Here is a 1,153,433-nt window from a genome sequence, read left to right on the forward strand (position 1 = left end):
TCCCACAGATTTGGCCTGTATACAAGTCTATGGAGCATTTTCTTGATTAATGGTTAATGTATCAGTCCTAGCCCACTGTGGATCCTGTCACTCCTGGACCCTGGATGGTATAAAAAGCAGGTTGAGGAAGCCATGGAGAGTTAGCCCAGTAAGCATCATTCTCTCATACCATCTGCTTTGGATCCTGCCTTACCTTTCCTTAATAGACAGTGACTGAGGAAATGTAAGTCAAATAAACCATCTCCTTGCGAAGTTGTTTGTTGTCATGGTGTTTTATCACGACAATAAAAACCTAAAGAAGATATTACTTGAATGTTACTACCCACAGGGCCTGTGGATAGAGTATCATCAAATACACCGGTTTCGTTTCTCAAACTCTGCCATATGTGGCTGCTAATAACTCCTTTGTTATAACCTGTAGTGCAGATTCTTGTTGATCAAAATACCCAAGGAATGAGGTCAAATGACTATGTTGAATTTTATAACATCTTAGGGATTTGTGCCTGGGATCCATAGCACTGTCACTTATACTCCATACAGATCTTTTTGTGCCAGTCATAAACAATATGACCCCACAAATGAAGTTTTAAGTTTTACCACACATCCCTGTATTAAAAGCATAGCTAAAAGAAAAGTGATAGACTGGGGATCACAGGGAGAATTGGTGGATGGAGACAATTGGATGCTGGAATAATATTTCAATAAAACACAATTTGATTACTGCTATCATGTGGTGATTTGTTCCACTATGAAGTGTGCTATGGAAGGATTAGTATCCACCCCCACAAAGTGTGCTATTGATAGGTTAGTATCCCCCCCTACAGTGTGCTATGGAACGGTTAACACCCCCCCACCTACAGTGTGCTATGGAATGGTTAACACCCCCCCACACACATACACACACACTGTGCTGTGGAAGGGTTAGCACCCACCCACACATATACAATGTGCTATGGAAGTGTTAGCACCCCCACATACACACACACACAGTGTGCTATGGAAGGGTTAGTACCTCCCCACACAAACACAGTGTGCTTTGGAGGGGTTAGTATTCCCCCACACAGTGTGCTATGGAAGGGTTAGCACCCCCCCCCCCCCACACACACACAGTGTGCTATGGAAGGATAAGTATTCCCACAAACATACACTATGTGCTGTGGAACGGTTAGCACTCCCCCCCACACACATACAGTGTGTTATGGAAGGGTTAGCACTCCCCCCCACACACATACAATGTGTTATGGAAGGGTTAGCACTCCCCCTCACACACACATACAATGTGTTATGGAAGGGTTAGCAGTCCCCCCACCCCCACACACACACATACAGTGTGTTATGGAAGGGTTAGCACTCCCCCCCACACACACATACAGTGTGTTATGGAAGGGTTAGCACTCCTCCACACACACATACAGTGTGTTATGGAAGGATTAGCACCCTCCCCCCCCACACACACAGTGTGCTATGGAAAGTTTAGTACTCCCCACACACAGAATACACTATGGATGGGTGAGTACCCCGCCTACACACAGTGTGTTAGGGAAGGTTTAGTACCCTCCAAACACACAGCATGCTATGGATGGGTTAACACACACACACACACACACACACACACACACACACACACACACACAAAATCTTAGGATAGTATTTGAACTTCTGCAAGATGTTCTCTGAAATTTGAAGAGCTTATAGCAGTGTTAAGGGGAGATTATACCTGGAATGTAACTCAAAGTGTTTCCCATTTAAACATAATCACAAATAAGGAAGTTCATGTATCAGCATGTGTCAAGAATTTGAATATTTATATCTCATTTCTTGCTTTAACTATTATTCGCAATAATGCATTAACTGTACTCATTGTATAAAAGACTCTGTGTTTATGATTCTTAAAAGCCAGTAGCTTCCTTGGTTGAGGCCCCTCTTCAAGAGCCTTAGCCAGATACTCCAACGGTAGCCTTTAGGCAAGCAGTGGCGAGGCTCATCAAAAGTTTATTTGATGGCCAATCCTTAGAACTGTCATTGCCAGCTAACAATGTTGTTACAGCAGCCATGGCCTTACACAGAAGAGAAAACAACTTCTTGTATTCAGGAATTTAAAAAGAACTTGATAAGCACAAGTCCATATTGACAAAGAAGATTCTTGGTAAGATCCAACAGTTAAAGGAGTTTATACATCAGTCAGGTGAACAAGTCCAAGACTTGAGACAGTCACAGCATCTGAAATGTCATCTTACTATTACTCAATCTTATAGTAAATGATTCATTATTAACTTTGATACAAAGCAAGAAGTGTGGGGTGTTGCCAACAGCCTTGTCTGAGAAAGAAGCATTCTCCTTTTAAGAGCATTCATTCTGACCCCTGGCATGCTAAGGACAGAAGGAAATAATCTGTGAAGCTGGAATTTCTTAAGACGTAAAAGTGAGGTACGTTCCCAAGTGTAAATCTCCCCATTCTACACTGTCTCTGTTCTCCCTGGTGAATTAGAACCATCTATTACTTTTAAGCAAGGAAAAATATTTTGTGGTATCTTTTAATAAATGCCCAAGGACTGGGCAGTGGTGGCACACGCCTTTAATCCCAGCACTTGGGAGGCAGAGCCAGGCAAATAACTGTGAGTTCAAGGCCAGCCTGGTCTACAGAATGAGATCCAGGGCAGGTACCAAAACTACACAGAGAAACCCTGTCTTGAAAAACCAAAAAATAAACAAACAAACAAATAAATAAATGCTCAAGGCCAGAGAAACTCTGGGTCCTTAGAGCTTCCCAAATGCTCTTTGGGTACCCAGCATCCCCTGACAAATGAAAGAGAGAGAGAGAGACAGAGACAGAGAGAAAACATTTTAGGATGCTTTTAGTGATCAAATGAGGATCAGTCTATCTTAACTCTTCACATATCTTGTATTATTGGAAATCAAACTTATAAAAAACAGTGTAGTATTTGTCCATATGTTATTATTATATTATTATTCTTTAAAACACTTTCTGCTCTAGGGCAGGTTTTTGCAGAAAAATTCTCTTCACTGTGAGAATGGATGTTTCAGTGAGAATTTTGTTTAAAAGTGTATTTCTCAGCTGTGTGGTGGTGACACACGCCTCTAATGCCAGCACTCAGGAGGCAGAGACAGGCAGATCTCTGTGAGTCCGAGGCCAGTCTGGTCTACAGAGCACATTCCACAACAGGCTCCAAAGCTACCAAGAAACCCTTTCTCCAAAAGAAAAAAATATATTTCCTTATCATGTGTAAAACGTGTATTTCTCTATCATTTATATTCCATTCCATATTTCCTACTTTAGACAGTTTATGTTTTATTTAATGAAAGCACCTCTTGTCTGTAGAGCAAAATTTGCTAGTTGAAACAATCAATTTTTGTATCTTTTTCACAATTAGTGTCAAAAGTCATATGTCCCTGTTGAACATACCAAGGCCAGAAACTAACTTTTTTTCTAATACGGTTTGGTGCCTCAGGGCTACATTTTGATTTTTTTTTACTTGTGTCTCAGTTTATTATACTGTCAAATTTGAGCCTAGAAATCAAATGCCCTATTATTCTGTAGTCTTTACATGCAGTTTTTAAACATTGAAGAATAACTTTTTATTCAAGGGGCGAGACACTCTGAGGGTTTGGGGGGTTGTTACCAATGGGATGGGCAACACATTTGCAAATGAGGACTCCCTTATAGACACGTATGCAAAATGTAGCTTTTTGTTTTCTTAACTGAAGATTTAAACAATTAAAATTTACCTATAATTATGATGCCTCAGTCCCAATTCTGCACATTTGGTTTCTGTAATTAGCCTTGTGTGAATGAAAACTGTTTCCAGATGATCAATGTCTTTTTTAAAAGAAAGTAACTCTAGCCGGGCGGTGGTGGCACACGCCTTTAATCCCAGCACTCGGGAGGCAGAGCCAGGCGGATCTCTGTGAGTTCGAGGCCAGCCTGGGCTACCAAGTGAGCTCCAGGAAAGGCGCAAAGCTACACAGAGAAACACTGTCTCAAAAAACCAAAAAAAAAAAAAAAAAAAAAAAAAAAAAAAAAAAAAAAAAAAGAAAAGAAAGTAACTCTAAAATATCTGAAAGCATTTTGAGTAGTTTTGTAAACAAGGTCACCAATTTAAATCACATTTTCTACAGAATCAATATAAACTCTAGCAGTGACCCTGTCTGCAAATAAAGCTTGGTTTTCCAAAAACGTTTTGCAATTAGACCAAAGAAAATTTCTCTCAACATTATTTTCTGAAGTATTAAGGTATTTCTTCCAAATGTGTACGTAATAAAATAACAGTTGAGACTGAGTGCAATGAAAGTGGGAAAGCACCTTCTGCATATGCCTCTCTGAAAGTAAATGCAGTCAAAGCAATGCGTTTAGTTGTTTCTTCTAGAACATCTGATGCTGCAGATTTATGACACACGTTTATAACAGTACCAGAGAACAAGCATTCCCAGATGATGCCAGGACCAAACAGTTTAGTTAACACGGTTCAGTAACAAGTTAAATGGAGATGCACAGTCTCCTTATCATTTGTTTGCTTTTTTTTTTTCAGTACTGTCCATGATATGATCATCCACTAATTAAAAATATTATAATCTTTTCATAAGCAGTAAAAAAAAAGATAAGAAATAGAAAGCCTTTAAACACCAAAGTGCCAAAAAAAACTTTGACATGTACAAATGCGTGAAGAGGAAGGTGAGAGCAAAACTGGCGGCATCCAGGTGTTTGGTGCTTACCTTTGGTCTCATTCACAGGCAGAGGCACGGTGGACCTCTGCAAGTTCCAGGGCAACCAGAGATATACAGTGAGATCCTGTACCAAATTTGTTTAAAAATGAATTAAATCTTCTGAATCTCAAGGTAAATAAAACGTGTATCAACTAATATTATGGCATGTCCCCAGAATTATACATTCAATTACACACAAAATTCTTCATTTCAGGAAAAACTAAGATATACCTTTATATATGTTCTTAAATAATATTTAATATATTACCGCCAGTAATACATGCATAATTCCTGATGTTTAAATTACATTCATTTTCATGGATGCATACAACACAAGAATGTACATATTAATGAGGTTTACTGTAGTGTTTTACACATGTATACAGAGTATATATATATAATAAATGAGCATATTATATATATCCACATTTGTATCTGTATTAGAGAGCATGGTATTGTAGAACTTTTAGACTCAAACACTGAATGTGTAAAATATGTCTCCTACAAATTCAAAAAAAATGAATTACTAACTTTGCATTTATGCATATGTATATATATGATATGTGTATATATATAAACTGCCATCTAAATATTTATTAGATATAGAAAATATACATGAATCATGCATGAACACATAAAACACAAAGGCAATATATAAAATTACATAAATATACATTATTAAACGCATATATATAGTTTCCAGTTCCCTACATAATACTTAATTTTGTCAAATGATTAATTCACAAAGACTAACTTAGACTTCTAATCTTCATGTTGCTATGCCTTAATTCCAAGAGAAAATGAATAATGACCCTCCCAATATGTACAACTTAGCAGAAAACCACAATTTACATCTGCCACCAGAAATCAAGCAGGAAAGTAGCAACCCCTTTGGTTAAGCCTGAGAGGACGTTCTCATAATGTCTGTAATGTCCAGAAGGGCTCAAAGACACTGCAGATCCAAGTGTCCCCACTCTGGTGGCAACTCCCTTAAGTGACTGGAGAAGACATCATTCTGACAGGATAAACATCAAAAGTTAATCTCATGTTAACCTCATCAGTGGTGATAATAATCACAGACTGTGGGGCATGATCACATATTTCTGATATTTGAAAGTCAGGTATTCAGTTTACTGAATATATATTACAAATCAGATATCTCAGAAATATGAGAAAAATTACAAAATAGAAAGATACAGAAGCAATTTAAAAGGCACATCATAGTGAATTTAAAATATTTAAATAAATATAAGTATATATATATGTATATGTATATATATATATAAACATATATGGAGGTATTTCTGTAGCAGCCATAATAACAGATAATCATAACTGAACATTAATTCATTAGTCAATTCTCAAAGAATAAAGACAATCAGTAAGCTAAAGTTTACTTATCTACAAAATAAAATGCTTTAAAACAGATTTCTACGTGTCATGAAAAAAACAAATATTCAATTTCTCAGGCAAAGAAAATTTCACTTCAGAAGAAAACCCCACAAAAATCATCATGAATAACTGGAAATGTTAAAAATCATCAAAAGCTGTCCTGAGCAGCAATGTGTAATTATTCTGATGCAAATCCTCTACCCAAGAGCTATAGTACAGATTCTGACTGATTAGAGTGAAGATACTGATATTCAGTTTAAGTCCAAAATGTTCGTATACAATCTGCAACTGATCATTAGAACTAAAAATTTGGAATTTTTTATTATTTGAGTAAAAAATATTCTATGTATCACCAATTATGTTTGTTGAAATAAATGTCAATACTAAAGATAGCAAGGAGAATTACTACTTTGGTATTATTTTTTAAATCTTATCATTATTTTAATAATATTTAATAATAATTTGCTTTATAAATATGTTTTGCAAAATCCATGGTTATTCCTTTGTTACCACAAGAATAATGCATATGTTCTGATGCAGTATGGTTGTCTTGATACATCTTACTAAATGGATCATTTTAGGAAAGATTTTAGGTCTTTAACATTGGCAATGAAATTAATTTGTAAGATCCATGTATTTCATCTTGAGATTACACAAAGTTTAATTTGAAAAAAGAAACCATTATTAGAAAATTACATTCAAACTTAGAAGTAGATGAATAAGAAGTTTTATAGACAATGTTTTTCTCAGTAATTGCCACAGAAGTGGGATTGCCATGTTCAATTTCCCTCTCTGTTATCTCTTTCGTGAGAAAGATGTAGAAGGAAACATCGTTCCACTCTATTAAAAAGTATAATTGGACTGGATTGATCCTTCAGCTTGATTTGCTAATTGTACCAGATCCTTTCTTATTGTCATGTCATATTTTTTTTTCTGTAAGAACTAGAGGAAAAGAGGGCTGTGTGAAAATTGCCTTTCACAGTCTATTAGATTTCATTGCTGCAATCTGATGACAGGAATTTCTAGGAGTAGAGACATTTTGTAGGTGTGGTGAAGATGGCAAAAACAATGATTTAGCCAGAATCTTTCCAAATACAAAGTGAACATTGAGTCTTTTTATATGCTTTTCTATGAAGTGGAACCTCAACGACTGGGTACATTAAAATATTATGATTGCTTTAACTTTACTACATAATTATCGATGAATTTCTGTATGTGCCAACATTATAGGTATAAGAGTCTTAAAATGAAAATTGCTTTGTTGTGTTGTAATTGATGCCAAAGTTATTAATGGCATATCCTTCTTCAAGCATACACTTTCAAAACTGAATACATTGGACACAGCAATTCTTACTGTATACTAGACATTGATGTAGGCACTTACATGTTTTGGATATCAAATATGTCCACAAAGGCTCCCTCCCACTTAATTAATTAAGTCATTAGAAAGTCACTTAATCATAGAGGTTTTGACCTAATCAGTGGGCTGGTTCCTTGTTAGATTCATGATATGAAGTGACATTATTTTTTCAGAAATGAAGCCTCGTTGAAGCAAGTAGGTCAATGAGAGGCACCATGGAAAGAGATGGCTTGCCTTGACCATTTCTGTTCCTTGCTCCCTGTCCTCTGAGGTGAACAGCTTCTACTTACACATGTTCTCTGAGAGATGATGCTCTGCCTTGTCTGAAGCTGTAAGTAATGTAGCAAGTCAAATATTCCTAGTACTTTCTGAAACCATAAGCCAAAGTACTAATGATTACTTGTTGGAAATTATTTTTCTTAGGTATTTGCTGTAGCAGCATAAAATAAAAACTTAGTCATACAAATTGTAGAATAATCCTTCTGTACACTGTGAATATGTATTCCTCTCAATGGTAAATAAAAAGCTGAAATGCCGATAGCCAGGCAGGAAGTATAGGCAGGATTGCCAGACACAGAGCATTTAGGAAGAAGAAACGATAGAGTCAGAGAAGTTGCCAGAAGCTTCAGAGGCAGTAGGACATCCTGGAGGACAGATAAGGCCATAACATGTGGCAGAATGTAGATTAATAGAAATTGGTTAATTTAAGTTGGAAAAGCTAGTTAGAAATAAGTTTGAGCTATTGACTGAGCACTTATAAGGAATATAATCCTCGGTGTGGTAATTTGGAAGCAGCTGCTGGGATGGGAAAACTGTGCCTACATATAAATAAGTATTATTCATGGTAGTTAAAATTAACAAAACAAAATTGAACTTTATAGAACTCCTACTTTAGAGTTACAGATACTCAATACTCAAATAAAATACTATCTCATCATGTCTAACATGTTGTGCATTCGTGGGCATAATTTATACAGCATTTCCTAATGATGAATATTCTAATAACCCTTGTTGGTGACTAAAACTGCCCATTATAGGGGCCCATATATGCACAAAATTTTTATATATTAATATTGAAAGTTAATTTTTAAATTAGCTACATTAAGAGCCTAAAAATAACTAATAACAAAAATAGCATGATTATACCAATACACTATAATAAATGTTACTTATTTTTACTATACCCAACCATTCTTCCAAGATACAGCAATGACTAAATGGCAAGGCATCTAGAAAGAACTGAAGGACTAGGCAGTGTGATAGAACCACTCCAACACAGCAACAATCAACCTGAGACAGCAACTAAATTACTTCTGAGGTGGCATTACATTTGGGGAATAATGGAGGAGGATGGTGTGGATTCAAGCTTGGAACTCAGAATGTCACAGAACAATTTACAAATTATTTATGGCTAGTATTTTCAACATAATACTGTAAGACTACCACTAAACCCATGGATGGGAGGGCATAAGATATATACATGCAAAGCAGATAACTGTGTATTACTCGTTTCTCCTGCAGGATACTAGGCTGCCTTGTCACAGAGTTTACTTCTAAGGTTCCCCCCAGAGTCCACTTGTGTCAACCATGAGTATCTGCAGTGTGCAAGAAATAATTTTTTTTTCTGATTGAGTCAGTTTCCTAGGCAAAGTATTCAAGAAGACCAGCGAGAGAGAGAGAGAGAGAGAGAGAGAGAGAGAGAGAGAGAGAGAGAGAGAGAGAGAGAGAGAGACTGAGAGAGAGTGTGTATGTACTACAAATTTATAAATGGCCTTATTAGCTTGGATTACATGTCAGAGGTTTTATTGTTCAACAATGACTGAATATTGGAGATGAATAGAACCTGATAACTGCCTAGTCCACGAAGTTGGATGCCTCAGTGTGGTGATATTTTATTTGTATTAATAAAGTTTGCCTGGAGATCAGAGGAAATAGCAAGCCATTTTATGTAAACACAAAAGTCAGGCAGTGATAGCACATGCCCTTAATCCAATCATTTGACAGGCAGGGTCTCTGTGTGTTCACGACCATACTAGGAAACAGAGTCAAGCGTGGTGACACATGCCTTTAATCCTAATGCCAACCATAGAGACCTGGATAAGCAAGTGAGGCAGCTGGACTAAGCGCCAATGAGAGGGCAGAACATCAAGGCAATAAAGGTGCAGGTAGACAGGAAATAGCTCACTTTGGAAGCTGTGGCATGGTGAGGTAAGGTTAGCTGGTGGCTATTCCTATTTCCCTGATCTCTAAGGCTTTCACTCCTATATTTGGCTCCTTGTTTTTTGTTTAATAAGACCACTTAGAAATTTGTCTACATCTCATTTGTAAATTTGACACTGTAATACATAGAAAATTCTTGGAGCATCACTGATGTTTAGTCCACATTGGAAGGAAAGTGCTGGAATCTGATATGAGAGGAAGATGGCAGTAGTGATACCCTAACAGGAATAGAGAGATACCAGGTGTGGGGTAGGCAATAACCCTAGACATCCTTATATTAGAACTATCTGCTGTTGATTAGGAGGGAAGACTTCCCTCCTGGAAACACCCTCAGAAACACAGACACACCCAGAATTATGCCTCCTAGTTCATTCTAGATCCTACTAAGTTGGCAATCAAGATTCACCATAGTAGTAAGCTCAGTAAATTTCTTTTGAAAGGACAGTGGTAAATAGGATTTGCTAAGCTGAGCATGGTTTGGAACACCATTAAACTCTGCGGTTGGGAAGCTGGGACCACAGGAAGATTATTAAAAGATAATGGGATGTAATGCAAGACACTATCCCAAAAAAGAGTGGTAGGGTAGAGACAAAAAATATTTTAACTTAGTCTTCTGGTACTGAGATGAAACAATGACCAAAATCAACATGTGGAAGAAAGGGTATATTTAACTTATGCTTCCAAGACATGATCCATCATTGCAGAAAATCAGGATAGGAAAATAGGTGGGAAATCAAAGAGGACCCATGGAGGAATGGTGTTTATTGGCTGGCTTTTGTTTGTTCTGGTTTATGCTCAACCAGATTACAAACGCAAACTAGGACCACAGGCCCAGGGAGATGAGTAGGCTAGATCCCCCTACAACAGGCAACAATCAAGATAATCCCTGGCAGACCTGAGACTCCTTCTTTTCGAGTGATACTTAGTTGTATGACGTTGACATTAAAAAACTATCCAGGGCATGTAGTTGTCTTTTTTACTAGAAGGGAATAGTAAATTAAAATGCAAGGCACTTTTCTGTAGGAATTGAGATCTTTCATTACCCCTTCCAGTTCAGTACTCATCTGTGGTGATACTGTGTTTGTGCTCTAACAAATAAACCTTGCCTGGAGGTCAGAGTGGGGAGCTAGCCACCAGTTAATCATAGAGGCCAGGTGGCTGGTGGCACACATCTTTAATCCCAGCACTAGAGAGGAGGAAACAGGAAGTGATATGGCTGGATGGAGAGAGGAATAAAAGTCAGGCAGAGACAGGAGCTTTGTCCCTTTTGGGCTAAGGAATTGTTGAGGTAAGAGGTGGCTGTTGCTTGCTTCTTTATCTCTTTGATCTTTAGGCATTTACCCCAATATCTAGCTTCAGTTTTTTATCATAAAGACCAATTAGGATTTGTGTTACACTCATCATCATATGTTTCTAATTTACCACTGACTACGTGGCCATTTCTATCAAACATGGAATGTACTCACTTATATGTGGATATTATCTGTAAAGGAAAGGATAGCCACGCTATAAGCCACAGCCTCAGAGAGACTAGGTAACAACATTCTCATAGTGAATAAACTTAGGGGGAAAACAGGGAAACAAGAAACAAGACCCAGTTAGCAACTCCCATCCACTTATGCTACACTGCAAGAAGTCCTTTCTATCTTAGTTAGCCTGGAGAAGGCAGTCACGAAAGGAATGCAATATCTGACTCCATTTGTTCATTATCACTTGCATATTAAACCTACAAAGAAGTTTCACTATAAAGCTTATAGAATTATACTAATGTTCTTATCTATTTTCTTTATAGTAACATTTACCAAGTTTACAATGGACTTTACAGATGATATTTAAAATTTTATGCTGTGAAGTCTTTGTACTTTCCCTGTCAAAGTAAAGAATAAAAACATCTAGAAAATACAGATAGATTGATTTAATAATTATGAACCATTACTATGCAATCCTGACATAACATATACAGGTTAGAACTAAGCTAAAAGGCTAGCATTTGCCAACTATGAATAAGTAGATGATGGAGCACACTGTGAAATTGAAACCAAATTATAATACTAGGATATTTAAATTCTTGAATATATTACTTACTTAAAAATGTTAATTATAATTTTTAATTTAATTTTAATGTATAATTTTATAATTTTGAAACAAACAAACAAACAAACATTTTGCACTTCAAAATTCTATGTGAAAGAGATATGAGACAGGCCAATGTACTTCTACATAGAAGGAGAAAAGAGTCTGATATATGTGGTATTACAGAGATTGTAATGTATTAGTAAGCAAAGTTGAAAAGGTTATTTAATAGAATGTAGTGTATGGAGTGGTCCATGACTCTGTAATGTGTTGAAGTAATGTCAGAAATCAATAAAGAAGTTAGGGTCTTTAAATGAATAGAGAAGGAAAATGATTATTTGTATGGAATGAATGCAGTGAGATTCAATTCTTTAATCAAAGTTAGACCTGTATGAAATAAGAAGTTATGTCAAAAGTAGTATCTTTGAAATCTGGAATAATACCCAATTGCTCTATTATTTAGGTTGAAATTGTGCAGCATCTCTTAAGACAAGATTTCCTTTCATAAAACCAAAGACTGACAAATGGGATTACAATAAAACTAGCAAACTTCTGTATCTAAAACACTTTATAGACATTGAAAATTCAATTTGCAAACCAGAAAAAGATATTCAAAACACATATAACCAATAAAGTAATATAAAAACCTCCCACAGATCAGCATGAAAATGACAAACTGGCTAATACAAAAGCAAGAAATACACAAGAAAGCACTTTGAAAGAGGCAATTCATAGAATTACGGAAGACGAGAAGAGACAGTCAATCACATTTATTATCAGATACGTGTAAACTGCAAACTGAATGGATTCAATTTTACACATTTTCCAGGCAGAGTGAAGAAGTATGACAACGTCACATGCTTGAAGACTGATTCTTCACCCAGTCTAAAGGGTTGGCAGAAACAGTCATTATTTTTAGCCTCTTAGGTCCCTAAGAATTTTAACCTTCATACACTTACTAACCATGAACTACATTTCTAAGTACACATGCAGAAAAACATAAATACATTCTCTAATAATACTAAAGGAGGTTATTTGTGGCACTCTTCTCACAGGAGTAGTGGAGTGGTGTGGTTGTATACAGCAGCTCTGTAGAGGAGAGCAAAGCTGTGTCTCCCAGCAGCAAAATGGACGAAAGGGTATGAAATAATAAAAGCCATTTGTAAAGGGCTCATCATAGATTAACTATAACTATCCATAATATAAACATATATATTAACATAATATTAAAATCATAAACTGTCTTAATTTTCTAAAAAATGCGAATTTCAAACCACATGGCTTCTAAAAGTATTTGGAAATGAAAACTTCGAAGATAGGTAAGATAAAGATGATCATGTTAGTAGCTGTCTTATGGGATAGAAAAAAGGGACTACATTCAGTTAAGACCATACCAGAGGAACTGAATTATCAACATTAACAACTTTATAACAATTTTTCATTCCTTGTATGTTATCCATTTATATTTATAATCCTAATATGATATTAATAGCTAAATACACACCCATTCGTGTTTTTGCACCATGAACCATTCTGAACAAGGATAACACAACATTAAAGCCATTGCAAATTTATCCTATGCTCTTTATTTGAGGCTTAAAATTTAACAGCTAAAAAGATGCAGACTGGTAAAATGAAACCAGTCATCAAAGATAGCCAAAAACCCACCTATGCACAATCACAGCCATGTCTTTGTGTATCAATTTTGTGTTGCTTTTTGTGATAAAATTGTAAGCTCTGCAGGCACCATACCACTCATATCATTTTCTAGCATGGAGTCTTTCTTCAACGACATGCCTCAGACTCTGTATGTTTTGATTTGTTTTGTTCAAATGTGTGGCTCATTTATTCTCCCATCTTTATAAGCCCCTGTCCACAAATGTCCCTATGTAGCCCAGATGGACCTTGAACTTGAGACCCCTTTGCCTCAACTTTCCAGGCACTGGAATCACAGGCCTATACCACCCCAGGCTTCATTTCAAGTTCTATTTAATAAAGTGTTTCTCTGTTTTGTACCTTGCTCGCAGACAATATCAAGCCCTGTGCTGCCATATATCACTTGGCTGCTTACCTGTAGGAGGTAGTTTTCCTTCCTGAACTGTGAAATTTTTAAAGTGTGGATTGATGTCTCTTTAACTTATATATTTCCAAACTATGTACGGCTCCAAGAATGTAAGCAGACATCCAGAAAATATCAAACTAACTCAAGAATAAGCACCAAAGTGAACCTGCTAATTGAAAACTGCTGGACTATATCCATTCTAACTACTGTTCATTGTAAAGGCTCCTATCTCAAATGAACCCTGAACTGTTCAACAATTTAGTGGACCAGAGCACTGGGAATTTAGTGTGATAGGCATAGCCCCATACCTACTGTAAGAGATTGGAAAAAATGTTTGAGTTTCACATAACACTAGAAAAAGAATCATTCTTACCTGTTTTCTGGATCCCTCTTTCTGGTGACATTGTCTCTGAGCACATGTTTAACATATTTTCTTTTTCTGGCTAGTATGTCCTGTATCCTCTCCTCACTGGCCTTAGAAAACATATCTGCTAATCTTAGTGCCCTTCACACATTCCCTTTTCAACTTATAGGGAACTGTCAGATACTGTACCCATATTTGCCACCGAAAATACTGAACAAAAGGGAGGCAAGTTCACTAGCTGCTGCTGGTAAAAGTGTACAGAACATGCAATCTAATCCATAGGTCAGAAACACCCTGAAGTTTTAGGAAAGGGGTCAGCCTTAATCTTCTTACAGATTACATCTCTGAAAATGTGCTTAGCCAGACTGTGTAGATGTCTGGTCACACTCATGCATCTTCTCTTGTTTCTAAAGCAGTTACTATCCCAGAAAGCATTTCAGAATTTTAGAATCTTATAAGACAAAATCAAATAATTCTTCTGTCAGCATTCATCAGAATGCTTCTCGAATATCCACTGCTAACTGCAGCACTTTCCCCCACCACTTCCTTCCACTTCCAAATGCTAACGCAGATAATGTCAGAGAGTTATTTTCCACCCTTTCGGTTTGACAAGTGTAAGGATGAACAGGAAACTGTTCCTGGTCCATTTCTTCAGCCATGCCCTGCTGCTCTATTCCATTTCTTTTTCTCTTGCTACATTGTGTTTTCTCTTTTGCATCATAGCCATGAAGAAATAAGTCTCTTTTCTGTATGAAATTCAGCCTGAATTTTAGAAAAGGAAAATACTGCACGGGGCTCTTCAACTACCAAGCATTATATGAAAGCACAATATAAGATCTAACAAAGTCGACAGAATGTAGGCTTCAGTAACTGTAGTGTCAGCAAATTGAAAAGCCTGTCCCAGAAATTTTAAGACTTACCCTTATGTTTCTGTTGCCTGAGAACCACTTGTGATACCACAGTCTGTATTACTCAGGGTTCTCAGGATGTGCAGAACTGATAGAATGAACATTATACCTGATAGATTAGATTAGATGCTAGCTAGCTAGCTGGTTAGATGATAAGCTAATAGATATTAGATGATACATAGAATGATACATGGATACATAGGCATAGACATAGATGATATAGAAGATAGATTAGAGATATGAGCTCTGTTAGAGTGTTCACTGTTCACTTCTCTGTGGCAGTGGTAGAATCCTCACATTCATGTTCCCCATGACCAGAAAATGGTCTACAACTGGAGTTTTTCTATTGGCATGTGGGGGTGTGTTACGACTTGTGCCAGTGGAGTCAACAAAGATAACAGGGGGCACCTTTTTAGAGACCTCCTCAAAACATTAATGGATTGTTCCTGGATAGTGCCCACTTCATATGTGGTGCAGGGGGCTGAACACTGACCATGTGGTTTTCTGTCTGAAGTGTTATTGCTAAATCAAACATTCAGGATGAACAAAAGTGGCCTTAATCCTTAAGTAATCTGTGAGGTGCCATTTTGAAGCCATAGAGATAGTTCATTCTCCAGCACTTTTTGACTCCACCTTTTAAACATGAGTTAGTGGCCTCTGTGTATTGAATTAGTGTATTTTGTCATTCTGGATATATTTTTTATTTGTCTTTCTAGTGTAAAGATGTCCCTTTGGAAAGAACTTCTTACCTTTTATTGAAGAAAAATAAAACATTTTTTCTTCAAAAAACCCTTATCTTTTATTAAAGAAGCCTATGCACTAATGTAATTTTTAAACTAAAACTTTAATGTTATATTAATTTTATTATTAATTAAATTTATTCATTTATTATACATCCTGACCACAGTTTCCCCTCCTGCCTCTCTTCCTATTTCCTCCAACCACCCCCCTACCCCAATCCACTCTGCCTCTGTTTCTGTTTCAGAAAAGGGAGTGGGTGTCAACAAAGCTCAGCATATCAAGTAGAGATAGGACAAAGCTCCTCCCCTTGTTTTAAGGCTGGGCAAGGCAACCCAGTATGAAGAATAGGATACAGAAACTCAACTAAAGCATTAGGTACAGTCCCTGCTCACACAACTGAGAGTCCACAAGTAAATCAAATTACACAACTGTCAAACATTTGTAGAGGTCATAGGTCAGTCCCATGCAGGCTCCTTAGCTCTTGGTCTAGAGTCTGTAAGCTTCTATGAGCCTAGGTTAGTTATTTCCGTGACTTCCTGTTGCGTGATTGATATCTCCTCCACTCATATAGTCCTTCCTCCCTCTCTTTAACAGAATTCCCAGAGATTGGCCATGTGCTTGACTGTGCAATTCTGCATTTATTTTAAATGTCCCAGCAGCCAGAGATCTCTGTCATTTCTAGAATTTTGGAAGTTACTTACAATGTGCTTCCTATTTACAAGGAACTATTATGTCCTTCTGGAGTCTTTGGTGGAGTTGAAGACTATATAATTGTAATTATAGTTTTCCTTAGTTATGATAAAAGGTAAAATAGCTACAAAACTTTAGACTCACAAAGATAGCATAGATGATAGAGCATTTTCTTTAATTTTGCCAATTACAAATAGAACAGATATTGTAACTGTAATAGTTGCTTGATAACTATTTTGTTATATGTAATTTTACTATGTTAAAATAAAAACCTTCCTCTTTGATTAGACAGAAAAGGGGAAGTGCTGTGGGATGGTATTTCTGTATGCCGTAAATATGTGTTGCTACCATTGGTTAATAAAGAAGCTCCCTTGGCCTATGGCAAAACAGGTTATAGCTAGGTAGGAAATCCAAGAGAGATAGAGGGAAAAGAAAGGCAGAGGCAGGGCAGATGCTGCAAGCCACCAGAGGAATAAGATGTAATAGAACACAGGGAAAGCCACAAGACATATAGTAATACATAGATTAATAGAAATGGGTTAATTTAAGATGCAATAGCTAGCTAGCAATAAGCCTGAGCCATAGACCAAACAGTTTGTAAATAATAAATAAGCCTCTGTGTATTTATTTGGGCCTGAGTGGCTGTGGGTCACAGGAAATCTTCCAACTTCAATCAGTCACTAGATACTTTCTTACCTATGTTCACAGCACATTTACTCATAATATCTAGAACCTGGAAACAACCTAGATGCCCCTAAACTAAAGAGTGGATAAAGAAAATGTGGTATATTTACACAATGGAGTATTACTGAGCAGTTAAAAACAATGACATCAGGAAATTTGTAGGGATATAATGGAACTAGAAAAATCATCCTGAGTTATGTAACCCAGACCCAGAAAAACAAACTTGGTATATACTCACTCATAAGTGGATATTAGCTGTAAAATAAAGGATAACCATGCTACAATCCATATCCCCAGAGAGGCTAGTTAACAAGAAAGACCCAAATGGGGACGGAGGTATATGGAATTCCCTGGGAATGGAAAATAGAAGAGATCTCCTGTTTAGACTGGGAGCCAGTGGGGATAGGAACATGAGGGATTGGGTTGTGGAGGGGGTGGATGGAAAAAGAGAATAATAAAAGAGACATCTTGATGTGGGGGTTATTTTTGGGTCAAGTGGAAACCTGATACATGGGAAACTCTTGAATCTACAAAGATGACCTGGTCTGAAAGAGAGGAAAGAAAGCCCCTCAGGTGTTAATTGATGGCATGTTAACACTGGGCTTGATTTTGCATCTTGTTTCAATTAAAAATCTTCCAATTTTTAAAATGAGTGGCAGGTTATACTTCGTAGCACATATTCTACATAATTCATATTCTAGGGTTTAACATTTTACTGAGGAGAAATCATAGCGCACTGTCATCTCTACTCAACAGAAAGTCATGTCTCTTTGTGTTATGACAAATGTCAGGTGGATCTGTCTGTGAATTGATGGCCTCATTATACCCTGAGGAACTGGTCTAGCTTACCTTTAGGGCTAAATGATAGGAACAGAGGGATTGGTGTTCTCTTCTCAAGGAAACCTAGTCATCATCTTTCCTTTGGAATTTCATTTTCAACTAGAAATTTTGAGAAGAAATAAAACACATGCTACATACATTATCAAGAAAAAGTCTCAGTACTGACTTGGAACACTCCTTATGCATCTCTTGCTTCTCTCCAGTTGCATTATTTCTCCCAAAATACTTAACATGAGAAATCTTGAACTCCGTAGTCAGTCAGCAGACAAAATCTTGTGCAACCTGTTCTTTCCATGACATTAATGAAAATAATGTTCATCATGTATCTTACCAGATATTTCCTGAATCTATAATAATAGTGAAAAATTGGGACTCAAAGATTTATTTGCCATTATTCACCGATCTTAAAGTAAAATTTTCAGTTCTTATGCAAACATAATGATAAATTATAGAATTCCATTAGCCCCCTTACATCCCAACACACACACACACACACACACACACACACACACACACACACACACACACACACACACTCAGTTTCATTTTATTTTAACATATTTAATTTTGTTATGAAAGGAAATGTAACCAAAGCCACACAGACATAAGCATGTTCTCAACATACAGTTTAACACATTAGTAACAACTTTTTATTTTTATCTAATTACTAAAACACCATAGTCACTACTACTTAACTCCTGGTTCTATTCTAAGAAGTGAAAGAGTCATTCCTCTCTGACCATTTCCATCTCCTTGAAATTATTACCTGCTATTGCCAGGCTTGCATATTTCTAAATATCATTTACTCTAAGAGTAACTTCAATCCTGCAGCACTGTCATCTTAAGGAGTGCGTATATGTGAGTTTTAATTATCATCAAATGTGCAAGATGAGGAAATGATTTCAACTGGATTCTTGTAAAAATGCATCCATAGCCCAATTTCAACTAATACTATGATATGGAAATGATGATAAGGGTGAAGGCCATAGTTAGTAAAAATGATTGATGGAATGGAATAAATTTAGGCCTGAACATTCCATTGTTTTTCATTAGTGATATGCATTTATTTACTGTACATGATTTTATGCAAATATGAGAACTCAAGTCAATAATCAAAGTTAAAATTGCTCCAAATGCTGTGCATCTTCCTAGGTTCTTCCAATAATATTGCACTTGCATTTTTCAAACCATATTTTACCCAGTCAGGCTTAAAATATTGCTGTGCTCTGCCTTTCTTCTTCTGAAGTGACACCTTGAAAGCGATACCTTGTGTGTTAGAGACGACAGACTAAAATAGATTCAATAAACTGTCTGTCTAATTTATGCTGCACACAACATTACACAGGGACAGTGTGCAATAAGGCAAAGAGGAAGGAAATAAATAGTGCTTCTGGCATTTCTGGGAGTTCAAGTTTGAAGCCTAGGGGACTAATTCTTGTTGGCTGTTTATATCTCAATCTCAAGAAACAGCTGGATTTATAAATATCCCTTTTGTCCTACAATTCCTTATGTTTCATACGACTATCTTGAAAATATTTGTTAGCAAATTTTGGCTAGCTTTTTCCCCATGTTGGAGAAGTGGAACAGGTTTTTAGGTTTAATATGGCTTTAGCTATAGCACTGTCCCTATGAAACTTACTTTATTTCAAGAAAACAGTCACTCTTGCTAATTATAAACACAGGCCCCTTTCCAGAGTATAGACTTGATTACAAACCAATAAGGAAATGGTCAGGAAGCATAACGTGCCTAGATTTGTTCATCACACTAACTTACATAGAGCCAACCATGTCTTTAAAATCATGTCCATGGGAAATTCACTGGTGGGAAACTACAGACTCTTTGTTAATTAAATAAAGTGAAAATGTTAATAGGTAATGTATATTTTTTGTTTTGTTTTAATAAATTAATTTATGGTTTATAATTAGTAAATGCTTGATTTGTATCCCAGTGGGTCAGAAAAAATTACTCAGGGAAATATAGATTGCAAGCAGGGAAGCTTAAGAAGCTGACTTTATTCTAACTATTCTTACATGTTCAACCTCTTCAATCTCTTAAGCCAAGAAACCTTAGCGCCTTCTTGCTTCCCTCGGTTTCTCATGGATCTTGCCCCTTTAGTGAAAGTATATGTTTCTTGAAGCTTCTGTTGCCCATTTTCCCAATGCTATTCCACTTTTTTTAATTCAAGAGTACAACATTCCCAATATCATATACCATATTGCCTATGTTAAATAGTTAATAATCTTGTATGTCAACATAAAATTCCATTAAATGTTAAAAAATTATTTAAAGAGATAAAAGAATTAAATGATTTTGTGCTTTAATTAATTATGACCAATGATGAATTACTGCAATGTGCATAGTAAATTAAACCAAATCAGAGCTTTATTTTATTTGAAAGAACCACATCAAGTTATTTGACATTTTGTTTTGTCCCATACTTAGCTGAAAAAGTATTCTACTTTAAAGGACTATATTTCTTGATATTTCTTATTGATTGAGGGCTTACATTGGATCATAAATTTGACCTTCCTTTTTGGTGGGAAATGCTTTATGACTCTCATATTCACCTTCTGACACCTCAGCTGTAGCCATAAAATGAAACAGAAGCATCACACTCAAGTTAATGTCATATTCTCTGACCATGTTTTCAGAGTGTAATAAAGAAGCTACAATGGAACAAACACTACACCAGTGAAGGGCACACTCACTGACAAAGTCAGCTTAAAGAAGAGCCTGGAGTAGTCACCTACTTGAGATAGAAAATGAAGGTAGCAACACCTCTCAGAATCTAGGCATAATAAATGTGAAAATATTCAAAATTCTGGAATGATCTGTAAAGGAGAAGATGATATTACTAAAATATTCTGATATTAACTTGGATTAAAATAGATTTTAACACGACTTATGCTTCATATATACTTATTCCTTTTCCAAAATCAGTACTGTATATTTTAAGTATTAAAAGTTAGGTGCTTGTTATTTTCCACAAATAAAAATATAACTCTAAACTTCTTAAACTTAGAAGGCTAACTGAGGAATATGGGAAGTTTCTTAATTTTATAGTGTTAGTTTTATTTAGTAATGTTCTTCCACCCTGGTAGAGTGTGACACATTTTGTTTATATTTGTGTGTCAATCTAAGAGCTCACACTGTCAGTAGCTGGTTACCTGTGGAAACCAGATTAAATGCCCACAGAGAGCTGTTGGCTCTCACAGTTACTGCACTGGATCTCAGCCAAAAGGGTAAGAGGCCATCCCTCACTGTTACTATCTGGGCATTTTCTGAAGTTGTGCTTCTCATATAAGCACTGGTTGCTGCAAATTCCCTTATCTTCAAAACCTTGCTGAACTCTGGCTTTGGTGAGGTATAACCAAGAACAATATGAGAAGGGAATTTTTAGGAAAGTTAGTTTCAGAATACCCAAAGAGAAATTAAAACTAGCATAATTCCATTAGGTTGTTAATTACTGTGGACAATTATGTTAGTGCTGCCCATCATATAACAAACTTCTAGATACAGATCCTACACATTGACAAAGTCCTTCTCCACGAGACAGGGCAAATTTCTCTGCACAGAAGTTTTTGACTAAATTCTACATTTATCTTTGAATTCTTATGTGTCTGACAGATTGTAATCACAATAAAAAAGTAGCTGAGATGATCCATCTAAATGGAAAAAATGAGTTTGTTTTGTTTATAGTTTTGGAATATCTAGTCCATGACTGTTTAGCTCATGACTCAGGTCTTGTTGCATGGTGAGAACGTAGGTGCTGCAAAGAGTTCTCCCACTTGCTCTAGAAGCAAGAAACAAAGAGAAAAATCTCATGATGCCCTATGATGTCACATCTGCAACTATGTAAAGACCTCAACTACTAAAGGCAGTACTACCTTCCAATAGCAACATATTGAGGACCACATCTTAAGCACATGGGCCTTGGGAAGGCTCACTATTTGACGTATAGTATAGTTGAAGTTCAAAGTTCTGAGTAAATTCTAGTGAGAGCTATTGGGGTAGGCAACTGCCTAGTGAGTCTCTAGCACCTGCATTAATTTTCTGGACATAGTTATAATAGCTTTTATAGTTGCTAATAGTTCCCTAACAGCTTTGATTGTCAAGAGTTCCATGTTGATGGCAATAGAAATACTTTTCACAGTATCAACATCAAAAGTTTCAATCTCCCTGAAATCTGCTCTAGTAGAGAAACTGATGAATATTCCTTCAAATTCATATAAATACTGAGGCCAACTAACCAGCTTTTATGCTGATTTTTGAGATTTACGTATTTTAAAATGTTTAAATTCTAAATGTAAACATTGTTATTTTCGCATAAGTATAATATGCATATTATTTTTTCTATATAGACATATATAGACATATATTTATTGTAGCCTTGAAGAATTCAACCTGTCCTCATTTGGAACCAGTTGACTGGTAAAGAGCAATATTGCCATCAGAATGCAGATTCATAGGTGCATTTTTAGAATTCACTCCTAAAATATGATTGATCTTCTTGTCTTCTATCAACAGAGATGAATTCTTACATGCTTATATGTGTAGTACTAATAATAAATAAATAAAATACTACACGTGTTTCAGTATCTGCCCTCATTTCCTTAGCATGGCATTTTCTTGTCACCCCCTTCAACAGTGACAACTGTTAGCATTCTGTTGAGTAATAATAAACTGTGAAAAATCTGTCATGCCAATATACTATTTATCTACTCTGATGAGCACAGCCTGTTTCCTGACTTTTTGCCAGTCAGATTCTGAACATTTGTATGTATTGTCTCTCTGATAGAAAAGGAGAGCTTCTACAGTGCTTTCCTAAAAAATGGGATGGCTCTTCATAGGGAATACATGTTTGAACTATGGCTCACACTGTAAATCATTTTCAAACTAGATTTGTAATATGTTTGCAATGAGGATATATTTGCCATGAGAAAGTTAGGGAACATTAGTTAATTATGTTCTTCAATGTCCTGTATCCTTATTGATGCATTTTATTTTCTGCTTGCTTCCCTACCTATTAATGGTAATCTCTGGTTGACCCCACTCCCTTCTAAATTTTATCATTTGCTTCTCACTTTACACAGACTATGCTTTGCAAAACAGAATAATTATTTCTTCATAGAGAAAAATTTTTTATCAGAGACTTAACTCATTATCCTTTCTCATTTTCTGTACGTACATGGTCAGAAACTCATAGGTGTTCAAGAGAGCTAAGCTGCCAAGGGTGAGAGTAGGAAAGACAAGAACTCAGAACTAGAATTACACCTGTGATTATATGCACAGGATAAATCAAAGATGAATTAGACAGAACTCCAGCTTTTGCTTTTTCTACACATTAGCTCCATATCTTCCCCAGTGGAATTATCAGGTGCATCAAAATAGATGTGCAATGATTTTCAGTATCCAGGGAGTGCCTAATCATTTAGTGAAGATAGAGATTGAATGCAGAGCAAAGAGGGATCAGTCCAAATGTGGGAATATAGTAAGTACTGAGTCAACATAGAGGACTGTCTTCAAGTGCACCCCTCCTTCCTAAGGACGTATTAATGAGGCAGCTGAGCTGTTCTCAGTTTAAGACCCCTGGTAGCCAGGACATGAAGATGCCAAAGCTAAAGATACAGATATATAGCTGAGAGCATAGCCAACCTATATATGCCCGCATAGTGATTACAATTTAAGAAAGTACAAATTCCAGGGCTGTGTTTGGTATAGGGCTAGCAAGCACCAAAGAGTCTGCATAGTAAAGTCTTTGCCACTGCCTACTCTAGCCCTGAAATAGCATGTGAAGCTTTTTATATGGGATACACTCTTCATAACCCCCAATGATTTAATTAAACTTCACATTATCAGCTTGATTTGTCCTTTGCATCTCTTTACTCTTATTTAGTTTCTAGATTTTTGTGTCATTGTCATTGAAGTTTATGCATTTCTTTTTTTTTTCAACGTGTCATGGTTAGATTAGAAGGGGACATTGGCTCCACTAAGAGGCTTTAATGTAAATGTCATTAGGAGAAGAAGAGGCAGTGAGCTGTGAGCATGGGATGAAGGAGGCTGGAAACCTAATTTAGAGTGAACAGGCATCACTGAGGATAAGTCAGGTCTCTCCATCTCCTCACTCCAAAGCCAATGCTGAGTCCACATGAAGCTTTCACAAAAGAGAACATTTTATCCTGTAACCAGTGACACCTCCTCAGAATCCACAGTTTTTGTCATTCAGCATCCAGGTTAGGAGTCCCAACTTGGTCTGTGGATAGAGCGGCAGATATCCTGGCGAAGTTCCTATTCTGAAACAGAAGGATAACAATGATGGACTTTGTGTCCCTCTGGACAATCATTATCATTTCCACACAGGACCACAGCTTTTAGAAAAATCCCAAATTAGCTGAGTAGTGAGGCTCTTTCATAATGAACATTTCTCTTCTAAACGGCACTTGAACTGGAGGCATTAAAAATGGGAAAATATTGTATGCAGTGACAACCTTTCATCCCTGAATCGAAACCAACTTGGTTATAGTATACAAACTTCTCAATGTACGCCTAGAATTCATTGGCAAGATTCCAGCCTGTCTATGCATTTCTTTCCAAATTTGGTTTTATAGATACAACCTTATCTTCTCTACATATGACTTGTAGCATTAGATTAATATATATATATATATATATTAATTAGATTAATATATATAATTCAATTGCCACTCTATAGTTACTGTTTATTTGTCTTTTGTTTACTCTGTTGTCTGTCTTCGGATTAATCTACAATTGATTGCTATTAAAATTTTATTTTTTTATTAAATTTTAGTTTATACAATGTACTTAATCTTCTTTTGGAAGGGAACCCAGAGATTGCAACATGCATTCCTGAAACATTATTATTAAGTGTGATAAAACTACAATTACTTGAGGAGAATGCATCTCATCCCTTACTACTTTGTTTTTGATATTCACCATTCTTGCAATGATGTGTCCAGACATAGTGTAATTGACTTATTTTGGGGAGAAATTTACTGTTTTATGAAGCTACTTATGCTGCAAACTTTGAAAACAAGAATATTTGTCATTTGTTATTCAAAGTTTGCTTTCTTTATATTGCTTGCTGTCTTCTCCATTGGCTTCCATGTGAAGAGTGTTTGATCTCTTGTATTCATTTTTTTCTCCATCACAGTGTGGTGTTACCTTTCATCACAATGGATATTCACAACTTTGATACACTGGTTACATTTTCTGTTTTAACGTTAATTCCTGTCAAAGAGCATGCCTCCTCTTGCTGAATAGTTTACACAGGAGAACAATGGGAGAGAAGTTTAAATGGGAAAAAAGATGGGAGGGCAGAGCAGGGAGTGGAGGGAGGGACAACTAACACTAAGGATGTCTGAAAATGTCTAAGAAAATGTACTATATCGATCGCCTGGGGGCGGTGGCGCACGCCTTTAATCCCAGCACTCGGGAGGCCAAGCCAGGCAAATAACTGTGAGTTCTAGGCCAGCGTAGTCTACAGAGCGAGATCTAGGACAGGCACCAAAACTACCAAGAGGAACCCTGTCTCAAAAAACCAAAAAAAAAAAAAAAAAAAAAAAGAAAGAAAGAAAGAAAGAAAAAGAAAACGTACTATTTCTTAAAAAGTATTTGTGTGTATACACACACACGCGCATACACACAAATACTTTTTCACATAAATGACTTTAATTGAAGTTATACTAGAAACTACAGGTTGACTAATAAAATGAACAGTTCCAAGTATGGGATACCTACAATCAAGTTGTTGGTTATACATGCCCAAGATACTCTTAAACAATTCAAGATATTGCTGTCTCTTGATTGCCCACCAAAACTTAAAAACTTCTATGTTCAATCTCAAGTGTTTCTGTTCAGTTGGAAGCCCTGCTGCAGTCCCACTCCCCGCCCCCTTTCCAAACCCCGCCCCTCTCAGAAAGCCCACCAAGTGGCAGCTTCTCCCCTGGGAGGTGACTGTGCTACAGGATATTTAAATTGCCTTCTAGAGAGCAGCCTCCTGGTTTTTCCCAGTCTCCTCTCCCTGTCTCATTTCTAGTGGCTGGAAAAGGTCACCCAGGAGTGTTTTGCCCAATAAACCTGGTCTTTTATTTTTAATTCGGCTTGATTCAGCTACTGCATCAAGGAAAGACTTGGTATCTAGGTACGGAAACCTTTCAGTTTCTTGTAGATCAAGGAAGCAAATATCCCCATCATGTCAAAATAAGATTGACTCCATATCCACAGTTATATAGTAATTAGATATATCTTTAACATTCATATTCTCCACTTTATTCAGAATTCCTAGTTTTTGTTGACAACAACATTAGAATGTTATAAATTGATTCATACCCCTGGAAATCAACTCTCTGTTCTATGGCATGTTCTGATGTCAAAATCTGGATGCCAACATGCCTTCATATGTCAGCTGAAATCTGCATTTTCAGAAAAACTTGCTCTACTAATTAAAAAAAAAATAGAAGACTGTGGTGGTTAGCTCCATTTTCTACTTGATACTACCTAGAAACACTTGGGGGAAAAGTTTCGATGGGAGATTGCCTGCATAGAGATGGCTTATAGAGAATTGTCTTGAAGGAATTATTTGATATAGGAAAATGCATCCTAAATGTGGACAAAAACCTTTAGTAGCAGCCCAAATAATAGGATGTAGAGGAAGGAAAGCATTGCTATTTTGTTCACATGGCTTTCACCCTTGCTGTTTAGTTTCGCCCACAGTGCCTGTCTCTGCTGATTTCTTTGCTAATATTAGACTAGCTTCTTTGCACTTCAATAATAGACTGAGGAGCAGCAGTTCTAGATTCTCTAGACCTCTGGCAGCAAATTAAGACTGCTAAGGCACCCAGCATGGCCTCTAGTCTCACTAAGAATCTACTAGGGGTCTCTCAGCCTCTCCAGTGAGACAGCCCTTTTTTTTTTTTTTTTTTTTTTTAGCTAATCTGACTATAACAAGCAACAATTCTGATAAAATCTGTTTTAATATATATTTAGTTTCTGGTATTTCTTTGGAGAAGGCTGACTAATCACTCCATATGTTTCGCATAACAGATAAAGCTAGATTAGAAACCACTTTTTGACTACCATCAAATGGGGTCATCATATTTAGAGTTCCTTTGTACATTTTGCAACATACAATAAGATGCAATTAAAGTAGAATATAATTTTAATATTCATGTTTTTCTCTTATCATATTTTTAAAATTTTTACAATTTTATTATTTGATTATACTTACTTTAGAAAAACATAGAGAAACAATTAAATGAAAATAAAAATTATCCAGTATCTTTTCCACAAATAATTATAGGATTATGTATATTTTTTCTACATTTACATACCATTTAAAACTAAAAACAGTGCCACAAAATGCTTACACCTTCTTATTTCATAGTATGAAGTGACCATTTCTTTATGAAAAATATGATTTCTACTTAATTGTTTAACACCTAAAAAATAAGGGAAACATGGCACATATTTCTAATTTTTTTTAATAATCAGATTGTTTTGAATACTTTGCTATTAGAGGTAATACCCTTAGTAACACATGATTCTTTGAATGAATCTCTCATAACTTCTTAGAGAAAAGTTCCTAGACTAATAAGGTACATTAGGTGTTTTAAAGCTTCTGAAACACTGTACCAAACTTCCCTATAGAAAGACTGTGCCAATTTACAATCACATGGATGGCCTTCTCATTGTGATCTCACGGTCATTTGGTAGCAGCTTGGGGAACTGGATATTCTCTCCAATTTCATTGCTGTGAGTTTAGTAGAAGAGGCAAGCCTGACAGGGTTTTGTGCTTTGCTCCTTTTACAATGCAAGACTTGCCAATTTCTGTAGGCCATTTGCTTGGCTTTGGGTTGCTGAGGGAGTCAGTATTTCCAGTGAGCCTCGAACAGTGCACTGTCTTGTCTTTCTGACCAAATGCTCCCCTTTCTCAGCAAAGGCATGAAGGTTGCAAGTCTTTCTCCTTTTTAAAAAATTTTTCTTTATTCATTTGTTTTACATCCCTAACACAGGCCTCCCTCCTCTCCTCCTAGTACCTCCTCCCCATGTCTCCTCTGCAAGCCCCTCCCCATCCAATACTCTTCCTCCATTTCTATTAAAAAATGGCAGGTCTCCTATAGTTAAAACAAAACATGGCATGTAAACGTGTAGTAAGACAAAGCACCTCGCCTTGTATTGAGGATAGGCAAGGCAATCCAGTACCAGGAATAGGCCCCCAAAGCCAACAGAATAGTCAGAGACAGCCTCTGCTCCTACTGTTACGAGTCCCACAACTATGTGGCCTAAGTTTTGGAGAAGGTTCAATGAGGTGCTAAAAAGAAGATATATTCTTTTGTGTTTGGGTGAAATGCTCTGTAGATAATGTTAGATCCTTTGGAGTGACAACGTCTGTTAGTTCCACCATTTCTTTATTGAGTTTCTGTCTAAATGATTTGTCCATTGATGAGAGTGGGGTTGAAGTCTCCCACTTTAATGTGTGTGAGGTTTGTTGTGTTATTTTCTATATCATAATAAGTTAAATTCAATTCAAATATTTGCTTTTAAAAAGTCAGTCCCTCAACTAGCATTTTGGGGCCAGTGTGGAAACCTACTGCAGTGGAAACTTCCTGGAATCGACTCAGGACTAACGAGGACTTCTAGTAAAGAAGTATGCAGAGTCTAAGCAGGCCATCTTTTGTAGCCAGGCAAGGCTTTCAGTGGCAGGAATGGATTATATTCAGTTGAGTTGTTGGCCAAGGGGGTCCAGTGGAGATCTGTAAGCAACCCAAGCAAATGTAAGGACAGAAGACAACTCTCAGAAAACTGAACATCTGCAGATGTTCTCCTCATGTTGAGGAGAACATCTGCAGAGCTTGTTGAATGTAGAGGTTGAGGTGGTGCCTGCATGAAGCCTTCACCCCTACTTTCTAGCCTCTTTGGAGTGAGAAGACACTCTGCAGGCTATAGAAAAAGAATCCTGGACACCAATCCAGTCACAAAAACCTCTGCATGCAATCTGTCCAGTCTGTGAGATGTGCTGAGGCAACGGTGGCATAGAACTTGCCACCAGTTCTTGTTTAACTTGAGATCCATGCCACAAGAGGGAGCCCATGCCCTGCATTGGCTGGATGGTCAGGAACCAGAGACTGGACATCCCAGAGACCTGGTGTAAAACCAAATATGACTGTTCCCACCAAAAGAAACAATGAAATGATCATAATGATAGTCTCCTGTACTCATATACTCAGAGATTAGTGCCTTGTTCAGTTATCATCAGAGAGGCTTCCTCGGGTAGCACATGGAAACAGGTACAGGGGCCACAGACAGATATTATATAGAGAGAGGCTAAATTGGAGGTTTCCATCTATTGCTTCCTCTTAGATCTCAGGGAACCCTGAAGAAAAGGGGGAGGAAATCTTTAGAAATCAAAGAGGATGGAGGACAGTAGGAGAACATAGCCCACTGAACCAACTAAGCACCGCTCATATGGATTCACAGAGACTGAAATGGCAAGCACAGTGCCAGCATGGGTCTCTACCAGTTCCTCTACATATATGTTATGGCGGCTAGCTTGATGTTTTTGTGAGACTCCTAACAGTGGGATCAGGTGTATGTCTTATTCTTTTGCCTGTTCTTTGGACTCTTTCCCTCCTATTGGGTTGCCTTGTCCAGTCTCAATATGAAAGCTTTTGCCTTGTCTTATCTTGTTTTCTTTTACTTGGTTGATGTTTCTTGGATGTATGCTCCTTTCTGAAGCGAAAGGTGAATGGAGTAGATCTAGGGGGCAGCAATTTGATTGGGGGAGCTGGGAGCAATGGAGGGAGGGGAAAGGGTGATTAGGATGTATTATGTGAGAGAAGAATCTATTTTCATTAAAAATAATCACCAAAAAGGGGTCATCTCACTGCATGTTTTTCAACAAGAAAAATGATGAACGCAGAAGAATTCAACCATGACGTTCATTGTCAAAATGTTGGCAAAAATCTTAGAACAGAAAAAAAATATTTCCTCTGTTAATAATTTTATATTATTATTTTCCTTTATTATTCCTAGGTCAGCATTTGCATATATAATAAAAATATAACAAAGTATGAATTTGGCACATTTCATGACCTACAATTGAAGTATTCCTAATTAGTGAATTCACTGTAATATTAATATATGAGACAACTAAGTATCTACTATTAATCTTCAACTCAAAGTATAACATTTTTGAAAAACATACTATGTATACATGGGCCTACACACAAAGTACCATTTTCTGTCAGCTTTATAAGGTCCTGTTATCTCCTCTGATGTTTTTCTCCAAAACTAAAGTATGGCAGATTAACTATTTGACACAGATGTCAGTAGTTTCCCTTTCTTGAGCAAATGTAATATCCATGTATCTTTCTCTCTCTGTCTCTGTCTCTGTCTCTGTCTCTGTCTCTGTCTCTCTCTCTCTCACTCCTTTTATCCTCCTCTCTCATCTGCTGTTCTTCTCCTATCCCTTTCTACCTCTTCTCCTGTCCTATTCCTGTTCCCTGTCTTTCTTGTTTGATATCGCAAGAGATGCAAGCTATGTATTTTAATAACATACAAACCATACTTCAAGGGGCTGAACAGACAGTTTTCAGGGAACTCCTTACTTTGTAGAGACATGGGTTTGATTACCAGCTCTCATGTGGTAGTTCACAATGATTCCTAATTCCAGTTTCAGGGAACTTCATGTCCTCTGGCCTTTGTGAGAACCAGACATCAACACAATGCACCCATGAAAACCAACAGTCATACACATAAAAAATTAATTCTACAATAACCATTGATTTTATACCACATCATCTAGAAGTCCCAGAAAAACCATCCTCCACGAATACACAAGTTCATCAACTACATAGGGACCTATTTCCTTATTGAGCATTCTAGAAATGAAACAGGAAGTTTCTGAGCACCATATATATAGAACATGAATGTCATAAAAAGTTGGTAGTGAACCTCATGATATTTGTTCACCATCTCCCTTTGTTCTGGTTCATAACTGATCTAAGTGAGAAAAAAATGCCCTAGCTTCTCCATCATGTAGAGAAAGAAGAGTATATTTATGTCCATTTTTCCAGTTTCTTGAGACTAACCTCAAAACATCTTCTGTTTCTCTCTCTCCTGTCCTACGCCCTGGCAGGACCTGAATGCTGCACAAGTCTGAATGAGGTAGCAGGCTGCTGCCCTAGGCCATTACCATGTCACAGGCAGTGAATATTTTAGGGCTTAGCAGATTCCTCGCAGGAAGAAATGCAAGAGTAAGGTGAATATCAAGAATTCTTTTTTTAAATTTTTTTTTTAAATTTTACAATACAGTTAAGTTCTACATATCAGCCACGGATTCCCTTGTTCTCCCCCTCCCGCCCCTCTCCCCGTCCCCCCAGCCCATCCCCCATTCCCATCTCCTCCAGGGGAAAGCCTCCCCTTAGGACTGAGATCAACCTGGTAGACTCAGTTCAGGCAGGTCCAGTCCCCTCCTCCCAGACTGAGCCAAGTGTCCCTGCATAAGACCCAGGTTTCAAACAGCCAACTCATGCAGTGAGCACAGGACCTGGTGCCACTGCCTAGATGCCTCCCAAACAGATCAGGCCAATCAACTGTCTCACACAATCAGAGGGCCTGATCCAGTTGGGGGCCCCACAGCCATTGGTTCATAGTTCATGTGTTTCCATTCGTTTGGCTATTTGTCCCTGTGCTTTATCCAACCTTGGTTTCAACAATTCTCGCTCATATAAACCCTCCTCTTTCTCAATAATTAGACTCCTGGAGCTCTACATGGGGCCTAGCCGTGGATCTCTGCATCCAGATTCCTCAGTCCTTGGATGGGGTTTCTAGACAGATCTCCCAAATCGAAACTTAACAGAGAAATAAAGGACTTAACTGATGTCATGACTCAAATGGACTTAATAGATATCTACAGAAGATTCCATCCTAACAAAAAAGAATATACCTTCTTCTCAGCACCCCATGGAACTTTCTCTAAAATCGACCACATAATCTCAACAGATACAAAACAATTGGAATAACCTCCTGTGTTCTATCAGACCACCATGGTTTAAAGTTAGATTTCAACAACAACAAAAACTACAGAAAACCTACAATCTCATAGAAACTGAATAATGCTCAACTGAATCACCAATGGGTTAAGGAAGAAATAAAGAAAAAAATTAAAGACTTCCTAGAGATCAATGAAAATGAAGACACCACATACCATATGGGACACTATGAAAGCAATGCTAAGAGGGAAATTCATAGCACTAAATGCCCACATAAAGAAGTTGGAGAAATCTCACACTAGTGACTTAACAGCACACCTGAAAGCTCTAGAACAAAAATAAAGCAAAGTCTCCCAGAAAGAACAGACGCCAGGAAATTATCAAAGTGAGAGCTGAAATCAATAAAATAGAAACAAAGAGAACAATACAAAAAAATTAATGAAACAAAGAGCTGGTTCTTTGAGAAAATCAACAAGATAGACAAGCCCTTATCCAAACTAACCAAAAGACACAGAGAGAGAATCCAAACAACAAAATCATAAATAAAAAGGGAGACATAACAATGGGCTATGAGGAAATCCAGAGAATCATCAGGTCATACTTCAAGAATTCTTAATTGTCAGAGGAGTTGATGAAAAACCAGTTTTCATCTCATCTGTTTCAGAGTACAGATAAGACTTAGTAAAAGCTAGATGCCTGAAGGTACTGGAGCATGAATGTGCTAAGAGGTATATAGCATACAGAGAAATGCCAGAGGATCATAAACAGTATCATAAGACAAAATATTACTGAATATCTTAAAAAAGAGAAAAGGAGAAAAATCCTCACAAATGGGAAATTTACATACATTTACCTGGAGAAAGTACATCTACAGAACCATTCTCCAGGATGATGGTGACATCTTCCCCCTGCAAGAAGTCAATGCATAAACACTCAGAGAACACATTATCTTAGAAATGCATGAAGTACAACACATACTAACAAAGGTACATGAAGAAGCAGGGAAATGATCCCAAAGGCACAAAAATCTCAAGAACATGACTAAAAATGGTCAAAATAATAATGGTTAACAGAATCCTTTGAACTCTGAAGAACTGTGTCTAAAAAAGAAGAGAATAGAAACAAAGGGAAAAAAGGAGTAGAAAAAATAATTTTGAAATCAAATAATATTATGTTAACATATAAAAATACCCTGAATAATTCAAATGGACTTGATTAAAGCAGAAGATGGAATTGGTGAAATTGAAGAAACTTCATTTCAAATTATCTACTCAGAGAATTAAAAATAAAAAGATTGAAGGAAGAAGAATTAAGGAAGTGCAAGTCACATACAGTATCACGAAAGCAATGCATTATCCAAGGTTTCAGGTGGAAAAGGAGAAAGAAAAGAGTCAGAAAGATCATTAAGAACTAATGGCTCCAAAGTTCCAAAATCTGAGTACAGTGTCTATCCACATTTAAGAAACACAGTCACTTGCTGGGGTTAATACATAGACAATCAAACTGAGGGACTCTACAATCAAATATTCAAGATCAAAAACAAAATTGATTTCTGAATGCAGCAAGTAAAAGGCAATTCACCATATTGAAAGGTGTATCGAGATTATCAGATTTCTTTACACCAGATGACAGCAGGTTGATATTTTCAATGTGCTAAAACTTAAAAAAGAACTGTGCCAACCCAAAATAATGTAACCAGTCAAATTTTCCTTCAATGGTAAAGCATGTTTTAATAACGACATCCCCAGGTACATAAAACTGTAGAGGTTTATTGCCATTAAGGCTGCTACTAGAAACAAGTTGGGGGAACTGTTCAGTATTAAGATAAAGATTTTGCAGAGCAACATGAAAGCCCATGAACACAAAAATCACACTAGTATAGGTAAACGCCAAGCAGATACAGAATGATGTCATGCTGTGATAGTGATGCAAAAATTACCTTTAGGCATAAATTAGAAATTATAAGAGAAAAAATATAATAAAAATTGTATCTATAGAAATGTTAGGGACATACACATATATAAAAGGAAATATATACTCCAGAGAATAAATATATAATGCACAGTGGAGGGAATTAGAAAGAAAAGAGCTGAGTGTTTAACAAGCTTAAAATAATTCTTTGCACCAGGTAGTGGTGGTGCACGCCTTTAATCCCAGCACTCGGGAGGCAGAGGCAGGCAGATCTTTGTGAGTTCGAGGCCCACCTGGGCTACAGAATGAGTTCCAGGAAAGGCACAAAGCTATGCAGAGAAACCCTGTTTTGAAAAACCAAAAAAATATAAAAATAAATTATTTGCTATTGAAAAAAATCTACCTCTGGAAGGCACACAAAATAAAACAAGAAAGGACACCCCCCCCAAAAAAAAATGCCACTATGAAGAAAGAATAAATCACAATAGGAACAGGTAATAAATGTTATTAGGATGAACAGAACTCTAAAAGAGAGTGTCAGTAGAAAGCTTTCTTTTTTTGTTACTCACTTACATAAAAATGAGTTAAATTCCCCAATCAGAATACATTGAGAACCAAGATTGGTTTTTTAACACTACCCACCCATCTGCCTACAAAATCCTCACTGCATTTGAGAGGCACATTTTTAATTTATAGATGAAAATTGAAAGGTTATTTCATTTAAATATTAAGCCCAAATTATCAGATAACAGGAAGCCACAAGCACTTTTCTGACCACAGTGGAATGAAATTAGCAAACAAGAGCATTGAAAGTATTTGAAAGTTAAGCAGTTAACTCCCAAATACTGAAGGAGTAGAACTAGAAATCAGAAAGAATATTAGAATTTAGAATTTAGCTTTAGAGAAAGAAAAAAAAGAATGCAACATTTTGAAACTTATAGAATGCAACAAAAGTAAAACTAAAAGGGGAAAACTCCTGTGTCAAAACCTATCATTTATATGTAGGCATTGTGTAAAACACAATGTAGAATTAAAGCATGAACTGAGATTACACCAAAATTGAAGAAATATTAAAAGATAATAATAATACAGAGTAATGAAGAACTGATTACCTGACAAGACAAAATCAATTTACAATCTCATAGTTAATAATATTAACAAGTGAAAAACAAAGAAAGAAAAAAAGATTAAAAATAAAATTAATGCTATGGACATAAAACATGCCATAAGGTACTAATTAAATAGTTATACATCAATTAATTGAATATGTTGAAGAAAAATATAAGTTCTTATAAATATATGATCTACTAACACTGAATTTAAATGAAATAAGGTACATGGATTTTTGTAACAAGTCAGGACATCGAAAGAGAATTTTTTAACTTCCCCTAAATAAAAATCCAGAGCCACATTATTTTCAGAATGTGTACTGTCTTATGATGTCACATGAGTGACATATATATGATTATAACTTACAGAGTCTGCAAATTAACCTGACACATGTTTCTGGAGTTCCAAGGGAAAAGTCCTTGCCTGGACTCAAGATCATTGAGCTCTTCCTGCTGCCTCACATGTGGAAATGTGACAGGCATATCACACAGACTTTTCAATTTCTTTAAAATCTTTAATTTCAGATAATAATGGAAAAAATGCCAACAAACTCAGATTAAGATATCTCTTCAGTCCCCTCAAGTACTTCAAGATTTGAAACAAAAAGAAAACTTTATCAATGACCGAATAAAAAGAAAAAGAAATTTCAACTTCAAATAAACTCAAATAGCAAATAGTATCTTAGCAACACTAGTTTTGTGCTTTTCCAAATGTGTCCCAACTATTGATTTTGTTCATAAAACAGACATGGTATTATTATGCACACAGTGTTTAGGTGATTTTATACAAAAATCAAAGCCTGAGGGGGGAGGACAAAGGCTACAATGTACCCAAAGCATATTTTCTAAATTTTACTAATTTGCTACTAAAATTTGTATGTTAGAATTATTTACCATCCATTAGTCTAGCAGCTAGTGATTTGTTTAAAACATTTCTCTTTCAGATGGTTCAAAAATATGTTTTACTATTCATTCACTCAAAGAAGAAAGTTTTAACAAATGCCAAAGTGAAATTATAAACTTTAAGAATTTACACATTCATAATACATTTTTATATTTTAAAGATTAGCATTTAACAAAATGTGTTGTGAATGAAAGTAGTCTGATATTTCAGTTGATGGTTTAGAATGTCTTGAACTGAATTTTTTCTGCATTATGTTTATAGGTGGATGTTATGCTAGTTGATCATAATCCTATTTTCTACCACCTAAAAAGGTGTTCATTTAGGAAAGAAAATTTAAGACTCCTAATAGATGTGTGGGTCAACAGAGGATCTCTGCTAGTCCATCTATACAGGGTCAAAAGGAGCAGCCCCTCCTGGAGAACTTTCCTATATACACAGAAGTTATCAGTTTGCAGAAATGTGAGCACAAAATTCTAAGAATTCTTCAGATTATGTCATGGAACAAGCACACTAGAGTCTCTTTGCTTATTCTACCAGCCAAAGCATATTTTATGATGAGTCCAATGTTAAGGAGTTAGAGAAGTGTTCTCTTCACTAGAAATGGAAGAAATGAGAAGGAAAAAAACACATATTAAAAAAGATAAAGTAGTTACTGTATTCTTTGATGACATTACCCATGTATATAACAATGATCATAACCACCTCCATTTCACCCCACCTAATTTACCTATATCCACCCCTGACCTATTCTCTCAAGTTCATGTCCTTTTTCTTTCAATTGATTTAACATTAAATGCCCTTAGGGCTGTCTATATATGTATGAGTATATCCATCCATCAGCTGGAGCATGGATAACCTACCAGTGCCCCAACTCAAAAGAAGATCCCTCCCCAGCAGCTACTAAGTATCAGTAGCTTCAGAGGTGAGATCCAGTGGGTTCCTCCTCCATCCATGTCAGAATTTGTCCTGGATAGATGTTATACAGGTCTTGTGAAGGTAACTTTTGTGAGCTCATTGTTGCAATAGCCACACATTGTTGGTAAGGCAGTGTTACATCACACTCTTCCCAGAGGTCTGGCTCTTAGCCATGACCAAGTATGCTTCTCCACATTAACTGTTGCCCACTGCAAAATGAGCTCCTCTGACAGTGTTCAGAGCAGCATGTATTTATGGACACGTGTATGAACATTTAGTAGGCAATTTGACAAAATGACTATAGGCCAAAATAGCCATAGTGCTTTCTATCCTATGGCCTAGGATCTCCCAAGCCATGGATTTCTTTTTGACTAGGATTTTATTATGAGACACAATTCTATCCTAGGGAATAGGCATTAAATCCAATGAAAAAGTAGTTGGTTATCTCCATAGAAACCATGCCACAGTTATACCAGTGGGTATGTCTCTCTGCGAGGTTGTTATGTATGCATAACATACATAACATAGTCCAGTTCTAGGTAAGAACATTAGTGTGTTTTCTCCTGAGATAGTCTGCATGACAATTCTAGCATTATGAAAGCCAGACAGCAGGGAGTAAATTTCCCAGTAGGTTTGAGATCAATATCTTCCTGTCTTACAGACAAAGAGTATGGTGGTTTCAGAAAGAGGGTCTTAAGATACAGTTTATATCAAAAAGTTACTTCCCACAGTTATACAAGAATTATTAGAACTATAACACAGAAAGTTAGTGATATCAATTCACATTTCTGGCAACCATGAACATAGATTTTCTTGTTGTTGTTGTTTTTAACAGCAACTGTGGTGGTTTGAATGAAAATGCCCTGTAGACTCATGTTTGGATGTTTGGTCATGGAATTATTTCAGAAGACTTGGAGGAGTGGTCTTGTTGGAGTAATATGGCTTTGTTGGAGGAGTGTGTCACTGGGTGGGCTTTCAGGCTTAAAAAGCACATGCCATGCCATAGTCCGTCCGTCTGTCTGTCTTTCTGTCTGTCTGTCTGTCTGTCTCTCTCTCTCTCTTGAGTGCGCGCGCGCCTATAAATCTCACAGCTACTGTTCCACCACTACACCTATTTCCTACTATGATGATCATGAACTAGCCCTCTAAATCTGTAAGCAAGCTCCTGATTAAATGCTTTATTTTTTAAGAGTTGGCTTGGTGACAGTGGTTCTTTATAGCAATAGACCAAGAACTAAGACAGTAATATTTTTTCCAAATAATTTATTGTTAAATAAAATTTATCCAATCCACAGCAAGTATGTAAACTTTTCAAATAACTTATTGTATTAAATCCGCCTCTTATTTTTTAACAGTTAGATGGATTACATTTAAATTTATTCCAAAGAAAAATAATTTAGGGAAGAGAACTATAAGGACCTGAATACACATCAGAAGAATGTAAGTATATAAAATAGAATATATTTTAGAATTTAAAAGATCACATTACATAGTATTATTATGATTCCCTAAAACAGCTGCAGATATAACCTTTAAGAGATTATTTACCTTTGCTAAATATCTAACAGAAAGTTAAATTTACGTAATTTTGACTTTTATCTTGACACAAAAAATCACGTTCTGTGTATCAAAGGCAGTTTTCAATAGAGTATGCACAATCATGAACAATTCTATTCTATGATTTACAACAGATGAAAGGAAATGTGCCTATGGCCACAGCATTGCTCAGTTTTGACAGCACTGAAAAATACATGGCATTGAACACATACCCACACCCATACACACACACACACACACACACACACACACACACGCACGCACACACATGCACACACATGCACACACACACATATATAATGTGTATATATTCAGTTTTGTCCATTTGTATTAATATTTTTAAACATGAACTATAATGGCTTCGTTATACATATGGGATAAACAATTGAGAATTATCATGAGGTTTCACTTTCAAAAGTATTCAATTGTCATTTAACATTCCCCGTGACATTCTTTGTCTAATTAAGCTAAGTTTTCTTTTCCTAGGACTCATATTTTATATGTGGTTATATCAATTATACATCTAAATAATTTTAGTTTCAGAGTTAAGAGTTTCAACAGGAAAAACATTAAAAATACACTAAAATACACTATAAACTGCTTAGGAGTAGAAATCAAGACTCCAAGCTGCTTCCTCTAATCTTCAATCTCAGTTCTCTATAAATTATCTAAATCTAGGTGTTTTCTCAAACATTATATAAAGATTTCCACTGCTTTATTGAAAAGAAGACACTGGTATTCAACTTTTAAAGCATAGTATACACAGTGCCAAGAAATACAGTGACTTTGAAACTGCTTTAATATTCATTTTAGGATTTAGATTATATTAAGAATTTGCAAACAATAAATTATCTTACTGTACTTAGAATATTTGTTTCTCATCATATGTATGAAACAAATTTTGGTAAGCCTAAATACAAATAATCTAAGTATAATTAATGCAATCAATAACAAAGAAATGTAAGAAGTTAAAAATCACTCAGAAATCTTAAAGATCAATCTAAACCCTCAATTAAAGAGTCATAAGAATATTCATGTCCAGTTTAAGTATTCAATTAAATAGTAATTAGCTCTTGTGAGTAAGAAGAAATCAAAAGTACTTGAATGGGTACACAAATTTTATAAAAATAAAAATGAACAACATATGCCTTCTGTCATCAATATCTTTATTAACTTATTTGTGTGTGCATGTGAGCATATGCTTGTGACTCAGCAACTTATTTTGCAGCTGTTAAGAAATAAGATCTAAAGATCTATGTAAATGAAATCTCTAAAGCATTTCTCAAAAAAATAGTTTAAAAAAAAGTCAGAGTATAGAGATGTTTTATTTACTTCTCTGTTGCTATTGAGAGACACCATGATCAAGACCATTTATAAAGAAAGCGTTTTATTTGGAGCCCACCATTTCACAAAGTTACCATCCATAACTGTCATGACAGTGAGCACAGCAGCAGACAGGCAGGCATGATGCTGGAGCAGTAGCTGAGAGTTTATATCTTGATCCAAAAGCACAAGATAGGGAATGAAAACTAGAAATGGTGTGGGTTTTTGAAGCCTCTACGTATGTCTCTATGGCACACCTCCTCCAACAAAGTCACACCTTGTAATCATTCTGAAGTGGTCCCACCAACTCAAGTACATGAGCTTATGAGGTCCATTTTCACCGGAAGCACCACAAGAAGTTACTCAACTTGCCAACCTAATATTGTAATCCAGATGTGGGCAGATGCAGCATGCATGTAACTTTGTAAGACTTAATCCAAATGGCCCAAATCCAAACCTAGTATTCCTTATTAAAGTCTCCCATGTGTTTAAAAAAGGGAGAGGATCCTGAGATAGCTGTTCTAGTTGTGTCTTTTGCCCTAAGTTTAAGTTGCTTTATGTCTTCTGAATTCCTACTCAGTTCCTAATATAATGCTCATTACCTGTATGACAGATGGTCCCTCTAAGCTCTCCTCTTAATAAATTAATTTCACTTAACAGAGGTATGACTATTAACAGTTAAGTCTTATAGCAAATGCATTTCCATTAATAATTAGAGGTTAATATTACTTACATTAATAAATGATGGTTGCAAAAGTCCAAGGAGAAACATGCCATCAATATCTCAGCTGATTTAGAAAATTGAGAGTGGAACATCAGTAATTTACTGGAACTGCACAATTGATCATTGACAGAGCTAGATTGCTGGTCACTCTATCAATTTTGTGCTTTAATGAATTAAATTTGGAAAACAAGAATGAGTTTAAGAAAGACCATGTACTTTTCAAGGACAATATGTTAAAAGACTCATGCCTACTCATGAATGCACACACATACGCACATGTATGCACATGCACATAAACACAAATACACACATGCACACACCTCATGCACACATACACCTGCACATACACAGTTTTATAATACACGCATGGTGTGTTTAACAAACTTGATATTTTGATACTTATAAAAACTATTGATGATGTTTCATTATGCAAGTTACAGCACATTGAATGATTTCAGGTGTAGAGATTCTGTAGAGATTTCTAAGTATTTCCCTATGAAGCAACCTTAGTTAAGTGTCGTACCAGGGACAGAAATAATGTATTTATATACTTATTTTTATTTAGCATTTTTTTCTGGGATTAACCAGCATTTCTCGAGCATCCAGAGAGTTTTATTACCTCTTAATACCAGCTAATATGCTAAATTTTCAATATTATGTTACCTTTTGGAATAATACTAAATGCAATTATCACCAATGATTAATCCAATATAATAAAATCCATCTCTTCATATTGGAAAGTCAAGAGAGACTAGGAAAATGAATTCTATTTGATAGCATTACTGATTCACAATATCCTGACAAATCCTCATATATTATGGATAAATGCATTTAGTACCTTTGCTCTTAAGCAGTTCTCACACTCTCAAAGGAGTCATTCAGAGGGCAGAGCAAAACCTGCTGTCTTTTGAGGGGATTTGGACCATCCCAACTGAACACTCAGAAACTCCTTATGCTTTCTACTTAACATACCAAGGAAGGTCCAGATATCATCCTAAAGATTAATTCATAAATGATCCTTAAATTACTACATAGTAAAGGGAAAATGACCTAGTGTAAGAGCTGTGAAGCAGGTCCACACTGAGGTGATCCACTTCCAGTATTATCAAATGAAAAGCCACAGAACTGTCTCTCTAAGTACACGTCTGAGGGTCCATTTATTTGTTGCTTAGATAAACAATAAGACTAACTTCATGGGTATTTCATTTTTGAAGCATTTTTTTAATTCTGATGAAATATGAGTATTAAAATCTATCATTGCTAATAGGAAATTTCTAAGAACTTTGGCTAGTGTCAATATAGAACAGGTAAAGTGAATAATGGCTGCTTTAACACACAAGCTACAAATGAAAAGATACAGTACTCATGAATGTATGTCTTTTTAATAAAATTAATTTTACTTTTTACTCTTTTTCAAATTATTTGCAATTATAATATAATAACATCACTTCCCCTTTCCCTTTCCTCCATCCACACTTCCCCATGTATTTCAAATTTTTCCCAAAGCCTCAGCCCTAGACAAGGAACTATAGGCAACTGGGGGATGTTGAGATGAGTTACCTTCTTAATGTTTGAATAACAGACTCCTTTATCATAGTATTTCTCTAGGGCTATACGTCTCATCTGGACTTAAAATCTATTTATTTTACATTTTTCTGTATAGTTATTACCACCAGACTCCTCTAAAACATACTGCTACTCTGTGGTTATCATCATTACTATTTTGTTTACTCTATGCAGCTCTTGTTTTTTATCTGTTTTTCCCTATAAACATAATGGCAACTTATCAATTAAAAAATAGATAATCTGAAACTATTCATCTGTTTGTTCATCCTCAACTCTGACAGATATATCTTGAGTGTACTGTGGTCTTCTAACAGCATTGTCTAAATAGATAAAAGATTTAGGATATGAAGAGCCCTAGTACTAATCATTTCCTCAGTTTCTTTTTCCTTTGCTATTGTATTATAGCAATCTTGCTGAACTAGATTATAAGAACCAAGAGCAGCAGTTATCATTGTTTACCTTTGGTAATTTGTCATATGTCCATTAACCATGCCTAGTTCCCAATTAGGTCCATCAGCATTTGCTGAATAAATGAATGGATAGTGGACAATAAATATTCATTGTAATATTGTTATGTGTTTCTGTAATGCATAAAATATGTTTGTAGTCATAAAATAAAAAGATTGACATTTGAGTAATATATAGATTTACCTACAGGTAATATTGGAATGGTATGTCTTTATTCTAAAATTCTAATATCTGAAAAGCAGCTGAATACACATTCATGGATGGAAACATGATAGAGCTAATCTATAATTTAGTTTAATTTTTATAGTACAGAAAATCTTTGAAAATAATTGTGTTTAAAATAATAATAAGGATTTCTGTGATCATTATTGCTATATAGGCAATTTGAACAAAGGGGTATATAAGTAACGATACATGTCTACATAAAGATCACCTTTATAATATAAACACTAAGTTCATTGAAAATCTCTAAAATAGAAAGGAATCATGCCTCAAACTTTGTAAAAACAAAGCTGAGTCATTATGTAAAGCTATCTACTTCAGGGTGCTTTGGTGGTATATAGAAGAAATTCTAGCAGTGAGGAGTGTGAGGCAAGATCACAAATTTCCAGTCTCGGATCACAGATTTTTAGTCTAGCCTGAGGTACAAGAGTCAAACCTTGTCTAAAAACAATCATTTTGTGTGTGATTGCATCTCTGTTGAAAATGAAAAGATCAAAATGTGGACTTGAGAGTTCACATTGTCTTTTAATTAATGGTAAGCAGTTTGATTGAGTTTGTATTCTCTATTCTTTGACCCATTATAGAATGGGTATTACAATTGTACTATAAATTTTACTAATTAAATGTACCAATTAAATCATTCTTATTTTATGTGATGGTATCAGTTCTTATGCTGTAGTTCTAACCATAAACATTACTGACAGCTTTTATATGAAGAACATGATATTTTTGAAAATCCCTGATCCTGAATATTCCTTATTTAATGTAAATATATAATAAACATAAAATTAAATGCAAATTTTCAAAGGTGTCTCAGATATTCACAGAAAACCTGGGGATATACATTTGCAAGTGATATACAAAGAAATGCTGACAGACCATGCCTTTCAGAAGATCAGGTAGGCTGCTTGCAGACCTGCCCCAATCTCTCTGCTATAGCAAAACAAGTTCTCAGGGTTGCTCCCAGCTCTGTAAGAGAACACAAGCTGAAGCTTCCCCACTCCCATTCATAACTCCTGTGGTTCTCACAGACAAATCACCCCTGCCCTCCCTTCCCCTCCACATCACTGTGTCTCAGCCGACTTGGATGGACACACACTGCTCAACCAGATGCCAGGCCTGTCAGAAGCCTGAGAAGGCTGCCCATAGATATGCGGACCCTTCTCTCTCTGTTAACCCAGGCCCAATTTTCAGGGTCACTCTCAGTGCTCCAGTAGAACACCAGAGACTGCTTCCCTTCCTCCCTGCCCATGCCTCCTGTGGATCCATCAGACCACCCACCTATGGGCTCTCCACTACATGGCCTCCAACATCAGCAACCATTCCTATGGTGAGCATACCATCTGAGAAGGCCAGATACATAGGGAAAACTCAACCAACAAAGTCCCATAAAATCCAGGGGGAAACAGAAACCACGGAATAAAACACACACCCAACAAAGACAAACCCAGGAAGAAGACCCTAGACTTATAATCACTCCATATTCAGATGTCTATAGACACTACGATAAGAATATGATTAATAATAGCTAGGGTAATATGTCTCCACCAGAGCACAGCTATCCTATCATAGCAGGTCTTGAATATACTTTTATTTCTGAAACACTAGGAAAAGACCATAAAAATCAACCATATGAAGATGATCGAGGTCCTTAAAGAGAAAATGCATAAATCCCATAAAGAAATTCAGGAAAACACAAACAATAAATTGAAGAAAATAAATAAATTGTTCAAAGAAATACAGGAATACAAAAACAAACTGTTGAAGGAAACAAATGAAACTGTTCAAGATCTGAAAATAGAATTAGAAACAATAAAAAACAGAAACTGAGGGAATCATGGAAATGGAACATTTCTGGATATAAACAGGAATTACAAAGGCAAGAATATAATAGATAGAATATAATAGATAGAAGAAAGAACCTCAGGCATTGAAGATAACGGTGGAAAAAAACCAGACAAATGTGCCCAAGAAAAAGTTAAATCTAAAAAACTCCTGACATAAAACACCCAAGAAATCATAGACTTAATGAAAAAAAAAAACACAAACTAATGTGTTTGGCATTCTATATGCTTCTTTTACTGTTATAAGCATCTCCTTTATTAGGATTTTTTTTTCTTTTCTTTTTTTTTTTTTTTTTGGTTTTTTGAGACAGGGTTTCTCTGCATAGCTTTACTATTATGACTGTTACTTTAATTACTCTACTGTTACGAAGGGTCCGCATATCCATGGGCAGCCTTCTCAGGCTTCTGACAGGCCTGGCATCTGTTTGAGCAGTGTGTGTCCACCCAAGGAGAACAATCATAGCTCAATTGCTCAGAAAATATTTTCAACAAAATCATAGAAGAAAATTTTGGTGGCTCACGCCTTTAATCCCAGCACTCGGGAGGCAGAGCCAGGTGGATCTCTGTGAGTTCGAGGCCAGCCTGGGCTACCAAGTGAGCTCCAGGAAAGGCACAAAGCAATGCAGAGAAACCCTGTCTCGAAAAACCAAAAAAAAGAAAAAAAAATTTCCTAGTAAAGGAGATGCTTATAACAGTAAAAGAAGCATATAGAATGCCAACTAGATTGAACCAGAAAAGAAAGTCCCTTTGCCACATAATAAGCAAAACACTAAACATATATAGCAAAGGAAGAATATTAAAGACTGCAAAGGAGAAAGACCAAGTAACAGAAAGGCAGATCTATTAGAATTACATCTACCTTTTCAACCAAGACTCCAAAATTCAGAAGGGCTTGCTTGGACAGATATGCTGCAGAATCTAAGAGACCACAGATGTGAGTCCAAAATACTATAGCCAGCCAAATATTCATCACTATAGTGGGAGAAAATACAGTCTAATTTAAGCAATACCTTCTAAAAATTCAACTCTGAAGAACATGCTAGAAGGAAAATACCAGACTAAGGAGGTTAGCTACACACATGAAAACACAGGAAATAATAATCTTACTTCAGAAATAAAACAAAAAAACAAAAAAAGGAACACACACACACACACACACACACACACACACACACACACACACATACACACACACACACCAGCCAGCACCAACAACAATAACAACAACATAACAGGAAAAATATATGGTATTTATTCAATTGAGTTTTACTCATTGAACCAAGAGAAGGCTGAACATCATGATATGGATCCAAATAGAAAAAAAATCCTCCTGAGTGAGGTAACTCAGACCAAAAAAGACAAATATGGTTTGTATTCACTTGGTAGTAGATACTAGTTGTTAAATAAATGATAATGGAGCTATACTCCACAGAGATTTGGTAAGAAGGTAGGCTATGGGGGTAAGGGATTTTGGGATGAACTTGTGGTGGGTGGGGATGGAAACAGGAGGGATTAGGTGGTGGGTGTTGGAGGAAGAGTGCAGGGAAAGACACATGGAATTGGAGGTATTTGTTTAGGGATGTGGTTAACAAGAGCAGTGGAAAATCCTTCAAATCTATGAGGTTGACCCTAATGAAGACTTCTAGTAATGGAGGATCCTGAGTTTGAACTGGCAAACTTTTGTAGCTAGGAAAGGTTTCCAGTGATAGAACTGGGTTACATTCATTTGAGTTGTTGGCAGAGGAGGTCCTGGGGAGATTCTTAAATAACTCAGGGTGATGCTAGAACAGAAAATTGCTCAATGGATATGGACAGCAGGGCCTCATTGCTGAGGACAACATCCCCACAGTTTATTGAATGTAGAGATGTCAAGCTGGTGTAGTCTTGGAGCACTCACTCCTGTCTTCTAGTCTCTTTGGCATGAGAAGGTACTCTGTAGGCTATGGAAAGGGTAACCTGGACATCAACATAGCCATAAAGCCCTCCACCCACAATCTGTCCTGCCTACAAGTTTGGCTGGTGCAATGGTAGGGCAGAACTTGTGGGAGTAACCAATCAAAATGGGATAATTGAGGCCCATACCATAAGAGAGAGCCCAAGCCTCGATAGCCAGGAACCACAGATTAGATTTCCCAGAGACCTAGGATAGAGCACAGCACTGCTGTGGATATCTGTATGCTGTGAACATGTTGCTCTAATTGGTTAATAAATAAAGTGCTGATTGGCCAGTAGCATGGCAGAAAGCATAGGCGGGACAAAGAGAGAGGAGAACACTGGGAAGTGGAAGGCTGAGTCAGGAGATGCTGCCAGCCACCAAAATGAGAAACAAGATGTGAAGGCAGAATTGGAAAGGGTACCAAGCCACACAGCTAAACATAAATAAGAATTATAGGTTAATTTAAGTGCAAGAGCTAGTCAGTAATAAGCTTGAGCAAATGGCCATACAGTTCCTAAATAATATAAGTGTCTGTGTGTTTATTTGGGTCTGAGTGGCTATGGGTCTGGGCAGGACTGGAGAAAACTCCAGCTACACAAAACTACTGGCAAAAATTAAAAAAAATATGAATGAAATGAGTCCTAATGATATTCTGCTATAATCATAGATTTGTGTCTTATCCAGTTGTTATCACAGAGGTGTCCTCCAGCAGCAGTACATGAGTGCAGGTACAGAGATCCACAGCCAGACATTATGCTGAGACACAGAGGGTCTCCATATGGTCCTTCCCCTCATAGCTCAAAGAACACTGAAGCAGAGGGGAAGGAAAGATCATAGAAATCAGAGGGGATGGAGGACTCCAGGAGAGCATGGGTCACTGAATCAATGAAACAGGGCTCTCAGAGACTAAAATCATCACCAAATCAACTAAGCAGAGTCACATGGGCTCAGGAAGCCAGCATAAGTATTTTTGATGCTCTTTGCATATATATTATATATGTTATGACTGTTAGCTTGGTGTTTATGGAGGACTCCTAAAAGTAGCAGTGGTGTATCTCTGACTTGTTTGCCTGCTCTTGAGACTCTTTTCCTCCTATTGGTTGTCTTGGCCAGCCTTGAGATAAGGGCTTTTTCCTTGTCTTATTGCAGTGGTTCTCAACCTGCAGATCACCACCCCTTTGGGTGTCAAAAAACCCTTTCACAGGGGCCACCTAAGACCATCTTGCATATTAGATATTTACAGTGTGATTCATAACAGTTGCAGAATTAGTTTTGGAGTAGCAACAAAAATACTTTAATTGTTGGGAGTTGCCATAACAACAGGAACTATATTAAAGGGTCACCGCAATAGGACCCTTTAATACAGAATGTTGAGTCCCATTGTCTCATTGTATCTTCTTTTCTCCTGTTTGACTGTTGTCTCTTGGACAACTGCTCTTTTCTGGAGAGGAAACAGAAGGAAACTGGATTTGGGGGAAAAAATGGAAATGAGGAGAGTTAGGAAGAGTCAAGGGAGGGGACTGTGGTTGGGATGCATTGTATGAGAAAAGAAATTATTGTCAATTAATAAAAGAAAGTGATCAATACTGATATGTTCTTAAACTTCCAAACTATGGGGAAATTAATATTTTAATAATGAATAGTTTAAGAACTGTCATTTCAGGATTTAACACTTCCATCTTAGAACGTATTTAGCATTTCCTTATGTACTTATTATTTTGCTGATTGTAAATTAAATGATGAAATTCTTCCTCAACAATAATGACACTATAGATTTAAATTTATTGTATGTAAATGTTTTCTAGTTCTGTTCTTAAAGATTTTCTGAAATAAATGTGGTGGTTCATTTTGTTTTGTTTTCTTTTGGTTTGGTTTGGTTTGAGACAGTGTCTTGCTCTATGTCCTTGGCTGTCCTAGGCTTCATTATGCATACTAGGCTACTCTCAAACTATATATAAGTCCTCTTCTTATATTTGGTTTCAATCTTAGACTAACATAATTACAGAAGAGAAATAAGTGGTATGATCCTTTGGTTCTTTTCTGGTACTTCTTTCACATGGAACCTTCAACATTAATCACCATGCTTTGTTGAAAGTTCTTAGTCAAGTTACCCAACAAAAATGCATAAATGAAGATATTTTTCTGTAAATGTAATTATTTATAATAGTAAAGTAAGAATGGAACACCCATAAAAAATATCTGCTGTAAATTTCTAACAGCCTGAGGCAAAATGCCAGTAATATTAAAGCTCTGGGTAGCCATTGGTCAGAAGCAGCTGTTTTAAATTGGTGCATACCCTTTCAAATGAGCCTCCAATAACTATTTATTTCTACCATCACAGGTTGGCAAATTTTTCCGGGGCTAATTATCTTTTGTCATTCAAAATGTACTCTCTATGGCATTTAACAAATTTGAATTGGTATGTATATCTGAAATGTGATGCTTAATTGATGTGAATTCAAAGTATTATAGTGTATTCCTTCATATCCATCCTTAGTGTTCAAAAGTGGCCACAGACATCAAATGTCCTTTGAACACAAATGTGATAATGAGAAGAAGTTCTTACCAAATGTGTGGGATAGAGTAGATTTGTTCCCTGCTCTACATCAAACAAGGAATCTAGGCAAAAGGAAGTATTCAAACTGCCCAACACTGCATCAAGAAATTAGTTTCCTTGCTAAGTAAACAATTTAGAATCCCTGTCTCTTCCTAGGTTTGTTCTTCTGCCATCTTCAGAAACAGTTCAAATGTGATTTTTGTTTGATTGTTTCTCTGACCAGACATCAAAGATGTACATATTATCTAGTATTTTTTTTTGTCAATTGCATGGCTGGTGGACAAATTTGTGGGCATGAAGCATGCTATAGTCTTCAAAATTTGTAAGACAAATGTTTGATCAGCCCTGTACATCTTACATGCTCTTCTCCAGAACAATGTCTCACAGAGTTACAATACTAATCATTTTACCTGATTCTCATGTCAGTTGGAAGTCTGAATAAGCCTTCCTATTATCCTTCAAGTTAGCTAAGCATATCAACTCTCAGGTCAGACACACTGTACATAAAAACAACAACAACAACAAAATTATCTCCATTTCTATGAAAAAAAAACCTGACAAGGGAAAGAAGCTAATTGGATTTTCAATTTTCTTCTTTCTTGCATTTAACTCTCGAGTTTCTACCTGGTATCTTCACTACTCTGATTACCTGAACCACATTTCTGACTTTGTTGGGGATTTCCATTTGCAGCAGCTGCCGTATCCTGAACCAACTAATCAACATTCTTTCTGTCTCTTTCCTTTTGTGGTTTCATCTGTCATATTTAATCAAAATCACTATTCTAAAAATGTAATTAGAATTAGAAAAAATACACACCTGTTCTGAGTATTAGTATTCAACATACGATTAAATGTTTTCAGTATCTCATCCTGCACAAGTAACCCTTTGTGGTTGTGTCTCCACAGCGTTAAAGTCTTCTTAATCCAAGTAAAAATGATTCCTTTGTATATCAAATGTCCACAGTGCTTCTCAGCATTCAATTTTTAACACTTCCCATGCAAACAGTGGCAACTAACAAAAAATAACAAAATTTCTTCTTCTATAAAGTTGTCAAAAAACATAAAGAAGCCAAATAGTGGTGGAGCATGCCTTTAATCTCAGCAATCAGAAGGCAGAGCCAGGCAGATCTCTGTGAGTTCAAGACCAGCCTGGTTTACAGAATGAGATCCAGGACAGGCACCAAAACTACATGGACAAACCCTGTCACAAAAAAAAAAATGAAGAAGGAGCTTGGAAAATTGGCTCTGTGGTTAAGAGCCTGAATTGCTCTTCCAGTGAGCCAGGTTTGACTCCCAGTACTTTACAACTGTCTATAACTCTAGTGTCTGGTGATTCAATACCTTCTTCTTGACTGTCTGGGCACCAAGCATGTTATGTGGTACATAAACATACATGCAGGCAAAACATTCACACACATAATTTAATAGTAGTAGTAGTAAATATATTATAAAAGTTATGACTAAATTTTACTGGAAGTTTTAAGATGTGGAACCCTGAACCTGATCCCAGACTTATTTACGTGGAAGCAACAAGATGCCTAACAGGAAAAAAATGAGTATTTTAGTAGGTTTGAAAAGTTAAATTCACATGGCTAATGTTCCTTTGTCTTTCTGCTATGATGGCTGATTTGTGTACCCAGATTAAACATACATTCTGACATATGTACAGAACTTTGCAGAAGATATTAGCGTTTATGTTAGTGGACTCAACAAAATGTACTCAGCCTTTTCAAATACATCTGGGCATATCCCAGCCCACTGAGCTGGACAAACTGCTGGGGAGGAAGGCATGTTCTCTTCACAACTTAACCTTGACCTTATCTCAACTTTTCATGGCATTGAAATGAGACTTATGACCATGGGATTCCCTCTTTTCAGGCTTTTGGCTTTCTGAATTGTAGATGACACATGGCCCAATCTATCATATGCTTTTGTGGAAAGAACATGTTTATTATTTCTTGTTGGGGGACATTAACAATTACACTTATATCAAAGAAAAATCTTTTCTCAAAGAATAAATTTATAAATTTTAACGTTTTCATATTATAATATAATTTTATCATCCCTCTTTCCTTTCCTCTCTCCAACCCCTCTTATGTACCCTACCTTACTCTCTCTCAAATCAATGATTTCTTTAATTATATATATATATATATATATATATATATATATATATATATATATATATATATATATATACTGATATAGGTAAAAACATATTGATATGGATAAATATTCCTAAATATTAAATGACACCTCCTCAGTCTACACAATGTTGTTTATTTCTATACGATTTGATGGTTTACCATTGGTATTAGGCAACCTGTTGTGGGATGTATTTCCCTTACTCTCTATATTCCCTAGCTGCCTGTGGTTCATTGTCTAGGGTTAAGACCTGGGGAGCTTTTCCTCTTCCCTCTTATCAATTCTAATGGTGTCATCATTGTCCCAGTCTTGTTGAAGCAGCCATACTTATGACACTGCATGGGTGTGACTTCTCTGACATTTATAAGAAACAAAAAAAATCTAACAATCAACTTTGTTTTTCCCTAATACTTCAGTTTTTTTCAACCACCTTTTCTGCAATGATCTGTGAACCCGGGGTTATGGACACTGAGTCAACTGCTGGTGACAAGAAACATCACAAGTAAGAGAGAATAACTTATACCTACTATTTTAATAAGCCAGCATAATCCTTAACTGCATTATAAACAATTAGCCTTCTAACCACAGTTAAGTGTATTCTCACCCTTCAAGAAGGAAATTTCTCCTTGAAACAGATGGAGTACTCTTTTAAGACCCTTGTTCAAATAGCTCTTTGAAAACAGCTGTAAAATGTTTCATAAGAATGTAATGAAATATAAAATGTTTGCAACTACATTTATTTAAGTAAACTCTTTTAGTAATAAAAATCACATAAGTATATTTATATTATTTCCAACTTACTATAGAATACACAATTATTTTTCTTCCAACTATTTCCTGCATAAGATAATGAAACTCTTTTTCCTGAGGAAAAAAAAGCTACTTTCCAGACCATTACAATCTAATGGATATACACAAATTGATATTAAATCAATACAATATAATAATAATTGTAGAAATATCTCACTGTTGTATTTTGCAAAGATAAATCATTTAACAGTGAATTGCTTAATGCACTGAAATCCTTTTTGAACTTTGTGGAACTATAAAAATTTGCTACATTATTGTTTCTAATAAACAATAATCAACTGTGGAAACAAACTATAATACCTAAACTCTTTGGCCTTCCACTTCTCATTGTGATTTTTTGTTGTTAAATTAGAGTGATGACTATGTTCTCCATCTAAATGCCAAATTGAAAATTAAAGAAGATGTGTAGTGGAGTATTTCCCAAGTACGGTCCCCCAAGGTAGCATTTGAGATGATGGAGCTGACAGTCAATGGGAAGTTCAAGGACAACCCAGCATGATATATCTGTGCATTATTTGGGGCTTCACTTCCAATATTTAATACATAGTTGGTATTAAATTGTGATGAAATGAAAAATGTTAAAGAAATATTTTAAGAAGTGTCTCTGCTCCAGAGAGACTACACTAAAAGAAATTTTCATTTCTATCTTATGTATTAATCAATATCTTCAGAGAAAAGGGTACTGGGAATTCTCAATAGTTTGGAGCACTGCAAGACTAATATTAACTATATGAATGAGCAGTGAGAGCAGAAATGTCAGGACCTCCAATGAGATCAGTGAGATGGACAAAGTAATTTTTACCATAGCTTCTATAAAGATGTTGTGACAGACTCTAAATTAGTCATTTATAGTGGCGTTTGAAAAATTTGTGAACAAAATGGAATTAGTTCTGAGGTATTGAAAATCTGAGGAAGAAAGTGAGTAGAGAACAAAAACTAATCACTTATTTTTAGATAACCAAACTTTAGCATTTCAAAAATACTAATGGAAGACATAATTGTGTCAGTTACATATCTATTTCACTACTAAACGTAGCATTATATTTATTCCTGTGTGTGTAGTTCACATTTCTCATCATGGGACAAAAGATAACACCTGATTAAACCTAAAGGAAGATTTATTTCAGCTAATGGTACCAGAAGTCTCAACCCACTGTGGTGGAAAAGCATCATGAAAGCAGTTTCTCTAATTGGTTAACAGGAGTGTGAGAGAGTCCTTCTTTGCTATAAACAAGTAGCTAGATAAAGATAGATCATGTTAAATTCAGAGCGATCGATATAGAGGAAACAACATTAATAAAACCAAGGAGATGTACTTTGGAATATGTAAAATACAGAATGTGAGAAGGGTGTTCAAATTACCTAGAAATGTAAGTAACACTGTGTAGGAATGGTGGCAATGAACTTGATTTTATAAGTCAAGGAAAACTATGGTTTCTTTATAAATAAAAGCCAAATAAATGTTATCAGATTTTTTACCTACTAATCATATATATCATTGGTGAATAAAATATATATTCACTCTGGGACTGAAGTTTCTATGGCTTTAATTCACCCAAATAGGGTATCTGTGGCCAACCAAAGAAACTATTTTGTTAAACTTCCTGGGTCTTATGATACTTAGTGTAGAAGAATTACAATAAGAATAACAGATTTTAATAAATGGCTAAAGTGGCAAAGTACAGCTAGAAATGATGATTTTTATAAGTCACAAAAACCTTTCAGGAAGGTTGCTTTCAGGTGGTAAATGATTTCCGAATATATTGAAGGCTTGATTCTCACGGCAGTAGTGCTGAGGGTGAGGAATAGAGGCAACTGATTCATGAAAGCTCTAACCTTCATTGATAAAAATCACAGTTTGATGGACTATTCAGATGTGGAGGCTTCTTGGAAATCATGTCGCTTGGACGCGGCTAAGAGAGTGTGTCTTATCTCATTGTCTTTTCTGTCGTCTCTTGCTTGCCTCCTGGCTACAGTGAAGTGAACAACCTCCAGTACTGTCATTGTCCCCCTCATGACATCGTGGCTCATCTCAGACCCCAAGCAATGCAGGCAGCTGACAGATCACTAAAACCGCTAAAATCCTAGTAAAATCAATCCTTTCTTTCTTTAAATTGATTTCTCTCAGGTATTTTGTCACAGTGACAGAACGTTCACTGAAGTGAAGTAGTAAATAAGATAATTTTCCATTGTTTTGCTTTCTAACATTTTATTTTCATGTGTATTGTTATATATGAGATGGTTTCCCCTGAATTTATGTGATGATCTCCTAATCCTTAATTTCTCAGAATGCAATACCAAAGAGATGATTAAGCTAAAATTTAAACTTGCATGTGAAGCCCTAAATTAATAAAACTTGTGTAGCAAGAAAAAAATCAATTTTTATATTTTATGCACGATGTTGACACACCATTTCACCAATTGGTTGTTCGGGTCCAAACCCTCAGCCCTGTAAATATATATAAAAGTAACATTATATGGACTGAACAGCTTATATTTAGGAATACATATGTATAATCAAGACATATACCTATATGACTGCAATAACAATTAATGAAAATAGAAATCATGGATTTGAAGTTGGGTAGGAAGAAGTATGGGTGGGTTTGGAGAGAAAAACAAAGAGAAAAATATAATTAAATTGTAATATCAATAATAAACAACAAAAAATGCCAAATTAAGAAAAAAGCATTTGAATTATATTCTTTGTTTCTTTTCATTGAGACATCCATTAATTGCAGCACTGCTCACAAAAATGAAAATGATCAAATCAGCCTCTATACCCATTAACAATTTGATGGATAAATATAGTATATGCATACACAATGCTGTTTTATTCTTTATTCATATAAAGATGGATTAAACCATGCTATTTTAGAAAAATGTGTAGAGCTACAGATTATCATGATATCTAAAACATATCAACCTCCAAGAACAAATATCATAATTTACTTTCATCAGGGAGGAAAGAGAAGACAGATGTGAAATTCAAAGGGACACCTAGGCTGAAGCAGAAGGATAAAAGACACAGGTGTGTAAGAAGAGATACCAGGAGGAAGAAATACATATGATTATCCCAGTGGATTCAAAATTATTTGAAATATTTCAAACTGAATCAATTAAAATTAAAATAACTGACTACATGGTAAATTGAAATGTATTACTCAGTTTCTCCCTAGTACACTTCTAGTGATTTCATTAATATTGGCCACCAGATTCCTAGAAATGGTTAAAACATCTAAGAATTATGATGGAGATCATATCGATTAAAGATCATTTAGATAAGTGATGGATGATGAATAGATAGATAGATGATAGATAGATAGATAGATAGATTAGATAGATAGATAGATAGATAGATAGATAGATAGATAGATAGATAGATAGATGAAGCACAATAGCAACCATTAAGCTATCATTAAAAAGTCAAGTCATTACTGGATAAATGTTCTATGATGACACTTAGGGTAGTCACCAATCAGATTACAGGGGAAGGCCAGTTCAGGCACCCTCTCAAATATTACTAGGGGTCTTAGCTGAGTGTAGCCAGAAGTTTTCTCTGGTCCTATGGAATCTCTCCCACCCTTGTCCCATAGCTGCTTGGTCTCAAATAAACACACACAGGCTTATATTATCTTTAAACTATGGCCATGGCAGGATTTTTGCTAGCTATCTTTATATCTTAAATTAACCCATTTCTATAAATCTATACTTTGCCATGTGGCTTGTGGCTTACCAGTACTTTACATCTTGCTTTTCCTGGGAGTAGCTAGCAGTGTCTCCTCTGTCTTCTTTTCTTCTTCTTCTTCTTCTTCTTCTTCTTCTTCTTCTTCTTCTTCTTCTTCTTCTTCTTCTTCTTCTTCTTCTTTCTCCTCTTTCTCCTTCTCTTTCTCTTTCTCTTTCTCCTTCTCCTTCTCCTTCTCCTTCTCCTTCTCCTCCTTCTCCTTCTCCTTCTCCTTCTCCTTCTCCTTCTCCTTCTTCTTCTTTCTCTCTCTCTCTCTCTCTCTCTCTCTCTCTCTCTCTCTCTCTCTCTCTCTCTCTCTCTCTCTCTCTCTCTCTCTCTCTCGTCGTGCCTAACCTTATTCTGCCTCACCATTGGCCAAACAGCTTTATTTATCAACCAGTCAGAGCAACACATATTCACAGCATACAGAAAGCTATCACCCATCAGCTGGGGTAATCCTTGTGGATTCCTGGGAATTCCCCTAGCGTCATGTTTCTCCTTAGCTCCATAATTGCTCCCTCTATTGAGAAATCTCTTTCATTGCTCTTCCACTCCATCCCTCCACCAACATGACATCTCTTTATCTCCTGTTCTTCCCTTTACCATCCCAAACCCCAATCCTAGTTTACCCAGATCTTATCTCTTTTCACTTCCCAGGGAGATCCATGCATCCCTCAGCTAGTAACTGATGGAAGCAAATGCAGAGACCCACATCCAAGCACCAACAGGAGTCCAGTTGAAGAGAGGGAAGAGGGATTATAGGAGCAAGGGGGGGATCAAGATCATGACGGGGAAACCCACCAATGTGAGGCAGATGACCTGAACTTGTGGGTGCTCATGGACTCTAGATTGGCAGCTGTGGAACCTGCATGGGAATGAATTAGGACTTCTGCATGTGGGTGACAGTTTTGAAGCCGGGTCTGTTTGTGAAACCACTGGCAGTTGGACTAGGATATATTCTTGGTGCATAAGCTGGCTTTTTGGAGACCATTCTTTATGGTGGGATGACTTGCTCAGTCTTGACTTGTCGTGGGAGGTGCTTGATCCTGCCTCAACTGAATTTGCCAGGCTTTTTTGACTCCCCATGGGAGACCTTACTCTTTCTGAGGAGTCCATGGGTGTGGGTTGGGGAAGGTGAGGAGGAGATAGAGGGGGAACTATGATTGGTATATAAAATGAATAAAAAATAAATTAATTAAAAATGTCATTACACATAAAGCAGTTAGAAGGGACCTCAAGCCAACTCATTTAATTGTTACAATAGAATACAAAGAAAATAAATAAATAAGAGCAACTTCTATGTAATGTTTGAACTGAGGAGCTCAACAGGAGCCCTGATATATCTATAAATCAGAGAAAACAAAATCATTCTGGGTTTCCAGTATTGACACATAAAAAATTTAATGCTAATAAAACACTGAGAAAAGTTGAGAATAGATGTTATATCCCACAATTAACTTATTAACATATAGTAAATATTCATCTGAAAATTGCTGTGGGATGATCTTTCTGTATGCTGTGAATATGTATTGCTATCATTGGTTAGTAAAAAAGCTGCTTTGGACTATGGCAAGACAGGTTATAGCCAGGCAGGAAATCCAAGCCAAGATACAGGGAGAAAAATGGCAGTCAGGGCAGATGTCATCCAACCACCCAATGAGCAATATGACAGCAGACTGGTAATGCCACGGACACATGGCAATATATAGATTAATAGAAATGAGTTAATTTAAGAGGTAATAGCTAGCTAGAAATAAGCCTGAGCCATAGACTAAACAGTTTGTAATTAATATTAAGCCTCTGAGTGATTATTTTAAAAGCAGCTGTGGGACTATGGGACTGGGGTGGGGCAGAAAAAGTTTATTTACAGAAAATCAAAGCATTGATTGTATGTAAAATAATAAAAATAGGATTGTAGATATCAGGCGACATATCCATTGAATCTATCATGCAGAGAGAGCTGGAATGATAATTTTTTTCTGATTAGCATCTCATAGAACTGCAGAAAAAAAAGAGTTAATAAAAGTTGAAACTAATTGTGTAATGAATCCTAAGACTTTCTATTTATATAATTAGTGTCTTTCTTGTAGGCTCTAGGGTATAGCTAAATTGGTCATGTGCTTCCTGCATAAGCAGGAGGCCTAAGCACCAACATAAACCTAAGTGTGATAACACATGCTTGTAATCCAAGAGTGAAAGAAGCTGACACAGATGATCCCTGGGGTGTGCTATACAGTCATTCTCTGAATCTGCAAACTCTAGGTTTAGTGAAAGAGCCTTTCACAAAGCATAAGGTGGAAACCAGTTGTGAAGATCCTCAATATCAACATCTGACTCCATCAGAATATGCGTCTGCACACACTTGCATTTGTGCACACTAGTGTTAACTGCCTCCCCTTTACTGTAACTTCTAAACCTGAATACATCAACACACCAAAAGAAGGGCTTTTCTAGGTTGTCTTTATATTCAGCTATTCAAGAAACACATACACATTTTGCCTAAAAGATTGGTTGGCAATACACAAATAAACATAGGTAATTATATATATATATATATATATATATATATATATATATATATATATATATATATATATGTGTGTGTGTGTGTGTGTGTGTGTGTGTGTGTGTGTGTGTGTGTGTGTGTGTATACTGTTTTAAATAATGTACTTGAACTTATCTTTGGAGAAGCCAATAAAATATACCAAACGGGCTAGCAGAGTATCTGATTGTAAGAACATATTTACAGTTGTAGCCATATAAATGATAAGTTATTTTCAAACAAATTAAGTTTTGGTTTGATGTGCTACAACATTCCACATGGAATTTCTTAAATGGTTAAAATTTAATGTCAAGTTTATACTACAGACATCCTGAAAAGGAGTGGTACATGCTATGTCTGTATTTTATTAGTGACACTGTGCTTTCCAGAAGATTAATGGCACAGCTGTCACTGAAGACAATTAATATTCATATTTATGAGTAACAGTGAAAATGAGATTCTTATTACCAGTATTAGTTTAAAAAATGCCTCAAGTTTTTTTTTTAAATAAAACATGGACTTTTTTTTCATAAATCTTAACAGATTGATTCCACTCTTCAGCAATCTTTCATCCAGTCATTTGTGAATGATAAGACTATGTCCCAAGAAAGCTTATACACTGAGAATAGTCATGGAAGCTTTTTAAATTATGTATCAAATTGAGGAGATAACACAAATAGGAATAAAATCATATATTAATACAAACAATGAAATCATGTAGCGTATAATGGACTAAGTCATAGATGCGTATGGCATGGATGACGTTCATTCTCTTTGAGCAGAGGAACTGAACACACCTGATTCACTGGTTTACTCACAGAAAAAGACAATTGTTGGATAAGCACTATCACATGGGAAATGTTTTATACTTTAAAGTACTCTTCTCACGACAGAGGTGCAGACTACATGGGTGGAAACACTTGTCAAAAGTTAGCAGACTGTGTACATAGGATGTGTGAATCTTACTCTCCCCATCTATTACTTAAAATAAATAGCTGTAAATAGAAATTATCCAGGCTTAGGCGATTTTTTCTCACCATTCTTCACAGCAATTAAGTAAAGCAACAGCAAAACCAAGACGTGGGATCAAATCAGAAGCAGAATTTATGAGAGAGCAAGAGAAGAAGATTTAAAAAAAGTTAAACTTGCAGTCTAGTTTGATGAAAGTGAGGTACCATTCAGAAGTTCTGGTATCCTGCTGAAGATCAGTGGTTATGGACAGGGACAACACACTGTGTGTTTCTCGAAGCTGCAGGACTAGGATGGTGTCTCAACTGCATAGCACTTTTCTATCATACACATGGCACCAGTCTGATCTCATATAACTGAAGGAAAAAACTAAAAGGAGGACATTTTTTAATATTTTCATCATAAAGATAGTCAATGCTTGTGAAAATAGAAGTTTACCTTGATTTAAACATTACCCAATACATGTGCTGAAACATCATGTTACCAAAACAGGTATGATTGTATGTGCCATCTTAAAATTAATTAAAATTAACAAATAAATGAGAGACTTAGATAATTGACTATAGAGGACCTTACCAGAAGGAAAGAAGCTAATAGTAAGTGTAAAGGCGGTAAAGTCTGGTAAGAGAAAAACTTGAGAAATAAAAGACAAAGGGTCATCCTAGATTCATTGCAAACATGTGATGCTCTAGAATACAAGGTTGATATTCCAGGAAGTTCTACAACTCATTTACAAGGTCCAGGGTATGTGAGCATGTATGATGAAGTTCCCCACCATGGCACATCCACACATAGCTGCTAGATAACACATAACAGTGAAGACTTAGACTTTCAGCAGTAGTTTCTATGTCTGGCAGCACCAAAGTGCTAGCTACTACGCTTCACTCCCTCTGAAGACATGTGATGTGAATGTGTCCTTTCTATTTGCCACTGGCAGCCTCAGGTGAGGCAGTTAGGTAGGAAGTGGAGTCCTTATGGTATATGCGTGCAATGTCCTCTTTGTTTATCTCTTCACCTGGAATTCTCTGCATGTGCATGCCTATGTGCATATGTCCTATTTTATAGCACAGAATAATGATCTCCCCTCAACCAGTAACACTTCATGCACTACACTGATCAATAACATAACATTCTGAAGTACTGGGGAGTAGAATTTCTGCACATGACTTTGGAAGGACATGATTCACTATGTAACAACTATTTTCATAAGCCGAGTTTTAAAAGAATCACAAAGTTAGCAGTGGGTAGTGAGAATAAAGGAAGGAGAAAGGCTAGTATATGCCATAAACAAGATGGTCAGTGTCAGGAACAATGAGTTACATGAGTCCTGGTAAACAGAGATAAAGCAACTGAAGAGTAGATAAGTGGATAGAAGATTAATTATTTTAGGGAAAAATCACTTTGACATTGTTTACAGACTGTGAATACAGAAATTGAACTATTGTGGAAGATGGCACCATGAGTAGACTCTGCAGTCTAAAGCAGTCAGTGATATGCATGAAGGAGGATATGGGGAAAAGAGATATCTTGACCCCAGATAGGAAGGGGGCACAGCTTCTCTCATGGCTTCATTCATACATATATATGTAAAATGAAATTATGCTTCATAACCTTTGGTCCTTATGAGGAAAAGGCCAAACTCTTTTCCCAAAAGTGTTTTTTCATAAGCTATTTTCTATGCTTGAAACATGATATTTGCATGACTGGGTCATTAATGTCATCTATTTCTTAGCTTAAATGTCACCAGCTTAGAGAATTGTTCATCCCAAAGTAATTAAATTTTAATTGGTAAGTTACTATCTATAAAATATAACCTATATCTTATTTTGGTTCATTTTACTATATCACAGCATATTTTTATTTTTTTTTATTTTGAGCCTATCTTTTAATAGCTGAACCATCTCTCCAGCCCACCATAATATATTCCTAATAGAAAAAGGAGCCGTAATTCTCCAACAAAAATTTTGTCTTACCTAAAACTTGAGTAGTGGCTGAAACAGATAAGGAGTTATTTGTTAGATCAAATGTAATGTGGATTTCATTCATCTTTGCGTTCTTAGTGTGTAGCGAGACTCTTCCATGGAATAGTTATTTAAAAAAAAACTTGACTTCATTACAATTAAATAGCTGAATAAGCAAATATAATAACCTTTTCAATAATTATGAGATATAATACAGATCTGAGACTGGGTAGAATTTTCTAGCTAAAAGCTTTCAAAATGATAAACATTCAACAAAGTTCTGCTTGACACAGGAAGTATAGTAGGTTAATAATGGCCCCAAGAGTTGTTCTGTCCTATTTTTCATAATGTACTATAGAATTATAGGGACTTTGCACATGTTAAATTAGGGCCCTTAAGAATGGAGAGGTTCTTCTTGCTGATGAAGTGTGGCCAGTGTTAGCATGAGAGTTCTTATAAAGAGTGTAAAGAAGGATCAGAGTTCCACAGAAGGAATTCAACCACAGAAGCAGTTATGAACACTTCAGACTGAAACCCAAAGATCTTATACCACTGGTTTTGAAGATGCAGGGAGAGGATATAAGTCAAGAAGTATAGAATCCTGGCAAGCAAAATAAATAGATCCCCCTTGATGTGTCCAGACAAAATACTTTTCTGCCTGTGCACAGCCAGAACTATAGATAATAAATGCCAAGTTCTTCATAATTAGTCTCAGAAGAAAAAGGAGATTAATACTATAGGTTGAGGGGTAAAGATGGAACAACTGTTTTAATAGATTTATTGAATGTTTAGAGAGATTCTAGGATGGTGAATTTTATTTGTCACATATTTATAATATTTATATCATATCACATTATATATTTATATGTGTGTGGATGTACACAATTCATGTAGTTTTGTTCATATTTTTTTCGTGATCTAATATGTTCAAAGCAATAAATGCTTTTATCCCTTGGTCTCATGTATTATCTACACTTTTATTTACTATCTTTTAAATTGTACATGATTATATTCCATAAAATCACTTGCACTATAACTGGAACTCATTACTACTATTCCTCAATGGACTGAATGGGAATCATTAAACAGCAGCTGGGAAACAATTTTTTCACAGCTCTGAGCAAACTTTCATGTTTGCAGTTAAATTTATGAGTCATAAATCAACATCGTGTGCAGGCTTGGTCACTGATTGGAATGTTCAACAAGGCTCCACTTAACCCTGTGAAATCAGAATTTACATTTTAATGATTCTCACACAACCCTGTGCCCATTAAAGTTTGAAAACTATTGGTTTGTTTCAACCACTTTTTTTTTTCGAAAAGAACTTATTTTCAGATAAATTGAAATTCAGTTTCAAGACAAAAATTCATACCTCATAGTTCTTTAAACAAGTGTTCTTTTAGGCAATTTGGTTGATTCATTTTTTGCCTTCTTATTTATTCTGGAACTGTAATAATACTACTTTTAAATAATTTCTTTCTCAGTGAAAGAATGATATTTCCAATCATAGAAATCACAAAATGCAAAGAATCCATGACTTTGGTCATTAAAAGACAGTGACATTATAACAGTAATAATTAATCCTTACATTGAAAGCAGCCACTCTTTGTTCAATGGAATATTTTACCTTTACCTATGATGATTGCACAGGGAAGCTGAGGGTGGAAGTAGAGCTCATGCTGCTCTGTGACAGCATGGCCCATGCTATCTCCCTCATAGAAGATGACTAGCCTTGGGAGCATTTTGCTTGAAATCTTGGTTTATTTGTCCATAAAGTATTTACTGTTTTTACATCAATTAGTTGAAGAATATCTATGATAGAAGAAAAGAGGGTCCACAAGTGTTGGAAAAGTCACAAAGGTCCCGAGTGATGTCATTAGTAAAGTGAGAACTCTTGTTCAAATGAGAAAACGTGTTGGACAATATTGTTTGGTTAGTGACACTGGATTATAAGTTAAGTCATATTTATCTTCCTATTAACTGGGCCAACAGTTAAAAAAAATCTTATGGGGAACTGACATTTTTCTGCTACATAGTAAATAAAATTTCCAAATATGTTTACATTTATTTCTGAAAAGAAAATCAGAAATGAAGTAGAATGGGAGATGTTTAGGAGATTTTTTTCAATTTGATTTAATTAATTAAATTATTTTACATCCTGACCACAGTTTCCCCTCCCTCCTCTCCTCCCACTACCCTCCCTCCCCCTGCACTTCTCCCCCCAAAAAACCTCTTCTCTGTTTCAGAAAGGGGCAGGCCTTCCAGGTGTATCAACAAACCACAACATATTAAGTTGCAGTAAAACTAAGCACCTCTCTATATATTTCACCTGAGGAAGGCAATTAAATGTGTGGAATAGGTTCTGAAGCAGCAGCCAAAGAATTAGCGACAGACCCTGATTCCATAGTTAGAAGTCCTAGTAGACCAAGCTACACATTGTCACATATATGTAGAGGGCTTAGTTCAGTCTCAAGAAGGCTCCCTGTTCATTAAGAGAGCATCCTTCTTGGCCGTGATAATATCACATCAAGTTATGATAGAACAGAACAAAATCAGAAGAGAAACAAAGATAAAAAACAACTTAATAAGAGAAAGGGGAGGGGAGGAGATATGAAGAGATATGCTAATTTGAAAACATTATTAGATAACATAGTAGCATGTGAATGAATAAATGCCCATAGAAAGAAATTAATTGAGAAAGTATCATTTTTATTTTAATAATTTTATATCATTTTATATGTTGTAAAATGTTGAAATGATATGTAGTATATATTCATATATATATATATATATAACATATATATTAACATATTTATATATAAATATATGTAGTATGAATTCAAATTGGTATTAATAATAAACCTCAAGTCATATATCAGGGTAAATGCTGAAAGATCAGAGAAGCAGAGCAGCCAGGCACTAGAAAGATTTCTTACCTCTAGGAATCTGTAGCAGGAAAAAAGTCGAGCTGTCTCTACTCTGCCTTATCACTTCCTCTCTCCACCCAGCCATATAATTTCCTGTTTCCTCCTCCCAAGTGCTAGAATTAAAGGCATAAGATCCCAAACGCTGGGATAAAAGGTGTGTGCCACCACTGCCTGACTTCTATGGGTAACTAGTGGCTAGCTTCATACTCTGATTTCCAGGCAAGCTTAATTTGTTAGAGCACAAAAAAAATGTCAACACACACACACACACACACACACACACACACACACACACACACACACACACACACACACCACCTAAGCCTAAAACTTACTCTTTTTTTAATTAAATTTTCATTTTTTATTTAATTAATATTTTTAAAATTTATTTTACATACCAACCTCAATTTCCCCTACCTCCTCTGCTCCCATTCCCTCTCCTGACTTCCATGTACCCCCTCCCCATCCATTCCTTCTCCATCTCCATTCAGAAAGGGGCAGGCCTCAAATGGACTTGAAAAAAACATTGCACCATCAAGTTGATGTAGGACCTAGCTCCTTCCCCTCATCAAGGCTTGGTGAAGTAATCCAGCATGGGGAACAGGTTCCCAAAAGCCAGCTAAGTCCCAGGAACAGGTCCTGATCTCACTGCTGGGAGTCTTACAAACAGGCCAAGCTACACAACTGTCACACACATGCAGAGAGCCTAGTTTGGTCCGATGCAGGCTGCCTACCTGGTAGTCCAGAGTCCATGAGCTTCCATGAGCTCAGGTCATCTGTCTCTGTGGGTTCCCCCATCATGACTTTGATGCCCCTAGTTCATAAAATCTCTCCTCTATTTTTTTCAGGATGGACTCCCAGAGCTAGTCCCAGTGCTTGGCTGTGGATCTCTACATAAAGGCTCCCTGATCACAATTAGGGTAGTCACCAATCTGATTACAGTAGATGACCAGTTGGGCCATCCTCTCAATTATTGCTAGAAGTCTTAGCTGGGGTCATCTTTGTGGATTCCCAGAAGTTTCTCTGGCTCCAGGTTTCTCTCTAAACTTGAAATGGCCCCTGCAAAAGATGTCTCTTTTATAACTCTCACCCTCTGCACTGCCATGACCTACTTGCTTCACTCAGCTTGCCCAATCTGCTCCTTCAAAGTTCCTACTCCCCCACCCCCAACCCCTACCCCCAGTTTACCAGTAGATCTCTTCTATGTCCCATTCCCATGGAAATCCATGCATCTCTCTTTGGGCTGTCTTTGTTATCTAGCCTGTCTGAGGCTATAGATTGTAGGTTGATTATCCTATACTTGACTCCTAATACCTACTTATGAGTGAGTACATACCGTGTTTGTGTTTGTCTTTCTTCCTCTGTGTTACCTCATTCAGAATGATGTTTTCTATTTCCAAATGTGAAGATATTTTATTTGTGCTGAAATGTGGTGATATTTTATTTGTATGTTAAATAAATTATGACTGGAGACCAAGGGGAAAAAGGCCAGCCATTTTTAAGCAAACATAGAAGTCAGGTAGTGGTAGCACACACCTTTAATCTGATCACTGGGTAGGCAGGGTCTCTCTCTCTCTCTCTCTCTCTCTCTCTCTCTCTCTCTCTCTCTCTCTCTCTCTCTCTCTCTCTGTGTGTGTGTATGTGTTCAATGTCATGCTGGAAACAGAGTGGTGACACACGCCTTTAGGCCTTTAATCTCAGTAACAACCATAGAGACCTGGAGGTCTGTGCAGACAGGCATTAACAAGGAAGTGAGGTAGCTGGGCTAAGTGCCAATGAGAGGATAAAACAGTAAGGCAATCAAGTCATGGGTGGACTGGAAGTAGCTCACATTTTGATAGCTGCAGAGTTGGAGAGGTAAGGTTGGTGGCTATCATTTTTTCCCTGATCTCTAAGGCTTTCACCTCTATTTTTGGTTCTGTGTTTTTTATTTAATAAAACCATTTAGAAATTTGGCTACATGCAAACACTTGCCTGCAAATTTCATGAGTTCATTATTATTATTTTTTTACAGCTGAGTAATACTCCATTGTGTAAGTGTACCATATTTTCCTTATCCGTTCTTCAATTTAGAGGTGGATACAATTACTCTGATACCCAAACAACACAAAATGCAACAAATAAAGAGAATTATAGACCAATCTCCCTCAAGCACTTTTAGAATATAATTAAATAAAATACTGGCAAACTGAGTTCAAAAAAAACATAAAAAATAAAAACAAATCATCCAATGTGATCAAGTAGGCTTCATCCCAGAAATGCAGGGAAGATTCAACATGCAAAAATCTTTAAACATAATCCACCATGTAAACAAACTCAAAGAAAAAAAAGATCATCTCATTAGATGCTGAAAAGACTACGACAAAGTCCAATATCCCTTTATGATAAAAGTCTTGGAGAGTTTAGGGATACAAGGAACATGTCTAAACATAATAAAAGCAATACACAGCAAGCCCAAAGCCAACATCAAATTAAATGGAGAGAAACTCAAAGCAATCCCTCTAAAATCAGAAATATGACAAAGCTGTCCACTCTCTCCACACATATTCAATATGGTACTCAAAATTCCAGCTAGAGCAATAAGATATCAAAAGGAATTCAAAAGGATATAAATAGAAAAAGAAGTCAAACTTTCACTATTTGCAGATGATATGCTTGTATATATATGTGACTACAAAATTCTACCAAAGAATTCCTACAGCTGATAAACACTTTCAGAAACATGACAGGATAAAAGATAAAGTAAAAAAAATCAGTAACTGTCTTATATACAAATAATAAATGGGTCAAGAAAGAAATCAGAGAAATATCACCCTTTCCAATAGCCACAAATAATATAAAATACTTTAGGGTAACTCTAACCAAGCAAGTGAAAGACCTATATTACAAGAACTTTAAGTTTCCTTTGAAGGAAAAATTGAAGAAGATATTAGAAAATGGAAAGATCTCCCATGTTCTTGGATAGGTAGGATTAACATAGTAAAAATGGCAATCTTAGTGAAAGTAATTGACAGATTCAATGCAATCCCCATCAAAATTCTAACACAATTCTTCACAGACCTCAAAAGAACAATACTCAACTTCATATGGAAAAACAAAACTAAATGAAACAAAACTAAGGATAGTTAAAACAATCCTGTACAATAAGGGAACTTATCGAGGTATCACCTTCACTAACTTCAAGCTCTACTATAGAGCCATAGTAATTTTTTTTAAAAAAGCTTGATATTGGCATAAAAACAGACACATGGATCAATGGAATAGAATTGAAGACCCTGACATAAATTTATACACTCGTGAACATCTGATTTTTGACAATGAAGCCCAAATTATTCAAAGTAAAAAGAAAGCATCTTTAACAAATATTACTGACATAACTGGTCAATATATAGAAGAATGCAAAACCACATCTATTGCCATGCCAAAAACTCAAGTCCAAATGTATCAAAGACCTAAAAGTAAATCCAGTTACTCTGAATCTGATAGAAGAGAAAGTGGGAAGTAGCTTTGAATGCATTGGCACAGGAATTACTTCCTGAATATAACACCAGCAGCGCACACTCTGTGACTGACAATTAACAAATGGGACATCCTGAAACTGAAAAGCTTCTGTAAGGCAAAGGATACTGTGTATAAGACAAAATGGCAGCCTACAGAATAGGAAAAGATCTTCACCAACCCCACATCTAACGGAGGGCTGTTCTACAAAATATATAAAGAACTTAAGAAACTGGACATCAAAATATCAAATAATCTAATTTAAAAATGGGTAGAGATCTAAACAGATAATCCTCAGCAGAAGAATCTCAAATGGCCAAAATACGTTTAAAAAATTGTTCGATATCCTCAGCTATCAGAGATATGCAAAAAAAAATGACTCTGAGATGCCATCTTACACTTGTCAGAAAGGTTAAGATCAAAAACATTGATGACAGCTTATGTAGGAAAAGATGTTTAGTGAGGGGAACACTCCTCCACTGCTGGTGGGAGCACAAACTTGTACAGCCACATTAGAAATCAATATGGTGGTTTCTCAGAAAACCAGGAATCAATCTACCTCAAGACCCAGCTATACCAATCATGGGCATATATCCAAAGGATGCTCAATCATATCACAAAGACAGTTGCTCAAGTATGTTCATAACAGCATTATTTGTAACAGCCAGAACCTTAAAAAAATATAAACTTTATTATTTAACACACACACACACAAACACACACAAACACACACACACACACACACACACACACACACACACACACACACACAAACTGAGATGAACCAAACCCAAAGCCTACACATCTGAATAAAATTCTTTATGATTAGAACAGTCATTATGAAGCTATAGAACATCAGATTGCTTTTTCTTTAAAAAATTGAAAATAATTCTTCCACACAATATATTTTGATTATGGATTCTCCTCCCCAAACTGCTCCCAGATCTTCCCCACTTCCTCACCCACATATATCCATGCCTTTCCTTTAGAAAACTAGAGGGATGGTTAGTCTTTAGGCAGAAGAAAGCTTGTTACTATTTTTGAAAGTAAAGCACTTATAAAGAATATGTGTGTGTCTGTGTCTCTGTGTGTATATATATGTGTGATGTATATGTTATATTAACTGTAATGGTGCTTGAGAGATGGATTGGTGGATATATAATGCATAAGCATAAGGACCTCAGTTAGGATTCATAACACATATATAAAAAACCAAAAATATACAACACCACCAACCCCCCCCAAAAAAAACAAACAGGTGATGAAACAGATGAGTAAGACATCACAATATCATTCTTTAGTCTGTACAATCACTTCTGTGGACCTGAAAACACACACACACACACACACACACACACACACACACACACACACACACACATTGGTGATAGATTTTGAAGTTCAGGTACTGGATGCAGTATCAACACAGTAACATAAGAAGCCTTACATCCATGGTTGACTAGCTGTGAGAACACACTGGACCCTAAGATCTCATCTTTCTTATTTGTAAAAGTATAATTGTTTTTGACTTTTGTTTTTGTGGGTTTTTTTTTTGCTTATCATATTTTTTTATTTATTTTACAATAGTATTCAGTTCTACATAATAGCCACAGATTCCCTTGTTCTCTCCCTCCCTGCCCCCTCCCCTTCCCCCCAGCCCACTCCCCATTCCCACCTCCTCCAGATCAAGGTCTCCCCCGAGGACTGGGATGGACCTGATAGACTCAGTCCAGGCAGGTCCAGTCCCCTCCTCCCAGATTGAGCCAAGTGTCCCTGCATAAGTCCCAGGTTTCAAACAGCTAACTCATGCAACGAGCCCAGGACGTGATACCACTGCCTAGATGCCTCCCAAACAGATCAAGCCAATCAACTGTCTCACCTATTCAGAGGGCCTGATCCAGTTGGGTGCCCCTCAGCCTTTGGTTCATAGTTTATGTGTTTCCATTCATTTGGTTATTTGTCCCTGTGCTTTATCCAACCTTGATTTCAACAATTCTCACTCATATACACCCTCCTCTTTCTCACTAATTAGACTTCCAGCGCTCCACCCAGGGCCTAGCTGTGAATGTCTGCATCCAGATTCCTCAGTCCTTGGATGGGGTTTATGGCACAACTATTAGGGTGTTTGGCCATCCCATCACCAGAGTAGGTCAGTCCTGGCTGTCTCTTGACCATTGCCAGCAGTCTTTTGTGGGGGAATCTTTGTGGATTTCTGTGGGCCTCTTTGTTTCTTCCTTTTCTCATGTGGTCTTCATTTACCATGGTCTCCTATTCCTCAGCATTGTTTGTAATAGCCAAAACCTGGAAACAACCTAGATAGATGCCCTTCAACTGAAGAATGGATAAATAAATTGTGGCACATATACACAATGGAATTCTACTCAGCAGAGAAAAACAATGACATTATGAGGTTTGCAGGCAAATGGATGGATCTAGAAAAAATCATCCTGAGTGAGGTAACCCAGACTCAGAAAGACAAATATGGTATGTACTCACTCATAGGAAGATGCTAGATGTGGAACAAGGATGACTGGACTGCTACTCACATCACCAGTGAGGCTACCTGGAAAACGGGACCCCAAGAAAGACATGGAGAAATGGATGAGATCTACATGAACAGCCTGGACATGAGTGGGAGCAATGAAGGGCGAGGGTCGAGGGAAAGAGAGCGGGAGATCCTAGCTGGATCAAGAGAAGAGAGGGAGAACAAGGAATAGGAGACCATGGTAAATTTGTGGGGTTTTTTTGGGGGGGTTGTTTTTTTGTTTGTTTGTTTTGTTTCTTGTCCTCCAGAGAAGGAGAGAGATTAGATGATAGGTAGATTTGATAGAAAGACAGACAGACAGACAGACAGACAGACAGATAGATAGAAGAACAGAGAAACAAACAATAAAGGGGTAATTCCATTAAATTACTTCACAGGAACAAAAGTGAATAAATCTGTAATATTTAAACAATATTGTATGAGAGTATCAAACAAAATTATTCAGAATGTACTTCAGTCATGTCTTTATTTCTCAGATGACAGCAACATGAGTACTAAGTTATCCATTTTGCACACATATAATATATGCACAGGATTATAGACAATTTAAAGGCATTATGTTGGAAGAAATAAATTAATAATTAATATGGCATGCCACTTTTATTTGTTTCATTTATTTTGTGTCTGTACTTGTGTATGTATATATGTATTTATATTGCCTGGGGGAGTGCATGTCACTGTGCATGTGTGGAGATTAATCTTTATCTAACTATGCTTGAAGCATAGCATGTTCGGGTATCTTACATGGGGTGCAAGGTGGAAAGGTTTACCATATGTCAATAACATATGATGTCACAAGGAAGTAGACCTTGCTTTGCCTTGTCTTCATGAGTGAGAATACTATAATCAAATGATCCACATGTCAGGCTGCAGTCTGCTTAGATCATCCCTTATGCGTGCACCCCTATGGATGTTGCAAGCCTCAAATTCATAAATTAGGTGAGGAAGCTGAGAGAGAGAGAGAGACTGGAAAAAGTACTTACCTGTATCTCATATGAAACTGGTACTTTCAGAAGCTTAAAATAAAAGTATGCTGCCTGTACTGTCTTTTCACCTCAATGGCTGCTTTTGTACTTCTGCTCCAGTTCCAGAACCGCAGTCTGCATTATGAATATTTCAAATGTCCTCTTGCCACATTAGCCACTACAGTGTCTCAAGATTAGATCACTCACAAATGTTAACGTAAGAAAGTAAATCAGCTATGAGTTGACATTGCATCATCATCAGTGCTAAAAGCTGAAGAGACTCTCTAAGTATTAAAATAAAGACAATATGAGTGTGATTTTCAAGACAAATTTATCTTTATTTCATGTGTGTGTGTAATAACAAGTGTGTGCCTGATGTTCATGGAAGTCAGAAGATTGTGTCAGGTGCCCCGGAATTGGTGTGACAGATGGTTATGAGGCGTCACGTGGGGGCAGGAAATCAACATTGTTCCTCAGGAAAAGCAGCAAGGGCTCTTAACCACTGAGATATGTCTCCAAATAGGAAGACTTTTAAATGTGAAATCAAAGTAGGTGAGCTTTAGAAATTCTTATATACCAACTTTGTAATAGCTGCCTCTAAATCTTATTTTTCTAGAATCCATCTATTTCTAAAAACAAACAAACAAAAAAAAAACAAACAAACAAACAAAAAAAAGGATCATCAAAGCATCCAAACTGCAATTTGCTTAATAGCTTAATGCTGAATTACTAGTTCTGAGCACAATTTTCTTTACTGTCAAATTTTGGTTGAAGTTTATATGTATTCCTAAATAAAATAAATACTAAATTAATGGGCAACAATAGGGTAGTAGGCTTCGACAATTGATTTAAATAAAAATAGATTACAGAAGTACAATATTGTTTAATCTACCTTTGAAATAAAGCTGTAGTTGTATTTTCTTATCAAACAACCTTGTTTATTATGTTACATAACTTGTTTTATCTGTAGCAAATAGTGAATGACACATTTTAACTAAATGCAATACCAACTTCTTATCATTTTGTCACAACATATTTTATTGTCCAAACATTTCACTCTATCCAATTAATTATGAGAAAATTCAAGACCTTGTTTTCATCACTCTCAATACATAGTCATCAATTTGAGGAAAAATGAAAATACAGTGACATGTTTTATATGAAAGATTACCACTAAAACAACTCAGTGGCCATCTACCTGCATACAGTGGTGTTCGGGTTGGTGCAAGGCTACTTACACCTGGTAGGCAAGAAGAAGGAGCTAGAGAAGAAACCAGGTTTCTAATACTGCCTTCTAAGGAATGCTACAGTGGCATACCTTCTTTCCATTGGAACCCACTTCCTAATGTTTCCACCACTTCCCAATAAAGACACCAGCTGACGAATCAACTTTCCACATGTGAGACGTTGGGAGACACTTGAGAATAAAACTGCAACAGATATTAACTAACTAATTATATAGAGAAGTGAACCCAAGGCTTCCAACCCAATCATTTGCAAACCTTACTATTACTGATTCTTATGAAACTCTTAATATAGAGACACTTAGCCTTTCTTCAGAGAGCCTCTTTGGCAGATTCTAAGAAAAATTGTTAATATTTTGTGATCAAATGAACAAGTATTTTTTTAAAATCCCTGTCTTCACTGCCTTGTGAAGAAGACACAATTGGATTGATTCTAGAACACTATAACAATTTCTCCTAAATATTCAGTGGTAATTGATGAAGTGTACTTGGCCTGTTGCATTCTTTATTTTCCAAAGCTCATCACTTTATACACCTGATTTTACTTTTGATTTTGAACTTTGAAAGCAAAGAAAAATAAATTCCTTCTAAAAAGCATATGTTACTGAGTATGTGGGGATATAGATAGAACTGTCATAATGTGGCAGACAGCTGAAAGTATTATATAAAGGGACTTACTGATAAATTTTCAGTCATCCATATTTTTATTCTCGAACATAAATTATGAGTTCAGAGTTAACATTCAGAATGTAAATCAAAAGATAATTAGAACAGTGTAGTATTTTATTTTTGATTCCATTTATATGTACTTTATATCATTCATCCTTCCTTAAGCTCCCTCAAATTCTTCTCATGCCCCACATTTATCAGATTCATGGTCCAATTTACTTTAATTATTTATTAGGGTACACAATATATCACCACATATATACATAGAAACAAATTAATACACAAATAAAACTTACCAGGTTAATTTAATATTGCTTGTGTGGTTATGTTTTAAGGACTGACCACTCAGTATTAGAAACTCAATTAGGAACACATCCCTAAGGAAGAATGGTTCTTTCTCCAACTCTTATTAATCTAAATTGCTTGTTGTTCGTAATATAAAAGTGGGGCCTTGTGATATTTCTGCTACCAGTGTTGACCTGTCAACTGGTATTGTTATTGTTTAGGGTTTCTTTAGGAATTGTATTGTTGACATTTCATGCATGTGGCTTGCTTGCCTTGTATAGAAGATATTATCTTGCTGGGTACTTCCTAGCCCTCTGGCTCTTAGAATTTTTCCATTGTCTCTTCCAAAATGTTCCTTGAGCCTTTAGTTGTAGGGGTTGCATTGTAGATATATTGTTTGGGATCAGGTACCCCATAATTAGTCATTATCTGCATGTTTATAAGTTGTAGTTTTCTGTAATGGTCTCTGATGTAAAAGTAGGCTTCATTGATTGGGACTCTTCTTTGATGAGGAATCAGAGCTAAACTTCCCTGTAGGTTTAAGAGTAAGTAGTTAGAATGCTGTTAGATGTAATACATGTTTAGAAAAGTGCCAACAATATGTTCTCCTCTAGGTTCTAAAACCTCACCAGCTAAGGGTAGCTGGCAAAGTTTGTGGTTCTAGTGATAAATACCATATTATTGAGCAGATCATAAGTCTAATTATATAGCTGTCTCTTGTCACCAGGATATAAATACCACTATCCACACTTGGGGATATCTTGCTATATTGCTCGTTATTGTAGTTCCTGACATCACAACTTGGCAGGATTATTGATTGCTTCTCCCTGATTTTTATCTCTGAGAATTCTGTAGAACCAGTGTAAGATCACATCTGCATGATAAGTAGGAAGACTTAGACCATTAATGCACATACAGATCTCTGAAACCAAGAGAAAGACTAAGAAATAGAAGAGTAACTCATCAAAATCCTGCCTATCAGAACAAAATAGTGCACACAAATAGGTCCAGTTCTCCCCTAGGTATCTCCTTATAAACAAATAGAAAATAGTCAGTTACTAATCATAGACCTATGAGACCCAAGAGAAAGAAAACACACACAGTGCCCATTGCAATCACCCCTCATTTCTCCCATGAGGAAATGAATGGTTTGAAATCGGGGACCATAAGCCATACCATGACTTACAATCTTATTATAATAAGAAGAAAATATACTGGAGTTTTAAGAAGTCAAAATGGCTAGACATAATGAACAAAGAATAAGAAGACGGAATTATACTTTGTTTAAATTTAAATCATGTATATTTTTATGAAATATCTCAGATCTAAACAACAAAATCTGCCAAAGAAAGAAATTTTGTTGGTTAACACTTTCATGTGCTCTCCCATGCTAGGGTATTATTTTCTCCATGCAGATGCCAAGTAGGAGCCTCTTTCTACAACTGGGCTCTCAGAAGAGGAACCAGCAGCACTACTCTTACGACCTGTACTTGTAAGACCTAGAATAAGCTATTCTAATCTCATATCATCAAAATTTATAGATAAGTCAAAGAAATCAAGTTAATTGGGCAACAATCAAATAAGAGATTCATAACCTGTCAAAATGCAGAGACTAAGGCATTGCTGTGTCATCAGGCCTAAACGGGACAACTTTTATCACTGGTGCTTACATAGCACCATGAAAGGGAGTAGCATGACTGTACAGACAAAGACAGAGAATGGCCTTAAACATTGTGTTCTAGATGAAACATAGTATAGCCATCATGAACATTCGAAGCTATGGCTACCTACACAAGAAAGACACATAAACAATGATGCGATGTGAAAGGATACAGGTGTCAGCTTTGCAAACTAATGAGCTTAGTGGGTTTATTCATAGGAATAACAGTTACAGAAGCATGAAAAACTCAAAGGTAGCTTCATGTTAACCATTTTATGGGTATTTTATCTAATAATATACATTATTATTTATCCCATAGGCACACAGATAAGTTATTGTTCCAAATACAATACAAAATTGGAGGCTGAAGAGATGGCTCAGTAGTTAACAACACTTGATGTTCTTGAAGAAGACACAGGATTTGTTCCCAGCACCTATGTGGCAGCTTAAAACCACATGTATGTACCTACATGATCCATCAAACTCTTCTGGCCTTCACTGGACCAGGAATGCACATACATATATACAAGCACAAAAAATAGAAAACAAATAAGATAAATTTCATTTGTGATGTAATGAAATACATTAGGATCATCTGTGAAACCTAACAAAGCTTTCTAAAATCGAGGCAGACTATGCAGGACTTTAAATTATCGTTCTATTTCTTTAGGACATACATTTCAGAATTTTATCTTGGCTTGACTAAGATAAAGACTTTTTAAAAATTTACAAAATATAAGTATCACTCAAAATCATTTAAAGATTATTTATATTTATATGCACAATCATGTTAAATTAGGCATTACAAGAATTGTAAATTTAGCATGAAAATGTAATGGAAAGTGACCACAGATTTTGTTATTTAGGTATTTAAGGGGATTATGGAGACACACTAATTTGGTCCACATTAAAACAAAGCAAGACAAACAAACAAAAAAACAGTTACATGGAATCAATTACCATGAACACATATAACAGGGTGTACTTGTCAGTGAAAAAATGTTAGATATTCACATCTCTATGACTTTTGAATAGAAGAGTGGTATGCTGAAAGAAAAGACACCACATGTGAATTTGTTTGCTTGTCTTTTCTATTTAAGTGCTAACTGGAGACAGAAAGTCATCTTTCTAAGAGGGAATTTTTTTGAAAAGTATGCGATATCTTTTCAATCTGGGTTTTATCCTAAAGAGGACTAGGATGGCATTTTTCCCTTTGATTTGACTTTGTTTCACTTGGAGAAGGAAGTACCAAGGTCAAAAGAAGGAATGTGAAAGAATGGGGCTTTCAGAAAAGTTAGTTTTCTCAGAATTCTCCTTAGTTACACTAACAGCTCAAACACACACACGCGCGCACACACACACACACACACACACACACACACACACACAAAAACCTATCAATGTCTTATTCATTTCCAGAATCTCCTTTTAAATTCAGAGTTAGTTTCTAGAACTCTTGCTAGTTTTTATGAATTCTCATTTTCATATTTTTCTTTAGTTTTTTATTCCAATTAAAGGAAACTTTCCATTCCTGATCTTTATTTCTAATGTCTAGACTTCTACTTCAGCATACTGAAATAGTCTAATTGAGAATCAAGGTTTCTTCTGTTCGAGGAAAGTATGAAGCTAACTCTTCTGTAGTTTGATTTCCCCATTTTTTAACCTGCTTGAAACTTGAATTCAAGTATGCACTTAATCAACTGAAAACCAGGAGGAAAGCAACACCTGTGGCTGCCTTTTCTACTTACACCACTCTCTAACTTCTTAAAAACAATGTAAAGGAAAGTCCATTGGTCACAGCTTAAATGCTACGTCAACAGGTGTATCAAAGACTCTGATTATCAAAGACACATTTCTGGAAAGTGACTATTATCCAAGTGACAAGCAGAAGCATTCTGAGGTAGTTTGTGAGCAAAATGAGCTGAAAAGGTTTCTATGTAATACTCCAAGAGAATTCTAATGTTGAGATAGTTGATTAGAATTAAACTGAGTCATTACTACTGATCATTTTCATATTTTTGATACTCTAATGTAAGAAGCGTATTTCTCATCTCATGATGTCATTCCTTATACTCTATGTGTGGCTTAATTATTATACAATATTTGATCCACTATTTAAAACATTGCTTAGTTATATTGCTGTATTTTACAAACTAGGAGTGAAAAAATATAAAATATTAGTTATTATTGAGAAATCTAATATTATTTTCCTAATTCAATTAAAATAAGCCAGAAAAGTATGCAAGTTTGCCAGTGTAACAAATTTTTAAATCTCATTTAGACACTTTAAGCATAGAAATTATATAAATCATTACAAGACAAAAATAAAAAATTGAAAACTCACATGTATGACTGTTATACCATACTGTCCAAACTTCTTGGAAAATTCAGTTCTTATTAGATTATTCTAGATTATTTTCATAATTTGACCTCAGCCATTTAATTAATTGGTATGTAATTATAAATCTATTAGATAGTAAAGAAGAAATTGGGTCTTTTGTTGTTAAGTATAGTTAATTCCATTATGCTCATAACATCTTTTTTCCCATTGCAAGCATTAGACCCGTTAGCTTGTATGTCAGCCATTTCACTGTCATATTCGAGAAAAAGAGATGAGGGGAAAGGAGCAGTACACGAAATTCAGAGATTCCGAGATACCTGAGAGTCAAGAGGAGGGTGTACAGAAAGAATTCCTGTTGGTGACCAGTAAGTGGACCATAGAATCCTATGCTTAATCGAAGTGACATTTTATGATAAAGAAAGCTTTCAGGTGGGAAAACACTTACCAAAACAATGAGTCCTTTAGTGTCTCAAACCAATTTGCTGGCATTGACAACAAACAATTATCTGTTTGTTCACCGATTTACCTGCTCACAACAATTTATCTTCACAACCCATTTTTGTTTATTCTTTATGGTACATATGGAGAAATAGCAAGATTCCATGTTACAAAACCAAATTAAGACAAATAACATAAACTTCTAGATTTGGACATTATAATTATACCATTTCTCCTTTCAGTTTCCACCCTCTAAACCCTCCCATATATTCCCATATACTCCATATACTCTTTCAAATCCATGGCCACTTTTAATAATTGTAATTACATGATTTCATATATATATATTCCTAAATATGCCTTTGCTCAGTTAATTTTACTCTTATGTATATTTCAGAGTGGACCTTTGCTCTTGGATAACCACCTGGTATTCTCTTCCCTGAAGACTGTTCCTCACACTCTCAGCATTCCTTGGTTCTTTGTGTATGATTGAGGCCTTGTAGGCTTTTCTGCTTTCACTTTGGAATATATATTAGTATCATCCTTGTTCAGCTCATGCTTAGGCAGTCATGGTGCTGAGATTTTATGGGTGTAGCTTCTGACACTCCTAGGAGACACAATCTCTCAGAAAACTCCCTGTTCTTCTGGCTCTTATAATATTTCCACCTCATCCTTCACAATATCTTTCATGAATAGCAAACATTCTTCTACCACTATAGTCATAAAGAATCAAACATGAGAAGGAAAAAAAAGAAACTCCAGGGGCTAGAGAGATGGCTCAATGGTTAAGAGCACTGGCTGCTCTTCCAGAGGACCTGAGTTAAATACCCAGCACCTACATGGTGGTTCACAATTGTCTGTAACTCGAGTTCCGGGGGATCTGACACCCTCTTCTGACCGCCTCAGGCACCAGGAATGCATGCGGTGCATGGACATACAAGTAGACAAAATACCCATACATTAAAATAAATTAAGTTAAAGAAAAAAAAAACAAGAATGCTTTTTCTTCCAAGGGAATTTACTTTTGCCTTTTCTGAATTCCAGAGAATTTTGTCAACCTAGAAGTTTCCAAGCTTAATGTACTATCTCATGTTAAGCTTTCCTATATTCCTGGACTCCCATGGATTTATTTTTCTATCATATGATTAAAGTATTCACTTTCCTTCAGGAAAAAAAGAATAAAATATGAGGTGATGGAAAGATGGCTAAACCCTTAAGAGTACTTGCTGCTCTTATAGAGGTTCACAGCTTGCTCATGGTGGTTAATAGCCAACTCATTCTAGTCCCAGAGGATTCATTGCCCTCTTCTGACCTCCACAAGCACCAGGTAACCACAGGCAAGTAAAGCCCTGATACACAAAGAAACAAAGAAATCTGAAAAACATAAAAACCATGAACAATTAAGTAACACATTTCCTACAAAAATAATTTAGATTAATCTTACATTATGATTTCTTAAATCATAATAGTGGAAATTCAATCTATAAAATACAAAAACAAGATTATTATAGAAATTATATGTATACCAGTTCTATACTATTAAAAAAAACTCAAAGAGAAATTTAGATTGTTGGGCTTGGTTGCAGCTTTGTTGACAGAATACTTATCTACCACACATGAAGCCTGGGTTGAAAGCAAGCACACTCTGAAACCAGGCCTAGAGGCACACACCTAGCATCCTAGCACATGGGAGGTAAAACAAGAGGATCAGAAGGTATCCTAGGTTACATAGAGAGCTTGCAGTCAAGCTAGGATACATAAGTTGATCTATCTATCTGTCTGTCTATCTATCTATCTATCTATCTATCTATCTATCTATCTATCTATCTATCTATCTATGTATCAATCTACCTACCTAACTATCTACCTATCATCTATCATCTATCTATATCTATCATCTATTTATAATCTATTGATCTATCACTGTCTCTGTCTCACTATCTCTCTCTGTATCACTGTCTCTTTCTCTCTCTCACACACACATCACACACGAATTGTAAGACAAAAATATGATGGAGATGATGCTTTATGCACATTTTGTAGGTAATTTTTAAGATTTCAGAAATCTTTCATATTTCATATTATGAAGCCAAGTGTGCTGTTTTTAACATCACAGTCTTAAGAATGAAGATAAAATAAAAGTGCTTCATTTTAAAAACTTCAGTCTCCACCAAGCTCACTTCCAAGTCTGTGTGTCTTTGAACATATGGGTGGTTTCACTCTTACTTTAGCCAATTTCTCACACAATGTTTTTCTCCTATGAAACACTAGGGAAGATGCCCATTCCCATTACAACACACAGGCTACAGGCTGTGAAGATGGAGTTGCCTCAGTGTGGAAAAGCATTTGCTCGCAACCCTGGCAACTTAAGTTCTAGCCCCAGAATCCAATGAGGTGGCAGTGTAGACCAGTCTATCACCAACTGAGTGCCAGTGATGCCCTCTCTAAGAATGAGGCAAAAAGACCTCAGACAGCTTCCAAATGAGATGTGCTTTATTAACGTTGAATTAATAATCTTAAATAGGGAAAACTGGGCCCTCTGAATGTTGTCTGTCCAGCTTCTGGCCACCGTGGTTCCAGGGGAAAAGGTACTTACCTGTCAGCTTCTAGTGGCTGCAGAGGCATTCTGATTACCTTTTGTACCAGGAGCCAGCCACCACCGCTAAGATCTCTGTCAGGAGACCTCCAATGGCTCTTGTCACAGCAATCTCATCACTAGGGCAACAGTCCAATCCCTGAAGGCTGCAGCCTGTTTCCTTGACTGATCCAATCATGCTCTGGGCTTTTCCTGTCAGTTTAAGTAGAGCAGGGCTTTTTCCTTCTTGTTTGCTGCCACTTTTCTGACAGCTTGGATCAGGATGGTGCCTAATTGCCTTTAGGTCTTGTGCCTATGGGAAATTGTTTGGGAAGACTGAGTTCCTGGCTGCCAAGTAGCTCCGACTTGGGACCCCTCCTGCTCCTACAACCAAGTAAAGGCAGAAAGAGAGTATTGTTTCCACATGTATTTCTTCTCAATCTCCACATAAAACATAGCATACCTCACCCCATACAAAGACACATAATAATAATAATAATAATAATAATAATAATAATAATGAGGATGATAAAATTTAAATAATAAATAATTTATACACTCAATCATGCAAAGGGACCTCTGAATGGGCAAGATTAAAACATAGAATAAGTAATTTTAAAAAGAGTTGTACGGAATAAATGTGGAAGGGAGAATTTTTAAATTAAAAGTAGGAGATAAATTTAAGTTAATAGTTGAAATATGAAGTTTTAGTTTTCATTTTCTTCTTTTTTAAATATTGGCATAAATTAGCATTTTTCTGAGTAAGTGGAGCTGAATTTAAGAAACACCAACAGTCACTATAGCCATCATAGGCAGCTTCAGAGTAAACACTACTTTCAGGGTGGCAGCCAGTGACAGTGCAGGTTACAGAAAGACAACAAACGTGTAAGTAGGGAGAGAACTAGAAGGCTGCTGAAGCAAAGCAAGCATGGAATGACTGGGTCTATACTCAGGTAAAGTCACTGGGATGCAATAAAGATTGGGTCTGAACCACCTAGAGAAAGACGTTGACATGTCACTCTATGGAACATTTTGTTTGTGCCTTAAATGTACACTACAAGACTAGACATTCCACTTGCAAATGTGTGAACTCTGAAAGTAGATGGAGCTAGGTGTGGTGGAGCATATTCCCTGTTTCATCTACTCTAGAGACTGGAGGAGGACTATGGAGCCTTTGAGTTAGCCTGGGTTGTCCCTGAGGGAAGAATTCTGCTGAACAGGCCAAAATTAGGATATTTCAAAAAGTCAAATAAATTACAAACACGCAAATAAACATAAAGCCTTATATTAATTATTTGATTTAAAAAGTTTTCAGGATATTGAAAACAAACTCTTAAATAGTGTATGTTTTGTTGGAATTTTATTATCTTTTGTATTATTTTTTGAATTAAGTGACTTTGTATTTCCATAAGTTGTATCTCTATTATATGACTTTTGAATATACTAAAAAGTCTAATTTCAGTTTTGCATTTTAAGCTTTGAGATTGGGTTTCTTAAACTATTGGTAGTGTGTGTGGTTTCTTTTTTCTTTGTTTTGTTATTTTTGCCTTCTTTTTCTTTATTCTTCATGTCTTTCACATCATGCATCTTCATCCCAACCCCATTCATTTCCCTGTGCCTTAGTATCAACCTTCTGCCCTTGCAGCCTCACCCCCAAAATAAAATAAAATAAAACTTGAGAGAAGAAAGAAAAAAAGAGAGACAAAGAGAAAATCAATTACAAACATGCAAAGAGAAAATCTTGTCATGGAAGCTGTGGTGTGACACAGAGTCACACAGTAAACCCTTCTGCCCCCCCCCTTTTTTTTAATTGAGATTTTCTATTCATTTTACATACCAACCACAGATTCCCCTGTCCTCCATCCTCTCGCCTCCCAGCCTTCCCCCCTCCTTCAACCCACCCTCATTCCCACCTCCTCTAAGGCAAGGTCTCCCATGGGGAGTCAGCAGAGCCTGGTACACTCAGTTGAGGCAGGTCCAAGCCCCTCCTCCCTGCACCAAGGCTGCTGCTGAACCAAGTGTCTCACCATAGGCAATAGGCTCCAAAAAGCTGGCTCATGCACCAGGGATGGATCCCGATACCTGGGGGCCCCCTAAATAGTTCAAGCTAAACAACTGTCTCTCTTAACTCAGAACCAGGGATATTATACATTGGCCCACCCTAACATTCACTCCATGTGTAATCTGCCCGAGCATGTGAAAGGACTGATCCTGCAGACCCAAAGCTGCAGGATTTCCAAATCACAAGGCAAAGGCCGAATAGACAGGAGTTCCAATGAGGGCCCAACATTGATGTTGTTACAGAAACCAGAGACCTCGAACCAGGCCAATGATTCTTTGCAATGAACACTTGCAAGTAAAAATATATGGATCAAAAGGTTTCTGTCTCCGTTACCCAGAGGGCCAATAAACCCTTCTCACTTTCTCATGCTTCCAGTGCCACGGCTTCTCCTCCTGTTCCTGGTATTTCTTGCTATTCCCTATCTCTTGCTCTGGACACTTCCAGATGGCTCTGCATATTTTCTCTCTCCTATTCACAATAGAAACTCTCCCTTGATTTCTTAGCCACTATTCCATTGCTGTAAAGAGACACAATGACCATGGCAACGGCTATAAAAGGAAGAATTTAATTTGTGGCTTGCTTACAGTTTCAGAGGTTTAGTCCATTGTGATCATTGTGGGAAGTATGGCAGTATACAGGAAGGTGCTGGAACAGTAGCTGAGAGTGACATCCTGACTCATTGGCAGAGAGAGAGAGAGAGAGAGAGAGAGAGAGAGAGAGAGAGAGAGAGAGAGAGAGAGAGATTTGGCCTTGTATTAGCTTTTTGCAACCTCAAACCCCCAGTAACAGACTTCCTCCAACAAGGATGCACCCCCTAAACCTTCTATTCCTATCAAAGAGTTCTACTCTTTGGTGTGTAATCATTCAGATATATGAATCTATGGAGGATATTCTTACTCAAACCATATTCTACTTCCTGGCACCCATGGATTTAATACTGTATTGTACTGAAAAAATGAATTTAATACAATTTCAAAAGTCTCCCTAGTCTATCACAGTCTCCACAGTGTTTAAAAGTCCCAAGTCCAAAGTCTCCCCTGAGTAATCCAGGCTATCTCTTAACTACAACACCACACAAAATCTAAAAGCAGATCACATACTTCTAACATATAGTGGCACAGAATATATATTATCATTCCAAAAGGGAGAAAAGGAAGCATCGTGAGGAAATGCTGAACCAGAGCAGGACTGAAAACAAGCAGGGCAAATTCCAAATCCTTCATCTCCATGTCTGATGGTCAAAACACTGTCAGATCTCAAACTGATTTCAGCTTTGTTGACTGCAACACACTTATCTCTCTTGAGCTGTTTCCATACCTGATATGCTGTTTTCTTCAGCAGGTATGCTATAATTCTGGCATCTCCAACAACATCTTTGGGTTTCTAAAAAAATCCAGGCATCACCTCACAGCTACACACAATAGCTATTCTTGGACTAAAGGTAGGGGCATCCTTGACACAAGCCTGGCCATAGTGGCTTTCCTTAGCCACAGAGGGAGATTCCACAATCTCTCTACTTTATCATTGACTCCAAAGTTAAAATTACATGCCCAAACTGCCAAGTTAGGCTGCATGATGGGTCTAGAATTGTCCCCTTCCTTCAGATGCATTTGCACAAGATTTTTGTTGTTACTAGTTTCCTCCATTGCTTAAACTTTTCTTTAATTCCTTTTCACAAGTTGGAAGCTTAGCTGGGTGGAGTCTTGCCCTGAAATCACCACTCCCTTTATTCCATTTAGCATCAGGCTTTTCTTTAAACTTTTCATCTGCTTGAACATTGGATTTCACTCCATTACACTTCCTAGTACTTCTCCTCACATTATTTCTCTTGATCTAATTTGTTCTTTTTCATTATAGATATTCATAAGAGTATTTACTAATAATCACATGACATGGTCAATCCTAGACTGTCTTTAACTTTACTCTGCCAATGTCTTTAATACAAAACTCTTCGATTTAGCCTAGGGCAGATTTTTAAGACAAGGGAAGAAAGAAGCCATATTCTTTAGCAAAAATATGTCAAAAACATTATCTAGACCACTTACTAATTTTCTTCTTGTCTTACTTTATTTAGCTTGGCTCCCCAAATTCAAAATACCCACAATACTATCTTCAATGATCCTACTAGGGTGGTCCAATAAGCCCCATTATCTTATGGAGTTTGAATCTATCATTAAAGGACCATAGACTCAATTCAAATTATTATTAATTTAGTATGTTAATTAATGCCTGCAGAATGACAGCTTGAAAGCCAAATTGAAGACTTGGCACACAGGAGAGTCTAGAGGAAGGGTTTTAAAAGTGGTCACCACAACTGTCTTCTTTCTGTGAAATGTGCCACTGAATGAGAAACTGCTTCATCCCCCTCAGCTAGTAAGTTGCTGTCACTGTCCTGTCACATAGTGATTAGCAGGTTTCTGAATCCAAAGCAAGCAGTAACTATCTCAAAGAAAGTTTGCAATCCTGGGGAGGGGGTCAGGAACTGATCTTTTGGGAATTTAGAATGGCCACCTAACACAAAATGGAGTTTTCCTTAGCCATAACAACTTAAAGCATCCAACAACTCTTCATGCCCAAAGTACCCAAATCTTCCATATTTTTCCAACAAGTAGCATGGTCAGGCCTGTCACAACAATACCCCACTTCTGGTACCAACTTCTGTCTTAATCAGCGTTCTATTGTTGTGAAGAGACACCATGACCAAGGTAACTGTTAGGAAAGGAAGCATTTATTTGATGGCTTGCTTATAGTTTCAGAGGTCTAGTCCATTATCATCATGGAGGGGAGCCTGGTGCCTCTCTCCCTCTCTCTCTCCCTCCCTCCCCCCAATCCTAAAACCTGCACTCCTCTCCTGGGTGCCCATCTGGCTCAGATTCTCTGTCTCTTGTTGGTTTGCTGGAGTCAGCTGGATGCATCTCTAGGATTCAGTGCATCTCTCTGCACTTATCTCTCCCCTCCGCTTGGACCCCTCCCTCTGACAGAGTTCCCATTTATGACCCATTTCACTAAGCTTCTCCCACTGCTTCTTCATTCTGCTTCTGTAGGATGTCTTCTTTCATGCTTGCTCTGCTTCTCAGCCAGAGTCTAAACAGCGCTCTCCAACTTTGTTTTTCTTCTTTTTACTGAAACACAGCAGCCGCTGCTGCCACATTGTCCTTTGCTGCTTAGTTCTGAGTTGAGAAGCTGTCTGAAATAGGAGATTTGGCCCTCCCATTTCAGCTTCATGTATGTGTGTGTGTGTGTGTGTGTGTGTGTGTGTGTGTGTGTGTGTGTATGTATGACCTGCATGTCCTTAATCCTTCTCATGGGTCCGTGACAGAAAAAAAATAACATCTAAAATATTATATACATAAGGCAAAAGTTAAAACTGAGCTTGTAACATTCCTTAGGGAGTCTTGAGATGTTAACTCTTTCATCTCTCCTCTTCTAGTCTTCATTTCTAAAACAGCAGCAATATCTCTAATAACAGGCTCAGCTTCCTTGAGAAAAACTAATGATTATTTTATGATTTTAAAGTTTTGCTGTGCTTTACTTTGATAAAGGTTTTTTTTTTATGAGCTATAACACTAGAATACTAACAGGGAGAACACAGGACACCTCAGACACAGCTGCCTTAGGACTGGCAACAACAGCCCAGGGAGGAGAGTTGGATCAACAAAAGCCTCCACATTGACTCCTCTGAGGCACTGGCTCCAGTGTCTGGCTAGCTCAGAGTGACATTGTTACTTTAATTACAGTACTGGAAATAGAATATACTATAGAGTTGATTGGCTTGTCAAAAATCCCTTCTCTTTCAATAGGTGGATATGTAGTTTGGTTTTTATATGCATCGTTTGCTATCATGTTTCTGAAATAAAATTTTACTCTGGGCTGGAAAAGTGCCTCAGTGATGCACTTCCACATCTAAAGAACCCAGGTTCGGCCTGCCCCCGAAGACTTCCCTTCTGGACCAGAGGTGAGTACCCGGGTCCAACCCAGACCGCATCCCTGGCCACCAGCCACCCCGGGAGGACCTGCCCAGCTTGGCGCCGGGTTCTGGCCACCGGGCAGCTCCCCTTCTAGCCCCACCGGGAGGGATCCCCATTTCCAAGCCCCCGGCAGCCCCTGCAGTCTCCGCGCCCTGCCCCCACGCTCATCTGCCCAAGACCCCACCCACTTCCTGAGACTTAGAGACCGGCCCCCAGCTCCCAGCCTGCCCCCGAAGACTTCCCTTCTGGACCAGAGGTGAGTACCCGGGTCCAACCCAGACCGCATCCCTGGCCACCAGCCACCCCGGGAGGACCTCCCCAGCTTGGCGCCGGGTTCTGGCCACCGGGCAGCTCCCCTTCTAGCCCCACCGGGAGGGATCCCCATTTCCAAGCCCCCGGCAGCCCCTGCAGTCTCCGCGCCCTGCCCCCACGCCCATCTGCCCAAGACCCCACCCACTTCCTGAGACTTAGAGACCGGCTCCCAGCTCCCAGCCTGCCCCCGACAACTTCCCTTCTGGACCAGAGGTGAGTGCCTGGGTCCAGCCCGGACCCCATCCCTGGCCACCAGCCACCCCGGGAGGACCTGCCCAGCTTGGCGCCGGGTTCTGGCCACCGGGCAGCTCCCCTTCTAGCCCCACCGGGAGGGATCCCCATTTCCAAGCCCCCGGCAGCCCCTGCAGTCTCCGCGCCCTGCCCCCACGCCCATCTGCCCAAGACCCCACCCACTTCCTGAGACTTAGAGACCGGCCCCCAGCTCCCAGCCTGTCCCCGACTGCCATTCTGGACCAGAGCTTGCCCCAGACTTCCCTTCTGGACCAAAGAGTTGGACAAGAGAACTCCCTTTTGGACAAGAGAGAGAGTCCTCCTGAGTCTGTCAGATCTTTGTGAAACAAGTCCACTGAAAAGACCAAGAAGGAATCACAAGGAGATGGGCAGACGTCAAAGCAGAAGTACATACAGCAAAATGAAGAGCAATACAGCATCACCAGAACCTAGCTCGCCTCCAACATCTAGACCTGAACACCAAAAATTGGAAGAAGCAGAAGAAAGTAGCCTTATGAGTAACTTCATGAAGAAGGTAGAGGCATGTGTAGAGGAAAAGACAAGAAAATTGGAAGAACGCTGTAAACAACTAGAGGAAAGGGCAAACAAATTAGAAGAAAACAATAAAGCCCTCCAAGAAAACAATAAAGTCCTGGAAGAAAACATTAAAATCCTGGAAGAAAACAATAAAGCACTGAAAGAAAATCATGAAAAAGCAATGAAACAAACAAAGGAAACAGTCCAAGATCTGAAAAGGGAAATTGAAAAAATGAAAAAGACACAAACAGAGGGAATGCTGGAAATAGAAAACCTGAGTAAAAGATCAGGAACTTCGGATGCAAGTATAACCAACAGAATGCAAGAGATGGAAGAGAGGATTTCTGGCATTGAAGATACAGTAGAAGAAATAGTTCCATCAGTCGAAGGAAACACTAAAGCCAACAAAGTCATGAACCAAAATGTCCAAGAAATCTGGGACACCATAAAAAGACCAAACTTACGAATTATAGGGATAGAAGAAGGTGAAGAATACCAACTCAAAGGCACAGAAAATATATTCAACAAAATTATAGAAGAAAACTTTCCCAACTTAAAGAAGGAAATGCCTATGAAGATACAAGAAGCCTATAGAACACCAAACAGACTAGACCCCCAAAAAAAGTCCCCTCGACACATAATAATTAAACAACTAAATGTACAGAATAAAGAAAGAATATTAAGAGCAGCCAAGGAAAAAGGCCAAGTGACCTATAAAGGTAAACCCATCAGAATAACACCCGATTTCTCAATGGAGACTTTGAAAGCCAGAAGGACCTGGACAGATGTAATCCAGACACTAAGAGACCATGGATGTCAGCCCAGACTAATATACCCAGCAAAACTTTCAATCATCATAGACGGAAGGAACAAGACATTCGAAGACAAAACCAGATTTAAACAATACCTATCCACAAACCCAGCCCTACAGAAAGCACTAGAAGGAAAATTCCAACCGAGGGAAGTCAGATACACACTTGAAAACACAGGCAATAGATAAAGCCACAACAGTAAACCCCAAAGAAGAGAAGTACACACACACTACCACCAAAAATAACAGAGATGAAGAATCACTGGTCATTAATATCCCTTAATATCAACGGACTTAATTCACCTATAAAAAGACATAGACTTACAGAATGGATACGAAAGCAGGACCCATCCTTCTGCTGCATACAAGAAACACATCTCAAATTCAAAGATAGACACTACCTAAGAATAAAAGGCTGGGAAAAGACTTTTCAATCAAATGGTCTTAAGAAACAAGCAGGGGTAGCCATCCTGATATCCAACAAAATAGACTTCAAACTAAAATCAATCAAAAGAGATCAAGAAGGACATTACATCCTCGTCACAGGAAAGATCGACCAAGATGAAGTTTCAATTCTGAACATATATGCCCCAAACTTAAGAGCACCCACATATGTAAAAGAAACATTACTAAAGCTTAAACCACATATAAAACCCCACACATTAATAGTGGGAGATCTCAACACCCCACTTTCACCACTGGACAGATCTCCCAAATCGAAACTTAACAGAGAAATAAAGGACTTAACTGATGTCATGACCCAATTGGACCTAATAGATATCTACAGAACATTCCATCCTAACAAGAAAGAATATACTTTCTTCTCAGCACCCCATGGAACTTTCTCTAAAATCGACCACATACTTGGCCACAAAGCAAATCTCAACAGATACAAAACAATCAGAATAACCTCCTGTGTTCTATCAGATCACCATGGTTTAAAGCTAGATTTCAACAACAACAAAAACTACAGAAAACCTACAACCTCATGGAAACTGAATAATGCTCAACTGAATCACCAATGGGTTAAGGAAGAAATAAAGAAAGAAATTAAAGACTTCCTAGAGATCAATGAAAATGAAGACACCACATACCCAAACTTATGGGACACTATGAAAGCAGTGCTAAGAGGGAAATTCATAGCACTAAATGCCCACATAAAGAAGTTGGAGAAATCGCACACTAGTGAATTAACAGCACATCTGAAAGCTCTAGAACAAGAAGAAGCAAAGTCTCCCAGGAAGAATAGACGCCAGGAAATTATCAAAGTGAGAGGTGAAATTAATAAATTAGAAACTAAGAGAATAATACAAAAAATTAATGAAACAAAGAGTTGGTTCTTTGAGAAAATCAACAAGATAGACAAGCCCTTATCCAAACTAACCAAAAGACAGAGAGAGAGAATCCAAATCAACAAAATCAGAAATGAAAAGGGGGACATAACAACAGACATTGAGGAAATCCAGAGAATTATAAGGTCATATTTCAAAAACCTCTACTCCACAAAACTGGAAAACCTAAAAGAAATGGACATTTTTCTGGATAGATACCACATACCTAAGTTTAATCAAGACCAGATAAACTATTTAAATAGTCCAATAACCCCTAAGGAAATAGAAACAGTCATTAAAGGTCTCCCAACCAAAAAAAGCCCAGGACCAGATGGTTTCAGCGCAGAATTCTACCAGATCTTCAAAGAAGAGTTAATACCAATACTCTCTAAATTGTTCCACATAATAGAAACAGAAGGAACATTACCAAACTCCTTCTATGAGGCTACAATTACCCTGATTCCTAAACCAAACAAGGATGCAACAAAGAAAGAGAACTACAGACCGATCTCCCTCATGAACATTGATGCAAAAATACTCAATAAAATACTGGCAAACAGACTCCAAGAACACATCAGAACAATTATCCACCATGATCAAGTAGGCTTCATCCCAGGGATGCAAGGGTGGTTCAACATACGAAAGTCCATTAATGTAATACACCATATAAACAAACTCAAAGAAAAAAACCACATGATCATCTCACTAGATGCAGAAAAGGCATTTGACAAAATCCAACACCCCTTCATGATAAAAGTCTTGGAGCGATCAGGAATACAGGGAACATACCTAAACATAATAAAGGCAATATATAGCAAACCAACAGCCAACATCAAATTAAATGGAGAGAAACTCAAAGCAATTCCACTAAAATCAGGAACGAGACAAGGCTGTCCACTCTCCCCATACTTATTCAATATAGTACTTGAAGTTCTAGCCAGAGCAATAAGACAACATAAGGAGATTAAAGGGATTCAAATTGGAAAGGAAGAAGTCAAGCTTTCCCTATTTGCAGACGACATGATAGTATACTTGAGTGACCCCAAAGATTCCACCCAGGAATTGATAAAGCTTATAAACACCTTCAGCAACATAGCAGGATACAAAATCAACTCAAAAAAATCAGTAGCCCTCCTATATACAATGGACAAAGAAGCTGAGAAGGCAATTAGAGATACATCACCCTTCACAATAGCCAAAAATGACATAAAATACCTTGGGGTAACACTAACCAAGCAATTGAAGGACCTATATGACAAGAACTTTAAGTCCCTGAAAAAAGAAATTGAAGAAGATCTCAGAAAATGGCAAGATCTTCCATGCTCATGGATAGGCAGGGTTAACATAGTAAAAATGGCAATCTTACCAAAAGCAATTTACAGATTCAATGCAATCCCCATCAAAATACCAACACAATTCTTCACAGATCTGGAAAGAACAATACTCAACTTCATATGGAAAAACAAAAAACCCAGGATAGCTAAAAGAAACCTGTACAATAAAACAACTTCTGGAGGCATCACAATCCCCGACTTCAAGCTCTACTATAGAGCTACAGTAATAAAAACAGCCTGGTATTGGCATAAAAACCGACATGTGGACCAATGGAATCGAATTGAAGACCCTGACATTAACCCACACACCTATGGACATATAATTTTTGACAAAGAAGCCAAAAGTGTACAATGGAAAAAAGAAAGCATCTTCAACAAATGGTGCTGGCATAACTGGATATCAGCGTGTAGAAGGCTGCAAATAGATCCATATCTGTCACCGTGCACAAAACTTAAGTCCAAGTGGATCAAAGACCTCAACATAAATCCAGCTACTCTGAACCTGCTAGAAGAAAAAGTAGGAAATAGTCTTGAACGCCTTGGCATAGGAGATCACTTCCTAAATATAACACCAGTAGCGCAGACACTGAGACAAACAATCAATCAATGGGACCTCTTGAAACTGAGAAGCTTTTGTAGAGCAAAGGATACGGTCAACAAGGCAAAGCGACAGCCTACAGAATGGGAAAAGATCTTCACCAACCCCACATCTGACAGAGGACTGATATCCAGAATATATAAGGAACTCAAGAAATTAGACATCAAAAGGACCAACAGTCCAATTGAGAAATGGGCTTTAGAACTAAACAGAGAATTCTCAACAGAGGAATCCCAAATGGCTGAAAGACATTTAAGGAATTGCTCAACTTCCCTAATCATCAGGGAAATGCAAATCAAGACAACTCTGAGATACCACCTTACGCCTGTCAGAGTGGCTAAGATCAAAAACACTGAAGACACTTTATGCTGGAGAGGATGTGGAACTAGGGGAACTCTCCTCCACTGCTGGTGGGAATGCAAGCTTGTACAACCACTTTGGAAATCAATATGGCGCTTTCTTAGAAAATTGGGAATCAATCTCCCCCAAGATCCAGCTATACCACTCCTGGGCATATACCCAAGAAATGCTCAATCATACCACAAGAGCACTTGCTCAGCTATGTTCATATCAGCATTGTTTGTAATAGCCAAAACCTGGAAACAACCTAGATGCCCTTCAACTGAAGAATGGATAAATAAATTGTGGCACATATACACAATGGAATATTACTCAGCAGAGAAAAACAACGACATTACACGGTTTGCAGGCAAATGGATGGATCTAGAAAAAATCATCCTGAGTGAGGTAACCCAGACTCAGAAAGACAAATATGGTATGTACTCACTCATAGGAAGATGCTAGATGTGGAACAAGGATGACTAGACTGCTACTCACATCACCAGTGAGGCTACCTGGAAAACGGGACCCCAAAAAAGACACGGAGAAATGGACAAGATCTACATGAATAGCCTGGTCATGAGTGGGAACAATGAAGGGCGACAGTCGAGGGAAAGAGTGGGAGATCCTAGCTGGATCAAGAAAAGAGAGGGAGAACAAGGAATAGGAGACCATGGTAAATGAAGACCACATGGGAAGGTGAGAAGGGGAGGAAGCAGAGAGCTAGGGAGGCCCACGGAGATCCACAAAGATACCCCCTCAAAAGACTGCTGGCAATGGTCGCGAGACGGCAGGAACTGACCTACTCTGGTGATGGAATGGCCAGACACCCAAATAGTGATGCCATAAACCCCATCCAAGGACTGAGGAATCTGAAGGCAGACATCCACGGCTGGGCCCCTGGTGGAGCACTGGGAGTCTAATTAGTGAGTATGAAGAGGATTTATATGAGCGAGAATTGTTGAAGCCAAGGTTGGATAAAGCACCGGGATAAATAACCAAATGAATGGAAGCACAGGATCTATGAACCAAAGGCTGAGGGGCCCCCAACTGGATCAGGCCACCTGAACGGGTGAGACAGTCAGTTGGCTTGATCTGTTTGGGAGGCAGCTGTGCATTGGTGCCAGGTCCTGGGCTCGTTGCATGAGTTGGCTGTTTGAATCCTGGGACTTATGCAGGGACACTTGGCTCGGTCTGGGAGGGGGGAATGGACCTGCCTGGACTGAGTCTACCAGGTCAACCCCGGTCCTCGGGGGAGACCTTGATCTGGAGGAGGTGGGAATGGGGGGTGGGCTGGGGGGAGGGGTGGGCAAGAGGGGGAGAACAGGGGATTCTGTGGCTATTATGTTGAACTGAATGGTGTTGTAAAATAATAATAATAATAATAATAATAATAATAATAATAATAATAAAAAAAGAACCCAGGTTCAATCACTATGACTCACATGATGACTTACAATCACCTGTACCTCCAGTTTTAGAATATCTGACATCTGTGTGCACCAGTCATGTATATGCTATACAAATGTACATGGAGGCAGGACAGGATACATATAAAATTGTAATTTTTTGAAATAAAAGAAAATATGTCACTTAGAAATAAGGGAGATGGGGAAATGCCAAATTGCCTCCACACAAACATGAGGACCAGAGTTTTGTTCCATAGCACCACACTGAAGCATGGGATGTTGACCCGCATCTGCAAATCCATAGATGAGATGGGAGGAGACAAATGGTTTCCTGGGGCTCACTGACTAACAGTCCAGACAGTGAGGTGCACATTCACTGAAAAGCCTGTTTCAAGAAAAAAATGGAGAACTGTGGAGCAGGACACCTTGCATTGACTGACTTTTCACTTCCATGTATATCACACACACACACACACACACACACACACACACACACACACACACACACACCACCAACAACAACAACAACAGAAAATTGGAATATAAAGATTTGGCAATTCTCTCCAAGATGGTGTTAGGAAAGCCAATAAGAGGTCAAGTCTACCTTTATCCTTCTTGAAAGACTACTGGATTTTTTTTAACATACAGTTGAAATACTCAGAGCCTGCACAGCAGCAGTGCCTAGGACTCTGCTCCACATCACAAGCACTCTCTCTATACACTCATTTTTTTTCCCTTGCAGTATCTCCTCTACCTGCTATTTTATTATGAGTTCATAATCTGGGCTTTGAATTTGCTATTCTTCCTGTCAACTATGTTTCATTTCATGCATGCTGATTCCAGCAATAGAGAGCTTTTGAAACTGGTAAAGCTGTTCTATAAACCGAGGCCCCCGCAAATATTTTATCAGTGTAACACATGGGGACCTGAACTAACAGGACTGTGAAAGATCTTATTCTCAGTATAAATCTGGATGTGGAGAGCATTTTATAGAATAACAGACTCCAAATGATTTGAAACAAGAAAATCTCACAGTTCGTTTTCTATATTTTACAAAAGGGGAGATTTGCCGAATCCAGGAAATAGCACATGACAAGTATAAATCTAGATGATTTCAAACAGAGTTAAATGGTTTTCCTTTAACATTTTTCTCCCATTGTTTCAGTACATTCATTTACCTGAACTGAAAGAAGACTAAAGAGGAGGAGGAGGACAGGGAAAAGGAGGAGGAAAAAAAGCAGAAAAAATCTAGGAGAAGAAAGAAGAGGAAAAGGAAAGCTTATTACCTTCCTTAATTATTCAAAGGGATCCATTCCAGGTTTTAAAAATAATTTTTTACTCATTAAACCTGACATGGAAATAAAATATTTCATAATTGCTGTAAGTTATGGAGTAATTATTAATAACATTAGAGTATAATTCAGCTCTCTTAAAAAGGTTCACAAAGGTGGTTTCTTTTTTAACTTAACTTCAATTAAAGGACTGGAATTGTATAAGTTATGATAAGTGTTATGGACAAGATCACCGACTCTTCAACTTCAGGGCAAGATAGATGTCAACACAAGCTCTGCTACCCCTAGATCCGTTCTGTAACTGTTCTTCACCTCAGTTTTCTCATTAAAAGAAGAGAAATCTGATGCCAATCTTTGCTAAATGATAGTCACTATTGCCTCACTGAATCACAATGTGCTCTCTGATGCAGAAAATCAAATAACCACAAATGGCTGGACTACACATAATGCTTGGCAGGATCTCAAAGTGGATCATAACTGACAAATGCAAAAAAATCACAAACTTCAGAGATAATCCTGAGCTTGATGGAGGACATATCCAACCTTCCTTTCCCTGCTCATGCCTGTCTTAAGAGGATAATGGGCAGAGCAATAGTGACTTCCAGTTTTCAGGTCTCCTGTGTACCTCTCTTATGAAGATTGCAGCAGAAACAGCTAAATCTAAGACAAATATCCCTGAAGAAAGAAGGAAACACTAGAAATGGATTTCAGATTTCTTTTCTATTTTTCTAACTGATACCTTTGCCCCATGGACTTTTGTTCTATTTTGTTTTATTTGTTTGTTTCTCATATACCTGAGGCAACAGTAAAATAAAATAAAGGGATTTTTATTCCAACTGAAAATATGCCTTTCTATATTAGTTTGACTAAATACATAGTTTTTCCCTTAAATATAAAATGAACATAGATAGACATGATGCTAATGGTTTTTTCAGCTTAGTTGTCCATTGAATTTGCTCTCTTTTGAGTTCAATTTTCTATAGGGAAACAAATAGAAAGGTAGTTTTTGTTTTGTTTTGTTTTGTTTTTTAACTATCCATTAAACATACTGGAGACAGTAGTCATTGTTATCATGGTGTTAAGTAAAATTTACAAAATTCCATTTCCATTCTTCCAAAGATGTGGGAACCAATCAACTTCCACGTCCTTTGCAAAACTTGTTATCTAGCTTTTATTTAGTACTTAAAAAACAAGTACAGCATTGACTTTTGATTCTTGTGAACTGAGCACTCCTGTTCATTAGAAAGCCACCAGAACTGACATTGGGACAGTCAACTGTTGCAGAACTAATTCTTCTCACAGGAAAAATGCTCCAGGATGGTTGAATCTGGGGACCCATACGACTCAAAGGACTTAAAGAATCTTACAGGTTTCAGGATCTACTCAAGGTTATAAAATTCACCAAGATCTCTGCCAATGTTACAAGACTCAGTAAACAGCTGTGGAGCAGAGAATCTCTGATTTACCTAATGGCTGCACATTATGTATAGAGCTCCAGAGACTCAGAATTTGTCAGTCATCATTTCTACTGAGATGGGATTTTCAGGGATTCAGCTTCTTGTATCTTCTGTGCTCAATGTAGCCTTTCTTTAAACACAGTTCTGTATTTAACTCCAAAACTGCTTTCTGGTTCATTACATTATACTTGAGTGAAGTCATTTCTCTAGTCTGATATGAGTCCACTAACATAGGCTAAACATGCTATTCATATCTCAGGAAAACCACATAGCAGCAAAACATTTCCTATTAGCAAAACACAGAATAGAAAAAACATAAGCCATTGTTTGTAAATGAGACAGAATTAAGGTCAAAGTTTTAATATTCTGGGAAATAATTAAAACCAATACCAACAACTGTAATAAGGAAAATGTTAAATATCAAAATGATTTCAAATAATTGCAACTTAAGAATTAGAAGAGTTATCCAGAATTGATAGTTTCAATCACGCCACTCACTAGAGCTTTCAATAAATAAGGAGTGTGTCAAGCATAGGGTCCTCATAAGATACAAAGGTCCAGGCACCCATGCTCAGGTTGAACTTACTTGGTTTTGTTTTTTAAGCAGGGTCCCATTATAGCTAAGGCTAACCTAGAACTCTGTAGTCAAAGCTGTCTTTGGAAGTAGTGAACATTTCCTTATCTGGTCTCCCAACTGCTGAACTTATAGATGTGAACCACCAAGAATAGCAGGTTTGAGTTCTAGAAATATAGTATCTCACACATCTCTTCTCCTACAGGAGAGAGAGTAGAACAGGGGAAGATGTGTATTCACTGATTAACAACAATAATGTACCACATTTTATTTATCCATTCTTCAGTTGAGGGGCATCTAGGTTATTTCCAGGTTCTGGCTATTAGGAATAATGCTGCTATGAACATGGTTGAGCATGTGTCCTTGTGGTATGATTGAGCATTCCTTGGGTATATGCCCAAGAGTGGTATAGCTGGGTCTTGAGGGAGATTGATTCACAATTTTCTGAGAAACCACCATACTGATTTCCAAAGTGGTTGTACAAGTTTGCATTCCCACAAACAGTTTAGGAGTGTTCCCTTTGCTCCTCATCCTCTCCAACATAATAAAAGGAAAGTACTAAGTGAAAGTAAATAATAAAATATGGATTATTTCTAGTAATTGTGAATATAAATAAGGGGCTTAACTTTTGAGTCCAATGCCTGGTGACCATAATTAAATTTTTAGATATAATTCCATTAGAAAAATTTGACATGGTAACTCACTTTTACTAAACTAAATACTAAAATCTTTGTAAAGTGTGTATATACTTTTTGTCTCTAAGAGTATACCTACCCTATCTTACAGATGAGTACTCTGATCCACTGAAGATTTCAAACTAATTACATTTCATTTTTATTTCATTCTGCTTATTTATTTTCTATATTATAGCAAGAATATTTCAAATATATCTGTACAGGAGTTTTCATTTTCTGTGTATATAATCTCAAGAAAATAAAATGTACGGTTATTTCCAGTGGTATTGAAAATCATTAGATTAGATTCATGTAGGAAATTTTTCTTTAATTTGTAATGCTTAGCAAGCACTTCTTTCTCAGCCGACCTTAGAAAGATATAGAAAATTGATAGCAATCATCTAATCTTCACTAAAAGAAATCCCAAAACTAAATTCCATGGAGATTTTCCTAATTGTTGAGATGTTGAGACCTGTAAGTACATTAAAAGCTGAACATCAGATTAAATATACTCTCTGTGATAAACTCAAAATAGATTTATAGCCCCAGTAATATAGGAAGTTGTTTATAGTAACTCTGTTATAGTTCTTTTCATGCAAGGACACAGACATTACGATGTACAGAAAATAAGTTAATCAGACTGGAAGGTGGTACCCAGTTATTACAATAAGATCTCCTAAAATGATAATTTAATTATCCTTCAACTCTTTTGTCTTTACATTCATTATGACATCATAACAATATATAATGTAAGAAATGTACAGAACAACAAAAAGTTCTTATTGCTGAGAAGAAAACATTGACATCCTGTTTAGTGGAAGTGATAAAAAATCATATATGAAAAGGGATATAACATCACATACAAAAGATCCCAAGATTTTAAGTTGTATCCCTAAACTTCTTAATGTCATTTGTGTTTATTTTCCAAGTTTTCATGGAAGGTAAGATAAACTATATTAGGTCTAACCTGTCAGTACTTGATGTGGTTTGAGAATCACTTCCATTATGAAAACCAAAATTAGTTTTTATTTTGCAACTCTATAGAGTTCTGAATGTGCTTCGTTCATTTATACATTGTTTATTCTTTTTATAAAACATTTATGAATACTTCTACAGCTGTGTGTGAACTCCATTCCAATCCAGTAGCCCTCAAATTCTTTATATTTCATGGTTCAAATTTCATTTCATCTCTCTCCATTGAAATGATTAGGAAATAAACTGTACCAAAACTGATGCTTCTATCCTTCTAAAATCTTCGTAAATACCTACTCCATCCCCTTCCCCAACCAAGTTGGTATGTGCCTTTCACACATTTTAGTACTTAAAAAAATGAAACAACTTTACTTTTACCTTGTGTTCATGAAAACCAAGCATTCATTCAATGATGTCTACTTCATTTCTAGTCAATGGTCATATGGCATACACTAATATACATCTAGTGAAACCCAGCTATACTCTTGTCCATATGTAAGTTTCTTATCAGTTTCTTTAAATAACTTTGTTTTCTGTTAAGCTGCAATATCCATAATGAGCTACGTCTATAAGCAAATCTTATACCATGTTGTATCTAAAAACTAAAGGATGTAAAATGTATCAAGTTATGTATGCAGTTTTTTCTATCTGTCTCATGATGAAGCACAAATATCAATATTATCTTGTTAAGTTCCTAATCCATTCACTTCACACTAGTCAAGAAGTGTATAATTTAATGCCTCGAATTTCTAGTCTTAGAAACACATGATCATTGTCACTTTAATTTTGTTTAATTTATGAAGACAGAGAAAAAAATCAATGGCAATGTCATCCTTTCAGTTTTATTCCCTGATGGCATTGTGGAGTGATAGAATTCTACAAATTAAAGCCTCTTCTTACATAGTTACCAGCAAGTACTATTCAGGGGCAACAGCTCAACATTGTAATTCAACAGTTTTCAAACAGATATTAATAACTTTACAAAACCAGAGAATAAGTTTTAATTCTGAAATTATCTTCCAAGTGCTGCTATGTGTTTGCAATGCTAAAACTTAAATATCACCTAAAACAACACACTGCTGTGGGATGGTCTTTATGTCAAATTGTTCTGATTGGTCAATAAATAAAACACTGATTGGCCATTGGCCAGGCAGGAAGTAGGTGGACAGGCAGGAAGTAGGTGGGACAAGGAGAGAGGAGAATTCTGGGAAGCAGAAGGCTGAGACAGAGAGACACAGCCAGCCTCCGCCATGACTAGCAGCATGTGAAGACGCCGGTAAGCCACCAGGTATAAATTTATGGAAATGGATTAATTTAAGCTATAAGAACAGTTAGCAAGAAGCCTGCCACGGCCATACAGTTTGTATGCAATATAAGTCTCTGTGTTTACTTGGTTGGGTCTGAGGAGCGGTGGGACTGGCAGGTGACAAAGATTTGCCCTGACTGTGGGCAAGGCAGGAAAACTCTAGCTATAACACACTCTTTAAGAGACCAGCAGAAATATTTCTCTATGACCTTTGATTCATGTATGTGGTGTCCTCAGCATAACGTCTTACTACAGAATTCTAGAGAGGAACCAAAAACAATAGCAATATTCTATACCATTTTAGGTAGTAGGGACCATCGGTGTAGAATGGAGCAAAATGTGTTTCATGAAGGTATGAACTTCTCAAACATTAAGAAAAAAGAAAGAAAAAACAGCAAATGCTTTCATCAAAATATTCCTTTGATGCGGACTTGATAATGCCATCCTATGTTAAATGCTTCCAATAACCATCACAAAAGAAATAAGTGGTTAAGATATTAAAACAGAGCAGCCCATGCCATATGCGCTGCCTTGTCTTCTGTCAAAGTAATTGTGGTCATGTAACTTCGACCTTTGTTTGGGGGAGATATTTATCTTTCTCTGCTCTAATCTGACCTAATTACTTTGTTTTCTACACCACCATCACTCAGGAAGAACCTAATTGCTTTCTCTGAGATGCCAGCCCTACTTGAAATCTCCAATATGCTCTGTCACTGAGGGAGATGCACAGCATCTGTTACAGCATCACTGCCTCTTCCTTTTGCAATCCCAGCTGCAGCTGTTTCTCACAGATTTCCCATTTCAAGTTCCGAGCTGCAGAGAGCTTGATGTCCATTTTTACTATGAAATAATCTACTGGAGGAAGACCAAGTTTTTAAAAGGTTTTAAAATGTGGAAGCTATGTGGCATGCTATGACCTGTCAAGGACTCACCCAGGGAATTCATTTCTGTCTTCCATGAAGTGACTATACCCTTTATTGATAATTTTCCAATTAATTACAGATTTATTTATGCCACACTATGCTACTTCTAGATGAAGCTGTCAGAAGATATGCAGAAGATACTTAATTCTCCAATTTGTTCTTCAATACTTTCATATAAATGGTGTTGTACTTCCTTTTTTATTGAAAATAACTTTTTCGTACAATAATTTATCTCTTTCATAAACAATCAAAAAAGAGAAAAAACAAAATAAACCTAAGAAAAATCACTACACACATTCACACACACCGTACAAATACAAAATTGGAAAGCTTAATATGTAAACAAAGACTGATATAAAAAAAATTCCCAAACAAAGCAATTTGAGACAAAATGTAAAACCTCCAAAAATACCATTGACTCTATTTTGTTGATCAACTAATGTTAGGCATGGAGCCCAAACCCTTTAATGTGGTTTGCATACCCACTGAGACTCTCTTAAAGAAAACAAAATTTTGGAGGTAGTTCCTTGCTTAAGGATAGAAGCTCTTGTTCACTTTCCCCTCAGTGCTGAAAACCAATCTGGTTTGGACTTGTGCAGGCTCTGTGCAGACTGCCAGTCTCTCTGAGTTCATGTGTGTGTCACCCCTGCTGTGTTGCTATGACACAGTTTCTCCATGGCACCCATTGCCTGTGCCTCTTAGAATCTTTCTGCCTCCTTTTCCTCCTAGTTCCCTGGACCTTGAGAGGAGGGGCTTGATGAAGACACCCTATTTAGGACTGAATATTCCCATGTGTCTCTCTGTCTGCATATTTTCTAGTTGTGGGTCTCTGTGTTAGTTTCCATCTACTGAAGAAGCAAGCTTTTCTGATGATAGCTGAGCTAGACACTGATCTATAGGTGTAGCTGAATGTTGTGAGGAGTCATGTTATTGGTACCTTTCTTTAGCAGAGCTACAGTATTTGGTTTTCCTTTATGTCCATGTTCTATACAGACTCAGGTTCTTGGACACCCAAGCAGTTTCAAGCATAGGTTCCATCTCATGGAGTGGATCTTAAAGCCAATCACACAGTGCTTGGTTACTGCCACATCATTAGTCCCTTTATTTTACTAGCACATCATGAAGATAAGAGTATGTAGTTAGTAGAGATCTTTTCTTATTCTATACCCTGACACTTTGGTGTCCTTTGCCATATGGTAGCTTTTCTTTTTTTATTTAAAGTAAGTTTTTTAATTCATTTTATATACCAACCACAGCTAACCATTTCATCCCTCCTCCCAGTCCCCCACAGCCTTCCCTCCCCCCAACCCTCCCTTCCATTCCCTCCTCCAAAAGGGTAAGGGCTCCCATGGAAAGTCAGCTTTTCATTTTTATGGGGTCCCATTTCTTAATTGTTCTTAGTGTCTTTGCTAACAGTGTTCTATTCAAAGTCTTTTCCCGTTCCAATGAGTTCAAGACTGTTCCCTTTCTCTTCTAACAGAGTCAGAGTATGTAAAAGTCTGATAGAATTCTGCACTGAGACAATTTGGCAATGTGTTTTTGCTTGCTTATTTGTTTTGTACTGGGAGACATTTAATGACTACTTCTATTTCACTGAGAGTTATAAATCTGTTTAAATCGCTTACCTGATAGTGATTTAACTTTGGTAAGTGGTACCTATGAAGAAAAATTTTCATTTCTTTATGATTTTCCAGTGTGGTGGGTTACAGATTTTTTTAAAGTATTTACCTATGAGTCTCTGGACTTCTATATTGTCTGTCATAATTGTCCTCATTTTGTTTCTAATTATATAATTTATGTATTTTATTTCTGTCTTTTTGTTAATTTGGCTTAGGGATTATCCATCTTATTGATTTTGTCAAACAATGAAGTCTTTGTTTCATTGATTCTTTGTATCATTTTTGATTTCTGTTTTATATGTTGATTTCTTCCCTCTTAGAACCAGCTTCATTATATTCCATACATTTCAGGATGCTGAGTTTTCATTGTCTTTCAATTATAAAAGTTTTGAATTTCCTTATTAATTTCTATCTTGAACTTTTTTTATTCAGTAGTTTGTTGTTAGTTTCCATAAGTTTGTATACTTTCTGTTGTGTTTTTATATCCAGCTTTAATGTATGGTGGTCAGATAGGATCAATGGTATTATTTCAATTTTCTTCTATCTGTTGAGGCTTGCATTGTGTGTCCAAGTATGTGGTCAGTTTGGGAGAATGTCCCACGATGTGTAGAGAAGAAGGAATATTATTTTTTTTGTTTGGGTAAAATGTTCTCCAAATATAACTAGGTCTATTTAATTTGAGATGGATTTAGTTCCAGCATTTCTCTGTTCAGTTTTTGTCTGGATGACCACTCTATTGGCACGAGTCAGGGACTTAAATTATCCACAATTACTGGCTGAGGGTCAATATGTGATTATAGCTGTAGTGGTGTCACTATCATGAACTTGGATGCCCTGTTGTTTAGTAAATACATTTTCAGAATTGCAATATCCTCTCAGTGGGTTTTTCCTTTGATGAGTATGTAGTGTCCTTTCCTTTCCATGGTGATTAGCTTCATTTTGCAGTCTATTTTGTCAGATATTAAAATGGCTGCACTGGCTTACTTCTTGGAGTATTTGCTTAGAATATATTTTTCCATCACACCCTTCATGGTAAGATATAGTTCTAAGGTACAGAAAAAACAGGGATACTATTTTCTAATTGTATCTGTTAGTCATGTCTTTTCATTGGGGAATTGCAGCTATTAATATTGAGAGTTATCACTTAGCAGTGTTTATTGATTCCTATAATTTATTTGCTAGGGTGTGGGATTTTTCATCATCTCTTGAGTTGATGATATGGAATTTCTTAATCATTGTGTCTTTGTGGGCATAGTTAACATCTTCAGATTTATATCCTCCTTCTAGTGCCTTTGGTATAGCTGTAATTGTAGACAGATACTGTTACATTGGTTTATTATGTATACTTTTCTTTCTCTGTCTATTGGGATTGATTGATTTGTGGGTATAGTAGCCCAGGCTGGCATCTAAAAGTTTATAGAACATTCATCTAAGCCCTTCTGGATTTTAAGATCTCAATTAAGATGTCCAGGTTATTCTAATGGATCTCCCATCATAAGTTACTTGATCATTTCCCCTTAGAGCTTTTAAAATTTTTTGTTTGTTATGTATGTTTAATGTTTTGATTTTTATATGTTATGGGAATTTCTTTCCCTCTACTGTCTGTTGGGTGTTCTGTATGCTTCTTATACCTTGATAGGTACCTCTTTCTTTAGGTTAGGAAAATATTCTATTATAGCTTTGTGGAAAATATTTTATGTCCCTTTTACCTAGGTTTCTTCATCTTTGTCTTTTCCTATTATTTGTTAATTTCTTCTTTTCTTACTGTCCCAGATTACCTGGATGTTTTATACTGGGATTTTTTTTTTTTAAGATGCATAGTTCGATATTTTCTCCTGTGCTTCCCAGGTTTCCTTAGGCCCCAAGGTCCCATGATCACTTATAAAATAATCATTCAGAGGCTTAATATTAATTACGAATTGCATGACTTATAACAGGCTTCTCACTAGCTAGCTCTTATAACTTAAATTAACCCATTTCTGCTAATCTATGTTTTGCCACATGTTCTGTGGCTTACCTGTCTGTCAGCATGTTGTTCCTTGAGCTGTAGGTTGGTGTCTCTCCCTCCTCTCCTTTCTTCTTCCTATCTGCTAGTATTTCCTGCCTGCCTCTAAGCTGTCCTGCCATAGGTCAATAAAGCTTTATTTATCAACCAATCAGAGCAATGCATATTCACAGCATACAAAAAGACATCTCAAAGCAAAGGTGTAACACTGTCTGTGACAGGAATATCCATTTCTTCTGCCATGTCTTCAATATCTTTTATGTCTTCTATAGTGTTGGTGAGGCTTATCTCTGAGGTCTTTGTTTGACTTCCTAAACTTTCTGTTTCCAGTTCTATCTCAACTTGGGTTTTCTTTAGTGACTCAATATCTACTTTCATGTCTTGAACTGTTTTTATTATTTCTTCCCTCTGTTTCACAGACTTCATTATGGAATTTATTCATACATTTGAGGTCCTTGAACACATTCATAATTGCTATTTTGAACTCCATGTCTTGTGCTTCAGCACATTCATATTCCTAAGGGCCTGCTGTTGTAGGGTTACTGGGTTGTGGTGGAGCCATATTGTCTTGGCTGTTAATGGTTGTGTTTTTGCATTGGTGTCTAGGTATCTGGGATTGGAATGATTGAGATAATTCCAGTCATTCCAATTAATACGCGGTCCCATTCTTTGGTTTCTCTTTCCCTCTCTAGCTCTAAAGAAATTATAATGACAGTAAGTTTCCTGATAGAGATTGCTTCTGAGTGCAGATCCTATGTGGCCCCTGAGTATCCCAGATAGAGTGTATTTATAGGTATTAGAGAGTGACACAAGGAAATAGAACTGGACTAGGAGGCAAGGCTGAGGGAGTCCACAGGAAGAAAATAATATGGTTCTTCCAAGAGGTTCCTGGTGGAGTCCCCAGGGATTGGAGTTAGCATGGGAAGACAGGCTACTGCAAGTGGTCTGCTATAAGGCTAGAGATGAGATTTACTTTCTCTTTTTTATCATTAACAAGTTGGAAGATATTGTTTTCCCCTTTTCTATGTGAGCTATGTTCATCATTAGTTTCACACCTGTACAAGGAATTCTGATTACCTTAAAAAAATCAGCAGGGTTTGTGCTCTCAAAATATTTTGAAATGTTTTATAGCATTCCAAATATTTTCTTTCAGATTTCCTCATAAACACAAGAGCTGATATCCAAAACCAGAACAATAAACTGACAAAAGTATTGGTGACACCTTCACAGCAAATAACTTGTCCATTCAAGCAGCATTGGGGATGCATCCAATTGGGGATTTTTCAGGCTTGGTGGTGCTAATTATTGTGATCTGATATTAGGAGCTAAACTTCTTTAACACACTATTGCTGTGTTTGAGAGGTTTTTCCAGAGTTTCATTTTCTTGGGAATCAATATGAGAGGTGAATGAACCTTTAAGATGTGTTCTCTATGACAGAGAAATGGATGAGATCTACATGAGCAACCTGGACAAGGAGGTTGGTAATGGAGGGCAAAGATCAGGGGAATGACAGCTTAGGGGAGCAGGAGGTGCCAGCTGGATCAGGAACAGAGTGGGAGAACAAGGAAAGAGATAACATGATAAATGAAGACCCCATGGGAACAGGAAGAAGCAGAGTACTAGAGAGGTCCCCAGAAATCCACAAAGATACTTCCCCAAATAGACTACTGACAGTGGTTGAGAGAAAGCCCAAGCTGACCTACTCTAGTGATCAGATGGCCGAACACCCTGTCATGATAGAACTCTCATCCAGTGACTGATGGAAGCAGATGCAGAGATCCACAACCAAGCCCCAGGTGGAGCTCCAGGAGTCCAATTGGCAAGAGAGAGGAGGGATTATATGAGTAAGAGATATTGAGACCATAATTGGGAAAAATCACCGGGACAAATAGCCAAACTAGTGAAAAAACATGAACTATGAACCAATAGCTGAGGAGCCCCCATTGAACTGGATCAGGCCCTCTGGATAAGTGAGACAGTTGATTAGCTTGAACTATTTAGGAGGCCCCCAGGCAGTGGGACCAGGACCTGTCCTTAGTGCATGAGCTGGCTTTCTGGAACCTAGGGCCCATTCAGAGACATTTTGCTCAGCCTTGGTGTAGGGAGGAGGGGACTGGACCTGCCTCAACACAATCTACTAGGTGGAGCTGAATCCCCAGGGGAGACCTTGCCTTAGGGGAGGTGATAATGGGGGGAGCATTTGGGGGAAAGGCTGGTAGGTGGGAGGAGGGAGGACAGGGTGATCCATAGCTGATATGTAAAATTAAATTAATTATAAAAGAAAAAAAACATGTGTTCTCTAAAGGAGGTTCTTTATTCATTTGGTCAGCAGGCCTCAAAGGGGATTGAAGCAAATTCCCTGGAAACACTGGATTTCTCCCCAGTAAGCTGTTATAAGAGCAAGCCCTACCAGGCAAGGTGGCATATGTCTTTAGTCCCTGAATTTGGCAGAGACAGGCCTCTAAGTTGGTGGCCAGCCTGGTCTACAGAGCAAGTTCCCGGATAGCCAGGGCTACACAGAGAACGTTGTCTTGAAAAACAAAGTGAAAGGTCATACATACCCCTTTTCTGGATTGTAATCCAAAAACGATTGCCTGGCTTGTGATCTGTTCCTCCAGCACACATTCTCTCCACTAGTCTCGCCCTTCTACAAAGTCAATACTGTTCGGTTTGAAATGCCAGCTCACAGAACTATGAGCCAAATTATCGTCTTTTCTTCATAAATCTACTTGTCTTTGGAGTTCACTGCCTTAATAGAAAGAGAATTGAAACATTTATTTTTTTCATGGTAGCTTACAGATTATTGATTGTAAGTGTCTGAGTTAGATACAAAGACTAAGAACTGTCAGATCTCCTTTGACTGCCTTAGTGTTAACCAAGAACATGACACTTTAATTACAGGAAATAGAGTAATATAATTCTTATGGACAACTGGGACCTGATCATTGACTCCTTCACTTGACCCCTACTCTAAGCAAGTGTTCCATAGTAGGATCAAATGTTGTAAGCCATGTTCTAAACCCCCTCAAGGATAATAATAATTATTAATAATAATATTCATCTATTTAAATTTAATTGCAACTATTAGTGTTTCTAGTATTTTTACAACTACATTCAGGTCTTGGGTCCCTTTTATAAATTACCTGTTTACTAACTCAACTAATAAAACTAGATTCATTTTATATAATTTTATATAATCACTCAGTTATCTGCCACCTAAATATTAACCATTAACTGAATCTCTTTGTGTATATAAACTCTGTCTCCTTAAAGCACTGTTTTCCTAATTTATATATAAAATCCCTTTGAATTTAATGTATACTTTTATGCTTCTGATTTTTTAACTCAATCAGATGAAATCTTACTTCTAATGATTCTGCTTAAGATCAAAGATATCTGAGATATACCTAAGATAATAATAAATATTTAGCAAATATTTCCATGGTATAACTAGGTACATGTTGCTGTTCTAAGAGCTTCACAAACATTCCTTAACATGAGAGCATGGAGAAGAAATAAAGTTTGAGCAAAAATATTTTCCACAAATATTTTTTACTCTATTAATTTACCATTGTTATGTATTATATCTTCCTAAAAGTTCTACCAAGGTTCCTTTGATAAAAATCTCTTTTTCTTAGCTGAGATCATCTTTGTTTTTCCTTTTCTTGGAGCCCATTCAGAGTGTGGTATGTTAATTCTGTTTTCTCCTCTCTTTTTTATCATACCCTGCTGTGGGATGTTCTGTATGGCAAATGTGTTGCTTTCATTGGTCAATAAATAAAACACTGATTGGCCAGTGACTAAGCAGGAAGTATAGGCGGGACTAACAGAGAGGAGAAAAGCAAGAACAGGAAGGCAGAAGGAGTCACTGCCAGCCACCACCAGGACAAGCAGCATGTGAAGACGCTGGTAAGTCACAACCCCTGTGGCAAGGTATAGATTTATGGAAATGATTAATTTAAGCTACAAGAACAGTTAGCAAGAAGCCTGCCACGGCCATACAGATTGTAAGCAATATAAGTCTCTGTGTTTACTTGGTTGGGTCTGAGCGGCTCTGGGACTGGTGGGTGACAAAGATTTGTCCTGACTGTGGGCAAGACAGGAAAACTCTAGCTACAATACCCAAGTATCATGAATGCACCAAGAACTGCAAATATTTAAGCTCTAGTTTTCTCTCCTGTTTCAATTTAATGCTTGTCTTTGCTTAATAAATATTGTCATTTGTCTATATTCCCCAATGTTAACCATTGCAAATGGTAAAATGTCCATCAAAATTCATTAGTTTTTCAAAACAATCAATACTACTATTATGCTCACAAATCCAGACTGAATGCTCTTAAATTGGTCCATATGTATTTTAAATCTACACATTTTTTAGTTAGATGGGTCAGTCTTCAATCTCCCTAGTACCTGAAACAGCTGGTGTACATCGCCATCCACATTTAACTCTATATGTTTAATGTTAACACTTAAACAGAAATTAGAAGCATAGCATATTGGTGTATTTCTCCAAGTCATGATGAAAAAAATCAAATAAAAACTAGGCAACATTATATTGATAAGATTTTTTAATTTGAATACCTTTTTTTCATTTATTTCTTCATTTATTAAACTTTGTATTTTTTTAATTTTATTTTACAATACAATTCAGTTCTACATATCATCCACGGATTTCCTTGTTCTACCCCCTCCCGCCACCCTCCCTTTTCCCCCAGCACATCCCCCATTCCCACCTCCTCCAGGGCAAAGCCTCCCCTGAGAACTGAGATCAACCTGGTAGACTCAGTCCAGGCAGGTCCAGTCTCCTCCTCCTAGGCCAAGCCTAGCGACCCTGCATAAGCCCCAGGTTTCAAACAGCCAACTCATGCAATGAGCACAGGACCCGGTCCCACTGCCTCCCAAACAGATCAAGCCAATCAACTGTCTCACCCATTCAGAGGGCCTGATCCAGTTGGGGGCCTTTCAGCCATTGGTTCATAGTTCATGTGTTTCCATTCATTTGGCTATTTGTCCCTGTGCTTTATCCAACCTTGGTTTCAACAATTCTCGCTCATATAAACCCTCCTCTTTCTCGCTAATTAGACTCCCGGAGCTCGACCGGGGCCTGTCCGTGGATCTCTGCATCCAGATCCCTCAGTCATTGGATCGGGTTTCTAGCACGACTATTAGGGTGTTTGGCCATCCCATCACCAGAGTAGGTCAGTTCCGGCTGTCTCTCTACCATTGCCAGCAGTCTATTGTGGGGGTATCTTTGTGGATTTCTGTGGGCCTCTCTAGCACTTTGTTTCTTCCTTTTCTCATGTGGTCTTCATTTACCATGTTCTCCTATTCCTTGTTCTCCCTCTCTGTTCTTGATCCAGCTGGAATCTCCTGCTCCCACAGGCTCACTTTCCCTCGTCCCTTGCCCTTCATTACTTCCACACCTGTCCAGGTTGTTCATGTAGATCTCAGCCATTTCTCCATCATTGGGCGATCCTCGTGTCTTTCTTGGGGTCCTGTTTTCCAGGTAGTCTCCCTGGTGATGTGAGTAGCAGTCCAGTCATCCTTGTTCCACATCTAGTATCCTCCTATGAGTGAGTACATACCATGTTTGTCTTTTTGAGTCTGGGTTACCTCACTCAGGATGATTTTTTTCTACATTCATCCATTTGCCTGCAAACTTCATGATGAGAGATGGCTCAGCCATTAAAGGCTAGGCTCACAACCAAAAATATAATTTGAATACCTTTTTAAACCACTTCCTGATTACACACTAAACATCTCATACATATAATATACATTTAGAAATATGACTAACTCAAAAATTATGATTGCCTCAGTTTTAAATACTTGAAAGTCCACAATCACAGGAATAAAATGAAAACTAAACCTTAATCCACAAGAAGAAATCTGTATGCATTCTACTAAGGTCATTTTAATTATGCATCCACTCAGTTGAATGTTTAAAACACAAATGATTTTCTTTATGTCATTTTAATAGCAGAATTCTGGAATGAGTATCATAATAATGGTCATTATATTAAAACAATATTATGTTAAATAATTTAGAATTTTGAAAATGCTTTAAGGCAGTCATTTAAAAATCATTGTAAATGTTTTCTAGAAGAGGTATGAATTGAATGTGTATCATTATTATATTTGATTGATTTAAGCACTAGAAATTTTCTGGAAACCAGTTTTCCATGCAAGTGAAATACAATGAGAACATTTCTTATGAAAGTATGTATTTGTTTACAAAATAATGTGCATAGTCAATCACTGAGTCTTTCGTGTATCTATTCAAAAATAATGTGATTTCCTCGAGAATTTTAAAAGATGTGGAGCAAAACTTGATAAAAAGAAGTATGAATAGATTAGACATAGTAAAATTAAGAATACAATATTTCATCAGATTCAAATCTTATTTTTTAAAAAACACAAAGAAACATCTAAGTGTTCCCACACACATTACCTTCATTTATTATTTTCCAGGGGTTAATAGCTGCTGTCTTTAGAAATTATATTCAGGTACATGCAATAATCATTGAATCGGTGAGTTATTGTTGTAATCCAAATACATGTAGGTTAATACTACATACTGCATCCAAAGAGGACACACACATTATAAAGATTAGTGCATGTTCTATGTACATGAATTAATTATTTTAGGACTTATAATATTTCATCTTGTAATTGTTCTGGTGTTTATTTAACACTCTTTTTATTGGTGGTACTTATATCATTTATAATTTCATTTGTACTCCTTTACTGTTTAATGTTATGTAAGTGTCCCACTAAGATCCACATATTGAAGGCTTAATTTCCAGCCTGTAACAATGTTGAGAAGTTGTTGAATCTTTAAGAGGTGAGGCATGCTGAAATGAAGTTAAGTCATAGTAGAATGTTCCTGAAAGGATATTGAGACTCAGCATACTTTGAGCATCCCCCTTCCTCTTTGCTTCCAGATGCAGAAAGGCATCTGTACCTCCCAGTTTCTGCTGTGATGTTCTAACTCATCACAAGCCCAACACCAACAGGTCTAACTAAGTAGGAACCTCTAAAACCAGGATCTAAAACCAAAATTAAACTTTTTAATTATCACATAAATTGTCTTACATATTTGTGGCAATAATATAAAACTTGACTATCATAACAACCATAGGATATGGCAAAGAATTTCTAAATGTGTATCTATCACCTTGTTATATGCTTCTAGTAGATAGCCAGGAAATGTAACATAACAATCTTAGAAAGCTTTTTACTGCTGTGATGAAATATCACCCAAAAGCACCGTAGTGAGGAAAGGGTTTACTTCAACTTACATGTCACAGTGTGTTATTATCTAAGCCACTAGCTGGAGTCACATATAGAACAGGACCCTGGAGACATGAGCCGATGAAGAAACCATGGAGAAGTGCTGCTATAGACTTGCTCTTCATGGCTTCCTCATCTTGCTTTCTTAGAGCACCCACGACCACAGTCCCAGAGGAGGCACTGTCTATAGTGTGCTGGGCCCTCTTGTGCCAATCATCAATCACGAAAATGCACCACAGGCTTGATCAAAGGGTGATCTGATATGGGAACTTTCTCAGTTGAGGTTTCCTCTTCTCAAATGACTCTGGCCTGTGCCAAATTGACATTACAAAGCAGCCAGCACAATACCTTGTCACATATCTCAGGCTTACTTTTTTTCTACTTTGTGTATGAGCAGAGAGTAGTTTCAGATTCAAACGGTACTAACATGTTTAACTCATTCACAAACTTCACCTTTTCTGTCTTGCTACACTTAATATTTTCCATTCTGACTTTCTGAATTCGTGATTAATCTTTTGAAATTCATATAACTACAAGCAATTCCCTGTAAGTAATAGTTGCAGGATATTTTATTTTCTACTAGGTAGAATTCTCAGAAAATAAATTGTAGTATATATTTATTTTCAGATTCATGGGTAAGTTAATTATCTATCCAAATCCTAGTCAATATAAAACATAGCATCTGTATCTTTTTTATATCAGCTGCCTGGATCACAGAGGTATTTTATATTTAAAGGAAATTATCTGACAACTTATTTTAAGTATATTACAAAAATGCAGCTCTACTTTTTTTTTTGCATGATTGTGCTTATTTCTGCAGAGTGGACAATCTTTCTGTCATGATACTTTAGCACTAAATACCTCTGCTTTAGAGGGTACAAGGTGCTACCAGTATCCACAGATGGGCTGTGGCAATTCTCTCTCCATCTGCTTTTTTTCCTGACCAGGTTTGGTTTTTTTTTTAAGATTACACAAAAGAGAACTAAAGAGCTTCAAGGCAATTAAGTTCCAGTCATGTGCCATCCTGGTGCATGATGGAAGCAATACTTATCAGTCACACCAACCACTCTTCTTCCTTGTGTCAATTAAGAAAGAACATAGGGACAGCATTTTTTCTATGTCATTCTTTTTCTTTCCTTCCTTCCTAAGTTTATCTTTATTTTTTCACAGTGCTGCTAAATTCACACGAGAATGCAATGTCCAATCTGTTCGGCCTTCATGTAATTACTCTGAGTACTTAAACTCTCATTCCACTGAAATAAGATAAAATGCCAAGATTCATAGCGACCATTTTCAAAGCAAATAGAGGTAACTGTCTGTCTTAACCTTTGGCAATTCAGTTGATGTTGCTGGCTAATGTGTGTGTCAAGGGCATCTTTCTAATGGCATTCTGGCCTGCTTAGTCATTGTGGTTTGAAGACCATAAATGTTGACATCTTAATACCCTTATTTACAATTAACTTTGAGTTATACTTATTCCCAGTTGAACAGCTCTGAATAGTAAGTAACATTATTCAAAAAATAAAATACATCAAATCATATAGATATATTGAAATAGTCAAATGGTGATTTCAAGACCAATTCGGTACAAGTTATGTGTGCTGCAAAAATTAAACAAAGAGAAAATGAATTTTCAGATTGAAAGGATAAGATTATAGAAAGAATGTATTTATTTTGATTAGCCTACAGATTCAGTCATGCTCTAGGCACACATAAAGTCCCAAACACATACACATTTTTCAATTTTTATTTCCCCATAATAATTATGGAAATGAAAAGTTTAATTATTTCTAAGCGTCTTTATGTAAAATGAAATAATGGAGATGATCAGGCCAGCTTTCTCATAAAATTAAAAGTGACCGCTGACTTGGGTAGTACTGTCTCCATTCTGCAATGTGATTACTAAATCAAGTAATGAATTGGCCCTATATCATGCAGAGATCACTTTTCTTCATCTCACAGAAAAGTCTTCAATAATACACTATCCCATCTGTTGAAAATACTCATCTTTCACTTATACTCACCCAATTAAAATGAAGCTTTTGATGACACATAGAACTATGCATTATATACTTTAGCATGTCCTATTATTTTAAATAGAGAAATTGTCATTCTCTAAAGGTATTCATGCTATGTGATTATGCTTTTGTACACTGGTTTAATAAAACACTGACTGACCAGTAGCCAGGCAGGAAGTATAGGTGGGATAAGCAGACAAGGAGAATTCTAGGAAGAGGAGGGCTGAGTGAGAAGACACCAGCCTGCTGTCCAGGGAGCAGCATGTAATGGCACACAGGTAAAGACACAGAAAACATGGCAACCTATAGATTTAAAAAAATGGGCTGAGTTTAAGTCTAAGAGCTAGTCAGTAGGAAGCCTGAGCTAATGGCTGATCAGTTTTAATTACTATAAGCCTCTGTGTGTTTAATTGGGTCTGAGAGGTTACAGACCAGGCAGGACACAGGAAAATTTCAGCTACAGCAATCATATTTTAAAATTGAAGTTAGGGGATGCTAAAAGAGATATTCTTAGAGTGACATTAGTAAATTTTAGATCCAAAATTTGACTTAGGTTTTCTTTATTCACATACATGTTCCTTGTCCTATCTTTGTAGACTAGGGCACAAATCCTTAGCAGAAATTCTAGCCTATGATCTCTTACAATGAAACAATAATGCCTAAGTGACACAGGTGACTGGTGACTTTATTATTCTTAAGGTAAACAAATATCGGGTTTTCCTCATTTTCTTTTTGCTCACTGCATGATCTAAAGAATAAAGACTCTAACATTTTGATCACAAGCAGAGGTGGATTTCTAATAATATGTCGAGCAGAGCCATCCTTTTGAAGTTTTTTTTCATATTCTTATGCTGACATTTCTTTGAAAAGCAAAAAATAATATTAAAAACTTTAAGAAAAGTAAGTCTGTATACTTGGTGAAATTATATTGCAGAATACTATCGTATCCATTGGCAGTAGCTGTCAGTTGAAGATAGTTTTTGAATTAGAAATAGGGGTCCGTGTCCACTTCCCCACTCATTGCTGGTACCCCACCTGACTTGAACCTCTGTAGGCCCTGTGTGTGTTGCCACAGTCTCTCTGAGTTCCTATTTACATCACACCTGTTGTGTCTGAAAGGCTCCATTTTTCTTGACGCACTCCATCCCCTCTATCTCTTACAATCATTCTGCCTCTCTTCCACATAGTTCTTTGAACTCTGAGGGTAGGGATTTGGTGAAGACTTTCCATTTAGAACTGAGTGTTCCAAGGTCTCTCATTCTCTGTCCACTATCCAGTTGTGAGTCTCTGTGTTAATTACCATCTGCTACAAGGTAAACCTTCTCTGATGATGGCTAAAGAAAGTAGAGATCTGTAACTATAGAAGAATGCCCTTGGGATTCCTTTCATGGCTTTGTTCCTTTAACAGAATAACAGTCTTTGGTTTTCCCTTAGGTTCATGGCCTCTGTAGTCTCCCACTCTTGGCCACCATTAGGTTTCAGCCATTTGTTCCATCCCTTGCAGTGGGCCTTAAGTTTGATCAAGTAGTGGTTGGTTACTTCCATAACTTTTGTGCCTCCATTCTACCAGTGTATTACGTAAACAGGCCACCATTTTGGATCAAAGGGTTTGTAATTGGGTTGGTGTTTACCCTTCCCTTGTAGCATGCGGAGTACCTGATAATACCATGAGCACATTTGAGGGCAGGTTCCATCTCAGCAGTAGATGGCCCAAACAAAATGAACTCAATGATAATTTTGAAGGTTTTTTTTTTTTTCTCATAATGCTTTGTTTGGGCTTTTTTCTAATGTTACTGGGTATTTTTGTTTTGCTCTGTTTGTTTTTGTTCATATATTATGGTTTTATACATAGTTAACATATATTATACTTGTTTATATATTATGGTTATATGTTGTGGATCTCAAGTTTGTATTTATATGGATTTTGTGTATGGATCTGTGTGCCTCTGCATGTGTATGTGTTTCTTATGCTTTTTCTTTGTATTTTTTGTTTGTTTGTTTTGTTTTATTATAGTTTGGTTATTTCTTTATATGGTGGTTTGAAAGAAAACATGGTCTGGCTTTAGACTTAAGAATAGAAGAAATGGGTTATAGAAGTTGCCTCCACACTTGAGGACAGCTGCTGAGATCAAGCATGTGTCAGGGGTGTCCCTGGATGGAGGTCTAGTAGAGAGGCCATTGTGTGATACTATGAAGGTGAAGCCTGGATTGCCTTGGAGAACAAAAAAATATTATAGATACCAGAGTTGTGGGATACCCACCAAGGAGAGCTGCTAACTGGGAAGGGAACCAGTCCAAAAGAAAGAGGTGTGTTGCAGTCAACAAGCTGAATGGAGCTAGAGAAGTGAGGAGCATTTTGACATCAGACATGGAGATGCAGAGTTTGGAACTTGCCCAGATGGTTTTTGGTCTTGCCTGTTCCAGTATTTCCTTGCTATTCTCCCTTCTCTGTGTTTTGGAATGGTAATGTGTATCCTGTGCCATTATATATTGAAAGTATGTGATCTGCCTTTTGATTTTGATTTTTACAGGTGATTTTGTTAAGAGATCACCATGCATCTCAGAAGAGATTTTGTACTTTGGTCATTGAAATAAATTTGAGACTGTTATAGACTATGGGGACTTTTGAAGTTAGAATTAATGCATTTTTGCATTATGATGTGGCTATAAGACCTAGAGGTCAGGGAGTAGAATGTGGCGGTTTGAAAAAAAATGGCCCCCAAAGGGAGATGTGTGGCTGTGGAGGTGGGGATTGAGGTCTCCTTTGCTCAAGTTTCCCTCAGTGTGACAGCCAGTTGACGTCTTATTGCCTCTGAGTCAAGATGTAAGGACTATCAGCTCCAATACCACATCTACCTGCAAGCCATCATGCTCCCTGCCATGATGATAATGCTCTGAAACTGTAAGCAATCAACCTCAATTAAATGTGTCCTTTATAAGAGTTTCCATGGTCATGGTATCTCTTTACAGCTATGAAAACCCTAAGACACTTTATTTGCCTGCTTATTTTCTATAAAGAGAGAAAAAATTGGAGTTGGATGTGTGGGAAGGTTGGTATGATTTGGGAGGAGAGGGAGCATTAGAAACCATGATCAGAATATATGGTATGAAAAAAACATTTTTAATAAAAAATAAACAGACTAGGATAGAACCAATAAGCAAGAGCAAGAAAAGAAAAGCATGTCTATATTTAATTTTCATAATAGTTCTCTTGAGCAATTTTTTAAAATTATTTTTATTTTATAATTAATTTAATTTTACATATCAGCCACTGTTGATGTAACTGTCTTATTGAATAACAAACACAGAGCCAATACAGACATGAAAGCCAAGAGGTCAGAGCAATAGCTAAGAGCTAAAATCCTACCCTTCATTGTAGCTGTACCTCTCCGAAAGATACCTACTTCCTGTGTCTGTCTTTTTTTATAAAGTTTCTGTTCTGCCGTCTCATTGGTTGTAAACCTAACCACATGACCTCCTAGCCACTGCCTGTCTGTACAGACCTTCAGGTCTTCTATGGTTGGTATTGAGATTAAAGGCATGTGTCTCCAATGCTGGCTGTATCCTTGAACACACAGAAATCTACCTAGCTCTGCCTACCAAGTGCTAGGATTAAAGGTATGCACCACCGCCACCCAACTTTTGCTATGGCTTGCTAATAGCTCTTACCCCCAGGCAACTTTATTTATTAACATACAAATCACATTTCAGTACAAATAAAATATCACTATATTTCCCCTTTTCTGTTTTAATAAAAAGAAAAAAGGAAAAAGGTTATAACTAACATAAGAAAAACAATATATATAAAGTACAATAATTATATACAATATATACAAGTAATAAATACCTAAACAATGTCTAGTCCATTTGTATTTGACAAATTCAGAGAAATTAATTCCATTATCTATCCTATTTTGGTAAGTCCAAAATGTACCTAATTCATTTTCTATCCTAATAAATCTTCAACTATAACTAACTAATCTTCAACTCCCTCAGAGACCCAAGAAGGAAATAATATTGCCTAATAAAAAAAATAAAAACAGTAAGTGCATGCAAGCAGCCTCCAAAAAAAAGAAAATGTGAGTTGATAGAAACAGCCAGCTGCCTGGACAGTCATCTGAGGTTTCTCTGCAGTGTTGGGGCATCATCTTCAGCCTATCGGCTTAGTGTATCTGACAGACTCATTTGTGAAGTAGGATGTACACAAGGTCAATAGTTCGACCTCACATTGGGTGAGAGCAGTCCATGTACAAGAAACACCTGAATTCCACTAGTGTCATGTCATGATTCAAGATTTTAAATTCTGGAAATTGTTGATCGTTTTTTATTTCAGCTGTCCATTCTTCTTGGATATGTGTGTATGTGGCTTCATCTCAGCATCCCATTCTTCTCCATATCCCTCTATTAAATGCCAGTCTACTATTGAGAGGTGTGAGCTTAGTTACTCTTCAAGAATAACTGTTTCAGCTGCTGTTCCACTGCACATCAAAAGCCATCGGCCTACTGCCTGTTCAGCTATCTTCCAAGAAAAGGGCACTGTACCTTTTCTGGATTGTGAAGGCCACTTCAGGGATGGTGCCATATTGTCCTAGCCTCAGAAGATGCCTTTTGATAAAGCCATAACCATACTTGTTTTGGCAAGAATTGGTAGTCCTTTGTTTCGTGTCCTGTCTGTCCTGTTTGTCAGCATTTGATTTGAGGATACTTTGATACCCAGTGGCTAACTTTTGCCACAATGAAAGTTAACTCCATATGCAGTTTCTTCAATGCCCATATTTTCTCTGAAGTAGATTGTTACTGCCAGGAGCCAACATGCCTCATAGTCATAACAAAAAAGAAAAATTTTCTAAGTTATTAAAACATTTTAAATGCCATATTCTGTAGATCTTTGAAGGGTTTGAAGATGATCTGTCTACCTAAAATATATGTGCTCAATCTTGAAAATATACTAATATTACTACAAGTTCTATTATAATGTCTAACTACTAACTTTCATTTCTTTATATCCTAATAGTTGGTAATAATAACATTCAAGGATCAGAAAATTACATGACATTGTTAAATGAACGGTATAAGTACAATTAGAAATATACATATAGCATTTTCTAGCAGTATCAATTTCAATATATATAATATAAAACAATCCAATCCAATGTATAATATTTAAAACTAGTAATTGTCTTTTTCTTTTTCTTTTTTTAAATAAGAACCTTAAATCTAATCTCCTTTGCTTAGCCCTTTTCCAAACCCTTGACAACAACTTTTAACCAACCCCACTAAACAATGAAAATAATCCCAGACCCGCAACCCATTAAAAAGAGCAAAAAAACACCCGCCCCACACCACCTCTTTGGGAATGTGGGCATTGTATTCTTAAAATTGCTTCTAGCTGGGTATGGGCGAAGGCATCTTTACCCTGAAAAGAAAAATTTTAGGTTAATTGTCAAATTCTAGGAAAGGAAACTATATCCTTCATTATCCAGTCTGTGTATAATGCCAAAGTTCAGGGTTTATCTAAAGTCCTTATTCAAGTAGTGTTTGAAACTGGATCATCTCAGCTAGCCCTCTCAAAATTGCTCTGAGCACTTTGTAGTTCAAAGCTGATCTGTAGATGACATTTGTCAGCTTAGTGATATTATTATTGTCCATGTGGAATTGTTCTTGTGGGGCCCATCTTCTTCCTGGAGACTTCAGTTGATGTTAGGCCTGGCTGTGATGTCTTGCAGAAAACTGATAAGAGACTTGAACACAAAGACATATATATGCAGCTAATTGAAGCCTTTTTTCTTTCTAGAATTAGTTAGTACTCTATATGACCATTCATATCTTAACAAAGTTTAAAATGTATATATATATATATATATATATATATATATATATATATATATATATAAATCTTGTAAATTTTGATATAAAATTCATGCTTTAAGAAAAGTTTAAAGAATTAGAATAGAATCAAAGAGTTGAGATTAGTAATAGAATAGTCCCTCAATTAATTTGGTTTTTCTCCTGTCATGATACAGGGAGTTTGCATTTTCCTTTTAACAACATGCTTGAGTTTAAAGAAGGAGAGAGCTATTCTCCAACTTCAAAGTCAGCTTTAAATTTTAATTGAACTGGGACTATTAGAAGAGCAATAGTGATAAATTTCTTTAGAGAAGAGCAGAAACAAACATTTAGGAAGACTTATAAAATTTTTTAGATGATATACCCATACGCCATTTCACTCTGTTTCCTGGGACAGATGATTTGTCACTTTTCTTCAGTTGTCTCATTTGTCCATTCTTCTTGGCTGTGTATATGTGGCTTCTTCTCAGCATCCCATTCTTCTCCATATCCCTCTATTAAATGCCAGTCTACTATTGAGAGGTTTGAGATTAGTTACTCTTCAAGAATAACTGTTTCATCTGCTGTTCCACTGCACATCAAAAGTCATCGGCCTACTGCCTGTTCAGCTGCCTTCGAAGGTACTGTATCTTTTTTTTTAAATTATTTTTGGTTTTTTGAGACAGGGTTTCTCTGTGTAGCTTTGCACCTTTCCTGGACCATGCTTTGGAAACCAGGCTGGCCTCAAACTCAGAGATCTGCCTTGCTCTGCCTCCCCAGTGCTAGGATTAAAGGCATGTGCCACCACCACCCAGCTTTTGCTATGGCTTGCTAATAGCTCTGACCCCCGGGCAACTTTATTTATTAACATACAAATCACATTTCAGTACTAATAAAATATCACTATAAGCCACAGATTCCCTTGTCCTTCCTCCTCCCACCTCCCAGCCTTCTCCCCAAACTCACCCCCATTCCCACCTCCTCCAAGGTAAGGTCTCCCCTGGGGAGTCAGCCCAACTTGGTAAATTCAGTTGTACCAGGTCCAGTGTCCTCCTCCCTGCACTAAAGCTGAGCAAAGTGTCTCAGCATAGGCTCTAGGTTCCAAAAAGCCAGCTCATGCACCAAGGACAGGTCCTGGTCCCACTGCCTGGGGGCCCCCTAAACAGGTAAAGCTCATCAACTGTCTTTCTTATCCAGAAAGCCTGGTCCAGTTCCATGGGGCCTCCTCAGCTATTGTTTCACAGTTCACGTGTTTTCACTAGTTTGGCTATTTGTCCCTGTGCTTTTTCCAATCATGGTCTTGATATCTCTTGCTCATATAATCCCTCCTCTCTCTCACTGATTGGACTCCTGGAGCTCCACCTGGGGTTTGGCCATGGATCTCTGCATCTGCTTCCACCAGTCACTGGATGAAAGTTCTATCATGACAGGATGTACAGCCATCAGATCACCAGAGTAGGTCAGCTCAGGCACTCTCTTGACCATTACCAGTAGTCCATAGTGGAGTTATCTTTGTGGAATTCTGGGGACCTCTCTAGCACTCTGCTTCTTCCTATTCCCATGGGGTCTTCATTTATCATGGTCTCTTTTTCCTTGTTCTCCCTCTCTGTTCTTGATCCAGCTGGGATCTGCTACTCCCCCAAGCTCTCTTTCCCTCAACCCTTGCCCTTCATTACCCCCCTTCATTTCCAGTTTGCTTATGTAGATTCCATTCATTTCTCTGTCAATGGCTGATCCCTGTGTCTTTCTTAGGGTCCTCTTTACTAGGTAGCCTCCCTGGAGTTTGAGTTGCAGTCTGGTTATTCTTTGCTTTAAATCTAGTATCTACTTATGAGTGAGTACATACTTTGTTTGTCTTTCTTAGTCTGGGTTACCTCACTCAGGATATTTTCTAGTTCCATCCATTTGCCTGCAAACTTCATGATGTCATTGTTTTTCTCTGCTGAGTAGTACTCCATTGTGTATATGTATCACATTTTCTTTATCCATTCTTCAGTTGAAGGGCATAGAATCATTCTTTTGTGAGCTAAAATTTTAGAAAAAAAGTCTTTTCACTGTAGTCAGCAATTCATTACTGGGTTCTGTTTTTTAGTTTCTGGGTTTTGGTCAGTATCAATATTATTTCATAGTTTACTAGTATGAAATACTTAATAATGATCAATATTTAATGACTCCCTCCAGTAATTCAATTAGATCTTGTGATTTCCTATGACCTATACTAGTGAAGTCAAATGTTTTCTTAGTTTCTCTTTTTGGGAGCTTGGGCAAGACAAACACTGGACTTTCATTCAACAGTTACACAGAAAGACAGTGAAACTAGAATTATCCCTTTGTATATTTGAAATATGTCATTTTCATATGAATAATTTTAAAAATATCATCTGGCATATATTAAACAAAATGAGATTTAGTGGTCTTAAATACTGGATCAAATTCTCTTTGAAACTCATTATTGTATTCTTATATATTTCTAGTTGCCAAAGTCATATATTGAAGCTGACAAACTGATCTCGTTACTGTCCTCTAAATTATATCAGTGCACATCTGGGGGTGCACTTTTTTTCTAAAACTGTTTTTCATTTACAATATATTTTCTTTTCATTCTATACTTTATGAATGTTTTCTCAATTTGAGTACAGAATATTTTGATTATTTCATGTTACTATGTGTTTAAAATTAATTGAAATACCAAATTATGATAGAGTAACATAATGGTGCCTCTTCACTAATGTGTACTTTAAAATATGGTATGGAATTCATGTCCTAATGTAAAACAATATGAAATTTTCACATCACAAGTTAAAACCACAGCATTTTGGGAGGTGCACTTTGTGAGGACATGAACAGCCTTTGTGGGTCTATAACAAAAATTACAAGAATAATCTTTTACAGCATGGAAGCTGTGTTATTATTATTCCCTCTGTGCCTTGTAATGACTGAGATTACAGTTACAGCTTCTGGCATGCCATCAGAACTCTTCTATTGGCCCAGGACTCATGAATTCCAGAGTATAGTAGGCATTAGGCCTCTTTTCCATTAGATCTGCTGGATGAAAAAGAACATCAAGGCTGAGTTATAAATCATCACAAGGAAATTCATGGAGGAATACAAACCAAAGCCATGGGCCTGAATTTAACAAAATAGAGATTTGGTGTGGCCCTGTATCTGAGCATATTATCCAACTTGCAGAATGGAATATGTATATAATTGTTGGGCTTCATAAGAACATGCCATTACATGAGAGAAAACACTTTATCTTCATATTACTACTTTCAAGTATAATACATATGTTAATCCTCACATTCTTAAATTACTCTATTTAATTCTTGAAGCTCAGGAAACTTTCTGTCACAAAGGATATAATGAAATGATGGTGATTTGACAATCTTCCTCTGCCGTGAGTTCTGGCTGATAATAATGAGCTCTGCTCTTATTGGCTTACAAATGCCTGTAATGTCAAGTCTTTTCCCTTCATTCCAGTTTAAGTTACAAAGGTAGCTAAAAAGGCAAGAGTATTCTGTTATCCATTAATATGTCTTTCACATCTTGATTATTATTATTGCTAATTAAGGACAGCATTTTAATAGTTACAATTTTGGCTTACTCACAGAGAAACTTCATAGCTCATTATCAATCTGTGATGATTTTATCTCATCATTTTTCTCCCTTGAGATTACAGGCAGTAGTCAGTCTACATGCATTACATCCTACCATCTGCAAAGGGAAGACAAATTACATCTATGTGTTGTAGTGATTACTCTTGGTTGACATCTGTGATGGCAATTCTTGGTTGACAATTCGACTATCATCTGGAAAGAACTACCATCCAAAAATGGGAGACACCCGTGAGAGTTTTTGCTTGATTTGTAGCATGTGAATCCACTTCTAGTCTGCACATTGGAGGTAAGAAAACACACAACTTTGATGCAGATCTTGTGTCAGGGCGAGACACACTTTTGATTTTGGCCACACCTTCTTCTGGAAGCTTATATAATGTTATGGAAGAAGGAAGCTTTTGCTCTTTGCCTGCTTGCTCTCACCTTCTTAGCAAGTCTGTTACTTCACTGGCAGTAGAGCCTACTTTTCAGGATTACAGAATCTACAGAAGACCAGCTGTGACATCAGCCTCACAGATTGAGCAACTTCTGGGTTCTTGGAATTTCTCTTCATAAACAGCCTTTGTTGGATCAGATGGATCGTGGTATATATATCCCCTACCCAATAAATCCCCATATAACACACACATATATGGGTTTGGGGATTCATAGAGTAATATCACACACACACACACACACACACACACATGCATGCACGCACGCGCACACGCACGCAAGCGCGCACACACACACATGTGGATATGGAGAAGTGGGGCAAAGACTCATTTTGTAAATTCTGCTGTTCTAGAGAAACCTGACCTATTTATTACATTTAATACATCATCTTAATGGTATCTGTGATCTACCAAAAGTTGTACATTTGGGTGAGTATTTCCTGGAAGGATTAACTGAAGGGAGAAGAAGATTAGATAGAAAATAATAAAGGCCCAGATATGAGGGGTTTTATGAGAAAATGAATGTTGCTTTTTTATCATTGCATGTTTTTGTAAATGCACAGAGTTTGTTACTGCTCTTTCACTAATTTCCAGCTTGGACTGAATATCAGCTGCACTTCAGGAATCTCCCAGCCCTTCAGTGCCTGTCTGGAACTGCTGAAACATCTAGCATCATGAACTACTATCTATTGGCTGGAGAAGAAGGCCTGCATTTATAACTATGCTTTCACTTGGTGTTATTAGACCTGCGTTCTAAGGCACAGGCACTATTGTGAAGTGTTGATAGAACAAATCTTTGGGTCATCCTCTACTTTCCACTCCCTTTGAATGAGTACCATAAAGTATAAACATAAAAATCACATTTCTTCCTTTTAATGCAATAAAATAGTGTCTCTTTGTTGAGATTCTGAGAAAAAAAATCAGTCTTAAGCCCGTAACTTTCTGTTCCAACAGTGGATTCTCAAGTAGCCTGGAATGAACTGTTTCTGAGGCAATGTGCTTGCTCTTTGACATGTGTGGACACAATTTCTCATTATTCTCTTGAATACTCTCAACTTCTAAGGGATCCTGCTGATACCAAAAAAATCACTTAATAATGTGAGTAAGGTACTTGATATTTTATTTCTGTTGAAGAACTAAATTATAAAGGTTTTGTAGGCACCAAAACATTAGCATCCATTAAAAACAGAATTCAAAGCATGACTTTATAGATTCAGATTACTATATCTAAAGTCAAATATTTTTTCTATGTCATCATATAGTACATTTTCAGTGACAGAGCCTCTCTTTTATAATTGAAACTATTTGCATTTTAATCTATGGGTATGTTATATCATTCTGCCACCTACTATCAACATCCTGTCTGCAATTATCAAACTGGAAGCATGATGGTCTTGACAAAGATTTTCATTCCACTTAGAAAATACTGCTTCTATCACTGAAAGGGCAGCATATCTTTTGTCCAGAACTTATATGACATTGGAGGGACCTAAAACTTCATTTAAATAAACAAAAGTGGCTTCTTGAGGAATTATATTGCCATGACAAGCCAACAGTTTGAGAAAGGTAACAATGACAGGAGACTCCACAGCATCTGGAGCACATAGAATCCCAGGTGTTGCAAGGGGAAAGCATCGCCCTTAGTTCTGCTTACTTGCGTTGGTGGGAATCACGCATGCATATCAAAGCTGCATGGCCTGGCACAACACAGAGAAAATTTTAATTAAAAAGTTCCGTACAGTGGTCACTCAATTATACCTATGGACTTGCTAAAATCACTATGTGAGCAAAACTATAAATTAGTGTGACTTTCAGAAAATATACCACAATTCTAGGTTTCAAAGAAAGACCATCTATTAAACCACTAAGATTTTCAGGTCCTGGAGGGCTATTTAAAGAGAGATAAAAAGAAGCACAAAAAACATCCTGTGCTGCACATTCTCAAAACAACCATTAACTAAGTGTTTTCTAAATAGTATTACCAAAGATGCTTGGCAAAATATCCCCAAGGAAGCTATTCTAAATTCCATAAATCTGCTGAAAGTAGCCTTTTATTTTCTAATGGCTAGATAAAAAATAAGACAAATTTCACCAAATGTAAACTTGAAACTTTATAGTGCATTGTAGTTTCAGACTATGTGAATGAGATACCCTTTGGCTCCCATTTCAGTCTTTTGTGTTTCTTTCTGAGCAATCCTAAAATTCTCCACTTGTTACTGCTTTCCCTTCCCAGTCATCGTAGTCAGGTGTTTTTAACACTACCCTGTAGCAGAGATTGAACATCACATTATTTCTGAGCTCAGCTCTACAGTAGGGGACAGCTAATTGTTTCTGTGGGCCCTGCCTATTCTTGTCTGTGCAAGAGTGGTACAGAAAGTAAGCCTTAAAGAACTGATAATGATTAACAGATAAGGGGTCGGGAAATCCACATTCTTCATGTTAGTTTTGGCTGCATGGCCCTTGCTTATAGCCCCAAACCATCAACAGATGCAGCAGCCATGGTTTGTCACAAAAAAGACTATTGCTTAACACTCTTACCTTTATTGTTGCTTGCTAAGCCGGAGATAAAGATTTGAAGTTATAGGATGCTCCATTTTAAGTGCTTTCATTTTTATTTTTCATCTTTTATTGTATGATGCTTTTGTTAATATAATATATGTATCATCTTTGATCCTTGAATGTAGAATTTTATATTTTTGTTGACTCCACAAAACTTAGAGCCACGTAGTCCAGAACTGTTCAATGAATTGCCATTAAGTTAAAAAAACAAAATCATATTAAATATTACTATTTATTTATAAATGGAAACACTTATAGAATATATTCAATCTTTTCTTTATTAAATGACAAGTGTTTAGGTGTTCACAAACCTTGGTTTTGATGAAGCAATGCCATTTTGATGAGTTTTCTATGGAGAGTTGTAAGCCTAAACCATTTCAATGACTTCAAGTGATGACTTACTCAGAAGAAATTATTGCATTAAAAGAAAATCCACACTTTTTTCTGCTAGCACCTCCTTAGTACATTAACATGTCAGTATTACAAGCTTTTGATGTTTCTGTGCATAATATTACATTCATAAGAACAGTATACTCTACTATTCCAATGGAGCATTGTCAACTTATCTGACCTAGATTTCATATTCTGTTAATCTGGGTTGTCACTCATGCTCCCTCAAAGCTTTCTTAAATTGTGCATTCACTTTACCAAGTACAGTACCAGGCTGTGACTTCTGTCATCAATTTTTTTGAATGAGAAATAGCTTGGCTATGAAAACACAATAGAGCACATGCTGTTTCACTCATTTTACTTAATTTCTGCTGTTCTGTGTTCATACAGAGCATTTTCCCATAGGGTATCTCTTTGTTATGCAACTGCTATCATTTCTCTTTCTCTTTCCTGTGGATATATTTATATCACTGCAGTTATTGATGTGCATGAATTTAAAATTATTATATATTTATTCAATTTTTTGTTTTAAGTAGTACATTAAGAGAAAATTTGTATCATGGTGTTTTAATAGGACATACATTGTATAATTCTTACAACAGTGCTAATGTTAAGATCTCTGAATGCCTGGTACTGGAGGCTTGGTCACAGGGATAGCTGTCTGTGATACTACTGGGAGACTATTGAGCTATTAGGAGGTGAGAATAACAAGGAGGTTGTTAGATCATTGGTGGTCAACTTTAAGGGGGCTTTTGTGACCTCAAACCTTCCTCTTTTTATTTATTTCCCAGCCACCATCAAGTATCCAGTCTTTTTACCTTAGTCCCATTAATGATGGCCTTTGCTACTGCCAGCCCAAAAAACCATCACCAAGTGACCACAGACTGAAACCATTAGACAAAATGAGCATTTGCCTTCTGCAAGCTGATTTTCTCTGGGGTTTTTTGTTGTTTTTGTTGTTTGATTGATTGAATTTGTTTTATTTGTCATAAAAATGTTGACCACCACAAGATGATTATATCTGTCTCTCTTCACATGCTTATTATTTATGGTGAAAATATTCAAAACACTGTATTTTTACTGAAATCTCGAATATATTATTGTTCATTGCCACTCCTAGTTCCGACCCCTATTCCTATTGCATACTTCCTCCTCAACACTACCCAAGTGACCCATTTTGTGAACCTCTCAAATTCCATGAGGTGGATAATTTCAGATTCTACATGAGGAAGAGCATGTGGCTCTCTTCTTTTTGTGACTGATCGATGTCATTAACATAATCACCTCCAACTTCCATGTTTGGAGATGTTGAGAGTTTTCCCTTATTTTCACATAGCTGAATGCAATGTGTGGTTTATCTATATACACCATATTTTCTTCATCTGTTTGTCATTTGTCTGCATGTGTTGGCTATGGTGAAGGGTTGCAGTAGATGTAATAAAATAGATGTCTAGTCATTGGACTGACTTCACTTCCATTGGACTTCTTTTTAGGAGTAGGACTGGAGAATGTGTAGTAGATTATAGTTTTGATTTTTCAAAGACCTCTATGAAGGTTTCTTAATGGATGTACTAGTTTATACATCTACTTACAGACTGTGAAAAGCCTCTTTCTCCATATCCTCCTTACCAGGCCTACTATAATTAGTCATTTTGATATTAGTCATTCCTTTTTTTAAGATTGATTTATTTATTATGCATACACTATTCTGCTTGCATGTATGCCTGCAAGACAGAAGAGGACACCAGATCTTATTACAGATGACTGTGTGCTAACCATGTGGTTACTGGGTATTGAACTCAGAACCTCTGGAAGACCAACCAGTGCTCTTAACCTCTGAGCCATCTCTCCAGCCCCCAAAACTCAATTTAAACTAACATTATCATTATCAATTAGACATTACAGCTTAGGAAGAAAAAAATCTTCATGATAATCCACAGGTAAAAATGCCCAGTAGAATAGGATATTTCCATGAGATAAACACACTACATTATAAGCAATGGGGAATCTTCATTCTTACTATCCTAAAGTGATACCTAGTATAATTTGGATTTAGAATTTAGTGATTATTAGTATTATTTGGCATTTTTCATATACTCATGTAGTTGTTCATGATTATGTACCTATATAATTCTGTAATTCTTATAGTTAATAAATATTTGCATGCATATCAAATGAATATTGCTACAGCAACTCCAAACTTGCCTTATAGGATATATGGTTAATGCACTTTAAATGCTACTAATGGCAGAAATATAGATTCATTAGTTTGGTTGTTTCAACTAGAACCATATTTAAACACTTCATTAATTCTAGTTATAAGAGTAATCTAATGCCATTCTTTAATTTTTAAAATGTAATGTGTACTTCCTATTCATTACCTTTTCTGTACAAGATTTTCATCTTCCTCATGCCTACATCAAAATAATCTCTTTCCTCACTCAAATTTCCAAATATCTTTGTACTCATACGTTACCTACGGCCTTGACAATGTATGTGGAACCTGCCTTCCCTTGTTTACTGATACCTACTGTGATTGCAGCTGAAACCTGCATGACCCTGACAAAAAGATGTATTTGCCCACTATAATACTGCAACACATTGAACCCCATAACTTCATTTCTTTAAGGTCCTAGAAGACAACAAATTGTGTGTAACACCTTAAAGTATGTAAGTTATCTCTCATAATTCTGTGGTGGGCATTATCGCTATTGTTTCTCTATGACAAGTGTTAATTAAAACAGAGGAATTGTAGCAGAGATTGAGGGCATCCCTTATTCCCTAGAGTTGAAAGCCCTTCCAGGAACTTTGCTTGATTGCTTTGCCCACAAATGTTCCTCATTTTCTAAGAAATTTTAGTACTAGATAATTCATGCATGTAAATCTGGACATACGCACTTAACCATGAAAGCCTTCATCTGAATGCAAGCTAACTCCTACAGACAGATGGGTCCTAACCACACTGCTATTGAACTTATATGCTGTCTGAATCACACTGTGCTATATGAGATAAAACATGAATCTAAAAGTTCTAATTTATGAAAATATGGAATTTCCAATATTTTACAGAAGTCATTCCTAAATGGGAACAGTGTTAGTATTATTCACTCTACCTGTGGTAATGTGCCCTCTAGAAGTTGAAAAATGTATTGGTACCTATCTAAAATGCAAGAAAATCATGCTAAAAAAGGTTTCTGGCTTTAACTTTTGGAAGTAGAAATGTGTATTGCATAGGTTGATAAACAAAACAAACATATTAAAGGTACATTCGAAAATATAATAAAAACTATTATCATATATACCTATTATATGATGATAAATCACTTAAAAATGAAATTCTCTAGGAAATTTTAAAACATTATACAGCCTTTAGATGCCTCTAATGAGAATAAAGTGTTGCTGTGAAGGTGAGCTTGGAGGTCTCATATATACTCAAGCCACACCCAGTGAAACAGTCAACTTCCTATTGCCTGTGCATTAAGATTAAAAACTCTTAGCTCCCTCTCCAGCACCACATCTGTTTGGTTGCCACCACACTCCCAGCCACCATGTTCCCCACCATGGAGATAACGAACTAAACCTTTGAACTGTAAGTGAGTCTCCCCTTTAGAAGAGTTGCCATGGTCATGGTGTCTCTTCACAGCAAGAGACCCTAAATAAGACAACACCTTTGTTATTGCTAATGGTGAAATTTTAATTTGGGTACTGAGAAAAGTTGGCTTCTTCTCCTTTGTTCCTTCTTCTTCCCTCCCCTCTCTCTCACTCCCTCACAAACTCTATCCTTCATTTTTGCATCTCTCACCCATTTTATCTCCCCTTCTTTTTCTGTCTTCTTTATTTCCTTTAAGATAATTCATCCTGTTGAGACATGGGACCACCTGAAGTATAGACCGACTCAGTCTTTCTTTGTACTCATGAGCTATATGAGTAGTTCATAGATAAATACAAAATAAACTATCTTTATAAAAGTGAAAAAGAAAAGAAAAGAAAGTGTTGACAACTTCTCTGTGGAAAAAAAGAAATGCAGATATTGGCAGGAAGAAGGGTTGGTATGTAATAAAAAATGTATTGTCACCATAACTATGATAATGTTTGCTATGGCAGACATTTCCCAATAATTATGAGTAAGTTTCTCATTTCTATTCATGTATAGTAGAAAATATCAACAATTTCTCCACTGGATGCTGATTCCAGTAATTAGTGCATTATTATTTGAACGTTGGTGGGAAATCCCCACAAATATGGATAAAATAGAAATTCTTTTGGCTCATGAAAAAAAGTTTCCAGATTAATTTTAGATGACATCTTTTTTGTATACATTTTTATAGAAATTATAAAAATACACTATATAAGAAATAAAAAAATGTTTTAATATAATTACATTGAACTCCATGTCCCAAAATGCCTTTATCAGTTTTTTCTATTGTCTGATTAGCATCTCGATAGTGAATCAATTACTACCAATCCACGGAAATAGCTTAATGATTATAGGAATTTATTGGGGGGATTCACTCAATACAGGAAACTCACAATACAGGAAATAGGGATTGAGGCATGGTCCAACGCTGTTCTCTAGAGAGCTCTGCCCTGAGCTGCACCAGCATCCAAGACTACGAGGTAGCAAAGAGAGCTGGCACTTACGCATCTCAGATCTTAAGTCGAGGCCACACTCCAGGGGCAAGTCATAGACAGGTGTGGAAATTACCTGCTGCCTCACTAGGAGCAGTGCTTCAGGGTCAAAGCTAGAACAGTTACCCACTACACATCTTTCCTCTGGTATCCCTGTACTTTTCAATAGCGTTGATAGTATTGTGGACAGAAAGAAGGTACAGAGGAAATAAAAGCCAAGTTTAGGAAACAGATCCAAACCCAACATAAGTTTCAGATTATAGCTTCCTTGATAATATAGAGTATATATCAATGGAATTTTCAAAGCAATAGTAGCATACAAGCTCATGAATTATAAGCATACACAGGAATAAAATAATTCTCAGAATAAAATGTGACAATTTTGTTAATGACATCAATGACTAGGACACAATGGGTTAGCATGTTATAGCCTATGAGAGCAGCTACAGACTCCTGGAAACACATTGTTCTGCACTTCACCTTGGTGCAAGTTATGTAGACAATGTCTCCTTTACTATGTGTTTTTAATATTTTTGAATTGCAAATAAAATTTATAAACATGTGTCATATTATAAATCTGATTATCATTGTATGATATATATATATATATATATATATATATATATATATATATATATAACTGTTGCAAAAGCTTTTATTTGTAATTCTAAGCAGGAATATTTTATGAAATGTTGTCAAATTTCTGTAGTTTGAAATATGAAATCTTAGATGTACATAAACACCTAAAATGGATTATTAAATCACATGAATTGATTTTGGAAAAAATAAGTTTATTCATTTTGTAATAGTAAATAGCAATTGTGTATTTTATTAAATGATTGTACTCAAGTACTAATATTTTTACCAATTACGTTAATGGATTTGTCTAAAATTCAATGTGCCATATGCTAAGTTGTGTAAAGAATATAGAAACCCCAGTAATCATGGAAAACTGAAATATCCAATACTTTGAATAATTAACATCATAATTGAGAATAAAATATTAATAAAAGGCAAGGCATCTGCACATTTTATCTCAGTATTATTGTTCTATATCAGTACCACTCAACAGAAATATAATGTAAGCTATAAATGAGACAAGGCTAATTTTAAGTTTTCAGGACAAAAATAAAAAGCATACAAAAAGCTGAATATGATGAATTTACATTTAATAAAATCATTGAAATTGTTATATCCAAATCATCATCTTTTATAGAACAAGTGAGTTCATACATTAAGTAGACATCATTTCCATATTAATTCTTGACAGAACTGATTGTATTTTATTTTGAAAGCACATGTCAATTTGAACTAACTGGATTTATACTACTTTATATCATCTTTTCAGCTGTGAACATACTGGCTGTTAAGTTTGATACATTACATCAGTGAATATGATACCCAATGTTCAGTGTGCAAATGTTTCAATGTGCTTTAACAAATTGTTAAAATTTGTTAAAATTCACTCCAGGTTTCCTCTTTGTAACTGGCATAGTTCTGCAAAAATATTCTGCAATGAGCAAACTTAACACCATCCCAAGACTGTTTTCTTTCCAGATGTCATGTCTCAACTGCAGTGACCAGGTGATGAGGCAATGCATGGAGCCAGACCCATGAGTGTGGAAAAATGGGGTCTTATCATTTACCAGACAAGAGAGGACAAAAACAAGTATGTCTGGTAGAGTCTAGAAAGGCTCAGTACTGAACACAGAAGGTAAAGTAAGCAAGAAGAGAGAAACACAAATCTGGTGGAGGTGAGGATGTAGAGTATACAGATTCATGAAAAGAACTCATTTGGAAGGTTTCTCTAAGGCTACATATTTCTCTGCTCCCACCCCACTCCTGTCTCTGAGCTAGCTGGAAAGGTGGCATAACAGTTCATATGGTCCTGCTTTACTGAAGTCACATTCTGCAACCTCATGTGGAAAATCTTTGACCCAGGAAACTGGCATCTGTGTCTATGGCCTATGTTAGCTTCCTCATTCTTCCCAAGCTTCAGTTCACCGGCCACACAATGTTCTGCTTAGTCTCTTCTACTCTTTCCTCATAAGAGGTGATTGTTAGGAGTGCAAATTGCATCCCCTCCCCTGCTCTCTACTCATTTTCTCCATTATTTTCTTTTTTCCTCACCTCATTTGCTCCCTTCCTTTCTATTGCACTTACTACTTTGCCTGTACCTCTTAGGTCACCTCATTCGTTCAAACAATTTCTTATATCCAAAAAATATTCCTTGCATTGACTTCTCTCTCCACATTATTTCACAGCCTTTATCAGTAACATGTACAACTTTATGCATGATTTCACTTGCTATAATTTCTAATGCAAATCTTGTCTTCAAGTCATATGTCAAATCACCCACTGAATGTCTCTCTGGAATCTCCATATTCAAATAATTTTAAGGTATTTGCTACATAACTCATTTTCTTTTTCTCACCATTATTCCTTTTTTATTCTTGACGTTACTTTCTAGAAAAAAAAACAATTTATTTTTTTTAATTCAAAAAAAGAATAGCTACCTTTGGCTCCTCACTCTCCATTTCAATTCTTGTCCATTACCCTCCACACTTAGTTATTAACTGCACACTATTTTTTGTTTGTGTGTTTCCAAAATACCTATGGTTACTGTCATGGTCATTTTATTTATAATGTCACTTTTTCGGGGTAAGGTTGACAGAATTCAATTAAAAGTGAATGCTATCTGTGACACAGGAGACATCTAGTAGTACATGTAAGTTTAGATTATCTAAAAACAACCCAAGTAGAGATGGCGATGTGGTGTGTTCACTCAAATTTCACTTTTCAGGATTAGGTCAGATAATCATCCCTAACTAAAAGTATCATGGGAAATATGGTGGTGGTAAATGTGAGTACATCAGCCGATCTATATTCTCGGCTTGGAGGGGGGGGGCTGTAGAATGAGTTTTGTATTTGACAGCAGCTGTCTGTAAGAATAGTTTTATTATGACACAGGCAACAAGTGAATATTTATTAGGTATGATTAAAGGGCAACACTATATATGTTTCAACAACAAAACTGGAGAAAATTCAGAAAACACTGGAAGACAAAGTAAAATTGGAAAAGACTATATAGATGATAGATATAAAGAAAAAGATATAGATTATAGATATATGACATGATAGATAATAGATAGATAGACAGACAGACAGACAGACAGACATATAGATAAAAATAGGTTGCTCATGTTTGCTTGTAAAGATTAAATCTTTCTAGTTTGGCCATTATCTTTCTAAATGCAAATTTTGTTTCTTCCTTCTTGTAGATAAATCTCCAGAATACATAATATGGTCTCCTTCCTGGTTTTCCACATTGTTCTTCATTATAAAGTAAATATATAACCATTTCCTAAATTCTGTGTATTCGAATAAATAAAACTGATGATTTGGCATTTGGGAAGTATACATTAATTTTTTTTTTTTGCTATAACAAATTCACACTGACTTGTAGTTCTAGAACTTTTGTAAGAAACAGGAATACAATACATAGCAAGTGTGGTGGGGATAATTCTTCAGGGTTAAAGACTTGCTTAAGTAAAAAATTAGCATGTTCATAATAAAATATTTTAATTAATTCTGCTTTGAAATAGTTATTTATACATAATGACTCTGGAGATCTCAAAAGTATCAAGGAGAAGCTGGGAATGTTTTAGACTCAAGGAGTCAAGGGGATAGCACTTGAAGTCAGATTATAATGAATGTTGAATTCTACTTTGTTTCTCATGCATAGTCAGAAAGGAATTCTGAGCAGCTGGAAAATTAGAAAAAAAAATCAGGTCAGATTAAGGCAGGAAAAGCAAATGTATATCCCAGAATTACAACAAAATTGCTGATCATTTAGTTTACACTTTATGTCTGATTGAATATATTTTCCTTGCATTTTATTTGCTGTTAGCAGTAATTTATGTGAAATTTACAATGCATGCTGAATCTTACGTTTTACACTCAAACTTATGTTATTAGGTTTCATTTTGAACACACTTCATATTTTGCAAATATTCAAGCATCAAATTACATATGTGCATCCATTAAAATTTGCATTGCTATTTTCTTATGTCAAAATAATATTTAAATAATTTAGTAACAAAAAACGTAATTGAGGAAAGTAAATAGGGGAAACAAAAATAGATAAGGATATAGCAGCAAATTATGATTTAAATATGCAGAAAACATCTTAAAGATAATTTAATGAATAATATTCTTTAAAGCCATGTTATTAAATTTTACGGTCTACCAGGGCAACACCTGACAGGGCTAAGTTCTAAGCCTACTTGTCCCTGTTTGTTATGAATTATACACGGAAGTTCCTGGGTTTGCCCTGTTAGAGCAATTATTCTTTCCTTTCATACTCTTATCGCAATAATTTTAATTCTTGTTAATTAACATTATTCTTCTTAACTAAAGAAAATATACTAATTAATGTTTTGCTTGTGGAGTCTCTCGGTGGTCAGCTATTCTCATCAATTCTGTAAATTACAACATAAATTCGGCATGGCATCTAGGCAGTGGTGGGGAATGACTGGCATTGTTGATCTATCCAACTTTTAAGAAATCTACACATAGAAAGACATACTCCTTAAGCAGTGTGAAAGATGACTCTCAAAGGAGAATCTTTGTTGTTTCATTAAAACTATTAAAAGTAGATATTTTGTGAATGTATAATACAAATGCCTACAAATGATTCTGGAGTTACAATCTTTCAGTGTCTCAGCAGAACACTCAGAGCTAAGTAATTACTGGTCACAAAGTGGGAGGGGACAGAAAAGAGGAGAAAAAGTAGTCCACTCAACGATGAAGAGGAAAATGATGTGAATTTGAAATTCTCTCATACTCTCCTGTGGAGGGATGATGGGAGTGAAAGCAGCCACATTTTTAAGACTGTGCCTTCAGGACAAATGTGCTGAGTGTCAAGGAGAGAAGCAGTTTGCCCTGCATAGGCAGAAGAAACAGACTTACAGACTGAAAAGAATAAGAAATGTATTCTATCATCAGTATCAATGCAAAGAGGTAAGCACATTTAAATGTACCTACTATTTCACTTAACATGGAAGCAATAGTCAATCTGTAATATCACTGTAAAAAATGAGAAGAGAGTTTTCCAATTAGTTATAAAACCTGTCAGACTTAGGTTAAAAAACCAGAACCAGTTACACTATTTCTACAAAATACTTTAAATAGTATCATGGAGAAAAGGTTGGTTATAAAGTGTTGCTTATTTCTGCTCTGTTCACACCCTTCTCTCCTCTTTTTGGATAGCATTGACTAGAAGGTTGAAAATTCATGTCACATCCTCTCTCACAGTGAGGCTCTGATGCAACATTGCTGTGAGTGGGGTTCATGCACTCAGGAGAGACATGGCATCTTCCCCCAGCCATGGTTTCCAGAAAGGACATTCAAATGAACTGTATTTTTGTTTTCCCTGAACTCCATTTCCAGATTGGGTCCACCTAATCATGAGTGTGAGGTGGTGGTGGTGGGAGCCATTGACTTTTCCTGGGTTCTAGAAGCTCACTAGCTTCATGCAACCTTAGACTCAGGTGAATGGAGATCCCTTGACTCTCCCTCACCAGCCCTCCAATCACAGTCACAGAATTCCTTCCAAATATCTATAACAAGTATCTGCACTTATATACAGTTAGCACAAATATGATAAGAGACTAGAAAAAATGTAAAGAAAAACAATTACTTCCAGGTGGTGGTGGCGCATGCCTTTAATCCCAGCACTCGGGATGCAGAGCCAGGCAGATCTCTGTGAGTTCAAGGCCAGCCTGGTCTACAGAGTGAGATCCTGGAGAGACACCAAAACTACACAGGGAAACCCTATCTCAAAAAAAGGAAAGACAAATAGCAAAAAGTAAACAAAATAAAAACTAATAATTTATGGTATAATTTTGATATCATTATACAAAATATGTAAGGTAAGAATGCAAGACAGCAATGGCTTCAGGTTTGCAACTTTTGAACCTTACATGAAAAAAAGGAGAACACATTCTTTAAAGTCACTGTTCCAGCAAGAGAGGACGGTAGGATTTAGTGCAATCAACTTAAATTCCTAATATGCATATACATATGCTCTTTAGGGTATGACAATCCTGATAATTCTTTCAAATTTTTCTCATATATGTTTTTTAGCTGGATTTCAACACTTCTATTGAGTAAAAATAAATAAATTTCATCAAATATATTTAGATACAGAACTTGTATGCACACACATACAAATTATAGTATGTACTTTTTTCTTTTTGAAACTATGTGGAACATTGACAAACGATTTAAATATTCAATTTTATTGTACAAACAAATCTTTAAATAGTTGTTACAACTAGCACTTACAAGGCATATTATCTCACCAAAACACATTTCAGTGAAGTTAGCTTTCCACTATATAACAAATATCTGGGATAAACAACAAAGAAGGAAAACGCTGATTGATGTTTTATGGCTTAGGAGGTTTCAGCCCATGCTGCACTGGCATCATTATTTGGAATCTATTTAAGTACATAGCGCTGGAAGCATACAAGAGAAAAAAAATGGCCACCTCATAGTCAGGTAAGAAAGGACCAGAGACCTGCATTCCTGTGGTCTCAAGGAATGCCAGTGATTTCAAACTTCCTACTAAGCCTCAGCTCTTAAATTTTCTCACTCTTTCCATTAGTCTCAAGCTAGGAATCAATTAGTTCACACAAAATTTTGGGGGATATCTAAAATCTAAATTATATACACTTGAGAATATTACACAAAGTACAAAAGCATACTATCTGAAAATCGTAAAGTCAATTTCTAAATAACTAATACCAATAAATCAAAAGGGACATTTCAAATATCATAAATATATGAAAAACTAATAATATATGGGAGTATTTAATCACAATGGGAAGTAAAATGTATTATGTTCATTCTCCTCAACATAAAGGCATCAAATCTGAAAAAAAAATACCTTTCAGCGTTGCACTTACTTGAGGCCATACCCTCCATCTTCTTTGACTGGACAGCTTCTTCCCTCCCTCCCCAACACGCCAAACTCCCTCCCTTTGTATTCTCCGTGGAGAGCAAATGTATTTCTTCTTAGGTTAACAAATCCTGTCCAGTTCAGCTACGAAACCTTGTGCCATCTGTGGTCTACTCACGTCCATTCATTTAATTACTATCTGGCTATTTGCATGCAAAGCTAGCAAGGGGAGCAATCGCAACAGAGATGACATTTGAAAAGCTCACAAAGCCTGAAATATGACCCTCTAGCCCTTTACTTAACACCACTGCCGCCTCGTGCTCCCAGCCAGTTCTGGCAATTCCACTCTGTTCTGCCTCCTGCGCGGTGACAGCAGTGCCTTCAGCAATTGAAGGACATTTGACTTTTAAAGGAAAGAAAATAGCAAGAGAAGACAATTGATACCAGATTCCTCCTTTTCTTTCTTCCTTGATTTTATCTGAACTTTGGAAATACAAGGCAGCAAATACAGGAAAGATAGCAGCAAGGATCTCACCATATCAGACAGTGATGTCCCATGTCAGCAGCAAACAGAGGAAACTATCTGATCTTAGATTTTACTTGTCTATTCCCATTTGTTGTCATGAGATATCTATGGGTTTTTTTAAAAACACTATTAATTTTAATGCATATGTAAAGATAGTATTCAGGGGCTGGAGAGATAGTTCAGTGGTTAAGAAATCATTATACTGATTCCTTTTAATTAATTCAGGTGCCTCTGAATATCTTCTTTGGGAAATAGCCAGGGAGATTCTTACCACTGGAAACTTATTTTTGTCTTAAGTGTGACCTGCATTAGAGGTCACATCTACCCCTCGGGATTTTCCCACTACCATAGTCAACTACTGGTAAGGTTTTAAGGCCTTCTTCCAAAGGCTCATCAGCACCAGTTTGTTTTTTGTGATCTTTATTTTGTTTTGTTCTTGCTTCTCCTTCCTACTTTGTTTCAAACTTCAGATTTCTGTACACTGACCACCAAAAGATCTGACTAGGTTTTATTTTATTTTATTTTTTTTAATTTTTATATTTATTTTTTTGTTTTTTCTTTTTTCTTTTTTTTTTTTTTTTTTTTGAGACAGGGTTTCTCTGTGTCGCTTTGGTGCCTGTCCTGGAACTCACTCTGTAGTCCAGGCTGGCCTTGAACTCACAGAGATCCTCATGGCTCTGTTTCCTGAGTGCTGGAATTAAAGGCATGCCACCACCCAGCCTGACTAGTTTTAGAGATAGGGTCTTTCTGTGACTGGGAGAATGCCACAGTCCTAAAGTCCTGTAGGTTTTGCAACTGACACACTTCATTTCAAAAATCCCAAGAAGCCAGAATTCCAGAATGTTGTCCTCATGCAACCATTCTCTCCCCCGCCCTTTCTCTCTCTCTAATGCTTCATTGCAGGTCTCTGTATTTGTTCCCATCCACTACAGGAGTGAGCCTCCCTGATGATGGCTAAATAAGACACATATCCAAGTATAGCAGAATAGTAGAGTAGCATTAGGAGTCATTTTATTGTTGCATGTTTTTTTAGACCAGTAGTCATTGGTTTACTGTAGTGCTCCATGATACCTGGATTCTGGTTCTTAAGTCATCCAAGCAGTGTCTGTTATGGGTTCTATCTCATAGAGTGGGCCTTAAGTCTAATGAAATATTGGTTGGTTATACCCAAAAGATTTGTGCCACTATTAACTTGGCAATATTTTGTAGTTAAGACAGATTGTAGATCAAAGGTTTTATGGTTGGGTTGATGTTCACTTTTGCCTTTTGATAGCTATAGAGTACCTTTCCATGTCATAGGCACTAGAACATGGTTGTGAAGGTTCTATACAGGCACCAGCTCAACCTCTCCATGTTCAATGAGTTGTGTGTGTATTGTCTTCAGCCAAATGCCTTGGTATCAGTTTGTAAAGAGCAACCTATTAGCTGGGCAACAGCCTGGGCTAATTTGGAATTAAGAAGAGAATAGCATCATTGAAGTATTTCCTGAGAATCATCACACAGAAACTGTGTTCCACACATGGTCAAGGTTGTAACTTGTGCTGGCACCCAAAGTTGGTACTATAAGAGACACTTAGATGAAGCTGGTTTTTAAACTGCAAAGAAGTCACAGAGAGAAGCTGAGGCTTGGTCCTATGTGACAAGGTTGGATTCCCCAAAGTAAGGCCAAGAGAGGATATTGGTAAAACTCAACTAAGTTACAGCAGAAGACCCCAGCATTTTGGAGATTCCAGTACCATGGGTTGACCAACAAGAACAGCAGCAGCAAAGCAATGGAGCCAGTAGGAGCCTAGAAGACAAGCTGTGTGTGTGTTGCAGAGGGCAGTGCCAATGAGCGACTCAAGCCCTTTGAAGGAGCCTAGGAGATCACGAGTGAAACCCAGACATTGGAAATTAGTTATTTACACTGCTGGAGTTTTTTTTTTTTTTTTTTTTTTGAGCTTGTAACTGTGCTCCGGTTCTTCCCTGTTGAAGTGATAAAGTATTTAATATTTTTTATTTTACATGAGCCCACAGTTGAGGACTTTGAATACTGAACATTGGATTTTCAGAAGAGCCTGGCTTTTTAAGTGTTTGAATTTATAAAGACTATGGGATTTTTTAATTTTGGAATGTTTATATTATACTGTTGCTGTTAATGTGTAATTTAGGGGAATAACAAGAAAGAAAAGGCTACAGCTTAATAGTCGTATGTTTGTGTCAAGGTGGAGGTGTTAATTGTGCTGTCTAGTTTTATGTCAACTTGACATAAGCCAGAGTTATCTGAAAGGATCAACTCTCTATTGAGAAAGTACCATTATAAGATCCAGGATAAGATGTAGGATATTTTCTTAATTAGTGGTTGATGGGCAAAGGCCCAGTCCATTGTTGGAAGTGCAATTCCTCTTTTCGGTTCTATAAGAAGGCAGGCTGAGCAAGCTATGATGAACAAGCCAGTAAGCAGCACCCTTCCATGGCCTCTGCATCAGCTCCTGCCTCCAGGTTTCTACCCTGTTTGAGTTCCTGCCCTGACTCTCTTCAATGATAAACTATGATATGGAAGGATAAGCCAAATAAACCTCTCTCCCCCCAGGGGGAATAAAAAGTTTTAGACTTTTGTATAGAAAGGTCACAGTGCATATAATGTATTTGCTACACAAGCCTGAGAACCTGAGTGTGATCCCCTAACCCAAATTAAAAAGTCAGATATGGGGCTGAAGAGAGGGCCCAACACAAGAGCATTTGCTGCTCTTGCAGAGGACCCAAGTTTGATTCACAGCAGACACTGTGGGGGGGGGGGGCTCACAACGGCCTACAACTGCAAATCCAGGGGACACATTGTATGGCTTACCAGCACCTGTAACTCTAGCACCAGGGTGTAAGCTGCCCTCCTTGAGCACCACTTCTAAGTGCACTCATGTCACATACTCATTACTCCCACCCCACATACACACATCATTATAAATATAGGTTGACAGAACCTGAAAAATGATAACTGAAGTTGACATTTTCATTGACACCCATGTGCAAGCACATGTATTCTGTACCCATGCATCCACATACAGACAGATGTGCCCATACATAGAAGGTAAAATATTTAGTGATACCTGAATAAAATGTGGAAACTGGGGCCTGTGGCTTCGTGGTACAGCACTTACCTATAATAAACAAGGATCTAGGATTCATTCACAGTACTGAAAAAAGAAACAGATGCAAACCAGATAGACACACAGACATACACACACCCAAAAATGAAAGAGAGAGAGAGAGAGAGAGGAAGGAAGGAAGGAAGGGAGGGAGGGAGGGAGGGAGGGAGGGAGGGAGGGAGGGAGGGAGGGAGGAAGGAAGGAAGAAGAAAGGGAGAGAGGGGAAGGGAAGATAAAGGAAGGAGGATGAGAGAAAGGAAAAGGAAAATCAGCCTTCTAGCTCTGGCAGTCTGTTAATCAGACAGTCAAGATCTCCCTTCAATGAAAGCTTAGAAATAAGTGGGAGTGGGGGGTGGGCTGGGAGGGGGAGGCTGGGGAGGCAGTAGAAGGGAAGAGGGGGATCTTTGATTGGTGTGTAAAATGAATGAAAAAAGAATTTTTCTTAATTAAAAAAGAAAAAATAAGTTTAATGTCAACTTTTCTTTAAACGATTAATGCGAAGAATTAAAAAATGGCTCAATGGCACAAGCCTGAAGACCTGGAATCTGATCCCCAACCCATATTAATGCCATTTGGCACCACCACTCTCCTATATTTTCCAAAATTCAGAAAGTTTGCACAAGGGACTGTTGAGATCAGTCCTATCAGGAGCTCTGGGTTTGAGAATTGAAAGACCCTGCCTCAGTGAGTAAGGGAGACTAATGGCTTAAGATGATTCTAGACATCATGTGAATCATAAATCCTCAAAAGGCTCTATAAAGTGGTAATTTAGGATAGAATACCCAGACACTTATGAACAATACAGAAAAATGTCAATGAGCCATTTCTGTAATTATTCATATATATACTTGGAGTCATAGGGTTTTCTATCACATAGTGTTTGTAAGTTGGAATTTATACAGTGCAGAATGCATGCTAAGGATTGATTTCATTATGTCCCTCCAAAGGTTCATGTATTGTAAGCTTAGACCTCAAGTAGGCAGGTTGGGTGGGTGCTGTAAACCTTATTTAAAAGGTTAATGTAGCTCTCTTAAAGTCTTTCGGTAGTCACTCAAGGATGCTGCTATAAAAACAAGCCTGTCCCCATCTAGCTCTCTTGTTCTCTTTCTTTGATGCTGACAATTGCTCTTACAGGCTGTTCCACAGTTGCGATCCTCTACCACTTGATGTAGCCAAGACCATTATGACTCTAAACTCAGCAAATTAAACCTTTTTAACCCAATTTTTTTACAGTAACAAATGGCTAAACAATACAGTCTTTAATTTGCAAAAACATAAAATACACTATGTATTTAATGTTGACATTTCTCAAGCTCGTAGAAACAATGCAGAGTTATCTTTGAGAGACAAGTCTTCCACCACTGCTGAACACAATCTTTGCACTAAATCATTCAAAATATTCATTTTGTTCAAGTACCTGAACCTAGAGAAGATATTTATCATAAGACTCACCACTGCAAAATCCATATTTTGTCTTAATGAAAGCCAAGATAGCTAGAGAAGCCCTTATTAACAAACAAATTGCGAAAATTACCAACCAATAACATTTATTTAGTCCCTAGTATTGAGCATTCTTTGGGTAGGTTGTGTATACTTGCTGGATGGAGCATGTCACTAGGGCTGAGCTTTATGTGGGCGTATCCTTATGCTACCTTCTGTTCATCTTTCTGTTTGTATTTGTGACTGAAGATATTGTTTCTCAGCTCCTCTCTTCCTGCTGTCATGCCTACCTGCCAGGATGAATATTTATGCCTCTGGAACACAGAACCAAACTAAATTATGTCTGTATAAAAAAAAATCATCTTCTGATGCTAAAAACACAAGTAAAACATTAACATGCCCGCAAGAATAAATTTACATTTATATGTGAGATCTATAATTAATGCATAATTATATGATGAAGTTATTTAAATACATTTTAAGTATGAACTTTAACTTCTGAAGTTCCCAGAAGCCATTGCTCTACTAATAAGTAAATGAATAAAATTTTCTGTATCGAATAGGAGACTTCTGTAATTTATTACTCAAATGAATTAAAGACAAAATAAAAATGTGTCCTGTAGGAAGTAAAGTCCAAATAGATGAAAGTTCCAAGCTAACCCTTGCCTCCTTTTCTTAATTAATTTTTAAAAGTCATGTTTTTATTCATTCCTTGAGAACTTCATACAATTTATTTTGACCATATATTCACTTTCTTTTCTTTTCAGATCTGCTTTTCTCTCCTTACCCATCAAACTTTAATTTCTAGTTTTAAAAAGCAAGGCAAAACATATCTAGCCCAACTTGAGTTGCCCAAATACTCTTAAAATGAGTAGCCCTCCAGTGGAGCGTGGTAGCTAGGTACCAGGAAAAGAAAAACTGCATCTACATCTTCTGTCAGCTATCAAATACCCATAGCCCCTCAATGAGTGGTAGAACTTCATGCCTACCTCTTCTCCTCCATGTGGTGTTTTGTGTGGCTTTAAATTACATAGGATGTGTACACGCTTTTACAACTGAGTTTATATGCAACTGCCTTGGGGTAAGGGGTGCAATACAGATGTCCTAAGTAGGGCTAAATAGTCTGTACTTTTTCTATGCATGTTCAGTCAGTTGTGGATTTCTGTGCTAATTGCTGTTGACTTCATAAAGAACCTTTTCTGAGGCGAGTTGAAAGATGCACCCCCCTCATTAGGAGTGATATTAATAATTTGTCCATTTAGAGGAATAATGTAGTAGGTTCTCCCCTTTGTCCAATGATATATGTCTAGCCACGGGTCCTTGGATAGTAGCTCATGGAGTTCCGAAATAGATAAAACTGAGGACTGAGGACTATTGTCCTACTCTGGTAGTATTCAAAGCAACTTCTAGCATTATGAAAACAAGTCAAGTCCATAAGGATGAAATTGCCAGGTCACTATTTTGATTTTCCCATGTTTTATAACTCAAGTACGTGTTATCTTCAGCAAAAGATTGTTAATATAAAGTTCTGGCAAATAACTAAGAACAATGGCAATATCGTGTAATGTTTGATAAGTCCATGGGCCCCATAGGCCAAAAAGTGAAAAGAGAAAATCCATTCAAGTTACCAGGATTTTAATTATTCAGGATAAACTGAGTTATTTCAAAATTAAGGCTCTCATGATTTCTTCACTGAAAAGTACAAAAGTTAGTAAAAACCACAAGAATTTTAAAAACAGGTACAATACCAAAACATACTAATTTAAACAAGCAAGTCTGGGGCAGTACAATGATTCTGTGGGTAAAGATGCTGTGTCCTCAGGCCTGAGGACCTGAGTTCAATATCCAAGACCCAACCAGAAAAACAGTTACAGAAAGATATCTGATGGCTTCCGTATGAGCACACTCTCTCTCACACACAAACACAATGAATAAATGTAAAACATTTTTAAAAATAAAACATGCTTTTTTTGTAGTTTGCCCAGGCAAACATTTTGCTTTTTTACTCTGATGCCATAGCTTTGCCTGCTATCAGAAGTGGATTTTTGTAGAAAAGGCTACTATTTGGAAGTAAAGTAAGTAAGGAAATCTTGGGCTTTTTTTTTTTTTCAGGGAAAAGAAGTGTCTGTTTCCTTCATTCCCTTTGACTCTGAATCTTTCTGATGCTTTTGACATGAAACAAGATATACTTCCATGTCTGGCCCCTTCTACTGCATTTGAACTATTGAGGTCTTCTAGAGAAATTCAGCAAATTGCATGAACATCTGCTACATTTTCCTGATTTCTAATCGCTGGTGGCTCATTTGTCCAACATTTACTCACTTCTAATACTTTTTTGTGTTGTGCTCAATGTAAGTCCATATAGTTCATCTAACCCCATTCCCAAGATCTCCATACCACTAATCTTACCAACTGCCTTTGTATTTTGTATTAAATCATACAAGGGAATAACAGAAATATAAAAATAAATGTAATAATTAACCTAACATGTACATTTTCTTTCAATAGAAGTCTTCACAAGGCATAGAATTTCTTTAGGGCCAGTTCATTAAAATGCAATAAATAATGGTAAAAATCTTTGAGATAGTGAATAGTTTGAATAATACTATACTAAAATCTAAGCTGTAAGCTTTCAAAACCATCTTTACTAGAAATATTAAGCAATTGTTAATTCACATATAGATATATAGATTATATCTCATACTTTATTTTGTTCATCTTTTATTTTATTTTTTAATCTTGCCTGGTCTTTAACCAGACATTCTAATTTTGTCAAAATAATTCTACAAATTTACTTTTCTCTACTTTATTACAGATGTTCCTTGCTTTGTATTACTCTCCAGTCACACACACACACACACACACACACACACACACACACACACACACACTCATCCTCCTGTTATCTGATCTCTGTTTACTAAAGATCAGAACAATATCAAAGAATGTATGCTTCCATATGACCATCATAGAGTGTTGTATTGACTCTTTTCTGCTTGTAGTTGGTTTAGGCATTATGAATCTGTGACATCCCTGGGCTTAAAACTAGCAGGATCAATACCCATAACATCCTGTGGTATCAGGTGTATCCATCTGTAAAGCAAGCATTGGAAGGATCAGCAACAACTTGTAGATAATAAAACTGTCCACTCGACAACTTGCTCAGGGATGCTAACCTACAGCTTCTTATTCTCTGTGTAATTTAACCAGGCTCCGTAGGAAAAGGAAGAGGCCATGTAAGGATCATCAAAGAAGTCTGAATGAGTCAGTGGCTGATACAGCTACAGAGGGCAGTTAAACACGACCCAAATGGTGCCTTTTACTAATATTTCTTTCTGTCTAGGAGTTCAGGATAATCTTTCTATCATCTCCTGTGACTTTTCTGCTTAAATACAATCCTCATTTCCAGGATGCATGGTTTTGTACAGAGATGATAGAGATGGTGAAATTAAATCTCTTACTTTCTCTATGGAAGGTGTGTTTATCTTCTGCATAAACTTTTGCAGATCTTCAACTTACTTCAGAAAGATTCAAACAACTGTTTTCTGTGACTCATTGGAAGTCTATATTGTTCAGAAAAGTTAACTCATCATCTAAGCTGAAAGAAGTGAGACATAGACTCTATAGGAATTATATATTACTACATGATATTTTCATTTTATACTTGATGACTTTCTGCACAGTTTCCAAATGCAGAATGCCTATAGTAGAGGCTGCTGTTTCTTACAAGTATCTATACAATAATTATTCAGCATTGTGTTGATTTATTAACAGTTCTGTGAAAAGAAGGCAATACTTACAATTTTTTCATCAAAGCCATTAGAGACAGACACAATTAACATGGTTATTTATTTATATTCATCTATATCACTTCTTTCTTATAGTTATTGGGGTGATATATTGTGTACCTTAATAAAATTAGCCTGAAGACCAGAGAACAGAACAAAATAGGGTAGATAATAGAGTATTTTCTCTGAATTTCTCAAATGTTTATGGACTGGACAATGTTAATGTAATTCTTGACTGTATATATTATATACACTTATTGTGCATAGTTTTTCTTATATTAGCTATAACCTTTCAGTATTTTAGACAAAAAGGGGAAATGTAGTGATATATTGTGTACCCTAATAAAATTTGTCTGTAGATTGGAGAACAGAACAAGCCACTAGATTAACCATAGATGCCAGGCAGTGCCTTTAATCCTAGCACTTGGGAGGCAGAGATCCCTCTGGATATCTGTGAGTTCAAAGCCACCCTGGTCTACATAAGATTGATTCAGTCTAGGAGAGAAACAGAGCCAGGCAGTGGTGGTACACACATTTAATCCCAGTACTTGAGAATCTCATGCCTTTAATGCCAGCACGTGAGATTTCATGCCTTTGCTACCGGTATTTGGGAAGCACATATGCCTTCCCAGCAGTAGCAAAGAAGTAATATGGCTTGGCAAAGAGAGGTATATAAGGAGTAAGGAGGCCAGCCTGGGCTACCAAGTGAGTTCCAGGAAAGGCGCAAAGCTACACAGAGAAACCCTGTCTCAAAAAACAAAAAACAAAAAAGGAGTAAAGAGACAGGAAGTAAAGACCTTTTCAGCTGAAAGCTTTTCAGCTAGAGGGTCTTTCGCTGAAGATTCAAGCTTTTCAGCTGAGGACTCAGGGACATTAAGTCAGAGGATTCTTGGAGTTGGGGAGGTGAGAAGTGGCTGTGGCTTGTTCCCTTGTCTCTCTGATCTTTCAGCATTTACTCCAATATCTGGCTCCGGGTTTTTTATTATAAGACCATTTACCATTTGTGCAGCAGTTTGTTATATGTCATGCTTTAACTTTAATTTGTGTTTTCAATGTATCATGAGTTGTATCATTTATTATGAGAGGAAGTGGTAAAATCACTTTGTGACTAAAAAATTGAAACAATGAAAGAATATAGTCCAGCTTACTTGCATTTCCCCAAATGTCCTCCAATACACACTATAATATTAAGCTTTTCTTTTTACCTCCACACATTAGAACTGACACTGTATTGTGCTTATAAGAAAAGGAAAAACTCATCAGAATATCTGTACCTTGGTTTATAAGAAGTCAATTACAGACTCCACAAAACTCCAGCTAGAGACCAACAAGGTGTTCAAAGTAGAAGTAGGCAATTTTCCAAAGCAGCATGCAGGAACTCATCTCCTAAGAAATTGCAACCAAATCTCTCTTTGAAGAAGAATACAAGAACTTCATTAAAATCAAAGCCTCATCTTTCACTGAGTAAGAAAATAAGGCCTGAGGAACCAAACCCAGAGTGTGAACATCCCACAAGAGTCAACCTGAACTAAACACAGTGGATCAAGAAAATTCCAAGAGACTTAAATGCCGACATCCCTGTTTAAGAGGAAAATATCCAAGTGCCAAGATGAACACAGCGGTGTCTGCATCAGAACCTCAAACAGATTCAGAACAGTTAGATCCAAAGCAGAAACAGGAAGCTCAATCAGAAACTAAGAGTTGGCCAGCTGGAAAGCACATGTGTGTTCTCTCATGCCAAGTACTGGAAGACACGTAAAGAGGACTGTCCCTTTCGAATCCATCAGCAGAAAGTCAACCCCACAGGCCACCTGTCTAGTTTCCACTAAAAATTGTATAGCAAACCATCTGTTCAAACAGGTTTAACTGGAAACACAGATGAGCAGCACACAGAGTTAAGTTTCTAAAAGCCTCAAGACAGAGGATGTTCAGTCTCTTTTGGTAAGAAAGAGAAGGAGAAGTCTGACTTTGACCTAACTGGTTTGTATTTCTCTATAGAAGAGGCTATGTTTATGTTTTACAACATTCAAGGACAAACTGGAAAATTTGTTTCCCTTTATAAATGGCCATAAGAAATGTGGTGGGCAAGTAAAGGAAACTCACTATAAAAGTTAAGCTTCACAGGGCTTACAGAGAGAGGTACAAGGTTCAAGCCTTACAGAGTCCCAGAGATGAGAGGAAGAGGTAGACAGATGTCCCTACCCCTAACGCAGAAGCTATCTCTGACATCTATTTGCAAAAGAAAACATAGTTTCTCCAGTGGAGTCTCACACTGGGTATACAAACTACACTGCAAGCCCCATGGCCTGCAGGAGATGTCCAATACAAAATAAAGTACTATTTTTGTAGATTTTTGTCTTATGTAGCTTTGTTTGAGCACTTATTATCTTACTGATTTTTTGTTTGTATATTAAGATTTCCAGTTACATGCTCTTATGGGGTGTGTGTGTGTGTTCTGTGCATTTTCTTTATTTTTATTTATATTTTTGTTGTTGTTTGCTTGTTTGTTTACTTCCTAAAGAGAGGAAGTATGTGAAGTTGGGTGGAGAAGAGTGGGGGGGGGATTTGAGAGGAGTTGGGAGAGGGAAAATCATGATCAGAATATGTTATAAGTAGAAATTTTTTAAATAAACCTAGGCATTGTGGCACATACTTTTAAACTCAACACTTGGAAGCTCTACAGAGAGAACCTTTCAAGAAAGAAGAAGAAGAAGAAGAAGAAGAAGAAGAAGAAGAAGAAGAAGAAGAAGAAGAAGAAGAAGAAGGATTAAATTGATATGACAACCTAAAATCTGAAACATTCCTAGTGATTTACATGGAAGGTTAATCAGAATTTCAGCAATTTTAGCTTTGTAAGGTGTCTGTGAAATCATATGTGCTTATATTAAAAACTACTTTTAAATGTCCTGAATTTTAATGGGAAAGAGCACTTCACTGAATGAGGCCAGAAAAAAATGGCCAATATTTTTGCTCATTTCCTCTGAAGTACTGGTTATACAATAGAAAAAAAATCAATGATGAATTACTGAAACCATTTACAACAGTGTCAAAAATATAAAAGGAAACTCTTTATGTGTATGTGCTTGTTGATAAATACATCATTTGTATATTAAGGTGGCTGGCATCAACATATATTAAGTAAAAACCTTCCAAAGGATAATATATAAAGCTAATGAAATATCTAATCATAAAAGATATTGATAAAGTGATATATTATACTGTTATTGTGTAAGACTACAGATTTTAAGGTGAACTTCAACTTCTGTCATAATTTTGATATTACTTATACAACTTAAGAAATCATCATTAAAACTTAAAGTGAAATATGAAAACAAATGATCTCATTGATGTTCAAATGCTTTAATCATATTCAAGTTTCAGCTTGAATAAAAATATACAACCACTTTGATTATTGCCTTGTAATCAGTTTTATTAAAATATGTAGTGACCAAGAAGTTTTCAGAAGTCTGACATTTAAAAAGTATAACTAGATGCTCATTTTGAAGAAACGACTGCATATTAAGAATAGATAAAGAAATAAAGGTAATAAAGAGTAAGGTTAATTGTATAATAAACATATGTATGCTATATACAAAATATATGTATACATATAAATGTATAATGGAATACAAATATAGTAGATATGTCAATGATATTATCTTGGTTTCATTTTTTTTCTTTTAGTTTACTTACTAACAGTGTGTGTATGTGTGTGTGTGTGTGTGTGTGTGTGTGTGTGTGTGTGTGTGTGTGTGTGTTGTATGTATATGCCATGGTATAGGGAAAGTCAGAGTACAACTTAGAGGTGCTGAGTCTCTCCTTCTACCCTAGAGGTTCCAAGGATCAAGCTCAGGTTATCAGCCTTGGTGGCAAGAGAAATATCTCTTTAGCCCCTTAAACTAATTTGCTTTTTAAATAAGAAAACAAGAGGTGGGGTGATAACTTGGTTGATGCATTTGTTTGAATACAAATGGCCCTCTTAGAGTCACATACTTGAATATTTGGTTTCCAGTAGGTGAACTGTTTAGGAAGAATTAGGAGGTGTGGCCTTGCTAGAGAAGGTGTGGTCTTGTTAGAGGAGATGTGCTGCAGGGAGTGGGCTTTGAAATTTCAAAAGTCCATGCCATCCCCTGAGATGTGGCAGTGGCTTGCTCCTTTGTATTTATCTTTCAGCATTTACCTCAATATCTGGCTACAGGTTTTTTATTGAAAGTCTGTTTAACAATTCATGTTACATCTGGTACCCAACATGGGGCACGAGTTCACAAAAAAAGCCAAAGTCTGTGACTTTGCAGCAGGCTCAGGCTCCAAACACACCAGAATCAGCCACTTTTGCACATTCCTCCATGCAGACAGCTGGCTCTTTAGTTTCTTCCTTTTGGCTTTCTCTAGACCTGCTCCTCAGGCTGCTGCCACACTGTCATCTGAATCATCATTGTTAGCAGATTTGGTGAGTCAATTGGGATTTCTTAAAGGGAGGAATTAGGTAAAAAAAAAAAAAGTTTTTTTCCCACATGAAAAGTTTGGAAACATTTTTACAATGGAGGGAGTTTCGTTTCTGTTTGATAATACTATTGACAGTCTAAAAAATACAAGAATTAAATGAGAAGATAATTATTGATGGTGGGATTTATGTAGTGTTAATTATAAATATTGTTTGTTTGATTATTTCTGTTTTATCATTTAAAAAGTTGGTTAATATGAGTGCCAAGATAAAAGTTTTAGAAACACCTGTTAAAACAGATCATGGAGATATTCAGACCCAGACAAAAGAATGTAAAGGAGAACTAATCTCTGCATTGCATTATAAGGTTACAGAGAAATAGCCCAAGGCTTTCAAACAGTCAACCTTAGTCTTATCTAGTAACCTTACAGGAAATGCCAGATGATAGATATCTTCAAGGCTGTGTAAAAACTGACTGGACTCCTGTGCAAATGTTAGATTTGGGGAGATTCAAAGAAACAATAGTCTCATATGGTGTCCATTCACCACATGTGAAGTAGTTGTTAAACTCTTTGTCAGCTTGTAATAGAATTATCCCTCAAAGCTAGAGAGATTTGGTTACAGCTGTCTTAGAGGCTTGTCCCTAATTTCAATGGAGGACCTGGTGGAAAGATGAGGCTAAGACCATTGAACAATGAAGTAGGGCTAGAGGTATAGAAATTTCCCAAGATCAACTTCTTGGAGAAGGCAATTATGTTGATATACAAAGACAATCTTTATATGACGAGCACACCCTGGCCTTATGGCACATAGCAGCCTTGAATGCTTGGGATGGAAGTGAAAAAGTAGGAAAGGAAATTAAGTCATTTACAAAAATTCTATAGGCCCCAAAAGAAACCTCCACTGATTTCTCACAAAGATTGACTTCAGCCATAAATAGAATGAGAAAAAAATTCAGAAGCTAGACAGATAATAATTGAATATCTTGCTTTTGAAAATGATAACGCACAATGCAAAGGGCTTTTTAGGCCATTAAAGGCAAGATCAGTATACCCTTGGAGGAATGGTTCTGAGATACAATTAATATTGACTCTTACGATCATGATGATGCTTGGGGAGGAGAGATGATTTCCAGAGGTTTGAAGAAAAATTGAAATGTCATATGTTTTAATTGCCATAAACAAGGTCACCTAAAAAGAGACTGTAAACACTTGTCCCCAGAAACAATGTTTTCTTAATGAATAATACTAATGGAATGCTCCACCCTTCTGGATTATGCAGAAGGTGAGGCAAAGGTAGACATTGGACTAATGAATGTAGATCAACAAGGGACAGACAAGTTAATCCTTTGCTGTTGGGAAACTCCCTTACTGGCCTCTGGCAGGCCCCCATGTCAAATGATATAAAGAAATGTAAATTAGTAATTAGTCATTACAAACAAACTTGTTATCAGGTTAGGTATGTTTTCAAGGTCAAACAGATATATTTTAGATAAACATGCTGTGGGATGATGCTTTTATACACTGGTTTAATAAAACTCTGATTGGCCAGTAGCCAGGCAGGAAGTATAGGTGGGGCAAGCAGATGAGGAGAATTCTAGGAAGAGGTAGGACAGAGTCAGGAGTTGCCAGCAAGACCCAGAGGTAGCAAGATGACAAGACAACTGAGAAAAGTTTCCAAGCATGTGGCTAAACATAGACAAGAATTATGGGTTAATTTAAGTGTAAGAGCTAATCAGTAAAAAGCCTGAGATAATGGCCGAGCAGTGACAAATAATATTAAGCATCTGTGTGATTATTTTATAAAAGGCTGCAGGACTGTGAGTAAAAGATTTGACCCAACTCCAGACCAGGTGGGACACAGGAAATGTTCCAACTACATAAAGAAGTTATCTTCAAATACTTTAGAGATGTAGAGAATATGGCATTAAACAGGTTTTAATAACACAGGTTATTTTTTTTTAATGATTATGAGACATGTTTACTCCTGGCAGCACCAATCTACTTCAGAGAAGATAATGGGCAACAAAGAATCTCCTTATGGAGTCTGCTTTCTTGCCTTGCTTTGACTGTTGATAGTATACTGTCCAAAATGGAAAACCAGGACACAAAAGAAAGAACTGCCACACTTTGCTAAGACAAGGTAGGAAGGCACTTCAGAACTTCCTGATTCCCAGAAAAGTCTGTCAGACATGCTAGGTCTGTAGGCCGAAGATAGATGCCCCAATAATGCAGAGGAACCTTGGGTGACTGTCCAGGTAGCCATATGTCTCTGTCATTCCTCACATTTTTTTGAAAGTCATTTGCTTGTACTTCCTGCTTACTTAGGTAATATTATTTCCTTCTTGGTTCTCTGAAGGAGTTGAAGACTAGATAGTTATAATTATAGTTTTCCCTATTAATAAATTCAGAAAAGAAACTCACTAAAGAGGTATAAATTGTATAAGTTTGAAAGACATCATAAGATAGTATTCAATTGGTAATACAAGTTAGGATATAAAGTGAATTAAGTACATTTTGTGCTCACTAAATAGGGTAGATAATAGAGTATTTTCTCTGAATTTCTCAAATGTTTATGGACTAGACAATGTTAATGTAATTCTTGACTGTATATATTATACATACTTATTGTGTATAGTTTTTCTTATATTAGTTATAACCTTTCATTATTTTAGACAAAAAGGGGAAATGTAGTGATATATTGTGTACCCTAATAAAATTTGCCTGTAGATTGGAGAACAGAACAAGCCACTAGATTAAACATAAAGGCCAGGCAGTGTGGCACACACCTTTAATCCTAGCACTTGGGAGGCAGACATCTATCTGGATCTCTGTGAGTTCAGAGCCACCATGGACTACATGAGATTGACTTAGCCTAGGAGAGAAAACAGAGCCAGGCAGTGGTGGCACATGCCTTTAATCCCAGTACTGGGAAGCACACACGCCTTTAATCTCAGGAAGTGATGGCTGGGCAGTGAAAGATATATAAAGAATAAGGAGACAGGAACTAAAGGCTTTTTTGCAGAAGCATCTCTTTCAGCTAGAGGCTCTTTCAGCTGGAACCTTTCTGATGAGGACGCAGAGGCATTCAAACAGAGGATTCATGGAGTTGGCGATTTGGTACATGGCAGTGGCTTGTTCCTTTGTCTCTCTGCTCTTTCAGCATTTACTCCAATATCTGGCTACAGGTTTTTTATTAAAAGACTATTTATCAATTCATGTTACAATCACTAGTCTCTCTCTCTCCCTCTGCCTGCTGACTAAATATCAAGATGTAGCCTTTCATCTACTGCCCCAGCACCATGCCTGACTACTGGACACCGTTCTTTCTACCAGATGATCAGACATTAACCCTCAGAAAATGTAAGGAGGCCCCCAATGAAATGCTTGCCTTTATAAGCTGCTTTGGCCATGGTGTCTTCAAGAAACAGAGGAATAACTAAGAGAGCTACTAAAGAGCTTGCCAAGTAAGCATGAGAACCTGAATTCTGCCATCAGTACCCATATAAATATCCATGTAAAGCAACACATGTATGTAATTCCAGTGGTTGAAAGACAGAGGCAGGAGAGTCTTAAGGGGTTGCTGAACATCCAGTTTAGCCTAATAAGCAATCTCCAGCTTTAATGAGACAACTTGTCTCAAAACTAAGTAGAAGAATGATTGCAGAAGACACATGATATTAGCCACTGGCCTCTATATACACAACTGTGCACATGCATGTGCGTGGACACACACACACACACACACACACACACACACACACACACTTTGCATTCTAAACCCACAACCACAAACATACAAATATACACAGAATATAAAGTAAGGAAATGTTTTCTATAGGAAAAAAACAATAAGGAATAAATGACTGAATAGAACCTGAAGATTGTAATAGTTGTAGTACCCAGATTTCTAAAATGCTGTATTTTAAATAGAATGATTGATAATAGAAAACAATACCAAAGAGAAGATGCTAGGTAACACGTTTCACAATTTATTACATGAAAACCATGAAACATCTACCTGCATGATGTTTCGAAAATAATTTTTGTGACCCCAGTGTTTCCAAGAAAAAAATTGCTGTTCCTTGTGTCTCATTCATATTAATGATGAGGAAGAACATGCAGAGCTCTGAGTTTTGCCATCATTATAAATTCTACTCCAGGAAGATAATGAAGCATTTCTGGCAATGTGATCTGTGGTCATTTCATTTTGGTGTGTTCTCGCAGTCACTTGGCCTGTAGATTGGAGCTTATTAGACCTTGCTTGAGTGACTGTTACAAGAGTACTAGTCTCTTGGGTCGTGTCTATGGATCTCTATTCTACTCAATTATTCTGTATTATTTGAACCACAGCTGACCTCAAATATCTCATTATTTTAGATGAAAACAGCAAACCCATTAAATTTTAGCGAATATTTTATTTTGAATGCATACTTCACATACCCAGGCACATTGTGTATATGCTTTCTGTTAAAATGGAAGTAAACTTAAATAGTACCTATAAAATTACCTATATAATGACAATTTTAAAATGTATATATTGTGACTAAGCACATGAAAGAAGACCTCCAAATAAATGTTATTAAATCATTATACTAAATTATATTTATCATAGCTAATTTTACTTTGATTACTATTTCAAATTTTAAAACTTGAATAAATTGTATGGTACTTTCTTCCTCCCCCCCCCAAAAAAAAACTATTTGTACAAAACAAAAATAAATGAAGGAAATATTAAGTCTTAATATTTTATGTTTTCTTCCTTAACAAAACACTATGCAAAACAAAGGGAGAAAGTCACACCTTACATTATTACTACTGCTTAATACTTTGAAGTCATTGGAAAGAACAGTAAGATGATTGGTAGGATTATCTTATACAAAAATGGGAGGGGGAATGGGAAGTTAAAGAGAAAATAATGATCATCTCCAAATTATCTAGAACATAAATACAATACATAGGTCATTAAGAAAGGAACATTATCTGACATTAAATTTGTTGTTTTCTGTAAAGACACTGTGTGACTAACAACTGTATCAGCCTATTGAACTTTGAAAATGTCATAGTTCAAGATACATTTTATACTGCTCACATCTCAAACTTTACTGTTATGTAAATGGTACATTATATAATGATTTTTTTAAATTCTTAATCTGATAACTACCTATGAACTGGCACTCACTGGCCATACCCAATATCATGAGAGTATTATAGCATATAAAGACATTTCATAGTTCAGGAAAAGTTCAAAAACTCAATATTATATTTTTGACTACTGAGGACTTTCATTCCATATCAGATTCAGAAAAAGGTAAGGTGAGATATGATAACTAGGGAGTTGTCCATACAAATTAGTTATTGTGGTTTGGCGAGATTATGAGGAAAAGAGGGTGGAATCAGAAGGGAGGGGAAGAAAGAAGCAGGTTTTTATAATATGAAAATTGTAGTAGTACAGTATTTTAAAGAAAAGCTTTGAAAACATACATACAAGTAACATACAGGCTGAGAACGTTGTATCGGCATGTCTATGACTATGTACGTAATGATGAGTAATGAAAAAAGAGATGATGAATTTGAAAGAGTGCAGGGTGGACTTGAAGGATAGAAATAGAAAGTGGAAGTTATATAATTATATTGTAGTCTCAGTTTTTATAATTAAAAATTCAGTGACTTCTGCAAGAAACATTATAGAATTCTGGTGCAATAATATAAAGAAATCCACATCTAAGTTCAGCTCCCCTGGGAGCTTCCTTTACTGTGAACCAGAAGAGAAACTGTTAGCGTTTTTACTGAGCAGAGGCAGAGGCAGCTTATAACAGAACATGTAATTTCTGGGATCCTGTTTTAGGACCTCCTGTACCTAAATACAATGAAACCACATTGTGGGGAGTACAAGTAAAATAATCACAACCAAGAAATAAACAATGGAGAAAGGCTCTTTTTCAGCAGCAGGCAAGGAAAGTATGGGAAGTATTTTCACAATGCCCTCTTTGAACCAAGGCCTGGACACTTACTCAGTAAGTCTACACATTGCATTCAGGGCATATTCAGCGTGCACTGTACATTGTTAGCTGGAAATAAAGGAAAGGATAGTTTGAAGGTTCAATAAAAAAGAAAAAATCTTTCCAGCAGGAACCTATCTAGTGTGGTCACAAATAAAAAAAAATGCTACCCCTAAACTTCATGAATCTTTCCTTCATTGAAGAGAAAGGACAAAAATATAAAGAGAAACTTCTATGTATTAACTGTTCAGCTATGACTCAGATCTTGAACACTGTGACAGATGATTTCTCATATAAATATTTGAAAGAAAACTCCATAGCATCCTATCAATTGGATTGTCTCAAAACACAACATGCACCATAATCCTACTACTTACCAAGCTGATGAATCTCCACTTGTGAATCCGGACATGAACCCCACACAAATGGTCCATAACATAAGATCAACTGATTTTCTCTCAACGTCTGTAAAGCACCCTCCCTTACCCTTAGTTCTGGAGTTCACTCTCTGAGGTAGCCTGCTGTTTGCTCTCTTGCCTTGCCTTTCAGTAAATCCTCTCTTCTTTTCATGCTTCTCATTAATTCTTTCGCAACTTTTGTCTCTAGCTTTCCCTGTGTCACTTCACACTGTGCCCTACTGGAATGCTGCTTGATCCTCAGAATGAGCAGGCAAGAAAATCTGAAGGAAATGGGACCATTTTTGTATGCACCTTGAATGGTTATCACCTGTTATGGGACACACAAACTCTTAAACTTAGTGGGTATGTCCAACTATGTTAAGGAAATTACCAAATAAAAATCATTAAAGGGAAAATGGATGTACTTATGGGTGGATCAGATCTCTGTCTTTATTGTAACACTGTTTCAATTTTATAAAAAGAAGATACACAAGCCTGTGTGTTGGTGTGCGTGTGTGTGTGCGTGTGTGTGTGTGTGTGTGTGTGTGTGTGTGTGTGTGTGTGTGTGTGTTATTCATTTCACTGTGAATGGGTTATCAGAACTGAGTCAGATCTCTTCCTGGGATCTTAATTACCTCTGTGACTACAGAAGGGCATTGTCAGCCTTTCCCTGAACTCTAGCAGATAGGAATCCTATAGATGTTTTAATTCCTTAAGGTCTGTTATTTTAAGACTCTGATAGAGGCACAGGAGGAGTGCCTCTTTAGTTACTCCTCTCCTGCATAAGATCAGGGTTACAGCTATGACTAACTTATTTTTTTTCCTTTTCTTTTATTTTACAATACCATTCAGTTCTACATAACAGCCACAGATTCCCTTGTTCTCCCCCTTCCTGCCCTCCTCCCCTTCCCCCCCAGCCCACACCCCATTCCCATCTCCTCCAGGGCAAAGCCTCACCCAAGGACTGAGATCAACCTGATAGACTCAGTCCAGACAGTCCAGTCCCCTCCTCCCAGACTGAGCCAAGCATCCCTTCATAAGTCCCTGGTTTCAAACAGCTAACTCATGCAATGAGTACAGGACCTGGTACTACTGCTTAGATGCCTCCCAAACAGATCAAGCCAATCAACTGTCTCACCTATTCAGAGGACCTGATCCAGTTGGGGGCCCCTCAGCCTTTGGTTCATAGTTCATGTGTTTCCATTCATTTGGCTATTTGTCCCTGTGCTTTATCCAACCTTGGTTTCAACAATTCTCGGTCATATAAACCCTCCTCTTTCTCACTAATTAGACTCCCAGCGCTCCACCCGGGGTCTAGCCGTGGATGTCTGCATCCAGATCCCTCAGTCCTTGGATGGGGTTTCTGGCACAACTATTAGGGTGTTTGGCCATCCCATCACCAGAGTAGGTCAGTCCCGGCTGACTCTCGACCATTGCCAGCAGTCTATTGTGGGGTATCTTTGTGGATTTGTGGGCCTCTTTAGCACTTTGTTTCTTCCATTTCTCATGTGGTCTTCATTTACCATGGTCTCCTATTCCTTGTTCTCCCTCTCTGTTCTTGATCCAGCTGGGATCTCCCGCTCTTTTCCCCTCCAACCTCGCCCTTCATTGCTCCCACTCATGTCCAGGTTGTTCATGTAGATCTCATCCATTTCTCCGTGTCTTTCTTGGGGTCCCGTTTTCCAGGTAGCCTCCCTGGTGATGTGAGTAGCAGTCCAGTCATCCTTGTTCCAGATCAGTATCCTCCTATGAGTGAGTACATCTCCAATTTCTTTATGTGGGCATTTAGTGCTATGAATTTCCCTCTTAGCACTGCTTTCATAGTGTCCCATAAGTTTGGGTATGTGGTGTCTTCATTTTTGTTCATCTTTAGGAAGTCTTTAATTTCTTTCTTTATTTCTTCCTTAACCCATTGATGATTCAGTTGAGCATTATTCAGTTTCCATGAGATTGTAGGTTTTCTGTAGTTTTTGTTGTTGTTGAAATCTAACTTTAAACCATGGTGGTCTGATAGAACACAGGAGGTTATTCCAAATGTTTTGTATCTGTTGAGGTTTGCTTTGTGGCCAAGTATGTGGTAGATTTTAGAGAAATTTGTTTGCCCTTTCCTCTAGTTGTTTATAGCATTCTTCCCATGTTTTTTTTTGTCTTTTCCTCTACACAAGCCTCTACCTTCTTCATGATGTTATTCATAAGGCTGTTTTCTTCTGCTTCTTCCAATTTTTGATGTTCAAGTCTAGATGTTGGAGGTGGGCTAGGTTCTGGTGATGCTGCATTGCTCTTTATTTTGTTGTAAGTACTTCTGCCTTGATGTCTGCCCATTTCTTTGTGGTTCATTCTTGGTCTTATCAGCGCACTTGGTTCAGACAGAGCTGACAGATTCAGGAAGTCTCTCTCTCTCTTGTCCAGATGGGAGCTCTCTTGTCCAAATGGGAACTCTGAAGTAGGATGGAAGCTCTTATCTGGAGGGGAAGTCCAGGCCAGGATGGGAGCTTTTGTCCAGACAGGAAGTCTGGGGCAGGATGGGCGCTCTTGTCCAGAATGGAAGTCTGTGGCAGGATGGAGGCTCTTGTCCAGAAGGGAAGTCTGGGTCAGGATGGGAGCTCTTGTCCAGAAGGGAAGTCCAGGGCAGGATGGGAGCCCTCTCTGGTCCAGAAGGGAAGTCCAGGGCAGGATGGAAGCTCTCTCTCTCTCTCTCTCTCTGGTCCAGAAGAGAAGTCAGAGGCAGGATGGGAGCTGGGGGCCAGTCTCTAAGTCTCAGGAAGTGGCTGGGGTCTTGGGTAGATGGGCGTGAGGGCAGGGCGTGTAGATTGCAGGAGCTACCAGGGGACTTAGAGAAGGGGATCCTTCCTGGTGGGGCTAGAAGGGAACTTGCCCGGTGGCCAGAACCTGGGGCCAAGTTGGGCAGGTCTTCCCCGGAGTGGCTGGTGCCCAGGGGTGGGGTCCGGGCTGAGCCAGGACACTCACCTCTGGTCCAGAAGGGGAGTCCGGGCTAGGATCTATGACTAACTTCTGAAGGCAGGAATTGCCTAATGTGGCATTCAAATTTTCAGGGGCCATGTTTTAGATTTCCAATGATGCATAGGTTTCCTCTCCAGGAATCCTAGTTTCTTTTTGGGCAATACAATTTTTAGAAAAAATTTAATTGATTTTCATAACAAAGCCTTATTTTGAACAGCAAAGACATCAAAAGAGCTTTCTCTGATTCCAACACTGTTGCCCCATATTTCCTCATAGAATGTAAAGAAACAGTTCACAAAACTCGAAAAGAGTTGATTTTAAAGATAAGGACACAGAAAACTCAGATAATCACAAGATTATGGAGTGGTTCTCAGAATATCAACAGTGACTGCTGAAAGGACATTCAAACCAAGATTCAATTTAAAATGACAAGGATGAAAACAAGTACATTAGAAAAGAAAAAAATCATCCTCCAGCATCTAAATATCAGGGGACTGACTGACCCCCAAAACTAAAAGAAATAGCAGGAGCCTATTTAACTTGGTTCCCCTTGACCCTTACATGATATCCATCTTTTAATGAGACCTTATAGTTTGTCCTGATGAAAGCATGTATTCTAAGCATTCAATAGACACATCAGAAACCGACTCAGAGATGATGGAGGTATTGGAATCATCTGAGAGCATAAAATGACAAAGCTTGCTATAAGAATGTTCTGCCTTGTGTGTAGGTGAGAAGGGAACTGAAGAAAACTCCACCTACACACTGATATTACAGCACAGGAAGAGGCCTGTAAACTGAAGAAACTACTCATATGAAACCACAAAAATAAATAAATAATAAATTAAAAGTAGAAAACACAATATAGATATCTGCAAAATGTTAACATATATCATAAAACATATATCACATAATTAAGGATAGCAACAAAAGGAAAATTGAGATAACAGAGAATCATAAGTCAAAGAAATATAGTAATCTTCTTTAGGATTTCTTTAATTAATGCTATGGAGAAAGCCATAGTACAGGTAAACAGGGAAAATTTTAAAGGATCTTCACACATACACACTATCCTGGTTAAACTGTATAAAAAGATTAAAATTAAGAAACTAACAAAGACAAAAATATACCTTCAATACAGACAAACAAGGCAAATAATGATATTAAACTTCTTTAGGAAAGTCTTTCGTTAAGAAGAGAGTTGAAGAAAATGAAATATTCAGTGTTTAAAGACAGAAAACCAACAAACAGTATTGAAGCCTGTTCACACAAAATTAATAGTCATATGCAGAATTATCCTTATCCTTGAAAATGAATAAACCATAGATTCTGTCAGCCAAAAAAAAAAAAAAAAAAAAAAAAAAAAAATTAAATGCTGGCTTATTTTTTTAATTTTTTTATTTGAAAATTGATTCTTTTCTCATATAATATATCCCAACTTGGTTCCCCTTCCTCCACTCCTCCCAGCTCCCCTGCTGTGGATATCACTCTATATGCTGTGAATGTGTTGCTCTGATTGGTTGATAAATAAAGTACAGATTGGCCAGTAGCCAGGCAGGAAGTATAGGTGGGACAAAGAGAGAGAAGTCAGGAAACAGGAAGGCTGAGTCAGGAGTCACGAGCCAGACACAGAGGAAGCAAGATGTGAAGGCAGAACTGGGAAAAGGTATCAAACCAAGTGGCTAAACATAAATTATGGGTTAATTTAAGTGTAAGATCTAGCTAGCAAGAAGCCTGAGCCATTAGGCCAAACAGTTTTACTTAATATAAGCATCTGTGTGTTTATTTGGGTCTGAGTGGCTGCAGGCCAGGGCAGGACTGGAGAAAATTCCAGCTACACCCCCTCACTTCCTCTCTTACCAAGGTCCACACACCTTCACATCCTCTCTCACCTAGGTCCACACCCCCTCTGTTTCTTCTTTAGAAAAGTGCAGATCCCCAAAAGCCAACGACCAAACAGGACAAAAAATGATATAATAAGACAAGGCAAAAGCCCTCATATCAAGGCTGGACAATAAAACTCCATAGGAAGAAAAGAGTCCCAAGAGAAGGCAAAAGAACTAGAGATATATGCTCTCTCCCTGATAGAATATCTATGAAAATAAAAATGTTGCTCAAAGAGGTAAATATAATTATAAATAATATTTCCATCAAGTTCTTAATCGGTAACTATCCAAAATGATATTAGAAGTATATTTGTTGATTATATCATTTTAACAATAACTTAATATCATTAGTACTAGGAGAGGTGGGAAGGAGAAAGATGGGCATGTGATATTCTTAATAGTATTGAAACTACCTTTGAAGTTTAAGAGCTATTTGTGAATGCAATTCTATCACTTATAATGTACATAGCTAAGTCTTGACTAGTAAAAATATTGATTAAAGATGATTTTCATGCTAAAATACAGTCACATAAAATTTCCATTTTGAGTGGTGATTTGTCCCAGTCTGTCATGACCAACGTTGATCCTAAGCATAGAAAAACAAATAAATAATGAATAAGTAAATATAATGTACAACTGAAAAGGGAAAGTTGAGAGTAAGTCAGAAGAAAACATGTACATATATGTAAGGACTTTTAAAATATTATAACAAAAATATTAAACCAACCATAACAAGAATAAATTAAAATATAAATGATATAAATCTTGGAATTAAAATTCAGAATTTGGAGGCCTATATTAATTGTTCTATATATTTTCTACAACAAACAATATTTGTATATAGAACCATAAGGTTAAAATGAGGGAGTAAGAAAGATACACCATATCAATAATCAAAGGAGAACTAGAGTAGATTTGTTAACTTTAGAGAGACTAGATTTCAGCTTAAGATGATCAAGTAGAAAGTGCTGTGGTACTAAAAGTGATGGTAAATTCTTCAAGACAACTTGACAATCCTGAATGTATGTGTACCTACTATCAAAGTGTCAGCAAAACTGACAGTTACAGGAAGAAATAGACAAAGCCTGTTATTACCACTGAGACTCAATAACTCCTTCCAGTAATTATAGATCAAACCAGCAGGAACTCAGCACACAAAGAGTTGATCTGAATTGCCTCTTGAATCAACTTTATCGAATTAATAGATAGAAAGTATTCCTCAACAACAATTCTTCAGGAGCAAAGTATATGAATATCAATATCCAAGCAACATTCACAAGAAAGGCTACATTGTGGGACATAAAACACTATCTTTCAAAATAGTTGAGAGAATAGTAATCGTGCAGGGTCTAGCTCATTCCACTATGCTATCAAACCAAATTCCAGTGTCACAGCAAGAGCTGGAAGTTCAAGTATTTGGAAAGTAAATCCAGTGTTTAAAGCCGGGCGTTGGTGGCGCACGCCTTTAATCCCAGCACTCGGGAGGCAGAGCCAGGCGGATCTCTGTGAGTTCGAGGCCAGCCTGGGCTACCAAGTGAGCTCCAGGGAAGGCGCAAAGCTACACAGAGAAACCCTGTCTCGAAAAAAACCAAAAAAAAAAAAAAAATCCAGTGTTTAATACAGATGTCAAGTTTCATGAAAAATAAAGTATTTCCAACCAAATAAAATGATAATATGTATAATCAAATTTGAAATACTTGGAAAGGGAATGAATTAGTAAAGCTCTGAATGTATGAGGTATTTAATGATGCTGTCATCCCAGTTCAGTTCTGCTATGACAGTGAAGCTAGCTTGCCCAGAGACCTAATAAAACATGTGAAAACTGCAGGACAGAATAGGATTATTGATGCTTCCTAGCAGATAGGCTTCTGCTGGTGGTAAACTTGTTAACAGATTGAATGGCTAGAAGCTCATGGAATAACCCTCTTTCCAGTGGGCTGGACTTGAAACCTCATCCAGAGTAGAGGAACATCACCTCTATTGCACTGGACCAGTATGGAGGTGGAGATGTTAAAGTTAGACTAGATGGGAGAAAACAATCTCACTCTGTTCTCTTCACACATAACCTGCATTAAGAACTTGCTGCCTAGCTACTGGAGGTGGTGCATGCTTTTAAACCCAGCACTCGGGAGGCAGAAGCAGGAGGATCTCTGTGAGTTCAAGGCCAGCCTGGTCTACAAGGCTGTGGATAAAATTTCAAGCCAAATACATGGTCAATAGCTAAAGAAATCAGAGAATTAGTGAAGAGCCACTGACTACCCTTTAGCTTACCACCAAGCCATAATTTCCCACATGAGAGAGCTTCTTCCTGCCTAACCTGCACTGTTATTGCTTTCCTGTTCTGCCTTCTCATTGGCTCTAAGCCTAGCCACATGAATTCCTTGTCTCTGCCTGTCTATACAGACCTCCAGGTCTCTATGGTTGGTGCTGGGATTAAAGGCTCTAGTCATCACGCTTGGCTGTGTCCTTGACCACACAGAGACTCTGCCTGTCCTGTGATTGGATTAAGGGTGTGGGCTACCACCACCTGACTTCTGTTCCTAGCTGGCTATGACCTCTCATCTCCAGGCAAACTTTATTTATTAACATACAAATAAAATCACATTTCAGAACAATTAAAATATCACCACACAAGGCTAGTTCCAGGACAGCCAGGGCTATACAGAGAAACCCTGTCTCAAAAAACTAAAACAAACCCAAACCAAACCAGAAAAACAAAAGAAGGAAAAAGAACTTGCTGCCTGAGGAGGCAGCAGAATTTAGATTCTCTTGGATAATTCTAGCTTGACCCAGTATCCAGCACTCGTGAGAGGCTAATGTGGCTTCTGACAGCCACGATTTGATCCTTTCTCAGTTGTTATCCTTCTCTGCATTATCTGATAGGACCCTCAGGATCAGAAATGGACCTTGAAGGTTCTTGATACAGATATTGCTGGGATCACTGCCATAAGTTAAATGTCAGATTTGGGTCTAAAGCATTAGAACAATTCAACAAAGTGCTTAAATATCCAAGATTGTAGAGCATTTGAAAGTTTTGTTTCCAGAATAAAAATTCTCGAAAATTTTTATTTGTTTACATAATGAAGAAAAACTAGAAAATTGCATTTATAGGAAAGTAAACAGCAAAAGGCAGCATTTTCTAATTTAAATTGAATGCCCTTCAAATGTGTTGATGGGATAGTATACTATATGTGATTCGTGTGTTCACTATGTAAGGTTTAGTTTAAGGAAACTCATCATTTCAAAAATGTATCACTTAACATGAAAGCATTTAAAAATCATTGCTTCTAGTTTTTTGAAAACACACAGTAAATAATTGGCATCTAACTTCTTTCTACTGTATGAAGGTACATCACAATTTCTTACCATTGTATAATTATGAAACTTAATGTATATTAATTAAATTTCTTTTGTCTTTTTATTTCTGAATTTTACTCTCCTCAGTCTCTGGATATCACCACTCTATTCTTAATTTCCATGAGATCAAATCTTTTAGATTCCACATGGAAGTGAAATCACAGAGCAGGTGTTTTCTCTCTATTGCAGTTCAGAACTGTTCCATGATTATGAATAGAAGACTTCAGAATAGTGGGACTTTATTAAACTTTTTTATCTGATGGTATTTAAAAATAAGTTTCCATCTATCTGACAGGTAAATAAGGAAACATACATGCTTTTTGATGCTAACTTTCTTTTTTACTCTATCTTTAAAAATTGCTTTCTCTGAAAATCTTTCTGTCTCCACATAGATACATTCCACATTGTTATATTCTTCACACAATGTCCACACAGGCACATACTTCTTTTGTACAATTACATCTCTTTTCTATACATGTTCATTTTCCTTGACATTTTTTACAAGTTCCACATCTCTCTTCTATATGCATTTCTTCTTTCTACTCTAATACATTTCTTCACATATTATTAAATCATTTATTCACTCTTTGCTCATTCATTCTCTCAGTCATTCATTCTCTCACATTACTCCTTCACACTCACACATACTTTAATACAAACTCACTCACATTGAACATCTCTTTTCACATCAGCTTTCTCATACTCATACACACACTCTCACATCTTTCTTCTTCTTTCTGCCCAACTTTGTACAAGTATATGTTACATTTTCAGGGACTGGTCTGTTCTCATAACACATAATAAGTCACACAGTTTCTCTTAGCTCACATTGACCAACTAGTGAGTAATGCTTGGCCATGCACGTAGCCCTAAGTTGGTGAGGGTTCCCAGACAGAAACTAAACAGTTGGCTGCACCTTTAGCCTGTAACGTACATCAAGGCTGGGGCTATATGCAAAAGGTCAATTGCTACAGGGAGTGATATCTACCAAAGTTGCTTCAAGTCTGACCTTGAATTAGTGAAAAACAACAGCTGGGAATTCATTCTAGTGTATTCATCTCCAGGGGCAACCAGTTTGCTTTGAATATGTTCTGAAATCTAAAATTAGCTGTTTTGTGACTGAAAAATACTATTACTTTCTTGTGTCAGTTATGAAAAATATTCTAATATTAATAGAATTATACAGAATAAGCAGAAATCATCTTCCTGACCATCCACAGCTATAAGCATGCCCAAAGAGGGAATATTTTTATGAGATAAACACACAAGTAATGGGTGGTGTCATTTTGTATGCTGTTAATATGTGTTGATCTGACTGGTTGATAAATAAAGCTGTTTGGCCAATGGTGAGGCAGAATAAGGTTAGGTAGGACAACCAACTAGAGAGAGAGGAAGGAGAAAGGCAGAGCAGAGGAGACAATACTAGCCACCGCCAGAAGAAGCAAGATGTAAAGGTAGTGGTAAGTCATGAGCCAAGTGGCAAAGTATAGATTTATAGAAATTGGATAATATAAGATGCAAGAGCTAGCCAGCGAGAAGCCTGAGCCATTAGGCCATATAGTTTAAAAATTATATAAGCCTGTGTGTGTTTATTTTGGTCTGAGTGGCTGCAGACCAGGCAAGGCACAGGTAAACTTTCAGCTACACACAAGCAGTGGGAAAAATACCCATAGCCGTTATTATGGAGGAAATGAAATGGCACACGAGGAAAATTACAGAGAGAAACAACCAGTCATTTACAGTCAGTGACTCAATGGCTTTGGCTTTGTCAGATGGAGCTCTCCATCAGGTGGGTCTTGTGGGTCAACCTGTTAAATCCTAATTGTCACCTTCTGTATATTCCCACAGTTTCCTGCATCTTTCTATGGCTTCCTTCTCTCACTTTCCATGATCATGTCCAGTTTTCTTGTAAAAGAAACAAACTATCCTCCTTTGTATAAGTACAATAAGAAAATATGCTAACCATTTATTTCTCAGAACATATTTCCTTTCTGAGAGACAAGTGAGTGTAAAATATAGAACACATTATGCATGATATAGATAAACAAAGAGTCCCCTTAAGCCTGTAACCATGCAATGAATGTACTTACTAACTGAATTATCAAATTTGACAGAGTCAAACATGTATTCAAATCACACTATCAAATACTTAAATATGTAAACTTAAGCATAACAACCTTCATTTCAAGTGTATTTATGTTTGAATGGCAAGTATATTTAAAATAAACAAAGAATACACTTGTAATTTTCAAGTGTGTCCTTAGCATATAAAAGAAAAATAATAAATATGTTTACAAAAGATTTGTTGTCTACAACTAAAAATAGCTCCTGTAGATCTTGCAATGTTTATCTTGAGTATTCAACCAAAGAGTATGATCTATTATATTCAAGGATTTAACTATACTTACTTAATCATTTCAAGTTATTAAGTTAACACACAAATTAGATTGCATAAGCTAAGTAAGAAAACTATGATTTTTTATTATGTTTTATGAGTAAAAAATTTACCTTAACAAAACTATACAATGGAGATTATATAGATTTGTAACATTAACCTTGTTTGCACAGCTACATAATTTTATGTTTTCAACAGCTTGTGTAAACTTCCAATTATGGGAAAATGCTTTCCTAGAGTACAGACAAACAGCTCAGAATTTGTTTATGTCAAATTCTTAAAATGGAGTATTTCTCGTGAAGGAAAGAGAATGTTCTTTACATCAATTATACTTGACATTCAAAAAGATATGCTTTATTTTCCAAATTTCTATAATATCTGTACAGTTATAAAACATTTGTTCTTAATATATATTTATGTTTCAAAGTATTGCACACTTGCATAGTGAGTATGAAGGAAAGTTTGAGTAGAGTGAGTTAAACCACAAGAGAAATTACTCAGAGGAATATTGGTAGCTTATGAGGGCTTCAGACACAGATAGCAGGAATATCATTTTAGAAAACAAAGCAAAACATCTATGTTCAAAATTGGTTCAGATGGTTTTGAAAATGAGGGCAACTTTTTCTAAAGTTCTACAATAAAATACATAATTTCTCAACAACATGTCCATTGTTTAAATATTTTGGGCATAAACATCATTATACACAAGTATAAAATACTAAGAGACTTCCCTAAGGGTGTGATAGATACTAACAAAACTAACCAAGTTATTAATGAAATTATCTACATGTGTATTCAAGTCCTAGTTAACAGTTGTATATCTTAAACTAAAGAACATTTCATAACAAAAATCTGAGACAAAGGGCTGGAGATATAGCTCAGCCACAAAGAACCCTTATTGCTCCTCTTCCAGGTTTTCATATAGAGGATTACAAACACCATTTAGTGGGAGCTGATACATTGCTCTGTCTTCAGAGTATGCTGAATTCATGTGGTTCACATACATACATGCAGGCAGAATACCCATGCACATAATATAAAAATAAATAAAGTCTTTCTTTAAAATACAGAGACACGATTGATTATTATCCAAAAGGGTACTATTAATAAATCATAGAATAATCAGATAATGGAATATCACATATTAGTAGAAACAAATGAGTAGAAGTGATTCAAATTAATATGTATGAATCTTTATAGCAAAACCAATATGCTATTTATTACAAGCCAAATACAAATTTAATTTATAAATAAATTAAAAATCCAGTAAACCACTTGAATCAGAAGCTTGTTCAGTATGTGGTAGGCAAAGATTTCTTAATGGATCAGACTATAAATAAATTATTGTGTGTGTGTGTGTTTAATAGTCTGTATTGCAAGTGTTCTCTTCTAAATGTAGCCACGGGCAATGCTGGAGTAAACCTTAATTTATCACAGCTAGATAGTTAATTCTAAACACTAGGGAAGTTGCTGGAAGCAGTGTCAGGTTCTCAGTATCCAATCCCCTTTGCTCTTGTCATTTTGGGGTTGTCTCTTTCATTATTGCACATTGAGTTGATTGTGGTCATGAACATAAGTTATGGACATAAATGATCTATTCCTGTGTCTGAGCTACAATTTTTAAGGCTTAGGCTAGTTCTATTTCCTAGGTGAATATGGATGAGCAAGTATCTCTGCAATAGAATACAGAGTTTTGAGGTTTATGTCCAGTGATAGAGCTGAGTCATGTGGTAGTTCAATTTTATTGCCTTTGGATAAACATCCATAGCGATTTCAGTAGTGGATATACCAGTGTACATTCTAAACAACAGTGAATATGGATTCCTTTCCCCCAATATACTTATCAACATTCATTTTCATTTGACTTCTCAATGATATACATACTGACTGAGGTGCAATGGAATCTCAAAGTAATTTTAATATGCATCTCTCTGATGGCTAAGGAAGTTAAACACTTTTGCAAATGCTTATTAGCCATAACTTACAATTTTTTCTTTGAGAATTCTGTTCAGAACTATATATAGGTCATTTTTTTAATCAGTTATATTTTCACTTTGTTGGTGTGATAAAACACCCTAAACAAAAGAATTTTAGGGAAGTAACAGCTAATTTCCTTTTAGACTTCTTGGTCACATCCATTATTGTGGGAGTTCAGGACAGTAACTTAAGCAGAAACTTGAAACAGCAGCCATAGAGGCATGCTGCTTGCTACTTGTCTCACTGTATAATGCTTAGCTAGCTTTTTAATACCTCCCAATCATTCCTGCCTAGAGATGGAACACCAGCACTGGGGTGTGTCCTCTGGAATCCATTAAAGTACAAGATAATACCCTATAGATATGCTCAAAGACCAATCTGATGAAGGCAGTCCCTTAACTGAAGCTTTCCTCTCAGATGACTGTAGGCTGTGTCGAGCAGGCAGTTAAAGACATCTAGGACAAGAGGGTTATTTCTTTTCTTGGTGTTTAGTTTCTGTTGATTCCTTGTGTATTTTAAAGAGTAATCCTTTGCCAAAAGTATAGTTGTGGTAGTTTGAATGCAAAGACCCACATATAGGCTTATATATTTCAATACATGGTCCTGAATTGACTAAATTACTTGAGAACGATTCAAAGTTGTGACCATTTTAGAAGGTGTGTCACTGGAGGTGGGTTTTGAGCTTTCAAAAGCCCATGCTTTTTTTTTACTTAGCTCTCTCATTGCCTATGCTTATGGGTCAGGATGTGAGCTCTCAGCTACTACCTGAACACCTGCAGCCATGCTTTCTACCATCATGGTCAAGGACTCTAATCCTTTGGAACTATGAGCCCTAAATTAAATGCTTTCTTTTATAAGTTGCCTTTGTCAGAGTGTCTTATCACAGCAAAAGAAAAGTAACTAAGACAACCACCAAAACAGAGTTAACTCTCATTTTGTAAACTAACTCTTTACTCAGTAAACCATTGCTTTTACTGAACCAAAACATTTTAATTCCAAGAAATCCAATTTGCAAATTGTTGGCCTTTATCCCTGAGTAGCTGTAGTCCTTTTAAAAATTTCATACTTAAGGACACCATCAATTAAAGAGGTAGCCTATGGAATGAGAAAAGATTTTTACTTATGCTGTATCTGCTAGAGGGCTAGTAAAAAAATCAAGAAACTGACCATTAAATAAATAACCCAAAATAAAAATGGGTTACAGATCTAAATACAGAATATTCAATATAGGAATCTCAAAAGGCTAAGAAATGCTTAGAGAACCATCATTAGCCATCAAGGAAATACAAATCAAAACTACTTTGAAATTCCATCTTACACCTCTCAGAAAGGCTAGATCAATAACACAAGTAACAACTCATGTTGGCCAGGATGTGGAGCAAGGGGAACACTCCTCCATGGCTGGTGAGAGTGCAAACTTGTACTGCCACTTGTTGTGGGATAATCTTTTAGTACACTGTGGAGATGTGCCCAATGAGTCTTCTGATTGGTTTAATAAAGATCTGAATACCCAATAGATAGACACGAAAGAATAGACAGGACTTCAAGAGATAGGGAGGAACTCAGGAAGAATCTGAGGTGCATAGGTTTAAGCCAGTCATGAGACATAGAGGGAGTTGGACATATAGTATGGTGGAGAGGTAAGAAGCCTTAAAGTGTAGATTAATACAAATGAGTTAATTTAAGTTCTAAGAGCTAGTTGGGAATAAGCCTAAGCTTAGGTCAACCATTCATAATTAATAAGTCTCCACATCATTATTTGGGAACTAGCAATCAAAAGAGAGTCCTGGTACATTTGGCATCCACCAAGGCAGCATGAAAAACCAAGTTTAGGGTCTACACTAGGTAGTAATGCATATTACGGGTCATCTCAGCAATGTCCCAGAGATGGCGTGAGTAAGCACAGATCCTTGCAAGTTCCTGGGACTTAAGCTTTGTTTCTCATGGACCAGAGGAGGACAGAGCCACTCACCAGTGTCATGTGCTAAGCAGAGCTATTGAAAGGTCCTTCAGATGTACAGACGGCTTTGTAATATTTTTGAAACATTTTTCCAGAGCCACAGCATGCAAGGACTCTGGAGTTCCCATCTCGAGCAAGTATGCTCACTGCATGCAACTTCTCCTTCCTGTTGGGACAATCTGTCTCTCTAAGGCTTAGCTCACACAGTCAAAGTAGGCTGTAGTTATACAGAAAGCCAGGTCCTGATCTGAAAAAAAATTTCTGAACAGCTACAGTATGCTTGAAAATGGGGTAAGTTGCTGAAGAAAGAAAACAAAATGGTATAGACCATTACAGAAAAAAAATACTTTATTAACAATAAAATAAAATCATTAACAAAACTGTAAACTAATATAAAAAGAATAAACCATGCAAGGATGGTAAGTGCACAGGGTGTCTATACCCTGCATAGTACTGTATTAACTTTGAATGCTTTAAGTGCTAATGAAAAAAAAAAAAAACAACAAAAGAAACAAACAAACAAAAAAAACAGCTCCTAAGAGACATTGGATTATGGAAACTGCTGAATTAAACCAACCTATATATTTTAAGGATGTCTTAACTTAAGACTAGAAGTCAATAAGTATGTTGCACTGGGGAAGACGTTATGCCTTTGTTTCACAGGAAATGCCAAGCTGTGAATTCCTTCAAAGTTAGTGAAGATAGGATTTGACTAGGGGAGACCTCTTGAAAATCTTGGCTGTAGATATGAAGGAAGAAACCAAGAAAAACTACAAGACAGGTGTACTGATCACTCTACTATGGGACAATTCTGAGACTGGATGAGATATGATAAATCTTAAAGGCTACATAACCCTCCTGACTTATTATTACATGTCATCCTTTTATATGGCATGAATGGAGATTTATTTTGCAGTCTGGTTATGCAGTCCAAATGGACATGGACATATGTAGTTATCAGATGCCTTTTAACTTTTATAACATAGAACAGAAAATCATCTTGAGCTGTTTTGTGCATATTGCACATTCCTTACATGCTTTAATGCAGACATGTATGTTACCTTTAAAAGTCTGTGTGTTTTCAGAACCAAAAGACCAGACAGCAATGAAGAAGACAATTAGCTCATGTGATCCAGACTCTCAGAATGCCTCTGCTGCAATTCCCTCAAAATTCTGCATCTAGAACAACTTCAAAGCTGCTAGCTGAGATGGTTCAGTCACACAGACTGCTCCAACCAGGACTTCAGATAAGCTCTGCATTTTCCTGTCGTATAGAAACTTGACAACATCTAGCTCTCTAAATATTTGACCATTATCCCAATTTTCTCAGGGTCCCCTAAAGATGCCATTGCCCCCAGACAACAGGAAGAGTTTAGAGAACATGACACTCACATTCCCAAGAATTGGGTGGGCGGGTTTTGGTTGTTTGGTGGGTCATAGAGGTTTTTCATCATTTAGGATGGTTAGTTGCAAGTAATTATAAGTCATGGTTAGGGAGGAAACTCAGCAAAAGGAATTAGACTCAGGGATTGTGTTCTGAAAAGAAAAAAGGGGAATTTAAGTATGATAGGATATAAGGGTAGATTATTGAATCTACTCCTAAATATGAATGATAGGTTAAATGGGTAGATTATTCAATCTACTTTTAAACTAAAAAAACATCTACTAGTCTTAAATATTTTATATTAGCATGAATTTTTGTATATTGATACAAATTTAAGATATTTTATTATATTTTTATACATGTTTTTACTTTTGTTTAAAGTATTTTACCTATGCAGCTCATTTATCATTATAAGATAAAGTTCTACCCCTTGAAATTTATTATTTAGGATAGTTAAGAAATTAGTTAGGATAATTAATAAATACAGGTTTATAGCTAGTCATTTAGCAATCAAATTTGTGGCTATGTTACATGTGTTTCAAAGGTAAAACAGAAATATAATTTAGATAGATTGTCTTCAAACATTTTAGACACCTACAGAATATGACATTTAAGATGTTTTAATAACATAAGATTTTTCATGACAATGAAATTCATCTGCTCCTGGAAGCATCAATTTATTTCAAAAATGGATTGTGGTGGTATTGTGTTACCCAAAATATTGTGCACCTTAATAAATTTATCTGGGGTCAGAGAACAGAACAGCCACTAGATACAGAGGCCAGAAAATGGTGGCACTCATGCCTTTAATCCTAGCATTCCAGAGGCAGAAACCCCTCTGGAGCTCTGTGAGTTCAAGGCCACATTGGAAACAGCCAGGCATGGTGACACACAACTTTAATACCAGGAAGTGAGCCTTTCATCCCAGAAAGTGAGGGCAGAAAGGTATATAAGGCTTGAAAACCAGTAACTAGGCTGTTTAAGCTTTTAGGGTTTGAGTAGCACAGTTCAGCTGAGATCCATTTGGATAAGTATTCAGAGGCTTCCAGTCTGAGGAAGCAGGATCACCTGAGGTATTGGCGAGGTGAGGTGGCTGTGGTTTGTTCTGCTTCTCTGATCTTCCAGCATTACCCCAATACCTGGCCTCAGGTTTGATTTTATGAATAAGAACTGTTAAGATTCATACTAAAATGGATGATAAGCATCAAAGAACTTTTTTTTTTTGGTTTTCCGAGACAGGGTTTCTCTTGTGTAGCTTTGCGCCTTTCCTGGATCTCACTTGGTAGCCCAGGCTGGCCTCGAACTCACAGAGATCCGCCTGCCTCTGCCTCCCGAGTGCTGGGATTAAAGGCGTGCGCCACCACCGCCCGGCTCAAAGAGCTTTTATATAAGTTTGCTTTCATTGCACCAAATTTGCCAGTTAGCGAGAAATTGCCTGTGCCTTGACTGTTGACAATTAGGACACAAAAGAAGGCAACTGCAAAATTTTGCCAAGACTAGGTGAGATAGTACTTCAAAATTCCTGCTTCACAGAAAAGTCTGTCAGAAAATCTAGGCCTGTAGGTTGTCCCAACATTGGAGAGGAACCTTGGGTGACTGTCTAGACAGCCAGGTATCTCTCTTATTACTATAATTTTTGAAGTTGTTTGCTCTGCACTTTCTGTTTAGTCAGGTAATATTTTATTCTTCTTGAGTCTCTGATGGGGGTTGAAGACTAGGTCTTTATAATTTTATCATTTTCTTTGTTACCAAATTTTTAAAAATCAGAAAAGAGATGTAAAGTGTATAAGGGTTTAGAAAAATGAAGTTTAAGCTATTAATCTGAGAAAAAAAAATAAAGTCTAAAAAGATACTTTTAGGTTGGTAATACAAGTTACAGTAGAAAGTGGTTTAGGTACAAAACTTTGGACTCAAAAGGATAGGAGAGATAATAGAATATTTTCTCTGAATCTGCCAAATAAAAATGGACTGGACATTGTGAATGTAATTCCTACCTGATAATTGCTCTTATTATATATAGTTTTATTGTGTGAAAGTTAAAACCTTTCTTTTTTATACACACAAAATGGGGGAAACATTGTGGGATAATCTTTTTGTACACTGTGAAGATGTGTCTCTGCCTAAGGAGCCTTCTGATTGTTTTAATAAAGAACTGAATAGCATGAGAGAATAGGTGGGACTTTTAGGGAGAGAGAGGAACTAGGGAAGAATCTAAGGTGCATGAGATTAAGCCAACAAGACACAGAGGGAATAAGACACACAGTGTGGAGAGGTAATGAACCATGATATAGAATGTAAATTAAAATAAATGAGTTAATTTAAGTTATAAGAGCTAATGGGAACAAGCCTAAGCTAAGGTCAAACATTCATAATTAATAAGAAATCTTCTTGTCATTATTTTGGAATTGGCAGTCCAAACAAAGTCCTGCTACAGCCACTTTGGAAATCATTATAGAAGTTTCTCAGAAAATTGGGAATCGATATACCTCAACATCCAGCTATACCACTTTTGAGCATATAACCAAAAGATGCCCCATCCTGCCACAAGGACATGTGCTCAACTATGTTCATGTCAGCTTTATTCATAAAAGCTGGAAACTAGACACAACCCAGTTGTCCCTCAACTGAAGAACAGATAAAGAAAATGGGATGCATTTACACAATGGGGTATTACACAACTGTTAAAAAATATGGCATCATGAAATTAGCAGGCAAATGGACACAACTAGAAAACAATTATATTTATAAGTGTATATTAGTTGTTAAGTAAATGATAATTAAGAATCAAGCTACTTTCAATAGAGCCAGACAGGTTAAGGAAGCAGAGGGTTTCCAAGGGTAACAGATATTAATAGGAAGAGGAAATAGAATAGACTCTGGGTGGACTGAGAGCAGGTGAGGATGGCAGCAGGAGAGATGGGGAACAATGTGGAGGGAAAAAAGTGCTGGGAGGGACAACTAGAATTGGGGGACACTCCGAAAGAGGCTGAGTGGAAATCTAGTGCAGTAGAAACTTCCTAGAATCTATCAGGGTTGCCCTAATGAGAACTTCTAGTAAGGAAGAATACAGAAGCTGAACTGACCATGTTTTGTAACCAGACAAGTCTTCCAATGTTGACACAGGGTTACATGTTGTTGAATTGTTGGCTGAAGAACTCAAATGGAAATACCTAAAGAACCCAGATTAATGCTAGGGTAGAACGTCACTCTCTGAAAATAGACAGAGGGACCCCATCAACTTCTACATAGCATGTTGAATTCAAAGAGATTCAGCTTGTGTGGCCTTGGAGCCTTCACCCCTATATTATAGCTTCTTTGGTGCAGTGAGGTACTCTGCAGGCTCCCTAAAGAGAAACCTGGATACCAGCCCAGCCACAAAACCCTCAACCTACAATCTTCCCTATCAGCAACAGCAACTTGTGCTGGGGCAGCTATGGCAGCACCCCTACTTCTTAGGCACTTCTGCTATTACAAGTGCCTGTAGCACAACCAGCTATGCATTATGCAGGTGCAGAGGACTGAAATCAGGACCTTGTGCTTGGGAAGCAAGATCTTCACCAACGGAGCAGCTGAGCTGTCTTCCCATGCTTCACAATGAAAGCAAACATTAAAAGGTATCTCTGTTACTATATCTATTTGACTAATCTCTAGATGCTAATTGCTGAACTACATATCAAACACTGCTCTTGTTTGGATGCACTTTTACAAATGTAATTAGAGCTGCCAATTGATGAATTTTAAGTAAAAGGAATTGTATTGTACAATCTAAATATGAGTGATTCAATAACTTGATCTCATGGAAAGTGAGAGCAGAATAGTAGCTAGGAAGAATGATCAAACAGGGAAGAATAGAAGACTGGGATGTTGAATTACATGATTAGAGAAAGCCATGATGCACAATTACATCCTAAGGGCCAACAGTAGCAATAATATACTGTCTGATTAAAAAATTAGAAGAAAGAACACTTGAACACAATTAGACATACTCTGTCTCTTTTTATGATGTATGATATTAATAAAATTTCAATAAACAAGAAAACTTTGACTACAGATTAAAACCAATGAATGGCATTGTCCAATATCAAAGAAGTCTGGATTTCTTTATCTGAAATAATATTTCATGCTGAAACAAAATAAGTTGCAGTCATTGCAATTAGACATATAAATGCCAAATTTAACACATATTTTCAATAGGAAAATTTAACAAAATATATCCAAGGTACAACTCCCTTTAACAAAGCAAAGAATCTGTCCATAAAATTCTGCTTTGCAGAATGATGAATTTGACATTATTAATTACCATTGTGCATAACCAATAGCTGATTATAAAATAATCCCTAGGAATCACAAACTATTTCTTTGTATCAAATGTTGTGCTACTCTGTCTGATCTTCCAAAAGACAAGGGTTCTATTATCAGTATCCACACAGCAGGTATCAACAGTCTGTAACTCCAGTATCAAGGTAACTTGTCCTCTTCTGGCCTCTGCAGGCTCTGAATGTGTGTTGCACAGACACACATGTGGGCAAAACACCCATACACATAAAATGAAAATAAATAAGTACACATTTTTAAAAAGTGTTCTTCTGTCCAGCTTACTTACAGATTTTACCAGCAGCCCAGCAGTCTACAGAAATGCATGCTGGACAAAGAACCATGACTACTTGGGGCTGTGTGTCCCAATGATTTTCATTCTCATTCCTCAATTGTTGCTTTTGGGCACAGTACAGTTTGATGAAGTTTCCCTCCGTCTGTGTGCACATGTCTCACATCTCTTTTCTTCTGGATGAAGTTCTTCAGATGTTGGTGTCACATGGACCAGAAAAGGGTCACTTAGACTTGTTTCCTCCTGTTTCAAATTTACATGATGAAGTTCTGTTTCTTTGTTCATGTTTGTCCCACCTCCATGTGGTTGCACACATTTAATCATCCCTACGTTGTGTTCTCCACAGGTGTTCTCAATGCTTCAATTTCTACATCTAGATGCTTAATAATGACCTCAAAAGACAGAAACAGCTCCATTTAAGTAGCAACAAATGACTTCATGGGCTTTTTCCTCAACTCCATTGGGCTTTAACAAAGGTCTGGCATTGTATGAATCCTTTGTAGATTTCAGTGCATACAAAAGCATGCAATGATTGCCTTTTTCACATAGGCAAGGTACTTTTCTTCTAGTCCAATCTATAAGTTTATACAGGGGTCACAAAATCAATGAATTCTATTTAATTCTACCAGTGTCCAGGAACAAACAGAACCTGTCATGAGCGTAACATAACCGTATATCTTTGAGCTTTTAGAAACTGGGGGAAATGCTTTAAATTGGGATTGACATTGATTTTACTGAGCAAGCTAAACACTTCATAAGTAATTATGGAAGAGTATATTACGACCATAGGACTCTAGGTCACCAATGGATATGGACTCCAAGGAAGCTGATCCATAGTTTACTTTCTCATCTATTTCTTCCAGAAAACCCCAACTCAAATCACAGCAGCTCCTTGAAATACATCTTACTTTGTACAGTTCCCATCAGCAACTCTTCAGGCATATCATCTATCCATGTACCTACATATTATTTCAAACTGAGGAATTGTATTCATGCTTCTTAGGACAATTCTGAATTGCATCTGCTTTTCCTGAAAACCCACAGAAAGATGTTTAGCAGTTCTGGGAATGTCAGGATATCCAATTGCATTCCATAGTATAGAACATTACAGATTCCTTCCTATAGCAAAGTGCCTGCTGCCAGCGTCACTGTAGTTCTAAATTGGAGCCTAGACAATAGTCAAGGCCACCTTTTTGGAAGGAGCTGATAGTTGTCCCACAGGCCACTGCATATTCTGAAACCACACCACAGGAAGAAGTCTTGCTGTTTTTAATAACATTTTTAAGATGCCCTGTGCTTGAATGATTATTAAAATTTTTGGATAAATGTACACATTATTTAATAAGAAAATAGAAATCAACCAGAACATTGAAAATATATTTAAAATCAAACCATGTGACCACATTTGTATTTGCGAAAGTCCACCAGTAATAGAGCCGATATTTAACCTTATCTGCAGATATTTTGTTTTTCTTCTCTCTTTTGAACAATAACAGTCTGTATAAAATCTGAACTATCTCAAATATTATCCATCTACATATCACAAACTACTGTGTATATTTCCTTTATTATATTTGCTTAAATGTGGATAGTTTGCTGTAGTCATCTAGATCGTACTGTATCTTTTTCCATAATCAAATATAAGGAAATTACCCACAGAGCCAAGCACTATAACTCTGTTTGCTGAAAATGATACAATATTTACCCTTTACAAACATAAATACATATCAAACAGATGGAGCAAAGGAAAGATTTTCTCTATGCTGCTGTGTCATTGTGGTTTTGAGGGGCTTCTGTTTGGAAAGATTAATTGCTGAGAAGGAATTCTGAGACTGAAGTATTTCCCAGAGCCAGTTTTCAACTCAGTTTCTTAGCCGAGGCTAAAAAATATGAAAACATTTGTCACAGAATCAAATGCAGTCTATATGCAGGGTGCCCACTTTTGCTGCAAAAATGTCACTCATCCAATCAATGTCCTGCTATGTGTGACTCTTCTTCTGTCTGGACATTTGAATTCCATTCTGTGAAGCACTATAAGAAAAGATGAGGACTCTTTAGTCACAATTAATGCAGTGATGACATGCCAGTTTAATTACTTGATCCTGTGCACCAATGTGATATCTTCTTGTTCCAGGTTTATTTCTGCTGCTGTGAAAGAAATATCCTGCTAAAAACACCTTAAAGGGAAAAAGGGTTTATTTTGGCTCACAAATTCCAAGTTACAGTTCATCATTTCATGGAAGTCAGTGTGTCAGGAATTTGAAGCTGGTAGTCCCATTAAATACATACTTCAAGAACAGAGAGTACTAATCATGGGTGCTTAATATCTAACCAGCTTTCTCTACCCTGTAACTGAAAGTTTCCTGTGCCCACCCAGCTCCCATGTCCTTGCAGTCCCACAGCCGCTCAGACCCAAATGAAAACACAGAGGCTTATATTAATTACAAACTCTATGGCCTATTGGCTCATGTTTCTCACTAGCTAGATCTTACATCTTAAATTAATCATTTCTATAAATCTATATTTTGTCACATGACTCATGGCTTACTGCTCTCTTTACATCTTGCTTTTCATGGAGGCAGCTGGCAGTGTCCTAACTCAGCCTTCCTATTTCCAGAATTTTCCTCTCTGCTCATCCTGCCTATACTTCCTGCATGGCTACTGGCCAATCAGCTTTTTATTTATTAACCAATCAGAGCAACACACACACACACACACACATATATATATATATATATATATATATATATATATATATATATATATAGCATGTAGAAAGACATCCACAGCACTTCTCCTTTTCTGTTTAGTTGAAAAGGAAAATTTTAACTTTAACATAGTAAAATTATATACAACAAACAGTTATTAAACAAGAATTACAGTTACAATATCTAGTCTATTTGTATTTGGCAAATTTAAAGAAAATATTTTATCTATCCTATATTTGTGAGTCTAAGGTTTTATATCTAACTTATCTTTTATCATAACTAAGGAAAATTATAACTATCTAGTCTTCAACTACATCAAAGACCTCAAAAGGATATGATATTACCTGAGAAATGGGAGAAGGATGTAAGCAACTTCCGGAGTCTTACGAGAGTAGACAGAGACAGCTGGCAGCCTGGGCAGTCATCTAAAGTTTTTCTGTAAAGTTGGGGTATCTGTCTTTAGCCCACAGGTCTAGTCTCTCAGTTACTTTTCTGTGTGTTCTGTAGAATGTCTTGCGGTTTCCTCTGTGAAGCAGAAACCTGAAGGACCATTTTGCCAAGCAAATTCATTGGTTACCTTCCTATGGGTGCTGTGGGTCCAGTTGATACATTTTTTTCAAGCAGTTTCTTGCCCGAATGACTATTTTTGCCAAGGAGAAGATAAACTCCTTATGGAGTGTCTTTAATGCCCATCTTTTTCTTTGAAGTAAATCAGTACTGCCAGGAGCAGACATGTCTCACTGTCCAGAAAATCTAAACTTTTAAAACATTTTAAATAACATATTCTGTAGGTCTTTCAATTATTTGAAGATTACCTACCTAATTGAATTATATATATATATATATATATATATATATATATATATATATATATATACCTAGAAAACTTAACATGACTATAAGTTTGACTATCATAGAAGACTAATTTTAAATTATCTATTATAATCTAAATGAGTTACATAAACACTACTCTTATACATTCTTGGTTCTCAAACAAGGCAATGATTTCAATGACATTCAAGGTGGATTTTACTATGTCCATTAATGTAATAGAGACAGTACTCCAGGGATATGTCATAGACCAACCCAGTCTAGAAAATTCATCATTGATACTATTTTTTTAATTAATTCTAGGTAGTGCTGAGTAGGCAGTTGAAAGTAACCATTAAACCTGTTTTATGTGAACTTTCTAGACAACTTAGGAATAATCACTTGTGGATTAATGGCTTTAGGTTCTCATTACTGAGAAAGCTAGCTTGGATGAATGCAAGATTGACACAACCAGAGTTATAACCTGAATTTCTATGAGCAGAGTTACAGTTGTAGTGGAAAGGAAAGAAAGCATGAGTATAAACCAAACAAAGCAAACAAAATAATCAAAAGCTGGGAAGAATTAAAGTTGTATTTATACTCAGTATTTATATGGGCCTTATCACTTGCATTCAATACCTACTTTATCTCAAAATCTGTAAATATTGTTTTAGATCTAAAAATCTAAAATTTACCTAAAATCTGTAACTCTATCTCAGGGTATAAGGTTGTTGTTGTTTTGTTTTGATTTTTGTCTATTTGCAGTTTTTAATATCACTAGGAAGTTAACAGTGCCAAGCCACACAATATAAAAATAAAAAAATTCATTAAAAACATTTCAGATAAAGTTAGTTTATGAGAATGTTAGAAGTTCAGAATATAGACACATAAGTGTATTAATTCATTTTAATGCAAATATTCTTCTGTTTATTCTTCAGACTCTTACATATTCTCTACTAGTTAAATTCATTTCTTTTATCTCTTTCTATCTGTCAGATTTTTCTAATATTCAATTATACACATAATATGTATATTTTGGGGGATTTTAGTTGGGTACTTTGTCTTTTAAGCAATGAGACCCTCAATCAATAAAAAAACATTCTTGTATAACATCCAGCTCCCCCAAACCTTGACTATTTGTAGCCTGTTTTGAACCTAAAACCTTATCACTAGCACATATTTTTCATATTATAAATACAATGTATGCAACAAAAAGCCATAATAACTGAAAGACCCCTTTCATACCCTAGTCACTGGAGCAAGGACTTGTTCACACAGAGGACCCACATCATAGTGTATGTAAACTGAACACTTGCCATACTTGAGTGACAACAAATAATAGTAGTCTTTATAAAAACTGTGTACTAATTACTTTTCTCTTGCATCAAGAAAGTAACAAGACCAAGAATTAACTTAAGAATGAGTTTATTTTGGCTTAAGCTTCCAGAGAATAGATGTCCATATGGTAAGGAAGTCCTTGGGGAAGAAGTAGGAAACTAAGAAATCATATCTCAACTATAAAAGGAAGACATATAGAGTGAACTTGAAGCAGGACCAGCTATAAATTCTCGTAATCCTCCCCAAGTCATGTACTTCCTCCAACACTCTGAAAGTTTCATAAACTTCAAACAGCACCATCAACTGGGGAATCACATGTTAAAGTATATAAACCTGTAGTTGACATTTCTTATGCAAACTGCAATACACTGTATAGAATTCATGCTGTTATATTTAAATGACATTTCTGTACAGTAGTTTTGAGTATGAGTAGTGTCAATCATAATCAGTTCTAATGTATACCAATGCTGATCATTTTAACATTGTATAATAGATATGTTCATTGTGTGTGGCACTAAGTGATAAAATTAGACTAACAACTGAATCTACTTTATACATTCGTTTTCTTTTTTATTTTTCAGTATTTCTGGTTGACCCAGCAGGCTGTGTATATGTATACATATATGTATTCTGAATTTTACACATCACATAAAACTCACAAAACAGATGGTACTCTACTTACTTTTCCTTACTCTATGACTACCTTTAGTGGTTTTTACAAAAATACCTAAGGAGAAAATAAAGCAGATTTGGAAAAGCATTATGAATTCAGTTCTCGGATGCCACTTATATCTAAAATTATGCACATTTTAAAAGTTCACAGTTAATAATGATTTCCACTCAACATATTTTTATTTTTTCTTAACAATTCACAGTTTCTGATACAATATGGATATATTTTAATGTAAAGAATTTTTTTTAACAATCTCTTCTTGACTCCAAATGAGCTGCTATAAAAACATTCACTTGGAATTGAAGGTCTGGAACACAGGACAGTGACATAGGTAACCTACATATGCTCTCATCACAGCCCCTTCCATCCTGGTTAACCCATGGCTGCTTGTCACACTATGAGTGCTTCATGATCCCTTTTTCTCCTTTTGAGATTTCCCACATGCCTGGACATTACCTACCAGGGTCCCTTTTGCCTTCCCATTTGGCATAGATAAGCTACTCATGCCCTGCCTCATAGCCCACCTCTGTTTGGAAAACCCCATAGCTGTTTGACATAGTGTCTTCCTGCCAATATCTTGATGCTAAGATCTTAATGAAAAATATATCAAAAATTTGAGTCATGGAACATGGGGATAATAAGCTGGTACTAACCTAGAAGTTTCATCCTTACTGGTTAACTTCCAGGGTGCTGCCATGCTACCATGGGAGAATATAATCAGCACCCTTACCCAGTTGTGAAATCTGTAATCTGCAATAATGACTGGTTTTGTAAGACATGCCTATAGGTAAAATAATAATAGGTATGAAAGTCATAAGAGTTATCAACCACTTTCTGATTGGATTTAAGATGTGATCCACAAGCTGAAGCCCCTACCTGGCACCATTGACAGACCAAGAACCTGTAGCTAGAGGGTCATTGGTCCTGCTGGAGAGTATATTATTATTACAGTAGAGGAAGAGTAACATAGAGACCTGTAACTACTCAAAGTGCAGAGAATAAGAGACTATGTAGCACTCAACTCCAAATGGGACATCAATAGCAGACTCCTTCCTCACCAATCATCTCAGAATAGGTGGTAGAAAGACTGTACGAGTCAGAGAGAGTGGATGACTACAGAGATATTATTTTCTGGAAATGGTATGGCCGTAGTACATATGAAATCATAGTGATTGTGACATCATGTATAAAATGTAAGCAAGCACAAGCAAGACAAAATCCCAACTTGAATAAGGTGAAGGCGTATATAAAGTTCTACTTCTAGCCGTGAAGCTATTAACAATTGATAACTGCTAGGGGTATAAGGGTCGGGTTTCTATAAGAGTATATTCTCTGGCAATTCTACCTTGCTCCAAGAGAAGGGCAAACATTCGTGAATATATAGGAAGCACAACACAAAATAAGTGGGGTGAAAGGAAAAAAAAGGACACAAATTTGGGTGTATAGAGAAAAGAGACAGATCTGGAAGGAGCTAGAGGAGGTGGAAAAAAGATCAAAACACACAGTAGGAAATTATTAAATAACTAATATTTTGAATTAATTAAAATTATGCACATACAGAAATATGTTTTCTCATCTGCAATATTTAAATTGGTAACAAAATTATGCATATTTTTATTAGAGATTTTTCATATCTTTCAGGAGGAGAAAAAATAAGTTATTGACATCAAAATGAATGTGCTAATATAATTATGTCCAATATGTTATTGAAGTTTTGATTAGCAATATACATTTCATCACAGAGCTCATACCCCAATTGGTTGTCAGTACTTTGAAGTAATTGATTCCAGTCTCTTCCTGGAAACCTTCACCCATTAAGCTTACAGAACAATATTTCTCTTAGCTTTACGGCACTTCATTAGCTGTTTCTTAGAGTTCTTTGCTGGTTATGCAGTTCTCTTTTGTCATTCAGTGTTAATTCATCCATGGCTTGCTCTTTGTTTATATTCCCTAGTAATAGTTTCTGTTATTGATCCATTCAAACTTCATAGAACCCAAAAGAAATATGGTAATATTGCCAAGCTTTATCAGCAGCCTAAGCATTCCCTCTGAGATCTTAATTACATCAGATGGATTACTTGTATGTCAATTTGATGTCTGTCATAGTGTCTTTTGTGATGGCTATGATAAAATATTCAGACAGACCAGCCTGACTTTGCTTCAAAATTTATATCATATGGAGCTTTCTTATGATTTTGGTTTTTATGGACTATTGTCCTTATATTCAAATTCTATCCATTTAAAGTATTTATCTTAAATTGAAGTATTTGGTCTAATTTGATAGTATTTTTGTGTAAAGCAATAAATATGCATCTACTTTCACTCTTCTGTAGGAGGATTTCTAGTTTTTTCAATGAAACTTGTAAAAATTTAGAAGGATTTTTTTCCAGTAAATATTTCCTACACATTTGAAAAAAACTAGGTATCATACATAGCTCTGTGGGTCTAGCTACATAACTTATATTAAATTGCATTGGCCTACATGTCTGTTTCTCTATCAGAACCATGCTCTCTTCATCACTGTAGTTCTGTAGTATAGTTTGAGGGTGGATAGGTCATGCCTCTGGCTCTTTTCTTTTTGCTTAGAATTGCTTTAGCTACCTGTGGTCTTTTATGATTTGTATTAGTTTTGGGTTGTTTTTCCAGCAGTATAAAGAATGTCATTTCATGGAAATGATGGACCTTGCATTGAATGCATACATGGCTTTATGTAGTACATTTTTGATAAAATTTGTACTGCCCATAAAGGAGGTTGGATGTTATTTTAAATGTCCACCATCTTGTTTCTTTCTACTGTATCTTGAAGTTTTTCTTATACATCCCATGCTCACAGATCAGTAGAAATAACATTAAGAAAATGATCATTTTACCAAAAGCCATTTACAGATCAAATGTATCCTACTCAAAATCCAAATCTTGTTCCTCACAGAAACACATAAAAAATATATCCTAAAATTCATGTGGAATTATACTAATTATATTAATGTGGAATTATACTAATTATATTAATCCCAACTCTCAGGAGATAGAACCAGGCAGATCTCTGTGAGTTCAAGGTCAATCTTGTCTACAGAGCAAAATCTAGGACAGGCACCAAAACTACACAGAGAAACCCTGTCTTGAAAAAACACAAAACAAAAGTCCACAGTAGGAGAGAATCATTGCCATATGTACATCAGAAAGAAGTTTAATATTCAGAATACATATAAAAAAAAACAAAAAGAAAAAAATAGTCAAACAAACAAATGAATAAACAGGTTTTGTTTTTGTTTTTGTTTTTTTGTTTTTTTCGAGACAGGGTTTCTCTGTGTAGCTTTGTGCCTTTCCTGGGACTCACTTGGTAGTCCAGGCTGGCTTCGAACTCACAGAGAACCTCCTGACTCTGCCTCCCGAGTCCTGGGATTAAAGGCGAGCACCACCACTGCCCGGCCCATAAATAGTTTTTTTTTTTTTTAAAAAATGGGTCTGTGATCTGGACAGTTTCTTAAAGAAGAAAAATATGGCTAAGAATAAAATATTTGAAAAAAGTATTCCTAGTTACTAGTAAATTTACAGTGAAAACAACTTGAGAATCCATTTAGCCCAGTCACAATGACTTTTTTTTTCATTTTTTATTAAGAATATTTTTTTATTTTACATGACAATCAGAGATCTCCCTCTTCCCTTCCCCAGCCCCTCCCCCGCAGCCTCCCCACCCCAACTGACCCCCAGTTGCCCCCCACGGGAAGGCAAGGCCTCCCAGGGGGAAACATCCAGTAGAGGCAAGTTCAAGCCCATCCCCCATCTGAAGCCTGAAAGAGGTGTCACCATGAAATTTGCAGGCAAATGGATGGAACTAGAAAATATCACCCTGAATGAGTAACCCAGACTCAGAAGGACAAACATGGTATGTACCCACTTACAAGTGGATACTAGAAGTAAAGCAAAGGATAACCAGACAACAACCCACAACTCCAGAGAAGCTAGCTAACAAGGAAGACCCAAAGAGGGACGAACGGATAGCCCTGGGAAGGGGAAAGAGATGAGATATCCATAAGCGAAACAGGAGTGAGGGGTAGGCAATGGAGGGTAGGGCATGGGGGATGAGAATATAGGGGAATTGGATGGCCGAGCATGAGGGGGCTTTTTTGGAGCCCACAATGACAAAATTAACAAAACAACAGACATCAAATGATGACGATGTTGGGGAAAGGAAATCCTCACTCAATCACTGATGGTGGGATGGCAAACTGGTACAGACACCACGGAAATCAGTGTGGAGAAGTCTCAAAAAGCAAAAAATAAATATGCCTTGTGACTCAGTCATCCTATTCCTTGGCATATGCCCCAAGGACTAGGCTTCCTGCTCCATAGACACTTGCTCAACCATATTCATTGCTGTTCTATTCACAATAGCTAGGAAATGGAAACAAATGAAATACTTTTCAACTGGCAAATGGATAATGAAAATGTGGTACCTATAAACTATGGAATACTATTCATCTGAAAAAAAAAAAACTGAATCATGAAATTTGCAAATAAATTGAAGGAACTGGAAAAATTCATATTGAGTGAAATAATAAAAACCTGGATAACAGGACAAAAAAAAAATCACTTGTTCTCTGTCTTCTACGGTTCCTACCTCCAAATCTTCAGATGTGAGTATGTAACTTGGAGTAACTACAGAAACCACAAAAGTCGAAAAGGGCAATTGTTAGGGGTATGTTTGGATGCTGGGCAATAGAAAGGGGAAGAGCAAGAAAATAGTGATCCCAGGAGGAAAATGGAAAAACAGAGGTAGAGGGAGCTGTAGTTAGGGAGGGGAAGGGACATAAATACAGAAAAAGAAAGAGGAGGTCAAAATGAGTGAGAATGTCTGAAAAGGTCATAAGGAACTGAGCTATTAATTATCTACCTGTAATACATATTAATCAATGTATAAATATGCACATCTATTTTAAAATAAAATTTTCCCATCTGAGCTGAAAATAGACTCTCCAAGAGCCATTGATTAGCTAACATAATCCCCAGTTCAAGACATGAGAAGCCCTCTTTTGAGTTGTTTGTTCTCAGTCCACCAATAAATCCCAACATATAATAGGCTATTGTTATTGCCCTTACTTGGCCTGCAAAGGTAGATAGTAACAAAGACCTACAGGCAACTAAGGAGAGCTGAGGCTGAGTTATTCCCCAGGGAAGAACACAATTGGTTATCTAATATCAAAATGCCCCTCCTGAAAGCATATACATAAAATTAGCACTATACTAAACAGACTTAGCAGGTTGTATTTATATATTTAGGAACACACATACAAACACAAAACAACCATTTTTATTTTAAATCCATAACTTTGAGAGGAACTAAAGAGGTGGGTTCATGGAAAGGTTTAGAGGAAAGAAATAGGAGAAAGTTAAAATAATGTAATTATAATATCAAAAAATTAGTATATAATTATATAAATTTATATATATATGTATATATAATTTGCTTGATTAAATTTATTTCTATATATTTTATAAGTATTTTAGGCTTTATTGTGGATAGCATATTTTTCAGCTAATTTGTAATTCATCTATATAAAATCTATTACATTCTGTTTGTTGATTTTTTTTGCTACTTTAGTGAAAGCATTTATCACATCCAAAAATTTAGTTTTGTTTTTTGCTTGTTTTGATTTTTGGTGTAGTCCATGAATTCTTTTATTCATAAATTATGTTTTCTTCAAATTAGAAAGCTTTAACTTTTTCTTGTCCAATATATATATATATATATATATATATATATATATATATATATTGGATACACATACAAATACATATGTGTATATGAATTCCCATCACTATTTTATGTCTGGCATATACACTGTGTATATTTTGTCTTTGCATGTCTTATGTGTTATTTTTAAATATGTTAGTATATTTTATCATCAACTTCTTGAAATGAACTGTGGGCATTTCTTCTGGAATTTACATGTTATAATCTCATAATTTTTTAACTAATCAAAACAAGATCATTAGAAACTTACAACTCTTAAAATTGTTTCTGCTTTCTGTTTTTGCTTGACATGCACTTTCACTGTGTGAATATTTTAAAGTGCGAACAAAGTTGCAATCTTAATTCATAGCTACTATTGATTATCATTCACACAATTAACCACTTTGTTGTTCATTAATTGTGTCTGTACTGTTCATATTTAACTTAATTATTGTCAGGTAAGCATATAACTGAATATTAAACAGATGTTCTCTCATTACATAAATAATCAAGATAAGCTACTGGTTAGAAAAAATAATTGAGATATAGTATGAAGTTAATAAAATATAGAAAAATGACAATTGCACAAAATTCAGAAGTAAATTAAAATGAACACCATAATATTCTTATACTACATACAAATTAATATGATATACCAAAGAGATTATGATGATTAAGGTTGTATATGTCAGACCAAAAGTAAGACAATATAAAAGTTAAAAACGTAAGGAAGATAAAAATTGAATATTATTTAAATGTAAATCAACTTACCCAAAGGATGCTAAGAAATCAGGGAAAATATGAAATACATACAGATGAATGAGAAGCAAAAAACAAGATGGCAGGCTACAATACAAGGATTTTAATCATTTCATTGTTCTTAGTCAGAACTTTCCAGCATATTAGACAACTTTGTTGAGTTAAAATTAACTTAATAGAAAATAAAGTTTAATTTCCCTGTCAAACTGCATGTTTGAAGTGGTTAGTATCCTAGAATTTTTTGAACATGACTGAATGTTTGACTAAAAGGGAGAATATCTTGCAGAGTGGATTAAAAATAAGCAATATTCATTTCTTTTTTTTCTAATAGAAATTCAATTTAAATATCAAGTAACAATGATATAAGAAAATGTAAATATATATACATTTATGAAAATTTGAAACAAAATGTTTGTAGTCCTATCAAAGTAAGTCTCAGTTTCTTAGAAATTTTTAAATAATGTCCAAAGTTAGTAATTTTGTCTACTAACTACATATGGAAATTTTAAATATGTATACATAGATTTAACTATTAACAAAGTTTAAATGAATCAAAACAAGTTAAACCTATATTGAAAAATAGACAAATCTAAAATGACTACATTTTGAGAGTTTAATGCTAATATTTTACTAATTCATAGAGTATGTAAATTAAACATTAATGACAGCAATTAGAATGTTTGGATGATACTACTTTTAAATATAATTTTAATAAAACAGAATTCTGACAAATGATTAATATATATATATATATATATATTAATGATTTTAAGTCCTGTTGCTGCTGACAAACTGAGAAGTCCTTAAGGAAAGAGTTAAATAATAATAAAAAGAAAAATATTTCCCATGATAGAAATGGGATATATCATGATGGAGGGAATTAAGATTCTGTATAGTGGCTTAAAAATGGAAAAAATAATTGAGGAGATAAATGACTTAGCTGGGATTGACATAATGTCAATTATTGACATAATGTCAATTAATACTGATAATGATTATTAGTTTGGTAATTTGTATTTTATCCTTAAAATGTGGTTTGATAACTGAGGCGAATATGGATATTTGACTGATAAGATATAAACCTTATACTTAGTAAGAAAAGTAAGAAAAATTTGACTGATAAGATATCAGCCTTAGAAGGAATTACTATTGATAAGATACAAGATGAGAAAGACTTACTAATGAAAATAAGTGACTGTTAACTTAATGACTGTTAAGATAAACCATGAAAATATCTACTAATGAAAATAAGAAAAATACTCAGATGAAGATAGAGGAATTTAGACAAAATAAAAAACTACTTAACCCCTACATGATCAAATTGAAGAAGGGCAGCTTAAGGTGATTAGAAAACCAAACATAATTTATACAAGAATGACTTGGACATGGTAAGCACTCCCCAAGTCTATGTAGAAGTTAAATGGAATTCTATAGAAATATTTGATTTGAGAAGATTTAAAAAAGTGGTCATTTCATATGGTATGCATTCACCTTATGTGGAGTAGGTGTTAAATTCCTGGGGAAATCAGAATAGAATTATGCCCCAAGACTAGAAAGATTTAGCTACAACAAGTTGGAAGCTGGTCCTCAGTTACAATGGAGAATCTAGTGCGCAGAGGAAGCTAGGGTCACAGAACAATGAAATAGGGCCAGAGGCATCAATATTTCCCAAGATCAGATTCTAGATGAAGGCAAATATGCTGAGTTGCAAAGACAGTTTGAATTTGATGATCACACCTTGACCCAATGTAGTTTAGCAGCCTTAAATGCTTGGGAGAAGGTTGAAGAATCAGGAAAGAGGTCTGAGTCATTTCTTAAAATTATACAAGGCCTAAAAGAAGCTTTCACTGATTTTTTTTTTTTTACAAAGATTCACTTTAGCTATAAATAAAATAGTGTCAGATCCAGAAGTCAGATGAATGTTAATTGAATCTTTACCTTTGGAAAATGATAATTCAGAATGCAAAGGGATGATTAGATCTTTCAAGGTAAGATCAGCATCAATAGATGGATTGATTAGAAATACAACAGATATTTGGTCTCACACTTATGATGCTGCTTTTATATGAGAAGTAAATTCTAGAAATTTTAGGAAGAATCAAAATGTCAGACGTGTTTTCAGTGGTAAACAAGTTCATTTGAAAAGGAATTGTAGGCAAGGTATTCCTAGAAACAATATTTTTGTTGTTGTTGTTGTTGTTGTTGTTGTTGTTTTTCAGAAGGCCTCAACCTTCTGGAATATGCAGAAGTTGCCTCAAAGGCCAGCATTGGACTAATGAAAGCATATCAACAAGGGACAAGCAAAGTAACCCTTTGAAAATTGGTAAATGCCTTAGCAGGCTCCAATGTCAACTCTGGTTCAATCATTCCCTGCCAGCATCAGAGAAATACACATACAGAGCAGTTAAAAGATGTAATGCCTGTTGTTAAAAACCATACTGCTCTAGATGTGACCAAGGATAGAAGAGCCTCAATAAATTAAAAAAAAAAAAAAGGTTAGCAGAGACAGGTAAACAAGTATTTTGAATAACTGCTATAAGTGATCAGAGACCAAAGTTAAAAATATAAACAAATGGCATTGAAACTGAAGTTTTAGTAGACATAGGAGTAGATATATCAACAATTTCACCAAACTCTTGGCATCTAGATACAACTTTTCAATAGGTAAATGTTCATCTTTTAGGGATTGGAACTTTATCCCAGTTTAAACAGAGTTCAAGATGAGTTGAGAGTACAGAGCCAGAAGGGTGACAGATAGAAAAGTTAAAGTCATATGTTTTCTCTCTGGGTCCCGCCAATCCCTGGCATTCCGACAGCCCACTTATCAAATAAACACACAGATGCTTGTATTATTTAAACTGTTTGGCCTAATGGCTCAGGCTTCTTGTTAATTGTTCTAATATCTCAAATTAACCCACTTACCACTTTACCATGTGGCTTGTGGGTTACCAGTACCTTACATCTTCCTTGTCATGGTAGCAGCTGGCAGTGTCTCTCCTCTCTGCCTTCCTGTTCTCTCAATTCTCCTCTCTGTTAGTCCCATCTATACTTCCTGCCTGACTACTGGCCAATCAGTGTTTTATTTATTAACCAATCAGAGCAACACATTTGACAGACAGACTACCCCACAGCAGTCATATGTGGCTAATATAGCTATGAATTGATTATGATGTGTTTTGTTGCAACAATGGAAACAAATATTAACGTTCCTCCAATCTCAGAATCAAACACTAAAATAAAGAAAACTTCTGAAAAAAATATTAAAATGTATTAGCAGGAGGAGTCAGAAACTATTCAGGTTTTATATAAGCAGGGTATAACAGCTGTTGGTCTTTCAAAGGTACCAACAGCCCTACCTTTAAAATGGTTAATTGACAACTCTGTGTGGGTGGCACAATATCCTTTGACATCAGAAAAATTACTAGCACTAGAAAGACTGGTAGATGAACAGCTAAATGCTCAACATACTGAAGAATCAACCAGTCTTTGGAATTCTTCTCTATTTGTTATTAAATAAAAGAAATCTGGAAAATGGAGAATGGCAACAGATCTGAGAGTTATACATGTGCTTACTGAGCCAATGGGTTCTTTAGAGTCTGGAATTCCCTTGCCATCCTTATTGCTGAAAGGATAGTTATTATAGTATTGATTTAAAAGACTGACTTTTCTGTAAATAGGGAAAGCTTGACTTCTTCCTTTCCAATTTGTATCTCCTTAATCTCCTTATATTGTCTTATTGCTCTGGGTAGCACTTCAAGTATTATATTGAATAAGTATGGGGAAAGCAGACAGCCTTGCCTCGTTCCTGATTTAAGTGGAATTGCTTTGAGTTTCTCTCCATTTAATTTGATGTTGGTTGTTGGCTTGCTATATATTGCCTTTATTACGTTTAGGTATGTTGCCCGTATTCCTGATCGCTCCAAGACTTTTATCATGAAGGGGTGTTGGATTTTGTCAAATGCCTTTTCTGCATCTAGTGAGATGATCATGTGGTTTTTTTCTTTCAGTTTGTTTATATGGTGTATTACATTGACGGACTTTCATATGTTGAACCACCCTTGCATTCCGGGGATGAAGCCTACTTGATCATGGTGGATAATTGTTTTGATGTGGTCTTGGAGTCTGTTTGCCAGTATTTTATCGAATATTTTTGCATCAGTGTTCATGAGGGAGATCGGTCTGTAGTTCTCTTTCTTTGTTGTATCCTTGTTTGGTTTATGAATCGGGATAATTATAGCCTCATAGAAGGAGTTTGGTAATGTTCCTTCTGTTTCTATTGTGTGGAACAATTTAGAGAGTATTGGTATTAACTCTTCTTTGAAGATCTGGTAGAATTCTGTGCTGAAACCATCTGGTCCTGGGCTTTTTTTGGTTGGGAGATTTTTAATGACTGTTTCTATTTCCTTAGGGGTTATTGTTCTATTTAATTAGTTTATATGGTCTTGATTTAACTTAGGTATGTGGTACCTATCCAGAAAATTGTCCATTTCTTTTAGGTTTTCCAGTTTTGTGGAATAGAGTTTTTTGAAATATGACCTGATAAGTCTCTGGATTTCCTCAATGTCTGTTGTTATGTCCCCCTTTTCATTTCTGACTTTGTTGATTTTCAACTTACTTTGTTGATGATTACAAATCACTCCTGAAGAACTATAAAGAAGAGATTCTATTAATTATTTACTATATAAGGGAGGTTTACAGAAAATTCAACCACAGAAAATACAAATCAGGAGAGATCAATGACAAACTCTTAATGATTTCCAAAATTTGTTGGGAGATCATAACTAGGTATGTCCCACAAATGAATTAAATATTCAAGAGCTATGTAATTTATTAAGATATGAGGTTACTAGTTAATCTGTAATAATCAAACTGGTAGTCACTGTAGGTATGTGTTGCTGGATCATAATAGCTCCCTCAGGGGAGGGATGAGAAGGTGCTGAGTCAATGATACAGACACCAGGAGTCAGTTGAAGGCAAACAGCAGACACATTTATTCACTAATGGGAAAGGCTTTATATACCCTTCTCCCAGCATTGAAGCTATGTCCCAATCTGGTGGCATTGCTGCAAGGTCATCATTGGCTGTGCACTATCAGGAACTCTGACATTGCCTGTTGCTAGGCCCTCAGGTAGACATCAGGTTGGCTTGAAAGGAAGTCTCTTATATGTATGTTTTGGCAACTGATTTGAGCCAATTTCCTCAACCCTATGGGCTTGTCCTACTACAAGTATGTTTCTACATTCAACAGGTATATTTTACACAGACAGATGGTATTCAAAGACATATAGAATATGGCATTTAAAATATCTTCTTAACCTAAGGCTTTTCATGACAATGAGACACATCTGCTCCTAGTAGCACCAATTTACTTTATAAAAGGATAATGAACATTGAAGAAACTCCATTTGGAGTTTGCTTTCAATGTGGCAAATCTAGCCATCTGTGCAAGAAACTGCTGTGCCATGACTGCTGGTAGTATGCTGGATGAACTAGACATATAGGACCCATAGGAAAGTGATTGCTGAACTTTGCCAAAACAAGACAAGACAATCCTTCAAAATTCTAGCTTCATAGAAGAGTCTGCCAGATACTCTAGGCCTGTAGGCTGAATAAGGATGCTCCAGTGTTGCAGAGGAGTTTTGGGTGAATGTCCAGGCAGTCAAAGGCTCTGTTATTAGATAATATTATATCCTTCTGACAACTACACAGAGATGTATTTTAGATAGATAGATGTTCTTTCTATAGTTTCGTAAGTTGCTTGCTCTGTACTTTGTTTACTTGGGTAATAGTTTATATATTTTCAGGCCTCTGATGGGGTTCAAAGACTAGATATTTACAGTTTTACAGTTTTCTTTGTTACCACATTCAGAAAAGAAACTTACAAAAGAGATGTAAAATGTATAAGGTTGAAAAACATAAAAACTTAAGTTGTTTATTTAAGAAAGTATTTTAAGGTCTAAAAAGATATTTTTAGATTGGTAATAAAAGCTATGATAGAAAGTAGTTTAGGTATAAAACTTTAGTCTCACAAAATAGGATAGTTAATAAAGTATTTTCTTTGAATTTGCCCAATAAAAAAGGGCTGAACACTGTGAATATAATTCTTGCTTGATAATTGTTCTTACTGTATATAGTTTTACTGTGCTAGAGTTAAAACCTTTCCTTTTTATCTAGAAAACAAGAGGGAAATATTGTGAGATATTCACTCATACTGTGAACCTCAAGTTTGCATTTGCATTAATTAAATAAAATCAACCTTATGCTAGAATCAGAGCCAGGAACTAGTTGGTAGAAAGTAATCATAGAGCATCAGAGGTAGTCTAGAAGATTTATAGAAAGACAAACAGGAAGTAACAGGGAGGGCCTTTGAGTGTGGCAGTCATTTTTGGTTTGACAGAGAGGATGCACAATCTCTTTCTGAGATGCTGGTAAAAAACAAAGGTCAGTTAGTTGCTCCTCAACCTCTCTGAGTTAGCAAATTTTCAAGTCAGCCTCTGACTCTTGAGTCTTATATTTCTAAAATATTTGAAAATTTCATAATTAGCTTTCTATTAATTATATAACATTTTTAGAATGAATTTTAATAGTAATAATTATGTCTTAATATATTTGTATGCATTTCATATTGCATGAAAACTTATGATAAATAAATGTTAGTTTATTTACTTTTTATTATTTATTAAAATGAGCTATATTTCTGATTTTACAATGTATTTTAAGAGGTACTGGGAAGATGGCTCAACTGTTATCAGCAATTGGTGCTCCTGCAGCAGTCTCAGGTTCAGCCCCAGCCCCCACAGAGTGGCTCACAACCATCTGTAACTCCAGTTCTAAGGAAATGATGCCCTCCTTTGATTTCTGTGAGCACCAGCCACACATGAGGTACACATATACAAATCCAGGCAAAACACAAGTACACAAAGTAAAATAAACAAATCCACATTGATAATATAAAATTAATATGTGAACTAATTTATATAATTATACATATATAATATACTTACATAATATTAATGACTCCTGATAGTTAATTTTATTAACCTTCAAAAATATCCTCTGATAAGACAAAATTATTTTTATACATTTCATTGGAAAATATACAGCACAATGTAGTTATAGGTGTTAATAACTCCACAGATATTAAGTGAAATAATTGAAGTAGACAACATAATACTTTTATTGACTAAATAATTTATGCTCTGACTTATGCTATTGTTACTTTATATTATGTGTATTATTATTTATTGATAAAACTTGTATAAATTCTAAAGATTAAAAAATGTGAGCAAATGAATAAGGATAAGTTTTTTTCTTTTTTTCTTCTTTTCTTCTTCTCCTCCTCCTCCTTCTTCTTCTTCTTTGTAAAGTGAGAAAGAAAAAGAAAGTTCCTAGAACCCACATGGTTACTCACATATGTTTATAATTCTTTTCCAAAAATTACTATGTTTTGATCTGGTCTCTGAGGGCACTGTACACATGATGCTCATTTATATACGTGTAGTCAAAACTCAAAGACAAATCTAAAGAAAGAACAAAAGAAAAGAAGGAAAATTTTTACAAAGAAGAAACTGCATTCATTGGACTATCGGCCTCATCCAAATATTTCGCCTTGGGTATTAAATACTTCAGTAATGACTATTTAGTTCTCTGATTTCTATGTGAATGTCATCTTTAATACTCAAATTCATTAATAAAACCATAATTTACTGTATAGAAAGAAAAGTAAGCAGGCAATAATCTCTTCACATATGACCTCATCAATGAGTTTATAGCCTTCTTAAAGCAAACCGTGGCTTGTTTTTCCATGTTCAGTGTTTAAAATGTAGTTACCCACCTTCATTTCCTCACTTTGGTGGTAGGTTATACCATTAAAGCCATGTTCACTTAAATCAATGTGGGTAATTTTCTTTCAACAATAGAAGACATTCAAACATCTGGATATATCTGATAAGCCAATTTTGTGTACAGAAAGACTACAGTGCCCTTAGAGAGATCCTTTGAAGCTTGTGACATTTACTGATAACAGATCTACTGACCTTCTCTTTAGAGGAACTTATTGACTCTTTACAGTACCTGTTTTGTTCTGTCACTGAAAGGCTCTGTTTGGTTGAACTTTTCTGGTAATACTTACTGTCTATTTCTCAAAGCTCCTGCCCCTACTCTATGGTGAATATTGATCTGTTTTCTGTTGCTACAACTTATCATTTTAAGAAATTTATATAACCTAATCATATTCTGATTACATACAGTGTAAACATATCTCTTATTATATCAGAATCTAATTTTGTAAGGTGCTGCCTTTGGGGAACCTAGACTGTATAAATGGGTGTCTGGAAATTTTTTATATTATTTAAAGTTAAGCAGAACAAGAAGTGCATTTGTAAGAATCAATATGAAAGGATGCAAGATGACTAACAGAGGTATGTTTTAAGGAATAGAAAAGAATGTCATAAAGAACATTCTTGTGTAAGTGGGCACAAATGAAGTATAATTAAATTAAAACATAATAGACAGAAGGCTTAGTGTTTAAGAAAATTGTTGCTCTTCCAGATGATCAGGTTTGATTCCCAGCATCCATATAGTGGCTCACAACTTCCTGTACCTCTGGTTCAAGGGGATCCAGTGCCCTCTTTTATGTCATCTAAGGGCACAAACCATGCATTGGTTATACAGACATATATTCAGACAAAACACCCACACACATAAAGTTAAATATTATATATATATATATATATATATATATATATATATATATATATACACACACACACACACACACACACACACACACACACACACACACACAAATAGTTATGTTCACACCACTACATGATAAATAAAGAATGTGTTAAAGCATTTTACATTAGAACAGTATCAGCTGCTGTATCACACCCGAGAGGCTGAGAACCTGGCATATGTTTATCATTGATGCTGGATGGTCCAGAGTAGACACACAGTGGTTATCTCACACTGGAGGGTCATACAGTAGCTGTTCAGTCCAAGATGCCGTGTACCTCAACAGTTCCAGTCTGGAACTAAATGTGGAAGATTACTGGGTAGCCACTGGTCCTAGTCGGTGATAGGAGAGCGAAAGCATAACATCAGATATCACTGAAGAAATCCACAGCCACAGCAACAAAGCAATCAACTTGGAAGGAATAGGGAAGACTGGGCTGTCAAGAAGGGAGGTAAAATGAGGAAAAGTGAATAATCCTCTTTCTATGCCTTTTTGTCTGGATTGACAGCAGAATCTGCTGCCCAGACTGGGGGGTGAGTCCCTACCACCACATCAATTAAGATAATCAGGACAATTATTTAGTTGAGATTCCCTATTTGGCTGATTCTAATTTGTGTCAGGCTGACATGAAAACCAATGTTTTAGTGGTTATGACTAGTTTTAGTGATTATAACTAAAAATACCTATGTTAAAGATTTTGTGATTAGATGATTTTTTTTTATCTCTTTTGGGTTAATGTCAATGAAAATGTTGACTGCATTGACAAGCAGCCATATGTTTAGTTATGGCACTAAACTTCCAGAATGTCTTTCAGAGTGCCTCTTTCACATTTTTTTCTACAAACATATACAACAGTGTGGTTTTGAATGAACATTTAAGAGCAAGGTACTTGACCCCTCTATGTGTATGTATATGCAGAAGAAACTGTGAAAGAAACATTCTTCTAGGCTAATACCAAAAAGCATAATGGCAACATCTGAAGTAAATAAAGAGACCTCAATCATCAAATGGACAAATCAACTGTGGTACATTCAGAAAATGGAACATTATTTAACATTTAAAACAAATGAACCAATCTGGAAAATGCTACCAAAAGACTTCATTGCACATGGGAAGTAGTACAATCTGAGCAAGCTGTGCAGTTATATGTATCACATATAACTATGTGATACCCTGGAGAAAAGGATTACATTAAAAGAAAATGTTATTGTTCCCATGGTATAGAGGAAAGAGAAGAATGAGCATGTGGAGTAAGAAATTATTTTAATGTAAGGATGCTAAGATATATGCTACCAAATTGGAGGATGCCAGTCATTACACATTGTCAAAATCCATACAGTGCATGATATGAATGGTGACGCCAGATGAATATCATGTAGTTAGGTGAGTGATGCTGTCAATGTAAATTCATGTTTTATATGAACTATCTCATTCATGCCAAGAACCAGCAATGGAAAAGCTGTGGGTGTGGTAGAGAGTGCATGACAACTCTCTATTGTCATGTGCTATTCTGACAATTCTGCTGTGAACTTAAAGATTTCATGCTCTTAGATGCTTTCATAGTCATGTCATTGCTTGTACAATGCTTTAGCAAATCTGAGTTTTCTTTATTAATAATTAATTGATTAAATAACATTAAAATGTAATAATTAAATTATACATGCTTTAGCAGTTGGATAAAAGAAGCTTAAATAAAGTTTTATTGATGTCTATGTTTTATCTAATTATATAGAAATAAATAGGCTGAAATGACTTTTCTACATGAGGTCAAAAAAACTTGCATTTCTCTAAGGCAGATTGGGAAGAAAAATCCTGAATTTATCTGTAGCAAGTTAATAAGAAAAAAATACTTTTCATAGAAAGAGTACTCTATTTAATATAGCTATATAAGATGTCTTAAAGAGGTTAGACCCTGTCAACCATTGTAGAAGAATAATATTGTTAATTTCCAAATTTTATTTTCTCTACTTCCTTTTAGTAGTCTAAATGCTAGTCAGATCCTTGGCTTCACATGCATTAATGTAGCTCAACTGTTAATCCAGTTAAGTATGGGAAGCCTTCCCATCTATACTAAAAGCTTGTTCTCAATTACATACTGAATTAAATGAGAGATAAGAAGATTCTGAGAGCTTATTTATAGTTTCACTGCTGAGAAAAATTAAAAATCTGTAAAATCCACATTAATCATTTAGTTTCAGCACATAAATGTAAATGGCTTGTGACTGAAATATACTTCAGACTGTAATAATAATTACTCCCAAATGCAGTGTGAGCTTCATTATATCCATGTTTAATACAAGGAAGAAGCACAAGGGACCTGAAGAAATCTTCACAAATAAGAGGATTATAGTACTTAATCAGCACAAAATGGTCACCATAAAGCTTTATCAAGAAGCATTTTTTGAAAATGAAAAACAGTCTGCAGTAATATGGTTCTGAAAATAAAATCTCATTTTCAAGTTGACATTTACCTCCATTATATGGAGCAAATTTCTATGTGACTCCTTTTCATGTTCTTTTTCTATGCATGATAAATTGGCAAAGAAAGACAAATAATGAAGTGACTGAAGATATGAATGTCATTCAATATCTTTGTTTATGACAAAAGCACTTATAAAGGAAAGTGATTTTATTTCAATTTCCAATTTGGTATGATTCATGGTCATATTTCAGCAGCTTTTAAGAGTTGTCTTACGTAAATAGCCATGTTCTCAGAGAAGGGGAACATCATCTTGTTGGCAATGAGGAAAGTATCTTTGGTTCTCTATAGAGTAAATCAGAAAGTGTGCCAGATTTAGTAAAAAGCTAGAAGAAGTAAATTTTGGGATTTGTGAATTGTATGTGCATTATTAGAAAATACAGGTTAACCATCATGCTATGTTTGCCTAATTTATAAGACAACTCAACAATACAAGTAAAAAAGAATACAATGCTTATATCATCATTTTAGATGATTTTTCTAATAATGTTCAATTTTAATTCTTAAACTCTTCTTATATTAGAGTACTTATATTCCTTTTTAATGCATATAATTTAAAAGAATCATAAATTATCAATCACTTATCCTTTGTTTTTTAGACATTTAAACAAAATATATAGTGCATAGACTTAACACACCAATGATTTCTTACATAAAGCACCTAAATGCATACATTTTAATGAATCATTGACATGACTACTCAGACATGAGCTGAACAAGGACAAAAACAATAGACATGCCAAAATGGAAAGCAAAAGGCCAACAAGGCCTCAACCTATACAAAAAACTACAAGCAACCAAGGGATGCTGAGAGTGGGAGAAATAGTCTTTCTTAGGAAAGAACACAATCACTGGATATTCAATGCTGAATGGTCAGTCCTAAAAATATATACATACAAGTAATGTTATACTGAATGAGAAGGTTATATTTATGAATATTTATGTAGGCATATATGTATCTATAACAATTGATGAATATAAGACCACAAATTTATAAGAGAGTAAAGAAAAATATATGGGAAGATTTAAAGAGAAGAAAGAGAAGAGGGAAATACAATCATATTATAATCTCAAAAAATTAATAATAAAAATAATGATAATAACAATAATAATAAAATTTCAGAATCACATATAATATGTAAGTGTCATGTTAAGGAAACTAATAAAGCCTGAGAGACCAGCTCTCAAAACTGTTCCAGGGTTGTAAATAAAATGCCTTCAGAGTAGGTGGACTTAGGAAACTTTTTATCTGAGGGTCTCCAGAAATAAGTTTCTAGCTAGGGAGTGGTGGTGCATGCCTTTAATCCCAGCACTCAGGAGGCAGAGGCAGGCGGATATCTGTGAGGCCAGTCTGGTCTACAAAGTGAGTTCCAGGACAGGCATCAAAAACCATACAGAAAAACCATGTCTCAAAAAACCACAAAAAAGGGGGGGGATAAGTTTCCATCTATTTAAGGGAATAAGACACACATGTTTTGACCAGATCATTGGCTTTATTTTCTTTCCAGTTTCAATTCTCCTCTCCTCCTTGTTCTGCCTCTCCTATATACATCTCATAGAAAGCAATAAGAAGTTGCATCTCAGTAGCGTGAACAACCATGGCAATGCACAGCTGCAAGGTTCCTGGTTTAGCAGCTATAACCTGAGGCTGTCCCAGTGAGACAAGCTGCTGAGGAATGAGGAATTTGTGAATGGAGTAATAGTTGGTCTGTGTATCAGCCAGACTTAGCAAGAGAGTTTGGCATAGTATTTTAGGTTGTTTGTGCTTAGTAACCTTGGTTTAGACACCTGCAACTCTGTCCTTGTGCATTATCTGTAAAGTTTTAACTTATGATCCATTTACAGAGACTTCCAGTTTAGTTTGAATTTGCTCTGAGATTATGAATCAGCTAACTGCACACAAATTATCTTAGACTGGGGAGAAACTGCTGTTTTCATATGTTAGTCTGAGTTAAAGAAAAAAAACATATATAACTATATGTTTATAGTTATAAACTATAGTGTCTTATAGTCCCTGTGGAACAATAGATCTAGTTATGAAGCATATCCTAGTGAAATTTATATTCCTCAAAATTGTATAGCTTAATGAGAAGTCATCTTCCTGTCCATCCACAGATACATGTGCCCATAAGATTGAAATGTAATCGTGAGATTACATATACACATCACATGAGATTTCACATTACAATTCAGGTATTAGGGAGATACAACAGATGTTTTTCAACATGTGAAGTTACAGACATAAGCAACTGTTTTCAGAATCGGTATTCCTGTAATCCTTGCTTGATGGGGTTCCTCCATGAGAGAATTATTTATATGGTGGGTTGGCATCTGAATCATCAATTGCCATCTGCTGTATTTATGTCATGGCCCATGACAACTCATGATAGGAAATGAACCAAAGTACTTCCCCTTGTCATATAATCAAGAGCAAGACCAGTTTTGAATTCTGCACTTCACTCTCTGTGTTTTGTAATGTCCTCTGTTTATCTGTTACATGACTCTGCATCTGTGCTTGCCTGAAGGCTGTCTTGTCCTGTGAATCTGTCTGTCTATGTGTTGGTAATTGTATCTGTGTGTGTTCCCACCAAAAGGGCTTTGCTCTCTCTTTTACTGAACACCAGAGAAACCATGCCCTGGAAAAAGAATGAGGAATATTTTTACAGAAACAGCAGCATTTTAGAAGAAAATAAGTCACTGACTCCAACTGACCCAGACAACGAACAGCACTACAAACATCATTAATTATCAAGCAATATCTCTAAACTGTGTTAAATATTTGTGGTGGATTTTATAAGACTTTTTTCAACCTCTATTTTTGGCTTTCAGCATCTGATTATCACAACAAACATACAAGCATGCATGTATCATTCTTAGGCCATGGATAGGAACATAATTTAAGATTACACCTTTGCAATATCTTAACTTGCAAGCATTGATTACAAGGGAAATCCAAAATAAGTAAGGTTGGTTGTTACATTGTTCTTTTTAAAGCAAGTTAAACAAACAAACAGACTGAGTACATAGTGGAATACCAGTCTTAAGTGACCTCAAGATATATTATTAACTCTGCATGAGAAGTCCAGCAAAAGTTCTAATCTCTTGGTATATAAGAGATATTTTCATCATAATACATCACCACACCATAGAATTCAGTTTTAAAAAATGGTGTTTACTCTGTCTGCAGTCAATTTGGGGTAATGTTCAACTTCTTCTTTACATGTCCCATTAAAATGCATCATCCCTATGGCTGCCCAGTAAATTACAAAATATTAAGCAAAAACATTTAGATAATTCAAAATACATTTGTTATAGAACTATGTGATTTTATAAGACATAAGAGGAGCATATTGGTAATTCACATAGAATACAGATATATATTTTTGAATAAAATAATTAGAATTGAAAATTATTGGATAATTACAAGAATATAAATTTTAGGCAATGTTCCAGCAGAATGCATGCTTAGACACTAAATTTGTCTTTATAGGCAAATAAAGATGCATATGTATCTATATAATAACTAGTGAATAATTTTAGGACTTTTGGATAATAAAAAATAACTGAAATATTATACCAGGGATATTGGGGAAGACCAGCAACATTTATTGTTTTCTTATTATGTCATTTCTTTCCTAACTTACTCCAAGTAACTACAATACCTCCCACAATCATTATGCTATAGCTTTCAAGGTAAGTGTATATGTTTTTCTGTATATATTGCAATAGATATTATGCAAGAATAGAATATTCAAAAGAATTCATAGAGGAAATGAAGATGCAAAATCATCTCTTGGTTGATTCATCATGTTATATGCAGAAAAATCTAAATAGTCCTCAGCTTTCAGAAGTGAAATATAAACCCACTAGAGTTTCTCATTATAAAATTAGCACAAACGTTTAAATTATTTTACCTATTAACAATAGACTATTTTAAAAATAAAGTAGCTCTGTTATCAATAGCACCAAATGCTATTTAAAAGTGTAGCCAAGGAGAGGATATATACCGAAAAATCACAAAATTTGACTATGACTTATAGGAACTAAACTCAGATCTGAAAATTACAAAATATTTGTGAAAGAAATTGAAAATATACAAGTAAAGAGATAAATAAGCAGTGTTCTTTGGCTAGAAGAATGAATATTGTGAAAATCTCTGTATTGCCCAAAGTGATCAATAGACTCTATGCAATCCCTATCAAATTACCAATAACATTCCTCAGGGAAGTAAAAAGACACCTAAAGAATCACATGGATCTAAATCCTAAAAAATGAAGATTCTTCAAACAATTAACAAAAAGAATAAAGCTAAAATCATTTTATTTCCTGATTTTTAAAGGAATAATAGGAAGTTATTGTATTCAAAAGAACATGGTACAGGCATGAAATTTGACTGAAGCTCAAAAGTTAAAGAACACATTCCATGCAATTGATTCTGATGAATGTGCCGAGAATAACACAGAGCTGAAGTAACAGATTTTGTTTTCAATCTGTCCTATTTGGACATCTAAGTAATGTATAAAATTGAAGTTAGACATTTACTTCATACCACATACAAAAAATTCCTCCAAACTGATGAAGTTCTTAAACTCAAGAATTGTTAATACATGGACCTGTTAGAGAAAACAGAATGTTCTTGGCATTGGTCTAGGAAATGCTTTCATGTCTATGACTCTAAAAGGGTAACACAAATAAAAATAGACATGAGTTTGCCTGAACTAGAGATGTTCTTGACAGAAAAACACAAGAAAATAAAGAAACAATGAGTGAATTAGGAAAAGATATCTGCAAACCAAGCATCTGCTAAGGAGTTTGTCAGAACACAGGCTGGCCCTTAAAAGACAGTGTTCAGTTTTAAAGGGGCAAATTCCATAGCCAGAAGAGAGCAGGAAACACCTCTATGTTGATCCTTCAGGGACAAACAGTTAAGAAGCCATCGATGCTATGGCCTAATAGCAGCTCCTGAATTATGTTCCTAACCAGTACCTGGATCCCCCATGGTCTTTGTAAGTGTTGCTATGATAAACTAAATTACATGATGTGAAACTTCTCATCAACCCCAAAATGTTTTCAAAAGTCAGCCTTTCCAATTGTACAGTGGTAGGGAGTTCCTGAGGGAAGTACTCTGAAGGCTTCTCTTTAAAGAATATCCTCTTTAAACCTTTTACCCTGGTGACTAGCTTTTCATTCATTCATTCATTCATTCATTCATTCATTCATTCGTTTGTTCTTTTTTTTTTTTGGTTTTTTGAGACAGGGTTTCTCTGTGTAGCTTTGCGCCTTTCTTGGAGCTCACTTGGTAGCCCAGGCTGGCCTCGAACTCACAGAGATCCACCTGGCTCTGCCTCCTGAGTGGTGGGATTAAAGGCTTGCGCCAACACCGCCTGGCCATTGTTTAAAATATGCAAAATATAATAAGATAAAACAAAAAATACCATATCAAAGTTAGACAAGGCAAACTAACAAAAGGAAAAGAGCCCAAGAGAAGGCACAAGACTCAAAGACCCACTTGTTTGCACACTCAGGAATCCCACTTAAACATTAAACTGGAATCCATAGTATGTGTGCAGAGGATCTTGTTCAGACCTGTACAGGCCCTGTGCATGTGGCTTTAGTCTCTTTGAGTTCATAGGCGCTCTGCTTGAGTTGATTTAGAGGTCCTTGTTTTCTTGGTGTCCTCTAACTTCTCTGTCTCTTACACTCTTTCTGCCTTCTCCTCTGTATGGTGCCCTGAGCTCTGAGGGGAGGTATTAGGTAGAGACATCCCATTTTGTGCTGAGTGTTCCAAGTTCTATTTATTTCTTTTATTTAGACCAGTATTATTCTGTTTTACTCTTGGTCCCTGGGCTATCTAGTCTCAGGTTCTTGGTCATCCAAACAGTGTCAGCTATGAGTTCCATCTCGTGAAGTGGTTCTTAAGTCAAATCAGTTACTGGTTAGTTCCTTGAACAAACTTTGAGCCACCATTGCCCTAGTATACCAGATACTTGGAGACTGAACTTACACTTTTGAATCAATACTAGGTCATGGGAAAAAATCAGGTAAGAAATTTTTAAAATTGTTATAAAAAATAAAAATGATTTTAACACTTACCTGATAATCTTGAATATACCTCAGCAAAAATTTTACAGGTATAGATGTTCACATCAAAAAGCAAGAGAGTAGGGTTGGGTAAATTGTTTCATGGTTAAGAGTACCCACTGTCTTGCAGAAGACCTGAGTTCAGTAACCAGAACCAATATCAAGTCATTCATAACTTTCTGTAATTCCAGTACCAGGGGATATGATACCTACTTCTGGTTTCCTCAATTAAGGGAATGCAAGTAGTACACATGCATATACACAGTCATATGTATACACAAATATTATAAAAAATTAAATCAAAGTGATCTCAAACAAAGAACCTAATATTTTATCTTAAAAATACATTAAAAGCAATAAGAAACAAATCCACATCCAGTAATTACAAAAAATAATAAAGGTTGGGATATATAGAGACTTAAAAAACAATACAGCGAATGAATCAAAGTCAGTTTTTAGAAAAGGTTAACAAACCTTAGGCTAGAGAGATGGCTTAGTGATTAAATGCACAGGCTGCTTTTTCTGTGGTATTAAATTCCCCGCATCCGTATGACAACCACAATTATCTGTAACTGTAGTTCTGATGTCCACTTAGGATCTCCAAGAATACCAGGTACATACACAATACAGAGGCATTCACATAATCAGAATACATATTAAAAATTAAAACTTATAGAAGAATTAATAAACCTCTAGCCAAACTAATATGAGAAAGACAACAAATACCCAAGTTAATGAAATTGAAGAGGTTAAGACATTTTTACCATAAGCCCTATTGAAACACTGAAGGTCTTTAAGGAATACTTTGAAAATATGTATTCCAAAAAGCTGAAAAAGGTAAATAGGATTCACAAGTTTCTATGTATGCCTTACATAAAGTAAAGCCACAGATACAAATAATTTAATTAGAAGCTCAATGAGCAATGAAATGAAATTGGTACTTAAAAGTTTTCCCTAAAAGGAAAGCTCACAACCAAGTAGATTCATCATTAAATTGTATCCCATTTTAAGGATGATCTAGTTTCAACACTTTTCTAACTGTTACCCAAAATATACAGGAAGAAAGACTACCATGAAGTCAATATTATCTTGGTACCAAACTAAACAAAACAATAAGAAGAGAAAACTACAGAGTAATTTCCTTGTGAACATGAACACAAAAATTTTCAACAAAATATAAGCAAACCAAATTCAAAAACACATTAAAAAGATAATTCATAGTGGACAAGAATGTTTTATCCTTAGGAGGCAACGTATGTTTGGCATATGCAAATCAATGTTATTTACTACATAAACAAAATAAAGGACAGAATCATTTGATACACTTAAAAAGGTATTTGAAAAGTTTAAGCATATTTCATGATTAAAAGTCCTAGAGACATTAGGAATAGGCAGAACATACCTCAAAATAATAAAGGCTGTATATTAGAAACCTATATCCAATAGTATGCTAATGGAGAAATACAGAAAACATTTTTTAATTGTGTAAAGAGACAGTGGTGCTCACTATTTAATCTCGTATTTAATATAGTTCTCAAACACTTAGGTAGAGTAATTTAAGAAAAATAAGACATCAAAAGGATATAAATAGAAAAGGGAAATAGAAAAGTTGTCATTATTCACAAATGACATGATCTTTTGAAGGTAAGAGATTCTACAGACTTAATCAATTTTTTTAACTTAATAAACATTTTCAGTAATATTGAAGGGTATAAAATTAACATACAAGTACCTATCGCTTTCATACATAGCAATAACAAATTGGGTGCAAAAGAAGTTAGGAAGAACACTCCATCCACAATAGCTTTCCCCAAAAATAAAGTACCTGGAAATAACCCTTACCAAGAATGTGAAAAACCTTAACAAAGAAAAATTGAAGATACAAAAAGAGGGAAAGAAATCAAATACTGACAATGGAAATATCAAACATTCTCCTAGACTGACAAAATTAATTTTGTGAAAATGTTGTTACCAAACACAGTGCACAGATTCATCACAATTCCAGTCTGAAGTCCAACAATAACACTAACTTCAAATCATTCTACAGAGCCATAGTGACAAATATAGAATTAAATTGGGCTTAAAATAGACACAAATACCAAAGAAATATAATGGAAGACACAGACATAAATTCACAAACTTATGGACATTTAATTTTTGATAAAAATATCAAAAATATATACCGAAAAAGACAGTATACTTAACACATTCTACTTATAAAACTGCAGAAAAAAATAAAAACATTAGAATGGATATAGGTTATAAAACTAGATAGTAGGCCATGGAAGGCAGACAAGAGATGTTAAGAAAGGATTAGAGGGGCCAGGCGGTGATGGCCGCATGCCTTTAATCCCAGCACTCGGGAGGCAGAGGCAGGCAGAACTTTGTGAGTTCGAGGCCAGCCTGGTCTATGGAGGCACAAAGTTACACAGAGAAACCCTGTCTTGAAAAACCAAAAGAAAAAAAAATGGTTAGAGGGATGGCAAAGAGCTCTTGATCCACAGAGGTAGGAAACAAGACCACCCTGGGAGGGGGAGGGGAGTTGGGGCAACACAAAACAATTTTCTTTGAAAAATACTATAATGAAATCTAACTCTTTGCATGCCAATAAAAATAAATAAAAGAACAGAGCGCCGAGTTTCCGCCTCAGAAAACAGCACTTTAACTGTAATAACCTAACAAATGACTCTTTACCATATCAATTTCAATTCTTTTGTATTCATGCCCAGAAGTACAATTGCTACTTCATGTTCTCTGAAGTTCCATCCTAAAGAGCTAGTGTATGGAAGCCAGTTTTTGTTAATCAATTGATGAATAAATAAGAATGTGCTACCTACACACATACATGTCCACACAAACACATAGAGAAAACTATACAACTTTACAATAAAATCTACTGTAGTCACATGGATGGAATATTAGAGAATATTATTCTATTTGAAGTTTTCTAGGCCTGGAATGGCAAGATATGAGTTCACTCATGTTCATAATATAGGAAGTATAATGACTCTTACAGAAAAGTGTTTACCACAAGATACAGAGGACAACAAAGAATTAGAAAGGGGAATAAAGAATCCAATTCATTTGGCCTTGAGGAATCAACATCAGCAAGGCTGTAATGGAGGGCACCAAATGAAATGTAGTGTATGTGCCACAGTTGAGAACTTGAGGTTTTAACACTCTCAGCATACAGTTGACAAATTGGTGAGGTGATATTTTAATTTGTGTAATTGAATATTTTCATAATTTATGCAGTGATCAATATATTATGTTACAGTTTATAGGTAGATGCAATTGCTAATTTAAATAAATAAATAAAGCTTGTTAAATTGATAAACATAGTTGAAGGTCAAAATAAAGTCACACATTCTTAAAGGATCAATTTTTTTAAAAATATTTTATCACTTTGATGGGATGAAGAGCCAGTTAGGAGATGAGTGAAGCGTAATCTGTTTGTGTCTTTGCTGGGGTTTCCAGAGACCATCTGATGAGGAGAATGTGAACCAGTGAATGGCTTTATCTTTCATGGATACATATGATGACATGATTGGTAAATGTTGGGCACTAGGAGATAAGGACCAGATGGAGGAAGTAGCTTACCAAAGGAGTGTCTTTGGGGACTCATCTTATGCTATTCTCCCTTTTCTCTTCCTTGAGAACTTTTCAGATAATCTCTTCTGTGCCCTCCCTACTGTGCTGGATCTAACTCTCTTATACAACAAGGAAAAGAACATCCCTTACTTCAGTGATATCAGATATTTAGGGTACAGTAATGGAAAGCTAACTAACACACTGCTGCAGAAGTAAAGGAAACCCAGGAAGAATAATGATGAAATATCCTTCACATTTCTCTAAAATCACTGCAAGTGGCTGATAGGGACCACTCTGGGCCACAATAGACAGTCTGAAAATTTAGTAATATGTTAAAGGCAGTAATGCAGACACTTGAAAGTATATTAGTGTACATTAGTATGAAGAAAATGTAGTAATTTATGTAAATAAGTAATGATCAAAGAGGAGGAGACAAAGGTCAGCAGCCACAAAGAGAGAGAGAGACCAAACAGTAAAAGAAAGATGTCTCTGGACAGTAGGTCTTTCTGACAGGTGAATGCAAGAAAAGAAAAGAAGCACAGGATTTGTGATGCTAGCCACAAAATTACAGGAAACACTCTTTAAAAATGGGAAGGCATTAATTTGTGTAACAGGAATTGTAAAGGAAGTCAAATAAGTCATTTCTGTGATTCAGATCATGCAAACATTTTAAGCCTGAAGTTGGCTGTGAAGAACTCTCCTTTGTTAGTACTTTCTCTAGATTAAAGATTGACCATCATTTAACAGAGTTAATATGACCAGCGCTCTCATATAAATGATGTTGATCCAATTATATAAGTTCATTGATTTCAATTTCTCCAGAGGCAAAGATGTTGTGTGCTTGTTACTCAAGCTTATTTGGAATAACAGAACTGTCATCTTACATCAGAACTTCCATTATGCACATGAATGATGTAGAAAGACAGATGATGAATTCTGCAGGCTTTAGCTGCAGGTGCACGAAGTTTCTATGCTATTCTAACAAGCCATATCAAAATAAAGGACAATCAGAAAGTCTGAGAAAGACTCCTTGACAAATAATACAATCACATTGCCTTAGGTCAATGGATTTTACTATATTGACTGAAAGACATTTAAGGAATTGCTCAACATCCCTAATCATCACGGAAATGCAAATCAAAACACCTCTGAGATACTACCTTATGCTTGTCAGAATGGCTAAGATCAAAAACACTGAAGACAACTAATGTTGGAGAGGATGTGGAACTAGGGGAACTCTCCTCCACTGCTGGTGGGAATGCAAGCTTGTACAACCACTTTAGAAATCAATATGGTGCTTTCTTAGAAAATTGGGAATCAATCTCCCCCAAGATCCAGCTATACCACTCTTGGGCATATACCTAAGGAATGCTCAATCATACCACAAGAGCACTTGCTCAGCTATGGTTATATCAGCATTGTTTGTAATAGCCAAAACCTGGAAACAACCTAGATGCCCTTCAAGTAAAGAATGGAAAAATCAATTGTGGCACATATACACAATGGAATACTACTCAGCAGAGAAAAACAATGACATCATGAGGTTTGCAGGCAAATGAATCTAGAAAAAATCATCCTGAGTGAAGTAACCCAGACTCAGAAAGACAAATATAATATATACTCACTCATAAGAGGATACTAGATGTGGAACAAGGATGACTGGACTGCTACTCACATCACCAGTGAGGCTACCTGGAAAACAGGACCCCAAGAAAGACATGAGAATCACCCAACGACGGAGGAATGGCTGAGATCTACATGAACAACCTGGACATGAGTGGGAGTAATGAAGGGCAAGTGTCAAGGGAAAGAGAGCCTGTGGGAGCTGGAGATCCCAGCTGGATCAAGAACAGAGAGGGAGAATAAGGAATATGAGACCAAGGTAAATGAAGACCACATGAGAAAAGGAAGAAACAAGGTGCTAGAGAGGCCCACAGAAATCCACAAAGATACCCCCACAATAGACTGCTGGCAATTGTCGAGAGACAGCCAGAACTGACCTACTCTGGTGTTGGGATGGCCAAACACCCTAATAGTCGTGCCAGAAACCCCATCCAACGACTGAAGGATCTGGATGCAGAGATCCACAGCTAGGCCCCAGGTGGAGCGCCGGGAGTCTAATTAGTGAGAAAGAGGAGGGTTTATATGAGCGAGAATTGTTGAAACCAAGGTTGGATAAAGCACAGGCATCTAGGCAGTGGTACTGGGTCCTGTGCTCATTGCATTAGTTAGCTGTTTGAAACCTGGGGCTTATGCAGGGACGCTTGGCTCAGTCTGGGAGGAGGGGACTGTACCTGCCTGGACTGAGTCTACCAGGTTGACCTCAGTCCTCGGGGGAGGCTTTGCCCTGGAGTACGTGGGAATGGCGGGGGGGGGGGGGGAGGGGGCAGGAGGGGGAAGAACAAGGGAATCTGTGGCTGATATGTAGAACTGAATGGTACTGTAAAATAAAATAAAAGGAAAGAAAAAATGTGATGTAAAAAAAAAAGAAAAGAAAATACAGTGTATCAGTTTATCAGACTTATGAATTTCATTATTAGATATTCCTTTGGAAAAATCTTATAATAAATAGTAAAATTAAGAAAGAAAAATTTAAGCCAGAAAAATATTATGACTTTTAAAATATTGTTTTATGTATGTATATAAAAATGTGTTTCTGTGTGGGTATGTACACCTGAGTGCAGGTGCCCCTAAGGCAAAGGGTATTGCATGGTACTAGGAATTGAACTCACATCCTCTGGTAGAGCAGGAAAGGCTTTTAGACACTGAGCCATCCATCTTACCCAGATTATCATGCTTTTATCATACCCAGGTATCATGAAATTTCTATATGAAATTTCTTGAGAAGTTGGTTGCATAATCTTTGGGTTTAAGGCAGTCAATGCTTTTCATCAAAATAAAGATTGAAGTAAGTGATTTAAACATTTTAAAATCTATACACTAGGTACATTTAACCTATATGAAAGAACGTAAGGAGATAGACTCTAAAATTGAGACAAAGTTAGAATATTTTGTTTTGTGCGATTCATTTCATTTTATTCATTTATTTACTTTTCCTGGTAGGTAGGAAATTGAACTCGGGGCTTGTGCCTGCTAAAGAAAGGCTCTATCACAGAGGACAGCTCCATCTTGTTGGGATACAATTTAATCTAAGCTACTAGACTGAGAAGAAAATTCCTTGTGAAGAGGAAGGTGAGAAAATCAGAACTACTAGGAGTAGCTGCCTGCAGTGCTGACCTCCATCACCTTCTCTCCAAATGTGATCAGCCCACCAACAAAGCTCACTTAGAAAAGGCATTCGCTAACCATGTGTACAGTTGCCATTATAATCACTGGCTCTACATGGAGATAAGTAATATCATAGAAGCAGACTTGGAAACTGAAAAAAAAAAAAGCTCATCATTTTGAGAAAGTAACTGCAGGCAGTGATTACATGAAGAAAGTTCAATGATAGGCTACAAGTAAAGAATCCCACTGTGCCCAGTGTGAGTGCACATGGGGAGACTGGAAGAGTGCATCAGCTCCAGTCATTTCAAACAAAATAAATCATATTTCCTATTGTTTTCTTACACTTCTCTAAATATAGATCACTCTATCCTCTTTGATCCTGTGTTTATTATTAGCTATCTGTCACTGTAATCCAGTCAGAGTAAAAGGAAATATACTGTTTGTGATTTTTGCTTATTAAATACAGAGTTGCTCATTAGTTGTTCATTTGCAGAGCTGCATGATTAAGTCGTGCTGGGATCAAGAAAAATGGACCTTGGTGGTTCGTGTTCCTGGAGTTGTATCCATGTCAGTGGATGCCCACACACTCCAGAAGAGAATTTGATATTGCTGCTGCTGTTGTTGCTATTATAGCAGAGGCAGCCACCACTGCTACCATTTCTGGGATTACCATTTCATGATTGCTTACTACAGGTAGCACAGTGGAGACCCTGGCAGCAAAAGTAGCTACCAGTCAGTTAATCTTCATTCTATTGGGCATGATAAATTTAATTCAATAGTTATATACATCTCGATTGGCTTTTAAAATTGTAAATGTATTAACTCAAGTTCCATTTGCTTTTGGGATACCATCTTACAAGGACTCCAATTTGCAGTAAGGCTCGTTAAGGAAGGGAAGGGCTGTTAGCCTACTGGCTATGGGTGGGTTAGGACTTCTGTTGGTCTTTTCTGTGTTGAACACACAGATTGCAAGCCCAGGGCCACTTTGAGATTTTTGGCAGCAGTTAACTCTGCAGCTCACATGATAGAGCCTGTATGATAATGAATATTCAGAGATGGGTAATGCTTGGGAGACACTCACCAACCTAAGACCGAGTGCCTGTGTGGTCTGGGCAGGCGTCTCCATGACAGGTAAGGTGACCTGCTGACGTCCCATGCAACCTAAGTCAGAAGCTCATTTATTAGTAAAGGGGGTACCTGTAGGACCCCCCCCCCGTTTTGGATAACTGTTGCCTTGCTTGCTGACCTTGACCTAAATATCCTCCCTATGCTAATTCCCTCCCAGGTTTCACCCTCCTGAATGCTTAAGGGAAGTTCCTTGTCTATGTATCCTGCATAATGGGCATTAACAGCTTAGATGCAAGATTGTAAAACATCTGCAGTGAACTTCTGCCCTCCAGGGTTTTACCAATGTGCTGTAAGCCTGTATTCAAGGCCTCCTCCCTCCTTCAATAAACAGCATTCGGCATCAAAAAAAAAAAAAGACCTAGAAAAAAAAAAAAAGAATGGGGGAAAATGTTTATGAATACATCTCAGGGAGAGGCCAGTGTTAACAAAGTCCCCTCCACTCCAAGCCCTGCTCGAATTGGTATTTCTGTCCTGTGTCCTTGCTCTACTGGGTTCTCTTTCTATTCGGTATGGAGATCTTATTTCCTCCTGCCCACCTCCCTCCCCCTTCCTTCCCTGCCTCCTCCTTCTTACCCATCTGTCCCTCACTCACGCCTTCTTCCTCTTTTCATCTTTACTGAACTGTGGTAAGATATACTAAGTGCAAGATTTACCACTCTAACCTTGGTGAACTGCATAGTTCAGGGATGGTGAGTGTGTTCCCTGTTGAACACACACCACATTTTCTTCCCCAGGTCTTCTCTTGTTTTCTCAAGGACTTCATGTCTTATACTATCTAAGGATTATACTGTTTTTAATGAGAAACAACAACAAAAAAGTTCCAAAGGTACACATGCCTTAAGAAAGCTCTTGAGTTGATGTGTAACTTCATATTGGTTGTAAATACCAACAGTTTTGTTTTTTCCCAGTACTAGAGCTTTACCCATAGCCTCACACTCTCTTTTTACACTTTGTTTTGAGACTAGATCTTACTAAGTTGCCCAGCCTGGCTTTGAACTCACTCTGTAGCACAGGCAGGCCTTGAACTTTCTATCCTTCTGCCTCAGCCTCTGGAGTAGCTGGTATTACAGGCCTGTACCACGAGACCCAGGTTCCTTTCTAGACTTAATGCCTCTCAACAAACACTGTGTGTGTGTGTGTGTGTGTGTGTGTGTGTTCCTTCTTAATTAGTACAAATAACAAATGTAAATGAAAAATGTATAAAATCTTCATATTGCTCAACAAATTAAATATTGGAAGTCTCAGTTGTTAAGAAAGCTATTCTTAAAAAATAATAAATAAATAAATAAATAAATAAATAAATAAATAAATAAATAATACAGAGTTGCAATGCCTCACCTAGTAAGACCAAGCCACTAATGCAATAGTGGCCCAAACATCGTGGAAGTAAAGAATCACTCTCTGGTTGAAAATAAGGTCCTGTCCCGAAAATAGAACTCCACACTTAGAACTAGTATTGGACAGTAACACAATATGTAGATTGATTATAGGTTCTAGCAGAAAAACTACTATTATTACTTATATATGTCACAAGTATTTTCCTGAACATTTCGGCAGATGCTTTAGTTAATGTTTCAATTGTTGTGATAAAATACCAAGACCATAAAGAACTTGTAGAGGAAAGAGTTTATTTCATCTTATAACTTTCAGATCACACTATTGCTGAAGGAAGCCATGGCAGAAATGTTGAGTAGGAGCTGAGGCAGAGTTCATGAAGAATTTTGCTCATCTCCTTTTCTTATAGCACCCAGAACAAACAGGACTAACAGGGGTGTCAGTGCCCCAAACAAATGGACCCTCCTGCATTCATCATCAATCAAGAAAACGCACTACAGTCCTGCCCACAGGCAAGTCTTGTGGAGGCATTTTCTCAGTTGAGAGCATTATCTTCCCAAATAAATGTAAATCACTAAGACAGCATACAAATGACAAAATGCTTACCTATGAAAAATGCTTATTTTTTCAAAATGACTATTGAAAGAATAAATTTTTTATTTTTTTTTAAATTTTATTTTACAATACTATTCAGTTCTACATAATAGCCACAGATTCCCTTGTTCTCTCCCTTCCTGCCCCCTCCCCTTCCCCCCAGCACACCCCCCATTCCCACCTCCTCCAGATCAAGGTCTCCCCCAGGACTGGGATCGACCTGATAGACTCAGTCCAGGCAGGTCCAGTCCCCTCCTCCCAGATTGAGCCAAGCGTCCCTGCATAAGCTCCAGGTTTCAAACAGCTAACTCATGCAACGAGCCCAGGACCTGGTACCACTGCCTAGATGCCTCCCAAACAGATCAAGCCAATTGACTGTCTCACCTATTCAGAGGGCTTGATTCAGTTGGGGGCCCCTCAGCCTTTGGTTCATAGTTCATGTGTTTCCATTCGTTTGGTTATTTGTCCCTGTGCTTTATACAACCTTGGTTTCAACAATCCTCGCTCATATAAACCCTCCTCTTTCTCGCTAATTAGACTCCCAGTGCTCCACTCAGGGCCTAGCCATGGATGTCTGCATCCAGATTCCTCAGTCCTTGGATGGGGTTTCTGGCACAACTATTAGGGTGTTTGGCCATCCCATGACCAGAATAGGTCAGTCCCGGCTGTCTCTCAACCATTGCCAGCAGTCTTTTGTGGGGGTATCTTGTGGATTTCTGTGGGCCTCTTTAGCAATTTGTTTCTTCCTTTTCTCATATGGTCTTCATTTACCTGGGTCTCTTATTCCTTGTTCTCCCTCTCTGTTCTTGATCCAGCTAGGATCTCCTGCTCTCTTTCCCTCGACCCTTGCCCTTCATTGCTCCCACTCATGTCCAGGATGTTCATGTAGATCTCAACCATTTCTCTGTGTCTTTCTTAGGGTCCTGTTTTCTAGGTAGCCTCACTGGTGATGTGAGTAGCAGTCCAGTCATCCTTGTTCCACATCTACCATCCTCCTATGAGTGAGTACATACCATATTTGTCTTTCTGAGTCTGGGTTTCCTCACTCAGGATGATTTTTTTCTAGATCCATCCATTTGCCTACAAACCTCATGATGTCATTGTTTTTCTCTGCTGAGTAGTATTCCACTGTGTATATGTGCCACAATTTATTTATCCATTCTTCACTTGAAGGGCATCTAGGTTGTTTCCAGGTTTTGGCTATTACAAAACATGCTGATATGAACATAGCTGAGCAAGTGCTCTTGTGGTATGATTGAGTATTTCTTGGGTATATGCCCAAGAATGGTATAGCTGGATCTTGGGGGAGATTGATTCTCAGTTTTCTAAGAAAGGGCCATATTGATTTCCAAAGTGGTTGTACAAGCTTGCATTCCCACCAGCAGTGGAGGAGAGTTCTCATGGCTCAGCCGTTAAAGGCTAGGCTCACAATCAAAAATATAGGAAAGAATAATTTTTATTCAAGAAAATGCGATTCAAAATATTTTTTCAAGTAGATCGTGTGTGTGTGTGTGTGTGTGTGTGTGTGTGTGTGTGTGTGTGTGTTACTGAGGATTGAATCTAGATTTCTGTATAATAAATAGGCAAGCATTCTACAACTAAGCTATACCTTAGCCCAAACAATAAGTCTTCTATTGAAGATGACAAATTTTCTACCAATTATATTATGAAGGAACATTTTCAGTGCTGACTGAAGGCATTTATTTGAAAATATGTGGGATTTTTAGTAACATTTTATAAGACAAGCAATATTTTCTGTTTAATATCTCTTATAATAATCCAATTCTGGTTGGAGTTTAAATTGTAAGCAACAACATGATTTTGTTATTCAAAATTTTCTGTTTTAATCCAGAATAGGCATTTATTTATTCTGTGTTCTTAAATTAATGTTAAAATAATTATATTTTAAATTCCTTTCCATATGTGAGTTCTGAATGCAGAAGCATATAATAGACTTTCACTTCATCAAATAGTTTATTTTTGCTAAAAAAGATAAATGTTCATTCTTATTTGGTTCTAGTAAAAATCTCCACATGTTTTACAGAAACTATTTCTTAGATTCAACATAAAGGAGACACATCTTTAAACACAGGGTGACAGCTAGGGAAAACCTCACAGACCTGGTATTACACCATGCTGTCTGCTAGCAGAATAGGAGCTGGGTGCCATAAATGGATGTTCCTGTTTCAAATATAAACTCTAGAAATCTAAGGAAATCTCTGGATTTACTGAGAAGAAAGTGAACACCTTACCTTGTTTTGATCTTGCTGGTGTCTTCCTCAGTTTCATATGATTCCATATTCTGTTTTGTTTATAAACACTGCTACCAATTTATCAGAGCCTTTTCCTACAGTAAATGACAAATAGTTATTTTCATTCATGGTTTAAAGCACCCAGTTTTCAACACATTCTGCAATATAGAGTATAAATTCAATATTTTCTAATATAATAAATACAGTATTTCAGACTTAAGAATAAGCAACATTGACAGATTATTATGAATGTATTCAATGATGTAGGATCAATCACACAAAAAATGAATGAATATATGCTTTTATCTTCATTTTAAACAGAGAGCATTTTTGTTTATTATATATATATACATATATATATATACATAAAACTTATATTCATATTTAAGTACTGAAAATGTCAATAATATGTAACTAAAAGTTAAGCCAACAACACTTTACCACAGAATTAACCACTATTTTCCAGTGATTATATTAATTTTTAGAAAACTCTTGTTTCTGTAGAACCTATGGACTGTATTTGTACACATGTATGTATGATTAGGAACATATTATAGTTATTTGTGCCTCATTAATTTAAAGATACAAATGAAATATACAAGCGACATTAGCTGTAATTTTATTATTTTCTCTTCTCCTGCCCATGCTATCCCTGTTCCATATCTCCTAAATTACCTTTTCCTTGTTTTAAGCATCCTCATGAATATCTTCCTCATGGTCATCAGTGAGTCCAGAGAATTTGTTTTCATGTACAAATGTTGGTAGTTTGTCTGCCAACTATAATGACATTTGCTCAGCTTGTTACTCTTTACTATTTGAGTTCTCCCAGTTCAAGATCCATGCAAGCATTGACTTTTCCAACCAGTTCCATAACAACACTACACAGCAGTGACCGTGATGCACTGTCTTCTCACATGATATCACAGTGTCAGCTGGCTGCAAAGCATAGCTCTTTTTTTCCCCTCTGAGCTGGGAAGGTCTTCTGAAAATGTCTACTGTCATCATAAGCTGGTCATTAGTGCGAACTATGTGGTATTAATTTTCACTGAGTTTATGTACAGTCTGTCTTCTGCTCTCCAAGAAATCTTCAATATATTACTACCATGAAAATCAGAGCAGGGAATCCAAACCTCTACCAATAGATCATGAAGTGCCTGCATTCCAGTAGTGGGCTTGGCTTGGAATCTCTGGGATATCTACCAGCTTGAACTACGAACTCACTTATAGTCCAAAAGAAGATGACTTTTTCGCAAAAGTCCACTTGAAAGATTGTAATTATCACAATAGTTCAACAACTTAGGATTTGTTTTTAACTTACTGGGGAGTTATTTTAACACTATAAAAAGAAACTCTGGATCTTGCGAGATGGCTCCTCAGTTAAGAGTAGTTGCTGCTCTTGCAGAGGACCCAAGTTCATTTCCCAAGGCTAACTGGTGGCTCACAACCATCCTTATCTCCAGTCCCAGGGGATCTGACACTCTTCTCTGACTTCCACAGATACCAGGCCTGTGCATGACTGATTCACAGGTACTCATGGTGCCCGTGTATATGTGTAGGAAAAGCACATACATAAAATAAATGAAAACAATTTTAAAGTGAACTTAATTGATGCATATTTACAATGATTTTCATTTCATTTTCTAACAGTGCAGTCCTGTGATATTTATGAGATATTTGCCTTGTTGGTTCCACATTTTATAATTATCTATTTTAACACTGAACTGGATATATCGGTGAGGCTGAAATACAGCTTATTCTTTGTCTCCATTTATTATGGTATAGGAGATACTTTTAAAGTTGTTGTGACAAAAACTCGAAACACTGAAGTGATTATATTTTTTTTTCAAACAATGGACCTCAAGCTTCTTGAGCAAAATGTTATGTGAAAAAAATGTATAGAATACTTAATCAAAGTCACATGTGATCATGAGTGTTGCTACTGTTTTCAATATGAAATATTTACAGAATGCTTCCTGTGAGACCCATACTTGGTAGGCCCATTATCTCTGTCTAAAACAGTCAAGTATAAAATTCAGAAGAAGAAAATATGTCATTCAGCTTTCTTACATGAGAATCTGAATATATTATAGCACATTTTTCGAATTCTACTGGTCAGACTGGTATTGGGAAGAAAAACATAAATTCTGTTAGACACAGTAAATGATAGGCCTGCAAGAATGTTAAGAAGTGTCCCAGAGATGTGGCCTGGTGATCTTTTTATAAGGAATAGTGAGTCTGGAATTATATCCTTGCTGCCAGATTCAAAGCAATTCAACAGTGAATGGGAAATAAGGAATAGAGACAGCAAGTGCATAGAAAAAGTCAGAGAAGTTCAAAGAAACTCAGCATATCACAATATTTGAAAGGGTACTTCAATGGAAAAGAGTATCGTGTGTACAGACAGCTGAAGGGAAAACTCAAACAGGGATGTCATGAAAGCAGAATCAGTAGGATTCAGATGGCTAAATTGGGAATCATTCTATTCATTAAAAGCCCTAGGGAAGAGGTTCAAACACATGGACATTTATGAACATTGGACCAAGTTGAGGTCCTTTTCATGAGATGAGTCAAGTCTACCCTAATAATCTAATAATGAGTTTGAGGAACATCAATCAGGTGTTAAGTAGTGGATGAAAGGAAGGAGAGAGTAAATTGCTAAGAGAAATCATGAAGTTGCTGATCAAAACAGAGATGTATGTGGCTAGCAAGCATAAATATCCAGTGGGGCAACCCTGCTGGATGGCACGAACCCTATGCCTGGCCCAGGCATCTTGAATGGCCAAGACAAAGACACTTAGTTTCTAGTGTTGCTGGATATATTGAGCCAGTGAAATTGAATTATTATGGAGTTTAATCTTGATCAAGAGAATATCAATGATTATGTAAGTAGTATAGTAGAAGATAGTCTGATCACCCAAAAGATTCCTAAAGTTATTTTTTTCAAGTATAGCTTTTGACTATAATGATTTAAAAAGGACTTAGAAACTAGAATAATTCAAAACCACAGGAGAAAGACAAAGATAATCTTGTTAAAATTATCTATGCATGAAGGGATTCAGCCAGAAGGCCCCTCAGGAGAAATTGAGTGAGCATCTCTCTGCTCTTTAAGGAGGCCTATGGCTAGTTAATATTGGTGTTATAACTTCATCTTCTATAAAATGCTGTGACCTTTCCTTTGAGGAAAATCTTCAAAGAGAGAGCTGTGAATGTAGTGCTTTAATTAAGCCAATCTTTCCTTTATATCCCTGATCTTATATTTGAATATGTCCTATGGAGAATTGGCTACGGTATAAAAATGTTTATAGTCCTTTTTTATTACGTATCTTTGAAATGTGTATTATATGGAACAATAAATTTATCATCACATCCCAACAAAAAACATGGCTCTAATGTTTATCAAATTGTTATTAACTATATGAAAAAATAACATAACAACTGAAAATTTATACATGATTTTGTGTGTGCTGAGTTATTATAAGAATCCACATAGATAAAAGATGTGGGTGCACTCACCTAGCAAGGGGCAAGTCTTAGTCAGCCAAGTATAAGTCTATAGGTTAAAGATCTTGACTTCCTAAAATTAAACCATGAAGCAATATAATGATAGGTCATTATTGGCATGTGAGTCAAGAAATAATAAGTTCCTTTAAATTTTGCGGCTTTGCAATCATAAGACATACCAAGATTTTTAGGACCCTGGTGCCATGGGGATTAGCATCACTCTGCGTTGTCACATATTTTGTGTATAGTTTCCAGGCAGAGCATCACTTCTGGTTAAGGGCTTCCCAATTACTGTCACTCATTCCCACCACTAGTCAGGATTTGCTTCAATCAGGCTCATTTAAACAATGACACAAATGTGTTTCTAGCAATATGGAAATGTCGGCTTTTTTTCTGGCAGTCTCATTGGGTAGTAATGTTTACTGCAAGTGATATAAAAGGAAAATTTCAGAGAGAAATGAAGATTCTGTAACAAATTTCCACTGACTAATGTCTGCCTAGTGTAAATATAGAACAAGTTGGGAAGCACTGACAAAATTAGGTTTTATATGAGTGAAGAGAACTCATTTTACTATACTTCAGAGGAAAATAACTCCAGACAACATAATGACTTCTGTATGTCAATATCTAATACATACCAGAAAAAGCTGCAAACAGTATTTTTCCCTGATGCCTACGGGGAAAATATCAACTTCCTATATCATAGTAAACAAGAAGATAATTGGAGGTAAAGCAAAAGTGGTGATGATGTCAGCCAGAAAGAGGAGTCACTGGGAAAAGAGAAGTTTGCAGAGCTTGGTGTGATAAAGAAAAGAAAAACAGATGGGATGAAACGCCACAGTAGTCTCCTTGCCTATCTGAAGGAAGAGGAAAAAAACCTGTCAACAGTACAGGAAAATGTCACCAAATGTCAGAAACAGAACTTCTGCAAACTAAAGAACATTTTCCTAGAGATAAAGCTTGCTGCACAAATCCATTGAAACTCTATAAATCAAATGCATTGTACAGGAGCGTTCAATAGGCAAGAATGTCAACATTAATAATCAGAGTCAAATAAAACTTCCAAGTGAGAGAAGGTTAGAATTCTAGATGGGAATGGTTAGGGAACAGAGCACAAGGAAGAAATAAGATGTTGGGGAGTCACTAAAAACTAGAGTTGATGGAAAAGATCCTTTACCTGTGTGGGTAGCACTTCAGTGATCTCCCATGGAACCTGATTACACGCCAGCCACTCTACAAGCCCCTTACAAAGTGATGTCACTTTTTCCTCTCAAAAGCAATTTTACAAACGTGTATCTGTTCTCACATAGAGTGAAGAAGACTAGACAAAATGCTTGTAGAAACTGACCAGAGGATGCTTTAAGGCAGAACGCACTGTTGTGAAATGTATTAGGTATATTAATTCCACTGAATTATAATTCTTCTGCTCTACTTATGAGATAGTAATATTATGATTTTTTATATATATTGAGACTTCAGAGTTAGTTTTAGTGGTGTTTCGATGTACAAAATAATGAGAAAATTTTATAGACAAACTATAATTCTGTAGTAAATGCTGAAATGCAAGTCTGCTTTGCAGTTGTGAAAATCAAATCTGATTAAAGGGCTCTAAACTGTTAATAAACAACAAAAGGTGAGGTCCTACCAACTGGCCAATTTGACCCCAATAGAAACTAATTTCAGGCCCTGGAAAGGTAGTAGTGATTTAGTCATAAATAATTTGACCTCTGTGCAGGACTATGAGCAAAGCCAGTGAAACCTTACAAAATATTTGAAAAAAAAATGAGTTTTTTTTTAATTTCAGCCTCTGCTGAGCTTTATTCTGGCAATAATCAGTCAAAGTGTAACTGCTAAAGGCTACTTCATAATGAAACAATGTCATCTGCACAGAGACAGATAATTATCTTCTAATTTATGGTGGTAGGAGATATTATCTTCAAATTTTTTAAATCAAGGAATTAGTTATTCAACTTATTTTCTACCCTACATTGATCATATTAACAACATGGCCTCCTGAGTGACATCACTCATTACATAATGTAATTCTGAGATGGTAGGGAGGTAGTAAGATATTCATCCCCAAGGTGATGCTGCACAGATCAACTTGTTCATCATAGTCAGTGGCAGAAAAATAAAAGTACAGATATGCAGACCTGAAATTCTCTTCCAACACAGACAGTTAAGAGGGCCCTGATCTTATACATGCTTGCAAAGCTCTGCTTAACTTGAGCCATATACAAATCTATGAAAATGACTATTTCAAGAGGATGGAGCATCTTCTGAGTATAAGATTAGAAGGGGTTTTAACATAAAAATAGCAGTAGCAGCATTCCAAAAAGAACTCTAATGTACTATGTGCATGAAGATTTTTTTTAAAATGAGCTGATCAAAATGCTAAATGATTTTAAGTGTGGTTACACCTTCTGAATTCTGTAACTGCACCAATACACACACTCGTCATTTATTCATGTCTAAATCTGTTTGAAATAACAGAAAACACACAATGTAAATAGTTCCACTAGAGTCTTAGGTTTCAAGATTCCAAAGAAAAGAAGACCCATAAGGATTTCCAAATATAATCAGACAGGGAAAGGGGCAATAATTGCTCAGAAATTTGAAGAGTGGTTCAGAAAAGAATCTCCTGGAAAAACAAAAGCTTCTTTCTGAGAGAGACTGGCTAGGGCTTGAGATCCTTTCTAAGCCAGGGGGTTCTGTCATATGAAAGATGGAGTGGAAATCTGCGATAGCCATTCTCATACAGATTTTCTGTCCAGAAGGAATGCCTGCAAAGTGCCCAGAGAGCTTCCACTTGACACAGAGTAGGGAAACTGCACATCTGAAATGTAAGTCATTCTTGCCTCCTCTTATTCTAAATAAAATATGTTTATTCAGTGTGGTCAGTCAATTTGCCTTATTTTTATGTGGCCTATTTAAGAGGCATTTTGGTTTGATATATGCATAACTTTTACACTACATGTATGCATTTCTCCCAATCTCTGTTGCTTCTATCTACTCTATACAGGGGTCGTTTTCACCTACCTGACTAAGTCACCCGCTAGCTGTCTCAGGACACATCTGTTCCTCAGTGGTCTATTCTATCCAATAGATTAGCTCATGTTTCCCCTTTTGTAAAGTCATGATACAGCTCCTTAAGCTTGGATTAAACCCTCTTCCCATGGTCCAAGGGAAGCTTATACCTGGACCTGTGCATTTCCCTTACCTGCTGTCACCGAAATGGGACAGAATTCTTGCTTTATATGCTTTCATTGTCTCAGGTATGTGACTAAGGAGAGAATATGTTCTCCTTATGGTAAGTATGAGTTGATATTGGAATATGCAAACACATAAAGGAATATAATACTGTCTTAGATCTTACTGACACCCCATAGTTTGAGGTAAAGAAGTTGCTTTTAATTATGAGTGCATATTGCAGTATTTTAGTATTCCTGAACTTGATACTAACAGGATCATCTTGTCTCTTCTCCTCTTGTTTTTCTCTACTTTATTTAATGCTGTCTTTAGAAGGAGATTAATGTTCAAAAAACAGCAAAATTTTCAATTTCAACTTATTCTAAAGTATCAGTCTCTAAGTAAAAGTTAACAAAGAAAAAGTAGAGATGTAATGTCCTTGATAAATATATAGAAAGAAGTATTCAACTCAAGAGCCATTACACTTTTCAGAGTGATATTTATCTGAAGTAAAAATTAGTTTAAGAAAATGCATGTACCTCATATTAAAAGAAATGTGTGAGAAAAATCATACTCTTTATGAATATTTTAGCAAACCAATACAGTTATTTGTAATAAAAAATAACACAAAAATATAGAATGCAAGTGTTAAATAGTCAATGGTCATTATGATACTCCTGTAAGAGTAAAAAAATCGTATTTATAGTCTGACACGTGACACAGTCACTGTAGAAATTGTGTTTAGGACTAGAGGGAATATAATATTATTTACATAGTGGGTAGAAAAGTAATATACACATAAAATAAAATAAATTATATAAATTTTACTAAGACACATATTTTAACTGAAATTTCAGTAGAGGCTCCTCTACAAGTGGCCGTCTAGATTTGAATGTTAATTTAAAATCTGAAAAGATCCAAGTTGTAGAATAGTTAGAATTGTCTGATAAACATTATTGAAAGTCACCTGGAATATAGACCTCTGAGCACACCTTTTGGGAATTATCGTGACTATGTTAGTTGAAAGGGCATGATGACTGTGCATGGGATACAGTACTGTATGAATACAGACAAAGAAAAGAGCAGCAACATGCATTCATCTCTCTTTACTCTCAGATTGCAAACACAATTTGGCATGTTTTAAGCATCTGCCACACTGGCTTCTCTGCCATATCATGATAGACTGTACACTTGGACTGTGTGAGTCAGACAAAACCTTTGTCCCTTAAGTTGATTTTGTCAGAATATTTTATCTCAGCCTCAGGAAAAGAAACAAACACAAGGGAAAAATAGAAAATATTTTTTTAACTGGAGATTCTCTAATTCCCTTAAGGCATCCTAAAAATCAATACATTTGGGTATGAAAAGTATTACTTAAAAACCACCTTTATTTTTAGAAAATTGACATCATATATGCTTGTGAGATTTAGAGAGTTTGTTTATTTTGTCACTGAATTGTTATACCTCTGGAATTTTATAAGACTGACTAATTTGACTTAAATTTTACAACTTAGGTATTTTAAGTTTCATGGGATACTAAAAAAAGAAAACAAAAATAGATGTGCATGTTCTGATAACTACTCAATATAATTTGACAAAGAAGAAAAGTCATATTAAAGACTAGGACTGGTGTTATGTTTAGCCTGAAACTATGTGCCCTAAAAGGTATTCAAGGGCAGTACAAAGTAACCAGTGTATATGAAATAAGACAAGTTAAAAACTTTCTTGTAAAAAAAAAAAAAACACAGAAACTATAGGTTCTGATCTTGATGGATAGCCTGTCACAGAGTCAATTACTGTAAATGTTTATTGCAATTTCAACCGAGTCCATCAAATGAAAGGCTGAGTGAATGACAGCCATTTGACTAGCATTTTCTTAAAGTAGGCGGTAGGCGTGAGGAGGAGAGCTAAGTAGTCAACAGCTTTGTTTGTTGTGTGGAGACTTTTCAGTTCACAAAACTATGGTGTCTAGAATGCCACAATGCAGAAGGAAGCTCAGGACTTAATCTCAGAGCTGAAGAAACACTCCAATATGAGCATTTAACAATGGAGAAACACCATCAATTCGATTGCAACTCTGGAAGCTCCATAGAGAGAAAACAGTAATAAACTGAAGGATCTGAGTAGTAATTTGGAGGCTGTGTGTGGAGGAGAAGGGCTGGCACCCCACAGAAATATTGACAAGGTAATTCAACCAGGTATTTGCTTTGTATTTTGCTTTGTTGGAAAAGAAGGCAAGCAGAACACATTGCACAGAATATGATCATATTTCGGAACAAGAGACAAAAAGGTTCTGGCAAACTGTCACAAAGTACCTTTGACAAGGTATCAAATCTCCTAGAGTTGCAACCTTCTTCATGCATAGCTAAGTCTTCCATCAGCAGTTTCAGGGGTCATTGCAAATGGAGGCTGAGTGGGGTAAATGCTCATGCATTTAGATTTCCTCATTTATACACACATTTGATTTAAAAAAAAACAGTGATAACTAGGAATTTGCTAGAAGCTACATCATATGTGATGCATTTAAGTATGTGTATATACAAGTAGAAAGAAGAGAATTTATTCCCATTGTTAATTTAAGAATTAATATGGTCCCCTCTGATTGCATGAAAGTGCATAGACATTCTGGCTTGGTTAAGAATACACACCAATAAATAACCTAGACTTCTGAAATAACAAGTAATAAAATACATGATAAAACACATGACTCAAATTCCTATCACTGCTTCTTCATACAGATCACTAATTTTAGACAAACTAACATCAACATTAGTAAAATCAATAAAGTATATTGATGCGAGAGAAGAATGGTTGATCAAAACTAAAAGAAAACAAAGCCAAATTGCTCTGACAGAACCTCCTGAGCAAATAGAACATATAAACTTAGGTAGTCTGGAAATAACTATGAAAAAAACCCAGTGAGTCACAGATTTGAGTAAGACATGCTTTTGAAAGCACAGGAGTTGTTTACCATTTCTGAGTAAAAGCATCTTCAGTTTGTCATCAAACTTTTCCATTGGTCCAAACACCAAAATAATAGAAGCAGAATCACTGGAAGGGGCATTAAATAGCCCTAAACCAGGACTCAGGAAAAATACATTCTTGTCTGAGTAAATAAATCAACCTAGCCCTCGCTTCTCAGATAAAGAATTAGACACTAAATGGTCAGTATGGACTTTTCCATCTTGGATGAGAAATATTTGGATTTTAAGAACAATCAAGTTTGTTGGCAAAAATCTATGCTCAAAATAGAAAAATGTAGAAGTAACCTTTCCATACAGTAGCACATGCTTCTTTGTAGGTTCGCTGGCCTCTACAAGGAAAAGAGAATGGACTAAGAGCTTACCTTGCAGGTGGGGATTTTCCATGGCTTTTAGTACTTAGTCATTGCTTATCAGTCTTACACTGGCCTAGGTCTCTGACTTCCAGGAAACACCTTGAACATTTAGGAAAATTGCTCCAAATCAGTGGTTCAATGCACTCTGCTTGGGGCTAATAATCAGAATAATCTTCATGTAATTGGCATTGTTGAGAAACAACTTGATTCACATAGGTGCAATTAGTAACAAGAGCATTATTCCCACACTATAAGATACACACTTGGAGACAGACCTTGATCTGACTTTCTGGTTTTGTGTTATCTTTTTAAATAGTCTAAGCTTGCTGCTGTGGCCGGTTAGAAATTCTTACTTGCTCTCAACTGGGCAAAATATTCTCTCTCTCTCTCTCTCTCTCTCTCTCTCTCTCTCTCTCTCTCTCTCTCTCTCTCTCTCTCTCTCTCCCTCTCTCCCTCTCTCCCTCTCTCCCTCTCTCCCTCTCTCCCTCTCTCCCTCTCTCCCTCTCTCCCTCTCTCCCTCTCTTTCCTGTTAAGGTACCAAATTAAGGTACCAAGCTCCAACCTAGGGTTGTCCACATGCTTATCAAGCACTTTATCTCTGTATTGCACACACAAACATACTTTTTGACAGTGTCTTGCTCTGTACATCAGGCTAGCCTAAAGACTATTTTATCTCTGCCTCCCCAGTGCCAAAGTTATAACTGTGCACCAGCATGCCTTGCTCAGCATTTCTAATACAGCAAAGAGTTGGCCAAAGGAGATTTTTGCCTTTCAAAGATTACTCATTGTCAGTATTTCTGTAGAAATTCCATTCATAAAAACTTAGCAACTTGGAATTCCTCTTAGTTAAAGAGTTCATCTTTTTTTCTGTTATAAAGACACTCAAGGTTATTTAACTTAATTTCAAAAATTGATTAAAGGGAAAATTCTCTAGATTCTGTCAGAGGTTAATAATCTTACTATTTGGTAGCTGGCAGTTTTATAAAGTCACCTACCAAAGCAACTAGAACTCAGGTTGAAGACATAATGATGTTGCCTTGAAGAGCAATGTTGTAGTGAACAATGATCTCCAAGAAGGTATAACTGCATTGTTACCATCTGAAGCATGGATGAGTCAATTTTTACTTACTATGTAAGGCAGGAATTTCAACAAGTAGAAAATGTAGTGATGTATTTTGAATGGTTTATGTATCTGTGCACAGAAGAATGAGGTAGATCTTGTAACAGTCTCACCAACTGAGAAACAGTCATTAATTTTTTTCTCCAATATGCATTAGAACTCTAAAATATTTTAAATTCATGAAACCATAATTCTCCCTGGAAATCTATATGAAGTCAGATAATTTTAAAACTCAATGACTCATCTCTTTGTGTTAGAAAGGCATTCTAATACCAGAGGGTAACCATGCAAAACTGATTTTATAACAAATTTAATTGCCTTTGCAAAACAAATATATCTACATGTTTTAATGTTTCTATTGCTGCCATAAAACACCTTAACCAAAAGCAGCTTGGAGAGTAAAGGGTTTGTATTATCTTACAGCTCCCAAGTTACACTCCATCACTGAGGGAAGTCAAGGCAAGAGCTCAAGGCAGGAACCTAGAGTCAGGAACTAATGTAGAAGCCATGGAGACTGCTTACTGGCTTGCTCCTTGTGGGTTGCTGAGGCTGCTTTCTTATAGTATCCAGGACCACTAGCACAGAGGCATCACCACCCAGATTGGGCTGGCACATTTCTATTCAATCTTTAATCAAGAAATTGCCCCATATATTTACCAATAGGCCAATTTTATGGAGGCATTTTCTCAATTAAGATTCCCTCTTCTTCTATGACTCCACCTTGTGTCAAATTGAAAAAACCAAAACAAAACAAAAAACAAAAACAAGCCAACATACTACATTATAGTAGATACTTTTACTTTTTAAAAAATGTGAAAATATCAACATTTAAAGTGAACTTCAAACTGTTATAAAAATCTATAACTTCCACTTTTCAATGTGTAGAAAACCATGCATTTTCAAATACAAATCTCTCTGAGGTATGGCTGTTTTATAAACTTAGTAAAATGACTATATCTTTAAAGACGTGCTTTAAAAAAACCTGTCTCTTCTCTTATACTATGAATATAAGTATACTATCAATAGATAAAAATTGCAATGAGGATAGTATATAAATTGATTTCAAAAATTCAGTTAGAGTTAAGATGCTTTAGGCTCATCTAATCAGAGGAGATTTGATGGAAACTGGAGTCTGAATCACTTGGAGAGAGGAGCTCATGAATATTCAGTACTGGTCTTAGAAGGAGGGACAGAAATTATGAAAGCAGAAATCAGCACATTACATGTACAAAGAAAAAGGAACTAGAGTGAGCAAAATAAAGTTTTATGTAGAAAACTTTAGCAGAAAAATTAAAATAGGTGTCAGACACAATGGTATGCACCCTTGTCAACCTCACAGTTCTTAATAGAGGGAGGAATATGGTGAAATACAACCTAGTGTTTTCTACATCCAGAATTTAAAGCCATACTACGCTATATAAGACATTTTCCAAAGACAAAACAGCAACGCCCAATATTTATGATCCTGTGATCATCAGAAGAGTCATTTGTGTAAAAGAGACAAAGATTTCTTGTGTCTTGATGGCAATACCAGTGGACTTTTGGTCTGATAAGTGTCTGATAATGACCTAAAGGCACTGTTACGTCCAAAGCAGACCTCCAAACTGGCAAGGCCATTGATAATGTCCTAAATGACAGTCTGGGCTTAGCCAAGGCTGGATTCTGACCAAGTGAACACAAAAAATGGTAAGGGACAAACAAAAGCCTGAATTCAGCATTCCTCAGAAACCTTGTGAAGTGGGTTTCTGATTGTCAGGAAAAGCCATTACTCCCTGTATCTAGCCATACAACCAAAACCCTACAGCAACGGGGCATCTAGTTCCCCATTAAACAAGCCTGGAACAGACCAAAGCCCCTAGCTAGCTCCCAGGCTGTCATTGTCTACATGCTACCTTCCACTACTCTCACCTCTGAGGAGGCTATCCTAGCTCTCAGGCCCCCTCTGGCTGCAACCTGTCTCCTTTAAAACAGGCTAGACTTTCCCTCCTTTATGCTGTTCTCTCTGCCCCTACCCACAGAGAGAGCCTGGAAGTTTTGATTCCACAATAAACCTTTTTTTTTTTCTACCATCAGAGTGGTCTCATTTGGTGGCTTCCTTTCACCCTTGCTATATTGCAAAATAGTTCTGATAGTTTTATACAAGATGGGCAGTATTTTGACCATCCACATCAGGAATGTTCATTAGTCCTAGAACCAAATCTCTTTTTCAGCAAAGGAGGTGTATCAAGGAGGTCTTGGGGAAAGATCCCAAGTTGGCAATATGTCCAAAAGCTCAAAAATTTTCTTAGGTATATTTAAATAAGTCCAAGAATGTGAATACAATAGCCAACCAGCCTCACCATCTCTACTGCAAGTCCCTTAAGTTTTAAATGGTCAACCAGCCTTTGCAGACACAGCTTCTCTTCACACATTCTCACTCACACCAATTGGTTGAAACAGCTAACCCAATTTGTTATAGTGATGATAACATTTAGGTTTTGTTAGTTTGGGGTCTGAAGGCTGTTTCTCTGTGTTTAGTATCATTAGCTGATGCTTTAGATATGTGGGCTGTTTAGTCCCCAAGCTGATTTTTCTGGTTCATTCACTTTTGGCTAAGCAGAAGCAAACAGGTTGAAAACGATTGGGTGATATGTTGGTGTTTGAAACTTGTAAGCTGTTTCTTGGTGTCTGTGTCTTGTTTTCTCAATTACATAATTCCTTGCATAGACTAAAATACATGGTTTCAACTCTATTGATAATTTTTTACTGCAAATAATACTGCTGGTGCTATTGATTTCTATGGCAATGTTATGAACTGTTAATATCTAGTTAAGATCTTGCATCTTGTAAACACTGCAGGACTAAGACTCATGTGCACGTTGGTCAGTTTCCTTTGAACTGAGATTCAAGATCTAAGCTGTTGAGTCAAGCTGCTCCTTTATCAGGGTTGCCCCAGTGTGGAGTGCCTTAATTCTGCATGTGTCTACTTTATAGTCAGTTTTCTTCTTGCCTCTGTCCCTGACATCCCATTTCTGAAGGAGCATTTATTTTAGCAAACTTGTAATTGCAAATTCTTTCTCTGCTACTTTGAGATGTAAATCTTTTTCACAGCCCCTTGCCAGCTTTACAACCCAACACTGTCTTTTTCAAGGACTTGGAAGTCAGCTCTTTGAAATAGAAGCATCAAGGAATCAGCACCCCTGTCTCCCAGCCTCAGAGAGAGGCAGGGAACTGCTTTTGCGGCTGCCTTTTTAGTGTGTTTGCAACTGGCTCCTGTCTAGAAAAGGTGAGCAAATTTGCTTTTCCCTTTGGCAAGGTCAAGTAGCAAAATTGCCTTTGATGACCCTCCCAACTCAAGATCCTAAAACCATCTTTGCAGTTATCAAAGATAAATAAACTCTGATGTTCTCAGCAAAATTCAAAAGGTGTAGTCAATAATAACGTATTATATATTTCAAAACAGGTAAAATGATGTTTTGAATGTTTCAACTACAAAAAGATGATACACGTTTAATACATTGAAGATGACAGTGATTCTGGGCTGATCACTGTTGGATGTTTCCATGTAGTTAGTATGGAAGCCCTATAAACTTGGAAAATTGATATGTATGTGTAAAACAAATAAATTAACTATTTTCTCCAAAAGAATTTAATTCCAACTCCATTCAGTTTTTTTTTCCTTTGTAATAGGTCTAAATACAGTTTTCACGATCTACTTTATTTTGTGGAGTATAATTTGTACTTTGGCAGGCACCATGTATATGCTCACTCTGTTTTTAATGTTAAATTCTGTTTTGTGGCTGCACTCAAGCTACAACAGACACTAAGAAACTGCACTTCAGGAACAGTATGAGCTCCTTACTTGGGCTCACCAAGTAGATAAAAGCAGGATGACAGGTCGCTGTTCCTGTCTTCATTTTATAGTTGACTTTGGATGGCCTTCTTAGCTATGCATCCAAGTACGCTCATCCCTCAAGGAGTGTCTTGCTGAAAAGCAGAGATTCCTGGCCTATCTCATTCTCCTTCAAGGCTGAAGGCGAAGATAATCACAACTGAGGCATCCTATTACTCATCCTATAAATGGTGGTGTTAAAAAATATTTTACTCCAGCGAGTGGAAGCTTTAGCTGAACCACTGCACTGTTAACCAAGAAGATCTGTAGGACACTGAAAGGATCATTACAGAGAGACCATCTCATGTGATACAACTCAGTTCACAGAAACTGTTTTTAGGGCAAAAGCCTGGCTCTTAATGTCTTGTCAAGTTAGGCTTTTTCTAGCATCTCAATATGTCAATTAAGATAAAGAGAAAAAATTACTCAATGTGGCATATGAGAAAGAAGTTGATATAAAACTTTCCAGACATGAACTATAGCTTTAAATACAATAAGAATTGAACAGAGGACGAGAGGTATATAAAAGTAAGCAATTCTGGGTCAAGTTATGATCTGGGCTATAGCTCTCTTAGTTCTGGTTCTGAAAAGTAGTCCAATTAACTGTTATGACTGCTATCATATAAGGGGAGAAATCCAGTTCTCATAAGATCAGCACTCATGCTGCAAAGTGTAGGCTTTAGAAGGAAGTTAACTCCTGGCAGGAATGGCAGAAGCCATCAGTAGATCATAAGCTAGTCATGAGACTAGCTGACAAAATGACTGAAAGTAGCTTCGAGAGAGCAGATGAAAGAGACCACACTAGGTAACCACTCTAGTGTTTGGATAAGCAACATGATCAATTATTAGGTTTGGTAACAGAGCATGTCAACTAGACACACTCTAAACCCTGCTTCATCACATCATATGCTCAAAGGAGGATCAGTACCAACAAGGATCACCCCAAATGTCTATCCATTTTGTACTGGCTAATTTTATGTTAACTTGACACATACATGCTAGAGTCATTAGAGAGGAGGCAGTGTCTGCTAAGAAACTGTCTCTGTAAGATTTTGCTGTAGGCAACGCATTTACATAATTAGTGATTGATGTGCAAAGGCCCAGTCTATTGTGGCTGGTGCTGCTCCTGAGCTGGTGGTCCTGAGTTCTATTAAAAAAAAATAAAAATAAAAAAAAATAAATAAAAAACAGGCTAAGCAATCCATGCGAAGCAAGCTAGTATGTGGTACTCCTCCAGAACCTCCACATTAGCTTCTGTCTCCAGGTTCCTACCCTGCCTTCCTTAAATGGTGGTTTATGATGTGAAAGTTTAAGTCAAATAAGCCCTTTCCTCCCCTACTTGTTTTTGCTCATGGTGTTTCATCACAGCAATGATAACCCTAACTAAGACACATTTCATTCCAGAAATCTTATGAAAGTTTCCTTAATTAGACAGTACAGTGGTAAACTCCTTGGAATTCCTGCTACTCTCAAAGAATTTTTATGATCATTCTTTAACCAAAACAAAAAAAAAACAAACAAACAAAAAACCTGCAGTCACTCTGCACATTCATTATTCCTCTAGGGTATGATATAACAAACTTGGAAGCCACTGTACAATTAGGTGGCTTTGATGACTGATGCTCTTCTAGCATCCTAGCTGCTTACATTCTACTCACTAAGAGCTTAAAATGGCTCTTCTACTCTGAAATCACATCAGCCTCCTCATCATTTAGAGATGGACTGCCACATTACAAAAGAACAAATTTTTCTTCAGAATTAGAACAATAACTCTCATCTTTATATCTTTAGCCTTGAATATGAATAAGATATGTTAGTTATCTTTAGTTCTGAAATAGACCCTCCTTGAGTCTTTTTCCATGTTTGCATAGAACTAGGAATCTGACCTAAGGAAAAGGAAACATATAAGAAATCAAAGATCATAAGTATTCACCCTCCATTTACTAACTAGTTGGTAGGTCCAAATGATGAGCCAATAATGTTTAGTAAAAATCTCTAAGTGTCAACTCTATGGAATAAGAGGTAGATACAGAAGAAATTGAACACTATGGTTTCCTTCATTTTCAGATCATGGACTAACTGAACTATTCCTAGAATAAGAACAAAATCAGAAAGATAAATACTAGTGCATTGCACAAAAAAACTGCACCTCAATTCCATGTGTATTTGTGCATCATTGCTCCACTATAGGATATGCAAATCTGCTATGCATTTTAACACTTGTTACTCCAATCACTTGGATTATTTCTATTACATGAAGATTTTACTGAAATATACCATAAAAGAGACTCTAAGAAAGACAATCATTCTCGTGACTATTTCTCAGGAATGAAATATGCCCTTTCCAAGGATATGAACTAGTTTACTAAAGACTCACAAATAATTCTTCACTATAGACACAGCTAGAGTCGGGTAGGTGATTCAAAAGAATTCCGAGAAAAGTAAAATATAAAAGCCTCATTACTTCTCACATATTTATTTTCATTAGTTGTAAGAAAATAATTTGCTCTAACAAAATATTTGTGTCTCCATAAGCTGAGGTGACTGGTCATGAGGCACCAAACTAGCTTCCAAACACTCACTCCAGTATACTTTCTGTTTACCTGAAAGGACCATTGTCACATCAGGGTAAGTAATTAGGTAAGTAACAGGTCGATACAATCAAATGCAAATACAATACAAATCAGGTAAGTAACAAATAAATACAATGCATTGTTTGGTGTCCTGACATACCTTTCATTGTGCTTTTCTATTTTGGTAGCAGCTGATACACAAAACAAAGCATGTCCCTTTATTTAATTTTCCCTTCAGTCAATTCTGTCAAACCGAGAAGAAAAGGGAAAAAAAAAGCATGTTTTGATAGATCTCCTTGGAAATGATCTGACACCTGTCTAATTATAAGACATTGAGATGCAACGAAGACTTTGAGCAGACAGTCATCCTATCTGCTTATCTGCTCTTGACAGCCTTCTCCAGCACTTTCTATCCTACTAAAACCTAACGGAAAAAGCCTTTGGCAGATGACCTTACTTCTGAATTTCAAAAGACGAATATGGAAAATGCAAAGTGGTTCTTAAATACTGTGTGGTAGAGTATATCATGGGGTCTTTCTTGTCTAGAGACAAATGGACTTAATGAATCATGCCCTCCAAACAAAAGATAATAATGGTGGATTAGTTACAGTGTTATTGCTGTGATAAAATATTACAAGCAAAGCCAACTTGTAAAAACAATGCGTAGTTTATTTTGGCTTGTAGTCCTAGAGGGAGAATCATAAGAGCAGGGTAAGCATGGCAGTGGGTTGCTGGAGTAGGAAGATGAGAGATCTCATTTCAATGGTGTTCAGAAGTAGAGAGTAGCTGGAAGTGGAGCAAGAATACAATCAGTCAGCAGTGACATACTTGCTCCAGCAAAGCTCCATGTCTTAAGTCAATATATTTCAGAGATTCTTCCACACCAATGTTTATTATAGCATTTTTTCACAATATCGATGTTTGTGAATCATCTGAAGTGTCTGTTATCAGAAGAATGGAGGAAAATCTGGCTTATATGCACAATGGGAATTAAAGCAAAATGAAGTTATGTCATTTTCAGGAATGTGGATAGAATAGAAATAATCATACAAAGTGATTTAAATCAGTCTCAGAAAGACAAATGTGCTATTTTTTTAATTATGGGGGCCCAGATTTAATATACCTACACAAAATTGTATATGTATAGATGACATGGAAGTAGAAACTGTATTTCCTAGAGGAACAAAGGAGAATAATGGAAAAGAGAGTGACAAGAAAGAGGACAATTGAGGATACAAAATATGATCAAAGTACATTATAGACATAGATGTATATGACTTTATTAGCTTAGTATAATAAAATAAAATAAGAATTTAAAAACCAGCTGCAGCGCACAGGAGAGCGGACCCTGAACCCCTTCTGGGTAGGCACACTAGAGCTGACTCTTTTGTTAAGAGCACAGGTGAGCCAGCCCAGAGGTTATGAGAGCAGATAGGAGAGCAGGAGAGCTGATTCTGCACCTGCCCACCTCATTTGCTCCCTACAACAGTCGGGAGAGAGGGCCCTGCACCCATCCCAACATCACTGAATCTATGAACTATTAGAGAATATAAAGGGATAAACCTATAGATGTAGAACAGCAAGATCGCCATGACACAGAACAACAGGATATCCAAGAGGAGCCCCAGTGAGAACCCATTATCGGTGGTGCAGCAGAAGCCAGAAGCCTCCTTGGAGTCAGACCAATGAATCATGATAATGAACACTTGCAAGTAAAGATGAACAGACTAAAGAGTAAATTGTGTGTCTCAACAGGCCACACTACAGCTTCCATGACAAGATTCTTCTTCCTTTTCTTTCTTTCTTTCCTTCTTTCCTTCTTTCTTTCTTTCCTTCTTTCCTTCTTTCTTTCTTTCTTTCTTTCTTCCTTCCTTCCTTCCTTCCTTCCTTTCTTTCTTTCTTTCTTTCTTTCTTTCTTCTTCCTCTTCCTCTTCCTCTTCTCCTCCTCCTTCTTCTTCCTCCCCCTCCTCCTTCCTCTTCCTCCCTCTTCTCCTTCATCTTCCTCTTCTTTTTCTTCTCCTCCTCCTTTTTGTTTTGTTTTGTTTGGTTCTTGGTTTTTCTTTTAAATTTGGTTTTGATTTTGCAGGAAGGTTGCAAGAGCAGAGGGCAAATTCGAGGAGACAGGGAGATAAATGGAATCAGAATACATGATGTAAAATCCACAAATAATTAATACAGATTAAAAAAAAAAGTAAGAAAGAAAAAAGAGCCGGGCAGTGGTGGTGCATGCCTTTAATCACAGCACTCAGGAGGCAGAGCCAGGCGGATCTCTGTGAGTTCAAGGCCAGCCTCGGCTACCAAGTGAGTTCCAGGAAAGGCGCAAAGCTACACAGAGAAACCCTGTCTCAAAAAAACAAAAAAGAAAAGAAAGAAAAGAAAAGAAAAAAGAAACTCTTTGGAAAAGAAAAAAAGAATTGTCATTTGCTTTGGAATACTAAGACCTTACTTGAGTTGCATTCTTCTGGTTTAAGAATGCCGTGGTCATCGAGGCCCTCTTTCCTTCAACAAACACCTGCAGTTTCCAGTAATACTTTTTGGTCAGTAGTTGCTAATTCTACAGAGTTTCTATGTCTGATTTCTTGATTTAATTTTTAATCTTAAACATATTTAATCAAGAAAATCTCACCTGAAGATGAAGTTAGCTGGTAGTAGGGTGGCACTGCCTTCTCCTGTCTGGGGTTGAGGTGCCGTTGAAAGCTTTGTGCTTTTTAGTTTATGTTGATTATCCAAACAGTCTTCAAAATAAGATCGTTTTCTTCATGTCTGATCAAAATTCACAAGAGTTAAAAGCAAAATATGAAATATTTTCTGCAATCTTAATTTCTACATATGCCTTTTCTACATATTCTTTTTAAATAATACCTTTTTAATTTTAAGAAAAATAAAAGAATTGTTCACAACATTAACTAGCTAATTAAGCCTCTATTTATATGGTGGTTAATACTGAGATATTTTGAAATGAAAATATTATAAGGGATGAAATTAAAATTCAGTCATAGAATGCCTAGCATTGAAGATACCTTAAAGTTTTATAATTTAAAGTACAGCTTGATTTCTTATTTGACTGAGGTATTTGACAAAGGGATTTTTTTTTTTTTTTTTTTTTTTTTTTTTTTTTTTTTTGGTTTTTCGAGACAGGGTTTCTCTGTGTAGCTTTGCGCCTTTCCTGGAACTCACTTGGTAGCCCAGGCTGGCCTCGAACTCACAAAGATCCGCCTGCCTCTGCCTCCCAAGTGCTGGGATTAAAGGCGTGCGCCACCACCGCCCGGCATGACAAAGGGATTTTTATTATGAAATTGCATATATCTCATTTCAAATGTATTGTGAGATGCACTATCAAACAATTCAAAGTTATTCACATAAGTCCTTTTGCCCCTGATATATCACTTATGGCAGAGTCTGTCTTCATTATATAAAACTTTACAAGAGGTTTCATATTTGAAATGATTATAGCCCAAAAATATGGCAATTTAGTTTACAAATGTGAAGACTTAGAAAGTCAGTTTAATAATGTGTATAATAGTACAGTGTATTAAAACCATGTCAAGGATGTGCATCATTAACTAAGTTATGCTGCCTCGCATCTAATCTGGTCATTTAAGGCTGTGTGTGTGTGTGTGTGTGTGTGTGTGTGTGTGTGTGTGTGTGTGTGTGTGTGTGATGCAGTACTAAAACTTCATGGATTCAGTTCTCCTTGGTTACCTGACTTGTTTTATTCCAAAATTAGATGCAAGATTCAGAGTTCATGGCGTGAGGATGTAAGTATTCTTTGAGTCTCCTGGTCTTGAGCTCTTGTAGTGATTATTCTTCTCTAAGCAGTTTGGGGATTGAGTTTCCTGCCCTACCCACCTACCCCATATATTGACAAAGCTACATTTCCTTTGGCAACTAGGTGTCCTGAGGTACCAAATCACCTGGACTTGCCTATAACATTTTTATTTTTGTTTCATTGACTTAAACTTGGATTTAATGATAATTAAAATTCTACAAGAAACTAAAAGAATTCCCCAGGAAAGAAGTGTTGGGGTTGAAACATTAGAGTGCATTTATCATGTGTGACCTGTATAATACCCTCTATTTCATCCCTAATAGGGCCAAGAAGACAATCCATCCACTAAGACATTGGCAAATGCCCTAGTGAAGGGATGGCCAGAATATAGGAATGGGTCTGTGGTAGATATCTACTATAGCCTGGGTGTGAATATAGCCTGTGGTGTCTGTCTCCTATACGCTGGATGTGAATATGTGATATGCTCCTCCTAAGATGGCTTCACCAAGTTAATCAGAATGGCATGATCTTTGAGAGGTGATGCTAAGGTGTCAGGACTTAACCATCACTGACAAGGCATTACATTTTATAATGAGCACCAGACATGCATGCTCTCGGGAAATCTAATCTATGCAAACACTTACAGTCGTTTATCGTCAATGCTGTCCTTAAATTAAACTAGACAATCTGCTAAAAATTACCTTGTTTCCATAAAGGAAACAACTTTATTTCCAGTGGATGGAAACTCAACTGGGGCTTTTCCTGAATGCCACATTTATTGGAATTCACATTTGCATTCTTGAGTCACATCACAGCTTGGACTTTTTTTTTTTTTTACATGAATCCTGGAAGCAGTCAATGAAATGTTTATCTTCTTTAGCATTTTCTGCCATTGTTTCTATGGGCAAACATGAAGATCTTTTTTTATTTCTTAAGTTACCATAAAAAGGAATCGAGTTTCTACTGTACAGTTGTGACATGGAGTGTACAGAATTTTTAAAATTTTTTTCTGATAGTAATCATTAAAGAGAAATCACATCAAACACACAAAATCAAGCTCCTGTGTTGCCTGATTTTTAGGAATTTAACTTTGGGTCACTCTAATAAGTAAAAATCTGTGGTCACTATGGAGCATAAAATAGTATTACAACTGTAGAATTTACAAACTCTGCCTCCCTTATTAATCATATCTTTCTGTACCCTCTTTTCTCTTTCTTCTCATGTCCCCTAATTGTTTGGTATAAATAATATTATCAATGGTTAACTTTACAACTTAATCATTGCACTGAATAAAATTGCAATGAAATTGGAATTCAAATTTAAGAGTAGTTAACAATAACGTCAAGTTGAGTAGCATCATTACTGAAACACTGTCCTTCCTTGTTTAGGAGAATGGACTTGTGTTAGTCCCTGAGGGCAGCCATTTTATAAGGAAAGCAGGTTATTTTGCTTACAGTTTTGGAAACTGTTCAAAATTGGTCCCCAACTCCCCAGTTACTTGATATATCACAATGTCTCTCTTGGCTATAGCATAGCATGATGATATGAAAGGAACCAAGTTGTAGTTGCAATTCACATTTTAGCAACCTGCCTTCCTGACAACTCACACTATAAGATCCGTATTAATCAATGACAATGGAAAACTTTCATGTTACAATCACCTTGCAGTCAGACCCCCTCTTTAAGTTCCCACCATCTCAAATAACCAGGCTACAAAACAAGTTTTTGGCCCATAAATTTCTCAGGGGGCATGCACATTGAAATTATCCAAACTATAGCAAGAATGATAAAAAAAAAAAAGTTAAATATATGAAATGTTTACACTGTTGAATGGAAGCTAACAGGCATAGAGCTTATGAAATTAATTTAGTCTAGACATCCTGTGAAGCTATGTAATCCTGTATTATTTCCCTACCAAATAATTATATCAATAGAGGGTGCAGGAAGAATACTGAGAGAGAAGTGGCACAGACAAAGGGGTGTTTGTTCTTAGTGGTTTCCTGAGTCTTCTACGTGGGAGTCCAGCAATTTTCACACCACTGGAGGCAATGAGTTCTCGTTTCCAGTGGCTTCTAAGATCTCTGATCAAGCTTCACCATCCTCCCCTTAAAGACTGACAGCAGTGAGGGCAAAACACAGTCACCACAGTTTTAGTCTCTGCTCTTTGGGGCATCTCACTTCAGAATCCTGAAAAGGGAACCAGAGAGATGGCTCGGCAGTTCAAAGCACTGGCGGTTCTTCCAGAGGTGCTAGGTTTCATTCTCATGACCCATACGACTGCACACAACAATCTATAACTTTAATTACAGAGGATTCTACCACTTCTGGCCTCCATGGTCACCAAGAACAGTACAAAGTGCTGAGAGATAGCTGAAAGCAAATCACCTGGACAAAGCAAATAAAATAAAACAGAATGCTGAAAATTTGGTGAGGGACCCTCTAAATGAGTGACACACACTAATCAGATGGTCTTCCTCAGTATTCATTTTTTTTTTTTTGTCCTTAGACTAAGCAGAAATAGAATCTTCCTACTTCTCTCCTATCTATATAGCTGTTCTTCTCTTTCCCTGTCTAGGTTAAAACACACTTAACTATATTAATAACCTTTGGTAGCCAACCTCTAGGTACCAATGGATGCTATAGAAGAAGCAAGGAATGCATGGCATCCTTGATTAGTGATAGCCTGTTGCTTCTGAGAACTTGTGACCTCTTCTGTTTTCTCTTTGATCCCTCCTCCTGGGAAGGTCTGAGGCCATCAGCCCACAGAGTCAGAAATTGAGGCCTTCTGTCAATAGTCAAGTTAATGAACTCCTAGTTAAGCTCTCAGATAGCTTCAGGGGCAGCAAGCATCCTGACTAAAAACTCAGAAGAGACACTAGCTACACTGTGAAGGGTGGCTAGAAATGATTTTTTACAATGCTAATTATTGGGGTGAGAATATATTAAAGTATAATCAATAAGCTAGAAAGGATGACAATGGATGGATTTTGTGAATGCAAGAGGACAATCTTCATTTAAATCATTGTTGCCCTCATGACAGGATTCACAGAAAAGACTTTTTCTTAATATTCTTATTAACCTCAACTATGTATTTAAAATAGTAACCATGCATTATGTACAGGCTTCTGAAATTAATAATAAGAGCTTATTTCTCTGCTCTGGATATCTGTATGCTGTGAATGTGTTGCTCTGATTGGTTAATAAATAAAATACTGATTGACCAGTAGCCAGGCAGGAAGTATAGGTGGGATAAAGAGAGAGGAGAATTCTGGGGAGAGGAAGGCTGAGTCAGGAGACACTGCCAGTCGCCGCCATGAGAAGCAAGATGTGAAGACAGAACTGGGAAAAGGAACCAAGCCACATGGCTAGACATAAATAAGAATTATGGGTTAATTTAAGTGTAAGAGCTAGTCAATAGTTAGCCTGAGCTAATGGTTGAACAGTTTTAATTAATATAAGCCTCTGGGTGTTTACTTGGGTCCAAGTGGCCGCAGGGCTGCGGGAGCCAGGCAGGAACAGGATACCTTCAGCTACATCCCTCTTTATTCAAGCAATGAAAATGAAGGTGAATTAAAAAAAAAAAGATTGTGTTTAAGATTAAAGAAAAAGTCATTTGGGAGCTTATATTACCTTAGGTCTTGGAGCCTACATCACACTGATTGTTGTTGTTGTTTTAGCCTATAAATTGCTAAGAATCTTAAACATACCTGGGGCAGAGTAGAGCACCTGTCCAATTGGCAGAGACGCTGAGGCAGTAAAACTGCTTCGACCCGGGTTAGGAGGAACATAGGTAACAGAGTGAAGGCCCATCTCCAAAAACTAACAAAACCTTCTTCTCTTCATTAATATTGTGTTCTTTATTTCAATTTTAAACAAGCTTCTCTCTCTCTCTCTCCCACCCCCTATCTCCTAGGTCCTCTGTTTTAAAATTCCCTGCAAATATTTAAGCTCATATTCAAGGATGCATGAACTTTACTTGTTTTTTTTTTTTTAACAAGCTGTGTGCACTGAGAGGAACCACAGCATACTCTTTTTCTCCCAGCCTAAGTTTCTTAGTTTGCAATTCAAAGGGTTCAGATTTACATGATTGCCTTCCTTGTCTTTGGTGAAAGTGTACCAGCTTTGCTCATCAAGCTGTAGCATTCTCCTAAAATTTACTGGCAGACCCTGCTTAGTCTTATACCAATACCAAGGCCTAGTATACAGATGTAGTGTAATTAATTTCTAGTGCACAAACACATCGTAAAGGCCAGGGCTCATTTGTCTGAATGAGTTTTCCTTTTTTAACTGTGTTTTCCATGGGAGGAAGTTTTGGCTCCATGTTATAACAAATTACTAATTTATACACTTTTCAACAATTATTATAATCATCTTGGCAGGAGAAAAGATATTCTAGAGAGATATCATGCCCTTCCTTTGGCTATTAGACTAGTAAAACAATGGATTCCAAGGAATTGGAATTTCTTTAGGATTATCATGTTATAGAATCTGGAAAGCTGAAGTGCTAGTGTCAGCCAGAGTGTGACCATGTTCCCCAGGAAAGGATTTCCTACAGCCCAGACAGCATTCTGAATCATCTTGTAATGCAGACTCTGGCAGAGATAATGATGGGTCAGTGATGGGCAGGACCACATCTTGACCAGGACTGCTTAGTTATATAGCCTTCTCATCCTTTCACTAAACCTAATGTTCATGTCACGATCCTAAGTATCCAAAGACTTGGGGTCAATGGACCTCTTTACTTGTTCCTCTTTCCAGTGTGGCCACATCTAATAAATCTCCATTCTTTTTCAGTACTGTCTCCTGAATTAGTGTGCTGAGCACTGGAGGCCCAGATTTGCTTTTCTCTAGCTGCCACAGCTCAGATGCTGACTCTAAAACTTCTGGGAACACCTCTTTTTAAGTTTAGCCATCACCTCCTTTAAAACATGGAAAACACAACTGTAAATATCAAAAGCTGAGTAATGTAGAAGTATCCTGTTAGGAGAAAGAATATAAAATGCATCCAAATACCTGCTATTTTTTTTTATTTTAACATTCCAGTTAATATATTTGGATTAATTTTGTCTGTTAAGATATTACAGGTGTTTATGTATTTTTATAAATGAACAAAAAACCAGCTAGGTAAAATGTCATCACTTAGGAAACATAGTTGACTATACAACTATAGTCAGTGTTTCACTTTCTGTAACAAATTAGTTTAACAAAAGAAACTGCAGCGTTGCCTTCTCTTCTGTCTAATATATTTTTCATCCCTTAATCTCTCATTTTGTCTTTCAGTTTATCTTGTTTTTTTTTTTCTGAACATGCCTCTTTTTGTGTCTGTATTTAAGTCTTTTCTATAATCCAAACACAATAGAATATTAAGGTTGAAAATTCTGTTACCATTCTGTTCAGTGTGGTTCACATGTATAAAGAGGGCAAAAGAGAACTAGAGAGAGAGAGACAGACAGAGAGTAATAGAGAGTCAGAAAGAGACAGAGAAGAGACAGAGAGATCCAAGATTGAGATGGAGAAGGTCATTGCAGAAAGAGTGAATATTAACATTAAGGTAAGTCTTAGGAAAGCTGAATGAACTTGAGGTAAAGTATGGAATGTATGGAAAACCTTACAATACATGGAAAAAGATAATTTCAGATTTTTAAGACATTGAACAACTATATGTCACACACTGTATAACACATTCCATCTTGTATTCTTTAAGAACAAATTCTATAGGGTTAAAAAAAAAGAGAAAACATCAGTGATTGAAAGTCTACCATGGCAATGTCAACAAAAAACAGCACTCAAATCAAAGGAAAAAAAGAGGTAGTTTATTCTGGAGTCAAAATAAATAACCATGTCCTCAGAACATGGATACAAGTTGCCCCACATACCATATTCCAACATGCTAACAATTCCACAAATCTTTGTGGAATATAATAAACCCCTTTCAAATATAATGGTGACTACGTCAGGTAGACAAGTTGCAGCCAAGTGGAGAAACCTGTTAAAGTGCTTAGATGCAATCTGATGAGTTCTTGAGTTTTTTGTTATTTATCACTATTGAGGTAAGTGTGTCAGTGAAGGAAAAAGCAGGCCTAACCAAATTGGTTTTCCAAACGCAGAAATCTACTGTTGGAATCTGAGGCCACAATTAAGGACTCTGGTGATTTCATTTTTGGAGTGTTGAAGTCCTTTTATTGTATAGAGTTTCTTCCAGAGATAAATGAATCTGAATTAGAATTTTAACATCAACACAGCTGTGAATCATCCAGCAGTCATGATGAACTAAAAGACAGGAAAGTGGGAAGGTAACAGCGATTCTCTTCCTTTCACTATTTTCTGGGACACCATGACACTGACACCAACTTCCTGGATATTTGTCCTTAACTCTAGAAGAACTCAAGGAAAAAGCTTTAACTCTACCTCAATTATGTGGAGAAAATTTCATCTTTACATGATTTAAACTGAGATACGAACCTTTTAAAATATGGGATTGTCGGGCTGGAGAGATGGCTCAGCCGTTAAAGGCTAGGCTCACAACCAAAATATGGGATTGTCATATGATATTTTAAAATGTTTGTGACTTTCTTTTTGCTTAAGCAAATATGATTTTAGTCAGCCCTTCTTTTATTTTAACTTCTTATATCACATAAATGAGATAGAATAATAAAAGGGGTCAAAAAGGGGGAAGAGGAAATTTTACTTCTTTATTGTTTTACCTTTTATTTTAAATTGAAAATAGATTTTTCTCACATACAATACAACCTGACCACAGTTTCCTCTCCTTCTACTCCTCCCAGGTCCCCAAACTTCCCTCTCCCTGAGATTCACTCCCTTTCTGTTCCGTCTTCAGAAAAAAATCAGGCCACCAAGAGACAACAGCAAAATCAAACAAAACAAGATACAATAAAACAAGGCAAAAGCCCTCACATCCAGGCTGGACAAGACAATCCCCAAGTGCAGGCAAAAGAGTCAGAAATATACCTGTACCACCATGCAACAAACAAACAAAAAACAAGCTAAGAGCTATAACACATATGCAGAGGACCTGGTACTGACCCATGCAGTTCCCATGCTTGTCCCTTTTATTCTCTTTGAGTCTCTATGAGCCCTACTTAGTTGATTCAGTGGGCCATGTTCTCCTGGTGTCCTCCACCCCTCTGATTCCTACAGTCTTTCTTCTTCCTATTCTTCAGGGTTCCCAAATCTGAGGGGAGGGAAAAGATGGAGACTTCCAATTTAGACCCTCTCTGCATAATGTCTGGCTGTGGATCTCTGCACCAGCTTCCATCTGCAATGAAAGGAAGTCTCACTGATGAAGACTGGATAAGGCACAAATCTATGAGTATAGCAGAATATCACTTGGAATCATTTCAATGTTTTTTTTTCAGTCATATTTGTTTATGCTCTAGGCCTCTGGGCTATCTACTCTCCAGTTCCTGGCCATGGGATCCCTTTTATGGCATAGGCCTCAAGTTAAACAAAACATTGGTTGGCTACTCCCACAAGTTCTGTGCCACCATTGCCCAAGCACATCTTCAGAGCAGGACACATAGTAGGCCTAGGGTTTTGTGGCTGGGTTGGTGTCCAGATTTTTCTTTCGGTAGCCTGCAGAGTAACTTCTTGCACCAAAGAGATTAGAACTTATGGGCAAAGGTCTGTGTAAGCACCAGTTTGATCTCTCTACATTCAATGAGCTGTATAGATGTTGTCTTGACAATGGGGTCCTGTTTTACAATGGGTATCAGTTTTCAGAGAGTGACTGTCAAGCAAGTCTAGACTATGTCATTAGGGTGCTACATATTGTGAAAATGCAGTTAAAGCTTTCCACGTGGCTCACAGAAACAGAAGAAGACACTGTGGGAACAGTATTCTGATGTCAGGGCTGATTTTCCAGGCTGAACTTTCCTTAAATGAACCACTCACATTACCAGGAGAAATACTCTGTAATATAAGAGAGGGGACAACAAGATGCCAACTAACCTAAATGCTAACTGCTCTGTTATTGATGTGTGGATCTACAGAACAGATGCCAAGCAAACTCTGCTCTTCCTTCACAGCAGGGTGAGACTGATCTGCTCTACTCACACTTTACAGCTGGTGCTGTAAAAAGATGGAAGAAACTGTTCAGTTGGAGAAACTTGGTGAATATCACTTATTTCTTTGGCCAAAGAATTGGCTTTATTTTATTTATTTTAAAAAATAAAATGTGTGTGTTTGTGTGTTTGTGTGTATGTGTGTGTGTGTGTGTGTGTGTATGTTTGTGTGTGTGTGTGTGTGTGTGTGTGTGTGATAGAGTGGGGGGAAAGGGAGAGAGAACGAAATGTTATGTACTGCGTCTAAAATCTTCATGTTCTAGGCAAGTGCTTTATCACTGAACTGCATCCCTGACAATTTACTGAAAAAATATTTATTGGTTATTTTTATTCCTCATTTTTGAGAGTGGATCTAGCTAAAATGTTCAAACTGACCTTGATCTGGCATTTTAGAACAGGCAAATCTTGAACTTCTGATCCTTCTGCCTTGGCTTGTTTGGTATCTGGAATTATAGGCCTGTACTACCTACACTACGACTAGCTCAGATGTGTCTCTTAAAATTTGTATGTGTCTTTGTGTTTCTGTTTACTAAAATGTCCACTTTCAGTAAAGCAAAACATTTGTTTACTTCAAATGGAAAGATGGGAAAGATTTAGAAAATTGGCATGCTGACTTCACGGCACCTCTCAGAAATTCTGGACACAGGCCTCTGCTGTTTTTCAGGAGTGCAATTTAACATGGAGAATGGAAACATTATTTTGTGCAATAAGTTTGATTTTGTGGTTTTGTACCATATGCTACATTCATAAACATTGTAAAATGAAGTATGCACCAATAAAACCATAGCAGACTAGGTATTCATCAGTACAAGGCAGGCTGAATAAATCTGCAATGGTATATAATACAGTAACAAAAAGAACAAGGCACATCCATATAAGCTACTGAATAATAAATTCCAAGATAAATGAGGCAAAAAATACAAAGAACAGAGGGAATGGCATGCAGAAAGACATGCCAGTAACTATGAATTGGAGCAGATGTTCTAGTTCATATTGTTTACATGTGAACCAATTTCTGAGTAGCTACACAAGGAACTGTTCATCATGGCTGGCATGATGAGAAGGACAATTTCACACTAACTGTTCTATTAGTATGGTTTTAGAAAGCATGGGTATGATAGAAACAAAGAAGTCCTTTGTTTCTCTCCTTCCTCACCTTGATCACCACTTAGCTCCCTGTGCTGTCAGGACTGGCCCTTCTGTGTTCCTTATCCTTGTTTTCAGCAGTACTGTTTACAGCCCAGGATTCCCAGGACACTGCTTATCCCTTAGATCTCCTTTCTAAAGCACTGCTAATCCACTCCATCTTCTGTACCTTTGGGTAGACTAGAACACAGCTGTGCACCTGTGGGTCACAGCACCCCAGGAACAAAGGCATGTTTTCTTGTTCTTTCACTACATCCTTCAGGCTGGATTCTGTTGCTGTTATGAACACTGTTTTCGTTAGCTTTATTGTGTGGTGGTCTACAACATCCCTTTTTCTCATTTCTGTTTCTAGATAATTCTCACTACATTTCAGAGCTTTGAAACTCGCTCTCTCATAAGAATGAATGCTTTGCTGCTCTTTGGTGTCATCTACTGCAAAGAGCTCTTGTTCTTTAGTATTTTACGACCTGTCACCTGTCACCACTTTTTAGCATTACTTTCATATCATTTCAGTGGTAATTTGAATTTCAGTATGAGTCATGATTATTACTCTGATATAGAACCCTTTTGCTCTCTATCCTTCAATGACCTATGCTCTACCCTATCTCACCTACTCCCATCTGGAAACCTACTTTATTCTCCTCCAATCTTTCACATCTTCCTCCCACCTTCTCAACTAACTCTTAGGATTCTGACAAGTCCGTTGCTGTATCTAATTATCTGCTCTTTTCTCACTTGTCTGCCTCCACCCACCTCAGCTCATTATTTCCCTAATTACTTGTATTACATTCCATATCTTTCATTCTGTCACTGGTTTGCCGTCTTTCCACTTCCCTGCCCATTTCTTACTTCACTTTAGTCACTTGCAGTAGTTCCAGGCTTAATGAAATCAACTGTTTCTATATACCCAAAAATGATTGGGATATAGACCCAACCAACCACATGACCCCTTGGTGATATTACATCTGCCACTGACATAGGTCAGCTGACATGCCACCCTTTGTTCCATTCCTCTCCTCGCTTATTTGATAATTTTCTTTCTCTAAAGTGCCCTGTATCTCTACATTCTTAGATTTATCTAATGCTCTTGTTCAAGGAAATTGAGACAATAGGAAAGAACATTGGAATGCCTTGAATAATAACATTCTCAATATGAACATTTAGTGCCCAATGGGTGATGTTGTTTGAGGAGGGAGTAGAACATTTAGGAGGTAAAACCTTGCAGGAAGAAGTCATCACTGGAGGTGAGCTTCTGAGGGTTTATAGACTGGTCCCATTTCTGCTTCTTATACATTCATCTTTCTCTCTCTGCTTCTTGTGTATGGATTAAACAAATATGTTATCATCTGTGAGGCATACATGGGCTGCAAAGAGGGTACTGAGAAGAAGTTAGACAAATAGAGCTTAAGATTTAAGTTGTTTAAGAAGAGAATAGATACAAATGGTGACAGAGTAAGTTAGTTTAAGCTGTTTATGCAGGGAGTAGAAACAAAGGATAGTTGAGAGGAAGTTAGTTTGGGTTGTTCGTATGGAGATTAGACACAAATGGTGAGGAAGAAAGTTAGCTCAAGTTGTTTATGCTGAGATAAGATACTAAAATCAGGAGATGATGTCAGAGCATAAACAACTTGTATTTAAAGGGTGACCTTTAACGTGATTGGTTGGTCACTTTACCCTGCCTAGGGTTCTGAGGTTTTTGTTATAAAAGAGGCTTACTGCCTAACAATAAATGAGTTCTTGCTTGACTTGACTCCCCACTGCGTCTGATTGTCTCTGGGTAAGAGGGAGGCTGGGGAATGGACAAGCAGCACACACTTACCTTTCTTCGGTTCCAGGCCACCTCTTCACACATGACCTAAGTTCCCAGTGGGGCGGGACCCCACAACCATCCATCTTCCTGCTTCTGCTGCCATACCATACCTTCCATTCCTGATGGATTCCATCCCTATGGGGGGAAAAATTAAAATAAACAGTTTCTTCAGTAGCTTGTTTTTGGTACGGTATTTTATCACAACAGAGTGATGACTAATACAAGCATTAACATTCTTCCACCACACAGCTCTAAGCATGCTAGTATATGGACTCATACAAAAAAATTCTTCGTTTTATGAAGGTGGGTGGGTCAATTAGTTGCTCTACCAGAACATATCTGGGTTTGCTAAGGACAGTTTCATTCATTCTCAAATAGGTACCAGCTTGAAATGAAAATAATAATTGAGAACTTTGGTAAATATGTCAGGATAAAAAAATTCAATTCTTTAGCTCTTGCTCTGACTTTGAAGTGACTTGAGGCAGGCCATTGTGCTATTGATGTACATAGTCATGCTTTCCACTTGCTAAGTTCAGTGACCAGTTCTCAAGTCAAATCTTACTGGACCTGTCAACACCATCTGAGAGTTTGGGGTATAGCAACTGTTTCTTTGAGTTTCATGATTTCTTCCTTCTTGAAAATAGCACTGTCATTCTGTTTCCCTTGTAACTCACTGTCATGTTCTACAGTTTTCTACACTGCTGGAAGTGCTCTGAAATTATAACTGCCATGTGATGATGACTGGCGTGTGTTCCTGGATAAATGGAAAATATAGTCCAGTTGAATCTGTTCTTCCTGATGAGTGTTAAGTAATTGCTAGGTATGTAAAGTGTGACAACTTAAAATATGAAGTACTCATTCCAGCTTGAGAACCTAGAGACATAGAAGAGGGTCACTAAATTTGTGGCAAAAAAATATTAAATATAAGCATTTAGTCAATATATAAGGGTATAAACAGAAAGCTGCACATGAGTTGATGGTGATGTGTCAAAGGTAAACAGCAATGAGCTGAAAGAGTCTCCAATGGGAAAAGCTACAAGATTATGAGCAAAAACCAAAATAAATTAAAGGAATACTGTGTGTAACAAAATACATAGCAATATGTCTACATAGATATAAATGACCCACCCAACAGTCAAATGGGAATGATGATGATAATTATAATGCCCTGGGTCAACTTTCCTTCCAAGAAAGGGCAAAGACTACCTATAGGAATATTTTTTTTCCTAAATTCACAGCCCAAAGGAGGTTAAGTGGAGCATCTTTCTCCTCCAGGTATAGCATCAGTTCTCACATGTGTAGAAAGTATCTTCCCTTATGATGAGACATTTTGCCTCAGTGACTTTAAATATTTATAATTTATTGTTTTCACAGCTTCATACATGTATGTAGTGCACTTGGACTATTACCATGCTTCTTCAAACACACAGGCTAAATTCTTCCAACACTTTTACCATTCTCCCATCTCTACAAATTCTCTTTCCACCATTTAGGTTTTTCTGTTTTGTTTTGTGACTTCCCAAGTTTAACTGGGCTATCTGTGTGTCCTTGAGTGTAGAGCTATCTATTGTATCCTGGTATGCTTGTCAGTGAGTAACTGAAGACAACATCTGTCCCACTTCCAGAATCTGTCTGTAGTCAAGATTTTACTGAGGAGGATGACTTCATGAGCCCTTCCCTCATCTATGATAGACTGTGTGGCCTAGTCTTGTGTAATCCCATTGCAGATAACTACAGCTGCTCTGAGGTCATGATTTCAATGACTGTGTCAGATCCTAAAAGACAGCATTTCATAGTCTTTCTCCTTAGCATCCAGATCTTACATTATTTCTGCCCCCAGTCCCGTAGTGTTGTTTGAGCCTTATGGACTCATAGGAATGCTCTGTTTAGAGCTGAGCACTCTTCATAAAACTAACAACTCTTTAATATTCAAGACAATGCCTTTTAGAGAGCAGCTCTGGTTTCAGAAGCTTCAAAATGAAATTTAGAAAATAATGTGTAAGATAATGACTCACTTCTTTTTAATATATTTTATTACTTCTTTGAGAATTTCATTCATGCATACAATGTGTTTTGAATGCATTCATTCTACACTCCTCCTCCCAACTCCTGTCAAATTTGCTCACTACCTCCATAGTCCCTCCAAAATTATTGTCCCTTATTTTAAAAATAACTAATTGGCCAAATATGTGCTGCTTGAGTGTGAGGCCATCCCTAGAATATAGTCAGTCTACCAGGGGCCACCTCTTGTAAGGAAACTGACTCTCTTTCCCTAAGAGGTTTGTCACTTAGTCCTTGGTGGTGGGAATTCATGAGCCTTGATGATAAAATGCTGCTGATTTGATTTGGTGTGGCCTTCTGCTGGTAACCACAGCTGCTGTGTACTCCTGAGAGCAGTGTTTCTGTTGTGTCAGAAGACCCTGATTTTGCTTCAGTGCTCCCTGTCCTCTGGCTCTTACAGTCTTTCCATCCCATGTGCACAAGGGTCCATGAGCCTCGCTTGTATATAGTGTGATACAAATGTCCCATTTGTGTCTGAGCACTCCATGGGCATTTAACCTTTTGCACTTTGACCAGTGTGAGTTTCTGGATAAAGTGCTGAACAATGAACAATGAAACATCTCCAATCAGTTGTGAGCAATGAATTCAACAAAATAACTGACTGCTGTGGGATAATGCTTTTGTACACTGGTTTAATGAAATGCTGATTGGCCAGTAGCCAGGCAGGAAGTACAGATGGGATAAGCAGACAAGGAGGATTCTAGGAGGAGCAAGGCTGAGTCAGGAGACACCAGCCTGCTGTCCAGGGAGCAGCATGTAATGGCACACAGGTAAAGACAAGGACAAAGTGGTGACATATAGATTAGCAGAAATGGGCCGAGTTTAAGTGTAAGAGCTAGTCAGTAGGAAACCTAAGCTAATGGCTGAGCAGTTTTAATTAATATAAACCTCTGTGTGTTTACTTGGGTCTGAGTGGCTGTGGACCGGGTGGGACACAGGAAAGCTTCCAGCTACACCTGACAAACACCTCTGAAAAATTTGGAAGTCATTAAAAATATGGAGAGTCTGAGAAACTTTCACAATCAAGAAAGATTTCAGGAAACATTGCTATTAAATATTATCTGAAATTCTACATGGAACTTTGGTATCCAGGAAACAAAACTTAAAAACGGACATTAGCTGTAAGAATGTGTCAGAACTGGTTCATTATTTGTAGCTAATAGAGTTTGGTTGTTTGAATAAGAATGACCCCCATAGGCTCCTATAATTGAATGCGTAATCACCAGGGAGTATTAGGTAAAGGATTAGGAGGTGTGAACTTACTGGGGGAAGTGACTCACTTCAGGTTGACTTTGAAGTTTCAAAAGCCCATGCCATAACCAGTCTCCATCCCTCTGCCTGTGGATCAGGATGTAGCTCTTAATTATTTCTAGCACAATGCTGCTATGCCTGCCACAATACTCCTTACCATGATGATAACTCTGAAACTGTAAGCAAGCACCCAATTAAATGCTTTCCTTTATAAGAATTGTCATGGTCATAGTGGATCTTCACAGTAAGAAAACAGTAACTAAGAAATGTACCATGTGTCTACTAGGAAAGACCAGCTATGGTACATACGGAAATGCTTTGTGGAAAGGTTGGACATATCCAGTAAATTAAAGAATTCAAGTAATTTTTGAAGTTTGTTTTGGAAATTGAACATGTATATTAATTACATGAAGGACTTAAATCAATTTGATGTGTAAGAAGTGATCACATGGGTGCCTGCTTTTAGCCTGTGTGTAAAGTGTGCATGTGAAACTCACTGTTAACAGTATGTAGAGTAAGCATGTGGGGCTTGTTGTTAGCCTGTATGTGAACTGAACGTGTGGGGCTTACTGCTATCTGGCTGGGCTTAAGTTCCTCTCAGTGTTTCATGAAACAATTGAACTTGATAGCACACAATAAAGAATGTTCTAACTGTCTAGACACTACTTTGGAGTCATGAAATGAGTGGAATAATGTCCAAATTCTGGGAGAAGAACACATTCCGGGGAATCAACATTGTTTGGATTCATTTGTATTATGAGAACACTATATTATGTTATAGGGTACAAAGGAAAAAGAAAGGGACAAGAAGAAGGGTAGAATACAGAAGCATTTCATAGAACATGATTCCGCATTAGTTCTAAAAACTGGATGTGTAAGATTTTTATCTCATTCCCCAAACATTAAATCCATGTATAGGGCCTGTATCATTTAAAAGAATGCAAGTCAGGTTCAGAACTGGACACATCTGTATTTGGGCATATGCCTTTTACAATGATACATATAGTTCTTCCCTATCCATTATAATTGGGATGATTGCTCATCACTTTGTAATATAAACTGTCCCATAGAAGATTCATATATCTTTTTAATGAAGAGAAGGAAGTGATTTTTTTATATGTAGAAAAAAAAACACAAACTGGATCAAGTATTTCCTAAATCTAAGGTGAGCTAGCTTTGTAAGAGTCTTAGTGAACTTTACTAACCAAATTTAGTTTGATGATACCATGGAAGTGTGGTACACTAGCAGAGATATTCAGCATCACAAATGGACACTTCTGAGATGGGGAGAGAGCTGTGGTTTGCAATCTGATGTGATATACTTATAATCCAAGTAGGCAGGAACTGAACTTTTTCTGAGCATTAGCACTTACTTATAAATTCAAATTTTCATTTCAATTTAAGATGATCTCAACTCAAAGGAGGGTCTAAACACAGGAAATTCAGACATAAGAAAAAATAATACTTTCTAACTCTAAAAACAAAACTGTGCATCTGAAGAGAAGGGAATATAACCTTCAGATTGTTGATGCCTTTGATGTAAAAATGCTGCACTTTCAGTCTTGATAAGGTTGGTAGTGAGTATCACTAGGTGATGTTTCTTTCTTCTCCTCTACATTGCATCTGTTTCCTTCATTTTTCTTCTTAATAAGAGTGGATCATCAAAGAACCAACCCAAGGAGAAAGAATCAGGAAAGCACTTTATCCAGTACTTTCATGGTATTTAAAAAGGGCTTGGACTTTGATCATTTCTCATTTGATCAAACAGCATTTGGTACCCTTTGAAGAAAATTGTATTGCGATAACACTGATCAAATTTGATTCACAAGTTTATGATAATAAAAAGAAAAGAAAATCTACTTTTACAGAACACTGCACTAATTTGTCTGGAAAGAACACAAACATATTTAGAATACTTGATGTCTGCCTTGGAAAAGCATACAGTACCTCATAGGAAAATACAAAGATAAGAAAAATAGATTTAAAAGATTTTGTGCTCATTATATAAAGCATTCAATACTCTGTGAATATTTTTTGGCAAATTATGTTAATATCTCTCACTGTAAGTAATAATCACCAATGTATCCCAAAAGTTTTGTTTTTAATAATTAAAACTTTATTGCAAAGAACTTGAAAAAAATCACACAATCAGATTAGCAGACTAAACTTCTATTCATCTCCATGAACTTTTAGTCAGAGTAGGCAGTCTGATGCTGTGGAGCTTGAAACTAGGTTTTTACATTTTCACTAACAAATGTATTTTCAGGCATTTATCTGCTACAAAAACATGAAAAGCCCAAGACAGCCTTAAAACTAGAAAAACAATTAGTTTTCTATTGTTTTATATGAATCATGTATCCATAATCTGAATCTGTCCTTCATTATCGCCTAATGTTTACCCTTTCTTATTCTCCTTTCTACATGTTATACTATATGTTATACTATACCCACATGCACCGTTGGTTTTATACAGATGCGTGCACACACACACACACACACACACACACACACACACACACACACACACACACAGTCTAGGATACATTTGAATTTTTACTCAGGAGATTATATTTTCTTGTTTTATATTATACAGGTTTTTAAATTTTTAATTTTCTTTAATTCTTTGAAATTTTCATATTTTTACGTGGTATTCTATTTATATTCACCCCCATTCTAACTCCCTCAGCACCTCCCAAAACATCTCCCTTCCAACTTTTTTTCCACTTTCTCTTCCATCAGTGCATCTGGTTTTATGTTGGAGTCTTTGATCCACTTAGACTTGAGTTTGTGTGCAGGATGATAGATATGGGTTAATTTGCATTCTTCTACATGCTTACATCCCATTAGACCAGCACCATTTGATGAAGATGCTTTCTTTTTCCATTGTCAAAAATCAACTGTCATATAGATTTACTTCTGGATCTTCAATTAGATTACATTGATCAGCCTGTGTGTTTTTATGAAAATGCCATGCAATTTTTATTACTACTGCCCTGTAGTAGAGCTTGAAATCAGGGATGGTGATATCTCCAGAAGTTTTTTTATTGTACAGGATTGTTTTACCTATCCTGCAATTTTGTTTTTCTGAATGAAGTTGAGTTTTGTTTTTTTCAAAGTCTGTAAAGAATTGTTTTGGGATTTTAATTGGAATTTTTTTGCATTGAATATGTAGATTGCTTTTGATAATATGGACACTTACACTATGTTAATCCTACCGATTCATGATCATGGGTAATCTATCAACTTCTGATATGTTCTCCAATTTCTTTATTCAAAGACTTGAAGTTCATGTCGTACAGGTCTTTCACTTGCTTGGTTAGAGTTACCCCAATGTATTTTATATTATTTGTGACTACTATGAAAAGTATTGTTTCTCTGATTTCTCTCTCAGCTCCTTTATCGTTTGTATATAAGGGGGCTACTGATTTCTTTAAATTAATTTTGTATCCAGCCACTTTGCTAAATGTGCTTATCAGTAGTAGAAGTTCCCAGGTAGAATTTTTGAGGTGGCTTCTGTATACTATCATATCATCTGTGAATAGTGATACTTTGTCCTCTTCCTTTCTAATTTGTATTCCTTGATCTCCTTAAGTTGTATTATTGCTCTAGCTGAAAATTCAAATACTATGCAGAGAGAGTGGACAAACTTGTCTTGTACCTGACTTTAATGTAATTGCTTTAAATTTTTCTCCATTTCATTTGATGTTGGCTATAGGCTCACTGTAAATTGCCTTTATTGTGCTTAGGTATGTCCCCTCTATTTCTGATCTCTTCAAGACTTTTATCATGAAGGGGTGCTGAACTTTGTCAAAGGCTTTTTTCAGCATCTACTGAGATAATTATTTGTTTTTTTTTTTATAGTTTGTTTGTATGGAGGATTACATGACAGTTTTTCTATGTCAAACCATCCCTGCATCTCTGGGATGGAGCCCACCTGTAATTTTGGTGTGTTCTTGGATTCACTTTGCAAGTATTTTATTGAATATTTTTTCAACCTTTTTCTTTGCAGATTTTACATCATATATCCCAATCCTAACCATCTCACTGACCCTCTAGCATCAAAACAAAATCCTAAAAAACCAAAAAACAAAGAAACAAAGCAAAACAAGCAAAAACAAAAAGAAAAAAACAAAACAAAGAGGAGAAGAATCTCCTTGTAGATGCTGTACTATAATCAGGTGTGTCTCACAGTTCACCCTTTAGACCTTTCAACTTCATTTGCAAGTGTTCATCACCCTGAGTCAGTGGTCTGGCTGGAGTCCTCTGGCTTCTATTACTCCAGTGAGAATGGGCTCTCACCTCTCACTTGGGTTCCTCTTGGATATCTTCTTGTTGACCTGTGCTGTGGCAATCCTGCACTTTTGGATCTATAGGTTCATCCCCTTCAGGTGCTCCCACAGTTTATAGATGGGGTGGATATTGGGGTGGGCCAACTCATAGCCCTCGTTCTGGGCCTGGGTGGCAGTTGAGCTGGTTAGCCTACCAGCCCTCCTCCGTCTTCACCATCCAGGTGAGCTCTCCAGCTTCTGCCAGCCTACTCCATGCATCCTGTAGCAAGGAGTGGGGCCATCTCTCCTGCTCTTAGGTGCTTGGGTCTGGCTCACCCACATTCATTTCACCACGGTGGGTTCCGCTGTCTTTCCCAAGCAACATACAGATCCCTCTTGATTGCTTGAATACAAGGAGGGACAGGAGGGATGACCAGCTTTCCTGCTCTTATGCCCTCAGGACCAGCTCACCTGAACCTCCCACTCCCACCCCAACCCTCACACACAACAGGGTTAGCTCTAGTCTGCTGGCCTGGCGGGGTACAGGGACTACTCTCTTGTGCTCTGCAGCCTGTGAAGGACAAAGCTAGTTCTCTAACTTTAGTGACCTTGAGGCCAACCCTTTCCCCACTTGTGGGTAGCAAGGGCTGTGGGGAGAGGGCATCTTTCCCTTACCTATGCCACCACATGGCAGCTGAGGAGGAGTGGGGTCAGCTCTGCTTCTCTCATGCCCTCAGGGTTGGCTCACCTGCTGCACACTCATGTGCTTCTGTGGTGAGGGATGGGGCCATCTTTCCTGATTGCAGAGGGAAAGGTTGTCAACTCTCCTGATGCAGAATTTAGTGAGGATCAGGGCCAACCAGCTATCCCAAGGCAAAGTGAGGGGCAGAGCCAGTTCAACATGCCCCTCAGATTTCAATAACCATGGTTTCTGTGAACTCCACCGCCCCCACCCCACCCCCATGATAACATGGGCCATGAACATCAACACAGACTCCAGCTGCAGCAAGACCATGGACCTAGACATGGCACTCTGTAGCAACTGGAGCCTGGGCTTCACCATTGCCCTGGTGACAGCACAGGCCACCCAGATCAGTATGGTCTTTGTAGCAAGCAGCATGTCCCTCAGGCACCAACATGGGGGCAGATGGCTGACAGAACCCCAGGCATCCCCACAAGCCTTGACAATAACAGGGACCACAGACAGCAACTCAGACCATGGCTGCTACAGAGCCATAGACCCGGACATGGACCTCAGCAGCAGCCCAGGCCCAAATGTCCCCATGTCTTCAGGTGGTAGTTTGTGGGCGCCATGGGCCCTGACCCCCGACTGTGAGTGGCTGCAGCCTTGCTTGCTGACCAGGTGTCCTCCCTATTCAGATTCCCTGCCGGTGTCCTTCTCACCTTAGGATCATTGGAGAGCTTACCGGAGGTTCTTTGTTCCTACATCCTGCTTGTGGTGTAAACAACTTAGGTGCATCCTGTATTTGGTGTAAACAACTTAGATGCAAGAATGCAGAACATTGGGTCTGGAATGTAGACCATTGGTAGCAAACTTCTGCCCTCAGGGGATCCTCCATTTGTGTTGTAAGCCTGTATTTAAGGTTTCTTCCCTCTTTCAATAAATGGCATTCGACATCCAATTGTACGGATGACCCGCTGTCTCTTGTCTCTATTTTTTAATCTGCAGCCCTTCGCTCGGACATGGTGAACGGGTATTGGTAATGCGGGCGTTACCGCTACAGTAGTATAGGCTACTCAGATCAGCATGGCCCCCATGGTAACAGGGCCCTCAGACACCAAAATGCCCCCAGGTGATGGCCCAGACCACAGACATCTGCAAGGTCCTCAGTGGGGACAGAAGCCACAGACATGAACCCAGGCCCTCTCTGCTGCCCCAGGGCCCAGGACTAAGATTGGAACTTGACAATAGCTCAGACCTGAACATCTCCCCAGAAGCCAGTAACAAGCAGGCCACTCACATCAGCCTGTTCCTCAACGCCCCTATCTCTTCAGATCTGCCTCTCTCCTTAACTCTCAAACCACTCTGTCTTCTGTATTTCTCTCTCTCCCTCCCTCCCACCCCTCCCACCCCTCTCTCCATCCTCTCCAATATTTGTTTATAGATTTCTTGATAACAGCCATTGTGACTGGTTTGCAGTAGCATCTCAAAGAAATATCAATTTGTATTTTCCTGATGGTAAAGGATATGGGACACTTTTAAAAATAGTTATCAGCCATTTTTGTGTCTTAAAAAAAAAAACTATTCAGTTCACTAGTTCATTTGTTGAATGGCAGTTTTCTTTCCTTAGCATTTAATTTCTGCAAATAATTTTAATTTTTAGAAATTGCTCTCTTGTCTGAAATATAGCTGGTAAAGACTTTCCCCAATTACATGAGGCATTCATTTGCCATGCTGATAGTTTTGTTTGCTGTGCACAAATTTTTAAACAACCAGAAGCCCCATCTCTTGACACTTGGGTTTGTTTCCTATGCTGTTGAAGTTCTCTTCAAAATGTCCTTGGCTACTAATGTCTTAAAGAGTATTCCCCATGTTTTCTTCTAGGCATTTCAGCATTTCAGTTTTTAAATTAAGGTCTGTGATTCATTTTGAATTGATTTTTGTCTGAGGGAAAAGATATGAGTCTAATTTAATTCTTCTAAGGTAGAAAACAAGTTTCACCAGCACCATTTGTTGACAAGGAAGTCTTTTTTCCACTGCGTATTTTTCCTTTCTTTACCAAAAATTAAGAGTACATAGCTTTGGCATTTTATTTCCAGGTCTTTCATTCTGTTCAATTGGTCTACCTCTCTATCTTTATGAAAGTTCCAGGCTTCTGATCCATTTTTTTCAAAGCTAAACAAGACATTTGTTGTGATGTTCATGTCCATTTTACTGTTTTCTTACCATTGCCTGTGAATTGTACAATATAATAAATTCTAATGGACTATGTATGGCATCTTTAAATTTATTATTATGTCTAACATGTTTTCTACATTTGCCTTTCTACTATGATATACGCAAAACATTATAATGGGTAAAATACTTTTACATTTTCTACAAAATCTTAAAATTAACTAGGAATTAAAGAAAGGCCAAAGCATAATCCAAGTCACACACCACAACAAGTCTCTCCACACTGAATATATTGCATTAGGCTACACAATACTGCTAGAATTGCAAATCAAGGAAATAACTTTTAAAACAATGTTGTGATTGCTGAAAACATTAAAGCAGGTTACTGTGTGCTTGAACAATTGACTATTCCAAATAATTAAAGCAAGTGAAGACCCATCTTTATACAGTGGCAGAAACAAATTTCATACCAATATTCACAAAAGTCCAAAGTGTGGAAAGAACCAAATGTCCAAAATCTAGTATGTGGTCACATAATTAGAAAACTGGGGTACCATGTGCTACAAGGATAAATGAACTTTAAAATGACTCTGCTATGTGGAATAAGTTTCAAATGGCTATATAATGTGTGATTCTATGACAAGGATACTGAAGAATATACAGATCTATGCATGAAAGTCTATTCATATTTGTCCAAGACTGGGGATGTCAGGGAATAGGAGATAACCTCTAGGAAATGTCTGCGAATTCTATGAAGTTTCCTTTTGAAGAGTCTGGAATGTCTACAGTTGCAGGATGTAGCTATTTAACATTTTACTGTTGTCCTGCAGATGCTATGATCAACTTCTTACTGGAATTGGCCTATTATAAAGGCTGATGAACTACAGACATAGAAGGTCACAAGAGGACTTATTACTCACATCACAGACTCTCCAGAGAATATAGAGCTTATACAACAGAGTCCAGGTAACTAGAGAGAGAAGTGGAAAATGGTCTTGGATTTCTGTCTGGCTAGGTGCTAGACTAGAATAAGAGTTGTCATTCATGGACCAGTGACTGGATTATTTGAATACTTTTATCTGATGTCGAAGAAGAGAGATAAGAGCCATCTGGCCTTGCTCAGATGTGGAACAATGGTGAAGAGATAAGGGAAGCATTAGAGCATATAACTAAAATGGAGTTTTCCTCTTCTGTGTACCCAACTCTAAATATTCTTGACATATTTTATTGTACATTTTAAATGTGTAAATTTAAATGTATAAGGACATATTGAATAATAATAAGAATCTTATTTTGACAACCATTAAGTAAGATCTAAGAAACTCAAACTCATGGTTATCAGTAAACAGGAATGCTACAGTGCTAATAGAAGAAACAATGAGAAAGCCTCTTCAAAATACTTGGATATTTCTTTTTGTGATTGTAGTGTTCATTTCACTACATGAGGTACTATAATAGTGAATTTCACTTGATGCTTCTGCATTCATCTTTTAATGGTTTATTAAATATTTTTCTCTTTTTAATTGCAGTAAGATTCATGGCAGACACCACTTAGAAAAATGTAAATTTTCATAAGTCAGATGCCCTAGCTATCATAAGAGATATATAATCACTTCAAAATGTATATTTGACTCTAGCTATCTATGTAAATATAAGCACTATGCTTTAGAGTATGTGCTTTTAAATTATAATAGTTATTATTCTGATTTAGTTTTTAAGAATCATAGCCAAATGAAGAAGGTAAGATGCAAAGATTTTACAGTTTATATATGCATATGACCTTCACTTCTTCCTCAGATAATTCATCAATCAATGAAAATTTCTGTATCTTTCATTCCAAGCAGATCAAGTACAGATATTGGACATGATACATTAAATTTTAACTAAACAGTCAATAATATTGGTAATAGAATCTTAAGAATTGAATCACAAGTAAGAAAAAGTAGGGTTATATTTTAATATGTAGAAAGGATGATGGTAGATGCCATTAATAAGAAGACATTCCAAAGCTGAAACACAAACATGACTTCCTGAAAATGCAGCTTCACTTATTCACTTCTTATGTTATTCTTTGTCTCCACATCCTAACATCTGCAGCTCTGAGCTAAGATTCATGCACAACTCATAGAAGTTGCCACCAGGTTTCTTCCATGTGCCCCCCCTCCTATGGTGTCCTCTTCTTTGTCTTAGTCAGCAGGATCTTGACTTTTGCTGTTCTGTCTCTTTTAATAGTTCCACTGAACTCACCAGTTTCACCAAAATCAGCTGATTAAGAATCTTAATGGCATTTATAATCTCTTTTAACATGTTACATAATCATGGTATGATAGTTATCATATTCATAGGTCCGACTTACACTCAAGGTAAAAACGATGGAGATCTAAGGGTAGGAATCACTGCTGGTTACCCTAAGATTCTGTATGTCATGCGTTTGAATTAAAAATAATTGTTCTATATAAAACTTTTCTCATGAGCTTTTCCACATAAGTTGTGGGTGCTCTGTATCACTATCATTTTCCTTGTTCTGGTTTGTAAATTTTATAAACTTTGGGAGTAACTCATGTTTTTATTTTATTTATATTGTAGAAAAACAACTTATTACAGAGATCATATAAAATAGTCTCATGTCTTCTAACTAAAGAAAACTGATAAAATGTGTGAATTATTAGTTCTATTTTATCTCTATTTTTAACTCAGTGTCTTTCTACTTGAGTGATTTGTTCATCCTCTTCTCTAGGGGACTGAGAAAATTGTATTTGTAAGATGCTGAAAAAGGAAACTTGCATGGCCTTCAAGTACAAGCTACATTATTTATCATCAGATCAATGTTCTGGTGGTGTTGCTTGTAAGTAGATATACTGATTTAATCTTAAGATCAGTCAGGTAAGTTCAGTTTGCCTTGGGCTAAGGATAAGGAATGTATCTCACTTTCCTAGTATATTAGAAGTCAAGCTTATTGAAGAAAATACTGTGTTACCCCAATTGTTAACAAATGTTATTCTTTCTGACTCAATATAAATAAATAAAAAATACTATTTAAATGAAATTATTCTCATATTCATTGGCAAGACAACTTGAAAAGATTGTCTAGGAAAAGATAACTACTAACTCAGAATTTAGGCTAATTCTACACTAATTAGTATGAAATGCCTCCTTTACTATCTAGCTTCTCTTGTCAGGTGTTTATCTTTATTTCTAATGTCAATATCTTGCTAAATACTATTAGCTCAATCCAAGATAAAAATCAGTCAACTTCATGAAAGCATGTAGAAGAAAGTCAATAATGTTCATGAACATCATTAAGGCAATGTAAATATAAAGTATAGGAAATTAGAGAATATGTCAAGGTCAGAGCCAGTAACTGGGAAGAATCTGTTTTGATGGAGAGGAATTGGAATTACTCAGTGGGATAAAACTTCAGGACAAGGTGCACTCTTCCCAGAGCAGGGAACAGCCTTCCTAACCCTGGATACATTATTCCATTCCTGTACTCACATTCTTCTAGTATCTACTTAGGGAATCATGTAACTACTACTTCTACAATGCACCATTTCTCAAGATATTCCAGTCTAATTCCTGGTCTCAAAAAATATGGCCTCTATTTGCATAGCATGTTTAGTTTCCAATGAACTGTACACTGCTCCTGTAACGTGGTATTCTCTCTCTTTTCTGAGTGTTTTCTTACCTGTTACTCCCATTCTTTATCTGAAGAATTAGTGATGATCACAAGATTCCAACAAGAATTATACATTTTCCTGGGTTTCTAAACCTCCTGTTTACTGGGATTCACCAGATATCTCAACTTCATCTTTACTAAGCCCCCAAATTCTCATGGAAACATGATATCCACTCAGCATGTCTATGAGCCTGTAGATTGAACTGTTTGTGATTGAATATTCTGAATCATAACCAAAATCTGCTGGCATCTAGGGCTAATTTCTAGTAGATCAATTTCCATACTAAATGCATTGTACTGTTTAGTGACCAATTACTTAAGTTCCCAAAGTCTTATGATTTGACAAATACCTGAACGAAGCGTGAGTATAGGGCAAAGACATCACCTTTTCCCATCATTTCAAGATGTCTTCTTTTGTTCATTCATGTTTTTAATGACACTTTTTTCTTGACAATTACTTATTTTGTTATATGTACTCAATGATATGATCAGTTACCCCCCACCAAAATATTATAGATTTTCTTAAACTGGCTTGATCAGGAATTTCTGTGTACAGTGTAAATCAAAGTTATGGACTACTTCAAAAGAAAGGAACTTTAAAATATATAACTGTATATGCAATTTTCCATGTTTGGCCATTTATAATAGAAGTCTATGTTGTCAATTTTCTTGAAAATCGATGTATAAAAAAGTAACTCATATATAAGAGTGTGCTTTGCAATATCACAAGTGATTTTTTTTTAGTATAAATAAATACTACTTGAAATACAGACGTCAATCCAAACTTATTTGTATTCTGTATCTACTTTCTAAGGATAGATATCCTTATTTCTACCATAATAGGTTAATATTGCTATACTTCTAAAGTTTGTATAGGTGGGATCATCTAGTGAATTCTCATTTCTAACTTCTTTCACTAATTATATGTTTGTGATGCTTAAATGTATTTTGCTGTAGTTGTCAATACTCATGTTTGCACATCAGTTATATTTACTACCAGCTATAAAATACTACTTTATTCATCCATTACATTGGGCTTATATAATCTATTAGTCATGAGCATTTGATTTGTGGTTTTATTAATTTGCATTTAATAATAATGGCTTGCTGAGAAGAGTGCATGCAACTTTTGTTCGTTAGGATCGTTAGGATATTTTTTTAAATTTCCTTTCAAAACAGTCAGTCATGGCATTAACAAGACCATATGGTGCTGTCGGGCAGACAAAGAATGTTCTGGGTTATTTTTTCTGTACATGATTGTACGTGGTTTTCTATATTTGCACAGATACCACATTGTCTATTTGATATGAAATTATTGTAATATAAGCAGTTTGATCTCCTACTCATGGTCCCCTTCTTTAACCTCATCTATATTCCCATATATTAAACAATAATACCAACATGTTTATTTTTAAGAGAATAAAATTAGGCTGTAATTTTGGTTTTAATTCCCTCAAATTTGTAAGAAACTGATAATATTTATGATAGTAACTTTTATACATTTCCTTCCATTTATATCAGTTTCTTTTTAATTCATTTCAGAATTCATTTCAGTAATAAATTGTATCTGTGGGAATGATAATTATGTATTAAAGCTAATATATATTACTATGTAATTGTTTTTTATTTATTTGGAGATTGAAGTCAGGTTCTCTCACTAGTTATGGATATGCTCTGCCCTAAGCTAAGCTTTCTTTTCCTGGTGTTTTTCTGAGTGATCTGTTTGTGCTACCTGCATATAATAACAATGCTATTTGAACTACATAATCCTTATATACTTCATGTTTTTCCTATTGCACTAGTTAGAAGCTACATTATTGAGTAGAAATAATGAATGAGGAATAACTGTGACATTTCTGATATTACTGGGAAAACATCACATATTTCATTGTCTGATAAGATTCATTTGTGAATGTGTAGACATTAATTACACAGTTAAAGGACTTATTTTCTATTCTCCAACTTGACTACCAGTAATTTCCATGGGAATATTTTTTCCATTTTTCTTTATTAAGAAATTTTCTACTCACTCCACATACTATCCACAACCCCTCTCCTCCCCCTTTCTGCCCCCAGCCCTCTTTCCCAAGCTACCCCACAACCCCACATCCCCCAAATTGAGGTCTCCCATGGGGAGTCAGCAGAGCCCAGCACACTGAGCCTTGGCAGGTCCAAGCCCCTTCCCAGTGCACCAAGACTGTGCAAGGTGTCACACCACAGGCACTGGATTCTAGAAGCCTGTCCATAGACCAGGGACAGATCACGATCCCCCTGCTTGAGTGCTCCCCAAACAGTTTGAGCCAAACAACCATCTTCCATAACTAGAGGGCCTAGTCAAGTCCCATGGGAGCTCCACAGCCAGCAGTCCACAGTTTATGGGCTTCCACTAGTGTGGCCATCATGATCTCGATATCCCTCACCTGCAGTATCTCTCCTCTCTCTCATCAACTGAATTGCTGGAGCTCAGTCTTGTACCTGGCTGTGGATCTCTGTATCTGCCTCCATCTGTCACTGGACAAAGGCTCTATGATGACAGCTAGGTTATTTGCTAGACTGGTCACCAGAGTAGACCAATCCAGGCACCCTTTGGACCACTGCCAGCAGACCAAGGTGGGGTCAAACTTGTGGATTCCTGAGAGCCTCCCCAGCACCCTGCCTCTTCCTATTCCCATGATGTCCTCATCTATCATGGTATCATCCTCCCTGCCCTCCCACTCTGTCCCTGTTCCAGCTTGACCCTTCCATTTCCCTATGTTCTCTTCCCCCACTCCTCGCCCTCTGCCACCCCTTCACTCATGTAGATCTCATCCCCTTCTCCTTCACAGGATCATCCATGTGTCCCTTCTAGGGTCTTTTCCTGTTAGCTAGCCTCTCTGGAGTTGTGGGTTGCAGTCTGGCCATCCCTTCCCTTCCTTTTAGTATCTATTTATGAGTGAGTACATGCTGTTTGTCCTTCTGAGTCTGGGTTACCTCACTCAAGATGATATTTTCTAGATCCATCCATTTGCCTGCAAATTTCATGATATCATTGTTTTTTACTACTGAGTAGTACTCCATTGTGTATATGTGCCATATTTTCTTTATCCATTCTTCAGTTGAGGGACAGCTAGGTTGTTTCCAGGTTCTTGCTATTATGAATAATGCTTATATGAACATAGTTGAGCATGTGTCCTTCTGGTAAGATTGAACATTCCTTGGGTATATGCCCAAGAGTGGTATAACTGGGTCTTGAGGAAGACTTATTGCCAATTTTCTGAGAAACCGCCATAGTGATTTCCAGACTGGTTGTACAAGTTTGCATTCCCACCAACAGTAGAGGAGTGTTCCCCTTTATCCATATCCTCTCTAACATAAGCTGTCTAGTGTTTTTGATCTTAGCCATTCTGACAGGTGTAAGATGGTATCTCAGAGTTGTTTTGATTTGCATTTCCCTGATGACTAAGGATGTTGAGCAATTCCTTAAATGCCTTTCAGCCATTTGAGATTTTTCTGTTGAGAATTCCCTGTTAAGCTCTGTAGCCCATTTTTTAATTGGATTGTTCAGTATTTTGATGTCTAGGCTTTTGAGTTCTTTATATATTTTGGAGATCAGCCCTCTGTCAGATGTGGGGTTGGTGAAGATCTTTTCCCATTCTGTTAACTGTCGTTTGGTCTTATTGACTGTGTCCTTTGCTCTACAAAAGCTTCTCAGTTTTAGGAGGTCCCATTTATTAATTGTCTCTCTCAGTATCTGTGCTACTGATGTTATATTTAGGAAGTGGTCTCCTGTGCCAATTCATTCCAGACTACTTCCTACTTTCTCTTCTATCAAGTTGAGTGTAACTGGATTTAAGTTGAGGTCTTTGATCTACTGGGAGTTGAGTTTGGTGCAACAGATATGGATCTATTTGCAATCTTCTGCATGTTGACATCCAGTAATGCCAGCACCATTTGTTGAAGATGCTTTTTGTACTATTAATGCCATCATTACTAACCTTTTTCTGAGTGCCAAGTAGCCTGAATGACTTGCTTCTAATTAACAGAGTACTGAAGAAATGAAGTGCTACAACTTGGATGTGAGAACAACAATATCAATTTTGCTCACTTTTATGACTTGTCCATTTAGATGTTAGCTACCACAGTGTGATGTAGTAAATGAACAGGTATGCATGTAAAGAGCCAAGGACTCCAGACAACTACCAGAGAAGAGATTCTCAAAATCCATATGAGCTTAGAGCTCTAGTCCGGTGATATATAAGGTGATGGCAATCCTGGGTACCTGCCCTACTATAATCTTACAAGAGACTGAGCTATCTAACTGTACGATTTCAGCTTCCTGATGACTTGGAGATGTGTCACATAACAAATATACCTTATTGTAAGTTGCTATATTTGGAAGAAATATGTCAAGCAAGTAACAATCACTAATAAATTAAAATTCCTTTCTTTTCTATATTTGCATGATATCTAATAATATTAGGCTTCCAATTTCTCTGTTCTAATCTATATCTATTGAATTTATATTCTGAAATATAGGCATTGCTAAAGGAATAATACAGAGAGAATACTGTGGTGGTATTGTGTTCCCCAAAAATTGGGTACCTTAATAAATTTATCTGGGGTCAGAGAACAGAACAGCCACTAGAGACAGAGGCCAGAAAATGGTGGCACTCACACCTTTAATTCTAGCCTTCTGGAGGTAGAGATCCATCGGGATCTCTGTAAGTTTAAAGCCACACTGGAAACAGCCAGGCATAGTGACTTACTCCTTTAATCCCACGAAGTGATAGCAGAAAGACATATAAGGCTATAAGGCATGAAAACCAGGAACTAGGCAGGTTAAGCTTTTAGGCTTTTAGCAGCAGTTCAGCTGAGAGCCATTCGGATGAGGACTCAGAGGCTTCCAGTCTGAGGAAACAGGATCAGCTGAGGAATTGGCAAGATTCATGCTACAGAGTACATTTTATTTTATTTTGATTTTCTGAATAGGACTCCATTAGCTCAGGAAAAAAGACCAACAGTCTATAAAAAGTTCTCAAGAAATTAAAAATCTTCTGCACAGTAAAGGAAGCTGTCCATTAAATAAATACACAGTAGAAAGAATTGGAGAAGTCTTTGCTAGTTATACATCCGGCAGGGGATTAATGTTTATAATATACAAAGAACTCAAGAAAGCAAACATTCCAATTAAAATATGATTACAGAACTAAACAGAAAATTCTGCAAAAAGAAATGTAACTATGAAACAGGTTTGAAAGCCTTCAATATCCTTAACAATCAGAGAAATGCATACTCAGGTTCTCTCTCACCCCACTCAGAATAACTAACATCAAGAATATCAATAACAACGAACACTGGCATGATATGGGGGAAAGAGAACTAGTAAACACTGTAATTAGGAATATAAATGAGTGCAGCCATTTTGGAAAAACACTCTGGATGTTTCTCAAAACACTACAAATAAAATTACCATATGACCCAGCCTTACCATTTCTAGGCATGTACACAAAAGACTCCATTTCCTGTAACAGTGATACATACCTGCACATCATCCTCATTGCAACCCTATTCTAGGACATAGCCTGAAATTGGAGGTAGGCTAGATTTTCAACAACTGAGGAATGGAAAAATGAAGGTGTGGTGCATGTACATAATATAACAGTATTTACTTATAAAGAAAAAAATGAAACATTCAGAGAAATGAATGGAATTGAAATAATTATTCAGTTGTGAGGCAACCCAGGCCCCAAATGAAAAATGCTGCATGTTCTTTTTATATAAGTATTCTAGATTCAACTCTTTACTATAATGTGTTTATGGTGTAGTACTTGAGCAAGCCACAGAACAAGGGAAGGAATAGGATGAGAGATTACCTTAAAAGAAGAGGAGGTAGTATAAAACATGTTTTTTAAAAAGGATAGAAGGAGAATAATGTGGATGAAAATGGTTAGGCAGTGAGGGAGATGGGAGATTAGGGCCTTAGTGTAAGATTGGGCAGAATTAACCAAGATTTGGGAGTATAAAGGAACTATGAAAACAATGTATGCCCTTTTAAGCAATGGCAGCTTGATTGTTGTGTATGTGTGCAGTGAGGTGGTAATCAACTGCGCTCTGAATGGAGTCAAGATTCACTCCATGAATGGTGGTGTTAGTCAGTGTTGGTTCTCTAAGCCTAGCTGACAAAGCAAGTGTGAGGAGGTAGCAGGTCCATGAAGGCAATATTTCTATGATTAACTGAACTGATATAGCAGCAAGCTGCATTCTAAATACCTATGCTCCAGGCATGAATCTAAGAAGACCCTCTTGACAAGAACAGTGGAGAATGCAAAGACTCATGACTGCGTAAGGAGAAGAAAATAAGCCATAGTTGTATGCCCAGCTCTAAACTAGTTACTTAAATTATTCCTACCAATTCTCAGGCAATGTTGTATGGTAAAGGTAGAGAAATAATTAACAGCTGGAAGATAGACACTGAAAAACACACTTCCATAGACTAGATACATGTAATGATTAATGTAATCATTAATTAACATCAACTACACTTACTTGAACTGAGCCCACTTAAGACTAGCCTTACCAACAGTCAGTAGAGGGAGAAGAAGAAACTCACTGGACCCTACCCTTTATCTCTGAAGTATTTGGATATCCCTAGATTATGGGAGAAAGGCAATCACTGTCTTTAGTTGTTGAGTCTCTGTTGAGCTCACCAAGCTCCAACAGATAGCTCCAAACTGAATCTCATAAGTGGCCCTGATTAATCTTAGTGGGTCAGAAAACAAAATGAATATACATGGACAGGAGTGATATTTATGGAGAAGGATAAGGGGAGACCAGGGTGACAGAGAAGTAGGAGTTGAGAATTATCATTATACTAATATAAGCCTCCTAAAAATGATACATGTAGACTATAAGTGAACAATAAACCATGGACATGGTTATTTTATCTTTATAATAGGATAAAAGGTCTGTGCCTTAACGAACACATGTAAATAATAAGACTTACTTTTGCATTTATATACATATTCATACTATTATATATTATAAGATTTTCATATTATTCTTAATACAATATACATTGTATATACATTATATTCAACTTAATATTAATATGACACACATACGTGTATGTATATATATACATACATACATACATACATATATATATATACACATATACACATATATTTTTTTCTGTAGTTGTATGTAAAAGCCTAAATTTTTTGTTTGCTTGTTTTTTCGAGACAGGGTTTCTCTGTGTAGCTTTGCACCTTTCCTAGAACTCACTTTGGAGACCAGGCTGGCCTCGAACTCACAGAGATCCACCTGCCTCTGCTCCCAAGTGCTGGGATTAAAGGCATGCACCACCACCGCCCGGCTAAAGTCTAAAATTTAACAAGGTAGATAATAATGGCCCATATTATGCAGGCTCCATTGGCTTGTGAAAACTGAGGAAAATGGCAGGAAATGAATATAATTTTTTCTTTTCTGGTGCTCTAAGAAATGATGGCATACATTTTTTTCTGTACTTAAAGCAAAGAAACATGGTTTGGAGACAAGGAATATATTTCTAATGTGGGAGGGTGTTTCTCAACTAATTTGCTTCTTGACATTTGAAATGCCATTTAATATTTCCTGTACAAGTGAATCTATGACTTTTGCTGACCGAGACTATGTAATCAAGACGATGGTTCACCTTTATCTAATCCAGGTTGCTTCGTGGGGGTTAGTTTAATTTCTTAAGCAAGAGAGTTTATTTCTCATAGATTGTTACCTTATATTGTACATTCTTGTGCCATGGAGGTGTGAGGAATTTATGTGACATATATATGTATTTGCTGACATATAAACAGTACAAATGATAAAATATGAGTGATTGGGAATGAATATTATCTGACTGATATCACTAATGTAAAAGTAAATAAAATAAGCACCTCTTGAGCTTGGATGCCAAAGCTTCAGGTTGTAGTTGGAATCTAAGCCAAAGCTTTATAGCATGCTAGGCAGGTAGTTTGCTATTGAGCTTCATCATTTCACCTTGGATTTTGGATAAACAGGGTAATTATGTCGCCCCAGTCAACCTTGAACTAACAAACTCCTGCCCCAGCTAATAAAATACGGGGATTATAAGATATACCAGTGCAACTTCAGTTTTCATTGTTTTTCCCATTTGAGAGGCTTAATATCTCAGGATATACTGAGCAGAGCTAGAGATATTCTTAAGTTACCTAATTTTAAAGATAAACTTATTCAAGGTTCCTAATTATTTTTGTTACAAAACAAAAATTTCAGATATTAAAAGGTTTAAATGCCAACCTTCCAATTAAGAAAATAACAACATTACTATTTACTGTTTGTCTAGAACTTCGTATATGTTCAGAAATTACAATTCATTTTAATCCTACATTTTGCATATACTTTATAAAGTAAGCCCATAAACACACACAGAGAGACAGTGGGACAGAAAGACGGATGGAGACAGAGACAGACAGAGAGGCAGAGAATAAAGTAGACCCCATCAACCACAACAAAAAATGTAAAATAAGAATGAATGGTGAGAATACATCATTGCTTAAAAAAGAATTCAAACTGATATGGAAAGAATGCCCTATCTTTCTAGGAAAAAGGAAGATGAAAATCAAGATTGCCATTATGTTTTTCTAGAAAGGGTGCAGAATTTCTGCCATGCAGTGTATATAGCTACAGAAGAAAGAGTATATGTATCATTGTTTAAAAGAATTAGACTGGACAGTGTGATCTGTATTTCAAAGTGTTACAGTTTTTTTCTTTCTTTTTTTTTAAAAAAGAAAGAAACATAATTTCTTTATTGATTCTTTGGGAATTTTACATAATGTACCCTAATTCAGCTCTCTTCCTGATCTTCCCATATCCTCCCCACACCCCTGCAGTGTCGTCCCCCATGAAAAGAAAATTAAAACAAAGCAAACAAAAACAAGAACAAAACAAACTAAAGAAAAACTCTCTTCAATTCCCCTTCTTTCCTGCCTTTCCAACACCTCTTCCTTCGTCCCAGGGGCACTGGAAGTGGTGTGCCATGTAACATAACCTTCTGTTCAATCAGCAATTTCTCTTCTGTATGTATACACAAACCAAGTTATTCATTTCATTTCCCCATTCTTTACAGTATCCCCAAACTAGACCTTTTTTTGTCAATGAAATTCTACCTCAACTTTAGCATCACAAAAAGAATTAGTACAGATCATTCAGAAGCATAAGCATCATGAGAGGTAATAATTATTGTAGCAAGATGTTTTATTTTGAAGGAAAATGTAGAGAGTGTCATACATAATTCTTAGAGTTTGCAAATGTGGCTAAGAATCTCTATCATACTGGCTTTCCCATCAGCAGAATGAAGTCAGTTTCCTTTCATGGACACCAAGTCTGAATCTGTAGCTTGCTTTCATTCAGAGAATCCAGGGAATTAATGCTATAAGCTTTGTCCTTAAGAAATATGGCAGCTCACGCCACGTCTCTGAAGCTTAAGCCATCAAGGAAGAAGATTCAAATGACTAAGTCATAGGAAATCAGTCAGCTTATCTTAGTGGTGGTCATGAAACATTACCAAGAGAAAATGAAGGAATGATTTCACTTTCACTTTCAATTAGATTTTTCACTGTCTTGGTAGTTTTCAAGATAAAAACAGTTCTCACGAGTTTTCCACATGGCAAACATTTCTCAGGAGGCTTTGTGAGAGAAAATAAAAATCTATAGCCAGGTGGTGGTGGCACAAGCCTTTAATCTCAGCACTCAGAAAGCAGAAGCAAGTAGACCTCTGTGAGTTTGAGGCCAGCGTCATCTACAGAGTGAGATTCAGGACAGTCGGGGCTATAAAACACACAGAATTCCTGTCTTGAAAAAACAATAATTAATTAATTAATACATAAATAGATAAAAATAAAAAATGTTAAAAAAAAAGAAAAGAAACAAGGTCTAGGATGCATACTAAGACCCTTTGTTCAGATATCAGGAAGTTTAAGGTGGCACTTCATGAGGGAAGGCATGTCCAGGCTTGCCTAACTGAATGCAAGATTTTGACACCGAACTCTTCAAATTGTATCCTGAAAGCGTGCAAGAAGTACTGTCATCACAGGCCTAACTTCTTTTCTCAGCAGTGGGATATGGCTGGCCTTGTCTTTCACCCTTTTCCATGTCACATGAGGGTAGACACACTGTACAAGTACAGAGTTCTTCCACAGTAAAAAAAAAGCTTGAAATGACCACGCTAAGAGCTCAAGAGGAAACTACTGAAGGGCAATCTGTCCTGTTCTTTTTCAGGAGAAGAATGCTTGTAGTGGGTAGCCATTCCAGCTTGGATCTGGAAGTTCCAACCCCCATTGAGACTCTGGCAACTGTCACGCCTATGAGGCAGGGCCAAGGGAGGCGTCTGGAGACCCAAGACCTGGATGGACGAGCGCTCTCTTTGTTCCTGGACCCTAGACGGTAGAGGTTGACTGAGCAGAGCTCCAGAGAACACCGCTGGACTGCGATACACCTTCCCCAGACCCCCACAATCTACCTATCCCTTCATTTGTAAGTCACCCACTAAATAAATCTTCCTTTTAACTATGTGGAGTGGCCTTAATAATTTCACCAATAAATGGCACCCATTGGCTCGAGTTTTCATCTTAAACCTGAGAATATTTAATAACCAATTCTAAAGAGAGCCAAAACCAGGTACCTGCTTCTTGTCTCATATGGGCAGCTAGACACTGCAAAATTCGGGTTTGAACTACTGGCGGGTTCCTGGCATTTGTGTTTGACTGGCAGTATGGAGGGAATGAGGCATCTGCCAAGCAGCACATTATGCTGTGGAAAGAAATCTTTTCTGGGAGAATAGGAGAGATCTCCTAAACTGTCTGCATCACTTTTGGACAAGAGTAAATTAAAAGCTAAATAAATAAACAAATCAAACACATAAATAAACAAAAAGAAATAAATGGCTCAGTTTGGAGGTTGCCAATAAGTAAAGCATGCTTAACAATGAAACTTTTTAAAATCCATGTTTTTTATTTTTGTTTTTGTTTTTAAATCCAGGTTACTGGTAAGTTTTGCTCAGAAATCTTCCACTATGAAGAGATAACAAAATATTTTCCCTAAATGTATAGACTTTGTTTCTCATGGCCTAGCTTAAGTCAACTTTACATATGACACAGACACACACACACACACACACACACACACACACACACACACTCACACACACACACACGCATTCTACTATACCGCCATTCTCAGCTTTTCTGATGTTGACCTGTGAACCTGTAAGTGCTACACAAACTCTCTACTGCTAAACTATTTCCCCACCAGCATTATTGTTACCAACAGGTATTGGGACCAGTCTGGTTTGATTTTTTCATATAGCATTATAAAGGCAATATCAGTTCCGATTTCAGAGCAGCAGGCTGAGGCCTACTTGCAAAGTTGATTTCAGGCATCCATGCCAACTAAATCATATTCTTCCAAACAAATACCATTAGCCATCAGAGCTAAGACAGTCAAGTAGAATGACCTATCCACCTGGCTCAAGGCATTGGTTCAGAAACAGGCAAATATAAAAAATATACAAATGTACAAAAACTAATGCACAATTTACCTTTGGCTACAGTTTGAGGATATCACCCTTTACATAGCTGCCAGAGATGTGGGGTATATGAGGGCTTTGCCAGATGTAGTTAGGGCACTAATTCCTATGCAAGGATGTCCCCTTATGGCAAAACTGTCCTCAGAATATCCATTTGAGATGCTCCCTAAAGTATTTGACTATTATCTATGACCACACTTAGATCAAATGTCAGTACAGTGTACCTTTGTTGTGGTCAGGGGAGTGGCAGACTCATGAAATATCAAGATAACTTCTGGAGGAGAAGGATTTCTTTTATCACTTTTTTAAACTTCAATTTACTCTTTTTTGCCAAGATTTATAACACATTATTTAGAAGTAAGGGCCAGAATTTAGTATGTGAAATATTTTGAGTACACCTTCTGTCAATGGGAAAACATAGTGGCAGTTTGTTCATAATATTAGATCACAGCCATTCAGATGACTGATGTGGAACTTTTTCTGCATGTGTATTTTTTAACTTAAAAAATTGAGATTAATATAATTACAACATTTTTCCCTTTCCCTTTCCTCCTTCCAAACCCTCTTGTATACCCCTCTCTGCTCTCCTTCAAATTCACTGACTTTCATTGTATGCACATATGTATAAACATATATATTCCTACATCTAACCAGCTTAGTCTATATAATGTATTTTTAATATATGATGTCCATCTGACAAGAAAAAAATTCTACTTTTTGCTTTCCATGTCAGATCCAGAGTATAACACGAATCTTAAAGGGTCTTATTAATAAAAACTCAGAGCCAGCTATTGGGGTGAATTCTGGAAGATCAGAGAAGCAGAACAAGCCACAGCTAACCTCACCTCACCAACTTCTCAGCCGATCCTGTTTCCTCAAACCGGAAACCTCTGAGTCCTCATCCAAATGGAACTCAACTGAACTGCTGCTAAAAGCCTAAAAGCTTAAAAGCCTCTGGTTCCTGGTCCTCATGCCTTTTATATATTTCTGCTTCCTGCCATCACTTCCTGGGATTAAAGACGTGTGTCTTTCCTAAGCAAGACATGAGATCTCAAGTCCTAGGATTAAAGGTGTGTGCCACCATGCCTGGCTCTGTTTCCACTGTGGTCTTGAAGTCACAGAGATCCAGATGGATCTCTGCCTCCTGAGTGATAGGATTAAAGGTATGTGCTACCATTGCCTGACTTCTATGTTTACTTATAGTGACTGCCTTTTTCCTCTGATTGTGAGATAAATTTTATTGAAGGACAAAGACCATTGGGGAACATAAGACATCACACCAGTACCCTAAGAAGAATGGGAACTTAGCTTAAGAGCCATCTGTCCACAGAAGGTCAGGCTTTCAATTTTACCAAGAACTCAGCAGAGAGTTTTGCAGAAGAAGCAGAGCTATCCACCTTACCCAACATGTCAAAAAGACCCCTCTGCCTGGAGACAATGTTAGTAAGATGTCAAGCAGACAACAGGTTTTCTCTGACTCTAGAACATCAAAAGTTAAATACATCTCTGCCACAGTCTAATACTGATGTTAATCCCAAGGGAACCCACTCAAATGCTCAATTGTGCAATTTAGCCTTTTCCAACTGAGGAATCCCCAAGACACTGTAAATGTTGGAATTATGGTTGTGTCATACGCTGTTTCAATTGCTAGATTTCTACCATGCCTTCATATACAGGGTAAATATAACAATATGGATTCTTTTTAACACACAATCTTCTGAGCCTCATTTGTTTTCCAGATAATTCTTTGTTCAACCTCCTTTCTTTTATGTACATCGTGAAGGAAGAAAATACAAGATGATTGCTTTTTACTTTTTGGAATCAGGGCATGTGGAGCAAGCTCTGCCCACATCCATTAGTTGGTGAAGGGGCATAAGAACATATCAGGACCAGAGCCAGGTTTTCACTGAAGTGTGACGTAATTGAAATCAGGGTTGAGAGCCTTAGGGACTACACCACCCAAAGCCTTATGAAACTTTGAGAGCTAATTAGCTGTGAGCCTGGAATTATTTCTAACCCATAAGCCTATGATTCTTAGAATACTTAAAAAATATATTTGGGCTAATCTTAGAGCATTTCTCCCTTCTACCAGAGGAGAGAATACAATCCCATGGTGTTCTTAGCCTTCCCAGGCCACCCAACCCTCCTAGCCCTCCACCAGCCCTGGGAACTCCAATGTTTTTTCCCTTTCTTCTAGAGGAGAAGCAAGTAAAACAGAAACAAAACAAAAAACAAACTAACAAAAACAAAAAACCTTTCTGATTGTTAGGCACTAGACAACCAATTAGTGTGTTATTCCCTGGGAAGGGCCACTTCCTGACTCCCAGCATTACTAAATTGCCTGTAATTTCCTTGTACAGGGTTAAGGGCTCGTGTAGTTTGGCATATTCTTGGTGTGCATGTTCAGGTCATGTTGGGCAGTCAAATTAGTGAGAATTTACAGGTGCTGCATTTGCTGTTATTAAGAGACACAATCTCACAGCAAAGTCCCAGAGAGTCAAGCTTTTACAAAATTTCTGCTTCCTTTTTCATATTGAGCCTTAGGTGTGAGAGACCTAAAAACATGCATACAAACGATATTACATAGACTCCACAGGTTATATGTGGGACAATATCTGCAAATACATATATCAGTGCAATAACAACAGATGAACAAAAGGCCATGAATTTGAAGAATTGGGTGAGTCATATGGGAGGGTTTGGAGGGAGGAAACGGAAAGCAGAAATGTTACAATTAAAATATAGTCTCAAAAATACACAAACACACAAACAACAAAGACTCCTGGGCTACTTGCATTTCTGCCTCCCAGAGTGAGGTTGTGCATTCTCTTCCCAAGGCCTTCATAACAAGGAGGAGAGCATAGCATCAGTTTGATGGACATATCCTCTACCAAAATCCATCTCCAGGAGTCTGGGAAGCCCCCAATTTCCCTGAAAATTGCTTCTTACAGAAACTCAACTCTTTTCCTTTTTATTTGCGTATTATGTGTGCAAGTGCACCTGCATATTTTTGTGTGTGTGCTTTGTACATATATCTATCTATATTTGTCTTTTAATGTAGATACTAGAATAAGAACTCAAGTCCTCATCCTTTAGCAGACTGAGCTTGTACGTTGTACCCACTGGGCATATCTCCAGTACTGGAATTGCAGTTGCAAACCACTGTTAATCTTGTTTCCATCCTTATAGTCATGTACCATGCGTTTTTGTGACCAGCTTTGTGCACACGCAATCATGATTTCTAAGACAGAGAAAACTGAAATTTTCTCTTATGTGCTGACATATTATGATGAGACATTATGCTTTGCTCACATGTGTAAAGAACACACGTATAAACAAACCTGTTCTGCCAGTATTCAAAGCATGGTGCATACATCCTATCTATGAGCTGGCATGCTACTTGACTGTGATGATATACTACTATACTGTGTTTTTGTTGTCAGCTTAGAATAAAATCCTCCTTAGGTAAAAGAACTTTACTATAAAATACTATGTTGGCTTGCATACCCCTTCTCATTCCTAGTGAGAGAAATGAAAACATGTAATATATTGGTTTTCATATGCACAAACTAGGTATTTTCACAACAACAAAATCACCTATGGATACATTTCTCAAAATATCCATGCCTATATGAGACAATTGCTGTATTTATTTTATTGTGAAAACAAACACACACAAAATATTCCAATTTTATAACTAAGTACAAATTATATACAGTGATATAAAGTTGTGATAAAGGTTGGTAAAATAATAATATAAGACTCATTTTCCTACTCATATATTGCAAGTCTAGAAGTTCATTAGATAGAATAGAAAATGTAAATGTGTCTGAAAGAAATAGGTTCAGGATTAAGTCAGTGCTACAAAATGGAAGATTCCAAATGGAGTGAATACTATGCATCTTTTTAGAGCATAAACATCTCTGAATTATTATTTTTTTTGAATGTACAGTTACTTCATTGCTCACCTCTCCCACAAACACACCTCCAGCCACTTTCCTTCACAGCTTGACATGTTTACATGTACAAAAACCCGGCAGCAAGCATCACGTGGTTTCAGTAAAGGAGGTGGAGAGCCATTCAGCCAGGCTTTTGTCTTCTGCAGCAGTAATAAAGGGCCTCCTGCACTGAGCAGGACTGGATCTGACTTTGTAGTGCACTTCCATCACAAAAAAGGTCTCCTGCCTAAAGCAAGAATTGCTAGAGCCAGTGGCGTTAACTCGTGCGTGCGTCAAACAGATTTCTGCTAGCCATTTTTCTAGCCCATTTCAAGTAAAAACAAGGTTGAAGGAGGAACTTTGTCTCCGATGGATGCAGGTCTGTTTGAGTTGCTATACTTACTAAGTGCCTACAGATACTATAGTTCACAACTTAGTTCGCTTTTGTCGTCTTTACGGATTTTGGCCATGTTCATGGTTTTTGGAGGAGCATATGGTACAGTATTCCACCAACAGAATAAGGCTACTGAATGTGCTATCTGCAAAAGAGCTCATGTAATAGGAACCAACCCAACAGCTCTGTCACAAAGTGATGTGACAAAACCTCTCTGAATAAAATGCCAATCAGGGGCAGATCTATGCTTGAGGAACAGACATCAGAAGATAGTTTACGAAAAACACACATGGGTTGTTAATATGAGGAAAGTTTCCCAGCAGTAAATATAAAAAAATTCTAGGCAAATCCTCATTTTCAAAACTTGCATATTGAAAACATGAAAACTTTTATTCAAGTAATTTCTTCAAAAAAAGCATGTATGGTCGGTCTAACTGGATTAGTCTACTGCTCAATTGAAGGCAATTTAAATTGCCTTTAAAATTTGTTTTCCATAGAAAGGAGAGATATGTTTTGTAAATAAACAGTGTTATGTAAAACTGTTTAATAATAAAAAGAGAGAATTGAATGAAGACCGACAAATGGTTGTCCCAAGCAGGAGTATGTCTGCCACCCGTGTTCTTACATTCATTCAAAAGAGATGTCAGATTCAGAATTCTGAAACTGAGTTTCTATTACTTGAGCTCTAGCAAAATGTAAGTTTCAGTAGCCTCAACTAGTATAATGTCTTCCTTGTCCAAATCCAGAATGACTATACTGATAGCCTCCATGTTGGAAGTGCTGTTCAAACTGGCCCCCTTGGTGGTAAGTCTGGCTTCCTCTTCCTCCCCAGCCTCCTCCCTGGCCTCTGTGTCCACCTCTGCCTCCTTGACCACCTCTTCCCCCATGACCACTGCCTCGATCCCCATGATGCCCATCATCTTGGTATCTATTGTCTTGCTGGTATCCACCGCCCTGGTACCCACTTGGTACCCACTTCCTGTATAGGAAGCTGTTTGGAAACCACCATAGCCTCCCCCTTGATAGCCACCTCTGTGGCCACCATGGTAGCCACCGGACTGGAACCCTGCATCTCGATAACCGCCATCCTGGTAGCCACCTCCACCTCCGCTCCACCCATCTGTCCAGCCTCCTTGGTGCTTATTTCCTCTTCCTCCCCCTCGGCCACCATGGTCATAGCCACCACGTCCACCTCGCCCTCCTTGTTCATGACCTCCTCGTCCTCCATATGAGGAATGTTCATAACCACCTCTCCCTCCTCCTCAGCCTCCTGCTTGCTGCTGAGGGCACGGTGGCATCTCTGGGGGCGGAGGTTCAATCTCATTGGGTCGGCCACCTCTGTCCGGCACCCTGCCCATCAGGACCTTATTGATGGCACAGGCAGTCTTTTCTCTTATGGACCCACTGCTTTTCCTTAAAATCTTTGACAAGTCTTGTCTGGTGGCCAAAAGATGAGCAACGGAAATGTTACCTTTAGGAGACAAGACTGAACGCTTTGGCTGGTAAACCTTCGCTAATTTTTCTGTCTGACTCTTAACTCTTGTCAGACCAGCCAAAGGACTGCACGGTGACATCCAGACGTTTGATCAGCAGCTTCCTCCGGACTTCGTATTCATTGGCTATGACTTGTTTAATGGCTTCTACCTTTTCCCAGTGGGCTGGTCCCATCGACTTCTTCAACAACGGCTTTCCCACATGATTAGGTGGAACTTTTGCTAATATTTCCTTTAATTTTTTTCTCAATCCCGCTGAAGAATTGGAACATAGTTATATTGGCTGGAGGTTTGGACATTCCTAGAGCAATACATATGCCTTTCAACTCTCGAAAGACCTCACTACCACCTCCTTCTTGAGCTTTTTTTGGAAGAGCATTCACACAGAGCATTCTGGCAGCTTCTAGTTCTGAGATGAGGTATGTGCGCAGGAGGAGGCAGTTCTTCTGAACAAGAAGGCTCTTGGTTACATCCCCAGATGTCAGAGAAGGATATGGGCAGTTCATCTCCCCAAGCAGCCCACTCACCTCAAGCTGGAATTCTTCAGCTTCACTTGGACTGTTAGTTGCTTGTACATTTTCTTCTAGTTTACAGAGTACTCGTAATTCAGACACCAGCCAAGCACAGAGTTTGGTAAACTCAGGAGAAGTGGCTCCAGCAGAGACTGCCTGTGACAGTGTACCATCATCCAACAATGGGCCCTTGTAACCTAGATCTTCCAATGACTCCAAGATGTCAGTCTCCATGAGGTCACACTCCATGCTACTGTGGTATTCAAATTTCCGAGTGTCAGGCTGCCCTCTCGCCAGCAACTCCAACATCTCTGAATTATTTAGAAAGAAAGAATACACAACATTATATAAAGTAATTTTTCTCTAGATACTGGAGAAAGGACCAAAGGGAAATAAGGGAATTTCATAATCTGACGTTATACAGCTCTCCACTTTGTCATCATAAATATGTCATTTATATTCACATTGAGAAATTAAAAAAAAATACTCTTCAAGGATTTACATTTTGGGACATTAGAGATAGCCATGTGGTCTAATAATCCTATAGCCAAGCTCCTGTAATTAAAAGGATCTAGATTTAATAAAGAAACTAGGCCAAGGGAATAAAACTTGGTTGGACAGATGGTTGTTACTTCCTTTGGCCACACTATTTTGCTACATTTATTGTGATTTGCTATGGTCCTGGGTGATGGCAGGCCTAAAGTGTGTCCTCCGTTCATACTACTAAGATGAACACACAAAGTGGTCAGGATGTATATTGTGAGCTCTATCCAATTCTTCTTCATGTCATGGAGTCCCTTAATGAAAGGCTCTTACTAATCTCATTCCTGCCTCTCTTGGATCCCATCATAGTTGACTGCATGATTCTCTGTGAATTTGCAGGGCCCTAATTACTGTCATATAGGCAGCAATTGGGGTGACTAGTATAGAATACTGAGTAATGGACCTCTATATTTATACCTTCACTTTTAGAACTGGTAACATCACCTTAGAAAGTAAGATGTACTTTTACTCCATGATTTAGTTAAGGCACTTAAGATGGAGAGATTACTTGGGATTATGCGGAAGGGCCCCATGGTGGTTATTGTTGACTGCAAATTTGATTGAATTTAAAACACTATTAAGTATACCTCAGGGCACATCTCTAATACCTTTTTTAGTTTAGGCTAAGGTGTAGCTGGAGTTTTCCTGTGTCCACCTGGCTCCTGCAGCCTCTCAGACCCAAGTAAATACATGGAGACCTATATTACTGATAAACTGTATGGCTGTTGCAGGCTTCTTGTTATCTAGTCCTTATATCTTAAACTAACCCATTTCTATTAATCTATAAGTTGCCACGTGGCTTGTGGCTTACCAGTACTTTACATCTTGTTTCTCATGGTGATGGTGTCTGGCAGCTTCTCCAGACTCAGCCTTCCTCCTCCCAGAATTATCCTCTCTACTTATCCCGCCTATCCTATACTTCCTGCCTGGCTACTGGCCAATCAGCTTTTTATTTATCAATCAACCAGAGCAACACATTCACAGCATACAGAAAGTCATCCCCAGCACTAAGGGGATACTAAGCGTAAATGTTGGAGGTATCATGCCAAGGTCAGGTTCTCAGACTTAATACAAAGGAGAAAGTAAGTTGAGCTGCAGTGCTCAGCTCTGCTTCCTGACTACCTGCAGTGTGCCCAGCCAGCTTCCTCCTGCTCTTGTCAGCATCTCTTTTCCACAATGATAGCATACTTCCCTCCAACTATGAGTCAAAATAAACCCATTCTTTCTTAGGTCACTTTTCCTTGACATGTTGTCACAGCAAATACAAATCTACTAACATGGCTAAAGTATAACCTAAAGGTCTTTCTACAGACCAATGAGAGAGTAAAAATCCGAAGGCAAAACTGTGAATACGATGCAGAGGATGGAGAAATGGTCCTCAAGGCTAAGGAGGGGCTGAGTAACAAGGGAATGAGTGTGCCATTTTAGTGTGCAAAGGAACAGCTTCACTCTCACTTCCAATAGAAACTGCTATGCTGACACAGGATCCTGGACTTCTGACCTCAAGAGCTGTGGAAAGATTTTGAGACACCAAGTTGTTAAGGACTGGTTATAATAACAAGAACTTCTGGATTGAGTGAGTAAAGAGGGTCCCATCAGTTACACAGTCTGCTCTGATTTACTTAGGAGCATGATGAGATTTAATATGATGGTAATTTTTTCATTAAATTCCTCATATATAATTACCTTGTTTTTTCAGCATTTTGAGACCACTGCAAAAGAAATATGTGAGAGTTAAAGAAAGTATACAAAAATACATGTATGCATGCAAACATATTTATACATACATGCATATACACATGCACACATCAGTGCAAATACACACTAAAACACACACATGTGCATACATGAGCACTTATATGTATGTGCAAAACTCGTGCATACTCAAAAACACATACATAAGTAGACAAATTTCTAAATGATCTTATTAAATAAAAAAACATGGAGCCAAATATCGAGGTGAAAACCTTAGAGATCAGGGAAACAGGGAAAGCTACCAGCCAACCTTACCTCACCAACTCTGCAGCTTCTAAGTGTAAGCTACTTCCTGTCTTACTCATGCCATTGTTGCCTTGCTTTTCTGCCCTCTCATTGGCTATCTTAATCCAGCTACCTCACTTCCTTGTCACTGTGTGTCTGTACAGTGTATGGTTGGTACTGGGATTAAAGGCGTGTGTCACCATACTTCACTTTGTTTTCTAGTATGTCCTTGCACACACAGAGATTCTGCCTGCTAAGTGATCGGATTAAGGGCACATGCTGCCTTACTTTGTTTACTTAAAATAACTGGCTTTTCTCCCCCTGATCTCCAGGCAAGCTTTATTTATCAAAGTGCAAATAAAATATCGCCACATATATACATGCATGCATGTGCATACGTAAACTCATACATAAACACACATTTATACTCACACCTATGCAATGTGGTACAGCCTGTTCCATCTGTTATTTTATTAACATAACTTTAGCATTCATGATGAAATGGATCATTTATCATGAATAAAATACAAAAACAATTACAGTTAGAACTGCATGTTATTTAGGCTTGCCATTCTGGATGGAGGGAAGTGATAATGCATTTTGCTAACTCAAAAGCCTACCAGTACTATGACCTCTTATGTCTTCTTGATTCATAATAGTGTCTAAACCTTAATAAAAATATTCTTTCCATTTATTTATGGGAGCAGCATTCTGTTTGATTGCTGTGGGTTAAAAGGATCAATTAATGTTTGAGTTCTTGGGATCTGGCTAATGATGCAAAAATTAAGCTCCATTGTTTAGTTGCTTTGAACATGAGAAGGTTGTGTTTTAGCAACATTGAGCTCGGAGAAGGGACAGATGAAGGAACACACACCCATCACAGGCTTTCTTTAGATTTGTTTCTTTTGTAGGTTACATGGACATATTTTGTTAGGACACATAGCTTCCATGATGATGCTTCTTTATCTGCCTTGTAAACCAAATATGGCAGGTCGTTTCTAGTCCTCCATAGAGCACAGGATCTCATAGTTCATCAGGCCTGATCACCACTTTGTCTGTAAGGAACCTTGGAAAAGCTACCAGATGCCCTTGCCCAGATATAATAACATTAAAACATAAAAGCAAATAGTTTTGGATGGACAAACCTTTGCTTTCTGACCTCCAGTTACCTCATGCTCAGGTGTAACCTATCTGGGTCAGAGAAGCATACAGTTTTGAAACCCTTGGGTCACTTAATCTGCTAATCTCATGTCACCCATCTCCTAATTTCCCTATGCCATTAAAGCATCTCAGAAGCAAAGGTCATATTTTATGTTTTGTGCCAATTTCTTTGCAGTTTTCCCTTCCCTTGTTGCATTAATGTTTCAGTAAACATTTGTTGAATGATCGATGTCAATATTGATTTCTTCCATGTCTCTAAGATGGCCTGGCTACAGAAAATAAACATGAAAATCAATGCATGAAAGTAAAAGGTCCTGTCAAGTTACTTCCAGGGGTGTGCTGAAGATTCACAGACAGCATTTTTTTCTTGTATGTTTTCTAGAAATAGCTCTGGTGTTACAGGACACAGAAAAATTCCATTCTGTTTATAAATGTCACTGTTCTATGAAAACTCTGCCCGATTTTCTAATCTTGGCCAGGAGAAGATGACTACTTGGTTATCACTCTCTTTGGCACATCAAAGGGTTACTCTGTTTGTAATTTTTACTTAACATTATAAAGCCACTGAAGTGTTTTTGCAAAAGTTCACTTCACAGCATGTATACTTTTATTAAAAAATATCATAATCACATATACATTGATAAAATATGTAAACAGCATAAATTTCTATGTGACTTTAATGCTGACAATTATTCTAAATGGACACACAAATGCAGCAGTAGCATCAATATTAAATTATCATGTTTTCTAATCTTGATAATTCAATGAAGTGTCCAAAATGTTTATTTTATTTTATTTTATAGGACCCTGATGTACCTTCTTTAGATTTGTTATAATTGGTCACAATATATGACTTATATATAAAATAACAACAATCCTTTATTCTTGAACCAGAGAATGAGGCAGAAACCTCACTCATACAACTACGACATGGGAAATGCAAAATAGAATATTATTTCTGTATCTCAAAGAATGCCTTGGATGGAATGGAATGGCTTTGATGTAAGTGTACTGGGCATCAATTGACCTGTGTGTCATTTATATGATATTTAGAGTAAAACCATGAAATCTTTGATCTGATTCAATGCTCTTTTGTGATTACCTTATTTTAAAGAATAATTATGGGCCTTATTATAAAAAGTAGTAACCTCCCACCCATGTGCTTGAGTTTCATTTGGTGATCCTATGGGCCTCTGTACATGTTTTTTACATGTCTTAGCAAATTTTTAATTTTTGAAAAAGAAGTATATCAGTTTATTTATGTCTGTCTGAGTGTGTGTTTGTGAATGTGCATGCAAAACTGTCATAGTGTTTGTGTGGAGGCCGGAAGACAACTTGTAGGTGTTGGTGCTCTCCTCTCACCACATGGTGAACCCATGTAATAAGATTGAAATCGGCCCTCAGGCTTGTCACCAAGCATCTCGCTGGCCCCATTGCAAATGACTATTGCAAGTAGTTGTCTGCCATGCTCCCTTAGAAGCTTCCCCTTCATTTCAGAACTCCTGTAAGTCAGTATCCATATTGTGTTCACCTCATATTTCTGTTTATCTCTTTAAAATGCCATAATGCTAAAGGAAAATGATGGGAAAACTGATCTTACCATGAAAATACAGAAACTGTTTTCATTGTTTACTCCTGGAAATAGCATCCTGCTTCTTATCCATCTGCATCTCAAGCTCCCGAAAAGACAATATTGTAGGTACAAGCACATGAATGTGAGTTTGCCTGCCATTTCATTGGTTTGCACTCCTGTATGAGTGATAGCACCTCAGCGAAGCAGAGGATGTCAAATGAGGGCTCCTATTTTGGATGCGGCAGTGTGTAAAATCTGATCTGTGACACTTTTTTTTAAAAACTCGTTCTATTAGAGGAAACACTTATCCCAATCACTGACGCTTTTTTTCTGGGGAAGGGCTTCTGCTTTCTGTACCACTTCACTCTCCATTCACTCTCCCTCACAGAACACACATGATCGCTGTGCCAGTCTGAATGAAACTGCTTGCCTGCAGAGAACAGATCTTCTGATTTTCTTCCAACCAAAAGACGCTTAGAAGTCAGAGCTCTGTCTAATGGGCAGAAGCCCAGAGGCTTCAGAAAGATGATGCCCAGGTGGGGTGCCTAATTTTGCAGTTATTTATCAGCAGCTCATAGCTGTCTTATAGCCAGCCAAGACTAATACATTATCTTGATATTACTTTTATTATATATGTTTTACAATTTATAGGGAAGGGGCTCCAACGGTGAGGGTGGACTGTGCATTTTGAAGAAGGTACTAGTTGAAGCATTAGCAGCATGTACTTTGCTTAGGACTATGAAATTTATGGGAGAGAATTGCATGGGTCAAATAACTTTGACAGAATTGAAGCTCTGGTGATCCCAAGAAAGAGGCACTCAGTGTTGGTGTCACTGATCTAAGAAAAGCAATTCAGTTGTTGCTATAGTTACAGTAGCAGAGATTGTTGCATTGCCTGAAAAATTTCAGGGGTCCAATATTGACAACAACTTTTCTGTTGTGCAGTTGGCTTTTAACAACTGCAGACTTGAACTTTAAACTTAAAGCTGTAAGCCACATAGGGGATTGGTGTTCAGACTTAGCTACACCTTATGCTTCTTCTTTTATAAGTCATTATTTGTTTTATAAAGATAAGGCTGTGTTAGGACAGAGCCAAATGGCAAGATGATGGAAAAGTCAACCTGGGGGCTTAGGTATAGGTTGCTATGGCTTGACCATGAGTTGAGCAACCAGAGCGTGGAGCATCTTGTAAATGAGGGTGACTTTTGCAGTGTGACTTTTTAACTTACATTGGTGAAAAAGTCAATAAGAACAAAAATATAGTGCTATTGTTTTAACACTATACTTGTCTATAGGAATGGGTGTGAAGCAGCAGGACCCCTCACTTTTGCCTGAACAGCATTGTGCTGGTCAGCTTATATATTCGATGGGCAAACACCAAGTCTATCTAGGCATGGTAATATTGCAGACCATCCTGTGACCTACATTCAGAGAACAGCAAACACTGTGGCAGATGGCTTTGGATTTCTGTGACTTGTACATATACTCAAAATTCACCCCTTGCAGCATGGCCTGTCATTAATTGGATTTTGCATTGATTAATTATATAATCTATCACCATGGCATTGGAGTTTCAAGACCCAAATTAAATAGTGCTTGAAGGAGCATGTGGCAGGAATGTTGATTCTCCTTAAGACTCTGAGACATAAGTGTGGGACACATCAAAACAGAAGATTGAATTGCGGAGACCTCTGAGAATAACTCTTAAACTAAAACAAATGTTTGGATTATATGACACTGTAGTACCAGAAACAGAGGACTTGAAAGAAAATAGGCTGAGAATTTTGAATATACCCAAAGGAAAGTGAACTGTATTTTTATTAAGGCCCAAGGACTTTGAAATGCCTTCCTGTTAATTTCTTAAAATTTAAAGAAGGCAGGGGGTGGGGTGGCTCCTTTGCATTCAATTTGATGGTCTCCCATCCCCTGCTACACACAACCCAATGTCACAAGAATGTATCACAGAGAAGAACCATGAACTGACAGCACACAAACAATGGTCACATTGAGGCTTTCTGTGTCTGTCTTTCTTAACTGGCACAACACTTAGTATCTGTTGTGACCAGGAAGCACCATATCCTGGTGACACATATCCATATTCATACTGAGACTTTAGGCTGAAACTACACACAGGGAATAAAAATACACTCAAACTTTGAAAATGCTATACAACAAAAATGTTAATAAATTAAAAAGGGCACCTTTTTTTAATTCTCATTTTGAACTTCAAATTAACATGGAAAGAAAATTTGATGTTGAGCTTAATTTTATGTGGGCTTTCATTCTTGAGAGAATTTAATCACAGAAGGAAAACCATTCTAATGTGGAATAATTTATTTTCTGGTATGTTGTACTGCAGTATTTTTTATGAAGCCATTTTAGCTCATTAGAGGTCATCTAATGGGGAGTATGGAAGAATATAAGTAGGAAAAGAATAGAATGAGAACCACCAAAGGGTATAAATGGCAGCTTTCAGTACAAGATGGGCTTATAACTAACATATAGATCATTGTAGTATATCTCATGCCTGTTTGTTTCTTAAAATCTTTCATAAATTTTGTGATTTTAATGGAGGTTGGCCCTTCAGAGTCATGCAAAATCTTAATATCTCAAATCTTATGTTAATATTATCAAGAGATAACAATACTTTTTGGAGGGAACCTTTTAGACTTTGGAACTGAATAGGATAATATCAGGTCATTAGAGTGAATCCATGATTGGATCTTAAGTAAACCTGGAGAGACTAGGTCTATACATGTTCTTTTGTCCTGATTTGATTTATCCCTAGGGCTCCTTCTCAGAGCTTTCACCATGGTGTTTGAAATTTCAAACTCTGAAAACATGAATTCAGATAAACTCTTTTCTTTATACATTATCCCTTTCCAACACTTAATTTTGGTAACAAAAATAAATCAATACATAAAGGAACAGAGTTTTACTATGTGTTCCTTCCTTTTCTGTACCAGTACAGTGAACTACCATCCTCAGTCATAGCCTTTATAGCTGAATATAATGGATTTAAAATTAAAAAAAAAAAAAGCTCTGTGGCTTTTTAAGGAATACTCATTCTTCATATCTCCTGATTGCTTTTAAGTCAAAGATAGCTATTAATAAAAGACATGAATTCTGTCTGTTCTTTCACATACAGACCTACCTCATTAGTAAGAAATATGCAAATTTCACAGCAGATAGGGCATCTATTGTCATCAGAGAACATGACATCTGGGTCTCTTTGGATCTATATTAAATGTAGCAGCAAAAGAGTCCCAGTCTTTGGAGAAAGTGCTTTGATTGGCTAATGATGCTCAAGAAAAAAATGGATGTAGCTAACGCTACTAAATTATGACCACTAGCTCAATTGATCCTTTCTATAAGGGTTAGTCAATCCTTTTGGGAAAAAGATAAAGAGCCTCTAAGGGTAATGGATACAATGTGGACGAAGCTACACATCATTTGAAAATGTATTATTAAAAACTTTGTCTATAGGAGACCTGTCAGAACAAAGCCAATGAAGACTCTCTAATCTGACTCTAAGAACATAAAACTAGGAAATGAAAACCTTGACTGATAATTTATTTTATATAATTCCCTGAAATTAATGATCAAAATGTTTTAAGAATTTTTAAGAAAACTTTGATAGCATGTGCTATCCAGGTAGGAAGTCATATATTCATATTTTAAGAGTGGCCATCACTGTGGCTTATCAATGAAATTGCTTGTTGGTAAACTAGCTGGTCCAATCCACAAGGTTTAGTATCATCCTTACCAGTCAGGGTTTCCAATATCAGCCTGATAAATATATCAAGACTAACACTGAAATGGTTGGTCTGCTACAAAGGACGCTGAAACATAAATTCCCTTCAGAAATGATGTTTATTAGAATGAAAGGGCCAAAAAGCCATGGTCAAGCCATGATATGGGAATAAGAGCATTAGACAATCAATATATTATGTGGGTATCTAAACATAACAAAGTCTCAAAGGAAAGAAGAAACATTCCTTTTTCTAGATGTTTGGAGAGACTGTTCCTTAAGTGAGAGGGTGGGGAGAAGATGAAAGAGAACCACCCACTATGAAAGGGAGAACAAGAGGGAAGGGGCTCTTCAGAGGGCAGTAGCCTTCATTACTAACCCAGATCCTGAGTAGTCACCCTTAGTAATATTGTACAAACCTCTAGAACAATGGTAAGGTGTAGCAGGATTCTTAAAGGTTCTTATTAATAAAATCAAACCTGAGGCGAGTTATTGGGGTCCATGCTGGTAGATCAGAGAGACAGAACAAGCCACAGCTATCTCACCTCGCTGGATCCTCATCTGGTCTTGTCTCCTCAGACTGGAGGCCTCTGAGTCCTCATCCGGAATGGGTCTCAGCTGAACTGCTGCTCAAAAGCCTGAACGCTTAACCAGCCCAAATCTTCTAGTTTCTGGTCATCACGCCTTATATATCTTTTTGCTTTCTACCACCACTCCCTGGGATTAAAGGCTGGCTTTCTGGGATTAAAGGCGTGTGTCACCATGCTTGGCTATTTCCAATGTGGCCTTGAACTCACAGAGATCCAGAGGGATTTCTATCTCTGGAATGCTAGGATTAAAGGTGTGTGCTATCACCGCCTAACTAGTGGCTTGTCTGTTCTCTGACCCCAGGTAAGTTTATTAAGGTACACAATATTTTGGGGAACACAATACCACCACAGTAAGGGTTGACTTTTATAACCCTTTAGGATGCCAGGAAGTTTAACATTGAGTGATTTAGTTCAGAATAGTGTACTTCACAGGGAGCATGGAAGAATCAGGTACCATAAATTGGGAGCTGTCAAGTCACAGAACAGATTGTTCTTTAACTTTGACCCAGAGAAGGCTGCAAGAGATGTCATCTGTTCAGGCTATCCGAACTGGCCTAAAGATGCAGCAACTCAGTTCTGGGCAGTTGACACTCCCCACAGGCATGAAATGACTTTGCCTTTCTCATAACTATGTGAGTGAGTTGGTTCCACCTACATAATTTCCCCCTCACATATCAGTTCACAGTTGAATTTTAGTTCATTGCATTTTTTAATAATAAAATGAAGGGTGTAGTTTGGTATTATAACACAGCCATGGAGTCCTGTCCTGATATAGGAGGCTAAAGCAAGAGGATTTGGGAATTTAAAGCCAACCCAGGCTACAGAGAGGCTTGAGAATATTAAGAAACAGAAGGGAGAAAATATGCTGAAAAAAGAGATACAGGTTAGAATTCAGTATAAAGATTGCAATTGTGCAGCTAAATATTTCTACAAATCTTACTCTTTCCCAAATGAATGAAGCTCAGTATGATACAAGGTTAGGCAACTCCTTAAAACCAAAAGTTGACAGCCATTATATTTTCACTGAAAAGGCAATGCATTTCATGTTGTTTTGAAGTGCAAAAATGTACTTCAATGTGCATCCAAGTCAGAAACTAAATCTAACAGATATATTTCATTCTCTGCAATATGCCAAGCTTTCAGTTATCAATTTGATAAGCTATGGGTGAGTTTTTCAGTTTGATTTTAATAATTGATCCCCAGGCTTAAAAGGGAGCCCAAAAGTCTAAATGCAGGTGGTTTGATGTTCTCTTCAGATGCACTTTTCTCTGAGTGAAAATTGATTGATTTGCCTAATTCTCTGATTATGGGGTTCACAAGTACATGTTTTATTAAAATGGGATGTCAAAGAAACCTTCAATCTTATATACTCCCTGAGTAAATGCTATGAAACCATATCAGTAAACTTGACAAGAAGTCACAAATATTTCCATCTCACTTTTAATCTAAAAAAATTGTGAAATTATTTAATAAGGACATGAATGATTAAAAATCATTTTAAATACATTGGTTTGTTTTGCATATTTATTCATGTATAAGTGTTCTTGTGTGTTGACATGTCCATGTCACAGTATAGATAGGTCATAGAACCACTTCCAGTAGTCATTTCTTTCTATTTATCATGTGAGTTCTAGGGAGCAACACAGGTCATCAGGCTTGGCAGCAGTTGCTTCTCCTTGCCAACTTATCTTGAAAGTCCTTTCATATCTTATTCATCTCTGATAACCACATTGATATTTTAAGTAGTCATGTATTTTTCATAAATTTAATAATCTACCGAAAATAATTCTCTAGCATTTAAACACTCATATCACAACAAAGGTTAAAAAAAAACCTGACAAATGTAATAAAAATATTCTCCAGGGACTCAGAAAAGCAACACTTTATGGGTGCTGTTTCATAAAAGATAATTTAGAATTACCAAATGGCATGTCAAATTGGCACCGTTTCTTAACTCATCAGAGTTGATTATTAGCATGAAAAATAATTCTTTATAGCATTTTTACTCATGGTAGAAGTATGTAATGAGTGAAAATAAGAAAGCGTATAAAAGATGTCAAGGTTTCAAAGCTGGGCTATAAACAAAACAATAAAAGGCTTACAACCCTTCAACTTACATGCTAATTAGGATGATTTGCCATCCTTTAGCGAACGAAGCTAGGGTTTAAAAGTGTTGATTCATTGACTAGGACGAAATTTAAGAGGAAATATCAATGAACTACAAAACCTGGGAGCTTGAATTAAATCTATTTTAAAATACTGAAGCAAACTTAGTTTTATATTTAGCTGTGCCTTTCATAAATCAATTTTGCACAACAAATTTTCCATGAACATCCATGATCAAGGGATAAACTCCTTGAGCTTTAAGTTCTGGGAGTTAAGCAAATTCTGGTTCAGCTAGCTGCTTACAACACAAAGGAGGAACAAGTCCTGCATGTTCTGGGTTAGAAGAAATTCTTCACTGGAACTCAGTCTTGCTGTGTTCTACTTTGTTCACCAGACCCAGATCACAACTCAAGTATTAGCCAGCTTCTGAAACACCACTTAAAAACCAGTGAAACAAGGAGACCGAGAAATAGCTTACATAAGATTCAGGTCTTTGGGTCAAAACCTAAATATTCATCCATGGAAATGGTGAAAATATATGTGATCCAAGTATCCCCCAGTATACACCAGGTAATAGCAGCCCAATCAGACAACTCCCAAATAAACCTTATCAGAAGCATTTCCCATTTTCTTCAGTAATATGTTATGGGAGACTCAACCTCTGAGACTATTCAGATACTGACGATTCTTGCTCAAAACCTTTGGTCTTGTTGTTTTCAAAAGAATTTACCCAATTTTCTTGATCACCTAGTTCCCTGTTTGTATTATATCCTTTTCCAGATACTAAATTTCCACAGCTTTGCCTGATTGCTAACCTTTCTAGCTAAGAGGGTTTTGCTGGGATACTTCACTGCTTCTATTAATGAAAGTTTTATTTTTTTTCCAAATTATGATGTAGATTGTGCTTGCAGTTTTACTCTTTCTGGTCAGCCTATTTCCAGTTCTAATTACCATACACTTGAGGCAAGGATTGGTTAATTAGCTATTTGGAGAATGTGTACCTCCAATTCTCCTAACTTGGTGATTCTATGTCCATTCCAAATTCAACCTGCAGGTCATTATTTTGTCTCTCACTTTTATTTTCTGGACACCTCATCCGTTTTGATCACTGTGAATGTATTTTTATATATTTTGACAAATAATTGTTCATAATTTAATTTTCATTGATTAAAGAAGACATTAAAATAATGACTTTAAGCCATACATACATAAATTCACAAAACTTTTGCTACCACATTGATGTAGCATTCTGCTTTGGGGCCCAAACCAATCACTTCCAACCTCTTTCATGTGTCCACGTGCTTGAAGTTCTAATAACATGCATACTTTTATGTAACTTTTTCTCTAGGTAGTCTGTTATTTTTAGGTCTTAAAATAATTTTTGTAGCCCTTTCCTGCACTTCAAATTTGATATCCAAAGATAATCTCACTAGATTAATAATTGTAAATAACAAAACTTACTTCTGTTATTACTTTTTTCAGTCATTTAAGTCTGGGCTTAGTGTTTCCAGGTTTTTGGTTTCTTATTCAAGGAAATGAAATAAAAGTCCACACAGGTTTCAGAACAGCTAGGGAACTTCCTTTACAACGAAGCAATAGAAAAGATTAGAATATGCTACAGGAGAGCAGCAGCCACATGAGTGAAGATACTCACAGACCCACCTAGGCTCTCCTGTGATATCTAAAAGAAGTAAGAACTTGTTAATAAGAGGTGTATGTAATATGGTTAATCCTAAATTGATAGACATATTAGCCCATATAGTCATTTTCAATCTGTTCTTGTGGCATCCCTTAATGCATCCAGTTTTAATAACCCCAATTGTCCTCAGAGATAAAATGGTAAATAAAAGATGTTCCCTTAAAGTTCATTTAGAGGATACAATTTACATATCAGCACATGTTCCCCTAACCTATTCAGGCTAATTTGGCCTTTCTATTACTTATCCAGGGATATATTAGAGTATATTTGAATAGAAACTAAGTATGATCTTTGACAGGGGTGAAGAAATATATTCTAATTTTTCAAAGACAGGTGGTCATAAATCCCAATGCAAGTTTGCTACATGTATTGCTCAGAGTTGTGTGTGCATGTGTGTGTGTGTATAGTACACACAGGTAAAGGACCTAGTCCATTATAAGGTCATGTACATAGCCTCAGCTAGTTAGAGTGTCAGGTTACAAAACCAACCCACATGCTTGTCTGCCACCTCATAAAACTCATAACCGCTCCCCTTAGCTTTCAATATCACAAGTATTCACACAGTTTTCCTGATTAATACCAGGTAAGAGGAATATAAGCATATAAATAAATTCCACTTCCTTTTCTATTTTCTCCCATAGAGCTGAGGACAGAACCTAAGGATTCTGTTGACTCTCCGCCAAAATTTCACCTCTATGCTACATCCCTACTGGGTCTTTTTGAAACATGGTCTCAATATGTAGCTTCAGTTGGCCTCAAACTTGCAATTCTCTTCTCTTTCCTCTGGCATGCTAAGATTATAATAACTTGCTGCCACCCATGCTCAATAGCTTCATGTGTGCAGTTCAAAATTTACTCATCAATTTTATCTTACATTATTTTCAGATAAAACAGTTTAAGGAGTTGTCTTAATAAATACGTCAGAAAGTGGCCATCGAACTATCCAAGTAATACTCCATCCTGGTTCTAACATAAGAATTCAACTTTAAGTAAATTTGCCAGCTAAATTTTATGTTCGAAGTCCATCTGTTCTAGTCTGACTTTTAAGGAATTTATAGCACATCCTTAGCCTTGTCATTCCCCAATGGTAGAGTTTCAATGTGGCTGCCCTTCTACCACCTGAAATACATTTGCCCATACCTTCAGTCTATGGCTTTAATAAACTTTCCTCAATTGTGAAAGCTTCAGAATTCAAGGTCATCTCAAATCTCATCTTGAAGGAACTTTCAGATAGCGTTGGAAGTTCATTTAATCATCCTTACAGATATTCTAGAAAACAAGTGTCTTGGGTAGACTTAGCTATAATTGTTCTTCACATTTTTATAGAGTCCCAAGAAAGTGGATTTTATTTCATTGGTCATTCTGTGGTTTCCTTTGATTTTTCACATTTTATTTTGTTTGGCTGGATTAAACATTCTCATTCAAAGTCATCCTATGAGTACATTAAAACATTCTGAGTTGATTTTTCTCTTCATTATTTCCATCATGTTAGATGGATCAAGTGTATTACTTTCTTTTCTGTGAGAATTATTATTTTATTTCATATATACTTAAAATTTCTTCAAGTTTACCTCATATGCCTTATGTTTTGATTAAGTGATGATTTTTATTGGTTCTTTGAGAGTTTCACGATATGTTTTGATCATATTGATGCCTCAACTCTTCCGCAAATCACCCCCTTCCTTACCCACCAAACATTATGTCATTAAAAACAAATTCCTAAAACCAATTTATGTTGTTGAAATATTCTTGGGTGTGTGGTCTTCTACTGGAGCATGGTCGATTTGTCAATGGCTACTTTCCTATTAGATAAAACTATACCTTCCTCTCCCAGAATAGACTAACAGATCTATCTACTTCCAGTGGTGAGATTACATGAACAACACCCATCCTCATGCAGGAATAAGGTCTGTTTGGGGTTTGCACAGGTTTTGTACACACTGTCTCAAATGCACTTGCTATTAGTCCATATGTGAAGCTGCCCTGTTCTGTCCAGAAGATCATTTTTCTTGTAGTTATCTACAACTTCAGGCTCCTTTGCTATTTCCACTGCTCCTCTGCAATGAGCTCTGAGCCATGGAGATTTGTGACAAGATTTTTTTAAAAGGTAAATGTATACACATACAAATCAAGCCGGGGGGTGGTGGCGCACGCCTTTAATCCCAGCACTCGGGAGGCAGAGGCAGGCGGATCTCTGTGAGTTCGAGGCCAGCCTGGGCTACCAAGTGAGTTCCAGGAAAGGCGCAAAGCTACACAGAGAAACCCTGTCTCGAAAAAACCAAAAAAACCAAAAAAAAAAAAAAAAAAAAAAAACACATACAAATCAAAGTGTAAACTGGCTGCATTAACAATTAGTGGAGCAAATTGTGACAGCTCAATAATACAGACACAGACGGACGATGCCTCAGGATTCCAACCACGGGTGAAATTGAAGAGAGTAGAATTCATAGAGTATGGTTCTGCTTAACAGATATGGGAGAGGTGGCAATGAAGTACATGAACACAGAATCCATGTATGTAGTTATAGTACACCTATCCTTATAGAAATCTAATGTGCAAAGAACCACACTATACCATAATATTGTAGGATGAGGTGAGATTGTATATAAAATTGTATATATACCATATAAAAGAGGTAAAAAGACCTATGAAACACATGTCAGCTGACATGATTGTAGTAACCATATTTAAGTCTGCAACAGAACTTCATGCATGTTAAGTATATAGAGCAAAGATAATGTCTAAAATCACCCTTTTGCTTAATATAGTGTATGGTGATATTCTGTTTGTGCACCCCAATAAAGCTTATCTGGGGATCAGAAGAAAAAGCCAGCCACTATATTAAACATAGTGGTCAGGCAGTGGTAGCACACATCTTTAATCCTAGTATTCATGAGGCAGAGATTCATCTGGATCTCTGTAAATTCAAGGCCACACTGGGAAAAGAGCCAGGCAAGTGGCACACACCTTTAATCTCAGTGCTTGTTAACCCTACGGGTCTGGAAGGCTGTACAGACAGACAGGAAGTGATAGAGCTGGGCGGAAAGAGGAAGTGATATAGGAGGTAGAGAGAGGAAGTAAGATGGCAGGGCCCAGAAAGGTTTATAGGTGTGGGTACACAAGAAGTAGCTCTCTCTAGGGCTGAGGATTTCCTAGGGTAAGAACTTCTGGCTGTGGCTTGTTCTGTTCCTCTGATCTCTCAAATTTCACCCCAATATCTGGCTCTGGGTATTTTTTTTTTTTATTAATAAGACCATTTAGCAATTCATCTTACAATAGTGAAACCAATAGACTAGTCTCTCCCTGTTTGAGGAAATGAGACAAGTAAAGGTTGACACAAAGTAGTTCTTCCTGTTTTGCCTTTTAAACAATCATAGGAGAATTTTTAATTCTATGAACTCAAACATGGATAATTGGTAACACAGAAAAAATGGAGAGATTTAAAAAAAACAAAGAACAAAAACTTAATTGGTTTGGGAGTGGTTGTTCACACCCTTAATCCCAGCACTTGAAAGGTAGAGGAAGGCAAATGTTAGTTTGAGGTCAGCCTAGTCTACAGAGTGAATTCCAGGATAGCCAGAATTATTAAAAGAAACCTTGTATTGAAACCACCCACCAAACCTAACTGTAATCATCCATGTTAAGGGAATCATTAACATGCACACACACACAGATATATATTACAGGCACATTAACTATACATCATTTTTTTACTTCTCTTTTACCTTTATTTTTATTTTCAATTTAGTAATTGTGTCATTTTATGGATCATGTTATAGAACCTTCCTGAGTCTATTTTGGCATTAAATTTGAGTTTTGAGAACAATAATAATTAAAGCAAATATTACTCAGATTTACCTGACTATATTTTTATTGTATGTTACATTTTGTTCCACCTGCACTATAGTATTCTATCCTGTCTTCTTGTTTTATTTGATGTGTGTATGAGTGTGTATGTGTGTGTTTGTGTGCATGTGTGTTTATCTGTGTATGTTAATATGTGCATATATATACATGTGTATATGTATGTGTATATGTCTGTTTTTATGTGTATATATTTCCTGTGTGTGTGATGATACACATTTATATCTATTACCCTGAGTTTTTCTAATTGCTCTAGAGACTGAAACATGTACAGATATGTTTTAATTATTTCACTTATTCTTACGTCATAAGTTAAAATAAGTATAAATATACATGTAGTTTAAACTTTATCAAACATTTTTAAGATTTATTTTAAAAACACAGTCTTTTATATTTGCACAGATATTTACTATTTTCTTCTTTCCTCATTGAAAGTTTCAGAGTCCCTTTGATAGCACTTATAGAGAGTACAATTTTCAAAAATAAGTCCTCTCATCAGAGAATTCCTTTTTCCCATCTCATATGGAAAGGTCATTTTCACTACATGCAATACTTTGGTCTGCCATCCTTCTCTTGAGTGCTGTGATGAGGCCACCCTACTTTCTTTCAGGCAGGTGTTTGTGTTGACAAACTCACAACCACTGTACTTTGTCACCATTTAGTTGTTTTTGAGAGGGTGTTTCCTAATCTCTAGTTTTCTACAGTTGGATTTCTATGTACCCAGGTATAATTTTCTTTGATCTCATCTTCCTGGCCCTAATGGATTTAAAATGTAATAATGCATACTATAAAGGATACAAAGTTGGGTAGAAAGGGATGGGGAGTTGAGAAGAATTGATGGATGAGTAAATATGATCAACAGTGCTGTAAAAGACTCCCAAAGAAATATTAAAACAATTAAAATTCATAAAACAATCTTTGAATGTTTTGTAGGGTGTGTTTTGAACATGTGGAAAAATTTAAAGACTTCTTTTCTTTCTAAGGCATTATCCACCTTCACTACTTGGTAGGTAGTATCACTGGGGAACAAATCACCTTCAATGACTAAATTTACCATTTGTGTTCTTGAAATGTGCTTCCAAGTGATCTGTACATTATCTTCATATTTCTGGTGTTTTCTAAGTGTCTGCAGCTAATATATACCAGTGGCTTTGATATCTTGAGACAGAATGCACAATATAAAAATGTTATATTGAATATTCAATGCTTTACATGCTTCATATTCGTCACCAGAACAGATCATACATCTGAGAACATACATTTCTAATAGCATTGTTTACTTGAACTTAAAGCAAGTGGGACTAAGTGCTTCTGCCAATCTGGGGAGCTATAATTGTTGCAAGGCAAGGGTAAGGATTTGGGAAATGTGAGGCATTGTTCTTTTGACAGAGATGCTCATTATACAGGTCAAAGCCTAAAGAAAGCACTCATAAACACTTTTACTAAGCAGCTAACCATAACCCACAGGTTTTGCTAAACCCTTTCTGGACTTATTATTTTTCATTTACAAAGAATGACTGTCTGGCAACCTAATCCTGTATACATGCATTTCAACACTTCACTGGTTGTAGAACACTCCCTAATGGAATTTTTATCTAGGAAGTTAAAAGTATTCTTCACTTAATTCACAATGCTGACCATCCTAAATACAATTATTTCCAACAGTTTAAAATAAGATTTTTAAAAACAGTAGCATAACAGATCATAATGAAAGCAATGAATTACATAAATTCAACCAGGGTACCTAGAATACAGTTATGTAATCTCAATACAATAACACTGAGTTTAATTTTTGTTAAAGGTTGGCATGTCATTAAACCCTGAAAAGGAACTGAAGGGAGAGCTAATGCTTAATCCCATTCCACAGTTCTCACAAGAGATGGGAAATACATCTGTTAGTGTTCTTTGTAATGTGGTCTTTAACCAGGTAAGATGGTAGGTACAAAAATAAATATTTCAATAAAAATACTTTTTTATAAAGATTAAAATAGCTAGATAGTTTTTTAAAATGGAAATAAGCTTATATAAATTATGAGGATTTGAGTAAGTTATTTAACATATGTAAAAGTTGAGATTTAAATAGGTAGTAGCCCTAACAGTGTCTACGTGAGGTCTATTTTACATTACTTAATTTCTGCTCAAGCTTCACCTAAACATTTCACATTAGTTAAAAATGTCATACTAGTACAACTGACACACTGGGTGTTCAAAAACCATACCTGTAGACCTACACTGATGTGGTCAGAGGAAGTAAAAGGGGAACTATTTCCTGCTTTGGCCTCCAAGATCAACTAAGTCCCAAGAACTCTGGGACATCTCTCAAAATGTCCTGTAACTCTTGGAAGTCACCTGTTCTTTTGTTCAAGAAGGCCATGGAGACACCACTGAGTAGTTTCTAACCAGTGTCCAGTCTACAGAGGAGGGCCAACAAAGAGGAAAAAAATGTTCCAGACTTCCAAGTGAAACAATGGTCAGGGATGGCCTGTGACTTATCCTCACAGAGATGGACTGAGTTACAAAAGAAAGACTAGAGGAGGCAAGCACTCAATTGGTTGCTGAGGACCAAAGCTTCAACTGGCCTTCTCAGTGAAAATTAACATGATTTTTTGGCCACTTACATGACCTTAAACACTAAGTAGAAAAATATAACCGAAATTGAAATGAGGTTATGTCTATCCTTGATACTAAGATGTGTTTCTTAAGTGGGGCAGAAGGATGGATCCTGTTTTTTCATTCATTCTGTTAGTTTGTGTCTTTTTATTGAGAAATTAAAACCACTAATATTGAGAGACATCAATGACTATTGATTCGTTTCATTTTGGTAGTGGTCGTGGTAGAAGCAGTGGTAGTAGTGGTGGTGGTGGTACTGGTGGTGGTGGTGGTGTGTGTGTTTGTGTGTGTGTGTGTGTGAGAGAGAGAGAGAGAGACAGAGACAGAGACAGAGACAGAGACAAAGAGAGAGCTTCCCTTCTTTTGATATTGTCAGTGTGAGATTATTCTCTGTTTTCCATGGGTATGGTTAACCTCCTTGTTTTCACTATCTATGGTGATTGAAAATTTAGCTCTACATTGCAGTCTGGGCTGGAATCTGTGGTCTTTTAGAGTATCCAACACATCTTTCTAGGCCCTTCTGGCTTTTAGAGTCTTTATTAAGAAGTCAGGTTTGCCTATGTATGTTACTTGCTCTTTTTCCCTTACAGATTTTAATATTCTTTCTTTGTTCTGTGTGTTTATTTTTATTTTTATTTTTGTTCTGTATGTTTAGTGTTTTTATTATTATTTGGTGAAGTAACTTTCTTTTCTGGTCCAAAATATTTGTGTTTTATATGCTTCTCACACCTTTATATGCATCTCCTTCTTTAGGTTAGGAAAACTTTCATCTACTATTCTGTTAAAAACATTTCTGGCCCCTTGAACTGGGATTCTTCTCATTCTTCTATTGCTATTATTCTTGGATTTGGTCTTTTCAGAGTTTCTAAGATTTCATGGTTTGTGTCAGGATTTTTTTTTATATTTGACATTTTCTTTAACTATTTTTTCTATCATATCTTCTACAACCAAGATGCTTGCTTCCATTTCTTATATTCTGTTGATACTTTTGACCCTGTAGTTCCTTTTCAAACTTCTAATTTTTTCATTTCTGAATCTGTCTTTTGTTTGGCAGATTTGTTTGGTCTGGTTTGGTTTTCTGGTGTTTTTTTCCCCCTTGATTTATGTTTCCTCTCTGGATTTCCTGAGCATGTAATGGCTGTGTATTGCCTGATAAGAATTTTCTTTAAGTGATAGTTGGGGTCACTGAGCATTCCAGATAAAATGTGTTGCTGTATTCCGGTACATGACACTTAAAAATGTAGATAGACTAAGGGTCAGAAGGGGTCTACAGGAGGGGAGAAAGCAGAGTGTTCAACCAGGATCTGCTTATTTCATCTCCTTGGAATGGGAGGAGACAGTGAAGAGAAGTCACCCTGGATGGCCTGCTATAGCACTGGGAATGGGAGTGGGGATTGGATTGAGAAGAACAGAGGATAGATGAAGATCTAAAAACCACTGGCCTGCTTTCCTGGCAGGAATGGTTTTGGGTAGGCAGGGAGTACCTGCTAGAGTTGGGAGCTGGAATAAAACAACAGTTGGGGAGAGGAAAAGAAGGTAAGAGGGGAAGGTGTGTGGGACCCACAGGAGATATGTGCAGAGGGGGAAAGAAGGCTGCAAACAGGTGTTCTGTTGCAATGATAGGGATGAGTCGGGCACTGGGTTTGGAGGAGAGGAGAGAGTGGTGAAGGTATTCAGTTACCTTAACTGTTTCCTGGCTTGCTCAACTGGTGTGTTCCCAGTGAATGCCCATTGGTGTTGGAACTGGGATACTGGAATCATTTGGGGAAAGGGAGTTTATAGGAGATTTTTGTGATGGGGATGGGGTCAGAGAGGAAAGGAAGACTGAAGTTTTCTGCTACAGAGCTCGAGTTGAGACTGGGGGAATTGGAACTGGAGAAGCAGAAAGAGGGTCCACTGTCTGCCTACTTGTTGCCCTCTATGTACATATATTTTTCATAAGGAAAGTAATTGTTGCTTCCATGATTAAGATGGTGGACTAGAAGCCCCCTGTTTGTCACAGTGAATGTGAAATCAAATAACAATGTCGCCTTTATTTTAATAAAGTAGGGAAGAACACCAGAAATCACAGAGAGTATCAAAGTGTGGAGAAACAGCACTGTGGTCCAGGAAAAGGAGCAAGTAGCACACCGCTTTCACCTTGTAGCTTCCAAGTAGTAGAAAGAGGAGCAGGAGCCTCATTCAAAAGGAAAGCATTGGAGCTTATCACCTTAGGACTAGGAACTCCAAACCTCAGTGTCCACTCTGCACATTGTCCTCCTACAAATGTTCCAGACAATCTAAGATGTACACACTAGGGAGTCTCTGGGCCAAGTGACAGATGATCAGGCCCAATCTACAAAGCGAACTATGGTCAGACGTGGGTTCTGGCACACACAGCAACACAGCTGAACATCTGAACCTGGCCCATTCCAGGCTCAGCACCAGTTCGGACAGTCTCCAGGCTCTGTTGATGTCTCTTCCACATGGCAGCTGCAGTAGTAAAATGCAGAAGACTGTGTCCACTCTGTGGCTGTCATGATTTGGTTCTTCATTTTTATAATTCTTTTTGCTTAATTTTGTCTTTGCTTTTTTTTTTAGTTGTTTCTTTTCATATTGTGCTTCCTTTTTTTAAACATAGTTTTAGTATCATTTTACCTTACTTTAAAAATAACCTGTGGTGGTTTCAAGGGAAATGACCCCCAAAGATACTGGCACTATTAGGCGGTGTGGCCTAGTTGGAGGAAGTGTGTCGCTGTGGAGGGAGCTTTGAGGTCTCTTTTGCTCAAACTTCCCTCAGTGTGATGCTGAGATCACATCCTTTTGCCTGCAAGATGTAGGACTCTCAGCTACTTATCTGTGCCATATCTGCCTACATGCTGCCATGTCCCACCATGGTGATAATGAAACGAAACTCTGAAAACATAAGGTAGCCTACTCTAAATGTTTTCCTTTATAAGAGACATGGTATCTCCTCACAGTAATAGAAACCTAACTAAGACATAACCTTTAGGTTATTACTTCTTTTCTCATTTGCTTACACATTTTTTTTCTGTATTGAGTAGTCATTTCATATCTGCTTCTCTTCTCTCTTTCTTATAACACTTTTTTCCTGCCTTCTGACTCTCTTCTAATATATATTTACTTCTTCTTTCCTATTCCTTCCCAGTATTTCATTTAATTATATCTTCAATTGGTGAAATAGTGTGTAACTCTATAGCATATTGGTTATTTTGCCATTTTTCTTTTTTATTTATTTTAAGTATTTTATTTTATAATTAATTTAATTTTAGATATCAACCAAGGATTCCCCATCCTCCCTCCTCCCACTCCCCAGCCTTTCCCCCCAATCCACCCCCATTCCCACCTCTTCCAAGGCAAGGTCTCCCCTGGGGAGTCAGCCCAGCTTGGTACATTCAGTTGAGGCTATTCTATCTTAACCAGTGTTTATATGACTTGATTTTAATTGACTTGAGCTTTTTTTTTTTTTTTATAAACATTGCCCATTTGGTTTTATTGTGATAACAGTCTTTATTTTTTCATCTTTGAGTGGGATCGGGCATCAAGCCCCTAATGAGGTGTTCTGTGGGTTTCCTGAGGGAAGAAGGCTGAGGTTTCTTATTTGCATTATTGTAACTTAATACTTAAAACAGTGCTATGTACCATTTTAAATGTAGATTCAATTTTTTATTTATTTATCAAACAGTTCTAAGGGTAAAGTGCTCACATTCCACAAATAATGAATTAGAAAGAGGAAGTTTATTTGACTTCTTTGAAATATAAACACTAAAAAGTTAAAAGTGCTGTTTTCTACAGAGTGATCACATTTTTTTCCCTTTCGATACTGTGGCCAAAGAATGTTAACTTCCACTGTATGTTCTAGAAAGGCTTATTGATATTTTAGCTTGTTCATTGGTTGTTAATATTATCTACCTCTTCTGAAAGGATCTTTGCTGTCAATTCTTCAAATAAGCTTTTGTTATCCAATTTCAAAATGTCTGACACATTTTGCTTTTGTCTATTTACAAATACTATGCTTCCAACATGAAGAAAAATGTTTTAAATATTCATTCTATTCTGTGACCATTATGCAATAATGAGAGATCTTAATGATGTATGTACTGCTCAGTTGCGGTTTAGTATTTTCCTAATTTTATATACATTCTTACCTATACATGATAATCTTTCCTTGAGAACAAAACCAGCAGGGGAAATTCTATTTTATACCCATGAAGGAAAGAGTGGAGAGTAAATAAAGAAGGACCCATGGACACTAAGTTAAAAACAGTCCTACATTTGTATGTGCTTATATACATAATATTATTATTTATTTATGTATATATAATTATGTATATATAATTTTGAGACTTATGTGTATATCTACCTTTATCATCTATTTGTACATTTATAATCCACATATCGTTAAATAAAGTTAGATATAGGGTTAGAAATGTCATCTTATATATTTTGCAGAGATTATTAAATAATAAAAGTAAGCAGCATGTTCTGGGTTTCTACATTGCTGTGAGTGCTGATTATCTGTGAAGAAGTTATGAAACACAAAAGCCCATGACAACAATGGCAAAAGCCTAACTACAAAACTCAGAAATTTTGAGAATAAGTCTATGACAAAACACAACAGATATAAAACCTGTTTCCTAAAATACCAAGATTTCAATGATTTTAAAATACCTATTTTTTTCAGTATTTGAATTTAATACTGTGTAATACCTAAAATTTTAGATGTCATTTTCTTGTTTGCTTAATGTTTCCTCTGCAGTAGAAATAAATATTAAGATCTGCTGATGGATCAGATTTATTCTTGGCACATAGCCATGATTCCATCTGGTTCTTCTCCTCAGGACATTCATTTTTTAATGACTGGCACTCATTATTCCACAGTTAAATTACTTTACTTTATTTCTGTTCTATTGGCTAACTATTACCCAGATCTTAGGACCCAGTTGCAGTAGTATTCATGATCATAGCCTCCATTTATTTTCATTAAATTTCATTCTACATGGAAAGTTTTTTCTCAATTTCCTATTTGGTTGTTTTTGGTTTTGTTCTTCTTGTTGAACTTTTGGCCATTATTTTTATGGATGCATCATCATTTGTTCCCAAACACCAAGAAACAAAGAAAAGTATAATAGAGATTTAATATAAGTGCACACTATAAAATATGACATCAAGATGAATTAACACTGTTATCATTAAGAAATGTTATACTTTTTCTTTTCAGATTTTTTTTAAAGCTTTAATTTGTCTGACATAAATATAGCTACTTGGGTTTCTTTTATCCTCCTCTATATAAAAAAGTTTTCATAGATCCCTTTGCTTTCAGTTTTCTGAGTCCTTAAATATGAAATGAGTGTCCTCAGGTTAGCAGATAGAATTTTTTAAAGATCCATTCATTCAATTACATGTGCACATGTGTGTGTGTGTGTGTGTGTGTGTGTGTGTGTGTGTGTGTGTGTGTGTGTTTCAACTAGACTAGCCAGAGTCTAGACTGTAACACAAATCTTAAAAGGTCTTATTAATAAAAACAAACCCAGGGCCAGGTATTGGGTGAATACTGGAAGATTAGAGAAGGAGAACAAGCCACAGCCACCTCACCTTGCCAATTCCTCAACTGATTCTGTTTTTTCAAACTAGAAGCCTCTGAGTCCTCTAGAGAATGCATCTCAGCTGAACTGTTGCTAAAAGCCTAAAAGCTTATCCAGCTCTAGTTCCTGGTCCTCACATCCAATATACCTTTCTGCTTCCTGTCATCACTTCCTGGGATTAAAGACATATGTCACTATGCCTGGCTGTTTCCAGTGTGGCTTTGAACTCAGAGATCCAGATGGATCTTTGCCTCCAGAATGCTAGGATTAAGGTGTGTGTGCCACTATTTTCTGGCCTCTATGTCTATCTAGTGGCTGTTCTGTTCTCTGACCCCAGAAAACTTTATTAGTACACACAATATATTGGGGGACACAATATATCACCACTCTAGACTATCCAGGTTCTGCCTCCTTACTATATTTTACCTCTCCTCTTCTGTTCTCAACTTTCTCCAGGTGTTCAGTTGCATTGTTTCACAATGAATTTGGGTGACGAAAGTAAGAACAGTTTAACCAGGTAACACCCTTGTCAGCTAAGAACATTACTTCTGGGGGAAAAGTGATCAGGAAAGCAATTTCCCCTTCCCCTGAGGTGTGCTGATGAGTAAAGGGGGTAAAGGAGGCTGTCTTAGTCACTGTTCTATAGCTGTGAAGAGAGTCATGACCAAGGAAACTCTTATGAAAGAAGCATTTAATTGGGCTTTGCTTACAGTTTCAGATATTAGTCCATTATTATCATGGTGGGAAGCATGGTGGCATGCAGGCAGGTATGGTGCTAGAGGAGTGATTGAGAGTTCTACATCCTGATCTGCAGGTAGGTGTGTGTGTGTGTGTGTGTGTGTGTGTGTGTGTATGCTTGCACAAGCATACGTGTGCATTAGAGAGAGAGAGAAAGAGTGTGTTGTGTGTGTGTATGTGTGTGTGTGTGTGTGTGTGTGTGAGAGAAAGAGAGAGAGAGAGAGAGAGAGAGAGAGAGAGAGAGAGAGAGAGAGAGAGAGAGAGAGAGAGAGAGAGGCTAATTGGGCCTGTCACAGATTTTTAAAACCTAAATGATCCAGTGGCATATTTCTTCCAACAAGGCCATACCTCCTAATCCTTATAATATTTTTAAACAGTTCCACTCTCTGGTGACTAAGCATTCTAATACATGAATTTATGGTGGCCATTCTTATTCAAACAACCACAGAAGTTAGATTAATTTTTTTTATCATTCTCTTCAATATAGCCATTATTATTTTGTGCTCATCATGGCACTGCAATGGTTGACTCAGTTCATTACCTCTTACAAAAAAATGTTTTGACTGTATATCACTAAGTCTGTCTTTCTGTAGTGTATTAAAGGTTTGTATTCTCTCTGTGTCTCTGTCAATGCTTCTCTCTCTCTCTCTCTCTCTCTCTCTCTCTCTCTCTCGTGTGTGTGTGTGTGTGTGTGTGTGTGTGTGTAGGATGGGGTTGTGTGTACATTCATGTTTGTGAGTGTGGGCAAAAACTGTAATTGTGTTTGAAAAGTTCAAGTTTTGTCCTTACTTTCTTCCTTTCTGTAAGTTTTTTTCTTCTTTGTTTATGCGAATTACAAGCTATCTGGCCCTTCATCTGCTGATTCTCATGTCTCTGCTTCCCATCTTCTCATGGGAGCACAGATGTTACAGATGCAAGATGTCACACCCAGATGTACATAAGTTCTGCAAACTCACGCTAGCAGTGCTTTACCTACTGAACCATCTCCCTAGCTCCAGGAGACTTCTAGTCTTCCCATTTATGTGACATGATATAAATACACTACGAGGTCCAGATTTTTCCTTCTCATCACAATATAACTTGTTCTATATCAAACCTTAGGTTGTTTGGTTTGCAAAATTTACTGTATTTTGAAGTGTTGTTGTTTCTTTATTTACCTTTGCTCCTCACACCTAGAACCCAAGTTAAGTTAATGTTTTACTGTGTAGTATCTGCAATTTCAATGCTACTTTATACATTAAGTTAATATTTTATCCTACTATATGAATAATTATCAATACTTATTAAATTCCCTGAAGTAAGAATTTTAAAAGGAAACAAAATTGTTTTCCTTTCCCCTTTAAACTTAATATGAAATTCTTTGCACAGTTAAAATTTTGCCTTCCACAGATAATATGATCCTATAGTTAAAAGACCTAAAGATTGCCGCAGCAAACTCTAAGATTGGATAAACACTTTCAGAAATTAAGTAATGGACAAAATTAACATTCAAAAATCAGTAATTTTTGTTTAGCCAAAATGAATATGATGAGGAAGAAATGAGGAAAACACCCCCAAACACAGTGTCTTAGTTAGGGTTACTATTGTTATGATGAAACACCACAGCCCAAAGGCAAGTTGGGGAGGAAAGTGTTTTTTCAGCTTACACTTCTACATTGCTGTTCATCACCAAAATAAACTTGGGACAGGAACTCAAGCAGGGCTGTAACCTTGTGTCAGGACCTGATGCAGAGGCCATAAGGAGTGCTGCTTACTGACTTGCTGCCGTCCATGGCTTGGCTTGCTCACCCTGCATTCTTATAGAGCCCAGGACCACCAGACCATCAACAATGTTTGGACCTCCCCACATCAATCATTAATTAAGAAAATGATGTTACACAGGCTGCAGCCCAATTTTATGGAAGCATTTTCTAAATCAATGTTCCTTCCTCCCAGATGACTACACACTGTGTCAAGATGATATATAACTGGCTGTGACACCTTGCTCACATTTTTTAAGGAGTTATGTATAGGTTGGCTGAGTGGTGGCAGAAGTGAAACTGCTGCATGCACAGGGGTGATAATGAGAAACATATCTAGGAGAGCACACCTGGGGGAGAATGAGACCTGTTGTAGAAATGGCATGCAGAGAGAAAGGTATAGTATTCAAAGGTGCCATCTAAGGTAATTATTTACCACAATATATTTAATGGGCTTATAAATAAATGGAAAAAAGTTTTAAAATATTAATTCTTATAGAAATAATACTTAAATTTTACCATTATGACAGACATCTGGTTGATCTGAACAACACAATAATAGATATAGAGAAGTCTACTAAAATGAAATGTAGCTAGGTCGTGACATCAGTAACATTCAAATTCCTCATCTTAATATTTTGGAAGTCATTATAATAAACAGAGATGATAACTAGATATATCTGTACATTTCTATGTGGACATTTGTATTTATTTATGAGTTATGCCATAACATACCCTCAAATTATGCATGAAAAATATCAGTTTTATTTTGATGTGTTGTTTAACAAGAAGAACAAAACCAAATAATACCAACTATCACTATTTTCTTCACTTTGGGATGGAAATCATCTTTTATTTCAAGAGTAATTATCTTTTAGAGGTAGATCTAAGATGACAACTTTTAGTGCTCCATTAGCCTTGACCATATAAAGAGAGTGTGTAGACTTCTGTAAAGAACTGCACAAAGCAAGCAGAGGTAGGGGCATAATCCTGGGATGGTTGCTGTGTTTAAAAGTTTAAGCAATGCCTTTGCTAATTATGATACTCAATAGAAAATAGCTACTTCATACATTTGGGTTTAGATTAGATTATGTATTTAATGTTGTACCCATTCTTCTTAAATCCTATCTGCATTCAGCATTTCATAGTTTTCAGAAGAATTGGATCTTAATACAAATGAAAAAATTTATATGTAATAAAAAAATTTAATCCTGACTTTTATTTTGAAGATAAGAGTAGACATCATGGGCTTTTTAGGAAAACAGAGAATATTTCATGTACTTCAAGGGCAGGAAACTTATCCTAAGTATAATTAGTCAAGTAGGTTTATAAAAATGATAAAGATTATATGTTATCTATTAACAAAATTAGCAATAGAAGATAACACTACCTATATAATGGTGGATAGAAGAAAGGGGAAGAGAAAGCACAAAATTCTATACTAAGTTTGAATCAGATTATTGCTGGCTCTGTAAGAGCAAGTATCTTTACAGTGGCCTAATGTTATTGAAGCTATGAGGTCATAGGTTGACTCTGCACTGAAAGCCTGTTGCAGGATATTTGATCACATTGTGAAGCCCAAGATTGTGTTATTTACTAGAAAACCCCATTTCCAGTTGTGATGTGGCTCAATCCTAGTACTCACCTTTAATCCTAGAGCATTTGCTTATTGTAAAAATGATAAAATAAAAACAGCATTCCATATGTCAAGAGGCAGAACAAACAACCAATTGACTGGAAGTAACCATAGAGTATGAGGGAAGTGGGAAGTCAGGGAAAGAGAGACACAGGAAGTAGAAGGAAGAGACAGATACCTGGTTGAAGTTTTGTTTTCAGACAAAGTATGAGAGAGTTTCTTTCTGAGACAAAGGCTGAGGAGCAAGGTCACCTGGTTGTTTTCTCTGCCTCTCTGAGGTAGCAGGTTTTTATCCTAGCATTTGATCCCAAGTCCTATTGGTAAAATAAAATGATAGAGACTTAGTTAAACAACATTTGTCTTCCTATGGAGAAGCAGCTGAAGCAGACACTGGGACATGAAGACCTCCCATCCTGCTGCCTAAGCAGCAAAGCAGCAGTGACTGTGGAGATGTGGTCAGCAGCTGAGGCAGTGGTAGAATCTGGTGTAGCCATTGTGCTACAGATATAAAAACATTTGTCTCAAACGGGCCGCAAGTTATAGCAGGTCTTTCTTTGGACTGCCGGCTCCTAAATAACGGCACTGAGACTTTTTATTAACTATGAAAGCTTAGCTTTAGCTTAGGCTCATTCCTAACTCTTAAAACTTAATTTAATCAGTTTATATTAATCTACATTCTGCCACATGGTTTGTTTCCTTTCTTCATTACCATATGTCAGACTTACAACACATCTGGCCGGCAAATCTTCCCTGTCTCAGATTCTTTCCCAGAGTTCGTATCTCTCCACAGAAGTCCCACCTTCCTCTCCTGCCTCTCTATTGACCATTCAGCTATTTATTATACCAATTTAAAAGATTCCTTGCACAGGTGAGGAAGGACAGAGACACATCTTTACACAGTGTACAAAATGATTATCCCACTTGAATCCAGGGAAAGAGAGGAAAAATACTCAGCTTTCCTTCTTTCTTCTCATTTCCACTTTCCTCTTCCAAGCTCTCAAATAATTCACGGACTCTTCCCATTGACAAGATGTGTGAAGAACCTGGAACATAGTGTAAACAGAAGTGCAGCTTGGACCTGCAGCATTTGTCCTTCATGTGCATGACCTGGACTCAATCTCTAGCATCTGGGGATGAGAGGACTAGAAAGATAATTGTTTTGTTTTGCCCAGGAAAAAGACAGATCCAAATCTGAAGTACACAAGTGGTAAGATACAATGGGCAACCTGTGAGAAGTGTTGAAATAGTTTATGATTTTTACCAATGTATATCAGTAATTCCTGAGTGTGAACAAGGATATAATGATACAACGTTGGATAGGGTCATATTTGTTAACAAATACTATAGATTCTATATTCTATGACCCCCAAAATTACAAAGAAAATTACTGAATTTTTACATGACTGGAGGCCTGAAACAGATGTTTTCTGCTTTGAATAAAATAGGCAATGCACATGGCACTTACTGTTCTATGAAACAGGGTAATAAAGATTTCAGGAATTTAGAACACTAGGGCAGATTTTCCTGTGACCACTTCTCACTTTGTCCTGACTAGTTGATTGAAAGTGTCCAGAAGGCATTTTGTTCACTGAAACCATAGAAAATGCCTTGATGATGCATCCAGCCATTGCTGTGAGGCCATGTGCTCACAATGTCTGTGGAACGAAATGGGAAATGGTATGAGGTCTGTTACCTGCTCCCTGGCTTCCTGTAATTCATCAGAGCAGGTGCATTTCAGAATATCAGTGACTAATTTGTGTACCAAATCACTAAAAATAAGATGAATATGGTGGTCATTATAGATGGCAAAGTAGTAGCAAACATCAAAATAGTTAGGCCTGAAAATGACATTGGTTTTGGTGTGTTGTCGCTTTAAGAAGAATTTGCTATATCACAAGATGTTTATATTCTGAAATTGTAGTTCATTTTCAATTTCCATTTACCACATAATTGGAATACTGGGTAAAAAAATGAACATAGTCTGATATCAGGCAAGGAGATATCTAAATACATTCATTCAGCTGGAATGTTTGCTTAGAAATTTAAAATACTGTTTGTCCACCATAAAGAGCAAATCTTAAGGAACTGAAAACTGCCTTGAGTTCCCCTCACCATGCTCCTAGTGTGTCATGAATGGTTGTCATTATTTCCATCGTATGGAATAGATGTATCATGACCTGAAATAACATCAATACTCGTTCCAATCCTTATGATATGAGGGTTATTATTGTTAAAATGCCATGGAAATGTAGAAATATTTTTAATACCACATTTGAGAAGAATTACAGACATAATTGCTGTGATTATGGATGGATGATTCCTCTCATATCTGCTGCCAATTTACCTACTTGACTGATGCACAATATAGATGGTCCCAGAAGAATAAGAGTGGGTTATTCTGAGTTAAATCAAATGTGACTGTAACTTTAGGAAGTTATCAGATTTGACTTTGCATCTAAAACAAACTAGCTAATCTTTTAAGTTTGAAATACAATAAAATACTCAGGGAATGATTATCACTCTGTTAATAAACATCATCAGAAGTTGTCTTCCACCTAAGTCATTAAGTAAGTGTGTTCATGATTTAATTGCTTAACCATATAAAATACATAACCAAAGACTTGTGAAAGGGTCTCCATCAAAGGGACATTTTTCTGGTTTGTTCAATATCTTTGCTGATAATAACAAGTCAAAGAAATAAGAATCATATAAGGAATTATGAAAAGTGTCATGAATGCCAGAGAAGAGGAAATTTTATGAACAATTAGCCCAGTGCTACTATGACATCATTTCTACTTGACATGCTAAAGATATGCTAACATTGTCTGATGTGCATTACTGTGCTCATAAATTATAAGAGTGAATAAAAGTCTCAGTAGGTAGAATTTGGAGTAAAACATTACATTTTTTAAGTAAAAACTGAAAAATTTGCAGATCTAAATTGATTGATGTGAGTGACTTTTCAAAAACACATCATGTAAATTTTAAGTGATTATTTTCCCTGGATAAACATATGGATAGAGTATTCCAGTTGTTATTGAATGTAAAGATATGTTTCTAAGATTAAACATTATCAAAGTAGATATATCAGAAGAAGAGGTATGTGAAACATAAAATACTGTACTATATAGACATCATTCAATATTTTCTTCTGAATAACTCTTTGTTAAACTGTTCATGGACAAATTGAATGTACTACCAGGAATTCAACCCACTAAAAATACCAAGTATTTAGTATTTGACTTAGCAGGGTGTGTGACTGAACATTCAGCTGACACAGTGAGCATTTGATATAGCAGCATTCCCAGGGAACTGGTGGGTTGCCTGTGCTGAGAACTTCCTCCTTGAAGAGAGTTTTTTCACTTATCGTGCATACAGATTTACCTTTCCAGTTAAGTCCATTATTTGCATGTTTACAAAGGGTTCCTAAATGATGTTGCTTGTGAACAAATAACACATTTCATACAAGATGAAGTTTAGTTAGGAACATCCTTACAGAACTGACTGCTCATACCATATTTAGGTTCATACTGAAGCAGCTGGCTTAGTTGAGCAGTGGCCACCTAGTTATCTAGTGTCACCAATCTGTACACAGAACTTACTCATCATATAACTGGAATTTGATGCCTTCTGATTAACACACCCTCATTTCTACACCATCATCTCCTAACAACTGCATACTGTTCTGTTTCCATAACTGTCTTTTATTATTCAATGAATAAATGACTTTTTCCTACTATTTCTCTATTTGACTCATTTTACTTCACATAATACCTATAAGGTCATCCACATTGTTGAAAATGTCAGAATTTCCTTCTGCTTATAATTTTAATAGATTTAATGTCTATAAAATTTTATAAAGATAAATAATAGCCCTAACATGAACCATTTTCTTTCTTTCCCTTCACCATGGCCTTTATATCTCAGTAAACAGCAATGAAATACCATTTCCTCTTTTATTACACACCTCATGATGTCTGAATCAGACTCACCACACTCAGCCATCTCACTTTTAATCTTGTCCATATTTAAGTCATTGTTTAGGAAGAATGTGTTTTAGTATCTTCCACAAAAAGGACACATAGTGCACAAGGTCCAAATTCTCCCAGAGATGGCATGTCATGGTGTCTAAGGAGAATCATGTCACGGCCAGGCTTTCCAATCTTATCTGAATAGTCAGGGGCCCAGAGACAGAAATGTAGCCCCACACCCATTACAGTATTTCTTTTTCGTGGCTAAGAAATAGTCCAACATACATACATACCCTGATTTATATTTGAGTTGTGTCTCAATAAATCTTCTGTTAAGTTAAAATAATAAAAAGTAAGATGAATTTAATTCACCCAATCGACTGAAGAATAATGAAGTACACTATGGAGCACCAGTTGTTATCTTTTGTCAACTCATGGCTGATGGAGGCTCTTGTTTATTGCCTTCACAAACCATCATGAGACACTCTCTAATTATGTTCTGATAAATCAAGAAAAAGAATAACAAAAAAATTGAAATACAGCTTTTAGTTAATTCACTTCCACATCATCATACAATAGAAAATCCATAGCATGAACCATCCATGAGAATAGCAGAATATCACTAGCAATAGTTTCATTGGTTTTATTTTATTTTACTTTATTATTATTGGAGGGGGGCACTCCTGTTTGGTTCTACCCCAGGTCTCTGGGCTATCCAGTCTCTGGTTCCTGGCCATCTAGTCTGTGTCAGGGATGGTCTCCAACTCCTAGAGTGGACCTCAAATTATAGCAGACATTTGGTTGGCCACTCCCACTAGTCTTGTATGACCATTGCTCCAGCACATCTTGCAGGTGGGACAGAGTTGAAGGTTCTGTGCCTAGGTCAGTATCCAGGTTTCTCTTTTGGTAGCCTGCAGAGTACCTTCTCACACCCAAGAGACTAAAACATATGGGTGCGGGCTCCATTCAGTCACCAGCTCTACTTCTCTACCTTCAATGATCTGTGTGGATATTGTCCTTAACAACAGGGAACTTCTGATAATTTTCACAGAGTGATCCTTTGCCTTAGCATCAACCAGGGTTGTTTGGGGATCCCTAGAGGACCCCCCTCAGCCCACAACTCATCAAATGCAACCCTGGCCCAATACTAGAAGCCTTCCTGGGCTACAAAAGATGGCCAGTTGAGAATGTGTATCCTCCATTACTAGGAGTCCTCACGAGGGTCACCTTCATAGATTCCAGGAAGTTCCATTAAACTAGGTTTACACACAGCTACCCAAATGTCCCCAATTCCATTCCTGTTCCTTCATCCTCTCTCTCTCTCTCTGTCTCTGTCTCTGTCTCTGTCTCTGTCTCTGTCTCTCTCTCTCTCTCTGGAATACTTTCTCCCACCCCACCCCCACCTAATCCCTCTCACTCACATTCTCACATACTCCAGGTCTACTAGTAAAATCTGTTTTATTTCCCCTTCCTAAGGAGTTCCCTACATCCTCCATGAGGCTCCCCCTTTCCTAACAGATCTAGGTCTGTAGATTGTAACTTGATCATCATTTAATTAAGAGCTAATATTCCCTTGTGAGTGCATATCTTATTTGTCTTTCTGGGTCAGGTTATCTCACACAGGATAATACTTTCTACATACACCCATTTGCCTGAGAATTTCATAGTGTCATTTATTTTTATTTTTACTTAATTTTTAAATTTTATTCATTTATTTTATATCTCAACTACAGTTTCCCTTCCCTCCTCTCCATCCAGTACCTCCCCCACCTCCTCTCTACCCCCCAAATCCTATATTTCTCTATTTTTATTCAGAGAAGGCCAGGCCTCCCATGGATATCAATAAAACATGGCATATAAAGTTGCAATAAGACTAAGTACATCCCTTAGTTCATGCATTTCCATTCGTTTGGCTATTTGTCCCTGTGCTTCATCCAACCCTGGCTTCAACAATTCTCGCTCATATAAACCCTCCTCTTTCTCGCTAATTAGACTCCCAGCGCTCCACCCAGGGCCTAACCATGGATGTCTGCATCCAGATTCCTCAGTACTTGGATGGGGTTTCTTGAACAACTATTAGGGTGTTTGGCCATCCCATCACCAGCGTAGGTCAGTCCCGGCTGTCTCTCGACCATTGCCAGCAGTCTTTTGTGGGGGTATCTTTGTGGATTTCTGTGGGCCTCTTTAGCACTTTGTTTCTTCCTTTTCTCATGTGGTCTTCATTTACCATGGTCTCCTATTGCTTGTTCTCCCTCTCTGGGGCCCCCAGCTGGATCAGGCCCTCTGGATGGGTGGGACAGTTGATTGGCTTGATCTAGGCAGTGGTACCGGGTCCTGGGCTCGCTGCATGGGAATGGCTGTTTGAAACCTGGGACTTGTACAGGGACACTTGTGTATTTATGTTATTTGAATTCTAAAACATCTTTAATTTCGTTATTTCTGTCTTGTCCCATTTTTCATTCAGGAGACAGTTGCTTAGTTTCCATAAGTTTGTAATCATTCTGTTGTTTTTGTTGTTGATATCCAGCTTCAATCCATGATGATGGCCTGTTTAGTTTTTGTATGGAAGATTTATCCATTGGTAAGTTTGGAGTATTGAAGTCTCCCATTATCAGTTTTTGAGGATCAGTATACAACTTAATCTGCAGTAGTTTTATTTTCACAAACTTGGGTGCCGTTGTGGTTGGGGCATACATGCTAGGAACTGAAATATCATCTTGGTGGATTTTTCCTTTGATGATTATATAATGTTCTTGCCTACCTCTTTTGTTTCATTTTGTTTTGGTATAATTTATTAGATACTAAAATGGATGTATCAATTGCTTCTTAGATCCACTTGATTGGTATATCTTTTTTCAACCCTTTAACCTGACATTATATCTATCCTTGATGTTGAAGTATGTTTCTTGGATTCAGCAGAAGGATGAATCCAATTTTCACATTCATTCTGTTAGTCTGTGTCTTTTTATTGGGGAATTGAGACCATTGATACTGAGAGATATCAGTGATCAATGATCATAAATTGCTGTTGCTTTTTTTGTGCTGGTGGTAATGGTGGTTGTGTATGTGTGTGTGTTTCCCTTCTTTTTTAGAATATTTTTAGTTTATAATTAATTTAATTTTACATATCAGCCACGGATTCCCCTGTCCTCCCTCTTCCCACCACCCAGCTCTCCCCCCAATCCACCCCCCATTCACACACTGAGAGAAACAATTAATAAATGGGACCTCTTGAAACCGTTTCCCTTCTTTAAGTTTTGCTGGTGCAATATTATTTATTTCCTGTGTTTTCATGTATATAGTTAACCTCCTTTGTTTTTTGTTTTCCTTGCAACACCTTTTATAGGGCTAGATTTGTAGACAGATACTATTTAAAATTGAGTTTATCTTGGAATATCTTGTTTTCTCTATGGTGATTTTAAGTTTTTCTGGGTATACTAGTCTGGGCTGGCATCTGTATTCTCAGAATATTCAGTGCATCTGCCCAAGTCCATCTGGCTTAACGGAGACTTTTACAGACTCCATTGAAAAGTCAGATATAATTCTAATAGGTCAGCCTGTATATGCTTCTTGGTCTTTTTTTTTTCCTTGCAGTTTTTAATATTCTTTGTTCTATATGTTTACTGGTGTTTATTATTATGTGTTGAGAATACTTCTTTTTCTGGTTCAAACTATTTGTTAGTCTATAAGCTTCTTGTAGTACAATATTATTTTAAGGTGTGTTACTTTTGTTTATGTTGCATTTGTTTTACTCTGTGAAGCTGTGTTACTGTGCCTATATAAAACATCTGATGGTCTAATAAAGAACAGGCCAATAGTAACACAGGAGAAAGGATAGGCAGGGCTGGCAGGCAGAGAGAATATATAGAGGGAGAAATCTGGGAGAAAGAAAAAATGGAAGAGTAAAGAGAGCTATCTAGCAGCCAGAGAAGAAGGAGGACTCCAGGGGCCAGCCACCCAGCCACCCAGCCACCCAGCCACCCAGCCACCCAGCCACCCAGCCACCCAGTTACACAGCAAGCTGCAGAGAAAGAGTATGATTTATAGAAGTAAGGGAATGGGAAAATCTCAGAGGAAAAAGGAAAACAGGGTAAGTTAAGAAAAGCAAGCTAGAATCTAAGCCAAGCTAAGGCAGGGCATTCATAATTAAGAATACGCCTCCATGTGTGCTTTATTTGGGAGCTGTGTGGCGGGCCCCCCAAAAGCCAAAAAGAGTAATAAACAAACAACAACTTCATCTTCGATTCTTCTTCCTCTGTTCTTATTATTCTTGATTTGTTCTTGTCATAGTATCCAAGATCTCCTGGACATTTTCTGTCAGGAATTTTTTTTAGATTTAACATTTTCTTTGACCTATGTATCCATTTCTTCTATCGTATCTACAATGTCTGAGAATCTCATTCCCCTTGCTTATATTCTGTTGGTGATGCTTGCATCTGTAGTTCCTGTATGAAGTCCTAAATTTCTTGTTTCCAGATTTCCCTCAATTTGTCTTTTCTTTATTGCTTCTATTTCCATTTCCAAGTCTTGAACAGTTTTATTTGTTTCCTTCAACTTTGTTTTCTTGGCTTTCTTTAAGGGATTTATTCATGTCCTCCAACTGTTTGTTTGTGGTTCCCTGGTTTTCTTTGTAGGATTTGTTCATCCCCCCTACATTGTATATATACATTCCTAAATTTTTCAATTTATTTATTTATTATGTGGGAAATACAATTGTGGAGGTTCTTGTTTGTTTTTAACTTTCGTTTTATTTATTCTTTGTGTCTTTCATATCACATCTCCTGATTAACACCCATCTCCCCCCCCCCAAGAATAAATCAAAATAAAATTTAAGAGAAAAAAGTAGGAAAAGGGAGAAAGGGAAAATCTCCTCGTGGAAGCTGCAGTGTGACACAGCGAGTCATGCAATAAACCCCTTTATCCACACATTTTTGCATGCAAGCATTCATTCTAAGGGATTATCGTTCTGGCTCAGGGCCCCTGGTCTCTGCTACATCATTGACACTAGCCTCTCATTGGGATTTTCCCAGGACATCTTGTTGCTGCCCTGTGTTGTGGAGATCCTGCAGCCCTGCGTTCACATGACCGACCCCATCCCCATGTCCCATTCCTGTGCTCCACAGATCACAGATGGGGTGGATGTTGGGGTGGGATGTTGGTGTTGACTCAAAAGAATGGGCTATAATAACCCTGGTTCTGGGCCTGGGTAGTTGCAATGTTGGTCAGCCTGCCTGCTCTCCAGTCTTCACCACCAGGAGGAGCTCTCCAGCATTGCCCTGGCTAGTTCTTCCCAAGCAGCAATGAGTAAGGGGTAGGGTCAGTTCTCCCACTTTCACATCTTCAGGGTTGGTTCTTCCATACCTACACATTCAGGGCCAGCTCTACTGTGCTGTCCAAGGGAATGTAGGGGCCACTCTCCTGAGTGCTGCAGCTGATGAGGGACAGGGGCAGCCCTCCTGCTCTTATGACCTCAGGGCCAGTTCTTCTACCTGCCTCAGGGGTTGATGAGGGGGTGCATTTCTCCCCGGCCCATGCTGCCAAATGACAGATGAGTAATGGGGACAGCTCTCCCATGCTCACAATTGGGTCTGGCTTGACCATACCTCCACTAACAGGATCAGCTTTGTTGTGCTGCCCAGGTGAAGTGTGGAACTTTCCTGAGTGTTACAGCTGGTAAGGGTCAGCTTGCTAGTATGTCACAGACAGTAAAGGGCAAGAGGTAAGAAGGTGCATCTCTCCCCCCACACACACCACAAAACAGACGTGTAGTACAGACAAATTTCTGGATTTTTTTTCTAAACGAATTCATTCATTTCCTCTTTAGTGGCCTTCATCATCTTCATATAATTGGTTTTAAGGTCTTTTCTTGTGCCTGAACAATGTTGTAATATTCAGGGTCTGCTGTGGTAGGATAGTTGGGAACTGGTGGAAACATGTTGTCCTGTGTGTTGTTGATTGTGTTCTTAAGTTGGCATCTAGGTCTCTGGTAATTATAGATCTAGTTGTTCTTTTCTGAGTTTGTCCTTGTTGGATGTGCATTGCTTCCTTTGTTTCTTTTTCCCCCTCTGGATTTTCAGAGGTGTATTGACTGTGTATTCTCTGTTTTACTAGTCTACTTGCCTGGTGTGTTTGTGGGAAGGACTTGCTGATGTTGGGGGCTGGGGAAAGGATGCCCAAGAAGAGATGGTCCATGGGATCCACAAGAGGTGAGGGCAATGGAGAAGAGAGGTTACAGCTTGTGTTCTGTTGCAGCACTAGAGACTACCTTGACTATTGATCTAGGCAACAGAGAGAAAGCCTGAGGGCAACCTACCTCTTCTGGCAGACATGGCCTGTGGCTGAGCAGAGGGTTTTTGCCCAAATTGAGTGATGGGACACTGTGGTGATGGCAAGAAAGGAGGGCAGGAGACAATGGTCTGTCTACACAGGGGGTGTAGACAGTGTTACTCTCTTTGGGGGCCATTTTCTTTCAAACCACACCAGAGATGTATGAGAACTTAACACTAGTGGGAAATGGAGAAAGTACAAAATTTTGTGGGAAAAGTGAGTAAGTGTATATTCACCATAGACAAGACATCAAAATGAAACAACAATATAATCCCACCAAAGTCCATCTTGAGGTGTCAGTGCTTACATTAGCATGGATGACTCAAGTCTGACACATTACCAGAAAGCCTAGTTTGCTAGATGATGACTTTTGATAGCTACATCCCTGAGGTTCCCTCTATAAGTTGAAGTCAGCAACCCTAGAAGTCTTCCCCTTAGCAACTTTTAATTACTCTTATAACATCCAGAAAGAACATTTTGAGTGCTGTAATTTTTTCTTTCACAAGATTCCTGAGTCTTATAAGCCTTCTTCTCTTCTCTAGGAGAGGGTGTTCCAATTTGGAGGAAATCACTACATAACACTCACCTTTCCCCCACTTCATCCATGTCCAGACCTTCCCCCCTCCTCATTCTAGTTAGATGACTGCCTTCCTTACTTTATTGAGAAAACCAAAGTCACAAACTCTAGAGTATATATTTTCCAACCAAGAACTCATACAAGCTAAGATTGGGAAGTAACTGTCATATAGTTCCTTAACTGATTAATAAGACTTGCAATTAAGGCTGATCAATCTGATGGTAGAATGTTCATGGAAGTAATCCTGCCATAACAACTTGTATGGCAAGTTTTTTCTCCATAGTATGTCTTCTTCATATGGAATGTTCCCTATGATGGGTTATAAGAAATGCAGACAAGGACTGGATCTCTGGGTATGGAATGTCAATAAGTAGATTCCCAAGTAGACCTATTCTCTCCATGGCATGGAAATCAATACCTCCTTGTTGAATAAGGTCTACCACAAAAATACAGAGATGGTTTCCAAATGGCTTATGGAATGGAGAATACTATTACCATTCCTATAATGAGCATATAGAGAATGGGATCGAATGGGATCATAAGCAGGCTGTGGTGCTGTGGGATGTTCTGTTTGTCCTGTGGGAGCCCTTCTTGGGTTCTTTGTGGCGTTACCCAGCAGGTCCGTATAGAGGATGATTAGGACCATGGGCCTGAGTGCAGGTGTTTGAGATGGTCTGCACTTGGCTGTGCTGGGGGATGGTCTGTATGTCAAGTTGCTCTGATTGGTTAATAAATAAAACCTGATCGGCCGTGGCTAGGCAGGAAAGATAGGCGGGACTAACAGAGAGGAGAAATAAAAGGACAGAAAGGCAGAAGGAGACGCTGCAGCCGCCGCCATGACCAGCAGCATGTGAAGTCACCGGGAAGCCACCAGCCACGTGGCAAGGTATAGATTTATGGAAATGGATTAATTTAAGATAAAAGAACAGTTAGCAAGAAGCCTGCCACGGCCATACAGTTTGTAAGCAATATCAGTCTCTGTGTTTACTTGGTTGGGTCTGAGCAGCTGTGGGACTGGCGGGTGACAAAGATTTGTCCTGACTGTGGGCAAGGCGGAAAAATCTAGCAACACTGTGGTGACTCTTTTGTGGCTTTGGTTCTGAGTGAAACAAATATGTAGCCTTCTACCCAAAAGAACTAACCCACTTAAGGGAAGAAATATAACAAATATATTAGTTTTCTTTCTATTGCTTTGATAAATATCACGACCAAAAGCTGCTCTGGGGAAGAAAGAGTTTATTTCATCTTACAAGCTATGGCATATCATGGAGGGAAGCCAAGGCAGGAACTTGAAAGAGAAACCACAGAGAATACTGCTTATTGGCTTGTTTCTTCTGGCTTGTCGAGCTATGTTTTTCATGTAGCCCAGACTACTTGCCTATATATGGCACCATCCACACTGGGCTGGGACTTCCTGTATCAATTCTCAATTAAGAAATATCCTCAGAGAAAAGCAAATAGGCAAATCTGCTGGTAGTAATTCCTCAAAGGAAGTTTTGCTCTTATCATGTAAATCTACTTTGTGTCAGGCTGACAAAAGTCAACAAAAACAACAAGAATAAGACATGGGTATATTTTTCATTAGCCATTGTTTTGACAATGAAAGTATAAAAAAGGCATGCTAAAAAAAGTTGTTGTTTTTTTAATAGTGGGCAAGATTTAAGGGGAATAGTACAAGTTCGATGTGGGTTAAAAAACTTTTACTGGTACCCCAAAATATTGAAGATGAAGAGAATGAGGGAGAAGAGATAGAAGATAATCTCAAAGACTGAACTTTAATACATAGGAAGTTAGAAAAGTTCAGTGTACAGATGGAGGCTTAATCATTGTCTAGAAAGGGTATTTTGGCAACCAGGGAATATACTGCATCTAAAATTCTTAAATTTGGAAAGACTGTTTTTGTTTTGTTAAGAAATGAAAGAGTCCCTTATAACTTGGCTCATGAGGCTGTAAAACATGGAGCCAATGGGGTAGTCTGAGTGCCATGGATTTATACACATTGAAAATATAACTAATCATCCACATGAGTCAAATATTGCCTCCCCTGATGCTGTATGAGGGAAATTCATCCCTGTTGGACTGGCTTATATACATGTCACTGAGGACATTTAGTTATTGCCAGCTGAAGTCCTCATGGATATCAGCAATTAAAAGACAAAGGGGAAAGACAGGCATTACTGTGGGGACTGATAACAGGAGAGGTGCTTGATGCCTCATTGAGATAAGATGTATCCACGGGAGAATCAGGAAAGAAATTAATTGAGTAGAGACCCAGGACTGGTATGGTGCTTTAGTGGTTTGTGGTATTTATGAGAGAGGAGAGATTCAGGAAGATCTGAATGATTTAGGCTGTCATGTAAATCCGGTTTATAAAGATTTAAAGCAATCAGAGAGGAAATGGGAAGGACAAAGCAGATAAAAGAGTCTGTTTGGGTTATTGGAAGACAAATAAGGCAGGATTTGTGCCAACATAGAGTTCCTAAAGAAAGATTTGACAGAAAGCCAAATTCTGAGCTCGGCACTTCTGGAAGTCTAGAAGAACTGAGCACCATTTTATAGAATATAAAAATGATAAAGCAGCACAGGTGAAAATGATTAAGCTTGTCCTATGAATGGGCACTTATGCCACAAAATCTACAGTGAACCTTCCCCCACCCCCACCCCTACAATAAAATACACTGGAGTGGAGATCGCTCATCTAGTCCAGGGTCCATTCAGTAGCTGCGTGTGGCTTACAGAAAGCAACGCCATGGTGCTGAGCCACACAATCTGTCAGACCCAAGAGTGTCAGCTCAGCAGTAAACACAACAGGTCCTGGTCTCCCTTGTGACTGAGCCTGACTGGGAATGCAAGCTGGCCCTGCCAAGACTGTCAGAAGAGGGAATGCTCTGAAGTCTCACATCAACAGCAAGACCACTGGACAAACCAGGCAGGACGGCTCACAGAAAATGTGGTTTATGGAGGGCTATATGAGGTAGTGTTCTCCATATGTGCTTGAGCACTCAGCATCGTGATGAATTGTTTTGATGAAGCAATTGATGCAAGTGATGAGGTATTTTCATGCTGCCTTGGATCTCGCTAAAATTTTTGTCTAAGTATCCCACAGCTGTCTAAAGCAAACTGCACTTGTTTGGAACAGATAATGATGGATCTTTAGAGATCTTACCTACCCTTTATAATATAAAAGTTTCATTATGTAGTGCCAACCTTCAAGTTTCTTACATATTTGTAAAACCATCTGGAGGGATAATTAAAACAGTAAAGAATGTGAAGGAAAGCACCCTACACAGATGGGAAAAGAAACTATGAAAAGTCCTATAAATTGTTGAACAGGCAGACACTGAGAAACGTAAATGTTATTGCCACTGATGTTGGTTGCATGTCTAAGATAAAACCAAACCACTCTGGTTACAGGACATGGAATAATCAGGTGGGAGTTGATCTGGAAACTCCATCTCTATTAGCTGACTTTTAAAGAGCTAAAAGATGTTAGTCTATTCAAGGTGAAATGTCACATACATTCTTTTTGGTAATGGACCTTATATAATATGTTATCAACAGGACAGATAAGAAGTGCTTACTTTTGTAATTATGACACAACTATTACAGATACAATCTACTGGCTTCTGAATGGATTTAAGGCCTACACTACAGAAGGGATCTCATATCTAGTACTGTAAGCCAGGGTAAAAACCTATTGTTAAGCAGTTCTTAGGCCTCAGTAGAGAAATGACTGCTAATTATTCTCATAAAGAGATATGCTATGACTGTCAATTGGTCCTTTAAATAGGATGTTTATGGTCATAAACTAATGATAATTTAGTCATGAATTTTTTTTCAGGTAAGTAACCACAACTTATTGCATAGATGAAAACCAATCAAATTCCTAGGAATAAATGGTTGTTGCTGAAGCATGATATCCCAATGCTTATTCACAAATGGAAGAAAATGGTCCAATATCTATGTAACTTCCCACCCATCCAAAAAGATCAAGAAATATCAGGGAAGAGGTGTCAGACACAATTTATAGGGAGTAAGGATGTTGACCATCATATGTAGTAGGAAGGCTTGTAAGACTGGAGAAGCTCAGGAAGGCACAGACCTATAAATTTATTCCTTGTATGTTAAAGTAGCAGACTCCTGTAGATGTAACCAACCGTCTTATTAAATAAAAAACACAGAAACAATGTAAAAGAGAAAGCCGAGAAGTCAGAGCTAAAATCTCACCCTTCCTCCTGCTGTCCCAGCTTCGCGAAAAGAGACCTACTTCCTGTCGGCTCGTTTTTTTTTATAGTATGTTGTTCTGCCTTCTCATTGGTTGTAAACCCAAACACATGACTGCCTCGTCACTGTCTGAATGTACAGCCCCCTAGGTCTTAAAGGCATATGTCTCCAATGCTGACTGTATCCCTGAACACACAGAGATCTTATGGGATTAAAGGCGTGTGCCACCACCGCCACACTCTTGCTATGGCTCTAATAGCTCTGACCCCCAGACAACTTTATTTATTAACATACAATCAAATTAATATTTCAGTACAAATCAAAATAATATTTCAATACAATTAGATTACCACCACAGACTCCTATTAGGGAGATGAGACTGTCCAGTGAAGCTTTGTGTAAGTTATACAGGAACATCCAAGGATGCAGATTTCATGAGTTAGCTGCCATTTTGAATTAAGATTTTTGTGGTATGCCTATATTGGAGTCGTTCACACTCCTGTGAGCAAACGTCATCCATTCTCCTGTAAGTAGCTCTCATAGACACATTGGATGGCTAACTACACTTAAATGTTAGTGTTTCTTTAATGTGTGATGGTGATCCATCTAAAGCAAATAGCCATGTTCATGTATCTCCAAGAAAATTCACACTAAAACCTGGGATAGGCTCTGATAATGGGAGAGTGTTTGGCCTCTGTGATAGTTTAGGATCCTGAAGCATTCCCCACAAGGCCACCTGAAATCAGTGGCTGGAGATTTAAAGCAAGAATATTCTCCATGTTCACATGGGGGTTTTAAGGCACTTTTCAGCTAATTGTGCACTAAGTGATTTTCATCATTAATGTTATTATCAAAAATCAAGTGAGATGAATCGAAGGACTCTGCTCAAGGATGTACTGTTAATGAGATTAACTGTGGATTCCAATTTGTGTAGGTGTTGTAGCCATCTGAGCGTGGCAGTCCCAGCACAGCATTCTAAGATGAACCCAGTTCATTCCCTCAGAATTATCAGATAGGAAAGCAATAATTACACCTCATAATTTTTACTAGTCTCAAACCATGTTTCATAATTTTTGAAATTAATTTTATAATTGATAATGCAACAATTTTGAGAATTTTAAGTATATATATATATATATATATATATTCTTTCTTTGCTCTAGAACTACAAATGGATAATGTTTGTTTGTTTGTGACAGGGTCTTATTAAATTTAAGCTGATTTTGAATTAAGAGTAGACAGCTAAAGATGACCTCTTGATCCTCCTGCCTCTACCTCCCAAGTGCAGAGATTACTACCACATCTGGCTTATATATAAACATTAATATATTCCTCCAAATTCTAATGCCACCACAACCCCTAGACCAGCAAATATTAAAATGTTCAAGATTGTTATATTTTTCTTTATTTTATTTTACTTTTTCATTTTTCTTTATTAAGAAATTTTCTACTCACTCTAAATGCTATCCACAACCCCCCCTCCCACCTCCCACCCCCAGCCCTCTTTCCCAAGCCACCCCACATCCCCACATCCCCCAAATCGAGGTTTCCCATGGGGAGTCAGCAGAGCCCAGCACACTGAGCCTGGGCAGGTCCAAGCCCCTTCTCACTGCACCAAGGCTGTGCAAGGTATCTATCACATCACAGGCACCGGATTCCAGAAGCCTGCCCATAGACCAGGGACAGATTCCGATCTCCCTGACTGGGTGCCCCTAAAACAGTTTGAGCCAAACAACTGTCTTCCACATCCAGAGGGCCTAATCCAGTCCCATGGGGGCTCCACAGCCACCAGTCCACAGTTCATGGGCTTCCACTAGTGTGGCCGGTCATCTCTGCACGTCCTCCCATCATGATCTTGACATCCCTTACCTGCAGTATCTCTCCTCTCTCTCATCAGTTGGATTCCCAAAGCTCAGCCTGGTGCCTGGCCCTGGGAAATTTTTATTCATTTTACATACCAACCACAGATCCCCCTCTCTTCCCTCCTCCCACTCTCTGCCCCCGCAGCTTTCCTCCACCAACCCACCCTTCCTTCCCTCCTCCAAAAAGGCGAGGCCTCCAAGGGGAGTCAGCAGAGCCTGGTACATTCAGTTGTGGCAGGTCCAAGCTCCTTTCCCTGCATTAAGGCTGTGTAAGGTGTCCCACAATAGCCAGTGGGCTCCAAAAAGCCAGTTCATGCACCGGGGATGGATCCTGATCCTACTGCCAGGGGCCTCTTAAGCAGACCAAGCTACATAACTGGCAAGATAGTTTTCTATGAAACATTTGATTATCTTTAACACTTTGAGAAAAAAAAAAAAAAAACTTGTTTTAGAGAATTAATAGTAATGCCCAGTTAGAGAAATCATAGGTTCACTGCTGAGTGCTAGGAATACAGGACGAACACCAAAAGTTTTCCTGTAGCTGCACATTAGCAGGTCAGATTTGGCACCAACATGATGTGACCTTTGAAGGGAGCCAGCAGCTCTAGAGGGAACATTTGGTGAGGATTCTGCCAACTGCCTTTATTACCTTGGAACACATCTCAGTCACAGGTATCTCCAGCTCTGTTCTGCAGACACTTTGAGCTCCATCTGTGGTTGATGAATATGTTTTAGTATGCTATTACAAATTATGGTTTTTAGCACTATTTTACCTGCTACCTGAAAACTCAGTTATGTAAAATATATCGCATTTCTTGATTCTGTATGTTCCCACAGCAGAAAGTGTAGTGAGAGAAATGGGAGCGATAATTTCTGTTGCAATTTGTTGTTGGTTTCTTTATTTCCAAAAGGAATATATTTCTAATTTTATATTGAAATAGGTGATTGCAAAGGCTGTGGTATAAATTCCCAGTAGATTCTCTGGTAAACATTTTCCAAAGAAGTGAGAAAAACCTGTACATATACTTTAAATTAAATCAAAACTTGTGCAGTAACCAAATAATCACCAATTTCATAGGCAATAAGGATTAAATAACGTTTTTATTATTCAAAATCATACATACTAAATTTCTAATTAGTTTTATTCTTCTTTGATCAAATTATTTCTATAACTTAAACAACTTTTGAAGGTTTTTATTACTTTGATATTTTATTTCTTAGATGTATTTCTGAAGTATTTTTTTAGAATGTGAACTATTATACCAAATCTGCATGTTGACTTACAGAACAAGGAAAGAATTCCATCCTGCATGGTAACATTAAAAATGAAGGCCATCCATTAGAATAACAAGGCAATTTGTAAGGAGATCTTGATGACTGACATTAGTGAATTTTTTAAGATGCACATCAATATACAACATTGTAAAACTGAAGAATTGGTTGTTTTTTCTCTTTTAATCTCAGGAAGTCTTGATTTAAAGTCTTACACCATAGTCATTATGCTCCCCATGCCTGAAACCATAGGGAAATCCTTTCATCCTCTGTGGAAATCCTGCTTGATTTCTTCCTTCAATGTGTTTTCCTTGTGAGTTTTATTATGACATGCCTTGACTAGACATTTGAAAATCTCTACTGAAACCTTAGTGGTGCTGGTTTATCTGGAATGAAGATCTAGAATTCATTTGCTAATAATCAACCTCTTTCGACTTTGAGTAAATAAAGTCAGATTGGTATATATAATTTTCTTTCTCTTCTACAACACTTCTCTGATTTTTTTGTAATGGACTTATAAATTAAATAAATATATCTGGCATCTATCTCCACTTTTGTTTACTACATAATTTTGTGTATGGTAACTATAAATTATCTTTTGAAGTTTAGTAAGATTTGATTGTATATTTTGAAAGTTTTTTGAAAATAAATTCTATAAATTAGTTTGTTTAAAAAAATTTTAATATTAAGTTGTAATTCTTATTTATAAACAAATGCATCCATTTTATTTACATTTCAAATTTATATTCTTAATTTTTTTCAAATGTTCTATGACTTTTATATCCTGGATATATATGTAGACTTAATTAGTGCTTTTATTTTATATTTAATATTTACTTAAGATTGTTTCTGGATTTATTTTGTGCTTGTTATACTTGATATTTGCTTGAGTTAGCTTATTCAATAATTTGTATAAATTCTAATTTTCAAAGTCTATATTTTTGTTTCATTCTGTATTTGAAGGTATGTGTATTTATTCCATTCACTCATTAAACACATGCATGAATTTTACTTTTCTCATTGATCTGAATGCTTACCTAACCTTTAAAATTTTTATTCTCATGTATGAAACTAAATCTAATTTATATGTATCAATTTAAATGTTATTTATAAGTATTTATAAAATGGCTTCATTATGACACAGTTGTGAATATATTTTAATATCCGTTATAAATTCTGGATGATTAAATAAAATTGTTTAAATTAGACTAACTTTTTGTTGTATTATGTGTATGTGTCTGTCTGCACATATGCTTGTATATCACATGATTTATGATCTACTTTGTGGATTCTGGAATCCAAACCTAGGTCATTTGTAAGAAATCTAAGTGCTCTTAATCATTGAGCCATTTCTCAAGTCCCTACAATTGTCTTTTGATAATAACTAATTCTTAAATCAAGGGCCAATCCATGTGAAACCTAATTTCTGGAAACTTTTAACTATTCTCTCTTGACTGGAAAGTGTCAAGATTTATGAATTATTTACTCCTATTTTAAATAAACTTGTATTAACTATTGAGTAAGAATCCAGGGTATATAGTGCTGTGGATATCACTGTATAAATAAAATGCTGATTGGCCAGTGGCCAGGCAGGAAGTATAGCAAGTACAAGCAGAGAAGAGAATTCTGGGAAGTGGAAGGTTGAAGCAGAGAGACACTGCCAGCTACTGCCATGACGAGCAGCATGTGAAGATGCCAGTAAGCCACGAGCCACATGGCAAGGTATAGATTTATGGAAATGGATTAATTTAAGCTATAAAAACAGTTAGCAAGAAGCCTGCCATGGTCATACAGTTCGTAAGCAATATAAGTCTTTGTGTTTACTTGGTTGGGTCTGAGCGGCTGTGGGACTGGTGGGTGACAGAGATTTGTCCTGACTGTGGGCAAGGCAGGAAAACTCTAGCAACAGTGTATCATGTCTTTGATTATATATATTTTCTTTCCTTTTTTTCCAGAGTAAAGTATCATTGCTATTATTTCTTCAATTTTATGCCACATATTATTTCAAAGGTTCAGGCTGCCCACATGTATTATAAGAAACTCCACCCACAGCAGGGCAGTTAACTTTCAAAAAGCCTTGGGAAGATACATGAAATTTTTAAGTTTGATTTTTTTTTATTGAAGTTACACAAGACTTTGCCTTCCTCCTATGCCAATTGGCATGTGTAGCTAAGTCATCACCAGAGCATAGCTCACACCACCACTGTCAAGACATATACACACACACACACCTGGGTGCTGAGAGTATAGATATACAGCATCATGACCTACTTGCTAATGATTTCATATAAAGGTGTTTTTACACACCCATTAGAGTTAACATCAATGCGCCCCAAACCAAGAATTTCAAGTTATCTCCACCAAAATCTTTGCTATTACATAGTATTTCTAAGTGTATAGCTCTAAGTATCTCAAACTTCGAAGACATGATTCATAATTAGAAGAACTTTGGACTTCATCATTCATTTTCTGAGTACAAACGTGGTTCTGATTGCTTTAGGCAATGCCTGCATGGGTAATTGCTTGCTTGATAAAAGCACACGCAGCTAATTTTAATGGAATATCATCTATAACAATCCCACCTAAGTTGTTCCCACTCATTTCCTAGTTTCAATCTGTCACAGTATTAAACTCCAAATTTAAATTTGAACTTACATTTGAATGTGACTTAGGGTTTCCAATACATAAGAAGTGTGCCTCTCAAAACCAGTTTACATTATAGGATATGAATTAAAGACATTCTGTGGTAGATGTCAATGACAACCCATATTATGCAGTATGGAAATAATTGTCTTCACAGTAAAGTATGTATTCTAATATGCATGTTCATGACAGCAACTAACACTAGCTTCTCATATTTCAACATAATATGCGTGATTTATCTCTATTTTAGATATAATTCCATAGGTGTTTGTTTATGTCAATAACACTATAGGAATGATATAATAGCATTGAAATATATATGAAAATAAGATTTACCAACCTATAAAAAGCAAAATTTCAGTTAACGAAGAATCAGCATGTTTTTTGCTAGGGTTTTATTGCTGTGAATATATTCCATGGCTATGGCAAATTTCACAAAGGAAAATATTTCATTGGGTCTGGCTTACATGTTCAGAGCTTTAGTTCATTATTGGCATGTCAGGAAGTATGGTGACATGAAGGAAGACATAGTGCTTGAGAAGTAGCCAAGATTTCTACATCCAGATTGGCAGCCAGGAGGAAGAGAGAGTGACACAGGGCCTGGGTTGAGCTTCTGAAACCTCTAAGCCCACTCCCTGTGACACACTTCCTCCAACAAGGCCACGCCTACTCCAACAAGGCCACACCACCAATAATGCCACTCTCTGTGAGTCCATGGAGGCCATTTCCATTCAAACCACAATTACCAAACATATCAATATACGCTGAGGGTTACCCATTACATATTGCATAGAGTTGGGAAAACAGTATTATGGAGGCATTCAAGCAGCACCATTTATCTCTAGTATGAATAGTAATAACCTGCAAAATACTTTTTGGGGGTTATTGAATTTTTGGTATTGAGTATTGAAAAAATGAAGGGTCTTACACTTGCTGGGTAAGTTCTCTTCTGTATCCTTAGCCCAGTAAAGTTTCAACAACTCCTCACCCCAAAGATCCTACATTATTTCACAATAACAAGAAGTCTCTCAAATAATATCCATAAATACCAGTGATCCTGGCACACAGTCCAAAGCACATGTTATTTTCCAGGGAAGAGGATCATGTGTACAGAGTCCCCAGAGAGGAGACACACAAGTGTCTGTGCTAACACCTTGCCCACATTCCATTACAAAGTAACACATTTCATCAGCCCTCCTGGTGAACATTTGAAAACCAATACTCTTGGCATCTATAAAAGGAAAGCAAGTAATTTCCCATTAAGAAAAAAACAAAAATGATAATATCTGGCATTCAGCATGTGTTAGATTGCTGTGAAACCCAGAATGCTGCAAATCACAAAACTTTTCAGCATCTTACAGGGAGGGGAAGCTCTTACTATAGGTTTTTCCTATCAGTTTCAGAACAAAAGGAAATTTACTGGGTTTCGTCCACTTGGCCTTTATGGCTTGTTCATGGAGCTGTTTGAAAATTTGCTTTGCAGGTGAACTAAGAATATGCCAAGAAGTCAGTAATAAAATGAAATACAGAAGATAAATTAATTGGGTTTTACCAAATCTTGGAATAGTGAAAGTTGCCATGAGTTAGCAAACTCATGTTAGGTTTTACAAATGAAGGCCCCATGACCAGGGAGTGGTTGAGATTTCATCCACATCTAGAGCCACTCATACAAAAGCTGTGCAAAATGTAACTGAAAAGAATGAGAGAAGCATCCTGTAGATACAGCATGCTGTGTATATATTCTAGGCAATGATATTTGTTCACAAACCTGCCAGAAGCAATGTAGGACTTGACTGAATGATTCCCTTGGAATCCTCATTCTGTAAGCTCTGTAGGGTTACCACACACTTTGAAGCTGAACACAGACCACTGGGGAGTGGGTTAGCAGTGCTGCCAGAGAAGTGATAAAGCTTCTGTGCTTTCTCAATGACTGGTAACTCCACGTGGATCATCAGATTGGTTCTGGCAACATTTACATTTTTGATGTTGCAGAGTTTGACCTCAGGGATTTGAGGAAGATACTGAATATGGATGAAACAGGCAGAAAATTATCAGGCTGTCCACATCTTCATGGATTCTCTCACAAGCCATGTGGCACCCACCAGTGATTTAGGTTTCAGCTTCCCCTTTCTGAATGCCAGTTATCTCTTAGCAAACAACCTTTCATGATACTATCTGCTGCATACAACAGAGAGCCTTGGGGCTGGGCCTTTCAGTCGGGTGTGCCCTGTCCTCAGGTGAGAGGTGAAGAGCAGCAGGACTGGACTGCAGAGTATCAGAGAATGGGGGCCCAGAGCTGAATACAAGATTCTCACCCAAACCAGAGCTTCCCGACAACCATTATGAGACTTGAGTATTTCCCCGTCTGTACAAGAGGTACAGATGTCCACCTGCTCTTGGCTCTTTGCCTGAAGCTATCTGCATCTTTGGCATCCCACCCACACAGCCGGCTACGTTGTTCCGCAGGGCCTGCGTGTGGCCATCTCTACAGCCAAAGCTGCTTAGAGAAACCGTTTTATTTGAAAATTTTGTTAAGATCACATTTACTACGTTGTTTTATTTTCAGTTCCCCTTCTGTTATTTATCTCTTCATAAAACTTGAGTCTATGTTATTAGGTACAGAAATGTTCATTAGCTTTACATCATTTGAGGATTTTTTATTGTAACGTCTATCTTAAGTATTTTTAATGCCATTATGTGGATGACAGTTGTCTTTGGTTACCATTTGGCTGCTATACAGTTTTTCTTTTATGTTGCTTTTCAGTATTTTTTTTTTTAATTCTGGTTTAGAAAATGATGCAATGTATTACATGTAAGAGGTATTTTATGATCAATATGAAAAACTTAGTAATTTAATTTAGATGATATTAATTCATTTAAAGTCATATAAGTATTTTTCTATTTTTTTTACATTCTATTTTTCTCCATTACCTCTCCCATTTTCTTGGGATTAATAAAATTTTATTTATCCCTCCATCTTCTATGTTAGTATTTCTCTCAGTTTTAGTTAATTTTGTTTTACTATAATCAAACATCTGACACTGGGTTATGTTAAAAAAAAGTAAGTTTATCTCATAATTACGGTTTCCAGATAGTTTAAAAATCAAGGTGTCAGATTACGGTGAGGAGGACAGTATGAGAGCCCTGCAGAGAAGGAGCCATGGGGACACAAAGTAACCTGGCTTTACAATAACCCATTCTTCTGAAGCTAGTTTGGTCTTATAGGAACTGTGTCTTAACTGTGTGAAACTGGTGCCCCATGGTATAACCACCCTCCTCAGAAGCCAGATCTTAAAGACTTCTCTACATTGTGGACTAAATGTATAACTTGGCAAGTTTTGCAAAAAAATGTACAAATCCTGTACAAACCAAACATGTTCCACCTGAAACTAAGCCCCAGTTATAGTCTCCAGTACTAAGGCATCTATACATTGATTCCAATTTTGCAAAGGTGTAACGTTAACATTTCTGTTATCATACATCAGATAGGAATTTTCAAGATTTTCCTTTCCTTTGTTGTCCAATATAGCCAGGTTTTCTTTGGACTACCAGATCCTGAATAATGGCATGGAGACTTTTTATTAATTATATTTATTAATTAATCTTTTCCTTAGCTTAGGCTTCTTCCCAACAAGCTCTTAAAACTTAAATTAGATCATTTGTATTAATCTACATTCTACCACGTGATTCTTTATCTCTCCTCAGTACTGTAAGTATGACTTATTCCACATCTGTTTGGTGAATCCTTCTGGCCTCAAATTCTTTCCCCGAGTTCCTATCTTTCTCCAGACGTCTTGCCTATCATCTCCTGCCTAGCTATTGACCATTCCAGCTATTTATTAAACCAATCTGAAGGTGCCTTAGGCAGGTGAGGAAGGATTGGGACATATCTTCAGACAGTGTACAAAATGTTTATCCCAATGGTCCAATTCCTCTTATATTACACTTTCTAAGACTTTTTATTCCAATAAAGGCTAATGAATGGAAACAGGCTTGAATGAGGTCTAGCTGGTTCAGCATTCTAAGGGAATTTATTTAGGTGGGGCTGAAGCAGCTAGTTGGGATCTTGAGAAATGTATATATGGGAAGTTATAATTGTATTTTAGGTCACAGTGTTAAAAGACATAACTTCTTCTAAATCATATTTCCCCTTTGTTTTTACATTCAGCATGTAATGTCATGTCCTAAGTAGAGTGTTCTCAAGGTGGTCAATATACTCAGTAACTAATTTTATTCTTAAAATGTAACTCCTTTGATCTCTCTTAGAAATTTTCTTTTATAATAATAAAATCAAAACTATAAACCTTTAATTTATGGTGGAAATTGTTTGGAATATAGTATTTATGAAGCTTTTTATACTAGAATGGTTTGGGTATAGCCTAAGATCTTGGATAAATTTCTTCACTTTGCTTCCACAGCACTGATAATCCTATGTAAAAGAGCTGTCACAGAGAGCTGACTCTTCTCTTGTACAAAATAAGTGATAAACTTGGTTTTCTTTTGAGCTGGTTTAAGGAAATAAATGTCACTCCTATTTCTGTTATAACACACTGTGGGCAGAAGAATGAACTATATGTATTACTTTAAGTGTAAAGGACCCTACTCAAGGTAGGTACCATCATTACTTAGGTTTTGCAAGTGAAAACTTAGGCAACATGTACATAGGTAGAAAGTAGCCTTTTATGGATTAGAATCTAGTTAGCTGCACATTGTGTAGAGTGGCATTTGAAAAGCAGGCTTTTCAACATTATACTATCCAGTTACTTTTCCTTATTTATACCCATCTCTTATGTAATGAGGAAATATTCCACCAGTGGCCCTTCATTCACATTAGATGGTAGAAAAATAAGATGATCAGGAAATAATTGAAGTGAAATTTGTTATCATATGTGTCACAGCCTGCAAGGCACAGACACTACTGTTTGGTCCTTTCCAAACTGCACTCACCTGAATTATGAGCTGTTAGCGGAGGCAAGTTAATATTCACCTGAGTTTTCATGGCTATTTCCAAAGTAGAAAACAAGTGACCCAGGCCTATGCCCCCAAGCTCTGTTGTGCTTCAAGATCTACTATTCTTTCAAACTGGGTATGACAATGTTCAATTTCTCAATAGATACATATTCAGTTTTCTATAGTTTCTGAGATCACCTGATACAAAACCAAAGACAGCCCACAACTTACTGATTTAATTTCATCATCATCATCATCATCATCATTATTATAATTATTATTTATTATCAACAGCAGCAGTAGCAGCAGTAAAAGAGCATGGTATTTGCACAAACACTCTATGTTCAGTGGCTGTAGCTTGCCACTGTTAACACCACATGTGGCCCATTCAGGCTCCTACACTGTGCTATAAGTTTTCTCCTCAAACCTGGCATGAATGCATGCATGGAATTTTTTGTAGCTGGTTGGGAAGGAAGATGTACTTGCTTTCCATATGAAGTACCATAAAGCAAGAGACAGTACAAGTCTGCACAGCAAAAGTAACAAAACTTCCAATAGTATTGCTGAAAAGTGCACACAATTTACACTCTCAGAGTTAGATTTACTCATGATTTCTGTTTCCCTCTTCAACAGCTGAGCCTGTGTATTTTATTTGCTTGCACATTTAATCATTCAATAAAGGATTGATAGTGTAGTACTAGTATAACATCATTTCAGACATTATGTGTCAGTTGAAGTCTTTCAAGGAACAGATGGCAAGAAGTCCAAGAGATAAATTGGAGAAATATCTGTAAAAGATGAAAGGATATGCAAACATAGGAGCTTGGGAAGCCTGGATGCAACATTGACACCTGTAAAGGAGGACAGAAGACAAGAAGAAAGCTAATAGGAGTGTAATAGAGATGAAAACATCTTGTCCTGGAAGATCATTAGATTGTATTTTCATTTGTCTATGTTTGAGTTGAATCTCAGTTGCATTTTCGTAAAATTTCAGGTCAAATTTAGCTCATTTTGCTTTGATTTTTAGCATTAGTGTGGTGATTCTGCTTCTTAAGAATGTCCATATAAGCTGGGCGGTGGTGGCACACACCTTTAATCCCAGCACTTGGGAGGCAGAGCCAGGCAGATCTCTGTGAGTTCAAGGCCAGCCTGGTCGACACAGAGAGATGCTGGACAGGCACCAAAACTACACAGAGAAACCCTCTCTCAAAAAACAAACAAACAAACAAAGAATGTCCATATAAACCTTAAAGTGTGATAACTTGCTGGGATTTCAGTTATGTTGAATCAACTATAGAGACCATGTTGGGAAAAAAGTGTTGTGCTACTGACATTGAGTCTTTCAACTCTTGACACTACACATACCTTGCTTCAAAGGGAATAAGAGAGTGTTTATTATGGCCAAATATAAGCAACCACCACTGAAAAGCATGGATTCAGATTTTCATGAATCTGTCTGTCCTCTGATATGGTAGCAGTTACACGAACATTTATATTCACATCTGGGGTGTACAGGAAGTCCTGAAGTGGAAGTATGTGAAGATCAGGGTGGGTATGTGTTGTTGAAATGAGGTGACCATGGCAAGGACCATAGCCTCAGACCCATGGGAAAATATCAAAGCCTTTCCCCTGCAGTGTGGCTCAGAGGGGTGGCAAAGCCTTCCTCTGGTCCATGTGCAAATAAATGTTGATAGTGTTTGCAGAAATTATTCACCATTGCTTTATGCCCCTGGATTTTTACCGCCTGAAAAGTGTTCCCCCACAGAGGCTAGATCTACTGAAATTAGCTAAACCTACCTCCTTGTTGATATCCAGTATTTGCCTGTGATAATCTGAGGTTGATGTCAGAAATAATCCTTCATTATTCCTCCACATTATTCAATGAGACAGGTTCTGTTAATCAGAACAGCTCTCAGATATGCCTAGTCTCCCAGCTAGAGAGCTCTGGGAATCACACGTCTCTGACTTTGAAACAAAATCACAGCAGTTCACCATACCTACCCTGCATTTACTTGGAGTCTGGTGACCCAAGAATCTTGGTCCTAGTACTTACATCGAAAGTACTTCAAAAACTGAACCAGCTTCAAGTTTCATATTCCTCAAAATTTATCACTTATTTTCCTTCTTCAGTTGAATATTTTTAAATTACTTGATTTTTTTTCAACGAGATGCTTGAATAAACCATGCTCCAAATACTTAACAAAAATATTCAATATAATATATCAAGAATTTAGAATTTAGAGCAATTCATTACATAAATATGAATAAAGTATAACTATTTTTTTATCCTGACAAAATATATGTAAGTATTCTTCCACATCAGGAATTATTTTTAATAGTGTTAGTTAATTGATCTATAGAAAATGTATTTCATCTAGATAATGTCATTTTAAAATTTTGTGATATGTAAACTTTATATAAATAATTGTAATAAATATGTTATTTTCCATAACCTAAATTTGATACTCAGTCTCAACCTCTGTCACTACCCAACCTCACCCTCTCTCTGTCACTTTTCCATTGCCCTTTCAAGGATTTTTTTCTTTCTCTTTTCCTTCCTTCTTTGTCTCTATATTTTTATTTTTTTATTTATTTATTTATTTTTTTTTTTGGTTTTTCGAGACAGGGTTTCTCTGTGTAGCTTTGCGCCTTTCCTGGAGCTCACTTGGTAGCCCAGGCTGGCCTCGAACTCACAGAGATCCGCCTGGCTCTGCCTCCCGAGTGCTGGGATTAAAGGCGTGCGCCACCACCGCCCGGCTCTCTATATTTTTAAAGAGGGGGAGATAAGGTCTTGCTATATTCCCTAGTCTAGCCAGTACTTTTGATTCTCTGTCTCCACCTGCCAGGAGGCCTTGAGATTCCACAGGACAGTACTAATCTATAATTTAGTAAGTCTATGACTAAATTACTAAATCTTAGTGAGTCTATATTTACTTTGAGTGTATATTGCTGTCAGATAAAAAGAACAGCATTAAGCCCCCAATCTAAAATAATTACCTTCTATTATTAGCTATAAATACAAATATTAAAGCAAGCACATATTAGAAAATATGCCTTCTTAAGGAATAGAATAGAATCAGATCAAAAGTTTTTTAAATATAGTGAGGTTGAAATTTTTGCACAGTTGGATATAAGTCAACTAAGAAAAAATATAAAAGGCTAGAAATAATAAAATGGAGTAAGAAACATCTAGTGAAAGAATATGATGCAACTTACAAACAAAACACAGCACATAGAAAAATCATTCAATGTTTGGAAAATATCAAATGACTCCAGATATTTCCAGATGATTTTTGGGTACAGAAATCAGACAGCAATTGTAGAATAGAGAGAAAATTTATGTTGTTTATTTTTTAAAAATATGAGAGATATAATATTATAAAGTTGCATAGATGATAACAAAGGCTCCTTTTACATTTCAGTCAAATAAGTAAGACATCAGAAGACATTAATCTTTCATTGTCCTTGGCTAAGATATGAAGTATCAAGCAATGGCTAAATCTCAAGCTGGGGTTTGCTTGCTGTGAAGGATTGAGTACTCATCCTTTTTAGACTCCAAGCATGACAGTCTAATCTGGAATCTTGGGGAACCCTGCTGCTTTCATAAACAGCACATTCATTTCTCTATAAATGATATTTGTTAAATGCTGCAGAGTATTAAGTAAATCAACCCTACTGGCCTGGGACTTACACATCAATTCTAGAGACGTGGAAGAGGAACAACAGATTATAAAACAGAACACGTATCCACAGTTATTGCATATCATTTCTTGAAGACCTTCATTTCTACTATAAAAATGAGAATGAAGGACATTGTTCAAAATGGTAGGAAGAATATTGCAATTAATATGGTGATTAGCATAAACTCATAAAGAAGTGATATAGTAGAAAAAGTATGGAAAGTATGGTGCAGGTGATTATAAAAGAAGCTAATCTACTTGTGACACCCAGAAGTACAGTGTAAGAGTGAGATCTGCTGCTCTCAAAGGATGAGTTTGAGGAGTTCTTTAGAATTCTGCAGCCTTACTCCAGACCACTCAGAAAAGGGCTTAGGATTGAATTCAGTCATCTGTGTTTCCCCTACCACACTAAAAATTTCAAAATAATCTTGTCTTCTGTGCCACCAGAGAATAAGTTTCTGATCCAATTACCATAAGATAAATCCTTGACTCAAACAATGAGAAGCAGAAAAATATGAGATTTTATTTTAACATTTCTTCATATTGATTGGTAAAGAAAGTTATTGTCACATGGGCACTGAAGGAAGCTGGAGTGAAGGACTTCCTATGCAGTTTTCAAGAACACATGCCCTGTTCTTGTGTCTTATTGATGTGCTTCTAACTCATGTAGCAACAGCATCTGAGAAGCAGAATGCAACAACCTAGACTGATGTAGAATAATGTTAAATAGAATTTCTAGATCACTGTTTTTCCTATTTAAAAATGAGTTAGAGCAACACTAATCAGTGGTGATGGGATTACTGGGTAAAAGGCTGACAGAGACCATTATAGTAAGTAGATAAGGCTAAAAACTTAGTCAAACAGTATTGAAAGTAAGGAAGCCTGATATAGTATCTAACCTGATGAGGAAATACATACCACATGTGTATATACACCCCAAAACTGGAACTGAATTCCACCAAGCAGGCCATGTTATTATCAGAGTATTGGAAATGTATTACAAATAATACAATAATTTAAATTTTAATGATTAAAATGATATGTTTCCTTAAGTAACTGGAAAGTAAATAGATACATTAAACTATTGGTAAATCCCTTGCTTACTTATTTTTGTCATTTTCATAATTCTTTTTCTTTATTTCAGATTATATTATTAAGTGCAATCTAGTTTGCCTATAGAAAGGAATTTTTTCATTTCATGTTGAGTGTATACATTTTACATTAGTGTAACTGTAGGTGTTTTACATGGTTAATGGTGGCCTATAATATTCATTCTTTGAATGTTAATGAATAGCCATTGAAATTGATAAAAATATAATATAAAACCTTAAACTCTTATTTAAGAAAAAAATAACAGGAACTATTTTTAAAATATCTGAATATCAAATATTTCCTTTTAACTAATTAATCAATTAATTAATTATTTTCCTTCTCTGATCATACTTTCCCCTTCCTCCATCATCTCCTGACAGTCCCTCTCCCCAACAATCTCTCCTTGCCCTTCCCCCATCCACTCCTCTTCCTTTCTCTTCAGAAAAAGGCAGGCCTCCCATCTTCATCAGCTAGCCATGATACATCAAGTTTCTGCTGTGGATATCGCTCTATATAGATAAAACACTGATTGGCCAGTGACCAGGCAGGAAGTATAGGTGGGACAAGGAGAGAGGAGAATTGAGGAAGGAGGAAGGAAAGAAGGGACCACCTGGAGCCGCCGCCAGGACAAGGAAGATGTAAAGTACTGGTAAGCCACGAGCCATGTGGCAAAATAAAGATTAATAGAAATGGGCTAAATATAAGAGTAAGAGCTAGACAATGATAGGCCTGAGCTAATGGCCAAGCAGTTTAAGTAATGTAAGAGTCTGTGTGTTTATTTTATAAATGGGCTTCAGGACTGGTGGGACTTGGCAGCGGGAGCTGGAGAGAAATTCTCCAGCAACAAGTTTCAGGCACCTTTTCTCCTATTAAGCCTGGAGGAGGCAACTTGGTAAAAGAGTCCCCAAAGCAGGAAACAGAATCAGAGACAACCCTGGATCCCATTGTTAGGAGTCCCCCAAGAAGACTAAGTTACACAACTGTAACTTATGTATAGGTCACTCCCACATAAGCTCTCTGGTTGGCGATTCAGTTTCTGTGAGCTCCTATGAGTCCTGGTTAGTAGATTCTGTGGATTCTCTTGTGGTGTCATTGACTCTTCTGGTTCACACAATCCTTAATCCACCCTTTCCATGGGATTGCCAGTGTCATCGAAGTATTTCTTAGTAAGGCAAAAAAAAAAAAAAAATGCTAACCTCATAGACTCATAAATTCCTTAAAATGTACTCAATACTCAGCACATGCAATAAAATGTAAGAGAAAGCACAGTATTTGCAGATGATATTTGCTGTTCATAAGAATTATAGGTTGTTAAAGCATATCATGTGAAGGAATTTTGCAAGTTTATAGGGAAGGCTGACAAAAGAAGACTCAGCAGATGCAGAAGCCTGAAGCCAAGCCTGATGCCAAGAGACTGATCCCTGGGCTTCCACATGATGGAACATCCACAGAATGTTCTCTGACCCCCACATATATGCTGTGGCATGTATGTGACCATATGCCTATACAGTTAAGTAAGTAGATAAAATAGTTTAAAACATCAAATCTGTAAGATAAACAACACAAATAGACACAAAATAGGCAACCAGCATCTATGAATCTACAGAAGAGGAAATATCTGTGGCCAATATCTACAGGAAAGGACACTTATTCTTAATTAGAGATGATCCTGCTTTCCATCCAATAGTTATTGCCTAGATTATCAACATGCAAAGACCTAAAATTCCTAATGTTTTTCTAGGCCATGGAAAATGAGAAATTTTACATATCAATTGATGTAAGAGTTTGACAGTACAGCAAAATTTTATGAAATTAGAATGCTGTTCACTGATCTATTCACTCTATTTGTCACAAAAATTGAAGACTATTCCAGAATGTTAGCTTAGTCATTGTCTTTATAGAACTTTAATATCTATCAATAAGGTAATAGAAATTGATGGGATCTTTTTGTAATGAAGATATGTAAGCAGAGAGAGATATGGAATAATTCGTGATTTTTCTATCAAAATTGGTTTCATAAATATAATTTCACTGACTGCACAGTGATTGGAAGAGAGAGACACTGAAAAGAACTTGCAGGGCCTGATGACAACATCTACAAATCTACTCTATTGCAGGAAATGTATCACTGTTGTTGTAAAAATTAGGTAGGGATGGTATCACAGCTCATGGCTGGCTGGCTATCAGCTGTCCAGGATGCTGGCACCAAGTTATCTCTTCTTCCCTCATCATGTAGACAATACAGAAACCACATGTCATTTGTAAAATATGCCAGAACTCACATAATGACATTGGGTTTCAGTCAGGGTTTCCTATATAATACTATCTACATAAGCACATCTATCAGATGCATCACATTAATATTGTAGTTTCCAGTGTTGCTAACATAAATCTTAACATCATCAGTAAATAATTCTGACAAACTGTATATCAACACTGAAATTCCTTGTTTTGAAGATGGTTAAGAAATTCCATTAATCAGAGTGTTTCCAGACTTTGCTAGGGCAAATAACATGCAAGAACTTGAGCAACATTCTACACATTAATTCCAGATTAACCTTCACAAACAATAAAGGAAAAATAAGTTAAGAAAGACATACACAGTATGGTATCATTCATAAAATGAATTACATGCTACAAAGGAATGAATATAGGTATAAATACATATCTTCTTTTAACATATTGTTAAGGTATAAAATATATAGGTTGGCACATATTGTGAAAGTACTAAACAAATGAGATATGATCATCACACAACTCTGAAAATAATAAGTAAGGCAAACCTTGGATAACATTATTGACATAAAGATATTCAAAAACAAGACATAAGAAGAAATTCTATGTGAATTTAGAATTTAAGAATTTGAATGTTGGGAAAATGTATAATGTGAGATACAGCGTACTAGATGGAATGAAGTCACATTATGTTCACCTTTGTGCAACAGCTGTACTGTACTAAAATGATAATGATGACATCACAGGCTGTACTAGAGCTGAACCCTGCCAACATCTTCCTCCACAATCATTCTTCTACAATATACCTAGACATGTGCGGTCTGCTTTGGTCAGCTGGAAAGATCTGTGAAAAACAATCCTCTTTTATAAGCCCAATAGCTGGAATTAGACAATCTCTAAACTGATTATTGTCATTTCAGATTAATGTCAGCATTATATACATGACAATGATTACCAGTTCTCTAAATCCTTGGTTTCTTATGCTTTTAGAAGAATGTGAGTATCTTCTCAGTTCTTCCCAATCTCCTCTAATCATCTATATTCCAAGTTCATTGCTCTCAGTTTATGATTGAGGACCCTATTTTACAGGAAATATTGATAAAATCACAAATCAGATTCGATACACAGTCACACCCCCCAACATTTTGATGTAACATGTTTGAAATGATATTTACACTTTAATTTTTTGTTTGAGCAGTTGGCCCTGTTCTCTCCAATCTATGTATTGGCAGAGCTATTCTGATCTTGTCATCCTCTGTTTTATCAAGTATTTCTTCATGTATCATTCTTATTAAATAATTTAATTGTTTTGCTCATCTTCATGAACTCCACAGATCACAATTTTTGTACTGGGTAGGTCCCTGGACATGCTCCCCTTGCCCAAAACATCTGCTAGTAACTGTTCATAATTAGTAATCCCACCGATACCACCATATGACATTTACTGTAAAATGGTGTCTTTTTGTAAAATTAATAACCACTATTCAACATTACTCCATATGTCCATGTAGCATAAGGTCACTCCTCTATTTATCTTTTTACTTAGACCAGATATCATATCTGTCTTGTTTTCTTCATGTTTTGCAACTAAATTCTCATCATCGTTCTCCATCACTTCTTCTCCTGCTCTTTGGATCATTTATGTTGGCATATTCCACACCTCCATTTTAAACCATGAATTTTTAGGTGTATTCCTTTTCATACATGTCTCTATTCCTCATCCTTCTTTAATATCCTTTGTAACATACCTTGGAAATCTGGGTTGCTTAATTTTGCCTACTTTTTTTGTCCCGCTACTGTATTTTAAATTTTATGGAAATAGAATTTTCCAGCATCTTTCCCCTCTGTTACTCTACTGGCATCTGAGCAAGTTTAGCAGTACCTAAAATTTCTGGGATATCTAAATGCCTGTCCTCCTGAGAATGTTGCAAATTCTTTCATAGTTATGTCATTAAGTTGAAGTTAGGGTGTAAAGACAAGTACAGAAATGTGATTAAAACAAGAATATTAGAACTTGACAACTAACATGAACAAATAGTTGGCTATGGTTATACTTGTAGGATTTGGCTTGTTTCTACCCACTTACATGCAAATTACTGGGATTATTCCAGGATATAGTAGCCTCAAGGCTAGATGGTCAATCAGTCACTCTTCACCAAAAGTAGCTAATGATATGGAGAAGCAATAGATGTTACTCACCAATGAGAAGAACAGATTGTTATTCCTGCCTTGAAAAGATATCAATGTATGTCAGTGTATTACAAAATTGCATTTTTTTTTTGTTTTCCATGTGTGATAGATAAGTTGAGAACAAAGAATTTTATTTTGATTATAAATAATCAGTCATGTGGAACCACTTGTTGTGAGTAATCAGTTAAAATACATTGCTAATCACAATCAGAATTAATGTATCAGTACTCCTATTGAAAGTTTTGTCAGACTTGACATTTTAAACAAAAAGAAACTCAGTTATTTACCAAAGTCATTTTGCAGTAGTAAAAGGAAGGTTGTGAAGCTTGAGATTTTTGAATATAAAATTTTTAAAGACAAAAGGCACTAATTATATGTAGTGGATAGCTGTTCCAGCTTTGACCTGAAAGTACTACCCACATCGAGGCTTCCAGTAAGTGTCACACCTACGAGGCGGGCCTGAGAGAGGAACCCTTAAGACCAGAGATCCAGATGTGCTGGCTCTCTTGGTTCCTGGATCCTGGACACTGGAGGTAGACCGAGCAGAGTTCTCCAGAGAACACTGCTGGACTGTGCTACACCTTTCCCAGACCCCATTACCTATTCCTTTACTTTTAAGTTACCCCACAAAATGAACCTTCCTTTTAAAATATGTGGATTTACCTTAATACTTCCACCAATGATTATTTAATGGCAAATAATTTAATGAGATATAATTACTTAAAATATGGTAAAAGAAAATTATTTTCTATATCAAGAAAATATATAAAAAGTGTTATCTCATGAGCAGGGCGGTGGTGGCACACGCCTTTAATCCCAGCACTCGGGAGGCAGAGCCAGGCGGATCTCTGTGAGTTCGAGGCCAGCCTGGGCTACCAAGTGAGTTCCAGGAAAGGTGCAAAGCTACACAGAGAAACCCTGTCTTGAAAAACAAAACAAAAAAAGTGTTATCTCAATAAAACTGATAGCCATGGCTCAAAAAGAAACAAGTATAGAGTTTTTAAAAGGTACCAGGCTAGCATTGAGAACCTGGAGGATTGAGCAGGAAAACCAGATGGCTACCAACTGCTACAACTATTGCCAAGTTCAGAATCCCCTGGAAAGGGGACTCTACCTCCAGCTATTAGCCAGATATAAAGCCTGGCAAAAACTGGTGCAAAATATCACCTCATCTGTGTAAATATATAGTGAAAGTGACATATTGCACATTTTATTTTAAATATTACTTCTTACTTTACAGTTTTTTACAATATGTAATATTTTGGTTTGAGTGTTAGATGTTCCATAGGATTGTTGCTTGAACACCTTGGCTAATGGAGCTGTTTGTAAGGAATGTTGAACTTTTAGGAGATACATTCTCACTGGAAGCAGTGGATCACTTGGGGGTGGGCTTTGATATTTTATCGCATGGATCCACTTCCTATTTGTTCTCTGATTTCTGAATGCAAAAGCAAAGTGCTGAGCTGCCTTCCACACTTGCTGTCCTGCCTGTACCTTCCCTGCTGTTGAAATGCATCCCCTGGATCAAGAATAAAGCCTCCATTCCTTAAAATGCTGCTTGTCAGGTCTTTTGCTTTAGCAACAAGAAATGTGACTAATACTCCGATTCCTGTTATCTTTAAGAACGTTAAGATATCATTTAGGGTAAAGTGTATAAAAAAAATGATTGCAAAGTTTTTCCTACAAATGGAAAAATTTCATAAAACATGAAAATTAAGTTACCATAACTGTGGGCTGAAACCAGAGCAAAGATAAGAGATAAAATCAGAAAGATCTAAGATGTTAATAAAAACAAAATCTTCAATTTCAACATGAAATATCTAAGAATAGTATATGGAAACTGCTTAAGGATACAAAATCACACTAAGTAGAAAAAAAATTATACATATATGTAGAGAGAGATACGGAGAGAGATAAAATGGAAAACTGAAGGCTTCAAGTTGTGCTTCAAGAAAGTGAGGACAAGTATTTGAATTAAAAAATGACTTTCTGTTTGCTTATTTATCATTAAAATGAACCAATTTTGTCAAATTGTATGTACTTTTATATGAAAAAATAATTGGCAAGACTTCGAAGTATTTCAAAATATTTTTTAAGATTTTATGAGTATACCGGCACAGAGGACTCTATAAAAACCAGCTAAGAGCTAAGAGCCACGATACTGCACTTTGATTTCAGCTACTGGGATGCTGTGAGATCATGCATTTCTTAGTTTTGCTTGTCATTATTTTGTTTGTTTTATTTCAGCTTTTTGAGACAGAGTCTCACTACATAGCCCAGACTATCCTCAAAACCATTCATTAGTCCAGGCCGGCCTTGAATTCGTGACCTTCCTACCTCAGTGTCCTCAGTTCTGGGATTACAGTCTTAGGCCAACACGAATGGCATCTCTTTTTAAAAATTATCCGCTTTTAGAATCCATTCACATTGCTACATACCTCTTTTGTGTTATGAAGTGTAATTAGTATTGTCAAGTCATAGCCTTTGAAAAACCGTTTTTGATATAAAGCGGAAGGAGTGGTGGGATAGAGTTAAAAAATGAAGAGGTTCTAAAGGGCATATTGAAACCTACTATCATATATATATATATATATATATATATATATATATATATATATATTTAAAAAATCACTGTTTGAAATGAGATACTCTGCATGGCTGAAGAAGACAAGGGTTATTCAACAAAAGCCCTAATGCTAGTGGTAGGATACGTCTTAGGAATTCTTTGTTGGAGAGGTCCTTAAAGCAACCATAGTTTTGTCTTTTTCCAGGGTTGCCAACAACACTGGATAATAAGCACCTATTGTGGAAGACACAGCATTCCTTGGATAATGATTTAGAGAAGTAAATGTGAAACTGGGTGGTATGTTTTCTTCCTCCCGGGAAGGTACCATAGTCCTAGAAGGGTCTATGCTTCTCACTGGGGAAGCAAAAGGATAAACAGTCCTACTCAGCTATCAATCCAAGGAACGGCAAAGTCAACCTGCCACGCAAGATGGACTAGAACTGTGCAACAGTGGCGCAATTTCAATGGAGATAAGCAACCGCTGTCAAGTTGTCCTTGTAATTTGCTCCATGGGAGAGAACCCATGCCCGGTACTGGAAATAGGATCAGAAGCCCATGGCTGGGTGGTGGGACAGTTTCCACAAGCAGCAGCCCTGCAAAACCAGGCAAATCAGAGAAAAATCAAGAACAGCAAACCTGAAGGAGAACAATATTGGCAATGGACCCAAACAACATAAATATTTATGAATATATGTTTATGAATAGATAAATAATACCTTTCAAATGCACATTATATGTATGCATTCCTTTGTTCTCAAGTTAGCCACATAAATGTTACCAGTTTATGTCATACTACTGAATCTTACACAGATTCACTAAGTGCTGTGGGATGGTCTGTATGTCAAATTGCTCTGATTGGTCAATAAATAAAACTGATTTGCCAGTGGCCAGGCAGGAAGTATAGGTGGGACTAACAGAGAGGAGAAAAGAAAGATCAGGAAGGCAGAGGGAGACACTGCCAGCTGCCGCCATGACAAGCAGCATGTGAAGACACCAGTAAGCCACGAGCCACATGGTAAGGTATAGATTTATGAAACTGGATTAATTTAAGCTATAAGAACAGTTAGCAAGCCGGGCGTTGGTGGCGCACGCCTTTAATCCCAGCACTTGGGAGGCAGAGCCAGGAGGATCTCTGTGAGTTCGAGGCCAGCCTGGGCTACCAAGTGAGCTCCAGGAAAGGCGCAAAGCTACACAGAGTAACCCTGTCTCAAAAAACAAAACAAAACAAAACAACAACAAAAAAGAACAGTTAGCAAGAAGCCTGCCACGGCCATACAGTTTGTAAGCAATATAAGTCTCTGTCTTTACTTGGTTGGGTCTGAGCAGCTGTGGGACTGGCTGGGTGTCAGAGATTTGTCCTGACTGTGGGCAAGGCAGGAAAATTCTAGCTACAACTAAGTATAAAACACTAGGGAAATTGTGCAGTGTTTTGGACAAAGAAGAAATTCCCATAAATCCTTCACTCACCCTGTGTCACTTATCTACTAAAAGGACATGATAGAATAATGATCCTGAGTAATCCCCTTGACAAAAGACATGAATTCTTGTCAGTATTCCTCTATACAACTGAGGGAGCTCAGTTAATTCTTTGGATGTGCATCTCCACAATTCTTCCCGTGATAGTTCTTATAGCAGATTAAACTAGCTCACTAGCCATTCACACCTTTATGTCTGGCTCATGGCTAACAGTAACTCATCTTTGACTTCCTGATTGATATTATAGTTACTCAGAGGTACCAAATTATAATTCATGAATGCATAGTCCAATTTTATCTTCATGGTGACCAAGATATATATAACAGGGGTCAGTGAGACAAATTTTAAGTAGTAAAAATGGACAAGTAAGTAAAAATTATATGCTAGCCCAAATGTTGATTTTAGGTATGATTATATATATATATATATATATATATATATATATATGTGTGTGTGTGTGTGTGTATACATATATATACATACATATATATGTGTATGTGTGTGTGAGTGTGTGAAATCTGCATAATCAAGGACATGACATTCTGAACTAGTGAATGGTATATATATATATATATACATATATATATATATACTCTATACTAGGTGAGAATATAATTATTGAAATATTTTTAAGTGAATATATAAATTTATTGTACAAGTAGGAAACTTCTGAAATGTGTTAGATGGTATAGCATCTGGAAACACTACAAATAGCTTTACTTGGGGAAGTTAAAAACAGGAAAACACAATGACAGATGGAAATAAATCATATATATATATATATATTGAACAATACACGTGAAGAAGGCCTTGGGGACTAGAGTTCAGGAAACTATCAAAACAAAGACTATCAATTCTTTGGGAAGTGTGTATTTTCCAGATGAGGAACAGCCACAATGGCTTGCAGAAGATAAGATTCTAGCAAGGTTTAACAACATCAAAATGTCTTGTGAACAATCCTTAGTAATGTCTTACTTGTCAACTTGGCAATGAGGTCAGACCTTGTGGGGATTCAGAGGCAGAATGAAGAATTTCAAGTTTTTCTCAAATAAACTAGAAAACCACTGAAATTTTTTGTGTTGAGAATCACCATGTATGTAGGGAAGCAAAGGTACACTCTTGATTGGTGATATTGGTAATTTGGGCAAACTGTCACTGGTGGAATCTGTGTGAAGAAAATATTTTGAATGATTTTTTTTAGTGTAAAAAAAAAAAAGATTTGACCATGGCTTGACTGTGAAGTATAGGAAGAATAAATGGATTCTAAAATATACTCCAGGTTCATTTTGTTCATATAATGGCAAAGATAAAGTTTACTTTCCTAAAATGAATAAAAATGTGAAAGAAGTTAAGTTTTAATGTGGAGATGAAAGGAAAAGTTTTATCCTTACAAAGTGTAGTGTATTTTTTTATGTTTTGTAATGGATTTATATTATAAAGATGATATGCTGGCTAGTTATGACAACTTGACACAAGTTAGAGTCATTGGAAGGGAAGAAAACTCAATGGAGAGAATGCCTCTGTAAGTTTGGGATGTAAAAGCCTGTGGGGCATTTGCATTTTCTTAATTAGTAGTTGATGGCAAAGGGCCCATCCTACTGCGTTTGGTGCCAGCCCTGGGCCAGTGGTCCTGGATTCTATAAGAAAACAGGCTGAGCAATCCACAAAAAGCAAGCCAATAAGCAATATTTCTCCATGGCTTCTGCACCAGCTCCTGCCTCCAGGTTCCTGCCTGGTTTGGATTCTTGCCCTGGCATCCATCAGCGGACTGTGTGATTCAGGATATGCAAGCCAAATAAACCCTTTCCTCTCCAAGTTGCTTTTGGTCATAGTATTTTGTCACAGCAGTAGAAACCTGAACTAAGACAGATTGCAAGCCACTGCTCGTTACACAAGCCCCAGAATTCTGGGTGGAAAGGCAACCATAGGTATTTGCTGTTCACCCACAAATAGTTAATGTTTAACATTTGTATAGCGAAGTACAGCTAATCAATTAAATACAATATTAATAGGAAATTGTCCAGTTGATTTACTAAGGAGGATAAAAGTGATGAAGTTTTATTTGGGCAATAAAAGTGAAAATCAGTGACTTCAAAAAGGCTCCAAGGAAGACAGTGTGACTCTAAGCAGGTCAGATGTGCGGTGAAGCAGTCAGTATGACAGACCTGTAAAGATGGTTACCATGGGAATCAGAAACCGAGACAAGTGTTAATGGAAAGAAAAGACAGAAACAGTGAGAGAGGAAGTGATTGCTGGAGTTATGTCCTGGAGTAAAGCAAAGTAGACAGGTCAAGTGGCAAATTAAAGCAACTCATCCTCAATCACAAAAATGAGAGGATGTGGCGAAACCAAGTAGACAGATATGAATTGGACATGGGGCACATTGAGAATTTCTCCCCTATGATTATTTCTATTTTCTCAATTTCTCCTATTTCTAAAGAAGACAGTTATGGGTACAATGGGAATGGTGGCAGTGTTGGATTTAGAGGAGAGAAAAGAAACCATAAAATACTTCTGGAGACTTATTGGATGGGGAAATTGTGAGAAGGCTGCTAGCCCATTTAGGACTCACCTGAGGTTAGTGATCATGCTGTAAAATGAGTTTAGTCAACCAGGTGGATGGTTTTTCTGCAAGCAGAATTGATAGAAGGTCCCAAAGTGTAGATGCTCCAAACAGTTTTATGCTCAACATAGATTATATAAGCTGTGGGAATGCTTCAGGGGAGTGAAAACAGTAAGTCATGGATTCCAGTTTTCACATGGAGAAGAGTGAGAATTGAGTAGATATAAACACTGAAAATGGTATGGTAAGATCAATATGTTGTCAGTTCTTGTGGGGACAAGTCAGATCAGTATTGGGACATGCAGGACATGCAATGTGGCTAAGTTCTGAGCAGACAGCCCTGGGGAAGCCAATAAAACTTACTTTAAGAAAATGGCCAAGAAAAAAATAAGTGCTAGAATAGATTGCTAAGGTCTAAGAAAATAATTTTTGCCTGGTTATGTCTTAGCATTGAAAATCCACAGGAACAATCAGGAGGATATCTTTATTTTTGTAACTTTCAGATTTTAAGATATATCCACATATGTGCATCCCATATATAAAAGCATATATCAATGTATAGGCACACAAGTAAATATATACATGTATATACACATACACACATTTAATTGATTACATATTATTCTAAATCATTTATTATATTTTAAGTATATTACTGATATAAAGCCTAAGAATTAAGAAAATGTCTGTATTTCATTTTAAATAGGAAAATGTTTAGTTCCTGCTAAGATGCATGATTTTTTTTGTGAATATACAAGAATAAATAAACTGAAATGCAATTAAATGATCACTGTCAATCAACCTGAACACTGTAAGCACGGTCTTCCAAGAAGCAGGGATTAGAAGGCATGATAAAATCACGCAGTGAGTGAAAACCATGACTACCACTCTAGTGCATCTTTGCAACATGATCCTGGCTGCTTTGGTTTTCACTTTTCCATCAAAGGCTGTAATACAGAAGTACAGTTTAAAGAGCTCAGGTGAGAGATGTTACACATGCTCAATATAAAATTTACAAATTGCATATAAATTTGAGAAAGTCAGGAGTCTGTTCCTGCAAAATACAATGAAACCTAGCTTGGGGAGGACAATAGCATCCTGGTCACAGCTCATTAGGCACAGCACAAGACCAGAGTCTGACAGCTTTCAGCTACCTATTCCAATAAAAGACTGCTGTGGATGGCTTAAAAAATGGTAAATGCTTTTAATGAAGGCCCTGTGGGCAAGCTGTCAAAGTGTTCACATGTCATTTTAGCATGTTCCTTTTTAAAACGTACAATGAATACTGCTGTGGACACAGTGACCAGTGCTTTTTCACAGAATGAGTCTTCTGCTGCCCTTAATGGCCAATAATACCTTAATAACACACAGTGTCCTGCTGAATGGTGGCTGTTGCCCCACAGGGGACATAGTCACACTGCTGAAGCAGTGCTGTTTAGTGACAATGCCTATTGTTACAGACTAGAATTTTGCCTTCTAGTTTTTTTTTTTTAATTTTGACAGATTTTTATTATATAACTATTTGGTGTGTACTACAAAGGAAATGCTTTTAATCCTTCAGTTGGAATCACAGTTTGCCAGAAAATGTAACCGGTTCCTCAATTCATGAAAACCCTGCAATAAGTTTGGAGATTGAAGAAAGCTTGTTGTAGAAAGAAACTATTTTTGAAAGGCACGATGTATGCATATGCTATCATAATCAGACTATCCTACACACACACACATTGAGCTTATTTGTGTAAGTATAATGGCGAAGGATTCCAGCTACTCTAAGCACATTAAGCAAATGTACAGAAATACTCTTTATTCGTCTCTCTTATTCTTTTGATAATTTTTCAAGTTATTGTATTTATGTGTAAATAAATAGTGGATGTGTGGAATAGATAGGTATATAAACATTATGTGATGTTCATTGGCAAGATAGACATGGAGACAGATACATGGCTTTTCTGTGTGTTTTAATATATTCCAAACAAGAAGCATATTGTTCTCTTTTTTAAAAAAATAACAAGATAGTATATCGAAAGTTTAGTTAGTACAACAAGGATTAGGAATGTGTTAGTTACAATAGTTTAGGAAGAGAACAAGTTCCAAATATTTGATGCTTTCAAATCAGTATGCTAACTTCTGCCTCATGTGTTTGTGACAAAGCATGCGGATGGTTTTATTAGTGTTGGCGTGTCAAATCCTCAGTATTTTAATGTTTTAAAGGGTCTTGTGGGTAACATCCATCTCAGAGACGGTAGAACGTTCTGACACAGATGTGTGGAAGTCAAAGTTTTTATCGGGCCAGGTGCAAAGGTTGTCCGACCATTTACATTAGCACAGACTCTGGCTCTGGGCTTCTAAAGAGAAGTCAGCTTGGTTATTAGCCAGCTATCCCCTTTTATCTATCTTTCCTAAAGGTCCCGTCAATGTACAAGCCTTATACATGCTATAAGCATGGTCACTGTAAGCCATAGACAAAACAAAGGTTAATACATGCTAAATATGTTTAAATCATCTGCAAATGTTGTGCAGCTCTATGTTTAACTTCAGTAAACAAAAACATCAGTAAATATCCATTTAACCATAATAGAATATCCAGGAAAATTACACACATGACCATATAATTCCTGCTTCTGACATTTCCTAATGTGATAGATATTGTATGATATCCCCTGGTGCCCTGGTGTAATAAGCTTTCTAAGTACTGATTAAAATTGCAAATGACTCCTCACAGCTTATATATTACAAAGGTTATAAAATATATATATTCCTATTACCAATAGTCTAAATTCTCATTTTGAATAGATATGAATTGGGTTTTTTGTTTGTTTGTTTTGGGGGGTTTGAGATTACAAACTTCCAAAATATTTAAAATGTTACATAAAATTTTATTTTTTTAATAAAAATAGGTACTCTCCCAACAAGACTTACTAAGTATATACTGTACACCATAAACAATAACATTTGGACCTATATCTGAATTCATTTCATTTTCTTAGACCAAAATACATGTGCCTGCATACTTGGTGATGAAAAGAAGTTCATTCAACTCACTGGGACAATCAAGCAGCTGATGTTAGTCAGCATCTGCTTGGATACAGTCTAGTGGCTGTATCCCAACATAGTGGTCAACACATGGTTAGAACATGAGAGAGGGACAAATGATGGCGAGGCAGACATGAGAGGGCCTCACTGTCCATATTTGCTATTTTTTAAATAGATCATAACTCCAGAAACTCATTGGAGGCTGCTAAAATCCATTCATCTCTTCTGACTGAGATACTCCAAATTACTGAATTTACTGAACTAACTTCCATGGGGCCCAATCTTTCAACAATGTCTCTGTGTCAACATCATCACCCTGGGGATTAAGCTTTAAGCATAGGGACCTTTGGAGTATACTCTTAGTCCTGGCCTGAATCCCAAAAGACAGTATGGAAACAAGCCTAGCTGTTATTCAAGAGTAAGATGAAGACAAACATTTTAAAATGATTCCATATATCTTCTTATTTGGGATTTTAATTACAATACTTTAATATCTTTTGAATAAATAAGAAAACTAAACAACTTTGATTCTGGGACTATTTAAAAGAATTCCCACTCTGATTATTTTTGAAATAATTATTTCCATAACAATTATTATTCAATTTGAGTGTGTGTAGTTTCAAAAAACCCTATTTACATGTTCAGGACAGTATGGTAGAGGTAATGTAGACCAAAAGTAAACAGGGAAAACTCAGTAGCATTCAGAGGAAAAACACCCAACTACCCGCTCTTATCTCCCTACAAACATACTCTGCTAAAGGCATTTTTCCCATTTTAACATTCAGTATGACTCAATGAAGAATTTAGACCCCCCACATCTCCTGTTCTCTGTGGAAAGAGCATAGAATCAATCAAAGATAGGATAGGACCAAACACAGATAGTGAACAAAATCTATTTGATCATAACAGTCTCTCTCTCTCTCTCTCTCTCTCTCTCTCTCTCTCTCTCTCTCTCTCTCTCTCTCTGTCTCTCTCTCTCTCTCTCTCTCTGTGTGTGTGCCTGCCTCTATGTTACTCTGCTCTCTCCACTCAGAAACCTATCAGCAATTAAGTAAATACCCTGGGACAAAACACACAAACTCTTCCTTATTGCTTTTACATCTAACCCAAGGCAGAAAAATAAAAAACAAACAACACTCAAACAACAATTGGACTTCATCCATTGGGTGGATTTCAGCTAAAAAAAAAAAAGAAATTCAATAGATAAATCTGGAGGTAACTCTCCTCAACAGTGCTGAAAACAAAAGAGACAATAAAATTAGATCTTTTAGGAAGCAGCACAGAGTACACTTCCAGGTGAAATTGGGTCTTCCTTCTGAATGACATGTAGCTTTACAGAACAGAAACATCTAAAAATCACAGTGACAGATGTCAGACAATGGCTTGCTTGGGCTATGGAGGGAGGATGTGTGGCTGCATAGAAAGAATGGAGAAATTTGTGGTGTGATGAATGGGATATTGTAGTTATTATGATGTCAGCACGACTGTCTGTATTTAAAGCAGATAATTACTGTGGTATATGGGCTACATATCCACAGGGATTTGGTTAAAATTAAACTAAAAATGGAAATGTTAACCATAAAAAGAATGACAAAGAAGAAGTCCAGTTAGTTGGAAGGAGTCCTAAAAGTAAATGACTCAGGGGTGGGGGGCACATAGAAACCAAAGAAAGAAATATGCAATATGTGGGACCATAACAAGGCCATTTTCAAGATTAGTGACACTATTAGCAGACTATAGAGGAGGTAGTCATTGATGAGTGAATCAGAGCCCTCAGCTTACAATAGACCTCTTTGAGAGGGCTATAGAGGCTATAAACAATTTGCTAGATTGACAAAGTGATGTAGAATTATGAAAGAAATTCAGACATATGAAGAATCAAAGGGGAAATCTATTACACACATTTTAATAAACTATTCCAGAGTGAAATATGGAGAAATTGCAGGAAAGACTGAAGACATAAACACACATGTTCATGGAGCCAGTTTAAAGTATACAGGATAATACAAAGGTACGAACAATGAAAGGCAGTATAGAAACACAGGGAAATAGTGTTCAAAAGCAAATAACTGAAATAATCACAGATGGACAAACAAAGGAGGTCAGTGGTAGAGAAGCCTGCTTTGCACACATAATCCCTTGGCTTGGACTCTAGCATAGTAAATAAACAAATGAAAAGCATAGACGGTCATGTATGTTTCCATAAATATTAATTAGACTGATGAGAGAAAATAAGGGGTTAATGGGGTAGCCTAGATTAAAGACATTGTGTAGACAAATTTCTAAATGGTCTCATTAAATAAGAAACGCAGAGCCAAATATAGGGGTCAAAGCCTTAGAGATCAGGGAAATAGTGAGAGCCATGAGCTAACCTTAGCTCACCATGCCGCCATGGCTTCCCAAGAGAGCTGCTTCCTGTCTACTCAGGCTTTTATTGCCTTGCTGTTCTGCCCTCTCATTGGCTTTTAGCCCAGATACCTCACTTCCTTGTCACTGCCTGTCTGTACAGACCTCCAGATCTTTATGGTTGGTACTGGGATTAAAGGCATGTGTCACCATGCTTGGCTATTCCTTAGTGTGTCCTTGAACACACAGAGACTGTACCTGCCATGTGATCAGATTAAGGGTACATGCTACCACTGCCTGACTTTTATGTTTACTTTAAAATGGCTTGCTAGTCCATTCCAAATTTTATTTATTAACATATAAATAAAATATCACCACATTTCAGCATAAATAAAATATCACATTTCCCCTATTTTGTCTAATAAAAATAAAAAAGAATTAAAAAGTTACAACAAATATTAAGAAAAACTATATACAATAAGTACAATAACTGTATACAATATGCTTCTCTTGCCAAGTAAATTAAAAATTCGTCAGATATTTGACAATTTGGTCATTGATCTGGTGAGCATATTTTCTCTATGCCTGTAAATCTAGTGGATTAGGGGATATAAACTCATATGAAAATATAGTAATAAATGTACTGTCTCCCCCCCTACACACACACAGACACCAGAGAGAGAGAGAGAGAGAGAGAGAGAGAGAGACTAGGAAACTCTCTTTCCCTCTGTATTAACAGAGTCCCCATAAAAATTTGCATCACATAGCCAGTCATGAAATGTCACACTGTTGTTTTCTAATGATGGTGTCATGCTGATTGGACTGCAAGCATAATGTGTGGTTAGCATGCACAGCTTCTGGTAGCACATGTTTTGCAGAAATTGGAAGACAAGTCCTGCAGAGTTTTTGGAGCCTGCCATTTAGTAAAAATTTTAATGCTTAGACATATGAAATTTTCAGTGATATTCTTTCCAAACAAAATAAGTATTGCTCCACCTTACATCTTCTTTTCGCTGAGAATGAAGAATCTGACAGGATATTCTTGTTTCTGGAGACAACATATTCCATCATGGGTGCCTTGTTCAGATCTTATGCTCAGAGACATAGAAGCTACTAGGTTTGTCTGAAGCTGGGCAACAAAGTGCCCTCTACAAAAGGTCCATGTAATGAGGCTGGCAGCCTCAAGGTGTGGGTCATCTGATAAGGTTAACTCTACTGTTGCAGATCTTGGTGATAAGTAAGGAGGCAGGTTGGCATTTATGGCAAATTCCAATGGAAGGCTTATGGAATATGCCACTAGGGTATGAGACAGAGTCTTACTATGGATACAAAAGGGTTGGATGTCTTTTGAGAAACATTTCTGGCATGGTACCCAGCTTTAGGAGACAGAGCACTTGATCACAGAATAACACATGGCTGTGTTTCCAGAACAAGTTACTGAAGCTGAAGAATAGTAAATGAGATTGGAATGGCAGGCAATAAAGGCAGACAGGCAGATAGTAATAGATAACACAGAACATTTCACAGCAGGCTAAAGAGCTTCAAATGCAATGATAAGACTGGGAACTGACAGCATCTGATAGATAATTCTGAAAGAACATTTTGGCTGCTGTGAGAAGTATGGGCCAGTGCAAAGAGAACAAAGAAAGAGCAGGAAGTAAATCAGTGGAAAGATAATGAAGAATTAGAGTGGTAACCATGGTGATTGTAAAATTATTCCCACTCATTTGTTTCTTATAGAAAATGTAGTAATCGTGAGTGGTGATTGAGTAGAAATTGATTTGAATCAGTATTTGTCAGAATGTAGTATGTGTGTGAATCTTCTGGGGATTTAGTTTACATGAGTTGTTTTGAATTCATCTGTTTGAACCTGGTAATGTGTTTTTGCATTTTTACCAAGTCCTCAGGTGTTCGTGTCTATAGTCATACACAAAGACTTAAAGCTGGAATGGAAAATGATTCGGAGAATTTGGGTTGGACAACTGTGATGTAGGAATGCTAATTTCACTAGAGCTCCTCAGGAACAATGGGTTAATTATTTTGCTTTGGCCACAATAACTTCACCACTGATACTAAATATCCAGTGCTGAGACAATGAATAAGACAATGTATTCTCTTCAAGTGCAGAGGAGAAAGAGTGATCAGAGAAGCTGCTTGAAGATCATTTGTTTCCACATGTTTTTTAAGCCATCAAGTTGTACACAGTAAGTAACACCTTCACATGGGTATTTAAGCACTAACCACACCATGTGCTGAGCACAGTTAACAATGTAAAATATAAACTCATGAGCAGGTTCAGAAACCATCTGAAATGTGTGTGTTGCTTTGGTTTTGCTGTTACTGATGATGGATTTGAACAAAATATCACAGTCTTCTCAGGATGCACACAGAGTTACTAGAGATTTAGTGTTCATTTAGAACAAAGAAGGAAAAATAAGTAAGTAACATGCAAATAAATTATTTGAACAAAGCAGGTACATGTTTAATTAACATTTACCTGCTACCTCATTCTATAAAATTTGACTTTGTGAAAATGTTCTAAAACAAACAAGCAACAAAGCCTCCTGGAAATTTCTGGAATTTACATAAATCATTAAAGCAAAGTTTATATTTCACATGACTATTAACACTAAAATAATTTTGAAAAGTATCACTATTTATCACTTTTATCTTAAATTTAACCATAGGAAAATATATATGTGTATGTATATAAGTATATATACACATACTCTTATTAAATAAAAAAACACAGAGCCAAATATAGGGATGAAAACCTTACATCAGGGAAGTAAGGAAGCCTACTAGCCAACCTTAACTCACCAACTCTGCAGCTACCACATGCAAATAATTTCCTGTCAACCCACGCCTTTATTGCCTTGCTGTTCTGCTCTCTCATTGGCTATCTTAGCCCAGCTACCTCACTTCCTCTTCCTACATAGCTGTCACTTTCTGTCTGTCTATAAAGACCTCCAGGTTTCTATGGTTGGTGCTGGGATTAAAGGCGTGTGTCACCACACTTGGCTCTGTTCCCTAGTGTGGCCTTGAACACACAGAAATCTTGCCTGCTAAGGAATTAAGGGCGTGTGTTGCCTGACTTCTTGTTTACATAAAATGGCTGGCCTTTGTCCCCCTGATCTCCAAGCAAGCTTTATTTATTAACATACAAATAAAATATCACCACATTTCCCTTTTTTGTCTAATAAAAATTAAAAAATGAAAATAAAAATCTCATAACTACTATAAGACAATAACTATATACAATATATACAAGCAACAAATATATCAACAATTTCTAATCCATTTGCATTTGACAAATTCAGAGAAAATATTCCATTATCTATTCTATTTTGGTAAGTCCAAAATATACCTAATTCACTTTCTATCCTAACTTATATTACCAACAGAAAGCTATCTTATGATATCTTTCAAACGTACACACTTAGTCCCTCTTAGTGAGTTCTTTTCTGAATTTCTTAACAAGGAAAATTGTTACTACAACTATCTAATCTTCAACTCCCTCAGAGACCTGAGAAGGACCCTAGTAAAATAGGAAGTATAAACAAACGACTTCCAAAAAAATATGAGTTGACAGAATCAGCCAGCTGCCTGGACAGTCACCCAAGGTTTCTCCATAATGTTGGAGCATAGTCTTTAGGCTACAGGCTTAGCATATCAGACAGACTCACTTGTGAAATAGGATGTACACAAGGCCTACAGTTAGACCTCACATTCAGTAAGAGTAGTCCATGTACCAGATAAACTTAAATTCCACCGGTGTCCTGTCATAATTCAGGATTTAGAATTCTGGAAATTGCTGGTATTTTTGGAATTCAGCTTCCCATTCTTCTCAGCTTGTGGTTGGCTTCATCTCCTTTATTAAATGCCAGTCTATCATGGAGAGGTTAGACTCAGTCAGCCTAGTTACTCCTTCAAGAATAACTGTTCAGCTACTGTTCCACTGCATACCAGAAGCCACTGGTCCACTGCCTGTTCAGTTCCCGTTGAATAAAGGGGCATTGTACCTTTTCCAGATTACAAAGGCCTCCTCAGCAATGGTGCCATATTGTCCTTTTTCTTTTGTCATTCTAGATTTTTGTAAGTTGCATACAATGCATTTCCTGTTTACTTAGGTAATATTATATTCTTCTGGGGTCTTTGATGTAGTTGAAGACTAGATAGTTATAATGATAATTTTCCTTGGTTATGATAAAAGATATGAAACTTTAGACTCACAAATATAGGGTAGAAAGACTATTTTCTTTAATTTTGCCAAATACAAATAGACTAGATATTGTAACTGTAATTCTTGCTTGATAACTATTCTATTATTTGTAATTTTACTAGGTTAAAGTTAAAAACTTCATTTTGTTTAGACAGAAAAGGGGAAGTGAAGGGGGAATGTCTTTCTGTATGTTGTGAATATGTGTTGCTATGATTGGCTGATAAATAAAGCTGTTTGGCTTATAGCAAGACAGCTTAGAGGCAGGCGGGAAATTTAAAGAGAGAGACAAGAAGAAGGCAGAGAGTTGCTGCTGCTAGCTAACCCCAGGAGAAGCAAGATGTAAAGATACTGGTAAGCCACAAGCCATGTGGCAAAGTACAGATTTACAGAAATGGGTTAATTTAAGATGTAAGAGCTAGCTAGTGAGAAGCCTGAGCCATTAGGCCATATCATTTGTAAATAATGTAAGCCTCTGTGTGTTTACATGGGTCTGAGCAGCTGTGGGACCAGCAGGTGAGAGAGATTTGTCCTGATGATGGCAAGCCAGGAAAGACACAGGAAAACTTCCAGCTACACCCTACCCATAAATCTTTGTATCTTTTTTTTGTTTGTTTGTTTTTTGAGACAGGGTTTCTCTGTGTAGCTTTGCACCTTTCCTGGATCTCGCTGGCCTCAAATTCACAGAGCTCTGCTTGCCTCTGCCTCCCTAGTGCTGGGATTAAAGGCATGTGCCACCACCACCTGGTCTTTGTATCCTATTTTTCAACCATCAAGTCCAATTTATTCTTACCATATAACCATGGATTTGTGGCCTTTTAGTGTAGCAGAGTCAACCTACCAGTACCGATACTCATATAATGGGCTCTGTCTTTCCCACTCACTATGAATTACTAATAAATAGCCTTGGCCAGGGATGCAACATCATGTCTACCTCCCCTCTGAATGCTGAGATTTAGTCTGGCTTGAACTTTCACAGGTTTTGTGCATGCTGTCATAACCACTGTGAGTTCATATATGCCACTGTCCTTTTGTGTTGGAGGGAAACTATTTCTTTGTACTTCTTTGCCATCAATAATTCTTCCAGTCCCCAAGTCTCCTTTTACACAATGATTGTCTCAAACTAAGTGGACAAAAGGCATAAGTTCATGTGCATTCAGACCCTTAGCATTTCTGAGTTATAGACCAAAGTATGAGTAATATTTTCTATAGCTAAGTGAAATGAATAATTTTAAAATTAATGAATGCATTTTTTTTATCAGGGCACACAGGTATCTTTCTGATTTAATATTAATTTTAAGTATGAAGATACTACTCTTTTACATCTATGTAATCTCATAGTTTACAGTTTTAAATCTACTTTAATGAAATGTGAAATTGTTTTCTCTTTTTATTGAAGATAAATTCTTTTGTCACACAACATATCCTGATTAGAGTTCCCCCTATCCTCCTAGTTCCTCCCACCTCCCCTCTTCTCTGGATACACTCTATTTCAATCTCTCATTGTGAAAGGACAGGCTTCTAATATATGACAACCAAACATGACAAAAAATATAGTAAGATGAAGTAAAAATATTCCTATCAAAGTTGGACACAGAAACACAACAGTAGGGAAAGAGTCCCAAGAGCAGGCAATAGAGTCGGAGACTCAATCATTCTCATAGTCAGGAGTCTCATAAAAATACTAAGCTAATAGTTATAATATATTCACAAAGGGCCTGATATAGATGCATGTAAGACCTGTGCTTGCAGCTTCACACTTTGTGAGCTCATATGTGCCTTGAATAGTTGATTCTGAGGGCCATGTTTGGCTAGTGTCCTCCTAACACTCCGTTTGCCCCCATTTCTCTCTTTTTAGAGACAGGGTTCCTCTGTGTAGTGCTGACTGTCCTGAAACTGGCTTTGTAGACTAGGCTGATCTCAAACTCTCACAGATCTTTCTGCCTCGGCCTCCCAAGTACTGAGATTAAAGGAGTACCCCACCACTGCCTGGCTCCTTTTGACTCTTACAATCTTTCCTCTTCCTCTTCTGGAAGATTCTCTGAGCTCTGAGGGGAGGAAATTGATGGAGACCTACAATTTAGAGTTTCTTTCCACATAATGTCTAGCTGTGGTCCTCTGCATCTGTTCCCATTTACTTAAAATAATTTTGTAATATAAGTGCTGGCTACATATAAGTCAAGATTGAGTGAAAACCAGAAAATGAGGAGGAGGGAGGAGGAGGGAAGAAATGAGATTACAAAAGAAAAGTAAGACTTAGTATTTAATAATGAAAAGTTAGAGACTTCTAATGAAGGTAAAACAGTGCAAGGACATGTACCATTGTGTTTGTATAAATCCACCAAGTGCATTTAATCAAATGTGTGTATGTACTGCATAAAATATAGAACATATTATAGTACTAAATGAACCAAAATATGTTCTTCGATGGGTATGGTGATACACCTCTTGTTCTAGCACTTCTGCAGTATAGGCAATAGTCATGAGTTAAAGAAATATCTTGGGCACATGTCTCTTCTGCATCTATTGGGAAGAAGAGCTAAGGCCCCGATGCCCCAACCAGAAAGCCCAGTTCTCTAGCCCCTAGGCCCGGGGACACATTTTGTTCCCTTCTCCCCAAACCCCTGAAGCCAGAGACTGGGCAACAACCTCCTCCCTCTCTTTCTCCCCAACCATCCCCTTTCATGGCAATAGATACCACCAGAGCCACATGTTCCTCCTGCACATGTTAGGAAGAAGAGGTGAGGCTCCGATTTCCTGACTGAACAGCCCAGTTCTCTAGACCCTAGGCCCAAGGGGCACACTCTATGGCCATCCCCACAGCTATCACAGCCCCAGAGACTGGACAGCAGCTTCCCCCCATCCCTTTGCCAACCACCCTCCAAGGCACCAGAGACCACCAAAACCATAGACCCCACCTACACCAATTGGAAGAGGCTCCAATTGTATGGCTTGAAGGGAGAAATGGGTAGAAGGCTGTGTAATAACACACTCAACAACACAAAGAGCAATATGGTACCCCCAGAACCTAGTGATCCTACAACAGCAAGACCTGAACATCCCAACACAGATGATCCAGAGGAAAACAACCTTAAAAATAACTTTATGGAGAAAATGGAGGCCCTTAAAGAGGAAATGAAAAATTCCTTTAAAGAAATGGGGGGAAAGACAAATAAAAAATATAGGAAGAAATCAATAAATCTCTTAAAGAAAACCAAGAAAAAACAATCAAATAGGTGACGAATATAGTTCAAGATGTGAAAATTGAAATAGAGGCAATAGAGAAAACACAAACCTAGGGAATTCAGGAAAAGTAAAATCAGAGTAAACAAACTGAAGCTACAAAGGCAAACAACCAACAAAATATATATCATAGATAGTTGGAAAAGAACTCACTTTCCTGGATAATAATTTAATTATATACTTTACCTTCTAAGTATCTTGTATAATCTGAGGGATAATTTCATGATTTATTCGAGAGTTAATTATGAAACAATTCATTGCAATTTGGTTTAGTGGTTCTGTGTAGCGTAAAGAATGTTTTAAATGAAAATAAACAGTTGTGTTTTAAATACTTTAGGCAAATAAGGAAAAATTAAAATACAGAAACTATGCTATTTTTAAAAAAGAATGATGTGACATCCAATTATCTTTTTAACTTATGAAACAATTAGAAGGAAAAACATTAACAATTCTGAAGCCTGTCATTAGAGGAAGAGGCTATCTGAAACAAAATCACCCCTTTAACAGAAACACACAAAAACAAAACATCTCGTGACCTTGTACATAGAAATATTCCATGAGATACTTGCAAAAATAACCCAACAATATACAAAACCAACATCACAAATACTAAGAATTTCTCACATAATTTCCATGTTAGGAAGGAGGAGGTCACAGAGCCAGAAACCTCAACAATGATATTAGTGACTTAGTAGAGCTTCCAGATAATTCTCTTGCTTTGTACAGTATCCAAGAAATTGCTAGAATGATTAAAATGGAAACCAGAAAACATTAAATAAACTAAGGCTTTTGTCTTCTACTCTGAACTTATGGAGCTGTGAGATGTGTCTATTATTTAGAAGTTTAAAAAGTATGATACTTTGTGATGGCAGCCCAAACTGAATCATCAAGACAACAGACTGATTAGAAATTTGAAGATCAATTAATATAATCCACTACACTTACGAGACTAAAGGGGAGAAAAAATAACATAAAAATACAAATAGATGCAAATAAAAGTTTTTCAACATTTGTTCATGAAAATAATCTCTCATCAACTTCATCAAATTATTACTACCAGTAAAATTTCTCAATATATTAACAATTGCTAATAAGTATAAAAATTTACTATCCATGTCATATTTATTAATACAGAACTAGATTTTTTCCTTAAGACCAAGAGGGCAAAGATACAGCCCCCCGATTCCTGTTCAGTGCCCTATTATAAGGCTTTTCTTGTATAACATGAAAATTTAAAAATGAATGCATATTGGTTAGAATAAAGAAATTATTTTGTATTTTACATATCTACAAGTATAAGGGAACATCCTAAAGAACCAATAACAGTAACAATTAAATTCCCAGAAACTTTTTTGACATAAAAATCAATAGAATAATTAAAGAGTATGAGGTTAATAAACTAGGCAATTCATTTCCTAAGTACCCACAAAAAGTATGTACTTAAAATTTAAACTCAAATTCTACCATCATTGAAATCAGAAAAGTTTACAAAAACTAATCTGATTCAATAAATTAGAGAAAATTTAAGTAAATTGAAAAGAGGTTATAAATAAAAATACTTGAAGACAATATTGTTTCAACTCTTTCTAAATTAATTTATTAACTATTTCAATCTCAATTAAAATGTTGTCATGCTATTTTATACCTTTTAACAAAACACATATAAGGCTTAATAAGAGAAATGTAAAGGCAGACCTTTGATTTCAGCTAATATGACTCTGAAATAACAATATTTCTTTGGGAATTATTTTCTTCAGTTAAGATATCTGTTTGTTCATGAAACAACAGACAAGTGATCTGATATAATACAACAATGAATGAAGATGTAAACACATACAAATAATAGATTTGAGTTTGTCCTCAGAAAATGAGCAAACACAATACCATGAAGAAGTGATAGCCTTTTCAACAAATGGTACTGAAGGAACTGAGTATGTATTTGAAAAATGTCAGGATCACACATGTAGCATATACAACACCTCATGAAATAAGCTGTCGAGATTCAGTCTTACACATATGACATACATCAGGGAAAAATCTATCAAATACGAAAACTTGATCTTGCTGAATAGCTATAAGCATCAAATTTATACAATTGGTAGATAAAAATTCATGTATTTTTATCAGAATCTAAGCTCCCAAAGGAAAGAAAGTAGGGGGCCACACCAATAGTAGCATCTCCAGGAGGCTTTCTGAAAAATCCTATCCAATTCACATCATCTCTTAATGACACATGTGAACTAGTTCTGGTGAGTTAGAGTGAACCACAGCTGGTAGTTACCATCAAAGCGCAAATCCACATCTGCTGTGATATTGCCTGAAAGAATACTTCACTAATTTATTTGACGAAATATCTTTTACTCATTACCTCTTTTCACAGACGTATAAGATATTTTCAAAAACATCTGGACTCTCTGCTGAAAGGAGACATTTCTTATCTTGTAAGACATTATTTTTATTAGATTTTACTATAGTTTTTCTATTACCATGTAATGAATCACAGAAATGTAACATATTAGTGTCAGGGAAATGTTAATTATAAAACATTATTTTTTTTAATATCTTGAGTTCTTTGAAGTATTCCAATTGTCTCAGACTTTCCAAGTCACCAAAATAGAGCAAATTGCTTTCTTTTCCTGGTTCAGCAAATTTATTTCTGTCTACTATTTTTTTCTCAAAAAGTCAGCATTTCACATACTTTTGATTTTTGAAAATGGTTGTGTAAAATTTCAGAGTGGGTATATAATATCAAGTCTGTATAACCAAAAATATTTTTTAATTTCAAAGAATAATTTTAAAGTGTCTATGTTGCAAAATGATTCACTTTTCATCCCTTCTTAAATCTAGCAGACTGACACATTGTCAATGATTAAATTAAAACTAATAAATAAAAAAGCCCTAACGTGAGCATTTCCTGATTCTTAGAATTTGCTACTCAATATTCATCGACTAGATGTGGAATGTTTCTATTTTAATTAAAATATATGAAACTAGATGACATAAATCACCTGCTACTATACTAGCCTATGAAAATGGCTGCTGTCTCTACAGAATGCTGAAAGGTTATTGGTAGGAAATTCAGAATACACATAAGCAGAGGCATGTGTAAAGACCTTGATGATCAGCTCTGGTCCTCAAAGAAATAGAGTTGAGACATTACTGACAAAAACAATTCAGGACAATTAGGGAAAGGTTTATTGACCAAATGCTAATAATACAGTATGTGAATTGTTCTATCATATTTCTCAAAAGCATCCCACATACACAGAGGGGGGGGAGGGAGGGAGAGAGAAAGAGAGGGAGAGGGAGAGAGGAGAGGAAGAGACTCATAGAACAAGAGAACAAGTGGTTAATTAATGGGTGGTCTTTGTCCTTAGACACCACTGCATAAATAATAATAATAACAGAGTTGTCATGGGGAAACTATAGATATTATGCCTTATCCCAACAGCATGATTGCCCTTTTATCAAGGTTGGTCTAGTTTCTGCACAAAAGAAAATGGTACAAGCATTTGTACCATGTTGGTTTAGTACAAACATTGTAGACTTACCTGAGTTCCTAAGATACTCTTATATTGGAAATTATTCATCAACACAATGGTAGGTAAAGTCTTCAAATTGTCCCCTTTCACTATGTAAAGGATTCGAATTTTTATTTCATAGAAGCACATCCATTTAAAGTATAATTAAATGCCGATAAACATGGCAACCTTGTAGACTTTAATTTTTTATTAAAATTATAATGATGAATGTCATCACAAAGTTGGGATCATTGTGGTGATTTGAAAGAAAATTGTCCCCACAGGGAGTGGCAGTATTAGGAGGTGTGGCTTTGTTGGAAGAAGTGTGTCACTGTAGGGGTGGGCTTTGAGGTCTTGTTTGCTCGAGCTTCCTTCAGTGTGACAATGAGACCACTTCCTGTTGCCTTCTGATCAAGATGCAACTAGCACAATGTTTGCCTGCATGCTGCCATGGTACCCAAAATGACGATAATGGTCTAAGTCTCTGAAACTGTAACCCCCACCTCAATTAAATATCTTCCTTTAAAAGAGTTGCTGTGATCATGTCATCTCTTCATAATAAATAGAAACCCTAATAATAAGACAGTCACCCATCACCTCATAACACATTGACTTGATCCAAGTCAAAGAAGTAGATTAGACACAAAGTTGTATTGGCACATATTAGCTCAAGTCAATCTCATTCATCCTAGTTTAAACACATGCTCATTGTTTATAGGAATATTCCTACAGATGTCAAAGAAGGTGCAGCTTATGCATATAACAAGATAGGAGTGCAGGAAGTTAGTGACCCAGAAGCCTCTCTCAACCATAGTTGATAAAACTAACCAAGCAATATCCATAGTGGAAAAGGCTCACAAAACATACTTTGTTAGGATCTTCCTTATAACTGTTGTTAACACATCCAAAATAAAATATTGCCACTCAAATTGTCAGGTCTCCCTGGCCTTTGCAGGAAGCTCACTGAACACACATCCCCTTATTGGAATATAAAGGCAACTGCAATCATTTAACTCAAATTCTGGTTCTATCCATTTTCTCATTTCTTTCTATTTTTATAATGATAGCTCAGAAGGTACATATTTTGATGATTATAATCATTCCTAGGTTAATCAAATTTCATGTTGGCCCTCTTAGCTGAGTTATTTGTATTCATATTCTTTAAACAGTCTTTACAATCCTTGATGATCACATCCATTTCTCTTCTGATTCATACTAATGTCTTAGACTACTAAAGACTGAACTATGTGGTGTGTATAGTTAAGGACTTTATATAAAATAACAGGATCATCTGCTTGATCATATAGATAGCCCTAGTATATGAGTATGACCTAGATCCTAGATCACCTTGGATACCTTCTCTTGCACTAGGCACTACTGCAAATTTTATGTCATTAACATTTTCTCTTATGGTATTAAAATCACACACCATGATATCATATTTCATCTACAAAGTTCATAAAAGTGGCCATAGTTCTGTTTTTGCTTTCTTTTTCTTTTTTAAACTTAACCTTTTATTTTCTTAATTTTTATCGTCATTTTATTTATTTTATTTTATTTTATAATTTAATTTAATTTTGCATATCAGTCATGGATTCCCTTGTTCTCTCCCCTCCCCCCGCCACTCATCTTCCCTCCAGCCCACCCCCCATTCCCATCTCTTCCATGGCAAAGACTCCCCTGAGGATTGAGTTCAACTTGGTAGATTTAGTCGAGGCAGGTCTAGTCCCCTCCTCCCAGGATGAGCCAAGTGTCCCTGTATAAGCCCCAGGTTCCAAACAGCCAGCTCATACACTGAGGACAAGTCCCGGTCCCACTGCCTGGAAGCCTCCCAAACAGATCAAGCTAATCAACTATCTCACTTATCAAGAGGACCTGATCCAGTTGGGGGCTCCTCATATATTGGTTCATAGTTCATGTGTTTCCATTTGTTTGGCTATTTGTCCCTGTGCTTTTTCCAACCTTGGTATCAACAATTCTCAATCATACAAATCCCCCTATTTCTTGCCAATTGAACTTCTGGAGCTCTACCTGGGGCCTGGCCATGGATCTCTGCATCTGGTTCCCTCAGTCATTGGATGAGGTGTCTAGGATGACAATTAGGGTGTTTGGCCATCCCATCACCAGGGTAGGTCAGTTTGGGCTTTCTCTGGACCATTGCCAGTAGCCTATTGTGGAGGTATTTTTGTGGATTTCTGGGGACCTCTCTAGCACTTTGCTTCTTCCTATTCTCATGTGGTCTTCAGTTATCATGGTCTCTTATTCCTTGTTCTCCCTCTCTGTTTTGATCCAGCTGGGATCTCCCGCGCCCCTAAGCTCTCTTTCCCTTGACCCTTGCCCTTCATTACCCCTACTCATGTCCATGTTGTTCATGTAGATCTCATCCATTTTTCTGTCATTGGGCGATACCTGTGTCTTTCTTGGGGTCCTGTTTTCTAGGTAGCCTCCCTGGAGATGTGAGTAGCAGTCTAGTCATCTTTGTTTTACATCTAGTATCCTCCTATGAGTGAGTACATACCATATTTGTCTTTCTGAGTCTGGGTTACCTCACTCAGGATGATTTTTTCTAGATCCATCCATTTGCCAGCAAACCTCATGATGTCATTGTTTTTCTCTGCTGAGTAGTATTCCATTGTGCATATGTACCACATGTTCTACTATAGAGCTACAGCAATAAAAGCAGCTTGGTACTGGCATAAAATCCGACATGCAGACCAATGGAATCAAATTGAAGACCCTGACATTAATCCACACACCTATGAACATATGATTTTTGACAAAGAAGCCAAAACTATACAATGGGAAAAAAAAGCATCTTCAACAAATGGTGTTGGCATACCTGGATATCAATGTGTAGAAGGCTGCAAATAGATCCATATCTGTCACCATGCACAAAACTTAAGTCCAAGTGGATCAAGGACCTCAACATAAATTCAGCTACTCTGAACCTGCTTGAAGAGAAAGTAGGAAGTAGTCTTGAACGCATTGGCATAGGAGATCACTTCCTAAATATACCACCAGAAGCACAGACACTGAGAGAAATAATCAATCAATGGGAACCTCTTGAAACTGAGAAGCTTTTGTAGAGCAAAGGATATGGTCAACAAGGCAAAGTGACAGTCTGCAGAATGGGAAAAGGTCTTCACCAACCCCACATCTGACAGAGGACTGATATCCAGACTATATAAAGAACTCAAGAAATTAGACATCAAAATGCTCAACAGTCCAATTAAGAAATGGGATATAGAACTAAAACAGAGAATTCTCAACAGAGGAAACTCAAATGGCTGAAAAACATTTAAGGAATTCCTCAACATCCCTAATCATCAGGGAAATGCAAAACAAAATGACTCTGAGATACCACCTTACACTTGTCAGAATGGCTTAGATAAAAATCACTGAAGACAGCTTGTGCTGGAGAGGATGTGGAGCTAGGGGAACTCTCCTCCACTGCTGGTGGGAATGCAAGCTTGTGCAACCACTTTGGAAATCAATATGGTGCTTTCTTAGAAAATTGAATCTCCCCCAAGATCCAGCTATACCACTCTTGGGCATATACGCAAGGAATTCTCAATCATACCACAAGGGCAATTGCTCAGCTATGTTCATATCAGCATTGTTTGTAATAGCGAGAACCTGGAAACAACCTAGATGCCCTTCAACTGTTTCACTTTCTTAAGCAGAAGCACTGTAGCCATCCCCCTTTTATTGATTACTAAATTTCAAAGACAGCATTTTGACATAACTTGCAGGACTCTATTCCAGAAACTTTATTGAACATCAAGTTTCCTGTTTGAGTTATTCATCCCCTATACATTTAAGCATATGTTACCAGGTTATTTATAGCACTCACCTGGTTCTTCAGGTTTAATGAACCTGATATGGAACTAACAAGATAAACCTGGCTGATGTCCTGAGGTGATCTACTGATATTAATTGGCTGAAGATACTCACCGGTTCAGTACAATGGATTTTGTCAGTAAACTGATGTAAAACATTAAGAATCATCTTAATTCATCAATGTGATTACAGGGGACGTTCAGTTAAGGCACCCTCTTCACTCTTGCTTGGAGTCTTATCTGGGGTCATCCTTGTGGATTCCTGGGAATTTCTCTAGCTTCAGTTTCTCCATAACCCCATAATGGCTTCCTCTATCAAGATATCTCTTTCCTTGCTCTACCTTTCTGTCTTTCCAACTCAATCATCCCATTTCCTCATGTTCTCATCTCTTCCTCCCAGTTTACTGAGGAGATCTTATCCATTTCCCCTTCCTAGGACTATGTGGGACAAAACTTGTAGGCCTTCTGAATAGGGGTGACATTTGTGTGGCTTGGGCAGTTTGTCGGACCATGATTTATCCCTAGTGCATGAACTGGCTTTGTGGAGCCCATTTCCTGTGGAGGGATACCTTGCTCAGCCTTGATGCAGGGAGGAGGGGTTTGGTCCTGCCTCACCTTGATATGCCAGACTTTGTTGATTCCCTGTTGGAGGCCTTACCCTCTCTGAAGAGTGGATATGAAGAGTGGAGGGGGGCTGGTGGGAAGCCAGAGGAGAGGAGGGAGGGGGAACTGTGGTTGGTATATAAAATGAAAAAAATAAAACTTACACTAAGAAAGAGAATCATCTTAATATAGAAATTTTACACATGTTGTTATTTCCTAGGTTAGAGCATATACATTATTAGCTTGAAGGATTTGTAACAGATAGCATGAACTATGTGGACTGGTCAAGGTAAGAATATACTTTAGAAAATCATCTCTAACTCTCATCACCATTAGTTATTTTTATTAGTTATTCCTTAAAGAAAAAGACAGTTCATTCTCTGCAAAGTCAGAATGATTTTTCTACAACCCACAAATCTGATATTAGGTCAAAATGGATGGATCAAAGTATCTGTAAATCGAGAATTTCCTTTGACATACGACTTCTTACAGAGAACCTAATGCTGTACTAACACATCTTGCAAATTCCAGTTTTTTGTTTTTCTCAAAATAGTTTTCATCCTTTATCAATCTAAAAGCTATGTGCCTAGGACCTATGTTGGGTCTCCAAATTGATAAAATATCCCAACTCCCCATTTTAATGACTTCAAGAATTCCTTCTTATAATTTTCTTGTCACATGTCTAACAGGAATTCACTAAGACATTTATTTCCATCTTAGCTGTTTCATGCTGTGGTCTTTTGAATTAAAAATATCTCCAATAGGATCAAGCATTTGAATACTTGTTATGCAGCAGTGGTGCTTGTTAGAGAAATTACAGATGACAACAGCCTTGCTAGAGGAAGCATATCACTGCAGGCAGGCTATGAGAGTTTATACCCTAACCCCTTTTCAGTTCCCTCTCTGCTTCATGCTTGTGGTTGATGATGTATTCTCTCATCTTCCAGCTACTGCCATCATGTCTGATGCTTGCTGGTCTGCCTCCCCAATATGATAGTTATCCCTCCAAAATAGTGGTTCTCAAACCTGTGGGTTGCAACCCGTTTGGGGTCAAATGACCCTTTCACGGGTATCACGTAAGACCATTGGAAAGCACAGATATTTATATCATAATTCATAACAGGAGCAAAATTACAGTTATGAAGCAGCAATGGAAATAATTTCATGGTTGGGGTCACCACAACACGAGGAATTGTATGTATTAAAGGGTCATAGCATTAGGAAGGTTGAGAACCACTGCTCTAGAATCACAAGACTTGCTTTCTGTAGTCACTTTTGGTCATAGCATTTTATCACAGCAACAGAGAAGTAACCAATACACATGCTAAATTATTTTCCACCAAAAATTATGGGGTCTAAGATGCTATTTTCAGTTTTAATTTTTTTATGTTTTTGTTGGCACAAACCATGACTGCATATTGATGGGATGTTATGGAGCTTAGCCTGCTGCGATCATTCCGCCTATGACACAGTAGTCACTGATGGTTTCGAGTACGAAATACCAAGATGCAGAGAGAACAAAGAAACTTATCTAGGTATTTACAGTAGAAAATGATGCAAGCAGCTGCAGATTTAAACTTCACAAAAGACTGTGGACTGTAAACCCTAAATTAAATACCTGTGGTGCTACTAGAGAATGTGAGAAAGTCCACCAGCCATTATTACACTCTTTCATAATACCGTCAGTAACATTCATTGTGCTAAGTGCTAAGGAGGAGAATTCTAATCCAGCCATTTCACCATATCATATTCAGAAAACTCTGCTCCAACCTGCCTCCCATTCAGTTCTATATAGCTATAGTTGGTGAAGAAAACACACACACATACATACACACATATATATAAGATGTGCAGTGTAGTATGATAAATGTATGATATATACATACATATATATACATATTCTGAAATGATTAGTTATTCTGCTAACAGCATGCCTACAACCTCATGGCCCTACTCTCTCTGTGTGTGGTAAGAACATTCAGATTTATTCTCAGTGAATTGCAAGCACATACACTATATAGTTGGCCACAGGTGCTCTGTTGCACATTTTGTTCTCTCCAGTCTTTGCATTTCCCTCTAATTATATATAATTGACTTCAAGAATTACTTATGAAATGTTGTGGAAGTATTTTTGCTTAGATTTTTTTAAATATAAGAACCAAGACTAATTCTCGAAACATTGTTTCTTAAAAATTGCTATTTGCTTTCTTAGTTGGGATTTTTTGTCAATGTTTCAAAACCATAAAGAAGTTCCTGATGATTAATTTTCAAAAAAAATATATAAAGTAATGAAAGTGGGCTGAGGTATAGTTCAGGTGCAGAATACCTCTCTAGAATGAGTGAGGCTCTGGAATTTATTTTTAGAAGAGAATGTGTGTGTGTGTGTGTGTGTGTGTGTGTGTGTGTGTGTGTGTGTGTGTAATTTTTGGAAATTTCTGTGTTGCTAAGCACTTCTTTCATAATGCATGTATTAGCTGATATGTTACAATCACCCTATAGCATAACCAAAATTACCTCTTTTTCCCACCAAAGAAAACTTGTGAACAAAAAGGTAAGTACATCAGCACAGACCACAGCAATAAATGGCAGAACTGGGCATCAGAGTTGGGTGGTCTGTGCTCTCAGATGAGGCATCTGTATAACCACTGTGTATGCCAGATCTAGTTTAGTGTTTGTTATTTCAGCATTAAGCCCTACGTTGCTGAACTATTGCTGTTCTCTTCTCTGTCTGTCACCACATATAACAAGACTTTAATATCTTTAATGATATGAGGTCACATTAATGTGGTTTATTTTTCATTTTTCTTCAAAGATTCGATTCTCTGATCCAAATCTCAACCCTATATTGACAGTCAATTTTGAATCATCTAAATACCTTTCCACTCCACTTTCTTTCACAAAAGAAGCATTTTAGCAAAAATATAAGGATGTATAACTAGAATCGGAACATATCAAACATTTGGCATTTATTTATTTTATTGTAAGCCCCACTAAAAGATTATTTTTTTATTGTAGGAAAAGAATGTAAAGAATTTATGTATTTGCAATAACTTCAGAAGTTGTTAAAAATTTATTTTAAATATCAAAACCTTTCCCCAAATTCATTGATTTGCTTTTCATGATTAAATTAGCTATTTTCTGTCATCAGAAAACTCTTAAGAAATTATATACAAATGAAATTAAGTGCAAAACATTAAGGAAGGAAGAAGAATATGACAAACAGAGATGAAGTATTTTACATAGCATTGTCAGAGCACAGTCCAAGAATGGAGTACTGGGAGAAGAATCTGGAGTGCTTTTGAGAACACTCCTGAAATCAAGGTAAGAGTCTTATGACCTCAGCTTCCTCAAGACCATGGCATTGTTCTTTGAGTATTTTTTGTGCCCCTCCCAGGTGTAACAGATTGGAATGAGTTTACTTCAGACTACTCACCATTGCTTATTGTTGTTACGCAATTAAATGTGTAAACTGTCCTTTAGATGCCTCTAGGGAAAACCATGTTTTCGCAATGTGCACCTTGTCCTTGTGAACACAGCCTGAACTCATTAGAACTTGACTTAGGTGACCTTTCTTCACGCTCAGAGTCTAAATTGTCTAAGTCTATGGATAAAGTTGGCTATTGCATGGGACTTTAGTCCACCTCATTTATTTTTCTCCCAGGTCCCACTTCCTTCAGAGCAGTAGACAAGAGGTGCCCCAACATGGACCTGAAGTCTTCTGAGAGGTAAGAGAAAGGGGACCCTCACAGGAGGTCGTGAGTGAGCATAATGGGGCGGAAACCAGGGAAGGCGATGCCTAATGTCAAGCCTGAGCACATTTTTTAAAGAAAGAAGAAGCACAAGTATTAAAATCACAGCTCTTAGATTGCTCGCAATTGATTATGATTATAATTACTGGTTCCAGAAGAAATGGAACTTTAGATCAAGAAGTATGGGACAGAGCCTGAAAGAATATCTAAAAGGTATACAAACATGTGGGAAAGATCTCTGTTCAATTTTGCATCACTTAGGCATTAATTTGGATTGGTATTAAAAAATATTTGAAGAAGAGATGGCTAATTCATTGAATTAATATAAACTAGATAATCAAACCTTAAAATTGGTAAAAAAAAAAAATGTGGCAAAAAAGATGATTATCCCCATTCAGGAAAAATACAAAGTTAAAAACAGTGCCACCAATAACTGGCTGTGAAAGATCTTTCAGTTCTTTTAGTGGAGCCTCCTTTAAATATGTATTGCCTGAAAATGCCCTGAATCATAAGGTGGGAAATTTGATAATCAATCTTATCTTGAATTCTCTTCACTTCTGATTAGGACATAGGAGAGCCTATGAAAAAGCTAAGTTTACAACCTCGGCTAGCTAGAACAAGGAAGGGAAAAATGAATTCCTTCACCAATTCCTTCCTGACATCAAGAACCACCCTTGGTATTTCCAGTGAAATTTCAGCAAAATCAAAATATTTTTTATAGAATAGACATAGTTCGGATGCTGTGCAATATTTGAAACAGCTAGTTGCTAGAACATCTGTACACACACACACACACACACACACACACACACACAGTCTGTTAGACAAGACAATTTAAAAACACTTAATAACTTGCAGAAGTTATTAGAGGTATTAATTCACTGCATCCTACTTTAGGAAAACCTAATTATTCACTAACCAATCTATTTAAAATTCTAGAAGGAGAGATGCCTTTGGATAGTCCTGGCTTATTATCTTGAGAGGCAAGAAAGGAACTACAGCTATTTGAATGCAGACTAAAAGAGGCACTTGTGTATTGTGTGGATCCTTCACTTCCTGTAAACTTACTTATTTTCCCCATTAAATTGTCTTTTATAGGTATTATAGCACAAGAGGATAATCCTTTGGAATGGATTTATTTATACCTTAAGGGCCATAAAATACTAACTGCTTACCTATTTGTAAATTAGGGAAGATCCGATGTCAACAACTATATGGGCTTGATCCTTGCTGCATTATATTACTCTTAACTAACAAGCAGTTTTTAAGAGCATTACAAAACTCTACGGATTTTCAAATTTCATTTACAGATTACTATGGGAGGATAGGAAATCCTTATCCAGCTGGAAAGCTATGGAATTTTTCTCATAGAAACTGAATTTGTGATTATAAAAATGGTCCAATCTTCTCCCATTCCACAGGCAGATATTTATTTTATTGATGATTCATCTAAGGGTAGAAGAGATATTCATGGCCCAGATGTTCATCAATCTATTAATACTTATTTTTCCTCAGCTCAGTAGGTGGACCTGGGTCTTTTGATTCATCTATTACAGTTAATTCACATTTCATTAAATATTGTCTCTGATTCTGCTTACATTGTAAGATTATTTCTAGATATAGAAACTGCTATAATTTCATCTTCACATTCTGATATGTTCCCATTACTACAGGGACTACAATATCCAGTTAGAGTTTTCACACATTCTTTGTTTATTACTCATACTTGTGCATACTCTAACCTCCCTGGCTTTATTTCAGAAGGAAATAAGATAGCTGATGCATCAACCTACCCTATTTTTACTTCACCAGAACAGGAATATCCACACTTACACATTAATTCTAGTAGACTTCATGTACAGTACCACATTCTGCTTAGACAAATGACACAAATTATGCAAGAAAGATTTTTTGTACTTTCCTATACTGTAATAATCCTATAGATTGAGTCTCACAGGTAAAAATATGAATAAATTATGGCAAACAAATGTCCCTCACTTTGTTCTTGTGCCTTGGCTGCCACACCTGCACATTTACTTTGATACATATTTTAAATTTCTTTGGCTGTACCTCAATTCTCATAAAATGATTCTATAGTATATTCTTCTCTTATACAAACTTTTGCTGTTATGGGAGTGTCTACTTTTTATAAAAACTAACATTGCACCAGCCTATAATAGTAAAAAAAATAGTAATATCTTAAAATGGAATATTAATCACATTATATGCATTTCTTATAATCCTCATGGCCAGGGTATAATTGAAAGAGCATATTTTAATAACAAATTTTAAAAATCCAAAAAAGTGGGAGCACCAAGAGACATTCTTCGATTTTCCTTATCTGATCTAAAATTTCTAAATTTGTCTCCAGGTGATATTCACTTGACAGCTAAAAAACATTTCTCTATAGAACAATCTGAACTATCTTTAGATAGGTCTGTGTGGTTTTAATTATTTGAGACTTGGAAGCCTGGTTAGCTGAAGAAAATTGGGAAGGGACATGCATTAGTCATTACATATGGATCCACTGAAACATTATGGATTCCTCATCAGCTCCTCTTGCCATGAGCCACCAAGGACAACCGTGGAGGGCAAGAAGACAGTGGATGTCTTCAGAAAGATAGCAAACCTCCAGTTAACAAGAAAAGATAAATACCAACCATACCATCAGAAATCAAGTCTGCCTGTTTGTGACCAAGTTTACGCCCTGTGAATCCAGGGAGAAGTTATTCTCTGAAACACACAGAGCCTTATGTCACCTGAGAATTTCTTTCTGGTGATGCTAGCTGCTTTGACCTATATCATCTGCAGTGAGTGTCTCAGAGCACATGTATTGGTTTTACGTACTGGTCTCATCCTCCTTTTCTTCAACTTGTAGATTGGATAGATTCATCCCCTTTTATTTTGACTAATGATTCTGTGTCTATGACTGGACCTTGGGATAGCAATAGACTCATTCATTCATATGAAGTAGGGATTGCTTTTATTTTTTCCTTAGGATTAAAAGCATTTCCTATTTGCACATGACATCATAAGATTCATATTCTTATTTAAGGCAAGTATGGGCTTATGTTCTAAAAGATTCCAGAATTACTAATCTTATGGGTCTCTTTCAAAGCTACTCTCTATATTCGTCTGATAGATATAATAATGTAACATAGTACTGGATATAATTTGGATCCCTTGATTGCAAATTATTACATACAATACTTTCACTGTTCTAATATTATGTTTATAATTTTTTGCTTATAGGATACTCATGCATCATGTGACAACTAGATTTATCGACAACATCTCAAATCAAAAGCACTCTTGATATCCTATGTTTAAAGACTAAAAAAGGTGGAGATGTCAGAATATGGTCCAGAAATGAAGCAATGTGAAGAGAATTCTGAGTGCTTGTGAGAACACTGCAGGAAAACAAGAAAAGAGTCTTATGATCTCAGTTTCTTCAAAAACACAGAACTGTTCTTGGAATGAGTTTTTGTGCCTCTCCCGGGTGTAGCAAACCAGAGTGAGTTTACTTCAGATTATGCATTTATTTCTTGCTGATGTTATTTAATTATATGTTTAAACTATCCTTTATATGCCTCCGAGAAAACTATGTTTTTGCCAAATGTTGTTTGTCCTTGTGATTGTATACAGTTTGAACTCAAGAGAACTTTACTGAGATGACATTTCTTAACACTCAGGGTATAAGTTTTCTGAGGCTCTGAATGAAGTTGGCTATTGCATGAGACTTTACTTCACCTCATTTGTAGACTTCATTCTCCCAAGTCCTGGTCTGGTCTCATCCTCATGATGCCTTCGGAATAGTGACATAGCACGATGCAAAGAACATACTTTTCTCAATTGGGAAACAACTAATAAACTCATTTAGACATTGAATAATCATTACTATCATTGGCTATGCATGATGAGGTGAGAAAACAGCGAATCAGCTGGTGCCCCCAAGTGTACACTGCTACAAAACCTTTCTTTCCACACCAAAGTTATCCAGGTACCTTTCAGTGAATGCAAATAGGAATAAAGTATAAACAGAAGCTGACTGAGCACAAGTTTACATTTGTATTTACAAGCCCTAAGAAGAAAATGACACATGAGTATGAATTTTTTCAAAGCATCCAATTTCTCTCTGTGAGATTAAATATAAGAATTTATAGAAAATTATATTTTAAAATTCTCTGAGTCTAAATTACATCCTTGCAGTTGAAGGGGTAGATGACTCATTTCATGTATTATGAGACAATTGTTCATTCTTATAAGTAGTTGAAGCATCTAATTTAATTCAGAATTTGAGATGGCCTCTGGGACTGGAAATGTAAGGGGCCTTGACACTGCTGAGGTTTAAGAGGTTGAGGGTTTGCATTTCTTCTGTGAAGTGTCACATTCGGCACTTCCCCGTGTTTGAAGCTGACTCCTAATTGCACTCACTCTCTTGAACTGTAGCACTGATCAAATCACACTGGACTTATATTCCATAATCAGAGATTTAGCTGTAATTAGAGTTAGGGTTTTGAAATAGTCTTTGTTACTGAGCTATGAAAAAGAAGCAGAAATAGACTAGAATCATCCACCCAGTCAAGGGATTCTAAACTTTTACAATTCTGTATATCATGATCCATGCCAATGAATGTTATATCCAACCATTGTCCTTCTGTAGTTTGTCTCACAGACAGAGATGGCTCTGGTGTTTGATTCCTTTCAACTGAGAAGGAACTATGCATGGCACATACAAATGATTTTTCACTTTCACTATTAAATGTAGAAAATAAAAGTATTTTATAAAATTATCTTGTTGTATATTCCACAAAGCCCAGAGCATTAATTTTGTTGGAGAAAATAGGTAAACAAACATACAATAAATATTTCCAAGAATAATAATACAAATACTTATAAGTAATATATATATATATATATATAATTGAATATATAGCTACATATGTAATTCCTCTCAAATATTGCAGCAGTATACCTTAGAATATATATCACTGAATAAAATCTCTTGACTTGTAGGCCACTCACTGTGTCTGTATCCTGAATAGTATGCTAATCTGCAGTAAGAACAAAGGTGGTCCAATTACTGTAGCATATAGTTAATGGCATCTCACAGAAATTCCCTTCTAGAATTCCATATAGTATTTGCAAGTTAATATTCCATTTCACAAATAAGTCTTTTCCCAGATCCAGTTACTACAGTCTAAATTCAGCTCTTCCAAGATCCCAATGTTGCTGAACTCCACTTATGTAGAATATGATTAACTCAATAATTAATACTCTACTTATATTTGATTGATAATACTGCATTAATAAAGACGTAATAGAACTAAAAAGAATATTATTTTCTCTTCTTCTGTAACTGCAAATGTCAATAATTGTGGCATGATGGTGTCTAGTTTCCTACTTTAGATGAAGAAAGAACCGTATTAAAAACAGACAGCTGGAATAACTACATACCACCCCATACCTCTGGCAGAAGCTCCTCTTCTCCTAGAGTCCAGGCTAGCATTTGGAACCCCCCCCCCCACACACACATTAACATGACCAACAACAAACTAACAGGAATTAACAATCAGTGGTCATTAATATCCCTCAATATCAATGGACTCAATTCACTAATAAAAAGACACAAGTCAATGGAATGAATAGAAAAACAGGATGCATCCTTCTGTTGCTTATAAGAAAAACAAACCAACATCAAAGATAGACATCACTTCAGAATAAAGGCTTGGAAAAAGATTTTCCAATTAAATACATCTAACAACCAAGCTGGTATAGCTATCCTAATATCTAGAAAAATAGACTTCAAATAAAAATTAGACAAAAGAGGTGGAGAAGGACATTTCATATTCATTAAAGGAAAAAACGAACAGGATAATATCTCAATTCTGAACATCTGTGCAGCAAATGCAAGGGCACCAGTATTCATAAAAGAAATATTATTAAAGCTTAAATCACACATTAAACCCAATATACTAATAGTGTTGGACTTCAACACCCCACTCTCACCAAGGACAAGCCATCCAGACAGAAACTTAACAGAGAAATAGGGGAACTAACAAACCTTATGGCTCAAATGGATGAAACAGATATATACAGAACATTTGACAGAAACACAAAAGAATATACCTTCTTCTCAGCATCTCATAGAACCTTCTCCAAAACTGAACACATACTCAGTCACAAAGCAAGTCTCAACAGGTACAAGAAAATTGAAATAATCCCCAATATCTTACCAGACCACCATGGATTAAATTTGGATTTCAACAACAGAAAGACTATAAAATCAAGAAAACTGAACAACTCTCTACAAATTCATCACTTGGTTAAGAAACAAAAGAAGAAATTAAAAATTTCCTAGAATTCAGTGAAAATGGATGCACAACATACCCAAACTTATGGGATAAAAATGAAAGTGGTGCTAATAAGAAAGTTCATAGCACTAAGTGGCTGCATAAAGAAATTAGAGAATTCCCATACCAGTATCCTAACAGTACACATGAAAGATCTAGAACAAAAAGAAGCAGTAAAACACAGGAGGAGCAGAGACCAGGAAAACATCAAATTCAGGGCTAAAATCAATAAAGTAGAAACAAAGAGAACAATACAAAGAATCAATGAAACAATGAGTTAGTTCTTTGAGAAAAATCAACAAGACAGACAAACCCTTATCCAGACTAAGTAAAAGGCAGAGAGATACTATCCAAATTAACAGAATCAGAAATGAAAAGGGTAGCATAACAACAGACACTGAGAAAATCCAAAGAATCATTAAGTCATAACTCAAAAACCCATACTCCACAAAATTGAAATATTTAGAAAAAATGGACAATTTTATCTATTCCACTTACCAAATTTAAATCAATATCATATAAACAATTTAATTAGACCTATAACCCTGGAGGAAGTAGAAGTAGTTATTAAAAGTCTTCCAACCAAAAAAAGCAAATAATAACAAAACAAAAAACAACAACAAAAACTTAGGGCCAGATGGTTTCAGCACAGAACTCTACTAGACCTTCAAAGAAGAGTTAATATCAATATTCTTCAAATTATTCCACAAAATAGAATCAGAAGTAATATTACCAAATTAATTTTGTGAGGCCATAATCACCCTGTTACCCAAACCACAAGACTCAACAAAAAAATAGAATTACAGACCAATCTCCCTCATGAACATACATGCAAAAATACTCAATAAAGTACTAGTAAACTGAATCCAAGAACACATAAAAAGATCATCCACCATGATTACATGAGCTTCTTCCTAAAGATGCAGGGATGGCACAACATATGAAAATCTGTCAATGTAATTCACCATATAAACAAACTGAAAGAAAAAAAAAAAACAGGATCATCTCGTTAGATACTGAAAAAACCTTTGATAAGAATCCAACATCCTTGTAGATTCCTGGGAACTTCTCTTAAACCAGGTTTCTCCTTTTCCCCATAATGTCTCCTTCTGACAAGATATTTCCCTTATTGGTCTCCCACTCTGGCCCTGTTCCAGCTCGACCATCCCATTCCCCCATGCTTACATCCCCCATCCACCACCCTCCATTCCCTGACCCGTCACTCCCGGTTTACTCGGGAGATCACATCTATTTCCTCTTCCCAGGTCATTCTATGAATCCCTCTTAGGGTATTCCTTGTTACCTAACTTCTCTATAACAGTGGGTTGTAGTCTAGTAATTCTTTGCTTTATTTCTAATAACCACTTATAAGTGGTGGAGGGGGTGCCCGAGCTGGCCTACCCCAGTGATCAGATTGGTGAATGTCCTGTCACCATAGAGCCTTCATCCAGTAACTGATGGAAACAGATGCAGAGAGCCATAGCCAAACAACAGACTGAGCTCTGGAAGTCCAGTTGAAGAGAGGGAAGAGGGATTCTATGAGCAAGGGGCATCAAGACCATGATGGGGAAGCTTACAGAACAGAACCAAGCTAGTGGGAACTCACGAACTTTGGACTGACAGCTGTGGAACCTGCATGAGACTGGACTGGGCACTCTGCATGAGCAAGACAGTTGTGTAGCAAGGTCTGTTTGAGGGGTCCCTGACAGTTGAAATAGGATCTATCCCTGGTGCATGAGCTGGCTTTTTAGAGCCCATTGCCTATGGTGGGACACCTTGCACAGCTTTGATGCAGGAAGAGGGGCTTGGACCTGCCTCAGCTGAATGTGCCAGGCTTTGCTGACTTCCCATAGGAGGCTATATCTTTTTGGAGAGGGGGATGGGGTGTGGGATGCGTGGGAGGGAAGACTGGGGGAGAGTGGGAGGAGGGATGAGGAAGGGATCTGTGGTTAGTATATGGAATGAATAAAAAATTTCTTAATAAAAAAATATCCAACATCCCTTCATGGTAAAAGTCTTGGAGAGATCAGAAATACAAAGGACATATCTAAATATAATAAAAGCAATATATAGAAATCAAACAATGAACATCAAATTAAATGGAGTGAAACTCAAAGCAATTCCACTAAAATGCAGAATAAGACAAGGCTGTTCAGGTTCTCCATATCTATTTTATTCAATATAGTACTTGAAGTTCTAGCTAGAATAATAAGACAAAGGAGATCAAGGGGGTTACAAATTGGAAAGGAAGACGTCAAAGTATCACTATTTGCAGATGATATGATAGTTTGCATAACTGCAAAGATTCTACCAGGGAACTCCTACAGCTGATAATAAACACTTTTAGTGAAGTGACTGGGTACAAGATTAACTTAAAATAATCATTAGCCCTCCTATATACAAATAATAAATGGTCTATGAAAAAAATAAGGGAAATAACACCCTTCACAGTAGAGACAAATAACATAAAATATCTTGTGGTAACCCTAACCAAGCTATAGCTGGAGAGCTTCTCTCCAGGGTGCACCAAGCCCCCGCAGTCCCAAAACCCACGTATAAAATAAACACACAGACACTTAAATTATTTAAACTGTTTGGCCTAATGGCTCAGGCTTATTGTCAACTGTCTTATATCTTAAATTAACCCATTTCTATAAATCTATACCTTGCCACGTGGCTTGTGGCTTACCGGCATCTTCACATGTTGCTTGTCATGGTGGCATGAGCTGTAAGTTTCTCCCTCTCTGCCTTCCTGTTCCCTCAATTCTCCTCTCTGTTACTCCTGCCTATACTTCCTGTCTGGCGACTGGCCAATCAGTGCTTTATTTATACAGAGCGATATCCACGGCACTTCCCCTTTTCTTCTTTTTCAAAAAGGAAGGTTTTAACTTTAACATAATAAAATTATATATAACAAAACAATTATCAAGCAAGAATTACAGTTACAATATTAAAGAAGATATCCTATCTATCTTATATTTGTGAGTCTAAGGTTTTATATCTAAACCATCTTTTATCATAACTGAGGAAATTATAACTATCTAGTCTTCAACTACATCAAAGACCTCAGAAGGATATAATACTACCTGAGAAATAGGAGAAGGATGCAAGCAACTTTTGGGAGTCTTGCAGGGTAGACAGAGACAGCTGGCAGCCTGGACAGTCATCTAAAGTTCTCTTGTAAAGTTGGGGCATCTATCTTCAGCCCACAGGGCTAGAGTCTCTCAGTCATTTTTTTTTCTTTTCTTTTCTTTCTTTCTTTTTTTTTAGTGTTCTGTAGACTGTCTGGCAGTTTCTTTTGTGTAGTCACTCTTCTCAGTGTTCTGTAAAATGTCTGGCAGTTTCCTCTGTGAAGCATGAACCTGAAGAACCATTTGCCAAGCAAAGTTTAGTGGTTACCTTCTTATGGATCCTGCATGTCCAGTCAATCAAGCAGTCCAGGCAAGAACACTTTCTTGCCCAAATGGCTATTTTTGCCAAGAAGTCGATAAACTCAATATAGACTATCTTCGATGCCCATCCTCCTCTCTGAAGTAAATCCGGTGCTGCCAGGAGCAGACATATTTCACTGTCCACAATGTCTAAATTTTTAAAACATTTTAAATGTCATTTTCTGTAGGTCTTTGAAGTATTTGAATATTACTTATCTATCTGAAATATATCTATGTATACCTAGAAGACTTAACTAACATGGCTACAAGTATGATTATCATAGATGACTAATTATTAACCTATTTTTTAAATTATCCATTACAATTTTAAATGAGTTGTACAAACATAATACCTTAAACAAGAGTAGAAATATACACACGGTATAACAAAATTAACTTTAAATTTGTATCAATAAACTAAAATCTATACCAATGTAAAACATTTTAAACAAGTTGTTGTTCTTTAAAATAGGTTCAGCAATTTACCCTTTTATCCTATATCATATCCCCTTTTCTTCATTAGAAAGAGGTTGTATTTATAATTCACGTGTTTTAAATAAAAAAATATTGGTTTTTTTTTTGTCCTACACCAGAGGGCTCTTTTGATTTGGGACACAGGAATCTCTTAACTTTTTTTTTTAGCCATATGTCTGGGTTTAGAGAGGAAGTGAGCCAATTTCATCTCCAAAGCCTGCTTGGTATATTTGGGAATTTGGGAGTAGCTTCTCTTACTACTTCCTGCTGGAAGGGGTGCTGTATCTTATTGGGACACAAAGAAAACTTTAGGATTATGGGGTAGTCCGTAAGGGTGTATCATCTGAGCCAGTTGCCTGAAACCATTCTGGATGTTGGATTATCTGGGCCTTGGTGTCATTGGAGACCTTTCAGGGGGTCTTGGCTGGTCAAACCTGATGTATCTTAATCTGGAACAAATCCATAGCCTCTGGCTTTTTGTGGAAACAAAAGCAGAGCCTCTTTTCCAAAGCAACATATCCTTATATCCAAATTTTGAAGTCCAGGTACCTTTGACATATACATTTGGGCATAACTCAACAACTTTTACAATCAAATGTTTTTCTTCAATTATGAATATCAAAGAGAACATAATACAGATTTTCTGTGTGATATCCATCTTTATGTGGCTTATTTTTATACTACCTTGAACCTATTGCTTTAAACTCCTGCTGTGGAGTATTGCTAGAGAGAGGGCAAACATGTATAGCTACTTTGGAAATCAATATGGTGGGTTTTCAGAAAATGGGGAATTGAGGTACCTTTAAGACTTAGCTTTACCACTCCAGGTACATACCCCAAGCATGCCCCACCACACCACAAGGATAACTGCTCAACTATGTTCATAGCAGCTTCCTTCATAATAGACAGAACCTGGAAACAACCTAGATGCCCCTCAACCAAAGAATGGATTTTAAAAATGTGGTACATTTACACAAGGGATTATTGCTCAGCTGTTAAAAACAATGACACCAGGAAATGTGCTGGCAAATGTATGGAACAAGGAAATATCATCCTGAGTGAGGTAACACAGACAGAGAAAGACAAGCATGGTATGTTCTCACTCATGAGTGTATATTTGCTGGAAAGTAAAGGATAACCATGCTAAAATTGGCAGACCGAGAGAAGCTAGATAACAAGAAAGGCTCAAGGGGAACAATTTGATCTCCCTGGGAAGGGGAAATAGAAGAGATTTCATTCCTAGACTCATGGGTACAGGTGGGGATGAGAACATGAGGGATCGGTGGGGGGTGGGGGGAGAATGTTGCAAGAGCTGGCTAGAAAAAGGGGGGTCAAGTAGAACCCTGGTACAAGGGAAACACCCAGGTATCTACTAGGATAATTCCAGGTAAGACTTCTAGCAAAAGGAATAATAGGTAGCCTGAACTGCCCATCTCCTGTGACCAGGCAAGACTACCAGTGATGGGATTGGGGAAGAAATCCAGCCACATAACCTTTGATCCTATAGTCTGTCCTGCCTATGAGATATGCTGAGTCCTGGGTGACACATTGATTGTGGGAGTGGCCAACCAATGACTGCTCCAGCCTGAGACCATGCTATGAAAGTGAGTCCACCCCTGATACTGCCTGGAGCTCCAAGACCCAGAGGATAGATGGCCCAGAGACCTAGGACAGAACCAAACATGACTGGGAAAAAAAGTTAATGTAATTATGCCCAACAATATTCTGCTTTCCTCACAGGTTGGTGCCTAACCCAATAGTCATCAGAGAATTGGTGGAAATGAATGCAGAGCACCACAGTTAAATATTAAGCCAAACACAGAGAATCATCCTGAAGGATGGGAAGAAGAATTATAGGAATACCAGAGAGTTCAAGGACATCACAAGAAAACCCACAGTATCAGCTAACCTGGGCTCACAGGAGCTCATAGAGCCTGAACCAACAATGGGGGAGCCTGTATGTTTTTGACAGTTGTGTAGTTTGATCTTCTTGTGGGACTCCTAACAAGTGGGAGTTGTCTCTGACTCTTTTTTTTTTTTGAGTAAAACCGAAATTTATTATAAGCCACAGTCGTCCTAGGGAACTCCATGACATATATATATATATATATATATATATATATATATATATATATATATATATATATATATATATATATAGCCTCCATGGTTCTATGGATTGTGGTCTGATTGTTCTTTATTTTATATCTAGAATCCACTTATGAGTGAGTACATACCATGAATGTCTTTCTGGATTTGGGTTACCTCACTCAGGATGATTTTTTCTAGTTCCATCCATTTGCCTGCAAATTTCATGCTTTCATTGTTTTTCTCTGCTGAGTAGTACTCCATTGTGTATATGTACCACATTTTTTTTCATCCATTCTTCTGTTGACGGGCATCTAGGTTGTTTCCAGGTTCTGGCTGTTACAAATAGTGCTGCTATGAACATAACTGAGCATGTATCTTTATGGTATGAATCAGCATTCCTTGGGTATATGCCCAAGAGTGGGATGGCTGGGTCTTGAGGTAGTTTGATTCCTAATTTTCTGAGAAACCGTCATACTGATTTCCACAGTGGTTGTACAAGTTTACATTCCCACCAACACTGGTGGAGTGCTCCCTTTGCTCCACATCCTCTCCAACATTGACTGTCATTGGTGTTTTTGATCGTAGCCATTCTGACAGGTGTAAGGTGGTATCTCAGAGTCATTTTGATTTGCATTTCTCTGATGATTAAGGATGTTGAGCATTTCTTTAAATGTCTTTAAGCCATTTGTGTTTCTTGTTTTGTGAATTCTCTGTTTAGTTCTTTAGCCCATTTTTTAATTGGACTGTTCAGTATTTTGATGTCTAGTTTCTTGAGTTCTTTATATACTGTGGAGATCAATCCTCTGTCAGATGTGGGGTTGGTGAAGATCTTTTCCCATTCTGTTGGCTGTCTTTTTGTCTTATTGACTGTGTCTTTTGCCCTGCAAAAGCTTCTCAGTTTGGAGAGGTCCCATTTATTAATTGTTGTGCTCAGGGTCTGTGCTGTCGGTGTTTTATTTAGGAAATGGTCTCCGGTGCCAATGTGTTCAAGAGTGCTTCCTAATTTCTTTTCTATTAAGTTTAGTGTAACTGGATTTATGTTCAGGTCTTTGATCCACTTGGACTTGAGTTTTGTGCATGGTGACAGATATGGATCTATTTGTAATCTTTTACATATTGAGATCCAGTTATGCCAGCACCATTTGTTGAAGATACTTTCTTTTTTCCACTGTATAGTTTTGGCTCCTTTGTCAAAAACCAGGTGTTTATACGTGCATGGATTAATGTCAGGATCTTCAATTCAATTCAGTAGCCCTCCTATACACAAATGATAAAAGGGCTGAGAAAGAAGTCAGAGAAACTCTCTGACTCTTTTGTTGGCTTTTGAGACTGTATTCCTCATACTGGGTCACCTTGACCAGCCTTAATACAAGGCAAGTTGCTTAGTATTACTACAACTTGATATGCCATGTGTTGTTGATATCCATGGGAGGCCTGACCTTTTCTGAACAGAAACAGAGAAGTGGATGTGGGGGCTAGATAAAAGATGGTAGGAGGGACTGGGAGGAGAGGAAGAGAAGAACCTGTGATCAGGATGTCAAGTAAAGGAATGAAAAAACAGCTGGGTCACTTCTAAGTAATGTTTGACATGATAAAGTTACTTTCTATTGTGTTTTCAGTTTAAGAAAGATTGAAATATTTATATCTATCACATTATTACATACAATTTATAATGTTTCATCTAAAAATGTAATGGCATTTTCTGATATATATATATATATATATATATATATATATATATATATATATATATATATATATATAAAATTTGATTATAAATTATTTTGGAAATTTTAGGTTTAGGGCCTCTACATAGGCAAGACAGTTGTTTAGCTTGAACAGTTTATGGGTCCCCCTGGCAGTGGGATCAGGATCCATCCCTGGTGCATGATCTACCCCCTCTTCCAAAAGGGTAAGTTGTCCCACGGGGGGACAGCTAAGCCTGGTATATTCAGTTGAGGCAGGACCAAGCCCCTCCCTGCTGTATCAAGGGTGAGCAAAGAGTCCAACCATAGGTAATGGAATTCAGAAAACTAGCCCATGCTTCAGGGATAGACCCTGATCACACTGTCAGGGGCCCCTCAAACAGACCCAGCTACACATCTCTCTCTGGTATGCAGAGGGTCTAATCTGGTCCCTTGCAGATTCTACAGCTGTCTGTCTAATATTCATGAGTTCCTATGAGCTTGGTTCAGTTATCTCTGTAGATTTTCCCATTATGATCTTGACTCCCCTTGTTCATATAATCTCTCTTCCCTCTCTTTGACTGGACTCCCCAAGCTCAGCCTGGTGCTTGGTTGTGGATCTCTGCATCTGCTTCCATCAGTTACTGGATGAAGGCTCTATGATGACAGGGTATTCACCAATCTGATTCCCAGAGTAGGCCAGTTCAGGCACCCTCACCACTATTGTATTTGATCTTTAAATGCATTTATTAATGAGTAATTATTCAAATATGACTATTGCCCAAAATAGCTTTAAATAACTTAGCCATGTATTGAATATTTTAAATGGATCTGAACAAACAGTACATTTTAGACCATTTATTATAATTTTCTTTAAAAACAAAACAATACCAAAAACCCATGTTTATTGTTACTAGTGACTGTGTGTAGATGTTCCTCAGTATCCAAGAGAGATTCCTCTCATAACTCTCAGGGATGCTCATGCTCCTGTTATAGATGCCACAGGATTTACATTGCTTTTTGCTTTAAATCATTTCTAGTATATGAATCAAATGGTATATACAGGTTCCACTAGTAGTTGTAATACATACATTCTATACATTCTATGGTACAGTAAATGTCTGTCAATGTTTAGTATAGATGCACTTTTTCCCATTTTTTTAAGGTTTGGGTACTAGAATCCATGAATGCAGATTGTGCAGCCATATTATATGTGTAAATATTTGTGGATTTTAAAAATGTTTTGAGTAGTATCTTGGAAAACTTTCCTAGGTTCTGTCTCTTGTTCCAGCTCTGACTCAGTTCTGTATCAGCTATGAAGATGTCCTGACACCATTTAAATTCAGAGCTTCAGCTGAAGGGTAAAATCCAAATTTCAAGGTTGTTCAGCTCATCATAAGCGGGGTTTGGAATGAACTAACCTTCCAATAGGTCATATTCACATGAAAGCTGCAAAATCAGTGCTGAGTCCCACATTCCCTTTACTTGCCTTCTCTATTGATAACACCTTTCAACATCACGATATTTGTTTCAACTGATGATGTAGTATTAGCACTTTTATCACTTACAGTTAACAGATACTTACATTTCTTTGTATTTTATCGAATACTTTCTTTCAGTTTTAGAAATCCATCGAATATATATTATATTTAGCTACTGCAGCAGCTACCTTCTCTATACCAGGGGAGTTTCTCAGATATATATTGTCTTGGTGACAGTTGTGTGACTTTTTTTTTCTGGGTAGACATCAGCAAGTGTTTACTTATTCCAGAGAAGACACTGATAACAGCCTAATGAAATGATTCCACGATTCCACCCAACTCTAGCTTAGTGAACGAGTGAGTTTATTGAGGTTATTACATGTGTATCAGGGAAGGGTTACTGTCAGGAGCATGGGGGACACAAAGGCAGAAGCACCACAGAAAAGTTCATTCGCTGTACAACTATCTTTCTGTTTGTCAGTGGGATTGGCTTCCTCTCCCTAGGACATGTGACTGTTCAGAATACCTTCCAGGGCATGCTAATATATTAAGCAATAGCTTCTGGGGTTTGTACTTTTGTCTATTTCCTGGGCATTTTAAGTTTGTTTCCTCCCATAAGGACGGGGCTATTTGATTTAAAGTCAATAGATACACAATAATGATAGATAAACATCTATTTCCCAGCTATTTTTCAAAGGGGCCCTTAGTTTGGATTTGGCTGCTTTCTCATGGCCAGATCTGCATGAATTTTTTAAGTATGGAGGAAGAACACAATGGCAAATAGCTATTTTCATCACTTATCAAGGGTTTGTGTTAAGATCAGGATGTTGACATTGGAGACTTGACTGAGGGAGGATTGCCTCTGACTGAGGGGGGAATTCCCATTTCTCTTTGGTTTGAATTCATGTTTTTTTTTCTACTTTCAAAGGAAGTTGTAACAGTTGTTCACATGTAAGGAGTGTTGCACATCTTTGAGATCAGAATATCTACAGATTATTTAGAATTTTGGGGTGTACTTGTATCATTTTACATACATAATCTATTACATATAGAAACATGAGTCATAGCTCAATTCTCCTTACTTGACTTCACTTTCAACTTTAGTCAACTAAAGCTCTTTTGCTTGCCTCCTTTGGTACATGGGTGCCATGTTTTCCCTTTGTTTCTAGCACTGTTTTCCCTCTACTTCAGGCTCAACACAAACATGTTAGAGTGCAGCCCAAACATGGGGCAACTTTCCCCAAATACTGGTTTGTTTCAGTGGAGGCTATCAGAGATGATTAGTGGTCCAGGGTTCCCTAGAGGAACAGAATCTGTAGGTGAATATATATTACAGATGATATGCACTAGCTTAGTATATAATGGTGTTAGGCATGCAAGAGTCTGAGAATCCAGGTGCTGCCCAGTTTTTGTCTGTTGCTGAAGCCTTGGAAGATGCTAAGAAAGTGGGTTGTTTTCAGCCTACATTTTAATGCCCCCCACCGCAAAAAAAAAAAAAAAACCTAAGTTCCAATGTGAATAAAAAATGCTGCCATTGGCACAAGAGAGCAGATACAACTAGCCTCAAGCAGTGAGATTAGGTGAACAAAACTTTCCCTCAGGACTCTTGTTTCAGGGCTAATGCTATAGGAGTTTCCCTTCCAGAAGAGGAGTTTTCCTACTCAGTCAACCCTTCCAGAAATTACACTCCCAGACCTGCAAAGGCATGCTTCTTTCATGATTCTAGTCCCAATCAGGTTGACAACCAATATTAACCATCCCTCAATCTAAGACCCCAATACTAGCTTTATTCTTTCCTACTAGTGAAAATTAATGCTGATGTAAACAAATAACCAATAATATACGACACCATAGATAAACTGACTCTGATGTCCCTATAATCAGTATTTACGAACAATATTCCATGGTTAGTTTATCTGCCATATGGGACCCCAACCCATTGACAAAGATATGGAATTTAATGTCTTCTAAAACGATCAGCCAATAAGGCACTCTCCAGGAAGACAGGGGGGAAAACAACTGATTTGTAAACCTTGCTTATTCTGAGAATGTGGGCTTTTTCCAATAGGTCAATACACTTCAGGAGATCTGACTTCAAACTGCAAATCACTAAGCTTTGAAAAACAATCCTGAAATTGTAATTTATTGATTCTTTTGAGGTGAGATGAAACCATACCCACCACAAGACAGGAAATTGATACACATGGAAATAACCACATATTAGTAGATAAAAAGCTCACACAGATACTTTCCCTTTTAACAATGAGAAAATCTTTTAATCTCTAAAGAGAAAATTAATTTACAACTAAGAGCAGCAGGGAGAGGTAGCTTTGTCCATCTCTTGATTCTTCTGTAGTTGTTCCCTTAGTTCCCCATCTCCTCTCACAAATCTGGGATACATGTATGCTCACATCCATCAAAACCTCTGCCAACTCATTGGTAGCTGGGCTTTAAGGATCCTGAAAGGAAAAGTATAGTCTCGGGACCCCCAAGATCAAGTTCTCAGCACACAGGAGATGTATTTGTCCCAGAGGGACAGAGAACAGGGGATAAGAGACAAACACAGGAGACAGAGGATGAAGGAGATGGGGAAGAGAACAAGGGAAAGGGGGCAGGGATATTTGTCACAGAGGGACAAAGGATTGCCTCTTGATAGAGAGGAGACAGAAGTGGCACATAGAAAAATAGCAGTTTATAGAGGTACAAGGGGAAAACCCCATGTTAGGATGAGGTGCTGAATTTTAATTGGGCATATTCATTAGGTAAGCCAAAGGGAGCTTTTAATAGCTGGTTATTATATTTTAATAGCTGGACCTTGGTAGTCAGTCTCTGGAGGAGGGATTGGCCAAACAAGGGACTAGACCTTGGGGTCTAGATTCAGTAACGTAATCTAACAGTTTTTAACCAGGTAGAGGGAATCAGGGAGACAAACAAGGCCTGACAGAGCCACCGGCTCCAGTGGGCTAGTCTCCCTTAAGATGCCATACTACTGTGTTTCCTGACTGAGAATCTGGCCCTGACTCCCCAGCAGGTTGTTGGTTTTTGACACTAGTCATGAGTTGATGTTGGATAGAACATTAAGATTTCTGGGCATTGTGGGCCACCATCGTACCCTCCAGAATTTGTTGCAAGAATGAATAAAATCTGGGTTAATTTCACTGTTTGTCTGTTTTGAATATGGAAGAGTGAGGCTGGCAAAGCTGGATGGGATGTTTGTTGGCTAGCTTCTCTTAAAATAATGAGATTCTAGATCATGTGAATCCACTAAGTATATAGGCTCCTTTGCCAGCCCATCTTGATGGAACTTGTCCCCAGCTCTTGTTTCTTTCTTCTTGTGGCAATGAATCATATAGGTGATGACCTAGTATTTCCAGAGGTCAGAGGTTAGAAGCTCTTTCAACCTCTTTTTTCTTAGGTGCAGTGGGGATACAGGAGTTCAACATTACATGTATCTATGCTTATATCTATATGCATAAATTGGTTAGCTAACCACCTGAGAAACTACAATGTAGTTTTTACTAAGTTAAAAATATCACTTAATCAAATTATTAAGTAGAGAAATAAATGTATATGAATCTCAACTAAACAACTTTATGATGAAATTTAAAAATTTATTTTTCTTTTTAATTTGAAAAAATGTTAATTTCCACAATTATCAAGGGAAATGCCCTTTCGATCATTCTTATTAGTTTAGTGGCAAAATAACTCATCCCAACATTTTTAGAGAAGTATTAAGCACTACCTCTCAAGAAAGTGATAATTCTTCATACATTGGAGTTAATAATTCCTTTTAAAGGAGTTACCCTTAATCAACCATCAATAAGACACTATAAATTTAAATTACTATAATCATTAAGCTTAGGATTCAGATATTTTAGAATAAAATATAAACTGGTCCTCAACATCTTCATCTCTAAAGTAGATGTTCTGGCAACAATTTACATCATAGGGTTTTTGGTAGCAGCATGCTGTCAGAACTCAAAAATATCAGTGCTTGAACTTTGGTGATAATAGAATTTATATTAATAAAATTTCTAAAATGAAGAAACCAATTTGCATAAGAAAGTATTATACACTTACTGAACGTAGTCCTAAACATAAAATTTATTTTTGTCTTTTCTCTTACATTCTCTTTTATTTTCAAACTTTCCTACTGTGCCCATGTATTATTTTAGAAATATGTATTTACAAATGACTGTGAATTACTTTTAAGTGCAATGAAATGGTAGGATTAGTCAATGTAATATACCTTCTGGCTCTTAAAATGTTATTTCAGCTCCCTTTAGCAAAAGAAAGTGATTCACATGTAGAAAATCCACATTTTCTAACATGATGTTCCTTATTCTTGTATGGGGAATATTTTTCTTCTCATAAATATGTGTTAACTTTGCTCTGCATTATTTGCAGACTTTGGTTCAGTGTTATACCATCGCTAATGGCAAACATGTCCTCTACTCCTTGCTCCAACAATGCTGATTTTTTAAATCTATGTGGCCAATATTGGCTTAACCTTTAAGACACCACAACATCCAGATGTGTGGAGTGAATTAAAAAGGGACTCCCTCATTGGGAGCATTTGCACACCTGTCCAGGTATAAAGGGCCTTCAGCCTTATTTCCCAAGTGATGAACAAAGAGTAGACGGAGCACCTGCCTCTCACTGACGGCAAGTACTAAAGCCATATGTTATTTTCTTCTGTGGTCCCAAGTCCACTTCAGCTTTTATGCATTCACTAGGCATTCTGACATGCAAGATGGCTTACAAAACAAGGAATGTCAGCTCGATCTGTCATTTCACCTCACTCTCTCGCAGCCACAGATTTAAACTCAAGTATATTTTTGCCTTGATAATTCATGAAATAGAATTACTTGCCTATGTTAGCCCCCTTTGTCACTTGGTAAAATTTCATTTTGTAATGACCATACCTTAAATTTGTCCTATTCAAACTCTAGAACAATTATATATATCTTGAAAAATATAACTGACAACAACAACACTGTGACTTATTGAAGAGTAGCAAGCTTTGCCAAGTGCTTTATTTCTGTTCTTTACTATTACAAGGCCCTGAATAAAATGCCTCAAACATTATGATTCTTGTCTGGTTTGAGATAATGCCTATTATCATTACCAGTTTTCAATCAAGAATATCTTATAAAAGCATGGCCCCGGGTATATCTTATTTGAGGAATCTTTCAATGAGGGCTCTGTCCAATGGTTCTGGCTATGTCCATTTGACAATTGAAACTTTCCATGACACAGAGAATTAAGAACTGCTGCCAAAGTCATTACAGGACACAAGCCAAAAACCATTAAATACAAAATATGGCCCATCTATATGGGAGCCTGGTAAAACTATCTCTATCACTCTATAACATCCTAAACTAAAGGTAGAAATTGGCATCTATTTAAAAATAAAATAGGCATTATCACTCTGAAGTTGGTAACCTTTCATGGAATGCTGATGTACACCTTTTTGGAGGTCACTGGGTTAGGTGAACCAAAAAGCTGTACATCAGCATTCCATAACATTCGGTTGGGGTGTGTTGTCCATAGCAGGGCAGCATAGTGGGCTCACCCATATCGATTCTCATCTCAGCGTGATACATGAGGTGTGGCCCATCCCATACAGACAGCTCACAGGTCTCTCTCCACACCATGTAACCACTTTGTTAGGATACAAAGAAAAGTGTAATCTACAGCCCACAGATTGAGTCATCGCCTAACACTAACCCTGTTCCTCCTTTCATTGTATGTTTGTCGTTGTGCAGCCCCAAAGCTTACATTTCAGTAGCTGACGTTTCCAAGTCTTAGGGATTTAGTTATAGTTTTCTGAGCAGTGTAAGGTAGATAAATAGAAGTCCTTCTGCCTAAGCACTTGGTATCCACTCTTTCTTCATACTGCAGATGGGATTCAAAGTATTGCTCCAAGGAACATGATTTAGCTTTCTTACCATTTTTCCCAAATTTCTTAAGAAATTCCAGATTGTTAAGCTTCATTTAAAAAGTTTGTGATAATCCCCGAGTACTAAGCTCATTGAAGCATTAATGTTCTATGTGATACAGCATTTCTGAACAAATTTGATTGACAGCTTTAAAATTGTATTTAAATTGCCGGCATTCTGCATGTCCAGTACCAATACTGCAACTGTATTTTGTTGACAAATCAGAGAATCACAGCAGCATTTCCTTACACATTTGCAGTAGTATGGATACTCAGACTTAGAAATCCACCTGTAATTTCAAACCACACCACAGAATGCTGAAGGGCACCATTATCCACATGCCAAGTTCCACACTTTTAAGGGATGTTCCTGCCTGTACCCAACCCTGAAACAGCAGTAATCTAATTAGAATCTGATTTTAGGAAGAAGAAATGCTCTCACTCAAGACACTATTAAAGAAAATCAAATGGCAAGACAAAATAACAGCAGTTGCCAAAGCACACCAACACATTCCCATATACTTCTGTGGATTTGTGTTAAAATATTCACAGGCATGAAAAATCAAAAGCCAGAATATCCTTTCCCAGATTTCTCACTTCTCCACTTGGGTATTAGGTTTCTCAACAAGAGAAGTCAGAATATTTATGGTATTTGTCTTGATTATACTTGGGTAGTTCATAAATTTTTAAGAATTGTGTGATTTTTTAAGTAAGTTAATAAATTAGTAGTTATAAATAGCCATATTCATTTAAATTGTTTTTGGTTATCTACTAAACATGCCTGATCTGGATAAGCAAAACAAAACAAACAAACAAACAAACAACAATAACAACAAAAAACAGTCCTGAGAAAAATGAATGGGTAAGTTGAGTCATAAAAATTGAATCATGGGGTTTTGGTATGTTTTGAAGATTTTTTTTTCCTTGAACCCCCTCGTTGAAATGTAATTGCTATTCTAAAGGCACTGACCTTCAAATGGTGTTGAGACTATGAAGGCTTTCTTCTCATAAGTAGACCAATACATTTACATGGGTATGGGTTATGGTGAATGTAGGTTCCCAGTTAGAGAGTGGGAGTCGATTTTTTCAGGAGGAGTAAGTTTATCTCCTCTTGCTATCTTTGTTGTGTGCAGTGTGTTAAAGCCTTATATTTCCATTTACTCAGTATCACAAAGTACAAATAGAATAGGTATGGTCAGAAGCTTGTACAACATGTCACCTACTTGTCATCAGCTCACCAGAGGGAAGTGTGTTCCTCTCCAAAGGCCAGTTCCAAGCTGGCACATGTGAAAGTAAAAGAAGGACAGCCAGTAGCCTTAAGAAGGTTAAAAAAGCCATTGAACTGAAAGGAGAGAAATGGGAGGGGGCCTTCTAAGAAAACCAAAAATTCCCCAACTAAAACAGAATCTGAAAGTCCGGAAGATTCCCAAAAGAAGTACACTAGTCATCAAGCTTACTAAAGGTACTTAAATTAAGAAGGCCCCACAGCTCTGGGCTCCAAATATTACCCAAGGGAGCTGAAAATTGTTTGGAAGGGCTGGCATTTGTGATCACAGGCATGCTATGTCCACTGAAGAAGCTAAGTCTCTAATGAAGATCAAAATGCAGAGAACATGCAATTGTGTATTCCACTTAATTTATACATCTCTAACAAATTGTCTATCCAAATCAAGGATCATAGTTAAAGAGGGGACAGATTATAAGAACCAGAAGATCAGGAGTTAGATGTAATATTTAATCTCCTAGAAATATCATAGAAGCCATAAACATTAATTCTCATCAATATGGATACCTAAATAAGATCTGAAAAAGATAGACACCAAAGGACATGCTAACATGGAAGGGAGAAATCTCATGGGACCTCAACACTAGACAAAGAAATATAGTCAACTAAGGAATACCAAGAGTTTGGTGATGCTCTTACATAGGAAGAGCCCTCAGTTATTTATAAGATACTAAATGATCAACACTCCAATCACATACATACAAGTGACATTATATGAACTGAGGTTGTATTTATATAATTAAGAATATACACCAGAGAGAGAGAGAGAGAGAGAGAGAGAGAGAGAGAGAGAGAGAGAGAGAGAGAGAGAGAGAGCACAAAGAGGAGTCCATGAAAAGGGTTAGAGAGGGAAAATGAGAAAATGATGTAATTGTTTTAATTTCAAATAATAGAAATTATAAAAAAAAAGTCTTTTACAAAAAGTTCAGTAATATTTATCACTATGTACTCTTAGCTCAGGTAAATTCAAACAACATACAAGCATGTGCAGTTCCCTAAACAAGATATTTTTCGAATTGTAATAGTTATGATTCTTTCCAAGCAACTTACAAATTACAAAAAACTTTTCTAATAAAACTATAATGCTCCTCAAGGTACCTGCCATGAACACCAATATCTTAGTTCTTACAATTTTTCCTCTGTGCCCATTCAAATTACTTAAATGTGTTTAATTTGACAGTATATAATAAAGTATATATAAATTAATAAAAATAATCTTCTTTATAGCATTTATATTGGATCCAGAGAAAGAAATTTATGCTTAAGAAAGACCAATTGATACAATAACCTTCAATGGGGCTATGAATATCCATGTTAATAACAGGTATGTAAGCAGGCTGATAGATGATAGAGATAGACAGACAAATGGTCACATAGATAGATAGATAGATAGATAGATAGATAGATAGATAGATAGATAGATAGATAGATAGATAGATAGATAGACAGAAATAGAAAATAGATACTGCACAGGTTGCAGATATATATGTATATATGTATATGTGTGTGTGTGTGTGTGTGTGTGTGTGTGTGTGTAACTAATCACATAAGAACAACTACTTATATAGAATGTTCTGTTAATTATGAAAAATACAACTGGCTCTGTATACTACTTTTTAAAATTTAGTATCACTCTATAACTTTTCTGAGCTAATCTAATACATGATATTCACATTGATGTTTCACACTTTCAAATGATAAAAATCTACTTATTGTATAACTTGTAGAGTTTGGAATGCATGATGATCAATGATTATCAAGCTGATTGGATTAAGATTATACATATAATTAATGAGGTACCTCTCTGGATCTGTGAATACATTCTCAGAGAGAACCAACTGGAGAGGTAATGCTTGCCCTGAATACAGGTGACAGCATCTCATAGGCTGGGGCCTTCAGTTGAATAGGAGGGAGAGGAGAGAGCATGATGACTGTCTCCATCCCCTTCCTCTGTTTCCTCAACTGCTCTCAGTGACTGCTGTACTATGCTGTGGGATATCTTTCTGTATGTTGTGAATATATGTGGCTCCCATTGGATAATAAATAAAGCTGTTTTGGACTATGAAAAATTTAAAAATAGATACAGAAGGAAGAAGAAAAAAAGCAGAGAGAATTGGCAGCCTGCAGCTGAAGGAGCAAGATGCTCACAGACCAGTAATGCCACAGCCATGTGGCAACATATAGATTAATAGAGATGGGTTGAATTAAGTTATAAGAGCCAGCTATCAAGAAGCTTGAGCTATAGGCCATGTTCATACAGTTTGTAATTAATATAAGCCACTGTGTGATTATTTTAGAAGTGGCTTCTGGACCGCAGGGCTTGGCAGAACCAGGGATAATCAGAGAAACACCAGACCTCTGGGCCAGGTGGGACCAGAAAAAAACTTCTGACTACATTTTGGTGCCCACATGTGGTAGCAAGAATTTTCAAATTAAACCTGAGAAAGCTTTAAAAAATATTCTAATACAAAGCTAAAAACAGCTTGCTAGGTGTGTCATGATACAGAGACACTGGCTTGGGCTAGAGTAGGGTGGATTCTTGCCACAGCACACAGAGGTATCTCCAAGCCATACAGGGCATTGCATGGTGGATTTAGCCTTTGCTACTACAGACAAAAAAAAATGTTTCTCAGCTACGTACTGATGGGTGGAGGCATAGAACCACTGCTTCCCAGACTTGGTATTGAGCATGGATCCCAGAGCTGGTAGTAAATGTACCTCCACCATGTTGGGAATCTGAGGGTTAATGGAGTCAACAGCCAAAGTCACCATGCAGCTTAACATTTAAAATTTCTCCTGGCCAGAAAAGGATTATATATTCATAATAAGGCAGATTCAGATGGAATAAAACTTTAAACTGTTTACAGTGTTGTAAAAATATCTATAGGCTTGGAAGAAAGAGAAAAATGAATACAGACAGTTATATAAAGAAATAAATAGTTTTAAAAATAAGTCTTTAAAGAAACAATAATAATAAAATAAAAGTAAAGCCCTGTAAGGATGGAAACTGCACAAAGAATCTGGATACTGCATATTGTTATATGGTTTTGGGGTTTTTTAACTGCAGAGAGACATTTGATTATAGGGGCTACTCATTTAAACCACTATGTATATTTTTAAAATGTCTTGACTTCAAAATTTGTGTCTAATGATACATTGCTTTGGAAAAGAGGCTCTGCTTTTGATTCTACAGAAGAGGAGAACTTGTGGATTGCTTCCAGGCTAATATGATTTGATCAACCAAGACTCCCTGAAAGGTCGATACAGCCTCACAGACTACTATGGCCAAGATTTAATTATAATTCTTTTTTTAATTTATTTATTAAATATAATTTTACATATCAGCCACAGATTCCCTTGTTCTCCCCCCTCCCGTACCTCCTGCCTTCCCTCCAGCCCACCCCCCATTCCTATCTCCTCCAGGGCAAAGACTCCCCTGAGGATTGAGTTCAACCTGGTAGATTCAGTCCAGGCAGGTCCAGTCACCTCCTCCCAGGCTGAGCCAAGTGTCCCTGTAATTCTTAATTTTCTCAGGATCCCAATAAGATTGCTAGCACCTCCAACCAGCAGGAAGTATTATGAAAAGCTATACCAAATTCCCCAAATATTGTTTATAAATATTTATTTTTATTTAAAGGGGGTTGATTAGAAATAAAATCTCTTTCTAAAGAAGAAAAAGGGATATAAAATGATAGGATAAAAGGGTAGATTATTGAATCTACTTTTAAAGAACAACAATTTGTTTGAAATGTTTCACATTGCTATGAATTTCGGTTTATTGATATAAATTTGAACTTGATTTTGTTATGCTGTATATATTTCTACTCTTGTTTGGGGTATTATATTTGTGTAGCTCATTTGAAAATTTAGTGTGTAGTTGTGAAATACAGATTAATAATTAGTTATCTATGATAATCAAACTTATGTTGATAAAATACATAGATGTATTTCAATTAGGTAGGTAATCTTCAAACACTTCAAAGACCTACAGAATATGGCGTTTAAAATGTTTTAAGAACTTAGACTTTTCTGGACATTGAGATATATCTGTTCCTGGCAGCATCATTCCACTTCAGAAAAGACGATGGGCATTGAAGAAAATACATATGGAGTATATCTTCTTGGCAAAACTGGCCATTTGGACACGAAACTGCTCTTGCCTAGACTGCTTGACAGTATGTTGTATAGACTGAACATGTAGGACCCATGGAAAACTGACCACTAAACTTTGCCTAAACAGGTTGAAATGGTCCTTCAGGTTTCTGCTTCACAGAAGATACTGCCAGACATTCTGCAGGACACAGGGAATAGTGACTGATAAAGTTTGCCAATAGGTGAGATAATCCTTCAAATTTCCTGCTTCACTAAAAAAGTCTGCCAGAGACTCTAGGCCCGTAGGCTGAAAATGGATACCCCAATGGCGTTGAGAAACTTTGGGGAACTGTCTAGGCAGTCATATGCCTCTGTCATTTCTAGAACTTTGAAAGTTGCCAACAATGCACTCACTGTTTGCTTAGGTATTATGTTCCTTATCAGGTCTTTGATGGAGTTGAAGACTAGATAGTTATAATTACAGTTTTCCTTAGTCATGATAAAAGATAAAATAGATTTGAAACTTTAGACTCACAAATACAGGATAGATGATAGAATATTTGCTTTAATTTTGCCAAGTACAAATAGACTAGATGTTATTGTAATTCTTGCTTGATAACTGTTATATGAAATTTTACTATGTTAAAATTAAAAACATTTTTTTTATTAGACAGAAAAGAGGAAGGGCTGTGGGATGTCTTTCTTTACTCTGTGAATATGTGTTGCTCTTATTGGTTGATAAATAAAGCTGTTTTGGTCTATGTCAAGAAAGCTTACAGCAAGACAGGAAATCCAAGTAGAGACACGGAGAGAAGAAGAGCAGAGTCATAGAGACACCGGCCCATCGCCCAAGGAACAACAAGATGCCAGCAGACCAGTAATGCCACAGCCACATGGCAACATATAGATTAATGAAATGAGTTGAATTAAGTCATAAAAGCTAGCTAACAAGAAGCCTGACACATAGGCCATATAGTTTGTAAATAATATAAGCCTCTGTGTATTTACCTGGAACCAAGCAGCTGAGGGATGGGGCGAAACACGTGAAAACTTTTGACCACAAGACTAGATGAACTGACTCTGAAATTATGAGACTAAATATCTCCTTTCTTTCTCAGGGTTGCTTCTTTCAAGTATTTGGGTCATCCTGGCAGAAAGTAATTGATACCATCCAAAGTGTGGAGTCACTTAAAACAGACTCACTTAAAATGCCTGTTGCATTATGTTTCAATATGTTCCTCATTTCCTCCAGTCCCTCCATTATTCTTCAAAACCAAACAATTTTCTTTAGCAAAACAATTGAAATATTGTTATGTCTTTCAAAGCAAATTTCAGCATCAGCAGCATGTGTTTAACATTATGACACCAAATGATGCCACAGCTTTTAAAGTTATCCACATACTCACAGAAAAGCATAAGGAGGGCTACACAGGTAACACAAACCATTAGTACATGCCATAGTTTGTGAGATATGCATAATAAAAACATTTGATGAAAGACATAAAAAATTTACACATTTAATGAAAAAAGTAATCTAATGCAAAATTAGAAAATGTTTGAAATTGATATATACAAAGAAAACACACCATTGTTTTTATTGTATATTAAATACTATCAAACACACATGACTATATTATATAGAAATATAATTCTATATTCATGCTAATGATTTCAATTTCTGAATTACAGTAGCACAAGAGGACAGAAGCATCACAGGCACCCTGTATATGTTGTTAAATTGAAATATCTTTAAAGCTCAAGTATGAATCCTCTTGCATTCCTCTTCCAGATTCCAAGACTTTGATAAATTAGCAGAGGTAAGATAATGACCATGGATATCAAAGCTATAGTCCATGAAAAATGTGAGCTTTTAATTCTGACATGGCTTTTATTCCTTAATGATGGTCCACTTACTCTGTGTGGGAAAATACATCTTTTAACTCATAAATGTTAGACATAACAGTCAAAACATTTCACTTTTCCATGCTTAATGTTTATTACCACCAGAACAACCCAATATGCTATGTATAAAATAAGAAAGTACTTCTCTATTATGGCTGTTAGTTTTGATAACTGTTCCCGAGAATAGTTTATAATCCTGTTTGTTCTTCTTCAATAAAATTCCCTCGGTGTGCTCTAGATGAAGTATGTGTACTGACTTCAGTCTCATTCTTTACAACTACCAAATCCTTGTGTTTAAAAGTGTCAATATAAGAGAAATTTGCTTATTAAATATGTATTTCACAAAAATGGAAAAAGAACTATAAAACTTGCTTAAGAATTGCAAGCATTGGATGAAGCAGATTATTAGCACAGTCTATTCAGTTTAGTGGGACATTCGAAATACCACATTTAATTTGTGAGTTCACATATCTTAATCATATTGAATATGAAGTACTCAACCTATTCACCACAGTTTGTGTGGAAATTATTTATCTACATAGAGTCTGCAAATAAAACTAAAAACCTCTGTTACAAATTACACATACCACACATCAATGCCAAGCAAAGGGAGTAGTTAGCGCAGCTGGGGAAAGGAGGCATCTACACATAAAACTGGAAGAATTGTCAGAGCCATCTGGTCAAAGAAGATAGGATTCTTTTGTTAGGCATAATAGTGTGAAGGAGGAGTAAATTTTCACTTGAATCATCAAGACCTAAGCTTCACATTTCACCTGTATACATATTGCTCATGAAAAATAAACTTTATAAAGCATTCCAGTCTTACAATATGCTACTTTCCCGTCTTTGAAAATAATTTTATTTCTTTCCATTTGTGGTGTGTACATTTATCAATAATCATGAGTAACTATTATATATGAAAGGACACATATCTTAAGTAAGATATTTAAAATCCCGCTTTCTGCTTCTAGATGGTATATCTTTTCAGACAGAAAAGGTTTATGAAACTTTGACATTCTTGCCACTATGTGTGAAATGGTAATGTGATTCTCATATTCTCCAGAACACCTCATAGCACTGTAGTCAGAATACATGTAGTCAGAATAGAGTTCCACCCAACAAAAAAAGCTTAAGCCAGAAATGGCCTCTGCAAATACAGTTGAATCTGAAGGTACATGTTCTGCATAAAAAGCAAAGTTTGCAAAGCACCAAATCACTGTTGCTTCAACCCAGAAAGCTAACAACTTAGAATTCTATAGCAGATACAAAAAATAGTGATGCCAGCCCCATATTTCTTTAAATAACATTTATATTTCCTAGGTTCATAGCATCCAAATTAAACATTTTGTTTACCATTAAAAAAAACAGCGATTTTGGCAGCTGTCATGCTCTTTACAACATCCAAATTGCTGAAATTAATCTTTTATTATTCCCCTGTAAACATCAATAAATGAACATTATATTTCTTCACGAAAGTCATAAGTGTAATGTTCTTGCATATTTATTTAACGTACATATTTTTTTCTTATAGAATACATATGGGTAGCTTTCAATTAGTTTGTCATGAGTCTTTATTATGAGATTGAAATGTATTTTGTGTTTAAAGTAAACAACCCGTAAATATGAAATGCTGTTGCATGTATTTTTCTACCTGTGGTTGCAAAGGAGCCTCAAACAAAGAAAAGAAAAACAACTTCTGAAAGGAATCAAATAACAAAATGGGAGAATTTTCCATCAAGCAATAGCTCATATTTTGCTGAAAGTGAGGTATCCTATGCTTAAATGGACAAAAGAAGAATAAAATAAATTTTAGAACCCTCTTGATTGAAAAACTGGTAAATAATGAGCTTAGGATCCACAGTGTTTACTCATTACCATCACTTTAGAATCAGCCTCAACAACACAGTAAGCAGTTCATCTTTCTATTGATGAAAATAGATTCTATCTCTTTCAGTCTATGTCTGACTTACTGATACCACTGATGGCCATTTGGCATAGACAATGCTTGAGAATGTACATTCCCAGTGAAGACAATGGGAAAGAACAAGGGTATGTGACATGATCATAAAAGAAAGAGTTGGAAGGTGGGAAAACAGCTATTTGGAGCAAATACTCCGAATGTTTCATTGAATTAGTTTTGAACTATGTCCCTCTTGCTATGTCTTCTGAAGATGAATTTTGTGATCACTTCTACCATATACTTGAGTATAGAAATTATCTTAAAGTATATTCTGTAAAGTACAAAACAAGAACACAAGAATCAGTAACAATTCATTTACAAAATTATAAACAAGAATACTAGTGTTAGTAAAGTTTAGCAAATATAACACAAGAATTAATAAAACTTCTTAATATTGACTAAAAATATCTTATTGAAGACTATATAGATTGGTCACTGTTCACGATGATATAGATGAATGAAGTAAAATTAATGATCTATTACTTGGCAATCAAAAAAGGTTTACTGTGAGCTTATTGTGTTTCAATAAGTTTTCTTGGCTTGGTAAGAAGAATAATTATTTTTTCTTAATAGATTTCCTTTATCATAGAGATAAACACATATAACACAGAATGTGTAGTTAGTGCACTGATAAATCCCTCTGAATATGGGTGGTAGTTATGTAGCTAGATATGTTTGGGGAGTCCCTGGCAGTGGGACCAGGACTAATCCCAGGTGCATGAACTGGATTTTTGGAACACTTGCCCTTGGGTGGGATACATTGCTCAACCTTGACACAAGGGGTAAGGCCTGGGTCCTCCCTCAAGAGTATGCCAGACTTTGTTGACTCTCCAAGGGAGGCCTTGCACTCTCTAAGGAGTGGATAGGGAGTAGGATTGAGGGAGGTGGGGGGCAGGAGAAGGGGAGGGAGAAGAAACTGGGGTTGGTATGTAAAATGAAAAAGAAAACTTTTTTAAATAAATAAAAAATAATGAAGTAGAAATTGTTTCAATGTAAAAAATAGATAATCAGCATAAACTATAACAAGAAGGTAAAATTTAGAAAAACTTACAAAGAAGTAAGAAGATGCCCTGTAGACACCTGTAAAATATACTCCAGACAGACAATTGCCAAGATCTTCAAGGGCCATATCCTCCAAGCTGCTTATGGGACATTAAGGAGACCAAGAGAGTGAATAAAACATATCAAGAATGATGTAATGTGTAGTAAAGAATAAGGCTTCGTTACTTATGTTTTCCAGGCATGAAATCTTAATGTTAAAAACATTGTTCAATTCATTGTTTTGAAGAGATTGGTAAATTTTAGTTGAAAAAAAAATGCGGTGTATTCTGACTCTGAACACTTACCTCTGTCTTCTGAAAATAGAAAAGACTCAAGCTCATAAACCAAGAGATCAATCACAAGGGTACTCAGAATCCAAGCCAGAGGATGAGAGTGGATTGGAGAAATATGGTTACACTGTTTGAAAATATGGTCAAAATATTGTTTTTTAGTTAAAACAGAGGGTAAGTTATGCTATGATTGCAGATCAGAGATCAAAAGAATCAAAGATCTATTTCATACAGATCTACTCTCTGTTGGAAATTAATAATACAATCTTAAATGGTTCTGAGATTATAAAGTAACTGAAATAAATATGCTTGATAAACTCACTAAAGTCCAGTAGGAAGAAATAATCATGGATATTTGGACCAAGAACCATACTCTCATCTTCCTCCCTTATGGGTTATGCTTTGGAGAATTTCCTTTACAAGCATAAAACATTCATATTTCCAACTGGTTATGCCAGCTAAAGCATTTTTGTCTTGAAAGAGGACAACTTCTACATCTTTTACTCTAATTTCAATGTCTGTGGATGAGTCTAACTTTACTATGACAATTATTAAGTGCAGGGGGTACTATTTTATTTTTTAGCCTACATATAGATGCTGCATTAATTACTTTCCTTGGTGATGTGACAAAACACTTGATAAAAGCAATTTAAGGAAGAGTGATATATTTTGACTCATAATTCATTTTGAGGTTATATAGTGTCTATCATGTCAGTGAAGGAACAACAGCATAAGAATGGACTGCTGGTCATAACAAATCTACAATAAAAAAAATAAGAGTGAAGTGAATGCTACTACACTACCCAACTTTACATATTTTTTCAATCCAGGACAACAGAACATAGAAAGTTACCACCTAAGTAAGGATAGTTCTTCTCACCTTAGACAAAGTTCTCTGGATGTACCCTCTCAGAAATGCTGAGAGAATAATTTCTCAGATAATTATCAATCTTGTTAAATTGATGATTAAAATTAGTCATCAAAAGTATAGCCTTTTTTGATTTGATGCTAAAACACAATATTAAACCACAGTATCCATTCTTGACCCATAAAGTCTCATGTTCATCTCATAATTCATAATATGTTTAGTTCATTTCTAAAGGCCCAAATGTTTAACCGTTCCAAATAGGTCCCTTCCACAATCTTGCCTGAGACTCTAATAATCTCTTAATTGTGGGCCCCCGTAAAAAAGAAATACAAGCTACATGCTTCAAATATACCATGAATGTAAATGAATTTCTAAATGGTCTTATTAAATAAAAAAACATGGATCCAGATATATGGGTTAAAGCCTGAGAGAGATCAGAGAAATAGGAATAGCTACAAGCTAACCTCACCTTACCAACTCCACAGCTTCCAAATGCGACTTACTTCCTATCTACCCATGCCTTACTGTTCTGCCATCTGATTTGCTCTCTCTGTCCAGCTATATATATATATATATCACTTCCTCTTCCTGCCCAGCTCTATCACTTTGTCTGTCTGTACAGACCTCCAGGCCTCCATGGTTAATTAGTGGTGGAATTTAAGGTGTGTGCCACCATGCCCAGCTCTGTTCCCAGTGTGGCCTTGAACTCACCTAGATTCAGACAGATCCCTGCCTGCCAAGTGGTAGGATTAAAGGTGTGTGCTACCTTTGCCCGACTTCTTTGTTTACTTATAATGGCTGGCTCTTTCCTCTGATCTCCAGACTAAAGCACAAATAAAATATCACCACATTTCAACACAAATAAAATATCACCATACATGACACAGATAATTATTACCATTCCAAAAAGGAGATTAAAGCAAGAAAATAATAGGCCAGAGAAAAATTGGAATTAATTACAGAAAACACCAACTCCTGCATCTCTGTGCTGTGAGTGGATACTGTTGGTGTTGTTTATTCTAAACAGTTGTGAATATTCCACCCCCACAATTTTGTTGCTATAGTACATGTAGCCTAACTTTGCCTACTTCATCTCTGACCTTGTTTTTGTTGTTGTTGTTGTTTATGGCCATCTACAACCCTAGCCTCTCCAAAATCCAATGGTCTTCATTGAAACTTAGACCATCACATCTTCAGCAATGGCCTCTAAGGGTATAATAGGTCATCCCTATTATATCATCTGATACTTCAGTGGCTTTCTAGACCCTGATACAATTCTCCATGACTCCATAAATCCTGGATGTTGTATTCCTGAAAAATTAGCGCTGTGTGGACAATGCTGCCAATGTAAATTGTCAGCTTAAGATTATAGTCCTGCCTGGTTCTCTTCTCATAGAGCTCTAATAGCTTTATATTTTGACAGTTGAACCTGAAAAAAATATCTTTCTAGGAAGAGAGTATGTTCCATGGCTTTCTCAGTTCAAATTCTCTTGTTTCAAATGAGTTGGCACTTGCAAAAGCTAGCTAGAGCCTCTGATGGGTAGGGTATGGCACTCAGAGCAACTTTCCTAGTGTTTTCGCACAGAAAAGACACTTCTTTTCAATGACACTAACCTCTATTATAGCTGCTTTCTCCACACCCATATTTCTGAGACTTTAAGCTCACTTACAATCTTGTCCTCATCAAACTGCGTTTTCTTTTTCTTTCTCTGCCCTACTTGGTATGCATTCTCACTAAAGACCTAAGCAATATCCATGCCACAGTCTAAAAGTTATCCTGTTTTGAAATTCCTCCCATCAAACAAACTAGTCCATTGCATTTGAAATTATTACCATTTAATAATAATACTCAGGACAAGTTTGCATTAAAATGAAGAATTTTGTTGTCCTTTTTTTTAAATTTATGATTTTAACACACCAGAACATTTTAATGTTTGCTGGGGGAAGGAACACGTGTTACCCACAGCCTGTGTCTGCATCTGGATGAGGCTGGAGGAAAGCACTTGTCTGTGATAATTTTGGATGATTCTAGATGGCTCTCAGGAGGAGAGATACCCTGATGGTGACACATATGACCTCCTAGGCACAAAATTCCTTGTTGTGTGGGAAAGCATAAAATTAATTTCTTTGTCCTTCTTCCCCTTCCATCAACCTGGGCTTGATTTTCTAAACTGGAACACCATTGCAACCTGGCTTCTAACACTGATTTTGCCAATGAGTCAGGTGACCCGTCCTTTGGCATGACATCATTGAAATGGTGTTCCTCCAAGGAGCAGATCCTTTTCTTTTTTCTCCCCCCGCCCCTTTTTATCTTTATTAAGAAATTTTTTATTCATTTTACCTACCAACCAGAGATCCCCCTCTATTCCCTCCTCCTGCCCCTCCAGCCATTTCCCCCTCACCCTCTGCCAACTCAACCCCTATTCCTTCCTCTAAAAAGGTAAGGCCTCCTGTGGGATTCAGAAAAGCCTGGTACATTCAACTGAGGCAGGTCCAAGCCCTTCTCCCTGCATCAAGGCTGTGCCAGGTGTCCCACCATAGGTAATGGGCTCCAAAAAGCCAGCTCATACACCAAGGATAGGTCCTAATCCTATTGCCAGGGGACTCCATAAGCAGACCCAGCTACACAACTATCATGCTTGTGCAGAGGGCCCAGTCCGGTCCCATGGAGGCAGAAATCCTTTTCTAAAAGGTTGTTGATCTTCAGACTGATTTCATTTCCTGACAGCCCAGGTCAACTTGTGAATACTTGTTTGAAGCATGCTTATGTAAATCATCAACCCTCACTCTAAACTTTTCCTGTTCAGAATATCATATGAAGACATCCTTAAGTTATATAATGGCTTTCACTGTAGCAGTACACCAAAGAAGGGAGTTAGAAAATTCTTATAATTTGTTAATGCTTCTATGCACATATATTGTCCAAACTACCATGAATGTTTATGTAAAATATCATCTAAAACACCAGATAGATTTTGGTTTAGAAAATAAAAGCACACAGGTAACATTGTGCTACTAAGCCAAAGAAGCCAAGAGTATCATTTGAAAATGAAGAAGTAAAACTATGCCTATTTAAATATGTTGTGCTCTTGTTCCACTGTTTGAATTTATTTATGTTGAATATATAGGTACTAGTTATGCATACCTTAGCAGGGCAATGCAACTATATGGTTTATGTATAAAAATGCAGGAACACTAAAGTAAGTTAATAAACATGTCCATTACTTCACCAGTTTATGTCAGAAGGAAATTAAACATTAATTAATTTAACACTTCGGCATGTGCATACATCATTGCTAGCTTTTATTCACCACACAGTTCAGTTGATCACTGAAGCTTGCTTCTCCAAGCTAACTAATCACATCTCATCTTATGTACCTTATAGTTCTGTCCATAGCCTCTATTAAACCATCTTACTGCTCTATGCTTCTTCTAAGTCAATGTTTTGTGATTCTACATCTTAGTGAAATCAATCAGAATTTATTTCCTGTTTCAGACTAAGTCAAGTTAATTCATTTAGAATGATGCCCCCTAATCCCATACATTTTGTCACAAATGACAGAGTTCCCTTCTCTATGAAGGTGTAAACTACCTTTATTTATAGGCATTGTCTTCTGTCAAATAATTAAACAGAGGTATATTTAACAATCAGGAAGAGAATTCAATTATCACTAATAGAAGAGGTTACAAAATTCGTGAGCTGTAAGATGTATGTAAGAGGAGCAATTGCAGTTTCTTACATTCACATGAAAAAGCCAAATATACAATTAAGAAAGTAATTGACAATCACAGCCAAAAGAATGAAGTCATTAGGAATAAACTTAACAAAATAAAAATATTCATGTTCTGAAACTCAGAAAACATTATTGAAAGAATTTTGAGAGTATCTAGATAAAATTTCCCAATTGCATGCTCATAGAACTGAAGATTTAATATTGTTAAGTTGACAGTACTCCTAGCATTGATTGGCAATTTACTAGAATAAAGAACAAACTGGGAGTTATAGCTCTCAATTTCAAGACTTGGCTGAAAAGAAAAAAAAAAAGAAGGGAAAAGTAATTAGGTGTGTGGTTCTGACATACAGGCAGACATGTAGATCAATGGAATGAAATTAAATGTACAAAATAAACCCACTGGTTCATAGTCAACTGATATTTTCAAATTAGTTTGAAGTATTTGTATAAATCAATGCATTTCACTGTGACATTCTCACACATTCATATATCATTCATTAATTCTTTCCACTCATTTTTTATACCTTCTCTAACCCTCTAATCTTTGCCCACTCAACAAGATTTTTTAAAAAGAGACGTCAATGTTACACTAAAGATTTGACCTGTGATACATTTAAGAATGCTGTTAAACTCAATATTCACTTCTTCTCCATCACTAGTTCTTTATTTTGTTGCCTTTAGCTTTAATGGAAAGAGTACCTTGCTCCATTGCAGGGCTCCACGAGGCAAGACTCAGGTGGGGCTCCAACCATGAAGTCCCTAGCTCATCCCTGTGTGCTGGCTTGAGGCCAGACAGAGAAGGGGACTGTTACCTAGGGACAGTCAGTGTCAAGCATGGAAGGAAGCTGGATGGGCTTGCCATATCCCCAAACTGTCCAGGAAGGAGGACACTTTGTGGCTCCTAACGGAGTCCATGGCTGGAGCTGTTGCAGGGTCCATCAGCCTGGGAAGAAAATGAGTAGCTCATGGAGGTATTTGGAGCAGGAACCCAAGAGCGCTAAGCCTTTGCCTCCAAAACAACTACCAAATCCACTGAGTTTGGGTACTGTCTTAGCAAGACCCCCTGAGGGGGTTCATCTCAATTAGGGATTATGGGCTTCCTTACAGTGAGACTGGTGGTGTCTGGACAGGCCAGCAGCCCCTTTGGTTATGCTTAGTGCTTTACCTGAGTGCCGAAGAAAGAGAGAGAGAAAGAGAGAGAGAGAGAGAGAGAGAGAGAGAGAGAGAGAGAGAGAGAGAGAGAGAGAGAGAGAGAGATTTGGAAGTTCCTGGCTTTGTAATCTAAACAATGTACCTGCCCCTGCCATACAATATGGGCACGAATCAGGAACTGTGGGAGGCTCTTATGGCCTGATTCTTTATGGGAGCCTGGCAGCCTGGCAGGGACAGGCCCACTACTAGTTATGCTTTCTCAGGATTTGTTCAGCTGGGGCCTGCCAGATGAGCAGAATGTAGCTGCCCTGCTGCTGCCCCTTGCTGATGTTACTGGGACACTGAACCAAAGAACCAGTTGGCTGGAGTGGGATGGGGAGAGTCCCATATTGACCAGGCTGCCACAGTGTGCTGCCTGTTGTTTGTGTGGGTGTTGTTCCTAAACAGAACTTATCTGCTGTGGGAGAGGTAACTGCAGCAAGGGACGTGGAGCCCTCAGGTAGCATGGAACCCCTGGTTTACACTTAGCTGATAGAGTCATGCATTAGTCCTGTGTGCCTCTGCCCAGCCCACCACCTGGTGTGTGTGTGTGTGTGTGTGTGTGTGTGTGTGTGTGTGTGTGTGTGTGTGTGTGTGTGTAGCCTGCTGTTGGTCTGCAGGAGATGCCAAGCCAGACTGTTGGCTGCTTCCTTTTCAGGCTTCACACACTGCCCACAGCCTGCTTCCCATAAATAAATAGCCATCCTCCTGCAGAGTCAAACAACAAGGCTGTTAAATTCACCGAGTTAACAAGTGCAGGTGTGCAGGGTGACGAAGTGCTCTTCACCAGTACTGCCTTAGCCTTTGGCACAGCATGGAGCAGGCCTTTATTCCCCAGAAGGGCAGGACAGGAGCCATGGGGCCTTGTCTGGAAACTCATTTGGAGGCTGGGAAAAACCTAACACTAAGTAGTAGTAAAGTCCCTCTCCCAGGCTAATGACCACAGCCGGGTGCTAAGAGTGGCCCTGTCCATGTGATCTATTCTAACCAGCATCACCTTTGCTTGGTTACAATGATAGAAAAATTCATATCTCAAAGAAAATTTAAAATGACACGAACCAACAAACTTAGGTGATGTTCTTTAGTAATTGTATACTTATACGATATAGCAAAGCTTTGAATCTATTGTATTGAATTTACGCAGAAAATAAAATAATATTAATAGGAAACAAGTTTTGAAGACCTAGTGACACCAATATACAAATAAAAAAGTAAACATTATGTTACCAAAAATAATTTGAGATATTTTGTTTTTTTTTAAAAAAAATATAGGTATTAAATACTTTTGTTTTTCAAAAATGAACAGTTCTATTATCAATATTTCTAATGTTCACATTATGGAATCAAAATCATTAAGAATTAAGTGGTTCTGAAAAGGTATCTCTAAATCTATAACACAAAAACCATCTTCGGGGCATCATTTCAAACAAGGAAAGAAGGAAATAAGGCCACCCCACAGCTCTGGGAGACAGAGATGAAGAAACCGCAGCAGCTACCATCAAGAAAGTGGATGTATCAGTAAAATAATACATTCTATGACCGGAAGCCTATCAACTTTTTGAAGATCCATGATTCCAGTAAATAAAAATACTAAAAATATCAAGTCAACATTGAAGTAAATCCTTGAAAACACAAGCATCTAGGCTCTGGTTGATGATGATCAATATAAGAAGGACAGACTGTCTTTTCAGATCTAACAGCTATGAAGAAAATATAAGACAGATAGAGATATCCTGGTAAGATGGAGATTGTAATGTCCAAATTCAGAAACATTGGGTTGACTTAAGTTTTTAAATGGAAAAAGAGAAAATGAAGGAAAGATAGACAGACAGACCACATATGCAATGATTAAAATTCATGTAATTGTGAAAAACATGTTTAGATTATAATTCACTCAAAACAAAGTGGGGACTTTTACAGATAATTGTCTATGCTTGAACAATATTTTATATACTAAGGAACGTGTTGCTCATTTACAATGTGTGGAGATACTGCTAAAGTTGTTTCTTGGTATTATTTCCCCTGTAAAGCATTTGGGGTTCCTCTTTGGAGGAAGCCAATCTAATAAAATCCTTAAGTAATCTTATGAAACAGACACACTCCAGATGGGATCCTAGAATTAGAATAAACACCACTCACAGTCACCCCCAGTCACAGTCACCCCGTTGCTGATGATGAATAAGACAGTAATATTCCGTATTTCAATATGGCATCACTAGTCCTAGGAGTCTCATCCTTAGTAAAAGAGATTAGAGCCAGGTATAATGGGAAATACCAGCTTGTGAAGGATCTTTACCACTTACACGATGTTAATGAAAGAATAAGTACAAAGACTGTGGTGTTGCCTTTGCAGTTTTGAAGAAATGTGAAAAGCTAAGATAATATAATTATCAACTCAAGGAGCACTGTGAAAACAGTGTCCTACATAAAAGCAATTACAGAGATTATGTGCTGTGAAGAAATTCAAGCTCAGACTTTCATCATAAGTATAAGAAAATTACCAGGGAGAAAGAACACAAAAATCTGCAGATCTTCCAACGAGGGCCCAACAGGGGAAAAGTTAGAAAAATAGATGTGAAATGACATGACTAAGACTAACTTTAGGGACACTGAAAAAAAATTTCCCTGAGAGAGGACAACAGTAAATGAGAATTTATTTTTTATGTAATTAAAATACAATTATTTCCCCCGACAACTTCCCTTCTGGACCAGAGGTGAGTGCCTGGGTCCAGCCCGGACCCCATCCCTGGCCACCAACCACTCCTGAGAGGCCTGCCCAACTTGGCACCAGGTTCTGGCCACCGGGCAGCTCCCCTTCTAGCCCCACCGGGAGGGATCCCCATTTCCAAGCCCCCGGCAGCCCCTGCAGTCTCCGCGCCCTGCCCCCACGCCCATCTGCCCAAGACCCCACCCACTTCCTGAGACTTAGAGACCGGCCCCCAGCTCCCAGCCTGTCCCCGACTGCCATTCTGGACCAGAGCTTGCCCCTGACTTCCCTTCTGGACCAAAGAGTTGGACAAGAGAACTCCCTTTTGGACAAGAGAGAGAGTCTTCCTGAGTCTGTCAGATCTTTGTGAAACAAGTCCACTGATAAGACCAAGAAGGAATCACAAGGAGATGGGCAGACGTCAAAGCAGAAGTACATACAGCAAAATGAAGAGCAATACAGCATCACCAGAACCTAGCTCGCCTCCAACATCTAGACCTGAACACCAAAAATTGGAAGAAGCAGAAGAAAGTAGCCTTATGAGTAACTTCATGAAGAAGGTAGAGGCTTGTGTAGAGGAAAAGACAAGAAAATTGGAAGAACGCTGTAAACAACTAGAGGAAAGGGCAAACAAATTAGAAGAAAACAATAAAGCCCTCCAAGAAAACAATAAAGTCCTGGAAGAAAACATTAAAATCCTGGAAGAAAACAATAAAGCACTGAAAGAAAATCATGAAAAAGCAATGAAACAAACAAAGGAAACAGTCCAAGATCTGAAAAGGGAAATTGAAAAAATGAAAAAGACACAAACAGAGGGAATGCTGGAAATAGAAAACCTGAGTAAAAGATCAGGAACTTCGGATGCAAGTATAACCAACAGAATGCAAGAGATGGAAGAGAGGATTTCTGGCATTGAAGATACAGTAGAAGAAATAGTTCCATCAGTCGAAGGAAACACTAAAGCCAACAAAGTCATGAACCAAAATGTCCAAGAAATCTGGGACACCATAAAAAGACCAAACTTACGAATTATAGGGATAGAAGAAGGTGAAGAATACCAACTCAAAGGCACAGAAAATATATTCAACAAAATTATAGAAGAAAACTTTCCCAACTTAAAGAAGGAAATGCCTATGAAGATACAAGAAGCCTATAGAACACCAAACAGACTAGATCCCAAAAAAAAGTCCCCTCGACACATAATAATTAAACAACTAAATGTACAGAATAAAGAAAGAATATTAAGAGCAGCCAAGGAAAAAGGCCAAGTGACCTATAAAGGTAAACCCATCAGAATAACACCCGATTTCTCAATGGAGACTTTGAAAGCCAGAAGGACCTGGACAGATGTAATGCAGACACTAAGAGACCATGGATGTCAGCCCAGACTAATATACCCAGCAAAACTTTCAATCATCATAGACGGAATGAACAAGACATTCGAAGACAAAGCCAGATTTAAACAATACCTATCCACAAACCCAGCCCTACAGAAAGCACTAGAAGGAAAATTCCAACCGAGGGAAGTCAGATACACACTTGAAAACACAGGCAATAGATAAAGCCACAACAGTAAACCCCAAAGAAGAGAAGTACACACACACTACCACCAAAAATAACAGAGATGAAGAATCACTGGTCATTAATATCCCTTAATATCAACGGACTTAATTCACCTATAAAAAGACATAGACTTACAGAATGGATACGAAAGCAGGACCCATCCTTCTGCTGCATACAAGAAACACATCTCAAATTCAAAGATAGACACTACCTAAGAATAAAAGGCTGGGAAAAGACTTTTCAATCAAATGGTCTTAAGAAACAAGCAGGGGTAGCCATCCTGATATCCAACAAAATAGACTTCAAACTAAAATCAATCAAAAGAGATCAAGAAGGACATTACATCCTCATCACAGGAAAGATCGACCAAGATGAAGTTTCAATTCTGAACATATATGCCCCAAACATAAGGGCACCCACATATGTAAAAGAAACATTACTAAAGCTTAAACCACATATAAAACCCCACACATTAATAGTGGGAGATCTCAACACCCCACTTTCACCACTGGACAGATCTCCCAAATCGAAACTTAACAGAGAAATAAAGGTCTTAACCGATGTCATGACCCAACTGGACCTAATAGATATCTACAGAACATTCCATCCTAACAAGAAAGAATATACTTTCTTCTCAGCACCCCATGGAACTTTCTCTAAAATCGACCACATACTTGGCCACAAAGCAAATCTCAACAGATACAAAACAATCAGAATAACCTCCTGTGTTCTATCAGATCACCATGGTTTAAAGCTAGATTTCAACAACAACAAAAACTACAGAAAACCTACAACCTCATGGAAACTGAATAATGCTCAACTGAATCACCAATGGGTTAAGGAAGAAATAAAGAAAGAAATTAAAGACTTCCTAGAGATCAATGAAAATGAAGACACCACATACCCAAACTTATGGGACACTATGAAAGCAGTGCTAAGAGGGAAATTCATAGCACTAAATGCCCACATAAAGAAGTTGGAGAAATCGCACACTAGTGAATTAACAGCACATCTGAAAGCTCTAGAACAAGAAGAAGCAAAGTCTCCCAGGAAGAATAGACGCCAGGAAATTATCAAAGTGAGAGGTGAAATTAATAAATTAGAAACTAAGAGAATAATACAAAAAATTAATGAAACAAAGAGTTGGTTCTTTGAGAAAATCAACAAGATAGACAAGCCCTTATCCAAACTAACCAAAAGACAGAGAGAGAGAATCCAAATCAACAAAATCAGAAATGAAAAGGGGGACATAACAACAGACATTGAGGAAATCCAGAGAATTATAAGGTCATATTTCAAAAACCTCTACTCCACAAAACTGGAAAACCTAAAAGAAATGGACATTTTTCTGGATAGATACCACATACCTAAGTTTAATCAAGACCAGATAAACTATTTAAATAGTCCAATAACCCCTAAGGAAATAGAAACAGTCATTAAAGGTCTCCCAACCAAAAAAAGCCCAGGACCAGATGGTTTCAGCGCAGAATTCTACCAGATCTTCAAAGAAGAGTTAATACCAATACTCTCTAAATTGTTCCACATAATAGAAACAGAAGGAACATTACCAAACTCCTTCTATGAGGCTACAATTACCCTGATTCCTAAACCAAACAAGGATGCAACAAAGAAAGAGAACTACAGACCTATCTCCCTCATGAACATTGATGCAAAAATACTCAATAAAATACTGGCAAACAGACTCCAAGAACACATCAGAACAATTATCCACCATGATCAAGTAGGCTTCATCCCAGGGATGCAAGGGTGGTTCAACATACGAAAGTCCATTAATGTAATACACCATATAAACAAACTCAAAGAAAAAAAAAACATGATCATCTCACTAGATACAGAAAAGGCATTTGACAAAATCCAACACCCCTTCATGATAAAAGTCTTGGAGCGATCAGGAATACAGGGAACATACCTAAACATAATAAAGGCAATATATAGCAAACCAACAGCCAACATCAAATTAAATGGAGAGAAACTCAAAGCAATTCCACTAAAATCAGGAACGAGACAAGGCTGTCCACTCTCCCCATACTTATTCAATATAGTACTTGAAGTTCTAGCCAGAGCAATAAGACAACATAAGGAGATTAAGGGGATTCAAATTGGAAAGGAAGAAGTCAAGCTTTCCCTATTTGCAGACGACATGATAGTATACTTGAGTGACCCCAAAGATTCCACCCAGGAATTGATAAAGCTTATAAACACCTTCAGCAACATAGCAGGATACAAAATCAACTCAAAAAAATCAGTAGCCCTCCTATATACAATGGACAAAGAAGCTGAGAAGGCAATTAGAGATACATCACCCTTCACAATAGCCAAAAATGACATAAAATACCTTGGGGTAACACTAACCAAGCAAGTGAAGGACCTATATGACAAGAACTTTAAGTCCCTGAAAAAAGAAATTGAAGAAGATCTCAGAAAATGGAAAGATCTTCCATGCTCATGGATAGGCAGGGTTAACATAGTAAAAATGGCAATCTTACCAAAAGCAATTTACAGATTCAATGCAATCCCCATCAAAATACCAACACAATTCTTCACAGATCTGGAAAGAACAATACTCAACTTCATATGGAAAAACAAAAAACCCAGGATAGCTAAAAGAAACCTGTACAATAAAACAACTTCTGGAGGCATCACAATCCCCGACTTCAAGCTCTACTATAGAGCTACAGTCATAAAAACAGCCTGGTATTGGCATAAAAACCGACATGTGGACCAATGGAATCGAATTGAAGACCCTGACATTAACCCACACACCTATGGACATATAATTTTTGACAAAGAAGCCAAAAGTGTACAATGGAAAAAAGAAAGCATCTTCAACAAATGGTGCTGGCATAACTGGATATCAGCGTGTAGAAGGCTGCAAATAGATCCATATCTGTCACCGTGCACAAAACTTAAGTCCAAGTGGATCAAAGACCTCAACATAAATCCAGCTACTCTGAACCTGCTAGAAGAAAAAGTAGGAAATAGTCTTGAACGCCTTGGCATAGGAGATCACTTCCTAAATATAACACCAGTAGCGCAGACACTGAGACAAACAATCAATCAATGGGACCTCTTGAAACTGAGAAGCTTTTGTAGAGCAAAGGATATGGTCAACAAGGCAAAGCGACAGCCTACAGAATGGGAAAAGATCTTCACCAACCCCACATCTGACAGAGGACTGATATCCAGAATATATAAGGAACTCAAGAAATTAGACATCAAAAGGACCAACAGTCCAATTGAGAAATGGGCTTTAGAACTAAACAGAGAATTCTCAACAGAGGAATCCCAAATGGCTGAAAGACATTTAAGGAATTGCTCAACTTCCCTAATCATCAGGGAAATGCAAATCAAGACAACTCTGAGATACCACCTTACGCCTGTCAGAGTGGCTAAGATCAAAAACACTGAAGACACTTTATGCTGGAGAGGATGTGGAACTAGGGGAACTCTCCTCCACTGCTGGTGGGAATGCAAGCTTGTACAACCACTTTGGAAATCAATATGGCGCTTTCTTAGAAAATTGGGAATCAATCTCCCCCAAGATCCAGCTATACCACTCCTGGGCATATACCCAAGAAATGCTCAATCATACCACAAGAGCACTTGCTCAGCTATGTTCATATCAGCATTGTTTGTAATAGCCAAAACCTGGAAACAACCTAGATGCCCTTCAACTGAAGAATGGATAAATAAATTGTGGCACATATACACAATGGAATACTACTCAGCAGAGAAAAACAACGACATCACACAGTTTGCAGGCAAATGGATGGATCTAGAAAAAATCATCCTGAGTGAGGTAACCCAGACTCAGAAAGACAAATATGGTATGTACTCACTCATAGGAAGATGCTAGATGTGGAACAAGGATGACTAGACTGCTACTCACATCACCAGTGAGGCTACCTGGAAAACGGGACCCCAAAAAAAGACACGGAGAAATGGACAAGATCTACATGAATAGCCTGGTCATGAGTGGGAACAATGAAGGGCGACAGTCGAGGGAAAGAGTGGGAGATCCTAGCTGGATCAAGAAAAGAGAGGGAGAACAAGGAATAGGAGACCATGGTAAATGAAGACCACATGAGAAGGTGAGAAGGGGAGGAAGCAGAGAGCTAGGGAGGCCCACGGAGATCCACAAAGATACCCCCTCAAAAGACTGCTGGCAATGGTCGTGAGACGGCAGGAACTGACCTACTCTGGTGATGGGATGGACAGACACCCAAATAGTGGTGCCATAAAACCCATCCAAGGACTGAGGAATCTGAAGGCAGACATCCACGGCTGGGCCCCTGGTGGAGCACTGGGAGTCTAATTAGTGAGTAAGAAGAGGATTTATATGAGCGAGAATTGTTGAAGCCAAGGTTGGATAAAGCACCGGGACAAATAACCAAATGAATGGAAGCACAGGATCTATGAACCAAAGGCTGAGGGGCCCCCAACTGGATCAGGCCACCTGAACGGGTGAGACAGTCAGTTGGCTTGATCTGTTTGGGAGGCAGCTGTGCATTGGTGCCAGGTCCTGGGCTCGTTGCATGAGTTGGCTGTTTGAATCCTGGGACTTATGCAGGGACACTTGGCTCGGTCTGGGAGGGGGGAATGGACCTGCCTGGACTGAATCTACCAGGTCAACCCCGGTCCTCGGGGGAGACCTTGATCTGGAGGAGGTGGGAATGGGGGGTGGGCTTTGGGGAGGGGTGGGCGAGAGGGGGAGAACAGGGGATTCTGTGGCTATTATGTTGAACTGAATGGTGTTGTAAAATAATAACAATAATAATAATAATAATAATAATAATAAAAAAAACCAAAAAAAAAAAAGAATAAAGCTTAACATTTCCTCTCCTGCCCCTGCAAAAAAAAAAAAAAATACAATTATTTCATTTTCCCCTTCCTCTTGCCCCTCCAATCCTTCCCATGCCCCACACTCCCTTTTAAATTTATAGCCTTTTATTTTTTTGATATATATTATGCAAATAAATATAGAAGTAAAAACTGTGGAGTTGCTTAGACATGTTTATATGTGTGTATATATTTTAGAGCTGACCAGGTGGTATTGGATAACCATTTAGGGATCTCATTCCTGGGGAAGACTAATTCTCCTTCCATAGGCAGTTTTTAATTGCCTGTATTTCTTCATCTATGAGTGAGACTTGGTACAATTTCTCCTTTTCACATTGGCTAGTTAACTGTGTTATCGTTTTTTCTAGTCTTGTTTAAGATGCAGTATTGTTGCCATTTTACAGGTATAGTTTCCCCTGTCATCTACAGAAGATACAATCTTTCAGCAGACTTCTTGATCTTCTGTCTCTTATAATCTCTTGCCCTATCTTCTTTGACGTTCCCTAGGCATAGGTATGGGGGTTGTATTTCAGATGCAGCAAGTGGACTGGGAATCCCACCATGACCAGTTGTAATTGAGACTAACTGCACTTCTGTAATGATCTCCTTCTGCTGCACAGAAAAGCTTCTATGTTTAAGTGGTGAGAGCTGCATTTATCTCTGGGTATACAGATAATTATTTAGAATACAGTTAGGATTTATGCTTGTTTAGGAAGTGGTAGTACTAGGTTCTCCTCTGTGATCTATGACATCAACAGGCATGGATACTTGACTAAGTTTGAACAGGCTTTACCCAACATATTGCCTCATATGATAATGCTCATGTCAGATCTGCCCTTATTTAGCTACCTGTCCCCTAGGTTGAAATTTGGGATGAATATTTGTGAAAGGAAATAGGGCTGCTATTGTTAAATAAAACACCTCTCTACCAAAACAAAACAACTGTAGGTTTTAACAATATAAACTGTGAGAAAATCGAATATATAATAAATAATGTTGGCTGAGGGAAGTTTATTGATTTAGTGACTCCTGTTGATATTTAAGTGGCTACAACGCACTGTCCTTATACAACTTCCTGTTGGGAGGGCTCCTGAAAGTGTTGTAAGGAGAACACCTGAAAGTCAATGAAGTGAGACACCAATTTTGTTCTCACAGAGATTCCAGGCTGAGATTGGTAGGCTCAGCCTGTCACCTGAGCATGTCAGGAATTTTGGGGGCCATGAAATCCACCAACTCTATATACCCTCAATAGGGCCACAAAGATAATTTTTTATTTATTTAAAGCAAAAAAGGACACCAAAAATAAGAACCCTTTAATAAGAAACTCTCTACCTGGCTTTCTTGTAAAGGCCAAATAGCAGACAAAATAAGATGCCTTGAGTCTGGCTCTGTGGTACCAGTGAGAGGAAAGAATGATATTATCAGGTCCTAGTTGTTGGGACCAAACCAAAACAATCTGTCTTCGAGTAGCTAAACAGAAAGCACACTTGGAAATATTCCATAGTCCTTGGTCCTTAAATACACATGGAAAAGAACAGAGCACTCTTAAAGATGAAAGACAACAATAAGAACAAAAAACTTTACTTGGTGTACACAGTCATGGAAGATCCACAGCTGAAGGCAGCTATTAACCACTGTAATAGAAACTGTTACCCTTTGTCCGGTTTCTACACTTGAGCCAGTTTCCTGACAAGTCATCCATGGGAATTAGGGAACCCAAATAGAATCTCTGGGAACACAAACTTATCAGTTGACCCAATTCTTAGCACAGTGTGACTACTTGCTAAAGAATGTGTCTTCCATCATCCATCTTCCTAGGTCTCTAGAATGTATTTAGAAACAAATATATTATAAGATAAACATATAAGTTTTCCCTTTCTATGTAGACTCAATTTTGAAAAGACATTTTGTAAAAAGAAAACTATGTAATATCTAGATGAAGATGTATATGATCCAAATGATTTCTAGATTTCTTTTCTTCATAATCATGTTTTAATAGGAATAAAAAGACTGTCTAAGTTTTAAATATTGCATCACAATGTGCTGAAATATTATTTCATCTCTGCTACATTGTCATGCAGAAAAATTCATCAGAACAATTTCTAAATACAACTCCCTGTTCTGAAACTAAATGTTGTAAATTTATCTAATAAAGCAATGGTATAAGAAAACTTGAAAAGAAGCTATGTTCTGGGCTTTTCTGGAATCATCTTTCCAGATCCATGCTTGTCCTGCCTCTGGCATTAGAATTGGAAACTGAGATAAAATGACCAGTTTCATGTGTCACTGTGTTTATAAATGTCTTTCTTTTCACATTGAAAGGGGATTTAAAAAAAAAAAACACCTGAAACACTATCCTTCAGATAGCAAGCAGGTATTATTCTAGGGTAACTGTTCACTGTCTGTTGCAGAACATTTGTTTGCACTGTGTGAAGATGTGTCACTGTGATTAGTTTAATAAAGAGTGAATGGTCAATATCTAGGCAGGAGAGATAGGAAAGATTTCTGGGGAAAGAAATGAAAAGGAGGAATTCTAGGTGCACAAATTACACCAGATAGATGCCAATGAGTCATGGAAGGAGTCGGACCCACAGAATGAAAGAAAGACAAAAAGCCACATGTTAAAATGTAGATTAATAGAAGCAGGTTAATTTAAGTTACAAGAGCTGGTGGGACAAGCCTAAGCTATAGCCAAGCTTTCATAATTACAAATAAGTCAACATGTCATTATCTGTGGGCTGGCAGTCCCAACAAAAAACTATGGCTACAACTGTCCTAGAGAACAGACACTGACCCCACCCACATCATTATCATATAATACCAAGTAGCTGAGAGAATGTAGTTACCTGTCCCCCTGGTAAATCACTGGATACTAGTAATTTCATGATGTTTGTTGTGTTTGTGAGTGTATATATATATATATATATATATATATATATATATATATATATATATATAATTTTAATTAATAATCAATAAAAGCCTAGAAAATTGACAAAAATTATGAGCACAGGGGATTCAGAAAATATTTATTATATGTTTCTATGGTATGTGGATGAATAAGGTCATGGTTATGCAAAATGATGCATAAATTTCCTCATGGGAATCTGTATTTTTTTATTCATCCCTATGGAACCCTGCTTCTTTTTCTAGAGTAGTCCAACTTGAAGAAGGAAGAGATGTGTCATCAAGTGCTCTTTTCTCTGACCTTTTTGAGAGACAAGATGCTAACATAGAACATATGCCCAATGACAATTCACAGAATCTGGAAAAGTAGCTAAGTAGCCATAGATACAAAAAATTTATCTGACATTGATATAGGAGTAAATATTTTAAAATTATAATCCATATTACAAATGAGATATTGTGCATACTACGCACACACACACACACACACACACACACATATATATATATATATATATATATATGCATGTATGTATGTATGTAGCTCTTGATTGCAATATGTAACAGTGATTAGAGACTTGTTGGTAGTTGCAATGGAAAAAAAACACAAGTTGTTAGTTTGGAGTGAACCCCTACTACAAATACATTGAGTATAAAATATACATCACCATAATTTAGTGTTATGTGTTCTATTTTATAGGCTAGAAGAGTAGCAAATTTTCACCATTGTGACTATTTGGACTAAAAATATCCTTCAGCTAATTAAATCAGATATTTAAATTAGTTTGTATAGAAAGTCTCCAAAGCTGAACATTGTGTGGGTTTTCCTATTACAACCAACTGCAAATTCTAGTGCAGAATAAGTGAAGAGAGCAAACATTCACAGGAAATGCAATTTGTGAAAGATGGGCAAAAATCTTCTAGAAGCCAGAATTCCATTAGAGAGCAAGAAGAAGCATTGGCTGGTAAGATTTGCTGTGCTTATTCCAGGGTTAGACTGGAGGTTCCAGTTCTATCTGTGCATTCCTAGGTAGTATTTGACCACACGTGAGTAGCCTCTGGTTTTGTGACCAGTTGTCACAAAAAGTGAAAGTGGTATTTCAACCTCTGAACTACTCTTAGAGGAATTTTGAACAAAAAAGCAAGCAATATACTAAGGTCAGTAATGACTAACAGAATGTCTGAGGAAGCCAAGCACAGTGGTGAATCCTAGCAACCCTATCGCTAGAAGGTAGTAAGATCTTAGATTGGAAGGTAGCCTGAGCTATAGAGCAAGACATAATTGCCATTAAAGAGCTTGGGTTAAAACCAAGTTGTCATAAAACTGCTTAGGTATGAAAAACTACTTTAAAAAGTTGGGGGAAGTACTATTATATTGGTGTGTTTGGTGGAGTGAATGAGAATGGCCCATAAGATCATATATTAGAATACTTGCTCCCCAGTTGGTAGAACTGCTTAGAAAGGGTTACTGGGTGTTGGCTTGTGGAAGGAGGTGTCTGTCGAGAAGTGGGCTTTGACCTTCCAAAATGTCCCACCATTCTCACACCATTCTCAGCTAGCTTTCTTTTTCTCATGCTTACAGATAAAGATGTGAGGTCTCAGCTACTAATTTAACACCACACTTGCAAGCATACAGCCATACTCCCCTGCATGAGGGTGATGGGTTCTAATCCTCTGAAACTGTAAACCCCAGAGACTTTTTTCTTCTATAAGTTGCTGTGTTCACAGTGACTTCTCATGGAAACAGAAAAGACAATGTGTTTAAATACGGGTATTTTAAATTTATTTTGTATTTAATTAAAATATAATTATAGAAACTACCCTTTTTGTTATCTTTGTCCTGCCATTTTGATACAATCCTTACACTCTGCTCACTGCATCTTGAATTCATGGCCTTTTTTCTTTAATCTTAATACAATATTATGTCTAAATGCATATGTAAATGCATATATATACAACCTACTATAACCATTTAATTTTGCTTATATGAAAATGATTTCAGGGATGGCTTTTTAAAACTGGATAACCAATTTGGAGCTTCATCCATGAAGAAACTACTTTTCTCTTTCTCAGCAGTTGGTAGTTTCCTGCAGTTCTTGTCTAAGGCTGGTGCCTCACAAGATTTCCTCCTTCTGTGGTAACATGTCTATTGATATTGACATTGTTCAGATCTCTTTAGGCTTCTCTGTTATTTCTAGGAGACACAATCTCACAGAGATCTTTCTGGTCCTCTATCTCCTACAGTCTTTCTGACACTATCTTCTGCAATGTTCCCCGAGTCTCAGGTGCAAGAGTTGTGTCAGGGATGTATCCAACATGTCTAGGTACGCTATGATCTGTCTTGTTTGCATTTTGACCAGTTGTGGGTTTTTCATCTACTACAAAGGAATGTAGTAGATTTGAAGAAAGATGAGTGATATACTTATTGATATATATTTTGAATGCCAGCATTATAGTTTTAAACATCCATACACCAAACTCCAGTCCACCCAATTTGAAAAAACTAAAATACTGAAATTAAAGACTCAGATTAACACCAACTCAATAATAAAAGGTAACATTAGTATACCACATTTCCAATAAACACATCATCTGTATAAAACCAAATAGAAATCAAAATTAAATGACATCATACATCAAATAGACCTAAAATACAACCAGAGAATAAATAGTCCACCCAAACACCATAGACATTTGCTCATTTCTGAGCAATTAATGTGTCAAAGAAGAAATAAAAAAATAAACTCCTAAAATGAATTGAAAATGTAAATACATGCAACAAAATCTCTGGTATTTCACAAGTATATTTTATCAGAATTTTAAAACGTGACATGCAAATATAAATAATTTTAGTATACTTTTAGATAACTGACTTCAAATTAACATGGATATATATCAGAAAACACTGTGAAATAAGCTGGGAATTATCAAATGGGAGTGGGATATATAGAAATAAATGGATAGATAGATAGATAATAGATAGATAGATGATAGATGGATAGATAGATAATAGATAGATGATAGATATACAGAATCTCAGAACACATAAAGTATAATATAGAACTTGAAATCTCTATCTAACATAGATTGAAGGCAAGCTAGAGAATTAAATTTCCATGCAGAAGAAAGCAGAAAAATGGAAAGTTTAACAAATCAACAAGCAAATGCTTGCATCTACTATACCATTTCTATCTTAAACAACAACAAAACACTCTGTTAAAGTACTATGTTAGTATTCCAGGTATAACTAATTAGTCATGAAACCCAGAGAATTGAGATGTTTGTATTCTAAAGACAGAGAAAATAGTCTTTGAACTTATTCTTTTCCCATTAATTTCTTTGTTGATATAGCAAAAACCAGTAGCTTTATAAACATGTTGTAGACTCAGTTTCCAGATTTCTGTTTTGAGAAAGTTGGTTGCAAGGTCTACTGGGACAAAAGTCTATGTTGTATTTATAATAAAATCTTATAAAACAGAATATATTAATCATAAGAGATTTGAAAGATTCTATCAAACATATAAAAATACTGGTAGTTAATAATGGACAAATGACTTTTACTTTATAAATTGATAACATTTAAAAATTCCAAGACAAACATTTGTATGATATTTTAATGTGTTTACTTGATGTGTAAAGTTGAATAAGTGATTTCATATCCCTTTATAATAACTTTTTACAAGGCATTAATAATTAAAATAAAATCAACAAAACAATTTGAACCATATAAGAGATACTATAGGAAATAAGAATCCTTTTTTTAAATCTTTGTTAAAGCATTATAACCTATCACTGAAATCTACTGTTACATGTTTTTCAAGCTCTTGTTGTAACCCACACACTCCACAAAGCAAAGTATTCCGAATAAAAATTCAAGACAGCTAAAAAACTGTACAGAACTCTGCAAAACTATCATTATTTAAGCAGTTCAGTGAAAACTGTGCTAACAAAAAATAAATAAATAAATAAAAGAGCCCAAAGCACATAAAAAAGAATTAAGTTGGTGCAGAGCATCTCATCAGAATTCAGAAGCAGAAAGGCCACTAAACAAGTCAGATTAATACAGAGAAATGGGTTGTTTCCCCAGCATCATTTCGTAATCAGGTAATGTATCATATTATCCAATCATCCTTGACAGGAGAACTGCTTTATCCTACCTTGACTAAGAGGAACAGTGTAAATTGTATCACCTGAAATTATAGCTTCTAAAATTGAATTATATTATTTTGCATCAGCCATGTCAGGGCTTTTACAAATTGTTAATCTCCTGGTAAACATTTTCACATCTAAAACACAATTATTATTTATAAGCAAAGGGAATGTGTTAGGAAAATGTAACAGATAGTTATTATGCATAAATTGCCTGCTGTCCCTTAGGACTAGAAAATGAGACATTGCCTTGCTTAAGGCCATCCTAAAAGGAATATTGATAAGCAAATAGAATAACTGAACATTTGGTAAATTGCTATTTCAATGAGTTATATCCTTCTTCAATTCAGAGGGTAGTAGCTTTCAGGAAAGTATAGAAACTGGGAAATGGAAATCAATGTATTCTCCAAACAAATCTTAAAAGCATTGAGCTCTGATATCAAGAGTTCACACATAGAGACGAGAACGTATATTGTTTTCTTTATGTAGAAAAACTCCCATAGTTAACATGTGAGCATGAGCATTTCCAGATGCAGCCCTTCCTCCCTATTCTTCATGGTTAAATGTAAGTCTGAAACCAGTAAGATACCTTCAAAGCAGTTTCCAGAACCCAGAAGAGTGAATGTGCTTGGTGCTGCACAGAGAATCCAAGCACCTTTATAGAGGAAAGAGGAAAATGTGTTTAGAATATCCTACTCATACTTTTAGAGGGATATGGTAGTGTACAATTATAATTCTAGCAAACAGGAGGCTGAGGAAGGCAAATCTCAATTTCTAGAACTGCCTGGATTAAAAAGGAAAATTCCACCTCAAACAAAACAAAGAAGACAAAAAGAAAAAATAAAAAGGGAGCAATTGTTGCAGAACTCATGAACTGAATGTACACTGCCCTTCTTCCCATTGTGTATACATGCTTTTAAATAGCTACTTATTTATAATAGTAAGTTGTATCTTGAGTTTTTCTGGTCCTGCCTGGCCCACAGTCAGGAAAAATCTCTCTCACCCGCCAGTCATGCAGTCACTCAGACCCAACCATGTAAACATACAGAGACTTATATTGCTTACAAACTGTATGACCATGGCAGGCTTCTTGCTAACTGTTCTTATATCTTAAATTAACCCATTTCTATTAACCTATAAATTGCCATATGGCTCGAGGCTTACCTGTATCTTAACATCTGCTTCTCATCATGGTGGCTGGCAGCATCTCTCGGCCTCAGCCTTCCACTTCCCAGAATTCTCTTCTCTCCTTGTCCTGCCTATACTTCCTTCCTGGCTACTGGCCAATCAGCTTTATTTATCAATCAATCATCCACCTCACTTCTCCTTTTCTTTTTTTCAAAAAGGAAGGTTATAACTTTCACATAATACAATTACAAAACAGTTACCAGTAAAAGGCAAAAGATTCATACAATCTGAAGAGAAACCAGAGCATATGAACGACACTTAAGGGATTGCTCAACATCCCTAATCATCAGGGAAATGCAAATCAAAATGACTCTGAGATATCACCTTACACCTGTCAGAATGGCTACGATCAAAAACACTGAAGACAGCTTATGCTGGAGAGGATGTGGAGCTAGGGGAACTCTCCTCCACTGCCGGTGGGAATGTAAGCTTGTACAACCACTTTGGAAATCAATATGGCACTATCTCAGAAAACTGGGAATCAATGTCCCCCAAGAGCCAGCTATACCACTCTTGGGAATATAGCCAAGGAATGCTCAATCATACCACAAGGGCACTTGCTCAGCTATGTTCATATTAGCATTGTTTGTAATAGCCAGAACCTGAAAACAACCTATATGCCCTTCAACTGAAGAATGGATAAATAAAATGTGGTACATATACACAATGGAATACTATTCAGCAGAGAAAAACAATGACACCATGAGGTTTGCAGGCAAATGGATAGATGTAGAAAAAATCATCCTGAGTGAGGGAACCCAGACTCAGAAAGACAAACATGGTATGTACTCACTCATAGAAGGATACTAGATGTAAAACAAACATGACTAGATTGCTACTCACAACTCCGGGGAGGCTACCTAGAAAACAGGGCACTAAGAAAAACACAGGGATTGCCCAATGACAGAGAAATGGATGAGATCTACATGAACAACCTGGATGTGAGTGGGGGTAATGAAGGGCAAGGTTTTGAGGGAAAGAGAGCTTAGGGGAGCAGGAGATCCCAGCTGGATCATGAACAGAGAGGGGGAACAAGAAATAAGAGACCATGATAAACAAAGACCACATGAGAATAGGAAGAAGCAAAGTGCTAGAGAGGTCCACAGAAATCCACAAACATACCTACACAATAGACTACTGGCAATGGGTGAGAGAAAGCCCGAACTGACCTACTCTGGAAATAGGATGGCCAAACACCCAAATTGTCATGCTAGAAATCTCATCCAATGACTGCCGGAATCGGATGCAAAGATCCACAGCTAGGCCCCAGGTGGAGCTCTAGGATTCCAATTGGTGAGAAAGAGGAGGGTTTGTATGAGCAAGAATTGTTGAGACCAATATTGGAAAAAGCATAGGGACAAATAGCCAAACTAGTGGAAACACATGAACTATGAACCAATAGCTGCGGAGCCCCCAAATGGATCAGGCCCTCTGGATAAGTGAGACAGTTTGATTAGCTTGAACTGTTTGGGAGGAATCAAGGCAGTGGAACTGGTACTTGTCCTCAGTGTGTGAGCTGCCTGTTTGGAACCTGGGGCTTATACAGGGACACTTAGCTCAGCCTGGGAGGAAGGGACTAGACCTGTCTGGACTGAATCTACCAAGTTGAACTCAATCCCCAGGGGAGTCTTTGCCCTGGAGGAGATGGGAATGGGGGTGGGCTGGGGGAAAGGTAGGGGGTGGGATAAGGAGGGGGGAGAACAAGGGAATTCATGGCTGATATGTAAAATTAAATTAAATTATAAAATAAAATAGTTATCAAGCAAAAAATTACAATTCTAATATCTAGTCCATTTATAATATCTAGTCTGTTTGTATTTGGCAAAATTAAAGAAGATATCCTATCTATTCTATATTTGTGAGTCTAAGGTTTCATATCTAACTCATCTTTTATCAAAACTAAGGAAATTATAACTATCTAGTCTTCAACTACATCAAAGACCTCAGAAGGATATACTATTACCTGTGAAATGGGTGAAGGGCAAAAGCAACTTTTGGTAGTCTTGTGAGAGTAGACAGAGACAGCTGGGAGCCTGGACAGTTATTCTTCTGTAAAGTTGGGGCATCTGTCTTCAGCCCACAGGCCTAGCAACTCTCAGTCACTTCTCTCTGTGTCCTGTAGAATATCTGGCTGTTTCCTCTGCGAAGCAGGAACCTGAAGGACCATTTTACCAAGCAAAGTTCAGTGGTCACCTTCCTATGGGTCTTGCATGTCCAGTCAATCAAGCAGTCCAGGCAAGAACAGTTTCTTACCCAAATGACTATTTTTCCAAGAAGAAGATAAACTCCATACGGAGTGTCTTTAATGCCCATCCTCCTCTCTGAAGTAAATCGGTGCTGCCAGGAGCAGACATGTCTCACTGTCCAGGAAGTCTAAATTTTTAAAACATTTTAAATGCCATATTCTGTGGGTATTTTATAGTTTATACATTTTCAAGCTAATTTCTCTGCCTGCATTATGTCATATCTATAAAACATAGGTTTGTTCTTTTCAGTTAAGATAAAATTCTTAACTGTTCCAAGCATTCCCTTAGTTTTATGTCACCTTTCTAGATAAACAAGACATTTTTAAGACATTCTTAATAAAGAAAATGTGCAATAGATACATTTAGAATGAACAATATAGTAGAATGTTTTCCCTCTGCATACGAAGTTTAATAATTTAAGGCAGTCAATAACAGAAAAATCAATAGTGCCCTTTCTTTGTCAGGAACAGAGCTCAATGTTAATTGCAAGAAATAATAATTATTATTTTTGAAGACTTTGCAAGGGTGCTTTGTCTCTCAGTTTCTTACTCTCTGTAACAAGCATGAAGCTTTTCACTTGGAAAACTATTTCACTGTCGTGACCTTCATTTTAATCGCATCATATCTTGTGATCCAAACAATGGTCCACTATCCTCACTCTCAGTAGATCAGCTGCCAACCCTTTTCCTTCAGAGTCCTTATTTTTCATTTCCATCATTTGCTTTCTTCCTTGCAGCTTCTATGAAGCCTGTGTAATGAGCATGAAGAGTGGCTATTCTGTTAACTCTAGCCTCCTGTCATAATGCAGTTATGAGGCACAAAGCAGGAGGAGAACCACTGCTTTTGAAATCATGGTTGCTAGTTTTCTGGCTGGTCTTATAATCAAAGGAAATTGGAATAGTATTCAGGAAGGCAGTGATCCAATTCGTGACAAATAAAGAATACCATTTGCCAAAGATTTGCCAAAGTTGGGGGCTTTGTGCCACTGGCAATTGCCCATCTTCTCTGCAGTACAGTAAATGTGTACTATTTTTCTTTTGCTTCCTAAGTTAAATTATAAGGTCTGACATACAACTGGCACTTTGATCTTTTGTAATATTGAAGGTCGTTTGAAAATTTAAGTATTTCATTATTTTGAAATGTCATTACATAATAATAAAATACCTTTCTTTGAGAACCCAACACTTATTTTTATATTTTCTACTCTTGATTTTTCCCTATTTGAAGAAACTCATGCTTTGTCCACTCTTGGAATTGCCTCAAATATTTTTAAAAGATTAATTTTTGTCATGGATTTCAAGCAATATTTCATTTCTGGTTATAAAATAGAAAAATATGAAAAATAGAATCCAATTTGAGAAGTTCTGAAGACAAACATTGTGTTGTAAACATACTATTTCTTCAAGGTTATTCTATAACCCTGGGGATAGTAAAACTATTTTATTTTCTATTTGTTTGGAAAGGGCCAGAAGGCTCTTTATGTACTACTAGGTTTATTAATAAAAGTGAAAAGGCAATAACTTCACCTGTATGGTGATCAGTGAAGCTAGAGATAATGGAAGACCCCATTATGTGCCAGTACATTTTATGGTTGTCAAGGCTAGCTGTGGTATTTTAATAATGACTGCATTTGATAAGTTTCTGTGTATTTCTGTTTGAATTTGTTCCTTTGTATATAATTTTGAGCTATGTAAAAATATTTAAGTTTTTTTATTATCATGAACATTATCAAACACAAGTTAGTAAAACTCTTGTATACCTTTGGTTTACATAATAATGCTAATCTAATGCTATCAATTTGCTGACTGTGTTAATATAACTATTCATCAGTAAATGTCCTCATCCACATTACAGTGGGCATTACAACCCACCCTCCAATGTAAGTTGTATATTTTAATGGAAGGTCTAGGAGACAGATGAACCAGCTATTTCTAGTACTTATATTATGGCAATGCTACAAATGGTGAGATATTGGAGATGAAGAGACTTTGAAAATCATTTAAATTACAGATTCTACAGTTATGCTTTTAGGCAAGTGACTGACCACCATGAAAATCTTTGTTTAAACAACTTGTCATTAAGACTCAATATATTTCCCATACATAAATAAAATTCTATTGTGTTTTAGAAACAACACTCTGTCAGTTATTCCTATTTATTTTCTTTTTAAGATTTAGTTCAAAACTAATTAAGATCTACACTGTCTACTTTTAGGTTAAACATGTTCAATTAAGATTCAACCCAGCCGGGCGTTGGTGGCGCACGCCTTTAATCCCAGCACTCTGGAGGCAGAGCCAGGCGGAGCTCTGTGAGTTCGAGGCCAGCCTGGGCTACCAAGTGAGCTCCAGGAAAGGCGCAAAGCTACACAGAGAAACCCTGTCTCGAAAAACCAAAAAAAAAAAAAAAAAAAAAAGATTCAACCCATGTTGTCTGATAACAATGTAAATAAATTTAAAATACCATCGAAATATGATAAATACAAAGAAATGTCCAAAATCTCTAAATTGTTCACGTCATGGTTAATTTGGAGATTTCATGCAAAAAGAGCAAAGGAAAAATAATGGCTAAATTTGACAGGCTACTAAGAGTTGAAAGTAAAATTAATGAGACAATGGTTAATTTTCAGAGATACATTTTTTGATAAAATTGAAACATGTTTCAGTGGAAGAAAAAAAGGCTTAGAGATACGATAAACTCAGGGCAGGTAGAAGAGCAGGAATAGAATTATAAGCAGAGGGGCATAGCAGTTGCTTGATAAATGAAAGGGTGCATGAACCACGACACAAAACTGATTTAGGGAAACATCTAAAGGCACTTATGACATCATCACACTAAGATGCTTCAGAATAATTATTTTAGTGTTATGAAATGGAAAGCAAGGGCTGGGAATAAAGTGCATTCTGGACAGTTGTAAGGCCTAGATTTCGGGTCCCCAGAACTGGTGTAGAAGCAGATGTCACACTGTGGAGTGCTTCTGTGATTCCAGCACAGCAATGATGTAATGGGAGACAGAAAGGAGAATCCTCCAACCTCACAGGCCAGCTAATCTGGCCTTTATAAGGAGAAGGGCAAGAAATCCTCTCTCAAAGAAGATGAAAGGGGAAGATTGGCATCTGAGGTTGTACTCTGACTTCAGCTCTGTTACACTCAAAACATTCAGACACAAACATTTGAAGTACATACCATAAAGAGATAGATGATAAATAGTTCGATGGATAGATAGATAGATAAGTAAATAGATTGATAAATGTTAAGTAAGTAAATACAATGTGCTTAGAATTTGCATGAATCAAAAGAACAATACTTTAAAAGTTATTACATTTATTATTTGAAATTGTTTATTAAAATAAAGTAAATGTAGCATCTTTGGAAATTCTGTTGAATAAAAGAAAATGCCTTTTCATACACAGACCTGTTCCCAGAGAACTAAATACTGAGTGCATCATTAAAATGAAACTTCAGCAGAAGGTGCCAAATTACACAAGTACTCTTAGAGTGAGCAGGTGCCAATCAGAAGACTAAAGCATTTATCACAGGCAATGTCAGAAAAATATTTTTTGAAAAAAAGAATTTTATACCAACTCACCTTTGAATTGTGAGTTTCAAAAGAAAATGATGACATTGTCAATGAAGAGGGTGTAGATTTAGTTTGTAAACCTTGAAGGACAATAATCACTCAGTCTTGAAACTTTTGATTGGATATTATTCTTGAGAAAAATCTTATTTATTTAAGTATCTAATCATGAAAGCACATGATGTTTTTCTATGAAGCACCAGTGTGTGGTTCTTATTTGCAAAAAAAAATAGTTTATTCCCAGTCTCAATTATTTCCTGTCCTTCTTTGGGAGTCATGGATGCTGTTCACTAATCTCATAAGCATATCCATCCTACCCTTTAAAACCTTAACTCATTTCTCAAAACAGTTTGCAAATGCCTTTCAAAATGTACAAGAAACCTTTGAAGTCAAGTTAATAACCACAGGAGCTCACTTTTTCAACTTTAATAATAGATGGTGAACAAATGTAATACTGTGCTAATTACAAAGCACGTATCCATCTTAATAAGCAATGCTGTTGTCATAATGCTGCCACATGACACATAGTTATGACACTGGAACCCTGCATGACTTTCTGAATCATCCAGTCCAAGATTAATGTCTTCCCTGAGACATTCAAGTCATTTCCCTGTTCAAATGAGGAGTCCAAACTAACCAATATTTCTATATTCTTTATTATGTATTTTTAGTGCTCCAGAGAACCACATTATGATTTTAAAGCCTGTGTTTTGGAGAATAAATTAAAATTTGTATTGTTTCATAAGATATCAGAATTTTAAACTGAGTATTTATCAACTCTGACATTCTACATTGTCAAAATGGGAAGAGAAAATTAAATATATTTCTGAATGAAATTTTGTCAAACTAATCTACATTATTTCATCACAATTGTATCTTATGCCCTTCAAGAAGGCTAACAACCAAAGCAAAACTATGCATAATTCTTTCAGTTAAAAAAATACTTAGGAGATACTCAGTAGACAGCAGTTGAGACAAGATAAGCACACTGATCTAGATGCAGCCTAGGCTACACAGTGACTTCTACCCCACCCTGAACTATAGAGTGAAACCTTGTCTCAAACAAACACAAAATATAGGTAGTACTATTTAAAAGCTGGAAGTTCCTTTAGTAAAAAAATATATATATCTACAGCTACATTTATCTCTTTGACTGCTACAATTCAAAATACAATTACCTGTGATTAAAATTATACAAAAATGTGATTACTATTTTGATTTCATTCATTGTGGTTTAAAGTATAAGATCATCATAGCCTAGTTTCCTAGTGGCCCAGTAGTTAAGCAGTTTTACTTCTTATACTGTAAAGAGCCAGGTATGATTTCCCCCTTGTTGAATGGGTCTTAAGGCCAATAAGAGAACCGCTGATAAATGCCAAGATATGAATGCCACTACTATAATTTCAGGGTTATCATGTCCCGCTGGTCGTTGTTGTACTCTATAGGAGTCATAACTAGGTGCTGCTGTTGGTTGTTTCTCTCCTTTGGAAATTGGCATGGCACCTTTTGGTACTCTGAAAGCTAGTCTTTATAGGGGAGGCTTTTAGGTTAGTTCCAGGTCAGGGGTTTCAGGGTCCTGTATCTGAAATTCAATCTGTCTTCAGCAATAGAGACTTACCTTCTACCTCTGAGGTACTACCAACAGCAATACTAAAGGCTATGTATTTTGGGAGACTCTTGGAAAACACTGACAATTCAAAAGAGAATGCCTCATGTCTGCTGTCAGAGATTTTGCTAGATGGTATTTGGTCCTTAGAGGGATCATTATCAGCCTAGATGAGAGATTTTATTTAAATCATACATGAATTTTCTGGCTTATGTGTACCATATACATTTTAGGTAGTTACTAGTTTGGTTCTCTATGATTTTTTCAAAGTTTCTTTCTGTTGTTTTACCCTCTTCCTTCTGTATTTATCGTTCTCTCCTTCACTAATTCTAATCCCACTCAATTTTCCCATTTCCCTTTTCAGGTGACTTCTACCTGCTATTTCTTTTTATACTGCTCCATAATCCCCCACCCTACACTGGTCCCTTTTTGCTTTCCTGGTTTCTGAAGTTACTCTAGGATATGCACTCTGAAGATTTGGAGCTCTAGGGCTACAATGAAAGAGAACATTGAATGTTTCTCTTTCTGAGTCTGATCCCTTGCTCAATATGATCTTTTCTAGTTCTATTCATTTACCTGCAACTTTTCATTTCATTTTTCTTTACAATTGAATAGTGTTCCATGGTGTAGATGTACAACATTTTCTTTATCCTTTCATCAATGGCAGGACATTGGGTTATTTTCATTTTCTACATTTTGTGAATAGTGTAGCAATGATAATGACTGAGTAAGTGTCTGTGGAGTAGGATGTTTATGCCTTTGGACATAGGCATATGCCAAGAATGGTATAACTGGGACATATGATAGACTTATTTTAACTTTGTGAGAAATCTCCACAATGGATTTTCAGAGTGGCTGGCCCAGGTTGCAATCACTCTCAACAGTGAATGACAGTACCCCTTTCCTCATAACCTTTCAAACATTTGTTGTTGCTACTTTTCCTGATCTTTGCCATTCTTATGGGGATAAAATGAAGTCTCAAAGTTGTTTTGATTTGCATTTCCCTAACTGCTAGGAATGATGAACATTTTTTTGGATACTTCTTAGCCATTTCCCCCCTGGAATCCCATCTGACTACTAGGATTGCCGAAGTCATGTACTTGGCAGAGAACCAATACTCACTACCCTATTAAACCAGCATAATCCCTAACATTCTAAATATATGTTGCTATACTTATAGATAAGTGTAATCTCAGGTCATATCAAAGAAACTTCTGTTACAATAGGTAGAAACTATTCCAGAATATAGCAATCAATCAATTCAGAGTTGTGGAGCCCAGTACTAAAGTATGTATCTACAGTACAATCCTGCACATAAGGCTCAGGGATCATTGTGGAAAGGAAGGCAAAAAAAAAATATAATTAGAGTGACTTTACTCTAAGATTTTGTCTCCTAAGTATGTCAGAAACAATATCCATACTGTCTCACCAACATGACTACCTAAGAATAAGCTAAACAAGGTCAAAAATAATAGATATACTAATGTAGAAGGAAGATTCTGAGTGAGCCTCAGCCCTATGCTAAGTACTAAAGGCAACTAAATAAACTACAGGCTGAGAGTGGGAGAAGTTGTCTTCCCCCATGAGAGAGTGTGCAGATTGCTTATCCAGGTCCAAATTATCATCCCTGAAAACATACCTATAAATAATGCCATGCAGAATGAACAGGCTTTTCTTACATATTTAGGAATATATACCTCTCTCTCTCTCTCTCTCCCTCTCTCTCTCTCTCTCTCTCTCTCTCTCTCTCCCTCCCTCCCTCCCTCCCTCCCTCCCTCCCTCCCTCCCTCTCTCTCTCTCTCTCTCTCTCTCTCTCTCTCTCTGTGTGTGTGTGTGTGTGTGTGTAACAAAAATTAATTATAAAGGGGGCCATGATTTTGAAAAAGAGAAAGGGGCTCCCTGGCAGTAGGATCAGGATCCATCCCTGGTGCATAAACTGGCTTTTTGGAGCCCACTACCCAAGGTAGGACAACTCACACAGCCTTGAGGCAAGGGGAGGGGCTTGGACCTGCCTCTACTGAATGTATCAAATTCTGCTGACTCCCCATGGGAGACCTTACCTTCATGTAGTAGGGAATGGGGGGGTGGGTTGAGGCAGGGAGGCTGGAGGAGTGGGAAGAGAGAAGAGGGGGATCTGTGATTTTTATGCAAAATGAATAAAAAATTTCATAATAAAAAAAGAGCAAGGAGGGTTATATAGGACAGAGAAATTAGGAAATGGTGTTATTTTATGATAGTATCAAAAATAAAAGAAATAATTTAAAATAGATGAGGAACCCAATCGTTCTACCAAAGTCTGAAAGAAAAATAAAAGAGATAATCTCTGGACTTTTTGTTCTATATTTTTATTCTTATCCCAAAAGTATCTGTTCAACTATGAACTTTTAACTAAACCATTTCAAATAATTTAAAATAATATTCAGACAAATTATATTTGATTTGATCGCAGCATGTCAGTGCAGCAACATAGTAAAGCCATTTCCCTTAGCTCCTCTCTCATCTGGCGCTTGCCCTGTCCTCACGTTTCATAGAACGCTGATGCATAGTTCGAGGCTCTGAAATTTAAAACCATCGATTAAGCTTAGATAAATAGGTCACTGGTCTGATGATTGGCAGCGATTCTTCTAAGGAAACAAGAAGAAGAAAGTACTTAAGGAATCTTTTACAACTTTACGGGGAGATTGGAAAAGCAAATAATTTACCAAATCAATGCGCTCATTAATTTTTTCTTATCGAGTATGTACCTTAATGCTGTTTGGAATACAATATGCTTTCACTCTTTCAGTAGACTAGAAAGCGTTTGAGTTACATATTTGTATATCAAAGATGGTGAAGATATGTGTCTTGAGGGAAAATCTATTTCCCAAAAGCATCATGACTCTAGTTTGGAGGATGATTTTAATTAAGATTACTGAACTTCAGAAATGAACAGTGATAAGGGAACATCTCACATAAGTGTAATTCCTTCTTGTTCACTACAATTTGTTGGAAATTTTAGTTTCCTCTAGTATCTTTAGTACAGATAAGCATGGGGAGATAAACGTAATGTAGTGGAAACAGGAATGTGCACATTAATAAGTTAAATCAACGAATTTTTTTAGAAACAAAATTGAAAGTCTGACTAGTTTTATTTTTCCCTCTGTCTTTTCGTGATTAGGAATCACATATGAGTATCAATTTCTCTTAGAACCATCCAAAAATGCCAGACTGATTTCAAAGATAGTAGACAGAAAATATCCTTTTGAAACTGTCCCATTACACTACAGTATTTACTTAGTTTGTTTCTATGGCTAAAAAGGTTTGAAGATGCATGTATCTGAAATATTTCATAAGTAAATTATCAATTTGAACTTATCTAGCAAATATGTATTACAAATATATAGGTAAGAGATTGGACTGTATTATTTTTTGCAATTTTGCATTAGTTATTTGAGAATGTTGGCTGTTTATCCATGATCCATACTCGTTTACTTACCCTTCCGTCTGTGTCCTAGTCTTCTTCACTTCCTTGTCCTCTTCCTCTTCTTTTCCCCTCCCCCTCCCCCTTATCCTCTTCCTCCCCCACCTTTTCCTCTTCCTCTCCCTTTTCCTCTTTCTCCCCCTCCCCCTTTTCCTCCTCCTCCCCTCCCCCTTTTCCTCTTCCTCTCCCTTTTCCTCTTCCTCTCCCTTTTCCTCCTCCTCCCCCTCCCATTCTCTTTTTTTTCTCTTGCTCTCCCACCACACACAATCTGATACCCACATACTCTTGGACATCTGGCTTTCTACTAGAGTGTGGTGAGCCCAGTGAGATTTGTATTCTTAATGAAAGAGACACATGAAAAACAAATAAACAAAAGGTTAATGGCAAAAAAACCCCTGCAAATTCTAGGTGAACAGTAACACTAGAATTTTAGAATAAACCTAGGATGTGACTTACTGATTTCAAATTTAAAAGAGAGAGAAAAGTGTATTTCCTAAGGAAAATTTAGACTGACTTATAAAGGCAAGAAGCTCATGGGCATATGTAAAGGGGGACAGCATGCCTGTCTAAACAGTCATGACAAAGAACACAGTGTGAACTACACAACTCTGTGCTGGATACTAAGTACTGTACAAAGTCAATGTACAACTGCTTTTCATCACACTTCATTCATATTTTACTATCTCACATAGCAAATTAGGTATGCAAATTTGGATTTAGTTTATTGTGCTTTAGGTTTTATAGATGTGAGTGGTCTGTACTTCCACCTGAGGCCTGTTGATGTCCATTACCCATGTGACCACTGAAGTCCATGCAGATGTCTCTGGTCTGTGCTGTTTGCCTGCAGCCATGTTGATATTTATAGGCCATGCTGCCACTGGGGGTCATGTTGATTTGAGTTGTCTGTGCAGCCACATAAGGTCAAGTTAGTATCCATGGCCTGGGCTGCCTCTGGGGACCATACTGGTATCCCTGGCCTGTGTTGTCTCTGGCCATGTTGATATCCTTGGCCTGTGCTGCTGCCAAAGGCTGTGGTGGTATCTATGGCCTGTGTTGCAATAAAGAGCCTTGTTTATGTCCATGGTCTGTACTTCAGCTGGAGACCATACTGAAGTCCATGCACATGCTAAGTCCGGAGACCATATGATGTCTGTGGTCTGGGATGTTGCGAAATACAATGTGCAAGTCCATGACCCATGCTTCAACTGAGTGTAAAAGGTAAGAAAGCTACTTTTGTAGTGGTATCAGTCTTGCAGACTCACAATTGAGAAAGAGGAACATAGCAGGCTTCTGTGACAACCCTTAGCCGGCACCACCCCCTAGGCAAGAAACCATGGAAGAACTATTAAAAATTGTGATAAGGATGCTGAAGTGTAGCTCTCCACAAATGATGGGTTCTGGTGGGGGTACAGTGGAGAAGGACTCAGTTTTCTTTAAGGGTTTGATCATTGGGAGTTTGAGGATGCTCTAGTGAGTTGTAGTGGGTAGCCATTCCAGCTTGGTTCTGGAAGTTCCAACCCCCATTGAGACTCTGGCAACTGTCACGCCTACGAGGCAGGGCGAGGGGAGGCGCTGGGGACCCGAGAGCTGGATGGGTCAGCGCTCTCTCTGGGCGCTCTCTCGGTGTTGGGACGCTGACCGGTGCAGATTGACTGTGCAGAGCTCCGGAGAACACTGCTGGACTGCGTTACACCTTCCCCAGACCCTGCGATCTACCCATTACTTAATTTGTGAGTTACGCCATTAAATAAATATCCTTTTAACTACGTGGAGTGGCCAAAATAATTTCTCCAATAGTGATTATATGGGCAACAAAAAAAAAATGGACTTGTTCTTTCTTCTTTTCTTCTTCTTTCTTCTCCTCTCCCTCCCATCCCCCCTCTTCCTCCTTCTTCTTTTGTGTGTGAGGGAGGACACATGGGTGGGGCGGGGGACAGACCTGGGAGGACTGACAAGAAAGTGTGATGAGGGTGTATGATGTGAAATTTCCAAACAATCAGTGAAAATATTATGTTGGAAAAAGTTCTTTTCTACTATTTAGGCCATAAATATTTTCCCCTTAGCTTCACAGAGTACCAATTAGAATGAGGTCAGCAGCTGCAGAGGTTTCAAAAAGCCACATTCATATCACTGACATTTCTGCTGATGACAGTCTCTTCTTTTTTCACTGGGCAAAGGAGACTGTATTCTGGAGATTAAAATTATGAGTGTTTTTATACTGAAATTAACATACCAAGCAAGTGCACATTGGATATCAGAATCTAAATATTCTGTCCTGTAAAGTCCTATTCATGCTGGAGTTCTTTCGGTGTAATGTACATTCAGTTTTAACAATCACAAGAAAATATGATTCAGGACAGGAAGTCTTCCATACCTTCTACAATAAACCTTCTATTTCCTCTTGGGTTCGTTGCTAATGGAAATGAATGTGCTATGATCTGGCAATGCCTTCTTTTAAGCTCTCTTACTATATATGAAGTGTTTTAAATATTACTCAATTTAGCATATGTTTAAAGAGGAAATACAATCCTGTGCATACACAGGCCACTTAGGCTGTTATTTTTGTCATGAACACCCTAATTTAGATCATTATTCTCTTCATGTCACACTCATATCCAGGGGAAGAGGAACAATGCTAATGAACCTGTGCTGCATATACAAGGTTTTAATTTGTGCTACTTTCATTTACTATCTATATAGCTTGTTAAATGTCCTAATCAATGGTTCTTAACCTTCCTAATCCTGTGACCCTTTAATACAGTTCCTTATGTTGTGATGATCCTCAACTATAAAATTATCTCAATGCTACATCATAACTCTAATTGTCTACTGTTAAATCATAATGCTAATATCTTATATGCAGGGTATCTGTTATATGACACATGTGTTGGCTGTGACCCACAAGTTGAGAACCATTGTTCTTAATTCTCACTGAATTAACAACTTGAGCATAAAAGTATGTCTTACATAGAAGTGAATTTTTTTCTCATATTATCCATCACATTCCTCCTATATATTGTAACTATACAAATCACACTCAAGGTTTAGAATGCCATACATTATGACCACAGTATATAAACCAGACCACTGTACAAGATGTATAAACAAAACTCACATCAATCTAAGAATAAATTTAAATTTAAAACTGACAACTTTTAATACTTTTTCAAAGAAGATGTCAGAAAACAATGCTCTTCTCAAACTCCAAGGTTATTCTTTTCAATTACTTTCCAAGTACTTGGGTGACTTCTTCAGTCAGGAACTCAGAGGAAAGAAGAACTATGAACATTTTCTGAAAATATTCATTGCTAAGCTTTTGTCTAAACACATTTCAACATAAATTTTGTAAATCACAAATTATATTTAAGATACAAGAATTACAATACAGATAGACAGGATTTTCTTTACCTAGTAATTAACATCTATTTTATCATGGTATTAGACTTTTACCCTTTCCTTTTCAATGAGACCTCATTGTATATTGCAAAAGAATAAAGGCAAAACAAGACAAATTTTGTAAATATACTTTGTAATTTAAACTATCACAGAATAACTTTGTAAGTTTTAAATTCCTGACATTTTTGTTACTAATTTGAGAATTTTTATACTGCAGTGTTTTGACCATATTATCATATTCACACACCCTCCCTCAACTCCTCTCAGATCCACCCCCTTTCCAAACCACCTAACTTGGATTTTTAAAAATTCTAGCTCAATTTGTATTTACCCAAATGTTTCTAGATGTGAAGACTTCAACTGGAATTGACATATGAAGGGAAGGGATTCATTTTTAAACAGAACTTACACCTGATGTGCTCTTCGCTGGAGAGGGCCACCTCCCCTGTTCTCGGTTTTACTCATTTACCTGTGGATTTTTGTGTAAGACACATAGGGACATGGAAAAGAAGTATATATGAGGATTTGAAAAGAAAAAAAATGAAAAGGATAAATGTTTTAATTAAAATACAATATCAAAAGTAAAAAAGAAAAAAGAAAGAAAGAAAAGAAAAGGGAAGAAAAGAAAAGAAAGGAAAAGAAAAGAAAAAAGAAAAATTTAATCTTCCTCCACTGGCAGCTATTTATTGTCGATAGTGTCTTAGGTACAAGTGAGATTCCTTCCTGTTTTCAAGCCATTTGTTTCCTTATTTGTTGCTTCTGTTTTTTCTATCAGACATCTATGATATATTTTGTCCTACTTTGCTTGAACCTCACAATAACCTGTACCAAATCAGTGGTACCTTCTAAGTTCTGCACTGATATCATTGGTTCAGAGAAGCATGTTTTAGGCAACCCCAGAATCATGTCAGGAAAGTGCTGGAATGGAACCCATCCCTGTCCCTTATAAAACCATCACTTTATCAAATACAAAAAGTAACTACAGGAGAGTATTTGGGAGTTATTAAGAAGCTATAGTGATTCATGGAACTCATTATCCAAATATAAAATGTAAAAACATTGAAGGAACTGGTGCCATTCCCATCTGCCAGGTGAACTTGTAGGAGCATGCAGAAAATTGAACTGAGGAGTGATTCCTCACTCTCCCTAGGATAGAGGGCAGGATGGGAGGTTGATGCTCACAAACTGATCTACTGCAGAAAACTTTAGTCAATGACAGCACCATCCCAGATGATGAAGCTACCTGTAGCCTGTGCACTGTGTACTTTGAAAACTGTATGTACTTCAGAAGTTAGAGCAATCTCGCAGCCCTGATGGTGGACATCTGCAATGATTAAATATGTTCTTAATTTGACTGGATTTTAGACTCACCTCAAACACACACCTCTAGGAAAGTCTGTCAGAAGAAAGTAACTGAGGCGGTAAGATCAACCCTGAGTGTGGCCACATCATCCCACACACAGAAATCCTGAAGGAAAAAAAGAATGGAAAATGAGCACCAGAACTTAGAGTCCTCTACCTTCTGACTATAAACACAGTGTGAGCAGCCACCTCACATGTCTGCCTTTACAGTTAGACCTGTACTTGCTGCTATGCTTTCTCCATCATAGTAAACTCTACCCTCACACAAGGGACAAAATTAATATTTACATTTAAAGCTCTTTATTTATTTTACACATCAGTGAGAATAGTATCTAATACATCATGGAGGTCTCAGATCTAGACCACATTAGAGAGAACTAAAAGCAGCACAAGAAACCACTAAGTGGAATTTATAAATCAGCCAATATATCATATCAACAAAATGAAACCACATAGATATATCAATGAAGGCAGGAAAAATGAATCTGACAAATGTTCAAATTCATTCATGATAAAAATATAAATGGAAGACCAAAACAAAATGGTCAAAAGGGAACAACCTGTTGAAATGTGAAAGGACCACTAATAATATCATACTTAAGAGTATAAAATTGAAAGACTTGTTTTAATGTTTGATCGAAACAAAAATACTAACTTTCACATTTCTATTCAAAATAGAACTGGAAATTCTAGACAGAGTGATCTCAGAAGAAGGAAGGAATGACATTCATATCTCATTTGCAGAGATATGTGGAAAATTCTGATGATTCCTTCCAAAGTATTAGAACTAAAATTTCAATAAAAGAGTATGAACCCCATTCTCTTTCTCCCTGGCCATTCTTTATCGTCCACTCTTGGCTTTTCTCTTTGTTCTCTGACTCACACCACAAATTAAGTCCAAGTTCATTTACTATCCCAGACTCTTAGCTAAGCCTTCCAGAGTAGCAATGTTTTGGGGAGGGAGCACTTTACAGTGTGGAAATTAAGGGAAAGAAGAGTTCAAACCGAATGTGATGAAGACAAGTGGAAACCCACTAAAAGGAATTTTGGAGTTTCTTTGAAAGTGTATACAACTTGAGTTTGAATAACCTAACAGGGACCTTATCCTCAGAAAAGATTTAGTCTTTCTTTTTCAGCAGCCATTATTTGCCTATAGCTTTTTTATTTAAAGATAAGGCCTTGTGGAATTTCTTTGATCTATTTTGGCATATCATTTGGTGATGTTATTCTGGTGGCATTGTTTAGACAACAATATTTCCAATATTTCATGGGTGTGGCTTTCCTGTCATATATAGAATTGGTCGTATACACACACACACACACACACACACACACACACACACACACACACATACACACACAGAATTAGAAAAAAAGGACTTAGCAGATTTTGTGTGTGTGTGTGTGTGTGTGTGTGTGTGCATGTGTGTGTGTGAAAAGTAACTAAAGAATAGGTCAGGAAATTGAGAAGAGAATAGAAGAAACAAGAAAAATCAGACTAGAGGGGAGGGAGGTATGGAAATAGTACAAATGTAATACTCATTATTAAATTCTCAAAAAAAATTTGCACTCAATTTAGAAAATGAAGAAAAGAAGAAAGTATGTACAAGGTTTACTATGTCACAAGCAAAGGCTGAATCACAAGATAGGAACCTTGAAGGCCAGAACTGAAGCAGAAACTATAGAGGAATGCTCTTTTCTTACTTACTTTTCATGAAAGAAATGAAATTGGATTTAACTCTCACTACATAAGAAAGTAACCAAGGGAGCTGGAGAGATGGCTTAGCTGTTAAGAGCACTGACAGCTCTTCCACAGGACCCTGGTTCAATACACAGTACCCATATGGCAGCTCAAAATTGTCTGTAACTCCAGTTTCAGGGCACTAGGGGGACCCTTACACAGACATACACACAGACAAAACGCCAATACACATGAAATAAAAAATAAATTATTAAAAAAGAAAGTAACCAAATAGCCATCAAGGAAATGCAAATCAAAATCTCAATGAAATATCACAATAGTTTAAATAGTTACTATCAAAAAGACAGAAAATAAGAAATGCCACAATGAATATGAAGACAAGAAATGAACTCTTACATATCATCCATTGATGGACATTATTACCAACATTATGAAGAAGAACCTATAAATATTTTCAAAAGATAGACTTAGATCTATCTCAAGATATATAGTTAACTTACTTTTGTGTATATCTTTAAATGAAATTAGATCAGCACACCAAGAGACTATAGTACCTGCATGTTTGTTGATGTATTACTCAATGTAGTTAGGAAATGGAATTGCCCTACACACTTAGTTGATGAATGCATAAGCCAAATTTACAATATGTAAAGAATTGAATGCTATACAGCTATGAAAATTACTGGATCAAGATCCTCAATATAAGAGCTGATCCCATGAATCTGACAGAGAAGACTCTAGAGAATATTCAACAACTGAGAGGTATAGGAATTTGCTTTCTGAACAGAGCTCTGGTAGTACAAGAATTATGACAAACAAATGACAAATGGGGCCTCATGAAGCTGATAAGCTTTTTTTTATAGCAAAAGGACATCAAATTATGTCATCATTTGAGTGAAGCGACTGTCTACATGATAGGAAAAATATTACCACCTATAAATCTAACAAGGGCGATGTCTAAGTTGTACCGAGAACTAAAAATCTAAGCATCAAGAAAACAAACAATCCAGTTAAAAAGTGGACTATGAAACCAGATAGTTCTCAAAAGATGAAGTACAAATTGCTGAGGCATAGTTTTAAATTGTTCACCATCTTTAGCCATCAGGTAAACACTCATTAAAACTACTCTTAAGGCAGAGGCAGGCAGATCTCTGTGAGTTCGAGGCCAGCCTGGTCTCCAAAGCAAGTTCCAGGAAAGGCACAAAGCTACACAGAGAAATCCTGTCTCGAAAAAACAAACAAACAAACAAACAAACAAAAACCTTACTTTTAGATTCTATGTTACCTGAGTCAAAATGGCTATGCTTAAAAAATTACTATTTCTGATGTGTATGGGGCAATGGGAAACACTCAGTGCTGCTTTAAGTGCCAGCTGGTACAGCCACTATGGAAATAATTCGTGAGGTTCCTCATGAAGCTGGAAATATATCTACATATGATCAAGATCTAGCTACTCTACTAGTAGGCACATTCCCAAGGGACCACATATTCTAGGATGGAGATACTTGTCCATCCATCTGTGTATCCTTAGGACTCAGAGATCATTTCAGAAAAGGAAGTAAAATGATTGTAAAAGACAGCAGTAGTGGACTTCTTCAGGTGACTGGTAGTTGCTTCGCCATGACAGTGCGCCCATGAAGGAAGGGGAATGGATAGTTTACAGATTCTCCAAACCTAGCTGAAAAGATGTTGGCAACTGATGGATACTGAGAAATGAGAGTCAGTTTTCTTCAGAGGTGGGGCCTCTGAGGGAATACACTTGTTCAATAGACTGTCCTACTTCTAGTCATATACATACAGCACTTGCTGGAATCAATGTTTGTGTGTTTGTTTGTGTGTGTGTTTGTTTGTTTGTTTGTTTGTTTTAAAAAGGAACACATGAAGTTAGGAGAAAAAAAGTGGTGGAGAGGATAATAGAGAAAGTAGAGGGGGATAATAGTGGAGTAGATTTGATCAAATTGTATTATATGTATGTTTTATTAAATATGCAAAAATAAGAAATTAAATTTTAAAAGAATAGACACAATTGAAGGCAAGTTAAGGGAAATATGTCAGACCCAGAAAAACCAAATGCTGTGTATTCTGAGCATAATCCCCCTGCTCATAGAACAGTGAATGTTAGGGGCTGGGGAGGGATGTGAGAGACTTGATAACAGGCACTAAAGTATGTATCAATTTAACAAGTCCTAGGGTCCTTCATCAGAGTGCAGGAGCAGCAGCTCACAGCCTATTGGTGTTTCTAGAAAGAGAAAAACTCACAGACTAAGCAGAAGCTCATTTTCAGGAGATACAAACATCAATTACTTTTTAAATAATGATTACAACATGCATTCATGTGTACCCCATAAATGTGCACACCTAAAATAGCAAGAATCATCAAATTAATTCAAGATTTACATGTAAGATGTGAAATCATATGATTGTAATAATAAAGTGTAGGGAAATTTCTGAACTGAATAACTGAAGAAGTTAATTACAATAAATTATTTTTCATCATTGTCTCAATAGCCCATGGAAGAAAAGCAAAAGTTTGGACACATGGGATTCTATTAGACAACAGACCCACTTTTCCTGAACAGCAAAGAAAAAAATCAATATATTGCAAAGACAGTCTCCAGTTTAGAAGAAATATAAGCAAACCATTCATCTGACAAAAAGATAATGCCAAAATATACAAGGAACGTATACAAACCAATAGTAAAATCTTAAAAACCCAATTTAAAACAAAAAGACAATGGATCTTAACAGGCAATGCAAATGATGACAGTCTCTTAAAGCCCAGTAAGTGTGCTGAGAATGCTGAACGTAAGTCACTGGAGTGTTGAAGGGTTTTTCAACAAGAAATGCAAACTAAAACCAAAGGACACAACATACCTGTTAGGATAATCATGTTCAAAAAGAGAGGATCACAGTGTTGGTGAGGCCACAGAGATGGGGTCTCCCAGTGCACTCTGGGTGGGTATCCATACTGGGGTACATCATGTGGAGTGAAACAAGCCCGGAACAGAAAAACAACATGAGTTCACTTCTATACAAAACATAAAATTGTTGATCTTAGGGAACTGGAGATACATTGATGCTACCAGAGACTGAACAAGAGGCTTCAGTGGGAGACAGGAAGACACTGGTTCAGGAGTACAACATTTCAACTAAATAGTTAAATAGCAGAGACAAGTTCTAGTGTGCTATTACAGAACAGAGAAGCTACCGTTCACAGTAATGTTATAAACTTCAAATTAGCTATGGGAGGACTTTTACTGTTCTTATGATGATGGGATCACATTTTATAAAGAGGGTATATTGCTACCAAAACATGATAAATGAAAACATTTATCAAAATATTACATATTTTGATGGCATATCATATATCACATATATCAATAATTTTACTTGACAAGTTTGACAAGCCAAAGAAAGGGAAAAATAAATATGCAAGCTTGGTTCTAGGCCATGAGTAGAGGTGGATAAAGGACAAAAAAAAACTACTCTTCTGGACATTAAATCCTGATGAAGGACAAATTTTATATCAAACACATTCAGAAACCAAAGCCTTAAAAACAGCCTTTATTACTCAGTTCATGTTAATTCTGAAGATGTACCGAAAAATAGACATTTTGGTTTGGGATTTTCATAACTTCTCAGGAAGATCTGCCCATATCCTAATTAGAACAACTGAATTAATAGAGTAGATCATATGATCATTTCATCACATAGCCTAATACAAAAATGAAAAATGTCTATCAGTGAATTTTCAGACAGGAAATATTAAAATTATCAATACAGTGAACGGATCTTTCTCATGAAATTCATTACCAGTCAAAATTGCCATAAATGTACATTGTCACAAGCTAATCTGACAGCGCTCAAACCATGTGTTGCACAAAACTAGTTTTATTTGGCAAATTCATTTGGGGCAGGCACCTGAATCACATTAACAATTACAAACCATGTACTACACATTTTCTCCACTTGCTGTGGCATTTTCTCTGTAAGAAACATCTCTTGTCTCCTCCTGAGGGAACCGTAAAATATAAAAGAATCTCACAGGAAATGTGTATCAAGAATTGCTTCTTGATTACGGCGTCATGCATCACAGCTCTGCTGTTTAGAGGCTTTGTGCTTCCCTTCAAAGCACTAGCTTTTGAGGACCTCTATATCAACCCCTCGAAATGGGATGTCCTGAAAGTTGGCATTTGAATTGGAAACGGGGATGAATACTGCATTACAAGAATAAGTGTAAGGTAGTCCACCCACTTCACTCTTTCATGGCCTTTCTAGGGCTTTTCTAACCTTCCACAAATAAAGCCCATGCTCTATACTTTCAAAGAGTAATAGTTCTGCAAAATGTTGTGCAACAGCAAGATAAAAATTAAATAAAGCCTGATGCCAAAAGAACCTGCTATTTTATTTGGTGATATAAAGAACACCACCACAAAGACTGAGTATTGGTCCTGCTTTCTTTTCAGCTATCATGGGACAGAAACCACTTTCAATATACCAAATACAAATCAAATATATAATTCTATCCAGCTCTTCAAGTTACATGGGGACTCACTTTGTCAAGTGCATTAAGGCCTCTGCGTGCACGCGAGCGCGCGCGCGCGCGCGCACACACACACACACACACACACACACACACACACACACACTACAAAACAGACTGAACAGCATTTGAGGTACTCCAATGTTTGCACAATGACATCAATATAAAAAGAGAATAAAGTCTAGACTATTATTATATATTTATAAACCTTATTTTATTTGTTTTTAATTTGGTTATTTATTTTATGGTGTTGGATAGCAAAAAAGGTCCTCAGCCAACAGTAAGCTATACCACAGTCTATATTTTGTTCTGAAATAAATATAGAGAAATCTCATCAGCACTTGTAACTTCTAAGTTAAACAATCACCATTTGGACTTATTGTGACATATTCCCATCCCAATTCCTGCCTATGATATAATGTGTGTCACCTTCTAATGAGATAACATGTTTCCAATTGAAGGAGCTGTCATACATAACTCCTTTTAAGTTATATGTGACATGCCAATGACAATGAAATCGAAGCCTGTGATGGTTTGAATAAGAGTGGGTCCCACAGGCTAAGATGTTTGAATGTTTGGTTCCCAGTTAGTGGAATATGTAAGGATTAGGACGTGTGTTCTTATTTGAGCAGACGTGCCACTGGTAATGGACTTTGAGCTTTCAAAAGCCAGCACCAGGCACATCTCCATCTCTCTCTATCTCCATCTTGCAGATCAGATGCAAGTTCTCAGCTACTGTTCCACTGCCATACCCATCTGCCTGCTGCAATGACCCCCACTTTGATGAGTATGGACGAACCCTCTGAAACTGTAAGCAAGCCCCCAATTATTGGGGCTTTCTTTAATAAGTTGCCTAAGTTGTGGTGTCTATTCACAGAAATAGAGCAGGAACTAAGATAAAGTCTATATAAGAAAGATGAATCAGGCAAAGAAGAAATTGTCTCTACCATTAACTATTTGCCTACTATAATGGATGATGTCGAAAAAGAATTAAACAGTCAAATGTGTTCCATGTCTATGTTACAGTTACATATCTACATTTACAAATCATGCTTATGGATGTTATTTTATGTTTAATTCAAATCATTATTTTAATATTTCTGTCCATTTCAATCTACTCTAAGTAATCCTACACACTGACATTCTCACTAATATATAGAGTAAGTAAGCCAACATGTAAAAAAATTTTACAACAGCAAAAATTCAAGTTCATGGCATCAAAAAGCACTTACTAAGTTACACTATTCTGCTTTCTTTTTTATTTGTTGGGCAAAAGGAAAATAAGTATTATTTGTGCAACATCTGCTTCCCTTTACCAGTGACTCTTCTCCATGAATGCAAGAACTTGGACACACAGTCTTTAAAATATTTACAAGTCATTAATTCTAGGGTGGCAATAACTTACCTATCTCCACATGTGTGCTAACAACACTTGTCGCCTGGGCTGAAAATGGGGAAAACCCATTGGAAGCCTATGGTTTGGAAAGTATGTCATACTCATAAAATGTAAAAGTATTTGCCCATAAAACAATTGATTGCCAATTGATATGTAATGTGGATAAATAGACAAAACACACTAAGTGATGCCAGACGCAAAGGCCTCCAACTCAGGTTCAAGTTATGTGTACTATACAGAGGAGGTAAATGCAAATATAGAAAACTAATTGTCACAATGGGATGGAGAGAAGAAATGAAGAATCACTGTTTAGTGGGTCTGAGGTTTTTGTTGACAAGTGATATAAATGTTGGAACTAGGCAGAGTTGACATTTGTCGAAAATAAAGGATATAAAACTTCCAATTGTATATTTCAAAGCAGTTAATTTTATGTTGTGTCAGTTTAACCTCAGTGTTTAAGAAAACAATGTTCAAAATTCTACAGCTCAAACAGAATGATTTTAGGCACTCACTGCCAGACGTTATTTTATAGAAACTTAAATTGTCTTGACAAGTATGTTATTATCTGTAATTAGAATGCTCTATAATAGTTAAATTGTGAAATAGCATCACTTTTATTATAGCACATACCAATTTGTGGATTTTTTATTTTAATATGTCTCTGTGAGAAGAAAACAATTCTTCAAATATCATATTTTGATAGGTCATTCTAAAGTTATTCATGACTATTTTTTTCTAATTCTTTTACAATAGAGTTTTTCATATAAAATATTGAGATAATGAGTTTCCTCTCCCAGATCCCCCTCACTAGTCCCTACCCAAATTCACACTCTTTCTTTCTGTCTCCAATTAAAAAAATGGCATCAGAAACATAATAATAAGATAAAATGAGATAATTTTTTAAAAATGTAATCAATGTCAGGCAAAATGAATATGCATACAGAAGAAAAACCCAAAGAAATAGCACATTTATGCAGTAGAATACTATTCAGCAATTAAGAAAGAGAGAGAGAATGACATTGACAGTAATTGGATGGAGCAATAAAAATAATCATCCTCATCGAAGTAACCCAGATCCCGAAAGACAAATATGGTATGTAATTCTATTAAATGTGGATGCTAATTCTTAGGTTCTCACTAAGCAAGATACAATCTGTAAACCCACTGTGATTATGTATAGAGTAAGGTAGAAGGGGATGGGGAAGAAATGGATCTCCTTGGGAAGGGGAGATAGAATAGATAGGTCCATGGAAAGTTTTAATTGTTACCTAGTTACTTTGTAACTCTGCTGCTGTGTATGAAGCATGTGTGACATTTTGACAAGATAGCTGTAGGAAGTCAAAGCCACATTGTTCAAAGTAGCAGTAAACAGAAGGAGAAAAGAGAACCTCTAAACAAGAGACCAGCTAAATTCATATAGCTAAGATGGTCGGCAAATTCCCTTTAGGAAATTAATTTCACCCTTTTAATTCTAGGGCTTGGAGAGTAAAATAATGTGCTGATATGCTGATTTGCATCAAGTGAAGCATTAAATTTTATGATTTACTTGTCCATGGAAGCATGAGGAATCAGATGCAGTAGCCCTACCAAGAAATGGTATTTGCAGCACATTTAAATATTCTCATCCACTAAGCCAAAGGGGAAAATGAAGATTAAGCTTGGTACTTTGTTACTATAAATCTTGCCTCCCAGGTTATGACCTTCTTTCTTTCAGTTGAAATGCAGCTTCTAAATGTGTCATTGATTTTCTCACAACATATAAATTCATCTGCACATAAACCAATAGGCAAATGGAATTCTATTTCTAAAATTAGATTTGGTTCTCTCAGTTTAGTTGTTAGAATCCTATTACTGGGCCTTTCCTGCCAAACACATAACCCAAGCACTAGAGTTCATGATGCTTAGAAAAAGTTATGCCAAAATGTGTTTGTCTTCATTTTGGAATACTAAGGCTTTAGGCATCATTAAATATCCATTTTTGATGGAATCCATTTGCTTTACTAGCAATATTTCCTACTGATTCACAGTTTGCACTATGTCATGTATGGTTTCTGAATGAAGTATGATTGGAATATTAATAACAGAGAGTTCATTTTTTGGATACAATTATGTCTTGTGACTGCTATGATTTGATTGTCTGCCTACACTTCGTGTGGTTCCTCGTGTTGCACTGTTGGTAGGTATGGGTGCTTTAATTGGAGACATCAGAGAGGAGCTATGGAGTTCAGGGCATGCTTCAAGAGATAATTTTTATGCAGCTTCTTGCATTCTCATGAGAAGGGTGTTCTGTATTACTCCAGGTTTTAGATGGAACTGCAGACATTTGCAGGCCTCAATGATGCAGCCCAGTGAGGGGCACTTGTTGAGCTTGTACTATACTACTTGTGGTTTGAATATGCAGAAGTAAGAGCTAAACTACCCTTATAGACATATGTAGGCATTTAATCATTGTGATGAAGACCTGGCTGATCCAGGACCCTTGGATATTCAAAGTGTGCAGCTCTAATATGTATCTTATTCTGAAGTAAGTAAGCAGGCATAGTGAGACAACATGGTTTTTCCACCTTCCAGTTAATGAATTTTATGTTACTTTAATTTCTTGTGATTTTTATTTACTGCACAGTCATTGATTAGTCTAGCATAATGACAATAAAATCTATTACAGCCAGCGGTCCTGATCCAAGAATTATTGCAGCATGTCATACAAAAATTCCGATAAAATAGGGAAATGAATTTTAGCTGAAATGATGAGGAAAATTCCAGGAAAATTCAGAAATGATGTCAATAAAATCATACAGTTATGAGTGCTTAAGCAGCAGTCAGACCTGAAACACACACTGTAGAAAATGATAATACAAATAAATAGAATTTACCAAATCCAAAGGGCAAATCTAACAATGCCAGATATTTTTATTTTTTTTTTTACTCTATTAAAACTTTCTTATAAAGAACTTGAGGGGGGAATGAAAAACAAAACAAATCAAAAGACAAAGAACACAAAAACAAAATTTACCAGACCAAATGTATATAGAATATGTCTCAATAAACTTCTGTACACCTAGAACAGCCATTTAGAAGCTGTGGAACTTTACATTGGACTTCACACTTTCACAGTGAAATATATTTTATGCACTTATCCACTACAGCAGAAATGAAAGAAACAATGACACAAGCAAACCCAAAACACATATAGCTTTATATCTTCTTCACTATTCAAGTGTCGATTACTTGTATTCAGTCCTTCATTATTTACTAATACTTATTAACCTTTCTGATTTTCCTTTCTATATGTTATAGTGTACCCACATGTACATTTGTTTACATGTATTCATATATACATATAGGCATACATATACATTATATTCTAGGATCTGCATATGATATAAAATATTCAGGGTTTTCTTCTGAGATTGTAAGACCTTTCTTGATATTATATATTCTAAGTTTTAAATAACTTTAATCAATAAAATTGTAAAAATTTGAAATTTAGTGTAGTCAGTTAATGTAGTCAGTTTAAGAAATTTCTGGAGCCCTCCACCTGTGTCTTTCTTGGGGTCATTATTTTTACCTAACTTCTCTGAAGTTGTGAATTATAACCTTGTTATTTGCTTTGCATCTAATATCCATTTAAGAATGTGTACAGCTAAGATCTCCTTGGTAAACTGGTGGGGGGGTAGAAAAGAAAAGATGGGGGATGGGAACAGGAGGGACTGAGGGAGGCCAAGTGGAAGGAGAGATGGAGAAGGAAAGCAATGAAAGAGAAATTTTGGTAGAGGGAACCATTAGAGAGTTAAATCCATAAGGATGACACCAGCTAAGACTCCTAGCAATAATGGAGAGGGTGCCTGAACTTACCTTCCCCTGTAAACAGATTAGTCACTACCCTTATTGCCATCATAGAACCTACATCCAGTAACTGATGGATCCAGATGCAGTGATCTGCAACCAAGCACTGGGCTGAGCTCTTAGACTTCATCTGAAGAGAAGGAAGAGGTATCACAGGAGCAAGTGAGGTCAAGATCATTTTCCTCAGGGGAAAACCACAGAGACATCTGACCCAAGCTTGCGGTAGCTCATGGGTTCTGGCCTATCAGCTGGGGAACATGCATGGGACTGAATTAGACCCTCTGAATGTGGGTGACAGTTATGTGGCTAGATCTGTTTGGGGAACCCCTGGCAGTGGGTCCAGGACTCATCCAGGGTGCATGAAATGGCTTTTTGGAACACATTCCCTAGGGTTGGATACCTTGCTCTTCCTTGACACAGTGGGGAAGGGCTTTGCCCTGTGTCAACTTAGTAGGCCAGCATTGTTGACTCTACAAGGGAGGCCTAGATCAAGAACATGTAACTAGACAGGTCAAAGACCCAAGCAAAGAACATAGTACAATTATTCTGAGAAACTGACATAGTATAAAATTATTCCTAATGACTTGTTATAGCCTTAGATCAATGTACCACTCAACTCTCATCAAAGAAGCTTTTATTTTACAGTAAATGGCAATTAACACAGAGACCCAGAAATTATCAATGTGCATAGAATAACTGACTGTGGAATGCTTGACTCTAAATAAAACAACTATATCATGTGACCTCCTCCAAGGCTCAGGATCATTACAAACTAGTGGAAGGAAAGACTGCTAGAAGCCAGAGATGTGGAGGGTGACTATAAAGAAACAGTGTACTTACAGCACAGCAAAGCGGCTGCACATATAAACTCATTGCAATTATAGCAGCATGGCCTATGCAATAAAGCCTGTGCAAGTCCAGAACAGACCAATTCCCAGTATGGAGAGGGGAGATGAACAAAAAATCCCACTAATTGCTGAGGACCTACTGATGATTTATAGCTGCTGGGAGAGGGAGAGTCTACTTTATGTAAAAATGTAGTCCTTGGTAAATCGACTGTGCTTTCATGGAAGGCTTCAAATCCCAAGATATATGGCAGCACAAGGAGACCTGATTGGTACAACAACTACTAAGGTATACAAAGTTGGGCTGGAAAGAAACAGAGTAGATCAGGGAAGAGCTGATGAAGTGGATGAATATAATCTAAACACATTATACAAAATTCTCAAAGTACTGACTGGTAACAAAATTTAAATTTAAAAGCTTTTTGAAAAAGAAATATGAGAAATCAAAGACGAACATTAGAAAAAATGGAGATTGGCTTACACACAAAGGTTGTTTTATTAAGGATTAGAGAAATAACTAATCATGAGGCAAACCAGAATGATTCAGCATTAAAGAAACAAAAACAAAAAAATTAAATCATAAGTATATCATATAAATATACAAATATCAAATAGATTGAGACCCAAAATGAATTCAATCTTTTGAATTTCGTTTTTAATTTTTTTTAATTATTAAGAATTTTTTACTCATTTTACATACCAACCACAGATCCCCCTCTCTTCCCTCCTCTAGCCACCCCCCCAGCCTTCCCTCTCACCTCCTCATTCCCCCCGCCTCCAACAAGGTAAGGCCTCCCATCAATGCTATTATGACTAAAATTTGCATAGGCTAGAACTATGGCATGGTGTCCTGTGCCTTTAAAGATGTGTACCCAAAGGAATAAAAGTCAGTACACAATAGAAATGCCACTTCTTTTTTCACTGCTGCTTTCTTTACAATAAGCATATAATGGAATAAGCCTACATGCCCATAATCAGGGGAAGGGCATTTTTTTTTTTACAAAAAAGAACAAAATTACACAATTTGAAAGAAAAATGGATGTAACTGAACATCATCATATTGAAAGATATAAGCAATAAACATCTGTAGTTTTTCAAATATATATTTAAAGGTAAAACACATAAGTAGGAAAGGGTCTTTGATGAAGAGATATTATGGAAAGGGGGAAGAGGACAGCAGAGGTAATGAACACCAAACATGATCAAAATATGTTCTGTACCAGTGTGCAATTTTCATAACAAAACCATTCATTCTAAACAATTGATACACAATATATTAAATAAGATTTAACCTTTTGGATCAGAATGCTATAGACACAAAGAGAGTTAGGGAGTAATATGATACACTGGTTGGCTGAATGATCAAGTAACAGAGGTCCAGGGTCAAACATGGAGATGGAGCCATGACAGGTGAGGACTAAGAATCTCAAACAGAAAATTTCATTTCAATTAAACAGACCTCCTGAGGAAAAGACATGCATTTTTGAAACAAAAAAAAATGCACTGTGTACAAATTTATCATTAGTACTAACCTCATACCTCTCCAAACAGATAATATATGTTAGAGTGAACACACTGAGCAGCCATGTCTGGCACTTTCTCTGTCTGTCCTTGAAGACTCTCTTCATGTCTTCTAAGGATCTGACTTGGCGGCTCTAGCAGAAAGCAAGAGCTCAGCCTGTAGACTACACAGAGCACTGGTTGTGCATCTAAATCAAGCCGTTCTTTTACCGCCTGGAGAATCTTTCAATGTGGAATTATGTCTTGCATATATTTCTAAAATGAACAAAATTCATATTAGTTAGTGAATATAAAGGTTTTGATGTTTTACACGATGAACAGTAATTCCCCTAATTCTTTGCAGGTAAGTTAAATGAAAAACAACACACACATGCATATAACCACATGACTGGGGAACTGGAAAGGGAGATGTTTTTAAAACGCATTAATATTTGTAACCAATATCGAATGATAGAGCATTTATATCACTTCAAAGGCAAGAAATAATTAGAAAGTCATCAGTAAAACTTGAAGCTATTATGCTCATGACCTGAGGGTGCTTAGAGTAGTGTAGTTGATGCTGTAGCCTAAACAGGCATTAAAAAGCTTTTATAAAAACATTTAATGATGTCACAAAATATTTAAAGCAATGTTTTCTGAATCTGGTTACATTATATCTTGTATCACTATTGCCTTAATAAAAAAAATTAAAAGTGGGTGTAATAATGAAATGGGGAACTGGAAATACAGACTTTCATACTGGGTGTTGCATCAAGATAGGAACATAGTTAGCTTTTGGAACTTTGTAAATACCATCAGTAGTTTCTAAAATAGGTGAGTATTATTTATGTTAAATATAAAAATGCATAAAATTTAGCTCACTGGTCTCTGTATCTAGAACAATTATAAATCCATATGTTAATATATTCCTAGAAACAAACATCACAAAAAGTTTTCTGAAACACAGTGCTGTGATATGTGAAAACAGATTATTTTACAACACATGTCAAGCCTACACTGCTATAATGTAATTACAATATAATTCATGAACTTAACTGCTCCCAAAGATGCCATAGTCAAGTTTGCTGTGTTTGAAAAAAACTTGACCATTCAAAAGCTTTGTCTGCAAGGACCTTTGATAAAGGCATACTGTATCATAGGAAAGAGTTCTTCACTAGAACTTGGTTGCAGTTTAAAATTTTAAGGCACACACTAACACAAGTTAGTGTTTCAGAAAACTAGCAAGATGATAGGTAGAGGATTTTGGTACTTCTATTTACCAAAAGGCCCCAAAACAAGGAGAAAAGGGGATCTGAATCACCAGGGTATTTGGAGCAGAATACCAGCCAGACACATAGAGCAGAGGTACATGTTGCTATCGAAAGCATAACTCCCAGGATAAACACTGAACTCAAAAGGTCTTACTTGGCAGGTTAATGGTAAGACAGAGAGGTTTTAAATAGTCTCAACACACACTCTGGACCCCTGAAACATTTGCAGCAGGAAAGCCTACAATTCACATTGGCCCCAAGCCCAGAATAGGGTCATGGGCTTGGCATGCAGAGGTCTTGGGAAAGCCGTCAGCCAGATCTACCCAAATTTTACTGTCTCAAAGGCAGCCAACTGGCTCCATTTGGGCTCACTGGTATAGCCAGGGCCTGGTGTGACTTTCAGATACTGACAGGTAGGTAACCCTATCAATTACTCAGTACTGTATGGTAGCCCCACATAACTCACAGAGACTGATGAGGGTCATACCTCTGCAGCTGTGTTGCTCATCATGCTAAGAGTTGCCAGGGCACCCACCTGCAAAGAAGAACTGCATTTCAATTGGCAATACAAGCCATGACTCCTGCAGCCTAGTAAGAGACACTGGCAATACTGATAGCAGCTGAGCAGCTATACTGACACACTAAAACCCCATCTGGACCAAGAGTCCACATAGCTGATGCAGCCATAGGGCACATCACTAGAATAAATTCCTTTACCAGAAAACCATCATAAAACTTGTAAAGGATCCATCAGAGTCATAAACACCAATACATGAGCTTAAAATGTGTTAGAGAACAATAAAACAATGGGTCCCAGATACAGGGAAATCAAGGAGTTGTTCAAAATGATAATATAAAAAACCTTAATGAGATACAAGGTATATGTAAAGGTAAGTCATGGATTCTTTCGAGAACTCAGAAGGAAATAAAGAAGGACCATACAGTAACTATAAAGAATGGTCCACATTCCTATTGGCATTCAAGTCTTCCGAGCTCATACTACACATACCCACTGTGTTCAGCTTACAGCGTGATAACCAGTTCCAAAGGTTAGGAACCACCTGGTCTTGTTGTCATTGCAATGACATCATTTTTCTTATTCTAGTTTTCCGTGTTGTTCAGCTTTTTTTTGCTACTTCAACATATCTGAGGACGAGCAGCTTAAATGTGTATTTATAGTGGTCCACGCTGCAATAAGTCCATCGTGTAGGGAAGGTGCAAGAGGGAGTAGCTTTTGTCATCACAGCCATAAAACAGAGGTCAACTTCTGCACCAAGGGCTCCTTTTCTCCCTATAAATATATCCAGATTCTATTCTATGGGATAATACAATATGCCTCATTAATCCTCTCTAGAAATATCTTCACAGATGCACATAGAGGTACCCTTCACTAATCTCCTAGCCCTTATTAATCTAACCAAGTTTGCAGTATTGAACACCAACCATATCAAGACACATCTAATGGGACATCCACTAGACTAAACATAGTTCTTAACAATAATTTCATAGGCGAAGAGTAACTGAGCTAAAATGCTGAGAACTCTACAAGAAAGAAAAACATATAAAATAAAATTATAGCAAACATATATAATAAAATTATAGCAAACATATATGTGCTCAAGAGTGAATGAGAAATAAACTCTCTCCAAGCCAAGTTACTCGGCACCACAATGGCAGTGTTTGCAGTGCTGATGGAATCCTGCAACAAGCATTTCAAATTCATTGGTAAAGCAGCAATTCAAATGGGAAAGATAAGAAAATCACACCAGAAAAAGACACAAAGTCACAAACAACAAAAGTAAATAAATGGAGAAAAGAGGAGGAAAAAGTTAAACACAAAACAACCAAAAATTTAAAAAAGGGATATTACTAACCAAAACAAACCTTGAGTGTAAGCAGAATAAAATTCATAATTTAAAAAAAAAAACATGACATACCTAGAAGGCTTTAAAATACCAGATCCAACTATTTGCTGCTCATTAGAAACTAAATTTTACCTAGAAGATGTATATAGACTGAATTTGTTTAAATGGACAACAGTTGCCATGATAGTGGGAGGCAAAGTGAGCAGGTACCACTGACCTCCAATAAAATGGACTGTGAGTCTTATGCTTTAAAAATAGAAACTATCACTACATAAGGACAAAATAATTAAAAAAGGAAAGATAATGAAAAAAATTAAAACACCCACTGATACAAAGGAACCAGTAATAGATTTAACAACAGGGATAGCCTCTAAACCAACAATCATTGGGAATTCACACCCTACTTTCATTAATCGACCAGAAGCAATCATGAAATAAACATCTGAGTTATGCTATACGAAACAACACAAATGTAACTGTGACTTTTACAAACCATTCGGCAATAATCGAAAATTTTGTAATCTCATCAGAGCACAGAATGTTCTCCAGCATAGAGGACATGTTTTAAGGTATAGAAAAGGCATGAAATTAAAGCCTTTGTTTTCCAAGATCACAATAAAATAAGATTAGAAATAAATCCAAGAAACTTGGAAATTGTTTCCTGAAAATAAATCAATGGCTATTAAATAATGAAAAAATTAAAAAATATTGAATCAACAACACAGCCTGTCTGATACATCAGGAGAAGTCTTAAAAAGACAGTTCACTCATATGACTTTAAGTTTAGAGCCAACACAAGCATCAGCGTGGTTTGACATATTGGTTGTACAACTGACAGTTTGGGACTTATCATTATTTTGTTTCTCCTCATTGCACCTTCCAGTGTCTCCAATCCGTTCTAAGGATGTCTTTCCTCTTGATCAGCTTCTGTTTCTCTCTCAATAGTTCCAAACACCTTGTATTACTTTCTAGAGCTACTATTCAAATGGTCTTTGTAGACCAACTTTATATTCATATGCAGACCCATAATTTAATTACTTTTCCAAAGAGGGTGTGAATATGATAATTATCTCTTTCTGCTAGCTTACATAAAAAGTTAGTGAATCAAGACTAAACAATACATGATGGTTACAAAAATGGAAAACAATCTGGTTTCTTTTAATAAGATAAAGGAACAATTAGTTTTGGTAGTGGGTTGACAATAAAGAAAAATTCACTGTAAAATAAAGAAATTTCAGATTAAAAACTTAATGATGAAATTCAAGGAACTATAAAATTGGGGATGATATTAACTAATACAAGAAAGAACAAAAATAAGAGGAGATATAAACCAAATAGATACTAAAAAAAACATTAAAAATTATCACAGAAAAGAACAGTGAAAGAAAAACTAGACAACTTTAGCCACTTAGCTAAATCAAAAGAAAAAACTCAAATTTATATTTTGATCAACAAGGAGATAGTATAACTGGAAATACAAAAAATATTAAGAATCAGTGGGGAAATTTATAATCAGCTATATAGCTCAAACTATTAGGAACTACTATATGCCAAATATTATAAAACAATGAAAAATTGACAATTTCTGAAAATACATAGTATAGAAAATTTGAACTCGCATGGGCAAAGAAAATTTAAGCAAATAAAAGAGTAAATTCATCTGATTCAACAGTATACAAAATTTCTAAACGAAGTAAACCCAAATTTTACTGATTTCAGTGTTGAATTTTATCAAATTGTGAGACAAACTAACAACTGTACTCAAACCACTGAAAAGTATTGAGAGACAAATCACACTTTCAAACTTCTTTCAAAAAGCTGGAATTACCAAGACACACACAAAAACATCTAGTAGTGATTTTCAAATCTGTAAATTTGCAAAATAGAATAAATATTAAAAATTAATTGCTTATTTATATACTACAGAAGTGAAAAGAAAAAAATTAAAAAGAAATAAAACTATCCCACATAAAACAGCCCCCAAAATAAAAAGCTAGAAAGGTTTCTTAGACATTCTGTGATTACTACAACTAAACCTGTAAAGAATGGACAAAAAAGTCCAAGAGAATACACACAAAATGGTACAATATCTTATTCTCAAAGACTGGAAGAATTAATATTTTAAAATCTCAATACTCTCTATCAGTTGCAAAGAAAGGTTTGCTTGATGAAAGGTGAAGACTACACTTAACTGTGGGTATAATGACCAATATTTCCAGCGTGGTTTGGAATGGTGTAGGTTCCCCTACAAGATCCGTAACTTCACTAGCCCTGAGTAAGTGATTAAGTTTTCAGTACTGAGCATGATTCCCTCTTTTTGAGAAGGTCTTAAAATAGTCTTCCTTAGGAAGAGCAAACCAAGTAGTTATCCAAGCACTAATGGTCACCCCTGAACATGTGCATACAACTAACATTGTACAGACTGAGCAGATTATAATTAGGAATATATGTATACATACACATACATACATATGTCTTCAGGCAAAAATACTTAATGATGAAAGAGGTCATGAACTTAAAGAGACCAAGGAGGAATATATTGGAGTGTTTGGAGGAAGGTAAGGGAAGGGAGAAATTTTATAATCATATTGTAATCTCAAAATGGAATAAAAAATGTTCATACTATCCAATAAAAAATTAAAGCTCAAAGAAACCTATAGATTTAATGCAATTCATTTCACAATAGACTTACATTATTTAAAGAAATGCATACCCATATCATTCTTAGAGACTATGAAAGATCCCAAATAAGACAGATTTAGTGACTCATCTTCATAATCCCAACACTTGAGTAGTAGAGACATGAGTATCAAAGTCAACCTTACTACAAAGCTAGTTAGAAACTAGCCTGAGCTGCATAAGATGCTGTCCTAGGAACGGCAATACCCCAAATTACCAAAGCAGTGATGGCCAACCAACTCAATGGCAACTCTGGAGGGTCTTTGTCTCATAATGGTAAGCCCGTGGCCATTTTTGAGTATGTATGTATGTATGTATGTATGTATGTATGTATCTATCTATCTATCTATCTATCTATCTATCTATCTATCTATCTATCTTACAGGTCCTTTGTATATATTATAACTTCTAGATTTGTGTATTTATGAAATTCTTGTATGTATTAACATGTGTGTCGCTGAGCCTTTATGCATTTCTTGTGTTTTTTCTTTGGGTCTTTTTCTTGTTTGGTTGTTTTGTCCTATATCTATTTGTTTGCTTTTTTTATTATTTTTATTTTGTGATAATTCCACAGATGACTGTTTGCTTTCTTATGAGAAACAGAAAGGGTGTGGATCCTGGATCTGAATGTGAAGAAGAATTGGGAGGAGTAAGGGAGGAGAATTTTAATCAAATAGACTATATGAAAAAAAACTATTTTCAATAAAAAAGTTTCAAAAAAGAAAATATATTTCAATAAATTCTTCTGGAAAAACTGGATCTCTATCTACAGAAGAAATATCTCTGTCTTTTGATGTACATGAAGATCCACCCAAGTGATTTAAATGTCAGACTCAAAACTATGACAGCACCAGGCTTATAGAAGTGCATTGGAATAAAGTTCCTGGCAAAGAGCTTTTTGACATGATCCCAAGAATACAGGGACTAAACAGAAAATTGTAAGTGTCCCTTCATAAATTTGACAGCTCCCACGCAACACTGAAGCAATTGGTAGGAGTCAGTCTGCAGGAGAAGAGTAGTTATTTGAAAACTATTTATCTGACCAGAAATGATCTGCAAGCCATAATAAATTCAGGAAGTCAGCAATAAAAAGTGATAATAATTTGAGTTATGATAATTTAATAAACATTTCTCAAGGATACATATAAATGGCCAAAAGGTATATGAAATATGTCCAAAATGACTAATCATCAGTAAATGCAAATAGAAAACTGCAATTGCCTGAAGGTTGTGGCAAAAAGGAAATTCAGAGTAATATTAGTAAGAATGTAAATTAGTGGAGTTATTATGGAAAACAGTATAGATGTTTCTCCAGAAATAAAAATTACTATGCTTATCAATTTCACTGTGAGTACATAATAAACCCAGAAGAAATTAAATCTTTATCAAAGCAACATCTTCATCAGTGTGTTTATTACAGTGCACACACTCACATTTACAAACACACACACTCACACTGTAATATTAGTGAGACATTAAATGGAAAATCTTGCTTTTGCAACATTGAAAAAATTGGAAGACACATGGGGAAGGTACAAATGTGATCACGAATGCTATAGGACTGAGTTGTATTTGCTAAAGTCTGAGAAAAATGGGGAGAATGGAGAGAGGATAGATATAAGATATTTGGATATGAAGAATAATATCTAATGTTGTATAACATAGTATGGTAGCAATGCTTGTAAACAGTATATTGAACTTTTTGTAATTGCTAGTATAGAGGATGTAGAATGCCCTAATACAAAGACATGACAAATATTTGCAGTGATATATAAACCTAATCTGATCATGACACATTCTGTAGTTTATTAAACTGTTACACTGAACCAAAATATGAGCACATTATTAAAATGAGCTATTCAGTTCAGAAAGTAAACAGTATGGTCACAAAGTATAGAAATGTAAAGATATAAATATTGCAAAAGGCCAGAAAAAATTGGGTATTATTTCTTTGATCATAAGGTTTTAATTTTACAAGAGACACTCCACTGTACTACAGCCAATGTTCATTTTCTAAATCTGTAAATTCTATAGATAGGTTGAAGTCATTATAATAAAAATATAGTCACACCTCTGTGATGGCAGAGCATTCTGCAATATTCACTGAATTAGATTCAGAATATGTTTGAAAGAATGGGTATATCACTATGTGGTTTAGGAGAAAATGGGTTATCATATAGATGTAGAAATTGCAGTGTGTCATAAAGAGTGTGGGAATGGACTAGAAATCTTTATATAAAGTAACATGTTCTGGAAGCACTCATGTTTCAGAGAGTGTACTCTTCTAGTGGTAGAGGAGATGGGAGGTGATGTCTTCAGCACAATATGTGTTAGGGCAACTGTCAACTGTTTATCATGTTCTATTATTCTGGCTTCACTCCTGTTGTATTCTAGAGAAAAAGTAACAATCTTAAACATAGAAGAATAAGTAGGCTTCTGAAATCGGAAATATTTATGTGAAATATAAAAGCATTATCAGAAATAGAATGTAGAAAGACTACTTCAGAACATTTCAATAAAAACTACAAAGTCAAATACCTCTTCTTAAGGTTCATACAGGAGACAAACAGGAAGCTAACATAGTCAGTCTTAAACCTCTTCCTGGAGATTAAATTTACTCATGGGTAGAAGGAAAGAAAGAAAGAGAGGGAGGGAAGAAGGAGGAGAGGAACAGAGGGAAGAAGAGGAGGGAGGAAGGGAGAGAAAATGAAGGAAGAAGAAAGGGAAGGAAGGACAAAAGGAGCTAGGGGAAAAGGCATATAAAATATTGTAAAATTATAGTATATAATGGCAGGTAATTAAACTCTCAACCTCTCATAAACCATTATGGGCCGCTTGAAATCTATCAAGGGTCTAACCTAACCACACAAGGGATCAAGAGAGCTCAGGAGATAAGGTCAAGGATAGATCAAAACCTTGTGAATTGGAGAAACTCATTCCAAGGATATAGGACAAGAGTATTTATCAGAGTTGTGGCATCATCACAGGCAGAAATCAGAGGGATAAGAAAGGAGACTGACTTCTGCAGGCATTTGAGTCTAGGATGTTGTCATTATATCTAATTCCAGCTTCGGAACATGTCATTGTAATTTACATGGCCTGGATGATGTCCATACCCTAACCACACCATGAAAAGATTTCCTAAATAACACTAAAGGCTTATAGGTAGAATCTATACCATAGGAGGGAGCTGAGGACATTTTCACTGGCATTTTCACATTGCTCTGTGAACCTGTGTGTCAAACTGATCCAACTTCTAGAGCTATCTTGAAACAAGTTACAGAATCATCCATCAAAATTAGACATATTATGATGACAAATACCTTTCAAAATATGTTACCATTACTGTCTTAGAGATACTAAACACATACATCTAGTCCTGTGCTACAGGTAGAGGAAAGGGGTATAGGTGATAAATTACAAGGATACAACACATGGTGAAGTGTTCTGTGCATATCCAGGAAGATTGTACAAGTTGGTTTGCCAGCTATACCCACACAATGGGGCTCCAAGGGCAGACTGTAGGCAAGGAATTTAAGATTTTTTTAAATTTTTAATTAAGTGAATACACATATGTCTGTGTGTGTGTGTGTGTGTGTGTGTGTGTGTGTGTGTGTGTGTGTGTATGTGTGTGTGTGTGTGAATTTGTGTACACGAAAGCAGGTGCCCAAAGAGGCCAGAAAGTGTCCTTGAAGCTAGAGAAACAGGTAGTGTGAGGTAGGACCTAAGCTCTGGTCTTTTGCAAGAGCAGGAAGGACTCTAAACTGCTGATCTGTCTCTCCATCTCCAAGTTCAATGTTTTTCAGCATTAACACTGTGTCTATAAAGGATAAACCAGTGGCATTGCCCAGGAAAACAACAACAACAACAAAAACTTGAGTAGGTTTCAAAGCTCTGGAAAATGCTGCATGTCACTCCAACACAGCAGAGTGTCGCAATTCACACACAGCATTTGCACAATGAGAATAGGAAGGACACCAAGGACAAAATCCTGACCAATCAAAAGATACTGAGGAAGACAGAAGAGAATAAGTTCCCCTAAAGAATCACCAAAGACTACATTGAGAGGGTTGGTTCATAGCTAGGAAAAGATGTCTCGAGCAAGTCAATTTTCACAGGAAAAGGTATGGAATAGAGCCATAAAGAACCAGTGATAACTCTGGAAGTGTGGGACAGCCAGCTAGAAAGTAGGGTGAGCACAAGGTGGAATGCTTCCTGTTGTTGGTGTTATAATATTTGTATGTTTGATTTTGAATGACCAAAGTGATGTCAAGTTGTGATCTTTTATTTGTGCTGAAATGTGATTTTATTTGTGTTAATAAATAAAGTTGTCTGGAGGTCAGAGCTAATCGCAAGCCATTTAGCAGAAGTCTGGCAGTGTTAGCACACACCTTTAATCTGATCACATGGCAGGCAAAGTCTGTGTGTTCAAGGACACAGCCAGCTTGGTGACACATGCCTTTAATCGAAGTAACAACCATAGAGACCTAGAGGTCTGTATAGACAGGCAGTGATAAAGAAGTCATATGGTTGCATTTAGAACCAATGAGCAGGCAGAACAGAAAGTCAATAAAAATACAGACACACAGGTCTCTCTTTCTCAGGCAAAGGACGGCAGCAGCTGGTAAGCTAAAGGCTATTCGCTAGTGCTCTGACCTCTTGGGCTTTTAACTCTGTATTTGGCTCTGTGTTTCTTATTTAATAAGACTGTTTAAAATTACATCTATAAGTGGCTCTCAAATTTTTTAGGCTTGAGCAATCAGGTCTTTAGAGTAGGCAAAAGCTGGATCTTGCATATCACCACACAAATTCGAACCAAAATGAGGCTGAGAAGACTACATTAGTAACAAGCTCGCTCATTAAGCATTTGGCTCTGCAGAGACACAAAGAGGAGAGGCTTGTGAGGCCTGAGTGGTGTTCTGTTGTGTGGTATACATGGTTGAGTTGCATCCAGCAGATGCAGCCCAGAAAGAGCTTGTTCAGCATTCCAAATACCTGCCAATGAATTGCTTTCTTTTTCTTTTTTTCTACTCACTGATGAATATATGGGCTAGTTTTTAATTTCACAGCTGTACAAAAGTATGAATGATTATGATTGTGTATTCATGTTTGTTTGTTTGTTTGTTTGTTTTTAAATGTAATGGGTGTAGGTGCCTGAAGAGGCCCAATGAGGGGCAATGAATTCCCTTCAGCTGCAGTTACAGGCTGTTTTGGCATACCTGATTCTGGTACAAGAAACCAAACTCAAGACCTCTGGAAGAAAAATTGCTCAGGCCCTGTTTAGAATTCCTTTGCAATACATGTTGCTCCCTGATTCATATTCTTCTTAAGATAATACTTCTTAGGAATGTCGTTTACATAAATTACTACATTTGCTCTTTAGTTGCTTTAGAGACTAGCTTGCTTGCTTTTGAGCCAGGTTTTGACTATATAGTCCATACTGGTCTTAAACTCATTGTCCTACCTAAGCCTCACAAATGCACCACGTATAGCATGATCGTAATTCTTTTTTGTTTCCCCAAATGACTTTCACATGCATTTCCTGTCTTCTAATCTAACAAGATGAGAGTGAATTTCTAAATCTACCAATCTAATAATAAACAAATACTCCTAATATGTTTTACTGATTTAGATTAATAAATTTTCCCTATGTGTGCCAATTGACACTATTTTCTAGTATAAAAATGATGCTTTTATGGGCCTAAAACAAAAGAAAATGCAGATATCTAGGCAATTTCTTGCTATAACATTTCCCCTGCTGATGAGATGATTTTTATTATATTTATTATTATTTTTCTCTCATATATTACATCCTGATCTCAATTTCTCCTTCATGTCCTACCCCCATGCCCTCTCTAGTAGATCTACTTCCCCATCCCCCACCCCATCACTCACCCCTGCCTCTCCTTAGAAAAGTGCAGACCTCCCATGGACATCAACCAAACATAGTATAACAAGCTACAAGACCAGGCACAAACCATCACATCAAGCCTGGACAAGTCAACCCAGTTGGAGGAAAGGGTTCCAGAAGGAGGCAGAAGAGTCAGAGACAGCCCCCATTCCCACTGTTAGGAGTCTCACAAGAACACCAAGCTACTCAGCATAACATTTATGCAGAATATATAGGTCAAATCCTTAGAGACTCCATGATCTCTGTGAGCTCCCATAAGTTCAGGTTAGATTCTGTGAACTGTGTTTTTTGTGGTGTCCTTGACCCCTCTGGTTCCTCAGGTTATTCCGGCCCCTCCTCCACAGTATTCTCTGAGCTCTGACTAATGTCTGGCTATGGAACTGTATCTGCTCCCAACAGTTGATGGATGAAGTCTCTTCATGATGATTCTACTAGGCTCTGATTCCAGAACACTCTGAAGGCAGGACAAACTGTAGGTCAAAAGTTTTGTGGCTGGGTTGGTGTCCCAAACCCTCCACTTGAGGCCTTGCCTTGTCACAGAAGACACTAATAATTTGTATAGTCCTCAAATTCTGCATTACCTTAAAGTATTTTCATGTTAATACAAAGTGTATTCACAAGACTACTTTGTTCTAAAGCCCCCCACTGTATCTACTAGAGTAGTATTCCATGTAACTTGTCACCAAAGCATATTTGTAAAATTGACAAACAAATATGTAATGATCATACAAAGTATGCATTAGATACAAATGTCCATGGCAGTCAAAAGTGTTCAAAGGGAGTGAGTAGGAAAATGATGAATAAAGAGCATTTATTAGGATACTTTGCTCAGCCTGGGTGAAGGGAGGAGGGGACTGGACCTGCCTCAACTGAATCTACCAGCCTGAGCTGAATCCCCAGGGGAGTCCTTGCCCTGGAGGTTATAGGAATGGGGGTGGGTTGGGGCAAGGGCGGAGGAGGGAGGACGGGAATCCTTGGCTGATATGTAAAATTAAATTAAATTATAAAATAAAAAAATAAGGCACAAATAAAATAATCTATTTAGGGGCACTTTTCTATTACATACTCTGGAAGAAAAGATACTTTCTATCATGAAGTACCCTATCTATGCTAAAAACTGAAACCTTTGAATGTAAGATGTGCACATTATGGAATGGTTCATGTACTACCATTTTTAGTCAGCCATGTTATTTGATATTGCTATATGAAATTTTAATAAATAACTTTATGAACCTCTATAGCCAGAAGATAGAATACTCACATCCTGCTGACAATGTCAGGGGAGTTATTCATACATTAGCTTTCTGATATGTGGTGGAAAAAAGAGTTTTTGTTTTTCACGTCAATCATTCATTATTCTAGTAGAATTGGCATTCTGTAACCCAGCTGTGAAATTTCTGTTGCAGAAGATGGCTTGTTTTATGGTTAATAACAAGCAAGCCTAATGGTAGAATAGCATTCTATGTTTATGTTGTCTTTTGTGAGAATTTGAGATTGTGAAAACATTATCTTCCTGTTTTTTACCTGTTAAAATTTTCTATAAAATAGCCAATCAGCATTGTATTTTTGTTAAAATATTTTGTTAAAAGATTTACCCCAACTACTAAAAGTGTATTTTCTATTTACATATCAATTTTCATCTTAGAATAGTAAGTTTATATTCAGAGAGCTACTTAACAGCACCCAAACAAACAAAAAAGGATATCATAACCTATAACTGGAATTGCTTTATTGTATACACTATTGTAAATTTCCAAGACTTTTGTGGCCACTAGATTTTATCTGTATAGTAAATAAAGCTCCAAACTTCAAGTATCCTTTTTTATCAATTATAAGTTCTTTAATAACTAGAATCATTCACAGTCTATAACAGCTGAAATGTGTGCATTATCATTTCAAAAATTTATAAATTTTCATATAATTAGCATACTAGAAGGTAAAATGATTGGAAATTAGCCAAAACATGCAAAGTTTTATACATACTTGCTTAGAGAATCCTGGTAGTTAGCATAGTCATAATTATCATAGTCAAACAAATAGACCTGCCAGTGGTTGGTCTTCTTATTCAGTTGATTCTTTGGTGCAGCATCTTGTATTTAGTATTATACAAAGAAATTACCAATTTGGGAATATAAACTTGGAAACTGTAGATATGTTAACACATGGATTGAAGATCTCAATGAGAAGAGAGGAACAGGGAAAAAACAGCCCATGGCACAGAAATTATGGAAGTAGCTGAGAGTAAAATAGAAGCAATGGAGAGTGAATTCAAGAAGTCACACAATGGTCCTCTCCTTGTTCAGAAGTACATATATTAAAAGACTTATTCCTGCTAAAAGAAATTACTAGAAACACTAAGCTATCATGTTGTGATAAATCCATGCAAGGAGTTTAGAGGATGATTCTTGAATAAGTAAGTTAAAACTAGACAAAATCTCTTTCAGTAGAGGGGAGCAGTCAAAGCAGCTGTTATGCTGAGACGTGGCAGTTGAAGCTGAGGGCAGGATATTAAACAAAATAATAATGTTTTAGACATGCTAAAACCAGGGAACCTTCATGAGCAAATGGACTGTACATGATGTTTAAAATTATATGAGGTCTCATCGCAAGGGGAGTTTCACTGAGCATGCACAGGCCCTTTTATAATGTCTAGCTAGTCATTTCACAGGATTGGCATGTGATGCCATAAAGCCATGGTCAGTAAGAGTCTTGGTCATGTGATTCCAAAAGCCTCAGCATCCTGGAATCCCTTAACTTTATGTTCCCATCTCTTCTTATTTTCCTAAATAAAGAACAAACCTTCTTCCAAAGAGTCATTATTTGGCATTTATGAGTTCTAACCATATGAGCCATTCTTTCCTTCAACTTTAGAAGTAGATATAGTCAGTATATGAGTAAAGCTGCAAATAAATTACCACTCAATTAAACTTCCAATGCTAATGAAATTATAAGACTTTAGTAACAAAAGAAGTTGAAAACAAAGAGGAGGTCTTCTTAAACTCTGTGTGCCTAAACAAATAGCATGATAATTATACCAGACTCTAAAACTGCTCAACATTGAATTATCTCGTTGGATCAGTTGGCCATGTCTTTCACCTGATTCTTATACTCCCCCCCCCAAAAAAAAAATAAAATAAAATAAAGAAAATCAGAGAAGCTGATCCTCAGGTAAACTTCAAACACTACAAATAAATATAACTCGAAGAGTACAATCATCAATAGAATTTTGATATATTCATGGTATAGGTATTAAAATCACTGGAAGAGATACAAATGTTCAGAGGTGGATTTCAGAAGTGATTGAGGAGCTTTGTAGAAAGAACCACAGTGAAGTCTTGGAAGTGAAAACTATAATATCTAAAGAAGAAAATGCACAGCAAGGTATTAGTAATACAGTAAACATAAGATTCATTAAGTGAAGGACAGGAGGACTGGAGTACAACATCAGTTCTAGGAATCCTAGTTAAATGCTAAAATTAAGGGTGAAGAACTGAACAACAAAAAGAAAGGAAAATGCTACAAAATGGGACAATGACAAGACAACATAGTTTAATCTAGAAGCAATGACCCTGAAAGAAATGGAATAACTTTAAAGTATTGGAAGGAAAATACAATCCACAGAATTCTAGCTACCTGGAATCTTAGATACAGATGAAATACATCTCAAGAGAAAAGAAAGTTTTCACATCTAGCCAAATGAAATATCAGTAATCAGATTTTTTACTCCTTTATGAAACACACAAACACTGGGCAAAATATGTGCTTCATAAATAAAATATGTGCATAATAAATAAATATCACAATGAGAATCAAGGCTTGTGTATAAGGAAGGGAAATGCCATGAGTCTAAGACAGGAGGTGGTCTGAGCTTTGTGATGGCCTTTGCTCACTAACAGAGTGTCTAGAAGCCAGTAAGAAACCAGAGACTCAGGCTGAGTTCACCCTGCCTGAAAAGATGGAAAACATTAAGCAAAACTGCTAACAAAATATCAAACATTTACATTTGTAGAAAACTGTATAAATATGGCATAAACTGTGGGTGAGTGCAACTGTGTACAACATATGTAACAAGATTAATGAAAGCTCTGTTAACTCGATTGCAGCAAAGACTGCATGGAGGGAAAATAGTCAAGCACAAAAGTTGAAATTAAAATTGGCAAACTGGCTACACAGCAGGGTCTCTCCAACCTACAAATTGAAAAGAAAAGCATTAAGCAGAAAGTTGGTGGAATAGCATTGTTATTATTTTCCAAATAAACTTCAAGACAGAAAGCTGACAGAAAAAGTATGTCTGTTTGTTAATGATAAAACTTTCGTCATCAGGAAGACTTCAGGATCCTTAACTGTGCAATGACTAATGAGATCTTCAATAGGCGTGAAGCAAATATTGCCATAAATAAACGGGAAAATATGGAACTATAATCTCTATCAGTGAATTTTATTGCCCTCATATTTGTAAACAGCATTATTGACTGGCTGGGCAACTGACAGAGATAACTACAAACTACTAAAGACAGGTGCAGAGTGTATCTTCCTGGGTCCACAAGGACCCATACCATATTTTGTACCATTAAACACATCTAAGCATATTAAAATGACTGAAATCATATGGAAGAGGCTTACACTGAACAATCAGAAGGCCACATCAAACTAAGTAAGCCATTACAAATAGCAGGTGAATGAAATACAAAGGATGAAATAAATGCACCCAACGCCATGGTGAATGAAAAAGAACAGAACAATTGCACGAAACAATTATGATTAATAAACCTTCTTCCTATACATGTGCTCAACAGGAGCAGAATCCTGAGGAAACTAGGAAGAAGAGAGAGAAAAGGTAAAACGAGAGGAGAGAAAGTTAAGGTAAAAGCGGAGTGGAGAAGCAGGAGCATAAGTCAGGATGAGAGTGAAAGACCATGAGAGACAGGAGGATAAGGGAGGTGTGGCGGGGAGAACCTGTATTAAAACGTAACACCGAACAAATTTATATAAAATATCCAGTGACTGATAGGATACCAATATCTTCTTTAAGGAAAATAGAATAAACCATTGCTGGCATTAGAATAACTTAATGCCATTCAGCAATAAATACACAAATTTAAGAAATGCACACATTTGACATGAATGATTCTCAAACTTGTGTTGAATGAAAGAATCTAGGAGGAAAGTCCATGGAGTTCTGAGACAATAGAAGGTAACACGGTAGAACCAGAAACAACTTCGGGCTTCCCTCTTCTGACTTGCACTTTAACTGGGAAGTTTGGTTTGTGCTACAAATACATCGTGACCCTCCCTTCGGTGTCAAAGAATAATTAATCCACAGCATCAAAGCTAAGGAACAATATAAAAACAGTACAAGAATCCTCTAAAGTATAGCAGTCACAGAGGAGAATTAACTTTGGACAAATTCCTTGTAACCTCCTTATTAAGTTCATACCAGCTGAAAATACAATCCAACAACAACATAAGTCTCCATTCTTCCTGAAAAAATTCTGTTTCAGCGTAGTGATACATATGTTATCAACCATAGGACAAAAAGCCAAATTTAATTTAGTTATAACTTGAATAAATAAGGGAATGCATGTATTATGCTCTTTCAGATTTCTTCCTAAAATCTTATATAGCTATATGGAGAGCAAACTTAAAAACACGTCATTAGACATTCCATATACCTTGAACTTCTGCAGAAAGAAATAATGAATGTCAAATAATATGCTTAATTCCTTTTAGTAAATTTAAGGCACACATACAAATGTTGGTAATAAGATCCAAAGAGTATCTCAATACATTGTCCAACTTTGGTAAAAATGTTCATTTATTGTATACTAAAAGATGCCTAAGCTTTGTTGTTCATAAGGTATAGTCCTATCCTAAGATTATAACTAAGGAGTCAAAACATTTTTTAAAGTAATACATACTTAAACTAAGCTAGAGTTCTCTAATTTTACTGGCATGTGTGTGTGTGTGTGTGTGTGTGTGTGTGTGTGTGTGTGTGTGTGTGTGTGTGTGTGTGTATGTATATCCCCAGGAGTAGGAACATTGTTTTTTTTTTTCTTTTCCAATCTGATTTTTATAGAACACAGACATAACTTCTGAAGACACCCAGGCACTGCTTATAGCATCTGCACTGGTAATCAGTGGCCTATTTCTACTCACCAATTAGTTTCCTCAGTTCACATGTTACAGGCAGACGGAACCCTTAAGAGATAAGTGTGAAACAGGCAAATATGCTTTTTTGTAGCCAATTGATAGAATTTTAAAAAAATTAAGCCTGTAGTAGTTTGAATGAAAATGGCCTTCATGAGCTCACATTTTTGAATGCTTGGTCCCCAATTGGTGGAACTGTTTGAAAAGGGTTAAGAGTTATGGCCTTGTTGGTGGACTTGTGTTACTAGGGATTGGCTTTAATGTTTCAAAAGTCATATCATTCTCAATTAGCTTTCTCTTTATTCCTGGTTATTGTTTCAACCTGTAAGTTCTCAGCTACTGCTTCAGTACCATGCCTACCTGCCTGCTGCCATGCTCCCATCAATGATGATCATAAATTTACCCTCTGAATTTGTTGTTAATCCTAGGAGCTACAGTATTGACTGGCCTGGAAAAATACACCCACAGTTGCAATAGTGGTATGAATGCTGTGAAAGTAGCCAACTACTTTCTGATTAGACTTAAGATCTGTTCCACAAGAATAGCTACATGCTTGATAGTAAAAATTTGGTCAAAAACTCATCGCTTGGGAGCTCATAGGCCCCAGTTATGGATCAACTACTATTATTTTGGTAAATGTCAAACTGTATCCTAAAGATATATGTCTTTACATACAAATTATTGCAGCTCTCAGTCCTCATCAGAGACATCTCTTTGTGCAGTGGACATAGAGAAACTAACAACATATGAAAATGCAGGGAACAAGTTGCTGTGGAGAGCTCGACCACAAACAGGACTGTAAATTAAGAACATGAGCTTTGCAGCCTGCTTGCATCCATGGTCCTCTGCTTCTGATTGTGGATGTAAGGAGAATAGCTGCCCAATTATTTTGACTTCTCAGTCCTAATGGACTGTTCCCTTGAACCGCAATCCAAAATAAACCTTTTCTCTTTTAAGTTGCTTTTAATTAGATATTTCATTATAGCCATAAAAAAGAAATTAAGAAAAAAATAATGTGCCACTGTTGCCAAACAGATTAATACAGATAAAAGGTATAGAGTACTGTTCAATAGTATCATAGGAGAATGCCTATAGGGTGCTTACTGATATCTGAGATTGCACTACTCATGTCACATAGAAATCTAAGGGAGCAGCCTAATTCCAGGACATGGGTTCAGGGCTGGTCACCTTAAGGGACTCAAATCCTGGAGTCACCTCTATTTTCTATCTTATTTTGATAAATTGTTCCTCAGATGTCCCAGACACAGCTCAAGTTCTCTAGAGTGTGCAATCAATGAGTCTTCATCCTGTGTACAAGGTTCCAATTTTACACATACTCAGACTGCAAGAGCTGTGTAAGCATCTTGTCTCCTGTCTGGAGCCCAAAGGATGCTATGTGCTAGAAGTAGAATCTGTCAGACACTTGACACAGAGATGGAGCAACATCAGACAAGTCCTCCTAGGACAAGAATGTATAGTTGGAGCATGAGCAAAGAGTCCTATCTGGAGCAATCAGAGTGGGGCTGTCCCTGTGACCCAAGAACTATGGAGCTCCCAGCTGCAATTCAGCCTAGGAGAGCCGGAAGCTGGTCCTCTCGCCCTAAGAGCTGCCATCTGCCATGAGCACAGGAAAGCTGTAGGATGGTCCTCCTGTGGGCCCTGAATTGCTCACCCCCACATATAAGTATCCAAAACATAGGCAATGATGTCAAGGAAGGTTTTCGTATGTCTTAAGATTTATGTCTTGTGTTTGGGAATTACTTGGAACCAAATACTTCTCTGCTTTTATTCTTTTGTGTGAGGTGTTTATATATAGTGTGTATATATATATATATATATATATATATATATATATATATATATATATATATATTGATGTGTCCATGTGGCAGTCAGAGGATAACTTTCCAGTGCCAGCTCTCTCCTTCCACCATTTGAGTGCTGAAGACAGAACTCAGTCATCAGTCTTGGTGGCAAGTACCTTTACTTGCTGAGGCGTCTCACCAAGCCCTATTTCTGTCTTTAAAATTGTAATGTCTGTCTTATGCTTTTCCTACCAATTGTTTTGGTAATATACAAGTTGTTTTGATTGCACAGAATCACAGCTGGAGGAAATCTGCCTCAGGGTAAAATTATTCCTTGATTTAAATGAGAATTTGCACATTAGGCTTTTGAGCAGGCTTGGAATAAATTAAGGCTTTTGAGGTTTGGAGATGAAATGATTATATTTATGTGTCATGTCTGAAGCGCATGGGTTTTCAGGAGCCAGAGGCAGAACTTTACAATTTATAGGTCCCATTGGAGAACACATATTAAATTAAATTGCTATTGTTATGCTAAGGGTCATTTGCTGAGAATGGAACATACACATGGAGAATCAACCATTATGCCACTGTTCTAATCCAAGAGGTAGGACTTTCTAAAGGTGCTTATATCGGAGGTACCTGCCCTCTTGGACATATTACTGCCATCCCTGAAGGAGTGACTGAGTGACCTGTCTCCACATCTCTCTTGGTCTCACTTGCTCTTCTGTCATGCTTTGGAAAGCATAAAGCTCTTAGCTTTCCTATGCTTTCCAACAATGGCCTATATAAATATACAAACGCCTACAGAGTTTATTGATATCAACCTTTGCAGCCTGTGCCTTCTGTTACAACAACAGAAAATGGTCTGAGACAGCCAAACTCTAGAGACTGTTGTCTTCTCAAAATGATCTTGATTTTTCCCCACAGAGAAAAGTGTGCATTCAATGTTGAATTCTATATTATGAGCTCTCTGTCCGAGATCAAGACAGTGACTTTCCAGAGTGGTTTTTCTCTCTGAGAAGCAGGTTAATCAATAACATGTCACATATAGTTTATTCTTTTACTAGATTAAAATGTGATATAAGCACCAAGTCTTCCAAATAAGTAATTTTTCCCCAAATAATGAAACTTTTCAGTCACAGTGTTTTTGAAACTAGTGCCAAGAAGAAAACATTTTCCCCCAAATTAGTCTGCAATCTTAATAGGAAGTAAACACTAATCTTCATTACGTGGCAGAACTTATTCAAGCTCCTTACCTCTCAGAATAACAATGATTTGAATTTGACTTTAATGTAGAAAACAACTCCAGTGCATTTTTCATTTAGAATGAATGTAGTTTAAATGGGGTTTAATTTTAGAAAATAGTTATCAGGTACCTTCTGGTGAGAGCTCCCGCTGTTTGGATGTGATTTTATTTCAGAAAATCTGCAGTTACAAATTCCATTTTCTTCAGAATGCTGTCATGTGAGTGAGGATTTTGAGCAGAACACTTGCTGTTACCTCCCATTCATAGCCATGCTTTCTGAATGTGTTTTCAATTAGAAAATCTGAATAAGTTTATTTTAAAATCTAAGTCCTGATTCAATTTTGCACCTTTGAATTACACAGCCATTTTGAGCCTGGTCCCCACTGTTCTTGGTGTGGGAAGTCACCCAAATGGGGGAAAACCCTTGTTCAGAAGATTTTTTTTTATTATTATCCAGGTTTTAAAAATACAGTGCCAAAAGGACAGATGGCGTACTCAATAGAGTGTAATGCTTCTCTGGAAATCTAAACACAATATCCACCGCACACCATAAACAATTCCATCTGTAAGCACTTGTAACAGTATTGAAAAAAGAAATGAAGCAAGTGAGGAAAATGTGTATTGCAGTCACTCAGAATGCAGAGAAGGGGTCACAAGGAGCTCGCAAGTGGAGGAAAGAATGAAGGGTGATAAGATGTCACCTGAGTAGCATCCTTTAACCGTAACAATCAAAAAGCACAGGATTTACAACAGAAAATCCATGCCACTTTCAATTTGTTGTAATTCCTTCTTCATCTAGTTCAAATAAGCCCCATTTCAGAAAAATCTCCAGTAATCATCATATTGACACTTCATCTAGACTGAGTGCTAATGAACCAAAATTTCCTTGCCATAATTTTTACCCGAGAGCTCACACTGTCACAGACCATCAAAGAAAAAGTGCCAGGCACACTTTCAATCACAGAACACTTTCCTCCTGCACGATATTCAGTTCTCAAGTACTGGGGTCATTCATTCCTAAATATCCTTTTCCCTACTCCATTTCCGTTGTCTACATGACTTGTAATGAAACGGAGCAGAAATAAAAATGTCTCTTTTGCTGTTAGTTTGTATCTTTCTTGTCCTTTCCCTAATATAATTATTTAATTTCAGGCAGACCTTTTAGAAGCAGTCCACTGATGACAGCCATTTCTATTTCTAATTTAAAATAAATTACAGGGATTATTTCAGTAGGGAAGGAGAAAATGTGGTAAAAAGGGAGAGACCAACAAAAAATTTCTAGCAAGAAAACTGCCTACAGGCATCTGAGAAAGTCCATTTTCTATCAACTACACTGTCCCATCTACAGCTTCCTGTTGTCATTTTTATTTGCTCTACTTTCATTAGACAATTAATGTCATATGTTTTTTCTCTTATGCTGTCGGTAATTCCTTCAGTGCTCACAAGGTAACTAATACTATTGGAGATAGCTAAACCTTCCTTTAAAGATGAAAATCACCATCTTTTTGTTTATAGGGTAGAAATTTTCACAAAGAGACAGTCATGAAGGTCTGTGCCATCCACAACTGCCCTCCCAGGAAAGTGTATTTCAACACACACACACACACACACACACACACACACACACACACACACACACACACACACCACGCACACACACATGCATATTCACACACACAGTCAAATTGGCAGTTGTTAAAGCAATATTTCCAACTAAAAGAAATCAGTATTTTTCTGTTTCCAAATGTTTTCTGGTCTCTTTTCCATTTCTCTGGGTCAGGTAATTTCAATCACAGCTATTCTGGGCATTTTGAAAGAAGAGATAATTGATTTGTTTTTTGTTTCCCCCAGATAAGACTATATGTAATTGGATGGGGAAGAAAAATAATCATACAAGGATATACCATATTTTACAAAATATGAACCCTAAACATATACATGTGTTTGTTCTATGTCTGCATGATACACACACACACACACACATACACACACACACACGTACACACACAGAGACACATACACACACATATATATACACACACATACATATATGAGTTTGAGTGCGTGTGTGTGTGTGTGTGTGTGTGTGTGTGTTTCTCTCTTGCTATAAACTACATAAGTAAAGATTCCTGTCAAAGAGTTTTAGTATTGAATTTCTCTTTATTCAGGTTTGGATGATTTAAGGAAGACTGATACCAGATCTATCATGTTCAAGAAATGTTCCCAAACAAACACAACTACAAATCCTTAAAAAAGGTCACAGATGATGCAAAAGTCAATAGAAATAGGAGATTATGTTAGGCAGACTTTTTGTCCCTGTGACAAAGAAGCTGTCAGGGATGGTTTAAGGGAGGAAAGATTTATTTCTTATTTCTGCTCATGTTTTTAGAAATTTGCGTCCATTGTAGCTGAAGAACACGGTGGAACACAGCAACTAATATTGCCAGCGTGGAAAAGGGAAAAGAGGGGTTGTGGGGAGCATATACTTGCACTAACATGGTCATTCAGGCTCAACCCCTTTTAACTATGCTGGGCTTCAGCCCATTGGATAGTGTAAACCAAATTCAACACATTTTCACCCCGTTACTCTAGAAACACTTTCACAGACACAGCCAGTGTCACTCTTGAGGAATCTCCTAGCAGCTTCTCAGTTCAACTGACCATCAAGATTAAGTTCTCAAAGATAGAGAGATAAAAATGAATATTAATGTAGATCCCTCCAAGTATTTATTTTTGTTCTTTTTTATATCCAGTTGTCTAGATGCTACTAAAATGATCTATCAATGATAATTTAATAATTAGCTGACTATAGTAACACTTAGGTGTATTATTGGGTGTTTTGCTATGAATTTTGACTCTATTCCTTCTTGTGAAAGGGCAATGCTGAGTATTATTTATCTTCAACTATCAAATAAAATTTCTATATTTATTGTCTCTATCTCATTTCTGCCACTCTCTCTAAAACATACCTTGTGTGAGATGTGACTACTTACCTCATAAAACTATTCTTATTACAATCACACTGTAGGCCCAGTACTCAACTCTCTTCATTCAGTTGATTCTACTTACTAGCATTGATTGAGATTCTTTGTGCCTTGATCCCAAAATGAATTATTTGCTTATCTTTAGGAAACAATTCTAGTCTATACCTTATTCTTACTTTCTTACATCTCAGTTTTCTTTGCTGTTCTGCTCTATCTACTCAATCTATAATCACCAGTAGGGATCATATCCAGCTTTTCCACCCAACCAGATCCGGTACATCCATCTCTGGTGACTTCTGGACCCTAACTTCCACATACCCTCCCCAGCTGCCAGATCTAGCCAGGCTGATAGAAATGATAAAGGCAATCCAGGACTTGAAGACAGAATTCAAGAAAGAATTGGGAGCACAAGATTGATGGAAATTATAAAATGATCTGATTAGGTAAATGTGTAAATGGGGGAAAGGCTCTGAATACTGCAGAAAAGGGGATATCAATACATAAAAGTAATAATACAGATGTCTGAAAGGTCATAAAGAACCATACTATTAACTATCTTCCTAACATACACATAATATACCTATAATGTACACAAATTGTAGTATAACTGTGTACACACACACACACTCACACACTAAGTAAAAATTCCCCCTCTAGGCTGACAATGCTTCCTCTAAGAGTCAAAGACCATCTAACAAAAACTTCAACACTAGACATTAGAGACCTTCTTTTAAGTTGTTCCTCGGGTTTAACTAAGGGACTGCTAAAGTGTCACAAGTTATTGTTTTTGCCTTTCTTTGACTCCCAGAGGTAGAAAGTAAATCTCTATTGCTGAAGACCCCATGCACTTCAGAAACAGGGCCCAGAGCCCTTGAGCCAGAACTGACTTGAAAGATTCTTCCTGAGTATTAGATTTCATGATACCAGTAGGCACCAAAACTTCCACAGGAGGGAAACAAACAAAAGACTTAGCTAGCTTTGATGTCTATGAACCACAATAATATACAGCATAGCATGATAAAACTGAGCATGCAGTAGTGGCACTCATAACTTGGTAGGAGGCAGAGGCAGGTGGATCTCTGTGAGTTCGAGGCCAGCCTGGCCTACAAAGAAAGTTCCAGGAAAGGCGCAAAGCTACACAGAGAAACCTTGTCTTGAAAAACCAAAAAAATAAAATAAAACCCTGCTTAAAAGAGGGAAATTATACCTGTCATCAGAAATCTAGCCAACTACACAGGGCTAAAGAAGTCTTTGGTCTTGGAGAAGAACCTACAACACCAATAGACTAAATCAGCATAACCCCTAACTACATTATAAATACTCATCCTTAAAATCACACAAAGGTCTCTTTGCAGCTAATGAAGGCCATTACACAAAACCACAACCAATTAAAATGCATAATTGTGGAACCTGTCCCAAAAATGCATCTACAATACAACTCCCACATCTACGGCTCGTGGATCATTGGGAAAGAGATGGTGGAAAGGCTGTAGGAACCATAGGAATAGGGTATTCAACCAAAACTGTGTATCCTAGAAATGACAGAAGCTAAACCAATAAGTTCCACTTAACATGACTGTCTAAACATTAGCAGAGCATGGACAACAATAGACATGCTAATGGCAACAGAGGAAACCCATGAGACCTCAACCCTACCCAAAGAATTACAGCAATTAAGGAATATTGAGAGTAGAAGAAAGTATTTTGCAAGAAAAAGCACACCAATTGATTATCTAATACTTAACAGTAAGCACTTATAAAATACATATGCAAAACTATACAGACCAAGCAGGTTGAACTTACACATTTAGGAATACACACACACACACACACACACACACACACACACACACACACACTCACACACACACAGAGACATGTTACACACAAATGTGTGTATATTATATATACACTGTGTGTGTGTGTGTGTGTGTGTGTGTGTCTGTGTGTGTGTGTCTGTGTTTATGACAACAATTAATTTAAAAAGAGGTCATGGATTGGACAAAGGGAAGAGAGGATATATGAAAGAGTTTTGATGGAAGAAATGAAAAGGGAAAGTAATGGAATTTTAGTCTCAAAAATAAAAAGGAACAATATATTTTTACAAAATAACAGTATGCCCAGAACTAAATTGATATCTATTCTCTCTTTCACTTACGCCCAACCCCTAGGAATGAAGTCATCTCAGGGACATTAAATATCATATATTCATGTAAAAAACAATTACTTATTCATTCTAGATATTATCCTTGAATTAATGCTCAATGTATCCAATAGCCATTCTTACAATTCGACTCGAATGTATAACAAGAAGTCAGATTCAACATGGATGAAGTCGAGATGATTTGATGACAGACAAGTATCAGCTCTTTATCCCATATTCTAGGGCTAATGAGTAAGTAGCACCCCGTGAGAAAGTATATTTCCTAGTAACCCTCCTCATGTATTGCTAAGTGACCCTGTTTACTTTGTATAACAGTATTCAGGGAAGTATTGTCATCATTCTGGAGCTGGAAGGAGGAAACCTTGGTACTTTGATGTTCTGCCAACTGGCAGAGCAATGGGGTCATCCTAAAGCCAGGAGGTGATCTTCATCACAATTTTTACTAAATACCTATTGCAGATATTTAGAATTACCCAACTGAAATATTCATAAGGGGTTATATGTCACAAATAATAAACATTTACTTTCCTAATGAAAGTTTCAATAAAATTAACAGTGATAATCTAGTTGTTAATCTGTAATAGAGGTAAATTCTTAAGAAATAGGATCAATTCACAACTACTTAACTTGAGTTGGATAGTTTTCCTGAGTACTTCTCTTTTTTGCCCACATTTTATCTCCAACTTACCTACAACTTCAGCTGAAGAAAAAAACCAAAATAAACTCATGTTCTCAGTATCTTAGTACATTATTTGATCTATCCAGCATCCTGCTTTATGTGAACTGTATTTTTCTGTTCATCTTTTGTAATTCTAGATTCTTTACCTGCAACAGTTTTTCATAAGCATGTTAAACACTGCCTGGTCATTGGCAAGCATAGTAGACACTGTTACAGAGATAAATCTGAGGAAACTTATTAGTGAATGGCGTGGGGACAGTCACTTACGCACTTTCTGGTCTCTATGTCTGTCTGGTGGCTGTTCTGTTCTCTGACCCCAGATAAATTTATTAGGGTGCACAATATATTGGGGAACACACTATCACTGTGTGTATGTTTGTTTGTGTGTGTGTGTGTGTGTGTCTGTAAATTTCATAGCTGACATCTGATTTTCTGGACATCTGTGCTTGCTCATACTTACTTTTCTACCTGGGACAATATGCTTAATCTGTATATTACATAAGTTGTACCCTTACTTAAGTCCAGTATTTTTCCCCATACAAAAAACATTGGCAAATATTTAAAAATTGTGGGACATATGGTGTTTGTCAAAATATCTCACAATTACATCCTAATGCCAAAGCATATCCCAACCTGTGCAGTAGCACAATATACAATGTACAACATATGAATGATTGTGTTTGGCTGTATTCCCTAAATACTTTGTTTACAAGGATAGTTGGCTGGAGTATACTTTGCTGACCTCAACTTTAGTCAGCTCTTGGCTCAAGTATGTACTCATGGTGAAAGGCAAACAGATGGTCAGTAACTGATGATGACTTGATTTCTAATTTGTTGACTTAAGATGTTGCAAAGTTGGTACACATTCAGAAGCAACCATATTCTGAGCCTGAATTTTGATCTTTGTCTGGGCTAACTATAAGTGGTATGAGACTCTTCCTTAATGATGGATGGTGGCAGAAAGCCAAAGCCATCAACCAGCCTGGCAAGTACAAAGGGAGGCAATGTTGATTCCCAATGCAGTGGGCCAAGCTGTACTATTTGTAGGATAGCTAGATGGAATGCATATTCACATTGTGGGGTTTTTCATTTATTTGGGGTTTGTTGGGACATAACCCACTCATAAGTTAGGAGAGTTAGAGGCCATTAGCTAAGGAGCTTATTATGAATGCTATTTGCTTAAATGCCTATTCTGGCCCTAACAATCACAGCCTGTGCTACCTTAGGTACTTTGTGCCTTGATCCAAAATGTGGATCATACTTTCTGTATCAGGTTCTGTTTAGGGTTGAATTATATAGAACATATACAAGTAGTGTAATGATACTTGACACAAGAATAGATCCAGTCAACAGGTACTGCCATTGTTCTCAATCTCATCTCATGCCTTTGTCCTTACTACTGACACTTGGGTTTTAAAACCCTGTGAGATCTTTCACTTTCTCTAATTTGCCAAGCACAGTGATAGCAGCATTCTCTGTTTTATTCAGTGGTAAATTGCCCAATATTTCCTCACATAAAACATACCTTCAATAATATTTTTGAGGGAATAAATGAAACAAGAAAGTTTTGGATTTTGATAGTTTTATATTAAATTGATGTTGATATTAGAATGATGGTGGACAATAGACTAAGGGCAAGAGTTTCCTACCAAATGTACCAATAGTTATATTTGTGGCCCATTCACTTACCCAAACAGCTATCTTTATTTGACAACAGAATGGTTACTCAATGAAGAATAATTCATAGCAAATAACAAGACTATAGGTCAAAAGTAGCTTCATTTTCCTTTGTCTTAAGATCATGTATAGATGCATGGACATACATCTGAGAATGGTATTCAATGGTCAGTTGTATTGATCTACGCCTCCTGCTTTATCCTGGTACCTTAATGAACATCAGCAGCAACACACACAAACAGGTACAGTGGTGATGGTTTCCTGGAAAGGTAGGATACTCCCTCCCAAGTCAGGATGTGCAAAGCCTAATACATTAGTTAAATTAAGCTAAACACTCCCCTACTTTAAACCTCATTTATGAGTCATGAGCCCTGTTACAAGTAAGTGAACTTTAAACAATTTATTTGACAATCTCTGCTTTATTGAAGTTCCAAGGGAAAAGTTAGAATGATTTTTATTTATAATGTTCCTTGTTATTTCTATTCTAGAAAGTCCTGTCTCTTTTTTGTACATGTCAAAAACCTGCCTTGTGTCAGCCCTCCTTTTTCCTCTGCCAATGCAAGGATCTGTCACCTGAAGACACCCTGCTGTCCCCTTCATGCTGCAGTTATAGTGCCCTCACCCAACATTGTTTTTCAAAAATGGTTTGTCATCTTTTTAACATGGTACAGCAGTATAATCTGCTCATGAGTTTATTTTGTGTTGCCTCCCTCCCTGGAACATAAGTTCCACAGGGCAGCAATGTTTGTAACTGATGACATGCCCTGAGTGCCGGCGACATTATCTCACAGGCACTGTGTCTGACTGAGTGTGTACTGAGTATCTTTCCCTTAACACATTGCTGTTCTGCTCATTTTTCATTTCATTCATTGTTTTTGTTTTTGCACTCTCTGAATGGATTTGTGCTTATTTCCTTCCAAAATTAGATCATTAAGTTGAGAAATGACATATCTCTTCTCTACATGCCCCAATGCAAAACAATTAAGAGCAATATTACCAAAGTCTGAGAACCCCAGGAACCATTTGAATTCCTGGGTAAATGGATAAATGAACAAACAGCACTTCCCAGACATGCCATCCTCCCAGCTGCAGCAACTCTAAATTCAGGAGTACTGTCCCTGTTCTTTGTTCTTGCATTTAAATAGGATGGGTGTAAATTTGCATTAACATGTGTTCTAATATTTTCTTTGAAGAAATAATAACCTTTAGCTGACAAAAGCTGAAGTTTAGCTTCAAAGGCTTTAATAAATCGTTAGTGTAAGTGAGAGTTTCCACAAACCCTGAGGCATCAACATTGCTGGGCCAAACTGGAGGTTTAACAGAAAGGAATTATTACCACAGAAAGTGGTGTTTCAAACTGTTTGTTTCTTCCCCGAGTCTTTTTTATAACTTCATGTGAGCACTGCATCCACCACACACTAGCCTGCCTTTCCCAACTCAAATTCAGGAGTTCTGCTTATTATGCTCACCTTCGTGAGGGCTTCCTTGTTATTTTCAGTCTCAGTGATAGAGAGATCAAAGGAAGGTGAACTATCATTCTGAGACTGTGCAGTGAAGGAGGGTTTGAAACCTCATGATCTGTGCAGAAGTGATTTTCAAGGAAAATATTCACATCAAGATGTTTAATTGTAAAAGGGAATACATTCTGGGGTCTCTAAATCTACCTTCTTAACTGATCTAGAAATATAGCTAAACAAATTGATTAGAATGGTATTCATCTTACTCATCAACTTGTATGAAAGCAAAGATTTTGCATTTACTAAATTTGTCCTACACTGGAATACATATTTTCATGCTGCATCAAATCCTACCTATGAACCATTTTTGCATTTATTTAGTTAGTCCTATAACAGAATACATATTTCATATTGTATTAAACTGTACATATAAGCCATTACTGTAGCTTCAGGCTCATAACAGTCTCAGACTATTGTAGCCAAGCAGAGAGATGGCAACATTAACACAAATTGACAATATTTGCATATTATTAAATTTGCAAGCAGCAGAGTAATTCTGATAGTCAATTCTGAGAGTTCACAATCAATAGAAATTTACCTAGGGAGAGTTAACATTTTTCCACACAACTGCTGAGAGTGCTTTAGATAATTCATTTTAAACCTGAAGAATCAAATGAAGTTCATGTTTAAAATGTTATCAATATTTCTCTATCTTAGAGAATAAGTTCTTTAGAAAAATTGAATTGTTACATGGCTATACCAAGACTCACTAAAAATCACAAATACGAATGTTTTATCTGAGAGAAAAGCTAAAATTCAACACTCAGATTTATCACTTCCAGTATCATGTTTCTATTCATTGTAGGAAAATGAGCCATTTCTCCCAAGACCCATCACCAGAGAATAGGTGTCCTGTGTTAACTTTGTATCTTCATTGTTGTTCAATTAGTAGGATTTTTATTGGTGCTATGATGCTTCACAAGATTCCCTAATACTATGTATTATCAGCAACTAAGAGTTTTAGGTATAACACACAGAGTCTTCACTGATAAAGTCATAAAATATATTCACAATTTTAGCCACATTTGCTGTGGGATGTCTTTCAGTATGCTGTGAATATGTATTGCTTTGATTGGTTGATAAATAAAGCTGCACTGGCCTATGGCTAGGCAGGATGGAACCAGGCGGGAGAATCCAAGAGAGAGAGAGGAGAAAGGAGAGTGGGAGGAGATGCCAATCCCCCCGTTCAAAGAACAACATGTAATGGGACACAGGTAAAGCCACAGAACACGTGATGATACATAGATTAATAGTTATGGGTTGAGTTAAACTGTAAGAGCTAGCTAGCAAGAGGCTTGCCATAGGCCACACAGTTTGTAAATAATATTAAGCCTCTGAGTGATTAGTTCATAAGCCAGTGACCAAACCTGAGGTTCCACCAGGTTTCTTGTGTGATTTCCTTAAAAAAACCATCCTGCTGTCCTCTGTATATAGTTTTTCTCTTCCTTCCCCCAGTTTCTCTTTCTGAAGGGCCTAGATTGTCCCTTCATACAAGCATAAGCAAATAGTCAGTGGATCTGTTTCATAGATGAAACTCACTGGGAATTTGTGAGAAATTTCATTTTCTTTAACACCACTCTTCCACACCCTGTAGTGAAAATGAGAGAAAGGAGGAAATGTATTGGAAATTTTATCAGCTACAAACAGGTTTACCATGCTGCATATTTATGATTCAGCTTTTTTTTTTAACATTTCTGCTGCACTTTATCAATTTAGTTAATGATTAGTTCAAGTGCACATATGATTTATTAAAATTTGAGAAATAACATGATAATTTAGCATAGGATATAATCATGAAATCAAACAGTATTTGATGTCTTTATTTCACATACACAAAGTATTTCATTCTGAGATGGTGTGACGTGGCTCAAGCTGCTTAATATTTGTATTCTAAGTCCATCCATTCTCTTCTCACACATGCAGAACCAATAATATATGTATGTATGTACAAAAAATATAAAGTTAAATATAAATGGATGATAAAGCACTGAATTCAGGCAATGGACACATGTTATGAAAGAAGATATAAGATTAATTGTTTTTCTAGTTCAAAATTGGTCATGAATTTTTGTTTTGTTTTCTTTTGGTGGTGGATAATTGTATAAAGCATATTTGACAATGAAATTTAGAATGTAATCTGAAGCTTCACAGCTTCTGTTTCTAATTACAGTTCTAAGTATATGTAAGTTCATTAAGTTGTACATAATTTGGGTCTGGTTAGTTTGCATGTGTGATGTCTATTTATTTGCAAATTATTTTATAATAAAGCATATTTTAGAAATAATGAAATCTTTTGGAAATTTTGATTTTATTTTCTACCATTTTGTAGAAATAATGATTTTAAATGTTGAGAATTTATATATTATCACAGAAATCAACCTATGAAATTCTTTTCTGGGTGCCAGGGAATTGAGACAGAATCTTCCTATGTGGCTCTGGATGTTTTAGATCTCACCAAGTAGCTGAGGTTGGGTCTAACCTCACAATAATCCTCTGTCACTCAAGTGCTAGGATTACACATACATGCCACCAAACTCAAGAGTTGTTTATTGGCTTTAAATATGAGATTACTAATAGTACATACATGTAAAAAGCTCTAATGATAGATATCAAAATGAAAAACTAGCATGGCTTACATTTAAACTAATTTATTTGTTTCCATTTTATTATTTTGTCATTAAATTATTCTAAAGACATTTATTAAAAATCTATTTCTATTATAATTCTAATTTTTCATAAGTGCATGATAAGGGTTACTGTCATATAAAATTGGAGCTGAGTCAGCATGTTTTGAGTAATGCCATGCACATATTTTCATAGTATCATGATTCAGTGGATCCAAATTATCTGGAAGTCACACAAAAATAACGGGGTAGCAATTTTATTTAAACAATAAAACAAAAGCAAAATGTCACTCCAGATTTGAGTGTAACTGGCTAGAAACACAGTGGACCAGAAGAGCCGCACAGACATGAAAAGCAAGGCCTGCTTGCAGAAGTCCAGCCATCATGATATTCAGAAAAGCAGCAGAGATTTCATGGCTGTCTTTATGAGTGTTTTGCTTAAATTGAGTATTGATGAGTTTGGTCCCCATTGCTAAGTGGATAACAAAATCCTTGCTCAGAGCAATTAAAAGGAATAAGGGGATGACAGATAACGATGTCTGTGAAAAGGGAAAGTGGAGCCTAATAGGCCTGCCAACGGACTGTACTCCACAGCAAGAGCCTTGTTAGAAGATTTGATTATGTAGTTTTGCTGCAACAAGTCCCCAGGGAGCAGACTGCATCTCTGCTTTGCATTACCACTGGGGCATTTAATCACTACTGCTACCTTGTGCTACACCATTTCCTGGAAACCTGCATACATCACCACGGGAGTTCAACTTCTTACTCTATTTATTAGGTTCTGTGTGTGTGTGTGTGTGTGTGTGTGTGTGTGTGTGTGTGTGTGTGTGTGTGTGTGTGTGTGGTGTGTTAGTCTCTTCGAATCTCTTCTATTTACAATTGGATTGAGGAAATGAGTTTAGGAGTATTTAGATAATTCCAACCTATTGAGTAGCTTCTCCAGGTCCTGCCAAGGCAGGAACAGGACTAGTTACCAATTTCAGAAAATAGATGTGCCCTGTGTTCTCAATATGGCCACAAGGATGAATGATATGTGTGGACCCAGGGCAGCAGTCTCTCCTTCCCAGAGATTATGCCCTTGATATTTCCATCTGCCCAGGCAAGCAGTCCGTGATGCATGGTCCTTTCCACACTGTTTGTCCACATGTTCTGGCTTTACATCACCTGCCTATGTCTCCTCTAGGAGAACATGACAGTGCGATCCAATCTGTCTTTTCCACTCCTTGAGAACAAATTCTACACCTGAAAATTGAGTCAAGCTGTATATAGTTGTAGCTCAGTTCCAAGTTCTGTTAGTCAGAGAGAGAAACTATTTCTCAGGATTGGGATGCTATTGGAGGAGGTGTTGTCCTAAACCCCAGCAGTAGGGCACATATTTCTGTCTGTCCTTGAAGAACTTTATCTAGGTGACTTGCCCAAGCCTATCTATCTCTCTTCAGTGTACTTAATGTACTTTTTTAATCTGGCTGTTGCACATTCTTTTGACAACAGCAGTACAGAAAAATTGACTGTAAGGTGAAATGTTTCCCTAGGAAGAACTTTGCATACTCTAGGTTGTTATTTTCATGGCATTATATCCATTACCCCTGCAGTGTTCAATGAAATTACAAAGCACATTGCTGTCAGTGTTTTAAGCAAATGAACACACCCTATAACCAAAGCCAGAGAGCCTGTAAGTCATTAAAACACATATATTGCCTAACAGGCCAGCTCCAATGCAGCATCCAATCCAGAATTGAGGCAGGCAAGCACTTTCCAAAATTCTCCACTGTTCTGCGGTTTCTCTAGCAGAAGTCCAAATCAAAAGGAAATCTAGAAAGACAAGAAGAAATGGAGGAAGAAGAAGAAGAAAAGAAAGACAAGGATGAAGATGAGAAGGAGAATGAATGAAGTACTAAGAAACAAAGTGGAGCTGAAAACCTGACTGCATTTTTCTAAGAGGATATCCTAATATTCACGCATCTAAGAAACACTAGTTTTTACCTTAGTCATACTATTAACAGGTGACACTGGGGTCTAATTTGAGGAAGGCTGTCATTGTCTACAGCAGTTAGCTGACACCAAGACTTTTCTCTTAGAAAAATGCACATTCTTAATTACTTCTAGATGGTGATTACTGAGCAATTTTGTTGAAGAGAGGCAATGATAACAGATATACATTCACTCCACAAGGACCAACTGATATGACTTATGGAAGTAATTATCAAAAGCCTTTCCAAGATGTTCATGATCTCATAGATGAGAGGAACCTAGAAAATGCACATAGTTAAATGATGCACAAAAACACAGGTATTGCAAAGCTATGAAAATAAAATTTATCTAGAGACTGGAGCATACCAGACACCTCTTTAAGTTTTTCACACATATAAATTGTTTTAAGTAGGGTGACTATTGCTGTGATGAAACACCATGCCCAAAACAACCTATAGAAGAAGGAGTGTATTTCACTCACACTTACAAGTAACAGTTTATAATCTAAATCAATTAGGACCTGGAGGCAGGAGCTGATGCAGAGGCTGTAGAGGGGTGCTGCTTGCTAGCTTGCTCCGCATGGCTTGGTCAGCCTGCTTCCTTATAGAACCAGGATCGTCAACCCAGAGTGGTACCACCTACAGTGGGGTGGACACTTCCACTCTCCCCAATCAATCGCTAATTAAGATAATTAAAAGACTGTACTGTCTTACCTACAGCACAGTCTTATAGAGACATTTTCTCATATTAGGCTCTTTCCTCATGTAAAACTATAGCTGTGTCAAGTTGATATAAAACCAGCCAACACCTAGACCAATTCGCATTTATCACCAATGTAGAGACACATAAGATCCTAACGTCTGTTTTACAAAGAAAGTGAAGCAGAACCAAGTGAGATATGTAATGTTAAAATGAGTCCCATGGGCTCATGTGTTTGAAACCTTGCTTCCCAGATAGTCATGGTCATTTGAGAGAATATAGAACCTAAGTCATAAGGCCTAGCTGGGTGACTTAAGTCATTAGGGAAAAATGACAAGGATTTCAACACTAAATGTGGTACACAATGTGAACACACCACAGTGTAAGCTCCTTAGCCTCACATTATGCCATTTCAATAATGCACTGACCCCTGTAAATTGTGAGCCAAAATAAACCCACAGTTGCCTCTGTGAGACATTTGTCACAGCCTTGAGAAAAGTAACTAACCCAGTCACCCATGTTATCACAGCTACTGTGAGCCAAGGTGACAGTCTGACACTTGAATCTTAAAAATAGTACAAAATGTGCTTCCAGCTTGTGATGCACAGGCCTCCAAAGTGCAGAAGTGACATATGTGAAGATGTATCAGGAGACATGACATTTTAGCAGCATTCAAGAGATGTTCAGCAAGATGTTCTCCAGTCTGTTTTGAAACATCTATGTAAGTACAATGTTTCCTACATGGTGCTCCTCTTAATGCATCTTAACCCTCCAATGGCTTCCAGTCTAATAGTGCTGCTTTTTTTTTGCTTTACATGAGAATTCATTTTCCTTTCCTGAATTCAAAAGTCAGAAATTGGCACAAAGAGAATCATTTGAGAACATGGACCTAACTTACTTTCCCATCAAGATTTGTTTTAAGTTTAGAAATACCTTTTTGTAGAAGGTGGGGAAATTGTCTTTGAACCTTTCATATGTACTTCTTTAACATTTACAATAACCCGACACCCTCACGTCACATGGTATCACATGATAAATCTTTACCCGGGTCTGAAAATGAAGTAAGGAGTTGTTTCCTCTGATGTCTGCAGTATGGACTTCCTCTTAATGTTGATGCTTAGAAAACCTTACTCTAAGCTGTTTATAATTTTATAATCCATCATATGTTCTAATAACAATCAGCATGGAACATTTCTTAGGAAGGACAGCCTAGGATAAGGTATAAAATCAGACAGACACTTGAAGAGGCTGACAAGGGCTGAGAATGACCTGTAACTATAATGGGAAGGCAAAAATAGTTCTAACCACAGAAGGGATTCATTGTGGCTTTCATATGTAAAATGATGCCTTTGGATGCTTTATAGGGGAAGAGTTCCACAGAAGCAAAGGCAAAATCAGAAATATGCTACAAGATCATAAAAAAATGACCAGGTAGCAAGAGATAGGGTCATGCACCAGGCTAGTGACACAGGCAGAGAGAACCAAAGATAAGTGTTTAAGCACAGAAAGTAGATGATGTCAGGAAGCAAGGCAAAAAATAAATTGGGGCCATGAAAGAACCTCTGTTTTTCACAACCAGGGAGCAGCCTAAAGCTGGAGTTGAGGGCATAGGGCTAAAGGAACAAGAATCATAATAACAGTCTTGTTGGGAGAGGGGGGGTCAAACAGATACTAGAATACTTATATAATGAGATTATCTATGCACCACCACTGACATCTGTACAGAAATTAGACAAAAATATAAAACTTCAAATTATTTAACAGACTTTTAGGAATACAAAAAGGTTTATTTCTTCAAAGTATAACATTATTTTTCATAGCAGCTCCAATGATGATCTCACCTTTAAAATAGAAAAAAAAAAGATTATGAATAGTAAGTTCCAGATTCACTGACTTTTCAAAGCACCTGTCTCCCATCACAGGTGTGCAGAAAATGTTGGAGGTGTAACTCCCTCGTGCTGTTAAGGAGAACTGAAGCTTTGCTTTCCCCCTCCCACCCACCCAATGATGGATGAGGCCAAGATTCTTTTCTGGTCCTGGGTTATTTAGTTCTTGAGATTTGTGCCTTGTCAGCTAAGAAGAAAATTCTGTTTTTTACAAACAGCTCTCTAATGATAACAAATGGTCAAGTTCAACTTGGCAGAAGCCCTTTCTCTGGATGTTCTTTCTGGGGATTGATGACGCCACCTCAGTGTGCCTACAGACAGAAAACCTCCCTAAGAAGATGACTAAAATGACCAGCAATGCAGTATCCTAAGTAAGTGTCTCTTCATTTAGGTCCTCTACACATGCCATTCCATTTTCCATAACATTGTAGCTGATTGGACTGCCCTAATTTTAAGTAAATCAGAATGCATGTTTTCAGAGACTTCAGAAGACAAAAGCTCAGGTGACCCCTGAACCAGTTTGTATCCTATTTATCCTTTAATGCTGAATAAATAATAAATAAAATGCATCATGGAAGTCTACGCAGGTGCTGTGTAAGCCAAAGATCGCAGCAGCACAGTGGAGCTCCTATCTGAAAGCTAATAAATCAAGAGCACTCTGTGTACTAAAACTGCAAGAACAGCGCAGCTGCCAGAGAGTTTCTCAGCCACACTGAATTAAATCAGAAAAAGAACAATGGGGCTCCTTTGTTTTTTCCCACTTAAATCTAATAGAAGCAGAAATACAAGTGTTTATGATTCTTTCAGCAAAATAGACTTCAAAAGATGGATGCATCTACTTTGTTACACTTGCATCATAGATCGTGTCAGCCGACACTAGACTCCTCTCGTTGATAGAAGTTATGATACGTAAAACATGTTCCCTAAATTCAGCAGCAAGGAAGATGAACCATTTCTCTACCCACACATAGTGAAACAGACCTTGTTTTATTGATATATTCACTTAGTAAGCCCATGATACCTCATTAAGTGAAAGAGCTACAGAAAACTGCAACACTTTGCAGACTATTATGTCAGACTCATTAGGGATTAAGTAAAAGGATTGTGAAACAATTCAGCAGGATTGCTAAAAGATAATCAGGTGATGACTGTGCCTGATGCTCACGAACAGGGCATTCCTGGAAATGAGATTTGCTTAGAAGCCTCTTCCCATTCTTCTTTGGAAATGTGAAAGTTGTCACTGAACAACTTTCTTAGAATAAAATTTTGAAAAGTAGTATATCTTTGAACCAAAATGTATAACTACAAAATCTCTAAATAAAGTCCTTTGTAAAATATAAGTAAATGGGTATATTATTTTAAAGCTCTATATTTAAAGTAATCATATTAAAAATAGAAACTATGGAATCTATTCCAGTAGCAGCACATGTGCTTGGCATGCATAAGGCCCTGTGTTTGGTTCCCCGAGTAAAATGTGTGTCTATAGAGATGTAGAAAGAACTATGTTGTGTCTTTTAAAAACATATTATAGGTATTTATTGTATGTTAAAGCTATTTTATCTAGAAGCTGTGTAGTATTAAGATACAGTCTCAATACTAGGGCCCTGAGTCATGGCAGCCTTTTGGGAGGCCAGCCTCGTCCTAGTCACTCCAGAGGCTAGGTTGAATCTAGGGACCCCAGACTGTATCCCCACCTCTGGGCTCTATATCCCTGCCTACTACTTTGGAAGAAGTCATTGGCTTTACCAGATGCCAAGCAGGATCTAGGAACCCTAGGTAGAAAACTACCCACTGCTAGCTAACACTCCTTAAAACATGCACAATAACCCAAGACTGTACCCCTCCTCTGAGCTCTATACTAGGGCCCACAGCCCAATCAGTCTTACAAGAGGCAAGACTGGTCCTAAGAATCCCAGGTAAGACATTTCCTTAAAGTCTTCCCAACAACCCCAGACTGCATCCCCACACATACCAATGTCCTGGTCTACAGCTTTGGAAGAAGATTTCTGTTTTACCAGAGGCCAGGCCTAGTGTAGAGACCCCAGGCAAGATACCTCCCACTGTCTGCTAACACTCCTTAAAGCCCACCCAGCAACCTCAGAATGTACCCCTTCCCAAGGGCCACAGTCTGGCAGCTTTCTTGAACACCAGAGTGGTACCAGAGACAGCAGGGAAGATACCACCCACCACCCACTAAACCCCTTTAAGCATGTGCAACAACCTGAGAATATACTCCCTCCCCTGTGCTCCATATCCCTGCCTACTACTTTGGAAGAAGTCTTTGATTTTACCAGATTCCAGGCAAGGTCTAGGAACCTCAGATAGAACATCACCCACTGCCAGCTATATTCCTCAAAACACATCCAATAACGCAAGACTGTCTCCTATCCCCTGGCCTCCATACTAGGGCCCACAGCCCCAGTAGTCTTAACAGGAGGCCAGGCTCGTCCTAGGAACCCTAGGTAAGACACTGCCTATGGGCTACAAAACCCCTCTAGACTTCCCTAACAACCCATACTCCATATCCTGATCTACAACTTTGGAAAACGACTTCCAATTTACCAGAGGCCAGGCCAGATCTAGGGACCCCAGGCCAGAAGACCAGAGAGGAAAGAGATACCAAGGAAGAAAACACCCACCCAACAAAGACAAATGCAGGAATCAATACCTAGACCCATAATCATCCCAAATCCAGATGCATAAATGTCAGTATAAGAACCCAATCAATAACAGAAAAGGCAATATGACATGATGAGGCCCAGCTATCCGACAACAGCAAAGACCTGAATATTCCAACACAGCTGAAGCATGAGAAAATGACCTTAAAATGAGTTTATAAGGATGAAGGAGGTCCTTAAAGAGAATATGAAAAAAATCCCTTTAAGAAATTGAGGAAAAGACAAACAAACAAACAAAAAACTAGAAAGAAAGCAAAAGGGGGGGAAACAGATGAAGGAAAACTGTTCAAGGCCAGAAAATGGAAATAAAAGCAATAAAGAAAGCACAAACAGAAGGAATCCTGGAAATGGAAAATCTGAGTAAGTGAATAGGAACTACAGATGCAAGCATCACCAACACAGTATAAGAGATGGAAGACAGAATCTCAGGCATTGAATACACAATAGAGGAAATAGATTCATTAGTCAAAGAAAAGGTTAAATATAAAAAATCCCTAACACAAAAATCCAGGAAACCCTTGGAAACTATGAAAAGACCAAATCTAAGAATAATAGGAATTAAAAAAAGAGAAGAAACCCATCTCAAAATGCAGAGAATATATTTAATAAGGCCATAGCAGAAAATTTTCCCAACCTAAAGAAGATGCCTAAGTAAAGGTACAAGAACCTTACAGAACACCAAATAGATTAGACCAGAAAAGAAAATCCCCTTGTCACATAATAATCAAAACACTAAACATAGAACAAAGAAAGAATATAAAATCTGCAAGGGGAAAAGGCTACATGATGTACTATAATCATACCCAGATAGCAGCTCAGCAGAGACCATTAAAATCCAAAAAGACTGATGTCTTGTAGACTCTATGCTCATCTATGCTCATGGCAACTTTATTCATAATAACCAGAACCTGGAAACAACCTAGATGTCCCTCAATTGAGAATTGGATAAAGTAAATGTAGTACATTTACACAATGGAGTATTACTTAGATGTTAAAACTATAACATCACGAAATTTGAAGGCAAATCGATGGAACTAGAAAAAATTCATCCTGAGTGAGGTGACCCAGACTGAGAAAAAGAAACATGGTGTGTACTCACTCATGAGTGGATATCAGTTGTACAGTGAAGGATAACTAACACAAGATACTAGGTAACAATGTGGGTTCAAGGAGGAGCACCCAGATCCCCCCTGAGAAGGGGAATAGAAGAGATTTCATGAGTGGGCTGTGGGCAGGTGGGGATAGGAACATGGAAGATCGGGTTATGTCTGGTTGGGGTGGAGGGTAACTGAAAGAAACTACTGGAAAGGGGGGTCCTTTGGGGGTCAGATTAAAACCTAGTGCAAGGGAATCTTCCAGGAATCTGCAAGGATGATCCCAGACAAAATGCCTAGCAATAGTGTATATGTAGCCTAAACTGGCCATCTCCTGTGATCATAGTGGTATCTTGCCCAATTGTCATCACAGGCTTTATCCAACAACTGATGCAAACAGATGCAGAGTAGGGGAATCCTCCAGAAGAGAGGGAGAAAGGGTTGTAGGAGCCAGAGGGGGCAAGGACACCACACAAAAACTCACACAATCAACTAACAAGAGCTTACAGGGGCTCACAGAGACTAAACAGATACCAGGCAGCCTGCATGGGACTGACCTAGGCACTCTGTATGTGTGTTACAGTTGTGTAGCTTAGTTCAGTTGTGAGACTTCTAACAGTGAAAACAGGGGCCGTCTCAGACTCTTACTGACTTTTGGGGTCCTATGCCTCATACTGGGTCACCCTGCCCAATTTTAATACATAGGGAGTGTATTAGTCTTAATACAACTTGATATGCCATGTTCTGTTGATACTCATGGGAGACCTGCCTTTTCCTAAATAGAAACAGAGGGGGAGTGGATTGGTGGTTGGTGACAGAGGGGGGATGGGGAAGGGAGGAACTGGGAGGAAAGGAGGGAGGGGAAAATACAGTAGGGATGTAAAATAAATAAATTATTTTATTTTATTTTAAAAGACATAATCTCTTTAGTCCAATCCCCAGTTGTGGTTGTTTACCCTTAAAAAATTATAGACTCTTCTGATCTACTTACCTCATCTGGAAAACAGAGTCTGGTAATGATCCGACTCTTTCCCGTCTTCTAGGACTGTTAAAGAATTTCTTGGTGGATACAGTTAAAATGCTTATAACAAGGGCTAGTGCACTACATGATAAAAAGAAAGCAATTTTTATTATGCCCAGTATTTACCTTTTGTGTACTCTGGCTCCTTTGTACATGTTCTAAATTGATTTTTACGGTAGCATTATCTTTTATTCTCATTTAATTCATGATTAGTAATTTTATGTATTTATGACATGAAGTAGGCTCATTTATTATAAACATATATTATTTTATGATTAAATCAGGTAACTTGGCATTTTTCTTCCCTTGTACATTTATCATTTGTTTGAGTTGGGAAACTAAGTTTCTGTCTTTTAGCTTTTTATAAAATACATAATAATTTGTTATGGATTTGCCCATGTACGATGCTCTAGAGCATTAAAGCTCAGGTTTTCTGAGCAGTTGCACAGCTGTCTCTGAACCTGTCTGCCCACCTTTATTTCCTGTGGTGAGACCACCTCAGTCTCTGTTGCTCTAATACATAGTACATGCTTTTCTGTACCTGGCTTACTTAACCATGTCCTCTAAGATCTTTCCAGGTTGCTAGAAATGACAAGGTATCTTTTGGTGGCTGAATAATCTTTCATTGTCTTCATTTTATCCATTCTCTCAGCAATGACTACCTCAGTTTTTTCTATGTGAGTTACTAAGAATAGTGATACAATGGACACAAGAATGCACGTATTTCTTTGATGTACTTATTTCTCTCCCTTTGAATATTGATTTGATATTGAAATTACTAAATGACATTCTTCTGTTTTGTTTTTTATTTTCTTTAGATCATCCATACACTATACTATAGTGCCTTCCTCTAAGAATTTACATCCTCAAGAGCAGACTTAAGGATTCTTTTCTCTTCACATCTCTGACAGTATCTCTTATATTTTGCTATTTTCATTTTTACTGTGGTCATTCTTCACTGAGCTGAATTTTTTTCCTATGGCTTGAATCTGCTGCCATTCTTGATTGTTTTCAAATAAGAGGTGGACTGGAGATTATTTTCCATGTTTATATTAGAATTTTGACTGGTTTGAACTTGTACTGGTCTTATGCAGGTAACCACAGATCAGGATTGCAACAGCGATAGTCTACCCACATGAGAGCATTTCAAGTCATCTTCTTCATCTTCTATTCTTGCATTCCATTGTATTCCCTGAACTTGGATGGGGAAAGGGCTGACAGGCTGAGAATTTAATTTCTGTTTCTCAGCACTTCAAACAGTTCTTCATCTCTCTGTTGGATACGGCCCCTGCAATGAAGCTTCTCGGTCTAAAATCAAGAGTATTCCAGGTCTATGGGTATAAGCATAAATATTTAGAAGGCTATTTGACAACATGACCACTTCACAAAATAGCAATAGCAGGATCTATCCTAGGGCCTATATTCTCCCCAGCCATGGACTTTAGGCCAGCATTACATTACTGGGCATGAAATGCTGTCCTGTGGAGTAGGCCTGAAATCTAATCAGAAAGTAATTAGTTATCCTATCACAGTTATCTCACTATTGCATCTATGGGAATATCTTGCCTGGCAAGTTGGTATTACAACATTTAGAATCCAGCATTGAGCAGAAACATTCATGTCTTTTCTCTCCAGCAGCTTGCATATCACTTTCCAGCACCATGAAAGCCAGCCAGCAGAGAGAGAGGATAGGGTAGTGAATGCATTAGTCAAATTAAGAATGCATGAAAATGCATTATAAAAACTTTATAGAAATTTTCAGGCAAAATTATCCTGCGTGGGTGGGCAATGTTACTATCAGAATACTAGGATAATCAAATGAAAATTACAATATAAGGCATGATACCTCCCTATGAGTTATTGATCACAGAGATACCAACAAACTCTAAAACAACACAGGCTAATACCATTTCTCCTATTACCCCCAAAACTACATAGTAATTTATTATTGATGAGGACACCATACATTTTTGCCTCCATGGTATAAAGAAACCAAACTCAAAATGGACCTTTGTAAACCAAATGGTAGCGCTCTTTCAAAATTTTAAAATTCACCAATATTCTTAAATGATCAAATATGGCCTTGTATGATAATATTCATAAGATCTGAAACATAAAATTTAAATAAGAAGCAACAGTAATATTTTTTAAAGATGTTATATCAGTGGTAAAAGAGTTGATTATAGAAACACTTACTAAGCAATTTGAATAAAAACATCCTAAATTCTTAAAACAGTATACAGCAAAGAACATTTACATAAAAGCCAACCACGGGTCAGATTCAGAGTAGGAGGGAGCATGACATGTAAACAGATGATGTTTATGAGGGATTTTAAGGACTATATATAATCTCATAGATGTTGCAGAGCCAAAACTGAAAATTTCTCATATCTTCAGTGCATTTCATTATAAGTGTAAATATCATCAATATTTCCTAAACCCCCGTGTATGAGTACTTCTTGCAAGTTCTAGCAGTAGAATTAGTTTATCACTATAAGTCACAAAATTGATACAATAAGTCCGGTTGCACAGTTTTATATTATAAATAAATGGGTGGAGAAATGAGTAATAGATAGAAGACAGTGAGATCTGTAATAAACTAAATGATTTCCTTTCAAAATTAATTCCCAGTTTAATATATATATATATATAAAATTCGGCATGCATATGAAGAGCAGTTATTTAATTATCATTAGATTATTTCATTAATGTTTGCAAAATAATATTGTTTTTCATAACAATAAAATTATCTCTGAGAGTATTTTCGTTGAAAAATAATATATATATTATTTATATATATATATAATATAATATATATATATATAATATATATATATATATATTTGGTCATATTCTTTTCCTTCCTCAATTTCTACCAGAACCTTCCTACCTTCTTTCCATCCACGAAATTTCATGTTATTTCTCTCTTAGAAAAATAATCAGAAAAAAAAATAACCAAGAAAAAAATCAAAACAAGAAAACCAAAACACAAATAACAAACAAAAAAAAGAAAAGCCATAAAGCAATAAATACCCAAACAAAACATAATGTGTGTATGTGTGTGTGTATGTGTGTGTGTGTGTGTGTGTGTGTGTGTGTGTGTGTGTGTGTGTGTATGTGTGTGTGTGAAATCAAAGCAATGCAGCAACAAAACATGAAGTCCATTCTGTGTTGGCCTGCCCTGCAGTGTGGCTGCTATACCCAGTAATACTTTATTGGAGAAAACTGATTTTTCCTTTCTCAGCAGATATCAATTGCAAATAACTTCCTGGTTAGGAGTGAGGCTTTGTGTCCTCTTTCCCTTCTCAGTGCTAGAATGTTGTCTGGTTTGACCCTACATAGGTCTTAAGTGTGCTATCACAGTCTCTGTGATTTCATTTGAGTATCAGTCCTGTTGTGTCTGTAAGATACTATTTCCTTATCATCATACACCACTGAGGGTTACGTGATGCTCTGATCTATGGATATAGCAGTATGCCATTAAGAATCATTTTATTGCTATGTCTCTTTAGCAGAATAATACTAAGTTTTTCCCTAGGCCTATGACCTATATAATTTCAGGTTCTGGGTTTCTTTAAAAGGGTCATATATCAGTTTTATCTCATGAAGTGGACCTTAAACCCAAGCAAAAAGTGGTTTGTTACTTCTGTAATATTTATATCAATATTGCACCAGTAAATCTTATTTTAGTTTTTATTTTTGAGATTATAAATTAATAATAACAGTTTTTCCTTTCTTTATTCCCTTCAAACTTTCCCATATACGCCATCACAATCACTTTCAGATTCATGGCTTCTTTTTGCACTAAATTTTATTGCATACATATATGTACATGTATATATGTATATATCCACTCCAAATTATAACCTTTTCAGTATGTATAAAGTTACCTGAATGTATGTCTTTAGGGCTGACAATTAGGCACTGATGAAATCTTAGAATAACAATGGCGGCCTTCTTGCTTTGGAAAGGAGGCTCTGCTTTTGTTTCCACAGAAAGCCAGAGGCTATGGATTTGTTCCAGATTAAGATACATCAGGTTTGACCAGCCAAGACCCCCTGAAAGCTCTATGATGACACCATGGCCCAGATGATCCAACATCCAGAATCGTTTCAAGGCAACTGGCTCAGACGATACGGTCTCACGGACTACTCCATGATCCTAAAATTTTCTTTGTGTCCCCATAAGATACAGCGCCCCCCTCCAGCAGGAAGTAGTAAGAGAAGCTACGCCCAAATTCTCAAATATACCAAGCTGACTTTGGAGATGTGTAAAAGTTAAAACCTTCCTTTTAAAAAAAAGAAAGGGGAAGTGCTGTGGGACGGTCTGTATGTCAAATTGCTCTGATTGGTCAATAAATAAAACACTGGTTGGCCAGTGGCCAGGCAGGAAGTAGGTGGGACAAGGAGAGAGGAGAATTCTGGGAAGTGGAAGGCTGATGCCAAGAGACACTGCAGCCGCCGCCATGACCAGCAGCATGTGAAGATGCCGGTAAGCCACCAGCCACGTGGCAAGGTATAGATTTATGGAAATGGATTAATTTAAGCTATAAGAACAGTTAGCAAGAAGCCTGCCATGGCCATACAGTTTGTAAGCAAAAAAAAAAAAAAAAAAAAAAAGAATGGCAGCCTTCACAGGAAATAGCACACCAATTGGCTGTGCACCAGAATATCTTGCAGGCAGGTCTCTATTGTGGGTCCCAGGTCTCATAGCAATGCTGTTGTATTCTATTTACAGTAGGCTGAAATTGGAAACAGCCTAGATATCCTTAATTGTTGAATCATGAAAATATGAAACATTTACACAATGCAATGCTATTCAGTTGTTAAGAAAAATAAAATTATGATACTTGAAGATAAGTGACTGGAGCTAGAAAATAGCCACACTGAGTAAGGTAACCCAGATCCCTAAAGAAACACATCACATATATTCTCTTAGGTGTGGTTGTTACTTTTTTAAATTTTATTTTCCTTTCATTGAAAATATATTTTCTTTTCATACGATATACCCTGGTTACCATTTCTGCTCCCTCTACCACTAGTTCCTCCACACTTCCTTTCCAACTCATATCCACATCATCTCTGTTTCTCATTAGAAAGCAAGTAGGCATCCAAGGAATAATGAGAATAATAATATAAAATAAAACAAAACAAAACAAGTCAGAATAGGACAAAACAAGCAAACACAAGGAAAGGGGCTAAAGAAGAAGCAAAATAGATATATTTAGACACAGATATACACATGTGTACATACACACACAGGCAGGAATCCTATAAAAAAAAAAACAAAAACAGGCAGCCATAACACACACCCAAAAAACTTGTAAGGAAAAGAAAATCCGTGACTCAACATTATGAGAAAAAACCTCCAGGATGTCATTTAGTTTGGTTCATGTTGCCATCGTGTTCAAGCCCTATGCATGTTGCCACAGTCTCTGAGTTCTTGTGGCTGTTGGTCCAGCTGTGTTTAAAAGGCCTTATTTCCTTGTCCTCCATCCCCTCTGGTCCTTACACTTTTTTGCCTCCATTTCCACAGTGACCTCCTCCGCTATTTGATCTTTGTTTACCAATAAAGCAGAACCTACTCTTTACATTGCTCATATATTGAACTTTGGGCTCATGTCTGGTCATTCCTATTCCTCATTCTCCACTTTATAGAATGTTAGCAATAATAGTTACTTTACCTCGAATATATTCAGAATTCAATCCTTTAAGTTCCCCAGTGATATTTGTAAATTTACCATAATTTATCACTTAACTTACAGAAATAACTATCTACTTAATTGGTCTCTGTACATACAGAAACAAAAAAACTAAATATGAGTTAATCTACCGGATTTTATGTATATATAATATACATTCATATTTATATATGTGTGCATGTGTGTGTGCATGTGTGTGTCTAGACAGAGCCTCAGTGTGTAATTCAGTTGTTTTTGAATTCATAATACTCCTGTCTCAGCCTTGCTGTAGCTGAGACTATAGGTGTGAGCAACCATATCCAGTCTACAGAATTATGTATATCAGTTCTCCAGTGTTCTCTGCTGTTTTATTTCCTAGCTGCAATCTCAACTCATCCCTCTAGCCATATCTTATTTCTTACCACAATAATTTTAGCTACTTAAGTGTGAAAACTGTTTTTTTTCATTTGAGTATGCTGTTATGCATAGACTATCTGCTTTTACATCAGCAAGTAATTAATATAAATTTTAAGAACCATAAGTGCAATCTACTTTACAAGCTTTCGAACTTAAAGAAAATAACTACTTCATTATGTATATATTTGAAAACACCATAGTGCTATCTGTTATTTTGTAGAATAAATACACTCTATGAAAAGTTTCAAAAGATTATAGTGGTGATATTTTATTCTTTTCTTTAATAAATAAAGCTTTCCTGGAGATCAGAGAAAATAGCCAGCCATTATAAGTAAACAAAGAAGTCGGGCAACAGTAGCACACGCCCTTAATCCTATCACTTGGCAGGCAGGATCTCATGTGTTCAAGGCCACACTGGAAACAGAGCCAGAGGTGGTGGCACATGCCTTAAATTCAAAACTAGTTAATAATGGAGGCCTGGAGGTCTGTGCAGACAGACGGGAAGCTAAAGAGTTGTGTAGGAAGAGGAAGTGATGTAGCTGAACAGAGAGAGCAAATATGATGGCAGAACAGCAAGGCATATAGACATGGGTAGACAGGAAGTAACTTGCATTTGGAAGCTGCAGAGTTGGTGAGGTAAGGTTGGCTGGTGGCTTTTCCTATTCTGATCTCTCTAAGGCTTTCACCCCTATATTTGGCTCTGTGTGCTTAATTTAATAAGACCATTTAGAAATTTGTGTACAGATTATGACTTTGAGTAAAATAGAACAGTAACTTCACACATTTTTTTCTTTAAAAAATGAAGTTAGATACAATGATCTATGGTAGTGTTTTGCTCCTGTGCTTTAAGAATCTGAACCTTCTTTTAAAGAAATCACAATACCGATGATTAGAGGTAAACAGTAGCCACTAAATTCTATAGATCTTGAAAAAAGTAAATTAGATGTCATGCCAAGGTTCAATCTCTTGTCAAAAATGAGGCATATTGGGAATGTGACTCAAAAGCCTGGCAGTTTTGTCACTGAGACTATATCCATGATTCAAAGATGGCACACAGAAATCAACCATGTGTGAGAAAGGGATTCTCACACATTCATCTTGTAGCTTCCTTTCTGACACATTAGACATGATTCAATTCAACATTGAAGAAGTTCTTCCTTACTCTATGGCACTAAAGGATTCATGATGACATCCAGGATAATGAAAACCACTTCAGAAAGAGTAGAGAAAAAAAAATCTGCTCACAAGGCAATTTGAGTAATAGTGATACTGATTCCCAACATGACAGTGGGTATGCATGGCATCAACACTACTGTGTTACTGATATGGGGTTTTCTTCTTCTGAACCATAAGCTGGCCTAAAACTCTATGTAGACCAGATTAGCCTTAACTTCCTAATACTTCACCTGAGCATCTCAAATGCTGGGGTACAGAGCTGTGCCACCATGCACAGCTATATGGATAACTCATTTAATGCTCAAAGCAGATTTGCAAAAGTGAATATATAGTAGAAAGGATTAAATATAAGCATATATTCAAGTAAGAAGTAAAATTGTACATGAATGATGAGTGCATTTTAACATCAAAGTTCTTATTCCTTAAACTACATCAATTTTGCTCTCATTAGGGTATTTTGTAACACAATAATGATTAGTAAAAATGCTAAGTGTAAAGAAAATACTCTTACTGACAATTATTTGTGTAAACAGACACATGCACATCTTTAAACATAAATTTTAAAGCTTTATAAATGTCTAGATGACTATAAATTTTATGATGATAATGAAATTATTTGATTTGTACATATTAAATAGGGCTAAAGATCCTGATTAGTTAGACTTCACAATACTAAATACTATTAGCAAGTGGCCATATATACCCGAGTAGGTACAAAGTTACATAACAGCTTGCATATCTTTCCTTCTAAGTACATATATTTTCCTATGATAATATTCTCATGTCTGTGAAACTTGGTAACCATGGCATAATGAAGCAAAACATGAAAACGAAAAGATCTTATGCATTTTTATTTGTAATATGTAAAAAAAAATTCAACCGTTTTTGTTCCATTCCTTATGCTGACCTTTTAAATTCATATTGAAGATTACACCAGAAAGCTGATTATAGAAAACCTTTTTAAATGTCAAGGGAACACAAAGCCATGCCTTGGGTGCAAAAAAAAACAAATGAAATATTCTGTAATAAGTTCTATAGAGAGGATGAGTGCAAAGAGAGTTTTTGAATCCAAAAGAAAGAATAATGGGTTCTTCCCACAATAGGAAAGTATTTAGTTCGTACCAGAAAGACCTGAGAGAGAAGATGTAATTTGAACCATGCCTTGAAGGATAGCTGAACTCCACTGGGTTGAGAAGAGGGAAATAAAATTTCAGACGGAATGAACAACATGAACAGAAGCCCAGAGGAACCAGAAAGAATGGCTTGTTTATTTCACCTGTGCAAAACACAGCTCACATTGGAAATAGAATAAGTTTTATTCTGAATAAGAAATGAGTGACCATGGCCTGAGAACATGGATACAAGTTGTCCTGAATAACATGTTTCAATATAGAAGTGGTTTGAAGAATGTTTTTATGGTTACAGAACAAAAGAAAGTAATAAATCTAGGTATTGATAACATACACGATAGAGATAGACCTATATCAGTTAAAACAACGAGGCGGAAAACTCTAACTTGTATTCTAGGTCTTATCTGATAATGCTCTTGGTCTGAGATATTCAAAACTAGTAGTCTGATAAGTTAACTCAATCTTTCTAATGCTTTGACCTTTTAACACAGTTCCTTGTGTTGTGGTGACCTCAAAACATAAGATTACTTTCATTGCTACTTTGTAACTGTGATTTTACTACTGTCATGGATCATAATGTTAATATTTTGGGAGATAGAGATTTACCAAAGGGGTTGCAACCCACAGATGGAGTTACACTGCTCTAAAAGTTTTTAGCTGTTAGCTGAAAGGAAAATATGTTATACACAAAAGGATGTAAAATGAATTGTCTATCTAGAGGACACAAGATAACTTGGGCCTCAGTCTATAACATCCCTACTCTGCCATGAAATTCAGGTCTATGAAACTTTGAACATACGTAACAGTGTTGGAATTCTTCAGGTTTTACAATCCAAGCTTGCCAGGTGTGATCTTAAGGAAAAACTTAGGTGACACATTTTAAAGGAGAGACTGAAATTTACCATATTCATTACAAGTGGGAGCACATTAAGTATGAAAATGAGAAGCAATAAAGGTTTCACTTACAAATTAATTTAATTCATATTTCACTAAATTAATATGCATCATTGAGAATAAACTTAAGGAGAAAACCATTACAATAGTTTAGTTAATAAGAAAGAACCAACAATTATTTGGAAAAGGAGTAAAAAGGATTCATGCCAAGGGTATTTCCAAAGTAGGAAAAAGCCTGGTATATAAAGACAATAGTCTGAAAAAAATGAGAAAACTAAGGAGCTTCTGGTGTTTCTCATTTGGGCAATTGAATAGATGCCACAGACAGATAATGCCAGCAACTGTAATAGAAACACTCATGATGCACATCTTTCCAAAGCTGAATTCCATCTATCTGAAAGAACTCTAAATGAATATGATTAAACAGTTGGAGCATTGTCCAGGAGAAGATTAGAAAACTAAAAGATAATAGTTAGTATTACTAGAGTATTATGGCAACCTGCACTTATAACCTGAATCCAATGCAATTACCTGTCGGTGCACCAGTATGCAAATGTAGTGTTTCACTCTTTGTGATAGGAAAACAAAAAGAGAACATAAACAATGCTGAATCTGGTGATGAAGACAGGGATGCAAATCATATACTTGAACCACGAAAGCGTTAATGAATATCACTCATGGTTACTATTCTAGGGGTGGATGATTTAATGATGAGAACATGTAAGACATGTCCAGAAAAAAAATACAGAGGAAGAAAACAAAATATAAAAGAAATTCAAACAGTTGGGAATAGAGAAATCTAACACTTTCAGAGAAACAGGGACAAAACACAGTAGACAGTAATAAGGTCAAGTCCTGCAGAGCAGAGCACACTGAGAGTTCAGTATTGTCTAAGAAGATCAAAAACAACACAGAAACAGCAGAAAGTTGTGAGTTTCATGATGTGTGATTAGGGACAGTATGAGGGGCATATACACAGCACTGACTTTGTTCATTTCTTTTGGAATTGTGTGACCTTTACAAGAGTCCATTCATTCTGAAAATATTTCAATTTATTCAGTAAATAACGATTTAGAGACTGTTTTATGCCAAGACTGCCAAAAAAAATGTAATGTTATAACCAAATGCAGATAAACCTGTTGCAGAATTTCACAGATGTGTCCATGCTGCAGCAATCAGAAGAGTTCATACAGAGTGGAGCACTGAAATAGGAGAGAGGCCTGGGGCAGACATTCTGGGAAGGAAGAGGGTTGGAAAAACACAAGAAAGAGAATGACAGTTGGGTTCCACCTGGCTTTAAAGAAGATATTTCTTGGTATTTTCCTACTTTTAATACATGTACCAAAAGAAAAAGGAAAGTGGACCAAATCAGTTATGTAAAGAAAGAAAGTAGGAAAGCTCTAGCCAGACATTTGGGAATACCCTCCTTCATGTAATGTATGATATTGGGCCATCACTCATAGCAGCACAAATATTGATGCCCTTGTCAAAGCACAGCCCTGGTTTCAACACTTTTCAAGATGTAGCATTAATAAGAAAGAATCTAGTTTCAATTGAGCCTTATCAAATTTATTATCCAAATTTGATTCTGCTGAGACACAAATGCTCATTTTTCAAAACCACCCTTCAGAAATGTTATGGATGTGTAGGTCATGTTTGCATTGAGTTGGACAACTTTGTTGCCTTGTTAAATGTAGTCTGTACAGTTATGTAATAAATTATGGTGAATATACACCATAATAATATGAAAAATCCTAAAAGTAACAATAATGTAGAACCATTTCACCATATAATCACTGAAGTAATATGGCAACTTATATATAGATATGAAATTATAAAGAAAAAGTCTTTTAATAAATGATTACTTATTGACTGTCAATTTCTATACCTTCACTTTCTCACACAAGATTTTAACTATGTATAACCAGAGGAATACTGTACAAGTGTTCATGTGTCATTCATTACAAATTCATGTTGACAGATATTATGCAAATACCCATCATAACAAATACAAAATGAATGTAATAGGAAAGTTAATGAGGTTTAATGCCAGTGAAAGTAGGCCAAATGCTAAGTAATAACTTCAACATAATTTATATTACTAATGTCCCAGTGCTCTGAAAAGTAGTATATAATGACATTTCATAGGAATTAAAATTTTAAATGTATAGACTAGAAATTTTTCTATCATTGTATATATAATGATCTGAACTATATTGGAGATAATTAATGTGATAATCAGAAATATTCCTTTAGTGTAAAAACATATTTTCTTAGATAACTAGAATAATGCTAGTGAAACAAAACCTTCTTCTAGTCATAAATTTACTGTAAAATTACATTAGATGTGGAAAATGAGGGCATATTATATAAGCTTAAATATACTTCCACTTAAGGATTATTCTAGAAAAGTGCTTTAATAGCAAAATTTGCTATGAAAAATCTCATGCCATAAAATTTGGTTTATTTAAAATTATAATGTGATATTCACCTAGTTCTCAATGCCTGTGTTCATTTCACGAAACATTATTTTAAAATAATTGTCAAAAATTATTATCAATAGTAATTAGTATCTCATCTCGAAGACTTCCTCAAAATAATTCCTATCATTTTGTATGCATTTTTCTTACTTGTCTCTGTGAATACAAATTTCCAGTAATGTAATAAATTTTAATGTGAAAACAAAACAACATTAAACTACTATAATTACATATATTTTAAATAATTATCAGAATCTTGAAGCTTTATTAAATAGTCTTTGAACAAGCCTGTAATATAAGGGTTTCTTCTTTGTAATCCCTACAGATTCAGTAAATACTGAAAAGAGCATACAAATAAAAATCCCTGGAACAAGGCAATGGCAAGTTCCTGAAAAAAACATACTTTATATTCAAGAAAAAGTAATTGTTTAACTGATTGACATTATCAAAAGAATATAAAATTAAATGGAAATTATAAAGTATTTACACTTCAACTTGATTAAGAAAAATAAATGTTTCTATTGTATAGTTGGGCAGTTTCACATCAAAATATATAACCAAGAGTTCACCATTTTGCCTTTCCAATTCTAATAAATAATTTCACAAATTTTAGGCAACAAAAAATAGGCAACAGTGCCCAAAGTCTGTCTGACCAGTAAATTTCCACACAGAGTCCCTCACCTAAAATTCATTTCTGAAAACTCTTCTGCAATCTTGTATTCTCTGCTCTGGTCATGTCCCTGCAGAAAAGAGGGCAGTATCTGTCCTGCTGCTTGAGTTTTGTAAATAACATTTTACTGGAACACAGCCACATTCGTTACCTACATCTTTCTACAGCTGTTTCCCTGACACTGCAACAGAGCTGGTCCTTATGAGAAAGGTGATGTGGCCCAAAGTCAAAACATATTGGCTAACTGGTCCTGTAAAGAAAAATCAAATTGGAAAACCGTGTTCTAGAAACTGTAAAGCTTCTAATTAGTAGCACACATTACTCTACATGACATGAGTATAAACAGCCTTTCCTCTTCAAACATGTTATTTGTTTTCAGGAATGAAGACATAAAGTAAGGATAGTAGAGGGTCACTTAAGTCTTGACTGAGGTACAGAAAGAGGAGAAGCTCTGTCTAAGCAAAACCACTATTAAATGGCAGGACCAGAGTTGCAAATGAAGCCTTTATCCCCGCTGAAGGCCAGACTACCCTTACAGGGGAGAGGCAGTCAAATTTCAACACATACAATAACTCAACATGATTAATACAGAAGAATAAATAGTATAAAATTGTAATGCACTATGCAACTTCTTAATTATCTTTGCTAGTAAGTTTCTTAGGTTTTTTTCTTTCCTTGCATCATTATATTATCTTGTATAGTAGATTAACCTATACTCCCCAATAGATAAGTGATTCCTGTTTGTTTGTTTGTTTGTTTGTTTGTTTGTTTGTTTGTTTGTTTGTTTGAAGGTAGATTCTTCTCTCATACAATTGAAAACAGGTTCTTCTCTCACATGATAATCCTGACCACAGTTCCTGCTCCCTCGACCCCTCTTCCCTCTCTCGCAGAGCCATACTCCCTCACTCAATTTTTTCTTTAGAAAAGAGCAGGCCTCTGAGAGACAGAGGCCAAACAGGACAAAACATGATAAAATAAGGCAAGGCAAAAGCCCTCATATCAAGGCTGGACAAGGCTATCTAATTGGAGGGAAAGAGTTCCAAGAGAAGACAAAAGAGTTGAAGAAACATCCACTCCTACTTTTAGGAGTTTCACAAAAATATCAAGCTAAATAGCTTACAAAATGGGCCCATTGGATACTGACCAATTGCTATTCCTCTTATCTCTTCAATTGCCTTAAATAAGTACATGTCACTGTTGATTCTCTCTCTCTCTCTCTCTCTCTCTCTCTCTCTCTCTCTCTCTCTCTCTCCTCTCCTCTCCTCTCCTCTCCTCTCCATCTCTGCATTCTTATGGGCTACTACACTCTGGGAAGAAGATTAATTATGTAATTACTCATTTATTTATTTCTGTGTTTTGTAATTTTAGGTATTCTGCTGGAAATTAAAACTGACAACACCTCCACTTACCTTTCATTGCCTTTGCAACACTTTTTTAATTTTTTTGCTGCTTATGGCATAAAATATAAAACAGTTCTTATAACTCAACTTTTTAAGCTATTGGCAAATATCAAAATCACACCTTTGATGGTTTCTATTAAAATATGAGCAGTTCCTCCAGCTTCCTTTTGTGATGAAGTTATGCAAACTCTATACTTTAAATTTTGAAATCTTGAATAAGCATAACATATCAGTTGCTGAAAAGCATTGGAAAGCAGCAGGTAATTATTAAATAAATAAATAAATAAATAAATAAATAAATAAGAAAAATATCAAGCTAATAGCTGTAACATATACACAGAGGACCTGGTGCAGACCCTTGCAGGCCCTGTGCTTGCCGCTTCAGTCTCTGTGAGCCCATATGAGCCCTGCTTATTTGATTCGGCCAACAGTACTCTCCTGGTGTCCTCGAGGCCCCTGATTCCTAAAATCCTTTCTTCCCTTCTTCCTTGGGGATCATTCTCCAGTCTCTGAGGAGAGGACACAATGAAGACCTCCGATGTATACTCTCTCTGCACAGTGTCTTGCTGTGTGTGTCTGCACCCTCTCTGACCTGCTGCCAGAGCAAGCCTCTGGTGAGGACTAGACAAAGCACTCATCTCTGAGTATAGCAGAATAGCATTAGGAATCATTTCATTGATTTCTTTTCTTTTCTTTTGCTTTCTGCCTTTCAATGTAATCATTTTCATATTTTATTTCTGACATGTACTATCCTAAGAAGGATTATATTGTGTGTGTTTTGAGTTTTTTAACTTTCTTTTTATTTATCTGTTATGTCTTTCACTTTATGCATCTTGATCCCATTTATTTTCAGTCCCTTCATATCTACCCTTTGTTGTTGCAACCTACCTCACAAAGTAAAATAAAATAAAATTCAAGAGAAAAAAGAGAAGAAAAATATCTCATCCTGGAAGCTGTAGTTTAACAGTGAGCCATGCAATAAACCCTTTTATATGTGTATCTTTACTTGTAAGTGTTTATTGCAAAGAGTCATTGGTTTGGTACAAGGCCTCTGGTTTCTGCTTCATTATTGATACTGGTTGATACTGGGCTTTCACTGGGACTCTCCTTGGATATCCTGTTGTTGCCCTGTGTCATGGAGATCTTGCAGGTTTGGATCTGCAGGACTGGCCCCTTCACGTGCTCCCGCAGATCACAGATGGGGTGCATACTGGGATGGACCAACTCATAACCCTGGTTCTAGGCCTGGGTAATTGTAGGGTTGGTCAGCCTGCCAGCTCTCTCCAATCTCCAGCAATTGCCTGGGCTTGTTCACCCCTTGCAGTGATGAGCAAGGGACAGAGCCAGTTCTATTTACATGTACTTCGGGGTAGGTTCTCCCACAACTATACCTGCAAGGTCAACTCCCCTGTGTTGCTCAGGCCAGGTGCAAGGGCTTCCTTCCATAGTGCTGCAATTGATGAGGAGCACAGACAGCTCTTCTGCTCTTATGACCTCAGGGCCAGCTCTCCTACTTGCCACAGGTGGAAGGGGGGCATCTCTCCCCTGCCCACATTCCTGAATGATGGACAAGTAGTGGAAACAGCTCTCCCATGCTCACAATTTTGAGGCTGACTTATTCACATCTCTGCCAACTGGGTCAACTCTATTATGCTGTGATGCCAAGGCAAGGTGCAGTGCCTATTCTCCTGAGTGCTGTATCTGGTGAGGAGCAGGAGCAGCTCCCTTGCTCTTATGACCTCAGGGCCAGCTTTTCCACCTGTCTCAGTCATAGAGGGACAAGGGGAGAGGTCATCTCTCTCCCATACATGCTGTCATATGGCAGATGAAGGGTGAGGCCACATCTCCCACATTCACATTCTGAGGGACAGCTCAACTGTGCCCATGTCAACAGGATCAGCTCTGGTATTCTGCCCAGATGAGGTGCAGGGTCCACTTTCCTAATTGTTGTAGCTAGTAAAGGGGAGGGTCAACTTTGCCACTAGCTGGATGCAGTAGGGGCTGGGGGAAGGGCACCTTTCCCTTGCCCCTCCATACACACCAGAGATGGGGGAAGTGGTAACAGCTATACCCTTCTCACGTCATCAGGGCTGGCTCACCAGTGTCCCTGTCTACATGTCAACTCTACTGTGCTGCCCAAGATAGGCACAGAGCCCATTCTCTTGAGTACTGCAGCTGGTGAGGGGTTGGGTCAGGTCCCCCAACTGCTGCAGGTGTCAAGGAGACAGAGGAAGAGGACTGCATGCCACGACATGGTAGACTAGAGGGGAGCGACCTGCTCTCCCATTCTCATGCCATCAGGGCCAGCTCACCCAGCCCCTGTGAACAGGGTCAGCTCTATTATGCTTCCCAGGTGAAGAATAGATCCTTATCCCCTGAGTGCTCCAGCTACTCAGGGACAGGACTAGTTTTCCCTAATGTTGCAGCCAGTGTCAGGTGGAGCCAACTCTGTGTACTTGTATCCTCTTGGCCTTCAGTGGTATCAGGAGCCATGGACATCAACACAGACTAGAGCTGTGTGGGGGCCATAAACCCAGACATGGGCCCCAGCAGCAGCCCAGGCCCAGACACCACCATGGCCCTGGGTGGCAATCAAGCCACACACCTCAGACCACTCCTCACTACTTTTTCTTCTTCAGATATGTCTCTGTCCACAGAAAATGAACCATGTCTGTCTCTCTTTCTCTCTCCCTACCACACCATACATTTGTTCACCGCAATAGTGCCCATCTGCCCAGTGCCACAACAGGCCCATGTTTTTCCTCCAAGCCCTGGGAAGACTGAAATAGACCTGCATGTGGGTCCCTTTGTCCCATTCAGTGCTGTGTTTTTATTTCCAAAATTATAGGCCCCTGAGTCTTTGAGAACACTTCCTAAACAGAATCAGCTATGTACCCTGGTGCTTTATTCATTGTTGTTCAAAATATCCTTTGTTGGTTTAAACATAACAAAAGAAACCATGCTACTCAACATTTCAGTATTTAACTTTGTTTTGGGTGTAACAGTGCACCATTGTCTTAAAGTAACTTAAGTTTGAAGAAAAGGTGAATGGAGGAAAAGAGAAAAGAAGCTCCTTTTTTGTGTGTGTATGACAAGCCAAGAGCAGTTAGTTTGTAAGTTGTATTTGTGCTTAAATCAAATTCTCAAGGCCATCAGATGTGAAAAATCCCATTAATACCTTATATTTACACCAATGTCAATGAAAATTCCACCAATCCAGCCCAAAAGAAAAACATGCAAGTAAATATAAAGACTAAAATTGGATTCACCATAACTTAAAATCCATTCTCCTAACCAAAACCTTGAGCATGGTTACTAAGATTTGATTGGCACAATCTTCCTATCAAATTCCTGGAGTTTACATTCAAATGTTCTATGTGCTTTTCTAAAACAGAAAGGTGATATGCTCAGCAACTGTGGCATTTCCTAACAAAAGCAGAACACTGAGCTGAAGCTCGGGGACCACATTGGCTAGACAGTGCCAGAGAGAGGATGTCAGCTTGGAGTTCTGATACCAGATAGAATTTTCTGTGCATTTTATTAACATTTAAGTTGGCAAAATGAAGAATGTAGCATTGGGCATACATAAAAAAGACATGGGGTTTCTTGACCATGCTGCTATTATTTCTTGCATGAGATGCTCAAACCTACCAAATGGATCTAATGTAACTCCTTTGGCCACAGCACCAGTAGTGAAGCAAACATTGCTCCTTCAATGAAATCTGTCATCCAAAAGGAATGATCAGGTCAGCCTTTCTGGTAGCCAGTGCTTTGTTTTGAGGAACGGTCAACTGAAATGCTCTTATAGAGCAATAAATAGCTGTACTCTGGAACCAGTGTGGTGCACCAGCCAATATAAGGACCTGCCACTAAGCCTGGTGACCTGAATTTTCCTTGGGACTCACATAGTGAAAGAAAAGAACTTAGTCCCAAAAGTTGCCTTCTGATCTCTAAGCATGCTCTCATGTACTCACACTGTCCCTCACACAATAAAAAAATATTGAATTTTAATTAAACAATTAGAAGTCACAGGGTATTGTTTTCAGATGTTAGGGTTTTATTGTTGAAGATTCACATTTTACTACTACCTCTGTTTTATATACACTGACAATAGAAAAAAAAAACATTTAGTTCAAGACTGTTGCAAAAGTCAACTCACATTTCAAGGAAGCAGATCATTATTTACTGTTTTAATTAAGTTAGTGGAAATTTATGTCTTAGTCTGTATTCTTTTCTTTTTTTAAATAGATGTGTACTGTGTGTCACCTGTGTTTCTGCTGATTTTGTTAGAAGTCATTGATGTGTTTCTGCCTTTGGGGCTTTATTGACCAGTTAATTCAACTGATACCCACTTCAGCAGTTGCTTGGTCCCTTTCCAGATTATTGTGTAATCCCACGTGCCTTTTAGAGTGAGGATGACAAGCCCATCTTGTGATTCATCCAATCTATATAAAACAGAACCTCAAAAAAAAAAAAAAAGCATTAACTCTGGGTGCAAGCAAGCTTGCATATTCTCCTATAAGAGTAGATGTCTTATCAGAAAATCTAATATGACTTCTAAAATTGAAATTTGTAGATAAGCACCTGGACATTGAGTGTGATAATAGTATGCCCACTGTTACTTCGAGCTGTAGATTATAGATTCTGTGACTATCACATCCCCTAATTTATTCAAAATAGACTTTCAATTATTTTGAGATTGGCATAAAAATGATAGTTAAAAAGAGCATGACCTAATAACTGAAATTCAGATTTTATAAAATAGTACTTTTCCAACTGTCATCTATTTGAGATCAATCATCCTCAAACATGACTATATGTCAGAATAATCTTTAGTGGACAGGAAGAAATGCGTTAGTCTCATCCTAGAATCATATGAAGTGGAGATTCAAAACAGTGAATCTTTAAGAGCTGATAGGTGATTATGCTGTACAACAAAATTGAAGCATAGTACATTTAAGACAAAGCAAACTGTCATACGACATAAAACTTTGTTTAAAAATTAAAGATCTAGTATATAGCATGTAACTTGTGTTCTTACTAAAATAAAGAAAGAGTTGGTGATAATACCAATATGACCTCTTTTTCCTCAGCAACAATTAATTGCCTGTGACTACTCAGGGAAGGGTAGTGATTTAGGATTCTAACCCGTATTTTAATACAGAATGTTGTTAAGCAAGTGTTATGCAGGTCTTTTGCTGATAGCAACTGCTGCTGTGAGTTTATGGGTGCAGCAATCCTGTCTTAGGCAGAGGACAGATTTTCATGGAACACTTTCCTGACCCAGCTTTTACATTCTTTTCACTCACTCTTTGGTGGTATCTTCTTAGCTTTGGATGGGTTCATATAGATGTCTCATTAAGTACTTTGACCAGTTATGGGTCTGTGTTAACCATTACCCTCTGCAAAGAGAAGCTTTTCTTTTCATTGAAAATAGATGATTTTCTAATATCCTGATTACAGTTCCCCTCCCTCTACTCCTCCCCTCCCTTGCCCTCCACATCCACTCCCTTAATGTCTCGCATTAGAAAAGAACAGGCTTCTAAGAGATAACAACCAACCATGACAACATAAAAAAATAATAAGATAAAACAAAACCATCACATACAGGCTAGGCAAGGCAATCCAACAGAAGGAAAAGAGCCCCAGAGAGCACACAACCATTCATTATCACAGTCAGCAGTCCCACAAAAACACTAAGCTGAAAGCTATAATATATATGTAGAGGACCTGATACAGACACATGTAAGACCCATGCTTTCTGCTTCAGTCTCTGAGTTCCCATCAGTCTTGTTGAATTGATTTAGAGGGGCTTGTTCTCCCAGTGTCCTCCATCTGCTCTGGCTCTTACACTCTTTTTGCCACCTATTAGGCAGGGTTACTAGAGGAAAATTTTGATGGAGAAATCCCATTTAGAGCTGTATGTTTCAAGGACTGACTCTCTCTCTCTCTCTCTCTCTCTCTCTCTCTCTCTCTCTCTCTCTCTCTCTCTCTCTCTCTCTCTCCCTCTCTCTAATGTCTAGCTATTGATCTCTGCATCTGTTCCTGTCTGCTGCAGAAGGGATATTCTCTGATGATGACTGAATAAGCCACTGATCTATTAGTATGGCGGAATAGCATTAGGGGTCACTTCGATGTTTTTGTTTTTGTTTTTTGTTTTTTGTTTTTTGACCAGTAGTGTTTGGTTTTACCCTAAGTCTCTCTGGTTCTTGGTCACCCATGCAGTATGTTATGGGTCTGTCTTGTGAAGTGGGCCTCAAGTTAAATCAGACATTGATGGACAGCTCCCACAAGTTCTCTCCAACCATTGCTCTAGCATATCTTATAGGGAGGGCAGATTGTAGGTCAAAGAGTCTGTGGCTGGGCTGCTGTTTACATTTCTCCTTTGTTAGCCTGCAGACTGTCTTCCCACACAAAGACACTAGAACATTGGGATGAAGATCCCATGTAGACAAAGACCACAGTATTTTCTTCTGCAAAGGTGCCTCATTGTCAGTGAGCAGAGAGCAACTCATTGTCTTAGTGTTAGCCTGGATTATTGGGGATTTCCACAGGATCCCCTTGGTCAACAAGTCAATTCAACACAACACTGTCCCACTACTGGAAGCCAAAGATAAACTTTTCTAAAAAGTCTAAGAGCAACACTAATCTAGTGGTATAGATATAAATACTTTCAAAGGCATTGGACAACATGCCAGTTTATTAAAAACAGTAGTAGTGTCCCCTTCCCAGTTATGAGCGTTTTTGTCCAAGTGTACCGAACCAGGCATGAATTTCTCCTGTAGAGTGGGCCTCAATCCAATCAGAAAACAGTTTGTTAGTTCCACAACAGTCAAACCACTATTGTGCCAGGAGTACATCTTATGTCACAGGTTAATTTTAGAGCTTGCAGAGCTCACAGCTAGATAGAACTATCCATGGCTTTTTCCCCCAGCAACAAACACACTTTCCTCACTATGAAAGCTAGCTACCAGGAAGGCTGCTTCCAGCTTAGTTCCAACTTGATTTCTGTATGTCCTGCAACCAAGGTATATATTGTCTTCAGAAATGGGGTTCAATCATCTATTCTAGTGTGAAACCCAATGGCAACAGCCTGTATTTTTGGTGGAGACTCTAAAGTCTCCTGAATAACAACTGGAATTTTTATTTAATAACCTATAACTTCAGGAAGTAGCATTATTCACCCATGCAGGGAATTACACTTCAAACAGTTTTTATTGTATTTTCAACTAACAGATGAAGCAGAAAACCATATGGCTTCTCATACATCTTAATTTCATTAACCCTGTCCCCCACACCAACCTTCATTCCTCCCTCTCCATCCTCACTTAAAACTTTCTACTTCCTCCTGCAAGAAAGTAAGGCCTCCCATGGGGAGTCAGCAGAGCCTGGTACATTCAGTAGAGGTAGGTCCAAGCCTCTCCCACTGTCTCAAGGCTGTGCAAGGTATCCCACAATAGGTAGTGGGCTCCTAAAAGACAGCTCATGCACCAGATGGATCCTGATCCTACTGCCAGGGATCCCCTTAAGCAGATCAAGTTGTAGCTAGAGTTTTCCTGCCTGGCCCACAGTCAGGACAAATCCATGTCACCTGCCAGTCCCACAGCTGCTCAGACCCAACCAAGTAAACACAGAGACTTATATTGTTTAAACTGTTTGGCTTAATGGCTCAGGCTTCTAGCTATCTAGTTCTTACATCTTAAATTAATCCATTTCTATAAATCTATACCTTGCCACATGGCTCATGGCTTACCGGCATCTTCACATGCTGCTTGTCATGGTGGCAGCTGGCAGTGTCTTTCTGACCCAGCCTTCCACTTCCCAGAATTCTCCTCTCTCCTTGTCCCACCTATACTTCCTGCCTGGCCCCCGGCCAATCAGTGTTTTATTTATACAGAATGATATCCACAGCATCAAGTCACACTGCTGTCTCACTTATGCTGAGGGCCTAGTATAGTCCCATGGAGGCTCCACAGGTGTTGCTCTAAATTCATGAGTTCCGCTAGTTTGGTTTTCTTGTCATTATAGGTTTCCCCATCATGATCTTGATGCCCCTTGTTCATAGAATCCCTCTTCTCTCTCTTCAACTAGACTCCTGGAACTCGGCCTGGTGTTTGGCTGTGGATCACTGCACCTGCGTCCATCAGTTACTGGAGAAAAGCTCTATGATGACAGGGTATTCACCAGTCTGATTACTCTGGTAAGCTAGTCCAGGCACCCTCTCTACTATTGCTAGTAGTCTAAGCAGGTGTCATCCTTGTGGATTCCTGGGAACTTCCCTAGCACCCAGGTTCTCCCTATCCTATTAAGTCTCCCTATCCCCATGAAGTCTCCCTCTAACATCTCTTTTATTGTTCTCCCACTCCATCCCTGTTCCAGCTCAACCATTTTGTTCCCTTATGTTCCCATCCCCTATCCCCTACCCTTCATCGCACCCCATCCCCAGTTTACTCTCTCCCAGGGCAATCCATGTATCTCTCTTAGGGTCCTCCTTGTTAGCTAGCTTCTCTGGAGCTGTGGTTTGTAGTCTGATTATCCTTTGCGTTATCTAGTATCCACTTATGAGCAAGTACATACCATGTTTGTCCTTCTGAGTCTGAGTTACCTCATTCAGGATGATATCTTCTAGTTCCATCCACAAGCAAATTACTTGATGTCATTGTTTTTTACTGCCAAGTAGTACTCCATTATGTATATGTACCACATTTTCTTAATCCATTCTTTAGTTGAGAGACATCTAGGTTGTTTCCAGGTTCTGACTATTACAAATAATGCTACTATGAATATAGTTGAGCATGTGTCCTTGTGGTATGCTGGAGCATTTCTTGGGTATATGTCCAAGAGTGGTATAGCTGGGCCTTGAGGAAAATTGATTCCAAGTTTTCTGAGAAACCACCATACTGATTTCCAAAGTGGCTGTATAAGTTTGCATTCCCACCAACAGTGTAGGAGTGTTCCCCTTGCTCCACATCCTTTCCAACATAAGCTGTGTTCAGTGTTTTTGATCTTAACCATTCTCACAGGTGTAAGATGGTATCTCAGAGTTGTTTTGATTTTCATTTCACAGATGATTAAGGATGTTGAGCAATCCATAAATGTCTTTCGGCTGTGGGGGGGTTGGGGGGGGGACATGGGAGAGGCTGGAGGGGCAGGAGGAAGGAAGAGGGGGATCTGTGATTGGTGTGTAAAATGAATTAAAAAATTCTTAATAAAAAATAAAAAAGTAGTAGAAAGAAAAACATCTTTCTACTTCCAATACACCTCCTCTACTTTCATGTCACCGGAGTTCTTCTAGTTTCACTTCTCTTAAGCCCTCTTCACTGTTCACTCCATGGCCTCTACCTAGCTCCCTGATCTCTCCATATGTACTCCAAGTTAAACACAGAAATCTAAAAATTCAAAGCTATGTTCTGCATAAGAGAAAATTTGTAGCATTTGTCTTCTGTTTTCAGTATAATGTTTTCCAGTTCCATTCATTTACTTGCATATTTCATATTTTTTTCTTTTTTAGCTGAATAAAATTTAAATATATCTTGTAAGTATCCATTTTTTTGATCTCAGGATTAAGAGACTACATTTCTTTAAATAATATTAAGCAATAGTAAAACTTACTAGAATTTAGCCTGCTTGTTATTATCACTATGTGTAGAAATTTTATTAGTTTTTCTTGAATTCTATATGACTCTAGATGGACATTCTATAAGGAAATTGTATGCCTATATCTTTATCTGTAGACAGATATGCAAATAGACAGGCAGACAGATAGACAGACATAGATAGACAGATGATAGATAGATACTCACATAAATAGATACCTTCATACAAACATACGTAGATGCTGTGGGATAATGTATTTGTACACTGATTTAATAAAATGCCGATTGGCCAGTATCCAGGCAGGAAGTATAGGCAGGATAAAGCAGACAAGGAGAATTCTGGGAAGAGGAAGGGCATCAGCATGTAATGGCACACATGATGATATATAGATTAACAGAAATGGGCTGAGTTTAAGTGTAAGAGCTAGTCAGTAGTAAACCTGAGCTAATGGCCAAGCAATTTTAATTAATATAAGCCTTGTGTGTTTATATGGGTCTGAGCTGCTGAGGGACTAGCAGGTGAGAGAGATTTGTCCTGACAGTGGGCCAGGCTGGACCAGGATAACTTCAGCTATACATAGATATCCAAATTTATAATATATATATAATATATATTATATATAATAAATATAATAGACTTTTCAGGTTCTCTTATTCTCATGTGTTAGTGAAACATAGATTATATTTCATACAAATCAGCATTTAAAATAAGTTAGTCTCAGCAATCAAGCCATCTAATAAATGAATCAAATTATTAAGTAAAATATTTTCATAATTATCCATTTGGGTATCAAAGTATATCTCAATCCCAATGGCATGCAAGGCCTAATCTTCTAAAAAAATTGTCTTGGAAGCATCCTATAAAACTGTTCCTCGGCCGGGCGTTGGTGGCGCACGCCTTTAATCCCAGCACTCGGGAGGCAGAGGCAGGCGGATCTCTGTGAGTTCAAGGCCAGCCTGGGCTACCAAGTGAGCTCCAGGAAAGGCGCAAAGCTACACAGAGAAACCCTGTCTCGAAAAACAAAAAAAAAAAACAAACAAACAAAAAAAAAAAACAAAACTGTTCCTAAATAATGTCACCAGGACAAACAGGGATGATTGTCTGTCCCTTCATTAATGTGTGTGCATTTGTATCACTTATATAAGACTTATGTATAAACAAATATAGAAAATTAAAATATGTTTATACTATCAAAGTATAATTTTTATGATTAGAAAGCAGATATCAGAAGGCTATTCTACCATTTGATTTGTTAAAATGTATTGGGGAAAAATATTTTAAAATCTTAAAATCTTCAACCATATGTAAACTACATAGATTGTTTTAGATTTTCAAAGTACTAATACAGCTATGAGAGGCTGTGCAGACTTGAGACAAAATGACATCTTGGTCTCTTATGTTTCTCTTCATTTCTTATTTTAACAAACACATATTAATGTATCATGACCTACCAAGAGCATTCAGCAATAAATAGGACAAGTGAGATTTCCTTCCCTGGAAGTGTAAATCAGAAGAATGACAAGGGAAAATAAGCAAGTAAAAAATAAAATGAGAACCAAACAATTCTAAGTATAAGAAAGGAAATAAAAAATATAAGAAAGGAACTGGAGAACTGTTATTCATGAAGGATATTAAAATGCCTACTGAAGAGCAATAACTTGAGCTTTGCCAAAACCTAAAAGAAAATGTTCAATACATATGGAAGATGTAGAATATAGTGATTTCAATAAAATGCCCCCATAGTCTCAGATGTTTGAATACTTGATCCCCAGTGGGTAGAGCTATTGGAAGGTTCAGGACATACAGCTTTGCTGGAGGATGTATGTCATTGTGGGTGGGCTTTGAAGCTTAAAAGGTGATATAACAATAAATGATAAGTTTGTGCTTATAGTTCAAAGATGTGAGCTCTCTGCTGCCTGTTTCAGACATCATGTTTCCACTCTGACATCATGGATCTCAAAATCCATAAACTGGAATGTATCATTCTTTTTATAAATTTCCTTGGTCATAGTGCTTTGTCACATCAAGAAAAATAGTAGCTAATATAAATGGTAAAATTATAAAAGCTAGAAATGTGTGTTCAAGTTCAAGAAAGTATGAAAGTGTTATTGACAGGACTTACTGGAGATTGGAAGCATAGTTCAGTTACAAAATTTGTTTGACATAATCAAGTCACTTGTTCATTCCCAGCACAAGACAGAAAAGTTAGTTTCAATTTTATATATATATATATATATATATATATATATATATATATATATATATCCTTAATAAAAGGGCATGAAGACTATGGAGAAGAAATTTGATTTTATATCAAGTAACATGGAAAAAAATAGAAGAGTTTTAAACAAGGGAATGATAAGCTTTGACTTTCTTCCTTCTATGATACAATAATTTTTTTGTTGTTTGTGAACTTAGAATATTTAGAAAAAAGGAGAAAGAAAACTTGGGAGTACATGATAAGAGTCCAGTTATCAAGAGATAGAAATAATCAAATTTGAAAACCATTTTAGAGTTAACATCACCATGTCTCTGTGTCTTCATTATTGTGAAAAGTATTGCAATAAATGTAGGAGTACAGATGTCCTTGTTTATATTTTACACTTCCATATTATTTTAAAATAATTTTAACTAATTGAAAGACCAACAATTCTTCCTTTTTGTTGTGTTGTGGTAAGGACAGGGAAACAATTGAAGGATGAGAAATGAATAAATTGAAAGGAAAGATAATCAAGTGGAGTCTATATAGCTCTGGCAAGGAATGACAAATTTGTTTTTTCTTTGTTTTCTGATTTTATAATATAATGTGCATTTATTTACTTACTAGTTATAGAATTCAGCTCATGGTTCTAACACTTGATGAAACATAAGGACTTAAGAGGAAAAAAGTTTGGAGAGAAATGAAACTGTGTAAGGAACTGTGCACATAAAGGTGAGGAGTCCAGCTACCATTCAAGGAGAGGTGGGAATCAGAGTTGCCTGTAGTAAGTAGAGCCCATAGGATTCAAAGTTTCAATATGACCTAGATAAAACTCTGGAGTCTCCTGTTTTGGTCATTATCCATAATGAAATCATCTAATCATATACGATAGATAATAATAGAGGATAGATGATAAGGAAGACACGGGTTTGATAATTTTGACAAAATTTAATAATTAAGAGCCCAAAAAGGAGAATTAGCTTCATTTCTGTTACGATGATAAAAGACCATGACAAAGGTAACTCAGGGGAAGAAAGATATATATTAGATTATAGTCATCCCTTGTCAGGAAGTCACAATAACTAGGGTTCAACACATCTGGTAATAACATGTCTGTAGAAGAAAGAGAGATAAAAGAATGATTGCTTGCACTCAGTTCATTTTCTCCTCCCATACATTTCAAGCTTCCCTGCCTAGAGAATGGTATCTCCACCTCTACAGTGGGTGGGTCTTTTTGTCTTAAATAATATAATCAAGATAATTCATCAGATATATGTCCATAAGTCAATCTAATATAAACAATAACTCATTGAGTCTATCAGGTGATGCTGCATATTTCAAAACCCAACTATGACAGTTTAGAAACTCTGATCAAAATAATTGAAATAAAACAAGGAGTGTCTTTTGCCATTAAATAAAACATAAGAGATTGACAAATAAAATGAAAACATGTAAGTGTCCTTCGGGTATGACAACTCTAAAGTGTCTGCTGTTGCTTAGAACATATAACCACTTAAAATCAAAACTAGGGGAAGATCAGAGAACTGTGGATGGCAGAATAAGAGGCTGAGAATGAAGTAGGATTGCCATGTTTGTTTGAAGATGTGAGAGATGTAAGCTGTCTGACCACCCTAGTAGAGAAGTAAGCTAGTCACAACAGAATGATTCATCATGAGAAGTAAGCTTTGGAATGTTCTGGAAACCTATAAAAAAGAGATTTTTATATATTGCTGATCTTTTGAACCTAGAATCATACCAGGGTAATTGATTATTTTATTTTATTTTTAGAAGACTGAACTTTGACAAGTACATCAGATATGTAAACAATTTTCTCTTTGCTCTGCTATGCTGATCAAGTATAAACACCTAGTATTGAAAGAATGCTATAAAAACCCAGGTGGTGGTGGCACATGCCTTTAATCCCAGCACTCAGGAGGCAGAAGCAGGTGGATCTCTGTGAGTTCGAGGCCAGCCTGGTCTCCAAAGCGAGTTCCAGGAAAGGCACAAAGCTACACAGAGAAACCCGGTCTTGAAAAAAAAATGCTATTAAAAAAAAGGAGAAGAGATAAACCACATTAAAAAAAAATCAGCAAGAATACGAACCATGCAAACCTGCTGAGAGGTGGTGGGAAGCACACAGCTGAGTGCAAAGGGGCATTATGTTATGTACCTGGCCATAGACAGCATAGCCATCCAAAGTGCATCACTCACACATGAAAAAGTCCTCTCCTGAGGCACACACAGGAAAGATGTTTCATTGAAGGCAACACATGGAAAAGGGAAGTAATGGGGTTCAATACAAAATATACATTAATTTAGCATGACATATCCCTTAAGTTGTCTTCTCATCTACTATTTGTGTTCTTACATTTTTGGCTTTCACTCTAAATACCCAGACCTCTATGTGTTAGCTAATTGTCCATTAGGATAATGAAATATCCAGGACAGATAACTTATATTTTAAAAAAAAAGATTTGTTTTGTCTCAAGGCTTGAAGGACTCAGTCCATGATTAATTGCAGAGTCTTGAGACTGAGGAGAAGCAGCATATCATGTATATTAATCAGGATTCTCTAAAGGAACAGAACTAAAATATAATATAATATAATTATGTGAGCATATATTAAAATGTGATTTATTAGTGTGCTTTACAGTCTGTGGTCTGAACAGTGTAACAATTGCTGTCTCTTAAAGAAATGTCAAGGATTTGGTAGTTGTTAAGTCCAAGAGATTGAGAATAACTCAGCAGTCCCAATCTGGTGCTGGAGACCTAGGGAAGTTCTAGAGAGCTACACTGGAATCCCAAAGAAGAAGGTTCTAACACCAGTGAAGGAATACTTCAGGAACAGGATCGATGAACTTGCCAAGGAGAATGAGGGCAAGAAGACCAGAAACCAAGGCTTGCCTTTCGTATGTCCTTTTTTCTGGACTGCCACTAGAAGTTGGGCCCAAGGCCTTCTGACCCTAAATGGTCTGGATTTAATGTAAGTATTCTACATCACACAATCCACCCAGGAATAATCCCTCACAGCTGTGCCCAGCTGCTTGCATTTTAGCTAATTCCAGATGATGTCAAGTTGACCAACAAGGTTAGCTATCACCTCATGATAGAAGTATATAAAGGGAGAAGCAGTTTAGATCACAGTCAAGGAGCACAGAGTAATGAGGAGTGTTCTGAGACTGTACAAAACCCTCAAAAGGATCCCCCCTCGAAGACTCAAAGATGGCTCCCTTGCCCCCCTTCCCACTGACTCCACTGCCATCTACGGTGCGAAGCCATGGATCAAACTTTTTTACTTGGGTCTTTGAGTGGATATTCAAGATCTAAACTATGGCACTGTCTAACGGTTTCAATTTTGCCTTATATGCAGTGCATTTTTGCAGATAAATTTAGCTCCCCATGAGGCATACAACCATGACTTTCCATTTTACATACTTGACTGGGCCTAAATAGTAAAGGCATAGCACAGTAGAACTTATGAACATTCCATGCACTGCAGAGGGTACTGCCAGATAATTAGAAATTCTTTTTTTTGTTGTTATCTCTAATAGATTTCACGAGTGACAAGTAATCCTTTATACTTTAAATGCACTTCATCACAGTAAAGTTTTCTACAGTTGAGATAAGAGAAATATGGCCAGAATCAAGCACAAATCTTCCTCATGGGTGTCTATGGTCAGAACAACTCAACACTATTACATGCCAACAATCAGTCTTTAACCATAAAACCCAGTTCTAAGATAAACCTTCCTTGTCTCACACAGTAGCCATTGAGGCAGCCTTTAGCACAGTACCTGAAATCTTAATAATTTGACCTCAATTCATATACAGAAAGACAGATAATGTTGTTCTTTTGGACAAGATGGCCAATTAAGAAGTCAAAGGAAGAGCTGAAACATTGTCACAATAAGCTTCAGGCTGATGAGAGGAAGATGGCTCCAGAATTATTTTGAAGGTGACTTTATCAATTTAAATTAAGAGCTTGGATGAGAGAAGAGCATTCCTGGCATTTTAGCTAATTGAAGGGAAATGCAGAATGAGAAAACAGTACCAGATTTTTGAACTAATATTTGAGCAGGAGGAAATCTGAGCACTCTCTCTTCATCATGTGAACCTGTCCATGGATGGGCACTTCAGCAACATTTATACAAAATATGTAAGATTAACAACTATTATTAAAAGTTATAGACACTTGAGTGAATAGCACCATGTTAAACATTCTAAACAGTAATTCTGAGTTATTGTCTATAAATACAGGAGTACCTCTACACTTATATACTGGCTGTTCAAACAATTTTGGAGGAAAAGTTGTTGTAGATGTAACCAACCGTCTTATTAAATAAGAAACACAGAAACAAATGTAAAAGAGAAAGCCGAGAAGTCAGAGCTCAGAGCTAAAATCTCACCCTTCCTCCTGCTGTCCCAGCTTCGCGAAAAGAGACCTACTTCCTGTCGGTTCATTTTTTTTAAAGTATGTTGTTCTGCCTTCTCATTGGTTGTAAACCCAAACACATGACTGCCTCGTCACTGTCTGAATGTACAGCCCCCTAGGTCTTAAAGGCATATGTCTCCAATGCTGGCTGTATCCCTGAACACACAGAGATCTTATGGGATTAAAGGCGTGTGCCACCACCGCCACACTCTTGCTATGGCTCTAATAGCTCTGACTCCCAGACAACTTTATTTATTAACATACAATCAAAATAATAATTCAGTACAATTAGATTATCACCACAAGTTGTATTAAATTTTACCTTAAATTTAGCAAAATATTTGAGCAAGCTATGAAATATGAGAATAAAAAGGAAGGTCTGTGTCCACTGTGGAGTGCACTGTGCTCTTTGCTGTGGTTATGGTATACGTGATGGAAGAGAGCAGCCAGTGAGTGGGGCTTATTCTAGTACAGGACATTACAGTGAAAGTAGAGGATCCATTGAGTGTGTCTGGCTCCAAAATCCAACCAGAAAGGGAAACTGTTTAAAATCTACAGGAGCACTCAAAAGGGTCAATGTGGTCTAACATGTTTTAACTAGGGACACAAGCAAGGACTCTCCTACTAGCAGCTTGGGCCCCAGAAGACAATGCAGGAAGTGGAGGGAATCAACATGCATCCCAGTTAGGAAGGGATAGAAACTATCTTTATATTTTATTTCAATCGTTCCTGGTATGTAAGTGTTTCTCAATTATTTTGTTTTAATTTTATTGCTTTATTTGCATCATGATTATTCAACAGTTTCTGTACTTATTCTAATTCAGCTCTAATTATTTCTCTTGTTTGCTACCCATTCACTTTCCCTTCATCCGGTCTTCCTCTTTGGACAATCTTGTTAGCTCTTTATTTTGAAATTATAACTTGCCATAGCTTTAATGATGTTTATACTTGGTTTACCCTAACAGTACCCCAACACCCCACCTTGAGATTTACTTTGCTCTCTTCCAATATTTTTCTCTATCATTTTGTTGTGTGGCAGACATTTACTAGAAAGACAATAACACACACATATCTACTTAGCCTATGACATATGAATGGGAAGCCATGACAGGCCTAAGTAATGACTGCACCAAAGTCCAACTTGATGAACCTATAAGTTTTATTTGGAATATTAAAGAAGTTATTTACAGAGACAGGGATGACTTCAGGGCAGCTGCATCACTGAGGAGCCCACCACAACATGGATAACAGCTCATGAGAGCTACAGCCATAGAGTTATGCTCAAATTGCAGGCAGCTCAATCATTGAGAGATCTCCTCTCAGCAGCTTGGCTTGTCAGGACCCAGTAGTCAGTTATTCTACTTATAAAGCTTGGGAGGGACTTTCAATAATCTTACAAGTGTCCATTTATTTTCAGTAATTGGACTTATGGCCTCTCCCCTATGAAGAGACTATTTCAAGTTGGAGGAAACTACTCAGCCACGTACTATAATAGTAATCCATTGCTTTAAACACCTGGTTTTCTTTCCCTTCTTGCCTTTAGTAATATTCTATGTCACTCTATACTATCCTGGTTTCTTTATCCTGCCCAAGTTATTGGAGTTGAGGGCCTACAGTTTCTTGATGAATATTACTATATTTTCACAGCATTCCTCCTGGTCAGTTCCTCTTGCTTCAGTAGCTACAGTTCTACCTAGAGGGGTACTAGAGTTTATACTCAATGGGATAAGCACATGAGACAAAGCCTGAGCTGCTGAGATATGTACTCAGTCCAAAGAGCTGCAACCACATCTCAGCTCTGTAACAACTTAGTTCTACTTTAATAATTGTTAATACTGAAGAAATAAAAGAAATATTTCAAAAAAGTCAGTTTTTTTAAAATATGAAAGGCTGAATAAGTCAAACAAATACTCAATGGAAAAACTTCATCAGTGTAACGAGTCAAGTTAAACAAAAAATAAAAGATTCAGATGACAAGATAGATGAATTAGAGCATTTAAACTAACAGCTATCAACCTGTGGGTCATGAATCCATTTGGCGTCAAAGGACCCTTTCACAGGGGTTGCTAAAGACCATTGAAAAACACAGATATTAACATTATGATGGATGACTTTGGGAAAATTACAGTTGTGAAGTGGAGAACAAAAATAATTTTATAGTTGGTGATCACCACAACAGGAGGAACTGTATTAAATGGAAACAGCATTAGGAAGGTTGAGAATCAATAATTTCAACAATAAAGATAAATTATTTTTAGAGTATGAACAGGATATAGGAGACTAATGGGACACAATTGAAAGATCAAATCTATACATCATAGGCATATAGGAGGGACAAGAAGTGCAAGCTTTAAAGGAATAGAAAAGTATAAATAAAATAGTAACAGAAAATCTCACAAACGTAACTAAGGAGAAAGCCACTAAGATACAGAAGGGATGTAGAAGGCATTACAGACAGGAAAAGACCTCCTTACATCCTAGTGTAATTAAAATACTGAGTATGGAAAACAAATAAACAATACTGAAAGCTACAAGACACAAACATCAAGTCACCTGTGAAAGCACACTCTAGAGAAATAGCAACCAGCTCAACAGAGAGTCTAAAAGTCAGGACAGCGTGGAATCATGCATTTCAAGCTCTGAATGGCACAGTCACCTACTGTGGGACCCAATTGGGAGACCAGCTCCCCCATTTTACCCCAGGGTACTCTTGAGGAGAGAGGGATAAGAGATATAGATAGAAAGATAGAGAGGAGAAAAACAGATAGAAACGTAGGATAGCATCGGGAGGGCCTGGATCCTAAGCCACCAGATGCCTGGATCATTATCCACCTGCCCCTTCTGTCTCTTCTAAAGGGCTATTTATAGGAATGCCAAGGGGTAGAGCAAAAGACCCCCCTCTAGCTCAGCCAAGTGTAGACCCTTCCAATCACCTAGAAACTATGCACATGGTCAAGCAATTTTCTAAGGCAGCTCTGCTGGGTTAAGCAAGCTCAAATCTCACTAGGAAATCTTTGTAGGTCTCCACTGCCTAACCAGACCTCTTTACCATAGCTTTTATGATTCATAATCAATCCTTCATAATTTAAGAAGGAATTCTTTTTTTTTTTTTTTTTTTTTTTTGGTTTTTCGAGACAGGGTTTCTCTGTGTAGCTTTGTGCCTTTCCTGGAGCTCACTTGGTAGACCAGGCTGGCCTCGAACTCACAGAGATCCACCTGGCTCTGCCTCCCGAGTGCTGGGATTAAGAAGGAATTCTTGACTATTATCCAACTACTGCAGTAAGTGCTTGAAGGAACTTTACATACTGGAAAGAATGATGAATTTTACCCATAAGGTAACCAGAAAAATAAAATAATACACTAGAAAAGAAGTTAAATAAATTAAGGTTCAGAGTAACTAAAGTTATAATAACAAAATGACACGAATAGCAAATACATACCTGTAAAAAATATCTCTGAACCTTGATTTAATTTTTCAAGTCAAAAGACATAAGAATAAGACTTCTGAGTAAGATGGCAGACTTGAAGGTACATCTATTTGGTACGCTGAGCAAAAGTCAGAATAAAGAAAAGACAGATTCTGTGTTATGCCAAGCAGAGGGGAGCTTAAGAAATTCCCATCAAGTGTGAAAGTCAATGCAGAGATTCACCAAACAACTAGAGAACAAACCACCATCTGCCTACCTACATTACTGTAGGGTAAATACCAGAAAACCTTTGTCAACATACCACAGAGAAACTTGCACAGCCATATTTGTTGCGATACTTTTCACAATTGATAAGAAACAGAACCATTTCTGTTTATTAAGAAGTGAGCAAATAAATTGTCATATAATAAAGCGTTGCAAATACATGAAATTTTATCTACCCATAATGAAAATAAAAATCCTATTTATAACAAAAGGGTTGCAACTGAAATCGTTTGTTAAGTGAAATAAGCAAGGAAATTAAAAGAAAAAAAAACAAGAAGTTTCTGTTCATATGCAGATGTTCTCAATTCAAATTTATACAAGCATGTGAATGTGAGGGGTGTGTGTGTGTGTGTGTGTGTGTGTGTGTGTGTGTGTGTGTGTGTGTTATATGCGGCTACAGGGAGACACAGATCTTAAGGAACAGTGAGGGCAGAGAAAAGAGTCAAGAACATATAGGACATATGCGACATGAAAGTTGAAGTGGAAATATTTGAAAGAAAAAAGTGGAATATTTAAAGGGGATAGTGGGATAGAATGGGGCTGTATAAAAGAAGTATGAATAAGAACAAAATAAAAGAATAAAAACTGCTTGACACATTCAATTACAAAAGAAAAAAAGAGTAATGCTAAATTTAAAATTCCAAGCCTACTCATTTTTCAAAAATAATGTCAATCATAGCTTAAATTGACTGGCAGGTAATACAGCTACCATTTAAGCAAATAATTAAAAATCTGCCAAAAATAGAGAAGCAAGAATATAACTCTCCAAAGTAAAAATATCAGGTGAAACTGACTAATTGTTTCTATAATTTATAGCTTGCTTTAAAAAATGAAGGGAAAGAAAGTGAGTTAGTGAGCCGGGGAAAGAGAAGGAAAGGGAGAGAAAGAGATGGAAAAGAAGGGAGATGGAGGATGAAAGAGAGAGACCAAGAGAATAAGATATACCAACAGATAAGAGAAGGTGGAAGGAAATTAAGAAATAAGGAAAGAAAAATTATAAAAGAGGAAGCAAAGCAAAATGAGGAAATGACAGGTTCTGGTCAAGCTGACTGTTACATTTTTATAGAAATTATATATTTAAACATACATACCAGTCTGATATAAATGAGGAAATAACTTAAAATTCAAAAGTATGCACATTTCAATGTAAGTAGTATCTACATTCAAAATAATTACAGGATTATCTGTATTTTTGTAAAAGAATCAATATTTAAACTTTAAAAGAAAAAATAAGCAAATATACAAATAAGAATTTAGAATAATTGAAATGGAAAAGGTTTTGATATTAGAAAATAATTCTTTAGTATCATTATATGTGTCAGAAAAATAATAGCAAGTACAAAAGAAACACACTAATATATAATATTTAAAAATGAGATCTAACTGTCTTTTGCCTCTAAGAAGTGTTCTTTACTGGTAAAGACAAACACAGTCTTGGGGAGAAAGAATGGGAAAATAATTCCAGCCAGCAAACAGAACCAGAAATCAAGCAGTTATCCATATACTATTGGGTGACAAAGTAGATTTCAAACTAAAATTAGTTAGGCAGAGGTATATTAAGAGTTCACTTCATTTTGGATATGGGGGAAAACTGAGAGAGCATTTCCTGTACAATCTGGGTCAGGACAATGGTATCTACTTTTCCCATTCTTGTCGATAAAATTCTCAAAGTTTTAGCTAGAGCAGTAACAATAGATAAGGAAAGATACAGGATCCAAACAGGAAAAGAAGACATAAAATTGTCCCATTGGTATAGGATATAATCCTCTAATTGACCATATAGTCTCCAGCAGAAACTTTTAGAATAGGTAAAAATTTTCAATAAAGTTGTAGGTAACAAAATCAATATAAAAAAACAGTAACTTTTCTATACACCAATAAAAAAACATATTGAGTGATAAAATAGAAAAACAATCAAATTCACAATACGTTAGAATAAATCTAACCAATGATGCAAAGACCTCTACAATGAAAATTTTAAATCATTAAAAAAAGAAGACATTAGAAGATAGAAAGACCTCCTATTCTCAAAGATCAGTAGAATTAATATTGTGAAGTGCCCAGACTACCCAAAGCAATCTACAATATCACTGCAGTGTCCATTAAAATCCAATGACACTCTTTACAGAAACAGGAAAAAAAAAACATGATAAAGTTAACAAGAAAGCGAAACAACATGCCTAATGACGCAAAGACATTTATGATTTAGAAACCTATCCTAAATGGCCTCCAAGTCTTAGTTTTCTAGCTATCTAACATCCACCCATCATGAGTTGATCAACTACTTCCCTGGGTGTGGTGGTTTGAAAGAAAATGGCCCACAAAGGGAATGGCACTATTAGGAGGTGTAGCCTTATTAGAGGAAGTATTTCACTCCGGGGCAGGCTTTGAGGTCTCTTTTTCTCAAGTTTCTCTCCTGTGACAGCCAGTCCACTTCCTTTTGCCTGCAAGGTGTAGCACTTTCAACTCCAGCAGCACATCTGCCTGCTTGCTGCCGTGCTCTCCTTCATGATCATAATGGACTGAACCTCTGAAACTGTAAGCTGCCACCTCAATGATATGTTTTCTTTATGAGGGTTGCCATGATCATGGTATCTCTTCACAGTAATAGTAAGCCCTAACTAATCCACTGGGAAAACTAGTTTCTGTTACATTCATGCTATATATTCTTATACTATGCAAAAATTGGAAAGGTAGAAGCCTTTTCAGATGGGTGAGGGTCTAATTCAGAAATATCATTATCTTTTTGTAAGCTAGTTCAAAGGGTTGGGTGAATCCCTTGGAGCCCTTGATAGCTTTATCTATGTTTTCTTAAAAATTTGCAGCATCAGTTTTCATTTGCCTCAGGCCTTGTAAGAAAAAGAGGGCCTGTATGTGGGGAATTTTTCTTAGTCAATGTTTGTCTCCAGCAGTGGCCAACAGAAAGAATACACTAGAGATGGAAGACTGGGGGCTTGATAAGCTTTGGTCATTAGGATAAGGAAATCAGGAAAGCTGTGAAGTGGGCTTCTCTTCTAAGGGTAGCTAAATCTGTGAGAGGCTATTAGCAGCTTAGGAAGCTTGTGGTATGGGGAAAAGTAGGAATACTGAGACAATACAGCACTCATTCATAAGCCAAAGTTGTCATTTATCACAAAGAAGGCCTGCAATGGAGTACCTCAGGCCACTTACCTTACTTGTTTCAAAATAATTCTAATTGTAAAATGTTAGTATTAATCGTTCTCTGTTGGGGGGCATTTTTCCATCTTCCAGTTTATGTATTCAGGCAGTTTTAATACAGAAAAATAAAAGATATATATATATATATATATATATATATATATATATATAAATTCTGTGGGTAAAACTGATTTTTATGACTCGAGAGGCAGTCTTTAATGTTAAATATATTTGGCTACACAACCATAAAACAAGAAGCTCCAATGAGACACCTTCCATATCTCTTTGGTCTTCCAACCACAGTCTTTCTGTGACTCTCTTGTTTCTCCTTCCTGTATGTGGAACGCCTGCTGGCCCTGCACAAGCTGGGAAACCCTGTCTTCCCTAGTTTCCCCAATCCCACCTACACTGAGAAAACTCGAAACAAAGAAATGGTGCAAAAACTCCCAGACCCAAGTTTCTGGCAGCCAATGCAACCCTTCTTCCTGACATGTCCAGTTCAGTCAAGTGCCCACACAAGGGCTTAGCTTTTAACCATACTGGGGCATTTAGAAAACTTCCCTGCCTTGGCCCAGGCATGTTACTTTTTTTGGCCCTGTTCTTTGGGACTGATTAACCCGACCAGGAGCAATGCCAAATAAACCTGCATTTATTTGCTTTTAATGTGACCTGATCTGGCCTTTTGTGTCCCAATAGCATCGATGACCATAAGGGAAGACAGGGACCTGTCAGATTGGTCTCTTTAACCAAAATACCCATAACATCTGTCTTGGCCTCCCTCATGAGCAATCATACTGAGAAGCGGGGGCTTTCTGGGCAGTTTTCTTACAAATTCAAAGACTGAACCATGGTTGATGGAAATGTGAGGTACATAAAGGAATTTTATTATAGGTGAATGCTTAAGATAAATGAAGCAAGTAGGCTTCTGCATAGCAGAAACAAATCCCAAGAATGGGCTCTCACCAAGGGTTTCTATGTAGAGGTTAATAATGCGTTAGTGAGCTGAGGTAAAGGGACTGGGTGTGAGCAGGTTAGTTCAGTTGTCTCGCCCATGAAGTCCATATCTTATGCATCACAACCTATTTGGTGGAGTTTTATACACACCTTTTAGGGCCAATGAAATATCTGATCACACATACCTTCCAAAAATCTGTATTCATAAACTTGCTATGTGATAGAAGAAAGATAAATGCAGGAAACCATAATGTGAGTGAGTGTCTCTCAATATTTTCCTTACTTCTGGCCTTCCACCACAACTAATTGACCAGTAGAACTTAGGACATTTCTGGCTTCTAGTGAAGATGGATCTAGTTGTCAAGGTGTGGTGCAACAGTTTCCTATGAGACTGGAACATTCTATCCTTCAGAGAAGCTCCTTAATCCGGATGGTAAACTACTCAAAATAGCTTCAGGAAGTCCATGAAACCGACCAGTTTCTTTTCTTTCTTTCTTTTTTTTTTTGTTTTTTTTTGTTTTTTTTTTTTTTTTTGTTTTTCGAGACAGGGTTTTTCTGTGTAGCTTTGCGTCTTTCCTGGAACTCACTTGGTAGCCCAGGCTGGCCTCGAACTCACAGAGATCCGCCTGGCTCTGCCTCCCGAGTGCTGGGATTAAAGGCATGCCCGGCCCCCAACCAGATTCTTTAGTGCCCTCTCTACCAGAATAAAAACTGAAAACTAAGAGTTCCTCTCAGGTGAACAGAGCTGCAAAGAAGACTCAGAGGAGAAAAGCTGCAAAGAAGTTTCTGAGACCAGAGCTCTACCTGGAAGAAGCAGAACCAGTGGAGATGCCTGGGAGATGTTTAGACAAACTGAGGTACCTGGAAAGGACACTCCCCAACCTATTGATCTCCCTGCAGGTTATGCAGTGTGCTCCAGTTTTCCAGCTTTTGTGAGCTGCCACCATGCTGAAATGATCCTTGCTGATACAACTCACTTTGAGCCATTTCTGCCCCTGTTTGTAACCCCTCAACCAAATCCCTCTAAGTAACCACAATAAAACTCATTGGTTTACCGAGTTGGACTTTCATGGTATCTGTACTTTGTTCTGTCACGGCTTCCTTATGTAGTGTGAGTAGACATTCGTGTTGTGTCTCCCAAGAAAGAGTTGTGTCACACTACACAAGGACAAGAAATGTTTAATTTGAAGGTCTTGGCCCCTAAGATACCTAACTGATGCCTTTCTTCTTTTCTCACAATTTTCCATAGTATTACTTCTAACATGCCTTTATGTAGCTCATAACTATGTACAATGACTATATACAAATACATTTAAATATACATAAGGAAAAAAACAATCACAAAAGTCAGTAACATAGCTTATTAGCAGTGAAATGTTTAGAAAACTATTTTTAACTTAAAATTTTGTTTGACCAAAAGACAAAATGTCTTATAATTACCCTATAAATTATTCAAATATGTATTTGTATTCCTTTCAAAATTGTTAAAGCAATAGAATAGCTTATATTTTCTCTGTCTTGTTTATATTCCCATCTAATTTATCTCTACTTACGATTAAAATATTTGTTTACAATCTTACTGTCATAGATGGTAGCCAAGTACAGCCGGCTAAGGCTCCCAATATGAAAAGAATGGGAACTACTAAAGTGACGAAGTTTCTGGTGGACATTTCACATTTGGAGTTCTCAGGTTCAACACTAAGCAAATCTGTAGTTAATAAAAAATCCTTCAACTTCACCTCTCCAGTCCTCATGCCCACAACCAGTGGACACATTCCAATTTTAGAGAACCAAGAATAAAGCAAAAGAACTTTGTGGGGTTTTGTTTGTTTGTTTGGTTGTTGTTGTTCCTTGTGTTACCTCTTCCTTTTTGTTTTTACTACACATTTAGTAGTTTTTTGACACTGGCTATCTTTTTAAATATTTATTTTTTTTTGTTTTGTGTGTTTGTGCATTGTGGTATGACAGACTTTACCTAGGGAGGTGTAACACACACATCAACTCATGCCAGGAAGGGAGCCCAGGATAGACCAAAGTAATGATTGTACCGAGGTTCAATTTGGTATAGCGATGAATTTTATTTCTGTTTGTTACTGGAGTCACTAACGTGAGTGTATGTGAAGTGTTACTTATCTTATTCAAGGATAACTCAAAATCAACTGCATTAGCAGGAATCCCACACCCCACACCAACATGGATGCTGACTCCCAGAGCTACAACCCTCAGATCATCTGTGCAGCTTGCAGGTAGCTCCACAGTAGGAACACCTCTTTCTATAAACAGTTTGTCCAGTCTAGTTCTCCATTGCATCAATTGTTAACTCTCTTTTATCACAGCTGGATAGGGGCCTCCAAGAACCTTCAAAATTCCTGTCTTCCCTCCACAGTGACCTTACGTATACCTCCTGTTTATCATCAGAGGCCAGAGTCCCCTTTCTCCTAGAACTTTGGAGTTAAAATTGAAATACAGAAGAATAGGCCATACAACTTGTGTGTTTGTGTGTGTGTATATCTCCTGTTTATCATCAGAGGCCAGCATCCCTTTTCTCCTAGAACTTTGGAGTTAAAGTTGAAATACAGAAGAATAGGCCATACAACTTGTGTGTTTGTGTGTGTGTGTGTGTGTGTGTGTGTGTGTGTGTGTGTGTGTGTGTGTGTGTGTACATGTGCACCACATGCATGTTAGGCACCCATGTAGGCCAGAGAAGGGCCTGGGATTTCATGGAGCTGAAGTTGCAAGCAGTGCTGAGCTTCCTGAAGTGGGTGTTGGGAACCTAATCCTCCTATTCTGCCAAAGCATCAAGTGCTCTCAAGTACTGAGCTACCTCCCTATTTTATTTTTAAAGCATTTATGGTTTTCTTTATTCCCCTTCTTAAATTAATCTAATGTTGTTTATATATTATTCTGTGTGGGAGGTGCTCTTCATGCAACACGAACAACGTTCTGAATGCAGCTTTAATTCGAGAGTTTCTGGGGAATTGTGAGGTAGAAATTGAAGTGGAGCAAGAAAACCAGGTCAGTGTCCTTGGATAAGATATTTAATATGAAAACAAAGCATTTCTATGAGACCTTTTGAAAAGTAAATTGGTTGTTCCCTTTATGCAAGCTCTCCAGTTTCTTCAGTCCCCTGGGATGTGAAAGCATCACTCTTGTCTTTGAACAGTTGAGTCCGATGCTGGTCTCTAGACACTCAGACACAGTCCTCTTGGTTAAACAGCAGATCCAGCTGTGCAGAAGCGTCTCACTAGCTCAAATTCAAATGTGGTCATGAAAATAAACAGATGCAACAACTAGATTCTCCAGGCTACAACAGATATTGATTTAAAACCACACTTTGATACATGTTCACTAATTCTTATAAAAAGTAATTTGGATAACAAGTATTCAGATGTGTGAATAAGGAAGAAATAGACTTGGAAAGATTCAAAAACAGCTCTTAAGCCTGTTGTAAGTTAACTCTGATATTATACCTGATATTTATGAAAGACAGACAGCCTCCCTAGGTTGTTTGATTGATTTTAAAAATTCTGCTTTCAAAAGAAAAAGAGATAAAACTACCTTCCACCAAGAGGCAACAAAGAATTATGTTCATGAGATTATGTGATGTTGCCCTTGGGGAAATTAAAATAAAATACTTCAGTAAGTGCAGTATATTATGTGAACAATCTAATTTAAACTTTGCATATAATTATCCTTATCTAAACAGCTGCAATAATGTTATGAACAAAATTACTATAAAAGATGTTATATTGTACTTTATTATATATAAACACATGTTGATTATATTTGAATAAATATATATTTTGAATATGATACACATAAAGCAAAATGGCATATGAAGTTTGCAAATCTTAAACATATTTGAATTCTCAAAAGGATAACCCTCTTTACCTCTCACAGGTGAACACACCACACACACCCACACACACAAGCAGACACTCTCTGGCTTGGGTCTCCATAATAAAGTATAAAAGACTAGAAGATTTAAATAAGAGTGATACATTGTGCTTGCAGAGACTAGCAGCTTGAGATCGAGATGCCAAGTGACCACACTGTAGAAAGCTATGTAGTCCCAGATTCATAAAAACCTCCACTCTCATCACTATGTTTCCCTCTGAGATAAGGGAAATGGAGCCAAAATAATTCCTTTATTATCCAGGGATATATAGATATGCTGAGAAGCTTTGTTTTTAACAAATTTCATCTTTCAGTTCTCACATTTAGCACTAAAAGTCAGTGATGTTTGATTAATTATTTGACACAAGATAATATTTGGCAAAAAGGGTTCTTAGGACAACTGAATGTGGTGAGGACGGGAGGTTCAGTCTCATTCCACTGTAAGATGAGGCACCTGATGCTCAGCTGAGCTCTTTGCACAACATACTGCATTTGAACACAATGAATTCATAAAAGTTTTTAAATTAGAAAACAAAATACTGAAAAAATCAAATGGCAACACTACAAGTGAATAAAGCCTTCACAATATAAGATGCACTGAATGGCTTTCTAAAAGAAACTTACTTTATATCTAACAGTTTCTAAAATGGAACATATAAATAAAAATGAGTTCAATAGATACTTCTATCAAATATCTAGGGATGAATTAGCATGAACCAAACACAGAAATTTTCAGTGAGGTAAAGCATTTAGCTAAACTAAATATTCAAATGTGTTCAATATAATTCACACTATCAGTGGAGTACAGAAGAAAAAAAAGTTTTATGGTCTTATTCATCAATACAGAAAAATATCTTTAATAAAATGTGAAAACCAACAAGGTTATAATTCTCAGTTGCATAAGAATAAAGAAGATATTTCTTAACTGGCAGGAAGTAAAACCAACGGAAAACATTACTATAAGAAATTGTAGGAGTAAACACTCTCCCTGGAGATTTGGGAAAAGTTGAGGAGACTAACTCTCATGACTCTTACTGAGTATTGTGATGGAAGTTGTAGCTAGGCAACAAGAAAGAAAAATGCAAGACATTCAAGTGAGAACAGAGGAATAACAGCAAGCCTTTCTGCAGATAACATCGCTGTCTATGGATAAAAGTAGAGTGTCCAACAAGGAGCAAAGTAGCTCAATGGCCTATTAAATGGGTTTAACAAGGGTTATGCTATGAAAAAAATGTGCATCTCTTTTTTCCATTTTTATAAATTAAAACGAATATAAGGACACCAAAACTGTAAATATGTATTTATGAAAGGGATTGATTGTTTGTGTGTGTGTGTGTGTGTGTGTGTGTGTGTGTGTGTGTGTAGGAAGAGACAGAGAGAGAACAGTAGCTTGCTAATCGAGTGAAAGATAACTCAGAACAGCAAAATGTAAAATTTTCCATAAGTAAGACTAAAATAAGTAAGCTTTATGACATTGTCAATTTATTAGTTAAGAATATAATCTCTCAAGCAATGGGGAATAATTGAATGCTCACAAATAATTCCCCAAATATGCCCAACTTATTTTCTGAATTATAAGCAGCAACTCAATGAAGACAGAAGGTAATTTTACCAAATGATAATGGATCAATTGGATATCTACAGGAAAAGTAAGAAGGAATGGAGGGAGGAAGGGAGAAGAGATCAAGCTCTGATACAATACCTACAAGAATATCAACCACAGGTTAAGTGCAAAATGCAAATAATTATTGAATCTTTTATAAAAACATTTCAAATAAATAAAAACATCCCACATTAAAATTTATCAGAAAAAAATAAAAACTGGCATTGAAAACCTTCAGGATTTAGAACCAGACAAATAGATTTTGAGCCTGGCACTATTAATATGAACTGTAAAACAAAATTAGATGAACTGAGCAAAAAACAAATCACCAAAAACTACCCTTTACTCTGTGCATGACTCTATGAAGTAAAAGGATTAGGGAAATACAGGATATAGATAAATGAAAGATACATTTTCAGAAAAAGAGTCCTTCAAATATTAAACAGAGAAGAACTCTCAAGACTTAACAATAAGTAGATTATGAAAAAATGTATATACACACTAAGCTTACACAACTAATAAATTCAGCATTAACAGATGTTCCACACAAGGATGCTGTTATGAAAATGTAAATTAAAACATCATGTTGGCTAAAATAAAAGGTTGTACTGATGTCACTGCTGTATGGATGTAGGGACTTATGTGAATAGAGAATAGTACAGACATTGTGATAAACATTAGACAGCTTTTAGGATGCCTCCATTTACCATGAAATCCAGTAATTGATGAAGATTCTCAGGCTTTAAAGATATTTTAAAGTTTTAGCAAAAGGCTAGAAAATTAAATTACTAGCTCATTATGCTTAAACATGTTGCTTACACAATTGTTCTTTAAAATTCAGATTTTATTCATTTTATTTTATATGTGTTCCTGTTTTGCTTGCATGTATGCATAGACACTGTGTGCATGCCTCCTGCCCTCAGAGGTCAGAAGAGGGTATCAGATGCCCTGAAACTGTGAACCATGATATAGATATTGGGAACCAAACTTGGGTCTCTGTAAGAGTACCAAGTGCTCTCAACTACTGAGTCATGTTTACAGCCCCCACTAACAGAATATTGGTGTCCAGGAAATGGGCAACATACACAGTCAATTCATAATCAAGCAACCAATTCAATGCTTAGCTACTTTAATAACAAATAAGTACAAAATTTTAAAACATTCAGAAAAACACAATTACCATCCTCAATAAATATTCATATCTAGAGATGAAACTAATAGACAAATAAATAATTCCTGAATGGTTAATACTAAATTCTAAGTTGTGAGAATTGCATATATTGTTGTATAATATTATTTTAAGATGTGTTACATTTGTGTATGCTGTGGAACATTTGTTTAATGATGCAAAGATGGGTTGCATCTTTTATGTTGCATTTGTTTAACTCTGTAAAGCTATGTTACTTTGCCTGTCTAAAACACCTGATGGTCTAATAAAAAGTTGAACGACCAATAGCAAGGCAGAACAAAGGATGAGTGGGGCTGGCAGAGAGAATAAATAAGAGGAGAAATCTGAGAGGAGAGAAAAAAAGGAGCAAGAGAACAAGGAGAGGAGGATGCTCGGAACCAGACACCCAGCCACACAGCCAGCCACGGAGTAAGAGTGAAAGTAAGATTACAGAAGCAAGAAAAGGAAAAAGCCCAGAGGCAAAAGGTAGATGTGATAATTTTAAGTTAAGAAAAGCTGGCAAGAAACAAGCCAAGCTAAGGCATGGCATTCATAAGTAATAATAAGCCACTGTATGTGTTTCCTTAGGACCTGGGTAAAAAGAGCAAAAACAAACAGCAACATATATAATAGCTACAATTTCATGGAAAATTAACTTTATATTTTTCATGAAAAAGAAATGACTTTATATTTTTTAAAATTAAATAAAGTTAAATATAACTTTATATTTTTCATGAAAAAGAATAGTTAGAATTGCATCCTTTTAATGGACAGATGTTAGCTAATACAGAGGCTCAAGAATAGTTAAAATGTAGAGAGTAAATTACTCCAGAGTACTCATCCATAAACTGGGCATCTATATTACAACCCTTCCCCATGAGGCTCAAAGACCATCCTGATGGCAGAAGGATCGTAAGATTGAGAAGTCAGGAAGAAATGTCATGGTTGTGTTGTCTAGATGTGACAATGTCATTGCACCGATGAACTCATGGCCCCTGTGGTTGTCTGCACAATACCTGTACAAAATCAAGAGAGTCAACATTGCAGCTTAGATGAGGGAAGGGTGACTGTGAGAGACCAGCTCTCATGATCAGCTCAGGGTAACAAAAGGAATGTCTCAGAGTAGCAAGGGATAGGAATCTTTTTTTTTAATCTGAGGGTAATTAGGAATAAGTTTCAATTTATCTATGGCTGGTGATATAAGGAAACACACATGCTTTCTGATGATAACTTTCTCTTTTACTCCATCTTAAAAATGGTCTCTGACTCTTTCTGTCTTCACACAGCTACATATCTCCATACTGCTGCATACAGCTACATATCTTTACATACATACATTTCACATAGCTGTACACCTTTCCTTTGCATACATTTCTCTTCTACATCTCTTTTCTACACAGCTTCATCTTCCTTGCCTCCACACAGTTTCAAATCTCCACACAGCCACAGCTAAGCATCTGATTTACATAGCTCTTTCACCATACAGCACTTACACAGTTCCTAGACAGAGCTCTTCTACATAGCAATAACTCTTACACACAGCTCTTTCTCTCACACTCATTCACACACACACACTTCCAGATTATTCATGCACTCTTTACTGACTTGCTCTTTCACCCATTCACTCCCTCAGACTTCTATCATGCTTCTTCTCTTCCTCTTCTTCTTCCTCCTCCTCCTCCTCCTCACCCTCCTCCTCCTTCTTCGTCTCTCACTGAGCACACATACACTCACTTCACTCACATTCTGCAGCAGCTCTCACATAGCTCTACACAGCCATCTCTCGACACACTGCTGCTGCTCCCTCACAGCCAAACTCTGGACAATTATAAGTTACATTTTCAGGGCCCTATCCATTCTCAAAACACAAGATAAGTCAGGTAGTTTCTCTTAGACTAGTAATGTCACATTGACCCATGCACACAGCTCTAAGTTGGTGAAGGGTCCCAGACATTAAACAATTGGCTGAACCTTGATCGGTCAGGGTATGTGCAGAAAGAGAGCTACTGCAAGGAGCCAATCTCAGTGTAAACAGCCTGGCCTTGATTTAGAAATAAACAACAACTGGGAGTTGGTCTTTGTGTATATTCTGTAGGGACAGCTTAGTCTGTTTTGGACTTGTTCTAAGGTCTTTGCAAAATGTGTGAAAGGCTGTCTTAGAGACTGAGAATACTGTTACTTTCCTGTATCAATAAAGAAGAATATTCTGTTAATATTTTTGTTCATCAGAATTATACAGCTTAAACAGAAATCCACAGCTAAATGTGTGCCCAGAAATGTAAAACACACTACCGAATGGGTGTGGAAAGAACCCCACAGCTGTTCTTATAGGGAAGTATAATGGTGGCACATGAGAAAGTTATAGACAGAAAACAACCAGCTTCCACAGCCAGTGTCCCCATGGCTTTGCCAGGTGGGGCTCCCCATCAGGGAGTTATAAGTCTGGTAGGTTGATTTGTCAAATACTAGTTGTCACCTGCTGTATACTCCCACAGCCCTCAGCAGGCCCATGAGGCCCTATCCTTAGTAGGGAGATTTTGCTGTTGATAGGTGCTAAAGGAGATAAAGCTTTCTTGGTAGATTGTTCATGCTGCAGTGGATTGTCTGCATTCATGAGCACATGGGCCACACTAATTAGCCTTACTGGGCTATAGAAACCTACAAAGCCATAAAGTTTGGAAGGATATGGAGGAAGGAGAATAAGGGAATTAGAAGTGAGTGACGATGGTGGATAGGATCAAAATATATTGTGTGCATGAGTGGAATTCTCAGAGTAAATACAATTTTAAAACATACATGATTAAATAAATAAATAATAACAGAAGTAAACAAGGAAGGACTTGCGAGAAAATTCTCAGTGCAGAACATGGCAACCGTGGGCAACTCATGGACAGCTTCACTAATACATGGCCTCTGCTGCCCATAAGCCTCTGGCTTTCCTCTGGCAGCTATCAGTGGGCATGCACACTGGGTGGGAGGGAGGTATTTCTTGATTTTCTAATTGATAAGGAGTACTTAGCACAGTGTGGGCACTAATACCCCTGGGCAGCTGGGCCTGGCTTGTATACAGAGGCCAGATGAACAGAAACAGAGAGCAAGCCAATAAGCACTGTTCCTTCACAGACTCTGCTTCAGATCCTCCTCCAGATTCCAGCTTGGGTTCCTGCAATGACTTTGCTTCCTGATGGACTATGACGTGGAAGTATAAGCCAACCAAACTTTTTTCTCTCGCAGCTTGCTTCGGGTCAGGTGTTTATCAAAGCAATAAAAACCAAACTAGAACACTCATTAATCTTCTTAGGGTGATTTTTTTATTAAAATGAAGGGTTTAAAATAAAACAGGATTCTGTCTAATGTAACTAGGAAGCAGAGTGCGAAATGTAAACAATGCTCCCTCTCTCTCTCTCTCTCTCTCTCTCTCTCTCTCTCTCTCTCCCCTCACCTTTATGAAGCTGTAAGGGAGAAGAGAACTAATTCATTTTCATCCCTGTTAATAACTTCAAATAACAGAAGATAATTAAAAAGCTGAGTAACTCTCTTTATTAAAGGCCAAGTAAGATAAAACATAAATCTTTAATAAACATTATTTTTTATTTATTATAAAAGCTCATTGAAATTAGTTATTCATTAATGGAGCCCTCATTTTTAAGAATTTATAAAAGAATATATTTTACCATTTAACATTTCTTGGGAATAACAACGCATTAGAATTTTCAAAGTGTTATCATACTTATGAATTTATTAATCTACTTAGGTCAAGCACACCTAAATTATTCTAAAAGTAAAGCAGAATTTTTAAATTAAATATGTTTTAAATATTTATTTAAAGTCTCAAGATATAATGGACTATAAATTGTCTTATTACACAATCATCTTCTTAATTAAGAGATATAAGATTTTAAATAATCTTTCAATTATCTGTATGCTCTGTGCCATGATTGGAATTGATGAGAGAGGCACACAGAAAGACATAGACAGAGATAGTGAGGGAAACAGATATATAGGGAGGCAGAGACAGAGACAGTGAAATTGTCTTTAATGAAGAACCACATATCAACTTTATTGATAAACTAAAAATTAGCACTGTAAAATGTAATGCCTTTTGAGTAAAAACCTTATGGTTGGATTATTGTGTGCATTCAAGGGTTAGTGACAAGGATCTTCTTATCAATTTAAAAATGTGGACAAAATCTATAAAATCCTACTTTGGTTGCATTCCTTAGTATCAACTAATGAGAGGAAGTGGGATCAGAGAACATGAACAATGAAGAGGCACCTCAAGCTGAGTAATAAGGTAGCAGCTGACAAGAAGGCAAATTTTTAATTAAAAATAATCAAGTATTCAAATAAACAAGAACTATAGCACACAATGGCTATAAGAAGCAATCAGAAGCCAACCAACAATGGCACAAGTGATAAATTAGCAGATGGTATATGGTAAAGATGTTTTACATAGCTTCAAGGCATAGGAAAGGTTGAGCATATTGAGTAGATAAATGTAAGTCATATCAATAAAGTAAATCAAATTTCTAATACAACAATTTAAAACCATGAGCTAAAAATCATTGTATATGGTCATCAAGAGATTCAACACTGAGGGAGGAAGAAAATCAGTAAGCTTAAAGAGCTAACAAAAAATATTGTATGAAAAAAAGTTTTAAAAAGAAAGAAAGGAGGGAGGGAAGGACAGAGGGAGAGAGGGGGGAGGATGAAAGAAAGGCAGGCAGGAAGGAAGTAACCATCACAAAACATAGAAAGGAATGGAGGGAAGAGATCAAAGTGTCATGAGCTTTGACAGCACCTCAAGCTGAGTAATAAGGTAGCAGATAGAGATCCTGGAGGATAAAGAGAACCAGAGAAGTCAACACAAAGCTCCTTATAAAGCCCACCAGCTTTCAGAGGTAAGACTAAAATGGCGACTTCCCAAACAAAAGCAGAAAACACCCATTGCCAAAAGTTTTTCCTGTCAGAAGTGAAATTTACTTAGACAGAAGGAAAATAAAGTGAAGGAAATAAGATTTATGAATGAAATGAAGAATGCTAGAAATACATACATATGGCTTCAAAAGAAAACATATTTCTAATGCAGGAAATTACTCTTTAAGGCATAATGATATATTATGCTAATTATAATACATATAGAAAAAATATATGGCAATATTACACAAAGGTCAGTTTTTAGAAAGAAATATACATTTGCATGAGTTATATTATACATAAAATGACATTTTGAAATATTTAAGAGTAGAACATAAAAACTCAAAAGTGCAAATCAAACTTTGAAAACAAGCATAAAAATATTCTCTAACTATAATGTAACAGATTTAAAATGTGTGACAATAAAGTCGGTGGTAAAGCTTCAGTCATAACTAAATACAGTATTTTTGAATAATTAGTAAATGAAAGTATTCTGCAACTGCATTTTGAAGAAGTAACTCAAAGGAAATTTCTGGCACTAAATATGTTAGGAAAAAACAGTTTTAAAGACAATGATATAGACTTTAAACTTAAAAAACTACAGGCTAAGGACGGGCTATCCAGCTCCAGAAAGCAAACAAAAGCAAGTATTATAATTGTAGGAAATAAAAGCAAAATGCAGAAAATAAAGTAAAAAATAAAATCAATGAAAAGTTCTACTAGATTAGCAGATTAGGAGAAATTAATACATTTTGAGAATCACAAACTACTAAAATACAGGGTAGATGAACAATAACTATAATCCTACACTTACTCAGTAAACACTGTGTACTTATGACTTCATACCATGAAAACCGAGACACAAATTGCTATGTTCTAATAAAATCATCTCACCTTTGTAGGAAGAATGAACAAAAATTATATATAAAATATCAAAGAAATTAAATATGATGAAATATATATATATAGCTCACAGTACAAAGCCACCTTTCCTGACAACATAGTTTTAGTTAAATCAAGGTAGAAAACTGTTTCTGGGACTTGAGACATGGCTCAGTGATCAAGAAGAGCTCATTCCTCTCTTACAGAGGGCAAGAGTTCAGCTCCTAGCAGGCACATCAGGTTGCTCACAACCTGCAATTCCAGCATCAGGATGTCCAATGCCTCTGGCCTCTGTGAGGATCTGAGCTCATGTACATATACTCACACACAGGCACACAGATATATACATAACAGAACTAAAGTAAGTCTTTTTTAAAGTTTATGTAACATATAAGATAATGAATTTATTTTACCATCAATATAATCAGTGTCTTACTAGATAAAACCTAGTACATTCATCTGTAAGAGGTTGAGAACCTGATATTGAACCAGAATAGACCTAACCATGGTGGCATATAACCTTAGTGCCAGCACATGGAACTTTTCAAAGCAGGAGGATAGCAAGTTGGAGGAGAGCCTTGGTAACTTAATGACTTAGAGGACAGCCTGGGCTACATACAAAAACTAGAAACAGTAATAGAGTATGTTAAATAAATGTAGATTTATGTTTACATAAAAAGTTCAAGTTGTTTTCAAAATTAGTGGTGGCCATTCTAACACATGTGGTTAGCAAAAGCATACATTAATATGAACATGGCAAGTCACTGTGCAGTGTCAGTGCAAGCATGACCAGAATTAATTCAAAATATACTATGGATTTCAGACACAAAGCTAAACATAAAGCAAACCCACACGTGCAAACACAGAAAGTCTTTAAGATCTTACAGTGAACAAAAATGTCCAGGTATTACCTACCTGAATTCTTATTTATTTGTATTACAAGAGTGATCAAATAAGAGATAGAGAGAGAGAGAGAAAGTGTGTGTGTGTGTTTGTGTGTGTGTGTGTGTGTGTGTGTGTGTGTGTGTGTGTGTGAAGTGAAATTTACTACCAATGTGGACACTCTAAATATTTTAACTAATCCTAGGCTTTTAGCACAACTCAAATTTGAAAGCCATTTTAAAGCGGAGAAAATTTTGACAAGTAGTGGTAGGCTTGTCAAAGTTGTTGGGCACATAGCCACGCAGGATGAGGCTAAAGTACTGCAATTGCTCTTGATTAATGTATGGCAAAACCACAAAAGTCAATGGTGGATGCCTAGAAACTCATCAAGCAGCTTCAGCAATGTCTCATCTCCCATCCCTTCCTCAAAAAAAGATGGCTTCCTGATGGGCGTGGCATGCAGTTTATTGATGACTAAGAGCGTCAAGTTTTTTTTTCCAGTATTTACTTGCCACTTGTAAATTTTCTTCTGCTCCAGTTATCCAATTTACCATGATAGTTGGTGTTCACATATGCTTAGAATTCTGTTGTTTGTCACAGATTCTTAAACTTGTAAGTTTTGAAACCCCATCAGTCAGGGGTCAGTATTTGGTTAAATATCTCTTAATAGACAGAGGTTAAAGTTTTAGTGCTTCCAGAAGATGCAGAGATGAAGTAGCTAATGTGTACAAACATGTCTCCCCACAGTCCATATGACTCATTTCTGATGACATTGCCCGTGGTGGCCTGTATGAAATCATGTTCCCATGCTTCCCTCACTGTCAAGGTCTCCTCTCCTCTGGTATCTGGAATGGAGTCAGTTAATGCATTTCAGTTCCATTAGGGGCAATCTCATTTTCATCTTGCTGAGGAAGAGTCTACGTGTAAATTTTTTGGAAAATTGGTCTATTCTCTTCATATTATTTGGAAAATTGACCTATTCACTTCATATTTTTATTTGCTCTTCTGGCATTGAGTCATAGTCATTTTACATTATAATCTGATGAGTATTGCTTTATTCCTGCTCCACTCTTTTTTCAGGTTTGACTATTGAAGATTTCCCAAATTTATTACCACTTGACATGCTCTTAATGTTTATGCTTTGGAAATTTTTGTTATAATTTATTCTTTATGCTTTTCAACAAATTATAATCAAATGTAATTATGGTCAGAAAGCAGTTATGATATATGGGTATAATACAAAGTGATTCAGGCTGATTTGTGTGTGTGTGTGTGTGTGTGTGTGTGTGTGTGTGTGTGTGTGTGTGTGTAAAATCCAGTATGAGTAATTTATTCTCCAAATCTAACTACAACTTTTGTACCCCTTGACTGGGTCTCACTGTTTTCATCCCTCAACTTATGATAGCCACAATAATTCACTATTTCTTTACCCATTCATATGTCTATGGACAGTAATTGTTTACTATTTGAAGGACTGTATATTGCAAAAGAAAAATGCCACAGTGAAAGTGCAATTAGAAATATATCTGTAAGGTAGTGGTTCATTTTCTGGAGGTTTACATTCAATAGAAGGATCATGTGGCCCAAATTGGTAGTAGACTGCTGAGCTTGTGCAACAGCCACATTCAAAGCCCGGGGCAGCCCTGAGAACTTACATATTTACAATATTGTTTCTCAGCATTCTGCACATAAACTACCAATCCATTTCAATCTTTGATCTGTTTTATCAGTGTCTCATGAATTTTGACACTTCACAAAGAATGTCGTATTTATACACAACTACTTCACAGTTGTGATTTCTGCAGGTGATATTTTCTTCATATTCACTTGAATTTGTTGATCAATATAATTAAATTGATCAATATAATCAATATTAATATACAGATTAATAAATTATTTTGGTTAATTTCTTCAGAGTGCTTGTTCTAGAATATACAGAAAGGCTTTATGACAGTAACTCCAAACTTTGAAAGTACCTCATAAGATATAAATAGAAAAAAGAAAAAAATTATGACATACTACTTAGTGATTGAAAATGGATTGATATATTATTTGTCACTAGGACAAGGTGCCAACGAGAAACTCATGGCCCCCAAACCTCACATATGCTAGTTACATATATCCCCAGTTCAACATCCTTTACATGAAACCACATTCTCCACTTAAAAGAACGAAGGTGGCGCACACCTGTAGCCTAAGTTTCTAGGGAAGCTGAGGCAGAAGGGCTGCAAACAAAGGGCATGTCTGCACGACAAGTGACTAAAATGCCACCTTGAGCAACTTAGAGATCGTGTCTCAAAATGTAAAAACATGCAGGTAGAGCACTTGCCTAGCTTGCAGAGGCCCCTGTGTTCACTACCCTACCCCGATGGCACACACACAAAGGAAACCGTGACAAGGACTACTCATTGTGTGTCTTCCTCCTGTCGTCACCTCACCATGGAAGGCAGCTTTCCACCAGGGGACTCCAGTCATTCAGTAAGTATTTCTTCCCCAGTACAGCCTCAGTTAACCCATCCATCATAACTTTTCACTCTACCGCTGTCCCCCATGTCTTTTTTTGTTGTTGTTGTTCACATTAAGTACTGAGATCTGAAACAGGAGCCTCACATGTGAGAGACAAGTCCTCTCTCCTGGGGCCTGCTGACAGGTCTTTCACATCAACATGGAGCTCTATGCAAATTTAAGCACCACCCACACATCTCTTTTTCACCTCAAGGATGCTTTGGAGGTTTAAAACAGTTTAACTGTTTTGGCCCCCATAAACAGCCACTAACAGAAAATGAAATGTTTATAAATGTCAATTCACTACCAATACCCAACCATATGTTTTTAGTGCTGGATATTGAACCCAAAGCCCAGTACTCTGCCACAACCAGCACACAGCCTCCAGTACTACTCTTAAGAGCTGTGTTAGCTCTGACACTCAGAAGGCTTCCCTGAATTCCCAAGCACATTATGGAAAGGCTGAGGAGACTGACACTAGTATTAGCATCTAGTCCAGCCTTTGTCCTTCTCCCACATAGTGACTGGATAGCTACCAGAAGTCCCTGACCCGAGCATGCTGCTGGGACCTTGTACTTTAACACTAGATACATTGCAATGAAGAAAGGTTTAGAAGCACAGAAAGTAAAAGTTTTTAAACCTCTTTACTCGGAGACATATGTGGTGATACTGTGTTCCTCAATAATAAACTTATCTGGGGTCAGAGAACAGAACAGCTATTAGATGTAGAGGCCAGAAAATGGTGGCACACACACCTTTAATCCTAGCATTCTGGAGGCAGAAATCCGTCTAGCTCTCTGAGAGTTCAAAGCCACACTGGAAACAGCCAGGCATGGTGACACACACCTTTAATCCCAGGAAATGATGGCAGGAAGCAGCTTTTAGCAGCAGCTCAGCTGAGATTCATTCCAGATGAGGACTCAGAGGAAACAGGATTGGCTAAGAAGTTGGCGAGGTAAGGATAGCTGTGGCCTGTTCTGTTTCTCTGATTCACCCCAATACCTGGCTCCGAGTTTGTTTTTATTAATAAGACCTTCTAAGATTTGTATTACAGACATAGAAAAAAACTCATAGTTGAATATGGAAAGGATGCATGTGATCACAATTCCATAATGTCTTCTATTTCCTCACCCACTAATCTGTGAGTAAAGGAGATATATTTGGCTGACATACTACAGGGCTGAAAAGAATGTATAATTGGCTTTCCTTTCCTTCCTCAGTCTCCCCTTTCTGTAGACTCCATATCAATCTCTTCATAGCTGTTCTCTAACAAAACCATGTCCTATGAGACTCAGTAAACACACTTTCCTCCATTTCCTTACCCATACACCAGTGAACAAAGGCACAATTAACATAAATCATATCAGGCCTGTTGTGTGTTATCTCTGTGAAACCTTACCTCAGCAAGGGTTGTAATATCATTCAGCATGTACACAGATCATGATGACTAAGCCAGGTACTACAATTGATAGATGACAACTAACGCCAGATTTAAGCCAGTGGTACACAAGTCCAGCACTGGATGCTACACTGGACTAGGTGGTAACAATGACAACATTGAAATCTTAGGAATCAAACATCATGATTCATTAGGTAAAAAGCCATGTATTTAGGATGGCTGCAGTCATGTTTCATCATCTGATTGTGTGGCTGCAAGCAGATATTGTTGAACTCTGCTAGAGTAAGATGTTCATGCTAGGCTCTCTCAGGTCAAATGATGATAACGTATGTAGCCAGAAGGAATATGTGTGTGAGTGGGTATAGGTTGGTCTAAAATTCTGTCAGATCAACACTCAAAACTCTGTTGAATTTGAGAGAAGCAGTCATGAAAGGCATGATCTAGGTAACAAGGCATTATTTTCCCTGCCCACAGAGAGAGGACATCTCCATTCATGTTGGCCAGGCTAATGCCCACTGGCAGTGCTTACTGGGAGATGTACTACCTAGAGCTAGTATCCATCAAAATGGCAAAACTATTTTGGGAAGATAACACCTTTATCTCTTTCTTTAGTGAGACAGTCCCTGAAAGGCATGTGTATAGGGCAAATTTTGTAGACTGATAGGTGGATGAGGAAACAGGATATTAGTATATATTGAGCATTCAAAATTGAGTCTTTTCCAACAGATGTCCTAGGTGGCCTTGTGGTCTACTGTAAAGACACATGTACTCAGAAGGCTCAAGGACAAGCTGAATGATAAAGATGGAATTGTAGGGCTCAGCTCCTGCAGTTTAAACCTGGAAGACCTGGTAAATAGAGGACTCTAGCTTCAGATTCTTGAAATAATCAACAGAGAGCAACATTCCATCAGCAGGGATATGAACCTGGAGTCAGTTCTAACAGCAAAACTTCTAAAATGCAGGAAGTACTGAAGACTTTTGTACTGTTAATAGGGGGTGGGGGAGAATGTAATGTTTGATTTCAGAACATGTTTTCTCATTGACAAGTATTTGTGACTTTATTGAATCATTAACTATATCCAACTGATGTGAGTATGGGGAACTGGTACAACAGACCTATCACAAACTATCTTATAATCTAAGAAATAACTGGTGTAGAAGAGTCAGCAGAGTGAGCATCCTATTCCACATTTGGCAGTCACTAAAGAAAGACTGCTGAGACTTGGCCACTCCATTAAGTTCACACCCCATTTAAAAGCATATTTATATACAGTGTTTTCAACCTTGTGAATTGAGGTCAATAATCACCTTTCCAATGGAGCAGTGTCCATTGACATAGTCATTTATAGCATCTCTCTTGCTTGTGATGAGCTCCACAGTGTGGAAGACCTGATAGTAAATACTAATGTGAACTTAATCTGGTAAAAGAAAGCAGATACCAGCCAAGCAGTGGTGGCACACGACTTTAATCCCAGCACTCGGGAGGCAGAGGCAGGCAGATCTTTGTGAGTTCGAGGCCAGCCTGGTCTATAGAGCGAGATTCAGGAACGGCACAAAGCTACATAGAGAAACCCTTTCTCGAAAAGCCAAAAAAAAAAAAAAAAGTAAGAATGAAACAGATACCTATCACTAACAACCTACACATGTCTGCTCAAATTACAGAGCTTGAAAGAGACAAGCTGAGTGTGCGACTAGTGGAGGAAGAAGGCTGGTCAGAGCCTCTGGTACACTTAACAATGACTGTGGGTTCCAGGTCTACAAAATTTGTCAAGAACACATGCCTGCCAGCTAAGATTTGCTAAAGGAGCCATCTCCCTCTCCAATGATTTTTTTCACTTGGCATCTGGCCATCTGGTGGAATGCCATGTTGTAAGTAGTAGAGTTCCCATCAGGCTTTGCCAATCTGGATACTGACCTGGCCAACATTAATGAAGATATACACTCACTGTGGGCAAGACAAAAGACAAGTTCTAAATCAATCTACGTGAAACAAAACATTCATAGAATATTGTTAACAAAATTCTCCTTTAGAAATGACTTATGGGGCTGTGCTTATAGCTCTATGGTAAAGTACTTTTCCAGACATTTGGGCTCAATCTCTAGCACTTTTAAAATTAAAGTTTTGAAATATGCTAGCTTTATGTAAGTACGTGACTATTTTATTCAGTCTCCCTTTAAATGGGTATGTTCTATTTTCATATCTCAAAGAGTACATCGGCATGGCTGCTTCATGTAGAAGACCTAGGTAAGTAGGCCATTCATCATCCCACTGTGCAGGCCCCAGAATCCCACTCTTGACTGGTTAGATTTCTGAATAGCTCCTGGCTCAGGAAAAATGTGGCCAGACCACTGCAGACAATATACTAGGCCACCAACCAAGGCAGAGTTCCATAGAACAGGACAGATGAGCAATTGTGGGAGCATGTGCCCTGGCCCTGGCTCTGAGAGGAGGCTGTGATTAGCTGCCTGCTTCTAACCAGGGGCATGAAACTCTGAAGAGAACCTACACTTCTGCCCCAATGCAGGAAAGGATTATCAGTGTTCACATCTGGTCCAAGATTCTCCTTCACTGCCAAGGCCTGTTTCCACAGAAATTCCTAATGCAGGATGTCAAAGCAGATGGCCTCCCTAGGCTAATGTGAAGTTAATTGTCTTAAACCAGTAGGGCTGTGGTGTGCTATACTGTCATTTTCCTCATCTTTCTTGGTCTTCTTATTGCTTTTCATTAAAAGTAAAACAAGAAAACACATTGCTATATGTGGTGATATTTTATTTAGGCTAAAATGTGGTGATATTTTATTTGTGCTTTAATAAAATTTGCCTGGAGATCAGAAGAAATAGCAAGCCATTTTAAGTAAACATAGAATTCAGGCAGTGGTAGCACATGCCCTTAATCTGATCACTTAGCAGACAGGGTCTCTGTGTGTTCAAGGCCACACTAGAGAACAGATCCAACTGTGCTGGCACATGCCTTTAATCCCAGTACCAACCACAGAGAACTGGAGGTCTGTACAGATAGGCAGTGACAAGGAGGTGAGGTAGCTGGGCTAAGATAGCCAATGAGAGGGCAGAACAGCAAGGCAATAAAGGCGTGGGTAAGACAAGAAGTAGCTCACATTTGGAAGCTGCAGAGTTGGTGAGGCAAGGTTGGCTGATGGCTTTTCCTATTTCCCTGATCTCTAAGGCGTTCACCCCTATATTTGGCTCCATGTTTTTTTTTTTGTTTGTTTGTTTTTAATCTAATTAGACCATTTAGAAATTTGTCTACAGCTAATGATGCAACTTGGTGGTGAAATACTTGTCTAGCGTGTGGTAGGTCCTAGGTTCAGACTCCAGAAGAGAGTGAGTGGGGAAGAAGGAGCAGAACAGAGAAAGGGAGGAGGGAGAAGGGAAGAGGAGGAATGAAATAGGGTCCAAGGAAAGAGAAGAAGAGGAGAGAGAGAATAGAAAAGAAAGAACGTGAGGGTAGGAAGGGAAAGTGATAGAAAGGGGAAGGGAAAAGAGAGAAGAAAAGAAAGAAGGAAGACAAGAGGATGGAGAGGGGATGGGAAAGAAAGAAAGTGTGTAACAGAGAGGGGGAAATGCTCATTTACTCTGGTTCTCACTGCCTTTATCTCTCCATGTATGGTATGGTATTCCAGCCCTCTCAATCTACAGGCATGCGGTGTCTCTCCAACTCTTTTCCATAGTTACACAAACATGACCTTCTCACCATGGTGGAGAAAGGGTTAGAAGAAGGCCACAGAAGCAAATGTGGTCTAGTTTTCTTCCCAACAAGCTGAGCATTGCAATAACAGGCTAATAATAGAGGCACTGGTATCCTGGGAGCTTCTTATGTAGCACATCATGGTAGATAGATACAGGTGTCCAGGATATTTTTACCTCTCTCCTGGCCCAGTCTAGACACTGGACACTCACTCATTTAGTTTTGCCTAGAGGCAGAGCTCTCTGCCCACCAGTCTTCAGGAGATTAGGGTGGCTGGACCTGAAGATTGAGCATAAATGGCTATTGCAGAGTGCAGCAGGAAGCTTCAGGTCCATACAGGAGTAATCCCAGACTTGCAGACAAACACACATAGACTGATTCAGAAAACTTGCTTTAATATGAGCAAACATAGATGGGTACACCGAGGGCCTTTGGGAAGACTTAGGCATAGTTAAAGGTTTACATTGGCCATGTCATTATGTCCATCCTACCAAAATGTAGGATAAAGAACATGGGACAACATTGTTATGCAGGTTATGGATTCCAGACCCATAAGCTTATAAGATAAAGTACCTTACATGCAGAAACTACAGTTCAAATTGTTTCTGCTGACTTTTATCATGTTGCCACAGTCAGTGTGTGTAGTCAGAAGCTTTCTTGTTTCCAGCCTGTCCCAAAACTGCTTGGACACATAAACACACAGAAGCTTATAATACTTACAAACTATATGGCCTAATGGCTCAGGCTTCTTGCTGCTAGCTCCTATCATTTAACTCATTTCTATTAATCTGTAAGTTGCCACATGAACGTAGCTTAATGGTACTTTCACATCTTGCTTCTCCTGGTGATGGATGGTGTCTCCTTTCTGCATATGCCTCTCCTTTTCCTGTCTCTGGCGTGGATTTTCCACCTGCCTCTAAGCTGCCTTGCCATAGGCCAAAGCAGCCCATTTATTAACCAATGGGAACAACATATTCACAGCATATAGAAAGACATCCCCCAGGACTTCCTCTTTTCTATCGAATCAAAAAAGGAAGGTTTTAGTATTAATATAGTAAAATTACATATAATAGAACAGGAACAGGTATCAAGCAAGAACCACAGTTACAATATCTAGTCTATTTGTATTTGGCAAAGTTAAAGAAAATATTTTATCTATCCTATATTTGTGAGTCTAAAGTTTCATATTTAATTTATCATTTATCATGACTAAGGAAAGCTATAATTATAACTATCTAGTCTTCAACTACATCAAAGAAGTTAGAAGGATATACTATTATATACCTAAGTAAACAGAGAGAGCATTGTAAGCAACTTCCAGAAATATAGAATGACAGAGACAGCTGCCTGCTGGAAGGTCATCCAGAGTTCCTCTGTGATGTTGAGGCATCCATCTTGAGCCAATAGAACTAGAGTTTTTAGTCACTTCTTGATGTATCCTGTAGAATATTTGACAGTCTCCCCTGTGAAGCAAGCACCTGAAGGACCATTTTGCCTTGTTTTGGCAAATTCAGTGGTCATTTTAATATGTGTCCTGTAAGTTCAGTTTATACAACATATTATCAGCAGTCTAGGCAAAAGCAGTTTCTTGCCCAAATGGCTATTTTTGCCAAGAAGAAGATAAGCTCCATATGGAGTGTCTTCAATCCCCATCCTCCTCTCTTAAGTAAATTGGTGCTGTCAGGAACAGACGTGTCTCATTGTCCAGAAAGTCTAACTTTTTAAAACATTTTAAATGCCATATTCTCTAGGTCTCTGAAGTATTTGAAGATTACTTACCTAATTAAAATATATCTTTATATGCCTAAAAAAACTTAACTAACATGACTATAAATGTGATTACCATAGATGACTAATTATTAATCTATATTTCTTAATAATACATTACAATTTTAAATGAACTGCACAAACATAATACCTTAAACAAAAGTAGAAATATATATATAATATATAGTAACAAAATTAACTTTAAATTTGTATCAATAAATTAAAATCCATAGCAATGTAAAATATTTAAACAAGTTGATACTCTTTATCCTATCATAGCTATAATATCGCCTTTTTTTCTTTAGAAAGAAATTGCATTTATAATTGACCCCCTTTTAAATAAAAATAAACATTTACAAACAATATTTTAGAAATTTGGGCATAGCTTCTCATACTACTTCCTGCTGGTTATGGGTGCTGGCAAACTTATAAGGATTCTAAGAAAATTAAGAATTATGGTTAAGTCCTGATTGGAGTAGTCTGAGATGATGTATTCTCTGAGTCAGTTGCCCTGAAGCTGTTCTGGATGTTTGATCATTTGGAGACCTTTCAGGGGGTCTTGGCTGATCAAGCCATATTAGCCTGGAAGCAATCCATAGGTTCTCATCTTCTGTGGAAACAAAACCAGGATATCTTTTTCAAGGCTATATATGGTTAGACATAAATTTTGAAGTCAAGATGGCTTTAAAATATATATATATATTTTATTATATGTAATATATAATAATTATATATTATATAATTATATTATTATATAATATATTGTATATAATAATATAATTATTATATATAATAATATAATATTATATATAATATATATATTAGTTTAACTCAGCAGCCTTTACAAACAAATGTCTCTCTATAGCTAAAAATCCCAAAGACAGTGTAATCTAGATTCTCTGTGTGATTTCCATCTTTATGTGGCTTATTTGTATATTATTCTTATTATTTCTTTAAAGACTTTATTTTTCAAAACATCTGTTTCTTTGTATAACTGCATATATTCCTTTTTCTCTCTTCCAAGCCTATGTACATTTTTACACACAGTGTCAACTGTTTAGAGGTTTATCCCATCTGAATCTGTCCTTTTGTGAATCTATTGCTTCAAACTGCATCATGGCTAGGACAGAAAGAGCAGCTTTGGCTGCTGACTCTGCCCACCTTAGCTTCCCAACATGGCAGTGATAGGTTTACTGCCAGCTCTGGGAGACATGCACACCACCAACTCTAGGAAGCAGTGGGTATATACCTCTATTAAAGCAGTGTGTAGCCCAGAAACCATTTTTTTTTTTGTCTATACTAGCAAAAGCTAAATCTACCATGCAGTGTGCTTCGTGGCTTGAAGACACCACTGTGTACTGCCATAGGAATTCACCATGCTGTGTTCAAGCTTGCACACCACAAACCTACCATATTGTAGCTCATGGCTTACCTGAGACATAACTAGGAAGCTTTTCTTAGCTCCGTTTACAATCTTCTTTTAAGTTCTCCCAGGTTTTAGGTGGAAACTCAAGTCAACACGTTTGGCAGCCAAATGTAGCTGGAGGTTTCTCCATTCCCACCTGGGCCCCGAGGTCCCACGGACACTTATAAAATAATCACTCAGAGGCTTAGTATTATTTACAAACTGTATAGTCTATGGCAGTCCTCTTGTTGCTTAGCTCTTATAGCTTAAATTAACGCATTTCTATTAATAATTGTTTTGCAATGTGTTCCATGGCTTATTGTTCTGCTGGCATGCTGTTCCTTGGGTGGATCCACAGTGATTCTCCCACTACACCCTCTCAAGTGCTGAGATTGCGGGTCTACACAGTAACACGTTGTAATTAAAGGTTTTTCTTTGTCCCACCTGGTCTGCAGTTGCTTAGACCCAAGTGAACACACAGAGGCTTATATTAATTAAAACTGCTTGGCTATTATCTCAGGCTAACTATTGATTGGCTCGTACACTTAAACTCAGCCCATTTCTGTTAATCTATATGTTGCCACATGTTCTGTTTCTTTACCTGTGCCCTATTACATGCTGCTCCCTGGAAGGTGGGCTGGTGTCTCCTAACTCAGCCTTCTTCTTCCCAGCATTCCTCTTGTCTGCTTATACTGCCTATACTTCCTTCCTGGTTACTGGCCAATCAGTGTTTTATTAAACCAGTGTACAAAAGCGTTATCCCACAACAACGAATGGCTGATGGTATAACTTTTTATCCTTATTTAACATTCCTGAATGTTAGTTAATTACTCATTTACTTGTATAATATGTAAGTTTTAGTGAGTATAATTACAACACAGTTGAAGCCATCTAAAGTACAGAATACCATGACTAGGGATAAGTCTGATTTTAGAGTTATTAGGAGCAGGTTGCTTTTTGGATTCTATGTCTTGAAATCCATCTACAATCCCCTTATTAAATCTTCACTCTTGAAGAAATGGATATTCTGGTGACCAGAGAACTTGAACCTGGACCTGCATAACAGTACTGTTGCATGTTCCTTTGTGGGCACCATGGGCCCTGGCCCCCAACTGGGAGTGGCTGCGGCCTTGCTTGCTGACCTTGACCAGATGTCCTCCCTATTCAGATTCCCTGCCGGTATCCACCCTTCTGAATGCTTAAGGGAAGTTCCTTGTTTGTGTATCCTGCATTTTGGGCGTTAACAACTTAGATGCAAGAATGTAGAACATTGGGTCTGGAATGTAGACCATTGGTAGCGAACTTCTGCCCTCCGGGGGTTCCTCCATTTGTGCTGTAAGCCTGTATGTATTTAAGGTTTCTTCCCTCTTTCAAAAAACGGCATTCGACATCCAAACGTACGAATGACTCACTGTGTCTTGTCTCTATTTTTTAATCCGCAGCCCTTCGCTCGGACATGGTGAACAGGTATTGGTAATGCGGGCATCACCGCTACATTCCTTATTCTACATCTTGGTGAGGTTGGACATAATGACATGGCCAATGTGAGCCTTTAACTATGTCTAAGGCTTCCCAAAAGTTCTCTGTGTACCCATCTATGTTAAAGACTAGAGACAGCTTGAAATTGGAGACACAAGCACCCATTTGAATGCCATCTCTAAGGTCCCTTACAGAAGCTCATAAAGCAGCAGGCTATATGTACCACCAAGCAGGTTGCTGAGGTTGCCACTGCATATAAGGCTTCACAAAACCTACAGATTACATTTCATTTATTAGTAATAATCTTTTGTCATAGATTCAACCCTATTACTAATTTTTTCAGCTTGAACTTCAAAATATGCTCATCAATTTTCTCAATTCCCCCTATTATTTTGTAACTATTACAGAATTTGAAATTATATTAGTCACCAGTTTAATCATCTTCCTTGATTTTAATGCCATGCTGCTTTTGATGAAAGCTAATCTTGGTCACTGTTGACTAGCTTTTCATGATGAGGGAAAAATACCAGAGGTGATAAATTTAAGAAGAGAAGTTTCTTTTGGATTAAGAGAAGAGATTTCAGCCCAGAAGAGATTAGTCCTGTAGCCAGTGGGTCAATGACAAGGCAATACATCAGTGGTGGGATTGCTTATGGGAGCAGCTGTTTCCTAATGGCATCCAGTGAACAAATGAGACTGGAAGAGGAAAGGCCAGGTCCCAATAATGCAGTCAAGCATAGGGAAGAGCTTGGTGGCATGGAGGTCCCCTTGGCTTGGGTTAACATGTCTTTTTTAATAAGGCACTTGGCAACCTAAGACCATCACCCATACATACTGTGCTCTCACCTCTCTCTGAACAACCCACATGTCAACCCATTATCAACACAGAACACCCACTTGAATTGAGGTGTAAATGTTCCCTTTTAAACAATGGAATAAACTCAGGAAGTTTCACTTCCAACATATTCCTAGTATATTTTGCACCAAGGTAGGAGAGCTGAACTGGCCTGAACTGGTTCTTGGTGAATATCTAATATGGTAGAGTATCCTCAAAGAACTTTATGGGCAAGTTGCCTATTTCCCATTTTATGACCACTCATATTTGGCATAAATATTAGTAAAATTAGGTTCAATCTCCAGAAATAAGCACAGTGAACATAATCCAAGCCTGTGAGCCAAAATTGGGCAACACTCAAACTACACCAAATGTCTCGTAAATCCCATGTGGCCTGCTGCCACTCCTGACAGTTTAATGTGTACTATTATTCTGCAATATGTGTGCTCTGTGTTCAATGTTTATAATGTAAGTTCATTTTTAAAGGTTGGGGGGAAAAGAGAAAGCTGGGAACAAATACATTGTCTTCTCTATCATTATTAACTTAGATTTTGATGATATTTTCCACTGACTTGCTAACAGAATTTTCTTCTTTACCAACAAAATATGAAATGGAAACATGGTCTCTTACTGCTGCCTGCAGGTAAAGGGGGCACTGAGAAATGGAGTTTGAGCATTTCCATTAGGTCAGTGTCCAAATCACCTTCAGTTGTCAATGTGACACACATGGAAAGAGAGAATCTCCACTGAGAAACTGCCTCCAGAGGACTGGCCTTCAATAATATCTGTGGGGTATTTCCTCAACTGATATAGAAGTTGTAGAGATCTCAGCCCACAATGGATAGTACTATCCCTAGGTAAATAGGTCTTCACTATTTAAGAAAGGTATCTATGTGTGAGCCCCAAATCAGGCCAGCAGGCAACATTCCTCCATGGTCTCCATTTCATATTCCCATCTTGAGCTCCAGGCCTGGCTTTTCCTCAGTGATGGACTGTATAATATAACATGTAAGCCCAAATAAACTCTTTCTTCTCTAAGAGAATTTTGGTCACGGTATTTATCATAGCAACAGAGAAGCAAACTAGGATAATCAACATTCTGCAGATTTTGTATTGTGGAGATAAAGATCTTGGCCTAGATGCTAGTTAAAGCATTTTGTATCCACATTTTAGCAATTAATTATCATGGCAAAGTCTCAAAACAGGATTTCATCCAAAACCTAACTCAGAATTTGTCTAAGCATGGAACAGTGAAGTCCACAGCACACAAGCAATGGGAGCTGTCATCTCTTCTAGTAAGACTTCCAGCAGGGAAATTCTATCCCAATAGGTCTCTTAATATATAATATTAATAGCTGTTTGTCTTAATTTCTTACTTCCTTTTCCTTCCCCTCAAGCTCTGACACATGCCTCTTTTCTCTCTTTTAAACTTATGTGATTTCTTTCATTAATTATTACTTTGTGTTTGTGTGCTTATCAAAATAACCTGCTCAATATGTATCATGTTACTTGCATGTATGTTCCAGGACTAACTGACTGGTATGCGTTATCCCCAGGGAAGCTATTTCTCCAGCCCTCAGCATTCCATAGTTGCCTGTAGTTCTTGGTGTAGGGCTGTGGTACCATTGGCTTATTTCCTCACAAAGTTTCCACTACATCACATTTTGCATGTGTGTTGTATATTGGCTATAAGTGACCAGCCAATACTGTTACTCTATTATGAACCACAGCACACAGTTTATAATGGGACTCACTCTTAGTACAAATGCCAAATAGTAACATGAATCCACCATTTTAGTGTCATGAAGCATAGTTCAGACCATAGAATTTGGCTAATCCATTTTTCCCTCCTCACAAAACCCTAGCAAGAAATGATCTCTGAAAGTCTTTATAGTGCCAACTTTTTGATGCTTTTGGGTTGTTGGAGTAAGATTTACACAGCGTTAGATTGGCTTTCTTAATTTTGTAGAGTATTCTTGAGTGTCTCTTTGGCTTCTGGAGACCCCACAGTTCATTTCTATTCATTACTGTGGTGATGATTGTCTAGGAACTTTTTACCCATTTATTTATTGAAGTACATCTTGGCTACTTTAATGTTTTGACATTTAAAATAAAGATGCTGCAGATACTTATTTACATTGTAAACTTTTGAGGCAAAAGTATGCAACTGATTTAGGTGAATATCAAGGAGCATGATTACATAGTGAAAGTAAAATTAGTTTTAGAAGAAAGATCAAATTGTCTTCCAAAACTTCTGTATAATTTGTGTTCCTTCCAGTGACAAAATCTATTTCCTGAAGTTACACATCTTCAGCAGCATATGTTGTTGTCATTATTTGGAATTTTATCCATTTTAATAATTGTATAATCATATTACTATTTTAACTTGAAATTCCTTAACATCATAATCTGCACATTTTAATATATTTTTCATCTATGTATTCTCCTAGATGAGATAAAGTTTCATATTAACTATTTCTTTTGGCAACTTCTAATTGGGTTTTTTATTAATGGACTATTGAGTTTAAGAACTCTTGGTATGTGTGAATATTTCTCCAGATTTTCCCAGTGAACAATCTGATGACTTTCATATCTGTCTCCAGTTAATACTTCTACAAAATTTCTGATACCAAGTAAATATTGAATATATTACCATAATATTCCCCAGTTAGCTGAAGATCACAATGTTCACGAAAGAAGTCAAACATGATTCAGTTTCTGGAACCATGATTTAGGCATAGTCTTTCTCCTAATTTATGTTCACTAGCTTTATTCTTATTACCTTCTGACACTCTCTTTCAACTTTCTGTCCTGCTTATAAAAGTAACATAAATACTACACTGTTGATCAAATAATTCAAAGTTGAGCTGAGCTCAGCATAATATTTTACATGTACATACACAAACACACATATCTCAGAAACTTGATATATTATTATGGTTTGTTTTTAAAATACAAAAATTTCAAAACAAAAAAATATTCCCTAATTTAGAATGAAGTTACTATAAGCCACAGGACTTCATTTTTTCCCTTTTAATGCATATCTCTCTTGGAAACTACCTCATGGTTTAGTAGCTTTTCTTCCTCTTCTCCCACTATTTAAAAAAATAATGCAGTTTTTCTTAGACAGCTTCCTGTGAGAACAATAGAGAAAGCATGGGATTTAAACACATACATATACATGTTTTAAAATATTGTTGGTTATCTATCCTATTCTTAGTACACATTAGGAGAAGCATGAAGAAAATGCCTTCAAGCAGCTAAAATAGTAGTACATATTGATCTTTACTTTAGTAAGCTGTTACTACAAAAACTGAAGCTACCCACTGTTCTTGTACTAATGAGCTTTCTATTGCTATTAAAACAGCAACCATTTGAGACCATCAGCTTAAAAAATTGACACATTTGTTTGGACCCAACTTTTAGAAATTTTATCCTGATTGCCTGACTTCCCTGTGGATGAGGAGGAAGTTCAAATCTGAGAAGTACATCAGAGAGAAGAAGCTGCTCAGGGCAGCAATGATAGAGAGAGGTGGTGCTGGAGTCTGAATATCCCCTTCAGGGACATAACCCAGATGACCTAACTTCTCCCTGCTAGGCCCAAGTGTTTCAATTTTTCCAGTAATGTTGTGGGCTGGACCCAAGCCCCTAATGCAGGAGACTCTGGGGTACATCTACTCAATACATAGCACTATGGGTTGTTTTTTAATATAATCAAATATGTTACTGATGGAAAAGAAAACTTTTTAAATACATTGAATAAAGCCAATGATAAAATATTCCCATAGTTCCTTCTAAACTATCGTTTATTGAATAGCTCTACTTTGTTGTCTGTAGTAATGCTATGAAATCATTAGTCTTATTTGTCACTCTTAATCATACTTTATCATTTTAAATACTTAATATATTTTATACTTTGTATCAAAAAATGAAAACAATAGGTAGTCAGGTAAATAATTGGATTTTATAAATTTGAAATTTTATTGTTATCTAATATATGCAAATTATTGAATAAGATTAATCTCAGTAAGAAATACATTTCCAACAGCAAAGGACTTATCTTCAGATAAGAATTCATTGTGTAGACTAGGCTGGCCTTAAACCCAAAGAGTTCCCTGTGCCTGAGCCTTCTGAGCATTGGTACTAAGGACACCATACCTAGCTCCAACAAAATTTTGCACCTCATTTTTAACAATTTTTCTAAGGAACATGTTTTGCTTGATTCTTTATAACTTTTAGTCTAAACCCTAAAAAACTAAGTAATGCTTCATGACCTTCCTGTAAAGGGACACAAACAGAAAATTTACAACATGTTCATAATAACAATACATGTATGGATATGTTTAAGGAATAAAGTCACTTCTGGTGTTTCATGTTTATAATTTCAGCATAGAAGGTAGAGGAAGAAGATTAGTTCAAGATCAACCAAAGCTGTGCACTGAGTACAGGCCAACCAGAGCTATAATATTGAGGCCCTATCCAAAATACACACACACACACACACACACACACACACACAAAACACCACCACCAACAACAACAACAGCAACAACAACATCACCACCATGAACAAAAATAAAAGCAGCAACAAACAACAGCAACAATAAACAGAAAACCAAAAAAAAAAAAATGTAGGTCAGTGGTACATCGTAGTTGATATTTTTTACTCTTTGAGCTCCCAAATAAATCACATGGAGTCTTATTCTTTCTTATGAATGCCTGGTCTTAGCCCAGCTTATTTCTAGTCAGAGTCTCTTAAATTAAAATAGCCTATCTGCTTTTTGCCTCTGGGATTTTTATATTACTCTATTTTTGTATACCATTCCCTTTATTTCTTACTCAGTGGCTTACTCTTTAGCTGGGTAGCTGGCCCCTGGAGTCCTCCTCTCCTTCTTCCTTCCTCCTCTCGATCTTCTCTTTCACGATTTCTCCTCCTTTTTTATTCCCTCTGCCTGCTAGCCTAGCCTATCTTTTCTCCTGCCTGGCTATTGGCTATTTAGCTCTTTATTACACCAATCAGGTGTTTTGAACAGGCAAAGTAACATAACTTCACAGAGTTAAACAAATGCAACATAAAAGAATACAATACAGCTTCACATCATTAAACTAATGTTCCTCAGCATAAACAAATGTGGCCCATCTTTAACTAATATTCTACAGTATTAGATGATTCCATCCCCAGCCTTCCTGACTCCTTCCCCTCAAATGAGGAAGGATTGTAATTTAAGGATGTAAGACTTTTAGTCATTCAAGAATCATCACATTATACATATGCTACTGAATAATAGAGTTGAAATAATTATATTGTATTATATACACACAGAGACATGTTTTATAAAGATTATTTAATATAATGATATCAGTATTATTAAAGAGTAAAGACACAAATACAACATTTTGAAAGTTAATAAGTAAACTGTCTTGCCATGAATTATTTAACCTGAGAAGTGGTGGACACTGAATCAGTCTGTCACTAAATTCCTTTAGTTCCACATTACAAATTATGTAATAGTTTTATTTTAAAATGTAAACATTTGAACTATGTCAACAACACATGTATAGGAATTATACCTATGTGTAAAAATTCTTAAGAGGGACATATGAATATGTAAGACAGAGAATGGATCTTGAAAATTTGTTTAGATGCAGTATTAGCAAAACCAGTTCAGTACCTCAAATAATCTCTCACTACATACATCTCTTTCCCTTCAAAATCTTACCTACATCATTCAAGGAAACCTACTAACTTCTAAGAAGATTACTTAACAAGCTCTCTCTGGAAATTATTTCCCATGTATTTCAAGCCTGTCAGCAAATTATCCTCTGTGTCTAATGAATCATATCAGAACTTGAATCAGTTCTCCTATTGCCATTAAAGATATACAATCAAAGTAAAATTTCCTCATTAAACAACCTAACATAGGTGTGCAAAAATGTATGGGTGTGCTGAATCACTCGACCCTTTAATTCATTTATCCAGTAAAATCAAATTCTTCAAGCATCACTAAGAAATCTACCTAGCAAAATTTAAATTCCATTACTTTTTACTTGAAAGCAGTGCAGAGGATTTTGAGCTTTCATAATGCCAGACAAAGCTTCAATGAGGTTCTGAAGCAGCTGACTTTGGTAGGTGAAATCCTAAGCCTCTTTGAACTAAATCTTCTGATGCTCTCTGCTCACATGAAAGTGCATCCAACTCACAGAGGAAAACAGTGGGTTTATTAATTAAAATAGTTTATAAACTCCACATTAACAGTCAATTTACAGAAGAAAGGATTTTCTTTGAACATAAAGCACTGATGGCCTTCTCCAATGTTGGCAAAGTAAAGTTAGGTATCTTAATTTGCAGAGATCAAGCAATGTCTGCAAAACCAAAGAATTAATATATCAGAAACATCAAACTAATTAAACAACTTTTTAAAATAATGCCTTGTGAATTTAAGAGCTTAATGATCATAACATTTTAAAACTCAATATGGTTTAAAAACCAAGATTTTTAAAGTAAATAAAGACATCTGAGGATTTCCTCACAGCTCCTAAGCAGGTAACACCACACTCATGCCTCTCTCTTTACAGAAATACTTTATACCCCAAACTATTCACTTAGGATGAAGCATCATCAGGTAGATGGACATAAAAATGGAAAATACTGCTCTGTGCAGTGGTGCACACCTTTAATCCCAGCACTATGGAAGCAGAGGCAGGCAGATGTCTATGAATTCAAAACCAGTCTGGTCTACACAGTAGGGAGCTCCAGGACAGCCAGGGCTACAAAGAGAAACCCTGTCTCAAAAAAAAACAGATAGAGAATGAGAGAGAGAGAGAGAGAGAGAGAGAGAGAGAGAGAGAGAGAGAGAGAGAGAGAGAGAGAGAAGAAGAAGAAGAAGAAGAAGAAGAAGAAGAAGAAGAAGAAGAAGAAGAAGAAGAAGAAGGAAGAAGGAGGAGGAGGAGGAGGAGGGAAGGAAGAAAGGAAGGAAGGAAGGAAGGAAGGAAGGAAGGAAGGAAGGAAGGAAGGAAGGAAGGAAGGGAAGAAGGGAGGGAGGGAGGGAGGGAGGGAGGGAGGGAGAAAGGGAGGGAGGGAGGAAGGGAGGAAGGGAGGAAGGGAGGGAAGAAAGAAAAACACTATTTACTACACCTAGATTCCCAAATACATTGAACACATGTTAAAATCATTTTTCATTACCTTCTGCCATTACCTAACCATCTGGCATCAAAAGATCCTTGAAAATAAAAGGATACTACCCTGTAGAATACTGAGTCAGGGGCTGGAGATAGCACTCAGCGAGCAACACTGCTTTCTATGTGCAAGGCCCTGGGTCTATCTCTAGCACAGAGGGAAGACAAAAGCAGAATGAACTACTGGTAAGAATGGACTTTGGTAGAAAACAAAGGATGTGTGTGGCTATTTAAATTTGTATCTCTATTGCTGTATGATAACCAATATCTAAACAGTGGGATAAACCAAAATAAGTTGTTTTCTTATTTCCTCCTGGTTCCGAGGCTTGCCATAGTAAGGTAAGCTAGATGATTCTCTCAACACGGGTACTTTGTACAGCTATGGTGAGGCAGTCCACTGGACACAGGATATGTTCAGAGACCTGTATTAGGAAACCTGTGGAAATGGCCAGCTGCCACCTGTTCTTTGGTCACCAAATAGCGCAGCTGCATATGGCATCATGCTATTGTCTGGTTCCCTTACAGCATGGCTAATATACTCCAAGAAAAACAGTAAAAATAAAAAGAAATTTTAAAACTGCAGAATGTCTCAGAAAAATCTGCAAAGGACAAAACTTCCACTTATTGATAGAATCAGTATCAAATTTGACTTACCAAAACAATCTTTCACATAAAAAATTGAAAATTTGAATAAAATAATTTACTTTTCATCTTATATGATGCAAAATCACTCCACGTATTTCATAATTTTTTTCTTTCAAACCAGTGTTTTGACCTAATAAGGGAGTCCCTTTTACTTTATTTTTACTGCTTTTTATCCAACAAAATTGTTACATACTAAAAGAATGAGCTAAACTTTAAAGTGAAAATAAATTTTGATTCATAATCCTCTCCTAAGGCAGCCTAAGTCTCACCCAGTCATTTATCAGACATAGCTTGTGCCCCGTAATCCTACTGTCAGAATCAAGTCTAGGATGAGATGAGCCTGTTGGTGTGTACTTATTAGGAACAGTTTCTTTGGGAAGAGTCTTCTAAGCTTAAGGCTTGAGAACTGGAGACGATGAAGTATTTCTCCTTCACAAACCCAATTTACTGCACTACCAGCACATCACAGCAGCAGACCTGCTAGCAGAAAGAGGGATGTGCATATCTGCTTGAGATGCAATACCCTGACACCAGCTGGCCTGTGCAGGGCCATTTGAGAGGCCTTTTCTAGTTATACAAAACATTCTAGCACCTTCCTTAAGTCCTGTGTTTCCCTGATGCCATTGAGGCTTCTGTTTGTCCTTCTTATGGTCTGAGATGTCATTACTAAACTAGTGGCACACACACAGAATCTGGTCCTGACATTTTCAAAACTTAGCTCTGCTTTCACTGTGCAACAAATGACCCCAAATAAAGACAAAGCACAGTGGCTGTTTCTGTGCCTGTTCAGACAACTAGAGGTTGGCTGATACCAGCCAGGTGATTCTCAGTTCCATCTCCCTAGGAGGGTGGTTTCTGGCTTCAGCCCAGAGGTTTCTTCATGTGTTTGAGTGTGATCATGTCTATAATTCAGATGTCTTCCCAGCTGTCCTAGCTCCCATAGGGCCTCATTGTCTAACCTCTAGAACGCCCAGGTTTGGTGTCTCTGGAAACCACCAGGTTTGTTCATATTTGTGTACATGTATAATATTTAAATATTAAATAAGAGCATATTCAAAGAGTATAAACTCTTTTCACTGGAATAGTAAACATTAATTCTGTGAGAATATAAAATCCCAAACTAGCAAAATCATAGTTATATTTCGAGCTTAAACCAGTGAATATTTTCATTATAATTTTGGCCCAAAGATAATTCAGATTTTTATATATTCTGAAAGTCATGTAAGGTACTCAACTAATTATTTTTAAATGTGCTTTATAGTGATTTTTAAAAGGACCTCTGGTGATGTAAAATGTGCTTGCATGAAATTTAAATACTAGAGTTATTTAGAGGTACTTCTGTACAGCTCAAATCACTTGATGATACATCATAAATATATGTTGTGCTGCCCCTGACTGTGCTTGTGGTTTTTTTAAAAGGGGCTTTTTTAAAGTTAAAGACATTTGTACTATTTCTGGATTCATGATGCCAGGATTTCCCCATCTAGAATAAAACATCCTAAAATGAGCCGGCTTTCACTAACGGCCCATTGCCCAAATGTGTGTGGATGTCCCTGAGTGTCTCCATTTACTCATGTTCTGTATCCTATCATGATTTTCACAATAACCTCATACATAAGCCCCTGAGCTAGTCATAAGGTGTGCCTGTAATAAATCTGCAAGGCAGATGGCAAACAGAGCTCCTCCAACTCTGATCAGCTAACTCTCTCGCCTCTGCCTGGAGCCCCTTTCTTTATCCTCCTTCTAATGTTAAAGTGAACTAAGTCTTTTAGCACTGGTACATTTAGCTACCTAGTATAGTACTTTGACAGTGTCACATTCTGGGAATTGAGTACGCTGCTGTCGACTTGGGCCTGAAATGCCTTGTAAGCCTCACGACGTCACTTGTCATTCACATAGTGAGAGCTGGAGAGAAGAATTGCAGACTTAAAATCACTGGTGTTGACAGGTGTCCTCAGGCTAATTTGGAATATTTAAGGTTGGTGAAGAGTGAAAATTCATTGTATTGCTTGTTGTATTCAGGTCTGTCTGGGAACTTGACATCAAAGTTGGGCAGTGTGTGTTTTACATGTAGTCTGTGTATTGTGCAGAAATCTACAAAAGTATCAGACAGGTATCTTTAAACATGTGTGAACAAACCTCCTCATTATTTGAGATTACCCACAGTGACCTTCTTTTATAGAACCCAGCTCTAGCCAAGGAAATTACAGCAGTTTCAGAAGACCATAATTTATTATTACTGTGATTATTTTATATTTAATTACATGTATGTGCTTGTGCCTGTGAGGGATTTTGAACATGTCAAAGAACATCTATTCTTATATTTAGTCTTGAAGAAGCCTATAGTCTAATTTGGCCTGAACCCAAATCATCTTTCCTATTTCACGAGTCTGTCATATATCTACTGTAGGTATAGATGTTGATACTTACCTACACTTAACATCAGCAATGATTATCACTGCTGTTCCCACAAGATGACTGGATACTCTCTATAGAGGAAATATCAAATGATTGCCAATTCTATCATGCATGCAGATCTATTTTCTTATTTACATAGGAAGCCTGTGTCTCTGTATTGTTTGATGTGGCCCACACCATACTGTAGCTCATTTTTACTAGGCTTCATCTATAGATGAGCAGTATTTTCCATTATAGGAGGGTTTGTTTACTGATCCCTACGGTTACAGTTTAGACTGTTGATAACACAGGAGCCAAATCCAGTTTAAATGCTGTATTTACTGGTGTAAAAACAACTTTCTTCACATACTTCCTTGGTTTATCCTTGATGATAGTCTGATTATCCAGAAACCCATTCTACAGAAAATATCATGCATTTGTAAGATCTTTCCTCCCATGACCAAGCAATAACAGTAATAATTTTCATGATTTCAGAAGTACTTGACTCAAAATGTGAAGTAGCTACAACTGTACATTCAACTACCTAGACTGTTTGTGTCCAGTTGAAAAAATATCAGAAGTATCTGGGAATTTTTAAAACTTAGTCAGGCTTGGTGCCACAAGCCTATTCTCCCTGTAGTGGGGAGGCTAAAGTGGGAAGATAACTTGAGAACAGGGAATACTGGAACAGCCTGTGTATTAACAGTAACAATGACCACAATAAGTATCAAGGGAAAAAAAAGCCTAAAACAGAGACTAGATATTGGCACTCATAAAGCAAAACATAAATTCACCTGGCCTTCTTTCCTATTTGTTTCTGAGCTCATGAATGGAGAGTAACCCTAGGAAATAATTGTAAACACTTTAACCCAGTAGGTATTTTCAGCCTAAGCACCATGGCACCCCTTACTTTATCAGTCAGCTGTGACTCAGCACCATGACTGGGGAAGCAGGCATGGGCTTAGAGCCTCACACTTACTATCAGGGTTGATTGGCCAGGAATGTATCTACCTTGTTTAACAGCATCTGTTGTGTGTGTCTCTTCATCCTGGACCAGTAGGCTAGCTAAAACATAATCTACCCAGACTATAGAGGCATAAGAGGACATTCTCAGTCATGAGAACACAGTTAAGTTTCTTACTCCTGACCCATTGACTAACAACTCATTAGACCTCAAAGTCAAGAAAAATATAATCCAGGATTTAAGGATAAAACTACAAATTCATACAGCAAAGGTACTGTATACAGGGAAGACAAAGAATTGGGACTAATCTTGGCCTAGTGGAACAATCCTATAATACCAGCTGCTGGAGAGCCTGAAGCAGAGGGATTCAAAATCCACAGCCTGAGCATCAAAGAAGAACCAGAGCAAAGAATTGAACAGCGTCTCCATATCTGAAATAAGCAGTTCTTCAGATGGATCTAAGATAAAGATTTAACACATAGAATGCAATGAAAAGATACTTATTAATTTCACATTAAAACTCAGGTTGATATTCTTTTTATGGAGAAAAAAGCCCTCATCCTTCAAAGAGTTCAATGTTATTTTACCATTATTAATATGTCTTTAATTCAGAAAAAAATCAGGGGATGTTACAAGCCCATTCATAATGTCCAAGTGTCAATTTATTCATTTATTAATACAAAATGTGCAATAATCCTCCTAAGAGTTTACACAAATAGATTCATTACTCAGAGTTATATGTTTCCATGCCATCTTTCCGAGTGTTTTCTCAAATACAGCCATCACTAATCTTTATATTCTCTTTCTCTAGTGGGCCAGAGGGAACAACCAACCAAAAAAAAAAAAAAAGATCCTTGGGGCACCTCAACTACAAAGCAGACTGTAATGATGTCAGTGTCAAGCATTTTGATGTATTCTGTAGATCATCACCATTTATACTGAGCTAGAAGTCTCACAAAATATTTCTTTTATCCCTTTTACTCTTTAACTATTTTAATATCTTAATATGACCTCATGTTTCATGTGAGATATATGTACATATATATGATATATATATAAAACAGAGACCATTTTTGGTAGCAAATTTGTCTGGATAGATTAACTGAATATTAAACCATATAAATGCTTCTTTTGTTTCTTCATTCAGTTTATAAATTGATCTTCAAAAAGATGATTGTTTTTAAGTCACAAATATTTATTCCTCCATTAAGTGTCATCAAATATTACACTAAATGAAGTTAATCCTAAAAATGATCAGAAAGAATTTTTTATCAGTCCAGAGGTACTGCGCCCCATAGAACAGCATTCAACATGTAATACATGTTCTCCATGTCAAAAGGTTACCTATTTGCCTTAGTGTTTAAGTTACTTGTTTGATTAATTTATAAATCCTGGTTGAATTTTATTTTACTGGTTGCTGGTATCTGAGCATCTTGTAGCATCATTAAATAGTTGAATTCATAGGATAGAATATGCTTTTCCTAGTTCTGCAAGGAAACACAAGCCTTAATGGCTTAACACAACCAAAGTTTCTCACTACAGAAAGACCTAAAGAAAGCTACCATTACACTGCAGGGCTTCCATCCTTCCTGCTCAATTTGGAGACTACCAAGATATAAACTTCAGCAAAGGAGAAGGACTGAATTATTTTGCAGGGGCTATATTGCTTCAAGCCAAAAGTGGGAAAAATGCCTGCTATATTCACAATTTATTTATAAACTGTAAATATATAATCTGCCCAACAAGATAGAAAGCAATGCTTTCCATTCATGCAGACAGACAGGAGCTGAAGGACACACAGTGTGGTGGCTTCAATAAGAATGGCCCACATGTATTTGAATAATGAGTCATTAGGGAGTAGAACTATTTGAAAAGGATTGGGAGGCATGGCCTTGTTGGAGTAGTAGATGCAGCCTTTTTGAAAGAAGTATGTCATTGGAATGGGCTTTGGAGTTTCAAAAACCTATGCCAAGCCCAGAGTTTCTCTTGACCTATGAATCAAGATGTTGTTCCCTACTACTGCTCCAGTGTCTGCCTGAATGTCTCCATGTTTCCTGACATGATATTGGACTAACACTCTGAAACTGTAAGCAAGTACTCAACTAAATGCTCTCTTTTATAAGAGCTGTTTTGGTCATGGTGTCTCTTCACAGCAATAGAACAGTGACTAAGACACACAACTTTGTCTAATCTCTGTACTCACATTTCCACTTTTGACATACACAGTGGGTTTCCTGGTTTTCATAAGTAGATTGACTAGTAAGATAGTCAAATCCTTCACATACTGAATCAAAATTCTACATGATTAATTACAGTTTTCTTTACTGGGAACTTTGTTAGGTTTCCTACAGTTTCATACTGATCTCTACTTGGGAAAGTCTTCTCATTTTATCCTATATGACAATTATGTTACTTTGTTTTGGGTCATGTTTTCTGTGCTAAAAACAAGATCACCAATATTTGAAGAAAAAAAACTACATTGCCTACAGTTAGCAAAAAAAAAAATGGAATGATAAGAGTATATAACTTGGCATATTCCCATGGTTTGCTTAAGAGAGAGAATTTCATATGATCAGAGCATGAAAGAAAAGGTGTTAATATTTATGCTTTTGTAAGAGTGACAGAAAAATGTGAAATTTTAGTGTAATCACTATAACTACACAAATTTCAGACATTTTCTGGCCTCTTTTATGACTTCTTTCTTAATCATTAATGGAATTTTATATGTCAAATAAAGACATGAGGGTAATAGGAGATAAATATATTGGTATATTACAAATCTTCACTGAAGTTACAATGTTCTATTTTTTCCACATTGAGAGTCAGATTATTAATTTATGAGATATTAAGACTGATGAAGGCTCTAGACCTGGTCATAGTGGCCTAAAATTCCACTCAAGAGAATAAAGAAGTGAACCGGCTTACCTTTATTACGCAGAATGAGTTCAAGCCCAGCTTGGGCAAAACATAGTGAGACATTCACTCATTGTAAAATGTAAAAGGAGACTGGGGTATGACTCAGTGGTAGAAAACTCTCAATGTAAAAAGTTAAAGGAGACTGGGCTATGACTCAGTGATAGAAAAGTCAGCTTTTATGTTCACTCCTAAGTAACATACTCAAAAAGTCAAAGGTCAGTCACTTAACTTGAAAGTAGATTTAATATTGCAATATGGAATTATATTAGAGAGAAATTTTTTACCCAGTGGATGGAAATAATTATTTAACACATACTTCAGTCTGGAATTTACTTTTGAATTTAATCAAGACTAAAAATTATACTCTGACCAGTAAAATTAAAAAAAACAAAAACTAAGATTATATAGTTGTGTTACAACAGCAAAAGGGCAAAATATAATCATTTAAAATACAAATCATCCCTGACCGGTATCTTTCAGAGCTCATTGAATGGAAAAACTCTCTAAAATCAATTAATAGAAAGAAAGAAAGAGTAGCTAAATTCTATGTCTAGTGAAAAGTAAATGGTATTAAAAAGTGATTTAAAAAAGTCATTGCAAAAATTGGATGATATAGTTTCCTTATAGCCACCCACTATCTGCCTCTTACAATCTTTCTGCTCCCTCTCTGCCATGAGTCCTCAGCTTTAGTGGGGGAGGGTGTGTCACAGATTTTTCACTTAGGACTAAGCATTACACAATCAATTATTCTCTGCACCATGCTTAGTTGTTTGACTTTGTGTTAATAGCTATCTACTGCAAAGAAGATGCATCTCTGATAAGGGCTGAGATGTTTACTAATCTATAAGTATAATTATAAGTTATTTGAGTTATAACAGTTTTTTTAATACTCTATCTTTTTAGTAGGTTAGTAATAGTAGGTTCTCCTCTAGGGCCAATGACCAGTCTAGACACAGATTCTTGACCCTAAAAAATGGTACAATCTAATGGTTTCATCTTGTGGAGTGGCCCTTAAATTCAATCAGAAAATGGTTGGTTAATCCCATGACATTTGTGCCATTATTGGACAAGTCTTGCCAGGTTTGCCAGTATTGTTGCTCATAGGGTTCAAATTCATAATTACTTTTCTCTTTTGGCAGTATGCACAGCACCTTTGATCACTGTGAAAGATAAGCAGTATGGATGCAACCTCTAGGCTAGTACTAGTTTGATGCCTCCATGCTCTGTAACTCACATTATGTGGCATCTTCAGCAGTGAGGTCCTCCTTTCAAGTTCATGAGGGTAACCACGAACAGTGGCACTGATCTGTAATGTTTGCGGGTCTATGAGACTTCATTGACAAACAACTTGAAAACAGTTAATACATCACTGGTGATTTTTTTCAGGCACAAGGAGGAAGTTGCACGTAAGAACTCACAGTGGTTTTGACAGCATGCATAAGCTCCAGCTAGACAATATGCCAGTATGGAAAAGGGAGGTATGCATGAAGTTCCACCCCTAGATGAAGAGGAGCTGTTGGCAGTTAGTGACACTGTATCCATAAACACACATACATGACCATAATTGCCCTCAGACTAACACCAATGCCATACCAGGAACAGAATGAGGAAACTTCTTTCACTGTTTCCTGCAGGCTGTCTTCATCATTTCTGCTTATTCCATTGATTTTATCTGTGTCCATTCATTCTTTAGGAACTCTCACATTCGTATTTACAGACCACTGGTCTTTTTAATTAGAACTGAAGCTGTATGTTAGTTTTATACATTACAGATTCCACAAGAAAATGTGAAAACTAAAGGAATCATATTGACAATGATAAAATTGTGTTAGAACATCTGCCTAACTATAAATTATATTGTATTTGTTTCCTGACAAAAGGTAATGTTAGGAAATATCCAACTGTGTTTCTCATAGACTGAAACAAATCTGCTGCTAAATCATAGAAGAACAAATTGTGCTCATCAAGCATGAGTGGTGCCATCTGTAAAATGAAAATCATCTCTCCATTTGCCTGGAAATCAATGAAATCAACAGAAAAAAGTATTCATTTTCACTTTGACTTCTGGGAAATCTTAGATTGATGTCTCTATGTGCCCTAAAACAATTACAAACATTTCCCGAGAGGACAAAATCTCCTTCCTTTAAAAATTAAAAAATTTGTAAATATACCTCAGAGGAAATTTAAGTCAATAGGTTTGTCTTTAACACAAAAATATAAATTGCAGATTGATTCACATGAATAATTTAAAACTCAACAAAGCATCGATGTTAAAGAAGCAATCTGTGCTACTTGGTTTTAACTGTCAACTTGACACAACCTAGAATCACCTGGGAAGAGAATGAGTAATTATTCAAATCAGATTGGACTGTGGGAATGTCGGTAGGTAATTGTCCTTTTGTTAATTGATATGAGACATCATAGCCCATTGTGGGCAGTGCTATTCCTTAGAGGAGGAACCCTGAACAATATAGAAGAGGAGAAAGCTTGCCAAAAGCAAGCAAATAACTCAGAACTCATTTATTTGTTCTCTCTCAGATCTTCATTGTGGATTTGATTCTTTATGTTTCTGCCTCGATTTCCCCAAAATAGTGGAGTTAAGAGTATAATCTGAAATTGTAAGCCAAATAAGCCCTTTCTTATTTTTGTAAATTTCATCATAACAACGGGAATACAATGAGAAGACAATACTCAACTTATCAAGGAAATGGTGATCTTGCAATGACACAGTAGAGGAAACACACCTCTATTTGTGAACAAAGTAGAGAAGCCAATATTCTGAATATTAAAATGTAGAATTCAGAGCCACTTCCCTATTTTTTGAAGAGAAATTCTCTACCAGATCTTGTTTGTTAAATTTTTATCATTATGTCAATTTAATCTTGTGGCAGAAATTGAGCACCTATCCATATAACTCCATGATCAGTACTCATAACAATTCTTTTATAGTCACTCTAAAAACAATGAAAATTTAATTAGTGAGCCCTCAAGCCATAATATGCTTCTCTCATAACTTATCTCATTTAAAACTACCAATAATTTGCAGAGTATTTGACTACTTTGAAGACAAGGAGTGATACTCCAATTTCTCAGTGCAAGTGACAGTTATATTGGGTTCTAAATGCCATGTGTAGAGCCCATCTGTCATATGTTTTCCAAGAATGTGGGAAAATTATTCTAAAATTCCAGAGTAAAGAACTAGGGCACATTTTGTTGAAGATACAATCTACTGTTGTTCTTAAAAGGAAGTTAGAAAATATAAATATGCAAATGTGCTCTTATTTGAGACAAAAGGACCCTCCCCCCAAAAAAAACATACACACAAGTAAACAACAAACAAACAAACTACAAACAAGGAAGAACAGAATAGTAAATCTGGTCTCTTACATTTATTACACTAATGAATACACTAACATAAAAAACTTAGCTGGGAAAACAACAAGCTTGCCTTCAATAAGAAACACACACATACACACACACACACACACACACACACACACACACACACACACACACACTATTCAATTTAGAATTATATTAGATATAGTTATAGCCTAGAAGAGGAAGCTGGCTGGCATTGATAAGCATTCCCAAGAACACAATAAGGCTGAACAATTATCTAGAACAGCTCACAGGATCAAAGGACCTATTATTTTGAGGAATACAATTTATTACAGGGAACTGATGCATCGTTGCACCTAATTATAATGGCTGTCATCAAAAACCTAAAAATAAACAAACAAACAGAACTCAAAAAGTAACAGATGCTAATGAGAGTAAGGGTTGGACTCTCGTGTAATGTTTTTACTATTATAAATGAGCACAGTTATAATGATAAACAGAATGCAAATTCCCCCCCCCAAATTGTAAAAGTTAGCCAAGTCCCTCCTGACTAAATGCCCAAAAGAACAAATTAATGGGTCAGAGAGGTCCATGCAGACCTGTGCTTGTTGCTGCACCATTCACAGTATCCAAGATGTGGAAAGAACTGACACCCCCATTCTAAATGATATCTACTCAGGATGAGATAATAACAGCCACCGAGAATGGAGGCCTGTCTTTTTCAGCAAAAGGTGTGTATCCATGTGGGCTCATAGTAAGTGAACCATGACCCCAAAGGAAGGATAAGAGGACTGAGGTTTGTGGCTTCCGTGTTTTTATGGGACTCCTGTGTCTGAGAACACAGGCTTCTTCTGCTTTTTCTTTGATTCTTTTCCTTCTATTTGTTTGTTTTGCCCGATTCTGATTTGGTTTATTTTTGTTTTGTTTTATTATTAGATGTCTGTTTGTTTTCTAACAAAAGATGGACATGGTGTAGATTTGGATGGAAGGGGAGGTGGGGAGGATCTCGGAAGAGCTGGAGAAGGGTAAACCATAATCAGAATATATTATATGAAAAAAAATCTGTTTTCAATTTTTTTTAAAAAAAAGTATAAACTACTTTTTTAAGGAAATTTGCAATTGACTCTCACTTTTCTGTACTTTTCTTCCAGTGACTTTGTTCTGATTCTTGAGGCTTACTTTATAGAATCAATATGCATTATATAAATTGTCCTGAATAAACTTAATTGTCATTCATTTGTGGAATAAAGGGAATTGATCTTTAAAATCACAGCTCCAAGTATTGTTTTTCATATTTCAGGGTTGAACTGCACATTAAACTATCTTAAAGGTTGTATGGTGATATTTTATTTGTGCTGAAACGTGGTAATAATTTATTTGTGCTTTAATAAATAAAACTTGCCTGGAGATCAGAGGCAAAAGCCAGCCACAACACAGAAGTCATGCAGTGTTAGCATACACCTTTAATCCTATCACTTGGCAGGCAGGATCTCTGTGTGTTCCAGGCCACACTGGAAACAGAGACAGGTGTGGTGGCATATGCCTTTAATTCCAAAAGCAGTTAACCATGGAGGTCTGGAGGCTGGTGAAGACAGATAGGAAGTGACAGAGCTGGGTAGGAAGAGGAAGTGATGTAGCTGAACAGAGAGAGCAAATCAGATGTCAGAACAGCAAGGCATATAGGCATGGGCAGACTGGAAGTAACTCGAATTTGGAAGGGGCCAAGTTGGTGAGATAAGGTTAGCTGTGGCTTTCCCTATTTCCCTGATCTCTCTAAAGCTTTGACCCCTCTATCTGGCTCTGTGTTTTTTATTTAATAAGACCATTTAGAAATCCATCTACAAGGTTGTTACATTGAATATTTTATTCTTTATTTATTTGAGCAACTATAATAAGTCCATCAGCACCTTAAAGTCATTTTATCCTAGAAAAATAATGGAATGGACGTTGTCAACAGATAAATATCTTGGGCAGAATCAGGCTTGTCTCTGAGTTGATGGGACAGAAGATAACTTTAGAAAAGGAATATGAGAGATACTGAATGGCCTGTTAGAAATAAGACTGTTCAAGCCAGGCAGTGGTAGCACATGCTTTTAATCCCAGCACTCAGGAGGTAGAGGCAGCTGGATCTCTGTAAGTTTGAGGCCAGCCTGGGTTACAGAGTAAGTTCCAAGAAAGGTGCAAAGCTACACAGAGAAACCCTGTCTCAAAAAAACAAAACAAAAAAAGAAAAGAAAAGAAATAAGGCTGTCCTGCCTTCTGTCTCTCTGGTGGTTTTCCTCTGCAACTATACATCTCTTCACATATCAGAGTTAAACTCATGTGAAATACTTGACACTTCAGAGTATCGAATCCCTAACCTGGCTAACTGCCCACCTACCCACTTGCCTTTGTTACTGTTCTGACGCATTGTGATTTTTGTTCCTTTCTGAACAGTTGATAAGATTCAATTTTAAGTCTCTTACCTGAATATAATCTTTAGATACACATAATAAAAAGTTTAAGTCACACTTTCTTTGAGGCTAAAGGGCTTGACTGTGACATATCCCTGACTTCTCAGCTGTCTTCTATTTCACACTATGACCTGTCCACTTTCCTTTGTGTATCCCTAATTCTTAGACTGTTCCTGGTAGGAAAAACATAGATCACTAATGTGTGTTTTCAAAACCACAAGAAACTTCATCCTAGTCTGCAAATCTCCCATCATGTTTATTTAAGTCTTTATTTTTAGCACACCAAAATGTCTCATCTTTTTTTTATTTGCTTAATGCTTTGAAGCTATCAACTTAGGAACAAAAATATCTACTTTTCTTGAATCATTTTAGAGGTTTCAGTCCCCAGCTGTTTGCTCCATTATTTGGGGCCTGTTATGAGGCCCAAAAGGTGATGTGTATACACAATCTTCAAAAATAAGTCTCTTCTTTTTCTTCCTCTCTTAATTTTTCTCATACATTAAGGATTTGTTGACTACAATTCATTGAAAAATATTGCTTCGAAGAATTTAAAAACATGAAATAACTTCCCTCAGCATTTCAGACTTCATAATTTAAGAGAGATTTGATAGTTAATTAAAACCAAGTGATGTCATCGATATGGCACAATTGTTTAATTGTTTATTTATGTCTAAAAAAATCCAGAAAGATTTTATAAGTGGTTTATATTTGGTGCTATCTATGGTTCCTTCTCGGTGAATGTGTGATACCTTATATACAGCATTTGCTGGTTTTTACAAACTTGAATGCATACATTTCCTTCCCACTGCATGGCTCTCTCATATACTTAAGCTATAAGTTGGATTTTAAATGTTCCCCAAAGGCACATGTATTAAAATCTCTGTCCCCAGCCTATGGTGTAATTAAGAGGTACTAGAACGTTGAGAGCCGGGGCCTGGTGCAAGGTTTCTTCTGCTTCACTGTGGTAGTAGGTCCTTGCCCCTTCCTGTTGGTCTGTTTCTTAGCTACCAAAGTAAAAAGTGTCCCTCTGCTCTACACACCCATCATGACATGCTACCTCACAACAAGCCCTAAAGCTGTAGAAGAGACAACCTTCTAAAGGTGAGACAAAATAATCTCCTTTTTTGTCTTTTTAATTCATCTCAGATATCTGTCAAAATAACAGAAAGCTAACACTGCTTAGGAAGGAATCATGCTGATTCTCTTCTTTGCTAATGCTCTCTGCTCTGATGCATCTTTTCAAAGTGTGGGTCTTTATCCTGAATTGTATCATTGCAATAGAAATGTCTCATTCATAATAGATCTGTTTCAGAAGATCAGAACTGACTGAGGCAGGATCATGCTTGACAGATGGAGTAAAAGCTCTAATGATGATAAGCCCTATGGTGAGTCCATCTTAGGTTTGAGCCAGTGGATAGCAAAATCAAAGAACAGTCAAATCAAAGTCACTATGAAAGTAATGACATTTAATTGAGCCTCTCATCTGTTTCTTCCATCTACACTGTCACATGTCCATCAAAGTTTTGGTAGAGTCCTGGCTTGACAACATCTAAGGAAGGAAAACAGTTGCTTTTTTTTGTCTGTTTGTTTGTTTGTTTGTTTGTTTTTTTCCATGCTGACGTTAAGGTCTCACACACTTCAGCTTCTGCTTGATGAAGCTGTTTCTTGCTGTTTGAATTTAAAAGAAAGTTGTTAATCTCTCTTTCTTGTGGCACCCTCATAACCGGTAGAGGAAAGGCACTGCATTCTTTTTTCCCCTTAGATCTTTTCAAACTTGAACAACTTGAACATCACTGATTTTTAAAATTAAAATTTTTATTTAGAATTATTTTTATACAATGTATTTTTGTCATATTATTTTCTATCTTAACCTACCCACTCCCCTCTCCACCCAATTTCACATTCTTTCTCTCTTTCTCAAACAAAGCAGAGCCTAAAAGGGAGAGTTAAAAACTTACTAAAATAAATAAATAAATAAATAAATAAATAAATAAATAAATAAATAAATAAATAAATAAATAAATAAATAAATAAATTAGACAAAAACATGTTCAAATAAATTAATACATGGAATACATTTTGTGTTGGCTAACTACTGGTGAACATGGATCCTGTCCTGGACTATGGTTGATATGCCCAGTGACACTCTACTGAAGAAAAGTGATTTTGCTTTTCTGAACACATATCAGTTACAAATAGCTCCTTGGTTATGGGAACTTTCTGACCAATAACTCTTCTCAGTGTTGGGATTTTTTGTCTGGTTTGAACTTGGGCAGGTCTCATGTACTCTATCACAGTATCTGTGATTCATCTGTACATCAGCCCTGCTGTGTTTAAAAGATAGTTTCCTTAGTGTCCACCACCTCTGGCTCTTACAGTCTTACTGCCTTCTCTTCTGCATAGATCCCTGAGCCCTTAGAGAAGAGGTTTGATAAAGACATCTCATTTCGAGCTGAGTCCTCCAGAGTTCCTGACTCTGCACAGTGTCCAGTTCTGGGTCTCTATGTTAATTGCCATCTATCTCAGATGAGGGCCTAGTGATGCTCTGATCTATTGACATAGCAGTATGTCATTAGGAGTCATTTTATTGTTATGTTCCTTTAACAGAATAATAGCATCAGGTTGTTCTCTAGGGCCTATGACCTTTCTAGTCTCAGGTTCCTGGCCACTTTGTCATTGTCAGGTAGGAGTTCCATCTCATGAAATGGGCCTTAAAGAAAGAAATTGGGAAAATAGTATCAAAAAATATCTTGGACTAATTCTAAGAATGCAAGTGAAAGACTTGCAAAATAAGAACTTTAAGAAACTGAAGAAAGAAACTGAAGATGACAAAAATGATGAAAAAAAAAAAACCTATGCCCGTGGATTAATAGAGTTAATTTTGTGAAAATGGCCATCCTACCTAAAGCAATCAACAAATTCAATCAATTCCTATCAAAATTCCAACACAATTCTTCACAAATGATCAATGACAGTCTTCAATTTTATATGGAAAACACACACACACACACACACACACACACACACACACACACACACACACATGCATGCACGCACACGCGCACACACACACCAGGAAAGCTAAAGCAACCCTGAATAACAAAAGAACTACTAGAGGCATGACCAATGCTTTTAAGTCCACTTCCTCTTTTGGAGTGCAGACTGTGCCACACAGTTGAGCTGGAGAGTTTTTTTCCATCAGAACTATGTTCCACCATGGCAACGTGACACACATCAGTAATAGTAGCGCACTGGAGTTAGAAGCTGAAGATTCTAAGTTCAATATGAAGCTAGGCTACACAGAGAGACCTTGCCTCAAAAATATACATGGGGGATTGGAGGGGGGATCATGTTTTAATTCCTCATTCTCTCTCACTCTCACTTCCATTCTGCCTTGTAGGCACTATTTTACCTAAAACTTCTATGATGGCATCATAAGGCCCAACATTCTCCTAGATTTTAACAGTATCACAGATACCTTGGCAGAACACTGTCTACAGATGGGATCAAGCAGTGTTGACTAGGGTGGAGGCAATTTCGTGGGATTATCACAGTGGAGTCATGTAAACACGGGGTTCCAGAGAGGAGAGAAGCAGCAGAATCAGATTTAGCAAACACACAAGCGACACTACTTCCTTTAGTGGGACACCAGCAGCCAGAAGAAACAGATCTCCACACAAAACAGCACTCATGTAAAAGTCCAGATAAGAGATTTTATTCTTGAGACAAATATGAGGGACCATGGCCTAGGAACACAGATTCGGGTTGCCAAAATAACTTGTTCTAATGTGGAAAATATTTTGTGAAATTTTTGAATAGTTAAAACGAACAACAACAACAAAATCAACAATTAGTGCATTTTTTTTTCATATTCATTGATGGGAAAATCAGGTTACAGATATAGAACTCAAATGTTTTCAGATGTCATTCATCGCTTTTGAGTTGATGGGAGCCAATGATCTGTTAATACAACCTAAAGGTTTATCTAAAAGTCACAAGGATGTAATGTGAGGCACAGAGGTGGGTAATATGTTGATAGCATGACTCAAATCACTGTCCTAACACATTTGATACTTTTTTAAACAATGAGATTAGGAGATTTTGTTACTTAACACAAAAGTCATTGCAGAATTTTAATTTAGGATATACAATAGAGAAGATATTTCTCAATTCATTAAAACACCAGAGAGTAAAATAGAAATGTCAGCCATTGCTGAATTGTTGTAAGGATGATTTCCTTAATAAATCGTTGGTCAGTCGATTAGCTATCAGACAGCCCTTTATCCTTCCAGCTGACCTACATGTCTCTGCTGAAAAAAAATCTGCTTTACTCCCAATCTCTATTAAATCCCTTCCAAACCAATGAGAACTTCTGAAAAATGCAAATAATTCTGTTGTGAACTTTCATCAATATTAATTTAAAATGAAGAACCTTTATCTTTAAAATGTTCAGGTCACTGGGATTGCCTACCCAGATCATTTAGAAGATAGAATTTAAATTTAAAAATAGATGGAAAGCTGCCTGGGTCAAGCAATGTTATGTAGTGCCCCAGTAGCAATTAGTTGCTATGCAACGACCTTTAAACAGTAACAGAAACTTTTTTAAATAAAATAATAGTGGTTTAGAATCTAGCTGAACTGAAGCTATGCATTTATAGATAAGTGTTTTGGTCTGATTTCATTTGTATGCACTATTAATACATCTCCTACCTGAAGAAAGAGTGCTTTGTTGGAATGAGTTATCTATCCTGACAAGATATGAATGGGTGGCATGTCTGCCTAAAAGACAGGAACCATTCATGAGAACGGGTGCTTGGGGTTTCTTTATCATCTTTTGCTGAAAAACTCATTACAGCACGCAAATCTTTCGTCGACAATGTGAAACATTTGTATTTTAGTGACTATCAATCAAAAACACTGGCAAATAAGTACTGTGATCCACTCCAAATATTAATTCCCAAGGAAGAAAATAAAATATGCAGTTCATGTTGAATATTATTGAAATAAGCAGCAATTTACTTTTGAGGCATATGAGTAAATCCAGGTAAGGGTCAAGACTTGGTCAATATTGAAGCATTGATTTCAGTGACAGGATTTCCATAAGATACTTCCCAGGGATAGTACCACTATCCTCTTAAATCATATCCCCATGCACTTCAGTGCCATAGCAGTAAGTCTCATACAAAACGTTGTGTCAGCCTGGGTGGAAACTTCAGAAATTATGAGACCAATCCCTCTTCTATTATCCATATGAATTTTTCTTCTGAAAGGCAGAAATGAGTAAATCATAAAATATCATAAAATTTTGTCAAAATTATCGTTATATTTTTGAAATACAGAAGTGATCTCAACTGGGTGGTGGTGGCACACAGCACTTGGGAGGCAGAGGTAGGAGTATCTGTGAGTTTGAGGCCAGCCTGGTCTACAAAGTGAGTTCTAGCACAGCCAAGATTACACAGAGAAAAGGTACCTCAAAAAATCCAGAAAAACAAATGGTGCTATTTTGCACAGTTACACACACACACACACACACACACACACACACACACACACATTCACACACACACACACACATCTTGTATGACTGAAGTGTTTGTGTCTTTTAAACTATCTGTGTACCAAAACCTAATATCCAGTGAAAGAATATACAGTTTTGAAGTCTTTGAGTGGTTGGATTTGACCATGAAAGCTTTACTGTTATATATAAAGAACATAATCATAAGAATTCTAAATAGGCAAAAAGTTTTTTTAACCATATGTTTCTTTATGAAGACAACCTTAGAAGCAAATTTTTCCAAAAGGAAGTGAGGGTAGATGCTGATTTGTTCTAGAAGATTCATACAGTAAAGATGTTTGTGGAACCAGAAAAGAAAAAGTCACCATAGAAGGGCTGGATTGGTTATCCTCATGCTCTTGTTTATTTACAGAGGGAGCATGTTTGAAAAAAACCTGAGAAAGAAATGTGGTCACTGTGCACGGCTTTGATACTAGTAATAAAACTCTGTGATGTTTAGGAAAAGAGAAGGAATGTGGGATGGAGGGGGAATGAAGACAAAAAGGGACAAAGAGAGAAAGCGCCAGAGGAAAGAGTAACAGAAAGGAAGGGGCAGGACAAAAGGATGGGTAAATGGAGACAGTAGAAGGAAGAGACATTAAGTTAGAAAAGACACAAAAAGAAGAGTCAATGGGTCCATCAGAGTTCTACTGTTTGACAGTTGCTACAGACAACTCATATTCTAATACCTGTCTCAACATAGACAGTCTCAAGGACAATGCAACTTGGAAAACACTTGCAGAATTTACCTAGCATTCTTAAGCCAGGTAATAAAATAAAAACAAATTTCAAATTTAGTTCTGACTGCATGTTCCATGTCATTTTTTTCTGTGTATGTTGTATTTCACAGTAACCTTCAAACAAAGGGGTGTCTCTAAGTGTAATGTAGCAGACATATCATACAAACACAGCCCAGGTCAGGAAAAAACATCACTGAGTTTAGAATTTCCATGCCCTGAAAAATGTAGGCCACATGTGGCCAAGACTCAGGATACTTATGTAGCTGTCAAATGAAGATGGATGCTGGTCTACCTTTGCAAGCCACAAATGCACATGATGTCACATCCTCATTCCCATTTCCTGTAACCAGGAACTCATGTGAACTCCAGAGGTTGACACTGGGTGTCTTCCGCAATCATTCTCCATTCCATTATTTTGAGATAGAGTCTTTCTAAACCTAAATCTCACTGACAAGGCTGGACCGGCTTGCCTACAGGTATCAGGGATCCTCCTGTCCCCCACCATGCAGAGCTGGGATTATAGGCACACACACACACACACACACACACACACACACACACACACACACACACACACACACACTGCCATGTTCGACTTTTAAGTGGGTGCTGGGGATCAAACATAGGTTCTCATGCTTGGGCAACAAGCAACTCACTGTCTGATCCGTTTTCCCAGCCCTCCATTCATATCCAAAGAAATTTGGCAAAAAAGATCCATCCTTTCTAGTGTTAAAGGGCTTAAGTGTTTGAAATTCTGCGCTGAGTAATTTTCATTTGCAACATGCTGCCTTATTTTTCCCCAGTATCTACTCCGGATCGATACTAGTTAGTACATGAGAATACAAATGAGAATTGGTTTCTAATCATGGTTGGGTGGCAGGTCCCTTTCTACTTTCTTTCTGAATTAGAAGGAGAGATGAATTTTATGAAGCTGCTATAAAGTTGCTTTATTAATATAACTCTTCTTCTGAAGACAAATAATTGTCTGAATCAGTCACACAAAACTTCAATATGTGCCTTTGTGCTATCTGTGTTCAGAAAACAGCCATGCTGGCCAGTCTCTTCCTGACATTGTCTTTGTCTTGCCTTTAAGGTGGCACTTAGCTCTATCCTTCTCTTTGGAAACTGTTAGACTATACTTTTCTTTATGCAAACTCATTTACAAGTTTCTTTATTCCCAGCCTTAGGGTCTTTCTTTATCTTAGAGATGCATTTACCTGTAACAAACCAGCTTTATGGCCTTGTTCCAAACTAACCTGCTAATTACTTTTAAATCTGTGTCTCTGTTCTGTGCCCTTCCCAGACCCCCTCTGGTATTTCCCTCCTGTCTTAGGGCATTTTCTGAGAGGCAAACTACATGATAAGCTCAGCTGAGGATGTTGCTATAATGTAGAGAAACAAATCACGTATATTGGTTCGCACAATGCTAGGCTGGCATTTTTCTCTCCTACCAGTTGAAATTTCTACCAGATTATAATGGGTTCATACTTATCTTTTCAGGGCACTGTGTGCCATTTTCATAATGGTTGCCATAGGCATGTCAAGGAAAAGTACAACTAAAAGTAGTGACTTCTAGCCACATCCTATTATATTTTTTCTCCATTTATTAAAAAAAACTTTTATTGTTTATTGATTTATGTATTTTGTTGCCCCAGTGACCACTCACTGTGGGTCTGATTTGGATTTCCCTGATGTTCAACAATGTTAAGCATCTTTCCAAACACCTTTTTACTATTCATTTTGTCATTGCTGAATAAGCACGATTTTGAGTCCTTTGCTAATTTCTCACTGAAGTTAATCTGTTTTAAAGTTTGTTTGTTTGTTTGCTGCTGAGCTTTAGGATTGTCTTATGTGTTTTAAAGATTAATCTTTTGTTAGCTGAATGGTTTGTAAATATTCTTTCCCCTTCTATGAATTTTTATCTTATTTTGTTACTTTGGTTTGCATATTTTTATTTGACCTAATCTGACTTGTCTACTTTTGCTTTTATTGCTTATGCTTTTAAAGTAATAGTCAAGAAATTATTACCAAGGCCAATGTCCAGAATCTGTTTTCCTCAATTTTTTTCCTGTTTTATGGTGTAAGGCTATGTGGCCCCTATTTAAATATGTCCAGTAGAAATATAATCAATTGTATAAAGTCCTGTCCTTCCATATTCAATGTAGCAGATAGCTAAGATATGGGAGCCAACAAAATTGCCAAAAAGCAAGAAAAGGTACATAAAACGTGGGCTGGATTGGGTGTACATGTCTGTAATCATAGTACTCAAGAGACAGAGGCAGAATAGTGAGTTCAAAGACAGTCTAGGTCACATAATAAGACTCTGTCTCCAAACAAACAGAAGTGATAGCTATATACCATGAATTGCTATTCACTCCTGAAAAGAAAGAAATCTTGACAGTTGTGATGCACTATATAAAATTATACTGGATGAAATAAACCAGACAGAAGAGCCAGTATTGAATTGCATCACTTACATGGTGAATCTAAGATAGTCTTAAGGTATCTAATCAAAGTAGACTATAAGGCAGCGACAGTAGCATATGCGAGAGCCAGTGTCAGAAAATGGACTTTTTATACCATGCTTATTTTTGTATATTCATTTGAAAATTAGTGTATTAAAATTTTGAGTTGTTTCCCCCCTGCCCAGTACTAAAAAGTGTAATATTTCTGTTTTGGATTAGACCCAAGCATAAAAGGTTGTCATGAAATGTTTAATGCTACTTCAGGATATTATCAGACTTAAATGACTGCCTAACAAGTTTCTAGATTTCCTGGAGATAAATAGAAAGCTGCTTTAAGAAGTAACTCAGCAAATGAGGCAGCTTACAGAGTGACAATTGCACTGAAAAATGGAGTAATATAAAAAGAAAGCAGAGACTTAAGTTTCTGAAATATATAATATACATAACAGAGAAATATGCACTCTGAGTGGGCACACGTGCACAGATACTAATACCAGTGAGTATGCAGAGACATTTGATCACTAAGACATTATGGATAAAACTGAAAAACACAGACATTTGGGAAAAAAATAAATTTCTCTAAAACTAAAAGTGCAATCATCATTAACCAGAAATAACATGCCTAAGCTCAAAACCTAGAGCAACACAGGTTCATATTCTCACAAAAATATATGCATGACCATGATAGCTGCATTTATTTGAAGCAATCCACAAATTCTTCAACCAGTGAATGATTAAAGGAAGCACCATGTCCATACTGCGGAAGAACACCATATGCTGACAATAAGTGGACTAGAGTAACTGAGATGAGTCCCCAAAGAATCTTGCCCCATTGCTGTGGGATAATGCTTTTGTACACTGGTTTAATAAAATGCTGATTGGCCAGGAGCCAGGCAGGAAGTATAGGTGGGACAAGCAGACAAAGAGAATTCTGGGAAGAGAAAGGCTAAGTCAGGAGACACCAGCCTGCCATCTAGGGAGCATCAAGTAATGGCATACAGGTAAAGCCACAAAACATGTGGCAACATATATATTAACAGAAATGGGCTGAGTTTAAATATAAGAGCTAGTCAGTGGTAGGCCTAATGGCTGAGCAGTTTTAATTAATATTAAACTCTGAGTGTTTACTTGGGTCTGAGCACCTGCAGACTGGGCAGGACACAGGAAAACTTCCAGCTACACTCCATGACAAAAACTAGTCTTAAATGTTATATGCATGACTCATTTTCATAATATGTTTGAGATTAGAAATTTTAGAAATGGAGAGATTAATGACTGATAATAGTATAAAGAACAATGTTAGAGTTCTTCTGATGAAAGATCATAATCCTTTCTCTAATAACTTGTCACAAACTGATGTGCAATTCATGACATTGCATATCGGTTTGTGACAAGTTACTATAGAAAAAACCTGAGTAAAGACTATATTCCATACCATTTGTATATTGCATATCATTCTCTTTTTTTCTTTAAACTGAAGTGGGGAAAATGTTTTTAAAAGGTAACTTGGTCAGAATATCAGTAAAGATAAATTTGGGGCTCATAAAGTCCTACCCCCCAGCTGAGGAGCTACTGACAATTAATGGTTGCTATGGAAGGGACAATCAGTTTCTCCAGGGATGAGACCCTGGAGATGCTACCCATGGTGAAGCAGAACGTCCTATACCCAAGAACATACAGGCAGCACTAAGTAAGCTTAGTGGTTTAACAAAAGAGCACAAGGAGATGGTAGGGGAATGTAGTGGAGGGGGAGGAGAGGAGTTGAAAGAAAGAGAATAAAAGTGAATTGGATTTTAAAAAAACGTTGTGTGTATCATATCTTAATAAAAAACTTATCATAAAAGTGAATCAGTTTTCCGGAAGCAATGGCAGGATTATACTTACATAAATAATTTTGATATAACAAAAAGAAGAGAGGAGTGGTGGCTCACCGCTCACATCTAACCCTGTACAAACGCCCTCTGATGACTGATTCCCCTGTGAAAGTGGAACGCTGAAAACAGAGTACTTATGAAGATGGCAGATGGTGATCTCTTGACTACCATCAAAACCCATAACTTAATTAAATGTGAGAGCTAGAAGAAAGGAAAATAATTGAAGACATAGGAAGGAAGGAGAGAATGCCATGATGTACAAAGGAAAGTTCTTGCTGGTTCGCTATCATTGTAGGCATGGAACTTTCTTACTTTAAAGCCTTCTAGCTAGAGGTCAGAGTTTATTACTGTGAGAAATAATTGTCTTTTTAGAAAGCTAAACACCTATGCAGCAAACTAGAAACTTCAAGTTCTATCTAAGCAACAGAAGCATTAGGGAGGTAATGAAACAACAGGGCTATCGTGTTACGGGTTAATGAATTGCTGATGTGGATAGTTCAATCAAAGTAGGCAAGTATTGATGTGCCTGTAAAAAGACAGATGGGATATTTCATGTGCCATTCAATATAATGAATTGTCAAGGAGAAAAAAATCTCCACTATGTGTACAATCATTTATGAGCAGTGAAGGAGGAAACAAAATGACGAGAAGATGTTTTTCAATTCAGCAGAGAAAGCAGCAAGGGCATTTTTGAGTACACGAAAAAGAACATTTAAGGAGATTTTACTTTTAATCATCAGTTATTTTACAAAAAAAAAAAATAGCTATTTCTCAAAGTGGTTGTGTATTAAAAGTGAATGCATGAATGCAGTCTGATGACCTTATTAGAATATGCAAAAAAAGAAAGAGTTTCAATTCAATCATAACAAATGGTCAGCATAGGGAAGAATTTCAGATACAGACAGCATGAGAACTGAATCTAAAGTATCTTGGAGTAGAACAGGCAGGAACAAGGACAAATGGCTACATCTAGGTCACTTTTACATCAAACAGGCCTAGCTCAGAACACAGTAAACACTCAAGTGAGCGTCAGTGAAGGACGGAAGCAGATTACTTATAAAAGATGTGAGACCCTTTAAGTAAGGCTGTGTGCAACGGGCTTTCACACACAGCTTTATTTACGCGTCTCATTTACAATTCCCTCATATCTACCCTGCTATTATTATGGAATCTTAAGACGAGAAAAACTGAGGCAAAATGATATAACCTTCTCAGTCTGAAGCAGCATGTGTGAGAGAACTAGAGAAGAACACGTCCTCAGTCTCCAAGGACTTGAGTTCCTCCGTCTCCTTCTCCTTCCCTTTCCCTCTTCTTTTCTTTTACTAAATTTCTGTGAAGCTCACTGCACACTGACAGGAGGTATAGAAAAGTGTTTACAGCAGGCATTTCCTAGGTTTCCTGATAGGTCAGTTTCCCCAGTGATGATGCCATCAAATCAAATGAGAGAGGAAAGAAGCACTAAAATTGAAGAAGAAAGTTAATCCCTTTCCTTGAAAGTGAATTCAAGGTTAAACCCCATGAATATTATTCATTTCTACATGATTTCACCATTTTGTAGGACAGCTAGTAAAAATCATTCATTCCACTTCACCAAGGCCAATGAGGAGAGAAATGCATTGCAAAAAGTCACACAGACGAGAAGTACGGGCTACCAACTAGTGTTGATGACAGAAAAGATAAGATTGGATAGTTGATAAGGTCAGGTGTGCTCCCAAGGATATTATCAGCAGAGGATTCTACTATCCTTAGGTCCTAATGTTGACTTTCTCCCACTGGCAACAAAGTTGACAAAACTCTCAGGAGCAATCCCAGCAGTAGGAAATGTGCTTTCTCTCCCCAGCAGGTCAGAGTTAGGATTTGTCATTATAATTAACCTAGCGAAATTCTCATTTTAAAAATTGTTATCCTTATCACTTTCTTGAGTTTACAGAATATATTAAGTATTTGAGTATTTAAATTTGCTTATTACTTATTAACCAAATGTTTCACCTAAGGGGAATATGAATTATAATTGGAAGAGACAGAAATCAAACCAAAAAAAAAATGCTAAAAGAATCTGGAAAGATGCTCATCAGTGAAGCCTTAGCATGTATTGGCCTTTCAGTAAAGACCTACCAGACAGGATGTTTGAGAACAATCCATGAACACCTAATGGTAAAGGTTTTACTCCAGACTCAATAGGATTTTGTGAATCTTCAGATGAGGTATTTGTGTCAGCTGAACGAAAATATGGGAATAAAGATCATCCGAGATGAGTATGAGCAGTCCAGATCACCAAGGAATGGTAGTTATCCTACTGGATATTTTGGAAATTAACATCAAGCATATGCTAAGACCTTGAGCCATAGCAATGTTGATATGGCATTACAGAGCTCTGAGGTTAATTGGCAATGATTACTTTCATCTCATTCTGAACTTGATTTCTGTGCTTGCTATACATCCAGACGTGGCAAATATTGTCTTTCTGAGTTTGTCACACCTTGAAAATATCATACTAGGGTGACGAAATGTTGGAAAAACAAAATAAGAACACAACACAACAAGTGATCTACCTAGAGCAAAGCAGATAACAACATAAACAAACCAAGTCAACTGAGATGGCAACTTGCCTAAGAAAGCAGTAGAGGAGGAAACTTTATCTGAGATTCTAACCATCTTCTGGATATGCACAAGACAAGAGGTAGACCGGGTAAATGAGGCAGAAAATGAAATTGACATGGAATGTCTTAGAACAGGCAGTTGCTTTGTTAATCAGCCACACATGGCGCATCAGGAGAAACAACAGTACAAGAGGATAAGACTGTGTTAAAAGGTTGCAACATGGCAGTGGAGTAGCTTTCCATGGTTACTGGGCCCACACTCATGCCCCTTCCTTCTCTCCTCACCAGACTATAAAGACACAGCACTGTGTTTGGACATGGGAGTTACTTGTTCTATAAAAATGACTCCAGTTTGTATCCTGGGGATAGAGATTGTTCAGTGGCTCGCTACTATGGTAACAAGAGATAACACAAATAAAAATAACCAACAAAGCTATTATAACTCCCACATTTCAGAAAAGTGGTTTTAGAAACCTTTAAAGATTCACAGCTACTTTCTGTTGCCTTTTCATATGATTCTTAAACTGCTTTTAAGATCTATCCAAGAATGTAACTACAAAATGAAGTTTAAAGAATTAAATAGAAAGAAATCCATTTGTTCCTTCCAAAAGGGAAGGAAAGTAAAATCATACATTAGCCTGTGATGAACAAAGCTCTTATTGTTACAGTGCTCTTTGTATAGAGAAAGGCAGGTGCTCTGAGGACTTAGCTAAGAGGGACTTGTAACCAAGAAACCTGTCATAAAGTAGCACCACACCTGAAAGAAATCAATGGAGGAGTGTTCATTAAACTAAGACAAGAAGTATTGATCGGCGGGAGGGGAGAAGAGCCGCAGGGGACTTCCAATGGTGTGAAGGCAGGAGAGAGAGGCTGAGATAAGTGAACTAAGCTGTTTTCATTCTGCTTCCTTTATCCAAAGTTGAGTTTGCAGTGTAACTACTACAACACATAAAAAACGGGAAGGGAGTATGAGAAAACCCATAGACTTTAGCAGTTCATAAAGAGGAGAGGGATGGCAGCCATGCTCACTAAGAAGAGTGCTTATAAGAGTTAGGTCCCAAATTTGAATCTGTTTTCAGTGGATTGTTATACAATTACATCTGTATAATCAAAATGTTTAAAGAATGTTCTTAATTGCACAGCTAAAGTATTAAGGAAACACAGGCACACTTTATAAATCTCAGAAAACGGAGAATAAACAACACAGCATAATCAGTAATTGAAAATTGCCATATTTAAAATATGACAGCATCTCATAGGGAGGAGATTCCTCCTACTAATACTCATTTAAGCTCATTTCCTACCAACATCAATAGATTTTCTGTTCACCAACCATTTTCTACATTCTTATAATTACAAACCCAATTAAGAGTTCATAACAAGCAGATAATAGAAGCAATGGCTTGATTCATAAAGAAAATATGCTTTATAGAATCTCATCATTCATTCACTCAATAAATACATATTGCCTATTTTATTCTACAAACTTTGGCAAATTTGGTCTCAAGTCCTAACCTCTAAGCAAATAGAAGTCAGTATGAATGGAATCTATGGAGGGCATAGGAAATTTCTCAGGTAAGTACATAATTACAAAAATGTGCATCTTCAGTAGTCTAAATAAAACATGTCACCATAAGTCTATGTCTTGACAAGTCCTCACCTATAGGCATGATTTGGGAGGTTTTGGGAAAAATTGGAAAGTGAGATCTTGTTGGAAAAAGTAGGTTACTGGGTTTTTTTTTTCTTAACTCCACCCTCCTGTTATCATGATATTCTGCTTATGTTGCCAGGGTCAAACAACCATGGGGTAAACTCTGAAACTGTGAATTGGTAAAATTCCTCCCATCATTTATTCCAAAATATCAGGGTTTTGGTCAAAATGATGAAATGTAACTAGCATAGCATCTGACATACAGGATACCATTAATTATACAACAGCAGAACACCACCTATTCTGATAAGTTTTTTTTTCCTTAAAAATCAGAATTCAAAAAAGATTGTTCTTTTGAGACAAAATCTCATTATTTAATTCAGAAAAAGTCATGATGGTTAAAATCATCATAATTGGGGCAAAAGTGATGTCTCAGTGGTCAAAGTCTTGCTGTTCAAGCATGGGGATCAGAATTTGGATCCCTAGTTTCCACATAAAAGTCAGAAGGGTATAGAGGCCCAGCTGTAATCTCAGTTCTCAGAATACAGAAATGAAGAAACTTTGGGGGTCTTTGTGACCACCATGCTCAGCAGAGTAACTATCCTCTGGAATTAAGAAGGCAGTTCAGTTCAACACAATTCAATAGTCAATGTTTGTTCAAATTTCAAAAGTCTGACCCCTAATAGTTTATTCTAAACATATTTAAGCAGAGTACAATTTGGTGAAAAGTTTTCTGGTCATAAAATTAACTCAATCCCATGTGCACAACAAAGCCATGCATGACTAACTTGAAACTTTTTGTAAAGTGCAAGTGACATCATCCCTAAGGATGGGTTGTATACATTAACTGGAAAACAAGCTGAAGATACGAGTCTGGGGGAGGATCTGCTGTGGTCTTGGTCACACAGAAACTGCACAGGTCACCAGGCTATGAACCATATCCAATTCCAGCTTCTAAGCATAAAACAGATTATACATCTCTCCCTTTGAAGAGATATTCCTGTATGTTTAACATTCTTGGTTCCCCTAGACCTTCTCTGTGAGCACAAGAACCTCTGTGCCTCCTACAGGAAACACCAGGGCAAGCTGGCTTGCTTGACTAGTCAAATAGTTAAGCTCTCGGTTCTTCAAAAGGCATTGCTTTAATAATCATTTTACTAAACTAGGATAATTCCTAACTACATTCTAAACATTTTTCTGTATATCCAAGGATAAGTGCAGTTCTTATCATTCATCAAAGAAACTTCTCTTTGCAATTGACAAAAGAATCATGATACACAACTACAACCAATCATAATGCAGATAACGAGAGACCCACAGTTTCCAGTCCCAAATGTTACTTCTACAGTTCAGGCTCAAGAATAATTGAAGAAAGGGGGTAGAAAGATTGTAAGAGCCAGAGGAACAGGAAGTTTGCTATGAAATTGTGTCACCTAGAAATGTTAGGCTATACCAAGGAAGTCTCATCAACATGGTTGCCTAAACAAGACCTAGACTGAGTGGTGTTATAAGAAAGATCTTGCCTCAAAATATAAAGTAGACTGGTATTGAAGAAAAAATCTAATTTCAACATTGGACTTCCAAATACATGAAGATATATGTGTATCAGCATTCACAAACATGTTAACATACATACATACATACATACATACATACATACTGTGGTAGTTTAAAAGAAAATGGTTCCCATAATGAGTGGCACTATTAGGCAGTGTGGCCATGTTGGAGTAGGTATGGTCTTGTTAGAGGAAGTCTCTCACTGTAGAGGTAGGCTTTGAGGTCTCCTTTATGTTCAAGCCAAGCCCCGTGAGACAGTTCACTTCCTGTTGCCTGTAGATCAAGATAGAGAACTCTCAACTCCTTCTCCAGCAAGGTGTCTGCCTGCATGCTGCCATGCTTCTCACTATGACAATAGTGGACTAAATCTCTGAAATTGTAATTCAGCCTCAATTAAATTGTTTTCTTTATAAAAGTTTCTGTGGTCACAGTGTCTCTTCACAGCAATAGAGACCCTAACTAAGACATGTGCAAAAATGTATAACAGCAAATCTGTTCACTGCATGTTAAGCCCAAACCAAATGTTGTCAGTTCTGATTCAAAACAGTGTGTGGATAGAGTTTTAGAATGTAAAAATGAGAAGTAGTGAACTTTGCCCATAAGAAAATAAAATTCAGTTAAAAGATAATGAGATCACAAGGGTTGGAGCAAGAGGCAAGTTTACAAGGGAAAGAATCATATAGAAACCGGATTTTATATACGTTACCTGCAGTAGGCAATATGGGTCTTAAACAACATGAGGAAACTACATGTCATAAACTACAGGAAGAAATATTCCCAAGAACTGGAAATGGGATTCTTTTTTTTTTTTTTTTTTTTTTACTTAGAAGGCTTCAGAGTGTGGAATCATGTAGCATATTACCTAAATAAACAGCATTGTTTTATAATCTGAAATTTCTTTCCTGTCTATCAGTCTAGACAGATATCATCTAGAAGGATGCCCTGAAGATCCTGCAGTAATAATAGGAACAGAAAAAGGTGGGGAAGAAGCTGAGTAAAAATGGTACATGGACAATTGGTAGTAATTCCCAAACCTCACATTTGTGCATGACTCTTAACTCTAGCATGATTCTTTCTGTTATACTCAGCATTGCTCTAGGTGACCCATACATTCTCCTAGTTGATTCATTTAATAACACTCCACCTATCAAACCACAAGAACATGCCTTTCATTTGCTTATTTTATGAAAATAATGCTGTTTTTATATCATTGAGGAAAAGCAATTATTCAACCACTTTTTCCCCCTTTTTTCTTTTACCAAATGTTGCTGACATGAAGCAACTTGAGGGGGCAAAGATTGATTCTGGCTTACAGATAAACGAGTCACAGGCTACAGTGGTGGGGCAGGGATGGTGGCAAGAGCTAGAGGCCAGGTGGCCACATTATTGAACAGTCAAGAAGCAGAATGAGATGATGCTGGTGTCCTCTGGCTTTCTCCTTTTCATTTAGTGGGCATTCAGCTCACTGGATGGTGCCACCCAGATTCAGGGTGAGCCATTCTTTCTCAGTCAAATCTTTCTAGAAACACATTCAAAACCCTTAGAGATAGTCCAAAGGTACTTCCCATGCTAATTCTAAAACCAATCAGACTGATCACAAAAATTAGCCACAGCAACCACCTAGAAATATCCTGACATCCTTGCTTGCATAGAGCTTTCTCTGCACTACAAACATCTCCATAGGTGCTCAGACATTTTTCTATTCCTCGTTAATAAGCACAAATGTCTCAGGACTGGGCTGTAGCTCAGTGGTAGATCCCTTTGCTAGCAAATACAAAGCCCTGGGCTCTATCCCAAGCACCTAACCAAAATCAACCAAAGCACCTTGGAGGAAGTGTCCACACTCATCATCCTCCATCTCTCCCCTTTCCTGTTCCTGTGAGCCACTTGAGTTATACTTTCTTCCCCACTACACCTCCAAAACTGTTGCTGTTCCAATTAAAGACAGCCCCAAATATCTGAAACCCAAAGTGAATATTTGATCTGGATCCCCCTAACTTACTGACTAAATAAACTGCTCCCCAGAACTCTTCTCCAGACCTCTAATCTACACTTTTCAATTTCTCTCTGCCTATATGTAATAGTTCCCACGCTCCTTTGTGATCCCTCGTTTGTCAACATGCTCTCTCTCTATGGAAGTGTCCTGGGACCAAAGCCATGAATATTTTATTTTCTGTTCACACTCACATCTTTAATGATCTGACCCAAATTTCTTAGCTTTGTGAGCAACCTGATGTTTCCCAAAGCCATATATCCAGTTTGGATGATTCTGTAGCATCAAACCTGAGTATGTTACTGTCTTTGGATCACTTTGTAGTTTGAGTTTTCTTTGATTTGATTTGGAGACAAAAGTTTGTACCACAGCCCAGATTGAAATCATCAGGTTGCCATGCCAGCATTGAACTAGTAGAAATTTTCCTGCTTCTGCCTTCCAAGTGTTGGGATTACAAGCATGAGCTACCTTGTTGATCTGTGTCATTTGTATTTTGAAAATAGCATGTATTATTCACCTAATGTACCTAAAAATAAAATTAATTCATCTAGCTCCATGGGGTCACTTAGTTTTGTCTCAATTAATGCTGATCTCAAAAACCTTGCATATATCCTTTCTTCCACAACTAAAATTCAATCTAAAAGCAAATCCTTTTCATTCCAATGTAAATACATTTAGCATGTCTTCAGTTTTCTTAAATTTATTAAGATTTATTTGTTGCCTAGCATGCACATATCTTGGATAATATTCTATGAATATCTTGAAAGGAATGTGTCTTCCACTCTGTTGGAAGCAGAGTTCTGTATTGTCCCCTGGGATAGTTTCTGACTGCCAATTTCACAAAATATCTATTTTTATCACTTCACTTTCAGTCTGTGTGGTCTTTAGAGTAAAAATGTACTGATTGAAGGTAGCATAAATTTGGATCATTGAACTATATATAATTTATATGTTGGTATTAAATACTATATATTACATAATTTTATATAGAAAATCATACTTTATATAGAAATTTTATATGTTATCTATTGTGTTTTTATTAATAACAATTATTTTTAATAATAACACATCTTGATTTCTTTTACTATATCCTCTCTTAACTTATTTCATCTTGGGCCTTACACACACACACACCCTCCTTTAGGCCCCTTTTTCCTCTTCATTTCTTTTTGCTTTGTTTTGTAAACTATTGTATTTAACCAAAGAAATCTGTATGACTGTGAGTATGGAAATTTCCAATGGATCCTGGTAGGCTCACCACTAGACACAAATCCAGAGATGATGCCTTATATAATTCACTTACATTTAAAGTAATCTTAATGGCTAAGAATTTACTCAAATGATTAAAATAATCTTGAGAATTCTGGACAGCAACAGCCAAAAGCTAGAGATGTTACATTACCTATTTTAAAAAAATACAAAACTATATTCACTATCAATTTTCTAGACCATGAAATTTTGTTATGGTACCCAGTACTGATTTTAAAAGGTGAATGTAGGCCAGGCATCAGTAGTGCAACGCCTTTAATCCCAGCACTCGGGAGGTAGAGCCAGGCAGATCTCTATGAGTTCGATGCCAGCCAGGTCTACAGAGCGAGATCCAGGACAGGTACCAAAACTACACGGAGAAATCCTGCCTCAAAAAACAAACAAACAAACAAAAAAAAAAAAAAGAATGTACTTAGTAAGTCTATATAATCTGTATCATTTACTTTAAACTTACTGGGAACAGAACTTAAATGTTTATACTACCAAAATAAATAAATAAATATGGAAACTATGAAGTAATGGAGACAGTAATTTCCTTGTGTCACCATTTGTCAGTGTATATGTACATCAAAACTTCACATGGAACATTATAATTTAATTGAACAATTATTATTTATTTACATCAATTAATTTAGGATAGAAGACCATGTGACTGCCTGGGATCTGGGTCACTACCTGGGGCCATGCTGGAGTCCAGGGAACATGCTGATGCTGGATCCAGGCCAATATAGGAGGCCTGCTCTGCTACCCAGGGTCATGGTGAAATCCACACTGAAGCTGCTGTTGCTGGACATGTCTGGGTCTGTGATCCTTCTGCAACTGGGGTCTGTGTTGATGTCCATTGCCCACAAACTATGTATTAAATCATATGTTGAAGTATAAAAGCTTTGCTAAGCTGGCCCTGCCCCTCACTAGCCCAGGGACAGCCACTTCCCAACACCTGAGAGCTGAATGAACCCTGGATGGATAGCTAACCCTGATGACCACCACCATAGAGATGGCTCCATCCCTCATAGGAAAACTGGTCACTGCCCTTGAGAAAGCTGACCTCACTCCTCACCGGGGATGTGGGAGAGCCTGCTTTACCCCTCACATGTGGGGTGTGGTCCCATCAACCTGGACTAACCAACTCAGCAACTATTCAGGCACATAGCCAGGGCTTTGGGCTGGCACTCCCTATCATCTACCATCTATGACCTGCTAGCATGCATTAAGGGACTGATCCAGCAAAACCATACTGAAGGATCTCCATGACTCAGGGCAATAGCAGGGTATCTGAAAGAAGATTCTGTAAAGGCCCATTATCACTTGTATACCAGAAGTCAGAAGCCTTGAACCTGACCAACAACACATTACACCATGAACATGTGCAAGTAAAGCTGTGTGGACAAAAGGGAATACTGCATGACACACCGCAGCTCCCAGTGCCACTGAGATGAATGGAGAGGTGATGGAGAGGAAAAGAGGCTTTTGTTGGTTTGTTTTCTTTTTTTTTTTATGTTTTTAAAATTAATATTCTTATTTGTATTTTTTATACTTTTATTTCTTATTTTAATTTTATCCTTATTATTTCTTTTCAAGTTTTCCTTTGAGGGGGATGCTACAGGGGTGAAGGGCAGATATGGAGGAACTAGGAAATGGGTGTAGTTGGGGTGCATGATGTGACATTCCCAAAGAATCAATAAAAATAATTTTTTCAAATAAATACATAAATTTTAAAAATGCTTCTACCAACAAAATAAATAAATAAATATAAAAACTGTATGAAGGAATGGAGACAGTAATTTATTTGAGTCACCATTTGTCAACATCTATGTACATCAAAACTTCACACTGAACATGGTGATTTAATTGAGCAATTATTATTTATTTATATAAATACATTTAGAGCAGAAGAATCATAATCTGATTTTTAATGGATTATTGGATTATTATAAAAGCCTCTAAATGTCTAACTTTATCTTGTGTATGGTCTGCTCTTAAGCCCCAGGTAGAGTGGTCAGCCTGAAATATAATTCAAACAATATTATCATTCTGTGCTTGAAACCTCAGTACTTCCAACTTAACTCAGACCAGTTGCAAACTCCACTGCTGGGACTACACTTCTGCCCACCCTCTTACTCTGCAAAATCTCTCTGGCCTCCTTACTCTTCATAGACATGCCAGATAGTCTCCTGACTCAAAACTCCCCTCACTGTAACCTCTGCTTAGAATTCTCTTCCCCAAGAATCAGATGTCTCCTTCCTCACCTTCTCTGAGAGTCTTTGCAACCATTTCCATAGTGAAAAAATCCATAAGGCAACACCACATTCTATCTGCACTCTGTGCCCTTTGCTGCTTTCTTTTACAGCTCTTAATTGCAATTGAACAACTAGTTTATTTTCTCTAATCACCAATGGGTCATCCCAATGCCTCAGGGAGGAAAAGGATTGTTTGAGAGGCTGCTATTGATTGGTAAATCTGTATCACAAATATTAAACTCTGGCTTTTAGACACTTTTAGTAACTAGACATAAAATCATGAGTATGTCATCGTGATCAAATGTCACCAGGCTGACTTGGAGGTAAGAGATGGAAGGTAGTTTTGCCAGCCTAGAGCTGTCGTGGAATTGAGGAGGCCCCAGTCATCTACTTCGTGGTCAAGACTGGAACTGACTCTGTGGTACCCTCTGAAATGTTCTAAACCAAAGCTGCATGATGAAAATATCCATAGTAAAGTTTTCATTTAAAATAAATCCTTTGGATAAGCTGATTATATTTTTAAATCACTTTCTCTTTGGGTCTAGAAGGTCAGGATAGCTGTTTTGCATAAATTTATACTTTCATAAGATGAAGCACAGAAAGGTTAAATATTTTACCCAAAAGCTCAAAGAAAGTCTATGATTAAACCAGAATAATGGAGTTTCCACATTCTTAGTCTCTATTTCAAATTCGTGTAAGACGAATAGATTAAAACAGCATTTTGTAGTCATAGTACTTTGCTGAAGAATAATGACATAAAAGTTTGGATATTACTACTTATCTACAGCAACCCAGAAAAAAACTGATAGCTATGCCAAGAGAAAGGGGATTTTTTTCCAAATGTGAGCCATTTACAAGGACAATTCAAACAGAACATTAAGCACAAGTTCTATTGATTTTGCTTATATTGGATGTTAAACACCTTCTTGTTACCATCTCTACATGGTAAGTTATTCCTATTAACACCAATGGTTCTTGAATACATTTATGAAGTATATGGCCTTTCATATAATATTATAACCAATTATATTATGGCCAGTTATAATGTTTCTGGTCATATTTACTGTGATGTTATGTAACCATACTTCCCCTGAGAAAATTTTCACATTGTCATCAAAGACCTGTGGTATATTTTAAATAAAATTACTACTACGACATGATTAAATTTTCATTCTTGAGGGCTAAAAGCATAATCTGTCATCTCTTTTGCATTTAGACCTGAGTTTCATTACTATATATCCCCTAGATGAAGGCAAAGGAGCAGTTCAATAAGATGGAAATGCCCTCTCTTACAGCTCACTGTCTTCAGAATATATACTCGAAAGTGTGTTCAGTTTCTGGTCATTAAATTAACTTATTCAATGATCATAGAAGCTGTCAAGTAGCCTACAGATCATAATGGCCTCTGTGCACACAAGTTTGTTGTGTGGTTTATTATAAAGTGCATCTTTGTGGTTCTGAGTTAGTCATTTTAAGGCAGGTTCTCTGCATATTTTGTGCCCATGCTGTATAATTGCTACAGCCCCACAGTCTCAGCAGTCAAGAAAACATCACAAATATGACACAAGCTGGCAGGGTGGTAATTGGTGGCTTCTTTGTCTGACTTGCCTTCCTGCCTAGTGTGAAAAGTGGGCTCTTAGGTACGTGTAGGTCATGAAAGTCACTTCCTCTCATTTCCTGGAAAGTTCAAATTGTAGTCTATTCATCCTGCCTTTTCCAGTGTCAAAAATAGGAGGACAAGCCTTCACTTTGCCTCTCATTATTTTGACTCTCACTTCTACACCCCACTCTATTGGATTCATAACTCACCAGGCCAGTAAGTACATTACCTTTGGAATTATACATCTCCTGTTTGGCTAGTTCCTTAATATTTCTTTCTATTTTTTTAAGGTTAAAAAGGAAATATTAATAAAATCTGCATTAACAAAACTCATTAACAAAAAAGGCAACAACTTCATTTTTAAAACACAGTTCTTTCTAACCCACCGTACCGTTTAAATGTCAGAAACTTCAAATTATCTGTATCAGAACAAGGCAAGCGATTATTGGAATCTTTCCTCCATCAATGAAGCTGATGTCTTCCTAAGTTGTGCATGTGTGAACAGGAGTGCCCACAGCTAGTCCCAGACACCAGTGAGTGCTTGTGTGCAGTCAGAATGCTATTGGTTTCAACTACTTACAGCTCTTAAGTGTTCATTATGTTAACTAAGTTAGATTAGTACAAGCCTCATAGTGCCACATACACCAGACTCAAATCCCATCACAGAGCTGAAACAAATCTGACGATATTATGCATGAGTTCTAAAGGTTTTGGTAAAAGGTTCAAATATATGTGCATGAGTTGCTGTGTGCTATGCTGAACATAACTAGGAAAGAAAGTGTCATCATTTATGAATGGAAAGAGAGAAGAATGTAGAATCATGAGTGAAAGTAAAGGAGTTTTCAAGAAAAATTGTAAGAGACAAAGGGGAAACAGATGAGAAAAGAACCACTCCTTGGCCTATTTAGCCATTTAAAGGGAGAGATTAGAGGGATGTGTATAAGTCAGATTGTTATATAGGATTTTCCACGACCATGCACAGGATGAAGACTGTCACAGTAGATCAAGAAGGAGCAATGCCACTGAGCCTCTAGACTTTGATTAGAGAGCTTATTCACCATTAATCAAAGAAAGGTGCATGTGACTCTGACTTCTCAGTTAACAAGGGAAGTATTGATTACATGAGTAAAAAAGTCACAGGACCAAAAATGCCTCCAATTACACTCATACTATAATCTACAACATAGAAAAACAAATTTGTAACAAATTATAAAAACATTAATGTATTTCCCCAGGGAGAAGAACATGATAACAAACAATACAATGTCTGATATCACCATTAAAAGATATAACACATTGTAATTACATAAATTATATGTGTGCACCATGATGTATATTCATATGGATTTGATTAATAGGGATAGGATATTCAACATCACCATTATTCCATAGTACTCTTTTTGTAGGAAGCACTGAAAATCTGTCTCAGACAATTTTCAGTATATAGTAAGAAATAAAATAGTATTATTGACCATAGTCTCCTGATACAGTTTAAAGCTTTACATTTATTCATCTAATTTCAATGCTAATTTCTACATCTGACCTATACTCTCTTACCATCCCCCTCCCAACCTGTGCAAATAACCTCCATACTGATTGTATGAGCTCAAATTTTTGTTTCTGTTGATACATAAGTAATAGCGATCATGAAATACTTATGTCTGGCTCGTTAGATTGAACATAGTGTCCCCCAAGTTCATTCATGTTTTATTCATGTTGATAAAAGGATAATGTATGTTTTTGAGTGTTATGTGTACATACTAATGTATTTATAAATTTGTGTGTATTATAAATTGGAATGCTGTATCAGCAGGAGTTCCATGATATATAGAAATGTATCTTTTGTCTCTATCCCAACATTACCTTGGACAAAAGTGGTCCAGGTGCCACAAAGACAGCATCTTAAAAAAGAGAACTCAAATCTATTATTGCATTTTGAATTAGAAACATGATTGTAACCCTTCTTTCAACACTTGCACATTTCAGACTTTTTTCTTCATTCTAAAATCTTCAAATTTAGATTCTGAAAAAAAAAAGCCTGTTTGACAGTGCCTTCCAGACACAACAGGACTCACGAACACAGGAATTCACAAAGACTGTGGCAGCTTGCACAAGTACCAGCATTTGCAGGGGTAGTGGACAAGAGCCCCATCCATAACCCAGAAGCTATCTCCAATTGAAAATCTCTCACAAATGAAGAACTGGCTTTTTCCAAAGGAGTCTCACTGAGTACACAAACCACATTTAAGGACAGGCCCCATGATCATCAGTAGATACCCAACACAAAACAACATTTTCTCCATTCTGCTTTGTTTGGGCATTTTTTTCTATCCCACCTGTCTGTTCCTTCTGTGCTATCATTTTGATTTTGACTTTTTATGGGTTTTGTGTGTATGGGTGTGTGTTTTTCTGTGTGTATTTGTTTCTCATGCTTTTTCTTTGCTTTTGTTTTTCTTTTTGCTTTATTTAATTTTATTTTCTCTGTTTGTTTGTTTTAATATGGTTGGGTTGTTTATTTATTAGCCTATTTGTTTTCTAAAGAGAGTGGGACAGAGAGAGAGAGGAGAGAGAGAGAGAGAGAGAGAGAGAGAGAGAGAGAGAGAGAGAGAGAGAGAGAGAGAGAGAAGACATGGAGTTGGATAAATGGTGAGATTGAGAGGATCTGGGAGAAGATCAGGGAGGGGAAACAGTCATTAGATTATATTGTATGACATTTTTTTCAATAAAAGGGAAAAAAGTCAATAATCTTGCAATATAAATGTATGTTTTCTCCAACCCAACTCTGTGCATACCTATCTTGAGCTTGCTATTTCTCTAATACTATGAAATAAAATATAAAAGACTAAAAAAAAAAAAAAAAGACTGAGTATAGTGTCTTCTATCAATTTGGCAAGTCTCTGTTGAAATAAAGGTAGTAATCAATGTTTATTTGGGTTTGGTGAAGACTTATGTGCATTCATGTTAAAATTAGCTCCCAGAACCCCAAGCAAAGAATAAGAAGAGACCATTGTGAATGAGGCTAGGTTGCAGGAATGAGACTGAGGGTTGAGGAAGCACCAGATGCGGTGACAAAAGTAACAGGGGCAGGGGTCCTCCCTCCTGCCACAGCACTGCTTTGTTATAAGAGTAATTTACTCTATCTCCTTCGGGTTTTACTGGTTCCCAAATAGAACAAATAGAACCCATAGTGAATCGCCAGTCCATTAGTAAACTTAAATTTAGTCAGTCAGTGAGATAAAACCCTCAAATATGTTTCAACTTTGTTGTAGTTATACCAGCCCATCCTATGTCCCCACTGCCAAGATAAAGTAAAAACTCACCTTTTTCTTTGTTTGTCAGATGTTACCTGCATGATGATTTAAGAAGCCTTGATGGAGTAGATGGCCTTTGAATTCAAGTTTCTTTGCAGACTTGTGAAATTTCAAACTAATGGAACTTCAACAACCCTCTACTGATTAATTCTTCTTCATTGGGGAAAAACATTTACACATTTTACACATTTGAAATTCTATATTCATTCTTTCTAATTTTTTTAAAGACTAATTTTTAAAGACATGTGATTTATTCCAGTAGGATGGCTAAAAATTCCCTCTTAAGGTAGCAATGATCTCTTAGAATTATCAAGGATGATTTTCCTCGGCTAACCAAATCATGTGTTACAGAATAAAGGAGAGTATTTTAGACAGCCCACAGTAGTTCTTTCATTTACCAGGGACTCACTGACCACCCATGTCTCCCTAAACTCTCACTCCTAGGATGAAGACCATCGGATAGCAACACTAGATGAGGCTCACTGCCTGTGCCCACCATCTCTTAATTAACTGTGACAGTGACAACAAAGCAAGGATTTTGCACAAAGAAAACACAAGAAGTGCAAGGGATTCATTCTCATTTCTCAGAGTTGGGAGATAATTAAAAGTAGTAGGGAAAGAAAGATGGCGTCAGAACCCATGGACATAAATTAAGGCCAGGTTTTCACCTCCAGTTTACAACCACATCTGCTTTACTTTTCACTGCGGGGAAAATGGGTGCTAAAGAATTCAGAAATTCAAGCTTTTGCCCTGGTAGGAACCCGGCCATCTGCGCTTATGTCAACAAGCTGAACTACCGACGCAGATTGTTAACGTGGCCAGAACTTTATGAAATACTGAATGAAAGATCGTGGTGAACTACATGTGGATCAATAAAAAAGTAATGGCCAGCTTTCCAAATGTGTCCAGGATACTCATTCTTGAGCCTAGAAAACTCTCCTAAATTCAAAGTTGTACATAATAGTTGTTTTAACTTCACAAAGCAAACTTTAAAATGTGACAATTGCATTAGTGAATGAAAACACAGATTTTCTCTTGTATTAATTTGATCAAGGGCAAGTCAGAATTTGAATTCTCCACTTCTCACCCCATTATTTTCTAACTGTCCCTAACAAAGGATTTTTCTCTGTATTTACTGAGCAGCAAGAAATACATGAGAAAGAAATGAGAGATTATTTACAGGAATATCTAATAGAGTATCACAGAAAAAGAAGTCATTGTGCTGACTCCAATTGACACAGAATAGCAAACAATCCTTGTCATGCTATAACTACAAATTGCTTCCAACATTTTTAGTGGATATTTGCTGAGTTTCTTCCAACTTGTTGGCTGCTTTCAGTAAATGGCTACTACAAAACACACATACACAAACACAAACAATTCTAAGTCAGTTGCCTGAAAATGTATATAACTTAAGAAGCTATGCATGAACTCAGATTGCAAAATATGAATTCTATGCAACTCAGGTTGCATAGGAAACCCAAGATACATTAAGGTTTTTTTCAATATTCACTTAAAGACAGGTTAAATTTAAGCAGCATGGGTATATAGCAAGATAGCAGGTGAGATCTTAAATTATCATCAACATATTATTAACCTGACTGTGAGGTCCACTGGAAAGTCAGTCTCTTTGAAAGAAAGAGATATTTTCATAAAATTCTATCAATAGAAACAATAACTTGAGAGGAAATTGGAAATATTCATATAAATGTGAGAAGCAAAACTTAATGACTTTCAAAAATGTTTCTGTGACTTAAGAGTTATAAGTGGTAATATGTTTCATAAACATTATTTTATGAGATACCATGGATTTTCTAGACAAAAAGTATCTGTTTTTACAAAAGAGGAATATAGCTGACCCTTGGTACATAAGTTGCAATTTATTCCAGGACCCCTCTGAGATACCCAAGTTTGCAGATACTCAAGGCCTTTATGTATAAGTGACATACTATTTACACATAATTTGTTGGTATCCTCACATAAACTTTAAATCTGCTCTAAATTATTTGTGAAACCCAATTTAATGTTAATACTATGATAACAATGACTGCCCTTTAACATTTAAGGAATAATTACAAGTAAAACAATATGTGAATGTTCAATGCACAGATGAACTTTTAAACATTTTTGACTCATTGTTGGCTGAATTCAGGGTCCACTGCTCCATGGATGTCTGAGAGAAGGCCACTAACTAGAGTTTTCCCATAGCCTGGAAATTCAGGAATGAGGATGATGTAAGTGATATATCAGAGACCTCTCTGAAAGTTGAGAAAATACCATAAACATATACTTTTAAATTCTGGATTCATGTAAGAAAACAGGCATTTATAAAACCTTCCATTGTTGGCAAAGGCACAGATTCATCCTAAGCATTGTGTTTGATGAATTATGCCATTTGCAGAAATGTTCACATAGTAACTTGATTATAGATATGCAAATCTGACTTTCCAGTTTATCAGCAACATGTTAATTTTTCTTGACTGAAAAGCATGTAGAATATTAAATATAAGTTCTTAAACCTAATGATTTTTATAAAGCAATATATACCCATTTAACACGTACCATTTAATAAGCACCATGCACTCCTGTGTTATAAGCAATCAGAAATCATTCAAATGTCTTTGCCAAGGCCAGGCAGCAGTGGTGCATGCCTTTAATCCCAGAACTTGGAGGCAGAGCCAGTCAGATCTCTGTGAGTTCGAGGCCAGCCTGATCTACAGAGCAAGATCCAGGACAAGCACCAAAACTACACAGAGAAACCCTGTTTCGATAAACAAAATAAAACAAACAAACAAACAAACAAAAAGTCTTTGTCAATCACCACTCTGCTATTTGTACTTTTATCAGGTAACTTTCCTGCTTTGGAATTGATATAATCAGATTGAACTTGCAAGTTTAGGTATCATGCTTCTTACTTTCAGTATTTGTGGTTGCATGATTCATTCACATTGTCAGGTAAATTGTGGTTTGTTCTCTCTCTCCCTGTGGGGAATAGTGGGTATAATATATTTACCCATACCTTGGCACATGTTCACATTTCCAGTTTCGGACCAATGCTTCTAGAATGAATATTGTATACTACTTTGGTGCCCTAGCTATTTAGGGAAACTTCTGATTTAAGTGGTGAACTTTGAAGATAGCACTGCAGCCTAGTTACTTAAAAGCCACTAAATACTTCTATTTAAAAACAGAACATATAAAATTCAAATAAAGAAGAAAGAAAGAAATAAAGGAAGAGAAGGAGGAAAGAAAAAAAGAAGACAAGAAGGCAGGAGAGTGGGAGAAAAACAGAAGGATGGAGGGAAGAAGGGAAAGAGGAAGAAAGGAAGGAAGGAGGAAGGATGAAAAGAAGATTGGAAGAGGAGAAGGATGGAGGGAAGGCAGGAGAGAAGGGTAGAAGAAAGGAAGGGAGGGAGGGAAGGAGTGAGGGAGGGAGGACATTCTAAACTCCTGGTAGACATCCAAGTATGAAAGGTGTCATTGAATAAAATGTTCAAATAAGTAGAATAAAATACTATTCAGTTATTTTCACATCAAAAATAGTCATTTGATGCCACTCTTCGAATGATTGACTTTCAAGAAAGGCATGTAATAATGCAAGCTATGTATTCTAAATTTTGACTTTGTGAATAATGGGAGGAGTGCTCACTGGGGCATGCAGCAGTTTTCAGAATGTCCTTTCTCCATATAGTATGTCAGAATAACAGATGGCATACTCTGTAAAGAAAATTAATTTGAATAAGTCTGGTAAAAACCCACCTTTCTTGAGAGAAAAGGTCTTTTTCTATAAGAAGTTCATCTTATTTATTGCCTACCTGGACAGGTAATGTATTCAGGTTTTTCCAATCTAGTCCTTTGTAATAAAACAGTCCTCGGCTGCTCACTGTAAGAGCTGCCACTAATCAAATCTTGTTACTCGCTGGTGCCCATGTTTGCCACTTAGTTGTATCATTCTGTGCTTCTAATCAACATGTTTTCTACTTTCTTCACCGTGACAAAGTTTTCATTTTAAGCAATGGCATAAGCCCAGAAAAAGTACAGTAGTGTTATTTCTGTGATGCTCTAAATAGGCTGCCTGTTACTCCTGTGTGGCTTCTCTCTTTCAACTACAGATTGAAAGAAAGAAAGAAGAAGAAGGAGGAGGAGGAGGAGGAGGAGGAGGAGGAGGAGGAGGAGGAGGAGGAGGAGAAGAAGAAGAAGAAGAAGAAGAAGAAGAAGAAGAAGAAGAAGAAGAAGAAGAAGAAGAAGAAGAAGAAGAAGAAGAAAGGTTTCCATTTTCTAAATGCTTGCTTCATTTTATGAAATTTTCCAGATTAGCAATTATAAATACCTTGTCCTTACTGTAGTAGAAACAAATAGTAAGCAACATTTGCCTCTGTCATGTTGGTAACATCTCCACAGTCACAGGCCAATGTCAAAATATCTTTCCATTCAAAACACTAACTGCACCTTTCTTATGCTATGTAAGAACATCTCCACTGAAGTTCTAAGTAGATTGTCATTTATCAACACTGTAGCATATGTCTCTTTAGGCATATGTCTGTGGGTAAACCTATATACTTACAAATTTTGGAGGAGATACACCGTACATGTGTAAATATCGGTTCAATGAACTTGATTGCGATTAGCCATCAAGGCAGAAATAATCTTTAAATTGAGCATGGTTGCTCACATCAATAATCTCAAAATTGGGGATGTAAGAAACAGGAGATCTCCCACAGTTTTAAGACTAGCCTAATCTACATGGCAAATTTCTGGCCAGTCATGGATAAATAGGAAAACAATCAAGAAAAGTAGAATAAAAGTGATTTATCTTCGATTTTTTTTCTGTTGTAACCAAATTGGAAATATGGCATAGTGCTAACTTGTATCGTGTTTACAAAAAACAAAACCACATCTTTGTGATGCAGTATGCTATTTTAAGAAATTAACAATACAAGTAAGATATTTTTATGTGTTTATGTTTATGTGTGGGAGGAGGTACTTGCACTTGCGTGTGTGTGTGTGTGTGTGTGTGTGTGTGTGTGTGTGTGTGTGTGTGTGTGTGTTTTCACACACATGCTCACGTGCATGCCAAAAGTCAGTATCTGGTTTTTTCTTCTACACATATTTTCTGAGGCAGGATCTCTCACTGAACCTCAAATCCCTAATTTGCTTGAATGTCTGGCCACATGGCCCCAAAGCTCTTCCTTCCTTCCTCCACCTTTTCACACTGGAGTAACAAGTATTCACTTGGATGCTCAGCTTTTTACACAAAGGCTACATTCAGATCTGAGCTCAAGCCTGCTTGTGTGGTAAGCAACTGGAGAGCTGAGGCATTTCCTTAGCCCTGTGTAAATTATTAACTATAGGCTTTACATACATCATTTCATTTTTTCTAATTAATATTTATTTTCATTTTTTTATTAAGAGATTTTCTTTTCGTTTTACATATCAACCATGGATTCCAGCAAAGACATGGTAAAGATATAAAATTAGGATTTGTTCCTTCCACATATTGAAATGCCAAAATGAGTGCATTTCACTGACTGACTAACAAAAAGAGTAGACTATAAGTAATCATTTACACATAATGTTTTCTTACAGAAATATGTCAGTAAAAGCAATGGCTTATATCTCTATATTGTTTTCTTTTTTAAGTTAGGTCATACTTGGTTTCAGTGTAACCACAGATAAAAGTAATTGAATTTTGTTTTTAGTAGCGATACTGGTAAATACATAAAATTATATTTTACAGGCATTATTATAATAAGAAAACTGACAAGACAGCTAACTTTTGTTTTTTATTAATTTTTGGTGGTAACATTATATTTCCAAGTTAGTAAGAAAAAGCATGCTAAAATACACTGAAGTTAATTTGTCATATTTCTTTTGTGATACATTTCAAATTTTCCATATTTTCCATAATGCTTGTATCATGATTTCAAAGACATACTAATATGTCAGTGTAATGAGCGAATTACTTACATTGTTTCCAAGTTAAAAATTGTGGAGTTTTTGACGCTTTGTATTAAATAAAATATTAAAATTAAAAACAAAAACAAAAAAAACCCAACAGCATAGATGCAATACCAGTAAATAGCAATAAAAAGAACAGAGGAAAAGGGATGGACTCAGCCTGTTACTGATGACTTTGAACTAGTAGAAGAAAGCTTCCAGCCAATGCACATGAACAGTCTCCAGGGTGATCTGTGAATGTCATTCACTACAGGTGACAGCCCCAAAGATGTCAGAAACTCAGTCTGTGACTGAGATAAAATTTCTAATCTGTGAGAGTTAGAGTCTTGCAACAACTGGGATTTGCAGGAAGGGACAGCTTTATTATTCCCTAGAGACTCTAGAAAAGAATAAATTCCTATCAGCAACTAGACTTTTAGCCTGCTGAGACCCGCTCCAGAGTTTTGACCTACAAGGCTGTAAAATAACTTGGTGCTGTCATAAACCACTAAGTCTGTGGTCATGTGCAATACAAGACATAACACAAAATACAAGTGCCAGTTCTGAGAATGAGCCACTGGGCCATCATACCCCGTCCATTTTTCCAATGACTACATATACACATCACAAGCTGAACCCTGTCCACTCACAGGCACATGACAGACATATCATGAGCCCCACCCATTCACAGACACATGTGGCAGACATTACAGAGTCACTCATAAACCACTAATATGAGGTGTTATTTCTTTAGAAAATCTGAGAACTAAAAAAAAAAATTACACGTGAATAGAACACTGCATAGAGGAGCTACTCTTGAACATAGCATGTAATGTGCCGAACTGACTCACAGTAGCAAGAAGCCAGATTAAAACATAATGGTCTTTCTGATTTCAGCTCTGACAGGCAGAGCTTGAAATTCATCACCCCCAACCTTACAACATAGAAAAGCTGAATACATTGGGAGTCATATCATTGAAGTATCAGGTTATTTATTCTCCATACACAAGCATCATCAACAGACCTCTAATCAGCGGGGTCTGTGTACAACAGCAGTGGGTCACAGCTAATGGTGCAGAATACAGACCCTCCTTAAAGGTGAGTAAAGGCACAGATGCAAAAGCAGACACATAAACAAAAACAATAAAAGGATGTAAAACGTTTAGCATTTATTGTTAGATTTCAGAGCACAGACAAAAGGCAGGAAAGAGACCAAAGTCTGACCTCAACAGAGAGGACTGTTGTTTATTAGCACAGCAGTGCCCATCAGCCCTTCCTGCTGGATGGGAGTTGTGTGAAGGGGAGGGAGTTAGTTAGGCCTCTTACAGGAGTGGGCAAGGGCCTTGGACATGAGGAAGTTCATACAACTTCAAGGGGTACTTGCAGGTTAAGACAGTCCTGAGAGCTTTATGGTCTCCTCTTCCTAGAGTTGTTTACCCATACATGGCAGGCTATCTTGAGATAATTTCTGCCCCAGTAAACAGTCTTTTCTGAAGTATAGACGTGGCTGAACAGTAGCAGTTGGACAGCAACAGCAAGACAGCCTAAAGGGATTCTGTTTTTTTCTGCTGCTGGGGCATTCTTTCGTCTATAACTATCAAGCATTAAATACAGTCTATTACCTACCTATATATCTTTGTTAGTTTTTTTTGTTGTTGTTTGTTTTTTTTGTTTTTTGTTTTTTGTTTTTTTTTTTTGCTATAATAAAATAACTGAGGCTAGACGGATGTATAAGGAAAAGAATTTTGCTGATGTCACGGTTTCAGAGGCTCAAAATCTACAATACGTTTGTGATATCAATTCAGTCTGTCCTGAAGGTCTGTAATTACCATCAAAGCATGGTAGATGGTGCTGTGGGATGTTCTGTATGTCCTGTGGGAGCCCTTCTTGGGTTCTTTGTGGCGTTACCCAGCAGGTCCGTATAGAGGATGATTAGGACCATGGGCCTGAGTGCAGGTGTTTGAGATGGTCTGCACTTGGCTGTGCTGGGGGATGGTCTGTATGTCAAGTTGCTCTGATTGGTTAATAAATAAAACCTGATCGGCCATGGCTAGGCAGGAAAGATAGGCGGGACTAACAGAGAGTTGAAATAAAAGGACAGAAAGGCAGAAGGAGAAGCAGCAGCCGCCGCCATGACCAGCAGCATGTGAAGATGCCGGTATGCCACCAGCCATGTGGCGAGGTATAGATTTGTAGAAATGGATTACTTTAAGATATAGATTTATGGAAATGCGTTACTTTAAGCTATAAGAATAGTTAATAAGAAGCCTGCCACGGCCATACAGTTTGAAAGCAATATAAGTCTCTGTGTTCACTTGGTTGGGTCTGAGCGGCTGTGGGACTGGCGGGTGACAAAGATTTGTCCTGACTGTGGGCAAGGCCAGAAAACTCTAGTGACAAGATGGCATCATGGCAGGTGCCAGGGGCAAAGTAGTATGGGGGAAGAAAAGGTGTGGAGAGAAAGAACAACCAATAAAGACACAAGAAGTGAGAAGGAACCCTCTGCAGAACTGTTTTATATCAATTCACAGTTGTAAATAGGGCTGGGGTCCCTTGAGAACTGTATTTGTCCTTTCCAAGGGTGAGATCCCCAGTGACCTTATCATCTCCACTCTGCCTGATCTTTTAAAAGTTTCACAGTCTCAACATTGCCCCAGTGGGTACCCAGCTTCTAGCACATGGATCCTGGGTGGGACATACACGAAGCATATCCAAACCCTGGTGCCAGATCAAAGGGAAGCTCACTTTAAAAGTTTGTCTCCATAGTTCCTATTGTCCGGATATATACCTCTCCCAGATGATTTAACAAAAAAAGAGTATTCTGTTTTCATACTTATTTTTTACCATCACACATAACAATAAACAAGGTTGTAACATCATTTTGGGCTTACATCTTAAAAATCCCAATGCCACTGTGGGCTTTAGTGTCTGCATACTATTTTTACACAAACTGAAATAAAAAAGATATACTGCAAAGTGTAATCAAAGTATCTACTCTTTTTTCATCATTTTGAGTTGTTTTATTTTTTTGAGACAAGATATAAAAAATAAAATTACATCATACAAAAGATATTATAAATAAGACATTATTGGTGGTAAAGTTTAAAGCCATAAAATTCTAAAATCCATCAAGAGTGTAATTAGAAGCATGCATGAGAAAGTAGACTGATATGATATTAGTTGCTATTTGTACAGAAGTTGTCCACTATATAAAGTCACTTTGTAATTTATTTCAAATTAGTCATTTTATAAAACAGTCATTAAAATGTATTTTTAAAAGTAAAGTGTCTATTACTATTACATTAATGTCAGCATATCCAGAATCTTCTATTTCTAATATTGATACAAATTCTGAAAAGTTTGAAGAAGGGAATTTCGCACAATGATAGCCTTAGGTCACCTTTACTGGATGAAGAGATGTGGTACATTTACACAATAGATCATACACTTACATGGATAAAAAAGTGTGGTACATTTACATAATGGGGTATTACTCATTTGTTAAAAACAATGACATCATGAAACTTCCAGGTAAATGGATGGAACTAGAAAGAAATCATCCTGAGTGAGGTAGCCCGGACCCAGAGAGACAAACACAGTATGTACTCACACACAAGTGGATATGAACTATAGAGTATAACCATGCTACAATCCACAGACCCAGAGAGGCTCGGTAACAAGGAGGGATACAAGAGGGACACTTGGATCTTCCTAGGAAAAAGAAATAGAATAGATTTTGTGGATAGACTGGGACTGTGTAGGGATCATGAGGGATCAGTTGCAGGGGTGGTGGAGGGGGGATACTGAAAGAGGCAACTGAAAGGGGGGGCATTTCAGGATGAGGTAGAAACAGTGCAAAGGAAACTCCCAGGAATCTGCAAGGATGACCCCAGCTAAGATTCCTAGCAATAGGGGATACGTACCTGAACTGGCCATCTCCTGTGACCAGACATTCCTACCATTGGAGAGAGTGGGACACTAACCGAGCCACATAACCTTACACTTACAGTCTGTCCTGCTTTGGGAATGTGCTAGGATAAGTGTGGCACAGAGATTTTGGGGATGACTAACCAATGACTGGTCCAGCCTAAGACCCATGCCATAAGAGTGAGCAACTCCTGACACTGCCTGGGGTACCAGGACCCAGAGCCTGAATAGCCTAGAGACCTAGGATAGAACCAAATGCAATGGAGGAAAAAGTCAATGTAATGATGCTTAATGATAATCTCCTATACTCATAGATTGGTGCCTAGCCCAGTTGTCATCAGAGAGGTTTGATCCAGCCACTGATGGAAACAAATGCAGAGATCCACAGCCAAACATTAGGCTGAGCTTGAGGAGTACTTCTGAAGAGAGGGAAGACGCCAGAGGGTTCAAAGACATCACAAGAAAACCCACATCCTCAACCCACCTGGGCCCATAGGACCTCACAGAGACTGAATGTGCACAGAGCCTGCATAGGACTGGACTAGGCCCTCTGCATATATGTGACAGATGTATAGCTTGGTCTTTTTGTGACATTCCTAACAATGTGAGCAGGAGCTATGTTAGACTCCTTTGTTGGCCTTTGGGACCCTATTCCTCATATTGGATTGCCTTGCCCACCCTTAATACAAAACGGAGGGGTGCTTAGTCTTACTGCAATTTGATATGCCATGTTTTGTTGATATCCATGGGAGGCCTGCCCTTTTCTGAATAGAAATGGAAGGGTGGGTGGGGTGCAGAGGGAAAGTGGTGGTGGGGAGAGGAGGGAGGGGAAACTGAGGTTGGGATGTAAAATTAATTAAAAAGGTGTGCATTTCAGCAACTCTGTCTTAGGAAAAGGGTAGGCATATTAGCTGCAGGAGCCTGGTATAGAGTATATTTAGAGTGAGCACAGGAGCCAGTGGGGATCACCGTGTCCCTGAATGTAGAGGAACAACATAGCCCAACGAAGTCATTTAGAAGAAACTTATCCTCTTAGAATAATACCTGGGCTAACTGTTATTCTGAGAAATGATATATTTCATTTGATGTTAATATTTTTTTAATCAATTAACCCATGCCATATAATTTCTAAGGAACACATTCCAGCAACCTGGAAGGTATAGCATGTCTTATACATGTTAAGTATTTCATTCCATCTTGCCATTTTCTGTGTTCTTTAAAAAATAGAATCATTCTCTATCTTTTCTTGAGTGCTGTAAGATAATTAACAATAAGTGTTATATGAGATCATCATAATAGTAACTTCAGAATAATGTGGAACAATCTGAGAATTACTCATGGAGTAATGATCAACACCTTGCTGTCAGAAAGGGGATGAAAGAAACAGTAGTCAATATCCCATTAGTAAGTCCATTATAAACGATTTCATTAAGCATATTTGTTTGTTGTTAGGGCACTAACACAATTAAGAGTAAATTTTAGCAGTGAAATAAAGGAATGAGCTGATGTATAGTAAAGAAGCTAAATACACGAGTAATCAATTCTACTTCATCAAAGAGGAACATCGCAAGTCATTATGAAATATATTAGCTGATCATTTGTTAAAACTTTATACATGCCAAAGATGTTCTGAGCAAAATGATTTCAAGGAAATGCTTATAAAACACTTATATCAAATTGTTAAAATTCAGATGTGTTTGTTGTGGGGTGAACGCCTTTAGTCTCAGTCCCCGGGATACAGGAGCAGGGAAGCGAGGTGAGTCTGAGGCCAGCTTTGTTTATAAGTGAGCTCCATGCCAGCGAGGGTTACATGGTGAGCAACAGATAAATAAAACAAATTTATATAAATTAGTACTTTCTTAACAATTTTGGGGAAATAAGTTAGAGATCAGTGACTTCTGGATAATAGATTTTTAACTAGAAACAGGGACATCTGCTAGAATTAATAGTAACCGTTAACTATCATAATAAACTCTCAACTCACAAACTCTAATAAATATCTCAACTACATTGTGTGGAGTGAGCATAAAATACCAGCATTGTTTTAACACTCAGCTAGCTCTGTATCCTTGTGAAAAGCATTTACATTTACATGGTTTGAAACGTTTTCAATTTTTTTAAAGTTATACCTTGAAAATACAAGGTGAGGATCATGCAGACATGTCTGAATTGGATAGGCTGAACTCTAGCATGCTGGTGAAGCACTCTGTTCACAAACCCAACTGGTTTGATACTCTAGTCAAGTTTGAAGCCATCCTAGGTATATTTTAATTTCTCACTTGAATTGACCTTAATCATAAACATAGCTCTACGGGTCCTTTAACAGCTAGCCTTCTTTTATTAAAAAAAAAATGAAAGTATACTTATTATTTTTTAAGTGAAGAGGTCATATAGGAAAAAAGAAAGGTAGAATGTCAAGAATATGTCTAGTGCACAAGCCTACACAGAATAGCAATCCTTATACACTTTACCCGACACCAAACCCCTGGGGAATAGTATTAGGTTCAGCTCTGTGGCACACTAGGTCAGGAGTGAATTGTGCATGTGACTTCCGAAAGTCAGATGGCTAATGATTAACAAATTTTATAAACTGCACCATTCTTCTATGAAAAGTTAAAAAAGACATTAAAATTTTCCCAAATACATGTTAATAATTGCATTCAAATGTATCTGAATGGCAGAACAGACCTAAAGTTCTGCATTTTTGAATAGTATAAAATAAGGATATGCTTAACAAAATTAATTAAAACAAGTGGATCTGAAACCAAAACATTTAGGAACATGAAGATAAGAAAAACATTAAATTAGTGGTATCTATCATATTATCTTTTATTTTGCTTTTTTCTTTCTTTCTTTCTTTCTTTCTTTCTTTCTTTCTTTCTTTCTTTCTTTCTTTCTTTCTTTCTTTCTTTCTTTCTTTCCTTTTCCACCTGAATAGTAGAAAAACTGGCATCAATGGATTTGCCAACTGTCCACATGACAAGGCTCTCTAGGGCAGAGCAAGACAATTGGGCCTGTGGGAAATTCAGGCTTTCCTTTAAAATAGCTATTTTCAGAAGGCTTTTGGAAGCCATTTTCTTGAAAGAAAAATTTACTTCATTTGCTCTGTAGGAGATTGTTATATGCATATTAGGAAATTGGTTTGTGCAGACTTACTGACTCTAAATATGAGGACAGCTGCCTTCAGGGCTCTTTAAATATGATATCTGTTGAATAACTTGAGGGAATGAGAACTCTGTAAGAAAGTTTCTGAGAAATTATTGGAAACACAAGGAAAATAATCAGAGAACCAGAAAAATATAGCAATCGGCTGTATTTCCCAACAACAGGCCTTTGGAATCTTGAGGGATGCAATACCAGGAAGTTGCCTCTGGTTCTGTGGGGTGATCTATAGCCAAACACAAAATTACTGAGTGCTTCACCCACTTTGATGTAGAACACATCACCAAGCTAACATTCTGAAAAATCTCCCCAGTGCATTCTGAGCATACTCAACGGTGCGCGTGCAGAAACCAGGACCCAGCTGAATGTCCATACGATAGAGAACAGAAGCTATGAATTGATCATCCTGCATGGCACCTGGCTGGCCCCTTGCCAGACACAGAACTCCTAGAATCACTGAGAAATAGGTGAGACTTCCTGGACATATGATGTACTCTACACAAGCTGACAGAAGCACTAAAGTCAATGGGATTTCAGCAGCAACAGACTCCTCAAAATAAAACACACAGTATTCTGAAAAGCATATCCTATCTAGAAAATCAAGTGGGGATCCGTTCCTTCTCGGGATAATTCATGATCACTGATTCAACACAGGCAGAGAGGAGAATATATAACACAAATTACAACAATCAACATAAGTATCTATACAATACTCTCTAAAAATCAAGCACAGTTTATTTAGGAAATGTCTATGTATTAATTTACCTAAAACTCTCCTTTGAAAATGACATTGTTTCATATGGTAAATTATACTGTTGGTAACCACTGTACTGAAGCTGCCCCTGGCCTGATGATGTGTGAGTTGTTAGCCTTTCAATCATGGCTGCTTGCCACTTTGGGAATACATAATTAGTATTTGAGGCTTAAAAGTACTAACACTAAAAATTTGCATGTGGGGGGGTACATGTGGTGGTGGGGGAAGATGTTTGGGTGTCTGGTGTTTTGTGGTATGTGTGGGGGTAATGGGGGTGTGAATGTGTAGTGTGTGTGGCAGGGGTGCGGTATGTGGGGTGTATATGTCTGTTTAAGTTTGGGTGTGTGTGCCAGAGGAGATTGTCAGGTATCCTGCTATATCACATTCATCCTTGTTACTTTGTAATGGATTTTCTCCCAGAAGCAGGAGCAAGATCGGCAGAGCAAGTTCAGCAATCCTCCTGTTTCTGTCCTTCACAGCACTATGGTTGTAGGAGCATATAGCCATGGCCAGCTTTTTACATGGTGCTAAGGATCCAAACTAGATCCATACACTTGTACAGTAAACACTTTTATACACTGCACCTTCAACTCAGACTGGAAAGCTTCTTTATTTATTAATAGCATGTTTATGATCTGTGATTCAGTGAATAGAATCATGTATACATTGTATAAGCATCCAACTAGGGAAAACATGTTTCTGTCCTCAAATATTTGTAATTTTATTTTAGTTAAATCATTTAAAATCTTCCTTTTTAGTTGTTTTAAATGTCTGTTATATTCTTGTTTTCGGTGGCCCCTACAATGCAACAGCATAGCTGGACTTCCTCTTCCTGTCAAAATATTTTTGGTACAGTCACCTGAGATTAAGTTATTTTGGATTTCACATATGCAGGACACCATGTTTTTTTCCCATCTTCCTATGCCTCCCTTATTTGGAGTTGTACAATAACTTCCAGTTCCATAAAGTTTTTACATATGCTACATTTCTTTATCTGCTTACTATTACTTATTTCTACATCTTGACCATTATGATAAATGCTTCAACAAACATAGCAGTGCAAGTAATTCATTGCTGCTCACTAATTTCATTTCCTTTTGATATATACTCAGCAATAGGATTGATGGATCATTTTGTCTTAAGTCGATGTGTATGAGTGTTCATGCATTTGAACACGTGTGTATATGGGTGCATCTACACGTAGACTCATATGTGTGTTGAGGCTAGACATCAATCCACAGTGTCTTTCCTTAGGAACTGTGTCTCTTGTTTATTGGGACAATGTCTCTCATTGGTCAGAGCTGGCCAAGCAGGCTTGGCCAGCTGACTAGCAAGCCGCAAGACTCCAACCCATCAGTGCTCACCTCAGTAAAGCAGGAGTCTCAAACACATCCCATCCACCAGGTGAAGATCTATGGGTGGATTCTGGAATCAAATTCAAGTCCTCATATTTGAAAGTCAAGCACTTTATGGACTGGCCTCTCTCCCTAGTCCAGGATTTTTGAATCTTATGGTGACCCTATTTTAATCTCTTGAGAATTCTCTGTGTTGTTTCCACACTAGCTTAATTCTCACCAGTGTGCAAGAGTTCCTTTCCCTCAATCTCTTTGCCAACTCACTAGCATCTGTGTTGTGTATTGTTCTTCTGTTTGTTTGTTTTTGTTGTTGTAATATTTATTCTATCTCCACTGGGCAGTCATGCTGAGTTTCCTGGTTACTAACCTTGAACTCTTGCTCATACACCTGTGGACTTTTTGTATGCCTTCTCTGAAGGTATTTATATTTTTTTTCTAAAACCCACTTAATCATATCCTTTGTGCTATTAAATCACTGAGCTTCCACATACTCTAGACATTAATCACTTCCAGATGCACGGTTGTCACCTACCTTCTTCCATCTTGTCAGTCATTGTTTTTCTAACACTGCAGAAGTTTTTAGTTTAATAATGATTTAATTTGTCTAGTCTGCGCCTGTTGCATGTGCTTTGGGGCTTTTGTTTTAGAAGTCTTTCCTTCAAAATACCTTATTTTTTCTTCTCATAGTTTCAGAGTTTCTGCTCTTACATTTAAGTCTTTAGTCCACTTTCAGCTGATACTTGGCAAGGATGAGATAAGGGTTTAGATTCATTCCTCTGTATATAATCATGGAATTAGCTCAGCAATATGTATTGGAAAAGCTGCCTGTTTTCTGGAGTGTGGTATGAGCTCCTTTGCTGAAGATCAGTTGACTGTAGGTTATGTTCCAGGCTCTCTTTTCTGTTTTGTTGATCTGTGTGACTATTTTCATGGCCTAAAACATGCTATTTTGGTTACTACAGCTCTATTGTTAATAGTGTCTTACCTCTTGCTATATTGTTTTATCAAGATTCCTTTGTAAATGTTTTGTGTGCGTGTGTGTGTTTGGTTCCAAATAGATATTAGAGGTGCGAGTATGTGTGTCTTCAATTTCTTTCATCAGTGTCTCAGGAGATTTTTAAAAGTTGATTACAAAATATTGTACTAAACATCTTAAAGGTTTAACATTACTTTTATCCAACAAATATTAATTTGAATCAATAGACTTTCTCAATCTGTAAATCAACCTAACTAATTTAAACCTAGGTGTCTGAAGTATCTTTATATGAACACACTCTCAATAGTGTGAAAATCATTTTCTTTTTATGTTTAAAGGCTGTTAATATCTAATAAAATCTAATTATCCCATGAGAAAAGTGCTAACTTTCCTCAGGTAACCTTGTAAAAGGAAATTTATCCTCTTGTAAAATTTCATGGAGACCAGATACTACTAAATGTGCCAACAAAACAACAACAACAGAAAGAAAAACAAATTCAGTAGGATGCAGAGGATGAAGCAGAGCTCTGGAAGCCTCAGGTCTGTCCTGCAATTACAAGCATTGGATCTCAGAGCTAGCCCATGCCAGTGTAGAAGGCAAGGCTTGCTCAGTCATGCAGATAGAGCTCCTTATCAAAAAGTTGTGTCCCTCTTCCAAACTCTGCTGTGTGGCCCCCTTAGGTTGCTGTGTACTTGGCCAACAAGTGGCAAGTAACATGGGAGCTACTGCTGCTTTATCTGTTGGTCTTTGTATAAACATCCCTTTAGCACATGTCTTGGAATAGATTCTGCTCCTTTTCTTCCACTAATTTTTCTCCTTTTCTTTTTCTTCCTCTTAATAGAAACTACTAGAAACTAAAATTACTAAAACCCTTGCACTTACACAGATTTCTAAATTCAATCTCTATATTACAAAATGCTTTATAGGAATTTTGGCTCAGGAACGTGAACTCACAAGTTCTGAGTTTTAGCAGCAACTAACACTGAAAAGATTTAACAAGCTGCTATTAGTACCCAGCGGGAGCCATAAATATACCCAACAGAGGTTTTCTTCCAGATTTAATAAAAATAATTTAAATAAAATTGCAAAGGAAGGTTGCTAAAGAGGTGAGAAGGCAATTATCTGAAGTATCATGCATTAAAACCAAGGCTTCATTAATCAGTCTTTTTAATTTTTGTCTCAAAAATTTTTTTTCTACAAGAAGTGATGGATGAAAACTGAGCATTCTTGGTATGGACTACAAGACTTGGTAGTGTAGTTTTAAATGGTTATGGGCATTCGTTGCTAATGACAGCTTATTTCTATCACATCAGGACTAGAGCTTCAAAGTTCAACAGGGAACTGACTGCAGCTTTGTGTCATGTGCTGTCATGTGACAATAAAATCAAAACGGTCCCTTAGCCTCACTATGGCCAATCTCATTCAAGGTAGGTGAGTAATCTAAATAATAACTAATAGAATTTAAACTAAATACTTCTTACTTGTAGTAGTTCCCTTATTTTTGTCTTACCGAAAACTTCACTTCAAGTGATCAATTTAAGTGCTGATCAAGTTGAAGAAGTATGAAGGAAAAAGAGCTGCTATCCATTTCTGAACTTCTACATATTAGGCAGGTACAAGAAGTGTATTTTTATAGTTTTTAAAACCGCTAACTTGTTTATTTCTGCGGATATGTGTATTTTTCTTGTTTGTATATGCACTGCATGTGTACTGGGGCCAGAAGAGGGCACCAGACCCTTGGAGCTAGAATTACAGGCAGCTGTGACTCATGATTTGGTGCTGGGAAGTGAATGCTGGTCCTCTGCAAAAGCAGTAAGCATTCTAACCAATACGATGTCTGTCTGGCCCCTGCATTTTTAATTTTGTAATAAATATTATCAAAATACTTTCTTTTGAAAATAGTGGAAATTACCAAACAGAGCACTAAAATGGAACTCACATAGTAAGGTAGATGAGATGTCTGCAGGTTCCACAAGGCAAGCAGCAATCTTTAAGACTTCATTTCCTCCTGAAAGCGTAGGTAAGGATTCACCACACTGACGGGGTGTCAAGCATTTATGAACATTGCAAAAACAGGGGCTCAGGTCCTTACTTCTCCGGTTAACACTTCGAGGCTCTGTGCTTCACAGTTTCATGGATCACTTGAAGTTTCACTTTCTGACATACTTATTCAGAGTATTTGTTCATGTTTCATTGGCTTCTCTTATAACTATCTAGAAAATATTTACAATGGCTTGTCCTTTAAACCATTTCTTCCCACGATGTTTTCTTTTTTGTTTAAAAGCAAAGCTTAAACATATGAGATATGGGTATTCGAATAGGATATTATCTTACCTTTTCAGCCTGATGTTTTCCTTCTAAGCCATAGCATTTCCCTCCTTACTCAATGCTCACTACTAATATTTTTACTTTTGTCTAATGTTTTGAAATGCCATTGCATTATATAACTTTTAGGAAGTAAATTAACTTCACTGAACACCTTGCACAGTGGCTAAACCAGTTTTATAATAATTATTTACATATATTTAATTTAATCTATCAGAAATATAGCAAATAAATAAATATTTGGGAAAGTTCTTAAGGAAATTCACTCCTTTGATGCCTGCCACTCTGTTTCAAAGTTTTCATATGTTGCCATGTGCATACACATGCATGTATAATCTTCGTGAACTGTTCAATCAATTATTCTAGTAATAATTTAAATTTTAATCATATTATAGCTTGTTAATTATTGACAGTGGTTTTAAAATCAATTATGACAGGAATTGATACAGAATCAGGAATTAACAAGGAAATGAAATTTTTTATTTTCTGGATTAGAGTCATTACACATATAAAAATTAGTACATAATGATTCACTTTATTACACATACACAAAGTCTATAATTATAAAATAGATGTGCTTTTCATGGTAGACACTTGTAATGATATCTGTTAATGACATAACAGTAAAACAATTTGGATTATTTGGACTTATTTTCAGAAAGACAAAGGCACCAATATAATAAATCCACCTCATGATTCAACACCAAAGAATATGATGAAGCTCGTTATATCCCTATATAATAGACAGCTTTGCAACTTTTGCCTAAACTTACTAATCGCATCGCATACAGATTTGGCAGTGTATCTGAAAGCATGGTAAGGATAAAAACTGTCTCTCCTTTGAGCATCTTATATTCTGTATAGAGTAATGTGTTACTCAGCAATTGCTTTCTAAATTCTAAGCAGCTCAAACAGTGAAGGAATCTGTCATTCAATTCTCTTCTTTCAGTAATGACTGTATCATTAGAAAGATGCCTGCCTTCTAGGCTGACTAGCTTGGCATGGACAAGGTGAATTGGGATGTTTGAATTTTGACATTTTTTTTTAACGAGAAAGAATTTTTATTACCGTGATAAGGTGTTGGCAAAAACTGTGCAAAAGGAATTGATTTCAGAGGCTGAGCCCTGGCAATCAAAGGCAGAGCTGCAGTTCTAGCTTGAGAATATAGCATGAATCAGGGTCTTAAATGCTATGGAGCAATCCAGTCTCTTAAATAGTTTTGGAAGAGCTGAATATATATCTGACCAGTTGCACTGAGAATATTTCATTACCACTAATATTTTCACTTTCCAGGACATAGGAGTTATGGACAACGAGTCTTGGTTCCATTACTTTAGAAACTTTCGTCCATGGCAATGATGGAGGCAATGCTCCACACTGTGGCCTGGATTAGCATGATGAATTCCTTTAAACCTTAAATCACCTCCACGCAGATAAAATTGGATCCTTGGTTTGGGTGCAGAAAAGAATTTCAGGGTGAGCATGTATGAAGCACAGGTAGAGTTTAAGAGATTTTTATATAGATCTTACGCAGAAGGTTAGAAGAAGGAAGGGTACTTGATAAGAGATAAAGACATGCCGAGGAGAAAAGGTGTGAGCTTCTCAAAGAGTTAAACTTCAGGTTCTTTACAATAACCATACACACTGTGTAGATGGGAGAATTATTGCTATAAGTTTCAAAGGGTTTCTAGAGTCCCCAAACGAAATCACAATGTGGCTGCTGATGTATACATAACCAGACCTGAATTGCTAGAGCAAAGTCTAAATAAAGAGGCTGAGGAAGGTAGGATCTGTATACTATGAATGAAGTTAGTAATCTGCATAGAAATTCCCAGAAAAAGTATGGAACAGGAACAGGGCCCTGCCAAAGTCAAATTCATTCTAGAGTTAAGCCTGGAATATTCTATCTTAACTTAAAACATCTATTCATGAAAGAAACATTATCTCCATGTCTGCAACCGTCACACACAAAAAAAGTATAAATTGTGCTAGAATTCTGGCTTACCTGAAGAGTGACACCAAGTACACTCTGGGGAGCGAGGATGCCCTTTGCATGTCCCCATAATTTTCTCTGTCTTTCTGTACTGCCTCAGTAACCCGACTTGGGAATAAAAAATTAAAAGGCTGTTGTGAGAAAATGCTGTCAAAGCAAATTCTGGGTAAGATGGTAAAACAGAAGTAGCCTCTGTGAGATAGTGAAGGAAGGAGTCAGAATAAGAAAATATTCTCTTTCAAAGAAAGGAAAAGAGGAAGCACTACAGAACATTCTAGAAATCTTAAAAGAGATGAAAGGACACCCAAAAATAGCAGAAAAAAAAGGCACATAATGCAGAAAGGTAAGCCAAACCTAAGTTTAGCTGCACATGTCTCTGGGCTGTGTGTGTGTGTGTGTGTGTGTGTGTGTGTGTGTGTGTGTGTGTGTGTGTGTGGTGTGGTGTGGACAAAAAAGCCCCCTCCAAATGGTAAACCAGGCAAGAGATATCACAGCAGCCAGACATAATTTTGTGAGATAATCAACTATCAAAAAATGTTTTTCTCCCAGGCACCTGTAATCAAGAAGAAACTACAGGTCCAGGGAGACCCAGTTCCATCTACCACAGCTCCCGGGTGAGAGAGGTACAAAGGAGGCAGTTGTGAAGAGCAGGAGGGCAGGCAGCTGAGAAGCTTAGAAAACTAGATAAGATGCCCATGCTCTACAGTGCACAGTACGCAGATCCATCAGAGAGCCTGGGATTTAGAGTCTTAAAGGTAAAGTAGAACTATGAGGAGCAGGATAACCTCATTTATGCTTTTATGTGTATGTATATTTAACAGTACTTAGTGCAACACTCAAAAATTTTATGTTAACAGTTTGCAAATAGTTTGAATTGAATCAAGTTCCTACCTTCATAAACACATCACAAAAACTAGAAACTGTTTTAATCATATTTTAAATATGCAAAAAAGTATGTCTATGTCTTAGAAAAACTGATGCCATATAAAAATAACTGAGAATATTATTTAAATCATGTGTTATTTCTAATTTTGTTACATTTGTTATCTATGTGATTATCATATTCATTATTTAGTTTTGATACTTTGTGCAAATATGTGGAGGTTTAAAATGGAAAATGTCCCCTATTTTCTTTTCACAAAGAATCTGAAATAAAACTCAAGTATTCAGGAGAGTCAACTTTCACACTGAAGCATGGTTATAAACCATTTCAAAGACAATCTTTGGACAATAAAATTGGAACAACATTTTTTTCTTTTCTTTCTATTGAAGATAGATTCTTCTCTCACATAGTATATCCTGATTACATATATCCTCTCCCAGCCATATCCATCCCCTTTCTATCTCTCAGAACAAAAAAGTTTGCTAAGAGATAATAATAAATAAAATACAATAATTTAAAACAAAAATTATCACATCAAAGTTGGACAAGACAAACCAACAAAAGAAAGAGAGCCCAAGAGAAGGCACAAGAATCAGAGTCCCACTCTTTCATACACTCAGTAATCCCATAAAAACACTAAACTGGAAGCCATAATATATATGCAAAGGACCTGGTACAGAACCGCACAGGCCCTGTTCATGCTGTTTCAGTCCTTGTGAGTTCATATGACATTTGCCTATATTGATTTAGAGGTGTAGCAGGAATCTTAAAAGTTCTTATTAATAAAATCAAACCCGAGGCCAGTTATTGGGGTCAATGCTGGTAGATCAGAGAGGCAGAACAAGCCACAGCTATCTCACCTTGCCAGTTCCTCAGCTGGTCCTATTTCCTCCGACTGGAAGCTGCTGTGTCCTCATCCCAATGGCTCTCAGCTGAACTGCTGCTGGAAAGCCTGAAGCTTAACCAGCCACATGCTTAACCAGCCAAAAAGCTTCTACTTTCTGATCCTCATGCCTTATATATCTTTCTGCTTTCTACCACCACTCCCTGGGATTAAAGGCTGGCTTTCTGGGATTAAAGGCGTGTGTCACCATGCTTGGCTATTTCCAATGTGGCCTTGAACTCACAGAGATCCAGAGGGATTTCTATCTCTGGAATGCTAGGATTAAAGGTGTGAGTGCCACCATTTTCTAGCCTTTGTATCTAGTGGCTGTCTGTTCTCTGACCCCAGATAAATTTATTAGAGTACACAATATTTTGGGGAACATAATACCACCACATAGAGGTCTTGTTTTCATGGTGTCTTTCATTCCCTCTGGCTCTCACATTCTTTCTCCCTTCCCTCCACCAGGTTTCCCGTGCTCTGATGGGAGGGATTTGATGGAGACATCTTACTTAGGGCTGAGTGCTTCAAGGTCTGTCTGACTGTCTATCTCTCTCTCTCTTTCTCTCTGTCTCTGTCTCTCTCTCTCTCTCTCTCTCTCTCTCTCTCTCTGTGTATGTGTCTGCTTAACATCTGGCTGTGGGTCTCTGTAGTGGGGACAACTTATTTTTTTGCACATTTATGAGTGTGTGTGTGTGTTTGTGTTACATGTATGTATGTTCACATATGTGCAGACATGTGCATAGACACATGTGTATGTGTGTGTACATGAATGTACAAGCCAAGGCTGACATCAGCAGTCTTTCTCTTTCCATCTCTCTCTATCTAATTCATTAAGGAAAGGTCTCACTCAATAGAAAGAAGAACCCTCTGATATGGATTTTTTAGTTAGCCACTTTGTTCTGGAGAATCTGCCTTCTGAGTACATAATAGCAAGTGGGAGACCATGGCTGTCCACACACTTACAGGACAAGTACTTGATTGGCTAAGCCACCTCCACAACCCCCAGTGAAAAACTAATTGAGAGGACTATCAGAAAGGTCAGTACTGTGACCTTCCAAGGGCCAGGAGCCACCGTTGACTTATGCTGTACACATTGTTCCATCATTATACACAGCAATATCCAGATGTTTAGAGGGCCCCCAAAGATGAATAGGTAGTAATAACACACAATTTTTCTTCTTTTTTTTTTAATGGATATTAGTGGACAAAAGTAGGTGAGCCAAGGGTAGGCATTTTGCTTGTAGATTTTGGTTTACTTTGTTTTATTTATCCTTTTGTAAAAGATAGTATATACTCTTCTAAATTTGTAAGTTAATGGTACAATATTGGTCACTATGAAAACAGCACTCTGCAACAGATGTTTAGAATGTAATCATCGTGCATGACCAAAGTTTAATGTTGCCTAAGTAGAAGCTCCTCATCCCCACTTACCCTCAGCATCTGGAAAACAAGAATCTTCCTTCCGCTTCTGTAAGTTTGAAAATCACAGACACCACATATAAATAGAATCGTGAAGTCTTGTCTGTATAACTTACCCATGACAATTTATATAAGTTGACCCATTTTCTGTGGCATGGTTTCCTCTCGTGGGGGATGACATACCAGATTTCCACATTTGCTTTATTTAGACACCTGCATTGGGCATTTAAGTTGTTTCCACTCTTAATTGCTATGAATAATACATATCTTTGAAGGCTAACATTTTTATCCACTCAGCTATTCTGTCTTTTGAATGAAGAGTTTAAACCATTGATATTTAAAGCAATGTTGAATTACTGTTGCCATCTCACTGTTTTTCTTTTTGTCTTCCCTTTCTGTGTTCCTGCTTCCTCTCTCTTGCTATGCTGTTATGTGCGGCGTTGATTTGGGTACAGTGATATATTTTTTTTTCTTTTACGTTATTGGTTTCATATAAGAACAGTATTAATGCTACCACAAAGATCACATAAAGCATCTTAGATAACAGTTTTGCCCTGGAAATATGATGCGTTAGATAAGAGCGCTAGCTGCTCTTGCAGAGGATCAGTTTGGTTCACTGTAGCCCACAGCTGTCTACATCTACAACTCAACTGGACCCAACACCTTCTTCTGGCCTCTGCGGGCATTTGCACAGAGGCATACCTACACATATGTAGACATACACATAAATGATAAGGAAATAAAACATTTTAATATATAGTGCTATACACATGCAATGTATGATATATAAAGGATATATATATTTAATAATAAGTAAGAGTCATAGTTTCCTCTCTCTCCTTCATGATTACATTAATAGAGTTGTAATTCCCACTTTTTTTTTTTTGGCCGTATAAAACTCATGACTTCATATGCTAAACAGGTTCCTTCAACATTGAACTTTGCGATCAGCCTACTCATTCTTTTTTTTAAAACCTTTAAAAATATATATATTGGCTTAACTCAACAGCCTTTACAATCAAATGTCTTTTTGCAATTAAAAATCCCAAAGACAATATAATCCAGATTCTCTATGTGATTTTCATCTTTACATGGCTTATTTTCATATTACTTTTACTTTTATTTTACTTTTATTATACATTATATTACTTTTAAAGACTTTATTCTTATTTTATTTTTTTCTTTCATTTTTCTTTATTAAGAAATTTTCTAATCACTCCACATACTATCCACAGAGCCTACTCATTCTTAGGGTATGTTTATTAGCATATTTTTTGCATTTCTTTACCTTTTAATTTTCATTATAACTTGGAGTGACTGACATTCCAGTGTTGGTTTACTACAGCATTTTCTATTTGTCGACGTATTTACTTTTAATATGAATAGTTTCACATGTTTTCCTGGATTTAGTGTTCCTTTACTTAAGCTTTAAGAACTTCTTTTAGCATTTCTTATAAAAACAAGTCTGTCTGGCAGTGGCAAATTTTCTAAATTTGGGTATTTGGAAGGAAAATATTTATGTTTTCATTTTTGAGTGACAGTTTTTCAGATATTAATTATGTTGGCTGGCAGATTATTTATATCAGTGATTTGAATATATTTCAATGTGACTAACTGTAAATTTTATGCTTAGGAACCCACTAATAGATTTATGGTGTCACTATTTTATATGATAATTCATTGTGCTCATTCTGCTTCTAAAATTCTTGAGTGAATGTCACTGGATTTCTTTGAGTTCCTATTATGAATCATGAGTTCATACTGTACTTTTTGGTTTTTTATTAATATGTATATACATTTCTTTCCTCAGATTTCTTTCCCATTCCTTTCTCAAATCCCCCAGGACTATGATCTCTCTCTCTCTCTCTCTCTCTCTCTCTCTCTCTCTCTCTCTCTCTCTCTCTCTCTCTCTCTCACACACACACACACACACACACACACATACACACATGCACACGCACACACACACTCACGCACACACACATGCCTCAGAGTGATTGCAAGTTTAGTGTCAGTCAACAAAAATAAGACAAACATCATTACATTAGTTACCCTTCCCACTGCTCCAATCAAATACTGGACAAGAAGTAAAGGAAGAGAAGTTTCCTTTTGCTCATGATTCATAATAGGAGGGAAGGCATAGTGAAGGCTGAAATATGCAATAGCTAATTACATCTCAGTGGGCTAGGAGGCAGGTCTAGGTTATAATACTGCAATGTTCACTTCCAAGCTATGTCCTTAGAAAAAGTACCTACCTCCTAAATGTTCCACAACTCCCAATACAGTGCCACTAGCTGGAGTCCAAAGAAACAGATCAGTCCCTTGGGACTATTTCCCATGCCAAATGTAACATTTCACATCTGACTACTAGAGGCTCATAACTACCTCATAAACCAAAATGCATTCCCCATAGCCTTAACAGCTCCCAAACAGTACAAAAATTAGAATTCCAAAACATTTTCTAAAAGTCAAGACAATTTCTTAACTATAATTCTTTATAAAGTTAAAAAAAAAAAGCTATGTGTTTCTCATACACAATAGCACAATGTATTTCTGTCCCAAAAGGGAAAAATAGAGGAAGAGCAAAGAAACTCTGGACCAATGCAAGATCAAAAGTCAGAAAGGCAAGGCTAAAACCTAAAGCCCCAGCTGGCATCCAGGTCTTAGGCTGGCACCATCTGGTTTCCAGCTGTCATATGTAGAGTGCTCCATGAGTTTAACCTTTGGTTCTACACAATTTGAACTGTCAATAGAAATTGAGTTTTAAATTCAAAAGATTCTAAACTAAAGAGAAAATACTGATCTCATATCTCCCTACAAAGCTCTGTGTTCAATATTCCATGGCAAATTTTGTCCTTGCAGCACAAAGAAAGATTATTTGTGTCTCATTAATTTTTATGTAAAATTATTCTTTGTTCTTGTGGTTGCTCCCTCACTAAATTAGAAGGGAAATAACTGAAGAATTTTTTATGAGTTTAATTGTCTAGATTTACACATCTACTGCTGGTAATTAAAAATGGATATTATAGATGTCCATGATAAATATTTAGTGAGAATTCTTTTTATTTATTGCATTCATTTAGGACAATGGCAATGTCATTAAGATGAATAAAGGAAAAAAAACAAAACAAGGCAAAGAAAGGTTGAGGAGATTATTCTAATTCATCAGAGAACCAAGATTGGCTTCTTCACTGACATATAATTTCATTTGCTCCAAATAAATAAAGCCTTTAAAATATATACAAAACATGCTCTTATCATTAAGTATTACTTACCATGTTCAAGAGTAACTCTTGTTAAACAATGATAACTTTTATTTCATTTCTTGTATATTAGCTCACAAATTTCTATCATTTGTAATTAATGTTTCATCCATGCATCATAAATTTTATTTGCATCAAAAAATGAACAAACTGAAAAAATAAAGAGATAATTTCCACAGAACTAGTACTTGTAAATTGAACTCTTTATAAAACCTTAGACTGATTGGGAAAGGTAAGAGTATAGCTTCCTAATGCTTGTTCTGAATATGATAAAGGCCAAAAATGATTCTTTATATTTTGCTATTGGGATGACTGTTCAGAGAACTAAGATTATCTAGTGGGGAGAAAAAAGTGCCAAGGAAGATGTTAATAACTCAACAGAACTAAGAAAACATGAAGAACAGTGAAAACTGTAGGCTTTGGTGAGGATATCGATTATAGAGTAAGGCGGAGCAAGAGGGTGTAGTACGTGCAGATAAAGTTGAAGATGCTGGTACATTAATTAATAGTTATTTTTGGTTTTGCTTTTTTGCTTTTTTCTGAGATAGGACTTCACTATACAGCATAAAAGCTAGTCATATAAAATATTGCTGTTAACCTTAATTCTAAATAAACATAGTGTAAAATATAAATACAAATACCCAAATAACAACTTTCTATTTTTGTAAAAAGGAATAATAAAACTTTTCATCTTAAAATATATTAACAAACCAGTGAAGTGTAAGTGATTTCTTGTAGAAGAGGTCAAACACCCAACAAAATAGAAAGCAGATGTGTGAATAAACAGAAACAATGAGCAGAGATAAAAATGTATGTGAATATTTGTGCCTTAAAAATAGAAAACTCATTATTTCAAAGAGTTTGCCATGTATAAAAATAAATCCAAGAGAAATCAGAAATAGGACATTTTAACCTAATCAAAGTTTGTGATATGCAACTTTGGAAGGAAGGAACAGGGACAAAGTGATCTGAGTAATATTAACTATATTTACTTGATGTTGTTGTTTTGTTCATTAAAAATAGATTTTTCATACAATATATCCTAATTACTGTTTCTCCTCCTCCAACTCCACCCAGATCTTTCCCAATTCTCCACTCACCCAAATCCTATCCTTCCTTCTTCTATCATCAAAATATAAACAGGCATCTAAAAGAAATCATAAAAATTAAATAAGATAAAATAAAAACAAACCAGAATAAGACAAAACAAACAGAAAAAAATCTAGGAAAAAATATGTGAGTTTTTTTTTTTTTTACTGTTCAAGGTTTTGTACAACACAGTATTTTTATTCATTGTCTCTGGTTTGATTTTTCCATCATAGTTTAAAAGTTTTAAATGAAAACTTCAGAAAACAGCAATCATATATAGCCCGCTGTGTCAGGGTTGAATGATAAAACTTCATGTTGTCTCCTTTAATCCTGTCAGGGATACATACCATTCTGCCAACATATCTCTTCTGTTACCTGTTAAGAGACTTCATAGCCATGTCAGCTAGTGCCATAATATCTCAGTCCTTAAGATGTAGATAGAGAGAAAAGAGGGAAGTAAGCCAGAGGGGGAAAGTATATTTAAAACTAGGGGATAAAAGTCAGAATGAAATCTCATCCAGAATCTGATGCAAGAGGTAACATTGTACATCTAAATTGTGAACAAGAAGGGAAGATCTGGATGCAGAGATCCACAGCTAGGCCCCTGGTGGAGCTCCAGGAGTCTAGCGAGAAAGAGGAGGGTTTATATGTGCGAGAATTGTTGAAGCCAAGGTTGGATAAAGCACAGGGACAAATAGCCAAACGAATGGAAACACATGAACTATGAACCAAAGGCTGAGGGACTCCCAACTGGATCAGGCTCTCTGAATAGATCTCTGAAGTATTTGAAGGCCAACTGGCCAGACATCCTAATTGTCATGCTAGAAACCCCATCCAATGACTGAGGGAACCGGATGCAGAGATTCACGGCCAGGCCCCAGGTGGAGCTCCAGGAGTCCAATTGGCGAGAAAGAGGAGGGTTTGTATGAGCAAGAATTGTTGAGACCAAGGTTGGAAAAAGCAGAGGGACAAATATCCAAACGAAGGAAACACATGAACTATGAATCAATAGCTGAGGAGCCCCCAACTGGATCAGGTCCTCTAGATAAATAAGACAGTTGATTAGCTTGATCTGCTTGGGAGGCATCCAAACAGTGGGACTGGGTCCTGTCCTCAGTGCATGAACTGGCAGTTTGGAACCCGGGGTTTATACAGGGACTCTTGGCTCAGCCTGAGAGGAGGGGACTGGACCTGCCTGGACTGAATCTACCAGGTTGAACTCAATCCTCGGGGGTAGTCTTTGCCCTGGAGGAGATGAGAATGGGGGGTGGGCTGGGGGGAAGGCTGCGGGGCGGGGAGAACAAGGGAATCCGTGGCTGATATGTAAAATTAAATTTAATAAATAAATTAAAAAAATAAATGGTGAACAGATTCTGAAAATAGAATTCTATATCGCCAAAAGTTATTTTTTAAAACAAGTAAAATCACTCTTCCAGCCTAGAATCTGACTCTGAACAACCAATGTAAGGCCAGCAGCAATATTTTGTAAAATTTTTGTTGTTAAAATTAGCATACAAACTATTAGATATAATTATGGCATTTTGTTTAACTCTTACAAACCCCATTCTCTTTTGCTTTCATATATGCCATATGTCTTATTGTCTGCTCTGTCAATACATCCTTCCTCATCACAATAGAAACAACATCTTTTTATAGGAAACTGAAGCAAGAAAATGTCCATAAAATTCATCCTATTCAATGTAATCACACAGGAGTTGAACCATCTCACAATGTCATAGGACTACATTAAGATTTTTATATGAATGAGAGAAATCAGCATCATAACATAACATTATAATTGCTTTATTTTGGTTTTGCATTTTCTTAATCTCTTAGGTTACCTGGTACTAAATTTAAGTATTATCATTAAGTATTAAGTATTATCATAAGGAAACATATACAGGGAAAAATTAATATTGAAGGGATTTGGAGTTTTCCTACATTTCAGATAGCTACTGGAAGTCATAAAATGTGACCTATGAGTAAGAGTTCTACTTTTTAAAAAATTAGGCATGTAACGTCAACTTCAATGGAGAGAAATTGAAAGCAATTTGAATTCAAAATCAGGAACAAGACAAGACTGTCCACACTCTCCATAAAAATTCAATGTCAACATAATACTTGAAGTCTTAGCTAGAGCAATAAGACAACTGACTGAAGAAGTTCAAAGGGGTACAGATTAGAAAGAAAGAAGTCAAAATACCTGTATTTGCAGATGATAAGATAGGGTACATAAATTATCCCAAAAATTCACCCGAGAAACTGCTACGATTGATAAATACTTTCAGGAAAAGTACCATGATATGAAATTAACTCACAAATATCTGTAGCTTTCCTGCATTGAAACAAAAAATGGACTAAGAAAGAAATCAGGGAAACAATTACCTTACACAATGGGCTCAAAAAAAATATTGTTATAATTCTAACTAAGCAAGTGGAAGACTTCCATGATAAAAAACAAAAATTTAAAGATGTTAAAGAAAGACACTGAAGAAGATATCAGAGGTTGGAATGATTTCCTGTGCTCATGGACTGGTAGGATCAATAAAGCAAAATGGCTATCTTAACAAAATCAATCTATAAATTCAATGCTATCCCCATCAAAATTCCAAAGCATTTCTTCACAGTTCTTGAAAGGACAATATTCAGCTTCATATGGAATCACAAAGCACAAGGATAGATAAATCAATCCTAAATAATAAAATATAGCATCTCATATCTCAAATCATACTATAGAGCTACAAAGATGTAATTCTAAACTGTCTTATTAAATAAAAGACAGCAAGCCAAATAAAGAGTTAAAAGCCCAGTGATCAAGCAGTAGCCAAGAGCTAAGACCACCTTATCTTACCACTCACTGCCTTCCTTCCCCTGAAAGAGAGAACTTCTTCCTGTGTCCTGTCTTTTTACTGCCTTTCTGTTCTGTCTTCTCATTGGCCATAAACCCAACCACATGACTTCCTTATCACTGATTATCTATACACACCTCCAGGTCTCTATGGTTGGTACTGAGATTAAAGGTTTGGGTCATGGCTTGGCTGTGTCCTTGAACACAAAGAGACTCTGGACTCTGCCTGGCATGTGATTGGATTAAGGGCATGTGCTACCACTACCAGATTTCTGCTTAATGGCTTGCTCTTAGCTCTGATCCCCAGGCAACTTTATTAACATACAAATAAAATCATATATCAACACAAATAAAATATCACCATAGAGCTATGCTAATAAAAACAGCACAGTATTGACACAAAAATACACAAATTAAAAAATGGAACTAAACTAATAACCCAATAAATCTACACACCTAGAACACCTGTTGTGTAAAGAAGCCAGAGGTGAGTCATCATTCTCCTAGCCGATCACCCCAGTCTCTAGGCCATAGACCCAGGGGTACAACCTGTGCTCACATTCCCCGACCCATTGCAGCCCCACTTACAGACCAGCAGGTAGAACTTCTGTAGGTGGTCTAACTACCACCACCCCATAATCAGACCCTGTAACCTATAAGCCCCACTACACCTCCCAAACCCACACACCCCCTGAAACCACAGCTGCTCCCTAAGACACAGACTCCCTCCGCCAGCTCTGATTAGACCAAGAGATGGGTCATTGTTCTCCTAAACTATCACCCCGCCTTTAGATATTAGGCCGAGGAGCACAACACGTGAACCCATACTCCTACCCGTTGCAGCCCCAGTTGCAGGCCAGCAGGCAAGAATCCTGAGGGCAGGCCTTCCCACCACCACCGCCCATGGGACCCTGCAATCTACAAGCCCCATTCTGTGCCCCAGACTCACCCATCCACCTGAAACACAAGCAGCTTCCTGAGACATAAACACTGCCTCTGCTAATTGGACCAAGAGTGGCTCCCTGAGACACAGACACCATTTGCACAGATTGGAGGGAGAAATGGGTAGATGCCAGTGTAAAAATACACTCAAGAAAATAGAGAGCAATATGGAGCCACCAGAACCTAGTGGCTCTACTACAGCAAGACCTAAACATCCCAATGTAGAAGAAGAAGAAGAAAAGAAGAAGAAGAAGAAGAAGAAGAAGAAGAAGAAGAAGAAGAAGAAGAAGAAAACTACCTTAAAATGACTTTATGAAGATGATAGAAGCCTTTAAAAATGAAATGAAAAATTCTCTTAAAGAAACTGAGGAAAAGACAAACAAAAAATTGGAAGAATTCAATAAGTCCCTTAAAGAAAGTCAAGAAAATCAAGAAAAAGCAGTCAAATTGGTGATGGAAATAGTTCAAGACTTGAAAATTGAAATAGAGGCAATAATGAAGACACAAACTAAGAGAAAGCTGAAAATGGAAAATCTGAATAAACAAACAGGAGCTATGAACAAAAGCATAACCAACAAAATGCAAGAGATAGAAGAAAGAATCTCTGGCATTGAATGTATGATGGAAGAAATAGATTTATTCATCAAAGAAAACATTAAAGACAACAAAGTCATAACACAAAACGTTCAAGAAATCTGGAACACCATAGAAAGGTCAAACCTAAGAATAATAGTGATAGAAGATGGAGAAGAATACCAGATCAAAAGCACAGAGAATATATTTGACAAGATAAAAGAAAACTTTTCCACCTAATGAAGAAAATACCTATGAAGATACAAGAAGCTTACAGAACACCAAATAGACTAGACTGGAAAAAAATTCCCCTCACCACATAATAATTAAACTACTAAACATACAGGATAAAGGAAAAATATTCACAGTCACAAAGGAAAAAGGCAAAGTAACACATAAAGGCAGACCCATGAGAATAACACCTGAATTCTCAATGGAGACTCTGAAAGCCAGAAGGACCTGGACAGATAATATGCAGACACTAAGAGACCACAGATGCCAAACCAGATTATTATACTGAGCAAAACTCTCAATCACCATAAATAAACAAGATATTCCATGATAAAACCGAATTTAAACAATACCTACCCATAAATCCAGCCCTACAGAAAGGACTAGAAAGAAAACTTCAACCTAAGGAAGTTAATGCACCCATGAAAACACAGGCAATGACAATCATACACCAACAAATCCCAAAGAAGGGAAACATAAAGCACTAGCACCAAAAAAAAAAAAAATAACTGGATTTGACAATCACTGGTCATTAATATCCCTTAAATACCAATGGACTCAATTCATCTATAAAAAGACACAGGCTAACAGAATGGATAGGATAATAGAATCTATCCTTCTGTTGCATACAAGAAACACACCTCAACTTCAAAAACAGACACTACCTCGGAGTAAAGGGCTAGGAAAAGTCTCTCCAAGCAAATGGAATTAAGAAGCAATCTGGTGTAGTTTTCCTATTATCTAATAAAATAGACATCAAACCAAAATTAATCTAAAGAGATTGAGAAGGACATTACTTCACAGGAAAATTCCATCAAGATGAATTCTTAATTCTGACATTTATGCCTCAAATACAAGGGGACCCACATACGTAAAAGAAACATTACTACAGCTTAAATCACACATCAAACCCCACATACTAGTAGTGGGATAATTCAACATCCTACTCACACCAATGGACAGGTCTACCAGACTGAAAATTAACAGAGAAATAAAGGAACTAACAGAGGCTATGACTCAAATGGACTTAATAGACATCTACAAAGCATTCCATCCAAACTCAAAAGAATATACCTTCTTCTCAGCAACCCATGGAACCTTCTCTAAAATCAACCACATACTGGGTTACAAAGCAAATCTCAACAGATACAAAAAATTGGAATAACCACCCATATTTTATCAGACCACTATGGCTTAAAGTTATAATTCAAAAACAACATAAATTACAGAAAGTCTACAAATCTCATGGAAACCGAATAATGCTCAACTGAACCACTAATGGGTCAAGGACGAAATAAAGAAAGAAATAAAAGACTTTCTAGAATTCAGTGAAAATGAATGTACAACATACCCAAACTTATGAGACACTATGAAAGCAATACTAAGAGGAAAGGTCATAGCTCTAAATGCCTACGTAAAGAAGTTAGAGAAAATTCACACTAGTGATTTAACAGCATACCTACAAGCTCTAGAACAAAAAGAAGCAAACTCATCCAGGAGGAGTAGATGCCAGGAAATAATCAAATTAAGGACTGAAATCAATACGATAGAAACAAAGAGAACAGTACAAAGAATCAATGAAAAAAAGAGTTGGTTCTTTCAGAAAATCAATAATATAGACAAACCTTTATCCAAACTAACCAAAAGGCAGAGAGAGAAAATCAAAATTAATAAAATCAGAAATGAAAAGGGAGACATAACAACTGACACTGAGGAAATCCAAAGAATCATCCAGGTCATGCTCCAAAAACCTGTACTCCACAAAAACTGGAAAATCTAAAAGAAATGGACAATTTTCTGGATAGATACCACATATCAAAATTAAATCAAGACCAGATAAACAATATAAATGGATCTATAACCCCTATAGAAATAAAAGCCATCATTAAAAGTCTCCCAAGCAAAAAAAGCCCCAGGCCAGATGACTTCAGCACAGAATCCTACTAGAATTACAAAGAAGAGCTAATACCAATTCTCCTCAAATTGTTCCACTAAATAGAAACAGAAGAAACACTGACAAACTCTTTCTATGACGCTGCAGTTACTCTGATATACAAACCACACAAAGATGCAACAATAAAAGAGTATTACAAACCAATCTCCCTCATGAGCATTGATGCAAAAATACTCAATAAAATACTGGCAAACCAAATCCAAGAACACATCAAAAAATCATCCACCTTCACTCCAGAGACGCAGAGATGGTTCAACATACAAAACTCTGTCAATGTAATCCATCACATAAATAAACTGAAAGAAAAAACCACATGATCATCTCATTAGATGCTGAAAAAGCCTTTGACAAAACCCAACACCCCTTCATGATAAAGGTCTTATAGAGATCAGGGGAAAAAAGAACATACCTAAACATAATAAAGGCAATTTACAATAAGCTGGAAGCCAACATGAAATTAAATGGAGAGAAATTCAAAGCAATTGCACTAAAATAAGGAACAAGACAAGGCTTTCCACTCAAAGTTCTAGCTAGAGTAAAAGGAAAATAAAAAGAGATCAAGGAATATCAATTGGAAAGAAAGAAGTCAAACTTTTGCTATTTGCAGATGATATGATAGCATACATAAGAGACTCCAAAAATTCTACCAGGGGATTCCTACAATTGAAAAATACCTTCAGTAATATGGCAGGATACAAGATTAATCCAAAAAAAGTCAGTACCCCTCCTACATACAAATGATAATTGAGCCAGGAAAGAAATCATAGAAACATCACCCTTTACAATTGCCACAAATAACATAAAATACCTTGGGGTAACTCTAACCAAACAAGTGAAAGACCTGTATAACAAGAAGTTTAAGTCCTCAAAGAAAGAAGTTGAAGAAGATATCAGAAAATGGAAAAATCTCACATGCTCATGGATAGGTAGAATCAACATAATAAAAATGGCAATCTTACCAAAAGCAATCTACAGATTCAGTACAATCCCCATCAAAATCCCAACACAATTCTTCACAGAATTCAAAAGAACAACACTCAACTTCATATGGAAAAAAAAATGAAAAACCTAGGATAGCTAAAACAATCCTTTAAAATAAAGCAACTTCTGGAGGCTTCACCATCCATGACTTCAAGCTCTACTGTAGAGCTATAGTAATAAAAACAGCTTGGTACTGGCATAGAAAATAATTTGTGGACCAATAGAATCAAATTGAAGATCCCAACACTAATCCACACACCCATGAACACCTGATTTTTGGCAAAGAAGTCAAAGCTTTACAATGGAAAAAAGAAAACATCTTCAACAACTGGTGCTAACATAGCTGATGTCTACATGTAGAAGAATGCAAATAGATTGATATCTATCACCATGCACAAAACTCAACTCCAAGTGGATCAAATATTTCAACATAAATCCAGCTTACACTGAACATGATAGAGGAGAAAATAGGAAGCAGCCTAGAATGCATGGGCAGAGGAGACTACTTTGCAATATGACACCAGTAGCACAGACAATGGGAGCAACAATTAATAAATGGGACCTCCTGAAACTGAGAAGCTTCTGTAAGACAAAGGACACAGAAGATCAGACAAAATGACAGCCTATAGAATGGGAAAAGATCTTCACTGACCCCACATATGACAGAGGGCTGATCTCCAAAATATATAAAGAACTCAATAAACTAGACAGCAAAATATCAATCAATTTTTAAAAATGAGCTACAGATCTAAACAGAATTCTCAACGGAATAATCTCAAATGGCCAAAAGACATATACACAATGAAGTGTTATTATTCAGCTGTAAAAAAAAAAATATGACACCATGAAATTTGTGGGCAAATGATGGAACTAGAAAACATCATCCTGAGTGAGGTAACCCAGACTCAGTACAAAGGTGGTATGTACTCACTCATAAGTGGATACTAGATATAATGCAAAAGATAATCAGACTACAACCTACGGTTCCAGAGAAGCTAGGAAACAAGGAGGATTCTAAGAGGGACACATAGATCACTATGGTCAAGCTGGGGGAGGGATGGAGTAGGAGAGCAATGAGATATCTTGATAGAGGGGGACATTAGAGGGGAAGAGAAAAATCTGGTGCTAGAAAAATCCCCAGGAATCCACAAGGACAACCCCAGATTAGATTACTAGCAATAGTGGAGAGGGTACCTGAACTGGCCTTCTCTGGTAATCAGGTTGGTGAATACCCGAACTGACATCATAGAGCCTTCCTCCAGTAACTGATGGAAGCAGATGCAGAGATCTACAACCAAGCACCAAGCTGAGCTCCAGCAGTCCAGTCAAAGAGAAAGAAAAGGGATTCTATAAGCAAGGGGCATCAAGATCATGATGGGGAAACCTACAGAGACAACCAAACCATACTAGTGGAAATCTATGAACTGTGAACCAATAGGGAACAGGGCTTATATGAACAAAGGGGATCAAGATCATGATGGGGAAATCTACAGAGACAACTGAACCAAGCTCGTGGGAACTCATGAACTTTAGTCTGACAGTGGTGGAGCCTGCATGGGACTGCACTAGGCCCTCTGCATGTGGGAGACAGTTTTGAGGTTTGGTCTGTTTGAAAGAACCCTGGAACTGTGAACAGGATCTATCTCTGGTGCATGAGCTGGCTTTCTGGATCCCATTACCTATGATTGGACACCCTGCTCATCCTTGATGCAGCGGGGGAGGAGCTTGGTCCTGCCTCAACTGAATGTACCAGGCTTTGCTGTCCCCCCATGAGAGGACTTATCCTTTTGGAGAAGGGGGTAGGAGTGGGTTGGGGTGGAAAGGCTGGAGGGGAGTGGAAGAAGGGATGAGAGGGGGATCTGTGGTGGGTATGTAAAATGAATAAAAATGTTTTGAAATAAAAACAAAGAAGCCAGAAAGATAGCATCTTCAACAAATGGTATGAATCAAACATACATGGCTGTATGTAGAAGATTACAAGTGGATCTATGTTTAATATCATGCACAAAACTCAACTCCAAATAGAGGAAAAACCTCAGCATAAACCAAATACACTGAACCTGATAGAAGAGAAAGTGGGGAATAACCTTGAACTCATTAACACAGCAAAAGACTTTTTAAAAATAACACCAATTGCACAGGCGCTAAGATCAATAATTAGTAAATGGGACCTCATGAGACTGAAAAGCTTCTATATGGCAAAGGACACTATAATTCAGAAAAAAATGGCAGGCTGCACAATAAGAAAAGATTTTTACCAACTACACATCCAATAGAGTGCTAATATCAGAATAATATAAAGAACAAAAAGAACTATGCATAACAAAACAAATAGTTCAAATTAAAAATTGGGTACAGATCTAAACAGAGATTTCACAAATGAAGAATCTCAAATGGCTGAGAAATGCTTAAGGAAATGTTCAATATCCTTAGTCATCAGGAAAATCCAAAACAAAATATGCCAATATTGCGTCTTTCACCTGTCAGAATGGTGGGTTCCTCTTGGTGAGGATGTAGAGTAAGGGGAACACTCCTCCATTGGTGGTGGCAGTGCAACCTCATACAACTACTATGGAAATCAGTATGACAGTTCCTCAGAAAATAGGAACATGATCTACATCAAATACACCTATACCATTTATGGACATATACCCCAAGAATGTTTATCCTACTAACTAGACACTGGTTTATGCTCATTGCTACTATTCATAATATTCAGAAACTGGAAACAGCCTAGGTGTCCATAAATGGATGATGGATAAAGAAAATGTGTTATGTCCTAGTACTGCCCACCTTCCCATATGGGCAGATATCTCCTGCTCAGTTACAGGCCATGACAGGCAAAAGAACAGGTAAGAGGCCCACCAGCCCTCTGGAACCCTCCCACACACTTGGTTTGGATCCAAAAGACTCAACCTATTGACATCCCTAAATCCTAAGGATACTCCCTGCTGCACCAGAGGTCATGAAGGCCACCAAAAAAATCTAGGCCACAAAGACTAGAAGACCAAAAGGGAAACAGATACAAGGAACAAAACACCATCGAACCAAGACAAACTTGGAAATCGGTACCTAGACCAATAATCATCCTAAATCGAGATGCTTAGATGCTAGTTCATGAACAGTCAACAGTAGCAAGGTCAATATGGCACCACGAGAATCCAACTATCCTACTACAGGAAGACCTGAATATTCCAACACAGCTGAAGAACAAGAAAACAACCTTAAAACCACCTTTATTAAGATAAAAGCTGTCTTTAAAGAGGAAATGCATAAATCTAGGAAGACACAAACAATTGGTAGAAATGAAGAAAAACCCTTTAAAGAAAGCCAAGAAAAAAAAAATGAATGGAATGAGTAAAGCTATTCAAGACCTGAAAAATGGAAATTGAAACAATAAAGTAAACACAAATGGAAGGGATTCTGGAAATGGAAAAATCTAGATAAGTGGACAGGAACTACAGAAACAAGCATCACCAATAGAATAAACAAGATGGAAGAGAGGATCTCAGGTGGTGAGATAGGCTAGAAGAAATAAATACATTGGTCAAAGTAAATGTTAAATCTAAAAATTCCTGACACAAAACATCCAGGAAATCTAGGACAATATGAAAAGAAGGAAGCTAAGAATAAAAGGAACAGATAAAGGAAAAGAATTCCAGCTCAAAGGCCCAGAAAACACTTTTAATAAAATCATAGAAGAAAATTTTCCTAACCTAAAGAAGAACATGTCTATAATGGTACAGGAAAGAAGCTTACAGAACACCAAATGGATTGAACCAGAAAGGAAACTTCCTTTACCACATAATAATCAAAACACTAAACATATAGAACAAAGAAAAATATTAAAAACTGCAAGGGAAAATGGTCAAACAACATATGAAGGCAGACCTATTATAGTAACACCTGACATCTCAACTGGAACTCTAAAAGCTAGGACAGATGCCTGACAGACTCAAAGAAACCACAGATGTCAGCCCAGATTACTATACCCAGCAAAACCTTTAATTACCATAGATGGAAAAAACAAGATATTCCATGAAAAATCAAATTTAAACAATTTTTATCCACAAATCCAGCCCTAAAGAAGTTACTAGAAGGTAAATTCCAACCCAAGAAGGTTAAGTATACCCATTAATACATAGGAAATATTCTCATATCAGCAAAATCAAAGAAGGGAAATACGAACACATGCACAGAGACAGAATATCTCTCTCTCTCTCTCTCTCTCTCTCTCTCTCTCACACACACACACACACACACACACACACACACACACACACACACATGCACACACACACAACCACTACCACGACAACAAACAAAGTAACAGAAATGAACAATTATTGGTCATTGTTATCTCTCAATATCAATGGACTCAGTTCCCCAATACAAATACATAGGCTAGCAGAATGGATGCTCCTGCTGCATGCCAGAAACACACCTCAACATCAAAGACAGACATTACCATAGAGTAAATGATTAGAAAAAGATTTTCTAAACAAATGGACCCCAAAATCAAATGGGTGTAGCTACATTTAATATCTAACAAAATAGACCCAAAACTGAGAGAGGACTGGAGTTGAGGGGACTTTCAGGGGCAAGGTATAAACCTAGTACAATGGAAAAGTCTTGGAATCTACTAGGGTGATCCTAGCAAAGACCCCTAGTTATGGGAGATGTGGAACCTAAACCAGGCACCCTCTGTAACCAGGCAAGGCTTCCAGTGGAGGGATTGGGACCCCAACCCAGTCACAAAACCTTCTACCTACTATTTGTTCTACCTATCTGAAACATGTGCTGGGTAAAGGTAGCACAGAACTTGTAAGGATTGCCAACCATCCACTGGTCCAATTAGAGTACCACACAAGGAGAGGAAACCCACACCTTGGCACTGCCTGGAGGGCCAGGATCAAGATGATTGATAGCCCAGAGACTTAGGATAGAACCAAACATGACCTAGGAGAAAAAAATCAATGAAATGATTCCTAATAATATTCTGCTATATTTGTATACTGGAGCCTAGCATGATTGTTATCAGAGAGGTTTCACCCAGCCAGTGATAGGAGCAAATGTAGAACCCATAGGCAAACATTAGACAGAGCTCCAGCAATCCTGCTGAACAGAGAGATGAAGGATTATAAGAGCCAGAGGAACCAAGGAAACCACAACAACCAAATCTACAGAGTCAACTAACCAAGGCTCATAGGAGCTCACAGAGACTGAACTGACAATCAGTGGTCCTGTATAGGCCTGACGTGTGTGTGTGTGTGTGTGTGTGTGTGTGTGTGTGTGTGTGTGTGTGTGTGTGTGTGTGATGGCACATATGTGTAGCTTAGTGTTCTTGTGGGACTCCGAATAGGGTAAGAGGGGCTGTTTCTGACTCTCTTCTAGTTTTGGGGACCCTTTTCCTCCTCCTGGGTTGCCTGATCCAGTTTTGATAACAGAGTATGTGCCCAGTGTTATTGTAACTTGTATGCCATGATTGGTTAGTATCTCTAGGAGGCCTGCTATTTTCTGAAGGGAAATGGTCAAAGGCTGGACCTGAGGGTTAGGAAGGGTCCGGGGAGGGGCTGAGAGAAGAGGGGAGGGGAAACTGCAGTCAGGACATATTGTATGAGAGAAGATTTTTTTTAAAAAAGAAAAAAATTTAGTACATCTACATAGTGCAATATTATGCCACTGTTATATACAAAAAAGATGAAATAATGAAATTCACAAGTAAATGAATAGAACTGGAAAAATCATTCTAAGTGATGTAACCTAGATCCAGACAGACAAGTAGGTATGAATCTACTTACATGTGGATGTTAGCTTTTAAGTTAAAGATAAGCAAGCTATGGTCTATAGAACTAGATTGGTTAGGTATAGAGTAAGGGACTAGAGGGACCATACTAGGAGACAGATATCCCTAGTATGGAGAAATAGGGAAATTATGGATAGATGAGGATGGGGATACTTGAACAAGAGAATGAAACGGAGGTGACAGGGAAGTAGCTGATGAGGTAGGAAATATAGCTAAACTTAAGAGCTATTTGAGTGGCTATATGGAAACGTGATACAGTACAAGCTCCATAAATTTTATACATATGTGAAGGGTACCTTTTTTATTTTTTATTTTTTATTTTTTCGAGACAGGGATTCTCTGTGTAGCTTTGTGCCTTTCCTGGAACTCACTCTGTAGCCCAGGCTGGCCTCAAACTCACAGAGATCCGCCTGCCTCTGCCTCCAGAGTGCTGGGATTAAAGGTGTGCGCTACCACTACTGCCCAGCAAAAATCTTTTTTTTTTTTTTTTTAATGAAGGGTATCTTAATGAAATTGCCAAATCACGGGAGAGACAAAGCTACATCACCAAATGAATTAATTTTCAGAACCAGGCACAGGCTACATCTAATGTAATTATTGGTCAATGGGATTCCATGTTGTCAGGACACAGTCAAAAAATGGAGTTGTGTGAAAATTCTGACTGCTCGTGAGCAAACTCCGAGAAAACAAGAGTCTTGTGACCCCAGTTTCGTCAAAAGACAGATTTGTTCTTGGGATGCATTTTTGTGCCCCTCCCAGGTGTAGCAGATAGGAGTGAATTTACTTCAGCTGTTGTTACTCACATGCCTCTCTGGGAAAACACATGGAGTTTGCCCTTGCGATTGAACTCAAGTGATTCTCCTTATCCCTCAAAGTATAAATTGTCTGACTCTCTGAATAAAGTTGGCTATTGCATGAGACTTTTAGATTGTCTCATTTTTAGGCCCTGTTCTCCCAGGTTGACATTGCCAAGTAGAGGAGTAAACACCATTGGAACCTGGAACAACCCAAGTTGTTGTAGAAAGGTTTAGTTTGCTCTCCACCAACTGACAGTAAGGTTCCATTGCTCAAGGCAACACCTACTCAACTCATTGAACATGTACACATGAGTCTAGCAGAGCCTACCTAGAGCCTTCACCCCTACTCGCTACTGTTCTTGGTACAGGAAAGTACTCTGCATGCTACCAAAGTAGGAACCTCACACCAAACACAACTACAAACCCATTGATCTACAACGGTTCACTGCCAGCCAAGTATGCTAGTGCAGTGTGGGGTAAAGATAGTTGGAATTATCAACCAACATCTGATTTGATTTAAGGCCCACCCCATGAGATGGAACTCATACGCAATGATGCTTGAATGACAAAGAGCCTGAGACTAGATAGTCCATAGACCTATGTGAAAACCAAATACTAGTATTATGCTAAGAACATAGCAATAAAGTGACACCTTATAACATTCTGCTGTAATCATAAATGAGTGCCTTGCTCAACCATCATCAGAGAAGCTTCCTCATGCAGCCGATGGGAAAAAATACAGAGACTCATAGCCAAACAATATGCATAGAGTGAGAGACCTTCTAACAACCAGTCCTAAATGGTCTATCTTCATTAAATCCCTCATCTTCCCCTCAAGGCTGTAGAAGAGGAGGTAGAAAGCAGGTAAAGGTCAGAGGAAATAGAGGACAATGACAAATCACAGCCACTGAGGCAGCATAAACAGGGCCTGCATGAATCTATACCAGATAGGGTCCTAGAACTGGATGGAGAAGTAAATACATGCCCCAATCCCTCACTCAGAATCTATCTCCAACTGATAACCTTTGGTAAATTAAAATGTAATTAGTTCTCAAGGGGAGTCTCACTGGGGAAACAAACTACTCTGCATGCCCAGCGTTAGACAGCCAACAGAAAAATTAACTCAGTTGCATCTTTGGAGGGTCCTTGTCTCATAATTTCATATCATGGCTTTTGTTTTATTTTATTCTATTTCATTTCTTTTCTTTATCTTACATGGTTTGTGTATATACTATGTCTTCCAAATTTGGGTTTTTATGTGACTCCTAAATGTGCAAACAATTGTGTCTCTGCATCTGTATCTTTTTCTTGTGCCTTTTCTTGGGTTCTTTTCCTTCTAACTTGTTTTTGTTTTATCTTGTTATATTTTGTTTTATTAATATCCCTTAGAAACCTTTCTATTTTCTAGATAAATAGAAAAGAGATAGCAAGGGCGTGGATCTGGATGGAAAGGGAAGTGGGAGGAACTGGGAGGAGTGGTTGAAACTGTAATCAGAATACACTGTATAAAAAATGTCAATAAAAGAAAAATGTTTTCCTTGTTCCACATCTAGCATCTTCCTATGAGTGAGTACATACCATATTTGTCTTTCTGAGTCTGGGTTACCTCACTCAGGATGATTTTTTCTAGATCCATCCATTTGCCTGCAAACCTCATGATGTCATTGTTTTTCTCTGCTGAGTAGTATTCCATTGTGTATATGTGCCACAATTTATTTATCCATTCTTCAGTTGAAGGGCATCTAGGTTGTTTCCAGGTTTGGGCTATTACAAACAATTCTGATATGAACATAGCTGAGCAAGTGCTCTTGTGGTATGATTGAGCATTTCTTGGGTATATGCCCAGGAGTGGTATAGCTGGATCTTGGGGGAGATTGATTCCCAGTTTTCTAAGAAAGCGCCATATTGATTTCCAAAGTGGTTGTGCAAGCTTGCATTCCCACCAGACTGCTACTCACATCACCAGTGAGGCTACCTGGAAAACGGGACCCCAAAAAAGACACGGAGAAATGGACGAGATCTACATGAACAGCCTGGTCATGAGTAGGAACAATGAAGGGTGACGGTAGAGGGAAAGAGAGTGGGAGATGCTAGCTGGATCAAAAAAAGAGAGGGAGAACAAGGAATAGGAGACCATAGTAAATGAAGACCACATGAGAAGGTGAGAAGGGGAGGAAGCAGAGAGCTAGGGAGGCCCACCGAGATCCACAAAGATACCCCCGCAAAAGACTGCTGGCAATGGTCGCGAGACGGCAGGAACTGACCTACTCTGGTGATGGGATGGCCAGACACCCTGATAGTTGTGCCATAAACCCCATCCAAGGACTGAGGAATCTGAATGCAGACATCCACGGCTGGGCCCCTGGTGGAGTGCTGGGAGTCTAATTAGTGAGAAAGAAGAGGGTTTATATGAGCGAGAATTGTTGAAGCCAAGGTTGGATAAAGCACAGGGACAAATAACCAAATGAATGGAAGCACAGGATCTATGAACCAAAGGCTGAGGGGCCCCCAACTGGATCAGGCCCCCTGAATGGGTGAGACAGTCATTTGGCTTGATCTGTTTGGGAGGCAGCTGTGGGATGGTGCCGGGTCCTGGGCTCGTTGCATGAGTTGGCTGTTTGAATCCTGGGACTTATGCAGGGACACTTGGCTCGGTCTGGGAGGGGGGAATGGACCTGCCTGGACTGAGTCTACCAGGTCGATCCTGGTCCTCGGGGGTGTCCTTGATCTGGAGGAGGTGGGAATGGGGCATGGGCTGGGGGGAGGGGGCGGGGGGCGAGAAGGGGAGAACAGGGGAATCTGTGGTATTAGGTTGAACTGAATGGTGTTGTAAAATAAAAAAAGAAAAATGTTTTAACAAAAAGAAAGAAAACAAGCACATATTATAGGCCCAAAATAGTTATTATATTCTCTTATATATAATATATATTATTAAGAGTTCTAAGTCATTCTACGATTACATTATAATAAATTATTTTTTATTTTCTCTGCAACAAATTGTACTGATCTTGAATTTTGATGTAAAGAGACTGTCAATATTTTCTATATATTTTATAATTTATTTTTTATTTTCTCTTTGTTTCATTTATACAGATAATTTTAATAGTGTTAATTGACTATGTTAAATGAAAACATCCATTAAGTGACCTTTGAAATAACTTGAGTAGCCTACAACACTCATATTTATAAAGTGATGAGAGAATTAATTAATAGAAAATGAATCACATTTCTTTTACAAATCTGATGAAATTTAATTCAAAGTTGGAATAAGCACAAAGAACCTATGAAGAAAACATTTCAATGTAATGAAATTGCTTTAAAATAAAGATAAAGAGAAGGTATGCAAAGAAGCCAGATAAAATGATATCTTGAAAAAGAGGAAGAAAGGAGAGAAGGAAACAGACTTGATCCAAAGTCAGATGCAGTGATGGAAAACATTAAAAGCTAAAAGCAAAACAACTGTCCCATTGTAACTCTATGCCTAAAAAAAAAAAAAACTATTTTCCAAAAAAAGTGAAACAGATTCCATGTAAAAATGACAAGCAAGTCTCTGCCTCTGTTTGACCCAGAAGCCCACAAGATTTCACCAGTACACAGAGGACCATAGGCAACTGGGGAATCCAGGGTGGAGCGGGGGAGGATGGTTGTCCAGTACCAAATGGTCAGCTCTGAAACATACATACAAGTAACATTATATGGACTCAAATGTTATATTTAGACACATATTTATTTATACATTCACATATATGCATGCAATAATGATTAATGAAAAAAAGAGGCTGTGAATTAGAAGGAGCATGTGGATCAGAATATGGAAGGGCTTGGAGGGAAGAAAGGGAAGGGAAAATGTTGTGTAGTCTCTTGCAAAAAGAAGTATCGCTTCAGAAATTCACAACAGCACAGCATGCTTGAAAAATTCAGAGGTAAGGATGAAAACAGGTAAGGCTAGCAGAAAATAGCTCATAGCCTGCAGATACAGATGTGGACAGCAAATTCAGTCTATGGAAAGAAGGGAGCTTAGAAAGTAAAGACAGCTTTGATGGGCCAGAAGGGTGTTTAATACAGGCTCGAGAACACCAGCACTGCACATAAAATAGACATGCTTGTAAGGTAACTGACTTTCTACCTGTGTATGTGACTGGCAGCTTCCAAGATTGAGAATCCCAGAAGGAAATTGTTCCTACATTTTTGTCTTCCTTTTGAATCTTTCATTTTGTGCCTGTACTTCTTTTTCTTGTTGTATGTTTAGCAGTGATTTTATATTGTGTTTCTTTTTTTTTTTCTTTTTTGGTTTTTTGAGACAGTGTTTCTCTGTGTAGCTTTGCGCCTTTCCTGGAACTCACTTGGTAGCCCAGGCTGGCCTCGAACTCACAGAGATCTGCCTGCCTCTGCCTCCCGAGTGCTGGGATTAAAGGCATTTGCCACCACCGCCCGGCAAGTGTTTCTTTTAATTAGTATTTTTTAATTTTTTTATTCTCCTTAATATGGTCATCTTATTTGCATATCTATTTTGTTATTTGATAGCATTTATTTATTTTCTTTTTTCCACTTTCTTTATCTTCTCTGTTCCATTGTTCCTTAATTTTTTCTGATTTTACCTTTTTTCACTTTTATTTGAGAACTGCATACATTAATACAATGTATTTCCATCATATTCGCCCTTCCATTTCATTCTATCAATCCTCCCATCTTTCCCCAAAATCTCCCTCTAAAATTTGAAAATTAAGCAAGAAAAATGAATATTTGACAAAAAAAGGAACGTTCAAATGAATTGATCAACTAAGAAAGAATACAGTTCATAGTGTCCCCAGTGGACTTAATCAAGAAGGAGAAAGAATATCAGAGATAAGACAAGGTTGAAATTTTCACATCCAAACATCATATGGAAAAACAAAGAAAGCATACATTAATTCATACAGCAGCCAAGATTTCTAGGAAATGGTCAATACACCAAACCCAAGAACCTACGGAATAGAAGGAGGAGCTGAGACAAACACGAAAACCATAAAAACACATTCAGTGAAAATACAGCAGAAAAATGACAAATAAGTGAAATAGATCATTCAAACAAACGAGATGCTGGGAATCCTAAAAGGCATTGCTAGAAAATAAATTCTTTACAAGGTATTAGCCAAGACATCAAAGTTTCAAACCAAAGGAAAAAAAAAAACATTAAAAAGTAGTAATGAGAAAATATCAATGCAGTCATGAAGGCAAATAGACCAGAATGACAGATGCTCTTTCATCAGTAAATCTAAAAGCCAGGAAAGTATAAAATGACATAGCCAGGGTTGGAACCTTAAACATAAACAATGTATCAACCAAAACTACTACAACCAATAAAGTTACGTTAACATTTGTGGAAAAACAAGGACCTTTCAAGACTAGCATAAACTAAGGAAGCAAAGAATTACCAAGCCAGCAGTAGTCAGGGCTACTTAAAGAAAAGCTATGCATAGGAAGAAAGTAGATGGTCATTAACACGACACCAGAGGAAAGAGCAAATTTCATGAGAGATATAGATACTCAAAGGACCCTACCATATCCAATACAGTAAACCAGAAATTCCTATTACCGTTTGAATAGAAAGGGAAGAACAAGCAATTATCAAAAAACTAATAACCAAAAATTTATAAGAATTAGAAAATATATCTCAATAATAGACTTAGGTAAATAGCCTTAACTTACAAAGAAAAAGGAAAGAGTAGTAATTGGATATTTAAAAAGAACCTATTATATTTTGTCTCCACGAAATATACCTCAAGGACAAAAGCATATACTTCCCGAGAGCCAAAGGCTGAAAGTCAAACAATCAAAGAGAGAAAGAAAACAAAAAGAGCCAGAACCAAGCTGTAACAGCTATTCTGACACACATCTGATTGAAAAAGTAGACTTTAAATCGTAATAGTGGGAAGACATGAAGAAGAGATAATGAAATACAAAAGGCCACTCCATATTAAAAATGGGAATGGTCCTTCAAGAACATGATAAATATAGAAACTGTACATATATAAACTCAAATAAGGAAAAGAAAAGGCTTAGCATTATATTCTCTGTCACTCAATGACACTCATGGTAACATGCAATGCAACTAAGTAGAATTTCTGTCAGTCCTGGCTCAGTATTACTAATGGGCAGAACTGCACAGTGAGCATGGATCAGATCGTTCCTTTTGTTGATCTTTATGGCATCGAAATTGCTGAATAAATTGTTAATTAGTCAGTAGCAAACTGTGAAGAAAAGTAGGAAATGAGAGGTTGGGGAAGTGTCTCAGTGGTTTAAAGTGATTCCTGGTCTTCCAAAGGTTCCATTTCAGGTTCTATCCAGCTCCAGGGTATCCAATGCCTTTGCTCTCCGTGAGCAACTGCATTCACATGTACATACACACAACCCCTCATGATTAAAATAACAAAAATAAAATTTAAAAATCTATGATATTTTCCAATGGAAATCATCGTATGAAACTCCAAAGGATAGCGGCAAAAAAAGGACAATAGCAGGTGCCCGTGGACTCAATGATGTGCCCGTGGGTATCACTAGGTAGAGGAAGGACACATCAGGATAACATCAGATCTCATCAGCAATCTAAGAGCCAAGAAAGTGTGGATGATATTTTTTAGGAATTGTAGTGGTTTGAATGAGAATTGTCCCCATAGGCTCATATAATTGAATGCTTAATCATCAGGGATTTAAATTCTTTAAGAAGGTTTAGGAGGTTTGGCCTAGTTGAAGGAAGTGCGTCACCAGAGGTGGGCCTTGATGTTTTAAAAGCCCATGCCAGTCTCTGTCTCTGTCTCTCTGTCTGTCTGTCTGTCTATCTATCTATATACATATACATATGCATATGCATATACATATACATATACATATACATATTCCTCCCCCTCTCCTCTCTGCTGCCTGAAGATCAGGATGTAAAGCTCTCACTTACTGCTGAGTGTGATGCTTGTCTGCTTCCCACCATGCTGATCATGGACTCACCTTCTAAAGATGTAAGCAAGCCTTCAATTAAATGACTTCTTTTATGAGAGTTGCCTAGGTTATGGTGTCTCTTCACAGCAATAGAACATTAACTAGACATGGATTGAGGCCTGAAAGTGAATAACTTGTCAGCCAAAATTTCTATATCTAATAAAGCTATTTTCAAATACATGGAGAAATAACATTTCAGGACAAGAAGTGTGGCTTCTTTAGGCTGGACTCCCATCCCCTTAACTGGAAATAGTCCTTACTTGTTAAATACTGACACAGAAATAACTGTCAGTGTCTGTGAAGTCTTACAGAGAAACCAAATGGCCCATGTAGTAGGGCCATATCCAGAAAGGGAATGAGGAGTCCTGCCTTCAGGCTTCCTGAAGGACATTAATTTCTGTACTAACATGAGATATTCGTGATTTTATATAATCCTCACAACCTGAAATTTTAAATGGCTTATTTATTAAAAAGGTGTGATGTGCAATGTCAAAGAATCTAGGAATTAAGACCATTCTGGAGCCCAAATATTCTCACCAATGAAGAAAAGATGGCTTTAAAAGACTGATTAATTGGCATAGGTTCTAGAGGAAGTTACAGGCATACATTGAAAGAAACAATTAGAAAGAAATAAAAACAAAAATGGTAAGTGGTGGATTTAAAATGAGGGGTGACATAGTTTAAGAGAGAAGCTCTCATCCAGCCCCATCTCTTAAAATGCATCTCTTAGGATGCAAATGAGAGGTGGTTTCTCTTAAAATACACTCAAGTGTCTTTACCCATCCCAAACATCCCCCATGGCCTTACAACTTCCAGGGGTATAGCTTACACTGTAAGAGGTATGCTTTGGGAAAAACACTGGCATAGAATATGAGGGACTATGATTCACAGGGGTTTTAAATGCTCACACTCTCCTAATGTCTATTATCTGAGGCATGAACATGCTTAAGCAGGCTGAAATCCTGGAGGTGAAGAAGGCACAGGCCTCCCATAAACCAAGAGAAGGACAATATATACATATACATACATATCCATATATATATATCATATATATATCCCTAGAATCAGATTTGGTGTAACATGCTCCGTCTCCTGAAAGCAGCCTACCTGATGGAATTAGAAATGAGGAATTAACTAGAATCTGAGCATTGCAGAGTGCCCAAGGGGCTGCCTGAACCTCTCACCTATGATTCTCAAAACTTGAGCCCATCTATGCTGATAATTTTCTGAGGTCAACAGAACACATTTGAGTTTTATTAGGAAAAGCAAAGTGCCATTTGAGGGTCTTAAAGAAGCCCCACAGCTCTTCCCTGTACTCTTCCCAGACTCTGAGGAGGAGCTGATTACCATGCACTGCAGAGCAACACCCTGAGGAAGAGGGAAGACAGGCAAAGCAGCATGAAGTGCCCCTGCTCTACCGTGCGCTCTGCCTGGTCATTTACAATCTGGCAGGACAATTTATCAAGCTATCAATTGCTATATCCTGCTCCTTGACTAAGTCTAATCCCCAAAGAATAAAAGCGTAATTTCTGCCTTCCTGTGTTCTAGAAAGTTCCAGATTTTTCAGTCCGAACTTGTTAATCTTGTTTTATTTCCTGGCCCAAACTAAATTTGATCGGTGACAGTTTGCACAACTTAGATTAGTTAGTTTTCTAATCACAGTGACTAAACACCTGACAGAAACAACAGAGGGCTTTGGTTTGAAGCAGCTTCAAAGTTCGTGGCTATTTCCTTATGTCTTTGAGCAGAACATAGGGCACTTGGAAACATGTAGAAGACCATACTCATTCCATGGCTGACTGAGACATAGGAGAGGTGATGGCACACATTCTATGCAAGGCCTCAGGCCATGAGATGGTGCCATGGTCATTTAGGCTGCAACCTGTATCTTCAGTTAACCTACCCTACAAACAACCCCACAGACATGTCCTCATATGAATGCTTCCAATTTCCTGGTGCATTCTAAGTCCAATCAACCTGATAGCAAAGATCAACCATCACACAACACTATCTAGATACTTTAAATGGAATAAGTATTGCCTTGTGATGTCAGGGACTTAAGGAATAAAATGTCATGATAGACAGTGGCAGAGGGACTTGCTTCATTAAGTGTATTTTCTGAAAAAACAAAAGATCTTGGAACATGCATTAAATGATTGCCACACCAACTCCAGTGTCGTCCGTGTGACATGAACAATTATGTCAATAATAGCGGACGGGAGATACGTGTCCCACGGGACTAAGCTCCCTGGAGGTCCCTGGCAGAGTACCCGTGTTATGTCTCGTTCTCGAAGGAGACGTGCTTCAGAGATCATGAGCTCCCTGGGCTATGGGTTCTGTATAACTGCTTTTCTGATAATGTTCTAATTAATCTATAAAACACAGCCAAAATTAATGAATGCTTGGGTTGTGAACTATGGAGGAAAGGGGAAGCTGGACATGGACCTTATTTAGATATAGCAGAATGAACTATTCCTTAAAGACCTCAAGCCTCAAGCCACTAGATAATAGAAAGTATAATATCTCAGGTATTTCTAGGGAATAAACACTCACCCACTAGGAATCCTTTAGGAATCCCAACTAAAGAGATTTATGGCAGAAAACATTATCTCATAGGAGGCAGATAGTGGGCCCCTCTGTTGAGGAAGTTCAGCATGGAAAACTTAAGGACTACAGCAGAACTCCTTCCCCTGACAGGTGTAAAAGTACAAGAGTCCATATTCCAGCAGGTAAAAAGGTTTTATATTAGAAGAGATATATGGTGAAAAACTGAAGAAATACTTAGAGAGGATCTGCAGCATACAAATTGGCTAAATGGGTCATGAGAACCAGAAAAGTAGAAGTTCATAATAAACTAGAGAGCGGCTGAGATAAAGATGAAGGACACAGCTGCAAGAAGCCTACACAAGTCTAGGGACTGTACTAAGTTTAAAAAACACAGACTGCTCTTTGGGTCATAAAGTTCTTGTGAGTGAAGGGATATGTCTAGCGCCGATTAGTAACTGTGTGCTTGATGTTTTTTAAAGATGATGTAATTGAATTATTGCCAAGCTCTTGTTGTTCCCTGTATGACTTGATAGTTTTCTTTTCTGTATATAAACTACTGATTTGCAGAAGTAAAATTGCAGCAGCTTCAAACCACTTTTGAGTGTGTTTGTTGTCTGTCTGTCAGTCGCCGAATCCTTGCCGTCCTGACTACCCAAGCCCTGATTCTCCTACGGTCGTGGTACTCCCGGTGGGCCAGTCCGTGGCAAATGATGCCACTTCCCATGCATGGATGCTATAGAAAACCACAGTAACTGATTACTGAAAGCTCTGTTCTAAGTAATCTTCAAAGAGTATATCTCACTAAATTTACAAGATAAATTGTCATGATAGCTGAATGAATATTTCACCCTCATAAATGGTGACTGAGCATGAGTGTTAATTTCAATGAAAATTTTAATATGCTTTCACTCAAAACTCAGTGCTCTGGAACAAATTTATGATTTTATATTCATCATTGCATTTAATCACTCCTCTTTAAAGAAAGCATTGTTTATACTTACTGACATATAGACAGCTGGTAAATAGTTCATCGATGACTACAGGAGACAGAACCAGTGACAGAGCAAACCCTGGCTTCCAGAATCATAGGGACATCACTGACTGGTCACTGTAGTCTGGGAGCGCAGTTTACCCAAGTAGCATTGCTGTGGGTTCAGTGGACACAAGGAGGGTTCTGGCTCTGTCCTCTTCGCTGGCTTTATCCCTGGCCTTCAGCATGTGGCGAGATAGCTTCTAGAGGGTTGTTAGATACAGCCTGCCAGGTTTAAGAACCCAGAAAATGTGACACTTTCTCCCAACAGTCCCTGCGGGTGGCACCAATTCAATCATGAAACAGTCATTTTATGGCAGGTTGAATGGAATCAATCCTCTGTAGGCCAGGCATGAATACAGATGTGGGAATATATCTTCACAGGCATATATGGACTAAGACTGAAAAATTGGTTTAAGTTCCCAAGAGGGTAAGGAAGTTTCAGTTTACAAAAAGTGAATGAACAATAAGTAACAAAATACAACAAAACTAAAGAGACTTCAGTACAAGTTTTTTTTTCCTTGCAGGTTTTTTCACTGCCTAATGAAATCCTAATCCTAGCCATGGTTCACAACCACACCATCACTCATTTACTATTAAATCTGGACAGGGTTCATTTAGAGACCTAGGGTGGTGGGGAATATGCACCGTAGAACCTAGGAGAAGAGAAGGGAGTGTTAATAGAAGAGAAATATCCGTGAGACCTCTAGTTCCCCAGCAACGGATCATCTGGGAAGATCGCACCTCATTCCAGGCCTTGGAGACCTCAGGTTTTCTATGTCTATTAAAATGTCACTACAGCAACAACCTACTCTTACCTTGAGGAACAGTTCTTTTTCCTGAATGACAGTGTGACATTGGAGTCTGGCTTCAGTCTCCTGCCCCATCCTGTTTCAAATGTTAATTCTGCAGTGGAAATTGATTCAGTGAGTAAATACATTTTCTGGAAGAACAGAACCAAATACAAACTCGTGGCCAATGCCATAAACATACAATTTCCCACACATGGTACCAGCTGTGCATACTCAGAATGCTGTAAGAAATCATAGGAAATGAATGCTAGACACCTTTCTGCTAGGATATTTGTCTCTCTTCACCCCCTCATAACAGGTTTCATACTATGTTGTTATAACTTCTTAATTAATTAAAGTTAATTAAAATTTTCAACTTATGCCCACATAGAAAGTGCTAGAAGAAACTATAAATTGAGGAACTTTGATACCTCCTGTCCTGAATAATTTTTCCAGGGTCTTACCTTTCTACAAGACACAGAGCTGATCCTGATGTATTCTGTGAGAGTCACCTGCTAGAGGATAGTCACAGACTTTACAGGAACGTCTGGCAAGAGTACACGAAGTCAAGTAGGCCTTTCTCCCTTAAGTTACTTCTGTTAGAGTATTTCACAATAGTGAAAGACAGAAACTAAGGCAAAACATTTCATCCAAACAAAACATGATGTAAGCCCAGATGGCTTCATCAGTAAGTTCTTCTTTACAGAGCAGGAGCAAATAGGAAACTTGGTTTTGAGAATTTTAGACTACAACTCACGTGACTTGTGTGAAATCATGTCTATGGAGCAACTTCCTGAGTGATGAAATACTATGTAGAGATGTACATTAATATTGGTTTTATTATTATTTTGTATATAGAGGAGTTTGTTTCCATGTGTGTCTTTGCACCATATGTGTGCCTTATGCCTGAGGGATCCCAAAGAAAGCCTAGGATCCCCTGAACCTGGAACTAGAGGTGGTTGTGAGCTGCCATGTAAATGTTGGTCATCAAACCAGGACCTCCCAAGGAGCAGCCAGTGCTCCAAACCTCTGTGTCATCTCTCTAGAACCTTACGATCGTTAGTTTATATTTGTGATTGAGAACTAATTCATGGGGATTTCATAGACCAGTCTCTGAAAGGTGCATTTCTCACAGGTTTTTGAAAAGAGGAAAAGCCCTTGAAGGCTGTTTCAACAAATATTATCCATTCTTCTAGTCTTATAGCTTTTTCATGAAGGAGGCACAGTTGCCCTTGACATGATTCTTCTCCTGGAAAACATCATGAATGTCTACCATCTTTTCAGAACCTTCTTTTTATAAGATTGGTCCCAGCAATTCCAGGACCCCGGTGTAGCCTGGGATTAAAAATGGGTTGAGGAAACCCATAGGGTAGGTAATAAGGTTATAGGGCAAGAACCAAGGGGGTGTGGTAAAGTGGAGAATATGAGGCAATGTTGTGCCATGTCGTCCTCTGCAGCACTTCACCGTCTGTTCTGCTCCTGGTTCCAGCTTTCTCTGGTCTCCTACAGTTACATTTGAGCACATCTCTTAACACCTGCACTAACACTAACAGTAAGACCTGATTTGAGAGGCCAGCGAGTCTCCTGATACCGGCTTTCTGCCTTCCTTGGATCCCACAGAAGGAGTTCATCTCCTATGTTACCATTGCCTTCCAAAAGGACTCTGATTCTTGTTTAACTAGATAGTACCTGCCCGCAGACATTTAGGAAAACAAATTTCTACAACACTCTGTGTGAGCCTTCTGGGCTTCTTGCCTTTGACTCTAACTGTCCTACATTTTCACTGACAGTTCTTACCTTTCTTTTTGCTTTATTTACTTAGGTCTTTGGAGTTTTCTCTGATATTGGGCCTTTGGAGTTGTCAGTTGTCTCTTTCATTCCTTCCAGTGTTTGTCTGTATGGAACTTGCTGGCATTTGGTGTAATTTCTCCAAGGTTCCCTCAATACCCTCAACCCTGAGCTTCTCTCTGTCACTGAAATCATCCTGCCTCAACTCCAATGTCCCAGTGCTATGCTTAATTGGTTTTTCCCTATTCTCCAGAACAGACTCAAATGCAGCCTTCTGTTCTCCATTTTCCCTTGCTTCTGGCTCCTGCAACCCCACCAAATCTCAAACCACTCAGCAAGCCTGACATAGCACATAGTTTCACTGACTCAACCTACTAGTCAGACATAATCAGGTGCTCCTTCTCCCACCACCATGAAAATCTATCTTTAACACTTAACCTGATTCTAGACATATTGAGCACTGTCCCCAAGATAGCCTGTCAACTAAAAAGCACTGATTGGCCTCTTTGATCTCTGGGCCATCAGGTATTGCTTAGTCATGCCTGGAAATTTCAGCTTTCTATATTGAGAGATATCTGCTGAAGAATTCACTTTACCTTCATATACTGTTGTGGAATATCCTGTATGCTGTGAATATAAATAAAATGCTGATTGGCCAGTAGCCAGGCAGGAAGTATAGGTGGGACAAAGAGAGAGGAGAATTCTGGGAAGTGGAAGGCTGAGGGAGAGAGTCACTGCCAGCCACCACGATGAGAAGCAGATATTAAGATACCAGTAAGCAATGAGCCACGTGGCAACTTATAGATTAATAGAAATGGATTAATTTAAGATGCAAGAACTAGATAGCTAGAAGCCTGAGCCATTAGGCCAAACAGTTTAAGTAATATACAAGTCTGTGTGTTTATTTTATAAGTGAGCTCTGGGACTGCTGGGGCTTGGTGGGAGCTGGACAGAAACTTTCCAGCTACAACATACTAAAGGGATCAGTACTCCCAAAGGCCTATCTCTACAGAGTCTACCTGTAGAGCTGTGTCCCCCTCTTGAGCTGTGACTCCCCTCTGCTGTGATAAATACAATCAGAGAAAGTAGATTGCAAGGTAGAGAAATTTAAAAAAGGTGATCATTCAAAACTTCTGAAGTTAACTCATTCCCTCAAGAAAAACTATTTGAGTGACTTAGCCAATACTGTTTTAGGAAACTCAAAGAAAAATCCAAACCAAAAGCTACTAAAACTGCATTTAAGTTTGTGGCTGGAAGTTTCCCTGTGTCCCGTCTAGCCCTGAGGTCCTGCAGCTGCTTATAAAATAATAACTCAGAGGCTATATTAATTACCAACTGTATGGCCTATGGCAGGCTTCTTGCTAGCTAGCATTTTCATCTTAAATTAGCCAATTCTTATTAATCTATGTTTTGCCACATGGCTGTGGCTTTACCAGTCTGCTGGCATCTTGTTGCTCCTTAGGCAGCCAGCTCGGGTCTCCCTTACTCTCCTTTCTCCTTTCTCTATCTCTCCTCGATTTTCCCGCCTGTATCCATCCTGCCCTACCGTAGGCCAATGCAGCTTTATTTATCAACCAATGAGAGCAACACATATTCACAGCATACAGAAAGACATCCCACAGCAAAAGTTATAATAAATAAAGTTAAGGTAGCCCTGTCAATATTAAATAACTACTGCTGTTCTCATAGGCCACTTCCTGTCATAAATACATTAATTCCTCCTGAAAAAGTACCGTATGTTTAATAACAACAGAAATTTAACAGCCTTAGAGGAATGCCACTCAAATATCCTTCCTTATTGAGATTTCTAGCTTCTTCTAGAGACTATTTTCATTCCATTTGGGGTAAGAAAAAGTTAAGGAATGCCCTCCAATATGCTTGATTCCACAAAGATGTTTTGGGCAAGAGAAAGCACAACTGTAGTTTCCACCTGCTTACTTTCCTATTTAAGAAAATCACACCATAGCTGAATGTCCTAAGCTTTTGGTGAAAACCCTCATGGATGGAGAGAGGCAAGGAGGCTGCAAAACTACTCTGGACTCATGCTGGGTGATCCCCTACATAACTGCCCTTTCTCTGATACATGAGGCAGGGCTCTCCTTTCATTTAGGTCAAAGGTTCACAAAAGGACCCAAACTGAGGAAGAAGGCAGTCTGCTTGTTCACACACACACACACACACACACACACACACACACACACACTGTATTAGTCAGGGTTCTCCAGAATGAATAGATGGATGGATGACTCCGTTGCTGAAATAGTGAAGAGGCAGACTCTGACACCAGGGGAGGAATGAGCTTGTCAGCAGGAGTGGTGAGGGCAAGCAGAGAGGAACAGCTTCCGACATTGATGTCCCTTCTATAGACTTCCACCAGAAGGTGTGGCCCAGATGTAAGGTGGGCCTTCCCATCTTTGCTCCATCCCTATCATAGCTATTCCTACTTTTAATTGTTCTTGTTGTAAAGGTTCTTGTTTTCCTGGATGCAAGCGTCTGTGACTGTCCCTGGACTCCTTTATCTCAGCTTCTAAGCTTAGCATGAGCCCGTTTTCAAAATCTTTGGGAGAAATGAAACAGTAATAGGAGGGCTATTACACAGTCCAAAACTTTGGATGCTGAGGGTGAGGTCCTACCTCCCCACCCTTGTTCCAGGCTCCACAGTGACTGTACTCCCAGCTTTATTCTGAATTCCGAGGTTATTATTTTAAATTGCATATGTAACCTCACAGCAAAACCTGGGCAAGGTCTTAGGGGGCAGAGGCAGCTCCGGTGTTTTGAAATTGAAAAGAAATGTCACATGCTAAGCATAGTGGGTCATGTACTAGCTGGTGACACTCCCACTGGAGTCATTAAGAATTTCCTATTTCCATGGGAGGGGTCATGTCTTTAAAAGGTCTCCATAATTCTATGACCTGTCTTCCTCTTCTAGAACCCGAAATAATGAGAATAATGGGCAAAGGGTTGAAAATTATCAAAGTAATATGACAATGAAACATTGCTGTTTAAAAATAATACATATTAATTTAAAAGAAAGAAAAAGAATAATGTTCAGAATTAGGGTCAGGTGTTGCCAAGCTCTTGGAATCTTATTTCAGAGTAAAACAAAAGGCTCACCCAGACTGCAAACTAGCTCAAATACCACATTCAAAGCAAAGTGATAGACCAGATTAGAAAGAAATATACGGTGAAGCATGAGCGGGGTCCACATGACTGAAGGTCCTTAAGGATCCTGTGTTATTTCCTGGCTCTTCATTTATGGCGTACACTTGTCTATATCAGTTTAGAGGTAGCAGCATCACTCTTAATACAAAATGTGTTTCAGTGCATGAGTTCAGTAGGAAAACTATTCAAGTCCAGCCTGGGAAGTGTAAAATCGCAGACTGGAATGTTGATTGGTTCGGTTGTGTTGCAAAAGGGAGTATCTGAAGATATTTCCTCAATCCTGGCAGATTTCTGAGCTTCTAGGACCTACCCATCATGATTCCATTTGTTCTTGCTACCTACTTGTGAGCAATAAAGTTTTTTTGAATGACTGATGAGAGTATTCTACACCACTGAACTCATGTTTTGGAAGCTGAGTTCATGCAAAACCTGCTGCATCTGGAAACCTAAGAATGCAAGGTATTTAGAATCCTCCCACAGAAGCAGTAACTAATGACAAATCCTTACCTGGCAGGCTTGTCAAGCATAAAAGGATGCCTTTCCTCTGTATTCTCATCAATTTTCAGTGCCCACTCATCTAAGCAGGAGACCCTGGCCCGTCACAACCTTGTCTTCATCTTCACACAGTGAATCTTGATAGTTTGCTTATCCTTTTTTAACATAATACTTCTCAAGTCTGTCTCTACTCAAGGCCTCATCATCTTTCACCTAAGCTGCAGTACCTCCCACCAAATCCTCATCCACAGAGCTTCGCCCTTCACACCCTCTGTCCTTACTACTGCCACAGCAACCTGCCACAAACAAAAATGACACGCGCTTAATGCTTGAACCTTGTCTCGGGCTGTCCTGAATACCAAGCAAATTTTGTGCTTCCGATTGTGGTTCCTACTTACCTATTGCACTATCTTTCACCAGTGCCTGGTACTCTAAAACAATAAGCTTTCTGAGGGTAATGAATCAGATAAGGCTCAGCTGGGCCTCTCTCAAAAGGCAGAAGGCAAGGGGATCGCAGTAACTAAGATTGTACTGACATAGTTAACAATTTCACCTGCATCTTTAAAACATATTTCCATATCGTTTAGGATTCTATGTAAGCATGTTTCATATTTTCATTTTAATATGGAGGTACCTTGATTTAAAGTAGGGCTGTCTTATGGTAAACTTCAATAACTTCAAAATTGAATAAGGCAAAAAAAATCTGTTTAATACACCTGACCTGACAAACTTCGTGGTACCATGTACACTAAACTGTATGACCATATTGCTAACTGGCTCCTTACTGCTGCCCAGCATTGCAACAAGTTGTGATACTTCATATTTCTTACCCTGGAAATGTGAAAATTAAAAATATAGCTTCAAGTAAATAAATATTGTTTTTACATCATCACCAAGCTAAAAAGAAAAATCACAAGTAGATCCATTGTTTATGGAACATACACTTTAATGCCCATCCAGTACCATCTTGATTACATAGCTCTGCCATTTACAGCTTCATTTGGTCAACTTATCTCTCTCAAGGCAGTTTATATTCATGCATCAAAAAGAAAAGTAAATATATAGATATTCAAACATCAAGAATTATGAGATATGATTACACAAGAAGGATCAAGAGCTCCACAAAAACATGACCAGAAAAGAAATAGATCATAATATATAGTCAAATATCAAAAGTACATTTTAAAATGCTACAAAATTAAAAGCTGTTTTAAAAAAACAGTTGTTGCTGGATGGTGGTGGCACATGCCTTTAATCCCAGCACTCAGGAGGCAGAGGCAGGCGGATCTCTGTGAGTTCGAGGCCAGCCTGGCCTACAGAGTGAGTTCCAGGACAGGCGCCAAAGCTACAGACAAAAACCCTGTCTCAAAAAAACAAAAAAAAAGTGTCAACTTACATACAAACACATCAATGTACTATCACACCACACTTAGGCAACCAAAGGTTTTCCTGAAAAATGGGAAAGCATCAAATAGTACATCTCAAGCACCTAAATTAGTAACTGTCAACCAAAATTGCTCTATCATGAAAAGCAATCTTCTAATTTTGAGAAAAAAAAATAATAATGTATTAAAAGCAAGCCAAACAAAGCAATCCAACTGATCACCAATCTAGAGCAGCTGAGGATTATTAGCAGAATCCTGAAAACTGAGGAGGAAGAAAGACAGCCATAACCATAACAGCACAGAAGAGTCAACTTCATGGCAGGATTAGGTGGACACAAGACCTAGGAAAGAACCTACCATGGCTAGCAGTCTCAGTATTAATACAGGGAAGAGATAAGGACAAACAAAGTCCAACCAAACAGAAAAATAACAATTAAATTATAAATACTAGAAAAACGAAGGCCTCAAAACTCTGGTTACATGATATGACCTAGCTGATAAGACTGAAGGATGGATATCATTGACAAATAAATGGAAGATGAAAACAAGCTGATAAAGAGACTCGTGTCTAAAAAGATAGAATTAAAATCAAAATTAGTTAGAAAACAAAAAGAAGCCATTAGACATCTGACTAATGAAGGAAAAAACCTTCTAGGAGATGTAGCAATTGTTTAATAACATGTGTAAAGTGTGTGTGTGTGTGTATGTGTGTGTGTGTGTGTGTGTGTGTGTGTGTGTGTGTGTGTGTGTGTGTACCTAATATTGGGAATGACAATTTCATGAAATATACTCATTAAACATAAATAAACAGAGAGTTTCTAGCACAGTTAATAGTGGGTGTATGATCCAGGTCTAAAAATCAACAAAGAAACCTCACAGTTAAGCTAAACCACAGATCAAGTGTACTTAATATATATATATATATATATATATATATATATATATATATATATATATACAGAACATGAAACAAACATATCTAGAACGTGAAGTTCTCCTCAGTGGCCCATGAAAAGTTGTCTGAAGTAGCATTTTGACCAAAAATATATTTAGCAAATATTCAAAAATCAAAATAAATTCTGGTATCTTCTTATAGCATAGTGGAAGACAATATAAATTAATACCAGCCAAAACACAGAGGCTACCCAATAACCAGAAAGTTGACACTATGTTCTTTTATGACAACTGAGCCACTGAAGTAATCTGCCAGAAAACTTGAAAATTCCTACAATCAAAAATCTAAACCACATACTATAAGAGCTATGGAGATACAACAAAGTCAGTTGTAAGAGGAAAGGATATAGCTAAGAATACTTATACTGAAAGAACAGACATCTCAGATAAACAACTTAACAGCATATCTCCAGGTCTTAGAAAACAAGAAAATCTAAATACAAAAGAATCAGACAAAAACGTAATAATATTACAAAAAAAAAATAAATGGAGCCTAATGAAACAGAGATGATTTTTAGACAAAGAAAACAATGTTAATAAAAAATCCAGCCAAAAGAAATGTAGAGAAAGCCGGGCGGTGGTGGCGCATGCCTTTAATCCCAGCACTCGGGAGGCAGAGGCAGGCGGATCTCTGTGAGTTCGAGGCCAGTCTGGGCTACCAAGTGAGTTCCAGGAGAGGTGCAAAGCTACACAGAGAAACCCGTCTCGAAAAAACAAACAAAAAAAAAAAAAAAAAGAAATGTAGAGAAGACAAGAACTAATGAAATTAAAGATTAACAAGACATCATGAGAGACATTAACTAATCTCAGAGAATCATTCAAGAATATTTTTGAAAAACCTGTGTTACAAAATATCCTGAAAAATATAGAAAAAAAATGAAGATGTTCCTAGCTACATAATCACTTCCCAAAGTGAAATTTGGGGAATTTAGAAAATGTAAGCAATGTAAACATACCTAAAATAAACAATGAAACAGAGCAGTTATAAAGAGTTTAGCTGCAAAGAAAAACACAGTATACTATGGATTACCGACCTAAATCAACCACTAAAGAGGATCTCACACCAACATTTTCCAAAATATTAAATAGAAAGTGAAAGAAACTAAGCCCATTTTACAAAACCAGAATCAACATGATACTAAGACCAAATAGTAACAATAACAAAAAGAAAATAGTAGATCAACTTCCCTGATGTTCATCTTTCTTTAAAAAGATACAATATTTTGCCGGGCGGTGGTGGCGCACGCCTTTAATCCCAGCACTCGGGAGGCAGAGCCAGGCGGATCTCTGTGAGTTCGAGGCCAGCCTGGGCTACCAAGTGAGTTCCAGGAAAAGGCGCAAAGCTACACAGAGAAACCTTGTCTCGAAAAACCAAAAAAAAAAAAAAAAAAAGATACAATATTTCATTTAAAAAAATACACCAAATTCAAGAGCACATTAAAAAGGTCACAAACAATGACAAAGTTGATTTCATAGCAGGGATATAAGAATGAGACAATGTACACATCCAGTCATAAGGCAACAGATATAGATATAAGGATGTGATTATCTCATGTCCTTAACTGTATGGTTATCTCAACAACTACAAAAATAGCCTTTGACACCAACAAGGTTAAATAGAATTCCTTGACAATGCAAGAAATGGAGGGACTATCTCTTTATATAGTAAAGGCTGTGTACAACAAACCGGTAGCCAACATTGTACTAAATGGGAGAAACCTGAAAGCATTGCCTTTAATATCTAGAATGAGAAAACAGATACTTTGTACTCAGCATAATTCTTAAGTTCTTACTAGATCAATGAGGGATTGTCTAGATCAGGTTAGTCTGTGGGTGAGTGTGTGGAGAATTGTCTCAATTGTTAATGTGGAAAGATCCAGGCCACTGTGAGTGACAGCCAATCCTAGACTTTATGAATGTAGAGAGCTGCCTGAGCACAAGCAAGCAAGTGAACATGCATGCATTCATTTCTGCCTGCTCTTGACTTTAAATGTCATGCGACCTGACCAGCTGTCTCAAGCTCCTGCCCCACACTGATGGATTATAACCTGGAATTGTAAGGTAAAATCAACCCCTCTTCCACTTTGGCTTTTGTCAGACTATTCATCACAACAGAAATAAAACTAGGACACTTGTATAAAATTCAATTCAAAGTGGATCAAAGAAGTCAATGTATAACCTGAAACTGTGATAGTTCGGGGAAAGTGAGAAGTTGCACTTCAAGCTATGGAAATACTCAAGAGATGTCTGCATAAAACTCCATATGCTCCAAAAAGTGCTCCATTAATTTGAAAATAAGATTTCATGAAATCACAACTGCTTCACAGAAAAGGAAGTAGTAATTTGAGTTAACAGACATCCTACAGGATGAAAACAAGTCTCTGAAACTATTTGTATAGTAGAGATTAATATTCTAGACTATATAGAACTCAAAAAGCTGAAACCCCAAATCCAAATTATTCTACCAATTGATGGACAACTGAATTGAACAAATAGTTCTCAGAGTAATTAATATCAATTTTTAACTCGTATGTGGAAAATTTTCAATATTATTATTTATGACAGACATGCAAATGAAAAGTATGTTGGGGTTCTGTCTCACCCCAGCCAGAATGGGAATCAGCAAGAAAATTAATGGCATCAAATGACCATGAGGATATGAGCAAAAAGGAACTCTTACACACTGCTGGTGGTAACCTTTTTTCCTACTAGAAGATATTAGTGTTCTCTAGGAGATTCTCTACATGGAAAGCAAAGACAGACATATTTAATATTCAAACACTTACCGTTTACCACCTGAATCTTCATTCAGTGGTTTTCCCATGTCAGTGTCCTAGAAAAATGTTATTTTCTTTTTAACGTGTCTTTTTTATTATTGGCCAGATATTATTGTATATAATGCTAGATATTATGTATAATAACAATGAGTAAAAAAATTGCGCATGGGAATTTTACAAAACACATATGGAGAAGTGTCCAAATAAAAAGCTTTGAGGACTAATTATCTGTGAAAGAAAGACAATAATAGCTATAATAATCAGTAAGAACAAAACAGTATTTTCAAATAGTTTGGTTCTTAAGTACATGTTTCATTTATTTTCTATTTGTGTATTTTACAAAAATAATACAAAATATACAATTTTCAAAGTTAAAATACTTTTTTCTTTGGCATCATATTTTGATCAAAATATAAACTATCAGTACCGATTATTTTCTGGTAGTTTCCTGAACAAAAAGTTAAAACAAAGTGGAGAAACACTTTATCCCTTTTCTGCGGTGGGGACTATTACTCCCCAATTCTTTGGTGTTAATGAGAAAACTTCAAAAAAGCAATGAATGGAAGTTCAACTGCTGTTCTTCAGAGTCTCAGAATCATTAGCTTGAACACATGCATTTCTCTCTCCAATACAGGGCCAGAATTCTAATTCCATCACTGAAATGGAACTTTCTCTCGACAAATGACAGAGGAGATATATTTCCGGAAAGCACTAAAGCCAGCCTCTGCTCCTGCTGCTGTTTGATGGCAATGAGGATGAATACAGCATTACAAATACGGTATAAATATTAGATGGGAAACGGTGATGTTACCATTATTCAAATTGTCCTTCATTATTTTCAGCTCAGTAATTTTTTATAGCCCATGCTTGAAATAGCGTTATGCAATCTACAATATATACTAATTGAAGCTATGTCAGCAGTTAGCTTTCTATGAACTAGTTTAACTTCCTAAGGGTTTGATTTTATCCTCCATAGTCCTTTGGCATCAGTACTTTCCTGTGATTCTTTAATTGTGTGTGCGTGTGGCTGATGGATTCTATTCTTACTTGGGGAAATTAGAAGGCAGATCTAGCAAGAAGATTGTATTTACTGGTTATTTATTTGTTTGTTATTACCAGTATTCTGCCTCATTACACTAATCTGAAGATGAGTTGAAGTTCATGTTTTTAATTATTTTCATTTACCTACTACTGGCAGGCATATGGTGATAGTTTGTGCATGCTCTAACAAATAAAGCATGCCTGAAATTCAGAGGACAAAGCCAGACACTAGTTAGCCACAGAGGCCAGGCAGTGGTGGTACACACCTTTAATACCGGCACTTAGGATCTCATGCCTTTGCTCCCATTACTTGGAAGGCACACACATCTTTTTTTTTCCCCGCCCCCCATTGCTGAGGACCAAACCCAGGGCCTTGCGCTTGTTAGGCAAGTGCTCTACCACTGAGCAAAATCCCCAACCAGGCGCACACACACACACACACACACACACACACACACACTTTTAATCCCAGCACTAAGGAGGTTGAGGCCAGAAGTGATATAGCTGGGCGGAGAAAGAAATATAAGGCAGGAGGAGACAGGAGCTCAGTCCTTCCAGCTGAGGAGATGGTGAGGTGAGAGGTGGCTCTGGCTTGTTTCTTTGTCTCTCTGATCTTTCAGCATTTACCCTGACATCTGGCTCTGGGTTTTTATTAAGACCAATTAGAAATCATGCAACACGGGCACTTATACTCTCCATTGTAGCAGGCTTTATTTTAAGCCACTAACCAGCTCCAAAATCATGACACAGAGACTTCTTCTTAGTTATGAATGCCCAGCCTTACCTTATGTTTATCCCACTAGCTCTTATAACTTAATCTGCTTCTCTTTGTCTATATTTTGCCCCAGGGCTTTCTACCTTTCTTTCCCTCTGTATATCTTACTTTCACTGCTTCTCCTGTCAGTCTGTCTGGTGGCTGCCTGGCCTCTGGCCCTGGGTGTGTCCCACTCTTCCTCCTCCATTCTCTTCTTCTCTTTGGAGCTTAGATTTCTCCTTCTACTTATTCACTCTGCCCACCATGCCCACCTATCCCTCTATTGCCTAGCTATTGGTCCTTCAGCTTTTTATTAAATCAATCAGGTGCCTTAGGCAGGCAAGGTGAAACAAATGAAACACATCTTTACATAACTAAGCAAACGTAGCACAACAAATGTAATACATCTTTGCATAGGTAAAATAATATTCTACAACACTCTATGCCTTTAGTGTTACTAGAAATTTCATCTTAGGATCAGGCCAGATTTCTGAGATATTTGTTGCTGTTACAGCGTCTTCCAGATTGGCATGCCTATCATTCCAACTGAGACCACAGAAGGTGCTGAAATTGCAACAATCACTGTGTGGACTGTTTGGCTACATGCAGACATCAATGTTAGGCAGGGACAACCTTGTAGTTGGATTATTTACTGTGTCCCAGACTGCCAGATGACGGGACAAATCTCTCCCACTCGCGTACCCCAAGTAAACACAAAGAGGCTTATATTAATTAAAATTGCTTGACCATTAGCTCAGTTTTACTACGGACTAGCTCTTGCATTTAAACTCAGCTCATTTCTGTTAATCTCTATGTCACCATGTGTTGTGGATATTGTTCTATATAAATAAAACACTGGTGGCCAGTGACGAGGCAAGAAGTAGGTGGGACAAGGAGAGAGGAGAATTCTGGGAAGCAGAAGGCTGAGAGAGAGACACTGCAGCCACCGCCAGGACAAGCAACATGTGAAGACACTGGGAAGCCACCAGCCACGTGGCAAGGTATAGATTTATAAAAATGGGTTAATTTAAGATAAAAGAACAGTTAACAAGAAGCCTGCCACGGCCATACAGTTTATAAGTGATATAAGCGTCTGAGTGATTATTTTATATGTGGATTGTGGAACTGCGGGGCTTGGGGAACCTGGAGAGAAGCCTTCCAGCTACAAATGGCGCCCAACGGCTCGAGTTTCCACCTTAAACCTGACAATATTTAATAACCAATTCTAAACAGAGCCAAAACCAGGTTCCTGCTTCTTGTCTCCTATGAGCAACTAGACGCCACAAAACGCGGGTTTGAACACTGGCGGGTTCCTGGCGTGTACGTTTGACCGGCAGTATGGCGGGAATGAGGGGTCTGCCAGAGGCACATTATACTGTGTAGTAGATTTAGTCTTTACTAGTATTTAAAAAAAAAAAAAAGGTTTCTGGGCTACATGCTGCTTTGATAAAAGCTTAGACCCACTATTTCTGAGACTTGATGACTCCCAGAGCTGGCGGAAAACGTACCACTGCCATGTTGGGAAGCTGAAGTGGGCGGAGCCAGCCGCCACAGCGCTGTTTCAGGCTCAGAAGGATGCAATAGGCTCACAAAAAGACTGATTCAGATAACATCGTTTACAATGTGTGTAAAATATACGTAGGCTTGAAAGAGACAAAAAAATTAATGTAAAAAGCCACGTAAAGATGAATATTACACAGACAATCTGGATTGTGTTGTCTTTGGGACTTTTAACTGCAAAAAAACATTTGATCAAAAAAGATATTGAATTAAACCAATATGCATATTTTAAAGGTAACTTGACTTCAAAATTTGGATTTAAGGATATGTTGCTTTGGAAAAAAAGTTCTGCTTTTGTTTCCACAGAAAGCCAGAGGCTGTAGATTTGTTCCAGATTAAGATACATCAGGTTTCAACAGCCAAGACCCCCTAAAAGGTCTCCGATGACACCATGGCCCAGATGATCCAACATCCAGAGCGGTTTCAAGGCAACTGGTTCAAACAATACAGCCTCACGGACTACCCCATAGGTCTAAAATTTTCTTTACATCCCCATAAGATACAGCGCCCCCCTCCAGCAGAAAATAGTAAGAGATGCTACGCCCAAATTCCCAAATATACCAAGCTGGCTTTAGAGGTGGAATTGGCTCACTCCCCCTCTAAACCCAGACATATTGCTTTAAAAAAAAAAATGGTTAGGCAATTCTTGTGTCCCAAATCAGAAGAGCCCTCTGGTGTGGGACAGAGAAAACCAATATTTTTATTTAAAACAGATTGATTATAAATGTGATCTCTTTCTAAAAAAGAAAAGGGGATATAATATAGATATATAGGAGGATATAGAGATGATAAGATAAAAGGATAGATTGGTTAGCCTACTTTTGGGGAGCAACTTGTTTGAAATGTTTTACATTGGTATAGATTTTAGTCTATGTTTAAAATGTTTTACATTGGTATGGATTTTGGTTTGTTGATACAAACTTGAAGTTGATGTTGTACTGTGTGTATATATGTTTCTATTCTTGTTTGAGGTGTTGTGTTTATGTAACTCATTTAAAATTGTAATGGATAATTAAAAAATAGATTAATAATTAGTCATCTATGATAATCATATTTGTAGCCATGTTAGTTAAGTCTTCTAGGTATACATAGATATATTTCAGATAGATGGGTAATCTTCAAACACTTCATAGACCTAGAGAATATGGCATTTAAATAACTTAAAATTCTGTTGATGTGAGACACAATTGCTCCTGGCTGCACCAATTGATCCCGAGAGAATGTTGGGCTTCTAAGACATTTCCATTTGGAAGTTTGTCTTTTTGGCACAAAATGGCCTACTGGGCAAAGAACTGCCCTTGCCTTGATGGCTGACAGTACAAATACAATGCTGTCCTTTCTGGACAAGCGGGACACAAGGAAAGTGACCACTGTACTCTGCCAAGACAGGGTAAGATGGTCTCTCAAAATTCCTGCTTCTGAAAATGGTCTGTCAGATATTCTAGGCCTGTAGCCAATCTGAATGCACCAACAATGCTAAGAAACATTAGGTGACTGTCCAGGCTGCCAGCTGTCTTGGTCTACTCTTACAAGATTCCCGAAAGTTGCTTGCATCCATCTACCATTTCTCAGGTACCATTATGTTCCTTCTCAGGTCTTTGATGTGGTTGAAAACTAGATAGTTGTAATTTCCTCAGTTATGATAAAAGATAAGTTAGATATAAAACCTTAAACTCACAAATATAAGATAGATAGGACATCTTCTTTAATATTGTAACTATAATTCTTCCTCGGTAATTGTTTTGTTATATATAATTTTACCATGTTAAAGTTAAAACCTTCCTTTTTAAAAAAAAAAAAAAGAAAAAAGGGCAAGTGCTGTGGATATTGTTCTATATAAATAAAACACTGGTGGCCAGTGCAGTGACGAGGCAAGAAGTAGGTGGGACAAGGAGAGAGGAGAATTCTGGGAAGCAGAAGGCTGAGAGAGAGACACTGCAGCCACCGCCAGGACAAGCAACATGTGAAGACACTGGGAAGCCACCAGCCACGTGGCAAGGTATAGATTTATAAAAATGGGTTAATTTAAGATAAAAGAACAGTTAACAAGAAGCCTGCCACGGCCATACAGTTTATAAGTGATATAAGCGTCTGAGTGATTATTTTATATGTGGATTGTGGGACTGCGGGGCTTGGGGAACCTGGAGAGAAGCCTTCCAGCTACAACCATGTTTTCTGTGGCTTTAACTGTGTGTCATAGAATGCTGCTCCCTGGACAGTGGACTGGCATCTCCTCTTCTTCTTCCTGTTTCTGAATTTCCTGCCTGTCTCTAAGCTGCCTTGCTATAGGCCAAACAGCTTTATTTATCAACCAATCAGAACAACACATACTTGCAGTGTACAAAAAAACATTCCACCATCACTTCCCCTTTTCTGTCTACACAAAAGGAAGGTTTTAACTTTAACCTATTGAAATTACATATAACAAAACAGTTATCAAGCAAGAGTTACAGTTACAATATATAGTCTATTTGTATTTTGTAAAATTAAAGAAAATAGTCTATCCTATATTTGTGAGTCTAAGGTTTCATATCTAATTTATCTTTTATCATAACCAAGGAAAACTATAATTATAACTAACTAGTCTTCAACTACATCAAAGAACTAAGAAGGATACAATATTATCTAAGTAAACAGGAAATACATTGTAAACAACTTCCAAAAGTAAAAGTGTACTGTGTATGTTAATTCACTAGATGGTCATAATCATTTTACTGTGTTTTTTACATTGTAACCTTATGCTAGGCCTGGGGAGTATCTTAATTCCTAAAGTTCTTAAAGCCTCAAAAACATGTGGGACTGAGTTTTATCCCTAAAATCCATGCCAAAAATTAAAAAAAAAAAAAGGATCTAAACATGGTGACACATGCTTGTAATACCTGTACTACAAAAGTTAAAAGAACCAGGAGGTTCTTTCTTGGCTCAGTGGCCAGACAGTCTACCCTACTTGATGAGATATAGGACATTTAATGGTTTTGTCTCAAAAGGAGGTGGGTGTCATTTCTGAGGATGACAACCAAAGTTGTTGTCTAATCTCCACATAAAAGTACACATGTGCATATACACCTGCACATACATATGCATCCACACAGAGGTGAACACAAACATTCTTTTAGATTAGCAATTATATTGCATACACCAAATACAAAAAAAAAAAGAAGAAGAACAGGGCATGTCAGCTATCCTATGGGAAATGCTCCTAAATAGCTCAGTGTGTCTTCAGTTTGGAGTGAAGACTACATTCTTTTGTGGTCCCTGTGGCTCACCAGAGTCATCACTTCAATTCCCTGAATGTGTATTATTTTCACTCCTCAGAAACAAGTAGCTTTATCTTTGGGTGAAGGCAGGTTGCTCTCAGGCTTTCACACCATAGGTATAGCATAGTTACTTAGTTGTAACTAGGCACTCCTCTTCCTCACACAGGATAGGAATGTAAATTGGTTATTAACCTACTGGGAAACATCACACGAAAGGTTCGGATCCTCTCACAATCCATGATGTAATACAGTACACTGGGATGGATGTGTTTGGGCCTTGCCTTAGTACATTCAAGTAGCTGCTTGTGGACTCCATTCCCATTGGGATTAGGGGGACAGTGGATCCACATCAATCATCCTGGAAGCTGAAGTTAAGGTTACAGTAAAATGAACACGGGAAATGGAAACAGTAGTTTTGAAATACTTTCAAACTGTCTGACTGTAAAACTGAGAAAAATACAGTGGGTACCTGACTGGGCATGGTGCCTAGATAATGTTTATTGTGTCTCTGATGGAAAGACATTGGCATATAGGATACACAGAGATCTAATAATACAGCTTTATTTCACTACCGTGCAAAGACAGACTAAAGATTATGACATGAGGAAGATTCTAGGAGGGAAGGTAAATAAATTTTAAAAAATTAACTAAGTGATCTCATATACATGATCTATTCATATGGCAGTAAATATCTGTGGTCACCACATGAAATTCAATTTTAATATTTGCTTCTTCTAAAGTAGGAAAAAACGAATGATTTTGACAAACTAGACAGTAGTTTGAAAACACTCAGATTAAAGCATAAAATTAAATGCACATATGCTAAGCTCTTATGATAGAACAATTACTTAAAGAAAACCAGGCCAGCATTAAAACCAATTTAGATAATTTAGAGGTAATGCACAAGAATTCCTAGAGGAATAACCCTCCTCTCTGAAAGCTTACAACCTGAAAAGCAAGAAAAGAGTGATTACAGAAGGTTAAAATTAAATTTTATCGATACAGTATCTCTGATGACAGTTGGAGTAGTCACCAACCTGATTAGAGTAGATGGCCAGTTCAGGTACCCTCTCCACTATTGCTAGGAGTCTTAGCTGATGTCATTGCAGACTCTTGGGGGTTTCACTGGCACTAGGTTTCTCCCTAAGTCAGAAATGCGCCGCCATCAAGACATCTCTTTCTTTACCCTTCCCTCCATCCAGCCCACAATCTGCCTCAGGAACCCAGTCCACCCAATCCACTCCCTCAAGTTTCCATCCCTCCATCTCCTTGACCCCTGCTCCAAGTTTGCCTAGGAGATCTCTTCTATTTCTCCTTCCCAGAGAAATCCATTCATCACTCATTGGGCCCTCCTTTTTTATCTATCCTCTCTGAGACTGTGGATTGTAGGTTGGTTATCCTATACTTTATTACTAATATCCACTTATGAGTGACTACATACATACCATGTTTGTTGTTCTGGGTCTGGGTTACCTCACCCAGAATGATTTTTTCTAGTTCCATCCATTTGCCTTCAAATTTCATGAGGTCATTTTTTTTTTAAGGCTGAGTAATACTTCATTGTGTAAATGTACCATATTTTCTTAATCCATTCTTTAGTTGAGGAGCATCAAATTGTTTCCAGAATCTGGCTATTACAAGTAGTAATGCTGCTATGATCACAGTTGAGCAAGTGTCCTTGTGGTATAATTGAGCATCCTTTGGATATATTCCCAAGATTGGTACAGCTGGTCTTGAGGTAGATTGTTTCCCAGTTTTCTGAGAAACCACCATATTGATTTCCAACCTGGCTGTACAAGTTTGCACTCTCACCATCAGTGGAGGAGTGTTCCCCTTACTCCACATCCTCTCTAGCATAAACTGTCTTCAGTATTTTTGATCTTAGCCATTCTGACGGGTATAAGATAGTATCTCAGATTCATTTTGATTTACATTTCCCTGATGACTAAAGATGTTGAGCAATTTCATAAGTGTCTTTTGGTCATTTGAGGTTCTTTTGTTGAGAATTCTCTGTTTAGATCTGTACCCCATTTTAATTGAATTATTTGGTATTTTGATGTCTAATTTCTTGAGTTCTTTATATATCTTGGAGATTAGCTGTAGCTAGAGTTTTCCTGGCTGGCCTATGGGTGGGACAAACCTGTCTAACACACCAGTCCAGCAGCTGCTCAGACCCAACCAAGTAAACACACAGAGACTTATATTGCTTACAAACTGTATGGCCACAGCAGGCTTCTTGTTATCTAGTTCTTATATCTTAAATTAACCCATTTCTATTAGTCTATAAGTTGCCACGTACCTTACATCTCCCTTGTCATGATGACAGCTGGCAGTGTCTCCCTGACTCAGCCTTCCACTTCCCAGAATTCTCCTCTCTCCTTGTCCTGCCTATACTTCCTGCCTGGCTACTGGCCAATCAATGATTTATTTATACAGAGTGATATCCACAGCACTTCTCCTTTTCTTTTTATTTTTCAAAAAGGAAGATTTTAACTTTCACATAGTAAAATTACATGTAATAAAACAATTATCAAGCAAGAATTACAGCTATAATATCTAGTCTATTTATTATGTCTAGTCTATTTGTATTTGGCAAAATTAAAGAAAATATTCTATCTATCCTATATTTATGAGTCTAAGGTTCAATATCTAACTTATCTTTTATCATAACTAAGGAAAATTATAATTATCTAGTCTTCAACTATGTCAAAGACCTCAGAAGAATATACTATTACCTGAAAAATGGGAAAAGGATGCAAGCAACTTTCGGGAGTCTTGCAAGAGTAGACAGAGATAGCTGGCAGCCTGGACAGTCATCCAAAGTTCCTTTGTAAAGTTGGGGCATCTGCTTTCAGCCTCTAGACTTAGAGTCTTTCAGTCACTTTTCTCAGTGTCCTGTAGAATATCTGGCAGTTTCCTCAGTGAATCAGGAACCTGAAGGACCATTTTGACAAACAAAGTTTAGTGGTCAACTTTCTATGGGTCCTGCATGTCCAGTCCATAAAGCAGTCAAGGCAAGAGCAGTTTCTTGCCCAAATGGCTATTTTTGCCTAGGTGAAGATAAACTCCATGTAGAATGTCTTCGATGCCCATCCTCCTCTCTGAAGTAAATCAGTGCTGCCAGGAGCAGACGTGTCTCACTGTCTAGAAGGTCTAAATTTTAAAAAAATATTTTAAATGCCATATTCTGTAGGTCTTTGAAGTATTTGAAGACTATCTGTCTGAAATATACATACCTAGAAAACTAAACTAAAATGGCTAACAAGAATGATTATCATAGATGACTTATTATTAATCTAGTTCTTAATTATCCACTACAATTTTAAATGAGCTGAACAAACATAATACTTTAAACAAGAGTAAAAATATACGCACAGTATAACAAAATTAAATTTGTATCAATGAACTAAAATCTATACCAATGTAAAACATTTCAAACAAGTTGCTGCTCTTTAAAAGTAGGTTCATTAATCTACCCTTTCATCTTATCATATCTATATCATATCCCCTTTTTTCTTTAGAAAGAGATTGTATTTATAATCAACCTGTTTTAAATAAAAATATTGTTTTTATTCTGTCCCACACCAGAGGGCTCTTTTGATATGGGACCCAAGAATCTCTTAACCTGTTTTTTAGTAATATGTTTGGGTTTATAGAAGGAGTGAGCCAATTCTGTCTCCAAAGCCAGCTTGGTATATTTGGGAATTTGGGTGTAGCTTTTCGTACTACTTCCTGCTGGAAGGGGGTGTTGTATCTTATGGGAACACACACACAAAAAAAAATTAGGATTATGGAGTAGTCCATGAGGCTGTATTGTCTGAGCCAGTTGCCTTTAAACCATTCTGGATGTTGGATCATCTAGGCCATGGTGTCATTGGAGACCTTACAGGGGGTCTTGGCTGGTCAAACCTGATGTATCTTAATCTGGAACAAATCCATAGCCTCTTGCTTTCTGTGTAGACAAAAGCAAAGCAACATATCCTTACATCCAATTTTTGAAGTCAAGGTACCTTTAAAATATACAGATGTTGAGTTGGTGAAGATCTGATGGAAGCAGATGCAGAGATCCACTGCCAAGTGCAGTGCTGAACTCCTGGAGTCTTGCTGAAGAAAGTGAGGAGAGATTGATTGTAAGAGGCAGGTGTGTCATGACAGGGGAACACACAGAGACAGCTGACACGAGCTTGTGAGATCTCATATACTCTGGACCAACAGGTAGGGAGCCTGTGTGGGATTGACCTAGGCTCTCTGCATGTGTATGACAGTTGTGTAGTGAGAACAGGACTCGTCCCTGTCACTTATCTAGCTTTTGGGAACCTGTTCCCTATGCTGGATTACCTAGCCTAGGCTTAACACAAGGGGAGGAGCTCAGTCCTGCTTCAACTTAATGGGCCATGCTTTGTTCAAGTCCATGGGAGGCCTGCCCCTTTCTGAATGCAGACAGATGAAGAAGTGGATGGGGAGGAGAGTAGATGAAAAGCAGTGGAGGATACATAATGGGATGAGATGGGGAAAGGGAAGCTGGTCCATATGTAAAATAAATGCAAACATGTTATTTAAATAAAAATTTTAAAATGCAGAAAAAATAAATTTCCTTTTAAGACAACTTCATCTGCAATAATTTCATTGAGCTATATCATGCATCAACGCTAAGTAAATTGAGTGACTATTAAAATACAAAGAGAAAGCTAAAAGCACACATTGACTGGTTTTGACTAGTTAATATGCTCATCCATATTATTTTCTTTAGGGCAAAAGAAAAAGTATGAGTGTAAAAGGTAGTACAGTCATCTCACTGCTTCTACTATTTTGTCAAAGTTGGAGTGACAGAAGAGAACAAAGAAAGGCTTGTGTATATGGCATGAAACTTGGCTTGATGGATAAAGGTCTATTAGCTTTATAGAAATAGCTGTGCAGGTGGATTCAGGAGAACTGAACTATGTCCACATAAAAAGCAGTGGTGAATGGTGCCTTTCCAAACATCAGTGCCTGCAGAACCCAGCTCAGCAAGCCAGGGAATCTGCAGGGGAGTGGGGAGATCAATGTCATTATCCAGAAGGCATTACTGAAATAGATTTTAAATCCTTTGATGTAATTGCTTGCTGAGCTTGCCATTACAGCCGCTCTATCCTTCTGACTGATTGAGGGCCTCTAATAGCTCAAGTTTTACTGAGACTGCCAACATACTCATGTTGGAATCCTAAAATGAGACAGATGTTTGATGTTTAATTTAACTAATATGGCACATCATGAGTCAACAAAACACATTTTGTGTTAATGCCCAAAAAACAGGTGAGGGACAGCAAAACATGCAGAGTTAATCTCACTGTCTCAGCAGACAAGCCTTTGCTCTTAGGAATATTAACACACGTTCTGATTTGAAAACCCTGCGGCATTTTTCCTGCCCTTGAGGAAAGCAGTCTTATTCCACTGGAGCATTCAGGACAGAACTCAATGAATAAATTAGCAGCGCATAAAATCCTCAAGTGAAGTATAAGAAACATTGGGCAGGCACACTCATGAGCATGTGTGTGTGTGTGTGTGTGTGTGTGTGTGTGTGTGTGTGTGTGATAGGCACTATATACTCCACTATTTCTCAACAAATTCTTCGACTTTTGGATTCTCTCTCTCATTTTCTTTATACAAGCACCCCAGAAGAACAGGCATCTTGCAATATGCATCTAGATTTTCTGTCTTGCTGAGGACTGATTTACCCAAAGCCAACTACTCCATTCACCATATTTACATTACAATTGTGGCTCACATTAAAAAACACTACATAACTAGAGAAAGGTATCTCCTACTCCAAAAAAAAAAAAACAGTAGTTGTGCAATTTTTCTTTTTTTTTTTCATTTTGAGATTATACTATAATTACAATACCTTTTCCTTTCTTTTTCTCCCTCCAAACCCTCCCATATACTTCTTGTTGCTCTCTTTCAAATCCAGTCTCCATTTTTATTGTTATTGCATATATATATATATATATATATATATATATATATATATGTGTGTGTGTGTGTGTGTGTGTGTGTGTTTGTGTGTGTATGTATATATAAGCATATATATATGCTTAGTCTGTATAATGTTATTTGTATGTATGTTTTCAGGGCTGACCATCTCATTTTTAAAAATATTGTGGCTCAGATTGTCATCTTGTCCACATACTATCACTGCCTTAAATTTTTCTTTTTCTTAAGATATTTTAAATTCATTCTTCTCTCATACAATTCATCCTGACCACAGCTCCACTACTCTAAGTACCCCTCCCCCACCTCCCCTCTCCCCAGATCCACTCCTCCTCTGTTTGACTCCAGGAAAGAACCTGAACACGGCATAACACGTTACAATAAGACTAGCACAAACCCTCATATCAAAGATGGATGAAACAACCCAGTAGGAGGGAAAGGGTCCCTAGAGCAGGCAAAAGATTCAGAGACAGCACCACACTCACTGTTAGGAGTCCCACAAAAACAAGCTAGACAATCATAACTTATAGGCAGAGAGGACCTAGCACAGATCATGCAGGCTTTGTGATTGCCTCTTCATTCTCTTTGAATCCCTGTAGACCCTGCTTAGTTGATTCTGTATGCTCTGTTCTCCTGGAGTCCTCCACCCCTCTGGTTCTGACAACCCTTCCTCCCTTTCTTCCTCATTAGCCTAGTAGGAAGAGTATCAGTCTCATCTCCTTAATTTTAAGGGGAAAGGGTAAGGGATTCCTGTTGTTGCTTTCTCTAATTTTGAGAAATGGGTGAAGTGTTTCTTCCCTTGCACTGGTGATTTACTTGTTCATTATTGACTTTTTCCCATGCTGGATCAAATCTGGGACCTTGTTCACAGGAGGCAAGCATTCTAAATCTAGAGCTTTGAAATAATTCATAATGTGATATTTTAACTTACATAAGACTGCCTAATACCCTTGTTTTTTTGTTTTTGTTTTTTTTTGTCCTAAGAATTACAGCTAATAGTGGTAACTGACAGTGCAGGGGTGGCCGAAACAGACATCACAGAATTAGAAGAGGTCTCAGATTTGTATCAGTAACATCAACTAACATGCACTGAAGATCTATGTTCCAAGTTCTTAGAGTGCACCCAAACCAATACTAGATTTTCATCTTCACAACAACTTACAATAAAAGGGGAGGAACTGTTGTTGCCTCATTGAATAAACAAAGCCTAGAGAATGATAGGGACTTAATTTTAATGATATTCAATTGTTAAGTAATTAAATCCAGATCATTAGTCTAGGACAATTAGGACTAACCTAGTTATTCAGTTCCCAACTTCCAAAGGTTAAACTGCTACATGTGGTCAAAGGCTTGGATTCATGAGCTTTTGTGGATGGTCCTCACTTCAATCGAATAAAGCACCCCTTGTCAGCCTGAATACACTAACGGCTTAGATATTATTTGCAGGAGTTGGCCAAGAGCTAATCCATCTTTGAATGATCAGAGTTTAGATAAACTAAGCCAACATGTGGATTTATCAATAACTGGAATTTGTCTGTCTGACATATTTCTAACTATGTTTTCAATATTTACATTTCATTATAAGTGCTATAAGGTAGTAGTGACAGGGCATTCTCCCGCTATACCTGACAGACATGCCTGAAATTTTAATACCTCAAAAATCAGTGATGGAGATAAGATGAATCAGGAAAATAATTTGAACAGGAAATGGGTACAAACAGATCAAGAACACTCCTCAGTGTGAGCCTTGACTGTTATTTTTATAATTTTAAATAATAAATAATTTTACATATGAACCTAATGAATTTTTACCTCAATTGTTTGGAATCCTGATTAGATCCCTTTTCCTCTTTTAAAAATTTGATGTTTTATTCTAATTAGTAATGACATTAATTAAATCAACTTAGCTATATTTATGACATCTCATATGGCACATTTTATTTTTCAAGGTCACTAACATCAACAGTTTTGTCAAATTTACAGCAAATCCCATAGTACCACACTCCCTCTGCTCTGGCCTCCATTACATCAGCCTCTGCTAACAGTCTCCTAGCATTCTCAACTTCTGGTATCTTTTTTTCTTTTCCCCAAAACATTGCACACTACCATAATTTTGATATAGCTGCACTTTAAGCTTGCTAATTACTACTGGGATTAACTTTTTAACATAAATCAATTCAAGAACTTGTGTTCTAAGTATACTGCTTATCATCACTCATGGCTAAGTGGTTAACTGCAGTTGTTTGAATTGTTTTAACCTGGAATTTATTACAAAGATTCAGTAAAATGTCAGCTGAAAGCTAACAGAGATGACAGGGCATGGTATTAAAGATTGTTCATCTTCTTGCCTTGCAGTTAGTGCCAGTCATAAGCACTGGGTTTCCTCTCCCTAAAAATTTACATTTAACCACTAATGTAATGGATGACATCTGGAAATGGTGGGATGAGAGGTAATTATGGTAAGATAAGGTCACAAGAGTAAGACACTGGTCTGAGCATGTTGATATCCTTGGATAAGTCTGTCTTCACCTGATCTCTCTCTCTCTCTCTCTCTCTCTCTCTCTCTCTCTCTCTCTCTCTCTCTCTCTCTCTCTCTCTCTCTCTCTGTGTGTGTGTGTGTGTGTGTGTGTGTGTGTGTGTGTGTGTGTGTGTGTGTCAGTTTCTCTTTCCTCGTCTCTGTCTTTCTCCTCTTTTCTCTGGCTCTTCTTCTCTCTTCTTGGAACATAATGACATAGTAAGAGATTACCTTTTGCAAGTCACAAACATGGCTTTGACCACAACCCAATCATGCTGGCAATTTAAGCTCGGATTTCTAACCCTCAGGTCTGGGAGGAACCACTCATTTATTGAATCATGCTGAGTGATCCTTTCCCCCACTTTAAACATGAGGCCAAGGGAACTGATTCCCACAGAGCAATATTAGCACAGAAAGGAAGCTCCACAAACAGTGGTCTTCTCTTCGGTACAGAGAGGATGAACTGTACCTCCCAAAGCTTCCCTCCTAAAACTTCTGCTAGGTTTTTGCACCAAACAAACCTTCTGGAACTCCCAGCAAGCACCATCTGTTGGACTATGGGATCCAGTCAGCTTTTCAGAGCATTCCAAGCTTTGATCTTGTTATCCTGGGTATAGACCTTAATCCCTCAAACTGTGTCCTCAGACAGGTAGGCCTCTTGATCAATCCAAACATCAACATCTGGGTTTGCTGGCAATTTTATAATAGGAATTGCTAAATTTCGCTTTCAGGAAGGGACAGTCATTAGGAGCTCTGAAAGCTGATACAAACCCTAGAAGATCAGCCCATCCTGCAGCATTTGGTACATGGTTGTATTTTTTACCCGCATGCTGAGTCTCTGTTCTGCCTCATTAACAGCTGGTCATAAAGTCAAATCTTGCTCTGGGGACTTTGAATCTTGCTTTCTTCTTGAAACAGGACATTAGAATCATCTTCTATTGCTCAGTGTGTTTTTCTTTCTGTATATTCCTCCATAATCTTCAGTCAATTTTTTCTGCACAAAATCAACTTTCTCCATATTGAACTCTTCTGCCTATGCGTCTGTTTCTCCTGCTTTCTTATTGGCTTCATGTTTAATGAATACCATCATGTGTCTGGTCTGCCTTTGTATGTCAATATCACTAAGAGTACTGGAGAAAGCAATGCTAGCTAGGTTGGGGTATTCAACTTGAGTTGGGGTAGAAGAAGCCTCAGAGTAAATGGGGAGGAAAATCCAGAGCAGGACTTGGTTTCTTTTACTTTATAACCCTACTTATTCTTCCTGCCAGTTACCAAGTAGCCTAGGTCTTCTCAATCTTATATATATATATACCAGTATTTTATTAAGAATATCTTGTATTCTTTATTTTATTAACTAAATTTGCTTTTTTTTATATCCCAACTGCAGTTTCCCCTCCCTCTTCTCCTATTCCTTCCCCCTACCTCCCCTCTGCCCACCCCAGCCCCAATCTAGTCCTTCTCAGTTTCTGTTCATAAAGGGGCAGGTCTCCCATGGATATCAACAAAACATGGCTCCCACTGTTAGGAGTCCCACAAGTAGACCAAGTTACACAACTGTCACATATATTTAGAGGGCTTAGGTCAGTCCTATGCAGGCTTCCTGGTTGTTGGTTCAGACTCTGTGAGCTCCTATGAGCCTAGGTTAGTTGATGCTGTGGGTTTTCTTGTGATGTTCTTCACCCCTATGACTTGTACAATCCTTCCTCCCTCTCTTCAGTTGAATTCCTTGAGCTAGGCCTAATGTTTGGCTGTGGGTCTGCATCTGTTTCCATCTGGATGAAGCCTCTCTGATGACTGTTGGGATAGTCACCAACCTATGAGTATAGCAGAATATTGTTAGGCATCATTACACAGACAATGTTTCCCCTAATCATGTTTGGTTCTCATGTAATTTTTAAAAATATCTTCTTACACTAGAACCTTAGTGCATTGTTTAAAGTACCTTCCTGTCACATTTATATCCATTGCCATTTAAAACCCTGGCTAATCAAGGTAATTAACATAAAATAATTTCATGAGCATGATTTAAGCAAGTCACATTATTTTAGGGATCTCTCCATTTTAATTTACTTATAATAACTCTTTATATTTACTTTAATTTTCCATGTTCTGGATAGAAGAGATGATTAGAAAATAAAGCTATTATACTTAGATACTTACTAACTAAAAATATCAGAAGGTTGTTATCAAACAAACTCTTAACTGGTCTTTCTACTTTCACTCTTGGTTCTTCGGTTAATTCTCAACCTAACAATTGAATGATCCTATAAAAACAAAACAAAAGATCTTATCACTGAAATGACCCCTCCAAATTGCTCTATGTGTCACCCACTGTAAGAGCCCAGGTATGATACAATGACCTAAGTGCTCAACATTGAATGTCAACCACCTGTAATACACTAGCTTTCTCATTTGTTCCCTCCTGTTGTTGTTCAGACTCACTCTGCTCTTGCTACATTGAGCTCTTCATTATTTACTTGACCAGATTCACAGCCTTTCTCCTGCTTGAATGTTTCCCTTCTGTTTATTCAGACTCTTATTCCAGTGTAAGCACTTTTTATCCCATAAGCACTGTCAAGCATCTAGCTTGAACACCATGTTTCAAGTCATTGTCCTCGTGGAGTTTGTATTCCAGTGGAGACAGTAAACAAAAGGTAGCCAGAAATAGAGACAGACAGATAGATAATAGATAGATATACAGATATAAAGATACCCCGAGATAGATGCATATGGTTATACATAGATAGACAAAGGAAAAAGTAAAACAGGAATGGAGAACAGAAGAAAAGGAGATTCAGAGAGAGGGATACTAGAACACACTGATCAAGTTGTGAAAGAGAAAAAAAGGAAATTTCCTTGAAGGCTTTCAGGACTATGTTCTGTTGGTGGTGATTTGATTTCATTTGTTTTGTTTTGTTCAAACAGAGTTTCATGTAACCTAGGCAGTATGGCCTCAAAATCACCTCAATATAACTAGCCTGGCCTTGGACTCCTGATTCCATGGCCTCTGCCTCCAGAGTGCTGGATTCCTGGAATGTACCACTGCTCCTGGCTGGTTTTATAGGCTTTCATAAAGCAACAGCATCTCCATACCAACACTGTTAATAATAATGTTACCCTTTCATTTATCTAGTTGAACTATTGATAACATATCTATGTTATTTTTTACTCTATTATTCTAGTAACAAGACAACAACTTTTTACCATTACACAGTCTAAGCCTAAAGCAATGATTGTGACAAATACTCAGCAAATGTTGATTTCAATCAATGACTAATTATACTATGAAAATACTAAGATAGCTTTGGAGTAGAAATGGCAACAATGCAGTGACTAAACCAGCAGGATTAGGGAATGAAATAAATTATGTAGTGAAATTGGCATAATGGAATGTAGGCTCACAGAGAGCAGAGCCAGAACCATGAAAGAAAAGTTGTCACTGCTCTGCTTGAATGAACTTCTCTCTTTTTCCCCTATGCATTTTAAGTAGTTTTACACTGGGATATTGCATGCATCTCTCTGGTAAGATGACTACAACTTAAAACTACTGTATCCATCTCAACTAAAGATTACCTCCTACTCACTTCTGGTAGGTAAAATTAGTGTGCAGCCATGGTATTAAAGGCATGTGGTGCTCAATGTCTTTCACAAGTCCTGGAAGATTGGGTCACAGCAGCAGTGGCCCAGCTTAGACAACAAGACAGACAGTGGCTTATAGTTGTGTTGTGTTCTTGCTTTTTATTTATTCTATGCCTCTTTTACACTATATGTCTTTGATCAGGTTCGTTTCTCTATCCTTTCCCATCTGCCCTCTACCCCTGCATCCTCCCTCAAAATTAAAACAAAAATGTAAGAGAAAAAAGAGGGGAATTAAAAATCTCATCATGGAAACTGAAATGTGACACAGTGAGTCACACATTAAACCCCCTTGTCCATTTTATCTTTACTTGCAAGTATTCATTGTAAAGCATCATTGGTCTGGTTTGAGGCCTCTGATTTCTACTACATTACTGATTGCTGGGCCCTCACTAGGACTCCTTTTGGATATCTTGCTGTTGCCCTGTGTTGTGGAGATCCTGCAGGTTTGGGTCTTCGGGTCAGGTCTCTTCACATACACTAGCAGATCGTAGATGGCATGGGTGTTCAGGTAGGCCAAGTCATAACCCTGGTTCTGGGCATTGGCAGCTATAGGGTTAGTCTGACAGACAGTTCTATCCTGTCCTCACTGTAGGGTAGAAGAGCCAGTCAGAGAAATCTACCCTGGCCCTGAAACCAGAGCCAGTGAAAGAAACCCACCCTGACCCTGAAACCAGAGAGCAGAAGTAACAACTTTTTTGCCAGAGCGGGAGTAGATTGCTACATTTCTGCAGAGCAGAAGAAGAAATGGATACCTCTGCTGGGAAGCTCTCTTACAGGTAGGGTAGGCTCTCTCTCAGGTGAGGAGCATGATTGCTACATCCTTCAGGGAGACCATCCCCCAGGGACCCTAGCTTCAAGTGTAGCCTGACTTCCTGACAAGTCAGGATACCTTTCTCTTCATAGCTGTAGGTATTCAGGATACCCCCCTTCATAGCTTCAGATTGCCCAGGGGAGGTACAGGGGCCACTCTTCCAAGTGCTGCAGCAGGTAAAGGGTAGGGACAGCCTTCCTGCTCTCGTGATCACAGAGCCAGCTCTCCCTACCTGTCCCAGGCATTGATGGATGCAGGGAAAGCAAGTCTCCCCACCCCATGCTGCCACAAGACTGATGGGTAAAGGGGATAGCTCTGCCATGCTCACAACTTCAGGGCTGACTCCCCCACACCTGCACTAACAGGGTTGGCTCTATTGTGCTGCCCTCGTGAAGTGCAGGGCCTGCTCTTCCTAGTATTGCAGTTGGTGGGGGTCAGCCACAGCTCTCTAGCTCTTATGACCACAGGGCCAGCTCTCCCACCTGCCCTAGGCATTGATGGGCGGGGGACAGAGGGGATGGCAACTCTCCATGACATCTCAAGACAGATGAGTATTAGGGACAGTTCTTCCTTGCTCATTTCTTTGGGCCCGACTCACCCACACCTCTGCCAATGGGGTTGTGTTTATTGTGTTACCCAGGCAAGGCGCAGGCCATTCTCTTCCATTCTTGTGACCTCAGAGCCAGCTTCCTACCTGCCCTGGGTGTTGATGGGGGTGGGGGCATCTTTCCCCTACCCATGCTGTGATGGGGCAGATGAGAAATGGGGACAGCTCTCCCATACTCACAACTTCGGGGCTGGCTCACCCACACCTCTGCTAACAGGGCTGGCTCTATTGTGTTGCCCTGGAGAGGTGCAGGGCCTGCTCTCCTGATTGTGGGAGGCAAGGGCAGTTCTCCCACTCTTGTTACCTCAGGTTCAAATCTCCCACCTGCCTTAGGCATTGATGGGTGTGTGGGGGGGGACTACTCTCCCCAGATCATGCTGCCATGTGGCAGATGAGGGGTAGGTCTAGGTCTCCCATGCTCACATTCTTAGAGTTGGCTCACCTGTGCTCTCACCAACAGGGTCATCTCTGCTGTGTTGCTTAGACAAAGTGCAGGGCTCACTTTGTTGTGTGTTGTAGCTAGTCAAGGGGCCCACTCCCCTCACCATCTCAACCCACTTCCTCCCTCTATCATCTCTTCAGATATGCCTCTGTCCACAGGATCTGAACCATTCTCTCTCTCCCCCCTCTCCCTCTGCCTCTCTCTTTTCCCCATACCACACCAAACCATACCTCTGCTCACTCTAATAGTGCCCATCTGGCTAGTTCTGTAAGGTACCAGGTGGGTCTGTGTTTTCTCCTCAGAACCTAGGGTAGATAACCTAGCTTGTGTATAAATCTCCTTGTCCCACTCAGACACCCAGGTCACCATGAAGCTGGACTGAGCCATGCTTCTTCATCACAAAGAGATTATTATAGAGCAAAACCACCTGGCACCATAGGCTCCTGGTTGGTGCATTTCACTGAGTTCTACCCACCCTGGCTTCATGGCATGGCGAGGGGACTTTGCTGGAGCCTGGTGGTGGCTTGGGATTAGGATCTACAGCTCCTGCTTTGTGACTGATAGTTTAATAGAGAAAGGATCTCCATGCCAAATTAAGACATGGCCATTTTTATACATTAAAACATCTAAAATTCCTACTTAGATTTTTCTGTTTTTGATTAATTAAAAATCTTGCATTAATTTAAAATCTTAAGTATAGAGTCTCATCACTATCCCTGCACCAGACTGCTTGCAGGTGCCTCTCCTCCCTATATCATGCCAGTCCCTGAAGAATCTACTGTGGACCCAGCATTCTATCTTCCTGTGGACCCACACAACCTCCCTTCTAGCACATCCTCATTCCTTCTGTGAGCCCCCAGTACAAAAAAAGCGCTTTCTACCTGGAATCCCTAGTGGCCACATCTGGGAGGGTCTCAGTCGGTGATTCACACTAACCTTCAGCCCTCTGTTAGGACAGCTCCATTCTCACTCTCAGCCCAGTAACCATCTTCTTACAGATGCCTCTTCTCCTGCTTCAACTCCACTCACTAGAAACTCCAGCTCTTGTTTCAGACACAGAATGCACCTAGCCCTTTCATTCCTGCCTCTCCAGATTAGTATTTGACTACTGTAACCTACTTTCAGGATCCTGTGTTCCCACTGCACCTACACTCCATGCCTCTCAGTGTAGACAGGCTTCCCCTTAGCTCTTTCCTGAAGCAACTCTCAGCCTTTTCTCTTATCCCACCTCTATTAACTTTTGCCAACAAATGATCTGTAGAAATACTCTCTCCCAGGCAACCTATAGCCACCACACTTTCCTAAGATCCACAGAAGGCTAAAGAAACCAAGGAACAAAACACTTGTCCAAAAAAAAAAAAAAAAAAAAAAAAACCAAGACCAGATGTCAAAACCTATAGTCACCTCAAACATCCTAATTCCAAATAACTAGACACCAGTACAAAATTACAAAAGCTAATAGCCAAGACAATATGTCTCTACCAGAACCCAAATACCACTACTATAGGAGGCTCTGAGAGCTGCAATGTAACCAAAGACAAAGACTTCAAAATAGCAATTATGAAAATGTCTATGAACTTTAAATAGGATAAAAATAAATACATTAAGTCTGTGAAAAGACAAACAAATAGTGAAAACATTAAAGACATAAAATTAAAATTATAACCACTAAAGAAAACACAAATTGAGCTTAAAAATAAAATGAAAAATTTAGGAAGTTAAATGTAAACTTCACACAAAAAAATGTATAAGCCATAGCAGAGAGAATCTCAATGTTGATGACAAGGTAGAAAAAAAATGAATACTTAGTCAAAGATGTGAAATCTTCAAAAAAAAAAAAAACTAAGACACAAAATATATGGGAAATATTGAGCATAATGAAAAGATAGTGTTGGCAAATAGTAAAAACAGAGAAAGGAGAATAAACCCAGGCCATAGGTACCAAAAATATTTTTAAGAAAATCATAGAAAAAAATCCTAAAGAAGTAATTGCCTATGAAGATACAAGAAGAATATAGAAAGCTAAATATGCAGAACCAGAAAAGAAATGCCCCATAAGATGTAATAATCACAACACTAAATATACAGAACAAAGAAAGACTATTAAACACAACAAGAGAAAAAGACAAAGTAACATATAAAGGCAGACCCATGAGAGTAACACCCAACTTCTCATCAGAGCTTCTAAAAGACTGAGCAGGTGTTCTGTGAAAACTAAGAGATTGCAGATACCAGCTCAGATTATTAACAGAAAAACTATAAGTCACAATACACAGAGAAATAATACTATGATAAAATTAAATTTAAGCACTATCAATCTACAAACCCAGCTCTATGGAAGGTGTAAGGAATAAGTAATCCCAGTTCATCCCATCTCACAACAGCAGAATCATAGTATTCAACAAAACTGCTTATTGATAGCTCTTAACATCAATGGGCCTCAATTCTCCAATAAAAATACATAGACTATACAATGGATATGAAAAACTGCTTCATCCTTCTGCTACATCTAAGGAACACATTTTAACATCAAAGATATAGATCACATCAGGGTAGAGGGTTTGGAAAAAGATATCCCAAGAAAATAGACCCAAGAAACAAGATAGTGTTACTATTTTATTATCTGACGAAAATATACTTCAAACAAAAATTGATCAGAAGAGATACAGGATATTACATACTCACTGTGGTGACTTGAAAAAAATATGACCCCCAAAGGGAGTGGCTCTATTAGAAGGTGTGGCCTTGTTGGAGTTGGTGTGGTCTTGTTGAAAGAAGTATGTCACTGTGGAGGTGGGATTTGGGTTCTCATGTATGCTCAAGCCATGTCCAGTGACACAGACCACTTCCTATTGCCTGCAAGATGTAGAGCTCTCAGTCCACTTCCTTGTGTCCTTATTAAGATCTAGCAGCAACATGCACGCTGCCCTGCTCCCTGCCATGAGGATCTTAGACTAAGCCTCTGAACTGTAAGCTGCCACCTCAATTAAATGTTTTCCTTTATAAAAGTTGTTGTAGTTATGATGTCTCTTCACGGTAATAGAAACCTTAACTAAGACAAAGGAAAACTTAACCATGAGGACATTGTAGTTCTTAATATCTATTCTCCAAAGACAAGAGCACCAAAGTTCATAAAAGAAACACTATTAAGATTTAAATAACTTATTGATTCTCATACAGTGATAGTGGCTGACTTGTGTATGCAACTCACATCAATAGACCAGTCATCCAGACAAAAAAAAAAATATTAAACACACCGACTTCCCTTCTGGACCAGAGAGAGAGAGGGCTCCCATCTTGCCCTGGACTTCCCTTCTGGACAAGAGCACACATCCTGCCGCGGACTTCCTGTCTGGACAAAAGCTCCCATCCTTCCCCAGACTTCCAATCCAGATAAGAGCTTCCATCCTGCCCCGGAGTTCCCATTTGGACAAGAGAACTCCCATCTGGACAAGAGAGAGAGACTTCCTGAATCTGTCCGCTCTTTCTGAACCAAGTACACTGATAAGACCAAGAAGGAACCACAAGGAGATGGGCAGACGTCAAGGCAGAAGTACATCCAACAAAATGAAGAGCAATACAGTATCACCAGAATCTAGCCCACCTCCAACATCTAGACCTAAACATCAAAAATTGGAAGAAGCAGAAAAAAATAGCCTTATGAGTAACATCATGAAGAAGGTAGAGGCTTGTGTAGAGGAAAAGACAAAAAAAAATGGTAAGAACGCTGTAAACAACTAGAGGAAAGGGCAAACAAATTAGAAGAAAACAATAAAATCCTGGAAGAAAACAATAAAGTCCTGGAAGAAAACAATAAAGTACTGAAAGAAAATCATGAAAAAGCAATGAAACAAATAAAGGAAACAGTCCAAGAACTGAAAAGGGAAATAGAAAAAATAAAGAAGACACAAACAGAGGGAATGCTGGGAATAGAAAACCTGAGTAAAAGATCGGGAACTTCAGATGCAAGTATAACCAACAGAATGCAAGAGATGGAAGAGAGGATCTCTGGCATTGAAGATACAGTGGAAGAAATAGTTTCATCAGTCGAAGGAAACACTAAAGCCAACAAAGTCATGAACCAAAATGTCCAAGAAATTTGGGACACCATGAAAAGACCAAACCTACGAATGATAGGGATAGAAGAAGGTGAAGAATACCAACTCAAAGGCACAGAAAATATATTCAACAAAATTATAGAAGAAAACTTTCCCAACTTAAAGAAGGAAATGCCTATGAAGATACAAGAAGCCTATAGAACACCAAACAGACTAGACCCCCCAAAAAAGTCCCCTCGACACATAATAATTAAACAACTAAATATACAGAATAAAGAAAGAATATTAAGAGCAGCAAAGGAAGAAGGCCAAGTGACCTATAAAGGTAAATCCATCAGAATAACACCCGATTTCTCAATGAAGACTTTGAAAGCCAGAAGGACCTAGACAGATGTAATGCAGACACTAAGAGACCATGGATGTCAGCCCAGACGAATATACCCAGCAAAACTTTCAATCATCATAGACGGAAGGAACAAGACATTCGAAGAAAAAGCCAGATTTAAACAATACCTATCCACAAAGCCAGCCCTACAGAAAACACTAGAAGGAAAATTCCAACCAAAGGAAATCAGATACACACTCAAAAACACAGGCAATAGACAAAGCCACAACAGTAAACCCCAAAGAAGAGAAGTACACACACACTATCACCAAAAATAACAGGGATGAACAATCACTAGTCGTTAATATCCCTTAATATCAACAGACTTAATTCACCTATAAAAAGACATAGGCTTACAGAATGGATACGAAAACAGGACCCATCTTTCTGCTGCATACAAGAAACACATCTCAAATTCAAAGACAGACACTACCTAAGAATAAAAGGCTGGGAAAAGACTTTCCAATCAAATGGTCTTAAACAAGCAGGTGTAGCCATCCTGACATCCAACAAAATAGACTTCAAACTAAAATCAATCAAAAGAGATCAAAAAGGGCATTACATCCGCATCACAGGAAAGATCCACCAAGATGAAGTTTCAATTCTGAACATTTATGCCCCAAACACAAGGGCACCCACATATGTAAAAGAAACATTACTAAAGCTTAAACCACATATAAAACCCCATACATTAATAGTGGGAGGTCTCAACACCCAAATTTCACCACTGGACAGATCTCCCAAATCGAAACTTAACAGAGAAATAAAGGACTTAACTGATGTCATGACCCAATTGGACCTAATAGATATCTACAGAACATTCCATCCTAACAAGAAAGAATATACCTTCTTCTCAGCACCCCATGGAACTTTCTCTAAAATCGACCACATACTTGGCCACAAAGCAAATCTCAACAGTTACAAAACAATTGGAATAACCTCCTGTGTTCTATCAGATCACCATGGTTTAAAGTTAGATTTCAACAACAACAAAAACTACAGAAAACCTAAAATCTCATGGAAACTGAATAATGCTCAACTGAATAATGCTTTATTTCTTAGGGAAGAAATAAAGAAAGAAATTAAAGACTTCCTAGAGATCAACGAAAATGAAGACACCACATACCCAAACTTATGGGACACTATGAAAGCAGTGCTAAGAGGGAAATTCATAGCACTTAATGCCCACATAAAGAAGTTGGAGAAATCCCACACTAGTGACTTAACAGCACACCTGAAAGCTCTAGAACAAGAAGAAGCAAAGTCTCCCAGGAAGAATAGACACCAGCAAATTATCAAAGTGAGAGGTGAAATTAATAAATTAGAAACTAAGAGAATAATACAAAAAATTAATGAAACAAAGAGTTGGTTCTTTGAGAAAATCAATAAGATAGACAAGCCCTTATCCAAACTAACCAAAAGACAGAGATAGAATCCAAATCAACAAAATCAGAAATGAAAAGGGGGACATAACAACAGACATTGCGAAAATCCAGAGAATTATAAGGTCATATTTCAAAAACCTCTACTCCACAAAACTGGAAAACCTAAAAGAAATGGACATTTTTCTGGATAGGTACCACATACCTAAGTTAAATCAAGACCAGATAAACTATTTAAATAGTCCAATAACCCCTAAGGAAATAGAAACAGTCATTAAAAGTCTCCCAACCAAAAGAAGCCCAGGACCAGATGGTTTCAGTGCAGAATTCTACCACATTTTCAAAGAAGAGTTAATACCAATACTCTCTAAATTGTTCCACATAATAGAAACAGAAGGAACATTACCAAACTCTTTCTATGAGGCCACAATTACCCTGATTCCTAAACCAAACAAAGATGCAACAAAGAAAGAGAACTACAGATCGATCTCCCTCATGAACATTGATGCAAAAATACTCAATAAAATACTGGCAAACAGACTCCAAGAACACATCAGAACAATTATCCACCATGATCAAGTAGGCTTCATCCCAGGGATGCAAGGGTGGTTCAACATACGAAAGTCCATCAATGTAATACACCATATAAAAAAACTCAAAGAAAAAAACCACATGATCATCTCACTAGATGCAGAAACGGCATTTGACAAAATCCAACACCCCTTTATGATAAAAGTCTTGGAGCGATCAGGAATACAGGGAACATACCTAAACATAGCAAAGGCAATTTACAGCAAGCCAACAGCCAACATCAAATTAAATGGAGAGAAACTCAAAGCAATTCCACTAAAATCAAGAACGAGGCAAGGCTGTCCACTCTCCCCATACTTATTCAATATAGTACTTGAAGTTCTAGCCAGAGCAATAAGACAACATAAGGAGATTAAGGGGATACAAATTGGAAAGGAAGAAGTCAAGCTTTCCCTATTTGCAGATGACATGATAGTATACTTGAGTGACCCCAAAGATTCCACCCAGGAACTGATAAAAACTATGAACACCTTCAGCAACATAGCAGGATACAAGATCAACTCAAAAAATCATTAGCCCTCCTATATACAATGGACAAAGAAGCTGAGAAGGCAATTAGAGATACATCACCCTTTACAATAGCCACAAATGACATAAAATACCTAACCAAGCAAGTGAAGGACCTATATGACAAGAACTTTAAGTCCCTGAAAAAAGAAATTGAAGAAGATGTCAGAAAATGGAAAGATCTCCTATGCTCATGGATAGGCAGGGTTAACATAGTAAAAATGGCAATCTTACCAAAAGCAATCTACAGATTCAATGGAATCCCCATCAAAATACCAACACAATTCTTCACAGACCTGGAAAGAATAATACTCAACTTCATATGGAAAAACAAAAAACCCAGGATAGCCAAAAGAATCCTTTACAATAAAACAACCTCTGGAGGCATCACAATCCCTGACTTCAAGCTCTACTCTAGAGCTACAGTAATAAATACAGCTTGGTATTGGCATAAAAACTGACATGTGGACCAATGGAATCAAATTGAAGACCCTAACATTAACCCATACACCTATGAACATATAATTTTTGACAAAGAAGCCAAAAGGGTACAATGGAAAAAAGAAAGCATCTTCAACAAATGGTGCTGACATAACTGGATATCAATGTGTAAAGGGCTGCAAATAGATCCATATCTGTCACCATGCACAAAACTTAAGTCCAAGTGGATCAAGGACCTCAACATAAATCCAGCTACTCTGAACCTGCTAGAAGAGAAAATAGGAAGTAGTCTTGAATGCATTGGCATAGGAGATCACTTCCTAAATATAACACCAGTAGCACAGACACTGAAACAAACAATCAATCAATGGGACCTCTTGAATTTGGGAAGCTTTTGTAGAGCAAAGGATACGGTCAACAAGGCAAAGCAACAGTCTACAGAATGGTAAAAGACCCCACCAACCCCACATGTGATAGTGGACTGATATCCAGAATATATAAGGAACTCAAGAAATTAGACATCAAAACGACCAACAGTCCAATTGAGAAATGGGCTTTAGAACTAAACAGAGAATTCTCAACAGAGAAAACTCAAATGGCTGAAAGACATTTAAGGAATTGCTCAACATCCCTAATCATCAGGGAAATGCAAATCAAAACAACTCTGAGATACCACCTTACGCCTGTCAGAATGGCTAAGATCAAAAACACTGAAGACACTTTATGCTGGAGAGGATGTGGAACTAGGGGAACTCTCCTCCACTGCTGTTGGGATTGCAGGTTTGTACAACCATTTTGGAAATCAATATGGTGCTTTCTTAGAAAATTGGGAATCAATCTCCCCCAAGATCCAGCTATACCACTCCTGGGCATATACCCAAGAAATGCTCAATCATACCACAAGAGCACTTGCTCAGCTATGTTCATATCAGCATTGTTTGTAATAGCCAAAACCTGGAAACAACCTAGATGCCCTTCAACTGAAGAATGGATAAATAAATTGTGGCACATATACAAAATGGAATACTACTCAGCAGAGAAAAACAATGACATCATGAGGTTTGCAGGCAAATGGATGGATCTAGAAAAAATCATCCTGAGTGAGGTAACCCAGACTCAGAAAGACAAATATGGTATGGTATGTACTCACTCACAGGAAGATGCTAGATGTGGAACAAGGATGACTGGACTGCTACTCACATCACCAGTGAGGCTACCTGGAAAACGGAATCCCAAGAAAGACATGGAGAAATGGATGAGATCTACATGAACAGCCTGGACATGAGTGGGAGCAATGAAGGGCAAGGGTCGAGGGAAAGAAAGCAGGAGATCCTAGCTGGATCAAGAAAAGAGAGGGAGAACAAGGAATAGGAGACCATGGTAAATGAAGACCACATGAGAAAAGGAAGAAACAAAGAGCTAAAGAGGCCCACAGAAATCCACAATGATACCCCCACAAAAGACTGCTGTCAATGGTCGAGAGATAGCCAGAACTGACCTACTCTGGTGATGGGATGGCCAAACACCCTAATAGTTGGGCCATAAAGCCCATCCAAGGACTGAGGAATTTGGATGCAGACATCCACGGCTAGGCCCCGGGTGGAGCGCTGGGAGTCTAATTAGTGAGAAAGAGGAAGGTTTATATGAGTGAGAATTGTTGAAACCAAGGTTGGATAAAGCACAGGGACAAATAACCAAATGAATGGAAACAAATAAACTATGAACCAAAGGCTGAGGGGCCCCCAACTGGATCAGGCCCTCTGAATAGGTGAGACAGTCAATTGGCTTGATCTGTTTGGGAGGCATCTAGGCAGTGGTACTAGGTCCTGGCTCGTTGCATGAGTTAGATGTTTGAAACCTGGGACTTATGCAGGGGCCCTTGGCTCAATCTGGGAGGAGGGGACTGGACCTGCCTGGACTGAGTCTACCAGGTCGATCCCAGTCCTCGGGGGAGACCTTGATCTGGAGGAGGTGGGAATGGGGGGTGAGCTGGGGGGAAGGGGAGGGTGGCAGGAAGGGAGAGAACAAGGGAGTCTGTGGCTATTATGTAGAACTGAATAGTATTGTAAAATAAATAAAATAAAATAAAATAAAAAAGAAAATGAACAAAAAAATTAAACAGAAATATTAGGGTTAACTCACATAAATTAAATGGAATTAGCAGATATTATAGAATATTTTATACAAACAAATAATATGTTGTTCTCAGCAGCTAATGGAACTTTCTCAACAATTTACCACATACTTGGACACAAAGCAAGTATCAACAGTTATAAGAAAACTGAAATAACACCTTGCAACCTACCTTACTACCTTAGATTAAATCTGTGTAACTACAACAACAGAAACAGCAAAAAGGATGCAAACTTATGGAAACTGAACAACTCATTACAAAATGAAAAATGAGTCAAAAGAAATTAGGGAAGATTTTCTAGAATTGATTGAAAATGAAAACTGAACATAACCAAACCTATGGGAAGCAATGAAGCCATGTTCATAACATTAAGGACCTACATTTAAAAAATTTGGAGAGATCTCATATTAGCAACTTTACAACAAACCTAAAATTTCTAGAACAGAAAGAAGAAATAACACACGAAATGAGTAGATAGCAAGAAATAGTCAAGCTCAGGGCTGAAATCAATAAAATAGAAACATACAAACAGAAGAATCAATAAAAGGACTCAATGAAATGAAGAGTTGGGTCTTTGAGAAAATCAGTAAGATACATAAACCCTTTGCTAAATTAAATAAAAGATGGAGAGATAAAACCAAAATCAATAAAATTTTAGACAAAAAGGTAGACATCCCAAGAGATGCCAAGAAAATCCACAGAATTCTAAGGACATAATTTAAAAATATGTACTGCACTAAATTGGAAAACGTAAAATAAATGCATAATTTTCTTGATACATAGAATGTACCAAAGTTAAATCAAGACTGGATAAACAGTTTCAACAAACTCATACCCTTAGTGAAATAGAAGCAGTAATTAAAATTCTTCTTACCAGAAAGAGCTCAGGACCAGATGGATTAAGCACAGAATTCTTTAAGACTTTCAAGGAAGAATTAATCCCAACACTCCTCCAATTATTTTCAAAAGAGAAATGGAAGAATCATTGCCTAATTCTTTTTAAAAGTTCACAATTACCCTGATACCTAAACTACACAAAGAAAGAAAATTATAGACCAATATCCCTCATGAACAATGGTACAAAAATTCTCAATAAAATAATTTCAAGATGAATCAATGATACATCAAAAAGATTATTCATCATGATCCAGTAGGTTTTGTGCCAGAGATGCAGGGATATTTCAACCTATGCCAATCAATAAACTTAATTCGCCAAATAAACAGACTGTAAGACAAAACCTACATGGTCATCCCATTAGATACAGAAAAGGCTTTGAGAAAAAACTAAAATCCCTTCACAATAAACATTCTGGGTAAACAATACAAAGGATATATATCAACATAATATAGCCAATATACAGATATCCCACAACCAACATCAGCCTAAATGGAAACTCAAAGCATTTCCACTAAAATCAGGACCAAGACCATGATATCTACTCTCTACATACCTATTCAATATAGGACTAGAAGTCTTAGAGCAGTAAGACAGCTCAAGGAGATTAAGGGGATACAAATACAAAGGAAAGAAGTCAAAGTATTTTTATGTACAGATCACATGATTTTTATATAGAAGATCATAAAAACTTCACCAGGAAATTCCTACAGCTGATAAAAATCTTTCAGCCAAGAAATAACACACACAACTAATACAGAAAAATTAATTGCCTTCCTATATACAAATGACAACCAAACTAAGAAAAACTACCTGATGCAACAGCCCCAAGATACACATATTAGTCATAACTCTGGCAAAGCAGGAAAAATACTTGTATAATAAAAGATTTAAAACATTGGAAAAAAAATTGAAGCAGTTGTCAGAAAATGGAAATATCTCCCTTACTCATTGATTGGTAGTATTACTACAGTGAAAATGCCCATCCTATCAAAAGCAATCCACAGATTCAGTGTAATCTCCCTCAAAATTCCAACACAATTCTTCACAGAAAATGAAAGAAAAATTCTTGGCTTTATATGGAAACAAACAAAATTAAATGAAGATAGTTAAAACAGTTATGAATAATAAAAGAATAGCTGGAAGTATTTCTATCCCCAATTTCAAGTTGTACCCCAGAGTTATAGTAATATAAACCACATGATATTGACATTAAAAGAAAAGACATGTTGATCAGTAGAATTGAACTGAAGACTCAAAACTGAAATCCACACATTTATGGACACCTGACTTTTGGTAAAGAAGCCAAAAATACATATTGGCATAAGACTGTATTCAATAAAATGAGCTGATCAAACTGAATGATTGGATGTAGAAGAATGCAAATGGTTCCATATACATTATCCTGCACAAAAGTTACTTGAAATGGATCAAGTATCTCAACACAGGCCAAATACCTTGAATGACATAGGAGTGGGCAATAGTCCTGGACTCATTGGCAGGGGAAAAGCCTTTTGAACAGGACACTGATATCACAGCCACTAAGAACAACAATTAATGAATGAGGTCTCATGAAAGGGAACAGCTACTATGCAGAAAAGGGCACAATTATTCAAACAAAGTGGCAGGCTATAGAATGGGAAAAGATCTTTACCAAGTACATATCCAATAGAGGGTTAATACCTAAAATACATAAAGAATTCAAAAAACTGGAGATCAAAAAAATAAATAACCCAATTAAAATAGGTACAGAACTAAACAGAGAATTCTTAAATATGATCTATAAATGATTGAGAAATACTTAAAGAAATGTTGAACATTTTCAGTCTTCATTAGACTAACACTAAGGGCCATTTGAGGAATCATATAGAAATCTACTACTGTCGAAGCTTCCTAAAATGCATACATATATGAAAGGAACCTAGATATAATTATGAAATAATGCAGTGGAAAAATTGCCCCAACTAGACATCTTTTGACACCAAGGGAAACATTAAGTGACAGGAATGATAGTTATATCTAATTCAATTGTTGGAGAAAGTGGCACCCCACCCCCTAACAACCCGGAATATTGTCAAGGCAATTGGTTGCTCTCCATAAACTGACAGTAAGGTTCCATTGCTGAAACAACACTTACATACTTCATTGAACATGGAGAAGTAGAGTTGGTGCCTGGCTGGGGCCTTTATCTGTAATGATTAGTATTCCTGGCCCTGGAAGGTACTCTGTGTAGCTAGAGTTTTCCTGCCTTTCCCACAGTCAGGACAAATCTCTGTCATCTGCCAGTCCCATAGCCGCTCAGAACCCACCAAGTAAACACAGAGACTTATATTGGTTACAAACTGTATGGCAGTAGCAGGCTTCTTGCTAACTGTTCTTATAGCTTAAATTAATCCATTTCCATTAATCTATACCTTGCCACGTGGCTCGTGGCTTACCGGCCTCTTCACATGCTGCTTATCATGGCTGCGGCTGGCAGTGTCTCCTTCTGCCTTCCTGTTTTCTCAATTCTCCTCTCTGTTAGTCCCGCCTATACTTCCTGCCTGGCCAATGGCCAATCAGTGTTTTATTTATTGACCAATCAGAGTAATTTGACATACAGACCATCCCACAGCAACTCTGTATGCTACCAGAGAGAAAGCTAAACACTAATCCAGATACAAAACCTGCCATCAACGAAGAGGACCTGTCTATATGACACTCTGGTGCAACAGTGGCACAATATTGTGGGATTAACCAATCACTATGTCCTTGGATTTAATGCCCACTCCATGAGATGGAACCCATGCATAAAACTTGAGTGGCAAAAAAACTGTGACTAGATAGGTCACACACCTACAGGAAAACCAAATACAAATTTTCTGCTAAAGAAACATAGCAATAAAATGACTCCTAACAAGATTATTCCACGTCAATCAGTGTTTCAGCCACCATCAGAGAAGCTTTGTGTTGCAGTAGATGGAAACAATACAAAGACCCACAAATGGACAGTGTGCAGAGAGTTAGAGACCTTATTGTTGGAGTCCATTTGGGTTTCCTTGTGGCTTTACCTAGCAAGTCTACATAAACAGGATGACTGGACCATGGGCCTGAGTACCAGATATCTGAGATGGTCTGCACTTGGCTGTGCTGCAGGGAGGTCTTTTGCTCCACCCCTTGGCATTCCTTTAATAATCCTTTGACAGAAACAGTCAGGGCCTGATGGATTAGGATCCAGGCCCTCTTGAGGCTATCCTGAATTGTCTTTCTCTTTCTCTCCCCTCTATCCTTCTAACTAATATTTTCTGCTGCTTCTACTCAAAAGTACTCTGGGGAAATGTGGGGGTAGGGGATAGCTCCCCACACCTTATAACACTCAGTCCTAAATGGAATGTCTTCATTAAATCCCTCCCTTTGTGACTCAAGGAATTTGCAGAGAAGGAGGCAGAAAGACTGTAAAAACCAAGGGAATGGATGATACCAAGGGAACAGTATCTTTCAGACACAACAGGGCTGATTCATTTATGAACTCATAGAAACTGTGGCAGCATGCAAAAGGCATATACAGGTCCAAACTAAATGAGGTCCCAGGGCTGAGATGAGGAAGCAGACATGAGCTCCCATTCCTAACCAAGAAGATGTCTCCAAATGACAACCACTTTTAAAGAATAAATTAGTATTATCCGGTAGAGTCTCGCTGTATATACAAACTGCATTGAAGGGCAGCTCTCATGCCCAGTAGTAGATGAAACAAGATGAACTCAATGGTGTTTTGTAGACATTTCTTGTTTCACAATGCTTTGTTTGAGCAGTTTTTACCTTACTAGTTTTTCCTCATATATTATAGTTTCCAATTTTGTGGTTTTGTGGGTTTTGTTTCTCTCTGTGTTTCTTGTGATACTTCCTTTTCTTTTTCCTTTGCCTATTTGTTTTCTAAAGACAGAAAGGAAGAAGGCATGGAGTTGGATGGGCATGAAGGCAGGGAGGAGATGGGAGGAGATAGGAGATGAGAAACCATGATCAGAATATATTGCATGTAAAAATTATTTTCAATAAATAAAAGATATTAAGAATCTTACAACTATCATAGTTACTTTAATAATTTATTTAAAAAAAATTTATTTTTCTACATGCAAAATAATTCAGACATTTTTAAACACACTCAAATGACTTTTGTGTACTATAGTTAACTTGGGAGATATTGATTCGGCATGTACATTAATAAAGACAAGAAAACTAAAAATATATAAATGACTCAAATATGTTGAGGATTCTTTATAAATACAAATTTCATATTTCATATGTTTTAGAAAAATATATGAAAATATATTAATATAATTATAATACCAAGGCAAGGCTTACACTACTACATTATTATTCTCAAATTAGTTTTCCTACTACCAAGTTCAGTGCCTTCTTAGTCATAGACTGGGGGAAACTAGGAACTATGTTCCCCAGAATGCCCTTCTCCACATGGCTCCAGGTTACTGTTGATGAATGAAAAACACAAGGGTTACAAAACATAGAGAAGAAGCCATCATTATTCAGTGACAGACACAGGCAGATGGATGGGAATACATCGTATGTGATGTAGCTTTCACAGAGTTCTTGGGAGTCATTTACATTAGTGTGGTAGAATATAAAGGTCTTTCCACACCATATGTCTCCAACATTTTCTACAGTAATATGTCCTTAATTTCTTTAATAAGGTATTTTGTACTGAAACATATGGGCTTTTTTTCTCTTTGAATAAAACTTTACTTTAAAGAGCATAATTAATCAGTACACAATTCCAAAGGAAAACATCTTCTAGCTCTAAATCTCACCACTATAGAATTGTTATCACACCAATGACAGATTGTATATTGAGTTATTTGGGCAATAGGTTTTGTTATAAAAACATCATTAATTATTGAGACTCAATGATAGATGAAATGAACTTAATTTCACTAATATTCTCCCCCAGAGAAAAGGGATCCTGATTTAACTTGCCCTAGTGACAAATATATATGTGATGTATGTTTTCAGGCAAAAGAAAACCAGTGTAGATCATTCTGTTCTCCTTATTCAGGGTATGGACTTCAGTAGACTTTGTTTCTACTGTCTCTGGATATTTTTTCCCCATGGGCATTTTTTTTTTTTATCATAGCAAAAGGAAATGGGCTCATCATAGTGGATTCATTGACAATTGGACACAAATATTGCTATTGAGTGTGCTGGGCCTTCAAACTATGGGCAAGAGTGCAACAAAGGGCAGAGCCAGGGGTCAAAGAATGCTCAGCCCATAAATTAGCCTTTGCTCACTGAACAATTTGACCAGCCTACCATTATCTTTAAATCTTTCTCTACTCCTACTCTTTCTACTTCAACATTTCATAATGCATAAACCTATTTGAAATCAGATTTTTTCCTCGTTAGTATTCCTCAATTGTATTTTCTTTCTTTTAAGTCAATTTATGAGGTTTATTACATGTATTCACTTGAGCATGTTGAACAATCCCTGCATCTCTGGGAGAAAGCCAACTTGGGGGTGGGAAATCTTTTTGATATATGTCTGTGTTTGGTTTGCAAGTATTTTGTTGAGCATGTCTGAGGATATGTTCTTCAGGGACATTGGCCTGTAGTTTTCTTCTGCTGTCATTGTTATGACTTTACCTGATTTTGGTGTTAGAATTATACTGGCTTCATAGAAGGATTTTGGGAGTGCCCCTTCTGTGTCTATGTTTTGAATAATTTAAAAAAGATTTGCTGTAGGTCTTCTTTAAAAGTCTGGAAGAATTCTGCTGTGGATCAATATGGGCCTGAACTTTTTTTTTTTTAATGGGAAGGCTTTTTATTACTATTGAAGCACTTCATTTATTATGGTTCAGTTTAGGTTATTGATCCCTTCTTGGTTTAATTTTGCTGATTTTGATGAATTTGAACATTCATCTTTTTTTTTTTTTTGCTTTCCATCTTAATGGAGAATGGAGGTCTGTTGTAATGTTCTCCTTTTTATTTCTGACTATTAATTTGTGTCTTCTCTTTTTTCCTTTGGTTATTTGGGCCAAGGACCTACAAATCTTACTTATCTTATGAGAGAACTAACTCTTAGGTTTATTGATTCCCTTTATTGCTTTCTTTGTTTCTATTTCATTGATTTCTGCTCCGAATTTTATTAATTCTTGCCATTGACTGGGTTTGGATTTGATATATTCATGTTTTTCCAAATTATTAGGCACTTATTTTTGCTCTTTCTGATTTTTAATGTAGACTCTTAGAGCCATATATTTCCTTGGTAGGATTGCTTCAAATATCCTATAGGTTTTTTGTACTGTGTTTTCATTTCATTTAGTTCCAGGAGCTCTTAAATTCCTTTCTTGATTTCTTCTTTGACATATTATTCATTGTTTAATCTCCATGAGTTTGTTTACTTGCTATAGATTTTTTATTATCAAGTTTTTTACTATTAATTAATTATGGTAAGATAAGATACAAAACATATTTTATCTTTTTATTTATTAAGATTTATTTTGTGTCTCATGATTCTTTCTTTTACTCATTTTCTATTTTAGAACTTAAGTATATAATAGTACCATGTTATCATATTCACCTTTCTAGTCCAACAAACATTTCCAAAATTAAAATGTTTATAACAATCATGCTTATATTTACAGAATGAAATAAAATCATCAATTCAACTCTTCTGTAGTTAAATACATACTTAAGAACACCAAAGGCCAACTTATAGAAGTTTTTCAGTAACAGAAAAAAATCTCTGGTCACGTAATAATCATAGACTTTCACCAAAAGTGTAAATGTTTATTATCCAGCATTTTACTAGTTAGCACTCCATAAAAACAAGAAAATATGAAAATAAAATGCCATTTTATTTCCAAGGCAGAAGGTGGAATGTTGGAAATTGGAATATTTGAAATCATTTGTGGCAAAACCAAAAACTGCCATGGTCTTCAAGATGATGTTGTGTTGTTGAAACTGTATGTCTGGGAGAACAAAAAAATAGAGTGAATTTTTAAGTTAAACAATTGATTAATTAATTCATTTAGTGTCTATGTAAATGATGCATGTATGTATGTGGGCATGCATGACATGGACCAGTATGGAGGTCATAGGTCAACTTTGTGAAATTGTTCTTGTCTTTCCACCTTAACATAGGTTCCGAAGACCAAACTTAGGTCCTCAGGCTTGCAGCAAGCATTGTACTATCTTCACCATCACACAGGCTCATACACAGACATTTTAACAAATGACTGATGACGACTCGTGGATGATCATTTCTTACATGATTTGAATAAAAAGATAAATTTATCAAAGAAGAAAAGCAGCGTGAGCAGAACTCAGGTGTAGCTAGAAACAAAATATAACTAATTTTTTGCATCACCCCACAAAAATACTTTTTTTAAAGATTTATTTTTATTATTTTAATATGCATTTGTATGTGGATATATGTATATTAGTGCAGAGTCCCTGGAAGACTAGAAGCATCATATCCCTCTAGAGCTGGATTCACAAATATATTCTTATAAATTAATATTATTATTGCTTTATAGCAACTTTGGTAAATAATATATAAGAAATACTGGATAAAGGGATTTGTTTCTGTAATGCCTAATAAAAAGCATCATGGTTGAATATTCAGCTAAAATTGTTTTTATGAATGCCAGGATTTATTTTATTCCCAAAGAGTCTCAAAAGATTTTTTTGTAAATTAACTTCTGAAACATTCAATATCAATGCAAATTGGAATTTTTAGCAATTCAAAAATAGTAATAATGCGGACTTTGTATTGCATGTCATGGGTATTACAACAAAGTTTGTTTTCATCAGAAAAGATTAATCTGGCTCTTTATTAGAACATAGAGACCTACAATGAATTTTGCCTTTATGTAATATGCTTCGAAATCATGTAAATAATTCCAAACAAACACCTATAGTCTTTCTTTTCTACAAAAATAATTTAGCATTTAATTATACTAACTTGTTTGATGCTGACCTTTTCAGATCTGCAATAAATACACTAGAGAAAAGAAGACCTGAGTCTTTCAGAGATAACATGGTGCATATTTCTCCACCAGCTCAAAACTTTCTTGATAACAGAGCAAAGGAATGAAGAAAATCATAAATATATAAGAGCAGAGTCCATTAAATGACAGGAAAAGGGCATTAATAGAACTTTAAATCAGTAATATGACTGCAATAGGGAAGACTCTCTTAGATAACTGGAGAAAGCTGAACCCTAAGTGTAGATTTTTGAGGTGCTACCAGTACTAGAGAATGGTTTGGTAGCCTTACAATTAGTAATTAGATGACCAGGCAACCCACAGCCGTCTGAAGCAGCCACCTTCTCCCCACCTTTCACCAGCCTAAGAGAGGACAATAGGTCTACTTTCTAAAGACCTCAAGGAGGGTTTCTGGAGTATCCTGTGTTCAAAACTGGCATGAAATAAAAATGGACTCAAACAATGAAAGTCACAGCTCCCCTCCTCTACCATTTATCTCAAACCCACCAAATCCACATGTGCAACATCAGTGGCAGAAAATACGAAGAATATTTGCTAGGAAAACCAACCGGCCTCAGGAAAAGATCCACAAACACTGACATATTGAACAGGTATCTCAAACTAGCTGGACATATCTACTACTCCCATGGCAATAAAGCCCACGAGACTGCACATCACCTGTAGAAGAGTTTCCAAATAGCATGTTAGAGCCTTAGGCTTAAAGAGTAGATAAGGAAAAAGTGATGGGCAAAGATTTTAAAATGGGATTTATGATTACAGAAAGAGACTGAAATAATACAATGTAAGAACTCAAAGGAAAGAGGAGCTACCCAGGGAATCAAGAAATCAACCTATGGATACAGAGAGTTAGATGAAAAGGCAGTGCTGTAGCTAAGACAGGAGCCTTGACTGCGTTTTGCAGCTGGTTAAGTCAAAAAACACTTTTTCACAGCATTGAATAAAAAGACAGTAAGGTAATGGAAATTGTTGGGGTTCATTTTAAAGAAAAAGATGTTAGGAGTTACAGGGGAAAGCTAGAAAAATGACAGGGGTCTTTTCAAAGGGATTTTAACAATAAGTTTGATATTTCAGAAAAATAGAAAGCAACTTAAAAGAAATGAGAGGGGGAATAATTATCTAAGAAATTATAAAATTATTTCTGAGAAATGAAGACATGAACAGTCACATTGAAAAAAAAAAGAAGCCAGACAATGACAAATTTCTTGAGAGGAAAGAGGTATAAGTGTGCTCCTGCATGCATGTGAATGTGTGTGTGCATGCATGCGTGCGTGTGTGCATGTGTGTGTGTGTGTGCATGTGTGTGTGTGTGTGTGTGTGTGTGTATGTGTATGAATATATGTAGTTCTAATACCACAAGATGCTTCTTGTTTGCTGCAGACAGAGCCAGTAGAAAAGAATTTCTTCTCTTAGCTTCATACAATGGCTACAATGTGAAATCAGGCTAGGTGCCAGTCAACGTATGAGTAACGAAACTGTGAAATATCCAAAATGAAGAAAGAAGAAAATGAAATCCTGTTATTTGCAGGGAAATTGATGGAACTAAGGGATGCTTTGTTACATGAAATAAATTAGACATAGGAAGGGAAGAATGGCTAGTTCTCTTTCATAAGGAGGACTTGTCAACCCTGCAAGTACAATAGCGTTACTAGGAAATAAGAAAGTTGTGTGTAGAGCCAGATAATCATGAAGAAGAGAAGGATGGTGATAACAAGGGCATGCTTGTGCGTATATGTACATATCACACTGTACTACACTGGTGTGTATGATTACTACTATTAGTAAGAATAATTTTGATAAAAATTATTAAAGAATAAACATGTGGCTATCAAAACAAGTGAAGATTGAATAGAAGTATTTTTCAGACTGCCGAATTTCAAAAGTAAGCCTCTTGTGCACCTTAACAAAATCTGTGGGTAAATCAAGAAAAACACAGGCCATCTCTTTTCTAGGAAGAAGGCAAACATCTTAGCATTGGTAACACAAGGAAGTCCCCAGCACCAGCCCTACCACCGGCTCAAGGGCATGCCATGCGAGTGATGCACAAAATGACATGAGCATCAGTCCATGTGCTTAATGTATTAATGAACAGTTTTCTGAGGTTGTAAGTACACAATCTCCCTTTCCTCCCCCAAAGTCTCCAAATGCGCCCTCCCTCTTCCCTTGTTCTCCTTCAATTTCATGTCCTCTTTTTTCCTAATTTGAACAATATAGAAAGTCATTCAAAAAAAAGCTACATGCATGAGTAAGAAGCAGAACAGTTGTGACTCAGCAGCCATAATTTACAGTTACAGTAGGCACAGCCCTAACCAGGACATCAATGTGTTCATGAAACCCTAATTCAGCCCAGTAGAATAAAATTCTCCTCAGGGGATGAAGGCTTGGAAAAAGTACATAGGGAAAAGAGATTGTAGCTAAAAGCTGCCCTCTCATCATTCCAGAAGCGAAATGTATGGAAATACTTGCAATCAAGTGCCACCAATACAACCTGTACCTCTTAATTTGTGCAGATAATCGAAATTAATATACCGATATTTCAATATATGATTGAACATGTGTTTTCTGTACTTAGTTCAACATCCAAATAAAGACTGTAACACAACTGAAGAGACAAAAATGAATTTGAGAGAAAAGGATTTCTGGGGAGGCTTAAAGGCGTCTGTGAGTCCCTCAGCTGGCACCATTGAGAGAAGAGGAATGATGTCACTTAGCACTAGCATAGACAAAACCTTTCCACCTTTTCTGCATATGTCAAACTATTTACTCTTCCTCAAATGCTAACAATAATGAAAGACAGGTGCAATGGCTCCCTCCCACCCCTGTGATCACTTGGAAAGCCAAGGTCTCCACAAAGGGCATTGGCTATAGATTTACAAGAACTGAACTGAAGTTGGTACTAATTCAATCAGGATAGATGTCATTTAAGAAATGACTTCATAAAAACAAGCCATTTTGCCGAGCGGTGGTGGCGCACGCCTTTAATCCCAGCACTCGGGAGGCAGAGCCAGGCGGATCTCTGTGAGTTCGAGGCCAGCCTGGGCTACCAAGTGAGCTCCAGGAAAGGCGCAAAGCTACGCAGAGAAACCCTGTCTCGAAAAACCAAAAAAAAAAAAAAAAAAAAAAAAGCCATTTTCTGTCAAACCCAAAATTTAACTTTCCCATGTCAAATTTGTTTTACTAGCTCTTTGAGTATGTGATTTGTTCATATTCACCTCCTCTGTTAGCACCTCCAAGATCTATCCCCTCTTCCCAAGCCACCCAATTTTGTTTCCTTTTTTCCCGCCAAGTTCAATTTGTGCTGTTCATATATTCTTGGATGTGTGGCCTTCCACTGGAGCATGGTCAGTTTACCAGTGGCAAAATTCTTTAAAGTAAACTGACTCTCTTTCCTAGAATCTATCAATTGCCAAGAGCTCCTTGGCTAAAAGTGTAGTTCTAAGTCTACCTCCCCTATCCATGATGAGATTTTGTTTGGCTTGTGCCGCCATGGGAATATGCATGCTCTCACTGTCACTGTGAGTTCATATGTGTGGCTACCCTGTTCTATCTGGAAGATACTATTTCCTTATATTCACCCACTGCCTATGGCACTGGCAATCTTTCTTCCCTCTCTTCTGCAGCGATCCTTGTGCCTTGGTAGGAGGGGATGTGATATGGATGTCCAATTTAGTGCTGTGAATTCCATACTCTTTGATTCTCTGCACCTTGGCCAGTTGTGAGTTTCTGTGTTAGTCACCATATATTATTGTAAATAGCTGCTTTTCTGGTAAGAGTTAAGAAATGCATTAATCTGTGGGTATAATGATTCATCTTTTAGAACTCTTGGTCCCTTAGACTCCCAAACATGACAGGCTATTGCCATGTTCTTGGTTACCCTATAGAACTTAACAGAAAAAAAAGATAGCTTAATGCACCATGTACTTGATTCAGATTTTGTTGATTTATCAAGCCGGTACTAGACCTAGAAGCTTCATACCAAATGGCTAAGTTTCATAGTTCTAGAAGGTGATATGCACATTACGAAAATGGAAAAGTTGTCACCAGTCTTATCCAGTGGTGAATCCTGTGAGTTACAATAGCATATGGCCAGGAAAGACATAGTCACTGGTGCAATCATGGTGCAAACATTGTAGGAGTAACCAATCATTTTCTGGTTGGATTTCAGCTCCCTTCCACAAGATGAAACCCATATTAGCACCATTGTAAAGGCAAAAACCTATGGCTAGACAGGTCATAGACCTTAGAGGAGAACCCGAAGTCTCCCCTAGAACTATTATTTTGTATATTGGAATAGCATCAAACCATCCTAATTTTTTATAGTATATTCATAAAAATTTCTCTTTCCTACATGTGATGCTCACTGATATGAAAATAAGAAAGGAGCAGCAAAGAACCCTAAATAAATAGTAATGGGTTTTATACATGACAAAGTACCCTTAAGGGAGAGAGGACAGCAAAAATGAACCTAGGCATGTAGAGAAAAGAAGCATTTGCTATGACACATTCATAAAGCTTAAGGGTTCCATTGTTATTTGTAGGCTTGTCAATTGGCAAATTTTTAACCAGAAACTAACCACATTTATTATCATAAATTTTATTAGGTATCAAGAAAACACTAGTCTCAATATATGTAAAGAGATGTTTTAATTCCTGATGTTTTAATATTCCAAGAAAATCAGATATTCAATGAAACTATTAGGTATGAAAACTAGAAAAGAATCAATAGAAATGCAAAAATAATTATTATGTATGAAGAAATCATGGCCTCTAGGATATAGTAACCAGATATGGGGTGAGATGGAAATAGAGGATATTTTGTTTTTTATTGTAATTTATAATCTTTGTGGTCAAAGAATATAATAAGTAATCATATAGCATTCCTTATTATTTAAAGCCAGGCATGCTGTGGGAAGGTCTGTATGTCAAATTACTCTGATTGGTCAATAAATAAAACACTGATTGGCCTGTGGCTGGGCAGGAAGTATAGGTGGGACTAACAGAGAGGAGAAAAGAAAGAACAGGAAGGCTGAAGGAGTCACTGCCAGCCACCACCAGGACAAGCAGCATGTCAAGATGCCGGTAAGCCATGAGCCACATGGCAAGGTATAGATTTATGGAAATGGATTAAAATTAAGCTATAAGAACAGTTAGCAAGAAGCCTGCCACGGCCATACAGTTTGTAAGCAATATAAGTCTCTGTGTTTACTTGGTTGGGTCTGAGCGGCTGTGGGACTGGTGGGTGACAAAGATTTGTCCTGACTGTGGGCCAGGCAGGAAAACTCTAGCTACACAGGCACAAGCATTACTTCTTTTTCAAGATTAAGGAAACTGAGACACTAAATTTAAAACCATAAAAAGGATCTCCATCCTAAGCAGCTAGATGACTAGCTGCACCTATGTGGGATATCTGGGGATCTTGTAGGTGAACAAATGGGATATTAAGAAGCAGACTCTCCAACAAGGACATTAAAAAAGGAAATGGAAAGCCATTACATTTGTGGAATTCACATTCAACATTTACGAAAACACCAGAACAGATATGACTATTCAATTCTCTATCCCTGTGTGGAAATATCATGGACAGTCCCATTAACATGCACAAATAATGAATATCAGAAAAACCAGAATCAGTCCAGATGTTTATCAACAGGTCAGTGAGTAATAGCAGGAAGGTGCATGTGTACAGTGGAATTTTATCCAGCAATAAACACAAATGTAATTACAAAATTCTCAGGAAAATAGATGGACCTGAAAAAATTTATATTAGAAGAGGTTACTCAAGGCAGATGATAAACACCATATGTTCTCTCCCATCCACAGATCCCAGCTCTAACTATATAACATGTTTATCCTAGAGAGTATAAATATGGGTAAAAGCAGGGAAACTAGAAAGGGACACATAAAACTAGACAGAACACCCAGTCCTAAATGAGATGCCCCCATAAACTCCTCCTCTCAGAAATCCAACAGAGCCTTGTGAAAGAGGAGGCAGGAAGATTGTAAGAGCCATATGGAATGGAGGACACCAAGGAAATAAGGCCTTCTACACACAGCAAGACTGACACACATATGAACTCATAATGGAGACTGAGCTATCATGCACAGGGCCTGCATAGGTCTGCACTACATTGGGTCCTACAACTGAGAGGAATAGTGGATACAGGCCTCCATTCCTAAAACAGATGCTATCTCAGGCTGATAACCATTCACAAATGAAAAATTAGTTTTCTCCAGTGGAGTCTCACTGGGTGTAGAAAGCACACTTAAGCACAGGCTCTATGCCCAGCAATAGATGGCGAACAAAAACATGAACTCAATGGCATTCGTAAAGGTTCTTTCTCTGATAATGCTTTGTCAGGGGGCTTTTTAAAAAAATTTTCCTTCAGGTCCTTTGAATATGCATTATGGGATTTCAGTGTGTGCAAATGTGTGTGTCACTATGTCTAAGTTTATATGTGTTTCTCATGATTTTCCTTCGGCTCTTTCTCTTCTGTTTGTTAGGCATCATTATGGTTTTTGTTTTATCTTATTTTACTCTTATCATTATTATTATTATTATTATTATTATTATTATCCTGTTTGTATTCTAATGAGAGAGAGTATGTGTGAATTTGTGTATGTAAAGAAGAGACGAGAAGCTGGGGATTTGGGGAAGGGAAACCATTATCAGGATATAGTATATTTAAAAAAATGACTATTTTCAATTAAAAAAAAAGGCTTCAAGAGAAGGAGTCATGGAAAATATCAGAACGACATGGAAGTATGCATATTGGGAGCCAAAAACTACAGAAGAGAAAGGGAAGGAAAATGAGAGTGTGCAATGAAAGTGAAATGTGTGAAAACACAACAGGGAAACCAGGCATTTCGTAAGGTATTTTAAAAATTAAAAATAAAATATTAAGAACAAAAGAACAGAGTTGTGCTTCACAAATCCAAAGTACTTTCATTTCTAACATGGAAAGTTTTTGATGAACCTACAGTTAGCATATCTATATGGAGAACTAAATGAACTCTCACCTCCTCCTCTCCATCATTCCACCTAAAAGTTAGTATTATTTCAAGTATTTTATGCACTTACATGATACACTTAATGTGTTTCTGTCTGCCTCTCCTCCAAGGTAAGATAATGAAGGCGAAAATATATTCATCACTCACATTTAGCTTACCCATTTACTGTATTTATTATTGATCTGCAAGGAGATACAAGAGCACTTAAACCAGCATGGAGTAAATATTTGCTGTGTGACAGTGCACCTGCACAGCATCCACTTTTCTTTTCTTTTTTTTTTAATTCATCTATTTATTTTACATCCAGGCCACAGCCTCCCCCTCAATCCTCCCCTCCCAGACCCTCCCCACTCCCCACTTTCTCCCACCCCTCCTTCCTCTACTCTTTCATCTCCATACAGGAAAGGGCAGGTCTCTCATGAGTTATCAATAAAACATGGCATATCAAGTTACAGTAAGACTAAGCACTTAATAAGGCTCAGCAAGGTAACCCAGTATGAGAAGCAGGGTCCCAAAAGCCAGTAAGAATCAGAGACAGTGCCTGTTCCCACTGTTAGGAGTCCCACAAGAGGACCAAGCTACAACACTATAACATATATGCAGAGTTCCTATGTCAGTTCCATGCAGGCTCCCTGGTTGTTGGTCTCTGAGAGCCCCTATGAGCCCAGGTTAGTTGATTGTGTGAGCCTTCCCATGGTGTTCTTGACCCCTCTGGCTCCTACAATCCTTTCTTCTCCTCCTCAGCAGGATTCCAGAACTCATCCTGATGTTTGGCTATGGGCCTCTCTGCATCTGCCTCCATCAGTTGCTGGATGACACCTCCCTGATGACCATTGGGCCAAGCACCAATCTGGTCATAGGAGATGGCCAGTTCATGCTACTTATCCACTACTGCTAGGAGTCTAAGCTGGAGTACTCCCTATAGACTTCTGGAAGTTTCCCCTGCTCCAGGCTTCCACCCAGTCCCAAATCTGAAAGCAAATGGATGGAACTAGATAAAAACCATCCTGAATGAGGTAACCAAGACAGAGAAAGACATATATGGTATGTACTCGCTCATAAGTGGATAGTAGCTGTAAAATAAAGGGTAACTATGCCTCAATTCACAGACCCAGAGAGTCTAGATAACAAGGAGGACTCATGGGAGGATGCCCAGATCTCTCTGGAGAGGGGAAACAGAGATTTTGTGAGTATGCTGAGGGCAGGTAGGGACAGTAACATAAGTGATCAGTTTGGGGGTTGTGCAGAGGGGAAGAGTACATCCATTCTTCTTTATGATGTGACTAATCAATGAAAGGAGATAGAAGCTCTTCCATGACTGAAGTATCATAATTAAACAAAAGGAAAAGATAATGCATGCAAGCCCACACCTTTTTTATTGTAGCCTTTATTCTTTATTTTGGTTGTGAGCCTAGCCTTTAACTGCTGAGCTATCCCTCCAGCTCTCATTGTAGCCTTTAATCATGATGTCAAATAACTCAATTTGATTGCAGAACATGTTTCTTTCTTTGCTATAACTCAGACCAGTATGCAATATCCCTAAAAATCAATAATAGATTTTTACCATAGCTTTTGTGTTTCAGATTACATGCCATTTCGTTAATCCTCAGTGCCTATGAAGAATTTGGTAGGCATCTATGCTAAATAGTCCAAAGTTGAGTGACTCAACCACTAGCCCTTGATTCTAAGTTATCATGTATTAATGCATATCAAAGATGACTTTAAGTTTATGTTCCTTCAGGTGGGAATTAAATGAAATGCTCTGGATATCTTTGATGTTTCATGAACATCTTTGATGTTCATATCCCTAAGTGAATACAAGTCAGAAAAATCAGAGGTTTATAGTCCAGATAGTTAACATTAATATTTGAATATAATTTAAGCAAAATTGACCACATCCAATTGAATTAAGGATGAATCTGTATATACTAGTTATCTTTTCCTAGAAGGTTGGTTGTTTTTTGTTTTATTTTGTTTTGTTTTGTTTCACATTTTAGGTTCCTTTTTCTTTCTTTGAGAATTTCATACAAGGCTATGATCAAATCATAAAGCAAAAATTTATGATTGGAGATAAACTGTGAATTCTTAGACTAATTAATCTGACATTGGTCTTTGTTTTATATATATATATATATATATATATATATATATATATATATATATATTGAAGACATGACTCATTTCTTTGGGAGGACTTCTGTTTTCAAATGTCACATATCTACTTTGATGAAGCAAAAATAATTCAAAGAAAGCTTAAAGTAAACTTTGTTTTGTTTTTTCCTCAAATCAAATTATTTAGCCATTCTCTGTTGTTTCTGTTCTTCTGTCTTAGGAAGACAGAGTAAGAGATGACCAAGGTACTTTCACTTCTGGTATTGTTTCCTTTGTCTTTTACTTTCTCCAACACTTCTTGGAGTTAGTGGAAGATTTAGTTACCCTTGCCAAACTGCATACAAGCAGGGTCCTTTTTCTATCACTATAAAAGACTATCTCTATAACAGAAATTCACATAGTTCCTGAATTTGAAGGTTGCAAAGTTCAAGAGCATGATGCCAGCATTGACCTCTAGTGAGGGAATCTTACTTTCCCAATTTATGTCGTAAAACAGGACAAGCAGGTCCCTGCAACAGACAGAATGGAAAGTGTGCCTTAGAATTATAATAACCTACTCCCATGGTGATTGGTCCATACCCCACCAATACTGTCACATTGGAAAGTTAGTATTAACATCAGTATTGGTAGAAACAAACAATAGATAGGTAGATAAGTGTGTGTGTGTGTGTGTGTGTGTGTGTGTGTGTGTGAGAGAGAGAGAGAGAGAGAGAGAGAGAGAGAGAGAGAGAGAGAGAGAGAGAGAGAGAGATCCAAATCAGAGTACAGTATTGAAGCAGAAATTTCGAGGTGTGTTGAGACTTATTAACCATAAAGGTATTGAGAAAAAAATAAAAAGCTTGGTTTCTTATTGTTGGAAAAAAAAATTACAAATATAGAAAAGAAAAAAGTCAGAGCACAAGTCGAGTTTATACTGGAATCACAGAAAATTGAATGAACTAACAGTTGGGGTGGGAATTTAGTGTGAGAGGGAAATATTTTTTCCAGCTTAGTCAGTTAGCCAAGTGAGCAAGATAATACAGGAGCTTAACTGACAATGGTCCACCTGGATTAAGATATTCTGGTCTCTAAATATTATTCTCACTAAAGAAATATCAGATTCAGTGGCTGAGACTAAAAAATATAAATGAGCCTAAACCTATTTATGCCCTGGACAAAATGAGTCCTCAAGCATGATGGAAAGTGTCAAAATTTGACACAGAAACTGTCTTCACCAGCTAAATTTGCCAAGGGCAAAACAATATACAAAGAGCATATTGTTAGTTGGTATTTTATGAAACTGAGAACTGATAGAGTCCATACCATCATAGTTGTGTGTGAGTTTGCATTAGTTAGTGCATGTATGCTCGTGTGTGTGTGTGTGTGTGTGTGTGTGTGTGTGTGTGTGTGTGTGTGTGTGTGTGTGTGTGCTCACACACACGCTGATGATTATTTTAGGCCAACATCTCTAATGAACACTTTAACCATTGGGTGAAATTTTGTTGAAAAAAGTGAAATCTACTTTATAGTGTCCTCTGGTAAAAGTCCAAGGTATTCTTCAGAAAAGAAAAGTAACAACTTAATGGGAGATTCTACCAGCTGTCCAAGTAAAACAAAAAACAAAACCAAAATGATAGATGAGAAAGAAGAATGGTTATTAAAGCAACCCACAGCAGAAATAAAATAAAAACGTTGCATCGATTAGGTGTACTCCCTGAAATTTCAGACAGGTACAGATAGAGAGAAAGACAGACAGGCACACAAGTAGAGGATGCAGAAAAATCAAGTGTTGCCAACTATAGAACGCTGGCTATAAGTATTCACCTTGCATGCTATCCTTGCAATATTTTTACAATGCTGAAGTTATACTAAAGTAAAAGGAAAAAGTCTCATCTAAAACCTCTTCAGGCTACTCCATCCAACAAAGCAGGTAGGCCAACTCCAGCTCTTCATCTCTCCCTCTGCTCCTCCAAACCCAATCCCCCAGTTTCATCACCAGCTCCACAGTGTAACCCCAGTTGCAGTCCTCCTTCCCCTTCTGCCACCATCTTCAATCAATCACAAAGATCTTCTGCTCTAACCTCCCTCCCCCAAGGCGATGCTTTGTTCCAGCCCCCACCTCCAACAGGAACTCCCTAGGAATGCCCAAGTGACGCTGACAAGGAAAACCAGTGGGATAACTGCAGATCTTCTCTTCTCCTTCCATCCCTCAAAGTCCGATTCCCCAATCTCATGTCCAGACCTGCAGCAGACAATTTGTTGTGGCCTCTCTTCATTCTCTGCCCCCATTCCAGGAGGACTAAGCAGATCCTGGTAGAACATCCTGCTTTCCTCACTTTTGGGTACCAATTCAGCTCCCAACCCAGCCCATCCCTATTCATAAGTGTCAGCTCTCTGTACCTAGAAATAAATTTGACCTGAATTCCCCAGCGGCCACAACTATCATGATTCCAGAAGAATTGTCTACCAGGAAACACACAACCACCACACTCTCCTAAGTACAAGAGAGAAAACAGAAATGGAGGGGGAAACTACCAATCCAACAAAGAAAAGAGTGTTTCAGAATATTTATTTACACTGTGTGAAGATGTGTCACTGTGATTGGTTTAATAGTTGAATGGCAAATAGCGAGGTAGGAGAGAACTCTGGGAAGAAGAGAGTAGGGGATTTCAGCAGCAGACTTAGAGCAAATCTGACGTGCTCTACTGAGGAAAGGTAAAAGTCACGTGGCAGAACATAGATTAATAGAAGCAGGTTAATTTGAGCTATTTATAAGAGCTAGCTGGGGACAAGCCTAAGCTAAATACCAAATTTTCATAATTAGTAATAAGTCTCCATGCTGTTATTTGGGGTCTGGTGATCCAAAGATAGTCTGACAAGAAAGCTGACTATACAAGAGTAGAAATCAGCACCTAGATTACAATCTTCCAAATCCCAGACAAAGCAACTTTGGGATAAAAACAAGATCAGTAACATCCAGAACAATATGTCTCCACAAGAGCCCAGTAACACTACCACAGCAGGCCTTGAGTATTCCAACACAGCTGAAGCACAAGAAAAAGTCTTTAATAACCAAATGAATGGAAGCACAGGATCTATGAACCAAAGGCTGAGGGGCCCCCAACTGGATCAGGCCCCCTGAACGGGTGAGACAGTCATTTGGCTTGATCTGTTTGGGAGGCAGCTGTGTGTTGGTGCTGGGTCCTGGGCTCGTTGCATGAGTTGGCTGTTTGAATCCTGGGACCTATGCAGGGACGCTTGGCTCGGTCTGGGAGGGGGGGACTGGACCTGGCGGGACTGAGTCTACCAGGTCGATCCCGGTCCTCGGGGGAGACCTTGATCTGGAGGAGGTGGGAATGGGGGGGTGGGGTGGGGGGAGGGGGAGGGGGGCAAGAGTGGGAGAACAGGGGAATCTGTGGCTATTATGTTGAACTGAATGATGTTGTAAAATAAATTTACTAAAAAAAAATAAAAAAATAAAATAAAAAAAATACAACTATATGAAGATGATAGAGGTCCTAAAAGAGCAAACAAATAAATCCCATAAAGAAATCATTGAAAACACAAAGGGTGGAAGAAAATGAATAAAACAGTTCAAGACTTGAAAGCGGAAATAGAACCAATAAAGAAAAGCCAAACTAAGGGACATCTGCAATGCCTATCTGCAAATCCAGCCTCATGAAGGTACTAGAAAGAAAACACCAACCTAAAGAGGTTAAAAAGCACAAGAAATAGGTAATCACAGACCAGCAAATGAAAAGAAAGAAAACACACACGTGAACACACACAGACACACAGAAACCACCACCACCACCATCACTTCCACCACAACAAACAGCAACAAAATAACAGTAATGAACAACATTGGTTATTGATATATCTCAATATCAATGGTCACAATTTCCCAATAAAAAGACATACTAATAGAGATTCAGAGGAGAAGGAGGACACTGGGAATAATAAGGCCCTATAAATCAGCATAAGCAAGGATCATATGAACTCACAGTGATGGAAACAGCAAGCACAGGGCCTGCTCAGGTCTGCACCACATTCTCTACCTATATATTATGGTTCCAGTTTAGTGTTTTTATTGGATTCCAGAGTGTGTGAAAGAGTATGTCTCTTGTGCCTTCTCTTAGGCTTTTTCAACTTCAGTTTCTCTTGTCCATATCTAATGTGATAGTTTTTCTTTTTCATCTATTTATTTTACATTGCAACTGAAGTTTCCTCTTCTTCTCCCATTCCTTCCCCCCACCTTGCCTCCTCCCTTTCCCCCATTCACTCCTCCTCTGTTTATGTCCAGAAAGGGGCAGGCCTCTCAGGGATATCAACAAAGCATGGAATATCAAGTTACAGTAAGACTGAGCACCTCCTCTTGGATTAAGGCTGAGCAAGTCAACCCAGTATAGGAATGTATTTCCAAGGGACAGCCAAAACATTAGGGGTAGCCCCTGCTCCCATTGTTAGGAGTCCCATGAGTAGACCCAGCTACACAAATGTCACATATATATAGAGGGCTTAGATCAGTCCCATGCAGATGTCCTGGTTGTTAGTTCAGATCCTGTGAGCTCCTATGATCCAGGTTAGTTTGTTTCTGTGGGTTTTCTTGTGATGTCCTTGATCCCTATGGCTCCTACAATCCTTCCTCCCTCTCTTCAACAGGATTCTGCAAGCTCAGATCAATGCTTGATTGTGGGTCACTGCATCTGTTTCCATCAGTTACTGGATGAAGCTCTCTGCTGACAATTCAGTTATAGATTTTATTTTGTTATATTTTATTATTATTACTTAGAAGCCTGTTTGTTTTCTAATGAAAGACAAAAAGGGAATTGATCTGAATGAAAGTGGAGGTGGGGAGGAACTGAGTTAAGTAGAGAGAGGGGAAACTGCAACCAGGATATATTATGTGAGAAAAAAATGTATTTTCATAAGAAAAAATATAAATTAAGCTCAGAATTAAAAAAAATCAACACACTGCAGATGTGACAGGGTCCTGTGCTGTTCCCTTTCAGGGAGGGGTCAAGTAGGCATAGAGTCAATGACACAGACTCTGGGAGCATGCCAAAACAACAAGATTAGTTTATTCAGGAAGAGACAAGCCTTATATACCCTCCATCCACCCTAGGGGAAGGTCTGATGAATATGCATCTGCTGGTCTGCCATGGCTGCCTCTCATTGGTCCAGGTCATCTCAGATCATGTCTCAATTGCTGTTGCTAAGGCCCTTAGGCAGACCCAGGGAGTCTCTCAGGTAGTATATTATTACTGGTTTGGGCTAGCTGGCCCTCAAGCCTGTTAGGGATGAGTCATCCCAGGTGCAGAAAATGAAGACATAGCTTGACATAAGAGCAGAGCAGCTAAAAACAATTAATCAGTAAGGCCATGTTGGTGAGTACCACACAACTCTGGACACCATTTGTGTTATGTTTCTAGGAGGAATTGCTTAATTTAATGGAGCACTGCTACCAATGATCATTGAGTGAGGTAGTCAAACAGGAAAATAGTAGGAGGCTGGCTGGGATCTGTTATGTGTGCATATTAATTCTTTGTTCACTGCATTAATGTACTCTTGCTTTGCTGTTTACTACAAATGTGATTACTGTATACATTCTGCTGTGTTTGGGTTCTTCTCAAAAATTGGTGCTTAAATGCCTAACAAGGTACACATAGACATAATCTTTATGCCTTGCCTGAAATTGTTTCAAAATAATCTGGACACACCCTGTACTTACTCTGTCCTAGCCCTGTGCTTTGTCATTGAAAGACTGAATTACTGTTCTACAAGTTATAACCATGCAAGCATCAGGTGACAATATGTAACACATTATTCTGAGAAAGACTTTCACAACATATTGATCTTAGTAACTTCAACAAAAATATCACAGCATCGATTACAATGGGTCAAAATGATGAAAACACCCAACACACACACACACACACACACACACACACACACACACACACACACACACACTTCACTGTACCTGTCCAGTAGAATTCTACTGACTTATTAAACTTGTATTTGAGGCGGTGAGTTGGTGATATCTTAAAGAATTTTCTGTGCATGTCCATGTAGTCTACCTTGTATGGGCATGGTTATATCTAGTGTCCCCTGAAGCCCCTTGTCCTTCCAGGCTCTGGTTCTGCAGAGTGAAAAACAACAAGCAGCTAAGGAAATGGAAATGATCACCATCATGTCCCTGAAAAGAGCTGTAAACCATTTCCAACAGAAGTTTTGCCTGTGTCCCATGATATAAAATTGCCAACAGTGGGAAAGAGAATCCCAAAGTCCAGCCACAGGAAAGAAGCTCATCAATGGAGAGGAAGCCCAATCAAGAACTTCAGCCGAGATGGCTTCAGATTTTCTATTTGGTGTCTGTTGGGTGTTGGGACCCTGATTTGCTGGTGTTCCCTTTCTGTTGTTATGAGTTTTCTGACTTGGAAACTTCATCCAAGGGAACACAGATTTGTTCAGGATTCCCTATATTGAAATTCTAGCTGGCATCCTTAACGGGGCTTCCCAAGTCAATTTCAAGAACGTTTTAAGCTCCTAATTTGATTACATTTTGCTGTTATCTATCTAGTTACTGATATTTATTCTTTCACTTTGGATTCTATATAGTTAGTAAACTCACTTATTCAATACTGGAAAGTATGACTACTGTAGTCCATTTTTGTCCCATGTAGAACAATAAGTCATAAGAGAAAAGGCAAAATCAAGTTAGGCTGAGTCAGTATTTATAGTCCTATAAATACAAAACCACATATATCCAACTCTCAGTCATTTTCCTGAGTGATGAGATTTTGAGTAATTTTCACTTAACTTACTCATGTGTAATTTCTGCATTTTCTGAATTTTATATTGTGAATTTTTCTTGTTGCCAAAAATCAAGGGAATATGCTAATTTCATTTTACAAATGAAACAGACATTTTGAATGAATTTCCTGAATTTCTGTTAGTCTAGGTATCATGATGTTTCTTCGAAGGTTTCTACAGACTGGAAGGAAATTGAGGTGGTGTTTACTCTCAGAAGTCAAATTGACTCATTCTAGCTATTGTATTTGTATCGTTGGTTTGAATGCCAACAGAGATTAATGGGTGATTCGTTATCTGTCCTTTCCCAGGACTGTCTTGTTTTAAAAGCTAGGAGCCTTGCTTTACCAAAACATCTAGTTCAAAAATAAATCCTTCTGATTGTGCTTTCTTCACTAGTATTTCCCATCAAAATATATAACTAAAATATGACTTCTGTTTACTTAGCAATTTCTATTTGAAATTACTTTTTAATTATTTAAAATTACTCCAATCCATGATGACTCTCTTATATAATCAGTGTCAATGGGAAGGGTAAAGTCTTTAAGACTAATTTATTTCTTTATTGTTTTTACATAACAGCATTTTTAGTCAATTATCATTGTGAGTTGAGTACACTACACCCTAAAAGTTTAAATTATAATAACTGCATCTGAAGATCTGTCCCAAAGGGGTAGTGCATGTGACCATTTAAAATATAATTGTTTGGGGGTTCTGTCATATTTTTAATACAGTAGATCCTGTGCAGTCATAAGAAACAAATAAGATTACATTGTACCCATAATGATTCATGAAACTTTAATACATCTAATAATTACTTATTGAATGGCTAGTATTATAGTAGATAGTAGAAATAACTCTCTGCTGGTGAATAAAGTGAAATATTTGAGAAAATTGATTTTTTTTTGCTTATTAATTTCAGGACAAAAGCTAAAATAACAAAATAATTGCTACTAAATCACACTTAAATAACTTTTCCTCTAAAAGGAAATGTAAGCATTAAATATCATAATAGTGCAAGCATGCCCAGCTCTTCATATGCAATCACTGTTCAGGAGGGATTCCTCCAGAGTCACAGGGACCTGCAGATTATCAGAGTCTTCATGGGAACTGAGAAAATGAGAAGAAAAATTGTTATTTGTACTTGCCGTGCTGTCAGTGGTTTATAGACTCACTCTAAATATAATCACACTGCCATAGCCTCCTGAGTCCTAGACATAAGCTGTGCTCTACGGTCCAAATAGATGAAGTTAATAAGTGAGTCTTGGACCAATGAATAGAAAAAGAAAGAAAGGAAGACTTGTGAGCATGTCACCCTGAATGGACAATTGCTATTAGTGGTGAGCCCGAATTAAGTGTAAGGTGACCTTGGCAACACATCTATTTCCTTCCTAGGACACATTATAATGATCACATTTCCACACCATTACTGTAATGCTGTTTTGTCATTATACACAGAATATGGGGCATTTTTCATCCATCAATAGAAGATGAGGTTTAAATAGGAGGGAAAATAGTCTCCTTAGATATTTGTATGATTTTTCCTCCTTCAAGGAAAGTTAAATGTTTACAAGAACTGTTAAAGATGCAAAAGGTTTCACAGCCCCATCTAGTGGTCAGCAGATGATTTACTGTAAGCACCACCTAGATTTGCAGTTCAGAAGCACCAAATTACTGCAGTCTTGGAGTCTTACTGGTTTCCTAACTTATACAAAACAGGATAAACATAAGCATGCTAAGCAGAAGTTAAATAGTAAGAAATTCCCTGTCCATGTAGTAATCTTAAATAGTAGGCGCCTTCACCCCCAGATGTAAACTTAGAGCAGAATTCTTCTGGTAAAGTATTAGACACCTTAAATGACTCAGTCATGCTAAGTATTTTTTTTTCCACGTAACATTTTTTATTGATTCTCTGGGAATTTCATATCCATCACCCTGATCACAATCCCTTCCCAGTCCTTTCATGCCCTCCCCAATTAGGACCTCCTCCCCCCAAAGAAGTAAAAGGTTAAAATTAATTAAAAATGTCTACTTTGTGTTACCTATATACTCATGGTTAGTATTTTGATTATAGAATCACATACACAGTTTTTGATATGTCGAGAGCTTTGGCATTACCACAGTCTTAGAATGAAGTAAGGTTTGGGTGTGGGAGCTTATAGCTTTAATCCCAGTTCTAGGGTGACTAAGGCTAGGTTGTGCCTTCTAGCCTAGCCTGAGCTACAAAGAAGGACCTGCCTCAAAAAATTAAGGTAGAACAAAAGCCAACTTTAAAAAATTAAAATAGATGAAATTTCAAAAAGTATTTTGCTCAAATTGGAAAATTTGTGGTTATACTTCTTGTAGAATTTTACAAATAAATAAAATCTACTGAATATAATGCCAAGCTTAATTTGTAAGCCCCCAACTTCACCACACCTCTAACACTCGAGGATTTAAATTTTTAACCTACTAGTAGGACAACATTAAATGCCAATAATGTAGTCATAAAATAATATCTTTAAGAGCATGGAGATGGTTCAGCTGGTAAAGTGTTTGCTGTACACACAGAGCACCTAGATTCATATCCCCAGCACATACATAAAATGTTGGGCATAATGGTGTGATCCTGTAATCCAAGTCTGGATGATGGAGGCAACAAGATCCCATGATTTCATTAGCCAGCCTATCTAGTAAAATACATGAACCCTGGGTCCAGGGAGAGACCCTGTCTCAAAAAAATAAGGTGGATACCCATACAGGAAGACACCCAACACTAACCTCTGACCACCATATGTGCGCGCGTGCGCGCACACACACACACACGAATATGCTAGGTGCATATACATGAAAATGAAATTTTAAATGAACACTTCATATTACAGTAAGATAAAAGCATCAACAAATAGTCAAAGTTGCTGTAATTTTCTGTGTAGCCACAACACAGCACCTGGAGACTGAAAAGAAACTGGGCCAAGGACTGGATGTCCTCCTGCAGGAGATCAAGCAAACATCACTTACATGGTCTCATGGTACAGGAAGCTCAGGGGGTGTGCGGGATGCTAACCAGCTGCCAGGCTTTGGCAGTTCAGAGAAGCTACAGCTGGCCTCCTAAGCAGTTTCACGGGCATCATCAATAACCCATAATCAGCATGTAATGGTCCGACAAGTTTACCAACGAGACCATCCTGGAAGTCAGCCAGTCCTTCAGCACTGACAGGAGCTTGCTGCAATTCAATCCTCCTGAGCTAGACATGTTTAGAGAATGGATGACAACAAGAAGTACAAAGAACAGCTGTTGGGAAGGCAAACATGGAGTGAGACAAAGGGAGATGAAGGAAATGCATCCTCCAGTTGAGGCAAAGCACATCAAAGAGGCTGAAGGAACAGTTAGGTTGGAGGGATGGGAGAGCATATTTCCAGCTTGTGCTCAGCTACCATATATCAACCTTGATGAGTCTGGAGCTTCCCACATCAAGAATCAGAGTCATTTTTTCAGAATTAAGCTCACAGCTAAAGACGATAACTAAGGATATTCTTGGGTTCATCTACTTATAATTCAAAACCAGAAAGCACTTCTTAGCCTCTCACGAGTGATAACCAGTGTTCATTTTGACTACATGCATCTTACCTGGATATTTATATGACTTTTAATTAACTGGTTGGAGACCTTTAATCTCTTATTACCAAGGAATAAATATGAATTAATGAATGTCAAAAGAGGCTGTACCAATTATACCGAAAGGAGGAATTACAAAGGTCAAAAGCAGAAAAGAAGTAGATTGCTTTTCTGTGCAAGGCCTGTGGGTGGTTCTACTGCAGGTGAAACTAATTCTCAACCCCTTCTTTCTAGTCTGCCCAATAAAATGGAAACTCCTTCAGTTCGCTTCCCTCAGTGAGAGGGAGAATCACAGTACTCCAGTTGAAGTGCCTAGCATCTGTCAACAGTAATCATTGCTGTGTTTCCTTCCCCTCAGCTTCAACCAGAAATCATCAGGAAGAGGGGCAGTGGTTAGGAGGGACACATCTCACTGGCTGGCTGGGATCCCTCTAAGTGTGTAAGTGGGGACTGGAAAGGGAATGGAGTCTGAGAAAGTGTGCCCACCTTTCCCCTGCCCCCAGTGGCACAGCTGTATTCTCATAAAAACTCTCTGTGTCCCTGTCCCATTTAAATCTTTTTGCCCTTCAAGAGCCTTTCTATTCTTTCCCTTCTAACAGTCAAAGCCTCCTTAAGGCAAGGTGATCACCCTTTTCTCCATCAACTGTGACTTCCTTCACCGTCTTCTGCCAGATAAATGGAGTCCTCTTTTGAGTTACCGAAATTACCATCTGCCTTTCAGGTGAAGACTACTAACAAAGCTACTATCCAGCCTTCTTGCATGCTGACCTTTTGGTTAATGGAAAATCCACCTTAGCTTCAGCAATTCTGTTCGGGCAGGCCATTCTCACTACCGTGTGCCCTCTAAACCATTAGCAAAGCAAAGAAGGCCCAGTCTAGCACCACAGTCTTGCATACTGTGCTGAAAATGAGCAAAGGTCCCTCAATCCCTCTCTGAGAACCTAACCACTTGGGTTAGAGTCAAGAAGAAGCACACCTCACCCTTCTTCCAGACTGAGGTGAGATTAGAACACCCTTACCTACCTCTGAAGAAAATCGCATTTCATTTCCACGTCCACTCTTGTCCCTCTGGATCCTTTGTATAATCTTGTAGATAAGAATGGGAAATTCATCTTGATTGTCTCCATGTTGAGTCCCTTCTAAGCGATCCAGCTTCTTCTGTTATAATGGGTCGAAGGCCAGTATCTAGTCCCATGGGGGACCTCTCTTGGGTTCATTTCCCCAGTAACAAGGATTGGGGAGCACATAGGACATGTTCTGTTTGTGAGATGATGCTGGGGATTCCCGTGGGACATCTGAAGAGGTGAGACTCAGAAAGAGTAGAGGATGAGAAACAAGAGAAGACTGTCGTGTACTGGGCGGCAAGCCTCTGTGGTAGTGGGGGACACTGGCAGATAAAAGTAGTCTCATGTGGTAAGGTGCAAGAGTGAGGCAGGCTGGGCATTTACTCAAGTACCAATTTCAGCATAGGGCAATGGGTGGTGAGGGGCTCCACTTGGGAGAAATGTTTGTTTGGTTAGGGAGAGTTTCTTTGTGTGCAATATCCTGGCATGTAATTTGAGTGGTGCAAAGGAGGGCAGTCCAAATTATCTGGTATATAGATCTGAGAGGTCAGCGTGAGCTACTGTGTATCTAATTCCCACTTAATGTTATTACTGCCGTGCAAACCAAGGACATCCAAATAAGGGCAGTTATAGGTGATCAAAGTTCAGTCCTGGTGGAAGGCCTGCGTTTCAGGGTGCCGGGCTGCAAGCCTGTCCTGTTCCTTAGAGCACTCCACTATTAGCATTTTAGGGTTCTAAACTGGACCAGACTTCTGCAAATTTCCCAATGAGGACCTGTTTCATTTTATGAGAAGGCAAACTTCTGCTGTGAGCACATTGAATCTGGTCCCACGGGGGAGCTCTATCTCAGTGTAGGAGTGGACTTCCAGTCATCCCAACTAGGAAGCGAGAAAGCCAGGCGTTCTACAGAAAGGCTCGTCTGATGAAAATCTTGCCCCAGGGAAGAGGGCCCGTTCATTCAGCAGCCTTTTTGTCACTGGGTGCCACATGTAGTACAGAACAGGCTCTACTTTAACCACATGGAAAATGCCAGAAGCAATAAAAGTATTGTCACTTGGAATTTGGACTAGCTCTCTCCTACAACAGAAAAGGCTGAGTACATATGAACCAGCAGCTGCAGCCACATCCAGTGACCTAGTACAGCACAAGACTGGGACTGATACACAGTTTAACTAGCACCTGTGACACCGAGTAGGAATGGTTTCTTTGAGGAAAACTGTAGTTCTCTTATTTGTTCTTCTGCATTACACACTCCTCCCTTCTCTGAGGCCCTCAGCCTCAGAGTTCTTCCTCAAAGCCCTTGCCAATGCTCTCCCCAGTAAGAAAACAACTGGGTTGTCCTAGTCTTCAGTATACTCTTACTAATGCCACCAAACCCTTTCATTAAAAATACTTCTAATCCTCCCCCATTCATTGCCTCTCGGGGAGACTGCCTTCAGCATTCATTTAGAGCATTGGTGCACAGTTCATGTGTCCATGCGAGTGGCATATAACACTAACTTCTCACTATTCTTGAATCCTTTCCGCCAGCCATTCCCTGCCTTTCTCCCCTTCATACTCACAGCTACCCTGTAACCTCAGGAAGGAATCCCCACTTCTGTTGCCTTGTTCCATAACAGCTTTCTCTATGGATATGTTGACGATCTCAGTTTTTAATCTCCTTCTCTGAGTGTCTTATTTTTTTTTCAAGAAAGTCCAAAGTTGTTCTTTCTCTTCTCATTCACAAATCCTTAGTGTCCTCACTTGCTTCCTGTCGATCCCAAATGACTCGCATCTGTTGAACACATCTAGAAAAGAAATAACAGACGAAAGTGACAAAGGAAGCAACCCAAAAAAGAAGCAAGGAGTCAAAAAGGAACACCTTAAAACTCAAGTCCACATCCATTCTCCATCATTCTCCATCTCCAACTACAAAACTAACTTCAGGTCTGTGCCGATCCCCAGCTCATCACCTGCTCAGTGACTCTGAATCAATGCTCATGCTTCCCCTGTCACAGCAGTTAGAAGATTGGGTGAAACTGAGCAGACTTGTGACATTTGCCTTAAAAAAAAAAAAAAAAAAAAAAACAGTGTTAACCACTCCCATCCTGTAGTCATCCCCTCAGTTCTAAGGCACACTATCATGAATAGTTACATGAAATCTGCAGTGATTTCTGTATCAGAGAACAGGACCCTGGCACCTGAAGTATAACTGACTGACTTGGGAGAGATGCTCTCATTGAGTTAAGGTTTTCCTGGGTGCCATGCTGAGCAATTGCACAGCTGTAATTCACATAAGGTCAAAGTGATTCCAGGGCCTAAGCCTTAGTTACCTCAACACAGCACATGAAACACACACACACACACACACACACACACACACACACACACACACACACACACCCGCCGCCACGTGCGCATACCAGTTCCCAATTCCACCTGTCTCCAACTTTTGAGGGTAGAGTCTATCCTAAGTCATGTCTCTCTTCTGCTTACATAACCCCAATCTTCTACAAAGAAACATTATCTTATTTATGTCATCTGCTGTTCTGTTTGTGACATTGCTGTTTCCCTTTGATCGACCTCATTTCTGTAATCTTATCCTTCCCACTGGCTTCCTTCCACTAACTCCTTACCATCGGTGTGTTCTGACAAGTCCCCTACAGGTTTCTGCATCTTGTTCTGACCCACTTACCATCTGACTTCCTCCATCGCCTGGTTCCTCGTTTACAGATCTCCTGTTTGTACCACTGCACAGTCCTTTCCTCCATATGCCTCATCCTCTCTTTCAGATCCTCCTCTTCTCTCTGAACACTGAGGATCGGAGACACAATTCCCAGGATCCTATCTCCCCTCCCTCTATTTGTTTCTGAAAGTACTCACTCTTCCTGGGTTATGTCATGAAATTGCTACCTGGACATTTAATATGTCACAGGTCAGATTTCCCATGATCTCCTCATGGTCTCCTGTGAGTTACACTCTGCTTCCTCTGCCTGTGCACTCAAGTTCTTCTGTCTTTTTCATATTTTTGTTACTGGGGAGGTCAAGTACTTTGTGCATGGTAAATCTTAATCCATTGAGGACAAGCCGGGAAGTAGGGCATTCTCTGTGTCCTTAGCTCAAATATCTCATTCTCTGCTAGACATTTATGTTTATGTATCCTTAGGTTGCTCAAATATGGCAAAAGTGATTAAGAAAATTCTCATCCCATTATCTCCTCACACACCTGAGTCCTACAGCCCAATTGATGGAATCCCTCCCAGATTATTCACTCCGCAGAACAGAATGTCTTGAGCGTCACCATTTGTTTTCCTGTTATCTGCCCTCAGAAACAGTTACTATTTAACTTCTCCCTGATGTATCTCTTTCTATTATCTAAGAGTCACGACTTTTTTCAGGACTTTGATGTTTAGCAGTTTATAAGGTGCAAATGCGTCTTACGTGCTCATCTTTGCAATTGGGCATTTTTTATCCCATTTCCTGAAAGAACATAAACCCAGGAAGGCATCATCCTTCTTTAGCTGGTCCTTCTTTCTCCTTCAAGATTTAGCTGTCTTTAAACTCCTTCAAGATGCCTTTTCAGACCCTTTCAGGATTTAACTATGTGATACTACAGCCATGTTTTAGTGGCTGTATAGTAGCTCAGGCTGGCTTTAGACCCCTAGGCTCAAGTAAGTCTCCTGCTTCAATCCTCTAATTAGCTGGAGCTGTACCTGTGGTCCCCACTGTCACCATGGTGCTCCAGTGAATGCTCTTTTAAAGACCCTACTTGGTATGATGAGTTCAGCAGATGACCTTTTATTTGCATAAATACTAAAATATTTATAGCTAAAAGACAGAAAGAAAGAAAGAAAGAAAGAAAGAAAGAAAGAAAGAAAGAAAGAAAGAAAGAAAGAAAGAAAGAAAGAAAGAAAGAAAGAAAGAGAAAAGCAAACCCAAGTCAAGATAAATTGGTGCTTTTGAAATTTCCTTTGTGGCTTCATGTCTGCCAGCTTCTTTCAAAGTTAGCAGTCCATATCAACCAAGGAGACTGCCCTACTTCCTCAATGGATTAAGATTTACCATGCACAAAGTACTTGATCTCCCCAGTAACAAAAATATGAAAAAGACAGAAGAACTTGAGTGCACAGGCAGAGGAAGCAGAGTGTAACTCACAGGAGACCATGAGGAGATCAGCCCAGAGATGAAGCCAAAGCCTTCCGTGCCTGTCACACATCGTTCCGCATCCTCATTCCACTCATGCTGCTATTTACCTGACAGCCCCTCAGAGCTCTTTGGGGCACTGTGAGCTCTCAAATAAATATGTATTTCATTTTGTGTGCTTATCTTGAAACTTCATTTTGATTACCCAGAAGACATTAACAATATCTTCCCAGCTGTTACTTTCCATTATGTCTTGCAACTGAGGTTTTGGCTCTTTATAAAAATGCATCTTTGACCTAAAGGTGAAGGGGGTGCTCTAACAGTTGTGACAATAGACAGGAGTAACTGTGCTTAGATGGGGATTGTCATGGGTATCTTACTCAAAACTACCTTCCTCTGTGATTTCCATGCATGAACACACATTGTATTTAAGACTGTCATGATTCGCAGCCTTAAAATGTTGGAGATAAAAGCCATGTAGCTTTGATGAGAATCCCCAAAGACACAATTTTGACTCCATAAAGGAAAATGATTATCAACTAATTAATGTTTCAGATCTCAATTAACTAACACTTTATTTAAGCCAACAAATTTGACAAGCTTTTCTATCAACATATAAATACATGCAAGTATGGAGAAAACCACATGGTAACCCATCATGTGTATAACTAGGAAGATGATGTCCTTTCTGAATTCAGTTGCTATCACAAAGCTTTTCTCCTTCTCAGACATCCAAAAATAATTTTGGCTCTGATTAATTTCTGTTTTCCAAATCATTCTGGTCTTAAGAAACCCCAAGAACTATTTGGAGAAAACCAGTTATTTTATTAGACTTCTTCCCCTAACAAGAATGTATTTCTAAAACACAGAAGTCTGTCTGAGAATACCATTCCCCCATTTTGCAGCAGATAGAAATTTATCCTGTGAGTCCTTGCAGAAACTTGAGAGAAAATCAATTGTGACTTTGACAAGAACAATGCCACTTCCTCTTGAATAGGTCACTTGGCTTCTCCTAACCTATTCTCCCAAGACAGCTTATAAAATCAGGGCAATCACCCTTGAGCTTACTTCATATTCTCATTACCAGCTACACATGTTAAAACCCAGAGCCAAGAAGAGGCTATTGCTCAATGGCCAATTTCATGAATAAGAATCATTCCATTCATGTGGTACATGTAGCAGCTGCCCTTGTAACTATTCTCTACTTTGACTTGACCCTTAAATTTAAATCAGAAAATGGAGATCACTCATACCAGATTACTGCTTGAGAGTATCAACTTTTAAATCCAGTTAATGATGCACTTGCTGTATGCACAAGTGTGTGTGTGTATGAGAGAGAGAGAGAGAGAGAGAGAGAGAGAGAGAGAGAGAGAGAGAGAGAGAGAGAGAGACCATGACCATGTTGGGAGAATGAAAGCCCTCCTATTGTTGAGTTATATATCCACTTGTTTTTCCATCTGTTAGAAGGATGAACTTGAAAGACTACTCTCCCTAGTCCTCTCCCAAGAATTTCCCGATTCAGAGACAACAAATAAACTAGACTGTGCTTTATATCACAAACAATCTGCTAATGAACTGCAAAGGCAGAGCAAAATCACACTCACTTGATACAGCTGGCATACTCGACCTGTTACATGTTTCTAAAGTAAACAATAACAACTTCTCAAGCAAAACCGGGCAGCCTCACTGACCATGCATTAGTAGTTCCTCCTGACATGACTCAGCAGGTGACATGGCCATCCATGTGAGCTAATTGGCTTTATGGTGTGGGGATGCAAACGCCAAGATTTCTGACAGCTATATTCTGCATTCTCACAACAGTGACAGTGATGCTTCCCCTCTTGGTGTTTACATTTTTAAAAAGTATCCAAACCATTGAGAAAGGCAGTGCAAAGCTAACAAAAGCCCCCGTCTACTCTAAGAGATGTGTTTGTAAAGCACAGGGAGAAATCTTATAAGCTTTTCCTTAGTAATAGACCAAAGGCATTCTTGAATCCTGATTTCACAACTAACTAGCTTTGAATTTTTGTGCCCTTAAGCTTAAGTCTCTGAACTGCAATTTCATCATGTGGAAAAAGCAGATGGTGGTGCTAAAGGGGGTCACTGTGATATCAATGACGCTTTTCAGACCTCAGAATAAACCCCAGTGCTACCTCTGAGGCAAAAATGGTTTTTGTTGATATTATAATTATCCACTTCATTTCAAGAAATGTGTGTTTAAAAAATCTGAAGATGTGACCTAATAGTGTCCAGTTCCAGTCAATATATCTATAATACAACCTCCACAACTAAGGCTTGGGGGACAATTGTGGAAGAGGGGATGGAAACACTGTAAGAGTCAGAGGACCAGGATGCCTCCCGTGAGACAGTATCTTCTAGATACTTCTAGACAGGAAATCCCAACAATATGGTTGCCTAAATAAGGCCTGCACAGTGCTATCAATCAGCATGCTGATGTAGACAGGGAAATGTCACAACTCCCCATTTTTATTTTATTAATAAAATTTTTATTCATTTTACATACCAATCATAGATCCCCCTCTTCCCTCTTCCCACCCCTCCAGCCTCCCCCATACAACCCAACCCCAATTCCCTCCTACAGGAAGGTAAGGCCTCCCATGGGGAGTCAGCAGAGCCTGGTACATTCAGCAGGTGCAGGCCCAAGCCCCTCCCCCTGCCTCAAGGCTGTGCAAGGTGTCCCACCATAGGTAGTGGGCTCCAACAAGCCATCTCATGCACCAGGGATGGATCCTGATGCTACTATCCGGGGGACCCTTAAACAGATCAAACTACACAACTGTCTCACTTATGCAGAGGACCCAGTCCAGTACGGTGGAGGGTCCACAGGCGTTGGTCTAAATTTCCTAAGTTCCCACTAGTTTGGTTTGGTTGTCCATGAGACACCACCAGGCCCTAAGAACCCTACCCATTGCTGCTCCAGTTGCCGGCCAACAGGGGAGACTCCGATGGTCCGGCTCCCCCACAAATGCCCCCATCAGACCCTGCAATCTATAATACCCACGCCCTATCCCAAACCTACCTATCCCCCTGTGGCCCCAGAGGCTTCCTGAGACACAGAATCTGCCAGCTCTCATTGCACCAAGAGCAGGTTTCCTGAAACACAACTCCCCATTTTTAGATGAAGAGCTACAGGTAATCAGTGAGTGCTAAGTAAAGGAATATAGTTATTCCAGGGAAGGGCCTTATAATTGATTACCCAATCCCAAGTGGTCAGCTCTAAACACATGTACGAATAAACAGCACTAAATGGACTCAATAGGCTGTATATTCATACATATATGTGTATACATATGTAAAAATAATTGAAGAAATATAAATTTGAGAGGGAGGGGATGGGAGAAATTGGAGGAATGAAAGAGAGGGGTATAAATGATGTAAATACACTATTCATTTAAGAAATTCTCAAAAAATTACATTAGAAGTTCTAATAGTAGAGAAACCTGAGTGTATTGGGACCATGTTAATTGGAAAACATAAATACATCGTGGCTGTGACGTCGTAGTATCTTTAAAATTTCAAAACATAAACTGGAATGAATGGATTTGCAGCCTAAATCTATAGCTTTAAAAGATCTTTGAAGGTTTTATTGACTTTAAAAGGAGAAAAAAGAAGAGGCAATATTTGAGATCCAGGATAAAAGCTCAGAGCATCAGGAGTGGGTAAGCAGAGGTCAGGATTAGCTTCTGCGGGTGTATTGATGTCTGTGATTGTTCACCACAGCAGCAAAGCTGCCTCCATAAGAACCCACATCATGTCCTTAATCCTCAGCAGAAACTTCATTTCTGACAGCAGGAGAAAGTATGCATGTTTTCGTATCGGGCTCGCTCCGGCTTGCTCTCTCTTCTCTGCCTCTGCTATTTCCAACAACAACACAAAATGTGCATATGGGCTGCTTCTTAGCAAACCTGCATCATTGTGGCAACAGATGATAAGTAATAGTGGCCACGGAAAGCCCGGATTCTTAAGCATACAGAACCATATAACTGAACCGGGGGTTGGGGGGTCACAGAAACTTTGGTAACTGTTAAAGGTTTATAAATAAACAATGAAAAAAAAACTTATTTAACTTCAAGTTAAATAAGCAGTGAATGGAGCGTGCTCCTGGAAATTCTCACGCCACAACATGCTTGCCTCTGTTGCAGCCTTGGCTCTGAACACATGTACCCTGAACTTGCCATCATGCCATTCAGAATCAGAACACTATCTGAAACATCTTGACTAATATTTAAGACTTTCATATGTTATGGATTACAGGGTCTTGATTGTGTAAAGTTGCTCAGTCTTACTGAAACAGTTATAAAAATATTAAATATTTTCTTACCATTTCTCAGCATATTAAGTATCAAATTATTCTATCATTGGATGGCATTGTAGAATGTTTGGTTTAAAAAAATTGTCTGGGGCTCAGTGGATAAGAACACTTACTTGTTGCTCTCTCAGAGGACCTTGGGTTCACTACCCAGTGCCCACATTTTGGCTAACAAACATTTGCAATTCCATTTCTGGGGAATCGGAAGCCTTCCTCTGGTCTCCTCAGGCACCAGGGATGCACATGGTATACATACATACATGCATACAGGCAAAACATGCATACACATAAAATAAATATAATTGTTGGTTACTTTCTGACAGTCAGTTAAATCACTTTACAAGTAGCCTGATGATGAGTTTAATCCTCAGATCCCAGAGTGGGAGAAGAAAACTAATTCTTGACACTTGTCCTTTGCACTCCATGAGCATGCTGTGGCATGCATGTGCTTGTGCATACATACATCCACACACAATCGTAATTAATGATAATGATTAATAATAACACCAATAATATTTTTCTAGAGACAGGCCTTACTATGTAGCTCCAGCTGGCTTAGAACTCACCAGGTTGGCCTATAACTATTAGTGATCTACTGTTCTCTGCCTCATAAATGCTGGAATTAAAGGCATGTACCACTAAACTCAGCCTTGTCTGGTGAATTTTTGTTTTAGATTAGAACAAAATTATCAACAAGATCTGAAATGGACTGAAACATATTTCTTTCATTTTTGTACTACATATTTATGTGAACTATGTTCACAGCATTGATAACAATAAAATCAAAATATTATTCAACTAGGAATAATTGTTAAACATTTTCTATATCTTATAACATCAATATTCATCCTGGGTTTAATTCTTTATGTAAAAATAAACAAACATTCATTACTATGCAAGTGTGTTTGCATCTTTAATAAATGGAGAAATGTACCTACATCAAATAATTGACTTATAATACATTTCCTTATGACTTATTATCAGGAAATGTTGCATCTGTACATCTGTTATATAAAGCCATATTCCTGGGGTTATGGAAACATTTCTCAGATGAAAGAGTCATGAGTGGAGAAAGATTAAAAGGCTTCACCAGACAGGAGGAGGAAACTCTCTTCTGTGTGCGTTCAGTGGAGTGTCTCTTGTGGGCCCCATAATAGCACTGGGAGGCAGATGTCACTGTCACCCCTGCTGGATATCCAGGGAAGGAAACAGTGGCAGTTGAAAAAAAAACTCATCTGAAGTGATGCTCAGAAGCAGCAGGCCCTGGCAGCATGGCTCCCAGGCACTTAACAGGACACATAGAGCTCAGCAAGAGATAAAGACCACAGCTAATTCAGCCCAGCATTGATTTCTAAATTCCACCGTGTAATAATAGTAAATCAATTTAATAGAGGAGATAACTGAGGATGAGTAAGTTAAATTAACTATCCCTAGTCTCAGAGTTCTTTTCAAATGAAGGCCAGATGAAGCCTGAGTTTGCTTAATTTTTGTTTTGTTTCTAAACAAACAAAACACCCTCTTGGTCTTTGTCCCAGCGGTACAAATGGTGTGGTAATGACTCTACATTCCAAACCACTTCAGAAACTGCATTTCACCCCAAATGACAGATTGGCTTACTTTTACAAATAGAGTTTTGAGAGCTTAGCACTTAAACACCAAACCAAACACACGTTTAAATAATAAATACAGCTATTACAATTGTTCAAGTAATGCTTAATCAAACTTATTGAATTTGGATAAGAATATCAAGGTAAGAAACAGTTTGGAATAGGCATTTTGAAATACCTATTTACAAAGGCTACTAATTAACAAAAGACTTTTAAATTTACTCCAGTCTAATAAAAATACAGCTAGTGCAACATTAAAATCCATGAAGAAGTTAACAGAGTATTTTTAAAGCAAATTTTAGGTGTAGAATAAGCTGATAAAATAATCTCAACTAGAGATCATTACTGGTTAATGAAATTTTCTTTCAGAAATTCCAAACTGATAAACCAATGTTACCATAACAGTATATGAAGTAAGAGGAAATGAAAACAGATTTTAGTCTGTTGGGTATCACCCAGTGTTCACTATGAAATATGAGTCTACCATCTCTGATAGGGCTCAGGCAAGAAGTGGAATAGCAACAAAAAAGAAGCTTCCCTATACAGTCTCATGAACTTTACCTGATACATTATTGCTGACAAGATAGCAGATCTCCCCCAATCAGCTATGAGATATAGAAGGATCACTTGGCTTAATTTGGGGGTACACAGTAGTAGGATAAGATGATAGCCAAACTTCTTTCCAATATCTAACAAAACTATTTTCTTTTTTTTTTTTTTTTTTTATTTATTTCTACGTAGCCGGAGGGATAGCCGTGGGTGCTGGGAACCGAACTCTTATATTTTTGGTTGTGAGCCTAGCCTTTAACGGCTGAGCTATCCCTCCAGCCCACAAAACTATTTTCTATGAAACAATTTTTGATACAGTTGAAGCAATATCAATTTACAGTGAACACTGAGAATGCATTTATGTCATGGTCTGATTTAGAAGTCAATCTAGTCATGTCTTTAATCAACAATTATTGCTGAAAACCTAGAATGGTTGAGAAGATCATTTTTAGAAAAAGGTTGTGTTTTCCCTAAATAAGCATAAAGCTTGGTAAGAAGCACTCATTTCTTTGTTTATATCTGAACCCTGATCACTGTTGATGCCTGAAAGCCATAAATTTAACCCTTTATCTTTAGTTTCAAACACTAAAGTCTTCAGACAATGCATGGGACCCTCAGATCTATTCCTAAATCTACACAGAAAAGCCAAGCTTCTTCCTTTCAGGTCTAGGAGCCACCCAGGCCACATAGACTCTAGGAGGGAGTCAGAGGGCACTGGGGTAGGGGTAGAGGGTTTTTCTGTCCAAGTCACTGGAGAGGGTCAGATTTTCTCAGGAGCAATCCAGGAATGGTGTCTGCTTGATTCTGGTCCCCTACTCATGGTCATCCTCTGGGCTTTAAGGAGACAGCTTTATATAGTCACACACGCCAACTCCATTCCTTTGCTGACCATGCAGGCATGCCTCCAGGAAGCCTAGTCAAGTCTCCTTTGCCTCTTCAGGAAAAGTTGAAACACTCAAGAAGCTTAATTCAAGTATTTTAGTATTTTTCCAAAGTTTTCACAGAATTCAGCACTGTGATGTATTTGAGGGCATCAGGGAAATGTTCGGTTACTCAGCTCTTGGGAGTTCATGAGCAGATCTGGTTCAACAATAAGGGGTTATAAGCAGTAGCTGAAGGACCAGCTCCAAACCGTTGTTCATCAGAGCAATGTACTATGACCCTTACAGGAAACAGATGGCTTTTACTATCACTTCACAAGACACATGGACATACTTCCCCATAGAACAACCAAACTTATGAGGAATTCACTAAGTCCCTTTACAATGCCTAACTCCAAACAAATTGAAGAGAGAAGGATGATGTATTCAGCCACAAGGGGTGAAATTGTGTTGTTTATTGGAAAAATGATGCAACTGGAAATCACACTAGTCAAAATAAGCCAGATAAGGAGTTACAACTCCCACCTACTTCCTCTTATTTGTGGGTTCCAGAATTCTTTATGGAGGTATAAAACAACATCCATGCACATAATTTACGTAAACACATATGAAAGCAGAAGGGAGAGCGGGGGAAGGCAGGAGACAGCAGTGAGACAGCAGTGGCAGTGCAAGAGGGATGGGGAAGGATGACAAAGGAGAAGGAACAAGGGAGGGTGAGTATGGTCAATATATATGACATACATTAAATAAATAGTCTGTGTTAAAAACTCAGTATTATTTTTAATAACTACACACCAATAGAAAGAACTGTTAAACAGTTGCATGTGGATTACAGAAAAAAAAAAGAAACAACCAACAAAAGTCAACATGCTTACTTAGGAGATAGGCCCCTGTGTGCCTTTTCTGAAGATAAATGAGCTAAGGAAGAACAAGTTTAGAGGCAAGTTCATGATCATGAGAAGTAAGTCTGATCATCCCAAACTGTGGTTACACTGAACAAGATATTCTGACACATTTTATAGAGTTCATATGAATGCTGAACTCTCTAAATTGGCCTGATTTATCAGTACACAGATATTCCCTGATTATATGAATTATCAATACTACTGAGTAAAAAATAAATAGATATTTTATTCTTTTCTAAATACTTATAAAACATTATTTATAATATGTATATATAGAGAGTTTAGAAGACATGTATCAATTAGAATATACATTGACAGAACATATTTATGAATAATTGCACAATTTTTATATGTTTATAAATCTTTAGAAGAAATAAATCTCTCAATATAAAAAATTACCATAGAAAACATTTAAAATTCTGATACATTGCCTATAAATTGATGAAACAGATATTTTGTTCAATTGTTTAAACAAAAAGTTGTATTATAGATATGTATCTAGCATTTACTTATACTCAGTTATATCTGACATGCCAGAAATCTAAAATTGATCCAAGAAGAAAATGAACAGAAGGGGTTGTTTTGAAATTTGTTTAATCTGCCAGTTACTTTTACCTATCATATTACTTTACTTTCTAGAATTAAACACCTCAGAACAACTTGCACGTGACTTACATGGATTTTTCCCAACACAGATCCACAGACCATTCCTCTTAATCCTGAGGATATCACTATTCCAAATCACAGAAGTCTTCACTTACTGAAGATATAATGATTTTTGAAGACTTGACAATATCTTGTTATACTTTGTGTGTGGTTTGAAAGAGCCTGACCAGCTCGTGTTAATTAAATGGTGGGCTTCCGAGGTGGCACAGTTAAAGATGGTGGCACTTTGAAAAGTGGTCCTAGGAAAGGTAGTTTACCTGGGGATCTGTGGCAGGTCATTACAGATGACCAAGTTCAGTCCTACCCAGCTCCCTCTGCCTCTTTCCTGCCACCTCACATGCTTCAGTTGCTATTCACCATGCCATCCTCAGCAAAAATGAGACCATACAAATGCTACACACTCAGCTTTCCAAAACTGGTGGTGGTGGTGGTGGGGTATGTGAATAAACACTCTCTCCTCCTGAAGTTAGCATCTTTGGGTATTTTTTGGTATAATGCAAAGACACATACATGTTGTAACTTAGTTTTCCTCTTTCTGTATCATCAACTTTTTTTTACCTCTGTAAAATTTGTCTACATCTGAATTTATGAAAACCAATATTTATTTATATTTAGTGTTCTAAGCTGCCTGAAGGCAAAAACCTTATCTTTAGGCTGGGTCAGTAAACACTGTGGGATTGTTTACACTGGTGAACAATGAAAGCAGTAAAGATGGGCAAAGAATTTCAGATGTCTAGATTTAGAACTCACACTTTAACTTTAAAGATGGATTATTTTGTCAAAGGAAAATCTGCCTTCCATTTGGCAATATCATCATGCAACCGCAAGAATGAATCTCAAATTATCCCATAATTTTAAAAAATCAGATTCAGGGAAAATCTGTAAATAATATTGTAGCTGAGGAATTTCACAAATAGAACCAAGGCACACTATGACCCTCTTCTCTCTTTAAAACCAAAAAGGAGGAGGAGAGAGTGGGAAGCACAGCCATTACAGTCTTAAAAGTGAATAGAATCGATATGAAGTACTAAAGGCAGGCAATGGGTGTTAGACTGTTGCTTCCTGGTTCTGAGATGAATTTTATTCTTGCATTCCAGGCATTAAAACTGTAGCAAACTGAAATTGATTCTCCTTGAACAAAATAATAAGTAGCTCTTCTACTATAAAATCTTTAAATTCATCTTTCACCTTCTCGTATATTAATGTTCTTATGAAAGAGTCTCAACATTGGAGTGTATTGATGTTTAATTTACCTTAGAAACGTTAAGTATAAATATTTAAACAGCAAGGGGAAGCAAGGAAAAAGCTCATAGAATTTGGAAGTGTGGTATGACAGGCTTAGTTTTACCATATAGGAGAAAATGAAACTTTCTTCCTACAGAATTTCATGGTAGTTTACCATAAAATAAAATTTACAGTTTGCCAACACTGTAAAAATTCCATATAAATATAGGTCATGGTATTCAGCCTCTAGTTATGTCCCTTGATAACAATATATTGGAGCATTCAATTGTCTTAAACTCAGCTTTGGAATGTCAGTCTATGCTGGCGGGACACTTTAAATAACCTGACAACTAAGACAGAGTCTGATCATATTACTTTGCTGGGTACCAACCACAGGAGCGTTTAGTGTATCATGTTGGTAACTATCACTTCTTCATCAGCGGTCCTTCCCTGAGATGGTTTTGAAAAATTTCCTAAAGTAGATAAAGAAAAAAAACTAACAAGAGACTCTTAATCAATTTCCTATGTAAGAGCAAAATCATCCCATTCATCTGTACCATATCCAATATTCTCAGCTCAGGATAAGAGGCTGATTCAACGTCTCCTGATGGATGGCCCACCCTGGACTTCATGAGCTTTCCTTTCTTGGATTACTGGCTCATGGCCATTCACTGCCAAATGGATTTCAATTAACTCACTAGAGGGGGGAAGTATCAATTTGACAAAGGAAAGATCAATTAGTCAAGAATCTTAAGTAACTGTTAAGTACTAATCTGTATGCTAAGCATGCTAAAGGAGTTTTAAAAAAAATCCATAATATCCCCCATCTCCCTCTAAGAGCCTATGGCCTAACAAAGAATAAGCATAGTACCAAAAACAAATTGAAAGCTAAAGAATTGGACACACAAGGAAGAGTTAGACAAATTCAAGGAGTGTAATAGTCAAAGTATTTGACAATTCCCAGAGCAGCAGGACTTCCCCTAACCCTCCTCCTTGCTTTCCACTACTATGCATTCTGTAGCACCCTAAGGTGTTTATCTTAGAGGAGGTCTGGGGTTTTTATATCCACTTATTGATATTATTTCTCATATCTAAAAATCTGAGAACCTAAGATCCAAAGAGACTTGTGTTTGTTTAATTCTGACAGCGGCTTTATCACTTAATATTTTTCTTTAGAAGTTTCAACTCATAAATTTTGAAGAATAAACACTGAATCAACTTTCGAGTAAGTCATAGGAGAAAGAAGAATGCCTTGGTTGCTATCTGCAGACAATGCCTCTTAACTGACATTAAAAACTAATGAGCAATATCATCCAATCTGACATCAGCCAGAATGGATTCAGATGCAGGGAAGACATATTATACTCATTCTAAAATGTGGGAAAGGAATCTCATTCCAAGAAGAGAAAATGCCTATCACACCTTATAAATCCTTTTCTCCAGCCTCAAAGGGAGTCTGAGTCAAATTTGATTTATAATGTAGGTGTGTGTATGTAACTCTCCCCAGGGATATGTTTGTGTTGAAGACAATAGCATTGCTCCTCCGAACACTGTCAGCACAGTACCAGCATAACTACGTAATTACAAAACCTCAGGGCATTGTTTCAATCAGATACTGGGGATCTAGAATGTCAAGAGACTTTCTCCAAAATTAGTTGAATCAAAATAAAGGCTTTAGCTTCTCGAAAAGTAAATCACTTCATGGTTTTATAGTACAAGTACATGTTAGTGTGTGTAAGTAAATGTCTATGTGTAGGCATATATGCATGTTCATAAATTTTAATTGTCATGAAATTTCACTTATAATAATTTAGCCAAGACAGATAGATGGTTTAAATCAATGGTTCTATTTTAAGCAATAGTGCCAAATTCAAAAATAAAAACAAACATTATTTCGTGTTTTTATGTACATGATAGAATCTAGAAGAGCATCTCAATTTTAGTGAATTTTTATCATGACCACAAAGAAGATATTTCACTGTGGTCTTCATGGCCTTTGTTATCCTATTCCTTGAATGATCTAAGGTGAATATGGTTGGAACTTTTCTAGCCAATCCTCCAGTTAAGTTTTGCTCCTTTGCAGAAAAAGGGAAGAGATACTTCTGTGAAAACACACAGATACTTTAAGAGGATTTGTCTGGCAGGTTACCTGTAATCTGAGACCAACATGCACCAAAATGTTCCCACAGAGTTAATTTCCCAGGGGCACTATTAATCTTATGTTCACGCAAGGCAAGACCAACTGAAGATAGGTAACATTTGGAGGATATAGAGCAAATTTTTGCTGAAAGATCTAGTTCTGGCTTGCAAAAAACCAGAAGGGATACAAATCAAGATCTGTAGGCCAACTTCTTTTTACAGAGGGGACTTCATAAAAATGGATGAACTGCTCAATTTTCTACAGACCTTATGAATCCCTTCTCTAATAACTTTCACATAGATATGTTTCTGTACTCACTGTTCCTTCTTACCTCCTCCATTTTGGAGTGATTACAATTAGATCATATGTCACCATGTAAGAACAAAGCCCTATACCCAGAAGTACTCCAATGTGTTTGGATGAGCAAAATCCAAAAATAGCTCTTGTACTAATGTGAAATTCACATATGGTGAACGTCTAACCTATTTTTCATAAAGTATGACAAAAGAAAAATTGTGATGGTTAAATGGAACTTTGTGTACCACTCTTCTTTCATTAGAAATCATCTAGAAGAACAGGATGGGCATATTTGGGCATGAATTCTTTTCTAATCTTCAAAGATCACTGACATGTCAGTAGCATTTTTGCTGGGTACACAATATGTGTCAGAAGATTTGGAGTGTGATTTCTGCTTATCTTTTAGATTGTTGTTGCTCCTATCAAAAAGAAATATACCTTTTTATGGATCAGGCATATGAGAGCTTTTTGGTTCAACGTCAGGGCCTCTGTCTTCTGTGGCTTAATTGGATGAATTCATGGCTAGATGGTTTGGCTGGTAACTCTTCCAGTAGCTGAGCCTTAGAGTTGATCTAGGAAACCATAGTATGAGTGGGGGCTTTCAGAGAGTCTCTATACAGCCATCAAGGGCAGAAGAGTGGGAAACAAGTCTACACAGAACACCATGGTTTGCCCATGATACCCAGATTTAGCCTTGAAATTGTACTCAGGAGAGCCTCTGTCAGCATGGTTCCTTACCTGAGTAGAACATGAAAGTCCCAGATTTCAAACTTCTGTCCCTTGAGACTCACCACTTTTGATTTAGGATAAAAATCTTTGTCTTTGGAAAATAACTTTAAAAGAGGATGCACAGAAACAAAATATAAAATTATCCAGAGACAAAATTTATCAGTAGACAAAAAAAGCAGAAGTTTGATATTCAAGGATGATAAAAGATAGCTTTGCCACATACTGTTCTCAAAATGTTCTACTTTAATAATCAGTGTAGATGAGGGAAGGACCATCACTTTATGGAAGGAAAAGCATTTCAAGTGGTATTAGAATTCTCAAGAGGAACAGAACCAATAGAATGAAAATAGAGTAACAGAATTGTTAGATTGTCTGATATGATAGGATCAGAGTAATGCAACAATGACTGCCTCACACCACTGAGAACCTGAGACTGGGCACCTCAGCTCTCCTAATATGGTACTGTGGGCATGTAGGATCTCTAGAGAGCTGCTGGTGTTCAGCCCACACAGGAAGGTCCCCCAAAAGATGTCTGTAATACTGTAATATCAGGGAAGGATAAACTCCTTAATGGCAGTGAAGACCAAGCCAGTGTTAAAGAAAAAACTTTCCATCTTCCACATCCTTTTATCTGGGCTGCTTACTAGAAGGAGCTGCGCATGTTTAGCTTGGATCGTCTCACATTAAACAAGACAATCCCTTTCAGACATGTCCACAGGCCAATCTGATATGGCCAGTCCCTCACTGAGGCACTCTTCCCAGGTGATTCAAGACTGCATCAAGTTGACAATTAAAACTAAGCATCGCATGAGTACAGAGGAATGCTGGAAGGAATGGACAACCAACTAATCAGACGCTGTATGACATGGTCCTCGGATCTTCAGTAATGTTAACCAAACTTGTCAATACCTGTGGTTGTAATTATGAAACAGAAGAAGTGGCTGAAATGAAGCAGATCTGCAGAAGACAAAATCAAACACCAAACAATGGGGGTAGGGGAGATAAGGGTACAGTGGGTATAACAACATGCATTTCCTTCAAACAAGAAATTTGGCTCACTTTGATTATGTTACTACCTTTTAGTCACCTGTTGAGTGAGGTGGCTCCTGAGAACCATTTATGAAGAAGTCACCACCTATTACTATTCCCTCATGATTCTACATAGCACTTCTCTCTACTTCAGAAATTAGGTGGTAGAAATAGAGTATGTCAAAATATAATGCTTTTCCTTTTAAATTATTTGAGAACTACTGCTCAAGGAAGAAGCTCATTAATTTCAAAATGTCAATTTTTTATTTTTTTGCTGATGAAACCAACTAAAAGACGTTGTTTTATAGCTTCTACTCCAAAACATTGTTTATAGATCCTACTCCCACAGTCTCCTCCATGTCTGGGCTCATATGTCCCCTCCCCCCACACACACACCTCAAAGACCTGTTATTTATATCCAAGGTGCCTGTTCCCTAAGTTCTGCCATAGTAAAGAAAAACTAATTTCCAATGCAGAGAGTTAAGTTTACCCTTGGAAGGTGAGGCCAGCAGGAAAGTGTTTTGACCTCCCAAATCATTACATGTGATTATTTATTTAAAATGTAAGCTTTTTTGCAAGTGATGAATCCCCATGTGTATTTAATAGAAGCAGACATTTAATAGGATTTCAATGTTAATTGAATTAACAAACTAGAGGCCTTTAAATGAATTCTAGCCAAAAAGCAATGAAACCTTCAGATGACATCAAGAACATGAGAATGAAGATTTGTGAATGAAGAAGCACTCAGGGGAACGTGACATGGGGGAAGAACAGCTGGTCAGCTGCAAGGAACATGTCCTCGGATGCAGTATGGATCCATTATTTTCCAGGGCCTGCTCAGCTGGAGGGAGCAAAAACCACTCTACCAGGTGGCCTGCATCTACTGGGACTCTGAGACTCTGGTGATGATGACATGACTCAGAATTCCTCAACTGGGCAGTTTCTGGCTATCAGGTTACCTAAGACTTTGCTCAATGGTCAAGCATTTCTCTCTGCCCAATCCTTCTCATTTTCTTACTTTTATAGTTTTGTTAATTGATGACTGTTTTATATATCCCTCAGCATCTGCTTCCAGAGAACCCAAGATGTGGAAGGAAGGGTGTCCAGCAGAGGATGGGATAAACAGCTTTGGAGGGGAATCTTGGTAGGGGATAGCAATTTGTAAATGACCACCATAGACACATGGCCAGTAAGTAACTAAAAAATCCATAACCTCCAGCTTGAAAGAATGGCTGAGGATAAAAGCATCAGTAAAAAGAATGAAGGGAGAATCTAAACAAACTGTGACATTTAGGGGCTATAAGGAGAATCCACAATTTAACAGTGCATCTCAGAGAGATAGGATGAAACTTTACATGACACTCACATCCTTAAGGGGAAGCAGCATTCATAATAAAATATCAAATTGTGTGTATGAGATGTGGAGACCACGAGAGCTAACCAGCACATTCAAGAAGTTTTGGTAGATGAGCGGGTAGAGAAGAGAACAACAAAAGGCAGATGTGTTAGGGAGCAGCAGCGGGAGAGCAGAAGCCAAGAAGAGCTGAAGGACAGCTGTGAGAACTCAGATGATACCGTGAGTGTGCAGAGAGAACACACATGGCTACAATCCCAAAGCCCCTGAATACAAGCACCATTCCATCCCTGAGGCCATGACTAGGAGAGAAAGGAGTGCCCCACAACTACTGAAACAGGTAATCAGGAAATCCCACAGCCATGTAAACTTTCAAAAGGCCATGTCTACTGGTGAATTCCTAGGTGTAACACACAGACCACACACATCTCACTGGATTCTCAAAGCACACAGAAAGGCAATTGCACATCTCCAATCAACACCACAGAATAACCATCTAAACTTCCTTTTCCAATTTCCCATCTTTTTTTCATTTTTTGAAACATGTTGTTTATATAATTTATTTTTTATACAAAGAATATTTATATTAATTTTATCATTGCTGTGACTAAATGCCTGGCAGAAACAATTTTCTTTAATGTTTATAATTTTTCTCTGAGAAATTTATATATGTATATATTATGTTTCAATCAATCACATTCACCCTCACTCTCTCTCTCTGTGACTTCACCTGTATTTCCCCAACATTTCCCTCCTAAGTTCATATAAATATATATATATAGTGTGTGTGTGTGTGTGTGTGTGTGTGCACATATGTACCTCACTGAGTCCACCATATATATATACACATGTGGGTCCACCCAATGGAGCATGGTCAACCTACCAGGAACCACATCTCTAAAGAAAACTGATGCTCTTTCCCTCAGAAGCCATCAACTTTTGGCTCTTTGGCTATGACTAGAGAGGGGCTCGTGTCTCTCCTAATCCATGGTGGAATATTCACTGGTTTAATCTTTAGGTTGTGGACAGGTATCTATAGCTGCTGTGAGTTCATGAATGCATTAGCCATGTGTTGTTTTCAGAAGACAAGGTTTTGCCTCAATTTTCCCTAAGCCTGGCTCTTATAATTGTCCCTTCCCTGATGTTTCCTGAGCCTTAGGGGTAGATACTATTATATAATTGTCCCATTTATGGCTGAGCACTCCACAGAAATTTGTTCTGTGTATTTTTATAAGTTGTGAATCTCTGCACTAAGATACTTCTCTGGTCAAGACTGAGAGCTACCCCAATCTATCAGTATAGAAATGTGCATTTAAAAGGCATTTTGTTGTATTTCCATTTAGCAAATAAAAGCAGAACATACGAAATATCTAGTCATGGGTTCTTGGCTAGAAACAGTACCAGACATGAGGTTTTCTCCTGTAGAAGACACTTTAAATCTAATCAGAAAGTTGTTGGATACCCATAAAACATTCGTGCCATGATTGCACACATAGGCATATCTTGTTAGGCTCATCATTGTTGTCAGTCATTGGGTCACATCTGGGTAAGACTATGAATGACTTTTTTCCACCAGCAGCTTGCATAGCACCTTCCACTTCTATGAAATTGACCCAGCAGAGAGGAAGTTTTCTGGTCAGTACGAGTTTAATTTCTCTATGTCTATGATCAACACATATGGTGCCTTCAACATTAGGGTCTCACTCTTAAGTTCTGTTGGGCAACTAAGATAAATGGCCTGAAATGTTTTGGGAGGCCTTGGGAACCTATTCCCACCAACTCAATGAGTAGCCAATATCTGATACTGGAGTCTTTTTTAGTAGCACATGTCATATTGAAGAAGCACCACGACCACTACTACCTTATGTAAAATAACTTCATAGAAACTTCTTGTTGGTACAGTTATTTAGCTTTAAATGTATATTTTTAATTAAAATATAATGACTTCATTTTTTCCATCTCACTTCTCTCTCCAACCCCTCTCATGCATCCCCTCCTTTCTCCCTCTCAAATTCATGACCTCATTTTCTTTAATTGTTATTATTAAATATATGTACAAATGCAAAATAGTTATTTGAATACAATCTGCTGAGTCCATTTAGTGTTTGTTGCTGGTATGTATATGATTTCACAGCTAATCACTTCACATTGGATAACCAATTAGGTGTCTCATTCCTGGGGATGACTAATTCTCATTTCTCTTCAGTCTTTAATTTCCTATAGTTCTTTGTCTAGGGGTGGGGCTCTATGAGGTTCACCCTTCAAAAATCATGTGGCTATTGGTCTTGTCATTGTTCGGGTCCTGTTTAGTGAGCTGTACTGTTGAAGAATCATGAGTGTATCTTCCCTAACATTTCTAGTAAGCAAAACCTCACCGAAAAGTTCCTGGTCCTCTGGCTCTTACAATGGTTCTACCATATCTTCTTCAATGTTTCTTGAGTCATATATGCAGGATTTGAGTTGTAGTTGCACCCCAAGATCAGGTGGTCTTTGCATTTTGACTAGTTTGGTGTTTTGTAAATATCTCCATCTGTTGCAAAGACAAACTTCTTTGATGAGCAATGAGACTATTTAAAGAACTCATAAAACAAAGAGTCAAGAAAATAAGTTCAACTATTTAAAAAGTGGGCTATGGATCTGAATGGAGAGTTCTCAAAAGAAGAAACCAAAAATGGCTAATAAATATCTCAGAACTGTTCATCATCCTTAGCAAGTAGGGGAATGCAAACAAAAACAACTCTCTATTTCATCTTGTCCCAGCCAGAATGGCTGAAAGACCAAGAAAACAGGTGACAATAAATAATGGAGAGTATGTAGGGAAAGGAGAAACTTCATTCACTGTTGGTGGGAGTGCAAACTGATGCAGCCACTCTGGAAAGCAGGGTAGACAATTCTCAAACACCTAAAATTAAATCTACAATATAATCTAGGGTTTATCACTCCTTTCCATGTAGGCCCAAAGGGCTAGCATCCTGTTCTGCGGATATACTTGTTCAGTCATACTCATTGCTTTTCTATTCACAATAGCTAGGATTTGGAAATAACATATTTCTTTTTTTTTTAAGGTTTATTTATTTATTATGTATACAGCATGTATGTCTGCAGGCCAGAAGAGGGCACCAGATCTCATTACAGATGGTTGTGAGCCACCATGTGTTTGCTGGGAATTGAACTCAGGACCTCTGGAAGAGCAGTCAGTGCTCTTAACCTCTGAGCCATCTCTCCAGCCCTGGAAATAACATATTTCAACTGGTGTGTTAGCCAGGATTCTCTAGAGGAATAGAACTCGGTGTGTGTGTGTGTGTGTGTGTGTGTGTGTGTGTGTGTGTGTGTGTGTAATATATACATTATATGTATGTGTATAATGTTGTGTATGTTGCAATGTATATATTATATTGTATGTAATTGTATGCATATTAAAATTTTATATATTATAAAATATTATATATAATATAATGTTGTGTGTGTATATATATAATATTGTATATATTATCATATGGGGTTCATTACAATGGCTTACAGGCTGTGGTCCAACTAGTCCAACAATGGCTGTCTACCAATGGCAAGTCCAAGAATATAGTTGTTATTCAGTCTTCAGGGCTGGATGTTATTATCAGTATGTGCCACAATCCCAAAGAAGTTGTCTCTAATGTCCGTAAAGAATGAACTGGCCAGCAGGAGTGAGAACAAGAAGGTTAACAGTGCAAGCTTCATTTTTCTGTGTGTTTTAAATAGGCTGCCAGCATAAAGTATGACCCAGATTAAAAGTGGATCTACTTGCCTCAAAAGATGCAGATTAAGGGGTTGGGGATTTAGCTCAGTGGTAGAGCGCTTGCCTAGCAAGCACAAGGCCCTGGGTTCGGTCCTCAGCTCTGAAAAAAAAAAGATTCATATTAAAAGTGGGTCTTCCCACACCCTCCTATTGCCATGTTTTGCTTTATCATATACCCATAATAGATAGACCTAATGACCAAGGACCAAAATCTCAGAAACCATGAGAAACTTCCCATCTGTTTTAATTCCTTTTCTTGCTACAACAAGACACCATTATCCAGGTATAACATAATAGTAGCAGCAGTAATAGTAATAAATATAAAAAACAAAAACAAAAAAGAATAGGGCAAAAAAAACAGAATAAAAGACAAAGAAAAAACATAAGAAACACATATAGCTATAGAGAAACAAACATTCTTGTAGCTGGAGGGCTTCTCTCCAGGTTCCACCAAGCCCCACAGTCCCACAATCCACATATAAAATAATCAGTCAGACGCTTGTATTACTTATAAACTGTAAGGCCGTGGCAGGCTTCTTGTTAACTGTTCTTTTATCTTAAATTAACCCATTTTTATAAATCTATACCTTGCCACGTGGCTGGTGGCTTACCGGCATCTTTACATGCTGCTTGTCCTGGCGGTGGTTGGCAGTGTCTCTCTGCCTCTGCCTTCTGCTTCCCAGAATTCTCCTCTCTCCTTGTCCCACCTACTTCCTGCCTGGCCACTGGCCAATCATTGTTTTATTTATTGACCAATCAGAGCAATTTGACATACAGACCATCCCACAGCACTTCCCCTTTTCTTTTTTTAAAAAGGAAGGTTTTAACTTTTATACATCTCCAAAGCCAGCTTGGTATATTTGGGAATTTGGGCGTAGCTTCTCTTACTACTTCCTGCTGGAGGGGGGCACTGTATCTTATGGGGACACAAAGAAAATTTTAGGATTATGGAGTAGTCCGTGAAACTGTATCGTCTGAGCCAGTTGCCTTGAAACGATTCTGGATGTTTGATCATCTGGGCCATGGTGTAATCGGAGACCTTTCAGGTGGTCTTGGCTGGTCAAGTCTGATGTATCTTAATGTGGAACAAATCCATAGCCTCTGGCTTTCTGTAGAAACAAAAGCAGAGCCTCTTTTCCAAAGCAGCATAACCTTACAGCCAAATTTTGAAGTCAAGGTACCTTTAAAATATACATTTTGGCATAACTCAACAGCTTTTGCAATCAAATGTTTTTCTTCAGTTACAAATATCAAAGAGAACATAATCCAGATTCTCTGTGTGGTAGCCATCTTTATGTGGCTTATGTTTTATATTACCTTGAGCCTATTGCTTTAAACTGCAGCCTTCTAAGGCGCTGTGGCTGCTGGCTCCACCCACTTCAGCTTCCCAACATGGTGGTGGTACGTTTTCCGCCAGCTTTGGGAGCCATCAATTCTCAGAAATAGTGGGTCTATGCTTCTTATCAAAGCAGCTTGTAGCCCAGAAACCTCTTTTTGTTTTGTATTGTTTTGTACTAGCAAAGGCTAAATCCACCATGCAACTTAATGTGCCACTTGCAGAGGCCTCATTCCCACCATACTGCAGGTCAAGCACACACGCCAGGAACCCGCCAGGAACTGAAACCGGCAGCTGATGTTCATTTGAGAGAGACAATTAGGAAGCTGTTTTTAGTTCCATTTTAGAATCTTTTCTCAGGTTTTAGGTGGAAACTCTTGCCAACTCGTTGGGCGCCATTTGTAGCTGGAGGGCTTCTCTCCAGGTTCCACCAAGCCCCACAGTCCCACAATCCACATATAAAATAATCACTCAGATGCTTGTATTACTTATAAACTGTATGGCCATGGCAGGCTTCTTGTTAACTGTTCTTTTATCTTAAATTAACCCATTTTTATAAATCTATACCTTGCCACGTGGCTGGTGGCTTACCGGCATCTTTACATGCTGCTTGTCCTGGCGGTGGTTGGCAGTGTCTCTCTGCCTCTGCCTTCTGCTTCCCAGAATTCTCCTCTCTCCTTGTCCCACCTACTTCCTGTCTGGCCACTGGCCAATCATTGTTTTATTTATTGACCAATCAGAGCAACTTGACATACAGACCATCCCACAGCACATTCCCATACATAGAAAACCCATAGAACAAAATCTGTATGGAAAAGAAAGAGAAGGGGGAAAGCAAGGAAGGAAGGAAGAAAAGGAGGGAGGAAGGGAGGAAGGAAGGAAGGAAGGGAAGGAAGGAAGGAAGGAAGGAAGGAAGAAAGGAAGGAAGGAAGGAAGGAAGGAAGGAAGGAAGGAAGGAAGGAAGGAAGGGAAGGAGGGAGGAAGGGAGAAAATGCTCTGACAAAGTATTACAAAACAAAACAAAAAATTCTCCAAAAATACTTTTGAGTTCATTTTATTTTATGTTGACCATATAATGCTGGACATGGAGCATACCCTTAACTGTGGTTTATATAACCACTGAGACTCCTCTGGAAAATACAAAATTTTCCTTTGTGAACTGTTATCAATTGGAGATAGCTTCTGGGCTTGGAGGCTTGGGAACTTGTGTCTACATACCCTCTAGTGTAGGGACCCCATCTGGCTTAGATGCTGGCCCTTTGCATGCTGTCACAGTCTCTGTGTGTTTATATGTGCATCAGGCTTGTTGTATTTAGAAGGCCTTGTTTCCTTAGTGTCTTCTATCTCCTCTGGCTCTCACAATCTTTCCACCTTCCCTTAAGTAGAATTCCTTGAAACCTTATGGGAAGGAAACTGAGTGTTTGAAGGTCTCTCACGCTCTGCACCATGTCAAAGTTTTGGGTCTCTATTTTTTCCCATCTACTGCAGGAGAAAGCTTCTTTGATGATGGCTGAGCAAGACACTGATCTATAATTATAGAAGAATGTCCTTAAAACTCACTAAAGAGGTGTAAAGTATGTTTGAGAGACATCAAAAGATAGTTTTCAGTGGTAATACAAGTTAGGATATAAAGTGAATTAGGTACATTTTGGACTCACCAAAATAGGATAAATAATGGAATATCTTCACTGAATTTGTCAAATGCAAATGGACTAGACATTGTTGATGTATTTATTGCCTGTGTATGTTGTATATAGCTATTGTACTTAATGTATACAGTTTTTCTTATATTAGTTATAACCTAATTTTATTATTTAGGACAAAAAAGGGGAAATGTGATATACTGTGTACCCAATAAAGCTTGCCTGGGGATCAGAGGACAAAGCCCTCCATTATATTAAACATAGAGGTCAGGCAGTGGTGGTAGCACATGCCTTTAATCTTAGCATTCGGGAGGTAGAGATCCATTCAAGGCCACACTGGAAACAGAGCCAGGTGTGGTGGGACATACCTTTAACCACAGCACTAGGAAGGAAGGAAGAGGGCAGGGCACAGAAAGGTATACAAGGCATGAGTAAACAGGAAGTCTCTCTCTTGAGGCTGAGGATTTCATAGAGGCAAGAATGTGGCTGCCTTATTCTGTTGTTTCTCTGATCTTTCAATATCTAGCTCCGGGTTTTTTTTATTATTATTATTAATAAGTCCTTTTAAGATTCGTGTTATACTTAGGAGTCAGCTTATTGCTACGTTCATTTAGCAGAATAGTAATGTTTGGTTTTCTCTTAGGTCCACAACTAATATAATCTCAGCTTCTTGGTCACCTGGGAAGTGTCAGGCACAGGATCTAGTTCATGGAGTGGGCCTTAATTCCAATCAGAGAGTGGCCAGTCACTCCCACAACTTTTGTGCCATTCTTGCATCAGTGTATCTTTTAGCAGGTCGTGATTGTAGATAACAGGTTTTGCAGTTGGGTTGGTGCTTGCCTTTCTCCTTTGGTAATGTGCAAAGTACATTCCAGTTCTGTGAAAACTAGTCAGAACTGTTTTCTGTGATAACTAATAGGGCTGAAGGCCCTAGGGGGCATGAGCTTGACTCCTTCATAATCAGTGAATTATGTAGTGGTTGCCCTCAGCAAAAAGGGCTTATCATCAGTTTTGTGGAGAACAACCAATAGCCTTAGCAATAACCTCATGGTTAAGGGAAAGAATACTCAAAAAAAAAAAAACTGAAGATAAAACTACCAACTGCCATAGGATTGAGAAATAGAACTGTTACACGAAAGAGATACCACTCTTATTCACAGTAGCTAAAGTAGTGAATCACCACTATACATGCCTGCCAACAGAAAAAAATGGATAAAGACAATTTTAAATAGAAACACAAAAAGGGTATTAGTCCTATAGAAGAATGTAATCCATCGTTTTCAGCAAAATGGAAATAGTAGAATAAATCAGACACAGCAAGACAAATATTGCATGCTCTTGATACATGGATGCTAAAAACGTCACATCAAAGATGGAATTGGAGGTTAATAAAGATTTAAAAGTGGGTGAAAGGGAAAGTAAGTTTGATTGGTACATGTTATATGCCTGTATGGAAGTATCAGAGACAACCTGATTAATATACATAAAAAGTAAGCATTAATAAAATTGTGATTCTTTAAGAAGATTTCTTATACATTCCTACGATTGCCTTCATGTGACTAAAAACACTGTTACTTTGGATAATCTTCAAAATATTTCACCTGAATTTCCAGGCCCTTCATTATTCAATCAAATTCTAATCCAAATAGAGTAGAAGGGACTGTGATGACTGAACTGAAGTTATTGGTCAACTAACTGTAGACACATAGGTGTTAGGACTGTCTAAGAAGGCCAGTGTAACCCCATAGCCCTTAATAACAGTCCCTTCCCACCAACTCTTAAGAGGAAAAACAGAGAGGAGAAGATGCATCTGAGAAGGACTTTTTTTTCAGAGCTGAGGACTGGACCCAGGGCTTGTGCTTGCTAGGCAAGCGATCTACCACTGAGCTAAATCCCCAACCCCCATCTGAGAAGGACTTAATCCAGTGTTCATAGCTTGGAGAAGAAGGTCCACAAGCCAAGGAATCAGGAATCATGTAAGGTTAGAATGGCTTCCTGGCTGACAGCTGGCAGGGAAATGGGACCTCAGTCTCAGAAACACAGGAACTGAGTTCTGTCATTAACCTGAAGTAATTTGGGATTGGATTCATCCCTACAGCTTGCAGGCCAAAACCTTGACTTTAGTTTTATGACACCCTGCTGAGAAGCAGCTGAGCCATGCTGTGCAAGACACGGCCCAGGGAAAGAGATACAGCAAAGAGATGGTGTGTTAAGCTGCTACATTTGTGGAAAATCTGTTACAGTAATGACAGAAATATAGTACAGCTGATACTCCATTGAACATCAGTTTTGGTGCCCAGTTAAATCTTTCTGGTATAGGGTAGATAGAATCTCAGTCCTGAAACTCTTGATTTCAATACACAATATATCTAAACTTTATTGCACGGCATTCATAAAATCCTTAAATTGTTGTACTATCTCTGTCTTCGTGACACAAGGAGAATGTGACCTGTCCTGTCACCGTCACTGGTACTGTTGGAATCACAGTGTTCTATCAGTTGGAAATGTCATCGAATCATAAACTGAAAGTTTCAATTAAGTGCATCCACCATGGTTAGACTGTGCCGAGTCATGGGTTTATCCTGCACATTTGAAATATTTCTGAAATCTAACTAAAATAATCCAACTTGATACAGCTAGAATGCAAAGTATACCTTGTAAAAAGGGTAGAAATTGACATTGAGAGTAAAATGTTGCCATGAAACAAAACTTTCAATGCTTTGAGCACCTAAAACACTGAGTGCTTTTTTTAAAACTTGTTGGCAACAGAGGTGACATATTTCTCATGAACGCATTGACACAGAAACATTGCAGCTTGGCAAGTACAGGTGTGAGGTTTTCTGAAAATATGAGGTAATTCAGTTGTTCTGTTTTCATTCACAGATTTTATATGTACTTTTTAGGTTTTCAAATCTTCAGATGCTTAATTCTTAGCACAGGTGGCTACTATGCATAGTGATTTCTATCAAACTTCTTGATGAACTAACAGCCACTAAAGGATGAGCAGATTCTTATCTATCTCTAGAAGAGAAAGGAGTAAGTGATGTCAGACTCCAAATACTTGGAATTGACTTTCTGTTCTCTCATTCTATCTTTAAGAGATAGCTAGGCTTGACTTGATTGACAAATAATTAACATGATTCAATCTGGAAATGTCATTGTCCTACATTTTTTATGTTCTTATGTTTTGTTCTAAAGTAGTAGCTTGCCTGAGCTACATCCTTTCCCTGATTGAAAAGTTAACTCAAGTTTTGAGTAACACTACTCATCCCAACAAAAGAGACTAATGACAATGTTAAACTCAACTGAATTAACTAACCATCTTGTTTCACTTTACTTTCAATTTCTGTGATGATCTCCATGACCAAAATCAGCCTGGAGAGGCAAGGATATGTTTAGATTGAAGTTTGTATTTCATCATCCAGGAAAGTCAAGACAGGAACTCAAGGCAGGAATCTGGAGGCAGGAACTAAAGCAGAGGCCGTGGAGAGATGATGCTTAATGGCTTGCTTCCTTTGACTTTCTCAGTCTGCTTTCTTATACTACCAAGAACCACTTGTCCAGGGGTGACATATTCTACAGTGGGCTGCCCCTTCTCTCATCAATCATTAATTCTTACAGGCTTGACTACAGGCCAATCTGACAGAGACATTTTCTCAATTGAGGTTTACTCTTCCAAGATGACTCCAGCTTGTGTCAAGTGGACAAAAAAAAATCTAACCAGCACACATATCTTATCTGAATTGTTGCAAACATATAGGAAGCAGTTCTTTCATGTGTTGAAGCCAAATAGAAATTTAAGATAGTAGTTTCTAATGATCTTTGGAGGAGCTTACAGCCAATATTCAGAGCATCACCATAAGATGTGGTATCTCATTTGGATATGACTTTAATATTTTGAGGAAAGGACAAGAAGGAAATGATGAGTATAGACAATGGCAAGGTAAAACCCTTAGAGCACCTGACACCTAAAGAGTTCTTGAAGTAAGAGCACTTGGCCAATACATTAGATTTTAAGGTTAACCTGTCAATTCTTGCCTTTTATCTAGCAAATAAAGGGGCAGGAACTGTATGGATAGTAGATAAGAACATGAGCTGCAAGGGGCTGGAGAGATGGCCCATCAGTTAAGGCTGTATACCCTCTTGTAAATAACTTAAGCTCTATTCCCAGCACCCAAATCAGGTGGTTTATATCCTCCTTTAACTATAGCTTCATGGGCTCTTATACCCTTTTCTGGACTTCAGGGGCACTTGCTTTCATGAATGCCTGTACCCACAGATAGACATACACACATAATTTAAATTAGTAACAAACATATATCATTTTTAAAAGAATATATGGAATTGAACATATATTTCACCATTCTTAAAATTTATGTAGAAATAATCTAATAATAATTACATCACTTTATCTTTCCATGTGTCAGTCCCTTGTCTAATTAAATCAGACTTAACATCTTTTCCTTAGGAATACTAAGAGGATTAGGTGAAATATGGTGTCTAATGCTCACTATATTTTATACATAATGCTTGTGAAGTGGTGTCTGCCCACACTATCAATAATTCTTACTATATCATCCTATCTTGATAGAAAGAAAACCATCTAGAAATTTGAGTCACCCCTAGTAGTATTTGGTTTAAATTATTTAGCTAGCAGAACCTACTTTTGAAACATACAAAAATAAATGATAAACCACCAAAGCTACCTGCACAGTTTAAGCAACACATCGTTCACAACTATTTAGTGATTATTTCTTTCCTTCCATTTGGGGCTTCTTTTATCAGGGATGATTGCCAGTGTAATGGTGATGGTTGCTCAAGTGTTTTACTTTCTGATTCTTGCACATTCACAGTAGCAATCTTAGAATGCAATACTTAGCCATAGTGGACACTTTGGGTTCAGTGGTCTGTTTTGTTCTGTTTCTGATTGCTCTTTGGCTTTCACAAACTACCTCCAGGTAATTGACACACTTGGGGGGTGCATTTTGTCATTGGCTTAGCACTGTGTCCACTTATTTAGCATTTCCCACATTGCTGGTCAGGGAAGACATTCATGTGAATGAGACACACAATCTTCACTCTGAGCCCTTTAAATCCCATGATCTTCAACTGCCGTAATACATACACAGCAAACTTGTTTGGATTAAAGCTGAATGTTGTTTGTTTTTCTTCTCCAGTCTTTCTTTTTTTTTTTTTTTTTTTTTTTTTGGTTTTTTGAGACAGGGTTTCTCTGTATAGTTTTGTGCCTTTCCTGGAACTCGCTTTGTAGACCAGGCTGGCCTTGAACTCACAGAGATCCGCCTGCCTCTGCCTCCCGAGTGCTGGGATTAAAGGCGTGCGCCACCACCGCCCGGCTTTCTCCAGTCTTTCTACTCTGTTCCACTTCCCTTTTCTTTCCATATGCCCATCTAGTTGTATATGAAATCAACCTCAGTGTGAGTCTAAACTCTTCTATCACTTTCCTCACTAGATCAGTTCAATGACTGGACTTTGTCAAGTCTTGATAAAAAGCAGTTCTCAAATACATCTCCTTTCCCTCAGTGCATCAACTGCATTATAGTAAATGTCATTCTCTGATATTTTAATTTTTTTAAATGTTCTTCCACACAGCATCCCAACCAGGTTTATTACTTTAATTTTTAGAGGTGGAGACCTATCTTTCACATAATTATAGTGTATAAGCTTGGAATTTAAAGTCTTTAGCAAGTGCTCAATGCCTTTAGTATAAAGCCCACATGTTTCCAGAAACGGCAGCTTAATGACCCACTCTATCTCTTCAACTTCCTCTCCATCTCTTATGAATACATAAATATCTTTTTTCCTAGCATTCTGAACCATTTACTTAGACCAAACATCATTGTAAAAGCATACAAAATAGTTCTCTCTCTCTCTCTCTCTCTCTCTCTCTCTCTCTCTCTCTCTCTCTCTCTCTCTCTCTCTCTCTCATTACTGTCTGTTATGCACAGAAACATTTCTGGAACATAAGAGTTCACAGTGTAAATAAATAAGTAAATGAGTTGTTACATGAATGAATTACTTAGATAGTTGATATACGAAATTCTGTGATATTTACAATAAAAAAGGTATTGTTCCTCAAGAGTTCTGTTTGAAGATTAGTAATGAATAGCATAAATAATTGTCTTTAAACATGAAAGTAAGAAGTTACAAATGAGAGACAGAGATAAAGGATAATAATCACAAGGAAGAAAAGATTTCTCACTCTTAAAGGATAGGGAAGTCAGAAAACTGTGAGAATGTGTGAGCCTGTAGGATACACAGGTGTTGGTAATTCCCCTCAAGATGGATTTCCTGATGTGTCTCTGCTCCCATCTTCTCTAAACAGCAGCTATTCTGAAGGGAATTTACAAATTATGGAATTTTTGAATTTCCACAAGTGCAAGGTAAGACAGGCAGAAGTTTTCAGAATGTGGGTTCCACTAAATCCTGGGCTGAGGAATGGGGGCTCTTTCAGATCTGGAGCTAAAGCAGCTTTATGTCTAATTCTGACCAATGTCAGTTTCTCCCAATGAACAATGAAATAAAAGAGTAAAAGTGTACAATTTCACAATAACCAATAGGCTAATAGTATTCTAACTTAAACATTTTAGTACTTGAAATTTATCATAGTGCTTCTGTCTGATAGATGGAGGCCATTTCAGTTGTCTTCCCCCAAGCATTCTGAGGGACCTTTGTTCAGTTAAATTAGGACATTAAAGGGCTCTCCCCTGGATAGGCTTCTTGAAGTTTCTCACACATTTTAATCCAAATATAGTGGCATCGAAACATCTTGCCAGTTATGATTTCAGTCTTAGGATTGAAAGGTCTGAATGACGGCATCACAGAGCAGCCTCACCACTCCTCTCCATAGCTGGATGATTTTAGGTTCCATCTTAGACAACACTTCCATCTCCCTGGCTGAAATATAATTCCTTTTCAGAATGTCAGTTACATGTCTTTGATGAACCTGTAGCGATTAAAATTTAATGTGTATTCTGTCATTTTATTCATGTCTTCTTTCCCTTTAATCAGTCTGCTCTGTTTTGATGAGTTGGTGAATAAGAAGCAGTGTTATTAATATTGCCTGGCTCATCAAGCATTCTACGTGCAAGATGAATTATAGCTTGCAAGAATAAGAAATATAAAAGAGACCAACAGTTAGAAAGGGTGGGAGAAAGGATTTTTTAAACCATGTTCTGCTGCTCTAACAAAGTTGACACTAGTGACACTAGAGAGTTCAAAAGAAATGATGACAACTAACAATAATGAATTTACATACGCAGAAATCTGTCAAAGTTAATTGATCCGATAATTATACCTAACACACTCATTAACTGAAAAGATGGATACCATCATATAGACGAGCATCCAGGACTCAACGATTGTTGAGTGAGTTTTACCCCAAGGATCACTAAGCACCACATTCATATCTGCTTATCCATGGTCAGAGTCAAGTCTCCTATGACTTCAGAAAACCAATTTAGAGTTTGTATGGCACTTGCGCCTTATCGCTGTTGCCTTGTTATCCTTGACTTGAAGCCAAACTGTAGAGGGCTGTTATGTGAAAAGAGATGATTTTCAAACAGACAGTATACTACCAACAAGGCAAAGCTATCAGAACAAAGGGTATTGTACACTATCACATTCACCATTGTGTGGCTCTAACTGCAAAATCTATCCATCTGAAAATAAGACTATTGCTGCCCTATTCATCTATTGAACCACAAGGAGAACCCATATGTCATGTTGCTTTTCAAATATGAGCAGTAGGTACAGGAAAAGGATCAACAACCTGAGAGGGGGAGAAAAAAGAAGCTTCACCAACCTTTCAGAACGGCAGTTTGCCTGAAGAAAGTGAGCCTCTTCCAACATCCCTTGCAGTTGGGAAGACATCTACTGTCAGCACTTGCTTTTGCAGCTCTGTATCACTGCACAGCACTTTAGACCAAGTTGTGAGTTGCAACACAAGAAGAAACCAATCAAGTTTCCGAAGATGATACTGGGTAATAGTCTGGGAGACTGCAAATACTGCTTATGACTTCGAATTTAGGAGAGAAGCTGCGGCAAAAGCCGGTGCTGAAAAGAATTGTCCAAACTGGGTACATAGAAGGGTACACTTTGTTCCAACATCCAAAGGAGGTTGGTCACTCAATTCAACTCAGTACATGAGTGATAGTTGGAGGCCAGATATATAATTTAAAAGGAAAATAAACATATCTTAGTACTTCTCAGTTATTTATCTGGGGGCAGCGGAAGGACCTCACACTGAATCTGAAGCTGAAAATTCTGTAAACCTCACTGTCATTCATTAATCCCAAGATTTGTAATAAAAACACATCTTTCTTTAATAGCGTCCTGCAGTTTTTTTCATGTACTTTTAAACACCAAGGTGCTAAAGATCATAATCCCCTCCAAAAATAGGTAGATGTAAGGCAGCAACAACTGAAGAAAAAAAGTTTTCCGGTCACTTTCATCTTTGTCTTAGACCCTTTGTTCCCTCTGAGACACGTCATCATTCACCTAGATTAGCTCTAGCAGAGCTCCAGTGTCACCAAGTTCAATATTATTGGGTTAAAAAAGTCCCTCTAAGAAGTTTATCACTCAGCAAATATTTACACAGTCAACTGCCCAGGTAATAGATTTGATTAAATCTTGCTGAAAAGCTAAATTGCATTACTCATACTTTTTCAGTAACTTTGATAAAAGGTATTAAAATGTCATCCCTAAGAAATACCCTATAAAGACTTTATATATTTTCAAGTTAAAGTGGTTTTAATAGGGTGATTTATTGTCTACATAGAAACATATCCTCAGACTCTTTTCAAAAGCACCAGTATTAAAGTGAAGCCATTATGCAAGTTATCTTATAGGATCATATACTAGGTAAATTAAATGTAGCATTGTTTTTTTAAAATGTTTGACCAAATTAAAACTGTTTGTAAAAAAAATAATGCCTTTAATCTCAGCACTCTGGAGGCAGAGACATGTGGATCTCTGTGAGTTCAAGGCCTGCCTGGGCTACAGAGTGAGTTCCAGGAAAGGTGCAAAGCTACACAGAGAAACCCTGTCTCAAAAAACCAAAAAAAATAAAAATAAAAAACAAAAGCCAAGTATACATCTTCCTCAGATTTTTAACTATGCAGTTGTCTTATTCTTCTTGTGGATGTTATTGCTTTGATAAAAAGTGCACCAGATACCCATTTTATCTTGTATCACTTCAAATTCACTAAATATGCAAAGTACTGAAATCATCAGGCTCTGACAGATGTCTGTAAGCAGCTTTAGTATTTAGGTCACTGTTGAGTAACTCTAACATCTTGTGTGTGACTTGAAACGTTCATCTTTCTAGTTCAGAGACAGAAGATGTGAATGACTAGGATGGTGAAAGATCTACAGATTGCAAAGCTTGGAGTGTGCCTTTGCTGACATGACTTTGAATCTCTGCACTTCGGTGACTTTCTTAGACAACAGGAATACAGTGATGCTGAAACTCACACAGCAGCATCCAGCTTCGCTTTCTATTGTTTGAGGTTCCTTCAGTCTGAAAACACTAAATGGAAAATTCTATAAGCAAAAGCGTCTTATCTTTTAAATAGCCTTTATGATTTAATATTGTCATAATCCCCTATTGAAATATTACTTATTGTCATTATTCTCTTACTGCCCCTCATTGGTAAGTTAAACATGATTTATGGTAGGCATTCATAAATACATGCTATTTAAACTTACAACAGTTCAACTTATGATTTTCCAACTTTATAATGGTGCAAAAGCCATATCTGATGAAGATCATGCTTCCCATCTTGAATTAGGAACTTTCCTCAGAATTGCTATCTTCAGAACATGCCATCTCACACTGCAGGGCAGCAGCAGTGGGCTATGACCCTCAGTCAGCAGCATAACCAAAGACATGAAAGTGATGGTCCAGAGAGTGCCTATGCCTATGTGCCTGTGCTAAGTTCAGGTGGGGTGCGTTAACTGAACTTTCAATTTAGGATATCTTCAACTGACGACCTGTTTACTGAGAGGGAGCATGTCATAACCTAAAGAGCATCTGCAAGGGAACTGACAGTCTGTGCATTTCCACATCCCCTTTTCCCATGGTGAAGAGGGCCAGAGCAGTCTACGGATACACCATCAAAGCTTTTACATGTAGTTCCTTTCCAAGACGTTTAAATTTGCTAGAACTAATCCCTTTGGTAGACTGTGTTCACTGATGCCCCTTTATGGGTTTTGTAGTTACTTTTTGATGTTCCTGCTTCTGGATTGTTACAGAGGAACTGAGAGTAGTCCTTTTGGTAAACTCCACCTTAGTAATGCTCCCATGTGGAGACAACCAGAAAAGAAACTCACCATAATTCTGAAACATACAAAATTGAAATATTCACCAATCATCACTTTAAGTTTTCTCGTCGAAATCTAGCCACTTATCTATACCAGACATGGTCTAGTTTATGCCCTATCACAGCCCACTCTGCATGTCCACTGTTCTAGTAGGGAGAATACAAATGCTGATGAATTATATATCTACAGAGGAATGAGATATGGAATGAACTGGTTTGAGTCACAGCAGAGCTCTGTAGATAGAACTTGGTGGTAAAGTGACAGTCTCAGCTAATCTTTGCTCTTGGAAGTCTGCTACCACAGCTTTCCAGCTGTAGTCAGTGGAAAATGGATCCTGTTCATCTCTAAATCTAATGAGAGCCACCATCACCCCACAAAAAGCCACACACCAATCACTTCCCACATTTGTTTTCACATAGGCACCCTTTAATTGATGATCTGTCAACAGCATCTAGCTTCCTGTGACAAGATCTGTGAGTTTTATAAGAACAGTCACAGATTTGTTTATTTTTTTTAAGAGTACCAGCTTCAACTCTGCTGATAACGTGTTTTCTTTTGAAAATGAAACGACAGGCTGCTGGATTCTTCCCAGAACCCACATCAACTGACAACTCCCACTTGTCCTATGTAGACTGCTTGCCTCTATGGATTCTCTTTTATGCATATCTTTGGCAAGGAATATGAAATTGTAAACAGAAAGATAAAGATTGCAATGAATGGTCAGATGAAAAGTATTTCATTGAAAAAGACTCTTGTCTATTAAAAAGGTATATTCAAGACAACTTTGTCCAGCTTTATTGGCATATAAACTAAAAGTTTTATGGTCTATGTGTGTATCATGCATAATGTAATATTTTGATTTAAGTAAACTCTGTGCTATAATTCTCACAAAGTAACATATCCATCACCTTATGCAGTTACATTTTGTGTGTAACAGTTAATATCTGCTCAATCAACAAATTTCAAATATATAGTAGAATCAACAAATTTCAAATACATAGTAGAACATCATTAGTTATTGTTACCATGCTCTATATTAGATCTATCGGACTCTTGTTTTGTTACTATTTTTTTGACAGCACACAGATGGAATCTAAGACATTGAATCATGCTTGATAGGAAATCTACCACTGAGCTATACCCCCAATGCTTTGGTTTCACAACTGAAAGTTCAAACATCCATTACCTTCACCCACTCCCAGTCCTTGACAGCAAACATTCTATTCTCTGTCTTCTACATTTGATTTATTTACGATTCCACACATTAGTGATATATTTGGATATTTCTGATATTTCTATGAAGTGCAGAATTTTATTCATAAAAACGTAAGCTACACTTTAATTGAACTTGTCAATGAAGTCCATTTTATCATTTACATCATATTCAAATAGAACTGAATTTATTTGAAACCTTTGTAGCTTATGAATACCTCTTCCAAGGGTTGGATGTTTTCACCTACTGCTTCTTCAAACAAACTTTCTGCCCTTTCTCTGTTGTTTTTGAATTTCAGAATGCTTGTGTTGGTTTGCTTAGCGATAACTCCCACAGGTGTTCCTCTTTTTCATTCTTACATTTTCTCCCATTCACATGTTTCAAAACCCTGTCTAGGAACTTACAATTGTTTCCTCTGTTTGATTGAGTCCATGGTAGGGTCTCTGTTGCATTTTTTTATTAGAAAATCTTCAACCTTAGAATTCCCTGGTTTATTTTTTTTAATTACTTCTATCACTTTTTTGAAATTTTCATGCATCTCTTCATTTCATTTCATTGTGAATCTATGGTCTCATTATCTTGAGATGCTTTAATTACTTTGGGTTCCTTTTCAGTTAACCTATATATTTATATTTCCTGAAGGCAAGTTATGGAAATTTATATTTATATTTCCTTAAGGCAAAACATTACGGTGTTCCTTTGGTGAATTATGTTTTCTTATTTGTTTCTAGTAGCATTCTTTTGTTTTCTGTACTTTCTACCCTTTCAGAATCATGTTCATGGTCAAGTGCTTTCACATGTTGGTGTTACAAATGTAACAGATACAATGCAGCATCACCCATCTCAACATAGGTATAGTGTCATAGTTAGGGTTTCTATTTTTGTGAACATGACAACTCCTATAAAGGAAAAATGTTTAAATGGTGTAGCTCACTTACATTTTCAGAGGTTTAGTCCATTATCATTATGGTGCAACACAGCTGCATGCAGACAGACATGGTGCTGAAGAAGGAGCTACATCTTGATCCCACAGGTTTCAGGAAGTGGTCTGAGGCACTGGGCATGGCTTAAGCATGTATGTGACCTCAAAGCCCACCTCCACAGTGACACACTCCCTCCAACAAGGCCACACCTACTCCAAAACCACACCTCCTAATAGTGCCACTCCCCGTGAGTTAATGGGGGCCAATTGTATTCAAATTACCACATATGACTAGGGAGTCATCATGAAAATCTGCCAGTTGAGATCAGCTGTTGAAAACTGTGGGTTCACAGTGGCCAAGGAAGGAGAAGTGGAAGTTAGGCTGCTAGTGTCTCTTCAGTAAGGGATGTTTGAGCTGAGTAGGTTCTATTTGGAGCCAAGTCAGGCACTTTCATGCATGTAGTCAAGGTAGCATTGGGACTTGGGATCTAGAGGAACTCTTAGCAGTAGTGAAGGTACATGAAGAATGTAGAACAGCCTCCTAGGCTTAAAGGCATGACGATGTTGTTTTACCATCTGGGGCCTGCAGCATGGGTTCATTTGCTATGTTCCTGGCACTAATAACCAAGACATGAGCAGATACAGACTGTCCATGTAACTTGTACTTGGGTCTCTAGGGTGTGTCAGGGTCACTTTGGCCCTGATGAGGTGAAGTGAGACAGGTGCCTGAGGTTTAGAAATACAGAGTCAGCAGTCGCCTGAGTGCCAGACCCAGGGTACAGCACTAGAATGCCCCATGATGCCCTATTGCTGGTATGTTTCTGTCCCCTGGAGAAAAGAGCAGAGATATGGAAACACCACTTAGGACCCAGAGCCATGGAACATCACAAGACACAACAGTCCCAATGATGACAGACCACACCTGCAACTCAGACCCAGGAAGTAGGAACAGTATAGCACCCTGTGTTATCCCCACCTCTATGATGAGGTACAAAGGGTGTTCAGGCTCCCAAGAGCAAGACTGAGCACAGCAGTAGCTACAGCCCAGGGGAGTGGGTAGAGCAGCAGGCTCTCTGAAAGGGAAGAGCTATGGAATGGACCCATCACCTGGACTCAAGCCCTGGAATGATTGTGAGAGGCCTCACTGAGAAAGGCTGCTGGTGCTCCCAGATGAGATAGGATCTCTGAGGCCCCTCTTTTGTACTTTTCCCCATAACCCAAAAGAAAAATCCTCCAAGGAGATTGCTCTTGGCACCAAGTAGCTCTGGCATGGGGCTTGTGATAACACTGGCCACCTCAGTTCTTCACCCTCCCCTCTCCCAGGCTTTCTCCTGCTCTCTGCTGCCATCTTGTTAGAGCTGCGTCATTGTGCAGTGCCTGTTATTGCTTTCTATGTCTTTGAAGAGGACCCTCTAGTCTTGCTGATGTCACTCACCTTGAAGCAATATTATACTTGCAAACAAGAACAAAGGAAGGGAAATTTTATGAGGCTTGCTTGCGACTGGTCTAAAAGTGACACAAAAGTAGGTAAATGAAAACTTAAATATCCCCTTGAAGAATGTCATTCAATCATGTTTTTAAAGTGTCCATCAGAAAGAAAAAGAGAGAAAGAAAGAACGCACTATTTTCAGACCAATCTTGTGGTCAATTAACAGAATATGAGAGCCTTGGGACATTTTATTCCTCACAGCCATGGAGAATTCCCCATGGCTACTGCTCAGAAGGAAACCCAACAGCACCACACTGTCTCTCCTGTCTCTCCGCTGTGCAACCGAAGGGCATTTGAAGTCACCGTGCCCTCTCTCTATTGAGCTGAAATTCATCTCTGTGCAACCACAGTGAGACCTCACTGACCTTCAAGAGCATGAATAGAAAAAGGTGAGGTGTCAAGCTATCTTTGTCCTGAGACATGACTTATTCATCACTTCTGGCTACAGACACTGTGGGTTCCCCCTGCTCAATCTTGCAGGACTGTCTCTCAGCTGCTCATCTGACAACCGTGACATTTTTAATACAGTCTCGGTGAGGCCCAAATGAATATCCAAGGAGGTCCTGAAGGGCATGAGGAAGCCCAAAGTGACATTGTGAAATCTGAGGGTCTGCACCACTTCCAAGGATCATTCAACCACAACAACCTCGGCGACAGTTCAATAGTGGTGAGGCTTGAGTGAACTGTTTTAAGTAAATCAACCTCCCAGAATTTTAGATGATGCTTGTCAATTTCTGTTCTCTTATTTTTCTTTCTTTTTTTTCATTTTCAAAAAAAAATATTTTGGTACAATCTCCACATGTAGCCCAGGCTAGGTTAGAATTCTTCCAATTCTGCCTCAGCATCTTGGGCGCTGGGGTGGCAGAAGTGTACCAACAGGCCTGGTTTCCCAATTATAACTACTTCCCACTGTCTAACTGTCGATTCCAGCTGTTCCAGCTCCTATTCCTGCCTTATTCTGCTTACTTGAACTGATCAAGTTTGAAGGAGGCAGCTGAACTTTTCATGCTAGCATTTTCTCTTTTGAAAAGTGAGTTTATTAATTAAATATCCAGGTATGTCTTCTTCAGACTTGAAGTTGTGTATAAAGCAGGAAATGAGAAAAAGTCTGATTTTCATTGTGATATTTCAGAATATCAATATATAGATAAAATATATAAGAGCCTAGATTGAATGATTCATAACTATGTGCTTCTTGACCACAAAATATATGATTAAATGCCCTAATAAGATCATAGATTGATATTTAAATTGAATGTTGTTCTTTTAAGCATATCTTTTTAGTAAACATCATATAAACGAAATATTTTTCAGGAAGAATGGGTGTATGTAGAGTATAAATTATGTAGACTCTAAAGTTGCTAAGTTTATAGGTCAAAGTATTTATTTTTTGTGAAGTTTATATAGATAATCTAGCAAACATTATTATTTACGAAGGAGTTGTTAATGTATATATGAACATTTTGGAGTATAAGTAGTATACAGAGAGAAATACTGGCTACAATTCAGAAAGAAAGCATTTTAAAATTTTATTTACAACTATTTTTTAAAGAAATTGATCTAAAATTTCATATTTTCTCAAATCTGTTCAAAATGGGAAATAGTTACATCTGAGGCAAATCCCCTCTACTCCAGTCCTGGACTAAGAACCGCTGGGCCACAGTGCCATCCTCCTGCCAGAATTTCACAAAAGAGAAGCAGAGGTAAGTGTGCAGGCTGAATGAAGAAAACAAAGAATGTTCTACAATTGACCTGGAAGGTAGGTAGGATGAGTCTAGCTAATCCCTCTAGCTCTACATAGAATAGTGTTTTCTAAATCTTGATAAGTTGAAAGAGAGCCTAAGAAATCTGTGCTTTTTAGATTGGGAGGGAAATCCTTACATTTGGGGACATTTTAAAAAATGCATTTGGAGATCCTGTCCAGCTCAGGCTATATACGGGAGAAAGCCACCCTGGAAGGCCACCAGCAAACGGTGAGCATGGCTTCTCCTGGTGGAATGCACAGTGGCAAGGTCCTGCAGGCAGAGGATCAGCCTTGAGTGACAGACCTTGCCAAAGCCAGTAAGAACACTGAGAGGAGGTCATACTGGGGAGGACCACAGTTCTGAAACCAGTCTCTAGGGACCTGGCAGAGGGGTATTCGTACTGGGCTAAAACAAACCCAAATTACTACTATTGGAGAAAAAGAGTAAAAATTCCTACCTTGGCTTCTTTTCCTGTTACTATCATTCAAAAAAAAAGTCATTTAAGCCCAGTTTGCACACTATGTATTGGTCTCAATCATAGTTATTTTTGTTTGCAAACTCATCACACCCTATCTCAAGCGAGCTATGCATTAATCAGTCTTCTACCATAAAATTTAAAATTATCAGCTTTAGATTTAAGATCAACACAGAAAAGTCCACCTAGGCAGCTGTGTTTAAAAAGCCATTCTCAGTAACTGATTTCATTCCACAACTCTAGAGAGCATGTGCGATCTTCCTCCATGTCCCATTCTCTTTGTGGCCAAGATGAGGCAGAAGAATTGCATGGTTGGCCTAACGTGATACAGTCAATCAGAGTCAGCCAGGGAGGCCTCTGTTTAGTTCATAGGGCATTCCTCTCTACTGGTCTCATTATTTACTGTATGTTCCTCTGTGGCCACTGTCTTAAGCAGTCCTGCCTTTCCACTCCAAGAGACCAAGGTCTTGGGCAACAAGCAGCCAGCTGCTGCGACAGTTACCGCTCTGTGGAGCTGCTCTTGAAGACTCCAGGGAGAAAGGAGAGCTGATGTCGTTATTGATTTGCTCCTCGGCTGGATGCTGTGTTGTTGAGTGAAGAGAAAGGCAGGGCTAGCGGTAAAGATTCAGTCGCTTTAATCCCAGCTCTGCTTGGGGCTCTGAGCAAGGTGCCTTCATCTCACAGAACTTGAGATGCACTGGGGAGCACACCAATGGCTATTTCAGCAGCAACGTCAAAAATTCCCGGAGTTCTGTAACACTAAATAGAAGGAATTCTCCAAGATCATATGATTTCTAATTACCAATTTTATTAGTATTGTGTTGGCTTAAAACAATATTAAACTAATAATTACTTCTATTTTTTTTTTAAAGAATTTCAGGCTTTTGAAGCAACAACTGCCCATGGATTCATCAAACTCCTCTTGTTCCTAAAAGAAAAAAATCAAACTTGTAAAGTCCAAAATAAATGTATTCGCTTTAGGCTGTAAGAAAGGGCTCAGCTATTAATATGTTCCTCCTCGAAAATGATATGAAACAGTTCTCAGAAGTAGACAATGATTTATTACAGAAAAGAAAGGTTTGGGTTGAGTATTTCCATTCTCACATATAAGTCAAAGTGCCTGTCAGCTTTCTAAATTAAAAGTGCTAATAAAAGATGCAAAATCCTTGCTTCTCTGACTGTGACAGCTCTTTAGCAAAACACTCGTCAGAGCTCACCAAGGTGAAAATCCTTGTCTGCAAGTCTCTAAATACGGTGTTAGATCCTGCCAATTATTTACAGATGTGGCTTTGTGTTCATTTATATTTTATAATTCATAAAAAATGTATAAAAACATAAAGCCCCTTCATTAAATTCTTACATTTAAATGGACTCCTTGATTGTCACTTGGCTTGTAGAAATCTGTACTCTTCACCCTGGGCACCTGCAGTGAATATCTACACAGTGCAAGCTGCCAGAGATGGAGCCTAGGCCTATGAAATGGCCAAGCCAGCCACAAACTGCCTGCCAGGCTGGCCTTGGAGGAAACCCAGTAAGAATAATAGTGCATCTCCAGGTGTGTCCGGACAGAGAGCAAAGAGAGGCTCCTTGGTCACGTGGCGATCTTGAAGGATCAGTGGAGTGACATCTGCCCCTGATGCCTATGTTAGACTCTCCTTCTGCAAAGAATGCAGCCAGTGATGGTGTTCTGACTCCCTCCATACCTTGTCCCTGTAGCTTTCTTCTTTCCTGTACTTTTCCACGAACAAGACAACACAAGTTAGGCAAAAAGGGTAGAGGAAAAAGTGATTTTTTTCTTTTGTTTTTCTCTCAAGAGAAAGGCCTATTATCCAAACCTCTCCTTCCAGTAACTATTTATCCAGTTGTAATGCTGGTGATTTACTCAGCCCGGGGTGAATTTATAGCTGCAGCAAATGCCCCTTCCTTCTTGGGCTCTTGTGAAGCAACTGTTATCAAATGAGCCAGCACTATCAACAAGACAGATAAGTGCCTTCCATTTCCCAATTGCATGTGAGCAGACAGAAAGCAGAGGGCCGGCCAACTAGCTGACAATCCTAAAACAAGATTTGGAGTCAGGTCACATTGCCGAGGGCTCCAGAGTCATTTGTAATGGGACTTGCTACTAGGTTGCCATAATGGTTTTTCATTTTCCATCAGATTTTTCAGGCCAGATTGCAAAAGAAGTGAAGCCTTTGAGTGGCATATTTCTACCTGACAGAGTCTAACATAAATGTTGAATATCACAAGCATTCTGGTGGTTTTGAATCAAGACAGTAAAACTTTTCTCTTATCCAACTTTACAATTCAAATGATCTGCCCACCCTTCCTATAAACAACCTGAAAGTATAAATAGATTTTAAATATAAGAATCACGCTGCTTAGAGTTGGTAATATTTATCATAGAATATGACAAATATTTCAAAACCCATATTAACATTAAATATAATATGATTAAACTTAGGGGCCAGAGGATATATAATTATTTACTCAAATTTATATAGATGCAGATATATATAGAATGTGTATAAATTCACATAGATGAACATATATGTGAATCTTATAACATGTATAGAAAACATAGTATATGCTTCTTATGCATACATGCTATCATATTCATTCCTACATATGCAGCCATATCTCTCTTCATAAGAACAGCAAGTAATACCAGTTTCTAACACTTCACTGTTCTACATAGAATTCATATCTGTTGTTTTACTTCCTCAGTCTTTGCAATGTGATAGAGGTTCAGTTCACTATCGTATATTCCTCTGCTAAGTTAATAAGCTATAACCATAGGACATAAAGGTTGGTTCCATTATCTTCTGCCCATTCTGCAACACTGTTTTCCTTACATTGTGAAAATCCTTCTCATCTGTTTTTCTGCTCCAGAGGTTATATCATTTCACATATGGTCAAGGCGCACCAAGCCATTAATGTAGAACGGGGGAGTTGGATATATAGAGTTACTTTAAATACAAAGGGATGTTCAAATTTTGAAAATTCTTAGGTTCCTATGAACATGGATTATTTACCCATGATGAAACATACTAGAAATTAGAAAATGATGTGCATATACCAAGCCACAAACACCCGGCTGTCTCAGAAGCACTTCAGTTGGTTTGCCACACACTGAGCATTTGCAGCATTATTGAAATTTCATTCTAGAAGAGAGGTGCACAAATCCTTCAGATGAAACAGATTTCAAGCCCATCAGCATGTAAGTTGATAATCCAAAGGCATAAAGTAGCAGCAACAGGAGCCCATCTTCCACACTTAGCATTCCAGAAACCCACTGAGAATGCTGTTTTCCTTGAGTGGATGAAGCACAGTCATGAGGAAACTGAAATTATGAGGGTCTCTGTGGATTGATTATACTCATTCAGTGAGAGGCTGGCTTTGGGGAAGAGTTCTCAAAACAATATTGTGGAATAATCAAGGCTTGTTTGAAATAATTTGATTTGTTCCAGAAAAGAAGAATCTGGGAACACAGAACCTGTGGCTCCCCTAGTGTCGTCGTGATTTTATGCAATACCTTACTGTGCAAATCATACCTCAGTTCTCAGACACCTCTGTTTCTGGCATCTGCAGTTCTGTAGAGGAATCTTCTACTTAAAGGGAAACCAACCTAACCAGCCATGGAAGCGTGTAATTTTCCAATGGTGTGTGGATTTGACTATTACCTTAGATGTTTTTAACTAGTCTGCTAAGAATACAGGGAAGCATGAGGTTTAATGACTGTTGAACAAATGGCAGCTTTCCTAACAGTATTACAATGGATCTGTTTTAGATTCCCCTGAAAAAAAAATGGGGCTGAGACACTGAAAGATACATATCAAACAGTGAACACTTGAGGTTTAATTAAAAACTGCCTGATTCTAAGATAAATACTTCTTACTGGGATGTTTTGTCCCATTTTAAGGAGTAAATAATGAACTTTATGTAAATATAAACATGTCTTGGTTGTTCATGATCATCTTCTTTTTCTTCACTCTCCTCTGCAATGCTGACCAAGACCTGCAGCCAAAAGCAAGCCCAGGGCAGATGTCTCCTCCCAATAAACTATCCCAGGAGGGATTTGTGGTCTTTATACATATTTGAACAATGAAACCTGGGAAAGTCACTTCGGGGAGCTGGCGTGTAGCTGCATAGTAGAGTACTTCAGGCCTAAGACCCACACATCTGGGATCCAGTGCCAACACCATTACAGAAAGTTAAGTTACCCAGGAACAGAGTACTATTCAAGCCGCATGTTCCTACATCTGACCATGAACATCCTCACTATGTATTACGCTTTTGTCTGGACCATCAGTGCATCCCGGGAAAGCAGAAGTCACATGGCAATGTAAACCTTAGATTTATCTGGGTTAAAGGATCAGGGCTTTAACATTGTTTTTGTTGTTCGTTGCATTTTAGTTTTGTTTTGGATGGGAGTGGTTTGAGACAGATTTCTCTGTGTAATGTTCCTGGCTGTCCTGGAACTTGCTTTATAGACCCACCTGCGCTTGAAAAGTGATCTGCCTGCCTCTGCCTCCCCGAGTGCTAGGACTGAAGACCTGAGCCATCACTGCCTGGCTGTGTTTTTTTTTTATTTGTTTGTTTTAAAGAGCTTTATTATCAATGACCCACAATTGCTTCAAATATGGTTGTTGGATATATTGATTGTAAGAAACACTTAGTAGAATTCATCTCCATGCACTGTGGGGTTTTTTTTTTAGTAGCAGCACTGACAGCCCTCCAATCTGTATAACACCATTCTGTTACCTGGCATTTTCCCATGGCCTAGAGCAGAAACAACAGGCAAAACAAACACCATTCTGAAACGTGACTTGTTTTTATTTGTTTTTTTTTTCCTCTAAGTCCAAGTGGAAAACTGAAGGACTGTCTAGTTTCATTAGGTTAAAAATGATGAGTTAGACCTCACAGCCTGTTGTCAACTTAAAAATCCTCTTTGTCTCAGCAGATTGTACAGCAAGAAGAAAATGCACTTAATTTGGGGAACCAGTTTAGGAGGCAACATCAGACAGAGGGTAGCATCCCTACTTGGGTTCTTCATCATCGGCATACAGTAATTCTTCTTTATTGGTAACAGAAATGCTTTGCTTTCAGAACCAGATGGCTTTCCTTTCTATTGGAGACAGGCAATCTATACCCTCTGATCTATTCACTCACCAATTAATCCATTGATTTTTTTTCCAATATACAAAAACAATAGTCATAAAAAGACACACATGAAGCAGAAATCCATGATAGGATTTACAAGTCCTGTATGAATAAAATCATTTATAAAAATATGGTATCTCCATGTATTAGTTATGCCTCTGTGGCTTCATTCACATTCCCCAGCAGAATACTCACATCTTGTTGTGAAAGTGAAACCAAATCCTTGAAATGATAGAAGGGCTGCAAAAAGTTGACAAAGCCATGGGAGAAATGAGAGCACCTTTGTGTTGCATGTGCTGGGGTCCTAGTTCATCTGTATATGGTTTCTTTTTCACATTCTGTTGGCCACCCAGTATGTTCTACCTGAAAACAATGAATTTCTATCACCTATAAACTGTGAAGTTCAGGACTTAAGAAGTTTACTGGATTGATGGCCCACAAAAGAAAAAAATTCAGTATGAATAAAAAAAAATGTTATTATACTGCAAATTTGAATTTCTCTTGGAGGAAGAAGAAATAAAACTTTAGTTACATGATTTTAAAGGATAAAACTTTGCTTTAAGCAGTGGTGACTAACAACATGGGTGAGTGAATGAATGTGTAGGCTACAATCCCGTTAACCAAGTATTATATGTTTCCTCAGTTTACTTGATGAAAAACAGTATTATTGGTTAAATTATTAAGGCCACTCCACATAGTTAAAAGGAAAGTTTATTAGTGGTGCAACTTACAAATGAAGGGATAGGTAGGTCACAGGGTCTGAGGAAGGTGTATCGCAGTCCAGCAGTGTTCTCTGGAGCTCTGCTCTGTCAACCTCCACCGTCCAGGGTCCAGGAGCAGAACACGCCACGTGTCCTAATCTTGGGTCTTCAGGGCCCTCCCTTGCCCTGCCTTGTAGGCGTGATAGTTACCGAAGCCTCAATGGGGGTTGGAACTTCCAGACCAAAGCTGGAATGGCTACCCACTACATCTCCCCCTTTTTGTCTAAATAGGAAGGTTCTAACTTAATACAAGATTATATACAAAGGAATGGTTATCAAATATTGTCCAGGAGTAATGAGGGGTAATAACCTAGATAAGATGGAACTACAATCAATGCAAACAATATCAAGCAAGAAACACATACTAAAATCCAAAGAAGTCTAGAGTGTAGGTAAATGGTATGTTACAAAGATCATTCCAAAAGGTGTCCTCTCCTAAAGAACCTGAATCTAATACTTAATATGTTCTAAGAGATTATATATATATATATATATATATATATATATATATATATATATATATATATATATATATAAAGTTGTAACTATAATGCTAGTCTTCAATCCCATCAAAGACCTGAGAAGGAATATAATAGTGCCTGAGAAATGGTAGATGGATGCAAGCAACTTTCGGGAATCTTGCAAGAGTAGACCAAGACAGCTGGCAACCTGGACAGTCACCTAATGTTTCTCAGCATTGTTGTTGCATTCAAATTTGCTACAGGCCTAGAGTATCTAACAGACCATTTTCAGAAGCAGGAATTCTGAAAGACCATCTTGCCCTATCTTGGCAGAGTACAGTGGTCACTTTATTTGTGTCCCGCTTGTCCAGAAAGGACAGCATTGTATTCGTATAGCACCAAAACTTTCAAAAAATAGTATAGCACCAAAACTTTCAAAAATATTATTTAATGTTTGGTTGAATTACATGTGTAAATAATGAGATAGGAGAAGACATTCTTTATTCTCTGTAGTGGGTAGCTGTTCCAGCTTTGACTTTGAAGCTCTGCCCCTAGTGAGGCAGCCTGTAACTGCCATGCCTACCTATGACCTGCCCCTGGGGCATGGCTGAGCAGGGATCCCTTAATACCTGAGATTTGTATGTGCAGGCCCTCTTGGCTCCTTGTAATCATGGATGCTGGATTGCAGATCAAGTCAGAGTTCTCCAGAGAGCCACACTGGGCTGCACCCCACCTCTCCCAGATCCTGTAACCAGCACCTTTACTGGTTGTAAGTTACCCTGAAATAAACCTTCTTTTAGCTACCAGATAAAATACATGGAGCTGCCTTATTAAATTCCCACTTTAATTCTCAGAAGCTGTGTCTTCTTTATGATCCTTAATTGTTAAATATTACATTAAGCAATCTACATGTTTTAAACTGAAACTTCCCTGATGATATTATACATCAACACTGCAGTGATTATTCATCTTGTAAAGTCTACATTGGAAATATCAAAACCTAAACAAGATTTTAATTTTATGAGAAGAACACCAAGTAGCTATCTAGGACTCATCTCAAGAAATAACTAACTTCCAGAGATTATAAGTGGTGTCAATCACATATCTATCAATTAGGACAGTAAAGCTGAGGAAGTTTGACTATAACTTAAAGCAATGGCAAAGCAAATCATAATAGATGAATCATTGGTGGAAATTACATGAAATAAGAAACTTTGACTTCATTAAAAATACATTTCATCTATTCTTTGAAAATATGTCACATAAATACAATGTATCTTGATTATATCTAAGAACCCATTTTTTCCTTTCAATTCCTTAACACATCCTCTTCCAGATTCCATGACTTTCCTTTGAAATATAAGCTGAGTACAGTCAGTACTGCCTATGTGTAGACATGTATGAGGTCATACCACTGAGGAATAGGCAATGTATCAGAGGCCACATACCTAAAGAATAGTGAGTCCCTTCATCCCAACAGTCACCAACTGTATGGCTCCTCAGCTAGATGTGGATCTTTGCAAGTGCCTCTCATGTCTATGCTATACCTTGTGCAGGACAATTTACCAAAGCTGCTATGAGTTTTTGTATGCAGAAACCATGCCATGTCTGTATGAGAGCATCTCACAGTACTTGTATATATCCTCTGGCTCTTATACTTTCCCCTCTCCTATGATGCTCTATGAACCTTGATGGCAGGAGATTGATATAGGTGTTCCATCCATGGCTGAGCACTCATGGTTATCTTTTCTCAACTCTTTGATCAGGCATGATCATTAATTTCTGTATTAACTTCTGCCCACTGTACAACAAAGTTACTCTAACAAAAGTTGAAAGAAGCACAAATACTTGGACATAAACATTTAGAAGACATTTTTTCAACATGACTATCAAAACCACTACAGTAAAATCTTTGCTAGGGTCATAAAAAAACAGGTTTACAATACCAGGTATGAATTCCCTTTTGTGAATCAGGTCTCATATCCAATCACAAAACAGTTGGATACTCCTCTAACAACCATGCCACAATTCCACTGATGAGCATTTCTTGCCTGGCAGGTCAGTATTGTAGCATACAGGGTCCAACTGGGTAAGATCATTGATATTTTTCTCCCCCAGCAGCCTGGATAGCATCAATCAACATTATTAAAATTAGCCATCAGAGATAGAGCTAAAGAAAGTATCTTCAGATATTGGTGACTACTAAGCAGGTTGTGAAAGGAAGGCTGTGAAGTCACTCTTGAATTGTAACTCACAGAATTGTGTAAATAGTGATAATTTTCTGAATTGGGCCACACTATTAGAAATTAAGTGGAGACCAAATATCATAATCCATGTAGTGACATGTTTTTGAGTTAGCAGTGTGACAGCTGAATGTGAAGAGACAGAACTAAAGGCCATGCCACTCAAGAGCTCAGAAGGAAAGGCTGTGCATCATATAAGCAATATTTACACTAAGGACATATGTAACTTTGGGTGTGAAGAACACAAGGGTCAATTCAAAATAAGAACACCAGCAAAAACTCAGAGCATAGCAACATTCAGCAAAGCAACACTAAGGTGGTGAAAGTGGAAGAGAGCAAGAGAGGAGCAGTTGTGAGAAGTCAAGGGAACAACCATGGGGGGGGATAGAGAGAGAGAGAGAGAGAGAGAGAGAGAGAGAGAGAGAGAGAGAGAGAACACAGAAACTAGAATCCTTTGTAAGACAGGAAAACCAGTATTAACACACTTATGGCAAGTTTTTACCATCCCCTGCCATTGTCAGCAAAGCTGTGGGTGAGACACAGGGACCTGGAATAGAAGATAATGTCAGACAGAGACACAGAACTCTGGCTTCACTTCAGGAATAAACAAGGTGTATTTTTCCACTGCTTTTAATATGTCATTTAGCTAGCTACTAAAGATAGCACTGCATACCACACAGAGCTAGAACAAAGGGTTTCTTTGACCCATTTAACTAGGTTCCTTCTTCTTCATTTTTCTGTTGTGGTCTTGTTTTGCCCAGGAAGACATTCCTCCTAGATGCTAGCTCATCTTGTAGTTTTCCAGAGTCAGGAACTATCATCAGAACTACCAATTAGTCAGTTCCTATACCTCATTCTATCCTGCATGCAAGGAAATGTGTATTATTGATTCCATCAGTTGGTTTTGGTGAAGGGAGCCTGGTCCTGGTTTGCAGTGAGCACCACACTGCCGTGCTGAGCCTCTTGTTCAGTTTTCCCAAGTAGAAGTAAGTTCTGTGATAGCTTCTACGTAGTATCAATCTGTGGCTCATGTATCTCAAGGGGACAAGAAATTGGAAAGGCCTTTAAAAACATGCAAGATGTTTGGTTTAGTCTGTGTTTTTGCTAATGGAATAATGTCAACAAATGAGAAACTTTTAAGGAAAATAGATTTACTTTGACTCATGATTGTAAAGATTCAAAGTCAAGGAGCTGCATCTAATGAGGGTCTTCTTGTAGGAAGATTAGCTGAAGTGGTTCAGGATATCACACAGGAAGTATATACTCATGTACCTCTCTGTTCGTTCGATCTATCTATCTATCTATCTATCTATCTATCTATCTATCTATCTATCTTTCTATCATCTATCTGTCTATCAATCTTGCCTCTTATAGTCCATCATGAGGGATTCATCTTGATGAATTAGTCTAATATTAATCACTGCCAATGGACTTACTTTAAGCACTACAGCCAGGTGATGTTTCAATATTCATAATGAAGATTAAACTTCAACACTGTTTTGAGAATGGAAAATCACATTCAAATCCTATTAGACAGTCTTATCTGACAATGTAGACATTTACTTTCTTCTCAGCACTCTGTTTGCTCTACCAACATGACTAATATTATTGGCCTATTTCCCAAAGCTAGCACATCAGAAGAAGCTGATTTCTGCTATCCCTTTGCCTCTCAGCCTCACTAGAGCAAAGAACAATTCCCAGTGTGTTTCATTGAACATCTCACTATATAACTATATGCTACCCAAATGACATTGATCTCAATAATCTAACAATCCACTTTGGGAACAAAGAACAAATTGAACCCAAAACAGATAGAAGAAAAGAAATAATGAAAAACTGAAGAGAAATTAATGGAACTGAAACAACAAATGAAAAGAGAAAAATCAATGAAACTAAAAGTCAGTTCTTGAAAAATCTCTATAAGAATGATAGACCTCTAAGCATGCTAAACTAGAAAAGAGACCAAAGACAAAAATTACCAGTAAGAGTAATGAACTGAAAGGACCATCCCTGCTGCCCACGGACATCAGAAGGCTTTGAAAAGCTCTCAATCCATGGTTCTAATTACTCAGGTGAAATGGACAAATTCCTTAAGCTATAGACTATAAGATCACGATCGATAATAAATAGATAAACTGAACATCTGCACATCCACCAAAAAAATTGAATTAGTAATTTTTTGGTCTTACAAGACATATACTACCCAGTCAAGATGGTTTCATTGATTTAATTTTTAAACATCATTTGAAGAAATAATACCAGTTTGCTACAGTATCTTCCAAAAAAATAGAAGGAAAACTTCCCAACTCATTTTATATATCATGGCATCTATTATTGTTTAGACAAGTATTCTCAAAAGTCCATTTATTTTAGGCTTCATTCCTACCCCTGTCACACTATTGGAAAGCCTTGGGACCATTAGTGGGTAAAGCATGGAGGGAAGAAGTAAGGCCATTGGTAACATGGCCTTGAAAAGATTGCGGGACATTGGCTCCATATCTCTCTTTTTGTTGCCCAGTTTGCAAATCTTCTCTAAGACATCTCCCACCATGAGGTGTAATGAAGTCAGTTGGCCACAAATCTCTGGAAATATGAGCTGAAACAATTTGTAGTGGAATATTATTTTAAGGTGTGTTACTTTTGTTTGTGTTGCATTTGTTTAACTCTGTGAAGCTATGTTACTGTGCCTGTTTAAAACACCTGATGGTCTAATAAAGAACTGAACAGCCAATAGCAAGGCAGAAGAAAGGACAGGCATGGCTGGCAGGCAGAGATAATACATAGAAGGAGAAATCTGGGAGAAGAAGAGATAGGGTGAAAAAAGGGGAAGGAGTGAGAGAAGGAGGAAGACTCCAGGAGCCAGCTACATCAGCAACCCAGCCACCCAGCCACTCAGCTACACAGCAAGCCACAGAGTGAGAGTAAGAGTAAGATTTACATAAGTAAAAGAACCAGAAAAGCCCAGAGGCAAAAGGTAGATGGGATAAGTCAAGTTAAGGAAAGCTGGCAAGAAACAAGGCAAGCTAAGGCCAGGCATTTAAAATTAAGAATAAGCCTCCATGTGTGATTTATCTGGGAGCTGGGTAGCAGGCCCTACAAAAAAGAGAAAAAACAACAACAATCTTTGTTGTTTTGAACTTGGTTATCTTAGTATTTTGCTGCAGCAACAGAAAGATGGTTTATCAGGATCCTAAAATTAAAACTAAATTCAGTTTTCACAAGGGAACCTTATCCTTTATGAATATAGACACTTAAGTACTTAATACTATGATATCAAATCAAGCCCAGCGATACATAAAAAGGAAAAGGAAAATCCTCCCACATTTATTAGGTAAAGAACAGCCTCTTAAATGTCTGGGATTTTTTTAATGTTTCAATAATTATTAGAATGATTTTTCACATAGATTTCTGTAATTATTTACATGATCGTGTTTTCTCTTCATCTTTTGTGTGATGGGATTCACTAGTTGACTTATAAATGTTGACTCAACTTTGCAATGCATCTAGTATTGAAGATAAGGAATGGCACCCCGTTTCTCCATCACTATTCAGTGGAGCACTAGAATTTCTAGATAGTTTAATAAAAAAAGGAAGAGAAAGCAGGAATATACAAAGTTAATGGAGAAATAAAACTGTCTGTTGGCAGGTGGTACTATTATCAAAATACATAAAAGCTAAGAAAAAAATATGAAGAATTAGTGAATACAGAAAAGTTACTGGTTATAAGGTCAACACTCAATACTCAAATATTTTCATGTAATGAAGAAATTCAAGTGGTAAAATATCAAACCCAGAAAATATTTACAGATCAGCATTCAAATAAAACATATATTGAAAAATATGCAAAATAATAATTAAAAATCTACTAACCCTGAGTAGTAAGAAAAGAACCCAATTTCAAAATGGGGAGAAAAATATAAACAAATGACAGAGTATGTGGCCAGGGACAAAAGCATCTGTAGCTGTAACATCTGCCTTGAAGGAAATGCTGTACAAACAATAACATCCTACTGTTTGCCAACAGAAGCCATTGAAATCCAAAATGGGGCAGTGTCAATGGCATGTTGGTGTATGAAACAAGTGAGTATCCATCATTCTGGCATAAATGAACACTGCTATAAAAGCTTTGGAAGGACTCTGGTAGCTTCTTATAAGGTTAAACATAAATTTGACCAGCAAATTACATTCCAGTTTTATTCAACTGACCTGAAAATTGTCATTACAGAAGACAAATATATAAACATATATTACCTTTATTCAAAATATAAAAAAACTAGAAGCTCACAAAATCTGTTCATTTGTCTTTTAAAATAATAAATAGATTAAATAGATAAGGCATGCATGTCACAAATCAGCATTCTATTCAAAGCTGCAATCAATCCACAATGCAACCTGAGCGAATTTTAAATGAATATAGCTAATTTAAAGGCACCAGTCTGAAATACAGCATAAAATGCCACTTACATATCCTGGAAAAAGCAAAACTATAGAGAAATAAAAGAGATCAATGGTTATATGGGCAGTGAAGTAGAGAGGAGGCTTAATTTAGTAAGGCACATGGAATTCTGTGGTGTAACTGTTTTGTGTGCTAAACAATGATAGACACATGACAATAAGCATTTATCAAAACATAATTTTCTATCATACACCATCAACCTTACTGTATGCAAATAATCAAAGAAAATCAAGGAGGTCCACGGTGCTAAGTGTACACAGACTGTGATAAAGTATTTGACCACTACAAATGCAGGGAACAGCATCCCTGAGGCAGAGGGAACAGTCTCTGATGTGAGCAGTATTAGAAACAAAGACATAATATAGAAAAGAGAGGCTTCATGTTGATGTAAATAAGTATTCCACAGCACAAATGAGAATTTACAAGCACCCAATAGAGGTAAGTTACAAAACAGATGTTGTAGACAGTCTTTGATCCAAAAGATGATGCAAACTCCCTGTTCTTTAAATGTAGACTGTGAATAGCCATTTCCTAAAAGTAATGTGGTCTTGAGTGGGGACTGAAAGAGTGACTAGAGAAACCTGACAGGCACCGTCTTCCAGGTGGCAAAGGTTAAAAATAACAGTGTGAGTTATGTTGAAAGTATTTAGTCTTGGTGTGACTTAATGAAATAGGCACTTATATCTTTGGCCTTTTTTCCAAATTGTTCATGAAAATGGGAAATACAGGCAAAACCCAAAGTTATTACAAAATATCTAACCAAGACTCATCCAAACTGTCTAGGTCTCTGAAGATGAGAAGGCTGTGAAATTGTCATAGCAAAGATACCCGAGAGTCTACTATCACATACTGTGTTTTGCCTGCACTGGATGCTGGGAAAGGAAAAGGAAAAAAAGATGAGTAAAGTACAATTTCAACCAATACTAACATAATATTTGTTCATTAATTATGGGGATAACTAGAGACATTACCTGATATGAAAACTATGAGTGCATAATGAGAACGCTTATCCTAGTTTGTTTTCACTTAGTGTGAAGAAAAAAAAAAAGAAAATGAAAACAAACCAAAAACTACTCAGGTAGGAAATGATTCATTTGGCTTACACATCCCAATCAGAGTTCAACCTTGAGGGAAGCCAAAGTGGTAACTGAAAGGCAGGAACTTGGAAGCAGGAACTGAAGGAGAGACCATCCAGGAACCCTGCTTACTGCCTTGCTCTCTATGACATACTCATCCTTTTTACTTGACATACTTATTTTAGATTTACTTATTTTATATTTTTAAGTGTATGAGTATTTTGCCTACACATATGTGTGTGTATCACATGTGTGCTTGGTATCCCAGAGTTCAAAAGAAGGTATCAGATATCTTGGAACTAGAGCTGTGAATGGTTATGAGCCACCATTGGGGTGCTGGGAATAGAACTGGGCTCATGCAAGAGCAGCATGTATTCTTTTTTTAATATAATTTTTTATTAATTTTTTTCTTTTCTTTTATACACCAACCCCTGTTCCCCCTCCCTCCCCTCCTCCTGCTCCCTCCTGCCTACCCCCATCCACCTCATCCCCTTCTTCCCTATGGTTTGAAGCTTTATGCAGTAGGTATTCTAAACCACTAAACAATCTATCCAGTCCTCAGTCTGCTTTCTTATAACATCCAGTGCCACCTGTTCAGGGATGTCATTGCCAATGGTGACTTGGCCTTCCCACATAAAACATTTAGCCAAGAAAATGCCTCATAAACTTGCCTATAGAGAATCTGGTAGAGGTATTTCCTAAAATGAAGTTCACTCTTCCAGGTTGACTCTGGTTTATGTCAAGTTGACCAAAATCTCACCAGCACATCATTGTTCATAAATTTCCAATATATGTAAAAGTTTTCTAAAACAAAACCAAACAGTGCTCTCTGGTATCCTCCCAAGTTAAATAAGAATTCAAACTCAGTAGACAATATTTTCAATTTTCTAAGAACTAACTCTTCTTATTCTTGGTTCTAAGCTAATTATTTATTAGATACAAAAACTTAGAGCAGAGTATGAAAAAAGCCACTTTTAAAAACTCAAAATTATCTAAAAGTATTTATAACAGCATTATATGCCCAAGAAGAGAAGAACAAACATGAAGTCAAACCATACTTTACCATGAAAGTGCATCCTAATCTGAAGTGCTTGCTTGGAAGTACTTTTTACATGAAAGGAACTTCTGGTTGCAATATTAAGAAGAAGATGCGTTCTGATCCAAAGACTTGTAAGAAGAGAAAACACAGAAAGAGTATGAAGCAGGAAAGGGAGAATAGGGACATAGGCTCCCTGTGACATCTAGTAAAAGCATATGCTACCAAGTAAGGAACATGAGGAGCAGCAATCTACAACTACTAGAAGCTAGGAAGAGTCATGGAAGGGTCTTAGAGCCCTGAAAGGTGTATGGACCTGTCAATGACTGGGTTTCAGATTTTTAGCTTCTAGAGTCGTTAAAGAATAACTTTCTATTATTTAAGGGCACTTTGTAGTAATTTGTGACATTAGTTAAGATGTATGTGCAATATGTGCAAGTTTGCACAGTAGTCTACACCAGAGCTAAAGGGCCTTAATGTTGCCGCTCAACTTACTCTGTGCTGTTTCTTTCTTGTGTGGCAATGCCAGGATGCTGAAGGCTACAAACACTTGGAATTTTAAACCCCCACAACCTCACACTGGGTTATCTTCTCCTCTCAGGCCTATCTCTCACTCTTATCTCTGCCTAACAAATTGTTCTATTTGGATGAAGGACTTTGCATTTAATTAAAAATTCTTTTCTTGAGTAAATTATTTTTTCTAAGCCTAAGAGCCCACTTTTAGCTTGCTAGCCTCATGATGTCCATGAGATCACTTTGCTGAAATGCTAAAGATCCACTCACTGACTTATTTGACAAAAATTAAAAATGTATACTGGTCAAGCATATGAAGGATCCATCCTCTTTATATCTTTATCTGGTCAAGAACTGGAAGCACTTTTCCTTCCCAGAGTACAAAAAAAAAAGTCTGTCTTCCATTCTAGTCTTCTTGACATGATCTTTTATTTCTCAGACCCATGTCATGCCTCAGCTATTTCACAATAGTCTCCTAGGTAAAGGGCAAGCCTAATTCTCTAGCTCTCAAAAAAGAAGACCTGAGAACAATGGGTCTTTCTCTCCTGCCATTCCTATTCCCTAGCCTAAGGAACTGTGAGATATATTAAGATAAATAGGAAAGAGATGAGTTCTTAACTCTGAGAATAAGAGAGAGCCCTTTCAGCAAGTGATTTGAGTTCATACAGTAGAAAAATGATTTCACAGCTCTGGGAGAGAGGATCATTGCAAAGTTAAAAAACCCTGGTTTTAGTCAAGACTAGGAGGGATGAAAAATTCCATGCAAAATAAATGTCTGCAAGGCTGGAGCAGACTGCTCTTGTGAGTTAACCAGAAACTGTGAAGAGTAAATAACAACGCAGCATCAAGATTCTTATAATGCAGGCCAATACCTGTATGGAAAACTAATTGCTGTAACCTGCTTAGCACTTGCCTCTCAATAGTGTTGGGAAAAGATGAGAGCGGCACTACCACGCCAAGCCCGGCGAGTGAATGATGCAGCCAGCCTCTCTCCACTCTCACTTAGTTTCCCAAATCCAAAAGTTGCTTATTTTTATAACAATACATAAAATAATATTTTTGGATGCTTTGTGGGTGAACATTTATTTGGTGCGTATAATATAACAGATGTCAAAGTAATGTACAAGTGCTCCCTATTACAGTGCAGATAGAATATGCATCAGTAAACAGCACTGATTATACGTGTATGAGTACTCAGATCAGAATTCATTTCTGTGTAACAGTAACCATCACCATCTGCCCCACTGCACGAGAGTTGGGCAAGAGTCATTCTCTTCACTTTGAAGTATTGTACTCCTTAATGTGTATTCATTTTTAGTTAGGGTCCCTAAAAACCAATGTTCTGAAGGAAATCTGATTACAGTAAGTTTACCAAGGATGCTTGCTGCTTACTTTTATCTGGCATGATCTCTAAGGTCAAAAGCTTGGTGCTATTGGAAGGTGCTGGAACTTTGAAGAGGTAAGCCTAGTGAGAGCTTTTTTGGTCATTTATGGTTTGTGAATCTAGTGTCCAAACAAAGGGGCCAGCCAATTGAAAACTAGAACCTCTGAAACCGTAAGCCAAATAAGCCTTTCTTCTTTATAAATTTATTAGCCCAGGTATTTGTTGTAGAGGTGTAAAGTTGATGAACATACTACATACTCATTCACTGAAGAGAGATAAAAACACCAATAAAAAAAGGTGAGACAAGCAGGGCAAGTGTGGTGATAGGGGCAGCCTTAAGCTCTGATGCATTTCTAGCAGGAGGTGTCATAGTGTTAAATCTCAATTTAATAGGAGCTAGAATCACCTGGGAAAGAAGCCTCTGGACATGCCTATGGAGGATTACCTTGATTGTTTCAATTGCTGTCGGAAAACCTATCTTAACTATGGGTAAGACTGTTTCTTCTGCAGGAGATTCAGAACTGTATAAAATGGAGAAAGTGAGTTGAGCACTAGGATGCATTCATTGACTCCTTTATATCTCTTGATTGTGGATATGATGTGACTAGCTGATTCAAGCTCCACAGGTCTTGGCTTCATGATGATGAATTCCACTCTGGAACTGTGAGTCAGAATGAACCTTCTCTCCTGAGTTGCTTTACTCAGAGCATTTTATCACAACAACAGGAGGGAAAAGCTACAAGAGTAGCCTTAGTGACTCTCACAAGAGCTTGATAGTGAGGTGGGGAGCAGGAAGCTTGCCGCATTGCATGTTCAAGTCATGGGGTGTGGACGGGTCCTGATTGAACAGCATTTCATTAAGCAAGATGACTTCCTTTCAAAGATGAATTTGAGAGAAATACTCATAGTGGGTAGTCAGCCAGCAGCATCCACAGCAGCTGGGGCTGAGCACTTCCATCATGAAGGGAGAACTGGCAGAACCTTGTTGTCACAGCTTGGGTTTCCTCCCAGCTTTTGTGTGTTTTTCCCCATGCATATTTATGCCCTAGCAGATCCTATTCAACACTCCTCCAGTGCAAAATGGCTAACTCTGTTTCCTCCCAAACCTTCTCATCCTTAAAAATCATAGTTCTCAGGGCTTACTGGCCTATTTAAGACCCTATTCGATGAAGAAAACTAGAATACAAAACACCAGCCTGCTCCAACTGCAAACTTCCTGAGCAGTACCAAGGTCAAGTTATGCACGATGGCAGCTTATTGATTACAAATGATATACTGCAGGTCTTTTTCTCTGTCTCATTTCAGATCTCACTAAGGAAGCTTTATTTTTACCAAATAAAATAACTGAGCAAATCCTTGTTCAGGGTCTGTGTCTTAATCACTATTCTAAGATTATGATAGGACAGTATGACCGAGGCACTAAGAAAAGGGATAGTATATTGAGACGCACAGTTTTGGAGGGCTAGAGTCCATGGTCACCATGCTGGGGAGCATTACAACAGGCAGTCAGGCATGGCACTGGAGCAGGAGCTGAGTGTTTACATCTGACCTGCAAGCATGGGGCAAAGAGAGCTAACTGGGAACAGCATCATCGGTGTTTGAAACTTCAAATCCCACACCCAGTGAAGCAGTTCCTCCCATACTCTTTCAAGCCACCAGTCTGTTTCCTAACAGCCTCAACTGAGCCACTTACAGCAGACAAAGCGCTCACAGAAAAATAAAGGTTGGGTGGCAGTTTAGGGTGGTGATCAGGGAGAAAATAATAACTTATAAATGAAGGTAATCTTAGAGTAAGATTAAAATGATAAAATAACATCTGAAAAAATGTCAGAGATGAGAGAGAAATATCCACATTTCCTCTGAGTGGTAACTCCCACATATTTTGTTTCTGCTGATATATTTTAACAAAAACCTGCATATTTCTTAAGTAACAATGACAGTGATGGGTTTTTTTGTTATTGTCGTTTTGTTTTGTTTTGTTCTGTTTTGTTTTGAGACAGGGTTTCTCTGTGTAGCTTTAGTAGCTGTCCTGGATCTCCTTTTGTAGACCAGGCTGGCCTCGAACTCACAGAGATCCACCTGGCTCTGCTTCTCGAGTGCTGGGATTAAAGGCGTGCACCACCACCGCCTGACTTGACAGTGATGTTTTATAGACAGTACAGTACAGCCATATCTTTATAACTTACTTTTCAAAAATATGACTATAAACTGCACGTCCAAAAAAGACAAATCTATACCGTGAACATTTATTCTCCTCTTATTGTCTCACTTCTTGCTCCCTACCCCAGTGTCATTCTGTCTTTCTCAAGAGGCTTCCCTGCAAACCAGCATTCACATCCCACCATGAAAGTGAAAGAGAGCGCTCCCTGTCCTTGTACAGTTACTGAACAGATTAATCAATTGCTTCCTCTTGGGCTATGAAACTGAAGGAGTGATGTCTAAAGCATGGGTCCTCTTCATGAACACAGCATTTGGATGTAAATTCTCGTACAGGCTAGCACTGATGGTAGATCTGGCCTGCCAGGCTTCCTAAACTTTTGCAGCACCTGGCTATTTCCTGATGAGTGATGTTCAGCTTCTGCCCAATTCCATGATTCTTTAAAGTCTTTTTGGTAAATACCACACGAGTTTACAGAGGCAAATTAATGAGTGTTATATAGCAGCAAAGAGACTATCAGAAAAAGCATGGTAAACTGGGAGTTATCCATCTTACCATGATGGAACAGGAGTCAATATTACTGTAAAATGATTTAGAGCCCCCTGGTCCTTGTATTTTCTCAATATATTCTATTCTGTTGTAGTTCTTAATTTATTGTTCCCAGTCAAATGATGTCCATGTTTTAAGTTCTAAACTCACAGGAGTTTTATGTTTTAACCTATATTTTGCTTTATATGATGTATGTATTATAAAAGTGAATGTTGTTGTAAACCTAACCTATATTCCAAGCATAAGCTTCATACGTTAATATTTTCTGAATTTGTCCAGTGTTACACATTTTAAAAGCAACACCGTTTTCCCATCACTAGTTTATTTTAATTGCATAAAGTGGAAAACCCTTGCAGAAGAAATTTCTAAACCCACTAATATAATATTGTGAGAAAAATTAAAATAAACTACACATTTAAAGATCAATCTGAGAAAATTATCATTCTATATAAGTCCTATTCAAAATAGTGACTTTCCAATGTATTCTCATTTCCAAATCTAGTTTCACATGTCGTGTTTTTTATTATGTAAAACAAGATAATCTTTCTACCTATATTAGAAGGCTAATTCATGGAGGAACATTTGTGTACTCACTGTGAATGTGTAGTCAACTATGCTGTGTTAATCGACCCAAGACATCTTCCACTCTGTTCTTATTACCTGCATGGCTTCATGGGAAATGAAGTGATAAGCAGTGATTATTTGAATGGTCAGATTTATCTTCATTTTTAAGGTGTTCAGTTTCATTTTTATGGAACAAATACTTCTGTGTTTCCTCAAAGATTTAAATCCATTGGTTTAAAAATCAAACATGAAATAGCTTCTGGATTAGAAAAGACAGAAGTGGAGACCTAAGTGCAAAGCACTTAACTGAAGGGCTAAGTTCACAAAATGGCCAATCCCTAGAAGAAATTCAGCTGTGATAAAAGTCTGAATGTTCACACTGTCCTAAGATTCAGAGGATGACACTGGGTATACATACTGGCCAGAGTAGGTAGGCAAAAAAAAAAAAAAAAAAAAAAAAGAGCTCTCAAGACTGGGATTGGTGCCCTCATAAAGGAAATCCTACAGGGCTGTCCTGCCCTTTCTACCAGGTGATGACTCAGCTATGTGTTGTTCTATTTTTAACATGGTGGGAAGAAGTCACACCATACAACAGGGCCCAGGTGGGAGGTTTATTGAGGGGAGGAGAGAGAAGGGGCAGAGAAGGGAATAGAAACCAGTCCCTGGGGATGACAGTGAAAAAAGAGAAAGAGACAGGAGGTGGGCAGGGCTTGCCTTTTATAAGCACACAGGAGGTGCCCTTAGTGACTACAGCTGAGGATATATCCTGTCAGGACCCTAAGGACAGGCCTAAATGCTAACACATGTCACCCTCTATGAGAAAGGAGCACTCAGCACGCACCTACTCTGCTGACAACTTGATCCTGGACCTCCTAACCTTCAGAACTGTAAGAAGGGAATGTTTCCTGTTTATAAACTAGCTTGTATATGGTATTTAGTTGATGCTAAACTAAAGAATGAGCTAAAGCAAGATAGTTAATATAGATCATAGTAATGCTCATGGGAACAAATTAATGTGCTCATTCTTCAGTCATGGAATGAATCATTAATTCTTTTTGTGTCTGGCCTTCTCAGTGCCAAGGGAGGAATGCTTCTGTAGTTATAAATTACCAGGAATGTAGCCTCTGTTGACTGTCAAAGCTGCTTACATTGAGAGAGCTGGCATATCACTTCCCAAACTACACATCTTAGAAGACTTCGTTTGACAATCTAGTTCAAGAATGGGAAATTTAAACTCTAGATTTCCATATCCTTTAGAAAAGACCTAAACGTCCTTAACAGGGCATTCTAGATTCTGCGAGATCTAAGTTCTCTAAACTCATTGATTATCAACTTTCACATGAACCAAGCACAACATTTAGTAATGCTGACCTTTTGAGGGTCATGCCTTTTTATGTGTTCTCCTTAAAATGCTCTTCCTCTGTATACTCATTCAAGGCTTCATTCAGCTCCACCTTCTGAAGCATAATTCTAGGTAATTTTATCAATAAAAACCAGGAGTCAGATATTAGTGGGTGGAAAACCTGAAACATCAGAGAAGCAAAAGAGCAGCCATAGTCACTTCCTTCCTCTTCTGTTCCTCCAGTCCAAAAGGGCTGAGTTCCTGTCTCCTCACCGCCTTATCACTTCCTGTCTCCACCTTACCTTGTCACTTCCTGTCTCTTCTCTGTATAGACCTCCAGACCTCTATGGTTAACTAGTGGCTAGCTTTATTTGTCAAAAAACAAACAAAATATCACACAACACCCTTCCTGTGGTAAACTTTCCCACAACCCCAAACTCTTACCTCTGCTTGTGCATGGCATGTCCTTCATAACTTTGTGGTCATTGTCAAGAATCTTCAAACAGACTCTGAGCATTTGGATCACAAGTGATGTGACTTTCTCTGTGTCTCATGCAAGCTGTATAGCAACTGAAAAACTCTGGGTCTTGTCATATCCTTATTTTATAAATAATAAGTCAATGTCAAATATTTCTACAATGTGTGTTTTGAAGTATATGGTCAAGTTTTGGGGAGAATTACAATGGCAAAATTGAGAAAATATATTGACATAAACAATACAGACATTCAAAATGAGAAACATTTTTCTTGTTGTACCATTACTATCTATAGAAAGTATATATTTTAAGCTTTCTGAAATAATTGTTAATATTTTGGCATTTTTTACAATATGTAAAATAATGATGATACATAAGCCTAGTGAGAAGCTGATTTTAAATAATGTAATATAGCATGTTAAACACAAATCACAACTGTACTAAAGGAAGAGTCTCTCAGGACTTTGGAAACAGTGCTAGGTTGCTAGGAGTTTGTTACTCCTTGGATCTGACTGCAGGTGCTAAAACTCTTTCATCTAAATCTCTGGAGAACACCACTTGGCCTATATTATCTATACCACACTTTCTCACTATTCTACATTTTCTCACTAATTTTTCTGTTTTTCCTTCTATCATCAGTTTTCTATGTGAGAGTATTTCTGGTATAATTCTATTTATCTCCACCATTCGACTATTTTCTAAGCCAAGAAAATTAAGCTAGTAACTATAAAATGAAAGTCACTAAAATTTAAAAAGTATAGACCACTGCCCCAGAGAAATAGAGTGACGCTTAGAATCTGTTCGGTGGTCCTTTCACCATTTGTTAGATTAATTTCTGCATATTTTCTAATTAATGTATTTGTTCACATAAAATTATTGTTAAAGTATATGTTGTACATTCATTACACATACTGATGGGTTTCGTGAAATTTTCATACAAGTATGTCACATACTTTAACCATATTCACCACCCCAACACTTTACTCTTTCTGCCCTTTCCTAATCCCATTTTCCAGTATCTCTTCTATTTTCATCACACACACACACACACACACACACACACACACACACACACACACACACACGTGCAAGGGCATCACATGATTTTATATATCTATATAAATCTTGCAATGAACAAATGAGAGAAAATGTGACCTTTGCCTTCCTGAGACAAACATTTCACTTAATGTGATGAGCTCCACTTTCACCCGTTTTCCTGTCAACCACATAATTTCATTATTCCTTATGGCTGAATAGAACTTAATCATGCACACATACAGTAGTTTTTAATCCATTCATCTTTTGACACACATAGTCGGAGGTTAAAACTTATTGTAAATAATGCTGCAATAAGCATAGACAGCTATGTATTCCGTGGTATATTTACTTAGAATTTTTGGGGGTACAGACTCAGAAGTGGTATAACTATGTTCAGTTTTTTGAAGAAAGCCCAAAATGATTTCGCTCATCTGAGCTGACTTTCATTTGCTACCAACATTATATGAAGATTCTCTCTTCCTTGTACCCTCATCAGCACTTGATGTTACATATTTTCTTTCTTTTTTTGTAACACAAGCCTTTAATTCCAGCAATCAGGAGGCAGAGGCATATTTTCTTTATGATGGGTGGAATGGGTAAAAATATCAATGTAGTTTTCATTTACATTCCTTGATAATTAGGGACTTTTAACACATTTTTATAGACTTATTTTCATCTATACTACAGCTTTTGAGAATGGTCCATTTCATTGGCCTATTTGTTGACTGATTTGCTGGATGTTTTGGGATATTTAGGGCTTCTTAGTTCTGTATATGTTCTAGATATTAATCATCTGTCAGATTCATAGTTAGAAAACTCTTTAGTCTGTTCAATAGACTGTCTGTTGATGTGAGTGTTTCCTTACCTGTGTATAAGATATTTCACCTTCATGCAACAAGTGTCTTGATGCCTTTTTAAAAAATTCTTTCCTATGCCAATATCTCAAGGTACTTCTCCCAAGTTCACTTCTATTGATTTCAGCATTCCAGGTCTTCGACCTATTTTAAATTTATTTTGTAAGGAATAAGAGATATGAATCTAGACTCATTCTTCTACAAGTGGATATCCACTTTTCTTAATGTCATTTGTGAAACAGACTGCGTTTTCTCCAGTGTGTGTTCTTGACATTGTGAAAAATCAGATGATTTAGCTACATAGGTTTGTTATACGTCTTGTCTCCTATTCCACTGATCTGTGTATCTGTTCTTGTTGCTCTAATAACATGAAACCAGACATGGTGATATCTCAGGAGTGATTTGGCTATTCTGAGTCTTTTGTACTTCCATATACATTTTAGTCTCTTTTTCTGTTTCTATTGAAAAATATTAGTAGAAGTATGATAAGGATTTTATTGAACATTTAGATTGCTTTTGGTAATAAAATCGTTTTCATATTATTAGTGTTGCTGATTCAAGAATATGGGGGATCTTTCTATCTTCTATTGTCTTTTTCAATTTCTATCTTCAGCGCTCTTAAGTTCTTACTGGGAAAATCCTCCATGTTCTTGATTAGGCATTTTGCATGATATTTCTTTTGAAGACATTGTGAATTGTGCTGCTTGACTGTTTTCTTTCTCAGAATGCTTGGTATGTCAGAAGGTCAATGACTTTTGTATGTTCAATTTGTATCATATTTTGCCAATAGAGTTAACAGACATAATAGTTTTGAGGGCTGTTTTTCTAATATCTAGGATTATATTACCTTTAATTAGAAAAAAAATGAGTTTTCATTTCTGTGGCTCTGCTTCCTCCTTGGGATTGTTGGCTACTTTTGATCCACAAGGGTAGAGGGAGTAGAAGCAGGGAACAGTGTTGGGATGGCTGTAGGTACAGTGGGAAAAGCCCTCCAAGAGAAGACGTCGATGAATCAGCTTGACTTTATTCCAACAGGAAAATATATAGGGTTGGGAAGCCTGCGGACAAACCCTAGTTTGCATTAAGTGCCACAGTCCTATCTCTTCATATATGGCAGCAGGGTTCTATAGCAAACTTCTACTATAAGTCTTAGTTACTATATGTGCAGCATTTCTAGCAGGGAGGTTTCTAGCAGGACACTGTGCCAAGGATCACCCTGGGGATAAATCAGGCATCCAGGCTTAGAGACAGCTTTCAGATTAGGTCAGTCCTCCAGGCCCAGGGACATTCTCCAGATAAGGGTAGATAGAGAGTAGGAAATCTCTCATGTGGAGAGGGAATCCCCATGTCACCAAGCTTTGGAAAAAGCTGACAGGCCATGGTAGACTGCAACCTATGACCAGCAAGTCCTTTCAACGCATTACTTATTTGTATGTCTTATTTCTTCCTATTGTACTGCATAACTCAAATTTTAAGTATTAAATTGAAAGTAGAGAAAATGGACACATTTGTCTTATTCTTAATTCTAGGGGGAATATTATGAAATTTTGCCACTGAATTTTGTGTTGGCTCTTGTTTGTCATATACAGTTTTCATTATGTTGAAAAATATTAGTTCTGTTTTTCAGGACTTTTTATCATGAGCAAACATTGGACTTCAAAGATCCTTTCTGCCTCTATAGAGATGATCACGTGATTTCTGTCCTTGAGTTTACTAAGTAAATGTATTGTGTACTGATCTGCCTATGTTGAACCATCCTTGCATGCCTGAAATGAAGTCTACTTGGTCATAATGAGGGATCTTTTTATATATAATTCAATTTGACTTGTAAGTATTTAATGGGAAATTTTGCATTTTTGTACAATGTCCCAAAGATTGCCCATAATTTTATTATTTCCTTTTTTCTTTCTTGTTGGTTGTTATTTTCACACCCACTATTTTATGTCAATATAAAAATGTTTTTTAATGAATTTGATAATGTGCTTTTTCTTTATATTTTTGTAGAATAATTTGAAAGACATTATTATTATTATTCTGTATAACTAATTAGTTATAGTTCTTCTGTATAACTAATGAGTTAATGACAAAATAAAGGAGAATTTATACATGCCTTGAAATACATGAAACTTCGTCACAGTGCCTCAAAACCTATAGAATACAACAGACGAGATATTAAGGGGAAAGGACCAAGCATAATGACACATGCTCTTAATCTGAGCACTCTGAAAGCAATTGCAGGGGAATCTCCATGAGTTCAAGGCCAGCATGGTCTACAAAATGAGTTCCAGGATAGTCAGGATGTTAAACAGAGACCCTATCTCAAAAAGAAGAAAGATTAAGGGCAAGTTGACAGCAATTAAGATCTACATTTTTAAAAAAGGGCAGTGGTGGCACACACATCTAATCCTAGCACTCAGGAGGCAGAGCCAGGCAGATCTCTATGAGTTCGAGGCCAGCCTGGTCTACAGAGTGAGTTCCAGGACAGGCACCAAAACTACCCAGAGAAACCCTGTCTTGAAAAAACAAAACAAACAAACAAATAAATAAATAATTTTTTTTTTTAAAAAAGAAACACTTCAAATAAGAAACTGAGCTAGGCAACTAAAGGGACTATAAAAGCAAGAAATTCCAAACCCAAAGTTGAGAGGAAGGAGTAAATGGTAAGTTACAAACAGGAGCAAACAAAACAAGACATTTGATGAGTTAGGAACAATGAAACAAAAATTGGATTTTTTTAAAAGATAAGCAAAATTAGCAAGTCTTCAAGTAACTGAATTGATAAGCCTTCAAGTAACTGAATATCAGTAATTTTTTAAAAGATAGATAGTTTTAATATATTTCTTATTTTTGCATTGTGCAAAAAATACATAATTTTATCTAATAATTAGAACTCATTCAATAATATTTTACCTTCTATAATAATTAGGCTTGGATAAGAATACAGTGCCGTGATGCACTGGCCCTGAAGCTTAGAGAAAGGCTTCAGTTCACTTTTGACAGTTAGGTAACAGTTGAAGACCTTTCTGTGCCCGGGGCTTCCTGAGCTTTCAGAACAGTATCTGCTCACCCCACTCAGAGGGTCACTCAGGTACAGGATGGGTTTCCCTTTTTATTCCTTATCAGAACGAAGCACACAAGATTTATAATTACCTAAAATCACTACTAATGACTTACTTCTTCCATCTAGCTGCTGCACTGTTGAGAAAAGAACTCCCACATTTCTCATTTCTCTACAAGATAAACAGGGTAGAAATTCTGTTCAAGAGAGAGTTCACTGGTCTTGGAAACAAAGCACTGATGTTCTCTTCCTGCTCACGGCATGTATTTATCATGTGACAAAGTAACTTTAAGTCTTGGTGTCATTGTTTCATGGGTAAAGTTTGTTTGAGCCAAATGCTCTACTTTAAAGATACACTGTCATTTGTAATGGCATTGTCTGTCTATTTTCTGACAGACTTTATGAACCTGTTATAGCCTCCTTTCCTGTGGGTACAAGACCAGAATACCAGAAGCAATTAATTTACATTTACATAAAATAGATTTTCTTTTTTATAAAGGGGAAAAATCCTGTATTTGCTCAAAATATATCTTGGAGTTATTTAATTATGTTTTCCCAAGGGACAAATTTTTAATATGCTGTCTGTGGTATCCAAATAATTGTTGCTCATCTAGATCATTTCATTTTGATGGCATTTGTTTTCCTATCATATTACTTAGTTTATGTTACTGGAATTGTCTTTACATCTCCAGCCATCAATTGAACTACACTATTTGCCTTATATCATAAATTATGTATTGGTGTCCAGGATCTAGTGATGGTTGTACTTGCAAACATATTCGATATTTGTATATTTAGCAAGTTGTGTTCCTGAAGTAAATGAGAAAATCTCTCACCATGGTAGTCAGAGAGAAACAAGAAGATTTGTAGCAGGAACATTTGTATCCAGTTCTACAATATTTTCAGGAAAGCATACTCAGCTCCAGGGATGTTTGCTTCCTAGGGGAGATGACATGTAAGATAAAACTGAAAATTAGTAGTTTCTACCCAGGGAAAAAGTTCAGAAGAATAGTTGAATTGAGAAAAGTAGTGTGTGTGTGTGTGTGTGTATGCATTAAATGTGTCTGTCTGTCTGTATGTATGTATATATGTATGTTTGCAAGGAAGGTGGTTTTTTTGGTGGGAACAAAGCTGCAGCTCAGATAATATTTAAAAATATGTCCAAAAGGTCAGGCTATCTGTGAGTGAAGATGATAGAAGTCACGGTGACACTGAAATAATTAAGTGGGCAATGAGACACTCAAAACCATCTCTCAAAGGTCTACACTAGAGTTGGATTAAAAGAGGTCATGGTACTAAAGACAATGATCACCCAGGTGAAAATGCCCAATCAAGAAGTGACCTGTAGCACATCAAGGCTCAAAAGATGTAACACAGGGAGAGATTTTTCATAGGCAGACACAATAGGTTTTAGGGAATGGTCTATTGTGGAAAGTGAACAAATGTTGTGAAAGAGCAAAGTACTTATGCTAAGATGCAGTTTTTTCTAGTATCAACATTTTGTAGGTACCATGTCTAATTAATTTTCCTCATAGCCTTCTAATGTGAAATTAAATTCCTGTCACCTCTAATTAACTATTATAAGGAATAAAGCTGTTTTTCCTATTTATTGATTTTATTGGCTCGTTATCAACTATTATTGTAATATTAGTTCCAGAATTTTTAAAAATGAGATTTAGAATTTAGAATTATATACATAATTAAGAATAACAACTACACCTCTTCCACTGCTAAGAGTCCTTTTTAATATAAACCCATCAGCCTTTAGGCAAAATTCATTAATTAGTCATAAGATTAATGTGCTATCATCTGTCAGATTATTGCAAAATTAGATGTTGGGAGGAGTTCCTCAGAACAACTAGGCCCTATGATAACTTTTGAAGTTACTTTATTAAAAGTTGAGCTCGGCAAATATTTTGTGTTCCATAACTTTTGTGGTTTTGAAGTCAGCCCCACCATGGATAAGCTATGAGCACAGCTGTCTCTCTGTCTTTCCTTCCCTCCCACACACCATCAGTCAACCATTGCAGACACCAGTCATCTTTCACTCTGACCTCTGTCCCTGGTTGGACAAAATCCCTGGGAATGAGGTGTTCCCTTTATAGATCATTACTCCTGCCCCCTGACACTCAATCTAGGTTAGTACATGAGAGATGCAAGAGGGATTCTCAGGTGTTTTTTTTTTTTTAGTTGACTGTGTGATATTTTTAAGTTGATTATTATTTTTAATCATTTTACTTTTCTGAAGATAGAGATTGAATAAATATATGTCTGTTAGATTTTTTAATGAACTTTAAATAAAATTAAATACTTAATATCATACATAAAAGCAGATTTATAGTGACTTTTCAAAATAATACTTATTAAAATAATCACTTTTAACCCCATTTCATTAGTATACTATATACTAGTAATTTATTCTTAAAGACATGTGAAGTGTTGGTAGTGTAAGCTTTATTCATATTGAGTGTTATAGCTAAGTATTTCTGCAACTAATGGCTCTGCTTTCCACAGGCAATACTTAACCAATAACTCACTACAGATTCATAATTATAACTTCAAAAAGTAAAATACCATGACAAGATAAATTTGGGAAATGCTAGATTGACCAGTGTTGAAAGGATTCTTATCCTCAGCATTTTAATTAACATTAACTACTACCCGCGACAATGAGAAGCTTCTCTGATGAAGGCTAAGGGCAGAACCAATCTACAGATACAAAACCATGAGTATTTAGAAGGTAGTCTTTTCACAGATACACTTAGCAAAATGATAGTAGTAGGTTCCCATTAGGGCCTATGGTCTCCACAGGCACTAATTTGTGACCAGGCCTGAAGTACCAAGCATGCATTTCCTCCTGTGGAGGGGGTCTTGATTCCAACCAGAAAGTGCTTGATTAGCCACATAATATCCAGGCCACTATTGTCCTAGTGGTCATGTGTTGTTGAGCCAGTTTCTGTTGTAACTCACAGGGTTCACATTTGAGTAAAACTATTGATGACTATACTGGATAATTTTGTGTCAAATGACACAGATAAAGCCATCTGCAAGGAGGGAGCCTCAATTAAGAAAATGCCTCCATAATATTGGGGTGTAGGCAAGCCTGTAGGTCATTTTGTTAATTAGTAATTGATGTGAGAGGGTGCCTAACCATTGTACTTAGTGCCATCCCTGAACTGGTGATTCTGGGTTCTTTGAGAAAACAGGATGAGTAAGCCATGGGAAGCAAGGCAGGAAGCAGCACCCTCCAAGGCCTTTATATCAACTCCTGCCCTCAGGTTCCAGCCCTGTTTCAGTTCCTGTCCTGAATTCCTTTGATGACGAACAGTGATATGGAAGTGCAAGCCAAATAAACCCATTCCTCCCCAATTTACTTTGGTCATGATGTTTTATCTCAGCAATAGCAACCATAACCAAGACAATGACTTTTCTCCAGAGAGTTGAGTGATTGGCTTGAGTAGGCACCACTTTTAAGACTTAAGGAACATCACAGAACAGAGGAGAGGAGATGGAAGAATGTAAGAACCAAAAACCTGGAAGTTATTTTGTAGAAACAACCTGTTTTAGACAGGACATGACCATTGTATTCATGAAATCATGGCAGCTATGGATTACCACACATGTGCTATGACACAACCTTGGGGGCCCTCAACATCCATTGTGGAAATGCAAAGGACTCATGAGTCCCCACCCCTCCCCAAGATATAATGAGCATTTAAATAATGGCTGGAAGGTGAGATTAATACTTTATTCCACAGTATATCCACTGATAAATTGCCCACACACCAATAAATAACTTTCCATCCATGCTCAAACAAGTAACTTTAATTAAAATCAGACCATCACACAGACAAAAAGACAACAAAGTAGAAGAAAGACTTGATGAAAGAAGGGGGGTTTCAGGAGTAGATGGAGGAGGGGTAAGAAATGGTAATAAGGGTGAAGGCAGGTGGGGAGAGATGGATATAGGAGGTGAGGAGAGGGGAATCAGAGATGATTATAGGGGACAAAAGTGATAAATTCATTATATACTTGTATGAAACTGTCAAATCATAAATGAAGAAAGAAAGATGAGAGAAAGAAAGAAAAAATGATTTAGTGTAGTAACTTTTCAATTTTTTAATATGTGCATATACACTGTGCTTGGGAAGGAATATTAAAAAGCTTATTGGACCATCTGGGTATTTTCAAGACATTGCATTATCTGATACATCCCAGGAAAACCCTGATGCATCAAATGGTAAGAATGGTGAGGGTGAGAATCAGAATTTTGTTTGGTGTTTCTTCTCACTTCTAGGTTATTCCCAATTTTCTTGTCCAATTTGTAGGCTTTAAAAGACAAATAACTCTACTGGAGAGAATGCTCGGTGGTTAAGAGCATTTGTTGCTCTTGCAGAGAACCCAGGTTCTGTTCTCAGCACAAACATAGTGATTCACCACCATCCATAACTCCAGTCCCAGGAAATCTGGACCCCTCAGTCACCAGTCATGCACATAGTGAACATACATGCATGCAAAACTCTTGTGTACATGAATTGAATTAAATGTTTTAAATGTGTTTATAACTGTTCTCACCTCTCTCCATCTCCCGGCAAAATACCCCATTCTGCACCTGTTGCAAGATGATACGTTCTCCTGTTACTTCCTAAGAAATAAGCTCCTAACCATACCAAAGTAATCATGAGCAAAATCTGGGCATATTTTCTCTGGGAACTGCACACAAATATTTTTAAATAAGTGAAATGCTTGAATTGGGATTTTTATGTGCTTCTACTTTAAATCCATTTCCAAAATAAACGTGTAGCCAGTAGCAACCCCGGTGCCAATAAATGTACAGGACACAATCCAGCTGAGATCAACAATGCAATTACTTACAATGAACAAAAATGGAAGCGGAGTGGGAGGACTTACAACGGTGCACAATCCCCACACTGTACTTGTTGCCTTCCAGCCTGGGAGCTCTGCAGAAAGACATAAGCATGTGACCAGGAAGAGTAACCCCAGAAATCCTGGCTTAGCTGAGGAAAGCACTTCATCTAAAGTCACAGAACTAGAGATGAAGTAACTGAAATACCTTTGCAAAACGAGAGAGAGAGAGAGACAGCTTACCAATTAAGGCAGGTTTCCATTAGCTCAAAATAAATTCATTATCATTCTGTATTAGTAAAATAATTTAAAACAATCAAAGTCTAAAGCTATATTTCTTAGTAATCATGCTAACAAGGATGATGTTGTTCTCTCTTCTCCCTCAATTTAATCATAACATGGAAGTATGAATAATTTATACTAAAATATCCATAATTTTATTAAATAAAGAGTAGCTGATGTAACAGTAACACTTGGAACATAAATATTTTACATACATTATCTAACTAATAAAAAGATTTGTGGAATTTGATAGAGTGAAGCACAAATGGAATACTGTGCTTCCAATACCACAGAAGGAGGGCATTTCAGAGCTAGGATTCAGACCTAGATCTTAGCTGGCTAAACATTGTGATGAAGTTCTCTCCTGCTTGGACTGCGAACAAATGAATGACCTCAATGCATCACACATACCTAGAGCCACTCTACATGCAGATTTGATCTTTTCATCTGACAGTTCATGGATAGACCCATGGAAGGCTAAGTCCTGTGTTTTTTAGAGAGAACATATATACAAGAGACTCTTTTCAAGACAAAATGATGTACATCTGAGAAAAAGCTCACTCTGATTTACCCGTTTAGTAATAAATACTACTCCACCATTCCTTCTTAATTTAGGCTCCATTCGTAATGTTAAGACTGAAATGACTAAGAAACACCTAGTGAAATTTTTTCATTTTATAAAGAGGAGAAACGGGCAGTGTGGACAGCTTTGGCAGCCTTTCCATTGAAAGCCTAGCAACTTGCTGTGTCCTTGTCCAGGATGGCTTTTGAGCACATACTCACCCTTCAGTTTACCTGAGGTTTTATCAAGTAGGAGAGATAAAGGATTGCCTAACTGACAGATAAGGCCTTGGAAATCATTCTCCTGCAAACAATAAAGAGCATCTATTTCCTTTCATATGAATACTCCCCTCTCTGTTGGGGGCAGGCAGAGTCTCAACCCTTTGAGATTCCTCCTAAAGCACACCTTTCAAACCAAGCATTCTCTCTCTCTCTCTTTCTCTCTCTCTCTCTCTCTCTCTCTCTCTCTCTCTCTCTCTCTCTCTCTCTCTCTCTTTCTCTCTCTCTCTCTCCATTTCATAAATGCATTTCTAAATTTCCAAGCCAATTCCCTTTGTTCTATCACCTCCTAAAATTTGGCAAAATCTACTTGGTACAGGAAATAATGAGGAAGAAGATTTCTTTCTAGAATTACCTGCTAAATGTGTCATATAGACTTGTCTGTTAGAAGCTTTGAGATTGATTTCAGGATCTACTTTCATTTTTGATACTGGTAGATACAGCAATTGGAGAGCTGTAATAAGAAGAGATGGGCTATGAACAAAAATCTCAAGATATCGCCCCACCTCCATTTGTGTTTGTTGTTATTGTTGTTGTTTCTATGTGTTTTGAGACAGGTTTTTCTATATCCTTCGCTGACCTCAAGCTCTCTGTTAGTTGAAGATAACCTGGACTTCTGATCCTTCTGCCTCTACCTCACAAGTGCTAATATTACAGGCATATACCATCACACCTGACTAAGATGTTGTTCTTGATGTCATGTGATTATAGTCAAATCTGCTAATATTTTCCAACTTGGAATTTTTATGTGTAACCTGGAGATAATTGCACATGTCCCACTTACCTCACATGATTGATTTGAGATTAAACTTGGTAATGAAGTAAGACTGTTTCCTAACTGATGGTCACTGTCAATTAAGTTATTCATTTATCCAATTTTTTTCAGCTCCTAGCTTATTGTGTCAACTCAATCTTAAGCATTGAGCACATCAAAATGACTCAAAAATATAGATAAATGATAGATAGATTGATTGATTGATAAATAGATATAATTGACCTCAAAGCCTAAGAGAAATACAGAGAATAGAGAAGTATGTAATTAAAACTGTGATCAACTGAAAAGAATTCATGAGTTCTATGCAAAACAATAAGAGTATAAACTTACCTTGATTTCAGGAAGTTAGACTTTAAAGGAGTATAACCAAATGAAAACAAAGAGGAGGAGGGGAGAGAAAAGAAAGGAAAGGAAGAGAAAAGAAAAGAAAAGAAAAGAAAAGAAAAGAAAAGAAAAGAAAAGAAAAGAAAAGAAAAGAAAAGAAAAGAAGATATGTGCAGTTGGGTGGAGAAAACTACTCTCATAACAGACATAAGGCATATTGTCTTGAAAAAAATAATTTTTAGTTATATCAAAATAATGTAAGATAATGGGATATGAGAGAGGGGGGACAGGTCTAGTGAGGAATTAGTTTTCTGCTCAGTGTAATGGGCAATCATCAATGCATATTAAGTAATGCATTGGCACAGCACAGTGTTGATGAAGAAATAGTTTAGTTCAACATGGAGTTGTTTTGAGGTCCCTTTTATGCTAAATAATGAATCATCAAGTCAGACTTGGTAAACCATCAGGAAGAAAAAAGCAGAAACAGAAATAATACTTCTTTATTTAGGAATGGCTGGATGAAGACGATATGTACTGCAGTGGGTATGCAGAATCAGGAGTTAGGAGACAACATGACAAACTGCTGAGGTAGGAATGTTGTGTTACTATGACCTAAGAAGGTACACAGATGAAACTGGGTCTCTGAAATCTCAAATTATCCATGCTTTGGTTTGTATGAGCTCCCTCCAAGATGTAGGTACATGGTGTTCAGAAATGACTAGGTCTAGAGCAGTAGTTGTCAACCTTCCTAATGCTGAGACAGACACTTTAATACAGTTCCTCATATTGTGGTGACCCTCAACCATAAAATTGTTTTCATTGCTACTTCATAACTATAATTTTGCTTCTGTTATGAATCATAGTATAAATATCATATATGCAGGTCATCTGATATGCAACCCCTGATAAAGGGCCATTTCACTCCCCATAGTGGTCTCAACCCACAGATTGAAAGCCACTGGTCTAGAGAGTTCCTTCCTCTTGAAAGATAAACATCTTTAGAAAAGAGTTTTGCACCTGCTTCAGCACCTAGAGAATGTGATGTCCCAGGAACCACCTTGAAGTAGAGGTCAAGCCCTCAAGCTGCTGATGCTTTGATCTTAGACACACAACCTCCAGAGCAGTAAGAAAAGTTAGTAGAATTCAGTCTTAACAGAACACGCAAACACAATCTTGTTAGCTTATGATGTCATTTAAATCTTCCCTGTGAATTGAATTAGTCGAGAGCATTTGCATGATATGATTACAAATTCAGAACTTTTAGTCATTATCTCATGCATCCGTATACAATGCTTTGGACTCTAATATATATTCCATTTCTGTGAGAAAGTCCATGATCTACAATTTCTAAAACCGAAACTTGTTTTTGTAACTCATTTACCATCAATACTTGGAATATTATAACTGAGTTTAGAAGCAAAAGACAGCCTGAATAATGTGCAGCTTTACAGTCTCTATTTTCTGCAGTTAAGTTTGACAATTGCATGTTTCTTGACAGAACTATAAACATACTTGATCACAAGGCATTGCAAATGATCTCTGGCAGCTATAAAAACACCTTTCTAAAAATCTCAAATATCTTCACTAGAGATGACTAAGAATGTCAGATAGTGGAATATGGGCCAGTAATACCTTCCTGGAATCCTGGAGCATGGGGCAATCTGTGGTTGACCAAGGATGGGAAACATTCTGCTTCTTTTTTATTGTAGTTTAGTTAGCTTAAGGAGCAAGTTGTCACGACAAATGTTTAAACCACCTGTCTCACCCCATTCAAGAGAATGGGGTTTGGGCCATTTTAGAAGGTATGTTATTTTTGTTTATTCCTTTATTGGCTTGGTTTTTGTTTGGTTTGGTTTGGTTTGGTTTGGTTTGGTTTGGTTTGGTTTGGTTTGGTTTGGTTTGGTTTGGTTTGGTTTGGTTGGTTTGCTTTGTTAAGTGCACAAATATCTAGCCTGAGTATGGGTGCTCACAAGAATATCACTGTAATTTTGGTTTCAGTTTTGCTAGTGAGAAAAGACATGCCCATCTGCATTACAGGCAAGCTAAGCTGGGAAGCCATGTGACTGGTGACATAGACTGAACAGAGTTAGAGTGGCTGACAGCACCTTAGTTGTCTTTCTGACAGGAATGCAGGAACGGAGGCAACTGCACTTTTTGAAAAAGACTTCTAGCCACATATTCAGAGTTAAGAAGTCAAAATCTCCAATAAATTTGATTTTTAAGTGATCTCAAATCTCTCCTGAAAAGAACCACGATGAGAATTACTATTAAGAGCGTGAGGGTGAAGAGCAAGGGATTTAGTTCAGCTGCACAGTGATTGTCTGACTTACAGGAGGACCTCAAGGTTAATTCCCAGTACTGAAAATAAGAAGGACCAAAACTGTGTTGGTTGCAGAATTTCAAAAATACACATGCACACAGAGTCCAGCAACAAGAAAAATAAGGAAGCATGGACCAACATCATAAACATGAAGCTATGGATGACCTATTCAGCTCAGTGTATCTACCTACCTGTCAGCTATATGTAGATAAGGTAGATTAAAAAAAATAAACACAACTATCAAGACTGGATTGGAAGTTCTGATGTTAAATAATTAGAGAAAGGATAGAGGGTCTAGACTAAATAATAATAATAATGACAAGTTATATCATAATGGCATAGTGTGTGACTGTTTTGGTCAGTAGCAGATGAGAGTTGTCCCATAAAGTGAAGTCATCTCATGATATTATAGCTATCTGACCTTGCTGAGTAAAGTACACCTTGCTGTGTGTAGCTGGGGTTATCTCCTGGTCCTGCCTGGCCCACGGTCTGGCCCACCTGCCAGTCCCGCAGCCAAGTAAACACACAGAGACTCTTATAGTGTTTAAACTGTTTGGCCTAATGGCTCAGGCTTCTTGCCATCTAGTTCTTATATCTTAAATTAACCCATTTCTATTCACTTATACCTTGCCACATGGCTCGTGGCTTAGCGGTACTTTACATCCTGCTCCTTATGGTGGCGGCTGGCAGCATCTCCTGACTCAGCCTTCTTCCACCCAGCCTTCTCCTTGTCCCGCCTACACTATTTTTCCTGCCTGGCTACTGGCCAATCAGCATTTTGTTTCATAGCAAAATATATTCACAGCATACAGGACATCCCACAGCATATGTGATGTTTTCATAATGATGAACTAGTCTATCAGTTCAACCCTTAGAAAACGCTCCTCTCATTAACTGAAATACAACTTTATTTTATTATTAATAAATAGTTGTTATTATAAATACCTATACATACTAATACCTCAACTGGAAACCTACCTAATTTATAATCCTCCTGATATTCATAACAGATGTGCAAAGTCAGACACACTGAAAGATCAAATAATCTGCTCTAAGATGCACAATTAATAAGAACTAAAAGCAGAATTCTAATCCCCTGAGCTCTTCGGGACAGGATTTATAGCCAGGTCTATTTCTAAAATAATAACAATTTAAGTGGTATTTGACAACGTAAATGAGATAATTTTCTAATTCTAAAGATGGACTTTGAAAGGGAAAAGGCACTTTTAAGATATACAACACATAGCAAGAGAGGATAAATGATTTCCTTTCAATCATCCAGCTAGAGATGGGCAGACCAAATTCTAGGAGAAAAAGCTTTGTCCTAGAGCTAACTCCTCATCTGTGATTCCAGATGGCGTCTGGAGTTCAAAGAAATATAACTGGAAAATCAAGCTCTTCTGAAAATTTTTTTTTCTCAAATCCAAGAGTTTGCATCCCATAGTGATCAAAGACCATGATCACAGTCCGTGGGATTATACAGGCTTCGCTTATTTGTGCCACTCTGAGCTTTACTTACTATGACTTCTCATTGTTCCTTGCTAGATTTTTTTAAATTTCTTTGTGTGTGTGTGTGTGTGTGTGTGATTATAATATGATTACATCATTTTCCCTTTCCCTTTTCTCTTTCTTCTGTTCAAGCTCTCCCACATATTCCTCCTTGTTCTCTTTAAAATTCACGGCCTCTTTTTTTTTAAATTATCGTAACATATGTGTAATATAGATATATATTTCCTAAATGCATAAGTACAACCTGCTTGCTAAATAAATCCATTTGATATATTCCCTTGACAAATTTTTAACAAAGCCAAAATTATATGGCATTTATTGATTAATACCTACATATTTTCACATGACCAATATCATTTCTCTCTCAAAAGGAGTTTCATAGATATATTATACATGTATCTAATCAATCAATTGACCACATTATAGGTAAATAAATTATATGCAATTCCTATTTGAAATATTAATTTTAAAATTACTCTTACAATATAGAAAAAGCCAGCTTTTATCTAGGGAGATGGTTCAGTCAGAAGCATGCTTGGAGTACCGACACATAGACCTGCCAATCCCCAATAGCAGAAATCTCCAAAAGTTCTCTCATTCAATATCTATTCTTTGTTGTATTATGGTCTCAGATAAATTATAAATATCAAGTGTCAAGCTGCAGCTTGAGATTTCCCTTAAGAATTTTCATTTTGATCTGGACCCCACTTTGAAATTTAAATGTTATATCCTCGTGACTCACTCAAACAAAATGGTGGAATGCAGGGTGCATTGTAGGTACTATACACATTTGAGCAAAAAGTTAATGGTTTTAATAACATTCTTTAGAGCATATAAATTGTCACTGCTAAATTTTCCAGAGGGGACCTTCTAGATTTAGTACTTTTTACTGAGTTAATTAACAAGATCCATATCCCATTATAATAAACCTCTTGGCAAAGGCAGCCAGCAGTCACTATCTTATTTTAATAACTGCAATCTTTTCTTACAGCTTATCTGCCACCAGAGCCAAGCCTACAAATTTTACTCCCTGCTCGAGTGCTGACTGTGCAGTGTCTTTAGACAGACCTTGCTGCGCTCTAAATCTAGATGAATTGGAGACAAACAGAACGTGTGCAAGTGGTGCAGGGAAGAATTCAAAGTTGAGAAGATTGAACAGATAATTTCAAATTGCATTTTTGCCAGCCTAAATGGGCCATAGTGTGTATTCATGAGTGACATATATTAGCACATGGGTGAGGCCAATGTATCTCCTATATGATCATTTGTACACTCAGCAGATATACCGAAAGTCTAAGATGCATTGAAATGTATTTTAACATTCATCTTTCTTAGAGGTTTTTCATATTTTTTAGTCTTACAAGTAAGTGATCATCTGAAATCAATTATTTCTACTCTTCTACTCAATATTATCTTCTGTGAAAATGTCTTACATAGAAGAGATCCTACACAGGCCACTATGAGTATAATGATCGTTGATCTTAATGGTTACATTTATTTTGTATGATCTTTACTTTTTATCCATCAAAGGGATCCATTTGCTTAGGATATAAGCTTGTGACATTCTGCAGAAATAATAAAAGGGAGAATGAGAAGTCTGGTAATGTTTTATGTTTTCAGCAAAATAGAACTTTGCAGGGAGAAAAATTCTTTAAAACAGGGTTCCTGTTTGAAGAAAGGATTTCTCTATTCCCTCCCTACTAGGATATCCCTATTACCTCCTGTCCTCAGAAGTATAGTAAGAACTAAACTGGGAGCAACAGAGTGATCAAAAAATAGAAAAAGTGTCTTTCATTACTGGGGAAATAGTACTATGCTACATCACAAAGTAGGGCAACTAAAATAAAGACTAAGGTTCTCTTAGCCAATGGAGGTTATGAAGGAAAGAGACTGGGAAGATACAAGGAACAGATGCCTGCACTGGACATCCTTCCCCAACAGTGTTCAATAGCATCCTCCTAGAAGTTCCAGAATATTCTTTCCCTGGAGTTGCACAGCCCCCTTTCCTGGAGATACACAGCCCCATCTCTAGTACTACAGCCATTTCCTCCAGTTCTACATAAGGGATACATGCTCTGTGCTGGGGATATCCTCATGCTGCTGCTGTGAATGTGGAAGAATCTACTTGAAAAGAGTTCTAAACCCATTCAAGGAATATCAGTTTGATTCTCTAATGTGGATGAAACCCAGGAATGTCAGCTGAGATAGCAATATTGAGTCCATTTAGAAAGATGGAGTAATTTACAGGAAATGCTACTTCACCCAGACTTGGACTGACTAGAGGGACTCATGGCTGAAAGGAGATGGAATTTCAAACAAACTGAAAGTGACCAGAGATCTTTATTCCAATCCTCGGAATTGATTTGCAAAGGCCAGCACAAGTGAACTTGGCCTGGAGAAAGACAACATCAGACTACCTCCCACTGCACTATTTGAACTAAGGCACAGGCTCCCTCCAGAGAAGACTTAGCCATCATTTATAGAGGCCACAAAATGTCACCTATTTGGAGTTAGAAGGGGAGACATGCAACTATTTTTATCACTCACAAATTGTACAATATAAAGGCATTCCTTATTACATTTCCACACCTGCATTGTATGATGCACTTTGATCCGTTCAGCCCCTCTATTACTCTCTCTCATCCTGTCTTCCCTGTGCTTTTCATATCTCTAGTATTCTCTTTTCCCCAGCAGGTCTCAATATAAGAGATATATTTAATTTCTGGGTCTGTCTTATTTTACTTAACATTGATGATCTCTAGTTCTATTCATTTTCTTGAAAATGACACATTTTTATCTTTCCTTATGGTAAATAAACTCCTCTGTGTATATATCATGTCTTAGTCACTGTTTTGTTGCTGTGAAGAGACTCCATGACAAAGGCAACACTTATAAAAGAAAACATTTAGTTGGGAGCTTGCTTACAGTTTTAAAGAGTTAGTCCATGATCATCTTGGCTATAACCAGATAGGCATGACCCTGGAGCAGTAGCTGAGAGCTTTACATCCTGATTTGGAGGTAAAAGGAAGAGAGCCTTGGCCTGGAGAGGGCTCTTGAAACCTCAAAGCCCACTCCCAATGGCACACCTCCTCCAACAAGATCACACCTTCTAATTCTTCCCAAACATCTCCACTAACAGGGGAACCAAGCATCCAAACAAAAGTCTATAGTGGCTATTCTTATTTTGACCACTACACATTGTATATTCTTCACTCACACCTCTGTTGATGGGCATCTAATCTGATTCCATAACTTGGCCACTATGAACAGTTCTGCAGTAAACACTGTATGCTGTGCTACTATAATAATCTGAGGTGTAGGACCATACTGTGGTTATATCATGTGAAAAGTCTACTTTTAATATTACTTTTACATTTTGCTTATGTATCCCAGACTAGTTTGAAATCTCAATCCTGTCTCAGACTCCTGATTCTAGGATTATAAGTATGTGCTACCATACTCTGCTGTTTTCAATTATTTGAGGAATCTTGGTTTTCATACTGACTGTGCTAATTTGTATTATTACCAGAAATGAGTGTGGGTTCTTTACCCCACCATACATAAATTCCTATCAGCACTTGTTCTTTAAGATTCATTTTTCTCCCCCTAATTCCTGAATATACAAACTTCATACTCTTTAAACTATTTTTGTTATTTAAAAATTAACCTGTCACATTAAAAGGCTATAGTCTTCTTATCTCTTTGGACAGCATTAATCCTTTCACTATGCCAGTACTTCAAAATCACCAGGAAAAAATTCTTGGCAGGAAAATAAACAAGGAAAAAAATTACCTTCACTGAAAAAATATGAAGACTACAAAGAGTGAGGGAAAAAAATCAGTCACTGATGTTTTCACAGAATACTTATATCCCCCAATTATACAAGGGCAATCAAAATGTGAGATACAATTTCAAATTATCACAAAGCACTCTCACTAAACACTTAATAAAAGTGGGATGCTGCATATTGTGCTTTTGACACATCTCATTAAATATGCTCATTTAATATGCATGTATGTTTCCATGTCAACTATATGTAGGAAACTATGTTAGGTAACCTATAATACACTAGATTGCGGCAGATATTGCTCTTACTTAATTCAACCTCTCATGAAGAATACAGACATGAAAGAATGCAAGGTGATAAATAATAAAATAATTTCAGTTCATAATAAACACCAACCCAGAAATACACAAAAAGTCAACAAGTCAAAATAAAACTATATTCTTTATTTAGGGTACTTGGGAAAGATCCTCAAGAAAATTGTCTTAAAATTAAGTGATGATATGAGAACACAAAGTTGAGAGACAAAGGAAAGATAAAGAAAATGTCCTGAGCAAAAGAACTATTATGTGTCAATTGTATAAGGCCAGTAAGCACTTGCACTGGTTGCAGAACTGGAAACAAAAATAACAGTTGCAAGCCAGCAGAAAGAGGAATATAACCCAAAATCAGTTTTACAATACATACACCATATGATCATAAGAAACCACCATGTGAGTTGTGCTGAAGAAATAGGTACTTTTATTAAAAGATCCATAGCAACCCTTTGGAGAAGACACTATGGTTTCCATCATTGGTGTTACAGACTCATTCACCATCTCACAGTGCTGATAATAGAAACATCAGCAGAAAAAAGGTATAGGTCATCAGGAGAATGCCCTTAAAGCAGATATTAGAAATCGATTCTCTTCCTCTCTCTCTTCACTTCCAGGCTGCTATAAAGCGAGCATCTGTACTTTATCACACACTTCCTACCACAATGCACTGTCACCCCACCGGTCAAAGGGACTTCTGAAACTATGAGCCAAGATAAACCTATCTTCCTTGTAACTCAATCATTGCATGTATTCTGTCACAAGAACCAAAAGCTGACTGAGACAGAAGCTGAGGAAAAAGAAACTGATCCAGTTATGAACAGCTGTAACGGTGTGAACACTGGATAGAACAGACACTGAATGAAAAGAGGTGGGTTGCAGACCACAGTGGAAATCTAAAAACTAGTTTCTAACAGGGCAGAAATATAGTTTGGAAGGAAGTTTAACAATCAGGATTACTAATGATTTTAGTTTGTACTTGAAGCAGGGTAGAGACAATAATGAAGGATAATTTATTTGCAGTTAAAAAAATAAATTGAAGTAACTAAATTTTAGATATGTGTGAGAAATTGAAGTGTGGATGAATGACATAAGAATTAAGTATGAAACTTTAAAATGTGTAGAAGTTTCTTGGGCTTCAGACTTCACTACTGTGAAAAAAAGTGAAGAGTAAATGAAAAATTAATGTTGTCCCAAATACCACACAATGATGTGAGGTGGTATTGTCCCGTATTAGAAAATTCACAAAGGAATGAATAAAGGAGAGTCACTTAACGGGTAAAGAGTGTACAGCTTGCCCAAAGGTCACATTAATATTAAGAAATATAGAGTTCAGATCTGTCCAAAGACAAGACCTAACTCAAAGCAATTCAAATCAAGGCTGCCATTGAACAACATCAAACAAATGAAGCCTTGTACATGGGGCCAACTGATTGGACTTTTCTCCTGTAACTTGATCCAACTTCTCTAAATTTCTTGAGCATGGCAGGTTGTATGTTTACTATGTGTCATTAGTTTAGACCATCATGGAAAGGGGAACATGGAAAGGTTTCTCCCATCATGTTTATAGTAACTCTGCTTATTAACCCGTTATATAGTAGAGAAGCTGGGTAGCCTTAGAATGAGTTCATGAGCTAGCATTAACCATGAGATCAGAAAATTGTCAGTGGCCACTGCTTCCTTTTCATTATAAATTAACACATACAGAATCGTTTCTGGTCTCTGTTATACAGAAAGTTTAAATTTTAATCCTTAAAATTTTAAATGAACCTAACATAATTACTACATGTCATTGAGTAGACACATTTTGTACATATTTCTTCAAATATTAGTGAACATGGAAAGAGTCTGCAGTTTTATTTTTATTTCTTTTTTGATGACGTTTTATTTAACCAAATGTTTCAAGAATATTATTATTTATTCATTTTTGAGGCTAGAGTGAAAGGTGTTGTTTTTCTGATTTCCTTCTCAGTCCATTTGGCATTTACATATAGAAATACTACTGATTTCTTTGTATTAATTTTGTATCCTTCTACGTTGCTAAAAGTGTTTATCAGCTGTAGGAGTTTGAGGGTGGAATTTTTAGGATCTTATGTATACAACTGTATCGTCTGAAAATAGATACTTTGACTTCCTCCCTTCCTACTTATATCACCCTGATCTACATCAGTTGTCTTACTGTTCTAGCTAATATCCCAAGTTCTGTATTGAATAGATATAGAAAGAGTGGACAACTTTGTCTTGTTCCTGATTTTAGTGTAAATCTTTTTAATTTTTCTCTATTTATGTTGTAGTTGGCAATGGGCTTGCTATGAGTCACCTTTATTATATTGAGGTGTGTTCCATGTATCCCTAGTATCTCCAGGACTTTTACTGTGAACGAGTGTTGGATTTTGTCAAATTACTTTTCTGCATCTAATGAGGTGATCATATGTTTTTTTTTTCTTTTTGTATGTTGAACACCTCTGGGATAAAGCCTACTTGATCATTCTGAAAGACCTTTTTGATGTGTTCTTGTATTCAGTTTACAAGTATTTGATTTGCAACTAACATTTGAAAGTAATGATTGTGAACAGATGGGGTTTACAGTGTGACTTACTATGTCACACTAACAGCTTTCATGATGAGATTTTTAATGTTTTCCCTTTTTATCCATTTTTTCTCTTAAATGTTTTATTGTGGAGAGGGTACAAGGGCAGGGGGCACATGCAAAGGGATGGGGAAATGAATAGGATCAAGATACATGATGTATAAAAGACACATAGAATAATTTTTTTTAACTTTGTATCCATGCTTAAAAGAGACATTAGTCTGTAATCATCTTGTTTTATGAAGTTTAGATATCAAAGTAACTGAAGCCTTGTAAGAAGAGTTGGAGAATGTTCCCTCTGCTTCTGTTTTGTGAAATAATTTGAAGAATGTTGGTGGTAATTTTTTGGAAGTCTGTTAGAATTCTGTACTAAAACCATTTGTCCCTACAAATTTTTTGGGTTGTAGAATTTTAATGACTGCTTCTATTTCACTGGGGGATTTATGTCTGTTTAAATTACTTATCCCATCTTGGCTTAACTTTGGTAGGTGGTATATATTAGGAAAATTATTAATTTCTTTTAGATTTTCCAATTTAGTGAAATATAGGTTTTTAAAGTGTGTCCTTATGATTCTCTGGATTTCCTTGGTATATGTTTTAATGTTCTCCTTTTTATTTCTAATTTTGTTATTTTGGATCTTCTCTCTCTGCCTTTTAATTAATTTGGTTTTCTCAAATAATCAACTGTTGTTTTGCATTGTTTTGTTTATTTGTTTCTATTTTATTGATTTCAGCCATGGGTTTTATTGCCATATACTTCTTTGGGTTTATTTCTTAATTTTGTTGTAGAGCTATCAGGTATGCTATTAAGTTATTCATATTAGATCTCTCCAAATCTTTTATGTAGGCACTTAGTGCTATGAACTTGCCTGGTGAACTGCCTCCATTGTGTCTCCTAGATTTTGGTGTGTTGTGTTTTCATTCTCATCCAATTCTAAAAAGTTTCCTGTTTCTTTCTTGATTTTTGACTTGACCCATTTTTCATTGTGCAGTGAGTTGTTCAGTTACCATGAGTTTGTAAGCATTCTGCTGTTTCTGGTTGTTTGATTTTATTGTTGTTTATTTGTTTGTTTATTATCAAGCTTTAATATGTGGTGATCACATGGGATGCAGGCCTTATTTTGCTTTTTTTGTTTCTGTTGAGACTTGCTTTGTGTCTGTGTATAGTGGTCAATTTTGGAGAAAATTCCATGAGGTGTTTAGAAGGAGGTGTGTTTATTTGTGGTTGGGTGAAATGTTCTGTAAGTATCTGCTAAGTCTATTTGATTTATGATGTCAGTGAGCTCCAGCACTACCCTGTTTAGTTTTTGTCTGGATTACCTGTATATTGGTGAGAGTGGGGCATTAAAGGCACCCATAACTATAGGGTGAAGGTTGTTATGCGATGTTAATTGAACTAGTGCTTCTTTTATGAACTTTTTTGCCCTTCTATTTGATGCATAAATACTTAGAATTGTAATATTCTCTTGGTGGGTTTTTCCTTTAGTGAGTATATAACATCCTTCCCTATCTCTTCCAAATAGTTTTGATTTAGATTCTATTTTATCAGATATGAAAATGGCTACAGAAGCTTATTTCTTGGGTTCATTTGCTTGGAATACCTTTTCCCGTCCTTTTACTTTTAACATCTACCCTTGGTCTCTTAGATGTAGTGGGAGGATAAATCCTGTTTGAATATCCAGTCTGTCAGTCTGTTTATTGTTATTGAGGAATTGAGACCATTGATGTTGAGAATTATTCATGAGAAGTGTTTGTTGATTTCCACTATTTTGCTATGATGATGTGGAGTTTTGTTACCCCTCTTTTGATTAGTTGTTCTGGGATTATTTGTTCGTTATGTTTTTCTTGGATTTGGTTAATGTCTTGAGATTGAAGTTTTCCTTCTGGTTCCTTCTATAGATCTGGATGTATAGATAGACATTGCTTAAATTTTGTTTTAACATAAAATGTTTTTCTTTCTGCATCTATTGTGATTGAATTTTTTCTGGGTATAAAAGTCTGTGCTGGTATCTATGATTTCTTAGTGTTTGTAGAACACCTTCCAAGACTCTTTGGCTTTTAGAGTTTCCACTGAATAGTCAAGTATTATTCTAATGAATCTTCCTTTGTTACTTGGTTTCTTTTCCCTTGCATCTTTTAATATTCTCTCTTCAGTCTGTACATTTAGAGACTTGATTATCATGGGAAATTTTTTCTGGTCCAGGCTGTTTGGTATTCTTTATGCTTCTCACACCTTGACAGACATCTTTAGATTAGGAAGTTTTCTTCTATCATTTATTTGAAAATATTTTCTGGGCCTTTGACCTGGCTTTGCTCTCTTTCACTATTCGTATTAGTTGTAGGTTTTGTCTTTTCTCTGTGTCTTTAATTCCTGGATGTTTTGCTCCTGGATATTTTATATTTAAACTTTCCTTTGACTAAAGTATCCATTTCCTCACCTCTGCCTGAGATTCTCCCTCCCAACTCTTTAATATTTAGTGAGGCTCACCTCTGAGGTTTTTGTTTGACTTTCTAAATTTTTCATTTCCAATCTTACCTCAGTTTAGGTTTTCTTTAGTGTCTCCATTTTTACATTCATGTATTGGATTGCTCATTTTATTCCACTGTTAGTTTGTATTTTCATAGATTTCATTATTGAATGTGTTCATTTCTTTAAGGTCCATGAACATATTTATAATGGCTATTTTAAAGTCCTTGTCTTGTACTTCAGATATGCTGCATTTCTCAGGGCCTACTACAGTAAGCCTATTAATAGTAGGGTAACTCTGGTGGAGGTACACTATTGATTGTGTTTTTGTGCTGGTGTCTAGGCATCTGGGTTTGGGGTGATTGTTTTTCTAGGTGTCTTGTCTTTGTCAGCTGGATGCTCTGTTCTTTGGTTTCTGTTGTCCTCTCTGCAACAGATATGTGTGCAGGCTGTGTGCTAAAATGTGCACTGGTTGTGAGTTGTTTGGTAGAGTGCTTTTGAGTCTCTGTCACATTTGGTCACCAGTGGTTCAGGGTAGAATGAATTTCTGAGCTTTGGAGGCTTACGCAAAGGAATAGAGTGGCCTAAAAGGGAGTGGGTGCTAAAAAGGTCCACAAGAAGGAGGAAATCTGAGTTCTCCACGAGATTTGGCGGGGTCCTCAGAGAGCAGAATCAGAGAGAAGGTACAGCTCCTTACAGGTAGTCTGCTACAGGGGCTGTGGATGAGACTGGGAAACTGGAAATCTGAGAACAGGAATATGAATAAAGACAGCCTACTTGTTTCTCAGGCCAAAGCAGGGAAGATTGAGTCCAACGAGAGGCTACATGGAGTCCCTCATGAGTGGAGGCAGGAAAGATGGACAGGCTCCTTCCTGCTATGGGTCTGCTTCAAGGCTGGGGATGAGACTGGGGAATTGTATATAGAGGACAGGAAGCGGGTGGAGATCTGTCTACCTGATTCCCAGACAGAGTTGCCCAGCAGTGTTTCAGAGCAAGAGTGCCTTCAGGTGAGACAAAAGGAGAGGTAGGAAGGCTGAAGGAGGTCTGTGGGCTCCACTGGGAATAGGAGAAAAGAGGAGAGATCCCAGCAGAGGGGCTGCTATAGGGCTGGGGATAAAACCAGGAAACTGAAGTTGGAGAACAGGAATGTGACTGAAGATCAACTAGATCCCAGGCTGATGTGGCCAGTGGGTGTCCAACAAAAAGTGCTTCTTGGTTTTGGTGGCTGAGACAAAGTGATGGAGTGAGGGACCTGGGGATCCCCTGTGTTGTATGACAAAACTTTTCCTAGGAAATTGCATTCTCTCTCTCCTCTCTCCTCTCTCCTCTCTCCTCTCTCCTCTCTCCTCTCTCCTCTCTCCTCTCTCCTCTCTCCTCTCTCCTCTCTCCTCTCTCCTCTCTCCTCTCTCCTCTCTCCTCTCTCCTCTCTCCTCTCTCCTCTCTCCTCTCTCCTCTCTCCTCTCTCCTCTCTCTCCCCTCTCCCCTCTCCCCTCTCCCCTCTCCCCTCTCCCCCCTCCTCCTCCTCCTCCTCCTCCTCCTCCTCCTCCTCCTCCTCCTCCTCTTCTTCTCTCTCTCTCTCTCTCTCTCTGTCTTTCTCTCTCTCCCTCCAGACAAGAAATTACAACAGTCCAAAGTATGGATACCATAAATGTCCAGGTTGGTGAACCAGTAAGTTTTATTGGGCTTACTTAAAGGAATATGGTAAGAGGTTACTTACAGAAACAGAAATGACTCAACTACAGCTGTATCACCAAAACCCACCCCAGCTTTAGTGACAGCTCATAAAACCTGGGAACCTGGAGCACAGTTCACAGCCTGAAGGCTGACTGACAAAATTGGAGCATGTCCTTTTCAAGTGACTCTGGTATAAACCTCCCTCATGCAGCTCAGCTAGTCTCTGCTTTTTCCAAATAGCTGGTCAAGGCTGAGTCTTCTTTGTGGATTTATTGCTCACCCTGACAAGGAGGGGCCTAGTGAATCTGATCAGTTTCAGGGACATCCTGAAGCTGCTTTGAGTAGTTTACCTTCCTATTTTAGGATATTCCTGCAGGATGTAATGTTTTCTAGGAAACATCTTTTATACAATACCCTAGGAATAGTGGCAGAGAGAGAGGAGAGGCACCAGCATGTGGAAGTCTACAGGGCTTGGCATAAGACTGGGAGACTAGAATTGGAGGACAGGAGGGAGAGGGAAGATCACCCACCTGATTCACAGGCAGAGTGGCCATTGGTTTTTTGTTGTTGTTGTTGTTATTTTATTTTGTTTTATTTTTAATTCAGAAAGGTTGATAAGGTTTAGAAAAACTATGCAAAAGACTAACCATAATTTTAATTTAAATGTGTCATCCTTCTGCCATTTCACGACTCTATTGAGTATGAGTTTGAATGTTGTTTGGCAGGCAAACTTTTGAATAGATTTTTAAGAAGTTTCTGTACAACATTCTTTTCTATTCTTAGGAGAATTGCTATAATCACATTTCTAAGAACCTTCAACAATATAAAAACAAGCTACCTTGTGGGCACACAGAGATAAAAACCCACCATCTTCTTGAGATTTTTAGGGATTAGATAGAATCACATCCCGAAGACTTTGGGAATATACAATGCTGCCTAGAATAGGTTATAAAAATCCATTTCTCATATTACCAAAACTTTATACCTTTGAGATGTTCACATTCAGAATTTTATTATAAAATTTCCAGAAACTGAAAATCTGGTTTTGATCCTATAAACATTCACATGCTACGATGAGTGGTAATTACTAGAGTAAAACACAAACATTTAAGCTCCCAGATAAAAGGCTGGACTATATTATCAACAAAGTCTGAACAGATCATGCTGGTATAGCCAATAATCTATTTTATAAATTGGCATACTTTCAAGTGCAAACTCAGCCTGAAGTCTCCAGAACACATCTTCATGGGAACAGATATTTCAATACATTTCTCACAAAACACACCAAGCTTTTCTTACATATTTATAGAGTAATTTATATGAAAAAAAGTATACATCTCAAAATTTCTAACCCATTCCAACTACTACTTTAACCAATGTATTCTAAGGAATAAGCCAGGAAAATAAAATATATGTGGTTTATAGTGCAAAAGTCACATTCTTTAAAATGATTAATATAAATTTATTTAGATATTTTAATATCTAAATAAATATTTTTATGTTTTAATATGCAAAGATCACAGCCAAACTTAATTGATAATTACTTGCAAATATTGAACTTAGTGCTTGTAATCCGCCCTACATCACGGATAAGAAAGACATTTATGCTTCTAAGGAATCTTATAGCACACCTAAGAAGGAAAAAGCAATACAGGAACTAAGGTTTTTTTCTGGCTAAGGACAATGCAAGTGGATTCAATAGCCTCTGAGCTCCATTTTGTTTTTGTAGCAGAAATAAGGTCTGCACAGGGAGTTTCTCTGCCTTTGGCAGCAGCACGCTCAACGGAAGGAATGTGTTTATTCACATAGGTGTCATTTGTTCCCCAATTTATACAAACTTGGTTTCATACTTTTAAAATCATTACAAATAGTGATTACGTCTTCTCTGTTTTTGAGGCATTATTTTCTTATCTCTGGAGAAATATATGCATATAAAAGCTGGAATGAGTTAGAGACGTGTCACTGGGGCCCACAACTCAGCCAAGAACTGTGTGTGTTGTTTGTTCTTATAATTTAGATTGAATCCCAAGAAATGCCTTTGGCTACAGATTTCCCTGATATAAAAAGTATTCATAAAAAGCAGTAGTGGATTTCTTGCTCTGAAGCCTTCTAAATATAATCTTTTTCTTTGTTTGTGGCTGTGGACAAATGGCTTTGTCGATAGATAAGTAAATTACAGGATCCAGCTCCACAGTAATGAGAAAATACCACAGCTGGTCACCACCAACTCTGTTATTAGTGGGTAGTCACAAACGGTTCAAGATGATCTTTGATGATTCAGTTACAGCCACCACCATTTCAAAACAGAAAATGCTAATTCGATTATTCTGGTTGTTTCTGTTTAAAGTGCTGTTTACCAATACATAATGAAATCAGCTCAAGGAGCTGCTGCGTGGGCTGCCTGGGTCCTGTTTCCTTCTCACAATGAAGCAGGGATACAATTTGACTGCCCACCACCCAGTACATTCATGACAGATTAGCAGTGAATCTGTATCTGTTTGACTGGGAAGTTAACCACTGTTATGGTTGACTATGTGAATAATGGTATAAATGATTAAAGTGGAGTCTTATGGAAAAGCTACATTAGTGTCGCCGTGAAGTACAAATGACTCAATTCACATGACATGTATATTCCCTGCAATAGTCTTTATTATCGTACTTGTTCAGAGGTCATTGTTTTGTAGATAAAAAGCACGTGGTGAGGTTTGTGTATTTGTAGTGCATTTTCCATGTATCAAGATTGAGGGAAAATGTGTGTGCATGTGTGTGTTCAGCTTCAAAATGATACACACAACCAACAAAAATGAACTCAGCAGGCTAGCATGTTGTAGTTGAATTGGACATAGCAGGTTGCATTCATATATTTGGGCATGTGCATACACATACATACATAACAATAATAATCAAAGAAAAAGAGACTATCAATTTGAGAATTGGGAAAATGGAAGGGATTTGGGGAAGAGGAGCTAGGAGATATTGATGGGAGGAATGGTATGAGGGAAAAAAGAATGTAATTCTACTTCAATTAAAACCATATTTAAGAATAAAAATAAACTCTAAAAGGGGGAGATAAAGCACAGCATCGACTCACTACATAGTGTTAGTACACAATAACAATTTTAATAAAGTGATAGTGAGAGATGTAGTAGGCGTCCCTTTGATGTTCCTCTGAAGTGGTCGGTTTGTGCTGAGATAGGTTGGAAGGAGGCACAGACAAAACAAGTGTGCCCGAAGCAGGGCCAGGCTGAGGCAGAGCCAAGTGGGGAAAGCCAGACAGAGGTGGGAAAGGAAGTTAAGGGCCATAAAAGACTACGAAGCATGGCAGAAAGCTGAGGCCATCAAAAGAGCAAAACATAATAAAAATGAAGGTTAGACTTGATCACATAATAACAAAATGCTTCTACATGAAAAATAGCTGTCTGAACCACAACTGAAAGGCAAAGTGATTGAAAAATCACACCAAAAGTATTCTCTCCTCAACTTCTTTAAAGAACATCTTTAATCACTAAGACCAACTCTTATCTGTGTAGAAAAGCAGTTAATTTTACAAATTCCTAATTCAGAGAGAATGAAGAAAAATCTCACCCTCGCGTGGAAAACACAGACCTCTTGAGAACTCAAAGGCCACACTGTCTAAATCAGCATCAAGAAAGCCTTCTCTCCACTTCAGGATCAAGCAGAGTAAAAAACGCAGACACAGCTATTGAGGCAGAACAGGGAGTCCTGTTCACAAATGGCATGGGTGTAAATGAGATAATCGTTCTTTTTTAGAATCGTGGCAAAGAATTTTAAATATGGTCAGAACTGTGATTCTGGGAAAAACACAAATCTGCTGCTGAGCAGCGTGCTGAAGGACGTTCTCAACCCCGATGGCACTTTGTGGTGCCAGGCTATGGAGTAGGAGAGGCACTGAAGCCACCTCCAGGAAAGACTCATAACCCATCCCAGGCTGTTAGCTGGATTCCCCTGGGTGCCCAAAGAAGCTATCTGTTGATAGGAGAAGAGCCTGCAGCCATTATCCACAGATCTAAAGGAGGACTTTCCCTCTCTACCACTAACGCCAAACCACACCTCACCCTAGTTAACACTAGGTAAGCAAAATTTACATCCAGGGAAGACCTGTAACATGGAATGTAATTATCAAAGTAGCTAATAGAAGTAACACAGACTTCCAATTCTAGAGATTGAGCCTAGTTATATTTAAGGTTATGTGAACTACAATACCAGAGAAAAAAATGAGAATTATACAAAAATAAATTATAGAAATATTACTGAACATTTCTTTATTTTTTCCTGGACATTTCTTTATTGGACTGTCTCATAAAAATTTGAAATCAAGTTTATCTACCTTCAAACTTGTTTATGTTTTTAATTGGTTTACCGGATAATAGGTCTCCAATTGGTTCACTCATACTCCATTTTATTAACTCTTTACATCATTCCCTCTCTCCCCTACTCTCTTTCCACTCCAGTACAGCCCTGTTTTACTCTTATTTGCATATGTGCCACAGTTCTTCCTCATTTTATGCAAGCCCCACCTACAGTCACCTGGCTTTCAGAAGTACCCCAAGTTAAAGACACATGACTAAAGAGTGAGCACTAGCGTCCTCTTATGAGAAAAAAAATTATCTAAAATTTTATCTGCAAGTTTTATAATTTTGCCTTTCTTCATAGCTGAATAATTATATACCACGTCTTCATTATCTATCATCAGTTGATGCACATCTGGGATAATACCATTTTCTAGTTATAGTGAATGGAGCTACTGTGAACATGGCTGTGCAAGTGTCTCTGTAATGGGACATAAATTCCTTAGCATGTATGCTCAGGAGCTGCATGGCTGGGTCATACAATAGATCTGATAATCCAATTAAAAAACATAAAAGGGAGTTTAAAGGCAGATACACTGCGGAGTTAGACAATGCCTATCCTAGAATGAATGGGTCACTAAACAAGAGGTAGCAACTCTGGGATACCTCTATAGGAGTTGTTGGTCAATGACAACCTAAAGCCTCCCCACAACCATATGAATTCTTGCCATTCATTTTGTTTACCCATCAAAACTAGCTGACATAACCCTATTGCTGAAGATACTACATGCCTTGGGTGCAAGGTAGTTAACTCAAGATAGCACTTAGATGGTAGCTTACTCCAGGCTAACTAGTTTCCATGGTGCCAGATGGTACTTTGTAGGCTTCTGAAAATCTAAAGGCATCAGCAGTTTTATCCAGGTATAAACTCTATGAATTAGAATACCATTCTAACAGGTATAATGCAGCATGGAGTAATCAACTTCTTAATTGGATTGAAGGCCTTCTCTATAAAAGAGAAGAGTCTTGGTTTAGGGGTCTTGACTGAGGCTGAGCTGAATTAACATAACATCTAACCACCTTCTCAATATCTATCTATATGTATGCCCACAGGTAAAGCCTCCTCTCAGATTTAAACAGAGAAGCCTCTCTTTGCACTGAGTGAAAGTGAACACAAAGAGCCATGGCTGCACAAGATTCTGAAGGCTCAGCCCCAAATAAGGCATTTACATCCTTTATGCTCAGAGAACATCGTGGAAGAGGAGGCAGAAAAACTGTAAGAGCTAGAAGATGAGAGAAGGTTTGCAAAATGCCATCTTCTAAGCTTGATACAGCCATAGCAATCATGAACTCAGCAGCTGTGCCCACTGACTTCCCTATTGTCAGCTCTGGAAGAAGAAGAGATTCATGGCTCCATACCATCCACTGCTAAACTATTAGAATCTAACAGATTCTAGAGTCAGGAAAGCAATAGTATCTGGCTATGTACAGGATATATATAGAGAGTAATCAGAATGCATTAAATCCATAAGTGAATTTGTCAAAGAACAAATATTATTCATAAAAATTAAAATAAAAAAATGAATTAAAAAATTATATCTAATTCTAAAAGGAAATTTATGCAAGACATTAACTTTATAAAAGCAGCACAAAACTGTTAACATAAATTATGATCACAATTTATATATACAGTGTAGATTCAGTTATTTTGGAGTGCTGAAATTATGAATAACTTTATGCTATTTCCACCAATTATTCAAACATTTTATACCAAATGTTTGCTATATTAAAAAAAATATTCTAACCATGTTTATTACAAGAAGGGGGCAATGAAGGAAGAAGCAGGAAGAGAAAGAGAAGAGAAGGAAATAAGAAAGAAAAGCTCCAAGTTTGTGCTTAGGGCACTCTAACTTTCAGTTACATCAAGCTGCCCTAAGCAAACAAGTCAGAGCTTCTCAAACAGGATGCTGCAGACAGGTGTCGATGAGCAGAGACAAGCATCCTCCAGCCCTGGACAGTGTGCCACGGTGTCACAATGCAGCAAGCACACATATAGGTCACCATCAGCCTCGCTGTTGACCCTGGTGTTCAGTACGTGGTTACCTCCAATCTGTACACATAACACAGTGTGAATAACACTAATCCTCATAAATACAACACCTTGGCTACAGAAAAGGATTGGGCTTTATACACCCATTACCTACATTCATACAGAAATCCTAAGATGCTTCCATTAAGAAAAGGTGAACTGGGGCTGGAGACATGGCTCAATTGTCTGCTCTCCCCGGGGACCCAGGTTCAATTCCCAGCACCCAGATGGAAGCTCACAACTGTCTGTCACTTCAGTTCCAGGAAATCCAACACACTCATAGACATACATGCAGGCAAAACGCCAATGCACACAAAATAAAAATAAATAAATTACTAAATTTAAAAAAAAAGTGAAGTGAAAACATATTCCCAGCATCACAAGACCTAAATTAAATCAGTACTGGCTAAAAATTTATTACAGTAATACACAGAGTAAATCTGGCATAATGATTTTTAATAGAGGCTAAAGTAGCAGGTTTGTTCTGTACCTGGAAATTTTACTACGGAAACCTGGCAGACGTTTATTTAGCATTCCATTGTGAGACATCTCTCATCACTTAAATAAAGACATTTTACAGTAAGTGTATTTTTGACAGGTAATTTTTATTGTCAGCTTAGTGGGACTTAGAATCACCATGGAAGCACATTTACAGGTGTGTATCTTAGTGTGTATACTTCCAGAAAAGTTTACCTGAGCATGGAAGAGCTGCCCTAAAGGCAAGTGGCACCATTCCATAGGCCAGGGTTCCAGGCTGTATAAAAAAGAGAGAGTTAAATTTGTACCAGCATGTGTTGCTCTCCACTTCCCAATTATGGATGCAACATGACCAGCCATCACTGGGGCCATCATTCCTTTCCTTCCAAGGTGAAGGTGAAGTGTACCTTCACACTTGGATACAAGCCCTTCCTCCTTCACGTTGTTTCTGCCAGGCCATTTGTCAACAGCAATGGGGAAAGTACCTAATACAAGAGTAAATGTGTAGACGTCAACAACGTGTTAATGGTGAGAAAACGACTGGGAAATGAGGCAGGGTCTGCTTCCCTGGCAGAGTCTCAGTGGCACAATGAACCACCTGAGGATGGAATACTCCCTGGAGTTCCAGGACACATACTAAAACCTCACAAAATATTTGCATTCGCATGATCCAGCATGTGTTGGATGGTGAGATCCAGGGTGAGAAAAAGGTAAATTTAAAACTCTTTCTTATCCTTCTCTACCCACCATGAGGTGTTATATGATTTCCCAGGAATCCTTTCCGAGTCCACCCCCACATGATGCTGTGAGTTCCCAGGAGTCCCTTGACCCCATGGAATTTACTTCATTATAACCACTGTATACTAAGTGCTTTGCCAGAGATAGAAGAAACTATACGGATATCGCAATACACACCTGCAAGCTATGACTAAACAAGCAAAATTGTGCACCTAAGTGCAGATCTTAAAAAGAATTATGAGCTTCCCTCCCCCTGCACATGTGCCACCAAAAAAAAATAAAAATCATCCAATCTTTGGTTTTCATCACACTTTTCAGACATTATGGTTAATGTGCTACACTTTCAAAGTTTAAAACTAAGGTAAATGTAGATTATTTTCGGGAATTCTTTTCTTGTAAAGTAGAAACAGAAATGTAGTAAAGTACACTTTTCTGCCTTGGAAATGTGCTGTATTTTAAAGACCTTAAAATCAGAAATGGCACAGAACTTGTGGAGATGCTCAGTTCTGGAAAGAAGGGTACTGGTAAGAAAAGGCCTGGGCCCATGAGGTAAACTCTGGCCTGCCCTTTGGCCATCTAAATCACAGCAAAAACAGCTTTCCCTAGACCAACAGAAAGGGTGAATTTTGAATAGAGGAGTTACCCTGCTTTCTGTGTCTAGCAACCTTCCCTCCAGCTTAGCACCTGGTACTCTGCATTCCAGGGTATGTGCTGGTCTGTATTTTCCAATGGACAGTATGTGCCCTCCATGTGGGTGGGACAAGTGACACATCATGCTCATCACTGTGTCATCAGCTCTAGGCACTATGGTGGTAATGTGTGTAAATGATTTAATACATGCATGTATTCACACAGATAACTTGGTTACATAGGTAACTACTAAAAAGGAAAACTAATCTTAGCTTATCCCTATCCCAAGCACTAAAGTTCAGAAGAGTGTGGAAAATATGAATAAGACAAGGCATCTTGTAGCAAATACAAGCCAGTAGCTGTAAAGGGATCTGGGAGACAGAAATATTCTTTCTCAAGAGTGACAGCAGGACAGCCAGCTGTGTCCTAGGGGAAAAGGAAGGATCAGGAAGGCTCTGATGTAAGAAGACTAAGATCCTGTAAGATGTCCCAAGGGGTCTCAGCACAGGCCTGGGAAATTGGGAGGTAGGTTCTAAGTTAAAAACTGAATACTACACTTATTTGGCAGGTCAATGTGCAGGTGAAATGGGAATATAAATCAAAACATACCCTAGTTATTAACCACCAGATAGTGAGACCACAGCTGTAGTGTAAGAAACTCCACATATACTGAGGTACATAGTCCTGGAGAAGCTTTAATCATGGGAATCTATGAACAGAAATATCTGCAAACATGAGGTTTGGTTAGTTTTGTTGTTATAGTTGTTTGCAAACCAAACCTTCAGCTGAAGTGAAATCTGAAGTAAGTTTTTTTGTTAGTATTCTAATAGTTTCATGTTTTAATACAATACATGAAAATTCTGTTTATGTTTAATTAGAATGGAGGGAAATGTTAAACTTAGAAACAAGAACAGGGAGATGAATGTTCTGCTTTCATACAGCACAAGCACAAACACATTTGCTCTTGTGGAATGCAGTCTGGCAGAGCATATTGAGATTAAGGCTGCCTAAGCTCTGCCCTAGAGTTCTCTTATTTGAGTAAGAAAGCCAGATAAATACTCTCTGGAGTCCAAGGCTTTCCAGTGTTCATTATTCATGATGCCTAGGGACTAGAGAGCCTCTAGTACTCATCAAGAAGGACACAAGTGCTAATATGTACTTGATGAGTGTGGTGAGTATCAGGCTGTATTTTACCATCAGAAATTAGATGACATCAGAGAGTGGCAAATCTTAAATGCAAAAATAAACCTAAATGGAGTACAAGCTCCAGAGGACCAGAGCAGCTGGGTAAACTCAACTCAATATGCCCACAAACCAACACTTTTCAACTTCATCAGCATTCAAACATATTGTTGAACGTGTAGAATATCTCAGGGTAGATGGCAGAAGCAGAGCATGAAAGGGAAAAGATGAAATGTCCATAATGAGAAACTGCTGGAATGAGCCGGTTATGACAGCTGCTGAGACGTGAGCCCTGTAGCTCACACTGCCATCCTACCTTAAGATTTGCACAAGCACCACATCTGTACATCAGTATCTGAAATGCAGATTCATATTCGATTTAGATGAAAACACAAATGTAGATATGTATGACCTGACCTATGGAAATCTTGTGTGTTGATCGTGTGGTGGACTGAGGGTTTCCAAGAGTCAAAACTCTCATTGCTGAAGCAAAAAAAGGTCCCAGCCATTTCCAGAGAGCAGTCAGTCAGTTTCTTTGTCTTCATCTCTCCAATATGATCATCTCTCTGTCATTTCTGCCCCACTCCTTACGTGTTCATGTTAAGTCATTATTGCTAAGTGTATTGCTATTTTACACTGCTGTTGTTTACTATGTAGGCCAGGCTACTCTGGAACTCATAACTCCTACCTCAACATCTCATGTGCTAGGATTGCAGGTGTGCTCTTTATTGTCAATCTATAGCAAATTATCCTTTTGAAAATACTTCAGAGGCTTTGGAAATTTAGGTTTTTTTTAAAACGTCATCCCTTAAAAAGAAAATTTCAGCTCTCTTACATATAAAACCAAATGTTTGCTTAGAACATTTTATATAACTGATACAAGGTTGAAAGAAATTATATACTAAAGCACTACAAAAATTATCAAGACATCAAATTATACAGAACTTTGACAAAAATCAAAAAATAAGGTGGAATCATTTGTCAAAGTTTTTTTTTTACAACACAGATAGATAAAAGAGCAATCAAATATAAGAGTCTGAGTAGAAAACCAATTCCAGAAGTCAGATAATAATAAATTTATCATTATATTAGAGTCACAATTTTATATACACTTTATTGAAGCCCATATACAGAATTTTTCACTCACTTTCTCATATAAGATACATTAATATTATATAAAGTAACTTCAATTTTATTGCCCGAAATCTAATCTGAAAGGTATGAAATTATTTTTTTATTCAATTATTTGTTTTCATTCTTAAAAGTCTCCACTGGGTTAGTACATTTTTATAGCTTATAAGTTGTGTGTCTTATTTGGAAGACCAGAGCAAGCTGTTCCCATCAATAAATAAATGTTAATATTTGGTCCCCTTCAAAACAAAGTGACAGTATCTTCATCAATGAATATGCTGTCCTTGAATAACATTGGACTCCACAGAAAAATAATTTGCTTTTATTCATCCTTTGAAACCATCACATGGCTGGGAGAGCCATCCTAGGATGATCGGATTCATCCCCAAACCTTACATGTGTGGTACGTATGTTACACAATTGATGACCTAAGAACTCAACATTAGAAGCTTGGAACCACGGTGCATTCAGGATCGTTCTTCTGGCCTAACTTTGTTCTACCTTTGCGGAAAAGTTGTAAGAAAGTGAGGAAGAAAATGCTATAAAAAGGGAACAACAGTGAGAAACTGCAAAATACTTCAGAAAAAATAACTAAGGAGAGATAAATCATAACCCAGTGATGCTTGGAAACATGAGAAGATGAAGAGTTATCATCACACTTTTGCTGCATTCAGTCCAGGAGCTTGTGTCCAGATAGAAGCCAGATCTAAAAGATACTGTAACACCAACATCCCAGCATGGAGCTGCAGTAAACCAGGGTAAGTGTGTGGACTGGAGAGTTTCCTAGGTATTAGAAGAGGAACATACTTGCTACCCAGGATGGCAGTGTGCCCTCTAACAAGTCAAGAAGTTTGCCAGGAATTTGAACACCAAGAGCCCAATAAAAGTCACGTCCTCTATGGCTGAAGAGATGGATCATCAGTTAAAAGTGTATACTGCTTTTGTAGAGACCCGAGTCCAATTCACATCAGTCACACTGGGCAGCTCACAACCACCTGTAACTTCAGTAACTCCATCTCTAGGGGCCCCAATGCCCTCTTCTGGCCTCTACAAGCGCCTTAAACTAATTTGATAGCTAAACATAGATACATACCTACATAAATAATTAAAAATAAATATTAAAAACAATTTTAAGGTTATTTTCTCAACCAACCCCACTGCAGAGGGGCTGTAAGAGGAGGAATCTGGAAACTTTCATGTGTGTTCTATGATTTCTTCAGAACTTTCCTCATGTGCAAACCCCTCTCTTCCTGATCAAGAAAGTAAAATAATCCTGACCTACATTTTTTATTGAAATTTTTTTTATTCCGATCACTGTTTCCCCTCTCTAATCTCCCAGATCCTCCTCACTTCCCACTCATCTAACTGCATCCCTTCTTTCTCTTACTCTTTAGAAAGCAAACAGGTAAATTTAAAAAAATAGAGAGAGAAGGAAGCTGTAGATGGTAACTAGTATAGAGACCCAAGACTTGACAATGCACAGAGAGTGAGAAACCTTGGAACACACCGTCCTGAATGAGATAGCTCCATCAAACCTCTCCCCTAGGGACTAGGAGAATGATGCAGAAGAGGACATGGGAAGAAAAGAGCCACAAAGGATGAAAGACATCGAGGGAACAAGACCTTAATGACCCAGCAAGACTGGTGCACATATGAACTCACAGAGACTGTGAAAACATGCACAGAGCCTGCACACATCTAAGCAAGATGGGGGCCCAGCGCTGAGAAGGGAAGTAGACATAAATCTGCATCCCTAACCCAGAAACTACCTCCAGTCAATAACTGTTCACAAAGAAAAGGCAGTTTTCACTACCAGAGTGTCATTGGATAAAAAACGCTTAAGGTCAGTCCCCATGCCCAGATGTAGATGGCCAAAACAAAACTAACTCAATGGTATTTTTGAAGATACTTTTTTCAAATCTCATATTGCTTTCTTAGAGCTTTTTTTTTATCTTATTAGTCTTTCCCTTATATATTATGGTTTCCAATTGTGTGTTTTTATGGGCTTTGTGTGTGTATGAGTGTGTCAGTGTATGTGTGAGTGTGTGTGTTAGTGTGTGTGTGTGTGTGTGTGTGAGTGTGTGTGTGTGTGTGTGTGTGAGTGAGTGTGTGTGTGTGTGTGTGTGTGTGTGTGTGTGTGTGTGTGTGTGTGTCTGCGTGTCTGGGTGTCTGGGTATGTATTTTTTGTGCTTTTCCTATTTTTTAATATCTGGTTTATCCTACACTATAATTTGGAGATTCTGTTATTTTCAGCTTTCTTAAAGAGTATTGTTTTATAGTCAGCTATATTTCCTACTAAGCATGCATATTATATATCTATGATTTTTTTTGTTTATTGTATGCTTCATGTTTTAAATGTTTCTACATATTTCAATGGTTTTATTTATGGCAGTATATTCCATAGCAACTCTATCATTTATCTTGACTTCCATTTTTTTTCATATCTGTTCTGTATGATCCCTGAGAAAGACAAGACCAGGCATCAAGATTCATGTCTCTTAAAGATTTCATTTTGTCCTGAGACTCTTGCCAACTCAAGGGGACAAGGAAAGCAGCTGAGAAAGGAACACTGGGATGAGGGATGCCAGTGGGCTACCATGCAATCTTATAATGGGGTTGGGGAAGGCTAGTGTTAGTTATCCAGAAGAAAATGATTTCCTGTACCTATTAAGGGAGCTAGTACTTAATGTTGCTCATGAAAGACAAAGCAAAGCTATAGTCATATCACGACTCATGCAACCTAACTGTTAATGGCCTCCTCTGCTGTGCACATGCCTGTAGATGTAACCAACTGTCTTATTAAATAAGAAACACAAAACCAATGCAAAGGAGAAAGCCAAGAGGTCAGAGCTAAGAGCTACAACCTTACCCTTCCTCCTGCAGTGGTCCTACCTCTCTGAACCAGAGCTACTTCCTGTGTGTCTGTCTTTTTATAGCATTTCTGTTCTGCCTTCTCATTGGTTGTAAACCCAACCACATGACAGCTTCATCACGGTCTGTCTGTATAGATCTCCAGGGTTTCTATGATTGGTATTGAGATTAAAGGCATGTGTATCCAATACTGGCTGTATCCCTGAACACACAGAGACTTACCTAGCTCTGCCTACCAAGTGCTGGGATTACAAGCATACACTACCACTGCCCTGCTTTCCTATGGCTTGCTAATAGCTCTGACCCCTGGGAAACTTTATTTACTAACATACAAATAACATTTTAATACAAATAAAATATAACCATACATGCCTGTTACTGAGTGGTAAAGAAACTCTTAGTTCAGCTGGCGGTGCTGGGTCTGAGCAGCACTATGTATATGATACTTTCTCATTCTAGTGGAGATCTGTCTATTTGGTACCAATGGACACTTTGCTGAGGTCTCCTGTCCAGGATAGCTTATAGCTTTCTCAGCCCATGTGGCCTCCTCTGCAGGATCTATTCACCTTTTTATTCTGAATTTTAACACTTTCTTAAGACTTACAGTGGAATCTGGGAAGTCTTCAAGCATAATAGTCATTGCATGACCTTTCTTAGCATTAACTCATGTCCTGTGAGGCTCTGGGGCTGGAACAGTAGTGCATGCTGGGGAAATATTCAGAGCTTGGGTGATGCACATAACAGGCTCCCTACACAGGATCTACCATCAATGTGCCAAGGGGAAAAGGAAATGTCAGAGCATATTTCTCCAAAGATAAATATGTAGGATGATACTAAGTTAAGTTCAAGTGACTTTTGAAACATTCTAATTTTACAACTTTTGACATTCCAGTATGCTTTTTCTATCCATGAAAGTCTTGGTATACATGTACTAAATTTCTGCATGAGCAAGTTGGTAGTTCAGTGTGTGTGGAGTTCCTGTCTAGGAAGTGCAGTAGAAGCCAATGTTTTATTATCTTCAAAAGAGGTGAAGCCATATTTCTGCAAACATCATCACAGAATGATACAGTTCAGCCTCACTAGCTCCTATGAGAGTTCTGTGATCACAGCATGCCTCAGTTCACTAAAATTGTTTCATACTTTTAAAGATCAAAAATAATAACATACTCAAATTTAAAAAAAAAAAAGATCTTGCTGCATTTTAACATTCCTGCTTTCCCTGGAGATCTGTGGGCACAAGGACCTTCATGTTCCCAACACATTTTAAACCACAATTTTACAAGTTGCCATACATGTAGTTCTACCCAAACATAAACTATTTTTTATGTATTTTTAGTGCATATACTTTCTAGGTCCTCAATAATCAGTTGTTATGTTAGCAAATAATTGATTATTATTTCTACTGACCAAAGAAGAGTGAATTAATAAAGTCTGAAGTTTATATGCTACAAATTTACTGCATAAAAACAGCTGTTTTTCACATACAATTAATAAAATAACTGTAGGGGCGGTAACATAGGTTCATGGTAGAGGGCTTACCTAATGTAGGCAGAAGTTTCTCTCCTGCCTGTCTGTTCCCAAATACCTAGTAGCTGCTTCCAAAATAATTGACTCAGCGTTTTAATATTACTTATAAATGCCTGGCCAGTAGCTCAAGCTTATTGCTAACTAGCTCTTACACTTAAATTAACCTATAATTCTTATCTCTGTTTAGCCATGTGGCTTGGTACCTTTTCTCCGTTCAACAGTCTCATCTTATTTCCTCTGTGTCTAGCTGGGGAATCCTGACTCTGTCCTTCCTCTCCAATCATCCTTAGTTTGGTCACCCTGCCTACACTTCCTGCCTGGCTACTGGCCAATCAATGTTTTATTAAACCAATTTGAGTTGGGCTCACCTCCATAGTTGTTGCAGTCTGTTGATCCTGGGGCCAGGAATGTTACAATCATAGGCATGTGCCCATGCAAATGCTTTGCTTAAGAAGGAAATTGACACTAGGCAGCCATCACTCCCCAGCCCAGAGACTCTGTTCCTACAGGCTAGTGACATCTTGGGAGCTGGTGCCTACACTATCTTGATGGAAAGATCAAGAGGGTGTCTTCTGCTGTGTTGTCTCTGCCAGAGACACTTCCAGAACCTCATTCAACAGGCCTGAGGACCATGTCTCTCTGCTCCCATATTGTGGGTGCTACACAGCTCCACTGTCTCTTGTTTCATCAGGGCCCATGATCACAGCTAACACATCAGAAGCCAAGAGCTTGGGTGCTGTCCTCCATGGAGCCTCTGAACATATCCAGCTGCTTGTCTAAGGCCCTGTAATCACAAATGCTTCTGGCAGAAACTAGAAACAGATGATCTGACAATCCATCCCACTATGCTGTCTATGTGGAAAGGTAACATTAACATATCAAAGGGATGCTTACACACTCATGCTTCCCACAGCATTGTTTACAGTAGCCAAGAACATGGAATCAACCAGACTGCTCACAAGGGGATGAATGAATGAGTTAATACAGCCTGTTTACACAATGGATTATTGTCATGGACTAGAGACAGGGAGAAGTTGGACAGTAGATACCAAATACAGTTCAATAGTGTTCTAGAGATCAGTAGGGTAACCAAAGTCAATATTGAAAAAGAAAAAATGGCAGTATCCAAAGGCTCCCAATCTAATTGAAATGTTACATGTTCAAGGAAATAAAAATGAGGCTTATTATCTTGATTTTATCATTACACATGATATACAAGTGATGAACTGTCATACTTCAAAACTATGTTTAAATATGGACAACTAAAATAGTTTAAAAGTGATAAGTAAAGAAGTTTTGGATTGACATGAAATATTCAGCATTGAAAGAACACACAGCAAATATCAAAAGTGTCATGCTGGGAGACACACACACACACACACACACACACACACACACAAACACTTTTGTTTTATTGACATCAAGTCCTCAGAAAGGCAAAACTAGAATGATTGACAGCTGATCAGTCATTGCCAAGTGCTGAAAGTGAAGGAAGAAGATTGACTGTAAATGAAAGGTTTTGAATAAAGACAATTTCCTGGTCTTCACTGTGGTGATGGCTACACAAGCATGTTCACTATTTTAAAATCCATCAGCTGCACACCAAGAAATGAGTTGATTACAATGAAGTTAAATTACACTACAACTAAAATAAACAAATGGATATAAGTGAATAAATAAAAAAATGAAATAAAATATTGCCTGGAATTTATGTAACACCAATTAAGATAATACTGTAAAAGTTAAATAAGTTACATGGTGTTAGCTGCCATAGAGAGGAAGAAGGCAGTCAAGAGACACATGGCCAGTGTAGAGATGGGATGGGATATTAGGTTGTGAACACAGTCTCACTGAGAAGGTGACAGTTGAGCTAAGTTCAAAAACATGTGAGGTGAAGTTCCTACAACCCCAGCATTGCGGGGAGCAATGGCTAGAAGCAAAAGCATTAAGAGTTAGAGGTCAGTCTGGACCTATCTTACAAAACAAAACAAAAAGAAAGGGAGAGAGAGAAAGAGAACACTTACGGAGAGATTTGATAGGTACATAATCTGGTAAGTCTTCTAACATAGTTATCACTAAGTGAAGTATCTAGGGCTTAAGAAAAGGGTAGGAGAAAGTGAACAGAAAATAGTAATTTAGCATAATACATTCTTTAGACAAAGGCAAAAATCCTGAGCCTAAAAACCTAAGGAGGTGTTGATGAGTCTTTCTTTTTTGTTGCTATTTTTCGACAGAGAGCAAGAGGTGTTTGGTTCTTATAAAGATTTTCCAAACAAATACAAGCTCAAATATAGAGGAGAAAATGGAAAGGGATAAAGGATAGCTCTTCCCCTCACCCTCGGGATAAAGACTGGATAAGGAAGACTGAGTCTGATGGTTTCTTCCACCTGTCTGACCTGGGGCTTTTACAGCAAGGATGTGAATTTCTTAGAATGTGGTCATTGCTACTTGACAAATTTACCTTTACAACATTCTGTGCCCAACCAAGGAAAGAAAATACTAAACATAGTCCTGAAAGGATGAATCCCTTTCCAGCAGAACCTAGAATGTAATCCCTATTCAGATGTTATAACGAATGCAAACTTTTACCAATTGCACAATTTGGTTCTATTAATTAAAAAATAATAAATTTAGCATCAAAAAAATGAGATGATCCAAAGCATGTGCACCCTGTGAAGCAGGGGACAGCAGGACTGGGGGGAGAGCAGCATAGGTTCTACAGATTCAAACTCACAGGGTACACCATCAACATGCCAAATGGGAAAAAAAATGCCTGAAAATATATACCATCTAGAGGAAGATATGGGATGTTTTTATTTAAAGATTTAAGTTACAAAAGGAAATTTCTGACAGGGAGCAAGATGTGTTTTTTTTTTTCTTATAAAGATTTTCCAAACAAATGCATGATACCATCGTTTTCAGGTCAAATAAAATATTAGAACCATTTTGATAAGTTGAGGAATGATAGTTGACAGTTGAGCCTGTAACAAAGACATCTCTCCTCTCCACTTCTTCTATCACCATTTCTATCCTCTGTCTTCCTTTCTGCTTGGCTTCTCCCATGTTTATGCCAGTGGCTGCCTGGAATACTGACTTCTGTAGTCAGTTCTGGGATAGCTAATTGCCACCCAGGCCTAGTGAGGAGGATGTGGGATGCTTGGTTCCTGGGGGCGGGGAGAGAGCACAACTCATCTGGATCACAGCAATAATCAAGGCAGAGATCCCTTGGAATGCTGAGGATTTTAAGTCTGAAAAGAGTAAGACCTAAAATCCCCTAAAGAAGAAACCAGGCTCTTCAATTCGACTGCACAGACTTCAGCAGTTCCATTTGCAGACACCAGTATGTCCTCCACATACTGCCAAACTAATATTCACAAAGTACAGCTCACCTGTCATCATTCCAGACTGCCACTAAAAGCACTACGCTCTGTCCTGGGCTCTGCACTAGGAGAATCTAGTGACTATATTAAAAGTAAACTGCAGTGGCTTCTGGAAAGTGAACCCAGGAAAGCAGGAATAAAGTCTCATTATGCCAAGGAACAGTTGGTACCCAGGAGATGAGAATAACTTATTTTCCAAATTTAAAGGAGTAGCTATTGCTATTAAAACTATATTTTATAAAGAAAATTTCCCAGCAAAGAGTAGCAAACTATTTGGTTACAAATGTGATTTAATTTTATCATTTAACATGTGTTTGGGTTTAAATTTGTTTTTTAGAGAGCCATAAGCATACATATTTGTACATTTCCCCAGGAGGGATAAATTTTTAATGAACCGGGCTATTCTGAAAGCTACCTGCATGCTCCCTAACAACATACGACTTCTGAAATTCCGAACCAAATAAAGCAGTGTTTAGGGTTTTTTTTCTCTCTCTGAAAGCTACCATTGTTCCATGGTGCCTGAATTTGGCCACATGAAAAAGACATCTTGACTGTTGTCTGTTGGTTATATTAATTAGCATCCCATAAAACCTTTCTTCATGGTTTCTTGTTTTTTTGCTAGCTGCCTTGATATAAGTTAAAAATAAATAAAGCAGGTTCTAGAGTATATCACAGTGGCATGGCATGTTCCTGGCATGCAAGAGGTCCTGGGCTCCATGTCCAGCACCAAAACAAACAAGAAATTGGACCAATCATACTGATAACATCCCCTGAGAAGATGTCATGATATGTAATTTTCACAGGAAAGCTATGTAAATAAGAACAACCAAACCCCACACACGAAAGCCACATTAGAAAAAACAATCATTTCCTTGTTTATACCTTCCCCTCATCTTTTTCACTATTTTTAATATTTTGTTAGAAAACTCTGCTCCCATTCTGCCTTGCTGTCTTTCCCTGACCATGTCTTCCTCTGCTTTCCCATACTGCATGCGATCTTGCCTTCTTGGCCCCAGTCCTCCATAGTCAGACATTTTCTTTCTGTCTTCAAATGTGATTTTTGAGAATGTGTTCTCCTCAGGTTCCACCCATTTTTTGTAATTATCACCCCATCTTCTTTTTACCAGTATTTAAGCATTCTTTGCCTTCCCTACAGAACAGTGTTCTATTCATTTGTTCTCAACTTTTCCTGAGTTCTTGCTTTAAGGAAAGTTTTGGGGGTTTTTTGTTAAGTAGAAAAATCAGTTTGGGGTAGCATTTAGAGCCCCATCTCATGGACATCCAGACAGAATGCTCCATTGAAACTAAGTATTTCTAAATAAAAGTGAACACAAAGCTCCGGTTTCTTGTGAGGAGAATCTATTAAACTGGAGGAATTTAAGCGCTAAGAAGCATCCTTGAAGGCCATCTAGTACCACCTCCTTTCATTTTTATGGATGGAGGAAAACAGGAAGCAGCAGTGATTGACTCCTTCCATGTATCGGGCTTTGTCTTTTATATTGCTGTTGCTATTATTATTAATATATATTTATATGTATAGTATACATGTGTTTTTATTACATATATACATTACATATTTCTGAGATCTGTCCTTATACATCCCAAGAGTTAAATATTCAACTTACTGTCTGCAGTATTTGCCAACCCCCTCCTCAGTGCCGATCCCAGGGGAAGAAAATAAAGAGCTGCATGGCTGGAGCACCTGACATCTTCCAAGTACTTTATGCTCCATCTCCTTTAACAGGCAAAGTTTGACAAGGTCGAAATAGTCAAGTGATCCTCAATGAAAAGTATTCAACTGCCGAGGACCACAAATCTATGAAAAGACAGAAATGGAATTTAAATCTCAGATTATTTCAATTCAAAATCTGTTTGGAGCTATTGCTTTTTGGCTTGCTGTTGTTCCCTGTGTGTGCTCATGCTGCTGATCAGGGTTGTCTGGGAAGCATATGTCCACTTCAGCTGTGTTTTAGTATTGGACATGGAACCCAGGGCTTCTCGTATGCTAACCACATAAATTCAGTGTCTCAATGAGATGACTGGCAATTCCAGAGTCTCCAAGCCAGGTGGAAATTTGCTCTCTTCAATTCTGAGCTTTTTCCGCTCATGTCCACATCAGTCTTGAATCTGTAGGTCACCATGTCTAAGCTGTGATGACCGACAGCCTCTTGGTGACTCTGGTGTTTTTTTAGTGCATGAAGTAGCAGTTTCAGATTAAAGAGAGAGTATGGAAGAAAGTGGTAATGATTTAAGTAATTAACTTAAAGGTCTTGGCTTCAAAATTAATAGCCGGCATTATTTTTAAAGTCACCTCCTGTGATCTATTCTATGACAAAGGCTTTCCCATTCTTCTGTAGCTTTAATCTTAGTGATTTTAGTTTCTTTTCATTGCTTGCATCCCCTTCCAACTCCTTCAGTCAATAGTATATGATTCTTCTTTTCTGATACAAGGATATCTGCTCCTTTTCTGTATTAATAACATTAATTCCTTCATCTGATTCTTTTCTGCATGTAAAGAATCACACAAAAAAACACACTGCAGAATCATCTTACAAAAGATGAAAGTCCTTACAAAATATGAATAAATTATTTAGCTTACACACTTTAATGCTTTGGTAATTCAGCATTATGGACTAAATGTCTCATGTCTTTGATCACGAAGCTAACACAGTCTCTCCACGTCATCCTCAGTCTCAGAATGTCCCATTTGCCTTGATGTGACTAATTAATCCTGTACCCAAACAGCAGCCTGTGTACAGACCCCTGGGGGCAAGCTTGTTTGCTGTGCAAAGATATGGTATTTGTGTTTCACCTTTGAGCTGTAATGTGGGGGTTATTTAGGGATGATCTTTTTTATCATTCACATGGCTTCTATTACAGAGGCTGCAGGAAAGATGTGTATGGAATTAAACTGAAGTGAAATTTCATCACAGTCCTATATTTTGCCTCTGATGCTCAATTCTCTAAGGAAAAGAGATTGAGATTGAGAAGAAATAAATGGAAAATAATATAGAAATTGATGTCAGTTAGTGATACCATCTTCCATTTTCAATGATTTGGGGAGAACCAAGAAGTTCAGGGGTAAAGCTAAGTTCTCAGAAGTTAGTGAATAACTAACATACCAAACAAAGTGTTTTTAATGTCCACTCCACGCCAACAATTATGCTATGTGACTGATTATGTTTGACTGCAAAACAACTTTTGAGTATTTATTATGTTCACTTTAATAATAGGAAGTGCATCTTTCTTAGGGCACTTCTGCATCTCTCTGCAGGCCATGCATTCCAGACATAGTGGAAGTGAAATGTGAACCTTTGTGTGTTTTAAAGCCCCATGCACTCTCACCTTACCAAACTCCTTCACTAAACATAAATTACTCTAAACTGATACACAAAATAGATCCTCATACAAAACAATTATCTAAAAGAGAATTACTAACACTGCTCTCCATAGAGAGTTTAGTCTGAGACATTCAGTAAATTGATCAATTTATTAAAGGCTTCAGTCCTGAAGAGTCTGTCTTGTCATCTCATATAAATAACACAGCCAGCTGTGAAGTCCATAACAGATTGAAAGTAATGAGTCTTCATTTCCAGATGCCAAGGGGACTGTAGGAGCTAGAACTAGTCACATGTTTCCACAAGGTGCATGCCTCTTCCCTTTGCCTCCTAAGTCAAGCATCAGGAAGGTCACTCACCCCTGTGAATGTTCTAGACAGAAATACAGACAGTGGTTGAAAACTCATTTAGACAGTGAGTACTTCTTCAGCAATAATAACCAGTTAAGAGGGACTTATACTGACATTTTAGTATGCTGACATTTTAGAGTTAAGATTCTCCCTTAGGTGTTCTCAGGAGTAAATATAGACACACCAATTTTAACTGTTTATGTCAATAAGTAGGTCCTTCTATAAATACTTCACTGGTGGTAAGTTAGTCTTAGATCATGCTCTGGTTGTCTTCTGATGCAGCCAGCTGAAGTCTAGACAAAGTCCAGTTCCTATAAAAGAGTTTCTATAGTAACCAAAGGCTTTAGACAATAACAAAGAACGTCTTGAATTATTTGATGTTTCATATTAGGAAACAGAGGCTAAAAGAGATTAATTGGAGCTAGGGATACGGGGATATATCTCAGTGGTACAGTGCATGATTAGCATTCAGGATGCTCCAGGTTGGACCCCCAACACTCCCCTCACACACATACATAGAAAATTGACTTGGCTGAGATTGTTCATTCTGTGGGAGATAATTGATCTAAGAATTCCTAGATTCCTTCTACTGTATGGAACTGTCAAAAAAAAAAGGCTGAAAATGGTGCAGCCTCAACTCTAGAAAGCCAAGCAGCAGGAGGAGGCAAGGGCAAATTTAGTGAATGTGGCTAATCTGATTAGCATCTGATTCCACAGCAAGCCCACATGATTTCCTTTAATGCCCCAAAGGTGTAAGTAGCTCACACCTGACTGTTGTTTTTAAATGTGTCTTTCATCTGTGCACTATCTACTCCGGGCTTCCCATCCTGTGCTTGTTGAGTTTAAAACACTGGACAGTTTTTCTGATCTTGGATTTGTATAATCACACTTCTCAAGGATGCACACCTTTGTATGGCTGGCCCTTCATCTTATGGAAACAAATTCCAAAAGAAGTGAGGCTGTATCACTAACTCAGCAGAAATCTTATCTACTGCTTCTTAAAAATGACGTATTAAAACAATAAAATAAAATTTAAATTTTTTTAAAAAATGACGTATTAATCTAGTGTGAAGAATAAATAAATTTGTTAAATAAAGAAAGTGATATCAAATAACTCAAGTAATAGTTTTCAAAGTAGGCCTTCCTATTGAAGCCGGCCAACTACACCATCTGCTCTCATCTCCCGGGTGTCTGGCAGCTTCATTTCTACTTCTCTCTTTAAATAATTGTAAATTGCATCAGTTGGGGGTACTCATTTTTCTCAAAAGCAGTTTAAAAATCATCTCTTCAGCATTCATGCTCACCCTATAGGCCCCATTCTATCTACGTTGAAGACTCCCAAACTCCATTCCTTTTACCTCTTTTATACCTCAGCACATTTATGCTCATTCCCGTGTTCTGTCTGATCTCAAAGGCCAGTCTTCTTAGATAGCCAAATCCCACCCAAATGGTACTGAACATACGAAATATTATTTTCTGTGACCTTTCTCAAACTTGCGAACTATCGAAATCTCACCCTCCTTCTAGCTTAAGTAACACTTATCATTTCTGTCACTTTACTGACATTTAGGAACTAGTGAATTCAGTAGATACAGGGAAAATAGCTCCCAGGGTATATTCTGGCCTTTGACATCATTGATCGTATCTTGGACAGCACTGCTAATACAGCTTTTCCCTGTAAGGAAAATGCTGGCATGAAATACCAACGCCATAAAATGAGGCCACAGATGAAATAAGGAAGATCTCTGGTAAGCAGTGATGGGTCCATTCAGAAGGTAGAGCTTTCTCCGGGCCAGGAATGTAACTATCGTGTTAGACTCTTCCAATAGCATCATCTCCTTCCAGTGAACCAGAGGAAAGGTTAAGTCCGCTTACTCCATGTCTCTCAGAACCCTGGCCCTAATGCTAACTATATTATTTGTTCCTTAGCTGCCTATCATTTATCTAGTTATTTATCTTTTAGATCTGAGGTCCCAAAACTCTATTTGATATTGTGCTCTGTGATCCCAAGGTTAGACATGGCAAACTAGGTTTTTATCCTAGCAGATAAAATCCTGAGGGTTTTTCCAGTAAGGAGAGTAGAGAGGGGAGGTGTTATGAATTTGCACAAGTGGGCAACCCCCAGCTGGCCAGGCTAGGGTATCCCACCTGTGAAGGAAAACATACTGGGCAGATGCAGTGCGGGCGGCGGTGCATGCAACGTCATTTACACCCAGGCGCTGCATCCATGTGGAGAGTTTATTATAACAGAGAAATGAAGAGAAAGATAAGAAAGAGGGAGACAAGGAAGAAAAAGAGAAGGGAAAGAAAGCAGAAGTGTGCACACCTCATGAGGATGGAGAGATAGAGAGGGCAAGAGAGAGAGAGTGGAAGAAGGAGAGAGGAAGGGGAGGAGTTTTTCCTTTAAAAAGAGGCTTTTATGTCAGGCAGCTGCAGGGCAGCCCCAAGGGGCGGGATTTCTAGGGGCAAGTCAGAATATTAACATTCCTCCGTTTCGATTATTATGAAAAGAGGTGGTTTATGGAAGCAAGTAGGGGAACAAGGGGGCTCAATCCCTGAGACTGCTTCAAGATGACAAGAGGTGAAGTGGGGAGAGGGAACCCTGAGTCATGCATCGGGAGAGATCTCAGGAGTAGAGTCTGTTCTTTGAGGGAGCTGAGATGGCAGGTTGCAACAGTGATGTTCCAGGAGCTTGGGGGAAATAACAATCCCACTGCCTTGCCCTGCCTGCTGGCAGTCTGAAAAACTCTAGGATCCTGTGCTACCTACCATTTTTCTGGCTGGAGGACCGTGAGGGACTCTTCACCCTATTGGATTGGTAAGATTCTTCCCTTCCCTTCTGTCATTTCCCACAGCTGAGGATTCATCTTGTTTCGCTGGCTGGTACCACGTGTCTTTGGGGCTTTAAGCCCCCTGACCCCATCCCTATACAACAGCAAGTGGAGATGACCTGTGCCCGCTCAACTCCATGGCCCATAGCCTTTGTGATGACTGTCATTGGCTCATTGGCTATCTTGCGCCTTCATCATTGGCCCTCGCCAACCCTCTGGGATGCTGGAAGTCAGTCTGCTGAGCCTTATGCCTCATTGTGGAAAAAGGGGGCTTACCCTCCCCCATGCTCCTCCAGCCTCTGCGAAGCAATTATGCCATCACCTGCCACCAGGTTCCTTTCTGTGACATGTAAAACTGCCTGACAGGAAAAGCTCACTCACTGTCTTTCCCTGTCTCTTGCCTCTAATTCCTCTCCTTGTCTGTAATTCTATCTCTTAAATCTTTTCTCTCTGCTGCTAATTGCCAGGACCTCCTGCTCCAACCTCAAGACCTTAGTGCTGAGGCCCTGCTCTGCCTCCGCAGCCCCGGGACTAGCCAGCCACAGAAATGTTTGTTCACTTGGCTGTATTTCTGCCACTGCTGCAGCCGCCGCTCATGCTGTTGGGTCAAGCCAGGTGGCGCATAGCCCTCCGCCCACACCATGGCCACTTGCACCATGCCGCAGCCCGGAAGGGTCCCCCTCTCCCACCCAGCTGCACTGCCGCTCCATTTCCCAGTGTCCTCCAAAGCACCGCCTCTGAGCTTCAATGCGTGAACCGTAAAAGTTTCCCCGAAAAACTTTTCTCTGCCTTTCTTTCAACAAGTCTGTTTCCTATGTGTGAATGGAAATGTATGATTTATGTGGCCACCTACATTTCTTTATGGCTGACTTTTAAATACTTCACTTTATATGTTTCTTATCTGTTTGTTTTGGGAAAAATAACCCACGTGAATACAAGCTCAGGTGCCATAGTTGATAGTGGTGATCAGGTGGTCAGGTAGTGCCATCTTAAATAAGGGCAATCACATGATCAAGGTGCCATCTTAAATAAGGTCAAAACAAACAGGTCATATGGCCTCACTGCCATCTTTACTAAGGGCAGCAAAAAATCATTCCCTGTCCACGCTCAAGCATGGGCTGGGCACCCAGCCCTCAGGCCATCTCTATGGAGGTCAGGGAATCACCTCACACTGTGCATTGTTTCACCACTGGTTTATGAGCTGAGAAAAAGTCCTCCAGTCTTGGCCTGGTATTCCCCAGCTGCTGCTCTCAGGCTTGAGCAGGCAGGGCCTGAAGACTCATCCTCCCCACATGCTGGTGATATCACTAACTTGCCAGCTCATTTCATTGCTTGACTCAGTTGTGGGCAGGGGAAGCATGCTCCTATGCTGGGATAATGTAGCAATATAACAACATGCCTGGGTTCTCTCCTTACCTTTAACTAGCCAGAGTCCTGACCGCCTGCACCCTGATTCAGCTTGAAGCAACTATGGAGAATACATCATCCTGTGCTCCCTGTTCCCATGACAGGCTGGAGGAGTAAGTTAAGGATGGAAACCCCTGGCATAGGGGACCAGATTGGCTATCTAATGTTCATTTATATTCATTAATTAAAATGGTTCTACAATAAGATAAGACACTTGAACTTCTTTATGCAGAACTAGGGAGGTATTGTATGACCTTAAGATTTTATTATTTCTATGTAAGTCATTTAGGATGGCGTTTCTAGTCCATCAAGAGGGTCCTTTTCCTTTTCTCAGAGGGTTCTTTTCTCTGATTTGGGCTGCACCCTGACTCACAAGTCCCTTTTTTCCTGTTCTCATTTGGCTTTGAGATATTTACCCTGTCACTCTTCTTTGCCTTCTCAGGAGACAGCAAGTTATAGCCTTATGGAAAATGCTAAGATATGGGAGACTTAGGGAATACTAGCTGACAGTTATTCATACCTAGTAGACAGGCAGTCCTCAAATTCTCAGAGATCTGCAGAAAATGACATTTAAAATGTTAATCAAAAAAGGTTATTTTATCAGACAGACTCCCAGATCCTAACAGTGACCCAAGGGCTCTGTAGAAGATGTCTCCATCTGGACAATGGCAACACTGACCTCTGGGCAAGTTACTCAAATACAACATCTGCCACCAGGACCTGGCCCAGACTGTGGACAAACAGCAGGACATCGGGGAATTGATTGTACCCCTTTTTTCCTAGACAAAATAAGATCAGTCTTTCCTATGTCCCTCTTCCGTGAGAAAACTCCCACGTCATGGTCTTGATGGGTCGAAGATTGATGCTGTTCTGATACTTCTGCCAACAGTTTGGAGACCTGGGTATGGCTAACTAAATATGAACTGGTCAGTGCCATTTTTAACAGATTCGAAAGCTACTTGGTCTGCACTCAGATATGATTTATCCTTCTCAGATCTCATTCCATTTGATGACTAGGCTTTGCTTCAGCTGCTTTCTCAGTTCTCTATATAAAATTCACAGATCCCCCTCTCCTAGGGCTACTACTAGATCTAAGCATAATTTACATATACAAACAGGTACTCCTCATTCATAAACTTAATGGTACAGGTTTCAGATATAACTCCAGAGGTTCAAAGTTTTAAATGCAATTTTGATAAACTAATACAACATTGACTACAAAGAGTTCTTAAGAGTCCTTAAATGGATTTTTAACCCATTTGCTATGATAAAATTCTATTCCAACTGTCTTACAGATACCTATAGGTTCCTGGGAAAAGTTCTGCTACTGCATCAAGAAATCTTGTGTGACGAAAACTTAACAATCTCCAGAGCCCATTTCTGACCCCACCTATTTTTCGGGCACATTTTTCAGATTCACTGTTCCCACTTGATCTCCAGAGAAACAGCAGATGCCATGGCTTCTATACTCCTGATTTGGCATGCCATTCCCCCCACCCCAAGCTCCTGGAACATCACTGCTGCAACCTGCCTTCTCAGCTCCCTCAAGGAACAGACACACCTGAGCTCTCCTGCCATGTGTGACTCCTGGTTCCCCCTCCCTACTTCACCCCTTGTCAGCTTGAAGCAGTCTCAGGAATTCAGTGCCCTTGTTCCCTACTTGCTTCCATAACTCACCTCTTTTTATAATAATCAAAACAGAGAAATGTTAATATTCTGACCTGCCCCCAAGAACCCCACCGCTTGGGGCTGCCCTGCAACCTGACATAAAAGCCTCATTTTTTAAGGAAAAACTCCTCTCCTCTCTCTCCTCTTCCTCTCCCCTTCCGTTCTCTCTCTCTCTCTCTCTCTCTCTCTCTCTCTCTCTCTCTCTCTCTCTCTCTCTCTCTCACCATTCTCATGAGATGCACACCTCTGCTTTCTCTCCCTTCTCTTTCTTCCTTGTCTACCTTTCCTCTTTCTCTTCATCTCTCTATGATAATAAACTCTCCATGTGGATGCAGCGCCTAGGTGTGAATGACTTTCCATGTGCCGCCGCCCCCACTGCATCTGCCCAGCATGTTTCCCTTCACGTGTGGGATACTCTGGCCTGGCCAGCTGGGGGTTGCCCACTCATGCAAGTTCATAACAGGAGGAAGGGCTAACTTCCTCTCTTGCTATAGTGATTCTCAATGGCCCATGTTGGGCAGACTCATCCATTCACTTCTATCTCCTCTCTCTGAACCAGCCTCATGTGGGCCCTCAGTGGTGGACTTAGGAGCTGGGAGAAGCTGGGTCTTTTGAAGGATCAGCAGCAATCCTATGGGCCATTTATAGTTGTTTGAGTGGTATCCTCTTTCCCAGTGCCATAATGTCACATTGACAGTATTACCCTTTGCACCTCAAGTCTTTGTTCTCCTGGGGTAAGGGACAGTGATGTTTCCTACAGTTACTAACTCTAGGCTAACCTCAGTATTCCTTTCTGTGTTTTCACTAAATCTATTCACAAATTCTTTATGCTAGAATAAACATCTTGCTTGACATAGCCAAGAAGAATTTTCCTTCTTATGGGAAAAATAGGTATATTATATAAATACTAATCCAAGGTAAACTGATTTAACTACATTAAAATAATAGGTTAATACATGAAATAACACTACTAGCAATAGATATCATTAATACTGGTGATACATTAAGAAAAACACAATTCTAAATGTGAGTTGGAAATGCACCTAATACTGTGTGCTTGACTTCATAAAACAAAACAAAACTAAAGAAAGTTCCAGGGAAACACATGATTATAGTGCTCTTTTTGTTAATGTCTCTGAGAGAGAGATAGAATGAAGAGACAAAAGAAAAAACAAGATTTGGATGATCTGGACACTCTGGTTGAGGAAGGTGGTGGTCAGTGGGAGACGAAGCTGAGTGAGAGAGTTGGGGTCCCTTTGAACATCTTGGCAAGGGGTAGAACAACACACACCTAAAGCACCCTGTAAAAGATGAGAGAAGTGATGGAACTTTGTGTATATGCTGAGGATTGAGATAAGACTTCCTGACTTGGATAAGAGATATGAGGGAACAAAGGAATCAAAAGTCATATACCTAGGTCAATGGCAGTGCTCCAGGGTGAATAGAAAGCATAAATTCAGATTGCCCCACCTGCAGTCTGGAAATTTAGCATTCAAGGTATCAGGCTATAACAAACCAACTAAGACGCTAAAAAGAAAGTTGTCTTTGTAGTATAATATGATCCCACCAAAAGCTCAGGCCACATACTAACTTCTAAATTCACCATCTCTTACACTAATACTGCCGGGCCAAATATCAATTCCTAATGATTTCTGTTAAAAATATGTAACAAAACATTCCTCGCTTCCTTCTAGTTAGGGTGATGTGCAACATTTCACGTGTAAGCATATGAAATTAAGAAGGCTAGTTATGAATAATATTGTCAGAAATTGTTCCACTCACTTCAGACTAGCCAAGTATCTCCTTGTCAAACAGCACTCCTTGGCTTACTGGCACTGCTGGTTTTTCTGTTACAGAACAGCACTTCAATGATGCATGCTGCTTTGACGTTTTATCACTGTGATCTTGTTTTCATCATGGCCACTGCCTCTAAAATTTCCCATCTGGCCATTAAACCCACAGTAGCTCATTAAGGGTAAGGATGCCAGCTCCATGCCATCTAGACAGGCAGTTTTGCTGAAATTCAAAGAAGCAGTAGATAGACACTTCCTCAGATGTGAACAATGATAAATTCAAAACCAAACACAAACCTGCCTGAGTCAACACTGAAGGAAGGGCCTCCTCACAGCCAAGTGTCAGAGATTTGGAAGAAAACTTGAAAGCAAACTCCCTTTTTAACCTTCAAAAAGCAATGACTCCCCAGGCCGGTTTGTAAATTTGTTCATCTAATTAATACCTCTAATGAGGTATGTGGAAGGGAAAAAAAAACAAATGAGTGTATGCAATTACACAGAAAACTCTTTTCTAAAGAGCAGAGACATTTTTCATAATTATTTTATGTTACTTAATACAGATGATTTCCGTAACAATTAATGGACCCGTTCACTCTAATATCCATGTTTTTGCTGTTTACCAATCCAGGTAAGAGTTAAACACTGGGCTGCAGCCCATTTCAAATGTCTTTGAAATGCGGTGTTTCTTTTGATACTTGTGTTTAACTTTGTGCCACAAAGCCCAGTGGGAGGGGTAAAAAAGCCAACAAGGCACTAATGAAAAAAGTCCATCTCACAGGAAGGAAAGCAGGGATGTTACTAAGCCCAGTACTTTTCCTAGCACCCTGTTTACGCCTTTTTTCCAGCATATCATTTATGAGACCTACGCAGCTGTTGCTCTGCTGATTAGCAAGCTAGCACTCAACCTCCATCTTCTCTCTGCTCTATGTAGATCTCTACATCTATGGCTTTTTCTCTCCTTAGCACACAAGAGGCATACTATTGAAATGGAATAGTGGTTAATTAGAATGTAAAGATCTTTAGTTTTATACCTGGCTTGTTTCAACAATATGCACTGTTTCTTATTCAAAAAAATGGATGTTCAGTAAAGACGTAAGTCTCCAGAGTGAGTGTAAGGGCACAAGCTTCAACCAAACAACTATCCCCAGGCTATGAGGGTGGGAATACAGATTAATTAATACTTGCCCTGATGATCCTTTAGAAAAGCTTGGAGGAGGAGGAGGCAAGATCAGGAGAGAGCCCAGCATGAGGCAGCCCTCTGTTAACCAAGACTTCCTGGCATCGCCTAGAGCAGATTATGTTGCTCCTTCATGTCATTTGTTTCCTAAATTCACCCTTTAAGACTTTCAACAGACTATAGTAAACTGGTTGGCCATTTTCGATGTTCTATACCAAATTATTTGTCCATATTATAAAGTAAATGGCAGAAATAATATTATAAATTCCAGAATCCTTGTCAATACTAGAATTAAAGAAAAAAGCAACATTTATTAAAATTATTCAACAATAGTATACAAAAACAACTTAAAACTTGTCATTAAAAAAATAAATAAAAGCCTCATTACTAAACTCTGAGTTGACATGCCTGAGTGCTGAATTTTCAGGACAGTTCAAGTCAAGCTGTACATGATCAGATCTGTCATTTTATTTTGGCAAATGCAGCAGAGAGCTTCAGGTCAGCCACAGGACTGTTTGCCTTACATTTTTCAGAGAGGTGAAACCCCTTCACCAAATCCTCCCTTTAATCATCCCCAAATCCCAAGTACTATCTTCAGATCCCTGTTCCGATTTAAAATAAAATTCATCTTTTCGTGTACTGTGTGAGTTTGCCTCGGGCTCAACTTAGAGATTTATGAAGAACATTTACTGTTTGCTTGCTGACACTTCAGAGTGCCAATCCCCAGAAGCAGTATCCACAGGCTGCTGTGTGTTGAGAGGCAGGGAGGAGACAGACTGGAGAATAAGTTCACATAGTGACACAGCACCCGCACACTGGGAGCCAAAGCAAACATCAGGAGACTGAAGAAATCTCTTGAATTCAAGTAGCACGTTTCATATAAGAACATGGGGATATCTGAAGTGAGCACTGTGCTCCCATGTGCTTATACATCCTAGCTCTGCATTTCAGAAACGAAATGGGAAGTGTAATGATGGAAATGGTGAGTCTTCTTTTTTCTTTGGGAGTTTTGCTTTGACTTTGGGGGAGTAGATTCTAACTAATACCCAATGTATTTTTTTACTAATAATAATTTTCTTAACTTCTCATTGGGACTCAGTGTCAAAAAGTTGAGAATAATGGCATCATTCCTCAGTCAAAGAAAGCCCTGAAATTTTAATTGCATCAAAAGAATTACAGAAACAGGTTGCAGAGGGTGAATGAGGGCTGTGACTGAGTACAGAAGACTGAAGGACAGCCCAGGGTCCCACTGGAACCACTATCCAGTAGAAATGGCCGAGTGAGTTTATCTCTGGAGTTCAACACTCTAAAATTTCAATATTAAATAATCCCTGAACTTTGCCCCCAGACACGGGATCTGGATTTCTGTATGTCCTAGGCTGGCCTTGAACTCCTGCCTCAACCTCTTCATTAACAGGGATTGTAGGCACACACTACCACACCAGGTTATGTAAGGCCTCTCCTCTCCTGACTTCTGAGACAAACAATTCTCTGTCCCTTCTTTAAAAATCCTCCTCTTAGGTTTAAACTATTCACCCTACTTATGAATATTCTTCAGGGTGCTAACCCTTAGGTGCTTAGCCACATTCCTGGAGCTTGATCGTAGAAAAAAATGCTTTGTATGTTCCTTGATAAGATTTCTATACCCAACAGAGGACCTCAGCTTTAAAAGTTCTCACCCCCATGTTTCATCTTTCTTCTATCATTGCTTGAACAAACGTATACAGAATGCTTTTTATAACCATCACTTAGAGATTTATGAATGACAAGCACAAAACATTATCTTGGTCCCCAGGTCTATTCTCTCAGCATCATTCTATCTGCCTCCATAAGAGGTATCTGTGTGTTCCACAAGAATTGAAATCCCTACTCCATACAGAAACACACATATTTGTTTATAATGTACAAGTCTGAATTTAGATGGTAGTCATATTCACCATTCCCCACAAAAACACTAAACTCAGAGTGACTCCAGACTATTCTCCACTATATTAACTCGTAACAAGTCTAGTTAGCTTAGATTTTATATGTCCTTATTTAGTTCTGTGTCTTACTTCAAGACGACACAGATTTTGATTTGGATGGCTGGAGTGTCCTCCCAAGTGGCCATCAATGCTTCATCAAGGGACATCTTGATGTACTTTGAAACATTTGGTACAAGAGACACCTGATGTCTCTTGATACAGCTAAGGAAGTGAAAAAGCATCACTGCTTCTTTGTTGTTGGTAAGTGACCCAACTTGCTTATTCTGCCAAGCATGCAGACAGAACACTTACCACAAGACCCAGAAAAGTACATTTGAGATGCTTCTTGACTTCCTTGGAGAAAGAAGACCAGCCTTCATTCCATTTTCAAAGGCATTCTTCTACACTGATTATCTTATCATGAACGGCTTACGGAGAGTCCTATCACTCATCTGCCTGTGCACCTCCATTGACCATTCCTACAATGCTGAAAGCCACTGATGTGCCACACAAGACCCTTCCTCTTCTGTTCTCTGCTGGATTTCCTAAGCACTAGGATTTTTTTAAAGTCCAATTACAAATATAATGCCATCACAAACTTAAGAATGAGTTCAATCAAGCAAAGAAGAGCAAAAGTCACCCACGTCATCTGCTTCCCCATGCCAGTCACAAAAGAAGAGCCAATCAATGCTGATAGGCATGTCATTTTTGCAATTAATCAAATTAGTGATTTGTCTTTTAAAACACAACAAAATCCACTGTGTTTGAGCTCCCACGTGTTTTTACAAAACATTTTCCAAAGTGACATGGGCAGAATAGCAACATGAATTTTCAGTGAGGGTCCCTCAGTCACCAACTCCTCAGCCTTCATTAAGAGATCTGTTTATTCATCTCACCCTGTCAGGACTCAGAAATGGATCTCCATTTTTCTTTACAATGCCTTCAGGACCTATTCACATAGGGTTGGCCCTAGGGCAGAAGCAAACTTCTCTTCTAAAGATTCTGTCTTGGGGATTCATTTCCAGAGCCCCTGAAATGCTTTGTAGCTAAAGAGACCACTGTTCAAAGAGAGGTCAAAAGCTCAGTAAATCTGCTCTGCCCTTCCCCAGCCTTCTGAAGACTGAAAATCTGTGCAGGAGACTCTATGATCCTGTGCACCCTCTGCCTGTGAACTTCTTAATTTCCAGTACATGGTCTTTTCAAGACATTTATCCTCACTCACTTAAAATAAAACAGGGTCATCAAACAAGAGTAACAACACACTCCTCATACATAATCTCGGCAATTACATTTAAAAGAATTATAGATTTCCCTTAAAAGAAAAAATGCTCATCACATAAAAGTATGTGTCATTATTCTGGCATCATGATCTATTTTTCTATGGATAATGTATTCAATAACCCATTTTCCCAAACTGAAATTTAGGTATTTTCTTTCTGTGATATAGTATGCCAGATGCTTATTTTACTAAGCATTGTTTCATTTCATGCAACTATAAAACAAATCTGTAATACTCACCTGAGCAACCTGCTCTTCCCATCCTCCCCTTCTCATCACATTTTCCCATCAAAGTTTCCCCACTGTTCTGCTTATTTCCTTAAGGGAAGGGTGGGAGGAAGCAGAAGTCTGGAAAAGGGGGAGTGGTGGTATCCTACTGAGTTTTGTGTTTGAAACAAATTAGCTAAAGGCATAAGGAAAAAAGGTGGAACACTTAGGGGATGCAAATATTTTTAAAGGTTTTATAGATTTTTACACTTGAGAGATCTCAGGGGAGAAAAGTTAAACTAAGTAATTAGCAATGGCACAGATGAATAAGAGCCCTGGAGAAGGGATTCTAAAGCCTGTCCCCAGCAAGACACCCAGACTGGGAGCCATTATATGAGACCCAAGCATGAAAAAGGAGAGCTTGTCTACCTACATGACTCCTTGCAAGATGCACGGCTAGACCACTGTTCTACATTGTCTGGACCAAATGTCACTAACAAGACATGAAATTTACAAAAGGAGTCCTGTGACTCCCTGTCAGGCTCAGAAAACACACGGATGTCGTCACAATGTTATTGGAACAGATGACAGACCTGGGAGAAGTTTCAGTATGATTTTCAGGAGTAAAGGTTGAAGGTTCTGTGAGGAAGCCAGTACTTTGTTGTATCTGAGCGTGGCCAGGAAACATCTGCACTCATACTCCCAATTCTAAGAATCCACACTAGTCCTTAGCACAGCATGTCTTTCCGGGACATGGGGCACTAGAATTGACCCAGATAAGGCATTCCTGACTACACTTAAGTGGGTGTTTGAAATAAACCTAAAATTAGAAAATAAAAGTGGAGCTATTTTTAATGTGATTTTGTAACTATCAGTTCATTACTTTAAAAAAAATCATGCAATCTGAATATGCTTAACATTCTAACATTTTATTAAGACTCATTACCCTTCCCACATATACTATTTGTCATTAGGACCCAAGTATATATTGATCACATTCTTTTTGTAGGACATTGAAGCTATGTCCAGTGAGATTGCATGGACAGCATTTGCATTTTGAGACAGGATCTTAGTATGTAACCTTGTGGGCATGAAATTTGCTATTCAGACCAGACTGACCTTGAACTCATACACATCTCCCGGCTTGTGCTTCCAGAGTGCAGGCATGTGTCACCATACCAGGTCATTTAATGATCTTTTTTTTTAAGTGATAAATGTTATAAAATGAAATGTCTCTAGTGTTTTCAATTTGAGGATGGGGAAATAACACATTAACAACATGAAAATGAACAAAGACGTGTGAAGTCTATCAATCTGTTACATATCTCTGTGGATATGTAAGAAAATATGGCCAGCCTAAAATGTGTCAGTGAAAACTTGAAATGAGAGACAACATGGACACTGCTCAGAAAACCCTAAGGCAGGATATACAGCCCCCGCCAAACAGTACCGTTTTCATAGCCATGCCAACTTGGAACTTTTTGATGGCTAAAAAATTTCTTCAATGTTGGGAATATTTACTTAGCTACCCGAAGACCCACTTCAAACTTGATAATTAGAATCCTATTCCATCTTAAATCACACCACTCCTCTTGATCTTACTATTCTTAGACACTTCAAGATGCTCAACGTGTTAGAAATGAACAAAAAGCTAGCCTGGCTGGCACGGTTTGCCAGTCAAAGTCACAAAGGCTGCCTGCTCTTTGCAGCATCAGACTGTTTTCTTGCTTGAGAATGGAGTCGGGAGAGAACTACCAGACACATTTTTTTTTCAAGGATTCTTTTATTCTGTCACTTCTCAAGCAGAGAAAGAAAACAATACCTTGCTTCATCCCCTCCTAGAAATTCTGTGATTTTTTTCCATCAGCCCAGAAACTCTGCTGAAAGTCACTTGAGTGCACTTGTATACATAAGGAACTGTACTTCCTTGCTGAAGGAGTGGAAGACAGTTCACTATGAAAACATATGTGTGATATACTAGCTTGCCTCATATAAATATAAAGTGCACTATTAGATTTCTAAACACATATATTTTAATGTAAGAGGAAAGTCAAGAGGGTCATGGGTCAAAAGAAACAAGAGCTTGTGTCCCAGTTTGTGTTTTAGTAGATAATCTGCCTGACATAAATCACATGAAGAGTAGAAGTTTTAAAACGAGAGGTTCTCAGTCACCAGATGGTATATCCAAGCCACAGAAATATTTAAGACTTACATTTTAGTTCACACTCTATCAAATGACTTTAAAATCCCACTAACAAAAGAAATAAAATCATGGTACTTTGGTGAGATATTAACAAGACTATATTAATAGACTTTTAACATATGGATGTGCGCTTAGCTCCTGGATATGTTCCAGCAGGGGATGGAGAGGCGGACCAAAAAAGCGAAGGTGAGAAAAATTCAAGAGTTTGTTGTAAAGAAGAAAATGTTCTTTTAAAACACTGTGGACTTTAAAAGAATACAGAAGACCAACACACAGATCCTTAAAGCTGGAGGACTAAATGGACACTAGACTCTCCCTCGGCTGTCTCAGAAGTACTGCTTTCACTATGGTTCTACAGTCAATATAACTGTATGTGTACTTTTCTGTTGCTATGGTAAAACACCATAGCCAGCAAGGAGTTGACTTTGGCTTGTGCTGCGAGAGGGGTAAGATTCTGTCACAGTAGGGTGGCATGGTAGCAGCACTGGGCAGCTGAGGCATCACATCCCCAGCTATAACCACAAAGACAAAGCAGAGAGGCGACAGGAAGTGGGATGAGGCTACAAACTCTCAGAGCCTGCTCCCAAAACTTTGTCCATCAAAGCTGCACTTCCTCCAGCAAGGATGCACTACCTGACCTTCCCAGGATAGGACCACCAACTAGCAATCAAATGCCTGAGGACACAGGCAACATTTCTCATTCAAACCACCACAAAAATAAAAATACCTTGTGCTGTGATTTAGATTTCAATGATCCCAGTCCCTTTAATTACATGATACATCCTATTTGTTTCAAATATTTGTGTAATGATTAGAAAGTGTGAGGAAATGCTTGTCTGGTAGGTTTTATTAGAGGATTATGTGTTTTACAAAACAGAAATAATTTTAATTATTCAGATTTCTTAATCTTTTCTACTCTCTAATTCACAAACATAGTTTCTTTTCAACATACAATCCTTTAAATATTACATGTAATGACATTAGAGAGAGACCCTTAAATCCACTTAGTTTTTGAATAAACTAGTAAGGTTCTATATATTAAAATATTGTCCTTAAATTTCTTTTCAACTGCACAGCTTAAAACTTAACACTGGAATAATTTTTATTCCATAAAATTAAGAAATATCATTGGTTATCCCCCCTCAAAAGCTATATAAATTGAATGCTTTAAAAATATGAAATCTACTACTTTGGTGCCAAGTAAATTATCTATGCAGTAGTAACATAATAAGCTTTTATAGTTTATGTCTGTAACAAGAAAAACAGCCAACCCATTTCATCCACACTTCCCAAACTTGCTAACACAAGTACTTTTAATTATTTTGTTATGCCCAGATCGTGGGGATCCCCAAAAGACCACGGTGGAGACAGAATCCCTCATGTTAAAGCAAAGAGCCTTTATTTCAAGCTCTGGAGCTTGGTCCCTCTGTCTGTCTGCCACAGCAGTGAGAGCAGGGAGCCCTGAGCTCAGGTGGGGCAGAGTTTTTATCATAGTAGAGGATGGGGTGAGGGGATTTCCAGGGTCCAGGACCCAGACTGGCTGACAATTGTCTAGGGGTATCTGTAAAATGAAAAATAGGTGTGTGCTAGACTCAAGGACATCTGGCCACCTTATCTAATGGTTGGAATGTTTGAGATGTCAGGTACTTCCTCACACCTGGGTGGATCCCTGGGTGATATCAGCTTAAGGCTTTTCCTGGATCTGAGTGTTGCCTGCCAGTAAGCCTGTCACAGAAGCTGTGTCTAGGCCCTTAAGCCTGTCAAAGAAGCTGTGTCTAGGCCCCTAAGCCTGTCATGGCTTCTGTGTGGTCAAGGTATTTTGGGGCCCTCCACAATTTATTTTTTAACTTTTATTGATTCTTTGTGGATTTCACAACAATCACTCAGATCCCCCTTATCTCCCTGTCCCCTCTCGGTCACCCTCTGTCCTTGCCCCCCACAAAACAAAACCAAATTAAAAAGAAAAAAAAAACAAACAAACAAAAAGAAAAAAATCTTGTCATGGAAGCTGTAGTGTGGCCCATTGAGTCACACCGTTTACCTTTTAGTACATTCATCTTTACTTGGAAGTGCTTATTGTCAAAGAGTCATTGTCCTGGATCACTAGGGCTCCTCTGTGCTGCATATCCTGTTGTTATCATGTGTCATAGACATCCTGCTGTTTTGGATCTGTAGGTTCGTCCCCTTCACATGCTCCAACAGTTCATAGATTCTGTGGATGCTGGGGTGAGCCAACTTATAGCCCTGGTTCTGGACCTGGATGGTAGCTGGGTTGGTCAGCCTGCCAGCTTTCCCTCATTGTCACTACCTGGGAGAGCTGTCCAGCACTGCCTTGGCTAGCTCACTCAGTGAAGGCTACAGCAAGGAGAGGGTCCAGTTCTGCTCTCCAGCCCTCACAACACCAGGGCCAGCTCTACTGTTTGCCCAGGAGAGGTGCAGGGCCCTCTCTCCAGATTGCTGTAGGGGCAAAATATTAAAATATTCCCAAATTAACCACAAAGAAAGAAAAAACCCAAACGAAGAGAACAGAATAATCTGAATGCCGCATTGATACATATGCATATGAAATAGGAGCTTTGAAATTGTTTCCCCACTCATCCCTCACCAATTAATTGACATAATGAATAGTTAAGTAGATAAACATTACCCATCTACCAACCCATTTCTGCTAACCCCTTCTCCAGGTCTTAGGAATACTACTTTCCTATCTGCTCTAAAGCAGAGCACAGAAGAGAAATCAATGCTTCCAACAGAAGAACATCCTGTAAGTTTTGTTCCTTCAGAGTGACTTCCGTAATTTTAACCAATGTGGATTTATCTCCAAATAGCTGATGTGGTGTTAAGATGATGGTCACAGTCCTTTACAGGTTGTTTTTCAGCATTCCTCTCCCTGGAGTTTATTACTCAAGCCCTCTTAGTGGCACATACTCAGTGACAGCGGTTGTCCCTTTTCATTGAGTGTGAATGGGGGTAATTCTGTGTAAGAATCAGTTTACTTGAACTCCAATGTGTTAATTTTTCTCAGCTTGTCAAGGAAACATCAAAGCCATTTCTTGTGGCCTATTGAGTGCTTTGATAGAAAAGAAAACACAGAAGCGATTCCAGGTTGCTTCAGGCAATTCTGAATCAGATCAGTTGCTTATTCAGACATGAAAATTCCCAGAACTCAAGATGAGTCAAATTATATCTAGATGACAAACTCAAACACAGAAGCTTGAAAGGAGGCAGTCGATGGGGATAAGACAACAAGCCATTGATACTGATATGCATCTTAAATCATAGCATTGCAAAGTAACCATGGGAATTCGTTGTTACTTGTGGTATTCTGCAAAGATTCTTTCCAGGTGGAATTCTGAACATGCCATCTCTCATAATGTATTACAATATCCATCTCACGACAGATATGCACTCTGCAGTTCCCTTGTGAAGCAGCAGCACTAACTTCAGTACATAAGAGCATCTCTACCTCAGTGGATGAGCAGATAGATGATGCTGGAACTCACTCAACTGCTCGAGCCAGATACCTTTGCATTTTCTGGGATACACACCTGCTCCTGAGCTCCCACTTGCAGCTATCCCATAATCCCCTTGGTCCCATCACCTGACTGACTCCAGTCCCACCCCTTTCCTTGTTTGCTATGCTGGCTGCTTTATTCTGTCCTTCAGGATGTCCCACTTGCACCGCTGCAGTGGTCTGGTCTCCATGCCTATGGTGCTTCCTACAGCTGTGTCCAACTTTCAGTTCAGGATAAGCTTTTCCTACAGCTCTCTTTGAAGTTTTCTGCTGGCTGGTGGTTTGGGTTTTGTTGTTTCTGAGGCTGGTGGGGTTGGTTTGTTCGTTTGGGGTTTCGTTTTGTTTTCTGCTTGCAGTATTCACATCCTTAGAATACAAAGTGTGGTCTTCTTAGCTTTGTTCACCAAAAGCCCTCTCACCATTTTCTACTTTGAATGTTTTTGCACATATCAGAAAACCTCAGGCTTTCAACTTTATAGAGCTTCCGTTGCCTATGCAGTTCTTCACTTCCTATTCCAGCCTCACCATAGCCATCCATCTAGGAATGTTAGCTACTTAAGCAATGCAGATTGGAATGGATCCACAATGTTCCCAGAATGGCCATCCAGCCTGACCCAGACCCAACAATTGTAGTACGTGGATGTTTTATCTCCTTGCAAGTTCTTTGAGAGTAGAAATTGAGTTACAATTATCATCATATGACCAGCATCTGGTAAAGTCCCTGGATCATATGACCTAATCAGTGTCTATTAAAGAAGATACTGAATTAGCAACATGAAGTTTTCTTTCTGAGATGAGATCTATATCAAATTACAAATTTGAATATCTCTTGAGATTCCTATAATAGTGATATAAGCAGACTATAAAATAGGCATTGATTTTGAGCTTTACCTTTTGAGTAGCGAGCCATTGGGAAGAAATGAAATTATATATATGGTTATCAAGTGAATAAGCACTCAGCAAGGTTTGTAGCTAGGGAATGGAGCTCAACAGCAGAGTGCTTACCTGGCATTCCTGAAACCCTGGGCTCCATGCCCTGCACACACACACATATATACACAAAGACAAAATAAGCAAAAAGGAAACTGAATTTGATCCAGGCTTGCCGGCACATGCTGAGAGGTTGCGGGAGAAGGATCACAAGTTCCTGACCAGCTTGAGCTGCACAGTGAGACCCTATCTCAATACAACAATAAATAATGAATACCAGGTACTTGAAAATACTCAAAGCATAAGTTTTATTATTTCCAGTTGAAAAACTATACAAATATATTTATGGTTTCTGGTCAGGAAAAAAATGCAAAATAAAACTGCTCATGTAGATTTCATCCATTTCTCCGTCATTGGGCAATCCCTGTGTCTTTCTTGGGGTCCTGTTTTCCAGGTAGCCTCCCTGGTGATGTGAGTAGCAGTCCTGTCATTGAAACCTGGGGCTTATGCAGGGACGCTTGGCTCGGCCTGGGAGGAGGGGACTGGGCTCGGCCTGGGAGGAGGGGACTGGACCTGCCTGGCCTGAGTCTACCAGGTTGATTTCAGTCCTCTGGGGAGGCTTTGCCCTGGAGGAGGTGGGAAGGGGGATGGGCTGGGGGGAAGGGGAGAAGGGCGGGAGGGGGGAGAACAAGGGAATCCGTGGCTGATATGTAGAACTGAATTGTATTGTAAAATAAAATAAAAAAACAAAACCTGCAAAGTGCTAACTGTAAACAAAAAGACTAAAAATTACAACATGCTTTTTTTTTTTTTTGTCTTCAAAGGTGTCTGGAAAAAAAAAAGAGTAAGAAGAAGTACCTGGTACATTTCCTTCAAAAAAAGGAAATAACCAAAACAAAAATAAAGTGTCTGCTCTTCCTCAGAAAAGTATGATAGAGAGGGGGGAAAGCAGGCTGGTCTGACAGGGAGATGAAGACCCAGAGTGGCCTTATCATTCACAGCATACACCATTCTGTCTCCTAGTGAGACCCACCCTGGATCGAGAGAGACGTCCTGGTAGAGGAAGGATAACAAGGAAGCCCTTTCAGTCCCAACCATAGACCATGCAAGAATTGTTGCAGAAGCCTACAGCCCTCACATGTCCTGAGCCAATTTGAGGAGCTACAAAGAAATTCATTCCTGCACTTACCCCAGAGAGAGTGCTCAGCATGTGGTACCCTTGCTGTCCTAGGTTTTGGTACACATCGCCATGTTAAGAACCATTCACCATAGCTCCTCTGAACAGACAAGCATCCAGTACACTGTGGCTTGGCCGGATCAAGAAGGCAGCTCCCCAACCTCTTGGAACTCTATGAGGCATCTATGAAACCCACTCTGAATATCATGCTAGGGAACCCTGAGGTAGCCATACTCATTAACTGATGGCCCAACAGCACAGCTGGACAGAGTACTTACCTGCTACAGCCCTCGGAAACATGCAAGCAGTATACAAGGAGGGGCTCGTCCTGACAAGTTCTCAGAAAGTAGGAAAACGGGACTCCTACTCTTTCTTCAGGCCAGCCCAACCCGAGAAATGTGAGGCCCCTAAAACCCTACTGAGGCACAGCCTACTTGCCCAGGCCTATCTGTGTGTCCCAGTCCCCATGAAGCCTTCAAAGACTGACCAGGCCCTACCTCAGGCCATACTATAAGCACCTCACCTGAAGTATGCATGACTGTACTTCTCTGTGACTCAGAAATGGACAGATTCCCTTCAACCATGGCCATGCATATCACAGACAGAATTTCTAGAATATCTGACCTAAGAGACCTACATCCCAGCTTGTGACCAGTCCCACAGACACTGCAGTTCAGGCCACTAGAAAACACAGAGCTAGTGATGACACTGGTTTGAGCTGAAGGACTTCCCCGGAGATTATCCTTTGCGGCCACATGGAACCAAAGCCAAGGTAACTTGACACTGATACGCCAGCACACATCTCTAGGAGAAAGCCTTTTGCTGTGAGAGACAAGCTACACAATGGGTAGAGGCCCCTGAACTTTTCAAACTCACAAATCGGTATGCAGGAGGCAAGCATGGAAAGGACGCAAGATGACACCTCAAAGGAATACATTGTCTAGCAACAGACCTCCAGAAGAAAAGATCAACAGAATGCCTGAAAAGCAAGTCACAATCATGACAGTAAGGAAACTCAGTGAAATACAAGAGAATCTAGACAAAAAGTTCAGCAAAGTTAGAGAAAACAACATGATCTGAGTAACATAGAAACAATTAAAAAATGAAAAATTCTGGAATTGAAGATCAAATAGGAAACATGGAAACAGAATTGAGTCCCTCACCAAACAAACTCAAGCAACAGAAGGGGTTTCTACACTTGGAGAGGGGTCATTGGAACAAATGCAACTGGGCTGGAAGGGAGAGGAAAAACAGTGAGGAAAGCTCACAACTCTCACCAAAGACCGTTAGGCAAGCAAATATTCACATTGTAGATGTTCCAAGAGAACAGAGGGGAAAGGGCATGAAAAATTGATGCAACAACAACAAGAAGAAGATAGCCAAAAATTCTCCAAACCTTGGAAAAGACACAGACATTCAAGTCCAGCAACTGAAGATAGCTCCAACTGGAGTCAACCAAAGGGACCCGGCCATATTTTATTCAAGCTGTCAGGAGTTTATGACAAAGAAAAAGTACTAAAAACCAGAGAGGTCTGTGGATCTGGGAGTCATCATTACACTAAGGGCTGATTGTGTAGGGGAAACTTTAAAGACCAAGAAATAAGGAAATGACACAGCCAAAGTCTGAAGAGGATCAGAGCCAATCAAAACTCTAGACCTAGCAAAGCTATCCTTAAAACATAAAGGACAAGACAGAAGCCGTATGAAGAATTCCCCGCCATTCGACGGGCCTTAAAGCAAGTGCTCCGTGAGTTTCCTGTGTGTGAAAGGTAGAAGACAGTGTCAGGAAAAGACACAAAGACAGTCTACAGAAATAGGAGAGCATCAAACCTTATTAACACAGAAAAACACTGAAGCATGAAGACAAACGTGAGAGAAAGAAAACCAATAAACAAAGCAACAAGCAAAACTGCAATATGGCAGGATGAAGCCTTCCTTATTAACACTGATCATGGATGTGATCACATTAAACTCCACAATTAAAAGAGGTAAGAAAAACATTACTATTCTATTATCTGTACCAGTAAATTAAAAGTGAGCATATGAAAAATACAATCTAAATAAATGAAAACCAAAGCAAGCAAAAATAGCTGTGTACATGATAAATTAGGTTTTAAGTAAAGCTAAAACCGCATTATAAAAAGGAACTCATTATGTAATAGCAGTCATTAACTCAGCAATAGCATACAGCCATTGTGAAAACAGCATACTCCAAATGCTGAAGTGTTTATGTAAAACAGACATTATTAGATCTAAATGGTGAGACTCGAAACAACAGCAGCTGGTTAGTTCAACATCTCATTTTTATTGATGGACAGATCATCTAGATGAAAAATCCACAGAGGAACATTGGAGTTCAAGTGTAGACCAGATGGATCAACAGGCGTTTACAGAGCACTCATCCCTCAGCTGGAACATACATATTCTTCTCATCACACAAGACACATCTCAAAAAGTGTTTGAGATATGAAGTCAAACCATGTTTCCATTTTCTCCTACTATAGAGTAAAATTAGAGTACAGCTATAGAAACTACAGAATTTGTACAAATACATAGAAATTAGATAATACATTTGTCCATAATCACTGGGTGGTGAAAAAAAGAGGAAATTTAAAATTTCATAAGAATACAAATGCAACATATAAAATCTGAGTTACAGGAAAAAAATCAGTACTAGGAGAAAAATTTATAGCAAAAAATGTCAGCATTAAAAACCAGGAAGATTTCTCTAAACCACTTAGTGCTGTTATGCAAAGAGCTAGAGTGACAATCAGACACAACATTGTTCGAGGAAAGAGATAACAAAGTGTACAGAAGAACAAAAGAAACCGCAACTGAAAAACCATGAAGACCAAAAAGCTGCTGGTTACTTAACAAGAAACCAAAAAAAAAAAAAAATAAAACTAATAATAATAATAAAATAAAATAAAATAAACCAACCAACTTTTACGTAGATGGAGAGACAAACACAAATAAATCAACATGAGAAATAAAAGAGGAACTTAAAACTGAGAGAAACCACAGAAACAACAAAAGTGAGCAACTATGTAAACTATAACTGTAAGGGAAATTGTAAAGTTCCAATAATGAATAACAAATCCACCCACCTTGATGAAAGAGCCCCTCATTGGATTACTTGCTACTGGGGTTTGCCAAAGTTTGGGTTTTGTTTCATTGTTTTTTGTTTGTTTGTTTGTTGTTGTTGTTTGTGTGTGTGTGTGTGGTGTCTTTGTATGTGTGTTTTGCATATACTCATAGATGGGTGTGTGTACATGTGCATGTACACATATATGGCAGCTGGAGGTAGACATCTGGTATCTTCTTCAGTTGCTTTTGGCTCTTTTTTCCCTAGGGCTCTTTTACTAAACCTGGAGTTCATCCATTCAGCGAGGTTGAATGGCCCATGAGTTCAGGAATCTGCTTATCTCTGCCCCACACCTCTATCCCTGTCATTACAAAAATGCACTGCCTCACCCAGTGTAAGGGGGTGCTATGGATCCAACCTCAGGTCCTCACACTTTGATGGCAGACAATTAACTGAGCCATCTCCTCAGGCCTCCCAAAGTTCTAAAGAACCAAAACTAATTCTTCTCAAATTACCCAAAATACTCACATGGAAGAAACTATTCCATAATCATCTTATAAGGCAAGAATTACCTTGACACTGAAGCTGAATAGGGATACAGAGAAAGAAAACCACAGGCTAACACCTCTAGTCTACATGGGTATAAAAATGTTTTACAAAGTCCTAACAAAACAAATCCAACAACACAGCAAAATTATTATATACCCTAATTGCCAGAGATGGACCCTACAGGGTGAGGATGGTTCATCACCCAAGTCAACAAACACAAAACAGAAAGCATCATATAACTAACAGAACAAGATAGTGATTCCTGGTTTGGAATTACACACTAGCTTAGGAGAGTGGGTCACCAAGGAGTGATAAGACAGGTAAGGGAATTCCCATTGCCACCGATCAATTACAGAACGTGTATTTCAACACATCAAATGCTTCAAATGTTACTAATACAAAAGGCAGTTATCGGACAAGTAACAATTAAAGTCACACTCATCCTGCTGAAATAAGTGCAAAATGATAACTCCTCAGCCTTTTCCCTCCTAACTCTGCTCTTCGTCTACACGTTTCTTCACTCTTTATCCACTCAGAAGATACCTTATTTGTATGTTCTACATTCCAGGAACTATGCAAGGCTCTGTCAATCCTGTGAAGAAGAGGACACATGCCCTCACTAGCTCAGACGTGACGGTGAGGTGGGAACAAGGGTTACTGCTCTGTAAGTAATGGCGCTGAGCCTGAATCAACTGACTTACTCAGATCCTGGGTAGCAATGAAGTCCACTGTTAAATTCAGACTTGAAAGAATCAAATTACACATTTTTCTTGTTATAATTTGGCTCATATTCTATTTAAAAATTACTGTAATTGTTAGACAAATTTTCCTGTGCAATATATTTGCATGTTTGCAGAAAACATGTAACATGAATGCCTATGTATGCTGGGTATGCAAATGTTCATTATCAACACGAAAAAGATTTAGATGAAATCATCAAATCAACTTTATTTTAAATCTTTAAAATGAAATTATAAATTTTGAAAAAGCTGTGAGAAATATAAATGCTAAAACATTTAACTTTCAAGGTACAGCTGTTGAATTGCAAATTTCGTTAATAATAAGATAGATTTAACTGACATTTTATTCATAACCTTACATCACATAATGAGAGTAGAAGTCACTGCAGCTTTAAATTTGGGAGCCATACTGACATACATTACTATGTCACAATATCCTATTAAAACATGAAATTACATTGACTACATTATTATAAGACTGTGAGTATTAAGATTATATTACGCCTGTTGCTAGAATCACTTTGTTGATAACTGTGCCTCTGAAAATACGCTTTTTAAACTCTAAATGTATTTTCATTGTTACAGATCTGTGTTATGACTATCAATCCTTTGCGCAGGATAATTGAAAGCAGAAAGTTTTCAACTGTTTTACATAAGCCATTGTTAGTCTCAGGCACATAAAGGTGACATATTAATACTTATTGGGCGGTCTTATGCTTAGAATGGATAGTTATGCTTTTACACTCATGATGATCTAAATGCATTATTGAAAATAACTATTTACAGTGAACATTTCCTTTCCTCTCAACTCGCTGCCCCCTTGCCTAATAAAATAAATCTAATTGTATAATCTAGTAACAATTTAATAAATAACACTGAATGAATTTGTAAATAGTACCACAGAACAGCTATTACTCCAAGAAAACTGTTTCATCCTTTGATTAGTGCCTCTGGTTCAGGGGACACTTGTTCAACATTTATGATCTTCATTTATTCACCAGTCCATTGCTTCAGTCAATAATATTTACTTAGGATCAGTTTACTATCTCCAGAAATGAAGTGACTAAAATATTACTTGGGTTAAGAAGATCACTCATAAGGCAGAGAGTGTCATCACTCATAAGGCAGAGAAACATAAATGTAGTCATTGCTGTAGCACAAATGCATGATGTCCTCAGGGTTAAATGTTCTGGCCGCTGTGTGCCTGAGGGATGCTCACAAAGATATGGAGGGAAGTTACAAGGTTAGAGGCATGCTCTTAGAGAAAGGGGGCATATCTCTTTTTAGTTAGTTTGTTTGTTTTGTTACTTGTTTTATGAGACAGGGTCTCACTATGCAACTCCATGCAACACTATGCTGGCCTAGAGTTCACTGTGTAGACCAGGCTGACCTCCAAATTGGAGATTGCCTGCCTCTGCCTGCTAAGTGCTGGAACTGAAGGCATGAGCCACCACCCCCATGGCCAAGGGTTATATCTTACATGAAGAATTGAAAAGAAGAATTCTAGATAGAAGAGAGTGAGGGTGTGAAAGTATGATATTGTCAAGCAGTTATCAATGAACCCAAATGAATGTTCGCTCCTATGTGCTCTTGGGTGTGGTATGTTGGTCTATTTGACCCATAACTAGTCTAGGTAACCTAAATATCACAAACTTAATTTTGGAATTTAATAGTCCAGAATATCTTGTATTTAAAAAGAACCTAAAAATCCCATTCTGAAGATCCCAATTGAAGAGAAAGAATGGTGGAATTCCTGAAAACATTACAAGTATAATAAAATAAAATAGAAAACTAATATGGAAGTGCTAGGACATAGGAAAATGCAGGCATTGATGGAGATGATACACATGAGAAAAAGCCACATGGGTGCACTATCACTACATCTCCAGGAGAAGAACTTACCTAACTCTCTAGAGATTGTCATCACTAGATCTCAGAAGAGGAGACCTCTGCTAACATTCTGGAAAACAATTAGGCAGAATTCCCATGGGGGCACAGTCTAAGCATTTTTCATTTACAATATCTTGCTACCATTAAAGTGTCAAGTGTTAATATTTGTGACAAGTTACACACTTAAAAGGGAATAATTAGAAAGTAAACAGTGTCAAATCCTAACATTGAAGCAAGAAAAATAATAAACTCACATAGAAAATAAAGCATCAAAGAAAGGATTCTTCTTTCAACATTTCAGAAGTCATAGGAGGAGATTAATTACTTTTAGAGAAGGTAGGAAGTCACTGGAAATGAAGGAAAGGCAAAAAAAAGGACCACAACAGCCCAAAGCACCTCCTCTGTATCTGTTCCAATTCAGCATCCAAGATGGTCACAGAAAAATAAAATAAATAGGAGGAAATGATTTGGGGGATACCTACCCTGAAATTAGCAGGACAGAAATGAAATAATGGCTAATAGCTGGGTGCTTAATAAGTGGGTTTTTTGTACCAACAATATATATAACCAATACATGTGTACTGACAACACATTTATTAGCTATAACCTTTAATAGAATACTATTTCTTTTTGCTGATGAAGAAGCAAGCAAAGAGAAGTTAGGTAACTAGCTGGAAAAAGTGTACCATAAATTTCTGCAAAACTGAGTATGAAACACAGCTTAGGGCTTTCCAGACTGTTCCTGCACCACTGCTGTAAAGTAAGAAGTCAGCACAAGGCATTATTCCAGTTGGAAGTAGAACAAGCTGCTGGATGTATGCCTTCAACAGCAAACACACATCAAAACCAAGTGTATTCAATGGTAAGCACAAACCAATTTATTCTAGTAGTTATCATAATTACCATTTCCTCACAAAGGTGTATTGAGGATCATTTATACCTACCCATATAAAGACATTTAAATGATCTAGCAATATACAAATACATTGTAATTTCATACCTCTTAATTTAGAATAGATTCCTACTAACATCAGCTAGGTAGAGGAACTTGAGTTGATTTCAAACACTAGCTTGTCAGGTAAACACTCTATCCAAACCACGGAAAGAATCATATAATCTGAAAAAAAAATAGCATCTCTGGATTCATGAAAAATCACTTTTAATAGGATATTGGTCAAGTTGCAAAGGGGCTTTCTCATAATGCTGCTGGCCATAGACTAATCTATGGTGTTGAGTGATGTTTTCAATCTCTTGGCTGCTTTACAGTGATTTACAATATGTTTCCATAAAAAAAAATAAAGTATTTTTTTTTTGCTGAAAATAAGATAATTGCTTTTGTTCACAAGGAATCTTTGTGGAGTTGTTAAATATTTTATAGTAATTAGAGGTAATACAAAATACTACATTGTAAGTACTAGACATTATTGTATGCTTGTCTTACAGATTTTAACAGAATGGTGAGCATTCTCCAAGTTACTGGGGTTTTGTTTGTTTCCTGTGATTCTCTTAGACTCCAGATTGGAACAGATAGAGATGGGGACACATTTTTCCATCCAGTAGGAAATGTTCCATGAATAACAGTCTTGGCCTTGCTAAGTCCTTCCTCTAGAGGCACAGTGACTTAGGATGAACAAATACTAAAGAAGCAACCAAGCAACTTAGCACCTTCCTGTTCACCCCTTTCTGGGGTCTGTCCTGTTTCCTTTGTCATTGTCCATGTACATGCCTCATCTTCTCTAAGGATGGATCTGGAATTGGACAGAACCGTCTGCACAGGGAGGATAAGCTTGCCTCATTTAAGGAAAAAAACATTGATAAGTCCCATTGGGTCTCTATAATAAACCATATCTTTCAGGATCTTCATGATAAATTGATCCCTATTTACCCAATCCACATTTCTATCTCTTAAATGGCTACAAGCTTGAGAGGGTGCTATTTATTGGATCTCTAAAAAAGTCCATATTTAAAATTAAGGGCATCAGAATTTGTAGCAAAAGTAATGCTCCAACAGCAAACTTCAGGAAACCCACGGGGACAGTGGACACATTTACAAGGAGGTAATTAATAGGTGCCCATATGGCACCAAAAACAGTTGGCAGAAGCCTTGTGTTTGAACACACCATAGAGTAAATCCACTGTAAACACTGTTAATTTAGCTTTTTCTCAACTTCAGTGGAATTTAGTCTTATGTGAGCATTTGCATTGATACACCCTTTCACAAAGAGCCACCTAAAACGATTTTATGTGGAAGAAGGTAAAGGTTTTAAGCCAGTTTGATGTCCTTCCTCTGTTCTATGACTTAAAGCCTCATTCTTCTTTGAGATCAGTGTTTCTTGTACAAAATAGTGGGTGATTATTAGGACATTTTCATGCTTCAACATTATGCACTCTACTCATGTGACCCTCATTTCCCTGGCTTCTTCTTGCCACTCACATTTGTGCCACTCCCCTTCCCAAATAACCTCGCTTCAATTTCCATACAATAGATTTATGTAGCTAGAGTTTTCCTGCCTGGCCCACAGTCAGGACAAATCTCTCTCACCAGCCAGTCCCACAGCCACTTAGACCCAACCGAGTAAGCACACAGAGACTTATATTGCTTACAAACTGTATGGCCGTGGCAGGCTTCTTGCTAACTGTTCTTATATCTTAAATTAACCCATTTTTATTTATCTACAAGTTGCCACGTGGCTCATGGCTTATCAGTACCTTAACATCTTCTCATGGCGGCTGGCACCGTCTCTCTGACTCAGCCTTCTACTTCCCAGAATTCTCCTCTCTCCTTGTCCTGTCTATACTTCCTGCCTGGCTACTGGCCAATCAGTGTTTTATTCATTAACCAATCAGAGCAACACATTTAACATACAGAACATCCCACAGCAGATTTACATTTTTTTTAAATATACATTCCACAGCTCAGGCAAAAGCATATGTTGTTTGTTTAAGGCATTTTGAAAATAATATATCTAATGTAGTCTTTATCCTCACTCACCAGTCATATCTTAGACTCTGAAGGTCTCTGCAGCTATAATTCTGGGTGGCACTGTACATAGCATTGTCTGAAAGAAGCAGATGACTTGGGTTACCAGGCTCTAGGAACAATAATCATGAGTCAATAGCTCACTTAGGGCCTTTGTGTGTGCAGCTTGGAGCTTTTTCCTGGCACAGAGTTTGAATACTGACTTCTATATACTAGGCTGACAGTTTTAGTACATTTCTTTCTTCCAAATAATTTAACCTACATATTTATCAAGAAAAAAATACTTTTAAGGAGAAGGAAGTTTCCCATCTAAATCCATAGGGTACAAAGGGCACTCTCCTCTCTTTTCTCTCCCTCTTTTCAATTACATAAGACAATTCTCCCTTAGCAAGCCACCCTTGACCTTTTGTTCCCTTGTTTTCCTCTCAGGATTCAACATTTACCCCAACTAAGCTGTCTATAACTATGTCTAGTTACTGTTATTCTCCAATCATAATTTTTCATCACGTTTATTCATAGGCCTCCAGTGCCATTACAGCACTTCATACAAGACAGATGATTATTACCTACCCATTAATTATTGAACTTTGTCCTAATCTATCAAAATGTGTGACCTAATGCCACTTAGATAAATTTAATTTTAGCAGTAATAATCCTACTATTTTATGATTCTATGAAATTCTATTTTCTTGGTTTGACTACAAATTTCATTTGAGAATTTTCTCCTCCCCCAATACCCATTTCATAATATAATCCTCACTAGTATCTCACTGTGCCTTACCTAACTGTTCCACTTATGACAGATGACATGGGGATACACAGCTTGGAAAACACCACATAAGATTTTCAGATAAACAGAATTTATTCGTAAATGCCATGAAATATAAAGTTTGGGGGCATAAATATCTTTATGCTGAGTTGACCATGTCATTATATACACACAAATGAAAATACCACATGGTGCATGTGATGGTTAATTTTCACTGCCAACTTGACTGTATCTGGAGTCTCTCAGGAGACAACACACCTCTGGGCATGGTTGTGAGTATGTTTCCAGAGAAGTTTAACTGAGGAAGGAAAACCCACCCTGAATGTGGACGATACCCTCCTACGTACTGAACTGCCAGACGGAATAGAAAAGAATAAAAGCAGGAAGCCCGCAGGGTACAGCGCTCGTCTCTTTACTTCCTGATTACAGTCAACTCACAGTCCGGCCCCCACAACTAGAGACACTCTAGCTGCCACACCTTCCCACTGAGACTGTCCATATCAAAACAAACACTCCCTCTCTCAGTGGCTCTAGTACAAAGCCCTAATACTATATACATTTTTATGATTTTACATGTTAATTAAAATTAATTTAATTTAAAAGGTTTATAATAAGTTTGCATTAAAGCACACCAATAAAAATAAATGCATCTGCTGCTAAGCCTAAGAACTGAGGGTTTTATTTATATTTTTCAAAATTATAACATAATTTCATCATTTCTCTCCTTCTACCTATTTACCTTCCCATGTGTAACCTCTTGCTTTCTCTGAAATTCACGGCCTCTTTTAATTGTTGTTGCATACATATATCTCTCAATATATAAAGACAACCTGCTCAGCCTATATGTTAAATATATATTAAATTAATTATATAGATATATAACTACACTGTAATATATATATATATATATATATATATATATATATAATTTCAGGGCTGACCAATTGCTATTTGATATCCAACAGTTGTGGGGAGGGTGGGCTTTTCCCTGGGGAAGACTATTTTTCAGACTCTCACTGTAACCTATCCCCTAGTTTCCTGTAGTTCTTTGTTTAGGGTTGAGGCCTTGAGAGCTTTCTTCCTTCAGTGTTAACATGTCTATTGATATCATTGTTCAGGTCTTATTGGCAGCCATGTTAATGAGACTTCACAGGTATATTTTCTCTGACATTTCTAGAAGACACAATCTCACAGCAAACTTCCTATTCTTCTGGCTCTTACAATCTTTCTACTCCCTCTTCCACTAGATCTGCTAGATCTGTAAATTTTAGATGTAAGAGTTGTGTTACAGATATATCACTGGGGACCGGGAATCACACAATTTCTTGTTCTCTACAATTCCATATGTTATGGTTTTCTATAGAAGTCTGTAGCAAAGAGAAGTGGGTTTTTTGTTTTTTATTTTTTGATGAGGGGCAAAAACTACACTTATCTGTGGATATAAACATAAATATTTATGTTATAAGTTCTGGTTTAGTAAAGGGTGGTTGTGGGCACTCCTCCAAGATCTACAACTTCATTTGTTCCTGGTAGTTGGCTAAATTTCCAGGAGAAGGCATGATTCCACTGTCACTTAGTGTGCCTTAAGTTTTAAAATTCATATGGATCCACAAAGACCCCAGATAAACAAAACAACTCTTAGCAAAAAGAACAAAGCTTGAGGGGTTATCATTCTAGATCTTAAGATATATTACAGAACAAAGGTAATTTGAAAGGTACAATACTGATACAAAAACAGACACATTGACCAATAGAAAAAAAAAATCAAAGACCCACATATGAGTACACATAACTTCTATCATTTAATACTTGACAAAAATGCCCAAAGCATAAGCTTCTGAAGAAAATGAAACATTTTTAACAAATGATTCTTTGAAAACTTGATGTCCACATGAAATTAGGTCTGTAACTATCACCTAGAACAAAAACTAAACAATTCAAAAAATAGATCAAAAATCTGAACCCACAACCTGCTTAAAATTAAAACTGCTAGAAGAAAATATAAACAGTACCCTACAATATATAGGAGTAGGAAATGGCTAGTACTCTATTTTTCCAAGAAAATAAAGCAAACAATTGATAAGCAAGACTTCATAAAACTAAAACACTTCTGCACAACTTAAAAGGAAAATGTTTTTTAATTAAAAATTATATATATATATATGTATATATATATATATATATATTAAAATAAAAATCAAATGAATGAACGGGAAGGAAAATCTTGTCAGCTATGCATCTGACAGAGGATTAATATCCAGAAAATATAAAGAATTCAAAAACAAAGAGTCAGAAAAAAATGGTCCATTCCAAAGAGTTCTCAAAAGAAGGAAAAAATAGCTAAGAAATATCTAAAAAAAAAAATGGTCATCATCCAAAACAATTAGAGAAATCAAATCAAAACAACTTCAAAATTTACACTTACCTAGTAAGAGTAACAAGAATCAACAAAACAGCAAATAACAAATGCTAAAAAGGTGTACGGGAAAAATACTTCTTCTCAGCATATGTCCAAACTTTACAACTTACTCCATAGATACTTAATTAGTCAGCCATGTTCACTGCTGTTATATTCATGGTAGCCATGAAAAGAAAACAACCTAAATGTCCTTAAATTGACAATTGTTCAATGAAAATTTGGTACATATACACTATGAAATACTATTTAGCTGTAAAGAAAAAATAAAATCATTAATTTTTCAATTAAATGGATGGAACTAGAAAAGATCATATTGAGTAAGGTAATTTAGATCCCAAAAGACAAACACCACATGTTTCCTTACATCTGAGGCTCCTAGCTCAATCTTCAGATGTGAGTCTATATCCTAGAGCAACTATAGAAACTAGGAAAGTAAAAAGGGAATATTGCTGGGTTAAGGAGGTTGAAGAACAATAGAGAAAGAACTAGTGGGGTATATGTGATCTCATATGGAAACAGGAAATAGGAGACTCTAATTATGGAGGAGGAAGGACATAAATACAGAGGAAAGAGTAAAATAATGATAAGGATGCCTAAAAATCATAGAGTATCATTCTACTATCTACCACAAAAGCCTGTAATACATATAAGTCTGTGCATAAATATGCATGTATAGTTTAAATAAAATTTTCTTATCTGTGCTAAAAATGCTACCTCTAAGAGCCAAAGACCACCTAAAAAACCCCAACACTACATGAAAAGCCTTCTTTTGAGTTGTTGGTTAATATGGTACAAGAGACCCCAAAACATTATATACTATTGGTATTGCCCTTGTGTGCCATCAATGGTCAAAGATAAGTCCCTATTGTTGAAGACATCATGTACTTCAGAAATAGGGTCCAGAGGCCTCTGAGCTGTAACTACCATGAGTCCATGAGGACTCATTTCCATGGTGTCAGAAAGTGTCATGCAAGCTGCCAAAAGAGGGATGCAACCAACAGTCCTGTCCAGCTGTAACACCTATGAATCACAATAACAACCAGCATGGCACAACATCTCTCACAGTACAATACTGGCACACATACCTTTGCAGTGACCAAAAGCTCTCCAGTTGGACTTAAAGCTGGCTAAACAAGAAGGAAAACATGTTTGGTCCTGGAAACCCAAACACCTGGGGAGAGTGAAGTCATGGATGTTGGAGGAAAACCTGCAACCTCCATACTACTCAACCAGCATAAACCATAAACATACTCTAAATATTTGTCCTAATACCCACAGATAACTGTAGTTCTTACCTTTCATCAATGTTTCTTTCCAACATTTGGAAACTATTACAGAAAAACCACAACCGATCCAAATGCAGAGTTTTGGAGCCTAGTCTCGATGGATACGTTTACAAAACAACTCCCATACCTAAGGTCCAAGAGCCATAGTGGAAGAGGGGGCAGAAAGATTTTATGCCCCAACCTAGAGACACTCTCTACCTAGAAACCCACTGGCCACACCAGCCTGGGAATCAGGCAGGTGATCTTCACTTTCCTTCCTGTCCTCCATTTCCAGTTCCCCAGTCTCATCCCTAGCCCTGTAGAAGACAACCTGCAGGGGCCTGTCCTCCCTCTCTGACTCCATGCCTGGGGACTCCTAAAATCATTATAGCAGACCCAGCTTTCCTCCCTTCTGTGATCGCTTTCAGCACCCCTTCTAGCTCATCCCCATTCCTTTATGTCAGCCCCCAATACTTAGAAACACATTTTACCCAAGACTTCCAGTGCCACACCTGGCAGGAACTCAGAAGCACTTCTTACCAGGCAACCCACAGCCACCATGCCTTGCTAAGATCAAGAGAGGGCAACAGAAACCAAGGAAGGGAACAAAGACAAGATAAGATGTAAACACCTAGAATTATATTATCCCAAACGCACATGCCTAGATGCCGATGTAAAAACACAATCAATAATAACCAGGACAATATGTCTCCAACAGAACCCAGTAACCCCACTGAGTCATGTAGTTATATAGTAGGCCCTGGGAAATGCAATATAGCTAAGTCATAAGACAAGGACTTCAAAATATGTGCCAGAACCTTAAAGGGGATATGAATGAATCCATTAATGAAATCCATGGCAACAAAAATAGTTGGATGAAATAAAGAAAACAGCTAAAGACTTGAAAGTAGAAATAGGATCACTAAAGAAAACAAAAGCTGAGGGAAGTCTGGAAATGAAAAATTTAGAAAGTCAAGACACAGATGTGTCATCAACAGGGAACAAAATACAGAAGAAAGAACTCAGGCATTGAAGACATGGTACCTCAGTCAAAGAAAATGTTAAATCTAAAAATAAAGCCAGGAACAAAACATCCAGGAAATCTAGGCAACTATGAAAACACTAAATCTGTAAATTACAGGTATAGAGAAAGGAAAAGAAATCTAGGTCAAAGGCACAAAAAGAATTTCAGCAAAATAATAAAAGAAAATTTTCCTAACCTACAGTAGGAGATACCTATAAAGATACAAGAAGCACATATAACTCCAAATAAGCAAAACCAGAAAAGATATTCTCCATTAAACATAATAATCCAGACACTAAATGTAGAGAATGAAGAGACAATATTAAAAGCTACAAGGGAAAAAGATGAAGTAAAATATAAAGGAAGATCCATTAGAATAACATCCAACTTCTCAATAGAGACTCTAAAACCTAGAAGGAACTGGATGAATGTTCTACAAGCTCTAAAAGACCACAGATGCAACCTGGACAAATATGGCATGTTTTTGTTTATATGTGGGTCTTAGTGGTTGTCTTTCATAAGCAGGCTACAATCAGTATAACTACACAGGTTATTTAAGGAGTAAGGGAATAGGGGAGTGGAAAAATCTTCCTAGGAATGGAAAATAAAATAGACGGTTATGGATAGATGGTCTGGTGATCAGGAGGAAAGGAATGAGAGGATCAAATGTAGAAGAAAAGGAAAGAGGTGGTGAGTAGGTGAATACAGGGAGGGACAACTAAAACTAAGGATCATTTGTGGGTTGTATGGAAACCTAAAACAGTAAAAATGTCTTAAAATACATACATTTATGAATGAAAGCTAAATGGTATCACCAAATACATGGGGAGACAAAGTCCAACTAGACATCTCTTGCAACCAAATGAAACCTCTAGTGCAGGAAAGGGGTTACACCTAACTGAGTTGTTGGCCAAAGAGACATTATGGAAATCCCCAAACAACCCTGGCTATTGCCAAGGCAATTGGTTGTTCCCCACAAACTGATGATAAAGTCCTATTGCTAGAAACAACATCTATATAACTCACTGAGAAGTCAAATGTTGTTGGGTGTTTGACTCTTGGCTCTTTAGAGGGGGACTGCCACACGGAGACTCATTCTTTCTTATGAATGCTAAGCCTTAGCTTGGCTTATTTCTAGCCAACTTTTCTTACCTTAAATTATCCTATCTACCTTTTGCCTCTGGGCTTTTATATTTCTTTATTCTGTATACCTCTCTTTACTTCTTACCTGTGGCTTGCTATGTAGCTGGGTGACTGGCCACTGATGTCCTCCTCTCCTTCTTTTTCTCATTCCTTCCTTCTTCGTTTATTCTCTCTGCCTACCAGCTCCTCCTATCATTTCTCTGCCCAGCTATCAGCCATTCAGCTCGTTATTAGACCAGTCAGGTGTTTTAGACAGACAAACTAACACAGCAACACAGAGTTAAACAAATGCAACATAAAAGAACACAACACATCTTTGCACCATTAAACAAATGTTCTACAACATAAACAAATGTAACATATCTTAAAATAATATTCTACAACAGTCGAGCTGCCATCTACCAGAACCTTCCCCACTACTGACTAGTGTTTATGGTACTGAAAGGAACCCTGCAAACTACCAGGTGATAAAAGGTAAAAACCAACAAAGCTACAAACTCTGAGATCTTCAATGGTGACCTGCCTGCAAGTTACACTGGTGCAATGGTGATGCAAATGTTGTGAGAGCAACCAACTACCATCTGATTAAAATTAAGACCCGCCTCTATGAGATAGAACCCCTGCCTGACACTATCTAGGTGGCTCAGAACCTGAGGCTAGATAGGCCATGGACATAGGGGAAAATCAAATAGTATTATTCGGTTAAGGGATGTATCAATAAAATGTGTCCTAAAGACATTCTGCTATACTCATAGATTAGTTCCTTGCTCAGCCATCATCAGAGAAGCTTCCTTATGCAGTAGATGGGGACAAATACAGAGAAACAAATGGGCAATGTACAAAGAGTAAGAGACCTTGGAACACTCAGGCCTAAATGGGATGTGTCTATCAAATCCCTACCCTCAGACCAAAGGGAACTCTGCAGAAAAGGAAACAGTGATTGTCAGAGCCAATGAACATTGAAGAAACCAAAGAAACAAATCCTTCTAGACACATGACTGATGCCTATATGAACTCATAGCTACTGTGGCAGCATGCACCAGGGCCTGCACAGGTCTAAGCCAGATGAGGTCCCATTACTGAGAAAGAAAGTAGACACAAGCCCCCACTCATAAAAGGCTATCTCCAGTTTATGACCACTTGCAAAGTAAAAATTAGTGTTCTCCAGTGGACTCTCACTGGATATATCGATCACACTTAAGGACATCCCCATGCCCAGAAGTTGAGGGACAACATAAAACAAACTCAATGTTATTTGGGGGAGGTTTTTTTCCTCTCATAATGCTTTGCCCGTGCATTTTTTTTAACCTTACAGATATTTTGCTTTTATATTATGGCTTCCAATTTTGTTTTTATGGGTTTTCTGGATGTGTGAATATGTGTGTCTCAGCATCTGTATGTGTTTCTTAGGTTTTTTCTTTACTTTTATGTTTGTTTATTTTGTACTGTTCTTGTGTTTTTATTTTATTTTATTATTTTTAGATGTGTATTTGTCTTCTAATTAGGAAAAAAAGAAATGGCATGGATTTGTATTGATGGAGAAGTGGGGAGTAATCTGAAGAATTTGAGGTAGGAAAAACCATAATCAGAATATATTGTATGGAAAAAGAACTACTTGAAATTTTTAAAAAAGGAAAGATGGTGCAAACACAGAGCATTGTGGATGAGTTTGCTGTAAGTTTGTGTCTCCTAAAAAAGTCAAAAGTTACTCTTGTGAAGTCTCACCGACATGACTGACTCCACATGAGCTGAACATGTACAACATTAATAGACATTCCCAAGTGGAAGGGAGAAAAGAACCACAAGGTCTCAATCCTACACAAAGAACTAAAGAGTACTGAGAGTTGGAGATATAGTCTTTCCTAGGAAGAGAACACCTATTGGTCAGCTAATACCCCCAAACCAAATATCCATCCCTAGAAACATACATCTAAGTAACATTTTACAGATAGAATAGAGTGTGTTCATGTATTCAGGAATATATATATATATATTTGTAACATATATATATATATATGTTTGTAACAATATATTTGCATATATTTGTAACAATCAATCAATCAAACAAGGAAGCCATGAATTTGAAAGCAAACAATGAAGTATATACAGAAGGGTTCGGAGGGAGGAAAGGGAAGGGGGAAGTGCTATCATTATAATCTCAAAAACAAGAAAGAAGTACACAATTTGTATCCTAAGTGTATAGCTTCGGTTTTGGAAGATACAAAAGTTATGATGCAAGTAGATTGTCTGTCACACTAATAAATAATATATATAAATAAAACATTCTTGTTTTAAAACAAGAATGACCAAGTTTTATATTAAATACATCATATAAGTTCGCCCAGTTTCTCTTCATGAGGCTGGAATTGTCTCTGTGCCCAATTTTCCAGAGAGCATAGAGGTTGTTTGTGCAGCTTAAGAGCATGCACAACGTCACCGAGCTATGCAATGGCTGAGCTGTAATTTGACCCACAGTCCAGCAGAGATGCCGGCTCATGTTGTTACCTGCTCTGTGATGTGCTTCTCAGCAGTTTTCCTAAATAATGTAGGTAAATGCACTGCAAGAATTGATGTTTCCTACTATATTTAGTGGAAAGAAAGTATCTGAGCTAGTTTCAATCATCAATTTTCCATCTAACAATTTATGTGACAACTCTGATATATTTCTTTGGGACTGCCTTACAAATATGTCTTTAAAATAATTTCCCTAAACATATATCTCCTAGACATTTATAATGTATTTGAAAATTAAAATATTGATTTAATTCAGGTAACTTTATGATTACCTTGCTTCATGGAATTGCAATTTTAGGGTGCATAGATTATTCTTCCTCCAGAGGGGCAAAGTCCTCTAGCTACACACAAATCCTGACTGGTTCCTTTTATAACTTTAATCTACTGTATGCTGCAATGTTTAGAGTTTCTTTCTTTTTTATAAAAAAGTAATATTTTAAAGGTATATTCCCATGGTCTCCTTTATTTCTCAAGAAATTTTATAACCAATCAATCAAAATTTATACATTCTGCTATACATACACCTATAGCAATCTGCTCAATTTAGATTGATTGAGTCAATTTTTGTTTTGTGTTTTGGCTCTTGGTGGGTTTTTTTTTTAAGTGAGTGTGTGATCAAGTTATATACGTGAAGATTCTCACAAAAAAGAAAGTAAAACATTTGCATTGTTAACCAATAACTACAACCTGCTTGTTACTGTTTGTATTTTAGGAATAAGAACCTCTCCCCAGAAAGGAGAAGGGGCCCCTTTCCTTTTTTAATTACGGCTAGCAAGGCATGGAGCTAATCACAGGGGCTGTGACAACTGAGGAGAGGCCTTGTTTACTCCACATGCCATCTGCCACTTCCTCAGCCCTAGAGTCTTCTCACTGATTTCCCTTCTCTGTGAAATTCCCCACCTGCACATGCACACTGGGGTCCCCCAAACACTCCTATTTGTATTCTTACTCCCGAGAAAGGTTGTGAAATGTTGTAGCAATCAATCTTATCTCTCCTCAGCAGAAGACCAGACCTCGGCAGAGCACTGCTGCAGATCTGTTATGTGATCTGTGACTGGCTTGTTTTCTGATAAATTTCGGGTTTGCTGGGACCTCTGCCAGGCATCTTCTGTTTAAAACCACTGGGATGATCAATTCTAAAACAGGGTTCTATGCTAAAGTTTTAGTGGAGGTCCCTTTAGCATTGACTTAAACACAGCCCTCCCAGTGCGGGTGCTTGCTGTTAAGCCCTGTGTAGATGAGGAAAAAGACGCATAGCTTTACACTCTATACCAGCACAGAAGGCCACCTTCAAATAAGAAACTGCTCCCATGCCTGTGCAACCTCTTCTTGGTATATTGAACCAAAATCTAAATTGTGCCCAGGGCCTGCTTTAGCCACGATTTCAAAATAAAAATAAACACTGTGCCCCTTTCTACTCATATTCTTTGAGAATTCCATATATGCATAACAATATATTTTGAGCATTTTCACCCTTACTGTCCCCTATCAATGTCCTTCTGGATATCCCATGTCCCCATCCCAATTTCATGTCCTCTTTTTTAGAGTAACTCATTAGGTCCAATTAGTGATGCCCATCTATACATGGTTATTAGGCCATCTGCTGGAGCATGGTCAATGTGGCAGGGGCCATATCAGGGAAAAAAAACTGACACCCCCCACCCCAGCAGCCATCAACTATCATTTGCTCTTCTGCTAAGAATGAAACCCCTCCCCCAATCCACGCTGAAATGTCGAATGGCTTCATCTTGTGCAGATCTTATATAGGCAACCACATCTGACATGAGGTCAGGAGTGCACTACTTCTGTCATATCCAGAAGATTGTTTCACGCAGTCTTTCCCAACTCTTTCAGTCTTCCCTCTCCATCTCTTTTTGAGATGTTCCTTGAGAACTGGAGGTAGGAGATGTGATATTTGTGTCCCATTTATGGCTGAGCACTCTACAAGTACTTACTCTGTACCTTTGACAAGCTGGGAGTCTCTGTATTCACTGCCACCCACCAGACAGAGAAGGTTCTTTCATGAGGAGTGAGAGTGGCGTTAATCAAAGAGTAAATACACAAATTTGGAGGACAGTTTGACATTGAGTTAATTTGGAAGAATAATATAATAATAATAATAGGTTCACCCCTGGGGCCTATGAGCTCCCGCACCACAGGACCTGGTCATGTTTATTAGTTTACTCTTGAGAAAAGGTCCTTAAGTCCAATCAGAAAGAGGTTGGTTACACCCGCAATACTCCTGCCATAGGGTTAGCTTGCCAGCCCAGTTGTTATTGCAGCTTACACACTTCACCACTGGGTAAGACTGCTGATCACTTTTGTCCCTAAACAGACTTAATAACACTTTCTCGGTCTGTGAAAGCTATCCGTCAAGGCGGAACCTTTCAGGTCAGTACGAGTTTGACTTCTCCATACCCGGTGACCAAAGTGTGGAGTGTCTTCAGCAACAGGATATTGCTACCAAATTCTGGTGAGCAACCAAGAGCCTGCAATGTTTGGGGTCACCTGGAAATCCCTGAGCAACAACTCAAGAAGAATCCCTCACCTGGCACTGACCTTTTTGTTTGACAGCCTAAGGCTTCTGGGAAGGATATTACACCCTGCATAGGATAATTCTACATCAGTTTTTCACGTGTGTATGTATATTGTGTGAGCACATACACATACATTTCAGGACGCTTATAACTTACTATAACTTAGTAAGTTTCCACATAGCTTTTCAGATATCCTTAGTGTTAATTGTCCACCTTCTTGATTCCCTCTGCTGCCCTACCTCCCATCTACTTGTAGGTACACATTAAAAAAAAATGTTGATATGTCATTAAAACTGTGGTTTGCAAAAATAATACACAGAAGAAGTAATGTATTCTCAGCCTTGTCTAATGCACACAATAGCCTCACCACCCTCTATTAACTCTGAGCTGATTTATTTCATATTGAAAGACTATTCAACAAGTTCAAATACATCCTTATATGAGATTTAGATTACTAATGCCCTCTGAAAAGCTGTGTTGTATCATATTTCAAAGCAAGTAATGCTTCCTAAATTCTACATGAATTTTCCCTTTTCCAGATGGGTCAGTTTATCTGGTCTTGATTATCTCACCTCACAGGAAACTGACAACTATTTGACTAACTGAAGTATGCTTTTACACTGCAATAATTTAAAATGAGACACTTGGAAGTGTAAGACACCCTGGGTCTCCTACAACTTATCCTACAAAATAGTTTATGAATATACTTATATCACATCTATGTATACATTTAGGCACAAATTTGCATATTTTATATACTAATTCAGATAAGGGAATAAAAGAAAGTTACGATTGAAGAGTCACAACAGCGTGATCAGGACATTAAAAGCAGAACAGGAATCCACTGTCTCCTAAAGATCACACTAGATAATGCATGTTCCTTAGTTTTTAAAGTTTTTTTCTCATCCGCCTTCCAAGTTTTGCTTCTACGATACAGCATTTTTCTTGATGTTATTTCATGAAATCTAAGCAGATAATCACATTTCCTCTGTTGTCTCTAACAACAGGAGTTGGAATCTGACAGAAATTAAATTCAATTTCTAAGCATCCCATATATATTACATAACTGTGTACTTTGGCAAGTACGAGAGGAGGTTGGAGAAATGACTGAGCAGTTAAGAGTACTTGCTGTTCTTCCAGAGGAGGAGTTCATTTCACAGCACCCACATCAGAAGGTTCACAATAGCTATAACTTCAGCTCCGTGGGGTTTATCTCCCTCTTCTGGCTTCCACAAGCAGCACGTGCGTGCGCGCGCGCAAACACACACACACACACACACACACAGGCACATAGGTACACAGGTACACACACATAAATAACTAAATAATAACATCTTTAAAAATAAAAGTCTGACACAGTATCTGGAATATGAACAAGATATTCCAAACTCGTACAGATTCACAACCTCCAAAAAGCAGTGGGGGTGAGAAAGGGAACTACAGAGGTTTTAAGAGCTTCCCAAGCTTCACTTTATATTTCCACCAAATACTTACAGGACTCTACTCTGCTGAGTGAAGTACTTAGTAAGTGTACTGGAGTATGAGCAGCCAAGACTGCACAGACTCACCAAGGGTACGCAGAAGGAGCAGGTGTTGAGGGGCAGTGTAAGACTTAGAGCGCCTCAGACCTGCCAAGACAGTTTCCTTCCCAACCATGGAAATTCACAGCAGGCAGATGTCTGCTGGAAAGAGTCCAGATCAAACGAGTCTAATTATGGGTTCTCAGATTGAGGGCATGTGTACAGAGACAGGCCATATTTTCCACATTGTGTTCTGGCACTAGAAAAAGCCCTTGAACAATAAGTCTAAGAAAACTACTTTTGTCCTCCACATTCACTGGGCAGGAACTTGCTTGTGCCTGGGAATGCAAAACAATGCACCTGAGCTCTTTAAGCACAAAAGGAAGTACTGGGGTGTGGCTCAGTGACACAGTAATTGCCTATCATACATGAAACCCTGGGGTCCATCTCCTGTGCCACTGCACACACACACACACACACACACACACACACACACACACACAATCTCATGAATTTGATATTAAGAATAAAAAAAGAATGTCCTGATTAAATGCTATTCAATGATGAAATGTTTTTTTAATAACTTCAAAATAGAAAAACTGTAATCTCATATTAAATACAAGGTGGGTAAATCAAGGAAGGCAAAGATTATGAGAAAGTGAAGTATAAATCAAAACTAGAAAAGATTAAAGGTGCCTAGACAGTACGTAGCTGTGAAAAGAGGATTGATAGAAGTTAGATAATATTTGAATATTTTTGAAAGCTAAGAAAAGCCTCAGTGGAATTTCATGATTGGAGCTTTTGTTCTTCCATTAAAAATAAATTATAAATGGGTCAGTGGTTAAGAACACTGGTGACTCTTCCAGGGAACACGGGTTTGATTCCCAGTGCCCACAAGTTGGCTCACAGCGCTCTATAACTCTGGTTCCAGGGATCTGCCACCCTCTTTTGGCCTCCTTAGGCACAGCATGCCTGTGGTATATAGACATGCATGCAGGCAAAACACTTATACACATAAAAGTGTTTTGACAAAATATTAAAATGATACGTGGTTAATGAATAGGTTGAATTAGGGATTGGGCTAGCAATAGAACTCAGATTTCCAACTGGTTCACCATAAAAGACATTCTTTTGCCTAATTGTGATCTGTAAATATCCAAATTGTGTAGTGCTAGGTGCACTTTAAGGTAAAAGAAATACCACCACCCATGATTCAAGTATTCCATTACTTCCTTCATGATCTCCTTTTCTATGGCCAAGCTAGCTCCTTCCTGTGCATGTTCTCCCAATTACTCACAGTAAGCCATGAAACTAGCTGCAGATTGGGTGTGCCCATCCCAAGGAGAAGGAACCTCCCTAAATATGGGTCCCTACCTCTATGGGTCCTGTTTAATCACACTGATATTCCTCTAAAATATCTAGGGACATTTTTGACATCCCATGAGATGTTTTAAGACTCATCTGACCTAAAGCATGAGCTATGTCAGACACTTACAAGTTTTATTTTGGAAAGTCCTTCAAAGCAGCTGACAATAATGTAAAAAGCCAGACTTGAGTGCCTGCTGACAGGAGAGATGTACCATTTGTATTAAGAGGGTGGCACAAAGAAAATAAATGGGGATATCAGCGATGAGCCCTAAATCAGGAGTCACAAGGACAGGCCCTCTAAGCTGAAGGCAATAACTTACAATTGAGCTGTTTCTCCTAGAAGTATCCATTGCTGTATGCCTCACGCTGAGTAGACACAAAAATGCGATGTCTGGAGACGGCTAATGAATTGCTGATGGAAGGCCAGTTAAGCTATTAATAGCTATGTGACATGTTTCAGCGACTGGTTGCTTCAGCATGGGCAACAGCAGTGGACACAGGGAACACAGTCCAGGGGCTCATTAGCACACTGAGTTCCCGCCCTGCCCTAGCTCTCCTAAAGCCAGCGCTTTAACAAGACCCTCAGGTGACTCAAACATCCAAGGAAGTTTGAGGAGCAATTCTCGGAGAAAGTGGTCCTTTCCTTTTCAACAGCGTAAAAAAATTTCACAATAATCCCAAATATGATGTGTAACCCAATCACTCATTCAGTAATCATCATTTGAAGTGCCTGCTTGAATTCATAGCATGAACTAGAACTATAAGAGGCCACAGGCATTCACAGACAACTTATAGTGAAAAAGACAGGCGTGGTTTCATCAGTTATAGAATTATGGAATAGAGGAAAGAGGTAAAAAAAAAAAAGGGAAATGTTGATAAATATCAGGTACCCCTGCACTAGGTGCTAAGTGAGTGTATACAGGAATGACTTCAGGATGAGGGTCAGAGACATGGTTCAATGGGTAAAGGCACCTGCTGAGGGATTAAGAGTTTTCAGTCCTCATGACCCACATAATGGAAGGAAAAACCAACTTGTTCAAGTTCTGCTCAGACCCTTACACATGCACCATTGGACACACATGTGTGGGAGATATGTACACGCTAAGTTAAATGCAATAACATAATCTTTTCCTAAAAGAATGACAAACTCAGTTTTGCTCACTAAACTGGAAAAGGAAACAAATACAGATAATACAACAATTCTTAAAAGCTTATAGGACAATTTAGTTAAAACAAACCCCACCTAAGCTAGCTCATATGTTAGTAGGTCAGCTCCCCATGTGCTAACCTCTCTCACAATATCACCAAGAAACAATCAGAGTAAGAAATCACAGGAGATTGCTGTATTTTGGGCAGTCATTGTGTGAAAGTGTCATTCTAAGACTGGAAACACAATACAGAAACTAAAGGATTACCCGCCTCTGGCAATGTGGATGAAAAGAAAATGACTTCAGAAAGCTCTTACAAATAGGTAGCTTAACAGCCTGCAGCAGCCCCCATGTGCTGAAATTCCCTTTGGCAGAAGAACTTGCCAGATGCAGTCTGAATGACAGACCCACTAATACAACAGGCTGTGTGCACTATAGGCTCTCAACGGACCCATGAGTCCAGAAGGCCAAAGAACAGGCAAAGAATTGAAAACACTTGGCCCATTTGTATTGTATATAAGCTTTATTTTCAAATATTACCTGAACCTTCAGTGAAAAGTCAGTGAATAAGTGATTACTTCAAATGTCCATTTGTAACCATTGGTCCCCTTATAGTGTGCAGCAAGCTGTAGAGAGTTTCACAGACAGATTTTAGTTTAAAGCTCCGGTCTCTTTTTCAGTTTTGTGATACAGAGAAAGTTATTTATCATTCAGGAGCACTCACTGGCCTTTTGCTATTTGTTATAAAACAGCAATGGCACCTGCCTCCCAAGATAAGCAAATTCCGTATTAGTGAAGCACCATTTTAAAGTGCTTTACTGAAGTGTGATGAAAAGCAACTTGATCCCCCTGGAATTCTGCACTTGAGGAGGTGAAGGCAAAAAGATCCAGAGTTCAAGATTATCTTCTGCTACATTTAGCAAGTTTAAGGACAACCTATGTTACATAAAACTCTATCTCGGAAAAGAAGAAAAGCAACTAGATTAATTTCAGTTTCAAGAGAATACCCCCCAAGAAAGCATCATGATTATCTATGCCACAAACCTATCTGTCACCTCCAAAAGTTGCTTCCTACCTTCTTTGTGTGTGTGATAAGAAAGAATGCTTAACACAGAACTCTCATCTTAGAATTTTAAGTACATGCTCTTATCTATAAGCGTCATGTTGAACAGTGGACCTCCTGCTTAATTACTTACTCCTCTTGTGCAACTGAAGCAAACCCTTAATCACCTCTCTCTCTCTCTCTCTCTCTCTCTCTCTCTCTCTCTCTCTCTCTCTCTCTCTCTCTCTCTCTCTCTCTCTCCCCTACCCTCTGACCCTGGGAACCAGAATCCTCCCCTCTGCTTTGATAAGTTTGACTACTTTGTGTTCATCATGCAGAATTTGTCTTTGTCTGGTTGATTTCAGTTATCCCAAGGTCATCCAGGTTGCCCTGTGTTGTTATAAATGGTAAGATTTCTTCCTTTGTCTAGATTAATAATAACCCATCATATAAATATATCTCATTTCTTTCTCCATCCATCAAGAGATACTTAAGTTGCTTCCACATTTTGGTTGTTATGAATAACACTTCATTAGCTTGAGATTTCAGAGATTTGTTCAAGGTCTTGATTTCACTTCCTTTGGACATTATCTAGGAAACATATTTCTGAATCAGATAGCATTTCTATTCAACATTTTTGATGAACCTTGATACTGTTTTTTATAATTGTAGAATCAACTGAAAATCCTAACAATAGCATCCAAGTTCCTTTACTGGTACATTTTTACTCACAGTGACCTTTTGATTTTGTGAACACATCATGCTACCAAAAATGAGTTGATATTTCACCACTGGGTTTCTTTGCAGCTCCCAGATGATCAGTAGACATTGGCCACCTTTTCATATACCTGCACCACTGCAATGTCTTACCTGGAACCATCTGTATTCAGTATCATTGTCCAGTTTCAATAAGGTTATTTGGGTTTTTGCTATCAAATTATAAGAGCTCATAGAATGATTTCTATATTAATTCTTTATTAAATACAATGTGACTAATTTGACATTAAAAGTATAACCAAGTTTATTTGATAGCACAGGGACATTAATCTTACCCTATAAGCTTCAACGAGATGCCCATCAGCTGTTAGTTGATATCTGAGGCAAATTTCTAAGGAGTAAAATTAACTAAGTTAAAACACATTTGGGGACAACATTTTAAGTAAAAGAGCATTAGCAAAGGCCACATGATGTTTAAGAGCATGCCTGCTCTATGTCACCAAAGAAAACAAAATTCTTCTGATCTCAAGGAGAATGAAGACCATGATGAGGCTGCCAGGGGGTGACATGTTAAAGTGCAGACAGCATGAGTATACTTGGAGAACACTGAGGTTTTTATTCTAGGAAAGTAACAGAGCCAGATCTACATTTTGTACCTGCCACTATCCCCAGTTCCAGTATCAAAACTCACAAATATTTCACCAAAATGTGCAGGTACAAGCTGGGAGTCTCGGCAACAGCTTCAATCTCAGCATCAGGAAGGAAAGTCAGAAATGTTGTGAGCTCCAGGGCAACCCAATCTACACTGTGAGAACCAATCTCCAAAAAATTTCCATGAAGACATGTTGAGAGTCATTCATTACTAGTACAGTAACAAAGTCAGTAAATTTTTCAAAAATATTAAAACAAACAACCCATTCAATGACTTATCAAGAAGGTTTTTATTTTCTATTGTTTTTCTAAATCAAACAGAAGTCATTAGTACAATAGTACTTCATCATTTTCTCCCATTTACTTTTTAGCTATTGTTCCATGTTAGTCATGGTACCCATGGCTTTCTGCACTCTGCCACTGACCTACCCTTCTGCGCACAGTTCCTTTTGATATCTTTTTTTCACTAGGAAAAGAAAAGGGTAAAACCATCACTAACATGACATTTGAGTGATATTTGGCAAATCCTTGAGTGTGATGTCAAAGCAGCAGAAGAAAAGGAGTTGGCAACTGGTTGGAGAATAAGTTGGCAGGGACAACTTCAGGGACAAGAGTTATGCTGTCACTCTTGACACTCCCCCTAGAGATGTGTGCTTGTCCCAGCACGTTTGTTCTTATATCCCCCTCAGTTTCTACACATCAAATGTGCTTCCCTTCCTCACCTACCTCCAAATGTTCTCCATCTTCCAAGCTCAGACAGTATCCTCCATTCCCTTATTGCATACACACCATTATTTTCTTCCTCGTAAGAGAAGCTATAAAAACAAACACATTTATCACCATACAGTATATTTGTTCCCATTGTTCTGTGTCCCATCAACTGGATTTTCAAGCCTTGCCATGTGGGACATAGTATTATTACTCCTTTCTTAAATCTTCAAATGTCCAGAATCCATGGAAAATCCATTTGGCCCTTTAACATTTTACCTTTCCCCCTGAGTGGCTCTTATTATTTTTGCTGTGTGGATGAGAGAAAGAGAGGTAGGAGGAGGAGAGAAGAGAGAGAGAGAGATGAAGAGGGTGGATATGGGGATTTGTGTCTGTGTCAAACTTCCAGTAGCATAATCATCTTTGAATCAAAAGTCCCTAGAGAAGAACGTAATCTCAAGACATCTGCTTGTCTTGCATTTGCTATCACTCATCTGAAGATAAGATCTGGTATTTATTTAGTTTATCTTGGACATTGCTTGCTCATTTTTTTCCCTTTGTTTTGGCAACCAGATTTGTTTTTCTTTATCCCATCCATATATTCCCTTTAGCTTCAGGGACAAGACACTTAGAACAAATCTTTCCCAGATTTCCTTGTTTCCAGACCCTAGATATGACTCACACTGCCAGTGACCTAACTGGGTATAGAATTTGGAAGAAAAGATACAAAACCTACTCCTTCATCTTGCAGAGCTAAAGTGAGTGGGCAAACAGCTTTAGCCAGTACCAGAGGTTTAACAGTGGCTTCACTCACTTAATGTGATAACTGTCTCTCTGCAGCTGAGAAAATGTGACAATGTGAGGTTGGAGATCTGGATTTTTTGGGCCTCATCTGAAATCTCAAGTACCTTTACTGATGTCCAATGGCCTTGGCCTTTTTAGTTGTTTACAAAGCTCTCATTCACTATAATAAATGCCCTTTGCTAGAAATACCCAAGTGAATGGATCATCAATGACATACAACTCCCACTCACAGAATGCAATTCTTGTCTCAAGCTTGGGTTGTTGCATAGTTGTAGAGCATTTGCCTAGTATATGCAAGACCATGGGTTCTATCCTCTGCACTGAAATCAAAAATCCTGCCTTGCTAAAAGAAGATATGCAAGGTAATTGTGACCAGTAGATTCTTAATTTGGAACACTTTGAATCTCCATATTCCTGTGTTTTTAACCTGTATAAGTAACCCTCTGTGGGTTTCTTTGAGTAACTAATAAGTGAACTCGCACAATGAGAATTTTCAAGTATGTCTTTGGAGAAAAAAATTAAATAGGAAGAGAAGATGTTATTTTCCACTCTGTGAGCAGCTTTGGGAGAAACAGGAAATAATGTGCGGGGTGAGAAGAGGAGAAACGAGCAGCCTGCTCAAGGATGAAAAGAAAATAATGGGAAGTCAGCTGTGCTTAAGAAGCAATCTCTGTAATTAGTGGTAAGTATGCATTTATCATGACTAATTACATCCAAAACTTCTATCTCATCAGAAACCTCCATCTATGCCAGACATGGAACTGCCTCAAAAGACTCATTCACAAACATTATTTCTTCAGAGAAACTCGTCCTTAAGGACTCGCACCCTGATGTCATTTGGTATGCCCATTCATTGGACACTCGGTGGGACTATTAGTTGATCCTTTAGTCCATACAGACACTTACAAGAAATGGAGGAAGTCACTGATGTGAAAACAACTGAGTCACTGTGCTCACAAAACTCATGGCACAGTGTGGGACTCAGTGTGAGATGCAAACAAAGCACAGGTGAGTCAAACCATTTCAGATGTTAAAAAGTCATAAACTAAAGGAAACCAAATGATGGACTGATTATATTGTGGATGTAGGGGAACATTATGTAGAGGATGGGATGCAGGAGAAGGCTTTCTAAGAAGACAATATTTAAGCTTATAGCTGGAAAATAATGAGCCAGACACATAAAAACAGAAGAAAAATCTTTCATTTTTCTATTTGGAGGAAAAGTCATGGCTTTCATCAAGTGAAGAGACCTTGCCAGGGCTGGCTGGAGTTGTGTTTCAAAGGGAAGGGCATGGTGAGTGAAAGGAAGGTGCTGGAAGGCCCTGTGTATTTGAACAAACCTGCTCCTCACAAGATTATGGAAGCAATCATGGGACAGATATAAGACCTCATTCTCTTGAGCAGCAGCCCATAAATGCAAAGAAAGAAGAAACTTCCATGTGTTTTGCCCAGTTTCAGACACACACACACACACACACACACACACACACACACACACACACACACACACACACACAGAGGGAGAGCTCTTCTCTCACCTGTAGTGTTCCAAAAGCATCTCTACAGTGATACCTGTGCCTATCTTTACAAAAAGAGCAAGTGTACCCGAAATATACTGTGTTCTAATCTGACCTCTGACAAATTTGCCTTGAGCAAGACTATAACAAAGCCAAAACATAATAATTAAATTGAAAGATGGTCTGATGAGAAAATTTAATAAAACAATGAATTCATGTGTCCCGTTTTTCAATTCAAGATCAATGCATATAAATATTGGGTGCTACCAATTCTAAAGGGAAGTGTTTTTTATATTATTATCATTAATACTATGGTTGAGATGAAAAATCTGTGAACCTAGATTGGAAGAAAATGTGTGCAAAAGATAGAACAAACTTACTCAAAATATAATAACTCAATATGCAGCAATAAGAAAACCCAATTTAAAATGAGTCACTCAACAAAAGACTGGATGTTAAAAAGGCATATGAAAATATGTTCCACATTATATTCATCAAGAAAATACAAACTAACAAAAGATATTAATGAACTTCCAGTAGGACCCTGATCAGCTGCCATGAGTGAACTGTCCTGGAAAGAGGACTTGAACCTTCCCAGGCTCTCTATTTCTGCCTTGCTGTGCCTCCCTCACCCATGCTCCTGCCATGATGTCATCTGCCATGCCGTGATATAGTTACACGGCCCCACAACAGAGCCAATCAAAAATCATGCCATACTCCTGGATTTCTAGAACTGCGAGCTAAATCAATCTACCAACCACCAAGCCTCTGGTGTTACTTTACAGCAACAGGAAACAGACTAACACAATCTCTTGTGGATTTTTGTCAGTGCCTGAGAATTAAACTGACATTTAAAAAAAGATCATTATGAGAAAAGCATGCACACTTAATACACATTTATTTATGTTTTATATATTGAAGTTATTGGAAGGAAATAAAGACCCAGTGCTGCAATTAGAGCAAATCTTTATGCATTAAGATGACAAAACCTGTGTATTAGTACATTTTCCATTACCATCTAGGAATCCCTTCAATGACTTATTCACCACAGTCCAAGCCCCATCACGTCTTAGCATCACCTGGCAGGGGACCAAGCTTTCAACACAAGAATATCAGAAAAACCGATCAAACCGTATTTATTGCATTGCAGAATAGGAAATTACAGAAGTGTGGCAAGGCAATATGGCTTGGTCTTTCATAAACAACTGTTTACAGCAGTATTTGGCAAGACAAGACAGTGTGTGTGTGTGTGTGTGTGTGTGTGTGTGTGTGTGTGTGTGTGTGTGTCTTTGTGTAATCTACACACATTTCCCTCAGTGCCAATATTCTGTCCCTAATCATAAAAAAATGACACTTTCTTGATATTGAGAGAGTATCCTTCCCCTGTGAATTTTATTGGCTTTTATGAAAGAGCACAGAAGTTGGAGTGATTGTATCCCTCTTGCTTTTTGAATTCTCTGCACTAGATATAACCACTACGTTTTCTGTCATAGCCATGGTTCATATTTGCCCAAACTTGGTTAGCAACAAAGATATTCTTCAATAAGGTGAAAGGACAGATCTCTGGTACACACAGATGGTGAAATATTATTCAGTGCTGACAACAGTACCATAAAAAGAGGTGGCAGAGCTGTGTATTGCTGAGTGAATGAAGCCACACTCAGAGTTACATGTCCTTGTCCAGCATCCAGACCCACAGACTCTCCACACCAATAGGAATCCTGGTGTGCAGTGTGGACCCTGAGGTGATGTTGTGCCAGTGTCATTTATGACTGAAATGTTTATGTCACTGTGGCATAGAATGTGAGTGTGGAGGCTGTGCCTGTACATGAACAAGGAGCATGTGAAAGTACTATCTATACCTACAGCAGAATTTCACTGTACACTTGAAACTGCTGAATAATAAATTCTACCCAAAAGAATATCTCGTGGTTCTCCAGCACCTAGCTAAATAAGGCATCAGCTGTCAATGTGCTTCAAGCAAGTAAGTGACATGATCTAATTTATAATTTTGAAAAATCACTAGACTGTACTGTGTGAGATGAAAACGCAGAGTGACAAACCTGGAAGCATGGAGTCCAGTCCTGAGAATTGACAACAGGAAAGGCAGTGAGTAACGGTGACCTGGGTGAAAATGATGGCATTGAAAATGGAGAGTCATTTATATTTGAAGTACAGATGACAGGACTAGATTGAATGCAGAAAGAAAAGAAGAGGAGCAAACAAGCGTCCCCAAAGGATTGAGTGAATGTATCATTTAGAGGAATGGAGAAGAGGGAGGAGAGGTGTGATGATGATGGGGAGAGATGGGGAAGGGCTTGGTAAGACTTCCCTCCCTAACTGTGGGGCATACGAGGTGTCTGTTAGCAGTGGCGATGCTAGCGAGTGTTTAATGACACTTGCTAACCTCTAGAAAGAAGTAGGCAAATGCTGTTCCAACATTTTTCTCATGGAGAAGATGATACGATATAGTTCACAAATGACAAAACTATGAGTCCACATAGTTCATCAACTCCCCTGGAGTTCTTCTGATACTCTGGCATCTAGCAGGACCTATGCTGCTGCTCATTCAACCAGAACCCCAGAATGAGAAGACATAGGAGAGGTAAGCAATAAATACCTAGATACAAAGGCCAGCTTTGTGATATGTGAGGGATGTTGGCATTATCTAACATTGAGAAAGAGAGCACGTTCCTAACTTGTTTCCAAAAAGTGCAACTGGACTGGAGGGACGGAATGGAGATAGGAAACAGAGACCAGGATCTACACATTGAGCACAGACAATCCCCAAGGAGTGGGCAGTGTGGGGGCTATTTGGGAGAAGGAAAGGGTTTAATTTATAGTTGGTAGAAGAACATGTATATGCTTCCTGGGTAGAAAAAAATAGTATAAAGAATGGAGGGGGGACAAAAATCATTACAAAGAAATGTTAAAAGTTGCGAGTGTGTGAGTCCAAGTGACCAGAATGAGAGTGACTTCTGTTCAAAAGAGGGCACATCTGCCTCTGTGACATGGAAAGGCATAGGCTGTAGCTTCAGGTGAGGTGTGGGTACTGGGCTGTCAACACAAGAGTGGCAAGAGTTTATCCTTGACAGAGCAAGGGCATCATGGTAGTCTTTCAAAAATGGAAAAATTAAACTTAACCAAAGGTAATAAATTCATTGCTGAAGTTGAATGCTATTACTGTGATTATGAACTTTAAAAGGAATCAACAGAGCTGTGTGGTGCTATTTTTAAAAACATTCAGTCTGTCAGAGCAACCACGGAGCAGAAAAAGACTCAGTAAAAAAAGTTATTTAGAATCATGACAGAGAAGTAAATAGAAGGGGTAAAAGAAGCAAATAAACCAGAATTGTTACAAAACACTCCTACTTGAGCTGTGGTCTGAGGTGGGCTTGAGACAGTAAAGACAAAGGGAGGCAGATGGAGTAAAAGCAGCTACAAGGGCTCAGCTTATTTGTGTCAAAGGACCTTCAGGATTGGGAAGCTAGCAATGAGAAATGTATAAGCAACAGAAATAAAAATTGGCATACCTGACCAAAGTTGGTGGAGGCCAGGGTCTTGGACATATGACCACATGAATGTTAAGTTTATCACAATGACAGTGATAGAAAACAGAGAAAGACGGGAATGAGAAAGATTGGATTAGTAGACGGTGTGGGAGAGAGTGGTATATGCTTCAAAAATATGAATGAGAACAGAGGAAATAAAATCAACAAGGCACTGAGAGTCAAAGCGGACATTGTTTTATCTACTCTACTTCTAGGCCCTGGAAGACTCATGGCTAATTAATTAATTAATTCCTCCAGTGAAGCACTGTAGTGTTCCCACAAGTTGAGTGATGCCCAGTGATGATAAATTACAAAGCTAGCAGGTTATAATTCACCATCAGATCCTAACAAGTAAGTAATGTTTTAGCTAACCTGGGTTTTTTGTTTTTCCATATGAAGTTGAGTTCTTTAGAGATCTGTGAAGAAATGTGTTGGTAATTTGATGAGGATTGCATTGAATCTGTAGGTTGCTTTTAGTAAGATTGACATTTTTACTATGTTAATCCTACCTATCCATGAGCATGGGAGATTTATCCATTTTCTGATATCTTCTTCGATTTTTTCCTTCAAAGACTTAAAGTTCTTGTCATACAGGTCTTTCACTTATTTGGTTAGTGTTACCCCAAGGTATTTTATATTGTTTGTGGCTATTATAAAGGGTGCTGTTTCTCTGATTTCTTTCTCAGCCCATTTGTCATTTGTATATAGGAGGGGTACTGATTTTTTTAGTTAATCTTGTATCCTGCTACATTACTGAAGGTGTTTATCAACTATAGGAGTTCCCTGGTAGAATTTTTGGGGTCACTTATGTACACTATCATATCATCTGCAAATATCAAAACTTTGACTTCTTCCTTTCTAATTTGTATCCCCTTGATCTCATTTTGTTTTCTTATTGCTCTAGCTAGAACTTCAAGTACTGTATTGAATAGATACGGATAGAGTGGACAGCCTTATCTTATTACTGATTGTAATGGAATCACTTTGGGTTTCTCTTTGTTTAATTTGATGTTGGCTGTCAGCTTGCTGTATATTGCTGTATATTACTTATATTATGTTTAGGTGTGCTCCTTGCATCCCTGATCTCTCCAAGACCTTTACCATGAAGCGGTCAAATGGCTGAAAAACATTTAAGAAATTGCTCAACATCCCTAGTCCTTAAGGAAATGCAAATCAAAATGACTCTGAGATACCATCTTATACCTGTCAGAATGGCTAAGATTAAAAACACTAATGACAGCTTATGTTGGAAAGGATATGGTGTAAGGAGAACACTCCTCACCTGCTGGTGGGAGTGCAAAGTTGTACAGCCATTTTGGAAATCAGTATGGCAGTTTCTTAGCAAATTGGGAATAAATCTACTTCAAGACCTAATGATACCACTCTTGGACATATACCCAAAGGATGTTCAATCATACCACAGGGACACATGCTCTACTATGTTCATGGCAGCATTATTCATAATAGCCAGAACCTGGAAACAACATAGATGCCCCTCAACCAAAGAATGGATAAAGAAAGTATGGTACAATTACACAATGGAGTATTACTCAGCGGTTAAAAAATAAACAAATAAACACACACACAAACAATGACATCATGAAATTTGCAGGCAAATGGTTGAAACTAGAAAAAAAATCTTTCTGAGTGAGGTAACCCAGACACAGAAAAACAAACATAATATGTACTCACTAGTAAGTAGATAGTAGATATAAAGCAAAGGATAACTACAAGCTACAATCCACAGCCCTAGATAAACTAGGTAACAAGGAGGACCCTAAGAGGAACACATGGATCACCCTGGGAAGGAGAAATAGATGTAGGGGTATGCAGAGGGGAGGGGATGTGGAATAGAAACATGAGGGATGAGGATGGTCAAGAGGGAGAGCAATGAAAGAGATATCTTGATAGAGGGGACCATTATGGGGTTAGGGAGAAACCTGACGCCAGGGAAATTCCCAGGAATCCACAAGGATGACCCCAGCTATCCTAGCAATAGTGGAGAGGGTGCTTGACCTGGCCTTCTCCTGTAATCAGATTGGTGACTGCTCTAATTGTCATCAGAGAGCCTTCATCCAGTAACTGATGGAAGCAGATGCAGAGATTCACAGCCAAGAGTCCAGTTGAGGAGAGGGAGAAGGGATTATACAAGCAAGGAGGGGTCAGGATCATGATGGGAAAACCCACAGAGACAGCAGACCAAGCTCATGAGATCTTACAGACTATAGACGGTCAGCTAGGAAACATGCATGGGACCGACCTTGGCCCTCTACATGTGGGTGACAGTTGTGTAACTTGGTCTGTATGTGTGGCCCCTAGCAGTGGTACCAGGATCTGTCCCTGGCACATGAGCTGGCTTTTTGGAACCTACTCCCTATGGTGGAATGCCTTGTTCAGCTTTGGTGCAAGTGGGGAGGAGATTTGTCCTGCCTCAACTTGATATGCCATGTTTTGTTGACTCCCATGGGAGGTCTTACGTTTCCTGAGAAGTGGATGGGGGCGGGGCAGGGGGAGCTAGAAAGGAGGTTGGGGGAGAGAACTGGAGCAGATGAGGGAGGGGAAACTTGTTTGCATGTAAAATGAATTTTTAAAAAATTAATAAAGAAAAGAATGTTTTAGATGCCTGTAGATAGGTTTGGAAGCTATAAAATTGAGGAAAACAGTGAGTGACTTCTAAAAGCAAACGTCTTCTATAAAAAGATTATTTATAACTGCTTTGCCGTGAAGGATAACAAGAATTGAGTTACAAGTGTCACGTGTAGCTTATAAAAGCAGCCAGAGGCCCTGTTATCATAAAAGGTTAGGAACCAGTAGGATAAAAAAACCAAAAAAGAAGGAACACAATTACAATTTGAAAGCATTTGAAAGGTAAATGTTTGCTTGCACTTGCAAGGTCATCCCATTGTGAAATGGGAGAAGAGCTGGCAGGAGTTTTCTTCGCCAGCTACTGCTCATCTATTAGCTACTCAGATCAGTTTTAGGGTACCCAGCACAATGCTATGCACAAATTTTCTGACCTTACGAAGGTGATTTATGCTTTATAAAAAAATTACTAAGAAAAAAAAACTACGGTCCATAGACAATCACTAAATAGTGTGCTCAAAGCCCAAATGTAACCAAGTTTCCAGAAAAGTAATAATCATTAGAAGTCTCAGGGAGAGCTAATGAGATTGCCTTTAAGCTAAGATCTGTCCTTTATTCTAATGATTTACTCAAGTGGCTTTTATTATAAGAGATTTTGGCATATGAAAACAAGTTGCATTAAACTAATCAGTAAATATAAATGAAAACAGCACTCTTATGACTAAATAGCCATTTTAAGGAGTTATCTGTCCAAAATCTCCATGGTAACTTATTTTAAAAGAAGACAATTCAACTATCAAACAAAAATATCAATAATGTTTACCACTTCAGTTTTTGCCAGGAATTTAACAACCCTGCATGAGCAGCCATGGATCCAGCTCCTTCCCACTCAGGAAAGTATAACTGTATGGGGATGGGTTTTTATTTAGTGACTGACAGGGTCTCTGCTTTGGGGGAGATCATAGTTTAAGTCAAAGCATGAATAGAACAGGTAGAAAGGAAAAGAATAAATATGTTCCCTCGTTTTTCCAAATCAGGTGCTCAATACACCTCTGACACAGTGTCTAGTAGTTTAAGTCCAGAAGAAGAAGGAGAAAGAAGAGGAGCAGGAGGAGAAGAAAGAGAGGGAGAATGACGTGGATGAAGGAAGCTCAAGGAGATCAGCTGGGCTTCACACAGGAAGCAAGAAAGGAAATTAGCTTAGATCAGAATGGGCAAAAAGGCCAAATTCTTAATGAAAAGTCAACAATGGAACACTGTGTAGGAACATGTGGGCTCCCAAAAGTCCACAGAATAAATATCATGCTTATTCTACAATTTCAAACTTATGTAATGACAAGTGAGTTGAAAGACCATCTTAAAGGAATATAAACACGTGACAAACTAGAGCGTGAAAGATAGGATTTCTTTTCACAGGATAAATTATGTTCTTTGAATTATCTAAGAATATTGAATGACTTTCCATAAAGAGTAGGAGCCCTTTTTCAGAAAAGATTACTATTTATTTATGCCCAAAGATAATATTTTAAAGCTGGCTATGAGTCATATATTTTGATAGAGAACCTGCCAATGCCACTTTACTAAACCAGCATAATCTTTAACTATTTTCTAAATATTTGTCTTTATACCCACAAATACATGTACTTCTCACCCCCTAGTCAAAATAAAATTAAATTAAAATTAAAGTCTTCTGGCAACACACAGAGACCATTACTGAAAACCGCAACCAGTTGAAATGCAGAATTGTAGAACCCAGTCCCAGCGGATACATCTATAACACAACTCTCCCAGCTAAGGTTCAGGGAACATTGCTGAGGAGGGGGTAGAAAGGTTATTAAGATCACAGCTTAGAAGATCAAAGACCTTGCTGTGAGACTGTGTCTCCTAGTAATGTCAGAAGCTATATCCAAAAAGTCTCCCCAACATGTCTGCCTGAGCAGGAATTGAACAAGGACAAGACAAATAGACATGCTAAAGTAAATGAGAGAAAGACCACAGTGCCTCAACCCTACGTGACTAAGGAATGCTAAAAAGAAGGAGAAATAGTCTTCCTCAGGGAAGAACACACCAACTGGGTGTCCAATACCAAAGGGTCAGTCCTGAAAACATATGAACAAGTAAGACTGTATAGGGTGCATTTATGTATTTAGGAATATATATATATATATATATATATATATATATATATATATATATATATATATATTTGTAACACAAATTGCTAAATGCTCTTTTAATAAAAAAAAACAGAGCCAGATACTGTGATAAATGCTGAAAGATCAGAGAGACAAAGGAACAAGCCATTGCCATGTCTCACCTCAGCAACTCCACAAATCCTCTCACTGAAATCCTCTGAGTCCTCACCTGAAAGGCTAGACCAAAAAAAGCCTCTAGCTGAAAGGGACACTACTGCTGAAAAGTCTTTAGTTCCTGTCTCCTCATGCCTTACATACCTTTCTCTGTCCAGCCATTGCTTCCTGGGATTAAGGCGTGTGTACTTCCAAGTACTGGGATTAAAGGTGTGTGCCTCCACTGCCTGGCTCTGTTTTCTCTCCTAGACTGAGTCAATCTCATATAGTCCAGGGTAGCTTTGAACTCACAGAGATCCAGACAGATCCCTGCCTCCCAAGTGCTAGGATTAAAGGTGTGTGCCACCACTGCCTAGCCTCTATGTTTAATCTAATGGCTTATTCTGTTCTCTGATTTTCAGGCAAATTTTATTAGGGTATACAATGTGTCACCACATATATTTGTAGCAATTAATGAAAAAAAGTGGCCACAAATTTGAAAGACACCCAAAGAGGGGTATATAGAAGAGTTGGGAGGGAGGAAAAGCAAGGAGAAATTATGTAATTATGCTGTGGATATGGCTCTGTATAAATAAAACACTGATTGGCCAGTAGCCAGGCAGGAAGTACAGGCAGGACAAGGAGAGAGGAGAATTCTGGGAAGTGGAAGGCTGAGTCAGAGAGAGAGATGCTGCCAGCTTCCACCATGAGAAGATGTTAAGATACCAGTAAGCCATGAGCCATGTGGCAACTTATAGATTAATAGAAATGGGTTAATTTAAGATATAAGAACAGCTAGCTAGAAACGTGAGCCATTAGGCCAAACAGTTTAAAAATATAAGATTCTGTGTCTTTATTTTATAAGTGGGCTGCAGGACTGCCTGGGCTTGGCAGGAGCTGGAGAGAAACTCTCCAGCTACAAATGGTGCCCAACGGGTTAGCAAGAGTTTCCACCTAAAAGCTGAGAAAGAAGATTCTAAAATGGAGCTAAAAATAGCTTCCTAGTTGTCTCTCTCAAGTTAGCAGCAGCCTGCAGGTTTGAGCCACTATGACGGGTTCCTGGTGCACGCTTGACCTGCAGTATGGTGGGAATGAGGCGTCTGCAAGCGGCACATTATGCTGCTATGTGGTAGATTTAGCCTTTGCTAGAATAAAAAAAAAAAAAGCAGTTTCTGGGCTACACGCTGCTTTGATAGAACTGCTTCTGATAGTTGATGGTACAGATGGCTCCAGACCCAGAGCTGGTGGTAAACATACTCCCGCCATGTTGTGAAGCTGATGTGAATGGAGCCAACAGCCACAGCAGCCATTTCAGTCTTAGAAATATTGCAGTTTAAAGCAATAAGTTCACAATAAGACAGATTCAGATGTAATAGTTTACAATGTGTGTAAAATATACATAGGCTTGAAAGAGACAAAAAGGTGATATATACAGTTATATAAAGAAATAGATAGTTTTAAAAAATAAAGTCTCTAAAGAGACAGTAAAGGTAGTATAAAAAATTAAGCCACGTAAAGATGGATATTACACAGAGAATCTGGATTGTGTTGTCTTTGGGATTTTTAACTGAAGAGAGACATTTGATTGTAAAGGCAGCAGAGTTAAACCAATACGTATATTTTAAAGGTACCTTGACTTCAGAGTTTGGATCTAAGGATATGTTACTTTGGAAAGGAGACTCTGCTTTTGTTTCCACAGAAAGCCATAGGCTATGGATTTGTTCCATATTAAGATACGTCAGGTTTGACCAGCCAAGAAGCCCTGAAAGGTCTCTGATGACACCATGGCCCAGATGATCCAACATCCAGATCAGATTCAAGGCAACTGGCTCAGATAATACACCCTCACAGATTACTCCATAATCCTAAAATTTTCTTTGTGTCCCCATAAGATACAGAACCCCCTCTCCAGCAGGAAGTAGTAAGAGAAGCTACTCCCAAATTCCCAAATATACCAAGCTGGCTTTGGAGATGGAACTGGCTCACTCCTTCTCTAAACCCAAACAAAAAAAAAAAAACTAAAAATAAAAAGGTTGAGAAATTCTTTTGTCCCATATCAGAAGAGCCTTCTGGTGTGGGACAGAGAAAAACCAATGTTTTATTTAAATCAGATTGATTATAAATACAATATCTTTCTAAAGAAAAGGGGATAATTTAGATATGATAGGATGAAAGGGTAGATTAATGAACCTACTTTTAAAGAGCAACAACTTGTTTGAAATGTTTTACATTGGTATAGATTTTAGTTTATTGATACAAATTTAAAGTTAATTTTGCTATACTGTATGTGTATTTTTACTCTTCTTTAAGATATTATGTTTATACAACTCATTTAAATTGTAATGGAACAATTAGTCATCTATGATAATCATACTTATAGCCATGTTAGTTAAGTTTTCTAGGTATACATAGATATAATTCAATTAGGAAGGTAATCTTCAAACACTTCAAAGACCTACAGAATATGGCATTTAAAATGTTATAAAAATTTAGACTTTCTGGACAATTATACATGTCTGCTCCTGGTAGCACTGATATACTTCAGAGAGGAAGATGAGCATTGAAGACACTCTATATGGAGTTTATCTTCACCTTGGCAAAAATAGCCATTTGGGCAAGAAACTGTTCTTGCCTGGACTGCTTGATCAACTGGACATGCAGGACCCATAGGAAGATGACCACTGAACTTTGCTTGGTGAAATGGTCCTTCAGGTTCCTGCTTTGCAAAGGAAACTGCCAGACATTCTACAGGACACAGAGAGAAATGACTGAGAGACTCTAAGCCTGTGGGCTGAAGACAGATGCCCCAACTTTACAAAGGAACATTAGGTGACTGTCCAGGCTGCCAGCTGTCTCTCTCTACCCTGCAAGACTCCCAAAAGTTGCTTGATCCTTCTCCCATTTCTCAGGTAATAGTATATCCTTCTGGGGTCTTTGATGTAGTTGAAGACTCGAGTTATAATTTCCTCAGTTATTATAAAAGATAAGTTAGATATCAAACCTTAGACTCACAAATATAAGATAGATAGGATATCTTCATTAATATTGTAACTGTAATTCTTGCTTAATAATTGTTTTTGTTATATGTAATTTTACTATGTGAAAGTTAAAACCTTCCTTTTTGAAAAAGAAAAAGAAAAGGGAAAGTGCTGTGGATATTGCTCTGTATAAATAAAACACTGATTGGCCAGTAGCCAGGCAGGAAGTATAGGCAGGACAAGGAGAGAGGAGAATTCTGGGAAGTGGAAGGCTGAGTCTGAGAGACACTGCCAGCCGCCACCATGAGAAGATGTTAAGATGTGGGTAAGCCACGAGCCACGTGGCAACTTATAGATTAATAGAAATCAGTTAATTTAAGATGTAAGAACTAGATAGCTAGAAGCCTGAGCCATTAGGCCAAACAGTTTGAATAATATAAGATTCTGTGTGTTTATTTTATAAGTGGGCTGCAGGACTGCCTGGGCTTGGCAGGAGCTGGAGAGAAACTCTCCAGGTACACAATTATATTATAATCTCAAAAAAACTAAGTAAATAATTTTTTTATTTAAAACCTGGCTGAGTTGCAGCTCAGTGACAAAGTACTTATCCAGGAGGCATTGAGCTCAAGATTCCATCTTCAGTGTGATTTTTCTAAAAAGTAGGATCCATTCTGACAGGTATAGAACCATATTTTTAAAATTTAAAAAAAAAAAAAGAGAGAGAGAGAGAAAATATATAATGGAAAGTCATCGAAGCCAGTGGATGACTCTTATCTTCTACATGCGGCTGTGGACTCCCTCCGTTATATGGATGTTATGTTATAGAAAAGTAGAAATTATGTACAGTTCCAAAACTACATACAACGTGACAGTGCTTCTGCCTTAAATGTTCAACATGAAATGAACAGACAGGACTCTAGAGGTGCCTTAGGACCACTGCGTATCATAAACTTGCCCAAGTAGCCCTAACACACTGGCAAATTCCTGCCTCGAAATGATGTGCAGGCCCACAGTCAACAACTGCAAGAAAGGAATGGACAGTCAGGTCACACAAGGTGAGTTATGTAGGATGAATGACTACAGTTTACATTTGAAGGTATAGACAAATAATTCCATTTTATTAAGTAAAACAGCTTTGGGCATCAGGGATCATGTAGCCAATTAAATATAATATGTACACTTTCTGTCTCAGGAATCCCAAGGCAGAAACAGATGAAGTTAACACTGTTGTGTATCACTAGTCACATGGGCCTGCGCCCACCCTCAGAAGCCCCAGGAGGCCTGGGAAGCAGGCCATGCTAGTGAGGTAACCCCAGCAGAGGGACTCTTCACACAGCGGGAGCTAACTCTCCAGAGACCCCACCCACCCCAAGGCAGCGGAGATGTGTGGGCTCTCAGGCGGGTCCCCTCTAGAATGTAATGTGTTCCTGGTGGGAAGGCGACAGAGTAACAGTGACCTAATAGTTAACAGACACAGGCCAGGGCTGTGAAACAGTCAGGCTGCATAATGCCATTAATTTTGAAAGTGAGAACATAATTGGCTGCCACTTACCACCTGTGGTTGATGTTAGTGCTTCAGTAAGAAAGAAGAGAGAAAAAAAAAGATAATGTGGGGCCAGAGATCCTCGGGACTGTGCAGCCTCCAGCTGGGCCCCTTAAAGAGTGTTGACATTTTGACGGCAGACCTCTCCCCGAGGGGTTGCTCCCTCTCAGTTCTAATTTCTCATATCCTCACAGGATGAGACTGTAATTTGCTTACCTCACTTTCACCATATTTCAAAAATAGAGAAACCAAACGTGACTTTCTCAGGGCAGCTGAGCTCGCTGCCGGGCTTCTCTTCCATCCGTTTTTCTAACATAAAAGCAGTGGCTGAGAATAGGGCGGAGACAGTGACTGCAGCAGCTCGGATCTCATTTACTTAGGTGAGAAATATGGGCTTCTGGCAGGAAAAGAACATTCTGTCGGAATTGTAAGCGTCGGTGCAGTGAAATTTCTTCTCCTGGTGAGTGTAGCTAATGTCACACTCCTATGTTCTCTTGTACGATGGAGAAGGAATCTGAACCTTCCTCGCTCCAGCCATAATCAAGTCATGATCATCATATATGACATACACTCAAGAAAAGTAGAGTCTAATACATGAAAAACATTCTCCATTCTCGTCTCATGGAAATTAATGGCCCACAGCTCGTGAAGTACAGGGGCAGGCAGTCCATAGAAACAGAATTCTACACATCTGTTACAATTTGCAATTGAATACTTTGATTATTGTACAAGATAATTACTTTTTTATCCCTGTGCTTCTTGGCCTGGCCATGATTGAACAAATTTCCTAACTCTTTTTCCTCATTCACTGCCCTTCAACCAAAGAGAAAGTTTACACAGTATTACTATAATATGCAGAGTATGTGTTACATAACTACCAATATTAATTTATTATTTATCAAAACTGGTCAAGAGTCTCAAAGTAATCAATATGAGATACCCTAATTTCTGCCATGAAGAAAATGTTCAGTATATGGTCTTTGTTATCATAATCATCATCTTTATCATTGTCATCACCATTATTCTTAGCATACTATGAGGCTTCTTTATATATCTCCCCAGATGGACCATTGAAGGCAAACATGATACTACCATGTATTTACATAACGTTATTTCTTGAGCATCTGCATTGTGCAATGCATCGCAATATGGATCCATGAGCGATACCCAGGACAAGCTATTGCAGCACTGGCTTTTCTAAGCTAAGCCATCTGCGCAAGTTAATCAGACTCTGTACCACCTGCTATACGCCGTATAACTGCACTTTAATGCCATATTTAATTTTCCATTAATTGTTTATTTTATGGAGCCACAGAAAGTTTTCCTTATCTTTTTACAATGTGGAAATTTAATAAAACTTTATTGATCATTTACTGGGTGTGCTGCTTGCGTTTCTATAAATCACAATTGTGTTTGTTGAAAGCAAAGTTTTCCATGTAGTTATTAGGCTCCATTTATGAATTCTCAAATTTTTTACTAATTAACTAATAGTATTTTTATTGATTAATTTCAATGGCTTAGCTATGTGATCAGTGATCTTTCTATATAGCCTTTTCTGGTATTTTAGAATAAAAGAAAAAAGCATGAAGTCATATAACACATTGCTTCTCAACTGAGATGTGAGAATTCCTTCATTTGAGACCAAAGTAAATTTCCTGGTGACACCATGGTGAAATCGTAGCAAAATAAGCAACTCCTATGCAAGGCTTTCCATAGATCTTTACATCAAAAAATTAAGTGAAGGTCAGGAGAAGTGACTCGGTGGTTAAGAGCACTTACTGCTCTTGCAGAAGATGCTAGTTTGATTTCCAGCACCCACAAGATAGCTAAAAACTCTCCACAACTCCACTTCCAGTAGACCCTACATTCTCTTCTTACTTCGACAGGCTCTTGCATGCACATGGTACCCATACATACAACCAAGCACACATATACTCATTAAATAAATAAATATTTGTAAAACACTAAGTGCACTATGAGTCTGGATATTTTCACATGGAGGCCAATAACCCTCATCTCCATCATAGCACTCAGTTTGAACATAGTCAGCTGGTTTCCATCTGAGAGAGTAACTAGACAACATATATACATGTGTGCACCACCTTCATATATATATATATATATATATATGTGTGTGTGTGTGTGTGTGTACATATATATGTACATACATATATATATATGTATATGTATGTATGTATGTATATGAACAGTTCCTCTCTAATTCAGAAAGGAAGTTGTGGTTCTACTCCAACTGCAATCACTAGAATGGAAACTGCACTTCATTTTTTTTTGTTTTGTTTTTGTTTTTGAGTTAGGGTCTTGCTCTTTAAACCAAGCTGGCCTAGAATTCACTGTATACCTGTCACTGGCCCTCAAACAATAACTTACTTGCCTCAGCCTCCAGAATACTAGGGTGGCAAGCATGAACTACACCTCTCAAGTGTACATGTTGACTTTTATTTTTCTACTTTTCTTTTATTGAAAATAGATTTTTTTCATACAATATATTCTTATTATGCTTCCCCTCCCTCAGCTCCTCCAAGAGCCTCTCCTCTTTTCCTCTCATTTACATCCCCACTCTTACTATCTTTCATTAGAAAATAAACAGGCATCTAAAGAATAATTTTAATAATTAATATAAAACAAAAACAAACAAATCAGAAGAGGACAAAACAAACAATAAAAAGGAAAGAGCCAAAGAAAATTAAGAGAAATGCATATAGATGCAGAGACACACAGGTTAGTACACATAAGAGTCCCATGAAACAGAAAACAATAAATCACAATATATACACAAAGGACTTCTAAGATAACAACAACAACAACAAAAATGCCTGACAAAACATTATGAGACAAAGAACTTCAAAAGATGTGGCTGAGTTCATTTTCTGTTAGCCAGCTACTGCTAGGCATGGGGCCTGCCCTCAGGAGTGGTTTGTAGCCCCAGTGAGACTCCATTGGAGAAAACTATTTTTCATTTGTGAGTGGTTATCAGTTGGAGCAATCTTCTGCATTAGGGATGGGGGCTTGTGTCCACTTCTCTCAGTGCTTGGTTGTGTGGGGTTCCAATCGGACCCCTTTATCCAACAACTTGATTAGGTGTAACCCATTTCTGGTACTGGGAGCTTCATTTGGTGACAAGGGATGTAAATACTAAACTTTTTAACACCTTTATCTTATTCCCAGTTTCTACACCAAACTAATTTTTGAGGTGCTTAACTTACTTTTAGAGGAAGGAATTTGATGATTCTTAGCCTACCAAGACAGAGGTAGGCAAAAAACACACACCTATGTACCAGCAAAAATTCCACATGTATTAATGTGTAGATGAAAATTAATAATCTATGGTAATTAATTTCAACTTGTGTTAGCTAATGTAATAAACAAATTATCACCTTCAACAACAGATGAAGAATTTTAAGATACAGAGATTGATTTTGTTTTAAACCCTCTGAATTCGTTTGAAATCCAGCTGTATGTTTGACACACACTTTCTGTCCATTAATTTTCTTCAATAACATCCCCTCATTTCCTCCAGCACACTAATGGATCCCACTGTGTGTTACAAGTTTATGGTTATATGATTCATTTCTATGATAATCTTGCTTTCATTAATATAACAGCTCCAGTTGTATTACATCAATTCCTGAGATATCCATTTCACATCCTGATGGCTTTTTCAACCCTTAATGGGTTTTAAAAGAGAAAAGTCACATTGCTTTCTTTTTTTTTTCAAAAAGCCTCCATAGGAGACTTCAGCCAACTCTGTTATTTAGAGTCCTCTCAGCAATGGTAATAATTCAAGAATTGAGCGGTCCAGAAATCTGCAGGTATGTGGATCATCTCCTTGAAAAGATCCCAAAGAATGTAATGGGAATACTGAAGCTATGGAGAAGAAAAATAAATATTCAAATTTATGATTCAGCACATATTGCTATACATTCTGTGCTACAGCAACTGTGCTACAAAGCTAATCTGATACCCATGGGACTTGGTGCTCTAAACTCCAGAGGGTATGCAAATCCTCTAATAGTTTAGAAGCAAAACTATATAATTGTAAATGTAAAGAAATAACCCATAGCTTTCATTATAATCTGAAACTGTCTAAATGACCCAAAGGGAGCATGAAGAGAAAATCTTCATCATTAGTTTGTCTATATTTTCAAAGACAAGAGGAATGTGAGCTGAGTCCGATACTATATAAAGTAGTCCATATGCAAATAGAATTTAAGAGTAAATGTAAATTATACATATATCTCTAAACATCCACATCATGAGCATCAATACAAATTAGAAATTATGAAGAAGAAAACCAATATCATTAGAAGTTTTACTTAAGAAGATGAACTATGGCTTGTAATTACAATACAGGAGTGGACATTTATACCCTTTCAGCAGGGCCCTATACAAGTCAAAGCCATATCTTCTCAGAGATAAGACTGTTGGACTGTTTGTGGTCACTCGCTAAAAAGAAAATACGTCAAAACCATGTGGTAGTGTGCAGAATGTTTTCCTTGGAGGAATTAGTGTGAGAATTCTTTTCCCGTGTGAACCATCCTTGAGGAAAAAACAGTCTAGATGAAGCAAATCCCAATTGAAGCATCAAAAATTAAAGAGAAGTAAATCCATTCAAGTGAGGTTCATAGACTTTGTTTGACAGTCCTAAGGAAAAAAGTGGTAAGAAAAGGGAGAGTCTGTATGGGGAGCAAATGGAAAGAGTTGGAAGGAAGCAGAAGCCAAGAAACATCCAGAAAGCTAAAAGAAATCAGCAAGGAATAGCGCTCAGGTGCAGTGCTCAGTCTTGTGGTAGTAAGCTTACACAATTTGTCTCTCTTAAGGAAAAAGAACTCCAACTCTCAAGTTTCAAGTTAGGATAGGGCCTCTAAGGAAACATGGACACTAAGGCATCTAATGCTTCTTTGTGTTGGTTTGGGAACAGTCATGCTGTGAGTTACCTTGCCCAGCTCTAGAAGTCTGTTTAACTTCCACCAAAGTTGTTTTCTCTGTGGTGTACAGGCACTGTCTCCACTCTACATCCAATACACCCATTCTACTCAAAATGCTCTGAATCCACTTGATTTTTTTAGGCATTCCAAAAAGAGCCCCTGGAAAAGAACTAAGCCCTAAAACAGCATTTCAGATGCTGTGGACTCGGCACTTGGTAATCCAGTCACTGCCTGGCTTTTTACAGAAACCACATTTCAACAAGGTGAAAGTCAAAATAATGGGGTTGAAGCAGGAGGATCATGAGCTTGAGGGCATCCTAGAATACACAACAAGCCTCTGTCTCAATCAAACAAAAAGTCACCCCATTTAGATTGGTGAAGGGTTTGTAGGACAAATCAGGTAAGAAAGCGTTAACTATGAAATGGTTATCTTGGATAGGATCACCAAATGCATTTCAGGTTTATATTAGAAGGACTAAATAACAGCATTGCACTAAGTGTAGAAAGCAAAAAAAAAATACAATAAATATAATCTATAGAAAAACAAGTTTAGAATCAACAGAACAAATAGTTCTAAATTAGGAAATAATTTGAAACATAATGTTTTTCATAGGTAGTAAGTTCTCTTGGATGCTTGTAATTCTTATATCATCTATTTATTCAAAACTCAATTTTTATTATTTCTTACTTGTTCCTTGTGATCTGTCCCTGTATAAGCTCTCATTGCCCCAATGCCTTAGCATGCTTTAGGTTTAGATTTGAATTTTATTTCCTTAGAGATTTTTCAAGTGAACCAAACATAAATGAAAATGGACAATCTCTCCACCTTCGTGTTTCCTTTCTTTGTCCTTGGAAGTCTCATTTTTATATTACACAACTCACTTATTATCAGTATACTAGCCAATGGGTTTTAATGAAATGCTATAGTTTTTAAAACAACACTCCAATTTTTTTTGTAAAAACATTGCTATTGTCCCTCCCAAAGTTCCAGCATGCTCATTTATTATTGGTAGACAACCTCTACTCCCAGTAGCAAGTGATCTCTCTCTGTCATCTGGTCCTACACCAAGATTCTGTGGATTGAGCAGTTTCATAAGTATTCCTTCATGTAGGCTGTTTTTGAGATTCATAAATGCTGTTACACGCAGCAGTTCTTTGCTTCCTTCAATTGAGAAATAATATTTCATTGTGAAGGTATGCTTCATTTTGCTTACCAATTCATCAGCTGAATGTGTGCACTTAGATTGTTTTCAGCTTGTAGCTATTATAAACAAAGCTATCATCAGCATTCAGATGGAAGTCCCTACATGGGCTCTTGTTTTCACTTACATTGCACAGACACCTACAAGTAAAATTGCTGGGTCACATGGCAAGTGTACATTTAGCTGTCAAGACATGATAAACCTTCTTCCAATGGGCTGTGTTACATTTTCGTATCCATGACAGCACCTGATGTATTTCAATTTTTTTCTTTTCCTTTGTTTTTCGTTTGTTTGGTCTTTTGTAGTTGTTTTTGTTGGAGACAGGGTCCCATGCACTCCCATCTGGCTTCAAACTTGATATGTGGCCAAAAATGAGTTTATGCCTCTCATCCAGCTTCCTCCTCCCAAGAACTGGAAATTAAAGGCCTGCATGGCGTTACCTGGCCTGTGCTCCCTACTACATAGTGTTCACTCTACATAGAATGATGCTTCTTAGTACTTTTAATTTGCTATTCCCTGTGACTAAAATTTGAGCTCTGTTCAAATCTTGTGTCCATTTGCTATTTCATAGATACTGGATAAAAGTCCTATATCAGGTTATGATGCATAAAAATTCTGTTCAATTTCTCCAAGTCATCATTTCTCTATTCTTATAACTATGTTTTCTGAGTAAGAAACATTTAATTTTAATTTAAACAGGTTTGATTTGCCATTTTTTTTCTCTTGCAACTTATAACTTTTATGTGAGGTCTGAGATCCCCTTCAATTATCTGAAAAACACAAAGGTAGCCTCCTGTCTTCCTTTCTGGAAGTTTTACTCTTTTAGGGCTTACACTTAAAAATATGACCAAGTATGTGTTGGTTTTTGTTATTGGTCAGGTCAGAATCTAAGTTCCCTTCTTCCTCATTTCATACTTTTTTGTTTTCTTTCATGATGCCCAGAGTTGCAATACCATTTGCTGAAGAAATTTTCATTTCCCAAAAGAATTCCAGAGGTGTTTTTGCCAAAATCAGTGAACCAGAATGATGATGGGCATGTCAAAATCATGAACACCTGCATATTCCCTATTGTGCATAACAACTATTAAATTCATTTTTTTCATACCCGGAGCATGTACATGCATATGCATTCAGTACATAGACTAAACAAACAGTTGCATATTTACAAAGTAGGCGTCTTGAAAAATGCAAAGGTAAATGAAACCTGAATCTACTAACAAAAATGTTTTTATGTTAGGTAGAAAATGGTAACCGTTTTTTAAAAGGCAAAAGGTGAATTCTTGGGAAGAAGATATTAACCTTTTTGTGGGGACACCTGGATAGGCTCCATTAAGACAAAAGCCTCAGGAACTGAATGGATAAGCAGATAAGACTGGATTCTATGAATGTGAACTAAAGTGTGTTTTATCATGGAGACAAAGCTTGGACCCAAGAGACAAAGAAAAAAAAGAGTGGCCAAGGAGAGCAGCGGGCGCATATGGGAGCTATCCAAGGAAGAATAATAACATGAGAAGCTGAATTTGAATGCTTAGTGCCAGGTATGAGAATGAGATTTTATTGTCTAAGAAATGAGAGCAATGAGAGTTACTCATGGTTTACGAACAGAAGGTCATGATGGTCCTTCACAGCTGTGCCAAGTTCAGTAAAATAAAGCCATAAAAATATTGGCCATCATTTTCTGGAGTTATTTTATTTCATCTAGGAGATGCTATAATTCAGTTCTTGCTCTAACTCTTTTAACCCAAGGCAATTAAATTAAAATAGACTAATTCTCTAGCTTTGGCCATTCTTCTTCCTGTAATTCATTCTTTTATTTATTCAATATATTTTTAAGTGCCTCCTATCTGTGAAATTTTGGATATACATTTTTTCTTTTTCTAAATTAACATAGAAATATATATATGAGAGAGAGAGGGAGGGAGGGAGAGATGGAAAGAAGATCAAGACAGAGTAAAAGTAGGTGATAAGGAAGGATGGAGCATGGGAAAATGGAAAAATGTCATATAGGACAAGAAGAAAGAAGAGTTCGGGCAAGTAGTTAGAAAGGAAGTGAGGAGTAGCAGGAAATGGGCAAAATGAGAAATCTAAAAACACTCACTTTATTAAAAATGTCATAATACTATCTAATACCATGTATATTAATTTTAAAAATAAATGAAGACTAAACTGAGAACTGAGAAAACCCAAAGATGTCTATAAACTGGTCAAAGGTTTTAATTACTTCCCAACTGGTAGATTTGGCACTGAAGTACCTCCTTTCTTCAGAAGACAGAGACATTGAGGAATAATCCCTCCTCACCATAAACGATGGCATTCAAGGTCACACACTGAAATACATGCTTACACACAGAAGACAGAGACATTGAGGAATAATCCCTCCTCAACATAAATTATGGCGTTCAAGGTCACAGTCTTTCTATTGTCATGATACAGTGATTTAAGTCCATTTTTAAGAATTGGGTATTTTTTTGAGTTAATACCAATGTTACTATAATGAGGGTTTATTCTAATATAAACTACCAAGTTAATGTGTAGATGAATTTCTAAAAATGGTCTTATTAAATAAAAAATATAAGGGTGAAAGCCTTAGATCAGGGAAATAGGGAAAGCCACCAGCCAACCTGACCTCACCAACTCTGCAGCTTCCAAATGTGAGTTACTTCCTGTCTACCTGTATCTTTATTGCTTTGCTGTTCTGCCCTCTCATTGGCTCCCTTAGCCCAGATACCTCGCTTCCTCTTCCTACACAGTTCTGTCACTTTCTGTTTGTCTGTACAGACCTCTAGGCCTCTATAGTTGGCACTGGGATTAAAGTCAAGTGTCACCACGCTTGGCTCTGATTCCCCTAGTGTGGCCTTGAACACACAGAGATCCTGCCCGCTAAGTGACAGGCTTATGGGCGTGTGCTATCACTGCCTAACTTCTTTGTTTACTTAAAGTGACTTGTTCTTTCCTATGATCTCCAGGCAAACTTTATTTATTAAAGCACAGACAAAATATCACATTAATGTTTTCAAAAAAGTACACTAAAAATTCTACTGGGATCCTAAATCCATATGTGGGTTGTTAAATACACATCTTCATTTTTCATTTATGATATTTGTGGTATCCTGGGAGCTTGAACTTCTAGATAAAATGGAAGGGAAATAACTGTATGTCATTCTTCATGTGTGACAAAGAATGTCCTAAGAAACTAGAGGTGAAAAAGTCCCAGGACCTCTGTGATGCATTTAAAATCCTGAAAAACATATGTAGACTAAACATTTTCTGGAAGGGTATGGTGACAGACACTTGCAATCCCAGTTCTCATTAAGGTGGGAGAATCATGAATTCTAGGCTACATGTGGTAAGACCTTGTCTCAAATTAGTAGATAAGTAGATGAATACAAAAACAAACAGAACATTTTAGCATTTAACACTGTTGTACCTAATGATTATGTCTCTTTGAAATTGATTCTTTCAATCACAGCTTCAAAATAGTAGTTACTTAATCTTAAGAAATTGAGTAGAACATACCCCCTGGCAGAAATAAATACATAAGGTTCTTTTATGGTTTTATTGTAAAGGAATTATATTAACAGGATACTGTAACAGCCGTAGAGAGCCAGGGAGGTCCCATGTTCCCTTACCCAGAAGCTTCCAACTTTACCATATCACTACAATAAGATACAACATCCACAAGGAAGCTGAGCCTGGTCCAATTCCCAGAGTATTCAGACCTCGGCGTTTGTAGATGCACTTTTGTGTTTGTGCCTCTGTTAGCATACTTCCATCTGTATATTCATAACCTTGTATGTTGCATTTATCTAATGACTACCACAATCATGACACAGAACAGGTCCGTCATCGCCTCTGAAGAGAAGAGTATCTGCAAACCTATGCCCACACTGCCATCCCTAACTTGCTATGGCAGCGGCCTTCTGTCTCTGATTCTGTTGTTCAGAGAGGTAATAGATTTGGGGTCCTCTTGGGAAATTGCTCAGTCAGTAACGTGCCTGCTGCCCAAGCTGAGGACCTGAGTTTGGATCTCCATAAGCAGCCAGGTATGATGATGCATGCATGCAATCCCAGGGCCTGGGAGGCAGAGACAGGTGGACCACCAGAACTTGCTGCCACCAAGTATAGCTGAATCAGTGAGCTCCAGATTCAATGAGGAACTCTCTCTCAAAATACATGGTAGAGAGCAATTAAGCAAATGCCCAACATTGACACATTCATGCATGCAAACATATATATTAAGTATTTGTATGCATACATAATACACACATGCACATAAAATATGTAATATAAGTAAGTAAACATGTAGTTTATAATATTTTATTATCTAACTCAACAGAATTCTCTGGTGTTTCATCTGTGGTGCTCCATACAACAATAGTCTGTTTCTTTTACTTGCTGAGTAGTATTCCATTGTACAAATGTAACCTAGTTTAATCACTTACCCATTGACAGACATCTGGAGAGCACAAGTGAAATTAATGTAAATGCCTATATATGGGTTTCTGTTTGTTTATAGGTTTTCATTGTTCTGGAATGAATGTCCAAGACTACGGCTGATAGGTCATATGACAATTGCATATATTCATTTAAACTTGATCTAAAGCCATCCACACACATAGAAAACACCAACTTAAGTCTCAACCAATCAGAGAAGTTGTGTTATAAACAACCAGAGCTTGCCAACTAAGCAGATCATGTCTACACAAGACAAATGCCCAGCTCTGATCAATCAAGCTACAGAAGTCACTCCCTTTTTCGCCTATAAAAGCTATTTGTGTAGCTTACTATGTGGTAACTACCTGTGACTGGCTATTATCAAAACACGAAACTCAAACAACTTAAGGAAGGATTTGTTTCCGCTCATGCTTTCAGCGGGCCGTGTGTTCACGGTTCCTTGGCCTCACACGTATAGGCAGAGCATCAGACAGTGCAGAGGAGATATTTACTTTCTGACCTGCTGGGAAGCAGACAGGAAGATGCAGAAACCTGGTGCCAGGTATGACTTTCAAAGGCCCATGCTTGGTGACCAATTTCCTCCTCAAGTATTCACAAGCTCTTTGGTTAGGTTTACTCCAGGTTTTTATTTTAGGTTTTTGTGAATGGATTGTTTTGAGATTTCGGGGAATGGGATTGTTTCCCTGCTTTCTTTCTCAGTATGTTTGCCATTGATGTGCCAGAAGGCTACTAATATTTGTATGTTAATTTGGTATTCTGCCACTTTACTAAATGTGTTTATCAGCTCTGAGAAGTTTTTGATGGGGTCTTTAGGGTTCTGCATATGGTTCTACACATATATCTGCAAACAGGGCACTTCGACTTCTTTCCCTATCTCGTCTTATTGCTCCAGTTAAGACTCGAGCACTATACTGAATAGGAGGGGGGAGAGTGGACAAATTTGTCTTATTCCTGATCTTAATGGGAATGTGTTGAGGTTTTTCTCCATTTATCCTGATCTTGGCTGTAGGTCTGTCTTATACACCCTTTACTAGCTAAAGATATCCTCTTTCCATTGCTAGCCTCTCCACAAATTTTTATCATGACAGGATCTTAGATTGTGTCAAAGGCCTTTTTCTGAGTCCATTGAAATGACCATGTGATTTGTCTTTGAGTCTATTATGTGATGAATTTAAAAAAGACAATGCATATTTAGTGAATTTCACATCTCTGGAATGATGCCAATTTGATCATGATGAATGAACATTCTTGTTTGTTTGTTTGCTTGTTTTGGTTTTTCGAGACAGGGTTTCTCTGTGTAGTTTTGGTGCCTGTCCTGGATCTTGCTCTGTAGACCAGGTTGGCCTCGAACTCACAGAGATCTGCCTGGCTCTGCCTCCTGAGTTCTGGGATTAGAGGCGTGCGTCACCACCGCCTGACATGAATGAAAATTCTGGAGTTCAATTTGAAAGTATTTTATTGAGAATTCTTGTTTTTAAATTTTTGTTGTGTCTTGATATCATTTTGGCAAGAAGATAATACTGGCTTCACAAAATGAATTTGGAGGCAGTTATTTCTTTTCTATTTTACAAAATAATTTGAGAGCTATTAATGCTAGTTCATGTTTGAATGTCTGGTAGTATTCCTCAGTGAATCTGTCTGAAAGTAGACTTATCTAATTGGAAGGTTTTCTTTTTAATTATTACTGCTTCAACCTTGTTCTTGCTATAGATCTGTTTAAGTTGTTTGTCTCATCTTGGCTTAAAATGGATCCAGAAATATATCTTGTGTTCAGTATTTTCTAGTACTAGAATATACATTTTTTTAATGTAAGTCCTTGTGATTATCTGAATTTCATTGGCATCTGTTGTAATCTTTCCCCTTTCATCAGTAATTATATTAATTTGAATTTTCTCTCTCTGTGTTAATTTGGTTAAGGGGAGGTTGTTGATATTGTTTATCTTTGTTTTATTTTATTTTCACTTTCATTTTCTGTCCTGCTCATAATTATTTCTCATCATTTACTGCTTGGGGTTTGGTTTGCTTTTGTTTTTCCAAAACTCAAAGCTCTATCATTAAGATATTTGGGTTCTCTCTAATTTTTTTTTAATGTAAGATCTTTAAGTTATATATTTCCCACTCAAGACTATCTTCCTTGTATCCCAAAGTTTTGAGCATACCTTGTTTGCATTTTTATTCAATCCCCTCTTTATACTGGCCCTTTCATTATCCAATAGTGTGATGTTTAATATTCATATGTATTTTCTGTTGTTTCTATGTTACTTCAAATGTCCTCCATGTGGTCAGACAGAATACGAGTGGACCCAAGAGACCTTTGTCCCCCAGTGCTGGGATGCGGGTACATACCATCATGCCCAGCTTTGACTCCCAGGGCCAGGGCTCAGACATGCACCATCATGCCCAGCTTTTGTGTAGGTTCTATGGATCAAACTGAGGCCTCATGCCTTTATATCAAGTGCTGTACCCACTGAGATATACCCTGGCCCTTCCTGAAACATTTTAAAATCGTTTTCATTGAAGAAAAAAAAATCGTATAATGTATTTAATGCTCCCCCCTCCCCCAACTCCTCCTAGCTCCTCCCTACTTCCCTTCTGACTCAACTTGATATTCTCTGTCTTCCTCTTTCGGTTTCTCTATCTCTGTCTCTTTCTTTCAGACAAAAAAACAAAAGGACATTAATCCTCTGCTGAATGTATAGCTAGCAAAGACTTTTCCCCCAGTTCAGGCTGCCTCTTCGCTGGATTAATAGTTTCCTTCACTGTACTGAAGCTTTTTACTTTCATGGGGTCCCATTTGCCAACTGTTGGCCTTATTTTCTAAGGGGTTAGTGTCTTATTTAGAAAGTCATTCCCTGTGCCTATATGTCACGGCATACGCTAACGTTTCCTCTGGTCATTTCAGAGTTTCAGGTTGGGAGCAACAATCAAGAGATCTGGAAAGTGGGGAAACCTTGCACTCTGTCAGCATCTGAAGATTAACTTCTTTGTGGCCTAGTGACAAAATGTGCCAAGCAGCCATGGAAACTTGTTCCTCCATCCAGTGTGTATGAATAATATACCTATAAACTCAGGAAGTGGTCCCTTCTCATTGTTAGATATAATGGTAACTCCATTAGTTCTGAGTTCACAGAATATTTTAAATCTAGAGAAAGTAATAGTTCCAAAGTTTTCTTATGATCTGCTAAAAGATTATCATTTTTTAATGTATATTAATTGTTCTGTGCTCATTAGTTTATAAGCCAGACTTGAAGGTTTGATGCGCTAACATTTTATTTAGAATGCCATAGTGTCAGACTTATTATTGTATTTTCACTCTAAAATCCTATAATACAGTGGGAATATAATTGAAAATTAATATTTTTCAAAAGTTATTAAGAAGCAAAACTTTTACAGAGGATGGCAAAACAAGCATTAAATGTCTGGTCTACAAATGAAAAGAGCTGTAACTTGAACGTCTACTGAGTCCCTTCTGCCTGTTTTCCCTCCAATTCCTACTGTTTTGCTCGTCCATCCCGCTTTGTAATATTCAAATTAATGACCTTTTCATACAAGCAGTCAGCTGCAGTAAATTTACCTATGTGTCACATAAAATACAGTTTATACAGAAACAGAGTTAACATGTGGCTTATATGAAATCACCTACGTGAAGAATGACATGAAGTAATTGAATGCTCTATCTATATCCTAATGCTTTATTTCTGTAAGTAATGTTTTCAGGCAGACTCAGTATATAAATGCCAGCAAATGTTTTTTAAATGTATGTATACATGTGAAATTTATCAGAGTGGAGACCGTGGATGTGTTTGCACGTAATTAACATAATTTATGACCAGTAGGGCCTCATCACATAAGCAGAAGACAAATAAACTAGCAGAAGTCCAAGACAACTTCAGAAGAGACCGACATCAATTAGAGTGCTTGAAAGTTAGATGATCGGCACCAGCTGGCGACTGTGAAGCCCCGCCCTTTCAAAGCTGAGAGAAAAACCAAAAAACCTAACAGTTGCCTGCCACCTACAGGACAGTGAAGTCACTGCAGGTGAGGTATTTTTGGAACTGTTTTCCTGAATCCAGATCTGGAGTCTCAGAGAATCTTGCAGAAAATTTCTATTTCTGCATTTAGAAAAGGAGCATTGTGCGTGCGTGCGTGCGTGCGTGCGTGCGTGCGTGCGTGCGTGCGTGCGTGCGTGGTGTGTGCTGGCTGTCAGGAAATGAACTGTATTCTAGTACATGGAAAGAAATTCATGGGTACGAAAAGTCTTGTCTCAGGGTCTGACTTTGTGAGTCAAATCAAAACTGGCAAAAATAAGTGGAACAGATTTGGAGATGGATGTGATCCTGTGAAAAGGAAGATGGGGAGTGCAGCCTGGAAAACACCACTGTGACAAACAAGCATCCTGATTGATCTGCAGCGCAAATCTGAAAGGGGAGTAGTTTCCCTGGGACTTTTTAAAGCACACCTCAAAATCTTTCCCACCACTTAAAGGATTGTTTTTTTAATTTCAAATTTCTAGAAAGACAAGAAGGAAACACCACATCGTTTTGTATAATGTCTCTGTTGTGTTTCTCACTCTTTAAATCATTCAGGTCAAATAAAAGACTATGGAGGAAAAAAAAAATGTGATAAAATTTAATTTGGGGAAGATCATTTCACAAACACTTAGGCTTATTTCCGTCCCAGACAATGATTTCTCACCTATCCAGCAGTGTTCAGCACCTTGGCACAAAGTACATCAGACATCAGCACACAGATCTGACAATTATACAGTGGAAAATCACATCCAATGTGACACCATTCACAGTTAATTCTGACTTGGTGTCTCCTATTGAATCACGTTGCTTTAGGCAGTAAGCTTAAGTGTCTAACACACAAAGCATTAAAAGTTTCCTTGTAAAAAGATACGCTAAAATCACTGGGGCATAGGTCTAAGAAAAGAGTTCACAACCTAAAAAGCAGGATCCAAAAAAATGGAACATCAATATAATGAATATTAAAATCATAAGCATTTTACCCTTGAAATAGCCTATAAGAAGATGAAATTACAAAGTATAGACTGGGGAAAATATCTGACCAAGAGTAAGTTTATAGACTATTAAATAACTTTCAAAAAATCAACAGTAAAAAAATCTAAATAGAAAATAAGCAATAGACATTTTGCCAAAGAGGTTCTACATAGAAAAACAAACTCACAAAGTGATGTGCCGTGTTACCACGTTATCATGTTGAAGGATATTGAAAATCAAAACTGAAAGAACATAATGCTGCCCCTGCTAGGACGGCTAAAGAGACAGCAATAGAAGCTGGTGACCATGAGGAAACTCTGCTCTCTTGTGAATTTATTTGAAGCCAATGATTTGATAGTTTTTTTACAAAGATAAACATGCAATTGCCATGTAACCCAGCAATGCAATTCTTTGATAGTTATTAAAAATTATCTTTTTCAGGAGAAAACACAAATGTTTGTAGCGTCTCTATTTATATTAGTTAAATCTCTGTCCAAGAGTAGAGGTTAGAATAAAGGTGTGTCCTGAACACTGCTCACCAATAAGAAAGGACACAATGCTGTTTCCTGGCACTTGCAAAAATCACAAGGATTTGGGATGGAGTGTGGGAACATGATGGGGACTGCTGTGTTATAAAATACAACATGGAATCCCTGCACTTGGAGAGCCGTTCTCCACCGTCATTGTAGTGGTGCACACTGGGATCTTTATGAGAAAAAAAAAACTTACATTTTATTGAAGATACACAAATGCATGTTTTGCACACACACACACACACACACACACACGCACACACATGCACACACAAATATATGAAAAACTGATGACATATGAGTAGGTGTGCATTGTGTAACTTGAGTGAAGGGTGAACAAAAGCTCTATTTTATTTCAACTATATGTACATCTATGATTACTTAGAAATGAAAGGGTGGATTAATGAGAAGGATATTAAATAATTCAATATAAAAGTGATATAAAATATAAAGCAAATTCTTAATTTTCAATATATGATTACATGTTTACATATTTTCACCATTATGGAGGGGTGGGGTTATGGGGCTGTGTGTTATAAAATACAATACAGGGAGTCCTTGTACTTAGAGACCCATTCTCTATCTTGATTGTAGTGGTGCATACTTGGATCTTCACCAGAAAAACTTGCATTTTATCAAAGATACACACAGCCATGCTTTGAACACACACATGTACACATGCATACACAAATATAAACACACAAAATTAAACATTTGATTCATGAAAATCCAAATGAACTGGTTTCTTATACTTATTTGTTGACTGCTGGAAAAATACTAAAATGAGCAAAATCCAGCTGAAGAACTGGTGCACAGTAAAACTGAAGTAGCATGTCTCAAATGAGGTATGTAGCTGGAGTTATCTCCAGTCCTGCCTGGGCCATAGCCTCTCAGACCCAAGTAAACACACACAGACTAATATTATTTAAAACTGCTTGGCAATTAGCTCAGGCCTACCACTAACTAGCTCTTACACTTAAACTCATCCCTGAGAAAACTCAGATTTCTGTTGATCTCTTGTTCCGTGACTTTACCTATGTGCCTGTTACATGCTGCTCCCTGGATGGTGGGCTGGCATCTCCTGACTCAGCCTTTCACTTCCCAGAATTCTCGTCTCTCTTTGTCCTGCCTATACTTCCTGCCTAGCTACTGGCCAATCAGTGTTTTATTTATTAATCAATTGGAGCAACACATTCACAGTATCCCCAGCAGAGGTGACTATCCACTTGGGCTTGTATGTGTTCTACAAGAAGCTAGTGTAGGAAAATCAACACTGAAAAGTTTCTGTACTCCAATGCTAGGTATCTCTGCCAATGCAATAAATCAAATCAGGCCAAATTAAATAAGTCCAGATTTAATCTGAGCAAAACATCCCCAGGTGGTCCCAGGAGAAGAGAAGAAACCACAAGGGGAAACCACAAGGCTGCTACCGAGGAGGGGGTTTTAAATACCCTTCCGGGGAGGAGCTGCTGCTTGACAAGGTGAGGGTGGGATTTGGAATGGGGCCCTAACTGGAGGACCCCAACAAACACCCCCTGGGCAAACATGATGAGGGCTCTGCCCAAGTGAGTTAATGCTAAGCATAAATGGAGTGAGGCTTTGGATTTTTTCCCATAATTTCTCAGGTAAATGTGAGCCTTCTTGCTCTTGTGCCTTTCACAAAAGCATGCTACTATGGGGGCGGGGGAAGCCTCCTGGAGGCTGAACAAGTGACAGCATCTGTACCTTCCAGCATACAAAGCCACAAATCTGTTTACTTCCTTTATAAATTACCTAGCCTGCGATATTCTGCTATAGTAAGACAGATGAACTAAGACACAGTCTCTGATTGGAAAGTCTATTTGAGAGGTTGGTCAGCCTGGAACTTGAAGAATAGAATTTCAGAAATATTATTACCATTATTTTACAAACAGAACTGTTATACTGTGCCTACACTGTTTATACAAATGCTACCTAGAAAGACCATCTCAAAAAAACGAAGGGCTGGCAATATATCTCAGTGGTAAACTGCTCGCTTTCCTTGCATGTGGGAGTCCTCAAGGTTGATCTCTAGGACTACAAGTGAATAAAATATCTTTAATCACAAAGACTAGTAAACACTGTGGGCATGATTTCAAATTTATCTTTTATACGAGTCAAATAAAAATAGATTTACAGGTATCAAATCTCAAAGAACTACAACTCTTAAGAAAAGTCATTCTTTCTATTCTCCTTCAAGTCAGTCAACAGAGTTTCTAGTGCCTTCAACCCAGCAGAATTTCTAGGTACTAGAAAATGCCATGGGACCATAGATATGTGTCTACTCCACAAGAGTGGATTTTCTTGAAGAATATGTTTAAGTTGAGATTAGATATGAACTTCAGTGGTAAAAATAAAATAATATTTGTAAGATGTGTTTGCAGTATAATGCTAGTTCTGGTAGCTTCCAGATAATCAGGCAAGTTTTCAAGTATGGCTTACTGGTTCTGTGCTGTTCTGTTCTAATGAGTATCATAATTATTGTAAGCACTGTAAAATCTCATTAGTGAATTTGACAAATGGAAGCATTCATAGCTACATGAACTTCTCAAATAAGGAATATTTTATTGTTTTTTGTTTGTTTGTTTGTTGTTTTTTATGCCTAATCTGTCAGCTTTGATCTCATGGTTCTTTGTTCATCTCCTCAATTTAGATAAGACATCTCCCTATAAGGAACAGTCTTCAATTCTAGACATGTTCATGCCTCACTCTCAAGACTTACACAGATGAGCACACCTAGCTGCAGAAGAGAGTAGAAATGTGCCTTTCTGGCTCTTCATATGGCAGGCTAAATTCTGAACTAGAATAGTAGCAATTTTCTTCTCAAAAACAACCCATGGAGACGCTGCACACACTTCTACACTTACACACAGTGTGTAGTTAACATCAACACAGCTTCTGCTGTGCACTTTATGGCATCCCGATGCTTCTGTCTTGCCTACCAGATCCTGCACAGTTCTACACAAAGAGCAGAAGGGGAAAAAAGGCATTGCTCTTCCTGGCAATTGTCATTACCCTTAAATAATGACTTCATTTCAACATTCAGACTTATCTTCTAAAATTCAGCTCCATCTCTTTATCTCTCCCTATTGATTGAAGTGCTGGAACCTTTGTTATCTTCAAGGATTACTGTATCTCCTGCTTTGACCACATAAGCAAATCTGATGAGTCCAAAATGCAATTTCTCTATCACAGGGATTACTAGATTCTATCAAGTGTCTCTACTGAATATTCTGTAGGCATGTTTACAGAATTAAAGTGGTGGTAGAGGGTAGTTTTCACAGTCTTGAAAGTTATACACACTCCGTGAAGGTTTTGCTGAAATTTTCCTTAAAATATATCTGCTTTCATGTTTATTAACATCTAAAAACAATGTCCTGATGAGCACTTGTCTTGTTTGTCTGAGTTCTCATGAAAAGCTTATTGACAAGTTTCAACCCCCTGAGAAACCCCCACACTTGTTTCTAATTCAACTTATTCTGTTACTGTGCTTAACTACAGAATTTTATCTTTTAAACAAATTATCTATTTTTTGTTAATATATAATTTATCAAAACCTCATTCATGAAGGGAAATAGTATTGTGAAAACCACTTAGGCCTTTGTGTTTGCTATAATATCTAGCTATCAGAATATTTCATTAGGGAAAAAAATACCTCAAGTTGATAGGATAAAGCCCAGAAGTTCTTAACTTTTCTGTTGAAATAAAATAATTTTAAAGGAATTGGAGTAATAATACATTTTTAAAAACTGAAAGGCCCTGATAAACTATCATCCTTCAGTTTTTCACTAATCCATTTGTTCACCATATCCCTTAAAGCTAGGAGATTTCCTGTACACAGTGGATGTTCCAGAAGCAAATACATGAATATACTAACAGTTCAAAGTGGTCTTTTGAGCTTTTTGCCAAACTTAAGTAAAAGCAGAACCTTCACAGGCAAACAGAAGCTCAGCAGAACACCACCAGGAGAAACTCCCCACAGACAATACAAGCAGGAGTCCTTCATGGGAAACTCGAGGACAAAAAAAAAAGTGGTATAAAAGCATATATTTCCCCAGTAATGATGAACATGTAGACAAAGGACAAAGAATATCCATAGCCACAGAATTAGCTAATATCATATGATATAAAACACACAAATGTGGGCATTAATAACACAAGTATTGGATAGGAGTAAAATTATAGAATTCTGCAATTTAATTTATATCAGATCAAATGGACTATTATAACGGCTAAATTTTTTTATGTACATATAGCCAAAAACAAAAGTAATTGATAAAAAACCCAAAGGAAAAAAATCAAAATACATCACTAAAAAAATTGCCCAAGGAAAACAACAGAGTAAAAGAGGAACAAAGCAGAGAACAATATTTAACTATCAGTTATTATGTTAAATATAAATGGATTAAACTTGCCAATTAAAATATAAAGAGTAATTGAATGGATATACCAACAAACACCAAACTATATAATGAGCAAAAGATATTCACTTCAGATTTAAGGGTGCATATTAGCTGGAAGCAAAGGAGTAGAAAAACATGTTCCATGCACATGGGAATGGGGGAGCTCATAGGGCACCATGCCTCCATCTGGTAACAGACACTTTAAGACAGAATGTCACAAGCAAAATTGTTACCTGATAAGAGTATCACCTTTGTAGAGACTGACAAGTAAAAATGAACCTAACATCAGAGCACTGAAATACTGAACACAAACCTTGACATATCCAAAGAAGGATAAGGACCACAATAGATTAAAAGTAAGACCCACCAATATCTCATTATAATAATGAATAGATTAGACCAAATAAACCTAATGAGAAAACAAAAAACTTGAGTACATCAAGAACCTAATGGCCTAATGTTCTTAAATGTTCCATTCAACAGCTATTCAAACCCAATAATCTCTAAGACAGATCATGGGCTAATTAAAACAAGTTTTAGGAATTGAACTACCTCAAGACCCAGCCATCCCACTCTTGGGCATATACCCAAGGAATGCTGATTCATACCATAAAGATACATTCTCAGCTATGTTCATAGCAGCACTATTTGTAATAGCCAGAACCTGGAAACAACCTAGATGCCCATCAACAGAAGAATGGATGAAAAAAATGTGGTACATATACACAATGGAGTACTACTCAGCAGAGAAAAACAATGAAAGCATGAAATTTGCAGGCAAATGGATGGAACTAGAAAAAAAATCATCCTGAGTGAGGTAACCCAAACCCAGAAAGACAGTCATGGTATGTACTCACTCATAAGTGGATTCTAGATATAAAATAAAGAACAATCAGACCACAACCCATAGAACCTTGGAGGCTATATATATAGCATGGAGGTCCCTAGGACGACTGTGGATTATAATAAATTTCAGATTTACTCAAATATTGAAAAAAAATAGCCAAACAAATGGAAACACATGAACTATGAACCAAAGGCTGAGGGGCCCCCAGCTGGATCAGGCCCTCTGAATAGGTGAGGCAGTTGATTGGCTTGACCTGTTTGGAAGGCAACTAGGCAGTGGGACCGAGTCCTGTGCTCATTGCATGAGTTGGCTGTTTGAAACCTGGAGTTTATGCAAGGACGCTTGGCTCAGTCTGGGAGGAGGGGACTGGACCTGCCTGGACTGAGTCTACCAGGTTGATCTCAGTCCTCGGGGGAGGCTTTGCCCTGGAGGAGATGGGAATGGGGGGGGTGAGCTGGGAAGAAGGGGAGGGGGTGGGAGGGGGGAGAACAGGGGAACCTGTGGCTGATATGTAGAACTGAATGGTATTGTAAAATAAAATAAAAGGAAAAAAAAACAAGTTTTACGCCGGGCAGTGGTGGCGCATGCCTTTAATCCCAGCACTCGGGAGGCAGAGGCAGGAGGAACTCTGTGAGTTCGAGGCCAGCCTGGTCTCCAAAGCAAGTTCCAGGAAAGGCGCAAAGCTGCACAGAGAAACCCTGTCTCAAAAAACAAGTTTTACAAGATTACCAGATTGAAATCACGCATGGTATTTTTTTTTCTGAACATGTTAGGGTGAAATTGATAACCAATAGCAGGAAGATAAGAAAATTTTATAACAAGGTGGTTGAATAGAGATACCTACCCCTTATATCCTCATTCTTCTCCTCCTCCTCTTCTTCTTCAAGAAAACAAATAAATAAACAGTAAGAGGCACTGGAATCCAACAAGGGAGAGACAAAGGTGTTCTAAGTTGTGAAAGGTGGTGACAGTGAAAAGTGAAATAGGACTCCATGATAGCCATGACCCTAGTTTCCTGACAAGCAGACTCCTTTACTGGAGGAGATAGGGTAAACAGTGTTCCTATCTCATCTCTACAAACATTGATGATCCCCTGGAAAGGAAAGCCCCACAGTCAGCACATGCTTAGATCCTAGTGAAGTGTTTCACATATATTCGGCACTAGCCCCTAGGATATAGGTGGTGGAGCATGGACAACATCCTGGGTGCAGAGATAATATACCATCCACCATTAACCAGGAACTGTCCTTAAGCCTTTGTACACCTAGCATATTTTCTGTCACATTCTTCCCATTGCCACCACTGCGTCCAGCCCACAGTGATCCCAAGCTGCCTCCTCATAGTTCATCCAATCTACACAAACAGCTGCTCTGAGCTACTGCAGGGTCTGAAGAAGTAAACTTCATTATATAGACCCCAACCTCCAATGCCATCATCAGCCTGTAGTTCTCCCAAGTGTCCCAATATAGTTGGTCAACACTGACCTAGCTACAAGCTCATTCTATACTACATGCCCCTGACATTGCCAAATTGTTTGGGCCATATTTGACCTGAGCCAGCAACAAGCTGAAGAGCATGCCAATACTGCTGAAGAACCATTCGATATTCTTTATATTGTAAGCATCCACTATGTTTTACATTATTAGTACCACCACTTTCATCACACAATGGACACCCAACCCAATGCGGTATATACCATACCATCCTGGGCCAACAGAGTGTATACCATACCATCCTAGACTAACAGAGTTCTCTCTCCTTCACGTGGCCTCTAGAAACAGAAGGGTTGTCCCACCCTTCTGATACATGAAGAAAGGCATTGTTTACAACTAAAGTAGTCACAGGAAGCCAATGTTGTTTCCCTCAATTGAAAACATAGCTGCAATAGATTATCAGAGAGTCTGAGTTTTATCTTCAGAAGCCACTTAGGATAAAAAGCACATTTTAAAAGTAGCAGAGATGAGTGGCCTACAAATGCAAAAAGCCCATTGATAAATATGGGGGAAAAACAGGATAATGCAATGCTAGTTTCAAGTGCTCGTGATAGCTCTGTAGTAACAGACATCAAAGAAAGGGATATTGACAAAATGCCAGTTAAAAATTTAAAATCATAATTACAAGGAAAGTAAATGAGAGCCAAGAGAATATGGATAGGCAATTCAATCAAATTAGAAAAGCAATTTATGATGGTCATGAGAAATTCAGCAAATAGAGATAATGAAACAGAAGAGATGAAGGACCCAGTGTAATATCCTGGGTATGAAGCATAGTTCAAATATGTTCATGTAGTGAAAACTTGGTGCCCAGTTCTGGAAAGTTTAGAAGCAGGACATAGTGTATCTCTGGGGACATGTTACTCCTGACCTCTTCTCTCTGCTTACTAATTGGCCATGACATGAAAAACTTTCCTCCATCATACACCCCTGCTGCTATGATGCCCAGTCAAAGCACATGAAACCAAGTAACTATGGGCTGACTCTACAATCACATGACAAATAAATTCTTCCTTTCTTGAGTTATGAAAAATAAATACCACACTCAATAAGTCAAAAAATACCATTGAAAACCCTATAAGATAGCAGAAAAAAAAACATCTTAAGAAACAATTTCTTAAGAAATTTGCATAAATGAGCAAAAAGAAAAAGTCTTTTGAAATATCCCAGTCAAACAAATGAAGCAAAAAAAAGAACAAAAACAGCCTCCAAGACTCTTGGGACACCAATGAACAGTGGGGGGGGGGGGAGTGTGTGTGCACGCATGCATGTAGTGTGCTTTTGGGTCTATCTGTAGGTAAAACAATGTAGATAGAATAGAAAATATGTTTGATGAAAGCATCATTAATCTTTGGAAAGACTGAAATTTAGGTAAAAGAGTCCACAGGATTCCAAACAGACATAACCAATACAGAACATTGCATGGCATGTTGCCATCCTATGCTCAAAAGTACAAGATAAATAGAAAATTCTAGAACATGTAAAGAATAGTTTAAAATCACATTTAATGGCAGCCATATTGGACTAACATCAGATTTTACAGCTGAAATCCAGGAGTAGAATTGTTTATACAAAAATCTAAAGCAAGAACAATGAAAAGATATCGAACAGAGCTGCTCTTTAGAAATAGAGAAATAAATGACTTCAAAGCCATAGAAAAATGATGGAATTAAACAGTAGACTAGACTCAAGAAAGATATTTAGGGGGGTCATTTATGAAGAAGTGAAAGAAAGTTACATACTAACATAAAATCACACGAAAGGATGAGAAATGCTAAAGAAATAGAAACACAAGGGAGATTTTTTTTAAAAAAATGGACCTATAAGTAAATTGCTAAATCCCCATGCTGGAGAATAAAGGACAAAGAACAAATGATATTGAAATTGCACAGTTTTTTTTTAATTCCTAGCATATTAATAGTACATCCCATATACTTACTTTTCTATTGCTATGATAAAACACCAAATCACAGAAACTTATAAAAGGGTTTATTTCAGCATATGGTCCCAAAGTGTTAAGAGTCCATGATGGGGCTGGGCAGCAGTGCCATGTGCCTTTAATCCCAGCACTCGGGAGGCAGAGCCAGGTGGATCTCTGTGAGTTCAAGGCCAGCCTGGTCTACAAAGTGAGATCCAGGACAAGCACCAAAACTACACAGAGAAATTCTGTCTTGAAAAAACAACAACAAAAAAGAGTCCATGATGGTAGAGTGGAGGCGTGGTGACAAGAGCAAGAAGGATGAGGGCTCATATCTTGAACTGCAAACTCAAAACAGAGGAAATGAACTAGGAATAGTGAGAGTCTTTTAACTCTAGAAGTCTGCCTCCAGTGATGGATGTCCTGAAATCTAGCAATACCTAACCTCCTAAGCCTCCCAAAACAGTGCCATCAATTGTTGATCAAGCACTAAAATACATGAGAAGATATGGTACATTTCTCACCCAAATAATTACACCCTACTATTTAAGAATACAGATTGTCAATATGGATGTAAAAAAACAAAGTGACGCGTTCTAAACACACATACACACAAACACACATACACACTCACACTCACACGCGCGCGCGCGCACACACACACACACACAGGCATGCATGCACATGCACACAAACACAAGGAGAGAAAAAGAGACATACACAGACATACATACAGAAAGACAGAAAGACAGACACACTCCTAATTACTCATTGACACATACAGACAAACAAAAGTCATCAAAAAAGATAACCCAGGGAAGTGTTAGGCAAATGTGGGCGCAGAAATAGCTGTATCTACATAAAATAAAATAGGATTTGAGATAACGATGGTGAGAAGAGATGAAGGTCATTAGATAATAATAAACGGATTAACTCACTAAGAAGACATAGTAATTATAAACATATAGATAGTGGTGTAGTAATCAGTTTCATCATTAAATCTAAAGGGAGTAATAAGCTCCAGTATAAAAATATTTGAGGATATCAACACCCTACTCTCACCAACAGAGAGACAATGCAGACAAGAATGTCCACAAAATATAAGAACTAAAGTATGTCATAGACCAAATGAACCTAACAGACATTCAGAGAATATTTGGAACATTTCACTCCACAGCTGTGGAACACACAATCCTTTCTTTCTCCAGTAAATGATACAGTCACTAAAAATAGACCAATATTAGGCTACAAAGCTAGTCTCAATAAATACAAAAGGATCAAAACCATACCAGGTATTTTTTTTTTCTTAGCACAGTGAAATAGAACTAGAAATATATAAACAGAATCTAGGTATTACAAAGGTACATGGAAAGTAACTGAATGAGCAAGGGGTCACTGCAGAAATCAAAAGGAAAACCTGGACATGTCCTCAAAATAAATGGAAGCACAATATACCAAAACATGTGGGATACAGCAAAATTAACCATAAGAAGATGGTGTATAGCAATGAACATCTACAAAAAAAAAATAGAAATATTTCAAATGAACAATTTAAGGATGCACTTCAGGGTCCTAGAAAAGAGAAAACAAAATAACCCCAAACATAGTAAAAAGAAATTAAAATGAAGCAGAAAAAAATATAACAGAGACAAAAAAAAATCAGCCGAGTGTGATGGCACACAGCTATAATTCTAGCTTTCAGGAAGCACAGGGAGAAATGTAGACTTTCCAGTCAGCCTAGGACACAAAGTGAGACCTGTCTCAAAAATAATGATGATGATAACACTCAACAGTGTAAAGAGTACATCATTTTGAAAAATTAGTGGAAAGAAGTAAAACATGGCAGCTAATAGCACAGGAGCATAAGGGACCACCATCACAACTCTACATCCGTGTTATAGTTTCATCTCTGTTGCTATGATAAAATATCCTGACAAAAAGCAGCTAAGGGGAGAAAGGATCTATTTATCATAGTTCACAGTCCCATGCCACAGACTACTGGAGCATGGAAGTCAAGATGTTAGGGACCCCAACCAAATACTTAGTTGTATCACATCCTCTGTCAAGATCAGAGGGAAATAAGTATATTCATGTTTTCTTTCTTATTGGTACTCATTTTGGCATATTCTCTCTCTCTCTCTCTCTCTCTCTCTCTCTCTCTCTCTCTCTCTCTCTCTCTCTCTCTCTCTCTCTCCTCTCCCTCAGAGAGAGAGAGACAGAGAGACAGAGGGAGGAAGAGGGGGGAGAGGGGGAATTCTTTTGCTTAGGAATGGTGCCACCCACAGTGGGTTGGGTCTTCCCATGTCTCTTAACTTATTAAGACTGCATAGGCAGTGACATTCTGAATATGACTCAAATATCCCCAGAAAGAAATGATTAAAGAAGAGAAGGCCATGAATTTTTGAAGGGGAAGGGTCAGACATGGGACCGATAGGAGGGATTTGAAAATAATGCGATATAATTTAATTTAAAAGTTTTAAAGGCAAGAATGTGGTTGATGAGATTGCTCAGCAAGTAAAGGTGCTTGCCATGCAAGCCTGGCTACCTGAGTTTTATTTCTCCAACCCAAGTAAAGTGGGAGGAGAGATGTAATTCTACAAAGCTTTTCTCTAGTCTCCACCCATGTGCTATGACATATATGCCCACAAACTCACTTCATGCATGTGCACACAACATTGATGAAGAATTAAATCAAAATTAAGAATTAATCAGAACTGCCTAAAATTTAAAAGTGAAATGATTAGCACAGTAAGGGTACATCCAACAGGAGAGGGAGAATTATTTGTCAGATATTCAGTCGGGTATTAATAGCCAGAATGTGTAAGAAAAGGAGAAAATATACACTCAAAGAACATGTAATCCAATCAATGAACAACACAAAAGTGAGCAAATACTTTTCAAATGAAGACTACAAATGCCCAATAAATACATGATGAAGTGCTCAACATCCTTGGCCACCACAAACATATTAACCAAAATTAACTGCACTGAGAATCCACACTATCCCATTCAGAATGGTTATTACCAAGGGGGAAAAAGCAGCAAACATTGTCAAGGATTCAGGAGATGGAGAATCCATATATGTTAGTGGCAAGAATGTAATTTATTTAAAAATAGAACTGTCACACACTCCAGGTAGACCATTGTTGGGTATAAACCAAAACAAATTCAATCACTTACTATAGAGATGCCTGTCCATCTACGTAACCCTTGTGATATAGGACATCTTCAATGACCTAAGGACCTCCCACAGGAGCCCACTGAGTATATTTGTCTCCTAGTCACTGCACCAGTGTCAATCCCTTAACATGTGTCATTTGTCTAAGCCATACCGATGACCACGACAATAGGCAGCCACACTTGAAACTGCTTTTCCACGGAGAGTCAGCTGGCCTTTGAAAGAAAAGATTGGGTAATTAAGGAACCAAACAGATTTTCACCACCCTGTTAATGCTGAAAATGTATGTCAGTGAAAGGAGTCAGCTGACTGGAAGAAAGACGCTCATTGGAAAAGGCCACTAGTAGCAAATTACTGAACATGTTTTAGAATAACACCAAAATGCTCCTCACCTCATGGTGACACACTTTCTGGAGTCAAAGTATTCACATTAGGGTCAGAAGTACTTTCTTATTATTAACTTCCTTATTGAAATATTCAGAGTGATACTCTCATTGTCAATTAGCAAAGAACTGAAAGTATCCTCCCCAGGGGTCAAAGCAACAATGCTCATGCAGTTCCTGCTATTGATGATGTCCTTCTACACTATTTTTTTTTCCTGATTTCCAAGCAGCAAAAAGGAAGAAAACTTGTGTGTTGGAACATTGATTTATTGCCATAATCCTCTTGCCTTGGCTTCATTGCTTGGGTGGAGGTTAAAAATCCATTCTTGACCCTTGACTTGGGGCATGACCATGTGGCTTGTTGATATCACTGAGAGGTCAACACAAATAATCTGAGTGGACAGTGGCACACTTCTCTGCGTCATACATTCTTTTGACAATTCTGTCTTCCTCACAAGGAGAGAATAATCCATTAACCTTTGATCCAAGAAAGTTCAGAAACACAAGAAACAGTCAGCTTGGACAGTCAGGAGAAGAGCTCCTGATACAAAGACAAGCATGCTTACAGTCCTACGAGCAAAGAAAGGCTTATTTAATAACCACTGAGTTTTCAGAATGCTGTACACCATTGTGGTGCAAAGAGTTCACTAATCAAATATTCAAATGAAAGATCTTTAAACTCATGAGGCTGAGGCTCATGAAGCAGAAGTAGATGTTTATTGATTAAAAAAAAAACAACTCAATCCTTCTAATGTCTATAAAGCAATTGCTGCTACAATACTTAAATCTTGCCTGGTTTTATTGTTTTTAAAATTGCAATGATTTTTTTTCAAACACCTTTGTTGTTTCCTATTATGAGCTGAATGTCTATTATGTAACACTGTTCAAAGTATGCAAAAGGTTGGATTTAACAGTGATGGGTTTGATTTTAAAATATAAAACCAAGTACCTTGAGCTGATACATTTCTTTCTTGCTACAGCAAATAAGGGCACCATGGAAAAATCAAAGAACTGCATGTGCTTTTGGGAAGTCAAATGTAGAAACTCATTTTTTTTTACAATTAAAATTCTTGGGATGTCAGGAGACTCTTACAGTCTACAATAATGTTCAGGGCATTTCAAATGTCTTTAATCTTGGATGCCATGTCTCATATTACCAAGTTTAGAATATACCTAAAAGAAATGAATTCTTCTTTATCTACCATGCATAATATAAAATGCAATGATGTGTGTGTGTCCCCAGTATAAGACCAGCTAGTGGACTCTAAAAGCCACTTAATGAGCCACTCCAATGTCTGTTGCTGTCTGTATCAGTATACATTGATTGATATTTGTATCATTTAGGAAACACATTTTCAATAGTATATGTAAATGAACCAAGAAAATGAAACCATTTTTTTCAGCTGTATTCTGAATTAAGACTGTGAAGTCACCACAGAGATTAAAATATTTTGACCTGCACTCATCTTTCATCCTCTTTTGATTAAGAATACCACCATGCTGGCACCTCCAACAGTAATGCTCATCTACCAGTGGGATAAGTCGGGGTTAACCTCCTTGACACACAAACATACATACACACAGTATTACATAAGTTGCTGCTAGGAGAATCCCTATATGTTCTCTCATGTGTGAAATACCCTTTTTGATACAATATATCAATTGTTGTCATATATAGATATTTTATGTTTAGATCAAATATGCTCAGATAGTTCAGAAAACTTCCTGCAACACCTGTAAAAATCCATTTTTCCATTCCTTTAACTGGCCCCATGCATTCTTTCTTCCTGTCCAGTGTCCACTCTAGTAACTAAGAAGGAAACTGAATTTATCTCCCTACTACACAAGCCAAATTGGCTTCAACAGTTCAGATGCTTTGTTGAAAACATAAGGGATACCAAAAACAACTACAGTAACAAGAGACATTTCAGACATTATGTTTTTCTATATTTTCAGTGTTTCTCAGGTATTTGGCAACATGACCCATTTGGGAAGGGTTGGATTGTTTTATAAAGATATATACATACTATCTAGACACCATAAAATCATTCTTTGTGTTTGGTGGTTTTCTTATTTTGAATTGTTATTGGTAACAAAATTAAAAGAGAGCAAGAACTGGATTTTAAAACCTTCATCTTTCTACTCTGTACAAATTGTAAAATCACTCAGTATCTTTCATTAAGCTTTAATAAATAATCTCTAGAAGCCAGTCAACTACATCCATGACCCTAGCTTATCTCTTTCTTAGGTAGGCTGCTGTTACTATTGGATCTTCTGCTGCTGCTGCTGCTGCTGCTGCTGCTGCTGCTGCTGCTGCTGCTGCTGCTGCTGCTGGTGTTGCTGCTGGTGGTGGTGTGGTGGTGGTGGTGGGTGGTGGTGGTGGTGGTATGCATGTACATGTATGTGTGTGTGTGCATTATATAATTTTTCTTTTATTCTTGAAAATTTTGTACATATATACAGTGAAATATGATTATATCAAAAGAGAAGGCAAAGAATGAGAACAGGTTAAATTATTTTTATCTATGTGACCCCCATACAGTCTCAGTTCAGAAGACAGTTGAAAGCAAATGATTCATTTGCATTGTTCATTTATGCATAATATTAAAATGTGTTTTTTTCTGAGCTATGAAATTATTAATGGGTATATACTTACATAGACAGAAGTAGACAATATGCTGTTTCTTCACAAGATTTTTGAAATCTACTAATTAGTCTAATGCCAAGGGTATAGAGACACACATATTTGAACAGTATGCATACTAAATAGTAATTTATCTATTTGGGTTATATGCTTGTTGGACTTGATAATAGGAGGTCTAGCAGATGAGATAAAGGTAATTTCAATGCACTGGTCATTACTGTAGATTCTCATAATCTCTTGATGTTAGGAGCATTTCTAACCTTTAGAAAACTTAGCTCTTTGGTTTCTGTGGTGTCTTTGTTGCTATGACAGTTCTCCACTTCTGCCTCCCACGTCAGTCATTAGTGTCTTCAGAAGTCAGCAACCTACATGTGTAGAATATTTTTTCACTAAGACTCTTAAAGGTACAAGCATGAATCTTGTACCTCTGTAAAGTTAGGTTTTCATGAGAAATTCATTTTAAAATATCAGAAAGACTCTCAATTATCATACAATTTTCCCAAGTTGAACTGATAGATTTCAAATGGGCATAGTTTGAGAAGTGTCCACATAGCCTAAAATCACTAGGCAGCTGAGACTTTAAACGTGGCTATTACTTATTAAAACATTCTGACCCACAGGGCACTCTCCCATAGCTATACCCACACCCAACCTACAAGGTTTCACTGCTTTTTCATGGTCACTGTATAGACAAGGAGACTGGCACTCTAATAGGTACATCACCCAAATAAGTGATACCCTCAATTGAATAGCAGAGAATTGATTGTACCCACCCAGAAGTCTAAATCAACTCTTTCTACCAGTTCTTGCCATAAATGATATTCTTCAAATCTATCCTTTCTGATTTCTGGCTCGGGGATAAAAGCTCTAACAGCATTGCTCAGGAGACCACGCTTCCCTGCACACAGGCTCTGCTATATCAGAAAGCAACACTCTTAATCCTCACCAAGTCATATGTCTGAGCATTTTCCAGGCATTAGTTTTCTTAGTGAGCAGAGTAGAGAGCAAAGTATAGACAGTGTGAGCTGCCCCACCCCACAGAGGCAAGGCTGGGGTGTGAGCATGTAGTCTTCTGTCTCTTTTCCTCCATTGCCACACATATTTTCCCCTCACTTGTCTCTTAGTAAAGCAAAGAAAGCAGTCCATCTTTAATGTGCCCTGACGTACTGCCTTTAGAAAAGCAGAATGCCATAGGGCAGCGGGGAGGGCTGGGCAACTTCTTTGCTCTTTCAAAACATATCCCCAACCAGCTCACACTATGTGCTTCTGGGTAGTTAGGAAGAGAAGGCTGGAACTGCTGAGAATACCAGGGCTTCTGGCAATTGGGAAAATGACAGAGGACTACCAGTCCCCAGAAGAGAAAGCTGTGTGTTGCTCAGGTCACAAGTACCTAGAGGGAAATAAGTCCCTGTGTGGTTCTCCCAAAGACTACCATGAGTGCTACTGAAGTGCTCAGTAGTGATATATCCACAAATTCTCAGTACTAAGCCTTTTACTGCAAAGACAGACAGTACTGACAAATGTAATCAAGAACTCCAGCAACTGTCTTAGGGTTAGGATGGAAAGGGCTGTGGTCCCCGCCCCCAGATACCATCGAAGAGATGGTATTAGAAATGGAGGGATGTGGTGGTGCACACTTTGATTTCAGCACTCAGGAGGCAGAGGGCAGAGGCAGGCAGATCTCTGAGTTCTAGGCCAGAGCAAGTTCCAGGACAAAGAGGGCTACACAGAAAATCCCTGTCTCTAAAAAAACAAGCAAATGAAAATAGAAGGAGTGTGTGTTGGGGGAGAAGGCGGTTCCCGCTGTTCCACAGAAGGATAAACACTCCAGAGGAGGCCAGATCAGCCATGGGTTAAGTCCTTTAAGTGTAAGCTGGTAAAGGAATAGGCTAGTGCCACCATGTTCCCCATCTGCCCCTCTTACCCCATGAGCATGCAATATCATATGCCATGTTTGCCTCAGCCAGGAAGCCCTCACCAGAGGGTGACTAACTAGGACCCGGCCAATGACATTGAACCCTGAAATTGTGACCTAGATATCTTTATACATTTCTGAAACAAAATAGCAACATGATAGAAGGCATAAAGGGGACTTTGAGGTAACTGTTTGTAGTTCTTGTCATTCAAGGCAAGATTTAATTTAACTTTGGAAAAAATTGCTAGTTGTAACATGACCAGAAGAGGTATGCTTTTAGGAAAGAATGCTACTCTGCTATGGTTTTTCAGAATGCTCACATTATGCTCCCTCATACCACGTGCTAAAAGAGAGTGTGAGTTTGAGCTGTGATTGTCTTTTCAGGAAGCCATTTTGTCACAATGTAAAACTTACTTTTGAAGCTAAGGGTCATAGACAGCTGCACAAAGCATTCTAGACTTCAGCCTGAAAATGAAGTAGTGTAATAGAATAGACTCTTTATTGTAACTGACTACCAAAAGGATGAAAATGCTAAACTTCCAGCTGTGTCATCCAATCAAATAAGCTCTGCAAAAAAACTGAAAAGAAAAAAAAATGTGTCTGTAACGTTGCCCCCAACACACTTGAAATTGATCCATCCATAATTATCTCTTACCCTGAGCAAAATGTTTTCATGGTTTTGGGAAGCTAACATAGGAAGAGGGAAAAAAAACAACTTTTCATAATGTTGTTTCTTAGGAAAGTTATTTAAAATTCTGTGTGCTGTTTTAAATGATCACGCACACCACCAGAGCATGCTGTGTGATAGAGGTAAATGCTCCCATTGTTTCCTGGTGGAAGATTGTCCTCCATGACAAGGCACAGCTGTCAGAGCTTCAGGAGAACACTTTTTTTCTTTCTTGGCAGAAAAAACAATTACAACTTGAAGTTTGCTGACTCCTTTCCAAATATAGATCCCTTGCCTACAGAAGTACATGACAGACTGTACCAACTCCAGCAACTGAGCACCAGGGCTCCTGCTGCCTCGTGAAAAGAAAGGACAACTGAGAGCCTGTCATAAAAAGAGGGTTTTCAGAATCCACAACATGTTTTTAAGGCCTAAGAGAGAAAGTGTCTTTATGACGCTCCTTAACTCATGAACAAATGCCATTATCTGCTCATGGATAAGAAGGAAACTCAAAGCCAAGATGACAGATGTAAATCTGAGGGAGCATTTTTAAAATTGTCCATTTCTTGTCATCAGCCCATCAGAAAACAAAGCATCTGTGCTGGTGTACCAAGCTTTTTGACTGCACGTATTCCAATAATTCTATGCTATCAATCTCATATGTGCTAACGTTACTTGCTTGGGGATCCTTCAGGCATTTCCAGGGGCTGACATTGTGACACAATGAGATCATCTACAGATTTCACACTTGAGGACCATGAAATCAAACTGGGGGTGGGGGGGGACTTCAAAACACAATCTCCAGTATTTGAGGGGAGTTCATGCCACCAGTTGGACACACACAACCGATGGCTCTCCCTGCTCTACTAGGGAAGAACCCTACGTCTGGCAGAACAGGCAACTCAAGGATCATAAGTTTATGGAATTTTGAGGCAGAGGAGTGACTGTGGCCAGGTGCTAGGCATGAAGATGGGAATCTACGCCATGGACAGACTCCTTGCTGAGACAGATGGTCTGAAAGAAGGCCTGCCTAACTAACACTGCTGCCGACTAGAGCAAGGTCTCTAGGGAAGGACTGCCTCTGCATAGTGTAGGTTGCTCAGTTGTGTTATTGCAGTTTGCATTCAAAAGTTGTTTTTGTTTGGACCTTCCATTTGTGGAGTTGGTATTTTGTTGGTAAGAATATAAGGTCAATTGAAAGGAAAGTTTTACTGAGTCTGGTGAAGTGCCTCATCAGGAGAAGGCACTTGCCACCAAGCCTGACAACTTAAGTTTGATGCCCAGGATACATGTGGTAGAAGGAGGGAACCAGCTCTCACAAGCTGCCTCTGACCTCTCCACATGTGTCCCATAACATGAACACACACACACACACACACACACACACACACACACACACACACTAATAAAATAAAAATCTAAAAATTTAAAAACCTCCATTACTGTTCTAAGCAGATGAAGTCTTTCCACTTGGAAAGCTGAAGTCTGTGCTGCTTCCAAATCATGCTGAAAACTCTGGCTAGCTGGTTGCATTCCATGGCACTCATCCTAAGAGCCTTTCATTCTATTTAAAACAAACAAATGAACAAGTTGCATTGGTCTCTGGTAGTCTAAGAAGCCCCAACATTGAGATATAGACTGCATCTTTCCATTTAGCTTATGACTTTTTCTTCTGCATCTAAGAAAAGATGATGAAAAGTATCTATGTGAAACTCCAAGCTATTAAGCCTGGACAGAGACTAGCATGAGGATCCAGCTAAGCAACTATGACTTAGCCATGAATTTAACTCTGTCACATGAAAACAAAGCTGAAGGGCTTGGAGATTTAGCTCAGTGATAGAGCTAAGGCGCAAGTCCCTGGGTTTGGTCCTCAGCTCCAGGGGGTGGGGTGGGGGGAATAGAAAAAGAAAACAAAGCTGAAACAATATTGCAAACAGCTGTGTGTTTATCTCGCACAGCAAACATTGAAGTAAAAAAAAAAAAAGCAGGCTGGGGAGAAAGACACCTTTCTTTACATTAACTGATTTACAAAACTGATTTCAGATCATTCCTGCCACTTTCACTCCAGAACTAGCATCATGGCTGTGGTGCTTAGGATGGGAGCAATAGGTTACTGACTTTGGAAAAGATGGAAGACTCTTACATCAAGCTGAGCATGCTTACAGTCACACCACTCCAGAGACTGAATCAGGATATTGAATTTGAGGCTAGCCTGGGTTACACGATACAAGTTTGTAAAATAAATAAACAAATAAACAAACAAACAAATAAAAGGCTTATATTTTGTGTCTGTGTCAAGGGTTTCCATTGAGAAGACTGAGAACCAATCAACTGTGAATTTCCCATCTTCAAAGAACATAGGACATATTTTTGCACTTATCCACCCTAGGGAACTGAATTCTGCTGCCTATAATATCCCTTCTTCTAGAAGAGATAGAATGACCCCCGAGGCTCACTCCAGCCATTCTTTTCTTCCAGAATCACTATCTTTCAGCCATCTCACTTCAGACAAGATAAACAAGATCAGCATTCAAATCTTCTGTGAAAAACTCAACAATACATAGTAGGCACTCTGTATAGTTTAGTTTTCTTGCCCTTTACTTCCTATTGTGATGTGAATGTGAAGCGCACTCCCCCACACACACAGTTGGTGCTGCTGGTTTTCAAGCTGAAGGCAATGAGTCACTGGGAGGCAAATTTTAAGGGGTTATATCAAGTCCTTCTTCCAGCCCAATCTCGGTCTTTCTCTGTGAGCAACCAGCCCCACTCCAGCCACATAGACCCAGTGCTTCAACTGCTCTGGCTTCACTGCCAGGGTGGGCTGTATCCCCTTAAACTGTGAGTCTAAAAAATCCTAAATTGCTTATTGTCAGACATTTGGCACAGCAATAAGAAAGTAAACGAAAAAATAGCTCTTACAAACTAATAAAATAGAAACTTTAATTGATAAGCCTGATTTACACATAATTCTCAACTTTCCTAAGTGAAAGTGAATCATAAAAATAATTGAGAAAATATAATAAGGAAGTTAAGTGTATATGATAGCTCAATATATATTCTTTCTGGGTTTTTTGTTTGTTTGTTTGTTTGTTTGTTTTTTCAAGACAGGATTTCTCTGTGTAACCATCCTGGCTGTACTGGATCTCACTTTGTAGACCAGGGTGGCCTCGAACTCACTGAGATCCACCTGTCTCTGCCTCCCAAGTGCTGGGATTAAAGGCGTGCAATTTATATAACTAATAATAAAATTCAAATCTTTATAAAATTTTACAAAAAGACATAAACCAAATTAAAAAATCAAGGTAAGATCCTAACCAGCATCTTTTTCCTCTTCTATTGTCCAAACTTATTATGCATTTGACTCTATTCCCAAATTCAGGATGCATTCTGATTCCTCTAGGCACACCAAAAACTGGTCCTGGCTTCCAGTGCATGTTTTGAGTCCAGGAGTGGCCATGTGGCCATGAGTGTCCCAATCTGGATGGGAGGACTTATTTTTCGTGGTTAGGGAAGACTTTTGCTCCATCTGTTCTGTTGGCTAAAAACAAGAAAATGCCTAGATTTGATAAAGAATAGAGTCTTTAAGACTGGCAGCACACTTGCCCACAGGCTCAAGGCCTTCAGTTCCATCCCCAATGTTGCAGAAAACTTAATAGGGTGAGTCTGAAGACAAGCAGGCTCCAAATGCCAGGACATGGAGGAAGAAGTTGTATTGCATGTGATAATAAGCAGATAATCCTGCTAGTCTAGACTTCATGATGCCTGCCAACTACCAGTTATGTGATACAAGCAACATGTTGACACTAATGATGTAACAATTAAGATGGCACATTACATAGCTATTAACCATTAAGCATGTCAATCAATGATGATGAAAATTTGAAATGACCAATAAGAAAATTCAGTTTTACATATTTCATATTAAATTTGAGTTTGAAAGTAAACATTCAACTTGGAAACAACTGAAGTCCCCAAATTGCCTCAAGACAGAGACAAAACCTGAGTAAATGAATCACTCTAAATAAGATGTGTTATGGTGTGGACCTAAAGACTTCCCCTCCCCCCAGGCTCACAGAGCACTCCATTCCTGGCTGGTAGAGCTGGTGGGAGGTTGTGGAACTTTTGACAGGTGGTGTAGATAGAAGAAATTGGTTCTGTTGGTGGGAATGCAAACTTGTACAGCCACTTTGGAAATCAGTATGGTGGTTTCTCAGAAATTGGAAATCAGTCTTCCTCAAGACCCAGCCACCACTCTTGGGCATATACCCAAGGAATGTTCAATCATACCACAAGGACACATGCTCAACTATGTTCATAGCAGCATTATTCCTAATAGCCAGAATAGGTTGTCTGGAAACAACCTAGATGCCACAACTGAAGAATGGATTAAGAAAATGTGGTACATATGCACAATGGAATACTACTCAGCAGAGAAAAGCAATGACATCATGAGGTTTGCAGGCAAATGGATGGAACTAGAAAATATCATCCTGAATGAGGTAACCCAGACTCAGAAGAATAAATATGGTGTGTATTCACTCATAAGTGGATACTAGATGTAAAGCAAAGGATAACCAGACTACAACCCTCAGCTCCAGGGAGGCTAGCCAGCAGGGAGGACCCTAGGAAGGATGCATGGATTGCCTAGCGAAGGAGAAATAGATGCGATCTACATGAGCAAACTGAGGGTGAGAGGGGGTAATGGAGGGCAATGGATGGGGGATGAGAATATAGGGGAACAGGAGGTCCGACCTGAAACAGGGACAGAGTGGGAGAGCAAGGAAGAGATACTATAATAAATCAAAACATCATGGGAATAGAAAAAACAAAGTGCTAGGGAAGTTCCCAGATATCCACAAGGACAATCCCACCTTAGACTACTGGCAATAGTTGAGAGGGTGCCTGAACTGGCCTACTCTGATGACCAGATGGCTGAATACCCTAACTGTCATCATAGAGCCCTCATCCAGTGACTTATGGAAGCAGATGCAGAGTTCCATGGCTGGGTCCCAGGTAGAACTCCAGGAGTCCAACTGATGAGAGAGAGGAGGGATTCTATGAGCAAGAGACATCGAGATCATAGTGGGAAAATGTACAGAGATGACCAGCCAAACTAGTGGAAACGCATGTATTGTGGACCAATAGATGAGGAGACCCCATGGTACTGGACCAGGCTCTCTGGATAGGCGAGACAGTTATTTAGCTTCAAATATTTAGGGGGCCCTCAGGCAGTGGGATTGGGATCCATCCCTAGTGCATGAGCCAGCTTTTTGGAGCCTAGTGCCTATGGTGGGACACTTTGTGCAGCCTTGGTGCAGGGAGGAGGGGCTTGGACCTGCCTCAACTGAATGTGCCAGGCTCTGCTGACTCCCCATGAGAGACCTTGCCTTGGAGGAGGTGGGAATGGAAGGTGGGTTGAAGGGGAAGACTGCAGGGGTGGGAGGAGGGAGGAGAGGGAAATCTGTGGTTTGTATGTAAAATGAATAGAAAATCTCTTAATTAAAAAAAAAAAAGAAAGAAATGGGTTCTCAGAGGGAGCCTTGCAGGCTGCATCTTCACGGTTCCAGCCCAAGGTTTCTGCGAAGCTGCTGTTCAAGTTCATGTCACTGACATACAGTTAACCCCCACCCCCACTGCAATGCATCCCCAACCCGCATGCAGGACTGTGGCCTCTGGAACAAGAGTCGAAATGAACCTTCCTCCCTGGAGTCATTCCTGTCAGAGAAGAAACAGGACACTAACACAAGTACCAATGACCACGGGAGAACTCACCCTAACTCAGAACACTCACAAAATGAATTCCAATTTATTTAAGATCAAACACTAAGAAATGAACAATATTTGAAAAATATTAAATAATAAATTTGTGATCCAGAGTTATCAAAAGCAGTCATCACATTTTACCCAGGCACCCATTGCACCAAAACTTTCAAATTCTATACAAACATTCACAAACAAAACTAAAAGAAAATGATAGAGAAGACATGACAGTAATTCATGAGAGACTTGTGCTGAATTAAATGCCTTCTATTAGTACATCACTAGTATTTTAAGTAAGACATGAATAGATATTTTGTGTAAAAGAAATGCAAATAGCCACTGAGCATGGGAGAAGGGACATGACAGTACCAGTAATTGAGATAATAACAACATAAGTTACCATGCCCAGCTTCACACTGGAAAAGACTTTAGTTGGTAAATGTCAACTTAGTACTCTACCAACCTGCTAGCAGTAAGCCCCCTGCAGTAGCCATGTTAGTGGTATGGAGCACTATTGAAATGGAATGGATCTTAAGTACAGAGATTTACTTTTGAAGTGTATGTGATACATGTGATCTGGCACATCTGCTCAACAAAAAAGTAAAACAATTTTTAATTATAACCAAAAAAAGTTTAGTATAAGTAAAAATGGCAAATAAAATGAAATATTTCCAAATTAGATACTAGTAATGAGTTAAATCTGTATTTCACATCCATATTCACTGTCCTGTACAAAGGCAAAATATAAAAATATGAAACATGATACCATTTTTATATAAACCCAGAACTAAAAAATAATAGCACACAGCCTTTCCTAGATATATTTCAACATATATAGCTGAAATTATGAAAAGGCTTTGGATATTTCATAGCAATTTAATTTGCTTATCGTTTTGATTTTAGCATATATTAGTTGAAAAAAATAATGGGTTTCCTTATGATATTCTCATACATTCATATTATGTCATTTGTCATATTCACTCTCTCCTCCATCACTATTTCCTACTCCCTCTCCTCCACTCTGCATCTAGTCCTCTTTTTATTTGCATGCTTTATTTTTTAATCTAGAGTGTGCATCTGAGAGAAATGCCTTTCCCAGTCAGACTTATTTCATATAACATGACAATTTCCAGTCCCACCCATTTCCCTGTAAATGACATAATTTCACTTGTCTTTACAACTGCATAAAACTTCATTGTTTATATTTATATCTATACGCCATTGGGCACTAGGTTCATTCCAAATCTGTGAACAATGCCGCAGTATACATAAATGAGCAGATTATCTGGGCAGTATGCTGGCTTGTATCCTTGGGTGGATACCAAGGACTGAGGGAGCTGCATCATATGGTAGTTTTATTTTTGGGGTCTTTTTTTTGAGGAGGGGGGAATCTCTGTATTGATTTCCGTAGTGGCTGTGGTAATTTACATACCCACTAAAAGCATGTAATTCTCTTTCCCCACACTCTTGCCCATATTCGTTACTGTTTGTCTTCTCGTTGATAGGCCTTCTGAATAGGGTGAGATAGAAGCCCGATGTAGTTTCAAATTGTATTTGTTTCCCTGGGAGCAAAAGATGTCGAACATATTTTTGTGTATTTATTGGCTATTTGTATTTTTCTTTTGAGGCTTGCCTGTTCGTTAATTTGACAGCTTATTGACTGAACTCTTTAGAAGTTTCTGTGTTTATTTTTTTTTTTTGAGCTCATAAATTCTCACAGCAACTTTTATGGAGAAGGAACGGAATAACAGTTGGAAGGCATTCAAAGCAAATGAATGTTATCTATAATGGTTAATATATTTTAAGTGAATGTGTTTATGGATTGTTAATATTAGTGTGTTAGTTTTCCATTGCTGTAACAAAAACATAACTTACAAAGAGGAAAAAGATTGTTTGGGGTATGTCAGTCCATAGCCAAATTAGCCTCATAGCTTTTTGCCTATTGTGAGGCGACACATTTTTGTGAGCAAATGTGGCAGAACAAACTTACTCACCTCACAACAAAGACCCCAATGGCATCCCACGAGGCTATGTCTTAAGGTTCCCACAGCTTCCCAGTAACACCAACCTGGGAGCCAAGCTTTTGGGTGTTGGTCCACGTGGTCCTTAGGAAGCATGATACATAGAAACTGTAGTAGATAGGAATGAGATATAGACAAAAGGAGAGAAAAGTTAAACCAAAGGATCTATGTTCCATTTGAATCACGTAGTAAAAGTCATATTTCAGATGGAAATAGCAGAGCAAATGGTTAAACAAGAGGAGACATTAGGTCCCATTGCCAAACACAAACAATTCCATTTTGGAACAAAACAAATACTTACATGTAGATTGTTTATTGAAGGTAGAATGGCCCTCTAGAGACGCTCATACACTAATCTCTGGCTCTTATGAATATACTACATGGCATGGTAAAAGGGACCTTACAGGTGCAATTAAGTCTAAGAACCTTAACATGAGAGATTAGCCTGGATAATCCAGGTACACTCAATCTAATCACATAAACCCTTAAAAGCAGAGTACTTTTTTTGGATGGAGACTTCGCATAGAAAGACAACTTGAACCAATGTAACAGATAAGAGGAACTGTCTCCTGTGCTACAGGAAGCCAAATACAAAGCAATGGATGACTGTGGGAGCCCTGCAAAGCCAAGCACATGTGTGTCAGCCTGCAAGACTGCATACACACTACAAAACTAGATATACATGCCAGCCTGGAAGACTGCAGACACCCTGTGGAAGCAAAACCAGGCACCAACAACAACCTGTATCATTGGGAACACCCTGCAAAACCACATCTACAGGCTTGCCTGCATGGCTGTGCATACACTGTAGAGCAGACCCATGTGCCCATGCCAGTCTACATGCTTTGCACGCTCTTCAGAAAGAGAACCAGGTACTATTGCTGGCCTGGAAAAAATAAATAAAAAATAAATAAAATAAATAAAAAACCACCACCAAACTACAGGCACTAGATTCTGAATTCAGACCGTACTATACATAAGAATGGAAACAAATTTATCCCTAAAGTTCCATGCACATGCCTCACCCTGGCTTCAGCCTCGGAGATCCCACACAGAAGATCCTGGTGGGCCACACACTCAGATTTCTAAGTTTTAGTACTGTGAGAGAATATGTGACTGCTGTTTAAATCTGTGGTAGTTTATTAGAACAAAGAAAATGAATACCAAGTTGTAAAGGCAAACACTATTGAATACTTTCTTACTTTTGACATATGGGAAGAAAAAAGTTGTTGTGATCATAACACTAGAATCAGAACATTTGCTGGCTCTTAGTTCATATTTAAAACACCTTCTCAAAAAAAGATAGAGTAAAAACAAACTTGATAATTAAATGAAAAATTGTCGTACTGATATGATACACTGTAAAGCAGAACTATGTGCCCATGCCAGTCTACATAATAGATTAAAAAACTAGTACCTTTACTGAAGACTTTTTAAAAATAATGAAAATTAAATATAACATTTAGAATGGATAAAATATATAGTGGTTGAATATGAGCAAAGTACAATCATATAAATATATAAAAGTGTAATAATGAAGCCCATTGTACTATATGTTAATTTAAAAATAAATAAGCCAGACATAATAGTACATGCTTGTAATCCTCGCACTCAGAAGGTATAGGCAGAGCATCAATCTAGGCCACATGGACTCTGTATTCAAATTACAAAAAAACCTAAACAAAGTATTTTTAAATTATTAAAGATTAAATTCAAGAAATAAATTCTTAAGTTATCGTGGCTAGTAATAGGATGGAGAAATAAAATGAAGGTTTTTTTATGGATGAAATAGAAATTTTGTTAACATTTTCTAATATCCTATGTTAGTATGGATATAAAAAATATATATACCTCATATATTTCCAGTAAAAATGTTCTAAGGGATAATTTAATGATAAATATGTTCTTAATTGATACACTTACAGAAGTATTAAATTTTCTTTTAATGAAGTGATAGTCAATTACATGTACCCAGGACACATCGCTGCATAAAGAATAGTTGGGAAGAGGCATGCAGGGCAACTAGAAATTGCACAAGTCTTTACACTGTCAAATCCTGCTTCTAGTGACATGCTTCTTCCAACAAGGCCATACTTCCTAGACGGCCTTTGAAACTTCCATACTAAAATACTAAATAAATAAAAATGAAGCCATTACAGTCCACCATAAGCTCATGGATTTGAGTCCTTAGTCGCCAATAGAGGTGCTGTTTGGGGGAGGTTATGGAATCTTCAGGAAGTGGAGCCTCATTGGGGGAGATGGAGAACTGAAGGCAGGCCTCATGAATTGTAGCCCAATTCTAAGCTGGAGACTTTACTTAGCTTTCCAGCAGCCAATGTGATATAACCTGAGGCCCCATGCTTACAGTACCCCAGCTGGGAACCATGCCTTGTCTACCTTGATGGACTGTATAAACTTCCTTAAGTAGATGTTTTGTCATAGCAGTGAGGCAGTGGCTAATGCACACTATATACAGCACTATCCTCTGAGCAGAACTGCCTTCTTCATGAACTTGCCTGTGTCTACTGGCAAAAGATCATCATCTCTGGGCTTGTTGACTGTTGAGAGGGTGGTGATGGTTATTTGACCCTTTTCTAATATTCCAGCTGTTGCATATAAATTTACATAAATTGCAAAAAGTGGCCTTTGTGTATCTGGGAAAGGGTATTTCTATAGGCTGAAGCGGACTAGGGGAAAGAGGTTCCATTCACACAGCCTTCCAGTGAAAGTGATTTAGGGTAACCCATTTTCCTGCCTATAACCCCTCACCCATGCTCAGTAAGGAAGTCTAATACACTCATTCGTTCCTTAGAGGGAGGGTTGTGTTTGGTGGAATCAAACTTTCATTTGTATGGTGGTTGGAATAAGCATGTCCCCCAATGGGTTCATGTATTTAAACACTTTGCCTCCAGTTGGTAGCACTGTTTGGGGCCGTTTAGGAAGTATGGCCTTGTTGGAAGAAGCATGTCACTAGAAGCAGGATTTGATAGTTTAAAGACTTGTGCAATTTCTAGTTGCCCTGCATGCCTCTTCCCAACTATTCTTTATGCAGCTATGTGTCCTGGCTACATGTAATTGATTATCAAACTTTACCCCAGATATATGCATAGTTATCATATGCTATTAAAAAGAAAGTAGAGGTCAACTGGTTTTATCTTTATCCAAGTACATAACAGTCATTCACAACACCCTATCTCAATCCATGAATTACTTGAATTAATAATCAAACTGTCATTTATGCCACTTTTAGAAAAGAAGTTCTACTCTTAATATGATTAATAACACAACCAAGAAGTGAGTTTAATGGTCAATGATCCTGATCTCAGTTCTAGACTCAGGGACAAAAACACACAAAGGATACAGAAACCCTCATGTAAGTGCCACAGCGTTGATTCAGTGTGTAAGTTCCTATTGCTATTGTAGCAAGCTATGACAAACTTGGTGACTTGAAAGCAACAACAATCACCCTTTTAAGTCGTAGAGGACAGAAATCCACACAAAGTCTTACAGGGCTAAAAATCACAGTGTCTTCTGAGAGCTGTCATAGGTACTTGGTGTCCTCGACTTCCCCAGATTCTGAATGCACCTGAATCCCTTGGCTGTGGCACTTTCCTCACTTAATCCCAAACTCCCACTTCCTCTCTCACAGGTCTCATGGCTGGCTCTGATCTTGCTACATCCATCTTAAAAACCCCTTACCACTCCATGGGACCACTGGGATAATCCAGAGAAGTATCCATACTTCAAGTTCCTTGCCTCAACCACACCTGCCACATCCTCATCACCATCTAAGCACACCCCCAGGCTCCAGAAGCAAGGATAAAGACATTCTTAAGGACCGTATCCACCTATCGTACTCAGCAGAAGACTTTTGACAGTCTACATAGAGAAAAAAAATCTGTTTGAAAGAATGAAAAATGCTACTTATTCTAAATCAAGTGCCTTTTGCAATAGACTTCTAAATGACTACAGAAATGAGATTGGCTGCTTGAAGGACATTTTTATTATAATAATTTACAAATCTCATTAAGCTTTGTTATTTTTTTTTCTTGATTTGAGTGCACAGCTGTCACTAGAATGAAATGTATGAGTTATAGGGGACAAAAACCACTGGAGGGAAGAATTCCTAGTTCCTTTTTTTATATTTATGTTGGAACTATTTTTCCTTTGCTGAATATTGTATAATGATTAGGTGTCATAAATTGTTGTACTAGTAGAAAAATATATATATAATATAATGTTCCTACTAATTTCTTTAGCTGTCAAAAAAAACTTTCTTATGCCATCCATCTTGAAATGATTATTGTTTATCCAATACACACACACACACACACACACACACACACACACACACACACACACTCACTCACATACACACATATACACAAGTACATATAATCTTCGGGTTTAAGTTGCAGATGTAGAAAATATGTGTCATTTTCTCTCAAAATTATATTACAAATTGGAACTCTACTAATGAGTCATTGGTAACTTAATGAATACTCTAAAATTAAAACAGCCATCAGAGCAGTTGTCCTGAACCAATAAAATATCTTCCTTTTATGATCACTAACATTTCTGTTCTTATAAAGGAATCCATATTGCAACACAGCATTTGTTACAAGACTTATTATTAATTCTTCATCACACACATGATGATGAGAAAGAGGTAAGAACACCAAGGTTCATTACAAGGTCACAATTTTATGTATGATTTAAACATCTGACTCATTTTTTCCTAGAAATATTTGACATCATCTGAAAAGTGTACAGAAAGTCGAATCCTACAACTCAAACTTCTACATTAATTTCAATAGATTTTTGCTGCCTGTAACAGCATATTATAATCTCAGTAAACTCATTTCAATCATTGAAATCAACACATACATTTGTTGTGGGATGTCTTTCTGTATGCTGTGAATATGCGTGGCTCCCATTGGATAATAAATAAAGCTGTTTTGGTCTATGGCAAGAAAGCTGATAGCCAGGCAGGAAATCCAAGCAGAGATACGGAGAGAAGGGCAGAGTTGAGAAAGACGCCAGCCACTGCCAAAGGATCAACAAGATGCCAGCAGACTGGTAATGCCACGGCCACATGGCAACATACAGATTAATAGGAATGGATTAATTTAAGATGAAAGAGTTATCTAGCCAGAAGCTCAATCCATAGACCATACAGTTAGTAAGTAATATAAGCCTCTGAATGATTATTTTATAAGCGGCTGCAGGACCATGGGGCCGGGTGGGACTGGAGAAATTTTTGGCTACATACATTCCAATTGACTGAAAGGTAGATTTGTCAAAAGTCATGTTATAGGTTAAATAAAAAACCTGTATTTGATTTTTTCTGTTTTGTTTATTTATTTTTTGAGAAATTCATGCGGTATATTTTAATCATATTCCTTTCCATCTCCCAACTCTTCCCAGATCCTCTCTCCTCCTTAACTGCCCAATTTCATGTTCTTTCTTCCTTTATAAAAACAATAGAAAAAAAGCAATTAAAAAGCATGCAGTCCCATTTGTGTTGGCCAGCTACTCTTCAGCAACAGTCCTGCCTGGGATGTGGTTAATATACCTAGTGTTACTCCACTGAAGAAAACTAATGTTTCCCTCTCTCAGCAGCTATCAATTATAAATAGCTTCTTGGACAGGGGTAGGACTTTGTGTCCCTGACATTCCCTCCCCCATGCTGGGATTTTGTCTGGCTTGAGCTTGTACAGATTTTGTGCATGCTGTCATAATCTCTATGAGTTCATAGGTACATCTGCTCATGGTGTCTATAAAATTCTGTGCCCTTAAAGTTGTCTACCTTCTCTGGTTCTTATAGTCTTATTGACCTGTCTTTCACACAGATCCCCAAGCTTGAGGGAATGAGTGTGATCTGACCACCATGCTAAAGCTGAATATCAACAACAATAGAAATGGCAGAAAATATACAAGCTCATAGCAACTAAACATCTCAGTACAGAAAGGAAAATTGGATCAAGCAGAAATCAAAAAGGAAATTAAAACTTTTTAGAATTGAATGAAAATGAAAACACAACATACCAAATTCTGTGGGACATGATTAACACAGTTCTGAGTTCATAGCATTAAATGGCATGTAAAAAGTGGAGAGATCTTATATCAATTACTTAATGATACACTTGAAAGCTGGGGAAACCAACACCTCAAAAGAGTAAGCAGGGAGATATAATCGACTTGGGCTAAAATTAATAAAATAGACAATAAGGAAAAGAATTGATCAAATGAAGAGTTGATTCTTTGAAAAAATCAACACAATTCATAAACCTTAAAAAATTAACCAAATTAATAAAATTAGAAATTAAAAAGGAGACATTACAGCAGACATCAGAAAACTCAGAGAATCATGAAAACATAGTTTTAAAATAAACTGAAGCCTGAAAGAAATGGATTGATTTCTTGATATATATATATATAACTTTCCAAAGTTAAATCAAGATAAAGATAAATAATTTAAACATACCTATAATTCTTGTTAAATAGAAGCAATAACTAAAAATCTCCCTACTGAAAAAGCTCAGGGCCATATGGACTTAGCACATGATTCTATCATACCTTCAAAGGAGAACTAACTCCAAGTTCCTCAAATTATTTTGCAGAATAGAAACTAAAGGAACAGTCCGAAATTCTTTCTACGAATCTGCTGTTACCCTGTACCAAAACACAAGACCCAACAGAAAAGAATATTCTTTATGAACATAGATATAAAAACTCTTGATTAAAAAAAACAAAAACAAAAACAAAAACATCAGCTGGGCCATCAAGGTGCAAGCCTTTAATCCCAGCACTTGGGAGACAGAGCCAGGCAGGTCTCTGTTAGTTCGAGGCCAGCCTGGTCTACAGAGGCACCAAAGGACAGGCACCAAAACTACACAGAGAAACCCTGTCTCAAAAAAACAAAAACAAACAAAAGAATCAAAAAGAATTTCCACCATGGTCAAGTTGGTTTCATCCCAGAGATGCAGGGATAGTTCAACACACATAAACCAATAAACAAAATCCACCACATAAGCATACTAAAAGACAGAAGTTACATATCACCTCAGATATAGAAAAGAGCTTTAACAAAATCAAACATCCCTTGATGATTAATGTCCTGGAGAAACTAGAGATACAAGAGACACATTTCAACATAATAAAGTCAATTTACAGCAAGCTCACAGCCAATATCATCCTAGATGGAGAGGAACTAAAAATATTTCCACTAAAATCAGGAACAAAATAAGAATCCCCAGTCTCCCCATACCTATCCAATAAAGTACTTGAAGTCTTAGCTGGAGAAATGAGACAAGTGAACGATATTAAGGGATACAAATAAGAAAGGAAGAAGTCAATGCATCCTTATATGCTGAAGTATAATTTTATATGTAAAAAGCTCTGAAGACTCTCCTGGGAAACTTCTACAGTAGGTTATATGAATTTTTGAAAAGTATCAGTAATACCCTAACTCTAAAGGCACTAACTATATTGACTTCTACATTTTGAATTGTGCCCTATTAGGCTCATATATTGAAAACACAATCCCCAATACAGCACTAAAAGGTAAACTTTGAAGTAAGGGTCAGATAATAGAGGTGCTTCCTTCAGGGTGAATTAGAGCATCTATGGGGAGAGGGCTCATCATTATGAGAATGGGTTCTTCAGAAAAGAATGCTTGACCAGGTCCCTTGTATCCCTCCTCACTCTCTCTGTTTCCTTCCTTTCATCCTTCTCATTGTCTTTGCCCTTTCATCAGAGGTTAATGCAATATGACAGTCTTTACTAGGTGTCATACACTCGACTATTTCGACCTTCTCAGACTTCAGAAATCTGAGTCAACAAATTCTGTTAATTTTCGTTTAATAGCTCTCAAATATCCTTTTGAAGTACGCTAAAATGAACAAAGACAATTGCATTTTAGGCACATTTTGTGGTTAACCTGTGATTAAATCAAGTGGCTCTTTTTATTCACTATGTGATACATATATTATTTGAAAATTTTGATATATAATATCTATTAACTCCTTAAATGTAAATTATAGGTTATTATATTATGTTCAGTTCTGAATCTTGACAAGGACACATCACTGGGTTACAGAAATTTGAATACCTCATGCTATCCTTCATCTAATATGCCCACTTCGTATTCATAATGAAACATATCCTGATACACACGTGTTATAAGAAGGTTATATGAAATAAGGCATGGATTTTTAGCCACCGGGGCTTGCTCCCTGTATTTAATTACTCTGGGACTGATTTGCATGATAGGCCCATGTTTTCAGTGGAAATAGTTCTTTAAGTACTGTTTCTCTTCCTATAAGTAGGACTGACAGCACACATACTTGTCTGTTTTCTCTGACTGTAATGAAACACCAGATCAGAATAATGCATATTTATTTAGTTCACAGCTCTAAAGGCTAAAAGCTCAAGATCAGACATAACCATTTACCCATCCTCTGGCTCAGTCACATCATAGAAGATGCCATTGCTATGCTAGGAATTTGCACTAAAAGAAAGACCGCAAAAAGATTGGGAGCCAGAGGGTTTGAAAAGACCTGAAGTGACCTCCCACTGTGCCCCATCTCCTCTTATTTACAAAGGAACAATTATCCAACAATTTAATTTTGGGGAAAATAAGCTATATTTAAACCATTGGTTCTAAATCCCCATGACAACGCAGTGGGGAAACAACCCAACCCATGGAGTCAGAGTCCTCCCTGCTCATAGGGTAAGAGTCCTTCCCACCCGTGGAGTCAGATACCTCCCTAGCCCTGTGGTCAGAGACCTCTCCAACCCATGGGGTCAGATACTTCCCCAACCCTGTGATCAGAGACCTTCCCAACCCATGGGGTCAGAGACTTTCCCACCCATGGTGTCAGAGACCTCCCTAACCCATGGAGTCAGAGTCTTCCCCACCCATGGGGTCAGAGATCTCCTCAACCCATGGAATCAGAGACCTCCCCAACCCCTGGGGTCAGAGTCCTCCCCACCCATGAAGTCAGAGACCTCCCCATCCATGGCATCAGAGACTTCCCCAACCCACTGAGTCAAAGACCTTCTACATCATTTTACTAAGCAGGAATCAAGCAAGGAAAGCCAATTTCTCTTAGGTTGTGAAGCTATAACAACATGAGCCAAATTTCTCCTGGTGATTTTGATTTATTCATCACATAACTGGTATAAAAGAATGACTAGTACTTATAAAGAAAAACATCAGTGAAAGATTCAACGTGAAAACCAAGGCAGTGCATGGATTCTGGGCTGCAACCTGCCAAAGGTCCATCTCTCCCTACCTGTCCCCTGGCTTGAGCACAGGAGCCAGCATACTACCTGCTAAGTTTGGGAGTTAGCAAAGGATGGGCTGGAAGAGAAACAGAATGTATTTCGGAGATAGAGATGACTGGAGATTTCAGAGATGAGTAATCTCTTACTAGTGGGGATGAGAAACAGTATAAAGAAATGTAACAGTAATCAGTTTGTCATGCAGGGATCACAGGACAGAACTGGCACCAACAGGCTTCCTTCTCTAAACTAACAATGGCCTAGGGACCATGGCTTTTATTTTCTAGTTTTCAGTGTAGCCAGGACAATAGAAATGAAAAATCATGTTTTACCTCCCTGGTATTTGTGTCCTAAAATGTATTAACTTCTCCAAGAAGATCCCATTTCCCTAAATTCAAGTATGCTGTATCAGACTTCACTGAACTCTTCCTGGAGCTCCCATGCCACTGACCCAATTTCCAGACTAGGTACCCTTCACTTTGACTCATTCTCTGTTTACTGTAACACAAAGACACAAATTCAGGGCCTGGCTTTGGTTCTAATAAACCTTTTTACAGAATGTTTGCCTTGCAAATCAGTTTTCTTGTCCTGTCTATTTCTAGAAAAAGCTTCAAAAGTTTATGTTTAAAATAATGAAGATGAACATTTCTTCTAATTCTCAGATGAACACTGATGTGTCTGGATAAGTTAACTGGTGGTTATCAAGAAAGGCACAAGTATTTATTGAGCTCTTACTCCATCAAGGCTGTTCTGATGTCAAGAAAAGCAGAGCCTAATAATTCTAAGCATTGTCCTACAGCATTCCTCACTTGGGACCATGTCACATCTGTCAAGATCCTTTTCTCTTGTCTTTGCTCCCATCCCAGGGACTGACAAGCACTTAATCTTCTATACCTTGAGTTTCCTCCTTCCTCCTCCTGCCCTGCTCCACATGGTGGTGGAACTGCTTGCCCTCATTCCTTTCCTGGCAAGACTGGAAGCATGGAGTTTTCTAGGTGACCTCCTCCTCCTTGATAATGGGGTACTATATGTCTTCCCTGTGATCACTCTTCTGTTAGCTATGACCATTAATATTTTCACTGTCATGATGCAGGTAATAGTTGCCTGTTCCCGAGTCTCTAGAGTAACCTTAGATCGCAGGGCTTTCTGGGGTGGCTGGTATAGTGGAAGGCATTCCTCCTCCTCATTTTCAGTCTAGCTGTTGACGTTGATGTCTCATCAAGGGGTCTTTTACTATCATTTTCTCAGTCTGCTGGGCTGACCTCATGCCATGCCTTGCATGGTTCACTCTGGAGGCTCAAGGAACTATGGCTGACATGGACTCTATTTGTTAGATACTGGCTTATGACTACACTATGCTGCAGTTTCTCCAAACCGCTAAGGAGGCCTGGGCAGAAAAAAGGTGACCTTCTTATCTGGACTTAAATTAGGAAAAGATGAAACTCGACTCTCCAGGCAGTAGAGGGAAGGGCACATGCACACTCTTCCACAGCCTCTCCTCTTTGGAAGGGACACCTTCATCCAATCAACGTTCACCTGATCCTCTATTTTAGGGAAAGGAAGATGGGGCTCAACCAGCTGATCTTATTTATTCAGTTTCGTCTGATCTGGTGTCACTTTTCTCATTTCTTTGTGCTCAGCAATCTAGGACAGAAGGTATTCATAAAGAACTCAAACTTTAAAAAAACTCCTGAGTAAACCTTATTATACTTTAATTACATTTCTGAATGTTCTAAGATCACCTGAGACTGTGAATCACGGTGTCAGAAAGAAGCTAACTGCAAACTCCCAGGGATCAGAGCCCAGCCTGATCTTACTTGCTTTCATACACCCAAGATTATCTTGTCCAGAGCAAGGCTTAACACACCAGTTCTCTGGAGACTCTGGAAATCCAGGCTCAGATTTCATAGACCAGTTGGCAGCTCTCATTTTTCAATTAGTTCAGCAAATATTTATTGACACATACTATTTGCCAGTCATGATGTCCATGTTCCTAGAAAAAGATTGATTGTTTTATAGCAGTGGTAAAAAAGTAACAACCAGACTGGAATTAAATTTGTTTGCTCAATCAATGATAACTCACTTCAATGAGCATGCTTCTGAAAGCCAATCAGTGGACACACAGAATCAGGCAAGCACACTACCACTGGCCTTCTAATCTGTAGATACTGTGGAATCAACAAAAGAGCTATAGAAAGATTTTTGAAGAAGAGGGCTGCTTGAGATGAGAAGGATGCCTTCAAGTATGTGGCTGAGTCCTGGATAATAGAAAGCTGAGTGTGTATATGGTACATCAGTTTCTAAAGAAACCTGAGCATGTGTTACTTGATCATCATCATTGCCATAGCACACATAGACATTATCAAAAATCAAGTGTAGGCACATCTCAGGATTATCTACATCTTAACTGTAGATTTGAAGCTGGTATCAAGAGTGAGCAGACCTGTGAGTGTGCCATCTAGCTTACATACTGGCTATAAAGCAACTAATGGTTGGTGCTGTGGATTTCAATGAGTCACCTTCTAGTAAGAAGAGAAAGGAGAAATTGTTAAAGGAGACAGCACCTACAAAACAAAAATGGATTGTAGCTGAGTATGGTGCCTCATGCCTGTAGTTCCAGACTTTGAGAGGTAAAGAAAGACTGCTGAAAGTTCAAGGCCAGCCTAGGATATATAATGAATTTCAGGCCAGTCTGGGATACAACGTGAGACCCTCTCTCAATACAAACATATCCCTTGGAAAGAAAGAAAATTGGCTACAACTCTGACATTGCAGCCTTTGTGCTGATCTCTGGAGCCATTTGTGCCTTGCTGGGGCCAAGCCTTATGATGCCTTTATCCATGTGATGGAAAGCCACTTGTGAAGGTGGCAAGGCTGGTGGAAACATCTTACTGGAAGCTTTGGATTGCATTCTCCGGAGCACCCGTTCATCCAACTGACACGCTTTTGCTTCTGCCTCACCACCTACAAAAATGGTATCATTGGTACTGTTCCTGCAAGGTGGGTAGAGATTGGCATTCTCAAACCTGGCAGGATGCTCACCTTTGCTCCAGCCAGGGTCACCAGTGTAGTAAAGTTTGTTGAAATGTTCCATGAGACTTTGAGTGAAGGTCTTCCCAGGAACCACGTGAGCTTCAGTGTCAAGAGTAGCCTATCAAAGAGGTTTGCCAAAGGAACATTACTAATGACTGAAAAACTGACCTATGACAGAAGCAGCTGCTTGACCACTCAGGTAACTGTCTTAAACTATCCAGGCCAGTTCTAGCAATGCCCATGTGCTGTGCTGGATTGTCATCCTCTAACACAAGTTGCAAGTTGGATGGGCTGAAAGCAACAATTGATCTCCCTTCAAGTAAGAAGCTGAAAGGTGGATCTAAATTCTTGAAATCTGGTGACGCTGGCATCAATGACACAGTTCCCAGCAAGTTTGTAGGTACAAAGCTTCTCTGGCTGCTCTCTGGGTTGTTTTGCTATTTGAGGTACGATAGATAGGTTCAGGAGTGTCGTTGAAGCCATAGACAAAAAGGCTGCTGGAGCTGGCAAGGTCACAAAGTCTGCCGTTTGAAAACACTCAGAAGCCACATTGAATATGATCCCTAACCCCCCAGCTTTAATCAGCAGCAAGGTCCCAGAACTGTTTGTCTCTATTGGCCATCTAATTTTCACAGGAAAAGAAAGATTAGTTAATAATAATAGTACATGGCAAACCCTTCAGAAGGAAAGGAAAGTGTTCTGTGGAGTGTGTGTGTGTGTGTGTGTGTGTGTGTGTGTGTGTGTGTGTGTGTGTGTGAATTTAAGTTACTAGCTTTTAAAAATAAGCTTATTTTAAAGGAAATAATGTCATCCAGAATTTTGAAAGCCATTATTTAAAGACTTAATGAGAAATAAGGTAAAAACTATAAGATAGTTTCCTTGGGGGCTAGAGAGATGGCTCAGTAGTTAAGAGGACTGATTGTTCTTCTAGAGGACCCAGGTGTAGCAGGAACCTTAACAGGTCTTATTAATAAAACCAGACCTGGAGCCAGGTATTGGGGTGAACACTGGAAAATCAGAGAAACAGAACAAGCCACAGCTACCTCACCTCACCAGTTCCTCAACTGATCCTGTTTCCTCAGACTGGAAACCTCTGAGTCCTCATCCAGAATGAATCTCAGCTGAACTGTGCTGCTAGAAGCCTAAAAGCTTAACCAGCCAAATGCTTCTAGTTTCTGTTCTTCATGCCTTATATACCTTTCTGCTTTCTGCCATCACTCCCTGGGATTAAAGGCTCACTTTCTGGGATTAAAGGCGTGTATCACCATGCCTGGCTGTTTCCAATGTGGCCTTGAATTCACAGAGATCCAGAGGGATGTCTGCTTCTGGAATGCTAGGATTAAAGGTGTGAGTGCCACCATTTTCTAGCCTCTGTATTAATGGCTGTCCTGTTCTCTGACCCCAGATAAGTTTAGTAGGGTGCACAATATTTTGGGGAACACAATACCACACCCAGATTCAATTTCCAGCACCCACATGGCACCTCACAATTGTCTGTAACTCCAGGATCCAAAACCCTCACATAGACATACATACAGGAAAAACACAAATAAATAATAATAAGAAAGAAAGAAAGAAAAAGATGGTTTCTTTGTTGGTTTTAATCAGCGACACCATCTAATTGCTGATGATAGGGTTGCTGTAACAAAATACCACAATCAAGGTAGTTTATTCAACAAAACTGTATTTTCTTATCCAGAGACCAGAAATAAGACACCAAAGTGTCGCTGCATCTGGTCCCTTCTGGGGTGTCTCTCCTCAGCCAGCAGGAACTGCCTTGTCCCTGTGTCTTCACCAAAACATACACCGAAGAGAAGCATTACTGTGGTCATTACATATGTCCCAATTCCTTCTTCCTGTAAGGACGGACTTCAGACAATGGATTAAGTCCTGACTCCAGAGTTCTGCTCAGAGGAGACCAGCCAACCACAAACCAGCCAAGGTCCGCAAGGTCCTGGCCAGAGGGAAGGCATCCACGATCCACCTGATACAGTTCTGCTGGTCAGGGTCTTCAAGGCCCTGGCCCGAGAAAAGACATCCATGAGTCCGCTGGGCACCTTACAGCACCAGGCAGGTGGACCCCATCATAACAAGCAAATATGTGGTGGAGAAATGGGAGAGAAAGAGAAGTAGAGTGGTTCATGTGCTGTGGAAAAAGGAAGAAAGGAAGAAATGAAGACAGTGAGGAGTAGGCTGATGTTAGAGGCCTGCTTGCCTCCTGGGGTCATGGTGATGCCTGGTCCTAGGTCCCTGGTCCTACAACAGCCAGGGATGTCCATGGCTCCTGTTGCTATCAAGGGCCATGCTGATTCCAGTGGTTTGGGCTGTCACCTGGAGTCATAGTCAGGTCCAGGGGCCACCCTACCACTGGGGCCATGCTGACTTGTGTGGCCTTAACTGCCACCTGGGGCCATGGTGACAACCAGAGGCAGATGGCTGCTGAAGACCATGTCTGCGTTCGTGGTCCTAATGCAGCCTAGGTCTGTGTTGATGTCCCTGGCCCATGATGCCACCAAAGGCTACATGAAGCCTGGGGTCTGAGCAGCAACCTATGGCCAGGGCCATGCTGCTCCCAGAGCCATCCTGATCTGGGTGGCCAGGGCTACCACCTGGAGCTAAGATGTTGACCAGCAACCTGCTGCCTGGGGCCATGTCTGGGTCTATGATCCAGATGCATTTGGGGTCTGTGTTGAAGTCTGTGGCCCACGTTGCCACTGGGACCCATATGGAGGCCTGGGATCTGGGCCGCAGCCTGCGGCCTTGTTGGAATCTGGGGGCCATGCCGCAATAGGGGTCATACAGAGCTGGGTGGCCTGTGCTGTTACCCAGGGCCATGGTGTCTTATTGGAATCTGGGGGCCATGCCGAAATAGGGGTCATACAGAGCTGGGTGGCCTGTGCTGCCACCCAGGGCCATCATGTCATCTGGGCCCAGGCTACTGCTCAGGGCCATTTCTGGATCCATGGCACTATAGCAGCCAGAGTCTGGATTGATATGTGTGATTTCTGTCTCCACTGAGGGCCATGAGGATGCTCAGGGTCAGGTCAGCCACCAGAGTCCAGGTTGACGTCTGAGAGCCATGATACATGAATATCTAAGTGCCTGTACTCCTACCCAATGCCATGGTGATATCTGAGCCAGAGCTGCAACTGAGGGGGCTAAATCTGGGTCCGTGGCCCTTCTGCAGCCAGGGTCTCTGATGCCCAAAGGTCATGCAGACCCCTGAGGTCTGAAGCTGTGTTGTTATCTCAGGGCCACACAGCTGCTAGAGCCCCTGCTGATCTGAGTGGCCTGCAATGCCACATGAGGCAATAGTGACATTCAGATCCAGCTACTGCTGAGGACCATGTCTGGGTCTGTGATCCTACCAGCTGGAGTCTGTGTTGAATTCTGTGACCCATGTCATCTCAGGGGGCCTTAGAAACCAAGCTCGATGAAATCAGAGAGCCATGCTGAGCTGGCCAGGCCTTCACTGGCCTTGCCTCTTGCTGGACACTGCCACAAGAGATTTGTCCCCATATCTCTCAGGAGAGATGGCCCCACCCCTCACCACAGGCGAGGGTGAACTGACCTGACCCTGAGGGCATGGATGTAGGGGAACCGACTGCCCCTTGCTTGAGGTAGATGGCCCCAGCAGCTGGACTGACCAGTTCAGCTACCACCCAGACCCACAACCAGGCCTTGGGTTGGCCTACTCTAACATCCACCCCATCTAGGGTCTGCTGGAGCTGGTGAAGGGACTGGTCCTGTGGAAAGATACCCCCAGGATCGCCAAGACTGGGGTAGCCACAGGATATCCCAGAGGACTTCCAGTGAGGATCCAGAGATGATGGTGTACCATGAAACCAGAGGCCTTGAACCAGACTAGTGACTCATTGCAATGAACATTTGCTAGTAAAGCTGATAGGACAAAAGGGTGTACTATACGACACATCAAGACTCTCAGTGCCACCAGGACAAATGAAGAGGTGTTGGAGAGGAAGGAAAGGAGACTGAAAGAGGTTTGTTTGTTTGTTTGTTTGTTTGTTTGTTTGTTTTTGGTTTGTTTGCTTTCTTATTTTGTTTTGTTTTCTTTTGGGTGGAAGCTTCAAGGGGGAGGATATGGAAGGACTGAGAGGTAAGCAAAGTTGCAGTGCATGATGTGAAACTCCCAAAGAATCAATAAAGAAGTTAAATTTAAAAAATAAAGAAACCTGACTCCCGCTTATGACTAAATTATAAGGAAAGTGTAAGTAATTATAAGGTTGAGACTTCAACATATAGGTTGGGGAGAAATTCTGTTTAGCCTATCCACTGAAATACATGGCCCATAGTAAGAGTAAAAGGAATAACCCCAGGATGCCGAAAGTGTCAACAAGACACAACCTACAGCAGTCAGACCTTTAAGGAATTGTCTTGCCTAGAAGGTTTTCTTCCCCCGTGTCATGTCCATTTCTCGGAGTAGTCCATATCCACAAACAGATCAGTGTGATACTCCAAAGGCCCCGTCTGGCTTCTGTGTGTAACAAAGCTGAAGTTTGTCCCATTAGGAGACTGAGTCTTCTATTGCGAGTCCATCACATATCAAACCCTCTCCCCAGCCCTGCTTCACCCTCCCATCATTTAAAGTCCAAGATCAGTCCCTAATGTATTTCCCAAACACTAATCTCCATCTCTAAGATGATTAGTTCCTAGGGGACCCAGCCTCTGACTCTTCTGAAGAAGATTATGATTATATTGGAAAAAGTAAATGGGAGTAAATCTGATTAGTCTGTTATATTATTTATCAGTTCACAGAAAATGGTATTCCCACAAGGTTACAAAACTGGAATGGAGTGTTTGCATTTCCCTTGAACAACAGTGCTTTGCATAAATAGTTTATCATAGGTCAGAAATTCGAGTCCCTTATGAGCTGTTTGCATGAAGTTAGCACATTTAGATACTCTCTAAGAGATGGTGTCTATTTAAGCTGTCATGAAGTATGGAGTTTTTAGCTCTTGATAAATTTTCCCCAGAGTTCAAGTGAGATGAGCATATGGTGTTTAATAGAACATGAACTAAACAAGGAAACTGCTTGGGATGCACCAACCTTGTCTATCTGGAAAGGCAGATGTGGTCACATTTCCCTGCCTTCGTTGCTGATAGATACATATAATGTGAACACTCCACAACATCCAGCCCATTACCATTACACTCTTATTGAGACCTGACTTTCAAGCATGAAAGACAAACCTTTCCTTAGATGCCATAATGAAGAGTCAGCATTACTACACATGTGGGATTTGATCAATAACCAATTCTAAAGAAGATGACTCTTCAGAAACTCCCTTTCCCTATACAACACAACTAAACATAAGCATAGTTCTTGAAGTACAGGCTGCGTTCCATGAGCCCACTCCCAACTGTCAGCCTGTCTGCAGACAATGAACATGCCCTTTCTCTATTTAATCAAGAAAAGATGGTACTTTGTCTTGTCTTCAAGGTTTTTGTCATTTTGAGTAAATCCAATTCATAATTTGGCAGATAACTTGTTGTGAAAGATACTGTTCTGTTAATAGAACCCTCCAAGTCCATACCCACCACGTAAACATTCACACATATGCAATCATACAAAAATGAAAAGGAAGGAAAAAAGAAAACACCCTCATAGCAAAACTCCATCAGCATCAGAGTCATGTACAAACTTCCCAATGAACTAGCCAAGTGATCCTTCACTTGATTTCACATAAAAGGATTTTAATCACTATGATGAGATGCTTCCTCCTTGAAGTTATACATCATTATTAAAGGATAGATGCAGAGAAGAGTACAGATGGTGTCATTACCAAGTCTTCCATTCAGATTTCCAGAAATAATTACTCAAACTATTAGAAACAAAGACTGTGCAGTAGAGAAGGCTGTGTGCCTGTCTATCTCATTGATGTCAGTCTGCTCACGGCCACTGCTTCCCAAGTCATCTTGCAGGGAAAGATCAGTTTGGTGTTGTTGCTTCATTCTCATTTTCTATTCATTCTTAGATGGTTGAATTCAAACCGTCATCCATATCATGTTCAGAGTGATGAGTATGCCAACACAGTAGTGTTTTGATGTCAAATTATATAAAATATTTCTATTCACAGGCTCTATTTCCCCATCCATATTATAACAGACTGGCAACAAGTCATTTATGGACAAGTCTGTGCTCTATGAACAGCACAGCTCCATGTAGTATCTGGAAGGAAGATGCAACTTTCACAGCAAACAATATCTACCTCACTATAGAGCAACATGAATATATATACATATATAATAGTGTATGTATATATATTGTATGTTTATATATTGTATACTGTGGTATGACTTCTGTATGCTGTGAATGTGTGTTGCTCTGATTGGTTGATAAATAAAATGCTGATTGGCCAGTAGCCAGGCAGGAAGTATAGGCGTGATAAGCAGACATTCTGGGAGGAGGAAGGCTGAGTCAGGAGATGCCAGCCCACCATCCAGGTAGCAGCATGTAATGGCATACAGGTAAGGCCATGGAAAACATGGTGACATATAGAGGAACAGAAATGGGCTGAGTTTAAGTGTAAGAGCTAGTCAGTAGTAAGCCTGAGCTAATGGCAGAGCATTTTTAATTAATATAAGCTTCTGTGTGTATCTGAGCAGCTGTAGGACCAGGCAGGACACAGAAAACTTCAGCTATGATTGTATATATAGATATGTATATACAAATGCTCAAAATCTATCTTTTTTTTCTTTTTTTATAGTTTTTTTTTCCTTTTATTTTACAATACCATTCAGTTCTACATATCAGCCACAGATTCCCTTGTTCTCCCCCCTCCTGCCCCCCTTCCCTTCCCCCCAGTGCACCCCCTATTCCTACCTCCTCCAGGGCAAAGCCTCCCCCGAAGACTGAGATCAACCTGGTAGACTCAGTCCAGGCAAGTCCAGTCCCCTCCTCCCAGACTGAGCCAAGTGTCCCTGCATAAGCCCCAGGTTTCAGACAGCCAGCTCATGCACTGAGCACAGGACCCGGTCCCACTGCCTGGATGCCTCTCAAACAGATCAAGCCAATCAACTGTCTCACCTATCCAGAGGGCCTGATCCAGTTGGGGGCCCCTCAGGAAATAGGAGACCATGGTAAATGAAGACCACATAAGAAAAGGAAGAAACAAAGTGCTAGAGAGGCCCACAGAAATCCACAAAGATATCCCCATAATAGACTGTTGGCAATGGTTGAGAGGCAGCCAGAACTGACCTACTCTGGTGATGGGATAGCCAAACACCCTAATAGTCGTGCTGAAGACCCCATCCAACAACTGAGGGGTCTGGATGCAGAGATCCACAGCTAGTCCCTGGGTGGAACTCCAGGAGTCTAATTAGTGAGAAAGAGGAGGGTTTATATGAGTGAGAATTGTTGAAACCAAGGTTGGATAAAGCACAGGGACAAATAGCCAAACGAATGGAAACACATGAACTATGAATCAAAATCTATCTTGCTACATTAACAATGATTAACATGGCAATCTACCCTAAACTCAAGCTTAAGTTTTAATAATCTATCTGAAGTGTCAATGTTTGTGCATAGTCAAGAGAAAAATTCATTTTCAAATGCCCATATCTTTTTGAAATTCTCAAATAACTTTGGAAGATGGGAATTACTTCTGTGTTTAAGGAATACTGTGTGCTCTAGACCTTGGCACTATGGATAATGCATGAGTATCATGCATTAGATGTGGACTAGGTGATTAGATGTGGAGAAATGTAATATGGTAACTTCAGTTGAGTTTTCAGTAGCTTTTGGTCATAATATCTTTTTGGAAATTTTTGTCTTCAGCAAAAGTTTCTATGTCTCTGAAACATAGGCAATTTTTCCTTGCATGTAGTATGTGTCTCTATGCACCTGTTACATCACAAAGAGCAGAGGGGGTTGAGGCACCTATTCTTACCCCAGATAATCAACGACTACTCAGTCATTAAAGCAAGGGATCCTATTACAGCTACTCCCATGCTCAAACACCAAGGCAGGAGAGTCAGTGGACAGAAGCAGAGACTCAATCCTATGAAGGTGAAGTGGGCGCTTGGATACCTGTAGACTAGCATACAGGAGGATGGGGAAAGAAATAACCAGGTATGGTACCTTAAAACCAAGCTAATCCCAAACACTTTTAGAGATAATGGCACTTGCCCCCAAGTATTCCTCTTTGTGTATTTGTTAAAGCTTGCAGATAAACATTGGCTTTGTTCTGCCCTGGGTTTTTCTCCCTGTATTTTAAAAAGAACCAACTGAGCCTTGCTGCCATTAGTTAGTATTAACTGTCAACTTGACAACTGAAAAGCAAGCCTCTTTGTGCACCTGTAAGGGCTTGCCTAGATTAAAGTCAGTCTCTGAGAATGTCTGAGAAGGATCATCTTGATTATCATAGCCAATAGAGAAAACCCTGTCCTAATTGTGGGCAGGATCATTCCCTGGTCAGGGCATCCCGGACTGTGAAGAACAAGCTGACCACCAGCTTGTGTGCATTCATCCATTGCTCTCTCATGCTGTCTAGGAACATCGGCTTCAAAGTTCTTGTCTGAGACTTCTCTGCAATGATAGACTGTATCCTGGATCTGTAAGCTAACTCAGCCCTTTCTCCTGTAAGTTTTTCTTTTCAGAGTGTTTTATCACAGCAACAGAAAAAGAAACTAAAGCAGACTTGCTTAACTTGTGTTCCCCACTTCAAATTCTATCTAGGAAAACAGCAGAAGGGGTCCTCGTCACGAGGGAAAATGAGTCCCTCAGATCTTCAGTGGGTCTATAAGGACAGTTCCCATGATGACACTGGCAATATGAAGCAGGACAATTTAGACTATGCTGCTGAACTAGACACAGTCACTGCTGCCAGCCGTGGTGAGCAAAGGCTGCACTGTTCCTGTCCGCCAGCGGTATGTCAATATGTCAACCCCATAGGGAGGGCCCTGCCTTTGGTCTGAGCAGTGCCCGGGTTCCACAGCAACTCCAGATGTCTCAGTGTCTGGAATTATACCTCAGAAGTTAGTAGCTTTGTAACATAGAACATTTTTCTGATTAAAGAGAGATAACAACTTTTTGACTGCCTCATTGGCTTAAGGTTTACAGTAGGTTTTTCAAACACCTACCAAATTGCTGGTCAATAACTAGTCACATGTATTTCATCTTTATCAATTTTGATACTCAAACATTTTCAGAATTACCTGTACCATGAATCTTAAATGTTCTGGTCTTATTAATAAAAAAAAAAACTCAGGAGCCAGATATTGGGGTAAATTCTGAAAGATTGGAGAGACAGAACAAACCACAGCTATCCTCACCTTACCAACTTCTCAACTGATCCTATTTCCTCACTGAAAGGGTCTGAGTCTTCATCCAAATAGATCTCAGCTGATCTACTGCTAAAAGCTAAAAGCTTAAAAGCCTCTAGTTCCTGGTCTGTATGCCTTATATACATTTCTGCTTCATACCATCATGAAGATTTAATCCTGGGATTAAAGGCCTGTTTCACCATGCCTAGCTGTTTCCAGTGTGGCTTTGAACTCACAGAGATCCAGACGGATCTCTGCCTCCTGAGTTTCATAAAGGCGTGTGTGCCACCATTTTCTGGCCTCTGTGTCTATCTAGTGGCTGTTCTGTTCTCTGACCCCAGATAAGTTTATTAGGGTGCACAATATATTGGAGGTCACAATATTACCACAATTGCCAAGTTTCCAGACTTTTCCTCACTAGTTGAATAATATATATCACAGCCAACCAGTGTATCCTATGGCACATTCTGCAGATCACTACTCAAGAACAGTGAGGAAACCCAGATCAAGTGCCATCAGATCCAGCCCCACATAAGAGAGGTTTTGCCAGGGAATCTCACTGACAACATATCTTTAATATGGCTGCTAAAGGGAATATGATGAGGTATGTAACAAATCCTCAGTTAAGATCAGAAGTTTTCAAAAATGGAAACCCAAGAAAAATGATAGTCTACTTCTAAATTTTGACTTAAACTTTTCTTTACTGAAAATAACTTTTAAAAAAATCACACAAAATAATAACATTATAATGACTACATTAAAAAGAATAATATTAATTTCAAAATCTATAAAGTAAACTTCAGTGTTATAAAGAAAAGAATACCTATACCTTAGAACAGATACAGATACAAATATAAATATACAGGCATATAGGGTTTGATGTTATAAAAATACTGTGAGGAATGTCTTGGTGCCATCTATAAAGAAAATCCATGATGTTATAAACACCTATCTATTGTATAACTTCAACCATGCTGAAAAAAAAAGTTTACAAAATATAACAACTTGTTAAATCAAGTGTTGTTCTCTGGAGTCAAACTATCCTTTATCCATATGGAAAACATGATTTTTCCCAGGTACACTATCTTGAAAATACTGCTCTAATAATTAGGAACAGTGGGAAGTTATTCAAAAAGTAAGAGCAAAATACAGAAAAAGTTTAAAAGGCACAATTATTTTTGTTGGTTGGGAAAACAACAAAATTATTTAAAATTTTTAATACAAAAAAATAAAACAAAAATGTCATTTTTTTCTTCAAAATATTACAATATCAAGCAAAGGAACTCAACTACTACATTTGGAACAAGATTAAAACAGATCTTCCCTTTCCATTAACCTGTTCCCTAAAGCTGTAGAAGCCTAAGAAGTTTCTCATCAAATAATTTTCAATAATGAAAGTATGTTAATAATTTAGGCTTCTAGTTATAAGTCTTATACTAGTTAGGCAATTTCCCTTAGCTATTTTCAAACTGGGTCAGTTGGGTCTCCCAGTAAAGGATATAGTTCTAAAGGAAATATCTATTCCCCAAAATGTTCCTTTACCTGGAATAGATGTCCTCTCACTGCTTTTCATTTATAATTTAACTAAAAAGAAACTCACTATCAAAGCAGAACTTAAACTTATCTCTCTGTTTGTATTTATTCTCTGCATTAGTTCACATTCCTAAATCTAACTAGAGGTCTCACCCCCAAATAATGCTTACTTTATGCTGAGAAATATTCACACAATATCAGAAAATCCTGTGCCTTATATTAACTATCACAAAGCCAATTTACATAAATGTAACATATATTTAAATGAGGGGTTATGGATTGTATTAGTAAAACAAGTCTTGCATCAATGCTCTGATGTTGGCATAAGTAATACTCTGGCTAGCATTTGATGTGTTATTAATAATAAAACTGACATCAACAAATACTATCTGCATGCACCAGATGTTTAATTAAAGCTTATCTCAGGCTCCTGCCCATACACTTTAGGATGCTCAATATCAATTATTATGGCAAAATTGTGATGATAGGAAATGAAAGGAAGAGTGATTCTGTCCTGGACTCAATGAACTCATAGTGTACCTTACTGAGAAGTGCTGCTATCTGCTCTCCTGTTCTTGTCACTGAGGAAGAATCAGACCTTGTGGGGGAGATAATGCAAACACGCGACTCCCTGCCAAGCTCTGAAAACATTTACATACCAGGCAGTGGTATCACTAGAGTATTCCTATTGACCTGCCAAGTGGCTGCACTTTGACAAGAAAAGTGTTGGCTTGATCTAGCAGTGCCCAAAAGAAAATCAAACTCCAAGTACGTTAAACTAAAGCTTTCAACCTTATATGAAACATTATTACTTAAAGATATTGACTTCTGAGCAAAGAAATGAGCCAAGCCATGTAATATAAAACATTCCAAGGCCAGAGTTAATGCTATTTTAACAAATACTGATACCAAATTTATCACTTCCACAAGTTGTAATGGCCTTTACAAAGAAGATGGATTTTATTAGCACATATAGATAGATTTAATTTCACTGTATCATTATATATAATGTTCAAACCTCAAGTCTTTAAATTATTAGAATAAAATTTGTACAGAGTAAAATTTGACAAATTAACAAGTCAATTTGGAAGTGAAAATTGGTACTAATAAAATTTGCTAAGTTATTCATGTTTTAAAAGCAGTTAATTTCCTGTACATATAATAACCAATGTAATTTATCCTTCCTAAATGGAAAGACTCATGTACCTCAAATGGGCCACAATTTTTTTCACAATATTTTACATTAGTTATGTTTCAGTGTCAATAATTATTTTGTATACATGAACTTTAACCATATACTGTAAAGTTTCTAAAAGAAGTATTTGTTTTTATTTTATAGAGGTTCACATGGATAGTCTCAAAGCATTTGGGGTTTTGCTTGTGATTTCTAGTTTATGGTATTCCTATAGTTGAAAGTTCAGCATGAAGTCTGGAGGTGAAAACGTGTTCCTGTTGCTCCACTCCAGTTAAGTAGAACTGATAGAGTAACAAGTGCAAGCAACATCATTAGTGTAGGCTACCATTTGGAGAGTGAGGAAATCTTTTGTCTTCCAAGGAAATTGTTACGCCTTAACCAAGTACTAGTTTCATGTTCCTGTGAAACAGCCTTGACAGTCCACAAGATATCAAATGACAAATTAATATCAAGCTCACGGTAATTTATTCAAGATGACTACATGTTTTCTGATTCCAATGTATTTAACCTTGATTTGTGAATAGAACATTTTGTTCATTGTTCGTTGAAGCTTATTTGAAACCAACGAATGTGAGACCAATAAAGAGTTATCGAGAGAAACCAGGAAGGCGGGAGTCACAGCACCACATATGTGCCAGGGAGGGACCTATGCATCATCCATGTCAATTTACTGTGAAAGGGGTTTCCGAATGCTTATCTATGAACCATGCTAAGAATATGCTCCCTAAACTGCCAAAGGTAAATGGAGTTAAACTATATTTCTGCTTGCTTAGATTTGGATAGAAATTAGCCTTATATAACTGAAGTGCACAGCCTCCCACATTGATCTAGGTTTACATTTTGGCTCATCTACTCATTATCTTTTTAACCTAAAGACTTAGTCATCTAAGTCATTTGTTTAACTGTAAGTTCTAAAATGTGTGAGCTATTGGGTGCTGTTCTAGTTTCTAAGGCATAGAAAGCTTGCATCACCTGCCTCTTCAAACTTGAACTTTAGTAGAATGGAACTAATGCATCAAGGAATAGGAAATGTGGAAGTATCTTCTCAAAGGTTGCTGTGAAGACTGCTAGACATTATATTGTAATACAAGAAGGTTAAGTATTATATAAATTTCTTATCAGACTCAGGACCCTAACCTATGCCAATCCACACCTGAATAACCAATCTCCTGCCTTCCCAAGGCATAAGAAAGTGCAGATAAGCAGTGATAAGAAGAGGGATATGCTAGCCTTGTCCAAGGCCTGGGTTGGGCAGCAACCCAGCTAGCAGTGCTCTCCTGAGTTATACTGAGGGCAGGAGGCCAAGGCAGGAGGCCTTCAGCAAACATGAAGAGGGCTACTTAAGCCCAGTGGTAACCTAACCAAACCCAGGACTGGCTCTTCCTAAGGCCCTGATGGTCAGAGGTAAACCCCAAATGATATGTATCTCTAGAGTATAACCTCTGGCCCACCTTGTGCTGATATTTTATCTGTGCACCCCAATAAAGCTTATCTGAGGATCAGAGGACAAAGCCAGCCACTATATTAAACATAGAAGTCAGGCAACGGTAGCACATGCCTTTAATCTTATCATTTGGAAGGCCAAGATTCATCCAGATCTCTGTGAGTTCAAGGCCACACTAGAAACAGAGCCAGGCATGGTGGCACATGCCTTAATTCCCAGAACGAGTTAACCATAGAGGTCTAGAGGTCTGTACAGACAGACGGGAAGTGATAGAGCTGGGCAGAAAGAGAAAGTGTTGTAGCTGGGCAGAGAGAGGAAGTAAGTTGGCAGGGACAGAAAGGATATAGGTGTGGGTATACAGAAAGTATCTCTCTCTTTGACTGAGGATTTGTGAGTGGTAAAAATATGCCTGGCTTCTTTCTGCTTCTCTGATCTCTCAGTTTTAACCCCAATATCTGGCTCTGGGTCTTTTATTAGTAAAACTCTTTAGCAATTTGTCTTATACCTCCTTGCCTCAAGTTGTTATAGAACTTAGCCTCAGAGACCAACACAAAACCTTACCCACTTGTATGGACCAAACAACACTATTGCCCAGTCAGGAAATACACTCTAGCCTTGTCTTATCAGAGGCAATTACAAAACCCAGTGGCAATTCTTCTACTCAAAGTCCAATCATCAGACCTCAAAGCACAGCCGGGGGCATCTTTTGACCTCTGAACTCAGACAGTGACCCAGTGCAGTGACAGAGCCCTACAGGAAAGGTCTGCCTATCATGTTTGCTATGAACTGGATGCAACAAATAGTGAAGGCCTGTCAATATCAATCACACACACACACACACACACACACACACACACACACACACACACACACACGATGAAACTGGTAGCCATGTTTTCTCCAATGTACAGGGACCAACAAAAGGTCATAAAATTGATATAAAAAAATTGAAGTAGAGAAAAGTGTAAATGAAATTCCTGAAAAGCAGCTGGGTCTGGCTATAAACAAACAAACAAACAAAAATCCTATGACCTGCAGACACAGAAGTCTGCAATCAATTGGAATTTCAGTACCATGGAGAGATTTCAATTTTGTAGGTTCAGAGGCTAATTATTTTATCTTGGACTAGTTTTAGTCCCCTGGAACAGCCATTCCTTACCCCATTCTATATCTGAACTTTGACTTCATGACAAATTAAAAACCTCTTAAAAGCTGTTAACTTCGAACTAACTTAGTAAAATATTAGCTTCCACCATGCCAAGAACTAAGAATATCATCAGACAGCATCTTGGGCCTAGAAAATAAGCCCTCCCCTATAAATTGGTACCCACCCACCTCTCTGGTGTGCCCACCAATGTATTTTAGTATTACATTGATTTATCAGTTTCTTTGTCCTGCGAAACTATAAAAAAAAAAAGTGAAACTGTTTCCACATTGGAACATGGAATTTGGGGTAACCTAAATCTCTGTTCCCAGGCCATGGTCACTCAAAATGGCTCCAGAATAAACTGTCTCTTAGTCCCTTTATGACGATAGATGTATTTTTTTTTACATCAACAGTAGTATATGAAACTACCAAAAGAAACAAAGGAAGCTCTAATAACAAGCTGTAGAGGAGTGAAATTAACTAATGTGGATATGGAAAAGGAATTCTAAAAACCACATTTTTATTAATTAATCAATGAATCAGTTTTTCCCAACACAATCACAATTTCCCCTCCCTTCTTCCTCTCCTCCAAGTCTCTTCCCCCACCCTCCTCTGACTCCACCCCTTCTCCCTTCCCTTCAGAAAAAGTATAGGCCTTCCAAGAATATCAACCAGACATGGGATATCAAGTTGCCACAAGACTAGGCACCTCCTCTCTTATTAAGTCTGGACAAGGTAACCCAGCAGGAGGAAAAGCTCCCCAAAAGCAGGCAACAGAGTCAGAGACAAGCCCTGCTCCCTCTGCCAGGAGTACCACAAGAAGACCAATCCACACAATCACAACACATATGCACAGGGCCCAGGGCAGTCTCATGCAAGTTCTCTGGTTGGTGTTGAGTCTCCATGAGGAGATACAAAAATACATTTGACTGTGTATTTTCCCGTGGTGTCCTTGGGCCTTCTGGCCTCCCCATAATCCTTCCTTTCCCTCTTCTACAGGATTTCCTGAGACCCTTCTCATGTGGATATCTGCATCCATTTCTATCAGTTTCTGGGTGAAGCCTCTCTGATGACAATTGAGCTTAGCAATGATCTAAGAGTATAGCAGAATATCAATAGAAATCATTTCATTGACTTTTTTTTTCTTTTTTGCCAATCACATTTGGTTCTATCCTAGGTCTCTGAGCTGTTCAGCTTCTGGGTCCTGCCCCTCCAGGCACTGTCAGGGATAGCCTTCCTCTCACAGTATGGGTCTCAAGCCGGACCAGTCATTGGCTGGCCACTCCCATAATTTCTGTGCCACCTTTGACCCAGCATAACTCGTTAGCATGGAAAATTGTAGGTGAGAGGTTATGCGGCTCGGTTGGGGTCCCAATCCCTCCACTGGAAGTCTTACCTGGTTACAGGAGATGACTGATTCAGACTCTGTATCTCCCATTGCTAGGAGTCTTAGCTAGGGTCACCCTCATAGATTACTGGGAGAAAAAGCACTTGTTTTAACAATCATAAATATGAAGGAAGACTATTAAAAACAGAACATTTTAAAGCATCATATTTAAGGAATACAATATGGCTAAGAGCAGGTTTCCCAGAAGACCAAGAGAGAAGAGGAGGACACGTTCAAAATGACAGGAGTAAGGAGCCCAGGCAGGCAAGCCTCGGAGTAGCTAAGCAACTGGGATTCCACTTGGCTTGGGATACTTACCCATCCCTCTCCAGACAACAAACCTAGAAACCAAGACCCTCAGCAACAGTGAGCTGTTCCTCCTTTAACAACCCCATACTGACTCCCCTTTTGTGGATACTTTTCCATTTAAACATATTACAGACCATTTCTGTAAGACAAGGCATAGGCTAGTTCTGCCTGAACTGATGGGAAGTTAATACAGCCCACTCCAGGAATATGTGCTAGCCACAAGGCTGGTGTGGGATGAAGCACTGTGCTGTAACTGAGCAAAGTTGTCTGTACTTTGCTGTGTAAGTCTTCTGCTAGAAGTAAACAGACTTGAGTAGACCCTAAACTTTCAAACTGCTCGCATCCCAATCCTCCACTGCAACTGTTGCCTGGGTTGGAGACAGGTTCTTGATGCGCCCTATGCATGATGCTTAACTTTGCTGTCAACTTGACTGAACTAATAAACATTTACAAGGTAAGTAATGGCTATGTCTGCAAGAGCGTTTTGAAAGAGGATTATCTCATTGATGGAGGTAATAATGTGAATAAATCATCGGGGATAGAACTATAGAAGGTGGAGATTATTCTGCCCAGTGGCCTGGGGCCACATTACCATGAACTTAAACTTCTGAAGCTGTGAGCCTAAATAGATTCTCTTTAAGTTTCCATGTCAGTTATTTCATTACAACAGTCAACAGTGAGAGAAGTAACTAACAACGCATGTTACCAACTTCCCAGAATCTTCCTGGTGTTTTTACATTACTAACCCCACTTTCTTTTCTTTTTTTTTTTTTTGGTTTTTTGTTTGTTGTTTGTTTGTTTGTTTGTTTGTTTTGGAGACAGGATTTCTCTGTGTAGCTTTGTGCCTTTGCTGGAACTCACTTGGTAGCCCAGGCTGGCCTCAAACTCACAGAGATCCGCCTGCCTCTGCCTCCCAAGTGCTTGGATTAAAGGCGTGCGCCACCACCGTCCGGCTAACCCCACTTTCTAAATATGAAAATGAAAAAATTGACAAAAGTAAGTCTCATCCTCAATCAAATATGTAACGTTTCTAGTCCTTTCCCTCAGAAAAAGCCATCAATGTTACATTTAACACAAAGGAAAAGAGGACCAATTACTTTGGTTTTTATAAACAGAAGCCAGCATGTCCCTAGTTTGGCCATTAGTTCAGATTACTAATGAACACCTTTTCTCTCAGTGTTCAAGTTTCAAGGTTTTTTTATTTTAATCCAAAACAAAATATTCTTGCTTCTAAAAAGCAAGCAAATGGTACATTTCAGAATCCAAATGTCTTTTATTATAAGTCAAGACAAACTCTCTAAAAAAGACTAAAGTTTTTTTTTAAATTGTCAAAAATCTTTAATAATTTTTTATTCCTTTTATTTTAGAGATTATAATATAATTACATTATTTCCCCATTTTTTTTCCTCTCTCCAAACCCTCTTGATATACCTCTCTTTGGCCTGTTTCAAAATCATGACCTTTTTATTTCCTTAATTGTTATTATATGCATGCATGTATATGCATATATATTCCTAAATACAATGCTCAGTCTGTATAATGTTACATGTATATATGTTTTCAGGGCTTATCATTTAGTATTAGATCGTCAATCAGCATGCCCTTCCCTGGAGAAGACTGTTTCTCCCATTCTCAGCATTCCTTAATTGCCTGCAGTGCTTTGTAAAGGGTTAAGGCCTCTTAGTCTTTCCATGACCCAGTTTGGCATGTCTATTGTTGTTGTCCTTGTTCATCTCATATTTAGGCAGTTATGGATTTCAGTGATTTCTTCTACTTTAAATGCTTGTATAAAACACTAAAACTAATGGGATCGTTTTCAACATATAAATCCTAATCGTGATCTGGGAAAGCTCTTGATTAAATAAAACATTTTCTTGTTAGATTTTCCTAAGTATGAGACTTAATCAAGAGTTGTCTACAGTTCTAAAAACTAAGTTTACCTCTAGAGATAAATATGAATAAATTTAACACTATGTGTCACACTTTTAAAACTTTTCACCTTAATCATCACAGTAGAGGATCTCAGTGGGCTACTTCATGGCACAGGCCATAGACTCCAACTTTGGCACTTCAAGGAGAACAAGATACATGAGGTCTAATGACTTACTTCACCTTCTCACCTTTAGCATCAAAAGTATGGGTAAGATCATCAAAAATGTTAAGTGGCCTGCTGTTCAGTGAAAATGTATTATGAATGAGTTTGTCAAAGGCTCGAAATAAAACATAAATCTCTAAACCTAATGCAAATGATTCTGAATTTCTCTTATCCTCAATTAATATTCCTGAAAAGGAAGTAAACTACAATATTATAGTTGCTACTGTATTCAATTGGCTGCAATTGAAGACAGATGCATTTATATTCATGTACACAGATGGCTCTTTCCATTTGTCTTAGTCCGTTTTCTGAATGTATCCCAGGATACATAAGAGTAGATAGTTTATAAAGACCAGGCATGTGTTTCTTACAGCTTTAAAGCCTGGGAAGTCCAAAGTCAAGGAACCTCAAGCTAACAAGGGCTTTGTTACTGTTCATCTCATTGCACAAAGTAGAAGCGAAGGAAAGGTCTCAGGAGAGAAAAAGCAAGAAGAACCAAACTTGTCCTTATTTTCTGACCTGCAACAATGGTAGACTCTCATGATAGCACTACTGATACATTTATGAGGTAAGAGTTTTGTGACCTGATTCACTCTGAAAAGCTCCTCATTTCTGAAATGTCCCCCTGAGGATTATGTTTCCAATACAGAAACATGGGGGTAGGAGACACATCCATCCTTAGGACCACGTTAGTATGAATAAGTTTAGTCACAAGACTAAACATATTTTCTTAGTCCCACTTGGTTTATTTGGAGTTCCACCTTCTGTTCATGGTTTATATATTTAATGTATTCTCTGCAAGGTCAAGACACAGAGCAGAATGATATATCTCAACCGCATTTTGTTAAGAAAAGGAAGAAAGGGCATAAGTGCATGTCACATTTCAGCTGTCAGATGCCTTCAGTACGATGGAGGCCTACCAGTGAACTTCAAAGGACAACTAAACAGAGGCTTCTCCCTCCGTGCCTGTTCAGTAAGCATTGCAAGCTCACAATATCAGCACTGCGGGAAGGTGCTTTATTCAGGTACCTTCAGTCAGTGTTTACCATGCTCACTCATTCTTTTAAAGAACTGCAAACCACAGTCAAAAAAAAGAAAAATCAGCAAATGGACTCAGTAGAAAGATGCAAGGATTTAAAACAGTAGTTTTAAACAGCTACAACCTATGTTTGAGTGTCAGTGGGTTAACAAGACCTTCAGTTCTATAAAAGATTTAAAAAAAAAATAGAAAGAAAGACAAATCTTTGACATTCTATGCCTCTCCCTTCTGTGCTTTGAGGCCCCAATTCCATGAAAGGCGAGGAATAACAATGCGTTTTATGAAAAAGTCATTTCTCTTTGTTGCTTTGCATATGAAAGCTTATCCCAGTATATTGGATGAGCATTTGAGGCTGGGGGTGAAAAGAACAGCTCATACCACACTTTTTGAAGTGTTCCAAATGCTAAATCATCCTCAAACATTCTTTGATCTGACTTGGCTCGGAAGTCCCTCCACTTTTTCCACACTCAGTTGCTTCTTTCCACTCTGTGAGCTCAGTCAGCTCTTCTCAAGGCCTGCGGGAAGTGAAAGGAAGAAATTGACTTTTCCATAAGTCAAACTGCCATCTGCTAAGGATCCTGGCCCCTCTCTTTATCTCTGTGGAGAAGTAACTTCCTGGTTACTTCCCCGGGCTCAAATGGAAGCATTAACTAAACTGAAAGGCTTAACAACTCCAGTTTCATAGGCTTCCGGGACAGGCTAGAAAGAACATGAAAGTAAGCAATTGCTTCTCCAGTCTGCAGGGAAGTGGACTGAGTCTGAGTCTCACAACCCTCCTGGCGTCTGGACCACTTATATAACCCTCAAGAGAACAATGGCCATTGTCAAGTCCCAACCATGCAAGACAGCTCAACATGCCCCCTTTTCTTCCTTAATTTTTTTAAAAATAAACTGTCTGTTGGCCGCACTAAAACTGGGGCATCGTTTCTAAATTTCTTCCTGCACTGCAGAGAGACACTGCAAACAGAACGCCATCTGCCAAAGCCTAGTACACCTGAAGGGACAAGAATATCGCCCTGGGGAAAGAAGGGTATGCCACAACTAGCCAGCATGTTCATTTTTTTTTCCTTTTCTTTCTTTTGTATTCATTTTCTGAAAAACTCCAAGGGGAAAATAGCATTGTAATTGATATTTCCAATGGGCATAAAGATTTTACTGAAATATGACAAGTCACAATTCACTTGTGGCATTTCATTCATTATAGCTGTGCCAATGCATCTCATTTTTAAATCTGGGATGACCCACAAACGTTCACAGTGGGCTTGCAGCAGCTACTTCTATGCAAGTCCTGCACAGCTTAATTATTTCATCATTGAAAGATGGCTTCCAAAGAAATGCCTGCTTTTTAGTTTCAAGTAACTGTGTGGCTAGAAAAAAGCTAGTAGAAGATTGTCTAATGAAACTCCAGGCTTTGTGCAGTCGCTATGGCTTCCCCAAGCAAACCAGTTGTCTGCAATGTAAATATTTACTTCTAATGTGCTCAGGGAGCATACAAAGTTTCCTGACACTCCCCATTCAGCAAACACACAGTTGAGATAATGTAAGCTCCAGAACGGCATCCATCCAATAAATTCAAGAATCTGACTCAGAATCAGTGTCAACAGACCCTTTTAAACCCATATTTATTGCAAGGAGCTGTGCTAAGAAATGGAAATGCAAAGAGTCATATAATATAAGCTTTGCCATAAAAGAGTTTATAATCTAATTGGGGGCATAAATCTTACACAAAAGTACACCATCCATGGTGTTAGGGATTATATGAGTGATGAAACCAATAAATTCAATATAATCTTATCAGAGAGCCCAGGAAATGAAAACACACAGCACCAATATCCTAGGTGAGAATGCAGGTGGAAATGCAGATGTCCACAGCACATGTGAGCTCACTGGCTTCTGTCTCATTGAAATTGAAATTTTGAGACGTTAGCTGCAAATAACTTAAGCATATGTTTCAGAGAACTCATTACACATGAAAACATTCAAAGTTAAGTGACAAACTTCAGAGAACATTAGGTAATCAAATGTTCAAAATAGTGTTTTCTACTCCTTTACATTCTATTTAGGGATCTCTCTCTCTCTCTCTCTCTCTCTCTCTCTCTCTCTCTCTCTCTCTCTCTCTCTCTCTCTGTGTGTGTGTGTGTGTGTGTGTGTGTGTGTGATATGTGTACAAGTATCCATGGAGGCCAGAATAGAGTGTCAGATCCCCTGGAACCGGAGTTGTAAGCCACAGAGCATGGGTATTAGGAACTGAACATGAGTCCTTCTGAAGAGCAGGAAGGGTTCTTAACCTCTCAGCCTTCTCTCCAGCCCCCCTCAAAGTGGTGCTCCTTAAAAAAATTCTTCCAATGATAAAACTATCAAGGTAGGGTCAGGGACATTTTGTGGTATATACTTATATACCATATCTCAGCTAATATGTGCTTAGATATGTCATTTATATAGATGTATACATGCTTTATATCTGAATATGAGATTAAAGGCAAATGTATGAAAAAATTTTGTAGGATTGTGGGATTGCTTCCTTTTAACTGTTCATTTTTTTTTGCTGTCCTTCCTATCTTATTATATACTCATTTATGATATGTCAAGTGCACTTTTAATTGATAGGGTTCATGTTAGAGAACACTATTATGTTTACAAGACAAAAATGAGCAGAAGCTGCATCCTTCCTGCCTGACCCACCCACATGATCCCTTCCTGTGGCATCCTGCACTGAGTGATTCATTTATTACAACTTATCAAATAATACTGATGTCTTATTACTACCCAAACTTCCTATTTTACAGTGGACTCACTGTGTTGTACACTTCTGCTAAAATAGATAATGCCATGCCTCCACCATCAGAATGTCACATAGGGTGCTTTCAATGCGCTGAAACTGCCATGTGCTCTGCCCACTCATCTCTACCATTTCTCTGAACTTCTTGTATCACTGACTTTTCCTTTATATTCTTGCCTTTTCTATAATAGTGTGCATTTAGAATAATGTTGAATGCCATCCTGTCAGGCTATTTTCATTCATTTAATAGTTATTAAGATTCCTCCAAGTCCTACAGTGACTTGATAGTACATCTCTTTTCATCATTGAACATTAGTTTCTTTTGTGAATGTACCAGTTTGCCCACTCATTCATCTGCTGACAGGTATTTTAGTTACTTAGAATTGTTGCAGCTGTGTGTTGTGTGACAAGACTTTTCCTGGGGAGACACAACACATGTGTCTACTCAACTCTGGATAGGGAATGCATGACAGATCGAAGTATAGATACCACCAAAGTCCAACTAGGTGAACCATGAGTTGTATTGGGGTTTCTTGCAGGAGTAATGGTGAGGTACTACTTATAGGAGCAGACATGAGTCAAAGGCAGCTGCATCACCAAAGCCCACCCCATCATGGGTGACAGCTCCAAAAGCTGGGAACCTGAGCATACTGAACAGCTCAACAGATTGAAGACTGTCCCTTCTAGTGACTACTCCATCTATCTAAGCCTCTTCCAGGCAGATTGGCTGATTTCTGTTCCTTCTAGGCAGCTAGTCTAGTCTCAGAGTCTTGCAGATTGGCTTGCCTGAGAGTGACTCTCAGCAGCCTTTAATGCTTACTCTAGGAAATAGAGACCTACTGAATCTGGGTGCTTCCAAGGATTTCCTAAGCCATTTTGAGTTGTTTAGTTTCTGGGTTAAAGCCCTTCCCTGCAGGATAGAATGAATCAGTTGCCAAGAAAACTGCTACACATTATGCATAGAATTACATTTGTGTGCAGGTGTGTCTGAGAAGATCAACAACATCAACTCTTGGTGTAAATACCAAGAACAATACTGGACAAAATGATAAGACAAAGTTGATTTTTGAAATACTATCAAGTTGTCTTCCAAAGTGGCTTCTCCATTTGGCATTTCCACCAGCAATGGGTAAAAGTCGATGTCACATACTCATCACTGCTGCTGGGGTCAATGCTTTGTATTAAAGCCATTACCAGATAGATGCACAGAGGTGCCTTACTGTTGTCCTCACTGAAATTCCAGGTGGCATGTGATGTTGAGAACATTGCAACCTCTCCTTCGGTCGTTTGAACTTCTTCAATGTTGAGTTTTCTGTTTGGACCTTATGTCCATTTCTTTTTAATCTGGTTGTTTTGAGTTGAGAGTTTAAGATTTTTTTTAAAAATGTGGCTTAATTGGCTTATTAGGATTATTGCCTGTTGCATCCATTTCCTTGTGAACTGTACAACTTCATTCTGTGTCCATTCCTCCCTTGATAAACACATAGGTTGGTTCTGTAGTTCAGCTGTTGTCAATAGTACTGCAATAAACATTGATATTTAATTGTCTCTGTGGTATGTCAACTTGGAATCCTTTGGGTACGCCCGTGGTCTAACTGGGTCATCTGGAAGATCTATTTTTAGTTTTTCAAGAAATCTCCAGTCTTATTTCCATAGCGGGTAGAGTAGATTACATTCTCACTAAGAATATATACAGGCAGTCTTCCTAGCTTTGGTTGTTCTTTTCTTAATAAGTGGTGTACTCATCAGGGTTCTCTAGAGGAACAGAACTGATGCAATAAATTTACATATATACAGAGACAGGCAATTTATTAGAATGGCTTACAGGCTGTGGTCCAGCTAGTCCAACAATGGCTATCTACCAACAGAATTTACAAGAATCCAGTAACTCTTCAGTCTTCAATATATTCCAGAATCCCAAAGAAGTAGGCTCTAATGCCAGTGAAGAAATTGACTTGCTAATGAGAGCAAGATCAAGCAGGTAAAGAGCAAACTTTCTTCTCCTGTGTCCTTTAATAGCCTGCCGCAGAAGGTGTGGCTCAGATTAAATGTGGATCTTCCCACCTCAAAGATCTGGATTGAAGTTATGTCTTCTCAGCCAGGCTGTGGAGGCACATTTTTAATCCCAGCACTTGGGAGGTAGAAGCAGGCAGATCTTTGTGAGTTTGATGCCAGTCTGGTCTACAGAGTGAGTTCTAGGATAGCCAGGGCTATACAGTGAGACCCTGCCTCTAAAATAAAGTGTATCCTCACCTCAAGAGATCTGTATTAGAGATATATCTTCCCATTTCCAAGATCTGGATTAGAAGTGGCTCTTCCCACTTCAAACAAGTTAATTAAGAAAAAAGTTCTTCATGGTGTGCCCACCCATTTGGGTTTTATTCATTCCAGAAGTAGTCAAATCAACAACCAAGAATACCCATTACACATGGTATCCTGATTGGAGCAATATCAAAAAATCTCAATATAGTTTTGATTCAAATTTATCTGAACATTGTTCATATGTATGTTGACTACTTGAATTTCATCTACTGAGAACTATCTGTTTATCTCATTAATGTAGTTATTAATTAGGTTGTTTGACTTTTTTTGATTTTGGCTTTTTTTTATTTGATTCAGTTTGTGTTTTTTTTTTCCTGAAGTCTTTTTTTGGTTTCTTTAGATCTCTCAATATTCTAAATATATATTTCAGATGTACAGCAACAAAAACGTTCTATCCTGAAGGCTGGTTTTCACTTGATTAACAGATTCTTTGCTGTAGAAAAGCTTTCAAATCTCATCAAGGCTAGGTATTTTGCAGAGAGATGGCGAGGTTCAGGTGAATTATCCTTTAAATGAGAACTCTATTAAGAGAGCTATTAGTGCCAAAGGACAACAGTCAACACAGTTCACTAGGCTTCCAAAGCAAAAGATGCTTCAGCCACACCGGACAAGGCACAGTGTCCATCCTCAAATGCTTCTGACACAGGGGGTGGGTTTTTTTGATGAGGCAACATGCTTAGTTAATAACTGACCTAAGCCACTAACATCAGTCAGGGTATACTGGATTCTCAGGCAGCAGAGGAAATGGGGGAATTTGGCACTCATGAGAGCAGTGAAGGAGAAAACTTGGGAATCACATCAACTCTTTGCAACAGGTGCAGTGTAGAGAGGCTGCTGGGCATGTGGCCAGAGCTGGGAGGCAGCAGCTCCTATGATCTAACTTGTCAAATGTTAGAGTAATTTCCTTAGCAACTGGAGTCTCATTCAGGAGTTCATAATTATACCTTGAAGTGTTTGCCTGACTTTTTCCTCTAAGAGTTTCAGAGTTTCAGATCTTACATTAAGGTTCTTGGTCCATTTAGAGTAATTTTTTTTCAGAGTGAGAAACAGGCATCTAGTTTCAATCTTAAACACATGGAGACCCAATTTTCTCAGCACTGTTTATTGAAGAGGCTGTCTTGCTAATGATCTGATGATTGTATTTGAGTGAATTTATGCTGTTCCGCTGATTTATTTGTCTGTTCTTTGTCAATACCCCCTTGTCTGTATAACTGTGGCTTTTCAGTAAGTTTCCTGTGATCCATAAGTAATTTCAGTAGTTTATATTTTGAAAGTTTTCTTCTTCACAGTACTGAAAATACTCCTAGATATGCTGAGGTTTTGTTTTGTTTTGTTCTTTACATATAAAAATACAGCCAAAGTGAAGACAAAAAAAATACATTTCTAAAAATAATACATTATATGTGTGCATGCATGTATTCATACATGTGTGTCTGTGTGTGTGTCTGTGTACATGCACTTATGTGCATGTGTATTCTGGCTGAGAAACATACGATACCCAGCCCTAACCTAGGTTACTGCACTAGGTCCTCATACAACTCACTTCATCCTCCTTCAAATAAAATCATCTTTGTGGTAGAATTACTAGATTCTTGAATAGATGTAAAGGAAAAGAAAACCTTTAAGTCACACAAATAGTAAATGAGTAACTTAATTTCAAACTCATGATGATCCAGTTCTAAAATACATGATCTATACAGGGTTCCTTGCTTTGAGTATAACAGCAAGAATTATTGCAATGGCTTGTCTGTAGTTACGGGTAGTACCTCCAACAGAATCATTCAAAAGTGGAAGAGGATGGCAAGAATTTCATGCTGATTTTCCATTCTAACACTTTTCATATATATATTGCCTTTTAATTTCTCATGTAAACCTCATAAAAACTGAGTTAAATTCAAATATGGCCATTAGTAAATGTGATCAAATTATCTTTAAATCAGTAACTACATGGATATATTTTCACATAGTGAGAATATAAAAATAAGCTATTCTTTACTCCACTATTCAATTATTTGGAAAAGAATTTTTCCATGTTGGAGTTCATTTGAATGATAGTTTGCAAAGGTCTCACAGTGTGGAAAATAATTTTCTCCAACAAATTTGGGTCAATAATTTTTCTTGAAATTGGATAAAGCAGCATGATAGTCGGGATGAAGAATGAAACCAACTTGTTCAAGCTTAGTTTCTCTTAAAACATAATACGATATAATATTGTGCTGGTTTGTTTTATGTCAGGTTGATATAAGCTAAAGTCATCTGAGAGGAGGGAACCTCAATTGAGAAAGTGCCTCTATCAGACTAGGCTGTAGGCAAGTCTGCAGAGCATTTTCTTAATTAATGATTGGTGTGGGAGGGCTCAGTCCATTGTGGGTGGTGCCATCCCTAGGCAGGTGGTCCTGGCTTTTGTAAGAAAGCAGGGTGAGCAAACCATGAGGAGCAAAGCCAGTAAGTGACACTCCTTCATGGCCTCTGCATCAGCTCCCACTGCCAGGTTCCTGCCCTGTTTGAGTTCCTGCCCTAAATTCCTTCAGTGATCAACAGGGACATGGAAGTGTAAGCCAAATAAACTTTCTCCTCCCCAAGTTGCTTTTAGTCATGGTGTTTCATCACAGCAATAGTAATACAAACTAAGACAAATACCAATCTGTTTTCAATGTGTTTTACACACATGAATGCAAAATCACTAATTATATCAAATTCTGTTTTCATTCCATTATTCTTTTAGCTGACTGTGATTTAAAGCTACCTCCTTCTTCATTAGGGTGTTGCTCGACCTAGAGCCGCAAGGATTAGGTCAGAGCATTTCCTAGTGTGTTTCATTTACTTGTTTCCCACAAGAGTTACCACAGCCTTTCATTATTAGATTAAATGTCACAGAAACATAGCCTCCCAGCTTAAACAGCCAAGAGCTATTATTACTCTTTTCCTGAACAAGAGAAATTTGACCTCATGTCCACAATCATCATATCCTGGAGCACAGCAGGCTTATCATTGAATTTGTAACTAGATGGCTTTAATGTTTTTACTTGATAAAGAGAGCAGGATCTTGACCCGATGCCTTAATAGAAAGCCCAGGAATAAGATAGAAAAGAGAAAAAAAAACATACTTTCACCATCAATTTTTCTGGAATTTGTCATTTGGCTAGAGGTAGGGAAAGGGGCAGATACTAATATAGGGCAGATGTTACTCTATTGTTACCAGTTTCCATATGCTAAATTTCCAGAGACATTATACAGAGTTAATTAAGTTTGGTAAAGGTTAATAAAGACTGGTAATAGTCAAAATTTCAAATGAAACTTTGTCAAAGCCACTAAACAATTTTTTATTTACTGCTAAATCTCTTATTTTTAGTATCATGTTTTAGTCATAAACACTCAAAAAATAGATACCTGATGAATCAAAATTTCAACATCATTCTTCACCTTAAAGCTGCTTATAACTTTTAGAGATATGGTTCTTTATCATTTTAAAATACACAACTTATTTCAGAAGAAATTATATATGACTAGAAATATTAGCTCAAGAATCTGGAGAAGACCTGATTATGAGAAATAAGTTCATTGCAAAGGGACTTAGTCTGCAGATAGCAAGAAAGGTAACGTCATTAATAATAACCTGCAGTTTATCTAAAAGGCTCAACTGAATAATCATTACGTACAAAAAGTACAAATATCACATCCAGGTATATAAATAAAATGCAGCACTATTCTAATATCCCATCAATAGAAATGAACAATGCTGGTGCAAAATGCAAATGGCCAATAAAGACTTTGAAAAGGTGGACATAGTTATGTAAATGTGACATGTAAATGCAAGTTAAAATGCTTTCAGATAGGCCAGCCTGATCTACAAATCGAGTTCCAGAACAGGCAGGGCTGTTAACAGAGAGAAACCCTGTCTCAAAAAAAAAAAAAAAAAAATGCTTTGAGATTGTATCTCACCCAATCAGAATAGCTATCAGCAAGGTCAAAAAAAAAGCATGGCGAGGATGTTAAAGAAGAACATTTTCCATTGCAGGTAGGGATACAAACTGAGTCAGAAACCAGTGTGGAAGTGCATCAAAAAGGTTAAAAATTGACCTACTATGTAACCCACCTCTAATGCTCTTGGGTGTATGGATCTTGGGAAAGAACACATGGATCACTAGCCTTCCCCCCTCCCCATTATCCTCTCTTGTCCTCTCTCCCCCAATTCTTTAGTTCATTTCTCTGCCCCACGTAGTCTCTTATCCTTCCATGTCTGGATTCCACATTTGATAGAAAACTTGTAATATGTGTCTTTCTTAGTCTATCTTATGTTGCTTAATATAACAACCTCTACTTTTAGACTCAATATCATTCTTCTTCATAGGCAATAAAACTCCATTGTGAATGTGTACCATTGGACACCTATAGATGGACACCTATAGATGGACATCTAGGTTAATTCCTACTGTGATAACCTACTGTGAAGGATTCCACAGTAACCATGGCTATGCATGTGTCCTCATGGTGTACTAAATTGGTTTCCTTCACCTATATACACAGGAGAGGGATCTTTGGATTTTCCTTTTGTTTTGTCTTGCTTTGTTGAGGAACCTGCATATTAATCTCCATAGTGGCTGCACTAATTTACATTCCTGCTAGCCATGTATAAAGGTCTTCTTTCCTCATATCCTTGATAGCCTTTGTAGTTGTTCAATGTCCTGGTGGTAGTCACTGTGACTGGAGTGCAGTGGAATTTCAGTGCAGTTTTGATTTGCATTTCCCCATGACTCAGGATAAGGAATGGTTTTTCATCATTTGCATCTGCTTAGCATTATCTATTCAATGCATTTATTAACTGAATTGATGCTTTTTTTAGTTCTTTGTATATTCTAGATATTAATCTCCTCTTAAGTGTATGTCTAGCAATGATTTCCTCCATTTTATAGTTGTCTCTGTCAGTTATTTCCTTTGCTGTGCAGAATCTTTTTAGTTTTCATGCAACAGCATTTGTGGATGCCTGCTAATACTTCTTGAGGTATTGCAGCCTGTTTCAGAAGGTCCTTGCCTGTGCACATATCCTGAAGTGTTCCCTCTACTTTTCACTCTAACAGTATCAGAGTTTCAGGTCTTACATCCAGATCTTTAATCTATGTGGAGATGGTTTTTCTGCATCATGAAAGCAAAGTATCTAGTTACTTTCTTCTACTTTTATAGCCAATTTTCTCAGCACCGTTGTTGAAAAGGCTGTTTTTTCTCCATTATGTATCCTTTGTCAAGAATGAGATGGCAGAAGTTTCCTGGGTATATCTAGGTCTTCTATTCTTTGCTCTTGATCTACACATTTGTTTAGTCCTTTTTTGTTACACTTTTCTCTGTACCATAACTTGAAATCAGGTATGGTGATACCTCCAACATTAATCTTTTTTTTTCATAGCAGATTTGGCTATCTGGGGCCTTTTACATTTCTTATTATTTGTTTCTGTGGAGAATATCATTGGAATTTTCATAGGAATTACATTTAATCTGTAGCTCGGTTTTGGTAATATGGCCATTTGCACATTATTAGTTCTTCTAATCTATGACAATAGGAAGTCTTTATATCTTCTAGAGTCTTCACTTTGTTCATTTTTAAAAATTTTTTCATTACATAAATCATTCATGTCTTTGTAGGCTTACTACTAATATTTGTTTTAGGTTATTGTGAATAAGACCATTTTCTTGATTTCTTTCTCATCATTCTTAGTGCATGAAAAGCTGCTGGTATTTGTATGTGGGCTTGTGTCCTGATGCTTTGTTGATGTGTTTATCAGATCTAAGAGTCTTTGGGGTCCTTTACTTAGAGAGAAGTATCATCTGCATAAAGCAGTACTTTTCCTCTCTCCTTTTATATTTTCATGTATTTTATTTATTTCTCTTGCCTGTTGCTCTAACTGAAACATCAGATTCCATATCTAATAGAAGAAGAGATGGTGCACACCCTAATCCTATGGCTGATTTTAAAGGAAATGCTTTCAGTTTTTCTCCATTTAATATAATGTTGGCTTTAGATTTCTGTCATGTTCCTTCTATATCCAGGTTTTTCAACAATTTTTAACATGATAACATACTGAAACTTACCACAGACTTTTTCTGAACATTTGAGACAATCATGTAATTTCTGTTCCTGACTCTATTTATGTCTCCTATCACATTTACTGGTTTGTCTATTTTGAACTCTCTTGCATTCTGGGACTAAAATCATGAGGTGATCATTTTAATGTGCCATTGAACCTGATTTGCATGTGTTTTATTGAGAATCTTTGAATCTATGTTCATCGGGAAAAGTCTCCTGTGGTTTTGTTTTAGGGAGATAGCCAATAAAATTCTAAAGCTTACAAACTCTAACAAGACATTCATAATCAGTATTGGTAAAGAAGATAATTCAAATTAGCCTAGCACCCATGAGAGACAAACTAAAAATAAGAAGAAAATAGGAAAAGTCAGACATTAAAGAAATGAAAGGAAAATAAGAATGGACAAGCCAGGAAAGAGAAGTCTGAATCCAGGGGAGGGAGAATGATCTGCAGTCTGTGGTTCTGCCTCAACTATACCCTTGGAGGGTGTTATTGTAAGAACTAGTGCTTCTCCAAGACAGTTTGGCTTAGGAACTGAGGTATAATTTTTAATTTAGTACACAGCCACCCTCAAAAAAAGTTAAACCACATTTGTTTGTTTGTTTTTAATTACTTCAGATAACTTGCTTATCTGGAGTTGCATACCCTTAACATGAGCAGCATTTTAAATCAGAAGTTTTCAGTGTGATCAGATTCATAAATGTTCTACTTCCATTGCTGGATTCACAATTGTTAATACTTCCAAGCGAGACATTTGGAAATATATACAGCATAATCTCAAGTGGGTTTTTATTTTGTTCTATTTTGGGTTTTTGTTGTTGTTGTTGTTTTTGCCATTTCTAATAAGTACTGGTCACAGTTAGTAGTTCTCCGTCTTAGAACTAGAAAGTCAGTCACATTTCTCAAGAGTCATAAACATATCATACAAGAATAATGAGTACTTTCTGCATATGGTTTTTTCCAATGGAAAATAATCAATTAGATTTTCTTCAATAAATGTACTAGAGAGATGTATTTATTCATAACATTTTATGATCATGGTGTCTTATGTAACACCTCTTCTCTCAATTCTAACATTGTTAGCTTCTATCCCAGGAGCTAAGCATTCTATACCATAAGACTAATTCTGCCTCTCATGATAGCTGGAAGTTCCAAGTTGTCACTTAATGTCACCCCTTAGTTTCAAGATACAATTGTGTAGCGGTAATGCCCGCATTACCGATAACCGTTCACCATGTCCGAGCGAAGGGCTGCGGATTAAAAAATAGAGACAAGAGACAGCGGGTCATCCGTACGATTGGATGTCGAATGCCGTTTATTGAAAGAGGGAAGAAACCTTAAATACATACAGGCTTACAGCACAAATGGAGGAACCCCCGGAGGGCAGAAGTTCACTACCAATGGTCTACATTCCAGACCCAATGTTTTACATTCTTGCATCTAAGTTGTTAACGCCCAAAATGCAGGATACACAAACAAGGAACTTCCCTTAAGCATTCAGAAGGGTGGATACTGGCAGGGAATCTGAATAGGGAGGACACAAGGAACTTCCCTTAAGCATTCAGAAGGGTGGATACCGGCAGGGAATCTGAATAGGGAGGACATCTGATCAAGGTCAAGCAAGCAAGGCCGCAGCCACTCCCAGTCGGGGGCCAGGGCCCATGGCGCCCACACAATTGTATCTAATGCCACCCACTGGATACAACTGAGTAGCAGCCAAATGGAAGGTGTGATAAGGCAAAGAGTGACTAAACTCCAAGCAGTTTCAGAGAGATCACTCTCCCACCACCACCAAGTTCTCCAAACGCCACTGTTTAAGGACTTTCACAGAAAGTCCACTACAAAAGAATGATTGGTTATACAATATGCCATCGATGAGAGAGTCAGTCTTCAGTCAATCTTCAGCCACTCTCTAGAGTTCAGGAACGTGAAGCTACAGTTCCAATCTTCTAACCATGCCTTGATCTTTCTCACTATCAGCCCCTAGCTGCAAGCTGCATGAGGTCCCAGCCACTCACAACCCCATTAGCATATGAAGGACATTTATCATTCCAGAGATTCCAAGAGGTTTGAGAAGTATATTCCAGGAACTGGAACAAGACTAACATATGGCAACAGGGGTATTTGTGAATTTTAAAACCACTGTATTATACTTATTCTTGCAAGGCACACTTGATACACAGGCAAAATCCAAAAACACACTTCTTTATGCTACATTTGTGATTATGTTATAAGAGCTATTAAACTTCTTCATGGCCTATATGATTAGAGGTTTTTTTCTCTGCAATTTCCAGCATTTGATATTGATCAAAGACAAACCTGACACAGAAACTATTTTAGTGACTTCAAGAATCAAGCTTAGATGTCAAATTGGTATGTCAAAAACTGTTAGCCAGCATTTTCTTTCTGAAACAAATTGAAAGTGGGAAAAGGGAAAAAACACATGGAAATTCTGTCTTCACTGATACTAATAAATAATTTTAAATCCGACTCCAACATAAATAAAGAAGAATTCCTCGGGAGTAAATATATATATACCAAAATGAAAAGGCATAAAAGAGAGAAACCACTTTCTACAAAAGATCTCAGTAGGAGAAATGAAAATAAAAAGCAGCACCCTTGGTGTAGAGCTTCTATAAGGTAATGTGTGGAGATGTTGCTATAATTTCTGCTACCATGTCTGAAAACAGGAAGTCAATAGATGGAATGAACACACTGGCACCTTCACTGTAATTACTACATCCAGATTGAGAAGAAACTGTGTGTCTTAGTTAGTTTTTTGTTTCTGTGAGGGGACACCATGACCACAGCAACTCTTATTTAAAAAAATAAAATTTAAAAAAAAAAAACATTTAATTGGGGTGGCTCAATTTCAGTTTCATAGACTCTGTCCATTATCATCACGGTGGGGAGCATCAAGGTGTATAGGCAGACATGGTGCTGGAGCTGAGGGTCCTACTTTTTTGTTTTGTTTTGTTTTGTTTTTGAGACAGGGTTTCTTTATGTAACAGCCGGGGTTTTCCTGGAACTCACTGTGTAGACCAGGCTGGCCTCAAACTCACTGAGATTTGCCTGCCTCTGTTTCCCAAGTGCTGGGATTAAAGGCGTGTGCCACCATCACCGGGCAAGAGTCCTACATCTTGACTCAAAGGCAACAGGAAATAGACTGTCACACTGAGTGAAGCTTGAGAAAAAGACCTCAAAGCCTGCCCCCACAATGACACACTTCCTCCAACAAGTTCAAACCTCCCAATCGTGCCACTCCCTTTGGGGCTATTTTCTTTCAAGCTACCACACTGTGGCTAAAGAAATACAATGAATTACTTTAGCCAGAGTTCTTAGAGTCAAAGGCTGAGCCCTGCCAGCCTGAACAAGCTGACTTACCAATCATCCTCAATAAGCTAATTAAAATGATGAGCAATAATGAAAGACAGAGAAAGGGTGTTTTTCAGTGTAGTCCCAGTGGGAAGAGGAACTGGTAATGTTGGTCCAGTTGATCCCCAAATTTCATCTTCAGGACACTGATGTGAGATTTAACTTTCAATAGAGATCAAGATGGGTGTATAACTAAGCAGTTCTTATCAAGGTGTGGATCCTCCCTTCCCCATCATTTACTCATCATTGTCTCAGCTCTAGTTTGTCCTGTAAAATGGCTTGGAAAGTTATCAGAGCTGCAGGAAATCCCTCCCTGGGAAAGAACTTCTTCCTTTAGCTGTCATCGACCTTCAGTCTTCTCCTAGCATGAGATCCTGACATGGCCAATTCTTTCCAGACCGTTGTCTCAAAAGTCTAATAGCCCAGAGAGGAGTGCAAGTCTTTCTCATCAGAATATCTTCACCTCTCCTAAGATAGTTACAATTTCAGGAAATCTTACCTAGTGTGTTGATTATATTAAATTAAATGTAATGAGAAAGTAGAACACACTGGAAAGGGCTTTAAAAATCCCCTCATCTAACTAAAGACAGTATGGACTAAAGAAAAAAAAATTTCCTTTCTTTCCTCCTCTCAGTTTTCATTGTCTAAACTCATATCTGCAAGACAGAAGACTAAATAATACAACTACACCCAGACAGGTTTTATCACAATCTATCCTCAACTCCCACATAAAATCATTTACTAATTATTATCTGAACATTGAACATAGTCACCCACTCAAAACCAGTAATTGCCCTTCAAAAGTCTCTCTCTCTCTCTCTCTCTCTCTCTCTCTCTCTCTCTCTCTCTCTCTCTCTCTCCTCTCTCTCTCTTTACCTTACAAATGAAGGCTTATGAGTCTTAGGACTTGCTTGGTTATTATATAGTGTTTAATGTTAGTTTGTGTATGTGTGTTGGTTGTTATTTGTTTAGTGTTAGTTTGAGTGTGTGTGTGTGTGTGTGTGTGTGTGTGTGTGTGTGTTGGTTATATAGTGTTTAGTGTTAGTTTGTGTGTTTGTTAGTTTTGTATGGCTATGATAAAACATCTGACATAGGCAACATAAGGGAATTGTGGTTGAGAGATCTCAGTCCATGGGTATTGGTTCCATTGATTCTGGGTCCACAGTTAGACCAAACATCCATAGTGGGAGCATGTGGCAGAAATCACTTACCTCATAACAGACAGGAAGCAGAGTTACTAAGGGACTAGAAACATACTATGATTCACAATTACATGTCCTCAGTGGACTATCTCCTCCAGCCATAACCACCTGCTAAAGTTTCCCAAATAGTATCATCAGCAGAGGACTGGGCAGCAGTTTGAATAGGAATGGCCCCCATAGTCTCAAATATTTTAATGCTTTGTCATTAGAGAATGGTGCTACTTGAGAGAGACTGGGAGGGGTGGGCTTGTTGGAGGAAGAGTGTCAACAGGGGCAGGCTTAGGGAGTCTCAACAGCCCAACCTAGTCCCAGTGTTCTTTCTGGCTGCTGCCGGTGGATCTGGATGCAGAATTCTCAGCTGCTCTCCAGCACCATGTCCACCTGCAAGCCACCATGCTTCCTGCTATGATTGACAATGGACTAAACTCTGAACTGTAAACCAACCTCAGTTAAATGCTCTCTTTTTAAAGAATTGTCATAGTCATGGTTGTCTCTTCACAGCAATAGAGCATTGACTAAGACAGTGCTCAACAGATGAGTCTATGGGAAAATTTCAGGCACACCCCATAATATTCCCATGCACATTTATTAGTTAAATACATTTGTAGTTTTTTTCCTATTAATATATTATTTGTTCCAGCAAACCTTCAGAAATACTTTCAACAAAATCATAGAAGAAAATTTTCCTAACCTAAAGGAGATGCCTATAAAGGTACAAGAAGCATACAGAACACCAAATAGATAGGATCAGAAAAGCAAATCCCCTTGCCACATATAAATCTAAACACTAAACATACAGAACAAAGAAAGAACAGTAAAAACTGCAAGGGGAAAAGACACACAAAAGCTATCTATTAGAATGACACCTCACTTCTCAATGGATACTCTAAAAGCCAGAAGCGCCAGATAGATGTGTTGAAGACTCTAAGACACCACAGATGCAAGCCTAGGCTACTATACCCAGCAAAACTTTAAATCATCATAGATGCAGAAAATAAGATATTCGATGCTAAAACCAAATGTAAACAACATCTATCCTCAAATCTAGCCCTAGGAAAGGTACTAGAAGGAAAACTTCAATCTAAAGAGGTTAACTACAACCATAAAAACACAGAAAATAAATAATCTCATACCAACAAAACCAAAGCATGGAAACACACACCACACACACACACACACACACACACCAAGAACAATATAATAGTAATCAACAATCATTGGTCATAGATATGTCTCAGTATCAATGGCCTCAATTCCCCAGTAAAAGACACAGACTAAGAAAATGGATGCAAAAACAGGATCCATCCTTCTATTGCACCCAAGAAACATGCCTCAACATTGAAGATAGACATTACCTCAAGGTAAAGGGCTGAAAAAAAAGATATTCTAAACAAACAGATCTAAGAAGCAAGCTGGCTTAGCCATTTTAATATCTAACAAAATATACTTAAAACAAAAACTAATCAAAAGAGATGGGGAAGGACATTATGTACATATAAAAGGAAATATCCACCAAGATGATATTTTAATTTTTAATATCTATGCCCCAAACAAAAGGACACACACCTTTGTAAAAGAAGCACTACTACAGCTTAAGTATTGACCCTCAAACACTGATAGGGGGAGACTTCAATACATCACTCTCACCAATGGACAGGTCATCCAGATAACAACTAAACAGGAAAATATTGGAGCTAGTAGGTATTATACACCACATGGATTTAACAGATATTTACAGAACATTTCACCCAAACACAAAAGAATATACCTTCTTCTCCATGCCTCATAGAATTTTCTCCTATTGACCACATACTCAGACACAACACAAGTCTCCACATATACAAAAAATATTAAAATAACTCCTGCATCCATTCAGAAAACCACAACTTAAAGCTGGATATCAACAACAGTAGAAACAGCAGAAAGCTTACAAACTCAAGGAAAGTGAACAGATCTCTACTGAATGAAAAATGGGTCAAGGCAGAAGTGAAGAAATAAATAAAATAATCTACATTTCAATGAAAATGAACGTACAGTATACTCAAACCTATGGGACACAATGAAAGTGGTTCTAAGAGGCAAATTCATAGCATTAAGTGCCTATATTAAAAACAAAAACAAAACCTGGAGTGACCTAAAGATCCCATACTAGCAACACACCTGGAAACTCTAGAATAAAAAGAAGTAAGCAGACCCAAGAAGAGTACATGGCAAGAAATAATCAAACTCAGGGCTGAAACTAATAAAATAAAAACAAAGAGAACAATGCAGATAATCAAGGAAACAAAGAGTCAGTTCTTTGAGAAAATCAACCAGATGGGCAAATCCTTAGTTAAACTAACCAAGCAACAGAGAGACTATCAAAATTAACAAAATCAGAAACAAAAAGGTGGACATAACAACAGACACCGAGGAAATCTAGAGAATCATAAGGACATACTTTAAAAACTGTACTCCAACAAATTGGAAAACCTAAAAGAAATGGATAATTTTCTTAATTGGTGACATTTACCAAAGCTAAATCAAGATCAGATAAACAATTTAAATAGACCTATAACCCTTGTAAAATAGAAACAGTCATTAACATCTTCCAATCCAAAAAAAAATCCCAGAACCAGATGGTTTTAGCACAGAATTCTATCAGACTTTCAAAAAAGAGTTAATACCAAAACTCCTCTTATTAGTCCACAAAATAGACACAGAAGGAACATTTCCAAATTCATTTTATGAGGTCACCATTACCCTGATACCTAAACCACATAGAGACCCAACAAAAAAAAGCAAATTACAAACCAATTTCCCTTATGAACATAGATGCAAAAATACTCAATAAAACACTTGCAAACCAAATCCAAAAATACATCGAAAAAAATCACCCAAGATGATGAAGTAGGCTTCATCCCAAAGATGTAGGGATGGCTCAAGATATAAAAACCAAAAAAATGTAATCCACCATATAAACAAACTGAAAGGCAAAACCACATGTTCATCTCATTAAATGCAGAAAAGGCCTTTGACAAAATTCAACAGCCCTTTGTGATAAAAGTCCTCAAGAGATTAGAAATTCAAATGGCATACCTAAACATAATAAAGGCAATTTATAGAAATCTTACAGCAAAAATCAAATTAAATGGAGAGAAACTCAAAGCAATTCCACTAAAATCAGGAACAAGACAAGGTTGTCCACTGTCTCCATATCTGTTCAATATAGCAACTGAAGTTCTAGCTAGAGCAGTAAAACAACTGAAAGAGATCAAGGGGATACAAATTGGAAAGGAAGATGTCAAAGTATCATTATTTGCAGATTATAGTACACATAAGCAACCTACAGCTGATAAGCTCTTTCAGTGAAGTAGCTGAATACAAAATGAACTAACAAAAGTCAATATCACTCCTATATGCAAATGACAAATGGACTGAGAGAAAAATCAGGGAAACAACACACTAAACATGGAGAAGTCAAGCTGGTGCCTACGTGGAGCCTTCACCCCTTACAATCTAGCGTCTTTGGTGCTAGCAGATACTCTGCAAGCTACCAAAGGAGAAGAACCAACACCAACCAAACTACAAAACCTTTGACTGTCCTCCCTGCATGACATGCTAGAGCAGTGGTTCTCACCCTTCCTAATACTGTGACTCTTTAATACCGTTCCTCACGTTGTGGTGACCACAACCATAAAATTATTTTGTTGCTACTTCATAACTGTAATGTTGCTACTGTTATGAATTGTAATATAAATTTCTGATATGTAAGATATCTGATATTCCTTTTTTAATCAGTCTTTTCTCTATTACTTTGAGCAACTTTGTTGGTTTATGTATTTTTTTTATGACAGTACCATGCTGACTTTGTCAACAGGGTTCTGTAATATAATTTGAGATCAGGTATTGAGATACCTCCAGCATTGCTATTTCTGGTTAGAATTTGACTGTTCTAGGTCTCCAAAGTCTGAATTTTGTATTTCTTTCCTATCTCTGTGAAGAATTTCATTGGAAATTTCTTTGAGGCTGTACTGAATGGGTAGACAGCTTTTCCTAATAGTCTTCCATGCACAAACCATGCTGTCTTCATAGGAATAATATATCTTCCTTTCCTATTTGTGTTGCCTTTCTTTCTTCTCTCTTTTATTACTCTAAGTATTCAAGAATTGTGTTGAATAAAAGTGGAAAAGACATAAAATGATACCCTGATGTTATTCCTGAATTTAGCAACGACACTTTCGGTCTTTCTTCACTTAATACAGTATGGGCTATTCGTTCATTGTATGCAGACTGCTTAGTGCTCAAACGTGTTCCTTCCAGTCTTCATTTCTTCCTTTCCTCATTAAGTGATGCTGAACATCATTAAAGAGCTCTTCTGTGTCTCTTGAGAGGATAGGCTTTTTCTCCTTCAGTCTGTTTTCACATCATCACACTTACTGATTTGCATATGTTGAGCTACCCTTGCGTCCCTGAAGAGAAAACAATTTGTTAATGATGTATGATCTTCTTAATATGTTCTTGAGTTCAGTTTCCCTTACCAATTTTTAAACTGACAACTGTTACTCTTGATCACCAGGTGGTCTGGGAGTTCCAAAGATGTCATTTCCAATTCACTGTAAATATAACATTTTAAGATTAAACTGCTAACCAAATATATTTTAAAGTGCAATCTAAAGAACATGATTTACAGTGAGTATTACTTGAGAACAGGATACAAGAGGCAATTCTTGAAGCAGTAGATAACTAGTTCTGTTTGCTTGTTTGGTTGGGTTGATATGGTTTGAGGGAGTGTTGTATTATGTAGCCCAGGCTAGTTTCAAACTCACCATATTCCCCTCCTCCTTCAGCCTAGAGAGTTGAATATAATGAGTGTCTTTGAGTAGACCCAAGCCTTAAGAGAAGTGATGGATGCCAGCCCTAGACTGAGGACCAGCCCCATAAAAACAGAAACTTTAAAACCCTTTCACAGATCCATGACTTTTTGTTCTGTGCTTTAAGATTTTGAATAGTTTGCATGTATTATATGAAACATAAAAATCATTATTCTGAATTCTGATTTCTATAACATTCTAATTAAGTATTTTTTTTCTCTTAATTGAAAAGTATTCACCAGCCAATACACTTTAACTTTGGATAGAGGAGCTAGCTCTCTGTGAGTAGGAAGGAAAGGGGGCCAATGAACAAACCTGCAAGTTGCTCAGATACGTATTCCATAGCCAATGGACTCTAAGTTTAAAAGAAAGATCAGGGCTAAAATAACCAACTCAAGCACATGAAGGATGAGAAACAAAGAAGCTTGTAGCTGAATACGAGACTGCCAACCTAAACTGTCAACAGAGCTCTGGCCTAACAACGCCAGGCCTGCTGGCTGCTCTGGAACCTTTGGGTAGCACATGTAAGACAACGCTGTTGCTTTATACATCCTTGCTTCTAATGGAGCTAGACAGCCTCCACCTATTTCAATAAAGATACCCCAAGTCATCTCATACAGAAGGAATTTACAAAGAACAACCACTGCTACTTCTCAGTATCTTCTGAGAACAAAAAGAGAAAAGACAACAGTTTCCCAATCATTTGCATTGACTCAGCCCATGGTATTCCAGAGAACTAACCAATATACAGCAGGTACCTCAGTCTTTGCCCAGTTTCTGCCTAGCCTGATGAAAACATCTGAACAGAGAAGTTCAACAGCTTCTTGTGAATATCTCTCTCTCTCTCTCTCTCTCTCTCTCTCTCTCTCTCTCTCTCTCTCTCTCTCTCTCTGGAGTGTATTTCACTTTCCTGTAATTCTCCACTTTTTTTTTAGTTTCTCACTTTTCCAGAATCCTTTTAATACAGCATGCTTCAGCTTTGCTTACTCTCAGACATGTCTGTGTCATTTGCCTTCACTGGCATGAAAGCATGAACTCAGCAGCCTCTGTCTCAGGTCAATCTTTGGTGGCCTTGAACATCCAACACCCTAGATCTTCAGATAAAGGTCACCTGGACCCATTGTAGTAAATGTTCCATTCCACTCACAAACTTGTATCACTTTGAAAGCAATTAACTAAACTCGTGACAAATCCTAACATTTTTTTCCTCTGAGGAAGTTTGCGATCCAGACACCTATTATACTTTAACCCCTATGGCTCTTGATGCCTTTTAACTAACTTCACTACACTTAAATTTCAGTTACACTCCCATGGTTTGATGTAAGATAATGGCATTGCGGATAAAAGTGAAATAGTTCCCAGAAGAATGCAAGGAATGTATTTTTAATAAGATTTTTACTTGAAAAATGACTGTTAAATCACATTTTCAATATGTCTAAGGAATCTGAAAATAATCAAAAATTTTATTAACCATCTTTTTTAATACATATTTAAAATCCTCCATCAGTATTCAGATATTTAACATCTGTCCTTACTCTCCTTGAGCCCATACTTCTATTCAGTTTCTTTTGCATAGTTTGGTCCTAGTGGAATGTGCTTTATAATTGAAAGTAACCTTTCAGTTAAAAATATTATTCTAATTTACAAAGTTTAAAACAAGTCAACACAAAAGTGTTAGTGAACAACATTGTAAAAGATAAAGAGGCTACTACTTGCATATGAAGTACAGGTAGTTTTCCTTATCTGTCTGTCAAGAACTAAAGTTTTGCTTTTGTGTACAGATGGCACATTAGGAGAGTCTGGAAGATGTGAAAAGACTAGGGATCATAGGCCCCAAGAAAGGATATTGTGGTGAGTCCCTTAGGTTTTCCTCTTGCCTCAAACTTCCCAAACGTGCAGTTGATGAACCTGGCAAATTGTAAATGCCGCACAAAATTAAGCCTCAACAGAAGCCTCTCCAACCAAAGGGTGAGGGAAAGGGCAGACTAGCAAGGCTCACAGCTTTTGGAAAGTACTCCATCCATGGCAGGATTATAACCATTCTGACCCACCTCAACAGTGCTAGTGCAGTGGGTGAGAAGCTGTATCTTAGCTATTTCCTCCAGATTAACACATTCTGTCCTGCAGTGTCCTAAAAGCTAGAAAGGTCACAAGCATTACAAGGCTCAAGAAGCTCATAACATTGCAAGACTCACAAGAATCCTCCCCGAAGTTACCTCAGCAGTAAGTTAGAGGGAGCAGAGACTCTTTCTAATGGAGACACTTACAAGTTATGCATGGAGCTCAGGAATGCAGCTATCCATGGCACATCACCTATGTCGGGATGGGCATTTCAAAAATGCATCTGGATTGAGCTATAGAAACTCTTGTAAGTTAATTTTTAAAAAATCCCATTGGCTAACCAAACTACAATTGAATGGAAGCACTTCTCTGGCTTTTTGTCGATGTTGTCTTGGATAGCTAGACATTTGTTCATGTCTTCCCAGGAAAAGTCACACCACAAAACCATTGAAGAGCATCCTTGAATAGAGTCTAGCAAGGGACCCCAAATTCCTATTACCAGATTGTTTAAGAGTTGGGGAAGTGGGAACCCTACCATTTCAACTCCAGTAATGAAAAATCTGCCATGCAGTGTTAGTATGGACCATAGGCAGCCCAGAGCTCTCCAACCACCTATCCCAAAAAAACAACAAGACTGGATGCTGAGTACAGGAAGGTGAGGAAGTTGTGGTTCTCCTCCCATTTGGCAGGAATAAGAAGCCTTTACTGCTCCAGTAGAATCATATAAATCCAGAAAATTCAGGTTTAAATAGAAGATAGTATCTGCCACAGGCACAAAATTTCAAAGTATCAGGAAAAACTCACTTGTCATACCAAAAGCTGAAATTAGAAACTGAATGAAAACATAAATCAATAAATGTCAGCCTAAGGTTGATAGAGTTGTTAAAATAATCTGACAAATATTTAAAAGTAGCCATCATAAAAATGCTTCAAAAACCAAAATGACACCAATCAAAAGAACAAAGACTTCAGTAGGAAAATATAGTATCATCAAAGAAAGAAAATACATAAAGAAGAAAACAAATGGAAATTCATAAAATAAAACAATATGACCTAAATAAAATATTCAATAGATGAAATTAACAGAAGAATGGAAGAAAAAGAGGAAAACATCGGTGGGCGGAGGGGTCAGGAGAGGACACAATAGGTGAAAGTGTTTGTCAGGCAAGATTGAGGACCTGAGTTCTGATCCCCAGCACACACATAAAACCATGCATGGCTGCATGTGCTTATAATACCAGAATAGGTATAGGGAGGTAATGGCAGCATTAGAATTAGCTGGCTGGCCACCCTATTGAAAAAATCTGAAAGTGAGAGGCCCTTACACAAGGGGATAAAACATAAAATGATACAGAAAGACTCCTAATACCCCACTGGATTGCACATAAGCACATTCACCCACTGACACATACCCCCATATACAGTGAATTGAAAATAAAAGCAATAATAACGACTCACTCAACAACAGGGAGAAAATAAACTAAAAGTAAACACACACACATACACACATGCACACACACATATGTATATAACAAGAGACAAAACACAAATGCCATAAGAGTCTGAGGACATAAGCATGTAGAAATGTATGTACACTCAGATAAATATGGACAGGAACAGAAAACCACCCAAATTTTCAGGGGAAAAAATCATATCACTATTGAACTAAGAAAAAGTCTCACATAGTTTAAGCCCCACCCCACCCTCACCCCCCAAAAAAATGAATGTCAAAACAGACCACAATTAAGTGTCTTTCTTGATTACTTTTGGTTTGTTTGTTTATTTGTTCAAGACAGCATCTCCTTGTACAGACCAATCTGACCTCTACCTGACTATGTGTCCCAAGATCACCTCAAGCATGTGATCCTCCTGCCTCTACCTCCAGGTACTAAAATCACAAGCATGCACCAATAACTAAACTTTTGAAAGCCAAAAGTGAATGGAAAATATTGAGAATGATTATCAAAAAATATGACTCAATTATATAGAAAAATAATTCAAATGAACCTCTGAATTTTCATGAGTAGCTAGGGGTCAGGAGGAAGCAGCAGAAACCTTTTCAAGTTCTGAAGGAGAAGTCATATACCCAGCAAAAATTTTGTCACTAATGAAGGAGAAATCAAAATCTATTCATGGGAATAGCTGAGTTGATGCCTTGCAAGCAGACCTTTCCAGAGAACACGCCTAAATGATGTTCTGTGCCACAAGGTCTCAGAATCTGGGTTGTGACCCCATGTGAGGTCATGAGACCTAATGCAAACCTTAAGAAAATTTTGGCAACAACAGAAAAAAATAATTTCTGAATGTGTTACCCAAATGTAGTTAGAAATAAAATGCACAGGTACTGAAGAGATGGTTCAGTAGATAAAAGCATTTACCAAGTGAGTCTGGGGATTTGCTTTCAGGACCCCAAACTCACATGAAAAACTGCATGTGGTGGCACACGTTTGCAATTCCAGCAGTCCTATGATGATATTGGAGGCAGAGACAGGAGAAGCTGGTGGACAATCACTCCCATAACCTGAACTACACAGATAGGACCAGAATCAAGAAACCCTGCCTCAACAAGGTGGAGAGAGAAAAACCAACTTCCTAAGGTTGTCCTTGACCCTGAAAACTTGTACTAAGCTGTGGGTACACACACACACACACACACACACACACACACACACACACACACACACACACACACACACCACAAATAAAGAAATAAAAATATTTATTAAAAGTCAAATACATTCACTCAACCTTTTTCAGAGAAGTTTTTTCTTGTGGTAAATGGTAATTCAGAGATCCACAACTGGACATGTTCAGAGACTGAGAGACTTTGGAGCACTCATCCCTAAATGGATGTTTTTTATCATACCCATCCCCTCAAGACTCAGGGACATATGCAGAAGAGGAGGCAGAAAGATGGTGGTAGATGACTCTAAGGAAACTCTTCCACACACAACAGGACTGGCAAACATGTAAACTCACAGACACTGGGACATCACTCACAATGCCTGCGCATGTTCAAACCAGACAAAACTGCACCATTGAGAATGGAAGGTAGACACAGCAAGGTCCACTCTTAACCCAGAACCTACATGCAATTGATACTTTCAGTGAAAGGAAGCAGCAGTTTCCTCCAATGGAGTGTCTGTGCATATCAATAACACTCTGGGGCCCATGCCCAGTAGTAGCTGGACAATACAAAACAGACTATGTTTTTTGAGGGTTTTTTTATATTGCTTTGTAGGTTTTTGTCTTATTAGTTTTCTATTATTATTATTATTATTATTATTATTATTATCATTATTATTATTATTATTATTATTTAGTTTGCTTTTCTGTTTTGATTCATGGAGACTTCTTTGGTTTTGTTTTGGTTTTGGTTTTTTTTATTTGAGAGTTGTTTTGAGAAAGAACATAGAGTTTGGTAGATAAGGAGATGGGGGAGGGGAAAGAATATGATTAAAATATATTGTATGGAAAAAATGAAAACTCTTTTAAAAAATCAAATGCATGACTCAGGAGTCTGGCAACACTTGCCCGTGTTACCTTGCAGAATTTCACTGTAGTTGGTTCTGAGTACATGGCCTGGGGACTTGTCAGCAGATATGATTTCATACCATGCAATGCACATCAATGGCTCCCTAAAACATCTCAGATCCATGACTAACACATACAGTGAATTGCTGCATTTTTACTGTGTATATAGTGTCCTTCTCTTAGAGAAATAATCTTTTAATTATGGAAAACAGACTTGTAACATTTTTTTACTGCCATTCCCCTATGGCAAGCATTAGAGTAGCATGCCTCTGTACTGTACTGTGTGTAAGCATTGGATTTTTTTTAATTGCTCTCTGAGTTGCTGACTTGAGTTTCATTTTTTCTTAATCATTCAGTAAATTTCAGCCTTGGATTAGAACAGAATCTCCAATGATTTCTGAAATATGTTTCAGCCATTTTTACTAAGCATTCATGTAATTCAATGGTCTCACAATCAATAAAGTCAAAATATCATCAGCTAACCCTCTTCTACAAGTACTCCAACATCACCTCTGCAAGATCAAGAGTTAAAAATTCCAACATGGAAAAGATGGGAGTCCCTAATGCCCCACCCTGGCTGAGGAGCTGATGACAGTTAGTGGCAGCTGAGGGAGGAAAGATGACTTTTCTCATTGGTATATTGCCCATATCCCAATGGATGACCTCATAGGCCTTCCCATATGGGTAGCACTGATGAGCCTTAGTGGGTTATTTTTTAAATGACATGTAGTTGGGAGGGAGATGGCAGATATTGTGAGGGCCAGGATTATCTGAAGGGAGGTAGTGGAGGATGTATATAACCAAGATACATTGCAAACATGAATGGAATTTTCAAGAAGTAAAAAAAAATTCACTCAATTCTGAAAAATGATGAAGATGCTCTATGTCCTACAGGAGCAAATATTTGGCCAAGATTTAGTTCCTTAAGTAAAAACAAATAAGCATGCAATTAGTATGCAAATTCAATTTCATTTTCCATATGGGATACAACCATATGCACACCAAAGTGTGAGCCCTGACCAGCAACCTCAGCATCACTAGGCACTTAGTGAACAAGCACATTCTCGGTTCTCAATCCTAGTATTCTGAATCTCTCTGAAAAGAGAGGGGCTAGTAATCTGAGTTTTAAAAAACCCTGGGGGTGATTGTGAGGTGTATTTAAGTTAGAAGGACCACTTGTATAGTTAAAAGGGACAGCATATATGCATGCACACACACTTACTAAATGCAACCACATCCCTCCAGATACATTGGCTGGTATCAAAATTGCAAAAAAAAAAAAAAAATCTGGTTATTCTTCTATTACAGATACATGAGAGGCCTAGGGTAGAAAGGAATTCCAGCTCTACAAAATATTCTACTTTTATACTATTTATACTATTTCAGTTGTGTTTCTATATACACCTTTGACAAAGAAAAAAAAGTACATTTTCAGGGCTGACCACTTGGTCTTGAGTAACCAAGACTATTTATCCTCCTCCCAGCATTCCTTGGTTCCTTCTACTTCCTGTCTAGGGTTGGGGGGCCTCATGAGTTTTCCACCTCCCATATTAGTGTGTATGTGTGAGTGTGTGTGTGTGTGTGTGTGTGTGTGTGTGTGTGTGTGTGTGTGCATTTGTGTGTGAGAGACAACAATCAAAGAAAAAGAGACCAAAGGCCATAATGTTGAGAGAAAGTGGGAGAGAACATGAGAGGTGCCCAAGTGAGAAAAGGGAAAGGAGAAAGTGATGGAATTACATTTAATTTCAAAAACTAAAAGTATAAAATAAATTTAAGAAATGCATTTCCAATGGCAGTCTTAAAGCTTAAGGCTGATAATATGTAAAGCTAATACTCAGAAGATATGTTTTTGTAAGTGCTCATGTTGAGATTAAGTTAAATTAGGCAAATAAAAGAGAAGGTGTTTTAAATAGTTTAAATAGGCAGGCCTTTCTTACAGTAAACACACTAAGTTTGAGACAAGGTAGCAGGTTCCAGGCATTGAATATATGCCACTGTTAGGAACTTGAAACGGAGTGAGTCACCTGCAGTGATGTTCTCTATCATACTAGTGCCTTCCTAAACAGTCCTGCATGTGACACTTTCAGAATGTCTATACAACATAGAAACTTAGACATAATATTTATCCAAGTGGTATCTACAGTTTAAATATATATATTCCATCCCCTTCCCATTGCACTTAACCTGGCAATAACCTCAGCTGATGCTCACCAAGATGAACTTGCAAGTATCTGAAAGAAAAGGGTGAAGTTATTTTTCCATTCCATAAGATTTTTTTAATTTGTATGAAATATTTTTTAAATGCTTGAAATAGAGTCTATAGTTATCTCCTTAGATCTTTTCCATTTCTAAACCACCCAGAACATAAACATATTCTTATCACATTACAAAAATATATTAAAGTTAGCCTCCATGACAGTATGACTTTCCTTTGGATGTGGTAACAAAAACAAGCTTCAGCTTTTAGATTGAAACAGGCAAATTTTTATATGAAGAAAAAAGTTTTAACTATTCAAGTCTTCATGATCTTTATGGGTTGCTTACAAAAGCTTTATGATGATATCTAAAATATATCTACACTTGCTTAGTATTTCTCCCTTCTTTAAGCAATTCACATCTAATAGAGTGTCTTGGAAGCTATGTGCTTGTATTTCTGACAATATCTTACAAAAAAAAGGACTACAGCTTCTATCTATGTGGCCAAATAAAATCTCTTTCTGATAATTCAGTCTGGAGCACTCAGCTAGCATGCTGGGAAGACACCTGGGAACCTGTAGAGAGATCCATGTGGTAAGAAACTGAGGTTTTCAGCAAATTTGGCAGAGAAGTGGAGCCTGACAGCAGCCAAGTGAGTGAGCATGGAGTTGGATCCTTACCTTCCTTGTCAGCAAGGGGTACAGCCCAGCGGTGGTTAGTACAGCAGGCCCCCCTTCTCTGCAGAGTGTATGTGCCTAAAACCCCAGGCAGTACTAAAGCCTCTGCTTCTGTGCTTCCAGTGAAAGAGACTACCATCAGTCAGACTGTCAGTGTATGTCTTCTACTTACAAATTTGATGACTTTCTGCTTTTACTAAGCAATTTTTGTTGGTAGTAGAAATCAGACTGAAGCAGGAAAGCGTAAGAGATCACTTAGCAACCCAGGGACTCTACTTGGTTTAGACTATTCATATGAACCTCTTTCAATAAAGCATGTGGCAGCCTGAAAGCCTTGCCTGCAGGTATTATGCACATGCATCCTTCTCTAACCAATGGGAACATAGAACCTACTAGCATCATAGACCTCTACCATCATGGAGCTGTGTGCACATCCTACTCCAAACAATGAATGGCCTTAATGACCTTAACAGCCATCAAATTTGGACAGTTTCTATTCAAAATATTCCCAGTACATCCTGTTCTGAGGGTTAGAGGGTTGATCCAGCCTGAACTGGTTCTGAATGCATACAAAATACGGCAAAACTGTGACTCCATATGAACTTTTAAGGAAAAATCCATGATATGCATTTGTATATTTGGGTATATATATGATTATGATCTGACACATTATGGGAAGGAACATTCACAGTGAGCAAAGATGAATGTAACCTATGCCTGTCAATCAAAATAGAGAATCAGCAAATTAAATCCCTAGCAACAAACTTCTCTGGAACCCCATAAGAAGAACTCCCCCAAACAATAATCAGAGCCTTGAGTATTTCCACTCATGTGTCCCACTGTCAGTCTTGACAGTACATTACTTTTTAACATGTATTATTGCTTCACTTTAAATAAAGTTTTCTCTCTACTTTGCAATCTACATGAACTTTAAGTTTATTCTTGAACAAAACAGAATTTGGAAGACTGAATACCACTCTGAGTTTCTGAAACCACACAAATAAGAATCTTAGATAAGGAGAAACTATTCTAATTGACTGAAAACTCAAGAAAGACTCAGCCAGAGCCATCTGACTATGGTGCTTTGGCATACAAGCCTCACAGAAATTATGAGGTGATAAATATTTGTTGTTTTAAACTGCAAAGATTTGTAGTAATTTGTTATCAAAAAACAAAGGATAGCTAATACAATTTCCAAACAACATCTCCAGTTAAATATTGTGACAGATGATATTGTCATATGATGGGATCTAGAATCAATCAGATGAATGAGCCTCTGGGCAACCTGTGAAAGATTATGGAGATTAGGCTAAATTAAGTGGGAAAACCCCACCTACTGCAGGCAGCCGCATTCCACAGGCTGGGGTGCTGAACTCAGTAAAAAGGAGAAAATGAGCTGCACACTCAATCACTCTCTGCTTCCTAACTATAGATGTTTATAAGACCAGCTTAGGGGAAGATACATAAAATGTCTTTATTCATCATTGTCATGATCATATATGTAGAAAAAGAACTCAAGAAATCTGAAAACATATACAGGAAATAATTACAAAGTTTAGCAAGACCTAAAAAGCCAACATTGTAAAAATTAATATTTCTATAAAAATTAATCAATAAATGTTATTTGAATGAAATTTCTGTGAAGCTACAATAAGTAACCACATATTAAAATTTTAAAGCTATTGCTATGTACAATATCATCAGAAGTTCTGAAATAATTGTGGATAAGTTTGACAAAGTATCTATATGATTCATCCACTGAAACATTGCTAAAAGAAATCTCGAATGTATAAAACAAAGAGACATATCATCTTCATAGGTCAAATCAATTATCAGAAAGATATTGCTCTTTCTAAATCAGTGTGTGAGTTCATACCAATCTCAATTATTATTCCTTCAAGTTTTTGATAGAAATTGACCATCTGACTATAAAATTTATATGTAAATTCATGAGACCTAGAAAGGCCAAAACATTCTTTATAAAAGAACAAAGTTGGAGGACTTATACTATTTGATGTCATAATATATCATAAAAGTACATCAATCAAGAAAGTGTGGTATTGGCATAAAGATAGGCATATAATTTAGTGCAACTAAATAAAGCCCAGAAAAAATTCCATATGTATATAGTCAATTGATTTCAACAAAAGTGCCAAGGCACTCAATGGAAAAGTGATTATCTTTTCAACAAATGGGACCATGGCATTGAATAACTTTATTTTTAAAAGAAGAAAATGATCTTGTGTCTTGCTAGGTATACAAAATACTTAAGTCCAGATTTCAGAGGTTTTTGTTTCATATTGCTTTATTTGGGCATTGAAACCTTACTGGTCTTTTGCTTGTATATTATGGTTTCATTTTTTGTATTTTAATGGGTTTTGGTTTTGTGTGTGTGTGTGTGTGTGTGTGTGTGTGTGTGTGTGTGTGTGTGCGTGTGTGTGTGTGTGTGTGTGTGTGTGTGCCTCATGCCTTTTCTTCATTATTTTTAAAATTCTAGTGTATTTGAGTTGGTTTTTTTTTGTTTTATTATTTTGTTTTATTTTATTTCCTATTTATTTATCTAAAAAGAAAGAGAAAGAAGATATGGAGTTGGGTAGGTGAAGGAGTGAGGAGGATCTGAGGAGATGTAATGGAAGGAAAACCATGATGAGACTAAATTATATGAAAAACATATTTTCAATAAAAAAAAAGTTAAAACATATATAAAAGAAGAAAATTGAAAGTGAACCAAACTAAAATATAGAGGCTATTATTAAAATTTTACAAGATATAATAGGATAAAAATCTTAGTAATTTTTCATTTAGAAATTATATTTTAGCCAGGCAGTGGTGCCACATGCCTTTAACCCCAGCACTCAGGAAGGCAGAGGCAGGTGGATCTCTGTGTCTTTGAGATCAGCCTGATCTATGGAGTAAATTCCAGGATAGCCAGGGCTACACATGAAACCCTGTCTTGAAAAACAAACAAACAATCAAAAGAAATATTTTAAATTTTACTCAAAAAGATATTAAAGAAAATAATAAAAGAATCAATTAATACCAAAACATTTGCTTTCCATATGATAGTATTAAGAAGATGAAAAGGCATGTCAGAGGTCAGGAGACAATCTTTGAAAACTGTGTCTCTAAAAACAGAGTTGTGTGTAGAATGCAGAAGTTCTTCAAATAAGAGTAAAGCAACAGATGCTTCTAGATAAGGTGACATCAGAGAGATGGCCCAACAGAGTCACCAGTGGCTCTGCTCACCACAGACACAGATCAGAGAGCAAAATGAACTGCTGTTTTCACCAGAGTGGCTGAGGAAGTACACTAGAGAGTACTACAAAGTTAGTCCCCTGGGGAGCCATGACAGGCCAGGTCGGAAGCACCAGAGAAGGGCAAGATGTGATCTTCTAGGTAAGTCCACAGGGAAGCTGGAGTTCTTATTGAGAAGACAGGCTGGAAACCCCCACAAGGTCTACCATGGCTGCTTTGGGTAGCTACACAGGAAGTCTCATGACCTCACAGATTCTGAATGTCTTGAAGTCTCTGTGCCAACACACTGCCTCAAGCAGCAGCCCATGTGCACACGCTGCACACTCCCTGACAGCTAAGCAGCTATGACTCATCGACACACTGAAAATAGATCCTCTAGTAGACTGCACCCCAACAAAGGGACTGCCATCACTCCATCATGCTCAAGTGAGTTGGGCATAAAGACCCTGAGTGTTCAAAGCCTTGACTAGGCAGAAAGGCCAAGATCCTAGCTTCTGAACCCTTCTGACACCCCAGGAAAACTTCCATAGTGAAGCAAACACATGGCCAGCTACCAGGCATGCCCTCTACTCCTCCAGGAGGCACAAAACCAGCCAGTACTGCAATACTACACTCCAGGAAGGCCACTTCACCAATAGCTGGCATGCAGTGCCAATGTGTATGTGAGCCTAACTGGTAGGCACACAGGAAGTAATCCTAGATCATGATGTGACACAGCTTGCAGAACCTATTCTTATCATGCAATAAAAAATAAATGTCTGTGGTGATATTTTATTTGTGCTGTAACAAATAAAGCTTGCCCGGAGATCAGAGGAAAAAGCCAGCCACTATATTAAAAATAGAGGCCAGACAGTCATAGCACATGCATAGAGGTCTGGAGGTCTGGACAGACAGACGGGAAGTGATGGAGCTGGGCGGAAAGAGGAAAGTGGTGTAGCTGGGTGGAGAGAGGAAGTAAGATGGCAGGACACACAAAGGTATATAGGTGTGAGTATACAGGAAGTAGATCTCTCTTGGACTAAGGATTTTCTACCAGTAAGAACGTGTGGCTGAGCTAGTGGAAACCCATGAACTGTGGGCCAGTAGCTGTGGAGCCCCCATGGGACTGGACTGGGCCCTCTGAATAGGTGAGACAGTTGTTTAGCTTGAACTGTTTAGGGGGCCCCCAGGCAGTGGGATCAGGATCCATCCCTGGTGCATGAGCCAGCTTTTTGGAGCCCAGTGACTAAGGTATGACACCTTGTGCAGCCTTGGTGCAGGGATAAGGGGCTTGGACCTGCCTCAACTGAATGTACCAGGCTCTGCTGACTCCCCATGAGAGACCTTGACTTGGAGGAGGTGGGAATGGGGGGTGGGTTGTGAGGAAGGGCTGGGGGAAGGAGGGAGGGAAGAGAGGGGATCTGTGGTTGGTATGTAAGATGAATAGAAAATTTCTTAATAATAATAATAATAATAATAATAATAATAATAAAAGAAAAAAAGAACTTGTGGCTGTGGCTTGTTCTATTCCTCTGATCTCTTAGCTTTCACCCCAATATCTGACTCCAGGTTTTTTATTAATAAGACCATTTAGCAATTTGTGTTACAAATGTCTAAAATATACAAGGAACTCAAAAAATTCCATAGCCCTCCCCTACACACACACAAGCAAATAATCTGATTTTTGTTTTGTTTGGTTTGATTTGGTTTGGCTTTTTGAGACAGGATTTTCTGTGTAAATTTTGGTGCCTGTCCTGGACCTCACTCTATAGACCAGGTTGGCCTCAAACTCACAGAGATCAGCCTGGCTCTGCCTCCCATGTGCTGGGATTAAAGGCATGTACCACTGCTACCCAACTAAATAATCTGATTTTTAAAATGGCTAAACTTTCTGAACAAACATTTCTTAAAATAAGACAGAAAAATGGCCAATAAGTATATAAAAAAGTCAATGTCATTAATCATCAGGGAAATACAAATCAAAACCACATGAGATATTCTGCCATGTCTGTTCCAATGACAATAATGAAATCATAAAAACAAGCTGCCTGGTAAAAGTCTGAAGAAAGAGAGTCTCTTGCACACAGCTATTAGAGACAGAACTTTAAAGACCCAATATGAAGAAAAATCTAGAGGTTCCTCAAGTTGGAGAAACAAGACCCAGCAATCCCACTTTGGGGTATATGTGGAAAGGAAAAGAAATAAAAGAGATACCTTCACCCCCATGCTTACTGTGGGGGTACTATTCAGGTAGGCAAAGTGTGGGAAAACAAAAATGTCTATCTGCAGACGGATAGGTAAATCAAAGGTGGTATGTATGCACACCATGATATTACTCAGCCAGAGAGATAATAAAAATCCTGCCATCCACAGCATACATAGATGCAACCAGAGGATATTAAGTAGAGTAAGCCAGATACAGAAAGATAAACACAGCATGATCACACTTACATGTGGAACTTTGAAAACGAGCATCAGACTCATAAAATTAGAGGGCAGAGCACTGATTACTAGAGGCTAGGAAAGAGAAATAGTAGGTGGTAGGGAAGTTTGGCTCATGGATGCTCAGATATCATTAGACCAAAGGAATAAGTTTCAGTGTTCAGTCCACAGTAGGGAGCCTAGCTTATCAATTTAGAATATACTCTATAAAGAACTATAAGAGAGAAGTTTGCATGTTTCAGGGAATGGAATTTCTATCTCCCCTCACATTTCACACATTGTATACTCAGATCCCACTATACCTGTATGCCATAAATATGGGCAATTGTCATGCATCAGCCTATCAGAAAATGATTAAACAAAATAATTTTGCCCAGGGCTAGTACAAGTAGCTGATGACAGGGTCATAATGACCCAGTGCCAGTGGGTCTATATCAATTTGTAGCGCCATTATGGAGAGCATCTCAAAGCAACCTTCACCTAGGTGAAGCTTTTTGTTCACAATCATTGGTAGGAAATAAAATTGCCTTTTAGTGCTGGATATTTTTCTTAATATTTGCATAAAATCTTGAACAAGGGTAAGAAGTAAGATCTTTAAGTTTTGCCATACATACAAACAGAGACACATACACACTCAGATACTTATGTAAAAACACACATGGATACACATGGGTACACATGTACACAAATACTCAAACACACACAGACACACACAGATGTGCAAACAGAGTCAGATACACATATACAGATGTACATAGTTATACACAAATACATAAACAGAGACAAACACAGATATGCACACATAGATGCAGAGAGGTACGTATAAACACCCATCTACATATGTACATATATACACAGGTACATGTGTAGATATACACATAGATACACAGATAAACAGAGATAAGAACACACACATATAAATGCACACACAGAGATATGTAAAAAATGTACACATGGAGACACACACAGATATATACACATAGACACACAGATGTATACACACAGAGACATGCATGTATACGTAGAGATATATAGGCACATAGATACACATAGTGACACAGATCCAGAGAGACAGATGCATAGAAACAAAGGTATTTTAGAAATAGCCAAAAGTAATTTTTACCACAATACTGTAGCACAAAAGTGATAAGGGGAACAGATAAAGGGAACATTAGCACCCCTGACCCACTCATGCCTGGAACAAATATGAAGACAATGAGTCACATCAGAGTCTGGAAGACATCATGAAGTATGGATGAAACTAAATAACAATGTAGAAATAAGGGTGAGAATCCCACATCACTGTCATTACTAAGACTCTCCTCTTTGTTTATGTTTTGGAATCAGGGCTTATAGGAAGGAGTACATGGAAGCTCCCAGTGGTTTGAATAAGAATGGCCACATAGGCTCATACATTGAATGATTAGTCACCAGGGAATGGAACTATTTGAAAGGATTAGAAGGATTAAGAGGTGTGGCCTTGGAGGAAGTATATCCCTGGGGATGGGCTTCAAAGTTTCAAAAGTGTATGCCAAGCCCAGTCTCTCTCTCTCTCTCTCTCTCTCTCTCTCTCTCTCTCTCTCTCTCTCTCTCTCTCTCTCTGCCTGAGGATCAAGATGTAATTCTTAGCTACTGCTCCAGTGTCTTCCTGCATGTCGTCATGCTTCCTACCATGATGATAATGCACTAAACCTCTAAAATTGTAAGCAAGCCCCAAGTTAAATTCTTTCTCTTAAAATAGTTGCCATGGTCATGGTGTCTCTTCACAGCAACAGAACAGTGACTAAGATGGAAGTCATGGAAAATTCAGATTTAAATATCTCAGTATTTAAAATCACTTCATGTAATTTTATGTAAACATTTATATTTTTATTGATTATTTGGAATCTCACATCATGCACCCTAATTTTACTCAACTCCCAGTTTTCCCAAGTCCCACCCCCTGCCCCTTTGACACCCCTCCTTAAAAAAAAAATAAGTCCATTTTGTGTGGTCCATATATTCACTAGAGTATGGTAAAATTCCTACTGTCCAACCCCGTAGGGGAGGACGAATCTTTCTCTGCCTGCATCCATGCCAAAAGCCATCAGCCCAGGAGAGCAGTGTGGTGGCCGGCAGAAGCTCTCCTGTGTCCATGCACCTGCTTGCATCTTAGTGTTGCAGGCCAGTGAGAGGCAGGGTCAGCTCTCTTGAGAGGGGCAGGGCCAGTTCTTCTACACTCAAAGACATTGACATGTCTTCAGGCGGCAGCCCAGACCACAGACATCACTTGGGCTCCAGTGGTAACATGGACGCAGACATCAACATTAGGACCCCTGACCCACTCATGCCCTCAGTGGATATGTGGAACACAAGCCTCAACATGGTCTCTGGTGATTACATATGCCACTCACATCATCTTGGCTTGCTTGGGTGGCTTCTGGTCACTGGGTAGCTGCAGGATCCTGGGCAACTCTTGCTTTGGTGGCTTCCAGCTATTCAATGGCCAATTTCATGTAAAGTTTTCAAATTTAAAGCTGTAAGATCAAGCTTAGTAATAGTTGTCTAGGTCCACTCCTGATTGATTAGAACCTGTTAAACAGGCCACTCTTAAGTACGCTGATTGATGTCTGTTTTCCAGTCATTGTTAGCTAAAACACAGTTTGGAAAGGAAGAAGCTGGTCTTCGGCAAGCGTATCGGTTACTTTTTTACTGCTATGGTAGGACAGTATGACAAAGGTAACATATAAAAGAAAGAGTTTATTGGGAGCTTACGGTTTCAAGGGGTGTGAGTCCATGACCATACTGTTGAGGAGCACTGCAGCAGACAGACAGGCATGGTGCCGGAGCAGTAGCTGAGAGCTCATCTTGAGTCACAAGTGCTAGACAGAGAGAACAACCTGGGAATAACACAGGCATTTGAAACTTCAAAGCCTGCCCCCAGTGACACACCTCCTCCAACAAGACCACACTTTCTAATCCTTCCCAAATAGTTCTACCCACTGGGGGCCAAGTATTCAATCATACAAGCCCGTGGAAGCCATAGACATTCAAACCACTGAAGCCAGATAGAGCGAATCTCTCCCAGGACAGGGAAAAGGGATGTTAGTGAATAGCCATACCTGTAGTCCAAAGTATTTGACTTCTCTGAGCATCTCATTAAGCCATATCAGTCCTGCCCATCCTGTTTCTGTCACTGCATCATTCTGAGCAGTATACAGGTCAGATAAACGAAGCCTTTCTCAGATAATCCTATCAGGATATAAATATGACCCAAGTAACGTCTCAAAAAGGGTGGCCCCCTCATCTTCCCTTGCTACAGTGGAAAGAAATATAACTCCAAGTCTAGAATTAGAAGTCACCAAAGGTAAGTGTCACAAAGGAAGCCACCAATTCCTGAGTTTACATTGCTCACCCCTGCACTGCATCCATATCACACACACACACACACACACACACACACACACACGCACGCACGCACGCACACGCACACGCACACGCACATGCACACGCACACTGCACTCACATTCTAACGCCTTTATCACTTAGCAATTAGGCATTATTTCAAATGAACTCCTCCATTTAATGAAAATAGCTCAATTTGTTGCTCATTTCATGAAATACTAACCATTCCCAGGTATCCATGTGTGCCAGTTGGCACATTTCCAAATGCCTTACGTGAATTACCTCATCTAAGCTTCATGAAACCCTTCTACAGAGGAGGCTCAATTATCATCAATTAGCTACCTCCACTTTGCAGAGGTGAAAACAAAGCTCACAGAAATAAAAATGCCTCCTTGCAATCAGACAAGCTAAACAACACAACTTCCTCTGTTGAAAACCTGCCACAACCCGAGTCTAATAACTAGATAAGCCTCTTTCTGAAGCAACCAGTGAGAGCAACTGAAGTATTGGAAAAATTCCAAATAGGGTAAGTATTCTTCAGTGTGTCAGTTGTTTTGACACCAAAACACAAAGGTATAAAGGAATGTTCCCGGACTGTCTTGTCATATCAAGTCTGAGTCCATGAACAGTGAACATCTCTCACCCTCATACACACTGCAGCTCCCCTAGAGAATGTTCTCTCTTGAGCGCTGAAGAGTCAGGTCAACACTCAGAAAGCATCTGAGCTATCTGAAGGCTGTTGCGGTGGCCATGGCAACCCTAACCTTCCAACTGTGTCACACCTGCTTTCCATCACAAGAACAGTTCCTGTTAGCTAAGGAGCTATACATTTCTGCAAACAGTGATTTCAGCAAAATGGTTCAGCCCTGCACTGTAACCCAGCTTTTCAGACAGTCGACATTTAGCCATTTCATTACTGTTCCTCAGGAATGAAAGGAGAGAGAGGCGCTATTGAAATGACCCACATGAGATTTGACATGACTTCAGATGATTGTAGCAAGTAAAGCAAATGCTATGTAAATATGATCCTGTTTCTTGGTTCATCTGGTTTATTTATCACATCAAGAAATTCATATTAAATCAAAGGGAAATTAAAGTCTGTCATGACAGGTATGGTGACATGTGACTGTAATCCTAGCAGTCAGGAAAGAAAGGGGGGGGGAATATGAGTTTGATGTTGGTTTGGGCAATATAAGAAGACTCAATAAAAAATTATTTAATTAAATTTTCAAAAATAAAGTATGTTGCCATTAATAAAAAATGAAATTATTTTTCTAATTTGGTGACAATTTTAAAAACCACACATATACATACACACTCTTATTTTGTTTTCAAACCAGATTGGGGCATACACTACTTTATAAAGATTTGAAATTTGGAATTATTCACTAGACTTTCCTAAACTGTAATAACTTAAAGTTATTAGTTATTTGGTGTTATTAATCTCTCACCACTGACCTATTTTTTTTCTTTACTATATAAAATGTAAGGTGAATAAACATTGGCACATACATTAATGAGTAAGTGCTCCAACATCTCGTGTGTAATGCAATGCTTCTCTGCTTTTGTATCACTCACATTATCCTGTTTGGCTGTGGGCTCTCCAAGGGTATGGAGATGATATAGAGGGGTCACGTGGCTGGGAAGTCATCATGCTGCAAAGAAGAGCAGGGACTGGAAACCGGAAAGCAGTTATGAGGATAGAATGGGATCTGAGAGCGGCCTGCACTAAAAAGAATGAGGGGACAAGAGAACTGGAGTACACCTTAACCAAAAGCACACCTCACATAATGGGTCACATTATGGTGATCCATGAAGCTGAGCAATTAACAAGTCCCCTGGCCTATGAGTCCTACTTCTCAGGATATGAACTTGCTGAGTCACTACCCCACCCCGACCTGTGAGCTCTGATTCCCTTCCATGTAATAAGGAAACAATAATGGGACCAAGCTCGTGAGAGTCTGTAGGGTAACTGTGCTGGCACATGAGAGGGCTCCAGGGCACTCTTGGGACTACATACATGCTGTTACTGTGGCTGCTGCTTTTAAAGAATGATCATGATGGGAAGACGTGCGGAGATGACTGGCCACACTAGTGGAAGCCCATGACTGTAGACTAGTGGCTATGGAGCCCCCGTGGGACTGGACTAGGCCCTCTGGATACGGAAGATAGTTGTTTGGCTCGAACTGTTTGGGGGGCACCCAGGCAGAGGGATCAGGATCCGTCCCTGGTATATGGGCAGGCTTTTGGGAATCCAGTGCCTGTGGTGTGATGCCTTGCGCAGCCTTGGTTCAGTGGGAAGGGGCTTGGTAGGCTCAGTATTCTGGGCTCTGCTGACTCCCCATGGGACACCTTGATTTGGGGGATGTGGGGATGTGGGATGGCTTGGGAGAGAGGGTTGGAGGGTGGGAGGAGGTGGGATCTGTGGGTGGTATGTAGAGTGAATAGAAAATTCCTTAATAAAGAAAAATTAAAAAAGAATGAATGGGAGGGCTTCAAACATTCAAACACAGAGGCTTTGTGATCAGAGACTGTGTCATCCATCTCATCCATCTCTCCAATAGCTTTGAGCTGTGCACATAACAACCCTTTCAGTGTGCACATAGAACTCTTTCCCAGACCATATTGCACTCTGGTTCTTTCGAGCCCTTTTCTTAGATAAGACCGTGCCTGGTCTGCTGATCATCGCTTAGCAAAGCATCATATTGATCCCAGTTGCTACCAAGGGTTCATCTAGGCCATTTTATTAAAAAGCCCACCAAACTTAAAGAACAAGTTGAGTTTCCCCTTCACCGCCATGCATATACTATTAACAATTTCTAAACAATTACTAGAGAGTCTATCCATTCACAACAAATGCACCACAGTTCTGACCATACTGAGTCTAGTTCAGTCTCTCTCCTATATGGTCATTCTCAACCTCAATTTCCATAATCTGAATCCTTTCTTTTGCCTATTTAGCTGTCAAGGTAACTTGTCTTTGACACTTACCAAGGCAAAACCAACACTATCTTGGAAGTCTCTGCCTGGAGTGAAGGAGGAGAGGAAAGGGAAGGTAACATTACTCCCCAGAACTGTTTTCTCTTCAACCCTCTCCCTCAAGTGAAAGTGATGTCACCAAGAGTCATCGTAGTTGAGAATATTTCATCAAATATCACATAGGAAGGATTTTAAACTGAGAAAGCATCGTGGGGGACAGACAGAATTAGGGCACTGGGCACTAATATGGGCAGAGGTGGTGGCCTGGGAGATGGGGAGATGACTGGGAAGGGGGCTGAAGCAGTGGTGCTTTCCCAATTTCACCCACAGATAGGGGCTACATGTTCAAGCTGGCAGGAAACTGAACCTTTCTTCTCTGCTTAGTAGGCCCAGTTCATCCTAGACTGGCTTGTGAGGCTTGTGTATCTCCAGACACTGCCTTCCAGGGCCCTCAACACGGTTCCTACCAAAGCCTCCCCACTGTGAAGCACTCCATTGTGTAGATTCAATGGTTCTTAACAACGGGCAGGAAATACATCACGAAGGCAAAAGTGAGAAAACTGTCCAAGAGCTAGAAGCAGCAGCATGGGAATCATTGACAGCAACAGTATCTAAAATGGTGGACCAGAAGGTTCTGGGAGGGGCTGTTTTTGTTCTTAGAACTCTTTGCTGTCTAAGATCATTTCTGGAAGAAAGGCTGTAAGTTGTGCTCTGTGTGTGAGGGAGAGGACACATTCTAACTAAATGTTCTTACAAGGAAGTCTTGCTGTAACAGCTTTGTCTGCCTTTGAAGTAACCAGACCTATTCCTGTGACATTTGTAAGGGGATAACTCTTGTGTGACACAGTTCTGGCATTGGAATGTTGAACAAGCCCAGGTGCAAAGCATCTTGCTTGGATGCTCAAATCTGATGTGATAGGTGCAGTGGCCGCTCCTCTCAGCTTTTGTGGAGCTTTCTTCCATCAGAGCCCCATGACAAAGTGGGAGTCCTGTGGGAAGCCTTCCATCTCAGCCATTCGCATGCCCAGTGACAAATTTCTGAACACAAGAGCACTCTTGAGAGTGGTCCTGCCTTTGGGTCCTCACTGGATTCTTTATTTCTTTCAGTTTCCCATGTGGCTGGTGTCACTCTGTCCTGGGTGGCGATATGGGGGGGACTAGTCCTTGATAGCACAGCCCTAAATGACACTGAAAAAGTAGCCAAACACAGAGAAATAACATCAGGGTGTGGGTTTCAGAAATATAACTCCAGCAATTAAGTGATGAGAATCTACATGAGTCCACGAAGTATAACTTTCTGATTTGCAGCCATGCTAGCAACCAGAAGTATCATCCCTCCTCCACAACCATCCCCCCAAAATGAATGGAGCTTCTTGTCTCCTGTTATCAGGCTTGTTTAATAGGTTAGTTAGTCTGTATGGTTCATATAAGCAACTTTCACTGGTGTTTAGATGAGCATGTTACCATTTTAGAATGTTCCAGTAATATGGCCCTTTGGACCTCTTTTTCTTCTGGGGAGTTTATTTTAATGTCCCTTCCAAATAAGTACATTACATTTTCAGATGTCACATTTGAGTAATTTAAATGGTTAGGAAAAGTGAAAACTAAGATTCGTGTTATGATAATTTAAGTAGTTGATCTATTTTTAATTTATTAAGTAAAACTTAACTAACTCATTCTACTGCATATTTGGAAAGTACAGAATATTTTAGGTTATGCCATACATGACATAGAGGTTTAGGTGTGTAGCCTAGAGAAAGGTCAAGGTCACAGGAAATTTTGGGTTTGATGGACACTGTTTTTGTTTGTTGCTGTTTAGTTGATCAGTTGGTTGGTTGGTTTGGGGGAGTTGTTTTATGTTTGTTGATTGGTTTGTTTGTTTGTTACTGTTTTCAAATTCTTAGGATGATATAGTTGTGACCAGACAGGGGACAACATCTGAGACTGTGGAAATACTACATGTGGTCACACTGCTTTCATGAGTGTCTATGAGTGGAATAGGTGACCCTGTTCTGCCTCTCTGTAGTCTGGTCACCATGGTCATTCATTATTAGAACAATCTAGAATGAAAATCACACTGAGAATCCCTGGTGGAACCATGTACGTGTGAGTTTTACTTTTGAATTTTCTGAAACAAAATACCATTGCTACTATTCCCAAGATAAAGCACGTCAAGGATGAAATTTATTGCTCATTTCAAAACCATAAACAACATGTCCATAGTTGCTAAGCTTGGCACAGATTTATTGAATGTCTACTTGAATACATGCATGCTTTGCTCATATCCTTGAGTTTGAAGGCTTTGTCAGAAATGCCCATTTGTGGCTTATTGGAGTTTAGGAAAATGCTTCACTGAGAAGTCTAACACAGAAGCAGAATTTTCTCTCTCCTGCACACACTAGTACTTAGTTTTCTTGTGATACTCGTAAGATATTTGGCACACAATTAGCCATCAACAAATAGAAGTCTGTGTGATCATTTGAATGGTTTCTATTTTTGATAAATATTTAATACAATGATGTAGAAATTACTGTTTTAGTCGTCTCAATATGCACAGAGCCCTTATTTCTGAAGAGATGAAAAGCGCCATTGTGGGCTAGTGAGATGGGTCAGCAGGTCAAAGCGTTTGCGGCCCAGCCTAATGACCTACATTCACATGGCAGAAGGAGAGAATGGGCTCTTGTGAGCCATCCTCTGGTGGTGGCTTGTTCACTGTAGCTTGATTTTACACCACACTTGCACACAAAATAGTGAACAACAATGCAATTTTTAAAACGTTCCTTCATGACAAACCAAGTAAAGAAAGGAAGAAATCCTAGAGTACTGGGTCTATGAAAGTAAAGGAGGAGTCTGTCAGGGAAGATGAGCAAGCAGGCACATAGGGGGACAGCCTTCAAACACAAGCTGACACCTTTATGGTGTCATCACAGAGGACTCTGTACCAGAAAGACATTTCTTTCATCATTTGATATCACATATTCTCAACGTATACTAACACAGTGCGCTCTGCAAACTTCTGTGCTGCCACCAGGGACCATGTTGATATCTGTGATCCCTGCTGCCACTGGGGAACAGGTTGATGTTTGTGATCGGAGCTACTGCTGGAAACCATGTTGATGTCCATAATCAGTGCTGCTATCAGAAACCACATGGAAGCCCATGATCAATGCTGCTGCTGCCACCTGCTATGGGGAGGGAAGCTTCTTTTGCAGTGAGTGGCGTCAATTACTGCAGAGTCCTAACTGAGAGTGAAAGACATTGAATGCTTCTGTGTTCAGCTTCCCCTGCCCCCCCCCCAAAAAAAAAGAAAGAAAAACAAAGAGTCCAGAGAGGAAACTACGGAAGAGCGTCCTTTAAAGTTGTGATAGGGATGCTGAAGTGTAGCTCTTCACAATTGATGACTTCTGATAGGGGAATTGGGGAAGGACACAGTTTTCTGTAAGGAGCTGGCCACTGGGAGTTTGCATATTCTCCAATAAGTATATGGGCAACACAAATTGGACTTGGTGTTCGCTTGGGATGTTTTCCCCTTTTATTCTATTTTTTTGGGGGGGGCGGAGGTGCAAGGATAAGAAGGTAAACCTGGGAGAAATGGAAAGTGAGTGTGATCAAGGTGCATTATATGAAATTCCAAAATAATTAATTAAAATACCATGATGGGCAGGGGAGGGGGGAATGCATATTGGAAAGAGAAAAAAAATGTCCTCCTGGGCCTGGCACTCTAAGCTTCTTGTTTGTTAGTTTTAAAGTAGAATCCAGGATGCTCTGTGAGTTTTAATAAGAACCAAGAGTGACAGATGTGTTTAGCTATTGACCCCATGATCACAGAAATTATTTTCAGAACTAGGACACTCCAGTGACAGAAGCAGATTGATACGAACACTGATCTAGGATAACGGTTTGTCTCAGTCAAACCCTGACATAAAGTCACCAGCAGTCAATGATCACGCCTGAGGAACACTGCTAGGAAAAATTAAATATCAGCTATAGTGAGTCAGACTGTTCACATTTGAGCTGATTGCCATGTGAAACAGTTTGTTAAACGTGAAATTTTAGATCTCAAGAAAAATAGCTGATGCAAGTTTTATGTGTTTTCCTCAGATGCAAGATGTCCTGCCTTGCTCCCAAAGATCCCTGCTACCTGGATAGGCTTATTCTGCCAAATATTGTATTAGTTTTCACAATTCATTTTCATTTGTCATTATTCATCCCTCCATTGCCTCCAATTCCTCTCCTTCCTCACTCCCTTATAAACAACAATCAACTCAGAACAATGAAAAGTCCTATACATGGAGCCTCCCCTTCAGGAATGGACAATAGGCAGGGAAGCTTAGGTTGTTGATTGACATGACAGAAGTACATATCTGAAGGCCATTTGACTTGTGACGGGTGGACTCAAGTAGTGACTCCCTGAAATTTATGTGAATCCTTATGTTTATTTAAAAAAAAAGATGAAAGTTTTAGATATATTACCATTACCATTGTCTGTAGACTGTGTCAGAATCCACATTGGAGAAAAAGCAGGTAACAGGAGTCTATAAAACAGACTCATGCCTTTGAGTCATAGCAAAAGCCATGGCTTTGCGTTAAAAAGCATGAACATTGTTTTGTTTTGCTTTTTTATACAGAGGGCTGGATATAGAGGTGTTTTTAGCATGATAAGAAGCATCTTTGAGTCTATATTTAGAAAACAATCAAAGCAAGTTTAAAATCTTGAGCTTGTGGCTGATAATAGTAGTCAGTGCTTTATCAGCTTATCAGAGCTCCATTGATTAATGTTAAAACTCAGAACCTTTGAAATCTTAGTATATCAATAGCATCGAGAGGAGAAGGATTCTGAAATATTTTTTTTATTTTAAATCATTTTAGAGCCTTGGCCCAGGCAGAGTAGGACAGTCAACTCAACAGTGTCCACAGTTTGTGTAAGGCTCTGTTATCAGGAAAGGAATAAGGCAGTTTCATCCAGTGGTTAGTGTCACCAAAATCCAGGTCTGTGCCCCAACTGTCTTCTTTGGAGACCTTAGGTTCACCACTGGGATCTGGCATTTCTATCATAGGAAACTTTTTCATTAAACATTTTAAATTCCATAATTCAGCAGATCTCTGAAAAGTTTCGAGGGCCATCTACTAAGCATACATAATTTTAAATAAATTTTATTTGACTTTAATGATTTGCCTTTGGCTTAACCTTAAAACCATATACAGGAGGCTAAATAAGGCTTATTACTATAAAAAAAATACATTTGTACTTAGCTACAAGAATATAACTACAAGTATAATTCTGAACATATTAAAGAATTTGATCATTTATAAGATAACTGAAAATTAACCTTCATATTTTAATTATCTTTAACAGTTTACAACAAGTTAGCAGTTTTCTTTTTATAAGATTTGGGTTTTAAAACTTATCCCTGTTTAGACTTTTCAAAATTATAATTTTGAATTGAAGTTTTTTAGTATCAAAATAAAAATTTAAGTCATAAATGCAGTACATATGGAGACTGGCAAATTTATTTTCTTGGCCTTTCATAGTACATTATTATAAAATATCATAGTTTCTTGTATGACTCTGTTTATCAAAATAGCTAAAGTTTAACAAAGAGAGTAAGGACAAAGAGGTGGGACATATGTTTTTTAAGTCAGTTTCAGTTATCCTGAATAGACCTTAGATAAGGAGAGACATTTTATAGGTTCCTTGACAGATTGTTAAGGTTATTGTCTTGTTGCATCATAACATAGGAATACCCTAGTTTCTGGTGTTTTGTATTTGGTACAAATTACAACAATGTAAACAATTAATGCTCAATATCTGAATCTCAGTTGTGATTCTCTGGGTTCCTCTAAGGGGTCTATGTCATCTCTCCAGCTTTGCCCTCTGTAATATATATATATATCCTGTCTGCTAGGCTTCCATTGTCTCCATTTCATTATGGCTGCTGTTCATAGTTGTCAGCTGTCATATGGCACTGGTATTTCTGAAATTGCTGGGGTCCCTTATTACAACTGGGCTGCATTTTCATCAATAGTCTTTCCTGGGCTCACTTCTGAAATTTTAGTCCTGCCATGTAGTGCCAAGGCTTAGCTACTCTTCCATAAAGATGACTCTTGCATTTCAAAGTTTGACTGCCAGCATGAGGTTCATTTTTTGATATAAATGCATATATGTACAGCTTTAATATTTTATTAAAAAGTATTGTTTAATCTGGATGGGGGTCAGTTCTCCTGCTCTCACGCCCTTGGGTCTAGCTCACGCACATTCAGAGGACCAGAGTCAGCTCTCCTGTTCTGCCCGCTGAGGTGCAGAGCCTGCTCTCCAGATTGCTGCATTTGGTAAGAGGCAGGAGACTAGCTATGCAGGTCACTTAGATCAGCATGGACCTAACAGCAGCATGGCCCTCAAACCCCCACATAGCCTCAGGCATAGGCTGGGATCCTGGGCATCTACATTGCCTTCAGTGGCTACAGGAGTCTTGGACATCAGCACAGATCCTGTCTGCGGCAGAGCCAAGGACCCAGATGTGGTTGCAGCTACAGCTCAAGCCCATACAATGCCCTGGCCCCAAGTGGCAGCACATAATTACTCAGGTTTGTATGGGCCCAGCAGCAACACAGCCCTCAGGCACCGAGAAGGCCACAGATGGAGACCCAGATCCTGGGCATCAGTGTGGCCTTTGGTGGCAAAATGGGCCACAGACATCAGCACAGATGCAGACTGCAGTAGGACCATGGACTCAGACATGGTCTTTGGTAACAGTGCAAGCCCGGATGGCATTGTGGCCCTACTTGGAATTGCAGATCTCCCAGACAGGCAAGGCCCAAGTGGTGGTATGGCCTCCAAATGCCGACATGTCCCCATGTGGTAGCCCAGACCCCAGATATCCACTTAGCCTTTGATAGTAACAGCAGCCACAAACATTGGCACAGATCTGCAGCCAAAGTTTGGGACTAGACAACATCATGGCCCTGGGCAGCAGCAAGGGCCACTCAAGTCTGTATGGCCCTGGTGGCAGCTTGACCCTTTGAGACCAACACAGCCTCGGATGTCAGCCCAGATTGCAAGCCTCTGCACTGTTACAAGAGAATTATCCGTACAGTCATTCCATTGTGCCAATAAAGTAACCTTGATTCTAGGATGGAGTCAGCGATTAGCTGACTGGGATTGGCCGTAAAGTTCTTGGAGGACTTTGCAGGTTGGTTAGCAAGAACAGGAAGAGACTCTGGAGAAGATTGGGGAAATTTCTGGGGCTGGAGGTTCTGGAAAATGTGGAGAGAGAGTCAGCCAATTTTTCTGCTTTCCTTGGATTCGTCAGGTCTGTATCTCAATTTCTGACTCCCAAGTTTTTATTATACTAGAAAAAATTAAGTAATAATTTCATCTGAAAGCTACATCTGGAGCCCACTGTCAGGCAACATAGATCCATATAAAACCTGGAAAAGCTTTAGAAAAAAAGATTCCAAACACACAAAAATGGAGTCAAACTCTCTTTTCTCAGTCCGGCTCGATGCCAGTGGCAAACAGAGGTAAGGCTCCTTTAAGAGGGGCTTCCTGGCCTGGTGCAATGACTAACGGGAGCTTAGCTCTTTTAAGAGGACCTGCTACCAAACACTCAAGTGGGGTTCATGAGCAGTGGGCGGCATGCTACTCCGTGACAGCATGGACCCAACAACTTCCCTGGGCTGGGGTGGTAAACATGGCTCCCGCAGATACCTCCGACATGAAGCTAGGCTCTCAGGGAACCAAATGGAGCGGAGCCAGCCACCAATACCAGGCGCCAATGCATGAGCTACGCTGAGCCATGCCATCGACTAGCATAGCAGTTTAAGATTCATCTCATGTGATCAAAAAACAATACAGATGCTCAGTAAAGACAGATCCAGATTGGAAAAAAAAAAAAAAACTCAAACCGGGTTATAGTGTGTTTAAAAATATTCATAGGAGAAAGGATATGTACAGTCACAGATTTAAAACTAGTTTTAAAATAATAAAGTCCTTTAAAAAGGGAGAAAGCAATAAAGAAGGCACATAAAGATGGGAAATACTCAGAGAGTCTTCATCCTGTATGTTATGTGTTGTCTTTAGATTTTCTGATTGCTAAATAAGGAATAACAGCTGCTAAGACACATTGGATTATGAGAATTACTGGATTAAACCAACCTATATATTTTTAAAATGTCTTGACTTCAAAATGGAAGAAGTTGTGCTTTTATTTCTAGAGGAAATGAGAGGCTGTGGATTCGTTCCAGGTTGATATGAATCAGATTTTATCAGGGAAGAACCCTCCAAAAATCCTGGCTACAGACACAAAGAAATAAACCTAGAAAAACTACAAAACACATAATGTGTATTTTACCTGCTCAGACATAAAACAAAAAAAAATCACCTTTGGCTAACTTGTGTACAACAAACAGTCTACACTTGTATTAATATAAACATGTATGTTGCCTTTAAAAGTTTATGTACTTTCAGAACAAGGAGACCAGACAATGAAAATGGAAGGCCCAGGTGATCCAGCATCTCAAAATTCCTCTGTTACAGTCTCCTAAGAATTCTGCATCCAAAACAGGTTCAAGGCTGCTCGCTGAGATGGTCTAGCCTCACAAACTACTCCAGTCAAGACTTAACAATTATCCTGATTTTTCTCAAGGTTCTCCGGAAGATACTGATATCCACAGACAACAGGAAGTAGTCTAGAGAATGATGCCCAAATTCCCAAGAGATGTGGTATGAGTGGGTTTTGGTTATTCAATGGATTATAAGTGGCATTTAATGTGTTTAATAACCTAAGGCTTTTCATGACAGTGAGACATGTCTGCTCCTGACAGGACCAATTTATTTCAAAAGAGGATGATGGGCATCAAAGAAACTCCATATGGAGTTTGCTTTCTTTATGGCAAAAGCTAGCCATATGGACCAAGAAACTGCCTTGCCTCAATTGCTGACAGTTACTGGATCAACAGGACACACACACACAAAAAAGGCAACTACCAAACTTTGCCAAGGCAAAGTAGGACAGTCCTTCAAAATTCTCTGCTTCTCAAAAATGTCTGTCAGATATACTAGGCTTATAGGCCAAAGATGGATGCCCCAACACTACAGAAGAACTTTGGGTGACTGTCCATCCAAGCAGCCAGATGTCTCTGTCATTTCATAGTTTTGGAAGTTACTTTCTCTGCACTTCCTGTTTACTCAGGTAATATATCCTTCTCGGGTCTCTGATGGAGTTGAAGACTAGATAGTTATAGTTCTGGTTTCCCTCAGTCACAAATAAATAAGGAGGACTTTGCAGGGTGGCTAGAGAGGGCAGAAAGAGCCTTTGAAGTGGGGGAGAATTTTCGGTGGTGGAGGTTCCAGAGAAGGTGGAAAGAGGGTTGGCCAGTTGCTCTGCTTTCCTTGGATTCTTCAGGTCCTTATCTCAATTTATGACTCCCAGGATTTTATTATACTAGAAAAAATTAAATAATCATTTCATCTGGTAGCTATACTGCATAGCCCTTGGTGACAACAGGAGCCATGGATATCAACTCAGAGCCCAGTCACAGCACCAGACATGGCCCCCAGAAACAATCTGGGCTGCATATCACCATGATCCTGGGTAGTGACACAGGTATCCTGGATCGGCATGGTCCCTGTGGCAGCACATCCCTTGAACATCAACTTGGTCATGGGTAGTGGCCCAGACTCTAGGAGTCCACGGGGTCCTCAGTACTAATAGGAGCTACAGACATCAACACACTCTCACAGCTGCATCAGGGCAGATATCCCAGATAGGTATGCAGCATCCCAGACCCAGACATCAATATGACCCTGGGTGGCAATCAGGACATCTCAGCCTGTTCCTCCCCACACTGGCCTCTTCAGATCTGCCTCTATGAATCATTCTGCCTCTCTTGCTCTCCCATTTCACCATCTGGTACTTACGCATCATAACAGTACCCAACTGCCTGGTGCCAGAGGCACCGAGTAGACTCATGGTGAGATTCTTCCTGCCCCAGGTCTTGAGACCTGGGTTGGATCTGTGCTTGTTCTCCAGAGTCTGACATGCCTAGAAAACCTTATTATTATTTTTTAGATGTCTGTTTTCTAAAGAGGAAGATAAAGAAGAGGGATTCAGATGGGAGAGGAAGTGGAAAGGATCTGGGAGGAACTGGAGGAGATACTGTAATCAGAACATACTGTATGAAATAAAAAAAAGTTATTTTCATTAAAATAAAAATAGGAGAAAAAAATTACAGATTTGTAGAAATCTTTCTACTTGTATGTTAATATGTTGAATTAATCTACTTTATACAAGACAAGTGGCGTCCTGCTGGAAAATTTAGAGTTGATTAAAAACAATGTTTTCCACATGGTCTCCAGTGTCAGCACTTACCATGGACATCAACACAGATTCAGGTGGCAGCACAGGCCACAGATAGCCACATGGCGTTTGGTGGTAACACAGCCCAGGAAGATCAACACAGCCCCCAGCTAAAATAGGACCACAGACATCAACATGACTTCAGATGGCAGCATAGGAGACCCACATCAACATGTCCCCCAGCAGCAGTGTTCTGGGTGGTCACCAGAAACCAAGGGGAAGTCTGTAATCCATGTTTCCACTAACTGTAGAACAGCAAGGAAGCTGCTTTTGCTGTGGTACTGATGACTGCAGACTCACAATTGATAAATAGGGACATAGAAAGCCTCTGTGACAACCTGTAACCCCATTCTACCCCACCCCCCCAAAAAAGAAAAGTAACAGCCTAGACAGAAAACCATTGTAGGGAACTCTTTAAAATTGTGATAAGGATGCTAAAGTGTAGATGTCCATAACTGATGGCTTCTGTCACGGGTATGGGTGAGGAAGGACTCAGTTTTCTTTAGAGGAATGGCTGTAGCTTGAGTTTTCTCTCCGGGTCCTGCCAAGCCCCGGCAGTCCCTGAGCCCACTTATAAAATAAACATACAGATGCTTATATTACTTAAACTGCTTGGCCACTAGCTCAGGCCTATCATTGTCTAGCTCTTACTCTTATATTTAGCCCATTTCTACTAATCTATACTTTGCCACGTGGCTCGTGGCTTACTGGTACCTTACATCTTCCTTGTCCTGGCGGCGGCTCCAGCAGTCTCTCTCTCTACCTTCCTGTTCCCTCAATTCTCTTCTCTATTAGTCCCGTCTATACTTCCTGTCTGGCTACTGGCCAATCAGTGTTTATTTATACAGAGCGATATCCACAGCAAATGGCCATATGGAGTTTGACCATGCTCCAGTGAATGTATGAGTAACACAAATTGAACACGGTTGTTTCTTCTTCTTCCTCTTCTTCTTCTCCTCCCCCTCTTCCTCCTTCACCTCCTTTTGCTTCTGTTTCTGCTTATTCTTTGTCTTTTTTTGGGAGGGGAGTCACAAGGATGGGGTGGACCTGGGAAGACTGGGCAGTGAGTGTGATTGGGGTTCATGATGTGAAATCCACAAATAACCAATAAAAAGATTTTTTAAAGTGTTAACTAGAGTTGATCAATTGCTTATTACACAAAAAAAGCAGAATTATGGATCACCTTTACAACACTGTTGAATTAACAAAACAAGATAATATAACAAGACTCCTGTCTGTAGATATTTATAGCCTGAAGAATATACATTTTTATTATGATATTTTAAAAAAACTATTTTATATTATTAGTTCTTTCCATCTACTCCTTTTGAGTCTGGCTTGTTCTTTAGTTAAGACCTTGGTTGTTTCATTAAGTTACTTATTTGAGATTTAAAATTTTAATGTATTCACTCATAGCTGAAAAAGTTCCACTTCACACAGCTTTTGCTATATTCCTGTGGCTTGGAACAGTTATATTTTCAATTTCCTTTGATTAAAGGAATTTTTAAGTTCACTCAAAGATTGCTTCAAAAATCCAATTACACAACAGCATATTGTTCAGTTTCCATGTATGTTATAGCTTCTGTAGCTACTCTTGCTATTCATTTCTAATTTTATTACACTTTGATTTTATAAGCTACAAGAAATAATATTGACTCTTTTAAACCTGTTAAAAATTTCTTTTCTAACCTAAAATATGATCTATTTTAGAGAAAACTGCACATATGAGCTATTGAGAATGTGAATTCCATAGCTGTTGGAATCTGCGGTACAGATGAACTCCCTTTCTCCTCCTCCACTCCTCTTCCTCTTCTCCTTCTCCTCCTCCTCTTCCTGTCCAAAGTCTCAAATGACTTGCATTCACTTTCTGATCTTGTCAGTAAGTTTTAGTTCTCCATTTTAGATTTCCCTGTCACCCCTCCACCACTATAATGCTCTTTTTGGAGTTTGCCAATTGGGTTTTAGCTAAATCATAGGTTCTTTTCCTCATTCTGGTCCAGTACTTACCGGTGCCCCTCCATTTTCCCTCTTGGCAGTTCTCCTTCCTCCATGCTTGCCATAACTTCCATCCCACACCTCTGGTCATCTCTGTCAGCCTTTTCATAAGAATAACCTTGAATCCAGAGTTTTAAACATTGCATGATACTGGTGGATGTTTAGGACCCCATTCCATCAAAGTCCCACGGCCATTTCTTTGCTTGAATGTCCATCATTATCTCAATAAGTTCCACTGTTATAAGAATACCCCTTCATTGTCCATATTTACCTTTGACCTCTCTTCTCCAAATCTTCAAACCTGTATGTCTTAGTTAGGGCTTCTATTGCTATGAAGAGACACCATGACCATAGCAATGCTTATAAAGGAAAACACTTAATAGGGGCTGGCTTACAGTTCAGAAGTTTAGTCCATTATCATCATGGTGGGACATGGTGGCATGTAGGAAGACATGGTACTGGAGAGGTAGCTGAAAGTTCTACATCTGGATCTGCAAGCCAAAGGAAGATACTGCCACTAAGCTTGGCTTGAGCTTCTGAGACCTCAAAGCCTACCCCCAGTGACACACCTACTCCAACAAGGTCACACTTCCTAATAGTGCCATTCTCTATGGACTTATAAGAGCTATTTTACATACTGTAAAAAAATATCCTCTTGCCAGGCAGTGGTGGCACACGCCTTTAATCCCAGCACTTGGGAGGCAGAGAAAGGCGTATCTTTGTGAGTTCGAGGCCAGCCTGGTCTACAGAGCGAGATCTAGGAAAGGCACAAAGCTGCAGAGAGAAACTCTGTCTTGAAAAACCAAAACATACATATATATTTTTTTCTCTCCAAGTGGAGAGGTATCTCAGTGGTTAAGAGCACTAGTTGCTCTTCCAGAGGACCATGGTTCAATTCCGAGCACCCACATGGCAGCTCAGAACTGTCTATAACTCTAGTTCCAGAGGATCTGACACCCTCACATAGACATACATGCAGGCAAAACACCAATGCACATTAAATAAAAAAAAATATTCTCTTCAATGCAAAATTATAATAGACAAAGTTAAACAGTAAAACAAGACTTTACTTAAAGGTTGTAACACTAGGAAGAAGAGCCAGGATTCAATGTGAACTCAAGTCACCTGAAACAAAGGTTGAGCAAGGCTTTACACACTGGTGGGAACAATTAGAAAGGTACTGTAGAATGATGGGTAAAATAATAGGCCATCTGTGTTTGTGATCTAAATTATCAGAAGAAAAAGCAAATCCCTGTATTTATGGCAGGAGGCAGCTATAAGTGCTGAACCAGGAACTGTCTTCCCACAGAGAATGGGAGGGATGGGACTACTTCTGATGATAATCACATTTCAAAGAGTGCTGGAGAAAGTGTGAGTGAGTTGTGAACCTGGCAGGAGGCTTTTGTAAATATTGACATTTCAAATGAGCAAAGAAATAATTTGCTTTCTAAAGAATAAAAGAGGAAGTCGGGGGAACCAAACTGAGAAAGAAGCATTTTTGAAGCCTAGTTGTGTTGGGAGAAGCAAAGCATAGGGCCATCCTGGGCATCCCTGGTATCATTAGCAACCACAATTACTGAGAACTCGTTTTGGATGTGGCCCTAGGCCAAAAGTTTCAGGTGCATAATTGCTACACTTTTCCTTCATCGCCTGCATCCCATTAATTATTATATGTTCCTTTCTCAGTTCTAAAACTCTGTGACTATTTGGATTAAGCCTCTCTACCTCCATGACTAGAAATTTCTGAACAATAAAAGAACTGCTTAGAGATCTATTTATCCATCATGCATCAGTCAGCATGGGTTGCCATAACCAAGTTAATAGGCTTGAATTTAGACTTAAATGAGAACTTGATTCCTGAAAGTGTGGAGTTCACAGAGCTCTAGATCAAGGTGGAGGAGATTCTTCTCCTAGTGAGGGGGTTCTTCCAGGCTTTCAGAGATTGTCCCCTGAGACACACACGCGCGCGCACACACACACACACACACACACACACACACACACACACACACACACACACACCAGAAAGACATCAAGAACTGGTCTCCTTTTGAGGTGGTTAGGTTTTTGGGTTTGTTGTTTGGTTTTATTTTTGTTTTGTTTGTCAGCTTAACACAAGCTAGCATCATCCAGGAAGAGGAACTTAAACTGTGAGAATGCCTCCATCAGATTGGCCTTTGGGCCTTTGGGGCCAATCTGTGGGCCATGGTCTTTATTGATGATTGATGTGGGTGGTGCCATCCCTGAGCAGATGGTTCTCAGTTGTATAAGAAAGCAGGCTGAGCAAACTCCAGATAGCAAGCCAGTAAGCAGCGCTCCTCCATGGTCTCTGCTTCAGTTCTACCATCCAAGTTCCTGGCTTATCCTCATGCCCTGACTTCTCTTCATAATGAACCATAAACTATAAGCTAAAATAAACTCTTTCCTTCATGAACTGCTTTTAGTCATGGTGTTTTATCGCAGCAATAAAAACCTAACTGGGACACCTTCCCTCATTTTACAAAAGGTGAACCAAAGTCCTGGATCCCCAAACTTAGGGCTTCTCCTAAGCTGAATGAGCCTCCTACTTCCAAATACTGTCACATTAGCCACTAGGACTTAGGTATATGACTTGAGATGGGAGTGGAATATCAACCTTTATTCTATACACAGTAGTAATCTAATTGCTTGAAAGGATTACTTATGTACTTTGAGCCACTGGGATTGACAGTGAGCAAATTTAATCCTTAAATAAATATATTTACCTTTATGTAGCAGGTTATCTTGACAATGCCAGAGACCATGCAGCTTCTGAATTTAGGAAAAAAAAATAGCCCCTAGAGCTCCTTTGTACAGCTGTGCAGATCACATTCAAACATCTCATCATTTGGGGGAATGACCATGTCAGAGTGTGAAGTAACCCTCATTTAGACAGGCCAAGGGGTAGAGGGCAGATGGTGAGAAGTAAATGCCAGGTTTGGACACGCAGAACTGGGTTTGACAAACTGGGAATTCCTCAAGGAACAGGAGGGCTGTAAGAGAGAAAATGCTGTTTATCCCCTGAAAGAAAATGGAACCATCAATAAAAAGTATCTGGATCTGAGTTTAGTCTCCTGGACTACTGCCTTGACCCCACCAGCCCCAGGTAGCCTGGACACCACACAAGGGAAATACCTTTTCTGAGCTGGTGGGGAAAGGCAGTCTGCACCTTCTGCTGGAGAGATGAGAGAAGCCACCATACAGGCATAATCCACAATGGGTGGGGAGGTACCCAGCAGTGTGGACTTTTATGAACCATCACAGAACCTGGTACCAAGCTGTACCCCAGGTAGTGACCCATGCCCAGCAGAGGTAGAGGTCAGCAAAAAAAAGGACACTAAGGCCAGAGCAGGACAAACCCAGCACCCAAGTCTCTGGTTCTGAGGAAACAAGCTACTTGAGTCCCACCCTACTGCAGGAAAGTGACAGAACCTCAAGATGAGACACAGAGACAATTTAATGACACAGCGAGGCTGTATTTTCAGCATTTAGAGATAGTTCCTAAGGAAAAGTTTTCTTTTTAAGAAACTACTTCCGGATCTCTGTCACAAATTTTAAGAGCTCTCCTCAATGGCTTCCTGTCTAGACTGTTTCTTTAGTGGGGAGGGGTGTAGAGCCTTCTATGTCTCTCATTCTTGACTGTGAGTCCACAGTCATCAATACCACTGAAAAAGAAGCTTCCTTGTCCTTTACATCAGCGGTCCATTAGCTCATGGACCTCCACACGGTTTCTGGTCACAGCACAGACCATGGACATCCACATGGCCATAGATGTCAGCATGGACCACAACCTCAGCAGTGGTAGCAGTACAGACCACAGATATCAACATAGCCCTCAGTTGCAGAATGGACCACAGACACCATCATGGCCTCCGGTGGTAACATGGATCACAGACATCAACAAGGACTCTTGCAGGAGCACAGCCCATGAACATCAACAGAGAGGCTTTGGTGGTAAAACAGCCCAGGGATATCAACATGGCCTCTAGCAGGAGCATAGACCACAGACATCCTCTATGGCAGCATGGACCAAGGACACCATCATGACCCCCAGCTGCAGCAGGACCACAAATACCAAGATGAAATACTCTGGTGAGTATATGGACAACACAAATTGGACTTCATATTTTTGTTTATTTGCTTCTTTTTTTGTGGGAAAGTCATAAGTGGTTGGTGGGGGCAGGGGTGCAGGGAACCTGGAAAGACTGAGAAGTGAATGTGATCAGGATGCATTATGTGAAATTTTCAAATAATCAATAAAAATGTTATGTTGGGGGAAAAAACAGGGATAGAGATAATCAGAATTTAAGTATCACTACAGATAGAATAATAGAACATGAGATTTCAAGGTTAAACTATTAGCATAATTAACAAAGTTTTAAGTTAAGAGTTCTCAATGTGCCTCTAGGCAGGAGTTTATCTCTGAGTCAAAAGAGATCCCCCATCTTGCTTGTTCACTTGAGGATACAGATTTAACTAGAAACTCGTGCTTACCTCTCTGGGAACATAGGAATTTCAGCATCCAGATTTAAAGCACTGAGCATGAAGCATTCAGAGCCTGAGCCATGTGCCTCTTACAGAGCTCTGTCTTCCAATGATGACAAGGCAGAAAGCCTTTCCAAGTGTTTTCAAACTAACCTTTAACTGTGTTCTGCTAATTTTAAATTTGACATTGTCTTCCCCTCTTCAGAGTGAAAGAATTATTTTGACTTACATTTGAAAGACAGGTTTTCTTTGTTTTTATTCAGATGTATTTTAACTGATGCATTTAGATGCATTTCAACACAAGTACACATAGTGCAATCTTTAAATCAGGTCAGCATGTCTATTTCCTCCAACATTCACCATTTCTTTAGGATACAAAAGGCAGAGGCTTTGGATTGGCAGTGCATGAGCTAGGCGTGTTTGAATACTGCCACACTGTGGCTTCCAATTGGTGCTTGTAGACTTCTCTGTCTTGTACTACAGGAAATAAGAACTGGAGTATACCAGACCCTCCACTGGAGGAAATATCAGGTTGAAATAACTCTGTTTATTACCATTGTCCTAATTATGGCCCAGAATCCTTAGGCTTGCTAAGAACACAAGACAGTCTTACCCTAACCCATGCAAACCCAAGGGAACCTGAGAGCAGAGAGACATTTTGAATATTTAAACTCTATCCACAGGCATAAGAGGCATGGTTCCTTAAAAAAAGCATTTCAAAGTAGGACCATGGATCCGAACATGGTCATCAGCAGGCCTGGACACGACCATAGCCTTTGGTGGCAGTGTGGGCCACTCAGATCAGTATGACACACAGCAGCAGCAAGGCTCATGGACATCAACATGGCTTTAGGTGAGGGCACAGACTGTGTTGATGGCCATGGCCCATGGTAATTACCAAAGTCCATGTCGATGTCCATGATCTATGCTGCAGCCTGAGGCCATAGTGGTATCCAGTTCCGTGCTGCTTCCAAGAGCCATGTCTGGGTCAATAGTCCTACTGAACCTGGGGTCGTGTTCACAGTGTGTGCTTTCACCAGAAACAACCTGGAAGCAATGATTCCGCTGACTATAAAGAGCAAGAAAGCTGCTTTTGCAGAGATATCGAGGACCGCAAGCACACGGTTGAGAAAGAGGGACATGGAAGACATGTGACATCCCCTAACCCTACCTCCCCCACACAAAAAGCAGCAGCCTCAACAGAAAGCCATTGAAGAGAACTCTCTTAAATGTGTGGTAAGGATGCTGAAGAGTAGATATGCATGGTTAATGGCTTCTAGCAGGGGTGCTAGAGGGGAAGAACTCAGTTCTATTTAGGGGGCAGGCCACTGAGAGTTTGACCACTCTCCAGTGAGTATATAGATAACACAAATTGGACCTACGGTTTTTTTTTTTTTCAATCTTTATTTCGTTGTGGTGGCAAGTCACAAGGGTGGAGGAGTGGTCATGGAAGGGCTAGGAAGTGAGTGTGATCAGGGTGCATGATGTGAAATTCCCAGAGAATCAATAAAAATATTACATTGAAAAAAGTTTCCAAGGTGTAAACACATTTCCCAGACCAGTGGCCAGCACACTTTGGAGAAAAACAATGGACCTGACTAGAGCAGTAATTGGCCATTCACTTGGTCCCATCTGAAGTCCGTGAGGTAGTCATGCTGGAAATGTTACAGCAAAGGCTCCAATTATTTTACTAATGTTTTCGTAAGTGAAAGGAATCGACCTCTGACCAAAAGATCCAAATTTCTCCAAAAGCCCCGCCCACTCCTGCACTTGTGCTAACCTTCACCTCCAGCACCTGTTTTCTGCTCACCCTCCACTTGACCATTCCCACCCCAGGTCTTTGCTCAGTTCTCTAAGCCAGAAACACTTTTGTCAACTTTCTCTCATAAATTCCACCCATTTTCAAATTTCTGATTATATACTGGTCTAGTAAGGGCTTCCTACTACCCAGCCTTGAAAACACCCCAGGAACTTATATTGCAATCTTGTAAAAAAAAAAAAAAAAGCTTTATGTATTGTGTTATTGCTTAAATACAGACACATCTAACTCTCTAGTGTTTTTTAGCCTGTCTCATAAACTTGTATCATAAAATGAAGACTCTACCTTTAAAGAGTGTACAGTGCAGATGTTCCTTTGGGTCACATCCTCCTTTTGCAGATTTGCACCTGCTATTTGCACTTAGCCTCAGAATGCATTAAGAGCAAACATGTAGGAAGAAAAAATAAAAAACCCTCCTGCTAGGCCTTTGATACCAGCACTCCGGAGACAGAGGCAGGTGGCTCTCTATTAGACCAGTATGGAATATATAGGTATAGTTCATACCATCCAGGTATGAACACTGAGATGCTATCCTAAAGAGACAGACAGACAGACAAGCAGAGAGAGAGAGACAGACACAGAGAGACAGAGAGCACATAAGGTGGCCTGTACATTTGGATATGACAAATGTTAATAATATAGCCCTTCCCCCCTCACCTCATCACCTCATCTACTTTATACAGCTGAAAACTAGACAGAGTATCAAGTAACCCAAAGGTTGAAGTCTATTCTGATTATCTCTTGAAAAGTACAGCTATGATTGGTCTAACTGCACCCCACCACTTCATGCATATATACAAGCCACATTTTGTTAAATCCACCTAGTTTAACAATTCTCAAATGTAAGAACAATTCAGAAATACAAAGCCAGTCTCCAAATGGCAGTAGCTGACTTTGTTCAGAAAGAACCTAAAGATCTCAAAAGACCCTCCAAACCAACAGGAAGGCAAAGTCTGGGGTACACTGAGAAACTTAACAAGGATCAGGTTTTCTCAAAAGCCCAAGACAAACACCAAACATTCACTTCTCTGCTTCATCAAACAGAGGTAAACAGCAGCTGGCACCAGCTAAGGCAGAGAGCAAGAAAAGTCTTTAAAATAAAGTGGTTCCGGCAGCTTCATGGGATCTTCAGTCTTTCCTTTTCACCTAGAGACAGTATGCTATGAGTAGCTAAAACAGAAAAACTTGTCTTTTCTCCTGACTATGGTGATCAGAACCAATACTAGAACAATAGGAGAGTCTAGGCTCTGGAAGGTCTAACTAGTGAGGCTCAACCCCTTGTTTCCAGTAGGACAGTTATACAAGTAATAGTGGGCAGAAAAGAAGAAAGAAAAGAAGGAGGAAAGAAAGGTAGGGAAGAAGGGAGGGAGGACAGAAGGGAAAAAGGAAAGAAGGAAGGAAGGTGCTGTGGATATCACTCTGTATGCTGTGAATGTGTTGCTCTGATTGGCTGATAAATAAAATGCTGATAAATAAATTGGCCAGTAGCTAGGCAAGAAGTATAGACAGGATAAGCAGACAAGGAGAATTCTGGAAAGAGGAAGGCTGAGTCAGGAGATGCCAGTCCACTGCCCAAGGATCAGCATGTAATGGCACACAAGTAAAGCCACAGAAAACAGGCAACATATAGATTAACAGAAATGGGCTGAGTTTAAATGTAAGAGCTAGTCAGTGGTAAGCCTGAACTAATGGCTGAGCAGTTTTAATTAATATAAGCCTCTGTGCATTTACTTGAGTCTGAGAGGCTGCAGACTGGGTGGAACACAGGAAAACTTCAACTACAGGAAAGAAGGAAGAAAGGAAGAAGGAAGGAAGGAAGGAAGGAAGGAAGGAAGGAAGGAAGGAAGGAAGGAAGGAAGGAAGGAAGGAAGGAAGTTTATTCAAAGTGCCCATGCCTATAAAATGAATAAACAAGGTCTAGTGATCCTCCAGTCCATCTTTGGAGTACTGACTTGAGATTTCTGTTTAAATAAATGGCAAGAGGTGGACACAGCGAAGCAGTCCTGGCCAAAGTGTGGTCCCATCCATCATCTTTTTCTCAGCTTCAGTCTCTCCTGCAAGGTGGTCTGACAAAGTTAACACAATTGTGTGAAATCTCTTTCTGAGAGAGAGCAGGCCCATTGTTTCAATAGAGTTTGATAATCAAAAGGGAGGCCACAAGTATGAATGTTTCCATTCTTCAAGCTAATCAACAAACCTTATGCTTCCACTAGGTTCCAAAAAATCCCAGCAGGTGCTAGGACAGAAAATAGAGGAATTCTTGAAATGACAATGCCTAGAATTTAGTAAATGTCTACTCTCTCCAAGGTTCCCTAAATGTTTAATGAGCTTAATCCCCCCACAGCCCTGTGTGGGGAACTGAATCTTCCAAGACTCTTAAGTCATCAGTTCAAAATCACATAGCAATGAATTAGAGATCCAAAAGTCAAACTCTCTCATCCTGACTCCAGTGATCTGTGGTCAGAAGGTTAAGAAAATCCTTCTTTTGAGTAAAAGCAATCTTGCTTCCCAGGATGATACTACAGGCAGGTGGTAGAAACTTTAAGAGCTAGGATGCCATGAGAGTTCTATGAGACATTGTGATATGCTCTGAAGGGAAATGTAAGTTCCCTCTTCACTCCCTTTTACTTCTGGATTATGAGGTGACCAGTTTTGTCCCATGATGGCTCCCTTGCCAATATTCTAAAGCCATTAGGCCAACCAAACATGTTCTGAAATTTCCAAAACCAGGAACCAAAGAGTATCTTCTCTCTTCACAAATTGATTTACTTGGGTACTTATTATAGTAACAGGATGCTGACTAATATATTGCATGAACAGGGTTTAAAACAACAACAAAATAAACCCTGTTTATGATAAGTTCTGCCCATAATATGCCCCACCCCAATTTCTCAGAAATAATAATAAACTCTTTGTATATAAAATCAAACAAGACATATTAATGACCTAGGAGTTCATGGCAGATTAAGAGGAAAAGAGAGATTCAACAATAAGGCTAGTGATCTACAGGACATAGAAGCAAAATATTATGGAGAACTGAGTCAAAACAAAACAATGCAGCCTGGGAAGCCAACAGTGCTGTGATCTAATGCAGGTCACGTTAGCAAGGAGAAGCAAGGTCAGCTAAAGGACACCTGTATTTATCAAGGAACTTCTGCTAATGCATCTGGCAGAGAAATAAGTTAAGCATAAAGCAGTAGTAAGGTGGAAACTTTGGAAAGAGCCAAGAGCCACTTGGCCAAGCTCCCTATGAAGCTACTGTAGTCCTCGGGATGATGAGGTATCACCGAAGGGCTTTAAGCACCAAAGTACAATGGTCAGATTTACCCACTGCAAGAGAATGCATTATCTTTAAATCTTTATTAAAATAATTCTGTCTGAGAAGCAGGGCAGAATACACATTTGAAAAGGACAAATTGGACAGAAGAAAGGTAGTTCAAATTTATTGTCGCAGTGCAGGCAAGAAGAGGTAAGGCGGCAGAGTGGAGGGAAGACATTTCCTGTCTACAAACAGATGTTCCTTACCTGAGTTATACCCTAAAATTTACAACCCCAAACACCTCACCACCCAAACAAAGTACTTACGCACCCCCATAAATATCTTGCTCTCCAGCCAAACAGTCAGCACTTCTGCATTGTCCTTGGATTTCATGACAGAGACAAGACTCTGTTCTCTAAAACTCCCAGCCAAGTTAGTGCTTCAAGAGAAATGTTAAAGAGCTTAATAACATAACACTTAAGATGGATCAAGCAATAAGGAAGAATCAGCAGATTAACTTTAATTCTCCTCCATGCACCAAAATTAGGTTAAAGAAAAAAAAACTATTCAAACTATTTGACTACTTGTCAAAACAGCAAAGCCAACATGATTCGGGTTTCATGATAGAACCAGGACCCAGTTTGGGAACTACAGGAGAGAGTGGATTTAACTCTGAATACAGAGTCTAATGATGAGCAAGTAGGAATTCATAGCCAAAAAGCAGATTAGGATGGAATCTAAAAGGACACACAAAGGAGACGTGGGACACTAGATAAACCAACGTAACAGAATGTTTGTTGAAGACAGGACAATCATCACCTGGGAAGCTCAATCAGAAAGAGGACCAGATATTTATGATACATAAGTGATTGATCAGGGACTTTTGCTAAAATTGAATTTTACAAAGAAGTTCACAGACAACTGTACAAAATAATGCAGAAGTCTAACAAACATTCAGTCAAATAAAGGATCTTTGTCATCTGTGTTTGAATGTATGACATCATTTAAGAACTTCCCAGAAGTTCTCAATAATGCTTAACCTCAAACTTTCACATTGTAATTAGAGTTCATGTAGCCTTTTTTTATATTATTTCTTCATATTTTAGATGCCACTCATGTATTTGTTTCCTGGGATTTTAAATTTATCTGTAGAATTTACTTTTAATCTCAAATAAAACCATTTACTTCTGAATGCTTCAAGTATACACCTTTGATATTGCTGATGTGTTTGGCTATAGCTTAAGAAGCAAGCGCTGAAACACAAGAAATGCTTACACTGGATATGATGTTCTGCCCTCTAGTCACCTAAAATAAATTAAAGAATTTGTTGTTAATATCATTTCCCACTTTCCTTAGATCTTTGTATGCAGTGTCCCTAGGGCACTTACGTACAAGTCCTTACAGCCCTTAAAGAGAAGTCAAGTCCCTCTTCTTATATACCCAGTATTTTCCCTACCATGACACTTCTCTCCCTTAGGGAAACATTTGTTTAATGACTGTCCTTCCATCTCCACTGTCCCAGAAACTCATCGAAAACAGATCCATCCCAAGCTTTTTTTTTTTTTCATGAAAATATTCTTGGCACTAAGATGTGCTTAGTATTTATTCAGTTGATGACATAATCTGCCCATTCATCTACCCAAGCAATTCATAAAACATCAGATGGAATAATAAACACAAATTGGAGCAAGTGAAGAGTGAGACTGTGTTCTAAGTTGTGAGAACAGTTCTCCATTGTTCTGAGTTGACTGTTGTTTATAAGGATTTTTTTTCATACTATGAAAGCTTTTTTAATTAAAAATAAAAAGATTTAAAATCCAATAATAAATAGTTTTCTTCTTCTATTTAGCCAACCTCTGAGAGAGAAAACACAGCTGGAAAACAGAAAGAAAACTTATTGATTCATAAATACTAAGACTCTTTTTATTTCTTAAGTATAATTAGATGTAATTGTTTAAAAGAGTTTCTGTTTTGAAGATATCTCAGCTTTAGAGCTATTACAACAGCTATTTCAATTCTCCAGTGCTCGAGCAGTAGGCATTCATTTTGTATCACTAAATGAAATAGGTGAGAAAAACATTATCTCAAATTGAAATCCTTCCTGATGCATCTTGTCTACCGCAGTGATCAGAAGTCCTTACCCCATTATCATGGAGGAACATTTTTCTCAGTTCAGTCTAAAGCAAGCAAACATCTCATTAACATCTAGTCGTTGTCATGACTTTATTTCCAATTATCTATTTCTAATAGAGCATAGGTTTAAATTCCCGGGACTAGACAGATTGCATGCACTCACTATCCCAGCCCTTTTAGGATTCTTTTGTATGAGTAGCAGTTGGACAGCAAGAGGTAGAAGACCCGATTCAGCCCATGAGACCAGAAGCTGAAATGAGAACGTTTTCACAGCTGGGTAGTTGGAGGACTCTGTGGATGCTTCTGTTCTGCTCCTCTCAGCCTCGTTGCTGTCTACCTCAAAGACTCCAGGTAACTCTAGAATCGCATCCTCTGTCAATAACCTCTGCAGGAGTCTCATTCCCTGACCCTTTTTTCTTGAAAAAGAAACAAAGCCAGCAGCCTTCACCCAAACCCTCTCAATAAAACCTCAGCAAAGAGGACAGGGCTTCTGGGCCACAGTGTTCAACAGAGTGGTGACAGATCAACAAAATACTTCCTCCCTGGCCCCTGAGCAAACAGCTGCCCAACATCTGGGAAATTTCACAGGTCTTACTGTAAAGGAAGATAGAAGAAATGAGGATTCAGTGATTGACCATGCGCATCAATCCCATGAGCAGATTCCTTTTTCCTTTCATTTTCCAGTGTTAATGACTTAGTTAGTAACCATAATTACTAGGTAGAAGGTCATACTGGTGAGGAGAGGAGGGAAGGGGAGGGGAAAGAAGGGGAGGGGAGGGGAGGGGAGGGGAGGGGAGGGGAGGGGAGGAGAGGAGAGGAGAGGAGAGGAGAGGAGAGCAGAGGAGAGCAGAGGAGAGGAGAGGAGAGCAGAGGAGAGCAGAGGAGAGCAGAGGAGAGCAGAGGAGAGAGCAGAAGTGGCATGCATGTATGTTTCAAGCTATCCTGCAGGGTACAGGAAGAGGATTACTTCAGCTCAGAATCTCGGGGACACACTGGGCAATATATTGAGATGCTCAGAAAGAATAGAGCAGAGCAAGAAAAAATGGAAAAACGAAAAGACTAGGACACAAGAAAAGGGTAGAAAAGATGATGGGTGTGGCTTCTGTTCCTATGGGGTTTATACTGCAATAGGGACCACAAACCTGTTTGCTAATGACAAAGGCATCTTCATGTGGAATTGAGTTATGAAAGACCAAATTCATTGTAGTGGGAGGATAAGATGGGAGGAAGCACATCAATTCAATGGCCAGGCTTCCCTGGGCAGCTGACATGAAGCCTGAAGGATGAAAGAGATGGGTTGAGGGAAGGCACCCTGCACACCCAAGAGATTTAAGAATGTCTCCTGATGAGACAATGGCCATGAGCTTTAAGACAACATTTCTTCCTCTGTCTCAAGAGAATCCTCTGCACACAGTTACACAAACAAACAAGTAGCAGTAAGTTGAAGACTTCCCTTCAAATAGGCTCTGTTTTCTTGCTGAAATAACACACTGGTGCAATGCCTTGGTACATTGCCAATGACTGGAGCTCAGGAGAAGCCTGTTGAGGAGTGGGCAGGTGCTAGAAAGCTCCTGTGCTGGATGCGGAACTGAAGTGCTGCTGGCACCCAAGGCTGGCCCAGGAGCTGAGCCACTAAGCTGGGAACTTAAAAGAGTCTCTGGTTTGCCTGACCCCTGAGCGTCAGCATCACTCTCTCGGGCTTTCCTCCTGTGATGCATGCCATTGCTGGAAGCAGTTCTGCAGGCAAAAGCTTCCGACTCCAGGAGAAAGAAAGTGAAAGGTCCCCTACTCTTCCACCCAAAATAAATTGCACAAAGCCAGCCTGGTGTGCCCCTGAGTCAGTCACTATAGACAGGAGAATGGAGTAGTGTACTAATCCTGTGTCCTGTTAGTACAGGAAACTCTTAAAAGATATGCGCATGTGACTGACAGCTAAATAAGCAATGAATTTTTAATAACCAGTCCCAATCCACTTATAAGTCACTACCAAAATTCCCCACCTTCCCAGCTATGACTCTCTAAACTTTATTTACAAAGGGAAAGTGTAAACAGCTGTAAGCCAGTTGCAGCCTAAAGATGGTTCCAAACCAAAAGGAGCCTGTCCTGTCACTGTGCTGGTTCTGAACCAGATCCCTCCCCTTGGTGTTCAGGTGTGTTACATGTTCCACACTAAGCAGATTACAATTTGCCTTCCCTATATCCATCGGCAAATGCTGAAATTTTTACCTTATTTTTTCACTGTGCTTCATACCACAAACATCTGTAAAGATAAAACAGGACAAAAATAAACCAAGAAACACCGCAATGGCCAGCCTTGATCTTCGCACAAAGCGTGTAATCCATCCTAAGTGTGGATGGGAAGTGTTAATAGTTTTTCTAATAGCGAAAGACCTTGGGGCTTACAATAACATTCAGCTTTAGTTTCCATAGCACCACCTGCAGAGCCATTATGAAATATTGCAATTCAGAAACCCAAGCAAGCATAGCATACCCTTGGAAGAGTGGGAAACAGAACAAAGGGGCCAGGTCACATTGTGTGTCCCTCTTCCCACCTTAGCACACTATACCACTCTACTGTGAGTGCACTTCCTAAAGGAGTCCAGTCCCTAGGGCTTCAAGGTTTCAATTATATCCAAAACTTGAAACCTAAGGACCAAGGTTAAAAATCTAAAACAGCTATAAAGGTATTAAAGTACGGTTAGTCATCATCGTGCTGCACATCTTCCTTTACACATCAACAGGATGATTTACACATCTTGAGGAGGAGTGGGGACCCTCCCAGGAATAGGAGGCGTAGGTCTTCAAGCCCCCATCCACAATCTGTTTCCCAAGAGTCTCGCTCCTGCCTTGTGAAGAAATGTGCCTGTCCCTCGTCCCTTATCACATCAAGGGGGGAAAAATAACCAAACAAATAAAGAACAACAGCAACAAAAGCCATTAGGTGCGGGATTGTGCCACAACATCTCCCATGAACAATTGAGCACTGATCTGTATCTGATATGTGAGAACCACGATGAAGAGATTTGTAAAATGTAATTCTCTTGCCTGGGAAAAACTTACCAGACATCAGACCACTCCAGGTAGACACCAAAAGGTGTCTTCCTAGCCAAGGATAGCCATCTGATATGCTGTCCAAACTCTTTTCCTTTTCAATTAAAAGATTAGCCTATAAGTTCATGCTGTACATCTGCTTTTACTTCTTTCGTCAGTGGGATGGAAGATTCCTTGAGTCATCAGAAGAGACATCAAACAAAATTTGAGTAATACAGAAAGCATGTGACTATATAGTAGAAAGGAAAAATGAGTTATCATTTCCTCCTAATTTTTCCAATTTTGCAAACACTGTCCTACCTCAAATAAGTAGTTAAATCCTTTGGCTCAAGGGAGTGTTTGTGGATTGCTCTCTATACGACTTTAAAAATGCTTCCCTACCCCTTTAACTGTTAATTAGCTCAAGGCTTTGATTCAGAAACCACAGCTCTGTTCAGTGTGACCTCACTGGTAATGCATCTGAGCAATTATCTTTGAAATAATGAGCCATTTCATCCATAACAGAACAACAACCTCTCACTTGGATTGCAAAAGATCAGAGGCAATCTGCTGCACACCAGGGTGCCTGCCATCCCCTTTGTATCGCACCTTATTTTCAAACTAACCTTTCACATCCTGAATTAATTAAGGTGTTTTCAGATTAAAAATTAATAAATTTGCTTTAGCCTCATTTGAAGGGGATAATAGAATATGAATATATATATACATACACACACACACACACATATATATATATATATATATATATATATATATATATATATTCATTGCCACAGCCCCATAAGAAAGAATGCTGTATCTCAGACTTTTCTTACCTAAAACAGCCTAACCAAATTCAGGTTTTGGATAACATGCAAAAATAAAGATCCTAAAAAGATTCAGTAGTGCAGTTTAGCTCACTTGGCATTTTGACATGTTCTAATTTCATTCAAAAAATTAATTTGGAGACTGGAGAGATGGCTCAGAGGTTACAAGCACTTGCTGTTCTTCCAAATCACTAGAATTTGGTTCCCAACACCATATCAGGCAACTCACAACTACTGTAACTCCAGATCCAGAGGATCCAATGCCCTCTTCTGGCCTCCATGAGTACCCACATGCACTTGCACACACACGCAAACAGATACACACACACACACACACACACACACACACACACACACACACACATTCTGGCTTAGCTACTTTTATATTACTATAATAAGACACCATGACCAGGGCAACTTGTACAAGAAAGCAATTAACTCGGGGCTCATGATTCCAGACAGTTATGATCATCACCATATTATCATATGTGCTCATCATATTGGAGAACATGGCAACAGAGAGGCAGGCAAGCATAGCACTGAAGCAGTAGCTAAAAGCTTACATCCTGATTTTTTTTTTTGAAACCTCAAAGCCTACTACCAAGTGACACAACTTCTCCAATGAGGCCACACCTCCTAATCATTCCCAAATATTTCCACCAACTAAGGACCAAGCATTAAAATATATGAACCTATGGGGGCCATTTTCATTCAAACCACCACAGAGATAAATAAAAAGTAAATCTTCAAAAACTAATTTGGAGATGATTAGAAAGTTTCCTATCAGGTTCTGTTAAATAGTTTCCTAACCTTTCTAACCCATGCCTATGATTTCTACCTTGTTGTGTGGCTTATTCTTTAATAGCAGATTTCTCTATACTTCTTATGCCACACAAAATAAATATGAAACCACTTCCAGATTGAGCCCCTTTCTATCTTGGAATTGTGAAATTAACAACAGCCACCCAGTAGCCAATAAACAGGGAAGAAGACTTTATTCTTGGCCAAGAAGAAAAGCAGGAGATTAACTAATACACTTCTCAGCTTTGGAGGAAGGGATAGACTAACAGTGGAGGGAGAGGGCCTTTTCTGGGAATGGGTAGATATTTTAGAGGATCCCACATGCCATGACTTTTGAGCATTATGGTGTGTGTGTGTGTGTGTGTGTGTGTGTGTGTGTGTGTGTGTGTGTGTGTGTGTGTGTGTTAGGGAGACAGGGCATATGCAAGACAGTATGCTCAGGGTTCAGAGGATGACTAGCAGGAATCAGATCTCTCCTTTCTCCGTATGGACTCCGGAACTGGACTTAAGTCATCAGTGTTGACAGCAGGCACTTTTGCCCACCGAGTCATTTCACTGGCCTTATTTTCCCTTCTTTCATGATTTTTTTTTTAATCATCTTCATGGCAATTGTCATCAGCTGTCATGGGACTAGGGGTGTCATTTAATGTGGAAATGAGATTGTAATCAAATTAGGGGCTGTCTCTCGGTCCCTCTGGAAGTCAGCCAACTAAAATGGGACTTCTTGTCTTTGGGCATCCTATCCTCAAAGATAAACAGGATTAGGGAGGGCTAGGTATATAACTAGGTAGACAATATCAGACTAAGACAGGGCTTTGGGCCCAAACAAAACTGACTATTGCTACAATACATGGAGGAAGGTAAAGGCCCTTACAGGGTTCTACACTTCACCTCTGAACTATTGACCATTGAAAGGCTCTGGGAAAGGCAGAACCACTGTTGCTATATGCCCACTGCTGAGCCTGCTGGGCTCCGTGGCCATATAGACAGCCCTGGTTAACCTCAGTGGGTCACAAAACAAAACAGATGGTTACAAAAATGAGGGAGAGATTTGTGTGAGGGAGGAGGAGTTGACAGAAATGCTAGGAAAGTGGTAGGTGAGAGTGCTTGGTACATATGTCTAAAAGCAAAGTTAATTAGTAAAAAATGAAAAAGCAAAAGGATTAAGCATGTAAATGTCTATTTCTTTCTTTCATCCATAGCTAGGTTCATATCTGAGACTATATGTCAAAAGACAGATTAAACAGAGAAGAATATTAACTTATTTGATGTGTTTTATCTGACTTGGGAGTCTTCTTAAGAAAATAAAGATCGGAAGAATCAGAGAAAAATGATAAAGCTAGGGCAACACAGAGACACAAATTCCTTAAGCAGCAAACCGCTTAAGTATTTTCAGAAAATGGTTCTTGAATGGGTTGACAGTGGCTTCGCAAGACAAGGCATTCAGAAGCCTGCCCTGACACCTGTAAATGACATTCCAATGTCACAGTCAAGTTTCTCCCACACAGAACAGCAGAGCATCATAAACCTTCCCCCAAAAGAAACCCACAGAGAGGCATAAAGACCGCCTACATCTGCACATAAAAAAAACCCAAAACTCCACCTCCTCGCCACCCATGCTTCTTCTCACCTCTCCCTGTGACTTCTTCCCAACCTACCAATATGGGAGACAAACTGAAAAAGACTCACATATCCTTGTCAGTCACCTTCAATCAAATACAGCTTGTTTTCACAAAACCCTGGTGAGGGCGCAGGAGAGATGGCTCGGTGGCTAAGAGCACTGGCTGATCTTCCAGAGGGCCCCAGTGGCAGCTACGTGGCAGCTCACAGCTGTCTATAACTCCAGTTTCAGGGCTTCCAACACCCTCATGCAGACATACCAAGGCACATGAAAATACATAAATAAACCATAGAAAAGGAAACCCTGCTGTAGTACTCTCTACTGTGCACATCATGCAGTGAGTCCTTCGTGGGTATCACAGGCCTTACTGAACAAGGGGGAGGAGTTTGCAAGGCTTGTTAGTTCAGATTCTTCTTGGTGCCTCTGTGTCTTTGAAGATGAAAACACTCCTTTCCTGCATGACCAGAGATGTTCTCCCTAGAATGAACATTTATAATCTACTTTGGAGGACATGTTATTTGCCTGTCAAGGCAGGCACCTTTGGGAGCAAACTCGTGTCCTTTCCTTTATTTTCAACTAAACCTTGATGACATGAGCTGAGCTTTCCCAGGAGTATTCCCGGCCACTTAGAGCTAAGTATGCTCAAAACATGTCTTCCTTTTGTTTCAATGATGGTCACAAACAGCACGCTCAGAAAGGCAGCTGTCCCTAAAGTGTTTTCCTGTCTGAACGCATAGGCTTCCTGGATAAACTCCATGCTTTCCGCATTCTAGGGGTAGGGAGGGACAAACATTGCTTTGCAGAGATCCTCTGTGTTCATGCCTGATGCAGGTAAGTAGATCTTTCTTGGATGTGCTAATTTAGTATTTTAGGCTTAAAATTTTTATGGTCTGCTCCAGGGAATGGTGGGGAGAGGGGGTGGGGCAGGACTTCTTTCTGTTTCTCATGCTCATTTCTTGTACTCAGTCATAGACGTTTCATCAGAAATACTGAGAGCTTGGGTGTGCCTAAAGTCAACGACCATACTCTGAGTCCAATTGACACCCTTTATTCCACCCTCAAAGATGTTTCCCTCTGAACTAATAATAAAAAATAAATCTAGCACTAATTTTTTCCATTGATGAGGCTTAAATATCCTGAAGAATGAAATTATAAGGAATGAAGCTTTTACTCCCTCCACACTGTGGTAGGAAGGAATACCTCTGTTTCATCTCCTAGATCAAGTGGGGAATGCAGAATCAGACTCAGTTGGATAATGAAATGCATATCTCTAAAATCACATCTAGAACCTGGCTGATTAAGTCACATAAAACTCCTCCGACTCCTTTGCCCTTTCGAGAAAACTTGTTCCTGTCATCAGATAATTTAATAAAAGGTTTTTGCACACATTAGAAGTTATTTATATGCTTATTTTACATATGGCAGTAAAGTATATGTGTAATTTAAAATGACTACAGAATGTTAATAGTGGATTAACCGTTGAATTCAAGACGGCGGTGAAAGTTTGACCCTGTTTTAATGTAGAAACTTCATTCCAGTCTTCTAACAGTAAGTCCTTGCTCAGACCTATTATTTTTAAAGCTGGTTGAGTTGAACCTTGTAAGGACTGTGACTCGTTATTCAGGAGACTTTTGCCCGAAGAGGTCAAAGAAAAGGAATTAAATGTTTTGCTCACTTCTAGGAAGTTAGGCTGTACAGGCAGACTACACTAGCAGGAAAGTCCATATCCGAGGCCAACAGCTGTGTGCAAGGGATGTCAAGGACATAACTAGACCTGTGCCAGAGATGAGACCTAGCTTTTCCCACGAGGTAACTTTCATTTTTACGGAGCACAGTTCAACCTATGCACTATTAAATCAGATGACTATACGTTCTGTGTTGTTTCCACCTGTTCCCGTTTCCTTCTGTTGCTAGGATGAGACAGGGACCAAAAGCAACTTGGGGAAAACAAGGTTTACTTTAGCTCACAGGTTACAGTCCATGTTGAAGGAAAGTCAGGACCGGAACTCACAGCAAGAACCTGAATGCAGGAACCAGAGCACAGACCATGGAGGACAGCTGCTTACGGGCTTGCTTGTCATAGCTTTCTCAGCTTACATTTTCTATACCCTTGAGACTACCTGCCCAGGTGTGGCACCCTGGTGATCTTGGCCCTTCCATATCAGTCATTAATCAAGAGAATGCCCCCACAGACTTACTTATAGGCCAATCTAATGGAGATAGTTTTAGGTTCCCCCTTCCCAGGTGATACTAGTTTGTGTCAAGTTGACAAAAAGTAGCCACCACACCACCACTGCCCAACTAGTCCTGTCTGCCTTCTCTACCTCTCCAGTACTCCTCTACAATTCTGAATGACTCCAAAATGCAGAGCCCACAGTTACGGGTGAAATCATACAGCACAGACCTTACATTACAAAGGTAATTACTATGACTCATGAGTGAAAAACACTGTACTTAAGTTTCCTGTGCTGTGCCCAATGCTCACAGGGAGCTCATGAGTCATTATTTACCAAGTGCTAGACACAGATGATGCTAACTTTTTCAATAAGCCACAAAGACTACCTTCCAGTTCCTTCTAGCTTCAATGAGAAACCTGAACATAAACACACACTCGTGCTTAGCAGACTTGAGTTGACTCTCTGCTTCTCTCTTTCCACTGCTTTACTCCAACCTAATCTCCACCAGAACTATGAAGGTGGCCCCATCTCAGATCCCCTTCCCTCCTCGTTTCTCTGGTCATCTGGAAGCTGGAGAGGGTTTGTATCATTTTTAATTTGTCTAGAAAACTATTCAATCTATAGAGCTGTGGGTGTTATTTCCTGCTTGTGTTTACCCACGTGCCTCTTAAACAGCAATAGCTAAGAACAATATGTATTTTTGCTCTTTTTAATTTAGAGTTGTCCAATATGGCGCTCTTTAGGAAAGAGAGTTCTATCCTCACATAGGTGCCCCTTGAGTTACCCACACCAGGCAAGCATTCTCATTAATCCACCAGCATTTCACACAGGTAGACCATACATCTGGGCTGATCTAGTGGATTATGACATTTTATATTTTGTGCTGACTCAGGAGATATTTGCCAGAAAGACATTGCTGGGTTCCAGAAAGTCTGATGTTAGATCTAATCCTGCTCTATAAACCTGGCAATTTTGTTGTCTAGTACTAGATGGTTAGACTGTAGTACTGATCACACCACATGCTTTAGCTGTACGACTTAAAGAAACCAAGCCAGAACTGAGCTGAATACATTCCCCCTGCTGGGTAGCTTTCATGGTGCCAGACGTGCTATTCAACTGCTTCACAGTAACTGTTGACATTCTTACCCAACCATGTACCCTAAGTGATAAACTATGAACTATGAACCTACCAGGCAAGATATGTCCACTGGTACAATAGTGGCATGACTAGTTTGGGGGTAACCATGCACTTTCTTTCTGGTTGAATTTGAAGGCCACTCCACAGGACAGAATTCATATCTCTTATAATAAATCTGATCAGGGGAAGTTACTACTGTTATGTTGCTTAATGGACATGATATTCCTGTCAAAGTGCCTTCTATACATTTATGGTTTTACTCATAGATTGGTGCTGCTTTTCACTTTATTCAGAGAAGCTTGCTTTTGCCATTGGTGGTAAATACTGTTAGGGGGGTTGTGACTTGTCAAAATGCTGAGAATAATTGACTATTGAACTGAATGTTCAGCCATAAGACACCTATGTCACTTCCTCCATAGCTAAGGCAAAAATTGAAGAGAGGGGATAGGAAGACTGTAAGAGCTGGAAGAGAGTCCCGTGTTGTGAAATGCTATCCTCTGGGTCTGGCATGACTCCTGCAGCCTTGAGCTCTCAATAGCTGGGGTCACTTGTTCAAGATCTGCACAAGACGGGACCTGTGAACCTTTTGTCAGAAAGGTAGAGGGGGTTACCAGGCTCACCCTTCCCTGCATATCTGTGTACAGCACTGGTTGTTAGGAGAAGGTCCTCCTAGGCCTTCACCCCTCCCTAAGGGTCTATGAGACAATGGTTGTTGGAAGAAAAGACATGTTCTTCAATGGAGTAACCACTCCTCCTGTAAATAACCTCTCACCCATTCTCCTCCAAGCAACCTTAATTAAACTCCTTTAGTCAACCACAAAAAGGACATAGAAGTAGAACTGGGACCAATTGAAAGGAAGAGGAAGAGTGGGAGGAAAATGAGAAGACAATGGGGCCTGTGACTATGATCATACTACATTACATACACGCATAATACTACAGTCAAGCCTATGTTGTATAATTAATATATGCTAATAAAAACTTATTTGAGGTGCTATTTATGTTTACTTGTGTGTACGTATATGGCTGGTGCCTATGGAGATCAGAAGAAGACATCAAATCCCCTTGAACAGGAGTTACACGTGGTTGTTAACCACCATGTGCGTTCTAGGACCAAATCCAGGCAGTCTGCAAAAGCAACAAGTGCTCTTTTCTTAACTTAAATCACAATTATTATTTTATGTATATGGGTGTTTTGCCTATATATCTATGGACTACATGTGTTCAGTGCCTTCCAAAGCCAGAAATGGGCAACAGATTGCTTGAGACTGAAAGACAGATCATTGTGAGCCACCATGTGGGTTCTGGGAATTGAAGTGAGGTGCTCTGGAAGAGCAGCCAGTGTTCTTAACCATGGAGTTATCAACCCAGCCTTCAACAAATGTGCTTAACAGTTGAGTCATCTCTCCAGACCAAAAACTTCCTTAAAAAGAAAAGCACAACCTTGGAGTTATTATCATATGAGCATGGCCGTCTTAGTAATGACTAAATAACCTCAGCTGATAACTGATGTAAATATTTAACACTGATTGAAATTTAAATATACTTGTCTCTGAAAATCTTTAATGTTTGAAAAAATCGCGTGTGTGTGTGTGTGTGTGTGTGTGTGTGTGTGTGTGTCCTTGAGCAGTATTCACACTTGTACAAGTCAAAGGACAACTTGCCCAAGTCCATTTTTGTTTTTGTTTTTCCTTCCACCATGTGGGTTGAGGGCAAGCTCAGGTCATCATCAGGTTTGGCAAAGAGAGACCCTTTGGCACAGAGCCATCTCTCTGGCCCATCTTTTTCATGTATTTTAGTTGTATGGTTTCAATCTTAAATTTTCTCATGAAGTTCATGTGTTGAAGATTTGACTTCTACCCATTGGAGTTGGGAGACAACAGGATCTTTAGAAGGTGCGGCCTAGAGGAAAGAAGTCGGGTCATCAAGGCGCAAGAGGCTACTGGAAACTTAGCTCCACCCCAGCCCCTCCCCCCTAGCAACCATGAGCTAAGCCCCTGTGCCCTGCCACCCTCCTGCCATCGTGACATTCAGCTTCAGCACAGTTAATACAGCAAACGACAAAGCATGGACTGCACGCCTGAGCCCAGACAGACATCTCCTCTGCGCGATCTAGTTTTCACTAGATTGAAATGGTGATGTATATCCCAACAATGTGAATCTCAGTGATTGCCAATGGGCAATCCATTTAGGATTCTTTGCATCAATTAATGCTATTCTCATATTAATTTTTGTTTTATACGTTTTCACACTCAAGTAGTTAATTTATAGTGCTTGCCACCTGTCATCGTTTCATTACCACATTGAAAAGGTGAGAAAACAAATCATTAATATTCATAGATGTTTTCCTTTAGCAATTTAGAAGGGTATTTACAGCAGGAATTCTTCCTCCATTGCAGAGCTAAAAAAAAAAATTAAATTGAAATTCAGCTATTTAACCTTCATAAATGAAGTAACCTGCATCGCTAACATTAAACGTTTGATTTAATTTACTTGTGCAGGTAGCTCACTGAGAAGGCATTTAACCTTAAAGTTAATGATATCAGATCTATTCCAGTATATGTGCCTCCAATTGCTTTCTACAGCGCTGCACAAACTAATATTAAGTTCTCATTTTAGTAATATTCGTAGGCAGGAGGGAGACATTATCCTCAATTATACCTATATAACATCTTTGTCAACTTCAGACGCTTCCTGCTCCAAGAGCAGTGGACAAGGAAGTTGGAGAGGGCAGGACCCAGCTCACCACAGATGACCCCTGAAGCCAGATTCAAGGAGAAACCTTGATAGAACTAGGCATGAACATCCCTTTTAATCATGTCTAGTCCAAACAGATCTGAATTTGTTGATATTTACACCTGGGCCACCTTGGTATAATTAGAGGTTTGTTTGTGTGATTTTTGATGGTAGAAATAAACTACTAAGATGCTATAAAACATCTTTAGAATTTGTCATCGTTCCAAAAGAGAAAAGCCTTTCTCTTATTAAAAAAAAATTCAGAATGTTGAGCTGGGTGCAACTCGGTGGTAGAGCACATGTTCAATACATGCAAGGAAGGTCCTGGTTTCCATCTCAAGTACAAAAAAAAAAAGTCGCTCAGAAGTTAAACACAGAACATGAATAAATGTTTACCATGCATGGTAATGTACACATATAATGCCAGCCTGAGGGGCTGCAGCAGGAAAATCACAAGCAGGAAGCCGGTGTGGCCCACATAGCAAGTTCAAGGGAGGCTTAAATTATATGGTGAGACGTTTTCTCAAAACAAAATAAAACAAAAAAAAAATACATGGATAAATGTAACTATACACATAGCCTTAATTACTGTCTGGCAATATTCACCAAGCAAAGGTAAAATACAAGAAATCTGGAGAGGTACAGCCATGCTGTGAAGAGTCAAGCTCCCACTTAATGTATGTGTCAGTCAGAGCTTGCCAGAGGAAGAAAACCAGTGGAAGAGATGTAAACTTATAAACAGGAACTGGTAGATAGATGACACAATTGGAGGCTGTGTAGCCCCACAGTGCAGACTAGAGAACCAAGGAAAACAGTCCAGGAAGATATAGGTCTAAGAACAGGTGGGCTCAAGGATGCTGCCAAGTCCAAGGCTGGAGACTTAGAAGTGTTCTAGGTTATCCCTAGTGTGTGATGTCAAAAGGAACTGAAGATGGAGAGTGATGCCCACAGGCCATAGAAGCAGCAGTAGATTCACTGGTGACTTGGGCACCTTGCACATGCCAGGTGGCTGTCTCTCCCTCCACCTTGATCCCCTCTCAGTTCCTACCCTCTCAGGGCCATTTTCATGACAAGTCTTCCCTCGCCGCTGTCACATAGCATAAATTGACAGTTTTCACAATACATAAAGAGCATCTACAAATCAGTTTTGAACGTCTAATAACACATTCAGAAAATAGCAGAGAATACCAGCACATTGTCTACATAAAAAGATAGATGTTAGCTGACTAAAATGATGCTCAAATTCACTCATAATAGAAGTGCTATAGCAGCAAGGCAGCAGAATTTGTTAGCAGAGCAACTCGGCTCTGAGGCCTGCTAATACACTGCAGGGACACGTCAGGACAAGACCTCTGTGCAGGAGATTTATAAATATCCACAGAATGGAGAAATTCCACTTTTAGGACTCTAGTCTATACATTTGATCATCTTAGGAAAAATGCATCATAACAGTTTTTAAAGTGAGCAAAAACAACTAAAATGTTAATAGACGTGGATTTGTTGGATATATCAAGATATATATATCATATATATATGAGAATACTATGCAACCATTTCTTTAAAGAATGGGGAAAAAACCTCTTTACATTTTAAAATTAGTTCAACTTCAGTGTGTACGGTCAGTTTAAAGCCATTAGGTGTAGTAATGTCAAGCAAACATTTGTATAAAGTGAGAGAATTTGATCGCAATTATATTCAAAGCAATGGTCTGGGTGTTTGTGGTTCTCCACTCTGCTAAGATTCACACGCTCATATCTAATTTCCACTGTGGTGGCATTTGAATACGGGGCTCCAGTTCAGCTTCTCTTGTGAGAAACACAATGACCAAATGCAACCTAAAGAGAAAAGGGTTTATTTGGCTTCCAAGTTAAAGTCCATCACTGAAGGAAGCCAGGGCAGGCACGCGACCAGGAACCTGAGGGCAGGAACAGCAGAGCCATAGAGTAACTCTGCTTACAGGCTTGTTCTCCATGCCTTGTTCAACTTACTGTTTATACAACTCAGGACCACCTGTCTACAGATGGACCCACCCAGAGTCCTGGGCTCTCCCACGTCAATCATTAATCAAGAAAATATCCCCACAGACGTTCTTAGAGTCTAATCGTAGGAAGGCATTTACTCAATCGACACTCCCTCTTTCCAGATGACCCTAACTTCTGTCAAGAGATAATTAAGTCCCTTGTGGAGTTTCCTAAAGAAGAGGCAGGCAAAGAGTTAGCTTATTATCCTTTCTTGTCAGGATTCTAGAATTCTGAAGTCAGAAGGCCTCTCCATAACCCCCCATGACTTCTCATCTCCAGAGCTGTGAGAAATAAACTTCTGCTGTGTAAAAGTGAACTCATCTGTGAGACTTTGTTACATTTGGTGGGTCATGTTTCTCACAAGAGAAGCCAAACTAGAACCCCCCTCAAAGGCCTCATATTCAACTGCCACCACAGTGGAAATTAGATATGAGCGTGTGAATCTTAGAGAGCAGAGTGGGGGACCACAAACATCCAGACTGAAAGACCCTAGCCCTTCAGGCTTACACCCCCAAGCCTCATGAAAAGAGAAACTTCAAGCACCAGGAAATGAGAAACTAAAAATCTAGTTCCAAGGGCAACCTGACTAAGCCATTGTTCAATCTCCCCTGCAACCATATAACAATGTAAAGAGATTTCTGTTAAGAGATGTGCTCAACTGTGACTGGGATAGTTGCAGGTGTTCCAGGAAGGACCACTGTGACCTTTGTGTAAACTCCACTCCCGCCCTGATATCCCCCCTTGAGGTTTCAGGAAGAATGTACCTGTTGACGTAACTGTACCCCCTCTGTGATCCCTCTGTAACCAGACCATGATCTTGTGAAACGAAATTGTATGGGAATTGTAATCTTATGGCTTTTGTGGGTTTTTCCTTTATAAGCCCTTATGAGGCTACAGTAAGATGCGACTCTTGCTCTTGGGAGCAGAGGAGCCCTTCTGTACAGAAGCTTAATAAATCCTCCTGCTATTGCATCAACTGGACTGGAGTCTGGGTTCTTGGGGCGCCCACTTGAGACCCTAAACTTTGGGGTCCAACACAGACCACTGCTTTGAATACATTTACAACTGACTAAGACACCCAAGAATAAACAAAGGCCACTCGAGATGCCAAAAGCATTGGCTTATTACATTGAGAGTTGTTTGGCTAAAGGAAAGAGGGAGGATACAGAGATCTGTCGTGGAGAGCCTTTGGACCTCTGAATTTGGAACCATGAGACTCACCACCTAAACCAAAAATATTTTTTAATTAAAAGAAAGGATGTTATGTAGGGCAAAAATAAAGATGCTTAAAATAACATGCATATAAGTCCTATGATTCTTAATTAGTTTCTTTGTCATTGTAATCACATTGGAATAGACTGTCAAAGTTATTTTTTAATCAAAATATAAAGTGTGCTTTCTGTTGAGGTTTGAATTATAAAATCACACACACTCCAGGCTCATACATTTGGACACTTGGTCCCAGGCTCTATTTGGGAAGGTTCTGGGATATTTGGGGTGGGATGCATGGTTGGCAGAGGATAAGCAAGAAGGGGCCTTTGAGGATTATGCCTGCCTGAGCCTACTGTTCCCTGTCTAGCACCACAACGTGACCAGCCACTGTGAGCCCAGTCTCCATAGACTGAGCTGTTCCAGCTGCTGAACCTCCCCCACCACAATGAATTCTACCCCTACACTGTGGCAGAAAGCAAACCTCCCCTCCCTTCAGTGGCCTCTCTCAGGAATTCAGTTTCAACAAAGTAAAAGTAACTAATAAGCTTTGTAAGAACACCTGCTAGTATTTGCTCATGGAAACACTCCTATCTGTAGAATTTTAAATGTCTTCTCAGCTCTTCTCTTACTCCGTGCCTTTTATACCCTCAGAATGATGGGCTGTTGGATAATTCTCCAGAAAATATCCACTAGGGACGTGCAAGCCCTGCCTACATTCTATCTGGAGTTAATCCAGGCCTACTCAGGACCCCACTATAAATTTCCCAGGATTTAATTCTAATAGAAGCACTTGTTGAAAATATATTCTGACACCAAGGTGGGACATAATAAAAGGGGCTTCTTAGGAAACTTGCCCATAAAGATAGTGTTTAAGCTATACAGGCTCTTGCCACTGCTCTTGGTTGTCTACCAAAACTCGATGGCAAAACCCTCTTGCTGAAGACACCACTCACATTGGTCACATCACAGGGAGAAATTAAGTTGGTGATGACCTGGACACATACTCCCTGTTGGCTTAGCTTTCCTAATAGGGCAAGGTGCTCTACAGGCTGTTAAGACAGAAAAAAAAATCATCAATCATCTTGTCTTACCCAGCTGTAAACCCTGTGAACTACAACGATGATCAGTCTGGGAAAATATGCCCACTGGTACAATAATGACATGAAAGTCATAGGGGTAATTAACAGCTTTCTGAATGGATCTAAGGCTTTCTCTTCAAGAGGGGACTCAAGCCTGATACTGGGAACTTGGCCAGAAACTGGTTGGTGGATGGGAAAGCCATAGGTCTTAGAGGAGAACCTATTACTAATATTTTGCTAAATGAACACAGTATCACACTGCCTTCTATATACTTATCCTTACACTACAGATTAGTACAGCTCTCAGCCCTCAAGAAGCTCATTCTTGCAGTGACCAGAGGTTAATGCAGGGACCCACAACAGCAGAGAAAAAGTGTCTGTGGAGCACTTAGCTCTAAGTAGGACATCTATTTCACATCCTCCCCCGCCCCATGGCTCGGAAAACATCACATAACAGAAGCTAATAAGAAAAATCACTTAAGAGAAGACTGTAATTGAAAGGATTAAACTCTCCCACTTTTTACAGCTGATTTTAAGTTGCAGCTCTCTAAGAAGGAAAAAACAGGTATCTTTTCCTTCAAAGGGCCATTTATCTACAAGGCCCTCACATTCAGGGTCCAGGGAGAGAACAAACACTAAGTCTAAGTCAGTCTCAAACCCAACAGCCCCTTCTGAGTCACGTCCAAGTTTGTGCAGATGTGTCCAAAAATGATAAAACTAAACCTCAGCCAATTAGAAATATATTAATGTAACTGCTGCATGCTTAACCAGTTATGTAGCTGACCCTGAAACTTCCCCTTAGCTGTGCTTAAAAGGAGCCTGCACGTCCCTCTCGGGATCGTTACCGTTTTGCACAGGTGAACGACCCCATGTGTATGCTGGTATAATAAATGCTCTTTGTTCCTGCAAGCTATTTGAGTCTGGGGTCTTGCTTCAGCATTTCCTCAGACCCTACAATAAAAGCCAGAGGTTAGGGAAGATTGCTGAGAAACAATGTCTTCTGGACATGACAGGCCCACTGCACAACATTGACTGGTAAGACCCATGCAAGATCAAGACAGTCAACATCCCAGCATGGAAGGAAGTGGCTCATGAGGTTCCGCCCTAGCTAAGGAGCTAGTAGCAATGAATGGTTGTGGGGGGGGGGGGAGTCAGTTACCTTCGTGTGTGAGGCCCTGGGTAGGATGCCCGTGCTCCCATATATGGACCTCCACCCGTGTGTGTACGGGCAGCACCAGACTCAGTGGGTTACTGAAAAAGAACTGAAGAAGAGGAAAACATAAAGTTGGAAAGTGAAGTGTGAGGAAGAGGGTTTTGGGAGGAGTTGGGGAAGAGAAGTGGGGAAAGGAGAGATATGATTATCTGTATTACATATCATTATATAGTTATAAATTATATAAAGTAAAATATAAGTTATAAATATATATAATTATATATATATGAAATTCTCACAAAATAAACATTTTTTTTTAATTTAGTGTCAGGTATCAGCTTTGAATCACCATAACTACCATGTAAGGACTGGAGGGATGTTGCAGTGATCTTAATCACTTATTGTGCTTGCAGGGGACAGGAGTTTGGTCTCTAGAATAATTATATACACATATACACATAATTAAAATATAAAATGAATAGTTCAAAATAAAACATAGATGCACAAGGTAACCAAATTCTACACAGCAACCATTTCCTTTATCCACAGCTCTGACAATTCCAGTCCCTGACTGAGCAGATCTACAGCTTTCAGGCCTGTGGTCATGCGGCTGTGCAGCATCTCACAGCAGGAGTGTGCACTCACCTCTTGGCTGGGATGCAAGAAAGGAAAACACCAAGGCAGGGTGTCACTAACCCATTAGTGGGTATGGCCTCCTCTTAACATGTCCACCTACCTCTTCAAGTTCTACCCCCAGTCAACCATGCCAGTCAGAAACTAGCCTTCAACACATGGGTCTTTGTAGGAAGAGTTATTCAACTATATATATAATCAGGATTTTTAAGGAATTTTTTGTGTCTTATTTATTTGAGAACTTCATACAATTATTTTGAACATATTCATCCCCCCGACACACACACACCCTCAACCCCCACTACAAAGCCTCCCAGCCTCCCAATTTTGTGTTCTCACAGTCTCTCAAATAAATAAATAAAAGCTCTTTGGCCATTATTTTGACAAAAGAATCAATCCAAAGAGGAAAAAAAATAGTACTTCATCCCCAAGGTTAGGTAACAGAGGAAATGAACCATAAGAGATGGAGGAGTTGGCGGCACCGGTAAATGTGAATGGGGTGGGATACATTGTGTTAACCATGGAGGTCCAGAACTGGAGGCCATCTGGAAGGATGAGGAATACAATGTGACCAAATGATGACTAAAAAAAAATACCACTAAAACAAATTGGTTCTTTTTCAGGCACAGAGTTATCTCCAATCCAGCAGCACTTAGAGCTGTACGCTACCATAATTGAAAACAGGAAGTTTTAAAATACCACCTGGAACAGCAGTGCAGGCTACGAGGTGGGGGGGTGGGGAGGGGGAGGGTACATTCAGTGAAAGCCCACGGTTAGCCTGCATGGAGAGACCACCCAATCCTAATAGGAAGCCAGCCAGAGACATAAGTCTCCACATTTACATTTTTGTGCTCCCAAAAAAATTCTCCCTCTGGCACAAAATCTTTTTCCTCATAAACTCAAGCTGGGCACAATATGCTCTGTCTCTGTGCTTTCTCCCTCCAGCTCAGGGCTTCTGACATTGGCTTGTTGTCATTAGCATCTCACCTTCAACAAATCATTTTCTTCACTTGTCCAATTACAGCCGACATAAAAACGCCTGTCCTCCATGTTTCTCATTTCAGCGCTGGACTTGATGTGACTCGGCTCTAAATCACGGTAGCTGCTTGTCAGCTTCTGGGACTTAAAGTTAATTTTAGCTCGCCTTTCCCTTCTTTTGATTTCACATTTCTTAGAGGGAATGGCTGTAGTTGAAATGATGGCAGCGGTGCGTTTTTCCTTCAGACCCCTACCCCTCTCCATCGCAGATTTATTACACACATTTACTCTGGCAAGTTTTAGTGCATCCCCCAACACTCAACAATAAAAGAGAAGATACTCTCATAAAACTGTACACATATCCTCTCACAGTCTCCAGGGACGAGTCCTTCCAGCCTACCAAAGTGTGGGACTGCTACGCAATTGAGGAAGAAAGTGGCAGTTGATGTCCTAAGAAGGAACCCCAGAGACTCTCTATAAGTTTAGGGTTGCCCACACAAGTCAACTGCTGTTTTAACTGCAAGCAAGCTAGATACTCATGGTCTGCGTCAAAGCAGGGAAGGAGAGAACATTCGCTCTTCTTGCGATGGGAATCGGAACATTTTGCTAAGAAGGAGACAAGCAAAGAAACTTAAATTCCCCTAAGTGTGTGTGTGTGTGTGTGTGTGTGTGTGTGTGTGTGTGTGTGTGTGTGTGTGTTAACCCACACCCCATGAGTGGCAGATGCAGCAGCCACAATCCTTGGTAACTCCTCTGGAAAGAAAAACTACAAATGAAGATTTCACACCTTGTTTCAATGCCTGCGCTCTTTCTGTACATGTCCGCTTGGCCTCTGTGAGGTCACTTGCTTCTATTTGGACTTCCATTTGCCTGTTTCCTTGGACTTCATTTCAGGGTTTTTAAATGCTTGACTTGCAGCGCACTTGTATATTACCATGGGAACCGGACTCACCTTGAAATATAAGATACTATTCGGCCCTGTGTGCAGAAACCCTTCCGGGGCTGCAGAGCAGCAGTGCTCAGGCTGTGACAGCCAGGCTGTTACAGGTGCAGTTCAGAGCTCCCTGGATCAGGGGTGATGAGGGTACCTAGAAAGCAAAGCATTCCTCACTCCAGACTCTCTTGCTTTGGTATACTGTAACATTGAGCCTATGTGCTTCTGTGTTCATTTCTTTTTTTTTTAAGCCATCCCAATTTAGACTCTGAAAATTTATTTCTGATTCAATACACTCTAAAATCTAAAATTCAGACTTTCTTTAAAAATCTAGAACAGAAGTCATCAGAGGTAGGGACACATCGGTCCCCAAGACTACCTCAACCGAAATGCCTTTTGCACTATACTAATTAATTCTAACATCCCCATGAAGAATCATTGATTTAAACAATTTCTTCTTAATACTAGTGGATACCGTTGGGATACTAGAATGTATTGAAAATATCTAGGGCCACTTAACTAAGGGCTGAAGGAAATATGATCCCTTATTTCTTTAAATGATATTAAGCGTCCATTTGCTACAGTGTTTGGCATGAGCTGCTTACCTTAAAGGAGCCATCCTATGCAGGATGGCAGGCAGCAGCTATGCTGACTATCGACAATATGGATGTGGCTAGTCAGAATGTAGGTGTGCAAGCACTGCAATATATATACCAGAGTTTAAAGACAGTATATAAAAGTAGAATGCAAATTATCTCATTGATACTTTGAATAAAATGTGAGATAATAAATTTTTATGACTACTGGGGAAAATGTGCTGTCAACATTAGCTTCACCTCTCTTTATTTTTATAATATGGCTACAAGAAGATTATAAACTACATGTCTGGTTTCATTGTTGCTCTGCTGGAGGGCCCTCACGGCAACATTCAATGCTTTAATCTTGTAGGAGGATTTCACTCCGTCTCCTTCACTTCTGTATCCTCAAGCCCCACACATCTTGGAAATACCCTTGGCTCCTCGAGTAAGTGCTCAATAAATACTTACCAAGTAGTGAACAAAATAACAAACGAAAGAGAACGAACAACTCACAAGCTACCAAGACATATTCCCCAACCAAGTAGAAATGTTTTCTAAGCATGAAGGAATAATTAATTTGCATTTTGAGGCTCAGTGAAATGTAAGTACTGAAAGAGATCAATTTGTAAAGTATAGAAGCTATATTTAAAACAAAACTAACTATTAGTTGACATCATAATCAAAGGCACAAAAAGGAGAGATATTTATAAGGAATAATATAATCAATACTATTATAATACAACAATACTATAAATATAAATATATTTATAACTATATCTTATATAGTTATAAATATATTTAACTATATCTTATATTAAATTATATACAATAAAAACATATATATATACCTATACACATACATATATATATATTGTTTCTCAGCAATGTAACAACATAAAGATACTCATCGGATATATGGAGTTACACAAATTACTTGGTTAATTTTCACACGATCTTCTGAAAATATGCAGTGGTCTAGCCAGTTAAGAGAGCAGGATGCAAAGGTTAAGTCCTTCTCCAGGCAACCCATTCACGTCAGCATCCAGCTAGAAATGCAGACCCCTCTGACTCCCAGACTCCTTCCATCACAAATTACTACCAGCTGAAATCATTCTAAATAAATAGAGTCTGGGAACGACTCTGAGCAAACCCTTGTCTCTAAATGCACTGCAGTCCCCAGGTGTGGAGTGGAGCGGATAGCATGTATGCTCTGCACTAAGGAGTCTCAAGTATTTGCTCTCATGGAGCTGGAGCAGCCTTCAGTCCAGTGAACATGTCTTTTCTGCTCAGACTCTTTTCACACCTGTGAAGTTACACAGACCCATATCACTATTTTATTTTGTTGTGGTTACTGTTCTTATCCTCCACTCTTAGGACTGTAAAACAATGTATATCCAGCTGTGGATGTCACTGGAGTAGGGCATCAGGACCCTGGAGAGATCCAGTACATGCCTGTCTGCTTTCTCCACAAAGGCTCTCTAGATAGGTGTTGTGGATCTGCAAAGGGCATTAAGCTCCTCTCCCAAACAAAGGAATTTTTCTGTAGTCTTCACAGCCTGAAATACATGATAAGTTCCAAAGATCAGGGAGCAGATAAAACAAGGCAGTATACAGTCAACTTGTTTAATTTTCCTTAAGTAATCAAAGGAGAGGAAAGTGAAGGGCAAAGTCCTCCTGCTAATTGTACTGAAAAATGAGAATGCAGGAAAGTTTGAAATAGAAAGTTATGCTTCCCCTAGCAACTATAAGTTGGCATATTCTATATAAGGGCATAAATATAACAGCAAATACAGTACATAAAATACTGGCGTGTGTGTGGAAGGAATAACGAGAGCTGGGAGGATCATAATTTTGACTCTCCTGACTTTTATGAATTTGCATTCTCAGCCACAATGTTGCATTAATATCTACAAGTTCTTTAACCAATCTTGACTTGTCTTCTTGCCTCTCTTGGCAATGGTCTGTATTTTCTTGACACTAAGTAGACTCAGCAGTAACCTTTGAACACTGACCTTCCAAACTTGATTCTTATTCAAGACTCGATCTGCCAAGAGGGGAAAAAAAAAATGGGAGGCCTGAGTATTTTATCTCGTACCTCATTAAACCAGGGGAGAGAAGTAGGAGCAAAGCGTTGAGCGGTGCCTGATTGCTAAACAGTGGGGAAAGCAGAAACTGCTAAATAAAACAAGTCACGCGTGGGGCCAGAAAAAAAGCTGAAGCAATCATTTAAAGCTGCACACCGCTGTGTTTTATTTAACGCTGAGGGGTGTTTACAATGCTGCGATTTCCCAAGAAAGGTTAATCCAGATGAGTAAGAGGAGTGGTGTGTGAAACTGTTTCACACTGGCTCTTTGCAGTGAATATTTTAGTAACCATTGCGAATCCATGTCAGCAGTGCAGCCATCAAATGAAACGCGAAAGAAAGCAAGTGCCGCCCCGAAGAATGAATTTTGATTTAAAATAGAGGCAGAGGCATTTTCACTGCCCTCTGCCGCAGTGATGATGGGGTAGGAAATAGTTTTCATCACCGCAAAGTGCTTTTCTGAGCTCCTGCATTCTCAGCTCGCCATCCTATTTGTGAGCTTGGAGGTAGGAGGAGTAAAAGGCTCCTTTCCTTCTCCTCCCAGCTTCATTTACTTGCTTTTCCCCTGGAGCAGCAAACTACAGTAACAATTCTGTCCTTGGAGAATTGTACCTTGCCTCTGCATCAAGCTATGTCAAAAAACTATTCAATATTCTAAGCAGCTCCACCAGGGCACATGTTCCTGTCTTATTCCCTTCCCTAGAAAGTATCTGTATTGATCCCTCCAAAGCCTTGGGGCCAAATGAAAATAACAGGAAAGGCATTCTGTGGGGAGGGAAATGTAGATTTCTAGAGCCTCTCCTTACCTCCCTTCCTTTCCAGAATATCAGAGAAGACAGAGCAATATTGGAAACTCAACATCAGTTTCTTTCTTCCTTCCTCCCCAAGGCCATGTTAATAGCAACCATTTGTGTTCTTGCCTTCAGAACTTCAGGACCAAAGATCAAGCAACTTTTCCTTTCAAAGAACTACTGCCCAGCCTATGAAGAGCTGGCAAATTGGTTTTGTCATTAGTATTACTGATTTCTCTCAATAATTACTTTCAACTCACTTTCAATTACTTTCAACTTTTTCTTGGCCTAGTTAACATTGTTTGTGGTTTTCGTTTGTTGGTTGGTTTTTTGAGGCAGAGTTTCTCTGTGTATTTCTGGCTGTCCTGGAACTCACTTTGTAGTCCAAGCTGGCCTCAAACTCAGAAATCCATTTGCTTCTGTTCCCAAGTGCTGGGATTAAAGGTGTGCACCCTGGTATTGTTTGTGATTTTTTTTCACCTCCCTCACAGCCCCCCTTTTTTCTTTTCCTTTGTGTTAGACTCCTGAAGGAACTCAGAGAGATGAGCATGGCAAACAAACACTCTGTCACTGAGACAGATCCTCCTCTTCCTTTTTAAAATGAGAAAAGACAAGGAAAAGGTGGTCTTGTGTGTTCATAGCACTTTACCTCTGATCATGACTTACTATCAATTTCATGTACTCCGTTTTCAGTTCATGTTTTTGCTGTCATACTTACTGGTTTTCATTCACAGTGTTTCAGGCCTTGCATCTACCTGTGGCACTCTGGCAATGGAGAAGTCAGCAGACAGGGAAACATATATCAAGCTACTGCCCCTCTTCTCCCCTGAAGCAGGACAAAACAGCCAGCCTGGAGAAAAGAACACAGGACACAGGAGACCAGCCAAAGAGCCAAATCCCCATTTACCAACATTAGTTCGTGCTCTCATACAATCCGTATTCCCTCCCAACTACTCCTCACTCTCCATCAATCCTACATGAAAGGGCACATATTCGGGCCAGTGAGATGTCTCAGTGGGTAAAGGCACTTGCCACATAAGCTGACAACCTGCGTTCAAGCCCCAGAACCCCAAGGAAGAAGAGAACTGACTGCACAAAATTGTCCTCTGACCTACACACACACACACACACACACACACACACACACACACACACACACACACAATGTGCTCATACAATAATAACTTAAAATATTATTTTTATAAGTGAGCATTCTAATTAAACATATTTGTGAAGTCTTTATGATGCAGTACTAGACTCTGAACCTGAGGACTCCTACATGTTAGACCAACATTCAACCACGGAGCTACAACAGCAGACTTATAGAATACTTTCCTTGCTCTGGTTGATCGTTCAGGTTTCCTTTCAGACCCATGCAAGACCTTAAAGGGGCAAAATTTCCACTCTAGCTTCTGGGGCCCAGCCTGGGGCCACTTCAACCATTGGCCCCGGATACATCTCTCATTCTAGAAACTTCTATCAGGAGGTCCTTGGCTCTGAGTAAAGGCAGTGGAAAAGCAGACATACATTGGTGTCTTGGATCCCTTTCTGTGAGGACTTGACTTACAAAAAAGGTACAAGTCTTTTTTTTTTTTCCTTCCAAATTCAGATTTCCAGTAGATAACATTCTTCACAATTAGTTCTCTTAGGGAGGTGGAGAATGGCTGCTCATGGCAGATGAAGCTACACTCAGGAACAAGAAGCTTTGTACAGTGTGGCCCACAAAAGGGCTCCACAAAGGGTGACCATGGGTATCAGTAAGGAGTTATGTATTTCAAAAAGCTAAGAGAAGGTGTTTTTACTATTTCACCATAAAGGATAAATAAATATTTGAAGAGACAGGTGTGTCTAGCCTGATTTAAACATTACACAATGTATCCACTTATCAAAACAGTTCGTGGAACCCATAAATATGTGCAAATTTTTAAGTTTCAGTCTGAAAATGATTTTTAAAAACTTGTTCTGTGGTGTGGGGAGTTTGTCTCAGGGGTGGAGTGCTTGCCTATCAAGCTCAAGGCTCTGGCTTTGGTCCCCAACACTAAAAAGGGAGATCACATCACAGAAAGTTCTCCAAAGGAAACCCGACTTGAGGGCTCGCCGCTGGCATGACAGGATTGACAACTTGGTTATGTCGGCAAACCCACTGTAACCAGAATCTGAACCCTACGGCTTGCTGTTTTACCAAATAGGCAGGGATTGGCGCAAAGGACCTGAGTTGGTTTATGGTTTAGCCATAACCAGGCGGAGAAAACTCAGCTTCTCTTCGCCTGTAGAGTTGCCACATTCATGGCCGAGTCAGTAAAGGTGTGAACTTGATGCTCCCCTGCAGAGGGCTCCTGGACAGAGTCCTGGGCAGTGCCCAGACTATTGCGCTCACGGTGGGTGTGTGATTTCCTGGAAATGTTTTAACTGTTTACTGTCCTGTGACACTGTTTCAGCATTAGTTATTAATCCTCTCCTTTGAGACAGAGGTCGCTTTCCTGTCTCCTTTACGGTTTATAGCCCAAGTGCGGGCTCACTGCTGACAGGTGAAGAGCCAAAATAAGGCCAGACAGATCCACAGGTTGTACCCATGACATCAGTGTGCCCAAGGCTGCCTGTCGCTGGAGGGCTGGTTGCCCTTCTTTTGCCCACATTCAGGACTGGTTGTAGACCTCGGGTGGGCCCCACCTGTTTTCGCTCTCTTCTGGGGACTTGGCGGTGCTTAAAAGTTTACCATTTTGTGCGGAGTTCCTTCACAGATTCTTTTGGTTGAGGGGAGATAGAAACAGGAAGGGAGAGAAAGCTTCTAATACAGCCAGGGATGTTAGAATATTTACTACTCGCCCTGGCTGAAATCCGATATTAGAAAACATTTTTCTTATTGTCAGAAATTGTCCAAAGTGGAGGATGATATTCAGAGCAATGCCTTTTCCTATTGTTTCAGTAGGGTGGCATGGTATATCCTGAAGTGACTGTGGCAGGGCTTACGAGACACTCCAAAGACACGGAGCTCTAAATCTGCAGCACACTGCCCTTTTGTGCTTTCATCTTGGATGGAAACCTGTTCCCTGTTACCAAAGAGCAAGCTGAATCTGACAGCGAACAGGGACATTAGCCCTGAGAGCTCTCAGGTCACATCCAGACACTCGCGGGAAATAAAAGTGGCTGTCCTTCTCTAACGAGTTAAGACCTTGTGAAAACAGCAACAGAGCCGGGGAAGCGATTCAAGACTGCCCATCCTTCCCAGCCCCCCTTCCTCATCTCAAGATACTTGCAGGTATCCTGAAACATGAGGACACCGGGATGTCTGTCCTGCTCTGAGGACAAAGAGGAAAATGCTCAATGCTGACTACACTACACTTCTGATGAGAGGCAAGAAGCCCTGTAAAATCTTTCTGGAAAAACAAAGCAAGGCCAGGCGGTGGTGGCTCATGCCTTTAATCCCAGCACTCGGGAGGCAGAGCCAGGCAGATCTCTGTGAGTTTGAGGCAAGCCTGGTCTACAGAGTGAGATCCAGGGCAGGGACCAGAACTACACAGAGAAAACCTGTCTTGAAAAACCAAAAAAAAAAATTAAGAAAGAAAGACAAACAAAACAAAACTCTTTCTTTCTTCCTATATACCTTTCAAATGGAAATCTTCTGCCCTGTCTTCCTGTGGCCTACAGAAGGGGAAGGGGGAGCTGGTGGGGAGGAAATGGGCAACTGGGAAAACCTCAACATCTTCCTACAAAATTTTGTTTGTTTTCTTTTGTTTTTTTCGAGACAGGGGTTTCTCTGTGTGGCCCTGGCTGTCCTGGAACTCACTCCACAGACCAAAGCTGGCTTCAAACTCAAGAGATCCACCTCCCTCTGAATCCAGAGGGCAGGGAGTAAAGGCGTGTGCCACCACCGCTCAGCTTCAAATATTGGTTCTGACACTGTAACAATTTCATGAAACTGTATCTACACTGGAAGGTTGTGTTTGGGGAGACCTGATATATGTTTCCATGCCATGCTCATTCATATTTTTGGCTCCAGATTAAACCATGCCGTTCATTCCTTTGAGGTAAAAGCTGTTTCTTTCATCTACAGCATAGACCTCAGTTATGCATGGTTCACATGTCCTCTACTTGTCACTGTAATAGATATTTGGAGGTTGTCACTCTGGGCTGGCGAAACAACTCAACCAATAAAGTGCTTGTCATGCAAGCATGGGACCTGAGTTCGATTCCAGCACCCACATCACAAACAAAGCATGGTGGCATAGGCTTGCAATCCCAGAGCTAGGGAGTTGGAGGCAAGAAGACCCCAGGGACTTACTGGCCAGCCAACCTAGCTGAGTCAGCAATCCACAAGTCCCAGTGAGAGACTTTGGAGGAGCACCCAGCTAACGACACCCAAGGCTGATCTTTGACCTCCATACGTATACACATCCATACACATCCGTGAACATTCACACACACACACCACCACCACCACCACCACCACCACCACCACCAAATAAAAAATATTCCATCTCATAACTAAAAGAGGTAAATTTAAACTAGCTGCACTAAGAGTATGCTTTAATGGTAAAGCGTGTGCCTAGCATTGTGAGGCTTTTCTATTCCATCCCTCCCACTACACAAAGATAAACAAGAAGCAATGACAAAGACAAGCTGCCATTACCCATCACATTAACATGATTTTCAATGGGCCCGGAGGCAGCACCTGGGAGACGGAGATACAGGGGGTAGGGATCAAGGGTTCAAGGCCAGCCTTGGCTACATAGCAAGTTTGAGGCCAATGTGAGCTCCATGAGACCCGGCCTCATAAAGCAAACAAACAAACAAGAAGCAGATTGGCAGTGCTTTTCAAATAGTGATAATATCCAGTTTTGAAGCAGTATATATATGGAACGGGTAGTCCCCTATACCATCAGTCAAAAGACCAATGGTATAAGCTTTGCATAAATGCAGTTTATTATTATTGCTTATGTGTGTATTTATTGGATAGTATTTTCAAGCAAGCTTCTCATAATTGTACCCCAGGATGAACTTGAACTTCTCATCCTGTGGCCTCAGGTTTCCATTGCTGGGGTTACAGGCACACACCACCATCTCTGGCTTGAAGGTTTTTTTAGTATGTAATGACAGTTTTAAACTGTCAATACACTTTGACTACTAACTGCTTTAATAGGAATCTTTTTACCTCACCTGAGGTACTGAATGAGACTTATTTATAAAGTTTTTTATATTAGCATCATTTTGGAATAAATATGTATGTGCAATATTAACATTTACCATTAAAAACAGATAAATTGTGCAATATTATTACCGTAGAAATAAAGTGATAATTGTCATTCATAATTGTGATATAAAACTGTATACAAATGACTCCAGTTACAGCATATGTAAAATACTCATCTCTGTAGTTTTATATGTCATAAATATAAACATGCACAGAAAAAAACACATGAAAGGTAAAGTGGGCTTAATGTTCCTCAACATCTTTTTTCTGATGCACTTCTGTTGTGCTAGTGAGCTTCCTTCTCACTGCGAAAACTCACTGGAGACAATCAGCTTCTAAGCAGGAACCATCGCCTTGGTATATGTTTTCCGAGAGCTCTATGCACAGTTGCTTGCATTATTGCTATGGGACCGTGGCAGCGTGGGAGAGAGCGGCAGAGGGGGTGGCAGAGGCTGCCTGCCTCATGGCAAGGAAACAGTGGATGAGAGAGAGGAAGGAACTACACCTGCAACATCCCTCGTGGGGCATGTCCCCAGCAATCCATCTTCTAACTAGGTTCCTCCATGAGAAGGGACGTCCCAACAGCACCACAGGGCCTGGGCCTTCCTAGGACATTTCATATCCAAAAATAACATCCATATGCTCCAAACACATGTCAATGAACACATATACAGCTTTTATCTTTCTAAAAACAGATGGTATAAAATAAAATATATTTTAATCCAAAAAAATCTGAAAGCTTATCACTGAATTATCAAGAGTTTCAGTTATGTATTTTTCAAGATGAAGTTTTTGTTTGGTACGTTCAAAGTTAACACCAGCTGTTATTTCTTGTAAAGACATATTAAAGTGGTAACGTGGCCACTGATGGTTTCCTAGGAGTCCACCAAACTCATTCCAAAGAACTGAAAGTCCAGGAAATACGCAAGGGCAAAAATGCAGAGAAAATAAAAGCAATAGATTTATTAAAACAGGTAAACAACTGCCTTCAGGATGGGAATGGGTCCAGAAGTCTACTAACTGTACTTTGGTTTGGTGTTTTCTAGGGCCTTCTCTTACCACCCCACCACCCCCCGTTGGTCCTGTGTAGATGCACACTCTGTCTCTTCTCACACATCCACCACCTTAGGAAGCCCATTCTCACTTTGTCTCTCTAACTCCCCCTCAAGATAAAAGTGACTGTAGTTTGCATTTCAAAATGTGTTCTCCATACTTATATACAAGCTTATTGCTTATATGTTAGTATTTCAGAAGTAATCTTAAAGAGATTGTATTCTATATCCCCCCCACCTGCAAAAAAAAATGTAGAGATTTCATTGCAGCATAGTTTATTACCTGTGGTTACATCTGGGTAGGAAGACTGATTACTTTTCTCCCTTGAAATCCTGCACAGAATAATAACAAAATATCATTCCTGGTGGTCTTTTTTAAACATCTCCTGTGTTTTTAATCTTTAAAAATATAAACAATTTAATGTTTAGAACATTTATAAGTATTCTTAAAACTGTCCTTTAGAGAAGTAATTAATACTTTCTTGATAGTTGTTTGAAATAAAAATTGTGTTGAAATAAATTGTTTTTTAAAAGTTGTTATTTAGAAATAATTGAGAAATTTAATTCAAGAAATTAGTATTTTCAATCAGAAAATTCCATGTGTATTTTCAAGGTCTCAAAAATCACATTGGACTTCCCTCAAAAACTTTAAAGATGTATTAAACTGTATGTAGATGTTTGTGTGCACCACACGCATGCAGGAGCGCCCCAAGGTCAGAACAGGACAGTGGATCCCATGGAACTGGAGTTACATGTGAGTCACCTTATGTGGGTCCTGGGAACCAAAGCTAAGTCCTCTGCGGGAGTGGTAAGTATTCCTAACCACTGAGCCATCTTTTCAGTTCCTTTTCAACAAAATTTTATGACATCACAACAAGCTTTAAATATTAGTAGACATACATGAGTGGGAACAATGAAGGGCGACAGTCGAGGGAAAGAGTGGGAGATCCTAGCTGGATCAAGAAAAGAGAGGGAGAACAAGGAATAGGAGACCATGGTAAATGAAGACCACATGAGAAGGTGAGAAGGGGAGGAAGCAGAGAGCTAGGGAGGCCCACGGAGATCCACAAAGATACCCCCTCAAAAGACTGCTGGCAATGGTCGCGAGACGGCAGGAACTGACCTACTCTGGTGATGGGATGGCCAGACACCCAGATAGTGGTGCCATAAACCCCATCCAAGGACTGAGGAATCTGAAGGCAGACATCCACGGCTGGGCCCCTGGTGGAGCACTGGGAGTCTAATTAGTGAGTAAGAAGAGGGTTTATATGAGCGAGAATTGTTGAAGCCAAGGTTGGATAAAGCACCGGGACAAATAACCAAATGAATGGAAGCACAGGATCTATGAACCAAAGGCTGAGGGGCCCCCAACTGGATCAGGCCACCTGAACGGGTGAGACAGTCAGTTGGCTTGATCTGTTTGGGAGGAAGCTGTGCATTGGTGCCAGGTCCTGGGCTCGTTGCATGAGTTGGCTGTTTGAATCCTGGGACTTATGCAGGGACACTTGGCTCGGTCTGGGAGGGGGGAATGGACCTGCCTGGACTGAGTCTACCAGGTCAACCCCGGTCCTCGGGGGAGACCTTGATCTGGAGGAGGTGGGAATGGGGGGTGGGCTGGGGGGAGGGGTGGGCGAGAGGGGGAGAACAGGGGATTCTGTGGCTATTATGTTGAACTGAATGGTGTTGTAAAATAATAATAATAATAATAATAAAAAAACCAAAAAAAAAAAATATTAGTAGACATAACCATGCTAGATTTTTCTCCCTGCAAAAAATACACTGAAAACTGAGCAAGCAATGTAGAATCTTCAGTGCCAAATCATCTACCCTTCACACTTACAGGAAGGAAAATAGATTTTTATAGTTCGTGTGCACATATTTCAGGACTTGATTTTTTTAATATTAAATCATGTAGGCAAATGCATCTCAAATAAGTATGTAGAAGGCAGAAATAATGTCAAATAATTCTGAGTCACTGAGATAAGTCTAGATGTCTTCAAACACATTTCAATCTCAGTGCATTTTATAAGGGCAAGTTTATGATAAGATGCTTGTGACCCTTTTATATATATAAATAATAGGTGTCTGGTGAAGTTTTCATACTTCCAGTTTAGAAAGAGAAGAGGAAGAGAGGCTTTGAACGAGGTTGCACACTTAATTTATTGCCCACATGAATTCTCTGTTACCCTCTAAGTCTTGAAAGGTAGAAGTTGGACATTGATGGTAATTATTCTGGATCGAACTGCATGAAGACAGCTCAGTGTAATTGTGTACTTCAAAGAAGTGCAGCCATGTGTCACTCTGAGCAACCATAATGAATATAACTGGAGCTGTTCAGCGAGGCCTCTGCAAAAATGATCTGTGTAGATAAGTGATTTTCTGTAGAAGGCTGATAAAACTACATACATGTGGACACAGAGACTTGAAAAAAAAAAGAAAGATTGTAACTGTGAATCAAACTGTCTTTTGAAAATCTTGAATCAAAATGGGTTTTTAAGTGCACTATTAAAAGAAGTTTTAAAAATACAAGAAACAGTACTAAAATAGATGGTGAACTTTTTAAGATCATTAAAAGATTCGTAAAAAGAACTTTCTTTTTATTCATAAAAGCAACCCTGCTGGAATCTGACTGTGGGTAATTGGGAGGAGAAAAAAAATCCTCTTCATCTGAAGAACTCATGGACTTATGTATCTTCTAACTACAGGAAGTACTGAGTGTAAAGCTGGGCGCACTCTACTCAGACTTTCCCACTTGAAAAAGGCAGACACGTTCTCTTAAATACATATGAATGTGGATGGACATCATACATGTGTAGGCCTAGCCTATGTCATTATGTGAGAACAGACATCAAAGACTGCAGGGCCACTCATGAAACATTTGTAAGCAACTTTTACTGCTGGCACTGAACTCAAAGCCATGGATTTGAGAATAAATATGATGCACATTAGGAGTGCAGTCTATTGGTTGAGCTCCGCTTAGCATGGTCAAGGCTCTAGCTTCAATCCTCAACACAGTTATCATAAAAAAATTAAGACTGTAAGAAGGTAGAAGGATTCTGCTCTAACAAAAATATAATCAAGTGAATGAGACACACACTTCAACCCCTGAGACTACACTATTTAGGAGGAGGAGTACTCACTACATTCTTGGAAAGATCGATATTTTATGGGAAATAACAAACTGTATAATGGATTTTTGTTTGATTTTGTCTCAAGACACAGCCAATCTCAGTGGGCTGTCCTTGGTTTCACATTTTCGCTGCCTTCAGACCTGGGTTACCTGGGTCTTTTGAAGAATCCATAAACATAAGTTATAGAAAGCATGTCTTCCAAAGAAAACAGAGGAGCAGGATTAGAAGACTATTTGAATTGTTGGCATCCTTCTGGATACCCTCTTACTTAGTCACAAAGTGCTGGGAAACTACTAAAGCCAATAGTTTCCTAACTTTCGTAACATAGGGACTTTATTATTGTTGTTTTTAGTTTCAGTGCAGACTCGACCTTTTAGCTTTCACTTATGTGTAATAAGATAACATTGTGAAATGCTGAGACTAATCTTCTCCAGCCTTGGTCTTTGTTCTGTTCTCCAAGGAGAAATGGCTCAGCCAGAAAGAATCAGTGTTTGCGTGTTCATACGTGTGTGCGCGCGCATTTAGCCCGTAAATACACTCTTGAATATTCTAGGAGAAACAGCAGGCAAAACAAGGTTTTGCAGAAAGAAACTACCTCTCAGTGAAATGAACGGCAGAAACTGACCTTCCTCCCAAATGTTGGTGTCTTCGCCAACTAGCATGCATCCCTTAGAGAGTACAGGCGCTCTGGGATGAGTGCGTGAACGAGGAGGCAAAGCACTTTCCTTCTGAAACCAAATCTGCCTCTATAAGAAGTCCCAGCAGTTACTGTTCTTAACTTAATTCTTTTCATGGGTGAAATGTAACTGTGGGCAAAGAATACCTAAGGTCACTTCTGGTTCTAAAACCCCCAAGTTGTGTGTGAGAGTTTAACCGCTCAAGTTAACCTGTAAGCCCCACTTTCCCGGGACAGATAACTTCCTGGAATCTAGGGGTTGTGGTTCTTGTGAAATAACAAGCCACGTGTTAGGTGGTGATGAGAGCTAGTTAGTTAAGGTGATATCCATCAAGCTTCTCCATTACAGTGGTTCTTATCTTCTGTAATGGAGATGCCTGATGGACACCACCTTAACTAACTAGCTCTCATCACCACTTAACTAATCAGTGATCATCACCAGCTGTGGGACAATTGATATCCAGCCCCACTCCCAGTCATGATAAGCAGAGGGGAACAAGAAAAATCACATAAGCAATATTAACTCTCAAAAAATAGTATTCTGAACTTCACTGTTAACACATAACAGGAAATACTGGACATTACAATAACACATGCTGGTAATGGCAGCAGCCAAGGGTGGGGACAGGAGGATGCAAGTTTGAACCTGGTCAGACGGCACAGTGGATAAAGGTGCTTCTTGCACAGGGCTGGCAACCTGAGTTCAATCCCTGGACCCCAAGAAATGGTGGAAGGAGAGAACTGATTCTGCAACGTTGTCTTCTTGCTTCCACATGCGTGCTGCGGCATGTGGGCACCTGGGTATGCACACACATGCATAATAACAATAATTACAATAGCAGTAATAATAATTCTTAAAAGGACTCTCAAGTTTGAGTCCAGCCTGGACTAGGTCTCAAGACCTTGGTATCAAAAAGGAAAGAAAGGAGGCGGGGCAGTAACAGGCAAGTCCAACTCTACTTAACAAATACTGTCTAAAGAAGTGTTGTGTATTGTTCAAGTATCATTGTAATGAAAACAACAAAGAACAGGAATGCTGAGGAATTGTTCTGGACTAAAGGCTACAAAACACAAAGCACAGTATACTACTGGGTCCTGGATCCATTTTCAAAATTCTACAAAGGACATAATTGTGACTGCTGGTGAAATTGGGCTTAGTTAGAAGGTAGCCACAGCTCATACATGAGAATGTAGAAGTTATGTCTTCCATCTTCAAACAAGGAAACACTGAACAAACAACTCTTTTTACATCCATCACAGAATTCAAGTTGCAAGACAAGTTGTTTTTCTAAAACCTGAATAAACAGAAAAATCACAGAAACCCTGGAGTAGATGGCCAAAGTTGAACCTACAGGCAACTGAGGAGAGCTAGGAGCAGAAGGGGGAGGTCCTCCCCAGGGAAGAGCACACCAAATGGTTGTCCAGTGCCAAATGGTCAGCCCTGAAAACATACATACAAGTAACATTATAAGGACTCAACAGGTTATATTTGTGTGTGTGTGTGTGTGTGTGTGTGTGTGTGTGTGTGTGTGTGTACACTCACACAAATGCAGATATATATGAAATAACAATTGAAGACAAAAGAGGTCGTGAATTTGCAGGACTATGAGGAGGGACATATGGGAGGGTTTGAAGGGAGGAAAGGGAAGAAGAAATGTGATTAAAAAAAATAAGATGAAGAATTTAAAAATAACTATAATGATAAGCTCAAGTATTATGTCCATTTTGTTTCTTCTTGCTGTCATGAACTACTTGAGGGAAACAACTCAGGAGTTTATTCTGGCTCACAGTTCCAGAAGACAGGACTCATCCTGGCAGAGAACACATGGTGTCAGGAGCTGGAGGCTGCTGGCCACATTGTGTCCACAAACAGGAAGCAGAGAGCCAACAGGAAGTGGGCTGGGCTATAAGCTCTCAAAGCCCACTCCCAATGACCCACTCCCTGCAGTAAAGCTCCAGACTCCTAAACGTGTCACAGCCTTCCAAAATCATGCCATCAGCTGAGGAACTAAGTGTCTAAATGCGTGAGCTTGTGGGGAACATTTCGCATTCAAACCACGATGAGCAGCCAGCAGGAAAGATGGATGACACTCAAGGACAACTGGGCAAAGGAAACAGAGAGAGGAAACTAAAGAGAATAAAAAGGAAATGCTAGAAACCAAGAACCATAGCAGAAGGTAAGAACTGGCATTTTCAAGTATATTTTTTAAAAGGTGACAAAATGAATGTTGGATTTTCTTAGAAAATAGCTGCTAAAACACCAAGAGGCTTTGTCTTCCACTTAATTACAAGTGTTTCAGAAAATAGTCATAATTATGAGGAGAGAAACTAGCAGGGAAAATGCTAAAAATTATTTGTTCAAGGAAAAAGACAGATAAGAGTTTATGCTTTTCCCTCATTCTTATACATGTTTAAATTCCTTTCAAACCTTAAGAAAAGATATATTGCATAAGGTAATATAATCTAAATAACAAACAAATGGCAGAGGGGTTCCCTGAAGCAGCAGAGAAGTGTGGAAGAGAAAGAGGACCCAGTGTAGGATCTGAAAGCTGAGAGGAGCTGAGGAATTTTGGAGATTCTTCGAGGAAGGAGAGGAGCGGAGAATATAACCGTGAGGAATGGCTTTCACGGAGGCAGCAGTCGGGAATGCGCACAGTGTGATCAGGAGATTATGAGGAGAGCCATGTGGCTAGGAAATAAATATGGAAACTTAATGAAACTGCTTGACTATGCATGGAAAATAATAACAATAAATCACTCCTTGGGGTAACAAATTGCCAGAGTGAGGAAAGGCAGTGCCTGAAGATATTCACAGTCTACATGCACAGATATATTTACTGACTTATTTTCAAACAAAAGCTCGGATTCCTGGCTATGTCTTAATACTTTTTTACTGGATGGTTTTTGTCGAAGACTTGAGCTCGTGAGGGTAGAATTCAGAGTTTCTCTGGGAAACTTGAAGTGACATATGCTGACAAAAGTTTATGGTCGTGAGTTGTTATGGTAAACAATCAGGTTTCTATGGAAAGAAACACGTCATGGGGAAAATGATGCTCAAAGGGAACTCAGACAAAGGCCAAGTGTGCTGCTACACACCTGTAACCCCAGCACTCGGAAGGCTTAAACAGGAGACTCTCAAGCTCTGGGCCAGCCTGGACCACACAGCAGGTTTTAGACAAGCCTGAGCTTACAGAGTACGAGCTTATACTGATGAAAAAACAAAACTTAGAGCAAATCAGACCCAAAGGACTCTTGACAGACAAGTCTCTGATTTTATCCACCTTTGTTGTCGCCTCTGTAAGATAATTAAATTGCCATGTTACCTTCCATACATCTAGATGAGGAGGGACGTAAAAGGGGTCTCGAAACACGAGAAAAATTTGGTATTATTGTTGTGTACTGTTATTATTATCATCATTGTCATTGTTGTTATTAGAGCCTCTGCAAGGCAAATTTTTTTTTCCTGAGGGCCGAAACAGGCAAATTATCACATTAATGAGATGGATGTGAAGGTGCCTTGACTGACATCTGTCACCTCATGGAACACTGGAGTTGGTTTGCCTGGCTGACTGGCTAGGTGGCTGTTTCCCTTCTCCCTTACTGCCCCACGAAGGCCTTTCTAGAAGTACTCAATCAGTCAAGGAAGACAGCCTTCCCCAACACAGCAGGGCCATTATTTTGGTCAAGGATATAACTGTGCTCCTTGCTAAAAACTTCCAAACAAGCTTTCAAGGAAGTTAAAAATATCTACATGTAGACTTGAGTAAGTCACTTGCAGGGTTTTGAATTGAAAACTTTACTCAAGTGAGACTGTTCACGGAAGTTTAGGGCAGTTCCCACTTGAAGGTCAATACGACCAAAACACCAAGAGAGCACAGGAGAGAAGCAGGCGACTTAAGAACTGGAACGCAGTGGGTCTCTGCTTCCTGGGGCAGTTACCGTGTTTTCTTAAAACATATATCAAGTTAAACTGCACAGCAGTTTACAAGCTAAAGACTTAAAGAGGAGCATTATAAATGTTTTCGGAGGCCCTGGGCACTGTAAATCTAAAGAAAGATTAGCAGGTAGTATCTTAACCAATTAAATAGGGATTTCCCTTAGAAGTAAGAATGCCAAGGGAAAAGGGGACATGAACCTGGCAGGATAGCAGACAAAAGCAACCTCCTGAAAACAAAGTGGGGAGAAAAACAGCTCCAAAAGAGCAGCTCTGTATGGGTCAAAGTGTGTCTCATCTGTGTGTGGCTGCCTCGGCCACCGAAACATCAATGCGAATCAAAAAGAATGGCCAACTGCGCTGACAGCGTTAAACTATATACATCATAATCCCATCATATCAGGGGAAAGCCCTCAATTTGTCCTTACAGACACCGTCCTCACCCATTGGCACCAATGCACAACACTCCACAAACACCCCAGCCCTGGGAGTCCAAAGGAAAGGGGTGTAGAATGCCCCTTTAGGCAAGATGTCTCCAAATCAGAGTGTGGAGGAAAGGGGAAAGACACAGGTGCAGGCTGTAGTTGTCAAACTAAGAAACTCATTCTCAGTTCATAATTGAGAAGCTGTACTCCACAGCTGAACTGCCGTAAGGGAGAAAGGAAGGCTGAAAGACACCCAAACAGAAACTGCTTACAAAAGCTTGAAATCCCTCTTTAATCTCCTAAACAGATTTTAAAAGAATCAGTGTCTTTGCTGTTTCCCACAGCTGTTCATGAAGTTCCGCCACTTGCAGTGCTCTGTCAGACAGAATTGAATTAGTCATCACCTCCGAAGAGAAGTAGAGCATTTGGGTAGTGTGGGTCAGACAACTCATGAATAAACTGCCTACCGCTTGTTTGCCAGAGTCTACAGCTATTCTGAGTTAGACTTGAAAGAGCTATATTTGTTTGATGCGTGCTGTAGGGAGAGTGTTTGCATCTTCTAAGGGGTGCGTGCATGCGTGTGTGTGTGTGTGTGTGTGTGTGTGTGTGTGTGTGTGTGTGTGCATATACATGTATATGCATATGTGAGTATGTGTGCTGAAAACCTAATGCAATGATATTCAGTGCCTTTGATCCATGACTGAAAGTCACACCATGAGCTTTCCCTGGTTCAGATTTTAGCCAAACTACACTATCCACATTCAGAGGTCATCAGTGAACAGTCTGCTATGGAACTTAGCCTCCATATGCTTGAAACAGTTTCCCTAATAAACCCTCTCTGGTCTCCTGTCTGTATGTATGCCCATATCTGTACCCTCTTGCTCTGTCTCTCTGCAGAACCCTATTTACACACCAATAAAGAGCTGTGGGCACTGGGACATCCCTGAAGGTAAGGAGATAATGAGAGAGCAAGGATCTCTACCGTCTTATTAGAAAGGAAACTTGTCTCCTGGGATCACATTAACATTGCAATGATCTTACTCTCACTAGAACTTATTTCCAAGATCCAGCAAGTGTGCCTACTTTTCTCCACCTTCTTTTAGTTCACTCCCCTCCCTTTTTAACGGATAGTTTTATTCCCCTGTATGCTTTGCTTGTACCTACCAAGTTACTTTTCCTCTACATGCATTCTTCTCATTAACAAGTCCCTTCTCTCTAATCTGACAGCCTTCTAGTGGCTATATTACTTTAAACCCTTAAGTCTTTAACTATTTAAACCCCCCTTTCTTGATGTATTGCTGTTCTGGTGAATGCAGGTGCCCTGGGGAGATAGAGGAATAAGAGTGTTCGGACCCAAATGAGACAACCCAGTGAAAGCACAATGTGACAAGAGCCATTTGCTGGGATGAATACAGTACTGGGTCACAGTATCTGGGCTCTGATGTCACCACATTTCCAAAGGAGCTTCCTCTCCAGCTTTTTAAAATTTCTTGAATATGGTATTAAAGAGTCCCCAAATTCCAGCCTCCCCCCCAAAAAAGAGAATTTTTTTCATCGTTCTTCCAAAACTTAGAAAGAAAAATAAAGCTTCAAAATCTGAACAGACTAATACAGACTTATACAAAGGAAGGGAGAAAGGGAAGAGAGGAAAGAGGAAGAAGAATAAACATGTCTAGCCATCACATCCCCAGGGATCTGCCATGTGTCACCAATGGCCCATATTCTGTAATGATTGAAATAGCTTTTTAATTGAGTGCCGACACTTGTGTGTCATCGAGTGATCACTTATACAGACGCTTTTAGACCATTTTCATATATTCTCTGTACTCAGCTGACAGCCAGAACTATTGAAATACTCTTCTTTTAATGAACAGACTTTTCTCTAATTTGAACATGTCAACCTCTCATGACAGTGGCTCTAGCCTCACGTGGCTCTTAGCACACTGGGGATAGGGACAAGAGCTTTTCATCCACTTACTCTTTTTTTTCTATTTTATCTATGCACTATCTTTTTACAAATTGAAGACTAGAGGATGAATTTGTGATTCGCTTTCCACTTTCAAAACTGAGAGGCTAATATTATGGTGGGTGAGAATATTTCCCCCAGGACTTCAAGAGAGAGAGCCATGGCGTATTCCCAGATAATGAGGTCTCTAGATAAGTAGAGCAGCAAACTGAATGCATTTTACATAGCATGTCTAGAAGGAATAACCAAGTCCACAAGTTTCCTCAAGTTCTAAGAAAAGTCCTTGAAAGTGAACCTACTGAGAATTTTTCACTTCTAAAATGTTAAAATAAGTCATAGTATTTTCATGAATGCCAAGGTCATAAGTTGTCTGGCATGGGATGTTTTGCACATGATGGGTTTAGAACAAATATTTACTGAAAGATCCAGGTATCATGTCAGGAAAATTTAAAATACTGCCATTTTTCTCAGTGGCCTAGAAACTGGAGATATTTTTCATGGTTGCTGTACATAGAGTAGACATTATACAGTACTAAACAGTTGCATTATTCTGCAAAGGTGTGCCCCCTGACTCTTAACACTACTCCAATAATGATAGAAGACAGTTCCTAAAAATGCAGTAAATTCAGTAAAAACAAAAACAAAAAAAAGAAAAGGCTAATAACAGGGCTGGGGAGATTGCTCAGTGGGCAAAGTGATCAGCACCCACATATAAGCTACAAGTGTTGACATTCAGTAACCTCAGCATTATAGAGCAAGAGACAGATGACTCCCCAGAGATTACTGGTCAGTCAGTCCAGCCAATCAGTGAACTCCAGTTTTGATGACAGACTTAGTCTCAAAAGAAAATAAGATTCAAGAACAATAGAGGAAGACACCCAGCACTGACCACTAGCCTAAACATGCACACACACACACACACACACACACACACACACACACACATACACACACACACACACACACACACACACACACACACACACACACACGAGTATGTGTTGAATTATAAAAGTAGATTGCGCACTTGGGAAGTTGAGATAGGAAGATTAGGAGTTCAAAATTGTCTTGAGCCATAGAATTTTACCCCCAAAACAAACCAAAGAAATGAGGAAAACATCAGGTAATGCAATAGAACATAGGGTGGGACTTAAGTAATGCACAACACACACCACATATTTTTGAAGAAGCATCTTCAAAAATTTAAAATTAAATTCTTCACAAGTAATAATGAAGGGTGAGATGACAGACTGCCAAAATAAGACAGCTCCGTTTGCTAAAATAAATACAAAAGGACAGATTATCTTTAATTATATTGAAGGAATTGTCTACAATATTGGAAAACACTCAAAATGTAATTTTAAATAAAAAGATTTCCAAACAATATAGATATTATAAATATAAGTATTTATATACAGAAAAAAACTGTAGTTCCCTTTTCATGGGGAACATTGATCCAAACTGTAACTGCATGATCAGGACTAGAAACACACCTTCTGTCATGGAGCCCTGTGGGAAAGCAAGGACAGTTTCTTCTCATCAGTATGCTGAGTGCCAGCAGCAGGAACAAAGGCCCCTTTACTCCAAGCTCCTCAAAGAGCAGAGACATAGTCCTGTGGAGCCGGATGTAATGGCTTATCTTGGTTGTTGGCTTTACTGCAACTAGAATCAACTAAAGCCCATGTTGCTGGGCACTCCTGTGAGAGATTTTCTTAATCAAGTCATTTGTAGCGGGAGAACCCTCCCTAATGCTGGGCCACACTTCGTGATGGCAGCTCAGAAAACAAGACAAGGAAGAAGGAAGCTGAGCGTTTTGCCTGCTGGCCCTCACTCTTGTTGGCAACCTTGTCTATCCTGCTGCTGCAGCCAGTGTTAAGAATGACTTCTTCAGGATGCCAGTGTAGACTGAAAACCAACAACTCTCCAGGAATCCACCTGGACTCCATCACCAGACTGGGGCTGCATAAATATCCAGCCAGTCTCATGGACTGAAAAAATACTGGATTCTCAGGCTTTCCCTCCTAAGACAGTCATTGTTGAACTACCAGGATTACAATCTGTAGATCATTCTAAGTAAATCATACACACACAGACATTGACTGCACATGCAGGACACACACACACACACACACACACACACACACACACACACACACACACTTATTCCTTTAGAGAACTCTGCCTAATACACCTAACTTGGCAGCTTTTCTGTCTGCAGGATCTTAAAAGAGACACCCACAGTACCCTGGTGTGATCGGCCCAAAATGAGAGGGTCAATGTGAGTCACATTCTGAGATCTTCCTATGCATGAAAGAGTGTACTAAGTGCTTTGCTATGAAACGTCTTTTGCCCTCATAACACCCTTAGGAACAGAACATTATTATTACCTCCATTTCTGAGATGAGGAAGTCAATACTCAAACCAACATTAGCAAGTAATTAGTACACAGCAAAGCCCAGAACAGATATACAGACCTTCCTGATTGCCCAGACTATATGTTTCAAACCACTTTATTCATAGTCTAATGCAAATAATGTAGACACTAACTACCTTGTTGCCTTCTTTTGATGTTAAGGTCTTACACCGACAAAGTCTGCCACTTGACATTGGTCCAGACCTATTTCCATGGTTGCACAGGGTACAACACATAAGCACAACGCTCCACAGACTCAAGGCACCCCAAGAAGCATGCAATACAGTTTTCAATCTAGAAATCAGACAGAGAAAGTGGCTGTCTCCCAGACTGCTATTCCAAAAGAGATAATTGCTGCGGCTCTCACTCTGCTCACAAAGTGCTTCTGCAGAGGTGACACTTACACCCTTGGAGGTCAACCCACACTTCACTGACAGCTACCAGTTCAGCTGTGTCAATTTTCCCGAATCTGCTTGCTCACAGGGTTTCCAGAGCATGTTGCTTACCAAGCCATTATTATTTTGTACCTATGCCCAGAGAGCTCTACAAAGTGTGCATTTTAATCAGACTGAAATAGCTAAATAAATAAATAGCTCATAGGTAATATGTAATTTACTAGAGAAGAAACAGCCCTGACTTACTGCACTCACAGTCCACAGCCCGATGCCTCCAGTGATTATTTGCAGAATTCTGTGGTGCAGAAAAGCTTAATCTCATTCCTTAGCCTATTCCTTAAAATTGTTAGTTGATGGATCTTTCCTCAGCTTGCCTCAAATGTTCTTGTTCATTGCCACTCTGAAGTAAGCATATTTCACTGGGCGGATGGACCTATGCATGGATAACGATGCATTCAGCATCCCTTACGTGCTCACCCAGTCTCTAGAGAGAATCTAATCAAGTGTTTAGAATCATTCAGGCATCTTTTCCTCTCCTTGATGCATAGAAAATGGGAATTTAGAGATCTACGAGTCATTGTCAAATCGGGGTGTCAATCTATTTTGTGACTTTCACTGAGATCTGTGATGTTCTAATTTTGCAGGGTCTAGGCAGAGTTAGTTGAAATGTTAGGAGAAGAGAGATAAAGTATGACTGTTGCTTGATGGCAAGACCAAGAGGTTTGGAAAATACTGAATGGTTTTCAATATGAGCTCTACAGCTTCAGGGCATCTGTGGACTTCTTAATTGCCTGAGAAAGTTTAAGTGTGTGAATGTTCATGCTCTTGCACTTATGGATTAAGAATCATTATGTTACTCACAAAGTCCTAGAAAATAGCATCTATAAAATTAGAGTAGGTTTCACTGATGCTTATCTTAAGAAAATGCACTCATATTGGTTGTTGACTCATTTGATCAGGCCACTCCGTTTCTTGTTTTGCACTGCATCTGTTTCCCCTTCTAACTTACCTTTTGAGACATGGTTTCACTAAGTAGCCAAGGACCATCTAGAATGCACAATTGTCCTGGCCTTGCCTCTCTACGTGCTGGGATGTTAGTACACAAAGCTTCTCTGCTAACATCCTGTATGGACCCATGTCGCTGTTGCATGAAGTACACTCCAAAGGATGAGCCCGTGGTCCTTCCTCCTGGGTCTTTCAGTGACTGCTCTTAGTTCAGATTGGCTTTTTCCTTATTTTTGGAATCTATGCTGTACTTAGATCCTGGGGTGAATCACTTAGAGGGAGAGGGGTGGTGGAAAGAGAGAGAGAAAGAACAAGAGAACATTCCTTAATTCATACGTTCATTGTCACAAATCCAATATCTAATCAAAGCCAGAGATAAGTCTAGACTTTTTCTGCACACCTGATTGGACTATGTTTGCATGATTAATCTGATACTGTGAGCCCTCAGTCACCCATGGAAATGTCAATAGTTTCAGCATTTCTCTCTGTAATTGAATTACCTGTAAAGAAATTTTTCTTCCCTAAAATTAGAAACTATGATACAGCATTAGAAGAAATGTGAATTAGAAATGAATGAGAAATTATAGGAAATACTCTTACCAGTCATATTTTGAGCTCCATAGCTAATCTAGCCAATTTATCAGCAAACCCCATTAGCATTTCTGGTAAAAAGCTTGTTCTCTGTTTCCAGACTCTGCTCTGTTTCTGCTCTCCCGCTGCTCTTGTCTTGGATTGCTGTGATTATTGCAACAGCCTCCTAAGCATCTGTGATTCCAGAGCACCTTTTTCACAGAGCAGAGAGGCTTTCAACCTGTGAGCTGGATCCAGCCACTTCTCTTCTTCCAATATCCCCATACCTTGTCCAGCCTCATCATAAGAGAAGCTTCCTCCTGCAGCAGATAGAAACAAATATAGAGTCTCACAGCCAGACATTAGTGGAGTAAGAGACCTTGGAACGCCCAGCCTTAAATTGGATGTCTCCATCAAACCCCACCCCTCTGAGATAAGGGAACTCCCACAGAGGAGGATATGGAAAGAGTGTAAGAGCCAGAGAGAAGGGAGGACACCAAGAAATCAAGGCCTTTATATCAACATGAGCAAAGCTCATGTGAACTCATAGAGACTGAAGCAGCATGCACAGGTCTGTGCCAGGTCCTCTGCATATATTTAATAGCTTCCAGTTTAGTATTTTTATAGGATTTCTGAGTGTGAAAATGAGTGGGTCTCTGATTCTTGTGCCTTTTCTTGGGCTCTTTTCCTTCTGTTGGTTTGTCTTGTCCAACTACTATGTGACAGTATTTTGTCTTATTTTATTATATTTTTTGTTATGTTTAAAAAAATGAATGAATGCACTAATGAAAACCTAGGCACTGGGGTAAAAGTGCACAACATAATTGTCATGTATACCTGCTACAAGAGTGAACATCAGTTTTCTCCAATAAAGTGACACTGGGTATATCAACCACTCCAGGACAAGTGTTACGTTTAAGAATAGTTGACCAACACATAATGGACTCCACAGTTTTTTGTGTGCTTTTATTCAGTTACAGTTTGGTGTTTTGTTTTGTTTGGGCTTTTTCTTTTTGAGTGTTGTTTTATCTTATTTTCTTGGTTTGGGGGTTGTTGTTTTCTTGGATTATGTTGTGTTGGATTTTTGTTTAGTTTTTGAGAAAGAACTTAAACTTGGGTTGGTGGGGAGAGGGAGGGGATATGAAAGGACTTAAGGGAGGGGAAGGATATAAACAAAATACATTTAAATTTAAAAACTGTTTTAAATAATAAAAATAAAGATAAAATTTTAAAAAGATAAAAAATAAAAATGAATTTGAAGATATTATACCCCTTGATTTCAATGAGTGTGCGTGTGTGCACGTGTGTGTGCGTGTGCGTGTGCGTGTGTGTGTGTGTGTGTGTGTGTGTGTGTGTGTGTGTGTGTGTGTGTGTGTGTTTAAGAAACATCACAGACCTTTGATAAAGCAAAGTAGTAGAGAACATTTCCAAACTCATTCATTAAGGCCATATCATCCTAATATCAATATCAGACAAAGTCATTATGGAACATTACATTCTAGAACAATTACATTACAGTCATAACATTCTAGAACAATATCCCTAAGAACATAGATATAAAAGATGATAATAAGAAAACAAAAGCAATCCAACTTTGGCAATATGCAGAAACAATTATACAATGACCAACTGGAACTGAGGCAAAGAGTCAGTGTTGATTTAACAGCACCAAATCAAGCAATTGTCAATTGTGTGTACTTCAAAATCCCAAGGCTTAGCCATCTCACATTATTCAGTGTTGAATGAAATAGAACATGTTTTAAATATACACCATGTTTCTTGGTTTCAACTATAGTCATAATCTCCGGGATTTCCACAGTGATATACATTGCTATTTGACTCAAAAGCATAGTAATTTATTTTAAACTTTTAGTATTTATTTGAATAATATGATTTATTACTTATTTAACTAGGTAATTATAAAATAGCATGTGTGGCTATGAAAAGTTGCTTATAGTGTCTAGGATCCAGAAAAAAAAAGAAGAAGAAGAAGAAGAAGGAGGAGGAGGAGGAGGAGGAGGAGAAGGAGAAGAAGGAGAAGGAGGAGAAGGAGAAGGAGAAGGAGAAAAGAAGAAGAAGAAGAAGAAGAAGAAGAAGAAGAAGAAGAAGAAGAAGAAGAAGAAGAAGAAGAAGAAGAAGAAGAAGAAGAAGCACAAAGGAATGATGAGAGGTTGAATTAAGTGGTGATTGTAAACAGGGCACATCACTGTAGTGGAGGAGAAGCAGACAGCCATGCTTGGGTTCCAGTGACCTTTCAGAAAGACTTTGTGGTTGTTGACAACTATGTAGTAATCATCTGGTATAGTTAACTTGTAACTTTAAAGTGTCCTTTAAAGGACAAAAGATGGTTGTGGGGCCACTATGTGAGCCCTTAAAACCAAACCAGGTCCTCTGTAAGAACGGCCAGTGCTTTTAAGCACTAAGCTATCCCTAGAACTACATTTGCCTTTCTTTTCTTTCTTTCTTTTTTTCTCTTTCTTTCTTCCTTTCTTTCTTTCTTCCTTTCTTTCTTTCTTTCTTTCTTTCTTTCTTTCTTTCTTTCTTATGATTCTCTCTTTTGGCCTTCACTGGCATCAACACACTCATGAGGGTTATTCAAACATGTAGTCAAATGCCTGTATAAAAAATGCATTAAAAAATCTAAAAAAGGACAAAAAGTGCAAACTTTATCCATAGAGCTATTTCTGTTCATCTACTACAACAGCTTCAGTAAAAGTGACAAATAAATAAATAAATGCTGAAAAGTAACTGGTATGCTCATATGTTCCTCCGACATGAAGAACAAACATCTTGGATAAAAGCTTCATACTTCCTTATAAAGTTATACACAAACCTACCACCCAGTACAAAATTCCAGCAGTATCTATGAAGACAAAATTAAACTCTGTATCCGTACAAAGTCTGTACGTGCATGTGAATGCCAGAATTATTCACAGTAGTTACAAACTGAACATTAATTAAATGACTGTCACCTAAAGAATGGATTAAAAAATAAAATGAAATATATAAATAAGATATAATAAACAAAGTTTAAAAAACATAGAAAAGAAAGAATGATACATATATTTAATTTTTCTTTTGAGCCAAAAGAAACTACTTTTTTTTACATTGTGCATGTATGTGTGTATGTGTGTGTGTGCATCTGCATGTGTGTATGTTATGCATACACCTGTCCGGGCATGGCTATGGATGACAGGACAGCTTGTAGGAGTTGGTTCTCTGCTTCCACATATAAGTTCTGGGAAGCAAGCTCAGATCCTCAGACCTGGTAGCAAGTACCCTTAACCACCAAGCCATCATGCTGGGCCTGAAGATATTTTTATAAATAACTTTGACTTATATTGAGGAAAAAATATTTAGGAGAAAAAAAATACCAAAAAAGTCTACAATGTAGTCAATACTAATCATTTCATAAAATTTTTTTGTATTTTTTATTTACTCTTCTCTCATATATTACATGCCCACCACAGTTTCCCTTCCCACCTCTGCCAGTCCCTCCCACTGAAACCCCACCTGTCCTGTGCAGTCCTTGACCATCCTCCTCTGTTTCTCTTCAGAAAAGACTTCCTGTGGATATCAACCAAACATGGCATAGCAAATTGCAGTTAAGACTAGGCACCACCCCTTGTGTTTGTCTGCAAATTCCATGGTGTTGTTTTTTTTTTTTAACAAGTGAGTTATACTTCATTGTGTAAAAGCATCACGTTTTCTTTATCCATTCTTTGGTTGATGAACATCTAGATTGTTTTCGGTTTCTGGCTATTATGAATAAAGTTGCTATGTACATAGTTGAGCAAGTGTCCTTGTGGTAGGATGGAGCATCCTCTAGGTGTGTGCCTAGAGGCAGATCAATTCCCAGTTTTCTGAGAAATTATGATATTGATTTCCAAAATGGCTGCACAATTTGCACTCCCACCAGCAATGGAGAAGTGTTCCCCTTGCTCCACATTCTCGCCAGCATAAGCTGTCACTTGTGTTTTTGATCTTAGCCATTCTGACAGGTGTAAGATAGAATCTCAGAGTCATTTTGATTTGCATTTCCCTGATGACTAAGAATGTTGAACTATTTTTAGGTGCTTCTCAGCAATTTGAGATTCCTCTGCTGATAATTCTCTGTTTAGATCATGGTATTGGCATAAAAACAGACAGTTTGATCAACTGAATCAAATCAAAGACCCAGACATAAGTTCACACACCTACAGACATCTTGACAAAGAAGTCAAAATTATACAATGGAAAAATAAAACATCTTCAACAAATGGTACTGGTCTAACTGGATGCTGGCATGTAGAAAAAGTCAAACATATTCATATCTATCATCCTGCACAAAATTCAAGTCCAAATGTATCAAAGACCTCAACATAAAACCAGATACACTGAACCTGATAGAAGAGAAAGTGGGGCATATCCTTGAACTCGTTGGCATAGGAAACAACTTCCTGAACAAAACATCAATAGTGCAGGCACAAAGACTGACAATTAATAAATGGGTTTTCATGAAACGAAAAAACTTCTGTAAGCCAAAGGACACTGTCAATAGGACAAAATGGAAGCTTACAGAATGGTAAAAGATCTTTACTGGCCCCACATATGACAGAGGTCTAATTTCCAAAATATATAAAGAACTCAAGAACTAGACATCAACAAAACAAATAGTACAATTAAAAATGGGGTCCATGAATTTCTTTAATGGACACTGCCCTGCTTGTTTTTGTTTTGTTTTGTCAAATTGACACATCAAGTTAGACACATCAAGTTAGAGTCATCTGAGAAGAAACCACAATTGAGAAAACTCTTCCATCAGACTGGCCTCTAGGCAAGTTTGTGGAGTACTGTATTGAGTAGTAATTGATGTGAGAGGGCCCAGCCCATTGTAGGTGAGGTCCTACCTGAGCAGATGGTCCTGGAGTATATGAGAAAGTAGGCTGAGCGAGCCATGAGGAGCAATCTCGTAAGCAGCATTCTGCTTCAGTTCCTGCCTTGAGATCCTGCCCCAACCACCCCTCATGATGGGCTATGATCAGGACATGTAAAGTGAAAAAAAACGCTTTCTTTCTTAAGTTGCTTTTGGTCATGGTGTTTTATCGTAGCTATAGAAAACTGACTAAGACAATTACATTAAAGGGAGGAAATGAAGACAAAGACAAACGGGAATCTGAGGCATGTGTTTGGTGAATTGGGATGGGTTGCATGATTTCTCCATCATCTGAAATAAATGACAGTAATATTAGTTATAAAATTAGGAGGCATTGCTATTATCAAGAGCCACTTGATTGAGTGAAGGAAGAAAATCACAAATTTATAGCAATCAATTATCAACTCAGAGCATGATGAGAAAGTCACATGTTCTCTATGAATGAGAACCTCACCATTGGGAGCTGTAGGTAAGAAAGCCAGTGTCAGGTCTACAATGTAGGAGCCCAAAGATGCAAAGAGAACTCATGAATCCTGTGACAATTTCATGTTATAAACATAGGGTCCTGGTTAAGAAACAGTAAAATCCTGAGACTTGAGATGTTCCCAAAATTATCAAACCCTCAATTCCCAACCCCCTGGGCTTCAAGTGCCTTGGGTCTTCTACCTACAGAACAGCAGCCTCTATTTGCCTGAGATTTCAGAAGTATGAACTGAGACCAAACACTTGACCTGCCCTCAACCTGGGTGTAAACAGCTCTCTTCCTGCCTTCTATGTAAAAGTAATATGATTAGAGAAGTATTACCTCTGTGGAATGGGAAATAGAAATATTCACTGAAAAAGACACAGAACCTGGTAAATAGCTCTGGCAAAAATAAAAAGATCATTCTTAGAGACTGATACTGAAGGTACTGCCCATGAAGCTATGTAGAGGAAAATGTGTTTAAATGAGACATTCTCCTATAATTCCACATCTTAGAGGGGGAATCTGCAGTCAGTACTAATAATGTTTGCTTGATTTGTTATTCTAAACTTGAAAGAAGCAGCAATGACTCATTAACCATCATTGAACTGCCTTTAAAGAATATGGAAAATGGGATCAGTAGATTCAGAGGTGTGGTCACCATGGTGACATGAAACCTATGAGACTATGGTGGTTATATGAGACCTAAGAGATCATCATTTGACTGTGTTTCCTATAAACCAGAAAACATTCCCTTCATTAAATCATGAGACTCTGGCATCATCAAGAAGCTCATGTATTTCCATCTTAAGTGGGCTAGAATGAATGGTAAGAGATGCTTTTATTGTACTGACTTCCTAATATTGGGGAGGAAACAGGATTTGAAATATCAGAGACCAGACTATAATATTTAATTACGAGAGGCCAGGTATAGAGTTCTACAACAGACATCAATGCTTCAAGTATCTAGAGTGATAGTTATGAGGGTCTCTGCAATCTTCACAAGCTTACAGAAAGATGATCCACGAGAGGCAAGAAATCAATTCAGTTCAAGACAACTAAGTAGCCAGTGTTGGTTCAAACTTCTGGAGTCTGGCCCCCAGTAATTTTAGGCATATTTAAGCAAAGCTTAAATTTTTGGTGAAAACTTATTCTGGTGATAATTTAATCCCACATTCACAACAAAGCATACATAAACCTCTTTAAGGAACAAAGTAAGCTAAATACAGATAGGACATGACTACATCAAAACTCTTCATAAGTCCACAAAGATAGGTTCTATAGATTGAATGAGAAAATAAGATTCTGAACTTGGGGGAGGATCTGACACTGGAAAAGTCTCTAGCCACACAGACAGAGTAAAGATCATCAAACTAGTAAGCACGACCATTCCCAGCCTTCTGGGCAGACAAGAGGTCTTACATTCCTTGCCTTGAAGGAACAACCTCATGTGCTTAACATTCCAGGTTCCCTTACTTCTTTTTTGTGAACACAAAGACAACCATGCCTCCTATAGATTCCTGATAAACTAAGATGTCTCTAGAACAAGATAGATGATCGGACAACAAAGGCATTGCCTAACATAGATAATCAAATACCTTTAATGAAAAACAGAAGAATAGTCAGCTATACTAATGGACAGATCACTGCTCATTCCCCAGACTCTGGGCTTGAGCCAACTCTCAGACACAAAAATCCATTGATGCATGTCTACCTGAAGAAGGAACCAGTATTGCTACATGGCTATACAATGGAGATTCTCCTGGTCTTTCTCCAAAGAATCTAGGCACATTTGCCCACATAATCAGACCTGGAAAACAAGGAATATACACATTTCCCTTATATTTCTAGTTACAGAGTCCAAACAAACACTAATTCCAAAATATTATCATGCTATCTTTATAATGGTGAGGGCCTCTGCTTCCTATTGCTATCAATGGAAAAGAAATAGTGATTAGTCGTCCTGCCAGGTTAGGAAAGTTGTTATATTTTGCCATGTCATTCTGATGACTACCAGATCAAAATGGGGCTTTCATTAGCTACACTGAAAATGACCACTTTGGCCACAAGAAAGCCAGACCCCCTAGTGATGGATATACCCATATAAAAAATGCTGTTCAGTCTCTGGAAAGTCATAAGTGGAAACTCTTGGTATATGAACATTTGTACTCCATGTTACTATCCACTAGCTAGCCTCTACTATATACATAACTGACACCATGTAGGGAGAGGTTCTCCCCACAACAGGCGTCAGGTAGCCTTTGTCCTTGAGCAACAGGCACTACCACTGTAGACCTAGGTACTCTTACAGCAAAGCTGAAACTATTATGGACCCAAAAGCATGGATTCCTTCTGACCAAGGCTGGTGTAAGTAGATACTGATGAAGAGACAATTGGATAGATGACAGAAGCTGAGTCCTCAGCTGTCACAGAGCCCATCTAGCATGTTGATGACAAATTTATTGTATCGTACTTCTTCTACACTAAGAGCAGAGGTTCATGCTGAAAGGAACACATTCTACACACAGGCTTGCATCCCTAGCCACAGTCCTTCAGCACATGGAGGAACTTCATTATGCATGATGAATGAGTCTGCACAGTGCAATGACTAGTTTGGATGTAGAAGAGTTCATCAGAACTCTACTCATATCCCCCTCAATCCCTTTGGCATGCTCATATGCACAGGCTTTCACATGAGCTGTATCCCCAGCATCAAGAACCTTCATTTTCTTAGGCTTTAGGAACTCATTCTTTGTTCCTGAGTAGGAAAACTGGAAACATCTTTGGAATTTACATCCTCCTGGGGAAGTCCAGGTCCCTGCTCTCAGGTCATGATAATTCGGAGTCATGACCAACTACTTTTGGGGCTCCCCTTTGGAAATAACCTAAAGTTATCCTCTGTGATATCATAATTAGTACTAAATAATTCCTGGACCGCCTTCTTCCTTTTCCTATCTTCCCTTATAAGACCCCTTACGTTTTCATTGCTGTGAAGAGACACCATGGCCACAGCAACTCTTTTAAAGAAAACATTTAATTGGGTTGGTTCACTTAGTTTCAGAGGTTCAGTCCATTATCATCAGGATGGGGAGCATGGCAGTGTGCAGGCAGATGTGATGCTGGAGCTGAGAGTCCTACATCTTGCAAGCAACAGAAAGTCAACTGAGACACTGCAGGGTATCCTGAGCATGGGAAGCCTCAAAACCAGCTCCTAGAGTGACACACATCTTCTAACAAGGCCACACTCACTCCAGCAAAGCCACACCTCCTATTAGCGCCATTCCCTATGAGACTATGGGGCCAATCGCATTCAAACTACCACATAAGGACTCACAGAAACACTCACTAGTAAATCACTTTCACATTAATCCTTGTCTGACTATCCCATTATACCTGTGGCTTCACATCCAGCATAGGCTCTCCAAATGGTAGGTACTCATTAAACATTTGCTGCTAAATAAATGGTCACTTTGATACAGCAATTGTGTTCAACAGAACCATGCATGTTACTTGCACTGAATGGTTGCACAGTGGTGTGATTTGTGGGTACCAGGCAGGGTTTACTGCCCCCAAAAGAATAAGTACTATACAGCCATCAATCACACAGATTCACTTCTGAGACTTTTCGCAGGTAAAATAAGATATTGGTCCCTGGGCTATTCTATTAAATACAGTGAATATGAAGACAGAGTTTAGCTAAGAGCTGCAGTTAGGTAGGGCCAAGGTAAATATGAATATAATAACATATACACTTGAAAAACTGCTACCTAGAGAGGAGAATTTCCCAAAAGTAAGGTAGATCAAAGGCAGTTTTCACAACCTTTAAAATTTATCTCTAAATCAAACTTTGTTTGTAGATGGTTGCAGCTTCAACTAGAAACCTCCTCTGGCTTAGTGGAGCTCCAAGAACCTGGAGGAAGAGTTGGAAAATTACAAGGGAATGAGAGGAAGTGTTAACTTACGTCGTGACTTAGTGGGAAAAGCCCTCCCTGCACAACCTTGGCTTTCACAACTATCAGCATGTGTTCTCTAGATATCCTGCTACACTAGGCTTGCTTTCAGCTACTGGACATATAACTGAACACAATGGCTCCGCATCTTTCTCAGTACCTGCCAAGATAAGCATGGCCAAGAAAGATATGTTGTTATTACCCACAGTAGGTAAGGGAGAAAGAAAGAAAGAAAGAAAGAAAGAAAGAAAGAAAGAAAGAAAGAAAGGAAGGAAGGAAGGAAGGAAGGAAGGAAGGAAGGAAGGAAGGAAGGAAGGAAGGAAGGAAGGAAGGAAGGAAGGAAGAAAGATAGAAAGAAAGAAAGAAAGAAAGAAAGAAAGAAAGAAAGAAAGAAAGAAAGAAAGAAAGAAAGAAAGAAAAGAAAACGAAAATGGAGAATTTTATTTTATTCAGGGAAAATACACAGTTTGGATAGAAAACCTTGAAGTTGTTCTGGATGTAGAATTCAGAGGAAACTGCAATAGAGGCTCTCTAAAATGTTGGATCATCTGGGCCATCTGAGAGTTTTCAGGTGGTCTCCCTCGATCAAACCTGATTTTTCTTAACCCAGAATGAATCTACAGCCTCTTATTTCTGGTGGAAATAAAAGAAGAACCTTTCTCAAAGTAACATATCTTTTGACTTAAATTTTAAAGTCAAGATATTTTTTAAATATATAGGTTGGTTTAATCCAGCAGCTTTCATAATCAAATGTCTCTTAAGAGTTATCATTTGTTCATTAGCAATCAAAAAATTTGAAGGCAACAGAATAACATACAGTATCCAGATTCTATGGGTATTTTCTATCTTTGCATGGCTTATTATATTTTTATTACTCTATCCCTTTTTAAGGACTTTATTTCATTTTAAAACTATATTTTTTAATCTAAGACTGTATACATTCTTTTATTCCCTCTCTCCCAAACTGATGCATATTTTTAAATACACCATGACCCATTTAGAATCTGTCTAAATCTGTCCTTATTGTGCATCTGTAACCTTTTCTGTCTGCTCATGTCCGCAAGAGCAAGAAAACTGCTGTGTAACTTAGATCATGGCGTGCTGGTGCTGGCTCCTCCCCCTCAGTTCCCTGAGAGTCTAGTCCCATGGCAGAGGCACTTTATTGCCAGCTGTGGCAGCCATTTTTACTGCTCCATCCCTGGGAAGTTTCTGGGTCCATGCCACCACTGAGTCGCATGCTGCCCACTGCCCGTAAACACCATGTAAGTGTTTGGCAGCAGGGCCTCTTAAAAGAGCCACCCATTTTTGCCACCAGCACCAAACCAGGAAGCATTCTTTTAAAGGAGCTGTGCCTCTGCTCATCTCTAGCAAGCAGAGCCCACTGGAGAAAAGACGGCTACCAAGAAGCTGTGCTTGACTCCATTCTTGCATGTCTAGAATCTTTTTTTAAGCTTTTTCAGACTTTATGTGGAAATTTCAGCCACACCTTGGAATACCATATGTAAAAGGAGGGGTTTTTTTTGTCTATAAAGGAGCCTTTTGAGCAGCTAACATTGTACATGTGGTTCCAGTAGTTCCAGAGTTGTGTAATTAAATCCTTGGGCTTGAGGTCCTAAAGTCTGGACTTCAGAGATTTCCCACCAGGTTTGAGTGCACCAAGTCTGCCACTGAGAAAGAACACCATTGTTCATTGTACAGGTTAAAGACAGCAATCCTGCCAAGCTCTACCAACAAATATAAATATGCAGTCCAATCCCCAATTGATTTCTGAAACAAGCTGGTCAATTTTACAATCACACCTGCCACCTCCCCTTTTTGGATATTTGAGGTCTGATTGTTTATTTGTGTTCTCAAAGAGGTATATTTTGCTGGACTCAGAAGTAGAAGCTCTTCAGAGAGAAGGGCCCACTTCTGTTGACAATCTGTTCCTGGCATTTTTTTCTTTGACTTCCTTCATTCTCTTGACCAAGACTTTAACATATTCTGCAGCCTCCTCCTCATTTTTCTTAGTGTAGTGTTTCTTCAGAGCAATACATCATCATTTGTGTTACAGGACATGCAGAGTAGCAAGATGCTGAATTGTGTGTGCTTTGGTCCTGGGCTTCTTACCTTTTTCATTTAATGGCTTTGGGACAACATATTGGTAGACAACATCTTCTATATAGAGACTGAAAAGTTTTCAGACTCTTCTGGCTCTTTGGGGCCTCAATAGTAGAATCTTGTGAGCCCACAAAAAAAAAAAAAAAAAAAAAACCTTCTCTCTTATTTTTGGAATAACTGAGTTGAAATCACTTGAATTGGCATCCATAATACATCCATGAACAGATTTGTGCCCCTTTTCTCCAGTTCTCCCTTGGTCTATAACAAGAATGCCCCTTACTCAACACCAGGCACACTCTGCCACAGGTCATCTTAGTTCATAGGTAAATCTTCTATGTCATCCCCACCACTGATTCAGACCATATAACGCTTCTACTCTTCACATAGAGCTGCTTCTATGGCCATGAGCTTCACACAGATAGTACAAAGTTTAAGTTCCTCATCCACATCAATAGTTTCTGACAGCCGGTGGCTGGGAGGGAGGTCTTCAGCTTCATGTTGACACAGCCAACCACCTAGGAGATACCATGGAAAAGCAAACCCCCCATGCTTATATTCTATTTCCATATTCACACTTAACACACATGTAATGTCAACCTAGGAGTCACTGTGCTCTTTGAAAATACATATGTTGACATCATCATTCAGCTGAAAATCTTCCAGCAAATGTCAATTCATTTGGAGTAAAATCCAAAGCACATATTATGGTTCCAAAGCTCAACTACCCACAGCAACCAAGACAGGAACAGAGCCACCAATATTTTTTTTTTTCTTCATCCACTTCCCTTAGGCCACGAGGATGTCTTTGCCATTCCTTGAACTCACCAACTATCTTTCTACCTCTGAACCACTGAACTTGTTTCTCCTTATCCTAGAGTGTTCTGCTCCCTCCAAGAGTGGTTTGTTCTCTCATTTCTTTCAGGTCTTCCTTGCCCTCCTCCCTAAACAGATAACAACACTTACTCATTGGATCAACATCCTTTGCAACCCAATACCCAGTGTGCTCCTTACCTTTCCCCTCTAGATTCTTCATCACTGTCTGGTTTGTGTGTTTATTTTCTGTGCCACTTCATTGTCTTTAGTTTCATAGTGCCAGGAACACTACAGATGTTCAGTAAATGTTGGCTAAATAAGAAGAAAAATACCATTGTCTCCATTCAACCTGGTCTGCGTCTGCCCTCCACTTCCCTCTAAGTCATTCCCATTGTGGTCACAGGCTAAGTGGCTCCTCACCTGAAATCTTTCATTTTCTCCACACAGTGAATTTTCTGCCTTCAGAGCCATCAAATAGTAGCAATCCTCCATGTCCTCAGGGAACCACCTTTCTCCTCATTTGACTACACTACCTTGCACATAAAAGGCACCCGATTACTGCATGTTAAATGACGAAGGGTGGCAGTTCACCAGCCTATGTTAATGAAACTGCCCTGCCCCTCCAAGCTAGCATGCGCATTTTCAGAGGTGACTCCTGGAGACCTTGCACCTATGCCTTAACACAGAAGTTACTGTTAAGAGAGGAGGCTGGGCAACACCAGATGTTAAGTCCAAGGCAGGGGGATTAGGAGGACCTTGTATTACCCTAAGGTCATTGTGAATAGAACTGTCTGAGTCACTTATTCAACAAAAGATATACTATTTGGCTTTTTATTTGTCATGTTAATGAAGATCCCATTTGTAAGAACCGTAATGAATAGATTCTGCAAAATAGTGTGCAGTTAAAGAGCATTTGCCTTCTCGTCCTCTAATGTACAAAAATCTCACCTTGACCCAGAGAAGCAATTTCAAAGACAGAGGTGTGCAAACATTTGCATAGAAAGAAAGCACACAGTGTCTGGCCAGCTTTTCCAGACGTTCGTGATTCTGCTCGCGTGCTTTACATCTGATGTGTGCAAGGGCTATTAGAAAAGAAAGGACAAGTCACAGCAAAGTGAATCCCAGAAGACTCAGAAATATCCTTAAATGCAAAGTACACACCGTATTAAATCCCAGAGATCTGCTGTACAGGACGACGCCTTCAGCTAATGCTGTATGACACACTGAAGGATTTAAGGCTGGGTGCTCCTACCCAGCCATGAAAAGAAAGCACTAATGTGGGTCCGCATATGTGTACAAAGCAATTTCTAGCGCTGATTTACGCTCATTAAAAATTCTGTGAAAACCAAGAGAGTAAGTGCTCTTGTTATTACTCAAAGCAACTTTACCAGGGAATAAAAAAGCAGATTCCCAACAAATTTTGTGCTTGGTATTGTACTGGGAACTATAAATTCGGGGCTGAGAAAATATCTAATTCACAGAAAATGGGAGGACGAGGGCAAGAATAGCAGGTAACTGCTGAAGAGGGATCTTAAAACCGCTTTGACCTGAAAACATCTCAAAAACAAAACTAGTGATTTATAAACTGAAGCCTAGATATAAAAATATCTGTGGGACATCTATTCCCCACGTCTCTCTGACAATAGTGCTGTCTGGAGACTTTGTTGGAAGAAGGATGCAAGATGTTCTGAAACTTAGACCCGAATTCTGCAGAGGCCACTGGTGAAACTGGCCGGTCTCCCGGGTTTCTTATTCTGCTTGCTCTGGAACTGTCTCCCTTGTTACTCTTACACGGTTTGCTCTGGAAGAGATGACACCTGAAAATGTGGAAACTGGACTTTGCTTTATTCTAGATGTGAAAAATGACTTAAAGAGAAAAATAAACAACTCAAATGCCGTGAGAATAAAATGGCATAAGGGCTGATGCCACAGTGGGTAGAAAGAATTTACCAATGGCACAAAAATACAGAAAGACAGTGTTGGGGAGAAAAAAAAAACTACAAAAATTGGACAATCTATATGGTCAGCCCTGGACACGTGAACATATGAGCAAAGCCAGAGGGCTCAATAAGTTGTGTGTTCATGAATTTGGGAACATGGGACACGGAGGGAGTTGAAAGAAAAGGGGACAGAAATAATATACATGATGTGTTCATGTATGAAGTTCTCCAAAAAATAAAATAAAATTATTAAGCAACTTAAACAAACACACTCTGCAAGGAAACAATGGAAAAGTTCCTAGAGAGAAAATAACACAACTGAAAAGAGGTATAAAATCTTAGAAAGTAGTTGTCAGAATTTCTTGAGACTGGCCACCCATGAAGGTACCATGGATCATCAGGAGTGAGGCTCCGTATATGCGGTTCTCAACTTGGGGGTCGAATCTCACATGTCCTGCCTATCAGACATTTACATTATGCTTCATAACAGTAGCAAAATTGGAGTTATGAAGCAGCAATGAGAATAATTTTATGGTTTGGGGGTCACCACAACAGGAGGAACTGTATTAAAGGATGGCAGTATTGGGAAGGTTGAAAATTGTGGGGCCATGGTACATCATAAGTCACTAGGAATCACAGTAGTTGATGCTTGGTTGTCAAAGTGGAAATTAGGCCTTTTCCCCTAGCAAATCATCAAGGTAAATACCATTCACAAGGAACAAATGTCTGTCTTTGGGAAATGTTTCAGAGCTGAGTAGGAGCATCAGGAGCCCCCCAACAGGTATTGTTGATCCCTAAAATGGTCATAAGACCATAAAGCATGAAAGGCTTGAGAAATATTTTGGGTAGGGGAGAGTGGCGATTGCTTGAGTTGGAAAGCCAGACTGAGATACCCTTGAGGTATTAAGGGGTCTTTTGTGGCAGGAGACACACATGGATGTTGATATTGATAATAACAGCCTGTACTCCACAGGGATACCAACACCAGAAGGTTAAGTAAGCACGCACTGAAAACACAAAGCAGAACCGAAACAAGAAAGAGCCTGTTGCTAGAAGCAACCGATGATAGCGTTGCCAGGAAGATTGTGCCGAGGTTCTGTCCTATTCGATCAAGTGAAGGGTATGATGCCTCTGGATCTGATTCAGAGAGACGGGACATCGTTGTTGTCCTCTGTGCAGAGCTTACCCTGAGGAATTGTGGAGGAAACAAATTTGATTGGCCGCTGAAGGAAACAAGGACTAGAAATGTAAGGTAGGGTAAGAATTCTACCAGAGGCACCAACTGTCTAAACAGTGATTACAAAACTGGCAATAAGAAAAAAAGAACAGAACAGAAGGACCAGCGTGAAGGAAGCATTTGACCAGTTAAGGAAGAGAGCAGGAAGACAAAAACTGTTGCATCATGCAGAAGGGCCAGTGAGGGGTGTGGTGTGTGTGTGTGTGTGTGTGTGTGTGTGTGTGTGTGTGTGTGTGTGTGTGTGTGTGTTTGGTTTTTGGTTTAGTTTTGGTTTGGACTTTTTTGGAAGCCCCTATGAAATAGAAAGGAATCAAGATAGGAGACAGACAGTGTGTATTTCTTCCCCGGTGATGTCCTCCAGTGTCTGCAACTCTTTGGAAGAGTTAGAAGATGTGCTTTAAGACTGGAGTGGCATCAAGCCCTGCCTGAGACTGCTTGTCCTGGGGAAGTAGAAGAAACCACGGGCCTGCCTAGTGCCATGTGGGTTGGGTACCATTATGATGAACAAATTTGTGGTAGGGTATAGGAGAGAGAGGCAGAATGGTTCATGTTCTGTGGAGAGAGGCAGATCTGAAGAGGTAAAGGTGGTGAGGAACAGGCTGAAGTGGGTGGCCAATTTGCCAGTCCTGGCCTGGGCTGCTGCCAAGGACCACTACAGGCCACAAGGTTTCGTGGGTTCTAGGTTGCCACTTGTGGCCGTGTTTGTGCCCAGGGTTCATGCTGCCATCAGGGCCGTACAGATTGGGGTGGCCTGCACAGCCACAGGAGGCCAAGGTGACTTCTGGGCCCAAGCTGTGGCCCAGGCCCATGTCTGGGTCTGCCTGACTGCAGCCAGGTCTGTGTTGATGTCCATGGTGCCTACTACCACTGAAGAGCAAGCTGCTGCTGATGGCCCTCACTAGAAAGCTGATCCATGTCCCACCCCCTCATTGGCCCTGGAATGGCTGCCCCATGACCTCAGCGTGGGCCCTACCCCTCACCACAGGTGTGGGAGAGCTGGCTCTGCCTGTCACCTGAGGGGGCCCAGACTGACCAACTCAGCTATCACCCAGGCACATATCCAGGGCTTTGAGTTGGCACTCCCCAACATCTACCCCATCTATGACCTGCTGGAGCTTGTGAAGGGACTGGTCCTGCAGAACCATAGCCAAAGGATCTCCATGACTGGGCAACAGCAGGATATCCAAGAGAAGATTCCACATGTGTCCAGTATGGATGGTGTACCAGAAGCCAGAGACCTTGAACCTGACCAACAACACGTTACACCATGAACATTTGCAAGTAAAACTGTGTGGACAAAAGGGAATAATACTGCATGACACACTGCAGCTCCCAGTGCCACTGAGATGAATGGAGAGGTGATGAAGAGGTGGGAAAGATGGAGGTTTGAAGTGGGTTTTGTTGTTGTTGTTGTTGTTGTTGTTGGTGGTGGTGGTGGTGGTGGTGGTGGTGGTGGTGGTGGTGGTGGTGGTTAGTTGGTTGGTTTTGGTTTGTTTGTTTGTTTAATATTCTTATTTGTGCCGGGCAGTGGTGATGCATGCCTTTAATGCAAGCACTTGGGAGGCAGAGCCAGGTGAATCTTTGTGAGTTCGAGTCCAGCCTGGTCTACAAAGTGAGATCCAAGACAGGCTCCAAAGCCATACAGAGAAACCCTGTCTTGAAAAACAACAACAAAAAAATTCTTATTTGTATTTCTTATTTTTTCTTATTTTTATTTCATTTTTACTATTTCTTTTTAAGTTTGCCTTTGAGGGTGGGATGCTACAAGGGTGAAGGGCAAATGCGAAGGGACTGAGAAATGAGTGGGATTGAGGTGCATAGTGTGAAATCCCCAAAGACTCAATGAAACAATTATGTTTTAAAAAAGAGACTGAAGTGGCATACAGGCTGTGAAGGTGGAGTTGAAGAGGAATATGACGGATCCAACTGTGACAAAGAGTTTTCTAGCCAGCAGAGGAAACTGTCAGATAGAGAAAGAGCTGGGAGGTGGGCTGAGCTGACACAAAAATCATCCTTCAGAAATGAATTTTATTAGGAGAAAAGGCCTTGCGACATGGGAACCATGATAGGGCCTTGAGGTGGGAGAGCATCAGAAAGGCTCAACACACACTATCAAAGACAGCGTGAGGGGGGCTTCAAGGGAAGAAGGGCTGTCTCTTTAAATCCTGGAAAGGAACTTCACTAAAAATGATAGCTTAAAATAAGAATAAGAACTATCTGGCCAGATAGACTTCAAAGACAGGATGATAAGAAAGGGGGTAGAGATGAACTTTCTGGAAAAAGATCCCCTGAAGGAAAAAAAACACCTAACTTTCATATCCTTTCACATAAGCTAGAGTCATCAGGGGAAGAGGAGCCTAAGATAGAAAAATGCCTCCATCAAGTCTGTGGGGGCGCTTTCTTGATTAATGTTTGATGTGGGAGGTCTCAGTCCGCTGTGGGTAGTATCATCCCTAGGCCAGTAGTTCTGGAGCAGATAAGAAAGCAAACGGAGCAAGCCAAGAGTAGAAAGCCAGTAAGCAGCACTCCTCTGCTTTCTGTGTCCAAGTTCCTGCCCTGGTTGAGTTCCTGCCTTGGCTTTCCTCAATGATGCACTACAACTGGAGTATATAAGTCAAACAGCCTTTCCTCCCCAAGTCACCTTTGGTTGTAGTGGCTTTATTCCAACAATAAATAGAGAGCAAACCAGAACATGGTGACAGGAAGTTCCACATCACATGATTTAGTCTGGGATAGCCTACTTGACAAGCACAGAGGATCTAAGTAATGAATGTGGCCATAAATTAGGGATTGTAAAACACAGTGTATCATCAAATACCTCCTAAATAATTATGACTTAAGCATGTATTAGAAACTGAGACATCTCTCATTGCCTAAGAACATATACCTTTGTAGAGAACCTGAATTTTGTTCCCAGGCCTCCGGCTCCAGGGAATCCAGTGCTCTCTTCTGGACTCCATAGGTACCTGCAATTACACATGTGCAAGCCCCACCCCCACCCCCTCCACACACACATATACAATTTTTTTTTTTTTTTGAGACAGGGTTTCTCTGTGTAACAGCTCTGGCTATTCCTGAACTCGCTTTGTAGAACAAGCTGGAGTCAAACTCACAGAAACCTGCCTGCCTCTCCCTCCCGAGTGCTGGGATTAAAGGTAGGTGCCCTCACCACCCGGCATGACATATTTTTAAATAAAATGGATATTTATAAGCACAGATTAGTGTTGTCTTCAGCTTTGGCTTTCATGGTGGGCAATGTTAGGTACAGAGACTTGAAGGTGGTCCAATCGATAAGGCTGACTGGTGAGTGCTCAGCCATAGATGAGACGTCTTTATCACCTTCTCCGAGGCTTGGAGAATATCACAGAAGAGAGACTGGGAAGAAAGTAAGACTGGAGGGAGAAGTGGAGTAAGGCGGAACATGGTTTTCCAACCAAAGAACTGCATTGCATTGTTCTTGATCTCACAGCAGCTGGGTTTACCGGCAGAGAACTTGTATAAGACTGACCTGGTCTACATGCTGCCACGCTAGAGAGAGGGATTCAAAGGCCTCACCTCTCCCTGAGCATCTAGGTGATGGAGAGACATTTTCTTCCACTAGGTGAGGGAGAGACATTTTCTTCCATGGTATTGATGGGAAAGAAACCATGCTCTTGTAAATAATCCCTCATCCAGCATCTGGAGAGGAGAACAAGTAACACCTAATGGGTCCCAACCAAACAACATGAACATATAGAGAGAACTAGCTGTGACGTGGTCGTGGATTAGCAAGAGTGGGCGGGACAGAACAGGAGCAATGGGGAGTTTATGTTATAGGATCAAAATAAAAATGTCATAATGAAACCACTGTACCCAATTAATGTGTGTGAAAAGGATTTTTAAGTGCTCGTTTATAAAAGGAAAAATTATCTCCCATTTAAATAATGTTAAAATCATGCGTCATGGTCTGTACATCTACTTACCTGATGTTCTGTTGTTGACTAATGGGGTTCCTTTAAAGAGAAAGCATGAGTTCTCAACTGAGTAGTAAGATTCTTCTAACCCTTACCTTGAGCATTTTTTTTTTAGAAAATGAGATTAATTTGGGGTAGATGAAGTTTTCTAGAATTCCACAGCCATTAGAATACTTAAAAAGATCCGGTAATGTTCCTTTTAAACGGAATATAGCCATCCATGAATGATCTTGTTGTTGTTGTTGTTGCTGTTGTTGCTGTTGTTGTTGTTGTTAAGAGCATCTGGTCCTCTGATAAGCCAGGTCAGAATAAGAATCCCAATCAGGGGCAGATAGAGTTTTGTTTTAGAATATTAGTAATTATCTTTGCTTATACTTTCCTGTGGGGTACATTTAAGAAGATATAAGTTACCAAAAAAAAATTTTTTTTTTACTGTTAAAGTCAGTGAGACACCTTCGGAGTTACTATTAGGGCCTTAGAAGGAGCTGCTTGGCTCTTTCAACTGTTCCTCCAAGTTGCACCACCTGCTAAAATGGGTTAGGGTCTTGCTGATCTTGGAAGCATAGAACGACTTCCTCCTCCGATGACTTCCCTCTTTGCAAGATGTACACTGGTTAGAGGCCAATCATAGCCTCATGGATAAGAGAACAAGTGGTTTTCTAGAGTGATAAAGCCTTTGGGGATGGCCGCATCGTCCCCTGGGACCTGACTAACCAGAATCCTAACAGTCCTTTCAGCTCTGTTCTGGTCTGTTTTCCTATTGCTCCGACAAACACCAGGCCAAAAGCAACTCAAGGAGAAAAGAGTTTATTTGGCTCAAACCCCCAGGTCATGAAAGAAAGCCCTCATCCTGGTCAGCAGTCATTTTATGAGGCAGGAACCTACTGAAGAACCAGGAGGGACAGAGAGGAGTCTCAGGGACACATTTGCTGGTGCAAACAAAGACTCAAGGGAAGTGGGAGAAGGACATCCTTAACAGTAGTTGAGGAAGAAGTTCTTGATCTTATCTTGTGGGCCAGTATGAGGATTCATATCTAGACAGACAGGTAGGTAATCTTGTTAAGTAGTAAGTTTTTCTTGACACTGACCATTCATATAAGGTGCTATGTGTCCTTGGGAGTTTAGTGTCTATAGGGTCACATAAAACATCCTGAGACACTTGGGCTCAAGCTCCAAGGAGTAGTGCTCTAGTTGTTAAAGTGTGGGAATTTAGCTTTGAAGTTTGGGCCTTCTGTCTCTACACCCTATGATTCTTTTTCTAGTGCTAAGGATGGGAGCTAGGGCATCCCACATGCCAGGCATGCATTCTACTCCTAAGCAACACGCCCAGAGCAAACCCTATAGCATAATGGAAAACATGGGGCAGTTAGCATGTTCTCTCAAAGATATTAAAAGAAGTAATAATTAATTAAGATAATAATGGTGAAATACTAAAACCATTTGTAAAGATAACAGTGTTCTTTAGAATGTCCTTTAACTTACAAATTTGAGATTATAAGTAAACAACGTTCTTTATCCCCAAAGCAGACATTCCTAATATAATCAAAAAGGCTTGAAATACAAATAAAGCTTGAATCTCCCGACTCTTTCTCCATCTACTCTGTTAGATACAGCAGCCTCCGTGCTCTCTCCTGGGTCCCCATGCAAGGTCCCCTGAATGCTGTCACAGATTTGCAGAGAACCTAATGTAGTACACCAAGGTAATACTTACTCCGCTGCGCCACTGGATAGGGTGTGACTCGAAAGTAGTTTTCTTTCTTTGTCTGTCCATGCAACTCCTGTTCCTTGTTCTAGGCATGGCTGCCATTTTCTATTACATAAAGTTGGGCATCACCAATACCAACAGTGTGGGGCTCTCCCAGTATAAAGTTTGAGTGGGTGCTAGTAGCCATCCAGTCCACAAATGGAATTGTTCATTTTGTTTTGCACTTTTTTTAACTTTTTTTTTTATTTTATAACAACTTTACATATCAGCCACAAATTCCCCTGTCCTCCCTCCTCTCCCCCCCCCCCCCCCCCGCCCTCCCCCCAGCTCATCCCCATTCCCATCTCCTCCAGGGCAAGGACTCCCCTGGGGATTCAGCTCAACCTGGTAGATCCAGTTCAGGCAGGTCCAGTCTCCTCCTCCCAGGCTGAGCAAATTGTCCCTGCAAAGGCCCCAGGTTCCAAACAGCTCATGCACTAAGGACAGGTCCCTGTCCCACTGCCTGGATGCCTCCCAAACAGATCAAGTGAATCAACTGTCTCACTTATCCAGAGGGCCTAATCCAGTTGGGGGCTCCTCAGCTATTGGTTCATAGTTCATGTGTTTCCACTATTTGTTCCTGTGCTTTTCCAATCTTGGTCTCAACAATTCTCACTCATACAATCCCTCCTCTTTCTCGCCAATTGGACTCCCAGAGCTCCACCTGGTGCCTGGACATGGATCCCTGCATCTGCTTCCACCAGTCACTGGATGAGATAGATTTCTAGTATGACAATTAGGGTGTTTGGCCATCCTATCACCAGAGTAGGTCAGTTCGGGCTTACTCTCAACCATTGCCAGTAGTCTATTGTGGAGGTATCTTTGTGGATTGTTGGGGACCTCTCTAGCACTCTGCTTCTTCCTATTCTCATGTGGTCTACATTTATCATGGTCTCTTTTTCCTTGTTCTCCCTCTCTGTTCTTGATCTAGCTGGGATCTCCCTCTCCCCTAAGCTCTCTTTCTCCAGACCCTTGCCCTTCATTACCAACCCCCCTCACGTCCAGTTTGCTCATGTAGATCTCATCCATTTCTCTGTCATTGGGTGATCCCTGTATCTTTCTTAGGGTTCTCTTTTCTAGGTAGCCTCCTTGGAGTTATGAGTAGCAGTCTAGTCATCCTTTGTTTTACATCTAGTATCCTCCTATGAGTGAGTACATACCAGGTTTGTCTTTCTGAGTCTGGGTTACCTCACTCAGGATGATTTTTTTCTAGATCCATCCATTTGCCTGCAAACCTCATGATGTCATACGTTTTTCTGTGCTGAGTAGCACTCCATTGTGTATATGTACCACATTTTATTTATCTGTTCTTCAGTTGAAGGGCATCTAGGTTGTTTCCAGGTTCTGGCTATTACAAACAATGCTGTTATGAACATAGCTGAGCATGTGCCCTTGTGGTATGACTGAGCATTCCTTGGGTATATGCCCAAGAGTGGTATAAGTGTTTTTACAGGTTATAGAAACATCTTGTTGTTGCTGGAGAGTTTCTCTCCGGGTCCCGCCAATCCCCCACAGTCCCACAGCCCACTTATAAAATAAACACACAGACACTTATATTATTTGAACTGTTTGGCCTAATGGCTCAGGCTTCTAGCTAGCTGTTCTTATATCTTAAATTAACCCATTTTTTTTAATCTATAAGCTGCCACGTGGCTCTTGGCTTACAGGTATCTTAACATCTTCTCATGGTGGTGGCTGGCAGCATCTCTCTGTCTCAGCCTTCCATTTCCCACACTTCTCCTCTCTCTTTGTCCCACCTATATTTCCTGTCTGGCTACTGGCCAATCAGCATTTTATTTATCGATCAATCATCCATAGCATCTTGTGGCCAAAAGCTTGTCAATGTCTTACTCAAATAGAATTTCTATTCTTCAGGTTATCTTTAATCTTCCTACGTGAGAATATGGTTAAGAGGATATGAAGTCAAGAAGACAGCATGGTTGTGGTAAAAGATAGGGATGGATCTGGGGGAACTAAGGGAGGAGTGGGTGGCAAGTATGATCAAAACATGTTGTATGAATGTGGTGGTTTAAATAAGAGTAACACACACACACACACACACACACACACACACACACACACACACCATGGTCTGAGGCATTGGAATACTTGGTACCCACTTGCTAGCAATTTGGGAGGTTGTGGCCTTACTGAAGCAATTATGCCACTGGGGCAGCTTTGAGATTTCAAAGCCCATGTACTGGTTCCAGTGTACTCTCTGCGCTTGCTGCTGTCTGATCAAGATGTAGGCTCTCAGTTTGCTGCTCCAGCCACATTGGTTGCCTGCTGCCCTGCCTCCCTGGTGTGATGGTGATGGACTCTGGTGGTTTGAGTAAAATAATGGCTCCCATAGGCTCATATATTTGAATGCTTAGTGACCAGGGAGTGGGACTCTTTGAAAGGATTAAAAGGATTAAGAGGTGTGGTTTTGATGGAGTGGGTGTGGCTTTGTTGGAGGAAGTGGGGGTGGGCTTTGAGTTTTCAAAAGCCCATTCCAGGCCCAGTCTCTCTCTGTCTCTGTCTCTCTCTGTATCTCTGTCACTCTCTCTCTCTCCCTATCGCCTGTGGATCAGGATGTAAAGCTCTCAGCTACTGATCTAGCATCTGCAAGCATGCCACCATGCTTCCCGCCATGATGATAATGGACTAAGCCTCTGAAACTATAAGCATTCCTCCGGTTAAATGCTTGTCTTTATAAGAGTTACCTTGGCCATGTGTCTCCTCACAGCAATAGAACAGTGACTAAAGACAGACTCCTCTCCCTCTAGAAACACAAGCTCAAATAAACCCTTTCTGATATAAGTTGCTTTGGTCATGATGTCTTATCACAGCAACAGAAAAGTAACTAATACAATGAAATTCTCCAAGAATTCATGTAAATACTCCATGAGGTCTTTTAAGGAATGTAGTTAAGAACTTGGGAATTTGGCTCAGGAGTGTAGGACTCTAATAGACCACTTGCCTAGCATGCCTAAGGCCCTGGGATACATCCTTAACACCAATGAATGGATGGATGGATGGATAAGTAAATAAATAAAAAGTTGGAGGTGATCCAAAAGCAAAGTCAAGTAGTCAGTCACACTACTATAAGAGCCCTCAGTGGTGTCCTTTTTTCCCTCCAGATTTTAGCAGTGTTGCAGTCCATGGTTAAACAAACCTAAAGATTAACTCTTGTGTTCCAGAACCTAAGAATGGCTACTTTATTCACCCGTTGTCTGATAGAGACTTCCTCTAAAGCCTCTCTGATAGAGACTTCACTTTTCTGTTTCAATTTCTTTCCTTCAATTCTTTCAGCCTCGGTCTCCTCCAGGCTTTTCCACTAACAAAAACCCCAGGGCTAACGAACAGGTGTCAGTGAAAGAACTAGAGTGTCCCCACCACCCTGGCCCCCCAGCATCCCAGCCACACTGTGACCATCATCCTGGACCCCATCCCTCCCGCCCCCCAGCTCCCTGGCCCTACTGTGACCATCACCCTGGACCCCATCACTCCCAACCCCCAGCTCCCTGGCCCCACTGTGACCATCGCCCTGGACCCCATCACTCCTGCCCCCCAGCTCCCTGGCCCCACTGTGACCATCATCCTGGACCCCATCCCTCCAGCCCCCCAGCATCCCAACCCCACTGTGACCATCACCCTAGACCCCATCCCTCCCGCCCCCCAGCTCCCTGGCCCCACTGTGACCATCACCCTAGACCTCATCCCTCCAGCCCCCCAGCTCCCTGGCCCCACTATGATCATCACCCTGAACCCCCATCCCTCCTGCCCCCCAGCTCCCTGGCTCCACTGTGACCATGACCCTGGACCCCATCCCTCCAGCCCCCCAGCTTCCTGCCCCCACTGTGACCATCACCCTGGACCCCCATCCCTCCTGCCCCCCAGCTCCCTGGACCCACTATGATCATCACCCTGGACCCCCATCCCTCCTGCCCCCCAGCTCCCTGGCCCCACTGTGACCACCACCCTGGACCCCCATCCCTCCAGCCCCCCAGCTCCCTGGCCCTACTGTGACCATCGCCCTGGACCCCCATCCCTCCCACTCCCCAGCATCCCAACCCCACTGTGACCATCACCCTGGACCCCCATCCCTCCAGCTCCCCAGCTTCCCGGCCCCACTGTGACCATCGCCCTGAACCCCCATCCCTCCAGCCCCCCAGCTCCCTGGCCCTACTGTGACCATCGCCCTGGACCCCCATCCCTCCCACTCCCCAGCATCCCAACCCCACTGTGACCATTGCCCTGGACCCCCATCCCTCCAGCCCCCCAGCTCCCTGGCTCCACTGTGACCACCTCCTTTGCTTTACTCCCACTCCATCCTACATCACAGACGTTTCATTTTGAAAGCGTTCTGTAGTCCCTTACTTAAATATCCCCTGGCTACCCCATCCATCAGACCACCAGATGACCCAGGAAGTGTGCACAGGTCAGATTGACACTGGGTCCCCAGTGACCCACTGTGACTAAGGCAGTGTGAACCTCAGAATCCACTAAGAGAAAGATGCAGGGAATGAAATTTCAGAAATGATTGCGGGTTATAGGTTCTGAGTATTTGGGGTTTTCTGATGACATGAAGCCATGCTGCTCGCTAACAGTCAATCATATCTCCCAGTTTTATCACACAAAATCCAGCTGAGATTTTAGAGTGTCTGAAGAGACATGAAGAGGAAAGGCAGAGCTAGGAGTCAGTTAATATTGAAAAACATGGGTTCCTTTTCCGCCAAGGCCACTAAGAACTCTAAACTTGAGCCAGTCACTTCAATGCCCTGGTCCTTTTTTTATTTTTTATCACATAAAAGGGCTGGTCTGAGTGCCTGCCAAGGACCCTTTCAGTCACAGCAATTTATTTCAGTAATAATATAATGGTTCTCTAACCAACCTGAAAAGGGGGCTAGCCATAAATAAAAGAAAGAACAGAAGCTGTGCCCAGTGGGTAAGAGGATTGTACCAGCAGGGGATTTGGGCAGAGGGAAAGTGGTTTACAGAGCTGACAGCGAGGTAGAAGGAGGCAGTGGGAGGCAAAGCCCCTGCCACTTCAATGCAGGATTTACACCAAAGTGTGGAAATGGGAATCCTGTCCAAACAGGGGTATTTCACCTGGTACATACAATAAATTCAAATCAGATAAGAGCATTTTCTCAGAAACCTAAAATCCCATATACATGCCAAAATTGCCTCCCTGGGTAGCATGGCATGTGTGGGGTTTGTCGTTGTTTTGCTCTTTTTCTCTTCTTTCGTAAGGTTAAAGTGCGACTAACAAATTCCAGCTAATTTTAAGAAAAAAATAAAATTGACTTCCTGTAGTTTCCTATGTGGTTTAGGATATCCTTTTTTTAAAATGTCATCTTTTGGGCGATGACTTTTTCACTTAATCCCAGTGAATGCCACCATATCAGCAACCGCCAAGGGACAGCCTTTTGTGTGGGGCATCAGCCCTCCGAAAGTTTAGTACTTGGAAGGTTGTATGGGGGACACTGAATACATTCCTTAGGCTTTGTGGATGAGAAAGACAGACAGACAGACAAACATTCACACAACACACATCGTTCTCGGTGAGACGTTTGCTTACTTGTTTGTTTTGCGTCAAGGCATCCAAATGGGCCTAAGCTGGGAGTGTTTGACACAGAAGAAAGCATATCAGACAGAGAGCAGGAGAGCTGAGAGTTGCCTGAACATGTCTGCATTCTCAAACTAAAGCTGTCCAGATGGGTCAGAGCTTTACGGTAACGTGTTTACGTCATTCAGGTGGTCCTTACCATCCTGTACTTACAGTTCAAGGGGGGAAAAAACAGAATTCAAATGTGAATTCCTTGTTCCGTGGCACCTTGTTGAAACTATCAGGACCTGTTCAATCCCCCTGCTTGGAATTCTGCATAAAAAGGTCAGGAAAGTCCCAGGGAAGGGAAGCGCAGGTCATGGTTAGGAAGCAGAGAACTCCAGGTAGAGTACCAAAGCTGGATGCTGTTCCCCGGGCTCTGCTACCAACTACCTCTCTCAGTGTAGACAAATCAGCTTGTTCTCAGAGCCTCGGTATTCTCATTTGTGAGCTGTGGGTAACTGGATCAAACGAATGAAATCCTGTGATCACCACTGTCAGGTTATGCTGCACATCCTGTGCCAATAAAGCCTCAGAGCAAGTTATCAAATGCTCTCACGTAACAGGAAACAGCACTTCATTAAAAGCACCCCTCCCTGGAGCCTGAGTGAGCCTGAAAAGCCCAAACACCCAGTGTTTTATGCATCCAGTTGATCACAATTTATTCACAGAATATCTTTTTTGACATTTAAGAAAGGTCAAAATTCTCTAGTGCTTAATAGGAATGTTAATGTCCTTTGAAATGGTATGGCCACTTGGTTATGTAGAATCCTTCAAAGGTTCCTGGGACTGTAAAGTGAATGACAATGACCTTGCACATCTGCTTTGCTCTTATCCAGAGAGCTAAGATAGGGGAAGGCAACAGTGCTATTAATCTTCAAGAAACGTGTGGAGTTGCTGTTAGTAACGCAGCAAATGCTCACTTCGCAGCTTCCTTACCTGTCTATGAGTGTACTGGTACCCAATTTTATTACACTGAAAGATTTATGTGCAGCATTCCACTGTTCTGCTCAGGTGGGAAGATGCAGAATTGTAATTATAATGAACATCAGCCAGCATGCCGCCCGCTTGAAATATAACAAATGAAAAAGGCAAACATACGCAATTAGACTTTTGAGTGTACTCAGTGTGCACTGAGATAATGCACTTTTTTGCTGCTAGGAGTTCTGTGGTTTTATTTTGAAAAGAACAATTATGTAGCCTCTTTACCCAGCATCCAATTTGTTCCACTCAGGAGTATAATATGCCTCTTCCAGGTAGAAATTCAGAGAATCAGATCTTAGCTTTCCACTGATTTACAGCAAAACAAATGATAAGTAATTTTTCAATTAATAAGTAATAAATAATAAGTAGTCTTTTTAATAAATATATGTTTGTTTTTCTTACCTGTTGTTGAATATTTTACTTGAAAGCAAAAAAATAATAATAATTTCAGAAGTCAGGTACATTTTCCACACTCTGAACACAACAAAAGACCATGGATATTTAGAAGAATGCCTCAGCTCCAATCCCCCATCCACGCTGTTACTTCATAAATAGTAAATGAAAGCCAACAGAGTGTATTACTGCAGAGACCCTGAGAAGGAATCAATGAAGCAACAAATGAGATACTTAATGCAGATACATAGACGTGAACTTCAGCTTGGTCATTGTTGAGATGCTAGGAATTAAGGCTCTTCCTACTCACTTCCGTGAACTTCTTACCAAGATGAAAGAATTTAACATGGAGACTGTTTCCCCAGGAAACACATGTTCAAGTTGAAAGACAGTGTACTGAACCAACAACTTCTGGTCCAGGTGCATCTAAAGACTGCTAAGTACCTGACACGGAGCTGTTAGCCACATGACAAAGCCTTCCTCCTTACATCCACCTAGATGGTTAACCAGATGCCATCTTAGTAAATGTTCAACATAAACACCCAGGATGCTCCGCCACAGCCTCTTCAGGCGGTTGAGAAACAAGAAACACAGACTGATAGCCTAGTCTAGAAATTAGGAACCAAAGGCTTTGGATCAGGACTTCCGGGATTGTTCTTTCTTTCTTTCTCTTTCTAAGAATAAAAACAAAGGGAAATGTGGAGTGGCATCAAGCTACTGAAGATATTGATGGCTCTCACACAGTATTCTCAAAGCTGGACACCGACAGATATCAGAAGAAACCGTTGACCCAAGCATGCATTTCCATAGTAACTGACTCTCACATTAGTGTTAGAGTTCTTTCTGTTTCCACCTCCAGCATTGAAGTGATTTTACAGTAGTGGACCACTTTATTTGAAATATAGATCTATCCACAAAACCCACAAGGCTTAGAAAGAAGAAAAGCATTTAAAGGAAGGTGATCCATAGTGTTGAAGGAATGAGTCCAGTTGATTTTTTTTATTTATTTATTTTTTTGGCCAGAAGTCTCTTTACTGGTTTCTTGTATTTTTTCTTTCCCTCCAAACAAGATATTAAACTCAGTTAAATGGAACAGAGTAATGGCTCCCAAGTCTCCTGGAAACCTTCCTGTTATAGTTTTATTAACCTACATTTTTTATTTGAGCCTTTAGGGGAAAATGTGATTCAAACAGAGTCCATGAACGACCTGAGTTCAGAACCATTGTGGGTAAATGAGTCGTGCTCCTTATCTCAGAGATCTGACCCCCAGAACTTGCAGGGCAATGGACACCCCACAGCGGCTCCTGACAGTCCCCAAGGCCCTCCCAGCCACCACCAATATCAACAGGAAACATTGACCTTTTCAACAGTGTTATTCAACTTTTCTTCACAGCCCTCAGCGATCCTCCACTGCAGTTCTAACACCCTTCTGTAAAGTAGCCTATTTTTCTCACCCCACTGAATCAAATTGTGAGTGAGACTGTGTGGAAATTTGATGTGTTCTCATTACTCACATGTCATTTAAACTCGGTGTAATTCATACATTGTTCATGAGAGTTTACTAAAGACATTTGGAGAAGGAAAGCCTTTTCCATCCTTAGGACCATGGCACAATTTCATTTTTATTGAAAATATTAGGAGTGTTTCCCCTCTTTCCCAACGCCCCCCCAATTTCCCCAGCAATAAAAGATAAACAAATCGAAAACTGGCATCTACTTCTTTCAATAAGCCAGATAATAAATCAAATATTATTTATTATTTACTAACAAAGCAAAATCGTCTGGGAGGACCAGGCACTAAGTAAGTGAGAAAGCTTAAGTGAGTTTCTCCACATCACCAACTGCTATTTGATGCATTAAAGGGGAAAATCCCAAAAGGATCACGTATGCGATCTCAAATAGCTTATATAGACATCTAAAACTCTCGGGTTAAAATGCCGCCATGCTCCAGCTCTGTCAACACTGGAGTTATAGAACCGATCAAGGAGATTCCCACTAACTAGAAACGAACACTCATCTAGAGAACCTGGTCTTACTGATAGGAGTTATATAACAAGGCAATTAAGACTCAAAATGGGGTAAAAATGGTAACGTTGATGCAAATACAATGTTGAGGAGTGTCTTAAGTATTTTGCAGGTATTAGCTCTTTAAGTTTCAAAGCCCAATAGCGATGTACAGTTACAAATCCTAATCTACAGGAGCAGAACTAAGGAAAAAGAAAGATTGAATTACTTGGCCAGATTGGCACCTTTGAGGATCCGAGGTCTCAGATTCTGTAATCTGGCTCTTGACACTGTGGCCTGACAGTCAGCAGTACTGCTCAGCAAGAGCACACATTGGAGAGGTGGCCTCCTGACCAGCTTCTGTCAGTGGCGTGTGACGAACTGAGATGTGTAACTTCCAATGAAGACTCTGGGACCCAAGCTGCAAACGTCTGCTGACATGATTGTAGGTAGTATCCATTAAAATGTCCATGGACAGCTTCCACCCATGAAGGGCCACATGGCTATGGGATAATATTCTCAGTGAAAGCTTAGGTGTATGGGACATTGCCCTTCAACAATGGGCAATCAAATGCTTCTGAGGGTAATAATAAGCCTCTTGAAGTTGGGATTATTTATTACCTGTCCTGACAAATACATACTGTTCACACGCCAAGAGTCAGTGTATGGTCAGCAGATACAGGTTTAGAGGGGGACTCAGAATGAGTATAATTTATCCAGGTAAACGTGGAAAAATAGGAAGAAAAAAGAAAAAAGCAAAGAAAGGTGTAATGTCTTTGAGAACTTAAAGTGACTGAGAAAAGTACAGATTTCTTTAAGGATAAAAATCATAAAACATGTAATTAGTCACACAAAGTTTGGTGTGCTTAAAGACTGACTTTTCTCTATAGTCAATTATTAAAGTCACGGTAATAAAAAGTTCTAAATGACTTGTTATCTTGCGTATTTAAGGGCACCAAAGAATCTATTTCTTTGAAAAAGTATTGGGGGCTTAATTGGGTCCCGTCATAAAAATCACATAAAATCCTTGGGCCAGGGTGATTCTGCATGGTTATACAGGCTGTTAGTGGCTGAGGTCACCTGGCTAGGTCTCCTGATTCATACTCTCTGTACAATGAACCTTCTCATTGTACTTTTGAATTATATTCTAAATTTGCAGGTAGGCAGGAGAAATCCAGTGGCATATTACTGAAGGACAGAGTCATATACTATTAAAACTGTCAGATTTCTCAGTAACTAATCACCTGGGATTCTGAGCTATGGAATAATTCCCTAAGGAAAGCCTTTCACAAATTTGCCTCATATCGTGTGCCAGGTGGCAGAATTATAAAATGGCGTTCATTTGATTCCAAATTTCAGGTACTCCTTATACCTCTTCATAAACAGCCTTTATAAAGTAGAGTGGCTATTCATTTTTCACTGCTCTTTCTCAGTGACTAGCAATCCTCTATGAATTATTTAGAAAACTTCGCCCAGGTAAACCATCTCTAAACAAACATTGCTCTGAAATGGGGTCGCTCGTGGCAAATTGCCTTGGAAAGCTGTGCTAGGCATGTGTGTTTACATCAAAAGGGCAGATGTGGTACAGGCGTAAGCAAAGCAGCCAGGCCTATTCTGCACTGAACCCAGAGGCAGAAAGTTGTGTTGAAATTCAAGTTAGGGTCAGGATCAGAATCCATCTCAAACTCCCTCACGTGCAGATCCAGCCTTGAATTGCCTGTCCTCTGCTCCTGCTCTCTTGTAGGATTGGAGAATTGATGAGATATTGATGGAGGTGCTGCACAAGGAAGAAAAATGTCCCTCAAAAATGTGGTGAAAATTGCTAGGAATATAGAGATTCTCCCCCCATGGACTCCGAGCTATCACTTATACTCCTAGAAAACTGTTCCGATTCCTATTCTCTGCGCATACTGCCTTCAGTAATATTAGTCTGCCTTCCTTCAGTTCTCTCTCTCTCTCTCTCTCTCTCTCTCTCTCTCTCTCTCTCTCTCTCTCTCTCTCCACACACACACACACAAACACACACACACACACACACACACACACCTTTTGCCTATCACAAAACAATTGTTCTCAATCACGTCTCTCACAAATGCTTCTTTGAACATTTTGATATGCCCATCTGGTCAGGCAGTGTGTTGGAACGCCCATTCAGTTAATTTCCCATCAGTCTGACAGAGTCTCCTGGGTTTCAGCCGACTTTCTTCTCAGTCAGCAGTCCCTCACACATGCATGAGCACCGGCCAGAGACATGAGCTGTGACTGCAGTCCACACTGAAAAGCCTTCAGCTCTTCATGGGAGTAGGCTTTGTGTCTGTCAGCAGATAGAAAATGCTTGTGTCTCTGGTGCAGTGGGAATTGACTCATTTCTGGTCCTTCCTCTTCCTGATTGAGTGGGAAGCACATTGCCACAGGACACAGGTCAAGTCTGTAAATGCCATGTGCTGTGGTGATATTTTATTTGTGTACCCCAATAAAGCTTATCTGAAGATCAAAGGAAAAAGCCAGCCACTAGAGTAAACACAGAGGTCAGGCAGTGGTAGCACATGCCTTTAATCCTAGCATTCAGGAGGCAGAGATCCATCCAGATCTCTGTGAGTTCAAGGCCACACTGGGAACAAAGCCAGACATGGTAGCACATGCCTTTCATTCCAACACTAGTTAACCATAAAGGTCTGGAGATCTGTACAGACAGACAGGAAGTGACAGAGCTGGGCAGAAAGAGGAAATGATGTAGCTAGGCACAGAGAGGAAGTGAGATGGCAGGGACAGAAAGGCATATAGGTGTGGATATACAGGAAGAAGGTCTCTTTGGAGGCTGAGCAGTCAGTGAGGTGAGGTTGGCTGTAGCTTGTTCAGTTCCTCTGATCTCTCGGTTTTCACACCGATATCTGGCTCCGGGTTTTTTATTAATTCATCTTACAATGTGCTTCCTCTGCTCACGTCTCAGCAGAGAGAAGAGAAAGAATAAACCTTCATCAAGCCAGGAATTCTCAGATTTGAGAACGTTTTAGGGGGGGACTCTTGTTCACCTGCTTTTTGTTTTTTTCTGCCCTCCTCCTCCATGAAACTCACCTGTCATCATGAGTTTGCTGGTGATGGTCTCAGCCTGGGCAGCTAGCTCCTGCTTTACAATCAGCGGGGCCCAACCAATGTATCTTATTGGTACAAGACTGGAAGCCCGAGTGGAAGGAAAGCAGTCGGGGGATTTCCTATCCAGTCCCCCACACTACAGCCTTTTTGGCAAGAGCTGTGTCCTATGCGTTCTGCTACTCTCCGCGTTTCCTTCTCCCAAGTTCCAGTTCTTACTGGATCAATAATCTGTCCTCTGCAGGCCCACGCAAAACAATTGGCCAGTCTCTGTTGAGGAGGCTGAGGCCAGATGCCCAGGAAAGATAGGCCTGGGCAGTCATAAAAAGGCCCACACCAAGTCGGGGGTGGGCAATACTGGTTCCAATGTCTGCGAATCTTAAACCTCCTTGTTAGTCCCCTGGAACGTCTTCTGCTCCCAGCATGCCTTGCTAAGCATTCTTATTAAAAACAAAACAATCCTACATCATCGGAGTTGAAAGTTTCTTTTTTTATTGAGACCTAACTAATATAACTTACTTTGCCATTATGCAAATTATAAATGTCATTCAGCAGAAGCTATTACCAACCAATCAACACAAAATAATAAAGCAAGAACAACTTGTCTGTAAGAGATATTTGCATGACAATGTTCACAGGCAGCATGTGGACCTAAGAAACAGAGGGAGTGGTCCCTCTCTCTGGGGCCCTGCAATATGCGAATAAAGGCCTGCTAGTATTGTGATCCACTGAGGGATAAAGAAAACATCACATACACAGACACATATTAGTGTGTAGTATTCAGCCATAAATAAAAATGAAATGATTTCATATAAAATGGGTGAAACAAGTGATCATATTAAGCAAAATATATGAGTTGAAAAATAAAAAAATTCTACTTCATAAATGAATGAGATTTTAGTTTAAATATTTTTCACTTAACTATTATATTTTTATCTGGTTATAAAATGAATTATCAGTATACTTCAAAGACATTTGTGTACTAGGCATGGTGGCATATACCTGCCGGCACTCTGGAGGCTGAGGTGAGATCACAAAATTTGAAGCCAGCTTGGGCTACCAGACTCTACCTCAAAAACTATACATAGATAGATAGACAGGTAGGTAGGTAGATAGATAGATAGATAGATAGATAGATAGATAGATAGATAGATAGATAGATAGATAGATAATGTATATGAGTGTGTGAAAATCTATTTATTTACATATATTTTGTTTTGCTTTTTTATTGTTGTTGCTGCTTTGAGATGGGGTCTCCCTATGTATGCCAGGCTAGCCTCAAACTTGACATCCTCCTGCCTCAGCCTGCCATGTGCTAGGATTGCAAGCATACTACCACATCCAGCCTTATTTCATTCTGCCTTTATTGGCTTGTATTAATTGTACATATTAATAATTTCTATATATTTCTACACATGCACACACTATGCATTGGTTAAATACACATCCCCTTTACCTACCCTACCTTTCCTACTTCTACGATTACTATTTTACATTCAAATGGACATACTTTACCTTCTACATATGAAAGAGAATGGATAGCAATGGTCTTTCTGTGTTCACACATTATTTCAACCTTCAGTTCAATACATTCTTTCTCAACAGACAGGGATACTTCTTCATAACTAAATAATAGACCATTGTGTATAGGTACCACATTTTCTTTATCCATTCATGCACTGATGGACACCTGGGTTGTTTTAGCTGTTATGAACAATGCTGCAGTCAACATGAGCTTGCAAGTATTTGCATAGTGTACTGATTTTCTTCTTTATTAATACCAAAGTGATTTAAATGGTAAAGGTCTCCATCCACTCATATATTTGAATAATTAATCCTCTGTTGGTGGAACTGTTTGGGAAGGATTAGGAGGTGTGGCCTTGTTGGAGAAAGTGTATCACTGAGGGCAGGTTTTGGGGGTTTAAAGACTCCACACAAAGAGCACCATTCCCGGTCTTCTCTCTCTCTCTCTCTCTCTCTCTCTCTCTCTCTCTCTCTCTCAGTCTCTCTCAGTCTCTCTGTCTCTGTCTCTCTCTCTGTCTCTCTCTCTCTCTCTCTCTCTCTCTGCCTCCTACTTCTAGATCAAGATGTGAGCTATTAGATACTGTTCCAGCACCATGCCTGCCTGCCCACCTACCTGATTCCATGCTCCCTGCCATGATGGGTCATGAACTCTAACCCTCTGAAACTATAAACTCCAAACAAATGCTTACTTTTATAAGTTGCCTTGGTCATAGTATTTTATCACAACAATAGAAAAGCATCTAACACAAACACATACAGACATGGGAAATCTGGATCATGTGCTAGATGCTAACCTGTGGAAAAGCATGCATTTGCTATTCATCTTTCTTTTGTCTGACCCATACACACTGCATCTAAACCCTCTACTGTATGAAGAAGGCTTGATCATTCAGGTCCCACTCAAGACATTCAAAGTTTTGTTTTGTTTTTTAACAAACTTAATTCACATTATTTATTTATTTACTTTTGTACAAGAGCCTGTGTCCTCTGAACAGAAACTCTAGTATGGATTTTCACAGATGGTCAGTAAATTCCTGATAAAGACACTTGGTAAACACAGTCTTTACTTATTCAAGCCTTGGAGATGTGAGGGAGACAGTCTCTTAGCACCACCTTTGACTCACTTTCAGAGGCTTCAGAGGGGGAGCAGCCTGGACTCCTGAAGAGGTGGCAATGTCTGGGGTCGCCGCGGTGATGGAGGGTCCTGTCCAAGATGGGGTGGCTACGGCACCCTCCAGGACTGGAAAAACCAAGCTGGAAATGTCACAAGAAGATCTCATCAAGTTTGCCAAGAAGTAAATGATGCTACCGAAAGTAAAGCAAGTTGTACAGAATTAGACAAAGTAATTGAGGAACTCAAATCAAAGCCTGTTGTGGGGAGAACTGAGGCTCTTATTAAGGCCCTAAGAATAACGGACGCTGGAGCTTGGGGTGGAGCTTGGGGTGGTGGGACATGACAGCAGTCAAAGAACTCAGGAGGCAGAGCCACTGTCAATAAAGTTCTGAAAATATGCTGCAGTTGCCTGTTGCTGTTCCAGATGAAAACCACACCAGGGGCCGAGACGGTCTTCAGGGAAGCAAGAGGAACCTACAATGAAAGGACTCGGAAATGTCGTCCCTTGAGCTCACACATGTTGTACCACACACCTTCAATCCAGCCTGCTGTGGGGCTGTCTTTCTGTATGCTATAAATATATGTTGCTCCCATTGGTTAAGAAACAACGCTGCTTTGACCTATGTTAAGGCAGGATAAGAGCCAGGCAGGAAATCCAAGCAGACAGAGAGGGAGAAGAAAGGTAGAGTCAGAGCAGAAGCCATCCAGCTGCCCAAGGAACAAGATGCCAACAGACCGGTAATCCCACGGCCATGTGGCAAAATATAGATTAAAAGAAATGGGCTAATTCAAGATGTCAGAGCTAGCTAGCAATAAGCCCAAGCCATAGACCCAACAGTTTGTCATTAATATAAGCCTCTGTGTGTTTACTGGGACCAAGCAGCTGGGGGACACAGGAAAACTTCTGGTTACAACAGTTACTTTCCAGAGGTCAGGGGTAGCTGTGGCTCATGGAGATGGCATCAAATGTGGCCTTGGCAAAGTTGCCCAGGGTGGCAGTGCAGTCCCTGGCTGATGTGTAGCAGTTGTCAATAGTGACCATCATCAGTGGCTTCTTAGGCACAGGATCTAAGATGATGCCAGTGCCTCTGGGGGACAGGGATGAGACCAACACAGAGCCACAATGGCTTGTCACTTTGCACAGAACAGTTTGGAACTTGTTAATCTTGTTCCCCCGGGTAGCCTCTCCTCATAGGGGCAATGGAAATATGATGGCCCCTCAAATAGCAGCAGTTACCACCTTAGAGCACTTAACACCAAGATCATCATGACCATTGTAGTCCTCAAGAGCAACAAAAGCCTGAACCTGGTCCCCTGGCCAGCCAGAGTCTGCTTCTGTGTTGGCATGATCTTTAGAACCTCATCCTTTAGAGATGCACCCAGGAAAAAGTCAATAATCTCCGATTCCCTCATGACAGGGAGAACAGGGAGATCTCCTCCAGGGACTTGATCTTCATGTCCTTGACCAGGTAGCCCAGATTGGTGACAGGGATCCACTTCTAGTCTTTGGCTTTACCTCCATGAGCCCCATTGTTTTGACCAAGACCATAGCCCCTAAAACCGAGGTCAAATCCTCCATGGAAGCCTCCAGGGCCTCCTAATCTTGGGCCCCCAAGACCCTTATATTGCACTGAATCACCTGCCATTTGGTGTTTTCATAAAGAAGCAAGGCATTCAGTGTTCTAAGTATTTTCCCTAGTGTCACTTTTATACTTATTACTTTGGGGAGGTTCATCTGTCTGTTATTTTTTTAAACAAAGATTCACTATTCAGCCTTAGTTGATCTCAAAGTCATGATCACCCTGCCTCCCTGCTGAGGGCTGGGTTTGTAGGTGCAAACCACAATGCCTGGCTTCTAACTTCCTATGGAAACAGGTCAGGGCAACTTGTACCAAGCAGACTCATTACTCAGACCCTGAATAGGGAGGAATGGCATTAGGAGATACGGGGAGAATCTATGACATGGGCATTGGGAAGGTGTCATAACCCCAGGCAGGGAAACCACTCACATGTAAGCACATGCCATCTGTCATCACAACGGAAAGTTGATGAAGATGTAGAACCAGAAGCAGCGAAGAGTTGTGTCATGTCCAGACCCCAAATAATCTTGAAATGTTGTCCTAGTGTGGGCTTCTGTCGCTGTGAAGAGAAACCACGACCACGGCAACTCTTACAAAGGAAACATTTAGTCAATCGGGGACTGGGGGGTAGCTTGCAGTTTAAGAGGTTCACTCAATTATTGTCATGGCAGGGAGCATGGTGGCATGTGAGCAGAGGAGCTGAGAGTGCTAGATTTTGCAGGCCACAGGGAATCAACTGACTGTCACACAGCGTGAAGCTAGAGAAAAAAACCCCAAAGCCCACCCACAGTGACACACTTCCAACAGAAGGTGTGGCCCAGATTAACAGGGTGCCCTCCAGCCTCAAGGTCTGGATTAAAGGAGGGTGTCACCCAGTTTCCTCCAACAAGGCCCCACTTCCTCCAACAAGGCCACACCTCCTAATAGCGCTACTCTCTGTGATCTTCCGGGGGCCAAATGCATTCAAACTGCCACAAACGTTTATTCAACTTGACTTAGACTCCCATCAAGCAGCTTCTCGGGGGTTTTTCCCTTTGCCCTGTCCCTGAGCAGAAACATTTCAACAGAGAGCCTGTGTCTGCCCAACCCTTGTACTTTGGATGAGGAACGAGGGGGCTGGTATTTGACTCTTTGAAGGAATATGTATGTATTTCAGGAGGGACCATGATGAAGCTATTCCCAGCTGGCCTGACAGCATAAAATACTGCCATGTGAACTGAACCTAGAAAGAGATGGAGCCTCAGGGATGTCAGGCAGGCAGAGGTACTCATGTGTGGGATAGGCATGAAGTCTCGGGACCTGGGGATAAACTACAGAGTAAGCTTCTACTAAGGTTCCTAGGAAATCCTGCCTTCTGATAGCAAGATGTGGGCTGGACTTACTGATTCTGACAGAACACGGCAGATGCGATGGGTTTGAAACTAACTGGGTATGAGGCTCCAAATCCCATGCTCTTTCTCATATTCCTTCCTCAGGAGCTTCCAAATGACATCACAGCCTCAGAGAACAGCTTGCCTGACATTTCAGGGGGACCTGGCACTAGACATCCCCAGGTAAGCGTATCATTCCTGACCCAGATGAAACCAGGGGGGAATTGTCAAATCAAGCCTTTAAATGCAGAGGTACATTGCTACACAGGAAGAGTAAGTCAAGGGCAGCCCGTAAAAGTTGGTTAGTCTGTTGCAGTCCGTACTGGAAATAATCAGGAAATGGCACCAGCCCTTCTTATTTGGAAAGACTCAGATAAAGTGGTTGCTGGCGCCAGTCCTGCATCTCAAGACTGAAGAATAGACAGGGCAGGACAAGGATTGCTGCCTTTCATAAAACTGGCTTTCACACATCTCGCCTCACACTTCTACAAGCCTTTGCCCCAATCCCCGTCTCCTGAGCTTCTTCATTTTAAGATCTCAAAATTGCATAGCATTACATAGTATTAGCAGCAGCTCTAAGTGCATTGCCTCTGAAAAGTCGCTCGGTTCGTCCAGTCCCAGCGAGCAGCACCAATTTTTATGCTGTCCCAAAGGAAAAAGAAAAAGAGCTCACCAAGAGAAAGATTCTTTTTGGTGAGAAGTCAATTTGAAGGAAGTGAAATTAAAATTATTTGAGGTGTCTGACACTTAATGAATTTGTAGAGAGGAAAAACGTGAAACGTGTGTAAAAACTCAAGAAAGTGGTATTTAGAAACCAAAACTGAAAAAAAATAAATCAATGTAATCTAAGTCTGAGCTGATGGGGTCTTGCTTGATTTAAGTTCTCTCATTAAGAAGTCATATAGATTTCTTTGCTCTTTCATTTCGAACAATAGCTTACATCTATAACCTTGTCAAAAACACAGAAATCAGAGGAAATAGCAAGGCCCAGAGGACCAGGTAAAACTTTAGGACTTGAAGGAATTTAATTTAAGTACCACCACTAACCTTCTGGAGGTTACAGGAACTCTTTTAAGCTAATTAAAAACTATCTATGGAGTAAAAATAAATGCAATCATCCACCTCATAGGGCTGTGTTGGGACTAACAAATAAAATGGACTGCAAAGCACTTAACCAAATAGAACCAGCCAGCCTGGAACTATATGCTATGCTAACAACATTTTAGTGTCCTCATTTAACCCCTAGAAATTGAAAAACACTGACTACAGACCTCTGAGCACAGAGACAGAAAACTGGTTGACTGTTTGCAAAGCAAAGCTCTCCCTTGAAGAAGGTGTCAAAGGCTTGCCATTCCAATAAAATTAAAATGAAAAATAGTTTCCCTGACAGAAAGACAGCAAGAAATGAAAATAAAAACTATGATAACCGAGCACCTCTGTGACTCGTTGGGGGCTAGCTAGATGCTAGACATCACATAATTCTGTTATTGATTCACTCATCATAACACTCCCACTGACTGGGGACATTTAAATATGTTGCATAAAGGGCATTTAGTAATAAATAGGTCACTCAGTGAAGAGCTGAGCTGATATCCAAATAAGAACTTTTTAGTCCAAAAAAAAATTTGCTAGTAGATGTAGCACTATGCTGGGAACATAAACATCCTGCATTGGGAAGTGTTTGGGTTGGTTTTATTGTTTGTTTGTTTTTCACTGAAGAGAAAGATTCCAAGATCATTTGGAGAACCAATCTAATGCTCTTCCAATGCCTGGCTCTTTGGAGGACTCTCCACCCTATCATACAACAGGGCCAAGGACACCGTGTGTTCTGAACATGGCAGTCCACAAGCTGGCATTGTTCAAGTACATAACATGGAAAGTTCCATCTAAACAGAAAGGATGGGTGTCGGCCACACCAATCGGATCATCTCTATACCCCATTTGATCATATAATAAATTGGCAAGTGGAGACAAGAGGCCAGAAGCAAATACTCAAACTGCCCTGCTAGTTCATATTAATGCCAAATAGCTGAAACAAAAATCAACCCCTCTGCTCCCAGGAGCCAGTTGTGCCCACGGGCAGCTGTCTATGATTGTCTGGCTTCCTGGCTCTAGAGCATTCAGTCTTCATGGTTGAACTGTGTGCAGTCTTGAAACCATGCTAGGCCAAGGTCAGTATCCTGAGGAAGCATGCATTCTGGCCGAGATTCAAGGGGAAGATCCTTATTGAAGAGTATGATAGGAACTAGCACTGCTGAAGAAGTGGGAGAGGCAGGAAACGGAGAGAGTCAGAGGCCCAGAGCATCCTGGCAGGAACTCTCACGGGGATGGCCATTCGGAAATGGTCTGAAGCCACACAAAACAACCTTAGCCCTTTTATGCCTACACAGACTAGTCACTGGGCAGGGATTTCACAGTGAGGGGGAGATGTTGGGTAAAAGAACCCCCTACTTGCTCAGAGACAAGCTGAGCCATGAACGGGAGGAGACATGCTTCCTAGCAGCCAGACAATGCCCGTGACTCTCCCTTAAAATAAAAGCTGGGAAGCTCACAGCAGCACCCACCAAATCCAGCCTTTGCTCCGCTTGCATCTCAGATTTTGAACTTCCTGGGGAAAATTACCAAAAGACCCAAGTTGGTGTTGAAGAACACCCGAGGTCAATTCGATAGCTAAGAATTCATCTCACTGGGCAATCTAAAAAGCTTATTCCTCAAAGCAAACTAGACCTTCATCCTCCAGGGACCTGAACACCTGCACAAGCCCCTTTCCAGTCAGGGTCACTGGGTTTGTGTAACTGTCACCGCACAATTAACATTGAGCAGTGGAGTGTCGAACGATGCCCTGGGCACGCTCTGCATAAGTATGTTGTTCTTTGGGTTGCTGCCACGAAGCAGTCAGTCAGCCACATCTTACTGACTGATGATCCCTGTCAGTACATTGACTCTCTTCTTCTTAAAGTCCACAGTGACCAGGTGGTAGGTAGAGCAGAAAATGTGAAGGGGTTTTTCTGTGTCTTCTAACGGAAATGATCAGTATGGAAATTCACAGAAGCTGGAAGAGCAAATGATCTTCTGTTGCAGCTGGGGGAGGGAGGGCATGGTACATGCCTATAATTCAAGCACTTGGGAGTGGGGTAGAGGCAGGAGAACAAGGAGTTCAAAGTCAGCCTAGGCTATGTAGTGAGACCCTGTGGTTCAAAAGACCAGAGAGAGGCCGACATAATGAAATGCCATCACAAACAAACCACAACCTGATTTAGGTCCTGGGTATAAAAGGATGGGCTTGGAAAGGAATTTAGGGGAGGGTTCTTGAGGACGACTTGTTCTCAGCATAGGAGAGAAGGATCTGGCCTCAGAGTCTGCTGAAGAGGGAAGGGTGAAGCAAAGAGATGAGAAGGGACTAAGAGGAGGCAGCTAGATGGGTAATGGGCTAAAGAACTTTGTCAAGCCAGGTGGTGGTGGCACATGCCTTTATTTAATCCCAGCACTCGGGAGGCAGAGGCAGGTGGATCTCTGTGAGTTCGAGGCCAGCCTGATCTCCAAAGCAAGTTCCAGGGAAAGGCACAAAGCTACACAGAGAAACCCTGTCTCGAAAAACCAAAAAGAAAAAAAAAGAAAAGAATTTTGTCAAATGTTGTGGCCATTGGAAAATGCCAAGGTGGTAAGACAGTCCAAATAACTCTGTAGAACAATTCAGAAATGTGATTTAAGATTGTTTGCTGTGTGATGTAATCTCTCCCCTATGACCAACTTTCAATAAATGTTCTATTAAAAAAGATAGAGTAGGGGAAACATGAGAGAGCTATAAGTTAATAGAATCACGAGGAGTTATTGTAAGCACGGGGTATTTCTGTCAAGAAAAGAGAGGGAGAACAAGGAATAGGAGACCATGGTAAATGAAGACCACATGAGAAGGTGAGAAGGGGAGGAAGCAGAGAGCTAGGGAGGCCCACGGAGATCCACAAAGATACCCCCTCAAAAGACTGCTGGCAATGGTCACGAGACGGCAGGAACTGACCTACTCTGGTGATGGAATGGCCAGACACCCAAATAGTGGTGCCATAAACCCCATCCAAGGACTGAGGAATCTGAAGGCAGACATCCACGGCTGGGCCCCTGGTGGAGCACTGGGAGTCTAATTAGTGAGTAAGAAGAGGATTTATATGAGCGAGAATTGTTGAAGCCAAGGTTGGATAAAGCACCGGGATAAATAACCAAATGAATGGAAGCACAGGATCTATGAACCAAAGGCTGAGGGGCCCCCAACTGGATCAGGCCACCTGAACGGGTGAGACAGTCAGTTGGCTTGATCTGTTTGGGAGGCAGCTGTGCATTGGTGCCAGGTCCTGGGCTCGTTGCATGAGTTGGCTGTTTGAATCCTGGGACTTATGCAGGGACACTTGGCTCGGTCTGGGAGGGGGGAATGGACCTGCCTGGACTGAGTCTACCAGGTCAACCCCGGTCCTCGGGGGAGACCTTGATCTGGAGGAGGTGGGAATGGGGGGTGGGCTAGGGGGAGGGGTGGGCGAGAGGGGGAGAACAGGGGATTCTGTGGCTATTATGTTGAACTGAATGGTGTTATAAAATAATAATAATAATAATAATAATAATAATAATAATTAAAAAAAAATTAATGCACAAAAAAAAAAAAGATAGAGTAGGGGAAACATGAGAGAGCTATAAGTTAATAGAATCACGAGGAGTTATTGTAAGCACGGGGTATTTCTGTTTCCAAGATCAGTCATTAACATACGGTATGTGCCACAATCCAACACACTGAGTTGACATCTTGCTAAGAACAAAGTCAAAATCAGCACAATGAGATATTAAAAAGTGGGAAATATTGATGACCCCCAGCAGGTGAGAAAAGCACAGGCATCCCTCCTGAAGCAACACAGTCCTCTAACCAGGAGCCCAGACGCAAATGGGGGTCAGCCATTTCTAAGTGTGTTTCCTTGAGTCCACTCCTGAGCATGCTCGGTTTAAGGTCGTAGAGCCCATGTTTGAAAGATTAAACTAATAAACAGGAATGCCTCTGAGCACACTCAGTTTGCAACCTGAAATCTGAGCTGAAACTAAAGGAAAAGACACTCTGAAGATGTGTTAAGGAGTCTTCCTCTGAAGGGATCTGCCTGCTTAGTGGCTAACATTGGAACAAACAGGATGCTTATGCTATAAGGGCTTCATCTTCAAGCTAGTACCTGTGTTGAATGTTCACAGTTCTACTCCATCACTGTCTTGGACAGGGATCTTCTATGTGGTGTGGCAAGTTAAAGGACAATTCAGCCTCATGGCCATGAGCCTGCTATTTGTCTCATTCACCATTAAAGGGATCCTTTGGTCTGAGGTGATATGATACAAGCTACCTGTTGGCAGATCACTGTCCAAGTTCTGAGACAGGGAGGTCTTGCAAGCAGGAAATCAAACCACATTACGAAACCTTCACAGCACCAGTACCACCTTGGCACTGCAATGGTTTAGTTTCAACATGAAACCTTTCAATGATCCGCTAAACCTTCCTCCACATTTATATTTTTCAAGAACCTGATGGTTCTTAAAGGAACTTTTATTCAAGGCTGGTAGGGGTATAAACTAGTTCAGCCACTATGGTAATCAGTATGATGAGTCCTCAAAAAAAGAAAAAAAGAACTACTGTGTGATCCAGCGATATCACACGTGTACAACAAAGTCAGCATATAATAGAAACACTTGTGAGTCCCCACTTATTGTGGTGCAATTCACAGCAGCCAAGTTACGGAAAGCCTAGATGTCCATCAAAGGATAAAGAAAAGGTGAGATATATATTAGAATGTTGTTCAGTCGTAAAGAAAAATGACACTGTGCTATTTACAAAAATTGAAACTCATAATGCTAAGTGAAATAAACCAGATATACACAAATAATTGCATGTTTTCTTTCATACATGGAATTGGGGGGTTGGGGAGTAGAGGGACATAAAAGCATAATAGGGGGTATTAGAGGTATGGAAAGAGGAGAGAAGGGATAAGAAAGGGTGAGAGAGGAGGTGAATATGACCAAAGATATTATGAGCATGGATGAAAATGACATGATACTCATTACTCTGTACAAGAAAGAAAAAAGAAATACATAACTCTTTGATCTTCTCTTCCTAAATTCATCTAGACTTTGCCTCTTTGGGGAGATTCAAATGTTTTTGTCTAACTACCTCATCCGCCCATCCCAGAGGAAGATAGGCTACCCTCTGCCAACCTGTCTTGGGACTCCTCAGAGAGGTAGTTATTTTTACTAATTGTCCCTTGTGAGCTCCATCAGTTGGGTTGAAGGATCCCTTCACTTACATCTTTTATTACTGTATTTATGGTTACAGTTGGGATCTGGAATGTCCCCATTACCATTATGGTGACACATTGATGCTACTGGGAAGCGGTAGATCTTAAGAAGTAGAGCCTAGGGGGGAGTTTTAAGTAATCGGGGACATGTTCTCAAAGGGGCTAACTGGGTCCTGACTCCCTCTGTTTTTATGCCTCAGCCTTTAGGTGAGCAGCTTTGTTCTTTATTTCCTGTTGTGTCAGCCCAAAGCAATATTTGCCAATTGTGCCAGGGCTGAAACCCGTGAGCCTGAGGAATGAATGTGTCTTCTTTATAAGTTGATTGTCTCGGGTGTTTGCTACAGTGCAGAGAGCTGACTAACATAACCATCAAGTCCCTCTCTGCCTGAGAAAGCGACAAGCTGAAAGGCGGCATCTATCAGATCTCCGCTAAGCTTTGGGGAGGGATGGGGGGGGTTATGCTCAGCACCATACCATCCAGCAGAATAAAATAAAAACTCACTGTACTAACACTCTCATGGATTCTTGGCTTCCTCATTAGAGCTGGAATTTTCCCCAGCCCAGTCCTCAGCTACCTCCTAATTTATGTTGTAGTCACAAAGGCAGTTTGGTTCCTTTTCTCATTCTTAGGCTTCCCAAGCCTCCTTCTAAAACCTGTTTCTTATAGCCAAATGTCTCATCTATTCCAAAGGAAAAAAATCTGCCACTTTCTCAGAACTTAACAGCACCTAGTGTCTGCTGGGATTTAGAATAACAAATTGCTTCCCTTCTACATAAAGACCAGTCAGGTACAATAGACTCTTAAGGGACTTTCTGTCTCAAAAGGTTTCCACTCTCTGTAAGACTTCCCACACCCGTGGGAAGGTTGAACAACGGCCATAACTAAACCATGTGACTCCCTCACAGTTGACAGATCCTCAAGGGACTCCCTGATCCAAGTTGGAACACTCCGATTCTCTGTCCCAGGAATGTGAGTCAGGAGCCAGACACTAGCACCTAAAATTAGAATCATGTTACGGTTCTCACACAAACTCCTGCCATATGGGTCCCTGGTGGTGTGGCTTCCTCCTCCCCAGCACTAGGATGGTCAGCCCTTTCCTATGCTTAGACAATACCAAAATCCCTTCACTACTTAAACTAAGAGGGGTTCATTTTTAGTGCTTTTTACTTAAAATTCCATAGTGAAGAGAGACTTTGGAAAACCCCATAAAGAAAGCCATGCAGATTCTCAGAGCAGAACACTTAACAAATGTTCTCAGAAAGCCCAGGTTAGTATGTGTCCTCTGACCAAAGAGTTGGTCAGGCATCACTGCCAGAAAATGAAATGACTGTGAATTCTCTTATACTCAGATGAATTCATTTTATAGGGCAATCCAGGAGACCGTGCAACACAGAATAGGGAAATCACGGACACAGAGGATTTCAGAGACTTTGGGGGCATCGGCAACTCATTCCAGGACTTAGTCATCATTGCAGAACAGCAACGGACGGATCCTAGGAGATCTAGGAACTCCTACGCAACCGCAGTGTGTGTTAAGAAGTTGGGGCCGAAAGGTACCCATTCCCCAGATGCTGCCATTTCCAGGAATGACAATGACCGTGCTGGTGCTTGGCAGAGTGTGACCAGCTGTGTGCAGGGGCTGCTTCCTCTCTTAACAGTGCTATCCCTTGTCCTTGGATTCCAAAGCAAAACCTAGAATTAATCTGATCTGAGCATTTAAAGCCACACTCCTCTTCTGCCGCCAGGAGGTAATGAGCAGTCTACCCCGCTTGGATTTCCTTTTCCTAATTACTCTAAAAATTAAATCGAAGGCTTCTTGCCTCCCTCCATCCTGCTCCTCGGTGACAACACAATTAAATACAACCGCTGCTATGAGGCAGCCATGGTGTCTTCCTCCCTCCTTGTCAGCACCCCTCTTTCCCGCTCCAAGCAGCCCGCCTTCTCTTCTTTATCTCTATAGGAATCAGAAGGCAATAGTTCACATTGCAGAGAGCGTCTTCTTGGGTTAGGAAAAGATCGTCTTCCATTTTGTAGTCAGGAAGTCTTTGTTTTGCTTTATTTCTTTAATGCAAGACTGGAGAAGTCGGGGGAGGGTACTGGAATCCCAGCACTACTTAAGCCATGATATCTAATTTCCAACTTTGCCCTTAACAGCTCATTACGTCAGCTGCCATCTCTTTCCCCTCTCCCTCGTTTTCTGCTGAAAATTGATCTCATTGTTCTTGTCCACATGAAAGGGCCCAGGCTCAGGCATTTCAATTGGCTTCGGCTCAAGAATAAAAGATCCCCTTTTAAAGTGAAAATCATGACTTTTTGCCAATTCAAATCACATTACTCATTTTCCCTCCCAGGCCAGGCAAGAATGCCAAGCGCTGCCCTCTTCAGGGCCCATGCACACTGCTGAGAGGTCTGGCAGCCTGCCATTTCACTGACAATGTGCCTGCTAGTGTGACCTGTGGGTTGATGGGGAGACCTCAGAAACATACTCAGACAGGTCTGCCGTCATTCACAGCATTCAGAACCCTGCTACACGGTTCCACATGGTGTCCCAAAGGGGCATGTTGCCAATTGACTGGATTTTTGGCATCGCTTAGGAGCCATTAAAGAGAAACTCTGCTGTTTATCGGCAGCTTGCAAGCAGAAGCGGATGAGATCTTATTTGTAGAGTGAGGCATTCTGAAGGGTTCAGAGGCGACCAGTGTAGCTGGAGCACTGTTTCTAGAGCTCTGTGGAAATAAAGCTGCACAGCTGAGACACCAGAGCTATAGAGACATCTTCCTTTCTTCCAGTAATGACCCCTGCTTCTAGCCGGGTCGCATAACTCATCAGTCTCCAGGCAGACAGACCCTTGGGTTCCAGTTCTGGCCTCTATGTTCTTAGCAGGTATAGAAGGACCAACGATTCAGAAAAGGGGCAATGTCATTGCAGTTAGCATCAGACACAGAAATGCAACAGGAAGGTGAATGATGGAAAAAGTACATAGGAGTTTGCTGTTTTGTTCTTACATGTTGCTGTGACTGTGAAACTCATTTTTAAATAAAATAGTAGCAACAACAGCATCCTACTCAACGCATATGATAAACTGGGCTTGGGTGTGCATGCCTGTAACCTCAGCATTCAGAAGCCTGAGGCAGGAAGACCAGTCTTGAATTTGAGGTCAGTCTGAATTACACAGGAAGACCCCATCAGAAAGAGACGGGGGAGCATGGTAATGAAATTTTGAACTCACCAAAATCTAACAGAGTCGGTATTTGTAGAGGTCAGGAGAGCACCACAGGAAGAATGGAACATGAAATATTCAGGACGGGAGTAAAGGGGGGGGGGGAATCTCCCTGGCATATAAGCAGATGAAAGGTTTTACTATACAAATGTATTCCTTGCCTTAGTTTATGAGTCTAGTTGGAGCACAACAGCGACAGAGAAACTTGTCACTGTGTTCTCTTTGCAAGTCTTGAGGCTTATCCATATATTTCCAGACACTTTTTCTGTCAGTCACAAAGAGCCCCCAGAGAGTCCTCAGTCTTTGCATTAGCATCAGGCAAACACAAGCTAGGGATGAGTTGAAACATGGTAAAACATGGCCACGAGACAGATTAAAATGAGCCAAGTTTTTGCAGCAGCAAACTGAGGTGGCCAAGTTTAATCAATAATGATAATGAGTTCCTTATCAAGAAAATTATTCTCCACGATGAAGGAGGTGGGGAGGCTGTCAGTGAGTGAAAGGAAGCAGAGCCCTGTGTCTAGGTGAGGGTATGTAACAGATAGCCCAGGTGGAATATATAGTGCTTCGTTTGGAGACACAAAGGGACCAAGATTAGAATCACAACTGTTAAATTAAATGGCAAAGTCCTTGCCTTTCTTTTCCTCTATACAATGTGGAGCTGGCATGGGTGAAATATCTTTTCAATATTCCGAATTCTTTCAGTCCTTCAAAACTCACTTTTATAACACTAATCCTTTTTGAAGATTTTTGCCAACTAAAGAAATCTATGCAACACAGCACAGGTGCGCAAGAGAGAGCCTGGCTATTTTTCAAACTGCAAACGACCCCTTTGGGACCCGATAGGATTTGTTGCTTCCCATAGAAGAACTCAGGGTAGAGTCTTTGGGGAAAATGTTTCCAAATAGGAAATATTTGAGACAATTTGGGAGTTCATTTTTAGTCTGCCCCTGGGATAAATATGTCCAAAAATTCAAAACCTCTGGGCCCCAAATAGAGTGCATGTAGAAAAAAAAAATCTGAAAGCCTTTGTAATTCTTCTCTTAGCTATACCTGGGATACAATGGGTGAGATAATAGATAATTTTATTGTCACAGTAAATTCACTAAGTAGATAAAATAACTATCATCCTAAAAGAAAAATTAACACCCCAGATAAACTGAATGGGTCATACAGAAACACCCCGTGGCTTCTGCAGGAGCTCAGTATAACACAGCACAGTTTCAGAGGCTGGGCTGAATCTGTCTCTGTTGCCTAAGGGCTGTGGACCTCAGTTGAGCTACTAGGCAACTCTCCCTCAGCTTCCTCAAATTTAAAAAGCAGCAGTAAATGCCTCGCTTGGATCCTGAATGACCCAATGCCAATGTCTTGAGGGCTCAGTCCATCAAGTGAAGCAAAAGCAGATTTAGGAAAGAAAAGGGTTATTCTGGCTCACAATCCAAGGGTCCAGCCCACCGTGGTAGGGAAATGGTGGCCAAGGACCTTAGGTAGTTGGCCACATTACACCCACAATCAGGAAGCTTAGTGTTATGAATACTGTGCTCAGCTCCCTTTCTCCTTTCTTAAGTCAGTTCAGAACAGTAGCCCCTGGAACGGTGCCACTCACATTAAGATGGGTCTTCCCACATGAGTCAACCTAATCCTCACGACGATCCCTCACGGGCTTGCCCAGAGGCTTGTCTGCTATATGATTTTCGAGCTCATTGATAAACAATATTACTCACTATAAACCTCAGCCCCCTTCTCTCTCTCTCTCTCTCTCTCTCTCTCTCTCTCTCTCTCTCTCTCTCTCTCTCTCTCTCTCTCTTGCCCCTTGACCATGAAGTAAACAATTTTGCTACTTTCCACATTCCCAAAATGATGTACTACCTCCCCACAAGCCAAACAACAGAGCTATCTGATGATGACCTGAACCTCCAAAACCATGGACCAGAACAAAACTCTTCTCTTCATATGTTGATTATCTTGGATATTTGTTTATGGTGATAGAAAACTAACGGAAGTATGTAGCTCAATGAGTTATAAGATTCATTAATCTAAATTATGTAAGGCTGGTGGAATCAAGTCCAGCATATGGCATTACTAGCATTATTAGCCATGATTAGAGGAGTCTTAAATTAAACCCTTTCTAATTTGAATAATTAGATGAGGTAATTAAAAACACTTCTGATTTAACTGTTTTTTAGCACCATGGAGAACTGGATTCAAGTCCTTCTTCCATCATTAATCCTGTATGATCTGAAGCAACGCAAGTCGATAATAAACATCTTCTCAGAGGCCAGACTGGGGCAGGGATGTTATACATGAAGTGACTGTCACACAATACAAATGAGAGATAAGACTGATTGGATCACTATGGTAGCAGTTTAAATGAAGTGAAACACTGAGACTTGTCTGTGGTTTGGGCAAAGAACATGAAGGAAAAAGAGAAGTTGGAATAACCCTAAGTATTTGTCAAGAACAACCAGTTGAGAGGAATTGTCATAAAGGATGGTAGGAGAGCCTAGAAAGAAGCAAGATTGAGCAGAGAATTCAGAAGCGCAATCTGGGATGTGCTTGTCTGAAAACTCTGACTCACTATGGGTCTGCAGTTGGATACATCAGTCCAAAAGATCAAGGCAGTGTCAGGGGTCAACATATAAATTGAAGAGATCAATATTTAATGATCTTCCAATATTTAATGAGAGACAGCTCAAAAAGAAAAGAGAGTAAGGGACGAGGCACTGATACAACCCATCCAAAATTTAGAGATCCAGCAGAAACCTGCACAAAGAAACTGAAAGAAACGAGCAAGGAAAGAGACAAAAGACCAAGAGTGCGGTGTCATGGTAACCAGACCAAGACAGCTTCCAGAAGCAGCTATGTTCTGACTTTGGGCATCAGGCCAGCAGTCCATCTTCAGTACAAAAATAACATTGTTCTTCATCCTAATTTTAAATCAGTTAACTTCATATCTTATAGGTAATTCAAACTCTATTTTAAAAGTGAATGAGACCTGTCGTCAAAGGGAGAGAAGGAGGAGAAGGAGGAAGGAAGAGAAGAAAGAATGACCATTTTGGCTGTAACCAGTGTCCCTTTTGTATGCCAAGGACTGACAGACTAGCATCCCACTAAAGAAGGCTTTGTTTTCAGTCAGTATCAGTATTAAACCTAAAACTTCACATGAGCCAGCGTAGCTGCCCAAAGTCGCTATGGGATAGGACCGATGTAAGGAAGAGGCCATAACATGAACCCCAAATCCCTCTGCAGCAAACAGGGCTGCCTGGCTTCTGCTGTGTATCCCATCCTTCCCAGCAGCTTGCAGACCCGTTTTGGAGCTGAGGGCAGCCAGCAGCTTCACAGATCTGTTTGAATTCGCCTGAGCTAAAACAACCACTCTAATTTGCATTTCCAGTGCAATAGTTCTTGTGGAATCAAATTTACTTAGAAATATAAAGGCTGGTTCAGATTTGCCATCTGAGGAAGTGGCTTGTTAGAACGGGGCCCTGAAGCACACGCAACCCGCTGCAGATGCCAGAGCCCGGAAGACTGGGTTAGTGACGGTTGTTCATTCCTGGCTCTCTTCATTTGTCTACCCTTCTTGAAATGAGCCGCCCTGACATGATCACTTGGCTGTTTACCTGTGTTTCCACCTGAACACCTATCCTGAGGCCCCGAGTCTGTCAAACTAAAAGAGATTTAGCAGACTGGATAGGCATGCCACTGTCCACCAGGGGATTCGTGGCATTTACTTAGCGTTTGTGTTGCACTTGCATTCATGTTTATTGGCCATTCCTCCCAAGATCCCTGGGAGTAGGGGCTCCCTGCTGTCTGCGGGGTTCAGTAAGGTGGAACAACTTGCTTGGAGTTTCACAGTGTGAAGAGAGGCTGTGCCAAAGCTCCAGTGTGCTGCCCAGCCCACAAGACAGATAGTTCCGTTATGAGCAATTCATCAACAGAAGGCCATGGAGCTGAGCATGAGCCAGGAAGTTCATACTGTAACTAAAAGCCAGCCACCACCACCGCCACTATCGCCGCCGCCGCCGCCGCCGCCGCCGCCACCACCACCACCCCCATTCCTGATATATTCCCCACACTGATCTCTCCCCAAACAGAAGGCTAAGGAGCAAGTGCAGTACCCAGTCACA

At 38.1% G+C, this 1,153,433-nt stretch overlaps 2 pseudogenes; both read right to left on the bottom strand.

The window, feature by feature from the left end:
* Nucleotides 1-282,714: 282,714 nt before the first annotated feature.
* Nucleotides 282,715-284,297, bottom strand: LOC102923494 (protein FAM98A pseudogene; annotated as a pseudogene).
* An 852,373-nt stretch (nt 284,298-1,136,670) lies between these two features.
* LOC143274030 (small ribosomal subunit protein uS5 pseudogene) lies at nt 1,136,671-1,138,374 on the bottom strand (annotated as a pseudogene).
* Between the last annotated feature and the right edge of the window lie 15,059 nt (nt 1,138,375-1,153,433).

Source organism: Peromyscus maniculatus, chromosome 6 (assembly GCF_049852395.1).
Source record: "Peromyscus maniculatus bairdii isolate BWxNUB_F1_BW_parent chromosome 6, HU_Pman_BW_mat_3.1, whole genome shotgun sequence".
Taxonomy (NCBI): domain Eukaryota; kingdom Metazoa; phylum Chordata; class Mammalia; order Rodentia; family Cricetidae; genus Peromyscus; species Peromyscus maniculatus.